General features: G+C 37.3%; 2 protein-coding genes, 1 non-coding gene and 1 pseudogene across 7 annotated transcripts; all 4 read right to left on the bottom strand.

Moving 5' to 3' along the window:
• Nucleotides 1–100,937: 100,937 nt before the first annotated feature.
• Nucleotides 100,938–101,069, bottom strand: LOC127197394 (small nucleolar RNA SNORA17). The gene has a single exon (XR_007831666.1). It is a non-coding gene; the product is annotated as a small nucleolar RNA SNORA17 (small nucleolar RNA).
• Nucleotides 101,070–211,103: 110,034 nt separating this feature from the next.
• Etv1 (ETS variant transcription factor 1) lies at nucleotides 211,104–297,953 on the bottom strand. Of its 5 annotated transcripts, none has more exons than XM_051145084.1 (13): nucleotides 297,934–297,953; nucleotides 296,400–296,531; nucleotides 295,502–295,589; nucleotides 294,092–294,139; nucleotides 283,780–283,833; nucleotides 249,699–249,828; nucleotides 246,476–246,664; nucleotides 242,476–242,723; nucleotides 226,629–226,695; nucleotides 224,527–224,597; nucleotides 221,500–221,669; nucleotides 216,908–217,009; nucleotides 211,104–213,168 (listed from the first exon to the last, which is right to left on the bottom strand). In XM_051145084.1, exons 2-13 carry the CDS (start codon nucleotides 296,442–296,444, stop codon nucleotides 212,947–212,949), a joined length of 1,434 nt encoding a protein of 477 aa, XP_051001041.1. In that variant the 5' UTR covers nucleotides 296,445–296,531; nucleotides 297,934–297,953; the 3' UTR covers nucleotides 211,104–212,946. The 5 variants fall into 5 exon arrangements, with proteins under 5 accessions (XP_051001041.1, XP_051001038.1, XP_051001040.1 ...); XM_051145081.1 differs by lacking the exon at nucleotides 297,934–297,953 and adding an exon at nucleotides 296,959–297,298; XM_051145083.1 differs by lacking the exon at nucleotides 297,934–297,953 and adding an exon at nucleotides 296,665–296,836.
• A 147,665-nt stretch (nucleotides 297,954–445,618) lies between these two features.
• On the bottom strand, nucleotides 445,619–1,141,853 carry Dgkb (diacylglycerol kinase beta). Its single transcript, XM_051145066.1, has 26 exons — nucleotides 1,140,969–1,141,853; nucleotides 1,052,122–1,052,377; nucleotides 978,778–978,854; nucleotides 974,573–974,593; nucleotides 965,863–966,016; nucleotides 955,256–955,396; nucleotides 948,886–948,935; nucleotides 944,408–944,482; nucleotides 941,286–941,405; nucleotides 924,325–924,442; nucleotides 921,730–921,818; nucleotides 921,534–921,650; nucleotides 912,592–912,690; nucleotides 891,034–891,066; nucleotides 882,099–882,215; nucleotides 869,939–870,012; nucleotides 863,361–863,435; nucleotides 843,875–843,960; nucleotides 842,023–842,112; nucleotides 834,056–834,216; nucleotides 750,691–750,755; nucleotides 630,385–630,475; nucleotides 621,165–621,360; nucleotides 479,143–479,263; nucleotides 477,886–477,946; nucleotides 445,619–446,383 (listed from the first exon to the last, which is right to left on the bottom strand). Exons 2-26 carry the CDS (start codon nucleotides 1,052,189–1,052,191, stop codon nucleotides 446,276–446,278), a joined length of 2,409 nt encoding a protein of 802 aa, XP_051001023.1. The 5' UTR covers nucleotides 1,052,192–1,052,377; nucleotides 1,140,969–1,141,853; the 3' UTR covers nucleotides 445,619–446,275.
• Nucleotides 618,324–621,070, bottom strand: LOC127195288 (paired amphipathic helix protein Sin3b-like; annotated as a pseudogene).
• Nucleotides 1,141,854–1,153,433: the final 11,580 nt, after the last annotated feature.

Raw genomic sequence — 1,153,433 nt, 5'->3', positions numbered from 1 at the left:
TCCAAGTTTCAAAACTATGTGGGTGAGGGCGTACACCAAGCCACAAGAAGACTTTTTATATTGAGCTACTTTTCTATGATATGGAGCCATAGGCGGCATATACTTACTCTGACCTGTGTGGGCCACCGTGTTGTCCATAGATTGTACAAACAGGCCAGTGAAAAAGGTCAATCAGACGTGCAGTGTGACTTAGGATGTAATGCCTGGAACAGCACACCAATTCGATTCATATCTCCTTATGGAGATCCATGAAGTCCCAATTCTTAATTATCTAGTCTTTTGTGCATTAAAAAAAAAAGTGGCCAACAAAATGTCAGCCAAGAAACACACTGTTCATTCCTTTCAGGTTTATTTTAAACTTGGGCTACAGCTAAATCAATTTTTCATGAATATCTACCCTGGTAGATTGCACGTCAAGCCAGTTCAGATCCCCGAGAGAATTTTAAAAAAGAGATTTATCAACTAACAAGTAACACCTCGGGAGAAAGAAACAGGGTTTTTAATTGCGTCGTGTGCTTGGTAATTGCAGGCAGGCACCTTCTTGAGGCGCTCGCTGCCGGGAGGAGTGCTACTCCACTTGGCCCTGCCTAATTAATCCTGTGATACAAACCTTCTGCCTTCAATTTTCACATTTCTGTCTCTTTTTAGAGGTGATAATAAAACTAAAAATTTATGTTGGTTACTGTATGAATATAACTGTGCCAGCGGAACACAAATAAAACCATATGGGCTAAGGAGCCCCGGCCTGCGAAGGACTGCCTTCTCAGTGGCAGGAGGCACTGGGGCAAGCTTTGTGCTAACAAGAAAAGGTAATGGAAAGTCAGGGGCAGGGTGGAAGAGAAGCACACCCCGTCTTGTGAGTTTGCTTTATTAAGATGACTCATTGAAACACATGACTGTTTTATTGACCAAAAAAAAAAAAAAAAAATCTCAAAATAGATGAATACACTCTGGAAGCGCAGTGGCTCAGTGGCTACGGATCGCTACACTGCACTAGAGCTTTTAGTGCGAGACAAATTGGGCTGCTTCGCCTTTAAAGAAGCTGTCAGAGTGACAAGTGTGGGGTCTATTATCTTAATAGCTTACATATTAAGCCTTGGCTAACACATCAGTTAAAACAGCATCTAGGGCACCAGCAGTGTCCCTCCTGGAGCTGTGACCTGCCGTGTACCCCCTCCTCATGAGCTGGCTCTGCTGTTGTTAGCACAGTTCAAAATGATTTTGTTTTTGTGGTGAACTTTGACTTGGAGCATGTCATTAGCATTAAATACATCATACAATAATTCATAGATGGGGTGACAGTAAAGGTGGTCTATCAGTAAAATGTACTTTGTCCAAGGGAAGACCAATGCTAAGTATGAGATAAGACATTTGTGTTGTTCAAAACAAAATATGAAACAAGCATGCCATCAAATGTAAGGTTGAAAACAGGGATTTTCCTCCATAATATTTGTTTTAAAACCGCCAGCTGCACTAGCACAGTAATTTAAGGCACAGAAATGCAGAATAGATACTGCAATTTAAAGAGTAGAAACACAGAAAGGACCCTGCGTCATGCTACACATCCATAGCTCACACACTGCAGGAAAAGAGAAAAATACCCACTATTCTAGATGTACTTCAGATTTCTACAGGCTATACTATTTTTTTCTTTCAGTTTTACTTTCTTAGTCTAAGTTTGTTTGTGTATTTCTACTATTTCTGTTGATATTTTTTTAAAAATACTGGAGCCATCTGGTGGTCAACAATTATATTTGTTTCCTAGAAATAAAAAGTTTAGAGTTTATTGAATTGCTATTCTGTTTTATGTGATAAATTCTTTTAGGACAATTTTACCAGTGAAACCAGCCCTCGGTCCCAAAGGCATAGTCAAGTCAATGCTCAATGTGAATATCCTCTCAAATTCTCTGTCCATTTCACATTTTTCATAAATATCAAATGGATTTTTCCTAGGCTTTATGTATGCTACAGGATATACTTTGAATAACATAGGAAGTTGAAAAAACACAAGTATGTTTTCACACACATTATAACATGTCAACTTTGATTCTCTTCAAATAATACAACTGATTATTGTAGAATATTATGTATATGCAGAAATGCTGGGAAACCAAGTCAGGATGTTATAAATGCATAGAGATAATGAGTTGAATTTGGAAAGGAAAGATTGAAATGAAAATACCATAAACAGCAAAATTCTGTCCAGTGGCACATCAAACAGAGCTTCCACCATTGCTTACTTTATACAGAGCCCCAGTAAGTTCTTTACTTTCTAAACTGTTGAGTGTGTGTGTGTGTGTATGTGCGCGCGCGCGCGCACGCGCGCACAGCATAATTCTAGATGAGTCATGAATATATTACTTCATGGCCATTTTAGTCAGCTCTCAATTCTACAGTCATAAGTGTTTATAGTGACAGTGTCATAGAGTTGCTCTTAATAACTTGGCTAATTGAATTTCTTGCTAGTCAAAATGCATTGACTATGTAATCCACAGAAAGCTGTTCATTAAGCATTTTCACATATGTCCTTGGTGAGTATACCTTAAGGTACTATCATTTCCTCATTTAACTAATCAATCATATGAGTCAGAAAGAAATCATGAAATGTCAGTAAGACTGACTGATTGACCTCAAACTGACTCCATTTCTGTACTCTTTATGTATCATTCAAAAGACAACTAGCCTGTCCAAACACTTTTATCTTTTCCATGCATCTAACAGGGTAACCACAGCATCAATAAGTTTTGAATTAGTAGGTAACTTGCCAATCTTATAAAAACCACCTTTGTTACTTTTCTATCCAGTGACATGGACATGATTTTGGGAAAATACATTGAATGTCATAAGGCATAAGACTATGCCTTAGTCTTCAGCCTGTCATTCTTTCTCTCCTTCGGACACAATGCCCCCTTGCAGTCAGACTCTTCTCTTCCTAATTTCAGTTTTTCAGGTGATGAGGGCTGGCAATCATCCCAGGACTCTAGGCAAAGGGAATATGGCCCATGCATGGCTAGAGTGAAGGAGAGCAGAAAGACCAAGAGCAAGGCCCAGGTCAGATCAAGAAGAGCCTTCTCTGGAATTTTACCTTGAGTTTGAGAAGATGGTTGATAACAGCAGCTCTTTGTTGCCAACTTCCAATCAAAGGCGGGCATGTGGCACCACCTATGCCCTGTAGAGAAGAAGGCACAGAGGTAGGAAGAGGAGCACAGGAGGAGAAGGTATGAAAAGGAAGAAGCATAGAAGGCCCAGAGCAGTTAGTCCCTCTGAGCTCCAGAGTAACAGACACCTTGGGAACTTATGTCAGGATCGGAGCAACTACAGACTCCTTCCCATTAACTCAGTGGTGTTGTCTGTTTGGTGTAGCTGATGCTGTTGTTTTATATTGGGTCTCCACACAGCAGGAAGCAAGGGTAACCATGGTTGGCCAATAACTTTCTTTTGGATGGGTTTTAAATTTAAACAGTTTCCCAAGGAAAGAAGCCAATATGCCTGCATATGGCAGAGAGTGGGACATAAACCACCAGACTGGTTTTGGCAAACACAAGGAAGAGCCAATTTGAAAAAGTTCACAGCTTTAATCCCCATTGCTTTCAAGTTTTGTTTTGATATCACCCTTTTATGTGTAAAGCTGGACATAAATTTTGGACATTTAAGGAATACAACACCAACAACACACATACACATCTTCCTGATTTTGGTATGGCTTTCAAACTTAAAGCAATATCTCCTGTAACTCTTACCTTCAAAGTCTACTGAGAGAGGAAAGTGACAGAAGCATCATAAGGAAAATTAAATTTGGATGAAATCAGAACAAATGTAGTCATTGTGACTAGATAGACATGATGAATTAAACCCCTAAGCATATGCTTTCGAGTTGGACAGCTATAGTCTGGTGTCCCCTCGTTGCCATGGAAGTTAGTTAGTTGCTCTGAGTGTTCATTTCCTTTGAAACAGGAGAGACTTACCAATGTCAAGTTTGAGATTGGTGATAATCTATTTTTAAAAACCTAAATAGATTCTCAATAAATGCCAAATGTTGCTATAGCTATTGTTATCATTGTTATCATTAATACCCATGCTGTTAATTCTGTATGTATTTAATTGACAGAAACACTAAAATAAAACAGAGCAAATAAAGCAAATTTGACTCTCTATTTACCAGATTTTCCTTGAAAGTGACACCTTGTTTAAGAAAATAGCTCAGGTTTCTTTTTTTCCCTTTTATTGAAAATAGATTTTTTTCTCACATAATATATCCTGATTACAGTTTGCCCTGCTTTTCTTCATCGCAGTTCCTCCCTTTCTGTCCCTCATTAGAAAAGAACAGGCTTCTAAGAGACAATATTAAAATATAACAGAATAGAATGCAATAGAAAAACAACAAAAACTACCATATTGAAGTTGGACTGGACAAAACAACAGAAGGAAAGCAGTCAAAGGGAAGGCACAAGAATCAGAGACCCATTCACTCACACATCCATCGAGTCCCATAAAAACACTAAACTGGAAGCCACAATACATACACAGAGGATCTGGTGCAAACAGATGCAGGGCTTCTACACGCTGTGTCAATCTCTGTGTCAATCTCTTGATGTTATCCATCCCCCTTGAGTCTTACACTATTCCTGACTCTCTGCCACAGAGCTACCTAAGCCCTGAGGGGAGAGATTTGATGGAGTCATCCGGTTTAGGGCTGAGTGTTCCAAGGTCTCTCATTCTCTGCATCATGCCTGGTTGAATGTCTCTGTTTTTGGTCCCATCTGCTGCAGAAGGAAGCTTTTCTGCTGTTGGCTGAACAAGGCACTGTGAGTATAGCAGAATATCATTAGGAGTCATTTTATTTGTTTGTTTGGTTTTCCTTTTTTAAAAACCAGTATTATTTGGTTTTTTGCTAGGTCCTTATTTAGTCTTTGGTTCTTGGTCACCCAAGAGGTGTCAGAAGTTCCATGTCTTGGAGTGGGTCTTAAGTCACACCGTTATTGGTTGGTTGCTCCCATAAGCTTATCACAATCCCCTTCCCTTTTCTCCTTTCAACCGCCCCCCATGAATTTCTCCCTGCTCTCTTTCAACTTCATGTCCTTCTTTATAACCACTTGTAATTTACATACATATTTATATTTGTATACACACATATATTCCTAATTATAACCTGTTGAATCTATATAATACTGCTTATGTGCATGTTTTCAGGACTGGCCAGTTAACATTGGACAACCAATTGCTATGTTCTTCCCTGGGAAGGTGACTCTTCTGTCTCCAGCCCTACTCAGTTGCTTCTAGTTCTTTCTCCAGGACTGATGCTTTGCAGGCTCTTCCCATGGAATTCGGCATGTTTGAGGGAGTTTTCCTTGTTCTCTTCATGTTTGAGTAGTCATGTTCATGTTCCTTCTGTTCTTACTTGGAGATACAATCTCACAGAAAACTCTTGATCCTTTGGCTCTTACGATCATTTCATCTCTTTACCGATGGTCTCTGAAGCTTATGTGCCAGGGGTTGTTTTGTAGATGTGTGCACTGGGTCTGGACTCCACAACTCTGCATATTGATTAGTTTCAGTGTTTGGTAATGGTCTCTGTCTCTTGTAGAGAGAAGTTTCCACAATGAGGGGTGAAGACCACACTTACCAATGGGTAAAAGGATATCCTATACACTTTATGAAAAACGTTTATGGATCTGTGTTCCTCTCATCATGTGTTAGAACAAAGATACATGTTTAGTATATACTGAATTACTTCCTTAACACATATCATTGTGAAAGCAACTTTTCCTTTGAAATAAAAGATAAAAATCTTTTTAAAAACTTGCAATCATTTAATTGAATTTATATATTCTTTAGAATTTAAAAATATGTTTTCTTTTGTTAGCTTACAAATAAAGGGATATCAGTAAGGACCTTTTCAAACACAATTTGTTGTTATGTTTCCTCTCTCTTCATCCCTGTCCTCCTCAGTGCCCTTTCTTTCCTAACTTTAAGTTACGTAAGACCTTTGGTTTTCACGTCCTCTCCTTTCTCAACATCTCCCTGCTTGCCTTTAGTGGTCCCCTACCTGGTTTCAGAATCTACACTCATTCTCACATCTCTTTATATACATACATGCAAAAATTAAAAGTTAGGGTCCCCTATGAGAAAGAGGATGTTATTTTGCCTTTCTGAGACTGAGTCGTCTGCTTACTATAATGCGTTTCAGCTCCATCAATTCTCCTGCAAAATTTACAATTTTATTTCTCCTAATACCTAAATAAAACTCCAATGTCTGTGTACGCCACAGTTTCATTACTGATTGCTAGACATCTAGGCTGGTTTTATTTCCTTGCTGTTAAGAGTAGTGCATTAGTGAACATGGATGTTTGAGTATCTCTGTGGAAGGGCATAGGGTCCTTTGGGTGTATTCCCAGAAGTAATAGAGCAAGGTAACATGACAATTCTATTCTTAATTTTTTTGAGGAACCTCCACACCAATTTCTGTAGTAGTTCCAGTAGCTTACACTTCCACTACCAAGGGATAGGTTTTCCTCATTCCCCACAGTCTAGCCAGAATTTCTTTTGTTTTCTTGATCATAGTCATTCTCACTGGGGTAAGTTGAAATCTAAAAGTTTTTCTAATTTACAATTCCCTGATGGCTAAGCTTATTTTTAATTTGTTGGCCTTTTGTCAGCTCATGTGTTCTACTTGCCTAATATTCAACACAATCTGGTAGGAAATGAAAAAAAAATAGAATGAAAATAAGACTATAATACAGGTCCTTCAGATTTCTTAAATAAAGTTCATATGGTAGAACAAATATTCCTTTAAAAAAGGATAATTCGAGATGCTTCATCTGGAAGAAGGAATTATGAAAGACCTTAATCACTGTGGGAAAAGAGTGAATCTTTTTAACAAATTTCTGTCATGAGTGGTCTGTCTTCTTCTGACACCCAGAAGCAGGCAGTTGACTTTTATCCAGACTGAGGATAAACACAGTTTAAGGTGCACAGCCATTTCCTGGTGCATCATGCATTTTCTGCAAGCCGTGAATCTCCTATCTAGCCTCATCAAATGTAATTGTAGTGCCTACTATAGATGGAAGCATCGATATATCTACCATATACCTCATAGGTACCCATATACCTCATAGACATGGAGAACCAACTTTTTATACAGATTCATTTCCTGCTTTCTAAAAGTCCAAACTAAGATCACATACTGGTATAAAATGTATCCCAACTTTATGTTCATGAATGAAATCTCTATTTCAGGTCTTACACTAGGGATTATTGGTGGAAATGAAACAAGCACATGCTGGCCTATGCCTGGAACACTGTGGTCCCTCACGAAAAACGTGCCTGTAAGACAACACAGTGACCAATCCTACTGTCTTGAAATGGTTGTATTTAAGAGTACTCACTTAAAAATTGGGCCACTTAAGATAAGCTCTGTGGTTAAGAACACATTCTGCTCTTGAAGAGGATCTCCTTTTAGTTTCTCCTCACTGACATGGTAGCTCACAGAGCAGGTAACCCCAGTTCCAGGGTATGCACTGCCCTCTTCTGGCTTCCTTAGGCACCAGGCAGGCATGTGGTACATATACATACATGCAGGCAAAACACTCATACATAGAAAATAAATAGATTTTTAAAAATACTTTAAGACAAAAACTTTACTGTGACATGTAAAAAAGTACTAACTCACTTTACTTAAATCAAAACCACCTGCTTCCAAGTTTATTGTCTATTTTAGGGTGTAGTTTTTCCCCCTTGCAATTGGGGGTTTGGTGTTTCATAATCGAGTCATTGTAGATCTCTTAGTTGGAAACTGACGGTATCAAAAGCTATTCTTGCCTGCAGCAGGTTGAGGAACAGATGTGTCATCAGACACAGAATAGCAGTTAACTGATGCCCTTCATTAAACCTTCATTCTTCCCAGAAAAAGCTGAAGAAACCAGAGTTATGAACAGCTGAACTCTGTCCAAACTTCAGTTGTATTTTTAAATTTCGGGTTAGAATGCATAATGCATTAAGGCCATACAACCTTTATTGTGTTCACTTTAAAATGTATATTAAGTAGATAGCTACATTAAGGTAATGTATTAAATTACCCAAGGCAGAGTAATACGATGATTAACTGACTATAAACATTGGTTTATGGTCAGTTTATAAAGTATCACAATGATTAACATTATGCATTTTCATAACAGTAGAAAATTGCAGGATGAAATATCTGTGGATTGACTCAGCGCCATTAAGAATAATAAAACAGAGGTATAACTCAGTCTCAAGTTACATCTTGAGAGTAAACTTTGTTTTAAATCTCTTCTCTAAGTGATTGGGAAATTCATTAACTTAAAAATGGCCATGGCTTGCCAAACACAAGAGAGTGAACGTGTTCACACAAATAGATTAAACAAAAGCTGCCTTAGTATTTTTCAGGTGTTTTCCTCTAAGTGTATGTTGAAGAACACTGGAAAGGTACTGCTTTTATTTACAATTTTGTCTCATTGATAACAAGTATATAAATGTGTGTGTGTGTTTGTGTGTGTGTGTGTGTGTGTGTGTGTGCGTGTTGTTTCCTGAGACTTCCTACCAAAATACATGACTAGTCTTGAAAAAGTATATGGAAGAGAACAAGAGCTTTTACTGAAACTGAACTTTGAATCAGTCTGAAATTCCAAAAGTTAGCACATCAAATTGGAATTGTTTTTAGTTTCATGCATTTACCCCTCAATTATGAGCAATTGTCACATAGGGTTTTGTGTCTTCTCTAATCCATGTTTACAACAGTCAATTGTTTTTATTAGATTTCATAAAGATTGGTTCTAGGAAAAAATAAATTAATGAAGGACTGGGGAAAAGGAGAAGAAATTGTGGAGAGCTGCGAAGTGCCGTGCCCTGACATGGCGCCGGTTTCCGCCTTCCGCCTTCCCGCTGGCGAGTGCTCTCCAGGTTAAACAAGTCCTCATATGGTGAAGGGCTGTGCAGGGGTAACGGACGATCTTGTGACCAGCGGCCTTGCTCTGACTTTGACCTATGAGGAGTTAGCACCTGGCAAAAGCTGATTGGTACTTGGTTGTTACTTAAGCTCTGTCCTTCCCTTCTTCGGGGCCATTCCTGCTTAGCAAAATCCTGAGTAAAGATCTAGAGAAGAAGTCTGGTTGTCGGTGTCTTATTTCCGCTGGACGGTGCGGCGCCGACAAGAAATATTTTCAAATTAATGAATTTTATTGCTATCTATATTTAGTTAATGCTCTCGTTTTCATTTGAATTCATATATCCACTCACCAGTCCCTGGGAAACCCATTCCTTTGTTTCTATTATTTAAAATATGAGGAGAAAGTATTAACTAATCAGTTCAAAGGGTTTCACATGTTATATTCCTCAGAATGTAGGACGCAGGTGTAAGCTGAGTACATTATACTACCAAATATGGCTTCTATACTACAACATTCTATGCTACAACACTAAGCTCGTTGTTACTGCTGCTTGGAATATACCTGTCTGGAACCCAAGAAGGTTGTATAACAAGCAAAATGCCTTGTCAAAAATGCGCAGTCATCTTATATCCAAAGAGAAATTAATCTTATTCCTCAGTAGTAAAGTAACTAGGCAAACTTTCCTCTTAAAATGAAAACATCCATAGCTCTCTAACAGTAATTAAATTCAAATTGCCGAAAAAAAACTTTGTGGCTGTACTTATACTAAATTTTTGTAAGGATAAATTAGTATTACTGTCATCATATAAGCTAATTTACAATGCATATCTCTCTAACGGTGTGATGTGTGACTTCTGTTAGTTGGTTTGCAATGAGGTATGGACAGAGCTTAGGACTATCCCACACATATTTTTGATATCAGCATATGCAGCTTTGGTGGCCCTCTTCTCTCCCTGCTATATTTGTTCTGATTACATTCATGGAAACATAATCTTATGTTTTTTCACCCTGAAAATGAAATCATGACATTCACAAGAAATGAAATTACACTAACAAAATAAGGCATACTCAGACAAATCCCATGTTTTCTATGACATACAAAATATAGATTTTTCAGATGCTTTTTTGTTTGTATGTGTTACTCACATGCATTATGAAACTAGAGAGGGGTGAATAAAAGAGGGTGATATAAAACATAGGACATAAACACAAAAGAAGAAACTCTATGCTGAATACTGGGACTAGCCAGATGGCAGGGTAGAGCAGTTGGGGAGAAATCTAGAACAAAGTAAAATGTCATCTATGTATTATTATCTAGAGGGTCCAGAATGAAGCCCATCGCTTCCTAAGTCAAGTTTAAATTAGTAAATAAGTCATTCTCTGGCAGAATTTTGAAAATGACTGTCTTCAGGCCCAGGTTATTTGAGAAGCACAGCCATGGAGAATGCTGCCCTTTCCCCTGAATTACTGGCCTTTTTAAAACAAAGGACTATTTTTAACTTGCTGAATAGTTCGCAATATTTTTTTCCAGTTCTCCAAGGTGCTACATTCCATGTGTTCTGGGTGGTCTGGACAGACATTTTTCTTTTCCTCCATTTTTTCCTCTTCTTTCTTTCCTTCTTTCTTCCTGTCTCTGTCTCATCTCTGTCTCTGTCTGTCTCTCTGTCTCTGTGTCTCTGTTTCTGTCTCTCTGTCTCTGTCTCTCTGTCTCTGTCTCTCTGTCTCTCTGTCTCTCTGTCTCTGTGTCTCTGTCTGTGTCTGTGTCTCTGTCTCTCTGTCTCTGTCTCTGTCTGTCTCTCTGTCTCTGTCTCTGTCTCTCTGTCTCTGTCTCTGTCTCTGTCTCTCTCTCTCTCTCTCTCTCTCTCTCTCTCTCTCTCTCTCTCTCTCTCTCTCTCTGTGTGTGTGTGTGTGTGTGTGTGTGTGTGTGTGTGTGTTAGTGGATAGGTAATGGATGGATATTTGCTATGTGGATATGTGCCTGTGTCTGTCACTGAATCTGACCTATGTAAGCAGCCATCATGCTCAAGTAATTCTCCTGTCTCTTTCCCCAAGCCCAGCATTAGTGTTACAGGCACAGGCTCCCATGCCTAGGTTTGTGTGTGTGCTGTGGCTCTTAAATCAGATTCTCGTGTATACAGAGCAGCCACTCCCACCCACTGATGGGTATCTTCTTATTCTTATGCACTTATTTAGTAACAACAATAACAACAAAATTTATCTTTTATTTCATACCTTTCAGTAATTTCTTACATATTTAAAGCCTTTATACCTGCATTGCTAACTTATAGAACAAACACTGGAAGGCCAGCAAGATGACTTGGGTAATGGTGATTGCTACTTGACAGGTTTTCAATCATTGAGGAAGTGGGGTGTGACATGCCCTCCACATCCAAAGTCATGTATTTGAATCATTTGTCCCCAAACGGCAGCACTGTTTTGGGAGATTATAGAACCTTTAGAATGTGAGATGTAGCTTCAGGAGGCAGATTATTGACAAACAAGCTTTCTGACCTAGTTTCTTATTCTCATTCCCTGTTTCCTGGCCTACTGAGATATGAGAAACCATGCCATGAGTTCTCAATGCCTGGATGATGCTACCCTCTGCAATGGGTTTCTGCTATGGTGTACCATATACCCTGAACACTGAACAAAACAGACATCCTCCCCATGAAGCCACTTCTTGTCAGATATTTGTGCATAGTACTGAGTATCCACTAATAATTGTGGATTGATGCAAAAAGAGCAGCACAGGTCATTATGACTGTAATTTGGGTTGTGGCTTCTGTAAGCAACCTCAGTTTTGTATAATGCTAATTCTAGTTTATTTAAACAGTTTCCCAGCACAAAAATCTGTAGTATTTCTCATAAGTATAGTGCCATACATGAATAAGAAATAGCTTAGACATGTTTACTTTTCTTTCAGTGGAACACTAATATTGGTCTTTGTAACATTCATGCCCACTCTGCCCATCTGCCCATACTTTGCATTAAAGGAAAAATAATGACAATGTAAAAGAGTGAGTTATTTGTTGATGTTGTTGCTGCTGCTGTTGTTTTGTGATATGGACATCGCTGACAAAGAAGAGTCAGGTTGTATTTTTATTATTCAACTAGTGGTCAATTTTCTTCTGGAGCAGATTATAGTGTATCTAGATCTATCACTAGTATGTACTATTGACCATAGGTTAGATCCTGATTGGGTTATAGCTTTCAAGATGGGGATTTATCACAGGAGTAAAGTGCTTCCCTCTCATGCATAGTACATAAAAAACAAAAAAATAAATAAATAATCTTCCATTATTTGCTAAAAAAATCTGATAGCACATTGTGCTGCTTTGAATAAGAATGACCCTCATTGGTCCATATATTTGAACACTTGGTCCCCAGTTGGTAGAACTATTTGTGAAGGATTAGGGGGTGTGGCCATGTTAGTGGAAGTGTGTCACTGCTGGTGGGTTTTTAGGTTTCAAAAGCTCACACCATTCCCGGTTAGCTCTCTCTGCCTCATGCTTGTGGATCTAGCTGAGGTCTCTCAGCTACTTGTCCAGTGTTATATCTGCCTGCCTGCCTGCCTGCCTACCTACCTGCCTACCTACCTGCCTACTTCTCTGCCTACCTGCCTACTTACCTGCCTACCTGCCTGCCTGCTTGCCTGCCTACCTGCCATTCTACCTATCTGACTGCTTACCTGCCTACCTGCCTGCCTGCCTGCCTGCTTGCCTGCCTACCTGCCTGCCTGCTGCAATGTTCCCTGGCATGATGGTCATGAACTTTAACCCTCTGAAATTGTAAGCCCCCAATAAACTCTCTTGTATAAGTTGCCTTGGTTGTGGTGTTTTTGCTAATACTGCAGATCCAAGGAGAAAGACCAATCACCCAAATCATGGCTAACTGTATTAAAGCAAACTTTGTTCATGTATGCCAGCTGTCTCTTCTTACCTTACTTACCGCAGGGCTCAAGAGATCAGCATTGAACATGGGAAAGATGAGATTTTTGATAGCTCAGGAGTAGTGGTTTTCAAATGCAGGATTGGCATAAACATAACAGGTAGCTCATAACAACCTTCTTAAATAAAGGCATGGTTGGAAGATGGCCACAGCAATAGAGAAGTAGCTAAGCCAAATATCCTAAAAAATAAAAAAAATAAAAAACTCTGATATTATTAGCCAGGGTTTTATACCTATTAATTCATTCTTTTTGCCCATATAAATAAATCACCTTTAATCTTAATATCAAATGATAAAACAAGATTTAAAGTCAACAAATAAATGCCCTCCGTACTCACTGTAGTGGTTTGAATGAGATATGGCCCCCATTGGCTCATATTTGAACTCTTGGTTTCTGGTTGGTGGTGTTGTCTGGAGATGTTGAGGGACTTCTAGAAGGTTAGAAGCCTGCTGGTGGATGTGCCTCATGGGAGTAGATGTTGAGAGTGTGTAGCTCTATATCTTTCCCAGCTCATTCATTCAGCTTTGCATTTACAGTTGAAGATGTGGTTGTTTAGATCAGTGGTCTGGTTGTCTGCTTCTCTGTCTCCCCTGCCGTCATAAACTCTCCCTCCGAAACTGTCACCCAGAATAAACTTTCCTCCTAAACTTGCTTTTTTTCACGGTATTTTTTGTTTTAGTATCAGAAAAATAACTGATCAAAACTGTCAGAGACATGCTTAATTTACAACCCTACTTCTTTTTGGTATATACATTTTCCTCCATAAGACCCTAATTTTTTTTCCAATAATGTATGAGCAAATCACAAGAAACTTAATCCATGTTATAGTGTGATAAGGCAGACTAACTGTTGGAAATATAGATATGTTCTTCCAAATAATATTCAAATGAAATACATTTTTATTGTTTTGATCAGAGGGTGAGAAGTGATAAAGGAAGAAATATTATCCACTATGCATGCTGAGTATAGAAACATGTATTAAGCAATCTTATCTTCCTAAGTACAGAACATTAAGTCTCTGGAACAACCTTGTACATACACCTGAACTAGCAGAAAACAGACATCTTCAGCCTAGCATAAATATGTTTCTATTTTCAATTTATAAGTGCAATTACTGCTACTATATGAAAGGACATTTCACAGGGATTAGTGACCAACTGGAGGTAATGATTCTTTCCCTCATTTTATACTATCAGCTTCTCCCTAACATGAAACCTAATAGTCCGCCATGCCTGAGCTGATGGCATATTGATACCTGAAGAAGAACCTGTCTCATTTGATGTCAATAAACTCTTAGAGATGGAGAAACACAATTCTCTTCAGCAGGACAATGCTGATTGACTTTGTCCCCATATCTGAAGAGAAACCTAACAGGCTGAAGAAAAACAAACAAACAAACAAAACAAAAACCAAAAAAAACCCACTTGTTCTGTGAATTTAAAAAGCCACAGCTCTCTGGGGTGGGAGTAGGGCAGTTTTTTGAGCATGGGATAGGATCTGTTCCTTTCAGCCTCTCAATCAACACCGTTGGAAGCAAATTAAACAGCAGGCCACTCTCTACATGCTGGTAAGGCACCTCTCAGTCACATGCAATCACTACCTTTAAGGGGATTTTAGTCCACAAAGAAAGAGAATGACAATGGCATGAAATTTTTCAAATGCAGCTCAGAACTCATTGTTTATACCCGGTCTTTGGAGTAGACACGGAAAGTGATTAGATAATTAGGCTAATAAGTCTCTCAGATAGAAGTGATAAAATGTGCTAATACTTATATGCGATTAGGGTAATATTAGCAGATTGAAAGCAGTACAAGTTTTCCAGCTGGCTCAACAATTTAGGACTTGTATGTTGAAAGCTGAGGCTAGAGTCATAAGGGGAGAAGAGAGTATAAAAGTCCCACCAGCAACATGAAAGGTTCTTATTTTCTGGGAGAAATGGAAAATTTGGAGGTTTTGATTGTGGAACTGACCTGACCAGCTTTGAGAAAGTTAATTTGGGCAGAAGTAAAATGATTCAGCCTCCTGGAACACCAGTTCTGTGTCCTGGGAAACGGATAATGGTGGCAAAGGAGGCAGAGACACTCTGATAGCAAAAACCAGCCAGGAAGTAGGCTGTGGGACTGAAGAGAAGATGCCACTCGCAAGGAAGTAGAAGACACACAACATGGACTAGTGAGGAAAAGACTCGTGTAATCTTGACTGCACAGTGGGACACCTAACTAAACTGTTCTCTTAATGTCATAGATACAATGCTTTCTCTGGGGAAATGCGTTTGGGGCGGAAATAAAGGCATGTTGTCGGCGAGGCAGTCGGTGGGATAGGGTGAGACGAGAGAGGAAAGTGAGGAGGTGGATGAGCTGGACACACAGCGAAGTCTAATGGGAAGGACGTGAAGAAATGTGCAAAGCAGTGGGGCTAAGCCCAGGAGACATGAAAATGAATGACTTTTAAGCGGATTTTGGTACCCTTTATTTCTGACATCCATCCCCTCTTCCTGTGGAGATGTCCCTCTAGCTGTGATTTGGGTAAATTCCTCATTTCACATTCACTCATGTAGCTTAGCCTTTACCTTCAAGCTCCAGAAGTCAACGTACGAGGGGCTAGTCAGTCAATTCCCTGGCTGTGATGATAGGCTCAGGAAGGGACAGAGATGACACCAGTAATTGTCGGCAGAATTCAGGATAGAGAATCTTCAGGACTTAGTGTCTCTGAGCAGAGCATGGATCTTTTCTTGATACAGTGTGAACAATTAATCCAAAGTTACCCCTGGGAGCTTGCTGATAGCCCCTGTATAGTAGCCATATTTCTCTCCAACTTCCTGTCAATGGTCACTGTCCCAAATAATCCCATATTTTCTGTCTTATTTACTTTCAACTCTACATTGGAAACTGCTGCCATGTGCCTTGCTGCTTTACATACATTCTATGGACCATATAAGAGAACTATAAACTCATGAGAGGATTACTTAATTGGGATAAATTACAAAAAATAGGATAAAAATTAATTACAGTCTCATTACTTGAGTATAAGAACTGGGGAAAATCCAAAATAAAATAGTATTGTAATTACATATAAGTAAATTAAAGAAATGTAGTTCTACCAAAAATATAAACAGACCATAAGTTAATGTGTCAAGGCATCAATTAGGCAGTTTTATTTGGCAAAAATTGGTGTATTTTCTTCTTCTCGACTGTGAGTATATCTGTCTATCACATTAACACAATGGGATCTCAGCAATTCATTTTTCCTCCTCTGTCTGCACTGATTCAGATGTTATCCGCACAGTTGTAGAGAGTTCCATATATGATAGTGTTTGCACTCATAATTCTCACTCTCTTTTTTAAAAACTATGGATATAGGGCTGAGGTTATATGTGTTTCAATGCTGCTGTAAAAAATCAAATAACATTGTCAGAACACAAAAGATGAATTTTATACTACATACAAGTAGGTGTTTAGGATTTGAGATTTTAACAATTGTGTCTTTCTAGAAGTTTTAAAAAAGGAATTTGTATAAATTTGTTGATGTTTAAGAGATAGTTTACACTCATCAGAGTGTCTAAGATCAAAAACTCAAGTGACACCACATGTTGGCGAGGATGTGGAGAGAGAGGAACACTCCTTCATTGCTGGTGAGAATGCAAACTAGTACAGCCACTTTGGAAATCTATCTGGCACTATCTCAGAAAATTGGGAATAAGGCTTCCTCAAGACCCAGCTACTCCACCCCTTGGAATATACCCAGAAGATGCTCCAGCACACAACAAAAACATTTGTCAACCATGTTCCTAGCAGCCTTATTCATTACAGCCAGAACCTGGAAACAGCCTATGTGTCCCTCAGTAGAAGAATGGATAAAGAAACCGTGGTGCCTTTACACTATGGAATACCACTTAGCTATTAAAACAAGGAATTCCCGAAATTTGTGGACAAATGGATTGAACTAGAAATGATCATAATGAGTGAGTTCACCCAAAAGCAGAAAGAGTCAAATGGTATATACTCACTTATATCTGGACACTAGCCCAAAGGGCATGTCCCATGAAAGTCTTCACTTACCAGGAATGTGGGACAGAGGGAAAAACTTCCTATTGGGACTCTAGATGAGAGAAGCAAGGGAGAATGGGGAAATAGAAGGATCCAGAGGGTCCTAGAAACATACAAGAAGAACATTATGATGGGTGGATCTGGGTCCAGGGGTCCGCTCAAACTATGGCACCAGCCAAGGACAATACATGCAGTAAACTTCAAACCCCTAACCAGATCTAACCAATGGACAGGACATTCTCCACAGTTGAGTGGAGAATGGGGACTGCCTTTCACACAAACTCTGGTGCCCCAATTTTTACCACGTCCTCTGGATGAGGAAGCTTGGTGGCACTCACAGGAAGGATAGCAGGCTACCAAGTAGAGACTTGATAGCCTATGAACAAATACAGAAGGAAGAGGTCGCTCTCAGTCACAGTCATAGGGGAGGGGAGTAAGGGGAAAATGGGAGGGAGGGAGGAATGGAAGGATACAAGGGATGGGGGTAACAATTTAGATGTAATATGAATAAATTAATAAAAAAGAGATAGTTTACACAACTAATTATGAAGGAGATCTTGCAAAAACAGAAAGTGGGTGGAAAAGTTGCAGCCTTGTAGCTATCAACTCATTGCTAACCAGATTAGGCAGTTAAGTTGTGATTGCTCTTAGAAGTAGCACCTTCCTAGTCTCAAAATCAGAAAATTCTACTTTTCTGCAGAGCTCAACATCAGCTCTTACTCTAGTATGCAAGGAGAGACTTCTTAAAAATTACATTCTGTAAACACACAAAACTCAAATAAACGTCATAGCAAAGTGCACTAAGGTGATGCTAAAGCCTCTCTTCTGCATAAGCAGCTGATCCATGAGGCAGTGGTTTCTTAGTATATATAGAACTCTCCATGTCATTGTTTGGAACATAATAGTAAAAATAAATTTGATATCATGTATATGTATATGTGTATAATATGCATATATTATATCAAATGCCTTTTCTTCTGAGACCCCACCAAAATATAAATTCAGTGTGTGCACTCCTGAAAGTCCACGTTCAAGTGAAATTTAAGATGACTTCCAGATATTTAAACTAGGCAATATAAATTAATAGCTTCCGCAGAAATCCTAATGTTAAATTTCTCATTACAGAAGTTCTTCAGTGTCCATAGCCAGAGCTGATATTCAAATCATGTGCCATAGAAACATAATTGTAGCCTGCCAAGCAGTCTAGATTGCTTCCAAGATAGAAGAGGAATTCATTTTATTTAAGGCTAACAACTTTCCTGCATAAAGAAAGCCTCTGTAGAAATGATATGAGACCTACTGTGTAGCCCTAGGATCAGATGTCTCTAGCAGGAAGGGTCGACACTACTTCCTCTTCCGTCTACTCTAGTCTCTGGCCCAAACCTGGGACCAACATTCCCCACAGTATCTCAGCTTGTTCTTTTCTTTATTCATGTTTGAGTGAGACACTTATTTGGTGAAGGCACAGACACAAAACATTGAATTTGAATGAATAACAGATATTAATTACTAGTAAGCACGATGTGGTGATGTTAAGAAAACTGGTGGATGGATGAGGCTGGGAGAAGAAGGGGCCTGGGTTGGCAGGGACTCTTTGGTGCTTTCTAGCTGAGGAAGCTGGAGCAGCAGTACTATGCTTTCTTCCAGAAGTTTCCTGTAATGGCCTGATGCCAATTTATTATTTTTAGGCTTAGCCAGCCTACAACTCCTCTTGCTTTCCCGGAGTCCATGCAGGCACACTGGATCCCAGGATACAATGATACTAAGGACCCCAGAGGCAACATTATTATCCAAAACCCTGGAGACCATGCAGGCAGGGAAAAAAAATCACAGTTACCCTATTATATTTGAAGACTCACATATCACCAGAACCCCAAAGAAATTGAAGAAGATATTAGAAGATTGAAAGATCTCTTATGTTCATGGATCTGTAGGATTAACGTTGAGAAAAAAAGGCCATCTCACTAAAGGGAATCTACAGTTTCGACACAATCCCCATCAAAATTTCCACACAACTCTTTACAGAACTAAAAAGAACAATACTCAACTTCATATCGAAAAATAGAGAACCCAGAATTCTAAAACAATCCTGTACAATAAAAGAACTTCTAGAGGAATCATCATCACCAACTCAAAGTGTTACTACAGAGCAATATTAATAAAAACTGCATTGTATTGTCATAAAAACAGAGAAGTTGATCAATGGTATCAAATTAAAGACCCAGGAGTAAATCCACATATGGACCCTTAATTTTTTTTACAAAAAAGCCCAAATTATACTATAGAAAGAAGACAGCATCTTCAAAAAAAATAGTGTTTATCTAACTGGATGTCTGCTTGTAAAAGAATGCAAATATATCCATAATTATAACCCTGAACAATACTCAAATCCAAGTGGATCAAAGACCTCAATATAACACCGGAAACACTAAATCTATTAGAAGGGAAAGTGGGAAACACATTGACTTAAGAAACAACTTCCTGAACAGAACACCAGTAGCTCAAGCTGTAAGATCAGCAATTAATAAATGGGTCTGCATGAAGCTAAAAAGCTTCTATAAGTCTTAGGACACCATTAAAAGGACAAAATGGCAGCCTACAGAATGAGAAAATATCTTCACAAACCCTACATACAATAGACAGCTGATATCCAAAATATATATTTAAAAACTCAAGAAACTAGACCTGGTGGCACTCAATAAAAGAATAAGTAGGCTACCAAGATGAGACTTGACAGCCTCTGACCATATAGTGGGGAAGGAGGTCTCCCTCGGTCATAGACCTAGGGGAGGGGAATAGGATGAAAGCAGGAGGGAGGGAGGAATGGGAGGATACAAGTGATGGAATAACAATTGAGTTGTAATCTGAATAAATTAATAAAATTAAAATTAAAAAACTCAAGAAATTAGATTCAAACAAAGCATATAGCCCAGTTAAAAATAGTGTACACATTTAAACAGAGAATTCTTGACAAAGTAATCTCTAATGACTGAGAAGCAGTTAAAGAAATGTTCAACAACCGGAGTCATCAGAGACATGCAAATCAAAATAACTCTGAGATTCCATCTTACACACATCAAAATGACTAATATAAAAAAACTTGAGAGACCACTCATACTGGCAAAGATGTGAATCAAGGGTCACACTCTTCTAGTGCTAATGGGAGTGTACCCTTGTGCAGTCAGTTTGGAAATCAATTTGGCATTTTCACAGAAAATTGGGAATAGTTCTACCTCAAGATCCAACTATACCACTATTAAGCATATACTCAAAATATGCTCCACCATACCATAAGGATACTTGCTAAACTATGTTCATAGCTGCCTTATTCATAATAGCCAGAAACCATAAGTAACCTAGATGTCCCTCAATTTAACAATGGATAAAGCAAATGTGGTACATTTGCACAATGGAATACTACTCAGCTATTAAAAAACGGCATCATGAGATTTGGGGGCAATGGATGGAACTAGAAAAGATTATTCTGAGTGAGGTAACTCGGGTCCAGAAAGTCAAATGTGGTATGTACTCAGTTACATGTGGATATTAGCCATAAAATAAAGAATAACCATACTACAATCCACAGACCCAAAGAAGACAGAAGCATAGCATAAATGTCATCAAGAGACTTCACCCAGTAACTAATGGAAACAAATGCAGAAACCAACAGCCAAACATTGAGTAGGTCTTAGGGAATCCTGAGCAATGGCTAGAGAAAGGACTAAAGGAACCAAAGGGGTCAAGGACGCCTCAAGAAAACATACAGAGTCAATTAACTTAGGCCCATTGGAACCCAGAGAGACTGAACTGACAACCAGAGAGCATGCTTGGGACTGCAGTGGGTTTTCTGCACAAATGTAACAGTTGTGCAGCTTGGTCTTTATGTGGGACTCCTAACAGTGGGCTATCTCTGTCTCTGTCGCCTGCCTTTGGGCCCCTCTTCCTCCTCTACTGGGATGCTCCATCTAGCCTGAATAGGGGGAAATGCACCTAGTGCTACCACAAGTTGCTATGCCAAGGCTGGCTGGTATCCTGGGAGGCCTCCTCTTTTCTCAGGAGAAAGGCGGGGAGGGATGGTGGCAAGGAGGAGAGGAGGGAGAGAAAGCTGATATTGTATATAAAGTAAATAAATAACTTAGTTAATAAAAAAGAGACCCCTGTGTGGAGGGCTGACAATAACTTTTATACTGTGGGCTAGCTTACATGAAAGATCTGCCTGTTTTGCCTTACAAATAACTGGTAATTGAGGGGGTGAGTGGGCCTGCCTGTGCAGATGGCGGAGACGGTGGGTTTTCAGGAGCTCCTACCTCCTTAAACTTTCAGGATGCTTTAGGTCACATTAAAAACACAAAACTAGATGAGATGTGGAAAGCTCCTCTTCTTTGTCAGTTATCGTAAACCTCCCTCAAGAGTTTGACTTCTGTTTGAACTTAATGCCTAATTCTCAGTGCTTGCCAAAGGCCTTACACTCTGATCCTTTAGCCAAGGATCTTGCCTGTAAAGTCGCTTCATTTACATAGCTGTTACCATGAAGAAGAGAGCTGCAGTGTGGACCTCTCAGCCACCTTCCACTCGGCTCCAAAACGCCTCTCTGAAACAATGTATGAAAGGTGGGCTGCAAAGACCTTCTGGAACATTCCATTCGCAAATGTTTGCATTCTATACAACACAAAATTTCCAGGTTGTTTAAGAAACACATATTCTTTATTAATGTTTAAGATTTTGGCATAGCCCCTCATGTTCAAGTATATGAGGGTTGTATTAGGGATCAAATTTCTAGCATATTCACCATGATTTTAAGGCATAACTGTGGAGCAGAGTATATACCACTAGGTATCTACCCCATCAAAATTAGGCCAAATTTGTTTACTTCTCATGAAATGGGAGAAAGGAATATAGCAATTGAGTATACAAAAGTAACAGAAAAAGAGACTTTACAGACCTTTTATCTATTGAGTGTGACTTAAATTGTCTATCTTCTTTTAAGCTAAGTTTAAGAAGTTCCCCAACCATGTGCTACAAGGCCCTGTCTTAGGCCTCCTGGTGGATTAGCAGGGAAGCTTTGATCCTGTAACGGAGCCCACCTACTTGTCTGGAGATGACACTGCCCTCTGACTGCCAATGAGGGCTAAATCCTCATAGAAAGACATCTCTGGTTCTTCACCAAGACTGTGGACCTTCAGACTGAGGACCAAATATTTTCTGATCTTCTCTGAAAGCCCCACATGATGTATCATGAAGTCAACAGTGTCTTCATGCTCTCAGCGGGAGGACACGTCTGCAGGGCCTCACCTCACCTCTCCCTATCTTACACATTCACCCTTCCAGTGAAAGAGGCGTTTAAAAAGAATCACATTCTTAAGAATAAAAATAAACAAACTTCATAGAAAACCACAATGAGACAAATTCTTTCCCCAGCTTCTCTGGCTTTCACATGCCTTTGCATAATGAAAGGGCTAATATAACATAACAAATCCTAAACTGTTTTCACAAGGAGTGGAAAAAAGATGTGTAAAAGTATGCTCTGTCTTGCTTCCTTCTGTTCACAATGTATCTAAATAAAACAAATGGTGTTCTTGCTCTTTCTGTCTGTTTCCCAATCTGTTTGGATAGTAGCCACCATTCCAGAGCCAACGATAATATCTGACACTTCCTGACATCATGAAAGCCGCCATCTGTCCATCACTGAAACCCTGTACTTTGTAAAGACTACTTGGCTTGATCCTTAATGAAGCTTCAAGTTGAATGCACAGATTGGCTTAGAAGGAATACGGTGAATAATTGACACAAGGAATCTGTATAAAATCACGTTTTCTTTAGATCCCATCTGAAAACATAAAATGAAATATTAAGGCCCCTTCACAGGCAAAAAAGACTTGGTTTAGTTTCAGTTGTGTTTCATTTCTGATTTGCGTGTGAAGTTTAGGCAGTGTTAAACACGATGAATAAACCTGAACTAAAACCTCAGCTTTGAATTCAATATTTTCAGTCTTGTAAAATTAAACAGTTAGACACAACTTTGCCATGTGTATATTTGAGCTATGGAAAAAGGAGAAAATCCAGCCACTATTTCCTCAAAGCTTGGGAAAATCATGCCATTTAAAACTGAGTCAACTTTTCTTTAACACCTGAGTGATTATCCAGGAAACAAAAGAAGGTTCTGTATGTCTTCACTTGTAAATGTCATAGGTGAATACAAACACACTGGAGCTGGCAGTGTCAGGTTGCTTTTTGTTTTATTAATCCATTGCAGCTCTAGATGTGCAAGAAGAGAATTAGTTAACAGGAAAAGTAAGGAAGAAAATTTTGCTCAGCACTGCTCAGTTTGTTCAGAAAAAGTAACTTCCCAGGGAAGAGAGAATAATAAGCTTTATGTACGAACCATCGTTAACTTCATTATTGCATTTAGACTGATAGTTTCATACTAATAACATTCTTTTCTTAATCTAGTATTATCTTCTGGTTTCTTTACCAATCTCATGATATCAAGGTATTTAAAGTCATATAATTTCTTCAACTAACTAAAATAGAATGTACACATTGTATATATAAAATTATATACATAATGTGTATGCACATATATAAACGGAACAGAAAGAGAACAGAAGAGACAGAAAAGGAAACTGATATAAAAGATATGTGTGTTTACATATAAGGAATTCAATGTTAGAAACTTAGAATGAAAAGTTATTTGAGGAGTTCTATGTGAGTCCTTGTAAGAGTTGAAATTTAATTTCTCAAATGTCTTAGTGAAATAAAATGTACTGAGTATAGATTCAATATCAAGTACAGGGTCAGGCATGTCTCAATTGTTATTACTTTTTGTCCTGCATGTTCTACACTGTCACCTGTTTAATGTTACCAAAAGGAAATGGAAGTTTAGAAGGGGTAACTTACTTGCTCAATATTTCATAACTATTAAGTGCTGGATTCTGGATTCAAATCTAAATAGTATGACTCAATGTCAGTGCACCTTTCCACCATCACCATACCCGACTTCTTGGTTACAGTGCATACCATACTGTTTTTTAATTGTTGGATTATGAAACATGGAACAACAGTGAAGTGGGTAAATTAAACTTAATATCTGAATATTTTCATCAGAGAGGATGTCTGCTTTCAAAAACCTCTGCACAGACACCCAAAGACTTGTTCATGAAATGATGCTATGTTCTAGAAAAGCAAGTGGCTTTCAGCCACACTGTTGGCATTACTAGAAAGGGTCTTCCTGTACTTTTGTTCCATATTGAAAAAACAGAGCAAGTCCTGAGTCAACTACAAAGCAGTCTTGTTGCTGTTCCTTTCCTATTCAACTCTATCAATAGGTTTTCAGATGGCAAATTAAGAGCAAATAATTCACATGAAACAACAGAGAGGGAGGCAATGTGATTCTTTGTAGAAGATAGCACTGGACTTTTATTCCTTTCTAGGCACCCTGATCCTTAAAAGCAAAGGATATTGAAGGAAGCCTTACTCAACATACCATCCAACGTTCTCCGTAACCTGTCATGAAAATAGCTCCAAGTATTTTCTAAGCTAATTCAACATATGACACACATCTCCACAGTACTGTGCCTTCTGCTGCCTGCTGATCTCTTTGCCTATTCAAAAAAGACAAAAACAACTTGTGCAGCACCTGAGCAGAATAAGCAGGCAGTTCTCTTGTTGTGAGTGCCTGAATAATTAGGGACTCTGTACAAGTGGTTAGTTTCAGCCTTTGGTTTAGTAGTACTTCATTGTTTCTCATGTGTATAAACCAGTTTATTCCATGTTGTACTATAATCCAGGCTGGTGTTGATGATAAGGCATTGTGATTTTCTTCAAACATAAACAATACAGAAGTAAAAAATGAAATTAGGTGGTCTAAAAAATGTTCAAGCCAGCTATTTGAATTTGTAAAGAATTCTTTTCAGTTGAGACCTCTAAATTTGTATTGTGCTGCTTGGGATGAATCAAGTATAAATAAATTAGGTCTAGAATGACACTCTCAGCTGCTGGTCCTACCTGAATTGGTATGGATGACTACTAATTCTTTATCTTTCAGAAGCCAGGAGTGGTGGTGCATGCCTTTAATCCCAGCACTTAGGAGTCAGAGGCAGGCAGATCACTGTGAGTTCAAGGCCAGCCTGATCTACAAAGTGAGTCCAGGACAGCCAGGTCTAGACATAAAAACCCTGACTCAAAAAAAAACAAAAAACAAAAACAAAAACAAACAACAGCAAAAACAAAAACACTATGGGAAGCTGGCTTTTACAATAATACATAAATGTTACTAACTATCAATTAAATTATACTTCGTATTTTTAAATGAAGGGGACAGAAGGGGACAGAGAAGGAAAATGAAAGGAGTGGGGAAGAGAAGGGACAGAGAAGAAAGGATAAGGAAAATAGAGATGGGGAAAAGAGGAAGGGAGGACAAGAAAGAGGAAGGCAGGGAAGGAATGAGGCAAAGAAGGAGAGAAATAAGGAAAGGGTAACAAAGGAAATGGAAGAGAGGAGAGGAGATAAAAGGAAAAGTATCCAAATGCATCAGCAGGGAGGGGACACTTTGCAAACTGTAACATCCCAGTTGTAGTGGAAACTAGCTAAAGAAAAAATACTTTGTTTTAATCTCTCAATCAAAGGCTACTTTGTCCCCATCCTATAAATCTAATCTCACTGCCTCTTTCTTCATAGCTTTATTAAGGTTTCTTGTTGAATACAGGCTGAATATTGCTTCAAATAAATAAGTACATAGACCTTGAGTACTTTAAGATACACAACAATAATAAATAATAATAATGCACAATAGTACATAAATGCGATCTCTGCTGCACTCATTTTAAAAGTATTATGAAGTATTTTGAAGTTATAATTTTAAAGTAATTGCTCTCTTTCTTAAGTTTTTTCACAATTCAGTATTCAGGTGTGTTTCCTGGTGTGTGGTGTAATATTGTTGAATTTTCAGACACAATCTTTGTAGTCCTATTGGTGACATGGCATGAACATAGACACTGTAGAATGGGTGTCAATTTTTTGATTTTAGAACATCTTTAACTTTATCAGTAAGTGCAAAGATAAAATGAAATCCTTAGATTTCCACAGGGGCACACTGGAGGAAGCCTTACACCTAATGTTTTTACCTGGAGGGAGCAACTGTGAAAAACATCTGTCATCAGACTGGTTTTTTTCTAATAAGTTTTTATTGAGTAGGCAGGCAATTGGAATATCACCTTCAGGATAAGGCTGTGCCAGAGAAAGGAAGAAAGAAAGAAGTAGTATTAATTATTTATAGCATTCAACACAAACAGCCCAAAAGATATTTAGAGAAATATCAAGAGTATAGGTAGTTGTGTTGTGGGCTGTAGATCTCTCATTAGTTATACAAATTTACTAAGGCAATTTAAATGAAAAAAATAACATACATTTTAAGTAAGCATTTTATAATACATGAAATTATAAGGTTACTTTAATACAGGGTATTTTCGGCTTCAAAACTTTTTAATTCCACAAAATAAAAAAAAATATGTACTTCATACCACAATACAGAGCTTTTCTATGCACTCAATGTATGATGGCCTTCAAAGACCACAGTCAAAATCAGTGGTGTTAAATGCAAAACCATAAAAACAAAACCACAGGGCAGGGTATTTGGAATATTACTTATAACTGAAGTAAATAATGAAGATTTGACATTCTTAAGATTTAAACTGACACTATAATGTTAGAAAATCTTAACTGACAATAGGAAACACTGAAATGTTAGGTGAGTGTCTTAGTTACTTTTCTATTGCTGTGACAAAACACTGTGACCATGGTAATTTATAGAATATAGAGTTTAGAGGGCTGATAGTTTTAAAGGGCGAGTCTATGCCTACCCTTCATGGTTGGGTACATGGTAGCAGAACAAGAAGGCATGGCACTGTAGCAACAGCTGAGAGTTAACATCTGGTTCTCAAACATTAGGTAGAGAAACAAATAACTGGGGATGGTCATCCCCAGAGATACACCTTCCCTAACAAGGCTACACCTCCTAATCCTTACCAAATAGTTCCACTAATTGTAGACCAAGCATTCAAGAATATGACTCAACCCACTCACAAAAACTTCAACTCAAAATTCACCCTACCTACAAGATATGCAAGGGAAAATATAGAGTAATAGAGCAGAGATTGAAGGAATGTCCAACCAAAGGCTGGCAACCCAAGACCCACTCCATGGGAGAGAACCAAACCAGGACACTATTGAGGATACTCTGCTATGCTTGCAGACAGGAGTCAAGCAGAATTGTTCTCTTAGAGCCTCCAGCAGCTCCTCAAAACAGATGCTAAGACTCACAGCCATTGAGCAATGCATAGGGAGCCTTGTGAAAAAGTTGGGGTAATGTCTTTTCTCCCCGCATTTGAGAGAGTTATCTTTATAATGGTTAATATCAATTGTCAACACAGTGGATAGAATCATCATAGTAACAAATACCTCAGTATGGCTTCTAGGCTAGATTGAGAAAGGCAAGGAGACCCATCTTAATTGTGGAAGGCACCATTCCATGAACTATATTACAGACTAGAAAAATTCGAGTTTAGAAGACCAGCCAGCGTCCTGTTCCTGCAGCAGTGTGTTCTTCTCCATGACGGAATGGCCCCACTAAAGTATAAATCAGAACAATCCACTTCTCCTCAAATTGTGTTTTTCTGTGGTTTGTAATATCACTCAGTGAATAAAGGCTCTTGATGTCTACTCTGACAATATGAGTTCAATCCCTTAAACGTGGTAGAAGGGTAAAAATGTACATACATGCTGTTCTCTGACTTCTGCTCCAACTCACAAATATATGACTAAAACAAATTAAAATACTCACTTCATCAAATTAATTTTTTGTCTATTATTTGGTCATAATAGAGAAAGAAGAAACTAACACAGAATGCTGAGAAGTAGGAACATTGTTGTGATTAATATGATTATGAAGTTTTATAACATTGGAGCTGATTTGTAGGAGACACAGAAAAGACTTTGGAGCTTTCTTTTTTTTTTAATTTTTATTAATTTATTCTTGTTACATCTCAATGGTTACCCCATCCCTTGTATCCTCCCATTCTTCCCTCCCTCCCATTTTCCCCTTATTCCCCTCCCCTATGACTGTTCCTGAGGGGGATTTCCTCCCCCTGTATATGCTCATAGGGTATCAAGTCTCTTCTTGGTAACCTGCTGTCCTTCCTCTGAGTGCCACCAGGTCTTTCATATAGAAAATCCTTTCAATACTTTAAGAGAGCTTAAGAAAATCTAAAGGGAGTTTAGAAGACCAGAAACCAAAGAAAATCAGAGACAGTTGAAGTTCAGCTGAAGAAATTCCAGAGAACAAGGACTTTACCAATATCTTCGCTGGAGGCCATTACTGCTGATTTCAGGGAGAAAATGGCTACATTCTGCACATGTCCTGAGAACTTTTATGAAGCTGAGCTAAAAAGAAATGGGATAATTTATTTGGCAGGGGACATTTCAAGACAGTATAGCTTTGAGACTGATATACAGTTCTGCTTCATATCTACTGTGAGAGCTGAGAGGTGAGAACTGCAAAGCTTATGGAGGAAAGTTGTGCTAATAAGTTTAAACTTTCAGAAAAGTAGGGCTGGAGAGATGACTCAGTAGCTCAGAATGCTTACTGCTGTTTCAGGAGGCTGGAGCTTGGTTAACAGCCCTCATGCTAGGTAGCTTAAGTTGTCTGTAATTCCAGGACCAGTCTCTTCTGGAGTCCCAGGGCCCCTGTACACATGTGGAAGACTCATGCATATACATGCATACACATAAATGAAAATGAAATAATATTTTATTTTTGAGATTATGATTTAGTTACAACATTTATCTCTTACCTCGTTCTCCCTCCAAAACTTTCTATGTACCCTTCCCCAACTGTCCTTCAAATTCTTGGCCTCTTTTTATACTATTTGTTCTTGTAAGAATATATGTATATATATTCCTAAATATAATCTCTTCGGTCTGCACAATGTTACCTGTATTTATATTTTCAGGACTGACCATTTGGCACTAGACGGCCAATCAGTGTGTTCTTCCATGGGGAAATCAGCTCTCCTGTTTCCAGCTTTCCTTGCTTACCTATAGTTGTTTGTTTGTTTGTTTGTTTTGTTTTTTTGGTTTTGTTTTGTGTGTGTGTGTGTGTGTGTGTGTGTGTGTGTGTGTGTGTGTATGGTCAAGGCCGTGAGAGCTTTTCCTCATCCAGTTGGCGTGTTTCTTGGTATCATACTTGTTCAGCTCAGATTTTGGTGGTCATAAAAGTAGCTTCCTTAGTGAAGTATGAAGATGACATTTTCCCATGTGTATATGGAAAATGTTTACAGATTATTAGGAATTATGCTGTCTTACTAAATGAGTGATTGCAGATTCTCTTCCAATAACCTTGACTTCAACATCACTGACCAGTTACCTATGTTTTCAGGACTAGGTGTGGGCTCCTTCTTCTTAAGCAGGTCTTAAATCCAATTATAGAGGTGTTGGTCACCACCAGCATATGCATGCCACTAGTGCACCCTTAGGGTTATCATGGTATGCTGATTATTGACATGGTTCATAGGTGTCATAGCTGGTTAGGACTGTTGGTTGCCTTTCTTCTCTGGAAACTTGTATTTTGTACTTTCTTGGTACCATAAAAGCTATCTTTTTAATTTTGTTTTAAAAATCAAATCCCTTTCCTCAGGACACAGGGAACTATAGAATAGCATACAGAAAGAGCGTAACAACCGGAGGAGATGAATGGCACCAAGGAAACAAACAACGCTTTCTAAACAAAGCACAACAGATGCTTATCTGAGCTCACGAAGATCATGAAAACAAGTGCAGGGCCTGCATGAATCTATACCAGATAAATTCCTAGAGCTGAGAGAATACAAAGTAGTTTGTATCTCCATCTCTAACCCAGAAGCTAGATCCAATTAATAATCTTTCAAATGAAAAATTAGTTTTCTCCAAGAGTATCTTGACATGGGAAAACAAACCATACGTAAGGGTAGGTTTAGCCCTAGATCTGCTACACCTGTAGTAGATGGGCAGCTCCGGCTTCATGTGGGTCCCTTGGTAAGGGGACCAGGGACTGTCTCTGACATGGACTCAGTTGCCTGCTTTTGATCACTCCCTTCTGGAGGGGCTACCTTGCCAGGCCACTGAGAAAGAGGCATGTTCAGGCCTGATGAGACTTCAATGAGTTGGGTGGGGGTGGGTACTCTCCTTTTCTGAGGAATAAGGGAGGGGGAATGGAGGAAGAGAGAGGGAGTGTGCTACCAGGAGGAGAGGAGGTGGGGACTATAAACAAATTTTAAAATTTTTAAAAATGCATAATATACATTTGTTCAAAGGGGAAAAATGGTAGATCTAGCAATAGACTGTCAATACAAAAGAAACTCAAAGGCATTTTTGGAGGTTTTTTTATCTCAAAGTTCTGTCCAGGCATTTTAGTTTGTTTGTTTATTAACCTTACACGTTGTTTCCATATACATTATGGCTTCTAGTTTTGTGCATTTTTTAAATGGAATTCCTGTGTGTTTGAACAGTATGTCTCTTTGTCTATGTGTGTTTATTGTACTTTTCTTTGCCTCTTTCATTTTTTTGTATTGTTTTGTTTTTAGTTTTTTTTTATCAATTTGTTTGTTCTTGTTTTATCTTATTTTACTATCATTTCTTAGATAGAAGTGTGGATCAAATGCGGGAGGAAGTGCAAGATGGGAGGAGTTGGGAGAGGGGAACTGTATTCAGAATATATTGAATGAAAACAATCTATTTTCAATAAAAGATAAAATTTCAAGCAAGGAGCATACAATCAAAACATCTGTAATTTCAGTAGAGAAATGTCATGCTCTTCATTGGAACAAGATGAAAGGTTCTCTAATGGCAAGCTGCAGAACGCAGCCAGTCCAAAAGAGAGTCAATGTGTGTTACAGGCTTCTGGGATTGGCATGCTACTCAAGGTCTTTAGAGCTCAAAAGATTCTACCACAGACTCCAGATACCAGACACGGAGCTGCACTCTCATTGTACTGGTGGCTTTCCGTCTTACTTTGGCCCAATATTTCCTTACTGTGCCTCATGACTCCTTTTTAGAGTGAACGTGTTTCTTCTGAGTCATGACAAATTGGAACTATATAAGTTGATTTTTATTTTATAGTTCCTCACAGTTATGGGATTGCCTACATCTCACAAGAGATTTAGACTTTGGATTTTTAGACATTGTGACAACTAATGAGCTTTTGGAGATGTTTGGACATGGACTAAATGACCCATGCATTATAAGGCAAAAACAAAGGTTAATGTTACAGCAGTAGAATTATATGATTTTAAGTATTTAAGTAATATATCTGGTGTTAAATTGACAGAGGTGAGGTTATGACGACTAACCTCAACTGTCGACTTGATGGTATCTATACCCACTATTGAAACAAACCTTTGGACATATCTGTGAACAATTTTCTAAATAAGGTTCATTAAGGGGGAGGGCGACCCTGTGAACTGTAAGCAGCTCCATTTCATGTTTGAGATCCTGGACTTAGTCAAAATGAGGAAGAGACTTGAGCAAGCACTAACATCTATCCTTGTTTCTTGACTGTGATTGCAATATGACTGTCTCAAGTCCCCATTCTCATATATTTATTGTCATGGTGGACCATGCACTCAAATGGTGAGTGATAGTGTCCCCACCCTTCTATGAGTTGATTCTATAATGGATTTTGTCAGAACAAAATGTAAAGAAAACAATACATCTCTTAGTTGAAAAGTCAATTCTAAGTTAAGAAATTTCCATTTTTAGTCACTAGTATATGTTGTGATGCTAGTAATTTTAAAGTAATTTTTAAAATAATTTTCTCATTAAAAAGGTGACATGAATATTGTTGAGTGCTTAAAATATGTTGACAACCAAAATTTTACATAAATGCTCATAAGAACAAGGAGAAATAAGTTTCACTCTACATTCTTCTGGTCATAGTTTGTTCTTTTCTGCAAAATCTCTTTTAAATTGTATAATCTGAATACAGTTTAAGTTACAATTATATCCATCCTTTTATATACCTATTTGACTCCCTAAATTTACCCAAAGAATGCTATTAAACTAGTTCCTTGGTTTTGTTTAACTTATAATGATTATAATTAATAATTGTCTCCCATAGTGTATGTGTGGTCTTCCTTGATGTATGCTTTAATCATTAAAATAAAAAACTTATCATACCGCATTGACTGTCATTCTTTTGTTATTTTAACTAGTTTTATTTCCTCAGAAGAGCAGATGAAATGAGAACTATATTCAAGTTTTACAAATATATGGATTGGGAGAAGCCCAGAGCATTTCTATCTAACTACCTCTATCTAGGCCTACGCCTAGAAGCTTCTAGCTTCAAGACAATCTAATCTTTTACAAGCCTGGACTTTGAAGGCTTCAGCCTCCAGCCTATACCTGCTAACCTAGGCCTAGAATGTTTTCAGCCTCTGAGGCTTACTGCTGAATAATCTTACCCTTTCTGGTTCTTTCTGAGCTCTAGCTATCTGGTTCAATTCAGTTGTTTTGGTTCAAACTCCTCTCCAGCATGACTGACTCAATTCAGATTCTTCCTGAATTGCTCTGCTTGGAATACCAGTTTGGGATCTGAACCATCCCTTAAAGGAGATTGTACATTTTTAAAGGATGAGAATACAAAGAGAGAGAGAGAAAGTGGGGGTGGGCTGTTGCATTGACCTATCATATTTTTTACACAAGGGTTGAGGAAGAAAATGAATATGTGTGACTGGGCCTTTCCAGGTCACCTGGTTGCTCTGTCTCTGAACTCCATGGGCTAAACTGCATGATCTGAACTGTACTGAACTGAACTGCACCAAACTTTACCAAAATGCACTATATTCCTGAACTCTACTGTACTGTCTCCAGGAACACCCCTTGTCTCTCTATGGGCTGCTCTTAAGTAGCTTCTCTTTCCTGTCTGTTCTCATGAGAATTGGATGTATCTTATCTCTGACTCATTTTGTCAAATCTTTCTCTGATTTATCACTTTGTTTGCCCTTAATTGTTTGGGATTAAAGGAGTGTACTAAATTCTAGTCAGAGTCATTGAAGGTGTGTCCTGTCTATATTACATCCAGAGGGATTAATGATGTATATTTGAGCCAGAATAATTAAAGGTGTATACTAAGGACATGTCTGTATTCCAGTCATATTGCACAGACCTATGTCTTTGGATGTGATGCCAGAGTAGCCATGTTACTGGAGTAAAATTCCACTACAACTAATACTCTATAGATTTATAGAAAAGTAACTACACCTTTAACTTTTAGTTAAAATCTATATAAAATACCTTAGTGTTAAGAGTTGTTGTGTTCAAGGTGGAAGCCAAGAAAACTCACTTCAGAGAAGGAAGCTAAAAAATGAAAACTTTCTCTTCTGCACTCATAGGAAGGCAATCAGTTTGGGATCTGAACCATCACCTAAGGGAGACTGTACATTTTTAAAGGATGGGAACACAAAGAACGAGAGAGAGTTGGGTAGCCAGTTGCATTGACCTATCATATTTTGACACAAGAGGTTGAGCAAGGAAATAAACATGTGTGACTGGGCCTTTCTAGGTCAGCTGGTTTCAGGACCTTGGACTCAGCTTTTTTTGTAGTTATCTCTTGTCTTGGACTTTGATCCAGAATTTTAGAATGATAATGGAACAAAGCAGTGGGGAAGCTTTAATCCAAGACAGGCAACAAATTTACAACTTAGTTTAGATAATGGATGATGGCAACTTACCTCTTTACATCCTTTACTGGTTAAGAGACAAATATGAAACACCTGAGGAAGCAGGATAGGAGCTGGTTCTGGAGCCTATAAATATAAATTGAGTTTTAACCCTGCCAGCAAGATTGAACTTATTCCTGAACTGGTTAGACTCAGGAAACTATCTCCTAATGAGAAACTGTAAAATTGCAAAATACAAGATGCTTGTTCGCTTGTCCAGCCTTGCTAGCCTCTCCCAGTTCTCGTTAATGCTAACTTCAAAAGTTCCACCCTAGTTCCCAGAATAGTTACATGTAAGTTTCCATATATCAGATGTCCCCAATGGCTTTCAGTAACTGCTCTAGAGACCCACACCCAAGCCTCCACAAGGAGCTTCCCAATGCCAGATGTCCTAATGTCCATATGGTCTAACTTGATAAGCAACCCCACCTGCTTTGCGGTTTTAGCCTTTAAAACTAGCCTGTAACAACTACTCTGGGTCCTTCACCTCCCAAGTGCTGAGGGACCCTGACACATCAACAATTGACACTTCTGGTGTTTCAGCAATAAATTTTACCTATACCTCTCAGTTGGTGTGACTTGAGTGGTCTCTCGCGGCAACCCCCACTTCCCGAATTGGACTTTAGGGTCCAACACTAACAGAATATATATCAGTCAAAAGAATAGAATCTCTGGCTTACATGGAGACCTAGCATTGCTGTTACATAGTCAATCGCTTGGTTGAATGCTACCCCTTCATAGAACAGGCCAACAATGAGCCATGCTAAAGAAGTATGCAGAATAATTTAGTCATTTAATGAAATACTGTATTTTTCTGACTTCCATGCCAGCTTGAATGTCAAAGCTTTCCCCCTTCTTTCTTCTGTTTTTTTCTGCGCAGCTGCTGAAGTTTACAGCTCACATGCCCTCGGGTTTTCTTTTAAACTCTAATAAAATTGTCCTTGAGCTTCTGTTTGAATCCATTACTAAATTCTTTTAATAATGAGACTAAGAACACCCAAGAGAGGACTGTGATTTCCACTATGTTATTTCTGACTTTCTTAGACAAACAATAGTTTCTTCCACTGTTGATTTAATATTCTTTATCAAGTGTCAGACACACTTAACATTAGTTGAAAAGTTCCAAACATATCGAGATTACAGTCCTTTCTCCAAATATGAAAAGAATTAGAAACTACAGGAACTATGTAATCCCTTTGACCTTTAACTGTATACTTGCACATCTATGATCCCTTTTTTAGGTGTTGGGAATTGAGTCTCACATGTACTGGACAAACACTCTACAGCTGAAGTATATCCACAGACCCCAAGGGTAACAATTTTTTTAGTTGACCTCATTGCTTTGTACCAAAGATTTTCTAAAAATAACCAAGTATCTTTCTTATAGAACTATGTTATAAAAAAAAAAAACCCTTGATGTTTTTAATTAAAAATAATTAAACAATCTTTCAATATTACAAATATGCCAATTTCTTGATATAATTATGATAATAACTTTACAGGATATCATAGATTAATTATATAACAGTACTGGACTTTATACCTTCTACTTTATTTCTGTGAGTGAGCATGGTGAAACCACCAACTAGACCACTTCATGAACTTTAAAAAACAAAACAAAACAAAACAAAACAAAACCATTTATTGGGAACCAAATTTCTGGGCTGTCTCTCAGGCACAGAGAGCAGCAGCTTGGCAGGAAAGCAAAGCAAGCAGAATGTATATGGTAGTTAGCAGGGTGGAGTTCTTAAACTGAGGCAGACTTTTCTAGATGCATTTTGTCCCTCTCAACTGGCTCTTAAGAAAGGAGAAGAGAAGTGGTAGTTTAGTGGACAAACAGAAACTGGTTGTCTGAGGAATGTTGAGTGTAGGTTTCTGTTGTTTATCGAGGAAGAGCCCCTCCTAGCTTGGGCCTAGGCCACCATCCTAAGACATTGTTAGCAGCACTGGCATTTGGGGACTTGTTTTGTGGCCTAACAGTGTGCAAGGAGTTTGAAAAAGGTACAAGAATAAAAAATAAAAATTAGTAATGTAACACAATGTGATCAAAGATCAAATATACAAGCGATATACATATAAGCGATATAAATTTCAATACATGTATGTGCAACAAGTGTTTGCTTGTGTTTTCATTACAAAATATTATTCCTAATGACATTTGGATTCTGCTTCTATGTTGATCAAACCGTTTTGCCTTACAAAATACACATTAAAGGTATAAACTTGTAGAGTGTTTCATGTTTGATGGGATCTAATTCAGCACCAAAGCCCAACAGGAAAGTCCTCTGATTTTTACATCTCTCAGTATTTTAGTTCCTCCTAATGTTGTTTGCTTTTGCAAATCAAAACAGTTGCAATATGGGTGGCTGAATGCAGACATTCTCATTTGCAAGAAACTACACTGACAAAAACAAAACACCAGGAAACATGAGATGGAAAAGAGCTGCCACCCAGAGTCCTGTAGCTAAGCAACAGGCTGTTTTCTCTTCAGTAACCAAATTATCCCACCAGCCTGCAGGAGCTCCTGAGCCCTGCAGTGTTCCCATTGTGTGGTTTCAACTTAAGCTACTGTTGTGCCTTTTCACCTCAGACAATCTGCACTGTCACGTCAAGTTTATAGGACAGAGAGGGCTTTCCATCTCAAAACTGAGGGTTCTGTTTTCAGATCACCTCATGAGAGACCTGGTTTAACTGATGGCAATATATGTTATATCTTAGACAAGTATGTATGTATTTATGTATGCATCAATGAAAGGGGCACTCTGTTGAAAGTGCTTACAGTGAGCTTGTGTTCACTTTAAATCCCAATGGATGGTTTTCATGTGCAAGTGACTCCAGATTCAAGCATGAGAACGTGCACTTTGTTATAACATGTCAGTGACAGAGATTCTTGTAATAGAGACCAGTGAACTATGATCTAGGAAGAAGGATCCTAAGCTAAATTCATTTTTTCCCATCTGGAAACTACTTCCAGAAGCAAATACGTATGCTACATACCTAGGACTTTTGGAACTTGGCAACCCACCATACTGTTTTTCTTCCTTTAGGAACAATGCCATCTTAACAGATGGGTGTGAGTGTAGGCATGCCAGGGAATCAAAATGTACACCACATTCCACTACAAGGGGGCAGAACCTCATCCAGAAATGTCCTCCTGTGTCACTGAGTAAAGGAATATTCCACTTCAGTCCACCCCAGATACAGTCCTGTTAGACAATAGTTTACAGCTATAAAGCAAGGCTTATGCTTCTCCATTTATGTCTTGGTAAGCTTTCCACTCCATCAAAAGTGGTAGGATAAGAGTCATTGTAATAAGTCTTTAAGAAGCCAAAATACTCAGGGTGGCAAAGGCAGGTGGATGGCTGGGAGTTCGAAGCCATCCTGGTTTACAGAGCAATCCTGGACAGTCAATGCTACACAGAGCAACCCTGTTAAAAAGGATATATATAAAGGAAGGAAGGAAGGAAGGAAGAAAGAAAGAAAGAAAAATACAAAAAATATATTTATAGCCTATTTTCATTTTTTTTAACCTAAACAGAAAAGTACTTTATGGGTGGATATGTGGCTCAATTGGTACAATTTTTGCCTCCTATTCATGAAGCCCAGGATTTGATCTCAATTCAGCATAAAACCCTGTATGGTACCACTTGGGAGACGGAGACATGAGGATCATAAGTTTTAGGTCATGTCAGGCCATATAATGAGTTCTAGGCCAGCCTGAGATAAATCAGACCTCATATCTAAGCAAACAAACAAAACCAAATTGGGGGAGGACACTCTATGAAATCCAGGATGTATTTTCTTTGAAATAGAACTCTGGAGGCTCTTTCAGATGTAAGAATAATTTTGAAGTATTTTTGTATTTTCTCCCTCTGGTTTCTTTAGCACCATTTTAAGTTGGAAAGAGTTTCATGGGACCTGCGATATCAAGAGATGTACTGAAGCCTATACTGTGTATGCTTCACACAGCCGTCATCAGTGCAAAGATGCACAGCTTTAGTTGTAAAGGAACCCTCTGACGATTATCTGGCTTTGGCTGGATTAGAAGAGAAACTATAAAATAAAGTAGTTTTTGAACTTTTGAGTGGTAGGCCTCCCTTGCATAAATGATGTCCTAAGACTGGACAAAGTCATCTTGAATTAACGTAGGTGTGGTTCATTTGTGGTGGGTTTGAAACTGCTGGAACTAACTGGTTCCGGTGCTAAGAGAAGCTGAGGAGCTGATACCAAGTACAATTAATTCTACCCATGCCTGAAAACGATCTTATTTTATAGCTTATGAGGTGGTATCTGTGCCTATTTTCTGTATCGGCTAAGCCAATCCTGTTTCATATTTACATTTCAGTGAGTGTTAAGTAGTTTCATTGTTATTTTAAGATGTCATCTTTTAGTTCCAACTCCTAATAGCTGTTTAAAAGGCTTGTATTGCCATTTTAAACACCTATTTTTAAACAGTAGTTTCATCTACAGTTACAGAATATCATCAAGAAGCATCACAATTTTACATGTCACCAAAAGTCACCTGGTTTCCAAAGAGACTTTCTTTTATTTGTGTTCATTTTATTTCATTGTATAGATGCTTTGTTCCTCGTGACAAATTAATGTCTCTTCTCATGAGTGTGATTACCAAGTATAGATTAAAATGAAATCATCAAGTTGCAAAAACAATGTAGAAATCTATTGAAATATTGAACTTAACCAGGGTTCATGTTGTAATAGTATATTTACCATTTCAAGGAAAAAGAAATATGGAATTAAGATAGATGGAGACTATAGTTTATAACCTAAAAATAAGTGAATAAATGTTAGTAAAATTCCTCAAATTAATACTTATTCAACTTACTTAGTAATTTTAAAAACTTCAAACATTGGAAGGTGGCAAATTAGAAAAAATGAACTATATAAGAATAGAATTGTATTTTTAACATACATTATCAAACTAAATTTCCTTCTCAACATGGTTGTAAAAATCACCTGATGATTAACAGCTGTAAAAACAGACATGAGCTCTTCATCATTTACAGGATATATTATTCTTTTTGGGAAACTACCAAGGGGTGGGGCGAGGTACAGCTGTCACATGCACAAAGTTATTTCCTATTGGCTCTGAGAATTATCTAAATGTTAGTTGCATTCATTTGCTCTTCTCATTTGCAAATGTGCCAAGTTGACTAGCCTTTCTATTAAAATAAAGACTACCTTAGCCAAACAAGAAATTGGACCGATTCACAGCTTTGTCTGCAAACATGAAGAGGAAAAATACACTAATGGAAGCAGCGTGATCCTTCATTATGGACCCCTCTAGGTCTTGAAAACCATCCAAAGAGCTATCTCATCAAATGTTGAAAATCTTCCAAGGATCCCTGCACACACACACACACACACACACACACACACACACACACACACACACACTTTATAAGTGGTGAACTCAGATCAAAGATTTTCTTTATTGAAAGTGGAGAGGGGCTTCTGGAATGATTTCCATTTTCTGAATCTTACCCAAGGTCTATCTACGTAATTAAAAAGATTCAATATACTTTTCCATTTTTTAACAGTAGAATACCTTCAAGGAAAAAATGACCTGTTACCCTGATCTCTAAGGACAAATAATGAATATCATTTGATTTGTGAAAGTTGTCCAATGCATTGTGCTTCTGTTCCTAAACATTCATCTGTCATCCATCCTTCATGATGGAAAGGCTTCATGTGTCAAGAAAATCTTTGTATTCACATGAACATCAAGGTGTGGCCCCCTCATCACCTACCAAAACACCTCCAACTGGGAGCGTTCAAGTTATAAAAGTTATGAAGAAGCTTTGTCAATAATGAGTGTCACACTCCTATATTTGAGTTTTTAATTAGAATTTATTTCTTTTATTTTTAATTTGTTTATTGCTCTTTGTGATGCTGGGATTGGAACTTTTGACTTTGAGCCTCAGTTCTTTTTGTTATTTAATATTGTTTTGTTTTGAGACAGTCTCACGAAGCTGTGGAGGTTGGCCTCACACTCTCTGTAGAACAGGTAGGCCTTGCACATGTGCTCCACCCACAAAAAGATTCTCCAGTAGTTAGGAATGTCAGTCTGTGCCACTTGGCTCTGCTTAATTAACACTCATGTTTCACATACTCTAATGAGTCATTGAATGTGGTCATGAAAGCACGTGATACTTAGCCACATACAGTAGAACATTATGGCCTGTCCATTATAGAACACATTTTAAGTGAATTCTACTTATTTCCCCCAGTCCCCAAATGCAAATAATTAAATAATGAAAACAGGAATCAAGTTATATGCAAAAGTGGGAAGATGAACTTGAAATAGTGAGCTATGGTTGTCATCAAACCAAGACACAGAAGTCAAATCCCAGATGGACTCAATATGACTATTGTCAAAAGTAAAAAAATCACCTGTGTTAGTTAAGAAGAGAGAGGACTTACTGTGATACTTCCAAACCTGTCCAGAGTCCACAGTTGCCACTCAGTTCCAAATCTTTTACTTTGGGCAGCAATTGCCTCCTTGGGTTCTCAATCCGAAGCATTATTTTGAATCTTTACAGGATGCTTTTTTTTTTTTTTTTTTTTTACTGAATGTGTTTCTATATACTTGTGCCCAGAAAAACAGATGTTGAGGCAGGATTTTCAGAGTGTCTAGCTTAATGCAGTTGAAATTAGTCATTTTTGCATTTGGAAGACTGGCATATTTATGACTGGCATGAAGAATGGAGGAAATCCAGCATCTTATACAAGGGATACGGGATACCTTCCTGATTGATAAGATTAGTCTGTGGCTGCTTTTGATTAAATACATTTTCATTAAAATCTGTGGAGTTGTGTTCAAATATCTTGTTTCAATATGATTAATCTACATGCCAATTGGGTAAGCTCAGCCATTCACAGGCTTGCTTCCAACTTTTGAGGATTTTCTAGGGTGAAAGCTAGAGAAATTATGAAAACTGTGGGCGGGGAGGGGGTCTGGGATGTGGTTATCAGCTTGGGCTTGCCATGAAAGTGTGAAGGCCTGAGTTTGAAACCCATCATCTGAAGCAGCTGAGGGCTGTCATACGCCTGCAGTCCTTAGATTTCAGAGCTACAAGTTCCAGATTCAGTGACAAGCTCTGACTCTTAGAATAATATGGGGAAGAGAAAATTGTTTTAAATAGGCCTGTGGCCTTTACACACAGGCACATCATATACACAAATACCTACACACACACACACACACACACACACACACGGACACACACACGGACACACACAAAACTGACTGGATGAAAAAATCCTGAATTCCATTGTCCCAATATATGATGTTCTTGCTTTAATTATGATATTTTATATGATTTTAATTATACTTCAATTATACACTGTTGTATAATTGAATCATTATACTAACTAAGATGTTATAAAAAGCATTTAAATTTTTCTTATTTAAAAAACATACATCTTAATGATTGTGTCCTATTCTATTGAGTGAATACGCTACTGAAAATTTAATGATCATTTTTTTCTTTTTTTAAGATTTATTTTTTATATTCTGCCCACATGTGTGCCTGCATGCCAGAAGAGGGCACCAGATCTCATTATAAATGGCTTGTGAGCCACCATGTGATTTCTGGGAATTGAACTCAGGACCTTTGGAAGAACATGTGGTTGCTGAGAATTGAACTCAAGACCTTTGGAAGAACAGACAGTTTCTGGGAATTGAACTCAGAACCTTTGGAAGAATAGATAGTGCTTCTAACCTCTGAGCCATCTGTCCAGCCCCCAATCATTTTTTTCATATTTTAAAATATTTAATTGATTTCTAATTGTTCTTACTTATAAATAACACATTTGTAAATATTGGTTTTTCTTGCCATTTGAAATAAATTTCCTATATGAAAATATTTTTGTATTTATAGACAAACTGCAAACATCTTAGAGTTCCCAAAACCACCACAGCCCAGCTTTGATTTTTTACCATGTTATCACTAAACACTTGCATGGCTCGTTTATCATAATTAAGTTACCAAAATTGGAATACTGCTGTTAACTAAATTCAGGAGATTAAGATTTTGTGAACTCAGGAGACAACTTCCTGAACGAAATATCACCAGCCCAGGCCTTAAGGTCAACAATTAATAAATGGGACCTCATGAGGCTGAAAAGCTTCTGTAAGGCAGGAGGCACTGTCAAAAGAACAAAGCAACAGCCTACAGACTGGGAAAAGATCTTCACCAACCCTACATTTGACAAAGGTCTAATATCCAAAATATATAAAGAACTCAAGAAATTGAACACCACCAAACCTAATAACCCAATTGAGAAGCGGGGCTCAGAACTAACCAGAAAATTCTCACCAGAGGAATATCGAATGGCTGAGAAACACTTAAAGAAATGTTCAAGGACTTTAGTAATCAGAGAAATACAAATCAAAATGACTCTGAGATTCCATCTTACACCCACCAGAATGGCTAAGATAAAAAATTCAAGCGACACTACATGCTGGCGAGGATGTGAAGAGAGAGAAACACTCCTTCATTGCTGGTGGGAATGAAAACTAGTACAACCACTTTGGAAATCTATCTGGCATTATCTCAGAAAACTGGAAATAAGGCTTCCTCAAGACGCAGCTATTCCACTCCTTGGAATATACCCAGAAGATGCACCAGCACACAACAAGGACATATGCTCAGCCATGTTCATAGCAGCCTTATTCATAATAGCCAGAACCTGGAAACAGCCTAAGTATCTCTCAGCAGAAGAATGGATAAAGAAAACTGTGGTACATTTATACTTTGGAATACTACTCAGCTATTAAAAACAAGGAATTCCCGAAATTTGTGGACAAATGGATTGAACTAGAAATGATCATAATGAGTGAGTTAACCCAGAAGCAGAAAGACTCAAATGGTGTATAGTCACTTATAACTAGATGCTAGCCCAAGGGACATGCCTCATGAAAGTCTTCCCCTACCAGGAAAGTGGGATAGATGTGACGACATCCTTTTGGGACTCTAGGTGAGAGAAGTATGGTAGAATGGGGAAATAGAAGGATGCAGAGGGTCCTAGATACCTACAAGTAAAACATGGGGTTCTGCACAAATATGGCACCAACTAAGGACAATACATGCAGTAAACATTGAACCCCTACCCAGATCTAGCCAAGGGACAGGAACTACAGGTGAGTGGAGAGTGGGGACTGACTTTCACATGAACTCTGGTGCCCTATATTTGACCACGTCCCCTTGATGGGGAGACCTGGTGGCACTCAGAGGAAGGATAGCAGGCTACCAAGAAGAGACTTGATACCCTATGATCATATAGAGGGGGAGGAGATCTCCCTCAAAGACATAGGGGAGTGGAATAGGGTGAAAGTGGGAGGGAAGGAGGAATGGGAGGATAGAAGGGATGGAATAACAATTGAGATGTAATATGAATGCATTAATAAATAAATAACTTTAAAAAAAAGCAGAACCAGAAATAAAAGATTTTGTGAACTATTTCATATAATTTTTATTGGTCTTTAAGCTTTTGTTTTTATTTTGTGTGTATGAATGTTTTGTCTTAATGCATATATGCACATCATATGTATTAACTGCCCACAGAGGGCGTCAGATCCCCTAGAACTATAATTATAGTTGTTTGTTGGCCACAGTGTAGGTCCTGGGAACCAAACCTAGACCCTCTGCAGGAGCAACCAGTGCTCTTACCACTAAGCTTCCTCTCTGGCCCCAGGTAACTTTGAATGATGCTGCAATTGGTACAGAACTAGCATATGTATTGTATGTATACATAGGACTCCTGATAACAAAAGTTGTCTAATATCATATTTTTAGTTTTATTGTTGTTCAATAAGAGATCAATTATTAATATGAATTTTAATACCAGATATTTCCCTTCCAAATGATAGTGTTGATCTCTAAAAGAAGCATCATATTAAACATTAAAAATGGAAATAAGCATGTTCCTACTCAAATGTTAATTTCTTGTGTTTTGTCTTGTGAGAACTGGTTTTACAGCAGCAGTATTCCCAAGCCCTGGAAATGTCACAGACAGAGATTGTCCTCCTAGGACTCTCATGGCTTGATTTACCTTCTCTCAAAACAAGGTATATCTAAAAGACTTCATTCTCCCATCAGATGTTTTAAAAACCCTATAAACCATGATAGTGGCTGCAGGAGTGGAGTGCACAGAGATGATTCTACAAGGTTTTTCAATGTAAAAAAATGGTAAAGATAAATAATGAGGAAGATAGAGGGTCATGCATTGTAGAGAAAGAAAGATTCAGCAGAATTTCTGGAGTTGTCTTTGGAGTTCTAATATAAGTTGCTAACACTGACAAGTGAAAACAAGAAGCAACTAAATGATGGGTACCACTGCCTCATTCACTCAAAAAGGCAGCCAACTCAGGACACCCATATCACTAAATTGAGGGTTCTCAATACAACCTTCTAAATCAGAATGGGGAACCCAACTGCCCACCACATCCTTTCACGTGTACCTAAATGAAAGAGCAGTGGCTGCAGCCATTGGTTCAGCTGTCACAGTGCCTATATTCAAGTGCTGAAGGAATCATTCTTTCTTTGTATTTCAGGCCATTTCAGAGATGTTCAAGCTGTTGTGATTGAACATCCCCTAATTTAAAGACCTTTTAGGCATTCGTTACTATTTGGTCTCCTGTGCCACTCATTTTGTAAGCCACTGCTTGGCACCCATGAGGGATAACCAGACCAAACATCCAGCTTGAGCAGGAACCCTTCTTCTCAGAGAAATTACTGGTTGGCAATACATTAAAGTGTTGGCTTTGGTATCAAATGCTCTGGTCTCTTATTTGCTTTTTAGTTTGAATTTTGATTTTTTTTTTCTTCTGGTTGCCCCAGTTCTTATTAGTAACCAGTTTTGTGTCAGGCATTTGTGTGTCATTATGCAATATCAAATTATTTTAGATGTCACTCACATTCTACTATGTGTGTCTACAGGTTAAGAGCAGGCTGTTTTGACCCTATCTAATGGTATAATTTGACCATATTTTCACTATCTCATCTCCATAATGTTCAGAAAAGTAGAATGTACTGCCCGTGCTCCACAGGCATCATCACCATTATTACAGCTCCTATTTACTGAGAGGGTCATCAATGCTTTACAGACATGAATATAAACCCACAACCTTTTCGGGAACCTGCTATTTTTATCTTTTTCTGTAAATTGGGCTATAAACTGAGCACTAAGGTAGAGTAAATTGCCAAAGATCACACCTTCATGATGGCACCGGGATTCAGCAGAGACATTTGGTTGAGCATACTATCATCACACTGTTTGATGCATAAGAGAAAGAATGTCTTTATTTAATGTATTGATTGCTGACTTAATTTATAAGAACATAAAACACAAAGAGGAAACATACACATTTGGTGAGCTAATGAAAAAAGTCCAAACATTCTAAAGGGGAATGGGATGTTGAAATTGTTTTGATTTACAAGCGATATTGTATGTTTCCAATTGCCCAGCTGTTTGTCTGTCTAATCTAGCATGCCTGTTAAGCAGCTATTACAGGCACTACTGCGAAAGGTGTTACCTAAATGCTTGAATGAGTTTATAATGCTCTCTGTGTTTACTTAAGAATGATAGAGAATTTTGATTCCATAATTACAATCTCTACTATGTTAATAATTCACCTTTATAGGGCTAAATTTATTGCTTGAGTACTAGTGAAGACAGTTGGAAAAATATATTGCACATAAGTTAATGTGTCTTCCTGCATGCTTATGACTTCAGAAGCATCAGAGGCTATGTGATGATGGGAAATACAACTGTGATTTATTGGCAGTTCATTTGGTTCAGGGAACTGCAATGTGTGCTCAACTTTTTGTTGATATATTCTGGGTTTAAAATAAAATGCAACCTATTTACTATTTATACCATGATTAAATGAATGAAAGAATACATTTCATTGTCTTTTCCTTTGATGGAACCAGCTAAACAATTATCAAAGAAAAACCCAAACCAATAATTGTTTCCAATATTTATAGTGAGATAATAAAGAATTCACTATCATTGGGACAAGATATAAGAAGGATGTGTTTTTATAACAAGTATTGGATTGGCTGCATTTTATTAACCTGAAATTTCTTTATAGATCAGATAAATAATACAGAAGTTTGCACTTAGTAATTTATGTTGTTTCCTGGTAATCTAGACATAAGCATATGGGCAACTGTAAACTATTTAACAGAAAAGCATAGGTAACAACATTGGGCTAAATAGAATTCAACATTTGTGATGACCTTTTTACCATGTTTCTTAGGAATGTCCACAATACAGACCCTTTCAAATGTTTTAGAACATTCTTGGTAATAAACAGCAGCTTAGATAAACTTCTCAAATCAAATAATATGTGGCTTTGGTGATTAATAGTTGAAACAAATTGGACTATCTTTAAACTTTAGATTTTCGGCTTTTTATTTATCTAAAGGCCTACCTACTGTAAAGATTAAATGAAACCATACTCTTGTTCAACACCTACTCAGTTGCTGTCTTCTATAGAAATGTGGAACTGCACGTATTCTAAAACTTCCCAGATTTTCCATATGCTACAAGTCAGGAGTTGAGATGTGATAACGGGCAAGACCTCACGCCCTGTTTGTCATACCTTGAGCCCCATTCCTGTTGCTTTCCACCATGGCTGTGACCTGGAGACTAAACAGTAGAGTGTCAATAAAGTCATCATGGCTTTTTCCTACATACACGCTCAATAAGCCTGTTCTGTCTTCCGTCTTTCTCCTCTCCCCTGCTTCTCCATTTCCAGGGCAGTGACATAACTGCCCAAGCCATAATGGATGAAATGACTTCCTCATGATGAAATTCTTCCTCGTGATGCCCCCAATGTAAGCAGTTTTGCTGAATCAACAAAAGTTGTGCAATATTGACAGCTCCCCATTAGCTCTCTTCTGTGTAGCCAGATGTCTTACTTGACATTGTCAGTAGACAGATTAACTGCAAACAAGGAGTGCAATCTAGAACTGATGGCTGAGCGAACATTGTGGGACAGTCAACAAGTGAGGCTAACAACTGTGGATCTGATGCCAACCTACAAAGAGATGGACCATTTCTGAATTACTGGCCCACAATTTGATAATCCATTTTTGAAAATAAAAATCTGTGCAAACACATCCTCTTCAGCTTCTCAAAGCTGAAATTCTCATATATGACCTTCATGGAAAAGAGACAATCTGCTGAATATGTTTACTTAGAAAAGTTAAATGGTGCATGTAACGTCTCTGTTACCCAGCACACACAGTGACTGCCTTTAGCCCTTAAATTGCATTTGTTATTTGCTTTTCCTCTCAAGTAACCTATGCTTACTTATGTTGGGAGGCATCAGATAATGCCTATTGGTTTTCAACTAACACTGTGAGACAAAGACGGTGATTAAACAAAGAAAATCTCTGTTAGTCAAACCTGACAGTGAGGGTTGGTTTTTAGTGTCCAGCATGACAAATGTTTACAGAGAACACAGCACTAAACTGCAATGTCTAAATTTTTCTATGACTTGCCCTCCTCCTTCCTTTACATCTAATGGAAAAATTATAAGCTTTTAATTCAGCCATTTCAAGTAAAAATCCAAGCCCCATCATTTAATAATTGTGTTATCTTTGGCAAATTAGTTAGCCCCTCTCGGCCTCAGATTCATCTCTAAGATGGAAATGGCAATTACAGCAACTTCCTGATAGAACTGTGAAGAGAATAAAATGAACTCATGTATGTAAAGTTCTTTGAGCAATAATTAGGATACAGTAGGACTTAATAAATGTTATTTTCAATTTTAATAATGGTGCTTCTAAAAATACGTGCTCTCTACTGATCACAGTGGCTTCCCAGGCTCGTGCCAGTTAAGAAGAGAGACCCTTATTAAAACACAATCTACACAGACAGCTGCATTAGCAACATTACCTCAACTGGTGGTGAAATGCAGGTCCATAGCTGCTGAGCTTGCATGAGTGCACAGGGTCATGTCCTACAGATTTCGTCACCAGGGTGGCACTATTAGAAGGTTCTGGTAGAATCTTCTTTGTGGGCCTTAGTTCCTGGGAACTTGACCCTCAAAGTGGTTTGTGAACCTCAGTTTCCTCCCCTTCCTTTATTTGCCCTCTTTCCAGTTCATGAATCAATGACTTTTTCCAGTCAAGCACTCCACTATGATGGACCATCTCATCAGAGGACCCAAAGAAAGAGCCTCTGGAACCTTCTATATTTATAAATTAATTACACCTGGTACTTTGTTACCACAACAAAGCTGAGTAACATAGGATCTTACATAGGGTCAGGAATCAAGTGTGTGAAACAGAGAAAGTCACTTTGTAAACATATGAAGGAACAACAAACTGACACATGTCCAGATATGAGGTTATTACAATTGTCAAAGGACTTTTGCTAAGTATTTAAATAGGTCTTGGTAGAAATGAAAGAAAGGGCTGATAGTGCCTGTGAGAGATGAAAAGTATCCAAGTGTAGCAATGATGTAGTTTGGGTGGCCCTAAACAACTCAATATGTACCAAGTTACTTTCAAATTTTTCTAGAGCAGAGATCTATCCATGTTTTTTTCCTGTATAAACTTCATGCAATAACAAAATATGTCTGAATTCAATCTTTCCAAAGATTTTTGGTGTGTTACAGATGATAGAAAGTACGCTTATAGCTGATTAAACATTATGAGCTTCATTCGAATATTAGTATAAACTATCCATATGTTAATCAATATATTTATGTTAATTGCTAATTTTCATGTCTCACAACAAAGGTGCAAATTGTGGCATCATCTGACCTTCCAGGCACACATGATGCTTGTGAGGCTTTTTTTCTTACTAAGTTGTTCAACTGCTAAAATTAATTGCACCCTAGGGCTATTACAGCATGCATGAATTGTCAGCCAAATGAATGACAATTTTGAAAGAGAATGAAAGAATAGGGATTTAGATATGTTCTCAGTGAATGCTGCCAGCTACATGAAACTGACATGATACCCAATTATAAAATCACTAATTAGGGCCATCAAACAAACCCCTGCATTTATGCTCAACACTGAGATCTTCAACTTCAGATTTGAAATATCTTTCAGCCAATAGAAGAAAATCCTTCCTGAATAGTTTCTCTGGAATTTGTAAATGTAGCATTCACCATTTTATATGCCATACAATACAATATGCTGACTTTATTGTGCTCAATACCAATATGAAACAAAGTAGCAATAATGTAACTTGATTTTTTTTTCTTGTCTCAGTACTCCAAAGGAGTTTTTTAAAGTCAAAATATGTTTATTTATTATAAAGGCTGATGTAATGAAAGGGAAATCTCAAAAGTTGAATTTCATGGGATATTTAAAATGCCTCACACAAAGTAACCTTTGCTAGCAATAAACTGAGCTAGTGAAAGTACAGCTTATATGTGTATCTGCCTTGTTGAGAAATAAGGTGACCACCACAGTGCTCAAATTTCTGCATATGTAACAGAACCTGATTTGATCACAAAACATCCAATGACTATTTTAACCTTTGGTTGACAACTTTGAGTGTACTGCCAGATGTAACCACACACACATATAAGAGTCATAAACTATGTGTTAGGAATCACAAATGCTTGCATTGTCCTCCTCATATACAACTTTGCTTTCAATCTTGGTACCAAGCTTACTTTAAACAAAACAAAACAAAACAAAACAAAAAAACAGCCGTGCTGCTACAGACTAGACTGCTCAGCCCATTCACAGAATAGTAAGACATATCAAGCATCTTTTGCAAGCCACTGGCCCAGAGTGGCTGGCTGGATAGGCAGCGAGGAGCCAATTTACTTCATTTCTTCACTAAGAACATGAAGCTGGTGTTGTAACTGAATTTTCTTCTGCTGTCAAACCTGAATAATAACACACCTCTACAGCAAAGACCTGTAAGCCCATGAGTAAGAATTGCATGCTAGGGGACAGATGACAGATTCTACAGCTGAAGGCGCTAGTGTAAGTTTCTTGCTTCATTGATTTCAAAAGCATTTTGTAGATATCTTTTTTTTTTTTTTTTCCAGTGCAGGCTTCTAAGACTGTCTGAAAAGTAAGATCAGTGCTCTACTCAGGCTGTCCTGGACTACATATGTTCAGGTTAAAGATCAGGTGAGGCCCTTTTATTTTAGAAAAAAAGTGAATATATTTTAAATATGTGAAGATTTGGAAATCAATAATCATATCCAACTGCTTTAAGAATTAGATTTACTACATACCAAAAGAGGTGAGGTAATATACTTAAGTTTGTGTGGCTGAAAGCAACAAAGCAAGAATGTATAGTCTCTTCTCTCATGTCTGACTTGGGCTCTTTTATACCTATGGCATCTGAGACTTTTAATCTTAAAGGTGAAGTGAACACTAAAATCCCCCCGAACTAGTGCTCTAGAGGCCAGCAAAGGCCTTAGTGTCTGTGATTTTATTTCTTTTCAATAAACAAATACCAAATGAAAACCATTATCTGCACTGCCACTTCCCCAACGCTGTGATAAAGTCCTAGGACAAAGGCAATTTGCAGAATGAGGAGTGTTTTGGGGCTTATAGTTTCAGAGGGTTAGAATCAAGGATGAAGGAACAGAGATAGCAAGTGGTAGGTGACTGGAGCAGTGGCTGAAAACTCCCATCTCAAACCAAAGACGGAAGCCAGAGAGCATGCATCCTGATGGCTGAGGCTTCTTAAAACCTCAAACCCACCTCCAGTGATATACCTCATGATCTTTCCCAACAGCCACCAACTGGGGACCAAATTATTCAAAAGCCCAAGTCTTATAGCCGACATTTTATCCTAAATACCATATTGTCATACACAGGTGGGTCCCATTCTAGAATGTTTCACTCAGAGTCAGCAGGACTAATGAACTTATGAATAGCAAGACTCCACAGCCTTGATGTAAAGTTCTAAATCTTAATCTCCACTGAGTGTTTACCAATATCTACTCTCCAAGACTCTGACATGGTTTGAGAAAAAAGTACCAAAACTTGTCAAGGTAAATACTTCCTGCACAAGACTCCAAATACTCAGGAAATAGTGCCAGCAATTGACAAATGGGATTTCATTAGGTTAAAAAGCCTCAGCACAAGAGAAGAGACATTCCACAGAAATAGAGAAAACCTTTGCTAGCTATACACCAGATGAGTGGCTAATATGTAGAACATACTGGGCTAGGGACATGGCCTGCTCAGTAAAGTGCTTGCCTCACGGATGTGAGTACCTGAAGTCACTTCCACAAACCTGCATAAAAAGCAGAATTGTTGGTGCCATCCTCAAATTCTAGAACTGGGGAAGTGGAAACAGCCAGATCCCTGGTGTTTTCTGGCTACTCAACGTGAACACACATTTCCCACAAAATACTTTTTAATAAAGATTTATTTTTGTTTTCAAGTACATGCACGTGTGCGTGTCTGTATATGAGCATGTGCACACGAATGCATGTATTCACTGGGTCCAAAAGAGAGTACTGACCGTTCTGGCGCGGAGTTACAGGAGGCTGTGTTCTTCCCTCTCATGGTGCTGGGAACTGGACTCAAGTATACTGCAAGAGCAGTACTCAAAAACCGTCATAGGTGGATCCTTATCTGTGAGACATTCAAGTGTGTACAGCTTTAAATGTGGGTAAGGCCTAACACTCTAACACAAAGGTCAAAGGAGGATGAAATAAATGATAAGGAAGCAGGAGGGGTGAACTGAAGGACACATGGGACCTGAAAATGGAAAAGATATTGAGAGAGGAGGCTAAAATCAAGGCTCCTGGTTGTAGGAAAATGAAATAGAAGAAGCATATAATAAAACACACATTCAAATTGTCATAATGGCATCGACTACATTGCACGCTAACTTTACATTTTAATTATTCCTTAAAAGTTTGAAGTTTATAACCTTCAAGAGAATGTATACAACTGGAGATAATCATATTAATTAAATTAAGTTAATCTCATAAAAACAAGTACAGAATGTGTACATATGGCATGAAAGTAGAAGTGAAACTTCGTAGGGGAACACAGAGAACTAAGAGAATGGTGGAGGGACATGGGAACAATATGTGTGATGTAAATTCACACTTACATGATGATATTATTGTGTACCAAGGTACAATGAATGTGAAAAATAGAGTAAAATAATAAAAACATTGTATTCCTCTTCTGCTATACCCCACTTCTTAAAACAAAGAAACAAACAAACAAAAACATCAGTTATCTATGTCTGATAACTGAAGGTCCATTTCCAAACCATCACTGTGTTAGATTGTCCACACACTGCAGCACAATGTACATGTTGTAAAGGAGCCCGGTGAGTTTCACAGACCAAGGACAGGACGGTCAGACCAGCTTCCCAGGTCAGGAGGAAGAAGGGCACTGTATCTTTCCCATCTTCCACTCTGTCACAAACACTGAACCCTCACGTGGAGTATTTTCAGGGAAATAACTACATAGTGTTTGGTACAATAGGCAAAAATTAAATTTACTGTTCTTTGATAAGGAAGTGCCTCCTGCTAGACATCATATTCCTACTTAACTGAGAAATACCTTTATCCAGCAATCATTTGGTAAAATATTGCCTTGTCCATGTTGCCATATAGTATAAATGGGCATGCATGTAAGTATTTAAAACCAAATTATCATAAGTAAAATTCAGGAATGCACAATAAAAGCCTTCAGGAAACCATCCCACATAGAGCTAAAGTAAACATTTAAGTCATTTATTTACAACCTTTCATCTCTTCAAAATGTTAAGAAAGAACTGAGGTATGCTGGACACACTATGGACAGCACGTTTCTCTAAGTTAGCAGGGGGGTTATCACATGGTTCATATAGTGTCAAAGAGTGACACAATAGTAAGAAAGCTCACCTCACAAAGGAGAGGATTTACCTTCTGCCTGGGAGAATGAACCTGAATAGAAACAAGAGATTAACCCTGGGCTGGAATTTGGGGGGCCATATGCTAGAGGCTCTCTCGGTGCATTCATTATGCAATCCTCTAAACATCCTGGTCAAGTGAAGCTCCTTTTCACAGATAGGGAAGCAGAATTCAAAATTCTACAAGAGAAACTTGAGATATGGTTCAGCAGTTAAGAGCACATCTGTCCTGCAAAGGATACCAGCTCAGTCCTTAACGCCCACAGGGTGGCTTGTAATTACCCATAACTCCAGTTCCAGGATATCCAAAGTGCTCTCCGGGCTTCTGCTAACTACCACATGCATGCAGTGTATATAAACTCATAAAGTCCTCTCTCTATCTGTCTCTCTCTCCATTTCTCTCTCTCTCTCTCTCTCTCTCTCTCTCTCTCTCTCTCTCTCTCTCTCACACACACACACACACACAGCACACACGTAATAAAAACAAATAAAACTTTGTTAAAACTTTTTCAAATATTATATAAGGAGCTAGTTACTTTACAACAAAAACAATCTGTGAACACTAGCTGCTGTGGCCTGGTTACTGCCAACTATGTACGCTACCTCACATTATAAGAACAGCATATGATAAGTATATGATTTGGCAACATTAACATTGTTAATCATGCAACTCTAAAGTAGGGAGCTCACCCTGGGTTAAGAAGGAGGAATAAAGGCAATCACCAAATTTCTTAAGGAAAAAGGGAGGCAGAAGGAAGAGTCAGAGAATGATTTGTGGATGCTAGAATGCTACTACTGAAGATACGGAATATGAGTCAAAGAACACTGGCAGGCACTAGGAATTAGAAAGACAGAGGAGTGAGACAGTCCCCTCAGGAGACAGAGGGAGCACAGCTCATGTAATAACCTGATGTGAACACAGTGCTTCTCATGTAGTAGCTCTGGGGCTTCAGAAAGGACCTTAGCCATGCTCATACCCTGACTTTAGCTCAGTGGTCCCCATGTTGTACCTCTAGCACTATCAGATAATAAATACACATGGGTTTAGTTTGGTTTTTTTTACTTTTCTTTTTTCTTTTTTTTTAATAAATTAATTAATTCATTTTATTTACATCCCAATCCTGGCCCATTCTTTCCTCTCCTCCTGCTCCACCTTCCCTCCCTCTTCACCTCTTCCCACATCCTCTGTTCTTCAGAGAAGAGGAGCCCTCCCCCAACCCACCCAAGCTCATCAAGTCACATCAGAACCAAAAGGCACATGTTTTAAGCAATTAACTTTAGAATAACTTGTTACACCAAAAAATGACACCTGCTTGGTCACCTGAACCAAGTTTCACATCAGCAGTCATTGTCATTCCATGTTGATGCCAAGTGCCTCTGACATAGGGCAGTAAGGAAGGGGGATAACTCATCCCATGGCATTCCTAGTGAGACTTTATCATTGCATTCTAAGTATCAGATAAATCTTGATAGTATGCTCTAGGAAATATCTAAAGACCTTCTTCAAGACCCCTGAAGTCACACAAAACATCCAGAGATTGAAAACCTAACAAGGTTAGAATAAAACAACAAGAAGACCAAATGCAAAGTTATGCCCACTACTGGAACTCAGAACAGAAGTAGGATGCCAATATAAAAACTGTTGAAATACAAAGTCTGTCACTAACTTATAGCATTATAGCAAAGTTAATTTCTTAATTTTATAAATTTATTCTGTTATAATTCTACTGGAAAAAAGGAAATGAACCTTATGTACTTTGTGTCTTCTAAAATCTGTTATTTTCTAAAATGAAAGTTTAATTTTAAAAATAAATAAACCAAAGGTTATGCATATATGTGTGTATATGTGTGTGTGTGCGTGTGTGTGTGTGTGTATATATATATATATATATATATATATATATATATATATATATATATATATATATATAAATTATGTGCATTGTGTGGGTATATGCACATGAATGCAGGTAGAAAATCGTGTAAGATCTCCTGGAGTGAGAGGCTACAAGATGGTGGTGCTGAACATGCACTGTATCTGATTTACAGGAAGGTGACTAGGGACCAGACTGCGAGTCACAGACCATAGGACTTGGAGAACACTAGGTGAGAGGGGTCTGTACACTTCAGACCATAGACAGGTCTGGCCTCAGGTCATCCAATGGCCCATGGAGGACAGGGGTCCAGACCCCAGAGTCTGGACGAGAACCCACCTGCGAACTGTAGCCATGTTCTATAGCACAAACTCAGTATATGGGATTGATCTCTGGGCAATGAAGCACCTGAGCTCCTGGTCTAAGGAAATCTCAGGAAAATGGGTTAATCTGTCCTCAGACATCCCCCCCCCCACCTTCCCTGTGCTGTTCACAGAAAACCCCAGGGGCCACATGAGGGCCTAGACAGCTGTGGACATCTTAACCAGCCACAGTTGCAAGGTCTATACTGAACCAGGCAGGAACCTAGCAATCTGCCCCAGCAGACTGTTTCTGCACAACTGGGCAGAACTAACCTGGCCTAGCCAGGTTCCATAGCCCAGCAGGGCCTCTCACACTCATGGGAGAGGCTGTGCAGGCCTGAGGGTATAGGGAAGAAAACTAAACAGCTGCCACAATCCAGCAGTATTGAGCAAGCACAGTTGTGCATCTGAATGAGACCAGGCATAAACCTAGCAAAATGCCACAGTGGAACTTCTGCACAATTGGGCACAACTGACCCAGCCTAGCCAGGCTCCACAGCCCAGCAGGGCCTCAATTTCTCTCAGGAGAGGCTGGGAAGGCCTGAGGGATAGGGCAGAAAATTAAACAGCCACCCCAAGCCAGCAGGAGTTCCCTTGGGATCAGATGAGACTGAACCTCCACAGCTGAGCAGTCTGAATGGGACAAGGTAAGAACCTAGCTACCAGCCTCAGTGGACTGTCCCTACACAGTTGGGCAGAACTGACCCAGTCTAGCCAGTGTCCACAGCCCATCAAGGCTTCCCACAATCTTAGGAAAGTTTAGGCAGGCCTGAGGCGATAGGGCAGAAATCTAGTCAACCAACAACAATCAGAAGACAGTAGCTGCTCTGGTGGGCAGAACCTAAGCCCCACTACCTGGAGAGATCAGGAAGAAACCTAAAGAACAGCTAGAAGCCAGCAGGAGTTCAGGCACTCTAGGGTTATCTGAGCCTAGGACCCAAAGCCCCAAGGCCCAAGGGCAGGGTATTCAAAGCTCAGCCAAAGACAGGGCAACCAGCTCTACATACTCTAGCTCAAACTGATCCTAGGGCTAAAAAGCACCAGCACCTACTTCTGCTGACTCAGTGGGGAGCCCTGGATATGGAGCAAAGTCTCCTGGAGCTGAAACCAGGTCACCTGCTGGTTCCAGGGAAGAATTCCCTGATCCCCAAAGGCAAGGGCCCTTGGCATATAATCACTCACCAACAATCCACTCTCAGGAACCAGTGAAGGACACCAGAAGCTACCTCCCAAAATCAGAGACAGCAAGATGACTAATGACTCGCATAAAAACAAAAACAACAAGACCAAAACAATATGGCAACTCCACATTCCACCTGTCCCAAAGAAATCAACCATGAAAACTCAAGCACAATTGAAATACAAGAAAATGACCTCAAATCCATATTAATGAAGATAATAATGGAGGAAATAAATAAAATCCATAAACAAATGAAGGAAGATGCAGCCAAACAGATTGAAGACATAAAAGAGACCCATAGATAGGCACTGGAAGAAATTCAGGAAAATACAAACAATCAGCTAAAGAAAATAAATAAAACAGTCCAAGATCTGAAGATGAAAATGGAAACAATAATAAAGGCACAGACAGAATAAAAATGGGAGAAGAGAACTTAAAGAAGAAAGCAAGCCTTACAGAGGTAAGCTTCTCTAACAGAATTCAAGAGATGGAGGAATTAATCTCGGGACTAGAAGATACAATCATAGAACTTGAAGCAACCATGAAAGAAAATGCTAAATCTGAAAAATTCCTGAATCAAAACACCATAAAAACCATGAAAAGATGAAACCTGAGAAAGATAGTCATTGAGGAAAGAGAAGATGCCTGACTCCAAGGCCAGGAAATATTTTCAACAAAATCATAGAAGAAAATTTCCCCAATTTAAAAAAGGAAATGCATATGAAAATACAAGAGGCCTACAGAACACCAAATAGAATAAATCTGAAAAGAAAATCTTCCTGCAACATAATAATAAAAACAAAAATATACAGAACAAAGAAAAAATATTAAAAGTAGCAAGAGAAAAGAACCAAGTAACATACAATGGCAAACCTATCAGAATTACACCCAACATCTCAGCAGAGAACGTAAAAGCCAGAAGGGCCTGGACAGAGGTCCTGCAAACCCTAAGAGACCACAGATTCCAGTTCAGACTACTATACCCAGAGAAACTATCAAAAATCATTGATGGAGAAAACAAAATATTCCATCACAAAAACAAGTTCAAACAGTACCTATTCACAAATCTGGTCTTTCAGAAATTACTAAAAGGAAAACTCCACCCCAAAGTGACAAGGTAAAACCATAATTACATGCAAAATAGATAACTACACTGTCACAAAATATAACCACACAAACACTCTAATGCAACCAACAAAATCAATGGACTTAAGAGTCACTGGTCATTAATATCTCTCAATTCTCCAATAAAAAGATGCAGATTATCTGAATGGAAGCATAAACAAGACCCAACAGTCTTCTGCATTCAAGAAACACATCTCAGCCACAAGGATAGTAATTATCTCAGGGCAAACTTATGGACAAATGGATTGAACTAGATATGATCATAATGAGTGAGTTAACCCAGAAGCAGAAAGAGTCAAATGGTATCTACTCACTTATATCTGGACACTAGCCCAAGGGGCATGTCCAATGGAAGTCTTCACTTACCAGGAAAGTGAGACAGAGGGGAAGACTTCCTATTTGGACTCCAGGTGAGAGAAGCAAAGAAGAATGGGGAACTAGAAAGATCCAGAGGGTCATAGAAACCTACAAGAAGAACATTATGATTAGCAGATCTGGGCCCAGGGATCCTGCTCAAACTATGGCACCAGGCAAGGACAATACACACAGTAAACTTTGAACCCCTACCAAGATCTAGCCAATGAACAGGATATTCTCCACAGTTGAGTGGAGAATGGGGTTTCACTTTCAGATGAACTCTGGTGCCCCATATTTGACCACATCCCCTGGATGGGGAGGCCTGGTGGCACTCAGAAGAACGATAGCAAACTAACAAGAAGAGACTTGATACCCTATGAGCATATACAGGGGGAAGAAGTCCCTCTCAGTCACAGTCATAGGGTAGGGGAGTAAGGGGGAAATGGGAGGTAGGGAGGAATGGGAAGATACAAGGAATGGGATAACAATTGAGCTGTAATATGAATATATTAATAAAATATATTTTAAAATATCTAATAAAATAGATTTTCAACCAAAATTAAGCAAAAGAGATGAGGACAGACTCTTCATACTCATCAAAGGTAAAGTCAACCAACATGAGAGCACAATTCTGAACATCTATGCTCCCAATACAAGGGAATCTACATTTTTAAAAGAACTATTAACAAAGCTTAAACCACAAATCGATTCCCACACATTAAGAGTGGGAGACTTCAACACCCAACTTTCACCAAAGGATAGGTCATTGAAACAGAAACTAAACTGAGAAATAATGACATTAACCAATGTCACGAGTCCAATGGATATAACTGATAACTACAGAAGTTTTCACACAAACACAAAGGATTATACCTTCTTCTCAGGACCCCATGGAACCTTCTATAAAGTTGATTATATAGTATGTCATAAAGTAAGCCTCAACAGAGGTAAGAATATTAAAATAATGCTTTGTATCTTATCAGATCACCATGGTCTTAGGCTGGACTTCAACAACAAAAGAAATAACAAAAAGTCTATACAAACATGGAAACTAAACAACTCTCTGCTTAATGATATCTGGGTCAAGGAGGAAATAAAAAAGAAATTAAGGACTTCCTGAAATTCAGTGAAAATGAAGGAACAACATACCCAAATTTGTGGAATACATTGAAAGCAGTGTTAAAAGGAAAATTCATAGCACTAAGTGCCTCATAAAGAAATAGAAAACATCCCATATAAGCAACTTAACGACACATCTGGAAGCCCTAAAAAAAAGAAGCAGAAACACCCAAGAGGAATAGATGTTTGGAAATAATCAAACTAAGGGCTGAAATCAATTAATTAGAAACAAAGAGACAATTCACAGAATCAAAACCAAGAAGTGGTTCTTTGAGAAAATCAACAAGATAGACAAACTGTTAGCCAAACTAACCAAAAGGAAGAGAGACACTACCCAATTCAACAAAATCAGAAATGAAAAAGGAGACATAACAACAGACACTGAAGAAATACAAAGAATCATTAGATCCTACTTTAAAGGCCACAACATTTGAAAATCTAAGGGAAATGGACAATTTTCTTCATTGATTTCACTTGCCAAAATTAAATCAAGGTCAGATAAACAAATTAAATAGTCCTATTTCTCCTACATAAATAGAAGCAGTCATTAAAGTCTCCCAACCAAAAAAGCCCAGGGACACAGTGCAGACTTCTACCAGACCTTCAAAGAAGAGCTAATATCAATTCTCTTCAAGCTACTCCAAAAGATAGAAATGGATGGAACATTACCAAACTCATTCTGTGACGCCACAGTCACTTTGATACCTAAACCTCACACAGACCCGACAAAGAAAGTGAATTTCAGACCAATTTCTCTTATGAACATTGATGCAAAAATACTCAATAAAACACTCACAAACTGAATACAAGAACACACCAAAGATATCATTCACCATGACCAGGTATGCTTTATTCCAGGCATGCAGGGATGGTTTAATATACAGAAATCCATCAATGTAATCCACCATATAAGCAAACTGAAAGAAGAAAAACACATGATTTTCTCCTTAGATACAGAAAAAAGCATTTGACAAAATCTAACACCTATTCACATTTAAAGTTTTAGAGAGATCTGCGATACAAGGTACATACCTAAACATAATATAAGCTATATACAGCAAGCCAATAGCCAACATCAAATTAAATGGAAATATTCTCAAGGAAATTCCTATAAAATTGGAAACCAGGAAAGACTGCCCACTTCCTCCATAGCTCTTCATTATAGTTCTGGAAGTTCTAGCCAGAGCAATAAGACAACAAAAGGAGGTCAATGGGATAGAAATGGGAAAAGAGGAAGTCAAATTATCCCTATTTGCAGATGATATGATAGTGTACACAAGTGACCCCCAAAATTCCACCAAAGAAGTCATACAGCTGATAAACACCTTCAGCAAAATGGCTGAATACAAAATTAACTCAAAAAAGTCAATAGCCTTCCTGTATACAAAGGACATCTGTGCAGAGGAAGAAATTAGGGAAACTACACCCTTTACGGTAACCATAAGCAATATAAAATATCTAGGAGTAACTCTAACCAAGCAAGTGAAAGACTTCTTTGAAAAATCTTCAAACTCTGAAGAAGGAGATTGAAGATGACATCAGAAGATGGAAAGATCTCCTTTGTTCATGGATCAGGAGAATTAACATAGTAAAAATGGCCATCTTACCAAAAACAACTTGCAGATTCAACGCAAGCCCTATCAAAATACTTGTACAATTTTTTAAAGACATTGAAAGATCAGTTCTTAACGTCATATGGAAAAACAAAAAACCCATAATAGCTATAACAATCCTATACAATAAAAGATCCTCTGGAAGAATCTCCATACCTGATCTCAAGCTCTACTATAGAACAACAGTAATTAAACAGCATAGTACTAGTATAGCAATAGGCTGGTTAATCAAGGGAATTGAATCGAAGACCTAGAAATAAATCCACACACATATGGACACTTGATTTTTGACATAGAAGCCAAATCTATTCAATGGAAAAAAGATATCTTCAACAAATGGTGCTGGTCTGACTGCTTGTCTACATGTAGAAAAATGCGATTAGACCCATATTTATCACCATGCACAAAACTAAAGTACAGGTGGATTAAAGACCTCAACATAAAATCAGAGATACTAAATCTATTAAAAGAAAAAGTGGAGTAGAGCCTGGAACTCACTGGCATAGGAGACAACTTCCTGAACAGAACACAAACATCCCAGGCCTTAAGCTCAACAATTAATAAATGGGACTTCATGAGGCTTAAAAGCTTATGTAAGGCAGAAGACATTTTCAACAGAGCAAAGTGACAGCCTACAGACATTTAAAAGATCTTTACCAACCCTACATCTGACAGATGTCTAATTTCCAAAATATAAAAAGAGCTCAAGAAATTAAACACCACCAAACCAAATAATCCAATTGAGAAATGGGGCTCAGAATTAAACAGAATTCTCAACAGAGAAATATCAAATGGCTGAGAAACACTTAAAGAAATGCTCAAAGTCCTTAATTATCAGAGAAATGCAAATCAAAACTACATTGAGATTCCATCTTATACCCATCAGAATGACTAAGATCAAAAACTCAAATGACAGCACATGCTGGTGAGGATGTGGAGATAGGGGAACACTCCTTCATTGCTGGTGGGAGTGCAAACTTGTACAACCACTTTGGAAATCAATCTGACACTTTCTCAGAAAATTGCGAATATGGCTACCTCAAGATCCCACTATTCCACTCCTTGGAATATACCCAAAAAAGGTCCACCACACAACAAGTACATATTCTCAACCATGTTCATAGCAGCTTTATTCATAATAGCCAGAACCTGGAAACAACCTAGATGTCCTTCAGTTGAAGAATAGATAAAGAAACTGTGGTACATTTACACTATGGAATACTACTCAGCTATTAAAAACAAGGGAGTCCCAAAATTTGCAGACAAGTGGATGAAACTGGAAACGATCATCCTGAATGAGTTAAACCAGACCCAGAAAGACTCACATGGTGTATACTCATTTATAATTGGACAGTAGCCAAAAAGGGATGTCCCATGAAAGTCTTCACTTACCAAGAGATTGGGATAGATGCGGGGACTTCCTATTGGGACTCTAGGTGAGAGAAGTATGGGAGAATGAGGAACTAGAAGGATCCAGAGTGTCCTAGATACCTAGAAGAACATCATGATAGGCGGATCTCGACCGGGGTGGGGGACTGATAAAACTACTGTACCAACTAAGGACAATACATGCAGTAAGCATTGAACCCCTATTTAGATCTAGCCAATGGACAGGAAATTCTCCTCATTTGTGTGGAGAGTGAGGACTGACTCATACATGAATTCTTGTGCCCCATATTTGACCACTTCCCCTTGGTGGGGAGGCCTGGTGGCACTCAGAGAAAAGATAAGCAGGCTACCAGGATGAGACTTGATAGGCTGTGATCTTATGGTGGGGAGGATGTCTCCTTCTATCACAGACCCGGGGAAGGGAAATAGGATTAAAGAGGGAAGGAGGGAGGGAGGGAGGAATGAGAGGATACAAGTGAGAGGATAACAATTGAGATGTAATCTGAATAAATCAATAAAAAAAATCTCCTGGAGCTGAAGATATAGGCAGTTGTGAACTACCTGACATGGGATTTGGGAATTAATTTCAGCTCATCTACAAGTACAGTAGGTGCTTTTAACTGATCAGCCATATCTCTGAATATTACACACACACACACACACACACACACACACACACACACACACACGCACACACATGCACACACCCATATGCCTGAGATAATCCTAGAGACACAGTCCTATGTTTTATTTTCTTATACAATACTCTGACATATCATATATTTGAACTCATCTTCCCTGGTCTACAATCATTATAGTTTAATTAAGGTAACAATTTTCTGGCAAAAAGACAAAATTTAAAATATTGACTTAAATTATGAAATAAAGGGATATTCTTATCCATTTTTCTTTTTCTTTGTTTCTTTCTTTCTTTTTTGTTTTTGTTTTTGGTAACTTGTATTTGGAGGACTTGTTTTCAAAGTAGTATACATTACAATATGTTCTGAGGGTGATGCTCCCAAAGTGTACATGTCAAGAAGTGAGGCATGAAACTTTATGTTCAGGGTTAATTAGATAATAATGGCCAAAAGTAATGTTATAATAATGGAGAATCCTATGGCCTAAGTACCGTTCCAAGACTTTGACATGTACATTCCTCCTCTGAACATCAAATCATCTCCTGTGTGGACTCCTTTCCAATTAAGGCAGAGGAAGAGGAAAGTGAATCAACATTGGTTCATGGCAAGTAAGGGTTAGAAGCAGATTTCAAGAGTCGCCAATGTGATTTCCGGATTGTGTTCCTGATTATCTGTATGTGTAAATGCATTTGTCCAGGCTATGCCTCTGTACCTTTTTATTAATAATGATGACTTGATAGACAAAGCAAATTAGAACTTCACCTCATTTCAACTTCACAGCCATTTCTATGAACTTGCTAGTCTCACAGGCTACATACTGAGGGATGTTTATGGGGATGGATTGCTATCTGTAGAAGAGATAGGGAAACTGAGGGTGAGAAAAGCTGGCTGTAGGGCAGTCAAATCAAGGCCTCAGCCACCTCCCAGCAGCTCTGGGGTGAGATAGCCCCGCAGAGTTGCACCAATTAGAAGTAGTTGACACAGGCTTAAGAAGTTTGAAGAGCAGCTACCTGGATCCACCTAGGATGGCAAATGTGCCTTGAGAAATGGCGCAGCTTAGTTATTAAGGCAGAGATAAACTGATGGTAAACTTTCACTTTAGTCATAGTGATTCTCTCTGCTTAGGGAAAAAAACTCTCCCTGTGATACACAGACACCCAAACACTGCAGGGTACTGCCGTTACTCTGGAATGGGAATCATTACCTTCAAGAACTTGACTATTGCTGTAGGTATCACAAATATTCATCAGATATAAAGAAACCAAGCACTTATCTGACAGCCTCAGCTGGACTCACTAACTCATAGCGCTGGATGGTGCTATGTATGCTACCTGAAGAGAAAAGTAATAGTTAGTCATACCCAGCTGTAAACCCTATGAATTCTGGCCTGGGAAAACATGCCCACTGGTACAACAGTGCCATGAACATTATGAGAGTAAACTACTTTCCACATGGATTTAATCCTATCCTACAAGATGAGACCCATACCTGACACCTATCTCAGGCTAAGAACCTGTGGCTATAGAGGTGATAAGCCCTAGGGGAGAACTTATTACTTTTATTCTACTAAGGAACAAAGCATGAAACTGACTCCTAATGACTTACGTCACATCCATAGATCAAGGCGCAGTTCAGTCCTCACCCAAAAAGCTTCTATTTGTAATAGCTGTTTACACAGAAACTCACAATTTATAGAAAATAAGAGACAGCAAAATGCACAGCTTTAAACAGAACATATATAAAGCATCCTTCCTGCAAAGGCTTAGGAAGCATTAAGAAGAAAACCTGGAATGATTGTAAGAGCCAGAAGTGCTAGATGACTACAAGGAAAGAGGGTACTTTGCATACAGAAGGCAGCAACATGTATGAACTTATGACAGATGCTAACCCAGATTAGCTGAAACCTCAGAAGGGAGAAAGTAGTTGTACACAAAAGTTTTACCCTTATGTGTGGAGCTATTGGCAATTGTTTGCTGGAGAGAGGGGGGAGGGATGGATGGAGGGAGGGAGAGAGAGAGGGAGGGAGGGAGAGAGTTGCTTGCTTAAAATTATAGTCCCTGGTAAAGTGACCAAGCTGTAGAGAAGATCATGTATCTGAGAATTAAGCTGCACAAATTGGATATGGTGAGTTTTAAACAATTTTTAAAATAAAGGACACAAGTTATGTAGGTGGAGAAAAGAGGGGTGGACCTGCCCATAGTTAGGGGTAGTGGTGAATATGATCAAACCACATGGACAGAGTCAATTTAAACAAATGACCCACTGGAAAAAAAAATGTGTGTCTAGGATCGTAATAGAGAAAATATCTCAAAAAGTTTTAATCACCACTAGCAATTAGAGAAATGCAATTTAAAACAACATTTGAGATTCCAGCTTATCTCAATCAGAATGGCAAAATTAAACAGAGCAACTAACAGAAAATTCTGGAGGGGATGTGGAGCCTATGGGGGAAGGGAACATTCAATCATTTTTAGTGAGACTGCAAACTGGTGCAGCCACTATAAAAATCAGTGTGGAAAGTTCTTAAAAAGTTAAAAATAAATCTACCATATGATGCAGCGATACCACTCCTTGGCATATGCCCAAACAACTTAACATCCTATTTTCTAGATGTAGCCATGTTCATTGCTTCTCTGTTCACAATAGCCAGGAAATGTGATCAACCCAACAACCTAATAACCTACCGCCTATAAACAGATAATGATAATGTGGCACATATATGCTATAGACTGCTATTCAGCTGTAAAGACAAATGGAACATTGAATTTTAAAGGTAAATGAATATAACTAGAAAACATGATTTTGAGTGAGATAACGGAGACCCAGAAAGACAAACATTGCACGTTCTCTCTTATTGGAGGCTCCAATTCTTCAAGTGTGAGTGCTAAACTAGAGAAATAACGACAAGATAGGGGGTTGGGGCGTAATAGAGAAGGGAGTGCGCCCTGTTTCTGCTTCTCCTTTCGGGATATGTACGCCCATTGCAAACCAGCTAGGACTGGAGGGAGTGAAGCTTGGCTTGGGTGGGTGGGCACAAGCAGGATCTTGGTTGGAGCCCTGAGTGAGTCAGCAAAGATCACACACTCCGGATCAGCTTCAGAGAACTGGTTTATTTATGGGGGAGCTGGGCAGCAGAAATGGGAGGTGGCTAGGGTCTCAGGGGCAAGGTTTGTGTTACCCTGTACAATTGGCCAGGACAGGGGCTGAGGGGGAGGGGTGAGGGTGGGAAACCTTACCAGATCAAACAAGGAGTGGAAGCCTGATCACCATCACTGGCAAGGTAAACAATTCTTTCTAGGGTTGATTGTGGGGCTGCTGACACTATGGCTCCAGGTGGAGAGGTAAGAAGGAACCAACCCCTGCTGTCCTCATCTGAGGCATCCGGGTTTGAAGCTCTCCTCAACTCTTCCTCCATAATCATAGGCCATTATGGTCACACAAGGGAAAAGTAGGGTACAAATGATGAGGTAAAGAAAATGAGAAGTGGGTTCCTTGGGGGCGCGGCCAACAGAAGAAGGCAGGGGGAAAGTAAAGAGGAAAACCAGGACCCAAGTAATCTGACAGGGGGATAGGGGACTTCCTTGGGAAGAGGTGAAGAAAGACTAAAGGGGGGCGGTAAAGAAGAATAGCAAGTTACAAGTGATCTGATAACGGAAATGGAAAATGGGGCAAGGGGCTCTTTAGGGAAGAAGGAGTTAGGTATGTAAAATAATAATATGAATGGCTGAAAAAAACCATAAGACAAGCCTTCAAACTGTTATTTACAAAACTATACACTCAATTCCATGCTCAATTATATAGAGAGTTTTAGTGAACATTTCTAATATGGGCTTCCTTCATGAGCCAAAGACCACCGAACAGAAAACCAAGTACTAGAAATGAGAAGACTTCTTTTGGGTTGTTGGTTGGGTTTGTCTAAGAGACTCCCAAAATATATGGCCTTTTGCTGTTGCCCTTGGTTACTTTCCAGAGAGAAAAGGTAAGGCCATACTGCTGAATCCAATTTGCACTTTAGAAACAGGTCCCAGAGATTCTGGAGCTGGAACTAACATAAATACCCTCTGCCTGACAATGAGCTTTCAGAGTTTCAGAAGGCACCATGCCAGCTTCCAAAGGAAAGTATGAACCAACAGTCCTACGTAGGTGTGACACCTGTGAGTGACACCAGCAACTAGCATGGTATGGTAACCATAGGGGCACATAATGGCACATATACCTTGGTGGTAACCAAAAATCCTCTAATTAGATAAGACACATTGAACATGAGGGAGATCATGCTTTGTATTGGGAACTTAACTACTTGTTGCTAGTGAGGTCATGGTTATCGGAGTAGAATCTATAACTACTAATTTCCTAAACCAGCGTAATGCCAAAACAGTCTATAAACAATTGTCATCATACGCAGAGATAAGTGTCATCTTCATCCCTTATCAATGAAACTTCTCTTTGCAACATATAGATCATTACAGAAAGCCACAATGAATCAAAGCACAGAAATGTGGATCCCTATCCTAATGGATACATCTTCAACATACTTCCCCACCTGAGGCTCCAGAAAGAATCATTGTGGAAGAAGGGATGGACTATTGTAAAAACCTACAACTCTGATCTGGGACTTTGCTATGAGATTGTGACTCCCAGTAGCTCCAGAAGCTATGCATAAAGTCTCACCATCATGACTGTCCCAACTTGAGCTGAGCAAGGAGGACATCCACAAATATGCCAAACCAGATGGGGGTGAACCCAAAAGGCCTCAACCTTACACAAAGAAGTTCAGGCAACTGAGTACAGGCCCTCCCCAGAGAAGCGCACTCATGCACACAATTGGCTTTCTAGTGGCAAATGATCAGCTTTCAATGTGTGTGTGTATGTGTGTGTATGTGTGTGTGTGTGTGTGTGTGTGTGTGTGTGTGTGTGTGTAATAATACATGGACTCAAATGCTTAAGTGGATAATATATATCTGGGAATATATATGTATATACATATATTTATGAGCATGTAATAATAATTAGTAAAAAGAAAAATAAAGGCAGTGAATTCGAACAAGAGTGAGGAAATTTATATGAGTGGATTTGACGAGAAGAAAATTAAGGGAGAAATGTAATTATATTATAATCTCAAAAATTATAAAAATTAAATTACAATATGCACAAATATCTCAAAGAACTAAAAATTAACTGCAATATATATTATCATTTTTTAAGTATTAGGCATTAAATTGTTTTAAATTTTACATGCAAAACTGTGAAAGCCCAGCAAGACACATTGAGAAGCACTGGTACTATAACAATAGAATTCCCATGCCAGCAATATGCAAGTTTCTGGTAAATTAGCCTTTCTCAGCTAGAACTCATATATGTAAAATAAACTCTGATCAGAAAGATCAAGAGAATAAAATTCTGTGTGCAAACATATTTGTGGAAATTGATATGCTGATATAGTTTTACATTCGTACTCTAGCTCAAATAATTGAATGGCTAATTTGAAAATCATAAATAACCATCTTAAAAATATTCCACCTTATTTGGCTAATTTAACAGCAATTGAGTGAACTGTTAACATTTCTCTTTTTCTAAATTACATACCTTGTCTAATAGAACCTTTGAAAGGCTCTAATTTCAAATGTATCAAAGAGTGAATCTTACTCTTTCCGTTTCATATTTAATAATGTGAACTAAATGAGAATATCTGGAAATGAGTAAATCCAAAAGGATAAAACAGGACCACATCCATAAGAGTTAGAAGCACTATGAGGGCAGAAAGGGACGGACAAGGAGAGGTTGGGGGCAGGGAGCTGGGGCTTTAAGGCTAACCAGAATTAGTGATACCACCAGGTCACTAACAAAGGAGAGGAGTTCAAAGACTTTGTGGTCCAACTTTCTCCCCCATCCCCCCAAAAAAAAACCTTTCATTTTGCCCTTAACATAAAGTTTAGGGACTGTCAAATGTCTTTCTGAGATCAGGTATAATATTTCTATCGTCCAGCATTTCCCAGATTTTCTAATCCAATAAACATTGCCGAAAATAGGATATGACTTTGGCCTGGCATGGGTTCCTAGCCAATTTATTGTATAAATCCTGCATTCTTTTCTTAGACTCAGGAAGCATTGGCTTTTCCGTCATTGCAGAATACTGCAAGGGTCATGGTATGCTCAAACATCAGATCTTCAGCACAGATGTTTCCTGTTCTTAGATAACTGCAAGATTTTGATCATTGAATCAATGTCAAAAATGGCTTCACAAAGGTCATTCAGTAGGGTAAAGGTAATAGCATGCATTCTTTTAAAAATATATTTTATTAATTTATTCATATTACATCTCAATTGTTATTCCATCCCTTGTACCCTCCCATTCCTCCCTCCCTCCCATTTTCCCCTTACTCCCCTCCCCTCTGACTGTGACTGAGGGAGACCTCCTCCCTATGGAAAGTGGGGTCTGACTTTCACACGAACTCTGGCATGCATTCTTTATACGTGTTTTAACTGCATAATAATGTAAATATTATTCTCCCTAGTGAATAAGATGTTTGAGAAGTTACAGTCTATCCCCTGGGAAGTAGTCAAGTAATGACACTTGGATGCTAGTCAGAGCTTGGTGTGCTTCTCTCCTGTCTCCTTGTGATGCTAGAGTTATCGAGAAGGTGGCACTTCCATAGCACAAATGTAAGATGTTCAGTCACTGAAGAGATGTTACTGGGAAACAAGTTTCCATTTGATTACTATGTACCAAAGACATGTAAGCACAGAGACAACAATTAGGAGGGGAGAAAATGAGCCTGTGTGTTGTGGTTAATTTACCAGTATGGCATAAGATATTTATTATTAGGTCTATAATTGTTATTACAACAATATTTTCTAACCTGCTAGCAATCAATCAAGACACAGACACCTGTTATATTTTAAAATAGTCTTAGTTAACCTGAAGCAGGGCAGATATTAATCCCCTACATTATTTCCCATAGTGAGGCAGGTATGGGATACCTGTCCCAATCCCATGCCATCTGGTTCTCATAATTTCTATCAAGCTAACTCCCATCCATAATCCCATATACTTGCTAATGTTCTTCATCTGGGCCAATCCTCCATCTGCACTGGCCATGTCCTTCTCCTCCACCTGACCCATGGTAGCCTTCCCTCTTCCTCTTCCTCTTTGGTCTCTCCTCCTCCCAAGATTCTCTCTGTCTCTCCAAGTCTGGGATCCTTAGCCATGCCTATCCTATTTGACCTGCCCAATTGTGATGGCATTTTATTGGTCAAATAAGTTAGGCTTTAGGCAAGGCACAGGTAAGGGCAGAGACAGCAAAAAAATAATTTGCATAAAAATACATCAGACCAACTTCCAACACCTGTTACATTCATCTTCTCAGTAATATCACAAAACCTCACACTTGCTCATTGGAAGACACATTAAATAAAAATATTTTATGCATATTTCAAATGAAATGAAAGTTTGGCAGCATCTTTCCTTATTGTGATGATAAGTAAAATAAGTCAAGTCCAAAAACATAAACACCTCATTTTTTCTCATATGAAAAAGCTAAATTCAAAAAACCAAAAGACATGATAATTGATGAGGGACTATTTGGGAAGAAGAACAAGATGGGGGGCAATAAATTTAGTGGTAGAGAGTTAATATGATCAAAGAACATTACATGTATATGAAAGGATATCAGAATAAAACACATTTTGTGCAGTAAGTATATACTAATATAAAATTTACATTCTGAAAATATATCAGACATGAAAGTAGGATGGGGTACTCTTTCTGAAGAAGATGCTGCCTGGCCTGACGAAGAGAGGACAACAGATGGTAATAAGGACAGTTAAGATCAAAATATATGATGTAAGTATATGAAAATGACATGAATAAACCAATTATTTGTACAGTATGTGCTAATAAAAACAATTGTCAATCTTTAACCCCACACAAATTATATGCAAAAATTTGGACTCCTGAAATAATTTAGTGATTCATGCTGTGCAATAAAACTAGAGGAACAATTACTTACACAGTGAAATCTACCACCACCATGCTTAATTTTAAGAAAAATACTATAATACATTATTTTAAATGTACCAAAAATGGAAATACAGTGTTGACTGTAGGCCCAGGAAGCCACAGGCAAATCTAAAGCACTATTGTGTCAAGAGAGGGTTATTATCAATAGGAATTGGTTACAAGTTATTATTGGTCTTATTTAGAAAGAAAACAAGGTCAACGATGTCTCTGTTTTTCCTTATTTTACATTCTCAGATTTGGAGAAAGGAGTTGAAAAGAAAGAAGGAGGGATATAGAAATATATAGGGAAGATGGAACAAAAGTAGATTAGTGAATCTACTCCTTAACTTAATGCCTCAATTGTCACTCACAAGGTTATTTTTAATTCACTGGTATATAATTTTGTATATAAATGCAAAATAAGTTTAATTCTAGATACAGTGGTATAGAATTCAAACTCTAATATGGTGTAGTGTACCCATAAAACTCAATATAATACCAGGTTTACTTTCAATACTTTGAAAGTGCTATTGCAGGCTGTTTTGGATAAATAAGTTACACAAGTTGATCATTAGCTGATCAGGTCATGGTCATGTCAATTGCTGGACTACTTTTATTACAAGAATATACATCTTAGGTGCAAGAGATAGACACGATTCTGTAGAAAGATAAAATTGGATAGTTAGATAAGGTCTTCAAAAACCTCAGAGACATGCAAAATGTGGCATTTAAAAATGTTTTTTATTATTTTAAAGATTCATTGACAATGAGACAAGTTAACTCCTAGCAACACCTAGCCTACCTCAAAGAGGATAATGAGCATCAAAGAACCTCCTTATGGAGATGGATTCAAATGAAATAAACAAGCCACTGGGCAAAATGTCCTCATTTCTACCACAGACAGACTTCTGCTTAAAAGGGGGCAGGCAGAGTTGATGGCCAAACCCTACCAAGACAGGGTAAGCAAGTCCTCAATAGTTCCTGCCTTGCAAATACATCTGTCAGATATATTGGGCCAGAAGGCTGAAGAAGATGCTCCAACATTATAGAGAGTTTTGCGTGACTATTCAGGTAGAAAATTGTCTATCATCTTCTCATTTGAAAGCTACTACCCTGCACTCCCACTATACTCAGGTAATCAAGTTTATTCCTTCTCAAGTCTCTGATGGAGTTGAAGACCAAGTAGTGTAGTTTTACACACACACACACACACACACACACACACACACACACACAACAAACTATACATATAATCAATAGGGGAAAATAGTTACCATTCATGTAAATAACAAAAGACTAAAACATGGAGTACATAAGATAATTACAAGTTAATATAAAAGATAAATAATACAACAAAAATGTTGTCAAAGATATGTAAAAAACAACTTGCCCACATGTTGACAAAGAGATGTATACAGGAATATGTATTTAAGAAAAATAAAAAATAAAAAATGTCATTATTCTAAAAAGTTATTCTCAGCGGGGCAGTGGTGGCACATGCCTTTAATCCCAGCATTTGGAAGGCAGAGGCAGGAGTAACTCTATGAGTTAGAGGACAGTCTGGTCTATAGAATGAGTTCCAGGGCAGCCAAGGCTACACAGAGAGACCCTATCTCAAAAAACTAACAAACAAGCAAACAAAAACAAAAGAAAATATTGTCTTACATAATTGATTACTGAAATAAATTGAATAAAATTAATACATGGATAAATATAGGAAACAATTCAGATTTTAATATTACATAAAATTAATGCATGGATTATAAATATATAATACTTTATCAGTAGTGATCTATAGGCACTTGAGGGTGAGAAAAAAGATGCAGTGTTCTACATTGATGACCCCCTTGATAGCCTACCACCCCAACTGATCAGTCCAAAACAAATACACATACAAGCAATACTAGATAGACTCAACTGGTTGTGTGTATGCATATATATATATGTAAATATATAGATAGATACATATATATACAACAAAGATAATTAGAGTTCATGGATTTTAGAGGGAGTCAGGAAGGATATCAGAGGAACTGGAAAGAAGATAGGGAAGTATGAAGATAATGTAAATATAGAATTTATATATTAAATTCTTGGAAAACATAATTAGCAACAGCATGTCTATGAACTGTATACACATATTAAATAAACTTTAAAGGACACTGTCATTTATAAATCTACCATTGGACATTTTAGACTCTTATAAGAATAATATCCAGGAGATTGAGAATAATGAACATATCTTAAAGGGAAGGGATTAAATGACCAGACCATTTACTGTTATCAGTAACTGACCTTTTAATCATTTATTTACAAAACAAATCATAGGAGGTAAGATATTACAGAAAGGTGTGCTCACAGATGTGTATGTTGATGGTTTTCTAAATGTCTGTATTCTTGAGATAGATTGCTTAATTTAAGGTTAAGGAAGGACTCCATTTAACTCTGACAATCCCCTTGCTCTATCACACCTATTTCTCTTCCCTCTATGTCCTCCTTCTCCTCCTGTGCTCCCTTTTTACATTGCATGACTTATAGGCACATGGCAGAGACATAAGCACATGTATGAAACTAATTAAGGTTCTGCATATTAAAAACAAGTGGGTTACCTTAATATAACTTCTAGATCCCTATATTCCCCTATAAATTTTATAATTTTATTTTTTATAAAGTCAAAATTTCATTGTTGGCAAGTTCCATGCTTTCATTTTCTTTTGTGAACATTTAGGCTGCTTCCAACTTGCTTTTAATAAAGTTTAGGGAAACATAATTAATAAATGGTATAAATAAATAAAATTGAGACTAAACAAATCTTTATTCTTCACTTTTATCATTGCTTTAGAAAAAGCAAATTCTGAAGAGTCATTTGAAAATTTTAAACTTGATAACAGAGTTAACAATGTACCTTCTCATTATAATTCCATTAGCCCAGTAGTTCTGAACCTGTGGCTGTGAGCCCTTGTGATCAAATGACCCTTTCACAAGAATTGCCTAAGACCATGAGAAAAAACAGATATTTGCTTTGACTCATACCCATAGCAAAATTACAATTATGAATAGCAATGAAAATAATTTTATGGTTGGGGTCACCAGAACATGAGGAACTATATTAAAAGGTCGCAACATTAAGAAGATTGAGAACCACTACATTAGACAGTTAAAAATAACTGACAGGAAAAAAGACCACAAAGATAACTGTCAAGTGATAGCTGGTAGACAGGACAAGATAGCAAAGCCAGGTGAGTGTTCAATGCAAAAAAAGGCAGCATCATTTCCGTAAACTCTTAGTAGACCTTGAAAGGACAAAATTCAAGAAGGTACATTTACAAATGTAAAGTATTTGACTTACAATAGGCTGCTCCAAGTAGTTATTAACTGATATATTAGTTGAAATCTGACAAAGTCTATGTAGCTGTAGTTTATAGGACTGATGGTCACACAACATGAATGTTTTGAAGTAAGTCTTTTAAAGAGCCTAGACAGATAAGTAAACAAACGTTTTCTGAGAAGACTGTTTATCCTAGAGGAAGCTAGATTGAGCAGAATTTCTTTCAATAAATGAAATTCCTGGAAGTTGCTAAAACAATGTAATTATTTTTAATGTCATTATCATGGTCGAAAATTTCCTGGAATAATAGTTTTTGCTAATTAACATTGTGAAATAGTAAAGTTGACTTGATGTGCAATATATCTAACTCAATCAGTCTGTCACTGTTAATGACTTCACATCTCAGAACCATAATTGTTAAATCTATAAGAATAAATGTTATGAGATAAATTCGTGTACATTCTTAACATTTTATGCAAAAATGGTTCTATAACCTAAGAGTAAGCAAAATATTGCCTTTTCTTTTTGTTATTTGGTTTTCAATCATTTCAGTCAAAATCTCTAGGCAATTCTGTGGAAAAGGAAGTGCTAAACCATGATTTTACATTTGTTTTAGGCAAGCATATTTTTAAAATATTTTTAAATGTTTTATAAAATGTGGATAATTGTTTGGTATTGAAAATATTATTATAAATATTTTTAAAGCCATATTTAAAGCTTGGGAACAGAGGGCTAGGGGCTGGGCATGTAGCTTAGTGATAGAGTGTTTGCATATTGCTCTGGAGGCTCTGGGTTCTACTCCCTCCCTTCACTGAGCCTCCAAAGGATAAAGAGCTAAACGAGTAAACAAATTAGAAGTGTTGAAACATATCTGTAGCTTTCTAAACAGTTTTGCATAGAAGGTTTTCCAAAACAAATCTTTTTTTTCTTCTTTTTTTTCTTTTTTTTTTTTTATTAATTTATTCTTGTTACATCTCAATGTTTATCCCATCCCTTGTATCCTCCCATTCCTCCCCCCCCATTTTCCCATTATTCCCCTCCCCTATGACTGTTCCTGAGGGGGATTACCTCCCCCTGTATATTCTCATAGGGTATCAAATCTCTTCTTAGCTACCTGCTGTCCTTCCTCTGAGTGCCACCAGGTCTCCCCCTCCAGGGGACATGGTCAAATGTGAGGCACCAGAGTATGTGAAAAAGTCATATCACACTCTCCACTCAACTGTGGAGAATATTGACCATTGGCTAGATCTGGGAAGGGGTTTAAAGTTTACCTCCTGTATTGTCCTTGGCTGGTGCCTTAGCCAAAACAAATCTTATAAGTTGCTTCCTAAAAATATATACTAACAAATCCTACATAAAATAAACCTGTAATTAAAAAGAAAACAGTTATTCTTAAAAAGGAAAAAAAGTTACAGAAACAATGTTAGCTTTTGGTGAGAACTTTAGCAGGGAAGTTTAAAACCAAGAGACGAAAGTACATATTTGGCTACTTTAGAAACTTACTTGCAAAAAGACATAATTATGAATTTAAAGACAGGGTGTAAACTTAAAAAACTGTTACAAAATGAAAAGCAAAAATTTAACATTCATAAGATGAAACCAGGAACAAACACCTGACAAAAAACCTAAGACAAAGTCGAAAGGAAAATTTCACAATGCAGAAATGGCAAATGGAAACTCACTCTGCAGGCATAAAATTTGCATAGACAAAACACAACCTTAGAAGCCTTTTTTTATGAGAGAAAGAAAGGAAATGGAGGGAAGAGGCAGTTCAGAGGAACTGGAAGAAGAGAAGGGAGAGGAAACCGTAATAAGGGTGGATATATTATATGAAAAACATAAAAACAAAATAAAATTTCTATTAGTGCCGCAAATAAAACACTACATGAGGGAAAGAGTCATTCTACTGCTGGTGTCTGGAAAAACTTGTTTAAAAAGGTAATATTTTGTCTCATATTTTAAACTATCTAAATTTATGATTATAGCAACTGTGTGGTTTTTCTTAGTCTAATATTTGGAAAAACAATGCATTAGTCACTGATATTCTGATTCATTCCATAGTAAGAGAATACATAATTATATTTGCTTGTTGGGCTTCCTTTTTGCTGTATTCATGAGCTGTCCTCCCTCAAACCTATTATTTGGATAATGAGCTTTATCCTGAGGATAAAACGACACAGGTGAACATAAGATTTAAAGACTTATTAATACTTACAAATAGTGAACAAATTCCAGAAATTTTAATCACTAACCTTTTGGAAGTTTTAAATTTTGGAGCAATAGAAATCTTTTTAGTAAACTTCTATGGAATTTCTATGAAATTCTATGAAATCCTGTATTATTTTTCCAAATTTTAAAAACTTATAAAGTTTTATAATCAAAGGATCCATGTGTGTTTCCTCATAGACTTGCATAACTACATAAAAGGACACACCCAATAAGTTCTGCATGGAAGTAAGTTGATCCTCGCTTCTGTAAGTTTGATAATAAATTACCGCCTTTTGGACACCTACAAAAAGAAACTTTGAATGAGCAAATCTCCCCTTGAGAATTCATCTTATACAAAAAAAATTATAAACCTTTATGTGGTTTTAGTTCTATTTTAATCAATAGTTACAGCTGTTTATGTTATATTCTTCCATCTATAGTTTCACGACAAGTTTTTATTTTAAAATCATCTATACTTAGGATGTTGCATGACAGTTTAAAAAACTAAATGCTTTTTATTTAGTTTATTCATTCTGAATTTTGAAAATCGTTTTTGAAAAAGTGGACCTCAAGAAATGGGAATTTTTCTGGAATCTCATTCTGGGAGGAAAAAAAGGACATAGAAGCTGTGTGTTAGCTACTCCTGCATATTAAAACCATTTTCTAGTATATATGAATGTGTTTTTCTTCGTTTGAAGTATTGCTACTGATACCTATCTCCCTGATGCTAGTTTAACTTCTGATGAGGCCCGTATGGTGCCAGTGATAGGAGCTTGTGATTTATTTATTTTGTCTCTCTAGTCACACAATACATTCACAATAATCAATAAGTGTTTATCAGCTTAATATGACCCATAGCAACGTATTTGTTTATAAAAATAAATGCATTAAGTTTAATTATCAACTGGTTTCATATTTTCTGTAATCTCTTCCAATGTCATAAAAATAATTCTCACCAAAAGATATCTCATTAACAAAGGACTGTTCATCATTTACATGATTGATTACACAGAGTCACAATGAAGTGGAATATTATATATTGATAATTGTGTTTTGTGACCCAAAGTCTGAAACTTAAACTGTCTAAATTATAAGTGGCCATAGAGGCACAAAAGCAGGCATTCGTTATTGTACATACACCAAAACTGAATGTTGTGATTCAGTTGTAATAAAATAAATAAGAAAAAAAAGAAAAACACGCATGTCATGAGAAAAAGCTAAACTTTGACAAACTGGTGGAATGAAGAAATTGTTTATTCAAGATTCCTTTTTGGAACTATTGCCTAAAATTTTAAATTTCTAGGGTGTTATAAGAGAACTGGCTACCAGTGAATCAGTGATGCTATGGGGTGACAGTGACTTGGAAAATTAAAAGCAGAGATGTGAAAAGGCATGTTACAGACAGTTCTGAGCATCCTTCTAGGTGTATTCGTGGATTTGAGAACAGATGATTTTCTATTTTTTTCCTTTTAAAGTTTAAAAACAGGCTTTGAAATTTGAGATCCGCTTACACATGTCCATAATGTCATCTCATTTTTATAGTGTTCTGATTGAAATGGTAGCAATCTTTGTATTAAATGACAAAAAAAAAAAAATGTACAAGATGGCACTGAAAGCAAAGAAGGAAGCTCTTGCCCCTCCCAAAGCTGAAGCCAAAGTGAAGGCCTTCAAAGTCAAGAAGGAATTGGAAAAAGGCAGGTGTCCACGGCTACAAAAAGATCTGTATGTCACCCACCTTCCAGCAGCCCAAGACCCAAAAGGATCCCTAGGAAGCCCAAATACTCTCAACAGAGCATACACAGGAAAAGCTTCACCACTATGGCATCATCAAAATTCCCAGAACCACTGAGTCAGCCTTGAAGGAGACAGAAGACAGCACAGTTGTGTTCATTGTGGATGCCAAGGCCAGCAAGCCCCAGATCAAAGAGGCCATGAAGAAACTCCATGGCATAGATGTGGCCAAAGTAAACACACTGATAAGGCCTAATGGAGAGCGGGGCTATGTTCAACTGGCTCCTGGGTATGATGCTCTGGATGTTGCCCCCCCAAAAGGGGTGGGGGAACCATCTAAATTGAGTCCAGCTGCCTACTTCTAAATACACGCTTTTTTTTAAACCATTAAGAAACTCTTTTGGAGTTACAAAACTGGATATCCAGAATTATAAGGAATATAAGTAATATATTTGTTTGAGAAAAGTTTGCTTTGACATTTTAAAAGAATAAAAAGAAAGTCACTTCTCAAAGTAAACACTTCTAAAACAATGTTAAGCTAAAACTAAATCTGCTATTTACTTAAAGGAGTGTTTCCAGTTTTTCCCATTAGTTTCTTATACTTTTCTAATTTAGCTATGTTTGAATAAATTTTATGTTAAGTTTCATGAATGTGACTTGAACTTTCAGATTTAATGGTTCACAAACTGTGGGTGGTACATATGACTGTTTAAAAACAAGATGAAAACATTTTATAACACACACAACAAGCTAAAAGCAGATAGAACATCAATGAAGGTAAAGATTTTACCATATTGTGGAGAGAAAAACCACATTCCACACTGGATCATGAAATACAGGTAGAGGAGACCCTGGATTAAGATGCATAGGTGGGGAAGGCCCTTGGTTTTATGAGATTCTTTGTGAGGAAAAGAAACCGTTAGAAATACAAATCTACCAAAAATCAATATTGCTGTAAACACTGATTTTCCTAATAAAGTTGTTAGATGTAAAAATTAGAGCAGTAAGCTGGTAGTAAATGAGCTTCGGGCCTAAAGACGCAGAGCCTACTGTTCCTGTGTTTGCCTGGCCTTCACCCAGCCCTGAGGCTGAGCTGCAGCACTAAAGCAGCATGTGGCAACATGGGGGAGCCATCCCAACAGCTGGAAAATAGAACAAGGAGGATCAGAAGTTCAAAGCCATCCTCAGCCGTGTAAGGAGTTCAAGGCCAGGCTGGGCTACAGAAGACCTTGTCCGAAATAAAGAAAGACTAAAATAAAGTTTTCTCCATTTCCACAGAAAAACTCCCCTTTCCTTGTTGTCTTGCTTGTAAAAATTTACACCAGAAATATTCTGTAGCTCATTTTTAGCTATAAATATTATTACTAAACATTTATTATATTTTCTTTCCCAAACTGGGATGTGTTTTCTTGGTTACCATTAGTTTTTGAGACACAAACATCTTTAGTGGGCATCCACCTCTTACTGAAAATCCTTTTAACAGTTTAACTTACTTAGTGGCTACTTTATGTTTTAGTTAAAACGGTACAATTTAGTGAAAATTGTAAATATCTTTTCAAACTAGAATCATAACTAAGCAGAGGCTATGCTTAAAATATATGATAAATATAGCCACTTTAAATAACTATTCTACTTGTAATCTCATTTTAATTACATGTAATTAATTTTATAAAAGTAGCCCCTCGTGATTCCAGGAAGGTGAAAATTTATCGGTCCTCGTCACCTTTTAATAATTAGGACCTGAAAACGTATGAGGCCTTTTTCTCTGAAATTAAAGAGCAGTTCCGTTTGCCAGCTAATTGATCGCAATACGAGGAGGGCAGGAGTAAGAGCCAATTAGCACACAGTGGTAGCCCTAACGTAAGGATAATAGCAATTAAAGGAGTCTGATACAGGTTCTTTCAGGATTGTTGCTCTTCTACTTTCAATGACCATGAAATCTTCCTTCAAAACCCACACACACTTTGCCTCCAAACATGACAGCAGCTGGGTTCTGTGCTGGTTACGCTGTGCACGTTTACTTGGGAGTCTAAAGCTGGCCTCGTTTTATTGCTTAGTTTGCTGGTCCTCGTGAAATATTAGTTATCTTCCCATAGCATAGTGAAATTCAGAGCCAAACTTAGAGACACATTTAAAAAAAGAAATTTCTCATACACGTTTTACGAATATTTTCTAATATAAGTTTTTCTGACTATGTGCCAGCTTGTGACCCTAAATAGTTATTCTTTCAACTGAATCCCAGTAATTCACTATCATGGGAACAGTGCTAAAAGACACTTGTCTTAGTCGGTGTTCTATTGCTGTGAAGACACCATGACCACAGCAACACTTATAAAAGAAAGCATTTAATTGGGACTGGCTTAAAATTCAGAAGTTTAGTCTATTACCCTCATGGTGGGAAACAAGGCAGCATGCAGGCAGACATTGTATCTAAGAAGTGTCTGAGAGTTCTACTTCTGATCATCAGGCAACAGGAAGAGAGAGTCACACTGAGCCTAGTTTGAGCTCCTCAAACCTCAAAGCCCACCCCCACCAGAGACACACTTCCTCCAACAAGGCTGTACCTATCCCAGCAAGGTCACACATCCAATAGTGCCACACCTTCTGAGTCTGTGGGGGCCATGCTCACTCAAAGCACCGTAAGACTTAACCAGAGAAGTGATACAGAGTGGCAAAGGCACTCTAATTCACTGCAAAGACAAAATCTTTCTAGTACTCTGTAGTCTGTGAGTGCTTCTGAAACAATTCCTACTGGAAGGAATTTGTTTGCAACAGCACAGGGGAATTCTAGTTTTCTCTCCTTTTTATACAGAGAAACATATAGAAAACGAAAGATAACTACATTTGAACAACATTATTTAAGTAAAAGTACAATTAAAATTGTTTCTTAAACAGTTCCGAATTAGAGAAATACAGAGTAATTTTACACCACAGCTATTATTTTAGGAGATATTTTGTAGAAAATATGTCTTTAAATAGTCTCTTTTATTTTAATTTGAAATAATAAAATGAATACAAATCGCCATTAAATAAGGAGGTCTCTGGTGATGCACCCTACCTCCATTTACAATATATAAGATACAAAGTCTGGCACCTCTTGTCACACTTGACAAACCTTTCTCTTTAGTGGATGGATGAGCTGGACTGGGCTATAAATGGACAATGAAAATCAGCATGATCTTGAGGTAAATTAAGATACAGAAATGTGACATATATATTGGTATACATAGGTAAGAAAAAAGGAAAATGGAATCCATGATAGAGAAGATTCAAGAAAAGAAAATCAAAGAATGAACATTCAGTCCGTGTGTGTGTGTGTGTGTGTGTGTGTGTGTACTTGTGGCACCAATTAGTTGAGAAGCTACAGTTCATCCCTGCCTGAACTGAACAGGACTGAGCCAACTCCTGTAAGTTACCCTCTGAACTTCACATGCATGCTGTGTCACACTTACACACATTGGAGAGAGAGAGGATGGGGGGTGAAAGAGAGAGAGAGAGAGGGAGAGGGAGAGAGAGAGAGAGAGAGAGAGAGAGAGAGAGAGAGAGAGAGAGAGAGAGAGAGACAGAGAAGGAGACAGAGACAGAGACAGAGAGACACAGAGAGACATAGATGTCAGCCATGTTCCCTTACAGTTGACATCACTGTTGAAATGTTCACACAGTAAAACCTAGAACCCAAATGACCAAGAGAAACTTTTTAAAAGATAGGCTTCATATAAGAATAAGGAAGAATCACCAATTTCCATAATTTCCCAGCTTTGTAACAGCCATTTCTTCAACTCCATGGAGTATCTGGACATCTCTGTTATCTGGTGAGAATTGTGAAATTGTTAAAATTAATTTTTAAAATTTATCTATTCACTTCACATCCTGATTGCAACTCCCTTCCTTCTCTCCTCCTGGTTCTACCCTTCCTCCCTCTTCCCCTTATGCCCACTCCTCTACTACTCAGAAGGCAGAAACGCTCCCCACCAACCCACCCCAGCACATCAATCCAAGTCAGGATTGAGTGAATCCTCCTCTGAGGCTTAGCAGGCAGCACTGCCAGGGGGAAGTGAGCAGTCACTGCTCCCCTTACTAGAGAACTTACATGAAGCCTGAACTGTCCAACAGCTATATCTGTGTTGGGGATCTAGGCCCAGTCCATGCATGGTTCATGGTTGGTGCTTCAATCTTAGCAAGCCGCTGTGGGCCCTGGTTGGCTCTGTGGGTCTTCTTCTGGAGCTCCTGTCCTCTGCAGGTCCTTCTCTCCTTCCCCCACCCCTTTCTGACTTCTACACTTCACTCAATGTTTGGCTGTGAGCCACAGCATCTGTTTTGATCCTCTGATGGGTGGAGCCTCTCAGAGGACAGCTATGCTAGGCACCAGTCTGCAAGCATAGCAGAGTGTAGTTAATAGTTTCAAGAACTGATTCTCCCCATTGGGTGGATCTCAGGTTGAGCCAGGCATCGGTTGGACATTCCCTCAATCTCTGCTCTGTCTTTATCCCTGCACATCTCATTGTGTAGGCAGGGTAAATTTAGGGTTGAAGTTTTTGTAGGTGGGTTGGTATTCACTTCCCTCCACTAGGAGTCCTATCTAATCAGACAGTATCCTCTTCAGTCTTTATGACCCCTGATACTAGGAGTCAGCTGGAGTCACCCCATATCCTCCCAGAAGCCTACCCTGTACTGAGTCTCCATCTTGTAACAGAGATGCCCAGGCCCACAATTTTCTTCTCTCTGCAGCCCCTCTGTCCTCCCACCCTCATCTCTCCCCAGGTCGAGTCTCCACCCTCATTTCTTTCTTCTCTCCCTCTCCTACCTTGTTCCTTTCCTTCAGCCACTCCCACTGTATAATCTATTTCCCCTTCTGAGTAAGATTTGTGCATCCTCCCTTGGGTCTTCCTTGTTACTTTTCTTTGAGTCTGTACACTGCAGTATGTTTACCCTCTACTATATGCCTAAAAAATCCCCTTATAAGTGAGTACATACCATATGTGTCTTTCTGGGTCTGGGTTACCTCACTCGGGATGATTATTTCTAGTTCCATCCATTTGCCTGCAAAATCTATGATTCCTTTGTTTTTAATATGAGTAGTTTTCCATTGTGTAAATGTACCACAGTTTTTTTTATCCATTCTTCTGCTCAGGGACATATAGGTGGTTTCCAGTTTCAGCTATTAGGAATAAAGCTTCTACGAACATAGTTGAGTAAATATTCTTGCTGTATATTGGAACATCTGGGAGGTATATGCCCAGGAGCAGTACAGTAGGGTCTTGAGGTGGCACTCTTTCCAATTTTCTGGGAAAGTGCCAGATTGATTTTCAGAGTGGTTGTACAAATTTGCACTCCCACCAGCAATGGAGGAGTGTTCCCTTTTCTCCATATCCTCACCAGCACTTAAATTTAATTTGGTATAATAGCACCGTACAGGCATATGTATAAATAAATTTACATATTTGTGTGCAGGAAAAAATATTCTGGTTATCTGCTACAAAATATTGCTGTTATTTAACAGTATAACCTAACCATACTGTTAACCAGTCCCTTGGTGAGAAGAATGAGTGAGTGCACGCTGTACTGCTTACGTGGCCAATATGCTAGAAACAGATAGCGAACTGTCTACCTCAAAACTAAAGCAGATTAAAGCACTTCTAAAACCCAATTAAAAAAAACAAAAACAAAAACAAAAAACAAGGCAAGCTAAAAAAAGAAAGAAAGACATTTGGACTATGTCTGGGTGTGCTACCAAGGTCACAGTAGTGATCTTGTCGCTACATGTGCCTGGATAATTTATTACTTACTTTTGATCTTTGTATGTGGATTTGTGAATCTTGTGTACATTTTGGAGTCCCTGGAATTCACAATTGTCAAATACACCAAAACATGAAAGAAGTCAAAAGGCAAAATCTTAATGTTTTCTCCCACAAAGGGTCTGAGGCTGTCTGACAGGCTGCCCCAACTGGAAGTAGAGATCTTGGAACTGAGAAAACCACAGCTGTTTTGACCAGAGGTTGGGATGTCTATTTTATTTTAATGTTGTAAAGCAAATAAACAAACACAAACTTTGTGGTCCAAAGCCCACATAAATTTTAACATAAAGGCAGCATAGAAAAATCTCAAAGTTTTCGGTTCTGAAATCCCATGGAAGGAAAAATCACATACTAAGGAACAGCGAAAATTTAGCACTCCAATGATTAACAATTGCAACATGAAATTTTAAAACAAACAATACCCCCATCATAGATAGAGTGATGTTAACACTTTCCACAGTGAAGGCTTGCTTCTAAAACAAACTACATGCTGTTTACAGCAACAAAGAGATGTTGGGTGTCATGAAAGATGATTACAAAGGTATCACGACTCCATTTGGGGTTCCAGAAGCAGAACAGATCTCAGTATCAGAAAATACTTGTGATGCAATATACCCGTGTCCATTTTCGTTCTAGTCGCAATTAGGTAAAGCAGAAATTTGCAGACTGACTATGGCCTGTAATGGGGGAGATCACTGTTTCTGTTAATTTTTGTGTTTAGTAGCACTTCTTCCTTAGCTCATTCCATGCTCTCTAATCTGACATCACATCCTCTCTACCACCCAGTGACCCAACACTCCAATCCTTCTCTCAAATTACATCTTCATACTCCAAGAAAACCTAGGGGACTATTTCTGGTGACCTTATCTATCTAGGTCCAAACCAGAATTTGTTTGCGTCATCACAGCCTCCCCAAATTGGAAAACTCAATATTGCCCTGTAAAACGTGGATTCCATCTGGGGCACTTCAAGTAGAAATTTGATTGCTAGCTCCACACTGACAAGAGAAATTGCAGCTGAAGGAAACATAGTTTTCCCCTCCACAGTTCCCAGGGCTTGGGCCAGCAATGCATGGAGTCAACCTGATCAGCTTGCTGTATCATTTATTTTTTTTTTTTTATAGGTTCCACACTTTAACATTATTGTAGCAATGTTTTAGGTACCTTATGCATGACAGGTCTCAAAAATACCTGATAAAAATGAAAACAGTGTGACAAGCTTAATGAACACTTTGAAACAATTTCCAAGTGTCTGAATTTTTGACCTTTGTCTGCGAAGAAACACAGTATTTTCTGAAGTCATTGGAGGATGTGGAGGAGGAACTTCAGAGGAGAGGGAGACCCCAGGCTGAAAAAAAGGACACCAAGCACTTGTCTTGCGTGCCACCATGATGGATAAATGTGTGATGGAGAGATGGGAACGGTAGAGTACACGGTAAGGAAATGGAAAAGAAACCAAAGCCAAGGGCTTTGTAAACTGTGGAGAAAGGTGGAAGTGAGGACGGTAGTGAGGAACAGGCAGATATGAGAGCACTACGGTGAGGTCCTTGTCCAAGTGGCTGCCAAGGGCAAACATGGGTTTATGGTCCTGTTGTAGCTGGAATCTGTGTCTGTATCTATGGCCCAGGTTACCACAAAAGCCCAAGTGGATATCTGTGGTTTGGACTGCAACGGGAGACCATGCTGCCATTGGGGACATGCTGATCTGAGAGGCCTAACCCATGGAGACATCTGGGCCCAGGGTGCTTCCTGGAACCATATCTGGGTCCATGGTTCTATGACAGCTGGGGTCTGTGTTAATGTGATAAGTCTGTGTTACCACCAAGGGCCATCCAAATGTTCCTACTCTGAACTTCTGCCTAAGGCACTGTGCTGAGTTGACCCTCCTCCTCACTGGCCACCACACTTGGGAGAGCTGTCCCTGCCCCTCTCCTGGGCAGCACAGCTGATCCTGATGGTGGGGGATCAGGTAAGCCACCTCCAAGGGTCTGAATGCTAGAGAGCAGACCCCACCCTAGTCTGATTTGGAATGCTATGGGCAAAGGAGAATAGGTCCTGCAGCTCACTTGGGTAGCACAGTAGAGCCGACCCTCGTGGTGAAGGAATGGATGTGTCAACCCCAAGGAGATGAGAACAAAATAGCGGACCCTGACCACTGCAGGCTGTATCATAGAGTGAGGTAGCTGGGTCAGGTTCAGGGTTCTAGAGCTGGCCGACTAACCAACTCACTTTCTAGGCCCAGATCCAGGGATTTGAGTTGGCCCTCCTCGAATCTACCCCATTTATGATCTGCTGGAGCATGTCAAAGGGCCAGTCCTGCAAGTCCAAAGCTGCAGGGTCTCCATGACACAGAGCAACAACAGGATATCTGAGAGGAGTTAAAGGTGCATCAGACACCAGAGTCCTAAATTTAGACCAATGACTCATTGCAATGAACATTGGAAAATAAAGATGTGTGGACAAAAGAGTATATTATGTGATACATTGTGACATACTACAGCTTTCATGACAATTTTTTAAATTCTGTCTTTTTTTTATTTTGGGGCTAAGTTGCAAGGGTGAGTGGCAGATACAAAGAGATGGAGAGATGAGTGGGATTGGGGTTCATGATGTGAAATTCACAAAGAATCAATAAAAGAAAAAAGAAAAAGGAGGAGATGGAGTCTAAAGCACAATAAAATCATGTCCTAGCAACTTTAGTATGTATTGTATCTTTCAATTGATAGGTACACTATAAAAAGTAATTTGCTTTTCATTTGAATAGATTTAAGCAAGGGACTATATAGTTAAAAGACTTTTGTTTGTAGTTTAATATTTGACTTGGGATTTAAAGTTGCATGGTAAATGAGTCCTCATTTTTATGACTGAAGGTGCGTGAAGGCTTTGAAATGCTATCACAAGTTGGCAGCCAGCTCTAGCTAGCCTCCATTCTTTCAACTTGCTTCATGCTACCTGCTATCAGCTTCAATACAAAATGTTGCCAGCTGCTCTTCTGTATCCCAGTAGTCTCATGCCATGCACCTATTATATACAATTACACAACCATTTCCAACCACTTAAATCTAACATCAGCCCAGAACAACAAAGACATCTGCTCAAATGCACCCCATTCCATGTGTATATTCAGGTATAAAATTATTTTAATAAAGGTTTCATGTAAAATTTCAGGTGATTGTAAGAATCTGCTGAAAATTGAAATTTCTCTCTCTCCCCTGCCCTTCTCTTGGGGTGTGTGTCTGTGTGTGTGTGTGTGTGTGTGTGTGTGTGTGTGTGTGTGTCGGTGTGTGAATAAGGACATTCCACTGAAAACCGAGGGGCTGTTGCTATTTGTGACTCTATTATTTGTGTACACCAGGCCTGAAAACAGATGGCACACCACCTGACTCAGAAGAGTCTAATGTAAGATTCATTGTACTTCACAGGAAATCAAGGATTAAGCAATAATACAGAAGGTGACGCAGCACCTCAGTAACCAGTCACACAGTATGATACAGTCAAGAGGCAAAGGGAGGAGAGAGAGGAGCAAAAGACAAAGAGAAAATGAAATACATTAAAACACAGTCACTCTCTATCCCAAAACGTTGCCTGCAGCAATAATAGTTTGCTTTCCAGAGGACTTCAATTGTGTGATTTTTGTTAGCATTAAAAGATAGTTCTGGGTGGGGGTGGCGGGGGGTGGGGGCGCTGAAGAGATCGTTTAGCAGTTAAGAGCACTTGTTGCTCTAACAGAGAGCTGAGATCCCATTCTTAGCACATCCAAAGCATCACAACACTTTGTGTGATTCCAGCACAAGGAAATCATCATCCTCTTTCTGGTCTTTGCCGGCACCAGGCACACACATGTTATATAGATAAACATGCAGGCAAAACATTCATACACATAAAATAAAGTGTGTGCAACAGCCCAGGCCTTAATGTCAACAATTAATAAATGGGACCTCATGAGGCTGAGAAGCTTCTGTAAGGCAGGAGACACTGTCAAAAGAACAAAGCGGCCGCCTACAGACTGGGAAATAATCTTCACCAACCCTGCATCTGACAAAGGTCTAATATCCAAACTTTATAAAGAACTCAAGAAATTAAACGCCACCAAACCAAATAACCCAATTGAGAAATGGGGCTCAGAATTAAACAGAGAATTCTCAATAGAGGAATATCAAATGGCTGAGAAACACTTAAAAAATGCTCAACATCTCTAGTCATCAGAGAAATGCAAATCATCTTACACCCATCTTACATTCCATCTTACACCCATCAGAATGGCTAAAATCAAACATTCATGTGACAACACATGCTGGCGAGGATGTGGAGAGAGAGGAACACTCCTTCATTGCTGGTGGGAATGCAAACTAGTACAGCCACTTTGGAAATCTATCTGGTGCTACCTTAGAAAACTGGGAATAGGGCTTCCTCAAGACCCAGCTATTGCTCTCCTTGGAATATACCCAGAAGATGCTCCAGCACACAACAAGAAAATTTGTTCAACCATGTTCATAGCAGCCTTATTCATAATAGCCAGAACATGGAAACAGCCTAAGTGTCCATTAGTAGAAGAATGGATAAAGAAACTGTGGTACATATACACTATGGAATACTACTCAGCTATTAAAAACAAGGAATTCCCAAAATTTGTGGACAAATGGATTGAACTAGAAATGATCATAATGAGTGAGCTAACCCAGAAACAGAAAGACTCAAATGGTATATACTCACTTATAACTGGACACTAGCCCAAGGGGCAGGTCCCATCAAAATCTGCACCTACCAGGAAAGTGGGATAGAGGTGAGAACATCCTATTGAGACTCTAGGTGAGAAAAATATAGGGTATAGGGAAGTAAGTGGATCCAGAGGGTCCTAGAAACCTACAAGAGGAACATTATGATGGGTGGATCTGAGCCCAGGGGTTCTGCTTGATCAAAGGCACCAACCAAGGACAAAACATACAACCATCATCAAACCCCCACCCAGATCTAACCAAGGGACAGAACATTCTCCACAGTTAAGTGGAGACTGGGGACTGACTTTCACAGGATCTCTGGTGTCCCATATTTGGCCATGTCCCTTTGTTGGGGAGGCCCAATGGCACTCGGAGGAAGGATAGCAGACTACCAAGAAGAGACTTGATACCCTAGCACCATATTCAGGGGGAGGAGGTCCCCCTTGGTCACAGTCATAGGAAAGGGGGGTTGGGGTGAAAGTGGGAGGGAGGGAGGAATGGGAGGATGTATGCGATGGTATCATTTAAGGAATGTCTTCATTAAACACTGATAAGTCCTTTAGCAAATGTACAATTGAGTAGAAACAACACTTAGAAGTGAAGTACAGAACGGTCAATGAATATAGGAAAAATGGTCAAAGTCCTTAGTCATCAGCAAAATGCAAGTCACTGAATCAAGCCCAGAAGATCAAGCCTGCAGTACCATCACTTGGCGGTGGAACAAGCGGGCCTCTGAATGTTTGATACCAACCTGAGAAACATAATGAGTTCAGAGCTAGGCTTGACTACAGAGTGAGACCATCTTTCAAAATAACAACAGCAAAACTCCTCTCTCATTGCAGTCAGAATGTCTGTCATTAAAAAAAAAAATCAAGTTAGGGCTGGTCTGATGGCCTGTAATCATGACTACTGAGACAGGCGGGGCAGGAGGAAGCCAGTTTGGACTACACAGAGAACTCAACTCGAGTTCAAATACCTTAGTAAGGAGCTATATCCCAGAGCATAGTACATCCTCTCTAGAGAGCACAAGGCCCTCGTGGTAAAATATAAACATAAATGAAACCAGCAAAAGTTAGTGATGATTCAGAAGACCCAAGAAATCCTTAAGATAGAACTCATGAAGTCCCACTCTTAGCTGCAAAACTATTGTCAATTGATGATTTTTGGGAACAGAGAGGCAGTTTTTTTCTGATGTGTCCCTTACAGGCTGCTCATTATCCTGTGGATGACCTTCTAGCCATGCACATACTGATAGCACTAGGTTAGATCAATGGTTTTAAAAAAGAATGCATAACAGTGGGAGAAGAAAGTGGTGGTCTTATAGGGAAAGTTGGAAGGAAAGGAGTGGGAGATTTAATCAAGACATGATATTCATCAATGAAACTCTCAAAAAAATAAAATTTTTTAAGAACCCTCACAGACTATTGGTAACAAGGTAAGTAAGTCCGGCATAGTGGACGAAAAGTATAAAGTTTTTTTAAAAATAAATACATAAATAGATTAATTATTTAATTAATAAGTAAATAAATAAAAATACACGTGATTGCCATATGATCCAGAAATGTCACTTCTGGAAATATTCCTAAAAGTATCAATGTCAACACAACACAGGATAGGGCTACCTGCACACTCATATTTATCACAGCACTATTCACAATGACCAAGTTAAGGAATCCAGATAGTTAGCCCCTAGTGGATAAGAGGATAAAGAAAATGCTACAAACACACACAATTAAAATATTGTTTTCAGCCATTGATATGAATGAAATTATGTAATTTTCAGGGAGACAAATGGAACTAGTCATCATTGTAGTAAGTAACAGACTCAATGCGCTAGTTTGCTTTCAGTCCATGTGATTAAACACATGTGACTAAAAGTAGCTTGGAGAGGAAAGGGTTTCTTTTCCTTACATTTCCACATCACAGGCCCTCATTGAGGGAACTCAGGGCATGAACTTGAAAACAGGGACTCAAGTAGAGGTCACTGAGGAACCCTGTTTACTGGCTTGTTCCCCAGAACTTGTTCAATTTGCTTTCTTATGCAACCCAGGACCACCTGCCCAGGGGTGGTGCTGTTCATAGTGGCCTGGGCCCTCCCACAGAAGCACTAATCAAGAAAATGCCCCGAAAGTTTGCCTACCTACAGCCAGTATGAAGGAGAGAGCTCCTCTATTGAGGTGTCATCTTTCTAGGGAATTCTAGCTTGTGTCATACTGACCAATTAACCAGCACACTCAGATATGTCTTCTCTCCTATGTGGGACTTAGGAGAGAGAAACCGCATACAAATGAACGGGGAAATGAAAGGGTTATGGAAGGGGTAAGAGGGTGAACGTGGTCAAAGTGCATTCTATGCTTCTCTGGGAACATCACAATGAAGCTCATTACCTTGTACTGATGTCAACAAAGTGGCATGTTGTTAACAGAAGTCGAATCATCCTTGAAGCGTTATAATAGAGAATGATGAGGACACATGTATTGAATGTGGACTTTTAACAAATCTATAGAAACCGGATCTAAGAGACCTTAAAAGTGGCTTGGTGGCTGAGTTGATTCCCCAGTGTATCAACTTCAGATCCTAGAACCCACCCTAGGTGTATCACAACTGTCCATAACTCCAGCACCCAGACAGTCTCTTCTGTCCTCCACAGGTCTCTCTGTCTCTCTATCTCTCTGTCTCCCCCTCCCCCTGTCTATCTGTCTATCTGTCTGTATCTGTATCTGTCTCTGTCTCTGTCTCTCTGTCTCTCTGTCTCTCTCTGTCTCTCTGTCTCTCTGTCTGTCTGTCTGTCTCTCTCTCTCTCTCATACACACACACACACACACACACATACGTATGCACACACACACATTTGCAGTTTTAAAATAAAATAAAAGGGACATACGATGAAATAATTTGGATTACATAGGAGAGAGTGATTTCACAAATGACTCAAAATGTTGTGTAAACATGGAGTACGACCATGTACAAAACCCACCTTCCCTTTAACCTAGAAATTTCGTTTCCACAGCCTGCTTTTATTCCAATAAGAAATTTTTATCTAACATGCTTATTAATTTGCACATTATTGGCAGCTGTAGCTGCTTTTGTGTTACATTATCAGAGAATTAAATATAATAGAGATAATGTAGCCAACAAATCTGGAAAAACTTAACAGCTGACTGTTATATAGAATGCTGACTTGACTCTGCGCCGGGTCATGTCTTCCTCCAATAACCCACACAGGAGGATAAAGTCATCCCTAACCTGAGAAGTCAATGAGAGCACCTAAATAGAAGAAGTGTGTTAAGAAAACAGCCCATGGGTACAAAGTCCTTTCACTTGATGGTGATGTGTCTGAGCTTTCCTACTCTTCACCGTCCTCATAAACTCAAGGCAGTATCAGTAGAAAGGATATGAAAGATGTTTCTTGGTGGTCTGATGTTAGCTGCTGACTTTCCTGTGGAAGAAACCCACACATATAATGGATGTGGCATCTATATGCTAATTTAGGGCCACCCTGCCCTCACACTGCTAAAGCTTGTTGAATCATTTCTTCCTGCCATGTTGTCACAACAGGAGAAAGTTTCAGGCCCTAGACAAAGACCACGTGAGGACGTATCCCTAACCTTGTTATATCTGTAACTGGTTGTAATACAGACTCACCCCCAGAGACAGAGTGGCATTAAAGTGCAGTCAAGACATTTACAAATAAATTACTGCCTGCAAAAATCATAATAAGTTGAACAGCATTTCATCCGCAAAGAGCACACTTGAAAATCCGTTATCAAAGTCAATTTGCTATTTCCACCCTACATTAGCCTAATAGAATGCACACACGGCACAGCCGGTGGTGTTCCAGCACAGACTCTCCAAAAAAATAAGCTTTAAGGATTTCAAAATATCTGGGAAACTGCATTACTTCTCAAGATAATGGCATTTCTGTAACAAATGAAAAATAGCAGCTGAAATGCATAAGGGCATGAGACTGGGCATGAACAATCTGGTCTCCACACAATCCACCATCTGCCACATCGGGCATCTTGTGCAGCAGTTCAGGGCTTCACCTACTTTAGCTTTTAAGTCAGCATCAGCTAGAAGTGTGGCCATGGGGACAGGGGGGTTGCTTTTCTTACTGCCCTCTCCAATACTACAGAGGTAAGAAAAAGCAGCGCTTCCTGTGGTGGTACCTCAGAACTTTACTCTCAAGGGTCACTTTACTCTCAGAAGAGCCCTGATACTAAACTAGACCTGGAAGCATTGAGAACAGTTTCACTTAACAGAACACAAAAGGACAATGTGAAAGGAAGAATATTTGCAGCACATCCATTTCCTTTGGCAGTTCGGAATCATTCATGTTTATAGTTAGAGTGTGACAAGTCAGTGGAACAATTGCTGGCCTCTTCATTTCTTCCTTAGTAGGTCCAATGTAAATTGAAGTAGTTCAACTATATTGCTTCCGTAGACTTAATGCTGTTATTAGTATGACTTTCTCAGCACTGAGTATCTCTCTGGCAGGGACAATGGCCTTAATGATGCATTCTATGGCATGTACACACATTATATATGTTGTTTTTGTGTGTGTGTGTCAATGAGTGCATAATAAGAAGGAGAAAGACTCTTGAGACCTGTTGACTGGTAGTGTTAACTATGCATCCCAGCAAAAGGAAATCTCCATGAGCCATCCTAGATAAGCATGAAGCCTACAAAGGCTTTCACTCTTGTTCTTAGAAGAATCTTAGCTTTGAGAACTCCCAAACTGGTTTCTTAAGACGAATCACAGATACAATACAATGAAAAAAGCTATACACAGAGTATAATAAAGGTCAAAATTTTCACCAATGTCATCTTCTACAATAAGAAAACATATTTATGAGACTCTCAGTCTAGTTAACATTAATGATAAAGGCTAGTACTTGTTTCTATAAATGTATGTGGCTGCTCAATGACATTATATTTGCATATAAAATTTGAGCTTCGGGGAAAGCCATTGTAAATTTTTTTCCAAAACCAAGAAACATACTCTTTAAATTACACCTACTCGTCAGAGTTTAATTTCAATTTTCCAACTTTCAAAGAGATACAATTGGCATCTTTCATAGAAATTTAAAACAAACATTTTCTATGTGCTTGGGCATATCACCCAAGCACATTATGGTAACCTACTATGCCATAAAGGGAAAGAATTATTTCATAGTTAAAAGTAATTTCTTAGGGGAAACTGTCTGTATTGTAGTCCACATGGAATAATGAAATGTGGGGCATACCAATCTGACACTAACATGAGTAAGTCATTCTAATGTTATGTTGACATGTTTTCAGTTTGTCTACTGCCTAGGTTAATGGAATGAGTGGAGTAATTCATTCAACAAATATTTACCCAACACTTTTCTACTCTGAAGATACACAGAAGAGTTTGCACCAAAAAGCTTCTACAAGAAAGTGACCCTAAAGTGACTTCTTAGGAATTATCTAAGTCACGTGTGAAAGAGAGAAGAGTTTCCACAATAATAAAAGAAAGGACACAAAGCAGAGAATATAAGCAGGATCGATGACAGAAGTTCAGCTTGTTCTTGCTGGGTATAAAGGTATGTGTTGCTACAGTATTGACTGCAGAGTGGCACATAAACTCAGGCAGGCTTTCACACATATGCATAATTTTTAAAAAATAAAGTTAACCACTGATTAGAAAATGTTCCTCTGAATAGTAACACTGAAAGGAAAGATAGGTGATGCGAGCTGAGATTTGCAGAGTGGGTAATGTCCATGTCATTGTTGTTCTTGGGTCCATGAAACATTGCCACAAAAGATCGGGTTGAGCCCATCCATGAGGAGAAGGTGCCTCACTGTCCTCTAACAGAGTAGTACATTACTTGTTTGCAGGACAGGAAACATTATCACTCTTCATAACATTCTGAGCAAAGGTATTCCTTAAACATATTACATCCCTATATATTTCATCATTCATATGCCTGATGATGAGGAAAAGAAAACAGTGGTGGATTAAAATCTCATCCATAGGCAAAAGCTACTTTCTTAGAAAAGAGGCAGTTTCACAAAGACACTGATGAAGCTCAGATGCTTCAATCACTAATGTCAACTTCTAAGTGGCATGCTTCCTTTCCCCCCTTGCTTTGACCAGAATATATCACTGCTGCAAAGCAATTTGCACTCTGCAGCTTTAAAGAGAGCAGAAAGGACTAGACTTGCCAGAAGGCACTTGAGCAATTGTCACAGGCAGATTGTTTATTCAACCAAGAGGTTTATTATTATTTTCATAGCATTCTGCAAAGATCAAGGGAAGGCGCTAACAGGCTTTGTTATATTTTTAAGATGGAGTATAAAGAATTATAAAGCAATACAGCATCAAACTGTGTGACACATTACATGGGTGGGTTGCCCACATAAATCTAAGTAAGAAATGCACTTCATTGAAAGCAATAATTAGAAGATGATTTTCTTTATTTTCTTTCTGTAATTTCTCCTCAAAATGTTGTTAGTCATTGCCCAATTGTAGTAAACTAATAATATTTGAAATAAGAATCAGTCTTGGCACCAGATGTTATGATCCTTTTGTAAATTTCAGATGCCATTGATACATTTGTTGTTAAGTTTATTGTTTATGAAGGAGGCCAGCGAAAAAGGCGTTTCCCTGTAATTATACGTACTAGGAACAAATCAAGTTCACATAATGCTTCTAATTACAGTACAAAATTAGCCAATCTGGATAACTGAGAAGGAATTCTTTGAGTTTTCTAAGGTGCCATAAAAAGCACCGTAAACTGTCATAAACTTAACCAGTGCCAAAATGAATCGACTGGTGATACTGGAAAACTGAAGTTGCTTCCTGCTGAGGGTTGTAAGGGAGAATGTAGTCAATCTGCCCTACCTTTCGGGGACTTGTGCCAATGCCTGGTGCTTTTTTGACTTGGGAACACAATACTCAATTTTGGCCTTCACAGTCACACAATGTCCTCCTGTGCCTGTCTCTACTTCCACTTTTTCTAAGGGCACCATCGTATTGCATTAGCAGCCTCTCTTCCTAAAGGAGAAGTTCGCTTCAATTCATGTGCTACTACTCAGCTTCCTCGCTTTCTGTGGTCCTGAGTGTTAAGATTTCAACCTATTAGCTTTGGGAAATGAGAAGATGCCACTGAGCCATGGCAGCATCCTGCATTCTCCAACCTTCCACTCTCATTCTTTCAAAGCTCAGTGTCATTAATTTTCTAATTAAATGTGTATTAAGCCCTGCCCAATCGAGTCTCCTGGAACTATCCATGTAGCATTTTCCATCATAATCTCTGGACTGTGATTCCTCCAAACTATACCATGACCATGATTTCTTTCCATGTATACCCACTATTTATTTTATTTAGATTTTTGTAATGCAATGTATTCTAATGATTTTCTTTTTATAGCATTTTTCTTATTGAAAATAGTTTTTAATTTTAAATATATTTTGGTCATATTAGTTTCTTCCCTCAAGTCCTTTCAGACCCCCTCCCCCTTCTTACCCACCCAACTTTAAGTTCTTTCTCAAAATAAACCAAAATATGCAATATAACAACAAACACCCCAAACCAATAAAATAAAATAAAACACACACACCCAAACACCACCAAAGTGTAACCAAATAAAAGCACACAAAAAACTGTGGAATCTGTTACATGTTGATCGACTGCTCCTGAGCATGACACCAGCCCTGTGGTGGTTGATATACCCATATGTGTCATTCCATTAGACATAACTGTATTTTGATCATATTCTTTCTCCTCTCCCAACTTCCCTCAGATTCTCCCCACAACCCTACCCACACAATTTCATGCTCTTTTTCTCTTAAAAAAGAAAAAAGCAAACCCCCCAAAAAATAGTGACTGAAAATTTCTCATCGAACAAAAACAGTAAGACAAAAAGAAAAGAAAAGAAAACAAAAAGTATATATATATATATATATATATATATATATATATATATATATATATATATATATATATATATATATATATATACACACATACTCCAACATGCTCTCAGGTGTGCACGCACACACACACACACACACACACACACACACACACACACACCGTGACAACAACAACAGCAACACGATGTCCAGTTTGTGTTTGCCCTCTGTTCCTGAGTATGAAGCATGCCCTGGAGTGCTGTTGGCTTGCCTAATGGCATTCCCTTTGCCAGCAGGCATCAGTGGCTGTTGGGGGCGGGGCTTTGTATACGTCCCCTTATCAGTTCGGAGATTTTGTCTGGTTTTAACTTATGTAGGTCTTGTGTGTACTCTTATGGTCCCAGTGAATTCATAAGTTAAAACTTTGATTGATTAATAAAAACATTTATTTCCTACTTGATTGTCTGGTTCTAAACTTTTTATCTGCTCCATTCACAAGTCTCTTTACAACAGCTTTCTCTTATTTTTAGCAGCTTCAACAGTATTCAATAGCTTGCCGTGATTGAGGAGATGAGAACCTACATGTTTAGCCCGGTACACAGCCGTGTCTTGGTTTTCTTGTGTTTCTTATTATGTAGACTTCCTCCTCTATCGTTTATTCAATAAAAGGGGTGGCTGTAGGCCTTTGAAACGCTGTCCTTTCCTGTGTTTTGGTGCTTTTCTATGTCATTTCTTTACCTACAGTACATTTCTCATCCCATAATATCCAGGAAGCCCTCTGGGTGAAGTTTTCTTCAACTTCTCCACAGTATGTTCTCTGTCTCCATGTACTGGAACATCCTGAATGCTGTGTAATTGCTTACTTTGGTGGTTCACTTCATTAATCTCTGAGCTCTCTGTACTTCTTGAGACCCAGAGCCGTGGCATTTCCTTTTCGTCTTTGTATTCTCCACACATAACATAGGCCAAGGACAGGCACCAAATAAGCATTTGCTTAATAAACAAATGCGTGGAAAGAAAGCTACATGATCCAATATTCATTTACAGAGCTTATTTAGGATACATGATTTAGAGTGATTTCAGCTCACCCTCAAAATGTGGATCCAGAATCAACATTTCTCATGTTTCAATCATAGCCCCCGTGTCAGGATTCCCTCTATCAAGTGCAAGCACACCAGGAGGACAGAGCATGACCAAGTACATCATTTTAGACTCCCTTGTTCCTAATACTTGTAAAGATTTCCTGGCGTGGAGAGAGAAAAGAAGACACTCTGTCTTAGTGTCCATGAATGGAATGAAATGGCAGCTTCATGATAATTTTTCTGTGTCTCAATACTTACTGAAAGGCACTTAGTGATCTTGGGTCCAGATAAAATCAAACTAAGTCTATATCAAAATTTAATACGTGTGTGTGTGTGTGTGTGTGTGTGTGTGTGTGTGTGTGTGTGTGTGTAGGACTAGGTACACTGTATAGTTGATCATAGCCTATATAGAGACCCTTCGGTTTAGTATTAATCCTTTGGTGGTGAAGACTAAAGTCATTAAGGAATAACAGTGGGTGTGGTGGTTTGAATAAAAATGGTCACAATAGACTCATAGACCTTGGCATTATTGGAGCTATGACATTGGAGAAAATGTGTCACTAAAGGTGGGTTTTGAGACTGTAGAAACTTAACAAAGAGCCAGTGTAACACTCTCTTCCTGTTACCTGCCAATCCAGATGTAGAACTCTCAGCTCCTTCTCCAGCACCATACTTTCTTGTGTGGTACCATGCTTCCTGCTGTGATGACAATGAACTAAACCAGCCTCAATTAAATGTTTCTCTTTATAGAAGTTGCAGTAATCATGGTGTCTCCTTACAATAATAGACTAACTAACCATAACTATGACAGCGGGCTCCTTACATATGATGGCAGCAATGACACTAGAAAGAGGAAGGATACTGTAAAGGCATATGGGCATGTGCAACAGGTGTCTCTTCCTTAGAATGTGTGCTCTTTTCTAGCTTTCATCATTTAAACAGTGTTTAGTTATGGGTGCTTGTAGATTCATTTTCCACATCTCTGTTTAACACGTGGTACATGGCATATACATGAGGACATTCCAGTGGCCTCTTTCATCAAGAAATCACAAGCTATCAAAGAAGACAAATGCATAATATATTACATGAAATTCATGAATATGTTTTGAATTAAGTGTATCGTAAACCCAGAGAGAAGTAAATATTCCTGTTCACACTGATGTTCCCATTATCCATTTAAAAAAAAGGAGAGATAACATTATTACTAGAATTCTCCTCTTCTCTGTGTTGTATTGAAAGAACATTTCCCAGTGTGAAAGTCAGAGAAGGGAAAAAGGATGAGGGGCTGCTTGTGAGATTCACTCACGGCAGCTGCTGGAAGCGTCCTCCTTGACGCCCAGTGCAATTCTGATGAATGTCTGTAGCTTTCCCCCAAAACTAGACAAGCTATTCTGAGTAATTAGGTGCCTCTGCTTTAAAAATCTTGCAATTTCTATAGTGTTTGACTTGGATATACATTGTACAAACAAACAAAATTACAAATGAAAAGTATTAGATTCCCTGTGTGCATTCAGGATACAATACACTCAAAGAACTGGATAGTCAAATGAGCAGTAACGGTTATCTCATTTCTTATCACATCTTCTAATGCTTTCGGATAGACTTTTGAATCCAACACACTAATTTTTTTCTATTTGAAAAGTCAATGTTAAAAACAAAACATAGACAAGTATGTGAAAAACTATTACTTTGTATCATCAGATAAAAATTAATTATAAAAACCAATGTGAGAGGACAGGAGATATGACTCACTGGTTAAGAGCACTGACTACTCTTCTAGAGGACCTGAGCTCAGTTGCCAGCAGCCACATGTCAGCTCACAACTGTCTGTAGCTCCAGGTCTAGGAGATCTGAGACCCTCACACAGACATATATGTAGGCAAAAAATCAATGCATAAAAAATAAATCATTTAAAAACCAATGTGAGAAGTTTTGATTGTTTCAACATGGTATGATACAAGCTAACAGAACATTAATATTCAAAAGCCAAATTAAAAATGTCACAGTGTCACTGAACAAAATTAACAATCTTCATAAATAGGAAAGAGATAAAAATAGGAAAGAGTACTAGAAATTTAACTGCCAATAGAAAGTGATCCAACAAGGAGATAAATGTTCTTTATTATTCTTACTTCATATTATAAGAAATAATATAAATAAACATTTTTATATTGGCACCAGTAATGATAATAATTCCAAACCAAATACCAATAGTAACAACATAGATAGTAGTGGCTACTTGTTATGGTCAGCTTCTAGCTCCTTAACCACTTGGCAAAGGCATGCTTTCTTATCTCTCTGCAGAGCTGATGACGGCAGTAGTGTTTTTCCAAAGATTGGGACACAGAGCTCTCAGACACAAAATAAGAACCAGGTTTATATGTGTTGAGATTTATATCATTTTCATCAAAAAATAAAATAAAAGGAGCGCCCTTACTTTAGAAAGAGAAGTTTATGACCTCCCTATGTGTCTGTATGAGTAGATAGTTAAGGCTTGAGGATATCGGATCACTCAGTAGCTAGCCCTAGCTAGTACATCTGTTTTGAACTGTACATTGCTTTTGTAAATTCTCAGTCAAATATTGTCCAATTTATATCCATAATTGATGATTTGTTAAAGGCAGGAAGCACGGGGAACACTGATGTAGAAATGCAATAAGGAAACGAGAGGCATAATGATGTAATTCTGCAAATTTTGTTCAATTTTCTCTTCATCAAATCAAAATTCTTGTATATATTTAGTATTCCAAAAGTTAATTTGAAAAAACATAAACTAATCTATGATCATTAAGTATGGGTTTCAATTGGGGGGTTGGGGAATTACCCTGTGTACTTGCAGACTTATCAAGAAAGAGCTTAAATCCTGTTTATCTATAGAGTCAGAAACACAATTTTCAAAATTCTTTCCTTGTTAAATCATGCAGCAAGTAAATTTTTCTCAAAACGTAACATAATTTTAAAATGTGTTTTAGTTGGTAGTGCATTTTTTTTCCCTTCACAGCTTGCTTATCTCTGAAGCAGGAACAATGGCTTCTATAACACCATTAAACTTCATGTTCAACAATAAGCTACATTCTTTTTTAAAAAATTAAATTAAAAACCATTATCTTCATGGAAAGTGGAAATTTATATCATAAATACATCACTTCAGAACATTTAGTTTAATAATTTACACTTATTCAAATATGTGTGTATATGTGAATATGTATGTATGTATGTATATATGTATGTATGTATATATGTATGTATGTATGTATGTATGTATGTATGTATTTCTTTAACATATGTGGTGAGGTCAGCTTTCCAGTTCTCATGCCCCCAGGGTGCTTAGGTGAGGCTTGGGGCCAGTTCTGCATAGCCTTCAGATATCAACATGTCCCTGGGTGCCCAGACCAAGGTCATCTGCCTGGCCTTGGTGGTAGGACACCCCTGCTGCTACAGGACCATAGGCCCAGATGTGTTCCCCCAGTGGCAGCACAGGCCAGGGGCCCACCATGGTCCCAGGTAGCATCACTGGCTACTCACATCACGCTATTCCTCACTACCCTTGAGTCTCCAGTTCTTCCTCTCTCCATTGTGTACACATCCTTCTGTTTCTCTTCCTCTTCCATTTCTACACCACTTACTTGCTCTTTTTAGTGGCACCAGGGTCTCTGAGTGTCTGAGGTCAATTCAGGAGTGCTCTTGGGAATGCTATGCCCCGCTTTGCATTGTGGAATCGGGCATGGTCTGCGTCCCTCCCCCCGCCCCCGCTCCGCCAGGGCTGCGCTGTATAGGACGGTGATCATCTCAGTCTAGCTTCCTGTCCAGGCCAGATGGCATTAGTCTGCTGGTTGTTTTGGGTCTCTTTTCACCCGGCCTGCCAGAGTGGCCCCACAGGACGGACATCTTGTTTTGGACTCACTCCTGGCTGGAGTCTGTGGTGCCAGGTAAGGTTCTTCTAGTCTCTGCTTGCTCCCCATCCAGAAAGTCCATCCAGGCCTGCGGCTCAGGCTTGCTTTTTTTCGGGGAGTGTTAGGCTACTAGGCATTCAGATGCTTACATGTCAGAACACTGAGCATAGACATAGCCTCTCTCCTCCGTGCCACCTACTGATGCACAAGTGACACAGCAGACACAGTTGCAGTGCCTCTAGGAGCAGTTTGGGTCACTTGTTTTATTGATGTCTTGTGTTTTTGAGTTCTTTATATATTTTGGGTCTTAGCCTTCTATCAGGTGTGTAGCTGGGAAACATCTTTTCCTGTTCTGTATGCTGCCTCTTTGTCCAAATAACGGTAGCCTTTGTTTTACAAAAGGTTCCAGCTTTATGAAGTCCCATTTAATATTTGTTGGTCCTAAAGTCTGTGCTAAAAGTGTTACTATGTTTGGAAGTCTTTTGCTGTTCCAGTGAGTTATAGAACATGCTCCACTTATTCTTCCATCAGATTTGGTGTATCTGATTTTATGGTGAGGTATTTGATCCATTTGGACTCAAGTTGTATATAGGGTAATAAATATGAATCTCCTCGCATTCTTTTACAGGCAGACATCCACTTTGACCAGCACCATTTTTTGAAGATGCTGTCATTGTTCCAGTATTTCTTGATTCTTTATCAAAAATCAGATGTCCATACGTGTGAGGAATTACATGTGGGTCTTCAGTTTTATTCCAGTGATGAGCATGTCTGGTTTTGTGTCAATATCATGTTGTTTGTTTGTTTGCTCATATAGTATGTCCTGAGCAAAGTTTGCTCTCCTTCTTCTCAGTCTCTCCCAGTCAACTCTACTCTCCCTGTTCCCAACCCATTCCGACCCCATTTCCCTTCAGAAAAGTGCAGGCCTCCCAAAGATATCAGCTAAACAACGCATACCAGGTTGCAAGAAAACTAGACACCTCCTCTCATATAAAAACTGGAAGAGGCAACCCAGTAAGAGGAAAAAGGTCCAAAATCAGGCAAAAGAGTCAGAGTCAGTTCCCTGCTCCCACTGTTAGGATTCCCACAAAAGACCAAGTGCCACAACTGTAACATATATGCAGAGGTCCTAGGCCAGAACCATGCAGGTTCCCTGATTGTCTCTTCAGTCACTGTGAGCCTCTATGGACCCCAGTTAATTGGGTGTTCTTTACCATTCTGGCTCCTATAATCCGTCCTTCCATTCTTCCACCGGATTTCCCTAGCTCTGCCTAATGTTTGGGTTTTGTTGTGGGTCTCTGCATCTGTTTTCATCAGTTGCTGGAAGAATCCTCTCTAGTTAGCAGCCTACGAGTATAACAGAGTGTCTTTAGGAATTATTTAACAGAATTTTTTTCTTTTTCTTTTTCTTCCTATTTATCTGTTTGTTTACTTATTCATTTATTTATTTTTGACCAGTCATGTTTGGCTCTATACTAGGTCTGTGGGCTATTCAGCCTCTGGATCCTGGCCCTCCAGGAAGTATCATGGGAGCACTACCTCTCAACGCATAGGTCTCAAGTTGCACAAGTCATTCATTGACCACTCCCACAATTTCTCCACAAAGTTTATGCTAGCACGTCTTGCAGTCAGGACAAATTGTAGGTTAAAGGTTTTGTGGCTGACTTGGTTTCCCAATCCCTCAACTGGAAGCATCACCTGGTTACAAGAGATGGCCAGTTCAGGCTCTGTATCCCCCATTGCTAAGAGTCTTAGCTAGGGGTTCCCTCATAGATTCCTGGGAGTTTCAACTGCACTAAGTTTCTGCCTTGTCTCCAAAATGCTTTCCAGTTTCAATTGTCCTTCCCAGAACTCTCTCCCTCCATTCTACCCTTCCTGACTCCTCTGATTTCCATCCCCACCCACCCCCAGTACACCTGAAATATCTATTCTATTTCCCCTTCCCAGGGAGATTCTTTGTTTGTTTGTTTGTTTTTATTACTGTTTATTATTATTTTTATTAAATATTTTTACATATACATTTATATTATTACACATATATGCAACAAACTATCTACAGAAAGAAGAACCACAAAACAGTCAGGAATTATATAAATGTTACATTCATTGTGTTTTGGCTATTTGTATTTGGCAGCCTTGAAGAAAACATTTTTTCTATCTTGGTGAGTCTAAAATTCTGAATGTAAATCAATATCTATCATATCTTGTCATTATCAACTTAAAACATCTATCTAGACCTAAAAACATCTTAACCCCTAAACAACTAAGATTAATTGTAAAACTAAACTATTTGGTCTTCAATCCCATCAGAGACTTGAAAAGGAATAAAATTAGTTACCTGAGTATACAGGGAGTGCAGGTTAGCAGCTTCCCAAAGGAAAAGATGACAGAGACAGTTTGCTTCCCGAATAGTCACCTAAAACTCTATAATACTGCAGCAGCATTTTATGCTTTCCCCGAGAGATACATCAGCCCCAACCTTGAGCCCTCCTTAGCTTCTTTGAGTCTGTGTATTGTAGCATGGGTATTCTTTGTTTCACAACTAATGTCCACTTATAAGCGAGTACATACCACTTTTATCTTTCTGCATCTGGATTACCTCAATCAGGATGATTTTTTTTCCTAGTTATATCCAATTGCCTGAAATTTTAAGATGTTAATTTTTAACAGCCAACTAATACTATATTTGTACAATGTTACTGTACAGAAACACTGCATGGTGTATTTGCACCACAGTTGTCTTTATCCATTCTTCAGTTGTGGGACATCTAGGTTGTTTATTACAAATGAAGCTGCTATGAATATAGTTGAGCAAGTGTCCTTGTGATTTGATGAAGCATCCTTTGGATATATGCCTAGGAATGGCATAACTTGGTCTTCAGGTATGTTTCTTCCCAATTTTCTCAGTGATTTCTAAAGTGGCTGTACAAGTTTACACTTCCACCAGGCATGGAGGAGTGTTCCCCTTGCTCTACATCCTCACCAACATGGCTTCTCACTTATGTTATTGATCTTAGCCATTCTGACAGATGAAAATGAAATCTCAAAGTTGTTTTGATATGCATTTTAAGTGCTTCTCAGCCATTTGAGATTACTCTGTTGAGAATTATCTGATTAGATCTGTACCCCATTTTTTAATAACAAGGTGTTTTGTTATGTTTCACTTCTAATTTTGTTATCTTGGATATTCTCTCTCTGCCTTTTAGTTGGTTTGGATAAGATTTTGTCTATCCTCTTCATTTTCTCAAAGAACCAACTCTTTTTTTCATTGGTTCTTTGTATTGTTCACTTTTTCTCTATTTTATTGAATTCAGCCCTGCATTTCTTTATTTCCTCTCATCTACTCCTCATGGGGTGTGTTTGCTCCTATTTAATCTGGTGCTTTCCTGTGTGCTGTTAAGTTGCTAGGATGAGATCTAATTTCTTTATGAAGGCACTTAGTGATATGAGCTTTCATCTTAACCCCACTTTCATTGTGTCGTACACTTTTGGGATTGTTGTGTATTCATTTTCATTTAATTCTAGAAAGTCTTTTATTTCTTTATTTCTTCCTTGACCCAGTAGTCACTCAGTAGATAGTTCAGTTTCCATGAGTTTGTAGGCTTTTGTTGTTTTTGCTGTTGTTGATATCCTGCTTTAATTAATGATGGTATGAGACTTGCTTTGTATGTAGTCAATTTTGGGGAAAGTTCTGTGAGCTGCTGAAAAGATATATTCTTTTTTGTTTGAGTTAAATGTTCTGTAGATGTCTGTTACATTCATTTGGTTCATAACGTCTGTTAGCTCCATCATTTCTCTGTTTAGGTTTTTTTTTTTTTTTTTTCTGGATGACCTGTCCACTAGTGAGATTAGGGTACTGAAATCTAACACTATTAGTGTATGAGCTTCTAAATATAATTTAAACTATAGTAATGTTTCTTTTACAAATGTGGGTGCCCTTGGGTTTGAGTCTTACATGGTCAGAATTAAGAAACCATCTTGGTAGATTTTTCCTTTGATGAGTATCAAATGTACTTCCCCATCTCTTTTGATTAATTCTGGTTTCAAGTCTATTTTTTTAGATATTAGATTGGCTACACCAGCTTGTTTCTTGGGTCTATTTGCTTTGATGCTGAGGTGTGTTTCTTCCATGAAGCAGAATAATGGATTCTGTTTTAATATCCATTCTGTTAGCCTTTGTCTTTTTATTGGGAATTGACTTTATTAATACTGAGATGTATAAGTGACAAGTGATTATAAATCCTATTATTTTGATGGTGGTGGTGATGGTGTGCTTCTATTTCACTCAGGGTTATAGGTCAACTTAAATCGCTTATTCCATCTTGATTTAACTTTGATAGGTGGTATATATCAACAATATTATCTAATTTCTTTAGATTTCCAGTTTTGTGGAATACAGGTTTTTAAAGTATGTTCTTATGATTCTTTGTATTTCCTCAGTGTGTGTTGTTTTGTCCCTTTTTTCATTTCTGATTGCATTAATCTGAATATTCTCAATCCATATTTTAGTTAGTTTGGATAAGTGTTTGTCTATGTTGTTGATTTTCTCAAAGAACCAAGTCTTTATTTCTTGGTTCTTTTTATTGTTCTCTTTGTTTCTATTTTATTGATTTCAGCCCTGAGTTTATTTATTGCCATCTATTTCTTTTAGTTGTGATTTCTTCTTTTTGTTCTAGAGTTTTCACGTATACTATTAAATTAGTAGTATGAGGTATCTCCATTATTTTAGGTACACACTTACTGCTATAAACTTGCCACATAGAACTACTTTCATTATGTCCCATAAGTTTGGGATATGTTGAGTATACATTTTTATTTAATTTTAGAAAATCTTTAATTTCTTGTTTGACCAAACTTTTATTTAGTTGTGAGTAGTTCTGTTCCCATGTGTTTGTAAAATTTCTATTGTTTCTGCTTTTGTTGATATCCAGCTCTTATCCATGGTGGTAAGATTGGATGCATGGTTTTATTTCCATTTTCTTATATCTATGGAGACTTGTTTTGTTTCCAAGTATGTAGTCCATTTTGGAGAAAGTTTCATGACGTGCCAAGAAAAAAGTATATTCTTTTGTGTTTGTGTCTAATGTTCTGTAAATATATGTTAAGTTCATTTTGTTAATAAGTTCAGTTAGCTCCAGCTTTTCTGTGTTTAGTTTTTGTCTGAATGGTCTGTCTACTGATAAGAGTGGTATATTGAAACCTCCCCTGATCAGTGTGTAAGATTCAAGCTATAGTAGCATTTCTTTTATAACCTTAGGTACCTTTATGTTTGGTGAATAGATGTTAAGAATTGCAATGTTAGCCGGGCGTGGTGGCACATGCCTTTAATCCTAGCATTTGGGAGGCAGAGGCAGGTAGATTTCTCTGAGTGAGAGGCCAGCCTGGTCTACAAAGTGAGTCTAGAATAGTCAAGGCTACACAGAGAAACCTTGTCTCGAAAAACAAAAAACAAACAAACAAACAAAAAAAGAATTGCAATGTTCTCTTAATAGATTTTTCCTTCCATGATTATGTAATGTCTTTCCCTATCTCTTCTGATTAGTTTTGGTTTGAATTCAATTTTGTCAGCTATTAAAACGGCTACATACCTTTGTTTTGAGTTCTATTTGCTTTTAATGTTTTCTATCCCTGTACCATGAGGCAAAGTGCCTTGAAAACAATTTGATGTTAAGGTGTGATTTTGGGATGTAACAGAAGATAGTTCCTGTTCTGACATCCATTTTCTTAGTCTGTGTCTTTTAAAAAATTTATTATAATTTATTCATATTACATCCAGATTTATATCCCCTTTATTGTCCCTTCCCTTTCCCATCCTCCCTCATTCTTCCACCCTATTCCTCTCCCCTAGACCTGTGTCAGAAGGAGCCCTCTTCCTCCACCATATGACCACATCTTATCAATTTTCATCTCACAGGACCTCCTCATGCAGGGGAAATGATTAAATCGGTGGATCCAGAAGTACGTATCTTTTTAATTGGAAAATTTCATTCATTGGATTTTGAGTTATCAATAAGCAGTGTTTTGATTCCTGTCATTTCATTATTGTTGAGGTATTGATGGTAGTGTGTGTGTGTGTGTGTGTGTGTGTGTGTGTGTGTGTGTGTATGTGTGTGTGTGTGTTGTTCCCTCTTTCAATTTGATAGAATTATTTACTCCCTGTAGTTTAGGCGGACATGGTTACCCTCTTTAGGTTAGAGTTTTCATTCTAGTATATTTGTAGCACTGGATTTGTAGATAGATTGCTTAAAGTTTTTTAATAGACTGTTTTATTTTCTCTATCTATGATGATCAAAAGTTTTGCTGGGTATAGTTGTCTTAAGATGGCATCTGTGGTCATTTAGAGTTTGTAGAACATCTGTCCTGGTCTTTCAGTCTTTTAGAGTCTGTGACTTTGACCTGGGTTTCTTCTTCTTTTTCCATCCATGGTATTCTCAAATTGGGTCTTTTTATAGCATCCTTGATTTCCTGGATGTTTTGTAGCAATTTTTTTTTTTTTTTAGATTTAACATTTTCTATAACGAAGGTATCTCCTTCTTCTATTGTGTCTCAGTGTCTAATACTCTCTATTGTAGAGAAATTATAATTCAGAACATGGCTGTTCTCGCAGGAGGCCACATCCAATGACCTTGTTTTATTTATTTATTTTTTATGATTCTATTTCTACTTCCATCTCTTGAACTCTTCGTTCATTTCCTTCCAATGCTTGCTTGTGTTTTCATAAAAATTTTCAAGAGATTTATTCATTTCCTCTTTAAAGGCTTCTATCATATTCATAAAAGGTGTCTCAAGGTCTTTGTTTTGTATTTTAGCTATGTTACAACTCCCAAGGCCTACTGTGGTAGAGTTGCTGGGATCTAGTTAAGATATATTTTCTTGGCTGTTATTTTCTGTGGGTTCTGCACTAGAATCTAAGTGTTTGGGTTTGGCATGACTGTAATTCTAGGTGCTGATATCTGGCTTGTCTCTCTTAGGTATGTATTTTGTTCCTTATTTTCTGTTGCTCTTTCTGGTTCTAAGGAGAGTTTAGTAGGTAAGTGTTGCCTAGCAGTGAATTTTCCCATCATACTAGGTATGAGCACTGTGAGTTCTGGCTAAAATTTGTTTCTAGATATTGTGAACTAACACTTAGGAATTGTGGTATACTAGGAGAGGGGTTGAGAGGGCTTCTGCCAGAGGTAGGAAAGCAGGGTGTTCCATAAGGATCTGCTTAGTGCTTTGGGAATGGGGACTGAGAGTGAGTAGAGAACACAACATGTAGTCTGCTACAGAGCTGGAAATGAGAGTAGATGATTGGATTTAGAGGAGGAGAGCAGAGGGTGAAGATATGAAGCTTGCCCCCTTACTTTGCTGGCCTATTTGCTTCTCTGACAGGGTTGGCTGGAGGATTTCCATGGAAAGTCTGGCAGAGTTGAGGGCTGGAATGATGTAATGAGTAGGGGAAAGGAAGGTTGGAGTGTTATACCCAGATGGCAAAAAACCCCTAAACCACCAGAAGTCTGAAGTCATATGCAAAAGCAAGGAGCCTTTATTCCAGCAAGCTGAGGTCAACAACGCAAACAAAATGGTGATGACCCTGAGGGGAACACACAGGCATCTTTTAAAGGCCAGAAATAGGAATTCCAAAGTGAGTTAGGTAATCTTTACTTCTATCAGCACAGAGAATGGGCAAGAGTCCAAGAACATGTGGGATTGGTTAAAGTTCTGCACTAGGCCTAGGAGCTCTCTGAACTGGTTCACACTGGCCCAAACTGGTAAGTGTTCTTGAGGCTACATGACTATGGTCAGGAGTTAGGTGCTCTTTAAATTGGTAGCTAAGTAACCTGGTCTTTCTCAGGCCAGGCATCCTGGCTGTCCCCAATTGGCTGTCCATTGCTAGGGGTGATGCTCAAATGTTATCAGAGGTGAGTTGATTGAGTGGATTGAAACACATTCTTGAGGTTTTTTTGAAACTGGAGTTTAAGCCCAGACCATTTCCCCTTAAAAATGAAGTTTCGTTTTCAGAATTTGGGTTACATAAGCCTCACAGGAGAAGCTGGAGATGGGGGCATGGAGGAAAGAGAGTCCACAGCAGATGATCTGCTACAGAGCTAGTGGTGAGACTGGGATATGGGATTTGGAGGAGAGGAGAAGAGAGAGAAGATCTGCAGTTTGTACTTTACCTGGCTGGAGCACCCCAAGGGTTTCCTGGGAATAACTACTTGAGTTTGAAGCTGTGACACGGAGATGACTTGGGGGAAGGAAGACTGGCAGGGGCTATCTGTGTGATCCTCTGAAACTGAGTGTAAGGAGGGGCCGGAGTTCTGAGGCAGATAGTTTACCATAGAGCGGGTGATGAGGCTGGGGGATTGGATTTGGAAGAGGGAGATAAGAAGGTCTGTAATTAACCTGATTCCCTAGCTTGAGTGGCCTGTGTGTTCCCAGGAACAAAGTATTTTTTATTCAAATGTTTATATGGGATGGATAACAATAAGAGGGAGACTCTAATGCCACCTTCACTGCATGAAAAATATCAATCAATATATCCTTGAGAACATTTCTGGCATCTGCCCTGTGCTTCTCAAAAAATGATGTAATGGGTTACATGTAATATTTTGCCTCCATATGGAAAGTTCTTGTACCTTAGAATCAAGGGGTAAGTTATGTCTGAGAACTGTCACCCTTGTTGGAACTCATTAGAGACATCATGTGTCACCTTAGAGAAAGATAAAGGAAGAAGCTATGTGTCAGCAATGTTGTCCCCATAGCTGAGCTGCTAAGTTGAGCTTAAGATAGCTGCTCTCTGAATTTGATAATTGTTACTAGCATGTAGCATGATGCCTATTTTAGAATGTGAAATTTCAAGCAATTGTATGTAATTGTGTGTCCAAACTGCCTGTTGAATTTCACTGTTGAAATTGTAAAATGTGTGAAGGTCACAGCTTCATGCAAGAGACAGAGCATTCTTACCACATCAGGCCAGTTTTACAAAGGAAACATTCAATCAGTGATTATGTGACTGAAACATTTAAATGAGGTTTAAAAAATTACTAGATGCTACAGTTATTGAATAACTTATAAAATCCCCAAGTCCTAGAATCAGGAACATGTATATGAAATCTCTTCTGGCCAACTTCTGACTGTTAACGACAGTCTACTATACTTGCTGACATGACATAACTGTCATCAGAGAGGTTTCACTCAGCAACTGGTGGAAACAGACCCACAGCCAAACATTGTACAGAGCTTGGGAAATCCTGTAGAGGAGGTGGAAGAAGGATGGAAGGTCCCAGAGGGGTCAAGAATAGGGGAAAACCTACAGAATTAACTACCCTCAGGGACTTACCGAGACAGAACTGCCAACCAGAAAGCTTGCATGGAACAGACCTAGGCCCTCCGCACATATGTAACAGTTGTACAGTTTGGTCTCCATGTAGGACTCCTAATAGCTGAAGCAAGGCCTGTCTCTGACTCTGTTGTCTGCTTTTTCAACCCTTTCTCCTACTGGGCTGCCTAATCTAGCCTCAATAGGAGAAGATAAGATATGTCTTCTTTTACTGAGCCTTGGTATGCAAATATTGCTTGATATCCATGGGAGATCTCCCCTTTTCTGAAGACAAAGTGAAGAGAGGTAGATGGGGCAGAGTAGGGGATGGAAGGAAAGAAAGGAGGGTAAAGTGTGGTCAGGATGTAAAGTAAATTAATTAATTAATTGAGGAAATAAAGATCAAAGATGGCGGCAATGAACATACACCATGTCTGATCAGCAGCACAACAATGACTGCACAGTTACTTAAGGAATGAACTGAGAGCTACAAAACTCCAGTGCTGGTGATTCTCAGGTGAGAGGAGTCCACAGGATGTGGAGCATGGGTGGGTCTGGCCTCGGACCACTCAGCTAATCCACAGAATATTCTCTGGGTAACTGAAAGTTTGTGTTTAAACTCCAAAGTCTAGCCACTTAATTGCATGCCCGCCACACCTATGCTCTGGGTACCAGATGGAACTGGAGACTACAAAACACCAGTGTCTGCATTTCTAAGTGTAGGAGGACACCCCATAGTCTGGCACAAAAGTGCATCTGACCCCCAGTTGCCAGACCAATCCATGGAAAGTTTCCAGGTCCACGCAGGCACGGGCTCAGAATCAATAGTCTAGCCACATACCTGTGGGGTGGGCCATACAACAGCTCCATTCTATCTCAAGAGGAACTGTCGCCTACAGTTCTGATGTTCCCTGCTGAAAGGAGACACCATGATGTGGAACACAGGCAGATCTGATGCAAAGTTCCCAGATGTGATTTAGTTCACCTGCCTCATCCACCTGAAAGTTCCCTGAACCCCACAGGCCGCTTACTTACAAGCTGCTCTCAATGGCCATTGAAGGACACTAGAAACTGCCTCCCAATGCCAGAGACAGCAAGATGGCTAAAGGCCAGCATAAAAAAACACAAACAATAAAATCTAAAATAATATGGCATCTCCAGAACCCAGTTAGCCAAAAGCAATCAGCGCTGGAAACTTTAACACAACTGAAACACAGGAAAATGACCAGAAATCTTTCCTAATGAAGATGATAACTGAGGAAATGAATAAAATCTGTAAACAAATTCAGGAAGATACAGTCAAACAGTTTGAGGCCCTTAAAAAAGCCATGACAGAGGCCTATAGAGAGGAAATGAAGATATCACTGGAAAAAATTCAGGAAAATGCAAAATTTATGTCAAGGAAATAAATAAAATGGTTCAATATCTGTAGATGAGAATGGAAACAACAATTAAAACACAAACTGGTGAAAATATGGAAAGAGAGAGCATAGAGAAGAAAACAGGAACTGCAGAGGTAAGCCTTGCCAACAAAACATGGGAGAAAAGAACCTCAGGTGTAGAAGATACAATCGAATTTGATGCAACCATCAAAGAAAATATTAAATTTAAAAATTACTGACACAAAATATCCAAGAAAAGGTGAAACCTAAGGATAATAGTAATTGAGGAAAAAGAAAATGCCTGGCTCCCAGGCACAGAAAATATTTTCAACAAAAATCACATAGGAAAATTCCCCCAATTTGAAGAAAGAAATGCCTATAAACATACAAGAGGCCTACAGAAGACCAAATAGAGTAGACCAGAAAAGAAAATCCTCTTGCCACATAAAAATCAAAACACTAAATGTACAGAAGAAAGAAAAATATTAATAGCAGTAAGGGGAAAAGGTCACACAACATACAATGGCAAACCTATCACAATCACACCCAACTTTTCAGTAGAGACCATAATATCCAGAAAGACCTGGACAGAAGTCTTGCAAATGCTAAGTGACCACAGACGCCCTTCCAGACTACTATAGTCAGCAAAAATTTCAAGAACTCTACATGGAGAAAACAAGATATTCCATGACAAAAACAAATTTAAATAGTACCTACCCACAAATTCAACTCTACAGAAGATACTAGAAGAAAAAGTCCAACTCAAGGAGGCTAACTACACTCAGGAGAACACAGAAAACAGATTACTTTAGCAAAACAAAAATTAGACAAGCACACAAAATCACTACCACAACAATCATCAAAATAAAAGGACCTAACAGTCATTGGTCATTAATCTGTGTCAACATCAGTAGTCTTAACTCTTCAATAAAGAGACACAGGCTAATAGAATGGATGCATAAACAAAACACAAAATTCTGCTCCATACAAGAAACACACCTCAGTCACAAAGATAGAAATCACCTAAGAGTAAAGGATTAGAAGAAGGACTTCCAAGCAAGTGGACACAAGAAGCAAGCTGGAGTAACCATTCTAACATCTAATAAAATATACCTTCAACCACAGTTAATCAAAACAGATGAGGAAGGACACTTCATACTCAAATAAAGGAAAACTCAAGCAACTAAACATCTATACCTCAAATACAAGGGGACCCACATTTGCAAGAGAAACATTAAGAAAGCTTAAATGACACATTGATCCACACACATTAAAAGTGGAGGGCTTCAACAGACATTCTTTCCAAAGGGTAGGTCAATGATAAAGAAGCTAAACCCAGAACCAAATGGACCTAACAGATATCTACAGAACTTTTCACCCAAACACAAAAAATTTTACCATCTTTTCAGCACCTCACATTTTCCTAAACTGACCATATAGTAGATCACAAAGCAAGCCCTAACAGATACAAGAAGATTAAAATAACACCTTGTATTTTACCAGACCGCCACAGACCAAAGCTGGACCTTAACAACAACAGAAATAACAAAAGGCTGACACACACATGGAAATGAACAACTCTCTACTCAATAATAAATTTGTCAGAGAAGAAACAAAGAAATGATGGACTTCCTAAAATTCAATGAAAATGAAGGTACAACATACACAAATTTATGGACACAATGAACGCAATGCTAAGAAGAAAGGCAGTAAGTGCCTTCATAAAGAGATTGGACACATCTCATACAAACAACTTAACCAGCTTATCAGAAAAAAAAGAAGCAGGCACACCCAAGATGAGTAGATGACTCAAAAAAATCAAATTCAGGGCTGAAGTAAAAAAAATTAGAAACAAAGAGAACAAATCAAAGAATCAGTGAAATCAAGAGCTGATTCTTTGAGAAAATCAACAAAGGCAGAGAGACAATATCCAAATCAACAAAACCAGAAATGAAAAGGGAACATAACAATAGACACCGAGGAAATGCAAAAATCATTAGGCCTTACTTCAAAAACATATACATGACAAAATTTGAAAATCTAAATGAAATGGACAATTTTCTTAATAGATTCCATTTACCAAAGTAGAATCAAGATAAGGTAAAAAATTTAAATAATCCTATATCTCCTGTGGAAATAGAATCAGTCATCAAAACTCTCCCAAAAAACAAACAAACAAAAAATCCAAAGCCAGATGGTTTCAGTGCGTAATTCTACCAGACCTACAAAGAAAAGCTAATACCAATGTTCTTCAAACAATTCTGCAAAATAGAAACAGAAGGAACATTACCAAACTCATTCTATGTCTCCACAGTCACCTTGATACTTAAACTACATAAAGACTCAACAAAGAAATTTCAGACTAATTTCTCTTATGAACATTGATGCCAAAATATAATACTCACTAACTGAATCCAAGAACACATAAAAATATTATTCATCATGATCAAGTAGACTTCATCCCAGCCATGCAGATACATATCAATGTACAAAAATCCATCAATGTAATCCACAATAAAAACAAACTGAAAGGAAAAAAAAAACATGATCACCTCCTTAGATGCTGAAAAAGCATTTGCCACAATCCCACACGCATTTATGTTTAAAGTCTTGGAGAGGTCAGGGATACAAGGCACATGCCTAAACATAATGAAGGCTTTATACAGCAAGCTGATAGCCAACATCAAAACAAAAGGAGAGAAACACAAAGAAATTCCACTGAAATCAGGGACAAGGCTCTGCACCCTCTCCACATTGCTTCAGCATAGTACCTGAAATTGTAGCTATAGCAATAAGACAGAGATCAAGGGGATCCACCTCAGAAAGGAGGAAATCAAAGTATTGCTTTTTGAAGATAATATGATAGTGTACATAGTGACCCCAAAAATTCTACCAGAGAACTTCTACAGCTGATGAACACCTTCAGCAAAGTGGCTGGATACAAGATTAATTAAAAAAAAAAAAAAAAAAACTCAGTAGCCTTCCTGTATACAAATGAAAATCTGTCTGAGAAAGAAATTATGGAAACTACATCTTTCACAATAGCACAAATAATATAAAATATCTTGGTTTAACTCTAAACAAGCAAGTAAAACACTTGTATGAAAAAAAAACTTCAAGTCTCTGAGAAAGAAATTGAAGAAGATATCAGAAGACAGAGAGATGTCCCATGCTCATGGATCAGGAGGATCAACATAGACAAAATGGCCACCTTACAAAAAGCAATCTACAGATTCAACGCAATCTCTGTCAAAATACCTACACAATTTTTTACAGACCTTGAAACACACATTCTCAAAATCATATGGAAAAACAAAAATTCCACAATAGCTAAAGCAATCCTGTGTAATAAAAGATCTTCTAGAGGACTCTCCATCCCTGATCTCAAGCTGTAGTATAGAGCAACAGTAATAAAAACAGCATGGTACTGGCATAGAAATAGGCTGGTTGATCAATGGAATAAAATCAAAGACCCAGGGGAAAAAGCCACACACCTATCGACACTTGAATTTGACAAAGAAACCAAATCCACACAATGGAAAAAAGAGCATCTTCAACAAATGGTGCTTGTCTAACTGAATTTCTACATGCAGAAAAATGCAAATAGATCCATATTTATCAGCTTTTGCAAAACTCAAGTCCAAGTGGATTAAAGACATCAACATAAGACCAGGCATGTGAAATCTGTTAGAAGAAAAAGTGGGGAAGAGCTTTAAACTCATTGACACAGGAGACAACTTCCTGAACAGAACACCAATAACTTAGACTCTAAGATAGCCAATTAATAAGTGGGACTTCATGAAAATGAAAAGCTTTTGTAAGGCAAAGGAAACTGTCAACAGAACAAATGACAACTTATAGACTGGGAATATATCTTCACCAACCCTACATCCGACAAAGGGCTAATATGCAAAATATATAAAGAACACAAGAAGTTAAACACCACCAAACTAAGTTATACAATTAAAAAGGTGCTACAGTGGTAAACAAAACTCTCAACAGAGGAACACTGAATAGCTGAGAACCACCTAAAGAAAATCTCAGTGTCCTCAGTTATCAGGGAAATGCACATCAAAATGACTCGGAGATTGCATCTTAAACCTGCAAGAATGGCTAAGATCAAAATTTCAAGTGACACAACATACTGGTGAGGATGTGGAGAAAGGGGAACCCTCCTTCATTGATGGTGGGAATGCAAACTCCTACAACCACTTTGACAATCAAGCTGGCGCTTTCTCAGAAATTGGGAATAGTGCTACCTCAAGATCCAGCTATACCACTCAGAGCATATACCTGAAAGATGCTCCACTGTACAAGGACATTTGCTTAACTATGTTCATAGCAGATTTATTTGTAATAGCCAGATTCTGAAAACAACCTAGATGTCTGTCAACCCAAGAATGAATAAAGAAACTGTGGTAAGTTGCACAATGGAATACTACTCAGCTGTTAAAAAACAAGGAAACTTTGATATTTGCAGGCAAATGGATAGAACTAGAAAAGATCATCCCAAATGAGGTAATCCAAACCCAGTAAGACATCGTGGTATATACTCACTTATAAGTGGATATTAGACCAATACAGATGTCCTCCGAGAGACTCTACCCAGAGGGGGATGGGGACAACAGCTGGAACTTACTGCTGGACTCTGAAAGTGGTGTAGAAGAATGAGGGAAGGCAGATGGAAGGCTCCAGAGGCTTCAAAAGCCTCACAAGAAGCCTATCAAGGCTGGAGGATCTGGACCCAGGGGTCCTGCACAAACTTTGCACCAACCAAGGACAATACATGCAATGAACCCATACTCCCTGCTCAGATCTAGCCAATGGACAGCTCATTTTCTATGGTTGTTGGGGAACTGCGGACTGCCTCTGACATGAACTCTGGTGGCCCACATTTGATCACTTCCCCTTGGTGGGGAGGCCCAGTGGGCACAAAGTGGAAGGGGAAGCAGGCTAAAAGAATGAGACTTGATAGGCTGTAGTCAAGTCGGGGGAGAGGATGTCTCTTTCTGTCAGAGGTCCAGGAGAAGGAAATAAGGCAAAAGAGGGAAAGAGGGTGGGAATGGGGTGAGAGGATAACAATTAGGATGTAATCTGAATAAATTATAATAAATTAAAATATTAAAAAATAAATCTCTTTTGGATTGAGAGAGATGGCTCAGCTGTTAACACCTTTCCTGCTCTTCCGGGGGACCTGAGTACAATTTCCTGCACCCACATGGTGACACACAATTTTCTATAATTCTAGTTTCAAGTTTTAGAAACTACTGCCCTCTTCTAATCTCACAGGCACTCCATAAATGTGATATGTGTATGTGGGGGGTGTATTAATAAATCTTTAAAATCTTTTTGAGTGATGGACATCTTTTACTGTACTTGCCATAGTTTTTGTTATAAAAATATTTCTGCTTAATTTAAATACGGGGGACCCAAATATAACAATAACCAGAAATGAGTCAGTCAAATGTTTCAATGTAGGCAAGGCAATTACAGAAATGTAATTCATTAGATATCAGGATTTATCTACTATTAGATGCAGATCTATACTCACGCTAAGCAGAACAGAAACATGAACCGATATAAATACCATCCCTTTGAATCTTCATACTAACTTTATAGGATTGGAATAGTAACAATTATACATTACAATGTTGGAAATTTTCCTATTGGCTGTGAAGATGACAAAAACTATAAAAGTAGTTAGACTTAGACTGCCTTTACTAAGGGAATTTTCACAGAAATATGTGTGTTTTCTCTAATATTTTACCGTTTCCTCTGATTTCCTAATGACACTAATTGGTCTATTTCAGTTTTGCTTATAAGTGTTGCTTGCCCTCTTCAGACCAGTCGTTATATCAGGAGACTACTGCTTTCCTTGGCCACATATGGGTCATCTGCCCATATTTGGAAATGAAAATTGAAAGTGGAAATGGTAGTCAATCTATACCTTGCCAATTCAAAATCAGAATAGGTGTTTTCCTTTCAGAAAACCTATAAATCAGATATTAATTGCAAAAAAGATTTTAATTGCATTCTGCCTCTAGGTTCCTAGTATTCATTTATATTATAATGTAAACATAAATATTCAAGCCTGCCTTGAATTACATAATGCAACAAACTCCTACAGAACAATAAAATATCTCACTTTCATCAGGAGATAACTTGAAATTTTGTTATTATATCCTGATACATCATAAACAAAATATGAAATATGGTTAAATATGCTCATTGTCAGTATACACGCCATGGTGGAGGGGAAACAAAACACTCATCTGGAGAAAGTGAAAAAAAGAACAAAAGGTATAAATGTATATTAGTCTTAAAAAGTTCCAAAAACAAAATCTCACAAATGGGTTATTTTTAAAAACAACAGAAACCTTCTCACAACTATGGAGGTTAAAAAGTCCAAGATCTGGTTCCAATAGATGAAAACTGTTAGTATTCTAAACTAAAAACATTAATTAACGATAAATAAATAAATAGATAGATACTCAATGGGTGACTTAATTGTCTCAGCTTTCTATTACCATGGTGATTAGGTCTAGATATTTGAGTCTTACAGGGCAACATAGCCAATCCATTTATGACAGACTTTAAAATATCATCTATGTACCCTGAGCCAGAGAGTATAGCAACTCACTGCACCAAAACTGAATAAGCTTCTCTATTAATTAAGATTTTTAAAAATCTGCTCTTCAATAAATCTTTCCCTTGATTTCTGTTTCCAATGACTAAATATTAGTTGACTATGAGAAGATTTCTTTCCTGATACATTGTGTGCTCCAAGAGCTAATATTGGCCCTATTTCCTTAGTCAAGGATGTCCTGGGCAGCTCAACCAGGAGCTTAAACATTGTATTTTAAATGTAGAAGCTTTGGGCTGGAATCTATTACCTTTCAAGAGCCTCAAGGAGGCCTGTGGTGGCTGCTGCTGCTGCCCCTGCTGCTGCTTTTGCTATTTCTGCACTTGTGGATTGCTGAATTGTTGGTTGTTGGTTGGAGATACTCTGACGAAGATATTATGACAAGGAGCTTGCTTCTCTTCATCAGAGGGAAGTAGTCTCAGGAGATCCACGCCTCATTTTCCCTCTAACCTTCTTTCTTATCTACCTAGTGTTGAGAGTTGGGAGGCTTGAGTTGGAGAAGGATAGTAGATATAGGAACCCAATAAAGAAGGCAAAAAGCCTAGCTACAGTCTTAAGCTTCTATTCCACCCTACTTGCTTTTACTTTCACTAAAATTCCATGTTTACAGGAACACAGAGAGATGTTTCAAACAGGAAGCTAGCATTCCAGTACCAAGGAGCACATAGATGCCCATTAGCCTTCATTCAAAAAAAAAAAAAACAAAAACAAAACAAAAAAAAAACCCTGCAAACCAAGGCCTTTCTGTTCAAACTAGCAGTACCTCACTGGACTAGATTTCCTTCATAATGCCTGTGCTTTTTTTTTTTTGGGAGGAGGGGAGTAGACATGAAGACTCAGGTTAATTTCTCCCTCCTAATACAGTGTCTCTGTGCCAGACTGTCACTCTGACCTACCTCCCACCAATTCGAAGGTATATGTCCTCCAGGCTATTTTTAGATATTTTTTCCTTGTTATTTCTGGATTTTATGTATTTGCATTATTCTTGTGAGCACTTTGTCAGATACGAAGCAGTCTGATTGCTGTCACCCATGAATGAGTTTCACAGCTCTTCATGCATAGGCTTGCTGCCGTTTTTCATGATGGTCCCCATAATGAGAATGATATAGTTCAAAGAATCACAAAGAAAATAGGAATTAATAGTTTCCACTCAAGGTGAGATAAAAGTCATTGTATGGTAGAGGATCTGCCTGTTTACAAATGAGTAACTCTGTGTATGATTTTCAACCAGTCATCAGTGTAAATTATTGGTATAGTGAGGTTGTTTGCATTGTTTTGAGTATACTCTGTGAGCATGTTTATACAGCGTATGTCACAATGCTTACTTTTTAAATCTAACTTTGAAAACTTAGTCCTCTTCAATGTCTAATGATGGTGAGATAAAGAACAATAATTATCATTGTTCAACAAATGTGAACCACAGGAAAGGCTTTCTAACAAAAGGTCAGTAATTGCAAAGTAATCTATGCTTATCTGACAATGAAGAAATACTAACATCTGGAATCCAAGTACCTCCTCACTAAGAACTCTCATTTTTATGAATGAAAAAACCAACAGCCAACTGATTTCTTCATAAAGAGAACATAAAGGCTTACATACGTGGATGATCAAAAGTAGGTAGAGCTTCAGATTTGAGTTGACTCAGCATGTCAAGCCTAGCATTTAGAGACTTTGTTTTCTCCATTTCTTCATTGACTTCCTTAGTATCGTTTTCACTCTCAAATTCTTTTATGTAACTGCCAGAGTTCCAAGATCTGTACCAAAATACTATCCAGGAAGACAGATAATACTAACTGCAGGTATCGCAATTTTGAGGCCAGCGTGGGCTACACATTAAGGTGTGTGTGTGTGTGTGTGTGTGTGTGTGAGAGAGAGAGAGAGAGAGAGAGAGAGAGAGAAACAGACAGACAGAGACAGAGAGACAGAGAGAGACAAAGAGAGACAGAGACAGAGAGACAGAGGCAGAAACAGAGAGAGACAGACACAGACACAGAGACAAAGAGACAGAGAGAAAGACAGAGACAGAGAGAGGGAGAGGGAGGAAGAGAGACAGAGAGAGAAACAGAGCCCTGGTTTCTACAACTGTTGAGTACAGGGGAATATTATGAGAAGTAGAGTTTAAGGGATAAATTCTGATGGCTAATCAGAGAATGTGTGTGAATAAGGTGAGGTCAAAGTGCCCCCCACTCTATCTCTAACTCATTGCAAAGAGGATTGCTCAGAGGAGAATATGAGATCCTCATGAGGCTTCAAATCCTCTTTTAGTGTTTATGTTTGTATGAGTTTAACATCTAAGCCAAATCACATATTCTTAGCAGTCACTAGAGAAGCTCTTATTCCCTGGAAGTCTTTCCTAAGGGTTAGGAATATCATTGGCCTAGCTATTTTGTAAACTCCATCTTTAGCAATATGCTGTTTCAGGACTAAAGAAATTAATAGCAACAGCCTACAGACTGGGAAAAGATCTTCACCAATCCTACATCTGACAAAGGTCTAATATCCAAAATATATAAAGAACTCAAGAAAGTGAACACCACCAAACCAGATAACCCAATTAAGAAATGGGGCTCAGAACTAAACAGAGAATTCCCAACAGAGGAGTATCAAGTGGCTGAGAAACACTTAAAGAAACGCTCAACGTCCTTAGTCATCAGGGAAATGCAAATCAAAACAACTCTGAGACATTTGACCATGTCCCCTGGAGGGGGAGACCTGGTGGCACTCAGAGGAAGGACAGCAAGTAGCCAAGAAGAGACTTGATACCCTATGAGAATATATAGGGGGACGTAATCCCCCTCAGGAACAGTCATAGGGGAGGGGAATAATGGGAAAATGGGGGGGGGGAGGAATGGGAGGATACAAGGAATGGGATAAATATTGAGATGTAACAAGAATAAATTAATAAAAAAAAAAAGAAATTAATAGCACCCGAATTCAGAACAATTTTGAAATGCCATCATAACTCAGTCCAAAATAGTATTTTAATGGTCAAATCTTCTCAACACAAGTACAAGCTCAACAATTTGCTGCTTGAGGAAGTACTTTAAGTGATGATGTCATGAATGTCCCATAATAAAAGATAGCTATCATCTCTAGAATATCAAACTGTAGCCCTGCTATGTACATTCACAGACTCAGATATGTATCTGCATGGACCCCTAATCACTATGTACACTTGCTTCCCATACACAGGGAAAGGGGGAGAAGATTCTAAGTTCTTATTTAGTCACTATGATTCCCATCAACTCCTGCTTCAAGCGAAGAGGAAGCAGCCATCACTAAGTACATATTGAGTCTACCCTACAGATATATTCCTTAAGATACCTGTATAGACAGATTTTTGTCCCTGTATAGTTTAACCAGAAGCCACAACGCTCCCTCTTAAATCAGCCCTAGTACAAAAATCACCTCTCTGCTGCCTCTAAAGATACTGGAAATGGTGACCTTGAGATACACGTGTTTCCTATCCCACCACACTTACTCAGCTAAGTTACAAACTGGGCTACATTTTGGTAAACACAAAGCAAGGTGCACAGTGATATTTTCTTTCTAAAATGAGGATTTTCAAAATGAGCCTTGCCGTCAAGATTTCTCAAGTTCACTCCGAATAACATACCCTTTTATACAGGTGGGCTCAAACAAAATTGCCTCCATCCCAGCTTTGGCCACACCAAGGCAGTCCCTCCACACCCTATCTCTGAAGTTTGCTGCTGGCCCTTTGTGGCCCCTTCAGCCATATCACTACTTTGGTACAGCCGGTTCAATAGCTGGCTGCTCTTGGCTGCTTTGTGGCGATTGTGTCTCATTTCACTCTCAGAGGGGAACCTTAATTCCAAGAGCCAAAGATTCCTAGCTGTTACCTCCTAGGTACTGACTTCAATTTTCACTGTGGGCCTCAAAGTCAAGATTTTAAAATATTGGTACCCTATCACAACATGATATTAAATTGGTATTGAATTCTTCGTGCGCTTTTAAATATTTTCCTACAGAGAGAGCTTGCTCTTGTGAGATTATGTTTTCTCTTTTGATGGAGTATGATACACAGTTTTAAAGCATGGAATTTCCATACATCATGTTCTGCCTGGCAATCTTGACATTAAAGCAACTGGTGTTGGGTGCATAGCATATTTGAAAATGACAGGCCATACCCTCACTTGATATACTGAGTAAAGGAGCTTGAAAAATTTGTGAAGTACCACACACTGTTCTGAGTTAAATGGTAGCATACAGGGTTGCAGCTCAAAGGAGTTGGATTATTATATCTGCAAGATGTTGTCCTGTCCAGCATTTTATACCCAGTGTCTGGAACCTACCAGAGACCGGGTAATCATTTTGGAAAAAAAATTAATAAATATGAAAGTTTGAAAGTATCTCAGAATAAATGTGTTTTGGAGCAAATTATTTATGATGCAGGAAGATTTAATTTTCCAAAGAATCATGTTCATGTAGAAGATACAGAAGCCAACAAAATCATGAGTTGAAAATGTTTCTTCTCAGGGTAACTTTAGCAACAAATGACTTTTGAATGAGAGATACTACTTTTCAAATCTCACAAATGGAAACACTAGTTTTTTCTACTATTTTCCTAAAAATAATTTCACAGAATGTTTAGATAAATTGTTAGAAAACTTTATGGACTTTAATAAAAAATATACAGTCACAAGAAAAACAATAAATAGTATTTCTGAAAATAAATATAAATATTGAAGCCTCACAAAAATCCTGAGCATTTTGCTAGTACACAAAGGCTTGGACAATGCACTTTATGTCTTTTATGTATACTCCTAAATGCATGGAGACAATTAAAACCAATATTCTTTTTAGTTATTCCATAGAAGGGTGAAGTATAAGTATCATGCAGGCCAACATTTTTACAACATGAGTGATGATTTTCCCCTGGAGTTGTGAAAGTCAAGGAGAAAGTTATTAGGCTATTCTAACCCCAGGACATATATGAGAGGCCACCACCAATGCCACCTGTAACCTTCCTTGGTCTAAGCAATTTAGAGTGCAACTTTCCTTTATTTGTAATTCCAGTGAGAATCAAAGCTTCTGCTACCCCAAGCATCAGTGCTCTTCAATATCTAATTTCACAGTTTTCTTAACACATGCATCTCATGTTATTTATTATAGTCAGAGGCATCCCAGCACCTTGTCTTTCCTTGCTACCTTTTAAATGGTTTCTCTGGCAAACCATCAATCACAAATCATGAAACATATTTTAGCTTAAGTAAGATCAGCTATAAAAGTAAACAAGGCTTGTGTATTCTAATTGGAAACACTGCTCACATCAATAAGTGATAAATGCTTGTTCTGTGATGGAATATTTATTCCCTAGATGCATCTGTAATGGAAAGTATGGGCAAAATTAAACTCTCTAATCACTCACTAACTTTGGGATCATAACGATGTTGATGAATACACAATCCAAATGTTTTATTTTCAAAGTAATTCAATTTGAGTTTCAGAAATTTTTGGTATCACTAAAGAGGTATATATGTGTATTTTATTTACAACATTCCCTGATTAACAAGAGATCATGTACAACTTAAAAATAATAAAAATAAATTTATGAAAATGTTTCTCTGTATTTCAGAAACCTTATTTAGAGTCAGTAAGCCATTATTTTACATAATAAAGTCACAGAACTTTTAATGTATTGACCAAACAAAATTTTACTAAAGCATATTTCTTTTAGAGATTTTTTGGTAATATATACATTATATTCTATATCTTCTGAATGATATCTTAAATACTCTATAATGAATGCGTTTCCAAATAGGAAAGGTCATGCTTCCTTCATAAAATTTAACTGAGAGAACATAGATGTACTCATTTGTTCCATGAAGTCAACTGTGCCACCCACCCACATTAGCCAGGTGATGCTCATTCACTTTATAGGTAATTTATCACAACAGCACTGTCTTAGGGACGGTTCACACAAATAATTTTGCTTGGGCAAACACCATTTTCCAGTAATGACAGAACAAAATAAACTTTCAGAGCATTTATGAACAGTGACATCGCACTCTCAGTACACATTTGCCAACCTGTCTCTATTGTTTGCAAAGGAATTAACTGTGGCAAGAAAATCATTAGAGCCATCTGCTTTGATAGTGAAAAAGCACATCTATGATTATTTTATTATAGGACCAAAGATGAAGAAACTGGTTTAGAGTGTTTTGAACATCATTTACACCAAATTTGACATTTTTAGCTTTAAAAAATAATGGTATTGTCTGTTCTTGTTGAGGCTTTTTATAAATATCTTTACTCAGAGTCAAGTAAAGATACTAAGCAAGTGTTGGCTTCTCCTTCATTAAAATTGTTGTTCCACGGAAACAAATTTCTCATGTGTTTTGATTCATTAAATAAGAAGTGAGAAAAGAAGTTGGTTTTGTTTGATTGGTTGGTTGGTTGGTTGGTTGGTTGGTTGGTTGTAAGTATCTTAATAAAGTAGTTTCTTTTGTTGCTTTGAAAGAGTAAATAAATCCACAATCTATTTTAAATATGTCATTTTCAGTACTTCAACTTTTCACATCTCAGGAACTATCTATCTTGACTTTTATGAATACTTGATTCAGAGACATACCTGTGATATGAGTGTACCTGGTAGGTTACATTTCAAAAGAAAGTAAAACACAATATATGTATAGAAACATGAGTGCAGGTGTTTGTCATGAGTGTGCAAAAACAGGAGGGACTCAAATAGGGACAGTCTTTAGTTGGGCATTCCCTCCATCATTGCTCCATTTTTGTCCTTACATATATTGTGGGAGGATAAATTTTGGTGGAAGGTTTGTGGCTGGGCTGGTGTTCTTATTCATCTACTGGAAGTCCTTCTTTGCCACTTGAGGTGGTCACTTCAGGCTCCTCATCCTCCAGTACTAGGAGTCTCAGGTATTCTGTTATGCTTATAGGCAGCAGCCTAGCATAATTCCTCTGCAAGATTTCACCCAGCACTTGATGGAAATAAATGCAGAGTCACAGCCAAGCATTAAACAGAGCTTTGGCAGTTTTATGGAAGAGTTAAGGGAACGAATGAGGGAGCCACAAGGGTGAAGGACACCACAAGAAGACCTACAGAGTCAATTAACCTGGGCCAAGGGGGCTTATAAAGTCTGAACCACCAAACAAAGAGCATGCATGGATTGATCCTATGCCCTCAGCACATATGTAGCACAAGTGAAGCTTCGTCTTCATGTGGATCCCCCAACAACTGGAGCAAGGGCTGTCTCTCTGACTCTGATGGCTCCCTTTGGATACCATTCCCCTAACCAGGCTACTTTGTCTGGTCTCAGTGAGAGAGGATGTAACTAGTTCTGCAGTGACTTAATGTGCCAGATTGGGTTGGTACCTATGGGAGATCTCCCCCTTTGAGAAGGAGAGGGGAGAATAAGGGGGGAGTTGTTTGGGGGATGGGAGATTGGAGGAGAAGAGAGGATGCAGCAATCAGGCTGTAAAATAAATAAATAAATAATCTTTAAAAACAGGAAGGAGAAGAAATTTAAGAAGGTAAGTAAATTAAAAATTCATTGATAACTAGTATTTTAAATGCTATTTGATTTTATAATATCCTGCACATGCTCTACTTTTTTTGTTGGCGTTATCACACACATGGCAAAGACATACTAAATGAAAAAATATTTTGGTCTCATTATTTCAGAGAAATTCACTCTACTGTGGTATGCACACAGCAGAGAAGCTCAGTTAATATCCCCAGGGATGTGTGATAGATGTTATTCACACTGTGTTAGCCCAGAAAGTAGAGAACATGACTGTATGTCTCAAAGACCTGCTCTAGCGAACTACTTCTGAAAAAGAGATCCTGTCTATGAAAAGTTCTAAAGTCACTCCTCAACACACACACATACACACATACACACACACACACACACACACACACACACACACACACACACACACACACACACTGGTAGTGGAAATAGTTCCACTACCTGATGACCTTGTATTCAAAGAGTTGCCCCATTGGGAATAATTCAGACTCAGACCATAATATTACAATGTATATATACTTTACCATAAATCATTACAAAGTAAAACTTGTTCCCACACAGGTGGAATTAAATCCAGCAGATGTTCTGTAACTAAATACATATTCAAAGAACAGCTATATACATGAATAGGTAGCCATGAAAGTTCAATTAAAGAAAAAAAGATGAGGTCTACTAAAGCAATAAAAACATCTCTAACAAATTTAGAAGTGCCCTTTCTTACCTGTGTTTTCAATTCAGAATAAAGCAAGAGTGTAGTTGGATGCAAATGGCTGCATCAAAAATTTTAATCTGAGGGGTGAGCAATATGCCTTCTTTTTTGTTTTAATTTTTGATTTACTATAACTTATTCAGAATACATCCCGAGTGTTATACCCTTGCTAGTATCTTCCAATTTCCACTCTCCTTCCCTCTTCTACCCTAGTCCCCTCCCCTAGACCTCTGACAGAAGGGACATTTTCCCCCATCATATGACCACAGCCTATCAAGTCTTATCCGGATAGTCTGCCTCCCCTTCCTCACAGAAATATGCCTTCTACAGCTTCGTCATAACTGCCTGCAAATTTGTTTTTATCCACAGGATACAAAAGATGTGGGTGGGTCAGTTTTACAAGAGTTTCACATAGTCCTAAAGAAGAATGATAAAACAGAAAGTACATTCACTTAAAACAATGAGTGTGTATTTTGTGTGTGCAAGATTGATCATTCAAAGTGGTGGGTTTTGTGGTTGTTTCATTACTGAGGAAAAAGAGCTCTATAAACTAGCCAATGAAAGGTGGCTGCAGAGGAGCAGTAAATGTCTGGTCTTCTCCTCTTATTCTTTTCATGACATAATCTTGAAAATAACTTTTTGTCCTCTCTCTGATGTTCATTTAAAACAAGTTACCAGGTCCTGGCATGTTCAAGTAAAAGAAGCTAAGCAAGATATTAAATATGTAGAGACAGGTTATTTAGGGGATCAAACCAGTGGTGGTCTGGCTTAAGCTGAGGTTGGTCCCCTTCTTCACTGACTCATCCCAAGGTATGACTCCTCTCTGAATTCCAATAACTTCTTTTTAACTCCAATTATGGCATCAATTAATTTATTTATGGATTAATCATTGATTCTTCCTGCTAATAATCTTAGAGAAATTTTTCCTCCATACCCTACAGATTATGGAATTTTTAACTATGGTTATAAGCACCCAGCAATTATCAGAGCACTTATGAAAACACAACCATCATTAGACATGTCTTTATGATCAAATCACTGATTTTGACTATGCGTTCTCATACTTCTATTTTGGGTCTCCAAAGTCTTGTACCACTAACCTTGCTTCTGCTTGTTTCAAATCAGATAAGACAGTTTTAACTCCTGATCCACAAATTTATTTAAATATTTTTTTCATTTCAAATATACTTCTCAGTAACCTTTGAACTCTGTGCCTACTTCCCAGTGTCATAGTCAAGTTTCTAACCTATGAAGCGCTGGGTCCACTGTCTGTTCTTTCCATGTCTTCACTGCACTCTGATCCCCCATCTTTTATGGGTCACCAGCAAAGCTTAGGAAGGATCTTCTGTCTGCCTAAACAGCATTTCCTCAAATAACTTATCTAAGCCAAAAGCCCAGGGAACTTCTTAGAAACACACACTGTGAGTCCCTACTACAGACCTACTGAAAAATCAATGACTGAGGCCCAGTTACTGTTTTTAAAAACCCTGCAGGTCACTCACTGAGATGCTGAGAGTTTGGAACTGTTTGAAACTATTCTTTAGACAATGATAAAATTACTATGTCCTTAAGTAAAAGGTGTTCTTCCGTCTACATCAAACTTTGCCCCTGCTGCATTACAACCCAATGCTTTAAAAGGATTCCAGCAAGCCCCCAAAACATTCTGTGATAATCCACTTTTAGTTTTCTTTACCATATTCTGCGCCCCCGGGATGTTAAAGTACTCCTCAGCTTTCTTCTTCTATTTGTATTTATTTTTTTGCAGCCATCTACCTGCTACATAAATCCATACATGGAGCCACTAATGCTTGTGATTCATACTTCTACTTCTCCAGTAAGATGCACAATATCAAGTCTACCTGGTTAAGATTGCACCAAGTGATTCCACTGTAACTTCTAAATCAACCTGTACATTGTCTCACCCATGGCTCTTGAGTTTACTCTTCTTGCATTTCTATTGGCATTATAGAATATTTTATATTGGTTGAATTAAAGTAAAACATGTCTCAAAGTGCTATGGTATTAAAAATCAGAACAATGGGTAGTAACTGTTTTTCAGAATCCTGAGCTGGTTCTTCAAGATCACAGCAAAGTTCAATGAACAATGACTTCCTAAAAATAAGTTTGGGGTATCAGGAGCGTGGGAGAAGTCCTGCCCAATGAGGGGACCTAGCTCAGAGAGGAAGATACTGGTGGCAGAGCTCAGCTTGGGAAGATTCAGATGGTTTCAGCAGTAAAGGCTGTCTGTAAAAGCAGTAATACCATTGGACTCTGTGCAGTAGGGCTGGAGCCCACAGCAGTAGTGCTGCTTAAATTGTGAACTTGTGTGTGTGTGTGTGTGTGTGTGTGTGTGTGTGTGTGTGTATGAGAGAGAGAGACAGAGACAGAGACAGAGACAGAGACAGAGACAGAGAACTGGTAAGTTCTAACCCTTCCCTCTCCTGTTCTCTTCAGCACTGACACATTTCAGCAATGCTTTCTTTTTCTAATCGAAACAAAAAACTTGAGAGGACATCTGAGGTCCTTTCTTGCATTCTTGAGGGGAGGTATTTTTCTCAAAGGTATTTTAAATGGCCATTTTAAAGTATAAAGTAATCCCAAAATTGTCTTGTTTGGTAACTGAGATGCTGTGGGCAAGCATGCTGGTCTTGAATTTCATTAGCTACACGAGGAAGAGAAAAGCAGAAGTTGGTCTTCCTCAGTATTTCAGGTTTAGAACTGGACATGTAGGATCTGGTGTTCATGAAAATCCAGTCTTCTTGATTAGAATATCCATCTTGGTATTATTGGAGTGGCAGTGCAAGAACCTGAATTTCTGCCCCAACCTTTCTCACCCACTCAGAGCTTGGGCCAAATTCTCTAAATACTTTGTAAAGGAAACAGATTTGATGTAGATATATCTGTTGAGAACTGGGGATGCAAGGATGTTTCTGCTGACTCTTTTCTTTTCCCTGAAATTGGACCCTTCCCATCATATAAGGATGAACCATATTAGCATGGCCACATGGACCACAGTACCATGCCACCTCTACCTTGGCTTCATTCTCCCATGGTGAAGGAGACAGCAACATCATGACACCTGTAACATTTTACTTTGGTTTTAAGAATATGGAAATATTGTTTTCCAATGGAGACTATTGGAAACTATTGTTTTATACCTAGTGTTTTTTTCTAACAAAGTTCTATAAAGGATTCAACATAGCCCTAGAGCATTGGTACTCAGCATGTGGGTCTTAACCCCTTTGTGGGTCAAATGACTTTTCACAGGGGTTGCCTAGGACATAGGAAAAAAGATGTATCTACATTACATTTTATAACAGTAGAAAAATTGCTATGAAGTAGCAACAAAAATTATTTTATGCTTGGGGGGATTCACAAAAACACAAGAAACTGGATTAACAGGCCAGTTGAGAACCATTCTCCTAGAGGATCTGCTGTATTCCTGTATTCTGTAGAGCATTCACTACAACTCCATGCCTGTCCCAGGACCAGATGGAACCAACCTGTTGAACAGCAAGTAAGTTCTCCTAACTCCAGAAGACAGTGCTACACATCAGCCAAGTGGTCATTAACTACTTCCTCCCATTCGTCTTCATGATCTATAGTGGGTATCTGTGCATTATTATCAGCAGGGGCCTGGACAAGACATTTTCTCTTCAGCTGGAAAAAGGTACTGGTAGTGGACATCATGGAGCATTGCTTTTAATGTCAGCCTCCTAATATGTTCCCTTATTGCAGCAGGAAGCATCTGGGGACCCAGAGACATGATTGAGTCTCCAATCATCCCTTCTCTCTCCTCTTTGGTTATACACACATATACTGAGTAGAGGGTTAGTTGACGGTCTCTGAGTAGTGTGTTTTCTAAGAAGATGAGATTGACACTTCTTTTGAGAAGGCACCTGTGACATGTATTCTCCCTCATTATCTGATTCAAATAGCTCTCTGGTTAATGTCTTAATTATCTGCTCTTTTTTTTACTGCATGGTTTTGGGGTTGCAGAGGTGTTGTGCATTTTTTTTTTAATCAGACAATATGTGAATTTGGTCAGCAGGGTTCTGGGTCAGAAACAGAAAGGCATTTAAACTTCAAACAGGATTGGGACAGTTAGGAACATTCTCAGTGAACACGGGGCTTAAATTTCACTTTGGAACATAAGTTCTAGTCTTTATTCAGTGAATAGGAAACACCTTATGCCTTGTCAAGGTATGATTTGCCACACCTAAATATTTGCAGTGTCTGAAAGTGGTTAGAAACAAAATACAAACTTAGAATTGGAGTAGTATATGTCCTTGAGTTTCTCTCTCCTTATCTTCTATTTCTATTTAACAGTGATTAGAATGAACTGGAAGAAGAAGAAGAAGAAGAAGAAGAAGAAGAAGAAGAAGAAGAAGAAGAAGAAGAAGAAGAAGAAGAAGAAGGAGGAGGAGGAGGAGGAGGAGGAGGAGGAGGAGGAGGAGGAGGAGGAGGAAGAGGAGGAGGAGGAGGAGGAGGAGAAAAACTGAGATGAAAGAAACAGTTAAATAACACCATTGGCATTAAAAAAAAAAGAATTGGTTTCATGTTACATGAGAGCTAACTTTTTGGAATTCACTAGAGTACTGTAACTTCTGAGTGTTTTCTCTTATCCACACAACAAAATTGTATCAGCAGTTTTCTTTAAAACAAGAAGCTTACTTCCTCAGCTCCATACCCCCCTTAACTACTAGGAGTCTCAGCTGAGGTCACCCCTCATAGAGTCCTGGGGGCTTCCCCACTCATCCCAGGGTTTCAGTTGTCCCAGCCATGCCACCTCACTGATTTCCATTCTTTCCCAGTCCCCTCTCCTCTCACCTGATCCCCCTTCCTCATCCCACCCGCAACTCAATTCCCTTTCTCCATCCACCTCCAATGTCCATTTTATTTCCCCTTTTGAGTGAGATTTGAGCATCCTTCCTTGGGTCCTCCTTGTTACTTAGCTTCCTTTGGGTTTGTGCATTGTAGCATCACTATCCTGTATTTTATGGCTAATATCCACTTATAAGTATGTACACACTGTGCATGTCTTTATGGGTCTGGGTTACCCCACTCAGGATGATATTTTCTAGTTCAATCCATTTGCCTGAAAATTTCATGATGTTCTTGTCTTTAATAGCTGAATAGTATTCCGTTGTGTAAATATAGCACATTTTCTTTATCTATTCTTCAGTTTAGGGACATCTAGGTTTCTGACTATTATGAATAAAGCTACTATGAATATAGTTGAGCAAATGTCCTTGAAGTATGGTAGAGCAGCTGTGGATATATGTCCAGGACTGGCATTAAGGTAGAATTATTCTCAATTTTCTGAGAAATAGCCAAATTGGTTTACAAAGTGGCTGTACAAGTTTATAGAGTAGTCTTCCCTGATAGAGCAGAGATTGAATAAATGACCAGCCACTGTCTGGCCTAACTTGAGACCCATTCCACGGGAGAAAGCCAACTCCTGACACTATTAATGATTCTGTACTATGCTTGTAACAGGAGACTAACATAACCATCCACTTAGGGGCTTCATCCAGCAGCAATGGAAACAGATACAGAGATCCACAGCCAAACAATTAGGCAGAGCTCAAGGAGTCTTGTGGAAATGTCAGGGGAAGAATTGAAGGAATTGAAGGAGTCAAGAACTCCACAAGAAGACCTACAGAGTAAACTAACCTTGTACCAAGGGTTCTCACAGGACTGAACCGCCAACCAAAAAGCATGCATGGGCTGGACCTAGGCCCCCTGCACATATGTAGCAGTAACTGGAGGAAGGGCTGTCTCTAACTCTGTTGCCTGCTTTTAGATCCCTTTCCCCTAGCTGGATTGTCTTGGCTGGCCTCAGTAGAAGAGGATGTGCCTAATCCTACTTGATGTGCCAAGGTGGATTCCTACCCCTGGGGCTTCTCCTTTTCTAAGGGGAAGGGGAAGGGGTGGGGGAGAGATGTAAGGGAGCTGGGGGGGGGGGCTGCATCCTGATGTAAAGTGAATAAATAAATAAATTAATTAATTAATGAAAAAAAACAGGAATTTGTGAGGGTAGCTCAGTCACTAATTCCATGGTTTCTCAGCATATCTCTTTCTGTATTCTCATGAAAACTAGCATGTGTTTAAATTAAAGCTTCTCCAGCAACCTAGACACTATATTTAGTACAGCCTAGATACCCAGAATGAGGATGTGTTTTGTTCTGTTTGGCTGTTGTCTGCTCTTTTCTGAAAAGGAAATAAAGGGGAAGTGAATGGAGTGGGGGAGGGGAGATGGGAAGGATCCCGGAGGAGTGGAGGGAGGGGAACTGTGGTTGAGAAGTAGTGTGTGAGAGATGAAGGTATTTTCAATAATTTTTTTAAAGCTTACTTTCGCCATGGTCACGAACATTTTTTGACAACTCAGGTCAGAGGAAGGACAGCAAGTAGCCAAGAAGAGACTTGATACCCTATGAGAATATATAGGGAGACATAATCCCCCTCAGGAACAGTCATAGGGGAGGGGAATAATGGGAAAATGGGGGGGGAGGAATGGGAGGATACAAGGGATGGGATAAACATTGAGATGTAACAAGAATAAATAAAAAAAAAAAAAAAAAAAAAAAAAAAAAAAAAAAAAAAAGAACTCTAACAAATTTGACTAATCACAACTTATGATATTTCCTTTAGGACCTCTACTCTGCACCTAACTGTAAATCTTCTCTTATCACTGTTGTATTTTGGGTGAAGAACAGCTCTATGTAGTGTTCTGTATCTTCATACTAAAAATTTTCCTGAATAAAATCCATAACTATCAAAAAAAAAAAAAAAAAAAAAAAAAAAAAAAAAAAAAAAAAAAAAGAAGCCATAGTTTTTATGTATCAGCCATGCCAATAAACCCAATAATTCCTTACAAATATGGCTAGTTTTCTTATTCACTGAAGCAATTGCACCAGTACATTTCATTAGAACAACTATTGTGTCTAGATGTTTAGCAGCTGTTTATTATGAATAGTTCTCATTCCTTAACACATATTAAGTAAAAAAAAAATAGGAAAATATTTTTTATAGTTCTCTCTATTGTGGATGACAGCAACACTTTTTAAAGCTTGGGGTAACTGTTAGAACAGTTGGTACTACCTCCTTTGTTTCTTTGAAAGCACAAGAAATGCCATCCAGCCATGAGCAGTGTACCATGAATGCAACTATCAGCACAGGGAGAGAACAGATAACTCCTAGTTCTGTCATGCAAAGATCTATGATGTAGCACACACTACCAAGGACCCTAAGGGCTTCACAGACAAAGCTTTAGGGAAAGCACCATGCTGGGGAAGCTCATGCTTCTAATTTACACCACATCTTTCTTCCCAGCTGCGGACATTCTACTCTGGGTAATAAATATTAGTTGTAATTACTATTGCAAATAACAAAACTACAATGACTTAGAGGTTGAAGCTAAATCATAGAGAATGCTTGCTGGTGTGATGAGGCTCTACTTTCAATCCCTGGTGGTTGTTAAAAAAGAAAGGAAAAGAAGGACGAAAGAAAGAAAGAAAGAAAGAAAGAAAGAAAGAAAGAAAGAAAGAAAGAAAAAGAAAAACGAATAATCACACTATATTAAAGTAGTTAGGATTTTTAATCTATGTGTGTCTGGTGAATTGCACCTCAAAAATCTTAAGTTCCTTACATGGCACTGACAACCCCTTTAATGTAAGTCTTTTCTCTAGGCTGTCTCCCATTTCTGGCTTCACTGTAGTGTCTAGAAGGCGTATGACAGGAGCCCCAATAGTAAACTGAATGTAATATCAACAATTAGGAACATGTAAGGCTCTATGTTTCACATTTACTTGACCCTTTCACTCAATGCTTTTTATTTCTATATTTCCCATAATGAACCTGACACTTGAGTCCTACATAGTTTTATATGAGTATCAGTGTATACCATTCTCCTCAATTATTATTTAACTTTTTCTTTCTCATGGGTAGGCAATCATCTCTAACTTAATCTTGGAATGGATGAAATTGCATACTTTTTCAGATTTCAAAGAATCTCAAAGACAGCATAGGCTTATTTTAGAAAACAAAGAAATCAGATTTCTACCCTCTGCATCTCCATAAAAAGGTAGTCTTTCAAAAGAAATTATGAATTGTTTTCTGCACAATTCTGAACTGGAATTTTGTTTTCCTAGAAAATCAAAAAATAGGTTTAGGCTGACAAGATGGCTCAGCAGGTACAAGTTCCCACTGTGAATTGTGAGGACCCACATTAAACTTCTGGAACTCATAAAAGAGAAAACCAACTCCCACTACTTATCATGTGGCATCCAGATGCATGGTCTGGCGTTTGAATTCCTGTATGTACATGCACACACACACACACACACACACACAGAGGGAGAGAGAGAGAGAGAGAGAGAGAGAGAGAGAGAGAGAGAGAGAGAGAGAGAGAGAGAGAGAGAGAATTAAATACGTGTAGATTTAAAATATAGATTTAAATGCTAATCTAATGAAATGAAAATATTTTAAAACAACAAAAGTAAACATAGCTACCAGACTCAAATGAAAACCCAACTGATTTGGAGTGGCATGGGGAGGTGGAGGGAAGATGACACTTGTATAGAGATGATGGCTATCCCATAACTGGTTCAGGGGACATAACAAAATTTTACTGTTATTTTCATTGTGCAATAAGCTTGTGTGATATTTTTCCCAATGAACTTTTCTTTTGCTCCAAATTTTCTATATAAGAAATGTCATGAATATGCAATTTGGAAGTTTCTCTTGAGAAAAATAATTGAGAATAAGAACAAAATTCCATAGGTACCTCATCAAAGGCATCTTTAAAAGCATATCTGAAGTCATTTGTTTTAAGCAATGGGTTAACAATTATTTTAAGCACCAAAACATTGATTTGAAGTAATGGAGGAAATTATGTTACCATTGATAAAATTCAAGATGTGCTATCCCAAAATATGGCACAGTGGTATTTGAGGAGATAGATGAAGCTACTAGTTCATTTTCTCCTTCTCCCATCATTGGTACTTGAAGCAGGCCATAGAAATAGAGATACTTCACTTAAAGCATGTGGTAGAACTCACTGCAGAGATGTCTCTTTATGTCCAAAAAGTCACATGGGAGCAAAGAAAACATCAAGCAGACCTTGCCACACACCCCCATGTATTATTAGTAAACGACCCTTCTTTGTTCAGGCAGTCCACTTTTCATCAAACCCAAGCATTAAACTGTGCAGTTGTAAACTGAGCATTTTTCTGATAGTCCCCACATGGTGGAGGCTAAGGCAAAAGACTCCCTTGAGCCAGTGAGTAACAGGCCAACCTAGGTGACATAATGAGATTCTGTTTATAAGTTACAAAATGAAGCAAGATTCCCTGTTTTTCTTTTACTACATCTAGGAAGGATCCCATACTATGTAAAACTTATATTGAGAAAATCTGCATCTCTCTCTTTGTTAATTTGTCTTTTTAAAAATAGATGCCTTAGCCGTGAACCTGAGAGAGACAAATATACTTCTTAGTTCTGAATTCAACAAATCTGCCTCTTCAACACCATCCTGACAGTATAGATGAAGATGGAGCTTAGTAAATAAATAATAAATACCCAGAGAATTACTTGATTAAATTTTGGTTAATGAAGGCCCAAAGCAGGAAGGAATATTCAGTGAAATTTAACATTACACAGAGGGGCGGGGGGAGGCAAACATTTCTCTTTCTCTATAATCTTTCATGTAGTATTCATGAAGCTATTGACAAAATGTCTTGAAAGTCACAGGCATGCTGGTCTCTGTACCATCTACTGCCCAGAGCTCCTGAATACCAGCTGATCCATGGGCTACAGGTAAAAATGTACATCTGCACTTGCGTTTTTCTCATGAGCAAAGTAGAATTAATGGCTCTTTCTTCTAGAGTATTATCCCAGATGCTATAAGCTAATGCACACACACATATATACATATGCATCTCTCTCTGTCTCTCTCTCTCTCTCTCTCTGTCTCTCTCTCTCTCCTCTCTCTCTCTCTTTCTTTCTCTCTCTCTCTCTCTCACACACTCTCTCTCTCTCTCTCTCTCTCACACACACACACACACACACACACACACTTAGATCATTTAGGGAAAAAAGACTTCCTTGATTACTAACTGGCAGACTGGTAGCAATTTTCATTAAAATAAAATTTTAAATTATTTACAGGTTAAGCTTTACCAACACTTACAATATTTTGCAGCAGTGATAACTTCAAGAAATTGCACATGTCATGGGTGCTTTTATTCTAATATGTGTACTAATCCAGTTCACGATCAAGTGTTTGGAGTTTGGAGGTTACTGCTACAGACAACTTTTTAAGACAAAGTCTATCATTGTGACCGAGTGTGTACCTAAATCCAGCCCAGGCAGCATTCCCCGCCTCTATCTTTGGAAGTAGGTCTCCTGCCTGGAAATCTCTCACTTCCTCTTGTCAGCTGAGTGAGTCACCCAGTCTTCGGAGGAACCATCTGTGGACCTCCCCAACTCTATAAAGTCGTTCCTCCCTCTTCTTTCCTCTCCTAGAAGCTATAATTGTGGCTTATAATAACTATATCATTGTATTATAACTGGTCCTGAATTTGGTGCTTTCTGTTGGATTATAAAATTTTTGAAGAAAAAAGTCATGTATTCTCATCTCTCTGGTGACTAACAGGAAGCTGGCAGAGAAATACCAAAGTACTCCCTCTCTTCATCTATCAAAAATAGATCAGTTTCTTTTTCTCCTGGATAGTTCAAGAAAAACAAAATCTGCATTCGTATATACATACATATACACATATAATATATTATATATTATGCATTATGTGTGCATGTGTGTGTGTGCTTGTAAGTATCAAATACAAGTCTCTTCCTCCAGAGATACTAATTAAGCCAGAGACTGAACACACATCAGCATGGACCTGTAGATGACGTCACAGATGTTCTGCACATCCACCTGATTTGATGTGTGACGAAGAGAGTTGCAGTTTTATCCCAGAGGAGACTTCATGGCACAGGAGAAAGGGTGATGGAAAAAAACACCTGGCATATAAGCTCTGCCTGACATGCATACTCTCTGTTCTCCTGATAGTTTATCTGTAAACTAAATTTATAAGGTTTAGTTAATAACTTGTTTGGGGCTTTTGTGGTTGGTAACAGAGAAGTTATAGACACAATATCTGTCAGTCACTGTTTTTCACCCACAGTAGATCTGCTGAGAATCTCCTTCCCCCTACACGATCACCCCTCCTCTAAAATTGGGATCCTGTTTTTAAAAAATATTTAAAGGCATTCTAGTCTGGTAAGTTACATCCTTTCTCCTGTTTCTCTGACTCCGTTTCAACACCTGGAACACGGTGCTGGCTGGCTCGACATTTGTTCCTTGAGTTTTATTGAACTGGTTGATCCATTTTCTTCCCAATGTTCATTGTGATGCTATCCAAGCCACTCCTTCTCCAGCCATGGCACATGTGCCCTCGCACCCTGCCAGGCTGTGATCACTTGCTAATTTTCAGCTGCAAGCCCATGGTTTTTATTTTATTCTGGTAAGTTATAAAAATAACAATACTACATCACTTTCTAATTCACAAAGTGACTTTAGTCTTTTACTTTCTAATTCCTTTCATTTCCTTTTTATAGGCCTGCCAATGCTGTGGCTTTTGCTCCCCTTACGTATTTAATCAGAGTAACCAATGCTGAGAATTTTTACAGAGAATTAAATTTTGTCTGTTTTGAAACATTTATTTATTCCATATGGCATTAAAAGCAACTGAATTATTTTTGGTCCTGATGTTGCAGAAATTAGATTAGACCTTTTTTGGTGGGGCGGGGGGCGGGGGGGAACGATACACAAAGCAGAAGCCTGGAAACAGTTTTGTCGTGAAGATCTTCTATGGAACAAAAAAAAAAGAGTTCATGAGAAGTAAAAAATTACACAACAATTTTTATGAACATGAAGTCACCAACACAAGGTTCCTCAGTTCAGGGCCTAAAGTAGATTTCATGAGGCAGTGGCTGTGTGTTCTTGTTCCATGTTAACATCATGTAGAGCATTTTGAAGGGATTTGGGATTAGTGAACAGCAGTGTACAGCCCACATCAGTGGCAAGGAATGAGATAAGAGGGTTAAGTGGCCTACTTCAGTCTGCCTGCACTTCACACAGATTCAAGAAAGGCCTGGTGATTCATGACTGTTAAAGAGACAAGCATGTGATACAATGTTGCCTAATCAATAAAGTGCAGTATTTTCTTTTATAGTTGCATAAGTGTAGAAGTTCTGTTATTGCAAAGCCAGTAGCTAGAAAAATGGGCATTTTGGCATAGCTGAAGCTATTTTCCTATAACAAAACAAATGACCTAACAGGCAAGGGGGGGAAAGGAAAGTTGATTAGAGAAATACATAACCCCAATCCTGGTCACCAACTTTCTACTTAGCCCTTAACCATGAAAAAGAAGAAAGAAAGAAAGAAAGAAAGAAAGAAAGAAAGAAAGAAAGAAAAGAAAAGAAAAGAAAAGCCTGAGGGAAAGGCCACCACTTGGAATACATGTAAGAAGGCTCATGGTAATAGACACTTCACCAGTTAAGAGCCTGCTGCCCTTTCCAGGCTCTCTGGGTTCCAGGCATGAGTCATGCTTCCTGTTAAACACACAGACAGAGCTGCTGTTTGAGGCTTCGTTATTTGGTAGCAGAATGGAAGCAGAATGGTTCTGTGTGAGTGAGCTGGAAGCAATCAGCATTTACTGGGCTTACACACATAAAAAATGCAAATAGGTTTCCTTTGCAGGGATCTGGGTTGGTGGCTTGACTCAAACGCTTCATACTTTTAAGAAGAAGGAAGTTAAACCACAGGCATAATCCTTGACTAAACCTTGAGGTATTCCATACCACAAATTAGAAAATTGAAACCAAAATGTGTTCTGCCCTTCCAAAACCAAAGAGCTCAGTTCTGACTTCAGAGGCTGTCAAACCCATCACTCTGGATCATTTCACTTGGTTTGTACCCACTGGTTTACTTTCATGGTCTGCCCTTAGGCCTGTTAGGGCAGAGCCATCAAACCATGTGTCCCTGCTATGGGAACAGAGACTGGGTGGCAATAAGGCTTGAAGAGATAACAAGGAGTTTCCAAGGGGGGGGGGAGGGGGAAATGAAATGATCAGTGCTTCATATCTGCAAGTTGGGTCCTTGCAAGTATTCTTCATTGACCAACTGCCAACTCGGGAAAAAATGTACATGTATTGAACATGTACAGGCTTTTTCTCTGGTAATTATTGCCTACATAATACAGTAGAAAAATGATGCAGCATGACCATTGTGTTAGATTTTCTGATGAATGTAGCAATGACCTGAAGTAAGTAGGGAAAACACAAAGGTTGCACTCAATATTATGTGGTTGTCTTCAAGAGACTTCAGCATCAGTGAGTTTGGATAGTTGTTGAGGTCATGGAATCAATCTCTCCTTGATAGAGAGAAACAGTTTAATTACCAAATGTCTTCATGTAGCTATACGAGATCTTTTTATTGTCTAGAAGCAGCCATTAATCTGAAAACTTACTATCTTTACTGGTATAAGAATCACTCATTATCAAGCTAAGCACAATTGTTCCAGAAAGACAGAACAAAAGTAGAGGAGAAGATCCGCCAATGCCATTTCATGCACAAGGTTCTCTGCCAATTACCATGTCTGAAATAATGCCCATATTTAAGATAGCAAGAGAAGGGCTGGGGTGCAGCTCCATAGTGGAACATTGCTAAGTGGGAGATCCTAGATCTCAACTGCTACTCAATTACCACCAAAAAGCCACAGCAGAAATAGAAGCAGAAACGGTAGTTGGTCCTTAAACTTAGTTTACATGAGTGTTTTATTTTATTCTACCTATTACCAAAGTGAAATGGTGTAAGAGAACTAAAACTACCTTTCAATTATTCTTCATTTAAGAGAAATAATGCAGAGAACAGAGGTTGTGTGTAGTTTAAGAAATAAGTAATTTGGAAATGAGGGAGTGGAGAAGAATTCAAGTAACTATAACTATCTATAAGCTAAGAGTGATATCGCAAAATCTGATTTATGCCAGGCATCATGGTGCATGCCTTTAATCCCAGAATTTGGGAGGCAGAGGCAGGCAGATCTTTGTGAATTCAAAGCCAGTCTGGTCTACAAAGTGAGTCCAGGACAGCCAAGGCTCTTAGAAAAACCTGTTTGGAAATATAAAACAAAACAAAAAACAAACAAAAAAATCTGATTTATTTAATCCTCCCAGTAAGGACAATAAAGTTCTTAGTGACTCAGAATTTCAGGCATGATTGAGGTTTTCTAATGAACATTTAAATCAGGGAGTATTGATACTTTTCCTAATCCAGTCAATAAACAGTGACTGCTAATGCCTTTCTGAAATATCTGGACTATTTTATTGGACTTCAAAAGGGATGGAATAAAATAACCAGCTTCTTGAACATGGAAACAGCCTAAGTGTCCCTCAGTAGAAGAATGGACTAAGAAACTGTGGTATATTTACACGATGGAATACTACTCAGCTATTAAAAACGAGGAATTCCCGAAATTTGTGGACAAATGGATTGATCTAGAAATTATCATAATGAGTGAGTTCACCCAGAAGCAAAAAGAGACAAACAGTATATACTCACTTATGTCAAAACACTAGTCCAAGGGATATGTACCATGAAAATCTTTACTTACCTAGAAAGTGGGTCAGAGGAGAGGATATCCGATTGAGACTTTAGGCAAGAGTAGCATGGAAGAAAGAGGAAATAGTAGGACCCACAGGGTCCTGGAAACCTACAAGAAGAACTTTATGACAGGCAGATCTGGATCCTGGGGTCCTCCTCAAACTAAGGCACCAGCCAAGGAAAATGTAGGCAGTAAGCTTCGAACCCCTACCAGGACCTAGCCCATGAACAGGATATTTTCCACCGTTGAATGGAGAGTGAGATCTGACTCTCACAGGAACTCTGGTGCCCCTTTTCTGACCATATCCCCCGGATGGGGAGACCTGGTGGCACTCAGAGGAAGGATAGCTAGTTACCAAGAAGAGACTTGATATTCTGAGAGCATATATAGGGGGAGGAGGTCTCCCTCAGTCACAGACATAGGGAAGGGGAGAAGGGGAGAAATGGGAGGGAGGGAAGAATGGGAGGAAACAGGGGAAGGGCTAACAATCGAGATATAATATGAATAAATTAATAAAAAAATAACCAGCTTCTGTGTCTCTGAAACTCTTGAGCTAGCAAAAGAAACACATGGTTCTGATGACTCTGCAGTAGTTGGGATGCAAATTGTGTCAACTAGCTGTTAGAAGTGAAATTTGATTTTATCTGCTTTTAAATTAATAAGTTAGTCTGCTTCCTCTTCATTGATGATGGCAGAAGACAGGAAACTCTGCTTAAGAGACAAAGGACTTCATTAATCATGCATGGCACAGCAAACAGCATGAGCATCTACATGTTTGTGTCAGCTTCTCTTGCTGTATCCTCCCAGACTAGTGTTGTGATGCAGAGTCCCCAGACAGATGCTGGAGGCTCTGTGCTACCTTGAGAAATACAGAACATGAGACTACCCCCTGGTTCATGGTATGGAGGATAACAGAAACTCTAGATCTTGTGTCTGAGAAAACAGAAGTAGGAAAGAATGCCTTATAGTGCCTGAAAACCTTGGCATGTATGTATGACACACAGGCCATCCAGTGTCTTGAAATGGATATACTCTCAATGTCAGTAATAAACTCAATCTTAGAGCTGGAAGGGCCATATGTGGGTTATGGTGGGAAGTCAAGTCAGTCTCCCTTCAAACTTCCAGCCATCTCCTTTAAAAACTTCTAGAAGTTTCTATTTATTTGCATGTGGATTGCTTTCCAGAATTAGATAAGTTTCCAGTTTGCAATGATCATACCTCAGGTTCCTGGTTGTGCAATTAGGTACTACAAAGCACAATGCAAGGAAGATGTATCCATTGTGTAAATCATAGCAACCAAGGCATGTTTTATTGTTTTCAAGGTCAGTGAATGTTAGGGCCTATGCAAGGAAAGCACAGCCTGAGTCTCAGTTGTCCGGAGGGTTAAAACACTCTAATTCAGCAGCACATACGATAGTAACCTGTTTATTTGGGAAAGTTTGTAATAAACATAAAAGTATGTTGACAGGTATGGAGACGAAAATGTGTAGGGACAACACACCTAGTTACTTGTACACACTTTCTTATTGTAAATGATTAAAGTCCAGTCCACTTATTAGAAGTCAGTTGAGAAAAACTAAAATCTGCCAAGTTTCAATGTAGTAAATAAGGGCATGGGCAGTCATTAGGAGAGCCAATGAGTTAAGCCATGCAAAAGGTCGACCTTCAATACAAGCTTATAGCACCAACAGGGAACTTTGCAAAAATCTCCCCATTGTAGTGGTATGATTTTTAAGAATCTCTGTAATGTTCAAAGTCCATTATCTCAGCTGCCACTCAATCAATTCATACTTCCAGTTTAAGGTTTTGAAACCTAATACTGTGCTGATAGTATTGTTGCCACTAGTAGACAGTTTGATGTAATAAAGTCAAGAGAGTGTGACTGACGTGATATGAATACTGCTCTTATACTTCTGCCACATGAGGAGATCAACATCTACAAGCCAGGAAAGAAGACTCTCATGCAATCCTGAACATACTAAATGCTGAACTACAAGTTGTTGATTTATAGAACTAAGAGAAGCAGAGATTATGTAGGACACCTAGACTATAGTGTCTTGGATGGGCAGTCTGAACTGAGTAGACAGTCATTCGATACTTGTGTGTCAATCTGAGAGCCTACCGTCCTCCATCTGAGAGAAGTGACAGGGTCTCTCTTTCACATTACAGTCTCACGCAGGGACATCATCTGCTCAAGTGTAGGCCATACTGGCCAGAACAGGTAGGCCACTGCCCAAAGAACTCTCCCATCCCCATCCTTCTTCACCATTGCTGTGTCCCGTCCCCAACTCAGGTGGACGTCATTTGCTCAAATATAGGCATACCATACCAGCAAAAGAACAGGTAGGCCTGTAGACCTCCCCCACCCCCTCAGTGCCCCTCCTCTTGCTCCCCACTTCCTTCCTTGTCATCATGCTTCAGCCTCTAATTGGGGCAGATAACTGCCTGCACCACAAGAGGCCATGCTGTCCACCAGCGCTTCAGCCCCCAACTTGGACAGAGAAGCTCTGCTCAACCAGCACCCTCATGGAACTTTCTTCAAAACTGACCAGTTACTGGATCACAAAACAAGTCTTAAGAAATACAAGAAAGTTGAAATAACCTCCTGAATCTTTTTGACCACCACAAAATAAAACTGGATTTCTAGAGCAACAGAAAACCTACAATCTCATGGAAACTAATCATACCAGAAAAGTAGCAGCGTATGTGAAAGCCCTAGAACAAAAAGAAGTAAGCATACTCAAAAGAGGTATACAGCAGAAAATAGTCAAACTGAGGACAGAAATCAATAAAATAGAGACAAAGAAAACAATACAAAAAAAAATCAATAAGACAAGGATCTGGTTCTTTGAGAAAATCAACAAGATAGGTAAACCATTTTTAAATTAACTAAAATGGAGATAGAGAATATCCAAATTAGCAAAATCAAAAAACAAAAAGGGGAACATAACAACAGACATCAAGGAAATCCAAACTATCTTTAGGTCATATTTCACCAACCTATACTCCATAGAATTGGGAAATATAGAAGAAATGGACAATTTTCTTGATAGATACCACTTACTAAAATTAAATCAGGATCAAATTTAAAAGTTTAAATATACTTAAACGTATAACACCTAAGGAAATAGAAGCAGTCATAAAACGTCTCCCAACCAAAAAGAGCCCAGGACCAGACAGGTTTAGTGCAGAATTTACCAGACTTTAAAAAAAGAATTAATGCCAATATACCTTAAATTATTTCACAAAATAGAAACAGAAGGAACATTCTTGTATTCATTATACAAGGCCACAGTAACCCAGAAATTCAAACCACATGATTTAACAAAGAAGGAGAATCACAGAATAATTTCCCTCATGAATGTAGATGCAAATATATTCAGTAAAATACTTCAAAACTGAATCCAAGAACAAACACACAAAAAAGATATTCACCATGATCAAGTAGGCTTCATTCCAGAGTTGCAGGCATGATTCAACCTACAAAAATCTATTAATATAATCTACCATATGAAGAAACTAAAAGAAAAAACATAATTATCTCACTATACGATGAAAAGACCTTTGACAAAATCAAACACTCCTTCATGGCAAAAGTCTTGGAGAGATTAGGGATACGAGGACATATCTAAATATAATGAAGGCAATTTACAGCAAGACCCAACATCAAATTAAACAGAAGGGAACCCAAAGCAATTCCACTAAAACCGGGAGCAAGACAAGGTTGTCTACTCTCTCCATATCTATTCAATACAGTCCTTGAAGTTCTAGCTACATCAGTAAGACAACTGAAGGAGATCAAGGGGATATAAATTGGAAGGAAGAAGTCAAAATATCATTATTTGTACATGATATGATAAAATACATAAGTGTTCTCAAAAATTCTACCAGAGAACTCCTATAGTTGATAAACAACTTCAGTGAAGTGGCTGGATACAAGATTAACTTGAAAGAAAGAAAGAAAAGAAAGAAAGAAAGAAAGAAAGAAAGAAAGAAAGAAAGAAAGAAAGAAAGAAAGAAAGAAACTAAGAATCAGTAACCCTCCTGTATAGAAATGACAGGCTGAGAAAGAGAACAGGAAAACATCATGTTTCATAAAGCCACAAATAATATAAAATATCTTTGGATAACTCTAACAAAATAAGTGAAAATCTTGTGACAAAAGCTTTAGTCTTTGAAGAAAGAATTTGGAGAAAATAACAGAAGATGGAAAGATCTCTGTTGCTCATGGATCAGTAGGATTAACATAGTAAGAAAAAAAAAAAAAATGGCCATCTTACCCAAAGCAATCTGCAGATTCAGTGCAACTCCCATCAAAATTCCAACACAATTCTTTATAGACCTTGAAAGGACAATTCTAAACTTCATTAAAACAAACAAACAAACAAAAATCAGGACAGCTAAAACAATCATGAACAATAAAAAAACTACTGGAGCTTTCACTCTCCCTGGCTTCAAGTTGTACTAAAGAGTTATAGTAATAATATTTTTAAAAGCTTATGGTATTGGCAAAAAAAGAAGCAAGTTCATTAATTGAAACTAATCAGAACCCAGATCTAAATATATACCCTATAGACATCTGATGATTGATGAAGAAGCCAGAAATACACAGTGAAAAGGAAAGAAAGATAGAAAGTCTATTCAACACATGGTCTAACTGTATGTCTGCATGTAGAAGAATATAAAGAAAGAAAGAAAGAAAGAAAGAAAGAAAGAAAGAAAGAAAGGAAGAAAGAAAGAAAGAAAGAAACCCATATATATCACTCTGCACAAAACTCAAGTCCAAGTGCATGAAAGACCTCAACATAAAAGCAGATGCATTGAACATGATAGACGAGAAAATGGGGTAGAGACCTGAACACATTGGCATAAGAGACAACTTCCTGAACAGAACATTAATAGCACAGGCATTAAGATCAACAATAATAAATGAGATTATTAAACAGGATTAACAAATGGGATCTCACAAAACTTAAAAACTTCTATAAAGCAAAGTACACTGTCAATAGGACAAAATAGCAGCATACAGAACAGGAAAAGATTTTTACCAATTCTACATCTGACAGAGGGCTAATTTCCAAATTATTTAAAGAATTCAAGAAACTAGACAACAACAAACCAAATACCCCATTTAAAATGGTATATATTTAACAGAGAATTCTCAATAGAAGAATTGCAGTTGGTTGAAAAAAATTTTAAGAAATATTCAATATTCTTAGCCATCAGGGAATTACAAATCAAAAGAATTCTGAGATTCTATCTTACACCTGTCAGAATGACTAAGATCAATAACACAAGTGATAGTTCATGTTGGTGAAGATGTGGAGCAAGGGGAACATTGCTGGTGAGAGTACAAATTTCTACAGTCACTTTGGAAATCACTATGATGGTTCCTCAGAAAATTGGGAATTAATCTACCTCAAGACTGAGCTATACTACTCTTGGGCATGTACGCAAAGGACATGTCATCCTACCACAAGGACACTTGCTCAACTATGTTCATAGCAGATTTATTTGTAATAAATGGAAACTTGAAACAATCTATATGTCCCTCAACTGAAGAATGATAAAGAAAACTGTGGTACATTTATACAATGGAGTATTACTCAGCTGTTTAAAAAAATGACATCAAGAAAGTTGCAAGCAAACAGGTATAACTAGAAGAAATCATCCTGAGCAAACTACCCCAAATCCCAAAAGACAAATATGGCCTGTACTTACTTATGGGTGGGCATTAGCTTTTAAGTGAAGAATAGCTGTGCTACAATCCACAGACCCAGAGAGGCTAAATAACAAAGAGGACTGAAAGGGGGACACAAGGATATCCTTGGGAAGGGGAAACAAATAGATCTTGTGAATGGACTTGGGGAAGGTAGGGATAAGAACAGGAAGGATCAGGCATGGGAGCATGAAAGGAGAAAGTACAGCAAGAGATGACTGGAATTGGGAGGTATTTGGGGACAATGTGGCAACCTATTGCAATGTAAACTCACTGGAATCTATGAAGGTGACACTAGCTATGATGCCTAGTAATGAGGAATATAGAGACTGAGCTAGCCATCTTGTTAACCCAGTTAGAATTGTGACACCAACCCAGCCACAAAATCTTCTACCTACATCGCCCTGCCTGCAAGACATGCTGGAGTAATGTGCAGAAGTTATAGGAGTGGGTGACCAATGACTGGTCTAAATTAAGGCACATATCAAAAGAAGGAGCCCACGTCCAACATCGCCTGGATGGCCAGAAAGGGAGGCTAGATAGAGAGAGACCTAGGACAGAACCAAATGCTACCACCTCATCTAAGTCAATAAAGTTATTCCTAATGATATTCTGCTATTTTCATATGTTGATGTCTAACACTGTTGTCATCATAGAGGCATCATCCAGCAACTGATGGGAGCAGATCCAGAGAGCAAAACCTTCTGTGGAATCCCACAGAAGTGGGGAAGAAGAACTACAGGAGCTGGAGGGGTTGAGGACACCAGGAGAACATAGCCCACAGAATCAACTAATCAGGGCTCATAGAGGCTCACTGTGACTGAAGCTGTAATCACAGAGCTTGCACTTGTATGAATGATGTCTTCTGCCTATTGTTTATGGTTGAATAGCTTGGTATTCTTGTGGGGCTCCTATCAGTGAGACTGAGGGTATTTCTGACTCATTTGCCTACCTTTGGTATCTTTTTCATCCTACTGGGTTGTCTTCTTCAGCTTTCATGTAAGGGTTTGTGCCTAGTCTTATTGCAGCTTGTGCTGTGTTCAGTTGATAGCCTTGGGATATCTGTTCTTTTCTGAAGGGAAGTGGTTAAGTAGTGAATCTTGGGGATAGTGGGGGTAAGGCAGGGAACTGGGAAGAGTGGGAGGAAGAGTAAATTGGTGTTCTAGAACATATGAAAGAAGAACAAATAAATTTTCACATATCTAAATATTTTTAAATTATTTCTAATACTTAATAATAAATCCAAGTTTTTATAAATCATTTATGTTATAAATTATGATAAATCTAGAACTGATGCCTTTTGTGATGTAAATAATATAACTAAATATTTAAACAAAAAACACCTCACACAAATATTACAGGCTGATGAACTCCTGTTTGTAGGGAAACAGTTACAATATATGTGTAGTTCTAACCATCCCCTGGTAATAACAGGACAAATGAGGAGAATGTTACTATCAGGTAATCCAGTCAAGCAGAATTACTAAAACATAAAGACCTCACAGGACATGCATGTGAATATCACATGAGACTGATAGTAACACAGTAGATTCATAGACTTTATACCTTCCTCTTAGCTAAGAAAAACTATCAAGTCCCAGATCAGTGTATACAGCTCAAAGAAAGTTTACACCAGGACACGGGCAAAGCTTTGCTGGAACTATAGAATTGCAAGAATCCTCCAGGCAGTTCCTAAAATATTAAAATAAAAAAAAAATAGAAGAAAAAAAGACGTTTGCAGCTTTGGCTCATTTGTTAACACAAGGTGGTAAGCACTCAAAACATCCATTCAAAATTTAAAAATGCAATCAAATTTCATCAGTTATATCTCTACAAATAAATATAGTAAGATTAAAAAACTTGCCTGGAATGACTAGACAGATGACTACAAACATGGTTTTTGTGGTAAGCTTGAAGGATCCATTACAGTGTAGGTTAAGGAATGTTGAGATGGATCATCAGGCATAGGTGCCTGCAGCTAACCCTAACAATTTAGGTTCAGTCCTCAAAACAAACATGGAGGGAGGAGGGAATTAACTTCCATAGCAACCAGGTTGGTTTCACCTTCTCAGATGAAGGGATGAGCTGAGAGCCATTCCTAAGACTTTCTATCTTTTTCTAAACCCTCACCGGCTGGTTCAAGCCACCTGTTCTGGCCTAAACTCTTCAAAGCTGACTGATTCAAACTGGCTTCTCTTGCCCTCTGACTAAATTGCTCTGCTTGGCCTCAAACTAATTCTGGCAATGTGTTTTAATCTTTAGGCCTTCTCATTCTCTGCTTTGTTCAGTCTTCTTCTTTGTCTAGCTTATTCTTTCTGCAACCTATCTCTAGAAACCTATCCCAGTAATAAACTCTCATTCAAAAGTCTTATCTCTCCTGTGCTGCCCTTATGCAGCCTTTCTTTTATGTTCTGTTCTTGTGAGAGTTGGGCATGGCCTATCTCTGGCTCTTTCTGTCAAACTTTTCTCTGATTCATCACTCTGTCTGATCCTCAATTAGATATCACTTTCAAACCTGGCCATTTCCTTCTATACCTTCTAGGTCTATGTGAACTGGCTGGACTACAGATACACGCTGCATTACAGTATGGTCTGTCTGGAATACAGACACAACTTTGTACACCCATTTAGTCTCAAATAGTGAAGATTAAGGTAAGATTTCTCTCTCTTGCGCATGTGTATACACATAGACAAATACATACATATGAAGTAAAAGCATTATTAAAATTAAAGTATTGGTTAAGGAAAATAACTAATTCATCTATAGGCAAATAGAGAACAGAAGAATGGCACAAAAAAGCAGTGTGTAAGTTGCATGAAATGGGAAAAATACTTCAGGCAGGGAAATGAACTGAAAATAAGACCATTGTGTTCTTTAAAATGTGTGGTGTCTCATGTTTGTCTGCAGCAATGCCAAAAAAAGCAATGAAAAGGAACTCTTAGTCCATATCCTGAACCAACAGAATTCACAATGTCCTTCTTCTGCTTATGGAGGGTTGAATTTCTGGAAGGTTTCCTGGTGTTTCTTGTACCCACTTCTGTGAACTCAAACTTAAGACCTCTTAACTTGACCTTGGCTTCATTTCTTAAGAAGACATTCTTTAAACATAGGATAGGAGCTGAATCAGCATTCAGGATTTCTTCATTCTCAGTTTATCATATCTAGATAATACTGATAAATTCATATTTCTTTAATACTTTCCTTGTTTTATAATTTGCTTATTTATTCATTCTTTATTATATTGCTTTAATGTAGTAAGAAACATTAATGCAATCTACTCAGCTAACAGATATTTACATGTCATCATAGTGATATTTTCATGTGCACAATGTTTTATAGCTGACCTCTAAAACTTACTCATATTAGATACTGCAGTGTTATATCTGTTGATGGGCAACTCTTCATTTCCTCATCCTCCAACTCCTGGCAACTACCACACACTTTTTTCCTTAATGCTTGGCTACTGTAGGTACCTCACATAAAAGCAATTATGCAGTATTTGTTCTTCTGTGATGATCTTGCTTCAACGAGCATTATGTCCTCACCAATAATCATTTTTGTATATTGCAAGCTTTGATTTTCTTCAAAACTGAGCAATATTCTAATATATATATATATATATATACATTTCCTATTTTTCTACTCACTCACTCTCTGCAGACACTTGCATTATTCCTCTAAGTGGACTGTAGTGACTATTGTTGTTATGAATTAACATGGCTGTGCTAATACTTCTATGAAGTCTCAATCATAGCTTTTGATATAGAAGAGAAACATATGGCTGATGTGGTACTTTGATTTTTATTTTAAAGACTATTATATGTTTAGTTATATAATATAACACACACACACACACACAGAGAAAGAGAGAGAGAGAGAGAGAGAGAGAGAGAGAGAGAGAGAGAGAGAGAGAGAGAGAGAGAGAGAGAGGGTCATGTGCACGTAGAGTCTAAAAAGAACATCAGATCCCCCTGGAGCTGGGTAAGTTCGACAGAGCTACACAAAGTAGGTGCTAGCCATCTGTTGATGAACATCTAAGTTGAGTCTAGTTATTTGTTAGTATGAATAAAGCAGCAATAAACATGGGGTTGCCTATCCTAGGATATGTAATTATTTCTGTATATACCCAAGAGTGAAACAGTTAGGTCATATGGTGGTCATATGGTCACCCAATATTTGTTGTTAGATTTGCTGATAAAAGATATTCTGACTATACAGCAAAAGAAACAATCAGTAAAGCAAACAGACAACTCTCAGAAAATCATTACCAGCTACACTTAAAACAAGGCGCTAATAATCCAAATTTTACAAGGAATTTCAGTAATTCAATACCATGGAGATAAAACTGTCTTTCAGAAATGGGCAAATGAAGTGCACAGGCAATTTTCCAAAAAGGAAACACAAGTGGCTAATAATTATTTTAAAATGTGTGCACTATTCCATCCCATCAGGGAAACGTGCATTATAAACTCTATAGTACCATGTCACTCCACTCACAATGACTGCTTTCTCTTTTTGGTAAGTTGCCTTGCTACTCTGTTGATGGTTCAGAAGGCTTTAGTCTTATGTAATCTCGCTTTTCTATTTTTACTTTAAACTTGTATGGTTCTAGTGTCCCAGCCACTAAGCCTATTTACCATTTGGCTTCATGAGTCAAACACTGTGTTAGCTACTAAATATTTAGGTAGAAAGCTTGCTCTAGGGATTTATACTTTTTAGGCTAGCAAACAGATTTCCAAATATTATAAGAAGAAACATCAAAAAATATATTTCTGGACCAAGGGGGAGAATTTCCAGCTCTGGGTCAAAAATAAGCAGTTTGGAGAAGCTTGGTAGGGGAAGTGAGTCTTCAACTCTGTCTGAAAGGAAGAACAATGTTTGTCAGAGAGGCAAGAGTGGAGAACAAGAAACTCGTGCAGCTCCAAAGGCCAAGAGAAAGGGATAAGTGCTGGCCATTCATTCTCGCATCTGGGCCTTCTCACACCTTTTACGTACATAGACTTCTAATTACCATAAGCAGATTTACACTCACTCCTCTCATTAAATATAATGACAGAAGTAAGTCTTTGAGTATACTGGCATTTCAGTGGCTCTTTGAAAACTTTTCCCAGTAAGAAGGTGTCTGTTGTATTTGAAGCACCTGAGAGCCAGTAATAATTGGCTTAAGCAACTGAAGAGTCAGTGGCAGTGATGTTTCATTCCCAGATTGGAAAGAGAGTTTAACTGAGGTACATAATGATTGTACCTCAATAGACAGCAATTTGTGCTATTTTTACATCTAGCAATTTAGGCTGATGGCCTAAACTTTTGCTTAAGATTCATTTTCAGTCTTTTATAAACCATTTTTCTATAATGCTTTGCATGGCTATCATTTTGACATTGAGACCGTACATCCAATAGGGCTAGATGTGATGGTGTTCACCTGTAGTCCCAGAATATGAGATAGAGAGGCAGGAACAAGCAGGAGTTCAAGGCCCACAGTGTCTTCAAGGCTAGTGCTTTCATGTCCATCTTGCCTTCAAGGCTAGTCTGAGCTATAGGACAGAATGTGTCCAAAGAAATCCAATTCTTATTTTCATGTGTTCCTTTAGTTACCTGTAAAGATTTCATGCCAGGTCACAAGCACCAAATCTCCAAATCTTGTTAATAATGAGTTATGAATACTCACCTTTTGTGTTATATGCCTTCTTTCTTACACATCTCTCATTAAATTAGGATGTTATGAGATATATGATTTAACAACTGTACTGTTTTTTAAATCATTTTATTTAAGTCCTAGTTTCACTGTACCATCCAGCTTTGCTTTCAGTGACATGATTACAGGCATGCTCTTGCCTCAGCCTCCAGAATAGCTGAAACTGTGTGTCCTCAATACCATGTTTGGCTAGAAAATTGCTTTAAAAATTACTTGTCTCTCCTGGTTTGTATTCCACTCTAAATCCTCTATCCGTTGTAAAGATAGAACATCTCCATTTATACAGCCAGTCGTGGCTTCTTGGGGATATCACCATAAAATACCTTAACCAAGGTAGCTTGGAACAACAGAAAATTTCTGTCTTAATAATTTTAGGGCCAGAAGCAGGGAGCTTCTGACGTGTGTTGGAGCATCCTTCCTTGCCTCTTTCTACTGTCTGGGCTGTGTGCTAGCAATTTTTCTGGTTCCTTAGCTGGCAATGCCACAAACCTGATCTCCCCTTGCATTTTGGTTTGTTTGTTTGTTTGGTTGGTTGGTTGGTTTAAATTTGTTTATTTATTATCATGTATACAGTGCTCTGCTTGCATGTACTCCTGCAAGCCAGAAGAGGGAGCCATATCACATTACAGATGGTTATGAGCCACCATGTGGTTGCTGGGAATTGAACTCAGGACCTTTGGAAGAGCAGGTGGCGCTCTTAACCATCTCTCCAGCCCCCTCCCCTTGCATTTTGAAGGTGGTCTCCCTAAGTGTCTCCATCTTTACTTGTCTATGATGACAACAGTCATACTGAGAAATAATAAAAGTTCACAGGGTGTGAACTGAAAGACCCGGAGAAGACTGAAAAGCCTTGTCACATTGGGAACTAAGTACTTGGCACATTATTCTTTCAAAATAATTCTTAATACTATGCTTTTTTTCTTTATCATGGAGTAAAAATGATGAGTAGCAATGATGAGAACCTAATTATTTTTGAAGATCAGATAAAATAGTAGACAAAATGTTTGCTCAGTAACTATCATACAGCTTATCACTAGTAAATATTAGCAATAACTACGTCTAAGTGTAAACTGGAATCCCTGTTTTGAATACTATGAAACTTAGTAAACTGTGAGGACAGAAAGGCAATATGTCTACGGTCTCAGCACTGAGGAAGCTAACACAGGGGAAATACAACAAGTAAAGGCCTGTCTGGGTTACATAGTGACCTGTCTCACAAAGAGGCTGAAAAACAAACAAAATAACGTACAAAACTGGGGTGGGGGTAAGCAAAAGCAGCAAGCACTAGAAAAAAACAGAGAGGGGGGGGGTGTTACAAAGTCACAGGAAAAAGGTTTTCTACTTTAATAATTGGTTAGAATACAGAACTCTCCGACAGTGTTTGAAAAAATAATGAAGACTCAGAGAATGAAGAACTGAGAAGCTTCTGGGATGGAGAGGCACCCAAAATCCTAAGTGAGGCGAGAACTGGCAGTGATGAACCCTTACTTCACATCACATGCTCTACTCAGTGGGTAAAAAGGGGTGCCAAATCCATTTTTACCTAAAATGATTGTGGCCCAGAGTAAGTGTTTCTGTCTGAGTTTAGCAGAGGTCCCTCTTTGTCAAAACCAGAGAGCAGTGCAATTGAGAGCAAAAGCAAGGCGCATGGTCCACCTCATATTGCACTGTGACACCCGCCATTCCGTTCGGAGTGGCTGAGGCCATCTATGAGGTTCTGTGCTTTGAAGACCCTTGCAAGGCCACTGGTCACAAAAGTATCTAGTGAAGCATGGACACAGTTGACAGATGCTGTAGTGGTCCCTGAGGAGGCAGCAGGGCAGAAACAGCACAGCATCATGGGATGTTAAAAGTGGGACCTGCAGTGCTAGCTTGCAGTGTTTGGTTGAACGAGAATCATTACTACCCTATTTTGTATGTACAGATTACTGTAGGATGAATGAAGGGTGCCACATAATCAAGCACAAGGCCACAGAGAGAGCAATGAAAGAATTAAGTAATCTGCTTTGAAGAGCTGAGAATTTTCTAGAGCTTATGTTAGAAAGCCTCCAGAACAGAGGCCAAAGATCTTTCTGTATAAAAGGCCAAATAATAAATATTTCCAGCTTGGGGACCATATGTTCTCTGTCAAACTAACTTCACTTTTGTCATTGTAGTGCTAAAACGGTCGACGACATCTGTACACAAACGGGCATGGCAGCGTTCCAACGAAGGCTTATTTAAAAAAACAAAAAAACAAAAAAACAAAACAAAACAAAAAAAAAAAACAGAAGTCAGCTAGATAGGGCCAAGAGGCCACAGTGTGCTGAAGCCTTGCCTCTTTTAGCTGCTGTGGCAAATGATTTGTTCAGTCTTGGGAAAACAAACAGCACTTAAGCCTGCATCACCTCTTCCTCATCCACAGCGGCTAAGCTTTGTGCAGCTGTGGAATTGCATTCACCGGCACTGACTTGCCTTGCTGAGTGAGGCCAGTCCAATTGATAGTGGAGCCAGAAGCAAAGCCTGGATGTGAATTTTCCATAACACACAGGCTTTTATGCGTCGTTGGTGCACCTGTTTGTCACCTGCTTGCTGCTTGCTGCATCTGCCCACTGTTTTGCCTCCTCCTACACTACGCTTGGATTTTAATTTCCCATGCTCTTCTTAGCTACTTTCTATTTTTTCTGAAATGTCACTTAATTTTGCAACTTTACCCTTTTTGCCCCTTTACATCTGTGACTCCTGCTCTACTTCCTTCACACAGCTGTGACTGCAACCAAGCCATTCAGACTTGCATCATCTTTGACTGTGGACCCCATACAAATTCCAGGGGCACTGTACATGGTTAGAATAGCCCTGGGTAGATAAAGTCTTCAGTGGTTGATTTTATTGAACATTTTGATTTACTTGAAACCGCATAAAGAACCAAGAAATGGAGGAAACACCAAACATTCTAAAGTAAAGGCGTGTTTGTCACATTTCCATAATGATACTGTTCACCTGAGCTGGAAGGAAGGGAACTCTCAACGCACTGCTGCTTCCTTTCACTAAAAATACTGAAATCGTGAAACTTGAAGTGGTCTATCTAAGTTGTTACACAGTTTGTTGCTAACATGAAATCCTAATCTGTTGAATCTCTGTGTTTGGATTGGTTCTTTCTTTTTATTTTTTTAATTTTATTTTATTAATTTATTCAAATAACTCTCAATGGTTATCCCCTCCCTTGTATCCTCCAATTCCTCCCTCCCTCTCTCCCATTTTCCCCTTACTCCCCTCCCCTATGACTGTGACTGAGGGGGACTTCCTCCCCCTGTATATGCTCATAGAGTATCAAGTCTCTTCTTGGCAGCCTGCTATCCTTCCTCTGAGTACCACCAGGTCTCCCCATTCAGGGGACGTGGTCAAATATGAGGCACTAGTGTATGTGTGAAAGTCAGTCCCCACTCTCCACTCAACTGTGGAGAATGTCCTGTCCATTAGCTAGATCTGAGTAGGGGTTTGAAGTTTATGGCCTGTATTTTCCTTGGCTGGTGCCATAGTTTGAGCGGGACCCCTGGGCCCAATAAATTGGTTCTTTCAATCTTACCCCCTGAACATGTGAAAATCTAAAGAGAAATGTTTGTGAAATAGTTTCCCTTCTCTTCATTTTGTTCCATCCTTTTTCTTTTCTTTCTTTTTTAAATTTTTTATTTTTTAATATTTTGTATTTTTTATTTATTGTAATTTAGTCACATTACATCCCGATGGTTATCCCCTTGCTTGTATCTTCCTGTTTCTTCCTCCCTTTTTGGTCCTATTCCCCTCCCCTAGTTCTCTGAGGAAGGGGGATGGCCCTCCTGCCCCACTCTCCCATCACAGCCTCTGAGGTCTCCTCTGGATAGTCTGCATCCCCTTCCTCTGTGGCCGCCCAGTCAAGGGGAGGTGATCAAACCTGGAGGATCAGAGTTCATGACCAAGGCAGTCCCGCTTCCCCCACAACATCCTTTTTCTTGATACCGATTCTTTGGGTAAAATAACTCTAGGTGAGAGAAGTTTGGGAGAATGGGGAAATAGAAGGATCCAGAGGATCCCAGAAACCTACAAGAAGAACATTATGGCAGGCGGATGTGGACCTGGGGTTCTGCTCAAACTATGGCACCAAGCAAGGGCAATACGTGCAGTAAACATTGAACCTCTACCCAGATCTAGCCAATGGACAGGACATTCTCCACCATTGAGTGGAGAGCGGGGAATGACTTTCACACGAACTCTGGTGCCCCATATTTGAGCATGTCCCCTTATGGGGAAGCCCAGTGGCACTCAGAGGAAGGATAGCAGGCTACCAAGAAGAGACTTGATACTCTATGAGCATATACAGGGGGAGGAAGTCCCCCTCAGTCACAGTCATAGGGGAGGGGAGTAAGGGGAAAATGGGAGGGAGGAAGGAATGGGAGGAAACAAGGGATGGGATAACAATTGAGATGTAATATGAATAAATTAATAAAAAAGTATAAAAAAAGAACAAGAATTTGCTTCCTCCTTACATCTCTCCTCCTCTGTTCTCTCACAAGCATAAGAATCAGGGATGCTATCTTTCAAGAAATTGAGCTTTGGTATTTCTTCAAAACACAATCCATTTTTTCTTTTCTGCTACCATTCACTACAAAGGTGTCTCATGGTGACCTGCATCTTCCTTTTGTCTGTCTTCTTCCCTTGAGATGAGATTAACTCAGGTAAAGCACAGATCTGAAAATGCCACTGTGCCCTTTACAGGATAAATAAATAAATAAATAAATAAGCATTGGAAAGCTCTCCACTGTTTCCTTGTGATATCATTTCCTTCTGCGGTCCAAACTAATGTATTAATTCATTAGAACTGCAGCAGAACAGGGTAAGCACCTAAAAGGGCTGAGAGTTATTGTCTCACCTGGAAGTTGGGATCAAGGTTAGTAAATGTTCTGAAGTCCTTTGAAATTGCTGTTTTCTTTTGAGAGATGTGAGGGAGAATCCATCTATTCCGCTCTTGCAGCTCCTAGGAATTTGCTGCTGACCTCTCTGTAGCTTCATCTATCCAATCTTTTTTTTTTTTTTCCCCATGGCATCCTTCCTCAGTATTTGCATCCAGGTTCTTTTCTTTTCATAATGAGTTTGGTCGTTTTAGATTAGAGCCTTAGCCTTAGTAGCCTCACCTTACCTTGACAGCATGCGCAAAGACCTTATTTTCTGATAAGATCATGTTCCAGGGCATTAGGGCTGCTGACTTCAATGAGCAAATTTGAAGGGTGCCACTGTTAAGATGATAAACACTTTTGTATTTCTAAGCTTGATACAAAAGTAGTATTTGCCAAGAAACACTTCCCAACCAACAGGAGGAAGAGTTAGCTTCCCATGCTGTGCTCTTCAGTGGCAATTCCTCCTCATGTTATCACAAGTTTATTAGTAACAAGGGACTTGGGATTTTTCTCCATTTTCTACTTTACCTGAAGTCTAGCACACTGTCTGATATGCAGTAGACACTGGAAAATTTTTACTGAATCAAAGATGAGGTCTTCTATGTCCTAGAAATGGCAGGGACTCTAATGCAGTCGAACTCCAACAGGGTCCTCAACACTTCTAGCAAGTACTTACACGATGGTGTTCATAGACACTTCAGTATCAGGGTCAAGGAGACAGACTTGAATGACAATTTGATCCAACCACTTATGGGTGTAACATGGTGACATTATTTATTCCTTCACCAATCTCCAATAAAATTTTCACATGTCATGCAAAAAGTCCCTTGAAGGATTTGGCTGGAAGTTTCTCACGTTCAAGCTCACACATATAGCCTCCTAACGATTGTGATGGGATTGTTTAAGAGAAACCCAAAATCATTACTAGTACTCACAAGCTTGCTTAGGACTTGTAGGGAGTGGTTTAGGATTTTAGCAGAGGAAAGTATCCACACAGAGGGAAAAAAAAATACCTGAGCCAGATTCAAAAGGGGAAAAAAAGAGGACAACAAAGGATGCTACCTGTCAGATTGAGGAAGCCGTGATCAATACTGTTCAAAGAGCGGACAACAATTGTATCCCAGTAAGCTATAGGTCCTACCTCTGACTTTGATGCATGCTACAGGACTAGCCAGAGAAGCCATTCTCAAATAGCAAGGGCAATACAAACATTATTTTCATCAGATCTGTGACCTTTACTTTGGGCTTGCTTTTTTAGAAAGGAAGTTTGGCACGAAGGGACATTAAGTAACATTAAATGGCCAAAATACGTCCATAGGGTTATGCTATCTTCACAACAATTTAACAGAATACCTCCTTTCCGCTCAAGGCTAAAACAAGGCTTCAGCAACACACCTGAGACTCCGAAGCAGCCTATTTATCAAAAAGAGTTAAAGTCTCCTTCTGAGTAACGGCTGTGGAGGTGTTTTCTCACAGCAAAGAGGCGCATTTCCTGTGGGTTATACATTGATCAGTAAGTTCTAGTTAACGGGTGTATCTTGCTTTTGGGGCCTTGAGACACGACTATTAAAATCACTTTGCTAACAAAGAAAAATCAATTGCTCTCCACGAGGAGGTGCCCTCCAGCACAATCAATATACAATAGGATAATGCTACCCTGGAAAGCCTGTGAACAGGCTTAAGCTTTTGACGAGATTAAAGGTATGGAGAAAGGGATGATGGTTTTCGTCTCTCTGATGAACCAAAAGTGATAAAGATATATTTTGTTGCAAGTTGTATCTATATTTTCTTCAGTAGGCCGCGCTTGTTAAAAGCTCATTTCCCACCCACCCCCATTTGAGTACAATCTTTTTAAAAAGTATCATTTTACCTGTTTTCAGGACCTGTGTTAGAGTCCATGTTCGTCTAAGAGGCATACTCATAAGAACAGTTCAAGCATCCAAATGGAAGGACAGACAGGATTGAAAACTCCATCGGCTCTATTGTTAAGAGCTATGGAGGAAAAGTGTATGCTATTTGTGATTTTTTTTTTCCCTCCGCTAACTGTAAGACATATATGAATTAAGATGTCAGACAGGTCTTGGTGCTTTTTGTGTATTTTTGTACCAACAAATCAATAATGAACTATCATTACAGGCACAGGTTTCAAGAGCAGAAAAATGACATTTTCATGGCATTTATAATGTCTATGTATTTTCATAAAGCTTTGCTCGCATTCCAACAATCTTTGAAGCAGGCACAAAACTTGAAATAAGCCTCAATTCCAGCTGTTCAGACCAGGGCAGGGCATACTCTTGGTAACAAAGAACTTTATGCTGAGAACATGAAGTGCTTTTTTGCTCAAAGGAATGTTAGAGATGAATAGTGTAGACAAAAAACATTGAACAATCATCAATAACTACATAGTCAGCTATAATGTGTATGCATGAACTGAATTGACACTTGGTGTTCAAAATGCTAAATGCTCTTGATTTTATAAAACCAGCAACATAATTCAAGGTTGTTGTATAAAATTTTGTGCATTTGATGGGTAAAACAAAAGTAAATATATTTTATAATTTTCATGGTATTTGAAAATACACATTATTTCAGAGGTAATTTTTGTTCTCCACAGATCACCTCATAAGACCTATTGCTTAAAGCTTTCAGTCTCTTGAGTTTGAACTTAACTAGTTGACCCAAGTGTTGACTTTGGGAAGACTGTTTCGGTCATAGGTTAGCAATGTGATTCTTAGTCCATGTACCCCAAATGAAAGCCTGTACATTTGACAGGTAGTGTTGGGGTGTTAAAGGCAAGTTTTGAAGCTAGCAGAGTGGCATGGAGTCAGCATCCAAAAGAGAGCTCCAAGAGTGTTCACTCTCTCTGCTGTCCTTGTACCATGCCCAGGCTTCTCCTGGAGCCAAACAGATGTGGCTATACCACTGATCTACATTGCCAGACGCTCCACTCACTTCGTATCAGAAATTCTTGCCGGTCACGTGCTTTCTAGGTGAAGAGTTCATGGGCCTCTTTAAGACAGATGTAGTTAATGAGAGCGAAACAAAGATGATGAAAGATCCTTAGAGGAGCAATAGAAGTGGTAAAACCAGTGTGCAAGATTAAAAGATTACAGAGCATGTAAAAACAATAACAAAGACTGCAGTGTTTAAAGATTGATAAGTAGTTTTTTTAGTCTGGTACATTGTAAATGGTGGAAGTTGTAATTTATATCAGTTGTGTATGGCTTAAAGAGTACACAATCCTTTAGGGGATAACTGCTAATATACCAAGGAATGCTACAAAGTAAAAATAATGAAAGAATGAATAATGAGTTAATGAGTATAAAATTTTGTAATCGTGTGCAAACAAAACAAGGCCTATTGAATAAAAAGTTAGAGAAAGAAATACACAAGAGATTAAAACTGTGATTTAAATTCTCAGGACCTCCACGGTAAAAGAAGACAGCTAACTCCTGCAAGTTGTTGGCTGATATCAACACATGTGCTGTGGAACAGGCATGTGCTGTGACACAGGCATGTGCTGTGAAAACACACAGAGAGGCAAACACATACACAGACTCACACACAAACAGGCACACAGACACAAATGATGGGGAAATGAATCATTCAATACATTTGTTTGTTTTTATTTTTCTATTGTTTGGTTTTGAGACAGGGTTTCTCTGTGTAGCCTTGGCCTTCCTGCACTTGCTTTGTAGACGAGGCTGACCTGGAACTCACAATCTGCCTGTCTCTGCTTCTTGGAGTACCGGGATTACAGACGCGCACCACTGCTCCTAGCTTTAATATGTTTTGTTAATTGTCATATGGATTGGCATCTTTTAAAAAGTAAGTTCTACTTACTTTTGTGTATTTTCACCTTATTATCTCCTGTGCAAACAAGCTGACTGATTTTGAGGTCTTAGTACCTGGAGTCTCATATTTCACACTATTCTAGCTTTGTGATTCCAAAGACAAGTTGCTCAGTAGCACCTCCTAAAAGATTTATTAGGTGTTCTGACCACCTGGCTTTCATTTTATGCAAACCTCTTAATTGAAGACTGAAGCACAAAGATGGATCAGTTTAATGCTGTATTAAGCCTATTAAAATCTCATGGAACCAGAGGTGCTTGCCAAGGAAACACATTTTTTAGACTGTAAAGTTACACCTTCTAGCTTGTGTCCCCTGAAGGCAGTCTTTGATGTTACAGATAGAAGAAAAATGGTTGTGATTTTGGGGGAGGGGTACACAAAGATCTTCACACCCACAGCTCTCTAGGGAAACCAGGAATGTTAAACACTGCGGGGTGTCTCCTAAATACAGGAGAGAGAATGCCTGCATCCTACCCAGAAAGCTGGGAATGGATGTAGTTAACCACCTGGTGACCTTTGGCTATCTCTGAACGCAGATCTCACACACCTTTTGCTATCTGTAGATGCGGACAACACCCATCCCTCAGGATGTTTATGCCAGACTCTCTTCTCCCTAGACTTTTATCTTTAGCTACCACTTAATAGAACCTGTCATTGGTGGAGATGGTACATGTATTTTATGGCCTGCTGATGTCTGTGCTTTCTCAGTCAGAGACCACACTAGATTCTAGGCCTTTTAGCTATAAAACCCATTCTCATGGTCACATGTACTTTGCAAAGGAGTTTCTATGTAGTCATATCTTAAGCTTTCCAGTGCACCTGGAATTGGAATGATCGTTCCCTGGAAACATTTTTCCTCAAAAGTCTATTGTTGAAATATGCTGGGAATAAACAACCTAGCATCAGACTCTCTAGAACTTCAAATTAGGAATATTGCAAAAAGAATTGCCTCTAACCAAAATTACTATTATTTCCTAATTATGTGACTTTTACATAATCAGAGTACAAATTTAAAATAAATTATCTTTTTGTCTTCTTTTACAATTTCATGCATATAACCCCCAACACACATAGTACTTTGATCATATTTTCATCCCTACTAGCCTGTCTTATCACCATCTCAAAACCCTTCTTAGTCATAAGCTCCCTTTCCACTTTCCTATGTTTGTGTCTTAGTAAGGCATGCCCACTGGCACAATAGTGGCATGAGAGTTATGAAAGTAACCAAGTACTTTTTATTAGATTTAAGGAGTGTTTCATGTGACGGCACCCATACTCAACACTATCAATGCAGCCAAGAAACTGAGACTAGATAAGTTGTGGGCCCTATGGGAAAATCTACTATTATTTTGCTAAATGACATAGTAGTAAAATGACTTCTAATGACATCTCCCTATATACATAGATCAGTGCATTGCTCAGACTTATCAAAGCAGTTTCTTCTTTCAGTAGATAATAATTAATAGAGAGACTCAAAACTGGTCACAAGCAGAGAAAAAGAAATGGAGCACTCAGTCCTCAATAAGATGTCTATATCACATCCCTCCAGAGAATGTTCAAGAATCACTGTGGAAGAAGCAGAAAGATTATCAGTCAGAGATGCTGGATGACTACAAGGAAACAGTATGCTTCTGGACACAACAGGGCAGCTGCACACAAGAATTCACAGCAATTGCGACAGCTTGCACATGACCTTGAAAACACTGATTCTTCAGTCCAAGTTGGAAGGCAAAAATCAAATCAAGTCAAACAAACAGAAAACCTGGGTTCCAATGCTGGTGAAGGATGATGTCTCTGGAAGTCAGGCAAGAGCACCACTGCTTTCCCACCAGGTATCTATTAGGGTGACTGCCAGAAGAAGTGCCCACTTTGGAAGAGGGTATTCTCAGTTACTCCTTTCTCAACATCCCCACTGACTTTCCCAGCAGTGCATGTCTTAATTGATTCCAGATCTCATGATGTTGACCAAGATCAAGTTCTTTGATGTCCAACAGGATTCTTGTTGCTCCAGTCATCTATAACTAAAAAGTAAATCTGTCTAAATCAATGTGGCTTTGTTTCGTTAGAATTGTCCTGTATTCTAAAAGTTGAATGGCACTTTTGGGAAGTTCTTGCTCAAGGTCTTTCATGTTACAGCAGGAAGATGGCTGAAGCCAGAGTCATCTCATGTGTCATTGATATTAATGGTATCTCAGGCAGAACTGTCTTTCGATACATCATGGTATTTCTCACAGTGCTTTAAGAACACAAATAAAGAGTGTTTTTCTTCTCATGGCATGACTCAGAAGTCACATGACATAACATAAATATATTCATTCAAACATAGACTCCTATTGTAACAGAAAGAGAATTTTTACTCCTCAGTTTTTAATGTAAAGAATAGAATGCTGCTTTTTGCCAAGATGGCACAGAAAGTGAAGAAGGAAATTCCTGCCTCTCCCAAAGCTGAAGCCAAAGCAAAGGCCTTGAAAGCTAAAAGGGCAGTGCTGAAAGGCGTCCACAGCCACAAAGAGAAGATCCGCATGTCACCCACCTTATACCGACCCAAGACCCTGCGGCTCCGGAGGCAGCCCACAGACCCTGGAGAGAGCACCCAGGAGAAGCAGGCATCAGATCAAATGGGTCATGAGGAAACTCTATGACACTGAAGTGGCCAAAGCCAATACCCTGATAAGGCCTGACAGAGAAAAGAAGGCACATGCTCAGCTGGGACCTGACTATGACACTCTGGATGTCGCCAACAAGATTGGGATCATCTAAGCTGAGTCCAGCTTGTTAACTCTAAATACACAATTTTTTCACCATTAAAAAAAAAAAGAGAGAAGAATACTAAGTAATCCTAAATTGCTTTGTTAAGTTGCCATCACTTTTTTTTCAAAGACTCTTACTTTATTTACTGATACATTATAAAATTCTGCATTAATTTTTCCTTCTTTATCAGGTGATTTTCATTTGGATTCCAGTCTTTATTTTTTCCCATATATTATACGTTAAAATGTGGCATGTATACATATACTGTTGGTACTCAATGCTTTGGTGTGCTCTTTTAATTTTGCTTTGAAAATTTTTAGTTAGTATGCAAAATAATAACTTTAATTATATCAGTGCACATGTATGTCTTGGGCTTCTCTTCAACTCACACCCAACTACTCCAGTTCCTGGTCTTCTTCTTTCCCCACATTGTCGCCCTCCACTTCAGTGTCATATACACCTATATTTTTCTAGATTTTTACATATGAAAGAAAATATGATATTTGCCTTTCTTAATCAGGTTTTTCTCATTTAATATGTGCATATCTATTATAATGAATGTTCAATTTTATCTATGTACTATCTGGAATATTTTTATAAAGTATCTTCTCTTTAATTAGTCAATAAGGAGAGGATAAAATGAATGATTGATTTTGTCTTGTAAACATTTTTCAAAATTACAAGTTCCTTTTACCCTTTGTTTTTATAGTGGCTAATTGTCTTTTCTATGTTTTACCTTTTATGTTTATATGGCTCAGAGGTTAAGAACACTCTCTGTTCTTCCAAAGGTCCTGAGTTCAATTCCCAGCAACCACATGGTGGTTCATAACCATCTATAATGCAATCTGGGCCCTCTTTTGGTATGAATACTATATAAATAATAAATAAATCTTTTTAATAACTCACAAAACCTTAAATCTAAGGTCAGTTGATTTACAACAAAGGCACTGACATCACTCAATGGAAAAAAATAGGTTTTTCATCAAATGAAATGTGGACAAGTGGTATTCATGTTAAAAATTAAATAATTAGCCGGGCGTGGTGGCGCACGCCTTTAATCCCAGCACTTGGGAGGCAGAGGCAGGCAGATCACTGTGAGTTCGAGGCCAGCCTGGTCTACAAAATGAGTCCAGGACAGCCAAGACTACATAGAGAAACCCTGTCTCGAAAAACCAAAATAAATAAATAAATAAATAAATAAATTATGAATTTAAAAATGCAATTGACACTTTTTATTCCACTATAGACACAGATTAACTCAGAATGGATTAAAGAAGGACATAAATACAAAAATTAAAATTCTAAAATAATAAAATATCATTGATACTAATCCTCATTACTTAGATACTTAGAGATGATAGGAATCACAAATACCAAAAGAAGGAGAAACATTGGACCATTAAAAATAAAAATATTCGGGATTCCAACATGGCGCCAACCATTAAGCCACATACCTGATCTACTCCGAGGAGACCAGAGACATAAGTGGAGCAACAGCTTGCTGGACTTTGAGAACTGTAGGTGAGTGGGGCCCCAAAGGCTGCAGACCAAACATGGGGCCTACCTCCCTGGGTCAAGCAACATCCTGGAGGTGCTAAACGCACTCCCCAAACTCTGAAACGGAATCCACATGCAAACTGCAGCCTGTATATAAAGCACAGACTCGCTGTTTGGGGAGATTTTCCAGAGTCCCCAACCAGAGGAGTCTCAGTGAAGAGGGTGAATCTGCCCTAGGATTCCTCCTTCCACACCACCCCAAACTGCAGAGGTCACCCACCTAGGCTGAGTGGAAACACAGGCGGCGAGACTCAACAAAGACAGCTAAAGTGGGACTGCAGCTCGCTGGCCATCCGTGGCCCAACCTAACACCAATCACAGCGGACTGAGCATGCAAACAGCGGCAGTGAGAAATCAGCTTGAACTGCTTCCACAGACCTATCGGGAGACGTGGGTCTTGCCTAGAGTGATAGCTGAACTTCGTAGCCCTGCAGGAAGACCTGGTTCTGCGGGCTTCCGCCAGAGCTCTGCAACCCTATTGTTCCTACCCAGCTGCAAGGCACTGGCCCTGCGCTCCCTGCTCCCCAAATGAGAGAGCCCAGCTAGGGATCCTGGCCTGAGCAAGGCAGGCACTCTCACATTATCAGGAGATGAGACATGGATGGGTCATGTTTGCAGTGTCTAATTGCTGACCTAGAGCGTGAGGGGACCAACATAGCCCAGCAGGAGGATTGGGTTCTGCGGGCGACCGCCAGAGCTCTGCAACCCTAGTCTTATTGACCGCCCAGCCGCAAGGCACTGGGCCTGTGCTCCCTGATCCACGAACAAGAGAGCCCAGCTGGGGATTCTGGCCGAGCAAGGCAGGCACTCTCACTTTATCGGGAGATGAAAAGAGGGACTTGCTTGCAGTGTCTAATTGCTGACCAAGAGCGATCTTGGTCCCTCCAGGCATATAGTTTTGGGAGAGGTTGGGCACTGCTACAGGGTATAGAGACAGAGCTAAAAGACAGCTACACCCCCAGATCTGATCTACGTGGGGTCTTCACTACAAAACCACAGGAAGGACAGGCAGCTGGGATCAACCTATTCAACCAGAACGTTTGTGTGAGGACCTTATTCTAGGTCCCAAAACTGCTGATCTGAATTACAGCAGTAAAGTCCAAACAGATATCTACTTTGGCTGGCTCAGCCTGGAGCCCACGGTGCAGAGGAAAATCACCTGGAGTGAAACCAAATCACCTACCTGTTCCACGGAAATACTCCCTGATCCCCCACAGGCAAGAGCACCTGACCTATAATCAGTCATCAATTAACTACTCTCAACCAGTGAAGGTCACTACAAAATACCTTCCAACATCAGAGCCATCAAAATGACAAGAGGACAGCGAAAGAATGCTATCAAAACCCAAAACAGTTTGGCATCGCCGGATCCCAACATTCCCAATGAAAACAACCTAGAGAACCTAACAGCAATGGATAAGCAAGAAAATGACCTCAAGTCCTTAGTAAAGAAGATGATAATGGAAGAAACAAATAAAATCTGTAAACCAATGCAGGAGGAGGCAAATAAGAGGGCTGAAGAGTTAAAAGAGTCATATAAAGAGGCACTTAAAGAATTTCAGAAAAATATAAATAACCAGATGATAGAAATCATTAAAACAGTCCAAAACATGAAGATAAAAATGGAAGCTATGATGCAGGAACACACAGAAGAAAAACGTGATCAAGAGGCATCAAAGAAGAAAGCAAGCATCTCAGAGGTGGCCTTATCTAACAGATTGCAAGAAATGGAAGAACAAATATCGGGACTTGAAGATACAATCGCAGAACTGGAAACAACCATTCAGGGAAATGCTAAATCTGAAAAATTCCTGACACAGACCATACAAGAATTAAAAGACAACATGAAAAGATGAAACTTGAGAATAATTGGCATAGAGGAAAGAGAAGATAGCCGACTCCACAGCCCAGAACGTATCTTTAATCGAATAATGGAAGAAAACTTCGCCAATTTGAAGAAGGAGATGCATACGAGCATACAAGAGGCCTACAGAACACCAAATAGAATAGACCGGAAAAAAAAATCTTCCCACCACATAATAATAACAACACAAAATATACAGAACAAGGAAAAAATATTGAAAGCGGCAAGAGAAAAAGGCCGAGTAACATATGAAGGCAAACCTATCAGAATTACTCCTGACTTCTCAGAAGAGACCATGAAAGCCAGAAGGGCCTGGACAGAGGTGCTGCAAACCCTAAGAGAACATAGATACCAGGCAAGACTACTATATCCAGCAAAATTATTAATAACCATTGATGGAGAAGACAAGATATTCCATGACAAAAACAAATTCAAACAGTACCTAGCCACAAATCTGGCTTTACAGAAGTTACTAGAAGGAAAACTCCACCCCACTTGGCCAAACTACAACCATAACTACATAGGAAATAGGTAACTATACCATTGCAAAATCACAACCTCACAAAATCTTGACTGTTACAAATACCAAAAATGAAGGGACTTACCAATCACTGGTCATTAATATCTCTCAACGTCAATGGTCTCAATTCTCCAATAAAAAGACACAGACTAACAGAGTGGATGCATAATGGATGCATAAACATGACCCAACATTTTTCTGCATTCAAGAAACACACCTCAGCCACAAGGACAGACATTGCCTCAGAGTAAAAGGTTGGGGAAAAATATTCCAAGCAAATGGTCACAAGAAACAAGCTGGGGTAGCCATTCTAATATCTAATAAATTAGACTTTCAACCAAAATTAATCAAAAGAGATGAGGATGGACACTTCATACACTTCAAAGGTAAAATCAACCAAGAAGACATCACAATTTTGAACATATATGCTCCGAATACAAGGGCTCCCACATTTGTAAAAGACTTATAAACAAAGCTTGCCCCACTCATTGATACCCACACATTAATAGTGGGAGATTTCAACACCCCACTTTCACTCAAGACTAGGTCTTTGATTCAAAAACTAAGCTGGGAAATAACCTCATTAACCAATGTCATGAAGCAAATGGATCTAACAGATATCTACAGAACTTTCCACCCAAACGCTAAGGAGTATACCTTTTTCTCAGCACCCCATGGAACATTCTCTAAAGTAGATCACATAGTTGGTCATGAAGCAAACCTCAACAGATACAAGAAGATTGAAATAATACCTTGTATCTTATCAGATCACCATGGTCTAAGGCTGGACTTTAACAGCAACAGAAATAACAAAAAGCATTCTAACACGTGGAAACTATACAGCTTTCTACTTAATGACACATGGGTCACGGAAGAAATAAGGGAAGAAATAAAAGACTTCCTGAAATTCAATGAAAATGATGGAACAACATACCCAAATTTGTGGGACACATTGAAAGCAGTGCTAAGAGGAAAATTCATAGCATTAAGTGCCTTTAAAAAGAAAATGGAATCATCCCACATAAACAACTTAACAACACATCTGGAAGCTCTAGAAAAAAAAAAGAAGCAGAAACACCCAAGAGGAGTAGATGCCTAGAAATAATCAAACTCAGGGCTGAAATTAATGAATTAGAAACAAAGAGAACAATTCAAAGAATCAACAAAACCAAGAGCTGGTTCTTTGAGAAAATTAACAAGATAGACAAACCGTTAGCCAATCTAACTAAAAGACAGAGAAACACTATCCAAATTAACAAAATCAGAAATGAAAAGGGAGACATAACAACAGACACCGAAGAAATACAAAGAATTGTATGAACCTACTTTAAAGGCATTTATGCCACAAAATTCAAAAATTCAAGGGAAATGGACAAATTTCTCGACCGATTCCATTTGCCAAAATTGAACCAAGACCAGATAAACAAATTAAATAGCCCTATTTCGCCTATAGAAATAGAAGCAACCATTGATAGTCCCCCAACCAAAAAAAGCCCAGGGCCAGATGGTTTCAGTGCAGAATTCTACCAGTCCTTCAAAGAGGAGCTAATACCGATACTATTCAAGCTATTCCGAAAGATAGAAATTGACGGAATATTACCAAATTCCTTCTATGAAGCCACAGTCACATTGATACCTAAACCTCACAAAGACCCAACAAAAAAAGAGAATTTCAGACCAATTTCTCTTATGAACATTGTTGCAAAAATACTCAACAAAATTCTCGCAAAGCGAATACAACAGCATATCAAAGACATCATTCATCACGACCAGGTAGGATTCATTCCAGGCATGCAGGGATGGTTTAACATATGGAAATCCATCAATGTAATCCATCATATAAACAAACTGAAAGAGAAAAACCACATGATCATCTCTTTAGATGCAGAAAAAGCATTTGACAAAATCCAACACCCATTTATGTTTAAAGTTCTGGAGAGATCGGGAATACAAGGCACTTATCTAAACATAATAAAGGCTATATACAGCAAGCCAACAGCCAACATTAAATTAAATGGAGAGATACTCAAGGAAATCCCTCTAAAATCGGGAACCAGACAAGGCTGCCCTCTGTCCCCGTATCTCTTCAATATAGTTCTTGAAGTTCTAGCCAGAGCAATAAGACATCAAAAGGAGATCAAGGGGATCCAAATGGGAAAGGAAGAAGTCAAATTATCCCTATTTGCAGATGATATGATAGTGTATATAAGTGATCCCCAAAATTCCACCAGAGAAATCCTACAGCTGATAAACACCTTCAGCAAATTGGCAGGATACAAAATAAACTGAAAAAAGTCAGTAGCTTTCCTGTATACAAATGACAGACAGGCAGAGGAAGAAATTAGGAAAACTACTCCCTTCACGATAGCAACAAACAATATAAAATATCTAGGAGTAACTCTAATCAAGCAAGTGAAGGACTTATTCAAAAAAAAAAAAAAAAAAACTTCAAACCTCTGAAGAAAGAGATTGAAGATGACATGAGAAGATAGAGGGATTTACCTTGTTCGTGGATCGGGAGAATCAACATAGTAAAAATGTCCATCCTACGAAAAGCAATTTACAGATTCAATGCAATCCCTATCAAAATACCTACAAAATATTTTGACGATATCGAAAGATCAATTCTCAAATTCATATGGAGAAATAAAAAACCCAGAATAGCAAAAACAATCCTATACAACAAAAGATCCTCAGGAGGAATCTCCATACCTGATCTCAAGCTTGTACTACAGAGCAATGGTAATTAAAACAGCATGGTACTGGCAAAGCAATAGACTGGTGGATCAATGGAATTGAACTGAAGACCCAGAGATGAATCCACACACATTTGCTCACTTGATTTTTGACAAAGAAGCCAAATCTATTCAATGGAAAAATGATAGCATCTTCAACAAATGGTGCTGGTCTAACTGGATGTCTACATGTAGAAAATGCAATTAGACCCTTATTTGTCACCATGCACAAAACTGAAGTCCAAGTGGATTAAAGACCTCAACTTAAAACCAGAAACATTAATTCAGTTAGAGGAAAAAGTAGGGAAGAGCCTGGGACACATAGGCACAGGAAACAACTTCCTGAACAGTACACCAACAGCCCAGGCCTTAATGTCAACAATTAATAAATGGGACCTCATGAGGCTGAGAAGCTTCTGTAAGGCAGGAGACACTGTCAAGAGAACAAAGCGACAGCCTACAGAATGGGAAAAGATCTTCACCAACCCTTCATCTGACAAAGGTTTAATATCCAAAATATATAAAGAACTCAAGAAATTAAACACCACAAAACTAAACAATCCAATTGCGAAATGGGGCTTGGAACTTAACAGAGAATTCTCAACAGAGGAATATCAAATGGCCGAGAAACACTTAAAGAAATGCTCTTTCTCGTTAGTCATCAGAGAAATGCAAATCAAAAAAACACTTAGATTCCATCTTACACCCATCAGAATGGCTAAGATCAAAAACTCAAATGACACCATATGTTGGCGGGGATGTGGAGAGAGAGGAACACTCCTTCATTGCTGGTGGAAATGCAAACTAGTACAACCACTTTGGAAAGCTATCTGGTTCTTTCTCTGAAAAATGGGAATAGGGCTTTCTCAAGACCCAGCCATCCCACTCCTTGGAATACACCCAGAAAATGCCCTACCACATAACAGGGACATATGCTCAACCATGTTCATAGCTGCTTTATACATAATAGCCAGAACATGGAAACAGCCTAAGTGTCCCTCAGTAGAAGAATGGACTAAGAAACTGTGGTACATTTACACCATGGAATACTACTCAGCTATTAAAAACAAGGAATTCCCGAAATTTGTGGACAAATTGATTGATCTAGAAATTATCATAATGAGTGAGTTCACCCAGAAGCAAAAAGAGACAAACAGTATATACTCAATTATATCAAAACACTAGTCCAAGGGATATGTACCATGAAAAACTTTACTTACCAAGAAAGTGGGTCAGAGGAGAAGACATCCTATTGAGCCTTTAGGCGAGAGTAGCATGGAAGAATGGGGAAATAGTAGGACCCACAGGGTCCTGGAAACCTACAAGAAGAACTTTATGACAGGTAGATCTGGCCCCGGGGTCCTCCTCAAACTAAGGCACCAGCCAAGGAGAATATAGGCAGTAAGCTTGGAACCCCTACCAAGACCTAGCCGACGAACAGGATATTCTCCACCGTTGAGTGGAGAGTGAGATCTGACTCTCACATGAACTCTGGTGCCCCTTTTCTGACCACGTTCCCTGGATGGGGAGACCTGGTGGCACTCAGAGGAAGGATAGCAAGTTACCAAGAAGAGACTCGACATTCTAAGAGCATATATAGGGGGAGGAAGTCTCCCTCAATCACAGACATAGGGGAGGGGAGAAGGGAGAAGTGGGAGGGAGGAAAGAATGGGAGGAAACAGGGGAAGGGCTAACAATCGAGATTGTAATATGAATAAATTAATAATAAAAAAAAAAGAAAAAAATCCTCATGCTTGAAAGCATACCACTTGTATAAAAAAACCCATAGCATCAGACAAAACATCTGTAAGCCATATCTCTGGTGAGGACACTTTCTCCCAATATAAATATTTATGAATGTTCTACAGTTCAATAATAGGAAGACTTAAAAATGAGTCTGAGTTTGACAGGTAACTTTTCTTTTGTCTCACATGGCAGCTAGGATCCTGGAGAACAAGAAAGCCACTAAAGTCACCCATCTTAAGTCAATGACTTTTAGCTTATTTTCTTCTTGATTTCAAAGAAGGAAATTCATGGGTCACAGAAATGAAGTCCTAGAGGAAAATTTATTATTGGTTCATATAAGTATGCAAAGGGTAGAGCTCCTGTTAACAGGACCTAGTCCTAGGAAACAGGGTACCACAGAGCTGCTGGTAGTTTGGGGGACTTATGGCGGATGTATAGCACCTACTGAAATGAGATGTATAGCGATGAATGAGCTGATCACCGAGTCATCAAAACCACAACATGTCCAGATGCCTCCTCTCTGCTTCCTATCCCTCCTCACATATGCCTTCCAGCAGAGTAATAGCTAATAAACAGCCAGGAACCGGAAAGAACTCTTTTGGTAACCTACAAGAAGAACATTATGATAGGCAGATTTGGGCCCAGGGGTCCCGCTCAAACTAAGGCACCAGCCAAGGGCAATACAAGTGGTAAACTTTAAACCCCTACCCAGATCAAGCCAATGTGCAGAACATTCTCCATAGTTGAGTGGAGAGTGGGATATGACTTTCTCACTTACTCTGGTGCCTCACATTTGACTATGTCCCCTGGAGGGGGAGACCTGGTGGCACTCAGAGGAAGGACAGCAGGTTACCAAGAAGAGACTTGATACTCTATAAGCATATATAGGGGGAGAAAATCCCCCTCAGGAACAGTCATAGGGGAGGGGAATAAGGGGAAAATGGGAGGGAGGGAAGAATGGGAGGATACAAGGGATGGGATAACCATTGAGAAGTAATAAGAATAAATTAATAAAAAAATAAATAAATAAATAAAACCATTAAAAAAAAAAAGAACTCTTTTGGTATCTCTTGTCTCCACTAAGAACATTCTTTGAAGTTACTTTAGAGTCCTTATCCTTTTTGACCAGTTTCTAGATACTCTTCAAATCAATATTTCATTAAGTAAGAAATATACCTGGTCCACACATAAGAATAAATATATGACACAGCATGGGTGAACAAATTACACTACGTGAAAGAATCTAGCCACAAAGCAATGCATATGCATTTGAAATGCACAGAGAAGAAAAGTATTGAGTGTAAAAGTCGATTAGTGACAACTAAAGACTAGAGGTATAGGATGAGAAGGATGATAGATATATGATACAGGAATTCTTTTTTAGATGTCATATTGACTAATATGAAAATTGAAATTTATGAAAAATCAGTTCCAGTACATTTCCAGTGCATGAGATGCATCATCTGTGGATAACATCACAACAAATATGTTTAAAACTTAGTAATGAATTACAATATGCTTATCATGCATCTAGTTCAGTTTAGTTATTGTGGTTGATATTCAAGTAGGTTCAAATATGAATATTATTCTCAATTGTATATTGTGTTTCAGATAGTTTTATTTGTAGCTCTCTGTAGAGACTTTGCTTTAATCCCAGCACTTGGGAGGCAGAGGGAGGCAGATCTCTGTGAGTTCAAGGCCAGTCTGGACTACCAAGTGAGTCCAGTACAGCCAGGGCTGTTATACAGAGAAACCCTATCTTTTAAAAAAACAAACAAATAAACACATGCAACAGAGTGTTTCACAGGTCCAAGAAAGAGATGTACTCCATGTGTTTAAGTTGCCCTGGTTTCTTCTCATAGAAAATAGTAACTACAGTGCTCAGTTCACTGTTTTGCTGAGGAATTTTTAACAGACAAAATCCATTTGTTTATTGTTGTGTTACATTTGAAATAAAAGTAAATATTGCCCATAAGGATTATGGAGACTTTAAATGTCCTAACTTCAACTTTAATATCCATTCTCAAGTGGTAAGTTTCTCAGTCCCCAAATATATTGGGGAAACATCAAGATTACAGAATTACTTATTTGATTTATATCACTTTAAGCACAGTATTTTTAAGTTAATGCCATTATTACTAAAAATATTATTTTTGAGCTTACTGTACATGGCAATATGGAATTACAAATACTTTTCTTAGAACTCAGACTTCAGGGCCTGGAATTATACCTCAGTGATACAGCAACTGCTCGCATGAACAATACCTTGAGTTCTATCTTCAGCATCCTACACACACACACACACACACACACACACACACACACACATACACAAACACACACACAAATACACACCACATACACATGACTGCTTTTGTTGAAGATACAGAAATTTACACCAGAACATTCTTCCCAAAAAGCAACAAAGAGAGAAAGAGATTGGGGGGGGAGAGGGGTGAGGGAGGGAGAGAGAGAGAGAGAGAGAGAGAGAGAGAGAGAGAGAGAGAGAGAGAGGGAGAAGCAGAGAAGCAGGGTACAGAAAATGTCTTAGAGAATAAAGTCCCTATGTGCAAGTGTATAGACCTGAGTTCAAATGCCCAGAATCCACTTAAAGCTGCAAACCCTGTATTCATGTTGTGAGACAGAGGTTGAGTACAAACATCCATAAAGTGTCAGGCCAGCTAGCCTGGTCTCCATAGCAGCAGCAAACAACAAAGAGAGCCTTTCTGAAACAAGGTAGCAAGAGCCAACCACTGACCCTGTCTCTGATCTTCACACATGAACATCCATACATAGACAAAAGGCCTCATACACATGCATACAAATAAAAAAACAGGAAAAACAATATTTTTTAAAAATTACATGTTGTTTAACTTAACAGTGAGCTGTGATTGAAAGACAACTGGATAACTGGAATTCACAGCAACGCAAGTGCTCTCAAGGAGAGATAGGAGACATGTTTGGGGCTGAGTGGAGGAAACAGGCATCCCTTCAAACTGTAACACAAAGAATAATTGTTCTAGTTAGTGTCCTATTCCTGTGAAGAGACACCATGCCTATGGCAAGTCTTATAAAGGAGAGCATTCAATTAGGGCTGGCGACTATTTCGGGGTTTTGTCTATTACCAGCATGGAAGGAAGCATGGCAGCACTCAGGCAGGCATGGTCCTGGAGAAAGAGCTCAGAGTTCTCCATCCAGTTCTGTAGACAACAGGAAGAGAGAAAGTTCCTTGGGCTTCGAATGAACTCTTTGAAACCTCAAAGATGATCTCCAGTGACACACAGCCCCTAGGACAGCCACGCATCCTAATCCTTTTAAATAGTGTCATTCCCTAAGTATTTAAATATATGGACCTATGGTGTCCATTCTTATTCAAACCACATATTCCACTCCCTAGCCCCCATAGGTCTACAAATTTGCACTCAATCCAGCTTCACACATCCGCATAGTCTGTACCAGTCTCAACACTGTTTAAAGGTCTAAAGTTCAAAGTCTCTTCTTACAATCTCTTAACTGGAAAGCCCTGTAAAATCAAAATAAAAAAACAGATCACATACCCTCAACATACAATGGCACAGGACACACATTACCATTCCAAAAAGGAGAAAAGGGAGCACAGCAAGGAAATTCTGGACCAAAGCAAGACCTAAAACCAGCAAGGGAAACTCCACACTGCATCTCTTTGTCATGTCAAAGGGTCCCTCAGATCTCTGGATCCTGCCAGCTTTGTTGATTGTAACACATTTCTTTCTCTTGGGCTGTTTCTACTCCCAAATAGCAGCTTTTCTCTTCAGGTATCCCCTCACTTTGGCATCTCCAGTATCTTGTGGGCTGCAGTGAAATCCAAGCCTCACTTTTCACCATTTCTGACAATGCCACGCTCTCTGGGCCTCCATGCAGGGGTACCCCTGACACACACCTGGTCTCAGTGGTTTCCTTAGTCATGGAGGAAAAATCCACCACCTTTATCTTACATCCTTGACTCTTAAGGCAGAGACACATGGCTAAAGCCGCCAAGTCCTGCTACTTCTTCCTCCTTATCCTCCTCCTCCTCTTCCGCCTCCTCCTATTCCTCTTCCTTCCCCTCCTCTGTATTTTATTGCAACATTTAAATTTTTTAAATAATTTATTCAGATTACAGCCTGAATGTTATACCCATTCTCTTCTCATTCTCACCCTCACTCATCTGCCCTATTTCCTTCCCATAGTCCTATGATAGAGAGGGGCCCTCCTCCCCCAGCATCTCACCATAGACTATCAAGTCTCATCAGGATAGCCAGTATCCCCTTCTCTGTGTGCCCCGCTAAGGGGAAGGGATCAAATTGCGATTACCAGAGTTGATGTCAGAGGCAGTCCCCATTCTCCCCGCAGCCCAACACATGGGGAGAATGAGCTGTCCATCAGCTACATCTGATCAGGGGTCTAGGTTCTCTGTATGCACTGTCCTTGATTGGTGCATCAGTTTGTACAGGCCCCTCCCCGGGTCCAGATCCACCGGCATTGATGGTGTCCTTGTGGAGCTCCTGACCCCTCTGGGTCCTTACATCCCCCCACTCTTCCCTACAATTCTCGGTACTCTCTCAGAGTCCTGCTGCAAGTCCCAGATCTGTCCCAGTCCCCTGCTGGACATCTGTGTTGGGCTAAAGGCCATTAATAAGTGAGTATATACCATGAGTGTCTTTCTGGGTCTGGGTTACCTCACTCAAGATGATCTTTTCTAGTTCCACCCATTTGCTTGCAAATTTCAAGATTTCTTGTTTTTGATAGCTGAGTAGTATTCCATTGTGTAAATGTACCACAGTTTCTGAATCCATTGTCAGTTGAGGGACTTTTAGGTTGTTTCCAGATTCTGTCTATTATGAATAAAGCTGCTATGAACATAGTTGAGCAACTGTCCTTGTTGTGTGGTGGAGCATCTTTTGGATGTATGGGCAGGAGTAGTATAGGTGTGTCTTGAGGTAGAGCTGTTCCCAATCTTCCGAGAAAAATCCAAACTGATTTCCAAAGTGATTATGCAAGTTTGCACTCCCACCAGCAATGTTCTCAAGCTGTGATTTGTGACCATGCATGGGTTTGTGTAACTGAATATGGAGTCCACTAAAAGTTTGGCAAAAATAAATACGTTTCTTGATATATAACAAAAGCAATTAAAATCAAAAGTATAATGAATTTGAGGTGGTTTGGACAGCACTAAATTCTGCTGTGAGAAGTAACTTTATTGAATCCCTGGTTCTGAGTACCTGAACATTTTGTAACGTGCGTAGTACCTTTCTACTCAAAGGCAACAAACATGCTGCCTGAAGCACAGAGACTCAGATTTGTGATTGCCATCTTTATGAACTGGAGTGGATTTTACTGCACATATGAAGTTTTCTGACCTTATAGAAACATAGTGGTTTAGTAACAGAAAACAAAAGCCTATCACCTTTCTGAAGATATTAGCATTAAATTAGTATATATTTGGACCATGTTTTCTAAGAATACTTAATGCTTATTTTTACTTGAGAATTTTATTCATGTATACATGCAAACATAAACATAACACATCTCCAGTCTGCCCCACTCACCAATTCTCTCCCCAACCATCTCTTCATACAACTGAGTTCCTAGTTCATGTTTTGCTTTGTTTTGTTTTGTTTTATAAACCACGAAGACATGTATATAAGTGTTGGGCCATACACTCGAACATTGGAAAACCAGTGACCACATATTATGAAAAGAATGCATTTTCTCTCCCCAGTTACTGTTAGCAGCTGTCAGCTTCTATAAGAGATGGGGCCTAAAGAGCTCCTCCTCCAAATATACCAGAATTATAGTGGGATTGATCTTGTGAAGTTTTTGTGCAGGTAACCACATTTTGTCACCATTTATTAATGTGATAGTCAGAACATGACCAGACGTTTTATTTCACAGCATTCTTCATTATCTGGGTCTTACACTTCTGCCTCCTCCTTTTCAATGTTCCCTGAGCTTCCTTGGGGATGGAGTGAGGAAGTGGGGATTAGAAAGATGTCCCAGTTAGAGCTGAGCACTCAATCTCTTACTCTCAGGTTATATATTTCAGCATTGACTAGAGCTTTCTGGAAAAAGAAGCTTCTCTGACCTAGGCTAGGAGTAGCTCAGATATAAAGGTATAAAAAGAAACATTTACAAGAAACCCTGGCTAGTTTAACATCAACTGAACACAAGCTAGAGTCATCTGAGAGGACCGAACTTCAGTTGAGAAAATGCCAGCACAAGAACAGGCTGTAGGTAATCCTGTTGGCATTTGCTTCATTAGTGAGTGATGTAAAAGAGCCAAGTACATGGTGGGTGTGGCCTTTGATAGTGATGCTGCCTGGGCTCTACAAGAAGAGCCCAGTCTGAGCAAGTCAGGAGAAACAAGCCAGTAAGCAGGACTCCTTCCACATCCATTGTATCCGCTCTGCCCTTTCCTTGACGATGGTCTGTGATGTGGAAGTGCACCCTTAATAAACCTTTCCTTCCCAAGTGGCTTTTGGTCATGTTTATTTGTTTTTAATCACAATTGTAGAAACCCTAACTAAGAGAACACGCAATTTGACAATATTACCATCTAACAAGATAGCAATATGAACTAAAGGTTTATTTAAAATTATTACATGAATTTTGGTCTAAGATCGGCACATAATTTCAGACACTTCAAAAAAGTCTTCCACACATTTCTGCCACTTTGTAATATATATATTTATGTGCAGCAGCCTTTTCTGCATTGATAATCACAAAATCGAAATATTAGCCAACTCTGGTAAATGCTGAAGATACGGTAGGTCTTGCAGGATCCAAAAGTATTCAACCAAAAGTTAATTATTTATGTAAAAATTAAAAAGTATACCATTTTATTAGTGTGCAAATTTGCCTTCAACTTTAAAAAATGAAAAAAAGTATATGTAAAACAATTTGTTTTAAAATAAATTTTGGTATGATTTGTTGTCAGTAAATGTTTGACTCATATGCCTATTTTATAGATCTCTGAACCCAAGGGCACATAAGAATTTCTTAAGCACAAAGGGTCCTAAGTGGAAGTTTCAGAAGCTCTCTGCTAGGCTAAGTACTTTCTCTGTCTTTGCCAAATAGTCTGAGGTCATGTTGCCTACTGATATTTTCCCTTGTTTGGGCACTTCTTTGTACCACTGCCATCATTTCTTATCATACAGTGAAAGCTCCTTTTTCTTCTACTATGTCTACACCATTGAAAACATGTTCTGTGGATATGAACAAATTACCCCTGGGTCTTCATGTACTTTTGGATTCCATTGTTCTCTGGATATGGAATGCTATTTTTTTTTTTTATTTAAAAAAGTATTTTTCCTTTAGAAGTAGAGAAAAGACAATGCTCCCAATAAGCTCAGAACATACTTACATATCTCTAGCTCAAAATAAGTCAATTACTTGCATATTCAATAAGCCTCCCTGGGCTTCCTCAGTCACTTACCTTAACTGAAAAGATTTCATTGATTTGTTTTTGCATGGTTACGTTTTATGTAAGGATATAGCTTTGTTGTGTTCTCTAAAATAACCTTGACAGAATTTTCCTGCTAGTTGATTAAACTCCAATAAAAAGTTAAAATAAGGGCACAGCAGTCCATCCTGTGACCTAGCACTTTGACTTCTAAGAATTCAACCCAAAACAACCACAGAACTGTATATATAAACCATGCGGTTTATGATAGTACAAAAAAGTGAATAAAAAATAAAAGGAAAATCAGAAGCAACAGAATATCTAACATTGGAAAACTAGTACACTAACAGCAAATATGCATCAAAGTTATTATTTTATACTTGAAAAACCATACCATACAAGAGTACTTACAAACACAACTCATCAATCAGGTAGACGGGTTTGTTCCAGAGAGTATGTAGGGAAAGCTGAGCCTAGCTAGGGTTTCTCCTTCAAAGGAAAACGAATTAAAAAGAAAAATGAAAAAAAATTCTTGATGGAAACCATGAAGTGTACAAAATCCAGTAGACTATGTATTTCCTGTCTTTTGGAATCAGAGTCAGTCTGCATAGTGTCTTACATATTAATAACCTTCAATAATACATGCTTTTCGAGGAAGTTCTTCTCCCTGTCCTATCTACAGATCGAGCATTTGCCTCAATAGTCGCCCTTGTTTATTGCCCTGAAGAGTCAATTCCGGTCTTCTTCAAGCTGTGAAGAAGACTAGTGGACCTGTAAGGTCTTCCAGCAGTGTGTGCAGATCACTTCCTCTTATCCAATCCTAACTCTTTTAAGCACACTTGATAACCAGTCCAACGACAGAATTGAAATAAAGACCACCATTCTTTGCTTCTTGAGTTTTCTTGTGCATAAGCAAAGTTTACATATACTTTGTGATGCACAAACCAATATTGTTGAGTAGAAAATAGCTGAAAAGAACACACAATAGACAAAAAAAAAAAAAAAAAAAGCCAAGGAAATGCCAAGATAACACAATCCAGGATCTTTATGCAATGATGTTTCCAGCTTTCCTCTTAGGCTCAGAGACAAGCTGTAGTAACAGGCAGGCAGCAGGCCAGACCCTTTCCTCTGCTGACCTCAGTGACCCCTTGCTATAGAGCACCAGCTTATGCTTGCTGACCCTCTACACACAGAATATTGGAATTTCATTCTCCCATTATCCTATTTTCTGTTCTTCAGAGTAGTGTTTCAATGCTTATTCATATCTTGTTAACATGTGTGCTATAGATGATCAAATCCAGTTAGTAACAAGATAGCAATCCTGAATATAAATAAAATGAATGGCCATGCAATTGGTAGATGAGTCTTGGCAACTTTTTCAGCACTATGTGCAATGGTCACATCTGATGTTGTGTCATCCATCTAACACTGAGAATTTGTGCTGATCAGCGCTGAAAGTAGCTTTCAGTGATCTTAACTCTTTTAACTCCTGCTCATCCTACTCTTAATTTTCATTTGGGTTTCCTAGTGCACTAGCTAATCTTAGCTCTATGATTCTCAATTCAAATCCTGGAGGGAAAAATCTTTAGGTAAGAATTTTCCACAGCTAAACATGAAAAGTTAAATAATAAATTCTAACTGGGCACTGGTAGTTACCATGATGATTACTGGCAAGTTCTGTGGATTCTCATGGAACTTTGTAGGAATAAACTACACAGGCATCTTTGATAATCTTTTTTTCTGGCAGGTCAGTTTTGAAAGTCATTTGCTTCATTATCGATTATATTATATAATTATATTGATTAATTATACCCTACCTTTCTAGTTCCAAACATCACTGTGAACTGAAGTAGATTCACTGTGGACTGCTTCTTGGCTTGTCTAGTACATTGACCCACAAATGCCTGTCCCCAAAGCTGAACAAAGAGTTTCTTCAGATGAGCAGCAAAGAGACAAAGAGCAGGGGATTCACTATGTGTCCGTTCTTCAAACCTGGCTTGGAAAGATAGCGTCTTATCTACACAGGCATGAAAATCCAGAAAGCAGTTTATGTTGGGTCTTTAAAATTCAGGACCATGAGATTTTCTAGGCTAGCATATCAGAGCCTGCTTTTGGGAGGGGAGACCATAAGAGAGCTTTCCAGATGGTCCACTCTTATCACCAGGTCATACATTCCCAGGGTATTCTGCAGCAAGTCTTCAGAACCAAAGGTTAAAAAGACAAAGCAGACTCAGTCCAATGCTACTCATAGAACTCCCTAGCAATCATCACCTATTGAGGGATGGTTCTATGCACAACGTATTCATATGCTGATTTCTGTGCCCAGAGATCTAGGTGCAGGTGGGATGTGCAGCATTGTCATTATTATTAAAGATTCTCCTGTGTCAATGTTGTATAAAAATTGTTCCCCATCATCTCTGATTGGCTAATAGAGAGCAAAATAGTCAACAACTGGGCAAAAGAGTTGAGGTGGGACTTGCAATCCCAGAAGGAGAGTGACAGGGTGGACCCTGGGAGAGAGAGGAAGTGGAGGAGAGAGATAAGAAGGAGGCTTGAAGAGAAGGTCACCAAGAGAAGATGGCCATGAAGAGGCTGCAATAGGGGAGTCACCATGAGGACAAAAATGGAGCAGAAACAGCCAGGACAAAACTAAGCTGGCCGGTAATGGGAACATGGTTAGGAAGTAGGCCAGGTCGGCATTAGAACATTTAGAATAGCTGAGAATCTGCGCAGCTGTAGTGCTTAAAGTTTACTAATAAGTGTAATAGGTCTCTGTATCAGTATTTGAGAGCTACAATGGGGTGCAGAAAAAAACATATTCATGTTTTTTTCCAATCACCTATGACTGAATTATATTTAGTTTTATATTCTTCTCTGTAGAAGTAGATCTACATTTTAATCTTATACATTTAATTCAGGATGGCACTTACAATTCATATTGAATAAATCTGTGACTCTGAATAAAATAAAAATAAGTTGTCCATCTGGCCCGCTCTGCTACTTATTGAAACCAGGGTCTTTCCTGACATGCTCTTCAAAGGCACCACTGTTAAAGAACTTCTACTGTATTTCTTAGAATGCATCACCCATACTTTTCTCCTTTCAAAACTTTACATCTAAGTGCACCAACTTAGCCTAGGCAACCTCAGTCACTTTCCTAGAACTTAGCAAAGAACCTGTTTTTATTTGTTTCACACTTCCATGATGTTAATTGAGCTTTTTTTTTTTTTTTTTTTTTTTCAGTGAAGTCTGATTTGTGACTCATTGGCCAACTCATAGTCTTTCCTCTCCAGTAACTGCCAATGCAATGTTATCTGGTCAGGTTTATATCTTTCATTTATCATAAGTACTTAATAGTAATTAAATTTATATTCCAAGATGGGTAACATGCATCTCCTTATGTTGTTATCTTTGAGAGCAAGAAACTCAGTTTACCACTGTATTTTGAGCTTTTAGTACAACATATGGCACAAATATAAAAATGCATAAATTCATATTTAAAAATGATTGATACTCTATTCTGGAGTCTTTGTGAGAACATCTGGTTAGAGAATGGGTTTCCAAATCATGAAGAAATGGTATGAAGGATCAATCAGGATTAAGTTTCTCAGAGTTCATCCTGAGACAAATATGCATGCTCAGCTAATGCTAACTTGCACTACTCAACTCCTATCCAAGGCCTGTGTTGAATGATTTTCATATCCCAGGAGGACTCAAGAATATAAGTTGCAAAAGAGACTGAGCTAGTCAAATGTAGGGATCCAAATTCCTTGCCACAATCTGGCAAGGAAGGAAATCTGAATAAATATTTGACAATGCAATTATAATCCCTATAGGAATACAATTGACAGTTCATGAAATATGGCAAACAGCTATAGAGAAAAATAACAGAGACATTTGGATTTTATCCAAACCATACTTTCTTCAAACTAGAATATTGCTACCAAATAATCCATGTTATTAAAACTGCCTATTTTACAAAAGAATGGCAACAGAATATCTTTCTCCAGTGAGAAAGTTACATAAGAAACTGAACTTTTTCCCCAAGGTAATTTAATGTTTTACTGGCCTCTATAGAAAGTATTACTAGGTAGCAAACTTATACCCTTAACTTCTACATGAGTTTGAAGTCAAGCAATGAGTTTCTGAATGTCTGTTCATCTTTTCTTAGTGGCCAATAGACTATGAATTCAATCTGCAATTTTAAAGATACAACTATCACAGCTGCCTGATCCCAGGCACCAATCACCAACATAACTGAAATTTTAGGCACATTTGTTATCAAAACTTGAGTTCCCTACACACACACACACACACACACACACACACACACACACACACACACACAAAACGTAAATGAGAAGAGAGAGAGATTAAATTTGTAAAAGGACTTGCTAGATCATTGGATGCTGTATTAACCTGTGGAGCAATTAGTAAAATGACTGCACTTTTTAAATGCACAAATTCCTTTTTAGTAATAAACTCAGTTTTGAAATAGTTATTCCCAATTCACCTTTAGAACATTTCCACTGGAGCAATAAATCACACGTGGGTCACATAAGTGATTTTCTAGGCACAACAATGGAATTTATTTGGGGGGGGTTGGTTTGTTTTGCTTTGCTTTGTTTTCCTCTGTATTGGCTCTTTGAATTTCACATCATGTACCCCCATCTCACTCATCTCCCCCTATTATACCTGCCTTCCACCTTTGCAACTTCCTCCCTCAACAGATAAAAATAATTCATTGTGGAAACTGTAGTGTATCGGAGTGTCCCGCGGTCTACCCTTTTGTCTACACTTCTTTGTTTGCAAATGTTCATTGCAATGAGTTCTTGGTCTAGTATGAGGACTTTAGCTTCTGCTACACCATCAATACTAGGACCTCACAGTGACTGTACTTAGATATCCTGTTGTTGCCCTGTGTCATAGAGATCCTGCAGTTTAAGATCTGTAGGACAGGCCACTTCATGCACTCCAGCAGTTTATTGATGAGGTAGATGTGGCCGTGGGGCAACTCAAAGATCTGGATCTGGGCTTGAAAGGTATTTGAGCTGGTCATCCTGCCAGTTCTCTCACATCCACACCACTTGAGGTGAGTTCTCCTACCCTGCCCCAACTGGTTCATCCAATACAGACACCAGCAAGGGGCATAACCAGATCTCCTCCTTTCATGCCCTCAGGCCAGCTCACTTGCAATACTCTACCACCCCAGCCCCAACTCAATTTTGCTGTCCAGCTGAGGTACAGGGCCTATTCTCCAGAATATTTCAGCTGGTAAGAGACAGGGCTAATTCTTCCATTCTCATGACCCCAGGCCAGCTCTTCTGCCTGCCATAGGTAGCAAGGGGCAAGGGAGGGGAAGAAAGGATCTCACCCTCATCTACTCACTGAACAGCAGACAAGAGTCAGGGTCAGCTTTACCATGCTCACATCCTCCAGGCTGCCTCACTTTCAGTCTCCACTTCCAGAGCCAGCTTTACTATGTTGCCTAAGTGAAGTACAGGACCTCCTTTTCTGAATGCTGAAAGAGGTGAGGGGCAGGAACAGCTCTCCTGCTTTCATGACCCCAAGGCCAGCTCTCATCTTCCATAGGTGGCAAGGGAGTGAGGCTGGGGAAGGGTATCTCTCCCTTGCCAATGCCACCACATGGAGAAAAGTGGAGTAAGGCTTTATTCCTAGATTTCAAGTTAGTCACAATGGAACTGTAAGTTTTATAAATTACAGAACCATTTTCTTCGTAAAGTATCCCTTCAAATCACATTCTCAAACATTAGGCAAGACAATGAAGATCTTTAAAGAATGGTCTACAGTATTTGAGTTTTCCTATCCCTGTGGCTCCTTCATCTTGCTGATGAGCCTGGCCTAGTACACTCTTGCCTGGATGTTTCATACACCATTTCTCTTTTACCCATTCTATTCTAGACCACAAGCAGTTCAGGTTTTAGAACTTTCTGATTTCTACTGAATTGGTCTAGTGGACCACTTTTTAGAACTCAAGTTTACTTGTTCCATGCCATTTTTCCATTTGAACAATTGCTACACAAATGCCACAAAAACTCGAGCTGAGACAGACTACTGGACTTGAAGACTTACTGGTCACCAGAACATCAGATCATTCAAAGTAGAAGAACAAAGGTAAACAGAAACCAAGAAAAAAAAAAAAAAAAAAAAAAAAAAAAACATCAAAAGCCAAAACAAGACAAAAAACAAACAAAAAACAAAACAAAACAAAAAACATACTCATCTAACAAAACTCAAATCATCATGTTAACCTATAATATCTCCCAAACCCAGATGGCAGGAGGCCAGCTTAAGAGTACAATCAATACAATCAGCACCAGCCAGGGCAATATGGCACCATCAGAGTCCAGCTATCTATCCTAATAAAGCAAGCTGTGGATATTCCAACACAGCTGGAATACACACACACACACACACACACACACACACACACACACACACACACACACTCAATAAAGACTTTAAATCCAACTGATGGAGAATTTTGCAGAAATACAGGAAAATATAATCAAACAAGTGAAGAAAATGAATAAAACAGTGAAAGACTTTAAAATGGAAATAGAAGCAATAAAGAAAACACAAAGTAAGAGAATTCTAGAGATGGAAGGTCTAGGCAAGTGAACAGGTTCCATAGAAACAAGCATAAGTGAAAAAATACAAGAAAGGGGAGAGAGAATCTCAGGTATAGAAGATATGACAGAAGAATTTGATACATAGGTCAAAGAAAATACAAAAACTTAAAAGTTCTTAACACAAAACATCTAGGAAATTTGGGACACTGGGAAAAGACCAAACCTAAAAATAACCTAGAAACAGAATATTCCCAGCTCAAAGGCTTCAAAAATATTTTCACCATAATCATAGAAAAAATTCCCTAACCAAAAGAAAGAGATGCCTATAAATATACAAGAAGCTTACAGAACACTAAGAAGATTGGATCTGAAAAGGAAATTCCTGTCACATAATAATGAAAACACTGGTAGCAGGGACTGTCCCTGCCATGGACTCTGTTGCCTGCACTTTGATCACTTCCTTCTGATGGGATGCCTTACCTGGCCTGAGAGGAAGAATATGCAGGCTGTCCTGATAAGACTGGATCAGATTGGATGGCGGCGAGCAATGTGGACCGTGTTTGGAGGCTCCAGTGAACAATTCAGGGAATTTCACAGATTTCTGAGCCAGGAACACCGAGGTCCGAACATCACGGCAGCGGGAGTGCTCCACGGTTCGGAGGGACCAGGGTGCGGAGGGCCTGCGTGCCCCTGCACACGGGAGGAGCGTGGTTTTTCTCTGATCGGAGCGGCAGCGGCAGAGGCAGCAGCACCATCGGCACCAGCAGTGGCGGCTGAGGTTTGCAGCTCATAGCCTTCCGGTGGAGGCGATTGGTGTGGTGGCTGATGGGAGTTGCTGCGGGAGAGGGGACTCGGGGCAGGATTTGGGTCGCGTGGAGCCTTCGGACCCAGACTGGACTTGGCGGACAGTTCAGCCCCAGAGTCCCAGGTACTGGCCCGGCCCAGCAAGCAATTCTGCCCGAGGCACTAACTCAGCTTCGGCCACAGCTCCCCTGCTGTGGCGCAGGCGTAGTTGAGCGCGCAGCTCCGCGCTAGGCAGCACCTCAGCTCAGCGGCAGCTCCCCTGCGGTGACACAGTCTGGGCGGAGCACTTGGTTGAACCACAGGCGCTAACTCAGAGCAGCCGCAGTTCTCCTGCTGTGGCACAGGCTTGGCCAAGCACTCAGTTCCACCCTAGGCGCCACCTCAGCTCAGCGGCAGCTCCCCAGCAGTGACACAGTCTGGGCAGAGCACTTGGTTCCACCATTGGCGCTAACTCAGAGCAGCCGCAGGTCTCCTGCTGTGGTGCAGGCTTGGTGGAGTGCACAGTTCCATCCTAGGCACCACCTCAGCTCAGCGGCAGCTCCCCTGCGGTGACACAGTCTGGGCGGAGCATTTGTTCCACCACTGGCGCTAACTCAGAGCAGCCGCAGTTCTCCTGCTGTGGCACAGGCTGGACAGAGCTCTCGGTTCCACCAGCTCTAAGACTCTGGTTGAACACAGTGTGCAGTTTGAATCCAGAGTTCCTGGCTGAGATTGGTGGTCAGTTCGGGCCCTGAGTCAATAACTGACCACAGCACGCACATTGGGCCAAAAGGCCCTAGCGGAGCTTGGTGCGTAGTCCCAGCCCAAAAATTTTGGCTGGACCCTGTGCACATTTTGGGCCCAGAATCCCTAGCTGAGCTCGGCAGACGGTTCAGGCCCTGAGAATCTAGCTGAGTTCAGCCCGTGGTTCAGGCCCAGTGTTCCTGGCTGGACTTGGCAGGGAACACAGAAGGCTGTGGATACCTTGGCCTGACCCAACGCTCATTCAGAGACCCAGAAAAATTGCAGGATTCACAGCACAGGGGGGCTGAAGATCACTGGCTGTGAGAGACCAGAACAACAGGGCTAACCTCCTAACATCCACACCAGTGAAGCTTTGAGCTCCCAGCCTAGGGAAATCGTGAGAAAATAAGTGAATCTATCGTCAGACAGCCTCCATCCAACTCTGGAAGCTACCCAACAAAAACAAAGATGGCAAGATGTCTAAAGGACAACGAAAAAGCATACGCAAAAAAACCCAAAACAACATGGCGTCTCCAGTTTCCAGGTATCCCAAAGAAAACAACCCAGAGAACTCAAATACAACGGAAATACAAGAAAATGACCTCAAATCCTTAGTAATGAGGATGATAATGGAGGAAACAAATAAAATTCGTAATCAAATACAGGAAGACGCAGACAAACAGGTGAGAGACATAAAAGAAGCACATAGAGTGGAACTGGAAAAATTGCATGAAAATACAAACAACCAGATGAAAGAAATAAATAAAACTGTTCAAGCTCTGAAGACCTATAAAGAGGCAATGGAAAAAACTCAGGAATACACAAAAAATCAGATGAAAGAAATCAAAAAATCAGTTCAAGATCTGAAAATGAAAATGGATTCAATGATAAACACACAGACATAAGAAAAATGAGAACGGGAGACCTCAGAGAAGAAGGCGAGCAACACAGAGGTGAGCTTTTCTAACAGAATCCAAGAGATGGAAGAAAGAATCTCAGGTCTAGAAGATACAATCACAGATATTGAATCAACCATTAAAGAAAATGCTAAATCTGGAAAACTCCTGACACAAAACATCCAAGAAATTAAGGACACCATGAAAAGAAGAAATTTGAGGATAATAGGCATTGAAGAAAGAGAAGACATCAGACTCCAGGGCCCAGAAACTATTCTCAACAAAATCATAGAAGAAAATTTCCCCAATCTAAAGAAAGAAATGCCTATAAACATACAAGAGGCTTACAGAACACCAAATAGAATTGACCAGAAAAGAAAAACTGCCCGCCACATAATAATCAAAACACAAAACATGCAGAACAAAGAAAAAATATTAAAAGCTGCAAGGGAAAAGGGCCAAATAACATTTAATGGTAAACCTATCCGAATTACACCTGACTTCTCAGCAGAGACCATAAAAGCCAGAAGGGCCTGGACAGAGATCCTGCAAACCCTAAGAGAACACAGATGCCAGGCCAGACTACTTTACCCAGCAAAATTATCAATAACCATTGATGGAGAAAACAAAATATTACATGACAAAAACAAATTCAAACAGTACCTATCCACAAATCCAGCTTTACAGAAGGTACTAGAAGGAAAACTACATCCCAAAGGGTCAAGCTACAACCAAAACTACCCAGGAAATAGATAACTATCCCATGGCAAAAACACAACTACACAAACGCTCGACTGGAAACAGCATCAAAATTAAGACTTTTAACAGTCACTGGTCATTAATATCTCTCAACATCAATGGCCTCAATTCTCCAATAAAAAGACACAGACTAACTGAATGGGTACATAAACAAGATCCAACATTCTTCTGCATTCAAGAAACACATCTCACCCATAATGAAAGGCATTACCTCAGGGTAAAAGGTTGGAAAAAAATATTCCAAGCAAATGGTCACAAGAAGCAAGCCGGTGTAGCCATTTTAGTATCGAACAAAATAGACTTTCAACCAAAATTAATCAAAAGGGATGAGGAAGGACACTTCATACTCATCAAAGGTAAAGTCAACCAAGATGACATCACAATTCTGAACATCTACGCTCCCAATACAAGGGCACCCCCATTTGTAAAAGATCTCCTAAAAAAGCTTAAACCACACATCGATCCCCACACAATAATAGTGGGAGACTTCAACACCCTACTCTCACTGAAGGATAAGTCATTGAAACAGAAACTAAGCCGAGAAATAACATCATTAACCAATGCCATGGGTCAAATGGATCTAACAGATATCTATAGAACCTTTCACCCAAACAAGAAAGAATACACCTTCTTCTCTGCACCCCATGGAACCTTCTCCAAAATTGATCACATCGTAGGTCACAAAGCAAGCCTCAATAGATACAAGAGGATTGAAATAATACCTTGTATCCTATCAGATCACCATGCCCTTAGGCTGCAATTCAACAACAACAGAAATAACAAAAAGCATACACGTACGTGGAAACTAAACAACTCTCTGCTAAATGACACCTGGTTCAGGGAAGAAATAAAGAAAGAATTCAAGGAGTTTCTGAAATTCAATGAAAATGAAGAAACAACATACCCAAATTTGTGGGATACATTGAAAGCAGTGCTAAGAGAAAAATTCATAGCACTAAGTGCCTTTAAAAATTGGAAACATCGCACATAAGCATCTTAACAACACAACTGGAAGCCCTAAAAAAAAAAAAGAAGCAGAAACACCCAAGAGGAGTAGATGCCTGGAAATAATCAAACTCAGGGCTGAAATTAACAAATTAGAAACTAAGAAAGCAGTCCAAAGAATCAACCAAACCAAAAGCTGGTTCTTTGAGAAAATCAACAAGATAGACAGACCATTAGCCAAACTAACTAAAAGGCAGAGAGACAGTATTGAAATCAACAAAATCAGAAATGAAAAGGGAGACATAACAACAGACACTGAAGAAATTCAAAGAATCATAAGATCCTACTTTGAAGGCATATACGCCACAAAATTTGAAAATCTAAGGGAAATGGACGATTTTCTTGATCAATTTCACTTGCCAAAGTTGAATGAAGAACAGATAAACAAGCTAAATAGTCCCATTTCCCCTACAGAAATAGAAGCAATCATTGATGGTCTCCCAACCAAAAAAAGCCCAGGGCCAGATGGTTTCAGTGCAGAATTCTACCAGACCTTTAAGGGCGAGCTAATACCGATACTCTTCAAGCTACTCCAAAAGATAGAAATGGATGGAAAATTACCAAATTCATTCTATGAGGCCATAGTCTCATTGATACTTAAACCTCACAAAGACTCAACAAAGAAAGAGAATTTCAGACCAATTTCTCTTATGAACATAGATGCAAAAATACTAAATAAAATACTTGCAAAACAAATACAGGAGCACATCAAAGATATCATTCATCATGACCAAGTAGGCTTCATTCCAGGCATGCAGGGATGGTTTAATATACGGAAATCCATCAATGTAGTCCACCATATAAACAAACTGAAAATAAAAAACCACATGATCATCTCCTTGGATGCAGAGAAAGCATTTGATAAAATTCAACACCCATTCATGTTTAAAGTTTTAGAGAGATCGGGGATACAAGGCACTTTCCTCAACATAATAAATGCTATATACAGCAAGCCAATAGCCAAAATCAAAGTAAATCGTGAGATACTCAAGGAAATTTCTCTCAAATCGGGAACAAGGCAAGGCTGCCCACTCTCTCCATATCTCTTCAATATAGTACTCCAAGTTCTAGCCAGAGCAATAAGACAACAAAAGGAGATCAAGGGTATCCAAATGGGAAAAGAGGAAGTCAAATTATCCCTATTTGCAGATGATATGATAGTGTACATAAGTGACCCTCAAAATTCCACCAGAGAACTCCTAAAGCTGATAAACACCTTCAGCAAATTGGCTGGATACAAAATTAACTCAAAAAAGTCTGTACCCTTCCTATACACAAATGACAAGCTTGCAGAGGAAGAAATTACCCTTCACATTAGCCACAAGCAATATAAAATATCTAGGAGTTACCCTAACTAAGCAAATGAAGGACTTGTATGAAAAAAATTTCAAAAGTCTGAAGAGATTGAAGATGACCTGAGAAGATGGCATGATCTTCCTTGCTCATGGATCGGGAGAATTAACATAGTAAAAATGGCCATCCTACCAAAAGCAATCTACAGATTCAATGCAATCCCTATCAAAATACCTACACAATTTTTTAAAGACATTGAAAGTTCAATTCTGAACTTCATATGGAAAAACAAAAAACCCAGAATAGCTAAAACTATCTTGTACAATAAAAGGTGCTCCGGAGGAATCTCCATACCTGATTTCAAACTGTGCTATAAAGCAATAGTAATTAAAACAGCATGGTACTGGCACAGCAGCAGGCTGGTTGATCAGTGGAATCGAATCGAAGACCCAGATATGAATCCACACACATATAGTCACTTGATTTTTGACAAAGAAGCCAAATCCATTCAATGGAAAAAGGATAGCATCTTCAACAAATGGTGCTGGTCTAACTGGAGGTCTATGTGTAAAAAAATGAAACTGGACCCATATTTGTCACCTTGCACAAAACTCAAATCCAAGTGGATTAAAGACCTCAACATAAAACCAGAGACACTAAGCCACTTAGAGAAAAAAGTGGGAAAGAGCCTGGAACATATTGGCACAGGAGACAACTTCCTGAACAGAACACCAACGGCCCAGGCCTTAATGTCAACCATTAATAAATGGGACCTCATGAGGCTGAGAAGCTTCTGTAAGGCAGGAGACACTGTCAAGAGAACAAAGCGACAGCCTACAGACTGGGAAAAAATCTTCACCAACCCTACATCTGACAAAGGTCTAATATCCAAAATATATAAAGAACTCAAGAAATTAAACACCACCAAACTGAATAACCCAATTGAGAAATGGGGCTGGGAACTAAACAGAGAATTCTCAACAGAGGAGTATCAAATGGCTGAGAAACACTTAAAGAAATGCTCAACCTCCTTAGTCATCAGGGAAATGCAAATCAAAACAACTCTGAGATTCCATCTTACACCCATCAGAATGGCTAAGATGAAAAACTCAAGTGACACCACATGCTGGCAAGGATGTGGGGAGAGAGGAACACTCCTTCATTGCTGGTGGGAATGCAAACTAGTACAGCCACTTTGGAAATCTATCTGGTACTATCTCAGAAAAATGGGAATAGGGCTTCCTCAAGATCCAGCTATTCCACTCCTTGGAATATACCCAGAAGATGCTCCAGCACACAACAAGAAAATTTGCTCAACCATGTTCATAGAGGCCTTATTCATAATAGCCAGAACATGGAAACAGCCTAAGTGTCCCTCAGTAGAAGAGTGGATAAAGAAACTGTGGTACATATACACTATGGAATACTACTCAGCTATTAAAAACAAGGAATTCCCAAAATTTGTGGATAAATGGATTGAGCTAGAAATGATCATAATGAGTGAGTTAACCCAGAAGCAGAAAGAATCAAATGGTATATACTCACTTATATCTGCATACTAGCCCAAGGGGCATGTCCCACGAAAGCCTTCACTTCCCAGGAAACTGGGACAGAGGGGAGGGCATCCTATTGGGACTCTAAATGAGAGACGCATGGGAGAATAGCAAAATAAAAGGATACAGAGGGTCCTAGAAATCTACAAGTAGAACAATATGATAGGCAGATTTGGGCCCAGGGGTCCTGCTCCAACTAAGGCACCAGCCAAGGACAATACAGGAGGTAAACTTTAAACCCCTTCCCAGATCTAGCCAATGGTCAGAATATTCTCCGCAGTTGAGTGGAGAGTGTGATATGACTTTCTCACGTACTCTGGTGCCTCACATTTGACCATGTCCCCTGGAGGGGGAGACCTGGTGGCACTCAGAGGAAGGACAGCTGGTAGCCACGAAGAGACTTGATACCCTATGAGAATATACAGGGGGAGGTAATCCCCCTCAGGAACAGTCATAGGGGAGGGGAATAATGGGAAAATGGGGGGGGGGGGAGGAATGGGAGGATACAAGGGATGGGATAAACATTGAGATGTAACAAGAATAAATTATTTAAAAAAAATGAAAACACTAAATGTATATAACAAAGAAAAATATAAAAGCTCCATGGGAAAAATCTAACTAATATATAAAAGCAGACCTATTAAAATTATACTTGCAAAACTTTCAATCACCATAAATAGATAAAATAAGATATTATAGGAAAAAAAACAGTTTAAGCAATATTGATCCACACATCCAGCCTTACAGAAGATACTAGAAGGAAAACTCCAACCCAAGAAAGTTAACTATACCTAAGAAATAATTCTGTAGCAGTAAAAGCAAAACTACTACCACCAATATCAAAATAACAAGAATAAATAAAATCACTGGTCACTTGCAGCAGGACTCCGGACAGAGAGATGAGAGTTCCATGAAACAGTAGGGGGAATAGAAGTACCTGGAGGGGTTAGGAGCTCCACAGGAAGAACACCATGGCCAGTGGAGCTGAACCCAGAGGGGGCCTGCAAAAACTGATGCACCAACCAAGGGCAATGCATTCAGAATATCTAGAACCCCTGTTCAGATGTAGCTGATCAACAGCTCATTCTCCATGTGTTTGGGGAGATGGGAGAGAGGGGATTGCTTCTAACATGAATTCTAGAGCCTGGGATTTGATCACTGCCCCTTGGTGGGGTGGCCTTCAGGCACAGAGAGGAAGAGGATGTAGGCTGCCCTGATGAGACCTGATAGACTGTGATCCGGTGGTGAAGAGGAGGCACAGACCACCCTTTTAGAGGTCTAGGGGAGGGAAATAGGGCAGAAGAGGAAGAAAGGGTAGGAATACAAAGATAAGAACAAGGGGAAAACAATCGGGGTGTAATGTGAATATAATAAAATTAATTAATAATAAAAAAATGAATGTGTGTGCATATGTATGTTGGAAGCCAGGCAAGTACTGGGATCTTCCTGAATTGTTTCTCTACTGTATCTTCTTTTTTAGTAAAAAAAAAAAAAAAATATTTTATTTATTAAAAACAGCTGCATGTGCCATTAAAAAATCACTGGTCATTAATATCTGTCAACATCAATGGACTCAATTTCCCAATAAAATGACACAGGATAACAGAATGGATACAAAAACAGGATCCATCATTCTGCTACATGAAAGAAACATACTTCAACATCAAACAGACATTACTTCAGACTAAAGGGCAGGAGAAAGATTTTTCAAGAAAATAGCTGCAAGAATCAAGCTGGTGTAGACATGCTAATATATAATAAAATAGACTTTCAACTAAAATGAATCAAAAGAGATGGAGAAGGAAAATTCATACTTATCAAAGGAAAAAACACCAAGATGATGTCTGAATTCTGAACATCTATGCCCCAAATGCAAGGGTATGCATATTTGTAAAAGAAACCCCATTCCTTATTAGTGGGAGATGTCAACACCTGACTTTCACCAATGGACAATTTATCCAGAAGAAACTTCAGAGAGAAATAATGGACCTAACAGACATTATGACTCAAATAGACCTAAGAGATATCTAGAGAACATTTCACCTAAACACACAAAAAATAGGCCTTCTTTCTAGCACATCCCAGATGCTGGTCTAACTGGATGACTACATGTTTAAGAATGCAAATAGTGTTCTTGACTCACAAATATGTCTGTCAGATATACTGGGCCAGAAGGCTGAAAATGATGCACCAACATTATAAAGTGTTTTGGGTGACTGTTCAGGCAGCAAATTGCCTCTGTCTTTTTTTTTTTTTTAAGCTGTTAACCTGTGTTTCCTGTTTACTCAGGTAATTAATTTTATTCCTTCTCAAGTCTCTGATGGGGTTAGTTGTTTAGGGGTTAAGATGTTTTTTTAAGTCTAGGAGATGTTTTGAAGTTGATAGAGATGAGATATGATAGATATTGATCTACGTTCAGAATTTTAGACTAACCAAGGTAGGAAATATGTTTTCTTCAAGGTTGCCAAATACAAATAACCAAAGCACTATGAATGTAACATTAAAATAATTCCTGATTGTTTCATAGTTCTTCTTGCTGTATGTAGTTTATTTTTATAAACTATATAACATAAATGTATATGTAAAGTTTTTAAAAGAAAAGAATGCAAATAGATCCATATCTATCACTCTGCACAAAACTGAACTCCAAGTGGATGAAATACCTCGACAAACAAGATACACTAAACCTGATAGAAGAGTAAGTGGGAGTAGCCTTAAACACATTGACACAGGACACAGCTTCATGCACAGCACAACAATACCTCAGGCACTAAGATCAACAATTAATTAATGAGACCAAATGAAAGTGAAAATCTTATGTAAGGTAGAGAACACTGTCAATAGAGCAAAACAGCAGCCCACAGAATGGGAACAGATCTTCATCAACCCTATATCCAACAGAGGGCTGATATCTAAAATGTATAAGTAACTCAAGAAAGTAGACATCAACAAACCAAATTACCCAATTAAAAATTGGGATACAGATATAAACAGAGAATTCTTGACAGAGAAATCTCTAAATGATAAGAGGCACTTAAAGAAATGTCCAACATCCCTAACCATCAGGAAAGGAAAATCAACAGAACTTTGAGATTCCATCTTACACTGGTCAGAATGGCTAAGATCAAAAACTCAAGTAACAGCTCATGCTGATGAGCATGAGGAGCAAAGGAAACACACTTCCATTGTTGGTGGGGAGTGAAAACTTGTATAAGTATTTTGGAAATCAATTTGACAGAATTTTATAAAATTGGAATAGTTCTACCTCAAGACTCAGCTATATATACCGGGCATATACCAAAAGGATGCTCTCCCATACCACAAGGGCACTTGCTCAACTATGTTCATAGAAACATTATTTGTGGTAGCCAGACACTGGAAACAACCTAGATATCCCTCAACCAAAGAATGGATAAAGAAAATGTGATACATTTACACATGTGTTTGTTAATTAACTATTGAAAACAATGACATAATAAAAATTGCAGGCAAATGATGGAACTAGAAAAGGTCATCCTGAGTTAGGTAACCCAGAGCCAGAGAGACAAACATGGTTATGTATTCACTTATGAGTGGATATTAGCCATAAAGAAAAGGATAACCATGTTGTTATCCACAGACCCAAAGAAGCTAAGTAACAAGGAGAGCGTAAGGTGAGAAGCTTGAATCTCACGGAGAAGGGAAAATAGAATAGACATAGTGGGTGGGTGGTGTTACGAACAAAAGAAGACCTGTTGAGGAGAGGACAGAGGGAGAGAGTACTAGGAGAGACAACTTGAGTCAGAAAGGGGAAGCTCTTGGATGAGCTAGAAACATAGGGCAATGGAATTTCCCATTAATCTGAGAGTGTGACCCAAGCTATATGGAGCCTGTAACCAGAAAAAAAGAAAAAACGAAAACAAATACAAATAAAAAACCCAACTTCTAATGGAGGGATTGGGACACAAGCCCAGTTTGAAACTCATAGACCTACAATTTGTCCTACCTACAAGATGTGCATGGGTAAAGATGGAGCAGAAATTGAGGGAATAGTAAACTAATCACTGGTCCAGTTTGAGACTCATGCCATGAGAAGTAGACCACCCCTGACACTATTGATGATATTCTGCTATACTTGCAGACAGGAGCCTAGGATAACTGTCATCAGAGAGGCTTCATGCAGCAACTGTTGGAAACAGATACAGAGACCCACAGCCAAACACTAGGCAGAGTTTGGAGAATCTTGAAGAAGATGGGAAAGAAGGATTGCAGGAGCCAGAGGGATCAAGGACACCACAAGAAAATCTACTGAATCAACTAACCTGGGCCTATAACGACTCACAAATACTGAACCACCAACTAGACAGCATGCATGTGACTTATTTCGGCCCATATACCACATGCTGCACATGTAACAGCTGTGTAGCTTGGTCTTCATGGAGGGCTCCTAACAGCAGAAGCAGGGGCTGTCTCCAAATCTGTTGCCTGCCTTTGGATCCCTTTCTCCTAACTGGGCTGTCTTGACTAGCCTCAATATGCGAAGAAGTGCTTAGTCTTCCTGGAACTTGGTATTGCCAAGGTAAGTTGACGTCCATGGGAGACCTCCCTTTTTCTGAAGAGAAAGGAAGGTGGAGTGGATGGGGGGTGGCAGTTATTGGGAGGAGAGGAGGGAGGAGAAACTTCACCAGTGTGTAAAGTAAGTAAAAAATTAATTAATTATTTAAAAAGAATGCTTTCCAGAAGATCTTAATAATTCAAGACTTTCCTCCTTTCTAGTTCTCCTACCTGCCAGTCTCCATTATCTTCCCCAAGTTCTCTATCAAATTTAAACATCCAGGTCGTATATCAGCTCTTCAATAAAGATGTCTCCATTTTCACATTTGAGAAAGATTAACTGCTCACATAACTGTACTCAAATACTTATTAGATATTTATACTACAATGTTTCCTACACTGAATTATAATCAGTGTCCTCTGTTTCTTCCTTGCTTTACTGGACTGGGAGTTTTCTATGCATCTTCATCTTTGCTTTTTTTTTTTTTTTTTTTTTTTTTTTTTTTTTTTTTTTTTTTTTTTTTTTTTGTCATTGCTGTTGTTTTATTTGTTTGTTTCCTCACTATTTTGGGCCCAGAGTCTTACAGTGGAGTCCAAGCCTGACTCAGATTTGCTATAATCCTATCCCAGAAGCTGAGTGCTGGTACCTGAGTGCTGGTATCAGAGCTGTATGTCATCACACCTGGATTCTTTTATCAGTTTCATGTCCAGAGTACATCTAATAAGTGGTGTTGAAATAACAAAAGACTACATACCTTGTGATCACAATAATTCAAATACCTCAGTAAAAGTAATATGCAGGATGCATTATAGTGCTTTGTCTGACTCAACTTTCTTTTCATTAATCAGTTATGTGACCAAATACGGAACAATTTGAAACAGAAAGTAAGTCATTGCAGTGACCATGATCTCATTTAAAGACTTCATCTCCGATACAGCAAACTTTGTAAAGGAATAATAATAGTTTCCTTGAAATTAAAAAGTGTAAGAAACAGAAGTAGGCAATTCATACATTTCAATTACCTCTTCATGAAAAGAGATTACCTATCGTTCCTCATGGGATATATTCATATGATGTCACTATGGAAAGAAGTGTGGAAAAAAACCTCAGAGGAGAAGCCTTCAGTGTCAGAGGACGGGTACTGAGCCGGTTAGTTTTATGTCAACTTGACAAAAGCCAGAATTGCTTTGGAAGAGGGAATCAGTTGAGAAAATGGCCTGTCAGACTGGCCTGTAGGCAGGCCTGTGTGCATTTTCTTGACTGGCATGGGAGAAAGGAGGGCCCAGTTTACTTTTAGGCAGGGTCATTTATGAGCTAGTGGTCCTCGGTGATATAGGACGTCAGGCTGAGCAAGCCATGAGGGGCAAGCCAGCAAGCAGCACTCCTCCACGGCCTCTGCATTAGTCCGTGACCCCAGGTTCCTACACAGCCCCAACTTTCTTCTGATAATGGACTGTGATATGGAAATATAGTTAAAATAAGCCCCTTTCTCCACGTGTTACTTTTTCCCTTAGTGTTTTATCACAGCAATAGAAACTCTACCTGAGGCAGACATCAAGTTCCCTTCCCCACACTATAAACACCTGCTCTGCATTAGCAGTGCGTTAGCAGAAAGGGAACAGCTTGGAACTGACCCATGATGAGCATGTAGTGACAGAAGAAGAAATTTAAAATTTGCAAACTCTATTGCATAATTGGTTGATCTTTAATGATAAAAGACTCTGTGACATTGGAGACCTGAAAGTCCATAAATAAAGTAAATATGGCAATAGATTTGAGTATGAAAACCTTAACTATGGCCTTCAAGTAGTGACTCTGTAAGCCTTTTAAGCTTTTCTGTGGAGAGGGCCATAGGGGTACCAGCAAATGTACGCATGCTTGTATACACATGTGTATGCATAAATTCAGGATGTGGGTGTTGCTGAGAGACCTATTGGCACTGAATAGCCAATGTCTACAAATGGAATGTCTCTTATAATAGGCTCTGCTTATGAGAAACCATTTAGTCTAAGTAGCCAGGAGCTGGTAGGGAGACATTAGGTTGCAAAAAGTAGTGAAAAAGCCTATTCAAGTTATGGTCACAGTGACTGGAACTTTACCTTTTTATTCAAATATATTAGCTCTCAGTTTGTGAGGAATTTGTTCATGTTCTTGCCAAAGTTTTGCTCAGAAAGCCATTACATTTTTGTACTCTACGGCACAGTCTCAAGTCATTTCTCCAGACTTGTTCAGACATATGCTGTTCTCCACCTAAGTGTTTAATTGTTATTAATGTGAGGATAAGTGAATTCATTCACAGTGTGCATGCTCTCTCTTTAGAAAACATGGAATCTTTTTTGCTACTTACACCAGCAGATACTATACATCTGTAGGATGAATTTCTACCCTTTGTCTCATAATAGCGTATGCATTTTGATCTTGCATGCTGTGTCAGTCCTGCCAGTTCATAACCATTCTTGTTGTGTGCTCTGATTTCCCTCTGTACCCCTTTGTTATTCCAGAAAGAAATGTCTCTAGACGGCATATATCATATCTTCCAGAAGTGATTTTAGTAATATATTCAGAAGCTGATGAATCGTCTTGAACCTCATCTAATAGATCAAATATCAGGGTGCATCCCTTGGGTGACACCTGATGCTATAAACTCATAAGTAAATTTCTGTTTGCTGTCACCTCCTTGCATCCCAGGAGCGAATGCCACCCATTTCTCTCTTTCCTAACTATTTCCCTGCTTTACATTTAATTCCTGCATTTATCACTTGTGCCAGGCCGCTGCTATGATGCTACTAGCCTTGTGCTTTTATCAGCAGCTCCTAATTTAGAATCAACTGAATTTCACTGGAGTACTTCTACTCACTTCTATTTATTTAATCACCTCTTCATTTCATTTGCACCTAAAGATCGGTGCCTAACATGACGTACTCACATGCTACAGTGGAAACAAGAATCCTGACCACACCTGGCCATGGTAGAGTCAAGAAACCAGGACAGGCTGTGTTGTCTTTTCTGTGGACCATTATATAACACCAGGTCAATGGAGTGACTTAAAGAAGAGGCATATTCTGACGCACAGACTAAATAAATGCAACCATAGAGCATGTAAAAACTAAAATCATCTAGTGTACGTAAGTAACTGCCTTCAAAAAGAGCAAAAATCCATGAGGCTAAATCTATTTTCTTCTTTCCCTAAATCTGGATTGATTGTATATATTGTCTGAGGTCATGGGGTGCATTCTTAGTCTTTTATTCCAATTCTTTTTATCAAGCTCAAGAAAGCCATGTGAATGTCAATATGTACTGAATAAATCCCGTGATCACTGTAACACACTGTAGCACCTTACAATGATGTGTTCCTCTGCTGCCATATCACAGTCCATTATTCCAGTTTTCTTTCTTTCTTTCTTTCTTTGTCTGAAATCTTTTATTTAATAACTATGCTGAACACTGGTGTTAAAATTCCTATTTGAATGTATTTCAGAGTTCATGAAATGCTGTATCAAATGTTTTTCTAAACTTCAATGTATTAGATCTCTCACACTGCATTCATCTACTAATCTTGTAATTCAATGAAAGAAAAAAGCAATCAGATTTGTTTGGCATGATTTGTTCTATGTAAAGCCACGCATCTTATTGCTCAATCGTGCTTAAATAATAAATAGTGCTCAAATCAAATTTCTTCATCTACCTTCTCATTTGAGATAGGAAAATGACGATTTTTGCTCATGTCTTCTAGCTGGCTTCTGGGTCCTGAAACCTAGAAAACAGTATTCTTTTTTTCAATAACTTTTTTATTTTCTGTTTTTCTTTCTTTGTTTTATTCTTATATCATTAAATTGTCCATATTTTTATTTCCATGTTTTCTTATCAGACTTTTATTCAATAACCCCTTTGTGTTAATTTCCTTGTAGCATAATTTTAGTAAAATTGATTTGTAAAAAGGTACAAAAAGTATGAAAATTAATTTTATGTCAAACATCTCCTTAAGAAGAAATGGAATGTCTTTGTCATAGTATACAACTTCTTCCTCAATTCTCCTCACGTAAGAAAGTGTTATGACTTAAGCCTTGGCCATCCTTAGGGACTTCTTCACTCTCACTTGACCAAGTGAAACACTTATAATTTATCTTAGTTAAAAATAATTATGCTAGAGTCCTAATTACAGTACCTCCCAGGGTAATTTTATTTGGAGATAGGTTCTTTACAGATGGGAGCAAAAACTGGATCATGGAATGGACCGAGATTTCAGTATAACTAGTATCGCTCTAACCTGGGAAATTTAGACAGAGATAGGAACACATAGAAGAAACAATATGTAACTACATGCAGGGAGACAACAGCCTCCACAGCTCAAGGAAAGAGCCTGGAAGGACACAGCATTCAGCAGCCACCAACACCAGGGTCTGGGACACCTGGTCTCTAGGCTTGTGAGATAATGCCACCATTTGTCTGTCCTTCATTACGTCATCCCTGGGAAGTTAACACAGTATCTAACTGTGTGTACCTAGCTGTGCTCTTGGCATTATTCCTCTTTCCCTAGACTCTTATACAATGAGATAAATCACGCTGGTTCCTGCAAAGCACTGTCACACCCTCCTGCCTTAACATCTTATAAGAATCAAAACACCTAACAAAGATGGACAGACATAAAGGGTGTTCTAAATTGACCGGTTTTCCTGGTCTCAAGATGGACTATAGTATTATTTATAGCTACTTGAGGAAGAAGAACCATTCAACATATAGCTCTTACCTTGGAGAATTAACTCTCATAAAATGGCACAAAGGCTTGCTGGCACTACGAAGCAAGCTTTCTGTTTTAGCAGGCAAGGAGTATTGACACAAATCAAGAAAAAACTTTCTGGGTTCCAAATGTTGATATAAGTGATAAAGGAACACAAAGAGAGTTGATGCTCACTGGCTTCAGCAGTACGAACCTAAGCAGACTTTATTATTTCCTGAAGTTGGGGTTTTTAAATCTAAATTATTATTATTTCTGAAAGTTGTGTTCTTTAATTGCTGTTGCTGTAGTCATCTCCCTTTTTCCATATAAAAGAGGCAAAGAGCTGGTCTCATTTTCATGGCGATACATCCAGAGTCCATACACCTTAATTTGTACTCAGTTAAGTCACCACCATCTCCCTTTTCTCCTCCTTCCTCTTCTATTTCCTCCTCTCCCAAATTAAGCTGGCTCTGCTGCTTGCTTTGGGGTTACTAGTCAAAGAGACCAAAACCCATATCCTTATCTGACTCCTGTGACTCTTCCTTGGCTTCGGTAGGGACTGGGGCTGCAATGGTGACAGCTACAAGACCAGCAGTTACAAATGCAGATGGATCAATCAAGAAGGCCTTAACCTTTCTAGCAAGTGGGAAAATATACTTAGTCTCCATTGGCAGAGCCAGGACCCATTTGTATTCATTGATGGCAGAGTGTGGCATTAAGGCAACAGTCAGGAGCCTATCGGCAGACAAACACTGGCAACATTTCAGACACCCTCTAGGAAGCAAGAGTGCTGTCTGCTCTGTGATGTCAAGAACTTCCGGGTTGTAAATGGTGCCATTGTCAAAGACCAGCTAGATCAGGCGAAAGAAGGAGATGTTCACCATATTCTGCTGTGTGGCTTCGTTGGCTTCCAGTTTTTGTCAGCTTCACATCACTCAGAATATCAATGGAGATATTACTTGGTGATGTCCAAAGCCTGGAAGAAAGAGGTTTTCTCAGACCCCAGAACAGTGTTTTGGCACAGTAACCACACACAGTCTGGGCATCAGTTGGTGCTTTATTAGCCAACTATGTGTGGCTAAGCCTGGGAGGCCCTCTTTGGTGAACACAAAGCCCCCATTCCCCTGCATATGAGACAACAGTTTCTCCAGGGATGGATGTTTTCCCACACACTCCATGATGGCCCTGCACATCTTGCTGTTCTTGCCCATGAGCATGAGAGTCTTCCAAAAGTTGGGTAATCTGAAGGAAGCAGTTTGACTTCTAGGCTGCCTTGTCTTCCTTGTGCACAATGGCGGTGAATCAGGGATAGCCACATAGGATTTAAATATAATGTTACTCTAATGTGGATATCTGACAAGAGCGGATAAATGGTCTTCCTCAAGGAAATCAGGACTAAGATAGCCTAGAAGTGAGTGCATGAGAAGCCTGGCCTCTCTTCATTTGTAAATGCTTGTGTCCCTGTTTCCTACCTTTTACCATTCCTCGACCGATAGTATAATGTCTTGGAATACAAGAAAATTAAGTCCTTGGTAATTTTTATGTGATGTGTTACCATGTATATAAAGGGGGAATAGGTTAGTTTAATCAGATTTAGAAAAATTTCCTTTTCAGGATTGCTTGTGCTGGAACATAGTGTAAAAATTCTCCCTCAAGGCAACCTCAACTGGAGCATTTTTGATATGCTGTTTGACTCAGGTTACAGGTAATGAGTTAACTTTCCCAAACGCTGAGAGGAAAACTGGACACTATTAATGTTATGCAGGGGCACTGGTGTAAGCTCAGGTGGCCTCGGGCAGACGAACAGTACCCCACACAAGGTGGGAACCCAGTCAGATACCAAGTCCAGTTTCCTGCTATCAGTCAGGTCAATGGACAGATCAAGGACTGAAACCAGTCACTGTTGGTAGGATCTTATTATTCACTTCTATGGCCCTTTGTGGCCATCAGTGTTAGGCTCAGGATAAGAGGCTAGCTGTTGGGTAGTATGCCAAAAACAGCCATTCCACCTACAAAAGGGTGCCTTTGGCTTTGGCAATCTCTGCAACAGTTGGTTACTGTTGCTTAGAACTAGTGACACCAAATAACACATCAATCCTCACACTGCACATTAAGAAATCTCAGTATGTGAGCATGCTCAGAGTGAGCACTAGGCAAATGATTTTAATCAATGCAGTCCAGAAGCTAATGAGTAAGCCTGAAATGTGATTCTCAAATCTTGATGTCGTGCACATTGTATAGCATATGCATTTATAGTTACTGATAACTAGCTGCTTTATGTTGTAACAATGGGCATTATTAAACTTGCAAATTCATTTGAATGAAACTGTCCCATGCTTCTATTACTAGATTTAATTAAACTACTTCCTTTGTATAGCGTCTCAAACACAACACTGAATGATGCATTCAAATTTATACTCATCTGAGTGAGATCTATATTCTTTATATTTGTTTAGTTTGTGGACAAGGATAACTTTCTATAAATCTACCTTACATGGGAGGCACTTAATTTGGACAACATATGCAAGTAATTGATTTTACATGTGTTCAATTTTAAATCTTAGAAGACTCATATGTGAGGATATTGAAGGATTGACTATGTGAACTTCCCAACACAGAAGAAATTCAAACAGGTAATCCAAAGTCCATCTTAGTGTGAGTCAAATAATAGCATTTCTGTGCATAATCCAAAGGGTAGAAAGCATTGAACTGTTTTTTTTTTTTTATTTCATTCATTTGTTACTGCTTTGGTTGAAGAACTATTGCCTTGGGTGTTCTCCATGAATTATAAATTCTTGTGAAAGTAACTACATAGAGAATTCTGGAAAGAAAGCTTTTACCAGTTAGACTGTTTTTCATAGTATTCTTGATAGTGAATTTGAGAGAGGGAAGCATGCAAATTCATTTGTATAACAATGTTTAGGTCACTTGTACTGTTTTCTACTTCAGGAGCAAATAAAGATATGTATGAGCCCCATCCACACCTGGACACTATGCAGAGAGTCCGAGGCTTAGGAGTGTTGAGTATTACATCCCTCCCTCCAGAGCTCAGGGCTCTAAGCAGAGGGGCAGGGGCAGGGGTGAGGGGCACACAGAAAGGCTGGAAGAGGCAGGGGTGGTGGATGATTTTAAGGAATTGGCACTATCTAGACACAGCAGGGCAAATGTACAACAGGACTCAGAGGCTGTGACAGCATGCAAAATCCTAGAAAAACTTAAGACAGAAATTTCAGCAGGAAGGAGAGGAAGTGGGCAGATAGTCCCACCCCAGCCAGGAAGATATTTGCAACTGACAGCTGCTGGGAGAGGAAGCAGTCTTCTTCAGAAGAGTGTCACTGGGTAATTCAGCCTGCTCAAGAACAGCCTCCGCAGGCAGGAGTAAATGATCAACACAAATGACTTCATTTATAGTGACCTTTATTTTTCTTTCTATGAAAGAAATCATATAAAGTTGGGTGGAGAAGATCTAGAGTGGTTTTGGGGACCAGAAAGGTTAAATGATTATACTTCATACAGTATATGACTAAAATATACTGTGTGAAATTCTCAAACGATTAACACAGGAAAAAGATTCTTAAAAGATACTTAAGGAATGGAAAACAAGATATAGGAACTTTATATTTGTAGATCCTGCCTTTTCATTAATGAACCAAAATCCACACTATATCATTTTCTTTTTTTTTTTTTTATTAATGTCTTTATTCACTTTACATCCTGGTTCTAACTTCCTCTCTCCTCCCCACCCCGCCATTCCTTCTCTCTCTCATTGCTCAGACAAGAGGCACTACCCTTGCTCATTAAGTCACATCAAGACTGAGTCCTTCCTCTTTCCCAGTGGCCTGGCCAGGCAGTCCAGCAGGAGGAAGTGATAAAAAAGCTGGCCACAGTGTCCATGTAAGAAACAGCTCTCCCAGACAGCCCCTCCCTCCCTTACTAGTGGACCCACATGAAGCCTGAGCTGCTTATTGGCTACATCTATGTAAAGGTCCAGTCCATGTATGGTCCTGGGTTGATGCTTCAGACTCCATGTGCTCCTCTGGGCCCTGTTATTGACTCTGTCGGTCTTTTTGTGGAGCTCTTGTCACCTCTAGGTCCTTTTATCCTCCCCCTCCCCCCACTTTTCCACTAAACTCCCTATGCTCTGCCCAGAATAGGCTTCTGGGAGGATATAAGGGGGACTATAGCTGAGACTCAGTTGCAGGGACCACAGAGACTGAGAAGGACACCCACTAACTAGGCAAGACCCCTACTGAAGTGAAGATACCAACCCACTCACAAAAACTTCAACCCAAAACTTACCCTACTCTACATGACATGAAGGGATAAAGATGGAACAGATACAGCAGAGATTGAGGGACTGTCCAGACAATGCCTGGCCCAACCCAAGACCCACCCCATGGAAGAGAGCCAAGTGTTTGCACTATTAATGATGCTCTGCTGTGCTTGCAGACTGGATATGCCTGCTATGCTTGCAGATAGGAGCCCATAAGAGTTGTCCTCTTAGACATTCTACCTATCAGCAGTTTGAAACTCAGATGCTGAGACTCAGAGTCACACTATGTCATTCTTAAGTCTGCTTAGCTTCTACTAAATTCTATACTATAACAGATTTTAAAAAATGAAATAAGACAAAAGGAAAGTTAGGAGACAGAAAAAAATTCATCATGCTTTAGTTTAAGGAGTTCTTAATGTTTAAAGAAAAACATAATGAAAGGTAGTGAAGGCTTACCCATTTTATCCCAATAGGAAAATTTCAGATTAATTACATGCTACCTCAAATATGGCATGCTTTAAAATTGCTTCTTTAAAAAATTTTGTCTATATTATTAGTATCTTATACAGTTTATCCATATACTAAAATTTCTTTATTAATAAAAATCTTTAAATTCAAACTATAGAAAGATGAAAGCAATGGGTCACATTATTATTTGATTAGGCTTTTAAAATATAAATAATATTTGTGTTTTGTTATTATTTGTTTATTTCAGGGTGAATGCATGCCATAGCACATATGTGGAGGTCAGATTACAGCTTGAAGGAGGTTGGGTCTCTCCTTCAACTATGTATGTTTGGAATTTTTCAATGGAGATGAATCAAAGGGCACGTGGGTCATTTTCATTTGTCTTTGTTGTTTTTTAAAAGGTGTTTGGCTTACTTTTAAGCTTTTCTACAAGGAGTGTTCAAAGGTAAGATTGAGAAACCAATCAATAACACTGTTCCATCAAAACATGATTGTAATAGATATTCATGTCATGAGAAGTTAAATCAAGAACACAGGTAAGTCCAAGTTATGAATTTACTCATGATCTCCTGACATCTCAACACAATGACATTTATTAGTTTGCCAGCTCATTAGACAAACCAAGTGACAACAGTGGCAGTATAGATAAGTCACATATTCTTGTTAATTCCCCCAACTACTGTTTTTCTTTTCTCCTCAGGGCATTTATTGAGATATATCTTAGTGAAATATATCTAAAGAAATTGGAACACAACTGGATAAATGTGTTAATTGTCATGGTATCTAAATTCTTTTGAAAACGAATAAGAAGATAAATAACAGTGGTGCAGAAATATTACAGTAGGGTCATAAATTATTCAAACTCTATTTAATTAAGAGGCAGTCAACACCTGAGATGACATTCATGGGATCTAAATGTGCCACCATTCCAAGTGATCACGACAACCCAATATTTTCAATTTCTGGGATTTTATTTTAGGCTTAAATTTTGAGCATATTTAATTTGCTATCACCACATGAACTTCATAATGTTTTCTCAAAATGTAATTATAATTTAATACAATCAAGCAATTTTTTAAAAATCTCCTCCATAGTAACATAATTTTCAAATGGAACTAAGTAAGAATATTGGCATTTATATGCAAAAAGAAAACCTACCTTAAATACGGATTCTTAAACCACAGATATTATATACACATTTTCATTGAACATTCCAAAACCATCAATATTTCTATAAAGGCACCCACTAGTCTAACCAAATTTTCTTCTTAAACTATACTTTTCCATAAATTGCTTTGTTTTAAAGTGTCTAAGTCAGTTTCACCTAATAAAATAAAATAAAGTCCTAAAAATAGTAGTTGAGTTGTCATTAAATTTGGTCAGCTTTCCAAAGAACATAGGAAGCAGCCAAGATCTCTCCATCCTCTCGGGCACCACCCCTCTATCTCTTTATTAAATGTAATACAAACACCTTTATGGAACTTGGCTTCTAAGAAATTCTTGTTGCAATTGTCTGACATACATACCTGCCTTCCTTAAATTGATTCTTTCCATTATTTTGCCTACTTTCAATGTCTTTACTCCAAACCAAACTATGGTTAGAAAGTAGCTTACTTGTTTCTGATTTTTAAAAAATTTAAGGACTCAAACAGTTTTTTTCCCATTATGTTTCATCAATATATAATCTGACAAAGCTGCATGAGGGAAAACATGATTCATTTTAGAACTCTAAAATCTGTCTCAAATATCATGACATCAAACAGGAAATGCCTTTCGTTGCCATATAAAGAGAAGTTGACTCAGATGTTAGAATTGTTCCTTTAATTAACCATAGACACATCCTGATGGTTGTTTACTAAAAAAGCTGCTATCATTTATAGATATGACAACCACAGAACATCAACTCATCATTGATATTAAAATTCATTTTTAAAAGGTAGTATGGCATGAGCATCAGATTTTACTGTGCTATTGCTGTTATCACAGCTTAGTTACTTTTCCTGTTATAGTGTGCTTAACTAGGCGAGGAGGGATACTGAAATCATATAAAGGCTTGATGGGATAATCCAGGTGAGTTATTAGAAAAGATGATATTTTATAGAGATTTTTCAAAAGTATATTTAGCAAATAAGGAGGGATAATCTAAATGTTAGGTTACCGTATTCCTCAGTATGTACCAATCTTAGTTACTTCAGTAGAACTTTTTGTCCATGAATAAAACAATTAGCATTTTGTTCCCTGGGGTCTTTGGCTGTGTGGGAAACTGAATAAACAGCCTCCTGCTCCACCCCATAACTACATCATAATCCCAGGAACCTATGAATTGTTTATCTGTCAAAAGGGACATGGAATATGAGTGAGGAAGACGAGAGGGTAAGATCAATCTGGGTCTTTTAATGTAAACCCTAAAAATACCCACAAGTATTCTTGCCTTGCAGGAAGCCAGAAGGATATGTGATTGCAGAGAGAAAGGTATGTGATGAGGGAGGCAAAATTCAAGTGCTGTACCTAGGAGTAAAGAAAGCTGACATCCCCAGAAACTGGAAAATACAAGGCCTGTCTCTACAGCCTCCAAAAGGAAGTGGCCCTCCTAACATTTTAGCCCTTTAAGATTGACTTTGAAATTCTGACCTCCAGAATTGTAAGAAGGTAAATTTGTGTTGTTACTAAAGTCTAAGCAATTTGTTATAGCATCTATAGCAAGCAAGGCTTCTGTGATTTGAGGAAAGACTACATCCTCAGTTTGTGGATTTTTATTTTGAAGCACCCCCTAAGAAAATACCTTCTCACTAGTTCTTTGAAAGGTAACATTCCTTTTGGTAAGAAATTGTTGTATGTATGCATGTCCTCAATGGAGACTTCACACACCAGTGAATATAGCTTTGCATTTCTTTCAACTAGTTGAAGAAAAACTTTACTTCACTAATTTCTATGTTTGGTAGCCAATGCTGTTGAAATACAAAATGCAAGACTCTTGCAGAAATCAGCTCCTGAACTTAAAGAAAAGAAAGAAAGAAAAAAAACATAATGTAAAATTTTCCATTTTGCTAAAGGGTAAGATGTTATATTTTGAAAATTGTCATTTTAAGCTATTTTAATTAATGTTAGCTGATGGCTTATTCAGTTCATTTACTTACTGCCTATTAAAACAAAAACATATAGTTGTCTCTCAACATCAGAATTAATACCTTCTTTCTCTTGATCCTTTAGAACAAGTCAGGACCCAATTCTTCCTCTCTGACTGACTAGAACAAGAAATAATAAAGGTGTATATGAGGGAAGCAAAGAAAAAGAAAAGACTCTTCATTATAATTTACATTTAAAGACACAGTTAGACTTTCCTTCTATTTTACCAATAGCCCAGTTGTATATCTTAGTTGTCTGTCCAATAAATATTTTACTGGTTATTTAGAAAGTCTCTTTTTACTCTAAGTGTTGTAAACAGCCACATGATCATGGTGGGTGTCCTGATTTTTAAGGCATATTTGTCAGCCCATGAAGGGACAAGCGAATCACATGCACCACAGTCAATAAAATCACTTATAGACATAGGCAGGGGTCAGACTGTTTCTGGAGGATGTGCAGAGCGGCAACTGGGAGCATGTGGAGAGTGAAGGAAGTGTTGATTTACATAAACAACTGTGATCTGCAAAGGGTGGGAAAAGTGGGTACTGAGGACTCCTCTTCACAAGGTCTTTCTTGTGCTCCTGAAATGCTTTCCTACATTTATTTGCACTTTGTGTTTTAGGATTCTCTTAAAAATAACATTTTGCTGTTGATTCTTTACAAAGGTGTTCCTCCAGAATTATAATGGAGTAAACACAATTCATTTTGTTTGCGTGGATCTGGTCTTAATACTCACGGGTATTAAGATACCATTCCTTTGTGTTTTCAGAGTGAAGGAAACAATATGAAACACTTTGAATGTTGTTGTTTTTCAATGTACAACAAACAAACAGAATGAAAACAAAGCAAAAACTTTGAAACTTCAGATCTTTGAATCTTCCTTGGTACAATCTGATCACATTTACAGGCGTGTGCCAGAAGGCGATGAAGGACAACATCAGTGCCAGCACTATGTCACAAAGCAACTTCCTCATGTTCTTTAACAGTTCATAAACAATGTTCCATTTCACCAAAAGTTACAAAATTTTCCACAGTTTCCCTTAGCAAGCTGAAGCTCACTCGCTATTTGTCAATGTGCATAAAAGCTGCTTATAGCATAGCATGATGTAAGCTATTTCTTAAGCAATAAATGATTTGAGTCATCTATTTTGTCCCGAAATGCTATCTGTAGTTAACTGCATTGCTTATAAATGGTCATAGTAAATTCAGCATGAAAGAGAATATTACAGAAAAGACAGCAGCAGAAGCGTTATCATTATCTAATATTTATATATGTTATCAACAGAACACAGCAGTGAAACATTTAAATGCATATCAATGGGTACCATGTCTAAAATTACTATAGTACCTATTTAGTGTAGTGGATATTTTTCTTAAAGAGTGCTTGCTGTAACTAGAACAGCATAATATGTTGTTTAGTACAGTTAATTCTTATTGATTAAATAATGTATTTATGTACTGAAGATAGTGAAAAGAGACAGGTAATTTTTTTCTCTTTTTTTCTTTTTTGTTTCATTGTGATCCCAGATTTAACACTTAATGAAGATTCCAAAGGATCATGATGTCATTATTGAGCAGAAATGGGCATCAACATACTTAAAAGACAGTATTTGTACCGAAACAGCAAGATGGCACCTGATACATGAAATGCTACTGGCCTGTGACTCAGTTGGAGCCAGAGTCCAAAATTATGCCCCTCATTTGCACTCATGGTTGATTACTCAACTTCAGAGAGAATTGCCCACATTCATGGTTAATTCCTACAAGTCATCTGTAAAGCAAAATCAAACAGAAAGAACAACAAATGCAATTGCTAAATACTTTTTTTTACAAGAGGTGCAAAACCAGTCATTTCTAACATTAAACTGCCATTTACAGTAGTTTTTTGTGTTTGTTTGTTTGTTTGTTTGTTTGTTTTGTACACCTGCAGAGACTTAGTAATGATGGGGAAATGCCCAAGGCAAATGGTCTCCAAGTAGATTATTTACATAACGTGAAATCAACTGTACCGTAGACACCCAGGGAAAATTATCTTACGTTATTATGAAATCGAACAAACATGATATAGTTCATTATACAGAAAACCCGTAGGACCCCATCCCAAGCCTAAGTAAAAAGGAATTCCCCAGTTCCCTCTGCCCACTCACCCACCATCTTCCTGTTACAAGGAATGAATGTCTAGATTAGTCCCACCCACCCTCAAATAAAGTGCGCAGTCCATGGCAGACCATAGAATAATGCAACAGGAAAAGCCCCCTTTTGTATTATTATTTAAAAAATAAAATACAAACAACAAAAATAAAACAAAGATTGACGAGAATTCGGTGATTCTCTGTATCTTGAAAAAAACGGAGGCGAAGCACGAGGTGCCCCGCTTGACAGTCACTTATGTTAGTACACATAGCCTTCGTTGTAGGGGTGCGGGTTGCAGCAGCCCCCTTCTGGCATGTAGCTCATGCTCTCGTCAAAGTGAGACAGAGGCACTGTGTCCTCTTCGTTAATGTGACGTTCCATGTCCGTCTTCAGCAGTGGGCGCTGATTATCCGGAAAGGCCATCGAGAAAAGGGCTTCCGGGTCACACACAAATTTGTAGACGTATCTTTCTCCAGCCACCTGAGAATATCGTGGAAAAGCCCAACGTCGTCAACCCCCACATGAGTAGGGAGAGAGAAATAAACATGGATTAATACACCAGCAGGGATGGAGGGCAAAACAGAACAAGCAACTGAGTAACAGACACATCTTCACAGCGTTTTAAAAGTCCCCGCTTTGTGAAATAAGCTGTAGTTCAGTCAAGGGAAGCACAACATGTTGACCTAGAGTAATAATTAATTTATTCCACAAACAGCAAGGACGTTCAGCACTTTGCTTTTTTCTTTCCAACATAAAGGTGTACTTACACTGTCTTTGGGGGAAGAAAAATCGATGCTGCCATGCAAGCAATTCACGTTGAAGTTTTTGTTTTAAAGGTAACATCTATGCTTTAGAAAAATCTATCTTTAAGGTTTATCTTCCCCTTACTATTATATTTCTTCAACTTACAAATTTTAAAAGAAAAATGTGTTTTATTCCTAATAAGACTAGAGTAGTGATCACTGATTCCCAGGATGCACTGCTTCTTTTTCCTTCCTCTTTCCCCTGGCACTGTGTGTGCTCATCAAAGAAAACCCCAAAGATACATAGCCTTATTTAAATGAAGGATGGAGCAAGGGGACATTATCCTGAGCACATCACTTTTTAAAATGAAGGCAAGATACATTAGATGAAGCTTAAGGATGTGTGTGAAGTGTCAAATTGAAGTAAGAGGTGTAAAAAAAAAAGCGAAAGGCATCTAAAATACACACTGGGAAGGGAGGAAATGAGAAAGGGAAATGTGACAACTGCCTGAAATAAAGGAGATGTAGCACAATTTGTAGGGAAATTCATGGCCCAAACTTAAGGTCTGAAGAGTAATGCTTCTGTGGAAAATGATAAACAATTGGAGGAGGCAGAAGTCCTTGCCATTAATAGATAATGCTGAGGAACTCGTGACCCAGGGGATCGGTGGGGCACAAAGGCTGTTCCCTGTGTGAACTTTGGTAGCTTTCTGTGTAGTTCACATTTCAGATAGCTGAAACGGATTCAGCATCTCGTGTTTCTGCGTCAAAAGGTCTTGCTAGTTGATTTGTGACATGGGGAAGCCGTGCGCTCACAGTTTATAAACTCTGTGTGCATGTTTGGGAGACAGGGAACGCCTGCCAAGGAGCTCTGCTGCTCTGGACTCAGATTTAGAATACTTGCTGCCCTGAATTTAAGTAAAAGGAACCACGTTAGAGGCCAAATAATCTGGACATGCAGAGGTTTGAAAGAGCCAACACTGAGCAATGTTTATGAATCTGGACATGTTTCTTAAACTGCTCTTCAGTTCTCTGTCTTGTGAAACTGACACAGGAAGGGCTCCTTGGAAGGCCAGCTGTGTGCATAGAAGGAAGACTCTAGCACAGTTCAAAGCAAATGGAGACACTACTTAATTCTCTTTTTTTAGGCCTCAGTACAACAAATAAACAAACAAACAAACCAAAAAGGAAAGGAAGGAAAGGTGACTGCAAAAATAAAAACCAGTCAGTAGAAGACAAAATCTGAGAGATAATAAATATTAGTTTTGTTTCTTTTTTTCTTTATGTTTCAAAGTATTTTCAGGAAATGAAAATACGATAAATGCCTTCCTCTGCATGCCTTTGAGTATTTTATGGCCCACTCTCTTTGGTTTAGGTCTGCAGAAAAAGAATTGTTTGCTTTAAGTACTGGACGTGTTTTCTCTGACATGTTGAGATTGTCTTAGAAGCAATGCAATGAATGAAAAACATTTCATCAGGAGGAATTTAAATTCACAAGATGCAATCGAAATTATAAAATATCCTAGGGACTTCTGCCTTCTGTTTCTTTCTAGTTTTCTCTGAACAGGCAGTTTAGTGCTATTACTGCATTTATAACACTGTTAGATACTGCTGAGTTTAGAATAGGAACTGACATACAAAGTAAAGGTACCTTCCTTTTTCAGTCATACAATCACAGTGTGAGAAATACTGTGTATTATGTAAAGCCTAAGTGCAACAAGGAGATGACAAAACACAGGAATTTTATGGAGGAACATATCAGAAGTAAAAAGGGAAGTAGATATGCTGTTAAAGCATAAACAGATATTTAAATTACACTTCAACTTTTAAATTTCAAGATAGCTCAGCAGGTAAAGGCACTTGCAACCAAGTCTGAGTTAAATCGCTGGAATACACATAGTAAGAAATGAAACCTTATTACTCTAAGTTGTCATCTGACTTACACAAATATACTGATGGTACACACACACACACACACACACACACACATTGAATAAATATTTTTTTCAAAATTTGAAGGAGAAGGAATGTGGGGAATATTTGACCCAAATCAATTATATCTCCCTATGAATAAAATTTCAAGTGTAAAAGCTAAAGGAAAAAGAAAAAACCTAATTTTATTATGCAGAATATAAATATCAATGTTAATATGTATTTTGCTATGTATTGCTAAATATTTAACTACATGTACATATATTTTATCAACAAAGTACAAGCATTTTTCCAAGATTTATTTCTATTTCAGAATTATTGAAATTAATTACCATTTAAAATGTTTCACTTGCATTAAATCATTTGGTTATTTTTATTGTATTGTCCAGGCTTCTAATTTAATTGTTCTTTAGATACAATACAAATGCCTAATTAAAGTTTTAAGCCAATGACAAAACATGGTCATACAAATTTGCAATGTAATTATACATTTTTCTGTAATAAAAGGGAGAGGCATAGGATTCCTGAACAATGAAACTGTGCTACAATTTACTTATCAGAAGGATCCATATAGTAATAGATATGATGAAAAGGGTTGAACATTCTAGAAAGAATTCCCATAGGAGTCATGAATGGGTCTTAGAACAGCAGAGAAATGGCTGTGTTTGTATCAAGGTTAAAAGTCCTTGCTAACATTGTAGCTCCATATGGATACTAAGTTCTGGGTGCATGCATGGTAAACAAACTGCCTTCATTTTGCCCAACAGTGGCATCCAAAGGTCTGTTCTGGGCAGCATTCACATCTAACTACAGTGCTAGATAAGCCATTAACCACACAAGGCTGAAGAAACTGACACTAGATATCCAAATGTTTTATCTCTATATATTCATTTATTCACGGCCTCCTTTATAAATATTTCGTTTTAAGTACATTTTGTCTTTATCCATGTTTTTGTATTTTACACAAAACAACTTTTAAATATTAAAAGGAGCTCATTTGAATCAAAATATACTGAACTTTTTTCTACCAACCTAATAAGGTGAAAACATTTATTTCAAGTAAGTGGTTTGAAGTATTAAACCGTTAAGTGATGAAACCAGGCAAGATACCTAACAAGAAAAAAAAGTGTTTGTTTGTTTGTTTGTTTTCTAAGAAGATCAAGTGATGCCTGAGTTTTTTAAGAATCAGAACAAGAAAAAAAGAAATACAAGCATTTCAAAAGAGAATGACTGTGGGGTGCAATAAACTTACAACTTCTAGAGTCCTGGTAGCTCCAGTATCAATTCTGAAATAACATTTGCTTACCATGTGTAATAAAGTGGAAACTTCCAGAAAAACTGTCATTTGGTAGATACTACTATATATTTATCTCCAATGTCCATGAAGAAAACAGATTCATGATAGTCAAAACAGCAGCTAAGCATTTGTTAACACAGGTGACAGCCTGGTTTTCAAAGCAAAGCAGTGATAGTGTGTTTTCTGAAACATGACGTGGAGCCCAGTGGGCAACATCGTAGTGAGTCTTGATGTGTTATTACCTCACCTTTTGCATGATTCCTTTCTCATAATAATAGCGGAGAGAACGGCTAAGTTTGTCATAGTTCATAGCTGGCCTGTTCTTCTGAATGCCCCAACGCCGGGCCACCTGCCACCAAAACAGAACAACATTGTTAGTGTTCAGTTTTAAATACACACACACACACACAGAGAGAGAGAGAGAGAGAGAGAGAGAGAGAGAGAGAGAGAGAGAGAGAGAGAGAGAGACATACAGAGATGACGAGAGGGAAAGAAGGAGAGAGAGAGAAAGAGAAAGGGAGGGAGGAGGGGGAGAGAGAGAGAGAGAGAGAGAGAGAGAGAGAGAGAGAGAGAGAGAGAGAGAGTTCATAAATGTATAACTTCTAAACACAAAAAATCATGTCCAAGCCCACAGAATAAATAAAGTCGCAACAGCATTCATGTGAATTTCCTGTGTCCTGGTTCAAACCAGGCTTGCAGTTCGCTCTGTTACACGTCACAATAGAATTCTTTGTCACCATTGTTTTGGATAGAAATTAAATGGAAATAAGGGAATGTGTTTGCATCACGAAAGAACAGACTGCAATTCACCAAGATGAAGCAGATTTTCCCTTCGGCCACACACTAGCAGTCTTTTTCTTCCTGGATGTTCAGACAAAAATCTGAGATTAGGAACTACTTAATAATTTCTTTGTAAAGGTGTTTTATTGCATATGTGACAAAACAGAAAACAAGGGGAACACTGTTCAGATCGTACAAAACAATGAAAAACTGGCAGTGTATCAACAGAGGACACAGTATGTCAATCAGTACGCTGAACTACAAGTAAGTGTTGTTGCCTAAAGCAGCATGTAAGAAAACTATAGTCAACCCCAAACTGGAAAACTATGCTGATTTAGGAAACATTAATTGCAAGCTAAAAATAAAGTGGTAACGGAAAAGTCACTATGTATGTGAGTTGGTTTTTGTTTCCCCTTTAAAGCTGAATGGCCACAGTGTGCTTGGTAACGGTTTCAGAAGTGGTTCCTATGTGGCTGCTGCGGAGCAATGGATCTGGCTAAGGTGAGCTCTCGAGCAGCGTTTTGAAAGCACTTCTTCCCAATGGTGTGGCTCCACTTTACCATCACACCGGGCTAACGGGCTAACAGAGGCATACAGAGAGGAGCCTGTTCCTATGGCTCCTGTTGAAATCATGACGTCAAGAAGCCCCACTCTTTGGTACTCTGGGGAGAAAACGTGCACAGCGTCCGTTAGGCCAAGAGCACATTCGCTAACAGAGCACAGACCTTTGTTTCCAAGAAATCTCAATTTGTTGTGTCCCAAATGCTAGAAACCCTCAGAGCCATCTTTCTGCTCTTCTCCTCCCTTCATTTGCAACTACCTTTCTGCTGCCTCAGCACCACTACCACCACCACCACCAACAACAACAAAAAAAAACCCAAAACAAAACACATTGATCCTTAATATTTTTTCTCTGTCACTATTTGTGTTATCTTTAATGACGTGGCCTGGTATACTGTTTGCTGAGCAGAAGGATATGATGAAACAGGAACAAGACGGTCAGTTCAAGTCGGCAGTCCCACTGCCAGACACATCCTAGTTTCCCACAAACTTTACAGTAAATGTTCCAAGTAACAGTGAATGGTGCAGGGAATGCAGGCAATACAATTTAAAACAAGCCAGGCACGGTGAGAAATGTTCATAGTTCCAGCACCTGGAAGCTGAGATTATGAGATTAAGGCAGGAGAATCAAGAGTCTCAGACCACGCTGAGCTTTGGAATCATTAAACAGAGAAGAGAAGGGAAAGGAGGGGAAGAAAGGAAGGAGGGAGGGAAGAGTGGAAGGGAGGGAGGAAGGAAGGAAAGAGGGAAGGAAGTAAATAAGGGGTGAAGGAAGGGAGGAAGGAAGGAGGGAAAGAAAGAAGGAAGGGTTTAGTTTTGTTTTTTAAATAAAATATTTTAAAAGTATAACAGTGGATGTCAGTGGCTCAGTACAGACCCAACTACGCAACATGTGGTTATGAAAAGTGCTGCTAAGAAGCAGTGAGTCATTTCTAGGATTTTTATCAGAGTTCACTTTAAAACTAAAATGCAATGAACTTTAAGGCACCATAGGAATCTCTGGAGAGAGTGACAGGATCGTTAACAAGTACCATAAGAGAGGGCTGTAGGAGTTTACTTCTTATAAATGTCAGTTAATTCTCAGCACTATGGATTACTAGTCTATACATAAAGAAGCCTGTTCTTAGAATAATATTGTGTCATAACTGGCACAAAATTAAGGGAAAATCGACAACAATATGCCTTTACAATGGAGACAAAAGGTCTAAAATTAACAGGAAGTACAAATTACTTCCAGATAACATCAAAACTAAGTCCACTTGGTCCGCATAAGTGCCACCAATGTCATACACAGAATCATTCAAGGCTAAGGCACAATTTTCAACATGGAGTCTCAAAATGAGGGCAATACTTCCAGTGACTTTCTCATGATGTACTTTCAAATGAGCACTTACACTGTTAGGAAAGAATACACGGAGTATAGTGACGTGGCAGTCACCCTTACTGTCAAGTACATTGACAGTCAATTTCATAGTTTAAGTAATTCGTTTTAGTATATTAATAAAGATATCTTTGTAGTGCTGCTATTTGAATTCAAGCAGCTGCACCAGTGACCTCCATCATCCAGCCTGCCAACTTACATTGGAAGGTCATGCTTGGCTATGGGACAGCGAGCCTGGAATCAGGGTTTGGCAACGTGACTTCCTGTTGTTCACCTAGCTTGAGCATCATCAAAAGACCGGCATGGAATCTGGTAGGTGTCTTGCTCTGTTAAAGAATGTTTCTGAGAATACTTTCCTAGGATGATTGACTAATTTGGAAATAAAATATCATTATCTCAGATACCTGAAAGAGAGAGCTGTGTTTGCTGCTGTTATCCAAGCACACTGAGCAGTTAAGTAGGACAGATTCAGAAATTCACTCATTATCATTTTAAAATGAAAGGTGAAACATGGGAAAACAAAACCCCTGAACAGTACAGCATAGTGGCTTCCAAGACATAATTCATGGTTTGTTGCAGTCACCACTGAAAGATCTGTTCTGTGCTGGAGATTAGAGGGGGACTGTGGGCCACACAAACGAAAATAATTCAAAGATCCTTTCCAAAGAAGAAATTTGAGAAGACTACGCACTCGTTGTCTGGTGGATATCATTGTGAAAAAGGAGCTAGGCAGCAATTAGATACAGGATATTTAATTTTTTATTTATATTTTGGTAGTGGTGGTGGTGGTGTGTGTGCGCGCGCGCTCGTGCATGCATTTGTGCATGTCAGGTTGATGGCAGGTGTCTTCCTAAATCACTCTTGACCTTGTCTTTTGAGACAGAATCTCTCACGAAACTTGAACCATGCTGATTCAGCTGGACTGGGTAGCCAGGGAATGCCCAGGGTCTTCATGTGTCTCCCTCTAGTGTGCTAAGATTAAAGGTATATGCTGCTCCACCTGGCTTTTAGCATGACTTCCAGGGGACAAAAATCAAATGGTCACGCTTGTGCTGAACCACGCTACTTACTAAACAGTTTTCCCAAGCCGCTGGGGATGGAGGTTGAACAAAAGCATTGGGGACATGTAGGACCTATTGAACAATTCCTTTTGAGCTAGGTTCTATTTGGAAAAAGTCAACTGGCTGAATTACTGCGTCTTGTTTTCGTCTTGATACACTGGTGTTGCTAAGTTGTTGGAAAATCAGTTGTATGAAACAGACGTGCTTGTATACCTTTCTCACATTTCAGTAATCACAAAAACTAAGAATGTAAGGGCGTTAACTGGTCATCTAGTCAGATATTCTTTTTTTTTTTTTTTTTCCTTAATTTAGACTTAAACATGTAAATGGCACGAGTTGTTGGATGAGGAACTTAGTCACGTGCAGAATGTGGTTTCCTCTCGAGTGGCTCAAATATTGCTGACATCATTCAGCAATGTCTCCCGTTCTAACAAATATGACAAGAGTAAACGATCTCTTTCTGCTCAGTTTATTTTACTCACAGGTGGAGGGAAATGCCTGTTTAACTGACATAAATCCATGTTGAACTTCCCCAGTCCCAGTCTTGCTTTGATTATTAAAATCTTCCATGAGGGAGGAGCACGCATTCCCATCATGGTAAAGGGCTCTGGGGTTATTCTGTCAGGCATCTTGAGTCTATGTTGCCTGCACCGTAATTTTGTGGTTCTTCGCTTGCATCATTTAAGTACATCTACAGAAAAAACAAATTTTTTTTAAAGCCAAATGGAGCTTTAAATATACTAGAAATTTTAAACACCCAAATATTTAGCAATGGTGTTTCCCACTTCTGAGTCCTCTGTGTGTGTTTGGTGTGAAGCCAGGATTTTACTGCAAAACTAGTCTTCTGAACAGATGCAAACTGTTGCAAACCAAGAGACACTATTGCATTCAACAGGAAAAACAATGAAATAAATTATTTTACATTGTTTTGACCTACTTTCAAATTTAAAATTTGTCTATACAGCTTTAAAACTTTTAAAATAACTTCTTACCAAATTCAAACCTGTTTATATTACAGAAAATTTTGGTTTCCTATTCAAAATCTACTAGACTAACCTCTTCAGGCTCAATCAGTTTAAATTCCATGCCCCGTCCAGTCCAGGCAATGAAATGAGAATTTGAAGGGTCGTCCAGAAGAGCTACCAAAAACTGCCATAGCTGAAGGGATCCTCGCCTCTGGTATGTAGGTCCTTCCCGGTACATTCCTGGCTCTTGCTTAATGTCTCCTAAATATAAAAAATAAGCCATCATTAACAATATTATGTCATTTCTATAAAATTTACACCAAATCAATCATGAAAACGGTTAGACATAATTACTTCATGGATTTTGTAACAGCACCATTAAATACTGTTTTAAAATAAGCAAATGATTAAGTGCAAACCAACAATCTGCACAAATATGCAGACAAAATAACAACATGCATTCTCACTAATATAAGCGGACACCATTAAGGAGTCAATTTGAAAATATCGTTTACTTATGGAAACCTAGTACCATTGTTTGTCTTTCATTCCCATCTTTCAAGCCATCATAGCCAATCATGCTTGTTTGCTTCCTCAGCACCATTTCTATGGCCCTGACCAACACAAAGGAGGAAACAATCTGCTTCAAGCTCTGGGCATTTTATTTGTATGAATTAATTTCTTCAAACTGTGATTTGCAAATAGTTTATTGCCCCTCACATGACAAACTATGGAAAATCCTATATTTCAAGGTAAATTTAGTAATCTCATAAAGTCTGTGTGACCTGCACTTTATATGAATTAGGAAGCTCTCTCTCACGGGAGCCAGAGGCCGCATCATTCCATCTGAGATACCCTCCTCCAGAAGCTATAGCCTTTTTACTTGGCAGTAAATAAAACAATCTTCATGATGAATACAATTTACTTGCATTTTGGTAATTTAATTTAGCTTGCTAGGTTATTTTTTCTTTTAAGGCTACCTTAAGAATGTATGAAGCAGAACATTCCGTAAGATAGATTTTTCTTTAAGCGAAAAAAGCTTGCTATATTTACCTAGTATGGTATAGAAAAGAATGAAATCTAACATGAGTTAACACTGCTTCTGCTATACAACTATCTCGGCTTGAAAAAAACAAATGAAAACAAAGGCAACACTGGTATTCTGACCACTAATCATTTCCTTCTATCTCCAGCCATGCTTCTTGGAGCTCTGTGCTCCTTCCTGGAGTGGGGACTGTCAAGCTGATACCTGCGGATAGGTCTGTGTTGGTGTGTGAATTTCTCTCTTTGCTGAAGAATCAATTCAGGAAGAATATATTCATGTAGCTCTATTCACACTAAGTGTGAACTACAAAATAAACTAAATCACAAGCTTTCTAAAAATTTCCAGTAGTCAGTAAGTAGAAATACACCTCAGTACATGGCCAGGAAAAAAAGCAATACTTTAAAAAGCCAAATAAACACACAAGTAGTCAGCCAATAGCCACTAAAAATCATGAAGTCCTTTTGCTCTTAACTAGGTAACATAGAAATGTATCTTCATGAAGATTTAAAGTAAGTTTTACTTATCTCACATTTTTCCTTCTAGTATTTACAATTTATTTTTCATGGAGGCAAGTGGGCAGTCATGCAGACAGAGTGAGCCCTTGTTAAATGTAGTCTTTATGGTGTTGATACCTGTACATGCATTTCACTAGCAACATGCAAAAAAGAATGCTCATTGCTTCTTTAATACTTAAAAAATGCAGGACATGTGCTATCTTTAGTATGTGCCTATATATGTTTACTGTAAAACTGCAGTATTAAAGTCAGAGACAGCAAACAAGGATAGCCAGACAGTTCCCTAAGCACCAGTTTTCTATTTTGTCCATAGTTCTGAAATAAATTCTCTTTTTATATGCCCTTACTAACTTTAAAATTATTTAAAATGTGAAACTCAGTATAAATGAAAGGAACAAACAACATTCAAAAGAGCAAGTTTTAAGCACCCAGCAACAGAAAAACACCACATTTCCGTAAGCGCGAGGGTCTGCTAACAGGGACAGTTAATGGCGGTTCACACTTCTGAAACAGAGGTGTCAGTCACTGCTGTAGAAAGTCAGAAGCCATGAGCCATCCCCTTTGGGGTTTCAACTCCATGACCTTTGATAACTATAGCCATCTAAAGGGAGGCTAAGGAAATAGACTTTTCTAAAACTCATCATCCTTTCCAAAAACTACAAGAGCAGCAAGAAGCTTGGGAGCTAAGTCTTCAAGTAAGTAATTATGAGGTTGAACAGCAATCTGAGCAGGCACTTTGCTGTTTAAATCATGACAATTAAAAACTGTGAGAGCACCCAAGTCATTACAGCCGAGATCCCCAAAGTTTTTGCAATCAGCTAATCAGAGGGCCCCTGCTCGTTTCCTGTTTGACAATCAAAGCAGGAACTATGGAGACCACTCCGAAGAACCACTAAATGAATTAACTGTTCCCTTTTCCCCCAAGCTTCCTTGTAAATGTCGGCTTTTGCCACCACGCTTGTCAAGAAAAGAAGATTCTATCTAGCTTGACGCTCTTTTCTAAAATCTGGGACCTTTTCATTGCACTAGCTAGGGATATTTAAAAGGCAATGCTTTCCTAACTTCCTTTTAAGCAATTACGACATAATGCTACATTAGTAATGTACATCTTTCGTGGTGGGGGTGTGGGGGCAAGCAATCAGCAGACTCAATGGGCAGTTATGTTGCTCCTGTGCTCCATAATGCATCTTTTCATGAACAATAAAAAGAAAGGGGCTGCATTAGTCATCGCTGCATCCACAGTAGCATGCTTTCTGTTCTGCTTTGTTAATTACAGGATCAGCTTTCAGTAAATCTCAAATAACAAGCTGCATGTGCTCAGCAGGGCAATGGAAAGATGCTTGCTATACACGAGCATCAAGGATGGTCTTCTCCCCCATCACCAAAAAAAGGACTCTCACAGAACCAAAGAGAGGAGGGGAGCAAAGGAAGGAGAAAGGAAAGGGAACGTTCGGCAATTTCATGGTACTTAGTGTGTGATGAACAATGCGCATAGAAGACTCTAAGGCAAATGTTAACTGCTTTCAGAAAAGGAAAGTGAGACCTGAGAGAAACCCACCATCGAACTTCTCCGGGACAACACAGGTGTCATCATAGAACTGCCTGGGGCCCTTTTCGAACATGCAGCCTGTGAGAGGACAAGAGGACATGTTTATTAATCATGGAATATGAAGTTAGGATCACAAGTTTTTTTTTTTTTTTTTTTCTTTTCGAGACAGGGTCTCTCTGTGTTAGCCTTGGCTGTCCTGAACTCATTTTGTAGACCAGGCTGGCCTCGAACTCAAAGCAATCCACCTGCCTCTGCCTCCTGAGTGCTGGGATTAAAGGTGTGCACCACCACACCCGGCTAGGATCACAAGTTCTTTAACCACCAACACAAAACATGTTTCGAAAGTGACTGCCACTTTCCAGCCATTTGATATTTGACACACTGGTTTGGCTCTTTGCCTCAATTTCCCCATCTATCAAATGGAAGTGAGAATGCACAGCTCTTGTGAGGACTGAATAATTTCCATGCACTGCAATTTAGAAGGGCACCATAGCACAAAGATATATAAACACCAGAGATTTATAACTGCCGACATAAGCATAGACCTCACCAAAAAAATTGGCAACTCTATGCTTAATAATGCATCGTTTTATTTTTCTGGCCTCTACTTTGTTTCATTATTCAAGAGAGAGAGAGCAAGGTCAATTTCTGGTCTTGTCCTTGATTTCTGGCATTGTCCCTGGTACTCTGAAAGACATTTAGTTTACCCTTGACTTCACTGTAGAAATAGCTTGTAGAACAAACATTCTCATTTTAAAATAATCTTTTATTAAACTGTGTGTGTGTGTGTGTGTGTGTGTGTGTGTGTGTGTGTGTGTGTGGTACGTACCTCACAGAATGGGCTTGAGGGTTGGAGGGCACTTGTTGTGGTATTCTCTCCCTCCCTCCCTCCCTCTCTCTCTCTCTCTCTCTCTCTCTCTCTCTCTCTCTCTCTCTCTCTCTCTCTCTCTCCATCATGTGAATTGGTGGGCTGAATGCAGGACTTGGTGGCCAGCACCTTCCCGCCCTGGGTCATCCCACCAACCTCTTCTCATTAACAGCCAAGAGAGTCAGAAAGGGGCTTTATTGCTGTTTTGCTTTGTGCTGTAATATATCTCAGCTCACAGAAAAGTAAAAAAATAAAACAAACTGATATATTTCCTCATGTAGTTGGCTTCACCTAATTGTCACCTTAAATTAGAGGAAGAAATTTCATACAATTCAAGCATAGCTTTATTTCGCAAATACAATGTTCTCTATGGTAGGCTTATAATGTTAATAACAGCAGCAAGAATAATTACCCTGCGTTGGTGCAAAGCTTTTGCTCTCAAGTGGTCTTCTGCTATCACTTAAATGCCTATTAGTATCATTCATATAAAATCATAATACTAATCCTAACTGAAAAGGCTGTGAAGAAACATGGTGCTTAAAAAACAAGTACATGGTTCCAGGAATCCTTCTGTGGAGATAGTGTCCAGTCAGTCATTTCTTATCTATTATTTTGCAGATGGCAAAGTCCTTTAGAGCAGTGCATTCTGCTCTGATTACCTGAAGGAAAAACCCTTTCTCTCCACAGCTTAGGCAAAGCTGTTCTTAATAACTACTCTCCCAAAAGGTACAAAATTCAGGACATTGAGAGGCAAAAAAATCAATCTACCATGGTTTACTTCATACAGTGACTCAGGTTCATACAGTTTATAAGATAGCAGCTGATACTCTCCAAGATGCATGTCAGTAGCACGCAGTAAACTGGAGAATCTCTGAGAAGCAATTCCTAGTTGAAAAGACTTCAAGCTGCTGGCAGAAAAGAACTCAACTATTTGTGTGGACAGGACTCACACTAACTACCAGGTACAAGTTACTAAGATGTAAGATGTAAAAGATTATCTTTTCATTTTCAAACAATACAGCATGCTGTGTGCTTGTTCTGCCTTGCTGGGGACCAACCCCAAGGCCTCAACCATTTATCATCCCTGTCCCCCAAACAATATTTTTTATAACGAATAATGTTTTGGAAACATAAATGCTTCTTGCCAAAGCACATAATAAAAGAGTAAATGGATCCATATTTGGAATGTGTGATTACTTCTAATGTTATTTATAAGGACTTTTTAAAAATGGAGAACTTAACTTCTGTTCTGCTTGGATGAGCCAGGAAGCCTTCTTGCCTCATATAAATGGAGTGGCAGCTAGGCACTTCTGAAATAAGAAACAAAACATGTCAAAGAAAGGCAGGTTAGAAGGGCAGGACAGGTAGAGAGTAGATAGAAAAGAATAGAAAAGTCAAGTCTGTCAGCATATGGTGAGCACTGTCAGTGGCGACCTTCAGGAAATGAAAGAGAAGTGTAGCACAGTGAAGCCGGACTCTCTTTAGTAAGCAGCTCAACCTGGTTGTACCAACTCAGTTTTCCTGAAGTTCAACAACACCACAGGAATGTCACACCAGTACGTGTAAGGGCACGTGCAATTGATATATACAACCCACAGCATTCTGTCTACACAGAGCTAAACTCCAGTAAAGGTTCAGTCATGGGTAACTTCACAAATGCTAGACAGAAATTATGAAGAAAAGCTAGTATAATTAAATCTCATAGATTGTCTTGAACCTTTTAAGATTTTGAACTGTTTTCCCCAGATAACAGCATTTCTGGTTTTTAATGTTTATTAAGAATATAGATCATATCCAAAGCCAAAGAAGAAGCAGTACATAATAAGCAATTTCACAATGTCTGTGCTAAGAAAAAGCCTCACCTACAGGACCAAGGGGTGAGGAGGATAAAACAAAAGGGGCCAACTATGAAACATGACTCAGTTTGACTCAAAACTGACATGTTCGATGCTTTTAACATGGAAAAATAAAATAACTACAGACCAGGAGACAGCTGATTAAAATTCAAGTCCTTACTATTATATAAGCTATATATGCTTAGACAAACCTTGCTTTCCTTATTCCTATAAAACAGAGGGCTTAGAGACATCCCCTGAAGTCTCCTCCAGCTCTCCAACTCCCTGGCACTGAGGACAGATTCACTCAGGAACCAGAGACAGATGTGTGGCAACCCAAAACATTAAGGGTCTTCCCATATCTTACCAGTCTTTTCTGAGCCCTAATACCTATTTCTGTACTTCATTTTCCCCCTTTTAAAACTAGTTCCGTAAACAGAAAATTTTAGGTCCCCGAGCTAAGTCCTATTCTTGAACATATTAACACTTGAGATCTACTCAATTAGACCATTTGTAGGTTTTACTATTTTTTTTTTAGTAATATAAAAAACCTAAATGTTTGCCACAAATGTATTATTTAATAGAAAAAAACTGCCTTCTTCCCACTCCTTCCAATTAAAATACACCACCCTTAAGAAATGAATTTCAAAGCGCTGTCTCTTCAGATCTATTCATCTACATACTCACTGTAGTAACAGAAAATCAGAATCCTTTATTTGGCCTGGCTTTTCTCTTAGTCTAGAACTTTTTATTTTTCAAAGTCAGTTTTTTTGAAGGACAGGGGGGTCTGATAAAAAATGTTAATTTTTTTTGCTCTAATGACTAATGTCAACAAAAATATAAATATTTTTCATAGAAATATTTTAACCCATATGGTTTAGTCTAAAACATCTTACCAGTAAGCCATAATTCTAACAACACTTAAAAAGTATGGGTTTTGTGATATACACTTTTAATCCCAGTATTCAGGATGCTGACAAAGTATGATTGTGAATTTGAGACCAGCCTGAGTAACCGAGACTCTGTCTCAAAAGCAAAAACAAGAAAACAAAACAGAAACAAGGGAAAGAAAAAAAAAAGAGTCAGGAGGTAAAAGGCTGGACAGGTAGGTCAGATGTAGAAGCCTTGAGGAGCAAGCACAAGGCCCTAGGTACAATCTTCAGCATCAGGAAATACTTAGATGAAATTAAAGTACATAAGAAATCATAGTGTATGTGTGATGAAGATAGTGCAAAGCTTACAAACACACATTTTTCTATAATATGGTTTATACAAGTTGTTACGTAGTCCATAATTCTTAGTCTATCAATGTAAAGTTACCCTTTTCATGTCAGTATTGATAATAGGCCAAATAGTTAGCAAGCCACTTTATCCCAACTTTAAACTAATGACCAAGCTTCACATTAATTTTTAATGTTATTCTGATTTATTGCCAGGCATAAGGTCCCTCAAAACAGCTGGGCCTGGAAGAGACAGTGTTAATGACGGCAGTCAGTGCAACAGCTGCTCAGAGGCGAGCATTTTTGCTGAACTGATGTTGACACCATGCCACAAAAATACTCTCCCTAACTGCTGTACACCTGGAGTACGGCTGTAAAAACAGCTGGCTGCTCTGGAGGCAGCTAGAGGAAAAGACAGAGGCTAACACTTATTCCACATTCGTGGAGCTAAATGCACACTTTGCACCCCAGGGTGAGAGGACAAGGAGGCAAGGAAGACACTCAGACATTTCGGAGGAACCTAGAAACCAAGGGTCCTTGGAGAGAGTGTGCTAACATGATGTAAAATTCATGTAATCCTGGAAAACCGGACATGATATCATAAACACTTGACAGTCTGTGTAGTTAATTCTTTGGCATCTAGAAGGCTTCTGTTGTCTCTGTTGTTTCTCTTACACGACTGTGCTCCTCAGAAACTCCAGCTCTTCATCTGCATCGTTCAAAGAGATGGTTCCAAAATGTATCTAAACATCAGTGACACACATTAAGGCTCAGGCCAGAATCTTCATAACAGTGTTTAAAAGACCGACATGTGATTTACATTCTGAAGAAGACAAAGAGTAGCAATTTATGGAGAAGAGACTTGCTTTCCCAATTCCTACCATTTATTACATGAGAGCAAATAAAATTAACAACTCAGTTTTAAAGGCGAGACCTTGGCTAGCATTGTGAAATCCAGTCTGCCCTTAAAATGGCTGCCATTTATATAGTCCAGAGAAGCCAGGGAAAGATTAAATAAAAGACAGGGCTAGGAGGTTTATTCACATAGAATAACTAAAGTCATGTTATTCTAAAGTGATATCAGTTAATTTATGACTATCAGAGTGGGTCAGACTCTAATCAAATTGTAGAAACATTTCCAAAGTGATTATTCAATCAAATGACTAACATGGTTAATTAGGGGCCGTAAACATTGCTCTGAAGTTCATCAAAGTAATGACTTGCCCAGAAAAATTACTGCTAATTAAATTGCCTGCTGCTTTCATTTCTACCTTATCTAATAATAAAAAAAAATAGTCCAACTGGTGCGATTTGGCACTACATTTGAACTTTTGCTAAATGCCCAACTAAAATCCAAACTGGCTAAGTGGTAACTTCAAAGGCAGACATTTGGTGACAGGGACAGAGGTGTTGCAGAGCCTTCCAGTTATTTGTGGAAAAAAATAGAATGCTGTGGCAACAATCCACTGACCTATGCAAACATGCTAGGACTGTAGAGCATTTACACTATCTTATCTGGCTATAATTTTAGGATGACCAGCCCAGCACAATGATTGTCAATGACCACTTTGTCACCTACTAGGCACAGATTCAAGTCTATGGCCTCTCATTTCATCATAGTGTAGCTTTATGTAGGTTAGTTAACAGCTCTTTCCTCAACCTTCTCATCTGTAAAATGGGAATGTTAATGATACTTTTAAAAGGGTTGTTAAGAGGAATATATGGAGTAAGTTATATGTAATATTTCCCTTAGCATATACAGTCAAAAAGAATATATGATATAATTACATATTTCAGTATCTTTATTTCTTGTGTTTAAGTTCCATGAACTAGTTGACTGGTTGGATACTAGTGAAGTTATTCTTGAATAGTTTCTATAAATTCATTTCTTAATCTGTGGTATTTACAATATATTGATTGAATAGTCATCATGAACTTATGATTAAGCCAGAATTTCCATCAAAAGTTTTAAGTATTTGAGGACCTATCCTTGAACTTTATGGGTCTTTTTTTTTTTTTTCAGCATTAACCCTTGTTTGTTCTTAAATAACACCAGCCTATGAAGTTTAAAAGTCAGTCTATAAATTGGATTATATAAATTGAATTTAAGACAAAGGATTTTTATTGATGTAGAAACTTGTGGATCAAAGCATTCTAAAACACGCTATTAGTGCTGACCAAATCAGCTCCACAGAAATCACAGCGCCTGTAATTTGTTACAGATGAGCTCTTGTGGTGATGAAAGCTGATCTAATCTGCTGTAAAAATTCAAAGCAGTGAAGTGCTGTTGGCATCCTGAGGCATCAATGCATGGGTGGAGTCAAGAACACAGCACTCTAACTCTGCAAACTTCCTGTAGTATCACCATTAAAGGCATCATATTTGAAGTGATAAATAAAGTAACACTTCATATCAAGATACATGTACAAGAAACTTCTAAAAAAAAAAAAAAGCTGCTTTCTCCCACTTTTCCTTACAATGTAAAGCTGTGCTGGGGTTAAAAACAAAACAAAACAAAACAAAAACAGTACTGCTCTGGGAAGCTTTGCCAAAGGTTTGACCACAAAGTGCAGTTTTGAATTTGCACATGTAATGTGCCAGGCACTCCTTTGATTTGCATATTTGCTGCTCAGTTGGTACAAAATGAAAATTCCCCTTTAGGGTATCATTTGTGTAAGCTTCCAAAAGCTACACCCAGCCCAGACAGGAAAGATTTGTCACAATTGTCTAGGGCATTTTTAGTGGTTGCTGAAACAGCTTTGTTATCAAATAGTGCGTAAAACCGGGATCCTCTCATATAACAAACTGGAGAAGGAGCTGGGAAAGGGAGTCGCCCTCATTTATCCTTCTGCTTAGATTTCTGCAGCAATAATCAGTGTACAAGTTGCTTAAGCTTTCAAATATCCTAAGGTAAATGAGGAATCCCAGTAAGGTAGGAGTAGCTCAAGACTGTGCCTTTAGTTTCCACTTTAATTAGACTGCAAAAATTGCCTGATTCTGCACTTAAACTCCTTGTGGGGGTGATATGACTAAAAGTCTACAAGGAACTAGTCACACATTCATTCATTCATTCCCTTTTGAAATAGGGTCTCCTTCTATAGTCTTGACTCACCTGGTCCAGTACTGGAGTCATAAACATGAACCACAGTAGGTTATGATAATAGGAGAAAATGTAAAATGATAAATATGCAGAGCTGAAATGATGCAGTCTATAAAATATACATTTGAAAGTACTTTAGATTCTGTAAGGGGAGTGTGTGTGTGTGCACGCACACATGAGCACACGTCAATGCAAACCTGGAAGATTTAACACTATTTGATAGTATTATCATTCAACAAGTTTCTGAAAATATGAATATGAAAGCCTGAGGTGGCTGTGGATACACACAGTGGTAGACTTCTTCCTAGCATGCAGGAAGTACTTGGTTCAAGCCCAAACACTAAAGAAAAAAAAATATACTGACATGAGCTATATTAACAACTTAGGACACAAACTTTATTCTGCCACTATTTTCATTCTTTTCAGCTCTTCAACTGCTGGTTTGGATTTGTTTCTTCTCACTTACTGTTAATATTGTATATTATGTTAAAAACCCAAAGGGTGTGCAGGGCATAAATAACACAAGCTTCATGAAGATAGGTACAAATGCAAATACAGAAACACCCAAGTCACCCTTTAACGCTGATTTACATTTGATGTGTAGGTAGTTAATCACAATAACACATTTTCTAGTTTCCTAAAAGACACAGTTATGAAAAAGATGTTTTTCACCCATAATGTACTCTATATTGAAGAAATCTGAAACTTATTAAGTCCCAAATAAGTCTAAATTCTCATGAGAAAGAAGGCCAACAAAGAGATGAAACAATGAAGCCTTATGGACCGCCTTGTTCTCAACCACAAAGGTCTGACCGGAACAGGCTGAAGGGTGGTGGAAGGGCTGGAGAGCTGGCTCAGGGGCACTTGTTTTGCACATTTTTTGTTCCTACCTAGAACCTAAGTTCTATTCCTAGCACTGAGGTGGTGGCTCACCACCACATAAATCCAATTTCAAGGTATCCAACACCCTCTTTTGACCTTCGTGAGCATGAGGAAGGTCATAGACATTCAAGGAAGCAAAGCACCCATATTTATAAAGTAGAATAAGTATATCTTAATAAAGAAGTAATGGGTTTGGACATAGCTTAAGTTTTAAGAAGGGAGTGATGAGTTTAGTATTGCTTTGCCTGTGCTTGGGGTATTTCTATATCAGCAAACTATGAAGGCAAAACCAAAGAAAGAAGAAGAGGATATGGCAGAGAATTGAATTCAATGTTTCTGAGACATGGAGACAGTATAGTGACAAACATAACTTCCTCCCTGAAACTACAGACCTCTCTCATAAGTTCCTGAGATATTTTTGGACAGTATCACACACAAAAATATGCAGGCCTACACAGCTTATGCACATTCTGAACCCAGGGTTTTGTAACTTTTATGGGCTTTCTACTTTTATTAAGCTAGAGTCAAAAATAAAATTCAAGTGGCAGAAGGCATAGGAACCATTGTGATTTGGGCTATTTACTAGATATTGCTATAGTCTGGCAGTTAAAACTGGGTTAAAAGTAAATATAACCCATGCCATTAGCTGACCTGTTGATTCTCAACAGCACTCTTCAGTGAAGGATCTGACGTGGAGTACCCAACTGTCCGGATTTGCTTCTGGTTGGAATTTGTGTGATTTGAAAGGAAAGTATCTGAGGCAGAATTTTCCCCCTTGCTTTCATCCTTCCTGGGACACTTACCATAGTCAGATAATGTGTTCTGCTTGCTTCCAATAAAAATGAAACCAGTAACAAAGCTTAGCATGAACAATGTCAGACACAGCATACTGGATTTCAATGTGGTGACTTTAATAGACTATCTTGTACACATCATCTTATCCTCTAGCCCAAGTATGAGTTTGTGGTGCTCTATTGAAGGACTCATAATCTTTGCAGAAATCATGATAAGGATTACACCAATAAATGCCCTGCATTGTTGTTGGGTCTCTTAATATGTGTCAGACACTATTAGTAATCACTTCACAAACATGACTATACTTAATCTTTACAAAAACACTAGACCCCTCTTGTAAATAAGGAAATTGAGAGCCGAAAGAAATTACAAAGTGTGCTTCATATGGTACAAATGGTAAACAGATATCAGGCCCAGGAGTGGTATTTTTCAAATGTCACAGCAACTGTGTAGCTTTATTATTTAATGCTGAACATAAATAAAAAACAGATCATGTAAATAAAATAATGAATTCTTAGGGCTCACAGAAAAAGAGAAGTCAGATATAAAGAGTTCAAAAACCAAAGATTAAGGGGCCTGTTAAATAATCACCACCACCACAGGATCCCTGGGTTTTCACTTTTATTTTGCTTTTTGATTATTTTCCTACTTATTTGAACTAGCTGCTCTTACGAAATCTACCAGGCACTACTGAAATCTATTAAGTAGAAACACACACACACACACACACACACACACATACACACACACACACACCAAAAACAATAAGCATCTGTTAACCCAACACAAATTGTGTAAAAAGTATTTCTAGTTACTCACATCTGCCTAGATGAAAATATTTAAGAAACTCATTTCTCCTCTTAGCTAGCTAACACATTTGAGTATGGAAATTGTTGGGCTCCAAGATGTTTTATAAGAATATTTAAAATCCAAAAATATACACTCTAGTGACATACATGAATGTACAAGCGCACACGCACACACACACACACATACACACACACACACACACACACACAAAAACACACACACTGTTTTCAAAGGAAGGTAATCTTTTGCTTTTTTTGTTCACATTCACTAAACACATACAACCAACCACAGAGAGATAGCCTGTGGTCTTTAAACTGCTTCATTTAATTTCAAATCTCAGCTCCACTTATAAAAACAGTTATATGTAAGTTTCACCCGTTGGTGGTAAACAACTTAAAGTCTAAGTGTCCTGGTTGTGTTGTTTGAAAAGAAACCATAAATTACACACTAGAAAAGTGGACTCCACCCATGCCAATTTCTCCTCTCCAGGCCACTACAACTGACAAGCGCATTCTCGCTCACATCCCCCTTTCCTGCCTGTAAAATCTGAGTTAGACAAACACAGTGGAGGCTGAGATGACATATTTGAATGGAATTCAGACCACCAGTTCCTGTTTATGTTTCTGATTTGAGAATGTTGTCTTCTCATTCACCATACATTAGGAACTCTGGCACGCCATAAATAGTGTCAGGTTACACAAGCAGGACCAATGAGCATTAATCATTACTTCCAGTCAACTGGCAAAAGCAGCAGCTGATGGAACACTACACCCTCCAGCTCTGTATAAGTGGCATTCCAGAGAGCCAGGCTGTGTGTGTGCTTGTGCATGTGTGTGTTTCCTTTCAGTCTCCATTTTATGAATGAAACTTCAGGCTCTATGGAGTCCATTCATGTAAAAGAAATGCTTACAAGGCTCTGCCCCTAGGGATCAATCAGTCATGGGTAAAAATGATATGATTGGTTTAAGACAGCCATCAGCCTTCCATTACTGACTGAAAATGCAGTCCCTGTCCATTTGACCTGTGTTAATGCATAAAGAGTAAATCCAGACTGTAGTCTCAATTCTCAAATCAAATCACTCGCCAAGGCCACTTACAGTAACTGTGGATTTAGAGGATATTGGAGCATTTCTTAGAAAAACTGATAGCGTAGACCAGTATTGTGGTTTGGGTGAGTTGCTACTTTAACCAGAATCAAATGCAGAAAAACCCACATAAGGCACATTAGGCAATTAAAAGCAGAGTCAAATGGTAAGGCCGAGCCATGACAACTATTATAATAATGAGATCAAGTAGGTAAATACTGCTGTCACTTTTCTCAATTGAAGGACCTAAAACACCAGCCTACTTGTCCACTAACCTTGGGTTGAGTAAAAGAAAATTATCTTTGGATGCTAGAGCAACAAACAGAAGGTTAACATCTTCCAAAGAATCAATAGATCCTATTTTTAAAAATTCCCAAGTGCTTCTCAACTTGCATTTCTTTAAGCAACAGCATTAAAAGTTACGAGAGAGGGAAGGTAAACTTCAGTATTGAATGGAAAAAAAGTGGCCTTCAGTAACCATAATCATAGTTGCGTTGGAAATTACCAAAAATGGCAAAGTTCAACATTCTCTAATCTAAATAATCACAGGGATGGATTGGAAAGGGCTGGTGCTAGCCTAAACAGTGCTGTACGAGTTTTATCACCCATCTGTAACTTGGGGTTTTCCTGTTGAGGGAAGAAAGCACATCTGTCTGCTGGTGACTCAAAGCCACGTAGGAACTTATTTTGCAATCAACAGGCTCCATGTTCACACCTGAACAACTCACCAGAAAAGCATCCTCATGCCTTGAGGGCAGAAGAAGTCTAGAGCAGGACAGTCTGTTTTAAATGTTTCTACTATGGCATAATGACAGTTCAGAACTTAACTAACAGCCTCTAACATCAGCCAAACCAAATGCTAGAAAACAATACTACAGCTGGGCAGTGGTGGTACACACCTTTAATCCCAGCCCTCAAGAGGCAGAGGCAGGCAGATCGCTTTGAGTTCAAGGCCAGTCTGGTCTACAAAGTTAGTCCAGGACAGCCAGGGCAACACAGAGAGACACTGTCTTGAAAACAAAAAACAAAAAACAAAACAAAACAAAAAAAAATATTACAATATTTAGAGGCTTAAATTTAAATAATTGAAGAAGGCACATGGGAAGATGATTGATTACCCAGCCATATGGAACATTACCAATGAATAAACATACCATTTTAAGTGAGGTTTTTTAATTTGTTTTGTTTTGTTTGTTTTAAAGACGAGGTTTCACTATATAACCCTGAAGGCCTTAGGCTTCCTTTATAGACCACGCTGGCCTCAAACTCCTGGTGCTCTGTTTGCCTTTGCTTCCAGGGTGCTGGCACTAAAGGCATATGCAACCAGAGCCAAAATTAGTCCATATTTTTAAGAATTTAATGCTGAATAGCCTTCATGACTCCATACACTTAAAACTGATTAAAACAGTTCGTGGAATCTAGCCTAATAGCTATTTTGGGATGGGCATTAAAATATTTCCTAGTTGATTCAAGATTTATGTTTAGTTCTTATATTGAAACACAGACAACCTCCTACTTATCTTTAACTTTATGATTGTGCGAGAGCAGTACACGTTCAGTAGGTACTATAGTTTGAATTTTAAGGTCATTGTTAGGTTTGGAGATAAATGGGTGGATTCTTTCCTGTGATACTGGGCAGTGGCTGTGAACTGCAGTTCCGTGTCAGTCACGTGATCATGAAGAAAGACAAGCTATAATATTGTACAACTCTGAAGCTATGCTGCTGTGTAAGTTAAACATTTTAAATGTATTTCACTTGCATTTTCTTTCTACATGTGTTGAAAAGTATAAGTTTATCCTCCATGTTTTTTTTAAGAGTTAAAAAGCTCTAGATCGGTGGCTTTTCCTATTTTAGGTGCTCCACTCTACCAACAAGGAGTGAACTGAGATGGTCACGTAGCTAATCAGAGAAGGTATATATGAAGAAGAATGTGGTGATGGTCAGAGAAGAAGAACATGTTGCAGCTCTTTGCCCTCTTAACTATCCAAATGAAATCCAAGTCCTGATTAGATTTTTAAAATAAGAAGAGGAAAAAGGAAAAATAGTGTCTTCAGAATGAAATCACTGAATTGCAAATGGTATAGGAGTGCATGTCTCTTTCTGTAAGCAAATAATACGTTGTTTTTTAAAGTATGTTATGGTTGAAGCGTGCATGCACCCTATTGAATACTTAGTCTCTTAACTAAAGGACTTAATTATTGTTCTTTGGGAGGTGGTGGAAATTAGGAATTGGAGGAAGTCTCAGTTACTTCTCAGTCACCAGAGAAGGAACCTTGAAGGTTATATCTGGTCTCCATACGTCCCCAAACCATCTCTTTGTGGTTGTTGTGGGCCATGAGCAGCACAGCCTCCTCCCCCATACCTCCCCACTGCAATGAGGCTTTCTTTCACTATACACCAGCAGTCAACACTGCCAGGGTCAAAAATAAATCCTCCCTCCTCTCCCTTTGTCTGTGTAAGCTTAGCTGTCCCTGATGACTGAGTTCGAGGACACTCTTAAATGGGGAGTATCAATGAAAATAGTCATAATCTGAAGACTTACTATGAGTAGTTTTAACCTTCTTCATTTCATTATTGTTTTTCAGTCATTTACAGTGTTTTATAAGTGTTCTACAGTGGTTTAAGTTGCTGACAAATTATCTCCACATACATAAAAGTCTCTGTACATCCACACAAACAAAAACAAAACAAAAAGAAACAAGCAAACAAAAACCCGGCCACATTGTTCTTACTGCCTAACCCAATGATTTCTCACCATAAAGCTACAATTTAAAACAGTGTTCTAAGTCCAAGCTATGCTCACTCCATGTGAATTAGAACTCATTTCACTGGTGCCCATCTATATGCTTACGATGACATCTACCAACATAGAACAATACTCAGGACATAAGATTTCTCCTCTAGCCCCATTTCTGACATTGAATATGGCTCAGAGGTCTTTCGTAAAGTCTTCTGGAAGGCCCACGGGAATGTTAGGCATATAAGTCAGTCACTTTCCCATTTCTTTGACTACACATCACATTTTTACTAGCTAATGACAGAAAATAAGACTTTGCATTTTTCTAACATGTAAAAAGTATGTGGGGCACCTGAGAGATGTTATTGAGTTGATAAACAGATGGGTTTGCAGTGAATGAAAAGAGGGCCATGGTATTCTTCCAAAAGCTTCCTTACACCTGTTTCAGATACTGCAGGACCCCACAAGCTTGTTCATGTAAAGTGAACACAGCTGACCGAAGTTTCAAGTCTTCTGGTTCAACTGTATGCATCACATGCCACGATATTAAAATAAATGAGTGAAACCTGATTAGAAGGCTCAGACAAAATCAACTTCCATCCAAAGGGCTTGTAGCTATTGGGCTATTAATTTGTTTTTGTTTTTCTAATTATTATTGAAGGCTTTGCCAGAAAACCTTTATAAAGAGTTGAACACCTTTGATAAATCTTTGATAAGCTCAATTTTTTCAAGATTTGTTTTTATTTTACATGTATGAGGCTTTGCCTGCATGTATGTATGTATGTCTACCACATGTCAGGAAACAACTTTGGATCCCCTAGAAATGGAGTTAGAGGCAATTGTGAACTGCCATGTATGGTCTCAGAACCAAATTCAGGTCCTCTGCAAGAACAGTGAGTATTCCCAATAGCTGAGCCATCTCTCCATCCTCTGATAAACTCAATGTTTAAACATCTTTGAGGAGCTAGGCAAGGTAACACATGCCTTTAATCTCAGCATTCTGCAGACAGATAACTGTAAGATCATAGAGTGCTTGGTCCACATAGTGAATTCCAAGCTAGGCAGGGCTACATAGTGAGGCCCTGTCTCAAAGGGAAAAAAGAAAGTTTGAGATACATTATTTAGAGAAAAAAGAAACATAAAAAAAACCACAACTTAATCTTTTACAGAATTTGAAGTCTGGTAATTTGCTACTTACTCCAGAGAAAGGATTGTGATAAATCTGATGCTAACTTGGTCAAAACAGTGAAAATCAGGCCAACCAGGGTTACACAAGTAAGATAGTCTCAAAAATAGAAAGATAAGGTGAATAATAAAATACCTATCTCACTGGCATTCTAAAGTGACAAAGATAGTTACAAAGATAGGCAAATGAGTTCATTAAACTAGGGATAATGTTTTATACACTCCAAAAGGGGCACTCCGAACATCCTAACTTGCTGTGGTCATTTGGTCAATGAGTGCTATACAGACACTGGATTTTAGAAGGCAATTAATTAACAAGCAAAACCTTGTGTAGTGCTTTACAAAGCACCATCCAGCTAGGAAAGAGAAATAAGTCAACAGAGCAGACATACTGCATTAACTTTCCAACATAGTGCCATGATGAAACTGTGTCACACTCCATGCCTAATAAACTGGCCCTTTTAATAGCTAGTTCTTTTTTATGTCTTCTGATCCAAGGTTTTCCCCCTTTTATCACCTGAATAAAGATTTCTCCTCTAATAACATAATATTTTGAATTTTTATCTTAAATATTCGGCAGTTGAAATTGCATTCCTGTAATTATAATTATAACTAATAGACCTTCCATTTCCCATGTCATAATTAATGTCAGGTTTTATTAGAGCACAATCATGCTGTCTTTTCTCTTTCAAGACATATTTTATTGTCACAACATTTATAGTACATTGAATTAAGCAATAAAGTATCCTAGAATTCCTCTGAAATGATAACTTTAGAACACACATTCTAGACTAACTCACTTAGAAAAACATTTTTGTATTGTTTTAAAATCACACATAAAGTACTTCCTAATGTGCTACTGTTTCAAAACGAATAAGAGTAAGAGAGCACTGATACAATGATAAATACATTAGCTTTCCTACAAGGTTGTTTAATGTGCTCTTGGGAAAGATAAATGAGCTAATGACAACAAACAAAATGTCCAGATATCATCCTTGCTGGATGCAAGAGTGAGCTATGCAAAGGGTCAACTTCATAGCAGCAACGGTATCTTGATACCAACAGATTAATGATTTTTTTCTAAATCATATCCCAAAGCTCTTCCTTTTGAATTATACCCAAAACTTCAGTCTTTACCATTTAACTATTCAAATGCAACCCAATCCTACAGGCAAAACTGAAATTAGAACTAAGAAGTGTGGTATAGTTGTCTCATTTTAAGATATAATTAGGGCATAGCATAAAATTAATAGCTCTCAAATATTAAATAGTATTTTACAAGCCAGTTGATGATCCATGGCACACTTAAAGGAGATACTCCACACATTTAAGACAGGACCTGGGTGATTACTTTAAACTTATTAGTGGCAAAAGGTAAGCTTTTGAGGCACACACAGTGGCTGACTCTAAGACATAAACTATATTTGACCCACAGGTAATGCAGTTAACTCCCACAAATCTACCCCTTAAATTTTTGCCTCATTAGAATCCCAAATCTCTTCCTGCTTGGCTCACATAGTGTAAGTGACTAATTCCATGCTGCACATACACGTGTTTGCAATATAAACACGAGAAGATACATGTGGAACAAATCAGAGAATCACAATACTCATTTTTGGCATTATACATTAAAAAAAAAAGCAAAACCGGAAAAATTTCAACATATTATACAAGTCCCACTGGTTGACCATTTGTACTATTTTGTATAGTTTCCTTCTGTAGTTTCTTTAAATTATTGGTGAATTAAACTCTACTGCAGCCACTGAAAATGGCTAGAGATAAGCATAACAGCAGTTAACAGAATTTGAAATTCAGAGACAAATGTTTCCTACCTACAGTAAAGTCCACTGGCTTCCAAGGTATTTAATTATGGAGTTCCCAGGGCTGATAGGAAGAGGCGCTGTGCTCAAACCACTAGGAAGAATTTCAAGATAGTTCCCAAGATGTAAGCCCTCATTCAACAGGCTTAGCTATTTTTCTAAGTTGTAAATCATCTATGAATTTGACATATTCTCTTTTTTGAAAACAACCCAGAAGTCCAGTTCAAATTAGCTTTTAAAGAAACCTTCCAAAATTAGCCCTGGAATAGGCTGGAACCAATGTTTCTGCAGACTAGCCCCTCACCTTCCCAGCCCTTAACCCAATGCTGCCCCAAATCTAGGGAGGCCTAACATACAAAACGTAAGGACAGTTCCGTCTGCCCTGCGCTCTCCTCTCTCTAGAGTTGGGCAGAGGCACAGACAGAAATCAAGCCTGGGAAGAATCTACTCAGGCCCTGGGAGAGTCAACTGGGCAGGAAATTCGGGGTTGTGGGACAATTACTGTGTTTCCATGATTTTGAGGAACACTTTAGATTGGCCAAAGTCCTCTATCTTCCTATCTGTGAGGATGGCAACTGCGGAAGAGCCTCCAAGTCACAGGGCCCCCTTGTGTTGAACTCTTGAAAGACCTTCACAATAAAGCAGGTTGTTTTATTCAACTTAAACCCTGGAAGCGCTTTGTGCTCCCTAAGCAGAACTGGTAAGTTCTTACAATAGTTCTTTCATAAAGGATGGCCAGTCACTTGATCTAGATGGAAGGAAATTGGACTGCACTCAAGTATCTCCACGTCTAATACCAGCTACGGGCCTGGCGACAATAATGTTAGTAATGAAAAGTTGCAGACCTGCGGTGCCCTCCTTACAAACACTACCTTTTACTTCACACATCTCTTTAAAATACCTAGAAGTGTAAAAAGCTTGTGTCCTAATTTCACAGATTTATAGCAGGAAAAACTCGGTAGAGTTGAGGTGGGTAGGTTTTTTGGGCTTTAAAATTAAATGTTGGCAAAACTCAGTAGTAACATTTGGAATCAATTTTAAGCTTCCTTACCTTTAGGAAGACTCCATTCCTTTGACAGATGATATGTAATAGAATTTTCCAGCTCTCTGAGACAAAGTTAACTATGAAAGAAGCTTAAATTTGATTTTTTCTTGTTCTCTGTCTAATATGTAAGAATTCTTACTTTAGGACGACTGGAATTTTTGACACCAATAATTGTTTTAACTTGCCAGGTGTAAATGCCTACCATAAAAGGCTATTACTTTGCAAGAATTATTTCTAAATAACATTACCATAGCAGAATACAAAAGGGGAAAAGAACAGTATCAAGACAAAAAAAATGACAATTTTCTGGTCTAGGTTGAATAAGTGCAATTCTATGAACGGTACTTTCTTTGAACTGGCTTAGGTTTCTGCCCTGTTTTTTGGTCATCATCATCTCACGGCAGTCATTTGATAACCCACGCCCTCAAATGTAGAAAGTTTCAAACACAGGATAAAATGAGAATAATCCCACTGGCAAATTCCTGTCAGAAGCCACCAATATGACAACACTAATCAAATCAACAAGGGAGGTGAAAAGGTGGTTTACATATAATTCCACCCAAGGATGAGCCTACCTGAATCATACGCAAAGTCTCTGGGTTCCTGTTTGATCATCAAAGGAGGGGGGAAGCTTTGGCTGGCTGCACCACCAACCATGGTGTTATGTTCATAGACTGGGTCGTGGTACTCCTGCTTAAAGCCGTGCGGTGGGAAGGGGATGCTTGGCTCGGACATCTGGCGTTGGTACATAGGACGCCCTTCCCTTGGCATCGTCGGCAAAGGAGGAAAAGAATTACAGGGTTCAGAAAGCTGGCGGCGAAATCTGGAGGGAAGATGAAATGGTAACACAAAATTGTCTTTAAAGGACTGATATAATTCCTAACTGCTAGTGAATAGTTTAATATCAAACAGCCCAACGTGAACAGATTTAATGAAACTCAGAGTTCTCTTTCTTACAACAGTAGTGCTATGATTTTTGAGTCATGTGATGACTTATGCTCCCCTTTTAATCCATCCATTGCAAACAATTCAGCAGATTATGCAATTAAAGGTGTGCCTCCAGTAGCTGTAGAACAATGGGCTGTTTGGAACTAATATGAACCCTAGCAGCTAAAATGACCAATTTTAAGCTAATTGGATCATTTACATAACTTCTGCAAGAAAGGGTTCTCAAATAATGAAACCTAGGAAAATACAGGAAAAACAGAATCTGATCTCAAAAGGCATTCTTTCTCTTTAAATTCTGTCACCAAAGGAATCAACAACCAAACAAAAGAGCAGCCAAACAAAAGCCTGCTTATTGGCTTTCCTTCCATAGCCATCAGTAATGCAGGAAACACAAGAGAACTGAATCTCTTCTCCAATCAGCAGCCCCTTAAATTCTTCAATAATGTCCAAATTAACAATGCCTTCTTGTAAGAAATAAATCTGGTCATTATGGGGGCTCATATTTCTTTCTTTAAAAGGCTCTCTGTCCTGTCCAACAGCAGCAGAGGACATACTGGCTCCTAAGAGCTCCAAACTGTTGAGTTGATTTAAAAAATAAGCATATATAAACAGCTGACTACCAAAGATGAAGATAATTCACGCAGTTGGGCAGGTTTGGGGTAAAGCAGGCTGTGAGGGCATGATGATGTTCTAAGGCCTAGGCAGAGAGCTGGAAGTGAGTCCCTGTGCTCCTTCATCCTTGGTAAATATTGGCCGAACATATAATTGTTCTGTTCTGTGTATCTCATCCATATTATCATTGACCCACCACAAAGATGTGGAGTAATTAAAGATTTAAAAGTACTCTAAAAATGCCCCAGGAGTGCTTAAAAAACAACCTCTAAAACATATCCACGGGCAAATATTAGCCTATTAACCCCCCACTAAAAGCATTCCCGGGACTTTAATTTTGAAAGGTAGCATTTAATTTCAGTAATGTTAAACGAGAATAAGGTAAAAGCCAAAGAACGGCAAAGCAAACACCATGCCAGGGCTTAACTCTAGGTGCACTGATTGCCCTGAAACACAAGGAAATTCCACTTACACCTGCACAAAATAAACTTAGAAACTTAGCTATTGTGAAACCGCTAGGCTGGCTGGCACTGCATTCATTTTCCTTCTCTTGCTTATTTCATTAGCCAAAAAAAGAAACAGAAATTATCATTAAGAACTGTCAAGGAGTGAATCAGAAAATTGTAACTTGAAGATAAAATAAGAAGCTGGCTCCCTTCTGAAGCCTTAAAAGGAAGCTAATAACGCTTGCACTGAAAGCTTTATCGGGAAGCAAGCCATTGGCTTTTACGAGTCAACCTGATTTGTACTTGTTCTTGCTAGAAGCCACGCATGGATCCGTGACATGCTTCTCAGAAGGATCTACGGTTTGGGTGTCATTCTGGTGAACCACTGAACAATGAGGAAGAGAAATTGACTGAGGGAAAAGTTTGGTGCCCGAGTAGGCAAAGACACTAGTGGGTTAAAAGAATCATTGTATGCATTGGGGCACCACTGAGAAAAACAGACAGGTCTCTTGCACAGTGGGGTTCAAGAAGAAGTGCCAAAGGGCTGGCCTGAGATGTACAGTGAGGCCGAAGAAAGGAAGCATGGAGCGGGCCAGCTGGCCATAAACCATTCCCAGAGTGAGGTGGGGTGCCTGGGCTGGAGAGGGCTATCTGGGGAAGGGATCTGTTCCCAGAGCAAATTTGCCATTTATAACCAAGGACGGCTATTTGTTGGCCAGAACCCTCTAAGAAATCCTGATCAGAAACATAAGGCTTCAGAGATTTTTCCTGGGATTGGCCAGCTGGTACCATCCTCAAAACTCAGTTGGAGAGCAGTGGGAAAAGACCCCGAGCTTCCCTCTTATAGTTCCGGGCCGGCTGTTCTCAGTCTCAAGTATTTGACTTCAAGTTGAGATACCAAAATGGATTTGGCTAAAGCACCTCCAGTTAGGTCATCTAAAAACAAGCACACTACTTACTCAGCAGTCACCTTGCCTTAGACATAACCAGCCTGTGCAGAGGGCAGACAATCTAACCTATAATTCAGTGCTCACTTGAATTGCAGGGCACTTGGTGAGGATACATGTGGGTGCATCTTCAGAACTGGGCCAAAGCAACCTTAAGAGTGGTGTGTTGTCCCTGCATTTTCTTTTTTGGTCTTGCACAATGTGCTTCTGTTTAATGGCCCACCCTGCAAGAGGCAGTCTTCCTTCTGTAGCTCCAAAACTGTTTACACAGATGCGTATAGCATTTCAGTCTAAATACATCTCAAGTCTATGGGGTGAGAAAGGAAAGGCAACAGGAGGCATTTGGTAAGGAAAGCATGGAAGGACCAGGTGATGGAAGCAAAAGTAGAGGACACTGCTTTGCTTCTCATCAGAAAATGTGATTTCACCCTCTTCCTTTAGAGCTAGGAGTGACTATTTGAGACTGAGGTATAAAGTGTTTCTTTATATATCCAGATTTGTCTTGCCACACCTGCTTGCTCTGTTGACTAGGAGGCACCCTTTCAATCAGCTATTTTTACAGTGATGTATCTCAGAGAGTTATGGTGTCAGTTCATGAATAAACGGTCAGGATTTTGAAGGTCTAAGTAATCATATCAAGAATGTAATTATACAGTTTTTCAATTAAAAGGCATATTTTAATACAGAAAGGCAATAAAAACTAAGCTCTGAATCGCCTAATGATTTCACTCCTACTTGTGCTCTGCGAATCATCCAATGCAGGTGACAGATATTACACAGTGGTGTGTGATGCACATTTCTTTCCAGTGAGTATTCAGGGCTGTCACAATGAGGTAGTATTTTGTCATCAACTCAGTCCACACTTCAGATAAAGTCTTTTTCTCCCATGGAGACTATTATTAAAGAGTTTCCAGGACAGCACTGGTAAGTAGGAACAAAGTAGAAGGGCTGGACTTAGCTGGAGAGTGAACCAGTGTTCTAACACACAGGCTAAAGCAGCACTGAGTCCAGGGTTGTGTTCCAACTTGGATTTCTTCATCTCTAAGAGTCAACAGTCTCCTGTTGCAGCCCTCTCACCAGTTCCACACTCATCTTCTTGCCTTATTCACTTCTAAGTAACACTCATTTGGCAACTGTCTCTCTGAAGCACATTCGTAATGCCCGCAGTAATGGCTCTACTGACATTAAATAATCATTGAAAAGGAAAACGAATAGATTAATCAAATAAGTTACACTCTGTAAGACGATGTTAAGTCATGAACCTAGTTTCATACGCACCTAGAAAAATATGTCTCCTAAATTCACAGAACTAGTGCCTGACCTAAAGTTTAGGTGAAACAATTTAAGAGAAGCAAAGCAGAATTATTCAGATGTCAGTCTACAAACTAATCTTCAATTGTAGCAGACAACTTACACATTTATAAAAGAAGTATTTACAAATTATCTCCTTCTGAGCTATTTTTAGTATAGATAGGGCAAGCTTTTACTAGAAATATTTTCTACTGAAGTTCAACAACAAAGCAGAAGAGATCCTCAGAACACCTATGGGTAATGATCTCCATGAAAGCTGATGCTGGGAGGACTTTGTTTGTTTTGTCTAGAACACTGTATCTGCAGCTTACCTGTGGTCCATGGGGTAGGTGCTGTCTGGTATGGACTGAGAAGGAGGGAGGTGAGCTGGGAAGGCCCGGTCAGGTTTCGGAGTATGAGTTGTGTTTGGAGATGCATGATGTAGTGGAGACACTGGAGTGCTGGATGGTGTCGGGGGGTTGGAGGGCCTCATTCCCACTTGTGGCTTCTGATCATAGGCACTACTCAGAGAACAAGAGAGAGTAGAGGTTGCACAGGAGTGATTTCTAAACATTCCCGTCCTAGGAAAGAAGACCTCTCTTAGACATAAGTGATAAGGTAGCTAAACTCCTATAGATTTTGATTTTTTAATTCTAGAATGTACACATTTCAAAGTCCCCAGGAACTTAAACAGAAAATGGAATAGTAAATTGTATAATAACATGAATACTTGTAACATAAAATTTCAGTAAACAGACAACTTAGTTAAAGAAGACTCCTGTACCAAGAGATTGTCATCATTTCCACCTGTTCGCAACATAAACCTTATAGTACCAGGTCCCTCCTAAATCATTAACACCTAATTGTAATTCTCCCTCTATATTACACTTCAAAATAAGACATAATATCAGTTTAGTAAGAGAGATCATGTTGGATTTGCCTTTTTTTGTGGTGAAATTTAAAGCAGTGCTGTTGCTTTTCTAGATGTTTTATATTAAATGATGTTTGGCTTTGGATTCTGCACATGAGATAATAAAGATTAATGAGGCAAATTAAAATGTCTCTGATATATTTAAATTTTCCTTGACTGTGAGTACAAAATAATATTAAGAATAAAATCCTATTATCATAAACTAAATTCCACTCTCAATTACCAATGTAAGAAAGTAAGCTCTTTGTTTTATCTTATGAATTTAAATAGCTTCCCAATGTGTGGCTTTCTGGAATAAGAACTAATGTCTCAATCTAGAAGAATATCTTAGTAAAATCAGATTTTATTTTCTGAACAACAAAAAGGTATATTTTTGTGTAAAGTATCAAGAACTACTCTTCAAATAAAAACATTAATGTGAGCTGAGTAAGGAGGTACACCAAGCCTTTAATTGCAACAGAGGCAGGCTCATCTCTGTGAGTCAACATGGTCTGTAGGCTGAGTTCTATGCCCCAGCCATTGCCATCCAGTGAGATCCAATCTCAAATACACAGATACATATATACATACATACATACATACATACATACATATGTACATACGTACATATATGCATATAGTGTTAGACATTTTAAAATATTTTCTGTTCAGATTACAACTTCTCTATTATTACAAGAAAATTATATCCAAAATTAAATATGCTTTCCAGAAGTGTAGGAGTATGTGCTACATCCATCTACTCCATCCTTAAAGTGGTATGTGTTCATATAAACAATACCGGAAAGGGAAATTGGTGGAGGAAAAAGAAGAGGAACTGGAAGGGAAGGAATAAGGCAATAGATTCTACCTATGTTGTTTACTGATATTTATGAACAAAAACATATTGTTTCCATGAAGTAGCTTGATTGAATCTTTCCCATAAAAAAGAAGAAACAAAGCCAGGTGGTGGTGGCACACTCCCTTAATCCCAACGCTCAAGAGGCAAAGGCAGATAGATCTCTGTGAGTCCAAGGCAAGCCTGGTCTACATAGTAAGCTCCAGGGCAGCCACGGCTACATGAAGAAAGCCTGTCTTTAAAAAAAAAAAAAAGAAAAAAGAAAAAGAAAGAAAGAAGAGAAAAAAAGAAGGAAAAAGAAAAGAAAAAAGAAGAAAGAATGAAAGGAAGAAAGAAAAGACTACTTATTCTAAAATATTATTCTATTTTCCCATAAGGTACTATATTAAATTTTATTATTTATAAAAAGATGGAAGTATCAGAATGTATTGTATACACCATTCTGAAAGTTGGTTAAGTTGGTTTTCACAAAATCCTGCAAATTGTTGGCCCATTCCTCAACTGTTCATGTATGGATCTGAGATGTATTCTAAAAAACAAACAAAAAACAATGTTTTTATTGTCACCATACGAATCAATGCTGAACTACAAAGAGAATCCTACATCTCAGTGGTTCAGTGACTGGTAATTATCCAATGTTAAAATAACTATGTTGTTATACACACCTTAAGGAGAAAATGCAAACAATAAAACTAAGTGTCCAAACACATATTAATATCTTATGGGAACTCAGTGTGCTCTCATGGTTCACATTTATAATAGGTCTGTTTTTATAAAACTTTGTAGTTTCAACTAAGCTGCCTCATAATTTCAGGCTCCAGTGAGCCTCTTAGAAAGTCAGATATAAAACAATAAATTTCAAGAACAAACAGGAACAAAAGATCTCAGTATTGGTTAGTTGCCATGAGATGGTACAATCTAATTTTCTTGAGTCTTACATCTAACAGATGAGAAAGAGGACAAACAGCAGATGTAGCCACAGCAACACAAGATTGCTCTTGATCCCAACGCACTGCGAGCTTGAACTGATGCACCTTTTAAAACAGTGCAAGTATTTGGAATCATTTTTTATAAGTTCTCAAGCCACCTCCCATTAAGAACTAAGTTTCTACTGTAATCAAGAGTAATAGTCAATAGCTAGAGCCAACTTCTTTTTTTCATGCAATTAGAGGGCAAGATGAAAAGTAAAAGCATGCAATTCACTACAAAGGGTTTTAAATGAACATATGTGTTATCAAATTTTCTAGCAAATGAACAATGTACTTTGAATGCACCACCCTTTATTATCATCTCAAGAACAACTAGCTTTTTAATAGATAATAGCCTTGGCCAAGCCTTATAAAATTGTAGTTTTATTGCAATTGTCCATGAATGCATCTTATAGATCATCTGGAAAGCCTGTCAGATAACTAATGTACTGTTTGTGCTTGCCAAATGTTATATATATATTTTTTTTCTATGAACTGTCTAAAGTACATAATGCATCCATTCTGACTAGAACCTTCAAAAGCTGCTTGTGCCAAATAAGACCCTCTTCTCAACCCTGAGATGCATCACCCCAGTAGAAAAGCAGCTAATGATTGAGATGAGAATTATTACTTTAAAATGATACTAAAGTGTGCGACTGTATGGCAAATGGGTCTTTAGAGTTCTGCTGAATGCATTACCTAATTAGCTTATTATGTAATGAAGATGTAACCCATAAAATTGGCATGAGGTTTTTATATCATTCTACAGTTTCTGTTTCAAAAGGGGATGCTGCTCTGTCTATGGGCACACGGCAGCTTACCTGACATTGTACAGGCACTTTTCTCCATAGCTGAATTTAAAGGGCTGCTCTTGACTGCAGGCAGACCCGAGTTCAGAACATGGGCTGTGGGGTTCTTTCTTGATTTTCAGTGGTAGGCCATGAAAAGCCACTAAAAACAGAGCAAAATATTCATAAAGATTCAATTCAATTAGGAATCAAGTCTATTAGTCTGTTTTACTTCTCTTGGTTAAAGTACAATTAACATTTCACGGCATCATATGCTTGTAAGAAAAGTAGCATTTGATAACCCAGGATGCTGAAAAGAATCTAAAAATTCTATGTCATCTTCAGGCCCTTTTTCTGCTTTTTCCTGAGTAACAAAATACAAGGCTGAATTTTTTCTTTGCTGAAACTAAATCAAATCACTAGTAATTGGCTTTGTTGATATTAACAATGTTAGAAGGCCATTTTTCAGAAAAGAAGTTTGCAAACCTGTCACAAAGATGTCCAATGACTAAAACAGAAAACAACAAGAACAACAACAACAAAACAAAAAAAACAAAAAAACACCCCATAACTGTTAGCCAAGATTGGAGTACAGCTTTAAGCATTCCTAAGTTGTAATGCTTCAGCAGCAATGGTTTCATGGCAGATGACAAAGAAAATCCAGGTGTCAGTCCTAAGGAAAGCCATAACAGTATGGGGCTAGGGAAACCAACATCTTTAAGGCTGACGGTTATTTTTAAAGCAGGAACAAAAATACATGCCTATCTACCTACTAAATTATAAAGAAGAAATATGATACATGAAAGTTTACATCAAATGTATTCGTCAATAAAAAATTCTTTATCAAAGAGTAGTTTTCTTCATATAGTGTAACATGTAGCTATGTTTAAATTACAGTGAATGTTCATTCATTATACTTAATTTAATATAGGTTATATCATAAAATGGACACTACAAAAATGCATATATATTCACATAAATGTGCTTATTTTGTGACTATAAAACCAACTAATAAATTTACTGTATTTCTCAAAGTCTGATGAGCACACAAGTGTTCACTCTAGTCTCTTTAGATTTCTTCCACTACTAAATGTCCATGATAAAATTTTTGATACGTGGAAAAGAAAACCACAAAGACATTCACCAAGGAAACTCTCTCCTCCTGTATACATGGGTGACACATGTGTATGCACATGGGTTCCATAATTCTTAGAATAACAAACATATATGTTACATCATATTTACTGGTACTTTTTGCAAAACTTTTAAATCATTTGCAAGTTCTTTGAATATAGATAGCAAAATGATGCACTCAATTTCTGACACTTTGAACTAAAACTTAGGTTTTATATTTGCCTAAGAAAAAGCTGTAGCAAAATACAAAGAAACCCATTCGCCCCCCCCCCCCCCCGCCGCCATAAAGTAACATAAAGAACTGGGAGTTCAGATCTAGTTTACACAAATAACATTTGTTAAAACCTAAGATGCTTTACTTTAAGACTTTTTGCCCAAAAGGTACAAAAAGATTAATCAACAGCTTGCAAAATAAACAATCCAAAAGAAAAACTTAACAAATTAAACTTTACTAAAGTTAGAATTGAGTCTTTAAAGGTACCATTAGATGAGTGAAGGATTCGCCATAAGTTCCAAGATGCTTGCAACTGAAAGATCTGACAAAGAATTCTTATTTAACATAAAAGGACTTGCTATATAGCAATACAAATGACCACCTGAAATGGACCAAAGACCTTTACAAGTGGTTCATAAAAGAAAATATCCAAATATAAAGATTGGGTGATAAGTGGGGTGGACAACAAAATGAGTGAAAATGTAATCATAATGTTTGTTCATCAGGAAATTGCCAACAAAATAATAGAGTTATCACCAAATACTTATTAGAAAATTAAACTGCAAAAGAATGACAATATTGATATTGAAGAAACAAGATAACAGGACTCTTATTCAAGCTGCTGAGAGCATGGGTTGGTATAAACATCTCAGAAAAGTATGTGACTACCTGCTAAGGTTCAACATGATTATCATATATGTGTGTATGTATATATGGGAAAGGAATTCATATGTTCCCTAAAAGACATATTGTAAGAATGTTTGTGGAAGTTTTATTCATGAAAAGAAAGCTAAAAATGTTTTAAATATTCATGGGTGGAGGTAAATAAGTAAAATATGGCATCTGCATGCAAAGAATATTCAGAAATAACAAGGAATAAAGCACCTTCCAATGCATCCAAAAACACAGATGCTCTCACAGCTATGGAGTTACGCCCTGTAAATTTCCAAAACAAAGCTAGCTGAGAGTGTAAAGATTTCCTTCTGTGTTTAGTATGTGATCTTGTTCGGAGGCTCAGTTAAATTGAGTCATTAAGGAGAGCTGTAACTCCATAGCTAGTGCCCTTCAAACCAAGGGGAGATGTGGACAGAAGATATGAACTCAAGAGAGCATCATGTCCAGCTGAAGCTGGAGATCAAGTTGAGGATATTGCAAACCCAGAAATGCCAACGACTGATAGGAGAGTGGCAGAGACCAGAGAGGGAGAGGGCATTTGTGGAACATATCCTCACTCTTGTTCCTTAGAACCTTGTTTACATCTTCATCTGGCTCTATAGCTTCTGAAAATCAAGGCAATCCATATCTGTTTTTAATCCACCCAGTACATGGCACCTTGCTATTGCTCCCTGAGGAAATGTTCCCTTCCTAGGCATTTTTGTCACCAAGTTGGCTGTGTAATGATTCTATGCTACAAATATTTCTAGGGGATTATCAATCCTAGACAAATGCTGAGGCCAGGGTGAGGCTTGGCAACAGCACCACTGTACCTTGCATTCACATAGCCTCGGCCCTTGAAAAATCTCTTTTAGACACCAGCACTTATAGGCTCTCCAGCTCTAGCAATGGAGGGTTTCCACTGTCTTTACGTTCTCGCTTTCTATTAATCATTATGGACCAAGAATTGATTCGTCTTTACTAGTCCTGAACCAAATGACTAACCAGACACACCACATTTATTTTTATTTTTCGTCTTTTTTATCTGTAGGTGAAGTATAAAACTTAAAGTCAAACCAAACTCTTCAATTTTCTGCACAAGAATGTGCGATTTATCTTTTCTGCTCCTCACTTTAGCTTGCCTGCCTTCTGGGGATCCTACCTATGACTTCATGTATACAAACTTCTCTTATTTACCCTTGTACGAGAGATGCAGAGACTCCCAGCAGAGAGGGCTGGAAGCTGGCTAGGTATATTTCATAACAGGACTCGAGGCTTAGCGTCTGGTAATAGGAGGTTTTTCCAGATCATTGGCACCGGCGCAAGAGAAAGCAGCACATTCATTTCGTGCAATTTGCTGTACCTTCCCACATGGAGTTGGTGCATGTAAAAGGCTGTTAAGTACTAAATTATTCCTTATCAAATCACCATCATCTGGAGTCATGATCAACACTAATTAAATTACTTTCGCTGAACACGGCTCCAGCCTGCTGCCTTGGCTGCTAGCATTCCGCTTATCGTGTGGTCCTCCCTGGGTCTGGAACACAGACCTGCAGGCATCGGCATTGTTTGTAGTTTAATTAAAGTGAATCTTTCCTTTTTCCAGTGAATTAAATCAAGTGAGTTAGCCTCTTCATTTCATTGACAAAGAAATGATGTTTTGAAGTGATACTTTATTCCCAACTTCATAGAGTTCGGATCACTTATCTATGTATGAAATGCAGAGTTCAAGGCAGGCATTCCTGAAACAGGGCTCCAATGTAACCTTTTTCAAGCCACAGCTCTAGCAATCTCCTCTATGGAGAGGCAGAGAGAACACTCAAGAGATAGGCCTTTCCTTCCCTGTCTTGATGGAAGCTACCTTTAAAACCACATCTTAAGGCTGACGAATGATGGCTGAGTTTGTCTAATGCTTAAATTTAAAAGCTCCAAAATATCAGAACTTAAAAATATGCACTTCCAAAATAAATGTGACTACTGCCTAATCCGAGAGGTTACTGGGGGTTATGGTATTCATTGTTAAGTGCTTGATAATTTAGTGACTGTTTTCATTTTAGAACTGTGAACTGTGAGACAGGGCTTAGTTCCTTTTATTTTCTACCTACATTTTAGAAAGGAAAACACTTCATTTACAACACTGCAGAACCACCTAGATACCCTTACCTTTGCGAGAGCAAGGATCCTACCTTCAAAAATGCATTTTGACATGAGCAGAAACACTATATAAAATAACTTGTAAGGAGAGAGAGAAAGAACAAATTAAAGTCTCTCCGGAGAATACTTTCTTAATCACAATAAGGCAGTTTGCCTGTAACAGACCATGTCTGCGACAGCTATCCACTAAACACTCATCCACGAATAGACAGCGTTTCTGTGGGAAGCTGAGTTTAGAACCGAATAGGAAACTGCAACCATGTTTGAAAATACCTAAAGTTTGCATCACATTTTATGATTGTCAAGGTTGGGCTTGACTGACATTGAGATGCTCAAGTGTTCATCGTCTTTGTTCCCAGGGTGAGGCATGGCTGGGAGGAGAGGGAATTTAAGTGGTAAGGTCAGTGGACGGAAGCTGAGCTGGTGGAAGTATGACTTCCAGGCCCTGGTGCCTCTTTTTTTTCCCAGCTGTTAAAAGCTGCTGCTGACATGATGTAGTGTGCACTGCAGATTACAGAAGCAGAGGCAGTCACTTGAAATCTCTGAAACCGTTAGCTAAATTAATCTTTCTACTTTTAAAGTTTATTTTATTGAGTATTTGGTCACAGATATGGGGAGCTAACATAATCATAAAGAAGCTAAGCATGAAGTCTGTGTAAAGATCTAAGATAGCATCATAACAGCAGGTTGAAAACTGGAGCCTTGGGCTGAAGAGATGCAGTGATTAAAAAAACATTTGTTGCTCTTGCAGAGGACTTTGGTTCGGTTTCCAGCATCCATACAGTGGTTCACGACCATTTCTAGTTCCAGTTCCAGTGGATCCAATATCCTCTTCTGACCTTCATAGGCACCAGTCATATATGTACGCAGACATACATGGAGGCAAAATATTAACATATAAAGTACAATGAATATATCTAATTTAAATTTTTAAGTATGATAGTGTTGGGGGATGGTCTAATGTAATTTTAAAAACAATATCTCAGCATGCCTGTAATCCCAGTACTGGGAAGAAGAAGCAAAAGGATCACAAGTTCAAGGTCCTCAAGGTTAGCCGGGGCTAAGGGAGACTCTACTTTAAAAATAGTAATAAATAGAATTTTTAAAAAGAATATGGTGATTTTGGTTGCAATAAAATTAAAATTTGTTTACAGTTTGACTTAAAATGTTTCTTGTTCATGAACACATTATAACGTTATATAGAGTCCCACCCTGTGTTTCGGACCACTTTATTCCTTTGGTAATTGCTGTGTCTACCATGCCTGAGATGCTATAGGAAGCACTGAGAGCAAGAAGGCAATATGGACCTATGGAGGGAGTGCAGGTGCTAAGCAAGATGACATGCTACCATCAAGTGCGTAGATAAGTCCAATCAGAGTTTTATTTAGATTTCTAAAACTATTTTCTCTAGGAAAGCTTTTAGCCTGTTCTGTATTTCTTATGTTTGATTAATTTGTGTGTGTGTGTGTGCGTGTGTGTGTGTGTGTGTGTGTGTGTGTGTGTGTGTTACAAACAGCTGTATGCATGCCGTTACTAATACATTCTTGGCACTTGTATCTAAATGCAGAAACTTCTCAGAGCATTTGTGTTTGCTTTTAGGCATTCTGCCTCCTTCCAGTTTATTACTGTGACCAAAGACATTTACAATTTCACACTACTCATGTTACACTGAAACAAAGATGGTGCTCTCCCACACTGCCCCACCCTCAGATACCAAAACATCACAAGTGTCGCACAAGTCTCCTTTAAGATGTGGCCAGAGAATGTACAGAAGCAAAAAGTGGGCGGGGCTCTGAGCTTTCACTCTTTTCACTCCTTCATCCTTCTAAGAGTGAAACAGAATAATAATTCCTATGAATTCAAAGCATTTACCCTAGAAGAAGAAACATTTATTTTCAGTTCTTGTCAAAAAAGAAGGAGCTCTTTGAAACAAATCTACCATTTCTAAAGAGATACAAGGCAAGAGTGCAGCCTCCTGAGAGTCTCTTCACACTGGTTCTGAGACTTCTGCGTATAAAGAAAACAGAACCAAACCCAAAACATGATGTTTAGGATAATCTACTGCATGGTACTTAAGGAGTTCTTAAAGAGCAGGCTGTGGCCACCTACAACTTACTACCTGTTTTTATAAATGGACTTTTAATAGAACTCTTTCCTATCCTGTTCACTGGTAGACAGTCTGGGGCTAGTTTGAGCCACAGTGGCTGACTTGAATAGTCAGGAGGGAGACGAAGAACCTCCAAAGCCTGAACATTTACCATCTGACTCTGCAGAGAGCAGCTTGTTAACCCTTGTTTCAGATCATGGTCTAGAGCGATAGGGGAGGAAGCAAACACTAACGATGCTGGCAGGGTGATGTGTGCTCATGTGCACTGCTAACCTAGTCAGCAAAAGTCCCTGGGATCTGGTAACACTTTGTTCGGCATCCTGTAATCAATTCACGATACTACCCAAACAAGCTGGTGAAAAATGGCACAATATTGAGACTCTAAAACACTACAAATTTATGAGGCGTGAGGAATTTCAAAGCACTTACTTAGACCGGGATGACATATAACATGGAGGTTTTTTTACACCTGTCTAGAAAATATAACTGAAAAAGTCAAAACAAAAACAAATCATGTTGTAGACATCAAAGTGCTTATGGGGAAAAAAATTACTTGGCTATGAAAGTGGCTTGGAGGAGGAAAAAAAAAAAAAACCTCCGTAAAAGGTGAAAAAAATAAATGGCATACATAAATTAGATTAAGACCAGATCCAAGCAAGCATGCCATGAAAAATGCATGCAGCCTTTTATACAAATATATGTAGTTAGGAGTACTCTCAGTAGATGAAACATTCACTGTAAGTTAGTATGACTTCAAGATCAGGTGATAAATGCGAGGCAATGACCTCAATTAGTACTCGGCTCAATTTCATAAGCAAAGGGGAAGGCTTGGGTACAAATAAAGACAATAATGTCCCATGTCTGTAAATACACTTTGCAAGGTAGAGAATCTCAGAGGGTCCTTGAGCTGCATGGGAGCCTCTCAAAAGATTCCTTCTCAGTACATTCAGCTCTTCAAGTTCTCCCTACCATTTCTGAGTGGGCACGTACATATGCGCGTGCTCCCCTCCCCAAGCGCGCGCGCACACACGCACAGAGGGACATCCATTACTAAAGAACCTAATCTCAGCTATCAGCAGAGTGCCTTTATGGGGCCATGAAACCATTTCTCTTGTTTACAGTGCCTGAAGAAAGATGTGAATTATGTCTGTGACAAAACAAGCGATAACATTTCTAAACTGCTATCAAAATGCAAACTGAAACACATTTAAGGTCAGGGACCCTGATTCGAGTTTTCATGGTTTTCCACTGTATGCAATATCTGGAAATATATTCACCTATAATATCTCTGAGGCAAAAAGTCAAACCATAGCATAGCAACATGGTATCCATTTCTCTCTTAAATAAGATTCTTTAAACAGTTATAAGAAAGATGACCCCCAAAGCTTAAGGAGATAGTGCTGGTTCAGAGATCCACTATGTATTGGGCCCCTTGATGCCTTTACAACTTAAAAAAGATATTTAATAATCATGGGAAACAACGATTGTTCTGAACCTCAGCATTTTTTCATTCAAGATGTTACTGATTGTCAAGGTTTTGAGACTGAGACAGTATAGGTTTATTCCTCAGAACCATTTGATTACAGAAATATGAAGATGAAGCCTGAGATTAAAGCAGGGCAGCTTGGGGCACATCCAGTACCTGCTATCAACGGACATCTTGGTGGAACCATGCATTTCCTAAGAGAGGACCTAACCCTGCCATAACTCCTATCAGTAACACCAAGAGAGCTCTGTGTGTCAAGGATTTCTGAATAATTCTGTCAGAGGCATGCCTGAAGAGCTGAAAAGGTCTTGGGGTTGACTCTGGAACTCACACCTCCATTTGGGATCACATTTACACAGATTTGGGATCTGAAGGCAAAGCTGAACCAGGAGCCCAAAATCCTTACATATTGCAGAATGGAGTTCCTGATGAAGATATGACGCCATGGGACAAGCACTCCTCAAAAGTAGACTTTCTAACGCAACTCTCTGGACATCATAATGTGTCATTATAACATCTCAAGAGGACATACTGGACATGCATTCTGGGTTTAGATGTGTCATTCCTCTCCTCAAAGAGTGGTGGACCTGCAATGTGGAGTTCTCTCCCTCCAGTTCTGATCGTCTCAATCAAAGGTCGCCAACATTTCAACTGGTTTCAAACACATTCATTATTTGAATGTATTTGAGTGTAAATATACATTTGTGATAATTTCTGGATCTCAGCTTCAAATTATTTTTATGCTTTAAAAATTCCTATCTATCTAGATCTACTGCAGAATAGATTGAGAAAAATGGCAAAGATCTGATACAGGACGTGGGGAGCTTATGTTTTCCTGGGGCCATATTGTAAAAATGGGCACCAAATTCTGCTGCAGGCATTTTTGCACTGTGGAAATAATAGTAACTTGCCTCCACAATGCCCCCTAATCATTATGAAAAAGTAAATACAAATATGAGTACTGTATTAAAGCAAGGATAGTACAGAAATGCACATTAGCAAGCTGTGCAGGCAGTACAGTTGGCATTTTAAAACACTGGCTGTTTTAAAAGGTTTTTCAAATATCCCTTAAATTCAATTACATGGACCGCCTACTTTCTAGTTGATATGGGAAAGAAAGATATTATTATAGTATTAAAACAAAAGGCGGTATCAAAAACAAAAAGTTATACCCCTAATGCTAAAAGCACCATTAATTGAAAAATAAAGAGACTGAGTGTACAGTGTGTTGATTCACTCCTCTAAATTTCAAGCCCAAACTTCATATAATGGCTCTTCAGCTCAGTAGTGCTAAATGATCCTCACCTTCCCAGTCTAATAGCCAGCAAAAGCACCCTGGGAGGAAACTGGAAAAGGGTAGGAACAGGGAAACAAAGGCCTAACGTAGAAACAATCCAAAGTGAACCCCATTTGCCTGTTGCATCGCCAACAAGTCAGAGCTTCCTACCCTACTGGTCCAGTTGATGGAAAGCAGCATGACACTTTTTTGTGGGGGACAAAATCTGTGCTGTGAGCCCAAACATACAGCACTCCTCATCCAACTGGCTACAACAAAAGAGAGGAAGCTGCGACTATCTGAGAAACATCTAATCAATTGAAATGAAGTTCTCAGATAAGGAAATTCCATCTAAATCCACACCTCCTTAAAGATGCCCTACTTAATATAGTTCTAACTATGACCACTCTGGACAGGGAGACCCTCCTCTATTGAATCTGCCCTTTAAGACCTACAAAATCCCCAAAAGAAAGATTACTTCTTTGCACCCTAACCTGTGTTCTTTCAAACAATATGTAACAGATATTTGGGGATGAGTAGGCGAGAAGTCCTAGCTGGGCATAGCAAGGGATATTCCAACACTTCCTGGTATCTCTTAAGTCTGCATGTAGAAATTATGAAGACGGTTGCAACACATGGGCCTGTGCATCCGGACATTAAGGTGACTCTGCCCTGGCCACTTTGCAAGCATGAAGACCACCACATAGAAAACCCTAGCATCTTAACCTCCTCCAACATCTAGAGCAAATCTTAGGGTGCTCTCCTTAGTAGATAACCACAACAGCCTTCTTTTTCTCTTGAGAAAGGGTTTCTCTTTCTGGCCTTCACGGTTCTGGACTGGCTTTGTGGGCCAGGCTGGCCTCCAACTCACAGAGATCCCTCTGCCTCTGCCTCCCTGAGTTCTGGGACTCCAGGCAAGCGCCACAGCACCTGGCCACAACTGACTTCTTGCAAATACCTTAGAAAAAGTATGCTAAATTTGTTTCAAAATTCACTGTTAAAAAAGAAAGAAAGGAAGGAAGGAAAGAAGAAAAAGATGAAAGAAAGGAAAAAAGAAAAGTAAGCAGGTAACACACAAAAGAAAACAGAAAACACTAAAGTGCAGATGACAGCATCAAAACTGCATCGCTTAAAAGCCTTCCATAATAAATGTGACCTTCAACCTTCCTTTTTAATTAACTTGTGAGCACAGAAAAATCTAACCTAAAATTTCAAAGAAATCACTTTAACTGTGGGCCACAGTAATATGCAAAATAAAATTAAGATGATATTACATTGCTCCAAAAGCCTGTCAAATACTAATATGTCTGTCCTTGTGAAGTAAGTACCAAACAACAGTTTCTATGACTTGTAAGTTTTACACACACACACACACACACACACCACCACCACCACCACCATCAACAACTAAATAAATAAATAAATAAATAAATAAATAGATAAATAAATAAAATAAGTAGTCAGGCTGAAAAAGATGGCTTAGCTGGGAAAGGTGCTTACCACCAAGGCTGAGGAGCTGGATTCAGTTCCCAGACTTACACAGAACAAGAGTGGGTGTGCCCACATACATACACACAAAAGAATAGATATGTGTCAAAAAAAAAAAAAAAAAGGTTTAGCAAGCAGCCAATATTTTTGTGAAGGAAAACATAACCGATTTTTCAATTTTAAAAGCAATGAAATAAGGAATGAAAGAAATACTTGTTCAAATGAATTCCCTAACCAACATCTTCAGCAGTATAGCAATATGACTATGAGTTTGGAAGTTCCTCACACCTATTAGCATCATTTGGATAAGGCTTTGAGTAAACCCAGGAATAAGAGTCAGGTTATATGGTCCAGAGGGAGGGAGAGAGGGAGAGAGAGAGAGAGAGAGACAGACAGAACAAGAAAGAGAGAGAGAAAGAGAGTTGACATTCCATCCTTTAATATGCAATAAAGACATGTCTGAAAATTTTTTATTATTCTGTTACTTTAGATATTTTTATATTGACTGTTTTCATATGTACCTCCTCAAAATGATGCTTTGGTTACTTTGTAACTCATTACTGCTTGCATAATTCCACTTCCTTCTAAGCTACTGAATCCTGTGTTTGGTAATTTTATATGCTTCTTTTTTCATCTGTATGAAAAAAAAAACACTGCAATTTGCAGTCTCAAATTGACCACTTTAGCACCAAAGACATATGTAGAGTAAGTATGGAGCCGGCCTCACAGGGTTGCAGCACACCTGCCGCATTTCGGTGTGACCCTACAAAGGACTGATTGACATCAATTTAAACATTATTAGTCACTTGGCTCCTTGTTCAAAAAGACCCCAACAGTAGACAATCAAAGCTGAAAACATGTTCTCAATACCAGAGCTAGGAAAGTTTGCTGGGGAGAGAAAAAGAAAGCCAGCTGGCTAGAGGCACACACAAAAAAGTACCTTTCAGTAAATACTAATAAAACTTTACCAGATGCCAAAATAACAAAGATACAGTGATTATACAGAAAACCTGGCAATTTTCCTGGCAGAAACACCTTCTTCAGAAATGCTCTGTCATCCCACCACCTTCTGCTGCTAACCCTGCCTCAGGTAAATGCTCAGCATGCATTTTAGTTACAACAACTACTAATTTAACACGACATACATATAATTTATATTCTAAACTAAATTTAAGGAGGGTCCTTCAGAATGCCTTGTAATGGAATGGGTGACATGGACTCATGTAGCAAAAGAGAGAGCTGACTACCACAAATTGTCCTCTGACCTCCATGTATGTGCCATGGCATGCACATGCGCACACACATTAAATAATAGAAATACAATAAGGATGAATAAAATAAAATGCTTTGTAATGAAGCAGGAAGTGGAGACACACACCTGTAATCCCATCAGTTAGAGGAAGGAGGATTTCTGTGAGTTCTAGGCCAGCCTGGTCTACAAAGGGAGTCCAGGACAACCAAGGCTACACAGAGAAATCCTCTCTTGAAACAAACAAACAAACAAACAAAAAACAATTATATAACTTTTATAGAACTGCTTTTACATGAAGTATTTACCATCTTGAAGTTTTTTCATGTAACCTTATTAGACTGAGGACTGCCCAACAGGGCTATAGAGATGGCTTAGTGATTAAACACACCGGGTGATCTCAGAGAGGACCTGGGTTTGGCTCCCAACACCCACAGGGTGCTCACAACCATTTGGAACTGCAATTCAAGGAGTTCTGACATATTCTTTTGGTCTCTACAGACACCAAGCTTGCAAGCGAAATACGGGCAAACATGTAGGCAAAATATTCATACACATAAAATAAAATAAATCTTAAAAAAAAAAAACCAAGAGCTTCCCAGCAGAATCTGGGCAGGTGATACACACACACACACACACACACACACACACACACACACACACACACACACACCAGTCCTAGGAAGCATAAGATTGAATATCTGATTGTGTCTTAAATACACAAACTAAAGAATGTCTTCACAAAAAAAGAAGAACTGTGAAATATGTAAGAGAAGAGTAGAAATGGGAGGGGTACTTTCTTCTACCAGGCACCCCCTCCCATTTTATCTTTTTTGTAAATGATAAACAATAACACCCACTATACAGAGTGAAATCAGAACCCTAAGTTTAAGTCTCTGCTGACAAGTCCAGGCTGTAGAACCCAAACAGGAACAAATCAAACCCACTGATAAAAGAAACCAAACAAGAGATTTAGCTAAGCTTATCCGTAACCACAGGATCAGCACTGAGCAGACACCATGGTAGGACACTTACGTAAGAACCTGACTTTGTCAGCATTATAGTAACAAACTGTAAACAACCAGTGAACACACAGATCACATTTCCATAGCTAAAAGACATATTAGACTCCATGAAAACTGATCCTGGATTACAATAGGTTTCATTTTAAAGCTGAGTCCAGCTGAGAGTTACAGTCCCAAATCAACCAGGTCACATTACAGTATTTCAGGATCAGTTTAAGGGAGTAGTCTATCCACTGTTACAATCTTAAGAATGAACGGTTTCTGAGACGCGCTCAGAAGCTGTGGATATTTAACTTGTTAAATCTAATTTCAGAACCGTACAACAATGAATAACAAGACGTGTTTATATAATGTCATGATTATATTTGACTTAGTTGATATGATCTTGTATGTGTTGGAATAGCTGGAGTTTGTAACCAAGTACTGGCTGAATACTCATTACTTGCCTGTGCTTATAACATAAGAGACGTTCCCAATTCTTGCTCTATATAGAATCAGAAAGGCTTCCAAAAAATGAACAGAAAATGGCTTTTACAATTTTTATTATATTTCATCGACGTAAGTTCTCAGCAGCTAGTTCAAAGGATCCCTAGCTCCTTTCTTCTACTCTAGAGGCATTCTACTGCCCACAAGTCTCTTGAGGCTTCAAGACAGGACAACTCCACATAGTACAATCTGTTGGGAGCTGAGCCAGACCTGAAGGGAACAGAGGCATCTCACCTGCCACTCAATTAAACCCCAAAGCAAAAGTGTCATGGCAACAGTCCAATGTATATATTTTTTATTTGACTTGCTAACTGTAAAGAAAAAAAGAATTCAATTACCACACAAACTGTAGAGCATAGAGCACAAGAAGGTAGCCTGTGCCTAGGAACTATCGGACATGGAAAACCATACCACAGACCCAATGGTATCTGAATACTGCAGGTCTTATCACTTCTATCTTGAGGGCCACATTTTGTGGTAGCATCAACCACACACAAAGGTAATCCCTTCCCAAAGCAAGATGTTCTGTTAGCCAGAGTTCAGAGGCACTAACCAGAAAAACAGATTCTACATTTGATCTGTTTTTCACACAAAAAAAAACTTCACTCAAATAAATATTAGTTACTAAGAGGTTATGAATTTTTCAATGCTAAGATGTGATATTAGAAAAGGCCTAAGTGGCATATCTAAACAAGAGTGCATTCTAATGTTTAGCTGCCTCCATTAAAACTGTCACAATCATATTTATTGCTATGTTGACCTAGCTAACTTAAAGTTAACCTTTTGGAATGCTTAAATACTAGGTTGGGCAGTATTATGGCTATCACAGATCATGACGACAGGCATATCATTTTCCTATAATTTAGTGATCAAGAGAATGCCAATGACAAATAGCTTTCTTACCACACAACATGATGTATTAGATTGAGTACAGAGTGCATTTTTCCTGCTACATTTCCCCTTTTCTTTCCTCCCCACCAACCCCAAAATCATAACCTCATTCTTTAGAGAATCATTTGTTATCACTCCAGGTGTAAGGGGGCCATTAGGTGCATCAAATTCTGAAGCCAGCTGACAGATCCAGCAGCTTATAATAGCACTTAAAGATGGGGAGGAGAGTGTTTATACAGTCCTCTTTGTAATTGATAGTTCCAAGAAACCCAAAAAATATGAAGACGAAAAAGCACTCTGCTCCGCTTCCAAGTGTGTAAATAAAAAAAGAGTAGAAGAGATAAGCTTTGCAAAACCACATGGGTCCCAGCTGCAAAACAATCGCAGGATCAAAAACATAATAGGTTGTTTTGCATTCTCCTCCTGGCCCCTTTGAAGTAAATAGAGCTTTGTAAATTGAGGGTGTGCAGAGGATGAAAGGTCAGACAAAGCCTGACTCTCCCTTCCCTTACTACACAAGCATGAATTTTAGCCCAGGTACACTCCTTTGAATTATCTCATTAGATCCCAAAAGAAATTATGAAATTCCCAAAGTACGTTCATTATTTTACATGTGTTTTTCATAAATATGGTTATTGAGTACAGGTGTACTGACGTACTAAGATATACTCGAAAGAAATCCTGATGTTTTATCTCTCCTCTTTCTCTCTCTCAATACTCACAAATCTATGTCTGTCTTCTCCCCACAGTCAAGTGCCCATCTCTGTGTTCAGACACTTGAATCTATTCCCTCTGAAAGACAGGAAACAGAGTTGTCTTTCAGCAGCATTAACACCTGGCTTTTATCCTTCCCAAAGACCATCATACCTTCATTAACAATAACAAGTGGCAAACACAAATATATTGACAATGCTATACCACGGGAAGTTAATTTCTACTTCTGTCACTAGTGAGCATTGTTTATTGCCTTGACCAACCTCCTTTGCTTTTAAATCTTCAGTTTTTGACACAGTTAGTTTCATCTGATAGGCACTGCTTAAGAGTAAATTCTTGAGGAAAATCTGTAGCTGGCGAGGGTGAGCCTAAACAAATAAATAAACAGCTGGGCAGTGGTGGCGTATGCATTTAATTCCAGCACTTGGAAGGCAGAGGCAGGTGGATCTGGGTTCAAGGCCCGCCTAACCTATAGAGTGAGTTCCAGGATAGCCAGGGCTACACAGAAAAATCCTATCTTGAAAAACAAAAAACAAACAAATAAATAATAAAAAGAATGTCTTAAAGGACATGGTAGTTTCCACCAAAAACTAGGTTGTTGTGAAGAATCAGATGCCTTAAGATGATATAAGGATGCTCAGAAGGACACCCGGCACCCAGTGACACCTAGGCAACAGCTGTTGGTGTCCAGCAAGCACAGACAAAATGGGTAGGGAATCTCCATGGCCCTGTCATTTCCAGTCTTCTACAAGCCTAGTTTGTAGTTCAAGAGCATGACTCAGTTTCTCTATGAGGCCTTTCTCAACTATTCCAATTTATAGTGATGTCCTGACCAGGGGGGAAAAACAACAACCACAAAGTAGAGAACATAAGGTCTGTACCACCAATCTGTGCTTCGGTTTTATTGTGAATATCATAGTCATTGTGGTCATAATAAATGCTCTGGTTAATATTATCCTCATTCTATCCTTTCCATCCTTTGCCCCTTTGGAAGATGCAGAAATGGAAGGAATGGAACATTAACGACTAGCCAAGGTTATAGTAACTGAGAAGCCGGCATGAAGGCTCAGTTTGCTTCTAAGTCTGAAAACCTGACTTCAATATCTAGAACCAACAAAGGAGAGAGAGAGAGAGAGAGAGAGAGAGAGAGAGAGAGAGAGAGAGAGAGAGAGAGAGAGAGAGAGAGAGAGAGAGGTGTCTCCCACAGCTTCCTCTGAACTCTGTCTGTGATACATGGCACACCTACACATGTAAATACACACAAAGGGACAAAATAAAAAGAAAGCAGTAAAGGGGGAAATGAGCCTGACTTGCAGGACTTTGTCACTCTCCGAGCTTATCCTACTATCCTGTTATTTAAATATGTCCAACATGCCTCCTTTCTTCCTTTGAGCTTTTCAGAATGCTTTCTGAAGGCAAGAGTCAAGTTTTTTTGTTTGTTTGTTTTTTACATAATAATTATTTCTCAGATAAATGAATAACCATTTATCTTTGCATTCTAACCAGGCAAATGAAACCAAGCAACTTCTTAAATGCAATGACTTAAAACTGGCTTAAAAAATAGTGAGTGCTTGAGGAAACCATTTTGTTGTTGTTGTTATTCAATTGGCAACCATGAGTACAGTAAACATTTAGACCACACACAGACAACATTGCCACACAACCCAGAGAATAAGCAGGGTCTTCCATAAATTTGCTGATGTATTTGCTGTAACATTGTAGTTCTTGTTCCGCTTCAGGGATAGTGGAACTGTTCTCTATTGAGATCTACACCTGCCTAAGGAAGATATGCTACTCACAAGTGTATCAGGAATGACATCACACACACACACACACACACACACACACACACACAAATATTTGATTGTTACATCAGTTAGACACAATCATCTCATGTTCTTTCCCACCATAGTATTGATATTGCTTTCTAAACCTTCACTGCTATTAATGTACCTTATACAACTCTCAGACCTTCAAACTAATTCATGTTGAATAGATACTGATGTTGCCATACCTCTAGAGGGCTACTGAGTTTTTCCAGACTAGGTGCTAAAATCTTGATAAATTATAGGTCCTCCACCTCATATTAACCCGAGTACTTTCACCTTTTATTTATTAAACTGGAAAGAAGTGGTAAGTCCAAAGCCAAGTTTCTCTGCATGCTGTACTGCCAAGTTTGTTGTTGCAGTCTAAACTTGTAGCTGTTTCAAGGTTCTACATAGATATTTAATAGTCCTCAAGTGTGAGGTGTTCCATTTGGGGGATAGAAAAACTAGCTTCTACTCTTACATATATTCAGCAGGCAGACTCCAGCTTTTGGAACTTAGGTTGTAAATTGTTTTCCTGTGGCTATTCATCTTCCCTAAGACTGTTAAGAACCACCACACTAGGCCAGGTGTGGTGGCCTATGTCTTTATCCCAGCACTGGGGAGGCAGATGGATCACTGTGAGTTCGAGGCCAGCCTGGTTTACAAAGTGAGTCCAGGACAGCCAAGGCTACACAGAGAAATCATCTCTCAAAACACAAAACAAAACAAAAAGAACCACCACACTGATACTTTTGGTCACATACATCTGGTCCTGTTGAAGTGTGGTGACTCTAACAGCTGGAGAGGTATCCATTTGGCAAGGGCGATCTTTGGCCATCCACAATTTCAACAGCCAATTATTTGTAAATGGGCTTCCAAGGAGGCTACATGTAAAACTGAGCATTGCCTCAGTGGAATTACTATCACAGCAAAGGTCCTGTGGATTTTTTATTATTTAAATTGAGATGATCATAAAATTAATACCCTCTTAATGCAGTTTTCATCTTGATTATTACTATTTAACTGGTAAAAATTTTTCTTCAGGCTGAGTGAATACTATAATTATGATACATTGCATTGTAAAGGTTGCATCTTAATTGAAAAATCAACACTTTTTCCCCTCAATGAATACATCAACTTCAGAATCAACAAAAACGCCAAAGATGTGAGCAATTTTACTAGACCCACAAATTAATGTGTTCTTGATCAACCAGAATTCATAATCTGAAACATAAGATGTTGGCAGATCCTATAACTGTGTCTGTGTTACAAAAATAAGAATGGTTCTAACAGGACTTCTATTTCTGAGCTCCTGTGGTCAGTGTGTCAACAGGTCTGAGGCAACATGTCTCAGCTCCTTCTCAAAGTCACCGTGACTGTGTATTGAGCTACATAGTAAGATCAACAGGAAGAGTCAGGGTCTGGCATTTTACAGTATTTGTAGGTGTGACCTAAAGACTAGGAGTTGTACACAGAAATCCTGATTATGGGAACAAGCAGTCAAATGAAATATATAATACAAAGATGTAAGTTATCACAATGCTCTCACTTAAATGATATGAAGAATAAGTCTGGGATACTTTGTTCACTATATTTTTATGCAGGGTGAAAGGTTATGTAGTGTTTTCTATGTACCAAACATCTATAGATTTCATATAAACACATAAAATGTTATAGAAATACATAAAGATATACTTTTATTTTATATCTGAGTCATCTACCATATGGCAGCACTTAGTCTTTTTCATATAAGAAAGAATTGAGACACAATGATCTCAAGTTGCATCTCCCAAGCCATATAGATAGTCAACAAAAGAGATTTGAACATACATGTACAAGGACAGAATACTATATTCAGATCCCAGTGAAAACCATGGTAATTCTAGTACATGGCATGAGTGTCTATAGCATCAATACTATATATAGCAGAAAATGAATTTTAAAGCAGTTTCAGATAAAATTTGATAATAAGTGTAGCATTCAATTAATTTTAGCAAATATTAGCAAATGTTTTGTTCTAATTTTGCATTGCCCAAAGATAAACAGTGTCCAGACAAAAATTTTAAAATTCCCCTTTGGGATCATCATTATTTTGTTAAGCAAACACTCAGGATTCCTGAAGCTGAAGTTGTGTATACACAAGACTTAACCACATTTCTCCAATTCAAAGCACAAGGATAGAGATTTCCATAGGTTAATAAGGAAGTTTGGATGCTGTCTACTACACCTGCGCTTTCTGTATATACATTAGTTTATTCATTCGGGATAAATCAAAAGAATCCTATAAATAAGAAAATGCATTTTTTGTTTTCCATTTCCTTTACTGGAATTTATGAGCATTTAAGTATATACATGCAAATACGCATGTGTCCAAAATACTTACATATGTCCCAGTCACTTAAACAGTAATAATAACACAGTGAATGTCAATCTAGCAATTTGGAAAATAATATCCTATAAAGTGAGTCTTGATGCTGTCATGCAAATACCTCTGAGATGGTGAGCAATTGAACTAGTGTGGGTCTTGACACGTATGCCCATGGTCACTTTGCTAAGTACACAGATGTGAAATGTGAAAATGGTCCATGAACTCTCAGGTGCTAAGCAGATGCCAAGATGCTAAGCAATGCTAGTACAGTATTTAGTTCCTAGCACCTCGTTCAGCACCTGGCCTGTGAAACAGTACTGGCTTAAGTTATTTCCCACAACACAACAGCCACAGTAGGATGTAATTAAAAGGACATGCTGAATTTGTTCAAAAATAAAGATGATAAAATATTATTAAAATTCATGTTCATTTAGCTATATATACTTCATGTGAATACAAGCATAATTTCCAGTTTTGTAATCACAAGGGGCTTGGAAGATATTACAATACTAGTCAACAAATAAAAAATGTTAGTCCTTCCATGTATATGGGATTCCCTTTCTCTCTCCCTCTCTCTCTCTCCCTCCCTCCTACCTCCCCCTCTTCCTTACTCTCCTCTTGCCTCTCTTGTTCTGACATATAAACACACACACACACACACACACACACACACACACACACACACACACACTTATGTGTGGAAAGAGTTCCTGATTGAAATTAAACAAAAAATTAAGAGATGTGAGTGTAATTTTATATAACATGCAAATAGAGGCATTTATATATGGGTTTGTGTATGTTATACATATGCATAAATTCATGTCCACCTTCTCACTAGAAATACTAATATAGGCCTCTACATTCCACAAGAACACTGTCCTAACCTTCAGAAATTGCCATTTAAAAGCCTAGGGCCTAAATTTCCACTTTGATCAATGGGTATCTTCCTCACAAGATGGCATGACTGAAGCTTATTGATTAACTGATAACCTTCTAATGTACCAGCCTTTAATCTGAAATAAAAAGAAAGTGAATGAAAGTAGAGCTTTCAGAATGGAAAACAGGGTTTGATTATCCTGAATGAAAACACAACAGGAAAAGTCTAAGGCAGGCAGAAACATCCACAAAAACAGAACAATGTTCTTCAGTTCGTTAGCTTTCTCTGCAGGCCTGTGAGTTAAGGCAACTGCATCACCTGACAATCTGGCCCCAGCCGAGAGCTGGAAAGTCATATCGCATCGACATAGTAAGGCTGTTGTGTCCATGAGGACAGAGAAAAGCAACCTCAAACAGTGATAAAAGTTCACTCCACAGCATGACCACCATTTCAAAGGGAAAGGAAACACTGCTCACGGTCGGCTTCAATGTTATCTATCCAGTATTCTGCTAAGAAGGTGTCATTTTAAGTGAGTCCCATGGTTTTGATAGCAAGTCAGCGGGTGGAGGAAATTCTAAGAACAGCCTCTTACACTTCAGCACTAAATGTCAGTGTTGAGAAGTTTAGTACAAAAAGTGGAGAAATAGGGATGAATGCATCTTGTCTAAATATATCCAGAACCACTATATACACAGCTAATGTAAACAATTTAAATAACCATAAGAATTATATGCATATATAATATAATTGAAGTATACTTTATTTTTTCTTTTTTTTTATTATTAATTTATTCATATTACATCTCAGTTGTTACCCCATCCCTTGTATCCTCCCATTCCTCCCTCCCTCCCGCTTCCCCCCCTATTCCCCTACCCTATGTCTGTGACTGAGGTGAAGCACACTTTAAAGAAGCTGGGCATAACAATAAACTGCATTGATTCATCTTTTCATCTATTATATTTTTGGGCTTATATGGGAGCAGAATATAAAAATAATCTTTTAAACAAGAAAGCCTATCATATTCCAATAATACAAATAAGACAACTTTGATAATGAAGAAAATGTATTGGTTTACAGTTTTTATTTCCTATTTCCCCAGCATATAACTAAGTACATATCAACTTCTTTTAAAAACCAGAGAGGCCCCCAAGAACTCTTAAAAGACTTCAATATTTCATTACTAAATTTAAAATGTCAATGTCATTAACTTGTAGTATCATCACAAACCAAAGCTCTGGGCTCCAATGAGAAGCGATCTACTTGATATTGGGAATCCAGGAATGCTCCCAGGACTGCCATCAGGCTTACTGGTTTTCTTCTCCCTTTCTCCTCTCTCCCTCAGAGTTCCTAATTTTGATTCTGTTGCTTGTTTGCTTCTCATTCAGGCTCTTGCCATAAAGCCCAGACTAGGTTCAAACTTGTGGTCCTCCTGCCTCAGCTTCCACAGTGCTGGGATCCTGAGCCTGTGCCCTCTAGCATTCTCCTTAATGCCTCTGCTGCTGCAGCTCCTACTTCCATGGTCCACACAGATCTCTTTAGCTTGAGAAACCAACCCCTCAACATTAGGAGCATGAAATACACGGTGCCTTCATAAACACCCTTCATGTTCTGAATAAGCAAGAGAAAACAAATCTTCCCGACAGTGTAGCTAAGCACACCATCCCAGACAACAGCTGCTGTTTCCAAACACCAAACTTCCCATCTTGTTTACAGACTTAAAACAAATGAATTCCCAGGGTATCTTTCCAGAAACTATCACCTGCTAAAAGACCCCTTTTGTCTTCCCCAAATCTCTTTTAATTCATCAGACATTACTAAGATTTTTCAAAACTATCAATCTTTTGTATGAGCAATCTTTGTTAACCCTGGAGTGTGTGTGTGTGTGTGTGTGTGTGTGTGTGTGTGTGTGTGTGTGTGTGTCTGTGTGTGTCTCTCTGTGTGTGTGTCTGTGTATGTGTGTCTGTGTGTGTGTCTGTGTATGTGTGTGTGTGTCTGTGTGTGTGTGTGTCTGTGTGTGTCTATTTTAGCAGGGACCAAACTCAAGAACTCAAGCTTCTGACCCCACCGTTGAGCAATTTTCATAGCCTTAGCCATGTATATTTTGTTTTGCTTTCTTCTAAAGGTAGACATTGTTTTGCCATTTGTAGGTGCTCCAAGGGCTGGTGTCCAGAAGGAAGTTTCCTATAAACTAAGCAACTGGATGCTGAGCTGCATGACATCCTTCATGGCTTGCTTTACTCATTTGATTTTGTTATGCTCTTTGAATTTCTCTTTAAATAAAACAAAAACAATCCTAAGCAGTTTCTCAGTATTCGTACTGAATAGAGATTGCTGAGAAACATGTCCTGAGATAGGAGTATAAATTAATATTGATTAGAGAGCTCAAATTTAGTAACTAGGGTCTAGATCTAATGTTGTATACATGCAGTCTCCATAATCCCTCAAAGGAAAATGAAGCAGAAAAAGAATGAAGATATTTGCATTAGACATCTGACAAATAAGAGCCACCTGTACATGGATGTTAAGACTTCTACCTAACTACCCAAGCAATTAGTCATTCAACTCGATACCCAGTGCAGACCTACAACATGTGAGTCACACAAAGATGACTTTGATGTGATCCATTCACTAGAAGCCAATTGAAATGCGAATAAAAATCAGGATACGTATAACATACACTGACACATAGAAGCCACTATGTCTAAGAAATTGAGGAATAAGAGCTACCTGAAGCGGGTTAAAAAGAACAACTCTACCCTTACTTGCTGATGTGAGACAGAGATAGACTCACAAACACTGAGCTACTGGCTGGGCTAGTAGCTACACATTTATGCAAGATGTACTTTGTAAAACTAAAGACAAGACTTAGCCACATTTTTCCTACATTTAGGAAAAGATCAAAATGTAAGTACATAATAATCATTATGCATAGACAATACGCCTCAAGTGATATATCATAAACGGAAAGGGGCGGGTCCAAGTTCATCTTGTGATTGCAATAATGTTTTGTCTGGTTGTTCACCACATGCCAGGCACAAAACAGGGCCTCAAATCATATTTGCTGAGTAAAGATGCTTGCCATCTTATAATTCTACTGTATATCTGTACTGACTACAATTATACAAACATGTACTCAAAAAAAGTAAGTGGACACAATACAAGTAACACTGAATTTTACACGGTGGTGCGACATGAACTCAGTTGGTAGAGTGCTTGTGGCAGTACCAAAGCAATCACAAATCTTGCAAAAAGAACTAAACTGGGCACATTGGTATGTCTCTTTAATTCCAGAACTAGCATTTTGGGGGTAAAGGTAGCAAGATCAGAAGTTCAAGGTCTTCTTCAGCTACATAACAAATTCTGAACCAATCTGGCTCTACAACACTCCATCTAATAATGAATGATATAGTTGTTTCACTATTAAACTGTATTATTCCTATTATAAAGTTACAGAATGACCTGCTATGAGTATACACTGTATTTATAAAAATGTAATCATCTCAAAATTACTAAGAGAAATATAGGTATAGATTCTGGTCTGTTGTTCAGTGGGTAACTACTTGCTTAGCATGAACAAGATCCTAAACTTAATCCTCAGTAAGATAACAACAACAAAATATAAATACAAAATTCCTCTGCAATGTAAGAGGTAAAGAAGAAGTCATTCTATAGGATCCCAAATCACTGTAACATTATTGAAAAGTATAACTATAGGCAGCTATGAATTATACATTGTCCGGGACCCCTGGGCCCAAATCGGCCTATCATAATGTTCTACTTGTAGGTTTCTAGGACCCTCTGGATTCTTCTACTTTGCTATTCTCCCATGCTTCTCTCATCTAGAGTCCCAATAGGATGTCCTCCCCTCTGTCCCAGTTTCCTGGTAAGTGAAGGCTTTCGTGGGACATGTCCCTTGGGCTAGTATGCAGATATAAGTGAGTATATTCCATTTGATTCTTTCTGCTTCTGGGTTAACTCACTCATTATAATCATTTCTAGCTCAATCTATTTATCCACAAATTTTGGGAATTCCTTGTTTTTAATAGCTGAGTAGTATTCCATAGTGTATATGTACCACAGTTTCTTTGTCCATTCTTCTACTGAGGGAGACTAAGGCACCAGGCAAGGACAACACAGGCGGTAAACTTTAAACCCCTACCCAGATCTAGCCAATGGGCAGTACATTCTCCACAGTTGAGTGGAGAGTGGGGTATGACTTTCACACGTACTCTGGTGCCTCATATTTGACCATGTCCTCTGGAGGGGGAGACCTGGCGGCACTCAGAGGAAAGATAGCAGGTTACCAAGAAGAGACTTAATACCCTATGAGCTTATACAGGGGGAGGAAATCCCCCTCAGGAACAGTCATAGGGGAGGGGAATAAGGGGGAAATGGGAGGGAGGGAAGAATGGGAGGATACAAGGGATGGGATAACCATTGAGATGTAACAAGAATAAATTAATAAAAAATTAAAAAAAAAGAATTATACATTGTCTAAATGGCCTGATATGACATCTACACTAAAAAGGATTATTTGTTAAACACTGTTTTTAAATGGTCCTTGAGCAAGGCATGGCGTCATTAGTTCCTTTATCCTAGCCTTTATTAACGCTTTTAATCCCAGCAGGGAAAAAGAGGGAGTTCCAGGCCAGTCTGGTCCATGTAACAAGTTTTAGTCCAGGTAGGACTACAGAGCGAGACTTGATATATATATATATATATATATATATATATATATATATATATATGCCATATATATATATGAAAGCTTGCATTGAAAAACATTTCACTGAAGTATTTATTTGTTTAACATTTCATGAGACATTCTATAAACAGGGATTTTCCTCCAGCCATTCACAATATTTTATGAATAATTAGGTCAATTGCTAATACTATCCCCATCTATTGTCAAATGCAAATTGTACCTGCTGGACTATAGCTCATGAGATTTAAAAATGACATCACATTCTTACTTAGGAGACACAGCACAAAGTTTCAGTCAAAAAACATGTTTAACAACAGACTAAAACAAACATATGCCATGAATCCAAGGAGATAGTTCTTGTAGTAAATGGGAAACAGGGGAGAAAAATGCAAGGAAAAATGCCTGAGAAACAGTGAACATACAAAATTACACAGATGTGTTCATGTACTAGATTAGCTCGTATAGCTGCCAATTTCCATCTAATTTCATGAAATTTATAGATTTTGTAAAAAATTTTTCAAATATTAGTAAATTTCATATACTAGATAGAACTATGAGTAACACCAGATCAGCTACTATGTGTACATAATAGCACTCGGAACCAAGACTGCAATATTTGGTCCTACAAGCTGTTCCCCACCCTCATCCTCTACCTAGATTGTTTTACCCCTAATAAATCCACTTGCTGTGTAACAAAATGTTTATTTAATAGTGAGTAAAGTTCAACCAAAGATTGCACAGATCCCTTTCCTTAAAATAATTTGTTACTGATTATAGGCAGCAAGAGTGGCTGCCATACTTCCCTTGAACGTGCTTTGGAAATCAGTTTCCAGGGCATGCCCGTGCTTAGAGGGGAAACTCAAGGCAAGTAGAATAGGGAAGACAAACCTCAGAAGCCCTCTCAATTTTCACCTATAATGGAACAGCAAACCTCGGTTCTGTTCAGTCCATAGTCTTGATTTGCGTTTTGGTTTTTATCTTGGGATTAGGTCTGACTTATCTACCTTCACAAGAAAAAACTGATTTAAAAAAAAAATCACACATTTTTGTTATAGTCTAGAGAATATATTAAAACAAAGACTAAAGAAGATTTTTAGTATTTCTTAATAGTAGTTTTGGCTTCTACATTAATCACACATCATCCCGCCTCCCCAGATCCACTTTTAAATTTAGGCATTCATTTCTCCATATTTATATGTTACCCTTTTTTTCCTCCTTTAGTGTGGAAAAACTATCATAGGCTCAAAATGTGGCCTGTGCTGAAGAAAGCAGTAAGCTCTTTCCCATCCCATGGGTAAGCCAAGTTTGAGTAACAGGCCCAAAGTAGACAGTTTAGCTTCATTTCTTCTCTTGGACTCAGTGGATTTTGATATCACTCTTTAAAAAAAAAAATTCTTGCAATGCAGAGTTTGTGGTTGACTTTCTCATCTAAGTACTAATCAGGCCCAGCCTAGCTTAGCTTCTGAGAGCAGAGAAGATCCGGAACAATCAGGATGCTGTGCCTGGAGACTTGTCATTACGTTTCTGGCTTGATTAGAAAATACACCTTTTGTGAAACCACCAAGGAGCAAACTAAGATTTCTGCCTTTCTTCCAAGGGTGCAGAACGGGGCCTCTGTGGAGGCAAACACAGGACACACCTGCACCTACGGTAGATAGAACTTTTATGGGCGAGAAACCTAAGAAGAAAACCTCCCCATAGGGTGGGGCCAGCAACGCCTTACTTCTCTTTTTAAGTAACACAGAGCATTTACAGTTCAACCACTCATGGTTTTATACTGGAGTCAGCAAAGACTCTCAAAAGGGAAAGAAAAAATAAAGAGAGACTAAGCTTGGGGGTTGAAAAATATACATTTACTATAGCAAAGATTTAAAAATATCTTATACAGACTTCATTTCCTAATTCCCTAGTCTACTTAATACTAAAAGAATGATACATTACTTAAACAACATTATTAGAACTGGCCATGGTGGTTGTATAATACTCTATGACACACATAATCTTGTAGCAGGGACCATTAGTTACTGCAAAAGTCTGGTGCTGTCATCTTTATGCTTAGTCAGCAAATGACAGGGCAGGCAACCCGTCTAACCTTACAATCTGTAGTAGGTCTAAATGGGAATTGTATAACAACTCCTTAGAGATTCTGAGGCCTGGTTCTAAAATTTCCTGTCTCTTACAAGATAAAATAATTAATATTTAGCCAAGATACACTTCTTTTTCTGTATCTATTTTAATGTTTAAGAGATAGAATCTAGAGTTGAGCATAGTAATTAATGTCTCTGATCCTAGCAGTTCGAAGGTGGAGGCAGGGGGTTTATGAATATAAGGTCATCTTTGACTCTGTATCTAGTTCAAGCACAGCATGTGCCACATAAGATCCTGTTCCAAACCCTTGGAGAAAAAAAAGAAAAAGAAAGAGAAATGAAAAAAGAAACTGGGAAAGAGAAAAAAAAGGTAGATGACAGTCAGCATTCATCTCTGGTTCTTGATGTGCTCAGAGCTGACCAAGTAGCTCCATGCAGCTTCCATCAGTGCTTCCCTAACATAACAGACAATGTCATCGCAAAACAGGCACCAACATAGAACACCATCCCCAGTAAAACAGAAAATAAGAAAGGGGAGCTGAAATGATGGCTTGGCACTTAAGAGCATTGACTGGTCTTCCAAAGGTGCCAGGTTCAATTCCCTGAGCCCAAATGATTGCTCACAACCATTTGTAACTCAAATCCTAGGGACTCCAATGGCCTCCTCTTCTGACCTGTGCACACACATGGTGCACAGAGAAAGATACAGGTAAAACACCTAGACACATAAACTCTTTAAAAGAAGAGAAAAAAGGAAGTAAAGACTAATGTGGATGAATGGACAAGGCATTATCTGCACATTATCTGAAACCTGAGACAACCAGAAGGGGAGAGTGAGTGTTTATCTCTAGAAAAGGCTATGTATGCCAACCCTGTGTGCATATTACCTATGTCGCCTTAGTAAAACATTTGAATTGTAAAAAAGAAAAGGGAAAAAAGCCATGGCAATAACAAACCAACAAACAGCAACAAACCATAGAAGGAAGAGTCCAACTCCTCCAGAGAGCTTGGACTCAGACCTCAGACAGGGACCTCAGGTGAAGGAAGAAAGGACAAAATATCCTGCGAGTGGCTCACACGGACAGTGCGCTTAAGGATGTCTCAGAAATTAAGGAGAGGCAGTGGTGGGGTAATTTCTTTCAGTTTAAGGCCCAACTGGGCTACACAGAGCATTCTAGCTCGTCCAGAGCTACAGAGTGAGATCCTATCCCTCCCCACCAAAATCATTTAAAGAAAGAGGGAGAGGAAGAGAAGGGAGAAGGGAGGGGAGAAAGAAGGAAAAGAAAAAGAAAGAGCTAGCGGCATGCAACCAAACCAAACCAAACAAAACAAAACAAACCCAGGTGATCTAATGTCATAGCAACAGAACTGATCTGAGAGCACCTTGCTCATCAGCCCAAAGCAGCGGAAAAAAAAACCATGAAATCCTCTGGGCCAATCAAACCCCAACATTTAATCAAAGGAGGAAGACCTCAAGATGAATACAAAGAGTCAAGCTTTTACAAAGGGCTCGCTGTGTGCATAGAAGCAACGGATGTAGCAAAGTACAGATTAGTAGAAAGGCCAAACGTTAAGAAAAACAAATTGTAGGTGGAATATTCCAATTCTGTTAACACAAAATAAATGAGTGACAGGCTGCACTGACCTATTAGAAAGGAGATCTAAGGGGCTAGCACACAGCTGTCTGGGAAAGTGTGCTCTCAGTTTATGCAAGGCCCTGGGCATCTGCCCTCCAAGACTGAAAAAGAAGCAGACTTCTTACAGTAGTTTTTAAAGTGCTCCCTTCTACTGCCCCCAAACTCAAAGTGAGTGTAGTTCTTAACTTTGAAAAAGCCTGAGAAAATCCCATGTTGTGGCTTTTATTTACTGGAAGGTGGCACCATGTAGTAATTGCTTTTAAATCATTCATTCCCTATACGTGGATCAGTCTTGTCTGTTTGTAGACGGTCTTCAAGCACTCTATTATACATACCAGATAAAGTGAGCTGGTTGGAAATAATTACTTTCATAACATATTAACATCAAGGATATTCCTCCAATGTCTTCTTTCTAATTGCCTTGCATTCCACTGTCACTTTAAGGGAAAAAAATACAGGGTAGTGCTACAAGGTCTGTCCTGCTGGGACTGCACTGAGCTCCTGGGAACATCCTGGGAGAATGTGAGGTATAACCGTGACTATTGACCATCCCGTGAATCCTCCACAGAGAAGACTGAAGTGACAAATCTAACCTCTAGGAAAAAACTGGCTATAAAAATAATGTGTAGCTGCATGATGAACAGAATGAAAAGTAGATTTTAAAAGATTATTGTGTTATGAGCAAATTTAAACTGTGAGTTGATATATAATTTATATAATTTAAAATGCATATATATAAAAAGTTCAGTTTGTTTGCAAGCCTATGTGTACCTCAGAAAAACAAAGCTCATATATTCTTAGTCTCTGTCTCTGTCTCTGTCTCTGTCTCTCTCTCTCTGGGGTGTGCGTGTGTGTGTGTGTGTGTGTGTGTGTGTGTGTGCATGTGCGTGCGTGCGTGCAGTGAATGTAAAGGTCTTTTGGGGAGTAGGTCTCTCTTTCCACCATGTGTATCTGGGAAATTTGATGTCATCAGATCTGGCAGCAAGTGTCCTCAGCCACTGAGACATCTTATCAGCCAGACATTTCTGCTTTACACCTTTGAGGTCCCTTTCCTGAAGAGTTGTACTGTAGTTCCTCGCAGAAGTTAGGGTATATCCAAAAGTGATTATTACCACAACATGCCTAAAATATGAAAAGTGCATTCGTACAAAACAAATAATGTGTTCAAACTATTTGATTCTGGGAATGACTTATTTGAAATGTTTTAGTGCCCATACTTGCTTCAAAACTTACAATTTCTGAAAAATTAGCCAGTGATAGTATAACATTGGGTTCCAGATTACTCATTCAAATATTTTGTCAATAAAAATAACAACTCTTCAGAAAATATTTTACAAAGTCCCAAATGTTATAATTTTATCTCAGTTCACAATTTTTGAAATTCCTATTCTCTCACCTTCTTCTACTTGTAATTAAATATAGCATAGTCCCACGGATGGTCTACAGTGTGCCTAAAGTGTTGAATACAATTGTGCTGTTAATTTGGCTAGCCCTACTTTTAGCAAAGAAGTAAAGCAATAAAGAAAAAAATCAAAACCGTCTTGTTTCAAGGAAGTATGTAACGAAATGCAATTATCTATGGTCATCCTAGGTAAATGTAGAAGTGACAGATCACATGGGGGAGTGCGCAGTCTCTTCCTATTTCCTCTGTCCCACTAAACATCTCCAAACAGAAAAGAATCAAACGTCTACAAAAGTGCCTCAGATACCATGTGACCTCTTCATTCTCCTTTGCTAGGCACTTTATGAAGAAATCCTTCCTTCACTGTATGTCAAGATACTCTACTAGTCTCTTCAAGTCATCCTCTTACTTTCTCCTTAATAGCAAGTGAAATTAGCTGGACAGTGTCAGCTGAGCAACCAGTTTGTTATGTCAATTAAAACTTGAGAGAAACTCTATCTTACCTTGAGTTTTATTAGATGATTTTAGACTTATGTTTACCCTTTGTTTATAGGTTCCTTTTATAAAGATGTTTCATTTATGAGTCTCAAGGTCTGATCAACCTGTCATTATTTGCTGATTAAAGTAAAACTAAGATGATTGGGATAGCTCTCTTACTTACTGTCCCTCTGTAACACACCAGGCATGCTGACTATGACATGGCCCTGATTCTTAAGAAGTTGACAGTCTCTGGGCCAGGTGTGGTGGTTCACACCTTTAATGCCAGCAGAAGAATGGAGAGGCAGACAGATCTGTCTGAGTGTAACGATAGCATGGTCTACATACTGAATTCCTAGCCAGCCCAGAAGTCCAGGCTACATAGTGAGATCACGTCTCTTTAAAAACTAAACAGAACTGTAAGTCTCTAATTCAACAGCTCTGAGACACACAATGTTGTGGACCAACTCTGTAAGGCACGGTGAAAAAGTCAAGAAAGGCAAACAAAAGTTATTTTGAGCTGAGTAGGAAATAAGACCATAGAAAGCTCTAAAAATCATTTCAAGGAATATGAGGCATAAAAAGTGTGTCATTCGTGCAGAGTTGAAAAGTGAAAAAAGACTAAGGTGTAGAGACAGCTAGAGGGGACAGAGTACCAAAGGCACAAGAGTCAAAAAGTTGAGTTGAAGAGAAGGTCAAGACCTGGGTTATAGAAAAATTTTCTGCAGAGCTCAAACATAAGGACTTTGTCCAGCAAGAAGTGCAAGGAGAAAATTAACAAGGCCAGGCAACTGTGTGTGGATGCAAAGGGCAGGCAGGAAGGAAAAGGGCTCACAGGCAAGAACACCAACCACAAAACCTATTCTGAAGCTGTGCGTTGGCAGCCGGATGGTGTGAGAACACAGGGTAACGGAGAAGAGGCAGAGGTTGAAAAGGAGATGCTTCTGAGAGGCAGAATGAACAATTTAGTGACTGCAAGTTTTTGCACTGAGCTGAATGTACAGTTTAAGTCAGGGATTTTTACCTTGGACAGTGATGTCTTCATTTAGAAGGACAGCAAAACCAAAATGACAGATTTGTTTGCCAATAATCCCAGCATTTGGGAAGTGGAGGAAAATTATCAGAACTTCAAGGTCATCCATGACCATCCAGGACAGTAAGTTTGAAGGCAGCTTGAAAATTTATAAGATTCATCTCAAAAATAAAAATTAAAACACCTGTCAATTTGGAAAAACATTAGTCTTTGTAGTGTGAACTGTGTCTAGAGCTTCATGTTGATTTAAACACTGTTTTTCACCAACACATTAACAGAAAGTGTATGGTGACTCTGGAGGTGCTGCCTTTTCCCAGTTAAATAGGGATCCTCTCCTCGTGAGGTATCAGGAGAGGTTGAGGAGCCAACAGCAGAGCAGAGAGCTGGGTTGGAAATGATGGCATGGTAGATGTGGCTGCTCAGAGCTGTGTGATCAATACAGTAACCAGCACCCTCAAGAGTCTGAGATGAAAGTAATCAAATGTAACCAAAAGTAAAAATTTATTTCTGTGGTCTCACTAACCACATTTCATCAGCTTAACGGCTGCATGGTGAGTGGAGTAAGAAGAATCAAAGGAGGAAAAAGAGGAGAAAAGGGAGATCCTGCTGTGACTGACGTTTGAGAGATGAAACACTCAAGAATAAAAGCTGGTAAAAGTGTCGGGTAAAAAAAAACAGGAAAAATTAGTTTGGAGTATTTTTGTTTTGTTTGTTTGTTTTAATCCTGACCGTTGCAGTACTAGAATCCTTACCAATTATTTGGTAATGAAATGATGCAATGAGACTTCATTCATTCACTCAGGAGACAGTTTGAGCTTGTAGGGGAAAAAGTCCAGTTCCTCACAGGAAGGAAAAGGTAGAAATACGACCGTACCCTTTCCATGCTCTGAGCACAGGGTACGCCTTGCATAGATGTCATTAGCCATTGTTCTTATGAGAGTTCTGATGGTCTCTACTCCTTAAGGTTGAAATCTCAGGAATATGTTTCATGACAGATGTGCAAAATACTTGTACGCAGATAACCAACAGCACATCAAATTCTCATCTCTGATCAAATGTAAAGGAGACAGAACTATGTTTGCATGGACTGGGGAGACAGAAGCCATTGCATTGTGGGTGTAAGGTTTCAGGGCAAATTGAAAATTCTGAACTGTGTTGATGACAGGCTAACAATAAAAATGTACTTAATGTCATTGAACTCTACACTTAAGCTACTTCAGATGATAGGATTTGCTTTATGTACATTTTGCTACAATGCCTTTAAAAATCAAACTATAGTAGGAGGAACTTGAATTCCTTTTGTTTTTTTCTGTAGGTGAAACCTGTCAGCTGTTGGATGAATGAACCTTCGCAAAGTCATTTCACATTTGAAGGAACTGGCGAGGATAGCAGTGCAACACCAGCAGTCAGATAAACCAAACTACCTTGAGGTCACGGTTCTATATCTTTTCTTCTTTAGACCTCTTAGCTGGCTTTTGTTCCTGAGAACCCTCTAACTAACTACCCTTTATGCCTGGGACATTTAAGATAAGAATCACTGGAAACAAACATTTTCAGCAAACATATGTTACTTGAAGTAATATAGGCGCTTTGGGGATCAAGGTCTACAGTGTGGGTTTCATGAGGTGTAAGCAAGTAAGAGTTTCTTCAAACTGCTGACATGGACTCATCTGATACTATTATCAGTGAGAATGCACAGAACAGGCTGGAGTTTTAAATGACACTGAGAATTACAGTGCATCAATCAACTTTCATAATATGGCACAATGTTTGCTACGCACAGACAGTTTCACTTCCTACAGGTTTAGTTGTCTGCAGTCAGACACTGGCCAAACAGTAAAAGGAAAGTTCTAGAAATCATTTATAATTTTAAATAGTTTTAATGATAAAGTTTTGTCATGATTGCTCTCGTTCATTACTACCATTGCTAATCTCTTACTGTGCCTAATTTATAAGTTGTTACTTATTCTTAAAGGTATGTACAATGAGAAAGCAGCCTCTAGAGTACAAGATTCAAGAGACATGTGCTCTAGCGACAGAGACATGAGTCCACCAGCTATCTTGGAACATATCCCTGGGGGATGAGGAACAGCTCTGCTTCTCCTTTGGGTTTACTTCATGGGTCAGTAGCTTCGGTTAATGCTAGAACTGCAAAGTATAAATATCAGCAGTAAACCCTGGGGCAACTATGTTTGTGCAGGCAAAATGCTCACTCTGCAATTAAGGGAGGGCAAGTACCCATGAATCACTCTTCCTGCATTCTGACAGGGCCTGGAGCAAGGCTCAGGGATACAGACACAAAAGGGCCGCTGTTAAAAGCCAATGGCTACTACCGTATTTGCAACTGCAACCTGGAAGCTAAAAACTTCAGGCTAAAAATTAAATAAAGCAGGTGACTCTGTGAATATAGAGTAATACAATTAGCCAATGAATGTCCAAACCAAGAATCTTTTTACAACTTATAGGATAAGTTATTTTGCATGGGTTTTTACTCTGCCTGCCATCCAGACTTTTCCTTGTGAACGCACTGGCAAAACTGAAGTAAACACTTGCACATTCGCATATCACACCCTGTTTGCTCTCCAAGAAAATTTACTAAGTATGGAGAACAGAGCCAGTGTATCAACAATTCAGTTTTCCTTGCCCACCACTGGAAGCTGTGCCCAGATTGGGCAGGGATTTTGCTGATGTCACAACCTGTAAATAAACACACCTCCGGATTGTAAACCAAATACAACACTGGCACAATGCAAAGACACAGTAGAAATAGAAACCAACTGAAAAAAAAGAATGGAAAAATAAGACAGACAAAAACACAAAAGATGAGTCATGCTATACTTACAACTTTCAGCCTGATAGTCTGGCACAAACTGCTCATCATTGTCAGGTACTTGAGCTGAAGAAGAAAAAGAAAAATTAAAAAAAAAATTGCCAATAACCGTCTATGTAAAACAGGAATGCATAAGAGAGGAAGCTGAAAGGTCCACTAGTACACTGGAAAAATGTAAGGGTGTCAAAAATATAATGGTAGCAGGTGTAGTCCCTCTGAATTTCACCTGCCGGAAGGCAACTGAAGAGATGGAAAATAAAAGATGCAGGATTCCTAGATCATGTAGAGATGTACTTTGCAGAAGTTGTACTAGAAGTAATTCAATTCACCACTGCTTGTGCTTACACAGTCCATCTCAGTGAACTACAGGGATTTTTCCAAGTCATATGCAGCTAGCACACAAATCCCTTCTCATTTTTAGAAATGACTTCTTTTGGTACGCTTCACCTCCTGCAAATCAGACTACCATAATTAAAAACATTTGCCCTAAAGTTCTTCAAAGCAAGCTGTAAAGCTTTAAAAAAAATGCAAGAACGCAAGGACTGTCATAGACGTGGGCCACGTGCAGCAAAGCAATGTATTTTAACAATTGTATTAATAATAATAATAAATATAACAAACAATAAAACAAATGTTTTTTATGCACAATATTTTCCTGGCTACTAGTTAGCACTAAGGAAAGGAATCCCACCATTTGTCAGCCCTAAGGTTAAATGGCTTCTTGCTTTATTAAAGGAAAAGGAAGAACTAAAGAATTGGGAGGACTTAATGCATTTACTTGGTTGCAGTTAAAGCACAAGCCCAGTCTTTCACCTTGAAATGTTTATTACCTTTGATATGAACACGGAAATAGCCTATTCCAATCCTGTAAGATATCACCGAGTATTCAAACACACAGCTATGCATACCTGTTCTATAAACAAACTACACAATACAGAAATCAGGTTACAACATACAATGAACTGTCATCAGTATCAGCTTTCAATGTGATCTCATTAGCTAGTATTACTTTCCTAATATTGTATAATACTGTAAATTTCTATCCAATCAAGTCATATTAAAAGAGATGTCAATCTTTTTTTTTTTTTTTTTTTTTTGGAATGAACTTATTCTGTGTGGGGAATGTTAATTAAAATGCTCAGGCTTAGCCAGGCATCTAATTCCAGCATTTGGAAGGCTGAGGTTCACCAACAGTCTGAGGCTAGGATGAGATACAGAGTGAACTCCAGGCCAGCCCAGGCTACAGTTTAATACTCTGTCTCAAAAATCAAGTAATAATAATAATAACAAAAAGAGCTGTAGTGTGTTGAAGTATTTTAGGCTAATAAGCCAGTTAATAAAAAAACACACAATTACAGAGTTTCATATGACAAAATTCCATGTCATATGAAGGAAAAAAAAAAAAAAAAGGAAGACAGTCTCAATAGTTTTTTCTATTTTTATCCGATAGCATTCTTTGTAAATGGAAATATTTCGATGAATTAAAGCATGGTTACCTTAGCCAAGAATATAACTATCCCAGGATAGCCTTGCCCAGTATTGTTCTGTATATATCACACAGTTGCTCGCTAACAATCTCCCCTACATACCAGTACTTAATTTTATTGAAGACAGACCATCCCCTACTACCAGATACAAACTGACCAACAATAATTCCTCATCATAACTGGTACCTGCTTGATCAGCCTGTACAAGAAGCAAGTTTTTCACCAGTATTTGATGCTATGTATAACAATATTCAAGTTGGAAAATTCTGCTACATAGACTGATGACTTGCCACATATAGGTAAGTTCTTTAATTTCTTTAAATGTCATTTGCCACTCAACTCCCGCACTCAACTTAACATAATAATATAAGGGGTTTTTTGAAACCAATAAATCGAGTAGTTTAAGCACGACCCCAGACACTTAGATATTAGGTACTGTCTTCTTTCCAACCTTCTACTATGCCCCTTTTCCTAAAAGTCACATTCACAAATGCACTTCAAACATTATTATGGCCAGCTTACTGTTTTTGTGTTATTACTTCTAACAAGCATGACTAGATGAGGCAGGCAGTGTTGCACACATTTTTATTGCTAGAAAAATAATCCTAGCAAGCAGGAGTCAGAGGTAGGTGAAGTCTGAGGCCAGGCTGCTCTAGAGAGCCAGTTACATGACAGCTAGAGCTATGCAGAAAGCCCTGTATCAAAACAAACAAACAAACAAACAAATAAACACAGGACTGACATCAGAATAAAAGGATGTACTAGCATTCTTTTAGCTATTTACAATGTATTTTTGCTACTGACAGCAAAGGTTTTGGTATTGGGGTTGGCTTGAATTTCTGCTCAGAATGATGAATTACACATGGGCGAAATGTACTTTATAATGTGCTTTTATGTCTACATTAATTAAAAATGCCTTAATATATACACTTTAATAAATATTTAATAATAGCAAGCAAATAATTAAATCCTGAACTTTAAAAAAGTATATCCATGATTTAGTTTTCCTTCTAAATTAAGAGCTAAACAGATACAGGGCAGTTGTGATAGTACATACTTTAGTCCCAGGGTGTGAGAGGCAGAGGCAGGTAGGTTTCTAAGTTTGAGACTATATTGGTCTACAGAGTGAATTCCAGGACATCTAGACATCTACAGATACTGATACACACACACCTTCAAATAATCATATATATACACATACATGCATATGTATGTATGTATGTGTATATATGTACAAAATACATATATATGTATACCCATGTGTATGTGTGTGTGTGTTTCTTTAAGATGCAAAACCAGCCAACATTTGGGCCTAGAGAGTTGGTACAGGGGTTAAAATCATATGTTATTGTTGCAAAGGACCCTGGTTTGATTCCCAGCACCCACAAGGAGGCTCACCACGTCCTTAAGCACCAGCATGTGTGGTGCACAGACACACATGAAAGCAAAGCACTCATACAACATAAAATAATAAAAATAAATCTAAAAAATGAATTTTTAAAAAGCTAACATTTGGGGCTGTACAGATGGCTCCATGGTTAAAACCATTTACTGTTCTTCCAGAAGACCTAGGTTCAATTCCCAGCACCCCACACATTGGCTCACACTATCTGTAATTTCAGTTCCAGGTTATCTGATGTCTGAGGGAACTAGGTACACACATGGTACACAGATACGCATGCAGCCAAAGTACCTATACACATACAATAATAAAATGGTTCTAGATTTAAAGTCAACCTTCATTGCAGTTTGGCGGCACAATGCAGACAAATAAAATATCATTTATAATAATCTAATAAAAATGCAATGCTTGGTTATGGGGATGGTTAAAAATAGGTAGTAAGTTATTAGCAACTTAATGTGCTAGTACAGATACGTTCTTGGCCAGACTTTTCTTTCATTTCATATGACAGGGTTGTAGCTCTTTAGAAGACATCACCACACGAGTAGCAGCAAGGAAGGCCCCAGTGGGTGTGTGCTCTGTGTCGAGTGTTGGCATACATGTAGGGCAAGGGGTAATACTTAAGGGGCAGAAAAATCTAGAAGGTATATCTTACAAGAACAGAGAAAATAGCTCCATACTAACAATTTGTAAAAGGAGTAAGGATGAAGAATGCTATTTCTGTTCTAACTCCTTCACATACTGAATAAGTACTTCACACGTATGCTTGAACATATTACAGAATTTTAACAAAAAAAACATATGACTCACATTTTCACAGAAGCTAACGTTAAGAAACTGAATAGACTGAACAAAGCAGCATGCCACTTAAGTAGACAAAGGCTCAAGTCACATCTAACTTCAAGTCAGAGGGAAAGGAAAGAAAGCATTTAACTAAAAACACAAGTTGGCTGTGGGCAAGGAAAACGGGACACTGTATCAGCACACTTGTGTGATATATTTTCTGCTTTTTTCTTTACTTCACAATTATTCTGTGAAGACGTAATCTAAAGCTTCTTGAGATATTGTTGCAAGCCCTACCGAGCCCAAAGTTAAAGATTAATAATACAAGCCAAACTAAAAAATATTTTTTTAATGTTTTTAATTGCATTACTGCCTACTCTAAGCTGTGCTTCAAGTGATCATCTTTGGGAAATGAAAATGTCTCTCTACACAACGTAATTCAAGAGGAAGAAGAGGAAGAATGTACCAAAGACCAATAAGTGGCTCTCACGAAGAGCAAGCATGTAAATTCTATTGGTAATAGCTGAAGCAACGCTATCAGTTCACTTCAGGCTAATAGAGCAGTTGCCATTGCGTCTCCGAAGCTTTACTTTAAAGGATAGTGTCTGCACTCTCGGCCAGTGGCTTTATCTAGCTTACTCTCTGAAACTGTTCTCTAATACTCTTTCTTGATACGACAGAGCAGCACTGTGGGAAAGAAACTCATAAAAGTATTAATCGCAACCAAAATGTCACAGAACCAATGCCCTGCGTTTAAACTTTAATATCTGTTCTTAAGCAACAGTGCCTTGGTGAAGAGCAGTTTTAAATACAGCTTGCTTTTACTTTATGCCCATTTTCAACTTTTAAATATAATAATATTCATTGCTTAAGAAATGATGAGTGTTTAACATTTTTTCAAATTCAGCTGCAGGCAAATAAAAACCCTGTCATTTCTACAATCTCACTGTCTGTTGGGTTTTCTCTTAAAGCCAGAGGGGGGCAGGGGGAGGAGTGGGAAAATTACAAATGAAACAAATGTCAAGTATTAAAGGGGTTAATATTTAATTAAAACCAGTTCTATCCACTGTAACAATGACCTGGAGCCAAACAAGGCGGAAGATGTATGACTCATTCTTTCTGCCCGTGAATGAGACAGCTGATCTCCTCAGCCATTTCCTCAAGACAAGCAGGCAGAACTGGATTTCTGCCTCCATTCACAAAAACTCAGTCCAGCATGCACCATGAGGCCCAACCACAATCTTTTCATGTCACACCCTTCCAGAAAACTAAAGCAAGTAAGCTGAACTTGCAGAGTAAACACACCAATTTTATTGCTCTGTCTCAAACAGATTCATTCAGAAACACATTAAAATAAATGACATAGCGGGGCAGGAAAGAGTTGTGTACACACATATTTAATCCATCACATTTTAAAGGGTACCTTGTTCCAAAAACAGAAGATGTAAAAATCTTAGGGAAGAAAGTGGAGAATAAGAAAAGGTGGATGAAAAGAGAAAAGAAAGAAAGGAAAGAAAGGGGGGGGGGAGAAGATAGGGTCACCAATAGGGCTCCAGTGTACCTAAGTGACAGAGCCCTTGCTGAGCATGTGGGAGCCCTGAGTTTTATTCCAAGCAACAAAAAATACTAGTAATAAAATAAATAAAAGGCCTTTTTGCTTGTCTATCATTCAAATTTTTAGTCACAAGAATATAGTAGATTATGGCTGAGGTTCGTACCATTCGAATCAAAAGATAGGGACAAATTTACCTGAGGAAATGTCAACTTTATTTTAAGTAAAACATGAAGAAAATCAACATTTACACTGTGGTACCCTCTTCTAATCCTAAAATGAGGGTGCAGTCCATGGAACAAAAAGTGCTGAGTTCGCTAAGCCTAGCTTCATACCACATCCGGTTTTAACATTAAAATGATTGCAAGATAAAAGCATTAATTAGTGCAGAAATACAAACATATTTAAGGAGAAAGGGAAGGGGGACTTGACTAGATAGAAAGGCCTTTAATGCCTGACACACTCTTTGTATATGTATGTGGTAAAAGCAGAGAAACAGGAAGGTCCCAAATCAGCTTCAATTTCTAACTAAACCGACCTGCAGTGCCTTGGAAACTTAAAACGAAGCCCAGAGCCAGCCAGGCACACTTTGCAGCCATTTTTTTCTGTAGTGCTACAGAGGTCTGATTCTGTCATTATGCATATAATTTTTAATTACAAAACTGTGCATAAATCAAAGAAATAAAGTTGCAGTATAATATGCAAGCTATTACACATTTTCTGTAACTCAACTGGAAAAGTTCAGCAACACGTCACCGACACGCATCAGCACTTTCTGAAAAACTATACTATGGCCACCAAACCCATTTTTCCCTTTAAATTTTTTTTCTTTTGTAAGTAGAACATAGATGAGCCACATTTAGATTCTTCCAACTCTTATTTAGGTGTAAAGAACATTTGTTGTACCTGTACTCGAAAAAAGAGTCCTTTCACATCTTACATAGCTTTCTGGTACAACAACAACAAAAAAAAAGAAGGATAGCAGCAGCCACTCCACCCCCCCCCCACACACACATATGTACACACACGCCCGTGTGCACACAAAAACACACACACACACACACACACACACAGAAAGAAAGAGAGTGCAAGAAATATCTCCCACCTAATTATAATAACATATATGTACTTCCTTAATCCTGACTTATCAGATCCTGTTTTATATAACCACATACAATACTATAGTTTTAAAAACTGCACCAAATAAGAAAAAAAAAAAAAAAAAAAAAAAAGAGCCCATCCAACGTCAATGTTGTGTTCTATTTTGGGAACAGAGGGGCTAGGGTATTCGAACAATAAAAGAGTGTCTCATGAATATTGTGTGGAGTAGAGGAGGCCACATGGAAAGCAGACCAGCAGCTCACATTCCAAGCAACTATCATGAAACAGAATGTAGCCGTACATTTTGTATTATAAGTAAACTGAGAGAAATGTAGTGCCGTTTCTGTTTCTAGGCCAACAGGGTCATTATTTGATGCCTTCATGGGACCCAAAGGCAGTCTCCTTATTTGAAAGAGATAATAGTGATGTTTGATGTGGGACTCCGCTCTTGGTGTTAGGACTCTGAAGGTGTAGCTGTGTGTGCACCCTGAAACGTAACTTCACTGTGTCACTGAAAGCATTCTACACTGCTGGTGGTGAGTCACCACTGGGGACTTTCTCCTCAAGCTCATTCATAATAGAAGGTCTCCAGACACCCAGACCTCAGCAAAGTAAGACATGAGATATACTCTGAAATACGGTATTTTCCTATAAGTTGTAGTAGTAGATGAGCATTGGTAGGATACGTTTAGAAAAATGCAATGCTTTCTTGACTTGGTTTCTATTTCTGCCATCTCCCCCCCCCTTACACACACACACACACACACACACACACACAAATACGCACAAGAAGTTTTGGACACCACTTACTATAGCTTTCAAAGCAAGTTAAGAACAAAAAGTTACTACAATGCTGGTAGGAGTGACATTTGAAAAGTTATTTCAAGGGATCAAATCATTCCAATTGCCCGTCAGTAGCAATCTAATGCAAAGGACTGAGAATCAATAAAGAATTGTCCATAGCGAAGTTCAAAATGAAGTAGCTATGGTAACATTTAAAATACTAAGCATAGTCTCTAGTCCCTTTATCTGGTACTGTGGTCACTGAAAACACTAGCTTTATAGTTTTCCACAAAATGCTGTTGTTTTAAGTTGTAGTATATTTTAAATTGAAGCATTAGTGCTTGGAAAATGTGTCTAACGTGAAGTTACATTCTGTAAACATATTCTAGATCTCTGCATGGAGATAAAGCTGCAGGGAAGAATGCAATTACAATTTTAGAGAGGACTTTAGTAGATAGATATAGGAACTCTGTCCTTACCCTCCAATAGTCCTGCCTTATCTCTCTCAACTGCCCTTTGGAAATAAAACATATTTCATGATTCATGATAATTTACTTATAACTAATCAATATGTTATGATTTATAAAAATTCTTATAGGAAAAACAATTTAAAAATTCTAAGACTCATCATTTCTCTTTAGAGACTTTAGGGGAAAAATTTAAAAGTGATTATCACATGACACATTGTAGCAAACTTGACTCTTATGTCTAAAAAGGTTTGTAGACCTGTTTGGCTTCCCAGAGGGAGTTTAACACATGGGAGAAGCTTGGTTAATTGTCAGTGATCTCTTTTTAAAAGACCAAAATGCCTTAAAATCACGTTTATTTTCTTTACTATGGAACATTAAGAAAAGAAATATGTAACAATTTAGAATTTGCTACTTTAGTAAACCATTCATTTTTGCATGTCCAGAAGAACACACACACACACACACACACACACACACACACACACACACACACACACACAAAAAGTAGCAACAAATTAACTAGTATAATTTTGGAACCCTCTTAGCTAATATTGGTCAAGTCATAGGATTAACCATATTAAAATACATGTGCACAATAATTATTTTTAATGGCTAAGGACCTGAGCTAAATATCTAGTTTATTAACATTCAAAAAAAAAACCCTCCTTACTATTATATTTTTAAAATTACTTTAATAAATTTTACTTACCACATAACTATATAACTATAAAAATTAATGTAACACTTCAAAAATGTTTATATTATTCTAAAATGCATTTTTCAAACATTAGTACACCTGGGTATTCAATATAAAAAGACCTCAAGATTAGTTCCTGAATTTAATTAAGCTTATGAATTCTTTCTAAGTAAAAACATGTTCCTCCAAATGCATTAGTCCTTATCTAAGTTTACTTTATATAATGATAAGCCTTCAGCGTTGATTTGCAGGTAATGAAGAGATAAGAATATTCCATACTATTTTAAAAGATAAACTCAAAGTCAGATAAATTACACAACTCTCCTATCTGAGCCATAAGACACAAATAAATCAAGTGAAAGGTAAAATATAAAAGAAAAATTGTTCTGAAATGATAAACGCCTGCCACAGATCTACATTTTAAAATTCCAGAAACAGCTGCTGTGCACATTCAAACTCAGCCAGCAGTGCACTGACTTGGATTCAGTTTTCAGATTTAAACATCTTTAAGAACCAATAAGCATTCCACAGCAATTAAGTGAGTATGGTAACTTATTTTGGATAAGCGAGTAAATTGTTGAATAAACAAAATGCTACATAACCTTCAACTGGGACAAAATAATAGATAAAAGTTAAGGCAAGAGCCTCTGCAAATTTTTATGAGAAAGTCATTTGAATATATGCCTTATGCTACAATCCTAAGTGATCTATTGCAGTTGAGTTTCACTTAGAGACAAGCAAAAATAACCTTAATTTTAAAGAAAACTTTCAGTAATACTTACCTTTCATTAACATATAAATGCAATCCCTCTTTCAAAGGATAGTTAAGAGCTATTAAACTTAAATGATTTTTGAATCATTTAAGATTGTAAAAGCCTTTTGAAGAACTAGAATTATCAGCAAGACAAAGAAACTTGTTTACATGCTAACAGCAACTTGAACAACTGCAAACAAGACCCTGGCTAAAAACTCTTCCATCTATCTCAAAGCAAGTACCAAAGTCCTGGTTTCCACTAGGAGACCCTCCCTTTCCTTTGAACCATTTGGAAAATCTAGTGCCAGAATTAGGTCCCCACAGAAAATAAGTACGGAAATAACAAAACATATTAAATGTTTAAATATCAGCAACTTTCTTATTCTCCCTACACACACACACACACACACACACACTCATAAAATAACATTTCACAATCATGCCAATTCCAAGAGAAAAATTTAAAATTGTAGATACCAACAAAAGCTTTCTATATCTGAACATGTGTCAAGCTTTACTGAAGCCACATTTCATTGTTCCTATAAACAAAGTTGCACACAATAAAAAATGTAATAGGTTGCTGCATGAAATTTAAAAAAGAAAACAAAATGCCATTAAATGTCTCCATATCAAATCCTAATAAAAGTGACAAGATATAAAATACAAATCAAACTTCAACAAACATTACATTTATAACACATAAAACATTTTTTAAATCTTCAAATCCCCTTAAAAGATTTATCTTAAACCAACAGATTTCTTAGCTGTGGCATACACACCTAATGTTCTGTGTTGTGAGCAAGGAGGAAAGAAGACACCTGCACTTAAATCTTGAAGCATCCCGTCCTGATGAGCCCAGAGAAACTAATTTCTGCCATTAGAAAAGTCCTTCACCAGAGCACCAAACAATCATATGCTCTGCTCTGAGGGAAACAGCAAGCCAGCCGGTTCTGGCTTGAGGTCTCTCGAGGTACAATAATATAAACCTGATCAATTGCAATTAAAATCTGAACAGAGGCTTAGAACCTGAAGTCTTGGTGCATTAGTTCTTGCCAAAAGCAGATGTGCTTGTGAGCTGGAAGCAATTTCTCCTGGTAATTTGTGATGACACAGGGTAGAGCAGCCCCAGAGTCCCCGAAGACAAACTCATCAGAGGTTCTAATGTATGCATGACACATGAGGTGGCTCTTTCAGAGCTCAATTAATTGGGTTGAACATTTAAGACAGCAAGTTCGGGACTCCCTCCACCCACTTCTAGAGTTGCTTTTCCCCTTTAAAGCCATTTTCCCCCTTACCTTCAGCAAGCCATGTTTCTTGTAACTGACTCAGATCTTGAAAGAGTTCTGAAAAACAAGTCAAAGACACAAACATAAGACTCAACAATCTACAGTCTTCAGTAAATGAAAATGTTGGTCATGATGCTAGCATTCGATATGATTTTAATTTAGGGAGCATCAACTGAACATAGAATTCATATCTCAAGTATTTCAATAATCCTGCTTATTTGTGACATCAATGAAGTGACACTTTAAGAGATTTCTTTAGGCAACTAAATAATATCACTTATCCTCTTTTATTTTTTTCTTTTTCAATAAACAATTAAGAAGTAAGCACAGAAATAACAAAACAAGAAAAAAAAAAAACCCAAACCCAAAACAAAAAACACCCCCCCACACACACACACACACTGAAATTCACCAAGACACTGAAGTAAAGATGATCTATGTACAGAAACCTTGCCTAAGCACATTTATCTCTTACTAAACTAGTAGCAGGGTGCAGATTAGAAAGACAGAACATTTTATAAATAAAATGCCAACAGAAACTGAGTTAACTTCCAAGTTATATTTTCTGTCCAAATAGCTCAACAGTAACAGAGGCAACTTCTAATATAAGCATTTAAAAAATATTTTTTTTTCTACATTAGCAGATTTATAAAAATCAAAGGCAGACAGTGACCTGGCTTCTGTTGATTATCAATTCCAAATTGTATTCTGTCATGTGGGGAGGAGAAAGGAAGATATCTAACACGAATGAAAATGTGATAAGTTTCAGAATTTAGTCCACTTAATTTAAATTCAACGTGAACTTTGGTAATTAAGTGTAGGTTTTCCAGTCCATTATGAATGTTCCCACAGGGCTGAAATAATTCTTAATATATTGCCCTCCTACCAAAAGTTTATAAGAAGAACCTACAGCTTAATTCACCCCATCATATAAGCCTTCATTAAGCCTTTAGTTTGATGCAGTGACCATGCTAACAAGATGTCATGACTTCCCAATGCAGTTATCAAACTCACTCATAAAATTTCAACAACAGTATATGGCTTTATTTATGTTGTTTAACTTGTAATAAAGTTGAAATAAAAACATAAGCAGCATGCATAGCTGTTTACTTTGTCCCAGTGTGTTACAGTCTCAACTTGTTATTGTAGTATAGGGAATTGGCTAGATGCCATATGAATGAGAATAAACACAAAATGATGTTTAAAGTAACAAGGTCACTTGGTAGGTGTTTATTTCCTTCTTTCATTAGTTTTGTGACAAGACCAGAAAACAGTCTCCAAACTCACTATGTGAATGGTTGCATGTAAAGTCCATGTTTCAATGTCTATTAGTTTTTAGATGCGATTGAGTTGTGACCCTTCTTTGGAAGGTAGAGAGTGTAAGTAAAGAGAGGGGTTCAACTCAGAACCAAACCTCACCTTCTGAGTCATGAGCCAGATCTCTGTTAATGAATTTTCTTTTCCTGACATTTGTTGGTTTCTCGTTACAATTTCTCCCACGCTGACTCTACAAAGGGAAAGATAAAATTCTGTAAAGAATATAAATCTCAGATGTCACACATTTTTAAAAAATCATGCATACATAACATAAGTCTACTGGATCCTTTGAGTAGGGGAAAAAAAAAAAAAAAAAAAAAAAGCCCAAGGGTTCATAGGAGAACTCCAATATGTATTGTCTGACTTTGACAGTGAAAGCTGAGGCTGGGAGCTCAACAGCAAGGGAGAGTTGCTTCCCAAAGCGTATCCCAACACTCCTGTTTATCCTCATCATAGTTACAAGTAATCTCAGCATCAAAACATTAAGCTAAAACACTTAATATCTTTTTACTGAATGAACTCAAGATTAAAAAGGCGAGTTCCATCATCTCTCAGGCAGCACCCCCACCCTCAGTAAGAGCAGCCAAAGGACGGGAAAACTGGTAAAAGTGAGAAAATGAGGGGGAAGCAAACCCCCAAGACACCCCATGTAAACAAAAAGTGCCAGCATTTGTCTCAACTTCGTTCTTTCCAATGTGGCAGACAAACCCAGCCACAAACTTTGAGTGCAACTGCTGCTGCCCTCGGTCTTCTCGTCGACTCATCGTGGGCACATTGATGAGAAGGGGTCTTAAAACAAAACTATGCCTTATCCGAATCACTCAAAGGTAAGCTCATTTTGTTGTTGGGGCTTCTAGAAGCAGAGTCGCCCTACAGTGGCAACAAAGCAGATAAAGTGTCTGCAGTCCCAACCCCCTGCCCCCTCCCTTCTCATCTCTTCGCTCTCCCCACCCCGTCCGAGTCAAGTTTATAAACAGCAACTTTCGAACTGATCACTCACGTTGGTGACCACGTAAGGCACTTGCTGGTCATAAAATCCATCCATTCTGCTCCTCTTCGCAAATATTAGCTCAGTGTTTTATATTTTGAGCATTTAGCTGGAGATTTCCTCGGGATCTGGACTTCTATCAACCTAGAGGGGAACAAGATGGCTTTTAGGCTTTAAAAAAAAAAAAATCATGAATGAAGCTCTGGCATTTGCATAGCTAATTATCCTTGATAGTCCCATTCACAAAAATAACCCTCCCTTTCACCGCCTTCTTCACCTGGATCCAAAGAGAGCCAAGAGAGTTCACAATCTACATATTTTCGGTCCTATCAAAAATCCTAAAAAGAGGAAATGTATTTATTTACACCCTGGATGTTCCCTGCTCGGTCAGTGTATCCCAGGCAGCTCTGATTCGCAAACGTGTGCAAAACTAGCAATGGCGATCAACGAGACTTGCTTTTCACCTAACGGGACTAAAGAGACGGAGACACCTCTTTCATAAGAATAGTTTTTGCAACCCACAACCATGCAATTATCTGGAGAGACATAAAAAGTTGTTGGAAAGACCCACCTGAAGGCCACGCTAGGCGAACGGCTGCAAAAAATTCCCTCCAAATTTAATAAAAACATTAATTATTGCCCAGCACTTCCCCTTGGAAGCTGAAAGCGCCTCTGACAGAGCTGAATTCGGTGGTTTTTCCTCTACTTCTCCTCCAGGGGCCTCCAATCCAAACTGATGGATCGCTGCCTCCCATTGGCTCCACGTCTCTTTCACAAGATCAGATTTCGGGCTGTCAATCAGGCGGCTTTCGGCCCCTTCCCTTGGTTCTGCTGCGCCCCTCTGCCTACTCGACCACTCTGCGGGAAATCGCAGGGTCGGCACCCAGGAAAAGGCACGGAGAAAACCTACTTCCTTCCTTACTCGCTGTTTTTGTTAAGCCGGCCGGGGGAGGGGGCGGTGTGGATACTGAAACCTAGTTTTTAAGAGTCAACCAGTTCTCCTGCCCAGCGTTGTTTGGTCCATTATTAGTCAGATGTCCTTAAAACACTGTCTGGAGGTTCAGATACACAACCACAAAACGAGTGTCCCCAATCCCTTTTCGCTACATCTGACCCCGAATCCACCCACCGCGAGCTCCAGCCTCACTCCGCACCAGCTTTCGGCCCAAGCTATTTTTTCATTTTACAACACTAACTTATAGTGCTTACTGGATTTAACACCACCACCAACAACAAAAAAAATCCTCAACTAAAACGATCGCCTTTCGTCCGTGGGACTTGAAAATACTATGTGGAAAGCAAGCGGGAGAAGCTGCTTCGTGAGAGAGGTGGCGCTGGAAGAGAGGATCCGGTGGCATATAGAGCAGTGTAGGCGAAGAAAGTATAAAAATCAGATTCACCCCGGCAAGTGTTGAGGGAAAAGAAAGCTCTTGAGGGCCACAGAGGGGTGGGGGAAGACTTGGTCCCTCAGATGCCCCCCACCCACCCAACCCGCCGTTTCCGGAGCTTTTGTTATGTATACAGAGAGGCGGAGGGTGTCACTCACTGTACTTGAGAATTTCACTTCCTTCTCTGTGGATTGAGGGGGAAGAGCCGGGAGGGCTCGGGTTACAAGGACAATGATGGGACATTTGGAAGAGAGAACATTTCTAAAACTGCCTGCCCATGGAGCTTAGTTCAGACGTCCCATTCGCAGCCGCAGTCCCACCCAGGATAGGAGGCCAGGGAGAAGGGGGCCAGGGACTTCAGGGCTCTGAAAGTCACTTGAGACCCTGGCAGCGACCACAGCTGGTGACTAAAGGACTTTTCCAGCAGCTGTTTCGCCCCTTGAACAGGGTGCTGCACTTCTCGATTGTATTTGAAAGTTTCTTTCCTTAAGTGGAACATGGTGGAGACATTAAAATGGGAGCGTGCGCTTCTGGCACTCCAAAACCCGCCGATGAAGATCGTGGTCTATGACAAAAACACTCGGCGCTTCACCATGGAGAAAGTGTAGTCTTCGAGGGGGCACACAATGCTAGCTGCGAGACAAGTCAGTGAACTGCGTGTGTCCCCTTTGAGTGAGAACAGCACCAAAGCCTGGGCAAGGAGTGCGGTCTGGTGCCACAAGGCTGGAGTCGGGAAGCTTTGGAGTGCTTTGTGAGGGTGCAGCCAGAACAGGGGACAATAGCGGGGATACCCTGCTGCTCGGCAAAACCAGGAAAGCCGGCAACAGTTTCCAAAGCCCTCCTCTGAGGCTAGGGCCAGACAGGTATCCAGAGCAACCGGGAGAGGGCGGAGCTTCTCGAAAGGCCCCGCGAGCCTGTCCCCTAAGCCAATGAGAAACCGTGGATTTCCAGTCCATTGTTGTTTACTGCTGACCCTGCAGCGCTCCGCCAGTGGATTGGCTGCTTTAGAGCAGGGGGCGTTGCCCGTGACATCCCCTCCCCCGCCATCCACCTTTCTGCTCCATTCACAAAATCCCAAGCTCTCTGGGTCACGTGGTTGGGGCCGTAGCGGGACAAGGGAAAAGATGCAGACACAACAAAGGCCCAAGTTCCTCAAGCACAAAGTTTTTTTGTTTGTTTGTGTTGTGTGTGTGTGTTTTTTTCCTACCTCTCCTATGCACTCTTGATACCAAAGATAGTGGACGAGAAAGTACCATTTGGTCTAAGGACAGTAGAAGACAGCGATAGGAAGTAAGCTTAGGTTAAAGGACCGCTCAGGCGGTATAATTTCAGGGTGCCCGCCTAAGAAAAAAGCCTGCTAAAGAGGGAACTGAGAGTGGGGAGGAAGCTTAGAAAAGACTAGTAACTTTTGCTTGCTCTTCAGCAAGTGGCTTTTTATAAGTGCAAGCTGCGTCACTGTAAAAAGTATCCAGCGGTCTCCTCCAATGTACTGCAGTTTCCATTTGTACCTTTGAGTCTTCTAGGTGTCGTTTCCTTTTAGTGCAAGTTTTCACTGGTTGGCAGGCAGCTTTTGGAAGTCCAGCACCCCTACACAAGTCCTTCCTTTCTTAGGACAGCCCATCTTACTGCAGGGGCTCCACATTCCCTCCCCTTAAAAGGGCCCCTACCTTTTAACTATAGGACTCTCACAATAATAGTAAGAGAAGTTCTTATGTGACTAAGCAGCCATTCTCTCTACAGCTCCTCTGTAACAGCCTGACATGTTAAACTAAGTGAGTTTTGCAAGCAGGCGTTTGAAGCCCCTTCTCTCTGCCACTTTCTCTTTTGACCTTCATAGTGAGTGAGACACTTACACTCTTGTCTTCTCTGCTTCTCGCCACTTAGTGAAATACTAGCTTCCAGCTTGACACCTAGTTATGGTCTATGCTTGGCCCTGAGGAAAAGAACAATAGATCCAGGAGCAGAAGGTATGGAAAGGGCTGAGATTTTAATTTTCAATTGTGTGAAACAGATGTGAAATGCAGAAAACAGCTGTGCGCACAAGAAGAAGGACTCAGAAGTTGCACAAAGTTTCCACCCTTTTTTGAGACTGTCTTTTTAAATCGGTTTAGTACATTTTAGTCCTTCTTGAATGGAAAATTTCATTCTGGCAAGATTTCAGACATAGAATGGCAGCGCAGAGGCCAAGAGGCTTTGACATTTGTTTACATGTATTTTGAAATCCCATCTGGGTTTTGAAATAAGAGCTCTTGAATCTTGAGGGAACACACACCCCTCCCCCAAGTCGTCTTTTTTTTTTTTTTTTTTTAAGTTTGGAAAGTTTTAATCTTGCATACAAAGCTATGTAAAGCTTTATAGTTCCTTTGCTGCTGTTTTATGAAGTAAAATAATATACATTCACGTTTTTCTGCAGTTGACTTATGACATTGAACATACATATTAAGCAATTGAACTTCTAAAAGTGGTCTGCAAAAAGATATAAATTATTGTAGTCCTACTTTTTTTTTTAACGGTTAATATAGCAGGCAAGTTGCCCATGCCTTAATCTCAGCACTCAGGAGGGGGAGACAGGAGAACGGTTGCAAATTTGAGGCTAGCCTAGTCTATGGAGCAAGTTCCAGCTGAGAAGACAGGAAGACACACACACACACACACACACACACACACACACACACACACACACACTACTAGTATGATTAAAAATTTAAAAATAAAAGTTCTCAAGATTGTATTATTAACTTAACTAGCAACTTCTGTAATTTCTTTTTATCACAATCTGATTGTTATTGACCTAGATTTATGTGGGACTACCTCACTAGCTCAGGAGAAGATACACCACTACACAGAATGACAAACAAAGTGAAGATAACATGAACGAAGCGTGCAGTCTTCCTCACCATGTTGAAAGACAACTGATAACCTCAGGAGGATGTCCTTGATAATGGGAGCAGGAATCTGGGACAAAGATTAAGAGTATCAAGGAAAGACAGTGTAGAGGACATCCTCTTCTCTACCAGAGCCACTGCCACTGTCATCTAGTGACAGTCTGTTAGGCAGGATGGCAGAAAGTAGTTTCTAATGCCCAGAAAACGTGGGTGATAGAGCTGAAGGAAACCACATATGCTGCAAGTTATGCTGCTACTTTATGTAACGTTTTAAAGGTAAGTTTCCATTATCTCCTGGCCCTTAAAATATGAACTAGCTGTTAAACCCTAAAGTTGGAGCCAATAATTCTGACTTAAAAAAAAAAATCTCACAAAAGCCACAGCAGTATAGATTAGGGGAAAAAAAAGCCCACAAAACTCAAGTTATAATAGAACCCTACAAATAAAGCAATCACTTTGGTGAAGTGTAAGCTCTGGAATTCAAATGTGATTATGTACCTGTTTTTTCTCTTAATTGTATAATTTTTTTCCTGCTTCTCAAATAAGATTACCAAAGGGAGTCGTTAAAAATTTCAGGTTCAAAAAAAAAAAAAAAAAAATTTCAGGTTCCTAACACTGTCCATAGTCTTGGGTCCTGTGAGTTTGGGCTAGTGTGAATGGATATGAACCCTGGCTAATTTCCTAATTTCTTCAAAGCGTGCATGGAAACGCTCAGTGTGTTAGTCAGACATGTTTTGTTTGACCTACACATTTGCTTTCACATGGAATTCAGACAATATTTAAAATTCAGATTAAGCCCAACAACACATACATGTACAACTACAAAATTTGAAGAATCTAATAATCCTGGGTAGACCTTACACATGGCGAATTCTGTTGTTTTCCAACAGAAGAGAACTTGTTTTGGGGAGGAAATTACCAGCAGGGAGTGGTGTTGAAAGGAGGTAAGATCCCTTGTAAAGGGACATGGGCTCTCAGTGCTGCCCTTGTGCACTTTCTCAATGACTGTTTGTCTTGTTTTCACTGCCTCCCAGACTTCCACCATGATTTTTTTCTCTGTGTGTGCAAGTCTAGGTTTGCTCCTGTCTTCCTGACTAACTTCTTTTTTAAAAAGTAGAAAAACCAACCAAACAAACAAACAAACTAGAAACTACAACCTACCATGCTCTATATTTTGTTTTTATGAAGAAGACAGAGTGAGTAAAGGCAGATGTACCTATGTACAGTACATATATTCTCAGACTTTTTTTCTAGGTCCAGTTCTGAAAACCATGGAAGCATTAGCGTGATCTGCACTATCAGCTTTTTAAGGGGTATTTCCCTGCGCTCTGTGTTCAATGTCAACATTTGTTACTATATGCCCACCGATGAACTTCTCTGAACTCTAATGTTCTTAGTGACAGACATGTAGACAGTTTTGTAAATATTGTCAGCTGAGTGAGTTGATAAATAGACGGCATTTTTCTGAATGGCTTCCTTCAAAATATAAATGGTTCAGACACTGACCTCCACTAGTTTGCTCTTTCTTCTTGGGATAAAGACCATGACCAGAGGTAGGAACTGGAATGATGGGTCATTACTACTCTTGCCGAGGGCTAGGAGTTTGACCATTCCTCAAACCCACATGGCAGGACATAACTGTAACTCCATTTTCAAAGAACCCAATGCCTGAGGGCACAAAGCATGCAAGTGGTAGACATACATGCATGCAGACAAAATACCCATAAAGATAAATATGTTGTGAAACAAATTTTTAATATATTTTATTAATTTATTCATATTACATCTCAATTGTTATCCCATCCTTTATATCCTCCCATTCCTCCCACTCTCCCAGTTTTCCCTTACTCCCTTCCCCTATGGCTATGAATGAGGGGGACCTCTTCCCCCTGTATATGCTCATAGCATATCAAGTCTCTTCTTGGTAGCCTGCTATCCTTCCTCTGAGTGCCACCAGGCCTTCCCGTCCAGGGGAGAACATTATGACGGGCAGATCTGAGCTCAGGGTCCTGCTCAAACCATGGTACCAGCCAAGGACAATACAGGCAGTAAACTTCGAACCCCTACCCAGATCTAGCCAATGGATGGGACATTCTTCACAGTTGAGTGGAGAGTGGAGACTGACTTTCACACAAACTCTGGTGTCCCGTATTTGACCACATCCCCTGGATGAGGAGGTCTGAAAACAACTTTTTTAAAAGCAACTTGAAAAGGAACGGATTCGTTTGGCTTACACGTTCTTATCTCAGCTCATTGTCCATCACGAAAGAAGTCAGGGCAGGAACTCAGTGCAGGAACGTGAACATAAGAAGTGAGGCAGAAGCCCTGGAGGAATACAGCTTACTGGCTTCCTTTCCCTGGTTCTGCTAGCTTTCTTATACAACCTAGGATCGTCTGCCCAAGGGTAGCACCCTTGATAGTGGGCTGGGCCCTCCCCATACCCATATCAATCATAGATCAAGAAAATGCCCTACAGACTTGCCTACAGGCAAATCTGATGCAGGCATTTTGTGAACTGAGGTTCCATCCTGCAATTGAACTTAGCTTGAGTCAAGTTGACAAAAAAATTAACCAGCATGTATCCCAGTCTTGTGTGAGTGATTCTGTTCTGAGTGTACACAAGCAAACGTAAAATCAAAACTGTCCCTTAGAGAACTAAGAAAGACCACAAACCAGCACAGAAAATGGTATAAGATAAAAGTTTGCTCGGGCGGGCAGGATGGTGCATGCCTGTCATCCCAGCTCTTCGGGAGTCTTTGATGGGAGGACCTCTTGAAGCCAGGAGTTCCAGACCTGTCATACTGCAAGTCCAGATCACAGTGTCAAGAAGATCAATATTGTTCTTGAATTTTACAGTAAATTTCAAATGTTCCCAACAGGAACAGATACATACATGCACACATGCACATAAATATGATAGCTATATGAGTTCATAACTATATTAGTTTGATTGTGACAGTTGTTTCACAATATATTTATATATCCAAACTGTGAATACAGTCTAATAGAGCAGACTCATAATCCCATCTACTTGGGAGGCGAGGCAGAAAGATTACAATTTCAAAGTCACTCTGAGCAACTTACTAAGACAGATTCAAGATGAAAAGTTGAGTCAGGCATGTTGGCACACATCTTTAATCTGAGCACTTGGGAAGCAGAGGCAAGCAGATCTCTGAGGCCCACCATGGTGTACAAAGCAAGTTCCATGATAATCAGGGATAAACAGAAAAACCTTGCTGCTATAAAAACCAAAATAATAATAAGAAAATAAAAAGTTAATAAGAAGAAGGAGGAGGAGAAGAAGGAGAAGAAAATGAAGGAGGATGAGGAGGAGAGAGAGAAGAGGAGGAGGAAGAGGAAGAAGGAGGAGGACGAGGAAGAAGGAGGAGGAGGAGGAAAAAGGAGGAGGTGGCGGTGGCTGGGAATATGCCTTAGTGGGAGGCATTTAGCTAGTATATATTGAAGTCCCAGATTTCAACCGTAAGATTGAAAGTAAAATTCATTATGTATATTATATGAATGCACCTTTTTGTATTTTTTAAATCTTGCTTCAATAAAACTGGGAAATAAAATTTTGCTCTAATAATTATGAAATGATGATTTAAAAGTGACACAGAGCCCAATCTAGTTCTCAAATGTACAGGTTGATCTTTTTTTTTTTTTTTAAAAAAAAAAAAAAAACATACATCCTTAGTGATTTTTGTGAATGCGATAGTGATGTGTATAACAACAGTATGTCTGAAATATATGGCTTAAAATCCCAACTGCACTAGTGCCTCTTTTGATTTCTTATTTATTAAAGAAAAGGCTTATAATAGATGTTCTTGAAATGCCATAAAAGCAGTCTTGTGATTTTTATATTCCTAATAAATGACTTAGCTGAGCACATCAGTTGGGAGCCAGGGAGCGGAGCAAAACACTCATACACACATACTATGCCAGAGTAGTAGAAAGACAGCATTCAACAATCATTGACTGTATGTAAATCTAGCTCCAACACTGGCCAGATTACTTCTCTCCAAGTGTCAGTTTCCACATTTGCATATGGCATATAAAGATTATTTTCCAAAGTTTCTGAAGGAGGAAACTGAATTGCTCAGCAAGAGTGCCATACAAGTTGCCATCCATGGCCATTTAAAAGATTTTCTAAGACCACATACAGATCTGTTCTCTAGGCAAGGCTTGTGATCTGTCCATAGAGCCTTAAAGAGAGCTTGCAGGACTATCCTTGACACAAGAAGCAGCCTGACTTCCTCTCACAGTTAATACAAAATTCTGATTCCCATTTGTGCAGGGGCAAATTCTTGGTCTCAAACACAGACAGGAGGATTGACACTTTGGAGTCCTCTCCGTGTCTTCGGTGGTCAGCCGACTTGATGCCTGTCACAGCCTACCCATTATCTTGCAGTTAAGATCTCCTTTCTGAGTTCAAAAGTCTGACACAACAGGAGACTTGGTTGCAAGAAAGTAAAACATAATAGTGGTCCAAAATTAGTCAGTTTCTAAAAGGGGGCAAAGAGTGGCCTTGTGTCCATCACTTCCTTAAACCCTAGAAAGTCTCCCCTGAATAAAGGGTCACCAATGATATTTAAGTCAGCTTCTTGATATTTGAAGAACAATGTGGCTTTGAACTTTGTAATAGTGATTTTACTTCTTTGTGATCTTCCTGAATTCCCTTTTATATTTAAAATGTTCCTTTTGTCCTGAGTTTCTTCTCAAGCTTAAAAATAGCCGTCTGACTACAGGCATTTCATGTGAGGACATCAAAGAGAGCTACAAATCTTCCTTGTATCTATGTGACACGCTCTAAATAAAACTCGGGCCTTTATTCCTGGCTCACTTTTAGATTACAAATTGCAATTATTCCTTGCTGCAATGGTGTCAAATAATCGCAGTGCTCATTAGTTTATCATACATATTCGGGAGTAACATTATCTACCGAGAAAAATGCTGTTTGTGACTCGAATCTTATTCTTCTGAGGAAAGACTTACACTTCTGTTACAATTTGCATTAATAAAGGAAGGCAATATTATCAGAATGGCCTTCAGGAAGGAATCACACTGCTTCAAGTATTTGCGTTTCAAGTTAAAAAATAGCTACTGTGTTTTCAGCATGCGCGCGTTGTCAAGCCATTCCTACTGAGATCTATTGAGCTCTGTCTTCCTCTCCTTCCCCTTCTTTGCTTCCCCCTCCGCCCTCCACCCTGTCTCTCTCTCTGTATGTCTCTTTCTTTCATTCATTTTCTTTTTGAAAAGGGGTTTCATGATATAGCACGACCTGACCTTGAACTTGTTATGAAGTAGATGCTGGGCTTGAACCTGTGATCCTTCTGCCTCTACCTCCTGAGTGCTGAAATTATAGTTATGTATCACCATACCCCGTATAATTCTTAAAGTAGTAAGTGTTATCAGTTAACATGAATAAAAGGGCCCCAATGTTTATTTAACACCTATAAGTAGCTTGTTATATGGTTCTTTCCTGACATAATGTGGGATATTTATTAGATGATTCAATCTTACAAAAAGAAGACATATCATTCACTCACTACTTTCATGTCAGCATCACCAATGCAATAACTATTCTTATCTTTTAGCAATATCCTGTTTATACTTATTTAAGCTTTCAGTATTGGGTCCCTGCTCAAAACACTCTGTATTGATTCTCAAATTATATGTACTTGAAATGCATATATTAATTATCTACCCTTGAGTTATATGTTAGTGTGAAGTTTAAAAACTTAAATCACTCTACATTTGTTATTACCAAACTACTTTGACTCAAGAATCATAAAGTACCTTCTTCAGTCTACACTACTCTAGCACATTTTACCAAATTGAGATCCTAATGTAAGAACTGAGGAATAAAACACAAAAACACCTCAGAAGAGCTTCTAGGATCTCAGTAATGTATCTGTGTTAAGGAAAATACAACAGACAAGAGTCACTTGTACTGAAGCTCCGCATCTCTTGACCAAAGACCAACTTGATTATTTCTAAGATGTAATCTTACAAGGAAAAGATAATCAGATCACAATTGCAGCATTAGTTTCTCTTATTCTCATAAGGAAAATGACCAATCTATTGTCAGTAGCTCTACCTTTATTATCATCATCATCATCATCATCATCATCATCATCATCATTATTATTATTATTATTTCTGCTTCTAAAAATTGCCCATGGGTTTCAACACATTGATGTCCTTTTCTGCTTAGGAGAATGGATGGATGTCATCTGGTTCATAATAGTAAATAAAAAGCTAATTAACCCTTTCATACCCAAATTGGTGGAATTTTGCACCCTACCATTCCTAACAGACATTCTGTCATATACCAACCCATGTTAGTCACTGGAGACCTCCTTCACATGTTCAAGGCGAGGTGGGGTATATTTTTTATTTCTCTGAATCCTGTTTCTCTTAAGCTGAACTAAGTTGTTGAGAATGTTAGGTTGCCATCATCTGGAGCTAGGAATTTTATCACCCCCGCTCAGCTCCTTGCTGATGGTTGGTCACGTTAACTCAGCTTTTTAACGTGAGTTTCTCTGTAAGGTTGCTCATCACTTGGTCCCCTGGGTAAGTCCAGAGAGCTCAAAATGAAGCCTTTCTCAACCTTATCTTAGAAGTGATTTACCATCCTTTCAGTAACATGTTGTCAAACAAACCAACCTACTTGATGACAGGATATCCTAAGGAGGCTGGAACCACTAGTGGTCAATTTATACATTTTTAGTGTCACTAAGGACCTTTAAAAGGAAACTATGACCTCTGGTTAAATGACTAGAATCTATCTGTGGTAAAAGCATGACATTGTTCTCTTAAGAGTTAATATTGTTGGGCAGAGCAGTCTCCTGACAAAGGGGCTACTACCCAGGAAGGTTGATTCATCTTAAGACATGGAAAGAGATTGGAAGAAAAAGTATCCCTTTAATGAGATAATATACTTTTTTTTTTTTGACAGAATTCCTTGTTGCAGGATATTTGATCCTATTATGAACCCAGAAATTGTCAACTGGAAAAACCTATTTCTTGTTGTGGTGTGGCTAGGCCCTAGCCCACACCTTTGACCCAAGAGCTTTCTTTAAACACAAACTAAATAAAGCCAATCGTAGGTCAAGAGACAGAACAAGCAACCAGTTCAGAGGGAGTGAACATAAAAAGTACATAGGAGGAAGGGACAATGAGTTGAGGGGTATTTAAAGATAATGGAGAAATGGAGAAAGGCTCTCTCTTTCTGGGATATTAGGTGAGAAGAAAAGTCAGCTGGGTGCTTTCTCTGTCTCTCTGAGCTAGGAGGTTTTCATTCCAGCATCTAGCTTCCAAGTCTTCATTGGTAAAAGAGAACATTTGAAAGTTTGTTTAAAAATGACAGTCCTGGCTATTGGCCACTTTGTTAAGTCTGTCTGCCTCCAGAATGGTGGCTAGCTCTCTCTCTCTCTCTCTCTCTCTCTCTCTCTCTCTCTCTCTCTCTCTGTCTTTCTTCTTCTTCTTCTTCTTCTTCTTCTTCTTCTTCTTCTTCTTCTTCTTCTTCTTCTTCTTCTTCTTCTTCTTCTTCTTCTTCTTCTTCTTCTTCTTTGTCTTGTTCTTTTGGTTGTTGCCAAAATCTTAGTATACTTTCTCTAGTACTTTGACATTTTTCACTCTTTCTCTAATGTCCCCATTCCTATCTTGTGACTGCCTATTCATCAAATAGTTACTTCTAAATAGCATGATTGTCACTCTCCATCTCGCTCATCTCCATTTCTTCCCTTCAGGCAGCTGTCAAGATGTACAGCTTGGCTGCCCTAGGGTTTTTCTTTTAAACACTAATAAAATTGTCCAGGAGCTTTCTTTTCAGTCTATTCTATTTTTTTATTAACATGCCTAAGAACCCAAAGAGGGGACTCTAATTTTCCCAGTAACACAAACTGACAAAAGAACCTTTTTTTTTCTTTTTTTTTTAAATTAATTTATTCAGATTATGTCTAAATTGTTATTTCTTCACTTTTATCTTCCTGTTCCTCCCTCCCTCCCTCCTTCACCCTTTTCTACTCCCTTAGGTCTGTGACAGAAGGGGACCTTTTTCCACACCATAAGATCACAGCCTATCAAGCCTCATCCTGGTTGCTTGCTTATCATTTTTCTGATTCTGAGTGCCACGAGGCCTCCCCACCATGGGAACATGGTCAAATATGGGGCACCAGAGTTTGTGTCAGAGGCAGTCCCTGCTCTCCTGCAATTGTGGAGAATGTCCTGTTCATTGGTGAGATCTGAATAGGGGTTCAATATTTACTGCATTTATTGTCCTTGGTTGGTGCAGTAGGTTGAACAGACTTCCCTGGGTTGAGATCCACCTATCATGTTTTTCTTGTGGGTTTCTATGACCCTCTGAATCCTTCTATTTCCCCATTCTCCCATATTTCCCTCACTTAGAGTCCCACAAGGTCATATGCTCAACCATGTTCATAAAAGCCTTATTTATAATAGCTAGAACCTGGAAACAACCTTAATGTCCCTCAGTCAAAGAATGGATAAAGAAACTGTGGTACATTTACACTATGAACTACTACTCAGCTATTAAAAACAAGGTAATACTGAAATTTATGAGCAAATGGATGGAACTAGAAATCATCATCCTGAATGAATTAACCCAGACTCAAAAAGATTCACATGGTATATACTCATTATAACTGGACACTAGCCCAAAAGGTATGTCCTATGAAAGTCTTCACTTACCTTTTTCATTTCAATGTGTGAACTACAACACATTATAGATGGAATAAATATCTTCTGCTAGTAGACATAAAGTTCCATGCCAGAGATTTCATCAGATTCAGTTTATAATCCTATCCCTTTAGAGCAACGTCCAAATAGAGACAGTTAAAAATTGTTAAAGCAACTAATAAGTACATGGTTGCTTTTTTGGTTTGGTTTATTGAAAAGAGGATCTCATAATGCTCTGGCTATTCTCATATTTGCTATATAGCCTGGGCTGGTCTTGAACTGCAGTGTTTCTGTTCCTCTTCTGAGTGCTGGGATTCCAGGTATGCACTACCATCGCAGACAATTTTTAGAGGTGTGCAGGTAAAAGAAGTGTCGAACTTCAAAATATAGTATCATTTAGCAATTTGACATCATAAGATGAAGATTTCTGTAAAGAAAATGAAATATAATGTGGTGGAGTTTAAACTGAGTTCTGTATTTAGCTTTCACCCAAAATGTGCAGGGCTTGGGGGACAGCTCATTTGGTAAAGTGTTTGCTATGTAAGCAAGAGGACCTGACTTTAATTACTAGAGCGTAATTAAACAACACCAAATATGGTGATACATACTTGTAATCCCAGGGCTGGAGGAGCTGTGTGTGACCTATGGCCATGCCATCTATGGAAGATTACATCATTTTGTATTATTTATGCATTTGCTTAACATCTTACCTTGCAACATTTTGATAATTGTCTGCATTTTATTCCAAGTCCTCTTCGTTTCATTAGGTTTTTATGTTCCTATTCTTTTTTATTTATGTCTGTATTTGCTTTCAGGTTCTAAGGATTGAATCTAGAGCCTTGAGGAGGATAGGCAAGAGTTCTACTGACACAAAACAGGAAGAGAAAATTTGAGGAGTGTGGAAAAGGAATCCCTTCATTATGGAGTCTGAGAGTAAAGGGTTTCATCACAGCACTGGGGAGGTAGCGTAAATGGCAAAGTGCCTGCCTAGCATGTGTGACAGGTGAGTTGATACCCTTGGAAGGCCTCCCCTTCTCTGAGGAGAAAGGGAAGAGGAATGGGGCAGGAGAGGGGAGGGGGTAGGACTGGGAGTAGAGGGGGGAGGGGAAGCTGCCATAGAGATATAAAGTAAGTAAATTAATAAAAATACTGTGTGTGTGTTTGTGTGTGTGTGGTGTTGTGTGTATGCATAGTTCTGAAGTTGCATAGTTCAAAGAACTGTGGGTTCTTCATAAGATTAAATGAGATCCTATCATGGTTCCCAGGCTGCATTGGATACAATTACAGGCTGATAAGGTAAAACTGTAGGTCACAGGATTGCACAAGGGAGTTAAGCCCTTTTACTGTGAACAAAGTTTATGCTTTTGTTCATGAGACTCTCAGAAAACAGCAAGCTTACGTCTGGGAAGACGTAAGGCTGTTCTCAAAGGTCATATACACTGAGGCACTAAAACATGGTTTATTCCTATTTTAACATTCTTATTTGAAATATCTCTTTATAAATGGAATATTGCTGCTGTTTAAACAACTTTTAGAAAATTTTAATTGTGCTGGATTTTTAAAAAATATATATGTAGCTCATATAGCCTCTGCTGATCTCACAGTTTCTAAGTAGCTGAAGATGACCTTGACTTGCTGATCCTCCTGTCCTCACCCTCCCCTGGCCTAAGAATGATGCATATATATCACCTACATTGTTTATGCAATGTTTGGCACCATTGGTTTTCAGCCCTACCAGTTAGGGAAAATCAACCTTCTCTCTCTCTCTCTACTCTTGTTTGTTTTGTTGTTCTTATTGCTGCTTTTCTGTTTTTGCTTTCATCTAAAAGCACTTTCCCTACTGATTCCTTAACAGGAATTATATATTCATGACAAGAAAATTCCTATTTTCCAATCAGGAATGGATGATGGAATGTCATTATTGGAGGATTAAGACGATTCTAAATAATAGGCAGATATGTTTTGGGGGATGATTATTCACACAAATGGTTTAAGAAAGTTTGGACTTTTCCTGCAGGGAGGAGACTAAGCCAGGGCTTAAGAACAAGGCTGCACTCTGATTGCCATGGGCTCAAAGTCTGAAAGGTCTCCTGTTGCACATGCAAAGTATGTAAGGAAATGGGAAACTTGAAAGCAAATGAAGCTTTCATGAGACAAGAGTTTTTCTCTGAAGCTCTTAGATGGCCTAGAATTCACTATACAAACCAAGATGGCATACAACTCACAGTGCAGATCTAGCTGGTCTAGAACTCACAGTGCAGATGCAGCTAGCCTAGAACTCACTGTATATGGCCAGTGGAGACTAGCATGATCTAGAGCTCACAGTGTAGACTGGGATGGCCTAGTACTCCCAGTGTAAACCAGGATGCCTAGATTTCAATGTCTTCTGACTTTTGCCTCCTGAGTGATGGGTTTAAAGGCATGTATCACCAAGTTCCTCTGAAAAATTTTATCACTAGGAAATTTTTTATTTTCTGACTAGTTTCTATACATAATTATTCTAAGTATGAAACAGAAAAGATATCTTCTGTGGCAGCAAGGGTGAGGCAATGGAAGATTATCAGCTAGTCTGATAGCATGTGAGCACTTGATTAGAAAATTAGCCCTGGTTACTTCTCTAACTGGCCAGAGGGAGCAGGCTCAAGGCATATAGACTCCTCACTGGCTCAGCCTAGCATGTGCATCTCTCTCTCTCTCTCTCTCTCTCTCTCTCTCTCTCTCCTCTCCCCTCCTCTCTCTCTCTCTCTCTCTCTCTCTCTCTCTCTCTCTCTCTCTCTCTCTCCTCTCTCTCTCCTTTCTCTTTTATTAAAACATTTTATTCATAGAGTTTATTTTGATTATGTTTTCTCCTTCTTTACTTCCTCCCAGATTCTTCCCACATCCTTATCCACCCAACTTCATGTTTTCTCTCTCTTTCTCAACAAACAAACACATAAAAGACAAAAGATGAAAACATCTCATTGGTTTTCCCAGTCCCCCCCATAAGATCCAGAAAAGGCCAGGGGCCAGAGCTGCACATTGGCTTTCATCCATTGGAGCCCCTGACACTCCCAAAAGTTCTTACTTTTCCCTAATTGGTGTTCTTTCTGGTCACTCCTTATCCCCACCTCCTTATTCTCTTTTAACATTTTATTTATTATTTGTACTCAGTGTATACTAGTGTTGCTGCTTGTCTACATATCCACTCCATGTGTGCACTTCTCACAGAGACTAGAGAGGGGATTGGATCTCCTGGAACTGGATTTACAGGTTATTGAGCAGTCCTATGCTTGGTGAAAATCAAACCCAAGTCCTCAGCAAGAGCATCAGTGTTAAAATTTTAATTTATTATAGCTTATTCAGATTACACACTGAGTCTTATCCCCTTCCTCATTTATGTCTTCCAGTTCATACCCTCACTCCCTCTTCAACCCTATCCCCCCCCCCCGCCCCGACTAGACCTGTGACAGAAGGGGACATTCTCCCCCACCACATGACCACAGCCAATCAGGTCTGTGCCATCCCTCCAAACTTCTTTCCTATTCTCAGGTGTCAGACAACACAACAGGAAGCCATTGGCTTGGAGTGACTTTCCTAACTGATGTTCAGCCCACTAGCACCCCAAATTCAGTTTACCAAGAGCCAAGAAAGGCTTGGTTGCCTTCAAAGAATGCATATTATTACCAGCTTCACCATTACTAAAATAAAATGGAAAAAAAGGGGGTGACAAAATGAAGGATGTGGGAAAGATGTTAGACTCAACTTACAATTATAATTTCTGTATATAGACTAGTGGCTTTAGAGAAGTCTCAGATAACTGACAAAGGTCAGAGACAGGTGAAGTGACATTTAAAGCAAGCCAATCTCCAACCTGAGACAAAGGTGCAAGTGAAGGCCACAGACCATATTTCTACATAGCAACAACAGCAAAAGATGATTTAAGCTCAAATCCACAGCTCAGCATAAGGTCTTGCACCAAGCCAGACTGGGTGCCAAAGGCCAGAGGAACCAGAAGCCGCCACTTGCCAGCCCAGAAGCTGGCTATGAGGGGAAGGCAGAGGAGGAGTCTGCTTCTCTCTGGAGAGCAAGTTTCCCTCTCAGCATTCCTAAATGTCTAAAGTCTACCAGAGTCACAGCTGGAGACAGAAGGGCAGGAGTCCAGCAGTTACAAGGATCCCCACTGTCTAGATATTCTCTCCTGGGGAACTGGGGCTTTTTCCTCCTACACAGGTGCTCCACTCTCTTGTGCTTTCCCAGACAAAAGCTGTACTTCCTTCTGTCCATGCCCTTCATGTCATCATTCCCTGTGGCTGCGTGTGCTCCATTATTCCCTCTTCTATAATTTATTCAATAGTGTTTCAAGCTTTTGAATCACCTAGTATCTGAGAAAATAAAAAACACCTTCATCACTGAAAACAAATAAACTGAAAAAAGCATAAAAACATTGTGGTTGTGTTTCTGTATGAACAATATGTGTGTTTAGGGAGAGCACTGGGTCCCACTGATTAGAATCTATGGGAAACTGCTTACATGCATCATAATTCTCTTCTATCCTCCCACACTTTCGGTGGATTGTATGTGCCTATAGTTTCTATGCCTAATCTCATTATAATAGCTAACTCTTGTTTAAAAAATGTGGGAGAATTACAAACAAAAGTAATGTATATTTTCTGTTTGGTAAAATGTATACAGTTTATAGAATTTAAGGAATATTTCCTAATATTAACAGAAGATGGCTTAATACACTATTACAAAAGATCTTTCTGGTTTAAATAATATTTAGTGTATTATATCTGCAAATACATTAATCATATATATCATATATATATGAGTGTTATGAGTGTGAGTCTTTGGTTTTTCGGTTTATAAAGGAGAGAATTGAGAATTTTTATGCACACATACATATATCTTTTAAGTATAAAGAGGAGAGAAGAAATATATTCATGACACATTTGTCATCATAAAAAATTTATTAGAGTTTGGCAACCTGGCTTATGTCCAAGAGGAAACAAGAGATATAATTCCTTTGTTGGTTGGAGATAAAAATCCCCTCGATACTTCCACACAACACGATGCATACATCATTGACATTACCTTTTGCAAATGAATGTGTATTTGTGTGAAGGTATATGCATGTATCCATATAGGCAAAAGGCTTCAGAAAACCCTGGAGCTGGAGTTACAGGAAATTAAGGGCTGTCTAATATAAGTGCTCAGAACCAAACCTCTGTCCTGTGTAAGAGCAGTATGCCATCTCTTTGGCCCTCCCTCCACTTTGATGTTAACTTTATCTTCTTTGGTAATGTTAGGAACCAAACTTAGAAATTTTCCTATTTCTAGGCAAGTGCCTTGTCACTAAGCCATACTCTGTTAAATCTGCATAGCTTGGTGTCCTTAAATAATAGGCAGAACCTTACTTTGTTGGTGAAATTCTCTATCTGTTTCTGTCTGTGTGTTTGTTTGGAACCTGCTTTGGCTGGCCTTGATCTCAGCCATCCACCTGAGGCCCCTTCCCTACTCCTGAGATTGGTGTCACCACTAGCCATTCTGACTGTATTTATAACATCTATTGTTTTGAAATGAAATGATGGATTAATTTTCTCAGTAGATCTTTCTGGCAACAACACTCATTAAAGTTCAGGAACAGTTCTAGCCGGGGGGGGGGCGGTGAGGTATGGTGGCACACCTTATACATAAGATGCTGCAAAACAAAGCCACTTCCAGAAGACTCCAGTTCAGTTTTTAGCACCCAAGTTGGATGGCTCACAGCTACTTGCTACTCTTGCTCCAGGAGATTCAACACATAGATATCATCATGCACATGGCATGCACAGCCACCGACACATACATACAATATATAAGCCCTTAAAAGTATCAGAGTCCTCGCCACCAGGAAAGGAGAGAGACCCTAAAGTGAAGAGAGGAAGGCCGCCATGGGTTAGCTGGAGAAGAAGCAAATGGCCGGCAGCGTGGATGGAGAATCCGGCCCAGAGAAAGAACATTAACAAGTATTTGGGATTGTGGATGGGAGGTAGCTTGATAGAAGTTATTGGGAGCAGGTGGCATGGGACTGAGACAGGGATCCCATGCCTGCCTCACTGTGGGAGGCAATTTAGAGGACTGACATCTGTCCTGGACCAGGTTAACTAAGAAAAAATTTTTTTTAAAGTATCAGAGTCCTAAGATGAAATATACAAACAAAAACTACTATAGCAGGACAGTCAGGAAAAGAAAAAGATAGAAAGGGAAAGCCTAGGGGATTACTAAGCCACATTGCTGAGTGTATCTGGTTTTCATAGACAATGAGGTCCTGATGGCTCTGGCCTAACTGATAGATCACTACATGCCAGTATCTTCGGGAAGTAGTGAAACCCACAGGTAGGTAGGAGGTAGCTCCCTGGGGGTGTGTCCTTAGGGCCTGACTGTGTTCTGCTTTTTCCTATATCATTTTCTCTTAGGTTCCTGTCCTTTAAAAAACTAAGAACAGCATCTGCTCTTTCCAGCATAGTTTTCTGCAAGCAGCCATATTTGATCCCTAAATAAGCTCGTTTTCCTCTAAGTGGTTTTGGTCATAGTTGCAAAACTTAACTAGCACAAGAGCTTTAAGTTTTTAATACACTGGAAACTTCTGGATGACTAACCCTACAGAATAACTAAATAGAATGCATTTTCTCACCACGCGGCCCTCTCCGCAAATTCTTGGAATATGTATGTCTCTTTGCCACATTGTATGAAGCTTGACCCATATCTTTTGTTGCTTAGAACACACAGAAAAGTTTAATTTTATTCACTTAGATTTATATTTATACTACATACTCAATGGATTTTTAATTGTCTATTAATTTTAGCCATTTTTTTAGTTCATAGAAATATCTTATTTTTGTGTGATGAAATTGAAGTGAATCTGACTTGAAACCCCATCTTGATTGGCTAGAACCTATCTCCTTTCTGGACCAGACCAAACTCAGGAGTTTCATAGCATGACTTGAGCTCCCTCAATTAGGATTTACTTATTGCTTTTTTTGTGTGGCATCTCACACTGTAGCACAGGCAGTTCTTAAATGGTAGGTAACTCTTTTACCCTGGTCTGTCAAATGTTTTGATTCTAGTTGTGAACCATGATATCCAGACTGTGTTTTATTGTTTTCTAAATTGTCTTCTCTGTTTCAGACAAAATACCGAGAAAGGAGGCAGTTTCTTTCAGAGGTCCTAGTACACACATTTGGAGGGGACAGTAGGAACCCAACAGGCAAAAATCAAGAATTTTATGACTGATATGTTGGCATAATGTACTGAGACTCCTGGCTAACTCTCCATATGTGTTTTCTATCTTTTGATTTCATCCTTTCTGGAAATTGTGATACTGCTGGAGGGGAAAGCAGAGACAAACTGAGTAGTTGTTTTCCTTCTAGTTTTGGCCCAAGCTGTTCATGAATCTATTTTATATATTTTAAATTGTTTTTATTTCTATGTAAGTAAGTGGTAGACACTAAGCCAGGCCCTAATGACCAAGAGTCTCATGGAACAATAGACCCGATGAGAAAATGGAGAATGCTTTGTTACTGGATAGCTAGGCCCACTTCCTATTCAAAGTACACAGTGCCAGTCAAGTGATGCTGCCAAGAAATTCAATATTAGCCACCCAGATGTTCAGCACATTCAATTAACTCCCTCCCCTCCCCCTTTCTTCCACACCCTTGTATTTAATCAAAGATGGGGACACAGATGCTATCATGGGTAGAATTAACTCAAAGTAGAAAGCAGAAGGGTCAAAGTTCAAGGTTGTCCTCGAATACTTTTCAAAGTTTAAGCTTGTCCTGGGCTATCCAGTCACACACACACACACACACACACACACACACACACACACACACACACAGTTTTCCAGGACAATATCTAGAAATATAGCATAACAGGAGGCATTAGATAGGATGCAGTATTCATAAGAGATAGTTATTTGGTTCACATCTGCAATCTCAACAGGACTTGGGAGGCTAAAGCAGGAGGATTGTCATGAATTTGAGGCCAGTCTGTGATAAAAAAAAGATTGTCTCAAAAAACCACAAAGGACCACCAAAGTAATAAAGCCAATGGGAGAAAGGAAATTTAGGAACAGAATGGGACAGCATCGTTCCCACCGTCTCGTATTTGTTACGTGGCGATTTTACGAATCACCTTCACAGCTTCTGGAGGAAAGGCAGAACCAGCTGTTGTTAAACTGTGCTAAGAGATGAGAAGTGTTAAGCCCGTTTGTCACGACATTTATTATAAAACTGGGTTAAAGTTTTTAATAGCAATCAAACATATGAAGTGAGACTTGGAGAGCAGTTAGTATTTAATCCTTAAATGTTGCTACACTAATGCAGTTACTTTTAATTAATATTTTTACTTGGTGAACAAAATAATGAGTTTATCATGGCAATTTCATGCATAGGCCTCCTTTTACTTTGCTCATATTTATCTAACTTATGTCTCTTTTCCCCACTCCCCTCTCAGGTCAGCCCTGTCTCTTATTCCTTTTTTTAATGTCATATATATTGTATGCATAAGTGCACACACAAAACATATGCAAGCCAAAAATATAAAAATGTGTACGTATTTTTTTCTTTTATGAAAGAAAATATTGTTTATTCTTATTATATTTACATTATAATTTTTCTTGCCATAGTCAAATGAAAGATTGCAGCATTTTTTGTTTGCTTGTTTGTTTTGTAAAGAACTATGGTAGAGCAGAGCTTCATACACAAATTTATTTAATTGGGTGTTGAAATTTTTGTACAACATGTTTTGGTCATAATTATGCCTCTACCCTCCTCTCAGACACAATCCCCCTTCTCTAACAAAACAACTCTGTGTCCTCCTCTCTCTCTTTTAACCCATAAAATCAGTTTGTGCTGTTCATATAGTCTTGGATTTTTTTTAAACATGTGTGCCCACTATGTTTTAGGAGGCCCCTATAGGAGAAGGGAGGGTTCCATCTGACTCTTCTAAAAGGTCTTTAGTGTTATTTTCCCTCCCCATATCTCTACTTTCCCTTTCCCTCCTATCCTCTAGGCTAATTTAACCCTTTCATTACTACCCTTTAAGCCTATATCAAATGAGACTTTATTTTATTTTTAAGACAGGATCTCTTGTCCTTGGGTAAGGCCTGGCTGGCTTAAAACGTTCTATGTAAACCAGGCTGACTTCAAATCACAGAGATCCACCTGGCTTCAGCTTCTTGAGTACAGAGAGTAAAGACATTTTCTACCATGCTCCAACCATCGTCCATTTCCCTCTAATAATAAACTTTAAATGATTTTTAAAATTTGAAGTTTTAGTTCAAGACCTGAAGTGTAACAATTGTATAAGAGTGATGAGAAAATGAAACAGTTAAAAATGAAAACCACTTTTAATTGTCTGTACCAACTCGAGTATTTTAACGTTATTTTATATTTATAAAAATATTACTTCTAAGGTCTGCCAAATTGCATATGCCTTAGAGTTTTATTGCTGTGGAGGGACACAATGACCATGGCAACTCTTAGGAAGGAATGCATTTAATTGCGGCTAGCTTACAGTTTCAGAGGGTTAGCTCCTCCTCATCATACCACAAGCATGGTAGAATTCAGGAGCTGAGAGTTCGCTATCTGGATCTGCAGGCAGCAGGAGCAGACTGTCACATTAGACCTAGCTTGAGCATTTGAGATCAAAGCCCGCCTTCACAGTGACACACTTCCCCTAGCAAGGCCACGCCTACTCCAACAAGGCCACACCTAACAGCACCACTCCTTATGGGCCAATCATTCAAACACATGAGTCTATGGGGGTTATTCCTATTCAAACCTTCACAACATAGTTACAGATTTCACTATGTGTTGTGTTTAAGCAGTAAACGGTTTGAAATAAGACTGTATAATGTGGTCCAGTAAAGTGTTGCTATATAAATTTTTGTTTAGAACACAGGCAAGTTTTCAGAGAGGCATATTTTAGAAAAAGTATTAAATACTGTTATTTTGTATAATGGATTTAATTTTAACATAAAGTTCACCTTAGATGTATAAGATATGCGTCAACATATTTATACAGACATGCCATATGATGTGTTATTTAAGGTAGTATTTAGGGAACCTATTATCTTGGCTACCATATACCAGAGTCAACCACAGCAAGAATTAAGCAATAAGAAATGTTTTAATTAATGTCATCACTGGTAACTAAATATGTACTCTTTAATTCTTCTGTTTAGTGAAAATGGAAAATAAAGCTGAAATACATTGATTATATTTAAACACCAGTTTGACTCAATTAACTACTGTAAGAATGAAATTATTAGACTCTCTCATACTAATTGAGCTAAGAAGCTAATGGAACTGAGAAATAAGAAATGATCTGCATAAGCAGGAATGATGACAGCTTTTCAAGTATAAAGTTAGAATTGAAGTAAATAGATTTCATAGTAGGTCAGTAGAAAATATCCACGTGATTGAGTTTGTTTTTCTATAGGTTGTATGTAAACTATAAGGATTACATATATAATATACATGATATTAGCCCCAGAAATAAGCGTTTTTATATTATATTCAATTTATATGTAAAGTATAGTTGTCTCCAGAATAAGAAGGAGTTACAGAAATACCTGTGGTATGTTGGTCACTGTTCTCAAGTCTCTGATCATCCCCACGTTTCAGTTTAACTGGCCATGTGACCTAGAGTTTCTTTCTAAGAGCACAAATGATAGGCTTGGCCAAATTATCTCTTAAAATTATTAAGATATGACAAAATGTTAAGATGAGATTGATCTATTTATGTTTGTTTCAGTATAATATCAAGGAATGAAAATCAGGTCATGGTTAGTTGACACTTGATTACTTTGGTCCCCAGATCAACAATATACATATAAATCTCCCCTGGTGTGGTGATATTAGAATGTGTATATATATATATATATATATATATATATATATATATATATATATATATATATATATATATATATATACACTAAGGAGGCTGAGGCAGGAGAATCTCAATTAAAGGCCTGTCTAGTCTACAAATGGAGACTTTCTCAGCAACAAAGGATCTGAGAAGGCTCTTACATTTCTTTCTATTGAAATTATGTCCACTAAAGTCTGGCTCAACTGCCACCTGGAGATTATAATACAATTGTTCTTAGTACACAAAAGCCACATAACACTTCCATGTTTCTCTGTTGAGAATTTTTTTACTTCAAGAAGGGAATCAAAGTGGGGGGAAACTACTTATTTAAAGTGGGAGGGAAGTTTTCTATTTCTGTGGAATATACTGTGCCAATGGCTGCAAGGAGAGAGAGAGTTGAAAGGGAGCATGGATTGTTGTTTGTTTGTTTTTCTTTTTCTTTTTGTTTTTAATGCAGGGGTGACTGCTGTAAGATTCTGAGGTGTTCCTAAGGAATGTTTTAGAGCAGATCCACTGGTACTGTCCAGGGTAAGTAAGAAAAGAGGGAGATTCAGAATTAGGACCCTCCAAGATGGAGACATGTCTTCAAGGCCCTGAGCTCAGATGTGAAAGTGTGAACATTTGCACACAGATCTCAGCAATGTGATCCATTTCCTCCTGGGAGGCAGAATTTCTACAATAGAATATGACGTAGAAAGCCAAAAGAAGCTTTCTAATACTGTGAGATTGCAAGACAGTATTTTAAAAGTAAAATGTGGGTATTTGGCCCATGAAACTTTAATGTGCATAAGAATCACCTGGGGTTCTCATGAAAATGATAGATTTCTGGAATCCAAGCTTAGGAAATTCAAAGAATAATTGGTACAGAATACCCAGTAAGCTGTGCTTTAATAAGAATCTTGTGAGATAAGGAAGCTGGTGGTTTATAGATCAGACTTTGGCACTGGTTGTGGGTCACAACAGTAACAATAAAAGGACACTCTGACTGCCCACTTCCCATTTGCCTGATACTGGGCAAGCATACCTTCATTGTCTCCGTCATCCAGTACCTTAAAATGCACTTGTTGATATTGTGTTCCTAGAGAGCCTAAAGCGGTGAGATTAAGCATTTGCAGGGTTTGTGTAGGGCACAACCAGGGTACAGACCAAAGATGATGTGAGTTCAGAAGTCACACTGGAGAAAGCCATTAGCTTTTGTCTTTTCCTCTTGTCTTCCTCTTTTCAAAAGTTTCAACTGATTGGGACCATTGCCACATTTAACAAGATTGCCTGATTAAATTTACTCCAGTAAAAAATTTCATTCCTAAGTAGAGAAAGACCAGCTGGAACATAATCAGCCATCATAGTGGGATGCCCTAGATATGAAGATGCCCATCCTACCAAGAATAATACATATGCGCATAGCAGTAATTCCAAAATAAATATAGAAAACTTCCACAGCATGTGTTATTATAACCATTTAAGCAAAAACATAAGAACTTTAAAGTGGGACATTATCATTGCCTTGAACACTTTTTTTTTCATACTGTCTCAAAATTGACATCTCAAAATAAATTCATGATTCTGAAGCCTAAGCGCTAATTGTCTAAAGGGACGGTCTGTAATAAAACATAATCAAAGTCAGACTTAGCTTTCCTCCTTCCAACTGCCTCCTGACCCAAACTGCTATTTTGTTTCAGATGGACAAGACACCTCCATTTTCTATGACACTGGAAGCAGAGGTAACTATTTTCCTTGGTTAAAAAAAAAAATGAAGAAAAAAATAGGTTATGGGTTATATTCAAAGTTCAGTGAACCTACTATAGAGGTTAATTCTGGCCATATAGAGAAACTGGTTTAAGAGGTAATAATCAGGCTGGATACAGAGTTCAGTTGGTAGAGTGATGGTCTAACCTGTACCATATCAACCAGGAAGGCTGGCTATCACACCACAAGTCCCCTAGGAGGAAAGTCATTCAAGGTCACTATGGGCCACAGCACATTGGAAGACAGTCTGAGCTAGAGTTCCTGGGGGAAGAGGAGATATTAATGAATATTTTCCCCATAAAACTTTTGATACAATAAAATGTTTTCATGTGTTGGATTAGAAATTGATATCTGCCAATACTTATAGTTTCCTTCTTGTTTTCTGCTGAAAAATGTAGTAGCTATCCTTGTGATTGGGTTTGTTCTAAAGACCTTGGCTGGGGAAGTCACCGTGGCAGTGTCCTTGCACTTTCAACAGAAGAGCTTTTATTTGCTTTCTGCTAAACAGTCTTCTTTCATGGAGTAACATTTTTCCTCCATTTGAGAAGTCAGTCACAGTACTTGATAAAGCCACTTTTAATTTCAGACTAAGTAATAAGTACTTGCTTGCCAATTTATCATTTCCCCCAGACTGTAGGAAATAGACTTTGTTTGAACTTTTCTTAGAATCACCTATGTCCCAATGCTGTGCTAGGCAACATGTGGAGCACTGTGGCCACTTGACTGCTTTTCCTTCTCATCTGCATCCTTCTTGTTTGGTACCATTTTGCATCTTTAAGGGGTTTATTAACTTCAAATTAAATAAAGACAAAGAGCCTGGTTAGTCCTGTTAACACTGTTGTTGCAAATCAAGTAGACAGCTTAGTCTAATATAAGTCTTCTTCTCACTGACTTCAGGGGGTTTTCATACTAAACTTTAAATTCTTTGGCTTCTAATAAAACAAAACAAAGCAAAACAAAAAAAGATTTATTATTGCATGCCCGACCATTCAACTTTGGCCTCTGGAAACCATGTAAAAAGCTGGATGTTGTGGCAAGGGTCTGTAATCTCAGTGCTCCTGTAGTAAAGTGGAAGACAGGTACCGGAGAGTTCTCAGGAAGCTGGCAGCCTGCAGAGACAAGAACAATTTGCTTCAGTACTCAGGAAAGAGAGAGCTAACTCCCTAAAGTTGTTCTCTGCTATCCACACATGTGCCATAGATTATGTATACCTGTACTCTCACACACATCTAACACACACACACACACACACACACACACACACACACACACACAAAGAGAGAGAGAGAGAGAGAGAGAGAGAGAGAGAGAGAGAGAGAGAGAGAGAGAGAGAGAGAGAGAAGGAGAGAGAGAGAGACACTCAGAGAGACAGACAGAGACAGAGAGACAGAGACAGAGAGAGAATAGACAAAAATTCAAACTTCAAATAAACTCATCTTTGATCAGATTCCATCTTTGATCTTCTATTAATTCAAACTTTTTGGGTACCTATCAGTTTTCATCTACCACGCATGTACCCAAGTGTCTTTGCAACTCCATATCCTTGTATCTGAGAAGTCCATCTCAAAACAGCCCTTTCTGAACACCTCTTCTTGGACAGAATCCAGGTACCAACTTCCCTAACCTTCCTCAAGTGTCACCTGTATTAGGAATTTTTCTGTTGCTGTGATAAAATTCCAACACCAAAAAATGGCTTAAGGAAGAAAGATTATTTTGGCTTACAGTTTCATAAAAAGAGACCAGCAAGGTGAGGAGTTATGGCAACAGTTTGCTGAAGCAGGAAGCTGAAAGAAAGATAAAGATAGACAGACAGACAGACAGACAGACAGACAGACAGGTAGATAGGTGATAGATGATATAATCGATGATAGATATGATAGATTGTAGATGATAGCTAGACATAGATGAGAGATGATAGATAGACACACAGTTGATATAGATGATAGATAGATAGATAGATAGATAGACAGATAGACAGACCGACAGATAGATAAGTAGATATATAGGTGAAGGGAGACTATAAATATTCAAGACCTGCCCTTGGTAATGTACTTCCTTCAGTGAATCTCAATCACCTAAATAATCCAGAACTTACCCCACCAATGAACACCAAGTGCTAAGTACTTGAGCCAGTGGGGTACTTCTTATAGAATCTAGGTACTATTATCTTAAGAGGCTTTCTCAATTCACACATTACAATAAGCAGGTTTCCTCCCTAGATTTCCCCAGGCTGTCATGTGCTGCTCCAGATCGTTTACACAACTATAAGCTCTTTTGAAGACAGGTACTCTAATATTCTAAGTTTCTAGCATGACACTTCCAGACAAAGGGAGTCAGCAAATTTTGTTGTCTGTCATTGGTTTGTTCCTTCATACCTGTCATTGCTATTCATATTCACACTTATTATTTATGTCTTATAAACTCTATGTGTGGCTTATTTTCTGAGGCTTAGATCTAGTGCAGGCCCCCATATTTTTAACCAATATAATTCTAGTTAGTAAATGCTGAATACTGTCTCACTTCTTCAAAGCCAACTATTTTGGCCTCTCAATATTAGTTATTTCTGAAAATGTAAAGCAAAGAGAATTCTAAATGTGTTGGAGGTTGGTGTGATGTATTTTGATGCTAATTACTGCTTGCTATTTCTGTGCCCCACCTGTACCTTGCCTAACAGCCTAACCTGTTTGACCAATAAAAAGGCCATCACACCTGAGCAGGGCAAATAGGATAGGCATGGCTGAGGTTCCAGGGCTTGGGAAGATAGAGAAATCTTGGGAGGAGGAGAGACCAGAAGAGGAGAGGAGAAGAAGACTTCATGTATCCACACAGCTTATTTAAGACTTTTTTTTCTCTTGATTTTTAGGACATGTACTTTCCTTATCTTCCTGTTTATTTATTGCTGCTCCTTCACAGAGCCCAACTTAAGAATGCCTATGAATGCTAGCCTTTAGTGTGATTCTTAGTTTGGTGCATGTATTGCCTCTATTGTTATGTTTCCTTCAACGGTCTCACAGACTCAGGCCTTCAAATTCTGAATATATCTAAAGTTCTATTTACAATTTGGACCTCTGTCCTGAGCACTGAGTTAATCACTTGGAACTTCACCTACAATATCTAACACAGATATCAAATGCAACAGCGCACACAAAAAGCGACTTTACATCTTTCATCTCCAACCCATTTCTGGCATAGCTTTCACCATGTCCGAGTCTGCAGTCTCTTGATATTTTGGCAACATTTTTGAGTTCTTCCTTCTTTCTCATGCCTTACATACTATATTCCATTATCAACTGTTCTTGGCTTTTTCTGTAAATGCAGTCGATTCTGACCATCTCTCATTTGTGCAGCTTCTGCCCTAGTTTAGGCCTGAATCATCTTTCTCTTGAACTAGGACAATGATTTCCTAATACTTCTTGATTTTTTTTATCCCTCTGAAATTGTGCCCATTGTGACATCATGAGAACAACAGTAATTCCCCTCCCCCCTCCACATACTTCTCACTGTCTTTTGATATAGGGTCTATAAAACCCAGGTTAAATTTGAATTACAAACATACTACTTCATCCTGTTGAGTGCTAGTGCTATAGGTGAACTCTACCATGCCTCAGAGATGACCTCGTGGTCATTTTGAATTTAGCTTCCATTCTCCAAATCATCCAATACTTTTACATTTCAAGAAATATGACTGAAAAACATCACAGTGCAGTACAAAATCCAAAGGACTGTGTGATAGCCCATGTGGAAACACATGTATTCACATGTTTCATAACAATTTACCCTATAACCTCACAATTTTGGACAAGTAACCTTTGTGTAACATAGTTTTTTTTCTAGGTTAGCGTCTGGGTGCTCACTAACTCACTCCTCTGACTTAGAGTTTGGTACACGGTGTCAACTGGCGTTCTCTGATAGGAAAGATCCAGCTACGAATGGACCTTCCCAATACTTCTAATACTGTTGGTTGTTGGAAGTCTCTGTTTTCCTGCTGGTTGTTGAAGGAAAGGCTCAGTTATTCTCACGTTCATCTCTCTAGGTCCAGTCACAGTGTGGCAGACGGCACCTGTTAGAAAGAATGGGCAAAAGGGTAGAGGAGGGAAGCAAAATGGACCAGTCTTTTTTACAAACTAATTTGAGAAGTGACCTTCATTTGGAGCACTTCCCTTGGTCCAGACCATCAACACCATTCAAGAGTGGGTGTTAACTTAAAACATTAAGCCGGAGATGGGCAACATCAGGAGCCATAATAAAATTTATGTAACACAAAATTCCTCCCCTTTCCCATTACATACCTGATTTTTTTTTTTTTTTTATTTCTTGTCACTTTCTACTTGATCATGTGCTTCTTTTACACTGACTTCTTTTTTTTTTTGTCCATGTGTGAGCCACACTCTTCCTTGACAGTTGGGCTAAACATGTGAAATTACTTTTAATTCTTGAAAGTTACATCCAGGCCCTAAGACAATTTCTGAAGTAAGGAGATGGTAGTGGCCTCATGGGACTTTCACAGCAGTCCAATGTCCTGAAGTTAGTAGTGTATTTGAAGCTGTGCTTCTAAGAGTTGCTCATTAAGTTCACTACTGTAAGTCTTTACCATTGTGCACAAAGGCAAGGCGTTCATGAGTTATCAGGAACTGGCTTTGTGAGCTATCGGATGGGGTGCTTTGGTCCAGTTATAACAGCATTAATAGATGGGAAGTTATCTCAATTGTCCCTGAACTTGTTTGCTGCTTAAGATAAGATGCCATGGTGGCTGCAATGTTAGATTTATTAAAGAAGATATAATGCATAAGCATTAAAGTATAAATTCAGATAGAATGAATAAAATACATTGTTAAACATTTTTAAAGGAAGAAAAGAGAATGACTGAAAAAGTTATGCAGGTTGAGTTTTACATGAATTTGGACAAGGTCCTTACACACCCTGTGGATACTTTACAAATGGCTGCAGTGTGGTAGTGCATGACTGGAATCCCTGTATTTGCGGTGAGACTCAGGATTTCAACACCATGTACAGCTGTACAAGTGACAGAGAAGCTGGCTTGGGAACATGAGACAATGTCTCAGAAAACAAAAGAAACAAAGAAACAAATACACACACTACACCAGTGGTGTTCAAAATTTAATTTGAAAGGGTGCAGATAAAATATACCACTATGGCAGGAACAACACCGGATATGGTTCTAAACTGTCACATTAAAATAGTGAACAAACATAGTTTCTTTTGATAGAATATCAAGAGAAACTGAAGTCTAAAGGAGAAGAATGTTGTCAGAATTCTATTTTGATAAGGTATTTGTTCTCTCTGCTCCTTCATTAGCAAGCCCTTTTAAAGGTTGCTTATGTTAGCATACACTCCTTTAGACAAAGATCAGGCTTTATGGGTTCCAGTGAACTTCATAGATGCTTCATAAATATTAAATAATCAATTTCAACTTAGCAAACAATGACAGGCTCTGCAGCCAAAGGCCTACACTTTCCCGATCATTACATTATATACAGATAAACGCATTCTTAAAAATTGATTTAGTGGTATGCTTATTTAAAGTACTTTTTAAAATTAATTTACAATCTCTCACAAAATGTGCATAGCTCATATCATATGTAATCCTATTTTCTGGTGAAGTATAAACATAATTTTTGAGTACTTTAATTAACAGCATAAGTATCAAATGTTAAGGGTGAATATTTAAAAAGAAGTAATTTTGTCCCATTTCCAAAGGTCCAGACCTTTAAAAAATTCTTATTAAAATTTTGTGTTACTGTAAGTTGGATTATTAAGGCAAACAGTCCCAATTGCTATGCATTACACAAATAGCAAGGATTTTAATATATTAATAGGTGAGAGTTATGGTTTTATTTAATATATCTAATGCTAGCTAATCATATTGTGAGTTCTTTTTACTCAACATTGTTTACCTGACATTTAAAAATTAAATGGAAAGAAATGCATTTAAATCTCTACTACACATTCGAAATTGATAGTTTATATTTGGTATAAAAGGGATAAAATTTATAGTCCTTGGTGACAATTTTATGTAACAAGGCATGAGAATGTAAAATTCCATTCAAATTCCTTTCTTATCACTATTCATGGAAACAGCATTTCTCAGCTGGGAAAGCTAACGGTGATATTACATGGTGACATTATTTCAGAAGAGTTGTCTACGATGCAGAATATCTAATTTTTTCACACATGAGTAAGGACTATGTAGAATTTAGCATTTAATTTGCATATTCTATGCAGAACTCTAAAGGGTAAGGTTAAGTATTTTTGAATTATTGTAATAACCTAAAATTAATTTTGAAAAAGGAATTTAGTATTTATGCATCTCTTTTGGTCCAAATCATCCCAAATAGCTTTGCCAAAAGAATAGTATATCTTGATACACTACAGACACAAACACTATTATTGCTGCTTTAGTAAAAAGGAAACTGGAGCATGGAATTGCATAAATGATTTTTCTAAGACAATCCAAATAAAGAATAGGCACCTAACACATCCACAGTTTCAGAATTCCTCAGTTTAATGTTTGATGCTTTTTTTTTAAATGTTACAGTGAGGAGAACACAGCATCACCTCACACACAAGGGAAGATGCTGGTACCTGCTGCTTCATAACCTTATAGGATCATAACCAATGAACACTATGCAGGTTAATTCACTGACTGTGGATAAGGGAATTGAAATCTGGAGGCTCTATGATTTGTCCTACTGTTTGGTGTTTGTAAACAGTAAAGACTTGAAACAACCCAAGTATCTGTCTTTCCTTATATACTGCTAAGTCTACTGAGGTTATGGGGAAGAAATTGTATCAAATGCCCCAATCTCTTACTCCTTTATGTAATTAAGTAATGGAACAAAGAGTTTGTTACCAAAAAATATCTGAGTTTAATGCTCTTAAAAGTAATCCATCCTGGAGACGGTGCTCTCATTCACCTTTTATACTTAAATAACACAATTTTTAAAACCTTCTTGGCTCAGTATATTAAAGTTTTAACACCAAAAAAGTTTTTCTGTAAAGTATCAGATACTACATACTTTTGAAACTACTCAATTCTAGTGTGACCATTGGTTAATATTTATAATATCAAAGCAACTATAGATATAACACATACAAACAAATGGAAGCAGCTGTGAACTCCACCGAGCCCTTGACCTAAAACACAGTGGCAGCAGAATGAAAGGTTAATATCATGCTGTGTGTAGTGATAATTCAGTTCAGTAGGTCTCCAGTTTTAAAATAAAATCAGCACCAACATCTGAAGCCAGTTTTAAGGTGTCTATAGACACCTTATCTTTATCTTGTCTGAGATTTTTTTTCCTTTAATTTTCAGTATAATCATTGGGATCATTCTTCTTAAGAGACAAAGCTAAAGAACTAGAGAATATAGGACTTAAATAGCACGTTAAAAGTTTTAAAAATATAAACAAGTATCTTTAAGAAAAAAATCCCCTTTGATGTGCTTAACTCTTCCCTTAAAATTCCCAATAATTTTGATAGGTGTAAAGCCACAGGATGTCAAGATCAGGAGAAGAGAAATCTATACCACAGGATTCTCTGCATTCGTGGAAGGTGGCCAGCAGTAGCAGTACAATTCAGATCACTTTGGGAGGCTGAGCATGAGGTTTTATAGACAAGGCTACAAAATTAGGATAGACGCAAAACTCAAATGAACCAACTAACAGACATTAAGATGAGCGATGTCCAAGGGAAAGTGGGCCAATCACTTAAGGCACACATGACTAGATTCCCCACTTTCTCAGCAAAATCTCCATAAACAGTAGAATCTTGAAACTATATCTGAATAAATGGGAGGAACAGCTCAGAAGTCTGGGAAACACAGCAAATAGTACCATAAAAGAGGAATGAACAGAAATCAAGGTAATCAAGTCGTTCTGGTGCTCTTTTATACACTGATGTTAGAAAATTTGCCACAAAGCTAGAGGAAAAATTCCTTAAAAATGCATTGTTCTAATCAGTTTATATGTTCAGGCTATGAATAAAGAGGCTACTCTTTGTAGTGAGGGGCTGGTAATGCAGAAACTTAAGGTTTTTGTCAAAGTGCTGAGACCAAGTGACTGCTGAATGCAGGAGGACACTTATATCACCTGCTCAAAGGCTTAGGGACCATCATGGAAGAGGAGAAGAAGAGTGTAAGAATTAGACAACAGGGTGGAAAGCCCATAAGACAGTCTTAAGGGCATGACAGATCCATGCCACCTATGAACTCAGTTGGCTCCATTGGCCCTATATGAGACCAAACCAGTAATCATTCAGTTATGAATTGAAGTAGAGGCTCATGGGACATTTGGGAGATCATGGTAGTCATAGGCGTCTGGAGGAGAGGAAGAATTGTGCTATATCCAACAGAAAGAAGAAGTCTTTAAAATAATTGTGAGATTTCCAGTCCCAGGAGGCATGGAGTAAGTGTTTGAGTACATTTGCTGTGAGTATGTTAAAAAGATAGAAATTATGGAAGGAATTTAGGCTACAGGGGTTGTATTATGCCTTCCAACCCCAAACCTCCATTTGTCTTAAAACTGTTGAGAATGTAAGTCAGGGGCTGGGATCCAGTATCATGTTTGGGATGGCCTGGGAATGAATGACTCACCTCAACTGTCAGTTTTATAATGAGAACAGAATAAAAGACAGGAAGACCAGAAGTCTAGAGGGATTTGAGAGCACAGACAAGAACAAAGAGGCAGCCACTAATAAAGGAACCCCAGAGGAAGCAGAAGAAACCCAGAATCACTGATTTAACATGGGCCTCCACAGCATTTACCTCTGTATGGAAAATGCGACTCAACATTCCGAAAACCCATTTTACCCAATTCCTTTCTGATTCATAAATCTTTTTTCACCTGAAATTCCTTTTTGTGAAGTTATTACTTGGTCAGAGTTATTCAGATTTAAATGTTCCCTCCCCTCTAAGTTTTCCATCTATAATAGCATCTTAACTAGTCTATCTTTCCTGAGAGGATAAATTACTACAGCTGCGGGTTTAAAATCTACAGTTACTCCCAGCCTCCTGCATTTTTAACTGAGTGTATATTCAGGCACTTCAGAGAGAAATATGACTAAGCAACCAGGGAGAATGCTACATTACCTAATCCACCTACACATTAGTGGCAGGATAAAGACAAAATCAAGGCCCAATAACCAATGTAGACAATTCTCAGGAGGCTTTTTGGCCTCCTGCCTCTCTGTTTAGCTTTTACCAGGGGCTAACACAACTCTGATAATGATAAAAGTTCTTGATAAAGAGACATCTATTTTTCTATGGATTCCCATTCGCAGAAAAACAAGAGCTCTTTATGCTAAGTTTAGTAGACAGAAGTCTACAAGAAGAATAACAATTATAATTGACAATTAAAAATTAATTTTCATGAAGGCTTTTTCAAATGGAGTTATACAGACTCTAGGTAATCAGGTTCAATTAAAAGAGATAGATTTAGCTGGGTGTGGTGGCACATGCCTTTAATCCCAGCACTTGGGAGGCAGAGGCTGGTGGCTCGCTATGAGTTCGAGGCGAGCCTGGTTTACAAAGTGAGTCCAGGACAGCCAAGGCTACACAGAGAAACCCTGTCTTGAAAAACCCCCAAAACAAAACAAAAAAGAGATAGATTCAGTAAAAACAGCAGAACTTAAAGTCAAGTAGGTCCCTAGTAGAATTTTCTCTAGAATAAAGTATAGAATAGAAAATAACTTGCATTGAGATAGAAAGAAGCCATTGTGAGTCCTTGGAACAACGGTGTGGCTGACCTTCATGCATTCCTCACATGCATTCCTCAGATCTTGTTAAGCCATGTTTGAGCAACGTTCACAGACACTGTTGCCTGATTTTTCTTTGAGTTCCATAGTGGACACTATTTTTGAGAGGACTTTTGGTTAATAGGGATGTCTAGTCTCACACATCCCTAGTCGTATCTCTCCATTTTCTCTAGGCTTTCTAAGGAATTCCAGGTTACTTTAGAATGTTATGATGACAACATTTAGATGGAAAAATACTAAGCTTTCTTTCTTATGCCTTAGGAAGTTTTGGAAACCCATAACAGCCCCGTCAGGACTGTTAGTCACTTTCCCATCTGGTATTTATCCTTAGTTATCAGCAGTCAGAATCCCCAGCATCTTATTCATACCCAGAAAATTGAATAAAATATTCTAACTTAAATAAGATGATCACATTTCAACAACTTTTAACTTGTGTAACTGTAACACACCTAGTTTGTAAGACTTTTTCTGATAATGTGAACAATCCAGGGTTCAAATACTGCATATTCATTGCCAAGAACAACCCTCACTTACTTGAGATGTCAAAAATTGTTATTTGTTGGTCCATTATTTTATGTAATATTACTACTAACCAATAATATGTAGTCAAAACAATGTATTGAAACTACATGAGAAATTTCTATATTATTATTATTTTCACCTCATGCCTTAAACACAACTACTTACCTTTTCAACAAGAGCCAGAATATTTAAAAAATTATTTTATTTTTCTCTTACACATACATACAATACTGAAATTTCATCTTCCTCCATTCTTCCCAGTGCTCTGTCACTCTTCTCCCCCAGATCCACTGTTCCTGTGTTTTCTTTCAGAAAAGAGCAAGACTTCCATTGATATCAACTGAACATGGCATAACAAAGTACACTAAGAATAGGTGTCATCTCTCATATTGGGGATGGATGGGGCAACCCAGAAGGAGGAAAAAAATGTCCTGTCTAAAAAGCAGGCAACAGAATCAGAGACACACTTCATTCCTACTATGAGAAATCCTACAAACACCCCAAGCTAAAGAACCACAGCGGGTATGCAGAGGATCTAGTGCAGACCCATGCAGTCCCTGTGATTGTTGCTTCAGTTTCCATGAGCCCCTAGGAACTCTGCATAGTTGGTTCTGTAGGCCATGCTCTCCTAGTGTCCTTGAACTCTCTGGCTCCTACCATCCTTCTTCCCCCTCTTCCACAGGGTTTCCCTAGCTCCACCTCATGGTTGGGTGTGAGTCTCTGTATCTGCTCCTCACAGCTTCCAGTGGAAGCCTCTGTGACATCAATTGGACTAGGAATCAGTCTATGAGTGTAGCAGAATATGAGTAGGAATCATTTTGTTGACCTTTATATTTTTTTACTCCTTTCTTTCTTTCTTTCTTTCTTTCTTTCTTTCTTTCTTTCTTTCTTTCTATCTTTCTTTCTGTTTTTGTCAGTCATGTTTGTTTCTACCCTCTGTCTCTGAGGCATCCAGTCTCTGGTTCCTGTCTATTTAGGCACTGTTGTGTATAGGCTCCTTCTCATAGCTTAGACTTTATGTTAGGTCAGTCATTGGTTGGCCATTCTAATAAATTCAGAGGCACCATTACACCAGCACATCTTGCAGACAGAACAGATGTGGGTCAAAGGTTTTGTGGTTGGATTGTTATCTCAGTTCCACCACCGGCAGCCTTGCTGAGAACCAGATTTCTAATGCCTTCAATCATGTTTTCTCTTTCTATTAAGTGACATCAAGTACAGATCTGAGTTAGTTTAACCTTATACCCTTGGCATTGCTATAGGTCAATATGAAAGGGTCACTGCTTTGCCTCAATCTTGGTTGGTTTGAATTCCATAGAGAGAAATTTATGTCATTTATTGATTTGTATAATTATGGAATATGGCTTTATGGAAAAATGCAGACATTCATAAGCACAACAGTCCCATCCACACAACTGTCACTAACTTACCTGACAGAAGGGACTTATGGAAGAAAAGGCTTTGTTTGTTATAGTTTCAGGGAGCATCACTCATCCCTAGAAGGCATAGAGGGGACTGTGGCACAGCTGATGTGTGGTGGATAGTATTCTCATTGTGCTGGACCACCAGCTAGAGTAAATATCCAGGAATCAGAGAATGGGACACCATTTTTTTTTTTTTTTTTTTGCTTTTTTGCTTTCTTTTTTAAAAATATATTTTATTAATTTATTCTTATTACATCTCAATGGTTATCCCATCCCTTGTATCCTCCCATTCCTCCCTCCCTCCCATTTTCCCCTTACTTCCCTCCCCTATGATTGTGACTGAGGGGGACTTCCTCCCCCTGTATATGCTCATAGGGTATCAAGTCTCTTCTTGGTAGCCTGCTATCCTTCCTCTGAGTGCCACCAGGCCTCCCCATCCAGGGGACGTGGTCAAATAACAGCCCCAGGGCTCATGTAAAAGTCAGATCTCACTCTCCACTCAACTGTGGAGAATGTCCTGTCCATTGGCTAGATCTGAGTAGGGGTTTAATGTTTACTGCACATATTGTCCTTTGCTGGTGCCTTAGTTTGAGCGGGACCCCTGGGCCCAAATCTGCCTATCATAATGTTCTTCTTGTAGGTTTCGAGGACCCTCTGGATCCTTCTATTTCCCCATTCTCCTATGCTTCTCTCATCTAGAATGGGACACCATTTTCAAGTGCTCCAAGCAGAGAACTATCTCAGCAGCTAAGGCTGCACCTTCTACAGGCAGCATTTCCTCTCCATACAGCAATATCATCTGAGTGAGGGGCTAAGTATTTAAATCATGTGCATGTGCAGACAGCTCAGATTCAAACAACCCCAGGGAATACGACGAATCTTGAGTCCATATATCCCCTAGTCAGAGCTATCCATTCTTTCTAGGCTTTCTAAAGTGTTCACATTCTTATTTCCAAGATACTCTCTAATTTTATGATGTTAATAAGTGGACGGAATACTAGACTTTTCTTTCCAATGGCTTTGGAGGTTTTGGAAATCATAAGAGCTCTTTCAAGAGCTGTTACTTTCTTTCCCTTCTAATTTTTGCTAAACTTTGTTTTTTATCCTTAGTTGCATAGAGTCAGATTTCCCCATCCCCTTATTCACACACAGAGTGGGATTCTGTGGCTTGTGTTCTGTATGTCTTGAGGACTGGTCCTTGGGCTCATATATGTAAGCATGTTCTTAATTCTAAGCTGTACCCTCAGCCAGGCAAGTGTTTTACCATTGAGTGACACCCCAACTACTGCTTAATGATTTAAAGATACAAACTTGTAAGTATAGTCACTGTGCAGCCCCATGGGTTTCAAGCATCTATCCTTTGGTATGACTGAAACTGTGGATCATTGATCAGGCTATGTTCATTTCTCCATACTCCTATATTTGTTTCTTGTTAACTACTGAATTATTTGCTTCAGGGTTTAGCTTAAGTTGTACATGTATATGAAACCATGTGGTATTTGAAGTTCTATGCCTGGTTAATTTTACTTTGCATGTATCCTCTAGATTCATATATGTTATGTTCTTCTTGTCTTCCTTAAGAACAAATGCCATTTTAGTACGTGCACATAGCACATTTTTCTCTTTCATCCATGGTGGTTGTGTAGGTTGACTTTGTATGTTGTCTAATGTGAATAGTGATACAATAGAGATACAGTGAACATTAGGATGTAGGTGTCTCCTAATATGCTGATTGCACTACCTTTGGCTACATCTACCTCATAGTGGGCTTGCTAGATTGGTAGTTGGTTTTGTTTATATGTTTTGAAGAACCCTCATACTGCTATGTTCTAAGCAGTGGCACACAAAGGTTTCCTTTTTGTCACAGTTGTATCAATATTTATCACCCTTTGTCTTTTATAATTCTAGCTATTTAAACACCTATAAGGCACTTCTGAGACACGAGGATACTGTAGCTTTGCATCTCTGTGATGATTGTTGATGTTGAACGTTTTCCAGATACCTGTCACCAATTTCTATGTCACTATGTCAAAGTCATTGGCCTAATTTTATTTGGGTACTCATTTGTTTATTTATTTATTTTTACTATTGAGTTACTTGAGGTCCCTGTATAGTTTTGGATAATAACAGTATGTCAGTTGTATTAATAAATCATCTCTCAAAATATTTTCACTTAATAGTGTCACTCACTTTAATAAATTCCATTCGTCTGTATTGTTCTTGAACCATTGTAATATAAATGTGACTCTTTAAAAGAAACATTGGAATGCAGTTAAAGGGAAAAGAATAAATCATTAGGTTCATGGAGAAATTAAAGAATGTCACATGTTAGAAAATCCATTCACATGTGTTATACAATAGTTATTTACTTAGTGGGTACAACAGTAGCCTGAAAACCAGGCGATGGTATGTTATTATGTGCTTATGATACTAATCATTTTGACCTATAAAAATAAAGATTGTAAAGATTAAGTAAAGTATCTAGGGGATTTTGGGATAAAATAAAAATTTTAAATGTGACCTTATAATGGATTAGTCATAGCCTACTTTCCTCTCAATGGTTTTTACCAGATGATTGCTATGTTATGAGCTCCCCAATGCCATCAGTAGCAACAATAGTTATTATTACTTTTTGTTCTTAAAATTATGATAAATGAATTATCAATGCCTATGCATTTGATGAATGTAATATGGCCCTAGGGGTAAAAGAAAGTGGAATTACAATACAAAATGCACTTGAAATGGGAGTAAACCTATAATTGCAAAGGTGAACTGGCTAAGCCTGAGTAGAAATGTCTACATGAGAACTGGGAATGCAGAGTCACACTGGGGCTGGGCCAGGAAGCAGGCACATATCAGGACTGGTTGAGGCTTCACCTCTTATCCCAGCAGCTCTCTATCTTCTGAAGTGCTCGTGCCAGCTTGCTACTCTCCCCCAGTTCTTTGAAACTATGTAAATTCTACAAGAATCTGAGGAATATTTCTCTTTCATGGCTTTGAATCTTTAAATCATATTGGGTTGATGTTTGACATACTTGTTGACAGCCCAAATGGATTTTTTAATAGCGTAGCTTAGATAAATCTTTGTATTGTTGTAGGAGAGCCAAAAAATGTTTTTATGGTTAACTCTAGCTTAATAAGCAGCCAATTTTTTTCTTTTAAAATGCAACCATTTAATTTTTAATATGGATTGGTTCTTTTTGGTAATTAAAAAATAAACATTTTTGTAAAACTGCCAACATATTAATCCAAATTATGTAGGGTTTTGTACATCAGGCATTTAAATATCTTTTAAACTTTCTGAGATGGAAACATGAAATAAAATTAAAACAGATTAAAATAGACTTTTTCATTGTTGTGTTCTGTGTAGAGCAAAAGTCACATATACAGTTCAGCAAGGGCCCTTTACCCTAAATAGATTCCAAGGTTTTCTTGGGGAATGCGTATCAGACTGTTTGTATCACCGTGATAACATGCAGCACTAGGAAGCAAAAGAACGCTGTGTTACTTTGGCTATGAATCCCTTGAAGCTTTGCCCTCAGCCAACTCTGAACAAGGACAACCTAAATTCCCTGTGATTTTTATTGATGCTCATCATTTGCTCGGAAATCAAAATTTGGTTAAATTTCTAGCAATCATGGCTGGACGGTCCCTAGGTTAGGCAGGCGACTACTCAAGTAAAGAAATAAATAATCAGAGGAGGAAATTTTTAATTACTTATTTAATTAGGCACAGAAGACTATAATGCCAGTACATTCTTAGACTCAGAATTTTTCAACATAATCATCACTAGGGGCTTGAACTGGTTCTGCCTATTCTTTCTGTGCTCTGCACATGCATTTCACGCACTTCTATTAGTCCCCTTTTAATGGATCTCAGAATTCCTTTTGTCAATGGCATTATCAGTAAGATGAAGATCAAGTACTAATTTTCTTACTTGGTCTTGTAATAGCATGTTATTGGAGCATGTTAACATGATATTAAATGCTACTTGTTTCATTCTTCTACTATCTTAATTAATTATCTGGCCTTAAATGCTACTAATATAATGAATATTTATTCATATTTTTTGAGACAAGACCTAGTATGTATCCATGGCTGGCATGGAATTTGGGACCTAGACAAGGTTGGCCTCAAATACAATACCTATTTTATGATGATGTCATGCCTGCCAGGTTTTTTGGTTTACTCATCATGTTAGATTATTAACATACTAAATAACCAGATATGTTCTGATTACATCAATTCAGTTTTTCAGAAGGATAATCTGAAACCCTAAGTTTATTAATTCTGAACTTTATTTTACTCAGTAAATAAAACTAGTTCAATGATAGTAAATGAGGGATCAGTAAAACAATGAGCTCCAGTGAATTTAGGTTAACAGACTGAACTCCAAGGAACATTCTCTGCTGAGGGATGGAATCTACATCATTAATCGTTAGAGAACTAATATACTCAAGTGCTCATAGTTTGGGTTGAACTCTTTAGAAGTTTGAAATTTCATGAAAGTCTATGTGGAGATGGAGATTGGGTTGAAAGTTGAACTGCCCTATAGATCTGTCTGCTTCCTCCTGGTCGTCAGATTTTCCAAGTATTTTTACAGTGATGCAAAAGTAAAGATCACTAGACTCTCATTTTCTTTATGTTGATGGAGCCACTGAAAGCTACAAACCACCACAAAGTCAGGAAATGCAGTGTGTGGTCACTTTCCACAATCTATTATGAAGTAAAATTGTTTAATATTCTTGCGTTATATTATTGATCTGAGCATACATCATCACCAGCAAGTAAGTGAATGTGTCCCTCTTCCACCTTTGTGTTCCATAAAGAATCAGACAGATGTAGCCACCTATAAACTCTTATGCCCCCAAGCACTTAATCTGTTTTTCCTTATAGTATATAGTTAATGTATGTATTTTTGAGTTGATATTCTAAGAGTACTTTATAAAAAAGATTGACTATATTTTTATAGGAAACATAAGTATCGCTATAAAAATAATTCAATTGAAATATGTTGTATTAAAGTTTTGGCTCTGAGGGTGTAATTGCCACCTAAATGAATTAATTTTAATTTTCACTAACTGAAAGGTAACTTAAGTCCCACATTTTCTGAATCAAGAAACTTTTCAGAGAAAATGGGTAGGCTAAAGTAAACCTCCTTGAAAACCTTTTTTTTTTTTTTTCTCTAAAATATAAAGAAAACAGAGTCATTAAACTTTTGGTACTTTTTTAGAAAAAAAAATACATCTACTTCCCTCAATAATAATCTATATTTTTTACCAATGAATTGAGACCATTAAAGACATTTGTAAGCACTCAATAGCTTATGTAAGTTCTTCAAAGTCTATGACTCAATATGTGACAGAATGTGTATTTGATCTTTGTTTTTGTATCACTACCAATCTCTGTCTCTGTTTCTGTTTCTATCTTTCTCTGTGAGGAGAGAGAGACAGAGAGACAGAGAGACAGACAGACTCAGTAAGTTTAAATAGGGCTGCTTTTCCTATCTATCTATCTATCTATCTATCTATCTATCTATCTATCTATCTACCATCTGTCTGCCTATCTATATCATCTATCTATTGTATACATATGTATGTTTATTTGTATGCATGAATATACATATGGATATCTACATACACTTATACATGCATGTATATGTATGGGTACATACCATGCCACAAGTGTGGAGGTAAGAAGAAAAGATATAGAACTTGCTTCAGCTTTTTCATCAAGTGGGTTACAGGGATCTAACTCAGGTTGTCAATGGCCTCATCAATGACTGGTCCAGCTTGATATCCATGCCAAAAGAGGGAGTACATACCTGAAACCAGCTGCATGGCCATGAACTGGAAGATGGATGTCTCAGAGTCCAGGGGTAGAACAAACATGACTGTCAAAAAAAGTCAATGAAATGATTCCTAATGATACTCTGCTATACTCATAAAATGGAGCCTAGCACCATTGTCATCATAGAGGCTTCATCCACCAACTGATGGGAGCAGATATAGAGACCCACAGCTAAACATTAGTACAAGGTAGAGCTTTGGTGATTCCCCAAGGAAGAGGGGAAGAAAAATTGTAGGATCCAGAGAGGTCAAGGACACCGCAAGAAAACCCATAGAATCAAGTAGCCTGGCCTCATAGGGGCTCAGAGGGACTGAAGAAACAATCAGGAAGCTGAGCATGGATGGGTCTGAGCTAGGTCCTCTGCATGTATGTTATCGTTGTGTGGCTGGTGTTCTTGTGGAATTCTCTGGGAGTAGAGACTCTCTATGACTCTTTTGCTGCTTTTGAGACTCTTTTCTTCCTACTGGGTTGCTTCATCCAGCCTTGACATGAGGGTTTGTGCCTACTCTTATTGTAACTTGTTATGTATGTTCAGTTTATATCTCTGGGAGGCCTGCTCTTTTCTGAAAGGAAACTGGAGGAGGAGAGGATCTGGGGGAATGGTGGGGGTAGACTGAAAGGAGTGGAAGGAGGGGAAGTTGAGTTGGGATCTAATATATGAGAGAATAAAAAATTATAAAGGTCTGGGAGAATAGCTCACTGGTAGATACTTGCCAACTATATATGAGGTTCTGGATTCAAACTCTAGGGCTACAAATGAACGGATACATGAATAATAATTAAGTAAAAAGTTAAAAAATTAACCTCTTCCATCCAAACTGATCTGTAATTATAACATAGTTGCTGGTTTTATGGTATTTGGAAACAAATGCACTTGTTATCTTGGTCAGAAATTTTTTTAAAGCTTTTTTTTTTGTGTGTGTGTCTTTTTTTTACATTCTTTCTTTCTTTCTTTTTGGAGATGGGGTTTCTTGGTGTTGCCCTAGTTGTTCTGGAGCATGCTTTGTAGACCAGGCTGGCCTCAAATTTAGGGATATATTTATCTGTCTCTGCCTCTGCTTGGGCTGACAAATCTGGCAAAGTTTTAACTTCTCATATGAAATTGTAGGCAGTGATTGGGTTCATCTTACAAAACTCTTGTAATGATTTTATAATCTAGTTGGCTTGACTGAGCACTAGGCACTAAGAAGATGATGATTGTTAGGCATCTTCTTAAACTTTAAGAAGATCCTAGTCCCCTCATTTCCCTTTTTTACACTTAATGATCATGTAAGGAATGGCTTTCCTTAGAAATAATGTATCCATGTCATAGATGCCTGGGATGAATACACTTATAAGGAGGAGAGGCTTATTTTGGATGATTATTTCAGAGTTTTATAATCATGGTATCTGACTTCCTGACTTCTGGGCCCAAGGTGGGTAGGTGTGGTAGAGGAGGCACATATCATGGATGTTAGGGAGCAAATGAAATGAAAGGACATGGTCCCTATATCTCTTTCAAAGACACACTGTAATAACAGAAGCCCTTCTATAAGTCATGTCCCCATAAAGGAGTCACCACCTCCCAGTATTGTCACAGGCTGGCAACCAAGCTTATAATGTGTGAGATCTGGGAGATTTCCTGAACCAAACTATAGTATCTTTGCTTTGCCATACACTTCAGACTTTATGTGCTGACCTACCTAGACCCCACAAGAATGGGGCTAAGTAGCTATGGACTGAAATAGGCAACTATACCTTGTCACATAAAAATATATTCTTGAAAAAAAATGAAAAAAAATATTCTTGAGTGTTTTTGTAACACACACAAGTATGCATCCATGCAAGCAGTCAATAAATTCAAGCTTAACAGCCTGTAAGAGTGTTGGACACACTTATGTTAAACCGACCATCCTTAGCAAAGACATCCATTCCTGATCTCATTTTCTATTTCAAGTTCTTTCATGTAGCCCAAGAGAGATGATCTTGATACTTCTTCATGAACTCGGTGTATTTTTATTTCCAGGACATTCCATGTTGCTATAGTCTTCATTCCCTCCATGGGCTGATGTACGGCTCCTTTTAAAAAAAATCACTATTTAAGTATTACCTTTTCTGAGGAGTACTGTCCTACTTTGATACGTGATGCTGTAATAAAACAGTATAAAACTGATCAGAGGGGGGAAGGGGGTTTATTTAATTGGGAGAGTCCCATGTTACAATAGCTGACTGAGAGAAGTCAGGATAGGAACTTTTTTTTTTTATTATTAATTTATTCTTGTTACATCTCAATGTTTATCCCATCCCTTGTATCCTCCCATTCCTCCCCCCCCCATTTTCCCATTATTCCCCTCCCCTATGACTGTTCCTGAGGGGGATTACGTCCCCCTATATATTCTCATAGGGTATCAAGTCTCTTCTTGGCTACTTGCTGTCCTTCCTCTGAGTGCCACCAGGTCTCCCCCTCCAGGGGACATGGTCAAATGTGAGGCACCAGAGTACATGAGAAAGTCGTATCACACTCTCCACTCAACTGTGGAGAATATTCTGACCATTGGCTAGATCTGGGAAGGGGTTTAAAGTTTACCTCCTGTATTGTCCTTGGCTGGTGCCTTAGTTTGAGCGGGACCCCTGGGCCCAAATCTGCCTGTCATATTGTTCTACTTGTAGGTTTCTAGGACCCTCTGGATCCTTTTATTTTGCTGTTCCAGGGCATGTCCCACAAAAGCCTTCACTTACCAGGAAACTGGGACAGAGGGGAAGGCATCCTATTGGGACTCTAAATGAGAGACGCATGGGAGAACAGGATAGGAACTTAAGGCAGAGAACCTGGAAGCAGAAACTGAGTAGAGACAATGTAGGAATGAGGCTTAGTGGGTTGTTGTGCATGGCTTTCTTCCCATGGCTTGCTTAGCTTGCTTTCTTATACACCTCAGGAATAGAATTTTCTTATACATCCCAGGGCTGGCACTGCACACAGAGGCCTGGGCCCTCCCACATAAATAATTAATAAAAAAAAATGGCTGACAATCAAGCTACAAGTCCAATCTGATGGAGTCCAATCTGATGGAGTCCAATCTGATGGAGTCAATTCTTTAGTTGAGGTCCCCTCTTCTATGGTAGCTCTAATTTGTATCAAATTGATGAAAACTCATCAGTACAGTCCATACTAATAACATCCACTGGCCCCTTTCTTCTTCACACTCTTTTTCTCATAGTAATCTTCATGGCACATTTCAATATCCCATATTACATGTTTATTGACTATTTTCATCAGTTTTTGTGATAGGTTCTTAGAAAAGGATGGGAAAACAGTATATTCTAAGACTTAAGAAAAAACCACGGGGATCCAAGATGGCGGCGAGCAGTGTGGACCGCGTTTGGAGGCTCCAGTGAACAATTCAGGGAATTGCACAGATTTCTGAGCCAGGAACACCGAGGTCCGAACATCACGGCAGCAGGAGTGCTCCACGGTTCGGAGGGACCAGGGTGCGGAGGACCTGCGTGCCCCTGCACACGGGAGGAGCGTGGTTTTTCTCTGATCGGAGCGGCAGCGGTAGAGGCGGCAGCACCAGCGGCACCAGCAGCGGCGGCTGAGGTTTGCAGCTCATAGCCTTCCGGTGGAGGCGATTGGTGTGGTGGCTGGAGGGAATTGCTGCGGGAGAGGGGACTCGGGGCAGGATTTGGGTCGCGTGGAGCCTTTGGACCCAGATTGGACTCGGCGGACAGTTCGGCCCCAGAGTCCTGGGTATTGGCCGGGCCCAGCAAACAATTCTGCCTGAGGCACTAACTCAGCGTGGCCATAGCTCCCCTGCTGTGGCGCAGGCTCAGTTGAGCACGCTGCTCCACACTAGGCACCACCTCAGCTCAGCGGCAGCTCCCCTGCGGGGACACAGTCCGGGCGGAGCACTTGGTTTCACCACAGGCGCTAACTCAGAGCAGCCGCAGTTCTCCTGCTGTGGCGCAGGCTTGGTGACGTGCTCGGTTCCATCCTAGGCACCACCTCAGCTCAGCGGCAGCTCCCCTGCGGGGACACAGTCTGGGCTGAGCACTTGGTTTCACCACAGGCGCTAACTCAGAGCAGCCGCAGTTCTCCTGCTGTGGCGCAGGCTTGGTGACGTGCTCGGTTCCATCCTAGGCACCACCTCAGCTCAGCGGCAGCTCCCTGCGGGGACACAGTCCGGGCGGAGCACTTGTTCCACCACTGGCGCTAACTCAGAGCAGCCGCAGTTCTCCTGCTGTGGCGCAGGCTTGGTGACGTGCTCGGTTCCATCCTAGGCACCACCTCAGCTCAGCGGCAGCTCCCCTGTGGGGACACAGTGCGGGCGGAGCACTTGTCCCACCACTGGCGCTAACTCAGAGCAGCCGCAGTTCTCCTGCTGTGGCGCAGGCTTGGTGACGTGCTCGGTTCCATCCTAGGCACCACCTCAGCTCAGCGGCAGCTCCCCTGCGGGGACACAGTGCGGGCGGAGCACTTGTTCCACCACTGGCGCTAACTCAGAGCAGCCGCAGTTCTCCTGCTGTGGCACAGGCTGGACAGAGCTCTCGGTTCCACCAGCTCTAAGACTCTGGTTGGACACAGTGTACAGTTTGAATCCAGAATTCCTGGCTGAGATTGGTGGTCAGTTTGGGCCCTGAGTCAATAACTGACCACAGCACGCACTTTGGGCCAAAAGGCCCTAGTGGAGCTTGGTGCGTAGTCCCAGCCCAAAAATTCTGGCTGGGCCCTGTGTGCATTTTGGGCCCAAAATCCCTAGCTGAGCTTGGCAGACGGTTCTGGCCCTGAGAATCTAGCTGAGTTCTGCCCGTGGTTCGGTCCCAGTGCTCCTGGCTGGACTTGGCAGGGAACACAGAAGGCTGTGGATACCTTGGCCTGACCCAACGCTCATTCAGAGACCCAGAACAATTGCAGGATCCACAGCAGAGAGGGACTGAGGATCACTGGCTGTGAGAGACCAGAACAACAGGGCTAACCTCCTAACATCCACACCAGTGAAGCTTTGAGCTCGCAGCCTAGGGAAATCGTAAGAAAACAAGTGAATCTATCATCAGACAACCTCCATTCAACTCTGGAAGCTACCCAACAAAAACAAAGACGGCAAGATGTCTAAAGGACAACGAAAAAGCATACGCAAAAAACCCCAAAACAACATGGCATCTCCAGTTTCCAGCTATCCCAAAGAAAACCACCCAGAGAACTCAAATACAACGGAAATACAAGAAAATGACCTCAAATCTTTAGTAATGAGGATGATAATGGAGGAAACAAATAAAATTCGTAATCAAATGCAGGAAGACGCAGACAAACAGGTGAGAGACATAAAAGAAGCACATAGAGTGGAACTGGAAAAATTGCAGGAAAATGCAAACAACCAGATGAAAGAAATAACTAAAACGGTTCAAGCTCTGAAGACCTATAAAGAGGCAATGGAAGAAACTCAGGAATATACAAAAAATCAGATGAAAGAAATCAAAAAATCAGTTCAAGATCTGAAAATGAAAATGGATTCAATGATAAACACACAGACAGAAGAAAAACGAGAACGTGAGACCTCAGAGAAGAAGGCGAGCAACACAGAGGTGAGCTTTTCTAACAGAATCCAAGAGATGGAAGAACGAATCTCAGGGCTAGAAGATACAATCACAGATATTGAATCAACCATTAAAGAAAATGCCAAATCTGGAAAACTCCTGACACAAAACATCCAAGAAATTAAGGACACCATGAAAAGAAGAAATTTGCGGATAATAGGCATTGAAGAAAGAGAAGACATCAGACTCCAGGGCCCAGAAACTATTCTCAACAAATCATAGAAGAAAATTTCCCCAATCTAAAGAAAGAGATGCCTATAAACATACAAGAGGCCTACAGAACACCAAATAGAATTGACCAGAAAAGAAAAACTGCCCGCCACATAATAATCAAAACAGAAAACATGCAGAACAAAGAAAAAATATTAAAAGCTGCAAGGGAAAAGGGCCAAATAACATTTAATGGTAAACCTATCAGAATTACACCTGACTTCTCAGCAGAGACCATAAAAGCCAGAAGGGCCTGGACAGAGATCCTGCAAACCCTAAGAGAACACAGATGCCAGGCCAGACTACTTTACCCAGCAAAATTATCAATAACCATTGATGGAGAAAACAAAATATTCCATGACAAAAACAATTCAAACAGTACCTATCCACAAACCCAGCTTTACAGAAGGTACTAGAAGGAAAACTCCATCCCAAAGGGTCAAGCTACAACCAAAACTACCCAGGAAATAGATAACTATCCCATGGCAAAAACACAACTACACAAACGCTCGACTGGAAACAACATCAAAATTAAGACTCTTAACAGTCACTGGTCATTAATATCTCTCAACATCAATGGCCTCAATTCTCCAATAAAAAGACACAGACTAACCGAATGGGTACATAAACAAGACCCAACATTCTTCTGCATCCAAGAAACACATCTCACCCATAATGAAAGGCATTACCTCAGGGTAAAAGGTTGGAAAAAAATATTCCAAGCAAATGGTCACAAGAAGCAAGCAGGGGTAGCCATTTTAGTATCGAACAAAATAGACTTTCAACCAAAATTAATCAAAAGGGATGAGGAAGGACACTTCATACTCATCAAGGTAAAGTCAACCAAGATGACATCACAATTCTGAACATCTATGCTCCCAATACAAGGGCACCCACATATGTAAAAGATCTCCTAAAAAAGCTTAAACCACACATCGATCCCCACACAATAATAGTGGGAGACTTCAACACCCCACTCTCACTGAAGGATAAGTCATTGAAACAGAAACTAAGCCGAGAAATAACATCATTAACCAATGCCATGGGTCAAATGGATCTAACAGATATCTATAGAACCTTTCACCCAAACAAGAAAGAATACACCTTCTTCTCTGCACCCCATGGAACCTTCTCCAAAATTGATCACATCGTAGGTCACAAAGCAAGCCTCAACAGATACAAGAGGATTGAAATAATACCTTGTATCCTATCAGATCACCATGCTCTTAGGCTGCAATTCAACAACAACAGAAATAACAAAAAGCCTACACGTTTGTGGAAACTAAACAACTCTCTGCTAAATGACACCTGGGTCAGGGAAGAAATAAAGAAAGAAATCAAGGAGTTTCTGAAATTCAATGAAAATGATGAAACAACATACCCAAATTTGTGGGATACATTGAAAGCAGTGCTAAGAGGAAAATTCATAGCACTAAGTGCCTTTAAAAAGAAATTGGAAACATCGCACATAAGCATCTTAACAACACAACTGGAAGCCCTAGAAAAAAAAGAAGCAGAAACACCCAAGAGGAGTAGACGCCTGGAAATTATCAAACTCAGGGCTGAAATTAACAAATTAGAAACTAAGAAAACAGTCCAAAGAATCAACAAAACCAAAAGCTGGTTCTTTGAGAAAATCAACAAGATAGACAGACCATTAGCCAAACTAACTAAAAGGCAGAGAGACAGTATTGAAATGAACAAAATCAGAAATGAAAAGGGAGACATAACAACAGACACTGAAGAAATTCAAAGAATCATAAGATCCTACTTTGAAGGCATATACGCCACAAAATTTGAAAATCTAAGGGAAATGGACGATTTTCTTGATCAAGTTCACTTGCCAAAGTTGAGTGAAGAACAGATAAACAAGTTAAATAGTCCCATTTCCCCTACAGAAATAGAAGCAATCATCGATGGTCTCCCAACCAAAAAAAGCCCAGGGCCAGATGGTTTCAGTGCAGAATTCTACCAGACCTTTAAGGGCGAGCTAATACCGATACTCTTCAAGCTACTCCAAAAGATAGAAATGGATGGAAAATTACCAAATTCATTCTATGAGGCCATAGTCTCATTGATACCTAAACCTCACAAAGACTCAACAAAGAAAGAGAATTTCAGACCAATTTCTCTTATGAACATAGATGCAAAAATACTAAATAAAATACTTGCAAAACGAATACAGGAGCACATCAAAGATATCATTCATCATGACCAAGTAGGCTTCATTCCAGGCATGCAGGGATGGTTTAATATACGGAAATCCATCAATGTAATCCATCATATAAACAAACTGAAAATAAAAAACCACATGATTATCTCCTTGGATGCAGAGAAAGCATTTGATAAAATTCAACACCCATTCATGTTTAAAGTTTTAGAGAGATCGGGGATACAAGGCACTTTCCTCAACATAATAAAGGCTATATACAGCAAGCCAATAGCCAAAATCAAAGTAAATGGTGAGATACTCAAGGAAATTCCTCTCAAATCGGGAACAAGGCAAGGCTGCCCACTCTCTCCATATCTCTTCAATATAGTACTCGAAGTTCTAGCCAGAGCAATAAGACAACAAAAGGAGATCAAGGGTATCCAAATGGGAAAGGAGGAAGTCAAATTATCCCTCTTTGCAGATGATATGATAGTGTACATAAGTGACCCTCAAAACTCCACCAGAGAACTCCTAAGCTGATAAACACCTTCAGCAAATTGGCTGGATACAAAATTAACTCAAAAAGTCTGTAGCCTTCCTATACACAAATGACAAGCTTACAGAGGAAGAAATTAGGAAAACCACACCCTTCACATTAGCCACAAGCAATATAAAATATCTAGGAGTTACCCTAACTAAGCAAGTGAAGGACTTGTATGAAAAAAATTTCAAAACTCTGAAGAAAGAGATTGAAGATGACCTGAGAAGATGGCGTGATCTTCCTTGCTCATGGATCGGGAGAATTAACATAGTAAAAATGGCCATCCTACCAAAAGCAATCTACAGATTCAATGCAATCCCTATCAAAATAACTACACAATTTTTTAAAGACATTGAAAGTTCAATTCTGAACTTCATATGGAAAAACAAAAAACCCAGAATAGCTAAAACAATCTTGTACAATAAAAGATGCTCCGGAGGAATCTCCATACCTGATCTCAAACTGTACTATAAAGCAATAGTACTTAAAACAGCATGGTACTGGCACAGCAACAGGCTGGTTGATCAGTGGAATCGAATCGAAGACCCAGATATGAATCCACACACATATGGTCACTTGATTTTTGACAAAGAAGCCAAATCCATTCAATGGAAAAAGGATAGCATCTTCAACAAATGGTGCTGGTCTAACTGGAGGTCTATGTGTAAAAAAATGAAACTGGACCCATATTTGTCACCTTGCACAAACTCAAATCCAAGTGGATTAAAGACCTCAACATAAAACCAGAGACACTAAGCCACTTAGAAGAAAAAATGGGAAAGAGCCTGGAACATATTGGCACAGGAGACAACTTCCTGAACAGAACACCAACGGCCCAGGCCTTAATGTCAACCATTAATAAATGGGACCTCATGAGGCTGAGAAGCTTCTGTAAGGCAGGAGACACTGTCAAGAGAACAAAGCGACAGCCTACAGACTGGGAAAAAATCTTCACCAATCCTACATCTGACAAAGGTCTAATATCCAAAATATATAAAGAACTCAAGAAATTAAACACCACCAAACCGAATAACCCAATTGAGAAATGGGGCTTGGAACTAACAGAGAATTCTCAACAGAGGAGTATCAAATGGCTGAGAAACACTTAAAGAAATGCTCAACCTCCTTAGTCATCAGGGAAATGCAAATCAAAACAACTCTGAGATTCCATCTTACACACCCATCAGAATGGCTAAGATCAAAAATTCAAGCGACACCACATGCTGGCGAGGATGTGGGGAGAGAGGAACACTCCTTCATTGCTGGTGGGAATGCAAACTAGTACAGCCACTTTGGAAATCTATCTGGTGCTATCTCAGAAAAATGGGAATAGGGCTTCCTCAAGACCCAGCTATTCCACTCCTTGGAATATACCCAGAAGATGCTCCAGCACACAACAAGAAAATTTGCTCAACCATGTTCATAGCAGCCTTATTCATAATAGCCAGAACATGGAAACAGCCTAAGTGTCCCTCAGTAGAAGAGTGGATAAAGAAACTGTGGTACATATACACTATGGAATACTACTCAGCTATTAAAAACAAGGAATTCCCGAAATTTGTGGATAAATGGATTGAGCTAGAAATGATCATAATGAGTGAGTTAACCCAGAAGCAGAAAGAATCAAATGGTATATACTCACTTATATCTGCATACTAGCCCAAGGGGCATGTCCACGAAAGCCTTCACTTACCAGGAAACTGGGACAGAGGGGAAGGCATCCTATTGGGACTCTAAATGAGAGACGCATGGGAGAACAGCAAAATAAAAGGATCCAGAGGGTCCTAGAAATCTACAAGTAGAACAATATGATAGGCAGATTTGGGCCCAGGGGTCCCGCTCAAACTAAGGCACCAGCCAGGACAATACAGGAGGTAAACTTTAAACCCCTTCCCAGATCTAGCCAATGGTCAGAATATTCTCCACAGTTGAGTGGAGAGTGTGATACGACTTTCTCACATACTCTGGTGCCTCACATTTGACCATGTCCCCTGGAGGGGGAGACCTGGTGGCACTCAGAGGAAGGACAGCAAGTAGCCAAGAAGAGACTTGATACCCTATGAGAATATATAGGGGGACGTAATCCCCCTCAGGAACAGTCATAGGGGAGGGGAATAATGGGAAAATGGGGGGGGGAGGAATGGGAGGATACAAGAGATGGGATAAACATTGAGATGTAACAAGAATAACTTAATAAAAAAAAAAAAAAAAAAAAAAAAAAAAAAAAAAAAAAAAAAAAAAAAAAAAAGAAAAAACCACATAATGGGTATGCTACTGTTAACACTAAATGAATGAGCCAATAAGTCTTTTTACGTATTTAAGTAATGCACATAATTTCATATTCCATTTTTATAGTACTAATAGTCTCTCATTCTCTCTCACTATTGTTGTGTAACAGTTTGCTTTGGGATTAAATTCCTCTATCTTCAGAAAAAATTTCTGAAGACAAAGAAGATAAAAAAATACAGGATGTTTTAAGACAAGGTGTTTGTAGGAAGATGAAGAAACGAGGTGTCACAAAAGAGGTAAAACTCCCCTTCTTTTAGACAAGCTCTTTGAAATAGGAAGTGATCTCAAAATAACTTCAGGAAGTCCCCGAAACAGACAAATACACTAGGAGCTCCCCTTCACAAGAACATGTAAACATTAGAAACAGCTGAAATGCCCTCGCTAACAAGGAAAGCTTCAAAGAAGACCCTGAGACAAGCTGAGCTGCAAAGACTCTCCAACAAGGTAAGCTGCAAAGTGACTCTCAGTCAAGTCCAGCTGCTTAGAGAAGCTCAGATAAAGCAGCAGGGAAGAAGCAGAGGCCAGCTGAGCTGCCTGGAAGAAGGTCATATCAACCAACTCAGTTTATTTTATTTCTTTCTAATTTTTCACATTACTACTGATTGGAGATTATTTCATTAGAATTAACTATACTATTAGCTAAAGAAATGAAAGAGAGAAAAAAAAGATGAGCAAGCTGTTCAGGGATAACAAAATATGGCATGGCCTAACAAGTTACAACAAAACTAGGCACATACTCTCATATTAAGGGTGGATGGGGCAACCCAGTAGGAAGAAAAGGTCCCAAGAATAGGCGAGTCAGAGATATCTCCCACTGTTAAGAGTTCCACAAGAACACTAAGCTACATAACCATAAAGTATATGGGTAAGGCCTAGTTCAGACCCGTAGAGGGTCTGTTTGTTGCTTTAGTCCATGTGAGCCCCGATGAACCTTGCTTCTGAGATGTCCTTGATCACTCTGGTTTCTACAGTCCTTCCTTCTCATCTTCTTCAGGGATCCCCTGGCTCCACCTAATGTGTGGCTGTGAGTTTCTGCATCTGCTCCCATCAGTTGCTGAATGACAACTCTCTGATAACATTTGGGTTAGGCACTATTCTATGTGTATAACAGAATATTTTTAGCAATAATTTTATTGACGTTTTTGTCCTTGACAGGCAGGCACTGTCAGCTGTGGGTTCCCTCTCCTGGTGTATGCCTCAATTTTGACTCATTATTGATTGGCCAGTCTCAAAAGTTCTGCTCCACCCCAGCACATCTCTCAGGCAGGGAAGATTGTAAATATCTCACTGCTGGGAGTCTTGCTTCTTTACGATGAAAGGCAGTGTGGGCACCATGTCTGCAGTCATTACTAGAAGATCTCATTCTCATAGGTTCCAGGGAGTTTCCATTGCACTAGGTTCCTACATTGCCTTCAAATGCCCTTGAATTCCAGTACTCTCTCCCTCCACCATCTCATTCCTCCCTGTTTTCATCTTCACCTGCCCTGTCTGTCTTCACTGTTGTGCCCATTTCTCGAGACCACCAGGAGACAAAAACCATGCAAGCACAAGAGGGTCTTTATTTTCGTCTTGAGCCAGGCTCTGGCTATCACCAATGTAGTGATGTCCGGAGAAGAGAGTCCCAAGCTCTGAGCTGAGGCTAAATTTATAGGTTCCTTTCCCTCCCAGCGTGCCCAAAGCAGGAGAGTTCAAGCCTGGCAAGTGTCTATTAGTTGAGATACAAAAGGGATATTGTGCTTTAAAATGATTGGTTGTGAGAGAGTGCCAAAATCACAAATAGTTCTAGTTTTCTTCTCTCTGTGTCTGTGTCTGTGTCTGTGTCTGTGTCTGTCTCTCTTTCTCTCTCTGCTAGTTTTCTATCAACCTTATCTCCTGTGGGTGGAAAGGAATGCAACAAGACTAGTTGCTGGTTCTTCCCTGCAGCTGACCAGATTATCTCGTGTAGGCCTATTTCTTAATCTTTGCCCCAGTGACCCTGAAATCCAGTTTTAGTTCTTCTGGTATCTCATTCATCCTTGGTCATTCAGTAGAGAGTTGCTCAGTTTCCAGGAGTTATCAGACTTTCTGTTGTTTCTATTGTTTTTGAAATCCAGCTTTAACCTGTGATGGGTCTGAGGATACAGGGGATTATTTTAACTTTCTTGTATCTATTGATCCTTTCTTTGTGCCTAAGTAGGTAGTCAATTTTTAAGAAAGTTCCCCGAGGTGCTGAGAAGAAAGTATATGCTTTTATATTTGGGTTAAATATTCTGCAGATATCTGTTAGGTCTATTTGGCTCATAATGTTGTTAGCTCCATTATTTCTGTATTTAATTTATTATGGATGATTGGTCTATTGGAGAGAGTAGGATATTGAAGTCTCCCACTACTAATGTGTGATTTAAGCTTTAGTAGTGTTTCTTTTACAAATATATGTTGCAGAAAATGGCTATTAATGTTTATTATTAATATTCTAAAATTATTGCAGTGCTTATTATTAACCCGTTACCTTATCAATAACAGACACAAACAACTGTTAGATTTTTAACAAGCCTAATTTCACCTATGACTAGGGAGATATTAATCTCCTAAACTACCTCATTATCTCCCAGTCCCATATCCCATGCTATTTGCTCTAATCATTCTGTCTGAACTACTTCTCATCCAAAATAATATACATACTTGTACATTCTTTCCCTGTGGGTGGCTTCTCTCCAGCCATGCTGATCCTCAGAGTAAATTCCTACTGGCCACATGTTCTTTACACTATCCCATGGAGGTCTCTGCTTCCTTCTCATTTCCCGTTTCTCATACCTATCTCTCCCCCACTCCCATGATCCTTCTGTCCTCCCAGCCCAAGAACCATAGGCTTGTCTACCTCACTTTTGCCCTACCCAGATGCAGGCATTTTATTGGTCAACTGGGTTACTTCAAAGCAAGGTTACACAGCAACATTTGGAATATGTGGTAGTCTGCTTGTAAAACAGAATCTCTGGTGGCAGGGCAAGCAATTAACATATGAACACTTTGTGGCTCTAGATTAACCTGCAGGAATGTGGGCCTCTTGCATTTGGGGTATAGATGTTAAGAATTTGCTTGATGCGTATTTTTTTTTTTTTTTTCATTGAATTCTGTTTCTTATCTGGTCTTCTGGCCAGAGTGGCTTGTTGTTATTTAGAATGTTGAGTTATCAATGTGGCCTGTGGTCAATCAGGGGGCTTTTGAGGGCTGAATGTAGTGAGATATGGAGTGGGGTGATTGAGTGTAGCTTGGGAGGATACTGTTAGGGTGTCTGTATAGCTTCTGGTCAAACAGAGGGTCTTTGCTGGAGGTAGGGAACTGGATAGCTTGAGAAGAAGGGGAGCTGTGCTTGGGGGTAAGATGGGCATGAAATGAGAAAGTAGGAGAGGTCCATAGGCAAGCAGGCTACTGGTGTTCTGGCAGCCCTTTGGGCTTCAGTAGGGTAGGAGGTCGTTCACTGGAGTTGTAGGCTGTGATATAGTGATGAGAGCAATAAGGCTGCCTGGGGATAGGCTGGGTGGGTAAATGGGTGTGCTCAGGTCTGTGGATAGGGGGCTTACCTGTTATTCTGGAGGCAGGGGTGACTTCTGATGGAGCAGGGGGCTTCCGGGGAAGTTGTGGACTAGGATATCAGTTATTATGTTTTTGTCAAGATTTATACTTTTTTCAGGTTTCTTTTTAAAAATTTTATTATTTTTTATTTTATTAATTTAACATATACATTTATATATTACCCTTGAATAAAATAAACTACATACAGGAGGAAGAACCATGAGACAATCAGGAATTACATAAACGTTGCATTCATAGTGATTTGCCTATTTGTATTTGTCAAACTTGAAGAAAGCACAAGATTTGTCTTTTAAGAACCAATTTAAGGAACAAGACAAAATAAGGTTTTGAATGAAGAAGTGTCTTGAACGGTATAAAAGTAACATTGCAACGAATTTGCAATGCTTACTTTAAGTTAATGTCCACCTTCGTAGGACCCAGCCTCATGTGGGAGATGGGTCTCTGGGCATGCCTGTGGGGGATTGTCTTGATTGTATTGGTTACTGTGGGAGAACCCGTTTTAATTTTGGATGGGAGATGGGACCATTTTGCATGTTGGATGCTGTACTGAATGAAAGAGAGGCGCCGAGGACAAGCATTCATTGTGCTCTTAGTCCACCTCCTCCTCTTCTTCATCTTCCTGCATTACCTCCTCTTTTTCATTTAAAACAATTTATTAATGTGGGTGTATACGTCTGTGTATGTGCCATGGCGCACGTGCACAGGTGAAAGGATATTTTTCGGAGTTAGTTTCCCCCTTGCACCTTTATTTGGGGTCTAGGGTGGGCATTCAGGTAAAAAGCTTTATCGCAAACATTTACCCACCGAGTCTTCCTGTGTGCCCTGAATTCTGCTTGGTGACCGCAGATGCAATGTGACCAGCTCCCTCAGGCTCCTGTCACATCGATTTCCTTGCTATGAAGAAGCCATGAGCCACATAAATCCTTTCTCCTTCAAGCACCAGGAAGAGAAACTTAAGCAGAAAACAATTAAACTATGTTATTGAGAGTGAGAGGAATATAAATTAAAGTATAAAGGAAAACAACCCTCTGCAACTGAAGTTCAGCAGCACAGTTCTGAGTAGCGCTCCCAGGACAGAAAGGAAAGAGCTGGGCATGGTGCTCCGTATCTCTAACCTCAGGATCATAGAAGCTGAGGCTGAAGAAACGTGAGTTCAAGGTGAGTTTGTATGTAACTACATAGGGATGGTCTGTCTCAGAACACTGAAGAAAGGGAAGGGAAGATTCATGAGCTTCTAGAACAGTTTCGTCTGCGGCCTGCCTGAGGACAGATGGTGAAAGTTCAGGGCGTTTTTGAAGTTCTACGCGCCGCAGTCTTCCAGGGTGATTAGAGTCTGTCTGACTTTCACCTCCGTATTCTGTGACACGTTTGTTAAGGAATGTCCTAGATAACTTTGCTTTTGTAACTTTTAAAAATCTAAAGAAAAATTGTGGAGTTTGCAGTGGATTCTAGGCACACTATCCACATCGGTCCCAGCGTTCGAGGATATTGTCTTTACTTTTGGGAAAAAATAGCAGGAACCGTTTCATTTTCTTTCTTATCGCCTGAGGAATTATTGAGACATAATTTCTTTCTCTGAGTTTTTTATTTTGTAGATTTTTTAACTTTTAGTGTTGAGTCCCAGAAATCAAACTGAGGTTACCAGACTTGCAGCAAGTGCTTTTATTCACTAAGTGGTCTCAGTGGCCCACGTTTTTATTTTGGAGTGCAAGGACAGTCTTTTTTTTGTTAAATATTGCATTTCAAAATGTTTGATGGGGAGTTGTGAAATCACCAGATGGGGTATGAAAATCAAAGAGAAATGGAGACTAGTGGAAATAAAGCCACAGCCACTCACAAAGTGTACCAATAGCTCAAGGAAACATCTACCTAACTTAAACATGAGTCTAGAAATAGGTTGACTTCATATTCCCGATGCAGCAAAACTCCCCTGTTTCCTGTGGTGTCATTTGAGTGTCTGTTAGGTTGTGTGGATGATGTTAACCAGGATCTTCCCATTTCTTTTTCTTTACATTTAATGTTTCCTGAGCTTACAGGGTAGGGTGCAGGCAAAAGGAAGAGAGAAGGGATGTGTAAGGAGATATTTAAAAGGTGCCCTTTAATCCTGCCTAAAAAAATTATGGTACAGTAGTTGCCATTTCTCTCTAACCACAATCTATTTACTAAGATGGATATTATCATGCCCTTCCATTGCTCCGTGGGGATTTCTCTTAAAGGTGCATTTTGTGAGGAGGGGCATTAAACTAAAATAAATGCACATTTAAAATAGAGTAAATATATTTAGAAGGTATAAAACTAAATACACATGTATTAAACAACCTTCTAGTCTATGTTTATTTTTTCAATTTGATAAATAGCTTGTGAAACATAGCTGGCAATAGAATTAGAGTTCGTCAAAATTAGCAGTGGCTCATGTATAGGCACAGTAAAAACGATGTCACTGTCTGAACTGCTGCTAGCTAACACTCATGAGAAGAGGGGTTTTTTTACTTGTGTTGCTGAGAATCAAACCTAGGGCCCAGTGCAGGGCAGGTAAGCACTCTGCTACTGTGTTTTAATGGTAACTATTACCCAAGATACCACAATGTGACAACTCATCACTTGTAGATATTTTTTGAGAGAAAGGTCTTATGACAGGTTCTTTCAAATAGCACAGACTGGCCTTTACCTCACTTTGTAGCACAGACTGAACTCAGGTTCATAATTCTCTTGTCTTCATTTCCAGAGTGATAGAGTAACAGGCATGTGTTATCAGTTAAATGTTTAAAATTTATTTTTATTATTAACTGTTGCACAGAGACACAGAAATTGTACAAAAATGGTTTTCATGTGATGTTTGTTGTGTGGACATATTGTGTAGTGCTTATAGAAGACTAAAGGTATTTATATCCTCAAACAGCTTTTCATTTCTTTATGCCAAAAGCCTTAAAAAGTTGTTCTTTCATATTCTTTTCCATTATTTTATGTGTGTGGGCATCTGTCTGATGGCTAAAGAGGCCAAAAAAGGAAGTCAGACCTCTTGGGCCTCGGGTTACTGATGGTTGCAAGCTGCCGTGTGGGCACTGGGAACCGAACCTGGATATGATGGAAGAACAAAATGTGCATTAAACTGCAGAGCCATCTTTTAAGCGCATTTTGTATCTTTGAAATGTAACACCGAATGCTGTTGTCTTAGGCAAGTGTGTGAAAGCAAACCAAATGGTAAAATGAAGTAAATAAACCTGCTTTGTAAGACAATGAGTCAGCAGAAGGTTCAAATCTATCTCCATATTTTAAATCAGAGTGACGTGAGGCATTGAAGCTGTCTATTAAGTAGTTCATTAGCCTTTCCTGAGTGTAAAATGTAAATTTTACCTCAGATAAGGCAGATACTATGGTTTCTTTTCCTTGGTTTTCTAAATATTGGTTTTATTTTTAGTGTGTGTGTATGTGTGTGTGTGTGTGTGTTTGTATGTGAGAGAGAGAGAGAGAGAGAGAGAGAGAGAGAGAGAGAGAGAGAGAGAGAGAGAGAGACAGAGAGAGAGACAGAGAGACAGAGAGCATGTGCTGTGGAGTGCAGAGGAGGTGTCAGGTTCACTGAAGGTGAACTTACAGGTGGTTGTCAGTCATCACACATTGGAGCCTGGAACATAAACTAGGTCTCATGCTCCTAACCACCGAGTCATCTCTCCAACTTCCTCTTTTCCTCTTGAGATTTATTTATATTTTATTTTATCTGTACATGTGAGCATCTGTATGTGTGCATATTCACTACTTTAAAATTTAGGGCATGGCTGCCGATGTGGAGAAGCTAAACAATTATTTGTCAGATTGACAGGGCATAGATATACACATCAGAGAGGTGATCTGTCCAGTTAGATTCATTTTAGCGTGAAAAGGAAACTCAGCCAAGTTTACTCTTGTTGTAACGAAGTTGTTATGAGCACGTGGATGAGAAAAATGAGAAACTTGGGATCTACTCTGCTGTAACTCCAAGCCAGGGCAGGGGACTTCGTCTGTAAGAGTTGTGGGCTGTGGCTGTCAGAACACACCAATGACTTAGCATCTGTGGTTGCTGCTTGCTCTTCTCTTTCTAGTGTTGTCTTTTGTGGATGGTTATGTCTACTCCTCATACTTCAGCCTCCACTCCCATGCTCACCCACACTCTTGCCTTTGCTTTGCATGAACTTTCAGCCTTAGTTCTTGGCCCTGTTTGATTTTGTTTGCTGAGGTAATTGGTTAGTCTAAGAGTGGGCTATTTTCAATCATACACACATTGTGCCATCTGGGACAATAGCAGTAGTGTCTCATGGTTACACAATGTTTCCTACACATTGGACTTCAACTTAGTAGTCAATCAGCAAGACATGATGAATTGAATTAGAGTCATGGGCAAATTATGGCATCAAAATTGTTGTATTCAGTAAAGCACAATGATACAAGAACTATCACAATTATCATAATGCGGAGAAAGGTGACCAGCCATTCTCCACGTATTTATTGAGCTGTGTTTTCCTTCATATATTGTCTTTGGCAATAAGCCACAGAAGAGAAGACAATAGACAAGGTTATTTCTGGTGTCAAACATGAAAGGGAACATAAGAAAAACCACCAATGAAAGAAACTTTCTTAGCAGAATGTCATGTGCACAATTAATATTGGATGTCATATGGTGTTTTTGGTTGGGAAAGATAGAGTCAAGCATGAACAAATAATACTACCTAGGTCACTATTTGGGGACAGCAATGCAGGACACTGCAGTATTTTGTGTACATTTACAAGCACAAGGAGGTGTGGACACAGGATACTGGCTGGAATGGTGAGGGTATTTACCTATTGGAACACAGTGCAAGAATCAAATCGTGTGAGAATTCTGAATGCTTGTGAGAAAAAGCCAAGAAAACAAGACACGGATCTTGTGATGCCATTTTCTTTGAAACACAAAATTCTTGAAACGTATTTTCCTGCTCCTCCCTGGCATAGGGAATAGAAGTGAGTTTGCTTCAGCTGTTTCTTGCTAGACTGGTAAACATCTAAACTGAACCACTCCAGTGGCAACATGGGTTACAAACTAGTAGGGATGATTACTGACTCCTTACAGAGAAATCTTCCAGGAATAAATAACATGAACTAATTTACATTAATGGAAACTTGTGCTAAGAGGCTCACACCTTTAATCTCAGTCAGAAAAGGCAGAGTCAGAGTTCAACACCAGTGTGTTCTAGACAGTGAGTTCCAGGACTGCCTGGGCTACATAGAGAGAGCCTGTCTCAAAAATGAACAAAACAAAACAGATAGATATTATTCTATAGAAAGATAAGGTAGGATAGTTAGATAAGGTCTTCAAAAACCTCAGAGACATGCAGAATATGGTATTTTAAAATGCTTTTATTATTTTAAATATTCACTGACAATGAAACAGGTTAACTTCTGGCAATACCGAGCCTACCTCAAAGTGGATGATGAGCATGAAAGAACCTTCTTATGGAGATGGCTTTAAATGTGGTAAAAAAGCCACTGGGAAAAATGTCCTTGTTCCTACCACAGACAGAATTCTGCCTAAAAAAGGGCAAGCTTGGATGCAGGCAGAGTTGACTGCCAAACTCTACCAAGACAGGGTAAGCAAATTCTCAATAGTTCCTGCCTCACAAATATGTCTGTCAGATATGTTGGATCAGAAGGCTGAAGAAGATGTTTCAACATAATAGAGAGTTCTGGGTGACTATTTAGGAAGCAAACTGTCTTTGTCATCTTCTCATTTGAGAAGCTACTAACCTGCACTTCCGGCATACTCAGGTAATCACATTTATTCCTTCTCAAGTCTCTGATGAAGTAGAAGACCAGGTAGTTTAGTTTTACAATGAAGCTTAGTTGTTTAGGGTTAAGATGTTTTTAGGTCTAGATAGATGTTTTAAGTTGATAATGACATGATGTGATGGAGATTGATTTACATTCATTATTTTAGATGCACCAAGATACGAAATATGTTTTCTTCAAGGCTGTCAAATACAAATAGCCAAAACACTAAGAATGTAACATTTATATAATTCCTGATTGTGTCATGGTTCTTCTTGCTATACATAGTTCATTGCATATATATGTAATAAAAAATTAAAATAAGAATTTGCCTTGAGCAACTAGATACACAATACTAATTACCAAGTAGTAGACCCCAGCATGTAAGAGGCTTATTTGTACCAAAATATTGTATAATGATTCTCAGAAACATATTCATCCTCCTCTTTCAACTGTTTTCTGAGTTGCTACAGCTGAAAATGTGGAATCTATGTTTCCAAGGCTCCCTCCCATTAGGATTTGTCAATGAGCAACTGTGTTCAAGACTTTGAAGTCTGCCAAGAAGGAGAAGGCATTGATCTTGGGGAGCTGTGTGCTGTAGGAAATGGCATGTATGGGACTTTGCCCAGTGGCTGCTCTGGGTCTTTGTGAGTGTCACCAGCTTTAATACTGTAAGCTGCCGCAGCTGTTAGCAGGGACTTTTATGTTCTGTTCTCTCATGGTCTTGTACAACACTGGTCATGGTGGTGAAATTCTTTAGTTCCTTCAGCTGACTTATTTCCTGAATGAAGTACTTAAGAGTGTTGATGTTTTCTTGACTAAACCCTTGACTGGTACAGGGAAAATAATTAATAACTTTGATATCTGTAATCTCAAAGTGTGGTGGTTTGAATAAGAATGGCCCGGTAGGCTTATATATTTGAATGTTTAGTCACTAGAATGGCACTCTCTGAAAGGATTAGATGTAAGAGCTGTGACCTCGTTAGAGTAGGTGTGGCCTTGTTGGAGAAAGTGTGTTACTGGCAGAGGGCTCTGAGAGTATAAAAGCCCAAACCAGGCTGTGTCACTCCCTCTCTCCAGCTATAGATAAGAGTGTTCTTGTCAGCTACAGCTACAACAGCTGCCTGTGTGCCAGCTTGTTCCCTGCCATGATGATAATAGACTAAATCTCTAGAACTGTAAACAAGGAACAATTGAAAACAATTTTTGTTTCATAAACATGCCTTGATCATGGTGTCTCTTCACAGTAATAGAATAGTGTCTACGAGACAGAGGACAGAGAAAAAGAGTGACTGGAAATAAGAGTCAGAGAGAGAAATTCTTAGTCATTTATTCAAACAAAAAATACAGAAACGGGTCATGGTGGGCTTCTGCAGAGAGGGATGAGAAATAAGAGAGTCCTGGAGTTTCAAACTAAGAGGGCTGAGGGTCTGAGGGGCTGAGGGAGAGAAAGTGCTGAGTAGGGGAGGAAGGGAGAGAGATAAAGAATATTAGAGAAGAGTGTCTGCCAGGCAGGAGAGTTCTGTGACTCCAAGTGGGTGTTGTACTGTAAATGCCAAGGAAAGAAAGAGCTTCTAAAAGGAGGTTATGGAAATAAAGGCAGGATCTCAGAGAAGGCTGGTTGAGGAAAAGTTATCTTGAAAGGTGAGTGCATTTTAGAACATAAAAGAACAACTGTTAAGCTACATGTCGAAGATTAATTACATGGCTTTGAACACAGAACAGAAGTGGGAATGCATGTAGGGCTTTCTGATTATGGGCCAGTTGGAAAGACAGTAAATCAAACATTGAGAAAACCCCAAATGTTCCACTGGATGTGACCATCAAAGCTAGTGAAAGATGTTCACTGTCTTTCTTATTCTGTAAATAACAAGATCTTATAGACTATGAAGGCTAGAGATTTCTGAGTTTATAGAAATTTAAGAGGAATAGATGGTTGAAACACACACACACACACACACACACACACACACACATAAGAATGAAGGAAAAAGAAGAGAGAAAAAAGGTGAGGTAAGTAAAATATGTATGGATTAATGAGATGCAGTAGGCTAGGTTTGGGTGATATATTAAATGTTGATTTAAATACATCATTTTTAGCAATCTTAGGTTGAACTGATGAAAAACATACAAAATTATTGAGAAAAGGGGAAATTAACAGGGAAAGATGACTCTGCGTTTTCTGTAGAAGAAGCATTTTTAGTTAAATACAATATTTCTGTTAATTCCTTGAGCATTTCATTCATCCATATAATACGTTTTGGTCACATTCATCTGAACTCCCAGTAACAAACTCCTCTCAGACCTACTTTCCATGATCCAATCCCCTCCTTCTACTGCCCCTACCTGCCTCCCCAGTCTGACTTGTGTTGGCTATGTAGTCATGGTATGCGGCCATTCAGTCCATCATGATCAGCCCACCAGGATCACACTCTTAAAGTTGACAGACCTCTCCTAGAATCCATTAACTATAGTAAGTTCTCTGCTAGCACTCCAGGCTTGTGAGCTCCTCTGCTAGGAAGTACTTTTTGTAAACAGAATAAATCACTCAATGGAAGTGTTGAAAGTCATTTAACAAAAACTTTTCTTGGGAATAAAGAAATTCCTCTATTATTATTAATTCTATTATTATTATTATTATTTAAATAATCAGTGCCAGTCTGGCCTTGTTTCACCAGAGATTCATCCATTCCTTTTTAAGATTTGGATTACATTGAGGGTAAATCCAATCATTTTTGTATTTACTCTGTAAGCATTTTAGTAGGTGTCTTCAAATAAAAGGTTCAAAACACCATGCCCATAATGATATTCATACCAAAGAAATTATTAATAATATCATAACATCATTAAATGCTATTTAGAGTTCCACTCTCCCTGATATCCTCCTATTTTTTGTAGGCTTATATGAAATAATGTCCAAATTGCACAAGAAACTCTCTTCTAAAGCCCATCATGAGCTGTTAGTGCTCACAAAAGGAGGTGTAGCAATAGGATGTCCTCCCCTTTGTCCCAGTTTCCCAGTCAGTGAAGACTTTCATGGGACATGCCCCTTGGGCTAGTGTGCAGATATAAGTGAGTACATACCATTTGACTTTTTCTGCTTCTGGGTTAACTCACTCATTATGATCATTTCTAGTTCAATCCACTTGTCCACAAATTTCAGGAATTTCTTGTTTTTAATAGCTAAATAGTATTCCATAGTGTAAATGTACCACAGTTTCTTTATCTATTCTTCTACTGAGGGACACTTAGGCTGTTCCCATGTTCTGGCTATTATGAATAAGGCTGCTATGAACATGGTTGAGCAAATGGTGGCATTCAGAGGAAGAACAGCAGGCTACCAAGAAGAGACTTGATCCCCTATGAGCATATACAGGGGGAGAAAGTCCCCCTCAGTCACAGTCATAGGGGAGGGGAGTAAGGGGAAATGGGAGAGAGGGAGGATACAAGGAATGGGATAACCATTGAGATGTAATATGAATAAATCAATAAAATAAAATAAAAAAGAAAAACAAAAAGGAGGTGTAGCATATATGAAAGACCTGACACACAGTCATAAAGAAACACTGGGGCTCAGCATTCCAAATCCAGGGCTGAAACTGATCAACACTGGTGATTCACATGCTTTTTGTTTTGTTTGTTTGTTTTTGTGTGTTTGTTTTGCTATTCTCGAGAGGAGAAGATTCTTCTAAAATTTTTTTTCTGCATTCCTTGAAAATTTTATACATGCATCTAATATATCTTGGTGATTTCCTCCCCTCCTCCTCACCCTCTCTCACTTCTTTCATCCTGTTGAACCCCATATTCTTCCCTACAAATTCCACAAATATTCTTTTTTTGTGTTGTGACCCACGAATTTACTTACAGTTTCTTGCATGAGTATGGGTAGGAGGTTATTTACTGGAAGATGGGCAATTTTCCAGTGGCCATGCCCTTTAAAAACATGACTCACATATGCTCAAACTATGGCATCAGCCAATGACAGTACGTGCAGTAAACTTCAAACCCCTAGCCAGATCTAGCCAATGTACAGGACATTCTCCACCACTGAGTGGAGAGTCGGGTATGACTTTCACACAAACTCTGGTGCTCCGTATTTGACCATGTACCCTGGATGGGGAGACCTGGTGGCACTCAGAGGAAGGATTAGCAGGCTACCAAGAAGAGACTTGATCCCCTATGAGCATATACAGGGGGAGAAAGTCCCCCTCAGCCACAGTCATAGGGGAGGAGAGTAAGGAGAAAATGGGAGGGAAGGAGGAATGGGAGGATGCAAGGGATGGGATAACAATTGAGATGTAATATGAACAAATTTATAAAATATATTTTTAAAAAATGACTCAGGGGAAGAGGCTCCTGAGATAGCATCACTATATTGCTGAGGCTAGCATAGAATTCACTTTGTAGCCTGACCCTTGAACTTGGAGCAATCTTCCTGCCGTAACTTCTTGAATAAAGGCATTATAAGCCAGAGCTGCCATGTCTTGATCATCTACCCTTTTGCCTCCACTGTCCAATCCCTGTGTTTTTGTGTGAAGAGTTAGCACCATCTTTGCTTTGTACTTATTATTCACTTGCTTTCTTTTCTTCTTTTTTAAAAACAGTTTTACCACATATGCATGTGTTCTTAAACAATATGTTGTTTACTTTTGCTTGTTTTGAAGCTTTAGAAAAATAACATATACTGTGTTCTGCCTTCTTTTTCACTCAACATAATGTATCTAAAGTTAATCCATATTGTTGGTGTGGCTTCAGTTAGCTCATTTTTACTACTATATAATCTTTCATGGCATGTTGTCATTGTTTGCCAGTTTTATTCATGGATAGTTGTTTCTAGACTTCTCTAGTATGGACAATTTTGTAGTATAAACAATGCATTTCTTGTAACATAGTACAATGTTTCAGACAGTGAGAGTCTAGGAATGGACTTGTTTCAATGCATATGCTACCTTTAATTTTGCACAGTGATGCCAAATGTCTTAAAAATTTATTATACCAATTAATGTTGCCATTCAGAATTAAGAATCTTCACTGAGCTTAGCGCATTTTTGTCAGAGTAATTTTTCACAAATTCTGTCCATTTCATTTGGTAGAATAGTATGTAATGTGTTTTTAATGCTTTCCCCTTGAGAACTAGAAAGATTGAACATTGTCTTCCATGAACATTGAACATAGTTACATTAAACCCTTCTTCTACCAGGAAAGCCTGAGGACACATGGGGCTGCAAAGTGATACTTTGTCTCAGAAATCTCTCTCTCTCTCTCTCTGTCTCATCTAAATAGACAGGTGATAGATATAGGCAGATGATAAGTAGATAAATGATAGGTATATAGATGATAGATATATAGGTAGATAGATGATAGACAGGTGATAAATAGTAATAATAGATGATATATAAATGATAGGTATATAGACTGATGACAAATGATTGATACATGATAAGTAAATGATGGATAGGAGATAGATAAATAATAGATTGATAAGTAGGCAGATAGTTGATAGATAGATGATAGGTAGATAGAGCAAGTAATCTCTAGAAGACAGATAGCATTTTGAAAATTTCACCCTCTACAAATGATTTTGCAATCTATACTTTGGGTTCAGTTACATGCAGTTAACTGCTGTGTAGAAATATTAAATAGGAATTTCATAAAAAAGAACTAATACATTTAAAATATAATGCTTGTGCTTCTTTCTTTTTTTAAAGAGCTTAATTCACTTTATTTTTCTTGTATAAAAATCATTTTGTGTTAGCCACAGCTGGAGCCTGGGTCCTTTGAACAGATTCCTTTTTTCTTTCTTTCTTTCTTTCTTTTTTTTTTTTTTTTTTTTTGAACAGATTCTTTAGTATGGGTTTTCACAAGATGGCTGTTAAATTCCTGATGAGAAGACTAGTTGAGTACACTCTCTTTCCAGAGGTTGGGGGTCAAGTAGCTGTAAGTCTTGGAGACGACATCAAATGTGGCCTTGGAAAAGTTGTACAGGCTGGCTATGCAGCCCCTAACTGATGGGTAGCAGTCATGAATACCAGCTATCATCAGAAACGTTTTGGGCACAAGAGTAGAAAAAATGCCACTGCCTCTTGGGGCCAAGAATGGGATACACCAACACCTTGCATGGGACTGTGTGGGGTCTGCCAATCTTGTTCCCCCTGTAGCATCTCTACACAGAGTTGATGGAAAATTTGGCCAAGACGATCACCCCTTGGGTGGAAGTAGCTACTTCCTTGGAGCACTTAACGCTAAGACCAACCTAACCATTGTAGTCCGCAATAGCGACAAGCACCTTGAACCTGGTACTCTGGCCAGCCTGAGCCTGCTTTTGCATTGACATGGTCTTTAGAACCTTATCCTTTAGGGATGTTCTACAGGAAAATCAATAAACTCATATTCTTTAGTGGACCAGGAGAATGAGTAGATATCCTCCAGGGACTTGATCTTCATGTCCTTGACCAGGCAGCCCAGCTTGGTGACAAGGATCCATGTCTTATCTTCATCTTTACAGTAGCTGCAACCATGACAAATTGTTTTCCTGAAGAAGAAGCCTGTTTGTTTGCTTTTTTTTTGAGACAGGGGTAAACTATGTGGCTACTACTGGCCTTGAATCCATGGTCTTTCTGACAACTCTCCCAGGTGCTGAGAATAAGAATGAACCATCATGCATGCTTTCTCTTGCTTGTTTGTTTGTATGGAGACTGGGTCTCTCTATGTGGCTTTGGCTGTCCTGGAGATCACTTTGTGGACCAGTTTGACATAGAACTCATAAAGATCCATCTGCCTCAGCTTTCTAAGTGCTGGGATTAAAGGAGAGATCCACCATGCCCACTGTTCATGCTGTTCTACTGATGATGATGAAACTTTTTATCACTCTACTGTCTTCTACCAGGAGGGGAATCATCTTTCATCAGTACATCAACACTGTATATGATACCTACTTATTACATAGTGTTCACCCTTGTTTTCAGATTGACTGTCTTAGTGTCCAGGCGATTGTTAATGGAGTTCTTGCTTTATCCAACAATGATGTTAAAGTTTATGAGAAGTGATGGAAAAGGGACACCAGAAGATGTATGTGTGTGTGTGTGTCACGCATGCGCGTGCACGCACACACACACACACACAGATGGACGGACGGACAGAGGAACAGACACATTGGGTATCAAGAGTTTCAGGCACCTACTTGGGATATATCTACTATGGATCATGTAAGTACTCATGTATTGCCAGTTGAGGCAGATGCCAGGGTATCAGTGTCTTATCAGTCACTGGAGCAGGCCAGACTAGAGGCTGTGACTGCAAACAAGCAGAAAGCCAAAGATAGCTCTTGCGAAAGGACTGAGGTCTTGCCACTAGAAGAAATGATTCCTATTAGAAGGAGATTTAGCAACATTTAGACCTACCAAAAAAATAGTTTACGAAATACATTAATTCCATATCTCCAGGAACAGCAAAGTATTAGAAACATAGTTCACATCCGATGCATATTTGATGAAAGAATAATTGTAACAGAGTGGGAAAATATTTCCTCCCCCAAATTGCTTTACTCCATGCATTAAACAATTAACAGCATCTCATTAGCTAGACCTTGTATAAATCTATGCTTGATCATCTTAATTGGTGATTAACCTATTGATTCTTCTGTGTATTGGCTTTTTTCATTTCCAAGTTTTTCTTCATTAAAAAACAAAACAAAAATAAACAAAATATGGTCCTTCATTAGTATACAAAATCTCACCATTATTGTAAAACGTGAGCTTTTTTTTCCTTAAGGATGTTGTAAAGAAGACTTGGCAAGGATTGGGCTGTATTAGACACACAATTTTTAATCTTCGTTCATGGTAACTCAATGTGCAGAACACTCAGTAGAAGCCTGGCTCATGAATCTATTCTCCAGGGAGCTCTGGGAAAGGAGTCCACCACAGGAAAGCTACTAGACATGCTGAAAAACCTATACCCACCCCCAAAACATCACATGAAATAAACACAGTGGTGTACATCTCCCAAGCCATGCAAGTTAAACTCCAGTCACATGCGCTGAAGAGTGTGTCCACCTCATTCCTAGGTGAACCTAACAACATTTCTACTTCACTCCAGATATGACCTTCCCTTTGGACCTACATATGTTGTAATTAAAGAAGAGACACATAATTTAATTGCTGTTTTCCCAAGAATCTTTGCAGAGAAACAAAAAGATGGAGGGGGAAAAAAGAACAACAAAACTTCAAACTTCAGTGAAATCTACAGTTAGAGCTAGAATTTTTTTGTTGTGGGCTGTTCAATGTATGATATGATATTTAGTAGAAACATTGGTCTCCAGATATTGACAAGCGCACCATGAGGAGACCTTGATTGAGAGGCAGTGATGCACTGATACGTATAAAAGGTGACAAGGATGAAGAAAGTAACAAGATGTCTTCTAGTCCCAAATTAAGTTATGTAAATTTCATATACTAGTTTTGTAATAAACGAAAAATTTCATACAATATTTATCTCTAAATTATTGCTCTTTTCATTACAAAAAAGACACACAGCCACATAGCTAAGGAAATGTGTAGGAAAAATGTGAAAAAATATCATTTGACATTACCAAATTCTTCACCTAAAGAGAAAACCTAATTGTTTAAATTGCTTAAGAATGTGTGGAGAGAGGGATAACTGGGGAACAAAGCAGAATGGATGGCACATGTGAGTCTAGAAATCTATCAGTAACTACCTATGTGACTGATGAACTTCATGTTTCCTCTAAAATTGGTTTGAGTTGTACTTCTTTTACTCACAGTTGTGGGTATCACATAAAGATGATTTACGAAAAAAGATACAACCAGGAGGTAATTCTTCCATTATATATATTTTTTTAGTTTTTTAAAGCAGAGATAAGTGGTTTATTTTGGCCATAATTAGTCTCTTTTGATGTTGTCAAAAAGAGAATTTATGAAAAAATCTGAAAGTGTTCCAGTGAAAATAACAGTAAAATGTTTCATGAAGTAGAAAAAAGGATCTTGTGAATGAATTTAGAGGATAAAAGGACAAACTCAGTAGATGGCGTCAAATTTAGAGAGATCCATGTGCCTCTGGAGTGTTGGGATTAGAGGCACATTTCACCTCTGCCTGGCATATCCCTTTTATAAGGATGCGAATGCCATTCATTAGTGCCCTACCTTAATGATCTAATTACTTCCCAACCCAAATATCTCATGTCTAATCTTATCAATTTGATCAGTAGGATTTTATTATATGATTTTTTTTGACCAACACATATCAGGCTACAGCATGTGGACACACACACACACACACACACACACACACACACACACACACACACAAACACACTCAATCACACCTCTCCTGACTATCCCAAATGGTGATGGAGATATTACCAACCAATCCTGTCTTTCATGCCATGAGGACTTGCAATGCAGGTTCTTTTTCATGTATCTATAACTTTATTGACATGCAACAAATATTTATGATAACACACTAAAATACACATTTTAAAAGCAATCATAAACTTATAGGAACTTAGAAGAAAATCTCAGGGAAACCTTGCTTCTTTCCTTTTTTTTGTTTTTGTTTTTGTTTGTTTTTTTTTTAACCTTTCTTTAAATTTTATTAATTTAATCATATTACATCTCGATTGTTAGCCCTTCCCCTGTTTCCTCCCATTCTTCCCTCCCTCCCACTTCCCCCCTTCTCCCCTCCCGTATGTCTGTGATTGAGGGAGACCTCCTCCCCCTATATACGCTCTTAGAATATCGAGTCTCTTCTTGGTAACTTGCTACCCTTCCTCTGAGTGCTGCCAGGCCTCCCCATCCAGGGGACGTGGTCAGAAAAGGTGCACCAGAGTTCATGTGAGAGTCAGATCTCACTCTCCACTCAACGGTGGAGAATATCATGTTCGTCGGCTAGGTCCTGGTAGAGGTTCGAAGCTTACTGCCTATATTCTCCTTGGCTGGTGCCTTAGCTTGAGGGGGACCCCAGGACCCAGATCTGCCTGTTATAAAGTTCTTATTTAGGTTTCCAGGTCCCTATGGGTCCTATTATTTCCCCCAGAAAATGCCCTACCACACAACAGGGACATATGCTCAACCATGTTCATAGCTGCTTTATACATAATAGCCAGAACATGGAAACAGCCTAAGTGTCCCTCAGTAGAAGAATGGACTAAGAAACTGTGGTACATTTACACTATGGAATACTACTCAGCTATTAAAAACTAGGAATTCCCAAAATTTGTGGACAAATGGATTGATCTAGAAATTATCATAATGAGTGAGTTCATCCAGAAGCAAAAAGAGACAAACGGTATATACTCACTTATATCAAAACACTAGTCCAAGGGATATGTACCATGAAAAACTTTACTTACCAAAAAAGTGGGTCAGAAGTGAGGACATCCTATTGAGACTCTAGGCGAGAGTAGCATGGAAGAATGGGGAAATAGCAATGCAGGGTGTTCAAGTATGGCCCCGGCTAAAGAGAATCTCCCAGGAGCTCTTTGATACTTTACTATTCACTTTCAGTTGCAAAAACAATTAGAGTAGAGGAATCAGGAATAGTTAATCTGTGGTGTAACTCTTATGAGTTCTTGTGAAAAACAATAAATTTGGATTTTATTTTTACCAGCGAAAGACCTCAAGTCTGAAGCTGCCCTGCGTCATAGTCCTGGGGAGGTCTGAGGAGGGCTTAAATACATTTCTGGTTTGGGGAAAATTTTTTTATGCTTTTTGTATGTGTGTGTGTGTGTGTTGTGTGTGTGTTCTGTGTGTGTGTGTGTGGCACACGCAAGCATGCCTGTGATATGTGCATATGTATGCAAAATGTATAGGGGGTTTGCACTCTCTTCCGTGTTATGTGGACGCTAGAGGCAGTCAGTGGGTGTCTTCTTCTATTGTTCTCCACCTTATATAATAGGGTCTTACTGAAGCTGGAATGGAATGTTTTTGGCTAGACTGGGTGACCAGCAAGCCCTTGGGAACCACCTATCTCATTCCTTCCCCAGTGCTGGGGTTATAGATGTGGGTGCTTAGTATTTGAACTTAGGTCCTTATGACTTTATCTTTGGAGTCATATCCCTATTTTCTTCCCTTTGTTTGGCTTCATATCATTGTAATACTAGAGATCATTTGTGTTCTGCCTGTGAGCCATACCTCCAGCAATATGTTTTGTGTAACAGATTTTCATTTTTAAGATCTTGAAACAGTAGAACTGAAAAATCTGTTCAAAATGGAGCACAAATATCTCACACAGAAGTTAGTCTGGGAGATCATGTTGCTTAAGAACAATTTAAGATTACAAAGGAGACAAATGATAAAGAGTGAAGGGCACACTAACCAAGCAATATCTAGAGAAAATATTCATGTTCTGGAGAAAAAAGCTGATAAAGAATGCTGACCAGTACATGTGATTTAATTCCTTATAACTTATAGTATCAGTCCCATACATTCTAACTGATGCAAACTTATGCTACTGATTCTAAGTGCTAACCTCACCCACTGTTACCAGCACTACAACAACAGCTTGCATTTGAAGCATTTTCCCCCACTGCAGTGAACATGGGTTAAAGCAGGTCAGCAGTTTAGGCAGAGCAGAGGAGAGGAAACAGGAAGGATTATTCTGATACTGTGCCCCTCCTCAGCATATTGGTGTGGATTACAGGGATGTTTCCTGTGATATTGTCAACCTGGACATCACATTTTGCCACTCCCTGTTTGCATACCCGCATGTGGACTTTCGTTCCTTGCCATCTTATTTCTTGTCTGCCCAGCCATCACAGACTAGCTTTGACTTGAGTTACCCAGAGAAGTGCAACTTCATCTTCATCAGCAAGATACAGTCTTCTACTCCTTTGGGAGCCCACTTCCAACCTTTCCTTTCATTATGAATTTTCTTTCAAGCAAGAATGAACTTGCAGCAGTCTGCTTTTAGTCTTATAGGCACACCCTAATCAAGGTTGTATAATTATTCCTGTTTAGATTTTCAGTTCACTGTTAGTTTTTCTCCGGTTTGGGTTCAGATAGATATATGTTGTTTATAAATGACATTTCTCCAACACTAATTTGGATAAATTACTCTGTTGCCTGTGATCATAAAAACTAGCTTCAAACAGTTAGAGTGCATCAACAGGTTCCCTCCACCTGAGATTCTGGTGGATCTGAGATTACCTTTCGCCACAAAACTTCATGAAACTAATGTAAATCCTACAACTGCGTGCGTATGCCAAGATGCAGGAGACTTAGATCAGTTTTGATGAGCACAAGGTTTGACATATTTGTCAATAGTCCCAGGAATAGTTTTGCATAGTATAATATTTAGCAGCCACAGGAGAAGGGCAAACCAATATAATTAAGGTTAAGGGCATGTGGAATAACTGACTCAGAGAGGCTTAATGTGTCCTTATTTCTATTTTAGCTTTGTTCAAGCTCAGGAATCAATGAGCTAGGGCAAAGATATGTAAAGGAGTGAATTTCCAAATAAGATTTGCCTGTTTTGCTCAAGGGATTGCTAGCCAGGCAGGTTGATCTATCCATATGGAAAACATACTATTTTTCTAGTGTTCAACATAAAATTTCAGTATGTAATTAAATTTTTTAATTTAAGAAAAACGTCACAAAATAAAATAACATCAGTGTTTATTCAGTTATTGATTCTGTTGAGAAGAATGTCCAACAAATTCTACAGACTCAATTACAGAAACTAGATTATTTTAGTATTGAAAAAACATGACATGGAAAATATTATACTTTTTATCTATTCCATGTTTAAATGCACTTGACTATAAAGCACACCAGTAGTGTGGTGAAAATATATTGTTCCATTTACTTTTTGGTAGGCATTTATATAAAAATATAGATGAGAGCCTTTAAAAAGGACATATTGGAATACTTTGGGGAATTTTTAATATAATAAACATTTAAATAATGCAGGGTGTATTAACAACAGAAAATTAAATGTAGTTTGACAATCAATAATTATGCCATAATACAAGAAGAGCAGAGCAAATGATTTTCAGTATAGCTGACTCTTTACAGATAAATGTCTTGCAGAATATAGAGATGAAGAGGAGCTAGGCATAGAACAGCTGATTAAACAACATAGTATCCAATCAATATAGTATCTGCAGGTCATCAAAAGTTAGTGACTAAGTATTATCCTCCTTCCAGAATCTTATGGGTAGAGCATGACACATTAGAGAGCAACTTTTCAAGCAGACAGATAATATAAAAGTTGAACTGAATAATTCTTGCCTTTTAGAGTTGAAAATTCCAGTATTAGATTGTGAATAAAAAACCAAATATGAGTAAAGCTTTTAAAATGCTTGAAATGCAGATTTGAAATAGCATTCAATTGAAGTCTATGCTTGTATTATGTGAAGTTGAAAAGAGTAAAAGACATGAATGTTTTTGGTGGGGACAAGTGGGGAACCAATTTTGATGACCACAGAAATGTTTTCTCCTGAATTAAGTCAATAGTTTTCAACTATGTTCCTTATATGGCATAATGAGTTTCTAAAATTATGTTAATTCTAAAAATGCTCTTAAAGCAGTATTTTATGGATATTTACTTTATCTTCAACACATTATTTATAACTACAATGATATAATTAAAGTACAAGTCAAAGGTGTTTAAAATCACAGCAATTCAGCAAAATTGAAATAAAAAGAAAGGAAGGTATGAAAATTCCCCATAGATTTTTGGTAAAAAATGAAGGTTAAAAAAAGATGTTAGGGGAAAATCTTAACATCTAACACATGGCCTAGATAAAAAGAAACTTGTAGAAACTGCACAAAAATATATACATCAAAGTAAAGTTCTTGGTTAAGGATGTAGCAGTTGGTAGAATGCTTGCTAGCATACCGGAAGCCCTGGCTTCAGTCTCCAAGAAAAAATAAAACCAGACATAGTCATACATGTCTATGATCCCAGGGCCCAGCTAGTAGATGGTGAAGGATCAGGAATTCCAGGTTTCCTCACCTACACAGAGACTGTGATGGCTGTCCTGGATTATACAAGACCCTGTGATAAGAATGAAATCAAACTCCAGAAACATTATGCCTTGCTTTTATTAATAACAAAATTTCTAAGTACTTTTCCATAACCAATAGACGGTATTTCATAAACAAGCTACTATGGCTGAATGAGCATTTTTTCTGAACAGTTGCCTAAGGATGCCTTGTAATTGGCCCGAATCACAGAGAACACTTCCAGAAGCAAGTGTCAAAACTTGGCATGAAAATCAGTTGCTGTGTATCCAGCACATAGTAAAACATTCATGGAAGAGATGAATTATACTCTGTGCCCCTTGCACCAATAGAACTGGAGACACATGGCCCAATATTTGAATCTGTACTTTCTTCTGGACTTTCCATTTATTTTAAAAGGGGACCTAAATGTACCATAGTGGGACCCTATGTGGGCCACATCTCTTTGAAAATCCCTAAGGGGATTCTGAAAGCAAAATCAAAGGCTTGGTTATGCTCAGCAAGGCAAGCTCAGGCCAGGATCTAAGATGATGGAATTTAAGAAACTGATTTCCTAGTTGTATCTCAAAGTGGTGGTGACTTTGGTCTATGACATGAATGAACATTATACAATGATGTTCCAAATGACAGTGTACAGCGGTGGCTTCTCTCAATGCCCAACTGCTCATAAAAATGACCTGCTGTGTCAACATAGAAGCCAGTCTGTAGCTCTCCCTTGCCAAAAGCTTTTTACCTTTTGTTACAGGAAAGGTCCCTAAATGGATATTGACAAGACTTGATATATATTCTTAGTTTAAATTCCTATACTCATTAGATGTATCCAATGCTACAAATGATATCAAGCATCTTGGATAAAATATATCGAATCAATTTGCTCCTCTTAATTGAATTTCATCAGAACATAGCACCCACTTCATGTGTACCCATGGCTGAAGAAACAGAAACATCACTCTCAGTAAAGTTTTTACATTCCTCATTACCCTAAATAGTAGTGGCTTAATGAAAACTGACACTGGCAATGGAAACATCTGTTTTAAAGGATGGAGGAGACAAAGAACTGAAAGTCTGTATTCTAGACTTATGGGTTATGACTGACAATCAAAAGGACTGAGCAACAGGTCTCATTAGATCACTGGATACATTGTTATGGGTTCACATTGAAATTGAGAAATAGAAAAAATGGTGTGATGCAGGGATGGACACACTCTCTCTCTCTCTCTCTCTCTCTCTCTCTCTCTCTCTCTCTCTCTCTCTCTCTCTCTCTCTCTCTCTCTCTTTTATGTGGACAATTATTTTCCATGCCAGAACCAATGGCTCATAGACTACAACTGCTTTCTTAAAGGTTGATGAGATAAAAAAAAAAAACGCCAAACAAATAGATATTTATATCTATTAATAAATAACCTGAACTTAACTGAAAGAATTATGAAGAGATTGGTGAGGTGGATGATTTCTTCAGGTCTCCACAAGTCACAAATATCACAACAGCAGATATTTTGTTGCATGGCAGATATGTTTTCATTCCTCTATGCCCAGTGCAACTTGATGTTATTGGGACTGGAATTAAAAAGAGAATCTCTAGCTTGTGTCATCTTGCTACTTTAAATATGGACTGGGTCAGCAACTCATCTCTGTAAGAAAATTTGGTATTAAAAAAACATGGAAGAAAGGCAAGATAGTTTTTGAGGGTGTGAAGTGAATTAAGTGGTGTTTTGAAAGGAAAATGCTAACACAATTTTCTCTCCCTTAAGAGTTGAGTGGGCCAAGAAAATAATAGCTCCTTTTGTTTGGACTTAGATGTTCTAGGGTAAGGCACTGTTCTGAGAATCCATGCTCTTTTGAAGAAGTCATTGTGTTAGCAGCCGTCACAACACACAAGCTTTCATGGGTGTTCCACATCTCCCAGTGGATACAGTGATAAGAGTTATGAAAACCTATGTATAAAACAATATCCACTGTGGCTGTGTATATAAGTTCCTACTTTACCAGAATGAGTCTGTTAACATGGACTCAACATGGACTCATGGAAAGTAGGAGCTTAGAGGAAATATTTGTTGGAGTTAAGTTGAAATTTTATAGAATTCTGAACAATCATTTCATAGCTATTATGATAAAGGTTAAAAAAATAAGTGATTCCATAACAAAAGAATATATGCTGATAGTCACATTTGTCATTATAAAACACTATTCTGGTTTTGTGGGTGGAGAAATGATATTGCAAAAGTAATAAAACATGACAAAAGTGACATCAAGACAACTCAACAACAATGAAAATAAAGTAATCTGTTTATAAAAGGGCAAAACACCTAATAAGACAGTTCTCTATAATCTATATACAAAAGGATAAAGGCTAACAACCATATGAAAGTATGTTTAAAAAGCTCTAATAGAAAAAGATAAGTGAATCTTAGAGTGAGTAAGCACAGCACATTCATTGACAGAGTCAGTAGTAAAGTAGACTAGCCTTTTATTGCTATTATTTCAAAAGCAGTCAGTGTTAATAAGGGTATGGAGAAGAAAGAATAATTATGCAATGCTGGTGGGAAGATAAAATGGTAGTCTCTATTGAAAATAGTAATAAGGTTCTAAAAGTTCTAAAGATAAAATTCTGACAAGATTCAGCTCTCTCTCTCTCTCTCTCTCTCTCTCTCTCTCTCTTTCTCTCCCCATGTTTATATATACATATATATGTTTAATATTTTTACAAAATAGATATTTAAAAATCAGGGCATTAAAGGAACATTTCACAACCATGCTTAATGTGGTATTATTTATAGTATCTGAGAAATGAAAGCAGTACACAAAGAAGTGGGTAAAATAATTATATATATATGTATATACATATATAATAAAAGGTAATTAAGCCTAGAAAGAAGGGTATCTGTTACCTAGAAGTCATCTTGCTGAATTAAATAAGCCATCCACAGAGGAGCAAACAACTCATGACTCCACTCACATGAGATAGCTAGTGTAATCAAGTCACAGTAAGAGAAAGTAAAATCATGGTTGACAGGATCTATGATGAGATAAGGAATAGAATTTTAATATGTAGAACAAAATAAAACATCTTAGAGTTGTGTTATATAACCCATGAATGTAGTTAGCACTGTAATGTGAAAGTGTCACAGTGCAGCCTTGGTTCTGAGCACACAACTCAAGCACTCTGCACAGTGTATGCTGCCACACCACTCAGCACCAGTGTACACTGCTAAACATTTCAGCTCACATCAAGACTACTGCACAGTGGAGTTGCAATGTTTCTACTGTACACACAGCATTGTGTTCTTATGAAAGTAGATTTATTTATAGAAACCAAAGATGCTTAACACTTTCCTGCCACCATGCCTCTATATACAAGTTTCAAATAGTCTGCATTTTTATTGTAGCTTAGAACGTCACATTTCTAGAATTACTGCTTGATATGCTGAATTGAGTTTTATTAAAAATTTGTTAAGTGAATTTTAGCTTTAGAAAATTTGTTTTTCACAATTTCTGAAATGGATGCAAACACACATTTGCCACTCTTTTTTTTTTTTTTTTTTTTTTTTTTTTTTACTGTGTATTTATATAACTGGTGTCCTCAACATTGATGATTCCAAATAAATTGAGATCAACTTTGAAGGATGTTGGAGCTATCTTCCATCCTACCCTAAAGAATATTCATTGAAAATTTAATTCTTTATGTGAAAATAAACAAGCACATCCATTTTATTAGTATTCAAATGCATTTTAATCTTTAAGAAAAGGTAAAATTCTATGCATAATAATTATGTTGGTTGTCTTAAAAGAAATATCTTTCATAAAATTCTATGCAAAATAATTATGTTAATTGTCTTAAAAGAATATGCTTAGAGTTTTTGTTAGTTAATATTTGAACTAAATTCCTAATTTCTTTAATTCATTGGTATAGAACTTTGTATATTGATGCAAAAGAAGTTTAATTTTGATACATTGATATAGAATTTATATTTAATATTATTCTTCACACATTATATGTATTTCTACTCTAATTTGATAAGATAAAATAAAATAGATAAGATAAAATAGTTAGATAAAGTCTTTAAAAACCTTAGAGACCTACAGAACATGTCATTTAAAGATTTTTTTTTTAAATTAAAGATTCTTTGACAATAAGATGGGTTAACTCCTGACAAACATCGAGACTACCTCAAAGAAGATAATGAGTATCAAAGACCTTCTTTATGGAAATGGCTTCAAATGTGGCAAACAAGCCACTGGGTGAAATATTCTTATTTCTACCACAGACAGAATTCTGCCTAATAATGGGCAAGTTTTGATATAGGCAGAGTTGATGGCCAAACTCTGCCAAGACAGGGTAAACAAGTCCATAGTAGTTCCTACCTCACAAATATGTCTGTCACATATATTGGACCATAAGGTTGAATATGATGTTGCACCATTACAAAAAGTTTTGGGTGACTGTTCAGGCAGCAAACTGTCCCTGTCATCTTCTGTTTTGGGGAACTGCTACTTACACTTCCTGTATACTCAGGTATACACAGGTAACCAATTTTATTCTTTCTCAAGTCTTTGAAGACCATAAAATTTAGTTTTACAACTAAGCTTAGTTGTTTAGGACTTAAGATGTTTTTAGGTCTAGGTAGATGTTTTAAGTTGAGATAAATGAGATAAGATAGATATTGATTTACATTCAGAACTTTAGACTCACCAAGATAGGAAAGATGTTTTCTTCAAAGTTGTCAAATACAAGAAGGCAAAACACTATGAATGTAACATTTATATAAATCCTGATTGTTTCATGGTTCTTCTTGCTATAAGTAGTTTATTGTATATATGTGTATTAATATAAATGCACACGTAACAAAAAAAAAGTTCCTAGTTTATATGATTATATAGCCAAGGGTGTGTAAAAATGAGTCATGAATAAGAACATTCAAGAAATCCTTGTCCTTTGCCCTAAAGCATAGAGAGCTAAAGATAAGAGAAGCCCAGTACCTAACATGTTAATATACTCAGATGTTTGACCTGATATTGCTTGATAGTTCAGTTCTATAGTTAAATTTGTAACAACTTCTGACTTGTAACTAGAATGGAACAAAATGTGATCTGTAGGTATATTTTAATTATCAATTTGATTTTGCAATGCAGCAAAACAAGTAGATAGTTATCAACAGAACCACTGGATTATGGAATCTTCAACTTCACCAGAATCAATGCACACTTGAGTCCAAACTGCATTCTCTCTCTCTCTCTCTCTCTCTCTCTCTCTCTCTCTCTCTCTCTCTCTCTCTCTCTCTCTCTCTCTCTCTCTCTCCCTCTCTTACATCCTGGATGTAGCCCCATCCCTCCTCACCTCCTACTCTCACCCTCCTTCCTGCTCCTCCTCCCCCACCCCTATCCCTCAGAGAAGGGGAGCCCCACTTCTAGTCCACCCAGCTCATCAAGTCGCATCAGGACTGAGTGTGTTCCCTTCCCCTGTGGCCTGGCAAGGCAGTTTCACCAGGAGGAAGTGATCAAAATTAGGCAACAGAGCCCATGCCAGAGAAAGTGCTAGGTCCCCTTAATAGAGGACACACATGAAGTCCGAGCTGCCCATTGGCTACATCTTTGTAGGGGGCCTAGGTCCAGTCCATGCATGGTTTTTCGTTGGTGCTTCAATCTCAACAAGCCCCTCTGGGCCCTGGTTAGTTGACAAAGTTGGTATTCTAGTGGAGTTAGAGTCTTAACTACACTGTCTACTATAATATATTGTTAGACAAGAAGAGTCTTTGCCAAACAAGATCTTGCTGGCTGGATGTTGTGGTGCATGTTGGGGGAGACTTTCTGTACACTGTGTGAAGGTTGTCTTTGTATATTCAATTGCCAGTTCTGTACCGCCAGACAGCTGTGTAATGTCCCGACTTTAGATTTGTTATTCTAATTGCTCAACATCTGCATCATATTTTGTTTCTTTTAATTTATTTCTTAGTATAATTCTTTTTTACATATACATTTATATTATTATACATATATACAATAAACTACCTATAGCAAGAAGAACCACAAAACAATCAAGAATTATATAAATGTTACATTCATAGTGTTTTGCCTATTTGTATTTGGCAGCCTTGAAGAGAAAACATCTTTCTCATCTGGGTGAGTCTAAAATTCTGAATATAAATCCTTATCTACCATATCTGATCTCTATCAACTGTAAGCATCTATCTAGACCTAAAAACATCTTAAGTCTTAAACAACTAAGCTTTATTGTAAAACTAAACTATCTGGTCTTCATCCCCATTAGAGACTTGAGGAGGAATAAAATTATTTATCTAACTGTACAGGAAGTGCAGGTTAGCAGCTCCTGAAATGAGAAGATGACATAGACAATTTGCTGCCTGAACAGTCACCAAATATTTGCTATAATGGTGGAGCATCATCTTAAGCCTTTAGGTCCAATTTTTCTGACAGACATACTTGTGAAGCAGGAACTATTGAGCATTTGCTTACCCTGTCTTGGCAGACTTTGGACATTGACTCTACCTGCATCAAAGCTTGCCCATTTTTAGGCGGAATTCTGTCTGGTAGAAATGAGGACATTTTATCCAGTGGCTTGTTTGATGTTCATCATCTTCTTTGAGGTAGTCTGGGTGTTGTTAGGAATTAACCTCTTATTGTCAAAGAATCTTTAAAATCTATATTTTGTAAACATACCCTTCTCTCACCTTCTGATTGGTTTTATCATTCCAGTCCCTGATTGGTTTTACAAAGAGCTGAATGGCCAATAGTGGAGGCAGGAGAGGACAGGCAGGACTTCCATCAGAGATAAGAATAGAAAGAGATGCAAAGAGTCACTAGATAGAAACAGAGAAAGAATCAGTGCTGGGATTAAGTTTGAGAGGTAATGGGCCAAGTGCTAGAATGTAGATTATTATAAAGGGGTTAATTTAAGATAAGAACTATACCACTCTCACCTGGATTCCAGCAGCCTCACAAGGAGACCATCAAGGCTGGTAGATCTGGACCCAAGGGGTCCTGCACAAACTGTTGTACCAACCAAGCACAACGCATGCAGTAAACCTAGACTCCCTGTTCAAAGCTATCTCATTCCCCATAGTTGTGAGGAGAGTGGGGACTGCCTCTGACATGAACTCTACTGCCCCAAATTTGGTCACTTCCCCTGGGGTGGAGGAGGCCTGGTGGCACACAGAGGAAGGGGAAGCAGGTTTTTCAGATGAGATCTGATAGGCTGTGGTTATATGGTTGGGGAGGAGATCCTCTTCTATCAGAGGACTAAGAGAAGGGGGGAAGGGAATAGGAAGAAGGAGGGGGGAGGGTAGGAATGGGAAGATACAAGTGAGGGGATTAAAAATTGGGATGTACTCTGACTAAATTATAATAAAAAAGATAAGAATGAGTTGGAAAAAGCCTAACTTAAGGCCAAGCTGTCTTAAATATAAAAGTCTCCTTGTCATTATTGGGAGCTGGCAGTCAAAAAATGTCCATTTATAATTGGCTCTCCCAAAAGTTATAGGTGCATATCTGTGATACATAGGAACTAGAGAAAGGGAGCTTCAAAGATTCAAAGGCTGGCTCAAAGCTAGCCTCATCTACGTTGCCAGTTTTAAGTCAGCCGAAGGAACATGAGACCCCGTGTAAAAATAAAACTCAAGAAAAACTTTTCTTCTCATATTTCTGGAGAGCCAAACTTTGAGCTGCACAAGCAAGGGCATAGCGAAGCCACCCTCTACTACAGCCTCTGATTATCCATCCCCTGTTTTACAGCCAGCTGATATCATGCTTCATCAGTTTGCAACAGGAAGTGCACCAGCTGGCTCTCTGGTCCTAATCATCCCTTAAGCCCAAACCCTAAATACCATTACACTGAGAGTAGAGATGCAGCCCATGATTTTGGTAGGATGCAAAACTCTGCCCATTGAAACCAGTTTTTTTTTTTTTCTTTGACTTTCAAGTTTTATTTGTTTTTATGTGCATGAGGGGTTTTTTTTTCCATGTATGTCTATGCTCTGTGAAATATGTAGTACCCTTAGTGCCCTGGAAGAGGGCCTTGGATTCTTTGGTACTGGTGTTATAGAGGGCTGTGAGCTTGTATGTGTCTACTGGAAATTGAAACTGGGGCCTCTAGAAGAGCAGCCAGTGCTTTTTAACGGATGAGCCATCATCTCTCTAGTTCTAAGAGTTGTTCTTTGAGTGATGAAGGCTCAGGGGTTGCTATCGTTTGTCTTATCTCCCATGGGAATTTATGCTAAGGAGGCTCAGTCTTCCTTTTGAGAACAGTGAGTGATGATGGATTTGCCAAAAATTGGTTATACTTTTAAGGAATATGGGTGAAAGTCCAGTCCTTTGTTTACATTTAATGATGAAAATACCTATATTATAGTTTTAAAAAGCCGAGATTTCTTTCCACTTATACTGCATCTATGATAGCAAAGGTAAAATAACAATAATAGAATATTACAGTGTCAGTTGTATGTTCATCAGCCTTCACGCTTTTGAAATTTTTTGACAAATTAAAACGAATAATATCGTATGGAACAATAAATATAGACTATATTATATGACCTTTGTTGAGGATGGAATTTTCAGAATACTTTTGCAGAAAAACAATGAGGTGGTAAGTAAAAGACATAGCAGGTGCTGAGATGATGGCTTGCTTTGTAGTGTTTGCACACAAGCGTAAGAACCTGAGTTTAGATCTAGATTACTAACATAAAAGTCACGCGTGGCACTGTAGGTATATGATCCCAGGCTAGGACTAGGCAGGGTAAGCTCCAGGTTTGTTGATAGAACCTGTTTTAAAAGCTAAAATGGAGTTAGCCGTGATGATGCATGTTTTTAAATCCACTCAGGAGTCAGAAGCAAGCAGATCACTGTGAGTTTCAGGTCTGCCAGGGTTAGAGAGTGAAACTCTGTATTAAAACAAACAAAACTCAATTAAGTTGAGAGTAATTAATAAAGACAGTGCATAGCAACTTCCGTTACACACACACACACACACACACACACACACACGAACAGTAAAGATTTGCGATAGACTACTGCATATCTGTTTATCTAGCTAGTTCTGAGACTATCTAATCATAATGCTATTAAACCATTTCTTGCTATCATGAAATGTCTAAAGTAGGCTAGTTATGAAGAAAGGGGGTTTACTTAGCTTACAGTTTCAGAATTTCAAGGTTAATATTGGTGTTCCTCTTAGCTTTGGCTATGGTAAGAGACGTGAACGGAGTTCCATCATAGCAGGAGTGGATGAAGAAGCAGATGGTTCCTCTTTGAATCAGGAGGAAAAGAAAGCAAACCCTGATGACGAAGGACCTGCCACTAGCGCACAGCTTCTACATCCGTGAAACAGAATAATGGTGTGTGGGGACAATTTCCCAGTGGGACAACTTTACCCACAGTGATCCATTATAGAGAAGGCATAATCCTCTAGTGATCAGCTGATGTGCTCCTCAAAACCTATATGCTATTTAAAAGGTTATGAAAATTCATCATTTTAAATAATGTAGTGAATGGCTTCTTTTTTTTTTTTTTTTTTTTTTTACTTTCCTTTTTTTTAAATGGCTTCTTCTTTTGCATTGTTTGTTTGTATATTTTATGTAGTCTTACAGTTGGCCTATGTTTAAACAAAATCATAAAGTAAGGCAATAATACTGTTGCAAATTTCTTATGAGTTAGCTGTGAATTACTCTCTGAGACATAAACATACATATTGATAGGCTTGAGCTTTATAAAATACGTTTTAGTATATGTAAAAAAATACTTAATAAAAAAAGAAAAAAATTTTAATTGAAAAAGAAATACATTATTTCCTCCATCCCCTTTTCTCTGCCCAGCTCAGGTACCCTCCCTTTAGCCTCCCATATGCCTCCCCAGGAAGTTGTTAACTATTCTCTTTGATTACTTTATTTTATTTATTGAATTTATTTATTTATTATTGTTGTTATGAGACACAATCCCACTATGTGACTCTGGCTGATCTATGACTTTGTAGAATAGCCTGGTCTTGAACTTGCAGAGGTATGTCTGGGTCTGCCTCTTCAGTGCTAGGATAAAAGACATGTATCAAATAGGCCTGGAATATCATTGTGTTTTATTTATTTATTTATTTATTTATTTATTTATTTATTGTCTTAAAAAGTTTGATAAAATCATTAAAAAAGCTTAATATGTAAAACAGATGAAAGTCAAACTTCTCTGATAAGAGCCTCCAACTCATAGGAACCCTATTTACTCAGTTATTTACAGTTTCCACATTCTTGTTTCAATCAAATCCAAAAGTCTAAAAAGGCTTTTCAAATTGCTAGGAATCCATTTAGCTCAATTAAAAAAAACTGTGGAATCAACAATTTCCAATTTCATTTACTGACCCAAATTCCTAAGTAGAAAACTTAGTTTACATTTAAACAATTCCCACAAAGCCTAGTCAACACTCTAGAGATTTTCTAATTAATCACCTAAAGGAATTGAATAAAATACCTTCTGTATGGTGTCCTGGCAAGCCTTCAGGGTAAAGTGACATGAAAATGAAGCACAAGCCCTTAAGGCCAGAGCTAAGAACCAAATAGTTGGTCTCTAGGACTCAATGTCTGGCTGTGGGTTTAATGAAAGACAATTTCCCAAAAGCTATATTAGAGAAACAATTGAAAAAAAAACCTGATATTGACCTGTGGCCTCTACACACACACTCTGTCTGTCTGTCTGTCTGTCTGTCTCTCTCTCTCTCATGGGCATACATATACAAAATAAGTAAAAGAACAAAATAACAATTTTGTAGCATTTTATTTCTGTACTATAGAAACCCAAATTAGAGATTTAAAGATGCAGAGGTCTAGAGCTTCATAAATTAGAATATTTTTGTGTGACCCCCCAAGAGAAAGGATGAAGTTGTTAAATTGTTTGATGTAATTCAAGGAAAAGCAAGAGTAATATAAAAAATTCCATGTTTTTTTAAAATTACCAATGCAGATTCATGTTTACAACTGGAGTTCACTTAAAGTTGAATTATCTTGAAAGAACATTGGTACTTAGCTTGTGTCAGTAGAGATTCCACAATATACAATTTTAAAACCTCAAATGTGCTCAGCACCCTGAAAGGCAAAAGAAATGCTGAGATGAAACGGGACATGGGGATGCTTTGCGAACTCTGCCGAGAGTGTATGGATGCTCAGTTTTCACTTCTGCTTCATTAGCTCCAGATGGTACAGCTTCTCAACATACCTAGTAGAAAGGCAACAGCACAGTTGCTCACAAGCTAGCAGAGTCCCAGTGATTAAAATGTGACTGCTAATTGCAAGGCTTTATTTCCAGATGTTTAGATAGCTGAGATATCTTGGACAGCATGGAAAACTGAAAAAACAGACTACAGAACAAAAGAGATAGGAGTTTGTGAAAAATGAGATTATCATAAATGAGAGGATTTCAAAAACTGTAGTGATGGGAACATGCGGGAATGGTGTAGAAGACGCGTTAAGAAACAGAGCTTCCAGTTTAGCCTCTCTGTGAAAGCACAGCTCACAATCTTTATTTATCTGGGGTAATAAAATGTATACTATCCCTCCGCTACCAGCGTAGAATTTAAGAAGTCAAGCAGAACACTTTAACTTAGTAGTGGTTGCTTAAGTAAGTACAATGACTTTCTGATTAAGTTGCATAGTTGTTTGTTGTTAATGTTCTACAGTTCCTTAGTCTTTCGAAGAACATCCTACCTATGCAAAATATTGTCATATCTTTTAAAAATAATATTTTTATCCTTTGAAAGTTTTATATGTTTATATGTATTTTGATCCCCTTCAAGTCCTTCTAGCACTTAGTCCTGAAGGCAAAATGCATTTCCTGGTACAACAGTGGCATAATGGGTAACCAAGGGTTTTAAAGTTCGATACAAGGCTTGCTCCACAGGGAGGACTTTATGCCTTGTACTACAAACCTAACCAGAAGCCCACTCATGGGGAGACTCTAGAACTTACTTCTTTGGTTTGCTGAATCATCAGACTGTATTGCTAGACTGTTACAAATGTCTATAGCTACCTAAGTCAGAGTCTCTCTGTCTACATGCACTAGGAAGAACCATAGAAAGGTTTGGCTTCAGTTGATTTCAGTTTGTGAACATGCATCAGATTTATTTTATGGTATGGGCTGCTTCTCTGGCTCTTCTTAGTCACTCATCTCATTTCTCAAGTGTCATTGCCCCTCTCTTGGTTATATGAAGAGATATCACTTACTCCTAAGCATGAAGACCAGGCAGTTTGAGGGTGGTCACTCCCTGGAGTCTGTGAATAAATGATTATTCCACTTTTCTCTCAGACTAGACTTCTTGAGATTTTTCTTCTAAATTTGTGTGTGTGTGTGTGTGTGTGTGTGTGTGTGTGTGAGAGAGAGAGAGAGAGAGAGAGAGAGAGAGAGAGAGAGAGTTCATGTGTTCTCTGTGTGCACAGGAGCCTGAAGAAGCCAGAAGAACGTGTCTGGACCTCTGGAACTGTGGTTATAGACATCTGTGAGACTGCCATGTGGGTGCTGAGAAGCAAACTTGAATTTTCTTCAAGAGCAGCAAGTGTTCATAATCACTGTAGCATCTCTCCAGCCCCGAGACTTTTTGAACAGTTCTTTATCTGTGACACACCAGGAATTTGGCCTTGATACCAAGCAAAAAACCCTGAAAGGTGTCCTCTGGCAGTTGTTTCTCTGGCCTGCCTTTTCTCTTTTTCAGATTTCCTGTTTCTCCATTCTATTTCCCTTTTATTGTGCACCTTAGAAAATAGCATACTTGAAAGTCAATGTATCAACTTCTACTTCAAGGTCTATCTCCTAGAGAATCTAGTCCAAGACATCACTTATTTCCTTTCTCATCTGTTTCTCATTAACTAGTTAATGTAGAAACATTCCCCCCACCCTACCCCAGTGTAAATTGTAATACATATATTATTTCCTTATTTATTCCTCTTTTGTAAGTTACATCCCAAAGGCAGTTTCCCCTCCCTCCTCGCCTCACAGTCCCTCCCACCCAACAGTCCCCCATATCCCAGATCCACTTCTTCTTCCTTTATCTTCAGAAAATAACAGTCCTCTCAGGGACATCAACTAAAAATGGCGTATCAAGTTGCAATAAGACTAGGCACCTTCTTTCATATTAAGGTTAGATGAGTAGGAGAAAAAGAGTCCCAAAGCAGACAAAAGAGTCAGAGACAACTTCTGAACTCACTGTTAGGACTCCCACAGGAAGACAAAGCTACACAACAGAGGACATAGGTCAGACCCATGCCTAGTTGTCAGTTCAGTATCTGTGGAGCCTTGTGAGCTCTGGTTAGTTGATTCTGTGGGACTTTTTATAAAAGGGAGTACTTACCTATATAACAAGTACATCTGAGAAGATCTTTATTTTTCTTTATTTATTCAAGTATTATTTAGCCTATGCAAAGTTTGAAGTGCTTTAATGACAAAATGTGATTTTATTTCATTTTCAGATGACAAATCTAATGCGCATTTAGTTTTTAAAAGATAATTAAATATTATTCTTGGAACATTCTAGAAGTATTTCTGATAGCTGTCTTCTACCTTTCATGCTTTCATCTTGAACAGTGCTAGTTTCCACTTAACATATGTAGTATTATGACACTTTAGATTCAATATTTAGTACTGAAAAAAATGCTGTCAGTTTTGTACGCTTCTTGTTTTATTTTATCTTTTGGTATTTAATTTCCCTATGTATTGGCCTCCCTTCCTTTCTACTTTTTTTCCTTTCCTTCTCATGTAAATTATTTTTATGAATTGTTTGAGAATTTTATATATTATATTTTTGGCATATTTAACCTCTTCTGCTATCTCCTCCAGATTAATCCAGCTTTTTTTCCTCATTAAAAAAGACCTATCAAGTCAGTTTTTGTTTATGGTTGAGATGATAACTGAATTACAACATTTCTCCCTCCATTTCCTGCCTTCCCACATATGCCTCCTCTATTCTCCTTCTAATTCATGCCCTATTTCTTGGCCAATTGTTACTATATGTATATATATATATCATATATATTTACACATATTTAAATATAAGATGTTGCATCATCATAATGTTACTTGTTTGTATGTTTTTCAGATCTGACCATTGGGCACTGGACAACCAATTGACAAACTCTTCTCTGGGGAGGATAGCTTCTCCTGCTTCCAGCTTTACTCGGTTACCTAAAATCCTTTGTATAGAGTTGAGGCCTTGTGGGCTTTTCTCCATCCACTTTGGCATGCTCATTGGTGTCATCCTTGATCAGCTTACTTTTGGGTGGCCATGTTGGGGTGACATTATGGGTATAGCTTCAGCTGTTACTAGGAGACACAGTCTCACAGAGAACTCCATGATACTCTGGCTCTTGCAATCTTCCTCTCTTCTCTTCTGCAATGATTCTTGAGCATTAGCTGTGGGAGTGTCCTGAAAATGTATCCACTGAGGACTGGGATCCAGAACCCTGCATTTTGGTTGGTTGTAGCATTCTGTAGTGGTCTCTAGTTATTGTAAAGATAAGTTTTTTGTTGAGGTGTGAAGAGTTCATTTATATCTAAAGACTTGAAGGTCCACCAAACGTTGTTTCCTTATTCACCCAACTTGGCTTCCTCATTTAAGAAAAATCCATCAAGTCATTTTTGTTATCACTTTATCCTCCAAAACAGTTGGTTTTCAGCCTTCCCAATGCTGTGATTTTGTTGTTGTTGTTGTTTGTTTTTCGAGACAGTATTTCTCTGTGTAGCTCTGGCTATCCTGAACCCACTTTGTGGAATAGGCTGGCCTTGAACTCATGGTGATGCTCTTGCCTCTACCTTCAGATTGCTAGGATTAAAGGCATGTGCCACCACACCCAGCCCAACATTTTTAATACAGTTCCTTATATTTGGTAACCTCCAACCACATTTTTTTGAGACAGGCTCCATCTTAGCCATGGCTGTCCTGGACTTGTTTTGTAGACCAGGCTGGCCTCGAACTGACAGCGGGTCCACTTGCCTCTGCCTACTAAGTGCTGGGATAAAAGACATGTGGCACCACACCTAACACAAAATTATTTTTGCTGCCATTTCATAACTGTAATTTTGCTACTTTTCTGGATCATAATGTAAATATTTTTGGAGATAAAGGTTTGCCAAAGGGGTCACAATCTATGAGTGGCGAACCTTGTGGTAAGGATTTGACACCTAGTTCTTTACAACGTGTGTGTGTGTGTGTGTGTGTGTGTGTGTGTGTGTGTGTGTGTTTGTTGTCTGTATGTATTTCTGTCCAATATATGCATGCTTGGGATCTACGTGATTAGAGGCCAGAACAGGGCATCAAATCCCTTGAATTGGAGTTGTGCTTGTGAGATGCAATGTGGGTGACAGGAAGCAAACCCAGATCCTCTGCAAGAGCATCCATTGCTCTAACCATTTCATTATCTCTCCAGCCCCTGAATACACCTTTTGCTGACACAATGGACATTCATCTTTTTTATTGTTCTACAGTTTTAAAAAGTATTTGGTTTTACTTTTCCACCATAACTAGACAGTGGTAACATATTGCTGAAAATGTCCTATGCTTTCATTGCAAGATATCCTGATTTAATCTATGCCAATGTAGTCTAGTGGTTTTAGAGTGAAATTTTTGTTTGATAGTGATATTTTAACTGTTTGTTGTTCTTGCACTGTTCCTTTAAAAATACCATCATATTTATTTTCATGATCATAGAAACATCTCAAATACTCCTCAGAAATGATAATTTTTAAAAGTTTTTTTTTGTTGTTGTTTTGGGTTACTTTTATGGACTTAATTGTCTTATTTATTTTTTTTTTTTTGGTACTTCTTTTTCCTGCTCTTGATTTTCCATACTGACAGATAAACCTGAATCACCTATGTATTTTGTTTTAGCAATGAGTGGAATGTCTTGAGTTTTATAGATAAAATGCCTGCAGGTGATCAGGCATGTTGAAACAAGACTTCTAATGTCAATTTCTCTTCTGTTTCATACAGATTCCTTTTCTTTTCAGTTCACAGTTTCTAAGAAAAGATGGTGTCTGACAGTTCGAGTATTATCTATCAAACACCAGACTCTGTGTTTGCTTCTGAAAGCCTCAGCAAGTACTTCAGAGAATGACCTCACTAGTTTGGTCTGCATCATATGTCCTAAGTCTATTTTAAAAAGTATCAAGTAAATAGATGCTAATCACAACAGATTTCAATATCAAATAAAATCTAATATTCATTTAAGAAACAGTTCTTCTTATTTCAAACTGCAAAGTAGATGGTTTACAAAATTTTATAAAATCAGTTTTCTTCCCAATGAAAATATCAAAGTAAATGTTTATGTCTCATATTGCTATTATTTTTCCATGTCACTAAATATTTAAATTTCTGTCTTTATTATATTATGATATTTCAAGGACACTTTTGCATTCTTTTGTGGACACAGATGAGGGGATAAAACAGAAAATTCAAAATGTTACCTATTATTGTTTTCATATATATTTGAAGGCTCATTCCTGGTTGTATATGGAATGGTACAGCAAATTACAGATTATAAACTACAAGAGCTCCCCAGTGCTCAGAGAAGCAGAGGCAGAAGGCTTGCTGTGAGTTCGAGGCCAGTCTAGTCTACAAAGAGAGTCCAAAACATCCAAGACTACACAGACAAACCCTGTCCCAAGAAAGCCATAAACCAGAAAAAAAGAAAAGAACTACTTTAAAAAGTGCGAGTAACCCATCAGTTCTTATTTCTGATAAGCTTAACTTTCTATTAACTAGATTGTGTCAATTGCAAAAGCACATTATTTTATACCATTTCATGCATACACAACCACATTGATTCATCGCCCAAATTTAAAAGATCAGTAGAATTATCTATTACATTGTATTTGCAGAGGGTAGGAAGCTAGCCCATGGGAAAGGAACACTTTCAGTACAGAGAGATTGTTGTCAAGCAGAAGTAGAAGACAGAATCACAAAGATCAACATGAACATGGGCAATTTCATAGGAAACTGAAGAGAAGACTTCTAACCTAGCCATAAAAACTGTGGTTGGAGACAGGATCAAAGTCCCAGCAATAGGAGAAACTGCAAAGAGTGAACGGCCCGAGGAGATCACAGACATGCGCTTTCTCCTCTGGGAATGAGCTTTCTGAACATTTGAGCAGCATAAAAATGCTTTAAATACTTCACTGAAGGGCTTCTTCAGAGGGGACACAAATCTACAGCTTAAAATTTGCTAGTTGAAAATGGGAGAAGAAAAAAGGCTCTATTACGTAATGTGCCATGTTAGCTTGGGTAACCTCGGCAGATATTGAAAAGTCCATTCTGTGGAACTGAATCACAGGCGGACTCAATTGGAATGAGACATGTATTCTAACGTGTACTGTAGCCAGAGGTGGCTACAATAAGAAAAAAACACAATCTTGGCAAAGTAGCTCCATACAAAGTAGCTTTACATGGGTTCCAGAGTGGAGTGGTCTATCTTAGCGAGCAGTTTCTAACTGTGTTAGCTAAGAGTGTGAGCATTGCACAACACAAAGCTAGATCGGTGGCTTCCTGGCTAAAGGGGTCACTCGGGCACAGTCTTTCACATCACACTGGCCTTATGTTGCAGGCTCTGAAGTTCCAGTTGAGGCCCAGGCAACTGTGTTTTCCTATGGAAAAAGCACTGTGATGAAATCCACTTCGTCACCATGGAGATCCCTTCCAACTGCTAGGGGTCCTACCTAGAAACTTCTTATTCTCCATAAAGTATGTGTTGTGACATTATTTGGTAGCTTGGAAATTTGTACTTGTCAAGCCCACCATAAGCTGTAGAGGAAACAAGAAAATGTGATTTGTGAAGCTGATTCAGCCAATGTTCTAAATAGCCCAGAATTTGCTCTTATTGTCGGAGATAAAACTTCAGTAAAATCTGAAAAGGCAATTAACTTGTTATGTGAAGTGTAATGTTAAAAGGAAACATGCTTGGAAGAAATTTATTTTAATAGCTGTGTAAATAAACTGTGGGCCTGTAATATCTAGACATGCAGAAAGTCTGAAGGTACCATTGACATTTTGAGTTCCGGTCCATAGCATCTGAAGCAACACATTTGGGCTTCTTGAATTTGGAAATGTCTAACAATTTTTCTACTGGAATTTGAAGAGTTAACTATATTTCACTTATAGCCACCAGGAAGAACCTGTCATGTGGTAGTACTAAATCTTCTTGCTGCCCGTTAGGTAAGGGATTTGGGGGCAGTGCATTTGGCTTTTTCCTAAGTTAAAGCTCTTTTACACAGAGGTGAGTTAGTAAGTCAAGAAGTATCCTTTCCATTTGCCATGTGTTCTCTGATAAGCAGGCATTTACTGTTGCCTCTGCAGGTGAGTGTTAGCTGCTCCAGTCTTTCCTCTCCTCCTGCTGGCAGTGCTGAGCACGAGGAAAGGTTTTGTGCTGTGAGATGAGTAAAGGCTTGAGATCCCTTTTCTCTGCAAACTGACTGGCTTTTTTCTCTTCCCTCTGCCATACGCCTTCAGATTGCGTGGGATGCACCTGCCAAGCCAAAAATGATGAAACTGAATTTGTACATTAGCCCAAAATACAGAGAAAGCTAGATGTTATTACGACTGCCCACGGCCCCATTTATCCTTCAGGAAAGTGTTCATCGACGAGATTCTGCCGTCTCAGTACATTTTGGTATTCAAATATTTCCGTAACAACCTTCTCTGTTCTTTTATGTTGGGGATAATGTTTTTGGCATTTCCTTTCGTCTGTGAAGACAGGCGAAATGGGGGTCAGGGAGAGACAGGCCGGGGAGTGTAAGTCACTTACGTTCCAGGGAACCAAGAATGCCAGTGTGGGCTTGAAATCTCAGAGACCTTCTGGCCTCTGCTGTGTGAGTGTTATCCATTTAAAATCTTAAGGCAGGTGTCAAGGCAAAATTCCACCATCGTACTTTCAAAGGGCAGAGTTGGTTTTTCAAGAGTGTTGATACTCAAGATGTATTTTCTCTGCATGACGTTAGATCTTCCAGGCAGGCTTCTGAGGCTTGCTCACAGCTGAAGCCATGTGCCTCCCTTCTGATCCCAGCAAGCAGGTATTGACTGAGCACACCCTCAGCCCGCTTCCCTGCTCCCAGCACACTTGCACTCATATAGCCTACTGCTCATCACTTTACAGTGTGATTTGTCCTGTTACATGTTTGCAAATAGCATGGGACTGCCCTTGAGGACAGGTTTGCTGTTTTTAATCCTAAAACCGGGTGGCACCTGTTGTATAGTGGGCACTTAAAACTGCATGCTTAATAAATGCATGAGTCACACTTCCCGCACTCCAGTTGTACTCTCTACAAGATTGTTTTCTTGCCAGAAGAGCTGTGACAGATGATGGTTGAGCTTTGTCCAACAAATTAATCACCAAATTTTAAGAAAAATTGAATTTGCCTTTTTAAAAATAAAAAAGTATTCTAGTTAATGTTTAATCCAGCTAATATTTAGATAGAGCTTATTAATGGCAGATTCTATGTTCTTTACATATATCAATTATGTAATTCATAACCCACCATATGTGAAAGATGCTGTTTTAATGCCCATTTACATATAGAAGAAGGAAGGCACAAAATGTCTAAGAAATTTCATCACAGTGAGACATTGGTTGAGTTACAATTAAAACACATGCCATGTTTTTCTGATGTTCATGTTGTTAATCTTGACCTTATGGTTCTTTCTTACTGCATTACTGGGTTTGTACATGAAGTATCTTTTACAGAACTTGTGTTGGAGGCTTGCCACTTAACTTAGCAGTGCTCAGAGATGAGGTCTTGGGACATGATTGAGTCCCGTGACCTATCTTCTCTCCCTCCTTCCCTCCCACCTTCCCTCCCTTCGTTCCTCCCTTTCTTTCTCTTTCTTTCTTTCTTTCTTTCTTTCTTTCTTTCTTTCTTTCTTTCTTTCTTTCTTTCTTTCTTCTTCCTGTCTACTTGGAAGTAAATGTCTTTCTCTGACACATGTCCTTGTCACCATAAAGTGTTGCTTCACCGTAGTCCCCTTTAAATTGACTCTGCCTTAAATCAAAATCTTTAAAGCCACGAGCCAGAGCAAACATTCCCTTCTTATAAATGATTTGCTTCAAGTTATCTTGTCATGGTGAAGAAGAGCTGAGTGTTCAGCATGTCTCAGCTCAGTGGAAGCGGATGTTATTTACTTCCAACTAGAGCACATGGTTCAGAAGAAGTGATAGACAGCTGTTCTGGTAAAAAAAAAAAATACTTCCTTAAGGGTCAGTCTTGTTATTTTAAAAAAGTGATTATTCCTATAGGATAAACAGGAATAGTTATCTCACTTCAGAAAGAGACTTATTTTACAATTTTTTCCATTGGCTTTGGTGTGTAAAAAGTATTCCTCATCTTTCCCACACAATCTACTGCAGTTCAAGGAAGCTTTGAAATTCCAAGTGGCCAATGGTCACTGATTCTGTTTTATGTTCAGTTTCACTGACAGCCAGTACTGCTGCCTGCCTGGAAGCCGCTGGCACAGCAAGAAGAGCAGTGGTACCACGATGATAGCTTCTTATGAACCAGAAAGAAATTTATTTAGAACAGCCAGGCGTGGTGATACCTACCATAATCCCTGCACTCAGGAGGAGAGTGGGAATGATCTTTGATTTCCTGCCCAGCCTGGATTCTCTACAGAGTGAACTCCAGTACAGCCAGGGCTACATAGAGAGACCCTGTCTCCAAACAAAAAATGCACATTAGAACAGTCCTGAAGAGCAAGTTTTCTGGACTCTGGACTCTCTGTCTCTTTCACAGCAACATTGATATAATGTATTCCAGGAATGGGGGAATGTATTATCAACATAAGGCTACTTTTAGAAATAAAAGAAGGGAAAAGCTAAAAGTAAATAAATCCTTGGGATCAGGCAAGTGTTGGGGTTCATACATCATTACAAACTCTGAAAATAATGAATATAGATTATAACAATTTATATGGATTATAGCATTATTGCATACATTGATGGTTTTCATGATATATTTCAATATGTATATAAAGCATGCACTAAATTTTTATGAAAAATATAATAATGATTTATAATATTTGTAAGATTATCAAAATATTTCTCATTTCTTCTTCACTTCAGCTTCTCATTGTAAACTGGTACAACAGGACCTGAAAAAAATGAATCATGGTTTTAAGATAAGTTAATTTTAGTGAATGAGTACCAATTTTAATATGTTGAGTGGTGTTTTTGTTCTTTGCTTACATATACACACAGTGAATTTTGCATTAGATAATTTAAGTTTTATTATCAATCTAAAAAGCTATTTATTAAGTTTCCATACATATGGCACTTCATATAAAAATGTGCTACTCAAAGATAATTTGCAATGGATACTTACACTCTACAAATTACTCTGCATTATTGGGGAGTATTTAGCATATCCTCAGGTCTGGCCTGGCTCCTGCAGGAAGGCTGACAAACTCATTATTCAACAACTATGAATTAGCAACTATGATATCTAGCACCTAATGATAATGTGAGTTCAATGACTGCATCACAAATCAGCAAGTTCTCTTAAGAACTTCAATACATTAGAAATATTTTGTGTTCTAGAAAATCTGAAAAACTAGTAAGGTCTCATTCCATAAAATTCTGAGTTGTTCAGCATGCCTGGACACTGACAGCCTGCATCCTTTATGTTCCAGCACCAGATGCTTCAATTGCATCAGACAAGACAGCTCCCAGGACACTGTCAAAAAAAGCTTCCAATTCTAATTGGCCCAGCATTTCAGACTGTCCCATACAGGAGTCTAATTAAGCCTGGAATTTCTCAACATTTAGAAACTGGACTACAAATGTGATCCCTAGTTTGTTTAACCATTTCTCCAATTTTATTCGGATCCCTACTAGGTAGTATTCATCACTAATAAGCTGGGAGAAACTTTAAGAGAATAATGCCCCATCTTCTTTAAGGGGGTAAGGTAGGTTTTTGGTTGCTTTCTTGGGCTATAGAGGGTTATAATCAAAGAGAGTTGGTTACAAGTTATTATTGGTATTATTTAGAAAGAAAACAAGGTTAGACTCAGCAATGTCTCTCTTTTCCCTTATCTTATAATCTTAGGTTTGGAGATATGTATTGAAAAGAGGAAGGGGAGATTATAGAAATATACAGGGAGGGGATCCAAGATGGTGGCGAGCAGTGTGGACCGTGTTTGGAGGCTCCAGTGAACAATTCAGGGAATTGCACAGATTTCTGAGCCAGGAACACCAAGGTCCCCACACCACAGCAGCGGGAGTGCTCCATGGTTCGGAGGGACCAGGGTGCAGAGGACCTGCATGCCCCTGCACATGGGGAGAGCGCAGATTTTCTTGGATCAGAACAGCAGCAGCAGAGGCAGCAGCAACAGCGGCGGCACCAGCAGCACCAGCGTCAGCAGTGGCAGTGGCTGAGGTTTGCAGCTCTGAGCCTTCCAGGGGAGGCAATTAGTGTGGTGGCCGTTGGGAGTTGCTGCGGGAGAGGGTACTCTGGATGGGAGTTGGGTCGCGTGGTGCCTTGTGACCCAAACTGGACTCAGCGGACAGTTCAGCCCCAGAGTCCCGGGTTCAGCTCAGTGCATAGTGCCGTGGAGACACAGTCTCAGTGCAGCAAGCAATTCTGCCCTAGGCACTAGCTCAACTCAGCCACAGCTCCCCTGTTGTGACACAGGCTGGGGGGAGCACTCAATTCCACCCTAGGCACCAACTCAGCGCAGCCGCAGTTCTCCAGCTGTGACGCAGGCTGGGCGGACCACTCAGCTCCACCAGAGGCACTAGCTCACAACAACGAGCAGTTCTGCCTAAGACACTAGCACAGCTCAGCGGGCAGTTCTGGGGCACTAACACAGGCTGAGGTAAGCACGCAGATTCAGCCCAGAGGCCCTAGCTGGACTTGCCGGGCAGATTGGGCCCAGAGACTCTAGTTGAGCTGTGCGCACAGGCTTGGCGGCTCCAAGACTATGGCTGGACTATCCACGCCGTATAGGCCTAGAATCCCGGGCTGAATTCAGCGTGCAGTGTGAGTCCTGAGACCCTGGCTGAGCCCGGTGCACAATTACGCCCCAGAGACTCGGGTGGAGCTCGGCGTGCAGTTTGGGGCCTGAGTCCCTAACTGTGCTTGGCAGACAGATTAGGCCCAGAGACTCTAGGGGAGCTTTTGGCACAGTCCCGGCTCTAAGACTCTGGTTGGACACAGTGTGCAGTTTGAATCCAGAATTCCTGGCTGAGCATGGCGGTGAGTTCAGGCCCTGAGTCAATAACTGACCACAGCACACACTTTGGACCAAAAGCCCCTAGATGAGCTTGGGGCGCAGTCCCAGCCCCCCAAAATTCTGGCTGGACCCTGTGTGGATTTTGTGCCCAGAATCTCTAGCTGAGCTTGGCAGACAGTTCAGGCCCTGAGAATCTAGCCCAGTGTCTCTGGTTGGACTTGGCAGGGAACCCAGAAGGCTGTGTATACTTTGTCCTGACCCAACACTCGTTTAGAGACCCAGAACGATTGCAGGACCCACAGCACAGGGGAGCTGAGAATCACTGGCTGTGAGAGACCAAAATGACAGGGCTAACCTCCTGCCATCTACACCAGTGAAGTATCAGAGCTTCCAGCCTAAGGAAATCGTGAGAAAACAAGTGAATCTATAATCAGACTCCCTCCATCCAACTCTGGAAGCTACCCAACAAAAACAAAGGCACCAAGATGTCTAAAGGACAGTGTAAAAGCATACGCAAAAACCCCCAAAACATGGCATCTCCAGTTTCCAGCTATCCCAAAGAAAACAACCCAGAGAACTCAAATACAATGGAAATACAAGAAAATGACCTTAAATCCTTAGTAATGAGGATATTAATGGAGGAAACAAATAAAATTTGTAATCAAATGCAGGAAGACGCAGCCAAACAGGTGAGAGACATAAAAAAAGCACATAGAGTGGAACTGGAAAATTTTCAGGAAAATGCAAACAACCAGATGAAAGAAATCAAAAAAATCAGTTCAAGAGCTGAAAATGAAAATGGATTCAATGATAAACACACAGACAGAAGAAAAACGAGAACGTGAGACCTCAGAGAAGAAGGCGAGCTACACAGAGGTGAGCTTTTCTAACAGAATCCAAGAGATGGAAGAACGAATCTCAGGTCTAGAAGATACAATCACAGATCTTGAAGCAACCATTAAGGAAAATGCGAAATATGTAAAACTCCTGACACAAAACATCCAAGAAATTAAGGACACCATGAAAAGAAGAAATCTGAGGATAATAGGCATTGAAGAAAGAGAAGATACCAGTCTCCAAGGCCCAGAAACTATTCGCAATAAAATCATAGAAGAAAATTTCCCCAATCTAAAGAAAGAGATGCCTATAAACATACAAGAGGCCTACAGAACACCAAATAGAATTGACCAGAAAAGAAAAACTGCCCGTCACATAATAATCAAAACACAAAACATACAGAACAAAGAAAAAATATTAAAAGCTGCGAGGGAAAAGGGCCAAATAACATTTAATGGCAAACCTATCAGAATTACACCTGACTTCTCAGCAGAGACCATAAAAGCCAGAAGGGCCTGGACAGAGATCCTGCAAACCCTAAGAGAACACAGATGCCAGGCAAGACTACTTTACCCAGCAAAACTATCAATAACCATTGATAGAGAAAACAAAATATTCCATGACAAAAAGAAATTCAAACAGTACCTACCTACAAACCCAGCTTTAAGAAGGTACTAGAAGGAAAACTCCATCCCAAAGGGGCAAGCTACAACCAAAACTACTCAGGAAATAGATAACTATCCCATGGCAAAAACACAACTACACAAATGCTTGACTGGAGCCAACATCAAAATTAAGACTCTTAACAGTCACTGGTCATTAATATCTCTCAACATCAATGGCCTCAATTCTCCAATAAAAAGACACAGACTAACTGAATGGGTGCATAAACAAGATCCAACATTCTTCTGCATTCAAGAAACACTTCTCATCCATAATGATAGGCATTACCTCAGGATAAAAGGTTGGAAAAAAATATCCCAAGCAAATGGTCACAAGAAGCAAGCAGGCGTAGCCATTTTAGTATCGAACAAAATAGACTTTCAACCAAACTAATCAAAAGGGATGAGGAAAGACACTTCATACTCATCAAAAGTAAAGTCAACCAAGATGACATCACAATTCTGAACATCTTTGCTCCCAATACAAGGGCACCCACATTTGTAAAAGATCTGCTAAAAAAGCTTAAACCACACATCGATCCCCACACAATAATAGTGGGAGACTTCAACACCCCACTCTCACTGAAGGATAAGTCATTGGAACAGAAACTAAACCGAGAAATAACATCATTAACCAATGCCATGGGTCAAATGGATCTAACAGATATCTATAGAACCTTTCACCCAAACAAGAAAGAATATACCTTCTTCTCTGCACCCCATGGAACCTTCTCCAAAATTGATCACATCGTAGGCCACAAAGTAGCCTCAATAGATATAAGAAGATTGAAATAATACCTTGTATCCTATCAGATCACCATGCTCTTAGGCTGCAATTCAACAACAACAGAAATAACAAAAAGCCTACATGTACATGGAAACTAAACAACTCTCTGCTAAATGACACCTGGGTCAGGGAAGAAATAAGAAAGAAATCAAGGAGTTTCTGCAATTCAATGAAAATGAAGGAACAACGTACCCAAATTTGTGGGATACATTGAAAGCAGTGCTAAGAGGAAAATTCATAGCACTAAGTGCCTTTAAAAAGAAATTGGAAACATCGCACATAAGCATCTTAACGATACAACTGGAAGCCCTAGGAAAAAAAAAAAAAAAAAAAAAAAGAAGCAGAAACACCCAAAAGGAGTAGATGTCTGGAAAACACCAAACTCAGGGGTGAAATTAACAAATTAGAAACTAAGAAAACAGTCCAAAGAATCAACAAAACCAAGAGCTGGTTCTTTGAGAAAATCAACAAGATAGACAGACCATTAGCCAAACTAACTAAACGGCAGAGAGACAGTATTGCAATCAACAAAATCAGAAATGAAAAGGGAGGCATAACAACAGACACTGAAGAAATACAAAGAATCATAAGATACTACTTTGAAGGCATATATGCCACAAAATTTGAAAATCTAAAGGAAATGGACAATTTTCTTGATCAATTTCATTTGCCAAAGTTGAGTAAAGAAAAGATAAACCAGCTAAATAGTCCCATTTCCCCTACAGAATAAAAAGCAATCATTGATAGTCTCCCAACCAAAAAAAGCCAGGGCCCAGTTGGTTTCAGTGCAGAATTCTACCAGACCTTCAAGGGGGCACTAATACTGAGACTCTTCAAGCTACTCCAAAAGATAGAAATGGATGGAATATTACCAAATTCATCCTATGAGGCCATAGTCTCATTGATACCTAAACCTCACAAAGACTCAACAAAGAAAGAATAGCAGACCAATTTCTCTTGTGATCATCGATGCAAAGATACTAAATAAAATATTTGCAAAACGAATACAAGAACACATCAAAGAAATCATTCATCATGACCAAGTAGGCTTCATTCCAGGCATGCAAGGATGGTTTAATATACGGAAATTCATCAATGTAATCCACCATATAAACAAACTGAAAATAAAACATCACATGATCATCTCTTTAGATGCAGAGAAAGCATTTGATAAAATCCAACACCCATTCATGTTTAAAGTTTTAGAGAGATCGGGGATACAAGGCACTTTCCTCAACATAATAAATGCTATATACAGCAAGCCAATAGCCAAAATCAAAGTAAATGGTGAGATACTGAAGGAAATTCCTCTAAAATTGGGAACAAGGCAAGGCAGCCCACTCTCTCCATATCTCTTCAATATAGTACTCGAAGTTCTAGCCAGAGCAATAAGACAACAAAAGGAGATCAAGGGGATCCAAACGGGAAAGGAAGAAGTCAAATTATCGCTATTTGCAGATGATATGATAGTGTACATAAGTGACCCTCAAAATTCCACCAGAGAACTCCTACAGCTGATAAACACCTTCAGCAAATTGGCTGGATACAAAATTAACTCCAAAAAGTCTGTAACCTTCCTATACACAGATGACAAGCTTGCAGAGGAATTAGGAAAGCCACACCCTTCACATTAGCCACAAGCAATATAAAATATGTAGGAGTTACCCTAACTAAGCAAGTGAAGGACTTGTTTGAAAAAAATTTCAAAGCTCTGAAGAAAGAGATTGAAGATGAGCTGAGAAGATGGAATGATCTTCCTTGCTCATGGATCAGGAGAATTGACATAGTAAAAATGGCCATCCTACCAAAAGCAATCTGCAGATTCAATGCAATCCCTATCAAAATACCTACACATTTTTTATAAACATTGAAAGTTCAATTCTGAACTTCTTAGGAAAAACAAAAAACCCAGAATAGCTAAAACAATCTTGTACAATAAAAGGTGCTCCGGAGGAATCTCTATACTTGATCTCAAACTGTACTATAAAGCAATAATAATTAAAACAGCATGGTACTGGCACAGCAACGGGCTGGTTGATCAGTGGAATCGAATCGAAGAACCCAGATATGAATCCACACACATATGGTCACTTGATTTTCGACAAAGAAGCCAAATCCATTCAATGGAAAAAGGATAGCAGCTTCAACAAATGGTGCTGGTCTAACAGGTGGTCTATGTGTAAAAAAATGAAACTGGACCCATATTTGTCACATTGCACAATACTCAAATTCAAGTGGATTAAAGACCTCAACATAAAACCAGAGACACTAAGTCACTTAGAAGAAAAAGTGGGGAAGAGGCTGGAACATATTGGCACAGGAGACAACTTCCTGAACAGAACACCAACGGCCCAGGCCTTAATGTCAACCATTAATAAATGGGACCTCATGAGGCTGAGAAGCTTCTGTAAGGCAGGAGACACTGTCAAGAGAACAAAGCAACAGCCTACAGACTGGGAAAAGATCTTCACCAACCCTACATCTGACAAAGGTCTAATATCCAAAATATATAAAGAACTCAAGAAATTAAACACCACCAAACCAAATAACCCAATTGAGAAATGGGGCTTGGAACTAAACAGAGAATTCTCAACAGAGGAATATCAAATGGCTGAGAAACACTTAAAGAAATGCTCAAACACCCTGGTCATCAGGGAAATGCAAATCAAAACAACTCTGAGATTCCATCTTGCACCCATCAGAATGGCTAAGATCAAAAATTCAAGTGACACCACATGCTGGCAAGGATGTGGGGAGAGAGGAACACTCCTTCATTGCTGGTGGGAATGCAAACTACTACAGCCACTTTGGGCATCTATCTGGTGCTATCTCAGAAAAATGGGAACAGGGCTTCCTCAAGACCCAGCTATTCCACTCCTTGGAATATACCCAGAAGATGCTCCAGCACACAACAAAAAAATTTGCTCAACCATGTTCATAGCAGCCTTATTCATAATAGCCAGAACATGGAAACAGCCTAAGTGTCCCTCAGTAGAAGAGTGGATAAAGAAACTGTGGTACATATACACTATGGAATACTACTCAGCTATTAAAAACCAGGAATTCCCGAAATTTGTGGATAAATGGATTGAGCTAGAAATTATCATAATGAGTGAGTTAACCCAGAAGCAGAAAGACTTAAATGGTATATACTCGCTTATATCTGCATATTAGCCCAAGGGGCATGTTCCACCAAAGCCTTCACTTACCAGGAAACTGGGACAGAGGGGAGGACATCCTATTGGGACTCTAGATGAGAGAAGCATGGGAGAATGGCAAAGTAGAAGGATCCAGGGGGTCCTAGAAACCTACAAGTAGAACTTTATGATAGGCAGATTTGGGCCCAGGGGTCCTGCTCAAACTAAGGCAGCAGCCAAGGACAATACAGGCAGTAAACTTGAAACCCCTACCCAGATCTAGCCAATGGTCAGAACAGTCTCCACACTTGAGTGTAGGGTGGGATATGACTTTCTCACATACTCTGGTGCCTCACATTTGACCATGTCCCCTGGAGGGGGAGACCTGGTGGCACTCAGAGGAAGGACAGCAGGTTGCCAAAAAGAGACTTGATACCCTATGAGCATATACAGGGGGACGTAATCCCCCTCAAGAACAGTCATAGGGGAGGGGAATAATGGGAAACTGGGAGGGAGGGAAGAATGGGAGGACACAAGAGATGGGATAACCATTGAGATGTAACAAGAATAAATTAGTAATAATAAATAAAAAAAATAAACAGGTAGATTAGAAAAAAAGAAATATATAGGAAAGATAGAACAAAAAGTAGATTAGTGAATCTACCCCTCAACATAATGCCTCAATTGTCACCCACAAGGTTATTTTTAATTTGCTAGTATAGAATTTTTATATAGATGCAAAATAAGCCAGGTGTGGTGGCACACATCTTTAATTCCAGCACTTTGGAGGCAGAGGCAGGCAGATAGCTGTGTGTTTGAGGCCAGCCTCATCTACAAAGTGAGTCTAGCACAGTCAAGACTACACAGAGCAACCCTGTCTCAAAAAACAAACAAACAAAAATTAATTAAAAAATAGATGGAAAATAAGTTTAATTCTAGATATGGTGGTATAGAATTCAAAAGTAAGTTTATTATTCACACACACATACACACTATATATATAGATATATATATACATATATATACACACATATATACATAGTCTAATATGAGATATTGTATCCATATAATTCAATTATAATGCAAGGTTTACTTCCAATACTTTGAAAGTGCTGTTGCAGGTTGTTTAGGATAAATAAGTTATACAAGTTGATTATTAGCAGATTAGATCATGATCATGTCAATTTCAAATGTACTTTTACCACAAAACATACATCTTTGGTGCTGCAGATTTTAGATAATGTCTTTAAACACCTCAGAGACATGCAGAATATGGCACTGTAAAAATGCTTTTTTTTTATTTTAATGATTCACTGACAATGAGACAGGTTAACTCCTGGCAACACGCAGCCTATCTCAAAGAGGATGATGAGCATGAAAGAACCTCCTTATGGAGATGGCTTCAAATAAGGCAAACAAGCAACTGGGCAAAATGTCCTCGTTTCTATCACAGACAGAATTCTGCCTAAAAAAAAAGGGAAGCTTGGATGCAGGCAGAGTCAATAGCCAAACTCTGTCAAGACAGGGTAAGCAAGTCCTCAATAGTTCCTACTTCTGATGGGGAGGCCTGGTGGCACTCAGAGGAAGGATAGCAGGCTACCAAGAAGAGACTTGATACCCTATGAGCATATACAGGGGGAAGAGGTCTCCCTCAGTCACAGTCATAGGGGAAGGGAGTAAGGGGAAAATGGGAGGGAGGGAGGAATGGGAGGATACAAGGGATGGGATAACAATTGAGATGTAATATGAATAAATTAATAAAATATATTTTTTAAAAAGAAAAAAAAATAGTTCCTACCTCACACATATGTCTGCCAGGTATATTGGGCCAGAAGGCTGAAGGAGAAGCTCCAAAATAATAGAGAATTTTGGGTGACTATTCAGATAGCAAACTGTCTCTGTCATCTTTTCATTTAGGAAGCTATTAACCGTCACTCCCGGCATACTCAGGTAATTAAGTTTATTCCTTCTCAAGTCTCTGATGGAGTTGAAGATCAAGTAGCTTAGTTTACAATGAAGCTTAGTTGTTTAGGGGTTAAGATATTTTTAGGTCTAGATAGATGCTTTAATCTGGTAATGACAAGATGTGATGGAGATAGATTTACGTTCAGAATTTTAGATGCATCAAGAGAGGAAAGATATTTTCTTCAAGGTTGTCAAATACAAATAGCCAAAACACTGACAATATAACACATATAATTCCTGATTGTACCATGGTTCTTCTTGCTATAGGTAGTTTATTGTATATATATGGAATAATATAAATATATATGTAAAAATAAGAAATGTTTAAAAAATTCTGAGTAGCAATAAAACTAGAAATGTGTGCCCTATGTCATAAAAATTAGTTGTCATTTTTAAATTGTCCTCATTTATCTGCCAAAGATCTTTCCACACTATTGATGATTTATTTTTCTCTCACATGTTGTAAGAGGCCCTGATGGCTTTTCTCTTGTGGAGTTGGTTGTTTCTTTTAAGTGTTTTAATTAGTTAATGTTATTATTATTACTTTGCTTTTATTTACTTTTAATTTTTGAGTTTATAGCATAATTACAACATAGATTTTTTGAGATATCTCTCAAATTTCTTATTTTTAAAGTTTACTTATTTTTGTTGAAATTTTAAAGTCAATTTAGAAAATACTTTTGACAACATAATATTTTTATATAACACATTGTCATTACATGCAATACCCACTGTTTTCTCTAACCTCCACTTACTCTGGCTGACTCCCTTCTTCCTCCCGACAATATCCCTGCTAGTCTAATTGCTTCTTTTCCTTTTCTTTTCAGATCTCATGCAGGAAATCATAAAGTTTTCTGGAGCACAACTGCTTTCAAACGTGTGTAGCAGATGACCTTGAACTACTGGTTCTCCTGGACTCACTTCTCAGGTGCTGGGATGAGTCGTGTGTGATACCTAACCTTACACAGTCCCTCAACCCCTACACACCCTCTCCAGTATCTATACTCTATAGACATTTCTCTGGAAATGCCTGTACCTGCAGATGTTTGACTCAACATCTCCATCCAAACTACTAATGCTTTCTCCTTTTCAAAAGTAAAGTTTTAAAACTGGAGCCGTACTGTCATTGACCCTCTTCCACTGATGCCTATATTTTTGATGGCATCAATAGCATTTATTTGCCTAAGCCATAACTTATTACTTACTATCAGTCATAATGGTCTATTTTGCCCTTAAGTATTGTTACATTATACCACTTCCTTTACCTCCTGTATGGGCTTCCTTCATATTTAAGAGCACATTCTTCCAGTCAAGACTTAGAACAAAACTGTAAGTACTGTAAGTACTGTAAGTACTGATCTTCCTTGATCCAACCCTACCTCCTTACCCACCCAACTTTATGTTCTTTCTTTTTTTTTTTTTTAAAAAAAAGATGTTCATATATGGAAATTTTAATGAGTTCAGAGCATCTTGGGCTACAAAGCAAGTTTTTTTTAAAATTAACTTATTTATATTACATCTCAGTTGCTATCCCCTCACTTGTATCCTCCTGCTCCTCCCTCCCTCCTTCTTTCACCCTGTTCCCCTCCCTTAGGCCTGCCACAGAAGGGGACCTCCTCCCCTACTATAGGGTCACAGCCTATCAACTTTCATCCTCGTAGCCTGCTTAGTCTTTCTCTGAGTAGCACCAGGCCTCCCCACCAAGGGGAAGTGGTCAAATATGGGACACCAGAGTTCATGTCATAGTCAGTCCCCACTCTCCACACAACTGTGGACAATATCCTATCCATTGGCTAGATATGACTAGGGGCTCAATGTTTACTGAATGTATTGTCCTTTGTTGGTACAGTAGTTTGACTTGCGTTGTTGATTGGTAATTTGTTTCATGGATTTTCACTCATATGCCAAATCACTCATGTCTCTGCAATCTGAAGTTTTTCAGATCATTCTCATCATCATCAAACTGTTAGCTCTTCATCTGATGCATCTTCTGTCTACCTTTGATATATATGCTTATTTTCTACTTATTTATCTAATAGCACCTATATATCATCCAATCTATTAATCTATGTATCTTTTTATTTGCCATCTGTCTGGCAACCATCTATGTGTCTATCCACTATCTACCTATAATCAATCTATTTATCTGTCTGACTATTTATTTATGCAATCTATCCATCTACTGTATATTATCTACTGATCTATGTAGCTATGGAAATCTAGTTTATGATTAGTTAATATCTGAGACTCAAAAGGTCTCTCCGGTTCTCTGAAAAAAAAAAAAAAAACATAACAATGCAAGATGAATTTACCAAGGAAAGGGACAAAAAGGAAACCTGTCAGAATAAAAAAAAACTACTTTTTGCCCTTTCAGTCTTTTGGTTCAGATGAAAGAAAAATCTTCAGAAAAATATCTTTGTAGAGATCACAGTTTTGCCTGAACCCTGTAATATTTTGTCACCTAATTTGCCATTGCTGCTATGGAGTACTCATAGTAGCTTATTTCTGCAACACAACAGAGCTGGGTGCTTGTCCTTCTGTGTTTCTTTCTGCTCAGGACACTTTTCAGACGTTGTAATATCATATCTCCTTTAAATGTCTAGTTCTCAAAATTCTCCTATATCTCACCCTTGGGAAGATGAAGGTCCACTCTTTTTGCCTCTCTACTTCTTCACTTTGAGTATTTTCTTTGCTTCCTTCCTATGCTCTTCTCTGAAAAAAATTGAGAGGAATAGGATGGTCTGACCTGCCTTTTAGATGAAAGAAAGAAGCTTTTAGCTTGACTTTGACCCTGTACCTTCTTTGATACTTCTTGAATTGCAATATCAAACAGCACCTCCATTCTCCAGTCCTCCTGAAATGGCACAGAATCTTTCTAGTTAACCCTTCCCAGTCCAGTTCTGTGTATGCCACACTGATGGGTGCTTCTACTTATCTTAAGTCATCAAACCATTTCATTTTTAACAAATGTTCATAGTTTTTTTTTTTTGTTGTTGTTAGCTGCATTTGCTGTATTTTTAAAACTAAATAACAGCACTATGAGTTTTTTTTTTTTTTTTTTTTTTTTTTTTTTTTTTTTTTAGAGTAAATGACTGCTCTTACTAGTTGGATGTATCTTGAACACAGGATAATTGTGTTTTCTTCCAAGAGTTTCTCTCTAACATGAATGCTTCTTTTCACTCTTGAATAATTTTGGAGGAATTAAAGTATCACTGAATTCAGTTATTCTTTCTTCTCTGAAATGCCACACTACTAAACCTTTCTTCGGAAAATGCTTAGAGTTAAACTTAAGGACACAGGATTTTTAGTTATCTGTTCTTATCCTGTGATTATCCAGATGAGTTTTTTCTTCCTTTCTTTCTTTCTTTCATTCAGAGAGGATCTCTTGATGTAGCTTATGTTAGTTTTAAATTCTGTAGTTAGCCAAAGATGACCTTGAATTTTGTATCCTCCAGCTTTCATCTCCGGAGTTCTGGGATTATATATTATCATGCAGTGTTGAACAGGTTTTATTTTAGAAATAAATAAATTAGCCCTTTCATTATTTCTCAATACTTTGAAATTTTCTTGGTGAACATAGTAATAACTCTCCAATACATGAAATAGTCTCATATTATAGTGCTCATCTCTAAAATAAAAGAAGTCAGGGCGATGTTTGTAAAAGGGGGTCTGCTTTTTTCGTTGTTATATAAAATACACAGCAAGAATTATATTGAGTTTAAAACTTTTTTTTTTTTTTTTTTTTTTTTTTTTTTATACAAAGAAAACTTTCCCACAATGTGTTGGAAATCTACAACTAAGCCATGGGAGATGAATCAGCTCTCTGGTTGAACATTAAATACTAACATTGTTGGATAGTCCTTTTCTGGCTTTTTTTTTTTCTGGCTGTATTTGAAGTTTCTGATTCTCAGTGTCAGTGAAAATGCTCTTGATGCCAGTGTTTGATCCAGCTATACCATAATCCAGTTGGGAAGTATAACATCAATATGTTTTGAGAATGGCAAGGATATTTAAATATTTAAAAAATTTCCATAGCTTTGGCTAAAGACTTTACATCAACAAACTAGCTAGTAAATTAAAGCTAGAAGCTCCATGTAACTAGCTTTCCGTAGAAAATATAGATTTTAATAATGTTTATTAATAATAATCAATAATTATTACAGAGATTATTACTAACCCATGACAAATCAATAAAGGCACAGACTCCTGTTAAATTTAAATAAGCCTGTTTCACCTGTGGTTAGGTAGATATTACCCCCTAATCTACCTTATTACCGCTCAGCCCCACATCCCATGATATTTACTTTAATCATTTCTATCTGTGCTACTTTCCATTCAATATTCTCATAAATACTTGCATATGGGCTCCATGTGGGCCATTCTCTGCATGCCATTCTCAGAGTTCACTCCTCCTAGCTGGCATAGTTCTTTACTTGTCCCACGCTGGCTCTGCTTCTCTCTCCTCCATCTGTCTGTCTGTCTCCTCTTTCCTGTGATCCTTCTCCCTCCAAGTCCCTGAACATTGGCTACACTACCTCATTTCTGCTTTGCCCAGCTATGTAGTCCTTTATTCAGCCAATCAAGGATAATTTGGGGGCGAAGATTACAAATGTCATTTTTGGGATGTGAGTGTCCGCTCTTAAAAGACAGCAAGCTGACCTTGGGGTGGGGAAAAATAAGTAATAATTAAATACAAAGCACCAGGCCATGAAGTTACACTAGCTATAACATTTCTGAGCATATACCTAACGGGCTCCATATCCTACCATAGAGACACTTGCACATCCATGTTTATGGCTTCCTCTTCCACAATAAAAAGGAGCAAGAACCAATATAGATATCTATCAACAGATTAACAGATGATGACAATGTGGCAACTATGAGTAATGGAATAGTATTCAAAAATAAAAGAAATTGAAGATATGAACATTTCTGGAAAATGGATCAATCTGGAAAGTATAATATTAAATGAGGTGCCAGAAAGAAAAAGAGAAACAGAACTCTCTTTCAGGCACATTACTTACAATGTATGAGTATAAATGGTGTGCCTGTGGGTAAAGCCTGAGACATTGGAAAGGAGACCGAGTGAGTAAGGTGGGGCACTGAGGAAGTGAGAAGGGCTGAGACAGCACACGTGCCATGCAAGCAGAAAGAAAACTGAGGTAGAAAGCCACAAGGGAGAACTGAGGACAGGAAGAAGGGGAAGGAGGAGAATGTGCCAAAACGTACTTTGCTAGAAAGTGTCAAAATGCATCTAACATTTTGTATGCTAATGAAAATAATTTAAAAAGTAAAACAAAGAGGAAGTAAACAGAAAAAAAACCCACTATGTCTTAGAAACTAATTTTGAGATTCACTAATCATATATGTACCATTTATGGGACTGACACGCTGCCTACTGTGCTAAGGAGGGAGGTGGCTTCTATGTTTTTAACATATATACATATATATATATTGACATGTTATGAGAGAGTAAAGTAATATTTCCTTTGCTTTCTCTGCTTTTTGGACAAGAAGGTTGCAATCCTTGCTTCTGCCTGCTAGAAAACTTTACCCCTTGGCTCAGAGAAGTTGTTGCATGACGTCATCTCTCACTGCAGACAATACATCCTCTTGTTGTGGAGCAATTCAGAAAGTTAGCTATACTAAAAATGGCTTTGGTTTTATTGTGTAACAGATGCTACTGCCTGTACTGACATCAGAGCCACATCTCAGTGCTGTAGATAGAAAATGAGAGAATTGGAACCTGCTATGTTAAAGTGCTGAGATCACCATCATACATTATTAATTAAAATAAATAAGAAAGAAAAGAGAACTTACTTCTGCAAAAGTGTATGCAAGGTCTGTAGTGTGCGTGACCTAGTCATCAGTTCAATTTCTTTTTTTCCACATTACATACCGAACTTATACTCTCTGGCTGAAAATCTTCCTCTATGACCTTGTCACTTTAAGTTTTCATAAACCCCCTACCCCAGTGTCTGTCTCACAGTAACAGGACACTAAGCTCCTTTAACCTTGCATTACATCACAAAGTCTAGGACTCTCAAGAGAGCTCTTGGCTTTGGTCAGTTATTTAAAAATAACTAACAGCAAATATGAGCAAAAGTGTCATTAATGAAAGGTAGACTGAGCTCTAAATTTTCTTAGGTGACCTCTAAAGAAACATTTAGGTTGTTTCTGTTCTTTTCTCAGACAAATAAGATTATCAATGGCACAAATATGTGAAGCTCCAAGTTATTTTCTAGCCACACCACTCCTGATTTGTGACCCATGGAAACTGTGAGAAAGAAAATATATCATCTTTTAGTAAAAAATGGTGGAAATATTTGCTTTTAAAAATATTTCCTATACTGCCTACTTGGTTCCTTTGATGTTTATCTGAGAACTTGAAGGAAAAATGAAAAATTGTGGGCAAGGAATTGGCTTAGTCATATTGATTTCCAAGGTGATTTTATAAGTCTGCACTCCCACCAGCAATGGGGGAGTGCTACCTTTCTCCACATCCTCACTAGCTGTCACTTGAGATTTTTTTATTTTTTACATACGCATTTATATTGTTATACATATATACAATAAACTTCATACAACCAGAAGAACCACAAAGCAATCAGGAATTATATAAATGTTACATTCTTAGTGTTTTGGCTATTTATATTTGGTTACCTTGAGGAGAACATCTTTCCTATCTTGGTGAGTCGAGAATTCTGAATGTAAATCAATATCTACCTTATCTCATCTTTATCAACTTAAAACATCTATATAGATCTAAAATCATCTTAACTTTTAAACAACTAAGCCTAATTGTAAAACTAAACTACCTGGTCTTCAACTCTATCAGAGACTTGAGAAAGAAGGACATTAATTACCTGAGTAACCAGGAAGTACAGGTTAGCAGCTTCTAAAATGGAAAAAAAAAAAAAAAGACAGAGACAGTTTGCTTCCTGAACAGTCACCCAAAACTATAACTTTGGAGCATCATACTTAGGCCACACCCAGTCTACCTTAAAGAAGATGATGAGCATCAAAGAACCTCCTTATGGAGATTGTTTCAAATGTGGCAAACCAGCCACTGGGCGAAAATGAATCTCATTTTGGGAACAGACAGTATTCTGGCTAAATATGGGCAAGCTTTGATGCAGGAAGAGTCCACAGCCAAACTCTGCCAAGACAGGGTAAGCAAATCCTCAATAGTTCCTGCTTCACAAAAATGTCTGTCAGATATACTGGGCAAGAAGGCTGAAGAAGTCACTTGAATTTTTTATCTTAGCCATTCTGATGGGTGTAAGATGGAGTTGCAGAGTCATTTTGATTAGCTTTTGTCTGATGTCTAAGGTTGTTGAACATTTCTTTAACTGTTTCTCAGCAACTGGATATTCCTCTATTGAAAATTCTCTGTTTAGCTCTGTGCCCCATTTTAAAATGTGTTATTTGGTTTGGTGGTGTTTAACTTCTTGAGTTCTTTATATATTTTCGATATTAGCCCTTTGTCCGATGTAGGATTGGTGAAGATTTTTTCTCAGTCTGTAGGCTATCATTTTGTTCTGTTGACAGTGTCTTTTGCCTTACAGAAACTTTTCAGTTTCATGAGGTCTCATTTATTAATTGTTGATATTAGAGTCTGAGCTATTGGTGCTCTGTTCAGGAAGTTTTCTCCTATGCCAAAGAGCTCAAGGCTCTTCCCCAGTTTTTCTTCTAACAGATTTAGTGTGTCTGGTTTTATGCTGAGGTCTTTAAACCATTTGTACTTTAATTTTGTGCAGGTGACAAATATGGATCTATTTGTATTTTTCTACATATAGAAATCCAGTTAGACCCGAATCATTTATTGAAGATGCTAGCCCTTTTCCACTGTCTGTTTTGGCTTCTTTGTGAAAAATCAAGAGTCCATATGTATGTTGATTTACTTTGGGGTCTTCAGTTTGTTGTTATTGATTAAACAGCCTATTTATATGCCAGTACCATGTCCTTTTTATTACTATTGCTCTACAATACAGCTTGAGATCAGGGATGGTGATTCATCAGGAAGATCTTTTATTATACAAGATTGTTTTACCTATTTTTTTTTTTCATATGAAGTTCAGAATTGATCTTCCTAGTTCTATAAAGAATTGTGTAGGTATTTTAATAAAGATCACATTGAATCTGTATATTGCTTTTGGTAAGATGGCCATTGTTACTATGTTGATCCTCCCAATCCATGGACATGGGAGATCTTTACATTTTCTGATATCTTCAATTTCTTTCTTTAGAGACTTGAGAATTTTTTTCATATTAGTCTTTCACTTGCTTGGTTAGAGTTACATCAAGATATTTTGTATAATTTATGGCTATGTGTCAAGAAAACTGTCCATTTCACTTAGATTTTAAAATTTTGTGATATAAAGGCTATTGAAGTTAGACCTAATGATTCTTTGTATTTCTTCAGTGTCTGTTGTTATGTCTTCCTTTTAATTTCTGATTTTCTTGATTTGGACAGTATCTCTCTGCCTTTTATTCAGTTTGACTAAGTGTTTGTCTATCTTGATTTTCTCAAAGAACCAGCTCTTAGTTTCCTTGTTTCTTTGAATTGTTCTCTTCGTTCCTAATTTATTGATTTCAGCCCTGAGTTTATTTCTGCTGTCTAGTCCTCTTGGGTGTTTCTCCTTCTTTTTTCCTAGGGCTTCCAGATGTGTAGTGAAGTTACCTATATGAGATGTTTCCAATCTCTTTAGGAAGGCACTTAATACTATGAACTTTCCTCTTAGAACTGTTTTCATTGTATCCCATAAATTTGGATAGGTTGTATATTCATTTTCATTGAATTTTAGGAAATATCTATTTTATTTCATATTTCTTCTCTGGTCATTAAATAGAGAGTTGTTGAGTTTTCATGTGCGTGTATAGGCTTTTTGTTATTTCTGTTGTTGTTGAGGTCCAGTTTTAGTCCATGGTTGTCTGATAGGATACAAAGTATTATTTCAATCTTTTTGATTTGTTGAGGTTTATTTTGTGACCTACTATATGTTCTATCTTGGAGACAGTTCTGTGAGGTGCTGAGAACAAGGTATAATCTTTTGTGTTTAGGTTAAAAGTTCTGTAGATATCTGTTAGGTCTATTTGATTTATGAATCTGTTAGGGTCATTATTTCTCAGTTTAGCTTCTTTTTCGTTGACCTATCTTTTGGTGAATGGGATGTATTTAAGTATCCCACTATAAATGTGTGGGGATCGATGTGTGGTTAAAACTTTATTAATGTTTCTGTTGTAAATATGGGTGCGCTTGTATTTAGAGCATAAATGTTCAAAATTGTGATGTCATCTTAGTTGAGCTTTTCTTTGATGGGTATAAAGTGTCCTTCCTCATCTCTTTTGATTAATTTTGGTTGAAAGTCTATTTTATTAGATATTAGAATGGCTACTCCAGCTTGCTTCTTGTGTCTATTTGCTTGGAAGACCTTTTTCCAGTCTTTTATACTGGGGTAATGTCTATCTTTGTGGCCAAGAAGTGTTTCTTGAATGCAGCAGAATGTTGGGTCTGTTTATGCATCCATTTGGGTAGACTGTACCATTTTATTGGGGAGTTGAGACCACTGATGTTGACAGAGATTAATGTCCAGTGACTGTTAGGTCCTTTGATTTTGATGTTGGTTGTGGTAGTGTGTTATCTGGTTTCTGTTTTGCTAAAGTGAAGTTATTTCCTGTTTTCCTGAGTGTAGTTAGCCTCTCTGGATTGTAATTTTTCTTCTACTATCTCCTGTAGGTCTGGATTTGTGGCTAGGTACTTTTTAAATTTGTTTTTGTCGTGGAATATCTTGTTTTCTCCATCTACGGTTACTGAAATTTTTTTCTGGGTATAGTAGTCTAGCCTGGATTCTGTGGTCTCTCAGGGTTTGCAAGACCTCTGCCTAGGCCCTTCTGGTTTTAATGGTCTCTGCTGAAAACTCTGGTGTGATTCTGATAGGTTTGCCGTTTTATGTTACCTAGCCTTTTTTTCTTGCTGCTTTTAATAGTTTTTCTTTGTTTTGTACATTTTTGTTTTAATTATTTATGTGATGGGAGGGTTTTTCTGTTCTACTCTATATGGTGTTCTGTAGGCCTCTTGTGCATTTATAGGCATTTTTTTTTTAATTGGGAAAATTTTCTTCTATGATTTTTGCTGAAAATATTTTATGTGCCTTGGAACCAGGATTCTTCTCTTTCCTCAATCCCTATTATTTTTAGGTTTTGTCTTTTCATGATGTCCTTGATTTCTTTGATCATTTGTGTGAGGAATTTTTTAGATTACATTTTATTTGATGGTTGCATCAAATTCTTCCATTGTATCTTCTATATCTGAGGTTTTATTTTCTATGTCTTGTATTCTGATAGTGATGCTTACCTCTAGAGTTCCTGTTTTCTTCTCTAAGTTCTCTCTTTCCAAGCTTTATTATTGATTCAATTTTTATCTTCAGATCTTGAACCGCTCTATTGATTTCCTTGTCCTCATTTTTTGCATTTTCTTAAATTTCTTCCAGTGATTTCTTCATTTCCTCTATATAGGCCTCTGTCATGGCCTCTCTATGGTCCTCAATCTGTTTGGCTCTATCATCCTGTGTTTGTTTACTGATTTTATTTATTTCCTCTATTATCATCTTTATTATGAAGGATTTGATATCATTTTCTTGTGTTTCAGTTGTATTTGAGTTTCCAGGGTGATTGCTTTGGGATAACTGAGTTCTGGAGATGCCATCTTATTTTTGCTTTTGTTGTTTGTGTTTTTACCCTTGCCTTTAGTCATCTTGCTGTCTCTGGATTTTGGTGGTAGTTTCAGATATCTTTCATTGGCCATTGAGAGCAGCTCGTATGTGTATGGCTATAGATTGAGACCCCTTACCTGCAGGGATCAGTGAACACCTCTGTGGTTCAGGCTGGTGATCTGGGTTCAGATATAGGAACTTTCTATGGATTGGCTAGATGACTTGATGTCAGATTCACTTTTGTTCTATGCTCTGGGGTTTCCTTAGGGCCAAAAGACTCAGACACTGGCACCTTGTAACCCACACTTCAGTCTGGAAAACAGAGCATGGGTACTGCTCCCAAGTTGGCATGTGGCTAGTTATGCTTTGCAGACTGTGCCTTTGCCTGCTTGGACCAGGTAAGTCTCTGTGAATTGGCAGGGTGACCTGAGTGCAGAACCACCCATGTTCCAAAATGTGGGGTATCCTCTGGCCTAGAAGACTCAACATTTGAGTTTTGTGTCCCACTGCTTGGTCTGAGACAGAGAGCCAGGATGCTGCATGCCTGCAGGCTTGTGGCTAAAGTTTGGGGGCTGTTCCTGTGTCTGTACCTGCTTGGGCCTGTTAACTCTCCATGGATTGGCCTAGTGACAACCCGTGCTCCAAACTTTGGGGTTCTCTGTGGCCTAGCAGACTGGTGCACACTGGCTTGCATGTGGCTCAGCTTCGGAGATGATGCCTGCCTGGGCCCTGGAGCCTTCTGTGGATTAGCGGGTTGATCCTAGGTCAGATCCACCTGTGCTAGCTGACCCGGGTACAGGGTGGCCTGCACGCACAGTTCAGTTCGAGACACAGAGTCAGAGACATAGATCATACAAATACAGCTGGCAGACAGACAGGCTGGCATCCAGACTCTGGGGACTGGGCACACACCTGCAGGGACTCAGGGGCTCCTGAATGGACCAACTGGATGGCCAGAGGCCAGATACACCCATGCTCCACACAGTGTGGATCCCTCTTACCTAGCGCACTCCCCTCTAGTGCTCTGTAGCTCCCAGCCTGGTCTCTTGGCTCTGTCCCAACATACAGACACAGTGCTAAGAGGCACTGCCATCTTGGATCCCCATGTGGCATTTTTTTTTTAAATCTCTACTATACCTTCTCTCAAATGTCATCATCTGCATGGTCTACATGTGGATATATTGGTAATTCAAATTTTTTTCTTCTGTATGGTTTCTAAAATCCTTTCCTTGATTTTTTTATTAATAGAAGCATATTACATATTTCATACAGTTTGTAGTCTCTGCCTATTCATTCATCAAATACAGCTCTGTGGATGCAAGTATTTTCCTCTTTATTCACTTTTTAAAAATCTCTAGTACCCATAATGATACCTGATACAGAGTAGAGTATGATTGGTTTGTATTATAATGATACTACCACATTTATTATTCACAAATGCTATTGAGATTTTACTATGAAACTCCATGTCTTTTTTATTTATGATAATAGGAGCAACACGGCCTAGAAATTTCTTCCTTCTGTTCCTTTGTAAACACTTAACTTTGATGCGTCATAGTTTAGATAAACAGAGGTAAACATATGGGAGATCCATAACGCTCTTAGATTGGGTAGATAAACCAAGCCAGCATGAAATAGTTAGGAGGTGAATATGAGAATTGCAATTATAGGACATGTATGCCATTTCTGTGGCTTTAATAGTATGGATGAGATAAAAAATTAAGTGCCCATGCCAACATCATGGGAAAAGTTTGCAAGGGCAATTCTGTGAACCACATATATATTTGGCATTTGTGTTAAAATAAAACATGTACAACAGAAGTAGATTGCAGCTTTCACATTTTAGTTTACCTGTTATGAATCAATAATCACTGATATGGGGCTTAATTCTTCAATGTTTAAGCATGTTTTCACATGATTCTCTATTTAGCCCTTACTATACTTGGGGAAAAAAACCAGAATGATTTAAAATCTATTTTTAAAATGTTTAGAAGTTATCGGATTGCTCAATGCCATGTGTCTTCAAATGATTTTAACTTTTACTATCTCAGCCTAAATAGTCTCCTTTGTAACAGTCCAGGGACCCTGATAAAACAGAGGGTTTTGCTAAGTTGTCGAATGGTCTTTGGTTTGGAGAGTTTTGTTCTTAGATTCTAAGTGGAAAAAGACACTATAACTACTCAAGATAGAATATTAGTGTTGTAATAGTCATTCAATGTAAATAACAAACTATCCCAAAACTCAGTGGCTGGCAGTGAATACATCATCTTTCAGTTTCTGCTCTTTATGGATCTGGGTGCAGAGCAGTGGAACGTTTCTGGCTTTAATGAAGGTACAGTCAAGATGCCTTCAAACATCTAAAAGTTTGATTGATCCTGGAGGATCCATCTATACAAGTACCATGCATAAATCAATTACACAACTATGGTACGCAGAGGATCTGCTTCTAAGGTAACTGTCATGTAGCTGCACAGCTCCTGCTGGTTCTTGGCAAAAAAAAAAAAAAAAAAAAAAAAAAAAAAAAAAAAAAAAAAAAATCACATTTTCTTACCCACTCCTCATCTATCTAGGTTCTTGAAAAGTCTTATGCAATAACAGCTGGCTTTCTCATGATGGTGTCCCAAAGTACCTCAGTGTTTTACTTTCTAATATTATACATTATATTTGTCATTCCAATAACACTTTCAGATTAGAAAAGTAGTGGAGAGAGCAAGGGAAGGGGATCTTCCAGAGCCTTTTGAAGGTTGATTAGCACAATAATCTCCATCGTCACATTTCTAGCAGCAGTATCAACTTTTCAAAGAATACATCTGAATGCTAACACCTGGATAAATGGTCTTTTAAATGATATAAAAACTGAAGATTATACCACAATTATTTGTGTTGGAAAACATGTTTATTAGGTTGTGATTCTTTGTTTGAATTCAAAATACACCTCAGTAGTTAATTCTTCAGGAAGCTTGGTAAAATCAATGAGTTACAAGCAAAGATGGAATCTCTCAACTGGCAAAATAAAGCATCTCTTACTGGCACTCTGAGTAGTAATGGTTGCATAATCCTCATTAATTTAACATTAAATATCCCTGAAACATTACCTCATTATACAGGCCTTATTGTTCCAGCACTATCAGTTCAACTGCCTCTAATCAATTTAAGTGCAGTTTTGAGCGGAAATAGTGGTAAAGGCCAAGCAGTCTGTAGATTTACAATGTGGTGTTTAGTTTAAAGTTAAAAACAAACTTGAAGCAGCTGAATGGGAGGGATCACCGTGAGAATGTTATAACTATCAAGGAGTTCATGTTGCCTTCATTAACAAATAACAAGACAGTTACGGACATTCACAAAACAATTATAACATCAACTGTAAAACACAGTAATCATACTTTCACGCAATGTAAGGTTTACCATTATCTAATAACTTTGAAATCAGTAATCTGTCATTCAAGAGCCAATACCTGCCTATGTAGACAAGCAGTCAGTCTACACTCAATATTTTAGATCCAGGTAATAAGACCTTCTACAGTGGCACAAAATTGACTTTGTAGTGCAAAACTGGTCACATTAAAAACACACTATTGACTGTATATGGATCTCAATACAACTTTACTTGTGAAAATAGGCAGTGAACTGGTTTTGACCCACAGGTCAAAGTTTGCCAACCTTTGTTATAGAAAACAGGTTGCTGACCATGTCCACGCCTAATGTATGAACAAAATACTCACTTATATTTGCATACTAGCCCAAGGGGCATGTCCCACGAAAGCCTTCACTTACCAAGTTATAATTTCTTATCATAAGTGTATATGTATATTTCATATATCTCTTTGTGTGCTCATATATGATTAGTGGATGTGTATGTGTGCGTTTATGCATGCAGGTATGCATGTGTGCTTGCAAGGATATTTGTGAGGCCAGAGATCAACATCACATATCTTCCTTTATTATATTATACTTTATTTGTTGAGACAGGATCTCTTACTGAACCTGGAGATCACCAATTCAGCCAAGCTGTTTGGCTAGACAGCTCTAGGGACCCTCCTTTCTGTTCATGCCCAGCTCTGGAATGACTAGTGTGTGCTACCATGGATAGCTTTGAAAGTTGGATCTAAACTCAGTTCCACAGGCTTGTCTGGCACCACTTTACCACCCAAGTTATATCTTGAGACCATATCCCTTTGTAAATATTCTAGAATATTTCTAGAAACTCAACAAATGTTTGACAAATGGGATTGAAATATGGAGATTACATTTAATTTCACAAGGGGTCACAAAGGGAGAGGGCAGTGAGTGGGGCTGATAAACACATTCTCATTGTCATTGACATACTTGGTCTCTTGAATGGCCTTCACTAGTGGGTTGTTTCCTAGCCCCTCCAGCTGATAACAGAATTTTTCACTTCAAGCTTAAACCACAAGCCATTCTTTCCAGTGGAGCCTTTCTTTTTTCTTTTTTTTCCAAATAGCTCAGATTTCCAAATCAAAGATAATGATTCATAAAATCTACCTGTAAGCAGCCCCGTTTTTCTAAAATCAGGTGATATCTTTAGTTTCTCTGAAATGAAGACATTTAGACCAGATGATGTGTATAAATCAGTTTATATGATGCTTGACCACAAGAGTAGCAAAACAGAAAAAACAAACAAACAAACAAACCCAAACATAATCATGCATTACTCTCGTCATTTTTATGGACCTTAGAGCTGAGATCCCACTGGGTTATTTCTGGAAATATGTATGTGAAATACCTTAGAAGAATGTAAGAGAGAAGTTTTTATTTGGCTTCTATTAGTCCTGTTAGTCTTCTATTAAACATTAAAAATTATTACTTTCAAACATGGTATTTACTTTATACTTTGTGTGTTGTGAATTAATCGGGATGGTTGACTCTCTTCTCCTATGGACTCAAGAGATCGTGGTTGAGCAGAAGAAGGCAAGAAACACTAGCCAGAAGTGAAGTTAATTCTACTTTCTGCATGTGTAAGAAAAGCCATGTTCAGTATTCATAGTATGAAGGCTGTCCCAGCATCAGCAAAACAAAATATATAAGGATGGGTTAATATAAGAGGTAGGACTGTGTCATAGTTTGAATTTTATTGCTGTGAAGAGGTACCAGACCAAGGCAACTCTTATAAAGGCGGAAATTTAATTGGGGGTAGCTCACAGTTTCAGATGTTTAGTCCATTATCATCATAGCATGAAGCACAGACAGACTTGGTGCTGGAGGAGCCAAGAGTTCTATATCTTGAACTAAAGGAAGCTAGAGGGAGACTGTCATCTGCAGGTAGCCAGGCGGAGTCTCTCTTCTGCACTGAGTGAAACCTGACCATAGGAAGAGTCCTCAAAGCTCCCTTCCCTAGTGACAAACTTCCTCCAACAAAGCCATATCCACTCCAGCAGGTCCACACCTCCGGTAGTGCATTCCTCATGGGCCAAGCATTCAAAAACTTGAGTGGGGGCCAAGTCAGAGAAACCACCACAGCCATGTAATAATGGCAGCATTTCATGGAACTTAACTGTATATGCATGTGTATAGATGTAGTTTTAGATGTATTCTATGTGGTCAAGGGAGTTTATCTGATTTGTGATAAAAGTTGGAAAGCCCTCAGTGCCATGTTGTTCCTTTCTGACAGGCATGGTCTGCAAGTTTGTTGACTTTCACCTCTCTATCTCAGACTCATTACGTTCTCTGTGCTAATTTTATACTAAACTGTCTCTAATAAGCAGAACCACACAAAGAAGATTCTCTACACTCTATTATCTTTTCTCTAACATTTATAAATCAGTTATTATAGTCTAAATATCTTTAATTAAGTACAAGTAGTTTTGGACTGGAGTACAAACCTTTCAATAAAGGTTGGAAAAGCCCATTCCACATGTTGAACTTTGTTCATAGTAAATAACAATGGTTATACATTGGGATAGACTTTTAATAAAAACCAAACAAAATGTGAACAGTGGCTTGAATTAGGAAAGAGTTAAACTCCAATGGTTCAAATACTTAATTGTTAAATGGATCAAGTTTTATGTAGTTCTTGATACCTAAGTTTAACCAAAGTTATATTTAGAAACCTACAGATGAAGTGCATTCTTTTTTGTAAATTTGGATTATTAGAAGATTCTGATATTCTCCTTCATAAAAGGTATTTTGGCTTACTATTTGGATATATTCCAGAGGAGAAATGTTTGCACCTTAAAGAGAAGAAAAAATAAAAACAAAACAAAACAAAACAAAACAAAAAACCAACAACAACCTATGGGCTGAATCTTTCACCTTGCAGTACATTTGTGTTGAAAGAGTACATTAGGGTATATAAATTGACAGCTTTAGATAAATTATTCAAACACTCTATATATTTTGGTTGATAAGGAACAAAACCATTTCCTGCAAGGTATTCTTCATGGCTTCCTTTAGAAAACACAGCAGAAGTAGGAAAATATATGGCATATATTATTTTAAGCCTAACATCTATATTATTATCATGCAATATCTGTCAGATAGAATTTAGAAAGGTTGTAACTTGGAAAATTTTATTCTTATAAAATAAAAATAAGTATATACTTTCAAAGATAAGCTTATCCTTGTTAGAAGACTTTTGCTTTATTTTGAAACTCAAATGTCAGTGAATAATTTAAACTTTTGTGGTGGTTCAAAAGGAAATGGCTCATAGGAGCACAGGGAGTGACATTATTAGGAGGTGTGGCCTTGAAGGAGGTGTGCCTTTGTTGGAAGAGATGCATTACTAGAGGGTGGGCTTTGAGATCTCAGAAGCTGAAACCAGTCACTTCTATGGCCTGCTGATCCGGAAGTAGAACTCACAGCTCCTTTTCCAGCACCATGTCTGCCAGCATGCTGACATGAGGACAATGAGCTAATCCTCTGAAACTGTAAGCCTTCTCCAAATAAGTGTTTTTTTTTTTTTTTTTTTTTTTTTAAATAAGAGTAGATTTGTTATATGAAGATGGGGAGCTTTGGGACTGGAGGAAGCTGACCCAGAGGTAGAGTGAGGTTGGACATGTGGCCAATCCCCAGAAGTCTCGTCCTGAGATCGGCAGGAGTAGGATAGATTCTCCCCTACCAAAGACCAGACCCAAAGTATGTAGACCTGTGCCTCCAACTGTGTCCCTCTCCCAGAGGTCACATAACCCCATAGCAGCCAGGTTAAACTTTCTTTCCCTTTATAAGGTCAGTCATGTTAGGCAACACCTAGAATTCCTCCTTATGCAGATGAGGCATCCTCAGTGTCCTGTTCCCAGCCAATGATGTACAGGCATCCAGAAAGTTCCTACCAACCCCCCAAAGGCTTAAGTAGCCTTTGTTCCCTCCATTAAACAAGCCCCTGTTCCCATTGTTAGGAGAACCACATGTTGACCAAGCTGTATATCTGCTTCAAATGTGTAGGGGGTCTAGATCCAGCCCTTGCATACTCTTTGGTTGTTAGTTCAGTCACCCTGAGCCCTATAGCCCCAGGTTAGTTTACTTTGTATGTCTTCTTGTGGTATCTTTGAACTCTCCAGCTCCCTCTATCCTTCCTCCCATTCTTCCACAAGACTCCCTAAACTGGGCCTATTATTTATCTCTGGGCCTCTGTATCTGCTTTCATCAGCTGCTGGATGAATACAGTTATGCTAGTGTCCTGTGTGCAATCATAGTGGAATATCATTAATAGTGACAGAGGTTGACTCTTTCTCATGGGGTGGCTCTCAAGTTGGGCTAGTCTTTTGGTTTGCCATTCCCTCAATCTCTCTTCCAGCTTTATCTCTACAATTCTTGTAGGGAAGACAAATTTCGGGTCAAAGGTTTTATGGGTGTGTTGGTGTTCCCCTCCTTCCACTAGAAGTCCCACCTTGACACAGAAGGTGGGGAATTCAGGCCGCTTAAACCTCTCTGCTGGAAGTCTCAGCTAGGGTTACTCCCATAGACTCCCAAGAGGCACCATTGTCCCAGAGATGTCCAGATTTCTGTTCTCTCTCCTAGTCCTCCCATACCACAGGCCACATTTGCTCTTTTCATACCTGGTCACCACCCCCATTGTCCTCCTCAATCTCTCTTTCACCATGTTCCCTCCCATATCTACTTCAGATGTCTATTTTATTTCCTCTTCTGAGTGAGATTCAAGCATCCTCTTTGGCTCTTCCTTGCCTTCTTTGGGTCTGTGGATTGTTGCATGGTTATCCTGAACTTTATAGCTAATATCCACTTATAAGTGAGCACATACCATGTGTGTCTTTTTGGGTTACCTCACTCTGGATGATCTTTTCTAGATCCATTCATTAGCCTGCAATTTGCATGATGTCTTTGTTTTTTTAATAGCTGAGTAGTATTCCATTTTGTAAATGTACCATATTTTTAAAAAATCCAGTCATTGGTAAAGGGAAATCTAGATTGTTTCCAGATTCTGGCAATTACAAATGAAGCTGTTTTGAACATAGTTGAGCAAGTGTCCTTGTTGTATGGTGGAGATTCTTTTGGGTATAGTCCCAGGAGTGGTATAGCTGGATCCTGAGGTAGATCTATTCCAAAATTTCTGAGAAACCTTCAGATTGATTTCCACAGTGGTTGTACAAGCTTGCACTCCCACTAGCAACTGAGGAGTGTTTACCTTGCCCCATATCCTTTCAGCATGAACTGTCACTTGAGTTTTTAATCTTAGCCATTTTGACAGATGTAAGATGAAGTTTCAGAGCTGTGTTGATTTGCATTTCCTTGATGACTAAAGAAGATGAACATTCCTTTAAGTGTTTTTTGGCCATTTGGTAGCCCTTTGTTTAGCTCTGTAGCCCATTTTAAAAAATTGGATTATTTGGTTTGTTGGTGTCTAATTTCTTGACTTCCTTATATATTTTGGATATTTGCCTTCTTTTGGATATAGGGTTGATGAACATCTTTTCCAATTTTGTAGGTTGACACTTTGTCCTATTGACAATATCCTTTGCCTTGTATAAAGTTTTCAATTTCATGAGGTCCCACTTATTAGTTTTTGATCTTAGAGCCTGAGTTGTTGGTGTTCTATTCAGGAAGTTGTCTCCCATGCCAATGGGCTCAAGGCTTTTCCCTACTTTCTCTTCTTTGTCAAAACTCAAGTGTCTATAGGGATGTGGGTTTATTTTTATGGCTTTGATTTGATTCCATTGGCCAACCTGTCAGTTTTTCTTTTTTCTCAATACAATGCAGTTTTTGTTACTATTGCTCTGTAGTACAGTTTGAAATCAGGGATGGCGATATCTCCTGAAGTTCCTTTCTTATACAGTGTTGTTTTAGCCATCCTGGGTTTTTTATTTTTCTGTATGAAGTTGAGGATTGTTTCTTCAAGATCTGTAAAGAACTGTGTTTGGATTTTGATGGGAATTACACTGAATCTGTAGATTGCTTTTGGTAATATGGGCATTTTTACTATGTTATTCCTACCAATCCATGACTATGGAAAATCTTTCCATCTTCTGATATCTGATTCAATTTCTTTCTTCAAAAACTTGAAGTTCTTGTCATACAAGTTTTTAACTTGCTTAGTCAGAGTTACATCAAGATATGTTGTATCATTTGTGGTTATTGTGAATGGTGTTGTTTTCCTAATTTCTTTCTTAACCCATTTATCACCTGTGTAAAGGAGGACTCCTGATTATTTTAGGTAATTTTGTATCCAGCCACTTGCTGTAGGTATTTATCTGTTGTAAGATTTCTCTGGTAGAATTTTGGGGGGGGGTCACTTAAGTTTCTGTCTATTTAATTTGATGTCGGCCGGTTTTTAAAAAAATCTTTTCTCAATTACTAGAATTTTATATGTGCATACAAAGAAATATGACCCTACGTATCTGGCATCTACGCTCTCCAAGCTCCTGCACATACAACACACCTTCTAACCAGGCACCTTCTCAAATCCATGTTCATATTGTTTGTTTGTTTTGTTTTGTCTTTGATTGTTTTGACAATCCAATAAATCCAGCTAATGCTGTCCATACGTTTAAAAATTAGCGGTCATCCACTGGAGCATGAGAAACTTGCTAGTGGCTACAGTCTACAGGAAGAATGAATCTCCCTTTTTAACTATCCATCACCAATAACTCAGTACAGTTTGGGGCCTGGATATGATCTACTTCATCTATGTCAGTAGTTTGGCTGGGTTGATCTTGTGTAACACATATGAGATCATGATTGCAATAGCTGTGTCATATCCTGTAAGACAACATTTGATAATCCTCATACACACCCTTCCTTATATTTTTATCTTCTTCCTGCCTCTTCTTTGGTGCCGTTCTCTGACCTTTGGTGGTAGTAAGGTTAATATACTTGTCTCAGTTGGGGCTCTCTCTTTATTTTATTCTTAGCACTTGCTCCAGTTATTATTGTGGCTAATTTTTCAGTAGGGCCTAATAATATTTATTTTCAAGCCTATAACTTTTATTATTATGGCAGTATAACCCACTAGCAATCAATCAAGACATAGACACATGTTATATTTTAAAATAGCCTTAGTTACCCTTGGGCAGGCCAGACATTAATCATCTAAACTACTTCCCATAGTGGGGCAGGTATCTCATACCTACCCCAATCCCATGTCATCTGCTTCTAGTAATTTCTGTCAAGCTATCTCCCATCCATAATTCCAGATACTTGCAAATATTCTTCTTCTGGGCCAAATCCCCATCCACACTGGGCATGTGCTTCTCTTCCATCTAACCCCTGGTGGCACAACCTTCTTTTTCTCCCTTTTCCTCTGGGGTAATTTTTTGGGTCCCTCTCTCTCCCATGATTCTCTCTGTCTCTCCAAATCCAAGAAACTTAGCCATGGCTATTCGGCCCAAATCAGCCTGAAAAACCTTTAAGAGAATGACACCCTGTTTCCCTTAAGGGACTTGCGAAGGTTTTTGGTTGTTTTCTTGGGCTATTGTCATTGAGAGGTATGGAGATATGGGTTAAAAAGAAAGAAAGGGGAATATAGAAATATATAGAGATGATAGGACAAAAAGTAGATTATTGAATGTACTCCTCAATTTAAGGCCTTAATTGTTACTCACAAATAAGCTTGATTTTGATTTATTGATATAGAATTTTGTATATTGCTACAAAATAAGTTTAATTTTGATGCATTGAAATATAATTCAAATTTAATATTATTCTTTACACATCATATTTCTAATCTAATATCAAGTATTGTACACATACAACTCAATTAATATATGGTTTACTTCCAATACTCTGATAGTGCTATTATAGATTGTTTAGGATAATTAAGTAATATAAGTCAATTGTTAGTTGATCAACTCATGATCATGTCAAATACTAGTATAGTTTTATCACAGGAATATACATCCTAGGGTTAACAGATAGATATGATTCTACAGATAGACAAGATAAAATAGTTAGATATGGTCTTCAAAAACCTCAGAGACCTACAGAACATGGCATTTAAAAATGTTTTTATTATTTTAGGGATTCTTTGATGATAACCCAGCCTACCTCAAAGAAGATAATGAGCACTGAAAAACCTCCTTGTGGAGATGGCTTTGAGTATGGAAAAAACAGCCAGGAGACAGAAATATCCTCATTTCTCTCACAGACAGAGTTCTGCCTAAAAATGGGCAAACTTGGATGCAGACAGAGTTGAGGGCCAGAGTCTGCCAAGACAGGGTAAGCAAGTCTTCAATAGTTCTTGCTCCACGAATATGTCTGTCAGGTATATTGGGACAGAAGGCTGAAGATGAAGCTCCAATGTTATAGAGAGTTTTGGGTGACCTGTTAGACAGTAAACTGTCTCTGTCATTTTTTCATTTTGGAAGCTGCCAACCTGCACTTACTGTTTACTTAGGTAGGTAAATTTATTCCTTCTCAAGTCTCTAATGGGGTTGAAGACCAGATAGTTTTAAAATTAAAGTTAATTGTTTAGGAGTTAAGAAGATACTTTTTGTATGATAGTTAGGAGCTTTGTAGACTCACCAAAATAGAATAGAAACTATCTCTTCAAGGTTGCCAAATACCTTTTGATTAGACATTATGTGTGTAAGTCTTATCTATTGTTTTTTTAATAATTTTTAATAATTGTTCTTACTGTATATAAAAATGGCCTTTTTATTTAAACAGAAAAGGGGAATTGTTGGAGGATGGTCTGATATACTTTGATGCTAATTAACAAAAAGGCAGGGAAAATGAGATAGGTATGGCTAAGGTTCCCAGGCTTGGAGAGAAAGAGAGAATCTGGTGAAGGGGAGACTGGAAATGAGAAGAGAGAAAAAGAAGGCTGCTGTGGGTTAGACAGAAGAGAAGTACATGGCAGGCATGGAAGGAGATTTAGCCCAGATGAAGAACATTAGCAAGTATTTTGGATTATGGATGGGAGGTATCTTGAAAGAAATTATTAGAAGCAGATGGCATAGGATTGGAGTAAGCAACCCCATAAACACTATGGGAAGTAGTTTAGAGGATTTATGTCTGCCCTGCCGCAGGTTAACTAAGGCTATTTTAAAATATAACAGGTGTCTGCATCTTAACTAATTGCTAGTGGCTTGGAAAATACTGCCATAATAATAATTATAGGCCTGATAATAATCATTAATAGGCCCTACTGGTAACAACAACAAGTTATGTATCTTTCCATTGATGGCTGGTAATAGAAGTTTCTCTGAACAAAGCTGACAACAGTCAAGGTTTATTGGTATAACACAAATAATTACAATACAATTTGACGACATGACCACTTAGTAAATTCACGATCATAGGTTCATTCCTGGGGCATATGACTTTCCCAGCCATGGTCTTTTAACCATGATTACCATACCAGGCAAGAAATTTTCTTCTATGTATCAGGACACAAATCCATTCCAAAAGTGGTTAGTTAGCTAATATAATTTGTACAATTATTGTATTAATGGGCATACTTTGCCAGACAGCTCAGTATTACAGCATGCTGGTATAGTACTAGCTAAGGACATTCATGACTTTTCTCCCCAGGCAACCTGCACAGTACTGTTAAAGCTAGTTATTAGGGAGGAGGTTTCCTTACCAGTATGAGATTAATACTCTTATGACATGTAAACAAAATATGCAGTATCATTAGCAATAAAGTCTTATCACGTAGTTATGGTGAGTAATTGAAGCAAATCTGCACTGTTTTGGGGACCTACAGGAGGTCTCTGACAAAAACTCATGTTGGGAGGTGTTCTTGCCTTCTATTGTAAGTTTTATTTAATAACCTACATCTTTAGGTATTTACTTTGTCTACACACACAGGGTAATTACATTTAAACTATTTTATTTTTTAAAGCTGTATATTGAAATGAACTCAGGAGTAGGTTTCGAAGAGGTTTTTCATATAATTAAATTTTAAAGGTAACATAAGGATATAACACATGTGAAATGGAAGAAGATGGGGAATATTGGAAATTGAAATCTTAAGTGGCAATGGTGGTGGAGAAATTGGAAGAAGGGCCAATTCTTGGATTAAACAAAATTAAAGTTCTATGAAAACCCTTCTGGAAACCTACTCCAGAGTTCATTTCAACCATGAATTGCCCCTTCCTTCTTCCTATTTCTCCATCCCCATCCCCACTTAAGATTTAATTTCCAATAGTCCCCCATCTTCTTCCATTTCACATGTGTTACATCCTTATGTTACCTTTAAAAAGTTGGTTATGACATGGTCAATGTCCCTGTTGATTTTTATAACCTTTCCCTTGGGTTGGCCTTCCCCTTTAGCTTCTGGTTTTTCCCATAGTCCCACTGTGCTCTTCTGTCCCTCACATTCCACCTCACTATTTGAATTTACCTAGAAGCTGTTATCCACACTTTCTTGATCATGCCACCTCAAAGGCTCTTTTTAGCTCCCTGACTTCTGTTTGATTCTAGGTTCAAGACATAAAGCAAGAGATCTGAAGTCAAATCTACACACGAGAGACAGTCTATAACATGTGTATTTCTGGGCTTGAGTTATCTCACTCAGTGTAAAATTGTCCAGTTTCATCCATTTTTCTACTAATAGCTTCATTTTGTTTTAAAGCTAAGTAACACTCTGTGTGAGCATGTACCACATTTTTTTATCCATTTATCTATCGATGGACATCTAGGTTGATTCTACCTCCTACATATTATGAATGGAAACTAATGAAAAGTGCAATGATTGTGAATAATAATGTAGAGATAGCTAGTAAGCACCATTCCAGCGCTGCATGCCCTGCTTGGAGGGGGTATGTTGTTAAGTTATCTCACCAGGCAAAATATGCAGAAGAAATTTTGATAATGATAAAATTCTCTTTGCTTGTATTTTATTATTAATTTGTGATTTTTGTATAAAATTAACCAGGTAAATGCAGATAGGTAGATACACAAAAGTATAGGAAGGGACATATTTTAGAGTGTTATCATTTAGGCAGCAACAATATTTGTGGCTTTTTAGTATTATAAGTTTGCAAGAAAAGTGTACAAAGCAATTGATTTTCTTTGTTTTCTTTCTCTTTCATCTACTGATATGGATTGAACTTCTTTTTACTTTTAACCTTCTAGACAAACATTTTAGCTTTTCTTTTTTTTCCTTTTCATCTTAGACCTGAAAATTCACTAATCTATTTTGTTATTTTTTTAGGGCACTTGAGAAATTTCACCCATAGAAAGAAATGGACCCTATGTCTTTAAGCAAATTGTGTTCTCTCCAAGTCTTCAAAGCCAACCTGGACCTATCAGCCTTTTCAAAGGCAGAAAAGTAAGTGTATGTTTGCCTTAGCATACTCTCCACTTTGGAGGGAAGATAGTGAAAGGAGACTGTGGAATAATCTCCAAATCCATAACTATTGTTTGACTTTGACTTTACAAAGTACTGGCCTAAGCTCTTTGTATATAGTGTAAGAACCACTACTGCCCTAAACTTGGAGATACTAAATTGAAGTACCAAAAGTCAGAAGTGTAATGTCACATAGCTAGGAGCCAAGGGAACTGGTATTTTAAAGAGTCATTTGTAATGGTGTCAAGGAAATGCAATGGTCTCACACCCTGGCCACCATCTAGAGATGATGTTCTCTATCCATGTGTTTCTGTCACACATTGTAAAGTCCTCTATTTCAGTAGGGATCACCAGAGATTTTGATCTACTGAGGATAAGCAGTTATACTTAAATGTTTTTATACCTTTTGATTTCTAGTATTTTTATTTCCTCTCATTTTGTGTTTTCCCCCGAGATTTCCATTTAAGGAAAGTCATAGGTTACTTCAGTGTAGAATCTGCTGAATGATGTGTGTTTACTGAGGTGGTTCTAAAAACAGTTAGCTTCTTTTTTAATACCAATGTCAAAATTTCATGTGTGCTTCCAGTATCATGCATAGCTAATTATTTTGTATATATATTCATGTCCCAGGTCACTGAAATTTACTGTCCTGTGGGATTGCTGCACTTTGGATACTATTTTGAAGGGAAGAGATATTTTTTACTAACTTTGTTTACATTTCCCTCTCCCAGTGAACTTGCTCTTTCAAATATTCTCCAAGGACCGTAGAAACTAATAGTAATGAGCTCATTTGGAAAGAACTGGGCTCCTGATCATTTGGGCTTTGTTCACTCTGCTGCTGCTCATTTGATTTTATAAAAGTTTGCTGAGGTAAGATACTGAGTGCAGTGAGGTGGTTGTCACTAAAATAAGCTATTGAATTTTGGTAAGCCCCTGGAACAGAAAAGGAAGAAAGACAATGGCCTATAAAGTATGGAATTGTTACCTTTTGCTGAAGAAGAACAGTAGGTATATGTGGCTTCTAAGTGACAAACATGTGCATTTCTAACTTCATTTGTATACCTGCCAAGTCTCCCAGCAGCTGTCTTCATTACAGCCATCTGAGCACTAATAGAAAGAGTCCAAAATGTCCCCAACAGCATGCATCATACTAAACTTTGAAAGGTTTTTATATCACCAGTTGGGAAGTTTTTCTTGACAGTCGGCATAGTAAATTTAGTACATTTTAGTGGGTAAAGTTGTAGAAATTTTTATTCTCTTTGTTTTCCATAAACTCTGGGTTTCAGAGGGCAGCACATTTAAAGGATGGTAACTGTTTTTTTCTTTTTATGAAGTGAAGGATCTGTTACTGATTAGAGATGAGGGCTTATAAAATTGTCTAACTGAAAAATATCTTATAAAGCTGGCTAGATGATATAACATGTCTCATTTTCAGTACAGAAGTAGTTGAGAAGATGATTTTCTGTTCTCTTTTGGGAAGCCTGTAGAACAAAGGAGAGAGGAAATGGTTCCTCACATAGCATGGAGATTTCCTCAGGTAAGGGTCCTTTCCTGAAGTCTGACTTGCTCAGGAATCTGCTTCTCTGATGTGAGTATAAAGTGGTTAGACCCTGGAAACAGCCATCCACTGGACTCTCTGTTTACTGTGTTGCTTTTGTAATTTTCTTTTCCTCACTGAGTTTATATATAGGAAGACAGGGATACAGAATAGCATCAGCTGCTGGTAGTTATTATAATTGATATATGCGATAACACATATAACTAATATATGTGTTAAGTGTTTAGCACAAACCAAAACACACTGCTAAAAGAATGCAATAATCAGTTCATATGAAGGCTAAAGACACTTACCATGAGTTGATTTTTAAACATCTGGAAACAAAGGCTTGATTGACTCGCTTTACAATGGACTCCAGAGAACATCTGGGAGGCCATTTTGCATTTCCCCAGCTGGTCCTCACAGGGGCTACATAGGTTCTCAGGTCATGTTGCATAGACATGCAAAGCAGAACACAGACAGGAGGAAGGTGGCCCTGTGACCAACCACAGGACTTTGAACAATCTCAGAAAGAAGTCAAGAGCTTTGGTTCAATCTGCTAGGGAGGGAGAAACATTCTAAGGCTTCTAATTGGTGTGTAGTAGATTGTGGAGTGTGAGCATCTGACATGCGGTGGAAGGAAAAGCAATGCAAAAAGCTTCCAAAACCGTATTAGAGAGGAATCTTGAAGAATCAAATACCACCTTATCTTTCAGAGGCCAGTAGAATAGGAACAGTGTTTAGAAGCTGGCTCTCAGGTGTTTGTGTTACTCTTCTGTTAAGAGGGCCAGAACAGAGGGAGTTTTCTCAGTTGACTTAAATGCCTATTGGATAGATAATCCTGCAGTGCCTGTCTGCAGTGTTAAGAGCTGGGGGAAGCAGTAGCGGCTCAGCCTAGAGCTGGAAGTCTCAAAGTAAGAAAAACTAAAGCTGAAGCTGAGGGCCTTGAAGCACCCAAGGGAGTTCCTGATGGGCGTCTACATTGGAGTGCTTAAGAATCTGGAATCTTCAATCTATGGGTGACAGTAACATAAAAGAAAAAAAAAATAGCCCTGAAAAAAATGAAGCATATGTGGTCTATGTTACCTCCTTCTCTGCTGTGTGAATCAATCTCTCCTTTCTACAATTGATTCAAAAAGGGTCAAACCTCTTCCACTTTCCCAGAGTTACAAGGTTAGATTACAGTAGACTTGAATTAATACTCAAAATAAATACTCGAAATGAGTTCTCCAAATGAATATTCCATCCTAGTGGAAGATCTCTTCTTCCTCTGAATGATTTGGGATTTGCCATAGCTCTGAAAAACCCATACTAGAAATCAGTGTAGGGTATCATTATTAAGATGTCATTACAAAAATAAAAATTAATTAATTATTTACTTTACCGCCTGGTTACAGTCCCCTCTCTCCTTTCCTCCCTGCTCCACCCTCCCTTTCTGTTTCCTCTATTCGCCCTCCCCTACTCCTCAGTGAAAGGGAGCCCCCCACCACTCACCCACCCACCCCAGCATGTCTAGTCACATCAGGACTGAGCACATCCTCTTCCCTTGTGGTTGCCCTGGGAAAGTGATCAAAAAGCAGGTAGGCAACAGAGTCCAATCAGAGTTCGCCTCCATTCCCCTTATTAGGGGACCCATATAAGGGCCAAGCTGTCCATCAATTACATCTTTGTAGTACTCTTTTAGATCTATCCTTATTCTAAAATGCATTCAGGCTACATAATAAAATTAAGGTAGTATTTGTACATGTTCTTCTATGTGAGGGCACAATCATGATAAAGAAGAAAGAAAAATGTTACCACCATCACCACCACTGAGATGGGTTGCATCATCTTCACAACCTGGTAATGTAGATATTTTGGTTATTCACAGGATATCATTTTAATAAATATCCAATTAAATTGCAATTTTAGCTTTTGAATGACAGCAGGCTGACAATATTAATGTTAACTCAAATTACACACAGATTTTTAGTTCTTTGACCATTTAGGTGCTCCTGTGGAATATCATATATCAGCAAAATTATATCTAAATAAATCTAAATTGATTGCTTTTGGATCTTGATTTGCAACGGTCACATTAAATGTAGATTTTCAATAATAATTGTATAAATGTAGAATAGTGTGGTCACTAGTAACAGTACCCTTAGAAATTGTTCTATAATCAATTTACATTTTACATTTAGTTTACTTTTATACTCTTTCTCAGAGTCCATGAAGTTAGCATCCTGGAGGGTTCTCATGTACAAGAAGAGGCCATTTGGAGTGGCTTCTGGTCCTAGTTATATGTGGAAAACATTAGCAAAAGAAATAAATGTGATTTGAGAATTTCCAATGCCAAGAAGCCTAGTTCACTTTGAACTTTAAGTTATTTACAACACAGTAGACACTTAGTAAGTAAAAGGAAAAATAGACCACAGTCTTTGCTAACTTTAACACCCAGCTTGAAAAACCTGAGTCTGATGGTAATTTATTTATCTTGAATTAATTCCTAAAGAATACTTATATTTCTAGCAGAAAAAATAAATTAAACCACTAGCAAATGACTGAGATCACATCTCCAGGAAAAGTGAAAATAATCACTCAGGGTTGATGCTCAAGGTAAGTGTATAAAACTGACAAATGATTGATAAATTGCCAGTCTTATTTCAGTGTTATTTAATAATGACAGCTACCTATGAAATGCAAAATTTCATCACCAGGACAATAAATTCACTCACACAGGAAGGTTGGAAGGCTAAATGTGTGAATAAATAGGTATGTATCAATAAAATAAATATACATGTATTTTAATATTCAAGAGAGCTACCAACTTTTCAAAAGCTAACCAAAACAAAGCATTGTTTGTTCAAACTATGAGGAGAAAGTTATGACATATTTCAAAAACTGCTGAAGCTTAATAAAGTGAGCTCTTGATTTCTCTTTTTCATTTAGTGCATTTAACTCTCTTCTGTGATATGCAGTGGTTATCCTGCACTTATAAGAGCTCCCTGTTCTGCTTGGAACTTTCATTGAAGACAGCATGGGCTTGAATCCCAAGGCTTTGGATGGCTTCCTTTTTCATGGAAGGAAGGGATCATAGATGATGCTTCCTTCCGTCAACTGCAGTAGTAAAGTTCCTCCTGGGTGTTTTTTTCCCCTTATAACATCTGGTTTGTTATGGAACAGAGTTACCTTTTGAAAAGGTATACCTCAAAATATGTCTGCCTGGAATTTATTTTCAAATCTCTCACTGAACACACTTTTTCAAAAATTGAGCATTCTTATGTAAACTTAAATTCTCTCAAATTCATGCTTTTCATGGCAAACTCTCCTTAAACATAAACACCTCATTCCTCCTTTCAGTTTCCAGGCTGAGCTGTCCAACTACAATAACAACTGTGAGCACAAGAACAGTTTTTTTCTTCTTTCGTTCATCATCACTCATATCTGCTTTCCTTCCTTTCCTGCGTGGTGATGTTCATTTGATCAGGATTTTGGAACTAAGGCTGTTTCATTACTAGTACAATGAGCTTTCTCTTACCTTAGGTACTTCTTAAAGGAAGCATGTGCAAAGATAACGCCTACATATATAATAAAATATGGTTATAAATATTCTCTATTAATATGGATAAGATCTTCAATTGTTTCATCCCTAAAAAAAGTAAAATCTTTTTCAAGGGGGAAATATTCACCATGTTTGGCAAAAATGCAAATCTAGTTTACATTGGCAAGAAGATTATAAAGGAAGAAAAATATGAAAGTAGATACATTTTGCAGATCTTGCAGCTTTGATTTAGCCCACACTTGGATACATAGCCTGGTATTGAGTGGGAGCTGGAACAGGCAGAATGTCTTTATTTATTTGTAGCACCTAATAAAACATATAGGAAAATACAGCCACAAATTATGGAATGCAAAGGATAGGAGTTGAGGGTGGTGGAAACTTGTTGAGGAATTTATGAAATCTTGCAAATACATCATATAAATCTTATTTTCTGGAGCTTTTGCTCTCTTATACTGGTCACAGAAAATGAAAAAGGAAACAGTGAGCTCATTTATAAGGACTCTCAGGCCCTTGATAGATGAAATTTAAGGAGGTAAGAGCAGGGTGTTCTCAAAGAGGATTATAATCTAGAAAAGACCCCTAAAATTAAAATAATTTTGAGGTAGAGTTTAGATTCTCATCTTGTGACCCTGGTCTAAAAGTATCGTAAGATATTAAATATAAGCTTGCATTTTACCTGAAGGAAGCTGCCTGATGTTGTATTTTGGAGAGTCATGGCCTAGCATTATAGGGAAAAGAAAGCCAACATTTGAGACTGTGCTTGGGTTGCTTGTATGCCCGACAGAATAGACAAGAATCTCTATCAGTGCATGCGTTGCCACAAACAGTCTGCTTGTCTGTCATTGCCTCATGCCTCACAGCATAGGCAAGAAGGAATGACTACACAAGCAAGATCATTCCTTGTCCTTCCCATGAAACCAAATATTGAGGACTAACCTTAAAATAACTTTTGCCTATATCAGTCTATATGCTAAACTGGTAAGAGAAAAAGCAAAAATTTAGTGAATATTTTATAAATTATTCATATTTGACTTTTTGAAAGTGTTAAACTACTGAATAAATCTATTAGCAAAATGTTTTAAATCAATAGTTTTTAATAAATTTGTTTCAGGACAGCAAGTAGCCAAGAAGAGACTTGATACCCTATGAGACTATATAGGGGGACGTAATCCCCCTCAGGAACAGTCATAGGGGAGGGGAATAATGGGAAAATGGGGGGGGGGGAGGGAGGAATGGGAGGATACAAGGGATGGGATAAACATTGAGATGTAACAAGAATAAATTAATAAAAAAAAATAAAAGAAGTAGAGAAGGGTCATACTGGGGGTAGAAAATTATAAATAGGAGCGGGGGTATATAATAGCGGAGATGCGAAGGCAGCAGAGTTTCAAACACTGTATGAAAGAAACAGCATGGAATTTTACTACTTTGTAAGCCAAATAAAAATACAAAATCAGGCCGGAAAGATAGCTCAGTGGTTAAGAGCATATATTGTTTTTGTAGAGGACCCAAGGTTGAGTTCCCATTACTCAGTCAGGTGGCCCATAAGCACCTGTAATTTTAGCTTCAAAGGGAATGCAATACCTTTAGCCTTTGTAGGCACCAAAGGCTTTGAAAACAAAATAGTCTCTTGCCATTCCTTCCGACTGCCTACTAAAACTAGCTGATAGGTAAAGCTACCACAACTTTCATTACAGAACCTAAGGAAATTGAGATGGGACTTTACTGGAAACTCATGTCCTGGTGGCTGCATTTCATAGTTCTGGAAAGGCCCTTTTTTAGGCTGATGTGAATTATGAGGACAACACCTGCTTCCTGAGAGGATAAAGGATAGAATTTTATGATTGCTTCTGTAAACCTAGCTCAAACCCATGACTGAAGAGGTCTTAGGCCATAGGGTGAAACTGACTGTGGGTAGTTTACAAAATTGGCATGACATCAGGCTGTCTTCTAAATACTTAGGTTAACAGCCGTAGTCAAATGCTGCTCTCAACTTAGACCAGCAAAGCTTCTGTTTGTAATGAATGATGGTAAGCGTGAAGAATCAGGACTGGTCCAGGTGTTGAGAATAAATGATTGCTATGTGCTTAGTCTCAAACAGAACATTTGCATCACACCCTCCAAGGCTTGGGGGATGGGCATTGTGAGAGAAGAGGCATAAAGAATATAAGATATAAAGCAACTCTGTAAAATGTTGCCTATTGTACAAGACAACAGTTGCATCTATGTCCATAGAGCTCCTGTGGTACAAGACTAGGCCTGCCAACAATTAGACATGGGTTGGAGAACTTGCTGGGCCCCTCCTTCTACTAATAGTCTATTGGCTACTGATGGATTCTAGGGAGAAAAATTTTTTATCTTTGGTTGTGTAGACACTAAGGAATCCACCTATTGATGGTTTCAAATCCACGGGCATGCAAACGGCACCTGTTAAACTCAAGGGGTCACAAAATAGGACAAAGAAAGCTATGAACGCAATGTGTAAATGCATCTTTAAAAGAGGAAGGAGACTTGGCAGGATGTAAGGATAATCAGAGAATCTAGTCAGTGAGGAGGACAGTAGTCTGAATGTATTATGTATATGTATAAAACTGTCAAGGAACAAGTCTAGTAAAAATATGAAAACAGGGCTGCAGAAGTGGCTCAGTGGTTAGAGGCACTTAGTACCAAGCCTGACAACCTGAGCTCTAACCTTGGAACCTGTATAAAGAAAGGACAAAATTGCTTCCTCCAGCTTGTTCTTTGACTTCTAATCCCTGCCAACCCCTACCCACCCCCATCCTGCCACAATAAATAAATGCATTAACATTTTTCTAAATGTAAACAACAAAACCAAAACAATACAACAAAGATAATAAAAAAAAATCTAGAGAAGACTGAGAAAGAGTATTAATTTGATGATTTTGTTGCTTATTTTTAAAAGTTTACTTTGTGTTAACAGGTAGTTTAGAGGCATTTACAAACTTAAAGACATGTGTCATATCCAGTATATTATTTTTAAACAGTTAAAGATTTATTCTTGAATTTATAAATATCAATGACTAGAAATACAAAGAAGGGTTAAATTATTTGTAAATTTAAGGTTTCTTAATGAAACCTTAACTTGTATATTTACTAGGCCACAAAACATATTTACTCAAAGTTACTACCAAGAATTCAAGTCCAAGAACAAATGTAGGCTGTGGCTTTTTGCTAATCTATGATTTAAAATAAAAGATGTAAAGGAACAAGAGGGACTATTTTCATTAACATTTAAGGTTTTTACCATTATTATAAATTTCAATGACTAATAATTAATATGGATTATAGACAACCACGATCCTTCTAGCTGTCAACTAAATTTACCAGTTTGTGTGTGAGATATCAGCTATATATGTGAACAAATGTTAGAAAAAAATTGTGTTCTTCTCTAAAGAAGTCACTAATGATAGAATATAAACATTCAGAAAAAAACAACTAGGATATAACAACCTCAAAAGAAACACCAGATATTTAGAACTGCATATGTTAAGGTAATGTAAAATATTACAAGCCAAAGCCAACTGATTCACAGATGTGCAAGAGAAGCTCACAGCATGAGGTTGCTAGAGAGCATAGGAAGAGTTACAAACATGTATAAATGTTTTGAAAATATTATTTAGCCCATATGCAGCTCTTATATACGGATAAGTACACTAAGTTCCTTTCATTCATTATTTCTACACAAATTTCACTATAGCTCACAGTGTGGTTAAGGGCTAGATGCAGTGAAACAAGATTCAAATGCCCTGGCAAGTTTTTCATTAAGCAATCAGCTATCAAAGGAATACTTTTTCTAAAGAGTAGAAGAGGATAAAGAGAATATGAGGCAGTAATCTGTGAATTCCTTGGAGACCTGTGAATTTCTCTAGAAGAACCTTCTAGGCAAACTGTTGTCTAAGTACTCCATTATTACTACACTGACAGAGGCTAAATATTCCTGCCATTCCTCTAATTAACCATGTTGTGCTGTGCGGTTGATAAGCATACTTTGTGTGTATTTTTATTATTCTTATCATTTGTCATTCAAGGAAATACAGATGCATTGTCATACACAAAATTTTTACACTTTTATGAAATTCAAATAATTTACTCTTTTTTAGCACAGACTCAGCTTTCAAATTGGACTTATCAGAATACTCAGTGAAGAGATAGACAAATGCTATAACCTTTCTGTTGACTGTCCCCGTGGGTCAGGTTGTATGTCAGTTGCTTCTAATAGAAACTTAAATGAGAAGAAGTTTCTCTACTCATTTTGTAAATAAAGAGTCTGAACTGTGCTGTTTTTCAGAAACCCATAAAGATTACCATGCTAGTGTGATACAATCCGGTACCAATCTGTGGTTAAGACTGATTGTTAACTTGTCTCAGATTAGAAAAGTATGTCTCTGAATGCATCTATGAAAGGTTTCTGGAGACAGTTATGCAATGTGGGGGAAACCCACCCTAAATGTGGGTGGTACTATGTCCTAGCCTGGGAAGCTAAGTGCAATACAAAGGAAAACAGGAAAGAATAAACAAGCTCAAGCTTTCTTCTCCTTCCTTATTGGTGGCCATAAGCTGAACAGCTCTTTCCTCCAGGGCCTCTGGAAATGATATAAAATAAATATCCATCTTAAATCTGCGTATCAGATAAGGCTGTCACATCTGTGAAAAAAGCTGAGACAAGGTCAACGTCACTGGAGTAATTCTAGTTCATGTCACACTGAAGCCGTGGGCACATCGCTGTGGAAACAATTGGGAAAAGTTCGCAGATGCAGATGGGGGAGTCCTACAATGATGGAAGCTTTGAGAGTTTGGAAGGCCACAATGCCAAGTGGGATGCAATGGTAAAGTCATCAGTTCTTTGTAGGAAGGTGACTTAAAGGGAAATACGAAAACTGTTCTGTAGGATGAAGTTCAAGGTTGCTCAGCATTTGGTTTGTGAGTTGATCATTAGGACCTTCTTTTAAAATTTAAGTTTATAATTGGGGATTGGTAACAGAATACCTAATAGGAAGATTTGAGAGGACTAGTCTAATGAATGGTGTCAGGGTTGATCTGGACCTAATATGTATTCAAATGTTAATTACTTGCCCCTCAAGATCCTTACTAGCAAATTCTCACTTATACAAAATGACATGGTGTCTCAGTTGAGTTCCCCTCATAACCTTATAGGGGCCTATTCTGACTTAGCTCTCCAGTCTGTCACAGAGATGGCCCTGCCCTCAGTTTTTCTTTTCTTTGCATCCCTTCTGTCCTCATGCAAAGAATGTTTCTCTCTGGTATCCCTCTTCTATCTTGTTCCCTCCCTTCAAACACCACCTCTGTCTATTCTATTTTCCCTTCTGAGTGAGATTTAATCATCCTCCACTAGGTCATTCTTGTTATTTATCTTCTTTGGGTCTTTACATCATAGTATGTTTATCCTGTACTAAATGGCTAATATCTTGACTCTGAGGCACATTTGCTATTAGGGATGAGATCAAACTCTTCCAACTCTTTGTTATTCACTTTAATTTGAAAATAAAAGGTGCCATAAGTGATAATACTCATGATCTTAAATAATTTTTTCTTCTCATATTATGTTCTTATATTAGGATGAATTGTTTTTTTTAAATCTGTGTTAAGATGCAGTCTTTATATGTAGTTCGGGATGGCCTGCAACTCTTCATGTAAACCAAACTTATAGAGATCTGCCTGCCTCTGTCTCCCAAGTGCTCAGGTGAAATGTGTGTACAGCCAAACCTGATGATTTATTTATTTACTATTACTATTACAAATGAAGTCATGACTGTCACTTATGTGCATATTATATATATAAATATGTATATATATTTTACAAATCCACAAAAAGGACTTTTAATAAAAGCAGCTGACAAAACAACTAGCAATAACATGGTGAGTGCATATTATATTTAACTAGATAAAATTGAACTTAATCTTTCATGCTATGTGAAAGGCACTACAGCATGCTGTTTAGGAAGATAATTTGTTATTACATCTCTGGGCTCATTTCTGACTGTCTCAGAAATTTCAAACAATGTGTTCATGCCTCTGTTTCTAATGTGGAGATGAGGATGGTATTCTTAATTGTGGGAATTATTTAAATGAGTCCACTTATGTGGGAAATTATTCTGGAGATAATTGAACAAGCACTACATAACACCAGAGTTTGCTTTTATTCAAAAAAAGTTGCATGGTTAATACCTAAATTATCTGCCTATGTTGGGCTCAGCCAATGCAGTGTGTAATGGATTGGCAATTTGTGACTCCACATTACCTCACTGGCTTATCTGTCTTCTGCAAATTTCTTTTCATGGTCTGTGGCCACATATGTCAAAGTGACCTCCCACTTCTCTCACACACTCCTTTTTTTTAGCATATCTCTTGCTACTCAGCCTAAAGTCCATGAAGCCCACGCATCCTGTGGCTCCTACCATACCCTTTGAGAGGACAACTCAGAAAAAGAACTGACCGTTATTAGTAGAGGTAAGAGGACCCCTGTGCTAGTGTGTTCCCAAGGCAAGGAGGAAGGTTTCAGTATGTGAGACATAGCTCTACTTCTCAGAGTCCTCTATAGCAACTGCCAGATCTGGATGAGTGTCCCTCGGGAATAGTAATACTGTCTGGAGTACTTGTGACAGGATGGGTAGGGGATGGGGGAACTGATTTAAACATTATCTTTGATATGGAGCATCTAGGCAGTGAAAGGGTTATGGAGCCTAAAAAGATCTATGGGCTGTTACTAACCATTTCAATGTAGTTCTAGTCAGGAATTTTATTCTAAGATCAACTAAGCAGGCAATAATTGCTTACAGTGAAATAATGCCTTTTGGACAAGTGACTCAGCCACTACTTGCATTTGTCATTTACTGTATTAGTGGCTTTTATTTTCATTTTCTGTGTATTTTTACACTTGGCATGAACATATTTTACAACCAAAGTCAAAAGTTATTTCAATATTCTGGAACTTATAAAATATATAAATATTATCACAACATACTTTTCTGGAAATGGGGGATAGTGCCACATTGCTACTTTGAGGCTCTTAAATTCTAAACATTTACTAAGTATTGTCTTTTCCTCATTTCTCCTTGTTTCCTTGCCTCTCTTCCCATTGCATCTTCTCTGCCTTGCCATTCATGACATCTATGAACTGACGTGAAAATATGGCCCACAATCTCCACCTACCAGTTCTCTAATAGTTGATAAATCAAAGTCATGAAACACATAGGACTTGGTTTCTTGATTTGTGTTCTAGATGCTAGTGCTCTCTTACCCTACATTGTCATAGTTATGTTTGTTTATTTTTGTAAAATTGTAGATATTCAAAAATGACCTTTGTAATTTATCTTTTCTTGAGGTCATCTGGAATGGCTCCATAAATCCATCATTTCCCTTAGACATAAGTCACACTTTATTTATATAATTAAATCATGTAATGTAGCCATTAATAGATTTAACTCTTCTAGGGGAAAAGAATGCCCCTGAGAAACATTTTGTAGTAATTTCAGACCTTTTGAAAATATTTTTCTCAGTCAACGCACAAGCATAACTGCTGCTTCTTCTAGAATAAATTTAGAAATTAATTTCATCTAAAAGTTCAATTGTATTCTTGACTTTTCTGGGATCTACAAGAATACTATACAATCTCAGATACAATGTAAGGCAAATAGCATCACAAAGTTGAATTGTTTGGGCTTTTAAAAAAGATAGATTTATTTATTTATTTTATGTTTATGAGTGCTCTATCTGCATGTACACGTGCATGCTAGATCACATTATACATGGTTATAAGCCACCATGTCATTGCCGGGAATTGAACTCAGGACCTCTGGAAGAGTAGGCGGTGCTCTTAACTGCTGAGCCATCTCTCCAGCCCACAAAGTTTGGTTATTAAAGACAAGTAATTTAACACCCAAATAGTGTTCTGACAAAGACAGGGTGGCTTGCCCAGCTCCTTTAATGGAAAGCTGCTGAAGATGATCTCAAGAATATTTCACATGAAGGGAGCATCTGAAACAGAATGAATGATGCACAAAATGAACGGTTAACACTTTTATTCCAAAAACCAGGATGTGTACATTACACTTTCTGAGAAAATAATTAAGATACTTTAAACAAACCCTATGTTTTACACACAATAAGAATATAGAGAAATGTTCAAATGAGAGTTTATTCAAACTTTTAAACACAATTCAATTCAATTGGAGGTTTAAGGGTGTGATTTCTGTCTTTCACAGAATAAAGGCTTATCTGAAATTTATTTACTATTTTTATTAAATTCCAACACCTCAATATATACAACGAGGCTTTATATTTTAATATGGAATATAAGTTACACACTGGTTATTTATTTGAGGGGTTATATGTACCATAAAAATACACCTTTCTCTCCATCATGAACAGAAAGCCAGCTAGCACTAACAGAAGAAAAGGGACCATCAGAGACCCCTAGAGTAGCACAGACAGTCTCAGACCCAAACAGATTCTGGCTTGGAAATTGTGCTTGCCCTCTGTCCCTAACACCAGACAACTGAACAAAGCAGGGAAGGACTCAGAGGTGCTCACTATTTTACTTTTTTTTTTTTTTTTTTTTTTTTTTTGCCTTCAAGTGACTGTCTGCACTGAATAGCTGACCATTTATATCTAGAATGACTACAAACACAAACCCCATTCAAAGTAAAAAGAGTTTTCCTTCTATTACAAAACCGTCATCATCACTTTCCGCATCAAATATATATATATATGGGAAGTGAAAAAATACACATATGATCTCTGAAATTCTCATTCCACACAGGTTATCACCTCTCCTATTTCCTGAAAGTGTGCACATCTGGGTTTATTTTGTAATTCGTCATCTCTGTCTAACAGTGTAGTGTATGGCAGTGTTTAGCAGGGTACAAAACTCAGTCCTCGAGATCCTCTGACCCTTGTAAGTTACTACACTGTTTGTTTTCACACCACACCACTTAGAACTTCATCATTACTGTGTCTACTATAGTTAAAAGAGGTTGACTCAACACCTCCAAGACCCACACATCTGGGAGTAAAGTTTCCATTTTGTAAAGCTAACGTTCATTATTCAATATGTTAATATGCCATAGAACTTTCCATTTAGAATTTTCCTTAAAATATATATTCTTCTCATGAAGCTGTAATTAAAAAAGAGAATATCATCTCTTATTTCAAAACCATTAAAGTAGAATAAAAAAAAAAAAACCTACTTTCCAAGCCCCAGGAGTAGTTTACTCAAAGGGCAAGCACATCAGTTATTTTAAAAAACGAATTTAGAAAAGTAAAATTTGATTCCTTTTTCAAGACTTATTAGTGTTACTTGTGAATCCAATGGTCTGAAATGTAGTGCCTATTAGCACTGGAGGTGATCGTGCAGTTATGCTGGAGTGCAGCAGGGCCCACTACTTCGGTTACTGAAATCGTACAGGCCAGTTCTTGAGTTTTCTACCATCATTTCCCAGTGCACAGATGCTGCAAATGATTCATAAACTGTGCCTGCCTTAGTGTCCTCCGGAACATGAAATAATTTGTGGACTCAAAATAACATTTCGGCACAAAGTCGGCCTGCCCACTTTAGAAAACCTCATGAATTTGTGTAAAAATATTTATTACCTGTAACCACAGATGTGCAAAAGCAAAGCCTGTATTGTGTAACATTACGTCAGTGATGCATTTGTAATTGTTTGGAGCATTCTTTTGGTCTAGATCCCTGCTCTGGTGAATGACTATTTTATTATTACTACACTAGGACAACTGATTGCTGTATGGAATTTGAAATTCTAGTAATAGTTTTCCTGGGTAAGCTAATTATGTCTTAATTCTATTCAAAAGCCTTTATTTTTAAAGCAATTAAAGTTATTGTTGATTGGTATTTAGCATTCAATGTTCCTGGAACACTAAAGGAATACACTTTAGACATAATCTTCCATTACAGAATGTTGCTTGAGAGCAGCTATTTGATACAACAGCATTCACTTGAGTTTTCAAACCAAAGAACTAAAATTACAGCAATTTCACTTGAAATCAATAAATCCATGCACAGGGTTGTGTTCAACAGAATCACTAACTGTTATTTGTTATTCAAAGATGAAAGAATCAATAGAAAAATAGAACTGATAAATCATTAGCACTTTAATGCAGAGCTGAGAGGAAAGCTGATAAATCATGCAGTTCAAGCACTTCTTTTCCTAATGGCATGGTGTTTGGAAACATAAAACATGCAGTGATAAGATGCAGGTCAGTGTGACTGGACTACACTGAGACTGCACAAAAGTATCTCATTGCATATGATAGCCTCAAAGAAACAATGTGAAAAGTAGTAGTAATTCTACATTTCTTTAAACAATCCAAGACCATGAACCATGCTCAGCTTGAACATTGAGCGAGGCCATAATAGATTCCCAAACATGGGAAATACCATAGAGATGGGGCCGGGATGAATCAGTAGTAAGGGGCTAATTGCATGCACGATTTGCTTCAATGAGCTCAATATTATTGCAGGTACCAATCTACCCTAGAAGGAACCAATGCAATCATCTATCTTCTTGAAGTGCACTTAACAGATCTATTGAAAATCACAGTCATATATGGTAGGGGGACCAAATAACCATGAAATTGGTTATTGAGCTTTGATTATGCTGTACAATTTACTGAATTTGAATGGTGAGCATTTTAATCGCAATAAATGGGTAACTCACTCTCTTCTGACATTTTACTTTTCAAAAACTCATACGTACTCTAATTTTCTGATTCTTTGGTGGGGAACAGGGACATTAGGCGCATAGTTTAAACCACTTATTTAGCAACTATGCTTTTGCATCAAGATTCTTGATGCAGAAAATAATAAGGCTTGTTATATCATCACAATTACTGCTGGCTAGCATATTTTCACTCATGTTTTGAGAATTAAAAACAAAAATAAATCAAATAAAATAATTTTCAATTTTTTTTAGCACAAGAAAAACTTATGCTTGATATTTTAATGTCTATTCAGAAGAGTAAAGATGTTGAAAAAATTATTTAGGTGGAGCATGGTGTCCTAGCTGGCTGTTTAACAAAATATTTGGATTAAGCTTTTTCTCAAGCCACAGGCCTGACATCATGGACACACTGATGCTTATGAGCAGAGGGTGGCAGTTTGCATTTGCGATTGCTCCAGCCTTTTTTATTGGTGCTTGTCAGTGGCAGCAATTAAATCAGGAATCATTTCCCATCATATTTGTTTGATCTTTCATGGGGTTTTCTTCACAGTCAGTAAATGGAAATAGGGTAAGATGGGAGTGGGAGACAGAAAAACCTATGGTGATACATGCAACTAAAATATGCAGGATCACATCATATAAACTACTTTCTTCATGCAAATATGCCAATAAAAACAGAGACAACAAATTTTTTAATGGTCAAATTTTATACCAGCTCAATAACAAAAACTGTTAATCTCATGATTTTGTAGGAGCAGGAGACTTGAAATGGTTCAAAGTGTTCCATGGCCCAAGTATGCTGTTTACATTTCTCTTGATGGATGCTCACTCCTTGCTTCGGTTTCTTGTTCTTTTAATGAGCGAGCAGAATAATCCAGTTTTGGGAGGAGGGCCCATTAGCATTGGGGCTTGGTTCTTGTGTGTAATTTTTATCTAGGAAAGAGAAAGATAGGGATATGAAGACTCTCTGCCACTGTATTTCATGAGTCACAAAAGTAACACAAGGTTACGATTAAAGTTCCAAGTTTCATGATTTTGAAAATATTTTAAGGGAGGCAAGGATATACGTTTAAATGATACTGAAATGCTAACCAAAGTAGAGATTAGCTGAAGTCATGATTTCAGTATGGTCTTATATCTAACTCACTTGTCCTACTCCAGTCTCCAAGAACTCTTAATTAAAACTGGATGATTACCCACTGTCATGTCTTGACATATTGGAACAGGAAATGATGCTCCATTACCGTATTCAGTTCCCACTATCGCCCAGTGTTAGGAGGCACTTAGCATTAGGAAAACCTTATTTATCTTTTTAATCACATTGTTTCTCTCTTTCAACACGAACTGCAAGGTTTCATTTCCAAACAATCATTAAGAAAGAAAGTAAAAAGTTAACATGCATGAAAGGTCAGAAATGATCTTTCTAATTTGTTAATTAATTGGTCATACAATAGAATCAGATACAGAGAAGTCTGCTTAAGACACTCAGAGGCACTGTTCTAAAGCCACTCATGTTGATTTCTGTGGTATAAAACTACGAATCACCTTAAATGAGACAACCTTAAAGTAGATTATGTCTGCAATTTTCTCTAATTCAACTCTAAATTAGAGAAGACATTTTATGAATATATGCTATGCTCAAAGCTAATTGAAAGCAATTATCAAAGTGGCATTTTGTCTGTGACTTTAAGATACATTGTAAGATAATAAATGATTCTCATTATGTAATAAAAAGGTCACATCTTGCCTTTGGGCTACTGATGCTATGAGTTTTTCAAAAGCAATCGGAGACATTTTCTTTAGTGAACTGCGACTAATATAAGAGCCATCGCTTATTAAATATCAGTTGTCACCTGAGCAGCATCCACATCAGAGATGAGTATTCCTTTCAGAAAGAAACACCACCTCATTAAAAGCTGAAAAAATATATCTCTGAAAGTGCATACCTGACATTTTCAAGTTAAAATAAATCTACTTCACTTGCCATTCACTAATAGCAATGAAACAAAAAAAAAAAACCTAGATGTTTGTCACATGAATCACATCATTAAATCAGTATTAGAATTTTTGAGAAATGAAAATTCACATTCCATAAAGACAGAAGTACAAAAAAAACCCTGAATGAATAAGAATATTTTAAATATGTTGGATGCACCCTATGCAGAAAAGACACATTTCTAAAATATAAAAAAAAAATTGTGTCTGTAAAGACTGATAGGCTAAGCCAGGTCCAAACTCTCTGCATGAGGATTATGAAGTGATAAATTGATAGCCGTCATTCAAGATGTCAAAATACCACCTACATATGTAGATTAAAAATGATCTCTGCCAGACTTCCCCTTCTTAATTCAGCTTTCTATCACACTAACTCTTAAATGATTGGTTTTCCTCTTTATTTATTAGTTTATTCTTTGATCATTTTATACATTTTTTATCTTCCTCCCAAGCAAATAACATTTCTCTTTATCTCATCAAGTCTCTCTCTTTCTTTCATGTCCCTTTTGTTGCTGTTGTTGTTATTGTTCTTGTTGTGTGACCCAATGGGTTTACATGCCTGTTTACAGGGACACGGGTGTGAAGATATCTGCTGAAGGACCAGTAGCTCACGCATGGCTCCATCACTGACGACAGACAGTAACGTCCTCTCCTCTAGCAGCCCTAGGTTGCCATTGGTTCTCTGGTGAGGAAGAGTTTCAAGCTCCTCTTCCATCTCTCATCCAATGTTTACTGGCTCAGTCTAGAAGCCATTTATATTTAAGCCTGATTTCTTTAGATGGAATCTTATACAGAAACATTCATCATTTATTCACTTGATAGAAATAATACTATTCTTCCTTTACTTCAGACATTGCAACAACACATTACAATAAATATACAACATACAATCATCGCCTTAAAGAAATTATAGTGCCCTAAGAAAAAAATTAAGAAGCACGTACAATTATAAGTGCTGAAATAGGAAGCTAAGAAGAAAGGAGCTATTTTTCAGTTCTGAAATTGAATCATTTTATGCAAAAAGTTATTTTTAAATGAGCACCTAAGGAAGTAATTACCACATATTACTAACACAATGACTCTATCTTCAAATCAAAATAAACAAAGTGAACAAAATAAGAACAGAGATTATGTATTCATAGTTCCTGGTATACATATATCATCAGTTATAATAGGATGGGGCCATTTTAGAAATTGAGATAATTATTAAGATTTTATAAGAAATCTTTCTAGTCACATAAAGTCAGCATCAATTTAGATGAAGTACAGCCAATAGTCCATGTGATAAGTATCTATGGGATTTGCATATTGAACGTCATTTGAAAGAATAAATCTTCCTTTTGATTCTGTTGTGAATAGCAAAAAATCTCACTCATTCCTTTTGACATCATGGTGCTCCAAAGCTCACATCACATCCCCAGTTTAGAAAAAGGTATATCAGCCAGTTTTGTTTTTTGAATTATCTATAACCTGTCTTCTCAATTATCTGATCCTTTCTATGATCAATGTACATAATTGTATTTTTAAAATATAAATTTATTTCTATAAAAAGTGAGAAACATTTGGTTGTATTTTTCTTTTGGATAGAAGATATAACAAGAAAGAAACTTCTACTCATAAACTTTCAAACACACATCTGAGTCTTAGAATACAGCATCTCATTGGAAAATTATGTGCCTTTTTACTTAGCTCAAGTAAAAACAACCCCATTGAGGATGTAGCTGCATAGAGAAAAGAGTATTAATATAAAATGTGCAAGATGATAAAAACCATGGATGGGCATTTTACAACTCTTCTAAAAAAACTACAGTGGAAGAAAAAAGGCATTTTTACTGAGATGGGCTTAGTTGTATGCCTGTCATAGTGGTACCTAGGAGGCTGAGGCAAGAGGAACACCAACTAAAATCCAGACTCAAATAGGAAAGCAAAAACCAAACCAAAACAAAAAAAATGAAGAAAGACTTTTCTACTGATCAAAGTATAAGAGTGGTAGTATATGGCTGTAATTCTAGCTCTCACAAGGCCAAGGCAGAAAGATAGCCTGCTATAACCAGTCTAAAATAGAAAAAGAAATAGAAAATTCCATATAGAAACCTGGAGGGAGGGGGAGAAGGAGAAAAACAGAGAAACAGATAGATAGATAGTAGTTAGGTGATAGGTGTGTGTGTGTGTGTGTGTGTGAGAGAGAGAGAGAGAGAGAGAGAGAGAGAGAGAGAGAGAGAGAGAGAGAGAGAGAGAGAGAGAGAGGGAGAGAGAGAGAGAGAGAGAGGGAGAGAGAGAGATGGAGGATTGCAAAGATTGTCAGCAAACAATATCCATTTGTCATGGTGGAAAATGCTGGCACATGAGTAAGTCTGCATTTTGTTCTCATCAGCATAGTTAGGGACTGAGTGCTAGACCTGAGGCAGGACAATCAGAACGTTGTCAAAATTAGTGATCCACTCAAGAAGTGAAACATACGTTAGTTATGGTAGTGCCAAACTAGATTTAGCAAAGAAAGATGCAACAGATGCCAAGAAGGCACAGCCTATGGAACCTGGTGATTTGGTTTTACTGGGTATTGGAGCAGGAGAACGCACTGGCAGGTCATCTATGCCTCTAAATTTGAATTGCCGTGAGTGAAGTTATAGAGAGAAAGACAGTTAGGCATGGGTAACAGCTGGGGAGTTGGTGATGCCAGTGTAGAGTTTGATAGTCTGAAGGAGAGATCCAATGTCATTGTGGGTATGGAGTTCAGGAGGCATATGTGAATATAATGTACCCATAAGAACACGAGAATAGATTAGTGACACCATAGCAAGTGTGAAATGCAGGTATATGATGATTTAAAAAGTGAATATTGTCTAGCCAATGAACAGCACATTCTCCACAGTTGTGTGGAGAGCAGGGACTGATTCGGACATGAACTCTGGTGCCCCCTTGGTGGGGAGACCTGGTGACACTCAGAGGAAGAGTTAGGAGAAGGGAATAGGATGAAAGATGGAGGGAGGGAGGGAAGAGGAATAGGAAGACACAAGTGAGGGGATAACAAATAAGATGTGATATGAATAAATTAGATAAATAAATAAATATTGAAGTTTTAGGCTGAGGCAAGAGAGTGACACCCTATCAGAGGTACAACTACAAAACCACCAGAGAAGTATGTTTAAACACTAGAAGGAGGTGCTATCATATACAATTTCTAATCCATCTTCATTGTGGTCTAATACTTGTCTAATAAGTAGAGTATAGCTTCCAAAGCGCAGGCATTTGAAGGCCATGCATGCTGAAATTTGTTGTAATTTTTTGCATACAGTGTATGTAAGCTATTAAACTGTTTTACCTAATTCTAAATACTTAAATTATGTTTGAGAGCTTTATGTTGCAGGGTGTTTAAGCAGATGTCCACTTAATTGTGAGGCTGGCAAATGTCCATATTTTTTTTTGAAGTGCTAGATGTTAAATGCTTTTGGCATTTTAGCTTTTTTTAAATATAACTTTACAAATGAAAATTAAAATTTAGGGGCATAGAAGGCCTCTGAACACTGCCCCCTCCAATGCCCAGCATAACTAAGTCACCATGTTCCATAGGCTATGCTTCCTTGGTATCTATTGAATTTGCCCTTCGTTGATTCAATTTGGTACCACCATAAGGGCTATATGGTAAATGCTTGTGGCTGCTATAATACAGTGTAGATTTTGGACTATATGAAAATAAATGAGTATGAGTGTTCCAATAAAACTTTATTTATGGAAACTAAAATTTAAATTTCATAACATTTTCATCTTCTCATTTTGTTTTTTTCTTACCATTCAAAGATGTGAGAACCATTCTTATATACAGCTATATAAGAAGTAGGTATAATTTGGTGACCTTTAATGCAATAATGAAAATCCAATGCTAAACTGGGTTATAAAGTGAAACCCTTTCAAATTTAAAATTATGCTATATAAAGTGATCAATAGTTGAACTATGTAAATGATTTTTACTGATATATCTGTCCTGTACTAAGTGCCACCATTGAGAATTTATTTAGTGAAAAAAGTCTCGATTGTAATGTATACTAACAGCTCTCAGGTTTGGTAATAGACACATTGATTAAATTTGGCTTCAGTGAATACCTTTAATTGATTCTCATGGCTCTGTACTAGGTTGAGCTTAATAATACCATGGTTCTTAAAACGTGCCTCAGCAGGTAGCATCTTCCTTTGTAAATATTCTTTCTGTGCCTAGCCAATTTTTTCTTTCCCTGCTTCATCTCTTTAAGAGTTTATTATCACTGGATTTATTCAGCTGCCTTAGAAATGAATGGAGCTTTTAGAGCAAAGTAAATACCATAAAATATCTATGGGGAGAGCTTAATTTAGCAATCCCCTGGAACATTAAAAGTTACCTAGTTTTATTTTGGTGTAAGTTCGTATCCTTTCAACAATGGAAAAACCCTTTGAATTAAAGGTTGCAACAGAGGCCTAGGACAGTAGTGGGTGGGAGGTGTGAAATGCATGCAAATAAGGAGGGGGAGACAGGGAATGGAGAGACTGAGAATAAAGCAATGAAGCAATAATTTTCTGCATTCTTTTCCCAACTTCGTTATGATTCCATTTTCTGGAATGATGACAAGTTCCAAATTTAATGTTAAATCTTTAATAGCATTGAATCCAAAGAAGTTACTGTTAGGATTTAAAGCAAAATCTATAAAAATGAAGTTTAGATTTTTCTTTGCTGATACAAATCACAGGAATTTTAAGTACATATGAAAAAAAGAAACCTTTCCCACCCCTGATGACTAATAAGCCATTTGGCCATGATGAAGGAAAAATAGTTACATACCTGAATTTGAAATGTATTTTTTAATTTATTAATTCATTCATATTATATCTCAATTGTTATCCCAATCCTTCTATCTTCCCATTCCTCCCTTCCTCCCTCCCACTTTCACCCTATTCTCCTCCCCTATGACTGTGGCTGAGGGGTCCTCCTCCCCCTGTATATGATCATAGGGTGTACAGTCTCTTCTTGGTAGCCTGTTATTCTTCCCCTGACTGCCACCTGGCCTTCCCATCAAGGGGCATGGTCAAATATGGGGCACCAGAGTTCATGCGAAAGTCAGTCCTCGCTCTTCACTCATCTGTAGAGAATGACCTGTCCCTTGGCTAGATCTGGGCAGGGGTTCAATGTTTACTGCACATAATTGTCCTTGGTTGGTGCCATAGTTTATGCAGAACCCCTGGGCCCAGATCTGCCCGTCATAATGTTCTACTTGTAGGTTTCTAGGATCCTCTGGATCCTTCTATTTCCCCATTCTCCTATACTTCTCTCACCTAGAGTCCCAAATGGATGTCCTCACATCTATCCCACTTACCTGGTAGGTGAAGACTTTCATGAGACATGCCCTTTGGGGTAGTGTCTAGTTATAAGTATGTATATACCATTTGAGTCTTTCTGCTTCTGGGTTAACTCACTCATTATGATCATTTCTAGTTCAATCCATTTGTCCACAAATTTTGGGAATTCCCTGTTTTTAATAGCTGAGTAGTACTCCATAGTGTAAATGTACCACAGTTTCTTTATCCATTCTTCTAATGAGGGAAACTTAGGCTATTTCCATGTTCTGGATATTATGAATAATGCCTCTATGAACATGGTTGAGTATATGTCCTTGTGTAGTGGAACATCTCTTGGGTATATTCCAAGGAGTGGAATATGTGAGTCTTTAGGTAACCCTATTCCCAGTTTTCTGAGAAAGCACTAGATTGCTTTCCAAAGTGATTGTCCAGGTTTTCACTCTCACTAGCAATGAATGAGTGTTCCCCTTTCTCCACATCCCCACCAGCATATGCTGTCACTTGAATTTTTTTTTATCTTAGCTATTCTGATGGGTGTAAGATGAAATCTCAGAGTCATTTTGATTTGCATTTCTCTGATGACTAAGGACATTGAGCATTTCTTTAACTGTTTCTCAGCCATTCGATATTCTTCTGTTGAAAATTCTCTGTTTAGTTCCAAGCCCCATTTCTCAATTGAGTTATTTGGTTTGGTGGTGTTTAATTTCTTGAGTTCTTTATATAGTTTGGATATTAGACCTTTGGCAGATATAGGGTTGGTGACGTTCTTTTCCCAGTCTGTAGTCTGTTGGTTTGTTCTGTTGACAATGTCTCCTGCTTTATAGAAGCTTCTCAGCTTCATGAGGTCCCAATTATTAATTGCTGGCCTTAAGGCCTGGGCTGTTGGTGTCTTGTTCATGAAGATGTCTCCTGTGCCAATGTGTTCCAGGCTTTTCTCCACTTTTTCTTCTATCTGACTTAGTGTCTCTGGTTTTATGTTGAGGTCTTTGATCCACTTGGATTTGAGTTCTGTGCTTGATGACAAATCTAATAGCATTTTCTACATGTATATATCCAGTTAGAGTTAGACCAGCACCATTCTTTTTCCATTGACAAAGATTCTTTGTCAAAAATCAAGTGACCATATGTGGGTGGATTCATTTCTGGGTCTTCAATTCGATTCCATTAATAAACTAGCCTATTGCTGTGCCAGTACCATGCTGTTTTAATTACTGTTTCTCTATAGTACAGCTTGAGATTGGGTATGGAGATTCCTCCAGAGGATCTTTTATTGTATATGATTGTTTTTGCTATTCTAGGTTTTTTTGTTTCTCCACATGAAGTTGAGAATTTATCTTTCAATGTCTTTAAAATATTTTGTAGGTATTTTGATAGGGATTGCACTGAATCTGTATATTGCTTTTGGTAATACGGCCATTTTTACTATGTTAATTCTCCTGATCCATGAACAGGGGAGATCCCTCCATCTTCTGATGTCATCTTCAATCTCTTTCATCAGAGATTTAAAGTTTATTTCAAACAAGTCTTTCATTTGATTGGTTAGAGTTACTCCCAAGTATTTTATATTGCTTGTGGCTATCGTGAAGGGTGTAGTTTTCCTAATTTCTTCCTCTGCATGTTTGTCATTTGTATATAGGAAAGTTACTGACTTATTTGTGTTAATTTGGTATCCAGGCAATTTGCTGAAGGCGTTTATCAGCTGTAGGAGTTCTCTGGTGGAATTTTGGGGTTCATATATACACTATCATATCATTTGCAAATAGGGATAGTTTGACTTCCTCCTTTGCCATTTGAATCCCCTTGATCTCCTTGTGTTGTCTTATTGCTCTGGCTAGAACGTCAAGAAATATATTGAAGAGATATGGAGAAAGTGGGCAGTCTTGTCTGGTCCCCGATTTTAGAGAGATTTCCTTGAGTATCTCTCCATATAATTTGATGTTGGCTATTGGTTTGTTGTATGTAGCCTTTATTATGTTTAGGTATGTGCCTTGAATTCCTGATCTCTCTGGAACTTTAAACATGAATGGGTGTTGGATTTTGTCTAATGCTTTTTCTGCATCTAAGGAGATGATCATGTGGTTTTTTTCTTTCAGTTTTTTTAATATGGTGGATTACATTGATGGATTTCCATATATTAAACTATCCCTGCATGCTTGGAATGAAGCTTACCTGGTCATGGTGAATGATATCTCTGATATGTTCTTGTATTTGTTTTGCAAGTATTTGATTGAATAATTTTGCATCAATGTTCATAAGTGAAATTGGTCTGAAATTCTCTCTCTCTCTCTCTCTCTCTCTCTCTCTCTCTCTCTCTCTCTCTCTCTCTCTCTCTCTCTCTCCCTCTCTCTCTCTCTCTCTTTTTGTTGGGTCTTTGTGGGGTTTAGGTATCAATGTGACTGTGGCTTCATAGAATGAATTTGGTAATGTTTCATCTGTTTCTATCTTTTGGAGTAGCTTGAAGAGTATCGGAATTAGCTCTTCTTTGACGGTCTGGTAGAATTATGCGCTGAAACCATCTGGCCCTGGGCTTTTTTTTTTTTTTTGGTTGGGAGACTATCAATGATTGCTTCTATTTGAAATGTATTTTAATATATAAATTATATTCTAAATTCCAAAATATTTTGGCAAGGAAAAATATCTTAATTTATGACAATATATCACATACTTATTTATATTTTTCCTTTTTAATTCATATTTTATTATGCTTTATTTACATTATAACAATTGTAATCCCTTTGCTCTTAACTTCCTGTTCCCACCCTCTCTCCCTTTTACTCCCTATTCCCCTCCACTAAAGCTCTGACAGGTGGAGTCATCCTGCCTTACCTTTTGACCATAGCCTATCAGGTCTCATCTGGACAGCCTGCATTTCCTTGCTCTGTGTTCCCACAGGACCTCTCCACCAAATGATCAAATCCCTGGGCCCAGAGCAGTTTCCCACTCCTCCCTCCCCTTCTCCATGAAGAGAATGAGCAGTCCATTAGCTATATATGAACAGGGGCTCTAGGTCCTCTGCTTGTGAAGTTCTTGGTTCAGGTATCAGTTTGTGTCAGCCCCCTGGGTCCAGATCCACTAGCTTTAATAGTCTTTTTGTGGAGCTTCTGAAATCACCCCCATTTCCAACATTTCTGTACAACTCACAGCTCTTAACCAAGAGTGTGGCTTTGAGTCTCAGTGTCTGTCCCAATCCCCCAATGGGTGGAATCTCTCAGAGGACATCTTTGTTGGGCTAATATCCACTTATATGTGAGTATATACCATGCATGTCCTTCTGGGTCTGGGTTAACTCTCTTAGGATGATCGTCTCTAATTCCATTCATTTGCCTTCAAATTTCAAGATATACTTGGTTTTTGTTTTGTTTTGTTTTGTTTTGTTTTGTTTTTTTTTATAGCTGAATAGTATTCCATTGTTTAAATGTACCATAGTGTCTTTATCTATTTTTAAATTGAGGGACATCTAGGTTGTTTTCAGATTCTGGCTATTACAAATAAGGGTGCTATGAAAATAGTTGAGCAAATGTCCTTGTTGTATGGTAGAACATCTTTTGGCAATATGCCCAGGAGTGGCATACCTGGGTCTTGAGGTAGCACTATTCCCAATTTTCTGAAAAAGAGTCATATTGATGTCCAAAGTGCTTGTAGACATTTGCATTCCTGACAGCAATGGAGAAGTGTTCCCCTTTCTCTACATCCTCGTCAGCATGTGCTGTCACTTGAGTTTTGTTTGTTTTTTTTTTAAGTTTTTTTTTTTAAATTTTTTTTTATTAATTTATTCTTGTTACATCTCAATGTTTATCCCATCCCTTGTATCCTCCCATTCCTCCCCCCCCACCCCCATTTTCCCATTATTCCCCTCCCCTATGACTGTTCCTGAGGGGGATTACGTCCCCCTGTATATTCTCATAGGGTATCAAGTCTCTTCTTGGCTACTTGCTGTCCTTCCTCTGAGTGGCACCAGGTCACCCCTCCAGGGGACATGGTCAAATGTGAGGCACCAGAGTACGTGAGAAAGTCGTGTCACACTCTCCACTCAACTGTGGAGAATATTCTGACCATTGGCTAGATCTGGGTAGGGGTTTAAAGTTTACCTCCTGTATTGTCCTTGGCTGGTGCCTTAGTTTGAGCGGGACCCCTGGGCCCAAATCTGCCTATCATATTGTTCTACTTGTAGATTTCTAGGACCCTCTGTATCCTTTTATTTTGCTATTCTCCCATGCGTCTCTCATTTAGAGTCCCAATAGGAAACTGGGACAGAGGGGAAGTCACTTGAGTTTTTGATCTTAGCCATTCTGATAGGTGTAAGACAGAATCTCAGAGTCATTTTGGTTTGTATTTCCGTGATGACTAAAGACATTGACCATTTCTTTAAGTGTTTCTCAGTCGTTGGATATTTAGTGGTGTTTAATTTCTTGATTTCCTTATGTATTTTGGGTATTAGCCCTTTGTCAGATATAAGTTTGGTGAAGATCTTTTTCCAATCTATAGACTGTCATTTTGTTCTATTGACAGTGTCCTTTGCTTTACAGAAGCTTTTCAGTTTCATGAGGTCTCATTTATTAATTGCTGATCTTAGACCCTGAGCTGTTGGTGTTCTGCTTAGGAAGCTGTCTCCTATCCCAATGAGTTTAAGCTTCTACACCACTTCTTTTTTCTTCTAACATATTTAGTGGGTCTGGTTTTATGTTGAGGTCTTTTATCCACTTGACTTCACTTCTGTGCAGGGTGATAAATTTAAAAAATATTTTATGTATTTAATTGGTTTCCAGGACAGTCAAAGACCTTTTTAAAGCATGTTCATTACTCCCATGCCTCTAGTAAGAAGTTATATTGACAATTATATTCCAGGAACCTTCAAGTCTTTGTTCTTATGAGAAAACCCTATCAACACCAGGATAATCAGAACAACACAAAAAAACTACCCCCTCCTAACTGTAATAAAAATATATTCACAATTCAATTTTTGTGAATTATATTTCATCTCAAGTTCCCTATATGGTCCTTCTCAGAAAGAATAGTCTGAAAACAAGAACTTAAAGACATAAAATAAAGATTTGATATTGCCCCAGGTTCCCTGGCCAGTGGACTCAACTAGGTTTTGGATTCTGGTCAAAGATGTCACGTGTTTGCTGTTGAGTCACAGCTTGTCTCAGGAGGATAACCAGCAAATATCACTTGATGCTCTGAATGTCACGTGCATAATTTTTCCTTTCTATTGTGAACTGTGAGAAACAATGTAAGCACCTTAAAGATTGCATCATTTTAAAGATTCACACATATTATTAATATAAGATTCATTAATAAGCACTGGACACTCCACAGAACTACTGTGAGGATGATGCAGGGAACATATAACGACTTAACTTTTTGTTACCTCAAATGAAACCTGTAACACTGTCTTCAGGATTTTCAAATAAATAGAAAAAATAACTTGCTAAATTCTCTGCCGGTTATTTTTTATTAAGAGTAATCAAATTTATTTTTATTTGAATTGAGTGAGATCTTTTTGAAACACTGCTTTTTTTGTTATCAACACAGTTGATTATGTCTTCATAGAAAGCTAAATTTTTAATCTTAATATATGAAATCAAAGCAAAGGGAGCGACAGTGAAATTGGCACAAGATACGTGTGAGACAACAGCCAGCCTCACGGCTGGTTATACACCTGAAGATTATTTCTATCCAAGGGTTGAGGTCAATCCTGTGCAGTAGTCTAGTGTTACCCAGTAGCCAGGGTACTGCTTCTAATCTAACCCAGTCTTGAGGAAGACACTAGAATTTGACGTACATTCATATATTGGTGCTATTGAAAGCTAAGGCTTCACTCATCTTATTCTTCCCTCCCTTCACTGACTAATCTGTCTAGAATTCTTTTGCTTGCGTGCAGTTGTATTTCTTTTAGCAATTTCAGTCCTGCAGCACAACACTGAAAATGCATAAGGTATTATATACAGCTCGTACATTTCTCATTATGCTTCATGCTCTTACATACTGTGTTCAGTTGGTTTTAGAATTCAAATAGAAAAGTATGACCATGAGAGTTTATTATTTCTAGCTAAATGAAAATAATTTTCAAAATTGAAGTCAACTACACTTTCAAAGTAAGAAATAAAAGAGTAGTTACATTCCTAATATTTAAAACGAACATATTAAAGTAAAGCTCTATAGACAGGTAAGTCTAGTGATAAACACAGCATCTGGGATAATTTTTAAAATATAAGGCAATAAAAATTCTTTAAAATATTTTTGTTCAAAATGCAATCAAATTTAATCAGTTTGGCATTAATTAAGCCCTAATAAGGCACTTCAGTATCTTTCCTAAGTAGCGTGATCCATTTCTCCTTCATCCAGTTCGAATTGTGCACATTATGGTGTCATCATCATTTTAAAACACACTGAGAAAATGACAGAGCTGCAAAATTAGAATAAATGATTAATGGTATTTTTTCCATGTTTTATCCTAATAGGTATTACTATGCGTTAAATTAATAGAGCTGTCACGCAATGAAGAAAATGGAAATTATGTATTTCAGAAACACCTAAAGATGACACTTTGGGATATTTTCAATCTTAATTAGGGGGTACAATTCTTTTTGTTCCCCAGTAACCACTGCCAATTAATTGGAAATTAAGTCACAACCAATGGTTTCTCCCCCGACAACCTGAAATGAAAAGGCTGGTGCTTTATATCTTCCCATTCTCTTTTGGGGCCAGAACACACACAGGCAGTAAATTGCATTGTCAATTACAGAAAACAACTGTTGTAAAATTAGGAAAAATTATGTATAGGTAAACAGAACTAATTAATGCATAAGTAGCCCAGGAACACATAAAACAATGCCCAGCTAAACAGTAACTTGTCAATCTTTTTAAGAAATTTGAGTTTAGAAATGTAAATTTATGCAAAATATTTACCAATTAAGACTTAGGTAAAGGATGCTTGTGCTGTGCTTTATCTAACCCCTTTTGCAGCTTCGTTTCTATTCACACTTTAGAATATGTAGTGCACCGTTAAAAGCAGCACTCTTTTATTTATATGTACTTCATGCTAATTTTATATTTTTTCAAATCTAAAGACTGATGCTCATTAAATAACAAAATCTACCATTTCCTTTAGTACAAAGTTATCACTGTTCTGTATCTGAATATTAGACTAGGTCATTCTATTTGTGTTGTTGATATCTATCTATCTATCTATCTATCTATCTATCTATGTATCTATCTATCTATCTCCTTGAAAGTTTCATAAATGTTCACAATTATTTTTTTACACCCATCATCCTGTCTCATGCTCCCTTTTCCTCCTGAAAGGCTTTTTAAAATGCAAGTCTCTTTTCTACTTTCTTGGTGTGTGTGTGTGTGTGTGTGTGTGTGTGTGTGTGTGTGTGTGTGTGTGTGTTCTACTAAGTTTACCTAGGATTAGCTGCATAGATAGACATAGCTTGGAAGGTTATTTATTGGGACATGGACAATGTTCCATGGTGGATACACCACTGGACAAAGTGACGTCTCTTCTTCCAGCCACTATTAACTGTTGGGAGTTAGAGAAATATGTGTAGGCTCAGTCCAATTTCTAGGCATATAAAAGTATTCACTATTTAAATTTTTTACTTATAATTTATGGATTATTCATTTTCATTCAAGGCTAAAAATACATTTGTTCCTTGTTGGATCTCTTCCACCCTTTCTAAAGTAAGCATCAGAACATTAGAGGAGTCTCTAAAACTAGTGTCTGTCGACCCAGGGAGTGTTAAGTTCCAACAGCTATGTAACTTTTAATGAGAAAATAATATTCATATCAAATTCCCCAAACACCAGTTACTAAAAAAAAAATCAACTTGGTGATTCACACATTATTTAATAGCATTTAAAGTTAATAAATTTTGTGTAAGGGCCTGAAGAGGTTCAAGTTAAGCAAACTTACTGGTAACTTTCACATCACTTTTATATTTTGAATAAATTCTGATATAACTGTTATTTTTAGATTATTTTTAAAGATATTCTGTATATGATGGCATGCTGTCATTTTCCAGTGAATTCATCTGCAAATTCTAATGGAAAACAGTAACAATCACTGTCTTCTTTTCTGCAACACTCTGGCCAAATCTTAAATTTATGTCAGATTTTGTTTGATCATAAAATCATATGGTTTTATATCTTATTTGCAACACTATCTGAGATCATGAGGAAGTTATTCTAAACATAAAACAGGAAGAAACCAGGCAAGGTGATGCACCCCTTTTAATCATAGCACCCAGTAAGTCCAGGTTGGTAGATCTATAGGTGTTCAAGGACAATCTGCTTCTACACAGTAAGTTCCAGGACATTCAGGACTGTATAGAGAGATTCTGTCTGAAAGAAAACCAAAACCAAAACCAACCAAACCAAAACAAGACACACACACACACACACACACACACACACACACACACATGCACACACACACACACACACACACATGCACACGAAAACCACAATGCACAAAATACCCATGAAGAAATTTCAATTGCAGAACACTTAACTTATACCATGAAATCATTACTTTTTCTTTCTATGTATTACTGAGTACAACCTCAACAGCCTTCAATGATCCATTTGTGATGTGTAGTAGTTGGTGTCAGTAATAAGGAAGTCCTTTTAAGAAGCTGGAGTAACTCTGAAACCCAGAGGACATGGATCTAACGGAAGATGGGACCTTGGGCTCTGGCGTTCCTTCCTTTTCTTCCACTGGGATGCAGGGGCACACTTAACTTCCTAAGTAGCTTTCCCTTCCTCCTTGCAGAAGTTCCATAAAACATTGCTTTCAAGGAGTGAAAAGTATTTTTAACTTCTGACTGCATGCAATTTCTGCTAAAGTGCAAGAAAAGTTGACTATTTCAGTTGCAGATGCCAGCTTGCTCAAAGTAACATTTAAAATAGTAAAACCTAGAGTGCTTTTTAAATTAAAAACTGATGAAAAGAAGTTGTTAAGAAAATGGCTGAGATTCTGTCAAGCAGAGTGGCAGTATCTTAACTTTCTTATTTGTCTCTAGTCCTCTGGCTTGTGGGTCAGTGAACTAAGGCAGGAAGCATAAGGGGACTCAAACTCAGTCTTTCAAAGCAGCTTTGTTTTCAGGGATCAAATTTGTCCTATTCTTTCCTAACTGTTCCCTGTATCTTGTTATTTTGGTCAAAGTACATTCTTGGTGGAAACTGCTCTATTACAAATGGTTGTTGTTTCTTTAAAAACCCAAAAAGCTAGGGCTATGACTCAGTTGGTAAACTCCTTGCCTAGCAGGACGAAGCCCTGGCCTGATGGTCCACAGTGCATAAAACTGGGCTTAGTGGCACATGCATGGACTCTTGTTTATTGAGTGGTAAAGAAGAAGGGATAAAAATTCAAGGTCATTTTTGGCCACATAGCTAGTTGAAAACAAACCTGGTTATGGTTACATGATACCTTACACAAGTAAAAAGAAAAAAAAAAAGCCAAAAGCAATATAAGCACATGAAATAAAACAGGTACTATTCTGTTTTCTAATATAATATATGAAATGCCTATTTCCCAAACAGAGAGCAATTTCCTACCTTTCAATGTTGTAAGGGCCTTTAGGAAGGTCCATAAATGGACACTTAGGCTGTTTCCATGTTCTAGCTATTATGAATAAGGCTGCTATGAACATGGTTGAGCAAATTTTCTTGTTGTGTGCTGGAGCATCTTCTGGGTATATTCCAAGGAGTGGAATAGCTGGGTCTTGAGGGAGTCCTATTCCCATCTTTCTGAGATAGCACCAGATAGATGTCCAAAGTGCCTGTACTAGTTTGCATTCCCACCAGCAATGAAGGAGTGTTCCTCTCTCCCCACATCTTCGCTAGCATGTGGTGTCGCTTGAATTTTTGATCTTAGCCATTCTGATGGGTGTAAGATGGAATCTCAGAGTTGTTTTGATTTGCATTTCCCTGATGACTAAGGAGGTTGAGCATTTCTTTAAGTGTTTCTCAGCCATTTGATATTCATCTATTGAGAATTCTCTGTTTAGTTCCAAGCCCCATTTCTCAATTGGGTTATTTGGTTTGGTGGTGTTTAATTTCTTGAGTTCTTTGTATACTTTGGATATTAGACCTAAGTGTCCATCAGTAGAAGAATGGATAAAGAAACTGTGGTACATATACACTATGGAATACTACTCAGCTATTAAAAACAAGGAATTCCCGAAATTTGTGGATAAATGGATTAAGCTAGAAATGATCATAATGAGTGAGTTAACCCAGAAGCAGAAAGACTCAAATGGTATATACTCACTTATATCTGCATACTAGCCCAAGGGGCATGTCCCACGAAAGCCTTCACTTACCAGGAAACTGGGACAGAGGGGAGAACATCCTATTGGGACTCTAGATGAGAGAAGCATGGGAGAATAGCAAAGTAGAAGGATCCAGAGTGTCCTAGAAATCTACAAGTAGAACATTATGATAGGCAGATTTGGGCCCAGGGGTCCCGCTCAAACTAAGGCACCAGCCAAGGACAACACAGGCGGTAAACTTTAAACCCCTACCCAGATCTAGCCAATGGTCTGAAAATTCTCCACAGTTGAGTGGAGAGTGGGATATGACTTTCTCATGTACTCTGGTGTCTCATATTTGACCATGTCCCCTGGAGGGGGAGACCTGGTGACACTCAGAGGAAGGACAGCAGGTTACCAAGAGGAGACTTGATACCCTATGAGCATATACAGGGGAGGTAATCCCCCTCAGGAACAGTCATAGGAGAGGGAAATAAGGGGAAAATGGGAGGGAGGGAAGAACGGGAGGATACAAGGGATGGGATAAACATTGAGATGTAACAAAAATAAATTAATAAAAAAAAAATAAGTAGAAAAAAAAAAAAAAAAAAAAAAAGAAGGTCCATAAAACAACCTCTTCTTAAAATGACTTGTGAGTATCAACACGCCAGTTAAGGGTGAAGAGTGTGTGGGAGGGCATCTTCCTGGACTGAGTGTCTATTGTAGAGCCACACTTCTTTCCTTATCGGCTATATCCAGAAAAAGTTCTAAAGCATGCCGTTTCTTTCTCTGAACCTTCTATTCTTTTACAAATGAATGTAAGAAACAGATGACATGAAGAATAATAGAAAATAGGTGGGAAGAGTCCTATATCCTCCCTCATGACCTTGGATAGCACTAAGCCCGAACTGCACAGTCTGTCTATTCACTCTCTGGTGTCCAATAGTCATAGACATGTCTCCATGTCCAAATCAGTCTTCAAAGGAAAATCCTATATAGTGTCCTAAATCATTACTGATGCACAGAAGTACATGAGATATTAATCTTGTCTTTCTAGGTGAGTGAGAAAGCTAAATATGTTATGGTCAGTTATTTTCAATCAAACAGAGTAGACACGTCTTAAATTGCCCAAATACAGGGCTAAGATCTGGGGGGCGGGGAAATGAACGAAAAATTTCCAAATGAGTAAGATTTTTAATAGTTTTAGGGCATTTATAAGACTCGTTTAGTAGGTCTGTAAGAGATACAGAAGTGGAAAATACATTGTGGAACTTCCCAGTCAGCAGATGGACACTTGTGGATGAGAATACACTGAGATGATGGAGGGAATTTAAACTGATCTCAAAACAGCCCTAGGCAATAAAACTTGATGCAGAGGGACAGGATCCCTCCATCAGTGAAAACTGAGTCAGAAGCACTACTCTGTCACAGAAAGTACCACTGATCCTGGCCAGACAACTTGAGGCAGACATCAGAAGAGGCTGAACAGCTAACTAGGCAGAACAGGGGAATAATCCAGAGCATGAAGTGGACCAAATTAAGTATAAGGTTTGTGGGTTCTACCCCACCCTTCTTGTATTCCTGGCTTGCATTTAAAGATGACTATTTTATTTATAGAAGACATGCCCACCAAGGACATATGCAAAGGCCAGAAGAAACCATGTTTTTCTCATTCATGGAGTATAAAATAAGATTGTTGTTTCCCCCACCTTCTAGTGTCTCTTGTCCATGTCCTTTATAATTGCATGACAGAGACAGGTGCCTATGACTCAGAAGAGGAGAAACCTACTGTGAGAGAGAAATAATGGTCTCAGAAGACAGAAGACTCCTGTCTGTCTGTATCTCCCACACCTTCAGAGTAGGCTTTATTTTGAGTGTTCAGTTACTTCTTTCTTTTCTTTTCTTTTCTTTCTTTCTTTCTTTCTTTCTTTCTTTCTTTCTTTCTTTCTTTCTTTCTTTCTCTTGTTTGTTTTCTAAAGACACAGAGAAGGAAGGTGTGGAGTTGTATGGGTTTGGAGGGAGGAAGGGTTTGAGAGGAGATGGGTAAGGTAAAAAACATGATTAGAATATACTAAAGCCTTAGGTTTTTAAGTAGAGAAGCAACTCAAGAGCACCAACAGTCAAACATGACAGACATGAAAGAGAGAATGATCTTTGTCATTTCATGAAGTTCTATGGACCACTAGCCTGGCCATTCTTTCACAAGAGTCAAAGACTGACAAACTCCCAGCACCAGGCCTGATGGATTTTCTTTTGAGTTGTTGGCCAACATAACATCGAGAGATACCCAAAACAATATGGGTTAGTGTAATTCTTGATTACATCCCAGATGGTGAAGGAAAGTGCCCATTGCTGAAGACACTACACACTTTGGACACAGGACTCAGAAGATTTGAGCTGGATCTGTCCTGAAAGCCTCCTCTCTGAAGTCTAGCTCTTATAATACCAAAGGTGCTATGCAAGACACCATTAGACCTATGCAGCTGTGATGCTTATGAAACACAGCAATGACTTGTGTGATGAGATATCCATAAAATTTCAATAGTGGTACTCACATTCTGGCAGCAATCAGCATCGTCTATGTGGACTTAACGTCCACTCAACAGGATGAGAATGTCTACTATTGAAAACCTAATCAGCTACAGGTGGTTAGTGAGATCAGAGATTTTACAGGGAAAATACTCCTGTTACTTTCCTAACTGTATTCTAAGTTCTTGATATACCCAGAGAGAAGTGTAGTTTTCACCTCTCATTAGAAAATTTCCATTGCAGCAGACAGAGACCATTATGAATAATTACCACTGGACAAAACGCAGAAATCTGCTGACTGTAGCATGTTTAACCATAGTAGACACATCCACAATTCAACTCCTGCACCCAAGGGTTCAGGAAACATCTTAGCAGAGGAGACAAAAAAAAAAAAAAAATCATAAGAACCAGGAGACTAGTAAGTCTGCTGTGATATTGTGTCTCCTAGAAATGACATGAAAGCTACCTCCACTGAAATCTCACCAACATAGCTGCCTAAAGGAGATGTGGACAAGGATGCCATCAATAGATATGCCAGAACAGAAGGGGAAATTTTCACAGAGCTCTAGGCCTATACAAAAAATGGCGGACAACTCATTTCCACTAAGAGGAGTGGTTAGTATTTTCCAGGAGTGAGGGCTTTATTTAGCTATTTGATACCACAAAGTCTGCCTTGAAATTATAAACAAACAAGCCACAGTGAATGGAACCAGTGGCTAATTTCTGCCTTGTGTTCACTAGTAGTTTTCTATAATGGTCTCTGCCTGCTCCAGAGGTGAGTTTCCTTAATGAGGGGTGAAGACTACATTTCTCTGTGATTATAATGATGAGTATTTAGGATACCGTACTGTAAGTAACAGGAGTAGGTTCTCCTCTGAGACATACTTATGCATGTGAACTTGAGGAGTAAGGGGAAAATGGAAGAGGACAGAGAGAGGAAAGGGAAGGGGTGATATAATTATACTTTAATAAATATTTAAATGTATGTGGCTCTTCTGTGTTAACCCTTGAGGTGAGTCAGCATAGATTGACTTTCAAGGACAAATAATAAGTTTGACAACTGAATTAGAGAAAGGACACCACTTGATTTCCAGAGAGGTATGAAACACTTCCACACACAAGATGAAATTAGAGAAATATTGTGTGTACTGAAAACATTTTGGAACCACAGAAGACATATTAGCACTTGTGACTTTCTCAGTTCCCTGTTAAAATAAGAACAATGAGAAAAATTAATGTTCCCTATAGGAATTTAACAAAATCCAGATAGTAAACAAATAAACAAAACACATAACACGATGTTTTAGGTTTTCAGAATATTGGACAAAATATGTGAATATATAAATAATAATAAAAATTTTTAAAAAGCCTACAGGAAAAGTACAGTTCAGTGATTCAAAGTCTGACGTGATATAAATATTGAAATTCTCAGGCAAGGATTTAGCAGCTATTATACCTATGTTTTAAGAAGTAATGGACAAAGTCTTGAAAGAACACTACGATAGTAATCAACTGTTTTATGGTCATTTCTCATGAAGCCAAGGTTGGCTTTGAAATTGCTAGTCAAGGATGACCTTGGATTCCTGGACTTCCTGTCTCTACCTCCTCACATGCTGAGATTATGGGTGTGTGACTCTTCAGTTGCAATTTTATGACTTAAAAATACTATGATCAAAACAGAAACAGTTGTATGGGTTCAAGTGTAGAATAGAAATAAGGAAAACTATCAGTAAAATTGGCTTAGATAGATATTTATCATCCAGTTGAAATAATAGCAAGAAAAAAAGAGGAACAAAAAATGAATAATCTGAGAACCATGAAATAGCACAGAGAGTGTTTAATATGCATACCATTGGAGTTATGAAATAGAAGGACTAGTGAAAAATCAAGAATTGAAGAAATAAGGGCTGAAAGCATCAAGATCTGGTATAATATAAATGTACAGACTCTCATAACCAGTGAAACTGAAACAGGTCATGCTCAAAGAAATCCACAACCATATATCTCAATATCGAGCTTTCTGAGAAGCAAAGACAAAGAAGAAAATGGTGAAAGCTGTTCCCAGTCCCCGAGGTCTTACCACCCTAGACAACTAAAGAAGAATCTCAAAATGATTGAAGTAAGTCAGTGGTGCTGGCACACATACACAGCCAAGACGTGCACTGTGGGAGTTTTGGACACCTCATCCGAAAGGCTTGGAAGTAGAAAAGATCAGGCAAATATTTCAGACAGATGGGAGGTAAAACAGATTCCTGAAAACATTGCCTTTAATCTGAACATAGAAGGACTTTTTGTTTGTTTGCTTGTATGTTATCCTGGTATATTAGTATTTAAATCCCTTGAGCATCCAGGAAGCATTTTATAAAACCTATAAAAATATATATATATATATATATCCTAGTTGGACATGATGTCATAGGCCTTTAATCATAGCACTAGGGAGGCAAAGTGACACATCTTTGTAAATTTGAGGACAGGCTGGCTTCCTACCACATTTCAAGCCATTAGAATTATCAAGTGAGACCCTGTGTCAAAACAAAAACATATTCTAATAGTTCCAATAATTCAAGCCAGATGTGGTGGCACATGTCTTTAATCTTAGCACTTAGGTGGAATAAGGATATAGATCTCTTTGTATTCAAGGCCAGCCTGGTGTAGATAGTGACTTCCAGGACAACCAGGATTCTGCAGAGAGACCATGTCTATAATAATAATAGTTGTTGCTGTTGTTATTGTTCTGGCAATCTGCACAAAAATGGAAAAAAAATAAACCAATGGTTGTATTTTAATATTATATTGATATCAATTTAAGTAAAATAATAAACCAGAGTCAATGAGTTATATGGATATCATCCTAGGCAAGGCAAGAGGTCTCCAGTATCACTTTGCAGAAAGCAGCCTTTTGTCTTAACAACAGCCTTGGTTGCTTGGAGATTTCTGTGTGACCCCCTTGGCCAGCAAGTCAGCTGAATGCACCCTAGTCCCACCACATTCCCATGGCAATAAGAGATGGCCAGTTTAGACATATCTCCCATTACTAGGAGTCCTCATTAGGATCACCTTCATAGATAGCAGGAAACTTCATTAGGTTTCTGCATCGTTCCCCAAATTCCCTCTCCCAATATTTCAAGCAATCTTTCCCTGTCCTCTCTCCCTTCACTCCATCTCTTCACACAATTTATGCCTCAATCCCGTTTCCACCCTCTGCCAGGCTAGTTAAATCTATCATGTTTCCTCCTCCCAGGGGGGTACTTGTATATCCCCTAAACCTCTACTCTTACCTAATCTCTCTGGGTTTGTGGAATGTAGTTGATTATCATTTATATAATGACTAACGTTGCTCCTGCCGACCAGCTCTGGGAACAACAAAGAAGAGAGAAGAGAAAGTCTTGGTGGATCCACGGTAGGGAAAATTGAACAGATGGTGAACAGCTGGCTAAGGGAAACCAACCATTGGGGAACAACTAGTTATAGCAACTAGCTGTTGAAGTTGAGGAATGGAGGAAAAGGAACACTGAAGACCCAGGCATATGTGGTACAACAGAAGGTCTTAAAGCCCAGGGAACTTTATTTTGTGTCTCTCTCACATGCTTACTGTCTATCTGTCTCTGTCTCGCTTGCTGTCTGTCTCACTCTCCTTGGGCCAACCCCAGTGTTTTACTTAAAGTAATGTTCAGTTTTTTTCTTTACAGATTACATCATGATTTTTCTCATCTTTTACAATCAACAGGGCATTCAAAAATCAACAAAGCAAAATAACAGCCTAACAAAAAGTTCTGTGTAACCTACAATAAAGCATACAGCAAATATCAATCAGTTTCTAAGCAATGGTCCCATAATCTGGGCATTATTTATTAAACAATTCTCAGGAATGTTTAATCATAAATTTCCCCAGGCTAAAGCCATTGTGTTTATAGGACTGTCATAGCAACATAGCTTGAGCTAAATGTTCTCCAACAAAGAAAACACTTGACTAACTTACTCCGAGTCCCAAACCAACAGGCGTGCTATCCAAGCTTAGGCTAACTACCAAGGGGGCCTTTATTGTAAACTATCTGTAAAGCATGATGTTTCAAGCCCACCTTCTATGGCTCTCAAAGCAGATTCTAAAGAAAATTTTCTACTGTACCACAATGAACAAGGCTGAGCAAGTATCTTTGTGATGGCATGCAGTGTCCTTTGGGTATATGCACAGGAATGTTGTATGTGAGTCTTAAGGTAGATTGATATTCTCTACTTTATGAGGAACTGCCATATAGATTTCCATAGTGGCTATACACATTTACCCTCCGACTAAGCAAATATTACCCTTATTCCACATCTTTGCAAGCATGAGCTGTCACTTATGCTAATGAGTTTAGCCATTCTGACAGGTGTAAGTTGAAATCTCAAAGTAGGTTTGATTTTCATTTCCCTTATGGCTAAACATTTCTCCCTGATGTTGAACATTTCTTTAAGTTCTCAGCCATTTGAGATTTCTCTATTGAGAATTCTGTTTATATATGGTCCCATTTTTAAATGTTCACTGGTGTTTTTCCTGCATGTGTATGTATGTATGTATGTATGTATGTATGTATGTATGTATGTATGTATGTATATATATATATATATGTGTGTGTGTGTGTGTGTGTGTGTGGTGTGTGTGTGTGTGTTTGTGTGTGTGTGTGTGTGTGTTGATTATCTGAAACTGGAGTTACAGATGTTTGTGAGCCTCCATGTGGGTTGTGGAAATTGAACCCAGATCCTCTGAAAGTGCAGTCAGTTCTCTTAACCACTGAGCCATCTCTTCAAGTCCTGTTCCCCATTTTTAAATTAGATTATTTGATTTTTTTAAGTCTAGTTTCTTGAGTTCTTTATATGTTTTGATGGGAAGGAACTCTGCAGACTACTGAAAGAGAAACATGAACTCCTATCCTTTCACAAAACCTTTGACTTCCAATCTGTGCTGCGTGCATAATATGCCAAGATAATGGTGGCACAGAACTTGTGGGTGTATACAAGCAATGTCTGATTTGACCTAAAGCCCACTCCACGAGAGGCAGCTCACATGCAATACTTCTTGGGTAACCAAGATCCAGAGACTAGATAGCCCAGAGACCTAGGATAAAACCAAACACTGCTAGTGTAAAAAAAAAAAAAAAAAGTCAATAAAATGATTGCTAATGATATTCTGCTCTAGTCATCAGAGAGGCTTCCTCAAGCAGCAGATGTGAATAAATGCAGAGACCTACAGCCAACCATTATGCAGAGAGAAAGATTCTAAACTGGAGGTCTCCATCAAATTCCTTCCTTCAGTGCTCAGGGAATCCTGTGGAAGAGGAGGTGGGAATACTGTAAGAGCCAGAGGGATGGAGGGACAGCATGAGGACAGGCCTTGTAAATCGACTGACCAAGGCTCAGATGAATACACAGGGACTGAAGTAGCACACGTAGAGCCTAATTGGGCCTACACTAGGCCTTTTGCATATATATTGTTGTTGTTAGTATAGTATCTTTGTGGGACCTTTGACTGTGAGAACAAGTGAGTCTCTTGACTCTTTTGGCACCTCTTGGGACTATTTTTCTCCTCTTGGGTTGATGTGTCCAACTTCAATATGGTCATTTTTTACTTCATCTTACTCTGTTTATGTTGTCATATTTGAGATAACGTGTTTAGTTCCTATCTCTTAGAAGACTGCTCTTCTCTAATGAGAGACAGAAAAGGAACGCAGCTTGAGGTGATGGAGTAACGGTGAGGAGTAGAGGGAAGGGAAACTACAATCATGGTATATTGTATGAAAAAGAATCTATTTTTAATAAACAAACAAACAAACAAATTGCAGTCACGATGTCAGTGCTCTGTCCTTGAAAGTGGAAGGGAGGGGTTACAGCTTGACTGAAAGCCTTCTTGGAGGCCAGAGAGAGAACCTTAAAATAAACAATGAGATTTCAGGTGTAGTGCAAAAGGAAGCTACAACAACAACAGGAGATCCCTAAGAGCTGATCTCTACAGCCTATGGTGGCGTCTAATCTCATCCCTGGGAGGATAATTTAACATTGTGACAAGGATGAGTATGCTAAATTGTACTCAAAGGAAAATGAAGTGACATTGAACTTGGGGATCACAGGAGTCATAGTAGTGATGTTGAGTGCTACTTGGAGCAGCTGTGTGATTGATGGCTTTGGTTATATTGAGAAATATAACTCAATGCATTAAATAATGATAAAATGCTATTTGACAAACTGTGGCCCTCTGCTGTAAATGGCACGGTTTAGTCATTGTTTCTAGAGATACATTAAGGCTTTAAGGCATGACCAAATGACAAGACAAAACATCACGGCAAATGCACCAGGCAGTGCAGCCCAACAGCCTACCTCTCTTCCTTGTTATGTTGCCTTGGGTACCTTAGTTCATTTCTCTGCCTTTGGGCCATTGTATTTTAACTTGTGATATGAAATTATGATAACTTTATTGATCTTAAGGACTTTTTGATGATTAAGTAAATAATGAATGTGAGTATACTGAACACAAATATTTAATGAATATTAATTGGTATTTGCTTAATAGATGCTAGATGTCATAACCATGAGTCCCTCTAAGTGGCTCAAGGTACTTTAAATATTTGCAAAAGTCCATAGGCCTTAATCTTCACCACACTAAATTACTGCATTCAAATTTACAAAAATTTTCACATTTGGGTCCTAAAGATCTGAGACAAAATGTATTTAGAAAGTGATTTTAGAGTAAACAAATTAAAAATTATAGTCACTTTTAATAACAAAATCAAACTCCCTATCCAATCATCTGTACCATTTCTCTTTTTAATGAGTTTGCCTTATGAAGTTGTGCTGGGAATTGTGATGAGAAGGGTCAAAATGAATACTAACTCCAAGGAAGCGGAGTGGCAGCGACACTGGGGGAAAGTAAGAAGCTTTCCAGAGAAGTAGTCAGTGACCAGTTGAAATGACAGCTAGTGCCAAGAAAGGAGTCTGGTATTCGTAACAGAGAAAAGCATCTCCTGGAGCTGCCTGCACAGTGGGAGTGAAGGTAGTAGGTTTCCCTGAGGAACATAACAGATCAAGTCTCAGCAAAGGCCACTGAGGCTTGGCAGGGATTGGCAGGGCAGTAGGTCCAGGCTCTCCCACATGTGGAAGGCATTTGACATTGGAAATCAGATGGATTGAGCAAGTTCTAGGGGAGGAATATAGAAGGGCTAGGGAGAGCATATGCTTAAAGATGCTTCTCAGAAGTCAACATGACGTCAGCCATCACTCCAGTGAACATTCACATTTTAACTGTAGTCATTTTACCACTCAGTTATGATCCCCTTATGACATTCCATTCTCTGCAATATGGAAGCAAGTTTCAGGAATCTTACTGTCTTTAATTGTAGAGAAAGCAGCAGGATGATCTTGTGTTAAAACTCCATGGGCATCCTGCTTTGAAGGGTGTCACAGGGCCATGACTAATACACAGCTATTAGGTATCAGGATTTCACATCATTTCCAGAACACAGCCTCCAGGATATGTCCAATAAATACACAGCTAATAACACAAAAGTAGCCAAAGAAGTTTAGTTGTACCATACCAGGAAACAGAAGGATTTAATCTTTGGAGATTGGGAAAGTATTGCTTCCATGATACATTCAAGCTTTTTGCTTTGAGAATATAATGAATAAAGATAACTCAAAATAACTTTTACATGTATTTAGATATGAAAATATGTGAATGAATTGCTAGCCAAACTACATTATGTTCAGTGGAAGAAGATTTAGTAGAAAGCTTGTTTTAAAATGCTATACTACCCCCAAGAAGTATTTAAGAAATTTATAAATTCAAAATGTACTTGGTACTGGCAACCAAATTATACAGGAAGAACAGTTTTGTATCCTGAGAGTGCAGGGAGGATCAAAATGATGGTCGATGACTTCAGGGAGCTTATGTCTCTAGGGAGAGAGAATGGTTGTACTTTCAATATGATGTGGTTGGTGTCTTCACAGGCAGCAGACATGGGCGCTGTGGCTGGCTAGTGGGCAGAAGAATATGTGTGGGCAGACTGGAAGTGCAGTGCCTACAGCCGGCTCTGTGGAGGTGAAGTAGAAAGGACTGTCCCAAAGAATGAGTTATACCCGTTGTCAGATAAGAAGGAATAATTTATCCAGACCCTTGGGAAGTACATGGAAATATGCAAAGGAGAAGCAGAAGAAACCATTAATAAGAAAACTTAACCTGTGCTCACACAGAAAGCCCTGAAAAAAAAAAAATTCTAAGTAGAATGTACTATGGTGAAATTATATCTCACAGTAGCTGTGCTAAAGTGAATCAGCAAGAAAAATTAAGTGGGAACAGCAATGCAGATGAGTACTCATTTATCTCTCTTCTAGAAGTCAGAAATGTAATGGGGCAGGTTTAGATGATGGTGGTTTGTTGGAGAGAAAGAAAGAGATTATAGAAATGGGATCATATAATTAAGAGTACACACTTGTTGGTTTAGGGGTTGTTTGTTGAATAGAATTTAGGATGACTCTGATTTCAAGCTCTGGAAAAACTGGATGAATAATGGATCTATCTGCTCAAAATAATATGGAGAAGAGCAGGAAATATTAATATCTAGAAGGAGGAGTGTGGAAGAAAGCAGATATGCAGTGCAGTCACTTCCTACATGACAAAACTTTATCTGTAGTCCATCAAAAATGGGGAGTATTGGGTGCAGACATGAAACAAAGTCTAAAGTGGACTGACCCTGCTTCATCCTACTGTTCTATCCTGTCTTCCTCTTCTTTCCAGGGGAAACCCTTTCCATTGCATGAATGCATAGTTAATTAAGTCAGGCTGTTCTTTGTGTTCAGGAGGAAGATGTTAGAAAATAAAGTGAGGCTTGAGAATTCAGCTTACAGACAGCTCTTCTAAAACATCCATGTCAATGTATATTCTTCGGGAATCAATAGTCTCCTGCTTTAAATATGTTTATTAGAATGATGAAGAGATAGCAGCTAGACTAAAATCCACCCTTTGTTACTGTTGTGATTACTAAAAATACCGTGATCACAGGGGTATTTAAAAAAATGTCTGTTGACTGTTTTTTGTGGAAGAATTTGGAGAGTCATGAAAAAATTGTAATTGTGATTTTAAACCCCTTTTAATTGTGGGGTTTTCTTGATATTTGTGATGAGGCTTGGTACAGTTTATTAATAAACATTACTTTGATTTTCACTGACATTGCATATCATTTTTTATTCTAATAAAACATACATCCCTTTAAAGCCATTTCAAATTCAGTGCTGTTATGAAGATTTACAGTGTTAAGCAACCAATGCTACAATTGGTTTCAATAAAATATATACCATGATTTTTAAAAATAGCATTAATTGATTTAAGAATCAAGACATATGCATTTCTTGCCCTTCTCCACCATCTATCCAATGCAAAAGAAAACAGACCTTCTGGTTTCCTCTAAAATTATAACTAGAGAAACTCCTTCATAAATCGAATATCAGCTTATGGATATTTAAATTTAGCAAAGAATTTTAACATTCTACAAATTCTTATGTTCTGTAAGAAAAATAGTGTGCTATTTTATTGAAGGAAAAAAAACCCTCTGTCTAGTTAAACTATAACACTGCTAAGAATATTAAGTATTCTCTTCAGTTAAAATAAAATTTAATGTTCAAAGTCCCCTGTGGTTCTACGAAAAGTAGAATAGTCCAAAATTCAAATTAACAATAATAAGTATCAGCTTATAAGCATAGTAGTATAGTTCTTGGCCCAGTGCAGGCTATAATACATGCTTTAAATGAATAAATAATTTTATAAGAAAAGAAATTTAAATTATAAGAATTATTAATTTAACAATTCTAGATGACAATAATAATAACTGAAGTGGGTATCCTGCTACTAATTGGAAGAAAAACTAAAATTATTTTTAAAAGTGATTATGTTAAATCAACTTAACCTATTCTAAAATTTCAATCAAATGTCCATCGCTATAGTCTTTACAGAACTTTAAAACTAAAGCCAGTGACTTGCCCAGGACCTTGTCCAGAAGAGCTCTCAAGGCATCTGAGATTTTGTCATCTTGGGATGAAAGTGGGGATAGCAAAGAAGTCGCATCTCCAGGGATGTATGCAGATGCATGGGCTTCAGTTATTCTGCTATGTATTAGCTATGTAGAGTAAGACAAAATGTTTACGCTTTCTGTACTTCAGTGAACTGGTTCATAAATGTAATGTGTGTGTGTGTGTGTGTGAGAGAGAAAGAGAGAGAGAGAGAGAGAGAGAGAGAGAGAGAGAGAGAGAGAGAGAGAGAGAGAGAGAGAGAGAGAGAAAGAGAGAGAGAGAAGATTGCATGTGTCACTACAGATCAAGTATTTAGATATCTGCACATGTGAAGACCTTAGAGTATAAAGTATCTGCATTACCATTATTACTTCTCTGCTCAAGATCCCTGCAAGCATCTGAGAGAATGCAAAGACTGCCCAAGGAAGGCATTCAGTTCCACTCTTCATGTTTTATTTTTACTTATTCTGTTGAGACCATGGCTGAACTACAATCAATCACTACCATGACTATGTTTACCACAATTTCTACTATAACTATCATAACCATAATTCCTGTTTCTCTGGTATTGAGTATCACCACATCCAAAATATCACCAGAATTATAATTTCTTTTGCCATAGTACTGGAATTCCAAATAACACTACCACCCTTATCAGCATATTTACCACCACAATTAGTAAACTGGCTAGTTTTATGTCAACTTGACACAATCTAGAGTCATCAGAGAGGAGGTAGCCTCCGTTGAGACAATGTCTCCATAAAATCAGAGCATATGCAAGCCTGTAGGCTTGTTCTTAGTGATTGATGTGGGAGGGTCCACCTTATTGTGAGCTAAAGGTTCTGAGTCTATAAGAAAGCAGGCTGAGCAAGCCATTATGAGAACACCAGCAAGCAGTACCACTCTGTGGATTCTGCATCAGCTCCTGCCTCCAGGTTCCTACTTAATTTGAGTTTCTGTTTTGGATTCCCTCAATGGTTGTGATTCAGGATATATAAGCCAAGTAAATGCTCCCATCCCCCAAGTTTCTTTTGGTCTTGGTGCTTTATCAGAATAGTAGTAACCCCAAGTAAGATAACTGGTAGCTGTAATAATGACAGAACTTAATGTCCATGAGACTATACATATAGATTCAGTAATGCCATTCATAGAGTTTAAAGAATACCAATGTGCAGTAATCTAGTAAGTGAAAGAAAAAAAGAAGAATATTTGTAACTTACAGTAAGAAAGAGAAGAAAACATTTGAAAATCACCCATCTAAGCATCTGCACCCGATGGGGATGGGAAACTGGATATCTTCATATGCAAGTATAAAACTATATCCCTGCCTCTCACCTTGTACAGAATCAATTCTAAATGAATCCCAGACTTTAATATAAAATCCAAAACTCTGAACCCAATGAAGGAAAAAGTAGGTCAAACACTTAAAGATGTAGGTTTTACAAAGTGTTCTGCAGATAGGACTCTCATTATTCAGGAAATAATGCCAACAATTAACCAATGGCAATTCATGAAATTAAAGAGCTTCTGAACATTGAGGAAATTAAATAAGGAAAGGAAGAGACAGCCTAGAAAACTTTCGTTAGTTGTAAAAATTATAGTTATTATCATGTGGAATACACAAAGAACTAAAAAAACTAAACAACAGCAACAACAACTCAAGCAACCCATTCAATAAACATGTTAATGAGAAATGAACAACTTTTTCAAAAGATGAAAAATTAAGTTAGTAAACTTAAGAAAAAGAAAGTCCAAACAATGTTCTTCAAATAAATGTAAATAAAAACACCAAAATTCTATCTTGACTTCATTAGAATGACAGTCAACAAGAAAAAAATTATTTAATTTTATTATTAAGAATGTAGTAGACTCAAGGAACTCAGAAATGTCCCAGAAACAAAAAAGATTTCACTATCAGCAACTTTTTTCTTCATATGTGCCAATGTCCCATAACCAATTTTTATTAGGTTGTTTGAAATTAAACATAAGATAATTAAGATAAGTTTTCTCAGTATTTTTCTTTGTCTCAGAGTTTACAGTTGGTCTTTTGTATCTGAAGTTAGCCTCAAACATATATTCAAAAGCTAAGTCATTGACAAGAGTGGCCAGTGCATCCAGACTAAATGCAGTAACTTCTCTACATAAGTAAGAGGAAGAAATAGAATTGCTTCATAGTTCCTAAAGAAGACAGGACAAAAAAATTAGATACTGTGGCAACCTGGCCATATAAATACAAGATCTCTGGAAACCTAAAGCAATACTGGGCATGATTATCCTGTAGCTGGTACTCACTGTGCATGGGGTCTGCATCCATGGCTCTCCATCGATCTGCATTGGCAGCGACTTGCTTGTCCTGGAAAAAAAAATCATTTTAACTATAATGCTAAAATATTTAATATAACAGATTATCTGTAAAAGACAAGATGGTAAGTCCAAGGAAGGCAAATATGATCACTGCTGACCTCTTCTGAAAGGGGGATTTCATTAACTATTAATGAACACTCTGAAAGGTTCTTTGGTCACAAGAATGTTAAAAGGCTTCCTGATAAATGTGGTGACATAAAAAATAATTCTGCAAGCCAAAAGAAAATACCAGGGTTTGTGTTCAAATACACTATCAGAATACTTAAAACCAAAGAGACTCCTTGCAGACACACATATTACTACCATCACTGCCACTGCCACCACCACCACCCCTATCATCACATGCATTGCAAACCTTACAAAAATATGTTAAGTATCTAAGACTTTCTAGGATTAACACATTCATAAAATATTATTTATTGGGTCTGGACTACAATTTGTGGCTTCATTTTTTATCAAAATGCATTCTGTGATTTTCTACAGACAAAATATTGTAGAAGATGCAATCTTTGGAAAGTTTATAATCTAGGTATACTTTAGTACATGAGAAAAAGTAACTTTAATAGTACATTAGTAGTTTATTCTTTGAATAATTTGTTGGGCAATTACTTTGGAGCTTCAATAACTTGATCCTGAATGAACAATCACTCTATGGGAATGAACACAGGGATAGATTAAATCTGCATGTTAGCTTGGGAGGTGGTAGAAGCTTCAATAGGTGAACCCTTGTTGGAAGAAATTGACCAGAGGAGGTTTGTCTCTGAGAGTATCTTGTCCCTGGCCTTTGTTGTCTAGCTGCCAAGATCCAGCCACCTACTCTGCCACACCTTTGCCACATAATGGGTTCATACAGAGTAATTCTGAGCAAAGGAAACCCTCCCTCCTGTAAGATGTTTTCACCTCATTTGTTTTGGTGACAGTTATAAAAATATAAGCAAAAACATCATTGTAGTAAATAAGATATTCCATTCTATAGGACCTGATAAGTAGTGTTTATCTTAGTACTTAGAGTACTAGGGCTGTAAATTATGTTAATTCCCATCATTTTGAAGCACATACATTTTAATATTTGATCAGTTGAAACAAAATTAAGATAGATATAAATATCATATACATCACATTCTTTTTTTCAGCTTGGGATTAAGCTATGTCAAAGTACACTGCCAATTACTGTGATAGAACTACCTGATAACCACGGAGGAGCACTGAGCCAGCCGCCGGCCAGCACTTTTCAGCCCTGTGTATATTTGGCCCATTTCCATCGCTCCTTCCAAGCCAACAACCTCTAGGAGCTGGTCACTCAGATCTGAAAGAAAACAGACACCTTCTCAGTCACAGTGACTGTGCACATGTCCACAATAATGACACTCTACTGTAGGGAAATGACGAAAGCCATTTACAAAATGTCTGCCTTGAAAATCTAAAGTAATGAAAAAGTGTAGTACTTCAGTAAGTCTTAGTTTAACTAATACCCAAGGCTCTGTGGAAACCTATTTGCTGTCAGCTTATTCTAAATCAAGTGTGAAGAAAAAAATTCAGAGTCAAATAATACCAAAAGAAACACCGCAGTAGTTTCTAACATCAACATACATACATACATGGAAGAGCTATACAGCTATACAGCCCACATCACACATTTGGCAACAAATACACATTTCATCACTATAAATAAAGCACACAGATCTGCTGTCTGATGTGATTTTTGTTAAATTACCCAAACAAGAGACCCTGGAGGTGATGGAATTGAAGCTTCTTACTTCTCAGATTGTCAAGACCAAGTCTTGGTTCATCAAGTGGTTTGGACAAGCGTAGCTGTGTAGAAGTTCGGGAGGTGAAAGACTATATAATCTACCAAAATGACATTTGAGGACAGATGAGATGATTATCATATGACAATCTTATTAGTAACAGAGACTCCAAGAAGGGCTCGTCCTACGTGGTGCCACCTGTTAAGTGTCTATTAAGCACATGTCACAGGACAAACATCACCGATCTCCCTCCTAAACCAATTTAAAGAAGCTGAAAATTAGAGGATCATTTTTTACATATTCACATGTAATAAGGGCATAATAAACACAAAGTTGAGCCCACTCACTTTGAAGCATAATTAGTGTATACTAGCTATATGCACAGGACATACTTTAAAATGTATCGGCATTTCTTGCCTTTTAAAGCTGTACTTCATAAGCTACCATCTCTGTTCAAAGGTTTGTACTCATTCAGAAAGTACCCTCCAACCAGGTGAGTCTCAGAAACATGCCTCCACACTTTGAGAGTAGACTTGTTCATTTATAGATCACAGAGTGCTGACATACTGATACGATACAGAAACCGTGGTGACCACGCATGCCTCTTTCTTTTGTGATGCTTTTCCTTCCTTCCTCCTTTGTTCCTTTTTCCCTTTTTGAAGATGGGGTGTCAATGTGTAGACACTAAAAATTTAGATTCACACCAGGCCGGCCTCCAACACAAATATTCTCCCACTTTGCTGGGATTAAAGACACATCCCACCACACCCAGTGTGTTATTCTTTTGTAATGTTCTTGGTGTTTTTTTTTTCTAGTTGTAAATAAATAATTTGATTCTGTTTTAGTAGGAAAAGGAAGTCTGGAGGAGGCCTCACACAGTGGGAAGCCACAGCAATTACACAAGATAAATGTGTGGCAGCTCTGCAAAGTCAACATTGAACTTAGGGAGAAGTAAATGTGTTTGTGTGGGATCCACCTTGTACAAGGAGTTTTCACTCATTACTAAGGAGTGTGTAATAGCTCACAGTTTTGTGTTGTTAAAGGTCTGTGTTCAGTGGGATTCAACTATAGTGAAGAGCATTTTGAAACCCCCAATTTCATTAAGCTCATAATCATTAGGAAATGTAACAGAGCACTTAAAAATAGAATATGTAGTCAAATCAATATATTTTAAGCTGAAGGAAAAAAGAATATTATTTTAAAAAATTTGTACTGTAGTTGTAGCAGAAAGTAGTCCCAAATAAAAACAACTAACCAACTATAAAACCGGCATTTCCAAGTTATGGCTTAGGTTTGAAACCTTAGAGCATCCATCTTGCTGCTTTCACCCTATTTAGACTTGTTTCTCAAGCTTATTCTCTGTTTTTAGCTTAAATTTCTGTTGCCAGAACAGATGGACAAGGAATAAAAACATATTCTTTCAGCTGTAGCCGGCACTCAACTGTGCTGGCTCTGTAGTCTGGGTGTTAGTGCTCACATTTCTTAGGTATATGTCAACCAGAAAGTGGCCTTATCACAGGTGCTGAGGGCCCAGATGTGTGCAAGGTAGAAGTTAGAAAGTGCATCACATGGAAGGAATGCACGTTTGGGGTTGCGATTTTGTACTGCTCAGTTCCTCAATAGGTGAGATTTTATGCATTTTTCTAATGATCTGAGACTGGGAACTATTCTACAAGTGAAGCAGTTTCTCACAACAGAGTTGATCTGTGAGGCCTAACTTTTCTATGAATCACAGGGATTTGTCTACACCCATACCATATTGCTACCGTCTACCACCCTACTGCTGATTTTTATCTTTAATTCATCTTCGTCTCCATGAAAAAATACACCGAAAATCAATTATACTGTTAGTGATCAGTAAAGAAGATATAACTAATGAATTTGGAGGGCTTAAACTTTCAAACTTTCATGCCCTTGCATGCAAACAGTTCTCTGGTAATGACAGAATATTGAGGAATACAAACAAAGATAAATAAGTATCATATTCTCTTAAATTAGGAGGCAAGCAAAGGAAAAGCAAAAACAAAACACAAGCAGCTCTACATTTGAGCTGTGAAATTGGCTACCATAACATGTTGGTGTTTTCACGTAAACGCTGATGCACATGTCTGTCTCCAAGACTTGAGATCATGATCTTGATCTTTACTGACTTTGGACAAATGATCTCCATCTACATACTGTCAAATTTGTATCTATTTGTAGTACCTTTAAAAACATCCAAGACTTCTTCACCTTACATCTAGCCAGACTTTAAGCACTGGCTGATAGCATTCCCTTAATGAACTAATGTGATCCCTGGCAAGTTCTTGCACATTTTAGAAGAGTCATAACAAACTGTAGCTCATGAGTAAAATTCCACTGCATTGTCTCTTTTCACATGAGGCATGAGTTAAGACTAACTTTTAAATATATTTAACAAGTAGGAAAATTTAACAATAATAATATTCCATGACACAAGAACTATTTGAAATTTCAGATTTTATTACTAGTAAGATAATTTTCATACTTAAGTTCTGTGGCTATCTAGCACTCCAAAGACAGGGTAGGTTCTATTTCAGAGACCATATAGACCCTTCGAAATGCTTACTGTGTGGACCTTTATAAGAATGTTTGTCTACCTCTATTTAAGAGAAATGTTAACTCTTTCAGATCACAGAGGTGTCTGTTTCAGTTTGCTGCTATAGATATAAAATGACATCAGTCACCTGGAAGACATAACATTTGGGCACATATCACATGTCAGTGTCTGTATCCATGTGGTGCTCAGTTGTTTCAAACCATGGTGTCTCATGACTGTGTTCATGTGCTGTGAGGTTAGTCATGATCCATTGGTTAAATATAGATTTATCATAAAACAGCAATATATCCAATTCATACCAAAGAAATTAGGACAGCTTAGCATGTTCCTTTGTGCTCGGTTATTAAATTCTTGTTCACTTTTTTGAGTGTCAAAAAAATCCAGCTCACAGATAGGAAGGCAAAATTACAACCAGACCTAGAGATCTAGGTGAGCGACTCCTCCCTGAAGTCATCTGTTGAAGATCAAGTAATCCTAATGGCTGGTAAGAGGGCTCAGAGAGTAGAGGCACCTGTTAACTTTTTCCAAGCTTGATGACGTGAGTTGCAAACTCTGAATCCACATGATAGTTGGAAAAACTGACTAATGCAAATTGTTCTCTCACCTTCACATATAAGCTGTGACATATGAACACAAACACACACACACACACACACACACACACACACACACACACACACACACTGAATAAACAAATGAAAAATATCATGACATAGGATGTGTGTAACTTTCTTGAGGAAGATTCTGTTTGTTTTTTCTTAAATTTTGCTATGAATAATACTTACAAAGTAGGAAAGAGTTGGCTGCTTAACATTAACCATGTAAAATTCAGCATATTTCCTAAGAATAGCAAAGGGGAATCAGATTCTATTTGTTTGTTTGTTTCTGTGCTGTAGGGAACAGATTCCAGGGCTGATCACTATGTATGAATGCTCTGTCTCCAGTTATAGTCACAGCCCTGCCTTTGACTTTTCAAATCGTTAATGGAATAGGAAAGGTACAATTAATGCTGCACTGTTTTATTACGCAGGAAACCAGGGGTATGAGAGTGAAATTTGAATGTTAGAGGCACAGAGAGATCAGTGTGCACAGGAGCAATGGAGCTAATAAGTGAGTAATATTTATTCATATGCTCTTCATCTTGACAGTCAGGCCCTGATAATATGTCTCATTATGTAATTGTTTCAGACTGCCATATGTGAGAGAACAGAAGAGGGTGCACTGCAAACACAGGCTGAGTGTGGGTTGTAGCATTTCATAGAATGATGTGTCCTGAAAGAAGAGGAGGGAAATATGGAGCCAAGCAGGAATATCCTTCTTGTGCATGTCATCCGGCCTCATACTGCTCCACTGTGGGTGTTATGGGGTTAACTTGCAGCTATATTTTATCATAACAGTAAGTTCCTAATTACAGCACCACTTATCTGGTCCATATTTGGCCTTTGACCATCAAGGATGTTCTCCCTTCTGCACGTATGTAGATTATATGCTTTCCAGTGAGGTTTACTTTACCTAGCAACAGCTTGAAACATTCCGAAGGACCCAGAGTAATCTATTCTTCTTATTTATTTATTTATTTTTCTGGAGATTAAACTGATGACCAATGGTCTTAATGCATGTTAGGCGAAGCACACATTATAAGTCAGGTACAATCCAAGTTCCTTAGCAAATGTTCAAAAGTCCAAGCTACAGGAAATGTATCCACCAATGAGAACATTTCAATAGTCTATCTCAGAGTTATATCCATGGTCCATTGATTTTTAGCTCATGTGGTTTGATCTTTTTCCTGCCAGCCACTTTTTAGAAGATTCAAATTTTAAAAGGAGCTGGTGCTAGAGTGATTTTAAGTCATAACTTATTTACATGGCATCTGTATTTCACTGTTTATAAACACAGTGGAAAGTGCTGAATATCTTGATGACCATACCGTATTATAGAGGAATTTTAATGTACCAAATGGCTGCTTTTGCAAGAGACCTTCCAAAGTCTATGTGATATGGCTGGAATGCAGACATGTCCTGTATTACAGTGTGATCTGTCTGGAATACAGACACATTTTTAGTATAAACATTTATTCATAAACAGTGTAGGTAAGGCTAGTTTGTAGGAGGAAGTAAATATATTTTGAAAGTGATGCTTAATTGAGAGGCAGACAAAGTGAGGAATCAGAGAAACATTTGCCAGAATAGGATACGCCCAACTCTCACAGCAAGAAAAGAGAGGTGATTTAAGAGAGATAAGCACAGAAAAAGAGGGAGAGGAGACAGTTTTACTAGGACAGTTTCACAGACATAGGTTGAAGAGAGAACAAGCTACACACAGGTGATGACAAAATAAGCTGGAGAATGAGAAGGAGCCAGTAGATTAGAACAGATTGCTAGAGTTAGTTTAAGGCCAAGCAGAGCAATTCAATCAGAGGCTGAGAGAAAAGCCAGTATGAATAAGTCATCTTGGAGAGGAGTTTTGAGCCAGAATAGCTGAGTTGAACCAGCCAGGCATAGTTCAGAAAAAGCTAAAAAAGTTGAGCTTATTCAGCAGTAAATCTCAGAGGCTGAATACATTTTAGGCCTAGATTAGATTGAAAGAGGTTAGAAGCTTTCAAGACTAGGCCTAGTTTAGTAGACAGGCAGAAAGCCTATGAGACAACAATTGCATCAGGTCAACAAAAGTTATATTTATATTCCAGTAGTCTGGACTGGCATTTGTGGTCTCTTAGGGTTTGCAGGACCTCTGCCCAGGCCTTCTGGCTCTTATGGTCTCTGCAGAGAAGTTGGGTGTAATTCTGATAGGTTTGCCATTTTATGTTATATGGCCTTTTCCCCTTGCTGCTTCTAATATTTTTTTTTTTTTTTTTTTTTTTTTAGTTCTGTACATTTTGTGTTTTGATTATTATGTGGAGGAAAGAGTTTATTTTCTGGTCTATTATATTTGGTGTTCTATAGGCCTTTTGTATGCGTATATGTATCTCCTTTAAATTGGGGAACTTTTCTTCTATGATTTTGTTGAATATATTTTCTGGGCCTTGGATTTGGGCATCTTTCCTCAATGACTATTACCCTCAGGTTTCATCTTTTCATGCTATCCCTGAATTCTTGGATGTTTTGTGTCAGGAATCTTTCAGATATAGTATTTTCTTTGATGGTTGCTTCAAGTTCTATGATTGTTTCTTCTATTCCAGAGAATTGTTTCTCCATCTCTTGAATTCTGTTAGAGAAGCTTGTCTCTGCATTGCTTGCTTTCTTCTCTAAGTTCTCTTGTTCCCATCTTTCTTCTGTCTGTGTTTTTATCATTGTTTCCATTTTCATCTTCAGATATTGAATTGTTTTATTTATTTCCTTCATCCAATTGTTCATTTTTCCTGAATTTCTTCCAGTGCCTCTCTATAGGCATCGTTAATGTCTTCAACCTGTTTGGCTGCATCTTCCTGAGTTTGTTTATGGATTTTATTCATTTCCTCCATTATCATCTTCATTACTAAGGATTTGTGATCATTTCCTTGTGTTTCAATTGTGTTTGAGTTCTTATGGTTGATTTCTTTGGGATAGCTGGGATCTGGAGATGCCATATTGTTTTAGTTTTTGTCGTTTGTGGTTTTTATGCTGGCCTTTATTCATCTTGCTGTCTCTGATGTTGGGGGGTAGCTTCTGGTGCCCTTCACTGGTCATTAAGAGCAGTTTGTTTGTGAATGACTATAGGTTGAGGGCCCTTGCCTGTGGAGATCAGGGAATTCTTCCCTGGAACAGGCAGGGGACTTTGCTCCTCACCTTGGGCTCTCCACTGGGTCAGTAGAGGTAGGTGATGGTGCTCTGTAGCCCCAGGATCAGATTGAGGTAGTGTAAGTAGAGCAAGTTATGATTATTCTGCCTTTGTCTGGGCTTTGAATACCCTGCCCTCGGGCCTTGGCGCTTTGTGTCCTAGGCTTGGATCACCTTAGATTGCCTAAACCCCTGCTGGCTTCTAGGAATTGTTTAGGTTTCTGTCTGATCCATCCTTCTCATGGTGCTTATGTCCCATTCTCCAGGGAGAAAGCAAATACTGCCTTCTGGTTGTTGTTAGTTTGCTAGATTTCTGCCCTATTCCCTTAAGCCAGTTCAGCCTCTCCAGAGAGCATGAGAGGCCCTCCTGGCATGTGGAGACTGGCTAGGCTTGGTCAGTTTTGCCCAATTTTGCAGGAATAGTCTGCTAGGGCAGGTTGCTAGGTTTCTGCCTGGTCCAGTTCAGACTGAGCAGATGTAGTGGCTCAGTCCCATCTGGTTGTGCAAGATTTCCTACTGGGTTGCAAAGGCTGGTTAGTTTTATGCCCTATCTCTTCAGGCCTACCCAGTCTCTCCAGAAAGCATGGGAGGCCGTGCCGGGCTGTGGAGACTGGCTAGGCCAGGTCAGGTCTGCCAAATTGTGTAGGAATAGTCTGCTGGGGCAGGTTGCTAGGTCTCTGCAAGGTCTTGTTCAGACCGTACAGCTGTAGCTGCAAGGCCAGACTCGCCTGTGGTCTGCACTGTGCAGACCCTTCTCACCTAGGGTTCTGCAGGTCTTGCGGTCTGGTCTGTAGCTCCCAGTTGAGTACCTATTCACTGTCTTGTAGATCAGATATAGTTCCTGTTCGGTGTCGCCATCTTGGAAATCCTCTGTAAACATGATTTTTCAGTGTGGCCTGCTTGGCTCCAATTTGTATGTACTTACCAACAGTAAGAAATAATGAAAGAAAAAATGAAAGCTACAAAATCCTACATCTTAAAGTCATTCTATTAAAAATACTAATCATTTTAGATACCATTACTACAATAAAAAACACACAAACTTCTACTGAAGAAGTTACATGGGATGAAGCTCTGAAGAATCCCTGTACCAAAGCTAAGAAAATCCTTGTGAGATTATTTCTATCCAAAAAGTTTTTTAATCTAAGAAAGAGAATATTCTGATAATCCTATTTCCTTATAAAATCTAAAAAGTATGCAAATGGTTGACGTATATATGCATATATATACAGACACACACAGACATACACACACACACACACACACACACACACACACACACATACACACAATGTTATCACATGCCTGTCTTTAAAAGTGGCTTTTAAATAATGTATTTCATTATCTTATTCAAAGCCATATGTTTTGTTGTTGTTTTTATTGTTGTTGTTGTTTATATAACAACTAGCCAGATCTGACTATTATTTTTTGGGTTTCCACTCTAAAATTCTGAAACTTCCTAAAAGATCTAAAAAAGAACAGAAACTGCTGTATGGTGCACTGTCAACAATTTTTCCATGTGATTGGAGCAGTAGAGAGCCTGCAAATCACTTGGTTATAGCTCACTTGAAAAGTGATCTTCACCACAGGACACTCAAGAAACTATTTCATTCACAAGACCCACAGAAACTAGCTTAAAGGTTTCCCACAGTTATTCATGGCTTCACCCTGTCATGTGTAGCATCAGGAAATGTAAGCACCTTGTGTGTGAGTAGGAGAGACTGGTGAATGGACCACTGCCGCTTCTGGGCCCTTGACTCAGCTTGCTCTCTCTGAGCTTTGTGGAGGAGCTAAAGGCTCTCGCTTGTTTTCTGTGTGAATGAGTCATTAGTGTGTGGGAATGTTTTCACAGCACGTTGCCTCCTCTGCCCTCTTCTATAAACCAAGCTACTTCATGTGTCTCCTCATATTAGTGCCACTGCTGAACAAAGCCTGTGCTCATGAATGAAGGCTGATGTCAGCAGATTCTGAATAGCTTTTGGAGGGGCATCTGCACCCTAACACTGAGGCCAGTGAAGGAGCACTGTCAGCAGGGACATCATCAACTCTTACTATCCAAATACAACAAAAAATTTAAGAATCTCAACCTAGTGGGTATGCAGAGCCAGTGGCACTGAACATCCAATTATCTGGGTTTTAGAATATTTTCTAGAAGAATGATGAATATCAGTTATTTTCTTAATATGCAGAACATAAAGAGATAGTTCTGCTTTCTTTCATTGTAGTATTAGAGAATTATATATATAAACAAAATCTTAAAAGTATGGTACTTTTTAACTCATAAACTCAATGATGAGAATGCAAATAAAGACAAATTATAATGATGAAGAATAGTGATTTATAGAGCTGTTTTGATATTCAATCTATCCTGCTTACATATAAATGTTGCATATTCTAGTAAGAGATTGAAAGACTTGATTATAGTCGAGGTTATTGTGCATAAAAAATGTGCTGTTCAGAAGTAAATCTTTGTATCCTGGCAGTTTGTCCTCACAGAAAAGTATACATGGCTAAGCAGAATCAAATCCCAACAATTCCCATTTAGAACCTTTAAGTCCTGATAAAATGTAGGATTATATCCTGAAGTCTGGAACCTTGCCAAAGATCCCTTGAAAGCTTGCTGATTTTAAGGCACTGTGCACTAAAATATAATGTACAACAATGTGCATGTGAGCATCCACGTGTGTGTGTGTGTGTGTGTGTGTGTGTGTGTGTGTGTGAGTGTTGTGTCTTTAATGAGTTTTGCTTTAATAAAAGACTGTGAATCTCTCCTCATGAACTCAGATGAGAAATGTTGTCTGCTTTTTTAAACATGGAATACCTGTTCTAGAAGCATCACCTTGATATACAAAAATGAACAGTTCTTGAGTCATCAGTGCCTCTAGGAAAGAATTACTTCAGCCAGGGACGGTTCTGCTGAATTTGTCTAATTTGTTTTAAACCTTACAGCAGATTGCTGACAGATGGACCATCCTATCTAATGGGCCGCCTATTAACAAGTAAGTATAGTCACGTGGACACCTGATTCCTTCTATTTTGTAGCTAACTCTACCTCCACTTTCCTATGTTGTAAGGAAACTTTATTTCATGCCCTTATGTCTACAGAAAAAGAATTGTACTATTGTCATGGATTACTAAATTGAATTAATGTTGACACAAGTAGTTTTATTTGAATGAGATTTTAAATTAATTTCATTTGTAAACACTTAAAAGAAATACAATATCTTTTGCCATGTCAATTACAGAGCTATCAGAGAAATTCATTTCACACAGATAGCACTGCAGATTTTCAGTGTCCAGTCATGTTATGATTTTTTTACTCATGTACTGCAAGGTACCAAAGAGCATGAGTCTCAAAAAACAAGGAAAAATTAAGCACTTTTGTGCAGACATATTGAGGGAGTCAGGCAGTCAGTCCCTTATATTTTGCAAAGCAGTTCATTATCTTATCATAGGTTTGGTCAGTACTGATATGATTCCAGAGTTTAGAAAAGTCTAGCATTCTGCTGACAAATATTATCATGAAAAGCAGACTAAGCCATTGGAAGTGTCTCTACCCTACCCTCCAACACTGGAGATGGTAAAGAGGTTCCTGAACAAACTTTCAGATCCTTAACAAGAAGAAGCAAACAACTTTGTCTTCCCTTTTAAGGAGCTGTTTTGGGGGATTGATGAAACATTTTCTGATTACAGAAAAAGTGCATTTCACTTTTCTTCTGCCTACTCATACAAGACACATAACCTAAAAAATAGTTCAAAACTCCATTGCATTGATACCCTTGGTACAAAGAGAAATGATTCTCTTTAGTTGTATTCTTATAGTAGTTATTTGTTTAAAAGGGCTTCACTGTATTGGTCTTCATACAACAGGACAAAAGCAGTTCTATGAAAGAGACTAAACTTGGACAAACCGTTAGAAGAAAAAAAAAAAAAAAAAAAAAAAAAAGCAAAGTTCCTCTCTGTTTTTATCAAATTTGATTGCTGCAGCTGTTCCCAGCTTCTGTACTTTAAAAATAGCCTTATTCAGTGCCTTGTTGGCTAAAGGCCAGAGTGCCATTAGAACATGCTGTACGGAAAACCTCTATTCAGTTAGAGATACAGAAATATATTTAAGATCAGTGGGGGTCATCTGCACCAAACACTTGTAAAGGAAAATAGAATTTTAATGTGTTTGCACTGATCGCCACTTTCACTAGCTAGTTTAAAGCCTATGTGAAAGCCTTCCTATTATTCTTTTTTTTTTTTTCTCTTTCAGGTAAAACTACAGAATAAGTATTGACTTTATTGGAAAAAATATTATTAGAATGGTCTGTTTCTCAAATAGTGACTGTTCTGCTGAAATATACATTTTAAAGAATACCTACTCACAACCGCTTTGGTTTACTGTTATAGGCACCCATCCAACAAGGTAGGAATTACTGAGCAGATGCTTAAATGGGTCACAGCATCTCCCTGTGTATACAGCCAACTAAGGTCACTATATCTGAAATAGACGTAGTCTGCCCCCAACCCAAATGAGTCTTTTGAACTGATAAATTCATAACATTGGGCTCAAATGTGTGGATACTAGTTCAAAGAAATGAATTATTCAGTGACACTTTAGAGTTGATCTCCACATCTATTCTGTCTTTCCCCTTTTCCTCAACAAAGAATTTAAGCCAGTTTTTGAGGTTAAACAAATTCACACAAGAGTGCTAATTTGTTTCCAGTAAAAAGAAATTTGTTCTGTATCACACACACACACACACACACACACACACACACACACACACACACACACACACACACTTTTGAATTCAGGGAACAGAGGTAATAAGGGAGAATGAGAAAGCAGAAGTTAGATAGAGAATAGGTGCTTTCATTAGGGAACTATACACCAACTGTCAAGGTGCGAAACATCTGAGAATTTACCTTTCTTGAAGGCTAATGTCTTCAGTTTGTGGAAGAGAGTAGACATCCCTTAAGTTAGGTAGAAACCTAAGACTTTATTACCTATAGCAGCAGCAGTAGGAAGAGTATAGATATTTACTGCCCCTGCATAACTTCAAATTTGCACAAGGACACAAAGATCCAATGACTTTCCTATATACACAATAAGCTGTGTTGTTGAAGACAGTGCTTAATAAACTTAATTTTTTATTTTGTTTAAAACAGAATACAGCACCCCCCTTCCCTTTAGCCCTCCAACCTCTCCAAACCCCTGCTTCATTTCAAATTAAAAGCCTCTTCTTCTTAACTTATTATTAAAAATAATGAATAAATTCATGAATACATGCTAGTTTATTTAGTAAGTTTGCATATATATCTCTCCTTTTGGGGTTAGACACTTGGTATTAGATAAAAAATTAGGAGCCTTTTCCCTGGCAAACACAAATTCTCCCTTTCTCAGCAATTGTCCAAAGCTCCTTAATCTAGTGGTCACATCCATGAGATTTCCCCATCCACATTGGCATGTGAACTCGCATTGTTATTGTTCAAATCTTGTTTAGGCAACCCAATTGTTCAGATTCCCTGGGCATAGCTTATGTGGCATTTATAGGAGACACAATCTCACAACAGACTTCTTGGTCCTTGAGATGTTATAATATTTCTGTTCCTTCTTCCAGGAGGTTTCCTGAGTCTTAGGTGTAGGGGTTGTTGTACATGTGCCAGTTAGGTCTGGAGACCGTGTGGGATCAATTGTTCTTTACTTTTTGATCAGCTGTGGCTTTCAGTCATGTTCTCTGTCTTCTGCACAGAGACACTTCTTTGATCAGGAGTGAGAGCTACATTTCTCTGCAGGTGTAAGGGTAAGTGTTTAGAGTACAGTTAGGAATTATACTGGTTTAGGAAAGTAGCAATAGTAGGTTCTTCACTAAGATCCATGACCTATGTAACCACATGTAGCTGGTTAGGTTTTTAGTATTAGACAGTATTGCTGTCCTGTTGGGCAGGTGTTAAGCCCAATTAGACAGCTGTTAGTTACTGACAATAGATGGGGATCACCATTGCAACTGTAGGTATATCTTATCATACTTGTGATTGTTGTGGTTGTTAGACATTACAGCTGCATAGGACTGTTGACTGCTTTCCTGTCTTGGTGTTGTGCATAACATCTTCTGGTATTATAAAAGCACATCCTCAGGCAGATGGGTTTTGTGTCAGATACAGCTCAGTGCTCTGAGGAGTATGTCTGAAGTATTTGGTGTCTTTAACAACAGGGAATTACATTTAATTTCTAGGAGACAACTAAGGGGACTGGTTTTTTGGGGTCTCTTTTACTAGATAGCCTCTTGGTGCAGCACCCACTGGCCTGATACGTAAACTAAATTGGCAATCTTTATGCTTTAGTTCCTGAATGCTTTGATTAAAAATGTGCACCATCACGTTAACTTGAGTGTTTAAAATATGAATAACACTCTCTTTCCTAGGTATAAACATTGTTTAAAGTGTAGCCATCACCAATATTTTCTGGACAAGGCTGAATAGCTGCTGGGTTGGTACTGAAATGAGAAATGCATAAAATATTTTAGGATCCACAAGGGTCAATGTGAACAGATAATAAGTGTTGTGAGTTCAAATGTACCAGAGTTGTGAAATGTGCCATGCACTGACCGTTTAGTTTCCGGAAGGTTTCAGGGAGGGAAACTTTGGAGGTCACACCCAGTTAAATTGAAATTTCATGTAATTTAACATTTGGTGTGGCTGTACAGAATACCAGATTCAATTGGAAGGTATCAAACTGCAACATGTTGTGATTTTAACTTCAAACTTCTGCTTCAGCTACAAAGGTAATCTCAGGCAAATCATTTAATATTTCTGGGATAAGCTATCACATCTCTAAAAGAGGAATGATACTTGCTTTACCTTGTGATTAACTCTCTTGTTTCAATCAATCCCACAGTAATTTTCTTGCTTATTCTCTTTCTTTTTCCCCTAGACTAAATATACTTTATGCCTAAGTGATGCAATTATGAATTCTGTGAATGCTACACTTTTGATGGATCAACATTTCCTTGAGAGTGGCTTGAAAAATATTGGAGGTAAACTAATTAAGTGTGTGTGTGTGTGTGTGTGTGTGTGTGTGTGTGTGTGTGTGTGTGTGATGGAATTCATGTGACTGCAGATATTGAAGTGGGTGGGGTGCAGAATGGAAAGAGGAAAAGAACAACAAACATGTATAAGCTAAGACATCCCTTGGGTTAGACAAATATGAAATGCAATTAGGCTGGATGCCTCATGAGAGATTCAGTGTATGGGCATTCCTGCCATGAAGTCAAATAGGGGATAGATTAAGTAGGCCAACACTCTGCAGGTGGCAAGGGACAGCATTGGGCTTACTGTGTACTTGGACCAGAAATAAGACTGAGACTGGTGTTATTGCTAAAAGGAATGGGGACAGAGAGATGGCACTCTAGATATGTTCTAGGTATAAAGTAGAATTTAAAAGGCCAATTGATTCTACTATTAAGAAGGACAAAGTTCCTTAGAGCCGTGTGGATGGTACCCAGTGTAATGAAACTCAGCATTAGGCTATTAGATGAATACAAAGACTTTACTATCATATTGCTTTATGATTTTTTTGGAAAAGAAAAGTAGTAGTATTGACACAATATAAATTTTCTTAGCTCTCTGGGCAATAGTGTTACAAGAAAAGAAATGTGTTATTTGCTATAAGCTTAGTAGAGTCTGAATAACAACAAACACACACACACACACACAGAGACAGAGAGAGAGAGAGAGAGAGAGAGAGAGATGCATATTAAAATGACACTCTACCTCTGTCAATACTTCTCCAGGACTTGTTGCTGAGAATGATAAGCACACGTGCTTTAGCCTGCTCCTCACTGGTCCCTCCACACTGTCCATAAACAGAGCACCCAGTTTTGCAGCACTACTAATTTTCACTTTTCTCTATTGTCTTCTCTTGATGGAAAATTTGTCAAAAATTAATTTTCCTGGGTTATTTCATGCCCATTTTCTATATTATTCATATTATTTAAAATTTTTACTCATCATTTCTTTGTTTATGTATCAATTTATCTTATCCAACAAAACTACATTGCATACTGGTAGAACCATATACAATATACCAAAATATGGATGTTTTGAAATATATAGCAATAGTATAATGGTTTTAAGACCACAAACAAGAGGTCTTAGAGAAGTACAGAAAGGAACAGTATAGAGAAAAGCCAGTACTGGACTCAGTAAGAAAAGACCATATCTTTGTTGCCTAGATCTTGGAAATGTGCATTTAGTTTGTGTGGGTGCAGTTATGTATTGTTCTAGGTAGTGAAATAATCATAGAGAAAGGTGGAATGTGCTTGTTTCTAACCCACGTCCTGAGACCTGGGGCCCATGTCGTAGATCTTTTTTCTCTGATTACTTACTGCTTCACAGTATAGATTAACCCAAGCAGGAACAAAAAATGGTGTGCTTTTAGAACAGTTAGAGGACTGCTGACACTGGAAGGAGAATAGGTGATAAACGGAGGCTTAGCGGGATGGCAGCGTATACACAGAGAGGAGTCCAAGTTCCCTGCACTTTGCATAGTGGCTTCAGACCTCTGGAAGAAATGTGAAACAATAGTGGAGACTTAGAATTTGCTGAGAGGGCTACTGGAAATAAAGTCAAGACTATAGATGGTTGGATGCCAAGGTTTTTGCTCCTAGGGAACTCAGAACAATTAAAAGTACCAATGAGGGAGAAGGACTACATGAAAGTGCGTCAAGGTCATGTCACTTGGGTGTCACTCAGTTGTGACACAAACATAACTGAACTGATTTTAAAAACCTAGACTCTTTTCCTGTTAAATGGGAACACTTAGTCATTAGATTGTACTTATTTGCATTTTGATGTATTAATTGAGACTGGTCTCCAGAACTCTTCACTTAGACGGGTTGTGGTTTTATATAATGATCTGTCTGTTCCAAAGACAAGTTTTTTGTTTGTTTGTTTTTGTTTCTGCTTTTGTTTTTTAATGAGAGTTGAGGACTAGACTTACCTGTGGGCATAAGAACAAATATTTAGGATGTACTTAGGATTTTTCTGGTTTAGTAATATGAGGGGTGTTCTAGATTTTTAAAGATTTTGTACCTAAAGCTCAGAGATCACTGGAGAAGAAGAGGCAGAAAGATTGTGAGAGCCAAAAGCACAGAGAACGGGCATGGAAAACATGTCTTCTAGAAATGCCAGAGTACCTACACCCATGAACTCTCAGCAATATGGCTGCTTCAACATGACCTGAACAAGATGCCCCAATAGACTTGGTGATATTGATGGGAAGAAACTCAGTAGACGTCAGTCCTTGGCAAAGAAATACAGGCAACTAAGGAGTTTTGAGAGCAGGAGAAATAGTTTTCCACAGCATCAAAACACCAGCCAGTGTCTGGTGCGTGCTTGCTGGCTATCAGTTCACTGTGCTCACACAAGGTGGAATTGAGAAGGAGGCTCTTTAATGCCACTTCAATAAGGACACTAATCCCATTGATGACAGCATTGTCCTCATGACCTAATCAGTTCCCAGATCCCCCACCTTCCAGTACTATTACTCTTGTGGTCAACATAACAGCATAGGAATTAGAGGGGGCACAGACCAAAATTCACCTCAATTGGACTGTCAGTCAGAAGCAGGGTGTTCAGTCAGAGAACCCCTGGGCTAATCCTCCTGAAAGATAAGCAGGAGTTCAAACAATGCTGTATCCATGTGCAAAAATAAAGACTGTTCTAGGGACACAACTGTTAACTTCACTGAGAGGTAGGATGGGGTTGTTAAGGAGAGATGAGGACACCCAGGTTCAGTTCCAATGTTGAAGCCAGCAACCATGGCAGGGAAATCTGGGAGGAAAGTGGGTTGGCGTAGAACACCTGGTAAATGTGTTTCCAGATGTACTGATAATTAGGGGCTGTGCTGAACATCCAGATCCTCCTCTCTACACAGAATCATGCTCAGAGAATAAATATCTGTCAATGCAAACATTATTTTCAATTGAAGTTAAAATATTTCTGGCTGAAAATCATACATTGTGCTTCTCTTTTGTGGTTAGATTCTCAAATACCCAACCTGGAACAGTGGAGACCATCAATAAACACGTGCGGAGTTCATAATGCTGTACTGAATTGAGTATGCTTGCACTTGTTTTTGATAGTTTTTCACAGTGTTTCTAAAAGACAGATTGACATTCAGGTTTAGCTTACAATGACTGCTGTTAGAGGAAACATGCCTAGGATCTTAGAGACAAGTACAAAACTGAAACCAAAAGGATTTGATTATAGGCACTCATCTATGGATTATTTTTTTTGGGGGGGTTAATATTTTTTAAATTTGGGTCTTGTTTTATTTTGTTATGGTATTTTTTGCTTTTCATTTTATTATTACTTTGCCTCATGTAGCCTAGACTGGCCTCAAACTTCTTATGTTCCAGAGGATGGCTGAATTCCCAGTCCTCCTGCCCTCACCTCCCAAATGCTTAAGTTGTAGGCACAAGAACCCCATTCTGAGCCAATCTTTTGTGTAATGTTCTCTTAGATTTATTTAGCTCAGTATAGTTTCCCATATTGTCATATTTAATATGAGCACACAATATTTATGTCTTATGTATTGTTAATTGTAACTGTTTTTACTTTATCTGTAGATAAAAATGCTCCTGACTTATTCAGGTCCACATATGAGTTAAAATCAGAGAAGATAAATTCTTTGTGACAATTTCACTCAAATTCCAGGGCCCTACCACTCATAGCTTAATGTTATAGACAGGTTCTTTGACAACCTGAAAGTAATTAATAATATATTTCCAAGGCACTTTAAATATCTACTCCTCACCCCATCACCAGCTCCCTGTCCTTACTAACATTTCTCAGTCTTTGTCATGACACAAGAATACTGGTGTTTTCTTTACTTTTACTGACTTTTAAAAATTAAAGTAAAATTATCACATCCTTTGGCATTATTTGAGTAGTGTAAATGTACTAGGATTAACTCTGAAGCAATACAAAAAAATTAAGTAGTAGTATTTGAAATGATTTATGTTTTAGAATTTGTAAAAATTGTTTAAACTCAAAGCATTGTAAGGTTAAAAATTCTTCCCTTGGAAGGAGAAATATGTATATATTTGTCAATGTAAAATGTTAATCATACTGTCACATTGCTGGGTGCTAGCAATGGGTTGTGGATTTTTGACTTCTATTAAATGATGACTTATTTTTTTCCAGATAAGTCACAGGCAAGAGGCACTTACTTATTACACATGTTTTTCAGCATATGTTGCAAGTTTATTTTAATGCTGAAGAGGCACATTATGATCAAAGCAGAATTCTGCCCAATTTAAACCGTTCCAAGCTATTTTCATACATTCACTCATGTATTACTGTAAGATTTACATTAAAATGAACGCTTGTCTACAATTAAGCGATTCAGTCAACATTTAAAAAAAGGTGCAAATGTGTGCAACGTGAAAAAAAAGTCAACAGATGTGCGAATCATCTCTGCTTGAGGGCCAGTACCAAAAGAACAGTATATATATATATTTTTTTTCTAACATTAAATTTTTTTGTCCTCGAAGTGTTTTCTATATTTGAATTAAAGGACACACACACACGCACACACAGACACACACACACACACACACACAGACACACACACACACATTCACCCACTAAATTAGACAGCATTTTCTTATGATAATAACTGGATTAACCAATAATAAATTGGGTTAAGCAATAAATAATAGACTACAAAATCAACAGTGTATAGATATGAGTATATACATATATATATTTCTCTTTATTGTGATATTTCTCTATGTTAATAATAAATGAATTCCAAAGTGGTAATGAGAAGCAAAAAGTATTGAGAACACTTGCGATTTCATATGTATAATTGTATAATCAGAATATTTAGCACAAAAGCATTAAAATAAGAGCATTTTAATAAAACAAAGAAGACTTTCAGGTGATAAAGGTCATAAGCTTGTACATGCCTGTGTCTGGTTTTGTCACGCATGATTCTAGGAGTTCTTTCAAATCCTAATCTAAATGAACCTCCTCAAACATTTTGTAATGAATCCTCTGCATAATTTTCTGCAAGGGGATACTGAAGAACTTGAGAAAATTGTGAGATATGTGATGTTAGTTCACGTGGAATCATTGAAATCAAAGTATTACATGAGGCATGTTATGGCTACTGATTAAAGCATATCTGGTCCTCATCCACTTCAGGAGGTATGATGCTGACTGGTGGGCTGTAATATCCAGTTAGCCTGAAACTTCTTTGCAGATAGCATCATTAAAGAATGGTGTGCTTTGCTCATCACTTCCCCCTGGTAGGGCAGCCTTGCCAGGCCACAGAGGAAGAGGATACAGACAGTCTAGATGAGATTTGATAGGCTGAGGTCAGATGTTAGGGGAGGAGAGCTCCCCTTTCTTAGGACCAGGAGAGGAAGGGAGAGGGTTTGAGAGAGGGTATGAGGGTGGGATCAGGAGGTGATGAGGGAGGAGGCTACAATCTATAATTGGGATGTAAAGGGAACAAATTAAAAAACAAAAGAATGGTATACTTAAGTGCTTACCTGGTCTTGTTATCACCAGTGAACTGAAGGATATTTGGTCCTTTGTCCTATTAGCTTCCCAGTGCCAACTATTTGAAAACATGCTTGCCTGGGGATGGTGTTGACTGATGAAATGTGCTTTGGGAAAATGAATGACGAGGATAGTAATTAAATGTACACATGGAAACTTACATGCTGAGGGCCCTTTATATATGTATCCATGTTTGACTTGAATGTGACACAAATTTCAACTTTTTGGATTCATTACAGCTCTTCTACAGCGTTCCATGAATAGTCTTGGTGACGTATACCTTCTTACTGTGTCTCAGCTGACAGTATCAGCTGGAACACTCTGATTAAATTACCAGCCATAGTGATTTAATACATTAGAGTAAGCCACCTCTCCTCGCACATTTTAAGTTGGGGAAAATAGGACTGTTGAGAAAATATAAAGTTTATTGTTCGTTGAGTAGTTCCTGTGACCTAAACAGTCTCATAAAAATTTTCATTGGTACTTTTCCAACTAGAACTTAGTAGTTCACATACTTACTTGACTGATTAAGAAGTAATTTCACAAATTTGTAGAATGTTACAAAATGTGAAAGACCCAGGTTGTCACAATACAGCAACAATTACTCTCCATCAAGAAAAGGATGCTAAGAACAGGGCCCTGGATATGGGAGAGGAACATGTGCTCATGTGAATCAGTTCAAGGAGCAGAGGGACCATATCCCTGAAGATAGCTTTGCTCCACTTCTGAAAGTTAATTCCTAGCAGCTTGTTACTATGAAGGAATGAAAATTTCAACTGGCAGAAGTGTTTGTGTGTTCACTTATCTTTGACGATGTTTAGAGTCTTTAAGAAACATGTTTTTATCTTGTTAAACTGTTCAGTTTTTCTCCAGGTCTCCTTCCTTTATATTGTCAGTATAATAGAATTGTTTGGCTCATGCTATATTATAAAAGTTTAAGTGGTCACTATCATTAAAAAAATAAGTAGATTCTAGCCTGGGGCGCTGGCCCAAAGGGTAAAATTATTTGCCTCACAAAGGTGAGAACAAGAGGAAGCCTGTCTATAATCCCAGCACTTGGAAGGCAAGACAATGGATTTCCAGAGCAATACTGCTACATAGACTAGTTAAATTGGTCATCTGGACACAAATGTGATAGTTTGCCTCCATATATAGGGTGATCAACACCAACTTCTGACCGCCACATGCAGTGTAAAACCATACTCCCTCTGTCTCTATCTCTCTGTGTCTCTATCTCTCTCTGTATGTCTCTGTCTCTGTATGTCTCTCTCTCTCTCTCTCTCTCTCTCTCTCTCTCTCTCTCTCTCTCTCTCTCTCTCTCTCTCTCTCTCTCTCTCTGTCTCTCTCTCAATGTAGACTGTATGTAAACAAGTGTTGCAGGGACTTTCTTGAAAGTTTGTGGTACCTAATGGTTTTGAATACAACTTGCGCTTCTACAGAGCAACTTTACTTTGGCATGTTTGTATTCTTACCTCGGCCCTGCTCAAGTGGCTCACTACAGGCCATATTATGCTTTTTGTCTTCTGAGATAATAAACTTTTATTGTGCAAAAAAGGTTCAAGGCCAGAATGTGAAACTAGAAAGCATAGTTTTATTTCATCTTATTAAATCTAAGAATGTCTGAACACAGGCAGACCAGCCAGGGAGTGGGGGATCCCTATATCCGTATGTTTTATTAGATAGGTAGATGAAAGAGAAGCTGTAGACTAAGAGGAACATTTCTGAGAGAGGCCATTATCTGGCTAATTTAACAGGCCCAGAGTAAAAAAGAAAAAAGAATTTGTATGATAATTAATATACTCTTTGAGAAGCTAGCATTACTGTGATTGAGATACACACACACACACACACACACACACACACACACACACACACATATATATATATATATATTTTTTTTTTGCAGAGATTCTAGGCTCAAAACTAAAGGAGGTGTAGAAGGTATAGAGAACCCACATAGGGTAACAATTCCCTTAATCAACAATAAAAACCCTAAACTGAGGTTGTGAGAGTGGCAGATCAAGGAACCAGGTAGATTTCAGGAAGGGCAGTTGACCAATGTGTTTGGAAGATCTCCACTAGGAAGACATACATAAATATAAATCTGAATACTATAAGGTTCACTACCTCAGATGGTATGTGGTGATGAAGGTGACATGAAAATGGACCAGCACATTCGAAGAACAGGAAAAGGTGGAGGAGAAAAACCTGGATATGTTATTCACAGCATAGATCTTTACGTGTCTGGCAATAGTCCTTTACATAAGCCCCATGAATTCTGAGTGTCTCAGGGTTACCAGGTCACTGCACAATCAAATGACATAATATGTGCTAAAGTTCAGCAAAAGGTGACACAAATACACATCACACTGGACAAAGTTTTTTGATGCTGTTACTAATTTTGTAGGAGGTGAGCGAGCAGCAAATGAGGTTCACCACCTGGGACAGTGATGGAAAAGCACAGCCTCACAAGGCACTAGCAGACATTTAAGTCAAGGAAAGAAAGGTACAGAAACATTAGACGCAGGTAAAAAGGATTGAGGTAGAGTTTACCCTCTTTTTATACTCTATTTTTCTTACTGTGAGCTGAAGACATGCCATGCATTTTGCTGGCCAACACATTTTAAGCAGCCTTACTCATACCAGAGCATAAGTTTTGGTTTCAGAAGAAAGCAGAGGTGAGCACAGAGTTTATCTCAGTGGTAGAGTGCTTGCCTAGCAGGCAAAACTTCCAGGGTTCATTCCCAAGCACTATGAGAAAAGGGGAGGGTTAGGTAGAGAGAAAACAGAAGCTAGCTATCCCAGCCGCCTGTGGGGTCTCCATGTAAGTCATTACTGTGATCTCTAACAGTGTACACTTTTCCTCCTATTGACCCCATCAATGCTGACCTAGCAACATGGAATTAGAGTGTATTCCACTCGCATGTGACTTAGGCTTTGCCAGATAGTTATACCAATGAAAGATGTTAGCTTGGAATATGATTGTTTGATAAGGAAAGTACCAGCAGAAATGATTCTGGCCAGGGCACATGGCCAGTTTTTGAGGGTCTAGAGTCAAAGTTTTCTGGGCTAGCATCCTTTGTCTAGCATCTCTGCTTTCAAAAAGACCTTTGGACAGAAGCAGAAAGAGAGAAGTTCCCTAGGAAAAATCAAGGAGATGCCCTTTATGAGTGGTTCCTGGCCTTGTAGGTTTTAATCCTTGTTCTCTGTCTCTTGGGATAAGTTATATTAGAGACATCACTTTTCTTTTTTAAAACATTTTTTATTTTTTTACATATATATTTCTATTATTACACATATGTAAAATAAACTACATATAACAAGAAGAACCACAAAACAATCAGGAATTAAATTAATGTTACACTCATAGTGTTTTGGCTTTTTGTATTTGGCAACCTTGAAGAAAACATCTTTCCTATCTTAGTGGGTCTGAAATTCTGAATGTAAATCAGTATCTATCACATCTCATCTCTATCAACTTAAAACATCTATCTAGACCTAAAAACATCTTAACCCCTAAACAACTAAGCGTAATTGTAAAACTAAACTATCTGGTCTTCAACCCCGTCAGAGATCTTAACTTAGAAGAAATGGATTTCATTATTTGTAAGTCTCAAATGATAGATAGGTCAACTTAAAACCAGGATGTTTTTTGTTCCCATTCATTATTATATTGGGAACTGTGGGGCTCAGCACAGCGAGGATGCCACTGTAAATGAAACAAGACAGAGAAACAAATGCTTGCCAATGTTATGTCTCAAAGTGAGGTAAAATATATGATGTAAGTTGATAAACTTAACATGTAGGTACATCAGGGACACAATTTCTTAGCTTATTGAGTATTTCTGTCCTGATTTGTAAAGCTTTATTGTAGCTTTTCTGGGTTGGGTTAACATGATTGAACATGAAAGCTTCATGTTACATGTTTTGATACAGATTTTTGCTTCTTATCAATTGTGTGACCTTGAATTTTTTTTTTTTTACTTATTTCTAACCACTGCTATTTTCACTTGTAAAATAAAATAAAATACTCATTTTGGGAGTTTATTCTACATACTTAGTAGTGTGTTTTGCATAAGCCAGGCCTTTCACAGTTGCAGTTAATACAAGTAATACAAAATATCACTTAAACTTGAAAAATATGTCAAGACTGAGACAAGACTCAAGATTCATGAACTCCTGTGTGCTGTATTCAAAATCTTGATGAGAATGAAGGCAACTGTAAGGTAAAGATGTATACTTTATTCAATTTTCATGTTGGAAGTAGGAGGTGGGAGGAGTTAATGGGTGTTCATGTTCCATTTCAAACAACTGTCCTCCATTTTTTTCTGGAAGTCAAGGCATGCCAAAGAACCCCAACATCTCCCTATTTTTATATCTCTTTCTTCCTTTTTTCTTCTGTGTTGAGGTTTCTCTATGTCTGTGTACACATATGCCATCTTCATATGTCTATTGAAGAGAAGAGTTCAAAATAAAACTAGTTGCATTAATTTTAGAGGCATTGAAGAAGCCAGCTGTTACTGGTACTTCTCTCTCTCTTTTTCATGCATTATATTTTTACATTTGGAGCATTGGATTTTTCAGGTTCTCTCTGAAGCTTGTTGGGTTTACTCCTGGCTGCAAACACTGCTAGAGTTTATTCCCCTTATCCCAGGTGTCCAACAGTTGTTTTATATAAACAGTGGGCAACACATGGCTGCTTGGTATAGTTATTTCTCTTATTTCTTCATCTTTCCTTTTGCTCCTTCATTCTTCCTGTATGCTCTTCTAGCTATCGCTCTCTGTCTCTGAAGTACCTGGCTTCTTGGTACCCTATATATTCCACTGGAAGGATATTGATCTGGTGATGGACAGTGCATATCTCAGGCAGAGTACAATTATATGCTATTCAGGAAAATAAATCGTGCATATAAACTGAGGGCATCAGTATCTAATGAGCAAATATTACTACTGATATTAAAAATTAACTTAAAAAATCACCACTCATCAATTTTTTAATATGGTTCTCTTGTGTAAACATTTATTTGCTTCAAATGAAAAATGAAAGATAGTCTCATCTCTCCACAAACCAAAATTAAGTGTTACTGAAATTCCTTTTTATAGACAGTTGACAAAGTTAGACATTTGGAAAGATACAGACACTGTGTGCAACTGTGGAAACAAGATCAAAACATTTTGGTGTTCTTTCTCACTTCAGTAGGATAGCAACTGCATGAGGCTATTCTCTGGAGTAATGATCTTGTCTCTCTCCAAAGGCTTTTTATCCTGTATTCAAGAGGTCACAGTCAGCCTTCAGCTGCAGTGAGTTCCACTCCTATTAATTTAAAATGAGGGTGTCAGAGGTCCAAACTCAGCAAAATCTGTCGGTTATAAGGTAAACTCTACCAATTCTTCGCTTGAAGAAATAAGAGTTTATCTTTGGAAAATAAACCATTTATACATTCTATTCCTTTGCTAGTAAGGAATAAAGAAAAACTCATGAGAAAATAATAGGAATATTTTTCTTCAATAAGGTCCATTTTAATTACATGTTTTAATAATATTGTTTGGAGAAGATCATGGATATTGTTATCTTTATCTTTATCTTCACTTTTGAAATAATCTAACATATTAAAAAGCTTATTCACCTCACTGGTATCTTTTTTTAATATGAAGATTCAATGAAAAGAATGAAAGAAATGTCCTTGAAGATGCAGGTGCACTAATAAATGGGTGGCCTTTGGATTACTGTATTTATGTGTGCTATGGCAAAACTGAGCCGAAACCTCAATGTTACACATGCAAAGTGGTACAACAAGAGCATCTGTGTTGGGGGCATTGAGCTGGCATGGCTAACACCTCCAGTGCCAGGTGCAAAGGAAATTTCAATACAGCTTGAGTAATCTTGACTGCTAGCATCTGCTGGCATCAGATTATCTCCTGTGTTCACAGTCCACCACTATCCATTTGGGTATTTATGCGATACATCTGGTGGTACTGCGGCCAAACAAGAAGGGGGCAATGCTTTGGTTTCATTTCAGGGGGCAAATGCCTGACTCTTTAATTCAACACAAAAGCAAATAGGAATTCTTTTCAGGCCCACAGGCAGTGAGCCAGCTCTACAAGGCTGATGAGCACGTAACACTCAGCATGATGAACTGCTTTGTCCTGTCAGTTTCCTTACATAACCACGTGGGTAATCTGGAGACATTTATCTCTTCAGCTTAAAAGTCTGTTTCTAGATATCATTGCCAGGAAAATAACAGGGTTTTTGTGTGATGCCAAAACTGTAACAGAGCTTTAATGTGACTTGGCTCAAAGGCTCAACATAGATCTGATTTTCAGAATGAGTACGGGTGGAAGGCAAGGCAATGGCAGAGTTCTCTCTTTCCTTAGGCCCTGCCACATAAACCTCGCATATCCACCAATCCTATCCGCGTGAAGATTACATGCCATTGCTCAAGTCATTCTTTCTCCTCATCTCCAAGAGACAAGCACCCTACAGAACTCGTAGGGCACCTACTGCTCAGCCCTTTATCTCTAAGAAATTAAACAGATCCAACCTCAGTGAGCCCCTTGCTCCTTGTGCCTAGATTTATGACTCCAGTTTTTACATTACCATGCAGTCCCCTTTCCCCGTGCTCTGCAGCCCATCCTGCCCTGATGTCTCTGCAGTCCCCCTCTCAGACCACTGGTGTTCACAGCTAAGTCATTCAGAATTTTCTCCTTGGCAGAGCTTATAGGGCCTGTATCTCATCACCACTGTCCTTTCTAGTGTGGTTTACAATTAAACATCATTGCAAGCCTCATGACTCTGCTCTCCTCAACCACAGAACTCAAATCTGGCTTCTTGCTTTCACTCGTTAAACTGCCATTTTTAATTTTGTAAAAATGCAGGTTCCTCACTCTTTCACTAGACATATCTACAGTGCTTCCCCAGAGTCCCTCTTACTCCTTCCGGTAGTCCTCTACTCAGTGACATGCTCTCTCCTTCCTCATGCATCACTGCTCCTTTCCTTTAAGATGGTTCTGCTTTCTTTTGTTTCCCATACTTAAGAATAAAAGAAGAGTGCAACTGTAATGCTTTTGTCCCAGGTCCTCCTTCTCCTTCTTCTCTATACTCTATATTTAAAAGGTCTTATTTCATAACCATGGCTTTGATAACAGATAGCCTACAGTTATTAATGTAGGGTTAGGTAAAATCTTGTGGTGACCTGACATTCTAAAAATCCTAGGAGAACTTTAATGGCATAAACAGGAAGAACATAACAGATGTTATAAACTAAAAGCAAAATAGTGCATGTAGGAAAAGGGTCCATGATTCCTTCATATAGAGACATATAGGTTATGTTCCATAAACTGTGCCTTCCCTTAGGCCTTGGAGGTTCAGCAGGGACTTTATGGGTACACCAGCAGGTCACAGAAAAGTAACATGGGTTCTCTCATGGCAGCTGTTTCTCTATCTTTCAGTCACTTGTGTGTGGTGGTTTTTGTTGTTTTTGTTTTTTGTTCCTTTAGATAGAGGTTATGACAACTTCAGTCCCATGAGTTCATGCCTTTGTATTATATGTGCCTTTGTAAACAAACCACACTAAAGTTGTCCTGATCACTTAACCGGTTTACCCTCATAACACTCACTAATAAGTAAAGGTTTGATGGCATTTGGTTTTAAAATAATGTAAGTTTTATTTTATCTGATGGACCCATAAAATCATAGATATTTCATCTAGTGTTTGTACTTATGGGATTGTAGTCATGAGAGATGATGTGGAAGTTAAAAAAAAAAACACCAGAATAGCCATTTCCAGAATGAAAAACTCTAGCATTAATCTCTTTAAAAACAGAGATCAGAGAGAGAAACATACTGCTCTATTTGGAGAAAATGGAGGCAGGATTAGAAATCTATTCCAAACAGCTAATAAATTTGAGCTTATCCTAACTTAGCCATGAAACTTGAAATTATATTTTCTATGCCATAGCTTAAAAGTTGTAAATTTTGAGCCATATTAATGTGTCTCAGCACTGAAATCACCTCACAAAACCACTCAATAGTTAAATAAAAATATTAACCTAATAAAAAAGAAAGGAGTGAAAACCACAATGGTATTTGCTCAGCCTCATAGGTGAGTGTGTTGGTGGTCTGAGGCATTTGCCAACAAAAGCTCTTCTTGTTCTCTGAGTTGACTAAAGGCCAAATGCTAATGGAAATGAAGGCCTGCTCTGTTTTGGAAGTGGCTCTTGCCCATGATGAATAAGAGATGGCTTAAAGGAAGATAAAGAGAAACTGATCATAATTATGTCCATTTATGGACTTTCTAAGCTAAAATAATACATTATATCCTTTGAGAAAATGCTGAACCATTATTCTTGTAACAGATTTTAAGAATAGTTTTATTTAAAAATGACTCATGAATTGTAAAATTTACCACTTATATTTCATTAATTTTTGTAAATTCAAAGATATGTGCAGCCATCAGCACAGTACATCTCAGGTTATTTTCATAATTTCTGAAAGAAACCCATATCCTCTAGGCATTGCTTGCTTATTCTCTGATTCACTGTGAATTCTACTGTCTACCAGAAACTAATGGTTATCTATAAATCTGCTCATTCCAAATCATTCTTACAACTTGAACCTTATATGTTGCCTCTTACAGTTTTTTCTATTTTAAACTGTTTCTCAGGTTAATCCAAGTTCTCACATGCATCATTTTACTATGTCTATCCCACCCATGGATGATTCCGTTATCCTTCAATCCATTATTTAGCTATTTTGGGGTGAAGGGGCAGGGCGCTGCTGTGTTACCTTGGCTGGCCTTGAACTCAGGATCTTCCCACCTAAAATTCCTTAGTTGCTGGCATCATGGGCAAGTGGTATGCCACACTGCCATCCACAGACTTCCACTTTAATTGCCTTTGCAATTTGCTATTGTTATAGTTTGAATCTCAAGTGTCCAAAGGCTCATGTATTGAGGGCTTAGTGTCTTGTTACAACAGTGTTCAGAGGTAAGACTTTAAAAAGGAATCCATTCTTTCCTGCTTTATGTTTGATTTGCTTGTTTATGCATGCATCTTATACGTTTAGGCAACAATGTGCCTCAGTATATGTGTGGATGTCAATGTGCGGGAGTCAGTCTGTCCTTCTACTACCTAGGTTCTAGCAGAAGTGGATCAAACACAGGTCATCAGGCTGGATAGCAAGTACCCTTACTGGTCATGCCATATCACTGCAGCCCTGATGGAACCTAATGCAGGAGAGTGTAACTTGAGTGGATTCAACCAGCGACTTATTGGTAGCTTGATAGGGCTGGGAAGGGGCTTGCTATAATAGGAAACTCCTGTCTTTCTGATTCCTAATCACAATTAAGCAAGCAGTGTTTCTACCCTGGCTGGCTATGGTTCTTGGACACACCTCAGGCTTAAAGGCAATGGAACTGGCCAGCAGCCAACTGAAACTTCGAAACCAACAGCCAAAAAGAAATGTTTCTTCCTTTAAGTTTATTCCTCTCAAGTAGTTTGTCCCAGTGATACAAAACTTTTAACAGAGAAAAAAACATAAAATAAATTATGTTCTAAAAAACTGATATGCATACCTTTGTGTGACTGTATGCTTTTATTTCCTTGGGTCATTTATGTAGGAATTGCCTATTTCTGTCTTTTTTCCTCTCAGTTTTTCCTTCATGTTGAGACTATGTGGTTAGGACATATATATTTAAAATGCAAATGCAATGCTAAAGGACTGATATTTTAGTCATTGGAGAATCCTCTCCCATTTTAATCAACAGTAACATTTTTATTTTAACTTCAATTAAAAATCTACTTATTGGGATACTGAGAAAGCTCCACTGCTATATGGTTTGTAGTGCAAGCATGAGAATAGGACTTTCACCAACAGCGCATGCATATCAAATGCTGAGGATGGAGACATGCATTTGTTACCTCAGCTCTGAGCAGGCAAAGGAAGGAGGAATCCTAGAGCTCTCTGAATAGCCAGCCAAGTCTAATTGGTAAGTTCAAAGCCATGGGACATCCAGTCTCAGAAAAAAGAAGAAAAAGAAGGAGGAGGAGGAGTAGTAGTAGTAGTAGAAGAAGAAGAAGAAGAAGAAGAAGAAGAAGAAGAAGAAGAAGAAAAGAAGAAGAAGAAGAAGAAGAAGAAGAAGAAGAAGAAGAAGAAGAAGAAGAAGAAGAAGAAGAAGAAGAAGAAGAAGAAGAAGAAGAAGGGGACTGAGAAATAACACATGAGGTTGACATTTTGACTTCCACACAGATCAACACTCAAGGGCACCCATAAACATGATTGCACATGTGTACATAAACTTATCTGTAGTTGCTATTTGAATGATATGAAATACTTTGAATGACTGTGAAGTACTTTATAGTCAAATACACTGATGTATTAGTTTTCATCTTTCCCATTCTGATCACATTTAACAGATTATTTAGTCCTCTTACAGTCATTGATTACTGATTTAGCCAGACCTATAGCTATCCTGATATATCTAGCCTACCGTTTCACTGATTTCCACATTTCATATCTTCCTTGATCCTTCAACTTCTTTATTTTGCATTATGTGAAACTCCCCTACTGTATAATTTCATTGACCATAATGACTTTTTATTACATGTTTAAGCAATCTTAATAGTGGCTCTAAGGGTTCTACCTACTTCTTATCAGAACCAAGTTCATCTGATGCCAAATCAATTTCTCATTGCCATAGCTCCATTCTCTTGCCATATTTTTGTATTCTTATTCTTCTAATTACTATATGCATAAATGTTACAAATGCACATTACATTTATTAAATTTGCAATTAGTGTCTTTTCTTGAAACTGAAAGAAGAAAGGAAAAAGGAATGTATATTTGTGTTTTTGATGATTAACTTGTTTATAGTGATTAGATCTTTTCATTGGTTTTTGTGCATAACATTACAGTCTGGCATCAAAACCACAGCCAGTATTGTTTTGCTTGCCCCCATTTTCCCAGTGCTATTATTACCAAATGAATTACATTCTTGTATCATGTACCTAATCATAAATTTTGTACCTATGATGTGATCCTTCCTCCAGTAAGTTTTGGAGTTAAGAGAAAAAAGATGAAACCTGCATCTGAATTATGTTTTATGATTACATAATGATCTCTATTATTGTTCTTAATTATGAACCAAAGATAGTTTATGGACAGACTTGAATCCAGTTAGAATATTTGAAAAGTATTTTATGTCAAAACAATGGTGTGTAGGTGTGTGTGGATGTGTGTGAGCTCGCACACACACGCACGCACGCGCACGCACACACGCACATGTGTGACTCCTTTGCATGGCTCTTTTCAAGTTCAATGACCTGTCCTGAAGTCAAAACATCAAAACATACAAGGGAAGGTAGTTTTGTTGTTTTTTCTTTTTATTTCCTTCCTTCCTTCCTTCCTTCTTTTTCTTTCTTTCTTTCTTTTGGAATTTTTGAGATTTTTTTTCTCCTTTGAGCTCTCAATACTTTTACTGGGTGTGTATCATAGGATGTCTTTGTGTTTATTGTACTTGGAATTGGCTTAGCTTGCTGCATTTGTAGTTTAATGGTTTTCAGTAATGTTAGTTTTAGTCATAATATTCATCAATACTTTCTGCTGCTCCATCTTCTCTTTTCCTTCTGATACTCTGACATATGTGTTTGCCAGCTCTATGTCCTCCCTTGCTTCTCTGACTTAATATTTCAATTCTTCTTCTCTTCATTAATTAGACTCCACAGTCCATTTCACCTACAACAGTCTTTTATTCTTCTAGTTCAATCTTGCTGAAACTTAACTTAATTCTTTTTACACAATTTCTTTTTATAGAACTAAGTTTTCTCATTATATTAATACTACTTATCTGATGTGCTAGTGCTCCTGACTACTTCCTTGTTTTTTTTTTTTGTTTTTTTTTTTTTTTTTTTTTTTTTGACATAGTTGTATTGACTGCTTTGTGAACTTGTCATTTGCTTGCAATCTTAAGCAATATCTAGTGTCTGTCTCCCATCCACACCCTGTCCTGTAAATGAATTAAATTTTCATGTTTTCTTTCAGGACTCAAACGTTCTTATTGAAATCTTGACACCGCATATAATAAATCTATTTTTACTACTTAATTTGCCCAAAAATATTGCATTTTTCTCCTTTGTTTGGTTGCTAACTAGATTATTGGTGGAATATATTCCTTCCTGCACCAGTCCTCACTCTTGCTGCTTTCTGAAGCCTCCGACACTGCTTTTGAGGCAATGTATCCCTGGAAATTTGCATAGTCAGGCCTGTGGCAATGCTAGTGTTTTTTTGCCAGACTGACTTTCACCGTCTTTTTTTCTAGTTACCCCATTTCATTACTTGCAAGCCTGTCATGTTCTTATTCATGTTCTAGTACATAAATGGCTTGACTCATAGATCTAATAAAACTTAGGATCACTTGAAGAGACAGCTCCTGGGGTCAATGTTTCACACGTGCTCAGCATCCAGGGGGCACGTCTCAGCAAAGTACCCAGCCTATACTTTGCTATGTATCTCAACGAGTCTATTGGTAGTCTTCTGATCTTTTCTCCTTAAGTTTGAACTAAGCACTGCCACAAATAAGGTTAACTATGTGGAAAGTTATATGCAACAGTATTTTGTAGATGACATTTATCCATTTATTCCATATATATCCAAAAATATATAATCACAGCTGTGGAGCTAGGATGGGTAGAGTAGCACTCCTCTTTCTGAGTAACACCCTGGAATTTAAGTGCAGGGTATTCTATGAATCGAGGGACCCAGTAGTTTCATAGACTTTCTTGGGTAAATATTTATTTATCAGCATATAACCTTTAGGTCCCATTTATAACATTATTTGCAGAGATTTTTGGTATATAACATACAAAATTTGAGACAATTATTAAAAATTATTTTTAAGATTCTATCAAATGGCTGAGAAACACTTAAAGAAATGCTCAACCTCCTTAGTCATCAGGGAAATGCAAATCAAAACAACTCTGAGATTCCATCTTACACCCATCAGAATGGCTAAGATCAACAATTCAAGCGACACCACATGCTGGTGAGGATGTGGGGAGAGAGGAACACTCCTTCATTGCTGGTGGGAATGCAAACTAGTACAGCCACTTTGGAAATCTATCTGGTGCTATCTCAGAAAAATGGGAATAGGGCTTCCTCAAGACCCAGCTATTCCACTCCTTGGAATATACCCAGAAGATGCACCAACACACAACAAGAAAATTTGCTCAACCATGTTCATAGCAGCCTTATTCATAATAGCCAGAACATGGAAACAGCCTAAGTGTCCATCAGTAGAAGAATGGATAAAGAAACTGTGGTACATATACACTATGGAATACTCCTCAGCGATTAAAAACAAGGAATTCCCGAAATTTGTGGATAAATGGATTGAGCTAGAAATGATCATAATGAGTGAGTTAACCCAGAAGCAGAAAGACTCAAATGGTATATACTCACTTATATCTGCATACTAGCCCAAGGGGCATATCCCACGAAAGCCTTCACTTACCAGGAAACTGGGACAGAGGGGAGGACATCCTATTGGGACTCTAGATGAGAGAAGCATGGGAGAATAGCAAAGTAGAAGGATCCAGAGTGTCCTAGAAACCTACAAGTAAAACATTATGATAGGCAGATTTGGGCCCAGGGGTCCCGCTCAAACTATGGCACCAGCCAAGGACAATACAGACGGTAAACTTGAAACCCCTACCCAGATCTAGCCAATGGTCAGAACATTCTCCACAGTTGAGTGGAGAGTGGGATATGACTTTCTCACGTACTCTGGTGTCTCACATTTGACCATGTCCCCTGGAGGGGGAGACTTGGTGGCACTCAGAGGAAGGACAGCAGGTTACTAAGAAGAGGCTTGATACCCTATAAGCATATACAGGGGGAGGTAATCCCCCTCAGAAACAGTCATAGGGGAGGGGAATAATGGGAAAATGGGAGGGAGGGAAGAACGGGAGGATACAAGGGATGGGATAACCATTGAGATGTAACAAGAATAAATTAATAAAAAAAAGATTCTGATTATACACCTACATTTTAAAAGTTATGACTATACATTCTACTGAACACTTTCAACTCTCAGGACAAAAGAGAAACTGTTTCTTTCTTTGGGTGGGAAATAGAGAGCAAAACTTAAAAGATCTTGTTATATATGTTAAGGAAATATCTATGCTTTTTCAAATAGCCTGGATGCAGTCAAGGAAATCATGCCAGATTATCATTGTATATAGAAATTTAAAAGAGAATGATCAATAGAATATTGTGAAAATTTATTTGGATCAATTTAAAAAATAACACAGACAATCACATCATCTGTTAGGAAGGAAGTGACAATACCTAGGAATGGAAACAATAAGAACAAATTATAGGATTAATTAATGTTTAAATCTTTGCTTTCTTCATGAGATAAAAAAAATCTAAATTTATTCTCTAAATATAATAAACAATGTTTATGACATACATATGCTATGTTTTTACAAAAGGGAATTTATTTATTAATAAAATAATTCAGATTTTTAGCCTTATAATCAGTTTCTTCTAAAACCAATTAGTAGGAATTTTAACTCTCCCTTCCCAGGAGCTGCTAACTTGATATGTTTCTACTTGAAATATCAGCAAGATAGATGGTTACCTGGCCATGGTTGCCTAAGAACTGAAAAAAAAAAAATCCAACCACATTATAAATAACCTTTCTGATCCCAAGATGGAGGTATAATAGAAGTGAAGTCAGTAAAATAAATCCACAGGCTCAGACAGAAGCACATCAGAAATGTTTACAAATGCTTCAGTTTCAAGGGAAATGCTATTGTAAATATGTAATCTTTAGTTTCTCAGTCCTCCCTCAACACTCTGATTCTTAGATTTCAAGCCAGATTCCTTCATTATTTCTGACCTGATATAAAACCATCTGGCATGCTCATGTTAAGAGGATTACATGGAAAAAAATAGATATTTTTGCTCCATCTAACTCTGAGAGTGTTTAAAGGCATGCACAGTATTTAGGCTCGAAATGTGAAAAAACAAACTGATAAAGATAAAAAGTAGGCTTCATATCTATTTTTTAAAACTAAAATAATTACACACAGCTCTGATGATTAACTATATTTACTGGCATTCATAGCTTCCATTTTAAAATTTTAAAGATTACAAAGCCAGATTTCTGTAGAGTTAATAGTCATTAGCTTTTTATGATTTTGAACTTAACCATGAAACTAAGTCTTACAGCTTACTATATCCAGTTCCAAATTTTTGAGATAACTATGAAATGTTTAATCAATTTTCAGTTCCATAGAGTGAATCAACCATAAGAGAATTTTGATGTTAGAATACAGATGTGTGATTATTTAAGATGAAAACTCTATGTTTACATTTACCTAAAACTGTAAACTTTCATATCTACTGTCTCCAGCTGATAGTTCATGCTAAGAAAGAAATTTTGTGTCCTAGTTGCTCATGCTCTTAATCCCAGTACTTGGGAGGCAGAGGCAGGCAGATATCTATGCATCTCAGGCTAGCTCAGTCAGTCAAAATAGTGAATTCCAGGCCAGCTACAACTATTTCCTGAGACTCTCTCTTAAAAACAAAGAAACAGAGCCTGCTGGTGGCACATGCCTGTCATTCCAGGACTCAGAGAGTCAGAGGTAGGAGAATCTTTGTGAGTTCGAGACCAGCTGGGTCTACAAAGTGAGTCCAGGACAACCAAGTCTACACAGAGGAACACTGGCTCTAAAAACCAAACTCAACCAAAACAAAATAGAAAAATAAACAACAAAAAATCATTTCAAAAATAAGAAAGATGACATCCAAAAATGCTATTAAAATATCATCCTGAGTGAGGTAACACAAACCCAAAAGACATGCATATATTCACTTATAAGTGCATATTCCGTAAAGCAGAGTACAACCGTGTTACAATGCACAGACTCAAAGAAGCTAGGTTATATAGAGGGCCCAAGGAAGGATGCTTAAATCTCACCAAGAAGGGGAAATAAAATAGGCATTAGAGGTGAATGGAAGGAGGGAACTGGGTAGGAGAGGGAATGGGTATAGGATCAGAGGAAGCAATTATGAGTCGGGAGAGCCCAGGAGAGAGGTCTCTGGTGAAGGAAATGGAAATTGGAGGTGGAAAGAGTGTCTCTGGCGTGTGTCAGTGACCTGGGATAGGGGAGGCCTCTGAAAGTCTGAGGTCCACTCTAGCTGAGACTCCTACCAGCCAAAGATATGGAGCCTGGAGTGGCTACCTCCTGCAACCAGGCAGGACTTCCAGTGAAGGGATAAGGACACAAACCCACCCACAAAACCTTCAACACAAAATTTGTCTTGACTACAAGATGTGCAGGTACAAAGTTGGAGCAAAGATTGAGAGAATGGCCAACCAAAGTCTGGCCCTACTTGAGAATCATTCCATGGGACAGAACCAGTTAAGGTTACTCTTCTGTGCTTGTAGGCTGAACCCTAGCATAACTCCTCTATAAGGCTTCATCCAGCCAGTGATGGAAACACGCAGACACACACACCCAAATATTAGACAGATTAGGTGCCTCTATAGAGGAGTTGAGGGATTGATTGGGGGAGCTGGAAGGATTAAAAAGACCTACAAGTCAACTGACCTGGGCCCATGGGGCTCACAGAGACTAAACCACCAACCAAAGAGCATGCATGGACTGGTCCTAGCCCCCCTGCATATTTGTAGCAGATGCAGCAGGTTGCTTTTCATGTGTGTTCCCCAACAACTGGAGGGGGTCATTCTCTGATTCTGATGCCTCCCTTTGCTGTCATTCCCCTAACTGGGCTGTCTTGTCTGGCCTCAGTGGGAGAGGATGTGCCTAGTCCTGTTCCAGGGCCAGGAAGACAGGGGATAATGGGTGTGTGTAGGGGGGATGTGGAGAAAAGGAGGGGGCTGTGATCAGGATGCAAAGTGAACAAATAAATAATTATTGTAGAATAAGGCACTTGAAATGATGTGCTATTTGGTGAGAAGTCTGGTGTTATACTACAGAGTCTGCCTACAGAGTGATTTCTTCTTAACTCTAATGAACTTCTGTCTAGAAATGCTTAAGCCCTACCCCTGCCTCCTACCTGCACACACAGGACCGTGGAAACAGAATTAATTTTTCTTTTCTGAAAGTTTATCCTGGCTAGATATTCACATTTTAAAACATTTCTCAAGATTCTACAGTTTGCTGTGAGGAAAGGCTAAAACATGTAACAAAATCACCCAGCCAAGGAATAGGGAGGGTGTAAAAGAAAGCAAAAGTAATCAGAAAGGACTAGAGAGATAGCTCAGTGTTTAAAATTGCATAATGCTCATGCCACAGACTGAGTTCAATTTCCAGTGTCCACTCACAGTTTCCAATAACTCCAGCTACAGGGCATTCTATGTCTCTGTGCTTTTCAGGCAACTGTGGACATGTGTAAATACCCAAACACAGATAATCACAGTCATAAAATTAATTGTAAAATGAAACTAGAAAAGACTTGCCAAGATTGGTTGAACAACCTGAAGTGAGTCAACTAAATTTTTTGTATCAAAAATTTAGTTTCATTTAGTTTAATCTTAGTTGAATTATCCAAGAAGAGAGAGGGAAAAGGCAGGCAGAGAAAAAGATGGAAATGTCATTGATTGCTCCAAATTTTTTATTGTCCAATAGGAAATAGAATAAATATTCAGATACTGTAAGTTGTGTAATTGTTATACCTTTGACACAAACCATATGGTAACATTTATCTGTTTTGTTAAGTAAAAATCAGGATTAAAGGGGACTTAAAATGTTACTAACATTTTATCCACCCTCTTTGGTCTTTGGAATACAGGATCAGATCTGTTTCCAAATTCATATGAGTTATTAAACAAAACTCTCAGTGGCCAGTGTGAGGTGGCTCCTACTGACTCACTGTCAGGTAGACACAGAGCATCCCTCAAACACTATAGGCTCTTGATATGTCTCTTGATCCTCCACTAGCTCTAGACAAGAGGTTATTGACATCTTGATTGGAAGATGCACTAGCTGAAAGTGAGCCAGAAGTTTCTTCACTGTGTGATACAGGCTGCTGGGGAAGAGAAAATGGCTATGGTCCTACCCAGATGAAGCACTACAAATACAGTAACAAACAAAAAACAAACAACAAAACAAAGCACACACACACAAAAACCTTGCAGGCAGGACATTCCCATTTGTGCAATGGTGACACGGATATTACAGGGTCAACAGACTGGCTCCATGAGAGAGCATTGTTTTTCTTTAATGTACAGTCCAGTAAAAATCTCTGCATTGGGAAGTAATGGGCTGAATTGACATAGCATCAAATTGCCTTATAATTATTTATGTTTATACCTATAAATAAATGTCACTTTCATCTTTCTCTAGAGAACCCTCTGTTTGTAGGAAAATGTAGGAATTATAAAGACACATGATTGTTCAGGTTGTCAAAAGATGGGGAGAGGATATGAAAGCCCTCTTGGCATGATACAACCATTCCAATAACGCAGCTAATGAAAGTATATTTCTTAAACCTAGACAGTATAATAATGGGATTGTCAACAACCGACTATCATTGTGGGAAAGATTTAAGAGCCCCCTCTCCATATTCTACCTGCCACTGGACTTGTGGCCACTGATACCTTCTGGGAAATTGAAATCATTGTCCCAAGCTTTGTTTACCACTAGGGAGCCCAACAGGCACCAGTGGAGAGTTTCCAACCACAGTAAAACAGTGGCCAGGGATAAGCCCATTTTTCTCACAATAAAAATAAATGAATATGGATAGAGACCTGTGGGGAGGATAGGGACTTAATAGGGTGGCAGTGAAACAAGGGAGTGAGACTAATCAGAATAAAATATATATGTGTAAAAAATAGCAAAGAATAAACTTAATAAATACATTTTTGGCTAACCACGCATGTTTCTGAAAATATGAGAGCATGGAGTCAGCAAGTTTTTGTGGTTACTAAGTTAAGTTGACAATAATACCTTCACTTGAAATAGCATTTGTTGTTATTGTCCCTCTTGAATGAGCTGATGTTTAGATGGTTTCATACACATCTATGGGCTCAGAATCTCAGCATCATTTCTGACTGTTGAGCAGAGGCTTATTTCATCATTATCTTCTGTGACCCTCCCATTCCAGTGACAACAGGGCTCTTTGTAACTTATTTTCACAACTGATGCCTGTTAGGCCTTTAGACCACAGGATAGAAACAGCTGCAGTGTGTGTTATTGTTTTTCCACTTTGAAGGCAATAAAGAGTCTGAACACACTAAAGGACAAAGATGAAGTTGTTACTGGACTCTGCCCCTAAGCCACACCCACTGCAACTCATTCCAAATCAACACAGAAAAGAGGCCCCTTGCTGATTTAAGGCTGTGCCTTTTTAAAGTGGCCGATTTGATAACGGATTCATCTCATTTCTTTATCTAGTTGAAGATGCTAATTTTAAAAGACATCCCATTTCATATGTGCAGCCTGTGCTTACATGTACAAATTCATAGAAGAACACACAAACCACAATACTGCACTGAAGGTGACTTGACAGTACAACCTAAGGAGAGTCTCTCTGTGTAGCAAATGGATGTGAGAGGATGTAAAACTCGCAAAGGTTTTGGTAGTTTGTGGCTATCAGAGAAATCATGAGAAAAATGAAACACGAGATTGTCAGGGACATATGAATCTTCAATTACTTCCTATTAATCAGTATTACAAAAACGTATTTTGTTCTGTTCCTTTAGCTCATCAAAGATAATTAAATTATAAACCACCCAGTATTATTTTATCTTAAAGTGTGCCTATATATGTATTTAAAAATATTTTCTAACAAATAATGATATATAATTTCGAATAAGTATCAGTAAATTTGATCATAAAAATTTCATTAAGAAAAGGAAAGTGTGCTCAAAATATACAGAATCTTATAAGCATAGAAGTGTTTACACATAATAATATGATTATGTGTGTTAATAGGGATCCAGAAGATATTGGGCAATATATCATATGACCCTTATATTCAAAAGAGGAGAAAAGACAGGCTGTTATTATGAAAGTATATTGCACTAATGTTTTATATTATACAAATAATTTAAATATTTTATACATATCAGCAGATTAATTTCTTTATGAGATATATTCTGATTTTATTTATTATATTTCACTTTACTTGATTCATTAGATTGAGGCACACATATGTACATGTGTATACATATGTATTATTTTTCCTGAAAAAATTTCACAATAAAAATGCAAAAATTAAGTCATTTAACTCAAAAATTAATTGGATATTATTTTTTATTTTATTTTTTTATTAATTTCTTTTTGTTACATCTCAAGGTTTATCCCATCCCTTGTACCTCCCATTCTTCCCTCTCTCCCATTTACCCATTATTTCCCTCCCCTATGACTGTTCCTGAGGGGGATTACCTCCCCCTGTATATGCTCATAGGGTATCAAGTCTCTTCTTGGCAACCTGCTATCCTTCCTCTGAGTGCCACCAGGTCTCCCCTCTCCAGGGGACATGGTCAAATGTGAGGCACCAGAGTACATGAGAAAGTCACATCCCACTCTCCACTCAACTGTGGAGAATGTTCTGACCATTGGCTAGATCTGGGTAGGGGTTTCAAGTTTACCGTCTGTATTGTCCTTGTATCCAGCCAATTTGCTGAAGGTGTTTATCAGCTGTAGGAGTTCTCTGGTGGAATTTTGAGGGTCACTTATGTACACTATCATATCATCTGCAAATAGGGATAATTTGACTTCCTCCTTTCCCATTTGGACCCCTTGATCTCCTTTTGTTGTCTTATTGCTCTGGCTAGAACTTCGAGTACTATATTGAAGAGATATGGAGAGAGTGGGCAGCCTTGCCTTGTTTCCTATTTTAGAGGAATTTCCTTGAGTATCTCACCATTTACTGTGATTTTGGCTATTGGCTTGCTGTATATAGCATTTATTATGTTGAGGAAAGTGCCTTGTATCCCCGATCTCTCTAAAACTTTAAACATGAATGGGTGTTGGATTTTATCAAATGCTTTCTCTGCACCTAAAGAGATGATCATGTGGTGTTTTATTTTCAGTTTGTTTATATGGTGGATTACATTGATGGATTTCCGTATATTAACCATCCCTGCATGCCTGGAATGAAGCCCTACTTGGTCATGATGAATGATATCTTTGATGTGTTCTTGTATTCGTTTTGCAAGTATTTTATTTAGTATTTTTGCATCGATGTTCATAAGAGAAATTGGTCTGATTCTCTTTCTTTGTTGAGTCTTTGTGAGGTTTAGGTATCAATGTGACTATGGCCTCATAGAATGAATTTGGTAATTTTCCATCCATTTCTATCTTTTCAAGTAGCTTGAATAGTATCGGTATTAGCTTGCCCTTGAAGATCTGATAGAATTCTGCATTGAAACCATCTGGCCCTGGGCTTTTTTTGATTGGGAGACTATGAATGATTGCTTCTATTTCTGTAGGGGAAATGGGACTATTTAGCTTGTTTATCTGTTCTCTTCACTCAACTTTGGCAAGTGAAATTGATCAAGAAAATCGTCCATTTCCCTTAGATTTTCAAATTTTGTGGCGTATATGCCTTCAAAGTAGGATCCTTATGATTCTTTGTATTTCTTCAGTGTCTGTTGTTGTTTCTTCCTTTTCATTTCTGATTTTGTTGATTTCAATACTGTCTCTCTGCCTTTTAGTTAGTTTGACTAACGGTCTGTCTATCTTATTGATTTTCTCAAAGAACCAACTCTTGGTTTGTTGATTCTTTGGACTGCTTTTTTAGTTTCTAATTTGTTAATTTCAGCCCTGAGTTTGATTATTTCCAGACGTCTACTCCTTTTAGGTGTTTCTGCTTTTTTTTTTTTTTCTAGGGCTTCCAGTTGAGTCATTAAGATGCTTATGCGCGATGTTTCCAATTTCCTTTCAAAGGCACTTAGTGCTATGAATTTTCCTCTTAGCACTGCTTTCAATGTATCCCACAAATTTGGGTACGTTGTTCCTTCATTTTCATTGAATTTCAGAAACTCCTTGATTTCTTTCTTTATTTCTTCCCTGACCCAGGCATCATTTAGCAGAGACTTGTTTAGTATCCACGTATGTGTAGGCTTTTTGTTATTTCTGTTGTTGTTGAATTGCAGCCTAAGAGCATGGTGATCTGATAGGATACAAGGTATTATTTCAATCTTCTTATATCTATTGAGGCTACTTTGTGGCCTACGATGTGATCCAATTTTGGAGAAGGTTCCATGGGGTGCAGAGAAGAAGGTATATTCTTTCTTGTTTGGGTGAAAGGTTCTATGGATATCTGTTAGATCCATTTGACCCATAGCATTGGTTAATGATGTTATTTCTCGGTTTAGTTTCTGTTTCAATGACTTATCCTTCAGTGAGAGTGGGGTGTTGAAGTCTCCCACTATTATTGTGTGGGGATCAATGTGTGGTTTAAAGCTTTTTTAGCAGATCTTTTACAAATGTGGGTGCCCTTGTATTGGGAGCATAGGTGTTCAGAATTGTGATGTCATCTTGGTTGACTTTACTTTTGATGGGTATGAAGTGTCCTTCCTCCTCTCTTTTGATTAATTTTGGTTGAAAGTCTATTTTGTTCGATACTAAAATGGCTACGCCTGCTTGCTTCTTGTGACCATTTGCTTGGAATATTTTTTCCAACCTTTTACCCTGAGGTAATGCCTATCATTATGAGTGAGATGTGTTTCTTGAATGCAGAAGAATGTTGGATCTTGTTTATGCACCCATTCAGTTAGTCTGTGTCTTTTTATTGGAGAATTGAGACCATTGATGTTGAGAGATATTAATGACCAGTGACTGTTAAGAGTCTTAATTTTAATGTTGTTTCCAGTCAAGCGTTTGTGTAGTTGTGTTTTTGCCATGGTATAGTTATCTATTTCCTGAGTAGTTTTCGTTGTAGCTTAACCCTTTGAGATGGAGTTTTCCTTCTAGCACCTTCTGTAAAGCTGGATTTGTAGATAGGTACTGTTTGAATTTGGTTTTGTCATGGAATATTTTGTTTTCTCCATCAACAGTTATTGATAGTTTTGTTGAGTAAAGTAGTCTGGCCTGGCATCTGTGGTCTCCTAGGGTTTGCAGGATCTCTGTCCAGGCCCTTCTGGCTTTTATGGTCTCTGCTGAGAAGTCGGGTGTAATTCTGATAGGTTTACCATTAAATGTTATTTGACCCTTTTCCCTTGCAGCTTTTAATATTTTTTCTTTGTTCTGCATGTTTTGTGTTTTGATTATTATGTGACAGGCAGTTTTTCTTTTCTGGTCAATTCTATTTGGTGTTCTGTAGGCCTCTTGTATGTTTATAGGCATCTCTTTCTTTAGATTGGCGAAATTTTCTTCTATGATTTTGTTGTGAATAGTTTCTGGGCCTTGTAGACTGATATCTTCTTTTTCTTCAATGCCTATTATCCTCAGATTTCTTCTTTTCATGGTGTCCTTAATCTCTTGGATGTTTTGTATCAGGAGTTTTCCAGATTTGGCATTTTCTTTAATGGTTGCCTCAAGATCTGTGATTGTATCTTCTAGACCTGAGATTCGTTCTTCCATCTCTTGGATTCTGTTAGAAAAGCTCACCTCTGTGTTGCTTGCCTTCTTCTCTGAGGTCCCACGTTCTCGTTTTTCTTCTGTCTGTCTATTTATCATTGAATCCATTTTCATTTTCAGATCTTGAACTGATTTCTTAATTTCTTTCATCTGGTTGTTTGTATATTCCTGAGTTTCTTCCATTGCCTCTTTATAGGTCTTCAGAGCTTGAACCCTTTTATTTATTTCTTTCATCTGGTTGTTTGCATTTTCCTGCAATTTTCCAGTTCCACTCTATTGCTTCTTTTATGTCTCTCACCTGTTTGACTGCGTCTTCCTGCATTTGATTACAAATTTTATTTGATTCCTCAATTATCATCCTCATTACTAAGGATTTGAGGTCATTTTCTTGTATTTCCATTGTATTTGAGTTCTCTGGGATTTTTTTCTTTGGGATAGCTGGAAACTGGTGACACCATGTTGTTTTGGGGTTTTTTGCTTATGCTTTTTCGCTGTCCTTTAGACATCTTTCTGTCTTTGTTTTTGCTGGGTAGCTTTCAGAGTTGGATGGAGGGAGTCTGATGATAGATTCACTTGTTTTCTCACGATTTCCCTAGGCTGGGAGCTCTAATGCTTCACTGGTGTGGATGTTAGGAGGTTAGCCCTGTTGTTTTGGACTCTCACAGCCAGTGATCTTCAGCTCCCCTGTGCTGTGGGTCCTGCAATTGTTCTGGGTCTCTGAATGAGCGTTGTGTCAGGCCTAGGTATCCATAGCCTTCTGTGTCCCCTGCCAAGTCCAGCCAGGAACATTGGGCCCTAACCACGGGCCGAACTCAGCTAGATTCTCAGGGCCTGAACTGTCTGCCGAGCTCAGCTAGGGATTCTGGGCCCAACATGCACACAAGGTCCAGCCAGAATTTTTGGGCTGGGACTACGCACCAAGCTCAGCTAGGGGCTTTTGGCCCAAAGTGTGTGCTGTGTTCAGTTCAGGGCCTGAAGTGTCCACCAAGCTCAGCCAGGAATTCTGGATTCAGACTGCACACTGTGTCCAACCAGAGTCTTAGAGCCGGTGGAACTGAGGGCTCCGCCCAGCCTGCGTCACAGCAGGAGAACTGTGGCTGCGCTGAGTTAGCGCTGGTGGTGGAACCAAGCGCTCTGCCCAGACTGTGTCACTGCAGGGGAGCTGCCGCTAAGCTGAGGTGGTGCCTAGGTTGGAACTGAGTGCTCTGCCCAGCCTGCGCCACAACAGGGGAGCTGTGGCTGTGCTGAGTTAGTTTTTCAGGCAGAATTGCTTGCTGGGCTGAGCCAGAACCCGGGACTCTGGGGCCGAACTGTCCGCTGAGTCCAGTCTAGGTCCCAAGGCACCATGCGACCCAAATCCTGCCCAGAGTCTCCTCTCCCGCAGTAAACTCCCACCGCCCATCACACCAATCGCCTCCACTGGAAGGCTATAAGCTGCAAACCTCAGGCACTGCCGCTACTGATGCTGGTGCCGCTGGTGCCACTGGTGCAGCTGCTGCTGCTGCCTCTGCCACTGCTGCTCCGATTCAAGCAAATTTGAGCTCCTCCCGTGTCCAGGGGCATGCAGGTCCTCCGCACCCTGGCCCCCCGAACCGTGGAGCACTCCTGCTGCTGTGGTGTGGGGACCTCGGTGTTTCTGGCTCAGAAATCTGTGCAATTCCCTGAATTGTTCACTGGAGCCTCCAAACACGGTCCACACTGCTCGCTGCCATCTTCGTGTCCTGGATATTATTTTTTCAATATTGTAAACTTGATCTTTTTCTTTTTCTTTCTTTCTTTTCTTTTCTTTTTTTTTCTTTTTTCTTTTTTTGGTTTGATGACTTCCAGTGTTTCTGAGAAACTTGTCTTTAAATAAAATGTTGTTAATTCTACTATAATAAATTATGTTATATTCTACGTCATGCTAAGATAACCAAGTAATTCAGTGGTATGAAATAATAAATGCAATAAATGTTAGAAAAGTGGTTATATAAAGGGTAATAACTGGTAGTTCAAAAGTAAGTCTATACAGCCTGCAAATATATGCATTAGAATGGTATTGTTTATTTACAAAATAAGATGAAACTGTCTTACAGGTCAGAGGTGGTTGGTAGTAAATCTGTGAAAATTTGTTGGTCTTTGGAATTTTCATTTAAAATATTATTTATTCTTTGAAAATGTTATACAATATAGTTTGATTATACTCTTTCCCCTTTGCCAACTCTTCCCAGATCCTTCCTTATGTTCCTATCTACATAACCTCATGTTTACTTTCTCCTGAACAAAAGGCAAAAATGGAATATCATATGTGATAACTTGATCCTTTTGAGCATGGGGCTTGCCCTGGAGTATGGTTGATATGTTCACTGTCATTCAATTGGGGGAGAGCACTCATTTTCCCTTTCCTAGCCGCTGTCAATAGCTTATTGGCAATGGGGGAAGCTTCGTGCATGATTCACTGTCTCCATGCTGTGATTGTGTTTAGCTTGAGCTTTTTTTTGTGCATGCAGGTTTTGTATATGTTGGTAAGTATGTGCATTTGCCCCACTGTATCTAGGAAACACTGTTTTCTTGAAGTCATTCACCACCTCTATCTCTTACAAATCTTTCTGCCTCATCTTCTGCATAGATCCTTGAGCCTTGAGGTGAGGAGTACAATATACACATCCCACTTAGGGATGAACATTTCAATGTTTCTTATTCTCTACACATTGACTAGTTGTGAGTTCTGTGTAAATACTTTTTACCGCAATAAAAAGCTTCTCTGATAAGGGTTGAATGTTATACTGATATATAGATATAGCAATATGTCTTTAGGAGCAATTTTATTGCTGTCATTTAGAATGCTAATGGGTTTTACCATAGGGAATGATAGATCTGGCCTCAGGAACTTAGTTTCATTGACAATGTAAGCTATAAGTTCCCTCTCATGGAGAGGGCCTTTAATTCATTAAAAATTGGTTGTTTATCCCTATGAGATCTGTGCCATTATTGCTCCAATGGGAATGTAGCGGGGTTGTGTTGATGATTACTGTTTTCCTTTAGTAGCATATATTGCACCATCCAGCACTATGATAGCTAGCAGAGGGAAAGTTTCTAGTTAAATATCAGCAAGACGTTGTCATGGTCTATGGTCTTAGTATGTGGTGTCTTCAGTAATAGGGGCTATATAGTCAAGTTATAGGAACTAACCAACAGTACAGGTGATAGCCTGTAATGTTAAGCTCTACGAACAAATAACTCAAATTATGTAATTTATTCCTAGCACTTTGGTTTTATTTGGTCACATATGATGTCTGATTGGGGTATTGTTCTCTACATTGTATAGTAGGGACTCTAAATGAGAGACGCATGGGAGAATAGCAAAATAAAAGGATACAGAGGGTCCTAGAAATCTACAAGTAGAACAATATGATAGGCAGATTTGGGCCCAGGGGTCCCGCTCAAACTAAGGCACCAGCCAAGGACAATACAGGAGGTAAACTTTAAACCCCTTCCCAGATCTAGCCAATGGTCAGAATATTCTCCACAGTTGAGTGGAGAGTGTGATATGACTTTCTCACGTACTCTGGTGCCTCACATTTGACCATGTCCCCTGGAGAGGGAGACCTGGTGGCACTCAGAGGAAGGACAGCAAGTAGCCAAGAAGAGACTTGATACCCTATGAGAATATATAGGGGGAGGTAATCCCCCTCAGGAACAGTCATAGGGGAGGGGAATAATGGGAAAATGGGGGGGGGGAGGAATGGGAGGATACAAGGGATGGGATAAACATTGAGATGTAACAAGAGTAAATTAAAAAAATCAAATTCTAAAAATATGGATACATTTTTAGAAATCTTCTAGAGTAGTAGGTTTCCATATGGCCATTAGAAGAATGGACTAAGAAACTGTGATATATTTACACGATGGAATACTACTCAGGTATTAAAAACGAGGAATTCCCGAAATTTGTGGACAAATGGATTGATGTAGAAATTATCATAATGAGTGAGTTCACCCAGAAGCAAAAAGAGACAAACAGTATATACTCACTTACATCAAAACACTAGTCCAAGGGATATGTACCATAAAAATCTTTACTTACCAAGAAAGTGGGTCAGAGGAGAGGATATCCGATTGAGACTTTAGGCAAGAGTAGCATGGAAGAAAGAGGAAATAGTAGGACCCACAGGGTCCTGGAAACCTACAAGAAGAACTTTATGACAGGCAGATCTGGGTCCTGGGGTCCTCCTCAAACTAAGGCACCAGCCAAGGAGAATATAGGGAGTAAGCTTCGAACCCCTACCAAGACCTAGCCGACGAATATGATATTCTCCACCGTTGAGTGGAGAGTGAGATCTGACTCTCATATGAACTCTGGTGCCCCTTTTCTGACCATGTCCCCTGGATGGGGAGACCTGGTGGCACTCAGAGGAAGGATAGCAAGTTACCAAGAAGAGACTTGATATTCTGAGAGCATATATAGGGGGAGGAGGTCTCCCTCAGTCACAGACATAGGGGAGGGGAGAAGGGGAGAAATGGGAGGGAGGAAAGAATGGGAGGAAATGGGGGAAGAACTAACAATCGAGATGTAATATGAATAAATTAATAAAAACAAAAGGAAAAAAAAAGGGTTTTTAGTGTTTTCTGCCTCTGCCCATGTTCCCTGTTCTCCCATGTCTTCTCTCTTCCCACTGACTTTACCCCCCATTATGACATCTTCTTTATAGCTCTCTAATACTATATTCTATTGCACCACGTAAGAGCTGACAGTAGTTTTGTTTGACTCGTTTGTCTTATAATAAGCCTCATATGACATTATTAGAGCAAAGGGAATATTTAACTCAAGTGCGTTAACACAAAGATGAATAGAGTTTGTGTGCATTATTCTGTTGTTTTCTCTATGATGCTTTGTCTTTGTTCTCTCTAAAATTCAATCTAAAATCAGTCCACATAATTCCCCTTACTGGGAGACATGACTTCACATAAATGGGTAAGTTCATTTTTGCCCCAAACCCTACCACCAATCATACCTACAATGGCCCACTTGTTTTTTTACGTTTCTTGAGGAAAAAGATCTTAGCCCTGGGGAAAAGGAAGTCTTGTATTTAAAAAAAAATGCATATTCACAAAGGCTTTTTAGTGGTGAAATGCTCTTAGCTGAAGCGTGATTAGGTGAATCTGTGAAGGCAGAATCTTTAATAAATTGACAAGAAGTAAAAACTAATGATTTCAAGATAAGATGAGCAATGGCTACAGGTTCCAGGGCAAAGCTGACATGACGGAGAGAGATGCTATAATACAAGTGACATCATCAAGCACTACTATGGTTTGCATTTTCAAAAGTACTGAACATGTTAGCTTAGACTTCAGAATTGTGTTGTGACACTGGACAATTACTCTCACTGATTTAGCTCCTCTTGTTTTGATGTCTAATCTTACATTTTGTTTCCCATTAAGAAAACCCACAACAATTATTTTCTATTCAGATTTACTGTCATGCCTCTGTCTAGAAAGCCCCTTCTGCATGCTGCTTCCTAGACAAAGCAGCTCAGGGAAATGTTGTATTTTTTTTTCCAGATAAGTGTTTCTAACATCTAATTTAATACCCAGGTTTCACAGCAATTAAGGGCTTGCTCTTCTTTGCACCATGACAAGGATGCCTCCAGGAGCCTAAGAGTTAAGTGAACACCTAGTGTTCATCTCTGGCTAATAGATTTGACTAAGTAAGGTTAGGGTACATTGTTAATAACTCTTCAAAAGTTCTGCATGTTCTGAAAATATTTTATAAAAAAATATTCAATAAAATATATTATTAGCATTTTGAGGAACTAAATCTATCAGGAAAACATCAAAGGTCTTCTGCAAGAAGGCAAACATGAAGTTAAAATAAATAAGTATGTCTTGTTACATACTGTGACTCATTTATTTTGTATTAAATTAAGTATATTTTAATAAATATTTTGTAAATTATTATGCATATATATGCAATGGCACAAATATATGCATATGTGCATATAGTTTCTCATTGAGAAGGAACATTTTATAGTTCCTATAAAAATACTTAATTAGTGCATTGTATTTTCTAATAATTGCTAAAAGATGGTTAGCTTTTCTCACTTTTAAAAAGAAGAAACTGAGTATTGTTGATGTACAATTTTGACACATCTAAATGAAACTAGATATTTAGTTTGAAGTGTATCTGTAACATTATTTAAATATACCAAAGTTATTAAACTTCTTTATAGTTTTCAACATTGTATAAGCCCCAAACTATGAGTTTAAGAAATATGAGATTCCTAAGAAACATGCTTATGCCATTCAAGTCTTCCTGTGGCATGAGTCCTGTAGTCTGCTCCTCTGAGTCTTCTGTTTGTCTATCTTAATTTGTCCAGTCCCTCTTCTTTGTATTTTACTGTATTTTGTATTACTTTACTGTATTTTACTGAATCTTTTGTCCTGTGTCCTATGTTTAACAAAAGTAATCAGAGATCTAAGAGGAAAAAAAAAGAGGCTTAAATATTTGAGGCTGTAGAAGGCTAGAGGCAGATATTTGATATCCCATTCTAGAATCCTTGAGTTAGGCTTTGTCAGATACCTTCACTACTGGTCCACTATGGACTAAGGTCTTCAATGTTACTAGGTAGCATGCAGTCCTAAAGTGAACAATTGCTCAAAATTCCTTCCTCCCAATGTTGGGGCAAGTTCAAGAGACAGAGGAACATTTTAATCCCCTCAGGAGCACATCCCCACTGCCACTTAAATTCACAATGATTAGTAGGATAACTACACATTTGTTTCAGTACAGTGTGTTCTAGACTATGGAGGCAAAGGCAAGAAAATCATTAGAGTGGACCAAACGCTTGTATGATTCCATCTTTTTCTGCCCAGATGGAACAGGCACCAAAACTGGACAAACTAAATTTCCAACTTGGTTGATACAGAATCAAGGTTTTGACTCACATAGATTCAATATGGAAACATTTAGAATATGCTAGTTAGGGAATTTACTATTTAGTGTACATTGTCTGATTATTTAAAAAGTTTATATTCTATGGATCTCAAAACAACAAAGAGGTACTTGCAACATGGAAATATGCTCAGTAAATTGCCAACTATCAGAGTAATGGGAGTGCCTGCTTTAAAGACAAACGTAAGACCCACCCCATCAACAGAACTCTGTAAGCCCTAACATGGCAGTTTCCGAGCACTAACGATTTTAAGATCTAGACTGTAGCCAGAGCAACAGGAAGCATCTGTTGGCCACTTTAAAATGACGTTTTGTTTTTGCCACACAAAGACAATTCAGGCTTATTTTCCATGCTTGTTATTTTGTCTTAATGGCTACAGAAAAGGAAGGCCATTTCTTGAGGTGTCTTAAACTTGAAGAGAGAGGAGAGGGACACATGAAGAGTCCTCAAGATAAAGCAAGCTTATGTGTAAAAAACAGAATGGCCTTAAGCTACATGCAGGAGAAAAATAGGACCATAGATAGGAAGGGGTGGGGAAATGTGAGCTTTCAGACAATTCTGCCCCCTTGTCTGGTGAGCCTGTGACCAATGAGACTGTCTGAAGAAACCCTCAGTGAAGAGCACTATAAAAGTTCATCTTTCTTTTTCATTATGCTTTATATATTAGCCAAGGGAGGATACCCATATTTAATATTTTGTAAGGCAAAATTGTATGCCAATAATACCCTTTGTTCTTGTCCCCAAATTGAATTTTAGAATTTTGTTTTGATGTCACAGGAAGTCTGACGTTATATTGGAGAAGGTTATGGAGAAGGGACCTCCACCAGGAGGTCCTCATTATACAGTCCTCCGTCACTTGGGGGAGCTGGGACGGGAGCTTCTGTAACGTAACTAGAAGCAGAAATACATTTGTACACATGAAAATGAAGATTCGGGGCACTTCTATAAGTTACATATTGTCTATCACTGATTAAAAACATCAGTATAAACTGTGTTTGGTGTAGAGGTTCTCCAAGACTGAAATTATTTGTATCCTTAAGAGGGAAATGGCAATAGATTCTTTTGGAACTCAAGTATGTGTGAGTGCTATGTCCAGAGATACCTGGGGAAGGAACCCTTTGCTCGTTCTAACCATCTTCGCCTTCCTTCCTTCCTAGGTAGGAGAAACAAGCTGGAAGGAAGGCTTCTGTGGCCACCCTGCTTCACAGTTACACATATGTGAGATGAAGCCTGGTAAAGCCAATTTTAAGTTTGAGTTAGGGTGAGAAATGTACTTTTTAAAGTTCACCCAAGGACCCCGAATGCCTAGTCTGTGTTGTTATATTTGTGGTGGGTACTATTTGGCAGTGAAAACATCTGCACTCTACACACCTGTGCCTGTGTGTTTTCCTCTTATGTCACTTTAAGGTGAAATCATGCAGGATGTAGAAAAACCATGAGTCCATGACCATGTTCTCTCAAATATTAAAGAGAAAGGTGAGTTCTTTACCCTTCCTCACAAACGCAGTTACATATACTGGTTCTTAGCATTGATAACTAACCATAGAGCTGACAGGGGTTAGGCAACTATGGTAGACTGCTAAGGAAAAGAGATTTTGTACACTTTCCCCAAAAAGTGTTTTTAAGAGTTTGAAAAAGCAGGTTATTAACTATTCTTTAAACTACTGAACCAATACTTGCAATTAAATATTGTTCCCTCTCCAAATCCTTATTCTTGAAAGCATGTTAGGTGAGACACTTGTCAAAAATATTTCTCCAAGGTTTTAATCTTTCAGTATGCTGAATAAATTACTAAGAATGAAGATAATATTAGTAAAAATAATATGTGGATATATTATATTTGCAAATATAGATTTAATGATCCTAATCCAAATAATAACAAAAAAAGCTCTAAATATTCTTATTGTATTTCACATGCTCACCTAGGTTTTCCTGAGGCTCTTGTCCATAGACAGTTGCTTTATGTTGACATTTTCTACTGGAAAGGATAGAATCTCAAGGGACTTCTAAAAAGTGACTGAGGGGGGAGTGATGTATTCCTGGTTTTGTGTAGTTCCAGTGTTCACTTTAAAGCAATGTACTCCTTTTCTGTTTCTGTCCCAACATTCCATAATTATATCATTTTGCAAGAATTGTGTAATTTACATAACCACCTAAATTGTCATAATTGCTAGAAAGTGCTGAAAAAGCATACGGTAGGCATTTCAGATTCATTTCTGCTCTCTGTTTTAAACTAATTTGAAATGCCTTTTGCATAAAAATTCTTTTGGTCAACAAAAAAGTAACTTGGGTTTGGTTTTGCTGGAACCCCATTTTCTTTTCCTTAGGCTGACTTTTCATTTTCCAGGAATCCTTTCCATTTTCCATCTACCTGCACACCTGGGTGGAGGGACCCCTGGTAAACAAGCCCCTGAGCCCTGACTTTACACAAGAAACCGAGACCACAGTGTTACCTTACTCATCTGAGTCACACAGCTCATTGTTCAGAGAAAGCCTAAACACCACACCACAACACAAAACAGTAACAAAATCCTGTGCATGATTCTATCCTACCATAGTTTTATTCACTATTTTTAAAAATGAGGAAGAGGAAAAATCCAAGAATGAATGGTCTCTCAACAGTTTTCTCAGCATGCCATTTCCATCATAATTATCTTAACCATCTGTTTTGCTTGGAACATGAGAAAGAATTTGATATTAAGAAACTAAACTGTCATTCTGTACAACAGAGTAGGGTTTGTTAATGGGACCTCATTTTAGGAGATAAAACGAGATACCAATTGGATCAAATTTTATCCATAAAGCAGAATTCCAATATTTGATCATTATTTCTCTGGAAATCATCAGCTCATATACTTTTATAATACAAGTTTTAAGTGTAGGTTAGAACAGTGAATGGTATATATAGCATTTGCTGAAAGTGTAATCGGGAAACACATGATGAAAAATACTACCAAACAGGTAAGAGTGCTTAAAAATGGGTACTAATTTTCTTCATTTAAATCTGCTTTTACTTCTCTGAAAAGTGAATCCATCTTTTCATAGTTAGGCTGTATATTAATGTTTAGCTTCCTGAAAGCAATTTGGCTGTTATGTGAGGCTATTTGTGGCAACATAAGAGATATGCATAAATAGTAAGCCATACTTCCGGAGTACTTCCTTACTCCTACATGTGGAAATTTATATGAACACACTGCATACTGCACACACACATACAGTATATATATGCACACACATGCATGTGCACACTCACACATACACATAAACACACACAAACACTAACATACTCATCCATACACACACAATCACCTATGCACACCCACATACACACATATGCACATACACTCATGCACACACAAATATACACCCCACACCCACCACACACACATATACACAAAACCCAGTTTATACTGCTAGAAATTGAAGTTTCAAAAACAATAAAAAATGAATCACCTCATTTATATGTTTTTGACAAGTATTATACAATACTTAATTTAATAAAAATTAAAAATAGTTTCACACAGTATGTCTATCATTTAATTAAACTTTTTAAATTATAGGTATTATTTCAAAGAATTCTCAATATTGAAAATAATTAACTAAATTTTTTGTGATCTAACCAAACATCAACCCAAATATCTGCCAACAGTAAAGGCAGCTTACGGCTTGTGAATCAGGATTCAAAAACAGCTCAAGCTTACTGCTTCTGGAACAAGCAGTAAAACAGATCAATTTTCTTAGGAATCAAAGAAAATGATCAATTATGGAAGGAAAGAAATCCCTTATAAACTATCATTTTTTTTCTGAAATTGGGCGAACAATATCAAAGTGAAAAGAAACCAGTGACCCATTTATTTATTTATATTTTATTTTTTATTAATTAAACATTTTATTTTTACATATACACATATATTATTACTCATATATACAATAAACTACCTACAGCAAGAAGAACCATGACACAACCAGGAATTATATAAATGTTACATTCTCAGTGTTTTGGCTATTTGTATTTGACAGCCTTGAAGAAAACATCTTTCCTATCTTGGTGCATATAAAATTCTGAATGTAAATCAATCTCCATCACATCTTGTCATTATCAACTTAAAACATCTATCTAGAGTTAAAAGTATCTTAACCCCTAAATAACTAAGCTTCATTGTAAAACTAAGCTAGTTGGTCTTCAACCCCATCAGAGACTTGAGAAGGAGTAAACTTGATTACCTGAGTATGCCAGGAGTGCAGCTTAGTAGCTTTCCAAATGAGAAGATGACAGAGACAGTTTGCTACCTGAATAGTCACCCAGAACTCTCTATAACATTGGAGAATCTTCTTCAGCCTTCTGTATATCTGACAGACATATTTGTGAGGCAGGAACTTTTGAAGACTTGCTTATTCTGTCTTGGCAGAGGTTGGCTGTTGACTCTGCCTGCATGCAAGCTTGCCCTTTTTTAGACAAAATTCTGTCTGTGGTAGAAATGAGGACATTTTTCCCAGTGGCTTATTTGCCACATTTGAAGCCATCTCTATAAGGAGGTTCTTTGATGCTCATAATCCTCTTTGAGGTAGGCTGAGCGTTGCCAGGAGTTAACTTGTCTCATTGTTAGTGAATCTTTAAAATAATAAAAACATTTTAAATGCCATATTCTGTATGTTTCTGAGGTTTTTGAAGACTTTATCTAATTATTCCAACTTATCTTTCTATAGAATCATATCTATCTGTTGCACCTAAGATGTATATACTTGTGATAAAAGTAGACTAGTAATTCACATGACCATGATATGATCAACTAACAATTAACTTGTATAACTTATTTATCCTAGACAGCCTGCACTAGCACTTTAAAAGTATTTGAAGTAAGCCTTTTATTAGAATTGAGTTATATGTGTGACCCTTTTTAAATTAACATCCTACAGAACAGAATATTCATCACAATGCCACTCAGATAAAAATGAAAAGAAATGAAACAGCCAACATTTTTGTTACATGGCTTTGTTTTCAACAAGAACCATGCTTTCATACAACTGATGATATATCATAATAATTTCAGTGAAGGACTTTAGGAATGGTGGGATATTTTTATTTGTAAGAGATAGAATAGTAATTCAATTGCTTTCTAAGACTGCAAGGCAATTACCTGTTTTGCAACTAATTATATAGCAGAAAAGAATAATTAATTATGAATTTCTCTTTGCTTACATGGTCATAAAAATATAAAAGCCAATTATGTCACATGCAGGTCAGTGTAATTCTTATTCCAGTAATACTGGCAACTAATTAATCACAAAACTCAACTGCAAATGGATCAAAGACCTCAATAGAAGAGCAGATACACTTAATTTGACACAGGAGAAAGTGGGGAATAGTCTTGAACTTATTAGCACAGGAAGACTTTTGAACAGAATACCATTAACATAGGCACTAAGATTTACAATTAATAAATAAATAGGGCCTCATGAAACTGAGAAGTTTCTACATGGCAAAGAACACCATTATCTAGGCAAAGTAGCAGGGTAGGGAATGAGAAAATATTTTTACCAGCTATACATCTGATATATAAAGAATTTATAAAAGTAGATATCAAAAAATCAAATAATCCAATTAGAATATTGGGTATAGATTTAAACAGTAGAAGTTTCAAAAGATTAATTACAAAATTGCAAAGAGGCACTTAAAATATGTTCAACAGCCTTAGTCATCTTGGAAAAGTAAGTCCAAACTACATTGAGATTACATAAAACATTAGTCAGAATGTACAAAGTCAACAAAAAAGGTGGCAGCTCAATTGGCGACAATGTGGAATAAGAGAAACCCTTCTTCATTGCTGGTGGGAGTGGAAACTTGCACAGCCACTATGGAAACCAGTGTGCTGATTTCTCAGGAAGATAGTAGTTTACTATAAGGCCAGTTAGTCCATCTTGAGCGTATACTCAAATGACACTTCAGCTTAACATAAAGACATAGCACAAGCATGCTAACTCCTACATTATTAATAATAGCCAGAAATTGGAAACAACATGGATGTCCCTAAGCAGCTGTATGGAAAAAGAAAATGTGGTACATTTATATAGCCATTAAAAATGAAATAATGAAATTTACAGGTAAATAAATGGAGGTAGGAAAAATCATCATGAATGAAGTAACTCAGACCCCAGAAAGAGAAAAATGCTATGTATTCACACATATGTGCATGATCCCTGTCTTTGACAAGCAAGTCATAATCCTTCTAGCCACAGACACTAAGAGACTAGGGGTAGGAATAGAAAAGTGTGGATGGATGAGGTGGGGAACTGCAATAGGGGTATAAAATGGGGAGAAAGAGAAAAAATGTTTATCAAGGGAGTCAACACAGGAAGGGTCAGCTATAACTAAGGGCCACTTGAGGCTTCCTAAAATATATACAAATATGAATTAAATTGCACAATAATAACAGGACAGTACCTCAACAGGAAATATCTTGTCACCAAGTGAAGCTTCCAGTACCAGGAATGGATTATAGCCAATCATATTGTTGGTAAAAGGGTCCTCACAGGGTCCCCCCCAAAAAAGGCAGCCTATTGTCAAGTCCAATGGTTGCTCTACACAAACTGAAAGTATGACCACATTTCTAAAGACAAAACACACACAGCTCATAGAACATGAAGAAGTGGAGCTCTGACCTACCTAGAGCTTTACCCCTATGGACTAGCATTCATGAGACTGGAAGGTACTCTACATACTATCAAAGGAAAAGGCAAACCACCTGGCTAAACACCTTCCACCTACAGTGATGATCTACTGGAACTAGTGCAAACTGATACAAAGTGGGTGGAAATAATTGACCAATACCTAATTGATTTTAAAGCCCACTTCATGAGATGGAACAAATAATTCTGCCAAGAGCCTGAGACTAGGTTGGCTAGGCCAGGGACCTAGAGGGAAATCAAATATTACTGTTTTATATACTAGTAAAGGACTGGCTCTGCCATTCTCATAGATCATCTCTGTGCTCAGCCATCATCAGAAGAGTTTCCTTCTTCAGTAGAGGAAAATGAAAATAAAGACCCAGTTAAGGCACAGAGAACCAGAGACCTTGGGTCACTCAATCCTAAATGGGATGTGATCTTCATATCCATCCCTTGAGGGCTCAGGTAACCAAGGACTAAAAGGAGTCTGAAAGAATATAACAGCTGGAGGGGATGGAGGACAACAAAGAAACAGGGCCTTCTAAACATAACAGAACCAATGCACATGTGAACTAACAGAGACTGTGGTAGCATGCACAGGACCTGCACAGGTCTGCACCACCTACAGTCTCACTGGGGATACAAACTACCTTCAAAAGCAGGCTCCCATGCCCAGATGTAGTTGGCTAACATAAAATGAACTCAATGGCCTCTTTGAGGGTTCTTTGTCCATACTATTTTGTCAGGCCCTTTTTTTTTAACGTTACAGGTCCTCTGTGCACACAAACACACACACACATGCACATACACACATAGATGCACATATACATTATATACACACACACATATATATGTATGTAATATATATTACACACACACACACACACACACACACACACACACACACAATCTTCCAGTTACGGGTTTTTATGGGATTTCTGTGTGGACAAATATGGTGTCTCTATGTCCATATATGCTTCCTGTGCTTTTTCTTTGGATCCTTTTCTTCCATTTGTTTTGGCCTATTCTGATTTGCTCTGTTTTATCTTAATTTATTTGATTTGTTATTATTTCTGAGAATAGTGTCTATTTGTTCTTTAAGAAAAAGTAGAAAGGTTGTGGATTTGGATGGGAGCAGATGTGGGGAAGGAAAACCATAATACATTGTATGAAAAAACTGTATTTCCAATTAAAGAAAAAAAGGAAAAGAGTGAAATTGTCTATATATTTTCACATACACACATACACATTCACATATATACATATAAATATGAAAGTAAGCAGACCTATGAGTACACTGTGAATTAAATATTAAGCTATTTTTTATAACAGTCACTTTTCCTTTATTTGTTTTTTTTAAGTCACAATATATTAACCTATCATTTTCCTAATTTCTTGGCAGGGCAGTAGAAAACCAATAAATCAGTGATGCATACTAACCCAAGTATTCAATTTCGATTATAAGGTTTTTAATATTGTTTATGTTTAATCTCCCTGTATAATTTGAAATTTTATTTTATTTTATTTTATTTTATTTCTATCTAATTAGCTGGTATGCATTATGTAAATAACTATGTGAATACATCTTTCAAAGGTAGAAAATTCACAAATTTTCTTTCTTCCTTTATTTTAGAGATAAGAATCAGTTAAAACTTTTATTCTTGCTGTGCTATTCAGGCATCCTGGAATTTAATTTCAGATTTAACTGTAACAACCTTCCTAGGAATACCTTTTCTTGATACAAATGAAACCAGCCATCATTACAACAAAGTACCTTTTTAAAATTAGTACAAGGTTAAATATTTTGTCTTCTGTGTGCAGAATGGAGATCAGGAAATGTTGAAGTACCAAGCAGGTATTTCAGGTGATGTTCCCAATGGTGGGTGTCTAGATTGTGGTGATTGGATCTTCTGAATAGCTCACCCTGCTTAGGCTGGAGGTGAGAATATTCGTTGCAATGTTGCTGCTGGCCTGAAAGTTCAAGTCAACCACAAACTGCAATATCCTGACACAGCTTCATGCTGAAAAGGACAAATTTATGCATAGTATAATAGTTGAGAGACTAGAGGGAAGAGAGTTGACTTCACTAGTGAGCCACCCAGATGGGTCCAGTAGTTCTCAGAGTCCACTTAGTAACTTTGTAGTGGTATAACCCTGTATTGCTGTCATATTTTTAATTGTATCATTTGAGAATCTAATTGAAATTAAAATACTCTCCAGCCAGAAGGGGCTACATTTAACAGGTCTTAAACTATTATGCTGGTCAGAGAACTTGTACTACCTGAAAAGAGGAGTCCCTGTAAAGTGTGCACAGCAGGCACACAGCTATCCCTACTGGGAAGTCAGTCACTACTCAATCCCCAAAAGTAAATACTGATTTGAGTGAGTTCAGCTCACCACATTCATATAGGGGATTCTTAGAACACACCCTACAGAAGCAGCTGTGATACCAGTTACTCATCCTGGATGCACTTGGCTATTACATTTTATACTTGTTGAAATATCAAAGGAAAACCCTTTTTAAAAATTGCCAGACTTTGTCTTACATTTAAGTTTGAACTTTACGTTTTGAGAAAGTATTAATTACTGCTTTATTTTTATTTGTCAAGAGAATATTGAGTGCCTAAAGCAAAGACTTTATCACCAAAAAAAAAAAAAAAAAAAAAAAAAGATTTTGTATCACTAACAAAACATCTTCCAAGGGGAGAGGAATGCCAAGTCCCACTGCTTAATTCTAGCTGCCTTTGCTGTGTGCTTCCTCTCATTCAGTGTGCATTGGTGCTTTGCTTGCATCTGTTTATATCCTTGTCTATTATTCATCTACAGCATAACTGCTCAGCAGCCATTACTTCCTTTCATGTCTTTTCTGCATCTTTTGTTTCCATCGTTTTTTTTTTTTTTTTTGGCAATAAAAGCAAGAGAAGGGTGCAGAGCTTTAAAAAAAAATGCAGTAAGAACATCATGTTTCTACATTTCTATGAACATTATTGCTTGTTTCAAAAGGTTTTAAAAATGCTAACATGCATCCAGGAAAGTTGAAGCTCGTAGGTATAATGCTTTTGAAACTTTGGGTGAATGGAATCGAAGCTGTGTTTTCTGGAACAGCTTACTACTATTGAGTCTTTATGTGGCAAATTGCCTTGTGCAGTTTTCTGTTTGCTGCACATTTTAATACCAGAATTTCAAGTGACACAGTCATAATGATTCCTCACCTTGATAAAGCACTTCACAATTTTATCATGCTTGCTCATTCATTATGTCTTCTCCTCTTTCAGAGTAGGTAATTAGAATTTTCATTTCAAGTTTTCACACAAAAAAGAGAAAGTAGATTAAATGATATGCAAGGTCAAAAGGTCAATGAATCTCTGATCCTAACACTACATTTATTTCATAAGTATATCAATATTGTGTGCGCCAGGAGAAATCTCACAAAATAAAGCTGGACTAGACATTGTGCAGGCCAAGGAGGTAAGATATATTTGGGGAAGCTTAGATCACATGAGTATAACTTGGTATGTGATTTCAAGTCAGCTTTGTTCCCCAAACCCAATAAAGCAATGCTGATAATCAAACTTAGTATTCTAGCACAAAAACCTTCTCCTATATATCAAGAGGTTCCTGCTTTCTATGAAGCCCTCTGTACATCCCAAGTTGTCAATATCTGGGAGTCCTCAAATTGTGTTTGTGCTTAAGTGTCTAATGCAACATGCTAGATTGTGTCCAATATCCTTTCAGATTTATTTTTAGTAAGCCAATTGAATGTATGTAAAGCCAGTTAAAATAATCAAAATTAAGACATATGTATCCTCTTATGAATTCAGATTATATTTTGGTTTCCTTGTAAACCTTCAAATATCTAAAGTAATTGTTACATTCATTTTTCAGATAGCTGTAAACTTGTTCAGTAAGCCTTTTAACTATGAAAAACACAAAGATCCACACAAAAGCAACTCCAGTGTCCTTTCTTCAAATTCAGTGCTTTGTAATATCAAAATGCAAAATGAATTAAAATTTAATAATTCAATTAGAATAACAATAAATGTCACAAAGTCCACATTTTAATATATATCATGGTTAAGTTTACATTGTTGTAAATATCATAAATAGGTTGAGATTTCTATATGATTAATATTAAATATTCATTGGTTTTGGTATGCCTAAAAGATTTCTAAGATTTAGAATATCAATAATTATTTTATTAATGGCTAAAGACCTCCCCCAAAACCATTTGAGATGGAATACGTCTTTCAAAATAATGCTGAATCAGAATTATGGGAGTGGTTCTATTCCTATAGGTACCCTGTTATAAATATTATGGGTTTGTAATACAGTTGGCAAAGAAACTAATAATGTTTTTTTTTTTATGCTCTGGGGAGTTTTTTCCTCCTGTTGGGTTGCTTTGCCCCACTTCAGTATAGAAGATTTTGCTTCATCTTATTATATTTTATTTTGTCCCGTTTAGTTGTTATTTCCTAGAAAACTGTTCTTTTATAAAAAGAGACAGAAAGTTCTCAGATCCAGAGTGGAAGGGAGATGGAGAGAAACAGGGAGGATCTGATCGAGGAAAAATTATAAGGATATATTGTATGAGAAAAGAATCTTTTTTCAATAAAAATCAGAATTTAAAGATAAGTTCTTAAAGATATGCATCTTACCAAGTTACCAATTATAGCCTTATGTCAGAGAACATTTTAGCTGTTTCTGTGGGTATATGTTCATTCTATATTTTTCCTTTACAGTTACCACAAATGATACTTGCTCCCTGAAGAGAAATCATGTTCATCAAATAACTTTTATTACTATGTTTCTCTGACAATTTCTTCTCACACTTTCTGACCTACAAATCAAAACAAAACACACAATTTCCCCATGTCTGGGTCCCATGTAGAATTTTCTGAGTTAACTATGCAGTGCTGGTACAAAAAAAAAAAAAAAAAAAAAAAAAAAAAAAAAAATCGAGAGGGTTAACAAGCCGTGGGCTTTGATCAAAGCAATTAAGAAATGTTAATATTAAACAATTGTATAATTATGCTTTGTGCATGTATGTGTGTTAGTATGTGGGTAGGTGAATAAAAGTGTATGTACACGGGTGTGGAGGCAAATTCAGGCATCATGCTTTTTAATTTTTTAAACTTTTTATTTGTTCTCTTCACATCCCTATTGTAGCCCCCTCCCTTGTTGTCTCCTGATCTCACCCTTCCTCCCTTCTCCCTTCTCCCTCTCCTCCCAGGTCCTCAGAAACGGGAGCAGTTCTTGCTCTGTCTTGGAGCTCCAAGTAGACTATGCTGGATGACCAGTGAGCACAAGGACTTATCTGTCTTTTTTTGTTTCTCCAGTGCTAGGATGACAAGCCCAAGGCATTTCACTGAGCTTTCTTTTGTCTTGGGTTTTGAGTATCTAACTAGGGTTCCAAATGATCTATCCCTCCAAATCCAAACTCATGATTATTTTAAAAGCTATTATTGGAATTGCTAAGCTGACATTAAATGGTAAATAGTAAAATTATTTGACTTTGGCCCTGCTATTCTGGCTTCTTCAAATCTGAATTACAGTTTCCTTATTAGAGCTGTGGCTGTCACTGGGGTGTATGGTGATTCCTACAGAGAAACAAGTTGCCTTCTCCTTTCACGTTCCTTAATATGAAATATTTGGAAGAGCTCATTACCCATGGTGCCCTTCCCCAGAAAAAGACATTCAGCAAAAGCCACAAACCTCTGTCATTTGCACTTCTTGTTTACCAATAGTAGTTAAGAGAGAAGAAACAACTGGCTACAAAAGCTAGCTTCTACCCTCTGATACCTCACTCTTTAATGCCCTTTCATTAACGTAATAAGAAAGAGACAGCAAAGGTTACTCAGATTAATGCTTTCATAGTCATCTTTAGAGGCCTTTGAACATTTTAATATGTACCCCTTAATGAATCTGTAGAAACTGAGAGCTACACATCAAGAACGTTTAACAGAGGGCTTCTCCATCGTTTTCTCCACATTTTTATTATAATTTATTCATATTACGTCCTGACCATTGATCATTACCCCCTCACTTGTATCTTCCATTCCCACCCTATTCCCCTTCCCTAGACCTCTGACAAGGGAGGCCCTCCTCCACCAGCATCTGGCTACAGCCGATCAGGTCTTATCTGGATAGCCTGCATCACCTTCCTCCGTGTGCCCTGCCAAGGGGAAGTGACCAAACCATGGGTACCAGAGTTCATGTCAGAGGCATGGTTCTCAAGTTTTTAAGAATAGTTGTGGCATAGACACAGTCTAACCGGCCATTGTGCTCTGTGGTCTTATGTGGTTCTCACTTATAGATGCCCTCTAGTGCTTAGAAGCTCAAGTATTATCCAGAAGTATACAGTAAGTCACAAATTCTGACCTAGGCTTAACCTTTCTCAACATTAATTAAATGCATGGAGCCTTCTTTTAGCCTCCTTCTACAAGCATTCCAAAAAGCAAAGGTTCATTATCATCATTGCTACAAATTATAGTATGAATTTGTATATGATATATAGTATCAATATTTTCCACACAAAAGCCACTATCAGCACAATTCTTTGTGCTTTAAACATGATTTCCCCATCTAATATAAAAAAAAAAGTCTTATGTGTATATGCCACTTAAGTGTGGTACCCTCAGAGGCTAGAAGAGGGCATTAGATCCTATCAAGCTAAATGGAAAGGCACTGTGAGACACCAAATGTTGATGCTGAGAGTTAACTTCAGAATCTCTGCCAGAGTTTCAAGTACTCTTTTCTGCGAAGCCAGCTTCCCAGCCCCTTCCTGAATACTGTTTCCTCTCATTTCCCATATGTTTAGCCACAATTCTATGAATGTTATCGAAATTCTGAGCTGCTTTGACCATGTGAAGAAGGATTCGACATAAATGAAATTAAATATGCAAATATGTTCCTGAACTCAAATCATAGAGCTTTGTATGAAAAGGACACATATATATCAGTTTATTATACTTACGTGTCACAGAACTCTCCACATACAAGTTGACTTTAAAATTAGCTCATGAGAACAGGAAATATCATAAGTCAGAAAGTCATTCTTTATTTAATTAAATTAAAAATTTCTTGTTAGAAGGGATTTTTCATGAAGACAGGAAAAGAACTAAAACAAGCAAATAAAATGCATTTGCCTGAACTCACAGGAACATACGAATATGCCAACAAAACACATACAAAGACCCAATTGCAGACAGGACAAAAGCATTAGACATAAAACATGCAATATGCAATGGAAGATATTGAGAAACACTGCCTTAAAAATATGTTAAAAATGGTTAAAAGTTAGTTTAATAAAAGAAAACACATTACAGTGAATTATTTTTAGGTGCAACTGATACAGGATGACCTGCAGTGATTTAACTACATCATCACACCTGCATAAAGAGACCCATATGGGGCAAATGGGCATCATTTGATTCCAATTTGCTAGACAGATGATGTCTTATGAGGGAAAAGCCTTTAGAGTTTCTTCCGATTCCCTCAAAGCCTGACCTGCCTTCAGGGTGGCAATTCGTTCCCTCAGCAGCCAGTCTCTGGTGGTTCCCATCATTGATCAAACGGTGGAGGATGACTTTTTGTGGATAAATCACTTAGAAAGAAAGGCCTCACAGGGCAAGGGAGCAGGAGGGCACCTGTCCTTACATTGTCCTGAAGGTAACCTCAAGTGTGACTTTCTGCTGGGTGAGAGGTAATTCTTTGTCTACTGAGGCTTAGTGTATATCATTCACAGAAAAGGTCACATATCTTGACTAGTTTCTGTGCTTGAGAATTGGATCACTGTCTGAGAAGGAGCAGAGATCTGGGAGAGTAGGTTCTCTTGTGAGAATCTAGGTCAGATTTCATCCAGCACTGCCACCCAGGCCCTTCAAAGCAATCTCTCACATTGTGGAAATACTTGGAGCAAAACCTGATGGTTGTTCATAAATTATATTGCAACCAGAGAGAGAAAAAGTTATTCTATCCCTCTTTTGACTCCATCTTTTCATAAGGTAAGTCATAAAATTTAATTGGTGACCCTAGAGCAGGGTCATAGTTCTTAAATTCAACTCTATCCTTCCTAACCTCCAAGTCAATAATAATAACTGAAGATGATGTTAGTGCCTCTAAATTCAATAGAAATGTCAGCGGCAGTTAATATATATGAGCCGCAGCAAAGTATATGAAAGCTTTAAAAAAAAGAAGTGCACAAAGCCTTCTGGGTTTCCTTGAAATGCTATAAATGTTTGGGATTAAGACTTTATGTAAAGAGTAAGCGTATGCACATCAGTTAGGAGAGGTGAGGAAATGAAAATTGGAGATGGACAGGATGCAGAAGATAGAATAATCTTTTAGAGAGAGGTTGTAGAAATTGAATGTAAATAAATTAGAAATAATTTATGGGCAATTTCACATAGAATGACATTAGAGGCTTTACTTTCTTCAGAGTTTTAGAGGTAGGAAAAGAAAAAAAAATAATGAAGATATTTTTGAGTGAAATTTTTCTTATTGCTTTGAGGTTGTATAAATGTGGCCAGAATTGTGCCCAGTGACTGCTGTACTGATGGGAAGGGAGTTGACACTAAAGAGCTATGTATCCAGGACATTCAACTCTAAAGCTGGAATGAGTGACACAAAACTTGCACGTCTCTGTTTCCATGTTCTGGCTATTATGAATAAGGCTGCTATGAACATGGTTGAGCAAATTTTCTTGTTGTGTGCTGGAGCATCTTCTGGGTATATTCCAAGGAGTGGAATAGCTGGGACTTGAGGAAGCCCTATTCCCATTTTTCTGAGATAGCACCAGATAGATTTCCAAAGTCCATCAGTAGAAGAATGGATATAGAAACTGTGGCACATATACACTATGGAATACTACTCAGCTATTAAAAACAAGGAATTCCCAAAATTTGTGGATAAATGGATTGAGCTAGAAATGATCATAATGAGTGAGTTAACCCAGAAGCAGAAAGACTCAAATGGTATATACTCACTTATATCTGCATACTAGCCCAAGGAGCATGTCCCACAAAAGCTTTCACTTACCAGGAAACTGGGACAGAGGGGAGGACATCCTATTGAGACTCTAAATGAGAGAAGCATGGGAGAGTAGCAAAGTAGAAGGATCCAGAGGGTCCTAGAAACCTACAAGTAGAACATTATGATAGGCAGATTTGGGCCCAGGGGTCCCGCTCAAACTAAGGCACCAGCCAAGGACAATACAGGAGGTAAACTTTAAACCCCTTCCCTGATCTAGCCAATGGTCAGAACATTCTCCACAGTTGAGTGGAGAGTGGGATATGACTTTCTCACGTACTCTGGTGCCTCACATTTGACCATGTCCCCTGGAGGGGGAGACCTGGTGGCACTCAGAGAAAGGACAGCAGGTTGCCAAGAAGAGACTTGATACCCTATGAGCATACACAGGGGCAGGTAATCCCCCTCAGGAACAGTCATAGGGGAGGTGAATAAGGGGAAAATGGGAGGGAGGGAAGAATGGGAGGATACAAGGGATGGGATAAACATTGAGATGTACCAAGAATAAATTAATAAAAAAAATTAAAAAAAAACTTACATGTCTCGTGTTCTTTAAGGGGACAAGTGAGTGTGGGACAGAACTGTTGGTGAGGAACAAGGTAGCCAGAAGTATTCTAGAATTCCCAGAAACAGATGGGCAGTCAAGCACTAGCTTTGGTATTTCATTTGGATTTTACAGTTTTGAGAGTTTAATACTATATTTACATAATTTCCACTCCCTCTGCCCCTTCAAATCCCTTTGTGCCCCTTTACTCCCTCTTAACTTCATAATCTCTTCTTCTTTAATTATTATTAGAAACATATAATTACATACACACACACACACATACACACACACACATACACACAAACACACACATTTAGGGTTGGCCACTTCAGACTGGATAAGCTATCATGGGGCTTGTTCCTTGAGAAAACTAATTCTTGCTCTCTCATCAGCTATTGATAATCTGTATCTCTTCAGTTATGGGTGGAGCCTTATAAATGTCCTAATCCACATTGACATGTCAATTGGAGTAGTCTTGATGCAAGCCTTGTTTAAGAAATCATATTTTTGAGATTTTCATGGGTATAGCTGTCTCCCCATGTTGATGAGACACTATCTCACAACAAACATTGTTGTCATCTGGCTCTCACAACCATTCTGTCTTCTCTTTCACAAGTTCTCTGAGCCTTAGGTGGAGGAGTTGCATTGTGGGCATATCATATGAGGTTGGACACCCACCGGTCACGTATTTTTTGCATTTGGACTGGTTGTAGATCTCTGTAATAGCCCTATATGCTGTAAAGGAACATTTTTTTGTTGTTGACAGATGAGAGCTGCATTTATCTCTGAGTATAGGATAAATATTTAGGATGCCGTTGGGAATTACACTGATTTAGCAGAATGGCAGTAGAAGGTACTCCCCTACGGTCTATGACCTATCTAAACATAGTCGGTTGGCTAGCATTATGAGACCAGGCATAAATTCCCTCCTATTGATCTGGCATAGTTAAGTCCAAGTAGAAAAATATTGTTTACCATCAAGATAAAAGTATCACATTATTGCAATGGATATATCTAGTTGTGATGGTCATTGTTATTTGTAGGCTTTATACCATATATGACTGTTTGTTGTTTTCTTTCTTGAAAGGTCCAACTGTACCTTCTGGTACTGTAAGAACTAGTTGTCAGTGAGGAGTATTCTAGGTCATTCTAGCTCAATTCTAAGAAGTTCAATGTCTCAAGTTGTAGTGTCTTTAGTCACAAGGTCTATAAACTTGATTAACCCTGGCACCTCTGAAGCTTACTATTATTCCCCTAGAGAAACATAATAATAAAATGACTCCTTATAACATATTGTTATACTTACAGACCAAATACATCAGTCAACCTTTGTCAGAGAAGCTTCTCATAGCATATAGCAAATTAACACAGAAATCCACAAGTGAAAAAGTTTTAAAGTCAAAGGGAGTTTGGAATGTTAAGTGCTAAAAGGAGATATCTATATGACAATCTTTCTCTCAAGGCTCAGGAATCTAGGACTGTTTCCGGACACAGCAGGATAAATATTAATTTCAACTTACAGAGTTTGTGACAGTATGCTCAAGACATGAAAACATAAGAAAAACTATATCCCCTCACAGAGAAGGGGAGGTAAGCATGGAGTCATGAAGGCCCATTCCTAGACAAGGAGCTATTGGCATTCAATTTCTGTTGGATAAAAAAGTCAGTGTTCTTGGTATATTAGCTACACTCCAAGGTAGGCTTCATGACCGAACTAGACAGTTGTTTGAGAGACGGAGTCGGAAAGAAGAAGAAGGAGGAGGAAGAGGAGAAGGAGGAGGAAGGGGAGGGATGGGGAAAGGGAGAGAGAGAGGGAGGGGGAGGAGGAGGGAGGAGGAGGAGAAATAGATAAGGAGTGTGGAGATGGATCTTAGGAATTTAAGGAGGGAATGAGCATGATAAAAATACATTGTAAATTTTCAAATCTCTCTCTCTCTCTCTCTCTCTCTCTCTCTCTCTCTCTCTCTATATATATATATATATATATATATAATATATATATATGTTGCATATAAATATCACATCACATAGAATAGTAATACTTCATCAAGAGTCATAGAACATCAGTTTCAAGCATGAAAAACCTTCCTTCCAATTGTTGGTTAGTCCTGGAGAGTTCTTGAACAATATAATCTATTGCCATTGTCCTTGGTGGCCTCCAACACATTAGTTCAATAAGAGTGACTAATTCACATAACTCATTGTTCTAAACATTGAGAGCTCTGCTACATTCACCTCAGACAATTCTTACCATAGGGGAACAGTCCTATTAGATAAAGCTTTAATGTTTGTGGGTGGGTGTGTTAAATGACCCTCTACCAGGTGTCACATATCAGATATTCTGCACATAAAATATTTACATTATTATTCATAACAGTAATAAAATTACAGTTATGAAGTAGCAATGAAAATAACCTTATGATTATGGATCATCAGAGCAGGAGGAACTATATTAAAGGGGCAAAGCATTAGGCAGGCTGAGAACCACTGCTCTAAGGCATGTGTGTTCAGGAATGGCTATTGAACCATTAGCTAAACACAGTGCATTTCAAACACTTCATCAGTGGTAAAATATTCCACTCAACTTATTTTTATCTGATAAATGAAGCATTTTCTCTTAATACTATTGTAAGTTCCTAGTAAGTCTAAGAACTTAATTCTTGCCTCTGCACTAAATTAAATAAGTCCACTAATTGTTGAATCTTCACTGAAGTGATTATCATCTGCATAGGGTGACACACCTATTATTCCAACTGCCATGAGGCCAAGGTAAGAAGTGCTGCATTTCAAAACAGCATGGACAACATAGTATAGCCATTTAAAACAAAACAAAACAGAAGATTTCCATTCTAGCTGAGTTTTCTACTTTATGTGTAATCTTGACAATTACTTTATGTTTATGTGTAAAGTCAATGCCTTTCATGGTGAATGGTACTAAAGCGCTGGAATTTCACACAGCTGATAAATAGAGCCCAAGTAGCATGGACATTAATGTACCTATTAGCCCACCTTTTTAATCACTCAGGCAATCTCTAGGACTATGATGAAAATGCCTAAATCCATCTCCTGGGTTGAGAATGTTGTAATTTACTGGCCATCCATCATGCAACAAGTTACAAAAACAAATTAGATAAGGTTTTGATTTTTTCTTTGGCTGATAAGACACTCAAGATAACTTAGAAGATATGGTTCAAAAATTAATTCTTTAAGGTTCCCACTCACAATGCTTATTGAGGTATAACTGGAGTATAAAAATTGCATGTAATTAAGCTGCACTGCATGGTGTTTTAATTGGCATATGTGTGTTTTTATATGAATATATATTACAAGATGATCACAGTCAAGTCAATTACATGTCATTTCTCATAGTATCATCTTTGTATATAATATGAATTTCAAATCTATGACATTGTTCTGTAAATTATTATTTAGTCTGCAATGCCTGGATCTCACAATACTTTTCAGTACTCTCTCATTCTGAAGTGGAATCACTGTGCTGTTAGATTAAAATTCCACCCTTTCCCCATTGCCTAGCCACTGGCCTGAACCTTTCTAGTTTCTAATTTTAGATATTAGATCATTCTGAGTGCCACAAACAAGTAAGATCTAGCATCATTTTTTAATGATTGGCTTATTCACTTAGTATACATCATCCAAATTCATGCTCACTGTCACACATGACACAGTTTTCTTTCTTTTATTATTCATTCCCCTTTTAAAAACTGATATATTTGTTTTCTTTTTTAGGGTTTTGGAGATAGTTTGCATACCAACCTTTTCTCTCTGTCAAATTTAACTGTCTTCTTACTCTTACAGTGGTTTTCTATGTAGTCTCTTATGTTGTGTTTTATTTGTTGTTAGCATACTTATGCTTTAAATAACTCCACTTAGTTTTTCTCAGATGGCTGACCATGTGGCAATCTTTGCTTCAATCTGTATTGTCAAGTCCTTATCCTTCCTTCTTTAAAAAAAAAAAAAAAAACATTGCTAGTTGCTACGCTTTTGACTGGAAGATCTCTCCTTCATCACTTTCAATGTATTATCTGTCTCTCTCCACCAAGAAAGTTTCTGTTGAGAAATCTATGGATAGTGTTTGGTGATAGCTGAGCCTGAAATAATTTACTTCTCTCTTGTTGCTTTCAAGTTTCTTATAATTGACTTGTTTATAAAGTGACTCGGTGCAGTTTTCTTTCTTTAATGTGTAGTTTATTTGGGGATTTAGGAGTTTCATGGATACCATTTCAAAGTTTTCTATCATTGTGTTAAACAAACCTTTTGGTCCTTTTTCTTGCTATTTTCCTTCATTAAATTCTTCTAATGTTTTTGTTTTGTATGATGTTGTTCTACACATCTTACAGGTTTTTCTTCTTGTTGTTTTATTATTTCTTTCTCTTACATATGATCTTTTTTTGAAATCAATGAATTTTCTCTTCTTATTGGTGAAGTTTTCTGTTGAACTGTAGTTCACTTACCTTCTTGAAGACTTGAGAGCTGAGGAGATGGCTCAGCAATTATGATCCCTGGTTGCCATTTTGAGGGACTGAGGCTAGATTCCCAGAATCTACACAGTCACTCACAACCATATGTAACTCCAGTACTTGGTGATCTGACACTTGCTTCTGCCTTCTTGGGAAATGGTACACGAGGGGAAACATTCACATATAAAAATATTAAAATTTTAAAAATTTAAAACTGAATATTTAACTTTTTTTTTCAAGTGGCCAATGGGTGTTGGTTCCCTTAGGAGTAGTTACTTGTCTATTTTGTTATTATGACTGCATTATATTTTCCTTATATGTTGTGATAGTTGAAGACTTGCTTTTTGTCTTAACATTTGCCAGCACCATATCTCATCTTCTTTGCAGACCCTTTGGCAATAATTATTCTCCTTACATTAAGCGACTCAAGGATTTTGAATAAACCAACTGGTCAGCAAAGTTAATGCCAAATTTGGCACTCAATAGAATTACTTGTTGCCCTCCGTCAGTGAGTGCGTAGCTTATTAACAGGTGCATAGTAGTCTACCAGGTAGTTGGGTCCACAGGAGCAACCAATACCATAATAATGATAGCATTTATCCTAGAGTCTGGGTCTGTGGGATCATCTAATTCCAGAGCAAGCACATGGCTTGGGTCCTTCAGTGCTATCTTAGGATGTAGATGTGGTCAGGAAGCCTGAGCCATAGTTAGCTGGACTGGATTTTCTAGGGTCCATCAGAAATTTTGTTCTCCTTATATTTTTCTTTTGTATCTAGAGATTATATCATCAAATCATATTATGGATTAACCATAAGAAGGGCATATGTGGTGGTGGGCATGGTGGCGCATGTCTATAATTGCAGAAATTGATAGGCAGAGGCAGGTGGATCTCTGTGAGTTCAGAGCCAGTCTGGTCTACCTGGTGAGTCCAGGACAGGCAAGGCTATACATGAAAACCTTGTCTTGGGGGAAAAAACGGGCATATGTGGCTAGTAAAAAATATGCTTCCTGTCTTCTTCAATGAAACATTTTTTTCTGTTTAAGTTCCTCATAGTTATTGTTAACTATTGTCTGAATTGTTCTACTCTTAAGGAAAAAGTAGATTTATATGCAGATGATTAGTGAAACTGATTTTTATGTAAAGAGGCAAATGCTAAAACCTCATAGTCTGTCATCTTGCTGAACCTACTCAAGGAGTTTCCCAATTTTTCTGTATGCATCTCCACTTGTTTGCCAGTATTAGCACTGTTCTCTAACATTTCCTCAAGATACCTACTGACTAATATTATTAAATGATTACAAACACCTGAAATACCATTTCCTATCTGTCTACTCTTATATCTTAATCTGAAGTCCCTCTGGCATTCAATTGCCCCTTTTTCTTCCTACATGTTGCATGGAATTACATTTTTGAATATTGTGATAATTGAAAAAAATTAAATAGCTTAGTTAAGATGTGTTCTGGTTGATATTGAAATGTTTTCCTCATCATTTGTTATCCTCTTGAAGTATCGTTCTATTCTGTGGATGTTATTTAACTATAATATTCATGACTCAGCTTCTTTCAGTATTTTTTTCTTCCTTCCTTTTCCTTTCCAATTGCACAAGGAAAAAGAAGTACTTGAGTCCATTAGTCACCTATTGAAATGGTGCACCTCTATCAAGCTTCATCCTTTTATTATATACATCTTTGGCCATTAATCTTCCAAATACATTGTATAAAAGTGTGTACCTTTGATTTAAACACCAAATATGGTCAGAATCAGTTATGAATAGATTAATAGGATCATGTTAAAATAAATTATAGCTTATGTTCCAAACTGAAGTGTGGTTGTCTAGTTTGTGAAGGATAAAGCAAAAGACTTTGAGTTATTTATATCACTTGTCATTGTTAAACAATTAGCTAACATTGATAATTAGAACAACACTATGTAGACATTTCGTTTCTATAAACTCATGAGGATAAGAGAGTAGGGAAAATAGAGATCCAACTATGTATGAAAACTCAGTGTCCAGAGGGAACACATAACTTTTCTGAGGTTGTAGAACTGGTAAGAGGAAGAATATAGATTTGAGTTGAAGACATAATGATGTGATCCCAAATTTATTTCAAATTGTTTTAAAGGGTCTTTCTCTGCTTTCCATACAACTTCATTAACGATAGATAGCTGTTTTTCATGTTTAAAATTGCAATAAAAGAATGGCCAGCATACTGAGAGTTAGTCTCTTTAAAACCTCAGTCATGTTATGTGAACATGTTTTTCTTGTAACCCAAAGTATGGGTATGGGTGTACTTCAGTTGATTTATCACCATTAATTATGACTGTCTCGTGTAGTCATAGGGGTATGATCTTTGCCAGCTGCAGAGAGTTTAATTCTGGGGACTCTGGAGAGGGAATAAATACCAGAGCCCAGAGAAGAATAAGGGCACTCCAAAGAAGAAGAAAGCAGTTGCTGCTCTTCCCTGTTGTTCCTGGTTGCTGTTGTTGCAGTCTGGCTAGAAGAAGAAGTTGAAGATACCCTGATTAAGAAGATTGGGCTTGCCCCTAGGAATTTGATGCCTCTATTCAGCAGGGAGTAGTCTAGAGAGGTCTGTGTCCCCTTTCCCTTCTAACCTTCTTTCTCCTCTACCTAGTATTGAGGGCTTCGAAGGGATTAGGTTCGAAAAGGTTTGGAAGGGAAGTAGAGGTATAAGAGCCAAATAAAATAAGCCACTACATAGTGCCAACAGGTCAGGAAATGTGGAATCAGATTTGAATTTCAATTTCAACACAAAAATATACTATTTTGATTACTCAGAAAATGAATCTCAGTTTACCCATAAGTGTGTTTAGAATCACACATCCTCTATTTTAAATTGTCATAGCAGTACACTGGAAATTACAGCTCTATGTCTGAGGAACACCAACATACACTGGAGATTTTAGTTCCCATTTTGAGTTGTCCTAAATGTTTAGAAAGTCTCTTAAGCATCCAAAACTACCCCTCTCTTTGTTTTCCCAATTTTGCCTCCAGAGCAGTTATGACAATGTGAGATCTGATTTATCTCCAAAGCAAGAAAAATAAAGACAGGGGCTGACTGAGGTATCATTTTCACTTATAAAAGTCATATTCTTTTGACTAATATCTCAAAGAGTATTTTTACTGTGGGTATTATAAAATAACAATGATTTCCCCAGAGAGAACAATATCATGTGATATCACTGGACTTAGCACTTATTCTTTGGTAGGTCATCCACCACATGATGAAGTAAATCCTACATTTGGTTCAGTAAAGTAACAATAAAAATACAGTTTTTAGGTAAAGAATATACTAAGGAAAGAAAGAGGGTTCTGACAGAAAAGATAGATACAAAGATAACATAAGATTTGGTAACAAATGCAATTAATTTAGCTTTCTTTTAATGTTGCCTATCCTGTAATTATTTATAAGCAACCAACTTCAAAGGATAGATACAACTTGCAAACAAAATTTAACGCATTCCCATTTTAAGACTTGGCAAAAGTAAAATAATTTAATTAGAGGCATCTTAATGATTAAAACATTTTAATATTAATCACCCTCCTATTGCTACTACACATAATGCAATCAGCAAAGTCAATACAGTATACTCTTATGGTGATAAAGACCATGACACTGAATTCAATTAACAATATTTCTCTCTCCTCGAAGCAGCTCCCTTGGCCCCTAATTAAGTAGGAAGAAAGATAAAAGAACAAAGATTTCTTGAGATCTTCACAGAAAACTGTAAAATAGGATGTGTATGTGGAGATTACTTGGTATTGCTTACTCTATAGCAAACATGAGAATTGATCAACAGAAAAATAATGTCCTTGCCAAGACATTCACACACCTAGAGTGTAGTGTAGGTGCCCACTCTATGCTTCTTTTTATTGACTCTGATGTCCCAGCAAGAATAACACTGACTTTCTATTCTTCAGCTCTCTTTTCTTGACTTTTCTGAAGTTTTTTTTTTAACAGCTCTGTAGTTTTATCTCCTTTTGATAATATTTTCATAGCTCTCCTCACTCATTAATTATTCAAAGTCTTGGCAGAGGTCTATCCATTTTGTTTTCTTAGAAGATTTATTTATTTACTTACTTTTTACTTACTTACTTATTATTTTAGAGAGCAGGAGCACACATGCTAAGGCATACATGCATAAATGTCACACAGGACTTATGAGAGTAGATTCTCTTCTGCCATGTAGGTTCTGGAGTAAGATTCTGAGCTCATCTGACTTTCTTATTTCTGGAACCACCACTTTTAACTATTCTTTTGTTTTTGTCTTTATTTTCTGTTAACTTTTATATTCCTTCTTTTCTAGGGCCTTGGTTACATTTTAAAGTCGTTTTTCAGGATTTCTTCTTTCTTAATATTTATACATTTTTCTTCTAAGTACCATGATATGTTTTTTTTTTTGTATGGAATGAATTATATTTAGTTCCATTATAATATTCCATTTTTGATGTTTTAAAATTTCTAAGGCATATTGATAATTTAGCAGTATTGGAATATAAGTGGAAGAATGAAATCACCTGGTGTATTCTTCAAAACCCTGGTTATTTTGTTGACAGTGGGTGAAAATGACTGAGGGTGTTGGGTGACAAGTTGAAGTTGTTGTATAGGTAAAGGAGAGGGTGGCTTTATCAGATGACTGACAGCAAAGACAAAGAACAAATATATTTAAAGCATGCGCTATGGGCAAAGCGAGTAGTAGCTTTATGACAGAAAATTAGTAAAAACTTGAAGGAATGTTAAGCTTTGTTTGTGAGTATATAACTTTGCACTTCCTTTTCTGTATATACCTTTTCTAATTAAATACTGAGAATTATTCATAATAGGCCTAGGGTTTCAACTGCCTAAACTATTAACATCACTTGTTATTTTTACCTTAAACTAAACATAGTTAAATATTTTATTAGCATAGCATAATGTAACCTGATATTCTACACATTAAATAAACAAATAATAATTTAGAAAATGATGCAGAATCAAATTTGCATCTGGGTTGCAACACAGATATACAATAGATAACAGGCTCTGTGTTTAAAGCAGTGTCAACATAAAAGGGCTGAAATTATTCTTTATTGGTAAGTGTTTCTGAATGGGATAACTTAACAACGATGAGCGGTAGACATTAACATAGAAATGGACATTAACACACAAATAAATATTAATACACCGAAGAGTAACAGAATTTCTTTTGTGTTATGTAAATACTATTTGACACCCACTGCTTCAGAATCCAGAAATATTTATAATATCACTTATCTAGAATTTTAATATACAACCAATACACAAAGACTTTCCATGTTAAATGTGGGGCGTGATTATACTTGGAAAAGGAATTCTGAAAAATACTACTGGTTATTCTTCTTAAGACATTGTGGAATGTTTAGAGTAAGCTTTATTAAATAGTCTGGATTAAGTGTAACTTAAGATTTGTTAATGGAGGAGTTACTGAGAGTAACTTTCAAAGACAACTGATAATATTTAAGGATGGCTGAAGTTAGGAGGACGTGGAACAGGACTCTCCTCTGCCACTTGCTCTGTAGCTTTCCTGCATAATTCAAGAACATTTAATCAGTTCAAATGTGCCTGAATGGAAGAGAACAAAAATTGCTCGAGGGTGACAGGGATGGAAGGGACAGCCCTACAGAAGGCAAATGCAGCTGTGGTTCTCCAATGGCAACACGTGTTATGAAAATACATGTAGGCACAATGGGATCCATGTACAGCTGGAACTTGGTCTTTGGTACTAAAAGGAATAGTTTTCACAGTGCCTTAGATTTTCCCATGTTATAATATGGAACGATGAACACATAAAGGAAGTTAAAAAAGAAAATGAAGAAGAAAAAGAAGAACGCATAGCCCTAAGGTAAGTGTGCTGTTTCTAGTAGAGCCACCTGTCCCCTCTCACAGAAGCCACCAGCAGACAGGAGTAAGCTTAGCAAAACCAACAGCTTTCACACTATTAGTGGGAGACAGTTATTTTAAGCCCAGAAAGTTTTGATTTTTTTTTACTCTGAGTTAAGTGGTGCACTAATTTATAATATAGAATTTGGATTCATTTCTTTTGGTTAAATGCACTCAACAGTCTTATAGCAGCTATTTTATAATCTATATATTTTAAAACTCCGTCTCACTCTCTGCTTCACAAGGATTAAAAAAATAAAAACCTCTGAGCATCCATTTATCTCTTCCCTGCTGGAGTAAGCACAGGTTCATAAAGGAATGTGCTCTGTCCTACCTAGTGAAAATTTTCACAAATGCAGACATTCGATAGCCTATATGAGTAAAGTGCAATTGCGTGCAGTAATCATTTACGTTTTAGGACTTTGTTTTGTATATTTATTAAGGATTGTTTCTAAACTGCTGTGTTGGCACCAGAACAAGATCTGTTAATTTCAATTAATTTCTAAGTGCTTAATCAAAATATGGTTAATTTCTTATCCAGAAGAGACCAAGTAGCTAAAATATCCATTGTTTCTGTGCATACCTATAATTATGATGCATACAAGATCCTTAGCGGACAGATTTGTGGTTCTTTTTTTCTAGTGAGTAGTACAAGTTTCTGCTATTTTCACTGAAAAACTCAAAATTGCACAAATGTTTTATTGTTTGCTTTCATTTCCCTTTTTGTATTTGATCCTATATTAAATGGTATTTCTTAATTTTGTAAGCACTTTTTACATTAAAAATAAGCACATTTCAAATTAGTGAACACTATCATATTAAGTTTGTAATTACATGTGTCCTCCTGATTTTGAAACATGATTGCACATTAAAAGCACTTAAACACATACATGGATACACACAAGCAGACACATACACACTTGAATTTGCTTAGGAAAGAAATCTATCAAAATAAATAATTCATGTTGAGATGGACTGAAATCTAGTCTTTAGAAGGTGCCAACAGATGGTTTACATTTATAGAATGCACACTTGCTGACTTCCAAACAGAAATTAAAATTCATAAAGTATATCATTAGGACTCCTCATAAGCAGCATTATGTTTATGATATGAATTTGGATTTTCCCAGGTGAACAGTTTTCCATCATAATTTTACTGAGAGAAAAGTGTAACAAATTGCTTTCCAGTTACTGTTTTGTTTGCAAGTTTAAAATTAAACTATGCTGGTGATCATCCCGCAAGCCAGGAAGCTCAGAGCTGATGAGGCTGTTGTCACTGTGTTCATCAGTGTTCATGAACTAGGGCATTTCTCCTCATTCAAATAACACACATTATTACAACTAATAAAATGTGGCAGTGTCTCCAGCCTTCAGTTCCTATTAAATCAGTTAGGTTAGAAGCTTTCCACCAATATAATTAAGAGTGAGGCTTCAGCTTATTAAAGGTCAGGCAGCTAGGCATTTTTAGTTAATTTTAGCAACTCTTTGGCTTAAATGTGGCCACTTAATACCGAGAAATTATAGTAACATTTCACTTTTAGTGAACCTTGCTGCTAACCAAAATGTTAACATTTAACTTGGGTAAGGTTGTGATTAGAACTGGCTTGAAGTCCCCAGAGTGATTATCTTGCTCATTAAGTTTTTGTCTACATGATCCAAAGTAAAGTAGAATATTGTCAATTATAACCTTAGTTAGAAAAAAACATCATGGAAATCATTAAAAATAAAATAAAATAGACCTGCGGCTTTTGTGTACTAATTGTAGCCGATGATTCACTTGATCAAATTAATTAAATAAATGGAACAATCTATTCAGAATGAAGTATTTACATGTGCTGAATAAAAGAAAATTAAATGACCTGGCTACTTATGGATGCTCTTTACTGTGTTTTTATTGCCTTAAACTCTTCAGGCAGTAACTTTCAGTTCTTTTTTCTTCTTTCTTTCCTTCCTTCCTTCCTTCCTTTCTTCCTTCCTTCCTTCCTTTCCTTTTACTTCCCTTTTTCCTTTCTCTCTCTCTCCTTTCTTTTTTAAAAAATATATTAGGTTGTCCAGTGCCAAAATAATTTAAGTGAATATTAAAAATAATCTCCTCCCAGGACCTCCATACCCTTTCCCTATTTTTCCCTTTCCTGCTCCTTAGAGAAGCAGGAGGTCTTCCATGTGTCCCAACCTTCCCTGGCACATTAAGTCTCTGCAGGACTCAGTACATCCTAGCCTATTGAGGCCAGACAAAGCAGCCCAGTTAGGGGAATGGAATCCAAAGAGAACCATCAGAGTCAGAGAAGGCCCCAGTTGTTGGGGAACACTCATGAAGGTCAAGCTGCACATCTGCTACATATGTGCAAAGGGACTAGGACCAGTTCCACTCATGCTCTTTGTTTGTGGTTCCGTCTCTCGCAGACACCATAGGCCTTGGTTAGTTGACTCTGTAGGTCTTCTTGTGGAGTCCTCAACCCCTCCAGCTCCTTCACTCATTCCCCCAACTCTTCCATAGGACTTCCCAAGATCTGTCTAATGTTTGGCCCCAGTCTCTGCATTTGCTTCCACCATCTTTCTGTGCGAAGCCTTTCATAGGAGTTGGGCTAAGCTCCTGTCTACAATCATAGTAGAGTTAACATTAGTAGTGCCAGGGATTGGTTCTGTCCTATGGGATGGGTCTCAAGTAGGGCCAATCACTTTTTGTCCCTTTCCTCAATTTCTTCGCCATTCTTGTCCCTGGACACTGAAATCAAAGTAAATTTTGTGTCATAGGTTTTATGGTTGGGTTGGTGTCCCCCTCCCTCCCCTCCCTCCACTTGAAGTCCTTCCTCGTTACAGGAAGTGGGCATTTCAGGCCTCATATACCCTACTGTTAGGATGCTGTGATCAGGATGTTAAAGTGAATAAATAAGTAAATTAATGGAAAAATATTATTATATATGTAAACAAATCTGTCACTTCCATTAAAAAGTCAAAACATAAATGTTTAAGTGTCATAGGAAGAAGACAAATGTTTTTTCAGGCTTGATTATTTTTTCTTTCTTTCTTTCTTTCTTTTTTCTTTTTTTTTTTACTTTTAAGCAAATGACTTTAACATTTTCATGTAGAAACAGCTAAATATCCATGTGACAATATAGCCATCCTGTTATAAAGGCTAAGGAGTAGAAGATTTGGACATACTTCTTCAGGAAGAAACAAACAAGGAAAGAAAAAACACCCCCCCTCCTTCTACCCAAGAGTTCAGTTCGTTGTTTTGTGTTGTTACTTCACACCTTCAGTGGTGGGCACTGTACCTAGACTCATTGACTATACAGTCAATTCAATATGTCTTATGCTGTACAACTGACACACTATAAGATTAAGCAACAAATACTATTAGCCTTTGAATAGGTATAAAATGTAAACAAAAGTGTATTGCATGCAAACACAACTTATACTGCTTTTGATTTTGTACCTCACAACCCAGAATATCTTTCCCAGTCTGATTCTTTTATGTCTAAACACACATTATTCCAAAGTTTTAATCATGTGTTCTTTCTTGAAAAGCAATTGCCATTAAATGTCACTGAGAATAAAAAGCAGAAACAAAGTGTCCTATATATGAAGTTTTCAATTAATTAACCTTTGAAAAGCTATGAGAACAGGAATTTGTATAGTGAAAAAATGTTCTTCACTGCCTGGATGGCCAGAAACCAGAGTCTGGATAGGCCAGAGACCTAGGATGAGTGTTTCGTCCAATTGTTATCAGAGTCTTTCCCCAGCAACAGGTGGGGTGTGATGGAGAGACCTACAGGCAGACATTATGCAGAGTCTAAATCAGAGGCCTCCATTGGGTCCTTCCCCTCAAGGCAGCAGACGAAAGACTGTAAGAGTCAGGGCAGATGGGGGACACCAGGAGAACATGGCCCATTGAATCAATTAAGCAGGGCTCATATGGGCTGACAGAGACTAGAGCAACAAGCACAGGACCTGTATGGGTGTGCACCATGTCCTCTGCATATATGTTATGGCTGTTAGCTTGGTATTTTTGTGGACCTGTGAACAGTTGGAGTGGGTGTATCTCTGACACTTTTGTCTACTCTTAGAACTCTTTTTGTCCTATTTGGTTTTATTTCCAGCCTTGATATGAGGGCTTTTGCCTTGTCTTATTGTATGACATATTGTTGTGTTTGGTTGTTGTCTCAGAGAGCAGAGAAAGCAGGGAGCTGAGAGGAGTGGAGAGAGGAGAAACTGCAGTTTAGATGTATTGTTGAGAGACAAAAAAAAATCTATTTTTAAAAAATGTTTTTCTTTGGATAAATTCTTGGTTACATGAAGATTCAGCAAGATGAAAAAGATGGCTTAGTCCTGAAAGGATCAAGTGTCCTTTTGATGATGATGATGATGATGACGATGACAACAATGACAAATTATATTTATAATATATTTTATTAAGTTGTTGTAACATCAATATAATAAAATGTATAAATAATAAATAAAATATTATTTATATAGTATTAATAATGAATAACCTAAGGATATTATTTTGTTTATCTACCTTGCAAGACTTTAATGTAAAGATCTTGTCTATGAATTAGTGTGTACCTATCATCAGACACAGGGCTTGTTAATGACCTGATTTTGGAGTTTCTAGCCTCTAGAATTGTGAGAAATTAACCTCTGTTCATCAGCCATTCACTTTGTCATGATCTGCTATAGCAGGCTTAAAAGATGACACAGTTGGAACCCATTTGTAGTGACCATTCCCACATTAAAAGCCTGGGAGACTTCTGATACCAGTATCTGCCGTGCCACCAGTTTAAGAGATGGGTATGATAGGCCTTTCTTGGGACTACAAGCCAGATGGCCTATTCAGAGTTATGAGCAAAACAACTCCAACTGATTACACATGGAACACTAAATGTTAGCATATTTTCTGGGAAATAACTATTAAATAAACAAGGGTCATGACCTAGGATGCCAAGATACTTGCAGAATTTTGCAACATGTTCATTTTTCCTTTCCCAGAAATGGAAGTGGCCCAGATTATAAGCCTTCCTAAATACATCAAGACTTTATCTTGAATAGAATCTGAGGAGTGGTTGGTACATATGGCTAAGAACCCCAAAAGTTTCTTATATTAGAAAGGTTTATTGTTAGTATTACAAGCACTGCATATTATATAAGGAAGAGTCATTTAACTATAAGAATAATACAGTTTAAAATAGAAATGTACTTAGAAGGTGGTGACAAAATATAATAGATTGCTTATATATAAGATATATCATTTCTACATAACCGACCCAATTGTGAGTATGCAACCGTTCACCAGGAGGTAACATTTTAAAATTCATCATTAGCCTCTCTATTTTATCATTTTACACTGTTTTTAATTTCAACTAAAAGTTCTGAAACTACATACCTATACTCTTCTTTAAATAGTTTGGTGGACACATGATGTTGTGTTAATACACTTTCGCCTAACATTTAGTTGTTTGCTTAAGCTTTCTATTGCATTTGCCTTAGCCCAAAGCTCATTTCCATCCATTGGTCAGACTGTCTTTTCTGAGTCATGCCTTTTTCTCTTTTGATTCCAGAATTCCCATTCAGATAATTGGAATGGACACACTCAGAATTCCCAATGACAGAGTGAGAGGACAAATGACTAAGGATGGATGCTGATAGGAGGTGTGCATTTGGCAACCTGGCTTTCATGCTTTGAGCATGATGATATATCTTGTGCCCTGGTATAGGAAGAAAGGCATGATAGGAAGACCAGTTTCTTAGAATTAATTCCTTTCACTCAAAATATCTCTGAAATAGTAAAACCATATGCACCTAGGTTGGTCTTAATATCCATACCAAATTGATAATAAAGACAAGAAAACGTTTGCTCCTAGGGACCCATTAACTGGATGATGAGACATTTTGAAGTTCATCTGTTCCTCCCAGCAGGAATCCCAAAGGTTATTAATAAGTGTTGATTCTAACTGACCTGGACTCCAAGTCATGTTAGTGAATGAAGATCACCAACAAACAAGCACCAGGTCTTAAAGCAGCTAAGTGGATTTTGGTGTTGCATTTGTTTAGGCCTGATTTACATAAGTGAGAAGCCTCTCCTGTGGAGAGGTCTCCTAGGCAAGGGGTTTCTAACTATTCTAACACCATGGTGTGGGTGGATCCTCAGTGAGCCACCTCACCTGGGACCTTTTGACCTATGAACAATCCCACATGCCCACAGCAGAACAGTTTTAGGTGGAGTAGAAAACTGCCAGGTTGTACCCAATATGTACATTGAGTCACCAGAGAAAGGTTGTTATTATTTTAAACCACACACATTTTTTGTTTGTTTGTTTCAAGACAGAGTTTTTCCTGGCTGACCTGGAACTCACTCTGTAAACTTGGCTAAGGACTTAGAGATCTACCTACTACTGCTTCCTGAGTGTTGAGATTAAAGACATGCTTCGCCAGGCCTGGCTGAAACCATGAAAATATGAGTTGATTGAATACCTCAGCCATGAAAAACAAAATAAAAACTTTTAGAAATAAAACAAACATTGGGCTTTACATTAAGGTAACATGAAATCTGTGATGCTGGCCTTATAAGTTACACTAGTGGGATTTAGCAGGAGTTTGAAGACATGGTCAGTTTATGTTGGAAATGGGTATTTTTCTCTTTCAGGTTTCCATCTTCCACCAGAGTCCATGTTGTAGGGGCTAATCCTACAGTCTAAGCTCATGGTTTCCAAACAGATATCATTCTAAAGACAGCTCTGAAACCTTTAAGAACACTACACATTGGGTCACCTTCAATTAAAAAAAAAAAAAAAAAAAAATATATATATATATATATATATATATATATATATATATATATATATATATATATATATATATATATATATATAAAGAAAATTGCATTTGGTAACACCACAGGCAGGCTTGTGATTTTTTCTTTTTGTTCCACATATATATTGCTGTAACCATATATATATTTTGGTTTCAGGGAAGTTTTTCTATGCTCGAAGTATTATCTTTTTCTTCTATGTTCTTTTAACATATTTATGGTTAATATTTTTAACTATGTGTCTCTGTGTAGATATGTACACATGAGTGCAATACTTGTGGAAGCCAGAGGTTTCTGTTCCCACTGGAGCTGGAGTTATAGGCACTTGTGACCACCTGGACATGCGTGCTAGGAACTAAGTTTCTGGCTTGTAAGAGCAGTAGGCTCTGAGCCATCTGTGTAGTCCCTCTTGTATTTGTTTTTAATGTCTTAGGCCATATTCTCTTCATTGACTTGATCCCTTTACTCCTTTGCTATTCTTTCTGTGCTTAGGGCTGCACAGAACATGTGTGCCTGATATCTAAGTGTTAGACTGTCTCATGTCTGGTCCTTTCTACTGTGCTGTCTGCATGCTCCCGTAGCCAAGTTACCACCCACATGTCCTTCCGGTAAATCTTTTGGAAAATCCTTCCCTGCTTCTCCACAACAGCTCTTCTATATATACCACAATATCCATTCTTACTCCAGTAATTATGTTTTCCAAACTGTGATATAGCTGCCGGTTTGTATCTTATCTTAACTTCTGTTCTGCATTACTTTAGGCAAGAGTTTTGTCTCTTTTTCTTTACTGCTGGGCCCACAAAAATATTGTACACACAGTGGGGTCATTATAAATATATTTGAGTATAAATATAGAACTAAACCTACAATTACTTATGTCAAGTTCCTATACACCTTTTCATAAAGACTATATTGTGGCAAAGTAAGTATATAAAATACCTCACAAACTGGGTTGTAGATGTTAATTTTGCTTTACAGCTTGCTTTTTAAGTGAGAGGTATGGTGAAAAAAAATGACAAACAGGGATGTTCAGGTCATTAAAATACTTTCTTTTTCCTACTCCAGATCAAGTAGGAAAGTGCAATTGAGTGTTTATTAGTGCTATGTAAAAAGCAAATTTTTCCCTGTGGTAATATTTTCTTTGTCCCTTCAATTATTTTTACAAGGCAAAAAGCTCTCTGTGTATGAAGCCATCAGGCTCCTAAAGATGGCTTTATGAACTGTTTTTAGTTTGTATGCCTTTAAATTATGCCTAAATAACACAGTTATTTTTGACTGATTGATTCTAAGAATTTTGCTATTACAGCCAAACCATGACATTTTATATTATGTATTTTTAGCATTTTTTAAAGAATGAAATGCTCTTCTATTTTTTGAAATGATTTTCATCTTGATTTTCAGCCAAATATCTAAAAAATCCATAGCTCCTGGAGCTCACAGCAAATTAGCAAGGCCAAATGAAACACAGGCGGCTTGCTGCTCTGGCCGTATAATTTAAAGAAAGCTTATATATTGACTAATTCCTAGATGAACATCCATAAACTGCTGTGTCTGAAAAAATGTGCGTAGCTATAAGAGCTAGAGATGATGTCATTTTGATGCAACAGGTAAAGAGATTCTGTGGATCTGCGCTTTTAAGTATTGGTACTGAGGTTCTGAGCACCAGTGTGCTAACCCATACTGAAGATTATCCACCGATGCTCCAGATAGATTGCCAACGTTCTATCCAATCAAATTCATATTCGTATGCATTTTCACTGTTTGTTTTAAGGATATTAATGTTATTTAATACATGCAGAAACATTTGTTGGCTTAATCCAGTGGAAAAAACTTCTTGTTTTAATTCATTCATAATTTAGAATACTTTTTCTGTGCAGGTTGTTGGAGACTGAACCCAGGATCTTGGGGGTGCTAGGCAAGTACTGTACCATGGTGCTGCATGCACCCTAGTCATTTTGTGCTGTTAAGACCACTATAAACACTATGGTGCATTAGAACAGAAAGCGACGTGCATTAGTATAATTTGAGGTTTTCCTTGTAACTTCCTTGCCAAATGAGATGAGATAGTTTCTATCCATGGATATTTGCAACCTGAGAGACATTCATGTATAAGTAGATATTATTGAGGTCTTCTACACTGTTCCAGAATAGAGTTACCACAAATTAGTTGATGTTTTCCTTAACAAATTTTAGATGATCCTATGATTGCTTAAACAAACAAAACAAAACAGCAATGACAACAACAACACAAAAAATACAACAGCGAGAGATGGCTCAGAGGTTAACAGGTTAACAGTACTGGCCGCTCTTCCAAAGGTCCTGAATTCAATTCCCAGAAACCACATGGTGGCTCACAACCATCTGTAATGAGATCTGGTGCCTTCTTTTGGCCTGCAGATATACATGCAGGCAGAACACCGTATACATAATACATAAATAAAATGTTTTAAAAAATACAAACAACAAACTTGAACTAGAAAGAAGCTGAAAAGGATTACACCAATCATTGGGTCAGACAATAAGAGGTGATGGCTGATGGTGGTTTCTAGCTGCCACCTCCAGTCTCAGCACCTGTTTTTGGGAGCCTGAAACATGAAGTCAATCCCTTCAGCTGGAGAGACCCTGTGGGAAGGTGTTGAATTCTCAAAGGGAGGTCTTTTGTCGGTGAATAGGAAGTCTTTTGGCCTCTTAAGCTAATACAGCAATCAGAAAAAGCAAGTAACATAGCTGGGCCATCTGGAATAGGGAAGGTCTGGCCCATGAGTGGCTAAAGCCAGTAAGACATGTAGTAGTAACAAATGCCTGCTGCTCTCAGCCACTGCTCCTTTGTTTGTTAAATATTATCTAGCAACAGATAACAAGAATTTTTAAAAAATGATATATTTTTGCATATGCATTTTACTATTCTTTAACTAGGTTACAGATAGATAAAAATAAAATTACAGAGCTCTTCAAAAATTCTATGAATCAAAACTGTTAAAATAAAAATTTTAGGGATATTGAAAAAAATGCAGACTTTTACAAAGTATAATTCAATTTCCATATCTATTATAGAGATAAGTCAGATCAGTGCACACACACACACACACACACACACACACACACACACACTCACTCACACACATACACACACATATACACACAGACACAGACACACTCCCACATACACATACACACATAAACGTGTGCTCTCTCTCTCTCTCTCTCTCTCTCTCTCTCTCTCTCTCTCTCTCTCTCTCTCTCTCTCTCTCACACACACACACACACACACACACACACACACATACACACACACATACAGAAATAGAGCAAGCAGATGCATAGTTATTGACTTAGCACTCAGCAGGAAGAGGAACGCGAAGTTTTCCTGAAGGTCAGTGTGATAAAACCAGAGGAAATCTCTTTACTTTGTTTCATTTTAACATTTAGAAAAAAAAAACTTGGGGCAATTGAAAAAACAAAAGTATATGATAAAAAGATGTATGTAGCTATTAAAAAGTCTTCCTCCTGATACTACATGGCTTTGAGGTTTTTGTTGTTGTTGTGTGTGTGTATGTTTTGTTTTGTGTGTTTTGTTTTTTGTTGTTGTTGTTGTTTTTTTTTAACAGCACTATGCAGGTATTAACCATTCAAGTACAGTAGCACCTGGCTAACTGGGATAGAATTGGGACGGCAAAGTAAACAGATATCCAGCGTTTAACAGGCTGGAAGAAGCCACGACATACTCTTCATGAATGTCTTCTGCAGCCAATATAACACTAGCCATTAACCCAGCACTGAGTGTGCTAATGTGGGAAAGATGCAACAAGAAAAAATACCTATGTTGGGAAGACCAACACTTTAAAAACGAGTGAAGCATCTCACGGTCTGGATCTACCTATAGAGTCCTACACCAGCTTCTAGAATATTTGTCAGGAGGGAAAAAAATAAATGACACTGGTCAGTACAGTCTTTGGATATTTAGGAAGGAGTCAGGGAGAAAGTCGGTTCTCAGAACAAACTAGTCAGGCTCGGTCTCGTGCGTAGGATCTTTGGATTCTTTGTTCTTCCACGTGCTTGGAAGCCATTTGTGGATCCTGGTTCTCTTTGTTAGCTTCCATTTTGGGGGTCAGTTTCTCCTCTGCCATTTTACTGAAGTTGTTGATGGGTGAGGGGTTAAAAGCACTGTCTTCTTTTCCGAAGGTTTCAGGCTCAGTTCCCAGCACCCACGTGGCAGCTCATAGCCCCGGTTTTTGACTTGATAGCTTTCTGGAGCACTTCTTTTCCACTCTCCTGCTTCTTGGCAAGCTGCTTCAAGACTTCTGCTTCACGAGACTTGCATCTTTCCTCTGCAACTTCTAATTTCTTCTGAATTTCCTCCAGGGAAAGGTCCTTCTTCTTTAGAGAGGGGCGTGGGGTGGGGTGGGGGGATTGCTGACAGATTCTTTTGACCAAGGCTGAGAATTAGTTTGAAAGCCTGGCCTGCTGCACACGTCTCAGTTATTTGACCTGAATGTCAGAAGCTGCCATGATGGATAAAAGACAAGAGACTGGCTGTACCTCTACACAATCCACTTGTAAGGAAAGCCCTGCTTTGTCCCAGCTGCCTGACCAGACTAAAGGGCTTTGAAAGAAGACAATCTTGCTTTGTTTTAAGAACAGCACACACAGGGGCTGGAGACACGCAGAGCACGGAAAAACACTGGCTGCAGACTATAGGGCAGTTCACCATTGGAACTCCAGTCCCAGAGGATCTGACACCCGATTCTGGTCCCCCTGGGTACTGCAAGCACATGGTACACAGACATACAAGTAAGCAAAACATTTATACATGTAAAATAAAATGTAAAAATTAAAGAAGGAATGCACATACATGCACTGACCTATTTGAAGATATAGTGAAAAATTTGAGTATATGTTATGTTTCACTTGTGAAAGGAAATGGTTTGTTGGAAAATAATGTTAGTAATAGGAATTTAAGTAAATAAAATTTTGAGGATAGTTCTGTAAGCTATATGGGACATATATCAATGGCACACTAGAGGAAAATTTATCTTTGAATATAAGATATTGAAATGGTAAACACTATAACATAATTTTTGTTAAGTCTAAAAGTGAGAGGTGGATGATTTTGTCCCAGACTTTTATAAGGAGATAGATGTACTATCGCCAAAAGCTGAGACTCAGCTCTATTTCCACAATGGCTCCTCAGTTTTCCTCTGTATGGACCTCTCCATAGGGCAGATGTGGCAGCAGACCTCCCTCAGAACAGAGGAGAAAGATGAACTCTGTTAGAAGAGAGCCATCAGGTGGATATTACATTCAGTGGGAAGGAACCAAGCTCCACCTCTTGCCAGAAGTAGAATAAAACAGTTTCTGTACATATTTTTAAACGGCTTCAGGCAAACTAAAAGAATTGCCAAGAAGCTGCCTCATTTGTCTGTTGCAGAATTAGAAGTGACATTATAACTAGTGTGTGTTTCATTGTCCTGAGCCACAGTATTGTTTTGAAGGCTATACTTTTGAGGGACTTTCTCTGAATTCACCATTTCTCTCACTCCACTTCTGAGTCTCACAAAAAAAAAAAAAAAAAAAAAAAAAAAAAAAAAAAATCAAATATATGCCCCAGGATACAACCTCATATTCTGACAGAGTCAGGGCATCCTGGGTCAAGATGATTGCTAGATCAAAACAAACAGTGCAAAACTGCAAACAAACCACACTGAACTGCAGTTCATGGATTTAGAAACACCCTATTTCAGCCAAGCCATTTATCTCCATTATTATATCTGTTAGGGAAATTGTAAAAATTTTCAGTCTTGAAAAATATTATAATGTGATCTGAGTTCAAAATAAATATTAAAATCAACAGCATATGGGCAGTTTTATGGCTTTTTAAGTAGGTGACTATTTGATTATATCACTAAAATCTTGTAGCACAACAATAAGACGGAGTACGAAGAGGAAGGCCAGAGAGTGACACTGAAGATACTGACCTTTCCGAATCAAGGATCATTGATTTCTTTGCTAGTCACTGAAGTAGCTTACAATGTATATTTTGCTTTTATAAAGAAAGATATTCTTGAGCTTAGTTAACAATAGAAAGATTTTGTTTTCAATGTATGTTCGGATGGTGATGACATGATAATCTCAAAATTCATTTGATCCTAAGCCAGTGTGTGTGTGTGTGTGTGTGTGTGTGTGTGTGTGTGTGCGCGCGTGCGCGTATGTGTAGGTCCTAAGGCTGGAACTTAGAGTCTTGTATAGTCTAGACAAATTGTCTATATCACCACCAACTAGCAAGTCTACCTTGCTCTCTACTTCTGTTACTCAGTCTCTTTTTCCACAAAGCTGGCATAGGTGCCTATAGTCCATAATACTGCTCTCTATACCATATGTCTCAGTTTTAAGTCACTGGTGAGAATGTAGTAGGTCTCCAGTCTGTTAGCCAAGCAGCCCCAGTTCAGACAGATGGGAGTGTAAGCCATGCAAAGCGTGGGATCCCAGAAAGGGCTACAGCACTTCTACTTTTGAGACAGGGTCTTTGTATATATTCCTGGCTATCTTGCACCTCTTTATGTAGACCAGGATGACCTCAAACTCACAGACACTTGATTGTTTTTGCCCCCACATTCTGGGATTAAAGGATGTGTCTGGCTTGCACTGGCAAATTTGTTCCTTTCAGAAGGAATTTTGTGTACTATGGCATTTAGCTATGTCATACCAGGTTAAACAAACTTTTGTTGCTGTCTCTTCTGTTCATTCTTTACAAGACCTTGAGATACCATTGTGATGTATGCTTTCTTAGTGGCCAAAGGGAGATTTGTTTGTCTCTTTACTAATTAGACACACTGAAGTCTTGTTGCCTGGGAAGGCACATGCTAGGTAGGACTTGTGGAGTCTTGAGACATGCTTCAGCAGCCTTCTGTGCCTTCAACACTTTTGGTGATTAATGCTTTACATAAGCAAACACAAAAACTATGGTATAAAATTTAACTTTTTAAAATAATGAAAGCTTAAACGCATACTTATTGTACTTCAGAATAGATGCAAGGAGAGTAAAGATAATAACGCCTTACTGACCTTATAATATTTGCAACATAGGAAGGGATATGAGAGTTTTGAGACTTTGAAGGGGCAAGCTTATCAGTCCATGTTTGGAGAACAGAGTTCTAATGAAATACGGCCTTTTATGTATAAAGAATAATTCAGATGCAGTCAAAGTGGCACACACCTGTAATCTCAGAATTTGGGGTGGTAGAGGCAAGTGGATCTCTGTGAGTTCAAGGTCAGCTTGGTCTACATTGTGAGGCCAAGATTACACAAAGAAACCCTGGGTCAAACTGTGCCCCCGCTGCCACCAAAAAGAATTATTTAGAACTTGATAATTCAACAAAGTTTTAATAAATTAAATTACTTTAAATATTTTATAAAAACATTTTATTTGAAAAAAACGTATGAACTTCTTTTTCAGCACAGAGTACTGTAGGCAAAATCTGCTGTCGGGCAAGCCATGCAGCTCTCTGTTTAAATGATCTACAAGTTCCCTAACTCTCAAGGCTGTAGTCTACCTTCAGGACTTTAGATAATTATACCAACAAATCTTAAAAAGCCTTGTAGCTCTAAGATTCTGTTGAGTTTTGTCCAATCAGTTCAACACTTACCTGTCATTACAAAGGCTGTGGTGTACACATACATTTTAGCATCAAACCACAATTTAATAACAGGGCACTGAGGTCACAGAGCCTCCTGACTCTATTCCATTACTAATTTATCAGGGGCTAAAAGCAACCAAAATGAGGATCCTGGGCAGACAATGCGGCCTTTGAGGGGCAAAACAAGAAGCATTTAAAAGAAAAGCATTACCATTCTAAAATAATGGCAAAGCACGTGGTCTGAATATTCTGAAAGAATGCCCTACAGAGAAGGTATTCTTGGCTTAAATACCCGAAACAGAAAGGCTTTTAGTTGGGACCCAAATAAGAAGAAAACAGCTCGCAATAAATTGGATTCACCAGTGTTCATGGTGTGTGTGTGTATGTGTGTGTGTGTGTGTGTGTGTGTTTGCTACTTTTAAGGGGTATGGGTAAAGACAAAGACAGTTTTTTTTTTGTCTGACTGTTTCTGGTGGCAATGTAGCATTGATATCTCCTAACTTGGGCAAAGAAAACAGGGAAGATATTGTTATATTCTTCCCTATTTTTGTTACAGAAAGAACATATACTCATATAAAAAACACTTCATTCATTCTAACATAAGTAGATGCTTTGTTGTCTACTCTCTTTGATATTTTGATTTGAAATAAGGGGATAACATTCAGTAGTGAGGAGTGCATATCTATATCTGTGATTTAGATTAAAACAGAAAAATGAAATTAAAAAATAACTTTTTCAAAATTTTTTGCACACTATCATGAACACTACAGTATAACAGTGCATTGTATATTTGGAGAGCAAATTCAATCCACGGCCTATCAATTTAAAATTATTATGAATACAGATGTGAAATAACCTTTAAGTATATTACTCAGGTGAATAAGATAATTGTTCTTAGATTCTTAGGAGTTAAGTTTTTCATAAAAACAATCTAAACAAATTCTACAAACCATATATCCCCATCTAAAATTATCAGTTGAATGAAACACCTATGATGAAAATGGAGTACATGTTGCAAATCTGGACAGATATTCATAGCATATGAAAAATGTCTAAGTTTCTATTCGGAAAGATACACTTGGTGATCATGTTTCTCCTCAGTTTCTACTTTAAGCAGAGTTCTGCACACACTCATAGGAAGCTTGCATTTGACAGTACTGACCTTCACCTGGTGGCTCTACGTACTTTCTAGCTATGTCCACTGTTCTTTAAGTCAGACATCATCCACAAAGAATTCATTTGTATTCCCATGTAACAAAGCAAACATCACAGGATTTTTAACTATTTAATAGTTTGCTTGCCTCACTATTCCCTTAGCCGCCACCTCCTTCCATTCTCACAAGGTCACTCAGGCTAGGCTGAAGTTCACCACCAAACTAACCCTATTCTGTCCTTTTTTTTCCCTACTTTATTATCATTTATTCAGATTAGATCCTTATTGTTATCCCCTTGCTCTTCTTAGCTCTTATCTTCCCTTTGCCACCCTGCCTCCCTCTTCTGCCTTATTCTTCTCCCCTAGACCTCTTATAGAAGGGGACCTCCTCCCCCACCATATGACCACAGGGTATCAGGTCTCATCCGGATAGCCTGTATTCCCTTCCTCTGTGTGCTGCCTGGCCTCCCCACCAAGAGGAAGTGAACAAATTACAGGCATCAGAGTTCATGTCAGAGGCAGTCCCCCCAACCCCCATAACCATGGAGAATGAGCTATCCATCCATTGCTAGGCTCACTACATGCATTGTCCTTGGCTAGTGCAACATTTTGTACAGCTCCTGTTCCCCTCCCCCCATCCAGATCCACAAGCCTTGATGGTCTCCTTGTGGGGCTCCTGAACCCTCTGGGTTCTTCCATCACCCCCATTCTTCTATACCAATCTCAGCACTCCACCCAGAGTCTGGCTGCAAGTCCCAGCATTTGTCACCTTCCCCTACTGGGTGGTGTCTCTATGTTGGGCTAATATCCACTTATAAGTGAGTATATGCCATGCATGTCTTTCTGGGTTTGGGTTACTTCACTCAGGATGATCTTTTCTAGTTCCAAACATTTGTCTGCAAATTTCAAGATTTTTCTTGTTTTTAATAGCTGAGTAGTATTCCATTGTGTAAATGTACAGTTTCTTTATCTATTCTTCAGTTGAGGGATATCTAGGTTGTTTCCTGATTCTGGGATTTATGAATAAAGCTGCTATAAACATAGTTGAGCAAATACCCTTGTTGCATGGTGGAGCATTTTTTGGGTATATGCCCAGTAGTGATATAGCTGTGCCTTGAGGTAGAGCTATTCTCAATTTTCTGAGAAAGTTCCAGATTGATTTCCAAAGTGGTTGTGCAAGTTTGCACTTCAACCAACAATGGAGAAGTGTTCTTTCTTTACATCCTTGCCAGCATGTGCTGTCACTTGAATATTTTATCTTAGCCATTCTGGTAGGTGTAAGATGGAATCTCAGAGTCCTTTTGATTTGCATTTCTCTGATAACTAAAGACACTGAGCATTTCTTTAAGTATTTCTCAGCCATTTGATTATCCTCAGTAGAGAATTCTCTGTTTAACTCATACCCTAGTTTTAATTGGATAATTTGTTTTGGTTGTGTTTAATTTCTTGAGTTCTTTATATACTTTGGATATTACCCCACTGTCAGATGTAGGGTTGGTGAAGATCTTTTCCCAGTTTGTAGGCTGTTGTTTTGTTCTATTCACAGTGTCCTTTGCTTTATAGAAGCTTTTTAGTTTCACAAGGTCTCATTTACTAAATTTTTATCTTAGAGTCTGAGCGATTGGTATTCTGTTCAGGAAGTTATCTCTTGTACCAATAACTTCAAGGCTCTTCCCCTTTTTTTCTTCTAATAGATTTAGTGTATCTTGTTTTATGTTGAGGTCTTTTATTCATTCAACTTTAGTATTGTGAAAGGTGATCAATATGGATCTATTTGCATTTTTCTACATGTAGACATCCAGTTATACTAGCACCATTTGTTGAAAATGTATGTTTTTCATCATATGGATTTGGCTATGTTGTAAAATGTCAAGTATCCGTACATATGTGCTTTTATTTCTGGGTATTTTATTTGATTTTGTTAATTAACCAGCCTAGGTCTATGCCAGTACCATGCTGCTTTTTATTACTGTTGCTCTATAGTACGGCTTGAGATCAGGGATGGAGATTCCTTCAGAAGATCTTTTATTGTACAGGATTTTTTTTTTTAGCTATTCTGATTTTTTTTCCATATGAAGTTGAGAATATTCACAGATGATATGACAGTGATCCTAAAATTCCACCAGAGAATTCCTACAGCTGATGAATACCTTCAGCAAAATGGCTGGATACAAGATGAATTTTAAAAAAAAATCAGTAGCCCTCCAGTATACAAAAGATGAATGGACTAAGAAAGAAATTAGGGAAGCTACAACCTTCAAAATAGCCACAAATAATATAAAGTATCATAGTAAAACTCTACCCAAGCAAGTAAAATACCATTATGAAAAAACTCTTTATCTCTGAAGAAAAGAAACTGAAGAAGATGCATGAAGATGGGAAGATCTCCCCTGCTCGCGCATTGGTCTGCTCGCGCACTGGTCTGCTCGCGCACTGGTCTGCTCGCGCACTGGTCTGCTCGCGCACTGGTCTGCTCGCGCATTGGTCCGCTCGCGCACTGGCAATGTCAACACAGTAAAGATGGCCGTCTTGCCAAAAGAAATCTACAGATTCAACGCAATTCCCATCAAAACACCTACACAATTTTTTAGAGGCCACTCTGCCTTCTTATAATCTTATCTAGAGACAGAGTCTCAGCTGAGTTGCCCAGGATGGTTGTGAGCTTTACAATATTATGAGCAAGGGTTGAACTTGCGTCTTACTCCCCAGAATCACAAATAGCTGCAATTATGGACCTACATCCCTGGCCTGGCTGCCTTACTACCTGCAAACAAAAGTTAAATTCAATTAAAAACCTTTCTCAGTACTTGCAATTTTCAACACAGAATGAAAGGTACGTAATTTATCAACTTTAGAGCTGAAAATAGTCTTTTTTGGAAGCTAAATTAAATCATTGCTTGGTTTTGGATAATAATAATATCCAACATACTAGAACCAGGAAGATAATGTAACTCAACATGCTTCACACTCTTTGCTCTCACTTTATAAGAAGACTGAGAGTGCTAACAAGACGAACAAGTATTTGGTCATCTCCCTATCACGGTAAAATAGGATACATGTGCAAGTGCAACTGTGGATTCAGGCTCATTGCTGTAAGCTTATAGACAATACAATTACCTCCAGCACTGTGGGCTCCCTGACTTACCACATGTGATAGCAATGATAGGCAGGAGTGCTAGTTTTAACAGTGCTCTGGATATTAAAGCATGTTTCAGTTAACGTTGTTGACTCTTGAAGTGATACAATTCTAAAAATGGGTTTGATTGGAGTGACCACTCTGTGTCATCTCTGGTTAAGTTCATTTCTCTTCTTTTGAAACAGATCTTCTAAAAATGTATAACCTCTACCATTGGGTTGTTATTAGCATACATATTAAAATAGATCTACACATATAACTACTAAACTTCATTCATGCATTTCCTATTACTTCATGTTAAGCTTAGATTGTATATATATATTATACACACATCTATATGTAGATATACACATGTACATATATATGTATGTACGTATATATGTATGTATGTATGTATGTATGTATGTATGTATCCAGTATAACAATCTTCACATTTAATTACTTCAAAATTTAACTCCAGGAATTACTTTTTAGGGGATTTTTAGTATTCCCTGTTTTGAGGAAGCTTTCCCTAAGTCTGAGCAATGATTTCCTTGTATGATAAATGTGGTGGACTTGAGCCAGCATAAGGGTGTCATGGTTCCTGGCTCATGCATGACTATTGCAGGTTTGTGACCACTAATCCTGGGTAGTCACTACTCATTAGCAATGATCAATCCCATGGGTTCAGCATCACATCTAGGGAAATACCAGAAGGTAATAACAAGTGAGCACCTCTGTGTTTGATGAGGGCTTCCAATAATCTTGCTTGAGTATGAACAACAAATAATTCACTTACTATAATGCAGAGTTTTTATAACAAAGTGCAGACTGGCCTACTCCCATCAACTTCTCTTCACAGCAGTCAATGGTTCCTTGTTACCATAGATTCTAAGTTACTAGCGAGCATAAAAAGACTCATGAACTGACTCACCTCACTTGGCCTCCTGACATCTTTATGACATGAGTACTTTCCACAGAGCTCAAACTTTCCATTTTTCATTCTCTACTTTACTTTTTAAAATGTGTTTCTCAGTTGAGTCTGCTGTACAGATACCTTGGTGACTTAAACAGCAATGTGTATTTCCCAGCTCAAAAATCTGAGAAATTCTAAGTCCAGGAGTGGTATAGCTATGTCTTAAGGTTGCCAATTTTCTGAGAAAGTGCCAGGTTGATTTCCAATGTAGTTGTACAAGTTTGCATTCCCACCAGCAATAGAGGAATGTCCCCCCTTTGTCCACGTCCTCAACAGCATGTACTGTCACTTTTGATTTTAGCCATTGTGAGAGGTATAAGATGGAATCTCAGAGTTGTTTTGATTTGCATTTCCCTGATAGCTAAGGATATTGAACATTTCTTTAAGCGTTTCTCAGTCATTCGATGTCTGTTGACAGTTCTCTGCTTAGCTCTGTACCCCATTTTAATTAGATAATTTAGTTTGGTTATGTTTAATTTCTTACATTCTTTATATATTTTGGATATTAGGCCTTTGTTGTCAGATGTAGGGTTGGTGAAGATCTTTTCCCAGTCCGTAGGCTCTTTTTTTGTTCTGTTGACAGTGTCCTTTGCTTTACAGAAGAATTTCAGTTTCATCAGTTGCCATTTATTAATTGTTGACCTTAGAGCCATAACCAAAAGATGTTCCAGCATACAACAAAGACATATGCTCACCTATATTCATAGAAACTTTATTTATAATAGCCAGAATTTGGAAACAACCTAGATGTCCCTCAACTGAAGAGTGGACAAAGAAACTGTGGTACATTTACACAATGGAATACTATTCAGCCATCAAAAACAAGGAAATCTTGAAATTTGCAGGCAAATGGATGGAACTAGAAAAGATCATCCTGAATGAGGTAACCCAGACCCAGAAAGGCACATATGGTATATACTCATTTATAAGTGGTTATTAGCCCAACATAGAAGTCCTCTGAGAAACTCCACCCAGTGGGTTTGGGACAGATACTGGGACTTGCCTCCAGATGGAGAGCTGAGAGTTGTATGGAGGTAGGGTATGTCAGGACCCAGAGAGGTCAAGAACTCTACAGAGAGACCACCAAGTATATCTAGACCAGGGGTCCTGCACAAGCTGATGCACCAGCCAAAGACAATGCATGTAGAGAGTCTAGACACCCTGTTCAGATGTAGCTGACGGACAGCTCATTCTTCATGTGTGTGTGTTGGGGGGAGGTGGGGTCTGCTTCTGACAGGATCATGCCTGTGATTTGTTCACTGTCCCTTGGTGGGACGACCTTGAGGGCACACAGAGGAAGGGAATGCAGGTTATCTTAATGAGACCTGATAGACTGTGTTCAGATGGTCGGGGAAGAGCCCCCTTCAGAGGTCTAGGGGAGGGGGATAAGGTGAAAGAGGGAGGGAGGGAGGGTGGGAACTGGAAGATAAGAGCAAGGGGATAGCAATCAGAATATGATGTGAATTACACACACACACACACACACACACACACACACACACACACACACACACACACACCACCTCGGAGGTTCAAGTTCAGAGTGAAAGCAGATATCATCTCTGTTGAGAACCTCTTCCTGGTTTGTAGCTTCCTGGCTTGTCGCTGTTGTTTTTGTAGGCTGTTCAGCTAGCATCAGAGAAGGTGGCCTGGGTTTCTTTATTTACTTACAAGTGCCTGAACTCAGTCAATCGCCAAGATTCTAATGTCAAGATCTTATCTACACTAAATTGTCCCAAAGGCCCCACCACCTAATACCATCACACTGGCAAAATATGCATTCATATACATTGAAGTCAGATTAAACATGACCCTCTCTGAAGTATCCTCTGTTACTGTTGAGAAAAGATAGTTAATATGTCATAGGTACTTATTTCCTTGAGTATACCTAACACCTAAGATTACAGCATTATAGGCCAGTTTTGCTTTCTTTTGTTTTTTAAAATAAATGGAAGTTAAAAAAAAATTCTGATTATGATACAGATGACAAATCTCATATATCTTCATTAGCACAGCTACCTCCACACACACTGCCAGGGGAGAGTCACAAAGTAAAAAAAAAATCCTTCATAGTAAAATGTGAAAGCACACTCTATTTCAACAAATGAAACACAAAGTCCTTGCTCATAATTCGACATGAATCTATCTCTTTAGTAAAACCAGGCTTACACGTAAGTCTTTTCACAGTTTCCCCTCTAATTGCTTTTCATTCAGAGAGAGAAAAGCAACATTTAGCAAGCCCTTAATTGCAGCATGTGTAGAGTGAGTCAAATTGTGTCCATGTGGGGAACTTTTAATAGCTCCGATTCACAAAAGGTCTCTGCCTGCTGAAAAGGCCATACTTCTTCTCTCAGAAACATGTGACAAATGACTAAAAAGCTGAAACAAATAGTGTATTTTAACAAAGTCAACCAGAAATTTTTAGCCTTGGTTAAATGACTGTACCTTGTTGAAGGTGTCCTACCAGTAACAGAATAGTTCTAAAAGTCACAAAACATCTTGAAACCAACTCCTACCTGTGGGGGTATCTTGATATACCCAAGCAAACTTCAGAACAATGCATCTTGTGGACTATACAGTAAGCTGCCACTCAATCATGTCTTTTTACATTAGCCTAATCCTTAGTTCAAAAAATCCAAATAAATTAAATGCAATAAATTCTGATTTTTTCATGTGCTCTTAGTTTATGCTCATGAACTCTAGTTATATGCTTAATAGAACAAAGGGTATATTTTCTGTCTCTTTAATTTTTAAAAATTACATGGCATGAAACTGACAATTAGTTGATATAAACAGGTGAAGCTTGAATATCTTAGCTAGGTATGATTATATGTCAGGTGGCTGCGGTAAGAGCTTCAACTTCACCATTTAGTGGTAGAAATCTTTCAATTAGCCTATCCCGCACATTCTCCATTCCTTATAATAAAGGCAAGTAAACATATTCCTTTTCCTCACTGAGTTGCACATGGCATACTTTCGGGCTGGGCATATAGCCCACTAAGGAAGACGTGACTAACCAGTACAAGGTCCTGGTACTTTCCTCAATTAAAAGAAAGAAAGAAAGAAAGAAAGAAAGAAAGAAAGAAAGAAAGAAAGAAAGAGAAAAGTAATAATACAGATAGTTTTTTGCATTTCCCACTTTATCATTCATTACAAGAGTATTTAATAAAATAAGTTACCTTACTTTAATTTATTTACATGATAGTAATATTTTTATATAATCTCATGTTTTAAGATATATGTATAGTATGAAAAAATATACAGGATACATTTTTGCTAAACAACTTTATAGATAAAGTGCCAGCCTCTATTTGTGTTACATTATATATATTATAAGTTGCTGGAGAATATATCTACAAAATTATTACAGAGATTATGCCTATATTGTAAGATTCTGAATAATTGCTAATATTCCTTGGTACCTATTAATATTATAAAAATTACTATTTGACATTTATGATTTTGCTAAAATCTTAGCACTTTTTTGTGAGAAAATATTTGGAATCCCCTCAGTTTATTGAAATAAAGAAGTGACTACTGTTGACTACATCAGGCTGGCCTTCAACATTCCCTCTAATTGAACCTCTGTGCTATACTGTACAATGAGAACAGCTAATTCCTATTCCCCCTACCTTCCTCATCCTCTTGTCACTCTCCCTGTACTTTGATTTTTTTAATGAGTTCAACATTAATCTATAGTTCCCAGATGATCAGAGATCATCAATATCTTTTCATCAATCTGTTGGTCACTGTATCCTTTTTGGTGGCAGTGGGGGGAGGGGGCATGTGTTCAGATAAATACCAATGACCACTACCCAAAATACAAAGACATTTTTTTCCCAAAAAAACAAAAGCAATTTTAAAATTCATATGAAAACTCAGGGTCCTAAGTAACCCAAACAACACTGGGAAAAAAGAACAAATCTGAAGGCACAACAATGTCTGACATTAAAATGTGTCGTAGTGCAGGCAGAAGAGCACAGTACTGGAATAAAAGCAGATACCTTTACCAATGGAGTGTGAGACACAAGAACTAGAAATAAACAAGTCAATCGATTCTCAGCAAATATGTCAAGACACCTGCTGAGGAAAGCATAACCTCCTCAGAACTGAGGCCTGGAAAACTGAATGCATATTAGTAGAATGAAATTTGATCCATATCTTATACTGTGTTACTATGTACAGACATTAACTTAACTGAATTTCAATATAAAGCACCCCCAAACTCCTGAAAGTAAACATAGGAAACATTCCAGACATTTGTCTGCAATTTTTTTTATATTTGACTCTAAAACACAACAAAAACAAGAAATTTATAAGTGGCACTGCATTGAATGTCAAAGCTGTTACTTAGGAAAGAGAATAATAAACAGAATGAGGGGATGGCCTGCAATGGAATAGAGCATTTCCCAAGTATAAAGGTTTATAGTCACAAATATTCAGATTACTCAGACACCTCAGTAACAAGAAGACAAGCAGTTAAAGGGATACAAGTTTATCTTTAAAAAACAAAACAAGACAAAACAAAGACTTAGGCTGAGTGCAATGGCACACATCTTTAAACCCATAGGGAGCCAGATCTCTGTAATTTCAAGGCCAACCTTGTCTACATAGAAATTTACAAGATATTCAAGGTTACATAGTGAGACCTTTTCTTAAAAAAGAAAAGGAATTTTCCAGTCCTAAATATTACCAAGCATACTTTCTCACCCTATACTCTTAGAAATCTTAGAAATAATGATTATTTCATATTGAATACAGATAGCTTGATTTTATTGAGGATGCTCTTATATCTTTCTTACTGATTTGATGTATGTATACTCTGTGCTAATGGATCTCCTAAAGTATATTGCTATTGCCTGAGTGCTTCCACGCTGAATATGTCATGGGATGCATTGGCACCTCAAGAGTCAAGTCACTGACTGACTGCACCACCTTTACTGGTCCACCAGGGCAGCTTCAAATTGTTATTGAGGTAAAGCGTTTGGAAGAGGCCATTTCTCTTGGTTAAGCTGTCCATTCCATTCATCTTTCCCAAGGCATCTTCCGTATAGCAAAGGAAAGACAAAGAGCCAAAATTAAATGCACAGCTGTTTGCGAGAGCCAGGGAAGTGTTTGAGAACCAAGGCTCATGGACCATTTTGTGGATGAAACATCTATTTCACCATGTGCACTGATGCTGATGCCAGACTGCACTGGTAATTCATACTGTGTCCTAGTTAGACACTGATCTATATGAAAAGGCCAATATGAAATATCATTATACTATGAAATAATTACAATGTATATTTTTATATTAATCTATATGTATAAACTTATCACATTGTTAAAAATAAATATATATTTATTAGTCATTTGGCATATTTGATAAGTCATGTTTAAAATGATGTTTATAGGATACCTATGTTTAGAAGTGCCTTTACTGTATTACATATGCATCAATTGATACATTATGAGTTTATATTGTGATTTTCTAATTCCCCTTAGAAAATGAAAGCAACTAGAAGCCGGAGAATACCATGGTCACTGGCTCAATAAAGTATCAGTGTCAGAAATCATTATTTATAATCAGTGCTAGAATGCAGTCAAGCATTCCTTATCACCACCGGTGGAAGCCATTCCTGAAATCTAACTTATGGATCCCATACAATACATGTGAATTAGTCTGGCATGTGGTCTCACTCTCCATTCATTGGAAAAGTGTGCCTCCCTGAATGCTGGGAGCATCCTTCTTCAGAAGCACTGTGTTTTTAGCACTAGAGAAGCTTGAGAGATAGCATAGCTTTCTTTGTCAGAATGGTAGCAGCATCAGCTTTTTGGCATGTCAACTTTGGATAGTATCAGAATACAGAGGAGGTGTTACTTGAGTTCCAAACCCTTGCCCTGAAGAATATGAGATAAAACAAAATTTGCAATTCAATTGCCGAGTATCTTATGCCAACTATTCTATTTAAAAAATGGGGAAGGAGTCAGAATATGTCTTGGGTTAGTGCTCACATGATAGAAAAATCCTTATTTACAACTGTCCTTATTGTAAGTCATTTTTCATTGCTCTAAATTCTCATTTTTGTATTTCCTTAACTATGATGTAAAACAAATAGCTTTAATTTTTCCAGATCTTTCTGGTAGAAAACTTTTGTAAATTCACTGAACATTTAATGTCTGGATGATTTCTGAGATTCCAGACTGTTTCAATAACTGTAGTTATAAATACATAAGCATATTATAACTTAACATATTTTGATTATTTTTAGAATTATAAGCTATATGCCAAAAATGTTAGAAAATTTTAGAAAATCAATTCAATGGTCAGAAAGGCACCAATAGTACAATTTCTTTTCACCTTCAACCAATACGTTGGCCACTTCGATTACTTTTCCTATTGGTCACAGTATCTTAAATAAAGTGATATATACACATAAGTACTTCTGAAAAACATGTTTCTTTTTGGCATGTGTTGGGGTGGAGGGAAAATAGCACCATGTACTCTCCACCAACTCTTTCACCAGTCAGTTTCAGTGACTATGCTACATTAATTGATTATTCTTTAATATGTATTGATCAACTTTTAAGTTTTAATTAACAGAGTGGCCTTCTGACCTTCTATAGGGTACTGTAAAGAACATCTGAAAGGCTGGAATTTGAAACATAATTTTATCCCTGTTATGATATCAATCATTTTGCAATTACCAAGAATAAGTAATGTACAGACAATCACAGGAGTAGCCAAATCTACAGGTCTAACAAAGTTTATCTCTAAGCAGCTATCTGAAAACTTGCACTCATCTTTTGCTATAAGAATTGGACAGAGACCTGGTGGCACTCAGAGGAAGGACTGCAGGCTACCAAGAAGAGACTTGATACCCTATGAGCATATACAGGGGGAGGAGGTCCCCCTCAGTCACAGTCATAGGGGAGGGGAGTAAGGGGAAAATGAGAGGGAGGGAAGAATGGGAGGATAGGATAACCATTGAGATGAAATATGAATAATTTAATAAAATAAAAAAGGGACAAAAAAAGAATTGGACAGAGAGGTAATTGGGGAATATCAGAAGCCTGTAAGCATGTACAAAATTATTCATGTGAGAATTACCTCAAATTTCAACCATGCAAGTATTGTCTATTCCTCAGACTCCTATTTCTCAGCTGGCCCATCTTTAGTTATTTGGAATACCAGGAAGCTCTCTTAACCACTAAGCTATCTTTGTCCCACTGAGTATGTTTATTTTAAAGTCATTTCCAGAGCCATGCCTGTGGTATATTTCATACATTTAATTTCAATACTTATGTTGGAAAGAAATGACTCAAGTATTGATTACTGTGATATATTTCCATGAGTTAGCACTAATTGACAATTACAATCTTTTACTTTTAAAATTATCTATCTATCTATCTATCTATCTATGTATCTATCATCTATCTATCTAATCTCTGTCTGTCTGTCTTTCTGTCTGTCTGTCTATGTAACTTAGTGTGTGCCCATATGCATATATGAATGTGAGCTCTGGTATGTGTATCAGAGAGCATATGTGAAAGATTGTGCTTGTGAATTTGTGGCTCCCAGAGGACAAGTCTTGGGAGGCAGTTTTCTCTTGCCATCTTATGTAATCAGGGGATCAAACTCAGATAGTAAGCCTGGACACAAGCACCTTTGCCTACTGTTGAGCCAGTCACTAGTTCTGCCATTATTTTATAAACCCATAAAAAGTAGCCATTGCACTTTTAATAGTTACCTATTATATGCTTCCTGGCAACTTTTTTGTTCCTGACTTTGTTGTCCTTTCAGCCAGTCACCTAACTCACATCTACTTTCTCCCCTTTGTTTTCAGTACTGGGCCCTTGTAGAGTCAATCTTTAGTTGTTAGTCAGACTCCATGGGCACTTTCCTCAATGTTGTCACTGTTTACACGAAAGCAACCAAATGTATAGCAAATAGACCAGCTGGAAACCTCTCCAGAGATAGACACATCCAAACCGGCGGTTCCTCTACAAGTGTTGTGGGTCAATGCAGTTCTGCTATGAGAAAAAAAAGCAAAATAATAAAAACCAGCCCACACCCATATGCACTGTTACTCCTGTATGGACAGCTTTCAGGATCGTCCACATAGCCTGGGCCTGAGCCAAAACTTAACCCTCCTCAAAAACAGGCAGACAGAGACACGATGTGACAGCGATTTGGAACACTGTTTGTGGCATGCTGTTTCTTGGCGTACTTCTTCAGAATGTAAGAGCAGACTCTGCTAGGCTTCCTGAGATGCATTGTTTATTACAGAATCAGTCTTTCAAAATGGCTATAGATTCAGAAGCAATTGCTAGGTTTACTACTAAACTCGATATTGGAGAGATTCTGAAAAATTATGTTGAAAGCTTATAACAGAAACTCATTTCTTGGCGGACAAAACCTATTTTGAAAATATTTTTTCAGGATGTGAAAAAGACAACTTTGCCAATGGCATATATACATGTATCCTTCGGTTTAAGTAGAGAAGCATGCTGAGGAAACACCATGAAAGTGCTTAATAAAGAAAGAAACATATTTGAATGTATAAAACTGTGTCTGAACAACAAAAAGGTATATTTGCATGAGTGTACAGTTATGTTATATTCTATACTAGTAAGATATAATTTCTTAATAATATTTATACATTCTACTTCTAAGGTAACTGATATGGGCTAAAAATACATATACACTCAGTAAATGTCTTTTAATAAGGGATAACACCATTAAGAAGTTAACACAATTAAGAAGTTAGCTTTTAAAATCACCTTTATATTCCCATATCATTGTAGTACAAAAAGAAATAAATATATAAGTAAAGGCCCCTCAGTCTCAAAACTCACAAAATTATTTCTGTACAAGAAATGAGGTTAAAAAGTGAAGTTTTTAGAGTCTTCCCAGCAAATCCGGAATCCCTTTCTAAGGCAAATGAGATTCACTGAGTTTTGTGTCATCGCTAAGATTTTTGTGTGTCTTTAGCTTTGTAACAGCAGAGTAGTCAACTTAAAGAGAAACGTATTGATTCTGAGTACATGTCCCAACTCAAATGCTTTGCCCCATTTTGAAATGCCCACAGCATTTCTATAGATTTGGCAGATTTCATGGGCAACATGCCACCACCAACTGGAGGTGTGAGAAACAACTTCTCATCCTTGTTAACAGGTGACCTGCAGGAAAAGGTATATGTGGAGGTCCAGGTCTGACTTAAGCCCAGTAACACAGGTATAGAGGAAAGCTGTGTCTCATTCCTCCCAAAGCCACACATTTTTATGCTATTCATTTCTAGAAGTGGAAAAATGTAAGAATGTCTTTAATTAGAAAGGGAGAAACAAGGGTAATACAGAAGAAATGTGAGGGAAACTAAGGATCTTTGAAAAGGTATTAGGGCAACATTATTTTAAAGTCACCTTAAGTTATATGTAATACATATGTATACATATATTCACATGTTAAATTATGTCACCTGGCCTGACTGTACTCCTCCTAAGAGTCATATACCATCTAATAAATACCTAAGCCCTGATCATCAGAGATCTCTTTCCAAATTGTCGATGAGGGGAGTCCAAAAGACTCCTAAGAAATACAGGTTATTGTGTTTGGCTGCCTTCTAGACATTGCAGTTAAGTCCCTATTGCTGAATAAACTATGTACTTCATGCAAAGGACTAGAGCTGATGTGACCTGAAAATATCCTCTTTGCAGACTAGCTTTCCTGGTGCTGGAAGGTGCTGTGTAAGCTGCCAAGGGAGGGAAGCAACCTATAGTCCTACCCAGCTGTGAAGTCTATAATCCACGAAAATGATTGGCACAGCTAGGCATCTCTAAATGTTCAATAGAAGCACTCACAGAAAAGCACAACTGGTCAAAATGCAAAGATCAAGTGACTTGGAGGGCCCAGCTCCAACAGATACACCTATAAGAAAAAAAATCCTGCTCTCAATGCCCAGGAAATATTGAAGAAGAGGCATAAAGATTATAAGAACTGGAGGAATAAGAAGCCTTCTGTGAGAGTATGTTTCTTAGAAGTGGCAGAAAAGCTACACTCACGGTTTCTTAACAATATGGTTACTTAAACAAGACTTAAATAATGACTGCAATAGACATGCTGATTAAGAAAAATGCCTCATGTAGGCTTCATCATTAGAAAAAGAACTAATGGCAAGTAATGACTCTTGAGAGAGGGAGAATTAGCCTTCCCAGGCATAAGTCCTTTAATTGGTTATGTAGTATCAAGTGGTCAATACTGCCATCATGTATATGTTGGCAACATATACAGGTACATCCTAACATTATATATATGTTTGCAACATGTATATGCTTAAACATTATGTATATGCTTAAACAGGTGTGTGTGTGTGTATGTGTGTTTGATTGTGCACACTCGTACGTAATGTGCACATGAATCAGTAATAATCAAAGAAAAAGAAGCCATGAATTTGATGAGTCAGGGGTGGGGCCATGGGAGGAATTTGAGGGAGAGAACACTGAAGAGGATGGAGAGATGAAAGAGAGGAAATGATATAATTATATTTTAATAAAATTTTTAAAAAATTTAAGAGGAGAAAGAAATCTAGAAAATAGTAGGTTAGGAAGGAAATCTCATATCCTCTCTGTAACATTAAATTCCAGAGACTGACTGAAATGAATTTTTTCATTTTCTCCAATTTTTTAACAAGAGTACGGATTACTTGTGAGACTTTACTTTGGCATGACAGCCTATAAATTGTGACAGAAAATGTTGTATCAGCTGTGTGAGGTTTGACTATCCTGTTATACAATGAACTTTAATGCCTCCTGTCACTCTACAGTGCTGCACATCCAACCTAGATGTGCTGTAAGGTATCTGCATCTTTTCCTCCACATGAGCCAGGCCGATAGGGCACACATTCTCAGGGTCACTGATATTGTTGGGGCAGGATGGCGCTAGACACCTGTACCACCTGACTGGTTTTCTAAACTTCTGCACACATGGGATACCTGTCACTTTTGTGGCTGTCTACTGACAATGAAAAGAAGAAAACTCCTGGTCCTGTCAGAAGAAATCTCCATGGAACAAATGCATAGCTGATCACAGATTATATTCCAGAAGTAAGGAAGAGGAAAGTTTGAAGCTGTGAACCCAAATGTGAGGAGTGTTGGTTTAATGGAACTTGGATTAATCATGATTTATTGTTAGGCAAAATGATTACAAATCACAGATCCATGAGGTCACCTTGAAAGAAACCGACCAAAGCATTGTGCTGTCTAGAAGTAGCCAAAGATTGCTCGGTGGAAAGCAATGGAAGATGAAAAGCAGTTTTCTCACTTATAAATTCAAAGTTTTTTTTTCCAGTTTTAACTTTTCATTTAGATATAATTTCATGAATGCTTCACATAGCCACCACATACTTCTTGTTTGTAATTGCCTATAAATGCCTTCTTAGTGTTTGTGTCTTCTTTTGGAAACCTCAAAATGGAGTTGCTTTGAGAATCTCAAGTCCTGGGAAGAGTGAGTTCTCCTATCAGTTCTAGAAAGAATCTGTAGTATGTAGGCTCCTCGTGGTCTGAGCTTTAACAGAGGCTCGAAGCTCTTTGTCTCTGGCATTTTGTTATTTCAGAAGAAAGTTTTTCATTGTAATCATTTGGAAGAGCCTCCGATGAAAGTCTCAGTTTTAAGAGTTTAGTGCCAGGAATAATTATATTTTTTCCTACTAAATCTTAGGAATACATCCAGGTGAATTATTCCAGGTCAGCAGAAAATTCAGCCCTTACTAGTGAAAATCACATACCCTATAGTACATAACAATGGACTTGTTGCCTAAACATTTTGCTTCCCTAAGCACATTGTCATTTTGGACCACAAAGCAGACCCCAGCCTGGAGAAGCAGGCGCTAATCTCAGTAGCTTCAGGCAGGGTGACTCCTTCCTGAAAATTGTTAGCCTCCACTTTGTAGCTCCTTTTCAATTTCTTTACAAAAGAGGTGCAATCTCAGAATGACAAATGCTCACTTGTAAATTGTGGGCATTGTTTATTTCCACTATAGAAAGCACTGGGAAATATGACAGTTTGTTTGTTCCATGTATGATGGGTCATATTGGTCTAATATTTGGGGATTTAAAAAATAATCATGCACGTCTTTTGAGAGGATATTAATTATAATGTTTGCATTCAAAAGACCCCGTCGGTGAGACGTTCTGTCATTTGCTGCACTTTCATCCCTGGTGGCTATGAAATTATTCGTTTAAGTTGTCTCTTCTCCCTCCTGCAGGGTCTTTCCTGGGAAAATGGCGCTGCAGTGTCAGCAGCGCCTTAGAAAGCCTGTGTGGCTAGGCCGCTTCCTCTCGCTGCTGCTCCATGTGCGCTCACGCTGTGAAAAGTGTCACAGCGACACTCCCATTCTCTGTCAGCTGGGCGGTATCTGCTCACATTCATATCTTGGATTGACTGCAATTCAAACGTGGTTATTTGGAGTTTTTTTGTATCAATTGTTACAAAAAATAAAAAAGAATATTTCAGTACTGTTTTTCAGAGCTCCCAAATAGAAAAACAATTTTTAGACAAATCTATACCATTCCCTCTTTGGAAATCTCAATCCTTAAACCAGCAGGTGAGACTACATTTTATTAAATGGCTCATTCTAATTCTGATCCTGGGGTAGTCTTACTGAAGGATGAATTGTGTTGCATCCCAAGAGAACTATTTAACTTATTTGTACTTAGAAAATGTCTCTGTGTACCAGCTGCCTGATTTCAAGTCATGAAATGAGAGGCTTCTATTTTGAAATCAGATGTTTCAGAGCTGCCGGTTCTGACCAAGTGGCTGGTACTTTACTAAAGAACAAATAAGACAAGCAAAAGAATCAGAGCTTCTGAGCATGGCTGATGTTGTCTTAAGCCACCTGCACATGAGGCAAAATGGTGGGCAGAAAGGGAGCCACTGAATATTCTGGACCTCCTTGGAGACTGGGAAAGTCAAAGGATGCTTTTAAATCATCTTTAGGAGCAGAGAAAGAAGTTGGTGGAAAAGAAAAAACATCAATAGATACTTCTTTCACACTGTGTTTTTAAATTTTCTCTCCCTTTATCTTTTCACCTATACATGCTTATTATTAGACATATATAAGATAAACTACTTAGAGCAAGAGGAACCAGGAAGCAAGCAGGAATTATATTAGTGCTACATTCATAGTGTTTGGCTATTTGGCAACAATGTGTCTTTAAAAATTATTTTATTTTCCTTAGTTATTTAGTTTTTGTTGAATAGGAACATCATTAAACTAACTCACGGTTTTTTTGTTTTTGTTTTTGTTTTTTGTTTTTTTGCAATTTTTGGGCTGTTTATTGCAGAACACCTGTGTCCTAAGTTGGTAACTATTTTTCATGCCATTCTTAGGTCAGTGACTGATTGTGTGTGTGTGTGTATGTGTGTGTGTGTGCCTGTACATGCATGCACATATGAACACACTTTGTGTAGGTATGTGCATACATGTAGTGTATGTATGTGAGGATGTAGGTGAGTTCTAGAAATTATATTCACTGTCTTTATTTGATTCAGACCATCACCTTTAATTTTTAAGACAGGATTTATCACTGAACCCAAGGGCTATTAATTCAACTACTCTGATTGGCCAGTTTTCAGGTATCCACCTTTGTATCTACCTTCAACTTGTATGGCTAGGGTTAGAGGTATTTGCTACTATGCCCTCTTTTTCTCATATTGGCCATGGGAACTGATATTAAATCTTCATGTTTGTACAACCGGCATTTATCAATGGAGCTATCACCACAGGCCCCATAATTGGCTCTTTACAGGGTGGGAAATAATATCTTAAACCTATGACTCATTTATTCTTTATAAGTTTTCATTTATTATTTTTCTTAGTAACCATGAAATATATATTCAATTGAAACCTGTCTCCTCATCTTTTTATCTGCATATTTTTCTCAGTGATATTCCTCTACTCATGTCTACAATTTATTTCCAATCCTCAGATTGATAGATTTTACTTTGTAAAATGGACTAACTTAAAATCATGAAATGGATGCCTATATCACTTTGAATAAATTTCCAAGTCCTTGTAGAATTCTTGTTCAGTCTTTAAAAACAGACTTCTCTGGTTTTATCACTCTGACTTCTCAATCTTCTCTTTTTTTTGTTTCCTGTTGTCAAATCCAATCACCATGAATTTAGTAATTTGAAACAATACATTGTAAATAACAAAATTTGGAGGTTAAAAGTAAAACATAAGCCTCATTAGGCTGTAATTTAAGTGTTGTCAGGGTGCTTTTTTCTGGGGACTAGTTTTAGTTATTTTCCTATTGCTATGATAAAACACCATAGCCAAGGCAATTTATTAAATAACATGGTTAATTTGGCTTACAGTTTCAGAGGACTTCTGTCCATGATGGTTGAGCAAATGCATGGTTGTAGAAACAGCTGAGAGCTCACATGGTGATCCACAAGCAAGGTCACTGCATTGCTTGGATTGTTGCTTTTAAGAAAGCCAAGAGCATGCAGCTAAATCTCACCCTCATACATGACTTTTTGTCTTTCTAGTACTTTCACCTACTTATAAAATTCTAGCAATTATGTTGGGCCCACTCATTTAATCCAGGATAACTGCCTTAATTTAAAGCCTGTTAATCAGCTACCTTTGATTTCACCTGTATCCATATTTCTCACTTGTTGTGTAACATGACATATTCATGGAATTCAAAGAACAAGACGTAAATCTCTTTACAGAGAACCCATATTTTGTTTCCTACACTTGAATGCATTCTTTGAAGATAGCTCTTCTGTGCATTAAGCCACTAGATAGGCAGTCATTGTGTTGACTCAAGATAATTGTTAAAATGGGAAGACTGCCATACTCAGCCTAACAGAGATTTGAAATCCCAGAACTGTTGGAATGCTGCAAATGCTGTAAGTATACATATGAGCATCATAAGTGTATGATGAGACAGACATCAACACGGAATATAACTATATTCAACCAAAGTTATAGATGACAAAAATTCCCAATTAATTGTCCTGATATCAGTCTACAGTGTTCAGGAGACATAGAAATATTTTTGATTCTTATAGATTGCTTCAAAATTAATACACATGAAAAAGTTGGCAACTGTCATCCCATTATTCAAAGATTATTGAATATCTTAAATGAAGTTACTCTCGGGGGTCAGTGGGGAGTGGTGGCTTTTAAGTAGCTTAAGAGTTTAATGAGAATCAGTTGTACTCTTTTAAACAGAGTCGGGAAAGGCTTTGGTGCAGGTTTTTGAAGGATCTATTGGATGTCCAAAGAGATTAAGCTGAAAGGATCACCCAAATGCATTCTAGCACAGGAAGACTCCATGTTTTGTAATAGTAATAAACCGATCACTGATGATGGGCACATATAATGCCTGCTGTGTCCATTCTTTCACTAAATAGAAATGTATCACTGTTTCTATAGGATATAGATTTAGTTCTTGACACACATTGTGCTCTGTTCAGATCCCTGCTGAAGAAAAGACTGAGTGTATGAATGCTAAGCATTTAGCTTGCTTTCATGGAAATAACATTATTGTGAATGACTATTTTATGATATGTCAGCATCAGGTCTGTATTTCTGTATTTCTGAAACCCATTTCACAGTTAATGTTTCTTAAGCGTGCCTTTCTGGTTATAGACTCAAAAACATTGGTTCCTTTCACTGCATAAAGACAGCACGGTACCCAATATATGTCAGACTTATAGTTTTCCAAAGCCAAACATTGACATTTGGATTCTGAAGTGTCATCACTATTGTTTCAGACAAAGTGTTCTGGGTTGATTTGTATCCATTAAACTTTCTTAAGGTTTGAATGTTATTCATGCTTTCTGAAACATATCTCAATTTATTTTTTTTCTATATCTCTTACTTGAATGCCTTTGTGTTATTTTCCATAACACCAATTCTTATAACTCTGCTTCAAATCTATCACAACACATAGACAGGGATCATCATAATTGTAATATGGAGAAAAAATAGGCAAGAGAAAAGGAAGGGTCATTTTACAAGAGTTTCAGGTTGATTTATATGCATACTTTAAGGGTGAAATGCAAATGGGAGCCATCTATATAGAACGGCCGGTAAAAATACATCAAATTATAATTCTAAAGCAAGAGAGAATTCAATGACAAGTCACAAAATTCTAAAGCAGCAGCTAAAAAATCTTTAAGGGCTTGTTTTTTGATGAGTCAATAGGTGCATTATGTAACATGTTAAAGGAGCTTATGGGTCATAATCAGATTTGTTACAGCGGAGAGTGCTAAGTTCATTTAAAACCACTATGGTGCTTATATAAAGCAGTAACTATGATATGGAGTAAATTTAAACTGTTTGTACATTTTAGCCCTTTTAACTCCTTATCTTAACCCCAAAAACTCTCATTATCTTAACCCCAAAAACTCTCATGATGACTGAAAACAGAGTATCATGATTTGATTGGAAAGGGAAATATACCTGAGAGAAAAGTCTTGAAAAAGATGTGAGGAAGATAAAACATGAAGGCACATTTGCATCGTTCCTGAGAGCCATCTAGGGAACGACAATTAACCATGTGTGTTATCAATGAAAGCTATTTAGCAAAAAACAAATCCAAAAGAAAGCAAAATCCCCAGAACAATTTTGTGTATAAAAGCACATAAAATATTTGAAAATGTACAGCTTCCTAGAAAATAGAACACTGGGCCACCATTTTTATGTAGTTATTCCTTTCACACACGGAGATAAGAATCTGTAATTCTATATTATCAGTCCTCATGATAAACTTTCTAAAAGGTTAACTCAATAATGTTTGATTCACTTTAGAAGCCATCATTATTTTTAATGTGAGTATATGACAAGTTATTCCTTACTCTTCCTAATTCATCATTTCTCTGTTCTTAATTTCTTATTATTCTCAGATCACATATCATATTATTTGCTCACTGAAACATACAATTATGATATTAAAATTATCCAGTTTATCACTTATCACACTCCTGAAAATGATGAAACAATCTTCTATTTGTACACCATATAATTATCTGATGTACTTGCCTATACTGTAAGTCTGAATAAATTGACAGATGAGCTCTTACTCAGTGTCCTGATTTTGTCAGTCTTTTTTTAATTGTTCTTTAAACCTACAATGAACCTTAAGGTACTTCATGACGGCTGCAATGAGCATAGAAATTCATTACACCACCATTGGTTTATCAGTCAAAGATGACATTTGTTCTGACCTGGATGGATTTTCTTGGAGAAATCTTTTAATAGAATGCAGATTTATTGAATTTGAGCTTTCCTACACCATTAGCTGCCACTCTTTCTTATGGTTCACATAGCCTGAAATATATTTGTGCATATTTAACATAATTTTAATAGCCAAAGTTTTAATATAAAAGACTGCACTTTATCTATTTTGTGATATTTGATATTCTACTCATATTAATATGTGCATCACCTTTCCAAAATATTTACAATTTCTAAAAATCTTAGAATAAGTAGAAAAACCTCACATGGCCACACTAGTTAGGAACAATTGGAATACTAGATCTTAGACCTCGTTATCCTCCACAATCTGTCTTTGAAGCTTCCCCAGCATGTGACATATTGCACATATCTTAATGATAAGTCTCCAAATTTCTACCTAAAAGTAAAAAACAAACAAACAAACAAACATTTTCTATGAGCACCATTTTTATGGGTACAGCTTCATCTATGGCATACACAAGAACAGAACACATATTTATAATCATATTTTCAGATCTTACAGCCTCCACCAATTCTCAAAACAGTAGTCATCAACTATTTGCAAAGACAAATTAGGAGCCTTTACTTATTATACCGTAAGGTAAAAATTTGGCCAAATCGTGGCAATAAAAATGCTAGTACTATAGCCAGATGCCCTAGTTTACTGTAGTACACATTCATAGACACATATATATGTCCATGTGTAAGTACATGTGTATGCATAACACACACACACACACACACACACACACACACACACACACACACACATACAGCATCTGAAATCTTAGAGAGTGGATTCAGATGTAAATAATCTTTTTCACCATCTGGCTAAAAATGGACATCTAGACATGTGAGGTACTTTGTTTTGCTCTGTGTACTTCATTCATTCCAGGAGGTGTGCTCACAGTAAAGTCTACAGTGCTTTTGTCACACTCACAGAAAACTCTAAGTTCCATCAGACAGGGCCTTCAGAAGCTATCCTTAGATTTGGATGATGCTTTAGCAATAAGGGCAAAGTCGGTTCAGACTCTCACATCACCTGCAGTTTTCCCAGGTTCTTTCTACCTTTGTGATCCTACTCTGTAATGAATACGAACAATGTAAAATGAAAGTCTGTGTCATTAATAGAATCCACAAGCACACTATTAAGTAAAAGAACTGGAAAAAAAGAAATGAAATGATTTTATTTCATACACACAAAGGAAAATATAATATTTAAGGACATATGGTAAAACTTGCAGTGGCAATCAAGAATAGTTACGCTCAAGGTCAAGATAATGGATCTTCTGTTGGAAGAAAGAAGCTTGAAATATATCTTAAGACTGCCACAAGCATTTTCCTATTTTTCGTTGATGAACACATAGGTGGTCAATTTGTGGTAGGTCACCCAGTGACTACTTGGTCTTGAACTTTGTGTGTGTTCATGCTCTGTTTGCACATAGAATATTAAAGTATCTATTGGGTTATGTTCACATGAAACATTCTGAAGTTACTGGCATGTGCTTCATTGTATTCATTTGGAAAGAGGATACTTTCCCTGTTGCTGATTTTATTCTAGGTGCATGAACTTGCTTGCTCTTCTTTTAAAAATATACTACCAGGTTCACAATCTATGCAGTTGAGTGTCCTTTGTGCCAAGCAGTTCACTTTTACTGGCTTATTGCATAATTGTTTTCTTCCTCATCCTTCTGCCTAGAAGTAATTATACCTTTCCCAGAGATGCATCTCTTGATTAGTCATTACTAACTGACACTTCATCAATTACTCCATGACACCTTATTTATTCCCTGTATGCCAGAACATTGTATGTAATAAAACTTATGACATGTTTAACATGTCTTTCATTTTATGCCCTGTGTAAGATCAACTAGGCAAACACACCTTTGCCCTTCATTCTAAGCATCACTGAACATCAAAACGAACCATTGGTCAAGAAATATATTTTTAGGTGGGATTTTTATAATTGCTAAATTATATAATTTTAGTATGCTATAGTGGTGAGAGTTGCTTAGGATCACATTGTACAATTTGGTTATCATAGCTGTGCTGCTAGGCTATGGGCAATAGCGGTAGACCAGACCTAGATATCTTAAACATTTTTTATATGTGTTCAATGTCAATTTTGAAAATGACAATTTACTTCCTGTTACATCTGAATGTAGAATTTCTTCCATATATATTATGAAATTTAAAAAAAACCACTTATAGTGAGGTAAAACTGAATATGAAATGTGTTCCCCAAGGTCAGATCTTGAATAGTTACCCCCAACTCTCAGATTGTGGTATTATTTTAGAGCTGTGGAAACTTAAGAGTTGTGCCTTCATGAAATAAGGTGCTGGAAGCAGGCATTAAGATATAGGAACTCTGGTCATTCCCTGTGTCACCTTCTGCTTCTAATTTAGCCATGATATGGACAGCTTTTCTCTACCACATTTTCCTACCAGTAGGATGGTCTGTGTAAATGTTGTTCTTATATGTGCATAGGCCAAGCCTTTCTAGATCTCAGGGAGCTCTGTCTGGCTGCTTCAACTCAGCTGTTAGAGCCCAAACTCCTCTCCAAGCTGACTGATTCAAGATGACTGAATTGCTTTGCCTGGCCTCAAACTAATTCTGGCAATATGTTTTTTTTAAAAGATTTATTTATTTATTATTTATACATTATTCTGCTTGCATGGCACCAGATCTCATCTTGGATGCTTGGGAGCCACCATGCCCTTGCTTGGAATTGAACTCAGGACCTTTGAAAGAATAGACAGTGCTCTTAACCTCTGAGCCACCTCTCCAGCTCCCTTGGCAATATGTTTCATCTTCTATTTCTTCTTCTCTGGCTCACTCTGTCTTCATCCTGTGTGTAGCTTGTTCTCGGCAAACTGTCTCTGTACAATTTTCCCAGTGAAAAGCTCTCTTCTATCTCCCTACTCTGCTCTTTTGTTGTTGTTGTTTGTTTTGTTGTTTTTTATAGTCTGAATATTTTTATTATAATTTATTCATATTACATCTCAATTGTTATCCTGTTGCTTGTATCTTCCTGTTTCTACCCTCCTTCCTTCTCCTGCCCTGTTTTCCTCCCCTTGAGCTTTAAGAGGAGGGGCCCTCCTCCCCCACGGTGTGACCACAGCCTATCAGGTCTTCTCTGGATAGCCTGCATACTCTTCCTCCATGTGCTTGCAGTACCTCCTTGCCAAGGGGGAAGTGATCAAATCTTGGGCAGCAGATTTATTTCTTATCAGAGGCAGTCCCTGCTACCACCGCAACCTTGGAAAATGAGCGTTCATGGTCTCTATCTGAACAGGTGGTCTACTTAGGTCCTCGGTATGCATCATCCTTGGTTGGTGAATCAGTTTGCCGTATGCTCTTAAGCAGTCTTTTCTGCTGTTCTCCTGAGAATTGGGTGTATTCTATCTCCTACTTATTCTGTCAAATCTTCCTCTGATTCGTCACTTTGTCCCTCAATTAAAGATTATTGTTTGGGATTAAAGGTGTGTACTAAGGGCGTGGCTGTATGCCAGCTAGAGGGATTAAAGGTGCTTGGTGAGTCTGCATTCCAGCAGGATCACTTAGGCCTACAAGGTTTTTGGACTTGATCCCTTGCCAGAACAGTCATGTTACTGGATTACAGTTGCTCAACAGTTCTGTTAGGGGTTAAGATGTTTTTAGGTCTAGATAGACATTTTAAGTTGATAATGACAAGATGTGATAGATATTGATTTACATTCAGGAGTTTAGAGGCACCAAGATAGGAAAGATGTTTTTTCAAGCCTGTCAAATACAAATAGCCAAAACCCTAAGAATGTAACATGTATCAAGCCTGTCAAATACAAATAGCCAAAACCCTAAGAATGTAACATGTATCTAATTCTTGATTGTGTCATGGCTATTCTTGCTATAGGTAGTTTATTGTACAGATGTGGAATAATATAAATGTATATGTAAAAAATAAAACTTATTTAATAAAAAAGACTTAAAAATGAAATTGGGTCCAAGCAATCATAGTCAAAAATAATCTTTTCTCCTTTAAAGAAACATTTATTTTTATTTCCTGTGTCTGTGTCTTTGCCAGCATGAACATAAGAGGAGATCTGTTCTCCTTACACTGAAGGAGGAGGCTGTGAGTCACCACATTGAAGCTGGAAACAGAACCCATGCCCTCTGCAAGAGCAGCATGAACCTCCAACGCCTGCAGCACTTCTCCATATCACCTTCTTCCTTAAAGTAGCTTTACCAAGTGTTTGACCAAGAAATGCAAAATCAGTAATACAGAAATTTAACTTTGTAAAGACAAATTTTTGTATTTTATGTTAATTTAAGGAATTATGTATGCTATTTGTTGAATTTCGTGTCTTTTTAAAAGATTCTGTCTCATGTCTTTGGAAAACTACATTTACCATACCATAAAGGTAAATGATTGACCTTTATTTTGATACACTCTTTTTTTTTTTTTACGGGTTATTGAGACTTTTGACACTTAATACTTCATTAAATAGTGGAACTTTCCAACTGTATTCATTTGAAATGTGATTATTTTCCAATGTTTTCTTTACTTCAGGACAATTATTTGCTCGGGTCAATTTTTCATTTTAAACCACTTTTATAATCAAGTTCAAATACACCTATTGAGTCATGGGCCTCTCATCCCCTTATATCAGGGCCACTCGGTTGGAGCAATGTAGATTTCTAAAGGTCTACTGCCATTTACTCTGAACCACTGGCTTTAAATACATAAGACATAACAGTGTAAAGGACACTGTTAGGTGAGGCCTCATGTCCTTACAGAGATGGTGACTCCATGCTGACGGTGGACCTTTCATCTAACTCTGCTTCTGGCAGTTATTTTTGCCATCATGCAAACTTTCTAGAGATTGAAAATTGTGACTATTAGAACGGAGAATAGCAGTATGTGTCCACATAATTTAATGTTTTAATAACACTCTGGACTAGAAAATATGCTTGTTCTTTTTTAGTTTTGTCTCGTCTGTTACTCAATTTAGTTTTTCTTTGCAGAATTAATATTCTACACAACACTTAAGTATTTGTGTGTGTGTATGTATGTATGTATGTCTGTATGTCTGTATGTATGTATGTATGCCTGTATGTGTGTGCATGTGTGTGGGTACATAACTGTGTATAATCTGGCAGTTTTACACATTACATGTAAGGTTTATGTATATATTTTCAGTTAAAATTATTACTTTTCAGTTGAATTATCTCTTTACTTATATTTTATTTTTGAGGCCTACCTAGATTGCTGGTGTGTCACATTTGGCATCCTTCTATCTGGTAAATGTGAGACAGCTTATCTTTTATATTGAAGTGTTTTATAGATTTTTTTATTGCACCATTAAGAGTACTTTGATTTCTGCTATATTCCAAGATTTTCTTGTCATAATACATAACATTCCATGGTTCCACTTTGTGCTAAACCTTAGAGCATTCACTTATATCTAGTTTTCTGCCTCAGAAGGCCAGGTAATGAGATGAGCTTCAGAAAAAGAAATTGCTGGTTTAGTTTCTCACATTACAGCCCAAACAGATTGTTTTTGCTAAAATTGCTGGCCAATGCTCAGTTCACACATATTTTCCCTGCTAAGCAAATGTTGCCAATTTAGTGTCCAGTAGTGAGTTTTCAGCTCATAAATGTCACTTGATTTTTGGTTCTTAAGTTGAGAAATAAAATGTTTATTTCAAAATACTGTGAATTTTAATAGAAATTCTATGGAATTTTTCAAGTACTTGATAAAGTAAAAAATTGCTCATTCATGGCACAGTAGGCCCATTTTCAATGTAATGAAAACCTTTAAAGGATTGTTATTATTAGCAGTTCCTATTTTTGTCAGTAGTACAGAAATATTCTAATAGAGGTAAATTCCAGCTTTGGAGTTTAGTTTGCACAAATTCTCTACATTTTCTATATAACTCTTCACTCAAGAAAATGCTTACATATCACATAAAAATACCGTTTGCACTTATCACCTCATTTTTGATTATATGAAACAGAGTTCTAATCTCTTGAAGCTATTCCTGAGGTTGACATGGAGGAAAAATGACAATAATGATGAACACTAGATGAAGGGAAAACAAGAACTCTAGTGTATAAATATAAATATTCAGAACTACTATTCAATGACAAAGCTCAAAGATTTCCAAACATGTCAACAGTAGCAATGGCTTCCTGGTCAGTGACTCACTAGGTGACGTGATGGCTACTAACCCACTAGGTGACGTGATGGCTACTAACCCCAGGAACTACAACTTCTTCTTAACAGAGATCCTACATGCTGCTTGACAAGGATTACAAGTCCCCGATTTTCAAGATCCTTATTGTTGTAATTGTCATAGTACTTCAGGTTACCACTTTGTAAGAGAGATGGAAGAAAGCAGAAGGCTCTACCATAATGCTATAGCCTTCTCAGTTTTATTGTGAAACAGATGACATCTAGGAATCTAAGCATACTAGATAAATACTCCCACACTGAACTCCATCTCCAGGTGTTTGGTCAGGTCTTAGCAAAAAGATCATTGGACTGCTTGAGGTTGTTTCAACAGAGTCTTCTATTTATTAATTTTTTGAATGATTAATGCTGATTTAGGTGGAATAAGATGGTAAAACCAGGGGAGCCTTTAAGGAAAATAAAAATAATGAGTGAAATATAGATTAATTCTAGAGCCTACTATGGGCTTTAATCATTTACTGTGCCTGAAATATCTAGGTAGGATATTCCCACTCTCTCCTTCATAGAGATGATATTATCAATGAGACTAACAAGTAAAAAATTAAACATTTCTGTATTCTGTGTGTGTGTGTGTGTGTGTGTGTGTGTGTTTATGTGTGTAGGAAGTACTCCACTTCTTTGATTAACCAGTTTGTGGTTGTGCTTTAAATTTTTCTTTGATTTATATTTAGCTCCTTTAGTAGTTTCAACAAGATTTTACTTGTACTTCATTTGTCTTCACTTATCATTGGGACTTTTCAACTCATGTTACTGATATACATGACTCCAATAACTGGCTTCATATTTTTTACTTTCCTTTTTAAAAATTTTTGCCATATTTTTAATATCTAATATTATTACAATATTAATAGAAAATAGATTAATTAATTAAAGATATGATTAACTTTGTATTTGGAAGGTAGTCAAATCAAGGCACTTATAACTATTGTCATGATTTCAAACTATGCTTCCTACTAGTCTGTAAGAGGAAAAGACTTTTAATAGTATAGAAAATGCTTATAGGCATTTAATATTTTCATACTTCAATTAATTAAATTCTTTCCCAGAGAATGATGTGGTATTATAAGCTCTCATCTAAGACATTTAATTCAAGTTTGAACATATTTCTAATGTATGGCTGGACATATTAATTGGGTAGAATCAAATAACAGTAAAGGTTAAAGACTAGAAGATGTTCTCAATGAAAGATGAGCCTTTGGCTGCTCCACATGCATATAGAAGTGAAGAGCTGAAACTTCTCTTAAGATTACAGAAATGGACTTAGATGTGTAGAAACAAGATGCTTATCTTTATCAACATGTACACTTGTAAAATATCAACCCATAAGTGTACTAATTAGTGAACAAATTTTAATATTGGTAGTTAATATGAATTACAATAAAAATGGAAACTTAAAAGAATGTAATTTGTTCAGATTTTCTGTTGCAAACTATATCCATTGTTCTTTGCTCTAAATACGGTATTGCTTCTCATTAACTTATTTTTGTTTTCTTTCTTTAAGATGATTTATAACTTAAATTTTACACAAACACTTTAGTTTTTATTACTTAAGATTCTGATATTATAATATGTAGATTTTTCTGTCACCTTAGATCATGTATATTAATGACATCATATAAAATTTCTAATGGTAAATACTACTCAGCTGTTAAAAACAAGGAAATCCTGAAATTTGTCCATAAATGGATGGAAGTATAAATGATCATACTGAGTTAACCCAGACCCAGAAAGACTCATGGTATATACTCACTTATAATTGGACACTAGCCCAAAGGATGTCCATGAAAATCTTCACTTACCAGAAGATTGGGATAGATGCAAGGACCTCCTATTGGGACTCTAGGTGAGAGAAGTATGGGAGAATGGGGAAATAGAAGGATCCAGAGGGTCCTAGCAACCTACAAGAACATTGTGATGGGCAGATCTGAACCCAGGGGCATCTACTTGAACTACTGCACCAACCAAAGACAATACATGCAGTAAGCATTGAACCCCTACTTGGATCTAGCCAGTGGACAGGATTTTCTCCACAGTTGTGTGAAGAGCAGAGACTGACTCTGATATGAACTCTGGTGCCCCATATTTGACCACTTCCCCTTGGTGGGGATGAGACCTGATAGGCTGTGATCATATGCTGTGGGAGGATGTCCCCTTCTGTCACAAACCTAAGGGAAATAAATAGGGTGAAAGAGGGAGGAAGGGAGGAATGGGAGGATACAAGTGAAGCAATAACAACTGAGATGTAATCTGAATAAATTAATAAAAAACAAAAAAAATTAAAGGAACATATGCTGTTAACACCTGCAGTAGTCAGTACCACTTAGCAGAGGGACAACTCAGCAAATATTACTGAAAACAAATGTAAGGTGCTATATCAAGTATGGACTATGATGATGCCAAAAAATGGGCAGGATAAATATGGATTGTGGGATAGGCTCCAGGTTTATTCTCTGTGTGGCTTAAAGTTGGAAATTAAAAGACCTTTCTGAAAACAGAAAAAGACCTTGAGCAAATGACTATCTCATTATTAGTGATAATCTATTTATTTGGAGGCTACACATGCCCTCATATGCATGTAGAAGTCAGAGGACAACTTGCAGGAGTTGGTTCTCTGATTCCATCATGTGATCCTCAGAAATCAAACTCAGGTCATTGGGGTTGGTGGCAAGTAACCGTATCTACTGAGATATCTAACTGGCATACCTATCTCTCTGTTTCTATACACTGGTCATTAGAAAAGGACCCTTGATCTTAGAAAGCAAAACTTGATGGCCTCTTTGATCCCACATTACCAAAGTCCTTCAGTGCCCAAAAACATAACTTAGATTTGTCTTCTTATGGTATACAATAGCTGATTCATTTAAATGCAAAAATAATATATAAAAAATAAGGAGTAGATCATGGTTCTGTCTTTGGTTTTAAATACTCCAGATTTTACTATATACTGCCTTCTCAAATGGAAATAAAAAAAAATGCAAGCCTAAAATAAACCCTAATGGTTTCATGCTTTATGAACACATATAGTCCTGAGAGACTCTAAAAGCCAGAAGGGCCTAGGCATATGTCCTTCAGACCCTGAGAATAAAGGTGCCATCCTAGACTACTATACCCAACAACCCTTTCAATTGCATAGATGGAGAAAACAACATATACTGTGACAAAACCAAATTTAAATAATATCTGTGACAAATATGTCCCTACAGAAGATACTAGAAGGAAAACTCCAATTGAGGGAGGCTAATTACACCCAGGAAAAGACAGGAAACAAATAACACTACAACAGGAAAACCAAAAGTGAAACACACACACACACACACACACACACACACACCAAAATAACAGAAATTAACAATCATTGGTCATTAATATCTCTTAACATCAATGGAATCAATTCCACAATAAAAAACACAGACTAACAGAAAAGATGCAAAAATAGGACTCATCATTCTGTTGCATATAAGAAACACACCTCAGCAACAAAGATAGATATTACCTCAGAGAAAACTACTGGAGAAAGGTGTTTTAAACAAACAGAATCAAGAAGCAAGCTGGTGCAGCCATTTTTAATATCTAATTAAAAAAAACACACAATCAAAATTAATCAAAAGAGACAGGGAAGTCCACTTCATATTCATCAAAGGAAAAATCCACCAAGATGATATCTGAATTTTGAATATATATGCTCCAAATGCAAGGGCATTTATATTTATAAAAGAAATATTACTGAAGCTTAAATCACAGAGAACTCCTCTTACTAATAGTTGGAGACTTCAACACTCTACTCTCACTACAGGACAGGTCATTGATACAGAAACTAAACAGAGAAATAATGAAACTAGACGACCTTATGAATCAATTGTACCTTACTGATAGCTACAGAACATTTTACCCAAGCAAAAAGAATAGACTTCTCAACACATTATAGAATTTTCTCTAAAACTGACCATATACTCTCTCACAAAGCAACCCTCAACAGGTACAAGAAAAGTGCAGTAAACCATGTATCCTGTCAGACCATCATGAATTAAAACTGGACTTCATCAAGAGCAGAAACAACAGAAAGCCTACAAACTCATGGAAACTGAATGACTCCATGACCAATGAAATAAAGAAATTAAAGTCTTTCTAGAATTCAGTGACAACAAATGGAAATCAAAAGAATACAAATTGTAAAGGAATAAGTCACAGTATCACTATTCACAGATGATATGATAGTATATAAAAGTGACCCCAATAATTCTACCAGGAAATTCCTACAGCAAATAAACACCTTCACCAAAGTGGTAGGCGTAAAATTAACTAAAAAATAATCAGCAGCCCTCCTGTATACAAATGATAAACAGGCTGAGAAAGCAATTAGGGAAACACTCTTCACAATATCCACAAATAATAAAACATATCCTGTTGTACTTTTAACTAAGCAAGTGAAAGGGTTTTACCACAAGAACTGGAGATGTTAGAAGAAAAAAGTTGAAGAACATATGAGAAGATGGAAAGATGTCCATGCTCATGTATCAGTAGGATTAACATGGTAAAAACGGCCATATTCCCTAAAACAAGGAAGGACAGCAGGCTACCAAGAAGAGACTTGATATCCTATGAGCATATACAGGGGAAGGGGGTCTCCCTCAGTGGCAGTAATAGGGAAGGGGAGTAAGGGCAAATGGGAGGGAGGGAGGAATGGGAGGATACAAGGGATGGGATAACAACTGAGATGTAATATGAATAAATTAATAATAAAAAATGCTAAAAAAAAAAAAAGATTGTTCCAGGAATGGGAAATACAAAAGCAAAGACTATGATATGGTAACATGTTTGTTGAATTTTCTGAGCACCAAAAAGATTATTTTAGCTCAAATTGCTTGAATGAGTGAGGGCTTTCAAAATCAGATTGACCGGATAGACATTGAGCTACAGAGTGAATGATGTCACTCATGTGCACACTGACATTTCTGGTCTTATTGTAATATAGCTGTTATCTGTCTCTTAATTGTATATGGCATATGGTAAAATACTATTTTAAAAACACATCTACTAGCCTTAAAAATAAAACATTTAGCATAAATATAATCAGTTTGCTCAATTTGAGAGGCGAGTACCATTTCATTTAAAGTTTTGTTCATCCCACACAGTTTCTAATGAAGACAGAAACCATCCGTTAATCAAGAAAATAATTAAGTTTTCTGAAAAAGTGTTAATAAAAGCATAATCTGTTTATTTGTTGTCATTTATGGAAAAAGAGATATATGCGTATGTTTAGCATGTGTATATGTGTGAAGTGGACGAAAGAGATTTTGGTAGAGAGAAAGTCATATTTAAGGAAGCAATAACATGAATCTTGCCTTGGATGACTATGAATGACATTCTTATCCAGGTCTGTCAGGGGAAAACAAAACAAAAACCAGGAAATGGCATTTAAGGTGACTGGAAATTATTGCCAAGTGGCCAGATAATATGACCAATGATGATACTGTAGTTTGGAGGACCAAGCACTGAATGATTTAACCCTGTGACAGTTTTTCATTTAAATTAGAAGCATCAACACCATCACTAACATTAAGAACAACATATATGAAAACAACAGAATGCCTACTGAAAGTTCTGAGCCACACCCAGTTCCCCTGAGATCTGCAAATGGCCAGGGAAGAGTTGTTTCCAAAGCAGACGGTAGAGACATGAAACAAAAGCATACAACTCCTTCTGCCTCTTCCTCTGACTGAGACCAAGCTTTGATAGTTTGTATCATAGGGAGCACTGCTTTGCTCTCTCTCACTCACCTTTAACAATGAAACACTTATCGTGTGTTTCTTTGCCTCTCTTGTCCCAGTTCTGCTCATGCTCCAGTTAAAAACAACACCTTGATCCATGATTGAGACCTTCATCTCATTTTTCAATTGATGCCATTCCATGCTTCATTTCAAACACATACACACATGCACATGCACATATGTATGCATACACTTGCATGCAGATGCATGCATGTAACCCACAACAACAAATAGGACAACATATTTGTAAGACTTTTTTTTTCCCCCTTTCCCTTTCTCCCTCCCTTCCTCTTTTTCTTTTCTTTCTTTTTCTTTCTGGTCAGGATCAGGGTCAGGAGTTGGTGTTGGTGTTAGGGTTCCATTTTCCTCTTTTTCAATCTTTCTGTTTTTTCTTTTACTTTATTTCTAGAAGAGTATTACTCTGTAGCTTAGGCTTGTCTGGAAGTTACTCTATAGCACCCCATTTTTTGCAATCCTCCTGCCCCAGAAGAGGCCATTAGATCTCATTATAGATGGTTGTGAGCCACCATGTGGTTGCTGGGAATTGAACTCAGGACCTCTGGAAGAGCAGTCAGTGCTCTTAACCTCTGAGCCACCTCTCCAGCCCATTTGTAAGACTTTTATCTGAGCATTACTAGTAGTCTTATATATGAAATTGTACTGCATAGTTTTTTAAGTGGAAAATTTCTTGGTTTAATACATCTTTTATCTCTAAAATGATTTACTTAATTCACTTTTGTTTGATTCCAATATTTTAGATCACTAAGTAGTTTCTAGATTTGCAAAAGTATTAAATTTCAGTATCTATCATAAGCACCACATTCATTCACGTCCTTGAAACTGAAAACACCTGTTATAGTTACTTGTTGATTGCTGAGTTTTATAAGAACATTTGGATGACAAGTAATGTTTATAAAGATAGAGTATAGAAAAACTCCAAAAGTAAAAATCAAAATGAAAATCTAAAATATAGTATTTAATAATATTGAAGCATACTGAGTTAAAGCCTTCATTAATTAAAAATGGCAGAATATATGTTCCTGAAGATTGTTAAAATCATGTACATATAGAGAAATGTTTTACTCCTAAATCCAGCATCTGATTCACACTACTGTTAATGTGATCACCACACAGGTCAAATGAAAAAAAAAAACCTCAATTTTATTCATTGCAAATCATTGAATGCTCCTCATAATTAAATTACTGCTGAAATTTGAGGGAATTGTTGCTTTGTGGGTGAGAGGAGGAGGGAAATCCAAAGAACAAACTTTATGCTGCTAGACCAAGTAAAAGATCACAGACTCTGCCTATCATATTGTTCTACTTGTAGATTTCTAGGACCCTCTGTATCCTTTTATTTTGCTATTCTCCCATGCGTCTCTCATTTAGAGTCCCAATAGGATGCCTTCCCCTATGTCCCAGTTTCCTGGTAAGTGAAGGCTTTCGTGGGACATGCCGCTTGGGCTAGTATGCAGATATAAGTGAGTATATACCATTTGATTCTTTCTGCTTCTGGGTTAACTCACTCATTATGATCATTTCTAGCTCAATCCATTTATCCACAAATTTCGGGAATTCCTTGTTAATATGATAGGCAGATTTGGGCCCAGGGGTCCCGCTCAAACTAAGGCACCAGCCAAGGACAATACAGGAGGTAAACTTTAAATCCCTTCCCAGATCTAGCCAATGGTCAGAACATTCTCCACAGTTGAGTGGAGACTTTCTTCACGTACTATGGTGCCTCACATTTGACCATGTCCCCTGGAGGGGGAGACCTGGTGGCACTCAGAGGAAGGACAGCAGGTTACCAAGAAGAGACTTGATACCCTATGAGAATATATAGGGGGAGGTAATCCCCCTCAGGAACAGTCATAGCGGAGGGGAATAATGGGAAAATGGGGGAGGGGGAGGAATGGGAGGATACAAGGGATGGGATAAACATTGAGATGTAACAAGAATAAATTAAAAAAAAAAAAAAAAAAAAAAAAGAAAGATCACAGACTCTGTGCTTCTCACTCTGCTCCCAATGCTCATAAGATTATTTTTGAAGATTTGGTGTTAGTCACCTAGAAAGAATGATGGAAAGACAAAGTATACTATAATTATGCATTATCACCAAGTACAGAAAGTTTGGAGAAACAGTGCCAGGGCTTCAGAGTCCCTGTTTGCTGAGATTGCTGACTAAGATTGCTACATGAGGCTATCACTTTTCCTTTGCTATGTTAACTTTTGGTTTAAGTCTTGTTCAACTCTGCAGAGTCAAGCGAATCATTTAAAGAGTATGTGACTGAAAGTAATGACATAAGAACTTAGAATAGTCAGATCTAAATGAATGATGAGGCAGATCAAAATTGCCTTACCATGCATACATCTCCCCTCTTCTACTTTCTTTCCTCTAGACTATAATCTTGAGCCCTGTAAGCTTTTGGTAAGACAGTGCTTTGGATGCTATTTCCATGTCTCTCAGTGTGGTGTGTTGAATAAAACCTTCCTGTCGGACTGAATGTACATTTCATGTGAGATGTGGCAAATCCTGGTCTTTGAGACTGATCAGAGTGGGGCTTGCAGCTTACAATTCCAGAAATGCGATGAAAACATCACTAATTAACATTGTTATTTATGTACAAGGGTATTTAAGACTGTACTTGGATCTGACCATGGCTAACTGACCTCATAACACCAATATTTTCTGATATATAATGATGTATCTGGGCCTCCTTTTCACTGTTCATATATTATATCTATGAGTTTTTAAACTATGAAAGACTTCTAAGCACTATTCTGTAATCTTTTTTGTAGAAAATCTAAAAATGAAATTGATTGGTATTGCATGAGTTTTCTCTTAGTAATATTCTGACAAGATATTCTGAAACCATGAATGCTACAGATTTAGAAAGAAAATGTGTTTCATGTAGATTTTTGATAAAAAAAAAAAAAAGGTTCAAGAAAAAGTTGGCATTGTAAGGATTTGATGAGAACCATGAGTTTAAATAATTTTGCAAAGGAAGATCCTAGTAACTTTGTTGTTAATATGCTTTTTTTCTAAAAATATAGTTGTGGTTGTGTTTCATTCACAAAAAAATGTATCTTACAAATAGAAGCTAATTCTTTCATTAACTCAGAACGAGATTACTACTTTCAGTATTAATGGTTAGCTTTGACATATTTAAAAAGGGTAGAAAATACTTAATAGACCTGTCTCCAATTCTGAAATGAACAACTCTTCAGGGAAATGGAATTGTTCAAAGATACATTTTCTCTCTGCCAATCTATGAAATATAATATAATTATTCTCTTTTAATGAATCTCTCAATGAGGAGCAATTCTTCAGTGTCTGAACAGGTGAAATGTAAGGATAATGGGAACAGCTTTGTAAATACAAGGATAAAATGAGATTGTTATTTTGTGCCTTGTTATGAGATAATTAGAGTAACAGTGTGGAATTCATCAGGCATTTGAACTTTCTCAAAAAAGCTCCCTAGGGCCACTTTAAATAAGTCATGTTTATCCATGGAGATTTTGAGCCTTATTTCAGATGTCTGCTATTTTATAGCATTTGAGCCTGGATGCTTAGCTTCATCTGATTAATTGCTGATAATGTACAGCCATCAAAAAGACCTTGTCTGAAACATACATTTAAAAAGAACACCTGATTGTAAAATTCATATTTGGCTAAAGGAAGAACAAAGAAATGTTTTTTATTATCTGATGTAGAGGGACTGTGAGTTTCATCCCTATCAATTTCCACAAAAATGGAATGGGCTGGATACTGTCCAAGAAGCTACTATTCATGTGCTAATTGGGTCTTGGGAATAAAAGACTATATTCATGGAAACCAAATTCATGGCCATGGAACTTCAGGGGCAAGTTGCTTTCGTTAACCTAAATTTGTTATTTAAAGATAAGTAGATAGTAGGATTTGGTTTGTTCAAGAAACAGCAAGCTGTGCTCTCTGCTAGACACTCCAGCATTTATTAGAGTTATGTAAGTACATGCAAGGAAAACCAAGTGCAAGACCATGTCCATTTAATCACAACAACAGAAATTATCAGAAACAAATCAATAATTAAGACAAATGCTCAATATCCCTTCAGTATTGAAATCTTCAAGAGAGATGTTCATCCACAAGCCGGTACAACTGCAATTTATTTCTGAATTGGAGTACAGATTTTCCTAGTAATTATTTTTTATCTTGCTGCGAAAACAATGCACTCCTTAAAACAATAAGGGGAAAAGCAGAACCCTAACCTACGTTCCCTCGTAATGGAGTGATTCCACGTCCTTTTGATAGTTTGTCCATGTTTACAATTTTTAAAAGTCCTCTCCAACTTGTTGCTGTCTATCTACCCCAGGACCTTGACAATAGGAAAAGTCATTTTAAGTAATGTGAGGGAAATTTATCACTGCAAATTATCTATCACTATGAAAGAACAAGATTGCTTCAGCACTGTTGAGGAATCAAGAATGGTGGCTTCATACTTGCAATGTGAAATTTCACAAGATTCCTATGTACCAGCACACTCTGCACTCTAGAATGCACCCTCCACAGACTGCTAATTAATTACTGCCTTTATACTCCTCAGTGTTTTAACTTAATATATACTGATTTTATATATGTTAATTTAGTATATAAACACATAATATAAGTATTACATATAATTTAATATACATTAAATCTTAGTCACTGCAAAACTGAAATCTAATTGCAATCACACACACTCTTAATCTGGATGGAAACTTAACATGACTTTTAATAAACTCAGGATTGTACATATATCACAGGGAAAAAGAAGACAATAATTTTGTCACTGATATACATCATCATCGTCATCTGTAGCATATTAAAGCATTTATGTCTTCCACCTTTCTCTGAAGGTACAGTTCAAGTGAGTAGCTACGAATGCAGCAGGCTAGGACAGTGGTCACTACTTTGCACTTAGCCTCAGGAGTTGGATTAGATGTTTACCACGAGCCTTAATTAAGAACTCCAAGAAGAAAAATCCCTTTCCACCTTCTCATGTTTCCAATGTACTGGTTACTAAGACAGGATTTTTTTCTTTCAGAATTAAATTGCTACTAAAAACTTATTTTTCTGCGATTTTCCTAGACTTGTTTATCCTACTATTTCCTTTCTTCTGGGATTATATGCATTTTTAAAATATATCATAAAGATGGATTCTAGGATGGCTCTTCTCAGTGAAAAGACACTCAAGTTGATTTCCAGAATCCATGTATTAAAACACACACATATGCACACACACACACACACACACACACACACACACACACACACACACAGAGTTGTGGTGCTGCCCATTTGGAATCCTTGTGTCACAAAGACAGATATAAGAGAATCCCTAAGGCTTGGTAGCCCACCAGACTAGCATACATAGGGAGCTCTGTGCCTTTGAAGACCTTCTTTCAAAAGGGTGTGGAACTTTTCTGAGGATGACAATTCAGGTTCTGTTCAGTTCTCCATGTCTACAAGCATGCCTGTCATGAGCACATGCACCTATATCCATTTTAAAAATATATCAAAGTGCTATCACTTTAAGCTGCCCTGGTATGTTATCTTAAATTTCAAATTTGGTATTTAGGTAGCTTCATTAAGTATGTGCAATTACTTCATTTCCCTATGCTGATACATTTCTAAGGAGGCAACTTAAAAACATACAATTAAGAACTCATTTTGAGACATCTCCTTTAAAGGTTACTAAATAGCAAATGTTTGGATCTATCTGTTTTCAGCCAATGAAATTATCACGATATTGTTATATGCATTTTGTGTGTGTGTGAAAAGAAATCTTTCAAATGCCATGATCTTTTTTCAACAATTTTAACATCTAGGTATAATTGTGAAGCATGAAATTCTTTTCTTGTTTCTAAATTTAATTGACTTAATCACTGAATTTAAATGTTTGGAAGTTGTTCTACTTGCCCGGGTTTGAATGCCAAATACAGCATCTACAGATCTAAGATGAACATTGCTTTTATATTTAGGCAAGGTAGGCACTGCCTTCAAAATTACCCTAAATAACCCACAGAAATGTTTAGAGAGTGAGTAACAATGTTTGACAAATGTCCTTAGCATTGACTTGCTGATGTATATGATTTTGTACAAGGCACAGAAAGTGACAGTCTTACTTTACTCCTTTTTGTGCAGTTTTCTATGTAATGCAATGTACAGTATACACACATCTCAGAGCTCATATCATCACTTTAAAAGATGAAGACAGAATTAATTATCTTGTTTATCATCACAGGCAAAAGAAGATGTCAAATCTTGCCAAAACTTTGCAGATACTTTTCAATTTATTCTCTTTGATACATGTGACTTGTATTGAATTCTTTTCCTCGTCCTCTTCGTAATTTATGTAAATTATAAGAAAACTGACAATGAAGCCACATGATATGAAGACACTCCTTAACAATCAATCAGAACACACACTGTCTAGTTTTTGGCTCACAAACACAACCACAGTTTTTGTCTTTCTTCCATAGTGCTGCAATGAATGTAGAAATCAAAATGGGAAAAAAGCGTGTTTAATGTTTGGAATAGATACTTATTCTGGTTATGGTTTTTCCTTTCCTGCACCATACCCAGACTCACTGATTGCCTTATGAACTGTCATGTTATTCCACACAGCATTGCTTCTGACCAAACGACTCACTTCACAGTCAGAGAAGTGCAATTGTGGGCCCATGGCCATGGAATCCACTGGTCTTACCATGTTTCCCAACATCCTGATACAGTAGGCCTAATGTATATATGCAGTGGCCTTTGGGAGATGCAGCTACAGCGTCAATCAGGTGGTTGCAGCCTGGAGGGCTCAGGCAGTGTATGCTGTGAATCAACATCTAAAAAATGGTACAGTTTCTCCCATAGCCAAGTTCTGTGGTCTAGGAATCAAGGTGTGGAAAAGGGAATAGTTTCACTCATGATCACTCCTATGACCCACTGTTTGCTTCCTGTTCTTGTGCCCTAGAATTTTGGGTTCCAGAGCAGGGACTGCTCCTTCCAGGAACTATAACAAACATTCCATTGAACTGGAAGCCCAGTCACTTTAGACTTCTAACAGTTGTTAGAAATAACAATGTTAGAAGGGGTGATTGATCTAGATTACCATGGGGAGATTGGATTGCTTCTCCACAATGGAGGTAAGAAAGATTATGTCTGGAGCGCAGGAGTTCATTAGGGCCTCGCTTGGTGCTACCATGTCCTGTGTTTAAAGTTTATGGGGAAACTAGAATAGTCTAATCCAGGCAGGACGACAAAGGGTACAGATCTGTCAGGAATGCAGGCTTGGGTCACTCCTCCAGTAAAAGAGCCAAGACCTTCTGAGGTGCTTGCAAATGGTGAAGGAAATACAGATTGGGTAGTAGAGGAAGGGAATTATACATACATGCTAAAGCCACACGACCAATTACAGAAATGAGGAGTATAATTGACAATAACACTTGTATTGCATTTTACTAAGAATGCACTTGTGGAGATATCTGTATACTCTTTCAATTTTTTTTATCATATGTTACAACATTAAGAGAATATTAAAAGGATGGCCCCCAAAGACATTGCCACCTATTCCAAATTTATAATGCCTTTTGTTTGTGGGATAGTTATATTACATGTAGGTGTTATGGTGAGCTGGTTATTGTTTTCATTCGGATATTATTCATGATATGAGGAGATATGATTGTGTGTCAAGTTGACAAAGGGTGGACTTATGATGAATATTCTTGGTTGTGAACTTGACTATGTCTAGAATGAAGTACAATCTAGAAATGGAGGGCACACCCTGTGAAAGATATTCTGTTTAGTTTGAATTCACTTCTAGTCCAGACCTTTGAGGTAGGAAGACAGAGGCTTTTGAAGGGTTCTTGACCTTTAATCTGGGCCACACTTTCTGAAGCTGGAAGTCCATATAAAGACATGGAGGAAGGAAAGTTTGCTCTTTGCCTGCTTGCCCTGGCATTGCCTGCTTGCCCTTGCCTTGCTTGCAAGTCCATTCCTTCACTGGGTTAGCAGCTGCTTCTTCAGGATCCCAGCCTATAGAAGACCAGCTGAGACACCCAGCCTGCAGGGACTGAACAGCTACTAGCTTCTTGGACTTCTCATTCACAGCTTACCATTGTTAGATTAATTGGATAGTGATGGCAGCCTGTAAGTCATTCCAATAAACCACACACACACACACACACACACACACACACACTCACACATACAGTGGGGTGGAGAGAGACAGAGAGAGAGAGAGAGAGAGAGAGAGAGAGAGAGAGAGAGAGAGAGAGAGAGAGAGAGAGAGAGAGAAGGAGAAGGGGATTCATTTAATAAGTTCTGTGAATCTAGAGAACTCTGGCTAAAACAGTATTACACTACACAAATGCTTATTTTTGGAAGAATTCACATATAATATATTTCATGCAGAAAGAGACTGACAAATAAGAATAATGTTTATATGTAGGATTCACATAGCTTATTATAGTCAGTTTTAAAAATATTTGTATTAGTGTGTGTATGTGTGTGTTCATGCATGCGTGTGTTACTATGTGGCAAATATGTGCTATGATGTGTGTGGAGATCAGGGGCTCATTTGTGGGAATCAGGTATCTATCATTTGCATCCTAGGAATTAAAGTCAGGTTGTCAGGCTTAGCAATAAGCACCTGTACCCACAAATCTATCTTCTGTCCATAATCACAGTAGTTTCTCAAGTTTCTAAACTTTAGGGTTTTTTTAGCCTACCTTTACAATTTTAACCTAATCTAATGAATTGCTATATTTCTTGATTTAGTTATTCTACTCTTTTTAATCACTTCTATGAATAATTTTAAAAGCAGGATTCCTCACCAGAAAGAAAGGATAAGAGAAACACAGTCACAATATCATGTATGTGTGTGCGCATGCATGTGTGTACTCATGCATGTGTGACTGTGCTGGGTGTGCATTCATGTGTGTGTTTTTGTGTGTCCTTGTGACTCTGAGATTTAAACTATTGGGAAATTAGTAAACAATTAATTTTCTATCAGTGAGTACCATTTTGGACTGGGGAAATTCTGGACAAATAAAAGATTAGTTTTTTTAAATGTGAATGAAATCATTGAAAAATTTTGGATGACAAATACACTGATTAATTTTTAGACAAACTTTCCTGTAACAAGTATCTGCTAGCAATAACTGTGTGGAGAGCACCTACTTAATGATATTCCAAGTACGAAGTCTAACTCTTCCTGGCAACACCTCTCTACACTTCTGACTTTAGTGTTTCTATGTAATAACGTTTGCTCAATACTATTCAAACTTTTGATAGAAGTCAACGATTTAAAAATAAAGCAATATTTAAAAAGTTATACATGAGGAAAGTCATAATATTTTGTATAAATATAAAACACTTCAGATTTTGGAGTTTCAAATATTGCTAATAATTTCAAGGTGATCAGTCTCTAAGAATGTTGGCACTGTCATGAAAGTTGTGAGGGAATCATAGCTTTTTAATTTTCCACTTTTTACTATTTTATTTTGGTGGTATGCTATTGAGACTTTCCTGATAGGCAGATATGTAAGAAAGCAACATAAACTTCCTATGTTGTTCCTTAGGCATCTGTAATAATCACCGTTACCTAGCTGGTAAGTTGCATGGCTGACTCTGTCTATTCATAGTTAAACCTATTAGAGCTAAAATGACCCAGTTCCTTGTGAATTCCTCACACTTTGGTTAAAAATGCTTTTAGAAATGTTCATTTTAATATTTTTTCAGTTACATACTGTTTGACTATAATGTCAGGTAGATAGGGGAGTGTTTGCCATAACCTAACCATAATTCAATGTGCTGATTAAGATACCATTAAATATGACTTACTTCACTTCTGTCCATACAAATGTATGGAATGTAATTTGATGCCTGGTTCATATTTTCACCCCAAATTCAATTTGCTCAGTTTTATCTCATCGTGCATGCAGAATTAACATTTTCCGTTTTATGCCTGACTCCTTATAGGAACTTTAATGATGAACATGTTTAAATCAAATCTACCCTGACAGCCACATAGTTGATATATGAATGAGAATAAGGTAATTATTTGTTGAAAATATCTAAATAACACAGCTCCGTTATGAGCAAATGTACAATTATAAACTGACCTCTTTCCTTTCAATACTGGTGATGCTTGGTTTTACTTCTACCTATTACTTGGTGCCAATTGAATCTTGTGCTAAACAAAAGTATCTGAGTATGTTGGTCTTTTCTCGCAGGTGCTTCATATATATTATGATGATATTGTGTACTACATGTTTGCATTTCCCCCCAGTAAATATTCAGAGATGTGTTACTTTAAATGATTATTGAAGAGTAGACCGTTGAAAGTATGGTGATTTATGTGTGCATATGTTAATAAATGTGTGTGAGGAAGAGGAACTCTGTGTATCTCACCATCTATCTAACCATCCTATCTATCTGCCCATATACTCTCCTAACTGAGGAGACAAAAGAGAGAGGAATCAGAAGGCCATTCGAAGCGCCTGTCTGTTCATATTTGAAAATAGTTAATATAAAAACAGTTTTAATAAGAATAATTTATTTTATTAAAGTTTTTTTTTAATTTGTTACCACATACTGTAATGGACTTGAACTAAGTCTTTTTAAGAGCTGCTGAAGAATCTCAGCCATAACTCAGTAGAATGCTGGATGAAAAATAATGTTTTAGCTAAAGGCCTTTATGTCTTTTAAAATGCAAATACCTCTCCTTTTGTCTGCAATCAGTCATTTATACATTAATGGGAGTGAATTTATTAGACATCTCTCTGAGGTTAATTTAGAAAAAGGGAGCGTACAGATGAACTTAGTAGCTGCAGAGACATGGGGAAGATTAAGTATTAAGGGCAGGAGTATGGAAGATAACGTGGCCTACTTTATAGTTTCACTTAAAGGCAATGCTGTCTGTATTTAACACACTCATTTGTATTTATAAACACACATAAAGAAAATGTCTGCCTAATGAGCAGAATGTGACTGCATGTTTCAGAATTGTATCCAACTAGTTCACTGTGTCTCAATGGAATGATAATATAATTAAGCAAATTACTTATAATTTTGTTCAACTCTGAATTAAGTCAGCAGCAGAATTCCCAACCAAAACACTGACTGAAAATATTTTGATCTCATGAGTGCTCTCAAAGACAGCAAGCAAGTGAACTGCCTGGCGTCTCACATCCTGGTGGCTAAGAGACCTGGGCGTTTCATGCACCAAAACTAGTCTTTCACTATGTACTTATGACAATTCTTTAAATATGCTTTGAACATATAGTGCAAACTATTTCTTAATTCTTCTTATTAAAAAGTAATTTCTCTCTGATACATAAATATAATGGGGCACTTCTTCATGATTCCTGGCACCTAACACGCTTTCTAAAGTTAAGAAAAACAAACCTCCCCCTCCAAAATATGGTAAAAAACTTAGCTGTCACTTTTAGTCCAGTTATATAGAGGGGAAGCTGAAAGTTTTCATTATTATAAAGTTTCCCAAAAGAGAAGGGAACTCACAGTGGTCAGTTTTACACTGCTTCACTTAGGTATTTTAGAAGTATGGAAATTGTTGGCTTTCATTTCAAATGTCACCAAACTTATTCTAAAGACAGAGCTGATTGATATACATAAGTTGCTGTTGCTGTGTCTCTCAAACCTTATTGCAGAAGCTCCTTTTTTATTTTCTATTTTTAAGTAAATGGTGATTAACACAGAGCATCACATGGCCAGAGTGTGGAGAATAAGTGATCGCAGAGCTCTCAGCCCTAAGTGTGACTTTATATACACCCACTCAGTGATCATTGCAGGTGACTGGATGGAAGGTGTAAGAGCCAATGGTGGTAGAAGCTTAAAAAGAAACAAAGCTTTCTAGACATAAATGAACTCACAGTGGCCATGCCAGTGTGCACAAGGCCTGGCTAAGCTCAAGCTGGACAGATGAGCTACATGGCGGGGGAAGATAGGTATGCAGTCCCACGCCCTAGCTGAGGAATTATTATTAAAGATTGATAGCTACCAGGAGAAAGAGTTAGTCTTCTCCAAGGGGCTGATCCTTGGTACGTTTAACACACTCCAGTTGACGGCCACATACCTAAGAGAATATAGGCAGCATTAACAGGGCTTTTTTTAAAAAAAGGCCAGGATTTTAAAATAATGAGAACACAGAGTTGGGTGGGTATAGAATAGGTGGATCCTAGAGGAGATGTGGGAGAGAATGAGTCCACAATGATAAATTCTAAAAGAGTTTATAAAAATATATTTAAAAAGTACAAAAAGACAATGTCTGTAATGACCCTGACACACTAATATCACACCTATTTCTGTATCAAAAAATTAAAAAAATAAAGTACTATAAATATTAATATTCAGATAAGGGTACCTATAGTTAGTTTTATTATTAAATTTATTTTTACACATTAAGTATAACAGCTAAGAAGTAGCAGAATAAATTATTAATCCAAACTTAGGAGTATTTTGATACGTGACTAGCTATAATGTTGTAACATTCACCACATTGACAATTTTTACGTTGTTCAATTAACAAGAAGGAAAGACTATAGTAATTGGATTTTTAAATATTCAGCTAAGAGGTCTATCTGGAAACACAACTCAGCCAGGCCTGTACACACAGTGAGTTAACAAAGGGAGCAGATGCTTGAACTGGACTGGCCTTAGACATGCTTCTCTTACTACTCCAATGAAAATGTTCAAACACTGCAGTATGGAAAGCGTGGTTCTACTCTCTCCTTTCACACTCTGTGTGAGAAACTAGTCTTGACATTTACATAGCGGAGAGGGAGAAGCAGGCATAGGAAAATCCTCACTTCACCATGGGTCTGTGATAATAGCGGTAGCCGGTGTCCTTGTGGCTTTATTTCAAGCATATAATCTTAAAGTAAAGGTTTCTGGTGAGAAATTATGAGGCCAAGCAAACTGTGTGCCGAAAAGTCCTATGAACACACAGGCATGCTTGTCATACATCTGCCAGGGAAGAGGACAGGCACGAGCCGTGAGCTCAGATCGCTCAGGGGTGAGCGGAATTGTCAGCTGAGCCACTGAAAGTCAGCATGGAATAAGAATAGAAAGAGCAGAAGAACATGCCACATATGCATAACATGGGCATTAAATATTTATGTATAATAGTGATATACACATGAAAAGAAACCTGAGAAATTACTACCTATATTAAATATGTGCATAACAAAATATTTGTAATGTAAAAACAACAAGTACATTGTAGTATATCATAACATATAATTTGCATTATTAGAAGACTGTTAGCTTGATCTTACTCTTACTAAGGTTCTAAGATAATTCTAATAAACAGAACTTTTATGGATAGTCTTAGAAATATATATATATTTAAATTGAAATGCCTTTATATTTAAATCTTGTAACATAATGCAAGATGATTTAGACATCATTTCTTGTCTGAAGAGATTTAGTATAGATTATTTAGTATAAACACAATATTTACATCAACATTTCTACAAAACAATAATTGTACATATTATCTACTCATTTATATAGGACAAGCTGCTCAGTTTTCTGTATGTTCTTCAAATTTTTATGATTTTATTTTTAAACAGAAATGCCAAAAACCTTATTACTATAGAAGGTCAACTAGAAAACACACAGTGACAGAACTAGAAATCCATCATTATGGGGTAATGAGCAGGAAAGGAACTGCGGCCAGCCACCTCCAAACCTCATTTTTGCAGTAATCAAGCCATACAACTGCACATTTCAGTTGTAGCCCCACCTTGGCTGGTACAGACACATGGCACAGGGGTGAGGGCCTTGTTGTGTTCCAGACTCGTTCACATTTCTGCATACTGTTCATCTCTCAGCGTCCAGTGCCTAAGAACTGGGACCTCTTTGCCTCAGGCGGGAACTGTCTGAACTCTGACAGCAGTTCTTCCTGACCACAGAAGAGATTAGCCACCTCTGTGAAGACCTCCTTCTTGGACATGCCTTGGAATAGACAATTTTTTTTACTTGATTAAGGGCTTATAATTTTTTTCTTTAAATAATTTATTCAGGTTACATTGCAATTGTTATCCCCTCACTTATGTCTTCCAGTTCCCCCATCCTTCTCTCTTTCACTCTAGTCCTGTCCCCTCAGCCTGTGACACAGTCTATCAGGTCTCATCTGGATAGCCTGCTTACCCTTCGTCTGAGTGCCACTAGGGCCTCTCTGCCAACGGTAAGTGGTCAAATAGGGGGCACCAGAGCTTATGTCAGATTCAGTCTCTGCTCTCCACACAGCTGTGGAGAATGCACTGACCACTGGCTAGATCTGAAGAGAGGGTCTAGGTTTACCGCATGCATTGTCATTGGTTGGTACAGCAGTTTGAGCAGACTCCTCTGGATCCAGATGTGCCAGCCTTGATGGTTTTCTTGTAGGGTTCCTGGACACTCTGGATTCTACTGTTTCCCCATTCTCCCATACCTCTCTCACTTGGAGTCCCAGTAGGAATTCCCATCATCTGTCCAAATCCCCCACTGAATGAAGACTGTCAGAGGACATCCCTGTTGGGCTAGTGTCCAATTATAAGTGAATATATACCATGTGTGTCTTTCTGGGTCAAGGTTAACTTATGCAGGATGATCATTTCTAATTCTATTCATTTGCCTGCAAACTTCAAGATTTCCTTGTAGTAGCTTTGTAATAGCCGAGTAGTATTCCATAGTGTAAATGTGCCACAGTTTCTTTATCCATTTTTCTACTGAGGGACATCTAGATTGTTTCCATGTTCTGGCTATTATGAATAAGGCTGCTATGAACGTAGTTGAGCAAATTTCCTTGTTGTGTAGTGGAGAACAGGTGACTCTTCGTGTGAAGCTGACTCTTAGTGTGAAGCTCTTCCTTCTGGTAGGTGTGTATGATCTCCAGAAAGGATCAGAAAGTGGGTCTTAATCTTGTTCCCACAGCTGATAGAGTTTTTGAACTCCACAGAGTCCGACTCCGGGGCACCTGGCCTCTGTTCTTCCTGTAGAACATCTGCCTCAAGTCCTCTCCATGGTCACCATGGCTGTGGGAGTTCTTCCAGCTGCTCAGAGGTGATTGCATGTTCAACTAGCCATTCTTGGGAAGGTCTATATGGTATCCAAGTAGGAGGAAAGCATTAAAGCTCACAATGAGGTCAGGGTGCTCATGGAAAAGCTGAGTTACACATCTGATCTCACCAGGGGTGATGATGCTCAGGCTTTTGAACTCCTTTGTATTCTCCAGGAAGCCATTTTAAGTGCCAAAGTGGATCTTCAACTGGTTGAGGTCCTCCATGTGCACCGGCACCTTTGCGTGGCCCCCAGAATGCAAACATATGTCTCTGAATCCTGGGTCTGTGAAGCCTCAGCCTCCTGCATTCCCCATGTAGGAAGTCAGATCAATGTCTCTCAACTTTTTATTTTTATGTAATTTTTATAGTTGTACTGCATTCTTATTATAAAATGTTTTAATTGATTTGTTGCCCAAACACTTCGTCACCATCTGGTTGCAGTAAGTTTATCTTATGGAGGATGTGTGACACTTTTACCTTCAATCTTTGCCACATTGAGATAAAAAATTCCATTTGATGGAAGACATTGCTCACAGTTTTAATTTAAGCCTGGCTCAGAAGGGAATATCAAGTGTACCAACCATTTCGCATATTATTGATCTACTTATATTCAGGCTTTAATGTCACAACCTTTCCATATTTTGTTTTAGCTACACAGAGATAATAGTATTAATATTTTGTATTTACTTATTTGATAATGTCTGATTTTATAGAACACTTTATTTAGTTAAGGGTGGCCTCAAATTCATGGTAATCTTCCTGCCTACTTTATTATTAATAGTATTAGATATATTTTTGAAGTTGAAAATATTATACGCTTTTATACATAAACGAAAGGGACTATCTCCACTTTGGTGTCTTTGATTACAGTATCTATCACGAATTAGTTGCCATACCCAACATGAATGACTTATATTATAATGAGGTTGAAGCATAAATTCCCATAACTGTGCATTCTGTTTTGGTATTTCTTGTTCCTTGTTTCTCTGGTCATTAGTAGCAGATATTAACTTTCTAAAGAACAGCAAAAGATAAACATATATTGTGAAATATCAAAACATTCTCAGGTATATATTACTTGGAATAGTAGCATAATACAAGATGATGTGAATATCATATCTTTCCTGAAGAGACAAGAATAAAGTCTTTTTATAAAATAACTGGGCCTTTGGTACAACAATTTAAACATTGGCAAGAATGAGCCAATTCCAAAAAGAACTCAGTGTATAGCTTATTTTACTTTCACTGCACAAAGAATGTGCATTTTGTTTGTGGAGGGAAAAAAACTATCACCAAAGAAAGATGAAAAAAGAAGTAATACCTTAAATATGTTAGAATCCGCCATAATTTAATCATATATAGTTACCTGGAAGACTTTTTCAGGTAGGTTTGGAACAAAAGTAATAAGCAACTTAACATATAATTTTGGGAAATCCTACCTTGACTTGCAAACTTCAGCTCTTTTGCATCCGTGAGTGTGGGTCTTTTGTCAGAGCCTTTTTTCTCTATCCGTCGATGGCTTCTTTTTTTTTTAGACTCTCCCCAAAGATTAGATCCTCCATGCATGCTCGGTATATTCAAAATTGCAATTCCTTCCAGAGATATGTTTATTAAATCTATCTGTACTCCATCACACTGAAGGGACAGAGAGAGAGAGAGAGAGAGAGAGAGAGAGAGAGAGAGAGAGAGAGAGAGAGAGAGAGAGAGACGGAGAGGGAGAGAGATTATCTTTTTTGTTTCTTATTTTTTTTATTTTTTAATAATGCTATTTTAAAGTCATCTCAATATAAAGAAGAAAAATGCAGTAACATTAACCAGTTACCATCCATAACTCTGAAAAATAGGCATACCACATATGTGTTCTACTTTATAAGAAACCTTTGGGATAGAAACACATTTGTTTCTATGTAAACTGTGGGCCAAGGAGGTCAAGTTTAGTGATGAAAAAAATAGTATGATCATTTCCTCTTTTGAATGACAGATTTGAACTCCATGTGCTCCTGTCTCTACATCTGGTTTAGATTCCTCTCTCCTCTCCTCTCCTCTCCTCTCCTCTCCTCTCCTCTCCTCTCCTCTCCTCTCGTCTCCTCTCCTCTCCTCTCCTCTCGTCTCCTCTCCTCTCCTCTCCTCTCCCCTCCTGTCCTCTCCCTCCACTCCACCAACCCTACCTTTCCTTTTTCTCGCTTCCCCTCCTCTTTTCGTTTCTTTTTCCTCCTTTGTTCCTTTGTTCTTTCCTTCCTTCCTTCCTCTTTCTTTTTCTTTTTTCTTTCTTTCTTTCTTTTTTTTTTTTTTTTTTTTTTTTTTTTTTTTTTTTTTTTTGAGGTGTCAGGGAATGAAATGGACTGATAGACATTTATAAAGGAAAACTGATCTCAATGCCAAAGGGTGATCACAGAGGTTCCAATTACTGTGAAGTGAGTATGAACTCACTTTCTAAGCACATCAGAAGTACTGAGAGGCACAGCTGTCCTGGTGAAAGTGGAAATCAGATAGAATTGAGTGAGGCAGATGTAAGCAGGAGCAAAACAAGGATTCTTCAGCCAACATTACTTGTAGTTGCTGGAATCCTGAGATATATATTTTTTTCTTTGCAACAAGTCACCTTGTTACAAATGTGCTAAACTACTACTACCACTTTATATAGCTAGAGTGGTCAGTTTTTAGAGTTTTTTAACTTTCTGTTCATTATTGTTGGTAGATTTGTGTGGAAGATTATGAGGTTATTCTGTAGTCCTGTGTGTGTGTGTATGTGTGTGGGCATGTGTGTGTGTGTGCAGGTGCCTGTGCAATCCAGGAGAGGGCATCAGATCGCCTGTGACATAGTTACCAACATGTGCACTAGAAATTTAAGTTGTGTTTTCTGGAAGAGCAGTAAGGGCTACTAACCACTGAGTCAGGTCTTCAACTCCTATTCTGTATCTTTAAGTGATAACTTGTTTATTTTTTGCTTTAGGTGTTCCAAATTGATAGTGCTTACAACTATCTCAGAAATTATTCTTTCATTTTCTATTTTAAACTGAGAAGAGACACAATTTGAAATTCTTTCCAAGCACCCTGTTAGGGACAAACACTTCACAAGTAGCAAAGGGTTGCTACAATCACCGTGCCGTACTATAATTAAGTCATCACTAACTTAAACACTAACTTTAGTTCTCAGGAAAGCCATGACCTTTAGTCTTTGAAGAAGTTAATACTCCATAGAAATGACATCAAAACCAACTGAACCCCATCCGTTTCTACATTTGCCTCATCTTTATGAAGTGACATTTGTATTGTGCATGTTACCACAGTAACAATGCAATGAGATACAGCGACACATCTTGAACTCACTTGACAGAGGAGGAAACAATTCTGGAAAACTAGCTAAATTTTCATTTGACTTGCTTCTGTGAAAAGGACCCCGTTTCTGGGTGATGTGTTTCATTTTTTCCAGAAACAAGTACATTTTCTTCCTTTTTACATATTAAATTAAGATCATTTCTTTTTACTAAGGAATTCTGCTCCTGTGTATATTCACTCACCGCTATATATTCTAGATAAACAGATATTAATTTCATAATTAAAAGTAATCTTGTGTAAATACCCTGCAGGCCTCAATGAATCAAACACATACTGTGTGTCAGGCCTCCCACTGTCTTCAAGTGGAACGCACTGGCTGGATAATTAGATAGTACATATTTTTTAACCTTATTTGCATGCATATTATATCTTTTGCACACTGACAAGCAGCAGTAACAACAAAAGTCAGATTACCGCAGGGAATTCCCACAAAGAAGTCTTCATTCCTTATAATTTGCAGCCTAAATTAAAATAATTTGATCTTTGACAAGGATGAAATGTCAAGCAGAAGGGGGTCCTCTACAAGCCACGGCCTGTGGCTTCTGAAAACCGCCTAATTTATGTCAGTCACTTCTTAATACATATTTAAGTATTACACGAAAAAGATGATAAATATGCAATCTGACACCTTTGGTATTTCCCTGCTGTTAATTTATAAAGGTCTGGCTTCCCACAAACTGACTAAAATCATTTAAATAACAGAAGAATTGTGAAATAAGCTGGATCTGGGGCCTGGCTTCCATTTCCACTCAATATTGAACACAGCAGGTAGCGCACTAAGACAATTATGTGACGAGGCCTTAGGACCCCGCTGTGACAAGTTACTTTCAGAATTAGTGAACGAAGATTCCTTTGTTCATCTGCAGAAAAGGAGAGCAAGGTCTCTTCTCATCCTCTGCCTAATTAAACTAGTGGAGTTAGGTGAGACAATGGAGCCACACCAGTGTGTACGACCATGCATGTTTTCCATCTTCACAGCCATCTCGTGTGTGCTTTGAAGGAAAAGGAGTGACTTGTTCTCTGAGAAGTGTGGAAAAGAAAACCAGCAGCCACAGACTCTCAAGGAGTCCGGAGAACATGAAGGGAAGAGTGTGGCTGTCCCTCTGAGTCCAGGACAGTGACTTAAGTAAATCTGTGCCTATGAGTGCTTCAGTGGCACCAGGCCACCTTTCTCTATTTGCTTTGCCATCATGTTCTGGAAGGTTGCGTGTTGGTGCTGATGGAGTCAAGAGTTTCAGCACACCAACTGAGTTTATTAAAAAAAAAAAAAATAGAGCTGAGGTGATGGTTATGAAATATAAACAAGGGATAAGGCCAAATCAGGTAATGTTTTTGCGTGCTTTGAAGATTTGTGATTTTTTTCAAAAAATTTAATTAACTGCAGAAAAAAGCAAAAATTTAAAAGCTAACAGCTTCAGTGCAACAAATTCTGAATATTTTTGTTAAATACAAGGTCATGAACATCTTCTGTGGAGGGAACATGTAGGTCATATTGTGAAGCCACCACAGACATCTTATTTCCAGCACAAAGTTCCTTAAAGGGCAACTACATTTTTTTTCTGCCGATATGTATTTAGCCTTATTTTATAAAACTTGAAGAGTTGAAGGTATAGGTGTTAAACTTGATGAGACAAATTCAATGACTGGCTTTAGTTGTCTATAATGAATTAGCTTTTATGCCTGTATCAGTTAAAATTGTTAATAATTTTATTCAATGAAGCATAAAACAGTAGCAGGTTATGTTAGTCGTAGGACAGGCCGCTGGGATCACAGTGTGGAACACCGTAATTAATGCCTTTCAAAAATCTGTTAACAAACAACAATAATCCTATAGTTGATTTTACACCCATGAGGCTCTAGCATTTATTAATTCCTTATATAACTTAGTTGTTTTTTGAAAAATCTCAGACTTTACTACCTTCCTAGATTCACTAACACCAAAGAGCCTGGCTATCCTATCAAATGGGCATGCGAATCCTCTGCTTGGCTTTGGTACATGGAAGGAAACTGAGAACCTGTGCCCTTTGCTGCTCTGATCTCAGGCACCAACATGAAGTTGAGGGATACCCTTTACTCATTCTTGAAAACACTTTCTTGTGATTTTGAAATTTTTATTTTATTTATATTTTTGCCTTTTGTAGTAAAGTTAAATCATAACTGAGGATCTTCAAATTGAAACTCCCAATGTTAAATCATTGTTGCAACTTCATCATTAACATAAATACAGTATACCTTTAATTAATTCTGTAATTAATATAATTATTTTTCTTATAAATTATTAAAAATGTTTAACTATGCAATGAAGATTTTTATAGCATATCTTTGATTCATGGTGTGTATATAAAAATTAAACCAATAATGGAGGTGCATTCCTTAGTACTAGACATGAGGTAAAATTTAAAAATACATGTGTTTTAACTATTATTATGAAGTACATTCCCAAATATTTATTTGATTCCAAGTTTTTGCTCTTTTTAGAAGTAGCTCCCTGCAGAAAGAGCATTGTGACATAAACTACACACAGAAAGTGACTTGTTTTTGAAGAATCTGACATTAAAACATATAACCACTGTTAGAGGTTTTGTTGTTACTGCCATGGTTTATTCCTCATTAGACATTTCTCAAACCATAGTTGGTATGATTTTAGGCCACATAGGAAGCAATAGCAAGCAGAATCAAATTTCCGAACTGCTGATTTCTTATATTTAATTATGAAGTAACCTTCAGGGTAGAAAGTCATATTCTACTAATGTGATAAACTAGATTCATTAAAATGTGAGCAGAAAGACACACTTGATATTGCTACACACACACACACACACACACACACACACACACACACACACACACACACGATATACAATAATATAATGGGGAGAACACAGAGTACTGACTCCAGTTTATAAATGCTATAGTAGTGAATCCTTAAGCAAGCCAGAAATGCAGAACCAAAAAGCTAGACTATGTTAAAGCATGACTCTATGATAAGTAACTCAGTTCTTTTCCAGATTTCTTGAGGAATATCTTGAATTGCTCTCCTCCAACCATGTATTGTAATGCTATATGGAACAACACTTATTTTAGCTGTATTTAGAACTTTAAAACTCAATGATTTCTATATTTATTTTCATTAAATACTTAAAGCAAACGTTTTTCTTGAAAATTCAATACTCTGTGACACATATAGCATTGCTCTGTGGATTGATAGACTTTCATTCTGTGCTCAGGGAAAGGCACAAAGGAGGAGAGGCACAGGAAGGCTTAGGGTCTCCAGTTACACTATAAAACTTGATAGGCTGAGGTTAGGTGTTAGAGGAGGAGGGCTCCCCTTTTTGAGGACTATAGGATGGAGGAAGAGGGAATGAGGGGGGGAAACAATTGGGATGTGAAAATTTTAAAGTGCAGAACAAGCAGGTAACTTATATTGCTAATTTGACTATATGGGAATAGCTCTGAGACAGGCTGGGACATGAATGTCTAGGCATAGACAATGCTTCTTGTTGGCTACAGAACCCCTATGAATTACTGTTAGATGCCATTCTTTGTATGGCATCAGTGAAGATTTACAGATGTCTTTTTTTTTTTTCTGCTCATACAAAGAGCAGAGAACTAGCCTTAATTGTTCTGTGCATCACACACACATACCTTATACATTTAGAACTGTATAATGCTTGTGAGAAATTATATTTTTTCAAAACAAAAGAACTGGACACTGATACTGGATCAGACCTGATAGAATGCATTCCTATCAGCATGCTGAGCACTGACTTGCTGCATCCTTCATGTTCCAGAATCAAGTGTTTCAGTTGCTGGTCCTCATCAGAACAAAACAGCTCCCAAGACACCTTCAAAGAAAGCTTCCAATCTCAATTGGTCAAGCATTTCAGACTGTCCCACACAGGACTCTAATTAAGCCTGGAATTTCTCAACATTTAGAAACTGGACCACAAATGCTATTCCTAGATTGTTTAATCATTTCCTCAATTTTATTTGTGCCCTTACAGAGGTATAATTCATCCCAAATCAGCCTGAAGAAACCTTAAGAAGATGATGTCCAATTCCTTTAAGAAAGATTGGGTACATTTTTTGTTGCTTCCTTGGGCTATAGATGTTTATTTTCAATTTGAGTTGGTTATAAATTATTATTTGTCTTATTTAGAGAGAAAAGTCCAGGATCAGATCTCTCTCTCTCTCTCTCTCTCTCTCTCTCTCTCTCTCTCTCTCTCTCTCTCTCTCTCTCTCTCTCTGTCACCTTCCATTCTTAGGTTTGGAGATAAGAGTTAAAAACAAAGAAGTGGGAATATAGAAATATATAGGAAAGATAGAACAAAAAGTATATTAGTGAATCTACTCCTCAACTTAATGCCTTAATTGTCACTCACAAGGTTATTTTTAATTACTGGTATAGAATTTTGTATATAGATGCAAAATAAGTTTAATTTTAGATACAGTGGTATAGAATTCAAATTTAAGATTATTCTTCACACACATTATATATATTTCATTCTAATATGTGGTACTGTACTCATATAGCTCAATTATAATATAAGGTTTACTTCCAATACTTTGAAAGTGCTAGTGTAGGCTGCCAAGGATAAATAAATTATATGAGTTAATTGTTAGTTGATCAAATTATGGTCATATCAATCAATTACTAGGTAAAATAGATAAGGCCTTCCAAAACCTCAGAGACATACAGAATATGGCAGCTAAAAGGGTTTTTATAATTTTAAAGATTCATTGACAATGAGCCAGCCTAACTCCTGGCAACACCCAGACTACTTCCAAGAGGATGATGAGTAGCAGAGAATTTCCTTATGGACATGGCTTCAAATGTGACAAAGAAGCCACTGGGCAAAAGGTCCTCATTTCTACCACAGACAGGATTTTGCCTAAAAAGGGCAAGCATGGATGCAGGCAGAGTCGACAATCAAATTCTGACAAGACAGGATAAGCAAGTCCTCAATAGTTCATGCCTCACAAATATGTCTGTCATATATATTGGGCCAGAAGGCTGAAGATGATGCTCCACACTATATAGAGTTTTGGGTGACTGCTCAGGTAGTCAACTGTATCTTATCTTCTCATTTGGGAAGCTGCTAACCTGCAGCCCCTGTATACTCATGTAATCAATTTTATTCCTTCTCACGCCTCTGATGGGGTGACCCTGGACAGTTTAGTTTTGCAATTAATTTTAGTTGTTTGAGGATTAAGATGTTTTTAGGTCTAGATAAATATTTTAAGTTGATAATGATGAGATATGATAGATATTGATTTACATTCAGAATTTTAGATGCACCAAGATAGGAAAGATGTTTTCTTAAAGGCTGTCAAATACAAATAGCTAAAATATTAAGAATGTAACATTTATATAATTCCTGACTGTTTCATGATTCTTCTTGCTGTATGTAGTTTATTGTGTATATATGGAATAATATAAATATATATGTAAAAAATAAAAAATATTTAAGAAAAAAAGAAATAAAGAAAGACTGCGTACAACTACAACAACAACAGCAACAACAAAGCCATAGTTTGGCTTTTGCTACAGATTTTCCTAGAGCAGAGATTTTTTTTTTGAAAGCAGAAATGTTCAAATTCTACAATATAAACAGTTTCATGACTTCCTGATTTTTGAAATTAAAGTGATAGCATAATTTAAAAATAAACTCATGTAAATGTATATTTTATAATAACTACATATATAATGACATAATCAGGGCTGTAGAGATCGCTCCATCGGTAAAGTGCCCGCTTCGTAAGCCTGAGGGCTTGGGTTTGGATCTCTTACACTCAGGTATAAACAGGGTGTACTGTGTGTACTTCACTCCAGGGCCACATAGACAGTCAGATCTCTGAAGCTTACTGGCCAGCATGTCCAGCCAACGTGGTGATCTCCAGATTAAGTGGATAGACTGTTTCTCAGTAAAATAAGTGGAACAGGGATAGAGAAGGACTCCCTATATCAACCTATGGTTTCCATATACATGTGCAAATACACATGGGCATATACATAACATGTACACACACATATCATACACACAAAGTAATCTTAATACATGCAACTATATGTACACTATTACACTGTATACAATTAAAAGACAGTCTTAATTATTAATAATATATCATATAGTATAAATATTCATGATTGCACACATATAAATACATGCAGATACTTCTTTCTTTCTTTCTTTCTTTCTTTCTTTCTTTCTTTCTTTCTTTCTTTCTTCTTTTCTTTTCTCTTTCTTCCTTTTCTTTCTTTCTTTCTTTCTTTCTTTCTTTCTTTCTTTCTTTCTTTCTTTCTTTTGGAGGAGGAGTCCCATCTTGCCCATCTTTAAGCTGACATCCCCCACCAGGTCAGAGTGGTGGAGCTGTTCAAGACAGTAATACAGGAGAGCTGGGGTGTGGGACAGTACAAACTGGGTACTCATTAGTCCAGTTTAGGTCATGCTGGTCCCCTCACATCACAGTCCCCCCCCAGGTCCAAGATTACCCTGGTTCAATACAGAAGAATGTTCAAGTATTGTGTAGAGAGCCAGTCAGGGGTCTGGGCTACCCCTCACTACTCCCCTGGACCACGAGCTGAACACGTTATATAAAAAGTATAGAATGTCAGGATGGATCTTAATTGGAATCTTATGTGATCATTACAATTTATTCTGCTTAAGGACACAGTTTTTGTTTTCCCTAACCATTCAGTCTATTTCTAATATTTAGTCTTATTTTCAGTAGACCTTCAGATCTTTCTGAAGTCTGTCTTTTCTTATTATCTTTGCTTTCTTTCTTGGAGTTTTTACATACTATATCTGTAATGAGGAATGGCAACCGTGTGAACTGAGAACCTTAGCTAACAATTAAAATGGAATAGAAAGGATATATTTTAACATTTATCTGTGAAAGTAAGCAGACTTTCAGTGCACTATGTTTTAAACTTATGAGATATTGAGACCTGAAAGTGTAATGGTTTTGTTTTCCAAGTTTTTTTTAAATTTTATTCAGCTAATTTTTAAAGCTGTCATATTTTTCTTCATGCTGTGCACAGCAAATTATACTGTTTTCCAAATTTTTATTCCGCTTTTCTTTTATATGATATTAAAACATCTCATAGTAATACTTTCATTAATTTCAAATAGTACTACATTCAGTATGATTGACAAAGGTCATATTTTAGAATCTTGAGTAAAACTATATGTTAAAAGTATATTTCTTACTAGTGTCCACAACACAACACCAAAAAACAAAACAAAACAAAACAAAACAAAAAACCCAACAACACAAGCCACTTCATACTATTACAAAAGTGAACCATTTTTTTCTTACTTCTATTTCTACGGATTCATGTAGCTTCTTGCAGGTGGCTGAGAAGGTTTCAGATGTGCCAAACTCAAAATACCAAAATTTGTTCTTCATTCTGAAAAAAGGAAAAGAATCAGTTTAGACAATCACCATATCCAAAGGGGTTAAAAAGAAAGTAACTCTATTTTGTCTTATTTTCTTGTTTCTGTTGCTGTGAGCAAACACAAGGAGTATAAGCAATTTGAGCAAGAAAGGGTTCATTTCACTTGTATTTACACATCAGAGCCCATCATTAAAGGCAGTTAGGAGCCGGGCGTGGTGGCGCACGCCTTTAATCCCAGCACTCGGGAGGCAGAGGCAGGCGGATCGCTGTGAGTTCGAGGCCAGCCTGGTCTACAAAGTGAGTCCAGGATGGCCAAGGCTACACAGAGAAACCATGTCTTGAAAAACCAAATAAATAAATAAAATAAATAAATAAATAAAGGCAGTTAGGACAGGAACACATGGCAGGTACCTGGAGGCAGGAAGTGAAACAGAAGCCATAAAGAGTCTGCTTACTGGGTTTCTCTCTTCGGCTTAATCAGTTTTCTGCTTTCATTAAATCCCCAGGACCACCTTTCTGGGAGTAACACCACCCACAATGGGCTGTGCCCATCCTTACACCAATCACCATTTAAGAAAATTGGCTGCAGTCTTGCCTATAGGTATATCTTAAGGAGAATCCCAAATGAGAGTTTCTCTTCTCAAATACCTCTAGCTTGTGTCAACTTGACATAAAACTAATAATCATTTGAATGTTAAAAGTAAAAGAAAACATTTGAGGGCATGCAGTGTGTAGCCACATAAATTCAAAGTGTGTATGTTAGTGTAAAATTGAATGACAGTGCCTGATAGGATTCCAGGGGTGTGCTGATCTTACAGAGGCCTGAATATCATTGACTTTTCTATCTGTTGTTATCAGACTTTAAAAAAATTGCCTTAGAACTCGTAGTTCGTGTGTCAGAAGCAACTTGATTTTAAACTATTAACTCTAAACACCATTAAGGGTAAAAAGAAATATAGAGTTTTCTGTGAGAAAAGAGAAAAAGATTTAATATGCTAAAACTTCTAAATAGCTAACTTTTCAAAAAGAAAGGATAGAAATCATATTTATGAAAACTTGCTGGTTACCAGAAAGCTAAAAATTACTAGGTAAGAAGCATTAATTGTTTTAACCAGATTTATTTTCTCATATGAATAATAGTAGAAAATCATGACAGTCTGAAAGCATTTAGCAAGAAAGGATAATGCCCAGAAGCTGAAAAGAATATATTAAAAAAACCTCAGTACCAAATTAAAGTAATAGACTTCCTTTTATGTCACTCAATGATTAAAAATTTGTCTATTTTACAAGGTAATTAAATTCCTGGTCACTTACTGTAATTTTGCAGAGTTTGGCAAGATGTTTATATTATTTAAAATACATAAATATTTTATGAATATATTTAATTCTTAATTATTAACATTTATGATAAGTAATATGCTTTCTTAGAAGAAAATAGAGGTAAATGACATACATATTTTCATATACCAAAATGATATTGAGATTTATTATAATATGTAAATATATTTATCACATTAATTTCTTCTGTTTTTAATAAATATTAATAGGTTACCATTTTATCACATTGTGAAACATTTTGACATGAAGATATTCTGAAAATGTGCTACTAATTAATTGAATAGTCTTTGTTTTGAATGCTGACATGGAACTTAATGTTGAACTTATTATTATGGTTATTGAAATAAAACTTCTGATATAAAGTTATAAAATATGCAAGTAATCTTTTTTATCTAGACATACTCAGTAATATTTAGGTTCATAAGGGTTTTATTTTCATATGTAATTTCTATAAGCTCTTTCTGTTTCAACCACATGCAAACCACTAAGCTGAAGAACAAAGTTGATATCAAATTTCACAGGATCTTACTTTTCCCAGAGATTATTTTTTTTAACTTTATAGCCTGATATTACATATGTGAAAAATTAAAATATGAACCATTGAGATGTAACAAGAATAAATTGAAAAAAAAAAAAGAATAGCTAGTGCTTTGGATCTGTGGACCTGTGTAACATTAACAATCGCTAAAGTTATATAAAATTTTAAATATTTCCCTACTGACTCATTCTGACAAAATTACATCACTGTATATGGAAACAAGAAAATATTGGTTAATGTAAGATGTCATCAAGACATCCTTTTAAAAACATAGCATTTGTATTTGTACTAATTCATTGAGAATTCCAAACATGCATATGATGTATTTTGATCATGAGTTCAGTCATTGCTTTTTGGAAAACCAGTTTTTTACAATCTGCAGGTGTAACATTTGGGTCAGCATTTTCTCCAGATATCTGTGGATTCAGTCATCAATTTGTTTACTCATTCAACAAGTATTCAGTTGGACCATTCATCTCCTCTGTGTTAAGTTCTAAAGATACGAGTCCAAAAGTTCATGCTATATTATGGGCAAATGAAAAAGAATGTGGCAAAATTACATGCAAGCATAAAAAATAATAATTAAAATGTCAGCTAAAAATATTAGTATTGAGTGAGCATTCATAAATGACTAATTTTGCCTCAGTGAACCCAAAGGACTTAAAGGAGGTAGCAGATAAATAAATTACTAGCTGAAACAATGGAAAGAAATAGTTGAATTCTGGCCTTCCTGGAAGTACATCCTGACATAGCAGCATGTTGAATGAACATGGACTATCAGGTTGGGTGTGGTCTATTTCAAAACTTGTATGCAGAAGGTAAAGGCTATGATTGACATAACACCGAAAGAAGCTTATGATCAATGCAGTGACATGATCAGCTTTATTTTATGGATGGGTAGGAATGGAGACATGGGCTGAATAATTAAAATAACAGAACTGCTGAAAGAAACATGATGGAACAGTGAAGATGTCAGCTTATGCCAAGTGGCTAGGGGAAGGGAGGAGAGGTACAGTTCAAGAGACATGGGAGAAGTAGACTCCACAGCAATTGATAGGACTCTTTTGTACTGGCGTGTTCTATACCTAGGTTACCTTTGAGTGGGCATGTGGGAACATGAAAGGCCACATTTCAAAGGTTTTGTGGACTAAATAATACATTGCAGTTGTAAATTAAATATATGTATGTGGATCAGTGTTTCATGCAAATGATAATTCCCTTTGGTTTCCATTCTGCCTATCAAAGTTCATCATACTTTCATGTAAATATTGTTTCAACAGACAAACACTTGTTTCACAAAAACATCATAAGAAACAGAAATCTTGAGAATTTACATGCAGCCTTTATTCACCATATTAGTTAGCATTACTGCTCATGTGCAGAAGCTACTTTAAATTCTCCATTATTACAACCATTTTATGCTTCGCTTCGATAAATATATGGAGGCAATAAAGAACACATAGAATCAGATCCACATGACAAATTAAAGGCTGTTAAATTTTATTTTTTTAAACCAAACTGGTCCTCAGGATGTAGAAATGCAAAAGAAGCACATTTAGGCATGTACGCCATCTATTTTTATGGTTCACAATAGAAAATGATCTGAATAATTCACAGTAAGATTTGTGAGAAAAATCACATTGCTTTGGACTTGAGAATCTGGGAACTGGACATTCAATTGGTATGATCTGATCACATAGAATCAAACTTATTGTATATTTAGACAGGATTTATAACTCCAAGTAAGATGACAATTGCCCTACAAAGTCCACATGCAAAAATTATGCATGTAATTATAATTTTAATTAATATACGAAGTCTCTTTCCAATGAATTTAATTGTAAACCTGCAATTAATATTCAAAATGCTTGGCTACCAGATGTTCAGGTAAAAATGAAGAGCCAAAGTCCTATTTACCAGGTATTTTTTTCACTAATAGTAAATTTATCTTTTACATTTTCAGAGAAATATGAACTGTGCAACATTTTGTTGAAAAATTGCCTTTGTCATTATGAAATTTTGTCAATGTTTAGTTCTGTGAGTTTTTAACTTTCAACTAGGTAATTTAGCTTCTAGCAAAACATTTTCCATGTAATATTTGTAGCATTCTTGGTTTTCTTTTCCTTCCTTCCTTCCTTCCTTCCTTCCTTCCTTTCTTCCTTCCTTCTTTCCTTCCTTTCTTCTTTCTTTCCTTCCTTCTTCTTTCCTTTCTTCTTCCTTTTTCCTTCCTTCCTTTGTTCATTCCTTCCTTTTATCCTTTTATTCATTCTTTTTTCAGCTTCCAAATTTAAAAAAACACACGAAACACACAAAACTAAATAAAATATAAAGTTCCCGTGTACTTCCACAAAAAGTACAGATGTGCCTAACCAGATGGGACGGTTGCTTCTAACCAGGCTGCAGAGTAGAGAGGCACAAACACTTCATTTATCTTGTGTAGAAATTTGTCATAAAAGCACAGAAAGCTAAACACAGCGAGAGTGTCCCTCAGGATCACGATTAGATCTTACAGGTGCAATTGTTATGTATTCAGTGGAAATGCAAAAAGCACATGGAGATTATTTACTAAATATGAAGTCAACGGTCTCCCAAAAAGCATTTGTACACTTTTCAAGGTTGTTTTAAAAATGATTCAGCATTAAATTCGAGATCCCTCTTGATCTTGGACATTTAAAAGCACACAGAAACACAATCTTCTAAATAACTTACTTTTACATGGAATTATGATAAATATGTCTTTTAAATTTTAATTAAAGTGTTCCAATAATTCCTATTATTTTTATTGGTTTTGTTTCACTTTGTTGTTGCTGTTGTTCCTGAAGTATTCCAACAGCAATTTAAGTATAGAAAGAGTATTCTCATGAAGACAAGGATTTTAACAATGAATATCTTCCCTGGAATTCTAAGTTCAAGTCTTTCAAAGCCATTCCATATTCTGAAGTATACCAGAAACTGGGCTTGCCTGTCAGTGTTGGTGAAGATACACACAAGTTGATTAATTTATTGTAGTATGGTAAGGGTTTAAGCTTGCAGAGTTTTATCAAGAAATCAAGTCACCTGTATTTGCTTTCACTGTCAGAAGCCATTACACTAGACATTTGATACATAATTACTCATATTTTCCCAAGCACAGTGAAAAGTTATTTTAAAAAAATATAAGGCAGGAGCCAGATGGAAGTGCCCCTTAGAGCCTTGTTTAAGCATCAAGTGGGACTGTGTCTAGAGAGCGCTGTTTACAGAAGTTAGTGCAATCCAGAGCAGCTATGTGAAATTGTGTCTGTGTCGGTCCAGACCTGCTATTGCAACAGTCTTAGCATAGGAGCAAGAAAAAGAGGACTGGGGAGTGTGGTGGTTTGAAGATGAATAGCCCCCATAGGTTCATATATTTGAAAACTTGGTCCTTAGTTGATGGAAGGGCTTGGAAGGTCTAGGGGTATAGCCTTTTCAGAAAAGGTATGTCACTGGGGATGGGCTCTGAGGTTTCAAGACCTTAGAGTTTCCCAGTTAGTTCCCACAGCCTTGTTACATGTCAAGACATAATCCCTAAGCTACTATGCCATATTTGCCTGGCTGCTGCCATGCTCCATGACACAGTGGTCATAGACTCACTCTCTGAAGTTGTAAGAGCACAATAAACTCTTTTATAAGCTGCCTTGACCATGGTGCTTTGTTGTAACAATTAAAATTTAACTAAGGCAATATCTTATGTTTTTTCTCACTTCTAAAAAATGTTTTATGTAACACTCACACATGCATATATGGTTAGATCAAATTCACCCCAAATTTGCACCCCTTTAATTCTTCTCCTATTTCTTTCACCACTTCCCCCTCTAAAATCCTTTCTCCTGTGACGACTGAGTTCATTTAGTTCTGCCCATATGGGCATGGATGGGGGACCATCCATTGGAACATGTGTTTGCTCACTTCTTAAAGTCTCCTGGGAAACCCTATGCTGCATGGATGACTCAAGTAGCATCTGTTTGTTAACAACTAAGTCCTGACCCAACCCAGGAGAAATCAGTTTTTTGTTTCTTTAATTGGCAACCATAAATATACCAGTAAATAATGAAGAAGATTATTATTCTATTCATGAAAAGTACATTGAATAAATATTTTTACTGCCACTTATAAAAATTATAGTGTTAATGAATATGTATATGAAGGTCCTATGTCACTAAAATTCCTACCCATATAAATATACCAGTGATACAAGTGACTTGTTCTGTACCATTGTAAATCGTGTAACAAACTGCGTCTTATTTAGATTCTCAAATTTTCTTTTCTTTGCTTCCAGCAATTTCTGTCTTTCACAGTAAGAGAATGACGTTGGTAGTAGTCCATAAGGAAGAAACGCCACTGTGACTACAGCTGCGGTAGTCCATAAGGAAGAAACGTCACTGTGACTACAGCTGCGGTAGTCCATAAGGAAGAAACGTCACTGTGACTACAGCTGTGGCACTGTATAGTCACACCAAGGAGAGCAAACAAGGCTCATGTTTCCAGACAACTAGTAGAGAAATGAATTTTTCTTTAAAACATGATGTATAAAAATGCTTCTATCTAATTCATAAGATTTGCTTGTCAATTCCCAGGGAGATAAGCAATATGCTATAGAAATTTCAGACAGAATCATATAGTAATCGATCTTGGTTTATAACAAAAGTTAGATGTTATAAAAATATAATTTTTATTTGAAATTTTTTTACAAGACTAAACAAATTTTCTCATGTAACTGTACGAAAAAATACTTTTGGAAATAAGACCTTTTATTATTTTTAGTGGTTTAAATTTTTCATTAAAATAGTGGTTATGTAACAGGGTTGTACGGTTGAAACTTTTCTGTTAATAGATGCTAAGAAGCTAATGTTCCTATAAGTATCCTTTTTGTCAGCATTTTGCCACATATTATATCTAATTAATAAAGTGAAATAAGAAACAACCAAAGCAGCAATGTCACCAAATCATCAGAGAGCTGCCTGCACACAATAAATACCTTGGGGTGCTGATAATTTTGTGATTACCTGAAACAAACTATATACCATGTTTAATCAATGACCAAGCATGTCTAGAACCTTTACATTTCAATCAACGGTTTCTTGTAAGTATTTTTTTTTTTATGAAACCTATTACGGAGAATAAACATAATTTTATGGTAGAGATAATTGCCTTTCTTATTGAGCACAGCACTGTATCACAGAGGCCAATTGCCAGAGTGTAGAAGTGAGTTGCAACATTTCATGGAATGCAGCAAAATCTTACTAAATAAATGCCAGAGTTCTCCTTTCCCTTCTGAAAACATTTCTCATTGAACACAAGAGCGACTGCAGCATTTCTTGGAATCTTTACCTGAGCCATATAAAACATAGGTTAGACAGGTCAAAGGTCAGACAAGTTGACAGTGGCTGACATTCTTTTTAAGTGCTCTTCTTTCTGTCTCCTGAAGCAAAACAAGTGAATATGTGAATATGACTGCACGATCTAGAGTGGATGACAGAATCTCTCTCTCTCTCTCTCTCTCTCTCTCTCTCTCTCTCTCTCTCTCTCTCTGATAAAGGTCACACAGAGTAAAGGTTCTGCCCTCTCTTCTTGTTCTAATTTGTCTTCAGGAGAGGATGAAATTTGAAGGAGATGGCATGGCTGCTATCTTGTCCCAACAAGGAGAAAGGCAAAGAAAATTCAGAAGCACCAACTGTGAAGCCGTGTTTCTAGATTTTTAAGTATGTGAGATATAACAACAGACCATCTACTTCTTGTGGTCTTTTCTTGCAGCAAATCACACTTGCATACAGTGTAGCACAGTTTGAGAAGTAATGCACACGCGTGTTAATATCAATGAGATTTTTAAAACTCTAATTGAAGTCATATCATGATAGAATAATGCAATTTCTCACATTGTGAAATTCAGTAGTAGCTGAAAGAACAGAGTTAAAATGAGGATTTGTGTTCAGCACGTTTTCTTGTATGATATGAGTAGACATACAAAGATCACGGAATCATCTTTCCTTACCTAATTCTCTGTATGCTCAAATTTTCTTAGCATTCTTTCCACACGTAAATATTTGAAAGAACCTTAAAACATCACCATAAAACATCATTTTTAAATTATTTCCTCATTTGCCAACGATGCTTTTATTTGTAGTCAGAAATTTCAGTATAGAACAGAAAGCAGTTAGTGAGATTGCCATAATACAGTAAGGAATGCTTTCTACTGTAAACCTGTTCACACCCCTCTATCAATAAAGAAAGAGGGTGGCCTTGTAATATTTGTTCTAAAAAAGTATTTTGTGAAGTCTTATTATTTTCTATAGAAATATTTAAGCTATCTGCCAGAAATGAAACAGAAACATACAGAGTCCATCCAAAAATGATAACTAAATGTAAAATATTAATTTTGTCACTCAAACTGTAAACATGGGGGATTATTCAGAGAATCTCCATGGCCAGAAATAGAAAATATATATCATAAAATTTTCTTTACTATATTTAAAGTCAAATAAGAGTACACTACAAATGTAGCAACTAACATATCATGCTTGGGTTTTATTCTGGACATCAAGAGGCATGACTGTGCTCCTTTTCTGATGAGGAAAGAATTTATTTATTCAATATTTTGATTACCTACCTCAAAGATAAGACACTAAAATTCTATTTGTTTGTTTGTTTGGCCTCAAACTCATAGTGATCCACCTACCTCTGTTTCCTGAGTTCGGGGATTAAAGGTGTGTGACACCACATCTGGTCTAAAATTGTATTTGTATACATAGTAGAATATGTCTTTATTGAAACTGCATATATTTTATGAGAAAAGTGTATTACCATACTTTAAGTGATTTGTAATAAGTGCTAAAAAGAAGCTATAAGTTTGTATAAGATAAAAGGAAAGACTTCTTTCTGGGCAAAAATTCAAGAGACTTTCCACAGGTTCTGGGTAACAGAATCCCACAGCTCATTCCACTTTGCCCTAACTTTGTAGTCACTAAGCAATCTGAAAGTAAACTTGGCTCTCTGTGGATTATGAGCATAATATCTGGAATTGTGGGATGTGCATTTGGGCCATCACAACTTCCTCTCTATTTTAAGTCTTTCAATCTCTCTGTAAGAATGAACAAATGAATGAGAGCGAGTCTGATCACTTTTAGGCTCCAGGACTCAATTACCTTTGTGCATTTATCAGTGTGCAGATATATGGTCACATCACCCAGACATGGCTCTGCAGAACCACTGGGGAGTCTTACAGCATCCCTCAGCAGTTCGCAGTGATGGATAACAGCGATGGAATACACTGAGTTAGGGAGGGAGTGACAGTTTTCTTCATGCTCTCTTTTCTATCGTCCAGGAACTGAATTTCATGAGATTTCTTGGTTCTTTCTTTCTGTGCTGTTTATTGATCTTGATTCAATCCATCGTCAGTTACCACATATAAAAGTTGTTTAGTTTTAGGATAATATAGCTCGACAGATATTTACTGGGCACTTACTGAGTTTTAGGGAAACTAGTTAAATATAGAGGTTTCGACTATCTAATAAGACTATCCTAAGTCATAAACAACTTCACAAGTAGAGTACAAATTGATTGTGAAGTTTGTTTATTTACAACAAATAGTTGAAGATGCACTCTACTATTAAATAAAATAATTTTACTTAACAGCGAATGCTTAACCTTTCAAATATGAAAGTCACTTGAAGCAAACTGTCAGGGTAGTCTCAATATAGACAGTTCACCATGATATATATACATATATATACATATATATAACATCCATGAGCAATTCACATATGATCATACACATTTATATGCCTACGTATACACGTGCACACATGGATTCGTACATGTACAAACATAATACACATGCACACACTCACAAACACACTTACTTTTTTAACTGGAAAACTAATACTTTTTATTACTCTGAATCACCTTAACTCTAGATCATAGACCATTAGTATCTATTTTACTGTACCCTGCTGTATTTTCATGTCTCTTCTAAATGTAAGAAGTTATATTTTTTAAGACTTGCAAAAGTCAAGGAACAAAATTATACTTCTCTGGCTCCTTCACACACTGTTTCCTTTACCACTGTGAGGACTGCCGCAGCTTCACAACTAAAGAAACATACTTCTAATAAGACGTGTTTCTATTCTCTGAAAATTAGTTAAGTGCTTTACTTTTTGCTTTCCTTCACACATCAACAGTCTTTTTCAGGTTCCCTAACAAGAAGCCAGGTTTGCACTTTGAAAATGGTGTCTTTTTAAAAAATTCTCTGACACTAGGACATAAAATGGAGGACAGGTCTCCTCCCTATGACTCTTTGATGAGTAGTTGTATAAACATCAATTATCTCACAAAATGACAAGGTACAAGAATCTGACTACCTGAGTTATATTGAACCTGTTGATGTTTTAAATCAAATTGAAGAACTGTGTAGCACAAGACATGAGTCAGTACAGCCATTACTACTTAGATTGCATTTTTTGTCACTGATTTACATCATGAGGGACCCAGATGACTCCCTGAATATCATATTCTGTTTTTGTTTCCATCATGAAGCTGTAATTTATACAAAATAGTCCAGCTGACTTATACATAAACTAGTTGACAGATGTACTCACTCTCATTTTGGGATTAACCATGTGTCAACACACTCAAACACACAGGATACGATCCTAAGACAGACATGAAGAGAACATTTCCTCATGCTTTCCTTCCCGTTTTCTGTTGTTTTATTTTAAAAGCTTTCCTAGCCAATACAGTATTTGCCCCTGTTTAAAATTGTTCCTATGAGCAAAATACAAATGGGGATAAGTTCTGATGGAAAACAATTATTTAAAGATAAAGCTGTTTTTAATAAGCATTTGAAGATGTCACCAAACCACAACTACTTTTCTTATGTTAAAAAACGGCAGTATGTTGCATGGATCTCCACAAGTAAAATGTCATCTGCTTTCTAAAAGCCAGAACAAAGTGAAAAGTCCTGAGAACTGAATACAGGATGCAAATATCAACCTAGATACAGAGTTGGCGTCATCACATTCTGAATTTTATTATCTATTTATTTATGGTTACTCATTTTGACTAGTGACTCATCGAAAGATGCTTCCTGACTAAAAAGATTACATAGATTAGTGAGAGTAATCTACTGCCATTTTGAGCCCATCAGTAAAGAAAAAAATTCCCAGAGGCTTTTTTGGTGCGAGCCATGCTTAATAGTCACAAAATAAAATATTCAGAATATTCTTATTTATACAATGTTCTAATGTCTGTAAATCTTGCTGAAGTTCCTATTAGAAATTCACAAGGCTATGCATGTGAGTAGGGCCTTATTTCTACACAGCCGTTTCACTAGGAATTTAAACCCAGATACTTGAAATACATGCAAATAAAGCAATGTCCAAGAATGCCAGATAAAGAAAACTCAATCAATATTAGGTCACCCATTCATTCATCGAGTGTTGGGTGGTACCACTTTATGCTTCAGGACCTGGCAAAACACTGGAGACTTGTGAATGAACAAAACAAATAAGTTTTGCCATCATATACTGCTTTTAGCCATGACTCATTTAAACAGAATCACAGACTGTCTATTAACACTCAGATTTAATGGACTAGTCCTTGTGCTTATAGCCGGAGGGGCATGCAATAGGCTACCCTCCCAAGTTTCATGAAACATAATAGGCAATACAGCTAATTCCCAGAATGCTTGTTATCACAACTGCCACCCATATTAGCAATTATTTCAATGTTAGTGAATATTACCCAAGGATGTTGCCAGAACTCACGTTCACCCTTGGCCTGGAGGCTTGGTTCTGTGTAGTAGGACTGTCCTACTTTCCCTTCAAAGGCAAATTTCTCTTTACCCTCTGGAATCTAGCCTTATGGTTTACCTTGTCCAGGGAAATGATGCAGATATGATGTCCTGGGGGCTCCAGATCTTTGGACTCAATGGACTTGCAAATTCATGTTCTCCCTCTCAGAGCACTGATAATACTTACATGATAAAAACTCACAACAGAAACCAATTTGTTGATGAACCCCAGTCTCCTGACTTGATTTCATATACCAGAATACTTGCAACTATCCCAGGCATGGGTACCAATTTATTCCTGTTTCAGGCACCTGTTTGGTGTGGATTGTGTATTATATGAATACAGACAAGAGAATTGAAAATGTGTTATCTGGCAGATACAGCGAGGAAGGCCTATATTAACATCAGTATAGCTTCCCGAGGCGCGACCTATAGTCTCTACTATGGCGTTATGTAAAAGTTAAAAAAAAAAAAAAATAAGCACAGTACACATGAAACTATAGTTCCTTGCAGGGAAAAACATTTCTTTCACAGATGAGTGTAAGGACAGTAAGGACAAAGGCACTGTGGCAGAAAGGAACAGATTTCTAAAGCTAAATAGAAGAAATCATGCAGGCTTGGAAAAGAGTGTTAGTGCGATGGGAGATAAAGGCATGCTGACAGGCCAAGGACAGATATGAGAGTTATAGCATAGTTTCTTGTGGAAGACGTTGTTAGTAGCACTGCTTCTGTGAAAAGCACATAGTGCAGTTTTGCCTCTTTGGAAATGTCTTTTTTTCTCTTCTGAAGGCAAGCCTTGCATTTACTTTGTGTGGCTGCTGCATATGCTTTCTGCAAATACAGCAAAGCTGCCCCTCAAATCCAGCAGCAATGGTGCTGCTTATAGTCATTATTAGACTTGCACAGAGAAATTCTCAGTTACGCTAAGTCACTACACACACCTGACAGCAAACACGAATTACAGAGGTGAGTTTTGGGTATGTTTGTCTCTCAATGGAACAATTGGGCCTTGATGAACTATGATTCTGTATTTTTAAATAGTAATGCATCATGTCAAAGAGCAAGAGTCTATGGTCGGGGTAGCTGCTGTTCTGTGTGGTCATCAACTCTACCAAGGCAACATAACAGAAATATTATGGGCTGATGAAATGTCTCAGATTCTATCATTACTACAGATGAAAGGTGTGTCTAGCGGAAACTGCCTTTTCATTATTTTAAGATATACTATTTCTAGTGGGGAAAGAGTATTGCTTTTGCCTAAATTCTGCAAACATGGGCAAGGATATTCACAGTGTTCATTCCCTTTCATTGCTTATCAGGCTCACGGTAAAATAAGTGGCCTCTAGTCTTTCAGCTGAGCCAAATATGGATGCATTTAGGGGAAGTTGTTATTTTAAGTAATAAGCTCTTAAAACAGGACAAGTGGGTAAGACCTAAAGACAGAGAAAGAAGAAAAATTCTGAATTCTTTTTGTTACATTCAATTGTCACAATAGAGTAATTTTCTCTCATCCACCATAAATCTATCATTTTGCTAATACTTATGTAAAATCATTTTCATTGTAGCACATAATATATATTAATAAGCTACTAGACTTTTTCTAATATTCTACTTTCCTTTCCACTTTAGATTTAACAATCATATAATAATCACTACTCTGCCTGGGAATGAATCATGTGTAATCGTGAGGAAGTAGCTGTGAGAGAGATGCCGCCCATGAGAGATTTAATCATAGGAAATGGCTGACTTTTTATTTCCAACAACCATCTGCACTCATGGTAAATCAGGTGCTAATGAAGCCCAGACCCATGCTGCACAGGAGCATAAATCTTAAGAACCAAAAGTCATGGAGCAACAGACCTCAGAAAACAGAATTTTCTAAGGAAATGTATCAGGATTATCATATAGAAGGTCACCATCTGTAAATGTGTCACATAAATGAATAAATTTGGTAGTTATAATGGCACATTATGACAGTGGCTGTAAACATCAAATCTTTACATTACTTTTGAAGCTCATCTCTTTCAAATATTATGATCCTTTACGGCTTCACGTCAACTTTTAGACAGGCAACATCTTGAGGGTAAGGACTCTTCAAGCCAGTATATTTTTATATCTACCACAGCTCACTGCAATTATATATGATATTTATTTGCAGCATAATAATGAGAATAAAGATATTATATTTGGGAACCCTATGTTTAGAGCTGGAAAGAACTGCAGAATCTCATTTTTTCCTCAGTAGATAAAGAAGCCACATCCAAGTTGGAAAGAATTGGCATCAAACAGGGAATTTGACTCAAGTACCGTCTCCTGAGATTCAATCACCAAAATCACCAAAACCCTTAGTTTTAAGCATTCCTCAATTGTAGTGAAGATGGTATGCACGTTAGGTGTTAGAAGAAAAGTGAAGGGAAAGGGTGAGGCTCCAGAACTACAATGGGAGGTCAAGCCCTACGTCTCTAAAATCAAATGTGACAACATATTTACCAATTTCTATATTCTAGAGCAATAACTATTACCTATATATTTGCCATTTTTAGTAGTCACATTGATAGTTTTTTTTTTTCAAAAAACACAAAAGCTAGGGCCTAAAGTTATATACAAATCTGGGCATGTGGTCCTTTTCAGAACACTTAAGCTGGCCACGAATCCACAGTCCCCACTTCAGTTCCTGTTGGCCTCATTTTCCCCACTCATTTCCATGTACACAAATCCCAGAAAAGTCCCATGAAGTCTTTTCTCACACTTTTGTAAGGAAGACACTGAATAGTGCCGTTTCTGAGGTTGTCTAGTCTGTAAATAGCATTAGCCATGCCGAGATATGGTTGCTTTGAGGAGAACATATCAGTGGGTCATGGATACACAGTGAATTTCAGGAGAGGTGCCATCCCTCTTCCGTAATATCCACCCATGACTTGTAAGTACAGGATTGTTTCAATTCCAGGAGTCTGACAGGCTTGACATCTATTCTGTACCTAGAACTATGTAAATTCAGGTCGAAGTTCTGTGGTAGTTGACAAATAATTGACAACTCTTTATTTCATAATTTAAATTAATTTACGTGAATCCACATCCATTCTTCTTTCAATTCCATAGACAATATTACCTTGAGAGGAATTTTATGGTGCCTGATATTTGTATATGATTGGACATTTTTATATATGAAACTAAGTTGAATTCTAGTAAAAATTAACAGTCTTGATGTTTTCTTCAAAGATTTCTTCTGTGAAGGAACATGCTTTCATTTGCATAACTTATTGTGTTAAAGACTGTAGAAAATTCCTTGAAAACCAACTGTGAAGGAAGTTGCAATTTGTCATATAGCTTTAAATACAAGTATATCGTAACTTATGGCAACATGTAGCAGATGAGTTAAAGAAAACCTGCCAAAGAGCTGCCACTGCAAGACTGGGTATCATTAGGCCCTGGTTTTGCTTGTCTGGTTATACTTGCTTTAATGGAAGATGAGGACTAACGATGAATAATGGTGATTTCTCAGAGGAATTAGTAGCTTCTAAACATAAATTAGATTTATATTTGTCAATCTATTATTCATTTCCAAGTTGTTTTAGGGGCACATGTACTACCTTAAAAAGCATAAAATTATAAATGGCTATATGTTTTCCAAAATCTTTCCCTCTAGAAGTATGTATTCAACTAAACCCATTGAATATGCCACTATTGGTCCATAGCCACTTCTATTTTATTTTTTTAAATCTCATTAGGATAGCCTGCTTCCCCTTCCTCTGAGTGCCACCAGGTCTCCCCAGCAATAGGAAGTGATCAAATGGGGGAGGGTACCAGAGTTTCTCTCAGAGGCAGGTCCTGCCTCCCCACAACCTTAGAGAATGAGCCGTTCATTGGGTAGATCTGAAGAGGGGTTCAAGGTTTTCTGTATGGATTGTCCTCGGTTGGTGCAACAGTTTGTGCATGCCCCTGGGTCCAGCTCTGCCAGCCTTGATGGTCTTCTTGTGTGGCTCCTGAACCCTCTGGGTCCTTCCTTCCCCCCATTCTTCTAGACCACTCTTACCCAGCTATTACCATTTCTTGCCTTTATTACTTCACTAGTGAAAATTGAAAATTTTTCCTTTCTAGACCCTTTTATTTCTTGGCCCTTTCCTGACAGGGACAGAGCTTCATGTCATTTTTATTATGGAAGGTAGTATCAACTGTGATGTGGCCCTTTCAGATGTGGCTTACACAGTAATGTATAAATTGATCAGTACATATTAACAAATCCAAGCAAAATCCTTAGCATTTTTCCTGTGATTTTTATTTAGGAGAGGTTAACAAGGAATGATCCCATTGAGAAAACTGGAGTCGATGTGTCAGCATGTATTTTTGCAGAGACTAATTTTAAAAACCTTCTATCTCTAAGAGTGGGGAAGGTGCTCTCTTGTAATGTTGGTGAGGCCACCTGCTTTCTCAGTTCTTGAATTTGTTGTATATTAACACCTGTTGTCGAAATTTGCTTCATCTGGAACTGGCATTATAGTAATATATCTCAAATAGAAACTAACTCTTGTCAACTCCATCTGACCTCCTAATCCCCACTTTCCTCCACCCCAACATCCTAATTAAAATCTTCAGGTACTTCTTATGAATTTAGGATAAAATCTAATTAAACCTATAAAATCCTTCATGATCTACATCCTACGTGTCTTAACAATTTTTAGGCAATTGAAGATAGTCACATGGGACTTTTTAAATTTGTCTTTCATGAACTATCTTTCTTCAATCAATGTCCACACTATTGGCATTTATAAAGTTTCATTGTGTGGGTCTTTCCTGTGCATCACTTATGCGATGTATAACAGCATAATTGGAATCCACCAGAAGATGCCAGTGGGAAATTGACCTTATTACGACAATCTTATATCTCCAAATGGCCAATGAAGAAGAAGCAAATTGTCCACCTATTGTGTCTTACAGATTTACAGGTGATGTTCCTTCTTTCTGGAAGTTTCTCTTTCCCACTTTTCTTTTAGTGTGTCCTAAGTCATTCTTAGCCCTAAGGCACTTTTTTTTTTTATTAATTTATTCTTGTTACATCTCAATGTTTATCCCATCCCTTGTATCCTCCCATTCCTCCCCCCCATTTTCCCATTATTCCCCTCCCCTATGACTGTTCCTGAGGGGGATTATGTCCCCCTGTATATTCTCATAGGGTATCAAGTCTCTTCTTTGCTACCTGCTGTCCTTCCTCTGAGTGCCACCAGGTCTCCCCCTCCAGGGGACATGGTCAAATGTGAGGCACCAGAACACGTGAGAAAGTCGTATCACACTCTCCACTCAACTGTGGAGAATATTCTGACCATTGGCTAGATCTGGGAAGGGGTTTAAAGTTTACCTCCTGTATTGTCCTTGGCTGGTGCCTTAGTTTGAGCGGGATCCCTGGGCCCAAATCTGCTTATCATATTGTTCTACTTGTAGATTTCTAGGACCATCTGTATCCTTTTATTTTGCTATTCTCCCATGTGTCTTCTAAAACAAAATCAGTTCTTGAGACAAGACAATTTTTATTTAGTCTTTTTGTGAGTAGTCAGTTTTAAATCTTACTCCTTCTTATACTGTTTGAGCCTTACTCTGTGTTGTTTGTCACATACCCGGTCAGAACAGCAAAGTAAGGTCTATGATAACATAGATGAAGGCTATGGAACCAGGACTCCAGGCTATGGAACATTCTGCAGGTAGGATCTATAGACTTGAATGAATGACAGTAAGACTTGTATGCACCCGATATGTTCTAGGTGACTAACAGAAATGATATGCTTAGTCTTTAAAAAAGAATTACACACTAAGCATATCTCTAATTTACAAAGGACTGCGAGACCATGCCTACTTTATAAGTTCACAGTCAGGTTCTCGCTTCATTGGCTGGCCGTTCTTGAGGAAAAGGCAGAAAGGGGAAGGAAGACCCTTGAGGTTGAGTGCAGGTTGACATTCTTCTTAACATCATGGTGAGGCATGCCCACCTATGTGGGTCTGCAATGGAGAAGCATCTACAGTAGCTCTGACCACACTCAGAAGACCTAAGCAAACTTCTTAGGAGGCACTGAAATCACCTGCTGTGACAATCTATTTGCTCTATTTCTTAAAATGCTCTTTTATTTACCTAACCAACTACCCTAAATCCCTTATGCTAGTTTAGACACATTTTCCATCTTTCTTGTTTCAAATTAATAGAAATAAGTGTATATTCTAATCATTAAAAATACTTTTTTTTTCAGATTAAATTTTTCCTTGGCTGTTCCCCAAGATTAACAAAGTTAGTAGTTGCAATTTTTCATTTTAAATTAAACCATAGGAATAATTTTTTCTCCCTAAACTCATTAAAAGTCCAGTGCTTTATAGCAGAGATGACACTGAATGATTTGTGAATTAATGAAACCATTGTAACAGAGCTTTAAAATTCAGAGCCTAGAATTGAAATAGAGACCAAAAAATGCCAGCTTTCCCACCACATTCTCTCTATTCTTTTTAAATCACATGTGTTGCTTATTTGAGTATTAAAGCCAAACAAAGTTACTTAGTGAGCATTGTGGACTAAGTGACTCTTTTTAGGTTGATTGGGTATTTCAATATTTCTACAGAGGCAGGTTAGTGAAAACAATTTTTTGTTTGTTTGTTTCATTGAGTATTTCTTTTTGTTTGTTGCTGCTGTTGTTTTCTATTTTGTTTTTGTTTTGCTTTTTTGGGGGGGAGGGGAGACTGGGTCTTACTTTGTGGCTCTGGCTGTCCTGGAAGTTACTCTGTATGTCAGGCTGGATTTGAATTCACAGAGCTACACCTGCCTCTGCCTCCCTAGTGCTGGGATTAAAGGTGTGCATCACCAAGTTGGTGCGAGCCAGAACACTCAAATGTAATTTTAACTCTAAGAGGTAGATAAGAAATTTCTATAAATGATTAGATTGGGAATTAGGATTTCTTTTTCTTCTTCTTTTATTATTAATTAATTAATTAATTAAAAAATTTAATTGTATGAGTTTGAGGCCCTTTACTAGTTCCCAACTCAGGAGAAAGGTTTACAAAAGACCTGAGGGGCAAGGCTTATAGCAAACTCAGTAGCTTCAGTTTCTGAGACGTTTAAGTACAATAGTCTCAGGTACTATGATGCCACAAAACCTGCATTATAGGACAGAGGCTCTGGATCCTAAACCTCTAACATTCAGCTGATTTTGCTTCATGTTACTTTGAGATTTTGTTTCAAGGAATTTCATCTTTTGACCCATTGTGTGCATGTGTTTCCTGATTATGCTGTTTAAAGCAAAAGGAACAAGAACGGAACAGTGCAGCCAGGCAGCCAAATGTACCTTTTATAAATCTAGCTCTAAACTTGGAGAGAACTCTAACAATGGTCTCATTAGCTCAGCAATCACTCAATGTCAGAGCTATTATAATGTACTAAGCTGTTAAAAGAGGAAGAAAAAGGAAAATTGTTTTAATCCCATGATTTAATTTAAAATGAAAATGAAAAATTGCATTGCAGGTAGTCTTACTAAACTCTTTTGATTTGCTTTATGATTTGAAGTATAGAACTTCTTTCCTTTTGGGTCATGCTTTTGTCTTTGCTTAAAAAATACTCACTGCAGATTCTTGTCTTTATAGGGCATGTACCAATGCACTAGAAAAAGTGAAAACAATAAAAAAATATACTGCTAAATTAGTAGCAAATATAGCCCCAAACGAGAGCTATCAAAATAGTAAATATCAAACAAATAACCACAGACAAAGTTCTGGGGGTGGGGTGGATGAGATGTCTGTCTTTGTCACTAGCTCTGTTCCTCATCTCTCAAGCATCACTCTGAGGCCACCTGGGATTCTTATTATAGCCCACTTTGGCTTCTGCCCTACATGGGTTATTTTAACCTTGCCTATGGAGAGAATACTTCTAGTCCTTTTCTTGAGATTGACCCTTTAAGGATCTTTGTAGACAACATAACTCTATTCCTTCCTAAGAGTGCTTCTTTGATAATATTGTGAGATTTCTGTCTCTCCAAACCCCAGATTTTAGAATAAGGACCCATAACCCTGTTATTCTCTAGTGTAGTAGGAATATTTGAATTCTTGACTCAGACACTCTTGAGATTGCTTACAGTAAATGGGCAATACAGCCCAAACTGAGTCTGTGACATTTAGAAAATGGCTTTGAGAAATTCTTAATAGAACACCAGATGAGAGAATTTAACCCTAGGCTCTACACTTCTGTTTCTACCCTGTGAATTTTGAGGTACAAATAATTTGGGCATTTATTTAGAAGTCCAGTAATTTCCAGGAGAAGATAAAATAATATTCTGATCCATTTTCCCAAATAAACAGATAAAAAAAAGTAAGGTTAATTTCTTACTTTTGAATATTCATTATTTAGTTTGGCAAGTGTACTATGATTACATAAGATACTAACTTTAGGGAGACATAGATAAAATACATAAAGGAATGCTCTGTACCATTGTGGTAAACTTTCTGTGAATCTAAAATTATTACAAAATAAAAATTGTCCTTAAAAACTTATTGAATGGTGGAGGGGTATCTCCAGTGATTTGAAATATTACTTATATTCTAGACAACGACATGGTCAATATTTGTGTAGGATTAGAAATTGTCTAACCTCCTATCCTAATTGCCCTGATAATTTTCATTAGAGATTGATATTATCTAGGCAGTGCATATTCCCAAATAAAACACTCATGTTTATTTGGGAGGTGTATAATATTATGTTTATTGAAAATGTACAAGCCAGAGGTTATTAAAAAAAGACAACTCGTAGCTCATATTATTCAGGCTTCCTTTCATTTCACTATTATGCAAATACAATTAAGACCAGAAAAAAATCAGTGTTTTTGCTTTTGTACCTTATAAATACTTACATTTTAAGAAGATAGGGTGGCTGTTAACAAAAGAGATCTGGAAAGACAGGAGGGAATTTTGACTGAATATGAAGTAGATTTCAATGAGATCGAGAGAATGTCAAGTTATGAAAAAAATTCTCAGTTTTTATCAAAATCCTTCTCAAAAGTATTAGAGACAGTTAGGCTGTATACACACTTTTAAGACTTTCCCCACAACACTAGACTTCTTATCCAAAATTGTTATTTGCATATCAAATTCATTTCTCTGGCTTCATTTTGTTGTCCCATTATGCTGAATTCATCAAGTGTTTGTTTTGAAACCCTCTTTAAATAAGAACCTCTATTTCTTTCATCATCTGTAAGCCCCTAACCATGTACAAAATCGTTTTTGTTGAACCAACTTTCCAGTTCATGCACAATCAATATAGGCAATTCTATAATAAAATTTGTATTTAGTTGGTTCAAAGAAATTATGGAGGGTCCCCTACATTTTCACTTTCTTGATTGTTCTTGAGAAAATTGTTAATTCAGAGAATGAGAAAAGAGGGTAGGTGAATATTTTGATTGTTGTCAAATAACCTTGTACTTCATGATTTCAGCAAGTTTTAAATGGTTGCTCTTAATATAATAATTATTCCAAATTGATGGTGATGCTCTGATGTGCTTTGATGACTGTAAAGCCCATCTCAAGAGCTGGCTTAACCTGAAGAATTACAAGCTCAGGATGTATGTGGCTCTGCCTTCAAATGCCAGGTGGCATATTACTCTTTATAAACTTAGCTATGTGAAAAGCTTGTACAAAGCTATTTTTAGTGATTGAAAGAATTATCACTGCCCATTCCTAAGAGACTTTTAAACAGGTTTTCCATGTGTAAGTACTTTGTATTCTACTATAGTTGATAGCAGAACATTTTAAACTGAGATTAATTGGAAGACAAAGATGTGGAATTCATTGAAATTCTCATGCTGGAATGTAGACAAAATGCCAAGCAATCAGTGTCTTATAAATAAAACAGCATTGACCTCAACAATTTAGAAATACTAGGGTGCCACAGAGTACAGAAAGCCCAACTGGTTAGTAATACAAGAGGCTTGTGAGAGTGCTTCTTTTCTTTGACTTGCCCTTCCTTAGTTTACCAAGTTAGGGGTTTTATCATTTCTATAGATTACTGACCTATGTAATCTATGGCTAGTGATTAGAGTGTAGGGTTAGTTAGCTTGATAACTCAAAACACTGTGCAAATATTATAAAAGAGACCTTCAAGTCAGGCCTGGTGCCATATCTTATAATCCCAGCTACATGGGAGGCGGTGGTGGAAAGGTATCAAGTTCAAGGCCAGTCTGAGCTACAAAGGGCAAAGCCAGCACTGGTGTCTTAGAAAAGCTCTGTATGAAAACAGAAAATTGGAAAGAAGGCTGTGGGTATTGCTGGGGTACCACACAGGGGAAGCTCTTGGTTGAATTCAGTGTACTGAAAAAAGAAACAAGAAACAGAAAAGAGAAGAAGGAAGAAAAAATATTTAAAAGGAGTAGTTGTTGCTCTACCATATGTTGACTTTATATAATTTTCTGAGCATATATTGGTACAAAGTACTGCACTACTGTACTATCTATACTTCTCCATTTTTAAAAATTACCATTTTATTTTTTCTCAGACCATTCAGATGGCATTATGCTGGAATTCACAGCAAAATCCAGTCTCTAAAACTTGGATTTTGTTAAATGGCCAAAGGAATTTTGAACTTATAAATAGGGTTAAGAACTTTAAAATGTCTTTTGAGTAAAGGCCTTTGAAACAGAGCTTACATAATATGTGGAAAAGAGAAGTCAGAGATTCTAAACACAAAACCTCATAAAATCCTTGCTATTTCTGCCATGTAGAGTCCTATGTGTACTGACCACAAATACTAACAGGAGCTTTCAAGGAGCAAAAGATAGTGAGCAGCATGGTGTTAGGGACTGAGGTCATACACCTGAAGGGCCCCTGAAGCTTCTGCACCAACCTGAAGTAAGATCTTTCCAGAAACTCCTGATAAGACCACAAGGACAGCTTGGAAAACCAGGCCACAAAAATCAGACAAGTCTATCTAGACTTCCAACCTACAAAAACTGAGATAATACATATAGGTTTTATGTGGACTCAGTGTGCCACATAGTCTTATAGTCTGTTCTAGCCTCAGTTGCTACAGTTTCACTAAGTAAAGGAAACAGGGCAATCAATTTACTATATATGCACACATTTTCACACATAAAACTAACTGAAGGGTTCATAATTTCCTTTTGTCTATGTTTTATTTTTGACTTTTTATTTTGTTTTTGGTACATGTTTGTACAGCATACAGAGAAATGATGTACATTGTGATGACTGTGGGCATCTTAAAAGATAATGATTAACAGTCATGTACCATTAGGGTCTTGATTTTCTACATCAGCCAAGGATTACATTTGATTTTCGTAACTGCCTCTCCTCCTGAGACTTTGTCTTTTCTGAAGACTTTATTCAGCTCTCTCTCTCTCTCTCTCTCTCTCTCTCTCTCTCTCTCTCTCTCTCTCTCTCTCTCTCTCTCTCTCTGTCTCCTCCCTCCTCAAGCATTAGTTGTTTCTTCATTCTCAGAATAAATATTTTATTAGCCCTGTGATCTTCAACCTCCCAGAATACACTCCAAGTAACTTGCAACCTATACTCCTTTGCCTAGATGGACCTCTGGTGACTTCTAGAGCCAAGACAGCTTGCCTCCATGTGGCAGATGTGACGTGTGCACAATCCGTTGGCTAGGTGGTCACAAACTGCTCTGTAAAGATGTATGAAATTTACAGGCAAATGGATGGAACTAGAAAAGATCTTCCTGCATACGTACAGATGGTATGTACTCACTTATTAGTAGATATTAGCCATAAAGTACAGCATAACCAGGCTACAAGCCAGAGACCCAAAGAAGCTAGGTAACAAGGAGAGTCTAGGGGAGGACACCTGAGCCTCACTCAGAAGGAGAAATAAAATAGGACCAGAGGTGGATGGATGGATGGAGGGTAGTGGGAGAGAGGGGGTGGGGAGGGAATGAGGGGTGGGGATCATGTGTGGGAGAGTTGGAGGCAGAGGAAGGGTTGGAGAAAGAACAAAAATTGGTGGCGGTATACATCTCTGTGAAGAGCCAGAGACCTGAATGTCAGAGGCTCCTAGGAGTCTATGGGGACAGCCCTAGCTGAAACTGTTCTTCATTTTTCAAACTTTCCCCCAGTCATTTCACTTTTGTCAGAATTCCTTCTTCTGCTTTACTAGTTATGCATTCCTATTGATTCAAAATAGTCACTAGTATTTTCCATCTTATAAAGACCAGACAATTCAGTTTTAGGAATACAAATCAAGTTCATGCCACATCTCTGGTTAGCCTGGTGGTGTCTGCCTAGATGTTGCTGGGAAGATGGAAGGCCACATACACATCTAACAGGAAAAGGCATCTCTGGGAGGAGACCAGCCCTGGTTCGTTCCTATATATAACTAGTCAAGTTCTTGTGCACACATAAGTAGAAGGTGGCATTTTTCCTCAAATAATTTATTGCCAAGGCTTATATGATGAAGAGGAAGACACCTTTTACTTTACTTGAATGTATTTTGTTCCTTTTTGCATGTCATATTATCTATTTACTGCAGTGTGGCTATAGAATGTTCTCAAAGTCTCTGTGATTAACTGGTGATTTGTCTGTGGCTTGCATCTTCTAGGCATGCTGAGGCCTGTGAGAGGCACATGGTAGAGGGTTATCTTTAGACTCCGGTGGGTGACGTCATGATTGGGCCTCTGGGATTTTGAGACATCTTTAGGTTCTAGGTATTGAGTGATCCAATTGCCTCTGCCTTGCTCTGTATGGAAATTCTATCCAAAACCATGAAAGCCTTATGGCTGTCTGATAAAGGGCCAGAGCCTAGGAGCCAAAACCAGTGCTTCCTTTTCATCAATTGATTAGTTCAGGTATTTGCTAGAGTGACAGACATCTGACCAGTCCTCTATTATGAGATATCCTTTTAAAATTTTTGTGTGAGCACAAATGTGAACACTCATGCAATGTGTACTGCACAAGTCCACATACACATAAAAAAGTGTAAAACTGTAGTTTATCTTATCGAAGGAAGAGCCTGATCTTTACATAGGGGCACTTTAAAAATGTTCCTACTGTTAGGAATGCCTACCACTTTATTATTGACAGTGGAGCAACTCTAGGGAAATTAAGCATTTAGTGACCCCTTTAAAAGATGGATATTTATGACATGAAGGATCAGAAAGCTTATAAGATTTCACCACTTTGGCTATTTCTTGTATTTATAGATCCAGTAAAAAAAAATAATAGAGATGTCCAGGACCTAAAAGGAAGATCTGCTATGGCATTTCTGAGCTGTCGCTTAGCCAATGTTGCCCTACTTAGTCTCCTCCAAGAAATTTAAAATAGAATAAAAGTATGGTAACAGTGTTCTGGACAGTGAAGACACTGAACACAGCCATCACTCTTTCTCATTGCCAGGGTATTTGTGAGAGGCACAATTAGAGCTCTCTCCTTTATTGTGGAACAGATCACCAAGAGTCCTGTGGTAGGAACAAGACTCAACAGACAATTTTCAACTCATTGTTCCTGTATATACTGCCTCAATTTGACATCACAGAGTCTGTGAATATGATCCTTATTCCTCTCTCCTCCCTTTCTAGAGGAAACTATTTCCTTGGCTATCTAAAATGCACAAGGACCAGAAGGGACACCGAAGGAAAAGAAGCTGTCACCTCTTCATCAAGTGGGCCTTAAGATCAATTTCTAGTGTCTGAGACAATTCAGTTGTGGTCTTTTTTTGCCACTAATAGAATACACTTATGAACTATATTAGTTTAAACAGGTGAGAGTTTTCACTTAGAAATACGTGCACTATGTGTTATATACTGTTTGTTCTATGTTACCATGGAATGTACTTTTCTGGTTGACATAGAGGATCTGAGGAGCTAACTAGAAGGTTCCATTCTACCAGGTTAACTACATTCAACACCTACCACATCCCCTCACATCACTTTGTACTTGTCTCCTCACCATAACTTAGCCACATGACAATGTTAAGATGAAGAGGCTGGGAAATGTCTTCTCCCATTGCACCAAAACCATGGTTCGAATTGTAAATACAAAGGAAAGATGGCATTGAGTGTGCTGTTTGGCATAACTTGTTGATAGACAGATAAAAATTTGCTTTTGGATTGACGCTTTAAGAAAGCATGTGGTTTGTTTGTGAAAAAGTGTACGGAAAGAGCAATGAGGACAAACTATATTTCACAACACTCGCAGCAACAGTAACGTGTTCTGAAAACATCTGGCACTTTTATTAGGATGAGAGTTCCAAATGCCGCTAATGGTACTGGCTCTCCTCCTAATCATTCAAATAGAAGAAAACACTGCCTTATACTGAAGTACAACCTAAGGCCTGGGTAAACAAGATAGCAGAGCCTTTGAAAATACTAAACTTACTGAATTTCTAAAAGAGAGAGGATGGGACTTATCCGAACTTAATTGAACATATGAACTTTACTATATTTCAGAACTGCGGTTCCACATGGCATGTGGGAAATTTTCTCTGAGCTGCTGTAGGCCTGGAAGCCTGGGATGGGATGAAGCAATATTGCATTTATAATCATTGTCTTAAGCTAGCGATTTAAACCCAGCTCAGTTCCATAGTAACAGCTGTTGTTTTCTTTACTGATGTATTTCACTTTCAGATATGATTTTTTAAAAATTTCTTCAAATTTCGTACTTTTTCATAGCAAGTATCTCTGTTTAAATTCCCAAGATAAGGAGAAAATGATTCGTCTCACACCTCCTCCACACGTAGAGAGAATCTGGGCTGCTCGTGGCCTTTTGCCCTAATGCATGATGCATCAAGCCTAATTCTCTTCTCTTTTATCAAGGGAGGCCTGAGGTGATAGGGTAACTCTGACCAGAGGAATCATGGCACAAGCACAGATTTTAGTGAATAAGAGTGAGGGAGAAGGTGTGGGACTCAGATTGCACATTATTGATGTCCTGGGTCTACAGTAATTCTTAAGAACTGCAACCAAGGGCTTCTTCAGAACCCCAGTAACTGGGCTAAGTTTATCTGCAGGTACATGTGCACTGTCTGCCTAGCACACGTGGCCTCTTCTAAAGCATCAGGCAACTTGAGGGGAACAATGAAAATAGAAACATTGTGAACACCAACACATCCTAGTTATTTTAATTGATCCATCTAATAGAAACTTTCTGCTTTCTGGTTGACTCATGCTTGCACTTTAATGCCACTTAGTAGACAGAGAAAAGAGAAAAAAGACAAGATATACTATGAAACCAAAATACGTGGCTTTGGGGAAAGCAGTCTTGGGGCTAAATATGCAAATCATTGGTCATCAATTAAATGCATACACATTGATATCTTGCGTTTTCATCCTTTCAATACCCGTAAGAAGAAAGTTCCTTACTTCTATTCCCATTTTATAGATGATTTGCATTGCCAGCTGGAGTAAGTTTCAAATTCTCCCTGTTAGGAAATGCTGTTACCAAGACATGTGGAGGATTCTCCTTCGCAGATTAGGCAAATGCTCCTGCATAATGTCAAGCCAGAGAATTAATGTTCGTGCAGATGTGTTCTTTTTCAGTTTCACTGCATAGCTCTGGCTGGTCATGAACTAGTGGCTCTCTGGCCTTTCTCCTGAATGCTGGAGCTACAGACACATCTCATTAAACTCCCATCACTTACTATTTTTCTAAGATTAAAAAATATACGCAAATAGCTAACAGAACAAAGATGTAATGAAGACTACTAAGAAGGCAACCATTCTCCTGGAATGGAGAGATTATTGAGTTGTAATTTCAGTAAAATTTCAAGCATTATGGATGCTTTCTACCAATATGCATGCATGGGATTCTTTTATCTCCAAGAAAAGTTCTATTACATAAAGCTTACCGGCTGTTTTTTTTTTTATTGTAAGAATAAATAAATCGATGATTGCTGAGGTTCTGAATTGGTTTTATTAATAAAAATGCTTTGAAAATTATTTTTGGTATGATGGAGAAAAATGAGAATTCTCCAAGATTTAAAAAAATGAAGAATGTAGACATAACAGTGACAACAGAAAGGCACAAAGATGAAACTGGTTGCTTGTTGAACTTGCTGCTGCCTTGTCGGCCAACCTGAAACCAAGGGCTTTGCCAGGCCTCTCCTTTACCTCTTTGTCAACTAATTCAAAGCGGGAAGGCAAGCACTCTCAGAAGATCATTTGTAACACCCCTTGCCCTTTCCTGGCGGCCTCCCTACACCTCGTGGCTTGAAAAGTCCATCACAAGCTATTTTTGTTATCATTATTGAAAGATATCCGTCCATATTAGCACTGATTTAGAGGCCGAGGTGTTTGTAAACGTCAGATAAGCACTCGGCATTTGAGATGAGTTTGTAAAAGTCAGGCCCACACAACGGCACTTTGGGTGAGCCCTCTTTTGTGTGTCTGCTTCATTCCTTTGTTGGAGTTACACATTTTCTGTGTGTGGGACTGAAGAATCATGGAAAATTGCCACTTGTGTGATAAATTACTGTTTTCACCCATCAAACATCGAAAATGCTCCCTAGGAGCCTCACACACCATTACGCTGTCCCATCTAGGACACGTTGAAAGTCAGCAGGGTGCATCTGGCTGAAATTCAGTCAGGCGATTAAATTTATTCAAGCCTGGTGAACTTGCTAGCTTTCAAAAGAAGAGTAGCTGAAGCCACGAGATTATAGTCCTGACAGGGCAATGGAAAGGTGTGTGACACCTGACAGCTCTCAGCAAAGCCTGGTACCTGTCCCCATTGATTCGCTGCAAAGTTCCCCTCAGTATTTCCACTTAACATTTCCTCTTAGAGAACCTGTGCCGCTGGAGATATTTACGACTTGCTTTCAGCTTAAAAATAAATCACCTCTAATTCCTCTAAGCGAAATCAATCAAAAACCTGTAAAAAATGGACTGGTTGTTTGGTCGATTCTGGCAGAAAAGTAAACAGCACTTCAGCTTTTCTCCGCCATTAAGGCCTAAATGGCCTAGAAAGTAAATCAATATTTCTAGTCAGCTTTCTGGCTATTGTTTAGCCAGTAGATATGGATTTGCTGTGGCTTACTGCACTCCTTTGGGACTAACCTATAATCCTCTGAGAGAAATAATAAGTTCGTTATCTAGTTTGGCTCTCTGTTGTCCATTTAAATGGACCACATCCATCAGCGGCCCTTGTTAAAGTTAAAAGATGAAGGCACCCTCTGAACGCACTTTACGCAGAATCACTTTCAACAGGGAGGACAAATTAGAGCTCAGAGTTCAGATGGTTGGCAAACAACATAAGACTCCCCACATGGGGGTGAGACAATAATTTGGATATGAGGAGGCATACAGTACTGCTGACTCAAGACAAGATGTGCTCCGAGCTCATTTCTGGGTAGCCTGAGCTATACACACTAGGCTTCGGAACTTTATGGATTTGGACTCCTCCATCTCAAGTATCCAATACTAGTGAGTTGGGTGAATCCAGCACTAGCATGACTCAGAATATCCCAGTGACTTAATAGTCCCCTTTCTGAAGTCACTAAACCAAAATGCCACCACCGCCCCCTTACATGCACACGAAAGGTCATGGTTAAAATAAGTTTATTGGTTTTCTTTTCCCTTCTTGGTTTTTTAAAGACAGGGTCTCTGTGTAGCCCTGTCTGTCCTAGAACTAGCTCTTTGTAGACCAGACTGGACTCAAATTCAAGAAGATACACCTGCCTCTGCCTCCTGAGTGCTGGGATTAAATGAATGCAGCACTGCTTGCTGATCAAATTAATAATCTTTAACAAATGCTTGCAGATACAATTGAGGAGACTCAGAATGAGACTGTAGAAGGCAAAGTAAGTTTTTCAAGAAACTGATGACACCTGCTTGCTCAATGTGCTGGGCTACATTCTGCCCCACATGCCACTCAGGTTCTCTGGCTTAATGTGACGTTATGAAAAATTTGGAATAATTCATATAAAATATTCTGTAGAGATAATCTACATGCAATTTGTTATTTTCCTGAACAGAACCATGGGAAGATTAGTTATGATTACTGGAGAAGTTTGAATTTGTATATTTGCAAAATGTTAGTTCCTGTATCAAAACAACCCATACAACAGTTTTAAAACGGAGGCCACATTATGCACTGAGGGGTGCAGGTGCACGGCATTATACCTTCATCAACGTTTCAGCTCAGACCTTTTTGAGGTGTGCTTAAGTAAAATTATCATAACAGAATTGATCAAGGTAAATACAATTATTTAAATTAAACATACACAGAATATTTTAGAGTTAGAACATGCTTGTGAAGGTCCTCATTCAGAGCAGAGGGACTGACTGTTCTCATGGCAAAATATTTTCCCTTTCTTTTTTTCAAGTAATTGTTTTTTTTTTTAACTTTGTTTTTGCTCTCCATTATATAGGAAGTCTGTTTTATAGGAAACATTACATTATGTGGCCATCTTCTATAGAAAAAAATATATTAAAAATCAACATGAAACTGGTCCATATTCAGCTTGACCTATTTATTACGTCTACTAACTACTTAATTATTTGGTGGTGGTAGCGCACGCCTTTAATCCCAGCACTCGGGAGGCAGAGGCAGGCGGATTGTTGTGAGTTCGAGGCCAGCCTGGTCTACAAAGTGAGTCCAGGATGGCCAAGGCTACACAGAGAAACCCTGTCCCGAAAAACCAAAAAACCAAAAAACCAAAAAAAAAAAAAAAAAAAAAAAAACAGCTCTACATAGAACTAATTCATGTTTAAGAGTTAGAGCCATAGCTAATTTTGTATGGAGATATGTTTCTCTCTATTTTATTTTCTGCTATCTATGTTAGATCTGGTCTTGTGAAGAAAAGCCAGTCTTTTGCCTCCATCACTTTTTGTGTTTTGTACCTACTGGAGGGCTGAGCATATAGAAGACAGAAAGGTGGCTGGAAATAGGTCATCCCTGTCCTTTGGACATAATACATTAATACCTGAAATTCATGTTCTGTTCTTTTCTATTTAGCATATTGAATATATACTAATAAAAATGAGTGTTAGGTATTGACTATGACCCCATTCTCTTTTCATATGAAAATTGGATTTTTATACTTCTTCTAAAATTTATTTATTCACTTTACATTCTTGTTGCAACTCCAACCCTCCTCACATCCCCGTCCCAACCCTCCCTCCATCTTCTTCCTCCCCCTCCCAGTCTTCAGAAGAGGAGAGCCTCCTTCTCACCTCCCCCAGCTTATCAACTCCTATCAAGCCTGATGGTGTCTTCTTCCCCTATGATCTGGGAAGGCTGTCTGCCAGGGGGAGTAATTACAAAGCTTGCATGAGAGTCCATATCAGAGAGAGCCCCTGCTGCCCTTACTAGGGTACCCACATGAATCCTGAGGTACCCATCAGCTACATCTTTGTAGGAGGCCTACGTCTAGTCTATGCAAGGTTCTAAATTGGTGCTTCAGTCTCAGAAGCCCCCTAAGAACTTTGGCTAGTTGACTTTGTTGGTGACCCCATTCTAATCATTGGTTGAGTAAAATATATTGAGAGATTATACTAATTGTGTAAAATGAGAATTAGATCAAAATAATAAAAATTGTTTGAAAAACTTACTTGATGTTCTTACCTTATTTTTCTTGAACATTGTAGTAAAGTTCAAATTATTATATATTACTATTTGAATATAGTGTGACAAATTATTTTAAAATTTACATAAAAGTGGTAACTTCAAGCACATTTATAAATTCAGTGTGTTTCTTGAAATAATATAAACCATATACCTTACTGCTACCAGTTTACTTGACTATTTCTTGTTAGTCAGGACATACTTGACAGCTAATTACTTTGGAAATTTAAATACATAGAAATGTTATCTATTTTTTGCATTTTTTCTGATATTTAAAAATACCAATTTATAAAAATAGACACTATCAATACTGTTGAATTTATTGATCAAAATGCTTTAAAGATTAATGGTGATAGATTTTTGTCTAGAAACATTCCCAATTAGATAAGAACACCAATACAAACATGCAACAAGAGTCTAGCTGTCTATGTGTTGGCTTGTTCTATTGTTATGATAAAGACCATGACCAAAAGCAACTTGGGGAAGAAACTGTTTACTTCACCTTTCAGTTTATAGTATTTAATGCAGGGATTACAGAGCAGAAGCTCAAGGCAGACACCTGGAGACAAGAACTGAAGGAGGGGCTATGGAAGAGTGCTGCTCATAGGCTCAATTAGTATATTAAACAAAAACAACATTCCATACTACCTGCCCAGAGATACCACCACCTATAGTGGACCAGGCCCTATAACAGCAATCATTAATCAAGAAAATGCCCCATAGGATCACCTATAGGTCAGTCTGATGGAGGCATTTTCTCAACTGATGATTCTTCTTCTCACACGATCCTGACTTGTAGCTAGTTAACAAAAATCTAATCAGCACTACTTATCTATCAAGATCTAATTGCCTATTAATAAGTATATTTGTAAAATATCCCATGGAGTCATAACTATCAGTAAATGGTACATGAATTTTGTTATACATATTTCAAAATGTGATTGTTAAAAATGAATAAATAAGTAAATCACCACATCCACATATAAGCTTATAAATTCAATCTTTTACTTTGTTTCTGCAGTAAAAGCTTGAGGTCATTTAGCAGCAAGATCTCAGAGTCTCACTGGAGCACTGACATGCATTGGTACAATGACTCCACTGAAAAAGCAGACCTGATGCTAATATTTGCACTCACAGAGTGGTGAGAAGACAAACAATTCAGTTGATATCAATTTGAAATTTAGAATCCCATTGGCTAAAAGCAAATCATACACTGAAAGCTCACAAAGAGAGAACTAAAAAGTACTCGGTCAGACACATTCAAATGAGTAGAAGACTCTTGTCTTTTTTGGCTTTTCATTGCTGTAAAGAGACAATAGGATCATGGCCAATCTTATAAAAGAAAACATTTAACTGGGGAGGGTTTACAGTTCGGAATTTTAGCCCATCATTGTCGTGACGGAAAGCATGGTGGCATGTAGGCAGACTTGGTGCTGAAGAGGTAGCTGAGAGTTTTTCATCTGGATCAGCAAGCAGCAGGAGGAGTCAGCAAGACACTGGGCCTGAGTTGAACATCTAAGATCTCAAAGCTCATTTTTCTCATTAATTAAACCAATTTACAATAAGTCCACTCAGCATTAAATTTTATATAATTTTTATATATACTGTGGAAACTAATTTTTCCTTGCAGTAAATAATTTACATAATACCACTAAGTTTGCAACATGGCTTCCAAGGAATCATTATTTTTATTTTGCTTTTGCAGAAAAAGTATGTTAATACACATTCCAGGGACACAAACAGCTCTCTGGGAATCATAGATATTTGCCTTGGGAACTAGGCCAGCACAGTGTCATTGAGATTTATCTCCCATCCATTTTTCTGAGCATTAATTTAACTCTTGTATTAGGCCAGTATTGGTCATAGAACTGGCAACGGCAATACTTTCCCAGATTTGATGATTTCTTAGTTCTAAATCAGGACAAGCAATTCAGTGTGTACTGTGTATACTAGAGAAAATGAGCCAACTTTCTGGTCAGACTTGTATGACATGAAATTTTCTTGTGCTACGTAGAGACTTTGACCAGAACAAAACAAACTCGAAGATATAGGCCAATCTTAGAGGGACTATAGACTCAACTATACAGTAAATTAAAAGGATGGCATGCACTTGACCATTAAGTTCACTTGTTATTATCTTAAACAGAAAAAAATATTTATATGTTTAATTCATGCTGGAATCTAAAAATCAGTGATAGCAAAGATCAATTAGGCCATTTAGCTCCTTCACAAAGTTCCTCTTTTCTCATTCAGCATATTAACTTTGGCCTGTCCAAATTGAAATGGCTAAAGAGATGGGTTTCTACAACTTAACATGGGAGATATTTCTAACTCAAATTCATCTGTGGCAAAGCATCATTAAAGACTTTGCTATTAGGGTTATACTAAATTGTTCTCTGCTTAATTGCATCTCATTTGTCCTTCATTCCCCTTGGCTACCCAAGGCAAACTCTTCTTTTCTTTGACTAGATTTATTTTAGTTCGGATCATCCACATATATTATTGATGAAGGCTATATCATCATGACTGTTATTTATAAAATATATCATTGCTTAAATATTTGCATTCCTTGGCTCAGATCTGACAGTAGCTATGAGAAACTTTTATAATAAAAATAAACTTGTTTCACAGGACTAAATCTTATATTCATAAAAGGACCAGGTAGGTTCTACAAACAAGTTCTGGCTGAATTGTTTGGAGTTTTAAACCATTAATTTTTACCTCAGTTACTATTACATGTTAACTTTCTTCCTGATACCGATTTCTCCAACAATGATCACATATTTTTTTATTTTCTAAAAACCTCCACCAAATAAAACCTCTCCTTTTCTGCAATAAAGAATTTCTCCCATGCCCTCGTTGATCAAGTTTAACTCACGAAGTTGTGATGATGCTAGAGGCAACAGTCCGGTTCTCTTCCTGCCTAGTTGATGGCTATCCTCTAGCATAACCGTGATTCCAAAAAGGAGCTGATTAAAGACATATTAAGAAAATCTATACAGATGACTAAGTCAATCCATCAGTGTTTTGCCTCAGTAGTATCAACTTTTTTTCTGTGTAGAAAATACCACTGCCAGGAGATGACGATGAACTCTGACCTCTGAGAGTGTTACAGCAGGAACTAGCAGCAAGGAAACATTTGCTAGTAGAGCAAATAGACTCCTAATAAACATAGTATCGATCCGTCATTTTTGTCAAGGTCACTTTATACTTTAAAAAATGATCCTACACTAAGGCTTTAATAGGAAAAGTGGACTAATTTGATTTAAAGAGTAAATGCTATTAATTATGAAAGACAGTCAATAAAATGCTTGTTCTTCTAAACATAAAGGCAAATCTAGCAGTGCCTTGATTTATGGTAATGAATAAATTGATGAAATATGTTTACTCCTTTCACTTATTCTCATTTCTATTTTCTGCTACTTAGCTTGCCTATATAATACAAAATCTTTGATATAATTCTTTGCATTTGAAGCTAATTTTGGTTCAAAATATTTTCCTACTTTGATTACTATGTTTTAATGTTCATTTATACATTATTTTGATATTATTTTTAGGAGAAATATAGGAAAAGAAGTGAGTGAAATGTTAATGTAACTCATTCTAAGTTGATCCACAAATATATTACATAAAGACTGATGTAACAAGAATGATATTGTTATTAAATTCAGAAAGCAAAATGTATTAAAAAATGACCATGTCCAGATATGTACTTTTATATAAATAAGATATATAATTGCATAAATACAAAATATATAATATCAGATTCTGGAATTTTTCTATTAATATTATTGTTAGTTTCCATTTTTCACTATTTTCCTTCAATAAAATAAGATATAAATTATTTAAGTAAGAATAAATTCAGTAAATTCAAAAAAGATGAAATTCTTGCCTCTATATGTAACCCATATGACTACTGATCTCTCAAAGTAAAAGAAAACTACTTTTTCATCTAAAAATGGCTCAACATAACCAATGCATGCTACTCTATAGCTCACTGCAATAAGTAAAACATCTTGGTTATAAAATATGCATTGGAAGCTGTACCTTCAATATAAGTTTTCCCATTGTGAGTCATCAATGTGCCGACTAAAGTTTGCTCCCCTGAACTATGATAACATGACTATATCACTAGAGGATGGCAGACTAGGTCAACCTCACATGTTTGTTAAGATTTGATTTTCTTCCTTTATGAAAGAACTTTATTGGTTAGGAAACAATATATTTTAAATATACTTCCTAAACGTGAATAATGTAAATGAAGAAATATAGTCTGCCTTCAAATGTTACTCAAGAAATATTAATTTAAAAAATTAACAAGACGATTTTTCTTGAAACAGACAAATAGTAAAAAAAAAAAAAATGTCTTATAGGACACAAAGGGCACCAAGGTATATTTTGCTTTATATTCCAAATCTTACATCAAACAAATAAATCAGAGCATTTAATTACTAAAACAATGTCTTTTGTAGAACTGATATCCTACATTTCCATCAAGAACTTCACTGAAAATTCAAATGCCTGATGGAGCACTTTGATAACTGTGAAGCCTGTCCCAAGATATAGTTGAAACTGAAGACTTTAAACTGTATGAATGTATCTGGCTCTGTTATCAAATGCCAGGTGCCAGGTACTCTTTGTATAATTAACTATGTGCAAATATCACATCACACTTCGGAATTTAAGGCAAAGGTGATTTTCATGTTCTCCAAAATAGGAGAAATAAACATGCTCTAAAACCTGTCTGTGCACTGGTCACCATTATGGTTGGCTTACTTCTGACATGAAGTGCGTTGTAGGAGTGTTAGAACTCTCTTCATTTCTGATTTTCAGTCTCTGCAGTTTTTCTTGTAATTTAGCTCTTTTGCTACCTTGGTATCTAAACTGTTGTATGGGTAGTAGAGTTTTACGGAGTAATATGTTGGGACCATATCACTGCTGTGTTCCTAGCCCCCAAAACTGGTTTTTCTGTTATATCTCTTCATCATTCCTTTTCTTCTGCATTGTAGAATCACCGTATCACTAACTTCGTGGTCCATGGGACTCTTGTATGCTGTATGTTTTCTCTTTTCTTTAGGTGTCCTTTCCCTTTGGTTTGATCATGTCTTGGTGCATGTTGATTTGTTTGTCTTGGTCCTGTCAACTAATTCTAACATTATATGGGTGCTGCCTTATAACAAGTTTAACCTTGGAGTCATCTGCCTCTAATAGAGTAATTAATTGTTCCTGAGTGATCATCAATCCAGCTATGTTGTCATAGACTTGGAAGCCTTTTTCCATGCTTGTTTTCTTTCAAGATGAATGTAGTTGATTTTAAATGGCCAAAGTTCACTGCAATCTCTGAACATTTAGCCCTAGAATAAACATTGGAACCACTTCAAAGAATGTCTTATGCTTTGGAAAAATGTGACACAGGCACCATAAATACTCGCCTACAGCAGTTACCTAAATATCTACTTTGATCTCATCTTCTTGAATGATCTTGATCAATGATAAGGACCATTTGAAGAGATTACAGATGAGAATAGTAAAAAACACCAAGTTAGATAGAATCTATTCTGAAAGTTATGTTAAAATACACCTAAACACATATAAACAGTCCCTAAGTTTCCATTAGCTGAAGCCTTAAATATTCCCTGTGATAAAAAAAGAAAATTATGAGAATGGATACCTTATAATGAACATCAGCATGTTGTGTACTTGGTATCAAAGGCATAATCCTTTAAAAAGTTTAAGTAACTGATAAAGCTTTAAGCACAAATTTACATTATGATTTTGACAAACACACTATCGTTTTGGAAAGCAGCAGTGAGGACAAGCTACTAAATCCTATTTTTACAGAAAGGAACACTGGCTAGCACATGCCAAGGTAAACTCTTAAGTTGTCTGTGTTATCGTTTTGCTTTTCTCAAATGAGAAAATCATCTATAGAAGCAAAGTTATAGTGAACATATTGAGGATGACAGTGGTGAGAGTGGACTCAGGGTGATGTCCAGAGGTACAGCATGGGAATGGAATTAGAGGGAACTGTGGTTAGCTTGTTATATAGAGACCCCTATGGAGAAATATGGAATTCAAGATGCTAACATATGGTCTGATATTGAAAATAGAATCAGGCAATAGAGGGAGATGTAGCAGTGGTCTTTAGGGGACAGTTATCTTAAAAGTCAATAAGGATCTCAAGTTGGTCAAGTTCATTGAGACTAGCTCGATACAAGAGAGTCCTGTAGGTTGCTGGAGTGCAAACTTTTTATTTTGAGATAAGTCAGTGCCCCAAATGCAATAGGACACATGACCCACATATTCCCCAATGTTCTGAAAAAAAAAAAAAAAAAAAAAAAAAGAGAGAGATGGTGAGGTCAGGGAGGCATGTGCAATGTAAACCACCATAACTTGGAGTTTGTTCTGCAACTAATAATATGCATACATAGGAATTAATGCTTTTTATTCCCTTCACCTCAATTATTCTTTAGCAAAATACTCCAGGAACAGCAGTACTGTCAAGTAGTGTATAGTATACTTAAAATATATCTGGGAGACAAGAGGGATTAATAAGTGCTTAGGAGTAGATGACTCATGATTGTTTACATGTGGATCTATTTTTGTGAATGAAAGATAATTTAACATCTATGATTATTTGGGTGTTTAATAATCAGTAACTCAATATTAATATAGAAAAACCTAAATACTAATTATGAACATTTAATTAATTTTATATTAATTTATGGAAAATTACGTTTTATCACTTAGGATTACTCAAAGTAACCTCAGTTCTTCAAAAGTGATATCTACGCTTAGTCAAATAACTTTTAAATTATTTTAATAATTAAGTATTCACATTTGAAGACAGAATTGAGTACTATATACAATGACTATCTGATATATTTTCTTCCATGAAAAATGAAATTGAAAGTTGGCTAATGATAAAAAGAATACTTAGAGCTGATAGTGTTGAAATTGAGACAGAGTGTGGGATATTATCCAAATTATGTTTCTAGATTGGCAAAGAAAATCTACTTCAACAGGGTGCTCTTTGAAAAAGTCATTCCTCTTGAAGTTCTCAAAAATAGAATAGGGCACAGAAGGTTCTCAAGCCTTTGAATTTAATAAAAATGAAAGAATTTAAAAAATAATCTTCACAGACTTCCAGATATTTCACTTTTGATCAGAAAAGTTCATAAAGAGTTATATTAAGGGAATTTGTAGTTATTATGAAAACCATGATTTTTGGCAAGAAAATATAATTTTTTAAGGGAAGTTCAACCAGTGATTTCTCAAATGATCACAGAAATGGCTTTGTACACTACATTTTATAAAGATACTTATGAAAATTTCACTTTGAAGCTGCACATCAGTCTCTTAATTAAACTGAAGTGTGAGGTGAAAACACCCCTCTGGTCCCCCGTAGAGCTGACACCATCATTATCTTGCAGTAAATAGAATAACACACAGACTACCCTGCATTTTGTTTAATCATTGTGACTTGAAGGAAAGGTAACTGGTAATTCCTTAGAGAAGGCACCCAACAGCCCGATTAGAGTATGTCAGGGCTCTGCTGCTGCCTTTACTCTGGCCAAGTACAAGTTTATACTCTGCCATTTGGACAGATACTAGTGCCTGTACAGAAAGCACCATATTCTCCAGAGATCTGGCAAGCAACCACTTTCATCTTGCCAGTGTAGAAATAGCATTAGAGCAAGACTAATTGCTGGAAAGCCTGTTCAGAAAAATTTGCCATTCAGGATGGTAAAAATAATCCCACTTTTGAGAGTACATTAAAACTTTTTTTTTATTTCTAGTATTTAATAGAGATCAAAACATTTCCTTTTCCACAAGTGAATGTGTTTTATGTAATGCAGCTATTTCCTTTGATTTGAGTTCAAGCAGAGACACTGAAGCGAAAAAGAATTCTGTCTAGACGTACCATGTTTGTTCCTTTTGTAAGATGTAATTTATTAAGCCTGAAATGTGTCTTAAGGAACTCTTTGTATATTTCATTAACATCTCTTTGAGAAGTGGAAATGCCCAGAGAGACAAAACTCTTGGGTGTACGGTTGAAAATACAGTAGAGTCCAAGCAAGTTAGCATTAGATCCAGGGATTCACATGTGGAGACATCCCAGGAATTCAGGTTCCAACCTGTCCCTTACTACCTCCCAGTTCAGTTTTGCTATCATGTATCATATATGATGTTTTTAAAGGTGATCAGAGGATATGCTTACTTATAGAACTGCGGTAGACAGCCCCGCCTATGACATTAATAACCTGATTTTGTCAGCAAAGCATCTCGAATGAAATCTGTTGTCTCTGATAATCTTAACTTTTGATTCAAACCTCTCCAGGAATTAAAATTATAAGCCAAAATGTTCTCACTGTGAAATTTAAATAGCTATGCTTTTATCTAAATAAAGTTCAGACTAAGCCAGTGCCTTCACTCTTATTTCATAGCATCGTGAGCATAGTCATTGGATTTACAGCATTGTATATCTCATGAGTATCTGTGATTTGTAACTCTAGAGAGCCAACATCACCACAGTAAACAGAAAAGAAACCTGTTATGAGGTTAAGCCATGTGTACTGCTTGGCATTCATTCAGTTCACTGTAGCTGAAAAAATAACTGTGAGGCTCCATATCCCATTAACACTGTGTTAATTATTGTCATTGTCCCATCAGCAGCTTGTTTACAACATCTCTGGCTGACAGGAATGGTGGGATGTTCTGTCAAGGCCATCACCTGATGAGATTTTTATTGGCAAAAGATTTTTCTTTCCTTTACTCAGCTATCTTGGAGGAGTCAGTGTTTCATTAACTCCTGCATAATCACATGTGCAATAGGCTAGTTTGTAAGCCTTTCAAATAGTTGACACCCCCTTGCCCTTTAGTATTATAGTTAACCAATTCACTGTCTGGAGAGAGAGAGAGAGAGAGAAAGAGAGAGAGAGAGAGAGAGAGAGAGAGAGAGAGAGAGAGAGAGAGAGAGAGAGAGAGAGAGAGAGGGAGGGAGATTCTTTAAGCTTTACCAGATAAAAAGAACTTCACTCATTGACAGTCAAAAAGAGAGACTGTCTAACATCTTTATATTTCCGTATGCATAAAAACATGCTTCTACTAGAGCCAAGCTTTGAAATTTGCAAGCAAATAGATGGAACTAGAAACCAATATCCTGAGTAAGGTAACCTAGACCCAGAAAGACACTCCTGGTATATACTCACATATAAGTGGATATTAGCCTAACATATATGTCCTCTGAGAGACCTCACCCACTGGGGGATCAGGACAGATGCTGGGACTTGCTGCTGAACTCCAGGTGGAGAGCTGAGAGTGGTATGGAAGGGAGATAGAAGGACCCAGAGCGTTCAGGAACTCCACAAGGAGACCATCAAGGAAGGCAGATCTGACCCAGAGGGGCCTGCACAAACTATTGTACCAACCAAGAGCAATGCGTGCTGTAAACCTAGACCCTTTCTTCAGATTTAGCCAACAGACTGTTCATTCTCCACAGTCGTGGGGAGAATGTGAACTGATTTGACATGAACTTTGGTGCCCCTGATTTGATCACTTCCCCTTGGTGGGGAGTCCAGGCTGGGTGGGCACACAGAGGAAGGGGAAGCAGGCTATTGGGATGAGACCTGACTGGTTGTGGTCATATGATGGGGGAGGAGGTCCCTTCTGAGAGGTCTAGGGGACAGGAATGGGGTGGAAGAGGAAGAGAGGGTGAAAATGGGAAGATACAAGTGAGGGGATAACAATCTGGATGTAAAGTGAATAAATTATAATAAATTTTTAAAAAGAAAATTAAACAAAATGCATACATGCACACTCTTGTGTGTGTGCATGTACACACACACACACACACATACACACACATACACACACACACACACACAAGAAATCATGGCTCTTACTGATTGAAGGTATGTATAGGAGAAGGATTTTAAATCTTCCTCAATGAGAAAGTAGCAGGTACAGCTTGTTTGGAAAGGACCAAGGATTACTCTTTAATATAGAGTCCATGAATATTCATATCAATTTCATATCTTATATGATAGTCAATGTACATTGTCCAAAGATAAAAACTGGTGTTGTTCTTATGAATAATGTTTGTCATAGCTTAGCTAGGTTTCTAAGGGAAAATGTTTCAAGATAAATTAAAACTACTATTACAAAACTAGTAAATAATTTTAATTTATTGATAAAGTTTATGTGCATACCAGACATTAATACCTAATTTTAATCCCATGATCTTATTTTCTTATTAAGTTTGTTTGTGATTATTTTACTTATTGGTAATGAGATAAATATGACATTGAACACAGGCTAGAGATACAATAAGAATTATTATTTTTACTTGCCTGTTAGTTCAATGGTGAGTGTTCCTGTCTTTCAAGAATTATATTATTGCTAATTCAGTTTCCTCATTCACATCATTTCAGCAAAAAATCAGTCCTGTTTAACTGGCAATAATGCTGTGAAAAATATATATGAAAACGTGTAAAATTTTATCAAAGTATGAGAGTTCTTATCCACAGCACTAGACTGAGGCCCTGAGCAGGTTCAGCAAGTGTGGATGTCTCATTGTGCGTATAAGTTAGTAAAAGTAAGTTACTCAGTTGTTTGTCCAATCACCAGACTACACCTTGTGTGAAGACAGTATTTCTATACTTGATGAAGACTGTGAATAAAGCCCTCCATAAAGGTATGTATATAATGGTACTCAACATATCAATGGATTGGTTCTAGAATCCTAAGAGGATATCAAAATATGTATAATTACATTCTACATACAATGGAATTGCATCTGCATATACTGTATACCTAATCACCTATGGGCTTTAAATTTCTCAATATTAATAATAATGTATAACATAATGGAAATATTATAGTACTATATTTTAAATTAATAATGAAAAAATCTTGTACAAGCTTATCACAGCTTCATTGTGTGTGTGTGTGTGTGTGTGTGTGTGTGTGTGTGTGTGTATTTGGGTGGGTGTCTGTGTTATTGTCTATGCATATTATTCCATGTGCGGGCACACAGGTGGATAGTTTACACTGGCTGGGTGTAAACTACAGGATTCTATGCATCTGTCTATTCAGCATTGATATTACACATAGCAATCACTACATGTGACTTTTAAAATTTTAGCTTCTGGGGAGGGAACTTGGGTTATCAAGATAGCCTGGCAAGACTTTCCCAAAAGAAGTATCTGTCAAGTTCCTAGACACATATTTTACCAAGCAGCTTTAGAATCAAATCTCCTGGATACAAAGTCGACAGATGAAGATGTTCTTGCTTCTGCACAGAACCCTGACTAATGGAGTTAGTGCGTGTTCATTCGAAGAAACTATATACCCGGATATTCTTCTCTTAAAAACCAAATTCAGATCCCTTTCTTTGCTAACAAAGGCCTGGCAGAAGGAACAGCTTCTCTCTCCTTGTGTTATAATTATGTTCTGCTCCCAGAGAGCAATAAAGTGTTGCTGGCAGATCCTGTCTCCTCCTTCCTCTAGGCCTGTGCAAGCAGGAGAGTGATTAATCCTCATGCTTACTTGAGTTTGGTTTGGCTTTGGCACAGCCTGCATTCCCTAGCAAACCATAATTGATTCTGAATAATTGATCAGTGACGGACATTCAATTTTCTTTATCTTCTCTTCCTCTCATTCTCCTGTGATATATATTTTCTTTGGGGAACCATTTTCCACTTTAAAATCAGCCCCAAATGCAAGGCCTTTTAGTGATCAAATCAATTCATGCTACTTTCTGCCAATCTGGATCAACGATCATCTCCCTGTGACTCCTCTTGGAGAACTCATAGGAAACCCTAATTAGTGTCCCACTGTATCCATTAGTTTTCAAAAAGGAAGTAAACTTCTCAAGTAAGAAACTATTTACATGTGACTCCTTTGTCATTTATCTTCCCACTGCGCTAGCATCCTTTCCCCTTTGAAGAGGGCTGTTCCTGAACCCAGCAACCTTTCTGAGCTGAAGGTCCTTGGAAGTCATTCTCTGTGATTCTCATATAGACTGTGCTAACTCACTCAGCACTTAGTTCTGACTTTTCCTTTGCATAACGGCAAGATTACGTTATGTCAGTGTCCCATTAACCACAGTTTTTCAGTGAATTAGCCAAAAAGAACCTTTGAGGAAACTACTTTTAGAAATTTAATGAACTTCATCATGTCACAGAGAAGTGGGCATGCTCCCTGAGAGCAGGCACTAAGGGATGTGATGTTGAATAGCCATTTTCCCCTTAAACTCGCAGATAACTGAAGAGTCTCTGAGCATAGTGGGTGAGGAACAGCGAGAAATTTGTGTTCTCAGATACATCACACTAACATCTCAGCTGTCTCACTTGAAACCGCTTCTTTTAGAAGCAATGTCAATCTTTCCTTTCCAACATGAAACAGGAAATGTTACCATTGCTCTGTTTTCATGAACTGCCATGTCACTTCATCGACACCTTTTCATCTGCTGGGAACCAAATGCTCAGTGCAGCAAATCTACAAGGGGACTTCTTCTAAATTCTTCCAAAAGAAAAGTAGCATGCACATGCGAATACTCACCCTACAGTATGTTCAAAAGAACCTTTTAACTCAGCATTCGATCGTCTGCAGGTGTGTGAAATTAACATTTCTTAAATACTTTATGCACTGGAAGATGAGCCTGTGACGGAAACAGAGCTGCAGCCTATAGCCAAGCAACCCATCTTAGTGGAACCAGAGCCCTTTTCCATTACTTCACCACAGTTGTCTCAATTATCTCTTCCCAGGATCCTCCGCCATACCAAAGGTGCTTTTTTTCCCCCTGCTCTGATCTTATCTTGTAGTGCCTGCATCAGTCTGTAATCTGCAGAATCACTCTTTCCCGTACGTGTCTGTGCCTTGCACATCTGGCATTCCACTGACTGGTCATTCTCAGTCTCTGTCGTTCCCTCTTCCTTCCTTGTGTGGCCACTGAACACCAGAGACACACAAGCTGCACTCTACAGTACTGTTTGGAATCATCTCACCTATCTCAGAGGACAGAGGGATCACCAGAATCTGGTACTTCCCCAGTTAATCTTTAACATCTTAAGTGTAAACAAGTGACCAGATTTAGACCGCCCATATACTATATAACTAAAACCCAATTCTCGATTACTAATCCACTTTCTGAAATTAGTAATCCTAGCCATTATTGTAGGTATGCATAACTTAGACAAAACACACACAAAAAAGTGAAAAATATTTGCCCTATGACATTGTAAATATAAGTAGGACTCACAAAATGTTACTTTAAAAGCACATTTTCTACAATTTAATAATTTTAATAAGATATGCTATTATGACTTCTGAAATAATTTACATTATATGAGCTCATCAAGCTTTCTAAAGATATTTATCTCAATTCTTAAGTTTCGATCACTGTAGCAGTTACGATATAAGTTTATAGTAAGACTTCTATTAGCAGGGGTCATGCAGATTTAAGAGGATATCTTCTAACTAAACAGGATTCCTAGTGGAGTGACAGAAACACCAGCCCACCCACAAAAACTTCAAACAAAACTTACCGTGCTTATAAGATGTACAGGGATAAAGACAGAGCAGAGTTTGAGGAAATGAGCAACCTGTGAACCACCCCATAGGAGAAAGCCAGCCCCTGACACTACTAATGTTATTCTGCTGTACAGACAGGAGCCTAGCATAGGTGTCTTCTGAGTGGCTCCAACTAGCAGCAGATCAAAAAGATGCTGAGACTCACAGCCAAACATTGGAAGAAGCATGGAAGTGTGTGTGTGTGTGTGGGGGGGGTGGTGCTTAAGAAGAGAAAGACCTGGACGTGACAGAAGCTCCACAAGAAGACCAACAGAGCCAACTAACCGGAACCCAGAGGGGCTTGCGAAGGCTGAAGCACCAACCAAGCACCATGCTTAGATTGGAGCTAGGTCCCCTACACAGTTGTAGCTGATAGGTAGTTCAAGCTTCATTCCTAGTAAGGGAAGAGAGGCCTATCTCTGACAAGGAGTTTGCTGCCTGTTTTGGTCACTCCCCCTTTGGAGAGAGTGCTTTGCCAGGCCAAGGGGAAGAGGAATCCCTGAGTGCTGGTGCGACTTGGTGAGCTGAGTGGGTAGGTAGGTAGGATCCCCCTTTCTGAGGAATAGGGGAGAGAGCATGGGGAGAGGGGAGAGGAAGGGAAGGTGAGATAAGGAGGATGGGAGGGAGGGGGCTATGACCAGGAAGTAAAGTGAATTAATTAATTAATTAATTAAAAATGAATTATATGAGGTTGTTTTTCTAAAGGCTATCACCAGATTGTCTTCAATCCTGCCTTTTTTTTTTTTTTCACTCACAAAAGAAATAGGTACCATAAGTTTAATATGTCTCTTTCCAAGTGCTGAGGATAATTGAGATAATCAAGGCAGATTAGGCTTCAGTCAGCTGGGAGCTAAAGTCAAGTTGGAGATCACAGTGGACATCCACGTGAGCATTCATGGAATCAAAGCGTTCCATGTGTGAGAAATGAGGAACAGTCTCATAGGAGATGATCTTTGGGATAATATGTGAAGAAGTAGAAGCCTCTCTTGAAAAAGATGAGAAAGGAAAGAACAGTGTAACCCAGAAACACTCAGAAAGACAAGGCAATTAAAGCAGGAAATATTTTGCTGTCATTCAGGACCAGAGAAGAATCCAAACTGCGGCTGGTGAAGCCTTATGCAATTAATCATCTCAAGAAGCCACTACTCCCTGTTGCTTGCAGGAGCTCAGTGCGGGGAGATGTTGTCCCATACTGCTATATTCTAGAGGGAGTGTCACCCCAAAAGACAGAATTTCAGTTGGTGCATTCAAGAGACATCAGATCCTCATAAAAGATACAGTTGCTAACAGAGACACTACCTTAGAGAAGACGATGGGAAGATATAATCTTCCATGAGAGAAAGTAAATGCAGGTGAAATAGTAGCTGAAAATTCCACTGAAAAAACACTCCCCCCAACTCAACAAACTCATAGGGAGAGCAAAGGTCATAGATTTTGTGAGAGCTCAGGCTGGCTCAAAATAATAGCTGAGCTCTTTAAGGATTAAAATTTTGATACTTATCTTAAGAAATCCCAGAGTAAAATAAATTCAAATAAATTTAGAAATGTATTTTTGGTCAAATGTAGAAAACTACTGTCCAGCTCATATACAAAGCTTTAGAGAAAGAAGGTTAAAGTTTTGGATCTATGTGCTGACCTTGCCAAAATCACAGTGCAAAACCAAACCTTTAGGTGTTACTTAGATCTTTCCAATGATGATTGCAATTACAAAAATCTGAAGGAAACATTAATATTGTCCCCTTTTCCCTGTCTCCCCCAAAGCAAACAAAGCAACATGTTTTTAGAATGCCACTCTTTGGGACTATCTAACACTAGGAATACTGGGAGATTCATAGTGTGAGAGAGGGATCAAAAAGGGCTCTCACTTCCTGCTACTAAACTAAGTGACTTTTGAACAATTGATTTAAGTGATGTGAGATATTGTTTATGGGTCTCTGGTTTCTCTATATTCGTTGGTTATTTGATGGAATCTCTTTTTTTTATTAATTTATTCTTGTTACATCTCAATGGTCATCCCATCCCTTGTACCCTCCCTCTCATTCTTCCCTCCCTCCCATTTTCCCCTTATTCCCCTCCCCTTTGACTGTTCCTGAGGGGGATTTCCTCCCCTTGTATATGCTCATAGGATATCAGGTCTCTTCTTGGTAACCTGCTGTCCTTCCTCTGAGTGCCACCAGCTCTCCCCATCCAGGGGACATGGTCAAATGTGAGGCACCAGAGTATGTGAGAAAGTCATATCCCACTCTCCACTCAACTGTGGAGAATGTTCTGACCATTGGCTAGATCTGGGTAGTGGTTTAAAGTTTACCGCCTGTATTGTTTTTGGCTGGTGCCTTAGTTTGAAGCGGGACCCCTGGGCCCTCAGTAGAAGAATGGATAAAGAAACTGTGGTACATATACACTATGGAATACTACTCAGCTATTAAAAACAAGGAATTCCCAAAATTTGTGAATAAATGGATGGAGCTAGAAATGATCATAGTGAGTGAGTTAACCCAGAAGCAGAAAGACTCAAATGGAATATACTCACTTATATCTGCATACTAGCCCAAGGGGCATGTCCCACGAAAGCCTTCACTTACCAGGAAACTGGGACAGAGGGGAAGACATCCTACTGGGACTCTAGATGAGAGAAGCATGGGAGAATAGCAAAGTAGAAGGATCCAGAGGGTCCTAGAAACCTACAAGTAGAATATTACGATTGATAGAATCTCTTAAGTCACTTCTTTCTGATTGTTCTACAGGGGCATCTGTGTCTAGAACAGATGTTTATTCTACATGCATTCAACTTAGAAGCCACTCCCATGGAGGAAAACATAAAATTACTTGGGTGTATTTTCTTTTAAAAAAACATTTTTCTTATTTTTGAGATTATAATGTAATTACATCCTTTCCCCTCATCACTTTTCTCCCTTCTCACCTTCCCATATACCCTCTTTGTTCTTTTATAAATTCATGGGCTCTTTTTATTAATTGGTGTTATATACATATATATGTATGTATGCATATATTTATATGTCCATGTATACATATATATTCCTAATTACATACCATTGTGAATGATAAGAAATTAAAGGGAAAGCCTAAGCATAAGGATAAATGTGTAACACAATTCCTATCTGGTGCCACTGGCCAAAATAAAATGTATGACTCAAATTGAAATCAGGATTTTAGACATTTTTAACATAATATTATTAACAATATAGCAATATCTGTGGTTAAAGACAGACAATGGAGACTTCAAATTATGGAAGAAATTATTGAAGATAAATGATTTAAAACAGATGCTTCAGTGATCCTTTGAGAACACTGGTAATGAGTAGAAGGTCGGACAATGGTAAGAAGAGGAAATACAATAGGTACACTAAACATCACAGACAATGTGGTTTCTGTTCCCAAGTCCCCCAAAGAGTTCAGTCTGGATAGAGCTGCTAGCAATGCAAAAATAAAAGCTACTTTCTTCACATGCCTAGAATCCAGAGAACTCATAGAAAGAGGTTTACTAGCAGTCATTAGGATCACATTTGTCAGAACCCAAGAAAACACTATAAATAAAAAATTGTAGAGAAATCAAAGATGATTTCTAATAAAGCAATCCAAACACACTTTCAGAGTTTAATAAGTATTTAGTTAGCAGAGATTTTAGATTCTGGGGGACATTAACAGAATAACTAAAATTTGCACTTTATAGAGTAGCATTAATAACTCCCAAATATCAACTTGGATGAAGTGAGTGCTCATCATGAAACCACAGACAAATAAAGAAGCATTTTATATTAATATGCAATTAAATGACTCTGTTGTTATTGACAGATCTGAGGCTAGAAATGATGAGGATTATGAAAGGATCATGGGAGAAAGCAATCATCTCAGTCAGATGGAACTGATTATAGTGTCAACATTACTTGGGTTTTCAATGAATACTCAAATTCAAACACTTGAGTATTTGAATACTTTTCTTCTTGAGGTGAGGGCATATGTAACAGCCTTCAAATTCAAGGGAAATTTACTAAATCTAGTGTATTTCATCATTACACTTTTTAAATTCATGCTTTCTTAATGTTTAAAATTTAATGGTTCAAAATTAGTATTTTCTTTGATAATGATCTTTGTATATAAAGCAATGAATAATAAAAAATAAAGTTAAAAAATTAGCATCATTCCTTGAATATCAAAGCTTCCTATCCATAAATAATTGTCTCAGATTTTCTTCAATCAGTTTTTCTAAACTTTTCTTTTTACCATGATTGTTTACATATATATATAATCTTTCTATAATTTTTATTCAAAGTAATTAACATATTTTAAAATTTATCATAAAGCCACATATTTTTATAAAGTCTAGTTCTTTATAACTTTCTATTCATTTTGTTCCAAATTCCTTTAATGTGTACATTCATTCTATTTCCAAAACCTTTTGCTATTCCTATCTCTAAGACATTTTTATGCAGTAAGGCACATCTAAAATAGATTTCATTTACATTCACTTATATAACCAACTATGTTTATATTTGCAAGCACATTTCTTGAAGAATTAGTTAACATTTATCCATCATTAAAATGTTTTCAGGAGTCAAGTTTTCAAATGGCAAAAATTGTGATTGAATAAACTTTTTATATAAAAGGGTTAAAATGACAATAATATTAAAAGCATATACATAAGTGTTAATAAATAAAATAAAATGAAACAATCAAGGATTTTAGGATAAGTAAATATTTACTATATAACAGGCACATGCTATATGTCCTATGAACAAAGGTCTGATTACTTTATTTATATTAAAGATTAATATCTTTACTAAAATTGCAAAACATCAGGTTAGATAATTAAAAAATGAATCAAATTTACATTTTTTCAACCATATAGAGATTTACTAAAATTAATATATGTCAAAATAGTAGATTACTGTAATAGTAATGGTTCAGAGAGAGTCATAGACCCATAGACTATCATAAAATCCTCATAGAACATTTGACAACACTGATTGTGCCTCAGGTCTAATATTTAATAGATATTTTGGCAAACAGGGTGTAGAGGTAAAATTGATGACCTAACATATGCTTTGCTATCCTAATCTCATATGTACACTATGAATAGTGGTTAATCTTTTCCTACATTGGGCATCAGAATATCCATCTCAGTATACTTCTGCAGAATACACACAATAGCTCATGCTTATGTTAGCATGTTTTCTCTTACACCATCCCTACTCCGTAGATGAAATCTGCTTAGCATGTCATCATCCGCCTCACATATCTTTTATTCTTGGGATCATTATAGCATAAAAATGCTTTAGTGTATTAAAATGTTGAAGATATCAACTCTAAAAGTAAAATAAAAGGGCATTGACTTGCTATGTAAGACTCACACAGTGAAAGAGTATGTGGTAATGACACAGAAAAATGGGTGAAATTATCTAGTAAAAATGTTCAGCAACATATTTGCTGATATTCCAAACCAACCAGTTCATATAAAACTTTGTTTACATGTATAACTAGAAAGACAAAGTATAAGGGCAGACATTCATGTATCTAAGTCGTGTCTGATCATATGACTGATAGTGTGTGCACACATTTGTGATAGCACACACACACACACACACACACGCACATTCATGCACACATGCACATTAGAAAGAGAGAAAGCAGACGTCTATAAACATTGAACCATTCAAATATACTTGATAAATTCCCTGCTATATTGTTGTTGTACTAACTTTTATCAATAGGAGGGGAGAAAAGAGAAGCACAAACTTTTGTTATGTTGCATGCAGTATCCAGAAAAAGAGATAATAGAATAATATCAACATTTAATTTCAAATTTCAAGTGGACTAATTCTACAAAAGCAAGATGTGATGGGAAAGCATATGATTGGTATACTTCCTCTTAAAAAGAAGTCATGTCAGGCTTCTCTACCAAATATGTACACAGACAGAATTCAGAAAGATGGCACTTGCAAAAAAGAAAAAAAAAAATAAGAGATTGCTCTTACTAGAACCACAACAAACATGTAAGAAACAGCCATTTTATTTCTGAAGTCAAAGGTTAACTCCACAGTATTTTAATTCAATATTTTAAAGGTCCCACTATTTATATCAACAATATTCATTCCATTTTCAATGTGTCAGACTGTAGTGGATGCAAGCATATTTTTGCTTTGATCGCAAGTATGGGATGTGAAACAGACTTGTGTAAGAGTGTGTGGTGTTTTTCCGCTGAAAAGCGACTTGTGAGAGAACAGGCAATTTTTCCACTAGAAGAGGGGGCATGGGCTTTTCCAACTGATAAATATCTTAGTATGGACTTTGAGTATGTGTGTGTGTGTGTGTGTGTGTGTGTGTGTGTATGTGTGTGTGTGTAGCCTATTTAGGTGGGTTGGAAGGGAGGTATAACCATTAAAGAACCCCAAATAAAGTATGTTTGAAAAAGTTCAAAGCATACATCAGACATCCTCTAGATATACAGATTTATGATCTTTCAAGATTTATTCATGAAAAGAACTTAGTTGCCCACCAGAAGTTGATGCTAGGAGCCTGTTATTGAAGACACCAGATATTTGGGTTGTAGGACTCAGATAAACCAAGCTGGATCTGAGAAGGAGCCTTGTCACTGGTGGGTACATTTTAATGTAACAGCAAGTATTGTGTAGCAGCTGGATAGAAAAGTCATCTTCAGTTGTAGCCAATAGTGAACCTTGCACACTACATTATCAACCTTCCAGGAGAAGTGTGCCCACGGTTGCCACAGTGGGACGACTGTTACAGGAGTAAACACTGATTATTAATTATAGGAGTGACTTCATGATTGGTATTGTACATAAACATGCCCAAAAGCCCATGGATGGAAAAGTCATCTGAACATGTTGTCACAAGACCTTCTAAAGACTTATCTTTACATCTATTGACAAGCACTGCTCTCAGCCTTGAAAAGAGAAACTTTTGCAGTGAGTGGTAGTTAATGAAGGATGTCAAGGCTCCTTAAGGTGCTGAGAAGAAGTGACTGTTCAATGCTAAGTGTATAAGGAAAGTCTGTATTAACCTTTCTAAGATTGGGACCAATGCAGAAAATAATGGGGAAAGAATGCCAAGAACCAGGTAATGGGAAGGAATGCTGTAGAATACTATATTCCAGACCAGACACGAACACTTAAATCCTGATGTCAAAGCAACGGTCCTTGACTGTACTGGGCCTGCATAAGAGTCGTCAGGCAAACTTTCAATCATGGATGAGAAGGGACTCTCTAGAAAACCAGGAACTACAGATGAGCACTGAGTGAGCCACCCAGTTTACCAAGTGAGTTTCCTGTGCTTTTGTGGATAATGCCCCATCCATGCTCCCGAGACAGTCCTTGATTGAGCTCAGTGGATCTCAAAAGGAAAACAAAAATGAATGAAACAAACAATAAAGTAGGACGGAAATTTGTGTGGAGACAGGAGTATGTGCAAGACATAAAAAGGGATAAGAGAGGGTGGAAGAGTGAGTGGTCATAGTGCATTATAGACGGGGCTGAAATTGTCAAAATTATGAATTTAATTAAAAATTCAAGAGAGAGTATATGTAAGTGATTTCAAATAAGGGATGCGAAGGTTTATTGACTGCATATCAATAAAAAATGAAGTAGATGAATTAGAGTAAAATGTGCATCTTTTCTGCATGCACTGAGCCAGAAAGTAAAACTCACTAGTAGTGACTAGACAGGGACAGATCAGAGGTAAGTATTAGGGATCTGAATGCAGGAGACGAAGTTTATCAAAGATTACCAGGCAGCCTTTTGGGGTGATGGAAAGTTTTTATTTGACCATTTAAAATATATCATCCTGAGATGAAAGAGTCCTGCTGCATTAGGGATACCATTTAAATATTATGTGGCACACAGATTGTCCCAGAGATGGTATAATACAGTGGTTTTAAAAAGATTCCTCTTTGAGCACAGGGTTTGATGTTATCTCTGCCTGTAATAAAATGAAGGGCTGTTTAATTCACTCATATTTTAGTTTTGTACTATGTATATTGAAAAAGTTTCCCTGTAAGGCTCTTAAAATGTGAAAATTCTATAAATTTCCAAAAGAAGATGAAAGATATCAACAAGAAAATATATATTGATTTAACTTCAGTTTCTGTCTTACTTTTTCTTGCAAGTCTCTGTAAATGGGATAAAAGTGCCATACATTGCTCGACGGACCACTGAGTGGATTTACAGGGGTGTGAAATGACATTCTGCAGCCAGGGTTATGTGTGAATGCCACTTAACATTTCTGACAAGCTGAATCAGTTGACATTATCTCCTGTGTAACTCCTCTCTTAAAACCTTATCTTGTATATCCATAATTTCTAACAGCTATGTAAAATTTAATCATCTTGATGATAGTGGCTAATGATTTTGAGATTTTGATGTCATCTTTGTTTAATAAAAAATATAATGTCAGTAGAGAGCAATAGACAATAGATATCAAATAGAAATCAAAGATATAAATGTAGAAGTAAATAGACTAAAATGAATATAAAACAATGCACAAAACATACAAAGTAATTATATATATATTTCTCATAATTTTGACTAAGACAGTTTCTGGTATATGTTAAAATTAGCTTGGCCTTATACATCACAGCAATAATTAACATTAAGTCAAATTATATACATGAATTTTTAATTAGGCTTTGCTTTGATCATATTTCATCTAAGTGAATAAAAGTCTATGATGTTGCTTCTCAGACATGTTATGTAGAATGGAGATAAATTCTGAACTTTTAGAAAGTAGGAGGTCGCTGGTTCTCAGCTTTGCAAAGTATAAACAGTGTATAAAATATATGTCTCTCAATATTCTTCCTATTATGGATCCTGGCTGCAAGCTTACCAATGGCTTCCAAATCTTCTATTAAGTTTATTTACTTGTACAATTAGTCATTCAAAAAATATCTAGAGATCTTGTCCATTTATGCAGAATGATACAATAAAAAGCTCTGATAGCATAATGCTTAAGCCACTTGGGCTAAGTCAGTATATTTCTTAGTTCGTATCTTTTCATACTGTTAGAGACTTACAGATACTACAGGCAAATGCTTTAAGTACATAATATATGCGAGCAAAACCTTGATAATAAATGACACTCTCTTTCGTCCCTGGCAAAGACGAAACCAAACCTTTGAGTCTGACGCCTCGATGAAAACTTTTGTTCTGCTCTAGCATGTGCAATAAGTGCAAATTTTCGATATTTTCTTTAGATGGTCGCCCATGAAAAACTTTCAGATTTTATACAGTGATATTAATAGGTTAGACCACTCCCCTCACTAGACATCACTTGTTGGACACTTTTCTTCCCTTAAATAGGTGACCTGCTGCTTCCAAGTTCTAATAGCTTCACAATTGATTACTGGATATGCATATCCAATGGGAAAAAGCAAGGCAACAAAAATATTACAGTACTGCTTTTCTAGCAAATTACCTTGTGACCTTGGGGAAGATGCTTAATTCCCCTGTGCCCTATGTTCTGATAATAACTAATTTTTCATTGCAAACTATTTCTCTCAACTATTTTAGGGTTCTAAGTTTTAAGTATAGTTATAGCGAATTCCACAACTTTAAAGACTTTGGTTAAGCTCGTTTTGAGATTGATGTCTGCATATACTATAGAAGAAGAATAAATGAAGAGTGAGAAATTAAATAAGGATTTTTATTGTTGTTTTTAAAATTATTTTATTATGGTTCTTTTTTAACATATGCATTTGTATTATTATACATGAATTAGATAAATTACATACAGAAGGAAGAACCATGAGACAATCCTGAGTTATGTGAATATTACATCAATAGTGGTTTGGTTGTTTGTATTTGTCAGGCTTGAAGTAAACATCTTTCCTATCTTGTTGGGTCTGAATTTCTGAATGAAAGTCAATATCTATCATATCTCATCTCTATTAACTTAAATCATCTATCTTGATCTAAAAAGATCTATTCCCTAACCAACTAAACTTGATTATAAGGCTAAAGTATCTGGTCTTCAACTCTAACAGAGACTTGAGAAGGAATAAAATTTAAATGCCTTAGTGAAACAGAACTGCAGGTTAGCAGCTTCCAAAGTAAAAAGAAAAAACAAAAGGACCAGGACAATTTTCTGCCTGAACAGTCACCCAACACAATCTATAACATTGGAGCATCATGTTTTTAACATTCACATAAAACACGTAAAAAATAAAACACAAGAAGCCATTTTCCTGGCTTATTGACTTAAACTATGAACATTTTGATTGGCCAGGTCTGTCATAGTTCTGAGGAATCATCTTATTCAGAATAGCCTTGCACATTTTTCCCAAATCATTTCATTTTTAATCTCAGCTGCAAAAAATGTTTTTGAACCTAAGCAGAAACTATTGGTAAATAACATTTAAAAATGATTGCAGATTATTTACACTATCAAACAAACTTTCAAAAACTAATATCCAGTTCTACTTTGCTTAAATGTTTGCACCAGAACGTGGAAAATGGGGTATATAAGAAGTCATGCAAATAGCATGATCATCATGGTATTGATTCTACTGGATAATTAAAATTGAACTCCAGGAGAAATTCTTCTCTGACATTTTTTATAAAGACTGTTATCCTTTAAATTTTTTAAAAATTTATTATAATTTGTTCAAATTATATCCCTAATGTTATCCCCTTGCTTGTATCTCCCCAATCCCACCCTCCCTCCCTCTTTTGCTCTATTCTCCTCACCTAAACTCCTGATAGGGGGAGGAGGGATCTAATCTCCCTGCCTAGCAACAGCCTATCAGGTCTCATCTGGATAGCCTGCTTGCCCCTCCTCTCCATGCCTCCAGGCCTCCCCATCAAGGAGAAGTGGTCAAATGGGGGAGGTTACTAGAGTTCATGTCAGAGTCAGTGCCGCTCTCCACGGAACAGTGGAACATGCATTGTCTCCTGCCTAGATCTGAACAAGGATCTATGTATGCCTTGTCCTTCACTGGTACAATAGTTTGTGCAGGCCTTTCTGGGTCCAGATCTGCTGCCCCTCATGGTCTTCTTGTGTGGCTCCTGAACCTTCTGGGTCCTTCCATCCACCTATTGTTCCATACCACTGTCAGTGCACCACCTGGACTCCAGGAGGGACTCCCAGCATCTCTCCAGATAACATACAAGGTGGAGTCTCTCAGAGGATATCTATGGTGGGCTAATATCCACTTATCGCTATGTTCTGTTGTCAGAATTGCCTTACAGAAGCTTTTTAGTTTCATGAGGTCTCATTTACTAATTGTTGATCTTAGAGCCTGAGCTATTGATGTTCTATTCAGGAAGTTGTCTCCTATACCAATGAATTCCAGGCTCGTCCCCACCTTTTGTTCTAACAGAATTAGTGTATCTTTTATGTTGAGGTCATTAATTCACTTGGACCTCAGTTTTGTACATGGTGATAAATAGGGATCTACTTGAAGTTTTCTACATGGAGACATCCAGTTAGACCAGCACCATTTGTTACAGATGCTATCTTTTTTCCATTGTATGATGTTGGCTTCATTGTCAAAAATCAATTGTTCATAGGTGTATGGGTTTATTTCTGGGTCTTTGATTTGATTCCCTTGATCAACCAGCCTTTCTATTCCAGTACCATGTGGGTTTTATTACTGTTGCTCTATAGTACAGTTTGATATCAGGAATGTAGAATCTTCCGGAAGATCATTTATTATACAGGATTGTTTTTACCTCTTCTTCGTCTTTTATTTTTCCATATGAAGTTGAGAATTGATCTTTCTAGGTCTGTAAAGAATTGTGTACATATTTTGATGAGGATTGTAGTGAATCTGTATAATGCTTTTTGGTAAGATGGCCATTTTTACTATGTTGATCCTCCTAATCGTTAGCATGGGAGATCTTTCCACATTCTGATATCTTCCTCAATTTTTTTTGTTTTTTTCATACAAGTGTTAACTTGGTTGGTTCAAGTTATAACAATATAACTTTATATTATTCATGGTTATTGTGACAGGTATAGTTTCCCTAGTTTCTTTCTCAATCCATTTGTTATTTGTGTGCACGAGGGCTATTGATTTTTAAAAAATTATTCTTGTATCCAACCACTTTGCTGAAGGTGTTTACCAGCTGTAGGAGTTCTTTGGTGGAATTTCGAGTGTCACTTATGTATATTATCATATCCTCTGCAAATAGCAATACTTTGGCATCTTCCTTTCTGATGTGGATCCCATTGATCTCCTTTTATTGTCTTATTTCTCTAGCTAGAACATCAAGTACTATATTGAAGATTATGGAGAGAGTGGGCATCCTTGTCTAGTCCCTGATTTTAGTGGAATTTCTTTGAGTTTCTCTCCATTTTGTTTGATGTTGGCAATTGGCTTGCTGTACAATGTCGTTATTATGTTTAGGAATGTGTCTTGTATCCCTGACCTCTCCAAGACTTTTAATATGAACAGAGGTTGGATTTTGTCAAAAGCTTTTCGGCATCTAAGGAGATGATCATGTGGTTTTTTTTTTCTTGCAGATTGTTTATATGATAGATTAAATTGATATATTGCCATATATTAAACCACCTCTGCATGCCTCAGATGAAGCCTACTTGCTCATAGTGAATTATATTTTGATGTACTCGTGGATTCATTTTGTGAGTATTTTATTAAGTATTTTTGCATCGAAGTTCATAAGAGAAATTGGTCTGAAATTCTTTCTTTGTTGGTTCTTTGTGAGGTTTAGTGTTACAGACATGTGGATAAGTCATAGAGCCTTGCTTGTCAAAGTTTAGAGATCTCAGACTGTCTAGCATGATCTCTAGACATCCAGAACATCTGTTGAAGCTTTGCTCTATCAAAGTTCCAAAGATCTCCAGCTGATCTCCACTGCCCTTAAATATTATGTATGGTCCAGGTGTAATTTTCTTTACAAAAAAATCTGCCTTTTTCTCCTAAAATTGTATTTTTTCTCTTTATTTCTCAGTCCTAAGGAAATTTATACAGGAAAAACTTTTCCCCACAGAGAATATTGAAAGAAGACATCTGGCTATAGGCTTGAGACAATGATAGAGTTTCTTGCTCTGACTGTGAGCACCCAAGCAGAAACTGCATGTAAGAAAGTTAAAACCTTGACAGAGAAATACCTGTTTAGATATTGTTTCCTGTAGATAAGTTTCTTTGAAATCTGCTTTGAGAGCAATAGAAGGTGGGCTTGGAACATCATGCTTTACAGATACTTTACAATAAAGGACTCCTTGGTAGTTAGCCTTGTTTGGATAGCACGCCTGTTGGTTTGAGACTAGGAGTAAGTCAAGTTCTTTCTTTATTAAAGAACATCTAGCTCAAGCTATGTTGCTATGACAATATTGTAAATACAATGGTGTTAGCCCAGGGAAATTTATGATTAAACTACTCTGAGTATTGCCCAAGAAATAGTAATCAGGTTATGCTGATCAATGCTTGGGAATTTACTGGTTTTTCCTGTATACTTTATTGTAGGTTATACAGAACAGTTTGTATTTCCTCGTTAAAATGTTCTCTTGCTTTGTTGTTTTTTAAGTGTTTTATTAATTATAAAAGATGAAAAATCATGATATAATCTATAATAAAAAAGATGAACTTCACTTTAAATGACATACTGGTGTTGGCCCATGGAGAACAGCAAGCAAGTAACAGATATGATAGAGTAAGCTGGTGTGAGGCAGACAGCAAGAGAGATAGATTGGTGACAGGAAGCAAGAAGAGAGACAGGAAAGTAAGAGAACATCAAGAAGAGTCAGACAGACAGCAAGCAAGACAGAGACATAGAGAGAGAGAGAGACATAAAATAAAGTTCTCCTTGGCTTTAAGACCTTCAGTTTTATACCCCATATGCCTGGCTCTCCAGGTATTTAGTTTTCTTCCATTCCTCAACAAGTAGTTCCTCTAGTGAATTGTTCATCTGCTGGTTTTTCCTTTAACCAGCTGGCCACCCCCTGCTCAATTCTCTCTACTGCAGATACACCTCTCTTTTCTCCTCTTCACTGTTCCTCAAGCTGGTCTACAGCAACAGCACTTTAGGTAGCAAGGTTACTGTGGCCTCATAGGATGAGTCTGGTAATGTTTCTTCCATTTCTATTTTGTGGGATAGATTGAAGAGTATCATTATTAGCTCTTCTTTGAAGTCTGGTAGAATTCTGAGTTGAAGCCTTCTGGCCCCAGTCTTTTTTGTTTGGGAGACTTTTGATGACTGCTTCTATTTTCTTGGAAGAAATAAGACTACTTAATTTTTTTTTACCTGATCTTGATTCAACTTTAGCAAGTGGTATCTATCAAGAAAATTGTTCATTTAATTTAGATTTTCAAATTTTGTAGCATATGAACTTTTGAGGTAAAACCTAATGATTTCTTCAGTGTATGTCATTTTCATTTCTAATTTTGTTGATTTTGGTAATGTCTCTCTGTATTTTTGTTAGTTTGGATAAGAGTTTGTTTATCTTGTTAATTTTTTCAAAGACCCAGCTCTTGGTTTTGTTGATTCTTTGAGTTGTTCTCTTTGTTTCTAATTTATTGATTTCAGCCCTATGTTTGATTATTTCTAGAGTCATCTACTCCTCTTAGGTGTTTCTACTTCAATTTTCCCCCAGGGTTTCCAGATGTTTCATTAAGTTGCCTGTGTGATATGCTTCCAATCTCTTTAAAAAGACACTTAGTTCTATGAACTTTCTTCGTAGCACTGCTTTCCATGTGTCACATAAATTTGGGTATGTTGTACCTTTGTTTTCATTGAATTTTAGGAACTCTCTAATTTATTTCTTTATTTCTTCCCTGACTCATTTGTTGTTAAGTAGAGAGTTGTTCAGTTTCCTCATGTGTGTAGGTTTTTTGTTATTTTTGTTGTTGTGGTGGTCCAGCTTTAGTCCATGGTGATCTGATAGGATACAAGGTATTATTTCAATCTTTTTGTATTTGTTGAGGATTACTTTGTGACCTACTGTATGGTCAATTTTGAAGAAGGTTCTATTGAGGTACTGAGAAGAAGGAATAATCTTTTGTGTTTGAGTGAAAAGTTCTGTAGTTATCTGTTAGTCCATTTGATTCTTGACATCTGTTAGTGTTTTTATTTCTTGGTTAAGCTTCTATTTTGTTGACCTGTCTTTTGGTGAAGGGAGGGTGTTGAAGTCTCCTATTGTCAGTGTATGTGGATCGATGTGTATACTTGCACTTGTTATTTCCTGGCTTTTCTTTTTAAAATAAGCAAATGCATAATATACTCAAGAAGTTTTCCAACCATACATCATAAAAAGATGGTTTTTTTTCTCTTCTGTTCCCAAAAAGAACATTTTCTCAAAATGCCCAAGAGACACAGCCATTAAGACCACATTCTTCAGTTAAAGGGAAGTGTTGAAGTCTCCCACAACTAGTGTGTGTGGGTTGATGTGTGGTTTAAGCTTTAGTAATGTTTCTTTTACAAATGTGGGTGTCGTTGTATTTGGGGCATTGATGTTTAGAATAGTGATGTTATCTTGGTTGAGTTTTCCTTTGGCGAGTATGAAGTGTCCTTCCTCATCTCTTTTGATTAATTTTGGTTGAAAGTCTATTTTATTAGATATTAGAGTGGCCACTCCAGCTTGTTTATTGTGTCATTTGTTTGGAAGATATCTTTCTGGCCTTTTATTCTGAAGTAATGTCTATCTTTGTGGCTGAGATGTGTTTCTTGAATGCAGCAGAATGCTGGGTCATGTGTATACATCCATTCTATTAGTCTATGTCTTTTTATTGGAGAATTGAAACCATTGTTGTTGAGTGAGATTCATGATCACTGTATGTTAGATCCTTTAATTTTGATGTTGGTGTGGTAGCGTGTTTGTGTGTTTCTCTAGTTTTTGTTTTGCTAAAGTGAAGTTATCTATTTTCTGTGTTTTTCTGAGTGTAGTTAGCTTCTTTGGGTTGGAGTTTTCCCACTACTATCTTCAGTAGGGCTGAATTTGTGCATAGGTACTGTTTAAATTTGTTTTTGTCATGGAATATCTTGTTTTCTCTATCTATTGTCATTGAAAGTTTTGCTGGGTATAGTAGTCTGGGCTGGTATCTGTGGTTTCTTATGGTTTGCAAGACCTCTGCCCAGGTCCTTCTGGCTTTTATGGTCTGTGCTGAAAAGAAAGTCGGGTGTGATTCTGACAGGTTTGCCATTGTGTGTTGCTTGGCCTTTTTCACTTTCAGCTTGGCAAACTTCACCAAGTGCCTGCGGCTGGTGAGGTCATGGATCCTAGATGAGAATTGAGTGCTGCCACTTTCCTCAACCAGTGTACTTTCTAACTGTGTTCTGAATATTTAGTTTGGGCAACTCTCATCTTTCATGAAAAATACTTTAAAAAAAAACCAGTAGATGAAGGCTATCTAAAAACTTACAACTGATGAAAATACAGAGAATAAAAAAAAAAATGTGGTACACAACCTCAATAGCACATTTACAATTTACACATATTGTGTAGGCAATTTCTCAAAAGAGAACAGAAGTATTGTAAAAAGACTGGAATATTTGCTTTAAAATAATGTCTTTTACATATAATGTACGAGCTGTATGTTATAAATCCTTAGTGCTCTAGTCCTTTACTTCAAGCAGTCCTTACCACCCAGAAAAACTATTACAGCACCCCAGGCAAACAATAAGCATATTAATGATAGACTACAGAATGTTTTTGCAATTTATTGCAACTTATTTGTCAACAGCACTTCCAAGAAAATCCCTTCAATGTTGGCATGTAGTCTCTGTTTAATGACAAGCTTTCTGAATTCCTGTGTTACTTTCATTAAAATATCTTTCAGGCTTCTTATGTCTTGGTTCTACACTGAGAAATGTAGACTGGAAGGAGAAGGGGACCCTATCTCTCCTTAGTGTCCTACTGAGTTTATGGTTAATCCCGGAAACTCTGCTCTGGTTCCTCAGGGTTGCATTGCAGACATGTCCTGCCACTCAGTCTCACTGACTGTAAACTTGAAGTCACTTAGATGCTAGTTCACTTAGCTAATTCACTTAGCTAGTTCACTTAAGTAATTAAATATTCTACAGCTAATGAAAAATAAAAAATAAAACAATCATACTTTATAAGTTTGCTCATCTTAGTATTTAAAGTGATTAGTTTTAGAATTTAGCCTTTGAAAAGTAGCATTGTGTCATAAAAAGTTCCTGTTGTTCTAAAGGACAGAGGGTAGAGTGTACAAACAGGTTCAGAACAGACAAGCCATGTACTCAGCGTTTACCAGTTGTTTCACTATAAACAAAATTATTTTCATCATTTTGAACTGATAAATAGTGAGAATCATAAAGATACCACAACTCACAATGTTGCTCAGAATTAAAATAATGTATTTAGAAAACAAATAGTAATTTATGTGTTCTTTTATTATTATTATTATTTAATTAATTTATTCAGATTACTTCTCAATTGTTTTCCCCTTACTTGTATCCACTCATTTATCCCTCCCTCCTGCTCTCACCTTATTCCCCTCCCCTAGGTCTGTGACTGAGGGAGACCTCCTCTCCCACTATATGGTCATAGGCTATCTGTCAAAACCTATATGTTCTTACCATGATGTGTTTCTTTATATTAATTAATGATACAGTTTTATGCTTAGATAAAGCAGATAACATTTTATTTAAAATAAGGTATTCAAATGTCTTTGGTTACTAACGTCTAGAATTTCTCATTTCAAAAGAAGGAAATGTATTGTCTTACAACCTTAAACAATGGAAAACTTTTACTCAATCCCAAATACAATTTCTATAGGCACTTTACCATGTGGAAAGGCCCATCCTGGGTGAGGTAACCCAGACCCGGAAAGACATGCATGGTATATACTCACCTATAAGCAAATATTAGCCACATAATACAGAATAACCACACTATAATACACAGATCTAAAGAAGCTAAATAACAACGAGTACCCGAGGGAGGATGTTTCATTCTCATTCAGAAGGGCAAATAGAATAACCCTGGTAGCAGCTGAAGAGAAGGAACCGGACAGGAGTCTACCACAGATGTCCTCTGAAAGATTCCACCCAGCAGGGGATCAAAGCAGATGCTGAGACTCACAGCCACATTTTGGGGAGTGCAGGGAATTTTATGGAAGAGTTGGAGGATAGATAGAAGGACCTGTAGGGGACAGGAGCTCCACAAAAAGACAAATGGAGCCAACAAATCCAGGCGGGATGTTGGGGGTGCTGCAGAGACTGATGTATCAACCAAGGACTATGCATTATGAGGACCTATAGCCTCTACTCAGATGTAGTAGATAGGCAGCACAAATTCACTGATGGTCCCAATCCAGAACTACCTCTGGCATGTTGTCTGGTGCCCATGGTTTCATCATTTTCCCCTGGTGAGGTGGCCTTGCCAGGCTATAGAGGAAGAGGATGCAGGCATCCAGATGAGACTTCATAGGCTGAGGTCAGATGATAGGGTAGGAGGGCTGTCTCTTTCTGAGAACTAGGGGAGGTGGGAGGGGAGTGAGGGAGGGAAGGTGCGATTTGGAGGAGCTGAGAGAGGGGCCTACAATTGGGATGTCAAATGAACAAATTAAAAAAATAATAATGAATTTTTTTTAAGTTCGCAAATAGGAATAGCAGGATAATGGAGGGTAGTGTTTAGACCTGACACTGAGCAGCCATACAGAGAATTGTTGAAACTAGCTGCACTTTGACATGTAGCTAAAGTAAATACACCTCTGGGAGAAACCCTAACTGCTGTTACTATTTTCAAACAAATATGGGACTCAGAAGGACCTATTTAAGTGCTGATATTAAATGTCTCATCATCTTTCCATTCTAAATCCTTCTTTTAGGGGTTTATAAGTAGGTCATAAAAGTTTACTTCAGGCACTCCTTGCCATCCAGAAAAGCTATTACAGCCCCCCGAGGAAAACAAGACTATCTATAGGAACTTTTTATAAAATATTGATATATCATGTTCACCTATTTTTAAAAGTGCACTTACAATGACTAATCTCCTTTATCAATTTGCTGAATCATATTACCTTTCTTATTTCCATTAAGTTAAAAGGGAAATAAAAACTAAATTCAATCTCTTTCAATTGTTTCTAAATATGATTCATCTATTTTCAACAAATATCGTTGTACTTTGAGCTGCTGGATGATCTTGTAAATGTCACGGGGGCTCCTATCCTGTTGACTGGAATGAATGTGTATTTACTCTTCTGAGATTTATTTTTGTATCTTTATTACTGGGAATGTCTATAACAAAAGTAACCAAGCACAATAAAGAACTCTGCTAGTAAGTAAAAGAATAGACATAGTAAGAAATACATATCTTGTGTCTGGTGACTTTTCTATAACTAGGAAGTCAGAAATCTACAGTTACTTTATAAAGACCATCCAGCATTTCCTTAGTTAACCATATATAGCATCAAGGGAACACAAAAACTTTCCAGATATTACTAACTTCAAATATTAAAGGATGCTCTAAAAAATGAAATAATTTTGTATTTTGTTGTTTTATTTTTGCTTGAAACAAAACTTTCTATGTTACCGAAGCTGGCCATGGATTCCTAATGCTACTGTCTCAGGAAAAAAAAGGAGGTTTGATGTTGTATTTTACATGAAAATAGGGTCTTCAGATTTTTTTCTTTTCTTTCTTTCTTTTTTTCTTTTTTCTTTTCTGGTTTTTTCAAGACAGTCTTTCTCTTGTAGTCCTGGTTCTATTTCTCTCACAGGATAATTGTGTTTTGTTATAGCCATTCACAATTTCTCTTTTAAAAACATTTTCATATTTAATCTTGTGATTGTCACATATGAGATTGATCATTGAATTGTTTTCACTATTAAAAGCACTACAGGCGGAGCATGTTCTTCGTGTTAATGATAAGATGGTAATGCAAGTAAAAGGGTAAACGAATGTGAACATTATTTTCTATACTTCCTGCTTTTCCAGAGTAGTTCTCAGTTGCTTACAGATATCATCCAAAAATTCTCAGGAAAGGCTTTTGTGGTTTATTATATTGTTGTGGTAAAGGATAATCCAGGAAATACTGTTCATCACAATAACACACAGCTAATCTTGGCAAGGCTGGACCCTAATACTACTCTGAATATGGTGACTGTCTTTAAAATTATTTATTTGTTCTTCTCTCATATATAAAATCTAGACAACAGTTTCCTCTCTCTCTACTATCTTCTCAGTTCCTCCTCCTCCCTTTCTCCCTTTCTCTTCAAAAGTAGTGCAGGCATCTAAGAGATATCAAGAAAATATGGCATATTGAGTTGCAGTAAGACTAGACACTTCCTCTCATATTAAGACTGGATAAGGCAATCCAGTATGAGGAAAAGTGTCCCAAAAGTAGGCAAAAGAGTCAGAGACAGCCACTGGTCCTCTGGTAGGAGTCCCACAAGAAGACCAAGCTAGTCAACTGTAACACATATGCAAAAGGTCTAGGTCAGAAGAATGCAGGCCCCTTGGTTGTTGGTTCTGTCTCTGTGTTCCCCATGAGGCCAGGTAATTAATTCTGTTAGTGTGTGTGTGTGTGTGTGTGTGTGTGTGTGTGTGTGTGTGTGTGTGTGTGTTGAGAGAGAGAGAGAGAGAGAGAGAGAGAGAGAGAGAGAGAGAGAGAGAGAGAGAGAGAGAGAGTACTAGGAGAGACAACTATAATGAAGGGGCATCTTGGGTACAAGTTAGAAACATAGTGCAATGGAAGCTCCCAGGAATGTATGAGGGTGAGACAAGCTAAGACTCCTAGAAATGGGAGATGTGGAACCTGAACCAGCCATTTCTCATAACCAGGCAAAACGTCCAGTGGAGGGATTTGGATAGCAACCCAGGCACAAAACTCTTGATCTACAATTTGTTCTGCTTGCAAGATGTGCTGGGGTAAAGGTGGCACAGAAATTGTGGGAGTGGCCAATCAATAACTGATCTAGATAGAGACCTATGCCATGAGAGGGAACTCACCCTTGACAATGCCTGCGGGGTCAGAACCTAGAGGCTGGATAACCCAGAGACCTAGGATAGAACCAAATACGACTGGCCAAAAGGAGTCAATGAAATAATTTCTAATGATATTCTGCTATAGTCATGGATTGGTACCTGGCCCCATTATCATTATAGAGGCTTAATTTTGTATATGATGGAAACATATACAGAGACCCACAGTCAAACAATAGGTTGAGTTTAGGATCATGCAAAACAGGAGAGGAAGAACTGTAGGATCTAGAGTGGTCTGGGATACCACAAGGTGACTGTATCTTAAAAACAAATGCTATAGATCTCTCTGCTTTAGAAGAAGTCATTATAATTTGGTTAAATTAAATTTTCTAACAGTAACATAATATATGAATGAATTTCTTGATGTAAAATGTACAATTAAGATTAGCATATTGATGGATAGTGGAAAGAATAAGAGAATAACCTGTCATATGTATTATGTATTTTTAAATTTAGAATGTATCTTTGCTATACTAGAAGTGTGTTTTGAAATTTGCTACATACCTTAATTGGGTGATGCAAGATAAAATATTTTGACCTATCTTTAAAATAACTTTCAAAAAGAATAATGGTATTTATATTTTCAAATCTGCAAGAGAATATTAATTACATGAAAACTAATAAAATCAGTTGACATTTAAAAAGTTTTAAGTAGTCTCCTAAACAGTGAAAGATACTTTCAATTTTTAAAAAAACAGGTTTTCAAATATCATCTGGCCTGTAATTAGTATTAAACCAGCCAGTGAATCTAGAACAGACAGTTTTTTTTTTTTTTACTTAACTGTATAATTACTGCTTACCAGTACATAAAATTGGTTTTGATGTAGTTTAAAAGGCCTGGCAAATGGCTTTATAACCCTTAACTCGTGAAACTGTGATTCAATATAGAGCTACATGAAAATTCAGAGCAGGAGCTTTTCTATACAAAAAAATTAACTGAAATCATTGACATTTAACACAATGATGATTACATTAAAACTATTGACTCACAGTTAACATTTAGAGTGAAGCTAACCTTTCAATTTAGTGTGTGGCAATATATTGAAACTGAAACTCCTAAGCTCCATTCCATTAATCTTCCTTTCCCATATTTTTTCCCTTTCAGTAAACTATCTCTGGTGTTGCCTAGACCTAAATCGCCAACATCTTATTACGTTTGTCTTACATCCCACATACAATCAATCATCAAATTTCACCAAAATTAATTTCAAAATGTATCTGGAATTCATTCCTCTCTCCCCATTTTGTCCATCATCTGCTTAATGCAGCCAGCCTCACTCTTTGCCTAGTCATGGGCAACTGTTTCCAGACTGGCCCCACCTCTTGCTTCTTATTTTCAATTACTGAAGCATTGACACATTAATTCTGCACATTCTTTCTAATCCTATTATTTAGTAATGTCTACTCTTACCACTTCACCCTTGGCCATGTGTGATGAGGACTTTTGATTTTTTAAATTGTAATTTATTCATCTTACATACCAATTGTTATCCATTCGCTTGTATCCTTCCTTTTCTACTCTCCTCTTCTGCCCTATTCCCCTCCCTTAGGCTTCTTACAGGGGCACACTCCTCCCCCACTGTCTGAACCTATCAGGTCTTATCTGGATAACCTACATTCCTTTCCAGTGTGTGCCCCCAGAACACCTGGGCCAAGGGGAAGTGATCAAATCTCAGACACCAGAGTTCCTGTCAGAGGCAGTCCCCCTCTCCTGCTCTCACTCCAACCTGGACAATAAGCTGTATGTTGGGTAGATATGAACAGGGGGGTCTAGGTTCTCTGCATATGCTGTCTTTGGTTGCTGCATCAGTTTGTGTAACACACACACACACACACACACACACACACACACACACACACACACACACACACCATATCAACAGCCCCAATGATCTCCCTGTAGGGCTCCTGAACCAACTGGTTCCCACCCCACCCCAATCTTCCATACCATTCCCAATGCTCCACCCAGTGTCCAGAAGAGCTCCAGCATCTCTCTAGATCCACTACTGGGTGGAGTCTCTCAGAAGATATCCATGCTGGGCTAATATCCATTTATAGGGTAATCTCACTCAGGATGATCTTTTGTAGTTCTATCCATTTGCCTGAAAATTTCAAGATTTCCTTATTATTAAAAGCTGAGTAGTATTCCATTGTGTAAATATACCACAGCTTTTTAAATCCATTCTTTGGTTGAGGGACATGTAAGGTGTTTAAAGATTCTTGCTATTACAAACAGAGCTGCTACAAACATAGATGAGAAAATGTTCTTGTATGGTGAAGCATCTTTCAGGTTTTTGCCCAGGAGTGGTGTAGCTAGGTCTTATGGAAGCACTATTTCCAATTTTCTGAGAAAGTGCCAGATTCATTTCCAAAGTGGTTGTACAGTTTTCACTCCCACCCGCAATGGAGGAGTGTTCCCCTTTCTCCACATTCTCTCCAGCAGGTGCTATTACTTGAGTTTTTTATCTTAGCCATTCTAGTAGGTTTAAAGATGTAACCTCATCCTCTTTTTCATTTGCATTTCCCTGATAACTAAGGACACTGAACATTTCTTTAAGTGTTTCTCAGCCATTCTATGTTCCTCTGTTGAGAATTCTCTTAGATCCATATTTATCACCCTGCACAAAACTAAAGTCAAGGGTATTAAAGACCTCAACATAAAACCAGACACACTAAATCTGTTAGAAGAAGAAGAGGGGAAGAGCTTTGACCTCATCGGCATAGGAGACAACTTTCTGAACAGAACACCAACAGCCCAGGCTCTAAGATCAGCAATTAATAAATAGGGCCTCATGAAACCAAAAAGCTTCTGTAAGGCAAAGGACACTGTCAACAGAACAAAAGGACAACCTACAGACTGGGAAAAGACCTTCACCAACCCTACATCTGACGAAGGACTAATATGCAAAATATATAAAGAGCTCAAGAAATGAATCTCCACCAAAACGAATTATCCAATTATAAAATAAGGACTTCTGGTTTTAAAATCCTTACTGTGTGTGCCCCTTTTTTTTCTTTCAGTCACTACACTACTGTTTCTGTTTTAGTTTTTGTGACTACGATCATGTTGCTCAGGCTGGGCCTAAGCTCATGCTTGGTACGTAAGAGGAGTGCTAGGATTACAGGCACATACTACCATAGCCATTACCATTCTGAGCCCTCCTTCTGCTTGAACACATAGATCAAGACCTGAGACTTTATGTTTTTCTAGATCCTGCTCCAAACATTGATCCTCCAGCTTTCTGTCTATCACAGTCTTTCATTTTTAATGGATGCGAATATCACTTGACAATACATCTCCCATCACACTATAAAATGAGTTATTCACATCAATTACATTGATAATAGCCATCACTTGTAGACACTCTGCTAAATGAAATACTTTTTTAACTTCATAATCTTCAAAGTGAGTCTATAAAATATGTTTTACTATTTCTAAATGTTTACAAGATTTCCATATATTTTATCCCATGCTCATTTTCCCTCTGTATCTGGTGTCAATTTATTTTGTTTTAATTTTAATTTATTATAATTTATTTAGATTACATCCTTAATGTTATTCCCTCACTTGTATCTTCCTATGCTCTTTGTCACCCAACTTTTCTGCACAAATTTGATAATTTTATAAATCGTAAAAGTGGGGCTCACGCGCTTATGACAATGACATAAAACACATAACAAATAAGAATAAAAAATGGCAACTGGTTGCTAAAATCTGCTGCTTCTTTCTAAGAAAGAACTGATGTTCCTGTACAACAGATCTGTCGTTCCCTGAATATTTTAAGCCTTGTTTTTACTCAATTGCCAAGTCATAACGAACCAATTCCTATTGCTTACCTAATAAATATCATAAACTATACATAGGATAGCATTGCCTGGAAATACACTAGCCCAGAAATTTCTTAAGTTAGCTTGAGTTTTATATAATTTTCTATGATTTTTCTGTGTTTTATTTGCTAACATTTACACCTTTTCATGATGCTAAACTTTCCTTTATTTGCTATCCATACTTGATCTTGGAATTAAAATCTCTCAAAAAATAGATATTACATGGCAAATATATTCCAATCATAATACAAAGCACATTTATTTAAAAAGCATTGCAATGTCCTTTTACACCAAGGTCATGATAAATACAATGTTCCTAGTTACTATGCACATAAAGAAAAATGAAGATGTGTTTAAGTGTAGATTCATTTTATAAAGACAGCAGTGTGTACCGATTTAAATCAATTAAAGGCCCAGTGGAGTGGTTCTCGATTACAACAGCAGTGTAGCATTCTTGGCAAGTAAGCACTTAGGTTTGTTTCAGCATTTATAGAACAGCAGGAAAGAGAAGAGAAGTCACCTGGTGACAACATCCTGCAGTAAGTCATGAGCATTATTCTGTAATTACATATGCATTAAAGATGATTATAGTAGTTTTGCTGTTTCATCAATGCAATCCCATGTCTGTATATATAAAAATGAGTACTTAAAATATATGAGATCAGTGTTAGTAATAATAGTTTTATTCTATTCCCAGTAAAGTCATCTCAATTCAACAGCAAAATGTTTCATGGGAATTAAGATTACTGCCATTAGCCTGTTATCTATTCTCAGCATCCTGTTTCTTGTTTTGGTTTAAAAATAGATGTAAATCATTATTGTGACTACCACTGAAAACTTACATTAGTTAATAGAAAATTAAATATTTGCCTCTAAGAACAATTTATCTTCAGTTAGATTTATGTGTTTTCAAACAATCTTTAATGAAATAGGTGGACAAATTACTGGTAGGACAGAGAGAAGGCAGGTCTATGAACTATGCATGAAGCAAGATTACTGCAAGTGAAACTTGCTAATTCTGCTTAAAGAGAATGAAAGGATGGTGTTGTCTGTAAAGAACAAACAGTGATTTAAAGGAATCTGCATTTGAGATTTAAGGATCCGATCCTTACTTGTATCTCTCTGTCATTATCTATCTATCTATCTATCTATCTATCTATCTATCTATCTCTATCCATCCATCCATCAATCCACCCATCCACCCATCCAACCATCCCCCTCTCTTTTTTCTCTCTCTGTCTCATTTATCATCAGAAAATATTCACTAAATAAGTCTCTAAATGTCTTATTTGATTTAGCAAATATTTGTTGTATGATATACCAATGCAAGATGCCTCTAATCATCATGTTAGATATACATAATATGAATATATTCATGGATTGGATGTTGTTAATATTTATCAGTTCATGAAATTATATTTAATGTAAACTAATACTTTCACATGAGTGGATGTGTGTGTGTGTGTGTGTGTGTGTGTGTGTGTGTGTGTGTGTGTGTGTGTGTGTGTGCCTATCTTTTAACTTCAGAGAATTTTCTTCTGAAGTATTATATCTGTAGCCTGCTTCCTGGCTTGTTCTTTTTCAACCCTCTATTGATGTAATTTACCTATGTGGTTGGGTTTCTGATACCTTGGCCATCAAATAATTTGTGTGTTTTTCTGTCTTCTAGCACATGTTCTAGAACTAAAATCATTGCTATGTTTTCCCTATTTCATCATGAACTTAGACTCTTCCTGTTAGTCTCTCTGGAAACTACAGTCTTTCAGATCACCAACACAATCCCTGAGATGTTACGTGCTCTGTACTGTAAAAGGTCTTTCCTTTTAGGATTCTTTATACCTCACATTTTTTATTGACCTCTAGTTAAATTTTACATGTAATATTATGTCTTGCAATGTTTTAAAATATAGCAAATTTCTGCATTGGTAGGAGCCAATTTGAATGAGGCTAATAGTATGTACAGACAAAAGGAGTACTGGCAACAATATTCAGAATTGCAGCCTAATTTGCTTCAGATCTGTGGGACCATTTTATGGGATGAAGGAACAATCTGACAGCTGCTGTGTCATAAGACTCTATAATTGCTATGACATACCATTAGGTGACCACTTTCCTTGAGATAACTTCCCTAATGCCTTAGTGGTTAACTCTGCTTTAATTTTAAATATTTATTGTTTATTTATTTATTTTTGTTTTTTTGAGACAGGGTTTCTCTTATAGTCCTGGCTGTCCTGGACCTGCTTTGTAAACCAGGCTGGCTCCTAACTCAAAGATTCACCTGTCTCTGCCTCCCGAGTGCTGGGATTAAAGGCGTGTGTCACCATGCCCAGCCTTGATTTATTTATTTTTATTTTATGTACTTTGATGATTTTCTAGCATGTAGGTCTATGTGCCACTCTGATCTTCTGGCTTAGTTGCTAAAGCACTTACCTTTGAAGCACAAGGACACAAATTTGAACCACAGCACTCACATTAAAATGTAATGTGGGGGAGATGGATAATGCAGATACCTCAGGCTTACAGGCTAGTCCGTCTAGCCTACTTGAAGAGTTCTGGATGAGTGGGGGACCTTCTCTCCAAAAAGTGGTAAACAGAGTCTGAGAAAGGACACCTGGGTTTCGGTGGTGAAAACACACACACACACACACACACACACACACACACACACGCACACACACACGCACGCACTCACTCACTCACTCACTCATTCAGTATAAGCTCCAGTTTGCAAAACAGGCAATGAGTAGAAATCACACAGCATTTTCCAAGAGCCATGTCTTCCAGAACAATTCATTCTTGTCCATAAAAAGAAAAGGTCTCTAAATACAATCCATGTCTGATTCAAATATATTTCTTTGTGGCCATAAGGCACAGTCACTTAGCACAAGGCACCTATACATATGTTTGCTCTTTCATGATACACTCCCACAGGCCCCAATTACCAGCTTCCTCTTTTGTTTCTCATCTCTCCCTTGTTATCTTTTGTCTTTCTGGCCTAGTCTGTGCTCTTTCTGTCTCTGTCTCTCTCTCTGTCTCTCATTCTTTCTCAGCAATGACTTTCAACCCTTCTCTCTTCTTTCAACTCCTTTTTTCTTTTTTTATTAAATATTTTTACATACACATTTATATTATTACACATATGTACAATAAACTACCAACAGCAGTAAGAACCAACCTGCAATTATATAAATGTTACATTCATAGTGTTTTGGCTATTTGTATTTGGCAGCCTTGAAGAAAAGACCTTTCCTATCTTGGTGCATCTAAAATTCTGAATGTAAATCAGTATCTACGTATCTCATTATCAACTTAAAACATCTATCTAGACCTAAAAACATCTTAACCCCTAAACAACTAAACTTAATTGTAAAACTAAACTATCTAGTCTTGAACCCCATCAGAGATTCGAGAAGGAATAAATTTAATTACCTGAATATAGAGGTAGTGCAGGTTAGCAGTTTCTCAAATGACAAGATGAAAGAGACAGTTTGAGGCTTCTACAGTCACCCAAAGCTCTCTATAATGTTGGAGAATCATCTTCAGCCTCTGGCCCAATATATCTGACAGACATATTTGTGAAGCAGAAACTATTTGAGGACCTGCTTACCCTGTCTTGTCAAAGTTTGGCTGTGGAATCTGCCTGCATCCAAGCTTGCCTAATTTTAGGCAGAATTCTGTCTGCGGTAGAAATGAGAACATTTTGCCCAGTGGCTTGCTTGCCACCTTTGAAGCCATCTCCATAAGGAGGTTCTGTGATGCTCATATAGTGTATAGGTAGAAATTGGCTTTCTAAAAATCAACCCACTAATCACTCTCCTAAAACTGAGGGCATTTAGGTGTAATTTCTATTTGTGCCTCTATCTTTCTCCTTGTTTCCTTTATTTCTCTATTTTTCATATCCTTAACTTCTCTAAAGCCATGATTTCCTTGCTGTACTTCCTTATTTTCATATTTCAAGGTACCTGAGAGTCCTGCTGCCTATCACAAGTGGTACATCAGAGATAGGTCACCTTAGGTGGATTAGGGAACATGAAAGCCAGGAAGATGTACTTAGGGAAGAAAATCTCATGCAGCAATGGAAAGAAGCACACATGGGAAGGACAGACATTGTCACATGCCTGGGGCATAGTTAAGAGTACACCTTTTCAGGTGTCATACAAGAATGGTATCTTTACGGTTGTGCAACACAATTCTCTGAAAACTGCTGCTAACATGCAAGATTACCTAAGCTATTTGATTATATCTGAATAGATTTTATGAGTTGTTATAAAAGCAATTTCTGATATCCCAATGATTACTATGTTTTATTTTTCAAAGGTATAAGATAACTCTTTTCTTTCAAGTGTAGAGTTGAAATGTTTTTCTAACAGATTATCATTTACAATAGTGTTAGTTACAATAGCCTTGAATATGAGCTTGCCACAACCTGAAATTAAAGCCAAAAGATTTTTAACGAGAAATTATGTAGATTGGGTTGATATGTGGGTATGTCTGTTGGGGATTGTCTTGACTGTTAATTGATGAAAGCAGACTCCAACCATGCATTGGTGCTCAGATTGAATATGTATGGAAAAAGCTGGCTGAGTACTAAAGAAGCAAACAAGGATCCACAAATTTGTTCATATTTTTCTCGTGATGTTTTGAGTTCATGCCTTGACTTTCCCACAGTGATGTAGTCTGGAATTATAAGCCAAATAACCTCCTTCTCTATGTTTCTTTTGTCAGGGCACTTTACGAACAACAAATGAAACTAGGACAGTATGAGAGGAAAGTTGAACTGAATATATGTTTCTTCCGACACAAAAATGCTTCAAAGGGAGTTTAATGCTTTTTATTTGGTAAACTAATGCCTGTGTTGTCATATTTGCTAAGAAAGTGTGCACTTCAATTGTACAGGATGAAGATGTAACAGACTGTAAGTTTCTGTATAATTGTCAATAATGTCTTGTACATTTAACATTCATTGACCACAACACAAAACAAAACAAAATAAGTTGTAGAATTTTACTTAAAACATAATTACTACTACTAATTTTTATTCCTGGTGTGGAGGGGGGCTTTACTTTATTGTCCAGATTGGTGTCAAAATTGTGGTTGTCCTCCATGCTCTGTCTCCTATGAGCTAAGATTATAGATATATGCCACCACAGCCTGGCTTCCCCTACTACCTTATTTTGTATTTTGTATATTGTAAATATAAATATATTGTTTATGTTATTAAATGCTACCTAATGCTATTTTCTTTTCATTTTACTTTCAGTGATTTCCTGGTGATTCAGTAATTTCTAACCACAAAAATTCACTAAAGTTGATTCAGACTTAGCTCCAGCACTACAATGCTGACCTTTCTTTTAATTAGCAAAGTTGAGATTTTTTTTATGAGTGAAAGTAATAGAATTCCAAAGAGAGAGTATCATCTTCACAAATAATTTAATGAACCTCACAGTGAAACTATTAAACTTGGGTGAACTATTAAAAGTAGCCTCAGTAATAACATGATTTCCTAGTATCCATTAATTAACTCAATTAGTTTCCCCTTGTTTAATGAACTTACCTAAATTGACATTTGTGTTTTTCTTTTTTAGGGGCAGGGAGGTTCTTTTTGCTTAATTGTGTGTTTTGACAAGAGTAAAAAAGCAAAGTCAGCAAACCATAAATTCTATTTTTTGTACATAAAATATATTTCTGGAAGCTAAGACTTAATGATTTATGAAGATGCACTTCATTTTTAAATATATGAGGAACTGGAAAACTAATACAAGAAACATGTCAATTCAGAAAAACACCATAATAATTAAAAATTCACTGCAGAAACTGCCCAGCAACCAATTCTAGGAGATTAACATTTTAACCTTTTCCCGACTCAGTAAAGAATAATTAAAATAAAATTATTTTGGTTATTAGAAGTGTAACATATATTGTATTTATAAATATTTTATTTTTATATTGAGTTTCCTATATATGTTGTTTATTGGTTTCTACATTAGAAAAATAAAACTCTAAACTAAGGTGTTTTATTGACCCAATTACAATGTGTTGGGCTTTTAAAAGTATGCTAAACTTATTCTTTTAAGTGTCTCTTTAGAGATTATTCACTCACTACATATGATCACATGGGTTAGCTTTATTAAATGATTTATTTTTGATTGCGTAGCTCCTAAATATGTTTTCAATGAAGATAATTGTGTCAATTTGTATATTGAAAGGGAATTTTTCAAGACAGAATTGCCCCTTGTTAGTCAAATATCATTAGATTTTAAAAGTTAATTCTCTATTCACTTAGCAACACCAAAACTTGCCCACAGGTTTCTACTTACGCCTTTCAAGGAAAGTGACTCAAATGCATGCTGTTCAGAATTATAGGGCTAAGATTTTAAAGATATTTTACCACTTTTCAAGTAACTGAAAAATAGGAAAGAAATTAAAAGTTAAAACTTTCCTCTAAGCATAAGAATGACAAAACTATAATGTCAATCCATCAATTTATTTGTCCTTTCCTGTAGGGTTGTCAAATGACCAACACTGCTAATCTCTTACAGTCCCTCAATCGATAAGCCTTATTAAAGATATTGAAGTTTGAGTAATTGTAAAGTTGCTAACCAACCCTCCCCACACACCCCCACCATGAGTATCAACCGAAACAAGTGAAAATTAAGCAAACCTAGGAAAAATATTTCTAATTTGACAGATTTCTGATTAATAAGGATTAAGACACCAGGCCTGAGGGTTCTGTCTCATTAGCAGATTGTGTAGGTTCTCCCTGTTTCTCTGTGCAATAGATAGATTTGCATTATCAGGTCAAAAGAGAAGAGGCAAGCTGGATTTTTAACCATTTTACCAAGCCTGTGACATTTTGGGGGAAAAAGCTCTGTAGAGAAAGACCCAGAAACACTTGGCTATTTTTGTACTCTTGTTCTAAAAAGGACAAAAAAGGAAAGAAGAAAGAAAGAAAGAAAAAAGAAAAAGAGAAATTAAGTGTAGAACCTCTCTCATTAAAGGGATAGGTTTAATCCAGATTTCTATTAGGTTTTTATTGAGAACAATTTGCTACCCAAAACCTCTGCTCTGTTAATGTAATAATTACAATAAAAACAGAAGGAACAGTGCTGTGAATCTTCCTTCCTGGAGGACAGAGGTTGGAACAAGGGTGAGATTTCAATGAACCTTACTTATGAGTGGCTGTGAATTATAAATGACAGCATAGTTACATGCATTACTTTATCTCAAATTAGAGCCAGACACCACTAGGCAAGATGCCTTTAAAGGAGCCTTAGTGAGTGCTGGTGGCAAGAATAGGTTTCAATCCCACACAAGTTTTTTTAAGAAACAGATAATTAAGTATCACCTAATTCTTTATCTTTTGAAAATTTAGCACATTCAGATTTTTAAAAATATAGTGACCTAAGCAAGCTCTCAGTATAGGTTTCTGAGGTTTTTTTTTCACTGCAAGTTTTATATTAGTGTGAAAAGTGTGTAATAGCAGGGAAGACCTATTTTTCTTTTTATTGTTTTCTTTTCCTTTTTAATTAAATATTTTTACATATACATTTATATTATTACACATATACAATAAAGTATATTCAGCAAGAAGAATCATGACAAAATCAGGAATTATATAAATGTTACTTTCTTAGTGTTTTGGCTATTTGTATTTGGCAGCCTTGAAGAAAACACCTTTCCTATCTTGGTGCGTCTAAAATTCTGAATGTAAATCAATATCTATCATATCTCATTATCAACTTAAATCATCTATCTAGACCTAAAAACATCTTAATCGTTAAACAATTAAGCTTAATTGTAAAACTAAACTATCTGGTGCTGAACCCTATCAGAGACTTGAGAAGGAATAAAATTAATTACCTGAGTAGACAGGGGTTGCAGGTGAGCAGCTTCCCGAATGAGAAGATGACAGAGACAGTTTGCTACCTGCGTAGTCACCCAAAACTCTATAACATTGGAGCTTCATCTTCAGCCTTCTGGCCTATATATCTGATAGACATAGTTGTGAGGCAGGAACTATTTAGGACTTGCTTATCCTGTCTTGGCAGAGTTTGGCCTTCAACTCTGCCTCCATCCAAGCTTGCCTTTTTTTTAGGCAGAATTCTGTCTGTGGTAGAAATGAGAACTTTTTGCCCAGTAGCTTGTTTACCACATTTGAAGCCATCTCCATTAGGACGTTCTTTGATGCTCATCATCCTCTGTGAAGTAGGCTGGGTGTTGCCAGGAGTTAATCTGTCTGGTTGTCAATGAATCTTTTAAGTAATAAAAACATTTTTAAATGCCATATTCTGTATGGCTCTGAGGTTTCTGAAGACCTTATCTAACTACTTTACCTTATCTTTCTGTATAATATCTATCTGTTGCACCTAAGATGTATATTCTTGTGATAAAAATAGACTAGCAATTGGTATGACCATGATTTGATCACCCAACAATTAACTTGTATAACTCGCTCATCCTAAACACCCTGGAATAGCACTTTCAAAGTTTTGAAATAAACTTTACATCAAAATTGAGTTATATTGGTACAATAACATATAGGTTAGAAAGATATATAATGTTTGTGAAGCATAATCTTACCTTTGAATTCTATACCACTGTATATAAAATTAAACTTATTTTGCATCTATATATAAAATTCTATACCAGTGAATTAAAAATAACCTTGTGAGTAGCAATTAAGGCATTAAGTTGAGGAGTAGTCTCACTAATCTACTTTTTGTTCTTTCTTCTCTATAGAAGTCTGTGGTCTCAGCACTTTTCAAGGCATTAGTGTCCGATTTATCAGGCACAAAGAGGAGGCATCTACCAACATGTCTTTAAGGGGGATAAAAAGAAAAGGGAATACCAAAGGCACAAGTCTCTTGTAGAATGTTATCGTTCGTTTCTCAGGGGATACTCTCCAAACCAATCCAATTACATTTTCTCTGCACTAATTTCTTTTCTGACATAAGAGATGTATTTTCCATGTCAATTTCAGTTAAAGTAGTGGAGATCCTCATTTCATTTGCAAATGTCTATTATAGCAGCATTTAAATATCATGGCAGTAAAATATGTATAATTGTACATATGAACTCAAAGCAATTGGAAGAACATGCACTAAGCCTACACAAGCCCAAGACATACCATACATATCTTAGTGTAGAGAAAGGATCTGGGCACACAAGCCCACCAATAGGCATGGGGAGAATAGCAACTGCTGGGTTCTGGTAAAAGAAGAGATACTTTCTTTAAGAGTGTATCCTCTGATAAGTGGAAGACCACATATACAAGAATATTAGTAAAATAAATATTGATTTTGAAGAGTTTTTAAAAATAAAGAACATAAACTTGGGAAGATTAGAGGAGAAAGGTAAATATGACTGTAACACCTTTTGGAAAAAACTCAAAACTCTCAAATAACTAATAAAATATTAAATATTTTGAGTGTAATATTATTTCTAAATTGAAAAGTATACTTCCAACTTTCATTATAGACACCTTGATAAAAATAAATATATCATATGGTCCATATACTACACATTTTAATTAAGAATAAATATTGAATTTTATCTATAACTTTTATTTTGCTATTAACTAACATTTTACTTAACTGCTTTGATACATTTCTTCTTTGATAAAAATACTTATATTGAATCATCCTTGTTTTGGGAAGATATGATTGAACTTTGTCCTGATGTAGTAGCAGTTTAAAAAAATATATATATACAATTATATATACACAATTATATATATATATACAATTTTGTTATAAACACACACACACACACACACACACACACAGAGAGAGAGAGAGAGAGAGAGAGAGAGAGAGAGAGAGAGAGAGAGAGAGAGAGAGAGAGAGAGAGAGAGAGAGAGAGAGAGAGAGAGAGAGAGAGAGAGAGAGAGAGAGAGAGAGACATGGTTTCCTATCATTTACTTAAAACATTACCTCTAAGTCAATACCTGAAATTAGCTCTTAATTTTCTTATTTAATTTGTACTTTGATATTTCCCCCATGAAGCTCTAAAGATAAACTGGTGGCTGTGCAAGATTGGAATAATATATTATTTCACTATTTTTTTTATTTCTTTCAGTGTTTATAGTTATATATTTTTAAAAGTTCTACACTAACTATATCTTTAAATTTTTAACATGTGGCATTTTATTTAACATCATCCTTTGCTTGCCCTACTGCTCAGAAGAGTTTTTAAAATTCTAAGTTATTTTATTTTTTGACAACCTCATATCTATGTAGAATGCATTTTGGTCATTTTTTTAAAAATCATTCATTACCCTCTCATGCTCCTTGAACTCCTGCCGAGCCCCTTCTCATCAACAATTCCTCTTTCACATATTTTATTTTGGCTTCCACTGAGTTTAGATTGGTTGTATGAAGATGGGTGGGGGTTTATCAGAGAATATGCAGCTTAACAGTGGCTATAATATACCATTTGTAGACAATGAATCTCCCTTCCCAGGCAGCTCTTAACTTTTAGTAGTGCTGCAGGGAGACTTGGGGCTTCTTGTGTCCCTTGACAAACTATAATGAATGTTGCGTGGTACCACCTTGCGCTGGGCTTTCTGCAGTGTCTGTCAGCTTATGTGAACGACAACCATGTCATCTCCAGAAGATAGCATTTTACAGCATTCCATTCCAACCTCCAACTCTTTTGTTTTTTGTTTTTTGTTGTTGTTGTTGTTTGTTTTGTGAGGAATAGTCTTTTCATGTAGCCCTGACTGTTCTGAAATTTTTTTTATGTAGACCAGACTATCCTTGAACTGATAGAAACCTCAGACAGCTAGGATTAAATGCCTTCTCCAACTGTGATATTCTTTCCACAAGTTCTTTCTTTCTCAGGACCTTGGCTGGTAGATTTTCTGTAGCTAATAATAATTCATAATACTAATGTTTATTCTTCTCTTTGAAACATGTGATTTACATGATAATGATTCTTGAAATGACTTAAAGATTTTATTAGTCAAAGATGGTAATGTATCTGTTTTTAAAATTGCTGAACTAATTCATAATGATATAATACTTAGGTATTATTTTCAGTTTTCTATTGCTTTTCCCTTTTCTATGTATAATTTAATAATAAATTTAAAAATTCCTTTCCATCATTTGAACTTTTTTTTCTTTTATTACCTTAAGGTTTGGAAGCAGGAGTGGTATAGCTGAGTCTTGCAGTATCACTCTTGCCAGTTTTCTAAGAAAGTGCTAGATTGATTTCCAAAGTGGTTGTACAAGTTTGCACTCCCACCAGCAATGGATGAGTGCTCTCTTTTCTCCACATCTTTCCAGCATGTGCTGTCACTTTAATTTTTTTATCTTAGTCATTATGGTAGGTGTTAGATGGAATCTCAAGCCGGGCAGTGGTTGCACACACCTTTAATACCAGCACTTGGGAGGGAGAGGCAGGCGTATCACTGTGAGTTCGAGGCCAGTCTAGTTCACAAAGTGAGTCCAGGACAATCAAGGCTGCATAGAGAGACCCTGTCTCGAAACAACAACGACAACAACAACTGGAATCTCAGGGTCATTTTGATTTACATTTCCCCGGTGACTAAGAATGTTGAACATTTCTTTATGTGCTTCTCAGTCATTTGATATTCCTATGTTGATAATTCTCTGTTTAGCTCTGTGCCCCAATTTTAATTGGGTTATTTTGTTTGGTGGTTAATGTTTTGAATTCTTTATATATATTGGATAGTAGTGTTTTGTTCTGTTCCGGAAGTTGTCTCCTGTGGCATGAGTTCAAGGCTTTTCTCCATTTTCTTTTCTAATTGATTTATTATGTCTGGTCTTATGTTGACGTCTTTAATCCACTAGAACCTGAGTTTTGTGCAGGCTGATATTACTATTTCTCTGTAGTACATCTTGAAGTCAGGCATGGAGAACTCTAGAAATTCTGGTATTATATAGGACTGTTTTAGCTATTCTACGCTTTTTGTTTTTCCCTATTAAGTTTAGATTTGTTCTTTCAAGGTCTGCAAAAAATTTTGTTGGTGTCTGATGAAGATTGCATTGAATCTGTAGATTACTTTTAGTAAGATGGCTATTTTTAGTGTTAATTATACTGATTGATTAACATCGGAGACTTTTCTGTTTTCTGATATCTTCTTCATTTTGTTTCTTCAGAGACACGAAGTTCTTGTTATACAGATCTTTAACTTGCTTGGTTAGAGTTATACCAAGATATTTTATATTATTTGTGGCTATGGTAAAGGGTGTGGTTTTCGTAATTCAATAGATCTTTATTACAACATATTCTGATTACACTTCCCTGCCTCCTGTCTCCTCTCAGTTCATACCACCCCCCTTCCCATCCAGATCCACCCTCTTACTGTCTCTGCATACAAAACAATAAGAAATCTAAAAGGAAATTATTATGATATATAATAAAAAAACTAACACATTGTAATAGGACAAAACAAGCGAGCAGAAGAAAAAAGAGTTGAAGAAAAGTCACACACAAAAAAACATATAGATGCAGAAACACACTCCTTCACACTCAGGAAATCCATAAAAACATAAAAATGGACATTAAATTCAAGAAAGTAAATTCTAGATATAATATTATGAGACAAGGAATTACCAAAGATAGTGTTGAATTCATTTCCAGTTGGCCATCTACTGCTCGGCACACGGCCTATCCTAAAGAGCAATCTGATTTTCAGCACCAGGTTGATTGGTGAAAATCTTTTCCCAGTCTGAATAGACTGCCATTTTGATTTGTTGATAGTGTCCTTTCTTATACAGAAGTGTTTCAGTTTCATGAGGTCCCATTTCTTAATTGTTGATATTAGGGCCTGAGCTGTAGGTGTTCTGTTCAGGAAGTTGTCTCCTGTGGCGTGAGTTCAAGGCTGGTCCCCACATTCTCTTCTAACAGATTTAGGGTGTTAGGTTTTAGGTTGAGGTATGTACTCCACTTGGACTTGAGTTTTGAGCAGGGTGATAAATATGGATCTATTTGCATTTTTCTACATGTAGACATCCAGTTAGACCAGCACCATTTGTTGACGATGTTATCTTTTTTCCATTGTATGGTTTTGGCTTCTTTATCAAAATCAAAAATCAAGTGTCCATAGGTGTGCAGATTTATTTCTGGGCATTCAATTTGAGTCTATTGATCAACGAGCCTATTTCTTTCATTCTTTTTTTTTTAACCTGCCTATTTTTATGCCAGTTATAATTACTGTTGTTCTATAGTAATGCTTGAGATAAGAGATGTAGATTCCTCCTCATGATCTTTTATTGTACAGGATTATTTTAGCTCTTCTGAGTTTTTTGTTTTCCCATATGAAGTTGAGAATTCATCTATATAGGTCTGTGAAAAATTGTGTAGGGATTTTGATAGGGATTGCACTGAATATGTAGATTGCTTTTGATAATATGGACATTTTAACTATGTTGATCCTCCTCATCCATGAGCATGGAAATCAATCTGATACTTTCTCAGAAAACTGGGAATAACACTACCTCAATACTTAGCTATACCATGGCTGGGTAGATACCCAAAAGATGCTCCACCGTACAACAAGGACATTTGCTCGTCTATGTTCATAGCAGGCTTATTTTTAATAGCCAGAATCTGGAAACAGCCTACATGTCCCTGAACTGAAGAATAGATAAAGAAACTGTGGTACATTTACACTACTACTCCTCAGCTATTTCAAAGAAGGAAATCTTAAAATTTGCAGGCAAATGAATGGAACTAGAAATAGTCATCCTGACTGAGATAACACAGACCCAGAAAGACAAGCATGATATGTACTCACTTATAAGGAAATATTAGCTCAACATAATTGTCATATGACTTGCTCCACCCAGTGGAGGATCACAACAATGCTGGGACTGGCCCCTGGATTGCAGGTGGAACACTGTGAGTGGTAGGAGGAATGGGGGGATGGAAATACCTAGAGGATTCAGGAGCCTCACAAGTTGACCATCAAGGTTTACAGATCTGGACCCATGGGGTGCTGCACAAACTGTTGCACCAATCAAGAAAAATTGATGCAGCAAACTTAGACCCGCTATTCACATATAGCGAATGAAAGCTCATTCTCCAAGGTTGTGGGTGGACCTGGGACTCCCTCTGACATAAGCTATAAGCCACCTGATTTAATCACTTTCTCTTGGTGGGAAGGCCAGGTGGGCACCCAGAGGAAGGGGAAGCAGGCTATAGAAATGAGACTTGATATGCTGTGGTCATATCAGGGCTTCTTTTGTCAGAGGTCGAGGAGGAGGATAATAGGACAGAAGAGGGAGGGAGGATAAAAATGGGAAGATACACATGAGGGGATAATAATGAGGATGCAATCTGAATAAATTATAATAAATTAAAAAATTTAAAAAGAGTAGTTTGTTTCTCAGTAAGACTCCTTTTGATGAATGAAGGCTTTCATGGTACATGCCCCTTGGACTAGTATGCAGATATAAGTGAGTATATACCATTTGATTCTTTCTGCTTCTGGGTTAACTCACTCATTATGATCATTTCTAGCCCACTTACCGGGAAACTGGGACAGAGGGGAGGACATCCTATTGGGACTCTAGATGAGAGAAGCATGGGAGAATAGCAAAGTAGAAGGATCCAGAGAGTCCTAGAAACCTACAAGAAGAACATTATGATAGGCAAATTTGGGCCCAGGGATCCTGCTCAAACTAAGGCACCAGCCAAGGACAATACAGGCGGTAAACTTGAAACCCCTACCCAGATCTAGCCAATGGACAGAACATTCTCCAACAGTTGAGTGGAGAGTGGGGTATGACTTTCACAGGAGCTCTGGTGCCTCATATTTGACCCTGTCCCCTGGAGGGGGAGACCTAGTGGCATTCAGAGGAAGGATAGCAGGTTACCAGGAAGAGACTTGATACCCTATGAGCATATACAGGGGGAGCAAATCCCCCTCAGGAACAGTCATAGGGGAGGGGAATAAGGGGAAAATGGGAGGGAGGGAAGAATGGGAGGATACAAGAGATGGGATAACCATTGAGATGTAACAAGAATAAATTAATAAAAAATTAAAAAAAAAGACTCCTTTTGATGAAACCAACTTTTCCTTTGCAAGGATGTTATTATGGTGGTTTGGGTAAGAATGGCCCCCACAGGCTCACATATTGAATGCTTAGAGAGTGGCACTATTTGAAAACATTAGGAGGTATGGACTTGTTGAGGTAGGTGTGGCCTTGCTGTAGAAAGTGTATAACTGGAGGGTGGATTTAGAGTTGCAAACACACTAGCAAATCCCAGTGTCTCTTTCTGCTACCTCTTGATCAAGATGCATAACTCAGCTGTTCTTATCTAGAGCACTATATCTATCTGCATCCAACTGTACCACTCACCATTCTGAAATGGACTAAACCTTTGAAACTATAAGCAAGCTCCAGTCAAATGCATTCTTCATAACAGTTCCTTGGTCTTGATGTCTATCCACATCTATAGAACAATGACTATAACAGTTGCTAATTAGAAATAGCATCTGGGTAAGGAATGGGTGCAAGTGTCCATGCTTTTCAGCTCCAGAGCCTCATTTGTATAGAACTGTTCAGGTCCTGGGCATGCTGCCCCAGCCTCTGTGAATTCATGTACGTATTGGTCCTGCTGTGATTAGTTTCCTTGATATCCTCTATCCTTCTGGCCCTTACACATTTTCTGCTCCTTTTCCAATGGGTTCCCTGAGTTCCAATGAGCTTCCCTGAAGACATCTTGTTTAATGCTGTGTGTTCTGAGATCTCTCACTTTCTGCATGTTGTTTAGATGTGAGTCTCTGTATTTATTCCCATCTGCTGCAAGAACGCTTCTCTGAAGGTGACTGAGGAAGTCACTGATCACTAAGTACAGCAGAATGTCACTAAGAGTACTACTTGGTTTCCCCTTATGTTCCTTCCTAGGCTATTGAATCATTGGTTCTTTGTCACCCAAGGGGTATCTAGTATGGGTACCATCTCATGGAATGAGCCTTTAATTATATATTAGTTGGTTACTCTCACAGGCTCTGTGCCACCTAGTGTACCTTGCTGGTAGAACACCACTGTATGTGGAAAGATTTATTGCTGCTTTGGTACATATTTTTTCTCTTTTGGTAGTATAGTAGCCAATAAAGGTGAGAGTTCTGTATAGGTGAAGGCTCAACAGCTTCTCTTCTCGCATGTGTTCAATGAGTTGTGTAAGTGTTATTTTCAGCAACAAGGCCGTGCTGCTAGTTTGTGGAGAGCAACCTATATATATATAGCCTTTTTTAACAGTTTGGATTGTTTATGGCTTCCCATGGGACATCTTTGATCAACAACCCTATTGTGTGTAATGGTTTCCTAGCACTGTAGCTTCGTTTTGTGATGGGAGATGTCCAGACGGGGCTTTGTGTCCTCTGTTATTTGGTAATTTTATTTAAATCACTGTTGTGCATGTATATAATTTAGCAAGCTTCTACTGAAATTGATTTACATATGACCAATAAAATGGCCCCTAATTTTATCTGTCCCATTCAGGATTCCCTCCCTAGTCCCTTTTATCTATCCCTCTCCAAGCTCTATCCTCCCATTCCAGCCCTCCCTTATACTTCCACACATAATTGTCTGTTCCCCTCCCCCTTCTTTAGAAATCTATCTGTTCCCCCTAGTCCTTTACACTAAGCTTTGTAGTTTTATAGATGGTGGCTTGCTTATCTTTGACTTATCAGCTAATATATACATATAAGCAAATACATACCACACGTGTCTTTCTGAGACTGAGCTCACTCAGGATGATTTTTTCCTAGTTCCATCCATTTACCTGTGAATTTCATTATTCCTTTTAAAACTCCCATTGTGTAAATGTATCAAAGTTGTACTTGTCCATTCATCTATTGACAGATACACAGCTTATATCCAGGTTCTGGCTATTATGAATAGAACACAAATGAAGATGGTTGAGCAAGGATCTCTGTAGTAGGATGAAGCATCCTTTGGGCACTTCCCAAGAGTGGTATAACTACTTAGGAAATCAATGTGGCAGTTCATCCGGAAGATATGACTCAATCTACTTCAAGATGCAGGAGGAGCTACGCAAGCTGCCCAAGGAGAAACACAGTTGATATTCTTATCTAGCCCAGAGATTTTGAACCACAGCAATGACCAGAACAGCAAAAATATCTTAAAAAGTGCAACAGTTGCATTTATGTACTGGAAATAATGTGAACCCAGCTCACTCCCTATGCTTGGTGAGACCATGGACCCTAAAGCAGAACGTACTACTGCTGCTTTCCTGAATCAGTACAACGTATAACATTATTATGAATGCTCACTATTAGATACACAGATAAGTACAGCTTTCACCCTTCATCAAAGAAGTTTGTTTTTGCAACAGATGGAGAATATTATTGAGACCCACAACTGGTCACATGTGGAGAATAAGGGATTTTGTGAACCCAAGCCCAAATGAAACATCTTAAATGCAACTGTTATACCTAATGCTCAGGGAAAATTGTGGTGAGGGGGCAGAAAGATTGTAAGAGCCAGAGTACCAGACACTTGCTGTTAGTGTTCCCTACACATGGCTCTCTCTGTAGTTTACTGAATAAGACAAACATAACCAGACCACCAGTTGCCATGCCAAACTGAGTAGAAAAACCTCATACACTTCCACACCTGGATAAATAGTTTCAAGGAGTCAATACCTGTTGAGAAAGAGAGAGATTCAGTTTTCTCTGGGAACAGGCCTTCAGATAAATTTTCCAATGAGGTCAAGCAAAGTTAAATGGACTAAGTAGATTATACGTGGTGTGTGTGTGTGTGTGTGTGTGTGTGTGTGTGTGTGTGTGTGTGTGTGTGTGTGTGTGTGTACACTAATGGCAACAGAACAGATAATTGAAGAGATCATCATGCATTTGAGAGCCCAGGAGATGGGAGATGGTTTTATACTGGGAGGAGGGGGTACTTACTTTTGATGCCATGCTGATATAGAAAGTTCTTCAACATAAAATTATAAACACAAACAAAGAAATAATAATAAAAAGCCCCAAAGCAAAACAAAATAAAACAAAAATATTATTTACTATGATCAGGTAGAATTCATGCCAGAGAGGCATGATGGTTCAATAAATAAGCAAGACACACATGTGAAGTGAATGAAAAACATATTTGTCATTCATTTCATATGAGCATCTAAATAAACCCAGAAAAGTCATTTAATGAGATCCAACATTCCTTTATAATAACAATTCTGGAAAAATTTAGATACAGAAGGAACATACCTCAGCTTAATAAAATCAAACATAAAAACATAACAGTAATCATTATGCTGCACAGGAGCAGGTGAAAGTTTGTGGTTTAGTTTTTTTTTTTAAGTGGAGATGACAAGGACATCCCATCTCACTTTTATTCCATACTATTCTGAATGTCCGAGTAGGCCCAAACACTGAAAATACGTGATGAAGGTAATCTGATTTAGAATACAAGAAGTCAAATTGGCAGTGTTTAAAGGTAGAACAACAACAGAATTCTTCTCCAAAGTAATACTACATCTAATTAATGAATCCATCAAATTTGCAGAATGCCAATATTATAGAAAAATCAGAAACAGTGACCACAGTGAATGATGCAAAAGGGAACTCAGTAGTCTAGTCCTTGTTTTCTTCTTTTACAATAGGTAAAAATATGATAAAAAAAATAAGTATAACAAGAAGATGAATGATCTCTCTATGTATGGAAAATTGTACCATATTATTGAAATAGAATTATGAGAACACAGAAGATAGAAAAATATCCAATGCTTGTCAATTTAGGGGACAAAAGTAAAATTTTCAGGCCTCATGAAACAACCTACAGATTCAATTGATATCTATATGAAACACAAAATGGCATTATTGACAGAATTAGAAGGAAATGACAAATTCTCAAATAACCAAAGCCATTTCAAACACATGGAGTGGGCAGGAGGTACTATGTTATCTTAACTGAAGATATGTTTTAAAGCTATCATAATCAAAAAAGGATGGAATTGGAGTAAATACAGAATGAAAGCTCAATAGATCAGAAGGGAGAGTCTGAAAGTCAGTCCATGACTCGAGAGTCAACAATTTTTTAGCAAAAATATATTCGAGAAATATTCATGTGAAAAATGACAGTTTTTCAATAAATTATGCCGTAAACACTGGACACAAGTATAAAAAGGAATAAAAATAGATCCCCATCTCTTATCATCTTAAAAAATAAACTCAATGGAATTGAAGACATCAAATGAGGCAAGGAAAAGCACATGACACAAAGCAAATATACACTACCATATGATCCAGCAATCCCATTATTGGATAAGTATGCAAATGGAGTGATGTCAGCTCAGCAAGGAGACATCTGTGTGCCCATGTTTATTGTAGTACTGTCAAAGTTGCCAAGAAACAGGAACACTGGAAGTGTTCATCAAGTGATTAATGAGAAAACAACAATGTGGAGCATACATGCTATGAGATATTAATCTGCCATAAAGAATGCAACCTTGTCATGCATGACAACATAGACAAACAGAGCTCAGCTTCCTTATGTTAAACGATTTGAAGCAGCATCAGAAGGACACATACTGCATGATTTCACTGGTGTGAGGGGTCAAAACGCAGTGCTGTGCTGGGGGTTGTGAATAGTGGACAGCAGAAGCTGCAGAGCCAAGAGGCTGAGCTGGAAAAGGAGGCAAGATTGATCAGCAGGTGCTAGATTATTGATAGGTAACAGCCAGGACTTCCAATTGGTTACTGTGAGGCAAGGTGACTAGAGATGACAAAAGTGTTCTGCATACTTTAGAGAACTAGAAGAAAGGATTCTAAATGTCTTCATTGCATAGAAATGAATATTTGAAGAGATTACTATATTTAACCTGCTTTAAACAGGCCACAAGGATACATGCATTAAAAATATCATATGGAACTCCCTAAATATGTATAAATGATTTTTATGGTTTAGTATCAGTTAAAAATAAAGTTAGATAAAATATTCAATAGGAATACAAAGTAAAATTGTTATTTCACAAAAATGAATACACATAGGAAATTTTCGAACTTTATAATCATGTCTTATGCATGCTAGATCATATCTATTAATTAATTCATTAGAAATAAGGACTAAACACCAGGTATGACCTATTGAAGTGTAATACCATTAACTTAACTCTGACCATTTTGTTATAATTTAATATATATTTATCTAATTTTTGAGAATGCTATATATGTATACAATGAAATATGACCCTATATGCCTTACAAATTCACTCATATCGCACAAACATGCCTCCCCTCCCAAATTTTTTTTATTGGGACAGTATATTTCTAAGCTACTTAGGCTGGCCTCAAACTTATGATCTCCCTACCTCTTTTACATGAGTAGCTAGGATTACAGATATGCTCCCTCCAAGAAGTGTTATAGATAAGTATAGACACTTCAAATAGTTCCAGTAATGTATTTCTTAATATGGAAATTATTTATTTCTATCTAATGAGTAAAACCAAATGTTAAATTAGCAAATGTGGACCACAGTTTTGCTACATTATTTTTTCACATGATATTGAATCTCTGTTTATGCACCACAGCATCTTATTACTTTCAGACAAAACTGTGGCTTTGTGAATTGTCTGTAAGTTTCTGGGATATAAATTTCAGGTTATTTTGAAGTTGTGCCTGTTTGTATCATTCGCCCACTCAAGACATCACACATTCTTCCACCACCCCCTACACTTGGAACAGACACCCAATTAATACATGCCAGGCAGGCCACCTTGCTCTTCTCCTTCAAAAACTCCAAAAAAACCATCTGTTCTGGGAGGCTTTCCAGCTACAATAACCACCTACTACTTTCCATTGCCTGTAATATCTGCATCAGTTTTGAGCACTGCTTATAGAATTTACCATTACAAAATCCATAAGATATTTTCTAAATACCATATACCTGGTATTCAACCTCCTTTAAAACATCTACATTCTCTTAGATGAGTGGCATATTGCTGCAAGCTTTCTTTCCATGGCAGAATAAGAAAATATGAGCTTCTAAATAGTTGGATTGCTCTTGGATCAGGATTTTGTGCACACAGTTAGGTGTGCTGATTAGTGTTTTGTGGCAAATTCTAATAGCTGGTTTTTTTTTAATTGAAACAATCTATTTGGATTTTGTAAATATAGAATCGTGTAGAATATACACAACAAAATGTACTGTTTTTAAATGAGCATACTTTGAATTTTATTGCAAATGTCTTGCTAAGGAACAACAACTAATTCTGATCTCATCACATTTTGATAAATTATTTCATGTAGGAAAACAGTAAAATGCAAGTTGTTCTTATGATGAAAAAATAAAAATAACAATGAAAACTTGTTTTTTTTTTTATTTTAAAGTTATAAATACGTTTATGCTGCATAATAAGAAGCCTTGAAACTCTAAATCTCCTCCTCGTCAACAACATGCTCATCTTCAGTGAGGCTGTTACTGTCTGGATAGGAAGCTAAAGTGTCTCTTTCTGACTCATGTAAATGTCAAGGGTTTTACTTTTGGATTTCCACAGTAGGTGTTACAAATCACGGGGCAGATACCAGAGGCTGAGTACTGAAGAATCTGTATACCGATGCTCCACACTAAGGAAATACTGTGAGAGACATCTCCCAGGCTAGGAAGGCAAAGCCTTGTGTAGGCTTTTTTTGGGTAGCAGGATGGACCCCAAATCATAATAAAGATATAGGAGCTTAGAAGCAGACATTGTTCCTCTATTTCCCTAAGTCAAAATGGAAATGAAAAATATGGAGTGGGATGAGGCTAGCAAAGAATCCCAGGAATAGTCATGGAAGAACCTTCTATGGCCCAGGAAGACAGTGTTGCTTTAGTAACTTATAAATGAGTAGTAAAATAGCAATGGCTCAACCTGGCTCCCTGTCCTGTTGATCCAAGGAAAGCTCTAGCCTGGGAGCACACACTTCAGGCCTTCCCACAGCAAAAACTCATGAACGTTGAGAGTGAAATAGATGGAGGTAAAGGTTATGACAAATAAATGGTGATTGTGTGGGTCTCTGTAAACAGTTCTGTTTCTCTGTACCCAGGTTAAGAGGAAACACATACCGTTTGTCCCTAAGTATTATTATGGAAAAGAGGGAATCAAAGGAAAAGCCAGTGAAGGAGAAAGACACAAAGAAAGCTTGGTATGTACATGGCTGAGAAAATGTTTAGAGGCAGAAAGATTAGCAGTTACTATGTCCGTGGGAATGAAGACTCAAAGTCAAAATGGAGTCACTTGTAGAAATTTTTTTAAAAACCTAGTTTTTACAAAAGCATAAGTGCACCTTACTGCTTATATCAACATAGTTATTGCAAAATATATGTAATTAACTTGGCAATTATCACTATTAACTTTATTTCACAAACACATAGATCATAGGAACACCAAAAATGTATCTATTTATGTATTATTTAATGACTATTGACTGCCTACAGCCTAAAACATACAATGCAGGCAATGAAGATGTAAAAACAGATGTTACATAATTTTTACCATGCCTTTAGAAGCTTCACATAATAATTGACATCACTAATCATCCCGATTTAACACTTCTGAGATCATTTCTCCTCACCCTCTTAAAAAAGTCATTCAATAATTCTGCTTTGAATTTTATTTGGAAAGGTACACCTGTTTTTGACTGTTTAGAAAATATTAATTATCCCCATCAATATGCTTGCAATATTTCCTGCCAAATCGAAAAGAGCAGGCATGGCATACATCTCTGGGCGTAAACATTTCAAAATCACATGACATATTTTACATAAGTACAAATCTAAAGCCATAAATCAGAGTGTATATACTGTTTCTTTATTTCTGCAACAACAGTAAAAGGTCAATAGCCTTCTTAGAATGTAAAACAACAAGGCAATTACCTACTCTGTTAACAATGTTCTCAATATGTGTTCCAAACCACTCAAAACCATCTTCTAAGTGCTATCTATTTTGAAATCTATTTGATTTCCTCCTTTCTTGGGAAGTACTGGCTCTTCCTCACATCTACTTCTGCACAGAAGAAATAGACACATAGTGAGCAGGATTTGACATCTATTGTTTGGCAAGCACTTATAATGTGAGTGTAACTTGAAAAGGATTTTTTTTTTCTTAATGAAATTCATGGATAAAATTCTCTGAGAGGAATTTAATGTAGAACTCCACCTATAAAGACAAATCACAAAGTGAGATGAGATGATGTCCACCCTCACAGGGTGCTATCTAGTTAGTTAGTATATGAAAATGAAAAGGCAAACATAAGTAAACACAACTGCCTGTGTAGATAACAAAAGCCTTGGCCCACACATCTGGGGATTACTATACCCCAGGTACCCTTCTCAGCTTCTGACTTGAATTAACTTATTTACATAGTAGCAGTTCTCAAACTGTGGGTCCCGATGCCTTCAAGGTGGGGTGGAGGTCAGAAGCCTTTCACAGTAGTTGCCCAAGAAACACAAGTATTTACATTACAACTTACAACAGTAACAAAATTACAGTTACAAAGTAGCCACAAAAATGATTTTATGCCTGGGGTCACCACAACATAAAGAACTGTATTAAAGCATTAGGAAGGTTGAGAGCCACTGCTCTGTAGGAAAGAATGGTTACTATGACATTTTAGAAAGTACCATGTATCAGGGTCCCCCTAGCTGGTAAGCAAAGGAGCCTGCAGGTAAAGCTTCACTGGAAGTATGCAGAGTGTGCACTGTCTCTAAAGGACAACAAATTCTCTGTTTTGATTCTTATTTCTAACTCATAAACAAGCAGTATTGAGGTACATCAGGGAGTCTGAGTCATGGTCATATGTGACCTGAGTGGATGAGAACCAGAACGGGCTCTATTTTGAGAAGTCTCTTTCTTGATTGCTGGGAATTCCCACACTGCTCCACGGCAGGATTCTATTGCATTACTCAAACACTGCTCTTCTTCTCCATGTCTGCTGCATGGATATCAACCCATAACCCTGCAGTTGGCATCCTCTCCATCAGCTCTGACATCATTCTCAGCCTTCTGAGTACTTTCCCTGACAGAGCATCCCATCTGTTATGAGAGTGACACACATTCTCTGGTAGTAAATATTTTCAGCTTTGTGGGTCATATGGTCTCTGCCATACCTCAGCTCTGCCCTCTGGGTATAAATATGGCCATAAGACAGAGAACCCAGTAACCTTGGCTATGTGCCAACATTTTTTTAAAAACCAAAACAGAAGCATGGAGATGGCATGCGTGGCCTAGTTTGCCAACCTGTGATCTAACATGTACAATGAAAGGCAAGTTTTTATTTTACTCTGCCTTTTAGAAGAAAATATGGTTATTTGAATACTGGCTTCCACACTTAGAAAGGCCAGTCAATTCAGTGTCATCCCCTTGTGTCTCTCAGAGTGCTTGTCTCATCTAGATCATGACTTCCAATTGGACAAGCATTTAATGCCAATTCTTATGTGTCTTATGTTTCAAAATCTTATTGTGTTTAACTGTCACAATAGCTCTGTGAGTCATAATTACACAGCCCGAGACACACAGAGAAACTTTATCTCAAAAACCCAACCCCCTTCCCAATCTTCCAATTTACAAAGGATGTAACATTTACAACCAGGAAGTAAAATAGTTTAACACTTCTTTTGCATCTAATGCTGTGCTTTCATGTTTATTAAGTAGCACTCGTCATGTTGCATAGAAACAGCATGGAGGGCTACGATCAGATGTGTGCAAAACCTTAGTTTCTAAAGTTTTCAAGACTTTCAACTTTATTTTCATTCTCTTAGAATCACGCAATATTTCAGACATATCTTCCTATGTTTTAGAGTAGTGGTTTTCAACATTCCTTAAACTAAGACCTGTTAATGCAGCTCGTCATGTTGTGGTGACCCCCAAATATAAAATTATTTTGTTACTACTCCATAATGGTAAATTTGCTACTCTTATGAGTCATAAGGTAAATTATCTCATGTTCAGAATATCTGATATGCAACTCCAGAGGAGCCAGTACCCACAAGTTGAGAACTATTGTTTTAGATGCTCTGTGGTTTCTTTTGTTACAGCGTCAGTAGTTTGCGCTCACTAGAGTCAAATAACAGGTTTTTCCTTGTTTGCTTGTCTGGCCCTCTTTTTGAGACAAGGTTTCATGTCATCCCGTCTTGCCTGAACTCCCCTACGTAGATTTGAATGGTCTGGAACTCCTGAGTTTCCTGCCTCTGCCTCCTGAGTGCTAGGATTACAAGTCTAAGCCACCACAGTAGCAAATGGTGGTTAATATAGCGAGTTCCTATAGAAATAAAAAAAGAAGAGAAATGGTGTTACATGAACTTTATCACAAATATATTATTTGGTTTAGCTTATCATAACAATAGCAAGTACTAAGACTCACTACTTCATTGTTGCAAGTGCTAAATGGGGGGGGGGGGATTATTAAAAAAAAAAAAAAAAGCCAAAGTTTCACAGCTGGTAAGAAGCAGAATCAGATTCTCACAAAGCCAGAATGAAAAGCTTGTGGTTTTCATATGACATTATGAAGTGTTTTGAGGTGAAGTTATCTACGAAACTAAATACCACGTTCACACTTCCAAACCACCAATATCATCTTGGTGTCTATACACTCTGATTAGAATTCTGCGCATTTCCTCCTGAGCATCAGGACAACTTGGTTGCACAAATTGAGCAGTGAAGTGAAAACCCACAGAAATGACTGAGCATGAGTTGTATTACTGTTTATGTGCCACAGTACTCAGATTCTGAATGAAATTAAAACGCATTTCACTGGTGTGGAATCATGAACATTTGTCAAAATTGTTTTGTACAAAACTCCGTGGCTTTTCACAGCTGTATAAATGCTCCCGCAAAGAAACGAGCAGTGAGTGAATAAAAACAGATGTGGCATTTTACGTATTGTCAACAAAATCTCTCCTGTTTTCATCTTACCAGCGTCTTGCCATAACTTCGTTTATATCATAATTTTGTACATAAAAATGCAGGAAAAGCACCTGACACTGATATGCCCCCATTGGCCTTTAGTATATTGTTTTGGTTACTCCTATTTCTCTAGAGATCACCTTTGCACAGGAATTAATTTTCTAACTAATGTCCCAGCCTTCCATGCAGTGCACATGAAGCTACTCCAAACATTCTCCATTCTACTAAGTGTAATTGAGTCAGAACACTTAAAGGTATGTGAAATGAATGTGCACTGAACATTCTCCATTTTGGTTCAGGAAATAGACTCTGAGAATTTTTCAATACCCTGTGAATTTTAAGGAGAGGAAATTACCTTTGGTTATTTAAAATGAGAGAAACTTGGACTCAGAGCCTTAAGCCAATGTGCTATCATCAAGCTGAAGATAGTTGAGATGGTCTGCCTCTGGAAAGCCACAAGTGGCTTTGCTTCAAAAGTTGTGTTTTCACTGTACATATTAAAATACCATGCAGTTGATATTCTAGCAAAATTCCATATGGGTGCTCATCTTGAAAAGTTAACTGTTTCTTACTTTGTTTCTCCAACTGTTAGTCTTCAAAAGAGAGCCATGCCAGCCTTAGATTATTGTGGTATAACAGTTCTAACCATGGTAAGAGTTCACACAGAAATATATTTTACAGCTTTTAATTGTTTCAATTTTTATGGGGATGGAATTCATTCTAACTGGCATCTTCCCAAGTGACATGATTATTTTGTTCTAATCTGAAAACCCAATTATCACCTTGTTGCAGAAGACAAAGAACAGTTTTAGAAGCAAACTAATATATCCTATCAGTGGGACAGTTTGTCACTTTTGAAATAATAGTCATCTTTGCAAATAAAATTGTTGTAAAGCTTCACTGAATGAAGAAGGGAAATGGAACCCTTCCCCTTCATGCTGTTACACATTAAAATTAACTTCCCACAGGGTTTTAAACTGTTTGCTACATGTTCACTGTGTTGAATCATAAAGTACAAATGATAACTCTGACAACATAGAAGATAAAGAGCAAATATACTTCTTATCAGCTTATAAAAATAAGCAGGTCTCACACACCATAGATACATCACGTATGTAACTGTACACAGTGCAAAAGCATGCTGTATATCATTGTAAGGAGGGAATCACAGCTCCCTGATAAACAGTAGGAAAAGGACTTGCATTGTCAAAAAAAAATTTAATCTTAATTACATCACATGATCAGTCATCAACAGTTTCTGTTTGTTAGTAGCTTGCTTGTGTGTTAAATTTTGTTTTGCTTGTTTTCACAATGGCCATAAAAAAGAACTGTAATAATAAATATATCTAAAAAACAAAAATTAGGAAAAAATTTTTATATAAAAGATAGCATTGCTTATATTATTAAATTTGTAAAATAGTATTTTCTAAGATTATCACATACTTCTAAAATCAGAATTATGTTTGATGCTTACAAACAAAATTATCTATGATATATTTCATCTCTCCATGTATTTACTTACAAAAAATAAGGGGCATTTTAAAGAATACCTTCTATTCTAATTTGGAAGAAATCTCATGTATTTGGGGTTTTCTATAGTGAGCAATGCTGCAATTAAGGTAGAATATCCACCCTATGACTTTCAGTTTGACTGCAGCAAAGGAAGCTCTTTCCAGATAGCGTTAAGGCTACTTTGTTCATCCAATGTGATCAAAGCTCTTTAATTAGTCAGTGGGGTGAGGCACATTGATGTCCTTTGACCTCCTGCTGCACACTGCTGAGATTCTGGCACTTTATAACAGCATCTCAAGAGCACTGGCCGGCATTCAAACGCAACTCAGATTACACTTTGTTATTAGAGATGCATACTTTCGCATGAGAAGGACTACTGATGTAAATAATCTAAGTCCTGGCAATGCAACAACCAAACAATAACTTTGCCAGTGAGCATATTCAGCAAGGACTCATCCAATGCTCTCTGGAAGGCTGAACGGCGCAATGGCTGAGTGCGTATGCGCTCGCGCCCTCTGCTGGATGGATTCTACAACTACTTCAACATAAAAAAAAATCTTTTGGGGACATGATTATAGAAGAGTTTTCCTTCCTTGCTTGCTTCCTTTCTTCTTCCCTCCTTCCCTTATTCTTTCCTCTCTCCCTCTTTCCTTCTTGTCCTTCCTTACTCTCTTCATTCCTTCCTCCCTGTTAGCCTCACTCTAACCCAGTTACACACTGGGAAGTTACTAAGAATATATATATTAAACTGATTCTAAAATGTATACATGATCACACCTTGCAGATTACAGTAAAATTACACTGCTATATTAATTATATTAAATAACAGAAAATTTTGTTGAATTTTTACTCTTTATTAATAAGAAATTTTGTTATATAAATTATAACAAAATAATTCAAATACATTGTTTTTGATATATCAATTAAAATGAATAATCACAAAGTGTGTGTTTAATAATTTTTCCCAAAAGTTATGAAATATAATTTGGCAATGATTTTAAGTGTATATCTTAAGTATAATGCATTTAAAGTTTAAAAATAACTAAATTCTACTAAGTAACCTAGAGCACACTACTTGATATCTTTACAAGACTGCAAATGATGGAAAAGAGTGACTACTCCATTATGGCTGTAGCTGATCGACTCCAACAGGCTTTTTGCCTAATAACTGTTCAATAAGCTTTGCTGTCCATGGCATTGGTCCGGATGGCACAACAATATCTCATCCAAATATAAGAAATTGGGCTTATCATCATCACCACCACCACCACCTCCACTACCATCATCATCATGATCATCATCATCACCGCCCCCCCATAATCATCATCATTATCACCATCACCACCACCACAACCATCATCATTATCATCATCATGCTCATCCTCATCCTCATCATCATCACCACCACCACCACTACCATCATCATCATGATCATCATCATCACCGCCCCCCCATAATCATCATCATTATCACCATCACCACCACCACAACCATCATCATTATCATCATCATGCTCATCCTCATCCTCATCATCATCACCACCACCACCTCCACCACTACCATCATCATCATGATCATCATCATCACCGCCCCCCCATAATCATCATCATTATCACCACCACCACAACCATCATCATTATCATCATCATGCTCATCCTCCTCATCACCACCACCACCACCACCACTACCACCCTACACTGAACCTTTCCTCTGTGTTGTCCTATTGCTTGGAATTACTTTCATCTATTCTTCATGCACATACTTCCATTTCATTGTCTTATTTTTACATCCATACTCTCCTCAGTTTCTAATGTAGGCAACAATCAACACTTTTCTCCCACTAATATATTTCCTTAGACTTTCTGCAGAAGATCTGCTAATTCATATTCCTTCATGAATGAAGTCATATATGTGTGTGTATGTACATATACACATACATATGTAGCAGTCAAGTTTGGGCTTGAACATTTTTGTTGTTGAGGATGATCTTGATCTTCTGATCCTCCTGCCTCTAAGTCCCAAGTTAGATGTGTCCCATTACACCTAGTTTTATTTGGCAGATAAAGGCCAGATTCATAGCTTTATGCTTGCTAGCCAGGCACTCTGCCAACCAAGTAACACCCTAAGCAATCATCTGTGATATAGTAAGGACAAAAACGAAATATCCCCTGTCTCTTTAGGCTATTTATTCCTATAGGATGGAGTAAGTCTGGGCCTCAAATTCCTGGGCATAAGTACATAGCAGTCAAGTTTTGAGCTGGGGAGGCTCTCAAGGTCCCTCTCAGAGTTTCTACTTCTTACTGCCCACCAGAACAGTTACAAGTGTGGTCCTAATGATTAACTCAGAACCTTCAGTGTCCACCAAAGAAGTAGAATGAGGGAAGGCTGGGAGAATTACCGAGTCCTAGGAATAAAAATGGATGACTTGGAGAAAGTTTTAGTTCAGTGGAACTGACAATGTTATTAACAGTGACTATAATGCATACTGCTTATTTAATATTTGGTAATTACTACTAATGAGTTCTTACTAGAGGCCAAAGTTGAAAGGTAGATTCTTATGGGAAACTGGAATATAACATAACATCTTTGGTTTTTATATTTCTCCTTTCTAAATCTAGCCAGAAATTATAGCCGTTCAGGAGATGCTTTCTTTCAATTTTGTGACCAATTCCTAACAATACATAGAGTATGAGGGTTTCTTGGGTAAGATTCCCATATTTCCCATGAATATTGTTCATGCAAATTACAGAGAAGAAAATACAGACTTGAAAATGCTACACATTTTAAAAATATTTTTATGTTCAAGAAACACAGTCTGTGAGGAAATCCTTTTTTTCCTAAAGAAAACCAGCCATTCCAAGTTAATATGCTAGAATTAACTTTGTTCACCCAGAAAATGATGCTGAACATGTCCATGTAACCATGCACTTTCTAAAAGAAGGTATTAGTAATTAATGCTTAGGTGGAGCCAGAAGCAGCCAAGAACATCTAATTAGTTCCAATTAGCCATGTCAGGGGATTACTTTCTAGGTAAGATTATCTTATAATGAGGTGATTAACCTCTTTGGAAATAGTTCAAGATAGACTTATTTTATATTTAATATGCCCTATAAAGGACCATTACAACAGGGGTCCTCTGATTGTTCCCTGGAATAACTCTATGAAATATCATTTGTTCTTATTCCTGAAAAGCTACAAGGCATTTTCATTATATTATTGTTATAGTGAGCCCTAGTGTATCTAGAGATGACAAATCAGCTAAGCCTTATGTCAAATCAACTACCTTAGATAAGATAACGTTTATATACATTGAGAAAATAAAAATCTAGCACTAATCAACTCTAAATACTTTCTCTAGATTGTCTATGAACAGGAAAAGAAAGCAATATTGCTATCAACATCAGTCAAGGCAGTATGCTCATTTCTCCAAACTGGGTGTTCATTGTATACTAGTTTTGGGAGGCTCTTCCATGTCCAGTATACAATTTAATCTTGTTAGATTTAGGCTGAAGCTGAACAACAGGGTAGGTCAGAACACAACAAGGACCAAGTTCCGTGACTTTGTCAGACCAAATGCTTGATAAATTTGGGCAAGGTTCATGGACAAAAAGGAGTTTTAACAGCTGCCTGAATCAGTCTCATTTTTTTTCAATTTAATAGTTAATTTACTACAGACTATATTTATGGATTAAATTAATATTTACAGTATATTATTATAAATATATTTTTATATATATAACATATGTTTGTTGCCAGACTGTTAGGAACAAGATGTTATTTACTTTGTGCTTTCATTTGACAAATATTTTCCAAAAATTTACTTGTAGGTATAGAAACTATGATACTGAGGAGTTTTTTTCTTCTAAAACTGCTAAAGCACTTAAGGAAGTACTTGGATAATTCTTGTGGCATTTAGGAGGACATCTCTCAATTAGCTATTTCTATTTTTTTAAACCATCTCTCCATGTTTTCTTAAGAAATGTATACGTACATTTTTTTCATAGACTGCATGCAAATTGGTATAAAATCAAATATAAACCCTAGGAATAATAAATACAAGGCAAAATATTTAAAGTGTGTGCATAGAAACCACACAAATGAAATCTAAGTATTTTATAAACAGAAATAAGAAATAAATATTTTTTACCTAAATTGAAGACTATATAAATATAAACAACCCTTACATTAATGAATATCTCTTAGCTGTCTATAGGTCCCTTAACTTGGGGTTTCAGAAAAATATCTTCCTTTTTACAGTGTCAATGTAGAGCTCCCTGTGGCTAATTGTTTTCTTGGAATCCCTGACTAATTTCTCTACGTAACCTTAAATTCAGATTCCCATGTGCATAGAGATTCTACAGACTCATCATGCAGTTGGACAACAAGCATTAAAATAAGACATATTAATCAGGAAAATAAATAATAAGCCAGATCAACAGGAACATATTATCCAAAACCTGAATATTCACTTTAATTTTTCTCCTTGGTTGACTGCAGTGACAAAAGAAAAGAAGTAGATGGAGAAAAAAGAGGAAGCAAGGGGTATTTCATCATTACTCATCCCTTAGTTCTCACAAACTCCATTCAAAGCAGCTACTTGATAAGCAAGCTCTTCAGCAGCTGGGACATAGAAGTATTTGCTCAGGTGTAATGACATCAGGAACTGACAACTGACAAGGAGAACTGCAGTGAATCAGAGACCCTGAAGCACTGTGTGCAGTACTCTACTACTCATTTAGCCAATATCTAGTCTCATTATGCAAATGAAGACTTATGAAGAGAACAGCATGGTTTAGTCAAAGATCACAGTAGAAATAGAATATTTATAAAAATGTTACATAAATATGATAAGAAAGTATAATAGCTTAGGAAATACGCATACGGAAAATATACATCTATACAACATGGTCTACAGACACAAGTATAACCATCTGAATTTGTCGTCTATGTGTCTACCCATTGTTGATTGTAAACAAGATACGATAAATCTAGAAAAGATGATTTAATAACAATGCTTATTCAGAGAATATTAAAATTTTTCATATGGAAGACACGATTAAATAATTGTACAAAGTAAAGTAGGTATGCGTTTTCCTAAGGAACACAAATAGGCAGAAAATGTAGACACAAAAGAGCTTAAGATTTGAAACTCTTGTGAGAAAATAATTGTGTCAAAAAGGCCCCTCTGAAATGCTTATCATTCTAATGAGAAAATACTGTGTTAAAAGTGCTTAAAATGACAACTGTTCAAATTTTATTTCTGAAAGTGTTATTTACCTGGTTGGCCTATAAAAAAGGTTAAAATTCTCAAGGATAGAAATGTCTCTCAAAGCATTGTTCCATTTTAATAGTAAAGATAATCATCGTGCAATAATGCTGTACTAACTTATGTATAAACAAAATAAATCCTTCAACAAACACATCAGAAATAGATTCTATTCTGTCCTCACTTAAATTGTTTGAACATAGCGCACATATAATAATGAAAAAAAGTTAGTTCTACATGCTAAAAGCCATTGCAAACAAAATCAATGTGTTGGGCGAAAGTGTAATTCATAAAAGCTTGAAATAAAGGAAAAATGAATTCAGTAAAGTTAATCCCACAAAATCAAAACATACAAACAAAAAACAAGTACAAAAAATATGTTAAAAATATTTACAGACTATCATGACCCACATTACCTGCAGAAGTACTCTGCTCTACAAGAGGTCACACTGATACCCTAAGGAAGACCCCCATCCAGAGGCAACCACCACTTCTCAGTGTCCAAATAGCTTTCATCCAACAGTCCCCGCCTTCTTATCTCAAGTTCATGGCCCATAGCTCCAGAAGAAGACTCATGCTCTACCAGAGAACACACCAGCACCCAGAGTCCCAGAAGCCCCCTGTTCTACCATTGGCCACCTGGTACCTAGAACCCCTTAACCACAGAGGCAATACCAGCACTCAAAATTTCCGAGGTCACTCAGGCTGCTAAAACCACAGCTGAGACACCTTACTGGACTAGAGAACTCACTCACTGGTCACCAGAACCACAGGCTACTCAGGCCAGAAGAGCAGAAACTAAGGGAAAATAATCCTTCCAACAAAGATAAACTCAGAAATCAGCACCTAAACCTGTAATTACCACAAATCCAAATCATTAGCAAAGTTAAATCAAGAGCAGGGAGACAAGATAAATAGACTTAATAACCCCCAAGAAAATAGAAACAGTCTTTAAAAAATGAACAAACAACAACAACAACAACAAAACCAAACCAAACCAAAAAATAAAATCTAGGGCCAGATGGTTTTAGCACAGAATTCTACCAGACTTTCAAAGAAGAGATAACTCCAATACTCCTCACACTGTCTCACAAGATAGAAAAAGCAGGATCATAACCAAGCTCTTTCTATGAGATCACAGGTACCCTGATACCTAAACCATGCAAAGTCTCAAAAAGGAAGAGAATTTCATTCCAATTTTCCATATGGCCATTGAGGCAAAAAGATTCAATAAAATACTTGCACATGAAGTCCAAGAACATGTCAAAAACATCATCCACCATGATCAAATAGCCTTCATCCCAGGGATGTGGGGATGGTTCAACATATGAAGATCCATCAATGTTATACACAAACTAAGACACACACACACATACACACACACACACACACACACACACACACACACACAATTAGACACAGAAAATACCTTTGACAAAATAAAACCCTTTCATGATAAAATTTTTGAAGAGATCAGAGATACAATATAATAAAACATAATAAAGGCAATTTACTTCCATCATATGGTCATAGCAAACATCAAATTAAATGGAGAGAAACTTAAAAGCAGCTTGACTTAATTCAGAGACAAGATAAAGCTTCCTACTCTCTTCATATCTATGCAACATACCACTTGAAGTTCTAGCTAGAGCAATAAGACAATAAAGAATATTAAGGGGATACAAATTAGAAAGATAGAAGCCAGTGTGTGGCTACTCACGGATGATATGATAGTATACATAAGTGAGCTCAAAAATTCTATCAGAGGAGAGGATCCAGGATGGCGGCAAGCGCGGACCATGTTTAGAAACTCCATCAAACAATTCAGGGAATTGCACGGAATTCTTAACCAGGAACACCAAGCTCCCTACCCCACTACAGTGGGAGTACTCCACAGCTTGAAAGAAACAAAATACAAAAAACCTGCGCATCCCTGCACACAGGAAGAGCGTGAATGTTCTTGGACCAAATGGCAGCGCTGAGGTTTGCAGCTAGGAACCCTCTGGCAGAGGCGATTGGCATGGTAACTGATGGAAATTGCTGCAAGAGAGGGGACTCTGCAAGATTTGGGCTGAAATGAACTCAGTGCGCAGTTTAGGCCCCACGACCCAAGCTCAACTTGCCGTGCAGCTTGCACCCTGAGACCCAAACTGGACTCGGCATACAGTTCTGCCCCTGAGACCCTAGCTGAGCTTGATGCGCAGTTTGGGCCCAGTGACTCTAGCTGAGCTTGACGCATGGTCCCAGTTCTGAGACTCTAGCTGGACTCTGTGCGTGGTTTGGGCCCAGAGTCTCTGCCTGAATTCATCACACAGTTTGGTTCCAGAGCCCCTGGCTGAGCTCAGTGCGCGGATTGGGCCCAGAGTCCCTGGCTTAGATTAGCTGGCAGTTTGGGCCCAGAGACTCCAGCTGAGCTTGGCTCGCAGTCCCAGTCCTGAGATTCTGGCTGGACTCAGCGGGCAGTTTGGGTCCTGAGTCCCTGGCTGAACTCGGTGGGCAGTTTGGTCCCTGAGACTCTAGCTGAGCTCGGTGCGTGGTTTGGGCCCAGAGACTCTAGCTAGATGGTGGGCACTTTGGGTTCAGAGACTCTAGCGGAGTTCGGTGCATGGTTTGGGCCCAGAGAACCTAGCTGGACTTCGCAGGTAGTTTGGGCCCAGAGACTCTAGCTGAACTTGGCCCGCGGTCCCGGCCCTGAGACTCTGGCTGGACGACTCAGCATGCAGTCCGGCCCGGAGTCTCTAGCTGAACTCAGCAAGCTCAGTGTGAAGTTTGGGCCCGACACTCTGGTTGGACTTAGTGCTAACTGGACTAAGTGTGTGGATTAGGCCCTGAGACCCGCTTGGGTCTGGACACCCAAACTGGACTCAGTGTGTGTGCAGTTTGGGCCCCATGTCACTAACCTGGACACTGAGAGTGGTCTGAGTCCTGAAACACCACAGGGAATCAAAGACCAGTAGAGCATCAGAGCTCCGGAACTAAGGAAATCTCAGGAAGACAGGGAGTAGAGTGGCCATCAGACCATCTCTGTCCCATCTGCTTCAGTCCCTGGAGAGCTCCAGTGCTACAAAGGGACCCAGAAGGCTGTGGACACTTTGGCCTGACCCAAAGCACATTCAGAGACCCAGGAGGAATACAGGACCCACAGTACAGTGGAGCTGGGGATCACTGCCTGTGAGAGACTGAAACTAAAGGGCTAACCTTATGACAGAGGGCTGATATCCAAAATATATAAAGAACTTAACATAAGAAACTATATGTGGGGCTGGATAGATGGTTCAGAGATTAAGAGCCCTCTGCTCTTCCAAAGGTCCTGAGTTCAATCCCCAGCAACCATGTGGTGGCTCACAACCATCTATAATGAGATTTGGTGCCTCCTCTGTCATGCAGGCATGCATGTGGGAGGAATACTGTATAAATAATAAATAAATCTGAAAAAGAAAGAAAGAAAGAAAAAAGAAACTAGACATGAATAAACCAAATAATCCAATTAAAAAGAAGTACAGATCTAAACAGAATCTCAAAAGACCAAGAAACATTGTTTAAAAAATGTTCTGTTTCATTAGCCATCAGGAAAATGCAAATGAATATGACTCAGAAATTCCATCTTGCATCTGTCATAATGACTAGATCAAAATCACAAGTGACAGCGTACGCTGGCATATATGGAGCAAGAAGAACTCTTCTCCATTGCTCGTGGGAGTACAAACATACACAGCTACTTTGAAAATCAACATGGCTTTTTATCATGAAATTGGGAATAGATCTACTGTAAGACCAAGCTAAACCACACCTGGGTATATAGCCAAAGTATGCTCTTTCTATACTACCACAGGATACTTGCTCAACTAGGTCCATAACACCTTTATTTGTACTAGCCAGAAACTGGAAACAGCCTGTATATCTCTTAACTGAAGAATGGATAAAGAAAATGTAGTACATTTACACAATAGAATATTATTTTGCTAAGAAAAACAAGAACATCATGCAATTTGCAGGCAAATGGATGGAACTAGAAAAGACAGTCTTGAGTGAGGTAAGCTAGACCCAGAAACACAAACATGGTATGTACTCACTTATAAATGAAATTAGCACTCCAGGACAGGATAACCATGGTACAATCCAAAGACCCAAAGAAGCTAAGTAACAAAGAGGACCCAAGAGGGGACACTTGAATCACACTGAGGAGGAGAAACAAAATAGAGATTTGGGGTAGAGGGATGAAGGGAACTGGGTGGAGAAGGGGATGGGATGGGGAGAAGATCAGGAGGGGACCAATTGGATAGGACAGAGAGGGGGGGGAAGAAGAGAGAGATAGACACACACACACACACACACACACACACAGAGAGAGAGAGAGAGAGAGAGAGAGAGAGAGAGAGAGAGAGAGAGAGAGAGAGAGAGAGAGAGAGAGAGAGAGAGAGAACTGGAATCAATGTGGGAACATCTCTGGGAAAAGCTAGAGACCTAGAACAATGGAACCTCTCAGGAATCTTACTCTTAGCAATGAGAGGTATGGAATCTGAAGTGGTCACCTCCTGCAACTACAAAAGACTTCTAGTGGAGGAACTGTGAAAGCAACCCACCCACATAACTTTTGACCCACAATTTGTCCTGCCTACAAGGCGTTCAGGGATAATGATGGAGCAGAAATTCAGGGAATGGCCAATCATGATTCCCCATATAGAGACACACACCATGACAGAGAGCCTTCCTCTGACACTATTAATGATACTATACTATACTTGCAGACAGAAGTCTAGCATAACTAACATCAAAGAGGCTTTACCGAGAATCTGATGGAAACAAATGCAGAGACCAACCACCAGACTTTATGCCAAGCTTGGGGCATCTTTTGGAAGAGGAGGAGGAAGGATGGAAAGAGCTAAGGAGGTCCAGGTCACAATAAGAAAACCTACAGAATCAACAAACAGGGGCCCATAGTGTGGCACAAAAGCTGAACCATCAAACACATAACATGGTGGGGATGGGAAAAAGAGGGATTATGTCAGGGAAGGATTCCAGAAGAATTCTGGGAGAGGTGACTGGAATTGGGAGGCATTTGGAGGGAGAGGTAGAAACCTAGTGCAATGGAAACCCCCAGTAATCTATGAGGTGACCCTAGTAAAGACTCCTAGTAATGGGAGATAAGGAGCCTGAACTGCTGTCTTTTTTAATCAGGCAAGGCTTCCAGTGGATGGACTGAATCACCAATCCAACCACAGAACCTTCAACCTACAATTTGTCCTGCCTGTAAGATGTGCAGTTGTTAAGACAGTGCAGAATCTATGGGAGTGGGTAACCAAAGACAGGTCCAGCTTAAAACCCATGACAAGAGAGAGAGAGCCCTCTTGGCACTAAAGGAACCAAAGGCTAGATATCCCAGATACCTAAGATAAAATCAAACACATCTAGAAAAAAAAAAGACAATGAGAATAAATTATTTTTTATTTATATTCTTCTATACTTGTAGGCCAAAGCATAGCCTAATTGTCCTCAGAGAAGTTTTATCCAGCAAGTGATGGGAGCAGATGCAGAAGCCCCACAAGCAAACATGAGGTGGAACTTGTTGAATCCTATGGCAGTCAGAGAGGAAGAATTGTAGGAGCCAGAGGATTCACGGACACAACAAGAAAATCCAGAGTCAACTGACCTGTACTCACAGGGACTCATGGAGACTCAAATGACAATCAGAGAGCCTGCTTGGGTCTGACCTAGGCCTTCTGCAGATGTATTATGGTTGTGCAGCCTGGTCTTCTTGTGGAACTCCTAACATTTGGGTGCAGGGGCTATTTCAGGCTCTTTTGCCTGCTTTTGGAATCCCTTTCCTCCTACTGGGTTGCCTCATGCAACCTTAATATGAGGGAAGGAGCCTAGTCTTATTGTAGCTTGATGTACCTTGTTTGGTGGACATTCCTCCAAGGCCTGTCCTTTTCTGAAAGGAAATGGAGGAAGAGTGGATCTGGGGGAAAAGGGAGGCTGGGGGTAGTACTGGAAAGAGAGGAGGAAAGGAAAATTTCAGTCTGGATGTAATACACGAGAAAAGAATAAATTTAAAATATCTTCAAAAATGTCTGCAGCGTAAAATATATGAAGGTCGATGTTACTTGCTGCATAAATAATATCTGACTCAAAATATATTTTATTTATATAAAAGACTAATAATTGATGTTTACTAAATATGAAATAATTATGGAAGATGAAGATAAGTACATACATATACACATAGTCATGATATTCATGAATGACTTGGTGTTTCAAAAATGATTTTGTCAAATTCAGAGAAACAACTTTTCAGTGTATGTACACAAGAATGCAACCATGTTATCAAATGACAAACTTAGATCATAGTTGGGGTAAGTCTGGTGTTAGTATCTGCTCCCTACAGAATATTATTTTTACCTGTTACCCAAGCCTGGCCCAGTAACATGCACCTCCAGATCTGACCACAGAGAGCTTGAGTCCACTTCTCAAGAGACTCTAGAAGCTGAGAAGTTTGCCTAGTGTCTGTGGCAGGGAGAAAGAGGAGCTACAAAAGGAAAAAGTCAAAGAGCTCTGCTGAGACCAGTAAGCCTTGGACCTTATAGTAGAGAATTGATCAAATAATCTCACTTGTTGGACTAAAGAGAGCAGGTAAATACAGAGGGAAAGGTGTTACGGGCTAAGAGAACAGGAGATCTGGCAACTGGAGGGAAGAGTTACCCTGCATGGTCCTTGGTTCGCCGTTCAGAACTTTTTTTTCTTTTTTTTCTTTTTTTTTTTTTTATTAATTTATTCTTGTTACATCTCAATGTTTATCCCATCCCTTGTATCCTCCCATTCCTCCCCCCCCCCATTTTCCAATTATTCCCCTCCCCTATGACTGTTCCTGAGGGGGATTACGTCCCCCTATATATTCTCATAGGGTATCAAGTCTCTTCTTGGCTACTTGCTGTCCTTCCTCTGAGTGCCACCAGGTCTCCCCCTCCAGGGGACATGGTCAAATGTGAGGCACCAGAGTACGTGAGAAAGTCGTATCACACTCTCCACTCAACTGTGGAGAATATTCTGACCATTGGCTAGATCTGGGAAGTGGTTTAAAGTTTACCTCCTGTATTGAACTCTTGATACAGATAACACCATGGTAGTAGTGATGAGAAACAGATATTCAATCAACAGTTGTGTTAAGGACGGACTTCATGAGGAAGCATTAGCCATGCCTTCAGGTTTCTGGATATGCAGCCTTAACCCTATATTGAACATTAAAGATTCAAGGGTACATGACATCACCCTGCCTATATTTTGGAGCTGAAGGACATTGAACAAAATTCTCAATTTCTTAAAACTTCCAAGGACAAAGGCTGGTATCTTCATGTGCAGCCTTACTCTGGACCTCTGGAAATCACAACTCCCTTGGATGTGCCTGGTCTTTTCCTCCCATTCACACTCTGACTCCATTTCATGTGACTGTCTTGGTCTATGCTCCTAGTGGCCCCACTATAAACCTGTGGTGTGTATCCAGATGTTCTTCACACAAGCTTAGTGAAGTGAGAGGACGGGATAAGAAAATGTAGGCTAGTAGAGACTTCGGTGTCCTTGTTACTGCCTCCAGGGACTGGGGTCTCTCTATTTCCCAACCTGATGCTAGATCCCTTCCATGGAGCAAACCATTAGAGATTCACAGGGCCAGGCTATTCTCCACCTGTTCTTGAGATAGGTGAAGTCAGCAGGCAGCATTTCTGAGGTGGGGCTAGACACCCTTCTTTCTCTCTCTCTCTCTCTCTCTCTCTCTCTCTCTCTCTCTCTCTCTCTCTCTCTCTCTCTCTCTCTCTCTCCCCTTACTTTGTAGTCCTAGGTGTCTTGAAACTCGTTATTAGATCAGGTTAGCTTTGAACTCACAGAGACCTGCCTGCTTCTTCCTCACAAGTACTGATATTAAAGGCATAAGCAACAGATAGTAAGACTGTGACTCTGATGGTGTTGAAAAGACCAGACAGTTTAGTTTTATAATTAAGCTTAGTTGTTTAGGCAGTAAGATGTTTTTAGGTCTAGATAGATGTTTTAAATTGATAGAGATGAGATATGATAGATAATGATTTACATTCAGAATTTTAGACTCACTGAGATAGGAAAGATGTTTTCTTCAAGGCGGCCAAATACAAGTAGCCAAAACACTATGAATGTAACATTTATATAGTTCTTGATTGCTTCATGGTTCTTCTTGCTGTAGGCAGTTTATGTATATATTTGTAATAATATAAATACATATGTAAAAATAATAAAAAAGAAAAAATCATTACAAAAAGATGTGCATGCTAGCTCATATTTCTTCCTTTGATATGTACGTGTGTGTGTAGCTGTGTGTGTGTTTTGTGTGTGTGGTATATGTGTTTGCACATATTCATGTATATGCATGAGAGCAGAGAAATGCACATATTTGTGTGTGTATATACGAGGAGGCCAGAGGTCAATGTCAAGTGTTTTCTTCCTTTGCTCCTCACTTTAGTTATCTGTTTTTAAAGACTTCTGTGTTTCTTACAGAACATGGAGATCACTGATTACCTAACTGGCTGCACAAGCAGCTTGTGAAGTGGCCTACCTCCATTTCTACCAGCCCTGCATTTATAGACATATACAATACCTATTTTCTCTCTTTCACATGGGCACTGGGTATCTGAGCTCAGGGGCTCATGCTATCATGGAAAGTATTTACTGACTCAACCCCCTCCACAGCCCATATAACTCACAATTCGTTATAAAGAACGGTATGTATGAAAGAACCAGAGGCTGCACATTTGCTAGTGTGTACTGCACTAAAGGAGTGGATAAATAAGTTCTTGAATTAAAGGAGTCATGATCTAGGCGACAAGACTGGTTTTAGGTAAGTCCAAAGGTCTGTGAAGATAGGGAGCAGGGCTTCCTGTTACAGGGCAAAAAAATGAAGCATTTATTTTGGTATTTTCATTGCTTGCTTTTTTTAATATTTATTTTTATTTATAAAATATTTATTTTAATTTTTATCACACATCAACTATAATTTCAAACTTTTATTTATGCATTTATTTCAGTATCATTAGATTTCTTCAATACGAAGTTCAAAATTTTGAAAAAAATTAAGAAATGAGACCTAGGTGTATAGATCTGATACACAATTAATAAAATAGTTTAAAATCCATTTCTACAGCTTCAATTCAATTAGCTAATCTTGTTTTGTTGTTGTTGTTATTGGTGGTGGTTGTGGTTTTTTTTTTCTTAAAGTCTCAAGTATTTAGGCAGTTCTCTAAGCTGTAACCCAACAATTTAAGATATTATCATTTCTGATAAATTTCTGTGAAAAAGCAAATTATACATAAAATAATTAGATAAGCCAAGACAGATATCTGATTTCAGCACTGAAGCAAGCTCAGACATGACACAATTTCATATTTTCAAGAATTTGCTAATGGGCTTTTAGAAGTGGTACTAGTAAGATTGTTTCAGATCAATGCTCTTGTCAAAATAAGTCATTGGCCATTAATGCCGTCTTTCAGCATGCTCACCCTGAAAACATTTATGTTGTAGAGAACACTATAGTTCTAAAATTATTTTAAGGAAATTAATTACCAGTATATACACTTCTGCTACCTATGCTTTTTATAGTAGGAATAAAAAGAATTTGGAAAGAATGACTTGCTGAGAATTTAAAAATGTACTTTTTTTTTTTTTTTTTTTGCAGGGTTTATATCCTATTCTTTCCAAGTTCCTAGAGAGAGCTAAATTAACTGTTAAAATGTAACACATTCTCTGCCTTTCTAAACTTTAAAACAAAACTGAAAATATATAAAGATTTCTAAAATTTAAACTCAAGGCAAAACAGTGTTTGAAGTATACATGTTAATACAATTTAAAACCATATGCTACATAATATTGGCATTTAAAATATAAATATAAATTGACTGTTAGTGTCTACAATCATTTTCAAGCTGTTGTGATTTCACAGATAGTCACCTCTTCTGGTTATATTTAGAGTACTTTAAATTATTCTTTTTAAGAAAAGAATATTAATAATTGTTCACTAACCACTCTTGAGTATGAGTCCATTAAATGTTAATTGTGTCAACCTAATAATTTTAGAAAGAAATATTTTAAATTGTAGGAGAAAGACTACGGTACAACGAAGAAGTTATAAGCTGGGAGGAAATTTTTATGCCAAATTCTTTTCACTTTAGTTCATAGAATTAATTCATATTTTTAATGTAATGTATCTAAAACAATTTTCTAGGAACGTTCATTGCAAGAAGGACCAGCCAGAAACCACGATGATAAGTGATTATAATGGTAGAATAGTTTTAGGCTCACACTGTGTCTGAAAGTTTCTCGTCTCTGGTTTATATAATGACATCGTTTTCTTGACAGGATATACAATTGCAATAAGGAAAAATCTATTGGCATATCTGCAAGCAATTTTCTAGCTTAGGCTAAAGGTGGTGAAAAGATTCATGGGAAAATTTAAGTGGCATGCTTCCAAAGGTTGGGCTCTCAAACTACATAAAAGGAAGAAAGCTAGTTGAGCACCAGCTTTAATCTCTCTCTGCTTCCTAACTGCTGCCTCAATGAGACAAGTTGTCTCATCTTCTTACTGCCATACCTCCCATGCCTTGAAGTTCTGTATTCCCTTCAACAGTAAAGCAAAATAAACCCTTCCACTTTAACATTCTTGGCAGGTCTTTCATCACATTAATGAAGAAACTAAATACTGTAGAAAATGGATAGAAGGAATGGAGCCGTTGCTGTGACAAATATGTCCCAAGTTTTCCTAAGTCTTTTGGCACTGGTTTGAGGAAGGAATGTGGAAGAGTTTGCAGCTACAGGGTAAAGAAGCCCTCAAGTGCTATAAGCGGAGTTTAAAGGGTCAGTCCAGTGGGATTAAGAAGCCACATGAGGATGATGAAAGAAATGTGACAGTGATGACAGTGATAGCCTGACTCATGAGGAGTCAGAGAGAAGCTAGACTTTTATTGGGAATTGACATAGACGTTATTCCTCTTTTAATTTTTTAAATAAATTGTGACAAATGGTCTGGCTTCATTCTGCCCCTGTCCTCAGAACTTGAATGAGGCTGATATCAAAAGTAATGGCTTAATTTGTCTGGTGGCAAAGGTTCAAGACAAGAGGGCAACCAGACTCTGGCTGAGCTCTTGCCGTCTGCTGCCTGTCATCCAATCCACAGTGAAAGAGGGAAAAAGTTCATGAAAAAGATATGAAAAATGTGCAGTTTGGCACGGAAAAGTGTTCAGGCTCCTAAAACGACAGGTTTTGAAGCAGTTGTAATTGTTAAAGAACATGACACTATTAAAGAAATCGCTGGTGCTCGGCGCTGACACTGTAAGACAGGTGCTCTGAGGACAAGGTCTAAACCCTGCAAGGCTGTGTCTTGTGATATTACACGTTCTATGAAAGGATAGAGCCAAAGCCAAGAATAGTGCCGCAGAGATTGTTGACTGAAACTACCCAGAGAAGTGGTTCCCTGGAGCTTATCCCGCTTTGCTCCAATAGGGCCAGGCTATACCTCAACCTGGCAACTGAGTTTGTTACTATAATATTCATATACTGGTTTTGCAGGTATAGACTATGAAATGGTCATGGAGTCTTTCTTCATGGTTTCAGAGTGACGCCAACTCCTGGCAATGTGCAGCAGGGCTGGTCTCTACAGTACAACCCTGAGAGACCACTGAGTAAAGGCATCACAATGCACCTTACACTACAGCAGAGTCTTCAGAAACATGCAAAGCTTCAACTCGTGATATTGCAAGAATTGCAAGAATTCTAATCCAGGGGTTCTGCATTGAAACTACCCAGAGAAGGGCTGCCCAGGAGCTGATCCAGCTTTGCCCCAGTGGAGCCAGGCTAAGTGAGATGAAAAGCATTACATGTCTGCCAAGGAAAGTTACAAGCACAGATTGATAGTACCCAAGAGATAGGCTATGCGTGTCATGCTTCAGGCAACACAGCTAACACTGAGGGTCTACCTAAGGCCGTTGGGGTCCGGAAAGTTCCATCATGAGTCCCAGGTCCCTAAGCTATAGCATTTGTTGATTTTACTGCTGGGATTCAGTCCTGCTTTGGTCTGATCTTTACTTAATGTACCCCTGTTGCTTTCTTTTGGCACGAGAATTTATTTTGGGGCTCAGTGAAGAGATTGCCCGAGTCTCAGAACATTTCCATTTTTATCAATGTTGAAATTGTTAAAAAAAAAAAAAGAAACTATGTGCAGTTTGACTAGATGGAATTTGCATTATGGGCTGAGCACGAGCCTATGCGTGGATACTTACAGCCTAAAAGTCATATAGGAAGGTATCAAGTTGACAAGTAATAAATTAATTATCAATTTTGTGATAACTATAATCAACTTAGAGATGAATCTCTGGGAAGGTCTTTGAGGAGTATTCTACATTAGGTGAGTAAATTAGGAAGACTTAATTCTGGTAGTATGATTCCACAGGTCAAACTCTCAGATGGCAGGAAAAGGAGAAAGCTAGCTGAGTACCAATTAGTCTTCATTACTTTCTGCTTCCTGACTGTGGACTCAGTGTGGCCAGGTGTATTATCTTCTTGCTGACAGGCCTTCCCTGCTGTGAAGGACTGCATTCCCTTGTAGTGTAAATTAAATAAACTCTTTCTTCCTTAAGTTACATCTTGTCAGGAATTATTTTACAGCATCAACAGAAGGAACTACATTACATTTATGAATTAGTTTGTATTTATTATTCTCACTTTGGTTGGCTAACAATGGGTAGTTATCAGCTACCTACTAATGCTTACCTGGAACTGTATTAATGTATAAAGAATCACCCCTGTAAGGGCGTGCATATTTTCATTTTGTAAATTGAATAACATGTGGTATCCATCTGTTTCCTAAGGACAGCAAAATTCAACTCTAAATAAATGGTATCCATCAAAAAAGATATATTACCAAAGCAACGTTTTATTGGTCAAAATAAATAGCTCATAAATCACACTTATTGATTTTCCAAATGCCAAATTTATAGCCACACATTTCTTGAACTGTGAGTATAATGTTCATCTAATATTAACTGAGAAAGGACATTATTTTGTACATTCTATATTCCATTAGGTATTAAAATTATAAGGTAATTACATGGTAAAAAAGAAAAACAATGTCTATTTTATGGTTTATTCTTTGCTGTCAATAATAAATGTATAAAGAAAAAATAATAAAAGAAGATTATTATTATTTATCTAAACAGAAAAATATCTAGTTGAGATTTTTATAAGGATTTAAAAATAATGAAATGCTATAGTGAGCTGTCTTTGTGGAATAGTATATTTGCCTTGTATATACATAGCTAGCACTAACATTTGATGTTTTCTGACATATTAGTTAGTGGTCAATAAAATAGTTTAGTGTGTCCAGAAAAGAACTCCTAAACTGCCATGTTGTATTGTCAGAATGGAAGTTAAGCCCTAAACACCGTGTGAAGAGAGAAATACAGTGAAGGCCCTTTAATATCTGGTATTTGGTAACAGAAGAAGAAGCATTCCTTATAGCCAATGGACACCTTTCCAAGACTTCTTATAAAGTAATTCTCTGATACACAAACTTCAGTGGAGGCAATACCAATACCTGCTATGAGGTCGGTACTCTTCTTTTTGTTTCATCTCAGTCTGGAATCAACCACAGACAGGATCTGTTCGGGGTCTAGATCTATTTCAGAGGGAGCCCAGCTGCCATGATGTTCCACTGTCCAATAACACCAGTATTTGTTGGACTCACAATAAAAATTCTTTGAATGCATCATAAAAATAGGGAAATCTGTGTAATTCTAGATGAGATTGCATATCCCATTCTTGTCTCATGTAAATTAATCCACACCACCTATTTATAATCAGCATTACTCATGCCACAAATATCCAAAGAAGTTTCCATAAAGTTCCACATTCAAAAGTATCATCAGAGCATACAAACATGCAAACATTATCTAACCATATATTGGGCAATGAGGATGTCATAAATTATTAGAAGCATGTGTGATATAAATGAAAATACATGAGTAACTCACACCTTTATGATTAAGCAGAAAAATTAATCTTCAAAAGGGAATCAAGTATCCTCTGACACTTGATGGGGGATCATAACTGTTGAGCGTCCTACCTATAGGTTATCAGATTTTATTACAATATAAACATTTTAATGTTTATAAACACACTATTTAATATTATTTTTCACTGCCTGGTTTTCTCTTTAAATATCTATGGAGTTAATGTCTTAAATAATGCTATCCTCCAGCTCTGATGTATTTCCGAAGTCTTTAATGATTTGTTTTAACTGCATGGAACAATGCAACTGCCTGTTGCATCTTCCGGAGAGGAATTTGGGGCCTAATATCTCCTTTAATATATCATTATATAACTCATGAATGCCCATGAACTCACATTTTGGAAAATATATTCTATATTATATAGTAGTTTTATATATAATATCAGCTAGGTTTGTTTTCAGGATATGCAAGGTACATTATCAAGTGAAGAAATCCACTGTCTGAAATTAGTTTCATTTTATATTTTTATTATTTTAAAGTTAGCATACAAATAAGTTTCATAAAGGCATCTTCATACATATATGACATTTTATTTTGCATTTATCTATCTGTCCTGTATGCTTATATACACACATATTTAAATTCAGAACCTTTAGAATATTAGGGGAAACATGGTATTTGTCTTTCTGGCTTTGTTCTACCATACTCAAAGTAAAGATCTCTGTTACATTTATATTCCTGAATACATCATGAATTAGTTTTCCTTATGTCTGAACAGACTTCTATTAGACACATGTATAATGTCCTTTTACCCATGTATCTCTTGATAGGCATCCAGACTGATTTAATTTCTTTTTATTTAATGCTCCAGAATTCGGTTTTTTCTTCTTTTAATTTTTAATTTGCTCACTTTACATCCTGATTGTAAATCCCTCTGTCCCTCATATCCCCTTCCTCCCTTCTTAGACACTGTGAATAACTCAGCAATAAACTTAAATGGGCAAATATGCCCATGGTATGTTAATGCAGAGATTTTCTGGTATATGCTCAAAAATGGTACAACTGAGTCATATGGAAATTGTAATTTTAGATTTTTTGAAGAATATTCATGCTGATTTCCATAGTGGTTGTGCTATTTTATACTCTCACAGGCTGTGAATAATAGTTCATCTTTCCCAACTTCTTGTCCAAAGTCTTTTTTCCTTTATTTTGTCAATTATAACCATTTTTACTGTAGGACAGAATGAAAGAAATGAGCTAGTGTCATTGATTTCTGGGTGAGAGAGGTCCAGTCTCCCCAGTAGCTTCTTTTTCCAATAGACTTTTTTGATCTTTTTGTCAACCATTAGGAGACTATAACTATGTTGTTTTTCTTTCCTTTCCTTTTCTTTTCTTTTTTTTCTTTGACTGTTTTCAACTTGTCCTCTATTCTCTACTGTAAGTCTGCCATTTTGTGTGTACCGGTTTTGTAATTATACCTTTGTAATATAGTTTGAGATCAGGTACTGTGGTACCTCCAGTTTTGCTGTTTCTTTTCAGCATTGTTTTGGCTTGTTTTTTGTTTTTTGTTTTTTTTTCTTTTTTTTTTTTATTAATTTATTCTTGTTACATCTCAATGTTTATCCCATCCCTTGTATCCTCCCATTCCTCCCCCCCCCATTTTCCCATTATTCCCCTCCCCTATGACTGTTCTTGAGGGGGATTACATCCCCCTATATATTCTCATAGGGTATCAAGTCTCTTCTTGGCTACTTGCTGTCCTTCCTCTGAGTGCCACCAGGTCTCCCCCTCCAGGGGACATGGTCAAATGTGAGGCACCAGAGTACGTGAGAAAGTCGTATCACACTCTCCAGTTAAGATCTTTTGTGCTACAATATGAATTTTAGGATTGATTCTCATGGTTCTGCAAATAAGATCACTGAAATTTTGATGGAGATTGCATTTAATCTGTAGATAGTTTTGGGTAAGATATATACTTTTAAAACACTGACTTTTCCAATCGAGGAATATATGAGCTCCTTTTACTGTTTAACAGTTTCTCATCTTCTCTCTCCAGAGTTTAGAGGACATTCCTATCATCAGGTAGGGGTTTTCCCTTTAGGCATTTATTTATTTAATTTGAAGCTATCATGAATGTAATCTTTCCCTCAGATTATTTTTTGGCAAACAAAAGTTGTGGATTTCTGTATATTGATTTTGTATCCTGCCACTTTATTAGCTCTGAGAGTTTCTTGATGAAGTCATTTAGAGATTTTAAATATAAAATACTTTAAAAACTTATATTCAGTAAACATTGAACCCCTACTCAGATCTAGCCAATGAATAGGACATTCTCCACAGTTGAGTGGAGAGTGGGGACTGACTTTCACACGAACTCTGGTGCCACATATTTGACCACATACCTTGGTGGGGAGGCCCAGTGGCACTCAAAGGAAGGATAGCAGGCTACCAAGGCAAGACTTAATACCCTATGATCATATAGAGGGGAAGGAGGTCCTCCTCAGTCACAGACATAGGGGAGTGGAATAGGGTGAAAGCGGGAGGGAAGCAGGAATGGGAGGATACAAGAGATAGTATAGGATGTAATATGAATAAATTAATTTAAAAAATAATAATTTCCCAGACACATACGACTTTCCAAAAGTAAATCACAGAACTATAAATCCTAGAGGAGATCCAGAACAAGCAATGAGATTGAAGCAATATTAAGTCTTCTCAGAAAGAACACCTCTAGGCCATATGGATCCACAGCAAAATTCTTCTAAAACTTCAGGAAGTACAAATACCAATGTTCTTCAAACTGTTTCTCCAGATGTGTAACAAACACAACTGAAGTCATTTACAAAGCTAGTATTTCCCTGGCCCCCAAACCAGAAAGCTTGTAACTACCACAGCAAAAGAAAACAATTTCATAACTTTCTGATCTAAGAGAGAAGAAACAACTTGTTATAAGCTCATAATTTATTATTGTAGTCTAAGAAACAACTCAAGGCAATAGTATTTGTTTTAGAAAGGGTATGACTAATCATGAGGCTGTTTATTAAGATTACCCAATAAATAGAACCCTCAAATCTACAGTTAGAAAGGCTTAATTTTTGAAATATATTTTATAGCATTTATTATTTTATAAATTTGTTTATATGTAAGAAAATTATGTTAAGTACTAATATATGATGAAATTAGCATAGATACAAGCACTTCCAATGTTATTTACTAAATCACACGTATTCACAGCTGGGTGAATCACACACCAGCTTACCTGATACAGAAAACAGAGCCTGTGGCTGTGAATGTTACTGTATAAATCATATAATGTCTAAACAGACATACAGAGAATGGTTTTATCAGTTTAGGCAATAGCAAGTGAAAATAAGTACACCAAGCAGAGAAGGTGATTCACTACTTGTGTCCCATATTTCTAGGGTAGTGGCCATATTTCCCCCAAAGATTTAAAGCTAGAGAGCCAAGTGTTTCCTGTTTCTATGAGCAAGGACAAAAGTCACTGTTTAAAATTTTGAGGAAGAATAATTTTCTATTCATATTATTGCAGGAGCAGATTTTATTGGCATTTAATTGAAGATAATATGGGATGGTAGTCTGAAGGGTAGATGCTTGAGATTACCTGTGTAAATAACTTCACTCAAAGTTACCAAATCAGAATTCCATGTTCTCCTTTGGGAGAAAAGATAATCACTCTTGCATACTAAGCCATGTGAAGGCTTCCAGTGTGTACTACTTAACACATACTTGAAATACTTACGTTAAAATGCGTGGAATTGAAATAAACATGATGCCCACTGTACTCTGAATTTTAGTCCAATTTAAACCAAAAAAGTACAATATATTCATTTATACTATCACCTTAATGTAAATACCTAAGCTGCTCTTCATTCTATCTTTACATATAAAGGGTTTATACCACACATTCATGTTGTGTAAAGACACAGCTGTCAACAGCAATCATAATTAAATTCCATCAATTGTTTGTTGCCTTACCGGCTGTTGAATTTCTCTGGGTGCTTTTCCCTCATGATATGGAATCTGTGTGCAATGGAAGCATCCTAAAAAAGAAATTGGGTTGACAGTTGTGATTTTACTATCTTGTAGAAGTATACATTTACAAACAAGAAGTTTATATCAATTATTTACTTAGAATGTTATTGATAAGAGAGTGCTCTGAAATTAGTGAAATATGTACAATCCATGTAAGGTCCAAAACAGTATGACTGTATAATCATGTCCAAAATCTTCCCTTGTCATATTTATATAATAAATTGTTTTTTATCTAATTTATATATCTCTTAATATCCAGTTACAACCCCATGCTTAGATTCTGCTTGAAGTAGTACATTTTATTATAATGTCAAAGAGTAATTGAACATATTTCTAAAGAAGAGTAAAAAAAGATGGCTTAAGTAAAAAAAACAATCATGTAGAGAAGTGCCTGACCCTTTGAGATTAATAGTGGGTAACAGACAATGTGAGGCTGGGGGTCTCATACAGTAGTGGAATCTTTGATTTTCACTTTGCTGATCATGGCCTGATGTGTAATTAGTAACTGTTCATAACACACACAGCTTTCTTAGCCATCTCATGTAATGGAGAAGACCAACAAAGAGAATGTCACAAAGAATTAGTGACACATCTCTCAGATGCCAAATAGCAATGGTTCTGAACCCTAATGGATAACCATTTCTTTTTGGTACTCCAGCCAGAGGTCCTTTTTAATACAAGAATCATATGCTGATGTGTAAGCTTGGTGGAGTGCTGTGACTCAAGCTTTAGGAGCATAGACCATTTAAACCAGCATTAGACAGTACTATTATTTCAACCGGAAAGACGTTTTCTTATTCTTCAATTCCACATAATTAATCACTCAAATGAGAAACTAATATATTTACCAATCATCTTAATAGAAAAGAGCCTTTGTATCTGAATGCTAAATTTGTTTCAGAGTGAAGACAAAAAAAAAAAAAAAAAAAAAAAAAAGAAAGAAAGAAAACTAACACAAAAGAAGTAAAGAAGTTGTGTATTTGAGAGAATGTTGAAAACATTAATCAAGGACTAAAAGTCTAATGAATGAAATAAAAAGGCTAATGTGTTTGCTCATGCATAACAAAGCACAAGCCTCGACTAGAGGCGCTAAGAGCTGCAGATGGCAGAGAGGCTCTCTCCGCAAGACAGCAAGCTGCAGCTACTTATATGTATTTCGCACACTATCAATTGTCAAGTAACTGAGTTATTTTGCAAGAAAAGAGGCACACTTGTATAGATAGATGAGCATGGAAATAGCATTTACACTAAAAATTGCTCAGTACATTCTCCATGTACTGATTTTTCTAATATGTAATTTCGAAACAAAAATAAAACGTGGTCAAAATAGTCCACTTTGTTTGGCCTAATAGCTTGAGTATTTTGTGACAAGTACTATAAACAGTAATAAGTCCTATTAACATTTTAGCTTTTGCATTTAACTAATAGTGTTACACAATTATACAGAAATTTAAACTGAGTTATAGGTGGTAGATATGCTCTTTGATCAGTAATTGTTTTTTAAAGCATTTGCCTTAACTTTTTTCCAAATGAATGTAAAATGAACTTGGAATACCACCCAACTGCATGAATCTAGCAAACATTTACACAGAAGCAAAGGAAAGAGAATTGAAGCCTACAGCATTGGGCGGCCAGTACTTCTGGTCAATTGAGAGAATTCTATCTAATCTAAGTCACTAGAATTAATTGTTTCTTTCGGTTGTAGATCACGTAGGATGATTTAGTAACATATGTACCTTTATAATAGCAATCTTGCCCTGAAAAAGTCATATAAACTAGGAAGAGAAAGGAATGAGAAGAGAGGGAAATCAAATAGTATATTAATAGATAGTAACATAAGTGAGAAAGCTCCTAATGTAGAGCATAGCCAGAACAACTAGCCAAAGATAAACTTAGTATTATCTCTATCTCAGAGATACTCGGGCAATTGACCACTTAGTAAAAGAAGCGGGAAATAAAATCCACTGCAGAACACTGGCAGGCTTTTTCCCATTGAATGTATCCCACCACAAAGAGTGCTGGCCTTGTGCAGTGCAGGACTGATTCTGGACAATGGCAGCAGGTGTTCATTTGGATGAGAATTCAGGCCAAATTTGCTAGGGACTCTGTCCCTTTGGCACTACCCCAAGGGCCCTGAAGGGATACTGCCAGCTGCTGTCAACTTGCTCAGCAGCCATTGTTTCAGAAATACTTAGGATTCTCTAATGAGAGAGCACATACAAAAATCCAATCAGGGTGCTTGAATTTTACCCTTTCTGCCTCTGTGTAATGTAGTTCCTGGGGTGGGTGGAGAATCAGATTTTCTTCAACTTCCAAGCATAGATAAACTGAATCCAGATCAGACTCTGAGTTCTAGGTTATGTGCTTTTCAACAAACTGGTTTTTCATCCATAGTCAGAGCTCCACTATGTTTAAAGAAAATATATCCACGCTATTGTCATTGATTAAATGCAGTGAATCCATACAATATAGTATTTTACTTAGGAAGTGCATGTAATTTAGGGACATGATAGGATGTCCCTGAAAGTAAATTGGCTGCTAAAACAATGCTTATTTTGTTGCATAATTTTAAATATATATTTTCTGTCTTTTTATTTTTTCTTTAACTTATAAAATGTTTTACTTTAAGTTAATTAAATTTAAGAAGTAAAATTAAATGTACCAACCCCACTAAAGCAAAATAAATTTAAGTTTCAAGGTTTAGTTTAAAGTTCAATTTCAGTGTGATTTTTAGCTGTTATGTTGTTACACATGTACAAGTATATATTAAATGAAATAATTATTTATGAAAGAATCAGATTCTAGCCGTCTGTCTTAACTATTCGTTCCCTGATGCTCTTGTACAGGGTTATTTCTGTTCCTATGTTATCATTAGTGTTATAATAATGTTGCCCTAGATTAGAGAGTACTTTGGAAGAGATGCTGACAAACTATTATCATTTCATTATTTTAAATTTTGTAATTTTCCACAATTTTGCCAGTTCAATGAAGTTGGCCATAGCCATGATATTCTCTGTGACCATGTTACAAAACAAAGTGACACTTACATGTGAGATAAGAACTATATGTGACTTAAGCCTGAATTACTTCATTATCTCCCTACATCAACCCTATGCATGGTAATACGCCCTTTGGGAAAGTCATCTCTATAAACTAAGAGAAAGAAATGAATTACTGTCACTCTTCCACTTTATTTCTCGAGGCATGCTCTCTTAGTCAAATACATTTTGTCAGTAAGGGATACGATTCCCTCTCTCTGCCTTCCAAGGCTGAAAAAAGGCAAACTGCCATCTACATGGGACCTAGGAGCAAGTGCTTTAACTCCCAAGATAACTCCTTGGCCCGTACTCTGCCTGTGAGGGCCTAGAGCAATGCACTGATGCAGGCACTCAGGGATAAGGGGTGGGGAGTCTGCTCACCTGGCAGTAACTGGAGGAACTTGTTTTCTAATCAGATCAACAGTTCAGGCCTGCAGCCTATATATCATTTCTTTACTTCTGGTCTTTTTCTGAACAAATTAAAATCAGTAATATTTGCCTTGTAATATTGACATTAATACTGAATTCAATTGTGTTAATACGTTTCTTTCATTCTTTCAATAAAACTTTATTAAGTACACAAGAGCGGTGTTATTATAGTGCTTGAACATAGGGATACAAGACTTTAGTCAAAGCATAATGTCTCAGAAGCGACTCCAGTGCCTACATGTAGCATTATTTTAATTTGGTAAAGTCACCAGACTAGAGAAACCTTAACCAAGAAGCTCTGTAGACCTTGACTGTTTTATAAATCCTTCCAGTATCCACTGTATCACTCAAATATCAAGTCTTGTAATATAATCCTTTTTTATGTATATTTAATTTATTATAATCCATTCACATTACATCCTGATTGTTAGGCCCTCACTATTATCTTTCTGTTCCCACCCTTCCTCCCTCTTCTGCCCTATTCCTCTCCTCTAGAACTTTGCTAAGAGAGGCCCTCTTACCCCACTGTCTGGCCAGAGCCTGTTTGGTCTCATCAGGATAGCCTGCATCCCTTTCCTCTGCATGCTCACAAGGCCACACTGCCAAGGAGCATGGTTCAAATCATGGGCACCAGAGTACATGTCAGAATTCTTACCTAACAGTTTATATTTTTCTTCTCCCATGAGTAAAACAAAAAAACAAATTAATGAACATAAATAATTGAAACCTAACATCAGTTGCCTGAGATTCTAAATTAAGAAATGTCAGGCAAATACCATGTATTTGAATTCTTTGTTCCTTAAACCATCACTTATATGTGATTCAATGCTTTTTAATTTTGATCTTCAGTGTTCAATATATCTTTTTTAGTTTATGTCTAAATGCTGGATCCATGAATTACATTACTGTCTGAATTTAGTCACTACTGAATCATTTATTCTGGTAATAACTGCAAATGCGTCATACAATTTCATGAAATCTGCAAATAAAATAATGTTTTAATACTAAAGTATGACAGCCAGGCATGGTGGAGAATGCCTGTAATCCCAACACTCTGTTTCCTATCTATAGATAGGCATGATAACATTTTCTTACATCAGAAATTAAGGGATCTGCTCAAGTATTCTATCAAATCAGAAACCTTAACAGTATATTTGAACATATTTAGAATAATAAAGAATACACAGCACTAATAAAACCTTTCATAAACACAATGAAGGCTAACATATCAAGCTAGCATTGGAGAAAAAGAAAAATACAAATGCATAGCTTTTGTGTCACATCCTCATTAAACTGATAAGGAATCAGACACCATTTTAGAGAGAAATTGTTCAATTAAATTTAAACATGTTTACATATATTAAATTACTTTTGTGCTTATGTATGTATGTTTGCATGTCAGAGGGCAACTTGTAGAGTTGTCTCTCTCCTATCATCAAGAGGGCTCCAGAGCTTGAACACTGACCATAAGGCTTGGCACCAAGTATTTTCACACAATAAGACATCGAAGTGACCTCCTTTATTTGAGTTATGAACTTAGTATCATGAGTCATCCAAATAGAACACTGAATATACATGTCTATAGGTAGATAGAAGGTAGTTATGTTCTATCTGTCTTTAAAGCATATATTTTAAAAAATTAAGATTTATTATTGACATATATTTCAAGCATAATTACATTCCTTATATTTAAAAATAATGATATTTTTAGCTTGGCTGATTTGAATAAAATATCTCAAAATGACAGCTTATAGTATGCTTATTTGGCTCTCATTTTATCTGGTAGCTAGCCATCTGCCTGGCTCACAACAAGTGACTCCTGGGTTGCTTTGTGACTGGTAATGGGAATCTAGGTATTATTTCTTTTAATTACCAACCCCATCACTACCTTACAAGAAAGTGGATTTAATTCCTGAAAGGTAGAGTGAATAATCTGACAACATGATGATAAAACCACTGCTCAGAACTTCAGTCATTGTGGAAAAGGGTGAAACATCCAATATTGTTTTGAGTAATGAAGCTTGAACTCAGGGTCTTCCCTCCTGAAACAAGAACCTTCCAAGTGAACTCTACCCCTAACCCACTTTTTCACTTTTTAACAGAGTATCTACCTAAATTACTTAGATTTAACTTGTACTTATTCTGTAGATCTAGATGGCTTCAATTTTGCCCACGTAAAGCTTGATCATATTAAACTATATGTACTCAGCAAATTGTAAAATTTATCCCTTCATATGTTATGAGATTTTTAGGTATCCACCTGTATAGATTTTTCAAAATATCAACTTTAAACCCAGTCTGTGCTTGCTGGCTGTTTAAAATATAACGACTTCACCTTTTTTATTGAGACCTAAGATTTGTTATCTCTCCTTGTACCAGTGTTCTAAAAGATGCTGGGGGAGAAAAGACAAAAATGGTTTCCCTCAGCACTGGACACTACATGCTCAAATACTAATCCTCTAGGCAAGATGTCCTCACTGATGTCAAACTGGAATAGCTGTTATTGGGTAACAAACTGCTTTCTGACCTGATTCTAGGAAGGAAGCTCTACAGGAAGGAATTTCATGCCTGTTCTACGATCAAAAGCCCATGGCTGGGTTCATCAGCAGCCCTAGAAGGGAACCTTCTAGGTGATTATTTTGCTAGCTAGTCACATTGTCAAATTGCTTTCTAAATGTCTATATTTAAATTCACAATGTTGCCTTGTTATGACCACATAAATATACTGTGTACTAATTAGCCCATTCTATATCATTTTACACTCAAAGTTTGGTACAGAAAGACTCGCCACTATCTACTCTCTCTCTCTCTCTCTCTCTCTCTCTCTCTCTCTCTCTCTCTCTCTCTCTCTCTCTCGCTCGCTCTCCCCATATATATTTTTTTCATATTTAACATCTTTAAATATTGTTTGTTTACTTTTATTTTCATAATCGCTTATTTCCAATTGCTAAATATCTCAGTAATTTCATATTAAAATAACTCCACTAATAACTCCAAATAAGAATCAATCATCACCACAAAAGGAATATATCAGAAATTTAAAAATCATTTTCATACTCTACATTCAATGAAGTACATAAAAATGTTTAGGAATCCAAAGCCACCATCAAACTTCAATGAAGGTGAAAAATCATTTTAGTTTTGTAGCTTGTTACATATTGTAGTAAACATAGTCAAATTTTGCAAAAAAGTAAAATCATCTTTATGCATTTATGTAGCCATAATCATTTTTAACAAAGATACTTTGAATGTTTATTCAAATAATTGAATATTTTAGAGGCATATTTTCTTATTTTGATAAAACTTTTATATTATATTTTTTCAAAGTAGTTTTAGAATTAGGTTCCAAATATATATTTAATTGTGTTTATTTAAATAAGTTATAAATTAAAAATGGACTTTCATGTCCTATCTTTACACTTGAAGAAATAGGAAGAGAAAGAAAACCAACCCTTGATTAATTAATTAATGCATGCTACACATATAGAGCCTTCAAAAATTCTGAAGTCTTAAAGACAAAACCATCCTACAGAGAAACTCTAAGAAATAAACATTTCAGAATTTCAATGTCTGTCAACCTACAGACTGGAGCAAGGACTGAGGGGCTACCACATTAGCCCCATTCCATTATCTAGTTTGTGCCAACATATATATGGATGAAAAGTTATTTTAGCACAAAAGTGTCTGCTTTAATGTTTAACGGTCTCTGAAGGTTTAAAAATATATTAAAATTCTATTTATACAAAGTTAAAATGAAGAATTACACTTTGTTTAGACTTATATACAAATAATATTTAGTGACATTTGAAATTTTGTCTTTAAAATTTATTTTCAATTATATTAATTTATGTATTATATATTCATATACTATTTTATAAACTGAGCAGACTTTGATGTTTGATTTGAACATATGAGCAGCTTGAGACAGTCTCCATTTAATATTTCAAGTGTACTATATTTTCTGGGGTTTGGTGATTTTGATTGTAGTTTCCACTGCCTAGAGATTAAAAATTAATGTTTTTACACATACAACAATGTAAAATTAAACTAAGCAGTCTTTTACATTTGTGAAATTAGCAATGCCTCTAGTCAGATGCCTTTTCCTTAAGAAATACAACTGCCTTAAATTAGTTTCACAAACAAAATATTATGGGATGAGTTGGACTGAACTGTTTTGCCAAGCAAGGCAACACTCATTCTCTGATATCCAATATGCAAAACAAGCCGTAAGATGAAAGTTCTTATGATTTTTGCAGGTTTTCAAAATGACACATACATAAAGCACAGCTTTGCTTCCAGGACTTAGTTAAATCATCTTCTACTCGCAAACTATCTAATGTTCTTTTCCTCTAAAGGGAAAGAAATAAATAGACAACCAGCATTAAGGACCAGTAACATTTGTAAGCTTAATGGATGTATGATTCATAATTTTATTATCAACAGTGGTTATACTTGATTAGTAATACTGCTAAAAACCTTGTATGGAAAGCAGAGCTGATGATTGGTGTTTTGTTAAACTGATAGCATTGTTGACATCATCACAATGAAATTATTGGTTCCTTATAATCTCAGAGAAAACCTCAAATACATGTGTGTTGCATTTCTAGCTGACCTGTGAGGTCTAGATGTAGTGTTCACTAATCAGTGGCACCGTGGAATGCAGAGACAAATCCTTCCTGAGACACACAATGGGGACACTTTAATAAATGAACACATAAGAATCTATAATACCATTACACAAAGCGAGCCACAATAATGGTCAACACTCAGCTTTTTAAAATGCACTATTTGTCACTAAGTAGAATGCCATTATAACAAGAAACCTTTTGTGCTTTAAAAGGGTATGTTTCTCAGTAAAATATTTATGCTGCTAGAAATTACCAGACTGTATAGCTCACCCACAACAATTTCACTTTTATTACATATAAATTGTAAATTATTTCTTTTAAATTATTAATGCAATTGAAAAGAGGATTGTTCAGGGCATACAGTCTTCTGAAAGGACTGCAAATAGATGAAACAGAACCGAGATGACAATTTCAACATTTAAAATATACACATGATAATTCAAACAAATGTTATGACATTTAAGATAATGAAACCATTCATTTATTCTACTATTGGGTATGAGTTTTATTTCACATATAAGAAGTCAGAACAGATGTCCAAATATTATAATGCCAAAAAGAAAGTTAGGGCATATATTCATTAGTACCCTCTGAGCAGCCTGCGGTCTCTCTTTAAAACTGACATGCAGCACTTGCAAACAGCTATTAAAAACCCATTCTAGGAAACACAGTGACACAAAGCAGTCTCCAGACTACAAAAACAAAACAAACAAAACAACAACAAAGCTCAACAAAGCTCAAAGAAACACCTTGAGCCATGTGAGTTACATGGTATTGACATATCTAATCTCTTCAATCAGGAAACAGTGTGCAAGTTTTATTTTAACTGTATACCTTTCTCCTCCAGAAAAAAGAAGGGTGGGTAATTGTTAAAAAGAAAAATTGATGTTAAGAATTTTTGGAGACTTTTGTAGTAAATTAATTCTAATCAATACGCTTATTGCCTACACAGTGAACTAATGCCTTCCTTAAATAACATGGGTACCCATTATTGTTGGCGTTCAAATTAATATTTAACCTAACAACTCACATGCTTTTTACATTTTTACTGAAATAGTTTTTTTTGTCTTTCCTTTAAGTACAGAAACCGTGTTTTTATCAAAGAGGTACATGGTGTTTCTTTCTATATTTACAATGTAAATTGTAAAAGCAATGTCCATATGGTCAAACATTAGTATCTGCCAGGGCCATGTTGTATATGGATTTATGAAGAAAGAGCTAGTAGAATATAAAACAAGGGGTTATAGGAATGGGTACAAATGCCTTCTACTTACATACTTAAATGTACTTTGGGATTCTATTACATAGAGGAGTTATTAAGTAAAAACAACTTAAAGGCAGTTCTATAATGACACAATACAATTGCTAAAAATGGTCATTTTTATGAAACTAAAGTTATTTCCTGACAAATGTTTAACAACCACTTACTACATACTACATACTAAACTAGAATTTTAGATGATAAAAATAAGTCTAATTTAGATCTGTGCATAGGGAAGTCGTTATATTTATAAAGCTCTCATTCTCCTTCGTATCTTGGTTTTCTTAAAGCTTACTGGAGATGAATCAATGAGAGTAAAGCATGAGCATTATACTGAAATTCTTAAATAAAGATGTGATTTTCTTTCACATTAAAGCTGAAAATTGAAGAAAACAGTAGAGATCCATATAATATTTAAAATAATTTGATGACTAGTGCATGTTTTGATAATTTATGGCCTATATTCAGGGAATGAAAATGCATTTCTAAACACATGTGAGGAAGCTTCCAGATCATGGAGAAGGCTAATGGTATCTGACTGAGGATCTTCAGTTTCAGCACTAGCCTTCAAGACTGAGGTGATTAGACTATAGATGATTTTGCATCAAACTCTAAAACTTAATTTTCAATTTCACAAGAGAGGTCTTCCTTAGCCAGATTTTTTGCTCCAAAGTTCTTCCAAAGGGCATCAAACAGAATAGATCAATATATTGCTCAGTAGAGAACAGCCAGGCAACAGAAAGCACCACTGTGTAACAAAGAGTACCTTTGTTACCTTACAGGAAGTAGAGGTTCACTGTGTTACTCTGAAGAGCATTTACTTGCTGACTTCTTAAAGGTTGCTATCCTTGTTTATTTGTTGATGAGGCTGAATAAATTGTGCAGGAGTGCAAAATCTCCTTCCTGGTCGTCTGAAAAATACAATGGCCTCCTGCAATTCTTGGTGACAGAAACATTATTCTCTGGATACTATTGGATGTTGAAATATTTACCGCATATTACTAACTGTCATTCTTAGGAAGACCATTGATATTCTAAAACTACCAAAGCCTAACAGAAGTCAGGATGGCTTATCAGGAAATAATGCTTGATAGCAAGCATGTTGACCTGAGTTCAATTCCTAAGACTCAAACAGTGCAAAAAGAAAAGGGTCTCATATATTATCCTCTGATCAATACATGTGTGACATGGCATGCACACCCTCCATCCCAGTAGTTTTATACAGAAATAAATGCATAAATATAAGAACACTAAAACATAACTTCCTTTGTACATTTATCTTAGGGAATGTCAACATATATTTAGGAAAGCCTTACTTATTTAGACATTTTGCATAATTTTTGCATTAAGCTATTCTAATTTAAGAATATGTGAAAAACAGGTACGCCAATTTTAGCTTTGGATAAAATATTAGTTCCCCTTAAACTGCAGACAAGAATCTTTTACAGAAAATAAGCATTGTTTGGGAAAAGTAGGTTTGCCTTCTTGTGCACTCTCCTTAACAGCATCTGGTAAAGATGCTGAGTTTGCTTAAATGTGTTTGAATCTCATTAAAGTATATTCATAAATGTAACTGTTTCAGTTCTTAAGTTGTTCTTTTAAGGGTACATTAATACAGTCAACTTAATTAACACATAAATTGTTCTATTAGAATAAATAACAAGACATGAAATTGAAAAAAAAAAGAAAAGTAATTAGAAAGTCAAGCTCATAGATTGAAAAAATTAAATAACTTGCACAGAGTTCCAGTTGAAGCAAGAGAAGAATGAAACACTTTGTATTAAAGTGCAGGCATCTTTTTATGTGTGATGATAACATGTTTAATTGAGGTTTATTGGAAGCAATTTTCAGGAACCATCAGTTTAATGAGTGTTTTCCTCAAAATATGTGCCATTCTGTCAATTGCATGTTAGAATTTTCCTATACACCAATAAGCTTTTTGCCAGTAAGAAAAGATAGCCAATCTATTATGGATTGTGGTGAGACTATATGGATTCACATGGACCATATTTCCATAGGATCTTACGTAGTTGTACAGCAGTTTCTTCACTCACATTAAGGGGATAGATTGTGACTGGTGGGGGAATCAGAAGAGGAGTCCCCTGGAGATGAAGATGTGTGTCTTTGGCACACAGTAAGCAGTCAAGAAAATAAATGGTTTTTTGGAAAGTACATGTTAAAAGTTGTTTAAAGCCTGTCTCAGTGTAGTAGGACAAAGGCCAGAATGAATGGATATTTTCCATATGCTGAACAAGGAAGACATAAGTGATGTCACATTGACTCCAGTCTATGGATCATGACAATGAAGCCAGGGTGTTTCTTCATCCATAGATCACCTGAAGAGGTTTGCAATTAAACACATTCAACCAAAACGGTATCACTCAAACAATCTGCTCACCGTTGGAGAATTATTCACGATAAAACAAATGACATGTTTCTTTGTCCTCATTTAAATTGTTCATTTCCTTAAATTTTGAGTGTGCATTTTTATCTGTTAGAAATTAACACTAGCTTTAAAGAAACAAACAATGACACTTTATTTTATTTTGGAGCTTATTAATATATTGTCATTTACCTATATTTACCTAGTCTACACTCTCTGGTAAATGCTGTTATTTTCATTAAAAACAATTAAAAAGTTCTCACATTGTGCTTGCTAAATTTTCAACTAAATTATATATGCATAGTCTTGGTGCTTAAAATGCTTATTTTTCTTATTACTAGTTTATTAATTAGATACTTGCTACGTGTTTCGTATTAGAAATCATTTGTATAACTATGTATGCATGAATGTTTGCCACATGCATACCCACAGAAGTCAGAAAAGGGGATCACACCCCCTGGAACTAGAATAAGCAGGCCTTGGTGAGTTGCCTGATGTGAGTGAGTGCTATGAATCCACTATAAGATTGGGCAGCACTATGAACAGATGAAACACTTTTACAGCCTCTGTAGCAGAAGTTTAAGCATAAAACCCCCCTTTTAATTTAGCTATAATTGTCCCGAAAGTTGAATAATAAATAATATAGTGGAATCAGGGGTAAAAGTTTTATTTCAAGTATCCTTCTCATATAATTTGCAAAATCTCATCCTTAAAAGTCTTCTACCATCATTAACAGTATCAAAAATGTAAAATGATGCACACTACTTTAAAGACAAAATAACTAATGGTAGTGTGATCACGGTGCCTCATGCTGGGTGTAGCTTAGTTTTGGGACGTTGTTGATGCAAAGAGACCCAAAAAGCTTGTGGCAGCTAAGGGAAAGGAATACTTCATAGCAATCAGATGAAATGCTTACCAACATTCTTTCTTCCTGTTGTATGGAAAATAGGAAAGATACACGATGAAAGCATGTAAAACACTGTAGAAATTTCTCACCAAAATGTAGATACTCTGTTTATAGTAAAATATGAATGTGAGACAATCAAAATGACTTCCAGGACTTAAAATACAACTTAGAGAAATATTAATGCGGACTTAGTGGACTGGAAAATGAAATTATTTTCCTTCCTTCCTCCTCCTCCATCAAAGGGTCCTCAAGATAAAGCCAACTTCAGAGAAAGAACTAACCCAATGCACTACAACAACACAGGGAGTAAGAAAGACAGAAAGGAATGAGGCTATCAACATAAAATCTTTTGTTAATGGCTCAACAGCTAGTCAAAGAGCATCAAAAACCCACGGTGGGTCTGTGGATGGAACCTAGGTCTTCATGTGTACAAGGCAAGCACTCTCTTGACAGAGCTATCTTACTACCATTTATTAAACCAATTTGTTGTTTGTTTTTAAGAATTCAACAGGAACTTCATGGACAGCAACTTCTATTGGGAAAAGATACATTTTACGGTTATTGTCTAATGAGTATATTTGTAGCTTCACACATAGATAGCATGTACAGTTTCAGGGACGCTTTTCTGGTTTGGTTAAGAGAGAATATCTAAAGTGGAAACAGGCTGTAGAATCTTTAGCCTATTAAGGAAGATAGCAGGTAAGTAAACTCTTGAAGAAAAGACTTTTTTGTTCGTTTGGTTTTGTTTATTCTCCTAAAAAAGAAATAAGAATTCACATACTAAGACCAAGAGTTTAAAGAATAATTTCTTAAAAAACCAAACTGGATTGTTAAAGCAATAACTCTGACAAAACCATTTGTTCACATGTTTTGTCCTGATTGCTGATTAACCAGCTTGATTGGTTTAAGAATTACCTAGAATACCAGTGAGGTGCACATTTGGGCAGATTGTAAGAGCATGTCTGGAGAAGATTAAGTTGTGGAGGGAATGTCCATGGTCTAGCATCCTCCTCCCATAGACTAGAGGCCCAGATGTGATAAAAATGGGGGGGTGGGCAAGAAAGCTATCTGAGAGCTGGCATTTCCTCTACTGTTTCATGGTTGGCCCCTAAGTGACTAGCTCTGCACCACTCACTCTAGGAGACATGATCTGTGGCTAGGCAATTGGGCCCATAAGAACATTGACAAATCTCTCTAAAATCAGGTCACAAGGTAAATGTTTTCTTGCTCATGTTTTGATCAGTATCCTGGATAAAACCATGTTAATATAGACAGATCCCAGAATAGTTGCAAACCAGAAATCCAGAACACAGGCACTTCCCACATGCAGAAGGAAAATCTTTGTTGCTATGGTGCTATTTCATTCTGGATATGCATTTAGGGTATAGATAATTTCTCTTCTTAATCAGTAAGTCTTTATTTCTGAATGATTCATGCTCACAGAGCTGTACCTACATAAGTGTACTCAGGATATGCTCTCATACCTAGACTTGATTTAATTAATAGGAATCCAGCTCAAAAAAAAAAAAAAAAAAAAAAAAAAAGAGCTATACTTCTAGGGCATAAAGTGGTCATGCAATTTGCATATAGGATGGTAATAAAATTTGAGGGCAAGAGTGTGGCTGTTGCTCATTCCTTGAATAGTATTAGTTACTCCCTTCTTCTCTACTTAGACACATTGTCACTCATCACTGAAACAGAGTCAACTCATCCCATAGTCTATGCTAACCTTCTAGCAGCTTCTATCTGTAGCTGTTAGAAGCTAGATTTCACTTAATAATTCCAACTTATGCTTTTCTACGACAGAGAGAGAGAGAGAGAGAGAGAGAGAGAGAGAGAGAGAGAGAGAGAGAGAGAGAGAGAGAGAGAGAGAGAGAGAGAGAGAGAGAAGAGCACAGGTGCCAGATATGCTGGTGAAGAAGCTATTTTGAGAATTAATTCTCTAAACTGAAACTACCAGAAATAATATTCATGATTCAAATTAAACAAAATAAGACACACAAAACATCAATCTGAATGCTTCCAAATTCTTACCTTCCAAAATTGTGAACAAAATAAAACATCCCTTTTATGCTTTACATTTGATGATGTATACTTCACAACTGATGATATGATTAAACAAAGGAACCACAACTATACTGCCATTTTGTTATTCATTCAGGATTTATTCTAGTGATAAGATGTGTATGGAAAGTGAAACTTTGAATATACTTTACATAAATATATTAAATGATAATTTTAATTAGGTTGATAATTTAATGTGATAATGACTTTTTATTATCTTGGGTCTCATAATTCCAACTAATATTTCAAATAACTACAAACCCCTCTTGCAGCTTATTTATTCATTCAAAACCCAGCATATATTCTTCAATCGTAGAAAATAAACAACAACCACAGCTAGTACTCTGACCCTCCATGTTTCTTTCTCCTTCTCCTGGGAATTTCTTCCCACTCAGCTTGATCATTCTCTGGTCTTTCCCTGAAGGAGAACTCTACTCACAGATAGCTAAGTCAGTGGATGCAAGTCAATATATGAAAGGCTCTATCTTTTCACTTTTGGATTTTCCCATCAACTTCACTAATTCCTTAATTCAGTTCTTCTCCTCTATCTAAATCGATGGTTGGCCAAGATGGGCTACTGGATCTCCTTGGCATTGTTCCTGCTGTTGTCATGCTTCTTAAAAATCTCCTGAAAAATGAACTCCTTAGCTGTGCATGCATCATCTCCAGGGACTGATGCATCCTTACCTAGAGAGATGTTGTGCTGAGGAGACTGTGAACTAGTTTTAGCTCACTGTTATCACTACATGGATATCTTAGACACTCTTGACATACATTGACACTTAAATAATGACTGGCCTTTAACTCATTTTCATTTATTACAAAGGATTAGTCCCTTCCTTAAGCTGGAAGCATCCTCTCAGCAAAAAGCAGCTATAATACATACCATCCTTATTACAAAAGTGCTTGGCAACAGTTAGTGTGACTATCATTAGCCCCCAATCTTATTTGAAGCTTCTGTGGTGGGACTTAGACTCTGCCTTCCACCTGCTTCTGTGTTCCAGTCATTTCTAGTGAAAGCGATGCAGCCAGAATACACTAGAAAGTACTGCTGCAGAGAAGCAGAATGTGATTCAAGATCATTGTCATGCAGAATTAGAGGGGAAGGGATTAGAGAGCCAAGTCCTGTTAGAAAATGTTAGCAGAAGTCCAAAGCAGTGCTAGCAGAGGTCTGACTGAGGCAGTAAGTGGCATTAGTACAGAACAGGGGACAGATGTGAGCTAAAGTAGCTATTAAGAAGTTCCCCAAACTGCTTTCTATTAAAGTTGCCTTAGAAAATGAAACTGCACTGTTGTAAGCACTAAAACAAACACAACCAAAAAGATGTTTTCTTAACTGGGAAATTATGATGTGCAGTTATGTTTGGTATCTAAATGCAAATTTTTGCATGTAGGCTGCATTTATGGAGGAACTGAAAACAACCACACTATACTATATCACAGCAAAAACAAAACAAACTAGCTGCACTTGGCATAGTAATGATAAGCCCTTTAAATTAAATCTTTATGCAGATTCTATTTTATGCTCCAAACTTCTCATGAAGCCTGTGTAATTCTGATGTGTAAACCAACAAATAGATAGGCTGCGTGCATGGAGTAGCTGGTTTGGGTACCAGCTGGCTTGGCTGCACGCCTTTCTAATGGTAATGAAGTCACACAGCTGCTAGGACAATCAGCTGGAGTTCAGATTATCACTAGCTAAACGAATATCCATTGACTGGCTTCTTATCCTGACCCATTAAAGTTCAGTATTGAGGAGTGAAAAGTGGCTCCAGGTTTAGAGACAAGACAAATCTAGAGTTGAACTTTTTGTCTTTTCTCCTTATAGATTTTTCCTCGTGATTCAAAGAAGAGTGCTTATCTCCTTGGGCTATGTGATTGTTAATGCATGGTAAAATCTTAAGCACTTCTTTGTGTAGGGATTTTAAAATGAACCGGTTGCTCTGAAGAAAGTCTCTAAGCCAAAATATTATTGTGCAAAAGTAAGACTTATTGGAAACATAGCTGGTGAGATGTCTCAGCCAGTACAGGTACGTGCCACCAAGCCTGACAACTTAGGTTTGATCTGGGACCATATGGTAGAACGAGAGGGCTGACTCCCACTTATCTTCTAAGCAGTATACATGTGCCACGGTATTCACATAACCTCATTTCAGCAAGCAAACAGGTAAGTAAATGTAAAACAGTATTAAATAATCAAAAGTTTTATTTTATACTAATTAATGGTGTTTCTATGGGAACTCTATCATCTTAAAATGGATTTTATTTTAAGGATGCATAGCAATTTTTGTGAGTAGTTTCTAGTATTTGGCTATTTCTCTAGCAGTCAGCAAATCCTCAAATACTAAATGATTTCTTCCAGACAACTGTGTGGTGGCTAGAATGTGTAATGACACAGTTGATGTAGTCCATTATAGGTTACAACTTTCTAAACTCACAAAGAGACAGGAACAGGGATTAAGCATATGCTAGGTAAGAAAGTTATTATAAGTCTACATGTTATGATCCAGCTTTTGGAGCCATTTGTGGATCCCATAGACCACTCAAGGCAGAGCATTAAGATACAAGGTTCCATCTTGCTTTCCTGATCTTACTTGGCTTGTGTTTCTAAATCTTTCTTAAGTTTTGTTTCCGGATGAGTTGATTTCATTTTTTTCTGCTTCTTCCTATTCTACCTTATCTCGTAGACAATCCTGGAAAAAGATACATCTAGTATCTAGATCCAGACTATAACTTTTGCTTCCAAGTATCAGTTAAAAATTTGTGTTTTAAGTTGATAAGTATATAATTATTTGTTCTAGAATTTGATTCATTGCCCATTTATCTCATCTACAAACGCTAAACAAAATTCAAGAGACTTTCTACAAGAAGAAATGGAAGTAGAAATTGCTCAGGTGGAGAAAAGTCAACAGATACACAAATATCTAGTGTATTGTTTCTTTCCCATCCCACCTAAATGCTGAAATTGCCTAATCTTTATTACTCATGTTTACTACTGCTGAGTCTAAAGATGGCAATCCTTTTCCAATGGCAACAGAGTGCTTCTGAATGCTACCACTCTCAGGAATGACCTGATATTTCTGTAGGTCTTCCCAAACATTTTCAAGAGTAAATGTCTTATGATATTTCTAGTTGCATAATTAATATCTAACATGTGAAATGTTTAATTCACAATGTGGCTCATAAAAACGTTGTGCACCATGACTAACTCTCTTTCCTGGAGAGTCAGAATATTTTGGAAGAATTCTTTGATTGTGGAATAAAACTCGGACCTTTCCCAAACTAATAGAAGTCAACTCCTTGATGGCCGGGAGGACATTGTTTCACTTGAGAAAGCCTACCCAAGGCTTGACACTGATATAAAAGAAAATTGAGGGAAAGGTAGTTAGAAAACTGTTTTATTTGAAAATCTTTTTAGAATTGTCATTTTTTCAAGCTCTTATTTGTAATAACAGGCCATTCAGTATCAAAATATTGATATAAAAACACAAATGGTATAGAAATAAAGTACCTCAGTATTGCCTTAGGGTTAGGGTGGAAGTTAAAGGACTTAGCCAACTTATGAACATTTCAGGTCTTAATCTCCTCATATATGGTTAACTGAATCTAATTTTCATTACTACATACTTATTCATTCATTAAACAAAATGTGTCATGGATTGTTGAAGGTAAAATTGGAGAGGAGCATTGCTCTGGGGTGGTCAGACCTGGGAGTTTTGTGATCTCCTCTTTTCCAAATTTATGGAACTGGGTGAATAGCAGCACAGAAACTCTCTTGCACTTTTCTGCATTTAGAAAAGAATAATTCTCAAGACCCTCTGCTATGGTGAAAGGCACTATCACATGGTCTCCTATTCTCTATGTATTTTCCAGCAGATGACCACTGCCTAGCGACGGCCAGTAGTTCATAAGAGGGAGTGCTGTTCTGGTCTGAAGTAATTACATATTCTGAGTTCATTCTTCTTGCTATGTTTCCCATTTCATCTGTAGGCTGGATGATGCCAATGTGAAAATATAACAGAAACACTCTGCGGTAAGCTGATTTTTTTGGGTGACTTAAGTGGAACCTCCTGTGCAGAGAAATTAATATGCCTCCATCATGTATACCCATGAGATCCAGAGGCTGACTTACTGTTGCTGATTAACATAGTCCACTGTTTCATTTAAACAACTGTGTATCAGTAAAGGCTTTCCTCACTGACTTAAACATTAATGTATTTCTTTTATTTTTTTCAAGATTAACTCATTTTATTTATTACGTCTGTTGGCCTGAATGTAAATATATGTACTATATGTTTGCAAGTGCCTGGAAGAGTAGAAAAAGGTATAAAATTTCCAAAAATTATTCATGGGCTGTTGTGAGAGCACCATGTGGGTTCTAGGAAACAAATTGTTTCTCTGCAAGAGTAGCAAGTGTTCTTAATCACTGAGTCTTCTCTGAAGCCTCTTTGTTTTTCTATTGAGATAGGTATTGCATATCCTGGTTTGGTGTCAAACTTGCTATGTAGCCAAGACTAACCTTATAATTTTGATTCTCTCATTTCCTAAGTGCTTGTAATATAGTTGTATGTCACTATGCCTGGATCACAAATCTATAATTTTCACTTTGGAACCTAGTACCTCATTAACTGACCCTCAAGACTTTAAGAATTGCATTCAGGCTCTATAGTTTCCTAAAATATATTTCTAATATACATGAAGTAAATCCTCTGGGCATACAGTCAGTGATGATTCTCAAATATCGAATATTCTATGTAAAATTTAGTGGTCTCTCACTGACCCAGAATATTGTGGGTAATTCATATATACCTAATATGTAAAAGTTTTGGCAGGTATTTTTATTTTGTGTCTTGCCTAGATTTCTGTGGGTGTTTTTTTATTTTCATTGCTGTTTGGACATTTCTGTAGGGTCCATAACTTTTCTACCCTGTCTCTTCAGGTATCCATGAAAGGCCATATGCTGAACCATGTGGTGCCCCCTACCGCAGGCATTCCTCTTTAAAATGCTATGTCTTATAGCATTCCAGAAACCACTCATAGAATTACATTATGTTGGCACAGGTCTGACCAACTCACAAGAAGGCACAATGCCAAGCACACAGATGGCATGGGGGGAAAGCGCCAAAAAAACAAGAGAATCAACTGTGGGTACTGATGGCATGATTCCCAGACATGGAAGTCCAAACACTTGTCCATCCCAAGCTTATAGCACATACTTACAGATATGCAGATTTGCTAACAGTAATCCAGCACTGTTAGGTTAATTTTTAAAAATATATTAAAGCCACCCTTGGCTCCTAAATCTAGCTAGCAAGCAGGCCATGATTCTGTGAGGGTTGGTATGCAGACATTTCACTTTACCCAGGTGATTCCTCTAAAGACAACCAATGAACATATTAAAAATATTATACTACATATGGTGTGAGTAAAGGGAAAACAAATGCATTATGAGTTACTTATTAAAGTTCAGGGTTAGAATAACATCAGTGAAGTAAGTTCTGAAACCAAATGTTATTAGCACAGTGAGATTCCAACTGTCAATAGATAATGCTCATCTTTGACCCTGCCTGCATATTGGGAAAAAAAACTTGTCTGAAATATCTTAACTTTTTGCCCCTTAAGCTAGTTAATCTCATCAAAGTTCCTATTTTAAGAAAACAAATATCGATGTAGGGGCAAGTCAGGGTTATATGTTTAGTCAGAATGAAGTGAAATCTTTATAGGAAAAGCTCTTTGACTTAATATGAAAGACTCCCAGAAGTACCTTAGCTAGAACTCTCCTGGTGATAATGTTTTTTCAGTTCTACATATGTTACCCGTTGGGCAAGGCTCATTACTTAATGAGCACATACTCAGTTAGCTATTTATTTTAATCTGGCTCTTTCACTCTACCTCCAGTGTTTCTGTTGTTGTTTGTTTGTCCTCTACAATACCATCACTCTGCCAGGTTACAAAATCAGAATAATTCACTCTCATTAATATGTAAGGCTGCTACGTCACGTTCCAAGTGAGCACCATGTGACGGTAGTCATAGGAAAACAGAGTTTTTATCTAGATGGAAAAAAATAACATATCTTTTCTGAACACTGAATCCCTGCCACATTCTGTAACATTTAGGACACACAGACATTTCAATTTCGTCAGTGAGTAGACAGCATGCTGCCATTTATGCCTTGATTCCTACTCAGTTTATGTCAGTCAAGCTTATCTTGACCAGCAAATGCAGAGAGCAAGCTTCAAAACAATACACACATGGTCATGTTGGCAAAGCATGAAAACAGATCACAAAAGCTGATGTCTGAGAAGATCACATTATTCTTGCTTTAGTTACAAGATGAAATAATTTGTCCCTTTTTGACAAGAAATGTGGTCTAGAGAGTTGCAGTGAATGACTACCCAGAAAATATTTTTCTTGTTGTCTACTGCCCAGGGAATAAGTAGCCTTCCTCTTGCTGTGTAACTCAGACATGAGCTTGGTTAGAATGGCCTTAGTAGATTCAAAACTCTTGTCAAAAGTCTTGCTGACATCTTTGTCTTTTGTGGATGGTTTAATGCAACTGCATGGATACCTCAGGTAGTAACAAGTGTTTCAGTCATTCCCAAGGAAAAAAGATAGCATAATACTTTGCAGATTTCTCTAATAAATATTGAATTATGCAAATTTATGAATATTTTGTATTTATTATAGAAGTCTCTGTCATTTAATTTATTGCAGGGCTCAGTTGTGACATAGTTTATCATTCCTAAGTTTATAAAAGACTACACATTGTTGTATCTACTCCCCAGCCAAAGCTTATGCACTCAAATCTACAATAGCTTATTTGGCTAAACAAAGGAGTTTCTAACATCTAATTACTTACTAACATTTTATGTTATTGTGCTCCCTTTCAATCATGTGGCCATTTGCTCAATAACTTTGCAATTGGTGAAAATTTATTACACATTAGGAACTTTTGAAGATACAAAGAAGATTTGGCATATATCCTAAAGAGAAGTCCTCTTTTGGTACAAGATTCTGAGCTGAATAGATTATGTAACCTCAGCAATGAACACATGAAAGGAGATGAAGTTTTCATTCAAGGTAGAAAATGACATCCATTATACTAGTGCTATTAATAACAGCCTGTTAATATTTAATAGAACAGAGTGATTAAGACAGAATCCATACTTTATTATTCTATCTTCTACATGTATTAAATAGGTTTGACCACATTTGGCGGTATTATGTATTATTAAGAATAAAACTAAAAAGTGATTTTAATCCATATTGGACATGGTAGATATTTACATCTATATAGAACAACTGATTTAATTAACATAGTTAGATAACAGTTAAATTTGATTTTACTATGAGAAATGTTCTATGTACTTCTCACTTGCTTCCTAGAAATTTATATGAGAATGACCAGAGGAAAGACTTATATTCACTATACTTTGAGAGAGTTAAATGGCCTAATTCTTGGAGCAACTGGGAGTCAGATTACTATGAGATATTTTCTTTTCATATTATAGTAACACAACAATTTTAAAAAGCAAAATTAGTTTCAATATACTTATTGTTATATAAGCACTATGTTCAAATGGCAATGCTTTTCATATAAGAAGACTGAATACCTTGTATCCTAAATACATGAAATATAAAACTTTTTATTAGATCACTAATGTATGCATGGATATATAATATGCCATCCTTCTTATTTAGACTCTAGGAAATAATGTTCATCTTATGAAAAAGTTTTAAATTAATTAAAAATAAATGTATAAACAATTTGAAAATAAATAATAATATTCTGTCTAGTTTTCGGTTTCTACTAGTTACTGACTACTAAGATGGTTTACTTTCTAGTTTGTAACAAAATTTGTGAGTACTGCTTTTGGTTTACTGGTGTTTCCAGACACTTAAATACCACTCAAGTAACCTGATTCTCTTTTAAATCAATGCTTATTAAAATCTTAAAAGTCCATGGAAATATGTTAGATAGCTATAAAATGTTAATGATTCCTACTAATTAACTTGAGAGGGAGTTATATTCTGCTTTTAGTTAAATCTCAAGGCTTTTGTAGTTCTAGCCAATGAAGCTATTTCTGGATATTTTCAAATAGTGATGAAAATGTTTTAAAAATTGATTTTTGGTTTTGAATCATAAGGGTACATTTCCTTCTAAATGTACAAAAAAGAATACAAAATTGTTTTTCAAAATTAGATTGGACAAAGAAAAATAGATAAGGATCATTTTGCAACCTCAGAATAATTTTACACAAAGATATTTTCACTTGACTCTCTTAACTGTAACTCACTAGAAGAACTAGATTACCAGCTGTATCATTTAGAGGATGTGACTATATCCCCAAATACTACATGTATCATATATGAATGGATTATAAATATAACCATTATTTATAGACTTGAACATGAACTTATCATAGACTGTTAGCCTATATATACCAACATTCATACTGGAAGACATCCATACAAGTAACATTATATGGACTCAATAGCTTATATTTAGAACTATACGCACATATAAAATTATATATACGCCAGCAGTAACAATTAGTAGATAATGAAGCCATGAGTTTGAAGGAAGGAGAGAGAACGGTATAAGGGAAGGCTTGGAGGTAGGAAAGGGAAGGTAGGAACGTTTCTAAGTAAATTATAATATCAAAAACAGAAACAAAATAAAAAACAAAGCTCATTCGTGACTTTGATTTCTGGAAGGAAGTTGTGCTCACCACTGTACCACCACCACAGCTAAGGGTAAAATATTTATGTACTAGTGTAATGTATGCTATTCAGAATCATAAATGTATTGGTTAACTTTGAAACCATATTACATTGCATCAAAATAAATGTATTTTTAATCTTATGTGGTATCATATATACCAGAAAAATGAGTGTTTTCAATTAGTGGTTACAACACCTTACAAGAAGGACACTACTGATGCCTGATTATAAATCAGGAGTAGGGCAGGGGAAGGAGAGCGGAGAGTTCTTCTTTAAGAAATGCTGAGAGTAACCTCAAGAATAACAAGAGCTGGGTCATTTTTTCAACTCTAAGTATTTCTTAAAATAACAAAACAAAACTCAACTTTAGAGGGTTATAGAGGTTAGTAAATATCAGTATCAATAGTAAACACAGTGTAACATATACTATTGTTTAATTATTCTCATTCAATCAGCTTTTATATTGGAATTATTCCATGTCTCTAATGAAATTGATTATAACAGATTTTCTGATTATTTGCAAGGAAAATAATCAAATAACTGATGGCTATCTGCAAGGTCCTATAGTACAGAGCCAAGCTGTTTGCTTTAAGATGGATTGTGTTGTTGGTATTTACGACAGGTAGAACAAACTCATTTTCCCTGCTATTCGGAATACATTTAAAAAACAAGAATCAAATGATCTAAATTGTCTAATAATCAAAATTTATTAAGCCATATGTTTCCATATTAAATTTTGCTTCAACGACTTAAATTGATGATTTAGATGTGTTAGGAAGTAATCTTCAAATCAAGAAGAGAGGGAAATGTAATACATTTCAAAGCTCCATATTAAACTAATCAAACAACACTGCTGCATTCTACACAATAATCCCTCTGTCTCTGTCACTATATGGTTTGAAAATTATCTTGGCTGTTTTCTGAAATCTACTAGATTTATTCACGAATGGCAGAATTATTTCAGAATTGTAAAATGACATCACACCAAAAATCACTAGTGTGGAAAACTTAGGCTACTTTTACGAGGAAAAACAAATTGTTTCAGAACCCAAGTGTTCTAGTTTATGTTTGGATTTTGTGATAAAACAGTGATGGAAAATAGAGTCTTGGGCTAACACTTACCATAATCCATTATTGATGGAAGTCAAAGGAGGAACTCAAGGCTGGAATCTACTGGAGCAGACACAGCGGAGCAACTCTGCCTACTGTTTTACTCCTTATCACATGTGCAACTACCTGTTTTATACAACCTATGACCATCTGCCAGGATTTGCCTCCATTCACAGTAATCAAGAAAAAATGACCTACAGACTTGCCCACGGGCCAACTGATGGGGAGTAATTCCTCAGTTGATGGTTCCTCTTCCCTGTTGTCTTCAGTTTGTGACAAATTGGTAAAACAAACAAAAGAACAAACAAAACTAATCAACATAGTGAATGAATAAGATAATATAATGGAATGTAATCTTTTTCTGGACATCTCAACATAAGAAGTGGAAAAGTAAGCTACAAGAAAAATATAAGAAGCAATGAAGACCTAGAAGGGAAAACAAAGATTGTGAAGAGAGCTGTGTATTCAGAGGAATGCTAAGAACGCATGCCTCTTTGCAGGTTTCCAATGCTGAGCTCCAGCTGGGTCCTGCCAGGATTGCTGTATTTTGTGAAATTACACATTTTCTGTGTAAGGTTTTATTAAAATACTTATTATTCTATATTTCATAATTTTATTAATTATATTTTATTACAAGAAGTTAGGAAGTTTTGTGTCAAAGAAAAGAGGGACTTGTGTGCCTATGGGAATCTATATGCTTTGTGGCTGTTTCATGTAAATGTGCCATGATCTCCAGAGAGGTGGTTAAAATACACATTGCCTGCCATAGTGTTCAGTGGTACTTTAGGTTTGGAGTAGGGTCTTTTTGCCTGTATGTCTAGCAAATTACCATGGAAAAATCACAGTTTGAGATGTACCAACTACATGTTGAATCTTTTAACAAAACAAACAAATCATAGACTTCCATTAACTTTTTGAACAATAGTCATTATGCCATTTAACCCACAGTAGCCTCTGGCCTCACAGGCATAAGCTATCACATGAGGTTTATTTACATTAAAATTGTGAGTTACATTAATAATAAATAATAATATTCATTCATTAATGGATACACGCATTTTTAAAAATACCTGCTGTTGTAAAATATCACTTCACATCATTTGTTCACTTCAGCTTTGCTTATTAGTGATTACTATTAAAAGAGGGATTGTTTGTAGGGGCTGAAGAAATCACTGATCACCAATGTCACAAGGCTCATGAATGTTTGGATATAAGGTGCATTCTGCACATCATAGCGCTCTGTCCATGCGATGCAAGGCATGGAGGCCCACACACTAAGCCTAATGAAACTGTGGTCCTCTCTTCCTTGCTTGTCACTGAGAGAGCTACTTCAGTTGAAGTATTTCAAACCAGGTAAGACATAATTCTTGCTGTTAGGGTTGGGGATTTACGTCAGTTACAGAGAGCTTGCCTAGCAAGTGCGAGGCCTTGGGTTTGGTCCTCAGCTACGGGGAAAAAAATCCCAAAATAATTTGTGGCATTAAAGCTTGACTCTCCCTGGTTGGTCTGCTACATTGACACATTGGTCTACAGAGGGAGTTCAGGACAGCCAAGGTTACACAGAGAGACCCTATCTCAAAAAACCAAAATAAATAAATAAAATAAAATAAAATAAAATAAAAGCTGTCTGTAACTCCAGCTCCGGGGGATCTGTCATACAAGGTATGCATGTGGTGCACATGTGTGTGAACGCAGAAAAAATACCCATACATATAAAATGAAAGAAATAAACGTAAAAATGAAAATGATATTTGACTGAAAAATAAACACTTGTCCTTTTTGTGCAAAGGAAGGAAGGATGGGACTGATCCCAATAACTCTAAACCCAATTTGAAGGGCATTATGGTTCCTGGATCTGGAGGATTTAACAATATACTTATTACTCAATAACTATTCACTATAAAAATACACGACAATTTTAATAGCAGTAAATTATGAACAAATAAATATATTTGTTTATCATATAGCAAATTATTTTCAAACATATACTTATTTTGCAATTATTCTCTAAACTGAATGCATTTTTGTACTGTTTTTCACAAAAAGCACCATAGAATCCATCTAACTGTAAACATATGGCAAATGCCTTTGTCCATAGAAATAAGCTGATTACATTTTTCCAGTAGCTAGCACAGCTAGATGCCTGACATGCTGTCCAGGGTCAACTCCTTGACTGGCTAAACTTAGCTCCGTGGCCTGTAGTAGGGGGCCTTGCCTTCACGAGGTTCACTAGTGAGGCCACAGCACAGCCGTTCATACAGTAAGCTCAGAATCCCTGGGGGTATATTTTTACTAAAATTGTATACTAAAAATCAAGGGCACATAACTATTTACATAGTTACATATACCAATGAATACCTCTGGTATATTGTTAAGAGATTTTTATATCCATGTACATTCTACAAACAATAGAAGCATGCAGATGTTGAACTGTGATGATGAGGCACTTCTACGTGCATTTTATACCAAACATTTTCAAAGAACATGAGTGTTGAACTTAAATACATCAGTGTTTGAATCACAACTCCACTACAAGCAATAAACTGGGGATTTTTTTTATCTCCTCATAGTGACACACCCTAAAGTTTTTCTGTCATCTTTTTAATGAAAGCTGAGAAACTGACTATTTATTAAATGTTTGTATCATATAGCTATTTTGTTATATCAAAATAAATATAAATCACATTCTCAGGTTTGTTAGAAAATGCATCACTGTTTAATATTAAATTTGAAAAGCAAAATCCCCACCTCTCTGAAAGACAATGATCCTGGTGCGCTAGCTTCAGTGCCTTTCTGCCTCTTCATTCAGTTAAACTTTCCCAGTCCCACATGAGAAAAATAAGTACTAAAGGTGAGCCCTTTCTCCAATCATAGGCATGTCCTGCACTCGCTGTTAGTCTTGTCTTTTTTTTTCTCACAAGCCCCACCCCGCCTCAGAAAATTCTGCAGAAATAGTCTGTACACTATGCACTACTTAAACAACTACAATTCCATTTTGAATATGTCATCTATTTCTGTTACACTTACTTATTGAGAGATTGCTATTAATATTGTTATAGTAAACAAAAGGACTTTTCTGATGGGAAAGACACATTCAATACGTGTAAGTAGAGTGGCATCCTTTTTGATTTTGAAAAATGAACTGAACCACGGAGAACTGGACTTCTTCAAGTGTTGAGTGCCATAATTGGTTTTCCAATCCTGATTGGACATCCATAAAAGCATACACACATGTAACACAAAAATGTCCTCAACAGGTGACATTTATATATTTAGCCACAAATCTATCTGTAATAAAATAATTAATGAATAACAGGACATGAAATTTGAAGAGTAAGTAAGGCTATGCAGGGTTTGAATGGAGGAGGAGGATATTGTAGTTATGTTATAAAACATAAAACAAAAAATAGAGCTAGAGGGAAAACTGCCCAGATGTTGAGTTACTTGTTACAAGAAGGGCAGATGCCAATCACCACAGCTTCTCTCCTTTTTGGTACAGTCAAGTGGTTTCAGAATAAAAAATATTTTGAATTTTTAAAATTATTACTACCTTTTAATTTTTTAATACTTTTTATTTTTGACATACATATTTATAATATTACAACTATATACAATAAACTACCTACAGCATGAAGAACCATGACACAATCAGCAATTATATAAATGTTGCATTCTTAGTGTTTTGGCTACACAAACCTAATTTTCATGACTACTGAATATGCAAGCTTGTTTACCAGTTGGCACTCACCTGAGAGCCACACCTCACTGAATCTGGCACTTTTACCTCTTTGCTTTAATGGCCTTCCAAATAGCACAGTCATTCCCAAGACACATAAGTCACATTTCCTGCCGTTATCTGTTCTGCTCCCTTGAGCCTGCTGACATTCCCCATTACAGTTAAAACGCCGCTTTCTGAAAGGTCCCAACGTTCATCTTCATTTATTCAAGGGAAGCTGAAGAATGCATATGCGACTTTTATCCCAAGTGAGTAAGAAGACTGTGTAGCTCAGTTTAACTCTTCTAGCCAAGCAATGACTGTTCTGAAAATTATACTCTTCTGCTACATTTGCACCCTGCCTGTGAAGAGTGTTATCAAGTTGTCTTCATTAAGCAGCAGAAGAAAAAAATCATTCTGCCCAATAAGGGACACTCTCCTGTTAGTTTAATGATTGGGTGCATGTCCTTGGCAGGTCACTTAAGTGACTGTGTCTAATGACCTTTAAATTAAATGCATAATGCTATTGATAGTAGGCAAGATGTGTTGACCCAATTACCACATAATGGATACAAATCTTGAGAAAATGAGTAGAGAATGTAAAACCATTTCATTTGTGTAGCAGAAAAGTATATTTTAATTTCTAAAGTTATTCACATAGGGAATGACTACATTAATATATTTCTTAGGACACATTAATGTATAGATATAATTCAATATATTTTCTAGGACACATTAATGTATAGGCATAATTCAATTTTGGGTTAGTAAAGTTAAATTGTGAAGGAATGGCATTCGAAAAGTATAATGAACTCAGAAAGGAAAAAAATTAAAATTTTAAGCAATTAAGAAAAGTAAACTTAGAATGACTTTTTACACAAGCTAAAAGTAGGTTCATATTTCTCTAAAGCTATACAGATTAATTTTACTTTATAGTTTATGTGATATAATTATTAAAACCTTACTTAAACATTTTGTCTCCTCCTCACAGTATTTTGTGGTAGAGTTTGAACTAATTATGATGTAAATTGCATTCCTTATGATTCTATGTGATTAGCTAGGTGTTATAAAGGACTACATGTCCTTATTCCTTCAGAATGTAGCTCTTAATTGTGAGAAGTATGGACCTTTGATTTGGCCAGTTTTTATTCAGGAGGGTTGTAAAGTCTGGTGTTGTAGTATACCTACTGCTTAGCAGCATCAGTGGTTACTACTTATGAGCTACCAGTAGCATTTTCCTCCCCAATATGCTGACAAACATATTACTTCCAGATATCACCAGGTGAATTTGAACAAATTCTGTAAAGAAATGAGACTTACTTTGATTCTGCGTGAATTCCAATTACTTTCAAAGGACTGCAATTAAAAAAAAATGTGTCCAGAAAGCAAAATAATCAAGTAAATAAATAAATCTATTTTCTAAATTACCTTTTAAAATAGTGTTTCAAAGTCTAGTTTAACTATGTAGCTTATACTTGCCTCAACTTTCTGATCTGTTTTTGTTCTCTCCCATGATTGGCCTATAGGTACACTTCTACTAATATGCTCTAAGTTACATTTAAGTATCAAATGTTGAATATGAAAATCTATGTGAGAGTTATAAAAAAGACGAGTGTTTTAAAAGAAAAATTCATAACAAAGATCGCAAAAATGGTGGCGTGCTAAACAATGCACTTCAGCAAGTTTACTTTGATAATAGATGAGTTTCATTCTTTGTACCTGGTGACTGAAATTAAAGATGCTCCAGCACACAATAAGAAAATTTGCTCAACCATGTTCATAGCAGCCTTATTCATAATAGCCAGAACATGGAAACAGCCTAAGTGTCCATCAGTAGAAGAATGGATAAAGAAACTGTGGTACATATACACTATGGAATAGTACTCAGCTATTAAAAACAAGGAATTCCCAAAATTTGTGGATAAATGGATTGAGCTAGAAATGATCATAATGAGTGAGTTAACCCAGAAGCAGAAAGACTCAAATGGTATATACTCACTTATATCTGCATACTAGCCCAAGGGGCATGTCCCACGAAAGCCTTCACTTACCAGGAAACTGAGACAGAGGGGAGGACATCCTATTGAGACTCTCAATGAGAGAAGCATGGGAGAATAGCAAAGTAGAAGGATCCAGAGGGTCCTAGAAACCTACAAGTAGAACATTATGATAGGCAGATTTGGGCCCAGGGGTCCTGCTCAAACTAAGGCACCAGCCAAGGATAACACAGGCGGTAAACTTTAAACCCCTACCCAGATCTAGCCAATGGTCTGAACATTCTCCACAGTTGAGTGGAGAGTGGGATATGACTTTCTCATGTACTCTGGTGCCTCACATTTGACCATGTCCCCTGGAGGGGGAGACCTGGTGGCACTCAGAGGAAGGACAGCAGGTTACCAAGAAGAGACTTGATACCCTATGAGCATATACAGGGGGAGGAAATCCCCCTCAAAAATAGTCATAGGGGAGGGGAATAATGGGAAATTGGGGGGGGGGAATGGGAGGATACAAGGGATGGGATAACCATTGAGATGTAACAAGAATAAATTAATAAAAAAAAAAGGAACACATAAACACTACATGCACTCTTTTATGTGAGTAAATATTCTTCCCATAGGGGCTTCGTTTTATCTATCTATCTATCTATCTATCTATCTATCTATCTATCTATCTATCTACCTACATTTCTATCTATCTATCTATATTTTTTCAGTATGGTATAATTTTACTATTGATCTCAAGTAACTTTATTTCATCTTTAGAACCATGGACATACCTTGCCTGTCATTAAGAGTGTTATGTTTCTAGTTAAAGTGTCATTAAAGCAAGTTACTTAACTGATCTGTGAAATGTATGCATCTGTCATAAGATGGAGAAAATTTGTTATCAATCCAGTAACACTATCTTTTACGGTCAGAGCAGAACTGTGTATTCAGTAAATCTAAAGAAATATTTGAGATAGGGCTGGGACTTGGGAGTGGGGAAGAACAGAAATACTTCCCTTGGGAAGGGTAACAGAATAGATAATTATGAATGGATATGGGTGGGGTAAACCTGGATCAAGAAGATCAAGTAGGAAGGAAGAGATCATGGAGGGAATCCAGAGAGGGACAACTAAAATTAAAAGCTATTTGAAGGGTGATAGTAAAGCCTATTAAAGTAGAAGCTTTCTAAATTATGTACACATATGAAGGCAATCAATGTGAAATGACGAACTAAGGAGGAAGACAAAGCCCCAACTGAACATCTCTTATCACAAATAAGGCTCCCAGTACTGGAGTTTGGTTACATTTAATTGAGTTGTTGGCCAAAGGGGACCTATGGGACTCCAAACATCCCAGGCTATTGCTAAGACTATAGCTTTCTCTCCACAAACTAATGGCAATTCCCCATTACTTAATAGAACACCTACACAACTTATTGAACATGTAGAAATCAAGGTCTTGCCTACAGAGAGCCTTCTCCTCTACTGGCTAGTTTCTTTGGTACATGAAGGTTACTCTGCATACTACCAAAGGAGAAACCTAAACACCAACCCAGGAACAAATACTTTGATATATAGTACTGTCTACCTTACAAGATATACTTACAACAATGGTGGCACAAAGCTTATGGGATGGGAGTAACCAAACAATATTTTATTTGGTTCACTGCCTAAAATGAACCCATACTGCTTGATGACCAAGAACCGGAGACAAGATATGCACAAGACATAGAGTAAAACCAAGGACTACTGTTAAAAGGAAAAGTAGCAGTAAAATAAATCCTGATGACATTCCAATATACTCATAAACCAGGGCCTTGTTCAGGTATCATAACCATCAGGGAAGCTTCTTACTGGAGGAGATGGGAGCAAATGCAGAAATCTACAGGCAGGCAGTAGGCAAAGAGTGAAAGACCTTGGAACATGCAACCATAAATGTAATATCTCTTCCCAGAGTACCTGAAGAAGGGCATGGAGAAAGAGTGTCCTTTGGGTATATGTTATAGCTTTCAGTTTACTGCTTTAGTGGGATTTTGTAGTGTGCTAAAGAATCAGTGTTTGCATCCACATATCTTTCTTGTGCCTTTTCTTGAGCTCCTTTTCTTTGGTTTATTTGTGTTGTTCTATTCTGATTCGTTTGCATTTATTTTATCTTATTATGTCATATTACATTTTTGTCATTAATCCTTAGGAGCCTTTGCGTGTTTTAATGGGAGACAGAGAATGAGTACATCCAGGTTGGAGAGGTTGTGGAGGAACTGAGAGAAATAGAGAGAAGGAACCCATAATCAGAATATATCTTGTGAGAAAAAGAAGGATAAATTCAATAAAATGGAAAGAAGAAACAGAATTGTTGAGTTTAACACTATTAATGTGCTATATAAATTAATATGTAATTTATTATTATACAATACATATATTATATATATGCATAAATAGAAGTTATTATGATGCTATTTTTAGTATCAAGGTCTTATTGAACAATCAAACATTTTGAAGAAATGGTCTAGCAGTTGCCTCAACTGCATTGTCGAGATTTTTATAATCCCTTTGTTAAATTTACCAGATTTGAAATGATAATTTGTAAAAAGACGTTGCAAAGTGGTAAGACATGACATATAACAACATATAACAAGATATTCTACTAAGTACAGTGGCCTTTCATTAGTTCTTAAGCTTAAATTTGCTGTTCAAATGTAAGTGGAAAGACACATTGGCGGTTTCTGAAGCTATAGGTGCCCAGTCCTCTCCCAAAGTAGAAAACTGTCACGTCTCCTCATGCAACCTCAATAACAATAGTGATGTAATCTTTTTCCTGAGGTGCCAGGTGTGAAAACATTCATATTTCTGCTATATGGGAGTGAGAAGAAAAATACAGTGTGTGAACTTTGTTCTACTTAATATTATGGAATCTATTAGCATATTTGTACAGTTAAAAGAAATATTTTAGAGAAACTGATTTTTTTTTTGCAAAGAATTGACTTAAAGACTTCAAAAATATTTCAACAGCTCGTATAAAGTTTTTATTTTCTGTTTTTGTTTAATTTACAAATTTGCAATTTCTGAAGTTTTACCAACCAGGAGCTACAGTATTCTCTGAACAGAGTTATCCATTATGCTGAAACTTACTTTAGCTTTCCAGACCATGTGCTCTCTCAGACAGTTTTTGCTGCAGTGCAGCCTGCAGTAACCTTTCTATGACTGAGTCACAAATTCCTAAACACAGAGAGTGAACTCACTAACAGTGCCTTACCTAAGGTGGTGTGAATGTACCGCAATAATTGCTATGTAATTACATGGTAATTATTGACCATTTAAATACACTTAAGAACAGGGTAAGTACTATGTAATCAAAGACTAATTATCTGATTATTTCTGTCTTTTAAACTGCAGGCTTACAAGATAAAAAAAAAAATTGCAAGTAACATGGTGATTCGTCCCTAAACTACATGGTAACTTGAAGTAACCTGTGGAAAAGTATTTACATTGTAATTTTCCTGACAAGTGAAGGTAGAATAGACATGATGCTCATTTTATGATATAATCTCAGGAAATTTTATCAATATATTTTGCTAAAGGTATTTTAATAATACTATATTTTTTCATTGAAGAAGTAAGTGAATGGAAATATGATACATAATTTATAAGACAGATTAATACATACTTGAAAAAAGTTTGCTATGGCATGATTGTAAAATGTTGAGGTATTAGTTCCTTGTTGATCACACTGTAGATTGACTGCAGGTACAAGACCTGTACAAGAATAACCCAGCAGAAGAGCACTATGGATATGGTAGCTCATGCAATTCTTGCTGAAAAGAAACCCATAGCTGAGATGTTATGGAAAGCTCATGGTTGCTAGGGGATAAGAATGAGTTGTCCTCAACTGTGTATCCCTGAATGTCCTAACAGGTATTCCTTACCCATAACCATAAGAGGCAACAATAAGTGAACATTAGAAAGATAAATAGAGACAGTGATACAGCGACTTAAAGAGGCAGAGACAGAGACAGAGAGACAGACACAGACATGGAAACACAGAAGCAGATACAGAGATAAAGACTCAGAGTCAGATTAGAACAAAAGCCCTGAAGTGGGGAAGAACAAGTGGGGACCCATTAGTCAGGGATTTAGAAGGGAAGGAAATGGGAGTGTGTCTGATAAAAATATGTTATACATATGTACAAAATTTTCAGAAAATGCCAAATGACATTCATGGGTCATTATGCCTTTTAACAGTATTCTTTTGCATACTATATTATAATATGGAGCAGTGCAAATAACTGGGGAAGTGTTAGAAGACCCAGCTATTTAAGGTTGTAGTACTGCCATGCTTGGACAACAATCCTAAGTGCCCTTTCTCAGCAGGGAGCTTCCTTCTTTCTGCCTGAATTAATCTGGAGAGTGTCTCTAAGCAAGACCCCCACGCCTGAGGGAAGACACATAGCCCATGGCCAAAATGCAGACTCATCTTCCTTTTTCCTGATAAGAACCTGCCCAATATGTATCTGGAATTCCTAGAATTGCTAGCACCACCTCAAACCCCAACTGATAATATACACCTACCCTGGGAACCCCTCACTCTCTCCCCAAGAACTATATATAGCCCCTGGTCACCTCCTATAAAATAGAGCAGTTTTGCTGATGCTGTTCCAAGAAAGGTGTTCCAGAGTACTCATGGCTGTCTGAAACCTTACCTCCATCCCCATCCTCAGCCTCTGCTCTGACCTGTGGCCAGTGATGGGGTAGTGGGGTCGTGGTGGGATGGGGTGTTGGGGGAGAAGCACATGGCAGTGACAGTAAAGAGTTTGAATCCTGGTTGTCGTGGCTGAAGTTAAATCAAAAGTATAGTTTATCTTAGGAATGGTGGCTTACAATTCTACTGCAGACCAAGGATATTAACAGCTTAGAGAAATCACTTGCAAGTTTGAGGCTAGCCTAGGCTGTATGGCAAGACTCATCCTTGAAAATACATTATAAAAAACGGCTATAGCTTAAGTTCAATAGCAAATGAATGAGACTCAAGTCGTCCTTTACAGTTCTCTCCGTGTTCTTACTGAGTATCAGGCTCAATGAATGCTGCATAAATAACTATGTATAATGGTTCTAAAAGAAAATAAAGATGCTTATCAAAAATATTTTCTAACTGTTGACTTTAAAAAGATATGTTTAAGGATTCTCCTCTGTCACTTTATCTAGCATAGTAACTAAGAAATAGAAATTTAAGGATGGCAAAATTGAGCAATAAAAAGAGGGAAATTTATGTTGTTTACATATGTTTGTTTAAGACAATGGTTCTCAATCTTCCTAATGTGAAGATCCTTTAATTCAGTCCCTCCTGTTGTGGTGACCCCAACCATAAAATTATGTTGCTGCTATTTCATGGCTAAATTTTTGCTACTGTTATAAATCATAATACAAATATCTGATGTGCAGGATATATAATAAGCAATCCCCAAAGATTTGAGACCCACAGTTGGAGAGCCATTGTTCTAGGAGACTACTTATGATTTAAGTTAACACTTCTAAAAATCTATTTAAAGGAGGTGCTACTTTTCCCATGGCTGAAAAAGAAAAATGACTAGAAAAAGTAATAATTTAAACCTTGATATAAGAATCATATTTTTCTATCATAAAGAAGTTATTTATTTTATATGTTAAATACATATGTAATTCTAGAAGAGCAATATACTCATATTTTGTGAAACTTTTGAGTGATGGTCTTATATCACTTGCCTAAAGGATAAAATGACTAATAATATTCAAAGGCCATCAAAAGAAAACAAGGTCATGTTGATTTTTAAAAAATATTTTTGACAACTTCAATGTCATCAGTTTTTAAATGAAATTTATTTTAATTTTAAGCTCATTTTAGTTAAATTGAATCCCATCACTTTACTCCTTACCTTCCTCTCTCCAGCTCCTCCCAGGTTTTCTTACTCCTACCCCTTCTATTCTCCCTCTAACTCTCAATTTCAAACTTATAGCCTCTTTTTCTTTGATTATTATTGTATATAATCACACATATATGCACGTATATATGCACAAAGATATAAATAAAATTTGAAGAGTCTAATTTTGTTGTCTGTATATGTAACTTCAGGGCTGGCCATTTGTATTGGATGACCAACAGTGGGGTTCATTTGTGGCAGAGGCCACTTCTCCCTCTATTAACAGTCATTAGTTGTCTATAGTATTTTATGGGTGAGATCTGTGGTTTTCTTCTTCCATATTATTATATCTCTTAATATTGCCATTTTTCTGGTCTTTTTTATGCAGCTGTTTTTGCTGCATTTCACACCAGACTTCTGGGAAATCTGGTTCTTAGAATCTTTCCAGCCCTTACGCCTTAATGTTCCAAAACCTATAAAGGCAGAAGCTGTGATGGAGATGTACCCATTGAGATTGGGCTCCTCTTATGCTGTTAATCTCTGCATTGTGTCCAGGTGTGGTTTTCTATGCTACTCTCCACCTGATGTAATGAGAAGCTTGCTTGTCATAGTGTTTCTCTTTCTGGGTCTGAATTAATCCTATCAATATAATCTTTTCTAGATTCATCCATTTATCTGTACTTTTTATGATTTCTTTTTTGTCTTACAGTTGAATAGTAGTTCAATGCATATATGAAACATATATTCATTATCAATTCATGTTTTGAAGGCCATGTAGATTGTTTCTATTCTCTGGATACTATGAACAGGTGGCAACGAATATTGCTGAGCAAGTATATGTGGCATAGGATGGCTAGTTCTTTGGGCATATTCAAAGGTATGATATAACTGGGTCTTACAGTGGATTTATATTTAAGGTTATTTATTTATTTTTTTTAATATTTTCCATACTGATTTCCAGAGTGTCTTCTCAATTTGAATTCCCACTTATGGGGGATGGAGGAAACCCTGTGTGAATGGAATCCTCAATGAATGTGAGTTGTTTACATGAGCATAGCTATGTCTAGAACCGTAATAACTCAAGTCCATGGGAATAGCATGAAGTGTTCTCAATGTATTCCAAAATTGTCTGTTCTAACTTTGTTCTTGTGGATACTTACAGCCGAAAGACTGCCCACATACAGAGATGCCTTTTACTGAGATTAGATGAACCTGATTTCTAAACTCAACAGCATACCATGAAGCCTGCCTCCCTGTTACTTAGCTATACGCTCCACCTCCCTGTTCAACTGTAGAAAATAAACATACTGAGCTTCCAGAGGGTAAAGCTTCTTCATCAGAGAGCCTCGGCCACTTTACACCAGCTTTTCTGTGTGTCACTCAGCTTGTCTTTCTTTGTCCTCTTACTGCCACAGATGGTTCAAGGCAACAAACAGTACCAACAGTAAAGAGAGTTCATCTTTCCCAACATCCATCACTTTGGGGCAGTTGTTTTGTTGTTCTTAGCCATTCTGACTGTGATGAGATAAAATCTCAAATTGTTTTGATTTTCTGTTTCTATTTGGCTATTAGGATGAACATATTTTTTGATGAAAACATTTTGAGATATTTCTTAGCCATTTTTATTTCTTCTATAGATAACTCTTTCTTTAAATACCTAGCCAATTTAAAATTTGGTCACTTCTTTTCCAGACCTTTTATGTTTTTTTAAGTTTTTATATTCTGAATAACAATCCTTTGTTAGATGTAGAGCTGACAAAGATTATCTTCCATTCCTTAGGTTTCTTCTTCATTCAATTGTTTTCTTAGCTGTACAAAACATTTTAATTGGGTTGTCCCACATGTCAATTGTTAGCTTTGGGCTCCATTCCTGGGCAAATGGAGTCTTATGTAGACAGTTCTTTTCTACACTTATATCTTATAGAGTCTTGCCTTTGTTTTCTTCTGAAAGTGTTAGTGTCTCAGGATTTAAATTGAGAATTTTGATGCAAATGGAGTAAAAGATGTATATCTAATTTCTTTCTTCTGCACATGGACATCCAGTTTTTTCAGAACCACTTGTTGAAATGGATATCTGCCTCTTTTAAGCTTTTTCAAACTAATTAATTTATTTATTCATTTTATATCCCTATTTTAGCTCTCTCCCTTCTCTCCTCATGCTCCTACCTGTCTCCTTCTTACTCTACCCCCCTCACTTATTCCTCAGCTGTTAAAAACAAGGAAAGCATGAAATTTTCAGGCAAATGGATAGAACTAGAAAAACCATTCTGAGTGAGTTACTCAGACCCAGAAAGATAACATGGTATAAACTGATTTATAAGTACATTTTTGCCATATGTACAGGATAAACATAATTCAGAGACCCAGAGTTGATAAATAACAAAAAATATCTTTAATCTCACTTAGAAGAGGAAATAAACTAGACAGCAGAAGTGGTTGAAGAGAGGGAGGAAAGCAGAAGAGAGAGTGCAGAGAGAAATGAGGGTGGACCCTAGACCAAGGGAGAGTGGAGGCATGGGAAAATAGATAGCCTACAGAGAGAAAATAAATAACGGGATGGAGTATTTTTGTGATAAGCTGGAGACATAGGACAGGGTAGAATTCTGGGAGGATATAGGACTGACTCTAGCCGAGACTCCTTATAGCAGGGATCATGGAGACTGGTAAGGACACCCTCTAACAAGACAGGAAACCTAGTGGAGGAAGGAGAACACCAACGCACTTACAAAACCTTTTTTATGATAGTTGACTCTATCAAATATCAAGTGGCAGAAGAGGGCTTCCGGGCTGTAGGAGCATCCAGCTTCTTGACCACAGTTTACCTATCTTCTCAAGGAGCAAGGAGACCCTCTGGGCCCCAGAGACACAGATATCCAGCCTCTGTCCTATGGCTCTACCTACCTCCTGAGGAGACATGCAGGATCCAAGTACATACAGTTCTAGTCACATTCCCAAGGATTCCAGTAGGCACTAGGAACACCCAGTCAGTATCAGGGACAACCAGATGTCTAGAGACAAGCATAAGAACACAAACAACAAGAGCCAGGGCAGTATGGCACTTTCAGGATGTAGGCAATCTGCTACAGCAGGCCCTGGATATGCCAAAGCAGATGGAACACAAGAAAATGGCCTTAAATCTTTTTTTAATGAAGATGACAGAGGAGTTTTATAGGAAACAAATAAATCCCTGAAAGAAACACAAGAAAATACAATCAAGGAATATGAATAAAACAGTTCATGACCTGAAAAAGGAAATAGAAAGAATAAAGAAAACACAAATTGCAAGAATCCTGGAGATGCAAAACATAAGAAAAAGATGAGAACTACAGACATAAGCATCTGACAAAGGTCTAATATCCAAAATATATAAAGAACTTAAAAAATTAAATACCACCAAAACGAATAACCCAATTGAGAAATGGGGCTTGGAACTAAACAGAGAATTCTCAACAGAGGAGTATCAAATGGCTGAGAAACACTTAAAGAAATGCTCAACCTCCTTAGTCATCAGGGAAATGCAAATCAAAACAACTCTGAGATTCCATCTTACACCCATCATAATGGCTAAGATCAAAAATTCAAGCGACACCACATGCTGGCGAGGATGTGGGGAGAGAGGAACACTCCTTCATTGCTGGTGGGAATGCAAACTAGTACAGCCACTTTGGAAATCTATCTGGTGCTATCTCAGAAAAATGGGAATAGGGCTTCCTCAAGACCCAGCTATTCCACTCCTTGGAATATACCCAGAAGATGCTCCAGCACACAACAAGAAAATTTGCTCAACCATGTTCATAGCAGCCTTATTCATAATAGCCAGAATATGGAAACAGCCTAAGTGTCCCTCAGTAGAAGAGTGGATAAAGAAACTGTGGTACATATACACTATGGAATACTACTCAGCTATTAAAAACAAGGAATTCCCGAAATTTGTGGATAAATGGATTGAGCTAGAAATGATCATAATGAGTGAGTTAACCCAGAAGCAGAAAGAATCAAATGGTATATATTCACTTATATCTGCATACTAGCCCAAGGGGCATGTCCCACAAAAGCCTTCACTTACCAGGAAACTGGGACAGAGGGGAAGGCATCCTATTGGGACTCTAAATGAGAGACGCATGGGAGAACAGCAAAATAAAAGGATAAGAGGGTCCTAGAAATCTACAGGTAGAACAATATGATAGGCAGATTTGGGCCCAGGGGTCCCGCTCAAACTAAGGCACCAGCCAAGGACAATACAGGAGGTAAACTTTAAACCCCTTCCCAGATCTAGCCAATGGTCAGAATATTCTCCACAGTTGAGTGGAGAGTGTGAAATGACTTTCTCACGTACTCTGGTGCCTCACATTTGACCACGTCCCCTGGAGGGGGAGACCTGGCGGCACTCAGAGGAAGGACAGCAAGTAGCCAAGAAGAGACTTGATACCCTATGAGAATATATAGGGGGACGTAATCCCCCTCAGGAACAGTCATAGGGGAGGGGAATAATGGGAAAATGGGGGGGGGGAGGAATGGGAGGATACAAGGGATGGGATAAACATTGAGATGTAACAAGAATAAATTAATAATAAAACAAAAACAAAAACAAAAACAAAAAAAAAAGAAATTTAAATATCTATGACAAAATCAAATTTAAACAGTATCTATCCACAAATCCAGCCCTATAGAAGATACTAGAAAGAAAACTCCTCTTTAAAGAGGTTAGATCCACCCAACAAAACACATAAGATAAATAACTCAACTGTAGTAAAACCAAATTATCAGAAATAAATAAACACACACACACACACACACACACACACACACACACACACACACTACCACCATCAGAAAAATAACAAGAAATAGCAATAATGGGTCATTAATATCTCTCAGTATCAATGCACTCAATATCCCAATAAAAAAATGCAGGATAACAGAATGGATGTGAAAACAAGACCTATCATTCTGCTGTATACAAGGAACACAACTCACCAACAAAGAGAGCCATTGCCTCACAGTAAAGAGCTGGAAAACTCAAAGAAAATGAGCTACACCCTATTAAATGACCATTGGTTCAGAAAAGAAATATTAAAGGCTTCCTAAAATTCAATGAAAATGAAGGCACAACATGCCAAAACTTATGGGGCATAATAAATATAGTACTAAGAAGTAATTTCATGGCACAAAGTACCTTCATAACGAAATTGGAGAGATCTCATACTAGGAAATTATCAGAACACCTGAAAGCTCTAGAACAAAAAGAAGCAAACACACTAGAGAAATGTAGGCAGCAAAAAATAATCAAACTCATGCTGAAAACAATAAATTAGAATCAAAGAGAACAATATAAAGAATCAACAAACCAAGAGCTGGCTCTTTGAGAAAATAACCAAGATATAGAAAACTTCAGCTGAACTAGCTAAATGGCAAAGAGATAATATCCAATTTATTATCATCAGAAATGAAAAAGGGAAATATTACAATGGACACTGGGGAAATCCAAAGAATCATTATGTCTTTTTTAAAAGCCTGTCCTCCACAAAATTGAATGGACAACTTCTTGATAGAAAAATCACTTATCAATGTTAAATATACTTAAATTTAAATCAAACTTAAATGAAGATCATGTAAATAATTTGAATAGTTCTATAACCCCTAAGAAAAGACTACTCATTTAAAAGTATTACTCCCAAAAGCCCTGGGCCAGAAGGTTTCAGCACAGAATACTATCAGACTTTTAAAGAAGATCTAATACCAATACTCCTCAAACTGTTCCACAAAATAGAAACAGAAGGAACATTACCAAACTTATTCGATAAGGCTACAGTCACCCTGATACCTAAACAAAACAAAGACTCAAAAAAGAGAATTTCAGACCAGTTTCACTTATGAACACTGATGCAAACCTACTCAATAAAATACATGCAAACTGAATGCAAGAACACATCAAAAACATCATCCACCATGACCAACTAGGCTTCATCCTGGGGATGCAGGGGAGATTCAATATACAAAAAATATCTCAATGTAATCTACCATTTAAACAAACTGAAACAAAAAACTCCACATGACAAAGCTTTTGACAAAATTCAAACTCCCTTTATGTTGAAAGTCTTGAAGAGATCAGGAATACAAGGAACATAACATACCTAAGCACAATAAAGGTTATATACAGCAAGCCTATAGCCAACAACAAATTATGTGTAGATAACATTCAAACAATTCCATTAAAATCAGGGACAAGACAAGGATGTCCGCTCTCTCTACATTTCTTCAACATAGTACTTGAAGTCCAAGCCAGAGCAATAAGACAACTAAAGGAGATCAAGGGGATAACAATTGGAAAGAAGTCAAAGTATCACTATTTACAGATGATATTATAGTATACATAGGTGACTCCAGAAATTCTACAAGAGAACTCATATAGCTAATAAGCATGCTCAGCAAAGTGGCTGGATAAAAAACTTAACTAAATTTAACAAAATTTACTAAAATAATCATGCAGTCCTCTTATATACAAATGATAAATGGGCTGAGAAAGAAATTTGCGAAATAACACCTTTCACAATAGCCACAAGTGTTATAAAACATATTGGGGTAACTCTAACCAAGTGAAAAACCTGTATGGCAAGAACTTCAAGTTGCTGAAGAAAGAAACTGCAGAAGATATCAGAAGGTGGAAAAATATCCATGCTTATGAATCATTAGGATTAACATAGTAAAAATGGCCATCTTAACAAAAGCAATCTATAGAATCAATGCAATTCTCATCAAACTATCAACATAATTCTTTATAGACCTTGAAAACATTTCTCAAATTCACAGAAATACAAAAACTACACAATAGTTAAAACAATCCTGTATAATAAGAGAACCTCTGGAAGTACCACCATCCCTGATTTCAAGCTGTACTACAGAGCTACAGTAATAAAAACTGCTGGTAGAGGCATAGAAACAGACAAACTGATCAATGGAATCAAACTGAAGACCCAGAAATAAACCTACACACCTACAGACACTTGCTTTTTTTTTTTTTTTTTTTTTTTTTTTACAAAAAAGCTAAAACTGTACAATGGAAAAAAGCACATATGCAACAAGTGTTGTTTGTCTAATTGGATGTCTGCATGCAGAAGAATGCAAATAGATCCATATTTCTCACTCTATACAAAACTCAGTCTCAAGTAGATAAAAGACCTCAGCATAAATACAAAAACGTTAAATCGAGAGGGTAGTTCCAAGATGGTAATGCCTATCACACACTGTATTTGATCTACTGCACAGAGGCCAGAGACCTGACTGGAACCCACAGACTACTAGAACTAGAGAACAACATTAGGTGAGTGGGGTCCTGCACAGTGCAGACCACAGGTGGGCCTGGCCCCAAGTCAAGAAACAGCCCACAGAGGTCCTGAACCCATTCTCCAGATGTAAAACCACCTGCAGACTGCAGCCAGCCTATAAAGCCTGAACTCACTGTGTGGGATAGTGGAACATGGGAGCTCCTGGCCTGGGGTAATCTCAGGGAAATGCGTGAATCTGTTCTTGGACCCCCACCCTCCTCTTGCCAGTCTATGTAGGGCCCTGGGTTCGTGTGGAAGCCCAGGTGGCTGGGACCACTTAGCCTAGCCAGAGCTTACACAGCCCATTGTATAAACAGGGCCAGATCAAAGCTGGATGCAGCTGACCAAACCTGCAGACTTGGGCAGATAGAACTCAGCTTACCCAGTTCCCATGGCCTAGAAGGTTCTCTCATGCTCTTGGTAGGGGCTGGACAGTCCTGAGGAATCTATACTCTGGTCTGAAAGGCAGCCACAACTCAGTGGGTCTGATTTGGGCAGAGACTTGACTAAAGGGCTGCAGGGAAGTGTAGGAAGCTGGGAGTACCTTGCCCAGCTGGAGCACATGCCACCCACGGCCTGGGCCCCAGTACACCTGGTCTGAATCACAGCAATAGCGTGAAAGGGAACAGGATAAGCCTACCTCTGCTGACCCAGTCCATAGCCTAAGGTGTAGAGCAAAGTATCCTGGGGCAGAAAGTAGGTCACCTGCCTGTTCCTGGAGAGAACTCCCTGATCCCCACAGTCAAAGGCTTATGACCTATAATCACTCACCAACTATCTACTCTCAATGACCAGTGAAGGACACCAGAAGCTACCTCCCAATATTGGAGACAGCAAGAAGAATAAAGGACAGCATAAGAACACAAACAACAAAACCCAAAAACATTCGGCATCTGCAGATCCCAGCTATCCCAAAGAAAGCAACCCTGAGAACCGAAACACAATTGAAATACAAGAAAAAGACCTCAAATCCTTAGTAATGAAGATGATAATGGAAGAAATGAATAAAATCCATAAACAAATGCAAGAAGATGCAACCAAACAGGCTGAAGGCATAAAAGAGTCCTATAGAGAGGCACTGAAAGAAATTCAGGAAAATACAAACAAACAGATGAAGGAAATCAATAAAACACTTCAAAATCTGAAGATGAAAATGGAAAATATTATAAAGGCATAGACAAAAGAAAAGCGGGATGGAGAAGCCTTAGAGAAGAAAGCAAGCAACACAGAGGTGATCTTCTCTAAGAGAATACAAGAGATGGAAGAAGGAATCTTCGGACTAGAAGATACAATCATAGAACTTGAAACAATCATCAAAGAAAATGCTAAATCTGAAAAATTCCTGACACAAGCTTCCGAAAAATCAAGGACACTATGAAAGACGATACCTGAGAATAATAGGCATTGAGGAAAGAAAAGACACTGCACTTCAAAGCCCAGAAAATATCTTCAAAAAAATCATAGAAGAAAATTTCCCCAATTTGAAGAAGGAGATGCATATAAACATACAAGAGGCCTACTGAACACGAAATAGAATTGACTAGAAAAGAAAATCTACCCACCACATATTACAAAAGCACAAAATATGCAGAACAAAGAAAAATATTAAAAGAGCAAAAAGAAAATTACAATGTAACATACAATGGCAAACCTATCAGAATTAAACTCGACTTCTCAGCAGAGACCAAAAAAGACAGAAGGGCCTGGACAGAGATCCTGCAAACTCTAACAGACCACAGATGCTAGGCAAGACTACTATATCCAGTGAAACCACCAATAACCATTGGTGGAGAAAACAAAGTATTCCATGGCAAAAACAAGTTCAAACAGCACCTATCCACAAATCTGGCTTTACAGAAGGAAAACTCCACCCCAAAGGGACAAGTTACAATGAAAACTATACTGGAAATAGCTAACTACACCATTGCAAAAACACAACCCCACAAACTCTCTACTGTAACTAACCTCAAAATTTAAGTGTCTTACCAGTCACTGGTCATTAATATCTCTCAACATCAATGGTCTCAATTCTCTAATAAAAAAGACACAGACTAACTGAATGGATGCACAAACAAGATCCAACATTCTTATTCATTCAAGAAACACATCACACCAACAGAGACACATTACCTCAGGCTGAAAAAAAATATTCCAAGCAAACAGTCACAAGAAGCAAGCTGGTATATCCATTTTAATATCTAATAAAATAGACTTTCAACCACAAATAATCAAAAGGGATGTGGAAGGACATTTCATATTCATTAAAGGTAAAATCAACCAAGACGACATCACTATTCTGAACATATATGCTCGAAATACAAGGGCACCCACATTTGTAAAAGAACTATTTATAAAGCTAAAATCATAATCAATCCCCACACATTAATAGTAGGAGACTTCAACACCCCACTTTAACCGAAGGATAGGACATTTTACGCAAACACAAAGGATTATACCTCCTTCTCTGCACCCCATGGAACCATCTCCAAAAATTTTCACATTGTAAGTCACAATGCAAGCCTCAACTGATACAAAAGGATTGAAATAATACCTTGTATCCTTTCAGGTTACCATTGTCTAAGGCTGGACTTCAACAACAACATAAATAACAAAAAGCCTACACACACATGGAAATTAAACTACTCTCTACTTAATGACACCTGGGTCAGGGAAGAAATAAAAAAAGAAATTAGGGCTTTCCTGAAATTCAGTGAAAAATAAAGAACAACACACTCAAATTTGTGGGACACATTGAAGGCAGTGCTAAGAAGAAAATTCATAGCACTAAGTGCCTCATAAAGAAATGGAAACATCTCACATAACCAACTTAATGACACAGCTGGAAGACTTAGAAAAGAGATGCAGAAACATCCAAGAGGAGTAGATGTCTAGAAATAATCAAACTCAGGTCTGAAATCAATAAATTAGAAACAAAGAGAACAATTCACAGAATCAAAAACACAAGGAGATGGTTCTTTGACAAAATCAAGAAGATAGACAAATCATTAGCCAAACTAACTAAAAGGCAGGGAGACACTATCCAAATCAATAAAATCAGAAATGAAAAGGGAGACATAACAACAGACACTGAAGAAATACAAAGAATCATAAGATCCTTCTTTAAAGGCATATACGCCACAAAATTTGAAAATCTAAGGGAAATGGATGATTTTCTTGATTGATTCACCTTGCCAAAGTTGAATCAAGATCAGATAAATAAATTAAATAGTCCTACTTCTTATATAGAAATAGAAGTACTCATTGATAGTCTCCCAACCAAAACAACAACAACAACAAAAACCCAGGGCCTCATGGTTTCAGTATAGAATTCTACCAGACCTTCAAAGAAGAGCTAATACTGATACTCTCCAAGCTACTCCAAAAGTTAGAAATGGAAGGAACATTACCAAACTCATTCTATGAGGCCACTATCATGTTGATTCCTAAACTCCACAAAGGCTCAACAACAACAAAAAAACTTCAGACCAATTTATCTTATGAGCATTGACACAAAAATACTCTATAAAATACCTGCAAAATGACTACAAGAACATATCAAAGATATTCACCATGACCAGGTAGGCTTCATTACAGGCATGCAGGGATGGTTTAATATATGGAAATCTATCAGTGTAATCCACCATATAAACAAACTGAAAGAAAAAAACCACATGATCATATCTTTAAATATAAAAAAAGCATTTGACAAAATCTAATACCCATTAATGTTTAAAGTTTTGGAGAGATCCAGGATACAAAGCACATACCTAAACATAATAAAGGCTATATACAGAGAGACAATAGCCAACATAAAATTAAATGGAGAGATACTCAAGGAAATTTCTCTAAAATTGGGGACCAGACAATGCTGCCCACTTTCTCACTCTCTCTTCAATATTGTTCTTTAAGTTGTAGCCAGAGCAATAAGACAACAAAAGGAGATCAAGGGGATCCAAATGTGAAATGAGGAATTCAAACTATCCCTATTTGCAGATGATATGACAGTGTACATAAGAGACCTCCAAAATTCCACCAGAGAACTACAGCGTTAAACACCTTCAGCAAATTGGCTGGATACAAAATTAACTCAAAAAAGTCAGTAGCCTTTCTATATACAAATGACAATCATGCAGAGGAAGAAATTAGGAAAACTACACTTTCACAATAGCCACAAGCAATATAAAATATCTAAGAGTAACTCTAACCAAGCAAGTGAAGCACTTGTTCGAAAAAAACTTCAAAATGCTGAAGAAAGAGATTGAAGTTGACATCAGAAGATGGAAGGATCTCCCTTGCTCATGAATCAGGAGAATTAATTTATTAGAAATGGCCATCTTACCAAAAACACTTTATAGATTCAATGCAATCCCTATCAAAATACCTACACAATTTTTTAAAGACATTGAAAGATCAGTTCTCAACTTCATATGTAAAAACAAGAAACCCAGAATAACAAAAACAATCCTATACAATAAAAGAGCCTCTGGAGGAATCTCCATTCCTGATCTCAAGCTGTACTATAGAGCAACAGTAATTAAAACTGCATGGTACTGGCCTAGCCATAGAGTGGAATTGAATCAAAGACGCAGAAATGAATCCACACACATATGTTCACTTGATTTTAACAATGAAGCAAAATCTATTCAATGGAAAAAGGATAACATCTTCAACAAATGGTGCTAGTCTAAGGGGATGTCTACATGTAGAAAACTTCAATTATACCCACATTGTCATCAGGCACAAAACTCAAGTCCAAGTGGATTAAAGACCTCAACATAAAACCAGAGGAAAAAAAATAAGTTAGAAGAAAAAGTGGGGAAGACCCTGGAACACATTGACACAGGAGACAACTTCCTGAACAGAACACCAACAGCCCAGGTCAAATATATGGGACCTCATGCAGCTGAGAAGCTTCTGTATGGCAGAAGATACTGTCCACAGAACACAGCAACAGCCTACAGACTGGGAAAAGATATTCACCTACCTACATCTGACAAAAGTCTAATATCCAAAATATATAAAAAACTCAAGAAATTAAACACCTCCAAATTAAATACCCAAGTAAGAAATGGGGCTCAGAACTAAACAGAGAATTCTCAACAGTGGAATATCAAATGGCAGAGAAACACTTAAAGAAATGCTCAATGTCTTTAATCATCAAAGATATGCAAATCAAAACAACTCTGAGAGTCCATCTTACACTCATCAGAATGGCTAAGACAAAAAATTCAACTGACACCACATGCTGGTGAAGATGTAGAGAAAGAGGAACACTCCTTCATTGCTGGCAGGAATGCAATCTTGTACAACCACTTTGGAAATCTTTCTGGTGCTATCTTAGAAAACTGGGGATAGGACTTCCTCAAAACACAGCTATTCCACTCCTTGGAATATACCTAGAAAATGCTCCACCACACAACAAGGACATATGCTCAACCATGTTCATAGCAGCCTGATTCATAATAGTGAGAACCTGGAAACAGCCTAAATCTCCCTCAGTTGAAGAATGGATAAATAAACTGTGGTAGACTTACGCTGTGGAATACTACTCAGCTATTAAAAACAAGGAAATCCTGAAATTTGTATACAAATGGATGGAAATAGCAATGATCATATTGAGTGAGTTAACCCAGAAGCAGAAAGACTCACAGGGTATATACTCACTTATAATGGGCACTAGCCATAAAGCATGTCCCATGAAAGTCTTTATTTACCAGCTGATTGGGATAAATGTGAGGACATCCTACTTGGACTATAGGTAAGAGAAATATGGGATATGGCGAAATAGAAGGATCCAGAGGGTCTACAAGAAGAACACCATGATGGGTGGATAAGGGCCCAGGCAGGTCTGCTCAAACTTATTGAACTAACCAAGGACAATACAAGTAGTAAACATCGAACCCATATTCTGATCTAGCCAATGGACAGGACATTCTCCACAGTTCTGTGGAGAGTGGGAACTAACTCTGTCATAAACTCTGGTGCCCCATATTTGATGACCTCCCTTTGGTGGGGAAGCCTGGTGGCACCCAAGAAAAGAATAAGCAAGCTACCAAGGTGAGACTTGATAGCCTATGACCATAAAGTGGGGGAAGAGATCCCTCTCAGTCATAAACCTATGGGAGGGAATAGGGTGAAAGAGGGAGGGAAGAAGGAACGGTAGGTTACAAGTGTGAGATATCAATTTAGACATAATCTGAATGAATTAATTAAATAAAAATTAAAAAAACATAAAATCTAATAAAAGAAGAACTGGGGGGAACAGTCTTAAAAGCATTGGCACAGGAGATAAATTCCTAAACAGAATACCAGTATTACAGTGCTAAGAACAAGATCAACAATTAATAAATGAGACCTAATGAAACTGAAAAGTCTTCTGTAAAGCATTGGACATTCTCTAAAGGACAAAATGAAAGCTTACAGAGCCTTCACCAATACTCGATCTTTCAGAGGGTTAATATCCAAAATATATAAAGAACTCAAGAAATTAGACACCAACAAACAAAATAAACCAACTAGAAATGGAGTACAGATCTAATCAGAGTTCTCAACAGAGGAATCTCTATTGGGCAATAAAGAAATGTCCAATGTCCTTAGTTATTAGAGAAAGGCTAATCAAAGTGACAATCTACCTTAGAGCCATCAGAATAGCTAACATCAACAACTCAAGTGAAAGCACATGCTGGCAAGGATGTAGAGGCAAGAGAACACTCCTCCATTGCTGGTGCAAACTTATACAGCCACTGAAGACATCCATCTGGACGTTTCTCAGAAAATTGGGAATAGATCTACATCAACACACAGCTATATCACTCTTTGTTATATACCCAACAGATGCTTTAACACACCACAAGGACACTTGCAACTTTCATCATAATAGTGAGAAACTGGAAACAAACCAGATGTCCATCAATTGAAAAATGGATAAAGAAATTATGGTATGTTTGCACCATGGAATACTACTCAGCTATTAAAAAACAAAGACATCATACACTTATCAGGCAAATAGATAGAAGTAGGAAGGATCATCTTAAGTGTGGTAACTCAGACCCAGCATTATAAGTAAATATGTATTTACTTATAAGTGGATATTAGCAATAAAGCATAGGATAATAAACAGAGACAAAGAAACTAAGTAACACGTAGGGCTCAAAATGGGATGCTTGTATCTCATCTAAAGGTGGAAATAAAACAGGCATTGGAGGTGGAGCGAGTGAACTGGGTAGGAGAGGGGATAGGGAGGATGGCAGGAGTTGGCACTAGCAGTAGGGTGAGGAGGGGAGAGAGTGCTAGGGAATAGAATTGAAATTGGTGGTGGGGGCATCTCTGGGATAAGGGGGGGCCCAGTATGTCTATGAGGGCCACTCTATCTGAGACTTCTAGAGTGGGGCATATGGAGCCTAAAGTGGTCACCTTTTGTGGCCAGGCAGGACCTCCAATGGAGGGGTAAAGATACCAACCCACCCACAAAATCTTTTACCCAAAATTTGTGCAGAAACAAATATGGAGCATTCTGACAGGTGTAAAATGGAATCTCAGAGTTGTTTTGATTTGCATATCCCTGATGACTAAGCAAACTGAGCATTTCTTTAAGTGGTTCTTGTCCATTCTATATTACTCTGTTGATGATTCTCTGTTTAGTTCAGTGCCCCATTTTTTAATTGGGTTATTTTATTTGTTGGTGTTTAATGTTTTGAGTTCTTTATATTAGCCCAATGTTGCATGTAGGTTTGGTGAAGATCTTTTTCCAGTATGGAGGCTGTCATTTTCTTCTGTTGACAATGTCCTTTGCCTTACAGAAGCTTTTCAGTTTCATAAGGTCCCATTTATTAATTGTTGATCATAAACCCAGAGGTGTTGATGTTCTGTTCAGCCTCTAGAGTGCTGGTATTAAAGCCACCATGGTATAAATGCCACCATGCATTTCCCAAAAATTGAGATTTTAAATAAAGAAAAATATATTTTCTGGTCATAAAGTATTATTAAGATCCTAGTTTTCCAATTTTTATGTTTAAAATTAAAATTTCTGATTTTCTCATTAAAGTACTAACTTAAAAATATAAATTAAAAATATAAATTAACACACAGATCCTACAATATATGTTAAAGGACAAGCTTTAGAAAAATAGAGTTCTTATTTTAGAACTTTTTTTTAAGAATGCTGTAAAGACCTTGAGTGTTCTATTGATATGTAGAGGGGCATAAAGATCTGTGCAAAAATTTTTATGTAAAACATAGTATGTTTACTGTCAAATATTCTCACAAAGGCCTCAAACTATTCTGCATATTATAATTAGATATCACTGCAAAATTGCAAAGTTATTTCAAACTACACATAAAAACTTCCAATGTCTTCTTCTGAACTCCATGGGCACCTGACCCACATTTGAATATACCCCACCACATATAAATATACAAATAATTAAAAATAAAAATAATAATTGCCAGTGTGTTACACAACTTAAAAATTAATGATGGAAATAATACTCCTACAAAAAGAGAAAATCTTCTTGAATTTTGAATTCTGAAAATAATTCTTAAGTATGATACTAGAAATGCTGCCATAAGAAAATTTTGACATTATTAACATCGAAAGCATATTATGTGAAAAGATACAATTAACAATCAAAAAGATTACATCTTGAAATTAAGTGTCTGAAAATGGTTGTATCTAAAATATACACTTAATGTTGCAGCAAATACAAGAGACCTAGATTGCCAAACAGACTAAAGATTTAGATAAAGATTTTATTAAGTCACGACATTGCTGGCTGGTAGCTATGTCTACAGATGATTGATGTCCTTATTATACTTACTGCAATGAAGACAGTATACCAGAGTTGGAAACCATGCAGATACCTTGTGTATCCATTTATTATTAACGAAAATTTAAAAATGCAAAGGTTATTTGCAATTTTCTTTCATTTCTTGAAATTGTAAATAGATACTTGCCATGTAACACAGAAAATCTATTCTTAGGACTCCATTCAGAGAAAAATAGGATATACATAAACAAAACACATGTAAATGTATCATATTTATAATTTTTCAAGCTAAAAATAATCAAATAATGATCAAATGAACATTGATTAAAAGGGCAATGGTGGCACAAAACTTGTAGGAGTAACAAATCAATATCTAATTGTCTTAAGGTTCACACCACAAGATGAAACCCATACTCAACGCTGCTTGAGTGACCAAGAACCAGAGACTAGATGGCCAGGGACCTAGGCTAAAACAAAATACTACTGGTCTAAAACAGGAAAAACAACACAATAAAACAAACAACACAGTAATGAAATGACTCCTAATGATGTTTTACTATACTTACAGACCAGCACCTTCCTCAACCATCACCAGAGAGACTTCCTCCTGCCATAGAGGGTAACAACTATAGAGACCTACAGCTAGACATTATGCAGAGTGAGAGAGCTTGGAACACTCAACTCATAATGGGATGTCTCCATCAAATCCCTCTACTCAGAGCACTGGGATCCTGGCAGAAGAGGAAACAAAACACTGGAAGAGCCAGAGGTGGTGGAGATAACCAAGTAAACAAGGTTCTCTGAATTAACAAGAGCAAAGCTCATATGAACTCAGAAAGACTGAAGCAGCATGCACAGTACCTGAAAAGGTTTGAGACAACTCCTTTCCATATGTATAATAGAATCCAATTTAATGTATTTTTATGTGGTTCCTGGGCATGTGGACTGGTGAGTCTCTGATTTTTGTGCTTTCTCTTGATTCTTTCTTTCTCTTTCTTTCTTTTCTTTCTTTCTTTCTACCTTTATTTCTTTTTTGCTTGTTTTTGAGTTTTGAGACAGAGTTTCTCTGTATAACAGCCCAGGCTGTCTTGGGAGCACTTTGTAGACCAGGATGCCCTCAAACTCACAAAGATCTACCTGTCTCTACCCCCAGAGTCCTGGGATTAAAGGCATGCACCACTACTGCATGACAAATTCTTTTTATTTTGTTTGTTTGTCCTGTCCAACTCCAATGTGATAGTTTTTGTTTTCTCTTATTATATTTCATCTTGTTATAACTTATTAATATCTTTTAGAAGCATATTGTTTTTAAATGAAAGACAGAAAGGCAGTAGATACAGATGGGTGGATAGGTTGGAACGAACTAGGAGGTGCAAAGGAAGGAGAAATCATAATCAGAATGTATCATGTAAGAAAATAATCTAATTTCAATACAAGGAAAATATATATGTTATATTTTATGCATCTACATGGTAAAGTATGTTTCAACAATTAAAAACTAGGAATCAGGTTGGAGAGATGGCCAGAAAGTGAAGGCACTTGTGTCCAAAACAACTTGTTATTATTCTCTGGGACCCACATTGTGGAAGGAAAGAACCAATCACTTTAAGATTAAAATAATATTCTCTGATTTTTAAAGACATAAATGCATCAATGGTAGTGAATAAAGATATAAGTTAATATCAACTGTAATATACACACTAAAGAAAATATTATATTATTAACTTAATGGGTACATTTCAGAGTTTCTAAATTATACCTCAATTATCTAAAACCTCTGAGGCTTAAAAATATAGTACTAAAAAAAAGTAAAAATAAATAAAACAGTAAGTCAAAAACAAGGTAACAAAACATCAGAACATTACAAAAAAGAAAAACAAAACAAAACAAAAAACAGGTAAGGCATGTGTAGACTGATTTGGGCAAACATATGCCACTAAGACCTGTAATAATGTAAGATTTCCCATGAGATTCACTATTAAAGTGTTTGGAATATTAGCTAAAGCAATCATTCAAGGGAGGAATAAACATATAGATAAGATATTAAAGCAATTTTTTGAAGATAATAATCTTCTATATATAAAAGACACCAAAAACTCTACCAGAAAACTCCTCAAGATGATAAACACTTTTTGCAACATGTCATGTAATAAAATTAACATACTCAAATACGTTATATTTCTACTAAACCAAGGACAAACTTATAGAAAAAATTAGGGGAATAATCTTGTTCACATGCCCATACCAAAAAAATATCCTTGAATGAGTCTAACAAAGTGGGTGCAAGACATCTATAATAAAAATTTTATCACCCTGGTGAAAGAAATTGAGAAACACTAGATGATAGATTTGTGCATATATCACCTATGTATCAACCATCTATCTGTCATCTATGGACCATATGTCATCTATCTATCAACTACCTATCTTTTATCCAACATCTATCTATCTCTATCAATCATTTTTATATCATCTATCTGCTAATCATCTATTTATCGGACATCTTTGTATCATCTATCTTTCACATATCCATCTTATATCTTTCTATCCATTTATCCATCATACAGTACATGAAAAAGGAACAGGAAAATCCACATAAAAAACACATAAGACACACACACACACACACACACACACACACACACACACACACACACACACCAAAATAATGATGGGACAATGACAGTGTGTGAATAAAATGAGACCATCACACATTTATGGTAGGAGTATCAAATGGAAGAGTCACTTATAAACATTATCAGTCAGTTGTTAAATTTGACATATATTTACTGTGTGACTCCAAGGTTCTTCTGCAATGCATCTACCCTATAATAAATATACAACAATATGAAGTTTACATGTGAATGCATTAGTTTTATTAGGCAAAGACTGGGGAAAATTACATGTGTGTTAACTAATTTAATGATTAATTGGATTTTGTATGTATGCATATACAATAAACACTACTCAGCAATAACAGCAATTGTTGACAGGCACTTTAAAGATTTCATTGAAACAACTTTACATTTATGGTTCCTTAAATTGAAGTTTTTTTTTTTTTTTTTAAGATAAATATGGGGAGAGGTGAAACAAGCATTTTCTTGGAGAAGAGTGTGTTTGCTAATGAGCAGAGAGAAAAGAATGGAAATTTCCTGGACTCCAAGGGAGAAGCAACAGCAACCTTGGGGAGCTTCATGTTAAACAGATTTTTTTTCTCATTTATTTATTAAAAGAATGAGAAAGACAAAAAACCAAAAGTTTGCCCCTACCTTATGACAACACAGTGAACACATGTTTGGCTGCGCTAATAACATGCTTTCTCTAACTAGTGGAAAAGAGATGTATGAGGTTGCTCATCTTCACTCACATCTTACACAACTGTGAAATGATTATTTCTGTTGTACCACACAGGGAACAACAGGAAGAATTTGCATATTAATGCTGTCTGAGGGATCTAGAAGAAAGAAAATATTTTAGCAGGCATCATGCAGATACAAGCTATTTTGTCTAATAACAGAGCAATGTGAGATGGTACTGGTCAACCATTGAGCGCAGCCAACTCTGTCCACTCATTGTCAGTATCAGCGAAGGAAGTCTCCCATATACGCCCAGCATCTTGGACAGAACTGTAGCTGAGCTGAGTGGTCTTTTTTTCCCTAGCAAAGACCATCTCTGAAGACTACAAGAAGTATTTCTTCAAAAGTACAATACCATTTCAAAGGTTAAAAAAGTAATAATTTAAATAAAAAGGAAACAAGAAGCCACCAAAAGAAATTAACAGGTTTTGAACCTATGGGAATGGAAATCTACAGCCTGATAGTGAATCCAATTTGATTCTTATAAATAAAGTCAGTGATCTACAGGAAGACAGAGATAGACAACTGAACAACTAAATATATAAAAATAAAATAGGGAAAATAAGGATCTTTTACGAATAGAAAGGATTCTCAGTGTAATACCTTTCATTCACCATGCAATGGAAAAATCTTGGCCAGAGAATTTACCCAAGAGAAGACTGAAAAAGAAGGGGGAAGAAGATGAGAAAAATGAGGAAGAGAAGTTGTTCAAATTACAGATGCAGAAGAAGACTTAGCTGTTTTATGATGGTATATTCTATAGAGAAAACACAAAATTGAAAAACCTAGTAGATTTAGCAAATATACAGAACATATAATTGTCCTACCCTTCTCCTCCATTGCTCTGATAAGCAATGGCTGAAACAGACTGAGGAGGGAAGGATTTATTTGTCTCATAGTGTAGTTATAGTTCATTATTGAGAGAAGTCAAGGCAAACATTCATGCGTCAACCTGGAGGCAGGAACTGAAGAAACACCATGGAGGAATGCTGGCTACTGGCTTACATACCCTACACACCCAAGGCAGGTTATTCATACAACCCAAAACCTGCCCAGGAGCGACATCACTCAAAGTAGACTGATCCTTCCTGCACCAGTCATCAGTCAACACAATGTCCTCATGCCTATATAAGCCAATCTGACAGAAACAAGTTCTCAATTGAAGCGCCATTCTCTCACATGTATTAGACTCACAATCAAGATGGGATATCATGATAATCAACAAGAAATCGACTGTTTCTGTAAACCAGCGATGACCTATCTAAAAATGGTGCCAAAAAGAGTAAACACATTTTTTAAAAAGTATTCAGAAGGCTTATTTGTAAAAACTAGAACTGCCTGATTAAAAAAAATTGAAAAACATATAGATAACCTCTATGATTATAGGTTAAATCGCTAAAAAGTTTGAAAATGTCCATGACACTAAAACAGAATCTGCATATTTGGTGACATCATTATCATAATCTCAAAAATGTTTTTTATAGAAAGAGAAATAAACAATTCTAAGATTCATATGGAATCATAAAGCAATATATAAGTTGGCAGAACTACTTTGAACAAAGCTGAGATTTCACACTTCCTACAGCAATCAAGATAGCACAACAAGGACATAAGGCAGGTACAGAGACCAGTGGAGCAGAACGGAAAGCCCAGAAGTTAATCTGCACATATGTAGCCAACAGATCTTTAGAAGAGGTGCCAAGAATATACCCTAGAAAAGGAAAATGTTTTCAAATGGTTTTAAGAAGACTGGATATTGAAATCCAAAAGAATAAAATTAGAATATTTTCTTATATCACAAAAAGATTAATTCAAAATAGGTTCCAGAGAAACATAAAACTCTAAGTACTCCAGAAGAAAACCACAAACCTTCTTGCTCTTGGAACTACTTCTCAGATGCCCCTCCAAAAGGATAGACAACAAAAATATAAATAAAGGTTTGGGATTATATTCCACTAAAATGTGTCTGCCTAGCATGAAAATAATCAACAGAATGAAATAACGCTTTCAGATTGCTAGGAAATGTTTATGAATTATATTTTAATATATGGTCAATTTCAAACATTTATAGAGAACACTTACAAATTTAAAGCATAGAAATAAAAAGTTGCTAAAACTGTGGATTGCTGAGTATATATTTCTTCACAGAAAGATAATCATTAATATATTGAGCATTGCTTAATGTCAACCAAATACAATAAACTAGGATCTTAAAGCTGTCAGGTTTGCTAGCAGGAAAAGAAGTGAGTTTTGGTATTTGCTAACATTTTTATCCAGACATTGTATTTCATTAATACACCTCATCCACAAATAAAGACATTGTATTTTGTTAATACACCTCATCCACAAATACAGACATTGTATTTTGTTAACACACCTCATCCACAAATACAGACATTACCTGAGAGTTGTCAAACTGTTTGTCAAAGGGTTGTCAAAATGTTTTCCAAGCAAATGCACCCAAGAGGCAAACTGTAGTAGCCATTCTAATATCTAATAAAATAGATTTTCAACTAAAATTCATCAAAAGAGATCAAGAAGGACACTTCATACTCATCAAAGGAAAATCCCAGCAAGATGACATCTCAATTCTGAACATCTATGCCACAAATACAAGGGAACCAACTTTCATAAAAGAAACATTACTTTAGCTCAAATCACACATCAAACCCCACACATTAATAGTGGGAGAATTCATCACCCCACTCTCACCAATGGACAGATCATTTAAACAGAAACTAAACAGAGAAATAATGAAACTAACAGATGTCATGAATCAAATGGACCACACAGACATCTCCAGAACTTTTCACCAAAACACAAAAGAATATACCTTCTTCTAAGCACCTAATAAAGCCTTCTCTAAAATTGGTTATATAGGCAGTCACAATGCAAGCCTCAAAATTTTTAAAAAATTAAATATCTCCTTGTATCTTATGAGACTACTATGTACTAAAACTGAATTTCAATAACAGAAATATCAAAAAATCCTACATAAATAAGGAAGTTGAACAATTCTCTACTCAATAACAATAGGATCATGGGAAAATAAAGAAAGAAATTAAAGACTTCCTAGAATTCATTGAAAATGAAGGCACAACATACCCAAACCTATGGGACACAATGAAAGCAGTGATAAAAGTTCATAGCACTAAGTGCCTTTATAAAGAAATTAGAGACATCTCATACAAGCAACTTAACAGAATACCAGAAAACACTAGAAAGAAAGAAAGAAAGAAAGAAAGAAAGAAAGAAAGAAAGAAAGACAGACAGAAAGACAGAAAGAAAAAGAAAGAAAGAAAGAAAGAAAGAAAGAAAGAAAGATACCCAACAGGAGTAGACTGCTGGAAATAATCAAACTCAGGGCTGATATCAATAAATTAGAAACAAGAACACAATTGAAAGAATCAAGAAAAGCAAAAGCTGGTTCTTTCAAGATAGACAAGTCCTTAGCCAAACTAACTAAAAAGCAAAGGGAGAATATCCAAATCAAAAAATCAGAAATGAAAAGGCATACAAAAAGACAGATATCAAGGAAATCCAAAGAATTATGAGGTCCTACTTCAAAAGCCTATATGACACAATGTTTGAAAATCTAAACAATATGGACACTTTTTTGATATTTTATACTTACAAAAATAGAATCACAATCAGGTAAACAGATAAAACAGTCCTATATCCCCTAAAGAAATAGAAGCAGTTATTAAATTCTCCAAACCAAAACAAGCCCAGAGCCTTACGGATTTAGGGACAATTTCTACCAGATCTTTAAAGAAGGGCTAATATCAATACTTTGGACATTCTTTCACAAATTAGAAACAGAAGCAACACTACCAAATCATTCTATAAGTCCACAATCATCTTGATAAACAAATCACACAAAGACCCAACAAAGAAAGAGAATTTCAAATGAATTTCCATTATGAACATTGATGCAACAATACTCTATAAAATATTTGCAAATTAATCCAAGAACACCGTGACCAAGTAGGCTTCATCCCAAGGATTCAGGGATGGTCCAGTATTCAGAAATCCATCAATGTAATTCACTATATAAATAAACTGAAAGGAAAAAAAACCACATGATCATCTCTTTGCTGAAAAAACATTTGACAAAATCCAACACCCATTCATGTTAAAAGTCCTGGAGAGAGCAGGCACATACCTAACTATAAGAAAGACAATATACAGCAATCTTATAGCCAGCATCAAACTAGATGGAAAGAACCTTAAATCAATTGCACTGAAATCAGGGACAAGACAAGGATGCCCACTCTCTCCATATTTCTTCAATATAGTGCTTGATGTCCTACCTAGAGCAACAAGACAACTAAAGGAGATCAAGGGGATACAAATCACACAGGAAGAAGTCATACTACCACTACTTATGCATAGGTAATCCAATAAGTTCTATCAAGGAATTTCTACAGCTGATCAACACCTTCAGCAAAGTGACTGGAGACAAAATGAACTAAAAAAAAAAATCCATGCTTCTCTTTTATATAAAAGCCAAATGGGCAGAGAAAGAAGTTAGGGAAACAACACCCTACACAATAGCCATAAAAAAAAAACCATAAAATATCTTGGTGTCACTCTAACTAATAAAGTGAAGGACTCATATGGGAAAGACTTCAAGTCTCTTGAGAAAGAAATTGATGAAGGTATCAGAAGATGGAAATATATACCATGCTCACATATCAGTAGAATTAACAGTAAAAACGGACATTTACCAAAGCAATCTACAGATTCAATGCAAGTCCCATCAAAATGCCAACATTATTCTTTACAGATCTTGAACAAAATACCACAAACAGCTAAGACAATCCTGTACAATAAAAGATCCGGATGTACCTCTATGCTTGATCTCAAGCTGTACTATAGGGCAATAATAATAAACACTGCATGGTAGTGGCATGAATAGACAGGTAGATAAATGGAATTGAATTAAAGACCCAGCGATAAACACTTCCTCAACTATGTTCATAGCAGCTTTATTTGTAATATCCAGAATTTTGAAACAACCTAGATTTCTCTCAACTGAAGAATGGATAAACAAATTGTGGTACATTTACAAAATGGAATACTACTCAGCTATTAAAAACAAAGACATCTTGAAATCTATAGACAAGTGGATGGAAGTAGAAATCCTGAGTGTCATAACCCATATTCAGAATGACATGCATGGTATATACTAATTTATAAAAGGATATTTGCCCACAAAATACAGTATAACCACACTACGATACATAGACCTAATGAACTAAATAAAAAGGGAGATTCTAGTGAGAATGTTCAATTCTCTTTGGAAGGGCAAATAGAATAGTCACTAGTCCAACGCTCATTCAGAGACCCAGAACAATTGCAGGATCCACAGCACAGGGGGGCTGAAGATCACTGGCTGTGAGAGACCAGAACAACAGGGCTAACCTCCTAACATCCACACCAGTGAAACTTTGAGCTCGCAGCCTAGGGAAATCATGAGAAAACAAGTGAATCTATCGTCAGACACCCTCCATCCAACTCTGGAAGCTACCCAATAAAAACAAAGACTGCAAGATGTCTAAAGGACAACGAAAAAGCATACACAAAAAACCCCAAAACAACATGGCATCTCCAGTTTCCAGCTATCCCAAAGAAAACAACCCAGAGAACTCAAATACAATGGAAATACAAGAAAATGACCTCAAATCCTTAGTAATGAGGATGATAATGGAGGAATCAAATAAGATTCGTAATCAAATGCAGGAAGACACAGACAAACAGGTGAGAGACATAAAAGAAGCACATAGAGTGGAACTGGAAAAATTGCAGGAAAATGCAAACAACCAGATGAAAGAAATAAATAAAACGGTTCAAGCTCTGAAGACCTATAAAGAGGCAATGGAAGAAACTCAGGAATATACAAAAAATCAGATGAAAGAAATCAAAAAATCAGTTCAAGATCTGAAAATGAAAATGGATTCAATGATAAACACACAGACAGAAGAAAAATGAGAACGTGAGACCTCAGAGTAGAAGGCAAGCAACACAGAGGTGAGCTTTTCTAACAGAATCCAAGAGATGGAAGAAGGAATCTCAGGGCTAGAAGATACAATCACAGATCTTGAATCAACCATTAAAGAAAATGCCAAATCTGGAAAACTCCTGACACAAAACATCCAAGAAATTAAGGACACCATGAAAAGAAGAAATCTGAGGATAATAGGCATTGAAGAAAGAGAAGACATCAGACTCCAGGGCCCAGAAACTATTCTCAACAAAATCATAGCAGTAGTGGTTAAAAAAACAGGACAGGAGTCTATCATAGAAGTCTTCTGAAGACTGTATCCAGTGGGGTATGGAAACAGATGCTGAGACTCATATCCAAACTTTGGGGTGGAGTGTAGAGAGTGTTATGGAAGAGGTGGAGGATAGAAGGATCTGGAGGGGACAGAAGCTCCTCAAGGAGACCACTGGAGCCAACAAATCTGGGTCGGGGGTAAGAGAGGGTACTCTATTGATGCGGAAATGATGCACCAAACAAGAACTATGCATGGTGAGGACATAGACCACCTGCTCAGAAGTAGTTGATAGGCAGAACAGTCTCCTTTGAGTCCCATAAAATGGACCATCAGGTCTACCTCTGACATGGACTCTGGTGCCCACGTTTTGATCATTTCCTGCCTGGAGGGGTGACTTTTCCAGGCTACAGAGGAAGAGGATGCACCCAGTCCAGATGAGACTTGATAGGCTAGGGTCAGATGGTAGGTGAGGAGGGCTCCCCTTTTCTGAGGACTAAGGGAGGTGGGGGGGGATAGGAGGGTGTGACCAGGAGGAAATGAGGGAGAGGGCTATAAACAGAATGTTAAATAAATTAATTAGCAATAAACAGATTTTAAAAATAATGCTGAGACAGAAACTTGGGCAGGTTACTTAGCAGCTTTGTTTGCAAGGTTTTGAACACTATCTCATATTTAACTGCAAAACTCATAAAATAAATAGTCTTCTCTCCAGCAGCAGTAATTCAGTAATGTAAAGCTTGGCCCACACTCACCACCCAACTCCTCCTATAGTGCACTAAAATGCTTTGTAGTTAGTACAAGTCCTTCTTTCACCTCAACACTATTGATCTGCTACCATACTTCATCAGAGTGTGCATGCTGCCACACAAAGGAGATTCACAGCACATGACTGCATTTCAGGGTTATCTACTTAATAATATAATATCATTTACTTTATCTTTGTGATAATAGTATACTATTTTAATTATAAATAAAACTCGGAAAATTGTTTTTCTTAATTGCTTATAACATATATATATATATATATATATATATATATATATATATATATATATATATATATATATATATATAACAAGCACACAAGTATCACTGAAAATCCCTCTCTCTCTTCTATGACTCATTTGTGGATTTCATTGAAGTGAAATGTATTCAGTAACTCTCTACATTTGATTTTTAAGGTATGTGTAATATAGTAATATTTAATCAATGAATGTTTCCCATTCATCAATTTTTTGATAGATTATTTGCCGTTAACCTCATCATTGCAGCTATGAAGCCTTCAGCCATCACGCTATGGACTTGCTATGAAAATGAAATTTTAATGATAGCTTAGATAGGCTGGTCTTCTCCTTGCCTTTGGCAAAAACAATAGTAATTTATTTTTGCAAACATTGTATGACAATTGTCCTGAAATAACTCAATTGACTCAGAAGAGAGGCGACTGTGCTTTGTCAGAAAATTAAGCAAAAGTTCATGACCCAAATTAGCAAAGATGTCTAACCTAAAAGGGCTCCAGGGGAAGTTACAAAAGTCGTCAATCCAGTAAAATTTCATTTAAAAGGCTCTTCATCTTCGTAATTCCTATCATACTCTCATGTTTGTTCTGTCTGTGCAATCTCATCACAGTTGACAGTTTGTTGATATGGTAATGTACAGATTTACCGCTTACAGTTTTGTAATGTAGTTTGGTTCACTCACTGTTTCAGCTACTAATTGGTGAGTGGTTATCTCATATTTTTCTACTCGATTGGCTCATTTTGAACTTCTACATCATTTTTTAATGCATTGTGCATTAAACCAAACAATACAAACTACAAAATATGTTTTGAAAAGAAACAGCCTGCTCTCCAGAATAGTGATGTCATTCAGCGCTGGTTATAAACCTCCAGTGTCAGATTTAGTGCAATGAAAGACTATCAAAATGGTAACAAATTAAAGCAAGCAAACAAGCAAGCAAACAAACAAACATGACAAATATGAGCAAGGGGTCTCATTGTGATATCTTCAGAACCCACAGATGAGCTTGTGAGCATTCTAAAAATAGCATTTCCCACAAGGTGTCCAGGGGTTTTCCCTTGAGAGATGATGCATTCAGTATATGATTTGTGGGGCTGGAGAGATAGCACACAGATTAAGAGCATGCATAGAGCTCTAGCAGAGGAGCCTGAGTTTGGGTCCCAGTACTCACATTTGTTGATGTCCTGACAGCTCTAGTCTCTGTTGACACTCTTTCCAGTGCCTTCCCAGCTGCTCTTTTAGCTCTTCCTCAGTTCTGTCAGGATCACCTCTCCCAAAAGAGGGTCTGAAAGTCTGAGCTGCCACTATCTCCAGAAAGGCCTTACACTGTTACCAACTTTATTTTCTAACTTGACACCTGCACTCCTTTATAGAACTATAGAGATTTTTTGTATAGTTTTTCGGGTTTTGCATGTTATCACTTTGACTGGTTGCCTGAATCAACTATAGCTGCCTTTCCTGAAAAGGCCAATGAGTCTGACATTCAAATATGGAGACCATGATTTTGCCTGCCAGTGGTGGGCACACATAAGCCAAATTCTCTTTGGGGATAGCATTACAATGAAGGCGTCTTCCTGGGATGTGAACTTTGATCATGTAAACTAATTGAGTCCAAGGGAAGTGGACAAATTTCATCTGTTGGTACAAGAAGAAAGTGCCCTATTTTTTTAAACCACATATTTCTCAGTTCTTGGAAAAAAATCTGGATTCATGTCAACCTCTGTTTGTGAAGCCTGCTGAAAAGATAGGCCCACTACTTAGTGACACTACTTGTGCTTATAATTTTCATTGTCACATGATTTTTAACCACAGAATTACTTTTCGAAACATACATTATTAAAATGATACCTTGTAAAAGGGCATATCAATTTTAAGAAGTTAATTAGATAGAGATAGAAGAGCACTCTAAGAGAATGAAGAAGTCATGGTTTTGGTTGTCATTGTCTGTTTTGCATTATATTCTGCCCTGTCAATATGTGGTAGATGTAGTTAGAAATCTATCCTCCTTGATATTCATTTTTATTTTTCCCTAAGTATAATAAGACAAAAATAAATGGCAGTGACTGGCTTGTAGCCATGGGCAGACACTCACATCAAATGTCATTTGTAAAGCATGTGAAGTACCTCTCAGACAGAGCTCAATAAACACCAACTCAATAAATAAAAGCTTCAAAATAGAGACTTTTACTATGCATAATTCCCAGATTAGAGGCTTCACAAATTCCATGGCACTCACCATAGGATTCTCAATACAATAAAGAAAAAGAAAAGGAGACCTTAGAGTGCAGACGTGATTGAACAAGGTACTCGTTCAATGCCATCATTACTGCCGCAGCTAGGAAAGGCAACCGCTGCTACGGAAGCCAAACACAAGCAGTGGCAGCTAGGTGGGTTTTATGGTGCTCCCCAGTTCACAGAACAATCTGGAAAACTCAGCACAAAGGACACTGGGAATGCTTTAGAGATGAATGAAAACAGTGAAAGACAACAGTGTACAACTGGAACCAGGACAAAGAACACAAAGCAGTGAATCAGCCAAGGAGTGAAATCAGCATCCAGGCCTGTGACTTCCTTTTCTTACTTCTCCATCCAGGTCTCTTCAGACACCTACAGCTGTGTTTCATTCACAGAATACAATGGGGAAGAGTATCAAGCCAACACTCCTCCCTCCTCCGTCCTCCCTCCTCCCTACTGTTCCCATCTTTAAGTCTTTGACCTTTTCTTTTTTGTCCCCTTCTCTTTTTCTTCTTGTTTTCTGCCTTGATTCTTTGTCTGCACATCCCTTCCCCTTACTGTCACTAAAGTCCAGAAGCTGACCTGGTTTGTGATATATGTGTACATTTCTTTCCTTCCTCCTGTTAGCTTACCATTAACCAAAAATTCCACACAGTCTTTCCATTTTTTCATAGCAAAATATTGCCACTCATATGCATGTACCACTGATTTCCTTCCCATCTAACAACTTAGTACTGTCAGAAATCCCACCTTGATTACTTACATTTTCTTTCTTCTTTCCTTTGCATGCATTCTAAGATATTAGTTTTCAAAGTATTGTGTGTGGTTCCTTGACTTTCTAAGACTTTGGTATTCCATTTACCCAAGTCTGAATGCCTAAGGTTACAAAGACAAAACTTATCAAATGAGATAAGTTTCTATGGAACAGAGAATACTCTTGTGATGTTGATAGGATTATAAATTGGTACAGCCACTAGGAACTTCAATGTTGAGTTTTTATCAAAAAATAAGAAATAGATCTACCATATAGACCAACTCATAAATACTGATAAGTATTCTATTTGCTACTTCAGAAACACATGCTCATCTATGGTCATAGCTGCTCTATTTACAGTCTCCAGGATGCTAAACTAACCCTATGTCCATGAACTGATAAAAATACAATGAATAACACTCTCACTCATGTGTGGATATTAACTCTGAATATTGAGATGTGCATGTTTAATTTGGAGAACATATAGAATCCAGGATATTGGATGGGGGCCATTGATGGGAGAGGGGGAAATAAAAAATAAGTTATAGAAGGATCAGTATAAAATAAAAGTGTGTAAGTGGATGAGACATTACACAAATTGTATGTTCACTAATTCTCACTGTAGACTAGTCATCTCATTTTGACTCACCTTTAGTCCAGTAATCCCCAAATCCTCAAAGATTCCACACACACAAAGCCTTCTGTACCTACGTTCAGCCAGTTGTAACTAGTCTAGTCATAGGAACTGAACTGAACTTTTTAAATTTTTATTTATGCACATATAAGGTAAATGATGCTCACTTACTTCTGCATTTCATATAAAAAGAGTAAATGGAATACAATGTAAATTTATGACAATTAAATTCTTATAATATGACTGGAGTATTAAGATGAATGTTTAATTATTTCTTAAATATTACAACTTTCATATGGAGAAAATAATAATGTACATATATAATGATTAATATTACACTTGGACTAATGCCTTAGGAGTTAATTATAGACTACACAGCTGATTTAGTTTCATTTACCTAAGGAGATGCTCTGACCCTGTTGCAGATTAATTACATCTTCAGGAGAGCACGCTCATTTATCACTGTCTCTTGCAGCACTACAGCTCTTAGCAGGAGGACAGGAACATGTCAAACGTTAAAAGATCCTTAGTTGTGGAACACTTTGCAAGTTTAGTCATTAAAAGCATATGACAGCTAAAACCAGGTACGATTAAATTAGCTATGGAACATTAGAGAAGCTCATGTCTCTGAAATCAAATGAAGGTAAGAAAATAAAAGACTGATGAAATCACTCAAGTCAGTTTAAAGCTATTACTAGATTTTATAGATTTTGGGGGGAAGATTTCATGCACAGTAATACATGCATGGAAATTTATAGCACATTATTAATTCCTGAGAATGTTAGATCAATTTTAATAATAAAAATATTGAAAAGCTTCACATACTTTATGTATATACATACAAGTATATTATGTATGTATCTATAAGTTTAATTTTATTTAAACTGTTTTGAGATAATTGAACTGTTGTCTTTTTATCATACAATAAAGAACAATTAAATGCAAGCAAAAGGAAGAGCTAAGTAAATTGGCAGCTTCAGATATAATAGAATGATAATTTAGTACCTATTTGAAAAAATGTTATATGTTAATATGTATGCAAAGATTAGATATAGTTTTGGTTTTATCATGTACTAGAAATTAGCTGAGAACTCTAGGTTTCCAATATAAGCTCTCTAGTCAAGAGTTATGCCCAAAACCAATAAGACTAGGCACTCTTCTTTAATGTATATTTTATTTATTATAATTTATTCACATTACATCCTGGTTGTTATCCCCTCTGTCTTATCTTCCCATTCTTCTCCCCTAGACCTATTATGGGGGAGCCTCTTACTCGAACTGTCTGGCCACAGCCTATTAGGTCTCATCAGGAGAGCCTGAGTCCCCTTCCTCTGTGTGCTCACTAGGCCATCTTGCCATGGGGCAGTGACCAAATAGTGGGCACCAGGTGCATGTCAGAGGACCAGCATCAGTCCTCCCTGCCACATGGAGAATCATCACACTATTCATGCTCAAAAAACCCAAAATTCTTGAACCTCAGGATCAAATAAAAGAGATGGTCCAGCATATAAAGGCACTTATAGACGAGACTATCAACTTAAGACTGGTTCTCCAGAACCCACATGGTAGAAGGCTAGAAGTGGCCACCAAAGGTTGTTTTCTAACTTCCACATGCATGCCTTGGCATATGCAATCTCTAGGTTCCCCTCCCCTGCCCCATTTCTCTTTCTCTCTCTCTAAATATATATATATATACACACACACACACACACACACACACACACACACACACACACACAAATTCACAAATGCAATAATATTGTCCTAAGGTATACCAGAAAATAACTTAAAGCAATGTGTAACAAGTGGTTAGTGTGAAATAAAGATGGGTAAAAAATGATATAGGATTTAGAGATAAATGAAGTTCAAAAGGATTATTTAAAAATGGGCAAGAGAATGGCATATAACCTGTGAACGATGAAACAGTGGATACGTTCAATGGAAGTGGAGTGATAAATTCTCACTGATAGTATTGATGACCTGGGTAAAGGAACAGAATCAAGACATGAAATCTCAAACAACACAAGAAGTTTATAGGTATGAAGCTGAAGCAACACAGAGGCTAGACCTCATATAAAGCTTGACATTTATCATCATAAAAGTGTTGATTCAGGAGACCTGACGTACCAGGAAGTACCTGAAACAGAGAATAAAGAATGGAAACTAAGCTACCCTTAAAGAGACATAGTGATTGTGAAAATGAAGACTAGGGAGAATCTGGAATTCTTAGCATTTATGAAACTGTAAAGTAAATATTTAGGAAAGAGGCCAAAACCATATTCACCCTGTTCCTTGGCTAATATTAAAATGTCAAGTACAGAATTAAACAAGTAAAGCACATTAACATCTTTATAAATGATGTCCGTAACCTGAAGAACCAAAACAAATCACAGAGACACAGAGGAAAATAACTAAAGAGCAAAAACACAGATGACTCAAAACTGTTTGAAAGTGACATTCTCTCTGTGTGATGGTCAGATAATCAGAAAGAAAAAAACAGGCAAATTAAGGTTACATGTTGTAAAGCATATAGTACCACTGAATGGTGTATATGCCATTACCACTGAAGCTATTCATATGATGTCAGACATATTTAAGAATGTGGCCAACATACAGGACTTCTACTCAGCTAACTGTATGAACGATCAACATGGTATGATCAACCTAAGGGTTCAGAAGTGGCACATGTATCTTGGCTGTAACAAAGAGATCAGTGGTTGCACTTAAGATCCATTCAACAAAAGAGAAATCATGACTGGCACTGGAAATCTGGAAATCTGACTAACTACTCAGTGCTAGTGATATCATGGTTATTGGAGGCAATCTAAATGAGCATAATCACTAACAATAATCTATAAATATTTGTTTTTATATCCACAGGTAAGTATAGTCTCCACTCCTCATCAAGAAAAATTCTCTTTGCAAGAGCCAGACTACCACAGAAAATTATGCATGAGTTGTGGAGCCATGTCCAATGACATATATCTACAAAATATTCTTGCACTTAAGACTCATGGAACATTGTAGAAGAAGAGCATATGTAAATGTGGTTTTTAATTCCTCAGATAAGAAGTTGAAATTAAAGCCGTACCCAAGCTTTAAGAGTATGTGGCTTGGCCTGAGCCCAGAATATTTCTATCTCTGTTCTATCTATCTTTAGACCTAAGCATGGAAGCTTCTAGCTTCATACAATTTAATCTTCTTGTATGCTTGGATTTTGTTTTTATTTTTTATTTATTTTTATTTTTTTATTAGTTTATTCATATTTCATCTAAATTCTTATCCTATCCCTTGTATCCTCCCATTCCTCCCTCCCTCCCATTTTCCCCTTACTCCCCTCCCCTATGACTGTGACTGAGGGGAACTTCCTCCCCCTGTTTATGGTCATAGGGTATCAAGTCTCTTCTTGGTAGCCTGCTATCCTTTCTCTGAGTGCCACCAGGTCTTTCATCCAGGGAACATGGTCAAATATGGGGCACCAGAGTTCGTGTGAAAGCCAGACCCCACTCTCCACTCAACTGTGGAGAATGTCCTGTCCATTGGCTAGATCTGGGTACGGGTTTGAAGTTTATGGCCTGTATTGTCCTTGGCTGGTGCCATAGTTTGAGCGGGACCCCTGGGCCCAAATCTGCCTATCATAATGTTCTACTTGTAGGTTTCTAGGACCCTCTGGATCCTTCTATTTTGCCGTTTTCCCATGATTCTATCATCTAGAGTCCCAATAGGATGTATGCTTGGATTTTGAAGGCTTCATTTTCTGGCCTCCATCTGATAACCTAGGTCTAGAATGTACTCAGCCTTTGAGACTTACTGCTGAATGTGCTTAGCCTTTCTAGTTATTTCTGAACTCTGGATGATTGGTTCAACTCAGCTGCTCTATCTCCAAACGTCTCTACAAGCTGACTGATTCAAACTGGCTTTTTTTGGATTCTGACTGAATTACTCTGCTTAGAAAAACTGCCTGTGAACTTCATGAACTGAACTGCAATCCACTGAACTGCGCTGAACTGCATTGAACTGTACTGTATTCCTGAACTTCTACTGATTTCTTGTACTGTACTCCCATCTCCCTTATTGTACTGTCTCTCACTTTCTCTGCACTGCTCTTAAGTAGGTTGTCTTGTGAGAGTTCGGAGTACACTATCTCTGACTCATTCTGTCAAATCTTTCTTATTTGTCACTTTGTCCCTCAATGAGATGTCATTGTTTGGGATTAAAGGTGTGTACTAAATTCTAGACGGGGGATTAAGATTGTATATTCCAGCCAGAAAGATTAAAGGTACTAAGGTGGATCACACAGACCTAAGTCTTTGGATGTGATCCTTTTCCAGAGCAGCCACTTTGCTGGAATAAGTCCCTGTATAGGCATAAAGACTGCAAGAACCAGAAAGTCGGGGAGTTTGCTGTGAGATTTTTTCTGATAGTAATACCAGAAGATGAACCCATAAAGTCTCACTAACATGGTTGCTCAAATGTCAGCTGAACAAGACCTGTCATATTGTACATGCTAAAGTGAGGTCCCAGACCTTGAGACCTCTACCCTGACCAAAGAACTACATGCATTTGAAGAAAACTGGGAATGGGAGAGGTGGTGGAAGTGCATACCAATTGCTTGTCAGTGCCAAATAGTCAGTCCTGAGAATGTACATGAAAGTACCATCATATGGACTCAGTGGGATATATTTACAAATATATGTGAATATATGCAGGCAAAAACAAAGAAAACAGGCCATGTATTTACATAGGAGCAAGAAGGGGTATGTGGGAGAATTTGGGTGAATGAGGGAGGAAGAAATGTTGTAATAATATTATTATAATATAATCTTGTAATTATAATCTGAAAAATAAAAAGATGAACAAATGTAAAAATGCAAAAAGCAACTAACGAAGCAAATAAACAAAAAACCTGAACAAAATGTGGCCTGGAATGGAGGAAGCAGAGGATTGCAGAAGCCATTTCTCATCAGTGCTGCAGCAAATTAGGGATGTAATAAGAGCTTTTAGTGACTATTTTACATACAGAAACTATCTGGGAATAAAGAGTTCTTTCTCAGAAATGATGCCTAGTTCTTTCTTTTCAGTTCATTTATATTGAAACTTGCATTTGATATATTACACCTTGCGCAAACATATTAAATATATTTAGCAGTACATTTTCATGTTATTCACAGGTCAGGAACTCTTACCAGTAATAAAAGTAAAAGACAAACTTTGCATGACTAGAAAATTTAGGTAACAGTAACTTTTAAAGTACATTTAATCTAAATCAGGTGTAGTGGTGGCATATGCCTTTAATTGCCAGACTCATGAGGCAGAGGCAGGAAGATCATTGAGTTTAAGGATACCCTGGCCTACATTGTGAGTTCAAGCACAGCCAGAACTACATAGTGAGGTCATGTCTTCAAAACAAAACAAAACAAAAAACCACATATATGTATATGTTAGATATTACGTATATTTCATTTATATTAAGACATAGATTTTCAAGGGGAAAATAACACATTTGAAAAATATTAACAATACATTGTTTAATGAAAGAACATTTCTTTTGCCAACTTGCTAATAAAGTAAAAACAGAATTCTGTTTCATTCTCTAATTAAGGACTTATTTAATTTGGAGGATAAAGTTAAATTATAGTATCTATTATTGCTTGTCCTCTCCTGAAAGAAACAGTACAAGTTTATGCTTTAGTGTATAAGTTAACAGCAGCTCAGTAGAAACTAAATTACTGATAAAATTTTCTTGAATTTACTTATCTACCAAATAGTTACATGTTGCCTAATCATTAAAACAGAAAGGGTGAAACTTCTGAAAATAATTCAGTTAAATTTGCAAGAGTTACATGTAAAATAAATTGATTGATATCTAACCAGCAAGTAGTTGATGTTAAGGTTGATTTTTGTGATTGACAATGTGCTAAATTAAATAAAATGTTCATAAGATAAACAACCTGTTTCATAAGACGAATCCCTACTGAAATCCCCCAACAAAAAATAGAGAGTTGATTTTCAGGAGAGTGAAATCATTTCATAGCACTACAATATGACTATCAGCAAATTTCTTGTTACTGTAAGTTGGGATTTTCAATATTGTTTTCTGTAACAGATATTATATAAAGACCGAATCTTACCGTTTTTGTTTCACTAGTATTATTAACCTTGGATTTTCAGTCTCTCAGGTGCTAAGTTCAAATATATTTATGTTTTACATAAAATTATTATTAGTGTCTTGCAAGATGTTTCATCAGTTAAAGGTACTGGCCTCTAAACTTGATTACCTGATTTAGATCCTTGAACCTACATTATAAGAGGACCGAAGTGAAACTTCTGAACTGACATCTGACATGCATGCATGTTGCAATTTCACATGGGCAAACATAAACACAATATAAATTAATGTATTAATTTTAAATTATTAATTGTTTCAAATTATTATCAAATTACCATTGAATTATTAAAAATATCTTCTTACTCATGGAACTTGACCAAGAATTAAATGTAAGAAATGCAAGATAGTGGCAATTTAATAATTACTTGTGAGATCATCTGTTTTTGAGTCCTGTTGATCAAACCCTGCAACTTTTGCACATGCCAGGAAAGTGCTTTCCCATGAAGCTACTATGTGTTTACAATAAGACAGAGAAGAGATGAGTAGGGAGAACAATTAGAATAAAAAGTGATCAAGTTCAGAGGACAATTTTAGTGGCCTTCAGACCAAACCAAATATTTTTGCCTTTTAAATGAATCAGTGACCACTACTAAATTTCTACAGAGAGATATTTCCATGACATTGTCAGGAATACTGAATGCTATATGAAGAAGCTGAAAACTGAAGACATTCTGATCAGTAAGGGCTCCACTAACTCAGAATTTATGCCTGTGAAAATTATGTAGTCATATTTTTTCCTACACTGGCAGAATAAGAGGCTCTTAGTGACTGACTAAGGCAGAAGGACATTAAATCATAGCCATGAAAATATCTATTTGATAGGACATTCGGGTGGTAATATACACGATGTAGTAAAAGTCCACTTGTCTTTGTCAGATTTTTCCTAGTCTTGGCGAATACTTCCACAATGACTTCAGGAGGACTAATGTGGATAAAGGTTTCCTTTTTGTGTTGGGTTTCCACCCTGCCACTCCCTATTTTACTCTGTAGGAAACAAATGCATTCCGAAAATGTTATACAAGACAGGAAGACCATTATAGAAATCCCTTTTTTTCCTGTCTCTGCTCACTATGTTGACTTTTATTTTGTAGAGAGTCCAAGTTTGAACTTTCTATTATGATTTACCAGCAGCTACAAAATGAATATGCAGTGCAGGGAAACCAAATTGGTCTAACACAGTCTTCAAGAGCACTATTTCCTGACTGTGTATCTAATTATATCAGTGAGCCAAAATAAGTTTACTTTTATCTTAGTTAAGAATTTTTTGTAGACATGATAAATGGACTTTCCTCACTGGCATCAGAGATCTAGAAGATAGGAGATAATCCATAGTTCTTAATCACACACACACATGCACACGCACACGCACACAAAAATAAACACACACACCCTAAGTTGCAAAGATAGCCACTGCTACACTTAGTAAGAAATAGATTTGCTAAAATCTTTCATTATATTAACATTTATATCAATGAGAAGACAACCCTTTGTTACTCTTGCTAATCCTGTCCCTATCTAAATGAGTCAAATTTTATTTTCAACCAATAAAGTTGAAAGATAATACTAATGTTCTAAAAATTCATAATACAGTATTCTGATTATTGAAAGACACACTAGTTGCTAGCAATTGTCCTAAAATTTAATGTATTTATTTTCAGGATACTAAAGATGCTTAATAATAATTTAGCATTAAATAAAATATAATATAAATACACTAAGATTTTAAGGTGAAGTGAGGAACTAAATGATCCATAGGGATAATGACCATTATGTATCTCTTCACTCCACATATGCAAAAAACTCTGAATATAATATTTACCTTAACTAGAATTCGTATTTTTCCTAATCCAGGCTTATCTTTGTATTGTCTGTAATATTAACTGGAGACTTATAGTAAACCCATACAAAATGCTGGGGTAATTAGTAAATAAAATCAATAATTAAATACTAAGAAAAACTAAACACAGAATTACAGCTTTTATAATGCCATATTGAGCATACAGTCAGAAGATAAATATTTATTAGTCTCCTTTATGAAATGTCTAACTTTATACTATACTGAAAATAATTTTGCTCACTAACTTCTCTTTCCCTAATATGTAAAATAAAATCTTCCTATTATACTATGGTGTGTGTAGCTTGGGAAAAATGCTCTATAGTAGAGACTAAATATAATATCTGAAAACATTTCAAATTGTTTTTCATGAAGCAGCTACTATTAAATTGGTATCAATGTTTATATAGCACAGAAAGTATGGGAGCTCTTTTCCTTTGTGTGTCTGTTTGTGGTTAAGAAAAATGAATGCATTTGCACAGGCAATTACCATAGAATATGGATTTTAAAATGCCTACATCCACAGGTATTTTCTGTTCTTTTGAAACCAGTATTTAATCAGAAATTGATCTCCCAGCTCAAAACTACAAGGGATGACATGACAAAGCAGATATGGTTTTATTGTGGGCTGTAGAATTCACAGCTATCAGCACAACTGGAATACAGGAAACAAGAATTAATGAACTAGTAGATTTAACACCTTTGGAGCACCTAATGTCTAATCCCTGATGGAAAATAGGTCAGGTGAGATGAATCTTAAGGAATAAATGGAAAGATGGCACAATTTAAATACAAGTATTTGTTATTGTAGATTCATGACAGCACAGCATAGGTGAACTCACTGTGAAATGTATCAATAAAACAAGAGGAGACACCATTGGAGTAGAAGAATATCAGGCTGATGGACCAAGCACCCAGCTTTGTTATTTTCTATCACAGCAGCTTGAATATTTGAGTTGAGAACTTGCCTCATTTGAAACACACTTGGTTATTGTTTTGTCTACCAGAAAGTCTACAATGGTAGGAACTTGGTTAGTTACTCATACGCTCTGCATCACTCTCTCCTCTTCTCTCTCCAGTATTTAAAGTCACTAGCAGCATAGAACCGCCCATGTCCCCAAACAAATATAACAGAGGTGTTGTTTGTGTGAATGAAAGATTCAGCCCAGCAGTGATTATAAACTCTAGGCAACTAAAACAGTATCAAATGCCAAATACAGAAGAATCATGTTAACAGCAGGCAAGGATGAAGATGAGGTTAAAAGTTATCATCTCATCTCAGTGAGAATCTAATTGTTGTGGTGTGGGCTTAGCAGCATGTAAGCATATTTGATTCATATTATGAAAAATATATATCTATGGCCTCACCATAATTCTAAATTACAATAACAGTAAGAAACAAACATTCATTTATTTACACATTCCCGTGGGGTGGGTGTTACTTTTGTTAACATCCCATTACATGTTAGGGCTTTTAAAGCATAACATCAGAGACAGAGCTAAATAAAATCATGGAAACTTGATTGCCATTGATGTCTCTGTTGCCATTTTTTAGTAGGAGCTTGAGACACATCTTATTTAATCCTTATCATGGCCTTCAGGTGGCTTCTGCTATGTTTTCATTCTCAAAATAAGAGGAGATGGAGAGTTTACGCATGATAAATTGATTTTCTCATTTAAATTAGCTTCTGCAACATCTTTTGGATTCAGAAGCATTTAGCTGGCTGTCAATGATACATCTCTATGTCTATCTGTACCTGTATTTCCGACAGCCTCAGTCTGTGCTCTTCCCCTGTGCTTCAGAGTTTGAGAAATAAGGATATGGGCTTAGAGAATATTCACATTTAAAAATCTAAAAAATATTAACAAATTATTTTCTACAAATTAATTTTAATTTATAAGCTTATCAAACAATATGAAGGTGGCCATTTTTAATCATAGAGATAATTTATAATTAATCTTTTTAATTCTCAAAATATTAAAGGCAAACTATGATAACCCATTGTATAACATTGCTTTTCAATGCTATTTAAACTATTTTCATATGTTTCATTAGAACTGCTTTCTATTTTCTCAGTTTGGGCCTGGATTTCCATTACACCCATGGTTGTTTTTAAACTTCCTAGTGCTCTGACCTTGTAGTACAGTTCTTCATGTTGTGTTGTCCTCCAACTATAAAATTATTTTTGTTGCTACTTCATAACTCTTATTTTGTTACTGTTCTGAGTCATAATGTAAATATCAGATACTCAGAATTTGTGACATGTGAATCCTGTGAAAGGGTTGTTTGACCCCAAAGGGGTCAGGACCAACAGGTTAAAAACTTCTGTCTTAGATCCTTTATCAAGTTATCAGTTTGGTTCTTATATTTTCAGATACCTTAATCTGTACCAGAGCCTGGCCAGGAGATTGCTATCACCCCAATTAACTGCCATGAGTACATGTCATGATATGTTATTACATTATTATTTTTAGGTAGAGGTATTTTTTAAAGATTTATTTATTCTAATTAACCTTATGCATATGATTGCCTTGACTGCAAGTGTGTATGTGGCACAGTGGTCTGAAGAAGAAGATGACAAATACTTTGGATTGTAGTTGTGAGCCACCATATAGGTTCTGGGAACTGAATCCAAGTCCTCTGTAAGAGCAACATGTGCCCTCAACCAAAAAGGCAGATATCTAGGACCTTTCATTTTCTGATTATATGAGACTATATGCTTTACCTTATTAATCTCATGTTCACTAATGATGAAATATTCTGAGGCATTTACTTTATATTTTACAAATACTTTTTGAATTAGGAAAATAATGAAAAAACAATCTGTTTCCCCTTTCACCATTTGAGACTTTCACCTTCCCTCAGACAAATTTCTCCTACATAAGTGACAGCTACCTACCTGATGTATATCATGAATGAACATGAAGGTGGAATAGCTCCATACCTGATCTATAGTACACATGATCAGGGAGATGGAATAGCTACAACCTAATGTATACTGCACATGAAAAGGGAGATGAAATACAAATTCATTTATATTCAAGTGATAGTTTTGTCACATTTTTTACTATTTCCTTCCTCTTATCCAGTGATTTTGAATTTTAGCATTTGCCAAATATAAGATTCTGTATGCATTTGGTATATTTCTTATTTAGTTTCACTTTCTACTAATTCCTATTTATCTAGTTTTATCACAGTATAATAGCTACAGTTACTTAGTAGTATTTAGCATGTGACAAGGACATTGACCATTGTAGGTACATTATTAGAGAAAATTACAATGGCATTCATCCAATTACAAACTACAGTTAATTAAAAGGACCACAAATCCCATTACAATTCTCAGTAACAATGACCCAAATGTGTAAATTTTCTGGAACACTGGATCTTGTGATAACATTAAATATTTTCATAAAATAAGATGTATTTTCATTATTAAGGGCTTACTTTATAACTTTACACTGTTCTTCCTCATTCATCCAGGCTACTTTCTTATTAAAAGTAAAGCATGGTATGCTATAGTTTAGCTTTTATTTTTTACTAAATGTATAATAAATACAATAAATGTTAATATGAAAGTATCATTTCTAAATAAAAGTACCTGCCCAATGGTCTTTACCATATCTTTTTTCTAGATATATTTTGAATTGATACACATTTACTATAATTGCATATCACCTTAAAATAACAAAGAACATATCTTTTTTCAAATGTCCAGCCTCTAAATTTGTTAGTTTTCTAACAGTGTTATTAAAAATAATGGTATAAAAATCATTCATTCTTTTCTTCTTATATTTGGATGGTTGCCACAATTCCCTAATGAAGTTAATGCTAGCAATAATTTGTATGTGATGTAACATGTTTTGCATGCATTTATTGTAATAATTTTTAGTGATAAAAGTTAATATCCATAACTTTTCTTCAAATTAAATAACTATGACAAATCTGTTTAATTTTCAGTGCAGTAAAACATCAATAATTTGCTGTGATGTCATTGCTTTTACCCTGAGATGCTGGAGAGTTGATCATAAGACCATGGATTACTAGCTTTGCTGATTTATTTATTTGTCTCCTTTTCATTTACATCCATAGGTGAATTTCCTTTAGTGATCATTATATTTCAGAAGATGACTTTTGCTAGCTATGGAAAATAAATTGTATAACTCCCTACTATTGGGCTGCCTCATCCAGCCATAATATGAAGGTTAGTTCCTAGTCTTTTTTTTTTTTTTTTTTTTGTATGTTTAAAGGTTTCTTTTTTTAAATTTTTAAAATTAATTTATTCTTGTTCCATCTCAATGGTTATCCCAACCCTTGTACCCTCCCATTCTTCCTTCCCTCCCATTTTCCCCTAATACCCCTCCCCTATGACTGTTCCTGAGGGGAATTATCTCCCGCTGTATATGCTCATAGGGTATTATGTCTCTTCTTGGTAACCTGCTGTCCTTCCTCTGAGTGCCACCAGGTCCCCCCCTCCAGGAGACATGATCAAATGTGAGGCACCAGAGTACGTGAGAAAGTCATACCCCACTCTCCACTCAACTGTGGAGAATGTTCTAACCATTGGCTAGATCTGGGTAGGGGTTTAATGTTTACCGCCTGTATTGTCCTTGGCTGGTGCCTTAGTTTGAGCGGGACCCCTGGGCCCAAATCTGCCTATCATAATGTTCTACTTGTAGGTTTCTAGGACCCTCTGGATCCTTCTACTTTGCTATTGTCCCATGCTTCTCTCATCTAGAGTCCCAATAGGATGTCCTCCCCTCTGTCCCAGTTTCCTGGTAAGTGAAGGCTTTCGTGGGACATGCCCCTTGGGCTAGTATGCAGATATAAGTGAGTATATACTATTTAGTCTTTCTGCTTCTGGGTTAACTCACTCATTATGATCATTTCTAGCTCAATTCATTTATCCACAAATTTTGGGAATTCCTTGTTTTTAATAGCTGAGTAGTATTCCATAGTGTATATGTACCACAGTTTCTTTATCCATTCTTCTACTGATGGACACTTTGTTTTTTTGTTTGTTTGTTTTTGTTTTTGTTTTTTGGTGTTTTTTGTTTTTTGTTTTTTGAGACAGAGTTTTTCTGTATACCCTTGGCTGGCCTGGACTCATTTTGTAGACCAGATTGGCCTTGAACTCACAGCGATCCACCTGCCTCTGCCTCCCAAGTGCTGCGATTAAAGGTGTGCACCAACATGCTGGCCTTGTTCCTAGTCTTACTGCATTTTGTTATGCTGAGTTTCATTGGGAATACAGCGAAGCATGCTCTTTTCTTCCGGGATACTGAAGATTTTAGAATAGAACTTTACCCCCCAGAGCTCCTTAATTTTGATTGCAGCATCTTCACATTCTTTTTCTTCTTTTTAAAAAATTTAATTTTCTATAATTTATTCAAATAGCATCCTGAACATTATCCCCTCCCTTGTGTCTTCCCATTCCCATCCTAACTCCCTCTTCCATGTTATTCCCCTCCCCTAGGCCTCTGACTGAAGGGGGCCTTTTCCTTCATCATATGGCCACAGCATATCAGGTCTCATCCAATTAGCTTTTCATTCATCTCTGTTCCTTCTGTCTACTCATTTCTCTAAGCTCCTATCTTTTTACACTTCTTTTTAAATATAGTTATTGTACGAAAATATCATCTATTCACGAGTCACAAAATTTATGTACATAAGAGTATGCATTATCACTGTGGGTACATTACAGCAGATCTTGCCATCACACTTGGTTAAAACTTTGTACTTATTCATTAATAATTCCTCAAATTATTTCCTTACAACATGGGTAACCACCCTTGCACTTCTTCAATTCTTAAGTTTGACAGTTTCACATTCTTCATGTGATTTTCATCGTGCAGTATTTGTTCTTATGGGGCAGGTTTACTTCATCTAGCCAAAATACATAATGGTAACCAAATACAAAACACTGATACATAGTGGTAACCAAATACAAAATACAGAAACAATTCAAATTACTGATACTGATATTTCGTTTTTCTTACTTTTAAAGGCTTATGTAATTTCAGTTTTAAAAGAATGCGCTCTTATGTATTGATTTATCAATTAACGTTGATACTTTTCTATATCATTAATGTCATTTCGGCACGTGTCTACAGCTCATGCTACTCTATTCTCCACGTTAGTAACGAGGCCCATACCCTACATTGCCAGCGTGGCCAGGAACCAGTGACGAGGTGGCTTAGACGCTAGAGTAGAGCCAAACATGACTGGCAACAACCAAAACCTAACAAGAAGACAAAACGAAAAATGAAGAAAAATATAAAATGATTCCTGGTAATATTCTGCTGAGCTCATAAATCGGCACCTTGCCCATTTATCATCAGAGAGCTTCTTTTGGCAGCGAACGGGAGTACAGAGACCCACAGCCACACAATATATGGAGAGAGATTCTAAATTGGAGGTGTCCATCAGGTTCCTCCCCTTGGGGGTGGGAAACCCCACAGAAGGAGTCAGGAATGGACAACACCAGGAAAACATGCCCACCGAACCAGCTAAGCCGGGCTCATATGGACTCACAGAGACTGAAGCAGGAGGAATTGAGCCTGCATGGGTCTGCACCATGTCCTCTGCATGTATTTTTTTGTTTGTTAGCTTGATGTTTTTGTGAGACTCCTAATAGTGAAAGTGGGTGTATTTCTGACTCTTTTGCCTTATCTTAATACTCCTTTCCTTCTATCGGGTTGCCTTGTCCAGCCTTGATATGATGGATTTCCCCTTGTCTTATAATATGTTGTTTTGTCATGTCTGCTTATTATTTTATGGAGACCTGGACTTTTATGAAGAAGAAACAGAGAGGGAGAGGGTCTTGGGGAAATGGAAGGAGGAGAAACTGTGGTTGGGATGTGAAGAAAAAATTCTAAAAACTGGAAAACCTTAAGGGATGTCATAGTTTAAATATTTAACAGGTTGTGTTAATGGAGAGATTTGGTCTTTTGTTGTTGGGTACATTTCAGTTATTGATACAATTTCCACAGTGGTTATAGATAAGTTCACACATTCTTTTTCATTATTCAGTCTTGTTGGCTCTATGTTTCTAGCAGTTTATCCACTGCCTCAACATTATGCAGTTTATTCATGCACATTTGTTTATAGTAAATAGCCCTTTATGTTTCATATTTCTATGGCATGATGTGTAATATATATTCTGAAATTTACAATATTTTTGTGTTCTCACTTGTATGGTAACTAGTGGTTTCAGTAGGTAATATATACATATATGCATAAAATAAATTATATGTAATATATGTATATAATTATCAAAGAAAAGCAAGTGAGTTCATCATGACAGCAGTGAAGATTGTAAAGTAGATGACCCATGTTCAAAGAGAGGATGACATATACAGAAAGGACTTGATTCAGAAACTAAATCAATACAACAAAGCAGTAATAACAAGCCTTCTTAGCTTGGTATTTTGAACTTTATTTTTCTTTGTTTTTTTGTTTTGTTTTGATTTTTCAGGACAGGATTTATCTGTGTAGCCTTGACTGTCCTGGACTTGCTTTGTAGACCAGGCCGGCCTCAAACTCACAGAGATCTGCCATTCTCTGCCTTCTTGAGTACTGGGATTAAGGTGTATGTCACCATGCCCATCTTGGTATTTTGAACTTTCTATTTTAAAACTGTTTCTCCTTTACGTTTGTTATTTCTTAGCATATTTCAATATAAGACTACATTTTCTCTTTAATTTTTATTTTCATGTTCATCTACTGGTTTTGACCTCTTAAAAGTTTAGTGAATATATAGAAATTAATGAACTTTTTCCTAGATTAATTTGCTCAGTTTCTGTGAGTAAATTTAATCTTTAAATTGCTTTTGGTAGACTGCCTTCTTCATAATATTAATCAAACCAGCCATGAATGTGAATGTCTTTTCTATCTTTTAGAATCCTCCATAAATTGTTACTCAATGTCTTAAAGTTTTTATTATATAAGTCTTACACTTCCTTAGTTAAATTTATCATAAGTATTTGTATATGTACATTTGAGGATACTTTGAAGTTATTTCCCTGACTTATTATTTGGTATATTTGTTGGTGTATAGAAAGAATATTGATTTTTATGTGCTAATTTTGTATTCTGATACTATGCTTAATGTATCAATCATCAGTAAAGTTTTACATGGAGTCTTTAGAGCCTTTTAGATATAGAATGACATCATCTGCAAATAATGATTTTTATCCTACTTATTTCTCTATCTCCCTCACTTTTTTTATCATGCTAGTGATATTAATGAACAGAAACAAAGAGAATAAATATCCTTATCATATTCTTGAATTTAGTGACTTGCTGTATTGGACAGTGCACTTAAATCATGAGCCAAAAATAAGCCCTTTCTCCCTTAAGAAGCCTTTTTTCAACCAGTTTTGTCAAAGCAATGAGACACATGAGAATTTTTAAAAGTCATATGCTCTTCACAGTAGCCTGTTATATAAGCTTAGGAGGCTGTCAGCTGATTAATGAATAATGAAATTGTAGTATATACATAAGGGTGTTTTCCTCCACCATAAAGAATATGAAAACATGCCATTTTGAGGGAAATTGATACAACTGGAGATCATCATATTGAGTAAATAACAGACTCTAGAAGAAAAGTATTGCCCATCTTCTCTCATGTGTGTCAAGTGTGGTTCCTAGAATTTTCATAGAAACATACAATTTTATATGAAATGAAAGTAAATGTGAAAGCATCTGTGGGAAGGAAGGAGATGAGCAGGAAATAAAAGCAGAATATGAGAGGTTTATCGATAAAGCACATAATATTAACAAATGTAAATATCTTACCACGCCAATGGAAAAGTAATTGTTGATGATGCTGTAAGGCACAGGGTCTCCTTTCTCGTCTTTGTCATTGGGTGTGACTTCAAACTTCCACCTGTCCAGCATGATTTCTGTGCTGCTTTCAATGTCTTTTAGGATCTTCATTAGATTTTCACCTTCATAGCCTAATGAAAAATGTTATAATGAGAAAAAAATATAAACCAACCAAGGGGCGTTACATTTATTTGTGTTTACATGAATTATTCTGAGCCCTACTAATGCATTATAATACTAATTTTAATGTACATTAAGAATTAAACAGATGATGAGACTCACAGTCAAATACCGGGTGAAGCATAGGGAGTCTTGTAGAAAGTGGACTGAAGGATATAAGGACCTAAAGGTGAAAAGAAGGCCACAAGAAGACCAATAGGGCTCAGAGGGGCTTGTAAGACTGAAACACCAACCAAGGACCCTGCATGAACTGGACCTAAGCCCTCTACATAGATGCAGCCAATGGGCAGCTCAAGTTCCATATGTGTCTTCTAGTAAGGGGAGTGTGGGTCAGGTAGAGGGCTGTCTCGGAAAGGCACTTTGTTGCCTGCTTTTTGATAACTTCTACCTGGTGAGACAGACTTGCCAGGCCACTGAGGAAGAGGATAAGCTCAGTCCTGGTGTGACTAGATAAGACAGCATTGGTGGATAAAGGGAGGGGCTCTCCTTTTCTGAGAAGTAGCAGAGGGATGATGGGGGGAGATGGAACATGTGGGACTGGGAGGAGAGGAAGGAGGGGGCTACAACCCAGGTGTAAAGTGAATAAATAAATAAATTAATAAAAAATGAATTGACTAAAATCTTATACTTGCACAAGATTTCATGATTTGTTTTCATTTGCAACAAATATTTTTTCTTGTGGTATGAATCCTCATCTTACCTAATTGCCAGCAGCATTTTAACACATATCCTTTCACACTTCTGTATCAATAAGTGAAAATGTAGTTACTTTTAGGTTTCAATTCTAGGCTTTCTTTCTAAGCATGCCACATATTGCTGAAGTTGCAAACTGAGTTGTCATGTTAGACTTTCCATCTGTCCCTTATCTTCACGTTTCCTTCTAGTGACAAAGAGAATCTTTAAAGAAAATAAGCTGCTCATTTTCAGCATGTTTTATTCAATCTCATAATTTATCGACTCGTAGTACATTATGCTTTTCAGATAGCTTGCTTTATGTTTTCAGCATTGTTTCAACTCAGGGAACAGTTCTTTTGGAAGGCACCTTAACACCAAGCATCAGATACCTGACTTACTTAACCCTCAGTCCCTGTGCTCAAAACAACCCTTTCATAGAATAAGTGCACTGCAATCTATTTGTTAGTTTGATTTTGTTGCTACTGGCCTTTCTTAGCAGATGGCTGAATCCATGCTTCCATGGACTAGCTCTAGATGCCCAATGTGCATCCCTCCAATGTTGATTTGATGCTATATTCTCTCAAATTTATATGTGAATGTATACAGTTCACTCAGGACTGTAGACTAACCCAGGGGTGTTATTATTCATGTTTCTTAGCCTCTTTCCATATTAGCTTACTCACTTCCCAGATCACAGATTTGCTCTGAGGAGTAAATGGTATAATGCATAAAATGTCCTTACTATATGAATCTTAAGCATATGGAATAGATTGTTTCTAAAAGCATATTACTAGTGATGATGATAAAATATTAATAAAAATATTGTTTTTGAGCTGAGGAAAGGCAAGGCATACAGATGTGGGCAATGCTACAACACAGGGCAAAAGGTGAGGTAACCCAAATGAAAGTGCCCATGACTTGGAGTTTCACATGCAGAAACTGCTCATCAGCCATGGGGCAGGAGCACACTCACAGGTAGTTGAACAGAAATGAAGAACACAAAATATGTCACAGAAGCTGTAGAAACAGACAGGCTTAGGTGTCCAAGGTACAGGGAATTCAACAACATGTGTGGAAACTGCAGTTTCAGGAAGGATACTGACTTGTCCCATGGTAAAGCACTCAAGCTCAGCACTTTCAACATCAGAGAAGATATGGACGAAAGAAAGGACCAGAAGTTGCCACAAGCAAAGGTATTTGGCACATCTCTCCCACAATATTGGAAACCCTATTGTGGGGAAGAGCCCTGAGATGATCCAGATCTAGATATCCAGCGACACAGACTCCTATAATAGGAGTGCAGGGATAGAATTGTGCCAGAGCTGTCACAGGAGAAGGTATTCAAGCACAGGAATTGTGTAGAAAAAATATTGGAGAATATGAACAAGGGATAAAATTTCATAATTCAGTAAATGTTATTGATTAATTTGAAAAGAAAACAGATAATGGGAGTGTTTTGGAAAAAAGTCTAAACCTTTGAATTATTGCATAGAATGTAATAAAGAATTCTATATCAAAGGCATAGAAAATATTTTGATTAAAAGAATGGCATTGTCCAAACATAGAGAAATAGATGCCAATAGAGATAAAAGAGACTTATAGAAGATGAAATAAGAATATGACATTTAATATTAAAACACTAAAAATACAGAATAAAGAAAAGGTTTTGAAAGCTGCAAAAAGATGTCACTTTTTAAGACAGGTCAATAGAGTAATAGCAGATTAAGCAACAGAAACTTTTAAAAGCATAAAGATAGAAACTGTTAAGTATACCCCCACAAAACTACCTACTGATAAATGACTTTACATTTAGTAATTCATTGAAAATATAAAAAACTTAAAAGCTTCTGTAAGGCAAAGGACACTGTAAACAGAGCAAAACGACAGCCTACAGACTGGGAAAAGATCTACTCCAACCTTATATCTGACAAATGCCGAATATCCAAAATATATAAAGAACTCAAGAAATTAAACACCACCAAGCTAAAAACTCCAATTAAAAATGGGGTATAGAGCTAAACAGATAATTCTCAACAGAGGAATTTTGAATGCCTGAGAAGCCCTTAAAGACATCTGAAGGCCCTTAATCATCAGAGAAATGCAAATCAAATTTACTCTGAGAGTCCATCTTACATCCCTCAGAATGGCTAAGATCAAAAACCCAAGTGACAATATGCTGTCAAGGAAGTGGATAAAAGGGAACACTTTTGCAAACTTGTACAACAACTTTGAAAATCAATCTGTCTCTTTTTCAGAAAATTTGGAATAGTGCTGCCTCAAAAGCCAGCTATACCAATTCTTGGCATATACCTGAAAGGTGCTCCACCGTACAACAAGGACAATTGCTCAACTATGTTCACAGCAGTTTTATTTATAATAGCCAGAATCTTGAAACAAACTCAATGTCCCTCAACTGAAGAATGGATAAAGAAACTGTGGTATGTATACACAATGGAATACTACTCATCTATCAAAATCAAGGACATCTTGAAATTTACAGGAAAATGGATGGCACTAAAAAGATCATCCTGAATGAGATAACCAGTCCCAGAAAGACATGCATGGTAAATACTCACTTATAAGTAGATATTAGCACAACAATTTTGTCCTCCGAGAGACTCTACCCAGAGGGGAAACAGGTTAGAGACTGAGACTTGCAGCCAGACTCTGGGTAGAGAGCTGGAAGTGGTACTGAAGAGTGGGGGAATGGAAGTACACAGAGGGTTAATGAGTCCCACAAGGAGGCCATCAAGGCTGGCAGATATGAACCCAAGGGGGCCTGCAAAAGCTGTTATGCCAACCAAAAACAATGCATGGAGTAAACCTAGACCCCTGTTCAGATCTAGCCAATGGACAGCTCTTTCTCCATGGCTGTGGGGGCAGTGGGGGCTGCCTATGACATGACCTCTGGTGCTCCTGATTTAGTCAATTCCCCATGGTGTATAGGCCCTGCAGAAACACAGAGGAAGGGGATATAGACTCTGTGCATGAGCTTGTTAGGCTGAGGTCGTATGGTAGGGGAGGAGATCTCCTTCTGTCAGAGGTCTAGGAGAGGAGAATACGGTGGAAGAGGGAGGGAGAGTGGAAGGGGAAGATACAAGTGATGGCAAAAACATCAGCATGTAATCTGAATAAATCATAATAAATTTAAACAAAGAAAAGATAAAAACTATAAAAATCTTAGCCAATGACTAAAAGAAAGGTTATAAATTAATACAACTAACAAAATAAAAATGGATACATAATCAAATATGTCTGTGAAATTTAGAAAATTCTAAATGAATATCTTAAATAATTGTACCCCTATAAAGAATGTACCCCATATAAAGAAATGGATGAATTCCTTGATGTATACTCTATGTCAAAATTAAATCATGACAAATAAATAATTACAGAAATTTATAATAGTAATGAGATTGAAGTAGTCATAAAAATTATCCCCCATACATACACAAAAAGCCTAACCAGATAAGATTTCATGCAGAATTCTACCAGAACTACTAAATAGAAAATTATTTAGGAAACTGTAATTATTCCAAAACATTTAAAAGGAGGGAGAGAATCTATTTCTGAAAGTAGTCCCTTACCTCCATATATATATGTGGTGGCATGCTCCTGAGCCCCACATGCACTCACTCGTCCCTGCAAACACACACACACACACACACACACACACACACACACACACACATGAGTAGGGGAGAGACAGACAGACAATGAGACAGAGAGAAGTCTAATAAAATAAATAAAATGCCTGAGAATACATCTATCCAATAAAATACAATAAAACAAAATAAAGTAGAAGTTAAGAGGAAGACCACTGGTGGAAGAAAAGTTTAAGCAGTGAGGGATTAGGAGAAGGAAGAAATCTTGGGCCTGGGAGGAGAGTTAACTGAAAAGACAGTGTATGCAGAACCCATACAGAAACATACTATCTTACAATTTCATTTAAAAATACCAAATTGGATCTATCAGTCAAACACATGTCACATGAAAAAGAGAGGTGAGCACACTAGATGTTTTCGTATGAATGGGAACAAGACCCAAGTAAAAGATAGGTGGTAAATTATGCAAATCTAGGACTATATTAAATAGTATATAGAAATCTACTGGTTTGTATATAAATTAAAATATCTTTTAATAACCTGGCATTGTGGGGCATGCACAGCCTTAATCCCAGCACTTGAGGGCCAGTTTGAGGCCAGCCTGTTCTACAAAGGCAGTATAGGATAGCCAAGGCTACACAGGTAAACCTGGTCCTGAGAGAATATATATATATATATATATATATATATATATATATATATATATATATATATAATATTAGGCGAACAATGACATGACTTATAAAATGAAACTCTTACTCTTAGGAGTTATTTTTGGGGGAAGCCTCAGAAGTTCCCCAATCAACACACACTATTGATAATTGCTGTCAGTTGCCCATGATAATTAATTAATGGGTGGTAAGAACATATTGTTGAAAATAACACATTTTTGAATGACTAGACATAGAGAAACTAGTTTTGAACTAAAACAGAAAATGTCATCTCTTCCACATCACTGTCATAGTGCCAGAGGGTTCTCTTCAAGGAAGATGGGAGGAGGACTGACCTCAATGATCTGACTCATCCCTGGGCCCTACTATAGCTGTAATACTGACCTGCCTGGCATGCTACCTCACTGATACAGAATAAGAACCATTAAGGGGATAACCTACTGCTTACTAGTTATATTTGAGGCTTCCCATGTAGGAGGGAATTTATGCTTAATTCACAACAGAAGTTCATAACTTGGAGGGTCATATCGCAGAAAACTTAATGCTCTTGTTTTGCTAAACAGACATATCAAATTGTCTTCAAAATATTTGCATTTATACTCAGACCTTGGTGCTATTCTCACCTTGGTCAACAGAACTTCTTTTTGGTGTGGGCTGTGGCTAAGGCAGAGACACAGGCCTGGACTAATTGAGTCAATGGGCCACACAAAGTATATAAAGGTGAAAGGGGACATTGTTGGGGACGGTCATCAGAAAGAATTGACAGGTGGTAGTGAGAGTAGATATATTCAAAATTAATGTATTAGATTCTCCACCAATTTACAGCCCATGTGACTCAATGAAAATTTAGTTTCTAGAAGGATAAAAGCCAATTCCTTATTTTCCCATTTATAGAATCAGAACATAGTTATCTCTATCTGATCTTTGACATAAGATACAACCCTTATTTCATCCATTAATAAAAACATTTATGTGTTTTTTTATGAATCTAACATACATGTTGCACAAACACATATATGTATATATAGGTGGATTTATTTACTTGGACATTTAATTCACTTGATGATTTGAAAACAAAAAAATAATAAATTAAATTTACAAATATCAAAACATTTTTTAAAACATCAAATGTGTATAGCAGAAGGCTATGGTCATACTATAAGTCACACTGATAGTTTTCTTCTCTTTAATTAATAAAAACATAAAAAAATTGGTGAATATGAGCATATTGTAATGAATAAATCTTTATCTCTGCCAGTTCATGATTTTTCACTAAATGTTAGTAATATTCTTTTACTCTAACATCCCTTTGAAAATTCCAAATGGAATATATTCTATTTTTTTCAACTTAGCTTTCAATTATGTCTATGTAACAAACATAACAGTTAAATGGATGTCCTCAACTTTACTGTAATAACAGTTACTTAGAAAGCTCTTTTCCCCCAACAACAATTTTCTGCTCTGCTTTTATTCCATCCCAAGGGATTTCCATTCAGCATATTGAGGGTAGGGTCAACCATTGTATTTTTAACAAGCTCCCCAAAGGCTTCTGATCCACACTGCCTGTAGAGACTGTTTTAAATTTCTCCAAGTGTGTTTAGATACAAAAGTACAATTCAGAATTTAATTATTTTTTTAAACATAATCTGGAGTTGCCCTGTAATCTGTAGGTAATTATAATGACTCACCAAATATTTTAGACTCCACCCTGAATTACTGTGCCATGTGCACTCTGCTCGATCTACCATCTCATTGTCTGTTACATAAGATTTCTGAATCCTTACCACTTCTGAGTGTTGGACACTGAACTTCATTCCCTTTGCTTATGAAGTCCCCACGCAGTTTTATGTGACTATGCCACTATCATTCCACTAGTGCTCCCCTCTAGGTGAGCCAGGGCTTCTCGTTATTGGAATCAATGCACTAGTTATTAGAAAGTCTTAAGTGTTGCACATGACTTCATCTGCAACTAGAATTTAAATTATTTTCCATTCCTTTTCTCATTCTTGTTTAAAAAGGCTGGGCATAGTAGCCCACAACTTTTTAATTTTTTATTTTATGATTTGTTTATTACATGTACAATGTCCTGCCTGCATGTGTGCCTGCCTGACAGAAGAGTGCACCAGATCACATTATAGATGGTTGTGAGCCACCATGTGATTGCTGGGAATTGAACTCAGGACCTCCGGAAGGGCAGCCAGTGCTCTTAACTCTGAGCTATCTTTCCATGGCAACCTTACTCATTCTTATACACCAAGTTTATAACACAATAGATACCATAATGTTAGCCTCAAATAGCACTGCTTAGTGTGTTCATTTCTGAGAGTCACTCATTAGTGTTTTCATTTTTTCCAGTTTTTGTTTTCAGTTTTATCACATTGGTCATAAAGTCAGTCTAGAAAATTATCCTTTTTTCCATAGACTACACATAACTCTTGAACATGCTCCATTTTAGCCTGAAATAACCTCTATCTATTTTCTATACTAGAAGATAATTAAAGAAAATTAAAAATATTAATATTGCCTTAGAATTCTAAGTGTATGAGTTATTTCCTAAGCAAGAAAAGCCCAAACCAGAGATGTCTGAAAATTTTTCCTCCCAAGACCAAATCTAGAAAAGGTATAATTAAAGCCCATCATCCAGTCTAGACTTCTCAACCCATCTTGTTCCTCAAACTTTTGATTACTGTTTGTAATTCTTAGTAAGCATAGGACACCTCTTACATTTACTGTAACTACATGGTGACCGTTCTATAGTAAAAACGTTCTCCTGTTTTTCAGATGGATTTGATTGCAGGTGTCTTACCTCCACCCCACCGCAGGCATCTAGCTAGGTCATTGCCAGTACCAAGAGGCAGAATAGCGACTGGAGGGTGCTTGACTACATTGGCCTTTTCTGTGGAATTGAACAATGAAAATAAAAGTATTTACCATACCAGATCAATACTAACAAACAAACTTATATTAAATAGTATCACAAAGTACATTTAAACAGCAAAAAGTTGAATGACATTGTTTTAATGTTGTGGTAACTAATCTATTAGACAAACATATATCATTCTTTAGGCAATAACAGATTCTTCATAATTCATACACGGTAAAAAAAAACTTTAAGCAGCTTTCATTAACTCAAAATCATGCCTTGTGTGATGTGTGTGTATATGTTTGTATGGTGTATGTTTGTATGTTTGCCTCTGTTTGGCATACACATGAAGCATAGAAATACATGTCTCCGGAGACATAGGTAGGTTCCTGTATAAATTTCATTTGCTACATCGCCTCTAAGGACACTTTATTTTATTTATAGACAGTTGAATTCTGAAAGTGTATCAATTGTTAGTAATGCTGTCTAATTGCTCCTATCTGTAGTATAGCAATATTACAAAGCAAATAAACAGAGCACTCTTGTCAGATGACCTGAGAACATGACATTTGTTTGCTTATTATTTATGTAGTTTTAACTTTATACCACATAGTACTTTAGGTTTCAAAATATATAACTGTCATCAAAATTCCATATGCTTTTTGTTGAATCACAAAACTTAAGGGAATTTCACAAATAGTCATATGTGTATGTGTGTGTATGTGTGTATTTGTTCATGTGTATGTCAATGAGTGTGTATGTGTGTCTGTATATGTGTGTGTGGGTGTGTGTATGTGTATTTGTATGTATGTGTTGTTGTGAATATGTGTCTGTGTGTGCATATGTGTATGTATGTATATGCATGTTTGTATGTGCGTGTATGTATGTCTATATATGCATATGTGTGGATGTGAGTATGTGTATTTGGTGTATGTATCTGTGTGTACATGTGTGCATATGTATGTGTTTATATGTATGTGTGTGTGTCTGTGTGTGTATGTGTGAATGTGCACGTATATGAATCAGTTCCTGAGATAACTTTAGGGTACCAATGTGATACTACTGAACATGGGCATGTAATGATGAGTGAAAACTTCCCTCATTCTTCATTTTAAAATCTTTACAAATGTTTAACCATTCATATTTTCAATCAGTAATTTTTATATTTCTTTAATTTTAGTTTTGGTCATATGAATAATTTATAAATAATTTATATTTTTTATTAGAATGCCCAAACCAGAATTGTCACTAACTACTTTCATAGCCTCGTAGTAGACTAAATTGTTATACTCATAAGAAGAGTGTTGATGACAACATGTACTTTCTCAGAGTAACTGTACATGGGCAACTGGGGAGGGGAGCCAGGCTTGGAGTAATGACGCCATTCTCACCACGACATTTTCAGTTTGAAGTGTTTTCAGTGCCTAACAAGACAGAATGTTCTCATCTTCATTTCTTTAAAAAAAAAAAACTGTCAATTTATACAGAGAGAACATAATCTGTTTGAATTAATACTCATTTTTAAAAGGACCTATATCTAACAAGTTTCTCAATCCAGAAACTAAAAATATTTAAAAGTATATATTTGTTTAAAATAACAATTCTTTATGTTTTAAACTGTTAATAAGATTCAGCAAGAGGAACCTCAGAAAAAGAAAACACAAACATTTTCAGAATTCATCAACTTCTAGGTAGTTGTAGACACATAATAGACAGGAAGATTGACAGGTAGAACAACACAGAAAGGTACAGTTACTAGTCTCACACCAGCTACATTTACACAGGTCTTCATTACCTATGCAATCCAAAATCCATCCTACAGTCCCGTCTCCACCGCATGCTAACACTCTGAAGTCAGGGACATCGCGGAAAAAGTGTAACCTGAAAAATAAGTATTTCATGGCACATGATTTACATATTAGGAGAACTTCCTCATATTTTCTTAGCTTTTGATCTAATAAGTTGTATTTTTAACATGAAATATTTAAATATTCATTGTTATCTTGCAAATCATTCAAATATATCTCTGTGAATATATATTCCATAGACTGTACTTTAAAATATACTTAAAAGCATATATTCCAAGTTGTTGCAAACAGCAAAATTAAAAATAGATAATGTTAAATTATAGCATTCATTTTGACATTCACCCAGATGTAATCAAAACTAACATAATCCGGCTAGCACATGCTGTATAATTTCCTTAATAACTTTTGTTAATTAGCCGTTGGCTTGAAAACTATTTAGATAGGATTATCATGTTAGTCAATATAATGTGTTCTACACTTTTCTTTCTACATTTTTCCAGAGAAATTATTCAGCCTGCATTTAGGATTCCAGTTTTCAGAATTTCCTTATGACTTTCAATCTGTGAACACAGAAGCCAAACTTCACCTTGTCCATTGACCCGGTGAGCAGTATTTTCTGTTCCTGAGTGTTCAAGCTTAATTGCTGGGTCAGATGTGCTAAATACCCACTGCTCCGGTGCCACTGCATGCAGTGTGCTCATTAACACAGCCTACCTAGAGGAAAGTCACAGAAGCACCTAATGCATCTGGTGATACAGTCCTACAAGCTGTTTTGTGGCAAATAAAGGATGGAAGCAGAGCAGAAGCTGATCTGCCCTCCCCTTTACCCAAAAAAATTAGCATTGAGAACCATATGCCATGAGCCATCCAAGTAATTTTCTCTACATTGATCCACTGATATTCATATTCACATAGCCGTCTAGAGAGCTCCATTATGCATCTTATATACTCTACTTATTTTAAAAGTTTATTTAAGAGAAAATGATAGGGAGAGAAGAACTGGGGAGAGAGAGAGAGAGAGAGAGAGAGAAAGAGAGAGAGAGAGGGAGAGAGAGAGAGAGAGAGAGGGAGGGAGGGAGTGAGGGAGGGAGGGAGGGAGGGAGAGAGGAGGGGAACCTAAATGTATGTGGGTGGCAGTGGAATAGCTAGGGGTACTGTTACACAAAGTGAGAATAGTGTGACGTGGATGCTGGAAAACAAACTCTGGTCCCCTCAAAGAGCAGCAAGCACTCTTAAACCACTGAGCCATCTCTTCATCCCTACTGGGCTCATTTTAAACATAAATGACAAATGAGACTGTACTATATAGAAACTTGTTTTTAAATTTTATTTAATCTCTTAGCTTAAAATTTTTCTGAAAAAATGTCTATATTCCCACTCACTGCAGGTATATGGGATTCTTTATGAATTTCTTTATTTCTGAAACTCTTTATGGATTCTATATAGAATCGTGCTGTTTGGTTTTTGTCACATGAGATATGAGTGAACGGATTCCAATATTAATACATACAAATAATTTGCTTTTATGATATTTTAATCTGTGTCTGGTATTTCATCATTAAAAGCTAGAAAAGTGGCTCAGTAGGAAAATTACTTTCTTGGCATGTGTGAGATACTGAGCTCAGTCTCCAGTAACATAAATTTTATAAGCCTTTCTTTAGATTATTATAATAATTACTATTCTGGTTAATATCTGAATCACATTAGTGTGAAAATCTCCATGTGTGTAAAGGCAATTTTAGAGTGCAGTGTTCCTCTATTCTTATGGCTGTTACTGACTCCCAGAGAGGATGAGAGTGTCGAATTCACTGAAACTCCTGTACAGTGAGTACCTTTGAATATTATAACATGGCTTCCAAAAGCATAAACACCATTTTGATTGTGTGTGCATGGGTGTGAAATAGTGTCTCGGTTTCCAATATAATTGTACATTTTTATAGGATTTTTTTTTGTCTCCCTGAACAGTACAATCCAAACTTTGACAATCTCTTCAACTGAGTGTCTGCTAATGTTACCTAATAGACATTTTATATATTATGAGCAATATTTACATTTAAGGCAAATTCCTTTAAATGATTATTTCAAAGTTATATAAACAGTATACAATTATATTAGAAAATGCATAAAATTTAACTGAGTCTATGATCTGGTAATAGAGTCTATGGATATCTAACATAGAAGTTTCATCCATTTCTTTGGGTATCATGATGTGTATAGTCACTCTCTATTGTATTGATTTGAGTGCTCTCCCTCTGTCTTTTAGATTGGCTAAGGGTTGTCTATTTTGTTGATTTTCTCAAAGTACCAACTCTTGGTTTTGTTGATTCATTGAATTGATTTCTTTGTTTCTAATTTATTGATTTCAGCCCTGAGTTTGATGATTTCCAGCCTTCTATTCATCTTGGGTATGTCTGCTTCTCTTTGTTTTAGTGGTTTCAGGTGTGCTTTTACGTTGCTAGTATGGGATATATATATATATATATGTACTTAGTTCTATGAACTTTCCTCTTATTACTGGTTTCATTGTGTCCCATAAGTTACAGTGTGTTGTGCCTTCCGTTTCATTGAATTCTAGGAAGTTTTTAATTTCTCTTTTTTATTTCATCCCTTGCCCAGATATCATTGAGTAGGGAGTTATTCAGTTTCCATGAGTTTGTAGGTTTTCTGTTGGTTCTTTTGTTGTTGAGTTCCAGCTTTAATCCATGGTGGTCTGATGGTCAGAATATTCTCCACAGTTGAGTGGAAAGTGTGATATGACTTTCTCACGTACTCTGGTGCCTCACATTTGACCATGTCCCCTGGAGGGGGAGACCTGGTGGCACTCAGAGGAAGGACAGCAAGTAGCCAAGAAGAGACTTGATACCCTATGAGAATATATAGGGGGACGTAATCCCCCTCAGGAACAGTCATAGGGGAGGGGAATAATGGGAAAATGGGGGGGGGAGGAATGGGAGGATACAAGGGATGGGATAAACATTGAGATGTAACAAGAATAAATTAATAAAAAAAAAAGAGCAAAAAAAAAAAGATTATTTTCATTTTCTTGTATCTGTTGAAGTTTGCTTTGTGACCAAATACATGGTCAATTTTGGAGAAGGTTCATGAGGTGCTGACTTGAAGGTGTATTCTTTTATGTTTGGGTAAAATGTTCTGTATATATCTGCTAGGTGCCTTTGTTTCATGATGCCTATTAGTTTTCTTGTTTCTCCATTTAGTTTCTATCTTGATAATCTATATATGAGGAGGATGAGGTATTGAAGACTCCCACTAATAATGTGTGGGGTTGGATGTGTGATTTTTTTTAGTCATAGTCATAGGGGAGGGGAGTAAGGGGAAAATGGGAGGGAGGGAGGAATGGGAGGATACAAGGGATGGGATAACCATTGAGATATAATAAGAATAAATTAATAAAATAAAATTTTTAAAAAAGAGTATAGGTGTTTCAACAAGTGCATTTGTTAACAACAATACATCGTAACAGAATGCAGAGAAAAGGCTTAACATTTTATGTCTGTAGGCACAATAGATTTTTGAAGTTAAATTTATAGATACTTTTGTTAGGTATTTATAATACCACATAAAATATTAAATATATATATTACTTTGAGACAAAATTCTTTAGGGGAAGTGAAATAAAATTGGTGCTAGAAATACAATAAAATTTACAATATAAAGAAAAAAAAGATTTAGTAACATTTCACTTTAGGAATGTGGGTGCTCCTGCATTTGGGGCATAAATGGTCAGAATTGAGGCATCATCTTGGCATGTTTTTCCTTTGCTGAGGATTAAGTGTCCTTCTTCATCTCTTTTGATTAGTTTTAGTTGAAAGTGTATTTTACTAGATACTAGAATGGCTACTCCAACTTGCTTCTTTGATCTGTTTGCTTGAAATACAATTTTCCAACCTTTTACTCTAAGGTAGTTTATCTTTATTGCTGAGGTGTGTTTCTTGTATGAAGCAGAATGATGGGTCCTGTTTTCACATCCATCCTGTTTGTGTCTTTTTACTGGGGAGTCAAGGCCATTGATGTTAAGAGATATTAAAGACAAGTAGTTGTTAGTTCCTTTTATTTTAATGTTGGTGGTGTTAGAGTGTGGGTGTTCGCTTTATTTTAGATTTTGCATGTGGCGTTATTTATTTCCTGTGTTTTCCTGGGTGTAGTTAGCATCCTTGAGTTGAAGTTTTCTTTCTAGTACCTTCTGTAGGGCTGGATTTGTAGCTAGGTACTGATTAAACTGGTTGTCAGATGTGCTAACCTGTGTACGTGTGGAGGAACTATTATAGGGAAGAAGGACAAGAGAATATTCAAATTGTCATAGATGCTCTACTAAAGTGGGAGATTTGTACATGGACATTTATCACAAGTGTGTAATACAAGTATATTTAATGGTGCAACAATGGAAGAAAATATTTGCAACATACACAATAGAGGAAATTTATATATAGTCCTCCGAAAAGTTTACTTACACTTTTAGAAACATTAAATTTGCTTATTTTCAGCCCTCTTCCCTCCCTCTTTCTCTCTTCACCTTCATTTCTTTTTCCTCTATCTTCTATTTTTGTTTTAGTGTTTCAACCTTTTCTATTTACTTGTATACATTTTAAACATTTAATAAATAATTCAGTTTCCACCCAGAATAGAAATATCAAATATTATATATGTTTTGTATTTGTCTAAATAGTTTTCTTTCCATTTTAAATAGATTTAAAATTATGTCTGATGGTACTAATGTTACTGTTGCAAGAAAAATATTCTACTATATTTTGGTAAAAACAGTTATATTTGGTTCCCATATTTGGTTTGTTTATTAATTTAGGTTTTTGTACATATAGTTTTGCTACATACTAATAAAATAGCATTAGCAATTTTAATTTTATAATAGGTCTGTCTCTATCTTTTATTTTCCTTGATAAATTCTAAGATTTAGTCAAATGTAAGTATTCATACAGACTAACCTTATTCTGTTCTTTGTCTTAAATGAAATAATTCTGGTACATATCATATTCAAATAATATTTGTTATATAAAATTCACCTTTCATCTCCCTTTTTGCTTAGGACACGCTAGAAAGTCAATAAAGCTAGTGTCTAATTCTAATTCTGAGTTTTGTTTCATTTTCAAGGCAAGGGTTTTTGTGTGTGTGTGTCTCCTTGGCTATCCTGGACTCACTTTGTAGACCAGGCTGGCCTCGAACTCACAGCGATCTGCCTGCCTCCCAAGTCCTGCGATTAAAGGTGTGTGCAATCACGCCTGGCTAGTGTCTAATTCTGTAATAGTATTTTTACTATGAATTAGTGTTCTTTGTATATGCTGATGTGATTTTTCTAGCTTAGCTTATTAGTATGAAAATGTACATTCACATATGCCTGTATTATATAAATATTCTTGCAATGTTTTCCTTCATCCCACTGGCAACTGTGTTCTTACAAGTATATACAAAATATTATTTGGTTTTCTAACTTCTGTAAGTAAACTAAGCGTTAAAATAGATCTAAAATTTCTCCTCCTTATTAACTAAAATTTTTACCAGAATTATATTGATGAATTAAATAGAAGTCCAAAAATATAATTTTTTTTTCACTTTTGAGAAATGTATATAATTTTGTACATCTCCTACATTTGCTAACTTTTGGGTACGAACATCAATTTCTTGTGATTCATTTTAAGTAAAGGATTCAAAATAATGTTTAGCTCCTTTAGTTACTATTGAAATATTACTAAAAATAAATAATATTATTAAACATGTGGCTTGTAATTCTTCTTAACTCAGCTGTTTCCAGTTACAATTCTGTAGCACATCATGTTGTTCTGTGGTGAGAGTATAAACAAACAAATACTAAAGAAAAAACTATAAAGCACACAAAACAGATTTATAATTGTTTTCCAATTTCATAATTCCTAATTCTAACCTGTAACAACAAAGCGGTAACCCATTCAGGTCAGTTTGGTAAATCTTTACATATTCATAGTTTCATACTAATGTTTTTATTATTAATAATTAGGTCAAGTTTTTATCTGTAATTATATTTTTGTTGAGTTAACATAGAATGTAATATAGAAAAGCAGTTCAAAGGGAAATAAATTTATACTTTCTTAGAAAAAGATATAAACTTTCTGTGCCAGTGTCAATGAATAAAACTGCATATAAATTGCCTTTAAAAAGCTAATAGTACTTATTGTGGGGTTTCCATAGCATGTATAGTGCTGTACATATGAAATGAAATTTAGGGTAGTACTACAGAACCTCTTCTCCTTGAAGGTTCTAATGAGTATTTAAACATTATTTGTTTACAAACATATGTGAAAACCGTATATTGCCCATAAGATAGTGACTCTAAAAACATATAACATCTGTACCAGTTCACTTATTTAACATACATTTATGGATTATGATGATGTGTTGAAAACTGACCGAGGCTTCACAAAAACTAATTCTTGTCTTCAAATATTTTATTGGAGTTTTAAATCACCTCAAGATAATATTATTTTAGAGAATAGTTAAGGTACAATATGTAAAGAATAAAGAGCTTACTTGAAGTAAACATATTAGAAATGAATGTTGAAGCATATGTAAAAGTTAGTAAACTGAGGGTCTCTATGAAAAAAGCTTAACAGGTTAATAGGTAAAGCCACAGGTCCCAGAATAAAATACATATTAAAAACAAAGAATAAGGGTTAGTAAAGATAACTCATAGAATGAGTTAGTGAAAATCTGGACATTCAGAAGTGATGATGACCACAGGATCAGAAAAAAATGACTGGGTTATTTGTTCATGTATATGCACATGCAGTGCATACAGCCTGATAAGTACATTCTTATTTTGGTGACCAGATGAGAAGTTGCTTCTTTTAAATGAGAGTAACTTTTGTGAACATTTCAACCAACTCACAGCATTTTAAAAATCTACAGACACCTCTGTCCCAGTTTCCTGGTAAGTGAAGGCTTTCGTGGGACATGCCCCTTGGGCTAGTATGCAGATATAAGTGAGTATAAACCATTTGATTCTTTCTGCTTCTGGGTTAACTCACTCATTATGATCATTTCTAGCTCAATCCATTTGTCCACAAATTTCGGGAATTCCTTGTTTTTAATAGCTGAGTAGTATTCCATAGTGTAAATGTACCATAGTTTCTTTATCCAGTCCTCTACTGAGGGACACTTAGGATCCTATTAGGACACTAGATGAGAGAACCATGGGAGAATAGCAAAGTAGAAGGATCCAGAGGGTCCTAGAAACCTACAAGTAGAACAATATGATAGGCAGATTTGGGCCCAGGGGTCCCGCTCAAACTAAGGCACCAGCCAAGGACAATACAGGCGGTAAACTTCAAACCCCTACCCAGATCTAGCCAATGGTCAGAACATTCTCCACAGTTGAGTAGAGAGTGAGATATGACTTTCTCACGTACTCTGGTGCCTCACATTTGACCATGTCCCCTGGAGGGGGAGACCTGGTGGCACTCAGAGGAAGGACAGCAGGTTACCAAGAAGAGACTTGATACCCTATGAACATATACAGGGGGAGGTAATCCCCCTCAGGAACAGTCATAGGGGAGGGGAATAAGGGGAAATGGGAGGGAGGGAAGAATGGGAGGATACAAGGGATGGGATAACGATTGAGGTGTAACAAGAATAAACTAATAAAAAATGTTTAAAGAAATCTACAGACGCCTCACAGTAATCAGGACGATGTCTTGACTAATATCACATATTCTACCAAAATCTGATTTCAACTTATTACCATTAAAACAACTGATACCTTTAATGCTAAATACTACTGAATTGGAGATTTGAGATGGTGGTGCAGACCACACACTGTTTCTTATCAGCAGAATGGAGCCTAGAGACTGGGCTGAGAACTACAGACCACAGTACCTGGAAAGCCCTTCATGAGAGGGGTCCACACAATGTAAAGCACAGGTGGGTCTGGCCTCGGGCCATCCAACTGGTCTATGGAGCACAGGTATACAGTCCCTAGAGTCTGGATGCTTACCTGCATGCGAGCTGCAGCCATACCCTATATTTTGGACTCTATACCTGGGTCTGAACTGTGGGCTGTGAAGCTCCAGTATCTGGATTTGCTGGCTTGGGGGAGAATCCATGAGACTGGGTGCATCTTACCTCAGACCACCCCTCCAGTCCACAGAAAGCCTCAGGGCACAGGGTCCCTGGGCTGAGTCTCCAAAGCACAGTGCAAGCTATCAGCTGTACTTGTACTCTCTCTGTACTGTGCGCCTAAGGGAGAGCCCAGAGTGTAGAGCTGGAATAGATTTAACCTCAGATCACCCTGCTGGTCTACTCAGGTACCCAGGGACCAGGCAGGAGCACCCAGGTGGATGTGGACATGTTCTCCAAAGCCTAGCCGAATGCCACAGGCTAGTGCATGGTTTACTCACTCTCTTGCAGACTGAACCAAAGCTTCAGGGTCCAGGTGATGGGCATGTGCACCAAAGCACAGCCAACCAGTGCAGGCTACCACATTGTACCTGCATTCTCTCTCTGACTAAACAAAGGTCCAGGGCCCTGTGGCCACAGGCAGGGTATCTAAAGCCCAGATAAACACGATTTATCTGTACTATACCTGCACTCTCTTTCTCTGACTAAATTGTGGGCTACAGAGCACCAGCATCTGTGCCTTTGGTCCAAGGGGAGTCCAGAGTGTGGATATGGGACTGATCTGACTTTGAACTACCCCACCGGTCCATGGAGGGACCAGGGCCTAGGCAGCTGTGAATATTTTCTCCAAAGTCCAGCAAAATGGATAAAGAAATGGGTACATTTACCCTATGGAATACTACTCAGCTCTTGAAAACAAGGAAATCTTGAAATTTGCAGGCAAATGAATGGAACTAGAAATGATCGTCCTGAGTTAGATAACACAGATCCCAAAAGACACAGATGGTATATACTCACTCTTAATTGGATATTTGTCCAACATGGATGTCCTCTGATAGTCTTCACTAAGCAGGGGATCAGAACAGATGCCTGGACTTGCTATTGTAATCCAAATGATAGTATGGAAGAATGGGGAGATAGAAGGACCCCGAATGTCCAGGAACTCCATAAGAAGACCATCAGTTCTGGCAGATCTGGACCAAAGAGGGCCTGCACAAACTGCTGTACCAACCAAGGACAATGCATAGAGTAAACCTAGGCCCCCTATTCAAACCTAGCCAATGGACAGATTATTCTTCATGACTGTGGAGAGAGTGGGACTGCCTCTGACAAGAACTCTGGTGCCCTCTACTTGACCACTTCCCCTTGGTAGGAAAGCCTGGTGGCACTCATAGGAATAGGAAATAGGCTATTTGGATGAATCCTGGTTGGGTGTGGTCATTTGGTGCAGGAGGTGGTCCCATTCTGTCACAGGTCTAGGGGAGGGGAATATGGTTTAAGAGGCAGGCAGGGGAGAATGGGAAGATACATGTGAGGGATTAACAGTCAGTTTGTAATCTGAATAAATTATTTTTAAAAATAAAAATAAAAGCATATCAGCTAAAGAATAAAAATAAAAACATTACTGAATTTCTTATATAATATTGTAAATATTCTATGATTTACCTACATGTAAATGAACTTCTAGACATTATGGATGATGATTTACATCTTTAGATAGGAAGAATTTCTGTTCAAACGGTGACATAGAAAATGCCATTGGCTAAACTTTTTGAAGTTCATCATTGTTCATTGGCATCAAACGATTTATAGTTCACTGTTACCCTGCTTACGACAAATAGAAAAAAATTTTGGAGTTGAAAGCCATATTTGATCCACAGGAAAATTCTTATTTTACAGAATAATATAATAAAGGACTTTCTTCTTTTTATTTTGAAATCAGGATACAATTTACAAAATTTCTCCCTTGTCTTTCCTTCCTCAAAGGCCTCCTATATATGTATTTCCTCCTTTTTTCAAATTAATTGTATATATTCCATTTATTTGAATATACATACATACATACATATATATATATATATATATATATATATATATATATACTTAGTCTATATAATGTTTCTTGTGTGTATGTTTTCAGATCTGACCATTTGCTATTGTGTAACCTCTTCCCTGGGGAAGACTTATTTTTCCCATTGTCAGCATTTCTTACTTAAGTATATGTAGAGTTGAGACCTTGTGTTCTTTCTCCCACCTGTTTCAGCATATTTATTATTTTTGTCTTATTTCAGCTCATGTTTGGCCAGATGTGTTGTGATATTCTGTGCATGTGGCTTCTGAGATGACCAGAAGACACACTATCACAGCAAACTCCCTGGAACTCTGGCTCTGAAAATTCTTCTGCCTCCTCTTCCACAATGTTAGAAGGGACATTCTTTATTTTAAATATTCCTTTGGCAGACATTTTAGCTATTGAGCTTCACAGTAAATGATGATATTTTGTACAGCTTGTTGAATGACAAATACTTCTCACAGTCTCCTGGGTTTTGACTTTTGGTCCCAAGTCAATGGTGTTGTTAGGGAAAGTTGAAGAACTTTCGGAAGACGGAGCCTTGGCTAAGGAAGTACATCATTTGGGGTAGACTTTGAGAGTTTAGAACTTTGCACAATTTCCAATTCTCTTTCTCTGCTACTTTTTTCACTTAAAAGATGTGAGCTTCGAGCTTCAAGTTCCTTTGCACTCTGCACAACAGTAACAAGTTCTCCTGCTCAAAACTTAACTTAAATGACTCTCTTTGACTTTCCTTTGGGTTGTGGCATTTTATCATAAGAACAGAAAAGCAAGGAATAACTACAGTGTTTTAATGTTCCTGTAGTATATGTGTGTTTGTATACATGTGTGTACACAATATTAATGCCTAAATATTTACTCTTGTGAATAGGTCTGTTAGAATAACGTTTTAATGTTAGACTGTTTTTGATATCTTGATAAGTAATGATCTGTAACAATGATGTATACCTTTCTAAGTGCTATTCCAATAGTTTAACTCTATAACTAATTAAAAAATCAGGATGTTCTATACATATTGTCCTGGACCATTTGGTGAACAGTGTAGTTACTGAAGTCTGTAAGACTCAGGTGAAGCAACTCATGTATAAGGCAAACACATTGGTGATATTCATTATATCACTATATTCCAAGTTATTTTTACTTTTATTAATCTATATACCTTTATGTTGGGTGTAACAAAATAAAATAAAATGAACCTCCTCCAGTTCCCAATACAAAGCCAGAGATGTGTCTGTACGTTTAATTGTAGAAGAGTTTCAGCACAGCTCACATTATATTTTATAGTTACTTCTGTGAAGAAATGGGGTAAATATATCACACTTCCATTAGGGAGTAACAGATTTTTGCATGCTTTGGACAGTTGTAGTAGAGCTGGGTTGAATTGTGATAAGCACTTTGTGAGCTTTCTGAGATATTTTCTGATGTGACAGCATCACCTCTGACATGAGTGTATAACAAGAGACATATGCAAGAGGTCATAATCTCCCATTTAAATGAGTTTTTATCTAAATAAAAATATGGTTTGAAGTGTGTTACATAAATGGTATTTAAATTAAGAAAATATCAAAATATGTGGAATCTGTTACACAAATTTTAAGTTGATAAGAGGTTTCAGTTACAGAAACATGTCTGATATTTGATAATGTGAATCTATAGAGTAACTGTTAAGTTGTATTATAAAACAAAATTTATCTTATATTTAGTAGTAATATATAAAACAAGAAATCTAGAAAATGCATTTATCAAAATAAATTATATACCTATTTATGATTGGTAATGTAAAATAGAATTTCCCTATTTAAAGATATTATGTTTTATTTTAATTCATTCAATACATTTTAATTAAATTTTAACGGTGATGTGCTAATAAACTATTTGTGCTTTTTGTATTTTAAAGTAAAAAAAAACCTTGAGATAGATTTGGAGTAACTAAAAATAGCAAACGGAGAGTATATAAGACTAGTCTTAGATGTTTATTTTAATAGGATGGAAGAAAAATAACCTTATTCTGTGAGGGCCAGAGAGCAGCATTCATCATACAATCCATTTTTAACAAACTAATATATTTCTTAATAATCTTCTACTCAGTTAGTTACATTCACCATCAGGAAGAGTCGAGTTGTATAAAACACTTGAACATCACATGTCTCTAAAAGGATGCTCAGAACCAGAAAGAAAGTATTTGAAAGGAGAACACACACAGACACACACACACACACACACACACACACACACACACACACACAAACCAAGTGTAGCAATAGAAAGGAAGTAGACAAGGAAGGAGATTCATTTGAAATTCATAAGTCACAGACGATATTAGATTAACTGAGATTGTCTACAGATTGAAATAAGCAATGTGCTGAAAGATGAAAGCTGGGAAGGAACTGGCCTATAAGGAAGGAAAGCTAAGCTAGAGCCAGGTGTGGAAGGAAACACATTAACTGTGGAGCAGAAATATAAAGAGACAATGACAGCACAGCCCACAGAGCTTCCTTTGGGATAAAACAGAGGAATCATTTCACATGTAAGGGCAGGCATGCACCTGGGACACAGTGTGGACACTGATATGAATATTCTCCCTCATAAAATGCCCTAAACGAAACAGGAGACTAGTCACTAGCATTCAGAGAATCTATTTAATTTAAACCTACAATAGATATGCTCAGTCCCTGCCTCATCTATTTTTTAAGTACTTCTATGAAAGGAACAATAAAACCTTGTTTAAAAATTAAATATCAAAATTAAAAGTGTATAAAAATATGGAGAAAGTGGCTAATGGGAGACAGTGAGTGTAGTGACGAGGTGTGAATGTGATTAAAGCACGTTATATACTGTTATGAAATTGTCATTATGAAATCCAGAATTCTTCATAAGCAATACACTTAAATTTTTTTGCATTGTGTAAGTAATAAATAAAAATATTTTAATGATATAGTCTTAGAGATAAGAATTTCCTACAAAGTATAAAATATTACGGTTTGTTCTGCATAGGAATAGTTATTTAAATTAAATATACACAGAAAAAAAGAGAAAAACTAAGATTGGAAATAACAATGAACACATTTGAACAATTCTTAACAAGTACATTAATATTTATGAGAGGGTACATTTAGATAAACATTAGTATGCATAAAGGTAATTGAGAAAAAGAAAAAAATTCATGTTTTAGGTAAGCAGAGAAAAGGTTAGTCTCCATGAGAAAAGGTCCGTGTTTGAAGCATCCTTTGTTTGGGTCTTCTTTGGCTATGGGAAATCATTAAGACCAAGGAGAGTTTGATAGGTTTATCAAACAAATATAGACAGCACTATCTGTGCAAGAGGACAGTCATTTGGCCAAACACTGTCATTGAGGCATTTCCTTTGTACTTGAGTCTTTGGCAGAAAGGAACCAAGACCAATATGGTCTGTTCACTCATGGTAATATCTTATCCTATTGAATAAGAGGTGCTTATTTTTTAACAATAGAAAAGTAACAATTGGAAGGAGAGTGTAGTTCTGTCATATCTGTGACATCCACAGACAGCAAAAGGTTTACTACATGGTGCATCTCCACACTGCCTGCAAAAGGAAGCTTTGAAGACATTTGAATGTCAGCGCACATACTCGATGTCAGTAATGTGACTCAGTGCCACCTTAACTTTCACCCTTCGGTTTGTTTGTTTGGGGTGTGGTGATTTTGCAACAGGGTCTTCCTAGGAGGTCCTCTCCATCCTGGAACTCACTATAAACACCAGGTTGGCTTCAAACCTACCTCTGCCTCTAGAGAATTGACTGCATGCTTGCTGATGTCTACTGTGAACATGAAATCATTTCCAATTCTCCAGCAAAGTTGAGAAGTTTTGAAACAACCATAACAAAGAAAATACAAGCCACCACGATGATTTCGCTGAATTGGAAGCTGAAACCATCACTGTGACAATTTGAGCCTCTTTGTTCATAGCACCCAGAAATATGCATAAAAATAGATCTGATATTTTCTGCTGTCACTAGCTCTGATTTATCCAGGTTATGTGGTTTGCTATTCTATAGCTACGATGGGAAACAGAACCTCACCTAGTTAGAAGAGCTATTCCAACTTTTGGACAACAAATGAAGAGAGTATGAGAAAAGAAAAAACATTATTCACTACAAGAGGGAAAGCAAAATAACACAGCTTTTATGGGAACCAGTTTGGGAACCCTTTAAATATATATATGATATTTTAAAATATATTTACGATATATAGTTATATATAATTATACATATGGTCACTTGCTTAATATTAGGTCACAAGCAAATGCAGAAAGAAGGAAAAAATCTCCCAGTTTAAATATGTGTCTCTGTGTCTGTTTGTGTGTGTATGTGTGTATGTGTGTGTGTATGTGTGAGTAACTGTGTGTGAAGTCTATAAATTCAGAGCTGAAGTCTAAAATGGATGAAGGAAAGAATATAGGCAAAGGGACACATGAGTGATGAAAGATTATATACAAGTTATTTACTTTCTAATTTTAATATTGTTATAGTCCTCTCTGTAGCCCATAGTGGATATGTGAATTCAACTTTCTGTGTACTGAAGTAGTAAGAAACATTTTTTGCATTAAAGCAAAGTGGAAGGATCCAGAGGGTCCTAGAAACCTACAAGTAGAACATTATGATAGGCAGATTTGGGCCCAGGGGTCCCGCTCAAACTAAGGCACCAGCCAAGGACAATACAGGCGGTAAACTTTAAGCCCCTACCCAGATCTAGCCAATGGTCAGAACATTCTCCACAGTTGAGTGGAGAGTGGGATATGACTTTCTCACATACTCTGGTGCCTCACATTTGACCATATCACCTGGAGGGGGAGACCTGGTGGCACTTAGAGGGAGGACAGCAGGTTGCCAAGAAGAGACTTGATACCCTATGAGCATATACAGGGGGAGGTAATCCCCCTCAGGAACAGTCATAGGGGAGGGGAATAATGGGAAAATGGGGGGGGAGGAGAGGGAAGAATGTGAGGATACAAGGGATGGGATAATCACTGAGATGTAACAAGAATAAATTAATAAAAAAATTTTTTTAAAAATCCAGTATGTGTTCTTCCTTTGAAAGAATGATTATTAGCTATTGGAGGTTGGTCTGATGTATTTTTATGCTAATTACTACTTGCTGTCTCTGCTCCACCTTGTACCTTTCAGGGCAAATGGGATAGGCATGCCTAAGGTTTCTGGGCTTTGGGAGACAGGGAGAATTTTAGAAGGAGATGAGAGGAAGTAGGCAGCTGTGTCATGGGTTAGGTGGAAGAGAAGCACATGGCTGGAGTGGATAAAGATTTGGCCCAATGATGATAATTAGCAAGCAGTTGGGATTATGAATATGAGGTAGCTTGATAGAAATTATTTTTTAAATTTTTTATTAATTTATTATTGTTACATCTCAATGGTTATCCCATCCCTTGTATCCTCCCATTCTTCCGTCCCTTCATTTCCCCTTATTCCCCTCCCCTATGACTGTTCCTGAGGGGGACTTCCTCCCCCTGTATATGATCATAGGGTATCAAGTCTCTTCTTGGTACCCTGCTAGCCTTCCTCTGAGTGCCACCAGGTCTCCCCCTCCAGGGGACATTGTCAAATATGAGGCACCAGAGTTAGTGTTAGAAGCAGATGGCATAAGACTGGGACAGGTATCCCGAACCTTACCCAATATGGGAAGTAGTTTAGAGGATTAGTATCTTCCCTGCCCCAGGTTAACTAAGGATATTTTAAAATATAACAGGTATCTGTGTTTTGACTGATTGCTAGCAGGTTAAAAAATGCTGCCATAATAATAATTATAAGCCTAATAATAAGCATTGTTAAGCCATACTGATCATTAACCACAACAATTAGTGCAATAGAGAGTGACATGACTAGTCACTTAATATATTTGTTTCATTGACCAACTTGAAAAAATGTGATTTGTTATTTTTTTGAGATCATAATCTAATTAAATCATCTGCTTCTTTTCATTACTCCCTCAATATCATCCCCAAAAATGTTTCCTAGGAGGAGGGGTTTTGTAATTTGGAATTTTTCTTTTATTTTCTGTTTATAGTTACAACACATTTTTCTAATATAATTTAACTAAATATCTATTTAATGTTTTATATAAATAGCATTCTTACAAAATACATACACTTATTTAAATTTGTATTTAGTGGTACATTTAGATTTTTCTGCTAACATATGTATATAATGAGACTCAACAGATAAAAAGAGAAAAGAATTGGTATTTCAAAGAGTTTTCCAGAGAACACTGGGAACACACACAATGTGTGTGGCTATAACTGTTACTTTGTTGTAGATGTGCACTGGCTTTTACTACCAGAAATTTCTCTTTCATTGTCTTTGTGGAAACAATCCATTTAGATAGTTTAATAGAACTGCATCCAAGATTCCCAACTGTGTATGAGACAAATCTATAGCAGGAAAAATACATTATGATTTGCTAGAAGACTTGCAATTGCTCTGAGCTGTCCCCTGTAAAACTGTTTCTACTCCTAAGATTTTCGTTGCTTAAACTGTCCTTACTCCTGTTATAAAACCCATATATTTTTCATATTTCTCGATTCAGTGAACAACTTCACAGTTTTCCCACAGTTTTTTATAGCAAGGAGGCTGTCTGTGTACCTGTTGTTTGCAAAGCAAATAGAGGGAAAAGAAAATTGTATCCTTGATCAGACATACACATATAAATGATAATAGTGTATTTTTACCTACGAAATTACAGAAAAGCAAAACTGCAGAAGATAGTCAATTTGAAAAAATGTTGTGAAAAATATACATTATATGTTCTTCTTTGATTTATATTTTAATTCAAATGTATTATAGAAATTTAGGAGGAAATAGCATTGAAAAATCAAGAAAAAAGACAATATATTCTGAACTAAGCCATTTTACCTGTTGCAAATTATTTATGAAATTATTTCAGTGAACTTTTAAATTACACATTAGTCCAAAGAAAACTTCTCTTAGAGTGGATTGGTAAGGTTTGATAATTCAAAAAAAAAAAAAAAAAAAAAAAAAAAGACAATCTAAATGTCAATAATGGAGCAGCTACTAATCTTATGGATCTTAACTTATGTCCTAGAAAAATGGTATGTCAATATCTACACAGATGAAAAAAAGCCTTTTCTCTGTGGAGGAAGAATAAGAATTTGCATAGCAAACAAAGTCATCTTGCAAGCTACGTAAAACATCTATTAATATAAGCATCCACTATTTGAATGTAATATGCAGATAGATAAATTATTTAATAAGTATGTATAAAAGATTGCTCAGGAAGATATACTAAAACACAACAGTCACTGCCAAGTGGAAATAGAAGAGACAAACATTTTCTATGAAATAGTCACTGTAGTGAAGGTATATTAAAAATTACATATATTATGTATATACATACATATGTATGTAAACTTTCATTTATTCAATATAAAAAGATTGATGCATATCAGAATACACAAAATCCAAAGAGGAAAGCTCAGCATGTGATACTCATTTTAAGTAGTTGAATGAGAAAAGCCTAATTTAAAAAAACAATATTATTACAGTGTACTTACCCATACAAGATAACATATTATTATCACTTAAAACTACTACCAATAGTATTGAAAATGAGTATGATTTACTAAAGACATAATATGTAGCAATGTTCCTGGAAGTCATTGGCCCACTTAGCATTACAACTCTCCTGAGGGATCAGTATTAATTCTATCTATACAGATGAGATGCTGAAAGCACAGAAAGGTTAGGTGTATGCATATCCTGCATGGAGTTGGGTTGAGTTGATAAACTTTAAATGCATTATTGCCAATTATTCAGAATAAATTACTTCTGTGGAGTACAGAGACTATTCAATAACAAAGAGAATCATGATCTCAAGAGAGCTTCTGAGGCAGCCCCATCACTTGTCCTTTTCTGTCTTGACTTCACTTGCCTCAAGACTTACTGCCTGTGACTTAGTTGTGAATTTCTCTAGCAGGCAGGGTATGAAACTAAGGCAGCCTTCTGAAATAAGTGTTTGGGGAAAACTTGCTAGCAATGGCAAAGAGGCTCCATCAGAAACCACTCAGTGATGGGCTCCATAGTGTAGTGGTTATCACCTCTGCTTTGCAAGCAGAAGGTCTTTGGTTCAAACTACAGTGTAACTGTGCATCACTAATGGCCTCCGTCCTTTATAACTACCCTAATGAAAAACAAAACTTGAGACTTTTTATCCGGGCATGGTGGCACACATTTTTTTTCTTTTTTCTTTTTTTTTAGATACATGTATGATTTATTATCACATTTACAGTTACAGTTACAGTTACAAAATGTGTGCCTGTCTGTCTGTATGCAGATACAGATACACAATTCTGCACATGATAGTTTTGTAACTGTGGCACACATTTTTATTCCCAGCACTCGGGAGGCAGAAGCAGGCGGATCTCTGTGAGTCGAGACCAGCCTGTTCTACAAAGCGAGTCCAGGACAGTCAAGGCTACCCAGAGAAACCATGTCTTGAAAAACCAAACCCAAAACCAAAACCAAAAAGAAACCACTCAGTGTTTGGATACGTGTCCTGCATGGCAACCAGTAAAGGATATATGTGAGAGATAACTACAGTTCTAGGATATGATGCAAATTGTGTCTTGTTAATATAATTTTTACATATATTATCATGGTATAAATTATATTCATATTTAAGAGAACAAGCCATTTGAGTACTTAGCTCCTCATTCGTGGAAAATGTCCTACAGGACCTATTTTAGATGTTTTCCTTTGTTTTTAACAGGGTGTACAAAAGCTTATTCAGCGTCTCTCTGCTTTATGTGGTCTAATGTTTACTGCCACGCTGATAGAGAGAAAGGAGGTCACTGCAAGAGGATGACAGTAACAACATAATGAAGCCAAATTAATGATAATTTAGTCAGTCTATATTTATGAAATCAAAAGTACATGTTTCATGTTGAAAATATAATTTTATTTCACTAGGCCTCACCTATTAATAATAAACTATGTTACAGGAGAGTGGTATTCATTAGATTCTGCAGTTAGTAAATGAGAAAATTATATTATGAATTCTAGTCTTTGTTAATTAGTTTCTTTTTTTCAGTCTGCAACAAATCTGTACTTAATATTAAAGAAGTAAAAGACAGCAGTTCTTCCAAAAGGGATTAGTAGCTTTCATTCTTGCTCTGCTATATGTATGTGTGAGTGTATGCGAGTATGTTTGAGTGTAAGTGTGTAATTGTGTGTATATGAATGTGTGTGTGAGAGTGTATGTGCTTAGTATTATTTGTAGTGCTTACAATATTTAGAACAAACACCAACTTGACATGTGTTGCTAGCTACTTTGAAGAACATCATATGTATCTGTTCCTCTTATATAGCTGCCATCATTTTTTCACATACTTATCCCTCTAGAGAAGTTAAATAACTTTTATTGACATTTCACACTGGTTATTTAATTAATAACTATTAAGAAAGTCAATGATAATGACATTATATTCATGCTTACTTACCCTGGCATTGGTCCATTTCCAGACAGACTGTAAACCTGACGAGGGTTTAGTAGATACTGGAACTTTCTGTAAATTCTGTAAATGTGAAAATACAGAATGCAAGGAATTGAATAAAAAACAGAAATAATTTCCAGAAACTACATATCTCAATGTCATGAGGATACAAGATATTTTATAAGTTAATCCTTAGTATTATCAGAACTAATTGACCTCAAAAGAAAGTACACACACATTATAAAGACAGTACAGCTTGGAAGTCAGAAATGTTGCTCACATTTCCATATGTATGAACTGCTAATCCTTCTTTAAACATTATTTAATTAATTCAAATTTAAATAAATATTGTAAAATACTTCCATGTAAAATTCTTAAATATATTATCTTAATAGAAGGCTATAATATAGGCTTCTCTTCACAGATCTCAATATTGTGATTTGGCCTAATAAAGTTAAGAATTATCCCGAATGTAAAGTAGGATTATACAGTTTATAGTATAAATTCGAGTACCTAAGGAAGTTTATGGATATTTTCAGCTCACAAAAATGCTAAAATCTTCCAACATGTAAATTTTACATTAAATAGCGCCTCAAGAAAAATATTAGAGTCATTCTCAGTCATTTCCATTTCCTAGTCCATGAACAGAGGATTAAACCAGTCCCTTGCTTTCTAAGGGAGAGGCATCTCCCACTCTTGGATGTGCCTACCCAATAGCATCAAGTGAGTGAATGGTAATAGTCAAACATCTTCGCTCTGTGACTGCAGCCCAGCTCTCCACTTTCCCATTAGACTGCATCCTCAGTGAGATGCTCCTGGTTGACAGCATGCCCTTTCATGAATCCACATTCTACTCCCTTCACCTGTTCACCATCTATTTATGTAGCACCCAATACAGAAGTGCTTTTCTCGAGACTTCTCAGTCTATATGTGTATTTCCCCCTGTGAACTTTCATAGCAACTACATTTTAAACCTTTCTATGTTAACATTCATGTGGTTTTGCAAGATGTGTGTTGACATGCCCTCCCAGCCCCACCCTTAAACCTTACGTCTTTTCACCCAAGTGGTAAAAGATGTTAGTGTAGTTTATACATGCCCAGTAGGAGCTGTCTGAATCAATCATGTGAAAGTTTTCACACCCGTTGTCTGTTACAGGAAACATTGTAAGAATACATAATTCTATGACATTTTTCACTTTATTCAATATATCAAAGTGGAATAAAACCAAAAAAGGTGAATATTTGTATGGAATCCTATTGTGAAAGAAACCTCCCACCGGAAAAATGTTCACATTCTGAACAGGCCTCTTTAAACACATTTTTTCCCTTTTATGTGACAAATCTTTTATTCCTTGAGAATTTCACACATGTGCTTAATGAAACGCGCTTATAATCATTGCCACCACCTGTTTCTAATCACAAACTCCACTAGTGAGGCCAGGGCTGCTTTGAGTATACTTAAGCATATAAACTTTCTTTGCCACATATATGTTGACTGTGATGATTAACAGTACGTTTAAGTGACCATGAGAGTGTGTCTAGTGTTTCTAATGGAGGGCCTTAGCCACTCCTATGTTCTTGACTAAAGACCAGCTCTCCTATTTCCCCATCTCCTGTATTTGTCTTAGGACCCATAGGGTCCTAGAAACCTACAAGAAGAACATCATGATGGGTGGATTAGGGCCCAGGAGGGTTCTGCTCAAGCTACTGCACTATCCAAGGAAATACAAGCAGTAAACATCGAACCCCTACTCTGATCCAGCCAATAGACAGGACATTCTCCACAGTTATGTGGAGAGTGGGACTAACTTAGACATGAACTTTGGTGACCCATATTGACCACCTCCTCTTGGTGGGGAGGCCTGATGGCACTCAAAGAAAGAATAAGAAGGCTACTAAGATGAGACTTGATAGCTATGACCATATAGTGGGGAGGAGGCCCCCCTCAGTCATAGACCTAGGGGAGGGGAATAGGGTGAAAGCAGGAGGGAGGGAGGAATAGGAGGATACAAGTGAGGGGATAACAATTGAGTTGTAATCTGAATAAATTAATGAAATAAAAAAATTGTAAAAAAAAAAAAAAAAAAAAAAAAAAAGAGCAGCTTTCCTCTGCCAGGCAAAGTTTTTCTCTTCCCTGTGAGAACAATCTCAGAAGCAAAGAACTTGGAATGATAAGTGGGAGGAGCCCTCCTAATCAGCTAGGTCAGCTGAGTCAGCCCTTGTCATCAATAAGGTCATCTCCAGCCACGTATCCACCTCCTCTTTCAGGTCCTTTTTCTCTTTTGGAAGACCAGCTGCTGACTCCATTTTAGACTATACCTCTGGGCATGGCTGTGGGACAATGCACTGGATTATGGCCAAGCTAAGAGGTCTTACAGCCTCAAAGGAATCATGGTCCCTCCAGAGCAGCTATCAGCTAACAGCATGTCTCAGCAGTCCCTCCTCCATCTATGCAGGGATTTTTGGATGTCTTAATCTTTATGTGTCAGGCCTCTACTGATAAACACAGCTACTGTCAATTCATGAGTGAAAAGGTTTCTAATGTAGAAGACAGCATTTCACAGACATCTGTCCCGTGCTTGAAGAGTACCCCCATTGCTTACTAGGGCCAAGTCAGCTGATGTGACTGATTTGGACGGTGCCCCTTTCTTTCCTTTCCTTATCACTCCATATTCATTCTTTCTTAGGCTATGCTCACAGTAAAAGAAGCAACCCTTGCCAGTCAGAGGAAGACTCGTCTCCGGTCAAGAACACAGTAGTGGATAACCTCCACAACCCAGCTCTCAAGTTCCCTTCATTTGACTTTTATTGGTCAAGGTCAACATAAAAATAACAAAAACACAAGTGTTTTCATAAGAATACTCAAAGCATCACTGTCCTTACTGCATCCTCATGACTTCCAAGTATGTCTAAAGACTTGCTTTTAGGAAAATATGTATTTAGCAATCAGGAACACACTATTAAGGTAAGGGTCACTCTAAATGATTTAGGCTATCTTAAATTAAATGTAGAGAAATGTACTTTCCTTTAAAAACATATTTTATACTTTTTCTCTTGTCTTTGTCCTTAGTGTGCAAAGTAGAGTTACGTCTTATCTAATTCCTTAAAATATTCATTATCATATACAGGGGGAAGAGGTCCCCGTCAGTCACAGACATAGGGGAAGGGAGTAAGGGGAAAATGGGATGGAGGGAGGAATGAGAAGATACAAGGGATGAGATAACAATTGAGATGTAATATGAAGAAATTAATAAAATATATTAAAATTTTGTTTGTTTGACAACATATTTATTTTTATGGGTCTTTGGCACTCAAAGGAAGGACAGCAGGTTACCAAGAAGAGACTTGATACCCTATGAGCATATACAAGGGGAGGTAATCCCCCACAGGAACAGTCATAGCGGAGGGGAATGAGGGGAAAATGGGAGGGAGGGAAGAATGGGAGGATACAAGGGATGGGATAACCATTGAGATGTAACAAGAATAAATTAATAAAAAAAATAAATATAAATATATTTAAAAAAGAAAAAATATTCGTAATGCTTTTGTTTTAATTTTCCATGTTTGAGGAGTCCAGCCCAAAATTACTAATATTAACATTTTGAAATATTTTCCATTAGCAATTTCATTTGTAGTTAAAATTAAGCTGTTTTGAGTTAATTGTTATAACAGATGAAAATGTCTTTTGCATTTGTATGTTGAATTTTCCCAGTGCCTTATTGGAAACACTGTCCTTTATCAATGCACATCCCTGCACCTCTGCCCAAAACAGCTGTCCAAGAAGAAAGTTCCTTTTAAACTTTTTATTCTGTTCCATTGTGCTTGCCGGTCTAGGCAATTTCCATGGGATTTTATTAAAGTGCTGTAGTAGATTTTGAATTCAGGTTGTATAGTTCCTCTGGATTTTGTCCTTGGCATTCTTGTTGTACTTGAGTCTCTCTCTTTTTGTATCTTTCTCTTTTTCTTGCTGTGATATAATACAAATTTTAGGATTTTTTTCCTAGTCTGTAAAGAATATTCTTGGTATTTTCATAGGGATTACATCAAACCTATAAATTCCCTTGGAAAATTTACACATCTAACCAGCACTGATTGTTTCAACCAATAAACTTGGGAAGCCATCATGTTTATTTTGTTTATAGATTTCAATAAAGATTTTATAAATTTCATTACATAAATATTGCCTTTGGAGTTAAAATATTTTTGTAGTTAAATTTTGTAGCTATGATAAATTGATTGTTGTTGAGAAGGTCTATCGCTATAGAGCACAGGTTAGCTTAGGAAAACCCAAACTATGCAGCCTGGGCTAACCTCATCCTCTTAAGTACTAGGAACAAAGGCACCTGCACCCTTGTGCCCACTGCATTATGGTTCACATCAGCCAAGAGCTGGAGACAACCAATATGTCTACAATATTATGAACATATAAACTACATGTGGTATAGTTTCACTGGGGGAAACATTTAGCCATAAGCGGTATGAAAGCCTGTAATTTTGTCACCCCACGGATAAATCTGGAGATTATTATTTTAAGTTAAATGAGCTTTGCAGAAATAGATAAGTACAGCAAGATCACCCTCGGGTGTCTAACCATGTTGCTCTCAGAAGTAAGAGTACACTGTGAGTTATCAGGCTAGTAATAATTATGGAGAGGAAGCAATTGGGGTAAGGTTGACAAAGAGACACTAAGGAACAATTACGTAGAGCAAAATGTCCTGGTGTCCTATCATTCAGTTAAGTAGCAAGAAATACTGTGCACATCATTAGGCTAGAAAAAAGAAATTTTGGTTTTCACCATAAAGAAATGATAAACATTTGAGGAAGTAGATATATTTAATCTAATTGTACATTAAACAATGTATTAAAAATATCACAAGACAACCTATTCATATTTTCCAGTTTTATGCTTTTATTTTTTTCTGAAGTAAATGTCATTATAAGTAAATGTACTATACTATGACCCTTGTTGTAAAGAATAATTTTGCATTACTATTTAATTTCTATTTTAATGAGGGAAGAAACTTATTTCTTTAATGAGACTTTGAAGAAATTTAAATTTTTGAGTCATTTTTAAGTTATATGTATACCGTAAGTAAATACTGTGAAAAGTTGAAGTTTTTAACATTTTGTTGAAAAAAATAAGATTTATTTTATCAAAATTATTCAAAAGTTAAGTGAAAGCAGAAAATTAAAATTCAAAACTCTAATATTCGGATGGAAAGTTTCTAATGTGTTGTATGCAACAATGGACTCTGATCTACAGTGAAATTGATTGCTTTTACCTCTTGGCACATATGAGATTAAAAATGACTTCCTAGCAGCATTGAGGCAGGTATAGCTGACTGGATGACTCCTGTGCGTACTAGAACATAGTCTTCAATGGTCTGCTTTTCTTATTTGTGTTACAGAATATAATTTAATCATTAATTCATTACAAAACTAAAGTTTAGTATTCCCAGCTAGAATAAATACTGAGACGCCTGACAATGTACCTTTTCTATTTCATCTTAGATATACTGTGTTTCACCAAGAAACATGGTATCATGAACTCTAAAATGTAGGCAGAAAAATAACCATAAAATATTTTGCCTAGAAGTAGCATATAAATTCTATTCCTTGGTATTGGTTGTGATTTACTTGGGCCAACGTGTTGGCCACTTAGAAAACCAAACTCTATTCGGGGATGATCTAATGTATTTTGATGTTAATTACTGCTTGCAGTCTCTGTGACCCATCTTTTGATTAATAAAAAGCCATTCCACCTGGGCACACTAGAGGAGATAGGTGTGGCTAAATTTCCTGGCCATGGAGAGAGAGAGAGAGAGAGAGAGAGAGAGAGAGAGAGAGAGAGAGAGAGAGAGAGAGAGAGAGAGAGAGAGAGAGAGAGGAGTCCTGGGAAGGGGAGAACAAGAGAGGGCCCTAGATGAGAGGAAGGGATCCCAAGAGGAGGACAGGAGAAGAAGGTCGTCATGGGTTAGGTGGAAGAGAAGCACATATCCAGCGAGGATGGAAAATCCGGTCAAGATGAAGAACATTAGCAACTATATGGGATTATGGATGGGAGGTAGCTTGATAGAAATTATTAGAAGCAGATGGCATGAGATTAGAGCAGGGATCCCATACCTGCCCCATTATGTTAAGTAGCTTAGAGGATTGATATCTGCCCTGCCCCAGGTTAACTAGGCTATTTTAAAATATAACAAGTGTCTGTGTCTTAATTGATTGATTGCTGGCCTGACATACTGATAATACAGATAATTTAAAAACAACAAAATTCCATTCAACTTTGTTTATGAAGCTGTGTTATATACCAAGCTCTTTGGTAAAGGTTAGGACCTGTGGGTGGGGTAGAGAGAAAAATGCAGACGCACAAACTCTGATAGTTAAAATGCTTATCAAAGGTCATTATATGAAGAGTCCCAATATAAAAGAGAAGAGAGTCTCATCAGTTTGTTATGTATAGTTGGTACTGAGCATGACTAGAATAACTATCATTGAGAAGTTATGTTGCATACATCATGAATGTAGTTTATCTTTCATTTTTTTATGACATAGGGGAAAAGATGTGACATTTAAAAGCATACCGTTCTCCTTGCTTCCCACCACTTTTGGGGTTGACAAAAACTAGAAGTGGATGTGTGCCAGGAACAGGAGTGATCTAGAAGGAAATATGGAGAGATTGTTAGGCTGGAGCTATCTCTCATCATGAAAACAAAACAAACAAAGAAACAGAAAACAAAGCAAACAAAAAAAAAAAAACCACTCACTTACAAGTGAGCTTTTCTTTAAAGTTTATCTGTAGCCACCAGGAAAAGAATAGCAGGCAAAAGATGAAAATCAAAAGCTACACGTTTGGAACATTCGGTAAACTAGTAACAATAAATCAGTTTAAGAAACACAAAGAAATGTGTTAATATAGAAAATCTTTTTAAAATATTTGATTTATATATATACATTTATATTATTACACATATAAAATTAAACTACATACAGCATGAAGAACCACAAAACAATCAGAAATTATATTCATGTTGCATCCATAGTGTTTTGGCTGTTTGTATTTGGCAACCTTAAAGAAAACATCTTTTTTTATCTTGGAGAGTCTAAAATTCTGAATGTAAATCAATGTCTATCATATCTCATCTCTATCAACCTAAAATATCTATCGAGGCCTAAAAAATCATCTTAACCCCTAAACAACTAAGGTAAATTGTAAAACTAAACTATCTGGTCCTCAACTCCATCACAGACTTGAGAAAGAATAAAATTAATTGCCTGAGTAAACAGGAAGCTCAGGTTAGTGAAAAAAAAATGACAGACACAGTTTTTCAGAGTTCCCCTAACAGAGCTGGTGTTCGGCATGGAATCCATCTCCCTTTCAGGGCTCTTTTCAGAGTGATGTTCCAGTACAAACTGTCTTCCCTTAGCTTTTGTTTATTTGTTTGTTTTTCTCATTTTGAAAACAGAATTACAGTGATCCATGCATGCCTTTGTAAGCAATTCCCTAACTAGTGGTCTCTGCCTGCTCCTTGTGTAAACTGGGTGGATAGTGCTGCTGATTTCTGCCTGTGCTGTCTTCATTACTAGCCATTCCTTTCTGGATCAAGGAAGCAAAGTGACTTCCTGGTGGAATTTTACCAACTACTATACACTCACTCCACAAGCACACAGACAAATTTGGACTCTTTAGAGAAATGGACCACAAAGGAAAATAGTACAAGTGATGTGCTGGTGCACTGATAACACAAGGTGGATGTTGTTTTAGGTAGAGTGGCAGACTTTGTCTATCTGATTTCATTGATACTAGGTAAACACCAATAAATGTGTACTGGGTAAGAATACCCATTATTCAAAGAATATTGATATCATGTTAACAAGAGCTTGGAACAAAAAAAAAATATTTTAGCAAAAAAAAAATATTTAGCAAAAATATGTTAAATATTAAGTTTGGAAGTAGATTCTGGTTATTTTTATGGCGTGTTATTTCTCCCCTAGAGATGATCTTTAAATATTTAATGTGACAATTGAAAGCAATCATTTTGTTATATCATGCCCTTTCTTGATGTCTGTTTTAATGGTATCAATTTAAATATTCTTTCCTCCAAATCTTACCTGAAATGGCATATTTCTAATCAGTTTGGGGAAGGAAGAAATGTTAAAATCCTCAAATTAACAAAATGTAAAGTATGAATGAGATAGTTTTTCTACTGAAACACAACTCTGACATCTGTCCCCATATCTTTCTGTTTTACTTTTTCTAATGAAGAGAATGACCATCCTTCATCCTAACTAGCTCTAATTCATTAAGGGCAGGAGAGTTGTAGGCTTTGTACTACTTCCTATTCCTATGGGTAACAAATATGTTCAGTTAATGTGAATGAAGTGTCCACTATCATAAAACCTTGTTCCTGATGGCATAGAATATCTGTCCATTTTACCCATTAAAAACAAGGCAGGGTGAGTTTGAGGCCAGCCTTTTATACAAGCAAGTCCAGTACTGCCAGGGCTACATAGAGAAACCCTGTCTTGAAAAAAAAAAAACAAAAAACAAAAACCCTAAAATCTGTAAACATTAAAAACACCTCTGTCTGAAGATTAGCATACAATTCCTTTACATGTTTTCATATTTCAAAACTAGAACTCTTATATTTATCCTGTGAAAAGAAAATGATAATATATGTACATTTTATTTTATTTTTAAGTTTAATTAAAATTGTTATTTATAAGTGAAGACTTTCATGGAACATGCCCCTTGGGCTAGTGTCCAGATATAAGTGAGTATATACCATTTGAGTCTTTCTGCTTCTGAGTTAATTCACTCATTATGATCATTTCTACTTCAATCCGTTTGTCCACAAATTTCGGGAATTCCTTGTTTTTAATAGCTGAGTAGTATTCCATAGTGTAAATGTACCACAGTTTCTTTATCCATTCTTCTACTGAGGGACACTTAGGCTGTTTCCATATTCTGACTATTATGAATAAGGCTTCTATGAACATGGTTGAACAAATGTTCTTGTGTGCTGGAGCCCAGGGGTCCTGCTCCAAACTATGGCACCAGCCAAGGACAATACGTGCAGTGAACTTTGAACCCCTACCCATATCTAACCAATGGACAGGACATTCTTCTCAGATGAGTGGAGAGTGAGGTCTGACTATCACACAAACTCTGGTGTCCCATATTTGACCACGTGACCTGGGTGGGGAGGCCTGGTGGCATTCAGAGGAAGGATAGCAGGCTACCAAGAAGAGACTTGATACCCTATGAGCATATATTTATTCACTTTACATCCTGGTCTTAGCCCATCCCTCATCACCTCCCTGTCCCACTTTCTCTCTTTCTCACCAATCCCCCTTCCCTATTCCTCAGACAAGGGGAGACCCCCCTTCTTCCCACCCACACCGATAATAGAGACACATCAAGACTGTGCCTAGCCTCCTCCTCTCTGGCTTGGCAAAGCAATTTCCCAAGGGGAAGTAGTTGCAAAGCTGGCAAGAGAGTCCATGTCAGAGAGAGCCCCTGCTCATTTTACTAGGAAAACTCCATGAAGCCTGAGTTGCCCATAGACTACACATTTGTAGGCAGCCTAGGACAGTCTACGAAGAGTCCCTGGTTGGTACTTCAGTTTCAGCAAGCCCCTCTGTACCCAGCTAGATGGCTCTGTTGGTCTCCTTGGGAGGCTCATGTTACTTTCGTGTCCTTTACTCCTTCCCCTGACTTTTCCACAAGGCTCTCTACACATTGCCCAATATTTGTGAGTCTCAGCATATGTTTCTAGGCGCTGCTGAGTGGAGCCTTTCAGGAGACAATTCTGCTTGACTCCTGTCTGCAAGCGTAGCAGAGTATCATTAATAGTGTCAGGGGTTTGCTTTCTCCAAAGGGGTGGGTTTTGGGTTGGGTTAGGCATTGGCTGGACCTTCCCTCAATCTCTGCTATATCTACCCTATCTTTATGCCTGCACATCTTGTAGATAGGGTGAATTTTGAGTTGTAGTTTTCGTGAGTGGATTGGTGTTTCCCTCCCTCTACTAGGAGTCTTGTCTAGTTAGAGGAGTCCTCTTCAGTATTGATGGCCCCTGCCACTAGGAGTCACTGCCAGACTCCCTCTCTTATCCCTACAGGATAGGAGCCTACACTGACTTAGGTCTCCAGCATGTCATAGAGATGCTCCTGCCCATAGTTTCTCTTTTCTCTACAAACTTTTTGTCTTCCTGCTCCATGTCTCTCCAGGGTCAGACCAGAAATTTTATTCCAGGAAAATCTGGCATAGCTTTCTATGCTTAGAGAAAAAGCTATAAAACTGTGTTAACCTTTGCTTCTATAAAAAGAAGGCCTATATGCTTGAGTAAATGTGGGTGCTAAGCAGACAGAAGTCTTACATTTAAGAGCCAAAGACCTGCAGTTCTGTCTAGACTTTGTCAAGTGTGACAAGTTGAAATACTTTTGCTCTGAGTACAGGGATGGTAAGAATAGAGTTGAGTGATCTTCCCTATTGTATTTTCATCTTGGTGGCTTCTGATTCTTAAAGAACACAAATGCATACATATGCATATGTGTACAAATATAGATTGGTATTTAAGATATTGAGCTTTCAGTGAATTGTCAGGTAACAGAATAAGTAACAACTAGAAAAGCATGCTATGTGTCATCTGCTGAAGTACACAGGCAGTTGTTATAATTACAACCCCTGTTCTCATTATTCCAAGCACACAAAAAGAACACATGAACGAGCACATAGTGAGCTGTTCGCATGTCTCCATATCCAAAGAAAAGACCTCATAATCTACAAGGGTGCCTGTGCCACGCCCTTGGACACCTTAGCATCCAGTTCAGTGATAAATAAATGTCTCAAGTATAAGCCATAACTGTCCCTGTGGCATTTTGTTATCAAAGACCGAGGATCTAAGTACAGAATGGCTGGAAGATGTGCTTTCTAGCAGAAGAAAAGGGGCTAGCTCTCTGCTCCTATCTAGCATGGAACTTGGGAATTAAGAGGACCTTAGGATGACCTTAAAGATGCCAGAGACTGACCACTCTTCCTGATGAAAATGTGGAGTTCTCCTTTTAACCTAACTTTACACTGTATTTCTTTTTCAGATTATATTTGTAGATTTATTACTATATTAACTTTCTTTTTGTTTGTTTTTTTTTCTCTTTTAATTAATTATATTTATTCAGATTACATCCTGATTGTTTCCCCCCCCCCCTGATATTTTCCTGTTCCCATTCTCCCTTCCTCTTACACCCTATTTCCTTCCCCTAGACTTCTGACAGAAGGGGGTCTTTCCCACACCAACTCACCACAGCCTATCAAGTCTCTAAGCACAGCTAGCATCCTGCAGGGCCTCCCTACCAAGGGGAAGTGATCAAATAAGACAAAAACACTAATTGTGCTCTTGACTGTGTCACTGCCTTGCTACTCATTCTTTTTTCAAAAAAAAAATCTCTTGCATGCTGCATAACCTAAATGTTGTCAATATGAACGAAATAAAGACCCATGGGGGCTCAGAACCGGATATATATGGAAATAGGCACCAGGAAACTTTCCACTGCTTATCAAACATACTAATATACCCACTCCTTCAGAAAAACCAATTAAACAGTTAACAGCAAAAGTGTGGAAGGGAGGATTTTATATTATGACACTGTCATTTTAGATTATGGGCATGCTCATTTCCAGTCACCTGCTTCATAACTTAAGTTATTTTAGATAAAGGAAGATATGAACATGTCATATGGTGTGTTACTTCAACTACTTAATTCATTCAAATTCTGCATCCTGATTTTCAGATATCAGTCTAGTGAAATTAATACCTCTCTTCACAGAACTCAGTGTAAAGCAATTGACTTGTATTATAATGTAAATCACATGTACAGAAGAGGTGAATATAAACACTTTGCTTAGTTTCTACAACTTGGTATGACTGAAACATCTGAATAAAATTTTCTGGAAACATCTCACAATAACATTTATAATTTAAGACTTTTAATGCTAAAACGCTTATATTCAGACAGAAAGAGCTTTTAAACCAAAACATCTTGAAGTACATTGCCAAATTTGGACTTTAATCCTTTATTTTGGTATTTCCTACCCAAAAGAAATGTTCTCTTGCAATAATTCAACCCAGTTATCAAACTTAGAGGTTTATGCACTTGTACGTAGATAACTTTTTCTTTCCTTCCTTGCTTTTTTCCTTCTCTCCCTCCTTCCCCACCACCTTCTCACCTCCCTGCACTCCTCCCTCATTGCTGCCCTTCTTTCTGTCATTTCTTTATTTTGAGACAAGCTCTGGTCTCAAAATCAGCATCTGAGTACAAGCAAACTTCTAACTCTTCTGTATCAGGTCCCAAACACTGAGATTAAGGCTTTGCACAACCATGATCGCCTTATGTAGTGCGGGATACAATCCTGAGCTTCCTGAACAGCAGACACACATTCTACTAACTGTGTCACATCCTTGGCCCTGGAGTAGTTTCTCTTGGCTAAAGTGTAGTGTCAAGACAATTGGTAAAATAAGAAGATGCGAGGAGTAGGTAACAGGCATTTTCTTACATTTAATATATCTCTTATCAAGAAACATTTTTTAACTTTTTATTATTAATTTATTCTTGTTACATCTCAATGCTTATCCCATCCTTTGTGTCCTCCCATTCAAGAAACATTTTTAAAGTTATAGTATAATTACATAATTTACCCTTTTCTTTCCTTCCTTTGAGCCATCTTACATAGTCCTCTTTCCTCTCTTTCAAATTAATGGCATTTTAAAAATACATGGCATGGGTGTATATGTATATACAGATTATATAAATATAACTTGCTCAGTCTATTTAATGATACTTGTGTGTGTATTTTCAGGGCTGATCATTTGTATTGGATAGCCAATTGGTGTGCTCTTCCCCGGGAAAGGCTATTGCTTCCACTGTCAGCATTCTTTGTGTAGGGCAGAGACCTCATAGGCTTTCTGCCATCCACACTAGCACACCTATTGTTATTGTCCATGTTCAGCTCATGTTTATGCTTTCACTGTGGTGAGACTTTACGGGTGTGACTTCTGACGTTATGAGGAGACACAATCTTACAACAAACTCCTTGATTTCTTCCCTTTTCAATCTTTTCAACCCTTCTTAAGCAATGTTCCCTCAATCTTAGGTATAGGAGTGTTTTGTAAATATATCCATCAGGACGGTGATCCACAAATCTGCTTTCAATTGGTTCTATTTTTCTATACTGACCATGGCAAGGAGAAGTTTGCTTCATCTTAGTGAGGTATGAGGACTACATGTATCTGTGGGACGAATGCTTAGATTATTAGGAATTATACTGATTTAGTAAGGTGAGTGTTGTGGGTTCTCCTCAAGATTCATGACATCTCTAGCAATGAGTAGTTGATAGTATTCCAGGCCTAGGAATGGTTCCCCTAAGTTGAGTGGGTCTTAAGTCCAATTAGAAGACTGAAGAAGATGATTCAACATAATAAAGAGTTTTGGGTGACTATCCAGGTAGAAAACTGTCTCTGTCATCTTCTCATTTGGAAAGCAACTAACCTGCACTCCCAGCATACTCAGGTAATCAAGTTTATTCCTTCTCAAGTCTCTGATGGAGTTGAAGACCAGGAAGCTTAGTTCTACAATGAAGCTTAGTTGTTTAGGGGTTAAGATGTTTTTTATATCTAGATAGATGTTTCAAGTTGATAATGACAAGCTGTGATGGAGATTGATTTACATTCAGAATTTTAGATGCACAAAGATAGGAAAGATGTTTTCTTCAAGGCTTCCAAATACAAATAGACAAAACACTAAGAATGTAACATTTATATGATTCCTGATTGTGTCATAGTCATTCTCTCTATATGTGGTTTATTGAGAATATATATATGTGTGTGTGTGTACATAAAACTAAAAATATTAAAAAAGAAAAATAAAGAAATAAACAAAAACCATTGTTACAAAAACATTTGAAATAAGTAAAAAAATCTATGACATCAGAAAATTTATGCATTGCTATGCTAAAATATTTTGTATATTTTGTTGAGATGACAAAGCATAAAAAAGCACAAGTAAATAATCCTGTTAGCCTAAAACTAAGCACACTTGAAGGTATGTATTCACATGGCTCATGAGATCATTGTAAAATAGAATAGTATGTAAAAGAGATGAAAGCCATCTTCGGATATTCTCGGTGTCTCCCATTACCCAACCCATGTGCTTGAAATGCCTCTGAGCCACCCTCCATCTTCTCAAAGTAGTGAAGACATATGGATGGAAAGAGGTTGTTAATACTTGGTTTTTCTTTATGCTACATAGATTGGATAATCTTTAAGTCTTCCTTATTCATATATGGGACAGTATATTTAGAGAGTTACTTTAGAGTTAAACTTGTTGTGGGTCCAGTTCAGAATCTCTCTACATAGGCTTCTGCCTTTAGTAATCAAATCTTATCACTCTGAGTACCGCCAGAAGGTGTTTTACTTCAACTTCATATTCAATCTTTCCCTTGAATTGTAGATTTACATGTTTGTCTCACTACTCGTGTTATATTCTTTGGCATCAGGAATTTCTTCTCTAGCTACAATCACCCAAAGCCTTTAGTATCTCAGTTGATGTCAGCTGTGCCATTTCAGACCAGGTGGCCCCATACAAACTATCCATTTATCCCTTACTTTCCAGTTAGATTCTGTTCTCAAAACATTTTTCTTCCTATATAACTCTATGGTGAGCTTTTGCTACTGGAATCTTTGCACTGCTTATCCTGTTCTCTAATAAACTAATTTTATCAAGTGAGCTTTTAAAAATATACTGTAAGTGACATAATTTTTCTGTATAACCTTCTCCACTATGTCTCTTCATCGTACTCACATCAAAAGCCAAAGTGCTCATGAAATCTTTCCAGGACTTGGAGCATCTAGCGCTTGTAATTTCTCTAAAGTATTCTATGCAGCTTCTGTATTGATTGTCTCTCTAGCCACAAGCTTCATGCCTCCTAAAGCTTAGGAGGCATGCTCTTGATAGTGTTTAGAGTTATCTATTTACCATAAATTCAAATGCCTAGCTATCCTACAATTTGAATTAATTACTCATACATTGTCCTCTGTGCCATCTTCCTTAACTATATCTGGCTCCAAATTTGGTCCCTAATATTTGTCTTTCTCAGCTCTATGGATTGGGTGTTTTTATCACTTAACAAATTATTTGTATGGAGAGGTGAAATGGGTTGAAGAGTTGTATTTTTTTGTTTGTTGTTTGTTTGGTTGATTTTTTTGTTGTTGTTTTGTTTTTGGTTTTTCAAGACAGGGTTTCTCTGTGTAGCATTTGCTGTCCTGGACTCACTTTTTAGACCAGGTTGGCCTCGAACTCACAGTGATCTACCTGCCTCTGCCTCCTGAGTGCTGGGATTAAAGGCATGCACCACCATGCCTAGAGTAGTTTTAATTTTTTGAGACAAATTATTTTGTATAACCCTCAATATTCTGAAACTCACTATATAGATCATGTTGCCCTCAAACTCAGAGGTCTGCCTATCTCTCACTCTCAAATGCTGGAATTTTAGACATGTGCCACAACTACTTGGCTAAAAGTTGTAGCTCTTAAAACTATAAACCAGTAACTCAGCATATAAGCAGAGAGTTAGCATGACTATAAAGAACTGAACAGAAAAATGTCAACAAGATTAGGGCATTATACACAGTGATTGAAGAAATCAACTGACTCGCATACATACTATGCGGTTGTCATAGTACAAGTGTGTTTACCTTTAGTTCATCAGCAATTACAAAACAGAAAGTCAGAAAGACAACAGGATAAATGAATTGTGTGGAAACACACCAGTGTGAATTTAGAAATTAAGTGTTATGGTTGCTTTTGGCATAAATTTGAAGTGTTACAAACTATTCTTTCATTAGCAAGGAATGCTTTTATTCAGAAATTATACATAGTATTTCAGATCAAAGTAAATATTTCATAAGAAAGTTTAACAAATTATTGTTTTTCTTATTTGTTCACAGAGGCAATAATCCTCATTATTATTAGAGTTCTCATATATTAAATACTGACATTTCCATTACATTTGATATTATGTTTGAAGTGTAAACCTATGGTGTGAGTGATGACAAAGACAGAGTACCAAGCCACTGCTATTTGAAGTCCCCTAGGACTTGGGTTAATTAATGAGACTCATCGTAGGGTTATGTATGATCTATTACTTCCTCTAATTAGAAATAATAATCCTGATCATTATACTGGTTAGCTGGAAAGGAGAAAGATGAATGTGCCTCACTATGATTAATCTTCTTTAAGCAGTGTAGACCTCTCCTGTCAATGAGTTAAATGCAAACTGGGCAGCATCTCAATGCTTTTCCATGACATATACTTTTTGGGGCTCACAGAAAATTACTTTTCTGGTATATAGTTTTACCTGACAGCAAGAAACAATAATTTTAATATTAATCATAAACAACTGTAGTATATTTTCCATCTTGAATAAAACAATTGATAAGGAGTTTTTATTCCACTTTTACATTCTCTTCAAAACTATGTGAGTTCCCATATCCAAGATGAAACATAATTATATACAGGAAATTAGACCAATTTAAACTAAAAAATTTTGACAATTAAAATTATACTTATTTACCACTGTTTTGTCTGGATTGATGCCTTCTTTTGCTGATAATTTCACATGCCCACAATTTTACAAAGAGTTATTATTGCTTATACCCATGAGTGTAGAAAATGTCCATAGGTCAAATGTTAAAATATAACCTGTATTACTGCATCACTCTAAAATATTTATGAAACACTGGATGCACCACTCAATTCTTGCTATAAAAAGAAATTTTCAAGTTTGACTACTTAAGCTTAGGAAACAGAATGCACAGACATTATTGTTCTAATGGATAAGTTACTTTTGTCTTAGACGTTGAAACAATACAAAAATGTGTGAATGAGCACAGTGCCTAGAAATTCCACCCTTACATACATACAAGATATTAAAAGAGTGCAACACATGGACGCGATCCAGGTGTTTGTCAGTATGACTTTGGCCTAACCATTAGTAACGGCACGGACATGAGGTATTTTCTAAATTGTGAGGATCAAAACGATAGTTTTAAAATGGTAATAATAAATATAAGGACACCAAATTCATGTGTATTGAGAAAATTATGAAACAGATACAAACTATGCAAAATATTTGTAAAATAGTGCCAGAATGTGTGTGTTAACTTAAAAACTAACAAATGTTCCAAGCTTCCTTTTTAGGATGAGAAATACGTGCCTAAGCATGTGTTAAATGCACTCACGTTTACAAATTGAGCCTTTAGGCAACAACCTAGAATGACTAACAATTTAAACTAATCAGCCTTTATAATTTTTACATTAAAATAAATTGTTGTTAGTGCTTGGAAAAATGTATGGAATCATACAATAACATTTTTGCTGTAATTGGGAATATGTCAAATTTGAGATGAGCCATATGTGAAATTATTGAATATGTGGATACGATTTCCAAAAATGAGACCCAGATATAGTCTTTAATGATTAAATTATATACATGAATATAATAACTATTGTTCTAAATTTATTTTATATTTAAGTTTAATAACTAGATAAAGATTATCTATTTGTAATGTATTTTATTAGATTACAAAAATTACCTCATTATCAAGAGTTAAGCAATTATTATTTAAATTTCAGTGAGCTTTTCAACTCTAATCAAGCAATTACTAGACATATTCTTAACTGTGCTACTGTTATGGGATAAGAAGATTGTGAGACATAGTATCAAAATAAGATAATAATTATTAACAATAAAATCATTAATTAAATCTGATTAAAAATAATATGTCTTAGAATCCCAGTGTTGTATGCAACTGTGTGCCACAGTCATCCATGTGGCAATCATTTGCTGGGAAGCCTGATGCTTCAAGTACATTAAGAAGAGCAGAAAATACAATTCAGAGAATCACACAGGTGAGAACATTATAAAATGATCACACAGTTCTAAACATTAAAATTATATTATTTACTTTAAAAAATACTTTTTTATAACATCAAATTAAACATATTTCTTTTATAAAATAGTTTATAATGTAGGAGGATGGGATTTTTTTATGTTATAAGTAAGTGATAAGTAATAGATTTATAATTTTTTTTGTCTAAACTACAAATATGAATGAATTTTGAGCTTAATTTAAAATGTAAGAGTATGGATATGTTACACTTAATGTTTAGTATTTATTATTTAATTTAAGTAAAATTGTTCACACAGAATGCATCTTTTCAAAACAATTTCACAATTAAATGAACTCTTCAATATCAAACTGTACAACCCATGTGAATGTATGTGTGCATACGGATGTATACAAGTGTGTGTGTGTGTGTGTGTGTGTGTGTGTGTGTGTGTGTGTGTATGTGAGTATAACAGGGTTGACATAGATAATAGATGTAAATACTAATCTGTAAATACTACAGTTAAATATTAGTTCTAACTTTCATATTTACAGAAGATTTTTTGCCAATCTTATTTTAAATGGAGATAACATTATAAATGATTAATCTTTCCAGAATGTCATTCTGTCAATCAAGTGTAAGACTAACATTTTGATAAATTAGTAATGATCTTTCTGAAGAAGTCTACTGAGATAATATAAATGATAAAAGAATGTGTTGATAACTGAACATATGCCCTTCTCAGAATTTGAAAATAACTAATATGAATGTTACGATAATTTAGATTTTTGAAACCATTACCTGTAAACCTTGTCCATCCATAGTAACAGAGTTAGCTCTTTGCATTTTGTTCCTATCCGTCACTTTATTTGGCTGCTGGGAGCTACTCTTTTCCTTTTTAGTTGTTGACTGCCTTTCCTGTAAAAAAAAAAAAAGACATAATATATAAAATATATCTTATAAATTGAATTAAAAATGAAAATGCAGAAATAGTTTATCCAACAGAATAATCTTTAAAAGAGTACTATGATTATAAACTTAGGTCCAATCTCCTTAAGTAAAAAGTGTTCTGAAAAAATACAAATATTTTCTTTTTAATCAAATCAATATATTTTATAACATCATGATCAAATTATTATATCAGTTAAAGAAACAATGTGGAAGAACTCAAAATTGTCATGATCCAGGGGTATCCAATACCAAAAGTGTGCAAAAACTATTACAATTTATTGCTTTCATAAACAACAGAATAGAAAGAATAAAATACAAAAATTTTTAAAAATATAATTTATTAATTTATTCATATTGCATCTCAATTGTTATCCCATCCCTTGTATCCTCCCATTCCTCTCTCCCTCTCATTTTCCCCTTATTCCCCTCCCCAATGACTGTGACTGAGGGGGACTTCCTCCCCCTGTATATGCTCAAAGGGGATCAAGTCTCTTCTTGGCAGCCTGCTACCCTTCCTCTGATTGCCACCAGGCCTCCCCATCCAGGGGACGTGGTCAAATATGGGCCACCATAGTACGTGTGAAAGTCAGTCCCCACTCTCCACTCAACTGTGAAGAATGTCCTGTCCATTGGCTAGATCTGGGTAGGGGTTTGAAGTTTACTGCATGTATTGTCCTTGGCTGGGGCCATAGTTTGAGCAGGATCCCTGGGCCCAGATCTGACCATGATAATGTTATTCTTGTAGGTTTCTAGTAGTTCTAAAAAGAGTGTTTATAAATATATTCAGCACTGAAAATGATTTCTAACCAAATGAATTTTGAAGCTACTATGTATATTAGTGACTGTGGGTATTGGGAAATTAAATTCCTGTTCCTTTGAATTTTCTTTGTTTCATTATTAAATAACTAGGTGAACATGTAAATATATACGAGTGGATATGAATATGTATATATAATAAAAATTCTCTTTCCTTACTCTTTTCAAACCAATGAACAATTATTATCACTATTCAGCCTCTATTCAAATCATCAAGCTTCTCATTGACACAATGAGTGCTCTCCTCTATCTAAGCCACAGCTTGTGACCGAATGAATGTCTTCCTCCTCTTGAACTCCTGCGTCGCTCTGCTTCAAGGACGCTGCTTCTCCTCGTGGCTTTTTTTCATGCTTCACTGTGTGTTGTCTCCATCTCATTGGCTTTATTCTTTTATCCTCTTTAGGATCTGTAGTAAACCCTTTTCTTAGCCCAATCACCTTGACAATGTACACTTCTTTAAAAGGTAACTTTATTCTATTACAAGGCTTTCAATTTCAACTGTATGAAGATATCTAAATACGTAATTTCAGTTCACGTCTCATGCTGAAACTTACCTCCTGTATATAAATGGCTTTTCCAACTCTCCCTCTATGTATCTAAAACACTTAGCGTTCCTTGAACAACTACTCATTCCACCATCAATTGCTTAAACAACCATAATACTATTTTTTTCTGGATTATTGTAAACATCATCTATTGGGACAAAATCCTTTTGTCTTTGTTTTCCCTTAGTCAATTTTCTATAAACAGGCACACCCTTTTAGCTACACTAGCCTCCTAATTATTCTTTGATGACAGCAACCACCCTTCTAATTAAGGACTTCTGCAACTGTTCTGCACTCTGGGAGAAGCTGGCTTTGAATATACTGGCAACTTGGTCTTGACATTCAGGAGTCTGGCCTGATAGTAGAGAGGCTTCTCTGATCATACCAATTTTATGCTCCCAAAGATTGTATTCCAAGTCTCATATAGAATAAAATATCCTAATGATACACAGAAGACATTAATCACTGCCTAATAACAATCAAGACAATCAAGTTAAAAATTGAGTAATACTAAGATTTAATCACTAAAGTTTCTAAAGTTCATAAAACATAACATTTAGAATTTGTAGGAAATATGTAGGCCCAATATGAAACAGTCTGCTAATTGATTATCAATGTCTGGTCATGGGCACTTCAGTGATTTATTGCCCATTAACTTCCTATAATTTGCTTACAAACATATCATATTTTCTCTAGATACTTGTTACTGTGCGATCTTATTTTTGTATTTTGGAGATATATTCTTATGTAGCCATAAGAGGAAAGTTCTTTTTAAATATCTCAGGGTTAATTGAGAAATAATCTTGAATTAAAATACTAATCAATATAGTTCATTTACCTTAAAAATTCACTGAATGTATTTCTGGTATGGCTAGAAGTGGATGATGTAACAGAATTCCTCCTATTTCAATTCTTTAGAAAATGGTATATTTTCATATAAGCATAATTTCTGGTAAAGCACTGATTTTTTCTTGTAAAGTTTCTCTCTAAGCTTACAAATTACAACTTTATCCACAGATAGTTTCATTCACTACAGTGAGTAAGAGGATTCCATTGTAGGCTGAGATATGAAGTTAGAAAGTCTGGGTTGACTCACACCTCTGGTGTTTAGGTATTACATAATCTGGAGCTCCTGTGCAAAGTGGGTGATAGTTTCACCTAATTCACAGAGTTGTCTACATTTAGCACAAAAAAATTTCAATAAATTCTTCAGTGATGTACCTCATCTAGGGTCTGTGTCCAATAAATATAAAGTACAAGTAATCTAAAATGAATGATCTTTTCCCTTCAGGAAGTCATTGGTATGGCTATGAGAAAGAGACCCATGGTTTCAAATTCATGTTGATGAGTAATCATGCTTAAGTAACACATATTTAAAACAAGGAGGCAAGTGTTTGATTTGAAAGAGCCCAACTGTGTCAGTATAAAAACAACACTGTGGTGGATGGATATAAAATAGCTTACTTCAGGTTTTTTAATGCATGTATGTAAGGTATGAGGTCCAAAATATATGTGAAAATTATTTTAAAACAATGATCCTGCCTTATAATGCATTAGTTGTTATTTAGCATTAAATTTCTAAAATGAAATTCATGATAGTTAGCTGCTTGGTGACTGAGATTTTACAACAAATTATTTATTCGTACCACATTGAATATTTATAAGGAGATTCACCAGTCCATAAAGAGCTACCAAAGCATCTATTTACTTATCATTATAATTGAGCTTCTAAAATTTTTTTCTTCTGGTAGCACCCTCCCTCCGATATCATCAAGAACAGAGAGTAAAGGAATGATTCTTTAGACAATATATGGGGGTGCTAAATAAATGTCGTAGAGTACAAAAATTTGAAGCATTGAGTGGAGAGTGTGATATGACTTTCTCACGTACTATGGTGCCTCACATTTGACCATGTCCCCTGGAGGGGGAGACCTGGTGGCACTCAGAAGAAGGACAGCAGGTAGCCAAGAAGAGACTTGATACCCTATGAGAATATATAGGGGGAGGTAATCCCCCTCAGGAACAGTCATAGGGGAGGGGAATAATGAGAAAATGGGGGGGGGGGGAAGGAATGGGAGGATACAAGGGAAGGGATGGGATAAACATTGAGATGTAACAAGAATAAATTAATTTAAAAAAATTAAATTAAAAAAAAAAACCCTTAAAACTCAAAATTGAGTTTTCAGCTGATGAGATTTTATTTTTTGAAATCTAGAAATCCAAGAAAATAACCTAGAGAGCAATTTAGAAATTTTTTAGCAGAGAGGTATGAGAGGAGACCATGTTGGAACTTTTGCCTAGCCTCTCAAAAGACCACATTACAAAGAGGTGCATATTACTTATTGTTTATTTCTATATATAAGTAACCTACTACTGAAACAGTTAACAGTCACTTAAAAACACATGTATCAAGAAAACAAGGGTATATTTTGGTTTGGAGAGAATTGTTAGTTGGCTTTATTTGGAGAAATAATCAAGATTGCAAGTAAAAAGGAAGGGAAAACCAATTATTTAATCCCCTGCTCTGTGTTTACTTATTATTATACTCATTTGTTTAACATCTGTTTCCAACCTGCCCATAAGTCCTCTGAGATACTTATGGTGTTTTATGTACACAGCATAGGTTAAAAAGAGACTAGTTAGATAAAGTCTCTGATATCCACTTAGAAAACCCCTACTTGCTTTCTCTCCTTTGAGGATCAAGGAGGATAAACATTAACATCCTTGAAAAAATGTTGTCCAGAGAGTTTCACCTGCCAATCTAAGAGTGCAGTAACCTTGCCTGGAAAACTCCAGAATTATATTAAGAGAGCAAATTCCCAATGTTGAAACTATTCGGTTTCAGGAAAAGCTTCCCCACCCCCCTCCGACCCATCAGACAGTAAAATACTTAGAGAGCAATGGTGAGCTGGGTTTGCCTTTTAAGCTGAAGTTTCATTTTTTTTTTTCAGCTTTTTGAGCTCTAAACCACAAATTAAGACAAACTTTCTTCTGCCAGATATATTATCCTAGATACAACGAGTGGGAAAATTATTGCTTTAGTCAATAGAAATTATTTGAACACTAAAAAGAACTGCTTTAAAAGACCACGAGACTATAGAACACATAACCACAAAGTAGAAAATACAGTTATTGATATTTGCGCATTTTCAAATATCAACCACTTGTGTTTGCTATGCAGACATTTTAAACACAGAATTAAAACTTTTGTGATTCTCAAGCTCCACGAGTCACGCAACAGATCTGAATGGGGGCGGGGGATGCATTGTATTTGAATTCCAGGAGAATAATCACCATAATAAACAGAACAGAAAAGCTAGGCACCATTCACAGGGAACAGAAAGATGGAATAAATGAAATAAAAAGGCACTGCTTTAAATATGTGCTCTATACACAAGCTCTTTCTGTACCATGCTGATTCTAAGAGGCAGAGTGTTTGTACATTGGTGAGAACTGCTCTCTCAAAAGAGATGTTCATGACAATGCTTAAGCCTGCTGCCATCGATCACTCCACAACTGCAAGAAAGAGTGATGATTACCTCCAGCACGGGAATTTCTTCTTTCTGTGCAATCTCAGCATGAGAGAAGAACAGCCACAGAGCATTTGGCTTCATACAAAGCCACAATGAAGAGTGTTCTGCTATTATCAGCAGCCATTACTTGGAGTCCAGAACTTACCCTCTCTGCCACTGCAGGAGTGGTATGAATGGGATTTACACTCTTCTTGAAACAGGAGCAAGACCACAAAAATAATTCAGAAATGCTGGGAAATTAACCCACGGTGTCACGTTCATGTCTATGGTACTGGAGTCCTTTCCAGACATCAAGGCTCACGAATTTAACAGCTTTGAGACAGATCTCCTTATAGCTACACAGCTATACCTGCTGTTGGGAGAAACCTACTCTACAATTTAATTATTTTACAGGCCAAACATAACTCAAAAAATCCAAATCCTCTAACTCTCTCAGGAATCCTTGGAAGCTATAATAAATCTGATGTGATGACCAGAATTCTTAATTAAAATTGTTTATAAAAGTTAAGCACAAATAAAAGGCATGCCATCAAGTCTGTGATGCCTGTTTATAAATTATTTTTTAGATTTATTTATTTAATTAACTTTATGCATACGAATGATTTGACTGCATAGATGTATGTGCACATTATGCCTATGAAGGTCAAAGGAGGGTATCATCATAAAAGTGTGGCAGATACCCTGGAACTAGTGTTACAGGCTGCCATGTGGATCCTCGACCCTCTGAAAGAGGAGCAAATGCTGTTAAACACCCAAGCGTGTTCCCAGACTCCATTTCTCAAGTTAAATAAGCATTTACTTAAACAAAAGTGACTCTGGACAAAGGCATATGCATGGAGTTAGAACCACATACATGCCTTGTTGCTTCTTATTGTGCTTATTACACTGCAAAGTCACCATTTATGTCACCTTAAAAGTGGGAAGATTTATGCCAAGATAAATAGGGAAAGTGGAGACACTTGTACTGGTGTGAAATAACAATGCAGTAATAGCAGGAATGTGAACAAATAAGTGGAGCATTACTATACGTTGCCATCAAGCTCACCACGAGTCTGTTGCTGAGGCTGTACGCTAGTGAAGCATCATGTAAAGAAGCACTTTTGGTGCTTTCATTGCTGACTTAGTCCTCCTAAATTGGGATAGTTGCTGTTATGATACTGCATATCCCTGGGGAGATAGGCTACCACAAGGCAGAAGGAACTGCAGCCCACTTTAAAGTATGTCTAGGTGGGTACACATCCCCTAAACTTGAAGGCATGTTTTATGAGGTGAACCTGGTGTTCTGGGATTATATACCTCATATAAGGTTTGAATACACCCTACATAACTTCAAAGATGGACATAAAGTACAGTATTTTCATTAAAATGTCCTACTTGGAAAGAACTTGAAAAATGGGAGTACTCTGTCTAAATAATGTTATTTTTACTAAGGTAAACTATACTAACATATGACAACATATTTACAAAATAACAGCATGATATGCATAACTTAAATTCAGACCTCACAAGTTTGTTCAAATCATGTTGTAAGTGCGCTTCATGCTGGCTACAATGATCTGAATCTTAAAGAGGAGAGGCAGATCTTCTGTATGCTTACACCATTGACTCTGTTACCCAAGTGCAATGTCCAACATAATGACTCTCCTGGCAACCTCAACTCCATTCTGTCATTCTAAGCAAAGTTTCATACTTTAATAAGAAGAGTTAGAAATTAGTCATTACTCTATTTTTAAAATTTATAATATGAATAGACAGGTTTGTGGCCATAAAAAATAGCTTGCAAGCTCTGCATAGAAACAATTCAATGACAGTGTATATGGGAGTAGAGGATTTCCAGTTACATGCAGTGACAACTGTGTTCAGGATTATATAATAACAATAATGAATACAATAATGAAATTTTTTTCATAGTTCCCTTCAATTTTGTAATACTTTAAAACAATTGAAAATGACACAGAACAATAAGACTGCTATAATTAAGAAATGCTGTTTGTCACTAAATAAAAGAAGCCTTATAGAAAAATTCTGGGTCCTATGTAAAACGTATAATTCATTATTAATAGTTCAAAAGAATCTTTGTGTTATGGTAATATTATAATGCATATTTGGTTAACTTGTTAGAAGTCATTCTGTAGAATAGAATATAAGGATGCATGTGGGGTGAGCATGTATGTATATTTTGTGCATCCTGTCATGGATATATATATATACATATATATATATATATATATGTATATATATATATTTACAAAATGGATGGAAATAAAACTTATAGAATAAATTTTAAAGCTAGTGAAACATAAATATTTCTTTAAAATTTTTATCTTATTATGAAAATAAAAGAAGGAGTAGAAAGATTAAAAACACAATGCATAAAGTTTCTGCTTTTAAAATATAAAAAGAGAATATTACATGAATAGATAGTTTGAATATTTTAAAGCAATGTACAGAAATCACAACTTCTAGCAAATATGGCTACCTTTCAAGATGAAAAAATTAGGTAATGAAAATTTTAGTTTGTTGTCACTTGCTAGACCTACAATACAGGCCAGAATAAACTTCTGGACTTGAACTTAAAGATGTAAAATCAAATTTCTCACACTTATAAAAGCAATTAAATGATAAGCTTTTTATAATCTCTGGCACTTTAACTCAATATAGCTTCTTTGTTTTATATTAAACTGGTAGTAATGACATCGATTTACTTAAAACACTCATATTTCTTTCAGATTAGGAACATCATATCTTATATAAATCTCTCAGTACAACTTCTAGTGAGTTTGTCATTAAAACTGAGCCTTGTGATAATTCTTAGAGCCAGCCTATTCTGTAAAACCTCTATGTTCATGAGGAGAGGAGGTGAGAACAGGTATGACTTTTGCAATTAAGCCATTCTCTGTTTAGATGTGTTTATGTGTACCAGTCATACACCAAAGTAACAATCAACTGCCAAACAGTGAGATTATATTTTAATTCTAAAAAGAAAAAAAACCACTTGAAAATTCTTATTAAATAATAGCTACTGAATGGAACAATGCATAGAACAATGTAGACACATAATTTCGTTAATGAAATGATGAAATGTACATTTTCTGTTTGGAATTCTCCTCTCCATTCTGTTTATGAACAGTCCTCTAACACTTACTTCCCTGCCTACCCGGTAGAAAGATACATTTACGAGTTTCTAAAGTAAACAAGTTTTCCCTAATTTCCACCCTTAATATCCTCTTCTCCAACTTCATGTCTCATTTATATATCAAGAATGAAAATAAAACATATGGATATAAAAACATAAAATTTCATTAAAAAATTACCCAATGGCTGTATAGATACTTGAACTTATTTACAAGCAAAGGGCATTCACTTTGACTACGTATTGTTCCCATGAAGTTGCACATGATGCCATATGCTTCATGGTAGTTGTTTCCAATTTTGAAGTGATGGTGTGTCTAAGTGAGTGCACATTTCACAGCACACTATGGCCAAAGGCTACATGTTTATACTCTTAAACAGTTGAAATGGTTTGGATTTTTCCCATGTCTTTACTATTGCTACTGATAATTTCATACACGAATACAACACATAGTGGTCATACTCTTTGCAAAATAACTTTTTACATTTTTCTCTAGATATTTTGCTACATATAATTTATGATATTTTTAATATTTTCAGAAATATGAATTTAAAGTTCTTTAAAACTATCCCATTATTAGAAGTACAAAAAATTTTACTTCCAATATCAAAAAGTTGACAAGTATAAAAGGAACATTATTGTATTAATCTTAATGTATTAACATCATGTATGATTTGGAATCATTGAAAATACCCCTAACTCAATATAAGGTGATTGTGACTTCCAGCTATAACAGTTACAACATTTTTCTTACATACCTCTTGAACTGAGACTCCTGCAGCAGGCATAGTCTGAAAAAGAGAAATTTATATAAAAGCGGAAAAATCAAACTTGAAAACAAAACACTAATCCATTTTACCATCCCACTATATATCTGTGAGATAAATGAATATAACCCACAGTCTTTCATATACTTTTTGTTTCCCTGAAGTAAATGAGCCTCTTCACATCAAACAGAGAATGCTCAGAACAGAATATGCAAGATTGTGAAATAATTTACCCAAAAGATGAGTTCATCTAGTTAACTTACATTGAGAGCCATGCCTGTAAAAACACATAGGCTTCCATTGCCTTTGTACATTTTACAGTGATAATTTTATTAATCTCAAGGTAGTCATTAGCTTAATCATTAAGAGTCTTCTTTTAATTTAAATAGATTTTTTTATATAATACATTTGAAATACAGTCTCCCCACCTCAATTCTTCCTGGTGTCTCTTCACCATCCCTTCCAACCAGACCCACTCCCTTTCCGTCTCTATTAGGAGCAAACAGGCTTCCAATGAATAATAATAAAACAAAACAAAACAAAAACAGGAAAAAGCAAACAAACAGAAGAAAAAAAGCCCTAGAGAAAACATAATGACAGAGATATAGATGAAAGAGATCCACTTATTTTCACAGAAAGGAATACTACAAAAACCTAAAACCAGAAGCCATAATAATGTAAAAACAAACACAACATTATGAGACAAGTAAGCTCCAAAGATGTCTTTGTAAAACTCAGAGGAAGGACAGCAGGTTACCAAGAAGAGACTTGATACCCTATGAGCATATACAGGGGGAGGTAATCCCCCTCAGGAACAGTCATAGGGGAGGAGAATAAGGGGAAAATGGGAGGGAGGGAAGAATGGGAAGATACAAGGGATGGGATAACCATTGAGATATAACAAGAATAAATTAATTTTTAAAAAAAGAACTCATTTTTTAGCTGTTAGCAATGCCTCTACACCTTCCCCTTTATTCATCCCAGCATTCCATTGCTCAGCATGCTCTCATCTCTTTCTACAGATTGTGCCTTTCAGAGGCAGCAGAGCTAATGGTATTTGTTCCTTGCCATAATCTGAATACAAGTAAGATAGTGGTGCTTCATTACTATTTGTAAATATATAAATTTATGTATAATTAAATGCATAGAACTGTTTGATTTGAGTTTTAAAAGATTAGGCTAAAAAATGTTAGCCTTCAGTACAGTATATCTTTCATTATTTATCATTCCATAAATTTTTGACTCACTTATATTTCATCTTACACCACACATCTAAGCCATGTGAAGGAAGATCCAAGTAATTCTAGATTACCATGGTGGGTATTAAAAACAACGCATAGAGAGAATTCTGTTTTACTCTCTTGACCAGTAAAACTCTAGGAAGGAAGAGGGAAACAATAAATGAATGAATGAATGAATGAATGAATGAATGAATGATGTATACCTCTGTCTAAAATAAATAAAATTCTATATACCATCAGAGCTCTACAGCACAGTGAAAAGCAATAGGAATGTGATACAGTGTCAAGTGAATCTAGGAAAGTTCTTGCAGAAATCAAAGTTTCCTGGACTCAAGATGTAGTTAGAATACCTTCCATAACATGAGTAGCAAATACTGCCACCACCGATTTCTAATCATAGATCAAAATTTTCTAATAATACATTCATTAAATTGTAAAAAGGGACTTAAGTCTAATATCTCATTGATAAAGAGAAATCTATAGAAGTAATTGGTATTATTATGGCGTGACAAGAAGCTTGGCAGAGCTTCCACTGAGAGATTCTTGAATTTAATAATAATCCTGATCTCTATCCACTCAATCTATGGAACAGGTGAGCCAATGAGTTATGGAGAAAATGTGTTCATTTGTACCAAACCCAGTTCAAAGCTGTCTGCCACGGAACACTGAGACTCTTGGGCAGCCGAAATAAGACCTTCCTCAAATAGTCTGGAAAACAAGAATCTCAAAAGATTTTCAACTTAGAAAAGTGTATTCTCCTTTGTCTCCTGGAGGGATCAGCTAATTAGAACGCTAAAAGAAATGGTTGCAGTTTTACAATGGTTCAGTATAACAACCAAATACAATAAACGTGTCTAAAATAGAACCCCCATTTCCCTAACAGCTAAATAAACAAATGAAAGCAGTAGTGTCCCAGATAATCACAGATATTTAAACGTGGGGATGATAACCAGTGATAATATGGTATTGATACTAAGTTTCTGAGATGTCAGTATAGTCATTTCACTATGCAGAAAACTATGGTTAATAGCAAAAGGTGTTTGCTCAAATATTTAGGGATTTTTTTTATCATGATAAATACTGTAAAAATCAGTTGAAAACAAATATAGACTATAAATAGATATTTCATATATTAATATGAATCTATATAGCCTTACATATGAAGCAACACTCATAAACACATAACACAATAATAGCAGCTATTAAATATATATTTGATATTTTCCAGGATTCATTGTAATGTGTTTGGTGAGCATTATATAGTCAAGAGAAAATAGTGATGTGCTACTTTTCCATTATATAATTTAAAGATACATTAGAATATATTCTCAATGAAATTAAAATTAAAATGTGTACATTATTTTGGTAAAAGCAATGAACATTTGGAGAAGAGGAACAGTTTTATTTACATGGGAGAGAAATAATTAGCATTGTTTTCATGGTGACTTAGAGTTTAATTCCCAAAAATGAGGAAATATAGCTAAGTATGTTGATGGGGAAAAAAAGCAGAGGCAGTTGGAGATGAGAGTGATAAACATAAATGATTACTATAGAACAAACTCAAAATCTGTCACATTGCTACCACATTGTCTTGGACACTAGTATAAGGGCTCCCTCTTTCTTAGGTCAGGAGAGATATTAGCTTTCCATTGAACTTAGAGTGAGTAGGCTTGGTAGAGTAGCATTGTAGAGCAAGAAGGCAAAGAAACAGGCTGAATCTCTCTGAGCACTGGAATACAGTAACTAAGCATGAGAAAAAGAAGCTAGTAAGGATCAGGTGGCGTCAATGCCTACGACAGGAAACCACCAGCCCTAGAACTCTTCCAGGTAGCACTCTGCCTCATGAGAGACACTTACTGAAGAATGAAAATGATGAACATGTTTCATCTGTGAGTTTCCTACAATCAAAATGAGAAGGTGAAGGGTGCCTAATAAATTAACATACCTACTGGTTGTGTCTTCTTGAATTACTTTAAGGCCTGTGGCAGAAAAACGTCAGTTGCTACTTCTCAGGACATAAATTCAGATATCATATTACTGCTTTTCACACTTCTGTACATATTTTTAAATATTAAGGATGAAATGAATAAATGTTTTAGTTTTGAAAATTATCTTGAGTATATAATTCTCAATGTAATATATATTTAATTAGAATTAATACAGGAACTGTATATTTTTATTTAATCAACGAGAGATGTGACTACAGAGGAATGTGATTGATTTTATTTAATCAGTATCTTTTTAATATTAAATAGAATACACAGAGCAGATAATTAGTTTAAAAGATGCATTTGCCTTCAGGGCACTTATTAAGTTCAATTTAATATTGAAGAAATTTTAAAATCCTATTATTCTTAAGTATGTATTAGGATATTTCTTGCCTTTTCAGCTTCTAATATGTAATCATTTTAAATTGACAATTTAATCCAAATTGTCACAGGACAAAGAAAAATCTTTGATAGAGATTATTGGGAGTTTTATTTAGTTAAAATACTATTGGGACAAAGTACCCACTTTACAAGAGTCATCTGTTATTTGGAGACAAAAGTAAAATTAACAAAATTGGGCCTCAGACTTACATTTGAAAGTTCATATCTTTAGGAAATTGCTTTTACATTTGAAATCTCATTTAACTCTCTTATTGAACCAAACTTACCGGTTTTCAGATTAGGAAGTAACACCTTTTAAAAAATTAAATAACTAGCACACAATTAGAGTTAGACACAGAAATGTGTTTCGCTGCCCAAAGTTCTCAGTATTCAAATAACATTATCTATATATATATATACACACATATATCTTTTTATGTTTGTTCAGGACTTTTAATTTTTATTTTTCACCTTATAATCATATATGTATATATATATATATATATATATATATATATATATCCCAAAGGAATGTATAAATTTTTGGCCACTGAAGCTGTAGTTAAGTGGTCATGAAGTTGCCTAGGTCTAGATTGGATTTTCAATACAACACACACACACACACACACACACAGACACACACACAGACACACACTCACATGAGACAGAGAAAGGCAAAATTTCTTCTATTTTCTACCTTTAAATGTTATGGAGAATTTTAAATATTCAGAAAAAATTAAAAAAATTGTTAAAGGTCAACATGAATTAATTCAATACATCTTTTACAGTAAAAATACTCAAAGTCCACAAATAAGACTATTTTAAACTTCTTGCTTTCTTTTATATGCAAGCCTATATCCCTGACATTAAAAAAAATTGAGTGACAAAGAGTATTTTCAATAAAATAAAAATACCAAAGAAAAATTCAGAATAAGAAAAAAAAATGGCTCATAAAGTAGTACATAGTCATAGTCAGAGGGATGGAGTTAGGTTTTACTCACATATGAGAATAAAACGCACAAAGGCATAGGTAAGATAAAGATACTAAATATATTTTGTTTTTTATAAACTGTCATTTCATATTCCAGTTTCATAATTTAAGTTTTATAATTCTGTTGGCTCTCACATGTGTAGACTTAGCCACACAAGCAATAATACAAATTTAAAAAATAAAGTGGTTCTATACTTACTGGTTTCCTTTTATAAAGTATAATTCAGTGTCAGCCCAAAGGAATGTAAATTTTTTCTTTGCTATAAACATTGTTATATATCATTAAAATGTAAGTATCGAAAATAAAACTTGTAAAAGCCAAATATATTACAGGCTTTGTTTTGAAAATATATTTTTCATTCACTGTATTTTGATTATGGCTACCCCTTCTCCAACTCCTTCCCAGTTCCCTCCCATCCATACCCACACTCCTGCTTTCTCTCTTTCATTAGAAAGAAATGGGCATATAAAACACAAGAATAGCTTGAAAATGAATAAAACGACTGAGATAGTTTACTGCCTCAACAATCATACTAATGGCCATAATATTGACAAACACAATGTGATTTCCATCAGACCAAGGTGGATATTAAAGACTGACTTCAATTTCACTTTTGCCTTTACAACACATCCTTTTTTAAAATTTTTTTTATTAATTTATTCTTGTTACATTTCAATGGTTATTGAAGCTACTAACGTGCACTGCTGGTTCACTCAGGAATTTCAGTCTTATAAGTGGTGCTAAAGAACAGTTTAGTTTTAAAATCAAGTTTAGTTGATTAAGGGATAAGACATTTTTAGATGAAGATAAAGAAGTTAAGTTAATGGAGATGAAATAGGATATATATTGAATTTCATTCATAAATTTAGAACCAACAAGACAGGAAAGACATTTACTTCAAGTTTGACAAATACAAATAGCCAAATCACTATGAATGTAACATTTATACATCTCATGATTGACATATGGTTCTCCCTCCTGTATATAGTTTGTTATATGCATGTGTAATAAAATAAATGTATATGAAAAGTAAATAAAACCTTTTTAAAATAAAAAACAAACAAAAAAACACAAGAATAAAACAAAACAAAACAAAACAGAATAGAACAAACAACAAGAAAAAGAAAAAATAGCCAAAGAAAAATCACAAAAAACCACATATAGACATAGAAGCACACATTTGCAAACAAAAAAAAATCATAAAACAACTGCTAGATTAAGCAAGAGTATCTTCTCCCACTGAAAACAGATATGGTTATGGGAAAGGAATTCAAAGTCAGGCAACAGAGTCAAAGATAGTCCCAGCTCGCTTTGTTAAGGGAGCCACATGATGACATCTCTTGAGGAAAGAGGGTGTGTTGGTTCTCTTAAGGACATCCCCTTCTCTGAGAAGAAGCAAAGGTGGCAGGATAGGTCAAGGAGGGAGGCATGAGGGCGGGATTGGGAGGAGAGGACTAAGGTGCCTAGGATTAGGCTGTGAAGTGATTAAATAAATACAATTTTTAAAACACTATAACTGAAAAAAAGAACATATGTGCAAAATGATTATAAGGTGAAAAATAAAAATTAAAAGTCCTGAACAAACATAAAAAGATGAAGAAAGTCTTAACAATGCCATGCTTTTTGTGTGTTGGCCACCTATTGCTGGGCATGGGACTTGCACTTAAGAATGTTTTGAGAACCCAGTGAGACTGAATTGAGAAGACTCAGTATCCTGCCTAATCACTCACTCTTTACAAAAGTCTATATTTAAGCCTGGATTAACAGAAATTACTTGTGCTGGGAAGATCAGCTGATAAAATACTTGGCAAATGGAAATTATGAACCTAAACTCGAGCCCAATAATCCACATAAAATAGCTGATATGGTGATTTCTAGGAATGTCTGTCTAAGCAGCCTAGCATCCTTGGCAGTCATTATGTATATTTAAATAGTCTAATAAAAATTAGAAATTTAAGGTGTCTCTAAAATACAAATGCACCTGCATACGCATGCAAAGACACACATTTTTAATGTGATTATTTCACTATTTGATAAGAATCATCTACATCTGTATCAGTCAAGTCTAATGGAAGAGAATAAATGAATGATGAAGAAGCAAGAAAGAAAAGAATCCACCTTGAAAAAGCTTACATAACAGATTAATGCCTATCCATTTGAGATCCATAATACACATATAATTCTCTCTGTTATACCTTTTGTTCTTCTTTATAAAACATGAGCCAGTCCTGGAATCGTATCATTGTATATTCAGTGTGCTACTGCGTTCTAGGATCAGTAGAGATAATAAAAAATATTGATAATAATTTTTACGGTCAGACCTTAGTTTTCCCTTCCATCCTCCTTTGAAAAAAACTTGAAGAAAGAGTATATGATAGAACTCATTTTGATTTTTCGTCTATCTGAAGATCCACTGAACTCATGCCAAGACATTTTCTAACCATGTTAAAGTCCAGTTCTGTATTCACTTTAGGTACAATTCAATTGAGTCAAAATTTACACTGACTGCCAGTCAACCTTATCATGAACTTTCATTATGTGCTTGTAATTAATTGGGCCCAGTGAACAATATCAGTACTGAGTTATAGCCTCTTTTCCCCTGACCATATAATTAGAATGTAATTACCCACAGGATATCAGGATGATGCAGAACCTTTCCTCTAAATGCGCCCTCATTAGGAAATAAGTCTCAATGTACATTTATTCAATCAGTGTGAATTAATTAAAATGTTACTGAAATAAAAGAGGGTAGCAATAAAGAGTGGCTGGCATCTATTAAGAGATTACCACTTGAGATCTGCAAGCACAGTTTATGTTCAAGGCCATTTAGCACGAGTAAGAACTTTAGCATTGTAGTATGTGCCACAACACTGTATTCTAAATACAACGACGTAAATCTATGTGTATCTTTGATTTTGAAAAATTCCCTATTAGACAGTGCCTAAAATATCTTTAAGATTAGGGAAAGCCTTTAGATATACTATTGTTCTCTGAAAATTCCATAAGATGTTATCATGAGCTTGAATATATTTGGTGTACAAAATCATTTTAATTTTAAAATGTCTAGGCCACTTTTTGTTTACCCCTGTAAGATTACAACCTAGATATTAAAATAAATATTTGTACTTATAAAGCATATGAAATAATGATTGAAAATGTTCAGACTTAGAAAAGTACAAATTATTTTTGTCTTTTAATAAAACTCAAACCACTTAACACAGCTTAAGCTATTTTAATACCATATTTTCTTTAAGCTGAACATATGTATGCACCTAAGAATATATTCTTTTTTAAACGATGCATATTATATCATACCACACATTCAGATTATATAAAACATGGTAAAAATAGTAAATGCATAAGCTGTCTCAGGGATAAGTGGTGCTTTCCACAAAAAACTTTGAATTCATACCTATAATCTATGTATTCATGTTTTCCTAATACATGTATTATGATATATTTCAATAAATCATATCAAATAAATGAGTAGTCAGAATTAAAAAGAACAATGCCATAATTAGAAACATAATTTCAAAATCTATGTGAAATGAATTAATATATATTCATTTAAATTTTTTGTATATTAGAAATTGAATTTAGAAATAGATCTCTATAAAACTTCATTCATTATTAGAATTTGACATTCATTCTAAAAAAACTTGCATATACTGCTTTTGAATAGAAATTTTGGATCTGCATTAAGAAAATTATTATTTTCCATATGCCCTTTAGGAGTGAACACCAATCGGTTTTCAGTATTCATTTTCTCTTTCAAAAATATGTATTCCATAACTTTATATGTGTGTATGCATAGGTATGTTATGAATCCATGTTTTGTTTACATTCTAGCATAAACTTATTCCAAGATATTACATATATCTTGTTAGTAATGACTAATGTGACTATTCTATAAACTAGTAAGCAGACTGTCTAACACAGGTGTGTTGTTTTTTTCTAACATGAAAGGTTTATTTTTAGTATTTCATAATTAAACACATACACAGCCATATTTGCACATAGCATGCTTAGAGAAGAAAAACAAAAATTAAAGGATATGGTGAATGAACCATTCAGCGCATGGAAGAAGAGTGTTTGTGATCATGTCCAATGCCATGAGGAGTCAGCAAAGTATTTTTTTAAAGGCTGTAGGTTGCTTAATGCTGAATTGTGGCTTCCTCCCAGTAAAAAACTACACACTCCATGTGGAAATTAAGAAGAGCTCCCTGTTTTCTGGAGGATCTTTCTATGTTCACAGGAACCTATTCTCCCAGAAGGCAGAGAATATTAGAATGAGAAGAGGGATGCACATGAGCATAGGAAGTTCCTCGGTAGAGAAGATACAATAATCATAGGAAATAACTTGAAAACCACTTGTGGATCGTACAGCATAATCATTCTACAGAAGATAATGTATTCCTTCAGAGCAGCATTCCTTCAGGATGTGTGTAGCTCAGTCAAGGAAGTTAGAAATGCCATGATTCTTGAGAGACTGTCTTTAGGGAGTCTCTTTTGGTGACAACACAACTTGATCAAAAGCAACTTTGGGTGGAGAGGGTTTATTTTAGCTTAAAATGCTGATGTCACATTATGTTCCGGAGGGAAGCCAGATCAGACGCTAAAGGCCTAAACTAGGAGGTGGGAACAGAAACAGAGGCCACAGAGGAGGGCTGCTCATTGTCTTGTGCCTCGTGCCTTGTTCCTTCGGCTTTCTTATACAACTAAAGATTACCTGTGTGGGCTGATCAATTATATCATATCAATCCTTATTAAGAAAACATCCCACAGGCCAAATGGGTAGGGATAGCTCATTTGAGGACCCATTTTCTCTAATGACTCTAGTTTTTGTCAAGTGGAAAAACCAAACTAAACAAACAAACAAAAATCAACTAACCACAAAAGAGTGTCGGGGATAGGGAGGAAGATCATTAAGTGAAATGTTTTATCATCTGGATTTGACAAGCAAGGAGAAATGCTAGGGGCCTCACCAGAATTATCAGACTTCCCTTGTAAACAGGAACACAGGTTGACCTCGAGAGCAAAAATATGAGTGAGCTAGGAGGTCCCCTTCTGTCAAAGACCTAGGGGAGGGCAATAGGGTGAAAGAGGGAGGAGGGAGGAACGGGAAGATACAAGTGAGGGCACAACAATGGAGATGAAATCTGAATAAATTAATTAAATAAAAAGAAAAAAGAAAAAGAGGTATGTGGAACAACTTACATATACATTTGTTTGTCTTTATATTTCAAGGGAAAAAATGAAACTAAAAAAAAAAAAACCCTGATACTGAACATGAAAATTAAAAGGACATGAGTCCTTTATGATTTCCCCTCTTTCAGCTAGAAATGTTTAGTCCACACATTATATTTGCAAGCTGTATCCTTCCATGTCCAAATGTTGTCAGAAAGTGTGGTTTGGTCAGCATCCAACACTTTAAACTTAAGTGATGTCACTGACACAAGTTACTATCTTCTAATGTTCTTAGATCGGGATCTATGTCCTGCCCACCACAATCACCCTAGGAAGGAGCCAAGCAAGAATACTAGATGAGTTCACTTTGGGTACCTTTATGACATAGTCTGTGGCAAGTTTGCCTTGTCAGTGTTTAACTAGAACACAGCCATTTTGAAACACATTTGATGAAAATGGTCAATTTTAGCAATTTTACAAAAGATTGCTTTCTGTTACAGTGTATCATAATAAGTTTTTACTCTGATTTGAAAATGTTATTTTTCACCATTTAAAGTAGTTTTATTTTTTTCCAGATGTCCAGCATTTTAACATTTTCCTCTTAGGGAAAAAGGGCTTTAACAGTGATCTCACCAAGAAAGTAAACATTTAATTCATGTAGATTCCTTGAGGATAAACATGACATGGGATTTAATGCCGGGTGCCCATGTAGTTACGCAACATTCTCAACACAGCTGATCCTCTAGCAAATGTGACATGAGATTACATTACATATTTCGTTATTTTACATGATCCCATGTGTCCATCAGATCTTCCACCAGTTCATAATATCTAGTGCCTTGTCCACATTTTTTAATCAAGGCGGCTTTAACAAGATGAAAATATTGCTAGGGATGCTTAGAACAGGTCTTTCTTGTTATTCGTTTTACTTTCATGGGCTTGAGTACATTTTCCTTCCAAGGAAACTTGGGAATATATTCATGTAGCAAATAGAATTGTACAGAAGTTGCATGAAAGAAATCGATCACATTAAAGACAAAGATTCTTTTTTGTTCACTCTGATTTTTTTCTTAGGATACATAAAATTAGCTAGAACTTCAATTTTGTTTCTTATTTCTAAGAATGGCATGCTGTCTTTACCATAACTGATATTCTCCGGGAAACCAGGACACTTTCTTAACACTCCTAGGCCTTGCAGGAGCATCTGCAGCCCTTCAGCCTCATCCTGCCTCACTGGTGTGCTTCAGTTTATCTTTTCTCACCTCTTTTCCCTCTTCATCCTTCAGTTGTCTAATCATATGCTTCAAACGTGCTAACCTGGAGTAGATGCTTTCTTTAATGTCTATCATCAATAAAAAACAATTGCAATTGCTATTTCTTTCATTCTATGCAATGGATGTTCAGGCTTGCAATCTATATAAATGTTATCGCATACGTTACTTCCTTGTTCTATAGTTACAGAATTATTACTATTTGGGGCAACACTAAAATGAAATTCACCCATAAGCCATAATTCTACATCTACATTAACTAGTGTTGTGAAAATACAGATCAAAAGGAAAGAAGGCTTCCATGTTGCATTGAGAGATCTGATGTAACTGGGATCAGGGCAATGCGTACTGCTGCCATGCATTGATCTCAGGATTGTATAAAAAAAAAAACTCTAAATGTGTTTCTTTAGGTAAACACTATCAAACTTGGATCTTTCATTGCTTTATAAAATCTATTGATGGGAAGACACAAACGACCACTGTCAAGTTTTTAACATTTTGTTACAAAAACTTTTAGTTCTAACTTAATTTTGTATAAATTTACTCATTGTTTGCTGACTGCTGTATTTTTGGGTGACCTGACTTAAACATTGTTGGCAGTTGCTTGTAGAAGAGCCTAATTCATTCACTCCTGGATAGTCCCCGTCCTTACATTTGAATCACAGGCACATGTGAATTTTTTCATTTCATCTGAATTTACTTCATATGATTTCTTAACTTGTTATAGTTTTAAGTCCCCTGTTGAAATGTTTATGTATGGGTGCATATTTTTGATTTCCATTAGATTTTGTCTTCATCAAAATCCAAATTATATTTTATTGGCACTGTGTTTTGGCTTTCCTATGAACTGTGATAAACTTTCCATGGCACAAATGTTTCCTTAAAAAGAGTTATAACTTGCTCTATGTACAACTATATTTTAAGTAGAAATTATCATACAAACTTATAGAAATATTGTCAAAATAAACACAAAAATAATATCTATTGTTTCACGTGGAAACATATGTAACTGGACATAGATAATGATCCTTTTACCAAGAAATGACACGCTGAGTGTGTGTGTGTGAAGGGGGAGTGTAAGGATGTATATCTGTGTGTGTGTGTGTGTGTGTGTGTGTGTGACATCAGCATACAAATGAATTCTCAGAACATAGCAAAGTTAATATAAGCAGAACAAGGTAGGGAATTGTGGTCTACATTATGGGCGTGGATGCATTAGGAATCACATAATGCTACGCCTTTGTCCTCTTTCCTGTGATACAACCTTTAGTAATATATGTGAAGACTATGCCAAGCAAGAAACACATGTAATATATTGCATACACATTGTCGTGCTCTAGTGCTCTGTACTCCTCACTGAGAACTGAATGCTACAATTTAATTTCACTCATCTTAAAATTTAAAAAAATACAAAGCAACTTTCCTCTATCAGTAATACCTCGAAGCTGAATCTTTTAGAGTTTCAAAATATAGAAAAAATGAGATTCCTTTTGCCTATCATTACCATGATGACAATTATGAATTGACCTATAATGAATATTAATTAAATGAATATTAAGTAATGACACTGATGAAACATTTATTGAGAACTGACAACGTACTTTATCCCCATTCTTTTGACCAAAAAAAAAAAAATGAGAAAGAAAACTGCATAGGTAGGTTACTCAAAACAAAAAAAATCAACAACAACAAGAAAAAAAACGAGGTGATACATAAGGTCTGTGGCTTTAGCTGAAGGTGAAAGAGGTAAACGGAAAAGAAGAGTGAAGCAGCCAAAACAGTATAATACTAAAATTTGGAGCTGAGAGCAGCAAGCTCAAGCCTCAATCAAGGGTTCACACCTCCCCACCACGCACTCCATCTATGGAATCTCAAGAACTTGGGTTAAGGAAGAAAGTTACAGACTGTTCACAAGTTTCAGACTTGTAGAGAAATCAGACGTATCCCTCCTTCTATCACTGGCTGATGCTCAGCATTGGGCTTGTTATTATTAATTCTCACTTGCGTGAGGTTAAGTGATAGGTAGACGCAAAAAGATCCCATAATAACTGAGCTGTGAAGTAGACTCGCACACCATATTTACTCCCTAACAGACCTTCTGACATTCTGCAGAGTAGTGACTTGGTTTAACACATGCTCTAAGGAAGACTTCACATACCCTATGCTATTTAAGATGTAATCACCATATTTACAATGTATAATTTAGAATTCTTAAAATTGTGGAAGAGTAAGAGAGATCGGAAGAGGAGAAGCTAATATGGCATATGGTTCCCTGAGGGTGTTATACGTAGGACTACGTACATGGCTGCTGCAGTAACACCATAATTGGCCACATTACAGAGTTAACAGTGAAGAGGAAAAAGAGGTAAAATCGGGACCATTTGACTCAAAACTAAAGAATATTCTTAGATCCTAAATTTTTCAAAGTGTTTTGTTTCTCTTTCTGTAACCTAAGAAACTTCACAATTTATCTAATTGGCATTTGTATAAATTCCATTACTAAAATTTAATAAGATACTATATCTATAACATGAAAAATATTCTGAAAGAATGTCTCAATTGTTCAAAAAGAGACAAAATGCTCATTATATCAATTCTTTAACATGCAACATCTTATTGTTAATGAATATTGCTTTGATTATGCATTAAAGTGAAATGTTGAAGTTTAAGGGCAGATGAGATAATCATTTGAAGCTAATTTAGAATTAAAAATTCATTATTTCAATAAAAAATTAATTATTTCTGTCAATAATCAGTTTCTATTTCACAAATATTCCATCTATTATGCTTCTGTGTTGCAGATGGGTGTGTAGAACAGAAAGAATTAAATCACTGAAAAACAGAATCATTTATAAAACAAAATAGCGTGTGACAGTGATACTTCTTTGACTGCTGGTTAGAAGTCAGGAGAGACTGTTCTTTCTGAAGATTTTGACTAAACAGTTATTTTTAACAAAATAAAGAGTGTGTAAGGTGTTAGCCACAGTGCTTACATTAGATGTGTTTGATAATAGAGAGATAATGTAGCCATTCCTCATAAGAATTCACAAAACATGGAAATATATTTAAGTCTACATGAATAAATATTAAGGTAACATGCCACATGAAATACCTAGCTTAGTTGCAGAAACATAAGAAAAAGATCTATATACCAAATAGGTTATTTATGATATGGTTCTTTTATTTTACTGAACTAAAGATTTAAAATGTATAAGTCTTTTTAGATTTTAGGAATATTTAGTTATTTTACAGTAAAAACTTAAATTTTATTTTTAAAATTCTAGCAAAATATTTATAGTAGTAGATGATATACAGCAATCATTTTTTAATGTTAGGCATACTTTATGGGAAATTTTGATGAGTGTTAAGAATTGTGTTACAATTTCAATGAGAAATGAGGAGAAACGTTATAAACTCATCTGGTAAAATAAAGTAGTGAATGTCAGGAGTTAGATGGAGGTGACTCACTGTGTGGTCTAGAGTTGGAGATCCTGTTACTTTTCCACAAGCAATGAAAGAACAATCACTTGCTTGAATGAAATTTAGGCACTTAGTTTGCCCTACATTACAGGTGGCTATATGATATTAGGTTCTATAATTTGTATCATGTATTTTTTAAGGAATGATTAAAGTATGCCTACACACAAATGTTTATAAATAACATATATATATATATATATATATATATATATATATATATATATATATATATAATACTTGTTTAGGTCTCTTGGCCTTGTGAATTGGTTCATTTGCTTATTTATAATTTTATATTATAATAAAATATTTCATTGTTCATATATGCCAAGTGGGTGTGTATATATATATATATATATATATATATATATATATATATATCAGCCATTCTGGAACATTCGAAGGAAATTACATTCTCCTATACCAGGGTTCATACTTAAATGCCAGCATCTTCTTAAATACTCTATACACCACTTTCCCCTCAATCTTCTACGTATCTTCTGAAAGTTTTACTGAATAATCTGTGGCCTATGGACTAACTGCATTTTTCTTTTCTAATCACTTTGCTTGTAAAACTTCTGAAAAAAGGTAAAGCATATTCTCAGCCATTACCAGTTCTATAGTTCCAAAAGAAGAGCCTGACTCTTGGCTAAAAGTACTCTTCCTTCACCAATATTGAGGGCCACATAGTTCCACTATCTGCCCTCATCCTTCACTGACGTAGAGCTGAAATAAGGTCTTTTGGTTATTCTGAGCAGTGTCAGAAACAACAGCCAATGAACTACTCTCCTAGTTTCTTAACTTTCAAATATGTCATGAACACCCTGTACACCCAGATCCAGGGCTGGAGATTTTTTCATCTGAATCAATTGAACATAAAGTTAGTTTCAAAATTATGGTCTATGCTACAATCTTCTTGAGGTTTCCCTTACCTTGGCATGTTGTAGATGTCTTTTGAACATGCATGTCACTGTGCCACATCAGTACAATGATATCTCTTTTCTATGCTTAAATTTATATAGAATCACACAGATAGTGAACTTCTACAACACAAAGCTAACCATCGATTAACTGTTTATATATAATGAATTTAACTTCTTGACAAGATAGCCATATCTTTTTTTCCCCTTGTAACTTGTCTTCTGCAGTGGAGAACTGAAACAAAGTGCTATAAAAATACAATGGGAAACTCTTCAGCCACCAGAACAACTGCAGTGGAAAACACTGACATTTTCAAATGGTGGTGGGGACATTTCTGATCTGCAAAATACTAACACTAAACTAACAGCCATTTTATTTGTAACTAACTGCTGCATTTAAGGAGCCATACCAAAGAGAAATGCAGGCATAAGCCTTAAATAGTCATGTCCACTATCATAAGATGAACATTAATGAAATGTGCCTTTTAAAATGTTATGGCTTGTGAATCTTATTTCTATAATGTTGTTTTCAACAAAAAAGTTAAGGAATAATTGTATATGACTATACATTTTAAGTTCTTATTTTACATTTTATACACTGTGATAGAGATGCCAATAGTGGTCATTTCTTAGTAACTAAGCTAAACTCCTAAGGACTTCATGGAGAATACTATCTCAAACTAAGGCATAGATATTTAAAAATGGATGAAAGATCCAATAAAGGAGAGCAACAATAAGAAAAAAACTAATTTATTTAGTTTTATTGTATGTAAGACCTATTGATTTTCTTTCATTAATACTAAAAATTTATAGCAGATAACAGTGTAGAATCATTCCTGGCATGGTTATGAGGGTGCACACATTATAAAGTCTCAATGGCCACTATTTAAACAGTTTAACAACTTTTCTAGGCTGAAAATTATTTTGTTTAAAAGATGAGCCTTTAAATAGTTAATGGGTAGAATATTCAATGTATTTACTCCATTATACAAAAATGACCTTTAATTCTTGCTTTGCAAAGCAGGAGAAATCCTAACAGGAAGTAATTTCACCTGATTTATTAACATACACAGACGGCAAAGGCTTGTGAGGGCGAGTGTACTTTGAGGATTACAAGTAGTTCAATTATCCTTGATTTCTAGTGTCTAATGTGGTTTGCAAAAGTCAGGGTGGGTTGATCCAGTTGAGAACCTTGTTTACCATTGAGGAGAGTTTGGAATTTAAAAAAAGTATTGCTTTAATGATTTTATACATGAAAGAGATATTTCATATTTGCATTTTAAAATGTAGACCCAGAACCCAGCTGATAGTTGTGTGGAAAGAATACTGTAAGGGTACCACTGGCACCGACAATCCCAGGGGGAAACTGACCAGCAGGCAAGGGATATAGAGACACAAGATTGTGAGTGTTTCAATAGCAGGCTCAGTGATAAGATTGCAATTCATGGTGAAAATAAAAATAAGTCCTGTGTTTAGGACTTGCAAATGTCCCATGAGCGGTCCAAGTTGCTCAGATAAGGCAAATAGCAGACCTCAGCTGGGATCTGGAGGAAGGTAGAGAAATTGACTCAGTCTCGTTCTGAAGTGAAACTACCTGGCTTTTCCCCCTACAGCTTCCTTTAATCTCCTTCATTTCTCAATAAGCTTGCATATATACTTGAAATAATTATTATCTTCAGCTGATGGGTTCACTGTGAGTTTCGAATACGTCTGTATTTTTCATTACCAATAACCATGACTCTTTCCTAGTCTTTCCTCCTCTGTCCTTTGTTTCTGTGATCTACTGCACCAACTCTAACTCTGAGACTCACACACCCCACAGGAGCCCTCAATGTACCATCCTCTCATTTCTCTGCTTAACCAACATGGCTGTGTTTATATAATTGTTGCTCTTCAGCCATTTTTCAAGTCTCTGATGCTCTCTACTTGCCACATTTTGGATAAGAAAATAATACCATAGAGGCTCGACCATGACTGTTCTGTAGGAATGTACCTACAGAAATACAATCGATGGTCAGACTAGAAATTTGCATTCACTCGAGATTCCTAGCCCTGTGCTAAATGGAAGACAGTTACCTGGAGACAACTGCTTCTCTCTCCTTTGTAGCTCCATTGCGTTTATTTAATCTCTTTAGGATTTATCTTATTAGGTGACTTCAGAATAAACCTCTTGACAATTATCATATTCTTACAGGTCCTTTTATTCCCCTTTTCCTACAAAGGATCCAGCGCTCTCGCTCTCTCTCTCTCTCTCTCTCTCTCTCTCTCTCTCTCTCTCTCTCTGCTTCTCTCTCTCCAAACATGTAAATGCTCTATCTCTGCATCATCACAGCAAACAGATTTTTTACATCAAATTGTGAATTGGATGATCTGACTAACCTATACATTATGCAAATTCAGTGATTTTTTCCAGAATTCTTGCTCTACATAGTGTGGTAACACCATTACTAGCCTTGATTGCTCTTCAGAGAGGTCAGATATCTCCTGCCTCACATATTATGTCCTCATTAGACTTTTATGAAGCTCTGTCACCAAAAAGCCAATATGGTGTTTTTTCCAAATCCCTTTCTCCAGGGAACTCTTTCTTCATTGTAGATCCAGAATTTCTTCTACATGCTTTTATTTTGTTCCTTACATTAAAAATATCATAAGCATTTTTCATTGGGTGTATATAATATATTCAAAATAGTATGTAAACATTATTCAATAAAAATATAGGATATCATGTTGCCTTACAATAATCCCAAAAGTACAGATTAAATATAAAAAGTAAAGTTATTCATAGTTAGTTACCACAAGCAAACCAAAAACTTAAGGAAGCAAATCGATTCCAAACACCTTTTTCTGTAAAAAGAATGTTTGCTTTAGTCAATATAAAAAGAAGGTCCCTCTGTATGATGATAACGAATGTCTTTTCTACTATCATTATATTTTTTGTTCTTAAAAAAAATCACTGTGTACTTCATTTAGAGCCTTCATTCTACTGTGTTGCATGGAGGATGCCATGATTCATGATTCAAAAATAAAGGCAAATAATGAAATTGTTGTGATTTTGTTCTTGGATTATGTTATTACTAGAGACAATCATATAACGCATCTCTCTGAGCATTTTAATGGCAAAATCACATACTCTGTTTACAATTTATCAGTGTCCTATAGTGTTATTAATTAGAGCTAGCGTAATTTGAATTATATTTTTAAACTGACAATTCCTTTGTAATTGGAAATTTTCCTCCTTTTGGATAACAGCTCTTCATGCTATTTAGGGTTACTATTGCCATGATAAAACAAAATATGATCCCATGTGCTTTAGTACAGCCAGGAGGCAAATTGTTTACTTATTTTTATTACTCTTATCTATTATTTCACCCATCTGGAATGTAAGGTCTATGAAAGCAACAACGTGGTTTTTCCTGCTTGTTGTTTGACTCTGCCCTAAAATATTCTTTGGCACTCAGTAGATGATTGCTGACTGAGTGCACACTCTGACACAGCACCTGCTATTGTATGTGACCTCAGTAAATAAGCACCATTCCTACTAAATTAATTAGTTAATAATATTAATTAATTTACATTCATGAATAACATGCTGGATGCACTGCAGCGAGAATAGGATGAACTTCTAGTTCATAGCTCTGCAGGTCTGTGATTAGCACAGAAGCGAAATAAGACAGACCAAAGATTCCATTAGGAAGAATAGTAAAAGTGTTAAGACTGTGATAAAAGAAGCTGGACCCAAGTGATGCACCAATATCAGTCAAGGTGGCATCAGAACCCCAGGAAAGATGTTGAGGGAAGAGTCTCAAGAAAAAGACAGAATTAAGTGAGGCCTACCATAGGTCATTTAAGTCATTAAGGTAAGAGCCTGCCTTGGACAGGAACATATTTCAGAGTAGTTACATATTCTAATGATTAATAACAAATGCTGAGGTACAAGTCATGATAAATATCATATGCATATTTTATTATTGAAAGTAACTTTTCAGACACCAGATGTGTGGGTGCACACCTGTAATCCCAGAACTTGGAGAGGCAGAGGCAGGTGGATCTCTGTGAGTTGAAGGCTAACCCAGGCTGTAAATTCAGTCCAATACAGTCAAGGCTACACAGAGAAACCCTATCTCAAAAAAGCAAATAAACAAAAGAAGAAATAACTTTTCAGATTTAAAAGTATCCAAATGGACCATTGAAAACTTTGTCTAGATTGCTGGAAGCCAGGAATATCCATGTAACACAATTTCCCAAAGAAAGAAGTGATGAAAAAGAAGATTGCAATTTATGATTGGTCAAATTGTCTGCACTGAGCAGGGTGTCTCCCACAATTCTGATGGTAGAAAAACAAATCAGAGGGCTGGAGAAGTGGCTCAGAGGTTAAGAGCACTGTCTGTTCTTTCAGAGGTCCTGAGTTCAATTCCCAGCAACCACATTGTGGCTCACAACCATCTATAATGAGCTCTGTTGCCCTCTTCTGGCATATATATGGAATAAAAAATGCCAGGTGTGGTGGCACACGCCTTTAATTCCAGCACTCAGAAGACAAAGGCAGGAGGATCATTGTGAGTTTGAGGCCAGCCTGGTCTACAAAGTGAGTCCAGGACAGCCAACAGTACACAGAGAGACTCTGTCTCAAAAACAAAACAAAACAAAACAAAACAAACAAAATGACATCTTTCTGGGCATGGTGGCGCACACCTTTAATCGCAGCACTTGAGAGGCAGAGGAAGGTGGATAGGCTGTGAGTTCAAGGCCAGCCTGGTCTACAAAGTGAGTCCAGGACAGCCAAGGTTACAAAGAGAAACCCTGTCTCAAAAAAACAAAAACAAAAACAAAACAACAACAAAAAAGAAAAACATCAGACTTTTTGTGGGAATAAAATCCTGATGTCAAAGACACATTTAAGTCAGAAAAAAATAACATTTTTTAAAAGAAAAGTACTATAAAATTTATAATCATTCCATTGCTGTAAAAGCGTAAATGTAACAGCAAATTAATTTTAAATCTAAAATATATCATGACTCAATATTTGGACAGCTGGTAGCCAAGAAGAGACTTGATACCCTATGAGAATATACAGGGGGAGGTAATCCTCCTCAGGAACAGTAATAGGGGAGGGGAATAATGGGAAAATGGGGGGGGGGAGGAATGGGAGGATACAAGGGATGGGATAAACATTGAGATGTAACAAGAATAAATTAATAAAAAAAAATTAAAAAAATATTTGTAATTAAACTTATTTTTTACATATGTTTCACAAATACTACATTGAGAAAAACTAAAATTAGTTAATGTCATCTTCCACAATATTAAGATTCTTTATAATAATTTGACAAAATAAAGAGTTCATGATAATTTTGTATAAAAAGGTTTTTTTAATACCATTAGTATTTTGTAGATAATCACAAAATGACTCACAAGTGGGTGAAATTGAGTAATGTGATTAATTTCTCAGCTGACCTTTACCAAAGTATTTTTCTAACACTTCTTAGTTGTTGTACTTTTATTATATAAAACCATAATTCCAGTCATTTAATTCCCATGTTTTCTCTTGAAAATGAGACAATGTGTGTTACAGATATAAAATAGCTGTTTTGTGAAATAACTTTCTACATAGTAACAATTAGGATTCTGAAAATGAACATTGTCTTTGAATACCTGTTTCTATCCTTATGTAGATTCTTCTCAGAATTACTCCCCCACTCCACGAGAGACCTCAAAAATATGGACACACAGAATGTACAATCCTAGCAAAAATGCCGACAAGAATAACTTCATTATTCTGGGAAGCTAGCTCTATAAAATATGTAAAATGTAGTAGTGTTCTGCCCATAGAATGTCTGGTAAGTACAGCATGACTAAGAGACACTACCTGAGTCTGCGTCATTTTAACATCCCTTACCCCACCATGTTTGTACACAATGGAGACGAGAAGGGCATGAGCAGAGCTTTCTCCTCTGTAGAGTGATGATATGGGTTAGGCTGACAGAGTTTCACCCCAACCAACGAAAAATTATTTCCAGCGATACTTATTGGTGTAGTGTTCCCGTTGTTCCCACTACGCACAAGTGACATCCAAATAATAAGGATCAACTCACCAATACCACTGGACAGATTGTGGTGGGTGGTAAAATATGGTCCTTCAAAGGTCCACAGTCACATTCAGGCTTCAGATGAGAAGCACATTTATTGTGCAGCTAGGAAAGGAGAGAGGGATAACGTCAAGTCGACGTGACGGCAGCATCCAGGGAAGAGTGAATTGCAACTTAGATATGATTCTAAAAGTACATTAGAAAAACTATAGGAACAAACAAACAGGCTCAAAAGCTTACAGCAAATTTTTACAGCAAACAATCCTGATTTTCTTTGACAAACGCAATTCCTTGCCCATCACTGTGTTTCCTTGCTTATCTTTCAGCATAATCTGGAAACCACAGTACAGTGTTGATGCTTTTTTTTTTTCTTTTTTTTGACCCTCCTGTTTTCTCAAAGTCATTCCAAAGTGCACAGCTCAGTATGGGGCATAATTGATCCCATCATTAGTTTTAACTTTGTAATTCAATATGTAAATGTAACCTGAGATTCATCTCAGTAGGAGCAGGATATAAATAAAAGAAGATGATTATGATTATAAAAATGTACCTTTATATTGTATTTATTAGCCAGACATTAAGGTAACATGTAATCATAAAATGTAATATTTATTTTACAATATGTATGAACTGTAGCTGATATTTTTATCATCCCTGTTCACAAGTTTAAATTAAAATGTATGTGTAACAAAATATATTAAAAATGATGTTTTTAAGCCAAACAGATGGTTTTATCAGTCAAAAGACTTGATGAAAATAACTCCTGCTCAAAGATATTCAGAAAATTCTCCCTTCACTACTTGATCCATTTAGTGAAAAATATTCATGCTTCATGAAAATTATATGTTTTAATACTATAATGTGTGCTGTTAATTAAAAATAATATCACCACATATTTTTAATTTGGGCACTCATTTCAAAAGGCTGCTCCTTCCACCTCAGCTGTACTTACTCCCTTCTACAAGCAGTCAATTAGCCAGAGCGCTTAGACTCTGTTAATTTAGTGTTGATGGACCTACACTGAAAGAAGATGTCTGTTGTCCATATTCTCTAAAACATTTTTCGTGTTGAGGCTCTGCCTTGGAGTTCAAGCATTTGTCCTGTAATTGGTGCCCATTAGGCTGTATTACAGGAAATAAAATATATTTTCACATCCATCTACAATTAGCATCTCCTTCTCGCACTAGCACATAAACTTCTCTATATAAAGGAGGTTTAAGCTTCCTTTTAGGCACTGCTAATATTTTCCAAGAGAGAAGAGGCATTAAAGATGAAGAAGCAGCTGAATGCTTGTTTACAATAGGGCTAACTAAATGTACTTTCTGACTGGGCAATAAAAATGTAAGTTGCTTAAAATAACTCCAAAATATATTATTAGTTTATTGAACCATAAAATACATATGGTCCTGGATAGCTGGATCCGTAGGCAGCAGGCTGTCAGGAGTGAAGTGAATGTGGTCCCCTCCACATAATATGTAAAAGTCAAAATCTTAACTCTTGATACCAATGAACGTGAACCATTTTGGGAAACAGAGCCTATGTTAATATACTCAAGCAAGGAAATAATTGTGAGGGATGTGTCTGGACCATACACTGGAAGCTTTGTAAAGACAAGGAAACCTGGACAAGGAGATACTGACACAGAAGGAAGTCCCCAAGAGACAAGCCAGGCTGACATGAGAATCCTGTCTTTAAAAAGGTAGCAGCACCAAAGATTTCTAGAAATTACCACAGTATAGTAAAAAAACAAAACAAAACAAAAAAAACCCAAAAGATTTGTCCCCAGATTCTTCCAAAGTCTTATGGTCTTGCTGACATTGGTATGTTGGGCTTTTTCTCTCCTGGATTTTAGGAGGATAAATTTATGTGGTCTTAAATTATCTAGCTTATGGTATTTTGTTCTAGGAGCTATAGAAAATGAACACAGTGACACAATGAAAGCTGAAGGCAGATACTGTATCTTAAGGCTTCTCTGGATTGTGGCTAACAGATGAAACTTTTACTCTTTGATATTGTGCAACTCCCTTAAAACTGAGGATGCAGAGGCGCATACGGTTCTGTTAAGGCTATCCTCGTGTGTGCATACTGAGAGTGCCTTGGAGTCCTAATCTCTGGAACATTCTAAAATGACACACATTCAGGTAATGCAGGAGCATGCAGCCTCAAGCAAGCACAACTCACAGATAGCATTAAGTCTCAACTTCCTGAGCCTGCATCTGATGTATTTCCAATGTAAACAATAAGTAAAATAAGTGACATGTTTTTATATTTAGGCCCAAATGGAAAAAACTAAGAATTAAAAATATTTATTGACCAAGAGACTAGAATAAGTGAAGAGCCTAGATTATCATGAAATGCTGTTTTTATAGACCTAATTAACCTCAGTATAATATTTTGAAGTTTAACTGCTACAATGCCATATATCTCTGAGTTTTCTGTGCAACATGGGGAATGTTAAAGAATCATTAGCACGTATCAGGGTCTACAATGTCAGTATCTTCCATCAGTAAAATAGGAACACATATTAAGAGGAACTTGTCTTAAGAAAGAACACTGAGTTAACTAATTATGTACTAGAATACCATACTCTTATGAGAACTACAAGCAGACAACTGGAAAGCATATCCTAGTGGCTGTCCACTGCATGATAATGTTTATGGAAGAAAAGGTCAAAGCTGTGGGCAACATGGTAATCATACTGACCTTTTTTACAAACAAATATCATTGATGCACCCCATTGCCTAGAAATGTACTGACCAAAAAACAAAAACAAAACAGAAACTAATAGAAAAAAATAAGAAGGAGCGGAAAGCCGAGACTATCTAACATAAATGAATGATTGTATTGTGTTTGTTGTAAACCTAAGATTCTCCAAACAAAAACAGACTGTTAAAAATGCAGGTATCAACAAAACAAAAACTGTATGATAAAATTAAAACCAACAAAATGGGTTTCATTTAGGTTACTAATAACATTGTGTTTACTAATAGATGTGTATGTGTCTCTTCAACAACAAATCACAAAGGGAAAGCTGTCAATACCTATCACTACAACAGCAAGATACATTGGCACTGTATCTTAAATACACTTTTTACATTCCATGTGTGGGAACAACCCCTAAATTTAAATGTAGATAGTATTTTGAGATGGAGCCTTGGGGATCAAATTTGAGCTAGATGGCAGTGTAAGAGGAGTGCATGACAGAATTAGCAACCTTAAAATGAAGCAGAATAGAGCCAAACACAAGCATTTATTTGTCTTGACATATAATGTCATCTACCAAGTTATGATTCATCAAGAAGCTTTAATATGAAAAGACCCCTGACTGAAAGTCCTTAACCTCCCGAACGTGGGAAACAAATCCCTTGTCATTAAACACTACCTCATTTGTGGCTATGTGTGATAGCCATAAAATCAGATTAGGACAACTTGCTGCCATGTTATTTCCATGGGACAGAATGTATGGAAAAGACCCAGTGTCATCAAAATGCCCAGGGTTATCAACTGTCTTCAAGGACACAGGGCCCTAAGTAAGCAAAAATGGAGAAACAGAAGTCTTTCTTGAAGTAATGCATGAAGCAGATCACAGATGCATTCTGCCTCTTGAGCAGAATTTCTAAGAGGAATAGTTCCCATCTTTGAAAAGTCATTTTGAAAATGTTGTCCATAGCCATCTTTGTATATTTTTAAAAGATGATACATAGAAAAATAAAGCTTATTTTTTAATATATGCAGACACTTTAATTCAGGGTAACAGATACGGATGTGTATCTAGGAAAATCAAATAATATGAACCAGTTTTTCTGGACTTGAATTAAACACTTGGAAATAATTTCTGAATTTGACAGCTCACAGTAGCACCTAATTTAGAGCCAGCTCTATGTTTATTAGAAAAATCTGCTCAAGTTTGGATGAAAAAGGATGTGTGTATGTGTGTGTGTGTGTGTGTGTGTGTGTGTGTGTGTGTGTGTGTGTGTGTGTGTGTGTGTTATTATGTGGTATTGAGCTAATGAGAGAAATGAATAGAGGGAAAAAAATAGGAAAAATATTCATTAGGATCTAGAGACCCATAAAGAAGAGAAATTGATCATTCACATGAATAAAATCTCAATGGCCTAATTTGAAGAAATATATTTGTTAGTTAACACTTTCCCATGAAACAAATATTTTACAAATTTAGGGTTCTTCTTTAATGATGGTATTTGCTAAAGAATAAACTATCTATGGCTTGAAAAACTTAAACGTCACTGTTAAGAGCTTAATTTTTTCATTAAAAGTAAATCTTTATTAGATAAGAAGTTGGTAATTCAGATGCATAAGATAAACATTCTCTTAGTAATCTCAAAGAGTTGTATTAACCTCACACCCTTGTGATTCCTGCCTGACAAGGTGTCATTTTTTTCAACTAGGAGCAACTCAGCACACAGAGTGAATGCCAAGCCAAAGAAGCACTCAGCGGTTCTGAACAAGCTTGGCAGTGGGGTCTCAATAGCACCTGGACATAAGGAAGAAAGAGAAAAATATCCAAGGTGAGCATTTTTCTGGCTCAAAGGACTGATGTTGACAGCACAAAAAATAGTTGCTTACGCAATAGACAGACATTTTCACTGTTCTTTCATGGGAGTTTTACCGACTTTCCTTGTCAAACTTAACAAAAGAGATACAACGTCCTTCTTAGAACTTAGCTCTCTATCTAAAAGATGGTAGGTTTTTATACTGCATCAAGATACATTTCACTGGCTGAAAGTGCAGAAATGGAATTTTATCATTGATGTTTTAAGATTTAGTAACCAGTCTGATGCAACTTGAGCATTACAAGATATTTTTGGAATAAAGTTTAAAGAAGATGAACATTTGAAAATTAATATTTGACAATAAAAGGACTTGAATATTTGTTGTTATAATGAATTTTCTGTTCAAGCAGTTCCTCATGGAATCCAGTCAGGTGGCCTCTTGGAAAGCTCATTACAGACATCCCCACACCCCTAAGCTCTCCTAATTCCAAGAGCGTAAAGATGACATTTAGTTCTTTAGAGATCTGTCACATTAGGTTTTGAGGACATCTCCCAGGAACTCTAGATGATTAAGGAGAACATGTGTGCCATCAGCCTGTACCACTGGAGACAAACAGAACCACAGCACTGATGGCACGCAGAAATGAAGCACTGGAGAATAACCCAGTCTTTTCTTTAGAAATCAATTTTTAGAAATCTGAAGAAGATACTAACCTCAAAGAAAATATCAAGAGAAATACAGAGCTGAGGTTGTTTCCTAGGAAGTATTTAAAATTAGTACAGTCCAAGAATGGGAAGCTTTAAATAAGATGTGGGTATTAAACATGGCCTCCCAGGGGTTCCTCAGAAGACACCCATATCTAAAAGGGTAGTGAGGAAGGAGGCTGCAAGAAGGTGGTGTGCTTCCAACTTTCGTCTGAACTTCATGGAACTCAATTTTAAAGTGAAGAAAGCAGCGAGGAAGATGCATTTACTGCCATGGAATTATTATAGATTGATGAAGTGGGTGTATTATAACAAATTAGTATTTTCAAAAGATTTTTCTGGTGTTGGTATGGCGGCCTACATTATAGGAGAAGTACCTTCTGTCAGGGAAATAAGCCAAGAGAGTCTTAGTGTAATCTAGTCGGGAGGTGCTAAGAGCTTGTACTAAGGTTGGGAATGTTAAGTCAAAATCTCAGATCTGGGAGAGATATTTTAAGGAAGAAATGTGAGGGCTTAGCATTGGGCTCTATGAAGAAGATGAAAATGAAAGACGAGGAAAGGCTGCCGCCTTCTACCTATCACAGTAACTGGGAATGGCATGCTAAGACCAGCTCCCATAAGTCACAGGGTAAGAGTTGAGCAGTTGCTCTTGAGAATGCAGGTCTACAACCTTGACATAAAAGTTAGTGATGCTTGAAGCCATATCGTTTCCTAAGGTCTTTAAAGTCTGAGCAGTTTCCAGTTATAAATGCTTCCAGAAATATCATGACTACCACTCATGGAGTGCCCCATGGACACTAGGGTTTGCATGATGCAGTTGTGTCAAATTTTACCTATTGCCCACTGAGTTGACATATACCAATCATTTAATATGTATATGCTCTACTTATAAACACATTTAGTGACATTTTACCCATTTAATCCTTATGATAACCCTATAAAACAGATATATTCAACTCCATTTCACAATGTAGAATGTTGTCCTAAACTAATGTAACACATGGACACAATGGCACAGCTTGTAAGTGACATAGACTGTTTAATAATCTGGTTTCCTCAAGTTATGATTTTTAAGTCATACAAAGTACTTAATAGCTTTTTGGAGGAATGTTGCTCCCTCCTCTGATCCTCTGTTTAAGCAGTTTCTCATGGAATCCTCTCAGGTGGCCACCTAGAAAGCACTTTGGAGACAGAACGGCATCTCTGTGCTCATCCAGCTTCCAGAGTGTAGAGACGACATTTAGTTCTTCAGAGATCTGTCACATTAGATACTGTTAATCAAGGGATCAGTCTTAGGCTGAATTTTTCATGGAATAGCTTAAGAAAAGTTATGAATTTAAAATATTTTCAGGTGAACATATTCTATCAGATAGCTTCAAAATTAATAAATTAATAAAGGTGTTCCTACTATTGCAGTAAATTAATATTTTGAAATTACTCAGAGACAGACTAATGGGGACAAAGTGGAAGGAGGATAGGAATTAAACAGAAAACTTTCAACCACCCAAAAAGCTCTGGTGTAGAGAGCTAGCCCTAACTTTCAAACTGAATCTGTACTCATAAATATTGATTATTTTTAAAGAAATAGAAAATGAAGTAATGATAAAATAATATATTCAAGATATTGCTCTTAAATTTTATAAAAATGAAAAAGGAATTCTGATGTTTTCTAATCTCAGCCTATGGTAAAATTAAGATATGCCCAGTAGAATAATGTGGGGCATGAGACTGGGCTTCTACAAGATATAGAAGAAAAGTTAGAGGGTTTTTTAAATTGTTTAGGTCCCCAAATAAAATTTTAAAATACAAAATTGGTTTTAAAAATGGATTTGTTGTGGTCTTTGTAAACTGAGCATTGATATTCATTTGCAATTCATGGGAATAATTTAAGTCATTGCTAGACATTTTATTATAATAACTAAGTACTTCAAAAATTGAACTCTTTCATAACTGAGAAAACTTCAAAATTGCAAATGTAACTTTGCTGAATAATAGTTTAAAATGAGCAAAGAATGTATGTTCGGTTTGAAATGTAAAATAACTTGCTTTTTCACATTTTCAAAAAGAGAGAGGGAGAGGGAGAGGGAATGGATGATTGATTAAAGAACACTGTTTAACCTCTAGGTTTGGACAGTGCCCTCTGCTGTTTATTCTGACAAAAGAATGCTAAGAGACAGAAGTTGTGGTTGAAAAGCGGGAACAAGGTAGGAGAGGGAATGCAAAGAGAGAAAGGGGTGGGGGGTCAGACATTGGGAGAATGGGGGCAGGAGGACAGAAGGCCTGTAGAAAGAAGAGAAACTGTGGGTGGAAGCATCTCTGTGACAAGTTGGAGACCTAATTCAGAATAAGCCTCTGGGAGGATATGAGGGGGCCATGGAGACTGAAAAGGAAACACTCTAACTAGACAAGACTCCTAGTGGAGGGAGGAGAACACCAATGCACCCACAAACACTTTGATCCAAAACTTACCCTGGCTACAAAATGTGCCAGGATAAAGACAGAGCAAATAAAGCAGAGATTGAGAGAATGTCTATCCAATGTCTAGCACAACCCAAGACCCACTCCATGGGAGAGAGCCAACCCATGACACTACTAATGATACTCTGCTATGCTTGCAAACAGGAACCTATCAGAGCAGTCCGCTGAGAGTTTGCACTCAGCAGCAGTTCGAAACAAATGCTAAAACTCACAGCCAAACACTGGGCAAAGCATAGGATATCTAATATAAAAGGTTGGGGAAGGACAATGACAAGAATTCTACAAAAAGCCCAACAGAGCCAACTAACCAGGGCCCAAAGGGACTTGTGGAGTCTTAAGAACCACCCAAGGACTATGCCAGGACTGGACATAGGTCCTCTACATAGATGAAGCCATTGTGGGTCGACTAGTAAGGTAGTCTCTGGCATGGACTCTGTTGCCTACTTTTCAACCACTCCCACCCCGTGATGGGACTGCCTTTCCAGGCCATAGAGAAAAAAGATGAACTCCTGATGTGACTTGATGTGGGTAGTGGGACTCCCCTTTTCTGAAGAATAGGGGTGGGGGTGAGGGAAGGGAGGGTGGGGCTGGGAGGAGAGAGGGAGGAGGCTATGACTACTATGTAAGTGAATAAGTAAATAAATTTTTAAATGCTAAGAACCTAAGGACGAATATGCTATTCTGTGGGAAACAACAAACAAGAAGGACAATACAACACCTCTGCAGTCTAATAAACACCCCAAAAGAAGAAATGCTTGTTTATGTTACACTTCAGGAATTTAACAAATATAGTAGCGCCATCTAATAACTGTTTTTATTCCAAAGTTATTTGAAAGCGGCTTGACAGTCAACCTGCTGATATCCTAAAGCTTCTCATGAAGAGCCCATGTGCTTCTTCCTTAATTATTACAATATCAAAACCTCTTGTGTCCCAGTTTATAACAGACCTGGAGGAAAGGAACATGCGCGTGATGAGAATGGATGTGTCATGAGAATCAACAATATCCAAATAGAAAAGAACCTCTTTTCTCTGGCAACTTTCCTTTGTAGTTTCTGATTGCTTTCCTAGGAATGTCTAGAGTTCATTGGAACCTTGAGTGAAAACCATGTGCATGTGTCATCTCTAAGACTGTGAGTTCTGGGAGGACAAATCTGATCCTCAGCCAGCTGAAATAAAAAGCCTGTAAGATTTTAGCTGATTTATTCCAACTTTGAAACCTTTCCAGAGAAATGCTGTCATATTTTACTCACTGTGATCTGACACCAAACACAGTGCAGTCCAGTCAGGCCCTGGTAACATTTCACAGTTTTGTGGCACTTATCACACTTCGTTGGGCAGTTGCCTTCCACCCAATAATGGTGCATGACCTAGAACAGAAGAATAATAGCTTGGTAAGAGGAGGTACCCATGATGACCCAACTAGAAAGCCTATGTTGCCAAACTTACATCTGTGTTCTTCTTCGACTTCACATAAGTCTTGATGCAGGAGGGAGGGGCTCTGGCCACACAGCGCTCATGGACCGTGTACTTGCAGACTGAAAGAAAACAGGTACACAGATTCAGAGCTGACCCTGGTCCTGATTGCAATTTTACAAGGGAAGAATGACATTAACAGAACCTCATTTCACATCCACTGTTCCCTAATCAATCCAATCAGCCACATCAAGAAAAAAAGTCCAAGTCTGCTGTTTTTATCATGGAATACAAAAGGCCAATTAGTACAGGAAATAGTATGCATATGAGAAACCAAGGCTCCTCGATCATGGCATAGCAGGAAATGCTTAATTAAATCAGTCTTTGCTGAAATTTTTCACAATAATTCCCAGATGACAAAAATATTAAAGACAAATTGATGGCTGCCAAATGGCTTCGTGTCATTTGCTAGAGGGAAGAGATCTATATATCACAAAGTATAGGCATGAGAGCAGCTGGCAGGCACAGGAGTAAATGCCTATGTGCTTACACTGTGTTGTCTATTGACTTATCTAAACTTAAACTGGCAGATTGTTCTATTTCTAGAGAGTAGATTTCATCACCCATGCCAGGCCTTCTGGGAAGTTCATCCTCCATTTTCCATCATGACACCATTTCTACAAAACAACCTCCTTCCCTCAGCAACATCCGGTACCAGGAAGCAAAAATTGGTATTTATATGAAATCACATATCTATACATAAGTGCCAACAAATGTATAGATGTCTGTCTGCATGTATGTATGTATGTATGTATGAATGTGTGCATGTATGTAATCTGTTCCATAAAGCAAAACCATATACATTGGGGGTGGGGTGCAACTTTACATCTTCTGGTTTCATTCTAAATATTAGAAGGATCACATGCAGGTACCTGTACAAGGAGAAGAATGGCTCCATAGCAATAACACAGGATTCATTAATATGTAGAAGAATTTTTAAAAAGCAAGCAGATCAACATCTTAAAAATCTACTTCTTGAAATATTGATGAAACTAATATAATGCACATAGCGTTTTATAACAAAACCCAAAAACACCCTGTCTGTGAAATCTTCTGGCAATGGTCAGGAAGAACACATACCTTTCCTTTTATTTTGTAGTAGAACTCATGAGTATTCTACTAATGACAATTTTATAAATGGGAAAAGCCTGTCTTTTTCTACAACACCACTTACCTTCCTTGAATGTTATTTTGTTTTAGTCATTTAAATCTGCCTGAAAATCTTCACTTCCCTAAAAAGCTATAGAAGTTCTGAAACAGGTTTTGTTTTTGTTTGTTTGTTTGTGTGTTTCAAATGGAGAATGTTCCAGTATATTTGGATCCTCCAAAGTGGGCACCAGAAATGTTCCCCTTATGTGATATTTGACAAATCTTATGTAAGTTTAAAAAGATTCTAGTGATTTATAAAGTATATACACCTATGACATTGAGGGTAGTTCTTAATGTCAAATAATATACCTAGAAAAACAAAATTCCAAAGCAGATTACACAGCAGAAGGAGATGTGGCTGAATTGTTGGATCAGTGGAGAACTTTATCCCTGCATCAGAGAATATCAACTTTATTTTCAGGTAATGATGCCATAGATTAAAACAATACTAGACAATTTTATAAATTAACTAACACACACACACACACACACACACTCACACACTCTGACTGGTAATGCAGATTTAATAGAATAAACTGAATTTTGCAAGACAAGGGAACTGAAATTATCAAAATGAACACACATTATAATGCTTATATTCCAATATTTATATCCATATGAAAATTTGTCTTTAAGTAAAAATAATGTTACGGAGGGATAGGGGAGATTTTTTAGCAGGGAAAGTACCTGCCACAGGAAGACTATAGTTCAGATCACAGGAACTTGTTTTAAAAATGACCATCTGTGATCCTAGTACAAGAGCTAGAGACTCTCCTGGGGGCACTAGGGCTAGGCAGACTAGTGGAGATGTGAGTCACTGAGAGAATGTGAGTCAGAATGGAAGATGGAAGTAACGGAGGACGTCACTCAAAATCAACCTTGGACCTCCACATCAACACACATCCATGCACAGTCACACACATGGTAACACACACACACACACACACACACACTCTCAGTAAAAAGTGCAAGAGCTGGAGCTGTATTTTTTTTCTTAATTTGAGCTAAATTATTTTTTCAACTGATCCAAGTCTTTCTTTCTTTTAAGATTTGAAGGAATACTCTTACCCGGAAAAGCTAATTACAAATAAAGTGGTTAACTTAAGAAGGAAACATAAAATATAAGTGGATAGTAGTAAGATAAACCAGTGAAAGATGTTTAGATACTCCTAGGAGATGAAAGAAACACAAATACAATAAAAAATTAAACTACAGTAGAAAGAAATGTCTAAGGATTTAGAAAGAGTTATTAGCTCCCTTTGAAAGGAAATTTGCCAGCGGCCTGAACATCGAGAAGCTGCAGGGAAGTGTACGTTGTAACCATCACGGCCTGGGGTATGTCACACAAACAGGACGATTACAGAAGCTTAGGTTTCCCTCAAGCAAGGTGATGACATCTGGCAGAGCCAGTGAACTCACAGGAGCAGCAGAGGCCCTGCTTCCCCACGCCAATCAGCATGTTCAGGCAGAGATTGCAGTAGGCAGGCTTGTTAAAGTGCTTGAGTCGCCACACATGCTGTCCGTCATCCTTCACGTTCTGCACAGGACGTGAGAGAAACAGATTTCGCTTAATGAAATAAACAGTAGAGGCTGTAAGTGCCAATAAAGCTCAGGCTGGACCGATGTGTCTGAAGACAATCTGTTCCCTCATCTGACTCTCTACACTACAAGATCATCACAGAGACTTCAGAACAGCTCACGTGCTCTAGCCCAGTGAGATGCCCCAAGGAATCTGAGATGCTGTAGCGCCCTGTGGGCATCTTGGTCTAATGTCAACAGCTCACCAGCAACTCCCCCTCCCCAACACCACAGTGATCTGCCAAACAGAACTAACTCTCCCTGAACACAAGGGCGTTTGTTGTTCTCCTTGAGGTAACTGATGCTTAGCACAATTCCATAACGAACAAATAAAAAGAGAGAAAGGAAGACTTAGGAAACTTGTAAAGACTTTAGCCCTGGCTTTATGTTGGGAAAAGCAGAATTCAGTATGAGGTTAGGTTTTTAAGACAGAAAAATGTGGTGTAACTACACAAGTGATGGTTGGAAGTCAGACACGGTGATCCTACGACTTCATGTGCAGACACTTAATAAGATTTCTAACAACATATTCTGCATTAAATAATAATTCTGATGAAGATGACAAGGACATAGTTATATGATCAATTGTTTAGCTGCCTTATAAAAACAATGATTTTTATCTATAATTAAAGATGATAAAATATAAAAACTGAATTATCATGTTTATAATAATTACTGTAGTCATGTGTCACAGTAAAATCTTGGGTTTATATTCACAGTTTAGTAAAAAAAAAAAAAAAAAAAAGGTGCTCTATTGCTTCTTACCTACATGCTTCAACCTACATGATATTTTAAAAGCTTCTCTAATTGTGTATATCACACCTGAATTGCTCAAGATTTTGATCCCTTTTTCATAGATGGGCTGCTTTGTCTGGTCTCAGCAAAAGAGGATGCATTTAGTCCTGTTGTGATTTGGTGTGTCAGGATGGGTTGGTATCCATGGTGGTGCCTCTCCTTCTAAGGGGAGGGGGGAATCGGGCATAGGAGTGTGATGGTAGGACTGAGAGGAGAAAGAGGAAGGGGATTGCAATCAGGCTGTAAAGTGATTAAATACATAATCAATGAAAAAATAAAGATTAAATAAATTAAAAAATAAAATTACAAATTTATAGGATCCTACTCTATGTTTAAATTTTTTTAATTTTTTATTAATTTATTCTTGTTACATCTCAATGGTTATCCCATCCCTTGTATCCTCCCATTCTTCTCTCCCCCCCCCCCATTTTCCCATTATTCCCCTCCCCTATGACTGTTCCTGAGGGGGATTACCTCCCCCTGTATGTGCTCATAGGGTATCAAGTCTCTTCTTGGTAACCTGCTATCCTTCCTCTGAGTGCCAGCAGGTCTCCCCCTCCAGGGGACATGGTCAAATGTGAGGCACCAGAGTACATGAGAAAGTCATATGGTGAGATACTCAAGGAAATTCCTCTAAAATCGGGAACAAGGCAAGGCTGCTCACTCACTCCATATCTCTTCAATATAGTACTCAAAGGTCTAGCCAGAGCAATAAGACAACAAAAGGAGATCAAGGGTATCCAAATGGGACAGGAAGAAGTCAAATTATCCCTATTTGCAGATGATATGATAGTGTACATAAGTGACCCTCAAAATTCCACCAGAGAACTCCTACAGCTGATAAACACCTTCAGCAAATTGGCTGGATACAAAATTAAATTCTTACTAAATGGTGAAAAACATTACCAGATGTTATCATACGCCATTTTGGTTGGCATTATTTTGCATAATATTGGATTCCCTTTATATCTCATTCTCCATTTTTGTGTGAAACTGACTTTCAAAATTATTAATGGATATTCTATAAACACTGATATAATTCATAACTTTTCAAATTAGAAAAAATATATATTTCTTACAATGCCTTCACCAAATAATATATGGGTATGTATTATGTGTTGGGGAAGTATAGAAGGATAACCCAAGCTCAGATCATATTATTTTTACTACTAATGAAATATTAATAATAATGCTTCTAGCCACTCTCTATTTTACCACAATGAGAGCCAGGACACTGATTTATATTATCCATGAATCCATAGTAACTAATTCTCACATTAGAATTAGAAATGTCAAATTTGCATCCTAAGATGAAACATTAATGAAAATGCTTCCTGGGAGGTACTTGTCAATGGCCCCCTGAATTTTTGCAAGTTTTGAAGGAAGAAACACTGTCTTGTTTTTGTCCCAAGTAGCCATTTCAATCATATTGATTGTTAAAAGACTTGCACAACAGAGATGTAACTCTATCCAGAGGATATCAGGACAGGCGTATATGGTAGCCATGCTATTGAAAACAAGCGACACAGAGTTCTGTCCTACAGACAAACCTGCTTTCTCAAGCCAAGGGTACCAGGCTCTGATGTTGAGTGCTGCATTTACTTGGCTCATGTTCTTTCATGTGCTTAGACTACCAGGAGAAAAACAAACATGCTGAGCTGTGAAAGGTCTATTGCTTGCTTTGCTGTTAGTAATATGCCAAATGTCTCTGGCCCATAGAGTCTCTGATACTCAGGGAGCTTAAGGAGCTGATTCCTTGCCTTTAACACTTGATTAATCTCAGACCTTTTTCAATTTCTTAGCAACATGCAAATTTGTCCTTTGGATAAGAGACTGGTAAGGTCTCAACTTGAGCAGTTATGAGAGATTGCAGACGATTAGGAAGGAAACTGCAGAAGGAGACTGAGCTTCAAATATTTACCTCCACAATAAAAAAAAGCTTTGTAATTATTTGAGTCAAGTACTAGTCTGCATGTATCATAATAATTTTAGTAGCTCTACAGTCTAAATAGAGTAATGCACGTTTAACTTTGCTATATTTTGTGATCCATAATTTTTACTTTCATCATGTTAAAAGAATTAAACATCTTGATATAAAAGTATTAACATGAAATTGTTGAGTTTTGATAATCTTTCAACATAGCCTTGTGTTGCTTTAAGAGATTTTCAAGTAAAAGGATAAAGGGAAATGTTCTAATTTCACATGTATCGCTGTTTTTGTAATCCTTGTCATTTCATTTTAAGTGATTGTCCATTCCATGTGAATAAGCCTCATCCTGTTGGAGAGCACATATGGACGAAGTTAGCTGGCATTTTCCTTATCAAAAAATAAACAAGCCTAGACGTGGGTGTTCTGTCAATCAGAACACTTAGCATGTTACAGGCTGTAAGGGATGTACAAATCCATTACCCGTGCATAAAACGCTTTACAAAAAAAAAAAAAAATTAAATAGCTTTATAGCTCTTCGCCTGATGCACTGCCCATATACGCCAAAGATGAAATATGTATGTGGTTTCTTTCATAGAAGAAATGGAAACCAAGAGCCAACTCCTTCTCACTGGTGCAAATTGCAGCCTGACTCTCTGGATTTTCATGTCTTGTCTTGTCTTATTTAGATTGTAAACTTGGTAGAAGAGAGAGAATCAGTGTCATTCTATCAGCAGATCATGTTCCTATTAATGTTTTTTATAACAAATAAATATTTATTATCAAGAAAGGAATTCATATTATTTTAAGGGAATGAGCACAGAATTGGGAAGGTCTGAGTCCTGGCCTAGTGTGAAAATGTAAAGATGCTCTCTCATTTTTCCTTCTACTCTCTATTAAAACGAAGGCGCCCACTTTCCTTTCTCGGGCCATAGTGTGAGGTCTCATTATACAATACCTGAGCTAATTTAGCTCATAAATACCAGTGTCATACAAACAGCAAATATTACTACCATCATAGGGCTCACTTCTATAACATCCAAAACTTTCAACCTAACAAATTGAAAGAATGCTTCTGGGTCTACTGTAACTTATTTCATCAAATATTGACCTTTCCCCTTCTCTACACCACAAGCAGCACTGCTCTGGGCCTGTGATGGGAAATACTGTTTTTAGGTGCCCGGAGAAGTCCACAATAAGAAAGAGCTATCAGCATACTTTTTTAGCTCTCTAAAAACCAGACAGATATACAGAAACAAACAACAACAAGAACAATCCCTTAGTCTTGTTGTTATTTTGTTATTTGGTTGCTTATCCTAAAGTTTTCCAAAGTTTTGGGTTTTTTTTTCCCCTCCATATTTCCCAGAGAATAGAGCCTGTTCTCAGTGTACAGTCCTTGCTGACCTGCGATTCTTTTTGTAGAACAAGCTGGGCTAAAACTCACTGACTGTCTCACTCTGCCTCCTCAGTGCTGATACTAAAGGTCTGTGCCACCATGCCTAGTTAAAACTAAATAATTTTTAAAAGAAGCTAATGTTTCTTATTTGTAGCAAGACAACTGTTTAGGTGCTTATAGTGCTATTTTATGACAATATAAGGAAGATCTTTTAATGTTAATGAATATTCAAGACTGAAGATTTCCCAATTGAAACATCGTTTTCCACATCTGAAGAAAAGAATTTAAATTTTAAAGGGTCAACAAAGGATAGATATGTTCAATGTTGCTTCTTTTCATTTTTCTAGAGAGATTAACTACCTATCACACTATAACCTCATTAGCTAATGGGCATTAGGGTCACCATCAACTTGAGGGTGTTCTCTGCCCCTGCACTGCTTTTCCTGTTAGCCCAGATATTTAGCTGTTTGTCCCGTTGTTCTAGTGTTCATAGACACTATATTCCTTTCTCAGTTTCCCAAGGCTGATTAAAAACTAATTGAATATATTTTTTGTTTTTAAGATGAAAAACTTAGAGTGATAACAGGCCTTGTGTCTCATACCTATAAATCTAGCACTTGAGCCTGATATAAGAAAATCTTTTGAACTTTGAGTCAGGCCTTGGCTGCAGAGTGAGACCTTAACAACTTAAAAACAAACAAACAAACAAACAAAAAAAAACAAGCAAACATAGAAAACAGGGACAGATTAGATTGGGTCAAATCTGCTGGGCAATTTCTTTTTTTAAGGAAAGTTTTATTTAACCACCACTTTGTTGAATCATTTATACTAACACCACGATACTGTTTCCTTATCACCTCATCGATGAGATGTTTAAAACATATGTACCTAAATTATTTAATATCCTTTTGTAGTCATTTTATAGTTTCTAAAAAAGCAGTGGCTATAAGCAAACACTTTATTCGCCAATACTTTTAAAAGATTAGCTATGGTCCTATGTTCCTGTCACGGACCTGAGAGCTTCCTGCAAATATCGGCAATTCTTATGCCCATGAGTGACTCCTAAATATTTTTGGTATTAAAATAGCTTCTGGGCCTTCGGAGTACAAAGCCAAATACAGTATTCGTGAGGCTGTAAGGAAAGTGAACAAGGAGAATAAGACTTTCTGGGCAATCAGTAACACCAGGCAGTCAGGTCTGACTGCAAGCACTGTCAGAGACAGGTTTAACATGCAGGTAGAATCTTCAGGCCAGTGCTCACTGCGCCCGCATCCTTGTGGAGGCTCATCTACCCAGCTCGCAGCGTTATGACCTGCTCAGGGAGCTTGGGCATCTGTCAGGAGTTCAGAGGAATGATATTCTGAAACAGCAGGGTGTACCTGGGCCCTCTCCTTCTGTATGTACTGACAAGAACTTTATTTTCTAAGCTTTGATGTGAAAAAAAGTGAAAGTGAAGCTTATTATTGCTATTTACCATTTCCAGCATGCCTTTCATACCAATGTCCTTGGGAGATATGACTTTTATTTTTTTAATAAAGATGAGTCATATAAGATTTAAGTGAAAGTGCAAACCAGAAAACAAACAAACAAACAAAGAAAAGCAAACAAACCTACATTATTCAATGACATGAATCCTGAAAAGGGAAGGCATAACTCCAGGCAAAAATATGATCAAACTCGAGGGGATCCAAGATGGCGGCGAGCAGTGTGGACCGCGTTTGGAGGCTCCAGTGAACAATTCAGGGAATTGCACAGATTTCTGAGCCAGGAACACCGAGGTCCGAACATCACGGCAGCGGGAGTGCTCCACGGTTCGGAGGGACCAGGGTGCGGAGGACCTGCGTGCCCCTGCACACGGGAGGAGCGTGGTTTTTCTCTGATCGGAGCGGCAGCGGTAGAGGCGGCAGCACCAGCGGCACCAGCAGCGGCGGCTGAGGTTTGCAGCTCATAGCCTTCCGGTGGAGGCGATTGGTGTGGTGGCTGGTGGGAATTGCTGCGGGAGAGGGGACTCGGGGCAGGATTTGGGTCGCGTGGAGCCTTTGGACCCAGATTGGACTCGGCGGACAGTTCGGCCCCAGAGTCCCGGGTATTGGCCCGGCCCAGCAAACAATTCTGCCTGAGGCACTAACTCAGCGTGGCCATAGCTCCCCTGCTGTGGCGCAGGCTTAGTTGAGCACGCTGCTCCACACTAGGCACTACCTCAGCTCAGCGGCAGCTCCCCTGCGGTGACACAGTCTGGGCGGAGCACTTGGTTTCACCACAGGCGCTAACTCAGAGCAGCCGCAGTTCTCCTGCTGTGGCGCAGGCTTGGTGACGTGCTCGGTTCCATCCTAGGCACCACCTCAGCTCAGCGGCAGCTCCCCTGCGGGGACACAGTCCGGGCGGAGCACTTGTTCCACCACTGGCGCTAACTCAGAGCAGCCACAGTTCTCCTGCTGTGGCGCAGGCTTGGTGACGTGCTCGGTTCCATCCTAGGCACCACCTCAGCTCAGCGGCAGCTCCCCTGCGGGGACACAGTCCGGGCGGAGCACTTGTCCCACCACTGGCGCTAACTCAGAGCAGCCGCAGTTCTCCTGCTGTGGCGCAGGCTTGGTGACCTGCTCGGTTCCATCCTAGGCACCACCTCAGCTCAGCGGCAGCTCCCCTGCGGGGACACAGTGCGGGCGGAGCACTTGTCCCACCACTGGCGCTAACTCAGAGCAGCCTCAGTTCTCCTGCTGTGGCGCAGGCTTGGTGACGTGCTCGGTTCCATCCTAGGCACCACCTCAGCTCAGCGGCAGCTCCCCTGCGGGGACACAGTGCGGGCGGAGCACTTGTTCCACCACTGGCGCTAACTCAGAGCAGCCGCAGTTCTCCTGCTGTGGCACAGGCTGGACAGAGCTCTCGGTTCCACCAGCTCTAAGACTCTGGTTGGACACAGTGTACAGTTTGAATCCAGAATTCCTGGCTGAGATTGGTGGTCAGTTCGGGCCCTGAGTCAATAACTGACCACAGCACGCACTTTGGGCCAAAAGGCCCTAGTGGAGCTTGGTGCGTAGTCCCAGCCCAAAATTCTGGCTGGGCCCTGTGTGCATTTTGGGCCCAAAATCCTAGCTGAGCTTGGCAGACGGTTCTGGCCCTGAGAATCTAGCTGAGTTCTGCCCGTGGTTCGGTCCCAGTGCTCCTGGCTGGACTTGGCAGGGAACACAGAAGGCTGTGGATACCTTGGCCTGACCCAACGCTCATTCAGAGACCCAGAACAATTGCAGGATCCACAGCAGAGAGGGACTGAGGATCACTGGCTGTGAGAGACCAGAACAATAGGGCTAACCTCCTAACATCCACACCAGTGAAGCTTTGAGCTCGCAGCCTAGGGAAATCGTAAGAAAACAAGTGAATCTATCATCAGACACCCTCCATTCAACTCTGGAAGCTACCCACAAAAACAAAGACGGCAAGATGTCTAAAGGACAACGAAAAAGCATACGCAAAAAACCCCAAAACAACATGGCGTCTCCAGTTTCCAGCTATCCCAAAGAAAACCACCAGAGAACTCAATACAACGGAAATACAAGAAAATGACCTCAAATCCTTAGTAATGAGGATGATAATGGAGGAAACAAATAAAATTCGTAATCAAATGCAGGAAGACGCAGACAAACAGGTGAGAGACATAAAAGAAGCACATAGAGTGGAACTGGAAAAATTGCAGGAAAATGCAAACAACCAGATGGAAGAAATACTAAAACGGTTCAAAGCTCTGAAGACCTATAAAGAGGCAATGGAAGAACTCAGGAATATACAAAAAATCAGATGAAAGAAATCAAAAAATCAGTTCAAGATCTGAAAATGAAATGGATTTCAATGATAAACACACAGACAGAAGAAAAACGAGAACGTGAGACCTCAGAGAAGAAGGCGAGCAACACAGAGGTGAGCTTTTCTAACAGAATCCAAGAGATGGAAGAACGAATCTCAGGGCTAGAAGATACAATCACAGATATTGAATCAACCATTAAAGAAAATGCCAAATCTGGAAAACTCCTGACACAAAACATATCCAAGAAATTAAGGACACCATGAAAGAAGAAATTTGCGGATAATAGGCATTGAAGAAAGAGAAGACATCAGACTCCAGGGCCCAGAAACTATCTCAACAAAATCATAGAAGAAAATTTTCCCCAATCTAAAGAAAGAGATGCCTATAAACATACAAGAGGCCTACAGACACCAAATAGAATTGACCAGAAAAGAAAAACTGCCCGCCACATAATAATCAAAACACAAACATGCAGACAAAGAAAAAATATTAAAAGCTGCAAGGGAAAAGGGCCAAATAACATTTAATGGTAAACCTATCAGAATTACACCTGACTTCTCCAGCAGAGACCATACAGCCAGAAGGGCCTGGACAGAGATCCTGCAAACCCTAAGAGAACACAGATGCCAGGCCAGACACTTACCCAGCAAAATTATCAATAACCATTGATGGAGAAAACAAAATATTCCATGACAAAAACAAATTCAAACAGTACCTATCCACAAATCCAGCTTTACAGAAGGTACTAGAAGGAAAACTCCATCCCAAAGGGTCAAGCTACAACCAAAACTACCCAGGAAATAGATAACTATCCCATGGCAAAACACAACTACACAAACGCTCGACTGGAAACAACATCAAAATTAAGACTCTTAACAGTCACTGTCATTAATATCTCTCAACATCAATGGCCTCAATTCTCCAATAAAAAGACACAGACTAACCGAATGGGTACATAACAAGACCCAACATTCTTCTGCATCCAAGAAACACATCTCACCCATAATGAAAGGGCATTACCTCAGGGTAAAAGGTTGGAAAAAAATATTCCAAGCAAATGGTCAACAAGAAGCAAGCAGGTGTAGCCATTTTAGTATCGAACAAAATAGACTTTCAACCAAATTAATCAAAAGGGATGAGGAGGACACTTCATACTCATCAAGGTAAGTCAACCAAGATGACATCACAATTCTGAACATCTATGCTCCCAATACAAGGGCACCCACATATGTAAAAGATCTCCTACAAAAGCTAAACCCACAATCGATCCCCACACAATAATAGTGGGAGACTTCAACACCCCACTCTCACTGAAGGATAATCATTGAACAGAAACTAAGCCGAGAAAAACATCATTAACCAATGCAATGGGTCAAATGGATCTAACAGATATCTATAGAACCTTTCACCCAACAAAAAGAATAACACCTTCTTCTCTGCACCCCATGGAACCTTCTCCAAAATTGATCACACATCGTAGGTCCAAAGCAAGCCTCAACAGATACAAGAGGATTGAAATAATACCTTGTATCCTATCAGATCACCGTGCTCTTAGGCTGCAATTCAACAACAACAGAAATAACAAAAAGCCTACACGTTTGTGGAAACTAAACAACTCTCTGCTAAATGACACCTGGGTCAGGGAAGAAATAAAGAAAGAAATCAAGGAGTTTCTGAAATTCAATGAAAATGAAGAAACAACATACCCAAATTTGTGGGATACATTGAAAGCAGTGCTAAGAGGAAAATTCATAGCACTAAGTGCCTTTAAAAAGAAATTGGAAACATCGCACATAAGCATCTTAACAACACAACTGGAAGCCCTAGAAAAAAAAGAAGCAGAAACACCCAAGAGGAGTAGACGCCTGGAAATTATCAAACTCAGGGCTGAAATTAACAAATTAGAAACTAAGAAAACAGTCCAAAGAATCAACAAAACCAAAAGCTGGTTCTTTGAGAAAATCAACAAGATAGACAGACCATTAGCCAAACTAACTAAAAGGCAGAGAGACAGTATTGAAATGAACAAAATCAGAAATGAAAAGGGAGACATAACAACAGACACTGAAGAAATTCAAAGAATCATAAGATCCTACTTTGAAGGCATATACGCCACAAAATTTGAAAATCTAAGGGAAATGGACGATTTTCTTGATCAAGTTCACTTGCCAAAGTTGAGTGAAGAACAGATAAACAAGTTAAATAGTCCCATTTCCCCTACAGAAATAGAAGCAATCATCGATGGTCTCCCAACCAAAAAAAGCCCAGGGCCAGATGGTTTCAGTGCAGAATTCTACCAGACCTTTAAGGGCGAGCTAATACCGATACTCTTCAAGCTACTCCAAAAGATAGAAATGGATGGAAAATTACCAAATTCATTCTATGAGGCCATAGTCTCATTGATACCTAAACCTCACAAAGACTCAACAAAGAAAGAGAATTTCAGACCAATTTCTCTTATGAACATAGATGCAAAAATACTAAATAAAATACTTGCAAAACGAATACAGGAGCACATCAAAGATATCATTCATCATGACCAAGTAGGCTTCATTCCAGGCATGCAGGGATGGTTTAATATACGGAAATCCATCAATGTAATCCATCATATAAACAAACTGAAAATAAAAAACCACATGATTATCTCCTTGGATGCAGAGAAAGCATTTGATAAAATTCAACACCCATTCATGTTTAAAGTTTTAGAGAGATCGGGGATACAAGGCACTTTCCTCAACATAATAAAGGCTATATACAGCAAGCCAATAGCCAAAATCAAAGTAAATGGTGAGATACTCAAGGAAATTCCTCTCAAATCGGGAACAAGGCAAGGCTGCCCACTCTCTCCATATCTCTTCAATATAGTACTCGAAGTTCTAGCCAGAGCAATAAGACAACAAAAGGAGATCAAGGGTATCCAAATGGGAAAGGAGGAAGTCAAATTATCCCTCTTTGCAGATGATATGATAGTGTACATAAGTGACCCTCAAAACTCCACCAGAGAACTCCTAAAGCTGATAAACACCTTCAGCAAATTGGCTGGATACAAAATTAACTCAAAAAAGTCTGTAGCCTTCCTATACACAAATGACAAGCTTACAGAGGAAGAAATTAGGAAAACCACACCCTTCACATTAGCCACAAGCAATATAAAATATCTAGGAGTTACCCTAACTAAGCAAGTGAAGGACTTGTATGAAAAAAATTTCAAAACTCTGAAGAAAGAGATTGAAGATGACCTGAGAAGATGGCGTGATCTTCCTTGCTCATGGATCGGGAGAATTAACATAGTAAAAATGGCCATCCTACCAAAAGCAATCTACAGATTCAATGCAATCCCTATCAAAATAACTACACAATTTTTTAAAGACATTGAAAGTTCAATTCTGAACTTCATATGGAAAAACAAAAAACCCAGAATAGCTAAAACAATCTTGTACAATAAAAGATGCTCCGGAGGAATCTCCATACCTGATCTCAAACTGTACTATAAAGCAATAGTACTTAAAACAGCATGGTACTGGCACAGCAACAGGCTGGTTGATCAGTGGAATCGAATCGAAGACCCAGATATGAATCCACACACATATGGTCACTTGATTTTTGACAAAGAAGCCAAATCCATTCAATGGAAAAAGGATAGCATCTTCAACAAATGGTGCTGGTCTAACTGGAGGTCTATGTGTAAAAAAATGAAACTGGACCCATATTTGTCACCTTGCACAAAACTCAAATCCAAGTGGATTAAAGATCTCAACATAAAACCAGAGACACTAACTCACTTAGAAGAAAAAGTGGGAAAGAGCCTGGAACATATTGGCACAGGAGACAACTTCCTGAACAGAACACCAACGGCCCAGGCCTTAATGTCAACCATTAATAAATGGGACCTCATGAGGCTGAGAAGCTTCTGTAAGGCAGGAGACACTGTCAAGAGAACAAAGCGACAGCCTACAGACTGGGAAAAAATCTTCACCAACCCTACATCTGACAAAGGTCTAATATCCAAAATATATAAAGAACTCAAGAAATTAAACACCACCAAACCGAATAACCCAATTGAGAAATGGGGCTTGGAACTAAACAGAGAATTCTCAACAGAGGAGTATCAAATGGCTGAGAAACACTTAAAGAAATGCTCAACCTCCTTAGTCATCAGGGAAATGCAAATCAAAACAACTCTGAGATTCCATCTTACACCCATCAGAATGGCTAAGATCAAAAATTCAAGCGACACCACATGCTGGCGAGGATGTGGGGAGAGAGGAACACTCCTTCATTGCTGGTGGGAATGCAAACTAGTACAGCCACTTTGGAAATCTATCTGGTGCTATCTCAGAAAAATGGGAATAGGGCTTCCTCAAGACCCAGCTATTCCACTCCTTGGAATATACCCAGAAGATGCTCCAGCACACAACAAGAAAATTTGCTCAACCATGTTCATAGCAGCCTTATTCATAATAGCCAGAACATGGAAACAGCCTAAGTGTCCCTCAGTAGAAGAGTGGATAAAGAAACTGTGGTACATATACACTATGGAATACTACTCAGCTATTAAAAACAAGGAATTCCCGAAATTTGTGGATAAATGGATTGAGCTAGAAATGATCATAATGAGTGAGTTAACCCAGAAGCAGAAAGAATCAAATGGTATATACTCACTTATATCTGCATACTAGCCCAAGGGGCATGTCCCACGAAAGCCTTCACTTACCAGGAAACTGGGACAGAGGGGAAGGCATCCTATTGGGACTCTAAATGAGAGACGCATGGGAGAACAGCAAAATAAAAGGATACAGAGGGTCCTAGAAATCTACAAGTAGAAAAATATGATAGGCAGATTTGGGCCCAGGGGTCCCGCTCAAACTAAGGCACCAGCCAAGGACAATACAGGAGGTAAACTTTAAACCCCTTCCCAGATCTAGCCAATGGTCAGAATATTCTCCACAGTTGAGTGGAGAGTGTGATACGACTTTCTCACATACTCTGGTGCCTCACATTTGACCATGTCCCCTGGAGGGGGAGGCCTGGTGGCACTCAGAGGAAGGACAGCAAGTAGCCAAGAAGAGACTTGATACCCTATGAGAATATATAGGGGGACGTAATCCCCCTCAGGAACAGTCATAGGGGAGGGGAATAATGGGAAAATGGGGGGGGGGGGAGGAATGGGAGGATACAAGGGATGGGATAAACATTGAGATGTAACAAGAATAAATTAATTAGAAAAAAAAAAAAGAAAAAAAAATAAATAAATACACAGTTTTTCTAAAAAAAAAAAAAAAAAAAAATATGATCAAACTCACAAAGCTCCTAACTTCCCCTCACGTATGTGAGACTGCAGTACATTGTCCTTTTCGGATTGGTCTGTTTTGAATTTTGTGAAATCTCTAGAAACTTTTGCACAAGAAAATGAATGGGATCCAGTGTCTAGTAACTCAGTAAGCAGAAGGGACTGAGGAATGACATTTTCTGGCTTTGGAAGCAAAGCATACATTCTTGAAAATAGGGACTCTCATAAGACCATCCACGTCTTTCTGAGTCTGGGTTACCTCACTCAGGATTATCATTTCTAGTTTCATCCATTTGCCTGCAAACTTCAAGATTTCCTTTTTTTTAATAGCTGAATAGCATTTCACTGGACAAATGTACCACAGTTTCTTTATCCATTCTAAGGTTGAGGGACTCATAGGTTGTTTCCAGATTCTGGCTGTTACGAATAAATCTGCTATGAACATAGTTGCACAAATGTTCTCTTGTATGGTGGAGCATCATTTGAGTATATACTCAGGAGTGAAATAGCTAGGTTTTTAGGTAGCACTATTCCCAATTGTCTGAGAAAGCACCAGATTGGTTTTCACAGTTGTTGTATAAGTCTGCACTCCCACCAGCAATGGAGGGGTGTTCCCCTTTCTCCACATCACACTATAGTGTGTTTGATCTTAACCATTCTAATAGGTATAAGATTGAATCCCAGAGTCCTTTTGATTTGCATTTCCCTGATGACTAAGGGCATTGAGCATTTCTTTAGGTGTTTCTCAGCCATTTAATATTCCTCTGGTGAGAATTCTGTTTAGCTCTGTACCCCATTTTTAAAAATATACTCACTTATAAGTGGATATTAGCACAAAATAGATCTCCTCTAACAGATTCCATCCAGTGGGGAATCAAGACATACACTTGGACTTCAAGCTGGATTCTGAGCAGAGCTCAGGGAAGAGTGTGTGTGTGCGCGCACGCGCGCGTGTGTGTGTGTTTGTGTGTGTGTGTGTGTTTGTGTGTGTGTGTGTGTGTGTGTGTGTGTGTGTGTGTGTGTGTGTGTGTTTTGGAAAGTCCAGCAGGGAACAGGCACTCCACTAGGAGACCATCAAGGCCTGGACACAGGGGGCCCTGCACAAACTGATACCCCAATCAACGATAATGCATGGAGAGAACCACGGTCCCCTGTTTAGATGTAGCTGATGGACTGCCAGTTCTCCACATGGGTAGGTTGGGGGACAGCTGCTGAACCTCTGATGTGCACTCTGATGCCTGTGATTTGGCCACTACCCCTAAGCAAGAAGGCTTTGCTGGCACACAGAGGAAGGAGATGCAGGATATCTTGATGAGAGCTAATAAGCTGTAGCCAGACAGCAGGGTAAAATGGCCTCCCCTACCAGAGGTCTACCAGAGGAGAACAGCAAAGAAGGGCGAGGGAGAGTGGGAATGAGGAGATAAGAGCATGCAGATAATAATTGGGACTCAATGTGAACAAATTATAAGTAATAAAAAAGAAAATGGGGACACTCCTGATAATGTATTGAAGAGAAATAATAAAAGTGCAATGAAATCAGTCTCATGATTCCCATTAGAATTGTGCTACCCTAAGGTACCACGCTTGCCTGGGTAATCTGGCTAGCACACTGCTGTCACTTATAAATACACTATGACGTTTAGCATGTGGTCAATTATAATCTACTCTCCATGATCATAAATGACAGTACACAGGAATATATAGGACAATTTAATAAAACAGACTTTACATGAATGGCCAACATCAAGATGAAGCACTCAGATTTTCAATTTAATTGCCTAAAGTTAGGGTGGGGCTAGAGAGGGATGTAGAGTATTGTAAATTGACTTCTTCTTGAGTGATAACACATTAACTGCCTGCAGCAAGGAAATAAGTCTCAATTCCTAAAAACAATGGCTCTCATCACTCAGTTGTTTTAGCATTGGTCTTGATTTTTCAAACACTTGCCATGCCTTAGACTAAGAAGCTATTTCTAAGTAGTAGATGCAGCCTATGGTGAGTACATATTACAAAAGTTATCCATTTTATTAAAATGAATTTAATTGTTGCAGTATATGTTTATTTAACAAAGTAAAAGAAGCGAAATTCTTTATTTAGAATTGTTCTAAACAACTGAAAAATGTCCAAGTATGTATTTAAATAGCTCTCTTCATATTAAACAATGTAGCCCTGCCATCTAGTGGGTGTAATTGGGAACACAGTCCCGATAACTATGGAAACACACCAAATTGATCTCTCCTGTTAGACCCCATATAATCCTTTTGCACCCAAATCACAAGCACTTAAAATACAGTTATAAGACAAGCTACATATAACTAACTGCATGACAGTGAAATCAAAAGATTGTTACTTAGTTAAACTCACCGTCACACTAAAACAAAGTATCCTACTTTTTAAAATAACCTGATTTAAATTCTTATAGCTCTGTATTCAAACAATGCTATGGTTTATAATTTTACAAAGTATTTCTATAAAATAACATTTAAAGAATTGCTAAACAATTACCTTCAAACAAAAATATCTTGTCAAAAAACTGTTGCCTTAAAATACATATGGCCAAGTCTCCTTCTCAGCTGTTTCCTTCCTTGGCCTTCAGAGTAGCAACGTTCTTGCTTCTGCTCAGATTTCTTTTTGTGGAATCAGGATAGACTTGTACTCTAAGGCACTCTAGGCAGATGCTGTCCCACTGTGCGACCAGTGCCCACTCCAGACAACCAATGTCCCCTCACACATCCCACAGCTTCCCAAAGCTTTGAAATTTTGAGGTTAATTTCCAGGAAGGTGGTATTTAGGGGAGGTTCTAACATAAATCAGCTGAGAGCTGCACTTCATGGGGTAAACTGAAAAAGCTGTCATTTTATTGTCGCCCTTCTGTTTTCTCCCTGTTACTTTATTGGCATAATGCTTTTCTCATACTGCTTGTAAAATATGCAATATGTGAGAAGTTATCATTAAAAGGTTAGAGATTATGAAGAGTATACAAAGTTTAAAAATACTGCTTCATTAATTTTCAAGGCGAATTACTGCTCTCGTTCCCTTGTGTAGGTTTTTCTTTCTTCTTTTAAAAATCTTTCTGTGATTTTTCTTCTTTCTGACAATACAGAAGACTAGGCCTGTGGTCTTGCACTTACCAGACAATAGCTTTACCATGGAGCTAATTCCTAAGTCATCAAAATGAATAAATATGTACAAAAGCAGAATTGTGATCAATACCATTTATACTTAATACTTTTTATTACATTATTTTCAGGAAAATCCCCACATTTTTATCAATTTTTCTGATCTTCCTGGAATGATATGGGGGTTCTGAAGATCAAGAATTCGGAAATCATGATGAGGATCGAATGAATACAGGTCTCCTGAAGCCCATTTATATATTCCTAAATCCACAGCTCTTCCTAAACCCTAATTCCATTTGTATGTCCTGCACTCATACGTACAACATATTTCACAGATTCTTGTTTTACCATGGAATTGTGAGAAGTTGAGAAACTTACTACATGCTCAATGGTAGAAAAATGACCCAGGCAATTGGTCATCAAATGGTGCCAAAGAGCACTCCACTGACCACTCCCTCCTCATTACAAAGACTTACATTTTCCAAGCCCAGAAGGACAAGAAGTGGGATGGTTGTCATTCCTCCTTGAATCCACTCCTCCAGGGACACGGTGCCATCCCGGTCATAGTCGATCTCCTCCATCATCTCATGGAGGATCTGGAAAAGGGAGAGGAGAAATAAACATTCAAAGAATCAATTTTTAGAATACATTTAATTAAACAAAACATTTTCTCCAACTAGCTGTAGCATATTGTGAGTGAGACCACAGAAAAATTCTGTAACTAAGGTAACTACATTAATCCTTTTACTATGGAACCTGGCTTTTTATGTTGATCAAATTTTAGAAACAGGTGTCCAACTTTTAAACATTTTTCCCCAAGGACAGCAGCACAGTGTAAATTAAAGGGCACTTTTATTTAAGGTTAAAGGTGGTCTCTAATTACTTCCTCAATATCACTTTTTAAGTTCATATATATGCCAGAAAGTGTCTAGAAAAATTAACATCATGGCACGGAGCTCAAATAATTCTTTGCTAAGTGGTAGTGGGTGATAGAATTATTTTGCTTTTAATTGCCCATAACAATTTAACAGAGTCCAGACTCAATGGCCTGATCATGTTTGATTAGACTTCTTTGAAGACGGCATGCAAGTCATGTTCAACAATGTGTGATTGTGAATCAGTTGGCACTTCACGCTGTGGTGGTAATGTAGTTATTTATTTCAAAGGGGTTGTAAGGATGTAATGAGATAAGTTAAAATAAATTAAATAAGTAAAAGACCCATACACAACATATACAGGAAGTTCCATGTAGGGTTTGGGTGAATATTAATATAAATTATATATAAGTTCCAATTATATTATCTTTAATTCCTGGGAAGGCCAACAAGCTTCCCGTCTAGGAAAACAAGGAAGGTAAATATGGTAGAAACTCAAAAGAAAAAAGAACACATTGTCATTATACAATATGGGCATTTTTATTCAGTTTGGAAAAATACATTTAAACAACATACAAATAAAAACGTGAAATGATGCTATAAATGTGATCCAAGCTTTCTGCTTGGTATCTTTTGTCCGGTTGTTTGCCTTCATAGTGACACAAGGATCTACTGACTGGAGAAGATTTGGGGAGCTGGGCACCCCAACATCCTCATTTCATTATCTTCAATATAAAAAGCAAACGTGTTAGAATTTGATAAAATGACATAAGATCTGATTAATATATATGCCTCTTGCATACCAACGAATTGGTGGAAATGGGCCAACAAGAAATTAAGCTTACTGTGATGCAAACACACATGAGCTGGGGGTAGGAAGAGTGACCTTGAGGCGACGCGAGACTGAATAGTAAGATCCAATCCAAGGAAAGAACAGGGCACTGTGAGACCTGTCCCTCTAACCCCATGCTTGTTTTCTGTTTGCAGGTCTCTCTAATCAGCTCAGGATGGCATAAGGACTCACTTTCTTAGCACCAGAGGGATAGGGCTGCGAGTATGCTCCACCTTACTCTGCCTCATACTTTAATCTGTGTGCTCAGAGCCTAGATTTATTTAACAAAAAATCTTTCCAAGGACATGTTGATCTTCCTATTTATTTCTGCCAACATCAGGTGTTTGTTTTTCTCTATTTGTGCAGACCTAAGAGGAGTCTGTAAATGTTAAAAGGAAGAGAGCTGCCGAGGCTGGTGAGCTAGGACAGCAAACACAATGTTCACAGTAACGGTGGTTTCTTAACTCTCCACTATTTGGACTGTCCAGATGGGAGACCAACACATCAGGATTACTGGGAACAAATGATGCCATGGTTGTTACTTGTAATCTCTAGTAGATATCTGTTACAGTCAACTGTCCAAACACCAACTGCTGGTTCGGTTAGAACAGCAATATCTCACTTTGGTGCAGCACTGGGCACCAAAAACTGCTTTCTGAGAAGTTGTTTCTGCTGTGAAAAAAATAGAAAACAGGCCTTCTTCACCCACCCCCTGAGAACAGCTGACTTCACTGACAGATGAACAGAAACTTGAACAGGATGGGAAAATACTGCTTTGGTTTTTTCTGATCAAAAGGACTAACAGACCTTCTAGCAAATCTCCTGATCTCAGAGAATATTAAAGGTCTTCAATAACTTAAATACAGTTACCAAGTCCTTAAATTTCATAGACAAAACTGAATGACAGGGGGACTTTCTGTGAGCACAGCAGGAAACGTTCTACAGCAAAACAAATTAAAGTGAAATACATTTAAATTAGAACTTGAAAAAGCCTCAATCTGTATAAGAAAGGTGACAGAATTTTGTACAGGCTTGGCCCTGACCTTCCCTTGATCTAAGACAGGAGAGGGAGGGAGGGTGGGAATGGGAAGATACTAGTGAGGGGATAACAATCGGGATGTAATATGAATAAATTATATATATACATGGAGGAGAAGGCAGCCTAAGCTCTTGCTTCAGGCTCCTTTTCTTATTTTGGTAGTAATTGTATAAATGTGTGTGCTAATTTACAAATATGGTTTTTGGATTCATGTGGGATACAGATCTTTAAATAAAACTGAATTGCTTTCTTCATAGACACCTCATAAACTTAATTGACTTTTGTCTATAAATTTCACTTAAAATTTTATTTTTTATAAAGTTAAATTGTCTAGAAAGGAATGTTTCAATACAGTTTAGTGATTCTGCAATTTTGTATAAATTCACATATAATAAGGCATCTTTTTCTTTTAACAAGTTGCTTAAAAATTTCTGGCTGTGTTTATAACTAGCTGTAGAGCTTTGAATAAGAAATGTCAACATATGTGTTTCTCAATTCACCCATTTAAGAAATAAATAAAATAGTGCATCCAGGAGTTACAGGCACCACCAAAGGACCATCACAATGCACCAGCAACATTGATATCATGAAATGACCATAGTGGTGTCCATCAGCAGCATCCGCTTATCCCTATGTATATAACCTCATGATTCAAAATATAATCACCATGAGGAAGAAAGCCAAGGTTGCTGCCTACAGCTTCAACACATCCTATTTAGAATCATCTTGAATTCTGGTTAGACATAATAATTTAATAAATGAGATAAAACAAATTATCACAATGTATTTAGGTCACAAAAATAATAAAACCATTCATAAATTAGTCCAGAATTTACTAATCCATATACCTACTGGATTAAGTTCAGTGACATCCCATTCAAGGTACTCTGCAACATGCATCATCTGACCGATGATATTTTCTAGTTCCTGGAGTAGGTAGCAAGGGGAGTGGAAGATATGAGGGAGTGAGAGAGACAGGGAGAAAATAATTTGTTATCTTGGATTTAGAGCACAGCTGTTCAGTTTGTACAAGTGATTAAAAAATTATATTTCCAATTTTCTAAAAACATATACATAGACACTATTTAGATATCTTTTACCAACATTGAAAAGAGTATCTAAACATAAATTTTATTTACTATTATAGATGCTTAAAATTGATGTACAGAAAAGGGTAGCCAAACTAAAAATCAATTGTGCCCGTCAGTGGAAATCTTTACCAGCAGAGGGCGCTACAATACCAAGCACTGAGGCTTCCTTCTCGCCATGCTTCCTTGAAATTAGGAGCACGTGTGTATTTTCACAGGATGTGATTTTCTAAAGTCACTGAAAGTCCCAAGGAATGGGAGGAAGCATGGACAGACAACAAAAGCCTTACTTTTATCCTCAAGCATTGACTGTGCAGGCCACTCCTAAGAGTGCTTTACTATAATGGTGTTTTTAGGTCAAGGTTTGGAGGCTAAGTATAAGTGGAGATTATTTGCTGAGAGGATCGGGTTTTGGTTCAAATTTTCATAGTCTCCTAATCTAAATCTTAGTTTTCCTCGTCTATCTCCAGAAAAACAATTAAATATTTCTTCATAAGATATTTGTTTATTTATAACATAGAAATTATGTTTTTAAAAATGGTATTTGTTTTAATTTGAAGTGTAAAATTATATAAAGTTAATGCATGAAAGTATATAAAATCAGATATTTCTACTGGACTCCCTGCCACATGTGGTCACAGTTCACTGGATAAACACAGGATTGTGGCAGGAAGAGGTTGTTAACATGGGGACCCAAGAGAGTCCCTAAGAAACAAATGAGAGCTACACTCCACCTAGAAGAAATATAACTAACAAATATGTCATATGATAAATATTGTCACAGAAAATACAACATGAGCAAACGTATTAAAACTGACTAACTGCAGTGCCTGCCAGCGATTCAGTGGGAATACTAGCCTCTCTTCCACTCCACCTCTGCCCAGTACTTTAAAGGAATCAAAGCTGCTGAACATCCAGGACAGAAACCATTGTTCATGGACTATGTCAGAGGTACATAAATTAGATAAATTGTTTAGCCTTTTTTAGATGGTTTTCTCACAGGGGAACTGGACACGCTACTCGACCAAATTCATGATCACTCTACAAATATAATGTGTGTTATCATATGAAATACATTCAAGTCATTGGAATGCTGCAAATAACCAATAAACATTAATAATGTGATACATAGTCAGCATTGAGACAATGATGGTTTTTCTGCTTTGCTTCTAAAGGTGAATGGTTACATCTTTAAATTGTCAATGTGAATATTTTAGAAGCAAAATTTAAAGCAGATATTAAATGAAATATACTGAGGTTCATAGATGGTGTTAAAAAAACACCTGGGAATTAGTCTTGATATTTAATTTTAAAAAAAGACATAGAAATTAAGAATTAGTTACAAAAAATCCATTTGTTCTCAAATCAGTGTTTGATATTGGGCATCTAATTATAAGTGTTAGAAGCAATCAACTACATATGTTCCCTTAAAATGGCCAGAATCCAGGAAAAAAATCATTTGACTCAATTTTCAAATTAGCTGCCAACCCATGGCTAAAAGCCTAGTTAAGACATATCATTTTAATTTAATTAAAAAGAAACATTACATAAAACAAATCTGCATTAGATGCATTAGAATATAATTTGCATTAGTGTAGACATGAATGATACAATAAACATTTTAAAACATCTACAAGAAATCCAAATGCCTTTCTATGGAATTGCACCAGAAAAAAAGAGTAAATTCACACTGTGTTTCAGTATTCCTAAGAGAAGAGTAATATATGCAGAAGAATAACAAAGAAACACTGACGTTTAAACCTAACAAGTCCTTGACTCACAGCATCCATTCAGGGTGGTGCTTGTTCCCTGGAGTCGAGATTACAGTGGCATGCAATAATTATCCTACCCTGTGCCACAGAAAGCCATGCCTAACTTCACTAAAATCCTTGAAAAAGTCTATGTGGCAAGGTGGCTGAGCAAGTTAAGGGCTTCTGTCACCAATCTACACTGCTTGAACTTGTATCCGTGACACACAAGGGTGGAAAAAAGAGCTACATCCTGCAAGTTGTCCTTTGAAGTCCAATCATTCACAGTTGCATCAATTCATCGCTGCACATGAACATATACACAAATAAATTCAATAAAAACCTGTGGACGAGTAGGGGAAGCAAGAAGGACGCAGAGGGAACAAGAATTTGGCAAGAAGACCAACAGAGTCAACTAACCTGGACCCATGGGGGCTCATAGAGACAGAAGCACAGAACAAGGAGCATGCACGGACTGGACCTGGGCCCCCCATGTATGTAACTGTGTATGTAGCTTGATCTTCCTGTGAGTCTCTTGGTCTGTTGAGCGTGTACTGTCTACGACATGGACTCTATTGGCTGCTTTTCGATCACTTCCCCCCTGGTGGTGCTACCTTTCATCAGTGGATGAGGATAAACTGAGTCCTGGTGTAACCAATGTGCTGGGGTGGATTGGTGGGGGATCTGCTCCCTTTATCTGAGGAGCAGGGGACCAAAGGTAGGGGAAACAGGGAGGGAGGGTGAGACTAGGAGGAGGGGAGAGAGGAGGCTATGATCATAATGTAAAGTGAATAAACAAATTAAACAAACAAACAAACAAAAAAACAACTTAGGTCCTTTTATCCTTCCCCCTACTTTTTCACTAAACCCCCAGTGCTTCACCCAATGTTTGGCTATGAGTTTCAGCACCTGATTTTATCTGCTGCTAGATGGGCCCTCTCAGAGAACAACACTGGTAGGCTCCTCTCTGCACGCATAGCAGATTGTCATTAATAGTGTCAGGGGTTGGTTCTATTCCATCGGGTGGGCCAGGCATTGGTTGGACATTGTCTCTTTCTTTGCTCCATCTGTTCTATCATTATCCCTTCCTGTCTTGCAGGCAGTGTGAGTTTTGGAGGGGTTGGGTGGGTGGACCTTCTCTCCCATCCACTACGAGTCTTGTCTAGTTAGGGGGAGTCCTCTTCAGTGTCCAAAGTCCCTGCTACTAGGAGTCTCAGCTATAATTCTCATATTCTCCCAGAGACCTACTCCGACTTAGGTCTCCAGTTTGTCACAGAGATGCTCCCACCCACAGTTTCTCTTTTCTCTGCACAAGGCTTCTGGTGGTGCAAGTCTATAATCCCAGCACTAGGGAGGCAGAGAAGGCAGAAGGATCTCTGTGAGTTTGAGGCCAGCCTGGTCTACAAAGCAAGTCCAGAAAACCCAAGGGTACACAGAGAAATTCTGTTTTGGTTTGAAGAGTGTTAGGGCTGTACACAGTGCTTCACTGGGTTCAATTCTTAGCATCACCACAGCAACAATACGGAATTGTTGTATTCAGAATTCAATATATTCAGTCCCTTAGATATGTCTACACCAACCCTGACATTAGTCTTTATATTACTAATTGTAGTTGTCCTGGAGGCACAAAATATATTATCAGCAAATATAGAATAGTCAATTGAGTACAACACACATGCAATGGGTGTCTCATTTCTATGTCTCAGAAAGCTGCTGTCTGTTCCTGCATACTATCAATGAGATGAACATTTAATTATGTGTTTCAGGTTATCCTACAGATAGACAATTTTCTTTATTATTATCTCTGCCTTAAGCTGTAGGATGGAAAGCTTCATACAAAACTAGACGAGATGTTGTCAAAAGAGATTCCTCACATCAAGCTTTAAGTACGTTTACTTTCTTTTTTTTTTAATTAATTTATTCTTGTTACATCTCAATGTTTATCCCATCTCTTGTATCCTCCCATTCCTCCCCCCCCCCATTTTCCCATTATTCCCCTCCCCTATGACTGTTCCTGAGGGGGATTACCTCCAAGAGACGTTTACTTTCTTTTACTGCACTTTATGAATAAAAAATCCTTAAGGGGAAATCTGAAATATCAGTTTTATAATTTCTTCAGATGCTTTATGCTTACTCCATATTTTTCTTATAAATCTTCCTGATATTTTTCTGATTTTCGAGACCGTGGTTTCAGCTCTATATTTTCTTCATAAATCCTAAATTCTGCTTGCAACTAAGGATAATGCAAAGATAAAGTCATTTGGTTTTTTTGTTTTGTTTTGTTTTGTTTTGTTTTTTGAAGGAAGTGTTGTTTTAGTAAAACCATTGGATAGAATGCTCACAATCCTCTCTCTTCAATTGACAAAAATGCTGTTAGTGGATTTAAGTTCTATATTAGGTGTGCCTTCTGTGTCAATAGCTATAAGTTTGTCCATTGCTTCTTTTGAAAGAAATAATTATGCATTTTTTCAGGAAAACTAGAAGAAAAAATTACCGAACTGTCGAGGAAACCATTTCCATCGGTGTCATAAAGGCGAAACATAACTAGAATAAAAGAGATAAAAAAAGAGATTAGAGATGAGAAAGATCATGTTGGTTTAAGGTAGATTTCTTAAACTTAGTTTCTTTTGAAGACAAATACTTCAACTCCACTGTTCAATGCCTTTACTTGTGACACTGTTTTAAAAAGTCAAACTGCAAATGAAATTATTGGTTAACAAAAATACTGGATGTCAGATATTACATTTACAAAATTTTGTTTGTGGAAAAACTAATAATATTATTTGCTTAAATTTGATTTTTTGATCCTTAGTTGTGAATTCAAATATGAAGAAGTTGAAATATAGAGCATCTGCATATTAAAGGACAGAGTGGAGTTAGAAAAACAACGAATTTAGAATTTCATAAGTCAGTTAAAATTAGAATCCATGGGACTATTTTCTTATTCATAATATGAGAATAATCACCCCGCCATTGGACTCGCTTTTCCTGTGGCAGTCAAGTGAAATGGGGCACACAGGTGCAGACCAGAGCTAGAGCCCACTACATAAACACACGTCAGCATTATGATTTATCCCAAACAATGTGAGAGAGGAAACAGGAGTTTATTATAAGAGACTCCTTCTGGCGGGGCATCTCAGCTCCTGACCATTCCCGTGCCTTGGGTTGTTTCAGCAGCCAGGCTTCACTGGGCACCTCATCTTTAAACTAATCAAGTTAGGATATTCAGAACACAGACTCTCTTAGTGAGCTAAGAAAGCAGACCAGGAGTCCAAGGTCTGAGGTCTCCCTTGTATTATTCACAGACCACAAGGAGGCCATGGAAGAGGCTGCAGGTGTCATTTAAAGGTAAACACAGGAGAATGACACAGCTGTCAAAACAGAAGAGTGGAAGTGAGAGTTTACGTTGAGTTTGTATGATTTCCTGTAGGATCTTATGTCTGAGTTCTATATATTAACAGACCCATTGGTAACTAGGAGAGCATGTAGCACTATAATTATTCTTGCAATAAAGGTTATAGAACTCAATCACCTAAGACCTGATTATATCTGATTGCATATACAAGATACAAAATCAGTCTGTGTATAACTAAAAATTTTTAAATGTTATCAAATTAGCAATAATTTTATATTCTTTTGCAATAGGAAAACAAGCATTGAAGATGTAATACTGGAAGTCGTGTATTATGTATTAAATTAGGGTCAGCTAAAATTTTAAAACATTTAAGCATATGATTTATTTCTCTCACTTATTCAATGAATGATAATTAAATGCTAAAAGTAAAATAAAAAAAGTCTCCCACGATGTAGACAGTGAGCTTTTCAAGATTTTCTTGTACAACAGAAACTACTAAAAGTATTTCGATAAGTGGTAAGAATTCAGAGACTACCCAGAACGAGTCCAACACCAAGAACAAAGTGAGGCAAGAGAGAAATCCAACTCTATCTCAGAAGTACGGACATGGTAGCTCTGTTTGTCTCTGCTGGAGAAATGTCTGTAAAACCAACTCCAACAGCTTAAACAGGTGGCATTTTTGTGACCATTGGAAGCTAAGCTCAAGGAGAGCCAGTAAGGAGAGAAATATATCAACCCAGGAATGAAAATAGATGTGTTCCTTCTGGGTGCAAATAGAATCTATGTGAGTCAAAAGAATCCACACAACTAGAGCAAAGGGTAATCATAAGATGCAAAATATATGCCAAATGTGATAGAGGAAAAAAGGGAAGAGTCAAATGAGAAAATTAATTCAAACAACAAATTAAAATTCTGCTTTCAAAGTGAAACATTCAAATCATGGTTCCAAAGAATGTAGCAAGTAACCTAAGAGGGAGGGGGAGGTTATCAGTTAAAATGTGAATGGTCACAAGCACTTAAGCAAAATTTACAGTTGAGAACTTGAAAATTGCATATTTACAGAAAAAAGAAGCAATCAAATAAGGGTGGGGCTGGCACAGGTTTCATCAAAACAAAAAGTTATTCAACCTAATAAATCTTTGAAGTCTTCCTCTTTTAAAACCATCTTTCTACATATTGGTGAAAGTACTTTTGAACCTTAAATATTAGTAAGATTCTCTTTTCTTAATATTCAAAACCAGAGACAGGTTTCAAGGTAAAGTAGGTCATTAAAACACTCAGTGGATATTAACCCAACACAAATATCCCCTGAGTGTCTCAACTCAGTATGGGATCTGGACAGATGCTAGGACTGGCTGTTAGTAGAGTAGTGTGGAAGAACTGAGGAATGGAAGGACCTAAAGTGTTCAGGAGCCCCACATGGAGACCGTCAAGGCTGGCAAATCTGGAACCTCTGATGTAACATTCCAAGGAAAAATGTATGCGGTAAACCTAGACCCCCAGTTCAGATCTAGCCAATGGACAGCTCATTCTCCATGGTTGTAGGGAAAGCAAACAGGGACTGCCTCTGACTTGAACTCCGGTGCCCTCAATTTGATTACTTCCCCTTGGTAGGAAGCAGGTTATCTGCATGAGACTTGATAGGCTGTGGCGTGTGGTGGGGGAGGAGGGCACCTACTATCAGAGGTCTAGGGGAGGGGAATAAGACAAAAGAGGGAGAGAGGGTGAGAATCAGAAAATACAAGTGAGGGGATAACAATTAGGATGTAATCTGAATAAATTATAATTCAAAAATCAGGTTTTAATTTAGAAACCAATATAGACTTATAGATGTTTCAGGTCCAAAAAAAAAGTAAAAAATAAAATAAGACCAATACTTAGATTATTCTGTCAATGTGGCATGTGTCAATGGTAGACTTGCTGCAAAGCTCTGAACTAGCTTAGCCCACCTTTTTCTAATTTTATAACCATGTCATTTCTCTTTATGTAGAGACAGTTTTATGCCCACATTTGGATTTTACTAGAAGGTCAGAGTTGAGGCACATTATGTAAGATCACAAAATTCCTATTTTTCTAAGATGTTTTCTCTTAAATTTTTTGAAAAACTATCTGTGCTTTCTGCTCAATATTTACAATACAAATTATATAGTCTCTGCACTTCCCATGATATGCTACTGATATAAAAACATAATGTAGAATTTATTAGACAGAACAAATTATTTATTTTGATGATATTTAATTTGGGAATTCTTCAATATAGAAATTTTAGTAACCTGCCTTTCAACAACTAATAATTAAATTTTAAAGACAGGAGTTAATTTTTTTAAATCCCATATAATGGGAAATAGTCTCCTTCTCACCATACTTCCTGAAAGAGAAATAACTATCAAGAGTATAATTTGTGGCTTTTCCAAATAAAAAGGAATTACACAATAGCTAGGAAGTCATGTTCCTTCCTCACCTATGGAAGACAGGTGGCTTTAGTCACTTTATTCACAATCTATAGGAAATCTGACCAGATGAAGGGCCATGAGGGTCTGTTGGTGACACATATTAGAACTTCTAAGGTTTATATTACACACAGTGGCAACATGGCACTTCTTAATGACAACCACCCACTCCCGAAATGCTTTCCTACTGATGACTTTTCTCATTTTGGATTTGTCACTAGTGTATGGCATAAAGGTCAACAGAATATGCCCTATTAGAAGATGGCAGGAATACTCATAGTGGGAGACAGGACTCAAGTGGCAGTGGGATAGGTCAGAAACTCTGGGAAAGAGGGACAAAGCGAACATGGAGAACAGTCATCTATACCAGTGGAATTTGCAAGTGTGTCTGATGATGGAAGAACTGATTTATGTGGCCAGCTAAATGATAGCTCCTAGGAAAGAGAAAAGGAATTCTCATGCAACCGCAGCACACGTGTGCTCTTTTTACACAATCCAAGTGAGCAGGACACGTAGTCACAGAGGGATGAGTACTAAGTAAAGTAAAGGCAGGCGAAGAAATGGTTTATGTTCCAGTATGCCTGTTTGTTTCTTTTCAGTCGGGTAGACTTTACGATGAGTGTTGTATATATACATGATAGAAAGACTGCAGGGGGCATGGGACAAAGTACGACTGAGTAAATATAGAAGCATCATTTTGGTAGAAGATATCCTCCTTTCCTGAATGTTGTAAACAATGCAGTCACTCTGAACACCAACTGGAAGGAATCCTAAACGCCACTGCAAGGAAAGCGGTCCTTTCAGGTAAACCGGTGGTGGTGAGGGGTCACTGTAGGGAAGTTACACAACTCATTCCTCATTCCAATGGGGCTCCAGGGCAAAAAGCAGCACATGTGTCTCATGCGTATTCACTACAATCGGCCAGTTTTCAGGTCCTATATCCAGCAGCACCCAGTAACCTATGTGTACAGCCCAGCAAGTGAGACTGGTGGGTGAGTGTGGGAACGTCTAACCTAAACCAAGACTTGTATATCCCATTTTGGTTAGCTACCTCAAAAGAAGATCCAAATTCAATTTTTACCCTCACAAGTAATATTTTAGGTTTTTAATCATATCCACTTCTGTGCCTTCTAGTTAATATTTCTTTTTAATTCTGGCCCAGAATTAAATTTTTAAAATTATGTTTAATATACTCTTTTCTAAGTAACTGTGTAGTTTATTAGATACTGTTAATGTGCATCTTCCTGAGAACAAGTTTAGAAACTGAAAATGTGAAAGATTGTTACAAATTTGCGGATGTACATATGAAGACAATATAAAAACACAATTTGCCAAGTAAGTGGAGGAAGGGTGGATTTGATTCACTGATGCAACAAAATATCAGACATTTAAGAAGAAAAGGTAAAACACAAAATTCCTGAATCTTTTGATAAATAGTGAGAGTGATGACCATCAAAATCACAGGGTCAGGAAAGGAGTTAATACTTTGAGAAGTCTGAAAACATGAGGACACAGAGCCTGGTCCATAGAACAATCTGCAGGCGTAATAGTAAAACGAGGAAAATGCCACTGAGTCTTCTGTAAGCTTGGAAAGGAGCTGGGAAACTCAAAGGACAAAGAAGAATGTCACTGAAGGAAAGTGAACAGTGGGTCAGATTTATTGGCTTTATCCAGGGCTGTAGGATGAGTGAATGATCTGCCTGCATCTGTAGACAAGCTGTGTGGAGCCACAAAGCAAGAAATGTGGTTCTTATGTCCTCTCAAAGCAATCTCAAAGTGCAGCACCAAAGTCCGGTTGAGGAGAGATGGATGGTACCTTCGTTAGGTCTCCAATTGGGAAAAATATTTATCTTCATCATTATCCCAAACACAGCAATGACAGCACCTGAGCAAACTTTCTCTCTGGCCATCACTTCAATAGAAATTCACTGTTTACTTTGGAATGAGAGAGATTTCTACACGTTCTTAGGAATACAAAATAAATCTTGAAATGCAAATATTCAATGTTTATGAATAATAAATACATATTTAAAGAATAATATTCTTATGCTTTATTCATAACGTAAGCTGGTATGACTCCTGAATAATCATAGTAAATTCTTGTGAGGAAATATCAAAAAGTTATGATTAAATTTAACTAAAATGCTTTGTAATTGCAATCCTAATACTTTATACTGTTTTTAATTTTAGTAAAAATTATTGAAATTTGTTTTGTTATCTTTATTACAATTTTGGTAGTAAAATTGTAATTTATTTTAATCTCTAATATAATACGATTAGTCTAGTATCTTAATATTCAGCAACTGCTTCAGTTATAATGAGCCTTACAGTTAGTCATTTGAAGAGTATGCTTTTTTATTGCTGTGTATAGACTTTACCACCAGGGAGCGCTCAGCCACTGTAGTTTATTAAAAAGTGTTCTTTAGGTAGGAAATTTCCTACCTGTCCTACTATCAAAGAGACAAAGATACTGTTTAATTATTTATAGTATAAGGACCAGTCTTAAACTGAGGCACTTGAGAAATCGTTCTCTGTCTAAGAGAGTGTTAGCATGATGGTGAAAGGAGGTTTCCATGGGGAAGAGTGTAAGGTGTGTGTGTGTGTGTGTGTGTGTGTGTGTGTGTGTGTGTGTGTGTGTAAGGGGAAGGAGATTTCTCACTCCCTGTTTGGAAGATTTGGGAAGTCCTCCTGAGATGAGAGAAATAAATGCTTTGCCAAACAACTCAAAGTTCCCTATTGCTTCTTGAGAACTCAAAAGAGCAAGGATAAAACATAAAGGAATCATATGAAAGATAAACATGGATAAAATTTCACATCATAATAACCAAAGTTCAACATTTCTTAACAAAATGCAGTATCTCGGAATTTCAATTAGGATGCATGTCCAGTTAAACTTAATAGTAACTTTTGGATTGTTTGACTCTGAGAAAAGTTGTTTGTTGTTTTCTAATTGTTAAGCCAGCTCATTAAGTGAACAAACAATTTAGGCAAGTATACCTGCTTACACAGTCCCTCCTCCAAGCCCCAGCTTGATGGATAAGTACAATTACCAAACATACACTCAAGTTTGTCCTCAGGTCTTCCTCTTTCAAGGAGAGAGAGGTAACACACAATATCCTTGAGGTGGATCACTTCTGGGGAGCACGTATTTGCTGGAGAAGAACGTGGAGGGGTGATGGCACCCTTATTCATCCTCAGACCTGGAAAACATATTTATATTCATATATTTAAAATATTCATGGTCATTTAAAATACAAAATGACTATGACGAAAAGCACTAGCTACTGTGAACTTATATATGTGTGTATTTATGTATATGTATATATCTTAAATATAAGATAAACAAAAGCACTAGAACACCAATGTATTAGCTTTCCACATATTCTGTGAATGGTGTGAACAAGAGGGGGTTTCCCAGATCCAGCGGCAGGAGCTCAGCAGGCTACCACTGTAGGATAATAGAGTCAGTTTAGTATTTGTCCATGGGCTGTGACATGATGCAAAGAGTTAATACAGAAGGAACCCATTTCCATCTTCCTTTCTTTGTATTAGATAGAAATCCAGTGCTCCAACTCAGATTACAAGGCTCAGCAACAAGTAGCTTTGGTTCCTGGCCTGAGACCTTGTGTCCAAATATTTTTATGAACTGTGTTCTACTAAGACAATTGTAAAGAAATTAAATATTTGTTCAAAGTTGCTGATGACAGTACAAAACAGGAGCTCCTTCACATGGAAGACTCATTTCACAGAGAAGCCTTTGAAACCACATCATAAGCACCTGAAGAGGCCTAAGATAAAACTCAATTATAACCAAGGTGTACATTTGACAAGAAGCATTTGACCAGGATGACTAGTGGGCTGAGTGTCTTGTGGATTCCTAGTCCATCAACAGCTATAGGGAAGAATAAATCAAATAAATGCAGTCTGACCAGCTGTCCTGTTTGGCGTGCATCCCCCTAACAGATCCGTTTGCACCTCTAACTCTTTCTGTTCTACTTGTTATCTCATCTGGCCATCTCAGTGTTCTCGAACATCAACTGTAATGCTTTATTAAATGCCTTCACTCCTCATCTTTGCTGATGTTGTCACTAATAATAGGTTTCTTTTATAGTGTTTTTAATATCAGGCCAGAATCACTAACAGGGGCTTTCACATATCATCTCACTTAATTCTCACATTAACCTTGGGAGGTCAACTATACTACCCTCACATGACAGAGGAGAAATAGGTTTATAAATATGGATGTCCCAGAGTTTTCACCGCCAGCCATGCAAGTCTGTCTTCCTCATTTAAGTCTGCCAATCTGTGCAGTATTTTCCTTCAAGACACCAATGAACATAAGGGAAAGAATTTACACATTAACATAAACCCACATGAGCACAATTTGTGGCTTTTATAACAACATAAATATTTTCTATGATAACTTATATTCTATTACTTGTCATTTTATTCTGAACATTTCACAAGAGAACCTCCCAATGGAATCTACAGCACATGTAGGTATCAGAGCCCTGTGTGTGGGACACTCTTCACTCACTCACTTTGCTTTTCCTTGCTATGTCACTACATTACACACCAACTCTACTCTCATTCACACCTGTCAGTGAGATATACATTTGAAATTAATTCTTCTTCACAATGCAAGGATCAATACCTCACAAATACAAACTAATAGTTCTTTTTACATGGAAGAAAGAAAAAACTCAAAGATAATAAGGAGCTTTAAAAGGACCTCAGCATTCCCCCAAATAACTACAAAGGCCAACCAGAGCTTAGCTGGCTGGAGGCATCAGGGATTTTAATTTATTATTGACCCATAGTGTTGACCCTTGAAGTAGCTGTAATTCCAGATTTAGAAGACAAAACAGTAAATTACGGTGATAAACTATGACATGAGTCATCCGGCTGGGGAGCTAAGCCTTTTTCTTAAATGCCCGACTCAGGATCTTTGAAATGATGTAATCATCTTAATTTAACTCTTTAACATAAGATCTTCCAATTGAGCAAGGGAGAACAGTGAGAAAGAAAGTTAAACTGTACATGTTTCTATAGGAGTTAACGAGTATGGCTATCTGTTTTCTTAATACTGTTTTAAAGTAAAAATGGAGACTATGAGGGCTGAAAACTCCATTTTTGTTTCCCAGTGTACACTGTATAATGTGAGAAACCATATATGTATACACACTTTAGCATTTCTGGCCCTAACGCCTTTTTATAAATATCAGCTTTATTATAAATATAAAATTTATATCCAGTTCCCTATTTAAAATATGCAGTAAATGGCTTTTGGGCTGCTCACAGAACTGGGAAACCTTTGCCACCATCAAGATTATATTTTTGTCTCTGTCCAAACTATCTGCATTCACAGGCAGCTACTCTGTCGCCATCTACACAGTTTCCCGAAGCCACTCATCTGCTTTCTGTTTCTACAGATTTTTAGCAGCACTTTTTGAAGAAAAATATTTTTTTTGTTTGAAGACACATACATATTCCTGTCTTTAGGCTGATAACATTTTGTAAATAAAAGCTTCACTGTGCATTTAATTGTCACCATTATATTTTAAATATTTTAAGTGCAAGAATATGGGCATATACGCAATCCATATATTATAACACTAAGAAATGTTTCCAAAAGACTAATTAAGAGAAATTTGAGTGTACTCAATATGTCCTCTTCATAATTATTTGTAGCATTTATCTGACTAAAGATAAACTTCTGAGACAATTCTGACAAAAAAATATCAAAGCAGACGTTAATGCTTTAAATATATGTTTCTGAAAACCTAAATGGATAACACGATAAAGGAGAAAGGCCATCGTTCTCATGTTTTATACCCTCCTAGCCACGGATAAACTCTCACTATCAACTTCTCCCCATAGTTGTTACTCTGGCTGACTGTGCTGGCTAATCTTACGTCATCTAACACAAATACTAGTTATATGAAAAAAAGGGGAACACAGCTAAGAAATGATTCCATATGCTCCAGTATTGGGGAATTTTTTAAATTAGTGATTGATGGTGGAGGGACTGGTGGTCCAGGGTTCTATAGGAAATTAGAATGAGCAAGGCATGGTGAGCAAGCAGCCCTCTTCCATGGCCTCTACACCAGCTCCTGCCTCCAGGCTCCTGCCCTGGATTTCCTACTCTGGCTTAATTCAGTGATAGAGTACAGTGTGGAAGTGTAAGCCCAGTCAACCTTTTTTTTTCCCCAACTTGCTTTTTGGTCATGGTGCTTTGCTGCAGCAATAGAGACTCTGACTAACAGAGTAGCTTGCACAGGCATTCCTTTACACAGCCTCCATAGTCTATTGCAATTAATTTCACTATTTTTTAAAATTTCTCAGGCTCAACAATGTTGACATTTAAATATTTTAGGACATTGTAACTATCATCTATCAGGAATTGTATGGTAATTAAAATTTTAAATTAGCTTATTTCACTTAATAATATATGTTTCAGTTTCTTCCATGTCTTTTTTTTTTTTTTACTTAGATACTAAGTTGATTTAATCATCACAGAATTGAATAAACTTGAAGTTATTAATAAATGGAAATGATTCATCAAGCAGGTTTATTCCTACTCTCAAGACCTCTATATAAGCAGTATGGTCTGGCTTAGGAAATAAAAATCCCCCTTCATATTTTCGCTCCCTGAAAGAAGGCACCGTGACTCACTCTTTCTTCATAAAGATCATTTTTGTAGTCTAGCATCTAATTTTTATCTCTTTCCCTCAATCTAGCTGGAGGTATTTTTCAATACTTGTTTCCTTCTACCTCTTTGACTTCCTTAAGGTCCTTTTAAGATGTTTGCATTAGCCATTATTGAACACAGAGATGATACATGGCAGCAGAGTGGGGAGGCTTCTTCCATGACCAGGGACCCTCAATTGAATGATAAGTGGAGTCCAGCACATCAGTAGCCTCTGACAAAGAGGCTCGAACTCTATTTTTCATTAACAATGACATTTATTTTCCTCAATAAATAGTAGGGTTTTAAAAAAACATTTGAAAGTGAACATGAAAACCAGAGAAAAGAAAAGCGGTTTATTTTGCCTCAAGTCACTGTATTTAGCTCTTAGCTTTGAGGATGGTGAGTGATATCAGTTTCCTGGTTCTCACTTACCTTGCCTTTATGACCTTAAACACTATCCCAGAAATCTGTAGCAAGCACACACACACACACACACACACACACACACACACACACATACTATGCATATTCATACATACAATCCCAAATAATTATGTTGCATACATGTTTATTGTAATATACAATAAAGTCCTGAAAGAAGTAAGAATTATAATTATAGTGCATTAATGTGATCAGGAATACATAATTTGTATTTCAAGGATATTTTTCAAAGGTAATATCACCACGTACATATGTGTTTAAATTTATGTACTTATAAGCATTTTCCCCAGAGCTGCAATTTTAGGAACAACATTAGTAAAATTAAATGATGCCCATTACTGCATTCTTCAGTAACATGGCTTCTACTGTACTCTCTTCTAGACACAATTCCCCTTCAAGAAAAAGTTGACAGGATTTGTCTTTTTAGCTTCTTTCGTCTCTTGGTGAGAGTCAATCTCGGAACCTCAGCCCTGCTGGGTGAGTACATGCCTCTTACATTTAGTAAGACATCAAATCTCTCTCTCTCTCTCTCTCTCTCTCTCTCTCTCCCTCTCTCTCTTCTGTGTGTGTGTGTGTGTGTGTGTGTCTCGTATAAATGTTTACTTATGCACACATAAGGACTAGCAGTTGACATAGCTGTCTTCCTTAATTTCTCCCAGTGTATCCTTTGAGAGAGAAACTCACAACACAATAGAATTGACAAATTCAGCTGGACTGGCTAGCCAGCAAGTTCCTAGAATCTTCCTCTCTCTGATTTTCCACCATTGTAATTATAAGTACCACAATGCCTATTATTCGTGTGGATGCTGCGGGTCAAACTCAGATCCCCATGCTTGCACAGCAAGCACTTAAAGGCTGAGTAGTCATCTCAGCTTCTCAGGGTTCAGTGTTTGTCTGCTTTGTATGTTTTGTCTATTTTCTGTGTTTTGTTGTTTCATTTAGTTTTGTTTGAGGTGGTACCCTAGGAAGCTGAGGCTGGCCATCTAGCTCGCTGGATTACTGAGACAGGTCTGGAACTCCTGATCTTCCATTCTCTAACTCTAAAGTGATGAGAAATGTCACAGACTGCACACAGCAGATAACACACAGACTTTTAAAACACATTAAATGAATGCCTTTGCTTCAGCTTGCATTGTTTTTAAACAATACTATTCAGATAACGACAAATGTACCACTATTTCTATTCCTTTCCTTCAGTTCTGCAAAAGAAATATGTAAGGCTACAACCATGACTTATATTTCTAAATATACAAGGAAACAAAACACTAGAAATTAAAGTTTTATTTTTTTATTCTGTAAATATGAAGAGATTCATGAGTATTATAAAGATATTTATTGAAGAGTGTGCTACTATTTCCATCATTGATACTCATGATCGTGTTATATGTCATGGACAGGCAAAAATAAATACAATTGACACAGTACTGTGATATAGCTTATTATTCTTACACTTACCCTCTTAAAATATAAAACTTACTTGTCCTAATATACTGTAGTTTTTTATTCCTAGCACTTAACAAAACTAGCAGTGAAAGAGGCACATTGTTATTCCTCGTGATATGAAGACAAGGTGGCAACAGTCCCTGTCCAGTGACTGGGGTGAGACCAATTCCTCTGCTTTCATCTGTATAGATATGGGAAAACAATACAAATGATAGATTCTGAAATAAGTAGCAGACAATAAGAAGTGCAGTAGTTCTACTAACAGACCTCTGGCTGCTGGTTCTAACATTCTTGCAGAGTGGTCTTTGAGCCCATCCTTTCATTTGGGAAATAGGTAGAACATCAGTGAGCGATGTCCACTCCTAGTCAGAAGGCTGCACTGGAGTCAACTGTCAAAGACATGCAGTCTAATCTGAGTTTCCGCTCAATTCAGAACCACTAACAGCCGATGTATCTGTGCCACCACTGTCCAGCTGCGCCAGCTGACACTTCAGAGCTTGAAACTAGAAAACTAAGGGCTCAAGGCCAGTCTCAGCTACCCAGGAAGTCTGAAGGCCAGCCTGAGCCACATGAGACCCTGTTTCAAACTACACAAAATGAAACTCCTCAGTGGTAGAAATCTTCGAACTTTCTACTCTTCACTACGATAGCATAAGCTACATAGGGCTTTTGATCAGATACAAATTAGTGAATGAAAATTGATATTATTCTTCATTTCATTTAAATTGGAGTAGTTACCAGCAGTCAGTAGCAGCCATATGATATATTGCCACCAGAGTGTGGATATGGAGGCCAGAGGGAGACATCCATTGTTTTCCTAAAAAGTATTTGTTATGTATTTTAAGACACAATCTCAGTCATTTAAGGTGAAACTTGCAGATTCATATACTCTTTGACTAGCAAGTCCCATGGATTCTTTGTCTATGACTTGCTAGTATACATATATAACTGCAAGTTGGCTGAAGTTGGTCATGGTGGCATCTATCTGCAATACTTGCAAATTATGAGGTAAGGGGTGAAATATTGGATTCTTATGATGATACTTATGAGGTAATGGATTCTAGGTGAGTGTGCGCTCCAAATTGTCCTTGACATACCCATATCACTGCGCCCCCAGCAAAAATATACATAATAACATACTTTGGATGCTTGCTCATTGTTATCTGGAATTATTTAAAAAGTTAATTACTTATTAAAGAGGATAATTTCTATTTGCCCATAACCTACGTAGTGAAATAAATTCTAATAACATTCCTTAAATGCATGGCATATCTTTCAGAATATATGACACTTTATAAGAAAATGAAAATTAAAGAAAAATGTGATCATGATATGTGAAAACCAAAACACTAGAATACAGGCTGTTCAGTGAATAGTGAGGATAAGCTGACGTTTATTGATTATTTACAGTGTATTTACTTTTATTTTAAAGACTTCCATACATTATTATTTTATACTCTTTAAACCTAGTAAAATAAGAACATTCATTATTCCCATCTAAGAAAACAGATATAAAGAAACTATAAAAGTACAATTTAAATGGCTCTCTGAAATGCACTTTAAACATGTCTGTGTGGTGAGGGAAGGAGGGAAAGAGGGAAAGAGGGGGAGGTATAGTTCCTGTTTCTGACTCTCAATAAATAATTTAAAAGATATATTGATTAGTCCATAGACATTTATAGAAAAAATACAGTCCTGATCCAGCCATTACAATATTATACATTTGTGAATGAACCTTAAAAGTATATTTTCTTCATGTAATTACACATATGCTCACATGTTTAACCAAATTTCAGCATAGTTGTTGAAGGGAGGTGGGCTATGAATGAATTTTCTTATCTATATTTTTAAAACAGAAATAAAACTAGCATGCTGCTTAAGAGTGCAAATCTGAATTAACATCCAGGCCACTCACCATTACAACATTCAAATGTGGCTATTGAGCAGTGACAATAAAGCAGTGATGAAAGCAGATTTCAACACCCCACTTCCATAGAGTGCTTATCATCGTGGAAGAAAGCAAGCTCTCAGCATCTGAGATCTTTTTCATTCTGGCTACTGTGAGGTAGGAAATGCACAGCACTTCCTTGTTAAATGAGGTGCATATGGATCTGGGCATCTGCACCACCAACTTTTTTTTTTTTTTTTTTTTTTTTGCCTTCACTAAAATACTACAAGCTCTGCAAGTATTTTTAAACATAGAAGTACAAAATATTAAGATTACACTACTATTTAACATGCAGTTATTAAGGGGTGTTTTTAATCTTTTATTCTGGGAAGACAAAATTTATAACAAAATGTAAACATTTTGAGAGACTTATTCATGAAAAAATTCAGGCAGAAAAATAATTTTAATTATATTTTATTATTTTTAATATATATTATATATAATTAACTTATATATAATTAGGTTTTATTAATTATAGCCATTGGCTGCAGCATAAAATATTTGTTGATGTAAACTAAATGCAAATTACAGATACCACTTCCATGGGCAAATAGAAGTGTGAATTCAGCACTAAAGCAATGTGAGGTATTCAATGGTTTGTATAAATAAAGGAATCCCTTAAGGACTAGAAATCCTTAGATTTTTTTTTCTAGAGTATTTGTATGCCAGTTTCAACGCTCATTACACCAAGAAGAACAGTTATATTGATACCAATATGTGCAGCACTGTATTTTAAATGTTGACTATGTACCAGAAGTCTTGTTCACTGTCATGCAAATCTTAATGTCTGTGTACTTTGAGTGTGAAGAGGCCCTGTCTCCCCTTGGTTCTTCTCTTCAGGAAACTCAGCTAGTTCATTAGGCCTAGAAGATTTATCAGGCTACTTTATAATGGAAAACACATACATACACACACACATACACACACACACACACATGCACACGGAAAGACACACTTTCTCCATCTCACTTCCCTGTCTCTGTGTGTGTCATAAACACCCACATGCACACATGGAACCTTGATTTTTTAAAACCCGCTATCATACGTAACTCTACTTGAAAAAATACTGTATTGGCATAAGCTGTCATGTTGTAGGACCGTTATCAGACTGACTGCCTCCACTTGTGGTGTGTTGATGGCTCTATCTCCTATTTCCTAATCTTATATTTAAGATATGTATTTTTTTAAAGTGCAGGGATATGGATACTTAGTCTCTCATTCCTATTCTCTGTACCCTAGTCTGCAGTACTGTGGCTGGCACTCTCTACTAAGGACAACCCTGGGGATTCTGAGAGCTTTCAGAGAATCGTAATGTTTGAATGACTTTCATTAACAAGGCTGTTTTTCTCACTCTCGCTTTCTCAGGATTGCATGCTGAAATATTTAAGAGCCCACATGACACAACGATATAAACAGATGCAGATGTGAGCTTCCAGGACACCATCCATACACAAGGGGTTTCAACATTGCAAAACAATACTGTACTTCAAATATCACTCTGGAACTGATAATTGGGCACTAGCCCAAAAGTCATGTCCCACCAAAGTCTTCACTTACTAGGAGATTGGGATAGATGTGAGGACATCCTACTGAGACTCTAGGTAAGAGAATATAGGAGATGGGGAAATAGAAGGACCCAGAGGGTCCTAGAAACCTACAAGAAGAACATCATGATGGGTGCATCAGGACCCAGGGGAGTTGGCTCAAACCATTGCACTAAGCAAGGACAATACAATAGTAAACATTGAACTGCTATTCTGATCTATCCAATGGGCAGGACACTCTCCACAGTTATGTGGAGAGTGGGGACTGACTTTGACATAAACTCTGGTGCCCCATATTTATCCACCTCCCTTTGGTGGGGAGGACTGATGGCACTGAAAGAAAGAATAAGCAGGCTACCAAGCTGAGATTTGATAGCATGTGATCATATAGTCGGGGAAGAGGTCCCCCTCGGTCATAGACCTAGGGGAGGGGAATAGGGTGAAAGCAGGAGGAGGGAGGAGTGGGAGGATACAAGTGATAGAATAACAATTGAGATGTAATCTGAATAAATCAATAAAATAAAAAGAGACCAATTATTTTTAAAATGAGATACTTTGTTATCCTGTGATGTGTCCATTGCCCCGCTTCTATTATGTCTCATCTTTAATGAAGCAAATATTAATATATATCACACAAATTTGTTTTCCAAATTAGAAAATTCCTGAGATCAAACAATGAGAATGTTACTTTGAAAGTACATCGCTGCACACAAGCTGCATGTCCTTCAGGTCCGAAGAGGAGCACTGTCACAGATGAGACTGTGGGAGCAAGGACAAGTCAATCGCCTATGCATCCTACAGTTTAAGATTCAGGTAGCAGAGTGCTCCACCCCCAGCCTGAGACCCAGTGACGCTCCTGCTAGTTGGTGAAATACAGCTGTCCTAGGGTACACTCAGAAGAGTTCTGAGGTTCAAGTCCACTAATGCTCTTACTGCACTTCTGATCTAAGGAGGCTGGGAATGAATGTCTACACAGAAGAGCCTCAGATACAAACATCACTTGAGCACTGCTGTGATCTGAGTTGTGTCTCTGCTCCAGGACTCTGATGCTCGGTTCCTCCAGAGCAATGAGCATACTGGCTGCCTGTTGTTGCAGAAATATTATTTTTCAGACCTCCTTCACCTTCTAAACAAGCTCATGTTTGGTAAAATGCAGTGAAATCTCTGTCTTCTTGATTGGAACATATCTGTGGTGCAAAATTAGCCCAGAAAAAGAAAAAATGTTCTGAGATCTCAGTTCTAAATTTAAATATAGAATGATAAATGTCATAGTTGATTTTTAAATATTAAAATATCCTATGCACATATTATTTTATTATGTTTTCAATATACAATTATTTATATTTGTCTAGTAATTTTGAAAAAAATCCAAACTTGATGAAAATGCCTTCTAAGATCATTAAGGGAACATGAATGTGTATGTTAAATTATAAATCATAATGAGTTCTATTTCATATACTGTTTACTGCTCTAGGGACATTTAAAAAATCAGCGTCAAGTGTAAGTCCCACTGTAGACCACAGACCATTTTCAATCAAATGTCCTTTTTTCTCTTTTGTGAGGCTTACTATCTGCACATTTCTAAGCAAACATACTCACCACCTGAGAGGAGAGCAGGCTTGCTCTTTGTGTTAGGGCTGGAATGGGGGAATTTGTTGCTGAATGACATGAAAAGGTGTGCAGTGAAATCATCAGGGAGCTCAGCTTCCAGAAAGGTCTTCATGAACAGCTTGAAGCCTTCAAAATCTATGGTCTAGAAAAAACAAAATTTAAGAATGTAATTTCAGATGCACCGAAAGAACAGGGCATTTTACCACATTGAGAAATTACCTGAGATGTCTTCTATATCCAAGTCTACAAAAGAAAAATACTATTATGAGCCCAAGGCTTAGTGGTTCTATGCTGTCTTGGCAATGGCAAAAATGTGTCTCACATTTAATTGTGTAGAACAAAGATAACATGATTTCTAGTTACTGTATTTTCTTGCACATAAGATTGCGTTTTAACCCCTGAAATATCCGGGCCAGTGTTTCTTTTCCTTGCTTCCCAAGTCTGGGGGATAGAGTGGGGCATGCTGCAGCTCTGTGCGGAGAGTGTGAAGCAGGGAAGAGCAAGCTGCACTCATCTTCCTGTACCTTGAGGAGGAGGAGACCTTGAACCTGGACTGGCTCTCCACCAGAACCCACCCATTTGGAGGACTATTTTCTGGTTACATGTGGAGCTTGCCTTAAAGGGGCAGTGTAGGCTAGCACTGGCTGTCTGCCAGCATTTAATAAAGCACAGGGCTGGCTATGCCCTGCCAGCAAATAGACACATCCCTGAGTCTGCTGCACAGGGTGTGCATTAGTAGAGTGGGTAGGTTTATACGGTGAGTATATTCCAAATTCTATATTTTAACTGGAAAAGCTGGGGGTCATCTTATATGCCCATTGTCTTATAAGCTGGAAAAATACAGTAGATGTTTCTATCTCGACAGCAACCACATGGCATAAAATTTTTACCCTTCCACCTCCAGTAATTGGCATTGCTATTTTCAAACCCATAGATTTTTCCTGGGTAGCTCAGGTACCTCAGGTACAAGCTGAAGTAGAGTCACATTATTTATAAAGCGGGCACGCAGAATGAATGACAGAAATTTTCACCTCTTTTCTTCTCAGTAATGGTGCTTGTTTGTTTTGAGAATTGAAAAAAGCAATCAACAAAAATTTAAAATCAAAACCAACATCAATTGATTGAACATTTCAAAACTTCACATACAGAATTCTAATGAAACATATTGTACTGCCGTTAACTGTCCTCCAATCCATACTTAATTTAAGGCACTCATTTCAGGGTAAGAGTCCCAAGCCCACTTGAAAGGCTACTGGAGGCAAACATTGTCTCATCTCAAGCTTAATTCAGACTGCACAGGAGCCTCAGCAATCATGCTTTCTCATAGCAGAGGAGAAAAACAGGTAAGGTGACTATTGCTGAGATATTGAGACAACTGCCTATGTTTGGAGGCAAAATGTGGATACTGTTGGCCAGGCATGAATAATACTCCTGAGGCTGAAGGGACATGTTGAAGGGGTGTGTTCTTGAAACAGGTGTAGGTGGGAACAAAGAAAGGCTTGGGGAATTACTACACCTAGAAGATCTACACAGAAGCCAGAAAAAACAAAACAAACAAACAAAAAAACAGGTATCTGAAGAGGAACAGTATGTGTCAGATGGTTGCCTCACAGACTTAAAAGGACCTTTTCTCACCCAGGCCAGTTAATTTACTGGGATGAAATTGAAAATAGGGAAAACTGGCAGCTGATAACTTTCATTTTATCAAGGTGCCTAGAGGATAAGAAAAGATTCTGTAAACTATTTCTTTTAAGATGAAACATGCCTGTCTTTTATGTTTAATAATATTTAAGAAAAATGAGAGAGAATGTATATGCCGTATATTCTTATACATTATAAACATATTTTATGAGATGGTATTATTTTTGTTAAATTTAAGATAAATCACATCTTTCCAAGGCATCCAAGATATTTATGATATCACATAAAATATTAAAGTATGAGTAATGAACTTATTAAACTGTATATGTATATATAATTTATATAGTTTATATTTTTATTGAGTATAATCTCAAGAAATTAAAATAATTCATTACCTTTTCTGTTAGTTGTTTCTTCAATATGATATATGATATCATCACTTCTCAGTTGTCTGAATAAAAATCGGTATGAAGCACTTTACAAAATCTTTGTCATATTAATAATAAAATTTTAAAAATCATAAAATGAGTAAGTAAAAGGTAATTACATCAGAAATGCATGAGTTATTTTACATATTAATTTGTCTATTCATTGACTCAAAAATGATAACATTCACTCGCTCCCTAAATGAAACTATCATCTTTTCTTTTTGTTCTGTAATCAGGAAACACTGTTAAATTACTGAGTTCAAAGAATAAAACATTTTTAAATAGCTTACTTCTTACAAGAGGGTCATTGCAGACAAGAGTGGACGAGCATCCTGTCAATTCTTCAGTGAATTATAGGCAATGATGTCATAAGATCTATCTATAGGTAAAGGTTTACTGATGATGTGGAGCTGTTTCCTGACATCCTCCCTGCATTCTTTAGGGAAAATCTTTCTGATATACTTCTGGTGTTATATATGGCACAGTGCTATAAAACCCAAATGACCTTATGGCCAAAACCTATCTGACTCAGTGTTACCAAGTCACATTCACTAAGGAAATATTTTCCAGTGTTTCCTGTGTTACCCATTATTTTTCTATGTAAAACAACTTTCAGATATCGCCAAAAATCATGCTGCCTAAATCATAAGGCTTTTGTCATAAATGAACGATATACTTAATTTACATATTTCCTTTATAACATAGAATAGTGGGGAAATTTCAAATTTGTATGTGAGTTCTAGTGCTGTAATTAGTTTTGGAAAACTCAGAGATTTATATAAAATAAGATTATATGTAGTGCACATTAATGAAAAATGAGTGGAAGAAATTACATGGAACCTGACTAAAGAAAAACTGCCTATAAAGTCTAATACATATATGATGTTTAATTTATTTCATTATTTTATATTATTTTTGTACACACACACAGACATACAAAGGAATATGCATATTTGGTATTTCAAGACAGGGCTTCTCTGGGTAACATCTCTGGCTCTCCTAGAACTCGCTTTGTAGACTAGGCTGGCCTCTTAGAAATCCTCCTGCCTCTGTCTCCTGAGTGCCACCACATACCGCTTAATTTTTTGTGTTTAATACATCTGGACTGCAATTTCTTACCGTCCATTCCTCCCATCCCCCTCCACCTCCCGTCTCCCCACAGACCCACTCCCCCCTTGATTTCCCTTCAGAAAGGATAATGCAGACACAGAATAATTAGATCAATAGCAAAAAAAAAATTATAAATACAGACTTCTCAATGCTACTGCAAAGTTCTGATGAGTACAAAACAGGCTTCTACGTCCTGTTTGGCCATTTGAATCCTTTGCTCTCAAAGTTTCCTTAACAATAGAAATGTAACACTGCTATTTATCCAGGCACAAAACAATGAATAAAGTCATGTGTCTCTTTCTTGTTCTTTTTCTTTGTCAGGTTTGGACTTAGAACTTTCTCTTATTTACAAAATTCTCCATGTTCATACTAGGTTCTGAATTCTGTGTTGGGATAAATGCACCATCAGACACTCAGCTACCAGAGTTAGTACTGGAAGAAAAACCATACTGTAAAAGAGACTGAAATCGGGGAGTAGTCTGTCCTCACATAATGGTGAGGCACTAAGACTACAATTGAGTTGGGAAATTTCTTTCTTCTGAAAGCCTCTAATCTTTCTTCTTATTCCTCCAAGTCAAAGATAACTGGCTGGAGAGATGCCTCAGAGGTTAAGAACACTGACTGATCTTCTAGAGTCCTGAGTTCAATTCCCAGCAAGCATGTCTTGGCTCACAAGCATCTATAATGTGATCTCATGCCCTCTTCTGGCCTGCAGGTGTACATGCAGGCATAGCCCTGTATACATCATAGTAAATAAATCTTTTTTTTTTTTTTTTTACTTTTGTATCCTTAAATTGAAAGATGATATTAGATGCTTAATGAGATTGTTTATTGTACTTAATGGAAATACTCTGTGTATGAATGGTACATGTTTATGGGATCCTCACAATAACCAGAAGGTGGGGGCTAGCATTGCTCCTCTTTATATACAACTAATCTTTAGAAAGGCATAGTAAATTGACTGCCACAAAAGCTTCTATTTAGCACTATGGACCTAAGTTTCACTAACTTCAGTGAGAAGAATATACTTTCAGGGACATTTTCAGTGTTCACACATGGTATCAGATATATTGCAACTTTTAAATATTTATTTACTTAATCATTACTTTTTTTTTTTTTTTTTTTTTTTTTACAAAGGGTCAAGTATCCCAGGCTATCCTGAAACTTACAAAGTAGTTGAGACCCTGAAACTCTCGATCCTTCTATATCCAACTCCCACATGCTAGGATTATGAATATCTCTCATCTTCGCAACTGGTATTTATACTAATGCCTTACATATTGTATATAGTTCCATAATAATTATATGTAAATGAGCCTACCTCTTTCAGAAGTAAGGAATAGATTAAATGATATAAAAGTAAAAGTGAGTGATATGAGTATCCAGTTGCCCTTATGAAACTATGACTGTTTTGCTACTGAGACTTCCCAGTGTGTCCTGCGGCTCTGGGATGTGGAAGTGCAAGTGCACACTACCTCTCTGGAAGCCGTCAGCGTGGTGGCATTCTCTTCCTGGCTGTCTGCTCTTGTACACATAGCTTCAGTAATTGGTATTTACAACCCGATACAAGATAGTAGGGCATGCTACCTTTGGAAATATTTTTATAAGTGAAAAATTTACCTCGTTCGTTTAAAAAAATACTATTTACACTTTTCTGTGGCTATTTAAAATACCTTAAAATTCCTTCATAATTTTTAGACAATCCATGCTTTTCCACCAAAATACCTAGATGAGCTTTCTTCTAGTGTCTTTCAATGGTCTTCTAAAAGTGCTATGCCTAGTGATAGAAACATAAAAATAAACATTCAGACAAAATTCAAATATATTGAGTGTTTCAAGGTAACATTTAAAAAATTATCCTTGGAAATGAACCAATAGGTCATTTAAATATTCCAAAGACACAATTTACCCCAACCCGGCTTGTACCTGCTGTCTTAGGAATGTTATTAAAGAAATAAACAGATAGAACATTTGCTTTTAGAAAATCTAAAATTTATACCTAAATTTGGCTCTAACTACTGATTTAAAGAAAGTTACAAAGTCATTCCAAATCCATTAAAGCTTGCCTTTAATCTCATTATTAAGAAAATAATTAACCCCAATTAGTGTAATTTTGTTTTATGAACTATACATATTTATTTATAGTTTATTTCTCTATAATTTATTTGCATTTATGATAATTTTATAACTACTAAACTTGCCACATCATTAATCCATAACAGAAGGTCCATTCTCAAATATTCAGTGTTCCAGAGGTCATAGGATAGTGACCTTGATTCTTTGAGTAACAGTAAGAAATTTTAAGATTTTATTCATATTAATTTAATTATGTTGTGATATAATTTGTCAGTTGCATAGTGTCTGTATTAATACCATCTAAAGATTCTGCACCATTATTCTTTTCTTACTAAAGCAGTTCCCAGAGTGTCAGGGGTTAAAAACTGAGCCCACCTATCAAAAGCAAGCACATTCAGTGCTCACATTGTCACCACATGATCAGAGGAAGAAATATGTATCTTTCAGGAGCTAAATAAAATTCTTTTTAAAGTAAAAAAAGGAACTCCATGGAATATTCAAGGATAAGTCACCTGTACCAGGTAACTATGTGGAGTTGCAGCAGACATGCTACTGTTCAACCTACTGCATAGATTCAAAACTCTAACCTGGTTTCAGGTTGATGGTTAGAGAAAGGTGCTGCATTTGTACTGATGCTAATAGGGGAGAGAGGCAGAAGTGCTGGGTCTAAGTCTACTCCTGTTCCTTGATTTTGGACCGACCTGGTGCCTGACAGTTGTGGGTGATGGAGCAACAGCAAGGGATGAGTAATGCTCTCCCAGGACAGCACTGGAGAATGTGCTGGATGAAAAGCTCATAGCATGCTTTTCGTCCCTTTAGATGGCAAGCATAGATAATCTTAGGGTTTAGAGAGGACAATGATTATTATTCTTGCTTTAAAATAAAGTAAGGAAATAAGCCTTCGAGAACTTTAGGAATTCAGTATTGGTTGGCGCTAGATGTTAGACATCCTCACATAGAGATTTGGTGTATGACTGAGAGGTTATGAGGAAAATGATGCTGTCCCTTAAAGTGTGGACTTAATCACTGTGGCCAAGCACTGAGGGATCGCCTGCTCTGACGCAGACAAGGAGTTGTTATTTTTTCAGGTCCTTTAGAGATTAACATTTAGCAACAACAACAACAAAAAAGAACTCTTAAAAACATTTATATTTTGTAGATAAACAAACTAAAGCCAGGTAACTTGTCTCTGAAAGTGGTGAATGTGGGGGATTTGAATCTGATTTTATTCCTCAAAAAATCATATTTCCCCCTTGAACTTTGCCTGCCTTCACTAGAGAAGGCTGAAATTGATTCTGGGGGATAGTTTTACCTTATTTTACAAAAATGTTAATTTTGTTGTTAATTATATTAGCATTGATATCCTTACTAAATACATTTAAAATATACTGTAGTTGTCAACATTACGCACTGTGGGTTCTGTGTTCACAGGATTCTCAAAGAAAGATCAAATAGTTTCACTTGTATGAATGTGAAAGTTCTAGATTTTAGCAAAACTACAGAACAGATTGCCACAGTTGAGGCAAGGGTTAGGAGCTGTAAAGCACATCTGAGCCTTAAGCCAAGTATCACTATTGACACAAAACATGCAGAGAACCCCCACCCCAAATCAGGAACAGTAAACAGATATAGAACAATAACATATGCCTGCTCATCGCACCTGCCCTGGGTGAGTTCCTCCTCAACATTGCCTGCTCTTTCTGTTCTGCAGCTGATGGGGAATCGACTGAGGTATGTTAGAACACAGAATGAAGGCTGTGCCAGATACAGAACATCCTGCTGACTGAAGGAAAAGCAAGAACTAATTCTGATGTCAACTTTTGAATAACCCCAAGTGGCACTGCAGATGGTATGGAAATATGTGTTTTTTGAGTATGGACTCTGAGCAATGCTACTTTGTGATGATAGGTTGAAGATGCTGGTGAAGAAGGCAACTACTCATCCTGTGCATCTGCCTCTAAAGTATCAATAAACTGATACCTTACTGAAACATGCATTTGAGGAGTTAAAGTTTCCACAAGATTGAGGGGAAAGTGAGAAAAGGTTGTGCTCTGCAGTAGAACCTCAACTTAGAATGCGTGTGTGTGTGTGTGTGTGTGTGTGTTTGTGTGTGGGGGGTGCATGTGTTTGCATAAGTATGTATCTTATAGGCTAATGTAGGTTAATATATTTGAATACTTGTCCCAAATTGGTGGAACTATTTGGGAGAGATTAAGAGATGTGAGTTTGTTGGAGAAGGTGTGACATTGCAAGTGGGATCTGAGGTTTCAAAAGACTCCTGTGATGCCCAGTGTCTGTCTCCTCTGTCTGGTTGTTGTGAGCTCTCAAGAGGTAAGCTTTCAGCTGATGCTCCAGCACCACACCTCCTACCTCTTGCTGTGTTCCACGTCATGAACCTCACGTACACTAAACCTCTCAAACCATAAACCTCACACTCTTTCTTCTATAAGGCGTTTTGGTAAAAGTGTTTTGTCACCACAATAGAAATGAAAGTAAGAATATATATTCATATATAGAGAGAGGATGTATATATGTATTTATGTCCATGAGAAAATATGCTCCTAAAGGAAGGCCAGAGGTGGAGGCCAGCTGTCTTCCTCTATGGATTCTCCATCCCGTTGAGGCACTGAAGCTAGATATCACTGACTGTTTACACTATCTGGCCAGCAAGCTTCCCGGATCATTCTCTCTGTGCACATCAGCATTGGAATTATTGTACAGCACTTCTATACCAGGTTTTTTATGTTGGTGCTAGGTACCCCAAATCAGGCCCTTATGCTAACTCAATAAGCATATCGCCCAATGAGCCTTCGCCTCAGGTTCAGAAATATTTTTGAATAGACAAAACATGACTTCCCTAATATGTCTACTGAGTTGAAAATGTCTATGTAGAGAAAAACACTGCATGGAGAGTCTACACCCTTCAGTGAACTACTAGCAGCGCTTTGTTTACAGAACAGAATCCACTGGCAGAAGCTATGGGTTGCTTACCCTTCTTCCAAGAAAGAAATAGCAGCAGGCATTTAGCTCTGTTTACTTCAAACAGTTAAGAAGGAATTGTAAACAAAATGAAACAAAAAATCTTTAGTATTGTATTTTACATTCAGTTTTCAAGTAGCACACTGTGAACTAGTCAACAATTTTCTTAAATAAATTAACTTACCTGAAGCCAATATGTTTGATAAAAAAAGAAAATTGAGCCCTAGAGTCTCTAAACCAAAAGTCCATACCTTGGACACTTTTTCCTTCTGCTATGATATAAGATCGCCACTAGTGATATTAATTGGGAACCTTTCTGTTGTTCAGTTATAACTTTATGGATTGTAGGTGATCTAGTATGCTATGGGAGCCTAATTAGTATATAAGTATAGCTTTGTGGTATGGACGAGTAAGTCATAGTTCAAAGCAGAAGATAGATTTCAATAGAAAAGAAAATGTCTTACTTGGTTAAGAATATCTTGTTTCTGTTCATGCAAGGAAAGAAAGAATACATGTGTTAATGTTAAGGAATTTATAGCCATTATCTCATTTTGCTGATATTTTTTGCTAAAAGTTTAAGATTGTAGATTGATTTTTAAAATGTACCCTGCATAGATGGGTCTCAAAATGCTGTTGCAAAGCAACAGCATCAGCATACAGGAGAAACTGTCAGAAAAGCAAATCAGGATCCCCAGGCCAGAAACACTCAAGGAGCAGCTAGGACAGGGAGGAGGCAGGCAACAGTCCATGCGTTAAGAAGGGCTCTGTGTGTGAACAGAACATTGAGAACAATTGACTAGACGACGCTTTGAGCATACAAAAATAGTGCCTATTGGTCTGAATCAAATATAATGAATAAAACACAAATATAATGATTAAAACCTTCCAACGAAGGTAACAAAAATGTGCATATATAAAAGTATATTAGAGTTTATTTATGCCTTTCTTACATTGTTTCCTTTTATTAGTAAAGCATTACAATTTATCCAAGACTGAATTATTTGGGAATCAAATTTAACATCCAAGACAAAAACAAACAAAAAACCGAAACATGCAAAAACAGGCTGGATTTTCTCATATACCAAAGTTTACTATTTTCATGAGAAGTATAATTGTACCTTGCTAAAAATGAATTTATTTTACACACTTTACTTTTCTTAAAGATCACCAGACTTTTTAAGATTTTAATTTTTAGAGAACATTTACAACTGTCATTTAGATTTCCCTTACACAGTTTAAGGAAAGATAATCAAGTAGTTTTAAATACAAAAATTGAATATAATTGATTCTGTCAACAACTTTATCTAGTACTTCTTTACTATTCTAAAAAGATCACATTTTCTCTCATAAAAATTTCCCATACAGCCTTTTTATTATTTAACCAACTGTAAGGAAGACAATGCATTTAATAACTTTATTTACAAATACATGTGAAACCCAAGCGATATGTGCTTTGCTTTCAGTTTGCAAACACATTTCATGAGAGTAATGAAAATTATGCTTATTTTAAAGCAAGTGATCAACTATCCTTTCTAAAAGTAGGCTTGGTTAAACACTTCTCTAATTTTTCATGTAAAAATTATCATATCTATGATTGTGGAAATATCACTGGTTTAATATGACCAGTCAAGATAGAGTAATAACTTCCTATGTGATTTGAGAATAACAATTGTTTTGTAGTGTTGGTTAATTTTTAATAAAACAAATGAGTTCTCTAGGAAAAATTTTGAGTGGTTTCATTGTCATCATCAGGTATTCTTAATTGTTTTCTCATGGGTTTTATAAAGCACAGAATTGCTTTTAACAGAGTCATATTAGCTTTAATTTTTGTCTTATAGAAAAAATTATTCTTAATATTTAAAGAGTAGTTTTATTTTTCTTACTCTTAATTTAGAATTACTCTTGAGTCATAATAAGATCTATCTTTCTGCTTTCCAAATATCATCTTAAAGCATTTGATAAATTTGCATATTATGGAGAGGTAGCATGTTATCAAAGAGCTGATATTATATTGCATTTATGAACAACCTGGTAATTGTTCATTAAATTAATGAAGAATTTATAATTTTCAATTTATGACCATCTGGTAATTACTCCACTTAATCCTATGGTGACTGATAAACATCATGACACAGCTAATAGTAATAAAGAGAGTCTTGGAGTTCTTTATATAAGGAATCCTTGAGAGTAAAGGACTAAAGTACAAACAGTGTGACTATGTGCAACTTCTAACTGATCTGACAAGCAGATTCTATGCTTAGAAAGGATAGATGTTTCAAGTTTATGTGTAAGGATGTGTATTTCCAGGTATCAGTGGAGCAATGAGTATTAATGGCATTTGAAGTTTGACAGCAATTCACTATTGTCTTCTTTCTTCCGGCCAATGTATTCTCTTGACTTTGAAATTTTCTGTTTTATATACCTACCCACAAATTTTATCTCTCTTACTGTGCAACATATATAAACACAAAATAGCAGGGAAACACACACCATGTATGTTTATTTTTCTTGGCATCTTGGAAATGGCATTAAAACAGCTTATATAGTCTCCATCAAATATATAAGTATGTATCATGATGTAGAGTAAAATAAGAAAACAGGAAGTGAAGACCAATGTGGTAGTAAATTTTTGTGTTCTTCACACTTGGCTAACCAGGTAAGACTTCACAAGTTTGAATCTATGGGGTGACATTAGCTGAGACTGACCAACAGCAGATATGGAGCCTGAAGTTGCCACCTCCTGTAGCAAGGTGGGACTTCCAGTGGAGACGGGGACACCAACTCACCAATGAAAATCCTTTACTCCAAAATTTGTCCTGCTTATGAGAAGTGTAGGGATAAAGATGGAGCAGAGATAGACAGAATGGCCAATCAAAGACTGGCTCAGCTGGAGACCCACCCCATAGGAGATACCCAACTCTGACACTGTTAGTGATACTCTGCTATCCTGGCAGACAGAAGCCTAGCATAACTGTCTTCTGAAATGCTTCTTCCAAAAGCTGATGGAAACAGATGTAAAGATCTGCAACCAAACAATAGGATGAGCTCAGGGAGTTCTGTGGGAGGAAGAATTGAGGGAGCTAGAAGGGTCAAGAGCTCTACAAGAAGACCTAAAGAATAAACTCCCCTGGTCCCATCGGGGCTCACAGATACAGAACCGCCAACCAAGGAGGATGCATTGGCTGGACCTAGACACCCTACACATGTGTAGCAGATGTGAAGCTTAGTCATCATGTGGGTCTCCTAACAACTGGAGCAGGGCTGTCCCTCTCTCTAACTCTCTTGCCTGCATATGGATCCTATTTCCCTAGCTGGCCTCTCTTGTCTACACTCAGTTGGGGAGTTTGTTCTTAGTCCTGCTGTGACTTGAAGTGCCAGGGTGTGTTTGTACCCATGGGGCATCTCCCCTTCTCAGAGAAAGGGATGATGGAATGGGGTAAGGCATGTTTGGGGGGTGGGACTTGGAGAAGAGGAGGGAGAGGGCTTTGATAAGCCTGTAAAGTGATTAAATAAAGGAGTTAGTAAAAAAAGAAATAGCTAAAGTCACATTGTGAAGCATGGGTTGCTTTTGAAATATATAATTACTCATCATAATGTAGAGAAAATAAGAAAACACAAAATGAAGACCAATATGGTAGTACATGTTTGCATTCTTCACACTTGGATAACTGGGGTAAGAAGTTGCAAGTTTGAGAGCAGACTGAGTTACATAGTGAGGTCTTTTCTTAAAAATAAAAACAAAAAACTGTGAGACTATGAGGTTATAATTTAGATATTGTATTACATATTCCATAGAAAAAATGACCTTGTGATGAGTAGGAATCATGTTCTTATAAATATGCAAAACCAAAAATTATATATCATTCTACAAACAAATCTAGATGACATATTTAGATGTAATTTTTGCAAAGATCTGTTTGTTTTCATTCTCACATATTAAAATATGGTGACACTACAAGTGAACTAAGAGCAATTATGTCAGACACTCAAAATATAACACCTCTCAAGTAATATTAAAAAGGGAATTACTTAACAAATAATTTGGGAATGAATTCTATAAAATATGCTATTCAAAATGAATTGATGGAGCAGGCAAGTTATTTATAAACAAAAAAAAATAATATAAAAAGAGAATTTAGTTGTCCTCTGACTGGCTCCTTAAGACACAATGATTATATCCACCTCAAAAGTTTTCTTTAAGAAATAATTTCTTGAAAAGAATGACTCCCTGCCCCTTACCTATGCCCATTTTAGATTAAAAGCTGAAGATCATAGGTGGAGAATTAACTGTGTCTTTCTTTCTTCTTTCTAATCCAGTTTGTTAACTTCTTAAAAAAAATCAAACACTTTTTAATGATATATACTTTCCCAAAAACATACATACTACAGGTATTTTAATCAATAAATGTAGTATAAAATATTATATTTAATGGCTTTCCAGGATATCAACTTGTTATGAACTAAATTGTATGAAATGTGCTAAATGATTTATGGTATGTGAGATATATACATGTATGTGTATAAATGTATACATATACATATATATGCAGAAGTATATGTATATAGATTTATATAAACACACATATACATATTTTTCTAGAATTTTCCAGGAAGAAAATTCACATGGCAAGCACATTATTAAGCTGATAAAGAAATAAAGAAGCTTTACCCCTTCAGGATTATACTTTGCAAGCACGCCATTACCATGGAATTCTTCAAGAACATCCTTTAATTTCTTCGTAGAATCTACAAAAACAACAAAAAGAGAAAGAAACACAATCATCTATATAATCTTAATATGTGTATGTAATCCAACTTAAAAATGAAGATACATAATATAATAATCACCCAACAGAATCCAAGTTTTAAAAGCAACACATGAAATGTCTTTTGAGGGAGTGCAGAAGCTGAGGAGGAAACCCAGATCCTTGCACACACTCGAGAAGCATTGTGCCACTGTTGTACATCCCCAGCAAACATAGATTACTCAGTCATAAAATATAATGACACAGTAATGAAGGGAACTAAAAATACACATTTTGGCTAAGAATATTCTTTGAAATACAGGTCAAAGTCTATCTGTTATATAATATTAAGTGGCAAATAAATGAAGAGATTTTCTTGCTGTATTTTGATAGTGTAATATCTGAGTACAGTCAACCTAACTAAAAAGATAGAGTATCATTGTCCTTTGTTAAACCACAGCCTGCTGTTTTCAAATCTATATCACTGTTGTAGACTGCTTGAGTATGTCATGTCTCAACCACTGGATAACAACATTCTCTGCTATATTTTATTTTTATCAGCAAATGTACATTTGAATTTTTCTGGGTTTGGGATAATCTAAATAATGCCGCTTTGAACATTCAAATGGCCGGACTTTGTGTGAGCCAAACTGGTAACACCATTGAGGCCTTTCATATTGAGTAGTGATAAGTAACACTATTAAAATAATGTTAAGTAGGCTAGTCTGTATGCATGACCAGAGGTCCTCCTGCCTTTGTCTCCCCAGTACTGATACTACAATCCCGCACTACTATTATTGTATCCTTTGTTGTTCATTATTTGATTTTAATATAAAGGCTTGGCCCTGAACTCAGATTCTCATACTTGCAAGGTAGGTACTTCACCAACTGAGCCACCTCCTGGGCATTTTCTTATTTACATATTCATGAGAGGAATATACATTTGTTTTGACCCTTGTAACTGGGTTGCTTGTATTTTTGTTTTTAAAATCCTCCAAGACGTGTGTTTATTTGCTTGAAGCCTGTACATCTTCCTAAGTTTTTCTTTTTCACAAGTATTTTACTAGCATTTTCTGTTTGTGACCACAGTTGATTTGCTGTAATCTCAGGCACTTGCATATAAATAGTTTGAAAAAATATTTATTTTCCTTTTATGCACAACTTTTAGTTTTATTATAAACTTAAAGTTACAAAATTAAACACAAGGATTCTATAGATAGGGAAGAAGTTGTCCATACTGGTGTTGTGCCTGCGAGGAACCTATGATCTTAACTTTGAGTCCCTAGCACCAACATTAAAAACAAACAAAGCAGCACCTGCAACGGCTGTAAACTGTACCCTATACCATGTACCACATTGCCCCCTCACCCCCTCACCCCAACCCCACCCTTATCACCCCCACACAACTCTGACTGCTTTCCTGGAGGCCTGCCAGACCTAAGGACTCCAGATAAGCACCTCTCCTTTTCAAGTCCATGCCTGCCAACTACCTGAAACAAACACCCAACAGTTGTAGACTGCACCCCTTATGCTGTGTCCCATTTCCTGCCCCACAGCCCTGTCTGCTTTCACAGACTTCTGTCAGACCCAGGTACACAGGTAAGCCCCCAACTCCTGCCTTCACTACCTTGAAAGCACATCCAACAGCAGAAAGATGCATACCATAGTCTGAACTCCATTTTGCCCCCAACCATGTTGTTTGCATTCCTGGAGTTCTCCAGTCACCAGGGATAAACAGGTAAGCCCCTTCCCCAAGACCTTGCTCACCATAGTCTCTTAAAACATACCCATAATCCTTAAACTACACTCCACCCGTTGATTCCATTTTTCAACCTACAATCCATCCAGCTTTCCTGAAGGCCTGCCAGAACTGGGCACCCCAGACCACACTGGTGCTAAGAACCACATTGGCAAGGGTAGCACCCAAAACTTCAGAGGCCACACAGGCCACAAAATACCCAGGGGACACATGGACCTGATGATTAGTTAGTCGCTAGAACTACAGGCCACACAGGGCAGTAGACAGAAAGGAAACTTAAACCAAGAAAAAAAAAAAACATTCAAAAAACACTAATGTAAGAAAGATAAACTCAGAAACCAGCATGTAAACCTACAATAAGACAAAAACCCAGATGGCTAAAGGCCAGCTTAAAAACACAATCAACAAAGGCAGAGAAATATGGCACCACCAGTACCCAGTTATCCTACTACAACAAGCCCTGGATATCCTAACACAGCCAAAGCACAAGAAAATTATCTTAAGTCCAATATTATAAAGACGATAGAGGCCTTCAAAGAGGAAATGAATGTATCCTTTAAAGAAATACAAAAAAACTACACACACACAAAAAAAGACAAAACAATCAAGCAGGTGAAGGATAGTAATAAAACTCTTCAAGACCTGAGTATGGAAATTGAATCAATAAAGAAAACACAAGGGAATCCTGGAGAAGGAAAACCTATGGAAAAGAACATGAGATACAGATACAAGCATCACCAACAGAGTCGAAAGAGTAGAAGATACAATAGGAAATATCAATTTCCCGGTCAAAAAAAATGTTTAATCTAAAAAGCTCTTGACACAAAACATATAGGAAATCTGGGGTACTATGAAATGATCAAACCTAAGAACAGTAGGAATAGAAGAAGGAGATATTTTATAGCTTAAAGGTATAGAAAATATTCTCAACAAAATCATAGAAGAAAAATTTTATAACCTAAAGAAAGATATGGCTTTAAATATACAAGATGCTTACAGAACACCAAATTGACTAAACCAGAAAACAGAATCTCCCTATGACAACCAAAACACCAAATGTACAGAGCAAGAAGGAATATTTAAAGCTGCAGAGGAAAAAGGCCACGTAACACATAAAGGGAGAACCTACTAGAACCTACTAGAATTACTTGATGCTGTAGCTACAGCAGTAAGACAACGGAAGCAGATCAAGGGGATACAAATTGAAAAGAAAGAAGTCAAAGTATCACTATTTCCAAACGATATGATACCATACATAAGTGACCCAAAAGTTATACCATGGAATACCTACAGCTGACAAACACCTCCAGCAAGAGGCTGGATACAAAATAACTCAAAACTTCAGTAGCCTTCCTATATACAAATGATAAACATGCTGAGAAAGAAATTAGGGAAACACCACCCTTCGCAAGAACCTCAAATAATATAAAATATCTTGATGTAACTCTAATCTGTATGAAAAAAATCTTCAAGTCTCTGAAGAAATAAACTGAAGATGATATCAGAAGACGGAAACATCTCTTATGCTCATGGATTGATAGTATTAACATAGTAAAAAGTGGCCATCTTACAAAAGCGATCTACACATTCAATGAGAGGCCCATCAAAATCCCAACACAATTATTTACAGACCATGAAAGGGGAAAACTCAACTTCGTATGGAAAAACAAACAACCCAAGATAGCTAAAACCATCTTGTATGAAAAGGAACTTATAGAGGTGTCACCACCCCTGATTTCAAACTGTACTATAGAGCAATAATAATAGAAACTGCATGGTATAGGAATAAAGACATACAGGTTGATCAATGCAATGAACTTGAAGACATGGAAGTAAGCTCACACACACACATAGACCCTAGATTTTTTTTACAAAGTAGCCAAAACCATACAATGTAAAAAAAAGAAAGCATCTTCAACAAAATGATACTGGAGTAAGTTGATGTGTGCATGTGGAAGAATGCAAATAGATCCGTATTTGTCTCAGAAAATAAAGAATAGTTTTACCTCAAGACCCACCCAAAACTCAAGTCCAAGTGGATCAAAAAGCACAACATAAACTGAACACGCTGAACCTTCAATTCATTTGGCACAGGAAACAACTTCCTGAACAGAGCACCAACGGCTCAGCCTCCAAGATCAACAATAAGTAAATGGGACCTCATGAAACTGAAAAGCTTCTGTAAGAAAAAGGGGACTTTCTAAAAGACAAAACAGAACCCTACAGACTGGGACAAAATCCTCACCAAACCTAAATATGATAGAGGACTCATATCCAAAATATATAAAGAACTATAAGGAATTAGGCATCAACTGAACAAATAGCACAATGTAAAAATGGGCTATGCATCTAAACAGGACGTTCTTAACTGAGGAATCTCTAATGGCCAAGAAGAAGTTAAAGAAATACTCAATGTCCTTAATCATCAGGACAATGGAAATCAAAATAACTCGGAGATTCTATATTACACCTGTCAGAATGGCTAAGATCAAAAACTCAAGTGACAGCACATGCTGGAAAGGATGTGAAGCAAGAATACTCTGTCATTGCTGATAGGGATATAAACTTTCACAACCATTTGGAAATCAATCTGCAGTTTTCTCAGAAAATTAGGAATAGTTCTACCTCAAAACCCAGCTGTATTCCTCTTGAGCATATACTCAAAAGGACATTCCTTCATACCACAAGGACACATACTAAAATATGTTCACAGCAACTTTATTTGTTATAGCCAAAAACTGGGAGAAAAACCTAGATGTCCCTCAACTGAAAAATGGATAAAGAAACTGTGGTACATTTACACAATGAAATATTACTCAACTATTAAAAACAATAATATCATGAACTTTGAAAGCAAATGAATGGACCTAGAAAAGATTGTCCTGAATGAGGTAACCCAGACCAAGAAAGATACACATGGTATGCACTCATTTATAAATGGATAGTAGCTAGAAAGCACAGGCTAGCCATGCTACTATATGTAGACCAAAAGACACTAATTAATAATGGGACCTCAAATGGGGAACTTTTGAACCTCACTGAGAAGAAATAGAATAGATATCTGGCATGGATGGATGGAGGTAATCAGGGCTGGGAAGGGTGGTGAGGACAACAGGAGTGATCAAGTTGGGGAGGGTGAACAGAGGAAGAGAATATAGGGAAAGGGAACTGCAATTGGTGTGGGGAAGCATCTATGGGATGATCTAGATACTTAGGACAATAAAAACTCCCAGGAATCTATGAGAGTGACCCTAGCTAAGATTTCTAGCAATGGGAGATAGCTCCTGTAGCCTAGAAAAGTCTTCCAATGGAGGGACTGGGACACCAAATCAGCCACAAATCTTTAGACCCACAACTTCTCCTACCAACAAGATATTCAGGAGTAAATATGGAGAAGAAATTGATGACCAATCAATGATTGGCTTGATACCCATGCCATGAGAGAGGGCCCACCCATTATACTATTGATATTCTGCTGTACTTCCAAACAGGTGCCTAGCACAATTTTCATATGAGAGACTTCACCGAGAAACTAAGGGAAACAGATGCAGGGACCAATACCCAAACATTAGGTAGAGGTGGAGAATGCCATGAAAAAGGGAAATGATGGATTAAAGGAGGCAGAGAGGTCAAGAACACCATGATAATACATATAGAACCAATTAACCTGGGTCTATAGTGGCCCATAGAGACTGAAACGCCAAACAGAGAGCATACATGGGGCAGGCCTAGACCTTTGGCATATATGTAACAGTTGTACCTAGGTCTTCACATAGGAATCCTAGCAGCAGGAGCTGTAGCAGACTGTTGTGGCCTTTAGGTCCCTTTTCCCCAACTGGGATGTCTTCCCTAGCCACAATAGGAGAATAAGAGCCTAGTACGACTACAGTGTAATATTGCAAGATGGGTTGATGTTCACAGGAGGCCTCCCTTTTTCTCAGCCTCTTCTGAGGAGATAGGGAAGAAGGATGGATGACCCGGAGGGGAGGTGAGAGTGAAGAACTGGGAGGAAAGTAAGAAGAGGAAGCTGTGATAGAGATACAAAAGAAAGAAATTAATTAATAAAAAGAAAGAAAGAAAAAACAAAGCTATAGTTGCTTTCTGTGGACTTGGTTATAACAGTACATAAGTGACACTGATTGCTTTCAAGTGCTACTACTGAGATACTGCTTTGAAAACCTTCTTCACAAATGATAAGATGTTATTCTCAGTTGGCTAATCTATTTTATTTCTTTCTCATAAAGGAAAATGCAGAACAAGCTGTACATAGTCACCCAGATATGCACCTGTACTGAAATACTTATTCTGGGCTATACTCTAACAGACTGTAGTTTCTTTAACCATGGAGTATATAACACATTCAGCAATAATTTACCAATGTTGCACATAATATATATGTAACATTTTGCTAACTTGCTACCCAGTTTACATTATGACATTGCAAACAGAGATAGAGTGAACTAAATTAAAAGCTGAACTATTAATGAATGTTATTTTGTTTTTCAAAAATAGACTGAAGTATGGTGTTGCCCTTAGCAATTTAGGAAAGAAATTCACATCCCAATTACTTGCCTCCTATTTAACCCATCCCTTTTCTAACTTCAAATCTACAGTATAAATGTCTTGGTATAAGTATCACCCGTGTCCCAACCTTGACCTCACAATCTAGTTTGGGACCTAAATATTATCTTGTTTTTTTCTTGTCTCCAAGATTGAAACTTAACTTGTCCAGAGAGCCTTCTACAGATGGGAGACCTAATATGAGATATCATAAATCCTCCAGACTGCATAATCTTCCAACAAAACCACTTAATGATCTTTCTGTATATATGCTTGTGCTTTCTATTGCAGAAGGCTATGTAATTTGTGCTTTTGTGTATTATAAATATCACAATGTGACGGTTACTTAATTTTAACTGCTTTCCTAAATTTCTCACCATGAGCCCTCGCCATAAACACTCCTTTCTTTCTCATTATGCCCACTCTAGTTTATGTTTTCTCTAACCACAATAAAGGCACAAAGAGAGGATCAGCAGAGACAGAATGGAAGTCATGACCTATCTGCACTTCCCTCAAGGACAAGCCAGACAGTAAGAAAGTGACAGGTGCATGGCAAGATTCTAAGACATACTGTCACTCATATTGCGGCTAATACCAGAGCCCCATGTCAAACATCAGAGTGACAGATTCTGGGCTCAGTGATGCTAAGAAATCCAGGCCAGCAGCCAGGCAGGCAGCAGCTATGTGCTGGGAGATCAATTCTCATTTAATACATATCCATAATGGGATAAAAGTCTGGTGATGAGGAATATTGGCAAATGGAGAATGGGCAGCTAGGTTCAAGCAGCTGTTTAATTTTTTGAATATAGAATGAAAATGAATACTTATCAAAAAGCAATGAGTCCCTTAGGAAGTTAAGAAAGGCCACAACTTGCAATTCTAACATGCAAGAAATAATTCCTGGGGTGCTATTTTTGTCTAGGGGGACAAAGAACTTACAGAACAACAATGGGCATCAATATTATCCTTGCTCCTGCTTTAAAGTAAGCATAGTTCCCTGTGCTACATAGTGTCCTCTCTACCCACTCTCTTTGTGGCTGTTTCATGAGAGCTAAACAAGTTATATTTTGGCAAAAAAATTAAGTTATTTGTTATTTCTAAAATAGTCTAAATTTCACATAACCTTTGAGGAAGCAAAATTCTCTTTGCATTTCTCTAACATAAGCACAAATTAATAAATGCCCTTGACAGTGTTTAAAAATAGCTTATGGGTCTTCACAATTGCTACATGATGAACGAAATATTACAAACATTATTATCTCATATCCCTTTAGGAATTTATAACATTTTGGATCAGTGTGTGTGTGTGTGTGTGTGTGTGTGTGTGTGTGTGTGTGTGTATGTGTGTGTGTCAGCTGCTGGCTAGGATGGGATGCTTATAAATAATTATTCTTGCTCTTTACATTAACAACTGAATGCCTGCTCATGCATTTTCAAAATACGCTATGACTTCAAAGCTCTCATACACTCCGTGATCTCTCTGTTGCTTCGAATTCATTTATTAGATAAAGGTCAAATATAAAGTATGGTAAAGTTTACCTCTCTCGTGTTCACAAAATGTCTTGATGGGTTATAGGAAAACCTAATACAGCAGAGCCTCCTAAAATAAATACATATGTGAGGGTGATGCAACTGAAATTGATATAAATGTAGAGGGCTTGCTGCAGACTCATGTAGGTCCTGAGATTGCTGCTTCAGGCTCCGTGAGTTCGTATGAGCTTTGCTCAGTTGTTTTAGAGAGCCTTATTCTTCTGGTGCCCTTCTTCTCTTCTGTCTTTCCCATTCCTGTTGCCTCCTCTTTATGGGGTTCCCTGAGGTGTGAGAGGAGGAATTTGATGGAGAAATATTTTAGAGGTGTGTGTTCCAAGGTCTTTCTCTCTCTTTCTGTGTTAATGTCTGGTTATGGGTTTCTGTATTTATTCCCATCTTCTGCAAGAGGAAGCCTCTCTAATGATGGTTGAATAAAGCTATGAGTATAGCAGAATAGCACTGGGAAGTTTTTTTCTTGGACCTATAGTATTTGGTTTTACCCTAGTGTTTACTTTTCTCTTTTGGTAGCCTGCATCACAGACACTAGGCCTTGGAGGTAAAGGTTCTATGCAGGCACCAGCTTGACCTCCTCATGTTGGAGGAGTTGTATAGGAGTTGTTTTAACCAATGGACCTAGTTATTGTCTTGCAAATAGCCTAGTTTGTTTGGTGATACCCATGAGTCCCTGTAGTTCATTGGGATGAAACCCATTCATGGAACTGGAAGCTTTCTTTAGTGGTAATGGGATGGTCAATAGGGCTTCCTACCTCACTATTTGGAGAGTTCATCAGGATCACCTAATATAGGAAATTTTCACTGAACTAAGTTGCCATACTGTTCCTCAAATGACTCTTAATTCTAGTTGTCTTCCCCCCCTATTCCTTTCCTCAGTTCCACTCTACTTCCTCTTCCCTCTTGATCATCCCACTCACATCTCTCTCTGACCCACTCCAGTCTACCCATAAAATTTATTCTATTTCTCCCACCCCAGGAGATCCATGTGCTCCATCCTCCAGTCCTGTTCCTTCTTCTATGCCTAACCCCTCTGAATCTATGGACTGTAACTCGATTATCATTTATTTGATGGCTAATATATAATAATGGTCAGATATAAGCAAATATATTCCATATTTATTTTTCTAGGTCTGTATTACCTTACTAAATATTATTTTTTAAAAATTTTATATATGTGTTTGCAAAGTTCATTGCATTGTTTTTTAACAGCTAAGTAATACTCCATTGTATAAAGGTACCACTGTCTTAGTTTGGGTTTTATTGCTATGTAGAGACACCATGACCAAGGCAACACTTACAAAGAAAAATATTTAATGGTGGCTAGCTTAAGATTTTAGATGTTTAGTCGATTATTATAGTGAGAAGCATGGCAGCATGAAGGAAGACATGGTGCTGGAGGAGCCAAGCATTCAAACATATGAGTCAATGGGGGCCATATCTATTCAAACCACCACATCCACATTTGATTTCTCCATTCTTTTGTTGAGGGGGCATCTATGTTTTTTCCAACTTCTGGCTATTATTAATAGAGGATCAATGGTCATGGTTGAGCAAGTGTTGATGTGGTAGGATGAAGCACCCTTTGGCATACATCCTAGAGTTCTATAGCTGGTTCTTGAGGTAGATAGATACCTATCTTTCCGTGGAATGGCCATACTGATTTCTACAGTAGCTGCACATGTTTACATTCACATTTGCAATGGAAGAAGGCACATCCTTGCCAACATGAGCTATTACTTGTATCATTGATCTTGGCCTTTCTCATGGTGTAAGATTAGATATCAAAGTAGTTTTGATATGTACACACACATCCTTTTTGATGTTGAACAATTCTTTTCAATGTTTCTTAGTCATTTAAATTTCCTCATTGAGGATTATCTCTTTATATCTTTATCTCATTTTAAAATCAAGTTATTTGGAATTTTGAAACAAAGTTTCTTGAATAGTTTATATATTTTGGATATAAGCCCTCTACCAGATGTGGAGCTGCTAAAATGTTTTTCTGCAAGTGACTGCTTTGACAAAATCATGGTGTCCTTTGCTGTGCAGAAGCTTTTTAGTTTAAATAGGTCCCATTTATTAACTGTTGGTCTTAGAATTTGTACTATCAATATTATGTTCAGGAAGTCATCTCCTGTGCCAATGAGGTCAAAACTATCTCCCACTTTCTCTTCTATCAGATTCAGTGTGCTTGGTTTTATGAAGGTCATTAATCCAGATGGAATGAGTTTTTTACAGGGAAATAAGTATGGGTTTATTTGTATTCTTCTATATATAGCCCTCTACTTCGACTGGCTACATTTGTTGAAGATACTGTCTTTTTTCCCAGTGTGTACTTCTGGCTTCTTTTTTTAAAAAATCGGGTGTCCATAGATGGAATTATTTCCTGGTCTTCCATTTAATAACTTGATCAACTTTTCTGTTTATACCAGTGCCATAGTGTTTTAATAATTATAACTTTGTAGTCCAACTTGAAATCCAGAATGGGGAAACTTCCAGCTGTTCTTTCATTTTTCATAATAGTTTCAGTTCTTCTGGGTTTTATGTTTCCATATGAAGATAAAACTTGTGATTTCGATGTATGGAAAGAATTCTGTTGGAATCTGGATAAAGATTTCATTGAAATCTGTAGATTGCTTTTGGTAGGATGGCCATTTTTACACACATATGTATATGATACATAAGCAACATGTATGTCTGGAAAGGCTACACACATATGTGTGTATGAGTTTATGGCTTGTATGCTTTTAGAAGTTTGAAGGTGAGATAGGTCTCTTCTTTCATTGTTTTCCTCCTTATATATTGAGTAAGGCGCTCTCACTAGTCTCCAGTGCTCACCTATTTGGTTACTCTAGTTAGCTACTCTGTCCATGATTTCCCTGGGCCTCCTGCTCCGCTATTACAACTGCTGGACACACCTACCTGGCTTACTTCATTAATGGAAGTTTAAAATCTAGTCTTCATGTTTGTGTAGTAAATGCTTCATCTACTAATCTATCTTTGCATCTCCAATAAGGAATAAACAAAATAAAAATAAATTCATTTATACTGCATCATTAGACAAAACATTATAAAATTATTAGAAATTAAGTTCTGCAATGCACAGTTTCATTATTCTTTATGAGAACACTGGATTTCAATTGTTCCAAAATAAAATAAATATTAAAATATGTATATACTTATATTAAATGTAAGCCTATATATATATTATTTTTGTTAATTTTTTGTTTGTTGAGACAGAGTCTTAGTGTATCTTCCTGACTCTGCTTTACCATATCTGGTCTGTGTGTGTGTGTGTGTGTGTGTGTGTGTGTGTGTGTGTGTGTGTGTGTGTATTCCTTTTACTCTTATTGTCAGTAGCCACATCATTGGTAAGCATGAAAATCATGGCACAATCTACTTTGATAAAAGAGGGATAGAGTACTTATCTGTGTGTGTGTGTGTGTGTGTGTGTGTGTATAATGCAATAACTTTACCAGCTAGATAGTAGTCAAAGTTGTCAATAGAAGGTAATGGTATATTCAACTACTGCCATTAAGTCTACCTAAAGCACAAAATGCATTTGACACTTGTAAATAACATGTTATTAATAGACTGTCTTAGTAGTCTACTCTTCTCTTAGCAAAGTACACTGTGTCCTGCTTCCCATATTTATTAAGATTGTGGTTACTGAAAAACAAGAGTAAAAATAATCACATTGTCTTTGTCCTTTTCCCACGAGTAGTCTCTGGTGCAGAAAGCTGTACATTATGCCCTTACTACCATCTCTGCTGTCAGTCTTATAAGGAATCACAATTAGTTTTTTTCATAACCTGAATTTCAGGTTATTATCAACTATCTTCAGTATTCTTTTATTTCCCATCTATATACTTTAAGCCTCTTTTGTGAACCAAGGAAAAAGAATGTAATGTAAACTGCTCTACAGGAATATTTAACATACCAATTTGTTGTAGCAAATTCATTTCTGTGGGCAATAGCATTAAGTGCAGCCAGTATAAGTGTTAGATCAAAACATTTAGTAATACAGAATTATGCGCTACTGTTTTGAATCTCTACATTATTAAAAGAAATAAGCCCACATTAGTTCAGAAGATGACAATTTTGTTTTTTTAAAAGTTCATATGTGGGCTGAAAAACGCTTAGTGAGAAAGCAGACATCCTGGCAACAATTCTGCGTTCTATAGTCATTGTGCTAATGACACCCTGTTTTAGAACAATTCAAAATGCTAAAGTTTGCAGTTAGTTTCTGAATTTTTAGCTCTCTGTACATTTAGAAACATAGATAATATTCAGTAAAATGTAAAAACCAAAGTCTATTGATTCTGTAAAAACATAATTTGGGACTAAGGAAATCATTTAGTGAGTAAGAGCACATGCTATGCAGGCAGGAGGACCTGAGCTCAAATCTCTAATGTCATTGAACACACTATAGTGTGTGTGTGTGTGTGTGTGTGTGTGTGTGTGTGTGTGTGTGTGTGTGTGTATACGCATGTCATGCAACATGTGTAGTCAGAAGACATCTTGTGGGAGTTATATCTCTCTTTCTACAATGTGAGACTTAGGAATTAAATCTAGGTTTTCTGTTTTTGCAGTAGGTGCATTTACTCTCTAAGCCATACTACTGGGTCTATATACATATTTTAAAGAACTTAAAACTTCAAAATATTGTCTCAAATCCTGATTCTCTAAAATGCAGTCACTATTGGTAAGTTGACATATGTTATCTGAGTTCACTGAATAGCTGAATGAGAATGAAGCTGCATTTCCCCCGTTTCAAACTCAAAAACTATTTGTCATAATTAGTCCTCGAAGAAGGAGGTAACAGCAAAGGGTGCAAGGGTAGGGGATTGTGCTCTTGAGAAGAGCTAGAGAGTAAACATTTCCAACAGAAGTTACAATAGTTCGTTACATGACATAAAAGGGTCTACAATGGAAAAGAGTGGTAGGAATTCAGCTTCGGGAAGTTCATCCATGGAGAGAAAATTGGGAATTCCAGCCAACTGCCTCAGCTTTCCCAGTCAATTTCTGGTAAATGTTTGTAAATTTCTGATTTGGTGATGTTACCTTTCTGCTCTTACTTGGTTTTTCATCTCAGACAGCCTCACCTCAGAGAAGACTCTACTCTTCCCCAGAGCACTACAACAGAAATGGTGGCTGACATTGGAAGTAGGATTCCCCATTCAACTTCCACCAAATGTTTCAGATTTAATCTGATTAGGTCCTGCTCTTTGTCTGTCTGTCTATCTGTCTATGCACTATTTGCATTGATTCTTGTATTTCTTACTATATACTTAATGAATGATTCCCTCAAAACCAAAAGGATGGCTGTGAGACCATACAGAATAATGCTGAATAGAAATCAGGAAGTGGCAGGGTTGTTGCCTGACTTTTTGTACCTTATTACCATAACTCAGAGAGTTGTAAAAGATTTAGTGTGAAAAAGGTTATACAGCAAATTTGTGTTTTATGTTATGTTATGCATTGTATTCATATATTCATATTGCATCCATACATAGTTATATACAAATATATAAAGTAAATATACATATTTAATATTTATATACTTATATATTAAAGAAATTTGTTATTTGCCTTGATCCTTAGAAGACCAATAAAATAGATTTCTCACAAAATTTACTCCTCAGTGAACCAGCCTAGGAGATGATTTAAAAACAAGTATAATGTGGAAAATTTGAATGGAAAGAAATTAACATGGAGGTTTAGGATGGAGTAATTATCACTCATCATCGTCCTATAGGCTAATTAAGTAGATCACGGTCTCCCTGTGTGGTTATCTGGGTCTAAAGCTGGTTAAAGAGTAACCACTGACACTGCTAAAATGATCATTCAATATTAAAAATTAATAATCCTTCAACACTTTGCCCTGCTTTCCCCTGCCCTGCCCTGTCCTGCTCTGTCTGAATATTAGGGACTTTAGCAGGGACAGTATCTTGTATCTGCCTTGTTCTATGAATCTATTGAAATAAACATTTCCTAATATACACTAAATGTTTTCCTCCTGGTGTTTTCATGCCTACTTTTGTCTTCCCCCAATTCTTTTTCTGTTCTTTAAAGGGAAATTTATATCGAAGAACTTGAAACTTCTGGTCTATTCAGTGGGTAAAATGATCAAAAGTGAAGGGAAGAATTCAGTTCTGAAAGGGATTTGACTTTTTGATATAACAAATTCCCCTGTGATATCAGAATTTCTATTTTCCTCAGTATTTATATTTTTATTTCATAAATATCTTTATAATGATATTGCACACATTAAAAGTAATCAGCATTTATCTAGCTGCATTAAAGGTTAAGTTAGTTACATTATACTTTGAGCTCTACTATTGTGACAATAAAGCTTCCTATTTTAACAAAATTTAAGGGTGGGTTGATTGGAGGGATACACTATATGTATGGAGTGTCCCTTACTTCCTCCAAATCTCCTGCAACATATGTTTAAAAGAGATACCTATGCTGGTGCTTTCATGAAATGGCATCTGTTACAGTCTGTCCTAAAACTTGGATGGTCTTTATAGCAACTCTTGCTATAACTTGTTGTCAGACAAATATGCTACTTAAGTGGCTTGTAAATGCACTTGTATTTCCTGATGATGTGTTTCAAATATTTCTCATATATTCATCTAATATGTCCAAGGATACCATATGTTTAAGCATTTTTGAATGTCTAAAATGGAGAAGGGGGAAGGAGGAGGAGGACCTGCCATCCTTAATTTTTCAGAGACCTGGAGGTCATAAATGTAGAATCAAGGCTTCAGCAGGAATGGTTGATTGTGAAAGCTGGCAAAGCATATTCTCTGCTTCTCCCACACCTGTAGGTGGCTGTCAGAATTCTTTGGTGGCCTTGCAGCATTGTGGATCCATCACTCTATCTCTACCTCTGTCTTCACATGGCTTAGATAAATAGCTCTCTTCCCTTCTAAGCAGTAGGGTACTGACTGTTGTATTCAAAGCTAGGACAACTCAAATCCAAGACAAACTCCTCTTGAAATCTTACAGTTTAATTTTTGAAGTTCCTTCCTGTCTACACCCCATCAAATAAAAATGATATCTCAGTACATATTGATTATGACTTTTAAAAAAGGTACTATAATTTCTGCACATAACAGTTTTGGGCTTTAAAAAATGAGTAAAGGGCATGTTCAACCAAAGCCTATTAATGCTTTTGTCTGACAACCAAAGGCTGTAATAGAATTTGTATGGTTTAGAGTTATTTTTAGTGTTGTTTTAATCCCTTTTCTTAAACACACACACAAACACAATCATACATAAAAAAAGAAAAAACAAAACAAAATCTGAGATAAACAGCTACGAAAGGTGTACAGAAAAGGAGTATTAAGCTCTCTTAACTGTGAAGCATTTGCAGAGGGGACAAGAAAGAGGGTGCTGGGAAGCAAGACTTCAAGCTGTGCTGTGGATTTTAATGTCTCTGCTTATTGAAGGGGATTTCCCCCACAGATATTAGCTACTGAAGATACTGATTAGTTGCTTGATACGTCCTCACCAAATGCAAGAAAAGTACCTGACTGCAGTCCAAGAAAATCTTGGATTCAGAATCAATACTGGAGCAAACCCAACGTGTTTCACAACAAACACCCAGGCAAAGCTCATGTGAGAAACTTTCTCTCCACAATTTCTGCTCAAGATGAAAACTACTGCAAGTACAGCTCCTTTTAGTTCCTCAGGGAATCTGAAAGCATTCTGTGGATACCTTCTAGTATTGGTGATTATAACATAATGGCCAAGTGTTTTTGTTTGCTTGTTTTTAATTTTATTTTACTTTACCATTCCCTAGATGTCTGGGTTTTTTAAATTAATTAAATAATTTATGTATTTACTCACTTTACATCCAGTCATAACCTGCTCTCTCTTCTCCTCCAAGGTACCATCCTCCCTTTCCCATACCCTGCTATTTCTCAGAAAACAGGAGCTCCCTACACACCCACCCCAGCTCATCAAGTCACATAAGGACTGAGTATGCCCTCTTCCCTTGTGGGCTGCAAAGGTAGTCGCACCAGGGAAAAGTGATCAAAACTGTGGCGCAGGCTTAGTTGAGCACGCAGCTCCACACTAGGCAGCACCTCAGCTCAGCGGCAGCTCCCCTGCGGTTACACAGTCTGGGTGGAGCACTTGGTTCCACCACAGGCGCTAACTCAGAGCAGCCACAGTTCTCCTGCTGTGGTGCAAGCTTGGCTGAGCACTCAGTTCCACCCTAGGAGCCACCTCAGCTCAGCGGCAGCTCCCCTGCAGTGGCACAGTCTGGGCGGAGCACTTGGTTCCACCATTGGCGCTAACTCAGAGCAGCCGCAGTTCTCCTGCTGTGGCGCAGGCATGGTAGCGTGCTCAGTTCCATCCTAGGCACCACCTCAGCTCAGCGGCAGCTCCCCTGCGGTGACACAGTCTGGGCGGAGAACTTGGTTGAACCGCAGGCGCTAACTCAGAGCAGCCGCAGTTCTCCTGCTGTGGCGCAGGCTTGGCCAAGCACTCAGTTCCACCCTAGGCGCCACCTCAGCTCAGCGGCAGCTCCCCTGCAGTGACACAGTCTGGGCAGAGCACTTGGTTCCACCATTGGCGCTAACTCAGAGCAGCCGCAGGCCTCCTGCTGTGGCGCAGGCTGGACAGAGCACTCGGTTCCACCGGCTCTAAGACTCTGGTTGGACACAGTGTGCAGTTTGAATCCAGAGTTCCTGGCTGAGATTGGCGGTCAGTTCGGGCCCTGAGTCAATAACTGACCACAGCACGCACTTTGGGCCAAAAGGCCCTAGCTGAGTTTGGTGCGTAGTCCCAGCCCAAAAATTCTGGCTGGACCCTGTGCGCATTTTGGGCCCAGAATCCCTAGCTGAGCTCGGCAGATGGTTCAGGCCCTGAGAATCTAGCTGAGTTCAGCCCGTGGTTCAGGCCCAGTGTTCCTGGCTGGACTTGGCAGGGAACACAGAAGGCTGTGGATACCTTGGCCTGACCCAACACTCATTCAGAGACCCAGAACAATTGCAGGATCCACAGCACAGGGGGGCTGAAGATCACTGGCTGTGAGAGACCAGAACAACAGGGCTAACCTCCTAACATCCACACCAGTGAAGCTTTGAGCTCCCAGCCTAAGTAAATCGTGAGAAAATAAGTGAATTTATCGTCAGACACACTCCATCCAACTCTGGAAGCTACCCAACAAAAACAAAGACGGCAAGATGTCTAAAGGACAACAAAAAAGCATACGCAAAAAAACCCAAAACAACATGGCGTCTCCAGTTTTCAGCTATCCCAAAGAAAACAACCCAGAGAACTCAAATACAATGGAAATACAAGAAAATAACCTCAAATCCTTAGTAATGAGGATGATAATGGAGGAAACAAATAAAATTCGTAATCAAATACAGGAAGACGCAGACAAACAGGTGAGAGACATAAAAGAAGCACATACAGTGGAACTGGAAAAATTGCAGGAAAATGCAAACAACCAGATGAAAGAAATAAATAAAACGGTTCAAGCTCTGAAGACCTATAAAGAGGCAATGGAAGAAACTCAGGAATATACAAAAAATCAGATGAAAGAAATCAAAAAATCAGTTCAAGATCTGAAAATGAAAATGGATTCAATGATAAACACACAGACAGAAGAAAAACGAGAATGTGAGACCTCAGAGAAGAAGGCGAGCAACACAGAGGTGAGCTTTTCTAACAGAATCCAAGAGATGGAAGAACGAATCTCAGGGCTAGAAGATACAATCACAGATATTGAATCAACCATTAAAGAAAATGCCAAATCTGGAAAACTCCTGACACAAAACATCCAAGAAATTAAGGACACCATGAAAAGAAGAAATCTGAGGATAATAGGCATTGAAGAAAGAGAAGACATCAGACTCCAGGGCCCAGAAACTATTCTCAACAAAATCATAGAAGAAAATTTCCCCAATCTAAAGAAAGGGATGCCTATAAACAAACAAGAGGCCTACAGAACACCAAATAGAATTGACCAGAAAAGAAAAACTGCCCGCCACATAATATTCAAAACACAAAACATGCAGAACAAAGAAAAAATATTAAAAGCTGCAAGGGAAAAGGGCCAAATAACATTTAATGGTAAGCCTATCAGAATTACACCCGACTTCTCAGCAGAGACCATAAAAGCCAGAAGGGCCTGGACAGAGATCCTGCAAACCCTAAGAGACCACAGATGCCAGGCCAGACTACTTTACCCAGCAAAATTATCAATAACCATTGATGGAGAAAACAAAATATTCCATGACAAAAACAAATTCAAAAAGTACCTATCCACAAATCCAGCTTTACAGAAGGTACTAGAAGGAAAACTCCATCCCAAAGGGTCAAGCTACAACCAAAACTACCCAGGAAATAGATAACTATCCCATGGCAAAAACACAACGCTCGACTGGAAACAACATCAAAATTAAGACTCTTAACAGTCACTGGTCATTAATATCTCTCAACATCAATGGCCTCAATTCTCCAATAAAAAGACACAGACTAACTGAGTGGGTACATAAACAAGATCCAACATTCTTCTGCATTCAAGAAACACATCTCACCCATAATGAAAGGCATTACCTTAGGGTAAAAGGCTGCAAAAAAATATTCCAAGCAAAGTGTCACAAGAAGCAAGCAGGCGTAGCCATTTTAGTATCGAACAAAATAGACTTTCAACCAAATTAATCAAAGGGATGAGGAAGGACACTTCATACTCATCAAGGTAAAGTCAACCAAGATGACATCACAATTCTGAACATCTATGCTCCCAATACAAGGGCACAAAAAGCTTAAACCACACATCGATCCCCACACAATAATAGTGGGAGACTTCAACACCCCACTCTCACTGAAAGATAAGTCATTGAAACAGAAACTAAGCCGAGAAATAACATCATTAACCAATGCCATGGGTCAAATGGATCTAACAGATATCTATAGAACCTTTCACCCAAACAAGAAAGAATACACCTTCTTCTCTGCACCCCATGGAACCTTCTCAAAATTGATGACATCGTAGGCCACAAAGCAAGCCTCAATAGATACAAGAGGACTGAAATAATACCTTGTATCCTATCAATACACAATGCTCTTAGGCTGCATTCACAACACAACAAAAATAAACAAAAGCCTAAACGTAGTGGAAATTAAACAACTCTCTGCTAAATGACACCTGGGTCAGGAAGAAATAAAGAAAGAAATCAAGGAGTTTCTGAAATTCAATGAAAATGAAGAAACAACATACCCCAAATTTGTGGATACATTGAAAGCAGTGCTAAGAGGAAAATTCATAGCACTAAGTGCCTTTAAAAAGAAATTGGAAACATCACACATAAGCATCTTAACAACACAACTGGAAGCCCTAGAAAAAAGAGAAGCAGAAACACCCAAGAGGAGGAGACGCCTGAAAATAATCAAGCTCAGGGGTGAAATTAACAAATTAGAAACTAAGAAAACAGTCCAAAGAATCAACAAAACCAAAAGCTGGTTCTTTGAGAAAATCAACAGGATAGACAGACCATTAGCCAAACTAACTAAAGGCAGAGAGACTGTATTGAATCAACAAAATCAGAAAGGAAAAGGGAGACATAACAACAGACACTGAAGAAATTCAAAGAATCATAAGATCCTACTTTGAAGGCATATACGCCACAAAATTTGAAAATGTAAGGGAAATGGATGATTTTCTTGATCAATTTCACTTGCCAAAGTTGAATGAAGAACAGATAAACAAGCTAAATAGTCCCATTTCCCCTACAGAAATAGAAGCAATCATCGATGGTCTCCCAACCAAAAAAAGCCCAGGGCCAGATGGTTTCAGTGCAGAATTCTACCAGACCTTCAAGGGCGAGCTAATACCGATACTCTTCAAGCTACTCCAAAAGATAGAAATGGATGGAAAATTACCAAATTCATTCTATGAGGCCATAGTCTCATTGATACCTAAACCTCACAAAGACTCAACAAGAAAGAGAATTTCAGACCAATTTCTCTTATGAACATCGATGCAAAAAATACTAAATAAAATACTTGCAAAACGAATACAGGAACACATCAAAGATATCATTCATCATGACCGAGTAGGCTTCATTCCAGGCATGCAGGGATGGTTTAATATACGGAAATCCATCAATGTAATCCACCATATAAACAAACTGAAAATAAAAAACCACATGATCATCTCCTTGGATGCAGAGAAAGCATTTGATAAAATTCAACACCCATTCATGTTTAAAGTTTTAGAGAGATCGGGGATACAAGGCACTTTCCTCAACATAATAAAGGCTATATACAGCAAGCCAATAGCAAAAATCAAAGTAAATGGTGAGATACTCAAGGAAATTCCTCTAAAATCGGGAACAAGGCAAGGCTGCCCACTCTCTCCATATCTCTTCAATATAGTACTCGAAGTTCTAGCCAGAGCAATAAGACAACAAAAGGAGATCAAGGGTATCCAAATGGGAAAGGAGAAAGTCAAGTTATCCCTATTTGCAGATGATATGATAGTGTACATAAGTGACCCTCAAAATTCCACCAGAGAACTCCTAAAGCTGATAAACACCTTCAGCAAATTGGCTGGATACAAAATTAACTCAAAAAAGTCTGTAGCCTTCCTATACACAAATGACAAGCTTGCAGAGGAAGAAATTAGGAAAAAAACACCCTTTACATTAGCCACAAGCAATATAAAATATCTAGGAGTTACCCTAACTAAGCAAGTGAAGGACTTGTATGAAAAAAATTTCAAAACTCTGAAGAAAGAGATTGAAGATGACCTGAGAAGATGGCATGATCTTCCTTGCTCATGGATCGGGAGAATTAACATAGTAAAAATGGCCATCCTACCAAAAGCAATCTACAGATTCAATGCAATCCCTATCAAAATAACTACACAATTTTTTAAGACATTGAAAGTTCAATTCTGAACTTCATATGGAAAAACAAAAAACCCAGAATAGCTAAAACAATCTTGTACAATAAAAGGTGCTCCGGAGGAATCTCCATACTGATCTCAAACTGTACTATAAAGCAATAGTAATTAAAACAGCATGGTACTGGCACAGCAACAGGCTGGTTGATCAGTGGAATCGAATCGAAGACCCAGATATGAATCCACACACATATGGTCACTTGATTTTTGACAAAGAAGCCAAATCCATTTAATGGAAAAAGGATAGCATCTTCAACAAATGGTGCTGGTCTAACTGGAGGTCTATGTGTAAAAAAATGAAACTGGACCCATATTTGTCACCTTGCACAAAACTCAAATCCAAGTGGATTAAAGACCTCAACATAAAACCAGAGACACTAAGCCACTTAGAAGAAAAAGTGGGAAAGAGCCTGGAACATATTGGCACAGGAGACAACTTCCTGAACAGAACACCAACGGCCCAGGCCTTAATGTCAACCATTAATAAATGGGACCTCATGAGGCTGAGAAGCTTCTGTAAGGCAGGAGACACTGTCAAGAGAACAAAGCGACAGCCTACAGACTGGGAAAAGATCTTCACCAACCCTACATCTGACAAAGGTCTAATATCCAAAATATATAAAGAACTCAAGAAATTAAACACCACCAAACCGAATAACCCAATTGAGAAATGGGGCTTGGAACTAAACAGAGAATTCTCAACAGAGGAGTATCAAATGGCTGAGAAACACTTAAAGAAATGCTCAACCTCCTTAGTCATCAGGGAAATGCAAATCAAAACAACTCTGAGATTCCATCTTACACCCATCAGAATGGCTAAGATCAAAAATTCAAGCGACACTACATGCTGGCGAGGATGTGGGGAGAGAGGAACACTCCTTCATTGCTGGTGGGAATGCAAACTAGTACAGCCACTTTGGAAATCTATCTGGTGCTATCTCAGAAAAATGGGAATAGGGCTTCCTCAAGACCCAGCTATTCCACTCCTTGGAATATACCCAGAAGATGCTCCAGCACACAACAAGAAAATTTGCTCAACCATGTTCATAGCAGCCTTATTCATAATAGCCAGAACATGGAAACAGCCTAAGTGTCCCTCAATAGAAGAGTGGATAAAGAAACTGTGGTACATATACACTATGGAATACTACTCAGCTATTAAAAACAAGGAATTCCCGAAATTTGTGGATAAATGGATTGAGCTAGAAATGATCATAATGAGTGAGTTAACCCAGAAGCAGAAAGAATCAAATGGTATATACTCACTTTTATCTGCATACTAGCCCAAGGGGCATGTCCCATGAAAGCCTTCACTTACCAGGAAACTGGGACAGAGGGAAAGGCATCCTACTAGGACTCTAAATGAGAGACGCATGGGAGAATAGCAAAATAAAAGGATACAGATGGTCCTAGAAATCTACAAGTAGAACAATATGGTAGGCAGATTTGGGCCCAGGAGTCCCGCTCAAACTAAGGCACCAGCCAAGGACAATACAGGAGGTAAACTTTAAACCCCTTCCCAGATCTAGCCAATGGTCAGAATATTCTCCACAGTTGAGTGGAGAGTGTGATATGACTTTCTCACGTACTCTGGTGCCTCACATTTGACCATGTCCCCTGGAGGGGGAGACCTGGTGGCACTCAGAGGAAGGACAGCAGGTAGCCAAGGAGAGACTTGATACCCTATGAGAATATACAGGGGGAGGTAATCCCCCCCAGGAACAGTCATAGCGGAGGGGAATAATGGGAAAATGGGGAGGGGGAGGAATGGGAGGATACAAGGGATGGGATAAACATTGAGATGTAACAAGAATAAATTAATAAAAAAAAAGAGAAAAAAAAGTACTAAATAATTACATATTGAAATGTTAGGTAATGTACTTTACTGCCTTCTGCTATACAAAAATTCTTTGTTAAATTTCATACAGGTATTTAAATATTGTTTTTTACTTGAACATTGGGGTTTTATAGGTAGAGAAAACACTGTCTTCTATTAGAAATAATAGACGAGTTCTTCTTAAAGAAAATCACTATTCAATATAGTTTCAATAATGTGATAGATCTTGATAGTAAGAAATACATGCATTACTAGTGATAAATTAAAATCCAAATTCTACAGTCAGTAAAAGTAATTGAAGGATAAGGAGGCAAACAAACAAGTTAACCTTTGTAAGAAAAGTAAAGAACAGCAGTAGAATGTAATCAAGTCGAGTACAGTCACCAGTGCTGAGTCTTCTCTTCTCATTGTGTTCAGAAAGAAGTGCTCAATAATGAGAGCCAGAGAGTGAAGAGCAAAACTACCTCTGTTCAGAGAATGCTCTTCAAGGAAGCACTTCAAGGAAGTGTGGGGAATCTCCACACTGAACAAAAGAGATCACTAGGAGACACAACTATACAATAGCCTACATAGATGTGGACTTGCAGACTGTACCTAGTCATCTGTCATGATAAGGCATGGTAGCATCAGAGTTATATTTTCATGAACTCACACTGGTCAGTATTTGCATAATCTTACTTCAATGGATAGGCAATAGGCCCATGTCCCTGAAGAATGTGGCTTCTGAAAACGGGCATCAGTGACCAGGTTTGTGACAATCGATTGCCAGATTATAACTTTCACCTGTGTTGTTGGTCTTCACCTACTGGACTGAGAGATACATCAGCCCCACCTGAAGCCAGGATGATTGCACAGAGAAGATGAAGATTCCTGTAGAAGTCTTCTGGATGTTGTCGCTAGAGCCGAAAGAGACTGAGAAAGACTAGGAAAGGAGTTTCTGGAATGCTGGAGCATCTGTGGAAGAAAGTCTCTTTAAATAACTGAAATCCTAGGAAATCAAATTCCAATGTTGGCTTGTAAAAAGATTGCCTTAGCACGTTGTCTAAGCACACATGACACTGCAATAATGATTCCCAATTAATTGTATATTTGTTCCACTTAAAACAGAAATTATAGAAAAACAAGAAGAGGCAGTATGAGGTAAAATAGTCCCAAATATTAGTTTTCTCCTATTTATCTGATTGTCAATATTATTTTGCTATAGTATATTCTTACTAACGACATCTAAATAATCAGCTACTTGAAAAAGTTACCTAAAATTTAACCAAATTATGATTGTAAATCAGCTATACCCTTCAGTATTAATACATATATATTCATATGTAATGATTTCAAAAGTATTAGATTTTCTCAGAAAGTCTAAGTTAGTAAAGACAGATGGGCAACAGAGCAAAATTGTCAGCCAAATTATATAAATTTATTTTTTATAAAACATTGTTATTGTCTTCCTGCTGCTGTTGCTCTCACTGCCCAGACTAAGGGACATGTGTCCCTTCATTGCTATACTGTAAGTGGCTTCTAGCTTGAAGACAAGATCACAGGAATTTTTGTGATTTCACAATTGATACTATCCATTTGGAAAAACATGAATAAGTAGAAAAAAATGTACTCATCCATGATTTCTAAATCCAGAAATGACTATAGTTATTAGTATATTAGTATCATTCTGAGATAATTTTAATTAAGATATATCTATAAATTGGTATTAATGATTACAAAGCTGAGATGCCATGGTGTTGATAATATGCTTTTTCTATGTCACATACTTCATTTAAATAGATTTTCATGCTATCACATATGCTTTGATACTATCAGTGATTAAATGGTGCTTCCTCAGGTGCCTTTGTCACAAGTTCATTTGCTAGCATACTAAGTTTTGAGGATTCAGATTAACAATGACAATAAAATTGTTAATACTAAATTGTAAGAAAGTGCATGTGGCCAAGAGGTGGTGGTACATGTCTTTAATCCAAGCACTTGGGAGGCAGAGGCAAGTGCATGAGTTCAAGGCCAACTTGGTCTACAGAATGAATTTCAGTAACGCAAGGGCTATTCACAGAGAAACTTTGTCTTGAAGAACCAAAAAAGAAAGAAAGAAAGAAAGTAAGAAAGAAAGAAAAAAAAGAAAAAGAAGAAAGGAAAGAAATAAATGTGTGTGTGTATGTTAAGAACACATTTCTTTCTATAATCACCAGAAAATCCTTGAAACACTATGGAGAGGTCAAAAAAGTTCATAGACTTTCAGGCTTATAAACTTGATGTTCACCAAGTTTGCGAGGTTTTAATTTTTCACAGCAGAATACAGTAGGGAAGCATTATACATTGCCAATGACATCAACATCAGTAATATATCAGTCATTATCAATTGTCTGGAAAAATTCATAGGCAATATATATGTTTCCATCCTCCTATAATAATCAAAGATGCCAATGAAAATTGCCATAGTAACCATATTTCACCTCACTAGAAATCAGCCACTTGGACCTAGGTTTTACAAAGAAATACTGTTTGGATTTCATAACATAGTGCACACTGAACATCATGCCCATCCACTCAGGACTGAGGAAGACAAGTGACTGTTAGAAGTACAATAATGTAAAAGCTGGACAGTGCATGGTTTTAATCTTAACACTTGGGAGGTAGAAGAAGGTGAATCTCTCTGAGTTCAAAGCCAACCTGCTCTACAAAGTGAGGTCAGGATAGCCAGGGCTACATAGAAAGATCTTGTTTCCAAAAACCAAAAAAATTTATAGATTGCTTACATTGCTATGCTATACAGAATGCATTAAAGGCCAGGCATGGTGGTGCATGCCTTTAATCCTAGCACATGGGAGGCAGAGGAGGTGTATCTCTGTGAGTTTGAGGCCAGCCTAATCTACAACCAAAGTCCAGAACAACCAAGGCTACACAGAGAAACTCTGTCTTGAAAAATCAAAAAAACAACAAAAATCCAGAATGCATTAAAGACTATTTGTAAGTGAGAAACCTATGTGGCTATGACTCAAATGTCATTTTGTAGGCACATATAAATGTAAAATAATAATCAATAGTCTACTACCAACTACTCTAGATTCCTTAGCGAATGGAAAGCCTCTTTAAGCTCCTTTTTTTTTTTTTTTTTCACAAAATAAAAAGGGGGGGAGTTAATCATCTCATACAAAGTTATTAATAAGAAAATGTTCAGACAACTAAGAAGAAATATAAGATTTCTTGCTTATAGCCAATAGAAGCATTTAACTTTTACTTTTTTCCTTTATGTAGATGATTTTGAATGGTATGCATATAGTTATTAAATCTTTGTGACTTTTAAGTGAAATAGCAATTGCTTAGCAGAGTGAGGAAAGTGTCTGTGTTTATTCCGCTTAAAGGAACCAAAACAAAATGTTGGCAGGACTGCTGTCATTCACTAGGAGACTTAGCAACTCTTTAATTTTTGACATTATTCTGTTTCTAATTGTGAAATAATGATTGTAATCATCATTTGGTATTAACATTGTTAAAGCTACATAATCAAAATATTTAAATAATAGTGACGTAAAATCAAAAACAAAGGCACCCAGAACCTCAGATTTAAATATTTAATCCATTTTGTTGTCTTTCAGATCTGGGAGAAGTTGAGGTGCCCTTTTAACCAAAGTGGACCTGGTGTCCAGGTTCTCTCAGCATCCTTCAGTTCTTACCTATTAGTGGACATGGCTGGCATACTCTTCCTCCTCCTCCCCTCCTCCTCCTCTCCACCTCCTCCTTCTTTGTCTCTCTCCCTCCCACCCTCCTTCCCTCCTTCTCTCTCTCTCTCTCTCTCTCTCTCTCTCTCTCTCTCTCTCTCTCTCTCTCTCTCTCTCTGCATTTCTTCTCTCTCCCTGCTTCCCTCTCACTTTCTGCTGTCCATTCCTCTCTCTGCATTCCTCTCCCATCTCTCTCTGCTCACACACTTTCTCTTTCTGTGCTCTCTCCCCTGCTTTTCTGTCATTCCCTGAAATGGCCAGTTCCCTGGCATGTTACTTGTTTCTTGGGACCAGGGAACCTGCCAAGAGCCATTCCCAATAAAACTAAATATATAAACTCTAGTCTCGCTTGAATTGGCTCGTTTTACTGGTGGAAGAATATCTATCGCATTTCTCATGTTGTAAGCTGTTATTGATTGCCTGATATAAAAGTTGATAAACGTGCTGCAAACATAAACAAGCATATTCACAGTTTTGCCAGCTACATGCTGTTATAACTATTTCATTAAAAGCTTATCTTGGTCTGTCAACTCCAGACCATGTACTGAGTACACTATAGGGATCTGACAAAATAGTTTAATGGTCATTTCTTAATGTCGCTGTCATTCTTGGGTGGATATTGCTCTTGTTCTATAGTTAGTGTAGCTAGAAAAATGACTAGCAAGGGTGAGAAAGTGATGAAGGGGGGAAAACAGTTATCTTTTCTGGCTCTGAGCTAGAAAACACCAATAGTGCCTTCTGCTGATTTTCCATTCCCTTCCTGTTTTGTCACATGAAAAATGTGTAATCTTTAGATCATTGTGGAAGCAGTTATAACGATAACAAAGTATCCTAGATTCCTGGCATGGGACTTTTCTAGCCAGGGTAAACCTCCAAGTCAATATCCACCTCTGGGCCTCATTAAGTACACTCTGATTTGTGTAAATGCCACAAGCTTCTCTCTTTGAAAAGACTGGCTCTGGAAAAGGCCCTGCAACAGATGCACCATCCATCACACCATCTGTGAACCACTCTGATGCTGCCACCACATTCTACCTCTTCTGCCAGGAGAGACATTGCTTATAGCCATTCTTTGCTTCAGCCACCATTTCCAAGACACAATTCTTTTTCTTGGTTGTATTTCCTTTGCTTTGGTGTCCAATCACACTTATTTTCCAATTACAATAGATAGTATCCACACTTACTTTTAGTCAAGTAATGGAAGCTGGCACATCATTGGTTAAACACACTACTCCACTTGAAAAAGATACGCAGTTTTCTATAAACAACATTGTTATAAGTAGTATTTTTGTTGTTGTAAATAGCTCTATATATACCAAGATTGTATATTTATCAAATCAAATTTCTGCAGTATTTTGAACAATGAAGTGGGGTTTTTTGTGTCTGCTTGTTTCTTTGTGGGTCTTTGGTATTGTATGATTGGTGTTTGCATGATGGAGACAATAATTAAATCAGGAAATGACATCCCTCCCATTAGTGACTCATTCTCTCATTGTTCCTTAAGGTATGGCAGAGTTTGTTCATCTTTAATCCTTAATACTTTTCATAGTGAAAGGACCTTAAGAGATTATGGAAATGTGAGTTAAATAAATGTGAGTTAAATAAATAACACTAAGATGATATTATTAGTTGATATTAATATAATGATCCCATCTTGAAAAAAATCAAAACAGAACAAACAAACAAAAAAAACCTTTTATCCGTTAACTATTGCCATAATTTTTGGATATATCTCTCAGCCAACTAATAGAATTATTGATTCAAGAATAATTCTTCATTTTTCTCTGTTCTTTGAGCTTTAGGGCTTAACATGTTGAATACAGACTTATTTGCTTTTTTATGAAAATGTACGGTAAACAAGTAAGAGAAAAGAGGATAAAGGCTATGAAGTAATTAATATTAGAGAATATTAGATAATGAAGAGAATGTGAGAGAGGAAGGATGAATTGGAGAGACAAGGAACGTGTTTAGGGGGAGCTCAAGAAAGAAGTCACAAACAGACTGATGAATTGATTTTATGTCTTATAAAGCCAAAGAGAAAGAGTGAGCAAGTATTTGTGTAGTTAATCTCTTTGAAAGCTCATGTAGATATTAAATTTTTTCTAAGGATTTCTGTGTTGTTGTGTCGTGTTTTATAAGTTATTTTAAAACTCAGATCATATGCATTCTTTTTTTCTGGCGTCCCTGTTTGCCTTTATATTGGTAAAATGTAGGCAATAGTGAATAGTATATGAAAAATGAGCAGCAAGGCAGTTATATGCTAAGAAAGCCAAATGAATTCTTGAAGAATTCTAATTTCTTCAATTATTTGTTACTCCACACTAGCAAAAATGAACAACAAACAGCATTTATACCTATATATTTCATATATATGATATGACATATATGTGTGCATATATAATCTATATTCCTGAACTGACCATCACAAAATAACTGAAGGAATCTTCAGAGTTTGGAAACAATTGTGTAAAGGGAAATGGGTTAATTCACTTTCTCAGTGTGACTTTTTCTTACTTCTTAATTCCCTCTTAACAGAACGTTGTCTCCACACCCACTCTGATAATTAAGGAATTGATGAGTAGAATCATGTATATTGATTTCTAAATAATAAACCTACCTACTTGAAAACTCCAGAACACAAAATACTAATAACATTTGCAAATACAAACATATTTGCTTTTATTTTATCCTTACTTAATTAATTGTCAAGTTCCTTTTCCAACAAAGTTTACATTTTACAAAGAAAGGGGGAAATTTAAGTAGCAGGAAGGTTCTCCACCATTTTATTTTCCAATGAATAAACTATGGCTATCATAAATATGGCTTCCAGCTAGGAAATGAAAGCAATGGATCTCTTCAATAGTAAGTGCTTACTTTTATTTAAAAATATATCATATACACAAAAGGCTAAATTCATTATAATGATAAAATGACAAATCAATGCATTTATACTTCTATTCATTTTAATATTATAGACACCAGTAAAATCCATTGTGTTATGATGGTCATTTTTATTCGTTAGGTTGACACAATCAAGAATCAGCTGGGAAAGGATTCTCTTTCCTGCCCTGTGGTGGAGGGGTTGTGTGTGAGAGAGAGATTTTAAGATAATTTAAGTGGGAATACCAACCTTGAATATGACTGATAGCATTGTATGGGCTAGACCCTGGACTGAATGAGGACAGGAGACACTGCCAAGTGCACACATTCATTCTACATTCTCTTTCTCTTGACTTTTGATGACAGGGTTTCTCTGTGTAATAGCCACGGTTGTCCCAGACACATTTTGTAGACCAGGCTGACTTCAAACTGCCTCTTCCTCCTGAGTGCTGGGATTAAAGGCACATGCCACCATCATTGGCCTCTCCTTCCTCTCTTAATTGTAAATGTTACATGACTACTGTATCAAATTTCTCCCACTTTGACTTTTCCACAACAATGGATTATAACCTAGAATTATGAGTTGGAATGAATCCTTTCTTTGCTAAGTTACTTTAGAGTATTTATCACAGCAGTGGTAAAAGAAACTAGGACACAGCAAAAAAAAAAAATTGATACAGAGAGTTAGGTGATTACAGTAATAAAACAATCCATATAGCTTTTGTTGGGATACACTTAACCATGTGCCTTTTGCCAATAACTTCTTACTAGGGAGGGAGTTTATGGCCACTGACAGTCTTCCACTCTCCATTCTGGGGTGTAGAAGCAATTTTCAGGTTTGAAAATACACAGGTGTGTGCTATCACAACTACTATGAAATTGGTTTTGTTGTTGTTTTAAGTTGATTAGGTTTTTAATTTGTTTGTGGAAATACCAAGTTTTATAATTTTCTCCATTATATTTTTGTTTACATTTATGGATAGTATGTATTTTTTTATTTTTATTTTACATGACATTTTATTTCTTAATTGTATTTAAAATTGTTAACTTTGGAATATGAATCAGAAAAGACTTATTCTATATTCCTTTAACTGTAATTAACTTGGTTACAACAATTACTAATTGCCCAAAAGAGCTCAAATATCATAATATTAAAAAATAGGTAATCAAATTGTTCCTGAATAATTTCTATGCCACATTTTGTACCTTTTGTTTTAGTCCATATTTTACAGTAAGTATCTCCATTACAATGTTTATCATAAAATGTTTTTTGTTTTTTTTTGTTGTTGTAGTTTTTGTTTTGTTTTATTTTGTTTGTTTGTTTTTCGAGACAGGGTTTCTCTGTGTCACTTTGGCTGTCCTAGACTCACTTTGTAGACCAGTTTGGCCTCGACTCACAGTGATCTACCTGCCTCTGCCCCAAAGAGTGTTGGGATTAAAGGAGTGTGCCACCACACCCTGCAAAATGTTATGGATAACTGTGCTGTTTCTATTTTTGGAATAAATGTTTGCATCGTTTTACCACTGAAAATAACATTTCCTTTGCTCTTATGCTAAATATTTCTGGTAGACATTAAGAATAAATGCATATGTTTTAAAAACATGAATATCAGTATTAAATTGTATTAGCATGATACATGGATAAAATGTATCCAATTTATTTAAATTGAAGCTTCTTTTGAATTTTTTATTAATTCTTTGACATTTTTGTACAATGCATTTTGATCCTATTATCCAGTCCCACTACTTCTCTGAGAGTCACTTCCCTTCCTCAACATAACTTTTTTCCTCTTTTTTGTTTGTTTTTATGTTTAATCAAGCCCAAGTTGTGTTCCTCATGTAGTCTTGGATGTAGCCTTCTATTGAAGCACTGTAAACCAACCAAGGGCTCACATCCTTAGAGAAAACTGCCTGTCCCCCTATGGGTTGAACTTCATGCTCACTTCCCTTCTTCACAATGGAATTTTGCCTGACTTGAGCTTGCACAGGTCTTTGACAGACTGCCACAACTACTGTGAGTTCATATGTGTAACTTTCTAGCTGATTCTACCTGTTGAACATGAAATTCAATATAAAACTGCATTAAAATCAATTTAAAACTTTAAATTGTGTTGCAATCCTGGAGTATATATAGTTTGATTATGATACACTACATTTGTTACTTATTTTTGTCCATTTGTTTATTCTTTGCAACCAATATTCATTCTTTTTTTAAAGCTTCTTTGTCTCTCTTCATTTGTATGTTTTATTTTTTAACTTACTCTTGGGTCATACTATACAGAGAATGCATATCATTAAATCTTCAAGCCTAATTTTAGCTAAATCTAAATAATAAAAGCTTTACATTTTATCATATTTCTTTCTTACAAATTATATAATAAGTTTTGGTAGGATACTATTAATTTAATAATCATAGAAAATTATTGGAATTTTCTTTTACTTATGATCCACATGGTTTCCTGTGATTAACCTAGTCTTCCAAGCAACCTGACTCCTTTCTCGGGTAGGCAATTTATTTCTTTTCCATTCCTTTTACTGTCTGCCTGTACTTCTGTCTTTCTTCCTTTTTTTCTTCTTTGATTTTTTTCTTTCTCACTTTCTTATCTTTGGAACTTCAACACAGTTTTAAAAACTCAAAAAAAATCAATAAATTTTTATTAGTGAGAGGCATGTTTAATGTGTTACAGTACTCGAAGAAGAATCCTATTATTCTTGATAGCATAAGTATCATAAATATGGAAGTTATCTATATCCAATGAAATATGTAATCAATGACTATTTCCACTATAAGGTGGAAACAACAACACACTTCTCTTGAGACAGAACAAGTAGTGTTAGTTGAGTGATGTAGTCTATATTGAAAGAGAGACTTTACATTCTACTTTGCCTTAAAATTTTCTATGTATTTTCTCACATGACTCTCAAAGCCTAGTAAATTTAATATTTACACTTTATATTTAAAAATTTACAAAATCAAACTTTCCAACTAAGACAGACTTTATTTGACTCCGAAAATTAAGAGTAATTATGAAGAATGCATTATATTGTTAAGAAAAATTTTCAATAAAGGTAACATAGTCTCTTTTGTACTATATCCCAATTGCAATTCCATTCAGATAAAATTACCTAATCTTCATTCAATGTGAAGTGTATAATAGATGATAAAATATAGGGCAAAACAGTATTTTCAAATCAGCAAATTTTATGATATCCTTGGTTGATAAAATGATAGCCTGTTCAATGAACACCATTCTTTGTCTTAAGGAACAACAGTAGACCATAATTTTACAGTGCAATGCTCACTAAGAAATTTCTCATTTATAGATTTAACATATTAACAACTTATAAAAATAAACCATTTTTTACCGGTGATGTAATTACTTAGAAATAAAAGTAAGCTTAAAAATTTATATGTACTCAAAACTGCAAGATAGCATTGTTCCTACAAAATACCATCAAAAAAGTCCCTGGCCAAAAAATCTTTTTTTGAGCTTTAGTGACAACTTGATTAAAGATTTATAGGTAGGAGTTTAACAGGGAGAGAGCCATGGTATGGCTTGGAGTAACATGAAGGTCAGTTACAGGAACAAGTAGCCACATGGCAAGGAAGCAAGATTTAGGGAAAAAGATAAGGGAACCCAAAGTGCATGTTATAAATGATGTTTAAACATCACTTCTGAATGGTTTCCAGTCCTTTCTACTCTAACTTGCTTTACCTAGTGGATCCTATCAGAAGAGGACAACAAGAACATTATTAGTGCTGGCCGTCCTTTCAACATGTGAGCTACTAAGCAATCTGCTTCTCTGACAAAAGTGATGCAAATTAGAGGGATCCTTGCCAATTGAGATTGTCTGGAGGATATTTTTAGAGCTTTTTATATCATAATCTTTAAATAGTCAACTAGGAGCTGGGGTTGTCTTTCCTGTTCTTGAAATAGATTATTTTACAAGTGGGAGCAAACCTTGCTATGATATGGATTATTTTATAGTAATACACCTTGTTTCAGACATATCACTTGCTTTGCCTTCCCTGAGCAGCATGGTCTAATTGTCACTAAATATAAGAAAATGGAAGCTGTAAAGTTCATTTGAGCCAATCTAATTCTTCAGTCCAAATAGCTTCAACCTTGTCACAAGTTATCCTTCTAAGGCTTTCCAGCAAAAATGACGTTCTATTGCCCTGATTAAAAGCTGCAGGTGACCCTCATTGCTTAAGATGCTTTATAAAATCTTGAGAATCTAGCATAGAAAAAGAATGATACCCAACAGAAGAATAGAAAATATGCTATAATTCAAAATTCAATACCTGTATTGTGATAAAACCTTTCTCTGCATATATTTATACTAATAAAATGGCATTAGTGAATACAAAGGCTTATATACAAATTCTCAACGCAGTGTCATTCAATGACATATTCCAGGAAACATGTGTCATTTTAAGCTATTAATTAGATGAGAATAGAAAACTAGAAAATATTTATTTTTAGGCAATATCAACTAGAATAGTACATGGTAAAAGGAAAAAAAAAATAACTCACATCTTTTTACCTTCTACATATAAGGTGTACTATTCAGAATCTGACCAGTTGTCTCATTTATCTTCTGAGGTTCATATTGCTTATCATTTTAGGGTGGAAAAACAACTGATTAGTGTTTGTGAACCAAATAAATCAATCCTAAAGACCCAAATGTTACTGGCTTCTCCCTCCCCTGCATTCTCTCTCAGACAAACTCCCTATCTCTCCCTTCAGAACAAAAACATTCTTTTAAAAGATAACAACCAAACAAGGCAAAACAAAACATAATTTAATTAGGCAAAGTTCCTCCAGTCAAAGAGGGTGGACAAGGAAACCCAATAAGAGGAAAAGAGTCCCAAGAGCAAGCCAAAGAGTCAGTGATGTGCCTGCTCCCATTGTTTGGAGTATCACAGGAACACCAAGCTAACATCCTTAGCATGTGTGCAGAGCAGGCCTTATGCTTGAAGTTTCAGTCTTTGTGAACCAGTGTGAGGCCTGTTGAGTTGATGCAGTGGTCCATGTTCTACTAGTGTCCTTATCCCCTTTGAGTGCTCCGATCTTTCCATCCCCTCTTCCACAGCTCTCCCCAAGCTCTGAGCAGAGCTAAGTAAGAACCTAATAAAAACGTTTCTAATTGAAAAGCAGAGTCAAGGAAATGGATGGCTTACAATAGCTCTGCTTTGTTACTGAAAAGAACCTTCCAAAACTCATTTCTTGTTCTGTTCAAGGACAAGGTCAGGATGTTCTGTTGAAATTGCAGTACAAGGTCAATGTTCTTTTGGTCAAGACTGAACACAGTTTCAAACAACCTTGATTGTAAATTATACAGCTTTTTCTTTTCTACTTGGGTGGTATTTGCAGGTAGGTTTCTACTTACCTATAATAATTATGCTGCTGGTTTCAAAGGATATACTAAAACTAAACAAGTTAATGAATTTAAGTTTTAACTGCACATTTAACACACAATTAAGTCATCATCATCACAGCATTCTTCTTATACTAATTTTAGGATTAGATTATGAAGGATATTTGGAAGCCAAGAAGGACTGGGTCTAAAAATTTATCACTAAAGTAGTTAGTGCTAGTTAGCATGAAAGAAATAATAGCATTTCAGGATTTGAGAAAATGAAGTACTTTTTCTAATTTTTGCCTATATAACAATCCCAGTATCTGGAATTGTGTTCATAAGAACATTATCTGGAAGACTCAAATTAAAGAAGATGAAGAAATTAACTAATACATTTTGATGAAACCTTGAAAATTATTTTATAAATATAATGTTAAAAGAGTTGGGCAGGAGAGATGGCTCAGAGGTTAAGTGCACCGTCTCCTTTTCCAAAGGTCCTGAGTTCAATTCCTAGCAACCATGTGGTGGCTTACAACTACCTGTAATGAGATCTGGTACCTTCTTGTGGTGGGCAGGCATATACATGGGCAGATTCTTTGTATGTAATAAATAAATCTTTTTTAAAAAGTAAAAAAAAGAGTTCCAGTTTACTGTAGGTAAGCTTCATGCTTTTGCTTGAATGAATTAACTGTCCTATACTGTCAGTACAGGTTGTATATCCCTTAACTAAAATGTGTCAGGGTAGAAATATTGTGTCTTTGAAGTACCACAGATTTTGAATATTTGTTTTGTATATATTAAGATGCCTCAGAATAGGACAGAAGCCTCCACATGAAATTAATAAGTGCTTCATATGTGCTTTACCACAGGTTATGAAGATAATTTTGTTGAATAGGTTAGTATTCATGTTGTTTAAATGTTCTGTGACACTCCAGTACAGTCTTCTTATATACAAATGACAATCATACAGAGGAGGAATTAACATATCCACACCCTTCACATTAGCCACAAGCAAAATAAAATATCTAGGAGTCACTCTAACCAAGCAAGTGAAGGACTTGTTTGAAAAAAAACTTTAAGTCCCTGAAGAAAGAGATTGAGAAAATGGAGAGATCTTCCTTGTTCATGGATCAGGAAAATTAACATAGTAAAAATGGCCATCTTACCAAAATCAATTAACTGATTCAATGCAATCGCTATCAAAATACCTACACAATTTTTTAAAGATATTGAAAGGTTAATTCTCAACTTTGTATGGAAAGACAAAAAAAAAAAAAAAAAAAAAAAAAAAGAACCCAGAATAGCTGAAACAATCTTATACAATAAAAGATCCTCAGGAGGAATCCTCATAGCCGATCTTAAGTTGTACTAGAGAGGAACAGTAATTAAAACAGCATGGTACTGGCATAGCAATAGGCTGGTAGGCTGGTTGATCAATGGAATCAAATTGAAGACCCAGAAATGAATCCCACACATATAGTCATTTGATTTTTGACAAAGAAGCCAAATCTAGTCAATGGAAAAAGGGTAGCATCTTCAACAAATGGAGCTGGTCCAACTGGATGTCTACATGTAGAAATATGCTATAAGACCCATATTTGTGACCAGGCACAAAACTCAAGTCCAAGTGGATTAAAGACCTCACCAGAAAACCAGAGACATTAAATCAGTTAAAAGAAAAAGTGGGGAACAGCCTGGAACACATTGGCACAGGAGACAACTTCCTGAACAGAACACCAATTGCCCAGAACTTAAGGTCAACAATTAATAAATGGGACCTCATGAGGCTAAGAAGCTTCTGTTAGGCAGGAGACATTGTCAACAGAACAAAGTAACAGCCTAGAGACTGCGAAAAGATCTTCACCAACCCTACATCTGCAAAGGTCTAATATCCAAAATATATAAAGTACTCAAGAAATTAAACACCACCAAACCAAATAACCCAATTGAGATATGGGGCTCAGCACTAAACAGTGAATTCTCAACAGAGGAATATCAAATGGCTGAGAAGCACTTAAAGAAATGCTCAGTGTCATTAGTCATCAGGGAAATAAAATCAAAACAACTCTGAGATTCCATCTTACAGCCATCAGAATGGCTAAGATAAAAAATTCAAGGGACACCACATGCTGGCGAGGATGTGGAGAAAGAGGAGCACTCCATCATTGCTGGTGGGACAGCAGCTGGTGGGACAATACTAGTACAACCACTTTGGAAATCTACCTGGCGCTATACCAAAAAACTGGGAATAGGGCTTCCCCATGACCCAGCTATTACACTCCTTGGAATATACCCAGAAGATGCTCCAGCACACCACAAGAATATTTGCTCAACCATGTTCATAGCAATCTTATTCATAATAGCCAGAACATGGAAACAGCCTAAGTGTCCCTCAGTAGAAGAGTGGATAAAGAAACTGTGGTACATATACACTATGGAATACTACTCAGCTATTAAAAACAAGGAATTCCTGAATTTTGGGGACAAATGGATTGAACTAGAAATGATCATAATGAGTGAGTTAACTCAGAAGCAGAAAGAGTCAAATGGTATATATTCACTTATATCTAGACACTAGCCCAGGGGCATATCTTACCAAACTCTTTACTTCTCAGGAAAGTGGGATAGAGGGAAGGGTATCCTATTGGGACTCTAGATGAGAGAAATATGGGAGAATGGGGAAATAGAAGGATCCAGAGGATCCTAGACACCTACAAAAAGACCATTATGAAGGGCAGATTTGGGCCCAGGGGTTCTGTTCAAGGACAGAATGTGCAATAAAAGTCAAACCCCTACCCAGATCTAGCCAATGGAAATGACATTCTTCACTGTTGAATGGAGAGTGGGGACTGACGTTCACAGGAACTCTGGTGCCCCATATTTGACCATGTCCCATGGATGGAGAGGCCTGCTGGCACTCAGAGGAAGGGTAGCAGGATACCAAGAAGAGGTTTGATACCCTATGAGCATATTCAGGGGAAGGAGGTCCCCTCAGTCACAGTCATAGGGGAGGGGTGTAGGGGGAAAGTGGGAGGGAGGGAGGAATGGGAGGATACAAGGGATGGGATAACAAATGAAATGTAATATGAATGAATTAATAAAAAAGGTAAAATAAATAAATAAAAATTTCCACTAATATAGTTAGGAATCAAAATGTGTATTGGGTATTTTTTGCTTGTTTATCAACTTGATACAAGCACCTATTATCTTAGAAAAAAGGAATTTCGTTTAAGAAAACAGATCCAGAAGATTTGCCTGTAGCCAAGTCTATGGGGTACTCTCTCCATTAATGATTGAGTTGGCATCCCACACCAGCATACTCAGAGTCATCCCAGTCCTGGACAGGTACTCCTGATGGTATAACAAAGCAGGACAGTTTGAGCAAGTCCGGTACCACTCCTCACTGGCTTCTGCTGCAGTTACTGCCTCCAAGTTCCGGGCTAGAGTTTTTGGCTGTCTTCCCTTTATTATGGACTGTGATTGCATGTGTATGTCAAATAAACTTCTTCCTCACCAAACTGCTTTTCATCATTTTTTCCCTCATCAATAGAAACCCTAAATAAGACAAGAGGGTTTATATTTGTTTGGGGATTCACATTTCAGATTTTAAGATAACAGATATCAGTTTATGTCATTATATTGTTCCTTACATTTCTTCTCTTCAAATGCTATTAGCTATGTGTCCAATTGAAGTTTATCCATGAAAATAAATATAAAATGAAAATTATATAAGTATTTATAAAAAAGATTAATAAAATTATAGTGCTTATAAATAAAATTATTTTAAAGTATTTTTCTTTTTAAACTTTTTGAATCATCAATCTGAAAAATGGAAACTAGATATACAAAAATATTCTTTCAGCAGCAAGACTAACATTTAATTTAAAAGAAAAGGAAACTAGGCCTGGCATGGTGGCATACACCTTTAATCCTAGCACTGTCTAGGCAGAGGCAGGCAAATTGCTGTGAGTTCCAGGCCAGCCTGGTCTACAAAGAAAAGAAAAGATAACTACAGAGAAAAATAAACACAGACACAAATAGTCTTGTGAGGTACAATCAACTATAGAAAATTTTAATTTAACATATGTATTCATATTTATGAATGTAAGTGTTTCATTTGTATGTATGTCTGTGAACTACATGTATGCCTGGTGCTTAAGAAGTCCAGAAGACATCAGATATGCTAAGACTATAGTTGTGAATGGTTGTGTCTTACTAAATGGATGTTGGAAATCCAACCTGGATCCTCTGGAAGAGCACCTAATGTCCTTAACCACTAAGCCATCTCTGCATCACCAATATATATATATATATATTCCTAGCATAAATAGTCTCTTAGAACCATATTTATATATGATTTATATTTTTTTATTTTTATTTATTTATTTATTTTATTTTTAAGTAGATCACTTTATGTCCAGAATGTAGACCCCTCCCTCATTGCCTCCCGGTCACACCCTCTCTCCTTCATATGCCCTCCCTCCCACCTTCCCCTAGACCTCAGAAAGGAAGAGCCCTCCTCCCCTAACATCCCCAGCCTATCAAGTCTCATCTGGACTGCCTGCATCCTCTTCCTCTGTGCCTGGCAAGATCCTTCCAGAAGAAGTGATCAATGTATGGGGACCAGAGTCCATCAGATGTAGGCCCTACCCCCCATATTATGGGACCCCCCCAAGGAGACTGTGCTGCCTTTCTACTACATCTTAGCGCTGCGTCTAGGTCTTCATCATGCAGGGCCCTTGGTTAGTGCATCAGTCTCTGCAGCATCCCCTCCTCTGCCCCGATTTGTTTGCTCCGTTAGCCTCCTTGTGGAGCTCCTGTCTCCTCCAGGTCCTTCTGTTCCTCAACTCTTCCCTGTGCTCCAACCCAGAGTTTCTCAGTATCTGCTTGGATTCCCTGCTTGGTGGAGCCTTTCAGAGGACCTCTATGGTAGGCTCCCTTCCTGTTCCTTCCAAAGAAGAGTTAATAGTAACACTCTTCAAACTATTCCAGGAGGAACATTACCAACCTCATTCTGAGAGGCCACATTCACCTTGATACCTAAAGCACACAAAGACCCAACAAAGAAAGAGAATTTCCCTAAATGAAATACTTGCAAACTGAATCTAAGAATACATTAAAAATACCATTCACCATGACCACATAGGCCTCATCCCAGGCATTCAGGGATGATTCAGTGTGGAAATTCATCAATGCAATCCATCATATAAAATAACTGAAAGAAAAAAAATCACATGATCATCTCCTTAGATGCTGAAAAAGAATTTGACAAAATCTAACACCCATTCATGTTAAAGTCTTTGAAGAGAACAGTGATGGGAGGTACATACATAAACATAGTAAAGGCAATACAGTGAGCCTATAGTCAACATCAAACTAAATGGAGAGAAACTTAAATCAATTCCATTGAAATCAAGGACATGACAAGGCTGTCCACTCCATACCTCTTCAATATATTACTTCAGTTCCTAGCTAGACCAATAAGACAACTAAAGGTAATCAAAGCAATACAAGTTGGAAAGAAATAAATCAAAGTATCACTATTTGCAGATGATATGATAGCATAATTAAGTGACCCCAGGAATTCTACCAAGGAATACCTACAGCTGACAAACACCTTCAGGAATGTGGATGTATACAAAAGCAACTCAGAAAATCAGTAGTCCTCCTTTATACAAAAGACAAACAGGTGGAGAATGAAATCAGGGAATCAACACCCTTCACAGTAGCCACAAAAAAACTTAAAGTGTCTTGGGGTAACTCTAACCAAGCAAGTGAAAGACCTATACGAAAAAAAAAAAAAAGGTCCAAGAAATAGAAGAAAATTCTAGAATATGGAAAGATCTCCCATGCTCATGGACTTTTAGTACTAACATAGTTAAAATGGCCATCTTACCAAAAGCAATGTACAGATTCAATGCAATTCTCATCAAAATGTCAACACAATTCTTTACAAACCTTGAAAGATTATACAATATAGTAGATGTTTCTCAAGGATCAAACCATACCTTGTTAACCATTTTACAGTCAGTCCTTACTATAATGCCTAAGTCACTCAAGTAATAAAAAAAGATCAATAAGTACTAATTTTCGAAGATATATAACTGAATTCATTACCAATGTAATAGAAAATAGTTTAATCTATAACACTGAGTTAAATATCTTGAGTTTATAGAAAATAAATGTTACTTTTTTTGTATTTTATCACATGATAAATTATTCTGAAGAACTGAGCAATTGGAGTTAAGAATACTTATCAACTATGGTTACAAAACCCTGATGACCTCAATATTCATGTATACTGACACTGAAATAAATAAGGTAGAAAATACTGGCATTAAACCAGTACCCCTGAGACTCTCTTATTCACACCTTCCTCCATTTGCCATAGAAGCTTCACATCTTTTCCAATTCTCTTTCTAGATTTATTTTTATTTTTATGTATTCCATCCAAATCATACTCACCTCCCTTCTCTCCTCCCAGTCCCATTGTCCCTACCTCTTTCCCGTATCTGCCTCCCCTATTCCTCAGAAAAGGGATGTCCTTCACCTATCAATCCACTCCAGAACATAAGTCACATCAGGAACGAGAGCATCCTCTTCCTCTGTGGCATGGAAAAGCAGCCCTCCAGGGGAAAGTGATCGAAGGGCAGGCAACAGAGTCTATGGCAGAAACAGCCCCTGCTCCCCTTACTAGGGAATCACATGAAGACCAGAAGACCAAGGTGCCCATTGGCTACATCTATGTAGGAGGCCTAAATTCAGTCCATGCATGATCCTTGCTTGGTTCTTCAGTGTCCATAAGTCCCCCTGGGCCTAAGTTATTTGACTCTTTTAGTCGTTGGTCTTCTTGTGGAGTTCTTGTCCCCTCTGTTAACACTAGTTACCGGACACATGATGGTAGCACACTTCCACATGTCCTGGTTTTAGAATAGTAATTATGCAAATTTCCAACTGGAGGCATCTAGGATTGATTTATTTCTCTCCTTTATGTTGTGTCTGGTGCATCAGCAAGTCAGAGTTAAGCAGATATGAATCCTTCACTCATCCTTCAGATCATCAATGCTGCACCTGATTCTTTTCCTTAAATTTATCTAAGTCCTGGAGAGTTGAAGGAATGTATGCATGTTACAAACATGAATGGCTTGTCTTAGTTAAAAATGTTCTTGAAAAAGAAACATAATCCTGAAAGTCTAAATGTGTTTTTCTGTTCTGTTTTCATACCACTAAAATACTTCCAAATATTTTACTTTATAATGAAGTAGATTTGAGTCTAGCTATTTTTTTTTATTGATAAAGTACACAGTGGTGGCTTTTGGTTGGTTTGTTTTTTTAGAGAGAGTTTCTCTATATACTCCTTGACTTTCCCGGGTCACTTTGTAGGTCAGGCTGGCCTCAAAATCACAGAGATCCACCTGCCTCTGCCTCTCAGAGTGCTAGGATTACAGGCATGCATCACCATGCTTGGCTGTTTTTTTCATTAGTACAAAACAAAATGTCTCAAAGAAGCATTGTAATTTTTATGCCCCTTGTGTCCTAGTTCTGATTGACTCTTTTTCTGAAGTTATTTTTTATATTGAATCATTTTATACATAGAAATGTTAGTGCACCGAATTCTCAAAATTAAAGAAAATGTCATGAATATTCTGAGCTACTGCTCCCAAGGCCTCAGATAAATTATTCCACTTTCCCATTTTTCTATTGGAATTTATCTTGTCAAACACCCCAGGCTTCAAACTTCCAACGCTCTTCACTCCATTAATTCTCTTTTCAGCTCCCACATATGAACTATTTTTGGTATTAAAAACTCATTTTAATTGAATATATTTTCAACAACTGAAATGCCATGTGTGGTTGTTAGGTTAAACTTAGGCCTGTGAGCTTCACCTTAGTAGTTTGAGCATCAGCAAGTAGCTCCACAGCTTCACCTTCAGTCCCTTTTTATCCCCAACCCATAGCTAGCACAACAGTGTTATCTCTTCCCTTCTAGTAAATACAGCTCCAGGACACACAGAATCCAAATGAAAGAGAAAAATAAACATAATGATGTACTGAATCCAATCCCAAAATAGCAGTGTCAAAGCTCATGAAATCCCGAGAACAAGGGCTCACAGCCACACAGGCTGCTCCTTTGCCTTTCAATGCCCTATTTAGTGTTCAAAGTCTTGTGAAAGGCATGATGATTTTATTAATAAGCAGAACTATTCCAAGGACTTCCACTGTCTGCCTTTCTAGCACACAGTGTCCCCTCCTTCTGAGTATTTCCATCAGCAAATGTAAGAGGAAAAAAGAGATAGGCGAAGAGTTTGAAATAGTACTTTTTTTGCTTCATTTCAAATAAATAATGTACTCTAGACCTGTATAAACCCATCAGGCAAACTTCCCCAGCTTTCTTCAACCAAAGCTGTTCTTAGGAATGCCAAGTTCCCACATTAACAAGTAATGGTAGAGGCTGGGAGGGTGTAGGTTGACTCTAATCAGCTCAGGCTGGGCAGTCCTGAATGGAAACAGAACAGTCTAGCTGCCTCCTGATAGCACAGTTAGCTCATGTCTTGCTCATCTAACTTTTCTCTTCATCATAGATTATATTTGACTGTTCTAATGGCGCATGGGTGGACTTCCATTTTAAATCCAAATGAGGTAATGTTTGATTCATGAGAGTGATTAAACCTGTTTACTTTCTCATAACTTCATCCTGTCACCTACTTTGCTTTTTCAAACTTACTAGTTTTATATCATTTCTGATCATGTTTTCATTGACTTTTACCGTGATTTAAACAGATAAGATTCATCACATTATCATACAATGATCTATTCATTGCATTATTTGGAAATGTTGTTGGCATGGACTTAGAACTGAAAAACTGCTCACTTTTATGTTACATACTTTTGAAGAATAACTTTGAAATGTCTGGCCCACCTATACATTTGAAATAATTATACAGAACTTTTTACAAATCACTTGTTTTAGTTATTGTTTCTGATCTTCTGGTTATGGATTTTCCTCCAGTATGATTTTTCTCTTAGTTGTTGGACAGCCAAATCAGGCACAGTGAATGTCTCCCCTGAGTTTAATCTTAGATGTATTATCCGAGACTGTGAGAGACTGACTTAGGACTGACTGGGCTGCCCAACTGAGCTCAGGAAGAGATGAGAGAATGTTATCTTTAAGGAGCTTCAGAAGAAAAATATCTTCTTTCCTAATAAAGTCATGAGAAAAATGGTGTTTTTCAACTTCTGGACATTGGCTGCAAATGCTAGAGCTACATAACTAGAAGAGAGAGGTCAAACCAGTGCCAAAAATAGCCAAGTAAAGAGATGGAAAAAAATCAGAAACCTAATAATATTAGGCTATTTTTATCATCCCAGAAGCCAGCATTTCTTCTCTCTTCTGCCAAGAGAAAAAAACACGTAGACACATAGAGACTGCCTCTGCTCTCTGCCACGGTTGCTGCCTTTGCCACGTTCTCTTTTGCTTATCCATGCTGTTACTTAGTGGTTACTGAACCATTGTGATGTTTTGATTTCCAGCTCTTTTCAGTTTGCTGCCTGTCATCTGAATAACAGCTTAAAGAGACCATCAGGAAGGTGGAAGGATGGAGCCAGGGGCAGCATCTGCTTGCCTGCGAAACAGGCACCACCAACTACACTTTTATTGTCTTGCTTCAAAAAAAAAAAGGAAAATCAGTATTATCTTTTAAGCTGATGCAAAGGCTGAATAGTACAATAAGAGCAAAGGAGTCAGCACATTTACACAGCGATGCACAGAGTTTATTGCTGTTGGATGGCAGCTCCATTCTCTGTGGTTACTTTGGTCTTAGCCACAAAGCTGTGAGCAACGTAGCTGAGGAGCAGCAAGTGTTACTTAGGAGTAAGCTGATGGTAACATTGACTTTGTATTCTGCACCAACTGTAAAATATTTTAAGACATTAGAGACCCAAGCTGTTCATACCATTCTCTGTGCCTTTCATACTATGTATGGCTTCCTTCTTTCCAAATCCCTACAAAAATTGACACTGAGGCTTGGTAGCTGAGATTTTTAGAAATAACCAATTGCTAAGAGTTACCTAAGCCTTCCTAGAAATTTGCTTCTGATATTTATTGTCCAGTACAAAACCACAAACATATATCATAACACATCAAAACACACGCATACACCCTACATATGCCATATACCTCATGTACACACATATATCATACATACATCAGACATGCCCACACCATACACCAAGCACCCCACATATATACCACACACTATATATGCATGAACCCTGCATATCCACATATATACACCATAAAAACCATACAAACATACACATAAGCCCCCACTAACATAACACATGTCACACATGCACACATTATATGTACATGTACACATGTATTCATACCATATATGCTTGACTAAATATAACTAGGAGTTTTTAAGTTGTTTGCTGCCTTCAAAGCATAACTCAGAGTTTGTGAAATGTCACAAGTTTTACTTTGTTAATTTTAATACATACATGGATATACCGGAAATACGAGATGGTTTACAAAATCCCAGGGTCAGAGTTGGGCTTGATTTGTAAGTAAAAGAATGAAATATAGCCAGATATTGAAATATTTTAAACATCAAATAAAAATGCTGATAGAAATAAACATGTATGAGCCAAAGATATGAGCTGTAACAAAAACAGTTACAGTCTGGGAAGGATAACAAACTAATTTTAAAATGAGTAAATTTCAAATTCCAATTTGCATGATTTTGTATATTTTTGAGGTGCTTTACATCTATGCTTCTATAGAAAGTTATTTATTTTTGGAAGTTGAGTCACACTTAGGTATTTTAATTAATGCACATTTTCCCTTTTTGCTAAGAAATGTTCTTTTTCAAATAAAACAAGCCCAAATGACACAATATTTAGATTATAATACCAAACTAATTGAATCATTAGTGTATATTTTCACATTTCTACCAGGGATCATGGTAATGACACTGTACACAGAGAAGTCAATTTTAATTTGTTTCTACTGAAATACCACACTAATACACGGGAGCACATAGAAGCATACAAATTATGGTATGGCATGGTAGCAAGAATCAGTTCCAGGAACAACAAAAGCAAAGAACAGACCCAGGAGCAGTCAGTTCCCTGTACCTGCCAAGCCTAATTCTGAGTTCTCTACTGTGTGCTAATAGAAGGAAATGCAACCCAGTCACCAACTGGGAAAACCTCCAGATTTTCCCTCGGGTGTAGAAATGGTGACTTTTGCCAGGAAACTGTGATAATAATACCAGTGTTCCAGAAGATTAGAACATGAATTCTTAAGATCCTTAAGCCTCTATACACTCACCCAAGGGGGTCACTTAAGAGCTAAGCATATTTATTTCAAAAATATCAAGGAAAATTGGGCCATTGTATAATCCTCCTACATGTAACTATTGAAAGTAGTTTAAAGATATTTTCCAGAAATAGAAGTAAAATGGATGAGCCAGGGGAGGTCCAATTTCTGTCCATTATTAAATCAAATACTTAACTCTACACCCTGTAATACATGCAGTTCTAGAATCTCAAACCACCAAGTGTTGGCAAATACCAACATGCATCTATAAAAGGGAGCAAGGACTAGAGTGGGTATTGACTCTGGATCGCTCAATAACAAAGACCTACAGCTCACTAAGTACTCGCAGGTCACCATTTCCCTGCTGCCTCCTGATATCCAGCCACAGATTGCAAAGCCTTCTGGGTAACACTCTTAGAAGACAGGAAGAAAGCACCTGTGAAAGTAGCTGTCACACAAAGGAAACAGAAAAAAGGATGCTTGGAGTGAAGACAACACAAAAGATTAAACAGATGAATCACTTCTTGGTGGATTATCGGGACCCGCACCAATGTTTAACTATGAACTCTGTGGGTTTTTTCACTTGCACGAGAGAAGGAAATGATGACCAGAACAATGGCATGCTCACTGCTGTGGAAACACACTGTGGTCTGGCTACGGTTTGACCTTGTTGCACAATGGTCGATGTGTCCACAGTGAATCCTAAAGCAAGGTTTTAAGAGCATGCCAGCTTCAGCTGATTATGGTATTTAAATGTAGAGTCTCTGACGGCAAATAGAACTAGAAAACATCATCCAGGTAACAATTAGGATTCGGCCCCAGTACCTCCATAAGAAAGAAAGAGGGAGCTCCAGATATAGGTAGAACACCTTTCTAGCTCTCATAGGATCCAGAGTTTGACTATCAGCACTACAAAGACAAGACAAGTGAACAAAAATGGAAGGCTGATGAAACATACCAGGAATCTCATCACTTGGGAGGCAGAGACAGAAGGGTTGTTGCAAGACTTAAAGCCATCCAATACTAATGTGGAAAATTTTGGAACATTGGGGTCTATACAAAGATATATGGCCTCTAAATGTATAAATAATTAATTAATATAGTTATTTATTTAATTATATATAATACATACACGTACAATTGATTGACTAATAACTCCAGAAACAAAAGAATACAGAAAGAGGAGAGGAAAAAGTTGTACAACCCTCCCTGCCTTTGCTCAGTAATATCTTGCACAACCTCCCTTTCTCTCCAGAAGGGAGACCATCCACCACAATACAGAGCTGACTCCAGAGCTAAAAAACAAATGCACATCCCATTTTGTGCTAGCCCTTCCACTTGAAAAAAGAGAAAGTAAAGAGGTATCTTAGTTACTTTTAAATTACTATGACTAGAACATTATGGCCAGGAAACTTATTTAAAAAAAAAAAACAAATCAAAACAAAAGCAAGCAAGCAAGCAAAAACATTTAAACTGAGGTTCATAGTTACAGAGGGTTAGACCATGCATGGGAGCAGACAGGCAAGTATGGCCCTGGAGCAGTACCTCAGAGCCTATATCTTAATACAAAAGCACCAAGTAGAAAAATATAACTTGGAATGCCATAGACTTTTGAAAATTGAAAGCCTGCTTCCAGTGATGTGACACCCTTCTTCCAATAAAGCCATGCCTCCTAACCCCTGCTAAACAGTTTCATCTACTGTTCAAATACATAAGCCTATGCAGTGCATTTTCACTAAAACCACAAGAGGGGTACATTTGATTTTCACCCTTTTCAACATAACTTCGAACCACAACTCTAATTTCCAATAATTGTAATAATGAATTATTACATTACTAATGATTTCTATTGCCTTACCATAAACATGGTCACTTTTTTTTTTTTTATAAAGAGCATGTTCTGTCAAAAACAACAGAACAAAACTGCTATACAACATTTGACTTTGTGACTTTTAAGACACCTTTTAAGGGCTTTGGTTTGTTTCTAAGTCTGTGCATTTTTGTGGCTATATTAATATGAGTGCAGTTACACTCAGAGACAAAAAGTATTGGCTTTACCTGCAGGTAGAGCTCAGGCAGTTGTGAGCTATTTGAAGGGGGTGCTAAGAACTACATTTAGGACTTCTGGAAGAACAGCAAGCATTCTCTTTCCTATTGAGCCTTCTCTGCTGCCCCTAAAACATGTGCTTTTTTTTTTTTTATTCTAAGAGACAGTCTTTTATTATGAAGCATTGGCTTATACACAGCCTTTTATTGTCTTGAAAGCATCTTGCACCACGCTACAGTTTACCATAGGTCTTATGGTAAGAGTTGTCAAATGGTGAAATCTTAATGAAACCTTAATACTGGGAGTTTGCAGTGCTTGATATAGTTGCCGAAATTTCCTAAAGAAGAACTTTTTTAAGACTTTTTAAAGGCAACATTTCACTGTTTAAATTGTACACATGATCAGTATGTTTACCATGAGGGTTTCTGGTTACTCATGTATTTTATTTGCTAAGGTCTTTGATGCTTTCCAATTATTTCCTGTTAAAGGTGAAGCACACATGAAATCAGGAGGAACACTAGACAAATTTAGAGGGGTTATCACGGCATGGGTAGCAGGAACAGGTTCCTTGTGACTGTGCTATATAAGAAATGCTATACCAGATGGAGATGAATCTTCTGTTCAGTTTAAGGCAAATACCCTTGCCATACAAAATTATTGTTGATATTCATTTTAGAACTAAAACGTAGGGAATATGGAGTGACAAAGTAAAGCTAGACCTGGGGATCTCCCATGTGTCTACCTGTTGGCCATAAATCCCTAGCTATTAATCTAGACCAGGCTTTTAGGAGACAACCCTGGTAAATAGAGCAAGGATGCTGAGCCAGCTGTCTTATCAGTGGATGTGTTTAACTAGACTCCAGGAAAAGTATCTATTTTGTAATTACCTCAGCACTGACTTTTTTTTTTTTTAGCGTATTCACTCCCAAGTAACTAATAATAACAATCCCTGATTAAAGAGTGAAAACATAAAGTCAGAAAACGTAGTATCAAAGTCTCTGGCTTCTAATGAGCTCCTTGTTATGTAAGAAGCAAAAGGCTATTTTCTATAGTTATCTTAAGAATAATCCATATTTATTAAGCATTTTCTTACTAGATGTTATATTTTTAAGTTGAGCATAGATTTTTTGAAGAACTTACTAACTTCAAATACAGTCAATGAAAATTAACACCTAAGTCCTAACCATACTGCTACACATTCTACTGAACATACGAAAGGGGATTATTGGTAGATAATACAAGAAGTATAAAAGGAGGATGAAATGCAAATGGCCAAGAGAGGCTAACATTTTAAAAGATGAAAAAGAGGCTGCCTGAGGAATAATTTAAAAATAAAACATAAAATTGTAAACACCAAGACTATGGTGGCTGAATAAACAATATCAAAGAGAATATGTTGAGCTGATGTGTGAGGTAGACCCAGGAGAGTTCTATCATTTTACAGAGAGTGGCAAGTTGGTCCTTTCTTTACATATCCTGTAATTTCAAAGTGTTATGTAGGAAATGATGTAGTTAGACTTAAGCCCTCTAAGAGTTTTTCTAACATCTTGGAGTCAAGCATGTTAGAAGAGAGATGCAGGGGCCAACCAATAAAAAGGATGTTATCACCACTCCAGGTAAGATGGTGGTAAGTGTGTACTCAGTGAAAGCTGCATGAATTAAGAAAAAACTGAGAAATTACATTTGAGAAATGATGTCTTCATAGTTTGAATATTGAGAACTAAAAGATTGCCAGTTTTGAGGAATAACTTTCCTTTATAATTTATGGAAAGATAACAGTGTAAGTTCAAACTATGATGTTAATAGGAAACTTGAGCTATATTTTAAATGGTACTTTGTGTTCATGGTGCATAAAAGAAATAAAAATTCAAGTTTTAAGTAGTTAAATATGAAAATCCAATGATCCATTAAATTTAGCTGTCAACTAAACAGCTGAACATTTAGAGCAGGGATTGAGAGAAGATTGACTTAGAAAACTAAATTTAGGAGACATTGCCACATATGTGCTATTTAAAATATTGAAACAGATGATCACACAGGAAATGAATGTGAGGTTTTCTAAGGGATTATAATCTAGGAAGGAGCCATGGCTTTGTAGGAAGAATCTGAAAAGAAAATTGGAGGAACTACTCCAGAATTAGGAGAAGCAAAACTAGACAGTTGCAAGGAAGAAGTGTTGTTGTGCAATTCAGATAACTCGAAGCTTGCATGGAAAAATGACTCAAGGGTATTGACTATTAGAACTATAGACTTTCTGGCCTTAGCAGTTGTTATCTGCAGGAATCAGTCAGATAGATAGAAGTGAGGACATGTCTAGTCTTTGATTGGTGAAACAGTTCTCAAGCCAATATAGACTGACAGAATGACAAGAAGAGAAAGACTAAGGAAACCAGGGGCTGGAGAGAGAATAAAATTCTTCAGGAAACCTATAGAAACACATGCTTAGGCTATCAAATGGTAGGTGCACGTTAATATCTCTGAATATTGGTCTAACAAGCACAAAATCACAAATTAAACACTTACCACTTAATAATGCATCCAGAAACAATGTTCTTTCATCTCAGAAATCAGAGATGTCTTCAAATAAAATATTTTTTCTACCTAATTTGTTAACTCTAATTGGATATAGACTTTTTTCCAACTGAATTCACTAAAGATTTAAGCCAATTGATAAACTCTTATTGGATATATTTTAAGTGTAAGAATAAATTTATGTCATATTATCTTGTCTTACACAATTATAAACTCCAGTATATGATTTCACATTGAGGAAAGTTAAGTAATGAAAGTGTTCAAAAAGAGTAATTAAGGAAAAAGAGAAATCTCAGTACAAATAAGATTAAATTAGGCATAAGAGAAAATGAGTAAATTAACAAATAGGCTTGAAATCCATAGATAAGGGGCATTGATTCAATTAATCTGTTTTTCTAATTTCCTCAATTGATACTATTTATTTCTGAAGTCACAAAATTAGAAACTGTTCTCTCAATTAAAAGAGAAGACTGATTCCCTAAGGCATTTTAAATATAGGCTATATTCACATTATTGGAAACCAGCCTTTGAAGAACGAACATATAGTTTTTATTGCATCTTTTTAAATAAAACTTGAAAAAAACTATAATCTCAATGAAAACTAATAGATAAAGTCATGTTCAATTTTTAGTTGATGCATCTTCTTAGACTCCCAGCTTCTGTCTTCACTAATATAAAAGGGAATAGAAGTTTAGGTTTCAATATCCTGTAACAGCTTTTGATACAAAAAAATTTAATAGAAAAGATAAATTAAGTAACACAAACTGAAAGAAAGGGAGGCTGAGGGTAGTTTTCTTTTGATCCATACCTAAAAATAATTCATATGCGGTTTTAGAAATAAATTTAATTTCTTCAATTACGTTTACTCATCTGCCTCTAATAATATAACCTATATCACCATTGGTGTTTCTTTTAGATTCATAACATTTTTCCTTTCAGAGTAAACTAATACCAATTAATTAAAGTTTTCCTTCTTTGGAATATAGTTTTACTTCTCTCTCTCTCTCTCTCTCTCTCTCTCTCTCTCTCTCTCTCTTTCTCTCTCTCTGTCTCTCTCTCTGTCTCTCTTTCTGTCTCAATATGATAGGAAATAGTCAATGGGAATGTATCTTAGTTGCTCTTCTAGTTGTTACAATAAAATATCATAATTAATGCCATTTTACCTTAAGGGAGAAAGGCTTTGTTTTGGCTTTTAGTTCTTGGGTAGAGTTCATGAAGGAAGGACTAATGTGGGGCTAGAAGCTCGGAGGTCATTTCCTACCCACAGTGGAGCAGTAGGGAGGCATGATGAACTAGTGCCTGACAGTGCCACGGTGCCAGGGAACCTTTCTCCATTCTGTATAGTCCAGGATTTCCTACCCAGGGAATCGCCCCTATCATATTAAGTTAACTAGTGTAATCCAGATAATCCCTTGCTGGGTTTGTCCAGATATTTCCTAAGTGAGATAACAGATTTTGTCAAGTTGACAATTTACAGGAACCATCACAGTGGATGCTGGACAGGGTGGGAGAGAGGAGAACAAAGACAGCAAATGATAGGATAGATCAAACTTACTTATTTCATTTAGTAAAATTAGCAAAATAGTCTTTTATTTCTATTCCTCATTCAAATCCAGAAAACTGCGTTACATAATGAAAAACCACAGTTGAAACCATTTCCAGAACTTCAGGGTTTTTCTCTACTATTCTAAACATGGAGAGACATTTTAATTATGGTTTGATATGAAACGGCCATGTGAGATTTATCAGAGATTAGAGTACAAATTAATTTTAGTTACATATGTCTACTCAAAGCTGGTCTTTTCTTTTTGAAATCACAGTATATGGCATTATATAAAGCATTTTTCTTATCATCAAGGCACACAAATTCAAATATTTTTTATTCCTTTCATCATAAGATCTTTCCCACAATGAAAAATTCCAATGAAACAGTTGAATTGGTGGACATGTGAACTGAAGTCAGACTAAAAGTTAAACATGTACACATATCATTGGCAAACATAGATGTAGACACAGGCATAGACATAAATTTCACAGATTAACTAGGTCAGCACAAATTATACTAAACACTTATTTATAAGAACTGTCCTGAGTATGGCCAAAGTGCTGTGTCATAGCAATTCTTTTTTAGGCCAGCATTGTATTTCAAATAGATTAATCTGTTCTGCTCACCTCTGGATAAATATATGACATTGACAGCCTCAAGACATAGTAGGCTCACAGTTTAAATGACTTAGGAAATATCTTCTGTTGTTAAATTTAACTTTTTACTCAGCATTAGCATTTGGGATAGTGTAACAGGAGGATGGTGAATTCAAGGCCAACCAAGACAGCATAGTGAAAGACTATCTCAAAATGCATACATACATATGATGGATGCTTCCTGACCAATTACCCTCTCTTTATTTTATGCATTACATGAATTTTCCTAACTCTTCCCATAAATTGCACACTAAAGATGGCATGTCATTAACTGCATATAATCTACATTTTCTAGGGAATTGTGCATAATAACAATAGTAGATGTGCAGTGAAAATGAGGTTAGCCTGTGCAGCGCTTACTCAGAACCACTCGGCTGAACTTACAATCCTTTCTATGAAAGCCTAGAATGGACAGTGCTTGACAGAAGCATGCCTCCTTATGGAATCATTTCTCTATAACGTATTTTTTCATGAGTGCCTTTCTGCCTTCAAAATGATTCCAAACTCCCCTTTCGATAAGAATTATATCAAACTTTCAAGGATATACTAGAAATACAAAATTATAGATACCATTCCAGGGGATTCCAAGAAACACCAATACTTTTACATTTTATCCTCTTACAAAATATTTCTACATTTTATGAATAACTCAACATATGGTGGAATAGAAATCCCTGGTTCCTTTATGGAAGATCCATTACATCCTTATCCTTATTTGGAAACTATCTAGCTGGCATGTATATTTATTTAAATTGGTGATTACTTCAAAAATAATATATCAAAAACCAGAGTAACAAAGCAATTAAACATTAGAATTTTGTAAATTATTCGAAGGAAGGTTGTATAACTGAAGCTTTCTATAAATTTAAGCAAAATGATGAATTCCTCTGAATGTTATTTTTGTTATCTGTAGTATGGATATAATAATAATAATAATAATAATAATAATAATAATAATAATAATAATAATAATAAAGTTTTGTAGATTTGCTATTACTGTGTTAGTATAGTTATGACATGACTACATAGGATAATATTACCTGTATATACTCTTACTAGCTCATTGTAAGTATTAGGTTACTATACTGTGTTTACATCCTAGATATGCTTCAATTGATAGTATCTATAATCATATAAACACTTTATATGACTGACTTTTCCTAAAAATAAACTACTTGACTATCAAATAGAAACAAGGAAACACCTTTTACTTCCAGGGAATGACTCCATGGGTAATAGTGTCCTATACCACCCAGGACACTAAACTAATACTCCTGTTATCTTTAACCTCACAGGACTCATGTGGTATGTGGGTAAGATGTTATTAATAACTACAAAAAAGAAGGGAAATAAAGTAAGTTTTCAGGGGAAAAAAGAATAAATGTTCTGTCCTATCCTTTGGCTCGTAGTGTAATATGGTCAGTAATTCACAATATTATTCTTTTGTGATATTGACTACACTTAGCTTCTCTTTAGTACAACCCAATAATAACCAACAGGAAAACCACAGAAGGCATTGCCTGGGCTTTCTGACTTGTGCAAAGGCTACATCTAAAGCAGGCAGATCGGAGGTCCTGAAATCCTTAAGTACCTAAGCACTGTTAAATACTGTTAAGAAGGTTAATTGCAGCATAGGTATTTATTCTAAGCATAGCTTCACTTTATATGTTTTCACTTATAGCTGAACAAAGTTGGTATGGCCAGGGGTTTGGGCACTTGACAGACAGAAGCCAGACACTTCTCTGGTGTCCTGAGCTCAGCCCAGAAGCCCAGTTTTTGGTAAATGGCCACATTGCCCTTATGGTGTTCCAAAGGCTTTAAACACTCCACAGGGTCACAAGAGAAACTACTCCACAGTTTCCTAAAGTGTGGGTTTGGGTTCAAGTAGCTGAATGTAGGGGCCATGAATAATTTTGCAATAAGAAAAGATTTCTAAACCTTGACGAACCAACAATTCACAAACCAAACATACAATGAGATCAAGGTGTTTCTGGCAGTATGCATGGCTGTTTTTCCTGCAACACAACTTGGTTGGTTCTGAATTCAGAACAAACGTGTTTTGTACTGTTCATGCTGTCATACCATGGAACGCCAACAAATGGTATCTAAACTACCTTGTCTCAGATTGAAGATTATATAATAGGTTATATATTACAGTGTTTTTATTGTGTATGCCAAGTTCTCTACTCTTGCAAAAATATGATAGCTTAATTACAAACAGCACTTGTAATATTAAATTTCCTGCTATACACCTCCAGCATATGCTTATCAAATAAGTACCTATTTATATTGTGTTATTATATAATTTTTATTTTTAAAAATGCAATTTGAGTTGATGAGTTTCAAATGAAATTCTTAAATGAAATTTGGCTTAGGATCAGGAAATGACTTTCAACAATTTTTCGGTTTGTCTTAAACATAATTCTGCAATAAACTACGTGTTTATATGAAGTGGCATTCTCAATGTTGACAGTTATTATCACAATATGCATCACCATGAAAATACATTGAAGATGTTATGCATTCTTGTGCATCAAATATTCATTCAAGATTTTATTCTTTATGTAATACAGCTTCATTGCTTGCATTAGCATGCAAATTTGTTTTCATCTGTAATGAGTGATAAAATTATATGTACTAAGAATTATATTAAAATAAATAAATTTATGATTTATTAGCAGTTAGTTTTGTTTGTTTGCCTATTTTATATGCCTATATTTACCCAAAGATATGTAAAACTTTCTCAGACTGAAGGGTTCAGTTATAAAAACTGAACATATACTTAGAAATATATATATATATATATGCATGAAATAACAACTAATGAAAAGAGAGGTCAAGAATTAGAAAGAGATAGGGAAGGGTATATGGAAAAGTTTGTGAGGAGGAAAGGGAATGAAGGAATGTTGTAGCCCATATAATAATCTCAAAAATTAAAAAAAAAAAGTTTTGGTGGTGTAAAAAGAAATAAGAAAGCCACCTTTGCTTCACTCAGAGATTACTGTGACCGCCCCCCTCCCACTTCTGCTTCACTAGGCTTCCACTAGTCACAGCCCACAGCTGGCACCAGGTCCCAGCAGCTTCAGTTTGCCTGTGCAGCTGTCAGCTTTCTGAGTTCAACCCAGAAGGACTGTTGCTGAGCATCGTCTTCTTGTGCTGTAGCAGGAAACTCCCAACATTCCTCCCAAATGGCCTTTTATGCTTGCTTGTGAACTTAATCAGGAGTAGAGAAGGCTAAGGTAGAGTGCGTAGAGAGTAGAGGACAGTGGGGCTTTCAGATCGAGCAACTGGAACGCGCTGGACCTGGAGGCCTTTAGGGAATATCGGGGCTGTAACGACTCACCCACCATAGTGGCTGGAAGCAGCTAACATGCTCCAAAGAACAACTCCTGCAGAGCTGAGGAAAAGCCACGACTATAGAAGATTAGAGACTCTGAAGAACGTGGTACAAAAATTGCAGACTCCAACCACTGGGTTGTCTTAGCCATTAGGAGTTAAGATCTGAGGCCTGACATTTAAGCCTAGAAGAACCTAATTGCAGCTTCTGGGTGGCTGGTCACTAACATTCAAAGCTCTGACCAGGAAGCTTTGTAAAGGTGAAGACTTCTCTATGTTTGGAAGTAATGTTTTCAGGGCCCAGAGCCTATTCTCGAAAACACAGAAATAAACCGTCAGCCTGAGGGCCAATAACGCTACAGTCAGACTTACATGTATAATTCTATAACTCAGTTCTCATGCCCTGTAGAACTAAAGGCCTATGAGCATCAAGTATAGGTCATAAGTCCCTGCCACTATTTATGATTTCCAGCCAAGCTAAAGAATGCTCCACACTTTGTGCCAAATTCCTGCATGCCACGAGAAAGTTCCAGAAAGCTTCACTTGGGTGTTTACACCAATCATAAGAGATGGGCACAGAGTTTTGAGAGACAAACTCCAACAACGTGGGACTCTGGCAATGGACTCACTAAAGGAAGCTAAATTTTACAAGCCAGAAACAATCTATATTATTCATGTTAATCAGAATGATCTTTTGAAAAACATTTTCTATAGAAAAAATTCAGTAAAGAGCTTATATGTATTTTGCAGAGACTATTTAAAAACTGATATCTCTATGTAGATTGCCTGTGAGGGACCTGAAATAGCTAAGACACACACTGAGCCTCTCTGTGCACACTGGTAAGTGGCACATATTGTACCACATTTTATCCGGTGTTGACATTTCAAAATATTAATGATACTATTAAGAAAGTTCCAGGAAAGAACAATTTTAATAAGCTATATTTGCACATTAGAAATATAGATCCTGGAACACAAATGGGCTGCAAGGAGAAACAACCCATAGTCCATTATCTGTCAGACTCCATTCCTCAAAGGTTCCTGAACATTCTGTGCCTTTAATTAAGTCCAATAGAAACCTAAAAAAGAATCAAGAGTCTTCGGGAAACCAAGAAGATAATACTAATACAAGTGTTAAGGATCACGTCAACAGAGGAACTATGTCTGGTCACAACTGAGATGGTGATGGGTATAATAAACAGGTGGGGTGTGATCTTCTAGTCCTTATAGAGGTGGTATCATGGTCAAGCTAATTGGGTTCCAATATAAAATATACCTATCTATCTTCCACAACAAGGCATGTTTGAGTGAGAGTGAGGATTAAGAAGTTGTAAATCGTGTACTCTCCAGGACTCCCACAAGATTCCAGAGCATTGGATTTGTCAAAGCTGCTGCTGATCATGTCCTATTGTAGCACTTGGAAGACCTTAGACAAGAAGAAACACATAATAATATCTAGCCTAATAAATAAAAGTGGACTCTGGTAAGTGCCTGAGGAAGAGAATGTCCATCCCATCTCTGAGCACGGGACATGTAGGATTGTCGCTTACTGGCTTGACATGGATTTCTTAGCCTGCTTTCTTATAGGCGTGGCACCACCACCACACCTTCCTCTTTACGGTGCCCACCCATATCAGTCATTAATCAAGGAAATGTCTCATAAGTTTGTCCATAGGCTAATTTAGTATGGGCATTTTCTCAATTAATATTCCCTCTTCCAAGATGACACTAGTTTGTTTAAGTTGATACAAGCCCCACAAAACTGGAAGCATAATAAAGAGACATGTGGACCTGCTCTTACACTGTGGCAACAGTGCCTACTCCTTCAGAAGTACTCCCCAGGGAGGCTGAGAGAAGTATAAACTACCTTTAAGTTCCAGGAAAAGAAATGACATTGAAGATCACCTTATTCTTACCAAAAAAAAAAAAAATAGTTATTAGAAATAACTGCACGGACCTGTAGAGCATCATGCCACCCAATGTTGGCAGAATAAGAAGCCACATACATTCCCCCAAGCTATACTACAAGGGCAGGCAATACAACCACAGACACACAGAGCCTTGCCTACCACCATGCAATGCCATGAGCGAGAGGGAAGATGTCCACAGACTGACCCACTGCCATGCCACACAGGCAGACTGTAGATATCTAGAAGCGAATAGCCATTCTGCCACATAGCTGCAGAAAGAGGAGGCTACCCAGAGGCCAACCAGGCCCATGTACAAGTATGTGGTGGACAGATGGGAGAGAAGTGGAACAGTTTGATCATTATGAAGAGGGATGAAACTGGATGCGTGAGGATGGATAGCCTTTCATGAGTAGCCAGCCCTTCCATCTGAGGTCACGGTGAAATCCAAAACCATGCTGCCTGTGAGGGCCATTTCTGGGTCTGTGGGTATGCAATGGCAGGGCTCTGTGTTGATGCACTTGGCATATATTACCATGAGGGATCACAGAACATCCCTGGTCTGGACAGATGTCAGCTGCCAAATGGAGGTCCAGGAGCTAAGCAGAACTAGCCTCCACATATTATTGGCTGCCATGCTCTGGAGAGCTGGCCCTATCTCTCACCAGCTACAGCATTCAGGAAAGTGAGCCTTGCACCACTCTGGACAGCAAAGAGAAGCTGGCCCTTGTGGGTGTGGGTGTGCATGAGCTGACCCCTAAGGCAGACAGCGAGGGAGTGCTGGCCCTGCCACACCTTTGCCTTGAGGTGACACACATGAAGGTGCCCTCCTCACATTGCCCAGCCCTCCCTCCCCTGTGCCACATGCAAGGTCATGAGATCAGGAGAGCCGTCACTGTCCCTCACTAGCTGCGGCCCTAAGAAGAGTGGGCCTTACACCTCACCTTGGAAGCACAGTAGCGCTGGTCCTAGTGGGGGGGGGGGCAGGGGTGAGCCTATGCCTGAAAATGGGAAAGCTGTCAGAGCCACTCATCTGCAATGAGGTGGCTCAGTGACAGAGATGATGCCCTCACCCGCCATCCTTGTCCTCTGCCACCTCCGGCAGTTGAGGAAGCTGATGCTGGGCTATAAAAATAGGAGGGAGAGTTGGCCCTGTCCTTTCCTGGCTGCAGCACATGGATAGCAGCACCTTCGCCTTTACTGTGCATTACATTTGAGTTGGCCCTGGTGGAGGTGGCATGAGGAAGCTGCCCTCTAAAGCAGAGGAGCAGGAGAGCTGACCCTGCCTCCTGCAGCATTGGGTAGCCTAACTGGAGAAGCTCTAGAGAGCTCTCTCTAGTAGTGTGGATAAGGGAGAACCAATAGGCTCACTGGTTCACCTGGCACCTAAGCCCAGATCCAGAGATATTGTGAGTTGGCCCATTCAAAAATCTTTATCATCTGTGAACTGCTGGGATGCATGAAGGTACCAGTCGTGCATATCCAATACTGCAGGATCTTTGTGACACAGGGCAACAGCACATGAAGAGTCCGAGTTAAGGATCTAACGTTGAAGGCATAACAAAAGGCAGAGACCTCGAACCAGACCAATGACTTATTTCAAGGAATAGTGGCAAGTGAAGATGCGTGGACAGAGGGCTGTACTGTGGGACACACTGAAACACTACAGCTTCCACAAGAGATGTTTTCTGTGCTTTGTTTTGTTTTACTTTGGTGTATTTGTGTGTTTTCTATTTCGAGATTGAGGGAGATTTCAAGGGTGGAGGGCAGACACAAGGGATGGGGAAATGAGTGAGATTTGAGTTCATGATGCAAAAAACCACAATGTATTGGTAAAACTACTTGTCAGAGGTCTAGCAGAGGGGAATAGGGCCTAAGAGTGAGGGAGCGAATGGGAAGACAAGAGGAAGGGGATTACATTGGGATGCAATGTGAATAAATTTTAATAAAATAAAGATTATAGTAAGCAAAAAGAAAGAAAGAAAGAAAGAAAGAAAGAAAGAAAGAAAGAAGGAAGGAAAAGAAATAACTGAGTAGTTTCTGATCCAAGAAGTCTGAAGATAGTTAATGCTTTCTGCTTTTTCTTTATTTAGATTTTACACCTGCCAAGTAAGAATAGTAAAGGGAGCTTGTGGAAATGGTATACTTTTCTGTGACTTCTGAAGAAAATGTTTACACACACACACACACACACACACACACACATACACACACACACATACCACATGAACACACACATATCCATCAAAATTAGCCAATCTGTTCTTGATAATAGTTTATTTCAACAGTCATATTAGATCATATCCCATCAATGCATCCTGCGCTCCATGAAAACTGTGTCTTTTCATCTTAGGAGTCTTTCTAGAATTTCATGTTCCTACACAGAAATGTAAATTCAATATCTAAACACTGAAATTCAATAGAACTAATTAAAAAGAACATGACTAATCTCTGATATCTATAAGGAAACTATAAGCCGTAGATACTTAGCAGATGTTTATAAACATCTGAGTGACTTGCCTCTCTGTCTCAAAGCTGTGATAACTAACTGAAAAGCTTCTAAATGCCATTCACTCTCAAGCAGCTGCAGGATCTCCAACATTCTGCCAAAGGCAAAGGCATGTAGCAAAGGCCCGTAGCTTAGATTCTGGGAGAAAAGCAGTGGCATGCTGGAATTCAGTATCTTGCAGAGCTCTGAAAGCATTTGGCAAAGGGGAGGGCATGGCTAGATGGGAGCCACTTACTGCTTTCTCCCAGTTGTACTTTTCTGTGTGTTTGTTAATAAAACATTGAAATGTAAAGTTATGGCTAATACTCGCAAGAAAATAGTGAGTGTGTGAGAGAGAAGGTGGGGACCAAAAGAAAAACCAAGAGAGAGGAGATTTTTTTTCTTTAAATAAAATGGCTGTAACCTCTTTTTTCACGAGTTTAATCCAAAAACACTCATTATCTTTATTCTGCTTCATGTTCTTAGAATGGATATAGAAACTGGATGAGTTTCCTACATTGGAAATGGAGGGCTTGACCTGGGAGCAAGGGGGAAGGGAATGAAACAAGCAAGCAAGCAAAGAATGCGTGGCTCTGAAGGGTGAATATAGTGTCCATGGACACTATCTTATTAACGGCTGCTATTAGCTTCTGTTTATTGAAAGACACCCATCTGTTTGTTTCATGTTCTGTGGATATTGCAAGCAGAGATGCCGGTCAACTGCTTGCATTCCAGTCTATCTTGTTAAGGATTGTTTATATTATATTTTACATGTATCTTGAGAATTTCATTGTCCATTTTAAAAAATACAAATCCCTTAATGTAGAGATTTTTTCCCTACAACTTAATTCTCTGTCTTCATAGACACGACCTCTCCCTTTTCATATTTTCCTGTGGGAACTGAAGAAAGGAGCCTTTAGACACATGCATAAGGGGCCTGCAGTTTATTTTGACATGATTTATGGGGCCCATTGCCTCTGACCCTAGGGCATTGCATCTTCTAGCATCCATGAATCTTCACCAGGATAATGTATTACATCATCAATAGGGCAGAATTGCAGGTCTTCAAAACCTGGCAGTATTCATCATATAAAATCTGGTTTGGGCAATGAGAAATTGGGACTTCACATACCTGGGGAGGGTTTTAAAGCATCTGTGGGATTTCAAGATAACTGCGTAAAAAAGGTAAATGAGAGCTGCTTTGAGCAGGAATCCATACCTCACAGAGTCACAAAGAAGCAAAGTATATTATTCAGCAAATAATAAAAATAGAAATATGTACTTGTGAGTAGCAGAGATATTGAACTCTAGGGAAAGTAAAGATAGTTGAACAAAACTCAGAACACTCTTATAATAACAATAGAAGTGATAATTAACTTACTCTGGTAGCTTACTGTTTAAAAGGCAATTGCATACACAACATTTTATTTCATAGTATAAAACTGTTTTGAGATAGTCTTCTTTATTTCCTTAATTACACAGTAGAGGAGATTAAAGTTTAAGAAGGTTATATAACTTGATCAACCCCCAAACTACTGTTGGAAAAATAAATAGTATAGATATAAGGAAATTAAATGAATGCCAAAATGAAATCAACAGTTGGCCATAGATATACAATATTTTGTCACAAACTAGTCCCTGTATTTTAAAAAAATATCTACTCTAGTTTTGCTCCTTCACTCATGGAGAAGAAAAAAAATCATACTTACCCTGCACATTTTTGCTATTAAAGTCTCGTTTTCATTTCCTTCTAAAAATAGAACATATGTATTCTTCCCATTGCTTCTTTTCCATTCATTTCACTGAACCTACTACACTAAAATAAATAAATAAGAACCCCAAACTCCCTAGAATCCCAAAATGTTGTAAAACCTGCACACATTGTGCTATCCTAATTTATACTGCATCACCTGTATTATTATTTTTATTTGTTTGCTCTTGTGTATTTGGGACAGGGCCATTTTATGTTGCCCTGACTGGTCTAGGTCCCATTTGTAGACCCGGCTGGGATCATATCTGCAGTGATCCTTCTGTATTAGTCTTTTGAGTGTCACAATTGATGGTAAAGGGCCCAGCCCATTTTGAGTAGTACCATCCCTGGGATGGTGGCCCTGGGTTCTATAAGAAAGCAGGCTGAGCAATCCATGGTGAGCAAGCCAGTAAGTAGCATCAGCTCTTTCTTGCAGGTTCCTGCCCTGACTTCCTTTGATAATGAACAGTGATGTGGAAGTGTGAGCCAAACATACCCTTTGTTCCTCAACTTGCTTTGGTCGCAATGTTTCCTCATTGCAATAGAAACCCTACCTAAGACACCTATCTTCCAGTTTTCTCACATAAAGTGCTCCCTACTGTTTCCTCCCTTCCCTTCTCCCTGTCTTGGTCGGCTTCCGTAGGCCATCTCACATATGCCCTTGATTTGATAACCACACAGTATGCCGTGGCACACCACTCTATGTCCCTGAGTCTTAATTTTTTCTTGGGCTTCAAATGTGTATGTCAAAGTTCTTAATTTATATCTCAGTATGAAACCCTGTAGAATCATAGCTCAACTGTTCAAAACAAAAACACTCTACATTCTCTCTAAACTTGTTTTTTGTAATCCATTCTACTGTTAAATGAATCACACTGACTTAGGTGTGCAAAACAGAATACATCACCCCTCTTTCTGAGATAACAATTTAATTGGAAAGTACATTTCTTCATATTTTTCTTCAGATTCTCTCTCTTATATCTGCTCTCCTTTCTGTTTCAATGTCTTAACCTTCATGTACACTTGCATATTCAATAGTTCCTCATTCTTCAAATACATTGTGTGTGTGTGTTATGTTTAAAAATTAATATTATTACTATCCTCAGCGTCTACCAATGATAGTCAAGAACCTTTCACTAACAGTACTCATAGAGTCACCTTGGTGACTATTGCTGTATTCTTCACCCCTACTCTCAGGGCTTATCTGCATAAGCATGTACACAGCCGACTTGCAAAGATAAGCACATATACCATCAAGTACTTCCATTTCCTCCCATTGATACAGCATCTTTCAAACCTCCATACCAGTTCTGTTAACTACATGGGTTCTCTGTTTCTGTAACCTCTATGCAATAGTGTCAGTTAATGTTAAAAACCTCATTGCCTTTTATCTACTACCCATATGAAACAGGTTGTCTAAGAATGTTAAATATATAGTGACCAAATGACTCTTTAATGTAATATAGAATAACATTTCTCTCTCTGCATAGGCTGTAGGATTTTTCAAAAAAGGGATATTATTCAATATCATATTACCAGACACAAAAAATGAGGCTTAAGAAGAAAATATACTGCATGCATAGTGCATACAGTAAATGATGAAGGAAGAAAATTAAGGTCTTCTATTTATATTTGTACTACCTCCTTCATTTTACTCCCTGACATATGAATAAGGTAGAGACCAAAGTAATCTCTAATGAATATAGCAATATTTAAAGCTCAGCTGAATTGAGGATAAAGCATATCAACAAAAAATAAAGCTTTGGAACATTTATGTTGTACATGGTTACAATATTATAATTAATAGAAGGGTTTAGCACTTCAAAATGGAGATTATTAATCTTGTTTTATGAATGACAAAATAGAAACTTTAAGAGATTGACTTATGCAGTTCTGTGAAGTAAACAATAAGCTGTTTATCATTCCCTTGATTCTGGTCTAAAGTAAACAGTAGGCTGTATTTTATTCCTCTGATATTGATCACAGTATTATTTTTACCCACTATTTTCATATTTTTATTCACAGAAAACATGGAATGACTGTCTTCATCCACAGGCTGGAAGTGGAATGCAGCTATCTGAGTAGCTTGGGCCAAAGATATTTAAGTCTGTTCCTGAAAGCAAGGTACAGTCTCAGAGGTGGCAACCACTTTATAAGCTTTTTCCTCCTTATGCCAATTTCCAAAGTTGATGGCTGCTCAATCGCATAGGCTTGTACCTAAGTACAAAATCGAACCAACTCTATGTTAGGTTAAATAAGCAAAAATGTAACAGGATATATATTACACCATTATCCAGCACCATAATAAAAAAAAAAAAAAGGCCATGACAGAATTAGACCTAGGAAAAGAGTTCACTTTGTAGCCTCTTTTATACCTTGTGTCAATTTCCTGCGCTCAATGTAAATAAATATAGGGCATAAAAATATATTGATACTGAAGGTGTAAAATTTAACATGGAGCTTCACATCTTTGATGTCCTGTGCCATTTCTAGTTGTACAGAAGCTCATGTAGCTGTGGATGCCTTTGGTATGGTTAATTTTGATGTATGCTGATTTTATTTATTTGTAAATTTTATTATAATAAAGTTTATTAGAAATAATGTTTAAACTTATAAATATAATAGGAAGCAGGAATAAAAGCACTGTTTTGTCAACCTACTGAGATACCATGAGCATTTAATCAAAGCAGATATTGGCTCACTTTGACCAATATTCCGCAGAAGTCATCCTTCAATATTATTCTATGGGACCAGAAATCTAAATAACACTGATTTTTAAAGTCTAAAAATGTTAAATAAACTTCTGCCAAAAATTTATCAAATGTCTATGGGGCCTAAAATAGTGGGAAGATATACTTATCACCTTCTTTTACTAGTGAAAGATTTAATCATAAAAGAATGAAGATGACAGAAAACAAGCAAACAAGCAGGAAATTGAGTTTGAAGCACTTAGCAAACAGCCAGCAGGACAGGATGAGACAAAAGAGATTACCCTGCCAACATACATTCCAGAAATACAGTCTGGGTCAGGGCCAGGAGCTGGCAAGTCAATCATGTGAATCAGAAGAAATAAGGTCAGAAATGAGAGATGCATCTAAAATAGGTATTCAGATATAAATTTCAGGTCAATAGTGAGAGTAAAGTCAAAACACTGTAGGTAAGCCAAACCAGTACAGCCAGTAGGTTTAAGTCAAAGTAGAAAACTAAGCCATCTGAAATGAAACTACCTCAGTCAGCTGCTCCATGATGCTCATCATAGCAACTGCAAAGCACCTCACACGTCTGCACATTGAACCCCCAGAATCTGTGTGATTCTAGGAAAGTGAAGCAAGCACCACAGCACTGGGACTCAAAGCCAGCCTTATCTGACAACAAATTATGTGTTCTCAGAGAGTGTGCTAGCTAGCACTGTGCCATTTATCCTTTCGGCTTGCACAAAGAGAGTAATTACCAGTAAGTGCCTTGTCCTCCCAAAATAGAGCTAATCTAACACAAGGCAGAAGACAGAAGTAAAAGCAAATCTCAGCATGATAAATTAGAAAGAGGAATAGCATGTGATCTAATTTGTTTAACAATGAATTATACATGTACACACACACACACACACACACACACACTACACATACACACACACACAGAGAGAGAGAAAGAGAGAGAGAGAGAGAGAGAGAGAGAGAGAGAGAGAGAGAGAGAGAGAGAGAGAGAGAGAGAGATTCTCTTTCTTTCTTATCTCATCTTGTATGAAAGAAGCACAAAATATATCTAAATGGCACAATTAGGCTTTCATGTTAGAAGAATGTTTTCCTTTTAAGTGAGGAATACTTTCTTAAAATGGGGAAAAGATATCTTTATTACAATGCTTCATGGCTTCCTTGTTGATTTCATTTTCTGTGTTATGTATATATTTTTAGTTTTGCTTCTCCTCTTCAAACTCCTCTTTTCTTTCTAACATCTCTTCATCTCTTCTCTCTCTCTCTCTCTCTCTCTCTCTCTCTCTCTCTCTCTCTCTCTCTCTCTCTCTCTCTCTGTGTGTGTGTGTGTGTGTGTGTGTGTGTGTGTTTTGAGGGATTCAGCCCAGGGCCTTAAATGTTCTAAGCAAGCATCCCATCATCAAGTTTAACTCCTAGTCCTCCATGTGTATAGTAAACGAATAATGAGAGAGATTCGGTGAAGAGAACAAAAGAGTGTAAGTAGAACACTGAATTCTGTATCTTCATTAGACAGCCCAACACTGAGATTCATGAGTGACCCATCCCGATGCTATGGGAGACCCCTGTGCATGTTGGTATAGGAAGGATTCATTTGAAACTGTTCTTTCTCTTGCTGCCCTACATCCCTCTCCATCGCTCTCTAGCTCTTTCTACTCAATTGAAGCCTTCTCTTTGGTTTCTATGAACCAGCCTTAGAAAGACCATTGGGGAAGACACTGCTGGCCCGTCTTCAGCTTATCCTATGACCTGCCCATATCTTATCATATCAAGACTTTTTATTAAAAGCTCCCTGGTTCCACCTTAATTCCAATCAGCATGAAGCAAATAGAACAGAAATGCTGCAAATGCGTTCTAGATTGGTTTATTGTTGCCAACATTATTTATAGGCTATTTTTGACATGTTATTTATTCTTCATAAGAATGATAGATAAACTACTACGTCTTTGACCTTTATTGTCATTTACCTCTGCCAAGGATCCCAGCCAACTATTCTGCCAGATAAATTTATTCCCAAGGAAAGATACTTTACTTCCTACTCAGGATTATTGTAGTTTTGATGAGATAATGTTTATAAATTGTTTACAGTATGACAGTAGAAACCACGTATTTATAATGACAATTGCTTTATTAAGCACTACAGTAAAAATATTCTGAAGTGAAAGTCTGTTTATTGAAAATGGTGAAAACCTTATACTTTATGGTACAATCTGTGATGCTTAATTTTGTCAGTTTGATTATGTTGAAAATCAGGTTAGTGGCTCCATAGTATAGACTGAGATTAAGGATAGAATAAAGGAGGAAAAGGTGAGAGCCTGCTATGTAGGTAGTCCCTTGTACACTCTATCATCTATCTATGTATCTATGTATCTATCTATGTAACTATGTATGTTTGTATGTATGTATGTATGTATGTATGTATGTATGTATCTATCATTTATCTATCATCTATATCTATCTATATACCTATCATCTATCTATTTATCTATCATCTATCTATCTACTAATCTATCATCTATCTGTCTATATCTACCCTCGACTGTCTGTCTATCTTCTATTATCTATATATGTCTTTTACTTTCTCTTTTTCTCCTACAAACATTCTGGCTGCCATGGTGTTATAAACTGAAACTGAGACAAAATAGATATTTTCTTTATTAACATGGTTTTCCCAAATACTTTGTGAAAACAACAAAATTCTTGAACAATTTCCAAGGTTATACTATTAGCCAGTAAGTAAAGCAGGCACCGTCAGGGGCAGATTCTTGTGTTAATGGGCCTTCAAAGTGTCCTTTCATTTGTTGTCAGCTAAAACTTTATGGTACAAGATGATGGTGCCCAGAAGCATTCCTGCTTTATCACTTTAATTGCCATGATCTTAAATTGAGCATGCTCAGAAATGGATCAACCTGTACTCATAGGCTTTCTGAATAAAATCCTCATGCTCTCTTTGTTTGTGGAAGTCATTGCTTAGGAAATGACTCACAAGTTGTCCTTGGCTACTTTAAGTAATGATTTTTTCCCCACTATTTTATGTCTTGCTTGTGCTTATTTTGCCTTTATATTCACCAACATATGAGTCCATTTCATTTAGTCACAAAAACACTATGGCTATAAAGATGTAGATAAGACAGGAAGTTAATACTATCTAATATTAGTTTGGGGACTGGGTATATACTTTAGCTGGGAGACTCCTTGGATTCTATTCCCAGTATATTTTAAAGTTGTCATGGTAGCACAGATTTTGAGGGGCTTTTTTATTATAATTTTTCCAAATCAAACATATTTTGCATCAATATAAAAAATTCTATATCAGTGAATTTAAAATAACTTTGTTTATGAGTAACTGTTAAGATCCTAAGTAAATTCAATAATTTACTTTTTGTCCTATCATCCCTACATATTCCTATATTCCTCCTTCTTTCTTTTCAAACCATATATCCCTACCTAAGAAAGAAAGATAAAGCAAAAGAGAGATATTGCTAAGTCAATCTTATATTCTTTCATAATAAGACCAATAATACACAAGAACATATGCTCAACCATGTTCATAATGGCCTTATGCATAATAGCCAGAACCTGGAAACAGCCTAAGTGTCCCTCGGTAGAAGAATGGATAAAGAAACTTTGGCACATTTACACTATGGAATACTACTCAGCGATTAAAAACAAGGAATTCCAGAAATTTGTGGAAAAATGGATTGAACTAGAAATGATCATAATGAGTGAGTTAACCCACAAGCAGAAATAGTCAAATGGTATATACTCACTTAAATCTGGACACTAGTCCAAGGGGCGTGGTCCATGAAAGTCTTCACTTACCAGGAAAGTGGGACAGAGGAGAAGACATCCTATTGGGACTTTAGGTGAGAGAAGCATGGGAGCATGGGGAAATAGAAGAATCCAGAAGGTCCTAGAAACCTACAAGAAGATCATTATGATGGGCGGATCTGGGCCCAAGGGTCCTGCTCTAATTATGGCACCAGCCAAGGACAATACATGCAGTAAACTTCAAACCCCTACCCAGATCTAGCCAATGCGCAGGACATTCTCCACAGTTGAGTGGAGAATGGGGACTGACTTTCTCATGAACTTTGATGCCCCGTATTTGACCACATCCCCTGGTGGCTCTCAGAGGAAGGATAGCAGGCTACCAAAAAGAGACTTGATACCCTATGAGCATATACAGGGAGGAGGTCCTCCTTGGTCACAGTCATAGGGGAGGGGAGTAGGGTGAAAGCAGGAGGGAGGGAGGAATGGTAGGATACAAGGGATGGGATAAAAATTGAGATGTAATATGAATAAATTAATGAAACATATAAAAAGTCCAATAATAACATAACCAACTCCCAATGAAAATTTAGATAGAATTCAAATTCAAGATTATTCTTCACACACATAGAATATATTGCTACTCTAATATGAGGTAGTCTACCCATACAACTCAATTATAATACAAGGCTTACTTTCAATACTTTGAAAGTGCTGTTGCAGCCCGTTTGGGATAGTTAAGTAGTACAAGTTTACTGTCATGTGATCAGCTCATGGTCACGTCAATTTACTAGTCTGTTCTCATCAGAATATACACCCTGGGTTTAACCGATAGATATGATTCTATAGATAAGGGAAAATAGTTAGATAAGGTCTTCAAAAGCCTCAGAGATCTACACATATGGCATTTAAAAATGTTTTTATGATTTTAAGGATCCTTTGACAATAAGACATGGTATCTCATGGCAACACCCAGCCTACCTCAGAGAAGATGATGAGCATTAAAGAACCTCCTTAGGGCGATTGCTACAAATGTGTCAAGGCAACCCTTAGGCAGAATGTCCTCATTTCTACCACACACAGAATTCTGCCTAAAAGCAGGCAAGCTTGGATGCAGGCAGAGCTGATGGGCAAACTCTGCCAAGACAAGTAAGCAAGTCCTCAATAGTTCTTGCCTCACAAATATGTCTGTCAGATATACTGTGCCAGAAGGCTGAAGTTGATGTTGCAGTGTTAGGGAGTTTTGGGTGACTGTTCAGGCAGCAAACTGTTTCTGTTGTTTTCTCATTTTGGAACCTGCTAACTTGCACTTCCTGTTTACCCAGATCATTAATTTTATTCCGTCTCAAGTATTTGAAGACCAGATAGTTTAGTTTTCAGTTAATCTTAGTTGTTTAGGGATTAAGTTGTTTTTAGGTCTAGATAGCTGTTTTTAGGTTGATAGAGACTCATCTCTATCAATATGATAGATGCTGATTTACATTCAGAATTGCAAACTCACCAAGACAGGAAAGATGTTTTCTCCAAGGTTGCCAAGTACAAATAGGCAAAACAATACGAACATAGCATTTATAAAATTCCTAATTGTTTTGTGGTCCTTCTTGCTGTATGTATCTTACTGTATATATGTGTAATAATATAAATGTGTATGTAAAAGTGAAAACAAAAGAAAAAAATCTATTATATATAATCTATTTTTTCAGGTTACATCCCAATTGTAATCTCCTCAATCTTATTCTCTTGTTCCCACACTCTCTCTCTCTCTCTTCTGCCCTATTTCCTCCCCTCGAGCTCCCCTGTTAGAGTTCCTGTCAGAGACAGCCTCCCACTCTGCCCCCTTCACCACGTGGAGAATGAGCTGTCGAGAGGCTGAACAGAGGGTATAGGATCCCTGCTTACAATGTCCTCCATTAGTGCATAAGTTTGTGCAGACACCCCAAGGACCAGATCCCTCAGCCTTGATAGTCTCCTATTGGAGCTCCTGACAACCTCCCCGCCACCACCCCCTGTCCTTCTATTCCTCAACTCTTCCATTCAACTCAGAGAGCTTCTGCCATAGTCTGGCTGTGAGTTCCAGTCCCAGTATGCATCCTGATATCCTGCTGGGTGTAGTCTCTCAGAGGACATCTATGTTGGTCAGTAGAACAGATTTGTAATCCCCACACTCAGGAGGTGGGGGAATTGGATGGAGTATCAGAAGTTTCTCATTATTCTTGGCTATTTCAGGAACTTGAGGGAAGCCTGGGGTGCATGAAACTTTGTCTAAATGGGAAAAAAGGTTGCTCATAAAACTGAAGGCTTTTCCTACCGCATCAGAGTACCTCTCCAGTGGAAGAAATTATACCCTGAATCTGAAAATCAGGCACTCGAGTCTTCAAGTCACCATAATTTTGCATGTATCTACATTGACAACTGCCACAAACAGTATGAAATTTATGAATGTTTGGAAATCTCCCTCCCATAACACAGTGCCTGTCAAAAATAATCCACGTGCCTTACAGCACACTCTACCCATCGCAAACAAAAGGTTAATCCCAAATGACAGCATGTGGCGGATAATGAACAAAGATTTGAAAATAACATGTTTTATGTACTCAGAAGACATTCCATTCTGGTTCATGAAAAACCCTGGAGTCTCTTAACCCTTTGCTGGGCCCAGAAACCCCAGCAGGAAGCACAGACAGATCACGGATGAGATAAGCTCAATTCTCTTCTCAGCAGGAGTGAGAGCTTTCTGTCTTGTAACAACAGTTTGGATGACTTTATATAAAGTGTGGAGGCACAAATGAGACTCTCTTCCCACATCTCAATGAAAATGCCTCCCATGGAGTGACTCAGGCTGCAACCTTAAACAGGGGCCTGGTCACAGCATGCTCCAGGCAGCCACAGCATGCTCCACTTAAGCTGCCTTCAGCATGTGAGGAGACAACACAGAAATAAGGCAGTCAATATCACTTGAAGCTTCTACCTTGGGATCAGGTTCTATTCTCTTAGTGTTAAAAAAAAAAAAAAAGACACCAGTTCTTTAAGCACCCATATTATGGCAGCCTTCTACTTGATTATCAACAACAACAAGCTCAAATGCCCAACACAACATATTTACTCTCTCTATACTAAAATAGCAGTTGTAAACAGTTTTAGCCATATCAAAATGCCGGCATTTTGTTTACTTCTCAAATACAGTTTATTCCATTTAATACTTGTAGTAATGAATACTTCTGATTTTTTTGTTGAAAGGTACAGAAAATAATCTACAGATATGTTAGGAAAATTTCCAGTGTCAGATACAGAATTAGGGTTTCAGCACACACATTCAGGTGTGTTGGCTGCCCTACAGGGAATGCTACACAAGTTTTTCTCTACTCATCTCTTGCTCATTTTAACAACACCCAAGTGGTCTTGATAGGCATGATAGTTACAGGGTCTATTGTAGCTATGTGGGGAGAATCCCCAGTAGGATAAAAAACAAAAACAATGGTCTTTGCGGTGTTCTCTAGCTTAAATTTCAATTTAGTTTTGCTGTCTGAGGGGTTTCCTGAGATGACTAGTTCTTCTCAAGTATCACACAGCCACACTTCCATCCCCCAAAGCACACAAAACATCTATTATTTGATATGCATAGTCTTAACATGTTGGAAATTTAACTCTAGATCATGATCTTATTAAAAAAATCTATTTACTAATGCATTTAAAGTAACAATTTACTGTTGAAAGATTAAAAAAAGCAAGCAAGTCCAATATGATACTCCACTAATAAACTTTGAAGGAATGTTAATTTCTAATGCTGCGTTGTAAGATGAAAATTTTGATCTCCAAATGTCTAAAAACTGATTGCATGTACTAAATGTTGAGAGTAGTGTATTACTTATAATTGTCATGTGATTAGTATATTTTCAGTTACTTTGTTAATGACAATTTATTATGCAAGAATACATTCTAATCATGATACACTTTTCTTCTTAATTAGCTCGGAAGAATAAATAGCATTTCTTTTGTTTTCTTGATGGTATGAAAAAGAACAGAAAACTTGATGATCTTGAGATCTCAACTAGTTTTTACAGAGGTCACAATTAACCAGCAATTTGTCATCTCATAAAATTATTATGCATAAATTCTTACTGTAATGCATAATGAAGCTTATCCTGAACTAGCCTACTATACAGTGAACTGTCTTGGTTTCTCATTTGAAGAGCTAATAAAACACATTGGCTTAAACTCCTCAGGTCTTTTTCATTGGAAGTTTTGATTGAGATTAGGCACATCTGTGGAGGCGCAACATGTCCCTGATCCCTTCTCTGGATCTTTTTTGAATGGATAGTTTCACAAGTAAGGAAAAGGAAACAACAACAATCAATAACCCTTCCCTTTGGGTTCCCTCGCTTTATTTCTATTACCAGCAATGTTTTCCAGGATTAGTTTTGTATCTGATATCCTGGTTTCTTTTAAATCTCTGACACTTGATTTATCTCTTCCTCGTTTTCTAATTTTTATGCTAAGAGGCAGTCTTGAGTTGACCTAGGACCTGTGACCAGTTGCTTTCATGAATCCTGCCTTGTTTAACACAAATGTCAAGTTAGGTTATGTCTTCCACATGAATACTCACACTCAGCATATTTCTGAAGCTGGGAAAATTCTGAGGGGCTGAGATGGGCCCATTTCTCCTGGTTTGTCATGGTGTAGGTGAGGAGAACCTTACACACCAGATGAGGGATTCTTTATGCAGGTGTTGGGCAGAGCTTTATGCTTCAGAGACTTTACAGGATGTGTTTCATGATGACACAGCTCAGGCTTTCAGAATATGCAATCCGTCCACATGAAACTGCTGTAGATATTTGTAGGTTCAGTATTTTGTGAAAACACTGTGCAAAGAAAAACATGAAGATCAAAAGATTAACAATATTGGACAAAGAAAATGGTAAGGATTAAATAATAAGGGTAAAATGGTAAGGATTATATGTCCTAAACAATACATTAAGGAGGTATCTGATTTTGCATACTTTTCAATCTTTAATTACCTCTTCATTCTTCACTGACTTTCTATGTTCTTTCTCTAATACCCAATCACATAAATAAATGTAACCAAGAGTACAGACTGTGAAGAACATTTTGCTTAATCAAAGTATGCTAACCAAAGTAGATTTACTTGTGTTTAGTTTTATAAAGGCCACATTCCAAGGATAGACACGTACGTCATTTTTATTATCTGGACTCATAATTTTTTAAATATCTAAGTTGTCCCAAGAAACAGTCTACCTAGACCAAACTCATTATTGGGATAGGAAAAGAATATACAATTTGCTAATATACTGGATTTCTAATGATGTCCTTGAACAGCATTTAGTGCTAAAACATACATCTACTATCTTGCAAGTCAATGTGTGGGTCCTATACAATTGTTATATAGCAATTAAATTAAAGAATACTTTTAGTTTTATAACCTTATTTTTTTTTTCAATAAATGTGCCAAATCAAAGTAATTCAAAATGCCTGAAAGACTTGCCTAATGAGAGTAGATGACTCTAGTGTGAATCACGTTTTAAAATAAATCCCAAGTTGTCACAGGCTTAGATTCACTGGCAAACTTATAAAGACAAAAGTGAGCTCCATCTGGCTTCCGTGTTTTATCAGAGACTGTAATCAATTGCTCTGTACTCAACCAGGCTGGCCTTGGAATCTTTATAGAACTCGAGGCTGGGTAAGGATTACTTTGCCTCTAAAATTACATAATAGAAAATTTATGAAAAAACATACAATTAATTAAAGCCACAATTCCTATAGCATGACTGGAGGGAAAACAAATAGACATACAACAAAAAAACAGACATTGTTTTATTTTGTGCAGCCTTTTTAAAGATGCCTATCATTTATTTTTTTGTAAGGCAAAATATTTTTGGTTGATTATTCAGAAAAACAGAATTATCCTGATGTGTTAACAAATGGCCAAGCTATTTGAAATCAGTCAGGACATATGTAATGAATATATCTGGGTCCCTACCAGTCCCCTTCCGCCTGATTCTTTGCTTCTTTCCAGCTCATGCAGTTGTGTAAATTTATGCACCTTGTCCTCCCTATCCAAAGGGAGACAAATGATTCAGTTTCTTTACATGGTCTTTACATTGGACTCCTTCTAATGGATTTAAATAATGAATGTAGTAGTTGAAGGAGAGGGCAAAATGGTTATAACTAAATCATTACAGAAATAGTTGGGAACCAGTTCCTATCTGAACCTGATTCACCAGTTGTCTTGTTTCTTCCACAAACTAGTTATGTCCCTTTATTAAGTAATTAAACATTAATCATATTAAGACAATCACACATATGTACAATTACTGTCATTAATCTTTTTTAAAATCACAGATAAAGTAGGCAGATTAGTTTCTGGTCTCTATAAATCCCAAATTTCATGTGATGCTGATAGTTCATTATCCTAAACAGGTTTCTTGAATACCTGAGTATTACCCAACAACATTGTTGTCAATGGAGACACAACAAAAAGCCAAACCCACAGAAGATGGAAATAATGCTGATGTTTAAAATATATCAGCTGTCAAGGAGAGTGTACAACACAAATAGTGTGCATTACACCACACAGTCTTTACATTTGAGCTCTATGAGCTAAAGCCTTTGACCTTTCATCAAATGAGGAAACTACATGGGGTGACTTGCTCCATGATGCATAACACAGTCTCTATCCCAATCTCTAATCCTTTCATTCTTTTTCTTCCCTAGTAGTCTTGGTAGCAGAACTCCAGTGAACGTATACTTATTTACATGACTGTATTACTAGGTTCCCAGAAGGAGGAGTTGGCAAATGAAATATAAGAGGTAGATTGATGTATGGAAGAATATAATATTCTGTTTGAATAAAAAGCATGTAACTGTCCTATTAAGCCCTCCTTCCTATCTGCTGATACTGTGGATGTAGATGGTAGAGCTTCTTGGACTATGGAGGTAAATGTTAGAATGCAAAATGTGAGCTAGGTAAAGCTCAATAAATTTGTCTAGGATAGCAAAAAACTAATAGCAGAACAAATTCAAGCTATCTCCTGTATTATGAATAAAGTTTTATTAGACCAGAGACATGTTCAATAGATAAACTATCAAAAGGCCTTCATTTGTCTTTAGGAATTATAGTGTTTATTATACCCAACATTGTAACAATCAATGCAGGGCTAACCCCAAATCACTAAAAGCTTGATTAGGCTCACATTTTAGAAAGGAAAAAAAATTACTATTTTCATTTAATTCCTTTGAAATTGTGTTTAACTGGATCCTTAGACTTTCTTATTATTATTCATTTTTAAAACCATAAGTAATTATCAGGAACTGAAATGATTTCAGATGCCAGTCTGACAAATTGCCAGTATGATAGCTAATCAATTATAATGTCTAATAACTTATAATTCCCAATACAGTTCAAGCTGCCCTTCTTAATTCTGTTGTGAGGGGACAAATATTAAGTAGAAGAAATTAAATATTTGGTAGTAAACCATTTTATTCAAACAAATACCGGGTGATGTGTGTGTGTAAATGTGAAATTTCAGATCTAAAGACCAGCCGCAGCCATGCTGAGCAGACAGTATAAGCATCTTAGGTGGCCGATCCCTTTAAACTTTAGGTTCTTAGCTTTAATTAGTGGAGTCTCAGCAGAAAAAATATATAGTGTTTTCTTAAATACTTTAACTGGGTGAACCAATACATTGGGTCTATGAAAAATGAAGAGATAAATGCAGGCTGCATGACATCAGATGCAGAGAAACAGCTATGCTTCAAGCCACAGAACGTGTTGAAAATAAGAGCAGCACTTTCTCACAGCCCCTGCCTCTTCACAAATGGTTACAAAGAACATGACAATATTCAACTGGGAATCCCCATGGTGTGTTCACAGATCTCCTGCCCCCTGCAGAAGGTTTTCTTTAGGCACATGAAATGAGTGCCAGGAGGGAACCACTGTGCTGGCTTTTGGAAAGCAGTCTAATTCTGGCTTTCTCATCTATTCAACAGATGTGCCACTTTGCTTAGTTAGTGGCAGGAAATAATTACATTACAGGAGCTGAAGAAAGCTATTTGGCCCATTGTACCTAGGCTGAAAATGTTCTCCATGTTAAAGAAGGCCTCAATGTCCTTCTGAGGAAAACAATCAAGTAAGATCCAGATAAAAGATTCTTCAGATTGTCAGCCACAGAAAGGATGAGTTTTTAATACTTACATAAAGTCAGTGTGTCATGACTCCTATCACTGAATAAGAGTTAGTGAGTATTAGAGCACACTGGAGAATTGAACAACATGTGCACTCAAATTCAAAATGCTACAATGATATAAAATATTTCCAAATCTCAAGAACTATAAACACTTTGTTTGAAGGGAAACACAAGAAAAGGAAAATAATAGGACTGAATAAAAACACAAAAACAATTAGTTCCCATGGGTTCTTCAATGTAAGTAGAATCAAGTCAAAGTACCAAATCTGTAATTTGTAAGTTATTCATTAACTCTAAGAAGAAGTCTAAATTTGAGGCCAGAGAGCAAATAGACACTGTTCGAAATACTGAGAATGCAGTAATACATTAATTAGATATGACACTTGAACTTCCAGATTTCTTTAGGTGAATGACCTATATTAAGTAAACCAACTACCTCAATAAATGATCCGAAACTATGATTTTATATTAAGGAAATAGACAATAATATTCTATATGGAGTTAAAAATATGGCTTGATTTAATTTGAAATACTCCAAAATCAACAAAAGAATAATTCATTAAACTAAATGTTACAAATTAACAATTGAGACTGTGCTATTTACATCAGTTTGTTCCAAGCTAGAGTCAGTGATGATGAAAAAAGCCTCAATTGGGGAAAAATTTTTCCTTAAGGTAGGGTTGTAGGCATTTTCTTAATTAGTAATTGATATGGGAAGGCCAATCTCATTTTAGGTGGTATGATCTCTTGGCTGATTTTCTTGGGTTCATATAAAATCAGGTAAACTGAGCCATAGGGAGCAAGCCAGGAGGCATCACTCTTTTATGGCTTCTGCATTAGCTTCTGCTTCCAGTACCCTGCCCTGTTTGAATTCTTTTCCTGACTTTCTTCAGTGGTGAACAGTGATGAAGAAGTACAAAACCACACCCTTTCTTCCCCAAGTTGCCCAACAAAAATAGAGATCATGGCTTAAAGTGAGGAAATTTTTTTAGAAATAGTAATATATTTCTAAGGAAGCAATAGTATTAGGCCTGGTGAGCAAGAAGTAGCAGGCCACAACAGTTAGGCTTTAAAACTTGTTAAAAGTAAGCCAGGTGTGGTGGTGCATGCCTTTAATCCCAGGACTCGGGAGGCAGGCGGATCGTTGTGAGTTCGAGGCCAGCCTGGTCTACAAAGTGAGTCTAGGACAGCCAAGGCTACAAAGAGAAACACTGTCTCAAAAAACAAAACAAAACAAATCAAACCAAACCAAACAAACTTGTTAAAAGCTTGATATTAAAGACACTTGAAGGTTGTTAAGGATAATATGATAGATTATAAGTAAATGGTCAACTTATTGCTATATGTTTTAAGTACTCCATTTACCCAGGAGATAAATGGGATGAGAGTTGTATATTGCAAAGGGCAATTAGCAGACCAGTCCAGTATGGGGCGACTCATGGCTATATACCTAGGAAAGCGGCAGTTCAGAGGAAGATAAGACATTGAAATTGAGATGGACTTGTGAGGGGTTGGAGAAATGCTCCGGAGTTAAACTTATCAAATGCTCTTACACAGGACCCAAGTTTTGCTCCCAGCACTCATATTAGGCAGCTGACAAACACCAGTAAGTCCAGCTGCAGAGGAGCTGATGCCAACGCCTGAACGCCCCAGACACCTGCATGCACATACAGATAAACCCTCACAGAGACAAACACATAATTAAATGCAAAAAGAAATCTTAAACTAAACTGAAGCTTTGAAACAAGGTTTGATAGTGGATATATTTTTTATCTTCTATCTGAGAGGATCAATAACGGTTCCCATGTTTTTGCTTTAAGAATAGGGAATACAAAGAGTAGAATCCAAAGAAATCTCAAGTACTTGAACAAAACCAAGCAAAATGTTTCAAATTTGATATACACATTTATAAATTTTGAGATGAATATCAGATCCTTAAGTTTAAAATATGGGTAGTTAAAAGAAAGGAGAGAGAGAGAATAATACGTTATCCAGAATACACAATTACTGGAGATGAAAAAGTTTGCCGTATGTGGTAGCAAAGATGTAGTACTAAGTTCTGTTTTTAACTCTTTTCTGTTCACCTGAAGATGCTTCTTGCTCCCTTTGGAAGCCAATTTGGATTACTCAGATAGAGATCAATGAGAAAGATGATACTATATGCCACTTAAGTCCAGTGAGAATTCTAGATTAGACCGCATAGATTCCATAGCTCTCCATCAGGTTGGCTGAGAAGCTTTTTCAGATCAGCAGTGTAGTCTGAGGTTACTCCTAACCCCCTGTATGTTCCTATTCTCCCTCCTCCCCGACTCTCACTCTCTCTTCCCCTCCCATCGTCACCTCGTCTTTCTTCCTCTTCCCCTTCCCCTCCATTCTCTCACATGTGCTTTTATTCTTTTTTTTTTAAAAATTCCGCATATATGAATATAATGAAATTTAGTCCTATTCACCCCATTTACATTTCCTAATGGTTTACTCTCTCATTTAAATCATTTTCCCTAGTAGACACAACCCATAAACATACATTATCATGTCATTTTTTTTCCTTGTGAGACCCACTGAGTTTAATTGGATGCTTGCATAAGCATAAATAATGATTATCTATTGTAGCATTGATAACTTATCAGTGACTAGGCCAGTATTGAAAAGACACTTCCCTTCAGCATTTACAGTCTGTTTGATGTTATCCTCTAATCAGTAAAACAGTAGTAATAGACTCTCCCCTAGGACCTAGGGTCTAGAACCCTTGGGTTCCTGATCAGAATGACTTAGAATACCAGTCATGAGTACCATCTCATGAAGCAAACCTCACATCAAATCAGAAAGTGCTTGTTTTCTCATTCATACACCAAGAGGCATTACAGCATTATACTCATGGCCATGCCATGCCAGTCCGGTCATTACTGTAACACAGGGTGCTGTAGAGAGTGATAAGGAAGTAAAAAGCAATGGGAGGATGTTTTAAAAATGCAAGCTTACTAGAATATAATTAAAAAATTTTTTTTGAGATGTATTCTATTTGGTGGGCAGGGACAGGGTTGTTGCTAAACAAAAATCCCTGCGTCAGCTGTGAAATACTTTCCTGTGTGTTGTTGATCAGGGAGATCCCCGAGGCCTCCAAAGACTACTGGGTATTGCCATTGTTTTTGGTTGCCCACCAGTTAGGTACAACTGATAAAGACACCACACACTTTAATCATAGGCCATTGAGAAGAAATGAAGCTGGACTTCAAAGTAGAAGCTTCCTCAGCGCTCTTGTAACAATGGTCAGGTGAGGATAATCAGAAAGTTGTGCTTCTTCCTGACTAGCTTTTTTTTCCTTCAAGCTTTACATTCTTAATTCCACCTCAGCATTTCCTGGCAAAATATCTCAGTGCAATGCAGATGGCACACTTAAAGTGAGTAATTGAGAGTTTAATGACAAGATTATGTATGAAGTATCGCCTGGGTTTAAGGAAGCTAATGGGAAAGAAGGTAGTGCTCTGTACTGAATGAAACCTGCGTAATCGGATGTATCATTCTAACACATCGTCTCAGTGAGGAAACTGAATTTATAAGACTTGATGACCAGAGTCCTTACCCTCTAAGATATCTTAGTAACACTATAGAAGATTTCCTCCTCTCATATAGAACTGTAAGAATATAAATTTCTGTTTATTTTAAATTAATCATCCTCAGAGACCCTACTATGGCTGCATACAATGGACTGAGATAAGAGAATGCTTTTTAAAAGACGTATGACCCTCAGAGTGATCTAGTCATACTAGAAGCAGAGTGATGAATTCTCAACCTTATCTTGCCTTGTCTTAAGACTCTTTCATTACATCATACTGATCAAATTAAACTATAATTCAGATGGCAAAGAGCACTCCTTGGGGTAATCTTAACATAAAAGAGGCTCATGAAGCATAGAACAAAATGAAAAGGAAATTGGAGCTACTGAAGTGGCAAATAAGAATTATTCAACTACCCTGGGGCAAGAGTTTAATAGGAAATAGATAGATCTGGATAAACCTGTAATAAGTGAATTACCATTGGTACACACAAGGTAGCAGAAAGACCTCTTACAAAATATTCTACCACACATTTAGCAAATGATTAGTAGAAGCATATGGTACGAAAAAAGGGGGTGGGGGGAAGGAACCAGAATAGAAGAAAGCACCTTCCAAGGAGAGGGTAGAAAACACTTTTTTTCCCCTAAAGTCCAATTAAATAAAATGTTGTTTGAAGAGTCCAGTTGATCTATATATTTGTCAATGGAGAACTTAGCAATAATTAGTTGTTTGAAGTTAAGCAAGTTGCATTAATGAAACTGAGTTTAAGTGAAAGACTGCAAATGTCATCAACTGTCAAAGTGAAAAGTAAAGGAACTTACTTAAGTGATAAGTACAGGGACAAAAGGCTGTAACACAGACAACGTTTAAATGATTGATTTTAATCAATATGGCAAATAATCTCATTATTTTCATTTGGAATCAAATGGACCTACTTTCCTATTCAGATTCTGCCCTGTCCTTAAAGTCAATCATTTCATCTACCTCAGGCTGAGGGAAAGTGGGCAACAACCACCCACCTTACAGAGTTGTTAGCACTTAATGGTATTATGTACACCTAGTATATGACAAATGGATTCTCAATAAAGGCAATTATTTAATGTCAGGTGCAGGATGTAGTATTAAATTTGAACATATTTACAGCATGTATCCTGAGAGGTAAAAGACTGAAAACCTGCAAATCTTTTATAAAGTTATGTGGGTGGCTTAATATAAGATCCATAATTGAGTTATTTTAGGAGTCTGATGACATAAAAAAAAAGTTTAAAGGGAAAAATTCAAGGCTTATCTGCAGATATGCTGAATGGAAGTAGAAATTTTGCATTATATACAATTTTGAAGTCAGAGTTTTGAATTTGGATTGTTACTTTGGTTTATTCTGTTTAAAATTTTTTCCTTGAAATGAATTTTATATTCTCTTTCATATCACTTAAGATGTTAAGAATACATTTTAGAGTAGATATTGGCAGGTTGGGTGAAAGTGAGGAACCCATATAGTCATAAAATATTTCTCAACATGAGATCCCAAGTGTAAAGTAGTCTGGCAGATTCTAGGTTCCAGGAACTGAAATAGGGAAAACAACAGGCTTTTTTGAAGGGATGGTTCTCCAGGAGCCCCGGGCCAGAGACAAAAACGCCCAAGCTCCGCTGCCAAAACAGGAACCTGGATCTCAGCGAGACACACTCCTCATGTTCTGACAGCTTCTTAGCTTCTTTCACAGATAACCTGGCACACACATATTTCCTGGCTGTGATATTTTTTCATAATTACAATGCTCCTATAGGAAAGACAAGATCTAAGAACACTTTCTTTCCATGTTATAGCCATACTAGAAACAAACCCATTTCTTCTTCGTTTTTGTTTTCTTACATCTTTTAAAACACAGGGATACTAAGTGTATGGACCTAAGCAAGTGACCAGCAACAGAATGGGTGCAAAATTATGCTTTATCTCAGTGGTCTTCTGGATTCCTGTCATTCTTGATTGTGTGGTCTTCTTAAGTCACAGTCAATAACAGAAGTGATGGGTATGTCTTTCTTGCCTAAATATGCAAATGTCAAACCTCAGTCTTTCTGTCCTGGGCTCTTGTTCTTAGGAGCAGCTAGCCACAAAGGCCATACTACCCCATCTCAAGAGGCTGATCGGAGCTGGGTACAAAAACTCACAACAGAGATGAGACGTTTGAACTGTCTGTTTGCTCATTCTAGTATTTCACAACTCTGGATTCCTAAAAAGCCACAAAAAGGATAGAAAATAGGAACTAAACATAATGCACCCTTAGGAAAAAACAAAAATTCTAAACCTAGAAATACAAGAAGGATATTTTATTATTATTATTATTATTATTATTATTATTATTATTATTATTATTATTTATTTATTTATTTTTGCTGTGCTTGTGAGGTTTTCTGTCAGAGAACAAGAACTTTTTGTGTATTTTTTAAAATAAGATTTTACAAATATAAATATAAGCTTAAATGTAGAAAGGGAAATAAAAGGGAGAAAGGACAGCTGTCTCTTTCCCCCTCAGGATGGAGCACTAACTAAGAAAATGACAATTCAGTGGCTTCTCCATTTGTTTGACCTGAAATCTGACAGCAGAAGCATATATGGCTTAGAACACAATCACCAAATCTGAGAGGTTTGTCCACACGACATCCTGTGACTGGTTGTGAAAGCAGGAACACTAACATTCATTCCCTATGCTAAATCATTTCCATAGAAGCCTAGACTATAATACATACCCAGATTTTATGGTGAATGCATATGCATTTATATAATTTGATTATACAAATTTGGTTATACAACTTGGTTCTATTAATTAAAAAATAATAAATTAAGTCTCAAGCATTTTCTAGAAATTGACGACTACTGTCAAAGAAATACTATCTTTCAATCCATTAATTCCTTGAAAATAATCTATTTTAAGGCTGTTATTCAACTTCAAGACAGAGTGCACACTGCCTGAGGAAAATCAGCCCTGAGGGACACTGGGGACTTTTCTACTAGGCTATTTTTGATGCATATTCTGAGAAGCAAGTAACATTTGTAGTAAATCCACAGTATAAAAATAGAGACGCAGCGGATACAACATAATCATATGGGTGACGGCTGGATATAGTTTTATTTTATTTTTTCTAAAATGGCAGTGCCTGAAATATGCCACACACATCCTGTTTCTCTCTCTCTCTCTCACACACACACACACACACACACACACACACACACACACACACACACACACAAGCATACCACTGAGCAACACAGACAATGTTGTTTTTCTTTTTGGGTATTCTCCAGTACTTCAAGTAGTGAAGACAAAATGCTACCTTTCCCTGCTTATACAACTATCCACGTTTTATTGCCCACCCAATATATAATGATGCTTTAGCCATAAACTGACACATTTTTCTTAGAAATTAGCTTAACATTTTTTGAATTATAGTAATTATTGTCAATATTTTAAAATGATAGCTGAGATAAGTTTTGCACTGCATTCTAAAATATGTTACAAAGAAAAGTCTGTCTCTGAACTTCTGCCATGACATTTCACCACATTCTTATCACATTTTTCCAACATTCATTAAAGCTCTCTTTATTCCATTATCCACACTGTACTCAAGTTACTTTTTACATTTATTTGATGTGAGTGCATCTGTGTGTGTGTGTGTCTGTGTGTGTGTGTGTGAGCGTGTGTTTGTGATGGTACACTTGTGCTATACAGCACTGGTACAGCCACCAGGGAACAATCTGTAGAAGTCATTTCTATTTTTACCATGTAGTGTCCTGAGGATCACCTCAGGTCATCATGATTGGCAACCAGCCATTTCCCACTGAGCCAGTCCACTGGCCCTATGTTGCTTCTTTTATAAATAGATCAGCATATGTGATTTTCATGTCTAACATCCTCTAATGGTTCTTGATTATCAATATAATAGCACCCAGTCTGCAGAATTATTCAACCATAAACTCTTACAGATTATTTGTAGGTCATTTCGGTCAGGTAACTTTGGAGCTGAAATTGGCTTGATACTATTACTTTAATATATAAATATTTTATATCTGATTTTAGTCTTGGGTGGAAGGACCATAAAAAGTGAGGCTTTAAGCTGGGTTGTGGAGTAATGTGCCTTTAATACCTTATGAATTCTGTAGGCGAAGGCAGGGAGATCTCTGACTTTTAGGCCAGCCTAACCTACAGTGCTAGTTCTAGGATGGACAAGGCGATACAAAGAAACCTAGTATGGAACTCCTCGCAAAAAGCCTGAGGATCTCAGTGCCTGCTATATACTCCATATTCACTAGAAAATATGTCTAAAATGAAATAAGTAGCAGACAAATAGGCTGTAAAAAAAAACTCTATGACACAGAGAAGGCAAGTGTTCTGCTGCTGATGCTTTCAATATTGCCAATTAAATTTGGATCCAAAATAAGTCTGGTTTGGTATTTCTAAGTACACATTTTCCATCATTAAAAAGAAGGCTATATGGCTGATATTATGTAGCACTTTCCTCTCACATTGAAACCTATCATTCAGGAAAGCTCCTTAAGATAGAAGTTAAATAACTCAAAATAGGTTTAGGGAATCCCAGAAACTGATTCAGATTCACTAGGCTTCTCCTTCCTCATGTAAGATGGCTGAGAAGCTCTAATTATAAACAGAAACAGAATGGGGAAATATCTTGTTTATAAATGGAGTAAAAAATCCTGTATTTTAATTGACAATAAATTAATAATGAGAAAAAAAAGCAAGCTGCAACTAAGACTGTGAGGCCAGCCAAACTGAAAGTGCAAAGAAGACCCTGAGACCTGATCAGCTCCATGGAAGAAGCAGAGACCAGAATAGCTTCCTAGAAGAGAGTAAGAACAATTTGCAAAGGACCAACTCCAACCTCTTGAGCTTTCTGCAGGCTATGCAGTGTAGTTCAGGCTCCCAACTTTCGTGAGATGGCACCCATGCTGTCTTTACTTTGGTGACACAGCTGTCTATGAGTCATTCCTGCTCCTATGAGTAATGCCTCAACCATATTCCCATAAATAACAACAATAAAACTTACTGGCATACCAAGTTAGACTTCGGTGGTATTCATGCTTTGGTCTTTCCAGGGCTGTCTGTCTGGAGGAGTTGATATATTGTTACATGATCCCAGGGAATGTCTTGTAATGGATCAGTTGAACTGAACCAAGTGGTGCATTCCCTAGCTGTGTATTTGTTCTTAAACTACAAGAGTTACTTTGCAAAGTATAAAGGTCTAACGGGCTAATGAAATTGGTCAACTAAATGTTACTGACATATTGAATGACTTTTCAAATTAACAGTTCTTAAAGGTAAAAGAGATTTGAAAGAACCAATCTTTGAACTTGGATATAGGCAGAATGGATTTGAATCCACTGGATAGAGGCTGAGGGACACCAAAAAAGAAAAGAGACAAACCGACCCATATTGCAAACGTTCTTGCACAAGTTTTCTTTTAAATAACACTGGAAGTAAATTACTCCTTGTAACAAGAAAAAAAAAAAAGATGTGATACAGAGTCTTATTATTGGCAGCCAAGTCTTTCTCGAGAAACTTGGTGATCAGTAGCTGTCTGAAGATACAGGGAAACAGTGCACTTTGCCTCTCCTGCCTTTGACCAAAATATGGCAACACTTAGAAATTCAAGAAGAGCCTAGGTCACCCCATATGATTTAATTGCAACAAACATAATTTCTTCTTCAGTGTGTTGTTGGAGAGAAAATATAGACCTTTTACACTCAGATACAGGGCATTTATCTTAAAACTTTGGCACATATTTTATATACTATATATACATATATATATATATATAATACTTACTAGAAAGTGATAAGGAACTAAAAATACTATTATATAAGTCTACATTTCCATGACCAAGACACACAGATGACACCAATACAAATAACCATGCATGCATAGGGCTGTGTGCACATACTGAGATGAAAACAAACATGTGTGAAATCTGTCAGCAACTGATTCAGCAGCCAGTCATCCAGCTGTAAGTGATCAAGCTGCCCTGTCTAGCAATATTTTCTGAATTTATCTTCAGAAAACACGGGTTCTTTCATACTTCTCTTTCTGCTCTCAGTTTAGATCCTAAATATTAAGAACTTCTGTGCCATTGGTAGAATTTTGCTGTAACATGCTTTTGCCAGTGAGCAGCAAGACACATACACCTTTACACATGTTATTCTAAGGGATAAGGGGTAAACAATTTATACCTAAGTTTAGTGTAATGAGTTATTCAAACTAAAACACGATGGCATGGAATCAGTGTAGATATATTTTGTACGTTATAAGTGACTACACAATGATGTACATCCTCCTAATTCTAATTCTATGACTACATTATATACCACATTTAATCAGATATAAATCAGACTTTTTAAAAAATACTTTATTTAATTTTGAATTCATGTACTTTGGTGTAGGGGTTTCAGATCTCAGAGTTATAGACAGTTGTGAGCTGCTAAATCAGACTTCATCAGATATAAAATGCTCAGAAAGTATTCAAAATACCTTTATAAGAGATTTAAGAAAATAATTTATTTTATATGTGTTGATAGATATCTGTTAGTCTCTAGGAAGTATATAAGTGGTTCAAAAGTGTGCACATGTATGATAAGGCCTGGGTTGATGTGTCCTGTTTTCTTCACTCACCTTTCCCCTATTTTTGGATATAGAAACTCTTAGTGAATCTGGACCTGCCTGATTCTACTGGTTTGGCAGGCCAATTGGCTCCAGAAATCCATTGGATTAACTATCTTTCTAATTCTGGGTTGTAGATATGCACCTCCTTTTTTTTTGTTTTTTTGTTTTTGTTTTTGTTTTTTTTTTTTTTTTTTTTGTTTTTTTTGCATAGCTGTGGGAGATCTAAACTCATGTGCTCATTCTTTCATTGTAGATACATTAGTAACAAAGTCACAACTCCAGTCCAGGAACTAATTTTAACATGTGACCCACTCATATTGAATAGTTGAAAAGTAGAATAAAATTCATAAGCTGTCTGAATGATACAGATAGCATAGAGTATGAAATTGTCTTTTGGAATATAATATTTATTGAAATACAACACTCTAAGTATACATTATACTTTTTTCTATGAGTAAGCATAAGTACACATCTAACCAGAGAATTCTTAAAAGAGAAATCTCAAAAGGCCAAGAAACATTTGAAGAAATGTTCAGTGTCCTTAGACATCAAGGAAATGCAAATAAAAAATTATGTCTTAAACTTGTCATAGAGGCTAAGATCAAAAAAGCAGGTGACAACTCATGCTGGTGAGGATATAGAGCAAGTTAAAACTTCTCCATTGCTGGTTGGAGTGCACTGAAAATCAATATGGTGTTTTCTCAGAAAATTGAAAATTGATGTACCTCAAGACTCAACTATGCTACTGTTGGGCATATACCCAAAGGACACTTTATCCTACTACAAGGAAACTTGCTCATGTATGTTCATAGCAACTTTATTTAAATAACCAGAAACTGGAAACAACATAAATGTCCATCCAAAGAATGTATAAAGACAATGTACTACATTTACACATGGAGTATTACTCAGCTGTTAAAAAGATACCATGATGAAATTTGCAAGCAAATTCATGGACCTAGAAAAAAATTATCACAAATGAGATTATTTAGAGCCAGAAACACAAACATGATATACTCACTTATAAGTTGATATTAGCTGGAAAGTAAAGGATAACCATGCTACAATCCACAGAACCATAGGACTTAAATAACAATGAAGACTCAAGGAGGGAAAATGGGTCTTCCTGGGAAGGGAAAACAGAATAGATTTTGTGAGTGGACTGGGAATGGGTGGCGATGGGAATATGGGGATCAGACTGGGGGTATGGAATGAGAGAGTACTTGGAGAAATGACTGGAATTGGGGGAGCATTCTGGGGGGAAGGTAGAAACCAAGTGCATGGAAAGTACCAGTAATCTATGAGGGTGATCCTAAGACTCTTAGTAAAAGGCAGAGGGATATGGAGTCTGAACCAGCCATCTTCTGTAACCAGGCAAGACTTCCAGTGGAGGAAATAGGGCACCAAAGCAGCTACAAAACCTTCAACCTGTCTACAAGATGTGCTGTGGTAAAGGTGATGCAGAGCTTATGGGAGTGGCCAAGAGATGACTGGTCCAACTTGAGACCCATGTCACAAGAGGAGTCTCATGCCTGACACTACCTGGAAGGCCAGGAACCAGAGGCTGGATAGCCCAAATATCTAGGATATGACCAAATGCTACTAGAAAAACACAAAATAAAATAAAAGAAACAAAACAAAGAACCAAAAAGTCAATGAAATTATTCCTAATGATATTCTGCTGTACTTATAGACTAGAGCCTAGTATAATTGTCAACAGAGAACTTCATCCAACCAGTGGTGGAAGCAGATGCCAACACCCACAGTCAAACATTAAACAGAGCTCAGAGAATCCTGCAGAAGATGAGGATGAAGGAATGTAGGAGTGGGAGTGGTCAAGAACACCACAAGAAAACTCACAGAATAAACTAAGTAGGGCTCATAGGGAATCCTAGAGACTGAAGTGACAATCATGGAGCCTATATGGATCTGACCTAGGTCTGCATACCTGTTATGGTTATGTAGTTTTGTGTTTTGTAGGACTCCCAACAATGGGCTATTGCTGACGTCTTTGCCTGCTTTGGGGCTCTCTTCCTCCTACCGGGTTGCCTTGTCAAGCCTTAATATGAAGGGAGGTACTCAGTCTTACTGTAACTTGTTATGCTGTGTTGGGTTGATATTAATAGGAGGCCTGTCCTTTTTTTGAGGGGAAAATGGGAGAGAAGATATGGTAGAAATGCACTGGTATGAGAGAGGTGAGTAGATATTGTGGTAGGGATATAATATATGAGAGAATAAACAAACAAAAAGAAAGAAAGAAAGAAAGAACAAAGAAAGAAAGAAAGAAAGAAAGAAAAGAAAGAAAGAAAAGAAGAAAGAAAACGAAAAAGAAAGAAAGAAAGAAAGAAAGAAAGAAAAGAGAAAAAGCCCACAAAATTTAAAGTATATAGTTATAATTGATCTTTTTCTATGAGGTAAATGTAAGTTTTTCACACTCACAAACTCATGAATTTTAAAATTCTAGATGTTAACATTATTATTATTTTTGTGCATTCTTATTCTTTTAATTGCTATGTAATACATGTAATATGAATAAAGCATAGTAACTTTTGTACATTTCAAAGCTATGTAATTATTATTTACTGTCATGCTTTCCCACAACTTAAATTGTACAGTCTGTTTCTCATATGCATCCATATCTGCGTCAGTGACTTGTTCGTATCTCACAGTCATTTTTGAGGAATAAGTATACTCACTGTAAAATACACTCAATTGTTTATTCTAATCCTCTGTTTTTGGAAATTTACATTTTATCACTAAATTCTAATTATTGAAAGTCAACAGTGTGGGCTGGGAATGTAACTCCATCAGTAGGATGCTTGTCTAGTATAAATGAAGGCCTGGATTTACTTCCAAGACTGCATAAACTGAGCAGGGCGATGCAAACATGCAATCCTAGTACTGAGGGATGAAAGCAGGAGGGCCAGAAGTTTAAGGTCACCCTCAGCTACACACTAAGTCAGAGTACAGCCTGGGCTATATTAAATCCTATAAATAAATAACTAAATAACTAAATAACTAAATAAATAAATAAATGCAATCTAGCATTTCAATATATCCATGAGCATTTTACACATGAGCATGGATCTGTGTATCATGAGAACTCTTGGCCCTAAGTTACCTTCATATTTCCTCATTGCTCTTTAAAACATGATATTTATTATATATATATATATATATATATATATATATATATATATATATATATATATATATATATATATATATATATCTCAGCTATTTGGATTTTTCCTGGTGAAGCAAGTATACAGGACACACTCTAAGATGAATTTTAATTGTTGCTCTTTTTTAATCCCTATTTTCATTGTGTGAGAACATTTAAAGTCTTCTCCTTCTGCAAAAAATAAATTATCAGGATAAATCATCATGAGAAAGATGGAATTTTACTTCTTCGGTAAGACTACTTTATATGACATAGACATTGAGAGGTTGTTTTGAGACAGCATCTGAAGAAGTGCATACGTACAGGCCTAAGACACTTTGTAGCCAATGATAACCTTGGTAACCTTTCATTCCTTGTCCATCTGTGGTCATCTCCAGAGTTACAGGCATCTACCACCATGCGGAGCTGATGAATTGCAGAGAACCAATCCAGAGCTTGTGAATACAAGGCAATCATGCTATCAACTAAGCTTCATCCTTAATTTCAGATAATTATATTAATGAGATTTTCATATGTAATGAAGTCAAGAGATATTTGTCTAGTCAAACCTTCAGGTGACAACACTGCCCTGTGATATTTCTGCCTTCTTGGGTTTTGGAAAGAATAGAGCAATCAACTGTCTGATCCTTGGTTATACAAGTGGTGACAAGCAGTACTGGAAGTTGAAAATCCAGTAGTAATTATAACAATCTTATAAATGTGACACAGTGGCTAACACATAGCATCTTATTTTTGTTTTTGTTTAGATATTTCAGAGTCTGGCACAGTGAGCACCGGAGAATGTATTCTCCAGATACTCATTTATTCTGTTAAGGTAATCATAAACCTATGCCTACATTTCTATGAGGACAACTTCATCCTTGACATCAACAGATGATTAGTTCTATATCTTTTGTGAATGCTCTATCCTGCTGATATTCAGCTTTTATATACTGGTATAGTATTTATAGGCATCTTATATACACCATCATGAACACTTACTTCATTTCTAGACTGCCAATAATACCTGATAACATTTGAGTGTAATACAAATAATCATATTGTATTATTTTGGAGATAATGGCAAAGCCTACACAATCAGTATATAAACAATTTCTTTTCCTGGTGTTTTCATGTTGCAGGTGGTTTGACCTACAGAGGAAATTTGGAAATTCAAATGTAATTATTCCTAGTACCTGCTTCTGTCCCACAGAATCTTCATATGATCACTTTCCTGTAAACACTTTCTCAATTGTCAATTATTTCTGTTATCAGGACTTAAAATTACACATGATTTAAATGTGTCAAATTTTATTATAACATGTTTTTAACATGACATGTAATTTTGCATATATCCATAAACAAAAAAAAATCTACAGGCTGTAGAGATGGCTCATCAGTTAAGAATGCATAGTGCTCTTGTAAGGAATCTCAGCACACATCCTGAGCACCTCAGCACCACTTTTAACTTCAACTCCATAGATTCTCAAGACCTCGGCCAATCTCTGTGGGCACCAACACTCATAGGCACCAACCTTCATTCAAATAGGCACACATATATGATTATTGTAATTAAAATAAAAGGAAAAATATGAAGAAAAAAATCAAAGCAAGCCAATAAGAAAGAAAGAATGCCAGTTTATCTTGGGAGCCTAATACATTAGTATCATGAGAAAATTTTAAGGGACACTGTGATGCATAGTGAGACAGTCTCAAGAAATGAAATGGAAGGAAGGAGGGAAGAAAAACATAAAGAGGGAGAGATGGAAGAATGGAGACATGGAGAGAGCAAGAAGTTAAGTAGCAATAATACTCAAAGAAAAAGAGGACACATTTTGAAAGGGAGTGAGGTATAGGGACATGAGGAGTGAGGTATAGGGTACATGAGGGAAGCTGGATGGGGTAAAGAGAATGGAGATGGGACATAATTATATTTTATTTTTAAATATATTAATAAGAAAAGAAAGTGAGTGTGGCTAAAAAATGTGTTTAATGTGAGTTTACTGTCTGACTATGGAGGTACTGTCTGACATTTTACAGCTATAGGATACTAGTTTTTAGTTATAACTGAGGCTTATGCCACTGTTACATTAAAAAAAATTTGCATCATAATGTAAATGAATCTGCAAAGGACTCTGGAGAGGAATTGGGCAGGTATGAGTAAATCTGATTCCCAATAATTGGATTTAGCCAGGGCCACACTGCAGGGATTATTTGCTTTTATGGTGGCCACAGTAAGATTATTTTTCACTATTGACAGCAAGAATTACAATGGTTTGTGTTTTTTCTTTCTTTCTTTCTTTCTTTTTTTTTTTTTTTGATAACTTCCAAAACCAGAATTTCAAAACAGATCTCTATAATCAAAATGACTGTATTTAAAATTTTTAAACAGCAATGGCAATGTGCAAATAACAAGCTTCCTCACAGTGTTCTCCTGTCTATTTAATACATTAATATTTCCTGAAAACTACAGGATATATGTACAGAAACACTAATATATGTGACAGCAGCAGACAACACATGTAAGAAATGGTGTGCTCTATAGATATTAATACTTCCCATGAAGCACAAATGAGCATGAGGGGTTAAAAGCAATGGCAGTCCCAAATGGAATATCCTTTCTTGGGCTGCAGAATATTTGTTATCATTAAACTGTAGCTTAAAATGTGGTCTGCCACCATGTTATGGTCTGAAATGGCAGCAGATGAAGGTATTAAAAGGAAAGAGAATGAATGAAAGTAGGCCAAAGCACAGGAAGAGGAACATAAGGTAATTTGAACAATATAAAGTAAATTAAGGAAATCCTCAGGACAACATATAAAAACCAGAGCTGAGAAACAGAGTAGAGACACTTATATCAAACATTCATCCACTGATAAGCAGTGATAGCTGTCCTAGGCTCTGCTAGGAAACAAAGTAATTAACGGTGGCCCCAGATCTCTATGATCTCAGTGCATTCTCAAAGGCAGATTTAACCATATTCATCTTGCCAGAAGGCAGTTGATGAATAATACAGAGCTTCAGAAGCTTAGTGCTGAGGTGTGATTCTGACTGTGGAGATTAGGAGAAGCTATGAGGGAAATGCAATAAAAGCATGACCTTGAATTACTTGTTCATCGGGAGGATAAAACGCATGAAGTCATTCCAGGCAATAGAACACCATGTTCAGTAACTAGGAAATGATTCGGGCAGACAGTATGCGCTGTCGGTGCATGTCAGACACAGGAAACTAAGGTCTGGGGAGAAGAGATTGATACTGGACAGGCGGCGTGGGTAGGTGGAGGAGGGTGATGTGGAAAGGGATGCAGAACGAAGGACTGCTGGGCCCTTGCTATGGGGAGCAGCTCTTCCTCATTGTATGTGAAAACAACCACAGTATTGTGTCATTTTTTCATTGCACACTGTTTATTCAGTCAGAAGCAGACTACATAACTGGTGAGAAAGATGAAAGATCGTCGCCTCTTATACCTCACCAAGGGAGCTGGAGTACAGAGGTTGATATGGGAGTGAGAATAGAACAAGAAGGAAAACTATAAATGGAAGAGATGAGAGTGAATGACACTAGTAATTGTTAGTTCTCTCTTAATCTCCATTACTGATACTGAAATGCATCAATTTCCTTCTTCATTTTTCTCCCAGGCTGGAGAAGAAAAACATATTCTCTTAAAGCAGCATGTCCTTTAGGACATCAATTATGAAATGTCTATGATGTGAAATCAATAAATATGTTCCTTTTCCCTCGCCTCCTTTCTTAAGCTGGAGTATCCAGGCATCTCATAAACAGCTGTGACAAAGCCCAGGCCTCTCTTAGGTCATTGGGCCACACAGAGTACACACACACACTGGGCACCTGATGGCTTAGGTACAGCATCTTTGCAAAATTGTTTCTCATGCCTAGAAGCACACATTTAGGCACGCAACTAAAAATTTAAAAATAAGTACCAATATGATGGCACTTAGGCACTTAGTTATTTTTTTCTTTGACACAAATAAAATGAAAACAATATGAAGTTGTTCAAATCTCTTCCTCTAACTGTACATTAGAGACAGTGTTATAAGAAACAATTCGAGTCATTGGCTCATGCAATCTTTTGAACTGTAAATATGGGTTTGGCCATGGTAGAGACCAAGTTACATGTTCCATATTTTTGCATATTAAGTTTATTTAGTTGATGGTCCAGACTGCCAGACAGTTACATCTCCTTTAAATTTTAGAGCTGTGAAACAGAATGTGTACTAAATGTTTGCAATTCTGGTTTGTGTGTGTGTGTGTGTGTGTGTGTGTGTGTGTGTGTGTGTGTGTGTGTGTGAATTGTACCTTCAAATCACCATCTACCTTTCTGTATTTTCTTTCTTATTGTCTAAATATAGTGTTTCATGCTCAGTTATCATCAGTTGTGCCTCATATTGTGAATGCTCTATCTTACAAATATTTCACTATTGACAATTCAAAAGATTGTGGTCGAATCTTTTAGTTGCGGCAAAATATAAGGCAACAAAATTTATATTAAAGGTATTTAAAATGTGGAAAACCTGATTTTTTTCCTAATTATAACACATGCAACTGATGAATAAGGGGAAAAAGGTCACTATAAGCTCAAAATGAAAGGAAATATACAACATTTTTATTGTATAAATGAAAACACGATACTATAATATGAATTAAAATATAGTTGCATTTATGAGTATGAGTAATTATATATACACATTTTTTACATAGTATTTTGATTTCTGAATATATTATAGAACATTTCATTCGTGGTAAATAATGAATACATTTCAGTGTCAACTTACTTTTTGTGAAGACAGTATGTTTTAGTTGGAACTTGCTAAATTTAAAAACATACACATGTAAGTTGAAAATGGGATATTGACTACAAAATTCAAATTGCTTTATGATTTTTCAAGCAATTAAGTTTGCTTGCAGAAGTTACTCTAGATTATTTAAATTCTACACAGTACTTTATATAGACACATTATATAGATACATTTTATATAGATTTACCACTTATTAAATCATGTTAAGAGAGTCTACATACAGCACGTAAATGTGGACATGGAAACATACAACCAGGGTTGAATTGTTCTAGTGGATGGTAAAAAAAAAAGCTAGAGTTGTATCATCCCTGATAAGTAAGCATTCATGTGGAATCTACAATAAATAAGCCTATCATATGTCCATATTCTAGTGCAACACAAGGAAATACAGCAGTAGCTGAGATTGAGAATTGGGAATGGAGTATATGCACACACATTTAAAATGCAGAGAGATTGACCCAAATGGAATTATGAGTTATTTTCAGTTATGAGAAACAGCCATCTGACAGACACTTCACAGAAACCAGTATGGTCAGAATGCTGTAGGACTATTAGAAATCAACCAGACATAGAAGTGATACATAACAAGACAAAGAAATATTTAACAGCTGGAAATTTTAGAGAACAATTTATTGTACAGAGCACTTGCTATGAAAATGAAGTGATGATGGTGATCAGTGAGATGACGATGATGGTGATGATGATGGTGATGATGATGATGAAGAAGAAGAAAATAAATAAACTCACAATTCAAGATGATGTCTTATAGTTCTTACATAAAATAAAACTACTTAAATAAAATATCAGAATCTTTCATGATAATAGAGACAAACTTCTGCTGGCACATGGATAGGTGTAACGCAGTACTGCTAGAAAGCACATTTTGCATGAGTTGTAGTTAGAACACGTCAAAAACAAACAGTTCTTTAATGGCCACATAAGTACAGAGGAGGAAATGGCAATTTCGAAGATATTCCGAGTTAAAACTAGAAAGACCTGCTGACCCATTGGCTAACTAAATTGAAATTGAAGATGACTTCTCTAAATGTCAATTCTGTTAATGGAATTCTAGAAAAAGTAGATTTGCATTCAGGTTAAGGACGTATAAATTTAATGGAAAAGAGATTGCATTAGTGATATCTAGGGATTCAGTCCTTATTTTTTTATTCATCTGCAAATTTCAATTTTTTTTTCTACCACTTCTTGGTTCTTTTATCAAATGGATACAGCAAACCATTCTGGAACAGTTACTATGCCTAACTTCTCCCCACATAGCCTAGATTGTTTGAATATATGTATATTCCCCCCATGACCCTCATCTAGTCCTCAGAGAAGGGAGCCCTCCTCCCATACCAACTGAGCCCAGCCTATCAAGTCTCATAAGGACTGTCTATATCTTCTTCTTCTTTGGCAGGATAAGGCATCCCACCAAGGGAAAGTGATCAAAGAGCAGGCAACAGAGTCCATGGTAGATCCACCCCTTATCCACTTACTAGGGGATGCATAGGGAGACTGAGCTGCCTAACTGCTACATCTGCATTAGTCTCTGCAGTCCCCTCTAGGCTAAGACCTTTTGTCTCTGTTGGTCTTCTGGTAGAGCTCCTGTCCCCTCCATGGGTCCTTCTGTCGCCTCACTCCTACATAAGACCCCTGCTCTCTGCCCTAAGTTTGGCTGCCAGACTCAGCTTCTGCTTCAATCCCCTGCTGGGTGGAGTCTTTCCAGGAACACCTATGGTAGGCGCTTGTTCTGTTTCTTCTCTTCAACAGTTTCTACCCAACTATAACAATCCAGAGTATACACCCAAAGATGCTTCACCATACAAAGAGGACATTTGTTCATCTATTTTCATAAAGGCATTATTCATAATAGCCAGGAGCTGAAAACAACCCAGATGCCCCTCCATTGAAAATGGATAAAGAAACTATGGTATATCTACACAATGGAATTCTATTAACTTATTAAAAGATGTCCCTCCATTGACAAATGTATAAAGAAACTGTGGTACATCTACATGATGGAATACTATTCAGTTATTAAAATAGGACATCATGAAATTTGCAGGAAAATGAATGAACCTGGAAAAGATCATCCTGAGTGGGTAACCCTGACCCAGAAGATTATGCATGGTATATACTCACTGATAATCAGATATTAACCACATAATACAGGAAATCCATACTGCAATCCATAGACCTAATGAAGCTAAGCAACCAGGAAGACTCTAGGGAGGATGCTTAATTCTCATTCAGAAGGACAATTAGAATAGACACTGGAAGTGGTTGAAGAAAGGGAACAGTAAAGGAGCCTGCCAAAGATGTCCTCTGAAAGATTCCACCCAGAGGATATCTAAACAGATTCAGAGACTCACAACCAAGCTTTGGGAAGAGCACAGGGAGTCTTATGAAAGAGTGGGAGGATATAAGGACCTAAGGGGACAGGGGCTCCACAAGGAGAACAGCCATACCAAAAAATCTGGGCCAAGGGGGCCTGCAGAAACTGATGCACCAACCAAAGATCATTCATGGAGAGGACCTAGGCCTCATGCCCAGACGAAAGCAATAGGCAATTCAGTCTCCATGTGGGTTCCCTAGTGAGGGGAGAAGGGGCTGTCTTTGCCACGGACACTGTGGTCTGTTCTTTGATCACTTCCTTGGCAGCCCAGCCTTGCCAGGCCACAGAGGAAAAGGATGCAAGCAGTCCTGGTGAGACATAATAGGCTGCAGTCATTTAGTATGGCAGGAGGGCTCTCTTTTACTGAGGACTAGGGGAGGGGATAGGGAGAAAGAGTGAGGGAGGGTAGGACCAGGAGGAGATGAGGGAGGGGATTAAGATCAGGGTGCAAAGTAAATAAGTAAAATAAAGTTCAATAAAGATAAAGAAATGCTTAACTTCCTTATTCATCAGGGAAATGAGAGTCAAACCACTCTGAGATTCCATCTTATACCTATCAGAATGGCTAATATCAAAAACTCAAGTGACAACACAAGCTGTACTACATGTGCAGACAATGTAGTACATTTACACACTGGCATATTAGTCCACTGTTAAAAGCAATGGCCTCACAATATTTGCAGGCAGATGGATGAGATGAGAAAAAAATCATTTTGAGAGAAGTAACCCATGTCCAGAAAGAAAAACATGATATGTCCTAACTTAGAAGTAGATATTGACTGTAAAGTAGAGGAAAATCATAGTATAATCCACAGACCCATTAAGTAACAAGGAAGGTTCAAGGGAGGGTACATGAGTCTTCCTGGGAAGGAGAAATAAAACAGATATTGCTGTAAGACTAGGGGTGGGTAGAGATGGAAACAAAAATAAAGACATGGTTGAGGTAGGGTGGAGAAAGAGTACTAGGAGAGACAATAGTGATTGGGGGGCATTTTGGGTGCAAAGTAGAAACCTATGGCAATGGAAAAATCTCAGGAATCTATGAGGGGGCATATAGAGCCTCAATCAGCCATTTCTTATAACCAGGCAAAACTTCCAATGGAGGATTTGGTACACCAACACAATCTCAAATATTTTGACTTATAATTTGTCCTATCCTGGTTAGGTGGCACAGAAACTGGGGGAGTGACCAACAAAGACTGGTGCAGCCTGAGACCCATGCCATGAAAGGGGGCCCACACCTGATCCTGCCTGAATAGCCAGGTACCAGAGGCTGGTTAACCCAGACACCTAGGATAGAACCAAATACTGAATAAAACATAACAGAAAGTCAGGAAAATGAATCTTAATGATATTCTGTTATACTTGTAGACAGGAGTCTAGCATAATCATAATCAAAGAAGCTTCATGCAGCAACTGACAAAAACCGATGCAGAGACCCACAGCCAAACATTAGACAGAGCTCAGGGAATCTTGTTGAAGGGGAAAAAGGATTATAGGGGAAAAGGGGGCCAAGGATACCACAAGGAAACCCTCAGATCAACTAACTTGGTCTCAGGGGTGCTCACAGAGACTGAACTGACAATGAGGGAGCCTGCATGGGACAGAGCTCAGTCCTCTCATATATGTTATGGTTGTTTACCTAGTCTTGGCGGTCTCTGAGACTTTTGGTTGCATTTGAGGACCTTTTCTTCTTCCCACTGAATTGCCTTAGCCAGCCTTAATATAAGAGTATGAGCCAAGTCTTACAACTTTATGCCATGTTTAGTAGAGGTCCTTGGGAGGCTTCCCCTTTTCTGAAATTAAATGGAGGAATTGATGTGGGTAGGAGAAAGGTTTGGAGGAGAACCTGGGAGGAGAGGAGAAAAAGGAAACTGTGTACCAGATAAAAATATGGCAGAATTTAAAAAATCAGAACACTGTCTATGACCCCATACCCTTTGCCTTTTGCATATTTAGAAAAGAAATGCCATGTAGTCAGTGCCAAAATTTTTTGCTAACTTGAGGTGTACCCTACCCTCCTTGCAGCCACTTACAGTGATTTCTGTGTATATTTGCTACTAATAATAGAAAATACTTTCTTATGAGGTCTTGCTGGAACAGTATGTTCTGGAGGACCCTTGTTTAGTTATAGTTTTTCCAAACAATTTTTCAATTAAGCTTGCCATTCCCTCAATCACTTCATCTCTACCTACAACCCATCTTTCCTAATGTTTCAGGGCAACATTCCTGGATTCTCTCTACTTACATTGATATTCAAATTATTTGTATTTTATGTGTATTGTGTTTTGTCTCCATGTACATGCCTGGTACGTAAGGAGGTCAGAAGAGGCTACTGGGTCACCTGGATCTGGAGTTACAGATAGTTGTTAAACACTCTGTGGGTGCTGGAACTCCACCCCTGGCTCTCTGTAAGAGCAGTGAGTATACTCCTAACTCTTGAGGCATCTCTTCAGTCCCTAGTTACCCTGACTTATAATTACATGTCCTTAGTCTGTACTTGACTCATCTGCTATTTTTAGACTTTCTCTGGTGTTTTTCCTCTTCAAACTGCACATTTTTCATATTTTCTACTCTCTTTTAATGCAAACCTAATTGAAAGCAATAATCAGGATTATTCCACAGGCTTAGCTTTATACTCTCTTGAAATCATATCCACCAAACAATTTACCATATTTGTTTTGAAGTAAGCCTCAGGTCAGTGAGAATAGAGCTGGTTTCTTTGCTTGAAGTACCAAGAGCAGCCTCTACCCCAGTATGTGGTAGCATACTGATTCCCTTTGAGTGCCCCATGAGCACAAGTTTTACTGTGAGCATTCTGGCTTCTCATTTCCAACCAGATGGTCCTTTAAACTTACAACATTTGAGAACTCCAAACTCTCCCATGCTCTTCTTATAAAATACTTCCAAAACCTTATAGACAACACAGTCAAGTCCACCTCAGTGATGATTCTACTGATTAGTTCCAATTTCTGAATTATTTAATTATTTCTACTGCTGTGAAAAATCCCTGAATTATGCAATTTTAAGTGACGATAGATATATATGGTTTCATGATTTATAAGTGCACAGTCCATCACTGCGAGGCTGTCATGCCAGCTCATGATCACATGAGCATGTTGCTGAGATTCCTCACATCCCAAAGGATAAGGAAGCAGAGAGCAGCAACCACTACTAGCATGGTGCTAATGTTTTGATTCCTGCAGAACTTTCTCGCCTTTAAGAATGTGTCCTCAGCTCTAAGGAAGTAGTGATTTCCTCTTTCTACTGTTTGGCGTTTGTTCTGTCTTGTAACCACAATCCTGAGATGCAGACTCACCTGGGTAATATCTTCTGGATGATCTAGGAATGTTTAAGCCATGACATATTTTGAGAATGAATAAACACATGGTAGAGTTCCTCATACACTACTACAAAGGCCACAGTGTAATTATACACATATGGGCAATGACTGCTCTACAAGACTGTGTCCAGTGAAAAGAGAATCAGGAATTAAGATGAGCTGGAAGTAGAGAAGAGAACTCATAAGACAGAATGAAAAATCTAAAAGGACTCATGAACATATGAAATGTAAAAATGCAGCTAAAGTAACTATAATTTTTCTGTTAAGATAAGACAATAAGGTGTTCCAGCTGACTTAGATTGTGTAAGGAACAACAAAGATAGTGTTAATTGGTGGAGAGGAAGTAGGTGATAAGCTTTTCTGGGAGAATTACTTCCAGAGTAGAAGAGTCTAGGTTAGGTAAACAAACAGTTTTTAAAGAACTAATGTCTTCTTTAAAGCTGTTTCAAGTACACTAAAAAATAAATAAAAGGTTATATATCTCCCACAGGGTCCTGGAAACCTACAAGAAGAACTTTATGACAGGCAGATCTGGATCCTGGGGTCCTCCTCAAACTAAGGCACCAGCCAAGGAGAATATAGGCAGTAAGCTTCGAACCCCTACCAACACCTAGCTGACGAACAGGATATTCTCCACCGTTGAGTGGAGAGTGAGATCTGACTCTCACATGAACTCTGGTGCCCCTTTTCTGACCATGTCCCCTGGATGGGGAGACCTGGTGGCACTCAGAGGAAGGATAGCAAGTTACCAAGAAGAGACTTGATATTATAAGAGCATATGTAGGGGGAGGAGGTCTCCCTCAGTCACAGACATAGGGGAGGGGAGAGGGAGAGAAATGGGAGGGAGGGAAGAATGGGAGGAAACAGGGGAAGGGCTAACAATTGAGATGTAATATGAATAAATTAATAAAATTAAAGAATGAAAAAAAGGTTATATATCTCATGTATCATCTGTACACAACACACACACACACACACACACACACACACACACACACACAGAGAGAGAAAATGCTAGCATCTTTCATCTGAGTGTTATTATATTGGGCACAGTTGTTCAGTCAATACTATTATCATACAATTTTTTAAAGTCCATAGTATGCAATAAGATTGTCTGTAGACATTCTATTTGTGTAAATATATAAAGCCAGCCATTTCTCCTTCATAATGATGTCAGACATAGAGAAATTCCAATATCTGGAAAATCTTCCATCTACTATTTATCCATGCCTCCCTTTACCCTCTGGAAAATACTCATTATTTTATTGTGCCCATATTTGTGTTTCCAAAGAGTCGCATAGTTGCAATACTACAATATGTAAAATTTTCAAGCTGGTGTCTTTCAAATACTATGATGCATTTAAGGTTCCTCTCTTTTGATAACTATTAAAATGGAATGAAATGTCATTCTCTGTGCAGTGACCCATCCATCAATCCATATCCCTCCTAAAAGATATATTGATGGCTTTTAATTTTATGAGCATTGTTAATGAATTTTCCATAAACATCTCAATTCAAGTTTTTGTATTAATGTGATTTTCTTCTCCTTTGAGTAAATATGAATCTACACAAATGATGGACCATATGTTAGCCAAAGTATTTCCAAAATGGCTGCAGAACTGCACACTATGATTGAGTGAATCTTCCTATTGTGCCCTCCAGGATGTTAGTCTCAGTGCTTGTCCATTTGAGCACTGGAACCATTGCATGATAATATCTCATTGTTTTTTAATTTTGTATTTTTTATGATATAAAAAGCTGAGCATTTTTTTCCTATTGCTCTCAGACACCTGTCCATCTCTTTTTGTGACCTATCTATCATTCAGTTGTCTTTTTTGTTTTCTTATTGTTGAGTTTAAAAGACTTAAAGTATATCATGGAGACAAGTCTTTAGCCATGTAGATTTTGAAATATTTTTCATTAGTACATGAATTTTCTTGTAATTTTTACTATTACATACAAGGCATACATTTTTAATTTGAATGAAAGAAGGTTGATAAATTATTCATTTCATGGATTATGCTTTTGATATGGCCAAAAATTCATTGTCATACCTAAGTAATGTAGATCTTCTGCTACATTATCTCCAATGTACCTAAGATGCTTTCTTTTAGTTTTGTGTGATCCATTTTGAGTTACGTTTGAGAGTGATGTAATATCTATTTTTAGACTAACCACTTTTTATTTTTTGCTGTTTGTTCATTCTTTTTAATGTCTATGTTTGCCTGTTCCATTTGTTGGCAATATTTTCTTTTCTCCATTAGACTTCCGGCTCCCTTGTCAAAAATCAGTTGACTGTATTTATTTACTTCAATCTATGAACTCTCTATTCTGGTTTAGCAATCTATCTTTCTGCTATTTTACCAACATCACTGTCTTAGTTATCATAGACTTGCAATAAGTCAAGATGTTCAATAATTTGAGCCCTCTTTGTTTTTCCCTCTCAGTACTGGATCTGCTACTTTGTGTCTTACAACTCCCTACATTTGCTTTAGAATCAGTTTCTGGCAACAAAATAATTTGGCGTGTTTGTCAGTTATTCTTCCTGTGACAAATGTCTGAGAAAAATAATTTATAGAAGGGAACTTTATTTTAGCGCATGGTTTCCGTTCAAGGGCACTGTGTGTTTCTCTTTCTAGACTGGATTTGATACAGAACACCATGGCATAGGGGCAACAGTAGAGCAAAACTACTTATCATAGTAAACAAGAAGCAAAGAGCTGGGAGGGGCCTGAGGGAAAAGTACATCTTCCCAGGGCTTCTCCACTGTGACCTGTTTCCTACAATTAGGTACTATCTTTAGTATGCAGTCATCAGAGTGTAAGGCATGGATTAGGACAAAACACTTAGAACCTAATACTATTCAAAAAGCCTATCATTTGGCACCATGCCTTTAATACATGATGCTTTGGGGTGCATTTTAGAAACTACTCAATGATCAGCAAAGATACACTGCAATCTCATTATATCTAAGGCAGTTAGTCCATCTCCAAGAGTTTCCCAATCCTTATCCATTCAAATGTTGCTCAAGAGCTCAATTCTGGAGTCTCTCCCTAGATTCCTTGTGCATTTTTTAGATGTGGAACACTCTGAAAGTCATAAATTCCATGCTTCTGACAAAAATACATGGTGAATACTCCCACTCCAACAGAGAGAAATGGATAATAGCAATGAGGTATGGGACTAAAGCAAGAGCAGATCCAGAAGGGCAAACATTAATTCTTGTCACTGCACACTTGATATCTGGGAATGACAGTGACCATATGTGAGTTCTGAATGTCCTGGGAAGCCTTATCTCTATGGCCTTTCTAGATGCAGTAAGCACGGTCTTTTTATTTGCTGTCCCTATTTATGACCTGCAGCTTTACATATAAGGCATTCTTGGCATTTCTAAGTGTCCCTTGTATCTTTGAGACTTCATCCTCATAGTTTCACACACTGTCTACTATGGGAATTTGTTCCTAGTATCCAACCCCTGACTTTCCAAGCTTTCCTTTGAAATCTCAGCAACTTTGTAACATTATAAAATAATTTCTGCACACCTACAAAACCAGAAATGTGAATACATCCAAAGTCGCTTGGCAGTACAAGTCCAAGACCACCTTGAACAACAGCTGCTCTGGAGTACCTTGGCAGCTAATTATTGTAAAATGAGTCCTAGGAGGGAAAAACCAAGCAACCAACCAAACAAACAAAAAACTTCTTAGGGAATCCTATGGCAGCATGTACCCATTGTTTCAAATATGTTACACTTTCACAGACAGCAGTGCTGCTGGTGGTGGTGGTTGTGGTGCTGGTTGTGCTGGTGCTGGTGCTGGTTGTAGTGCTGGTTGTATTTGTGGCAGTGGTGGTGGTTTTAGTGGTGCTGGTGGTGGTTGTAGTGCTGATGGTGGTTGTGGTGCTGATGGTGGTGGTTGTGGTGGTGCTGTTGGTGGTTGTAGTGCTGATGGTGGTTGTGGTGGTGGTGGTGGTGGTTGTGGTGGTGCTGGTGGTGCTGGTGGTAGTGCCGGTGGTAGTGTGTGTCTACGTATCCCTTAAATTACCTCAAGGCATCTTTCCCAGTATTACATTGCTAAGCACTTAGTTTCTTTCTAATGATAACAACAATCACATCCTCCTTGTCAATAACTTTCAATGAGACCCTTTCCTAGCCAGCCTCTGTATTTTCAGTTCTTTCCTTCCTTTTTTTTCTTCCAAAATCTCACCTAAAACCTCCATAAAAGCAGTTAGCAGCACCCATGTCACTGCTTGAATGCTGGCTGGCCTTCTTTGAACTCTCTTCTGCCAGATTAATCTATTACATTTAAAATGGCATCCCACAAAACCTCGGGGTATGAAGAAAATACGGACATATTTTTAGTGGTAATATCACATGTATATCCTAAAACTCAATTCCCAATATTTCCTATGTGAAATATCACAAGCACAGATATCTTTGCTGTTGTCACTGTTCTGAACTCCTGCAGAAATCAGCCACCAACCTTTGCTTACGGAATTTCAGTTATTATTTAATCTTCTACCACGTCACTTTCTCAATCTCGCCCACAAATAAATTCTAAGGGCCTCTCAACCATATCATCAGGTGGCTACAACAATAATACTGCTCTCTGTTAGCACGTTTCTGTTAGTCAGTCACAACTGACTAATACTAAAAAGTGGCAATCCGTATTAGGAATTATTTTTTTATTATTTTCATTTGTGTATATGATTGTCAGTTTCTGTATCATATGTGTGTTGGTTCCAGAAGAGGTCAAGAGAGAGGGTAGGTCCCAAAGAACTGGAATTATAGGTGATTCTGGGCTCCCCAAGGTAAGTAATAGAAACTGAACTCTGATCTTCTGTGGTGGCTAAGGCAGGTGGTTTCCTTTGTTTGGGATGCTGATGTACTGTGATTTCAGTTTTATATTCTACATGTTTCACCTGTGTATAAGAAAGCAATGGCTTTCTTCATGTGGACCCTCCATCCTACAGTTGTGTTACAATTTTCTATTAGTTCTCCTTTCCCTTTTCCCCCTCATTTAGACTTTCTGTATACATGGCATGACCTTCAGGGAACAACGATGGCTCTTTCCTTTCATTCCTACTTGTATATTTGTGCATCCCTTCTCATCTTACTGTGTTTGCTAGTAGTTTTGATATAATGATGGAAGGTTTTGAGGGGACACAGATACCCATATATATTTAAGTTTCTAAGCATTAACTGTGTAATTTTTAGGTTTCTTTCTTTCATTATTATTTTGATTTTCATGTGAAGAAAAATTATTTAATGGATAGTTTTTATATGAATTAATGTTAGATTTTTGTCGAATGATAGTTCTTTGGTGACTGATATAGCTTTTTTTTTTTTTTTGCCTATTTATATGAGGTATTATACTAATTGATTTTCAAATATTGATCCGGCCTTATGTAATTGGGATGACTACATTTTTTTCTTGATGTACCATTCATTCCATATGTTGCAAATTTTGATTTTCTAATATTCTTGTTGAAATATTTAGTTATGATTAAGTGATATATTGGTAGGTAGTTGTCTTTTTAATTTTCTGATTTTGCTATCAGAATAATGGACAATTCCCTTTGTTTCTGTTTTCTAGGCCAGAAATTGTAGCTTGTAGAGAGTTTGCATCTATTTCTGTTCAAAGTCTGCTAGAAATCTCCAGTGGGCTGATGTAGGTCTCAAGCTTCCTGTTTGGGGAGGTTAGTAAGCATCAACTTAACTTCGTGAGTCGGAACTAGCTAGTTGGTTGTCTATTCCCGTATGAGTGTGGGTAAAGGAAGTTTTTCTCTTGGTTTATTTCATTTCCTATAGTCCTTCATGTTGGGGAGCTTATGGCAGTGAGAGTATGAAGGAACATGACCTATTACAAATATGGACAGGAAACAGGGAGAGGTGAATGATGGTACATGGTTTTCCTTCTTTCTTTCTTTCGTTCCTTCCTTCTTTCTGTTTGTTTTTGTTTTTTGGAGACAGGGTTTCTCTGTGTAACAAGAGCCCTAGCTGTCCTGGACTCCAGAGGCCTGGAACCCTGCCTCTGCCTCCCAAGAGTTTGGATTAAAGGTGTGCGCCAGCCACTATGCCTGGCTTGCTTTCTATTTCCCTTACTTCTTCAGTTGAGGACATCACCATCTCTATGAGATGGTAGTGCCTATATCCAGAGAAACTTTTCTTCCCTCAGTGAATCTTCTCTAGAAATGAGTTCAGAAACATATCCCACATTAAGCTTCACTAATGCTTCAGACAGTTGTATTCTAGTCAAGTCGACAATAATTAGGCACCAAGCTGTGTCCTAGAAATTCCTGACTATTAAACTGTTCACATGTTTCATTTCATGTTGCTTTACTGCAGAGTGTTTTCTGATTATTTTCTTATATATTAACACCTTGTGCCCTCTTCTTAGTAAGCCTGACTTATTAATTTAATTAACAACTAAAGAGTTATCAATTTAATTGATCTGTTGGTTCTTTTGGTTTTTCCCAACAATTTTCTACTTTCTATCTTATAGAGTTTTGCTTTAATTTTGATGGCACTTCTGCATTTATTTATTTGGTTGGTTGGTTGGTTATTCTAGTGCTGGAATCAATCATAATGTAGAGCAAAGTCTAGGCATGAGCTCTAACCACTACATATATACATATATACATACAGGCATACATACCCATCCTGAATAGTTTTTCTTTTTTAAAAATTTGAAACATTTTAGTTATGTTGCTTGGTCTAAAATTGAATTTGTGTTCATCCTACCTCAGCTTTTATAGCAGCTGGTAATTTGAATTTTTATTTCATTTAAATTCAGGGCATTTAAAAATTCCTTTTGATACTTATTTGGCTAATGTGTTATGAATGTGTTGCCTAATCTCTAATGTTTTTAAATTATTTTTCCAGTTGATTAATTTCTTTTATTCCATGTAGCAAACACTGTATGATTCTTATTCACTGAAACTTGTATGAGCTTTCTTTATGAGTCATAGTATGCTTTAATTGTTGAATGTTTCATTTCTGCTTGACAAGGATGTGTTTTTGTTGTTATTGGATAAAGCAATCTGTTGCTAGCAGAATTGTCAAATTCAGCCACATCTTTCATGGCTTTCTGCATGCTGGATTCTCCCATTTCTCAGAGATGATCTCCAATAATTCCACTTTGCAATTTTATCAGTTGTCTCTCATGGCATAGCTGTTACTAGGTATACAAAATATGGAATTGTTGTTGAGAGGTAACTTCTCAATTAAGAAATTAAAACATTGTATGTATGACAACTTTTCTTGTCTTGAAGTGTCCTCTTTCCAAAGTGTACATAGCTTCTCTTGTACCTTTATTACTGTTAGCATGTTGAACTTTTCTACAAATGTAATTTAATTTCTTATATCTTTATATTTTCAGAGAGTTTTCATATACAATGCATAATTGGCCTTGGGATTCTGGTAACTTTGACAACTACTGACTTTTATTTGTTGCATATAGTCCACAGATGTTCAGATTATTGACAAAATAAGATTGACTTTTCTGTTTCCATTTGCTGCTATTATTCTTTGAAGGAGTTCGTACTGTCCACATACTTACTGCCTCTTGCAGTCTTAACTAACCTTTTTTTTTCTACTTGTAAATGTAGGTTCTACATACACTCCTTAAGCCTTTTTTCTTGTTGTTGCGTGAGGAGCTGGTGTATGCATTTATAAGTAGTCCAAGTCAATGTGCTAATTCACAAGTAAAGTAATACTTATAAGAAAATAATCCTAACTTCATCTGCTCTTCCCTGGTAGTTCTTTTTACTTATATACTTTCATTATTGCTGTTATTAATGTTATTATACATAAGCATACTTGTCTATGAATAAGTATAAAATTATTAGTCCATACAATTCAGTACAGTATTGCTATTATTTTGAACATACTATCATTCAAGTTAATGGGGGGAAAGCAAATTTTGTTTTAACTTCACTTTTGCTTTCTTTGGTATTCTTTCTTTCTGTAGACAGTCTGGCCTACAGTGTTTGACTTTTTTTTTTTTTTTTTTTTTTTTTCAGAAGAAATTTTTGCTTGTTTGTTTGAGAAAGTCTTAATTTCCTTTTCATTTTTCCCTTCTTCATTGTTTAAGGACTTGTCAGGGTATAGAAATTCTGGGTTGTTTGTTTGGTGTCTAGAAATACTTTAAATATGTTATTCTACATGTGTGACATAGTTTCTAAAGTAAAGTGGGATGGAAATGTACGTTGCTCTAATGGTAAGATAGGCTTTTCCCATTATCTTCCCTTAGGAAACTTTCTTTCTTTTCTTTTCTTTTTCCTTTCATTTTTTATTTTTATTTTTAGCTCTGAACTGTCAGGTAAACAATGAGGCAGAATTCTCTTGATTTACACTGATATGGTAACTGGTCTTCATAATTGTTATGAAATATTCTTTGGTAAACTTAATTATCCTGTAGAAATATAAAATTTGCAAAGGAAAAAGTAGCAACACATTTATTGTTACATGAAGTGGAAGTTTCTGGTTTCTTAAAGACTCAGTTGTGTCATGTGACGTTTTGCTGGAAGCTTTCTCGTGAGAAGGTATTTGGTATTTGGCTGAAAATAGACACGGTAGGGCATATGATATTTAGAAAGAACATAACTAGAACTCCATAGACAGTGAGATACACTTTTGCATTGCTATAGTGGGCAAGGCTTTGCTGATCTTTGCAGGTCTTCATTTCATACAGGGAAACAAGCCAGAGAACTTCTCCTGATATTCCAGTTGGTTCTGGTCACTCCTGTGGACCTGTGTCAATTAGACAGAGCCTTGTTATTTCTGTTGGTTCATGCTGCCACTACTGATTTATGTTGCTCTTTGATGTTTGCTCTCGGACTGGACTTCTGGCATCCTGACAGTGAAGAATGGACTTGCCCTAAGGAACTACTTGTAAACAAGCCCACAACCCCTTTTTCCTATTAACCTTCTCTTTCCCCCATCTGTGGTCAGTGGGAGGTCAGAAGGGAGGTAGAAACATTTAAGAACCCTAAATAAAGTAGGTTGTGGAAAGTCTAAGCTAACAGTTATGTATAAATGTTGTATTATTTGTGAGTTACTTATACATGAAATCCAATCTTTTCATGATTTTAAATATTTTAAGTCTTATCAATTTACATTATGAGAAAATTTAGAATACAAGGAGATTTGGAAGTAATACCCATGTTTCTGGTGAAGAAGCACACAGAAATTAACTTGGAAGGTATAGAGTGTTATTTGAACTTTTGTGTACCTATGAACTGCAGAGCACATTTATCAAGCATCATTTTGAAACTTCTATTGAAAATATCCTAATGAATAGTATGCATGATGGTACCATCAATTTGTGCCTATTAATATATACACATAATATTCTCAGGAGTTTGTTTTTTCCTACTTTAAGAAGGGAGGTTGAACACTGATCAATATAAATCAATCATCACACAAAGAAAAACTTGAAAATGTATGTTAAATGATTTTACTCTGCCACACAATCATCACTGATGTCCAATATACATGAGTTCAAAAAATTTCAGTGTTGATTTGGTATGAAAATTGTTCCTGCACTCTGAGATTCTCTCATCAAGAGCTATTACCAGAAGACAAATTTTTTATGACCCCAATTTCCTTTTAAATTACAAACTTGTTCCCGCTGAAGATCCTGGATTGAAGTATACAATATTCTTTGAATGACTTAAGATTACTGTCATGGTCTGTAACAGTATATAGTGATGTTTTCCATAAGCCACTTGCACTGATCCAAACTAAACTCATCTGAGAGACATGAAATAAATAGAACATATGAAATTCTTTCACATACATGGATTTAAACAATAAAGGCTTTGTATCTATACAGTTCCCATTGTTTTGAAGAGTTTGCAGTAATGATGTCGCCTATCAACTAGTCCTTTCATGCCACTGCCTATATGGAAGTGGAATGCTTTGCAAGCAGCTGCCTGTCTCTGACAATGGGCTTGAGCCACTGGAAATTTCTTTCTGAGGTCCCTCAAGCTATTCCTGAAGCTGTGCTGTTTAGCAGATCTGTTACATAAATCTGATAGGTTCTCCCGGTAACAGTTTCCTGTTCAGTATTGTCTGAGCTTCGTAAGTGTGTGATTTCAGGTTTGAGACTAGCTGGGAGAAATATTACATCATTGTTTTTTCAAATATTGATTTATTTGGTACCCTTCCCACTCTACCAATCTCCTGGTATTTTACTTTTTTTTTCTAAGTGCTCTTAGAATCCAGGCTTCATCTGATCTGTTTCTTTCAGTCTATCATGTTAGTTTTCAGCTTTGTCTGTTTAGAGATATCTTGGGGAGATCCTTACTCAGTAAACTAAATAGTTTACTAATAGCAACACCAAAGCAGTATTTGTGCCAGTTACAATGTTCTTAATGCTAGCATTTCTGTTGTTGTTTTTTTTTTTTTTTCTTTTCTTGTTTTGTTTTATTTTTGGTCCTTGGTGCCATCTCTGTTTTAGTGCCTATTTGTTTTTTTAAATAATCTATTTTATTCACTATAGCCATAGCACATTAATCATATTTTTAAGTTCTTTGTCTGAAGATTCCAACATTTCTTCCATATCTGTTTCTGACCCAGGTTCTGTCTCTTCAAATTGTGTTTATTTTTATTACCAGCCCTACATTTGTTAAATTACACAAATAAAGAGAATATGGCGAGGTTTTAACATACTTATATTAATCCCTAAATTCTTCCCATCAGTGTTGTTTAGGACTTAAAACATTGTGTATTTACATGTCTTCTGACACTCTGTCTAATGTTTATGACTCCTAGACATGATGTACTACAGTGAAGGGACTACTGTAAACAGGTCATTACTGATATTGTCATGAGGTGAATGAAGGATATAAAGTTCTCTATATTCATGGCTAGGTTTTGTAATAAGCCTCTAGTACTTAAAAATGTATATTTACACGTCTTGTTGGCCTTTCATAGTCTTATAAACAGCTTAACTGTCCTACAGAAACTAGCTCACAGTAAATTTGTAAAGTGATTAATGTTAGGTACTTGAGGTAAGTTCATTTATGGTCTGAATATCAATGGTTCATAATTTTCAAATCATATTTCAATTTTTTGGTTCTTCTTTGAAAAAGTTCATAATTCCAAATGTCAGTTATTACATACTGGCAAAATCAAACTGACAGCAAACAATTTTGTTGTGCTGGAAAGTTGATTGAGAGTTGTCAGTGAATGCCAAGTTGTTCACCAACTATGACCTTCTATATAACTGGCAAACACTATGCAGGACTCCGCATTATACAGACTCTGGTCACATTCAAGGATGAAATTTGTTTCTCTCACATTTAATTTTAAAAGTGTGGTTACTGCCTGGAGATTACCAGAAAGAGGATAATTACTATCAAACATACATATTTCAGCTTAATTAGACATCTCAATTTTTCATTAGCGTAAGTCTTCTGGAGGGTTTCTTTAAATAAGATAACTTCTATTTATTGCTAGTAAATAATATTTTTGAATGAAAAAGATAGCATGTATTCTGTACTCCTGCTAAATTCTTTAACTGTACCAGTAAGGTTTCTCAAACTTAAGCATAAGTGGCAGGTCTAAGTGATTTTAACAATCATGAGTAGTGTCTTAGGGTTTTTGCTTTGTTTTTATTTTACTGTGAAGAGACATTATGGCTGTGGACTTGGGGCTGCCTTACAGTTTCAGAGGGTTAGTCCATTCTCATCATGGCAGGAAACATGGTGGTATACAGGAAGATTTGGTGCGTGAGAAGGAACTGAGATTTCTATATCTTGATCACAAGCACTAGAAGAAGACTATGAGTCACACAGGACTTAGATAGAATATGGGACACCTCAAAGCCCACCCCAACAATGACCCACTTCCTCCAACAAGGCTACATCTCCTATGGGCCATGTCTGAGTCTAGGGGGACTATTCCTGTTCAAGCCACCACATTCCACTCCCTGGGCCCCATAGGGTTGTAACCATACCACAATGCAAAAATCCAGCCACTCCAACTACAAAAGCCTCCACATCTTCTGTGACCTCTGCAATGTCTTAATTATAATCCCCTATACAAATCAAGATGAAAAAGCAGGTTATGTACTCCCAACATAAATTAGCCTTGAAGAAATACTGGAACCAAAAACTGGCTGGGCAAAATCCAAACACTGCACCTCATGTCTAATGTAAAAATTCTCTTCAGATCTCCAACTCCTTTCATCTTTCTTGACTGCAACATACTTCTTTCTCTTAGACTGGATCTACTCCCTGTTAGCAGCTCTCCTTGGCAGGTAAGCCAAAAGTCTGCCACCTCTAACATCTAGGCCTCACCTTCACAGTTGCACACAATTACTTCTCTATGCCTCTGTGCAGGGACACCGCTGACACATGACCAGTCTCAGAGGCTCTTCTTAGTAATAGAGTGAGATTTCATAACCTTTTTTATTCTATCCTTGATTCTAAAGCCGGAATCATGTGGCTGAAGTTGCAAGGTTCTGCTGCTTGCTGGGTCTGCAGCGTGGCCCCCTTTTTCACTTACAGCTTTACCAGGTATCTGGTTTGTTTGTTTGTTTGTTTGTGTTTTGATGATTACTTTTTTTCCTAAGCTTGGGTGTCCTGGAACTAGCTCTGGAGACCAGGCTGGATTCAGACATAGAAATCAGCCTGCCTCTGCCTTCCCAGTGCTGGAATTAAAGGTTTGCGCTACCGCACTTGACCATAAGCTTTCCTTTCATTTTTTTCTCAAGTTGGAAGCCTAGCTGGGTGGGGTCTTTCTTGATGCTCACCACTCTTTGCTCTATTCATTATCCAGCTTTTCTTAATCTTTGTATCTGTTTGAACACAAGGGCTTCTCCTCATTCCACTTCCTGGTGTCACTTTTCTCTTTGAACTGCACAGGTTTTTTTCTTGCTCAGATTGCTCCTGTTCATTATAGATCTTCAAAATAGTGAACACTAGTAATTAATTGACACAGTCACTAGAAGGCTATTTTTATAATTCCTCTGCCAACAGAGTTAATCCAAAACTCTTCACTTTAACCTGAGACACACTTCTTAGACAAGGCAATAGGCAGCCACATTTTCCCCAAAACATAAGAACAACATCTGGGTAACATACCAAAATTCTTCTCTTCTGAAACTTCTTGAGCCAGGCTTCCACAATTCAAATCACCCTCAGTACCATTGTTCAGCCCGTTAAGCCCCCACTTAAAGTGTTCAATTGCTTGTCTAATCCAAAGTCTTAAATTCCACGTTGCTCCAAACAAAAGCATGGTCAACCCTTTCACAGATGTACTCCAGTCTTTAGTATCAACTTCTATCTTAGTTAGGGTTTTATTTTTGTGAAAACACACCATGACCTTAGACTCTCTTACAGTTTCAGATGTTTTGTCTATCATTATCATGGCAGGAAACATGGTAGTATGCAGCAGACAGGATGCTGGAGAAAGAGGTAAGATATCTCATTTTTATCAGCAGGCATCAGAAGGAGACTATGAGCTATAGTGGACATAGCTTGAGCACAGGAGACTTCAAAGCCTTCCCCAATGATGACACACCTCCAACAAGGCCATACCTTCTAATAGTGCCATTTCCTATGGGCCAAGCATTTAAACACATAAGTCTATGGAGGTCATTTCTATTCAAACAGCACATGAGAATAATAAAATAATGTACAGCAAGTTTCAGAGAGAGTTAAATGATGGTGATCACAGGAGACATCTTTCAATATCTAGAGAAATTTTGCCACTATTCTGGAAGGTTCTAAGAGGAACTGTGGCATAATGAACTGCAATCAGCTGAGCATCCAGCAGAGTACAGCACAGCCCTCCAAGAAAGGGATTACCAGGCTTAAAATAGTATACATTATTGCAATGTGGGCTTGTGGTTTTTAGTTATTAAAATGATTAAGCTGGCTACATTATGCTGGTGATTTTATTCCAGGATCATCTATTTATCTGAAGAAAGTGATCCACATCTTAAGCACACTCACATACATTTACTATGAAGTGTTTCAAAAAACATCTATTTTCTAATTAAATCCCTTTATGAAATATTACATATTTAATGTTTCATGTGCTTAAAGACCTAGTATCCAACAGTGTGTAAAATGATTTATTCTAATATATAGTTTACATATGTTATACTATAATTTTTATTTCTTTAAATCAAAATGGTACTTGTTAAATGACTTCATAAATCTAAACACTCAGTTTGTGTTTTTGAAACTGGAACATTATTTTTTTCAAATTCATTCACTGAATATTAGTGGTAAAAATAATAAAGCTCTAAATATTTATACATTATTAAAATAATATAAATAACCTACATACAGATCCCACATGAGTTACACTTTTTTCTCTCCTGCTTTTAATAGAATACAGAACTAACTCAGGCTGTTTAGTCCTTTGAGAATCATCTTTATAAATAATATGGAGAGGGCATAGGAAATATCTTAGAATATATAAAAGAACATCCTGCGGTGAGATACAGCTCACTGATATTGTATTCTGGACTTCAGTTTTCATAAACTTCAATAAAATTCAAAAAACAACATAATGAGAACTGATCCTTTAATGGATATCTAATTATAACTTAAATAACTGACAAAATAATGAAAACACCTGTCTAGCTACAAGTGGTGAGAACCATGCTAAGATGGCCTTATTAATCGATATTGTATTATTCAAATGTTGCGTACTGAAATTACTGCTGATTTCAAATTCTGTGTATGATCATCCAGTAACAGAATGGTGAGATGTGGAATCTGAGAACCTGCATCAATTTATAGACCCTGATCCTAACTTCTCTCCACATGACTGGTCCTACTTTCTCTGGCTCTGATCTATCTCAGTGGTTCCTGGGAGAACCACTGACGCACTGACAATCATATAAACTTTATGGAATGTTTTGTGGCCACAGAAAGAAGCAATAGCTATGGTCCATATTTTTCAGTGTACACTTGGTCACCTTGAACACTTCACAGTGTTTTATTCACAGACCTACCTGACTTCGCTCTGAATTTCACTCATCCTGGTTCTTTCTCATCCGTCTTGCTAATTCTCTCCATCATCTTATTTAAAGTGAGAAATTTCCCCCTGCAGCATCTTTCGTTTCCCATTCTTTCTTTTTGGAAGTGGAAAACAAAGTAAATTCCCCTTATAAATAGGGTTCCAAGAGAACAGGACTCTCCTGCACAGGCTTTAAAATCCAGTATAGCCCTGTTGTAGATTTAACACTTGATTAGTGTTATTAAATTCTTAGTTCCCTGCTTCCTAGCATAGATGCAAATGTCAAATACCTGGTGTAAGATGATGACATAAAACAGCTCCTCAATGGAATTTGAAAGAAGAAACCCTCGTGGTTGTTTGTGTTGGAGGCAAAGATGGAGCCTCTTTATCAAACTGTACAGATGCTGTCCTGGATATTATAATCTAAATGATGTTGGAATTCTCGTGAATAGATGTGAAGAATTCTATCTCATCGTGACAGAGTCTAAAATAACCCTGTCTGAAGAAATAAGAAGGATAGTGCCAAAGGGAATATTACCTACAAATGGGGGAAAACTTGTTTTTCAATGCAATGAGTTGGGAGAATCTAAAACAAAAACAAAACAACATCGACACAGTACATGGAAATTAAAATTTAAAGCAGCATTGTTTTATATAGTCCTGTGGAGATTTCAAGATCTTGAGTTAGATAAGATTAAATAATCTTAACTTATTTTGTTTTTACAGCTTTGGTAGGTTGTATTGATTTGTTGGTTGGTTGATTGAGTTCAGGCTAGCCAGAACTTAATTTATTTCTCCCTCGGCCTCCTCAAGTGCAAGGATTAACAATGGTTACCACCATGCCCAGTAATTTCTTTAGAATTTTAAAATTGGAATATTTTTCTTTCTATTATAACACATTTGTTAGAATTTTATAATTAAATGCCCATCACTCAAAATAAGAGACAACATTTTTTGAGGAAAACATTTAAGCTTTACTGACATATCACAGTGTTATTAGTTCATATTTAAATATATTAATTCATAACAAAAACTAAGTATTTTCCTTCTAAAAATAAAACAATCATAGCTTGATATGGACCATTGTTTGCCTCCCCTCTTTTGAAAGCTTGGATGGTACCTTCTGGAATTAGAAAACCTAGTCCTCAAGAAAAGACTTTCAAGCTAGTTTCAGCTCGGGTCTCTGGGCCCTGGGTTTGAGATGGGTAGTGTTGTAGCAATACAAATTCATCTTCCACCTCTTTCAGCTAACCGAGGGCAATAGGAATGCTGGTAATGTATTGGCAGTCTCTGGGACAACCCTGATCACAAATTCAAAATAGGACTTCTCACGTCTGCTGTTGGGTAATTTTTGTCAGAAATTAAAAGAGAGCAATGGAGTAGGAGGATATGCCAGAGTTTGAAATAAAGGAAAAGGAATGGGGGGATGGAGTAATTATATTATAATCTAATGTTTTTTAAGTAAGAAAGGAATCCATTATGCCTTAAGTACTTTTTTCTAAAACGTTATTCTTACTGCATTCCATAAAGGTAGATCATTTCCGTTGCTGTGTCATATGCCAATAGTCTCAGTACATGAAAGGCAGAACATAAGTTTTCCCAACCTGAAGGCACACTAGGCTACATAGTGAGTTACCAGCCAGCCTAGGCTGCAGAGAAACCTTTAGGTAAGCCTGTGTTACATAGCAAGGTTCTATTGTCTACAACACACAAATAATTCAAAATTTCTCTTATTTACACTTCCTCTATGTAATTCTCTGGTCCAAAAATTTTACATAATATACTATATATGTTACATATATAATTTTGCTTAGTATCTGTATAAATTCAGACATATATAAATAGTACTCACTCATGACACAATAATAAAGACGATATTACTCACTAATATCTACTATCTAATATATGGTTCAGAAGGCATTAGCTGTTTATAATTTTGTAGTTAATGAATTTTCCTTTAGGGGGTTTCTTCTATTGTCTTGAATTTACTGCTGTGCTGCATTTCTTCAGGCCTTAATAGTTTTCTCTGTGAGTTGTTCCTTCACATCTATGGATTCTGTTCTCATCAAGATGAAAAGCCCCTGAAATACCCAGGAGCCCATTGTCTCAGCTCAGCATGTAAGAGTGCTTTCCTAATTGGCATTCTTCAACTCTGCAGCCAGTAGACACTTCACATGTGGTATTCCCTCTATTCCTCTCCTTAGCCTATCTTGTTGCTTCCTGAAATTTGGACTGCCATAAACTCGAACAACACTACAAATAGTCAGGTAAATTGAAATGAATAAAAATAGGAGTTAATAAATCAATGTTTCCAAAAATAATTTTGAGTTTTGCTCAAGATAACTTCAATATCATCAGTAAAAAAAATATTTTTTCATGTTTCTAATTATTGAAAGTCCAATAAAGACTAACAAATTTGACCTTGCTTTTCTGAAATTTGTTTTACGCTGACAAAATAATAGTTTATATTTATGAGGTGGAATTTTATGTTAAATGAATAAGGTGTTCAATAAGGCAGATTAAATTAATCAATTTCATTAGATAAATTACTGTTTATTTAGGTTGAACATATTTAAAATCCACCCTTTTGTAAATGTTGGAAAAGTATCCAGCATATTACTGTTCATTGCAGTTACGCTGCTGTGCAACTGAACACCAGAACCTGGTCTTCCAGTTACCAGAGACTCAGATTTGGGAGCTGGAGAAGAAAAGAGGAGATGTCAATCTATCCTGTCAGAGGTCACCCTTTTAAGTTCATTACTAATTCGTAAGTTCTCAATTAATTTATTTGAGACATGAATATATACCTAGGTTTTTGTGATCCCACCATCACCTAGACTGTAGATCGATTGTAAAATATTAGAACATATTTCTTGTGAGTGTTTTCAGTGTTGGAAAACACTTTAGAAATGGATCACAAACTCATCACATTATTAGCAAGCATTTAGTGAATTCCACATAGCTTAGATCTTATGAAAATATTACCATATTTCTTACACTCTTTGGCATATATGAGGAGATGGATGTTATGATAGAGATGCTAGTCATCATTATCAAAATAAATTGTAGTATTTACCCATTTGATTTTGGACATTTAAACTTTGGAAATTTGAATTGTGTTGTTTGAAATCTTTTTTAAAAAAATATCATGGAAATAAGAGTGGGATTCTAAAGAATCTAAATCTCCATGTAAAGGCTTTGCAAAGCAAAGCGAGAATTGATGAATCACTACATATAAAAATAAGCTGTTGTTTTTAAAAACAAAAATAAAAGAAAAAGAGAAGAGGAAGAATATTGTATCATAATTAATTTCTGGATTTAATATAACTAATATTCGCCCATGAGTCCAATCATATTGCTTTCTATATAAATTTACCACTTTATAAAATGCTCTTCTAAACTAAAAATAATGGAAACAAAATAAGCAATATATACTATGTGCTATATACTATTTGCTGCATGCTACCTGCTACATACTGGATACTGCATACTGCATACTAAATACTATATATTATGTACTATATTGGCAATACTAGTAACATTTGACTGCCCAACACTCACAGCCACAGTCATAACTATGAGTATAATATTTTGCTGTTGAGATGGGAGGCAGCTCTAAAATGCCCCTACACAGCACTTCAGGTAAATACCAATAGTTGATTGATATCAGTGTATGTGAAGAAACCCACTGATCAATACTTGCTTTGCAAAGAGTAACTGTACCGCAGTGTTCAGCCAGGTAATCTGTGCTCTCAATGCCCAGTGCATAGCCTGACTTAACAGTAGAGCTGTGCAAATGTTGCTTGAGTGAAGAATGCAATCTGTGAGTGAGTGTTCCTATAGCACCGTAACGTCACCATTACAATTCTTTTGGAAACCTCAAGTTGCTACAAGAATTCTGAAATTGAATCTTTCTAATCTTCTTGATGTTAGATGGTTTTAGCATTGTGTCCTTTTCAGGTTCCCTTTTCTAAGATGCTATTTTAGTATCATGGCTTGCTAAAAATGTTTCCTGGCTTCTTAATATTTGCATTTTTATGCAACAAGTATTTAGCTAAAAAGCTTGCCCAACTTAAGAATGTGAGCCAATATGAAGCAGGTGTTAATTGTCCATTTCATGTCAGTATCCAGAACAAGAATGTAAGTATTTATTGACTATCATGGAGATTTAATTCTAGTGTGAAAATGATAAATAATCAAAGGGCTAGATTGTAAGCTTCACCTTTTCCAAGCCTACTTTATTTGGGGTTCTTTAAATGCTTATACCTCCCTTCCAACCCACCTACCCTAGGTAAGAAAGGAGGTTAATGGGAACAGAGAAAGTAGATCTCGTTGGATTCAGTTCCTGGGAGCTATTCCCTTGGTGTGGTTGCCGGGATTTCAGCAGACCAGCAATTCAACCAAAGTTGCTGCTGGAACCTGAAGCAACCAGAATGCAGAGCCTCAGCTGGAGCCCAAAGCCTCAAAGCCTACACTGGGGCAGTTCTCTCTTGGAGCATCTCGAAGTGAAGCGATGAACAGCCAAACAATACCAAACCCAAAAAGCACCCACCTCCTGTTGTTGTCATATATACATATTATATATATATACATATATATATATACATATATATATATATATATATATATATATATATATATATATCCTCTCAGAGTCTGTACAAGGATGTTTTTTAGTTGGCAAAAATCAAGCCCCCTGTCCCCATGAAGTAGTTCGAATTCTAAGTGAATAAACTTCACCTGTTCTCTCACAAGTCTGTTCCTCATCTGATACTGGGGATCCAAACAAAAACATGTTTATATCCACTACACTAGATCACGTCTGAAAAAAAAAGCAAAGGAGTAAGAAGTAAAGAGGACTCAGAATGATAAGAGAAGCATCTTGGCTAAGACACAAGCTCTTCCGAAGTGGATGGTCATTCTGAAGAATTTGTCTTTATGGTTGTGGGATGTGTATGCTATGTATGTTTGTGTTTATGGTGGATGTGGGGGGAGATATTGTGAATTCTACTTGGGGATGGTGTTATGGGGGAATTGTGGTAGTGTATGTGTGTGAGGTATGTGGGGTGTGTGTATGTGAGGTATGTATGCATATGTGTGTGTGAGTGTTTGTGTGTGTGTGTGTGTGTGTGTGTCCCCACACTACAGTGTGCATGTGGTTTTCAGAAGACAACTTTCTAGGGATGGTTCTCTCCTACTACCATTGATTCCAGGCATGGGACTCAGACTTGAGACTCAGACTCCACTACCTGCTGATCTATCTCACTGGCCCAGAAATTACTCTTTATCATTAAAGGATTCTTGTTTGATAATAACTCTGGTGCATATAGGAATCACCAGCATCCATTTCCACAGCAGATGCCCATTCAAACCCTCACTCTTTGTGGTCCAACATTATATTCAACAGGTGAAGGGCAAATAGATGTTTTTCACATTAGTTCCTATTCTTGATAATAGCCTAATTATTAGCATCATAATTGATATTTCTTATAATATAAATGTTTTCCTTTCTTAATCATTGACTGTAATGAAAGTGAATGTGTCGGGAAAACAGTAAGAATGATAAAACAGAATGTCACTCAGATATACAGTATATAATAGAAGGCCAAGCAACTTAGAATTTTTTTATTGCCTTTTTAGAGTCTTTTTTTGGGGGGCAAGGAGAAGAGGTAAGTATTGTTGGAATCTAAGATTTTACACATCCAGGCAAGTACCATTCTTTTGTTGTGTTGTATCCAAAGTATTCTTTAAAATGTAAATATTGTTAATTTTTGATATATGGTCTTATGAAGGCTTGCCTTAAACTCACTGCAACAGCCACCCATGTAGCTGAGAGAACACAAAACCTAACATATCAATACAGATTTGATCTGTAAAGATTCACATGGAAGGAATAAATATAAGTATGACCAATTTAATATCAAGTGTCTTAACATTTTCTTACTATAAATATAAATTTACTTAATAGTCACATTAAGTCATATAACATATTTTGCAATAAATTATAAGCATGTAAAATAACATCCAGTTAATTTCAAGTTCTGACATTTCTATCTAGTTGCAATCACCGTCTAATATCTGGATCCACTATTAGAAATAATGACAATTATTCAGCTTTTCTATTTTAAAGAAATAGTGTTCTTTTATGTATTATAATAAAAACCTTTTAATAAATCATTGCAAAATAATTCATCCAAAGTATGAAGTAATACTTTGATCAAACAAGAATAAAGAGCTGGGTAGATGGATGAACTGGCCAGTTGCTTGTTTCACAAATACGAGTACTTGGGTTCAATCTCTATCACCCACATTAAAAACACTTGTCATGACTTACACATGTACTCTCAGAGCTGGGGAAGCAAAGACAGAGGGTCCTTTGTACATGCCAGCTTGGCAGTCAGTCAAATCACTGAGCCCAAGGTTTTGTGAGAAATCCTGTTGCAAAATTTAAAGTGAGGTATGAGAAAGTGGATCAATCAAAAAAATTTCCTGCCATGCAAGCATGAAGGTCTGTGTTTAGAGCTCCAGCTCTCTGGTAAAAGTTGAATCTGTGTGTCTGCAGCACTTCGGGCTCTTTGGTTGCCTCAGCCATTTCATAGGATCTTACTTAAGTAGACATACATTTGCCATAATGACTGCTTTTGGAGGGAAGCTAGTTAATAGTGTAGCATTTGAAACAGTATACAATCCATATTTAAATTAAATTCACCAAGATAAATAATAATAAACAAGTGCCAGTGAAATGGCGCCATGGTGAGAATGCTTTCAACTAAGTATGGCAACCAAGTTCAATCTCCGGAAACTACATGGTGGAAGAATATGGACCTCCTAAAGTTATCCAAAGCTTTACACACACACACACACACACACACACACACACACACACACACACACACGCACACACGTGCACGTGCATAATAACATAATTTTCCATTAATTTATGGTAACATTATTACGTGATGAGTAAACCATGAGAATCTCAATTTTTCTTTGTACAACATCTCACAATTGAATTTTACTAATTAAATAAGTTTCCAGAGAAAACATATACAGAAAGGAATAGTTAATATGTTGCCGATATACAGAGAAACTGTAGAAAGTGAGCTATATTGTTACAAAAGCTTGAATTCATCTGAAGCATTCCTTTTTAATTCAGTAACTACCACAAAAGTAACAAGTGAAACAGTGTTTATTGTACCCTGAGCTTCAGGCTCTGCTTTACAGCCCCCCACATAGATTTATTATTAGATGCTTTGCAAAGCCTTGGATGACACAATCCCCTGCATGTACATTTTAAAGTTATTTTCCTAAAGGAGGTGGAAAAAATAGCTTTGCAATATTTTCCCTTACAAAATTATTTTCCCACACTACAGGCTTATGAGAGAAGAAAGATTTTTTAAGAAAAATCAAACAAGTAGATTTTTGCATAATCCTGTAGAATCTTTACAAAGTAAGGGGCTTTCTTCTCCATTAGAAAAATATTGGCCAAGTGGTGGTGGCGTATGCCTTTAATCCATGCACTTGGGAGGCAAAGGCCAGAAGACCTCTAAGTTCCAGGACAAGCAGGGCTACACACAGAAACACTGTATTGAAAACCAACCAAACAACAACAAAGAAGGAAGTAATAATTATTTTTCTTAGACTAAACTGTGTTGTAGAGTGATACTGATCCAGGTAGACTTCACCCGGGCCTTCCCCCCCCCCCACCCCCCCACCCCCGCCTCTCTGTTTCCCTAGATCAAACCCCTCAGTCTCCTCCCTAGTGCTACAACAGATGACCAGCTGCAGCCTCTTTTCATCACCGCCCATATCTCCTATGCATCCCACAGATCACCCTCTCTTAGCATCTCTCCCTCTACTCTACACTGTATCCCAGGCTCCAATACCATAAAGCATTCCCTGTGAATACACCAGCTGAGCAGGTCAGAAAAATAGGCAACACATAGCCATCATAATCTGAAAATCCAGAAATGAAACAGAAACTAAAGAAGAAAACACCCACCCAGTGAAAAGACACCTAGAAATCAGCAACTTGACCTATAATCACCCCAAATGCAGATGCCTAGACACCAGCATATAAAGGCAATAACAACCATGGCAACATGTCTCCACTAGAGTCAAGCTATCCTATCACAACAGGCCCTCAATCTTCCAACATAGTTGAAAGACAAGCAAAAGATTTTAAAACAAACTATATGAAGATGATAGAGTTCTTTAAAGAAGAAATGAATGAATCTCTTAAAGAAATCTAGGAAAACACAAACAAATTGAAGGAAATGAATGAATCTATTAAAGAAATTAAGGAAAATACAAATAAACAATTGGAGAAAATGAATAAATCACTTTTTGAAAGCCAGAAAAATACAAACAAACAATTGAAAGAACAAATAAAATCATTCAAGACTTCAAAAGAGAAATATAAGCAAGGGAGGGAAAACTCATGAACTGAAGGAATTTAGGAAATGAAAAACTTAGGATTTTAAACAAGAATTGCAGAGTCAAGCTTTATGAATATAATATAAGAAATAGAAAAGAGAATTTAAAGCATGGAAAATACCATAGAAGAAATGGGTACATCAATTAAAGAAAATGTTAGATCTAAGAAATTCCTAAAAGTATAAAAAGAAAAGAAAAAAGAAAAAAGGAAAGAGAAAGAAAGAAAGAAAAGGCAAAAATCTAAGAATAGAGGAATGAGAATCCTAGTTAAAAGCCCCAGAAATATTTTCAATAAAATCATAGAAAAAATTTCTAGCCTAAGAAAGAAGATGCCTATAACAGCACAAGAAGCACACAGAACACCAAATAGATTGGTCAAGAAAAAAAGTCCCCTCATCAGACAACAATGAAAAACACTAAATATACAGAACCAAAGAATAACATTAAAAGCTGAAAGAGAAAAATGATATATATCCCAGCACTCTCCAGACACAGGCAGGTGGATCTCTGTGAGTCTGAGGCCAGCCTGGTCTACAGAGCATGTCTAATAAGGTCAGGAGTGTTACACAGAGAACCGCACCACCCAAAAAAGTAACACAAAGAAGAATTACACTTGACTTTTCAACGGAGACTCTATTATTCAGAAGAGCCTTGGCAGATGTGCTCCTGACTCTGAGAAACCATACCAAGGGGAAAACTTTCAGTTACTGTAGATGGGGAAAATAAGATATTTCATAATAAAATTAAGTTTAAACACCATCTATCCACAAATTCAGCCCTACAAAAGGTGCTTGAAGGTAAGCTCCAATGTAAGGAGGCTAACTACATTCACTCATTAGAACACAAGAAATAATCTCATACCAGCAAAGCCAAAAGCAGGGAAACACACACACACACACACACACACACACACACACACACACACACACACATACATACACACACACACACACACACACACATACACACACATACACACACACACAATCATCATCATCATCATCTTTACCACCATCAATAACAACAAAATTATAAAAAATCAAAGCATCATTGACTGTTGATATTTCCCAATACAAATGGTATCAAGTCTCCATAGTAGAGAAAAAAAGATCCAACATTTCCTGCATCCGAGAAACACACCTCCCATCAAGGATAGATAGACATTATCTCAGGATAGTGTTTGAAAAATATTTTCCAATAAATTTGAGATAATAAGCAAGCTGAAATGTTCAACCAATGCCTGGCCCAACCTGAGACCCACCTGATGGGAAAAAGCCAACTCCTATTAATGATACTTTGCTATGTCTATAGACAGGAGCATAGCATAGCTGTCTCATAGAGAGGTTTCCCCTGGAAGCAAATGGAAATAAACGCTGAAACTCACAGCCAAACATTGGACAGAGTGCAGGGAGACTTGTGGAAGAGTGGAGGGAAGAATAGAAGTGAGAAGACAGGTATTCAACAACAAGACAAACAGAGCTAAATAACCAGGTTCCATGAAGGCTTATGGAGACTGAAGCATCAACCAAAGACCAGGCATGAACTGGACCGAGGCTTCCTACGTAGATGTGGCCAACGTGCACCTTGGTTTTATTATAGGTCCCCTAGTCAGGAGAGTGGAGGCTGTCTTTGACATACACTCTGTTGCCTGCTTTTAGGTCACGTGCCCTAATGGGGCTGCCTCACAAGACCACAGGGGAAAGATGCACTCAGTCCTGATGAGACTTTATACACTTAGGTGGTTTGGTGGGTGAGCAGCAGGTTTTCTGAGGAATGGGGGAGAAGAGATGGGGAATATGGAGGGAAGGCAGGAGGATAGGACTGAGAGGAGAGGAGGGAGGAGGATACAATCAGGATGTAAAGCAAAAATTAAATAAATAGATGGAGAAAAAGAAGGGCGCAGGGCAAGCTGCTGTAGCTACTTTAATATCTAACAAAGGGACTTCAAACTAAAACTAATCAGAAGAAATAAGGAAGAACAACATATTCATCAAAGAAAAAAATCTACCTAGAAAATATTTCAATTATGAGTAGCAATGCCCCAAACAAAAGGATACCTAAGTTTGAAAAGAAAAACTACTACAGCTACAGCTTAAATTACATGTTGACCCACACACACTTGATAATGGGAAACTTCAATAACCTACTCTCACCAAAGGAGAGGTCATTCAGACAAAAACTAAATAGAAAAATACTGGAGCAAAACGTTGTTATAAACCAAATGGATGTAACAGATATTTACAGAACATTTTACTCAAATACAAAAGAATATAGTTTCTTTTCAGGAACTCATGAAACTTTCTCCAAAACTGACTATATATTCAGTCACAAAGCAAGTCTCCACAGATTTTAAAAAACTGAAATAACTCTTTGTCATATAAATCCACCATGGATTAAAAATTAATAGCAACAACAAAAACAATGAAAGCTTACAAACTCATGGAGATTTAACAACTATACTGAATGAAAATTAAGGACTTTCTACAATTCAATGAAAATGAGTACACAAGACACCCAAACTTAAGGAACACAATAAAAGTGGTTCTAAAAGAAAACTTCATAATGCTAAGTGTCTACATTAAAAAAAAAATTAGAAAGATCTCATGCTAGCTCAACAGCATATCTGAAAGCTATCTCTATAGCAACTTTATTAATAATATCCTGAAACTGTAAATAACTTATATGTCCTCAACTGAAGAATTGATACAGAAAGCATGATGTAGTTACAAAACAGAGTATTACTCAGTTATTAGAAATAAAATAACATCATGAAACTTGAAAGTAAATGGATGCAAGTAGAGAAAATGGTTCTGAGTGAGGTAACCCAGAACCAGAAATATAGATATGGCATCTATTCACTTATTGTGGATATTAGACCTTATATAAATGATAACCAAGCTATAATCCATATACTCAGGGAGGCTAGGTAAAGAGGATAATGAGATGCATGGCTCTTCACCAACTCTACATCTGTATGAGGGGTAATGTCCAAAATATAGAAATAATTCCCTGGTCATCAGGGAAATACAAATCAAAACCACTCTGAGATTCCACCTTACACCTATCAGAATAGCTAAGGTTTAAAAAAAAACTGAAATGATAGCACATGCTAGTGAGGATGTGGAGAAAAGGGAACACTCCTCCATTGCTGGTGGCAATGTAAACTTGTACAACCACTTTGGAAATCAACTTGGCACTTTATCAGAATATTGGGGATAGTTCTATCTCAAGACAGAGCCATAACACTCCTGGGCATATACCCAAATGATACTTCAGCATACAACAAGTACATTTGCCCATCTATGATCTTAGCAGCTTCTTTTCTAATAGCCAGAACCTGGAAACAACCTAGATATACCTCAACAGAAGAATGGGTAAAGAAACTGTGTTATATCTACACAATGGAATACTACTCAACTATTAAAATCAAAGAAATCTTGAAATTTACAGGCAAATGGAGAGATCTAGAAAATATCATCCTGAGTGAGGTAGCCTAGACCCAGAAAGAAATGCATAGTATATACTCACTTACAAGCAGATATTAGCCAAATAGTAAAAGATAACCACAGTACAATCCACAGACCTAAAGATACCAAATAACAAGAAGGACCCTAGGGAGACTGTTTAATTCTCATTCAGAAGAACAAATAGAATAGACACTGGAAGCAGTTGAAGAGAAGGAACTGGAAGGGAGCCTACCATAGAGGTCCTCTGCCAGACTCCACCCAGCAAGAGATCCAAGTAGACGCTGAGACACACAGCCAAACTCTGGGTCGGAGCACAGGGAGTCTTAAGGAAGAGTTGGTGAATAAAGGGACCTAGAGAGGTCAAGATCTCTACAAGGAGACAAATGGAGGCAACAATCTGGGAAGAGGAGGGAGGTGGTGCAGAGACTGATGTATCAACCAAGGGCCGTGCATGGTGAGGACCTAGACCCTCTGCTTCAATGTAGTAGGAGGCAGCACAGTCTCCTTATGAGTTCTCTAATACTGGGAGTAGTGACTACTTCTGTCCTGGACTCTATCTCCCCATGTTGACTATTTCCTCCTGGCAGGGTGGTCTTGCCAGGCCACAGAGGAACAGGATACAGGCAGTCCAAATGAGACTTGATAGGCTGGGGTCATATGTTAGGGGAGTAGGACTCCCATTTCTGAGGACTAGGAGAGAGAGGGAGAGGGTGTGAGGGAGGTGGGGTGGGTGGGATCAGGAGCAATGAAGGAGCAGGCTACAATGGGGATGTAAAGTGAACAAATAAAAAATAACAAAAAGATATCAAAATCGCTTGATGGACATCACACTGACTGAAGTGACCATGGAGAAATGAAACTCTACAAACTTCATGTAGAGTAAGCTTGTGTATTACTGGCCGTGGGTATATTGTCTGCAGTGGGGATACTAAAGACGTGAATAAAGGTTACTCCCAAATCTTGACTATGTTCACCAAACCACAAACCTCTGAAATTCCTGTTTACTAAGTGACTAGTGAGCCAGAAAAAATGTACTCTGTCTTCAGTTTGGCTAAGGCAAGTGAAGTTAGAACTCAACCAACTCTCTTTAATGTTCGCCCTCACAGGTCAGAGGTCTCAATACTTCCTGTATATCTGTGCCTACTTAGTATTAGTTTGACACCGTTCTCTCAAACTGCTGCCACTTCAACTCAGCACAACTTCTTTGTCTTTCTATCCTCTCACTTTTCTCTTTGAATGATTTTCAAGTCATATGGTTCATTTTATTGTTATCGAATGACATGCATTTCTAATTGTCTCCTTACCTAAAGAATAGAAATATTTTATGCATGATTGTAAGTGCATTGAGCCTACTGATATGCAGCAGAAATATTTGTAAGTATTCACGTAAAACAAATCACAACTTAAAACCTAACCATATCTTGAATTACATTTTCATGCACAGTGTTTCGTTCTGTTAAGATTTAATATGCAGCAATGTTGACAATCAGGAAAGAACTGTTCAATGTCTGTGGTTTCCTCTTTTCATTTTGAGCAAAGAACTATTCTTAGGACAACAGAAATACTTACAAAGAAATTTGGTAGTTGTAGAGCAGTATATAAACATGGAAAGGACCATTGAGACCATGGTTAATGTTAAAGCTCTTTCTTAACTAATGCTGCTAAGGACGTTTCATAATTGTGCAGCATGTTCCAAGGGCTCACATGTGATTGACAGCTACAATTTGGAGTTTGAATAGTTCTGCCATCTCATCCTGAGTCCAGTTTCCTTTGCAAAGCTCTGGGAAGTAAGTCTACCTTCACACATGCATCACTGCTGTACATAGCTTGTGATGATATGCACGGTCGTGGTCCATATGCAGATTTTTTTTTTGTTTTGTTTTGACAAGTTCACAGAGAACCAAGCTTGCAGCAGATGCTTAATACATATGTTTATTCACCAAGATTGCTGTACAATTTTAAGTTTTCCTAAAAAAAAAAAGATTCAATAATTGTCCATAATACAGAGTTCTATCAAAAACAAGCTCTTGAGGCTTTTGGAAATAGGACTTTTAAGATCTTAAATCAGAGTCCTAGTTTTAGGGGCTAATTTTCATATTGTATATTTCCACTATTATAATTTTATATGAGTATACATTCCAAACAAATTTGTATTTATAACAAAATTCATACAGAAGAACAATAGGTTTTTATTCCAACTAAGTGATAAATTTGTGAATATCCAAACTCAGAGAAGAAAACAAATAATAAATCACTAATAGGTGAGCACACACACAAATAAAAAAATAAAACACCTCTTTATGTCCTCTTGCACATTTTTTGAGAAAAATCTATGAAAATAACAACCCCAAACTAAACATTTTCCACCTTTTGTCTTCATTGTTCTGCTTTTATAAAAGGTGATACAGATTAAAGTCAGTTACTATTCAGTAGTTTTATTTGCAAATGATCTGATGTCCACTTTAGAACTGAAAGCCTGCCAGCTTCCTAACTACATATTTTGCTGAACAATTCCTACATTGACAGAACAGCCCTAAGCACTATTCTTTCACTGGATGTAAAAAAAAAGTTATATTAGTAGATATTTATAATTTACATGGTATGATTGATTAAAATATTTTATAAGCTAAATTTTATTTCCCGTTTTTGAACTTATATTCATGAGTCTCACATAAGCTAGCAAAAAGTATGTGAGTCGAAAAGATCCCCGACCACTCAATTAGCTATCAAAACCTATTCAATTCTACACAAGCACAACTATCAAAATAAATGCTATGAATCATAGTTTTGTACTCAGAAGTACACAGAGTTATTTGATAATAATAAATTAAATCTCTATGGCCTCTGGTTGCCAGACAGACCAAAATGGCACAGAGATTTTCAATATATTGTCTCACTAAAACAGTTATGCCTCTCATAGGACAGTTATGCCAGGCTCCTCTCTGCAAGCACAAAAGTGTATCATTAATTGTGTCAGGAGTTTGGCTCTCTCCCATAGGATGGGTCTCAAGTTGGTTGGCCTTTCCCTAAATCTCTGTTCCATCTTTATGGGTGCCTACTTCTTGTAGGCAGGACAAATTTGTGTTGGGGGAGGTTTTATGCATGGGTTGGTGTTCTCCTCCCTCCACTAGAAGTCCTATCTGGCTACAGGAGATGATGACTTCAGGCTCCGTACCCACCCCAACTGCTAGGAGCCTCAGCTAGCCTGCCCCCGCAGAAATCCCTCCCACCAATTTCCATTCTTTTTTCCCAGCCCCATACCACTCTTCCTGCATTTGAACCCTACTCATGCTCCCTGCCCCACCTCCCTTTCATATCCAGTTCCATCTCTCCAGCAACATCTTCTGAGAGACTTCTTGCAGCAGCTGATGGAAACAAATTCAGAGATCCACAGTGAAACAATCAGCCAAGCTCTAGAAGACTTGTGGAAGAATAAAGGAAGCATTGAGGGAGCTCAAGGGCTCAAGGACACCACAAGAAAATTTACAGAGGAAACAAACCCAGGTCCATGGGGGCTCACAGAGACTAGACTATCAACCAAGAGCATGCATGAGCTGGACATAGACACCCTACATATACATACGGAGCAGATGTGCAGCTTGGTCATCATGTGGGCCTTCTAACAGTGGAGTCTCTAGCTCTGTTTCCTGCTTTTGGATCCCTTTCCCGTAGCTAAGTTCCCTTGCCTGGCCTTACTGGGAGAGGTTGTACTTAGTCCGGCTGTGACTTGGTGTGCCACCGTGTGTGTGTTGGTACTGATGGGGCCTCCCCTTCTAAGAGAAGTAAAAGGAGGGATGAAAGGAGGGGATGTGAGGGTGGGTCTGGGAGGAGAGGAGAGAGAGGGCTGACAAAAGGCTATAAAATGATTAAATAAATAAATGAATGAAAAAGTTATATATATGAGAAAAACCATTACTCTTAGTAATTATAATTTTCATTATTTCTAAAGATTAAAATTAAAATTATATCTATTAATATATTTCAAAATATACATTACCTGGGATAGAAATTTTTCTGTTTATCTCACATGTTTATAATGTTTGGCAAAGCATATATATTAAAATAAATCAATATAATATTTGTTCTGTATTTGAAAATGAATAAGTCAGTTACATATTTTTTCAAAATAATTTTTTATTAATTTATTCTTGTTACATATCAATGGTTATTCCATCCCTTGTATTCTCCCATCCTTCCCTCCATCCCATTTTCCCCTTACTCCCCTCCCCTATGACTGTGCCTGAGGGGGACTTCCTCCCCTTTTATATGCTCATAGGGTATCAAGTCTCTTCTTGGTAGCCTGCTATCCTTCCTCTGAGTGCCACCAGGTCTCCCCTCCAAGGGACATGGTCAAATGTGAGGCACCAGAGTACGTGTGAAAGTCATATCCCACTCTCCACTCAACTGTGGAGAATGTCCAGTCCATTGAATAGATCTGGGTAGGGGTTTGAAGTTTACGGCCTGTATTGTCCTTGGCAGGTGCCATAGTTTGAGCAAGACCCCTGGGCCCAAATCTGCCTATCATAATGTTCTACTTGTTGGTTTCTAGGACCCTCTAGATCCTTCTACTTTGCTATTCTCCTATGCTTCTCTCATCTAGAGTCCCAATAGGATGCCCTCCCTTCTGTCCCAGTTTTCTGATAAGTGAAGACTTTCATGGGACATACCCCTTGGGCTAGTATGCAGATATAAGTGAGTATATACCATTTGATTCTTTCTGCTTCTGGGTTAACTCACTCATTATGATCATATTTCTTGGAAGACAAGAATTATTCCTATCTCTTCACATGGGAGCTTGTTCAACAAATTTGAAGTATCTACTATTTCTTTCATGCTTTTTAAAATATTTTATACTTTAGCACATCAGAATCTCACAAAATAATGCTTGTCCTATGTAACTGTTTGTATATTTAATGCTTTAACCCTTGTGGTTAATTTTATCAATATTATCTATAAAGCTCAAACGCTCATGTATGTCAACAACGACAACAACAAAAATCTGTCCAACTCTCCATTTAATGAAATAAAATGTCTATATTAACAGTACCTATAGCTGAGAAGAATTGAAAGTAAAGCATGCATTCTTCTCAACAGAAAATTAATTTTACTGAAATAATCATCACACTCTAAGCTGAAATTCTTTATAGGTGAAATAACCCAAAAGATGCTCAAAGCAACAATTCAAGTCAGTTGTATGACTGATCCTTGCTTTCTCTTGTAAGAGGACTCTAGTTTTATGAAATTGCACTTGATGAATAATTTCCTAGTTCATCATGTAACTAATATTCAGATTCTTCAGGTCAGCAAAATGGCTTAATGGGTAAAGGTACTCTCCACCCAGCCTGATGACCTGAGTTTGATTCCTAGGATACACATGGTGGAAAGAGAATCAACTCTGGCAAACTGTCGTCTGCCATGCAAATATGGGGCATTGGAGTCATGTGGCAACATAGGTATACACACACACACGCACACACACAAATAAATAAGTAAATAAAAGTAATACATTTAGAGAAAATACTCAGAGCCTTCATATTACTTAATACTTCTCAATTTCGTAAGTCAACTGTCTTCTTTGTTTCTGTTTCAATATTTATGTTCCTCAGAACCCTTTTGAAATTTTATAATGTGAATGAAATTTCCCAGAGATTTTCCCTTGCAATAACCCTCATACAAGGATGATTGCCTAATTAGAACTACAGTGATTGTTTGTATACAGCTTTAATCCATTGTGGTAATAGAAAAAAAAACAGGTTGTTATTTCGATTTCCTTATAACTTTTTTTCAACCTTTTATTGATTCTTTGTGAATTTCACATCATGCACTCATTTCCCTGCCCTCCGTATCCATCCTCCCCGCTTGCAAGAGAAAAAGCAACAGCAGCAGCAGCAACAACAACAGCAGCAAAACCCTCACCATGGAAGCTGGGAATCCACACAGTATGGCCTTTTGCCCAAACAGCATTATTTGCAGTGTTTATTGCACTGACTCATTGGTCTGGTTGGAGGCCTGTGGTTTCTGATATACTGCTTTGTGTCCTAATATGTGGCTAGTTTTAAAGAAAGTTCAATGAAGTGCTGAGAAGGAAGTGTATTTTTAGTGATTGGTTCCAGTGTTCTGTAGACATCCATAAGATCCATTTGATTTTTGTCATTATTTAACTACAGTATTGGCCTGTTTTGTTTTGTCTGCATCACCTGTCTATTGGTGTGAGAGTGTTGAAGTTGCCCATTATCACTGTGTGACGGTCAATGTGTGATTTTAGTGTAATAATGTTTCCCTTATGAACTTGGGTACTCTTATATTTAGTGGGGAAGTATTTAGAATTGTAAATTCTAATTGTAAAATTCTAAATCTTGGTGGACTTTTCCTTTACTGAGTATGGGGTATCCTTCCCTATCTCTTCAAATGCATTCATTCATTTTTTTCAAATCCAGAGATTAAAATAGCTACACCTGTTTGCTTGGTTCCATTTTCTTGGAATACTTTTTTCACCTTTTAAGGCAATATCTGTCCTTAATGGGGGTGTTATGGTTTGGGGGTACAGGAGAAAGATAGATGTCTATTCAGAATGTAATCTATTACCCCATGTCTTTTTATTGATCAATTAGTTAAACAACAAAATAGGCTGAATTGGTTTTTGTTTTTTTGTTATTGTTTTTATAGAAGCTTTTAATTCTGATTTTTTTTTTTAGTCTTATGTATTTTTTGTCTATTGTTTGTCTATTTTGATTTCCGTTTTTTGGTTTTGTATGCTTTTTTTAAAAAGACACCAAGATGAAGGAAAGCATAACGCTGAGTGGGTAAGGATGAACAGAGGATGTGGGAGGATCTGAGGGAGGAGGAAAATACAATCAAAATGTATTTTATGAAAATTTTTAAATAAAAAATAAGCTTAAAATAATTTTAATTACTCTGTGTAATAAAATTGTCAAAAAAAAAGTTCTTTTAGTCTCTAGAAAGTAGATGGGCAGCTAAGTGTGCAAACAAAAAAGTCATAAACATTTATTAGCGTTTGTAAACAGGCCAGTGACTCTCTAGCTATCCTTTCAATCTAGTGCTGGCTGCTGAACAGCAGGCTCTGCTTTGAGATATCCCCACTTTCTAGGAATGCAGATCTTGACCCACCCCTAAATCAGTATTGATCTCTTATGCTACAGTGTGATAGGATGAATGAGTTAACTTGTAGGAGACTGGATTTAAAAAGCCAATCATTTTCTGAGAAAATGGTTTATTTCTAAAAACAAATTCAAGTAATTTTCTGTATGTATTTAACATCTACATCTCACAAAGACCATCATTCACCATATTGTGCCACACTCACCAATGTTGTGCCTTGTGGATAATTTGAATCTGTCTCCTAACTGGAACTCTCACATATTCTAATTTTCATTCTAATCATTACTGATGGACATTTTAGTTCATCAATTGAATAGGAAAACAAAACAAAACAAAACAAAAACAAAGTACAAAAGTCCCAATGAACATAATATGTCTATTTCCTGGAATGCAAGTTTTTTTTTGCATTAGTGTTACATTTTTTTATTATATTTTGTGTGAGAGGACAGTAGGATTGGGGGTGGGGGCTCACATGCCAGCCACAAGGCACATGTCCACATCAGAGGACAACTTGCAATGCTTGGTTCTTTAACCACCAGGGTTGTGGTAGCAAAAAAGACATAAATACAATGCAGACATAGTCCTCAGTCCTGACAGGGGCGAGAGTGAGAATGAATAACTGACAAGGTTTGCTGTAAAGATTCCTATTCTACAGAAGAACTGAATCTTCCTCTCACATTAGCAATAATGAGAGGCTGTTGGTTGAACAGGCTTACTAGACGATATTCCTATTTTAAATTCCCATCTTTATTGCACATAAACTATGAGATTTGGATGAATGATAATGGCTGAAGTTTTTTACCCATGTGTATTTATTTTGTGTTTAGGTGGGGGTTGTGGGGAAACAGTATGTGCTTGCATGAGTCTCAGGTAGAGGACAGAGGACAGCTTACAGGATCAGCTCCTGTCTTCCATCAGTTCAGAGAAGGATTTAGATCATCAGGTTTAGTGCAAGCACCTGCTGAGCCATCTTCCTGGCCCTGCAGTTGAAGTATTATGAAGAATGGAAGGATTACATGAAAGCTAGCAAGGGATGTAGCTCAGTGGTCCAGCACTCACTTAATATGAATGAGCTGCCCATGAAAGCTAGACATCTTACTGAGAACATAAATGCACATTTTCTTGACAAAAAAAAAAAAAAAAAAAAAGCTATTGTTAGACCAGAGCGCCTGATTGTAAACACAATTAAAGATGATTTTTAAGAAACATATTTCCATTCTCTCTTTCTAACTTTGCCTAATCTCTTTCCTCGTTTGGTAGCCACCTTACTCGAAAGATTCCATTCCCACCTTTATACAAACCAGCAACCCCATATTAAATCCTATCATTACCTTCTGAGGCTACCACATCAGAATCTTCTGTCACACAAAGATCTGCATTAGCTGTCAGTCTTTTCTGATTAACGCCCTAGTAGAAGGAAAAAATACAGGTTGTGATGAGTAGCTATGGACATCACTGTGCTTTTTCTGCCTACGTAGCCCACAGTCATGCCTAAACAGGATGCTGTGTCACATTGACCTCTCTTACCTTAGAAAGTTTTCACTCAGCTTTTTAAAGATCTGTACTTGGCCTGCTCTGCTTCCAGGATGGAGATAAATATGTCCTCTGACAGCCTGACTTTTTCTGAGGCAGCACTCGATTTATCACTCTTCTCCTGGAGCACGGTCTCCAAATCCTGACAAACACATCCCCAAAGCTTTCAGAGGGGAAAATAAACCCTCTACACAGGCTCTGTAAATTACCACCAAGTATAGCCATAAATAAAATGAAGATCAATCCTGATTCATTCTTTCAGAATGACCTAAATAAATGGCAGTTCATGCCCTTAAGGCCATTGCTCAAGAGAATTCAGACTAGAGGAAATTAGGCGGAAAACAGAAAAGATATTAAATATTCCTCTTTTTGCCATTTTATAGAGGAACTCAATTATTGACTATTTCTGCATAGAACAGTATAATGCTGGTAGTTCACCACCAGTCAAAAGGAAGAAGAAAAAAAAAATACTTCCTCACAATTATGTAAAATAAGGAAAAAAAAAAAAAAAAAAAAAACCAATGACTTGAAAGCCAAAAGCAGTGACATTTGAGCCATAAGGGCTTACTTAGAAAACTCTTAAAGAGTTCCTGAGAACACAGGACATTGTTTTGGCACTGTTTAGTGTTGAAGAGCACTGACCTTAAAGGTCATGTTCCTAAGAAAACGATCTAGGCTAGGGCATTTGATATCCCTTGATCAAAAGTAGAACCCGAACCAATTTGTGTAAGAAGAGAAAGAGTAGCTGGGGGATAGAACAGTCCACTTTCATGTAATCATCATTCACAGGCATGAATAGCTCAGTATTACACAGATTATCACTCAGACTCAAGGATCAGAGTGCACTGAAGGTACAGGAAGGCTTATTATGGAACTAATAAGACATACGCAAACAGGCATCAAAGTAGGACCATAGCCTCTAGATTTTGAGATGAGAAACCTAAGAAACACCAGTTCATTTCATAGAAAAAGCATAAATGAAGCTGTTCCTGGAAATAGAAAATGATTTAGATAGGAGAAGAATCTGTGTTGTGAGGAAGGTCCTTCAAAAAAGTAGTCTCAGCAGTAGAATACAAAGAGTAGGAAAGTGCACAGAGAGGGAAATATCCAATAGATGCAGTAGGGAATCAGGCAAATCAGTGTGCATGGATGGGGAGACTGTGTGGGAGGCTCCCCAAGCAGTACCAGAAGCCATATTTGCTCACACCAGCATTATTCCAGGATCTATTCTAAGACAGCTATATGAGCATAGGCTTAAATATGTTAATGTGTTGCTTTAATCTCACAGGAAAATGAGAAAATGGTGATTAAATAAGTCAATCTGAATCATATAACCAATGATCACTGATGTCAGGGTTTATAGCAGGTGGCTTTCTGGTCACTGTGCTGACAGCTGTGACCAGATGAAAAGAAATCTACAGGGAATGGAGTGTTTTAATTTGTCTGAATGTCAGGCCAAGGTGAATATACAGTTTGTTTAATAAAAGAGAGGAAATAGAATCTCCTATTGGAAAATTTGAAAAATGAACTAAGAATAGAAAAAAAAAAAAAAAAAAAAAAAAAAAAAGGATCAGACCAAAAAATGGTTTGCAATGTAGATACTAGAAATGGAGAGTGTGGAAGCTAAGAGCACCCTTGAGGGAAATTAGAGTTGACAATTGCCTAGGACGGGGTCAAAGTTGGAAAGAAAGGGCCAGAGTGAAGAGAGGGTAAAGTCAAGGGACAGAATATGATCCTGCTAATCTGGAGACTGGGAACGCTGTAGGAAGAGGCCATTCCAAGATGAGTGATACCCTCATATTGGAGGGCGACTTTGGAGAAACCTAAATACTTTAGTACTGTGTTGATCCTTAAGATCCGTAGGACTTGGGCAGAAATATCTAGAAGACTCTCAGAACCCTCTCAGACACAGTTAAATAAAATGTATTAGCCTTACAAAGATTAGAGCAAAGAATGATGCTGGAAAGATTGCTCAGTGGCTAAGAAATGCACAGCAAGCATGGGGCGGGGGGTGGGGGAGGGCTGAGTTTGAATCCTAGTTGTCAATGGAAGAAGAATAGCTGGGCTTGGAGTTGTGTGCCTATATTTCCAGCACTGGAGATAAGGGTGGGAAGACAAGCAGATCCCAGGAGCTCACAGGCTAGTAAGAGCAGCCAGAGCAAGTGAGCTTCAGGGCTTAGTGAGTGATGCTATCTCAAAAGAGTAGGGCAGAAAGGAACAGAAGTGAAGTCTTCTGGCCTCCACAGTGCACCTGAGATTATGCCCAAGAACACTCATGCACACACACACAAACACACACACACACACACACACACACACACACACACACACACACACACGCGCACACACACTGTCAGAAGCCATGTCAAACTTCACTTCAAAAACTTCTTTCTGTTTATTGGATTGTCCTGAAATTCAGACAAAAAAAAAACCACCCATCTTTATTGCAACAATGGTTTGCTGAATGATTTCCAACTCCCAACTGGCTGACATAGAGTTTATTCTGTTCACAGAATCTACTGTAATATCATCAAGTCTGTGTTACATGCCACATTTTGGACGTGACCTCATAATTCCTCAATCATCCATGATGCTCTAGGGTTAAAGACAACATAGCTTTGCACCAGCTGACATCCACTGACTGTCATGGTTGCTCACTCTAGCCAACGTAGGCTTCCCTCAGCTCTCGAGTACGTCTTGCACTGACCTATTTTTTTGCATACCTCCGTGTGTATTTGTTATCTATCTAGCTAATAGTGGAACGCCCTTCAGAGTTCAGCGTATGATCTTTTCCCAAAGTCTTTAAACCCTCTGGGATCTGATCAAGTAGTCGATATGCTGTATACTTCTACTGTGATTTTATCTGTTTGCCTCCACTTCAGTGCTGATCACTGATAATTAATCTATTGTAGTCAGGCTGTTGCTTGGCCACTGCACAGAAACAGTCCTTTCAGGTCAAGAAAGGCCATTCTTTGCCTAGCCTCTGGCTAACCCACAGCAAAAGACACATCTCCAGTCTTCCTTCTTTTTTTATTTTTTTATTTTTTTTTACATATACATTTATATTACTACACATATAAAATAAACTACAGACAACAAGAAGCATGAAAGAATCAGGAATTATATTAATGTTACTTCATAATGTTTTGGCTATCTGGATTTGGAAACCTTGAAGAAAACATATTTCCTATTTTGGTGAGTCTGAAGTTCTGAATGTGAGTCAATATCTATCATAACTCATCTCTATCAACTTAAGACATCTATCCAGACCTAAAAAATATCTTAACCCCAAAACAACTAAGCTTAATTGTAAAACTAAACTATCTGTTCTTCCACCCCATCAGAGACTTGAGAAGGAATAAAATTAATTACCTTTGTAAACAGGAAGTGCAGGTTAGCAGTTTCCAAAGTTAAAAAAAAAAAAAAAAAAAAGACAGAGATAGTTTGCTGCCTGAACAGTCACCCAAAACTCTCTATAAACTTGGAGCATCATCTTCAGCCTTCTAGCCCAGTATATCTGACAGACACTTTTATCAGGCAGGAACTGTTGAGGACTTGCTTACCCTCTCTTGGCAGAGTTTGGCTGTCAACTTGGCCTGCATCTAAGCTTGCCTACTTTTAGGCAGAATTCTGTCTGTAGCCAAAATGAGGACATTTTGCTCAGGGGCTGATTTGCCACATTTGAAGCGAAAATGCTATTCCCAGCTTGTTTAACCATTTTCCCTAATTTTATTTGGGCCCCTACAAAGGTATTATTCCTCCCAAAACAGCTGGAGGAAACCTTAATAGAATAATGCCCCATTTCCCTTAAAGAGTGTTGGGTAGGTTTTTAGTTCCTTTCTGGGGCTACAGTTGTTTATTTTCATTGGGAGTTGGTTACTAGGTTGGACTTAGGGATGTCTCTCTTTTCCTTTATCTTTTATTCTTAAGTTTGGAGACAGGGATTGAAAAGAAAGAAGGGGGAATATAGAAATATATAGGGTTGATAGGACAAAAAGTAGACTACTGAGTCTACTTTTCAACGTAAGGCCTTACTTGTTGCTCACAAGGTTGATTTTAATTAGTTGGTATAAAATTCAAAATTATTTGGATGCAAAATAAATTTAATTTTGATATATTGGTATAGAACTCAAATTAAGATTATACTTTACACATATTATATAAAATTTTACTCTAATGTGATTTATTGTACTCTTACAAGTCAGGTAGAATATAAGTTTTACCAACAATACTTTGAAAGTGCTATTGCAGGCTGTTTAGGATAGTAAATTATACAAGTTAATTGTTAGATGATCAAATCATGGTCCATGTCAATTCCTACTCTACTTTTATCCAGTCTTCCTTCTTAAAACACAGTCACTTGCCATCCACAGTGGCAGATTCTCATGCTGTTTCTTCCATCTTACCTGTGAGTGTATCTCAATCTCTTGTCTATTAGGAAAGGATCTTTTGAGATAGTCCAGTAAGTAAAAGCAGTTGCTACAAAAGTCTGCAGTAGAAGTCTCATCCACTGAGTTCATGTGAAAGGCTGATATGATGGTGCATATCTGTAATATCAGATCTTCTAAGGAAAGATGGGAGTCAGACACAAACTAGCCCAGAAGCTTGTTGGCCAATTAGCTCAGAGAATGTGATAGTAACTCAGAAAGAATGAGGAAGACCTAGGCAACTTAGAGTGTGAGAAGCAACTCCCCATAGCTGTCCTCTGATCTCTACACACATGCCATCAATGTGCACATGAACAAACATCATATACACATGCATAAACACATGCATAATTTAAAGATAGCTTACACTGGCTCTAGCATTAAGCTTCCTTCTCTCTTTCTGCTCTGTTCATTTGTAATCGCTCCAGATTCCAAATGTACACCCATCTTCCATAACTTTATTTTCAACAAATCCCCTTCTTTTGACTTAGATTGCTTATTTAATGGCAGTCCTTATATATCTTAGAGGAATTTCAAAGGGTAGTTATTTGTGGAGTAGTTCATATTATTAAATGAATCTAAAACATCAAGTATTTAAAATAACACTCGCCCTCCTTCACTTTTTACTGTTTCCCTACTTTTTTTTTCTTTATCTTATCAATTCTATATTACATGGCCACATAAAATCATGTCACATGCTTACTATTTAATTTCTACCTCTTCCAAGAAAATTAAAACTTTTGAGTATACTATTTAAGCAGTGCTTCTGATGGCTAGAACAAAACCTTCCAGTAAGTACATCTTCAAAGTGTTTTATTAGGCCAGAGGACTTGGCTCAGTGGATAATGGCACTTGTCTCTCACACCCAGAGACTGTGTTCAGTCCCTGGACTGACTGTAAAGTCAGAACAAGAGAACAGGCTGTGCAAAGTTGTTTTCTGGCCTGAAAATACACCTTGGCAATAGCACACACATTTACACTTCATGCATCCACATATTTTAAAACGTATTTGTTAAGTTATTTCATAGGTAATTAAAGACCATCACTCTCATTAAACTGAAGCTCCCATTTGACAAGAAATTGTGCATGTATATACCATTTTTTTTTTCAGAGACTCTATAGTGGTTTTAATTAACTACACTGGACTGCTTGACTAAAACAATATAAAGGTAATGGAACCTTACTAACGGCAAAGAAGTGTAAAATTGCATAAACAAGTAAAGCTACCCAAAAAGAGTTAAAATAAGAAGAGTTGATAATAGGTAAGCATATTTGATAATTAAATGATTATGAACATATCTCGGGCCAAATTAACATACGGACAGAAAATTTCATTTAGCTTAAGAATGAGAGGAAGGTACAGAGTAAAGACACAAAATCATTACAGTACAGTAAATGTGATTCCTAACATGTTAGTTAATTCTATAAATTATTGCTGAGATTCCTATGTCATCAAACAAGTCCCCTTCTTTTTTTAGTGTCTTAAATCTTAAAAGATTCATTTCTACCTCTGTATGAATAAGAACCTTGCCTATGAAATCTACAAGGACAGACCATTGTTTGGAACTCATTACATTTTGTTCAGCAGTTACAGTCAAACTATAAATGTTAACATTTCTTATGTGTTAGTCCAAGGTAAATAAGACATGAAAAAGTCACTGGTAAAGCTAGTGTGACTTGAAGGTGAAATGCAGATAAGAAGCCATGGAATCTAAAGAGAATGCTTGTTGATTCCTCAAGTTTCCCTTGTTTTTCATCTGCCACCCTCATTCCTCTAAAAACTGAAGGCAGAACACTGGTATGAAGTTAAGCTTAAAAGCTCGCTGCACATAGCCAGGTCCCATGAATCCTTTTATTTAAACACAAAATTGGGGAGAACAACTCTGTAAGCGCCATTTCAGAAGCATGTGTCCTGTCTTGGTGATCTTGGAAAGATTAGCAAGATTCAATTGTTCGGACCTCAGTGGGCAAAACTAATAAAGAAGAGAGCTGCGACCAGACACTGCTCATGCACTCACTGCCCATGCAATGAATCCATAAGCTAGCCCAGAAAAGGAGTTCTTATCATTGTCTCCATAAACTAGTCAGAACGGAAAAGGCTGGTTCAGGTTTTGGCATTGGCAAGAGTGAATTCCATGACTCAGCTTGTTTAGTATTCAGTCTGACTTACTAACAAACCACCAAATAATTCTCGTGACAAATAAACACAAAATTAAGAATGCAAGTGAGTAGATCCTACCTGATGCTTTGATTTGTTCCACAGTAGGTCACTTCCACAGTTCAGTGCTACTGGCTTCCCTCACAGAGGTCGGAATCCTCCCAGCCAACCCTGAACAGATCATGGCAGCTGGAGTATCTGGAACCATCTGGATGGGAGGTCCTGTTTGTACCCTCTCATTTTGAGGAACTCAGTTGCTCTAAATAAAAATACCTCTCTATCTTATCTCCAAGCTCTTCCAGAGTAGTAGAGCTGGCTATTAATTACCTTCACCTTGTAGAAAGGGGCAAGAGAACCAGCTTAGTGAATACACTTGTGCTCAATTTACTAAGCTGGGGTTACTCATCACACTAGCCAGGCATGAACACTCCCTGGACAGTATTAGGCCAGCAATATTCTATTCTTCATTATGCAGGAAAAAAATCAAGCCCTCACAGGAATCAAATAATCATTTATATCACTTAGCAACTAAAACAGAAAAAGAAAGAAAAGAGTCTTAAAATAAGAAAGTAAAATTGTACTTGTAAAAAAAAAATCCCAAATTAGTGGTATCTGAAGAACATCGGTCAGAAGGAATTTTCACCAGATGAAAGTAAAAATGGCCTTCAATTGAGCTATCAGGAAGTCATTTAGCCAATTCTAAAATTGTATTTTCATCTTTTTCCTCTTGGCATGAGATAAATATCATACTAAAATGCATTTACTACCTCTCTCAGTAATGGCTGAAACCAAACAAAGAGATGGTTAAAGACACACACACACACACACACACACACACACACACACACACAGTATCAAGTTTATTATAATTACCCAACTATAAGTTCTAAAAGATTATTAGTCTGGTGGCTTTTTAAATTCCATATAGTTTTTGTGTCCTTGTAAAATTATATTCTTTAAATATCACTGATAAAATAATGAGGGCATATACTATGCCATATTTAAAAAAAGACTAATTATCCTTTTTTAGGTCACCACTAACCTTATTTGTATTATTTAGGGAAAACACAGGAGTTATTGAGAAGCTGAGAGGCAACCTCATTCTATCACCTATGAGGCTACGGAAAAGTGAAAAGTGCACACTCACAAAATACCTGTCCTGAGATGAGCATCTGTCTGTTTGACCTTACATTTAGAAATAGATCATGTTTTTCTTTTCAAGATAGGCAAATCTGTTTCTTTGGATGGACAAAGAAGACAGAAAGGAAAGAAGAGGGGAGGGAGGGAGATCTTAGAAATCAACAACCTAAAAAAGTGAATATCCACACCTGATTCCAACCTCAAAGAAATGCAAGCATTGCTTTACACTAATAGGAAGAAGTTGATGTGGCTGGGGAAAGACTTTCTGATAGCGGCACATCAACACCTACATCTGACACTACGGAAGTAGCATGGCACAGGGGAGACACTGACTCGTTCTTCACTCTCTCTGTTTCTGTGACCCACCCCTGCCCCACCCAGCCTTCTGTTTACTTCTAGGAATCTTCATGGTCTCCACACTTGCTTCTGTCCAATCCTGCAAACAAGCATTGTCCTTCCCCTCACTTATGTCCAAATTCACCAAATTCACAACTGAACACCAACACACACAGAGAGAAAGAGAGAGGGGAGGGAGGGAGGGAGAGAGAGAGAGAGAGAGAGAGAGAGAGAGAGAGAGAGAGAGAGAGAGAGAGACAGAGACAGAGACAGAGACAGAGACAGAGACAGAGAGCAGAGACAGAGAGGGACAGAGAAAATTAGAGAGATGGGGGAGATGAGGGAGAGAGAGCTTCTTCTGTAAAATACTTGCTAGACAAACAAGAAGACCCAGATTCACCCAGATTCAACAAAGACAAGCAGCAGCAAAGATAAGCTCCCGCAGAGACAAACACTAATACAACCCCTAGCACTGAGGAGCTCACTGACCAGCCAGACTATCCTGGTGAGATACCCTATCAAAGCACAAGGTTGACTGCTGTCCTTGGAAACAGCACTCAAGTTTGACCTGTGGTGTATACACACACACACACACACACACACACACACACACACACACACACACACAGTATGCATACCCACACACATTTTAACGACTACATCTAACTTAAGTAGTTAAAAATGTAAGTGAAAAAATTTTACATAATGTTGTATTTACTTTACTTAGTCAAATTAAAAATAGTCTCATTTGCTCAAAGCAGAGCAGCATGGTTTTATAGACCTACAGCAAGCAAATGCACTTACTACTGCTCACTACCAACTGGGAGAAATATGAGTGACATACAATTTCAGACGCAGACTAAAAGTTGAAAGCATTGTTGGCCCAGAGAGATGATTATGAGACAATAATTTAACCATTGCCAATAAAGAAAGGAGCATTATTATTCAAATATTTAACTCTATGCTTTTTTAGATGTCTGCTTTGTGCCATGCACTTTTCCAACCACTGAAGAAGCTTTCGTTGTTGTTCTTGTTGATTTGTTTTACATATTTAAAAACTAGAAGACACAGTAACAGTGCAAGAAAAACAAAAGAGTAACAATGAGGCATGGATGCTGGAACCATGAAAAGACTCCAGGAGGGCAGAGGCAGGCAGAAAATAAGATTAAACTACAGTAAATTACAGCAATTTTCCATTTATGTCAAAAGTTTAACTTAAGTGTTCAAACCTTAAGAGCAAAGTAAGAATAGTACAAAGAGAACACTGTTAAAACACTTTTTGTTATAAAGAAATATTAACTTTTGATGTGGCAGAGATTCATCAGGTGCTTCAGGGGGCAATGGGGAAAAATACACTGTGGGAGCTTAGAAGAATTACCAAGACGAGTGATCACAAATCTGTTATAGCACGGCTCTGATTTTGAGCATCGTCAGCTAACCTGAGTAGAAAAGCACAGGCGGAATGCTTGGTTGAGTTAGGCTGGCCAAATGTAAAATAGAAGAAAAAGAGTACGTGCAATGCAGATTTGGGGAGACAGAGATTGAAGTTGTGTGCTAGATCTTGTCTGGATGGTATGTGGAAGGAAAGAAGGGATGAGGAAGCACTGGTTCTAGGAGGGAAGGACAGCAGTGGATGCAGTTTTCTGTCTCATACTTCCAAAGTGGAGTGGACAATGAGGAAGCCTTAACACACAGTGAAGAGGAATGTCAGTGCAGAAATGATGACCTCCCAAGCAGTAGGGTTCCCAACTATACACTTTCACCAGCCTTATGATGAGAAGAGATGTGGAATAAGAGCACAGCCATTCAGATTTTCAAATCAGAGAGAAAAGCAAAGATGACAGATGATGCTCTTGTGTAAGTGGGGCATCTAAATTCAAGGAAGAAAAAAATGTACATTTTTCTATGCTTCTTTCCAAGGGACTGAATTGAGTTGCACTTTGAGATAAACTGTTATCCCTAAGTTAATGACCACCTACTCACATATGCCCTCTCAACATAGATCACGCTCTGTGGCTCTGGTAAATAATGGCTCTAACTTTCCAATATAAACTTTTTCAATTTATTGGAAATTTATTCTGACAGAAAAATGAAAATTCCAGAGATCCCCTCAAGTTGACATGTCTGTTTAGATTGTGCTCTGCCCCCTGGGTTTTGTTCACAGGGGATGTTTTACCCTTATGAAGCACAAGCAATATCTGTATGTCTCAGTTTAAAAATTCAATATAGCATCCCCAGATAGTCATTAACTGTCCTTCTCTTCTAAATTATTTCTTTCATGCTCGTCTTCTTATGTATATTTAAATATACATAAAATTCCATTTCAGAAAGATGAAAGTTACTGCAAACCCACTTACTCTCAAGAAGCAGTTCTGTCTTTCACCAAATGAGCCATGTTTCATCCCTGAACTCCCGTCAATCAGCACATTGCATCTGGGCTTTGATTTCCACTCCAGGACTTTACACCCTTAGATCACCAGGAAACTCCCTGTGTTCCAATATGGCTGACACATTTTCAGTCCTTGTCTCAGTTTGTCTCTTCATAACACCCAACAGAGACAAGCACATTGCTGCTGCTATTGGGAATTGTGACAGGCCTTTAGATTTCCAGTGGGTTATGGTGTGGCTCCATGGCTATATGTTTTCACTTTTTGCAAGCTATTCCACTACACTAAATGAATCAAAATTATCTCTTAATATTATTTGTTGTCACTCTAATATTTCCCCAGGTATTCAGATCTCTGCCAAATGTTTTTATTACAAACCATATAAACAAATGAATGTCTCTTTCCAGGTTTGCTGTTATCTCTTTGTTCATTATAGGCCACTGTTCACTAAAGAGTTATATTGCATAGAATGACAGAAACACCGGTATTCATAGGGAAATATGAGAAAAAATGATCCATAGATATTTCTTTAAAATGCCCTTGTCCTTTTTTTAATGAATTCATAATTTCTCAAGATTCAACAGAGATTGTAATAATCTAATTAATTAATTAGATGTCTCTCTCTTTGACTCCTGTACCACAGTAGCCTTCAAATATTACTGAACATAGCTTGAGGAGGTATTCTGATCTTTACACCTATATGTCTCTTTCCACATGGTGTCAAGGTCAGGTTATTGTTGTAATTTTCTTTCCAGAATCATCTATTCTGATGGAATGAAGATCCTAAAATGTCCTAAATGAATAATTGAATGCTAATAGGTCATAACTTCTTAACTTCCCAACTCCAGTTTTCAAAGAAGCTTTAATAGATATTTCCAGAATGAAAGACACTGTGATTAAATAACATAACACTGGGAAAGTTTGTACTTAAATCTCTATCTATAGACTCTACTATACACTGGGTGTGAAGGACTATTTCTATGTGCCTTTTGAAATTCTGATTGAAGAAAAAATTATGATCAACATGGTGTTGCTAATAAACGAAAATTGCAGCCAATATAACAGGTAGTTTTGTTTAACGATGTCACTAGAATTAGAAATGAAAAGCCAATTGGTAAGCCATAAAAATTAAATTTTAAAGTCAAATTCAAGACCTTTTCATCTTAAATATCCTTACACTGATAAAATCTCTACATTAAGCATCAAGTAAGCATCCAAGTAGCCTGGATAAAAGTTGAATCAACAGATACAAGAAAATATTTCTAGCTGAACATCGAAACATAAGTATTTCAGTTTCAGAGTAAGTAGCTGTGGCGTTCGTATAGACCACATTTCAAACCAGGGACTTGGTCAGTTGTTGTCAACCTTCCTAAGGCTACAACCATATAACACAATTCCTCATGATGTATTGATGGCCCAACAATAAAATTATTTTCATTGCTACTTCGTAACTATAATTTTGCTATTGCTGTGAATCATAATATAAATATATCATATACAGATGGCAAGAGGACTCCTTTAAAAAGGTCCTTCACCCCCCTCTAAGGGTCATGACATACAGGTTGAGAGTCACTGCTTCAAACAAACAGCAACCATGGTCCTTTGAATGTCTTTTATGCTATGCTTTTGTTAACAGGTGACAGGCAGGGACTTCTATTTTACAAATAGAAAGTTCTAACATATGCTTCAACAAACAACCTTATGTAACAATAGAACACCCATCCTGGTATTCAGATATCTTATTAAGAACAACAGGATAGCAAAGTGACTCATCGGCTTGTGTGCGCTTTCTTGATTCTAGTAATTTGGGACAAGTGTGGGGAAGTTACAAGTTGTTAATGTGCAGCTCAAAATGACAGATAAGGGAAGTTACTAAGCAACATTAACTAGTTATATTTTCTATTCTTCCAAAGCTACCCAAAGCTGAATAATTCTATAATATAAAGGGAAGAGAATAGGTAATGTGGGAGTCATGTTTTTGACTGAATGAAAACGGTGTGTTTAATAAGTCTGAGAATATGATTAACTGTGAATGCATCAGATTTTGCTCTAAATGATTATGTGAGGTTAGGTGTAATGCCTGACCTTACTTCTATTATCACTACAAGCTGTACAGAGTGGAGGCACAATGGAAAACAACAAAATGGAGTGAGTGGTGCGGGTATGTTTGAGAGTAATGCAAGTGGTTCTTGCAACTAGAGTTTTCTCATGTAACTTGGCTCCTGTGCTGTCTGTATCAGCTCTTGATTCTTATCAAAGCAAGCATATAAGAGCAACTCATGCACTTGGCTCCATATTAGATATCTTGCCTCTAGCTCTTGCCAGTCATTGGAGTTATGGTAACTATTAGCACTGTGGGGATTTCTCTGATTTCCTGACGCATCCTTTGCTGACCCTAGCAGAATGTTTCACAAAGGAAATCTATCAATAGTTGAAGAATAGAATCAGATACAGAGCATGGTGTCAGTGTGTCTATCTCTTGAGGTGACTGTCTTAGTAACTCCATTTACATGATCCTTAAACTTTCCTGAATGGCTGGCTATTGGTTATAGAATTCAAAACTCACCCAAGGAAAGGCATGACAAGTGAAAATACTCCAGCTCTACCTCTTTTCATTAGCCAGCAAGGGAAGTCTTGGTGAAAAGCCAAGGGAGAAACACTTCCTTATGTTCTCTGTGTCAGCAAAACAACTTGCTGAATAAACCACAAACTCCTCTTTCTGTAGGTTCTGTTTTCAGGTCAAGGATTCTGTAATTGTTTCCCATTGCACTCTCCATTTCTTTTACTTCATATAACTCAAAGGCTGTCTATCTAGGCAATAATAGCTTTCCTCAAACAAGAGGTACACATGGGTACAAACAGCAGGCAAATCAACACAGGGCAAAACAGAATACTGTCTGTTGAGTTAAATGTATATCATGACCATGTTTTTAGGATGTTAGAAGGAAAAATGAAAACCCTCTCATTGTGGTTTTAGAAATGGTGTAAGAAATGATAATGTCAGAGGTTTAATTATATGTTGTCTACAGTGCATTTCTGGTTTATCTATATTAACAGCAACCTCTTTTTCTTTAAATAATTCAAGAAAATCTTTTTGAGAAAATAATAATGAAGACAGTCTAGAAAGAAAGCTTAGAATAATAGATAGCTTTGCAAGCATCACTAAGTAATTTAATTAATATAAAAAGGACTGTATACATTTAGATTCCCTTTATAACATTTTCTTTAATATATCTGAAACAAAATTACAAGTTATCTCAGGCTAGAAGTAGCTAATATGATATTCTCTCTCTCTCTCTCTCTCTCTCTCTCTCTCTCTCTCTCTCTCTCTCTCTCTCTCTCTCTCTCTCTCTCTTATATATATTTGTATGAAGTATATCTATGCAAATGTGTATAAGTGGAGTGTGTGTGTGTTTTGTGTGTGTGAGGGTGTGTGTATGGCACATGTGGTATAAGTGTGGGTGGTATATGCTTCACCTGTGCATGCATGTGTGCATATCTGTGTGGGGATGAAGGCTAGAAGTTCATGTCCAATGTCTTCTTCTATAGCTCTTCACCTTTTTATTTTTCAGGTGTTTTTTTCTCTGAATCTAAAGCTAACTGATTTAGTTAGACTGGCTCACTAGTGAGCTCCTAGAGTCCTTCTTTCTCTGCCACTGAAAGCACTGGGGTTGCAGAGGCAAAGCGCCATTCCTGACTTTCCCTTCCATGCTGGAGATCCACACTAAGGACTTTGAGCTCATATAACAATTACTTTTCCTCCTGAGCCCTCTCCACACCCTCATATCTTTTGAGTGTTTATTGTGACTATTATTATCTAAAGCCTCAACATAAGTGATTAAAGCATGCATTCATATGACGTGGCTTTTGTTTTTCTTCATATTTATTTTAAAGGAAATCAGAACCACAGTATCTAAACACTAGGCTGATGTTTAAACAGATATTAGGGATTGAGCCCAGGCAGGACTTTTAAATGTAGTCAGAAGCTTTAAGCCATATTTCACAATACATAAAAAAAAAAACAAATGAAATGAAATTCAAATTAGCATTTTTTGTATATTGAACAGTTTTATATGTGGTTACTTCTTCCAAACCATTATCTATAGTTCTATCTCATCACGAACAATCAAAATGTGGAATTGTCTAAAGATAAAGAAAATAAATTAGAAAGCAAGGTCCAGCTGCTTTGCTAGGGAAACATCATGCTGTGATTACTCAGTTAATGAAACTCCAAAGACATTTTAAATAGCTAACACATTTCTCTTCCTACCTGGACTCCTACTGATTAAAATTCTTACATAATTACTGATTTATGGGGATTACAGATAAGAATAATATAGAATGATTTGACCTTAGAAGGTATTGTTAAGTAAGTCTTTTATTTGAAAAGTCATGTGTAAGGTCTAATTCACAAAGTCATCGAATTTAAATATGTAAAGAAAACCTTATAATAGCATCATTAAATGTAGGATTTAAGTTATCACAAGAACTGAACACACTTCTTTGGAAAACAGATTGAAGACTGATTTTCCCTTTTATTTTAATTTTTTTTTCCAAGACTGGGTTTCTCTGTGCAGTATTGGCTGTCCTGGGTTCTCTTTGTAGACCAGGCTAGCTTCAACCTCACAGTGATCCACCTGCCTCTGCCCTCCAAGTGCTGGAATTACAGGCATGCGCCACTGTGCCTGGCTTGATTTTCTCTTTTTTTAAACTGTGATTTCTTCTCTGGTAATGAAGAAATGCACAGTCTGCAGAAATGACAGCACTTGTGTTAGTTACAGTTAACTTAAAACTGTACAAGGTATTTTCCTTTAAAAAAAAAAGAAAAAAGAAAGACAGAAAGAAAGACATAAACAGTCTCAATTCTCAATGCTTTCTATAGGGCTGGGGGGTGTAGCTCCGTCAGTAGAGTGCTTGCCTACCTTGCAAGAAGACCTAGGCTTGATTCCCAGCACAACAAAAAACAAGGTGAGTGCAGTAGCATGCACGTATAATGACAGCATTTAGAAAGTGCAGTAAGGAATATCAGGCATTTACATGGGCTACTTGAGGAGCTTTCTCCAAATAATCGAATTGGTTTTCAACTCATGCTACGACCAAAGGAGAGAACTCCTTTGATACTTCATTCATTCTGACATTTGTTTTTTTTTTTTTTTTTTTTTTTTTTTTACTTTTTTTTTTTTATTTTTTTTTTTTATTTATTTTTTAATTTTTTTATTTATTTATTCTTGTTACATCTCAATGTTTATCCCATCCCTTGTATCCTCCCATTCCTCCCCCCCCCCCCCTCCCTTTTCCCATGATTCCCCCTCCCCTATGACTGTTCCTGAGGGGGATTACGTCCCCCTATATATTCTCATAGGGTATCAAGTCTCTTCTTGGCTACTTGCTGTCCTTCCTCTGAGTACCACCAGGTCTCCCCCTCCAGGGGACATGGTCAAATGTGAGGCACCAGAGTATGTGAGAAAAGACACAGACTAACCGAATGGGTATCTGACATTTGTTTTTATTTTCCGTCTAACAATAAAATATTATTTCAACCCCAGAAATTATATATCAATGAATATTTGTATTTTGTGATTTGGCAATAATACATAAATTTCTTATATTAAAGTTGTGACCTATATTATAAATACAAATAAGATCAGAAACGCCCCCAAAATAGAGCATTTTAAGCTAAGACGTGAAGCAGAGAATTCCACAGCTAATTTCAAATAACATGGAAAGTCACAATGTAGTCATACAGAGAATACTGTGAAAACTAACCTTTATGCTGCTTGTATAAATTGTGCATTAAAAAGTAATTTTGTGCTTTGATGTAAGTAAAATCCCCTAAGATATTTTACTGATGCAAAGAAATATCACCCCCCCCCCCAAATATGAAATACACTTTAGGTCTCAAGAATTTCTCATAATAGATTCATAACCCAAACTACAGAGAGTAATAAATGTATTTTGAATGACTTTATAGTATTTTTATTAGTTCTTATTATTCCAATATTTTTCTGCCTCAGATCTTATAGTTTGCTATTAAAATATAATTTCATAATTTTTTTTGAGAAAATCCTTGGTTTTAACCATTATAGAAATAGGTCTCCCTGTTATTCAAGGGGGTGAATTAAATTGATTGCATCAAGTTCTTTCTAAGTCACAAAACTGTGTTCTGCAATGAACTGAAATTTCAAAAAAGAGAAAAAAAAAGGGAAAAAAAAAAAAAAGACCTTGGCTTCTCCTGTAGTTATTGAAGTAACAAGAAAATTTTCATCTTTGCGATCACGAAGAGCACAAGTTGGAATAACTTCACTTATTGTAGGGCCAGTGGTTAGAATCCAGGCAGAATCCCCAGTGTGTCTGACACTAGAGCTGTAAAGTATAAAGATGTGCCCTGAAGGGAAACATGTCAGTGTGCAGGAAAACCAAGAGGGTTTGGTTGTCAAGAAATAAACTGCAGATAGCCGGGCGTGGTGGCACACGCCTTTAATTCCAGCACTCGGGAGGCAGTGACAGGCGGGTTGCTGTGAGTTCAAGGCCAACCTGGTCTATAAAGTGAGTCCAGGATGGCCAAGGCTACACAGAGAAACCCTGTCTCAAAAACCAAGCCAAAACAAAACAAAACAAAAAAGTAAAAGAAATAAACTGCAGATAGAGGAACAAATATAAGTAGAAATAAAGGAGGTGAGGAGTACTGTATACTCTGCAGGGCTATAATAAGACTAGGAGAGTTAATAGTGACCTTGCAGCTTTTCCTTTAAAGGCATGGTTTCCTTGTTGCTCTAGGTAGAACTTCAAGTATTATATTAAAAGATGTGCATAGAGTGGGCAGCCTTGAATTGTCCCTATTTTAGTGGAATTGCTTTGAGTTTCTCTCTATTTGGCTTAATTTTTGCTACCGGCTTCCTGTATATTGCCTTTATTATATTTAGTTATGGGCCTGGTATCTCTGATCTCTCCAAAACTTTTATTATGAAAGGGTGATGTATTTTGTCAAAGGGTTTTTCTGCATCTAATGACAGGATCATGTGATTTTTTTTCATTCAACTTGTTTATAATGTGGGTTACGTTGATGGATTTTAGTATATTAAAACATACCTGCATCCTTGGGATGAAACCTACTTGATCATCATACGTGACGTATTTGATGTGTTCTTGGAGTCAGTTTGCATGTATTTTATTGAGTGTTTTTAATCAATGTTCATGAGGAAACATGGTCTGAAAATCTCTTTGTTTGTAGAAGCTTTTTGTGATTTGGGTATCAGGATGACTAGCTTCATAGAATGAGTTTCCTAATATTCCTTCTGTTTCTATATTGCTAAATAGTTAGAGGAGGATTGGCATTAGCTCTTTTGTAAATATCAGATAGAATTCTGTGCTAAAACCTTCTGGACCTGGGCACCCCCGTCGCTCCCCCCCACCCCCCACCCCCGCTCTCTGTCTCTGTCTCTCTCTTTGTTGTTCTTTTGTTCTGTTTTTTCTTTGTTTGTTTGTTTGTTTGGTTTGGTTTGGTTATGGTTTCTTGTTTTTTGTTTGCTTATTTGTTGTTTTGTTTGGGAGACTTTTCATGACTATTTCTATTTCCTTAAGGGTTATAGGACTTAAGTTCTAGCTAGAGCAATATGTATACTAAAAGGGATCAAGGGATACAAGTTGGAGAGGAAGAAGTCAAAGTATTGCTATTCACAGATGATATGATAGTATACATAAGTGATCCCCCATACATTCCACCACAGAATGCCTATACCTGAAAAATACATTCATAAAAGTGGCTGGATACAAGTTTAATTTTAAAAAATCAGTAGCCTTTCTGTATAAAAATGACAAACAGGCTGAGATAAAAATAGGGAAATTACTTTTTACGACAGCCACAAATAATATAAACTCAAGTTAAAGAGCTGTATGACAAGGCCTTCAAGTCTCTAAAGAAAGAAATTGAAAAGGGTATTTGAAGATGGAAATATGACCCATGTTCATAGATCAATAGGATTAATGTAGTAAAAAAGTCCCTCTTACCAAAAACAATCTACATATTCAATGTAATACTATCAAAATACCAACACAATTTTAACAGAACTTAAAAGAACAATTTTGAACTTCATGTGGAAAAACAAAAACTCAGAGTAGCTAAATATAATCCTATACCGTAAAATAACTTCTAGAGTTATCTCCATCCTTGACTTCAAGCTATAATACAAAACAAAAGTAATAAATATTGCATGATAATGGCATAGAAATAGATGGGTTGATCAATGGAATATATTGAAGACCAAGAAATAAACCAATTCACCAATGGACCCTTGATTTTTGACAAAGGAGCTAAAATGAAACAATGGGGGAAAAATCAACATCTTCTACAAATGGTGCTGGTCTAACTGGATGTCTATGTGTAGAAAATATAATAGATCCATATTAATCACCCTACATAAAACTCAAGTCCAAATGGATCAAAGCACTCAACATAACACCAGATTCACTATTAGAAGAGAAAGTGGGTAAGAGCCTTAAGCTCTGTCACAGGGGACAGTTTCCTGAACAGAACACCAACAGCTTAGGCTCTAAGATCAACAATTAATAAATGGGACTTCTCGAAACTAAAAAGCTTCTGTAAAGCTAAGGACACTGTCAATAGAAGGAAACAACAGTCTACAGATTGAGAAAAGATCTTCAGCAATCCTACATCCAATGAAGGAATAATATTCAAAATATATAAAGAACTGAAAACATTAGGCAACAATAAACAAAATAACTCAATTTTTAAAAGGGGGCACTGAGCTAAACAGAATTCTCAACAGAGGAATATTGAATGGCCAAGAATCATTTAAAGAAAAGCTCAGCGTTCTTAGTTATCAGGGAAATGAATATCAAAGTGACTCTGAGATTCCATCTTACACCCCTTAGAATGGCTAAGATAAAACACTAAAGTGACAACACATGCTGATGACGATGTGGAGAAAGGCGAACACTCCTCCATTGCTGGTGGAAGTGCAAACTTGTACAACCACTTTGAAAAGTAATCCGGTGCTTTCCCAGAAAATTGGGAATAGCTTTACATCAAGACTCAGCTATACCACTCATAGGCACATTCTCAAAAGATGCTCCACCATACAACATGAACATTTGCTCAACTATGTACACAGCAGCTTTCCTCTTAATATCAGAAACTGAATACAGCCTAGATGTCCCTCAATCGAAGAATGGGTAAAGAACCTGTGGTTATACTACCCAGCTAATAAAAACAAAGAAATCATGAAAGTTTCAAGCAAATGGAAAAGCAAACAATAAAAGACATGAGTGAGGTAACCCAGACCCAGAGAGATACACATGGTATGTACTTACTCATATAGGTAGATTTCAGCTACAAAATATAGGATAAGCATACCATAATGCACAAACCACAAGAAGATAAGTAACAAAGAGGATTCAAGAGAGGATACTTAAATCTCACTCAGAAGGAGAAATAGCATAGACAGAGGTAGCTGTTAAAGAGAGTGTAAGGTAGGAGAGGAAACAGAAAGATATGAGGGTGGAGACCAGATATGAGAGTAAAGATCAGACCTGGGGTGAGCACGGGTGGAAGAACAAAAGGCCTGTAGATAAAAGAGAAACTATGGCCAGAGCATCTCTGTCACAAACTGGAGACCAAAGTCAGGGTAGGCTCCTGGGGTACAGAAGAGGGACTCTAGCAGAGACTCCTAGTAGCAGAGTCCATAGAGACTAAAAAAAAACACACTCTAACTAAACAAGTCTCTAGACAGGTAGAGGTAGGGGTACACCAACTCACCCACAAAAACTATTACTCAAAATTTACCCTGCTACAAGATGTGTAGGTTAAAGACTGAGTCGATATAGCAGAGATTGAGAGAATGTCCAGCCAATGCCTGACCCAACCCAAGTCCACCTCAATCCCCATGGGAGAGAACTAAGCCCTAACACTATTCAAGATACTCTGCCAAGCTTGCAGACAGGAGAGCATAGTTGTCCTTTAGGGTTCCACTCAGCAGTGCCTCAAAACAGATGCTGAGGCTCAGAGGCAAACATTGGGTGAGGCTTAAGGAACATTGTGGAAAAGTGGAGGGTAAGGAGAAAAAGATATAGAGATTACAGGAGCATCACAGGAAGACCAACAGAACCCACTAACCAGGGCCCAGAGGGGCTTGCTGAGACTGAAGCACCAACCAAAGACCATGCATAGACTTGACCTAGGCTGCCTACAAAGATGTATGTGATGGGCAGGTCAGGCTTCATGTGGGTCCCCTAGTAATAAGAGCAGGGGCTGCCTCTGACATGGACTCTCTTACTAGTTTTTCAATTACTTTCCCCTGGCATATTGTTTTGCCAGGCCACAGAGGAAGAGGAGGACCTGCTCAGTCCTGACATAACTTGATTATCTGGGGTGGATGAGAAAGGGGTGCTTCCCTTTTCTGAGGAATAGAGGAGAAAAATGGGGGAATGGTGTGGAGGGTGGGACTGGAAGTGAGAAAGAATAGGGCTGCAACCAGGATACAAAGTTAAAAAACAATGACAACAAAAAGCATGGGTTCTAGAGCCAGACTTTCTGGATTCAAGACTCAGATCTACATCTACCAATGTGTGACTGTGGAAAAAGCCACTTCATCCTTCTTCATTTTCATTCTTCAGCTATTTTTCAGTTTGCTTCTTTATATAATGGGAAGGAAAAATATCAGTAAGATTGTCAGCTGAAGGAAATAGTCAAGATTAAATGTATGATGCTTGCAAAAGCTCTCCCATATAGGAAGCATTCTGAAAAGCTGCTGGCATTATCTTTAAGCCATGAGAGGGTGACAGCCAATGGGTCAAACCTCAACCCCCTGCTTCCACCCCCACAAAGAAATGTCTAAAATGACAAGAATATGAATTGGGACCAAGGATGTGAGTGTTTGCAAACCTCCTTCATCACACTCATGTTTCAAAACAGTGCTATAGCATGGTCCCTCTTTATAGAGCACATTCATATATTTTCTGATTTTGAGTTAGCTGCTTTTGCTCCTTGCATTTAGTGTGATTGGCAAGTGCCAGCCAAAACTCACCAAGCCCAGGACACAGTATTTTATATTTGCAGTGCAATGCAAACTTGCTGTTCAAACGCATATCCTTCATTTCATATTGTTGGGTCATATAATCCTTAAAGAAAAATAAAATTCTGCTGTTTAAATTTAGCATGGTTAGAAAGACCAATCCTAACATATTGTTTGGCTCTATGCCTATAAAATTTTCATTATATTCTTGATATGTTTGCCTTTTGAGATAAGAAGATAAGTGACAGTAGTCAAGTTAGGCTCCTTCACACTTGACAGTTGCTGTAAATGACCATTTTGGTTTTATTCTCACTAGCTAAACATGGTTTTTACCTTTCCTGGCAAATTTTTAGGAAATGGTAATGGAAGAACCAGTGGTATTTCCATACACTGCAGAGTGTTATCTCATCATCTGGCCCTTCACCACCATATTTCTTTACTTTTTGTTTTCTTTTAAACATATGTAAGGATTGACCAAAGGAAAACCTAATCTAATTTTTATACTCAAACTTTATAGGATATGTTTGAGTCTATGTTTTATTCTTGACTTTAAGATCTACCCCAAACACAGCCCAAAGAACTTGTATTTCCATGTCTTGCAGGACAAAACACATATGCATATTTTTACAGCAGCCTCCCATGGAGTAGTTCCCTTTTGGAAATTTCAAATTATTTCCTCATGCTGTAGCCCCATCGTTTTCCTGGCACCTACCCTAGTTGCAGTTCCACAATTTGTAAAGCTAGAAATTGGAACGGTGACTATGTCAAATTTGGACTTGAGGTCAATTTAGATTCTGATTTTGTGGCTTCTATCCTGAGTATGAAGAGAGCAAGGCGATCTCTCTTAGCTACCATAATTTCTCAAATAGCAGTATCGACAAAAATGATACACTCAAACGCCTGATCCCAGCAGAGTTCTTTCCTAATAGAAGAGGTAGTAAAGTGAGCAGGGATGGGAGCCAACCAGAGAGACTATCCCAGTCTACCATTTGTCAGCTACATTGGCTTTAACATATTCTCTTTTCAAAAACATCTTCCTTCTCTAGCTTTTGTATCATAATTAAGAAAGCACATTCAAAGTGCATCTCCCACAGTTATTACACTTGCAGTAATTGCCAACTGCTTATTCATTGTGTGGTGAGCAATCATACATGGTAATAATCCAGGAAGCTCTCAAGTGCTTCAGTCTTCCTCCCAACACCTAATCATGAACAAGTACACAAAACTCTTACTTGAGGTTAAGCTTCATGTTAGTGCTTTGTGAAAGAGGAAATTTTATAGAAGGGGCAATGGAAATCCCATTCACAGCTTTGCTTGAAGCTTCCTCTGGGCAGGTGCTCTTGGCTAGAGATATTACTCCTAAGGGAATTCTGTAGCTGTCATGCATATACAAATACAACTCTGATCCCAAAGCCAGCCAGGAGAGGATAATATTAGAATGGTTTCCCCAGCCTGTCTATAACGTCAGTCATTATTAGTAGGAACTAGCTACTTACTAACGTTGAGATTTCTGGCTACATCTGTTTCCTTCAATAGCATGCAAGGCAAAGCCTGAGTCACAGGCTTCTTGCCTAGTTCAGACACTGTTCCAACAAATTTCACTAATGGTTTAAAAATTAAAATCTATTTTCTACAAATATATTTTAACAATCCTGTTCCATCATACAATGCCTACCCTTACTGTGGTATGACCGAGCTGTGAAGCATGAAGCATTGCTACCACTCAGCTCTTATAAACTTCTGTCTGTGAAGAACTCTTTCTTATATAGGTATTTTGTTATAATTTATTTACATTACATCTCGATTGTAATCCCCTTGTTCTTATCTTCCTGTTACCACCCTCCCTCCCCCTCCTGCCCTATTCCCCTCCGCTAGCCCTCTGACCGCATTGGGTCCTTTTCCCACACCTTCTGACCACTGCCTATCAGGTCTCATCTGGAAGCCTGCATCCCCTTCCTCTGTGTTCCCACGGGGTCTCTCCTCCAAGGGGCAGAGATCAAATCTCAGTCTGAGACAGTCCCTTCCATTCTCCATGGGGAGGATGAGCTGTCCATAGCCTACATTTGAACAGGGGGTCTAGGTCCTCCGCTTGAAATATCCTTGGTTGGTGCATCAGTTTGCACAGGACCCCCTGTGTGCAGATCCTCCAGCCTAGTCTCCTTATGGAGCTTTCACCCCGCCACCCTCAAGCCAGTCCTTCCATCCCTCATCTCTTCCATACAACTCCCAGTTCTTAACCAAGAGTCAGGCTTTAAGCAGCTATCTATCAAAAACAAGGTAATCTTGATATTTGAAGGCAAATGGATGGCACTAGAGACAATCATCCTGAGTGAAGTAGCCTAGACCCAGAAAGACATGCATGACATATACTCACTTATAAATGGATATTAGCCCAACATAGTTGTCCTCAGTGGGACAGATACTGAAGAACTCTTGATAGATGGCTGTGAAGTTCTTATCAATTAGCTGAATATCTGATTTCAAGTACTCAGTGCCTTCAGAGTGTTATGGAACTGCTCTCTCTGTCGGTCCGTGTCTCTCTTTCTCTCTCTCTCTCTCTCTCTCCACTGCTACATAAGATATTTGTCCATGGTCCCATATGTAGAACCATGACAGACACATTCCCTAGCTCACATGTCACACGATGATTCACAGAGTTACATAGTGCGATTATGCATGGAAAAACTTTCAAACACAGGGTGTTTCCCTAAATAACTGGGTATTTCAACAACAAAAATGCCCCAAACACTAAGTGAGCTTTTTATAGCTAGAGATTTCTGATCTGAGTAGTTGATTAGACAAAACAATTCTGTTTACTCTTTGACTTGTCTTATTTTGACTAATGTAATAGGTTAGATGGTCCAGAGAAAGAGTCAGACACAATTTAAAACTAAATTGGCAGCATAAATGAAGCCCTGAATTTCTTCTTTTCTCATAACAGAGGATTTCAAAATTACATTGCTTTTCACAAGTACTAGTTTTAAAAACTTCTTTCTTTCTAATATTTAGACAGTGTCTCACTCCCATAATCTAGAACTCTCTGTGTAAATTGGTCTGGCCTCAAGTTTATAGCAATCGTCCTATTTCAGAGCTGGGTAGGATAACAGGTATAAGTCATGTCTGGCCACAAAATTTGTTTTAAAAGTTTGAAACCAGTTTGACATATAAAACCTATATGCAAGTGTCATGTTGAATACCCTGGAGTCCTGGAGTCTATTTTAGGTAACTTCTGCCATAACTATAATCATTCTTGGTGTAAAATATAGTGAAATAGCAACTTCTTCTGAGATCCTTCAACTAAATATAACTTTCATTCCTTCTAATTAAGAGATTCTTTTATTTCTCTTTTTTTTTCCTGTCATTAAAAAAAAAAAAAAAAATGTGAGAGGGGAAAAGAGAGAGAAACTGCCCAGATAATCCCAATTGTTTTAAGTTCATTATTTCTAGGTTCTCTTCTACAAAAGACCTTTAGTATGCTGCCAAAATCCTTGTTTATTTGGTAATTTGCTTTACAATGGGCTGGCCCATGCTGACCTATTTTTAAAAGAGTTGGTTATCTGCAGTTTGAGCAAACTGGCAGGAGTTGTTTTGGAAAGTTCTTAAGCCTTCATTTTCTTCTGCCAGTGAATACACTCCTGTTAAGTAGCTAAGTACAATGGCATCGACATGAAAATCATCCCTCTGAAATCATACTGGTTAGGCAGGCGGTAGAGATGGTTGTAGCAGTAAGATCCCGGGAGGCTCTCCACCTCACCACTGAGAAGAATTTTCATGTTTAGTCATATCACCAGTGTTGCCCAGACTGTCACCAAACATCTAGCTATAGATCAAGTTCATCTTAATTTTATATTATAAAAGTAATTAAGATGCATGCTAGTTTGGTTTGCTTGTCTGTTTATGAACTAGAAAATGAACCTGGAATTTAGGACAATTGGGGCATTTGAAAATCGAAGCCAAGCGGCTTCTCTGATAGCTTTCCATCCGCCCCCACAGCCGACCTGCCATCTCATCAGTAACTTTCAGGCGGTCACACTCGCTCACCAATCTCTTTGCCTGTAATCACAATGAATTGAGCGCTTTCCCCAGACTTAGCTAACATTAGGTTCCCTGCTGCAGGTAACAGTAAGGCGACCAATAACACAGAAGTGAGCGACACAAAAATGCTTTCAGATTTGCATGGGAAATCTGAAGCTCTGCTTTCCTAACTTTCCTCGCCATTTCTTCTCAGCTTCCCTGCCCCCGCACCACATACCCAGAGGCCACTCAAACTGCCAACCGTGCTGAGTTGAACTTACTGCAGCGTGATGCAGGCGAAGGCTAGGCACATCCCTGAAGCGAGAGCGACAGCTTTTCCGGAGAGGAACTGGTACCAGCCAGCTCTCAGGATCCTTTCCAATTCACATGCTCTGCGCTCGCTCAGTCAGAAGGCTCCCACACAGGCAGGCTTCCCCCAAGAGCAGAGCGTCGAGAACTCCGCTCAGAGCATCCTCCTCCCTGATGCCACCCCCTTCCAGAACACACGGCCCGGTTGGAACTAGTGACTGAAAGATGGAAGTCTTCTTCCAGGCAATGGCACGGGCTGCCTGCAGCCCACCACTCCCAGATCATTTGCAACTCAAAAACAGCGGAGGCTGAGAGCTGTAGGCTTCCGGAGCCTGAAAGTCAATTTTGGCATCTCCTCTTCCCCACATCTCCCTCTTCACCCTCCTCTGCTGAAGGCCACCTCCAGTCCTCTGGTCTTCTGCACAGGCTAGGTATCGCAAAGGCTTGTTTCCTTATGCAAATCAATAAGCATCAGGAATGAAACTGAATTTGTTAGGGAGAAAATACCTGTTGTCCATGCCTCCTATCGCTCTTCCCTCGATGTCGTGATCCTGGATTTGTGTGAGAACGCGTTGATTCGGGAAGTGTGTGCAATGTGTGTGTGGTGGTGAGGCAGCGGTCTGCCTGGCTGGAAGCTACAGCCCTGCTTGGCTGCTGAGGCTGCTGCTGCTACTATAGCCGTTGGGGCACGGGAGGAAAAAAGACAGGGAGACAGGGCTTCCCAGATGTTTAACTGCCGGCTGAGTTATTATCACACGGTGGGAGACAGTAGCTGTTATTGAGAGGATGGGGGAGACAGTTTCTATTATTGAGACTTTTAGCTGGATTGTCTGCAATTGCTGTTATTTAGTGTAAATTTCCCCCTCCACCAGAAATCTGATGCTCATCTCTCCTCTCCTCATTACTAAACTGTACTCTGACTAGCTACTCAGTCGCTGCCCACCGCTCTCATCCTTTTAATGCTCTCTGTTGCTTCATCCCTGATTGGTGACTGAGTGCAGTTGTATGGAAGGTAGATAAGAATAAACCACAAAGGCGATTGATGAAGAAAAAAAAAAAATAGTTGCAACCAATCAGGACACAGATAATGACGGGTTTTGAGCCACATGTTAAAACTAATGTATTGGATAATAAAAATATACCATCGTTACTTAATCCAATGTGTGCAAATCCTGCTGGGAATTAAGGTGCACATTCACTTTCCTCCAATGAACGTTACACTGACACATGTGTTTTAATGGTTCTCAGCCTCCTTACAAGATATCCACTGTGATTTCAACATTATCAGCACCACTTTTTCAGATGCAAACACTGCTGAAGACTGCCTGTTATTTCTAGGGATACAAACTCTCATTGGTTCATCACTCTCTGGCTGAACATATAGTGAAATGAAAACTGCTAAACAGCAGAAGTTGCAGACATCCACATCCCTCCCAAATGAGTAGCAGCATCTTAGTGTCTAGCATCATCTGATGTAGAATAGTTTGTGTTCATACTGTTCAATAATAGATTGGAGGCAGCGAATAACATAAACACACATTTACTGCACAGTATTTGCACCTTATCGTTAGCTTTCAGTTGTCTGAATTAAAAATAACCTTAATTCGTTTACATTTTGTTTGTGATACCCACTTTGAACTATTTCTGCCTTGCTCTGCACACTTTTCCCATGTGCCATAGTTATGCTCAATCACAGGGCTTGAAAAATCAAGGTTAAACAACATAGACAGAAACTTGAAAAAAAAGTCAAGCCCGGAAAATATAACAAAGCCAAAAGAAAGAAAATAAGCCAGAAGAATTAACAATGCATCTTCTCTTAATTTGTTTATATAAGAGAGTCATAGCTTTTAAGTAAATAAGGATAAATTAATGAATAAAGCACTTATCAATTGTTTAACAGATAATCAATTTACCAAGAATCTTTACTGTAATTACAGTGAAAATTTTTTATCAATGTTTTAAATAAATATATAGTGTACTAAGATATATCAGATATTTTAAGTATCAAATTTTAATAAGTCATACTTTTGTCCCTTCGTGGCCTTTTCCTTTCCTTGCACAGAGCGCAGACAACATAAAGAAGGAATCTCCACATCTAAGAAGCACGTACTGATAAGAAAGTTGGTTTAATCCACTGGGCTTTGATTTCAGACTAGCTCTATTGAATGCCCCCAGCGCCTGGGAGATAACAGGGCTCCCATGTGGACTCTTGCTGTTTCTGCACCCACTCCAGTGGGATGCCTTGCAGTGTTGTCACCACTATTTAGCACGAGGGATTTTTAGTATTCTCCTTTACTCTTGTTTTGAAATCCAATTTTTGGAAAAGCAACCAAACATTCTTTAAACGAATAATTTATTAGATATTTTTAATATTAACATCTGGTCTTGGTCAAAACGGAAGTGACACAAGATATTAAAATAGTTGTAACAACTACTGAATTCTAGTTAAGTACTTAAAAACATTGCTGACAACATTGTGGAGATTTACCAAGACAGACAGACAGACAGACAGACAGACAGACCCTAGCTCTTCTGACAAAATAAAAAAACTTGGCAATGGAGGAGGAAATTGTCAGCTGTGAACTGATCACAGATCCTCAGTTCTGACATTTTGTAAGAAAACCTGCAAATCATGACTTCAAAGGACTGGTTCTTTCTCTTACATGTTCTTGTGATTACATATAAAGAAACATCAAATAAATATTTTTATAAAATTAATAGATCTAAAAATGGTGAGAGAAAATTAAAACTGCTTTGTTAATACTCATTTTTAAAAATATGGAATGGTAAAAACAAACAAATAAACAATTCTGAAGTTTGGTTGTGTGTACTTACATATACAGATAGGTGCATGTGAGTGTGGAAGTCAGGGTCAACATTGAATGTCTTCCTCTGTCTAGACTTTGTTTTCTAAGGCAGGTCATTCAGGAGCCTGGAGCTCATTGGTTTGGCCAGACTATCTTGCTGCAATGTCCCAAGGATCTTCCTGTCTCTAGGATTATAGGCAAGAACTTCACTTAGCTTCTGATATAAATCCAAGGGATCTAAACTCAGGTTCATATGATGGTATGGCAAATCTATTGACACACACCCCCTTTGCTGCTAAAATGAAGCAGTCTTAATTTTTATATAAATCCTTTTCACTGTCAACATATGACATATCAACCTAAAGTCTTTAACAACAACCCTTTCCTGGAGAAACACCAAAACGGTGTAATACCTAAAGTGGCGTGTGTGTGTGTGTGTGTGTGTGTGTGTGTGTGTGTGTGTGTGTGTGTGTGTATTGTTTGTATAGCATAGATGTGCACAGTCAGTATGCTATAAATAAATAAGCAAAGGAATAAATAAAATAATTTAGGTATTCAGATGTCTTCCTGTCTTTATTATACTACTGCATACATGTGACACTATAGTTATGTGACTCACTTGGCACGGTCTCTAAGTATCCATTCAGGTCTGTCACTCACAAACTCTACAGCACAGCATAATTAATATCTGCCCTTGGGACTACTCAAAAGTGGGGTCCTCCTCTCTAGTTCCAATGAATAAATTTTCCAGAATCATACCTGCAGACTTACAAAGAGCTAACATCAAGATTGCCTTAGGCTTAAGAAGCCCACTGTGATTTCTTCACTCCTTTCCGAAGCTTTGATATTGGACTAAAGAGGCCCAAGAAAAGCAATTCCTTACCTACTACTGTATGAGCCTGTATTCCTATAATCGTAAGAGCTTTCATTGAGCTGTTATCACTACCAATAATGTAATTCTTAATCAAAACAACAAAGCACTGCCTATATAATCAGGTATCATGTTGCTTTTAGTAGACAAGCTTTTGTCAGAGCTCTTCACACAAACTGATGCTTAGAAATTACATGGCATGTTAATTCTATTCACAAGTATCAATGACTATCATCTTCAAAACAGTGAAAAAAGAAACAGTGCAATTGGTTCTATAGTCAGCTTTTAAAAGATATAGATCTAGCTGGGCACAGTGGTGCACGCCTGTAATCTCAGCACTCGGAGGCAGAGGCAGGCAGGTCTCTGAAGAGGAGGCCAGCCTGGTCTACAAAACTAGTCCAGGACAGCCAAGGCTACACAGAGAAATCCTGTCTGGAAAAATCAAAAAACAAAAACAAAAACAAAAACCCCAAGATATATATTCATAAGCAAATGTATTCAATTTTGAATGTCTTAAGTTTCAGAAAAATAAAATTCTTCAAATTCCTAGTCATAGTCACTTGATTAAATTCTTATTAATTTTGACTTGGGTTGTAAGAAGAACTTCTTTCTAAATTGAACATTCTCTTGAGAACTTTTTCATGTGTTTCAAACCTATGAATAATGGATGTAGGTTAGAAGGTTAGGAGAGATACAGAAAAGACATAATTCTATTGTGTTCCTTTTAAAAAGAATAAAAATCCTCAGATATTAGATTTGAATAAGCCCTTAGACATCATCTGATTTTATTCTCAACCTTTTCAGCAGAGAAAGCCCACAAAGAGATCACCACTGCTTACTGCTGGAAAGCCATGTTACTAGTCTTCCCATCGTGCCTTCTTCCGTCTTGGACACAAAACAGGCACTTTAAGTCCCAACTAAGTCATGGAGATGTGGCCTTGAGAAATTGTCTTTTCATACTTTAGCTTATTTATTCATAAACAGAATAATTATAATATGTGTCCCATAAAATAGTGCCGGAAGTAATATTGATCACGTCACATACACACAGAAATATAAACACACTCAAATGTGTATCCATTCTCTCTGTCTGTCTGTCTTTCTCTCTGTCTGTCTGTCTCTCTCTCTCTCTCTCTCTCTCTCTCTCTCTCTCTCTCTCTCTCTGTCTCTCTCTCTCTCTCTTTCACACACACACACACACACACACACACACACACACACACACACATACACACACAGTTGTTGTTTGCATGACTAATTCATCATCTCTCCATTCAAAGCATAGTTGTTGTTTGCATGACTAATTCATCATCTCTCCATTCAAAGCATAATTTCTGGGGTTAAATGTTTGAGTACCGAACTCACAAATAGGTTTAATTTACTTATTTATAAATTAATTTATAACTGGGTAGAGATAGTAGAATCTAAATGATTTGTTTAGGGAAAGAGCATAATTTTAAAATCAGAGACAAAAAGAATTCTGTCCTCTATTTTAAAGAAGGTAACTTGTGTTGTAAAGTTACTTGAGCAAGCAATAATTAATAACACAGATTAATAAAGAAGCCCTTCAGTCCTGCTTTCATAAAGTACACACAATATGACTAACCCTACGCTAGGTACATAATTAAGAAACTTCAGAAAATGACGCAAAAGAGGGTTTAGAGCATGAAAAGAAAAATGACAGAGAAATTGTACCTCTGCAATTGAACTTTTATGTGGGAAATTAGCAGACCGTAGTACAGTCTGGACATTTATTTGGCTTTCTCCATGATGGATGTAGAGTACAATATAATTGATTTAGCAGTGGACATCAACATAAAGTTCATGAATATACCCATATTTTATATTGTATTCCATCACTTTATTATTAAGGTCAGTGGTTAACAAAAGGACAAGGCATACATGGTCTGGAGTGCCTGTCTTTATTATTTTTTAAGAAAGCAGATAGATGAATTGGACAACATCAGTCCTAACTTCCTTGCAGGGTTACTGCTACTTTCCATAACATTGTATTTTTTATTTCTTTATAAGGCTTATATAAATATGTTCATGTTTAATCACTGTCTAGACAGGATATTATTCAGATTTACAATTGCATTGATATGGAATAGAATCAAATAATAATGTTAAATGTCATGTTTTTTAAGAATAGATTGTTTACAATTAATAAATACCTAACTTAAAAATTTACCAATAAATAAAATACATATATATGTAAACCTATAATTAAAATAGATACTTAGTTTTAAGATATTTAAATGATTACATCTGATTAGTAATGTATGTAGTTTAAAGAGAAATGCTTTAGTAGAAAAGCAGAATATATTTTTACTTTAGAGCTTTAACAGCACTTTCTTGTATCTTTTACAGTGATTTAAATATTTTTATTGAACTGAAACAAATGCATGGACTGGACCTAGGCCCCCTAAACATATGTAGCCAATGAGCAGCTTGGTCTTCCTGTGGGTCCCATAGTAAGAGGTTCAGGATCTGTCTCTGACATGGACTCTGTTGCTAGTTTTTCGATTACTGGCCCCTCGCTGAGCTGCCTAGCCAAGCCACAGGGGAAAAGGACAAACTCAGTCCTGATGAGACTCGATGTGCTGGGATGTGGGGTCCATGTGTGTGTGTGTGTGTGTGTGTGTGTGTGTGTAGGGTTCCATTTTCTGAGGAGTAGGGAGGGGTAAGAAAGGGAAGAGGGAACAAGAGTGAGACCGGGAAGACAGGAAAGAAGGAGCTACAATCTGGATGTAAAGTAAACAAGAATAAGAACAACAAAATATTCTTATAACGTCATGATAGATAACCTGAAAGAAGGAAGAGTCAGAACATCTGTAATGGAGAGCCACAAGTAATGTGCATTAAAAATAGATAGGCATGCACATTGGTTTGACGGAAGGTTTAATAACACATTTTAGAAAAGGTGGCTACAGTATAATTATGGACACTTCACAATGGAATTTATTATCATTATCCTCACTGTTGAAAATCAGGCATCTACATAGTGTTTGTCCTTGAAGGCACTTGCAGAAAACAGAATGCATTTCTTCTATTAACCTGCTCAGTCTCTACTGGCTGGAAGATAAATATAGATATTAGGATAATAAAATGTGTTTGCAAAAGAAAACCTCATTCTAGGTTCAATTAAATCACGTAAAACTGAACTCTAATGTTTTTTTGATGGCTTTTTATCGTGCAATTTCTCTGCCTCCAGCCTGAAGAGTTGATCAAGGAAAGCTTAATTATTTTTGTGACCTACACAGTCCAAATAGCTCTGCTTTTAAAAAACCATTAATTTGAACCTACAGTATATAATTAATGTCTGTATATTATAACCACGTTTTAAAACATCATATTAAAAGAACAGCATAAAAAGAATTGCTTGAATGAAGGGCTTTGTCAGTTATACTCTTCCAATTGTTCTAAAATATTATTTACATAAGCCTTCCTATGCTTATCAATACAAATAGCATATACACATTAAGTTACTGAGATTCCACAATGCAGGTCATTTTGAAATATTGTGAGCAGGGTTTAATAATTTGTAGAAATAAAAAATAAAAGTATTTTTTAGAGCTGAAGAATGAAGACACTAATCATTAAGTCCAAAAATGTGAGTTTGATACCCTGGACACATATATTGGAAGGAGAGAACCAATTCCTTCCACATGTACATTATGGTGGGGTGTGGGGTGTGGTGTGTGTGTGTGTGTGTATGTGTGTGTGTTGGTGAGTGAACATACATATTAAGCATGTACATGCAACTAAAATGCTTAAGTTTAATTTTATGCTTTAATTAACCAATAATACATATGTTCTACCTAGTGTTCAAATGATTTCTTAAATAATATGTGATTTAAGTCATCAAATATGCATGCCTTGGAAAATAAGGCTAAATTACACAATTTATTAAAAGACCTGTTACTTTCCCCCTCAACTCATATGAAATGAATTCAGAGATCACGCTGTCTAGAATGACTTAGGCTAAAGGGGCTTTCCAGGTTAGTTCTGTGAAAGACATGATCATTTAAGCATGTATAAATGACTGGGAATTAAGAGCAGGGGCAAACAACTCTCATCCACGGTGCTGATCTGGAAGTGATTTGCTGGTAGCTACTGGGTATTAACAGTCTCCGAAGCTTACTGCCTATATTCTCCTTGGCTGGTGCCTTAGTTTGAGGAGGACCCCAGGACCCAGATCTGCCTGCCATAAAGTTCCTCTTGTAGGTTTCCAGGACCCTGTGGATCCTACTATTTCTCCATTCTTCCATGCTACTCTTGCCTAAAGTCTCAGTAGGATGTCCTCTCCTCTGACCCACTTTCTTGGTAAGTAAAGTTTTTCATGGGACGTATCCCTTGGACTAGTATTTTGATATAAGTGAGTATATACTGTTTGTCTCTTTTTGCTTCTGGGTGAACTCACTCATTATGATAATTTCTAAATCAATCCATTTGTCCACAAATTTTGGGAATTCCTTGTTTTTAATAGCTGAGTAGTATTCCAAGGAGAATATAGGCAGTAAACTTCGAACCCATACCAAGACCTAGCCACAGGATATTCTCCACCGTTAAGTGGAGAGTAAGATCTGACTCTCACATGAACTCTGGTGCCCCTTTTCTGACCACGTCCCTTGGATGGGGAGGCCTGGCAGCACTCAGAGGAAGGATAGCAAGTTACCAAGAAGAGACTCGATATTCTAAGAGCATATATAGGGGGAGGAGGTCTCCCTCAATCACAGACATAGGGGAGGGGAGAAGGGGGGAAGTGGGAGGGAGGGAGGAATGGGAAGAAACAGGGGAAGGGCTAACAATCTACATGTAATATGAATAAATCAATAAAAAAAAAGTCTCCGAGGCCATTGTGTATAGACCTCACTCTAATAACCAGCAGCTTGTAACCAGGACATAAACTACAGGATTTGATCCCAGGTCTATGGGGTGTGATCTGAGTCTGTCCTCTTGCCGTAGGTGGAGATATATTTCCCAAAAGATAGTGAAAGTACTCCTTAGGCTTTATGGTAAAGAGGAAGATATACCATTGTTCCTAACCTTACAGGTTCATCTATATAAGTATACCAGTTACCTAGACAGAGAAATAACCCCCAGAGAGCTGTGTGTTCTACAAACACAAGAAAACATGTAAAGCTGTCAAAAAACCAATGGTCTCCTTGGATATTATCCAGTCTTACCTCTTGGGAGCATTTTCTTCCACAACAGTCCTCTTGGCTGTTGTCCATCCCTTGAGCATGCCCTACTTTACTCTGCAGGAAACCTTATCTTCCATGCTTTGTTCTGTGTGTCTTGTCTGGGTTCTTTCAGTGGAGATCAGGAGGACAGGGTAAGTGTAGGTAGTTCAGAATGGGATCTTCCTTTACTGTGTTATCATAATTAATGTTTCATGTAACGACATAGGTTTATGTAGCTATGGTAGAACTTATGGTAAGTAATTTCTTTTTATTCCAAAGGTTTCTTGCAAGAAAATTTGTTTGTTTGTTTAAGATGGGTCTGTCCTGGCTGTCCTGAAACTCACTATGTAGGTGAGACTGGCCTTAAACGCATAGAGATCTACCTGACTTTTCCTCCTGAGTGCTGAGTTAAAGGCTTTTAGATACCGTAGTACATTATTTTATGCTTACCTTCCATTTACATTTTGTCCAACAAAACTAGTTCACTTTTCGTGAAGTTAATAGTTCTGTAATGGTCTCTAACCAAGAGAAATATAATCAACAAACGTCATATTGTTTAAATATGCAACTATCTTATAAGATACATATTAATCCCATTTTCAAATGAAGAAACCAAATATCAGATGACCTAACTAACTTAATTGGGAACATAAAATTTGCATATGAGCAAAAGACACTTGGTCTCCATTATCTTGTTTCAATACTCAACAGCTTTGTCACATTGTCTTTTCACTTCTAACAATTTCAATCTAAGATGAGAGTGTTTAAGGCAATATAACATGTACTGGTTTAACCAGTATTAAGTGAATATTCAATGTTAATAACAATTAGAGTGTCAATGATTTGTTATGGTGATTAATGTTGATTTTCAGCTTGTTGAGATCTAGAGTCACATGGGAGACAGGATGCTGAGCATATATGTGAGACATTATCAGATTAGTTGAGATGGTGCCATTCTATGGGCTTTAATCCTAGACTGCATATTAACAAAAAGAAGAAAGTGAGTTAAACGGAAGCATCCATTGCTATTTTCCTGACTATGATGCTCCTGCCTCCAAGATTTCAGCACCATGAAAGACTGTCTCCTTAACCTGTGAGGCAACTTAAATATTTCTGAGGTTTCTCTCAGCATATTTTATTACAGCTACAAAAATATAAATCAGACATATTAGCTTAAAAATGCCTAATATAAAGTTCATAGTACAATCTATAAGGCCATATTATATCACCATGTATGCCATATGCATAAGTTTTGACTGTGTGTCAAGTATATGCAAATTAAACACTATTTAATGTTACTATTAAGTTCCAGATTAAAATTTTCTTACATTTTTATTTTTATAATTGATTTCAAGTATGTACATACTCATTGTGATTCAATTTGTGTCAATTTACTTCCTTTCAAAATAAGAAATAATTATGTAGAAATAACATTTTAATAACAAATCATAATCAAATAGGGAAACAACAATAATTAGTCCTGATAACTATGTTAGATTATATATATGTTATATAGATAATGTATATTATATATTATATATAATGCATATGATATATATAGTAAATTACACTATAATATAATAATAGCAGTTTATCTGTGATTTTTCACCACTTTTAATATAAATGTATCTGTGCAATCAATGACAATATCTTATATTTTGTCTTTATCTAGTTACTTGAAAAATACATGGACTAAGAAATATTGCCCAAGCCAGGTGTGGTGGCACACACCTTTAATCCAAGCACTCAGGGAGGTAGAGGTAGGCATATTGCATCCTGGCCTACAAACCAAGTCCAGGTCAGCCAAGGCTACACACAAAGACTCTGTCTCATCAAACAAAAACAAAAACATATATATATATATATATATATATATATATATATATATATATATATATATTATTTGCCAATTTCAAATCCTCATAGTATAAGTATATACCTATTGAGATCTGCCCAACTGCTTAAAGTATCTAGAAGACTTCACCCAAAATGTTGTGTAATTTACAATCTAATAATGCGTTTCAAATATTTATATAATTTTAATTAATCTTTCGCTTGTCTTAGGAGAACTATTAACTATATAGCATATTTGATGCATTTTGACAATAGGTAATCATACTAATATGTAAGATATAAAAAGGAAAAGGCTGTAATTTTGTTATCCACCAATATTTATATTGATATCTGCCAGATGATTTTTTTATTATCCATGCTTCAGTTGAACTACAAATTGAGGAACAATTGGCAAATCCATTGTTTCTTTTTTTTTTTTTTTTTTTAATTTTTATCCAAACACTGTGTTTTCTAGCTATTGGGTTTTTTTTGTTGTTGTTGTTGTTGTTTTTTTTTTTTTTTTTTTGTCAGTATTTTTGTATATGTTTATTTTTTATCCTATGATTTTATTATATTTCTTTTTCAACATATACATTTATATTATTACACATAAATTAAAAAATTGTTTTTAGGAGCTCCTTAAGCTCTAGGGCCAGGATCCTGGTAACAGGAACAGGCAGCCACTTGAGGGGCACAGTGAATCATTTAACCTAAAATGAAAGAAGAGTGGTGTGAAGTTGATGGAGCGTTCTCTAATATACATTTCTTGACATTTTTACATGATGAGATATTAATGTATTCTATGTCACTGAAGCAGTCTACCAAGTAAAGCTGACACATCTGAATTAAGTTCAAAATACATCTGTCTTTCAATTGCTTTGTGCTTGTTTTAATTTCTGTTTGCTTCAGGCTATATTTGGCTCCCTTGCTTTGAAAAGAGTGTTATTGTAGTGTAAATCATGGCATCTCGGTTCCTGAAGTTAAGAGTTCCCATCTCAGATTATACAGACCCATTCTTAGAAATGTGAACTTCAACACCATGGGGCACAAGTAGATGTGATAAATGACAACAGATCCACCCTCAGATATTTGTATGAAGATTTCCAAAAGAGACAAATATATCTAAGTGTCTTTTAGTCTTACAACTATTTTGTTTTGTTAAGTGATGAAATTCTGTACTTAGTAGAAAGAATCTACTCAACTTGTAAGCAACAACATTAGCAATGTAACCTGGTAATGACTGAACATTTAGTTTGCCTAACAAAAATGGGTTTACTAGATGGACAGTGGTGGTCCACGCCTTTAATCCTAACACTAGGGAGGCAGAGGCAAGTGGATCTCTGTTCTTGGCCAGCCTGGTCTAAAGGCTACACAGAGACACCTGTCTCAAAACCAACAAACAAACAAACAAAACACCACAACAAAACAGAACAAAAAATGAGTTTCCTGGTAGAATGATTAGTGTGATTCATCTAGTAATATATTATTAAAAGGAAAGAGACAATTGTCAGGAACACAGGGCAAAAGGTTGCTGAACAGATTGTAATAGAAATCAATATTTTTAATCGCACCAAATAAAAAGTAGTTAATGTTACATATAGTTATTAAAAATGAATCAGTGTTCTCCCACATTAAGTTGGTCCTGTGATGGTTAATGCTCATCATTAATTTTACAGGACCTAGAATCACAGAAAAGTTGTCTTTTTTGTATTGTCCATGAGGGAGATGATAGTTTAGGTT

Source organism: Acomys russatus, chromosome 1 (assembly GCF_903995435.1).
Source record: "Acomys russatus chromosome 1, mAcoRus1.1, whole genome shotgun sequence".
Classification (NCBI taxonomy): domain Eukaryota; kingdom Metazoa; phylum Chordata; class Mammalia; order Rodentia; family Muridae; genus Acomys; species Acomys russatus.
The sequence above is the reverse complement of the archived record's forward strand: the minus strand, read 5'-3'. Positions and strand labels throughout refer to the sequence as shown.

Coding starts and splice junctions, on each gene's coding strand:
- Etv1 (XM_051145075.1), bottom strand. CDS start 296,163: ATGAGTCGACGAGAAGACCGAGGGCAGCAGCAGTTGCACTCAAAGTTT. Junction 283,834..294,091: donor AGAAACATGGCTTGCTGAAG/GTAAGGGGGAAA, acceptor TTTCTTCTTCAG/CTCAAGTACCTGACAATGAT. Junction 249,829..283,779: donor AGACTATCAGGCTGAAAGTT/GTAAGTATAGCA, acceptor CTCTGTTTTTAG/TGGCTTTTCATGGCCTACCA.
- Dgkb (XM_051145066.1), bottom strand. CDS start 1,052,191: ATGACAAACCAGGAGAAATGGGCCCATCTCAGCCCCTCAGAATTTTCC. Junction 863,436..869,938: donor GGTGGGAAGCAAGGAGAACG/GTATGCTTTTAA, acceptor TCACATTTACAG/AATTTACAGAAAGTTCCAGT. Junction 477,947..479,142: donor TGCTCCTCCGTGGTTATCAG/GTAGTTCTATCA, acceptor TTTTTTTTCCAG/GACAAGCAAGTCGCTGCCAA.